Here is a 1153433-nt window from a genome sequence, read left to right as displayed (position 1 = left end):
CGTCCTGCCCGTTGACAGCTAGGATAGGCTCCAGTACTCCCGTGACCCTTGTGAGTATAAGCGGCTCAGAAAATGGATGGATGGATATTAGTTTTTTTTCATTTAATTTTAGTTATTTTATTCATAGTATAACTGCCTTTAGATATTTAATACATTTTAAAATGCACATTCATGGATCAAAAATATATCAACAATTGCATTGAAAGTTTAGAAGGAAACTGAGGGGCTGATCAAAATTTTTCACCTTCCAGGCCAATCGTCAAGGGGGAGTATTGGTTTACTGGCCCTTCAAAACTGATCATTACAGTAATACATTTTCAGCACTTTTATGTCAATGCAATGCTATGATTTAATTAATTAATTCAACCTTAATTTCTTTTTTTTAACACGTCTGTCACGTGCAAGCTGCATAGGGGTAGGACCTAAATGCAGGACTCAGAGGGGTTTTCGTGGGAGATTTAATACCAGGCGGAGCTCGGTACACATGTAGATGTCCAATAAAGCAAAAGCACAAAAAACGCGCGGCAAAAGTTAAGGTCCCGAAACGGCAAGGCAACAACATGGAAAAGAAGGCTATGAGGATGACACAGAAGATCGCTGGGACGTGCTCACAAGGCAACTCACTCACACACACGCGCAACTAACTGGCAACTAACGACACAAAGCACGAGGTTTAAATGCATGACATAACTAACATCAATGAGGCACATGTGGGGAGCTGCAGCCAGGAGCAGTTGGACAAATGACAGCGGCATGGCCACGTCCCTGAGACTCTCCTGTTCAGCTGCATGGACATGTAGAATTGGGGATTTGAATGCCGTTTGTTCTGGCACAGTTTCACAGTGTAACAAGGGAGTATGAAATGCACTTACTGCTTATTTTATTCATAAAAAAAGGTTACAACAGTCAAATCATGCTCTTATTTGTGGGGACATGTAACAACTAATCAGACCTGTCACAAATGGGAATTTACATCCAATAGAGCTGCAATTAGTAATTGTGTATTCTACCGTCAGTTCTATCAGAATATTGAGTATACTTATAAAATGTATTTTTGCTTGGTGAAAGAGCAATTATGAATACACAAGAAAGTGAGACATTTCACTAAATGAATTACCAATGTTTTGCCTTTTAGAAAACAGTATTTTTCTTTTATTCACATTGTACATAAAGAAGGAAACTGTATTTTCTCGTCTACTAACGTATATGTAGGCTTAGCACAATTAAGATTTTGGGGGCTGATCACCAATTGGCGAGTTTCAAAAAAAAAAAAAAAAAGATCACCGATCACCAAACGAATCACAAGATGGCACAATGAGTTTTATTTAAATGAGCTGCGCAAATTTGTCGTACACAGTCTATCTGAATCCAAAAGATAGTTTATTGTTATATAATAGGATTTATATCGGATTTCATGTTTCATATGATAGAGCTCGCAAGCAGGCAACAAAACATTATGTTGCCAAGCAAGCTAGTGCTAGCGCTCATGCTATCGGTGGTATGTAAACATGTTGCCATTCTGTTGAATCATCAGTTTTAGTGGGGATGAAGTAATTCCATTACAATAAAGTAATTTAATTACAGTAAGTTACTCCCCATTATCATGTTGTAATTTGACCTCACTGATGAGAATACATGATCTGACCAAAGCAGTGATTTTGGACGTTTATGGCGCTAAGAAATATATTTTTTCAATTAAAAATCTCGCAGCACACCAACAAAGGGAACGTCACAAAAAGTAAATACATCAATTACCGCATGTACTTACTCCCATCTAATAGAAGACCACTTATTTGTTCTACCCGTCACTATGCCGCCAAGATACATTATTTATTTTAAATATATTTTTGATCAGTTAAGTACACACAGCAAATGAATAGGTTATTTAAATAAACACATGCTTTGTTTTGTCATGGGTTCGCTGATCAGTGATCGGCCCCAAAAATCCAGATTGTGTGAAGCGTACTAATTTGTGGATTTAATATGGTTTCCCAAGCAAGAAATTGGACCTCTAAGTAACCAAATTGAGCACACATTTGCTAGAAACTGGAATGCACAATGTCATTAAGGTCTCTTCAAAAGCAAAGCAAGTAGTTTTCTCTTGTTAAATCACATTTCATCATTTGCTGGCTGGCTATATTAAATATTCTGTAAGTACCGTTTTGTTATTTATGGGTTTTTACTACAAACTTCATATAATGCCTCTGCATATGTGAGAGGAGAGCCACAGTCACATTCTGGTACATTTTTCAGCTTTTTATTCAGAGAAGGGAATACACTACACCACAAACACAATGAGCACACTCCTGCAGGCACTGCTGCCGGCCACAGCTCACTCTAAGACACTCACACAAAGACGTCACACACACCACTCGACTTAGGCCCCGCCACTTGAAGATACAGGTCTAAGACGCAGATACTACAATATATAGACTATTTTCTATCGATTTTATTTTTCCCAATTTCTTTGTTTTTTTTTAAATACCTTAAGCGTGTGTTTTGAAAATCTGTTTTGATAAATGAAATGTATTTGTACTTACTGCAGCCCATAAAAGAGAATCCATATTATCTGTTGGCACAGTACCACACCATACCATAAGTGGGAGACTCGAGTTACATGACTTGAATCAATTCAAACACCTGTTGCCTGTTTGGATGTTATACAATACCAGTTTTGTGGTTGCAAATTAGTATTTATTTGCCATATAAGCATTTTTTAGCACAATTTGTCAGTATCGTGGCCACAGTATTCTTTTCCCCATGTCATGTCAGGGACAACATGATACGTACACAATTAGGTGGAACAGCAAAAGAAAAAAGCAGCCTTTGGAAGATTTGTCCATTGCAAGCACGTCCGCATAATGGTGGGAAATACGTCCCGGTTATTCTCCCACAATTGTGTCTTCCAAATCCTCTTCAGAAATAACATTATCTTCAAACAAACATTTCACTTTTAATCATTGCAATTTTCTAACCCCTCTACAATTCAACCCAGGCCTGTTTGAAGCTGTTCTTTCTCCCTCTGTGCTTGTCTGCTGGGATTCACTCCCTTGTGGCCTCTCTGCTCACACCAAAGCTTCCCCCCCACTTTTCAAACTTAGCTTTTGAGTCAAGAGGGAGGGGAGAAGGGATGAGGTGGAAAAAAGAGGGGGGAAGCCTCGGAGGAAAATAGGTGGTGAACTGATGAACAGTTCGTCGGTGCATAGCTGACAGGAATAGCAGATTTTATCACCTTGACTGCTCTCAGGAACACAGCACCGTGATTTCTCACTGGACGGCCTTGTGTCAATCAAACACACACACTCACAGACACTCACAGACACACACAGACACACGCACACACACAGACTACGTTAATGTTGACGTGCGCAATGATGACCTGACGAGGAAGCTCCATAGGGACAAAGCCTTTCAAAAACTTTTTTCAGATGTGTTGATCTTGTTTTTGCAGCACAGTAAAAGGAAACATCTTGAAAATTGAGAGAAACTTTTTTTTTCCCTTCTTCAATAGCTTCAACAGTCAAATCCCACCTATTCATAGTTTGCTTCCCACCAATGCATTTATTCGATGATGGATAAATGAAAAATGTCACAAGATGGAATGGCGTCTATTTAATTGACCTGTTCATTTACTATATATACATACTTATGTACTTAATTGCTTAAAAATATATATTTACAAGAAACAATGTCACCTTCTTTATGTATTTATTCCAATGAGGCATAGTGACAGACAGAACAAATGAATGGCCTTCCATTGGATGACAAGAAGTAGAAGCAGTAATGCATGTATCCCCTTTTTGTGACATTTTAGTTTGCAGGTGTGTCATGAGAATTTTCAATTCTAAAATATGTTCAATGACTCAAAGGTTGGAAATCACTGCTTTAGTCAGATTGTGTCATTTAATCAGTCAGTTGAAGCAGTATGACATAGTGCAATTATGAAAGAGCAAATTTGTCCTGTAATCTGATCCGGACATTACGTGTTGTCTGTCCCACACAGTCGACATTTTTTTTTTTCAAGTCACTTTTTGGCCCGTCAGATGTTTGCAATAGTTAAAAGACACGCGAGGAGAACAAAAATAAACTAGCTTTTGGATTCAAATATACTGTGCACAATGGTGATCTAGAGTAAATGTCTTTTTCAAAGCCAGTCAATGACATCATTGATCAAATAGGCGAATTATGACAAAACTGATCAGCATCCATCCGTCCATTGTCTGAGCTCCTTATGCTCACAAGGGTTGCGGTAGTGCTGGAGCCTACCCCACTTAACTTCAGGCAAAAGGCATCCTATACCCTGAACTGATCACCAGTCAGTCCCAGGACCCATATAGATGCTGTCTGCACCAAAGTCAGGTGAATGTACCACTGCATCATCAGTGACCACCGCTGAACAGCATGAAATCCTATTCCAATCAGCCGATCATATTGGTGTAAAGTCTATAAAACAATGATGATGATAATCTCTCTCTGGGTGTGTGTGTGTAAGCGTGTGTGCATGTACAGGAGTTTTGCACTTGTACAAATAATCATTGGATTACCCCTTTTGTTTTCCCCTTTGCCCTGGTTGGAAAAAAGTAATCTTTTTCCTACAGCCCATTTTTTTCCTTCATTCTTCTATGTTGCAATCATCCTCCCTGTCATTAGTTCCACCCAATGTTTTGAAATCTAATGGGCATTTATAGTATTTGAGTTTTTGGAGGAATTGTTAATCTGTTTTCACATTGCCCATAGCCCCCTTTTCTCTTTTACTCACCTCTCTCCTTCTCAAGATAGGCGGCGGGGAGGACGACTTGTTGCTATTGCTGTGACAGACAGGGACTCTTAAACAGGTAGGGAAGAAGGTTGAGGGCAACACAACTATAACCGCCTTTGTAGTTTTGATTTATGGAAGGGCCTCTGCTATTCTTTGTTTCCGGCACTCTGTCCCGATAAGGCAACACAACAATGCCCGATTAGAGTGCGATTGGACACAAACGTGTGGCGCTTCAAATCTCCTCAGTTGCTGTAATTCCACTCTCATGCACTTATAACAGCGCCTTGATGTTATTGCTGCCGGTTCGTGACCAAGCGAGATAAGAGAAATAGGTTTCTTTAAGTCCCAGACAAGCTTAACCTATGACTCTACTCATACAGCAAGCCCCGCAGACCCGCACAACCCTGTTAGCGTTAGCTTTGTGCGTCACCTCAGTGTGCAACGTGAACAGATTTAATCCCTTAAATGGCCAATTCTGTTCGTGGAATGTTGAAAATATTTTGTATTTATGGAATATTACTTTAATAAGGAGTGAGAAACACCAGTACGTATATTTCCTGGGAATGAATAACGTTCACCGTGAGATCACAAATGTTCAATTGTTGACTTTTAGAATTAAAATATTCAGTCATTTTGCAGGAAAAGCTGCACAGAGTGGATGCACAAAATGCAGTAGACAAGGTTTTCTGCGTTACATAACAGTGGCTGTCACACATATACTTACTAGGAACCATCTCTGGATTACAAACGTCCAATTGTTTAGTTACACTGGAAGACACAAACACGTATTTGTAAGAAAGAAGTTGGTTTACTGACATCCAGAAGGATTGACACAAGGTAATCTGACAGGGAGCTGTTTAGAATCAGAATCATCTTTATTTCCCATTTATGTCAAAAATAAACAAGATATTTGTCTATTTGGAGGCATTGTAATACAACAGTCAATTGACAGAATTTTTTTAAGACATAATTACTTTAAAGAAATACAGCCACTGAGCAATAAAAGGATACCAGTAATGTAGTTATGGCGGTAAAATGTTATTTTTATTTTTTGGACAATGCACAAAAATATATTCTCTTGTAATAAGAGCACTTTAAAGGGCCACTAACAGGAAAAGCATGATTTTTAGTACAGTATGTTTTTAGTAAAAAAACAAAAAAAAGGCAGTATATACCCTTCTGAAAAAAAGGAGACGGAGAGAGTGGATGCTTGGAAGACAGACACAAGAGTCTCCATTTTCATAGACAGTGCATCTGTGGTGGGCGCAAATGTCGGCGTATCCTTATTTCTGTTCACGTGCAAGGTTTGCAGTACGTTTGCCAATTTGCCAGACCAGTCTGTGTCAAGCTCACGATTTTAGTGTAGCAGAAGTAGTGTCCTTGGACGTGCCTGCTGGAATGATAATTTGATGCAGAAAGTCCATTTAAATTTACACATAGACATCTCTCGGTTCAGGCTACACCGCACGTCTAATGTGATTTTGGTGAATTCGATCAGGTGCCTTTGCCACAGATACTGAGGTCTGCGGACATATTTAAGACGCTAGGACTATCACCAGCTCATTCCGTATTCCCGGTCACATTGTCTGTAGCCACAACCCCCAAGAGAAATAACAATACTCCACTCACGCACAGATCTCTTTCACAGTCCTCCTCCTGTTCCCTAGATATGTCTCTGTCAAGACATAATTATACTTATATATTATACTTATAATTATACATAATAAAGACATAACACAATTGCTCCACATTAAAGGGAATGACAGGAGGCACTTTGATTGGAGGCCAATGAGGTCAGCTGTAAACATTCTTCAATGTGGTGCAGCCCACCCACTCTCACTCTGGGGCTACTCCGGTCTACAAAATTCCCGACACCAGTCTAATGTGCCCTAACACCATTAACCATTCACGGAAATAGGGCTCAAAGTCTTCTGATGAACACGACAGCTGCTGTTCCACTAAAATGGAGCCACCTCAGAATCACCAAGATAACTGTTTGCAGTCACAAAGACTTTATCTGATCGACTATAACAGTCCATTCTGGTCCATTTACATTGCACATGATTGGAATGATTTCAATGTTAAAATAATACTACTTGCAAAATCCACAAATGTGAAGATTACAGTCTTGTCACTGTCTTACACTTCCTGATGTCACATTGTGCAATAATGACATGATGTCTTGCCGTGGTTCAAGATGACAGATTGTGTACAAAGATCAGAGAATCATCGCAACGGGCAAGCACACGCACACACAGAAACACACATGCACATGCACACAGACCGACAACGCAACAATAGGGAGGTTGTGGAAGTGTAGGTGTCGGGGTGAGGGAGTTAACACGGGGGTTGTAAAGTGTGCACCTCCCATCACAGATGTTTAATTGCCTTCAGCCCCCTTAACTCCTTCCGACCGTAAACACCGACGTCCCTCTGTAACAAAGTCGACTCAAGCAGCTGCCACAACTCTCAACTAAAACTCACTTATATGACAATAACACTTCCTTCAATCTGTTTTGCATCAATTAATGTCTGTGGAGTTGACTTTTTCAAGTTCTATTTTATGACAAGTAAAAACTTATTCCTCATGCTCCACTCACTCATAAAATTCAAAAGTTTGGTCATTTTGCATTGCCCGTTGTCCATTTGTATCATCGATACACGGTTCAAAATTGGTAACAATCAAAAGAAAATCTCTAGAATGAGTTAAACTTCAAAACGCTCCTTAGAAATGGCAAAAATTTGCCCAAGATAATTTCTTCCAGACAAAATGGCAGTCTTCCTGTGTTACTTTGGTGCATGGCTTTAAGACCTTATTATGGGGCTACTCATGCTAAACATATCTAGTGATTTTTTTTCATTTTTGGTTTGAGAAAATATCTAGGCATTCACCATTAAAGCGTCCATGAAAATAATCAAAAATGAGCCTAAAATGGGTATTTCAAAACAAAATGGATGACAATGTCTTTTTGGGAATGGCTTCTGAAGACTTTTCTGCGGTTCTACTCATCATAGACGGGCCAACCAATCTGTTGTTGAGTAAAAACGGGTTCCACGGCTGAATAAAAAAATACATAAAAAAAAAATCCGACGGGTTGTAAAAAAGTGTTCCTTGAAAAGACAAGTATGAAAATTAAAACACAAAAATACATTAGCAACACGGCAAAAGCACCTCATGTGTCTCCCCTTTGCTGAAAGAACTCAGTAAGTTGGAGAAAGAAAGGGTGGAAGTTGAGATGAATTTGTCTAAAAGTTGGCTGAGCAAATGATGATGGACCTGCATGAGCAAGCGAGTCACGGGGCTGAAGGTTAAATACGATCAGTGGAATTGAATGTGACAAATCAACATTAGGAGCCATCTCAGGATATTAAACATTTGAAATTAGACTAATCAGGCGCTGACAGTGGAGACGAGCATAAGATGGATGTTTGGAAAAAGAACATCTGATGAGACTAAATGGCAGCAGCCTTTGACACAAATGTGAACCAAACCGTGATTTTTGACGCTCGCACACGTCTAATGATTATCTATTACAAAATGTCATAGAACTATCAGAAAACTTAAATCTTAAAAAGTCAAGGGAAATAGATTCATAAAAAAGACAAAACAAGTAAATTGCATCATTAAAGTTCATACATCACAGAAAAGAGGAACAACAGAATTTCCTGAATAATGTGACAGTTATTGCCTGTGAATGGCTGGCGACAAGTTTGGGGTTCACCCCACCTCTTGCCTGAAGATAGATTGGCTAGGCTCCAGCATGCGCTGGACCCATACGAGGATAAGCGGTACAGAAAATGGATGGATGTAATAGTTAATACAATAAAGTCAAAAGGAAATCATTGTTTATTGAAAGCCACAATACTGTGGTAGATTATTTTTATTACAATAATAAAGTTGCTCAAATGAAGACTTTATTCTCCGATCTTTACAACATGCCTTTATACGATTATGTTGAAATTTTGTCATTAACCCACATTGAATTAAATCGATTACTAATGGACATTTTTGGTAGTTTTAGAGCCTGGGTGGCTGACCAAAGGGTCGTCGGTTTGACTCCTGGCTCCGACTGTCTGTCTCTGGCCAAGACCTGAACATTTATTATTTGCCTTTACTGTGCAATAGCAGTCAATTCTGAAACTAACAGACTTTGGCAATAGTGGTCCAAGTGACAAATGGAAACTATATTTGGACACATTGTTCACTCTCAATGGTACAGTTTATCCAATATACATAATATTGGGGTCTGTTTTATCGAGGTTCCACTCTTTGCTGGAAAAATCCTTTTGAGTTTCTCAGATAGCACTAACACACTTTTGCCCTGTGGACTGTAGGGTTTCAATAATCCCCATTTTGGGTTCCAGAGGGTGATGTGAATAAAAAAAAATAAAGGCACGGCTTGCATTTCACTTACTTAAACCCATATGTCATCCATACATCAGTCCCAATGATTTGAACTAACTTCACGCCAAATCTTTTTAAATGCTGTTTTCACTGTGGTGCTTAAAATAAATATTTAAAATTTAAATTAAAATGTTTAGAATTTTACAAGAATTTATGAATTTTACTATAAAGTAGCAGTTTGAACTCATTTTATACATACCCTCTCCTCCAAAATGACAGGAAACTTAAAAAAAGAAAAAGAAATACAGGTTTCTTGAGTTTCCAAACGGCGTTTTGTTCAAGTTGGTATTTTACCTTGTACCGCTGTCATACATCATTGCACTCTGCTCTCCATAGGGTCCTAGAGTGATGGACCAGCGATGAAACACTGTGTGCCCAACCTGACTAGAACGGCTGGTTCCTTTTTCTTTCCAGCCCTGTCGGCCAGTGACTCTCACGGCTGATGAAAACTGTGATCAATCATCACCAAAGTGGATGTGGACATCTCTACTTATACCCACTTCAACGTCTGAAAATATCATATCAGTCCAATATTATGGATTTTATGGACTTTAAGCATATTTATTTTTTGATTGTGACCATCTTTTCTATGAAATAAAATATATTTGGATGATTGTTCTGATATTTTCAGAGGTGTAGGTGGGCATAAATAGACATGTCCAGAATTATTTTAGTGATGACTGGTGATAGTTTTCTGACATTAAGTAACGTTGAGCCTTTGGCCAGGAGATCCTCGCCATGTGACAACAACCCATGCCCATTAAAAAAATCTGGCTGTGTCATGCAATGTCACTATGCAATCTACAGAATCCATAGGAACTTTTTCCAAATGTCTTTGAGGCACTTGTGTTGCAATCAATACAGAATTGATCAGACGAAACCCGTTTATATATGCGGAAATGAATCTGCAGGATTTACCTAGTGGGATGATGTTACTGTCTTCTTTCCTCAATGAGGCATTTCATTTTTCTTTTTTACTTTTAAAGTGCTCTCTATATATGTTTTAGCATCACTATTTTCACGTCCAGAAATTAAATATAATATATATTGCAGACTTTCAGTGGGGAAATTTCATTAACTCATTGCTTGCTGCAGCTTCCATTTCAGGCTGCGACAAGTCTGAAATGTGGGAGGGCCAAAGTCTGACTGAAAATCAAGTATTTCATCAGAAAACATGCCTAAAAACACTAGCGAGTCGATAGAAATAACAGAATAAGCGCCAATATTGACAGGATGAGATGGGACCTTTGAGTGTGTTTATTCATATCAACATTCCAGTCTAATCAATGGATGTGTAGAGTTTCACTAAGTTGACGGCACAAAGTTTGAGTGCCCCCCCCCATTATGTTTGTCAGTGTTTTCCTTCATGTTTGGGGAATCTCTGTATACAAGACAGCATTGACGATGACAATTTATCCCAGACAGCTCCACGCTTGACAGGTCATTATTAGTGGAATGATTCCTCAGGTTGCTGTGTTCCCTGTTGGCCAAGACAAACGGCGCACAATCTTAATTGCCGGTATGAATAAAAGTTATCCCCCCCCCAAAAAAAAAAAAAAAAGTGTGAGGGGGTGATGATCACAAACGTGGTATAAAAGATGACAGGGGAGATTAATATGTCAAGTAGTGTCCTCAAACAATGAGGCTAATAAACCTGTGATGGGCCAGAGGGCGCAATAGAGAAGATGAATGGTGTGTATCTGTGATTATGGCACATTCTCACTGCTGTCTCGTTTAAGGAGGTTATAAGCAAGACAGAGGGGGGCCGATTGAGTGATAAACAAACCCGAGAAACACTTTAGACAGAAGCACTTTGGTGACATTTTCTTTGGAATGGTCCCAGAGAGTTATTTGGAAACACTTGTGAAAGGGGATTGTCTGGCAAGAGGAGATATTAAGGTCTGGTCTCCGGGGGAATGGCTACTGTAAACTCAAGGGCCTAAGCCCCTAAAATGGGATTGGAATAACAGCTATTCAGAGAGATCCATGATATCCACTGGAGTGACACCTCCAGTGAGGTCTGAACAAGTCCAGACTAGATCTATTCTGAAAAGTAAAATGCAACAACCGTAGCTAGAATGACCCTCAGTAGACCCTGAATTTCCTTTAGAGGATTAAAATTGGTATATACATCTACTCATTTTCTGAAACACTTATCCTTCACCAGGGTCACAAATGAAATAGATACAATGAAAACAAGATTAACAAATATGCTTTTGTCGTTCACCATCGTACCATCATGATGGCAAATTAAATTGAACTACGTTCACGATAAATGGACGAAAGTCTCAACGCCTGCATGAAGCTCAATAACAACGTATGAAGCAGCACCCAGGCACAGGCAGAACATACAAGCTCCATACTGGTGGGGTCGGAATTCGAACCCCAGTCCTCAGAACTGATTGAGTTGTTTCACTGTGCCACTGGTATTTGCTTCATTGATGTAAAAAAAAAAAAAAAAAAAAAAAAAAAAAACCTGAGTAAAAGGGTTAAGGAATCACACACTTTTAGCATCATGGAGGGCAGGGAAAAGTTGTTATTCTTTGCAGATACTGTATAGGTAGCCACCCTACTTCTTGTTAAATTACCGTATACACATACTCCTGATGTCCATGCCATTTGTTAAGTAAACTGATTGCTTTCAAACTTATCCAAACACTTGGCATCTCCACAGGAATATTCCAACTGCTGTACTGTATATACAAATTAATTCCCCACTCTGAGAAACATGTTTTCAGACCGCAGGTGGTCCACAATAGTCGATAAAATAAAAGGCCCAGCCGGTGGGCTCAGCTGGCGATTGAGGGCCGTGAACAATGCAAAATGCACAAGCAATTGGAAGGATACCATCATATATAGAAGAATGTTTTTGCGCCACCTCGGTTCTTCTAAAGCTAAGCTATATACTGTATCTAATGTACCCATTTCCCACTATGGCATACCTGCTTTATCAATGTTAATGTATTATGTGTGTCTATGTGCGACCATCATGGTCATATGAGGCTTAATAAGTGCATGCATGGGTGTGTTGTTTGAGAAGTATAATGTCGCCCCCACCACCCCTGACCCAGGCCGTTTCTCCCCCCTTTTTTGGGAGTGCTCTCCTTAAATGAGTCCCAGCATCCTTAAATCCCAAAAGCTGGCATTGTCCCTTGGTGTTAGATTTCTGGCATGGGTCTTAAAGACTTTTTCAGCTTGTTACGATAGACATGTCCACTAATTGACTTGTCAACTAGTGAAGCTGGTGTTGGATTGAACCCATATTTCATGGTAAAAAACTGATCAACTTTTGATTTAAAAAAAAAAATAAATCCTAAAAAGTATATTTAGTCATTGTAAGCCGCTAAAAGACCTGGTACACACATACCCATGTAAAGATTTTCCCACTCTTACATGTTTTTTTAATCTGGTCCAGAACTCACACATAAAAGTAAAAAAAATGAATAAATCAGCGTTTCAAGAGATTTATGTATGTGGTGTGCTCTGAGAATCTCAGCACAGCACACCACACATAAATAAAAATTCTATTGGACCGCCGATCTTGAAGGCTCTCATAGGATAATCTTATTAGATTTAAGATTGTCTGATGTCTAAACGTACTTGGTCAGGAAGGTGTAAAATTAGCACAAAACGGCCCAATTATCTATATGTGTGTACTGGGCCAAATATTATATTTACTTTAATCACTGCATTAAAAAAAAGTCAAATAATAATTCCGTTTAATTGTATTGCATGAGTTGAATAAAAAATGCACCTGAATAAATAAAAGATTAATTGCAAACGTTTTGAACTTGAGGTTAATTGAAGTTTAATTGTACTTCATTATACTGTAGTATGATGTAATAGATTAAAAAGTTTACTTGGGAGTTTTGCAGAGTCATGTTTGGGACCCTTGGTATGTTATTTTGGGTAAATTGCACAGTAATCCTGTGCAACTCTGCATGTTTGATGTTCAAGGACAGACTGAACTTTTAGTTTTGGAGAGCTTCAACTTGCCAACTGTGACACGTCTTCTATTTACAATCAATTCAATTTTTTTTTTTTTTTGGGGGGGGGGGCACGCCATGTTCCCTTTCTGAACTGTGGCTTTTCCTCCAGTGCCAAGAGAAGTCATTTGTTTGGCTTCGTTTCCTTGACAGGCTTTCCCTTGCCAGCTAGTGGCGCTCATCTCCCGTCAACACAGGATCAAGGAGGAGAACCAAATTGAGTAGCCCGAGTTCAGAGCGGCTTTGGCAAGGTGTCATGTGAACTTTTGTGTGTATAACTTCAGAGTATTGGCCTGTCAATGAGGTGATGCCTTCAAAGGTTCTGATCCCATGACATTTACAGCTTGTGAACACTGGTACATTTTGTACTCACATAGGAGTACTGCTTCTTTAGAATAATACCAGTCAAGTAAAAGTAAAAAATGGGCCTTCAAATAATAACTTGAGTAAGAGTAAAAAAGTACTCAGTGAAAAAAAATACTCGAGCACTGTGGGGCAGCTGGTAAAGTGTTGGCCTCACAGTTCTGAGGACCCGGGTTTGAACCTGGCCCTACCTCTGTGGAGTTTGCATGTTCTCCCTGTGCCTGCGTGGGTTTTGTCCGGGCACACCGGTTTCCTCCCACATCCCAAAAACATGCAACATTCATTGGACGCTGTGAATTGCACCTAGGTGTGTTGGTGAGTGCGGCTGTTGGTCTCGATGTGCCCTGCGATTGGCTGGCAACCAGTTCAGGGTGAACCCTGCCTCCTGCACGTTGACAGCTGGGATCAGCTCCAGCACTCCTATGACCCTTGTGAGGATAAGCGGCAAAGAAAATGGATGGATGGAAAATATGAATGCAAATTTTGAAAGTATATCTTTTCTTTAATCAATGATGAATAAAATCTTTTTAAGATAAAAAAAAACCAAAAGGCTTTTATGGCGTAGAAGAATTTAGACCAAAATAGTCTTTTTCCACAATTGTGACAGAATTTACAAGTGAGTCTTTTTAGCAGAGGAGATGAAAATCAATTGATATAATCTTGTTCACGTCACCACTGCAAAAAAAAGTGTGCTATGGAGACACAAGTAATGCAGTGGAATTCCCCCTGTCCCCCCATGAGTCATTTTGTGTGGCCTATGAAGGCTTTGCGTGTGGTCACAGTTACTGGTTCATTGGTGAACTGGATTCAAATGATACGAGTACGGTGAGCAAATCGAAGGTAAAATAAATAAATAAATAATAAAATAGAACCCAGACGCAATAATTCATTTACAAAAGTAGCGCGTGCAATGTGATCACTGTGACGGAGTAAAAGCACCGTTTCTTTTTAAGCTTTCAATCTCCTATCCAGCTCTGTTTACATAAATGAAACAAAAAAAAACTGCAATACTAATGCCCTCCTCTCTCTCTCTCTCTCTCTCTCTCCTCTCTCTCCTCTCTCTCTCTCTCTCTCTCTCTCTCTCTCTCTCTCTCTCTCTCTCCTCTCTCTCTCTCTCTCTCTCTCTCTCCATGGAGGATTGCAGTAATGGGGTTCTGATGCAGAAATTGAAAATAAAAGTCTAAAAATGTGTGCATGCAATTAATTGTGGATGAATGAAAGTGGTAAGTGGCATGTAGATTTCTGTACCAGTAAAAGTAGCTTTACTTAACTATGATTCATTAAAACTACTTTTACGAATAAATTTTATCCAAAATGTTACCTCGATAAATATAAGGGAGTAAATGTAACATGTTCCAACGTACCTCTGCTCATCATTAACCTTTCTAGCCTTTTTGTCCTAGTCATCTAAAAATATATTCACACATTATGAAGCCGATGTCTTTACAACTCGTGGTGGGGTGGCACCCTGGCACCTATTGACAACCCCCCGCTGGTCATGTCATTGCATTTTCTATTCCCCCCTTTTTATCTTTTGGCAAATACAGAACAAAATGTAAACAATCATACCCACTGTGCTAGAAACGTAATCTTTCACTATTCATTCAAGATCATAATTGAATTATATCAATCAATCAATCTCCAAGATGTCAAGCATTAAAAAGGTTACTATATTCAATATTACATCAAGACAGAGTCACTATTTAACAGCATAACATTTCACTCTAGTTTGAACAGAGCTGATTATTGCCAGCGGCGCACACGCTGACCATCTGTACAGTGCGGAGAGTAAATGTATAATAATGTGATCTGTACATGATAATCGCCATGACACCAAGATCTCTGCCAGACCTTGAATTACGGCCATTGCACATCAACACTCAGCCCTCTGAGCAGAGCAGAAGGTCAGTGGTTGAATATATGAATCTCATTAGCATGCCCAACAGAACGGCTTTATTAACAGCTTATGGAATACAAATCTTTAGAAGTGTACAGCAACATATGGTGGCGGACAGGACACTGAACTATTTATAGCTCAGGTAAATGATTGGTGGGTGAATGTATGCTTAAGAGTCGTAGTTCAAGTCTGCTTGTGTCAGCTGACAGAGCTACTGTATACCAGCACAAGCACAATGCTATATTTCACTGGAACAAAATTGAACAATTAGCATACATACATTGGTGATGGAAAAAAAAAAAAAATATATATATATAATATATATATATATATACACACCACAATTAAAGGTATCCAAGAGTTTTTACAGAAAGTCAAATATGAACATAATATTAATCAAAGCTTCTAGAATCCCTCCTTTCGATGAGGGCTCATCTGGAGCAATTCTTTAGTAGGAGTTTGTCAAAGTACGACCATGGGTTTTTGCTCGAAATGCCCTCTTGAAACCAAAAATGATGACGTCTTCTTCAATTTCAGGCTCCCAATTTAGTGTTGATTCATGTAATTATCTTCTAAATGTCGATGATACGTGATTCTGATTGAGTCTCATTTCGGCATATAATCTGACAGAAGTCTATCAAAGTAAGAATCCTTGAACCGATACAGAATGGCAGTTTCAAACCAAAACAATTCCTGTACAATTCCTGGTTAGTGTCCATGTGACCTTCTTGTGCAGCCTGTTACAATGTACAGCTCCACTCAATTTTGTTGATCTGGGCAACTGATGTTTCAGCAGTAAAATGTGTCTCACACCCACAGTCGAGCGTGTAGAAGAAAACAAAGCAAATCATCTGTTGAGGATACCCGCTTTGGATTGAGATCAATTTGGGGAAATTCTCTGGTCGGAGTTTGTCCAACGTGGCCAACTTCCTGTTAAATTCAAGGAACTATTCCTTCAGACATTTTTATGTCTTCTGTTATAGACATGTCCTCACAATTTCTTGTCAACCTGTGAAACTGCTGTCAGTGGGTATTTTTTTTTCTCTAATTTTCTGGAGAGTCCAGCACTAGTTTAGAAGTATCAGATGGGTGTATCAAGTAATATCATCTCACAATATTGACATCCAACTCATGCTAATCCTCATGACGACCAGTTTGACATCCAGTTACGTCTCCTAGAACATAAGCACTGCCGCTATCTTAATTCCGGCTGTATCAATAGGTAGCAACGGGCTCTTCTATTTTTCACTTGGAAGTCCCACCGGTGCAGAACGAGCATGAGAAGGAACACACGCTCAGAACAACCGAGGAGCTGTAAGAGGAGCTGGGAGAGAATCTGGCGGCGGCGGCAGCGCAGTCCAAGCGCATTGACCTGTAAATAAACAAGTACACTTGTGGTTATGCTGACCTTTTTTTTCCCCTACACTACTGCCAGCTGAATGCATTTCTTTTATATGTCAGATTTCATTGCGGCGGATGTCGGTTTGGTTTTGTCTGTCTGTGGTGAGCTGAGGTCCTTGATACGGCGGGCGGAGGTTGACCTTGTACGGTTTGGAGAAGCAGGAAAAAAAAAAATCCAAGCCAAGCTTTCAGACCGCAGAGTCCTGCGGGCTCGCTCATAAAATATTCATGACAAACATGTCAAAACTTGTACGGGAGAGATTTCTCGGCGAGACAGACAAATGAGCAGATTTGCTGGATGTTGCATCATGGGTATGACACTTTTTTAATGTTATGAAATCACAAAAGAATGGGTGTGGAGGAGCAGGGGGGCAAGACACGACGTGGCCGCCATACCAAAGCGCTTCCTAGTTTGAGGTCTGTTCATGTTGAATATGAGCATAAAATAATATGTCGGAGCATACAACTTTTTTTTTCACTATGAAAGAATATGTTGAAGAATAGAAACACATTTTTGTAATAAATGCAGGATAAGACCAAGAATTGTCTTAGAAGAAACCTAAGAACTACATAGGATGGAGTACACAAGATCTGGTGGGCCACTTATCAAGCTGCTTTATGATCACAAACGTGCACATTTTTTTACAGTTACTTGGAAGAACATTTTCTAAAATATCCTTGAGCCACATGCTGCGTTACCATGTCGGGAGACAAAGATCCCCTATTTCTGAGGTATTTCACATGTCCCACAGTTCCTACTATTCAGAGGTGCGCCAATATCTCGTCACCTTATACATGACTAAGACCTAGTTAAATAACTGTCAATGGCAACATTTGGTGTTTCCCATAATTGATTAAAACAATATAGAAAATGTGCCCGTAAAACGTCTTCTTCATCTGGGACATTTCATTCTCTGGGCTATGAATCAATCACAACAGAACTGTTCTGGTTTTCTAAGACGATGATTCACCTGTCACATGAGCAGGCTTCCTCTGTTCATGCAACAAAGCTTGGTTATGACAGTAGAAGACTGAGTCGGTGTGGAAAAACTATTTATGCTCCAAGTTGGAGTAATATTACAAGTACATTTGCATATTTCCTACACTGCTTTTCTCACTCAGAGAAACAACCAGTGACTTGACCAGTTTTGTGCCTAAAGACTACGTTTAGTGCCCTCAGGTTTCTTAGTGGTCCATTCACACACACACACATACACACGCACAGGCGCACACACGCATACAAACACACTTATACAACACTCAAGAGAAATACTCATTGATGACAAATGACTCATTTAAAAGAGAAAGTTCAATTCAAAGCTAGTTGGTTCTCCATCTTGGAGTGGCCAGCCAACACAATGGAATGGTGATTAATCCGCAGTCTGCGTCAGCATCCTTTCACAATCTCTTTCTGACTGTTGGGCCGCAGACAGCTGCCAGAGAGAAAGAAAAACTGATATGTTCGGATTTTTGACTCTCAGCTAAGACCACAGTGCCGTGCAGATAATTTGTTCATTTATCAATCTGTCATATATCGACTCGTCGGAGAAACGTCACGCTTTAATGGCTCCTGAGAGTTTCTTGTATCTCAGCAAATTTCCCTGATGACTGTGTGACACCACTGCTTGCCCCCGTGAATACTGAATAGCGCTAATGCTGGCGTGGCTAATGGCCAAAACACGGGCATAGATGTGTTTACGGCCCGGGCTCTATTAATTCTGCAGGGAGGCGTGAAAACAAAGTCAAGCAGAAATGCTAATGGTGCTAAAAGCAAACAGGTTTGTGTCGTCGAAATCTTGATACAATAAACTAAAAATGCGTCTGTTATAAACCTGACGTTTGAACACTAATCAGAGCAGACAATATACATGGAACAGTGAAATCTCTCAGAATGAAGGTTTTCCATATGGGTTATATCCATCCATCCATCCATCCTGCCATTTTTTGCCGCTTATCCTCACAAGGGTCATGGTGAGTGCTTGGAGCCTATCCCAGCTGTCAACGGGCAGGAGGCAGGGTACACCCTGAAGTAGTTGCCAGCCAATCGGAGGGCACATGAAAACAAACAGCTGCAGTCACAATCAAACCTTGGGGCAATTTAGAGTTTCCAATTATTGTTGCATGTTTTTGGGATGTGGGAGGAAACTAGAATGCCCGAAGAAAACCCAGGCAGGCACGGGGAAGACGTGCAAACTCCACACAGGCGGGGCCGGGATCGAACCCGGATCCTCAGAACTGTGAGGCCAACATTTTACCAGCTGCTCCACTGTGCCGCCTATGGGATATAGTTACTTCCTAATTTAGCAGTGGGGTTGTTTGTACAACACAGGTAAAAAAATTAATTGTGGTCACTCATCTGCTGAGGATACCCGTGTCCAATTGGGGCTCTTTAGGGCAGATTACCTACTAAAAGTGCAAAAAAAATTTATAACGGCTACCCAGAATAGCTGCTTCAAACAAAATGGAATGTTCAATATCGAACATGGGTCATGGAGACCTTTGTGCATCCTGTTATGACAGCCATGCCCACTAAATCATATGTCCACAGGTGAAACCAGTCTCATGAGGCTGATTATTTTAAGAATAGATCCATGAAGCCCCTTTTTATAGCGACATCTTGAAATGATCGAACTTTGATGCTTTGCTCCACCCATATATGACAGCAGAAGTAAAAATAGATACCATATCTTTGGAATTCAGCCTCCCCATGCGTCTAAGATTTTCACCTCTGATTGGAGAACATTTGGGCGAGTTCCGTTGGAGTAGTGTCAAAAAATGAGTTTTAGCATTCACACAAAATAGGCTCCTTCAAATCAAAATGGATGAGTGGGTTTTGTGGTATTATCTTTGGGAACTTTATGGTACACTCAGTTAAATCTGTGAGCGTTGATTTAAAAATAAAAATTGTGGTGGGACTTTTTGGGGGCCTCAACATACTTAGAAGCTCACTCTTATTTTGGATTTTGGTAGAAATGTGTTACTTTTAGATGTCCTGGATGCTATGCACCTAAAAGACACTCAGTACCACTCCCTGAAAATATTAAAATAAATAAATAAAAAAAAATCGGCACTCGACACACGTTACACCAATCGGCATGAAATTGGATGTTTACCATAACAAGATACAGATCCCAAAGACCAAAGCAGAGAACTAAGCAGGAAGTCCCCTTGAATTTTCAGGTGACTTTTACAACTTGTAGTTTGATTAAACCCTTTGCGAAAATAACACAAGTTCTAATTGGAATCAGGTAAAATACACAAAAGGGTAAGAGAAAACCATTCAGCTAAACATGGGCGAACCATGGCATTAATGTTTAATGATCGTTTTCAGCATTCACCAAGTAGATGACTGTGTAAGGACCCATTCATCAAGGCTTGCAGCTTTAATTGCTATTATTTCACCCGGGAAAAACCTTTAACACGAGATGCCACTTTATTCATTTTGCAGCGACATGCTTCAAATAAAATCAGACAAGAATTGAACTCCAAGAGGAGCATTGTTCTTTCTTGAAGCGGCGGAAAGCTTTCTCCTCAATCTGAATTATGCAATCACTCAAAACAAAAATCTGACATGAAATATAAATAAATGTGAATAATTCACACATCTTCTGTTGTGTGTCCATTTTTATGACACACCATGGAGAGAGAACAATGTTGCCATGTCGCAATGCAACAAATCACATTTAAAGCTACTTTTAACTGTCTAATAAATAAAGAAATAAAACATTTCAGAGTCCTGGAATGGATGCAGTCAGGGTGTGTGTCACTGGATCATGTCAAGTCATGAGTTCCCCAAAAGAGACATCACGAGGGGCCCCTCCTCGAGACATCGTCTTCGGATGCGAGATGTATTCCAGCAGGCAATCGATGCTCTACTGAGCTCGTGTTTGTGCCTTTCCAGGGAATAGTCGTGATGAGAGTGGCAAACTTGGAGGCGGGGTATTCGCCCGCGTATCAAACAAGTTGTGAGGCATCTGAGAGCGAAGTGCAATTACGCAGACGGGGAAAAACACGCCTCAGAACTTTGCGGCAGGGGAGATCACAGGAGCACAAAAACTTCACTCCCGGCGCAGCATTTTTCTTTTGTTTTCCTTTCTCCCTGAAATAAAAGCGCTCTCTTGATTTGGTATTTGTTATGTGTGCTGTATTTACATGATATGTGGAGCGCCTGGTGTTTATTTATGCCGTGCTGGGAGGGCCAATGTTAGCATACGGAGCACGAGCCCTACCTGATTGTAAGCCAATCTATTTTTTTTTTAATGTCTGTATTATGGTAATCATGATGGGATAAACAACAACACTCAAGTAACTTGAGTAAGGGCAGCAAATATTTTCAACTATGAACAAGAGTTCAATAAATTAGCTTTCAGTATTTTGAACCTAGTGCCCAAGCCAATAACCAAAAGTGAATGGGGGACCCCAAGTGTGGGAAAGTCTTGGCTGGACACTCCAAAAGAGAAATTTAGAACTGAATTTAGAACTTTCTGGAGTAAAGGTAAAATGTTTTGAACTGTCCAACCAGCCTAAAATCAACCTTTCCAGATAACCATGACCTGAATGAATATACACAGACCTTAAAGGGCCACTCTCATGAAATTCATTCATTCATTTAGTATATTAATAAAAAAAAACAGCAGCCGACATGGACCCATGAGTTTTTTCACCACAAAACATGATTTTGACGTATACAGTTTTTTAACTCTCGCCATGAAAATCCTCTCAAGGGTTTTGTTTTCGAGAAGAAGCAGGAAGTGACATACATGGCAGGACCACCCTCAAGTGGACTCGTTTGTTTCTATTAGTTTTACCTCCGGGAAGGTAGCTCATTGTTCCTCCGTGTTAGCCAAAATGCCGGCTCGTTGCCATGCTGGACATTGCTTGAACACTCGGGAGGATTGATTTAACCTTCATAAGTTTGTGAGAAACCCGGTTGACCCATTGCTGACAGGGTTGTTCATACCTGGTGCCACCGTCGTCTGCGATTAACAACAAAGCCGATGGCGGCAGTGATAAACAATTGTTTAGGCACACTCAGCTGTGAGCGACGACAACACCGTAAAGTGGCCCAGCTCGGCGCCATGATAAGCCACCTTGGTGGCGAAAATGAACCACAGCTGGCCTTGCCGACAAGGCCAGGAAGGCCGAGCCAATCAACAAGGTTTACTGGCTCAGCCTTCCTGGGCCTAACTGAGTTTCTCAGCAGCTGCCTGGGCAACGATTGGCATCTCAAGCAAGATGGCTCATCTCCGCCGCGGAAGTGGATCGGACGGGAGGCGGTTTGGCCGTGATCGCATATCATCTGAATATGGCTAAAAAAAATAGGGTAATATTGCCCCAGTAACTTCAATCGGTTCTGTGATGTTCTCTTCTTCGAAAAGAGCTTCAGAGTCAGGAGATGCAGCTAATATGGCGACCACTTGGATGTCGTCGAATGACATTTCTGCAACTTTGCGCATGGATGATGCGCTCTCTGCTCATATTTATTTTTTTGAATAGACATTGAAGTGAAAAATGTCTTACGTATTTTTCATTACAATATCTATTTTAGAATGTTTCTAGGGATGACACTTGACCTTTAATGATAAGAATAAAAACATTTGTTTTATAATTTAAACCTTAAAATGCCCACATGGGACTGGGCCCAAATACAGGACTCCGAGGCAAGGGCATGAGGTTGCAAGTGGTTTTATTGCAAACTGAAGTCATACATGGCTAAGCAACCCGATAAGCCAGAGGCACAAAAAACATAAGGCTAAAGCCAAGGTCCAAAAACGTGAATCAAGGGCCGAGGACTATGAGGCAAAACGTGGAAACATGAACAAGACGTGACAAGACTCCAGGGGCACAGGAACGCTGTGATGAAAGGATGAACTACACAAGGCTTGCGTGCTCACTCAGGATAGTCGATTATCCAATACGCAGTAACACAACGAACTGGCCAATGCAGAAGACACACTCAAGGCTCAAATTCTGAGTCTGATTAGTGCCCATGCGGGGCAGGTGTGGGACTGCTGCCAGAGGCCGTTCCACCATGGGCAGTGGCTTGGCCATTCCCCTGACACCTACCACATGCAATGTTTTTTTCTATTATAAATGCATTCCAACACAAATATCTCAACCAAATTTTAAAAGGTCCAGATCAAGAAGATTTCTTGACGCTTCTGAAGAACATCTAATGTCTTTTTATTGTGATATATAATTAAGTAGCCTCTGCAGTTCGACTGCTGAAATGTACAATTGTGCTCAGAAGCAAACATACCCGAGCAGAATATGTGATTTCTTTTTTTAAATATCTAATGGCTGAATAAGGACCATCATTTTGTTTATTGTTACGTTTTGTTCAATGATTGTCCTTCTCTTAAAAACCTTCTAATTTAATTTGTATCCCATTACAAATAAAATGCATAACAGTTTGCCTGATTCTTCATATTTTCTTTAAAAAAATTTGGCCAACTTACAAATTCCCCTGTGAGTAATTATATGAGCACAGCTGTATAATGTTCTCTCATTTACAAAATAAAAGTAGGGCTGCATTTAAAATTAAGACCAAGTAAATAAAAAGACAAAGTAATACGTGTTCAAATAAAGTACTTGAGTAAAATACTAAAGTTGAAGTGTCCCCTTCTCTGTTTAGCATCTTCACACAACAATAAATGGACACATTGCAGCACAGTGGCCGATTGGTTAGAGCACTGGTGTCCAGCTCAGGGCATGAGGGCCAGATCCGGCCTGCCTGGTCCTTGCCTGTAACACTCTCCAGGCTACCCCTGCATCCCCCCCCCTCCTCCACACACACACACACACACACACACACTAAACAACTGCCCTCCGTCTCCTGAAGTTACTGGTTGGAGTCAGACGAGGCAGACACGTAAAGGAAAAAATATGCTTGAAGCACATCCCATCGGCTTTTCATTTTATTTTTTTTTCCTTTGCACTGCAGACATTTCTCTAGATGCATGTTCAAAGATTTTGTCTCGTCTTGCTCTCATTTGACTATTTATCTCCATTCAACTTCATGTTCCAAATACATTAGTGAATGAAATGTGACAAGTATCACTATAAACCAATCCCCTACATAAGCCGGAGGCCGTTTTGTACTTTGTAAGTGAAAACTGCAGAAATAATGCTTTTGAAATATGTTTCGCATGATACCAAATAAATAATTTGCAACAAATGCAGTGATAGCTGTTAGAAATTAAACGGGTCTCCGGAGTGCCTGCTCATCCATCAAGTATGAAATTACAAGTAACATTTTTGCGAGTGACTTATGTCACAAAATGTCCCTGTGAAGTAATTGTTACATTAAAATTGGCCTAACTGAGTTTCTCAGCAGCTGCCTGGGCAACGATTGGCATCTCAAGCAAAGTGGACGATTGAGAAGCACTGTAATGACAAAACTGGAAGCTACGCAGAGCTGCAGTGTTGTTGGACTTAAGAGACCAGCGTATATACCGTAGCATCACCGCTAGCAAAAAAAATGTATTAATGCTACCTATGTGTCAAGAGAAAAAAAGAAAAGAAAAAAGGATAGTGGCAGCCATGTTTCTTCCATGATTCACACTTTATTGTTGTCACAGTACCATGACACATTTAAACATTTTGAAGTTTGGTAAAACGGTTAAAAAAACATCTGCATACATACCGACTGATTATTAATAAGGTTGTACTTAGTTGAAATACAGCACAATGTTTTAGGATATGAGAACATATTTTCATTGTGGATTATGATGAACATTTGAGAAGGAAAGGAGTAGATTTATAGTTAACTGTGAACAGCAGTTTCATTTGAAAAAAAAAAACACATTTTACTTATGTCAAAACAAAAAGTCAATAGTGAAGACAAGAAATGAAACTGTGGTAGACATTCAATTGGGATTTGCTAGAGAAAAAAAAACAAAAACAAAAACAAAAACAGTGGGAAAAGTTAAATTTACGCGTGATTTTGTTTGGCTTTTGACGAAATGGTGAAAGGGAAGGAAGCAGGCTATGGTAATTAGCCAGTGACGGGGTGTTTCATCTTCATGCCGATTCCAGATTTTTTATTCAGCTTTTGATCCAGATTTTTGTATGCGTTTATGACATTTTTTGTCCGTTAAGGAACATTATACACAACATAATGGAAGATACAGTTTCAGGTTTGGGAACGTAAGTGGACTGTTATACTCCCTAAACAAAGAGTGCATCTCAGCCTGGCTCGTGAAAGTATTTTGGTAGTACAGTATGTCAACTATTGAAATGTCATTGAATCTGTCATTTTTTTGTCTTTGCATTTTGTTACCATACTGTAGTGTTCCCCAATCTTTATTGGAACAGGGCATATATTTTGCATGTAAACATCTGAAAGCACTCCACCATTACAAGGACGTCATAAAAACCATATCCAGTAAAAATTAGACCAGTATCTTGAAAAACGGATAAGTCTGGTCAGTCGTATTTCGAGGCATTTTCGTATTTCTGTTGTGCGAATGGCAACAAGTCAATTGAACCTTATGCCATCGAGTGGAAGAACATTCATTTTTCTGGCTGCTATTATAACTTACTGGAAGTGGCCACCCTTTTGCCCTCCTTGCACTCATCACCCAAAGTGATTTTTCATAAAAGTGCCATATTGGGTCCCCAAATCAACATTGCTATTTCTAATTGTGCTGGTGTTATCTTGCATCACTAATATAAAAGCCTCCACAATGATGCCATAATTATCAGTGCACTTGACAGGAAAAATCTAAAAGCATGATGATTCCCTTTGCCTCAACATCATAGGAAGCGCATATATGATCTTATCAGCGCCATCAGATTCACATTCTCTTCTCTAATGTCACCTAAACATGCAATCTTCTTAAATAGACCGTATTCTTGCTTTATAAACCCTCTAAGGTATTGTTTTAGTGACTGGGGTCAAAATCTGATTCCTAAATTATTCATCAAATTATGAATGATGGTGATTTCATGCAAATTAAAGCTGTGAGTAGCGACGACCAGGGCCATTCACCGCCAATTCTCAAAATGATCATGCCAGTGTAATGCCATGCTCACCCACGTTCGTATTTATTATTTTTTAGAGATTTTTTGTGGGTCTAGTTATGATAGACGTCAACTATATTTCATCCTGCTTTAGTTGCGGCGACTGTTGTCACCACCCCCCCATCCACCAATACAAGAAGAACAACAAGTGCAGGCAGTGACCCCCTCCACTGTGTTGATACTTGACCACGGTGAAGGCAATTTGTGATGAGAGGCTCGAACTGCCACTCTTTATGTCGATGAGGACACAAGCTTGTCACACGGGTTCCATTTTATGATGCTTTTTCAACTGTGCACAGCGGCTGCACCAGTCTGAGTGAAACAGTGGCCTTTCTCCACAAAAAGGGTGATTTTTCTTTTTTTTAAACATTCAACCCATTTGCATAATTACAAGCATCTCACGAGCATGGCCAACACGGATGATCGGCATTTATCTCCAAAAGGGCAGCGTAAAGATAAGGGGAATTACGTGCATGGCAATGTAGCGTTTTGAGGGCGAGGATACGACTTGCACGGTGAGTTCAGCAAGCCAATGGTGTAATTCCGGGCTCATTAACATAAGGAAGATACGCATAGGTCAGGATGCTATAAAGTGAACACGTTACAAGAAGACTTTCCCAGCACATTAGTTGCGGCAAACTATCCATCCATCCATTTTCCGAGCTGCTTATCCTCACAAGGGTTATTGGAGCGCTCTAGCCTATCCCAGCTATCTTCGGGCAGGAGTTGGGGGACAACTTCAGGGAACATCGAGATGGACAAAAGTGGCACTGACAATCACACCTACGGACAATTTAGAGTCTCCAATGAATGCATGTTTTTGGGGACGTGGGAGGAAACTGGAGTGCCTGGAGCAACCCCACGCAGGCACGGGGAGAACATGCAAACTCCACAGAGGCGGGGCTGGGATTTGAACCCCGGTCCTCAAAACTGTGAGGCAGACGCTCTAACAAGTCGTCTACCATGCTGCCGTAGACTAAACAATAAGCCCTAAAAACGTCAATTTGAAAAAATAGGTAAAATATTGATTGTAGATTGGTCAGCCTTGGACTGCCTTTGGATAACAACTAGCACAACCACCTTGGGGTTCAAAATCATTTAAAGACTTCTCTTTTAAAGCCAACAACAGCCTGCAAAATATTAGGTTTTGTTCAGTTTTTGTCATCACTGTGAGTAAACTTTGATTTAGAGATGAGAATTGTGCATGAATGTAGAAAATATATGTACAAAAAAAATACAGCTGAGAATCCACATTCTCGGACTGATTTCAGTTGGGTTACCCTAAATGATTAGACCCCACACTATTTCGTTTTTCATTTTGGAACAGTAATATTTGGCTTTTGATATCACTCAGGCACCTCCTAAAAGTTAAAGGGTTCTTGTTTAGACTGACTAATAGATTGTTAAGCACTTGTGACACGTAAGAAATATCCAAATCTTAAAATGACTGTTGAAACTGCAAGCATATTAGAGAAGACACCCATATTGAGTTCTTGTTTTGATGGAACGTTAACCCGGAAAGGGTTGAGTTCTAAAAGATTGGTCCATCGGTCGCTACTGACAAAACATTGACTGATGTCACTCATTTCCTTAGCCACAGGTGTATGCACTTATTGAAAAGGCTAAAATTTCTTGTTTGGACCAAACAATGATCCCTAATGGTTCAATTCTAAGACTTTTGCAACAGAAAAATAACATTTATCCTTTGATAACTACACCAGCTGCATTAGAAGCTACAGAGATATCATTCCAACAGAAAAATCATCCCTTTAAGATTTTTTTTTTTTTTTAAAGATTGGAAAGAAAGTTTACCACAACTGACAGGTAAAATTTGCCCTTTGATTTTAATCACCATGTCGTCTAGAATCTTTTACGGTTCTCCTTTAACCCAGACAATAAGGACTAAAAGTTTGATTCAATGAGACTGGCCACTCCAGTATTGCCTCTGAGTGTTTGTGAAGTGCTCGATGAAGTCCATAAAAAGATTATTTTATTTTATTTTGGTTGTGGGTCCAGCTGTTGGGTAGCTAACAATAGAGAAGAGGAGTTCATATTATTCACTCGCATCTCTGTGAACTTTGACTCATTTAGATGCTGGTAGAGTTGAATGAATAATGCACCAAAAAAGCACCACAAATATCATCTAGGTCAGAAAATCAGGGAAGCCAATCAAAGAAAAACAAAATTCACCCATCCATTTTCTAAGCTGATTGTCCTCACCTGGGTAGCAGGAGTGCTGGAGCCTATCCCAGTTGTCAACGGGCAGGAGGCGGGGTACAACTGGTCGCGAGCTAATCGCAGGGCACACGGAGACACTCAGCCACGCTCACAATCACACTTATGGGCAATTTAGAGTCTCCAATGAATGTAAGTTTTGAGGGTGTAGGAGGAAACCGGAGTGCCCAGAGAAAACCCAGGCAGGCAGGGGGAGAACATGCAAACTCCACACAGGTAGTGCCGGATTGAACCCGGGTCCTCAGAACTCTGAGTCCAACGATTTCCATCTGCGCCACTGTACCGCCAAAAACCAAATCATAAATTATTATTTTTTTTAAACTACTTTTGATGAAATGATCTACCGAGTGAGTGTTTATAACTATGTTAGACTCAAGATTAGATTAACATTTATTAAATTCTTGAAGCACTCTGTTCCGGTGTGTTGCTGTAATGCTTACAAAGAACAATCTTTCCGGCCGGTGGCATGACGTCGACATTTGGACTGGAGGCTGGCCTGACCGTAGTGTAAAGCACCGAGAGTAAATTTTGAGGGAAATCGCAACTCTGGAATTCTTCACATTTTTTAAGCATGACTGACCTAAGGTCAAGAAAGACAATGAACTCCTGTCCTTGACAATTTACTAGATTGATGGGAATTTTCAAATGAAAAGTTAGTGCTTGCAGCTTAATGTTACAGTATTGCCTTTCATGCATACACTGCATTTGCAGACAATGAGTTGCATATATATTCTGTTAGCCCTTGGTTAATTTGAAATTCTTGGGCACATTTTATTTTCTTCACTATAAACTGTTTATATATTGTTTCTTGTAATGTAGCGCAATAAAAATAACTGTTTCCTCTTTCATGAGGAATAATAGTCATTAATAACTGTATTGCTCCAAATAATCGTGATTATCATTTTGACCAGAATCGTGCAGCCCAACTTCAGGCACACACACAAAAAAGCGGAGCCAGTGGCTTCTGAAGTGAACTGTCTGAAGCTGGCTGTTTTAATAAATCCATCCCAATAAAAGAGTAAAAAGCCTTTGTTTCTGTGTCGAGTGTTTTTTTTGTCTGCTCGGCTCGGCAAACGTTCCCTCCGGTGAGCCTTCTGTGTTAAAAGAACCTTCCTCCAGATGAAAAGCACCTCGCTGGGCCTTCAGCGAACCAGGGACGCTTTGAAACAAGTCATGGAATTTGTTCCTTATTTTTGCTGCAAATATACAGGAAATTCAAATATGTTGTGGCTATGATTTCACATCTACTGATACAGCACTCCCACAAATAGAAAATGTTTTCTTTCCATAAAATTCCAACTATTTTCGAAAAACGGTTTTCTTTTAAGAATTAAAAACAAAGCATTTTCAAAAAGTCTTATTTGAAAACAGTAAAGTCACATTTTTTTTTAATGAAAAAATGTTCACTAGTATGGAGTGGGGGAAGTCAGAATCTAATCTAATTGGAGGGGGAAAATGTTGCATTCTTAGAGGAAAAAAAGTTAAAAATCCAGAGATCTTGTCACTATATTTGAGTAAAGTAATTATTTAAAAAAACGAGCCTTGTAAATTTTCAAGAAAAAAAAAGGCAATTTATACCAGCATTTAACTATCAAAATTTTGGAAGACAAATAAACCATATTTATCAGAATGAAATGCTATTTTTCAAAAATATTTTTTAAAGCTTTGCAAAAAAGTCATAATAATAATAATAATTTTGTTGCAACAATACAGTCATTTATTTTAAATCTAGTCATCTTATGAGAATACATTTGTACATTTTGAAGAAAAGGTGATAGTGTATATTGAATAAAAAACTTTCTTCTCAATATTTTCAGAATTTTTGTTAATACAATTTAATGGCAAAAAAGTCATAATCTTATGAGAAAAAGTTTTTTTTTTTTTTTTAGAAAATTCATTCTCAATCAAAAAGTAATCTTTCAAAATGAGAATTTTATTAAAAAAATGCAGATACTGTTCTGTATTTTTCAGTCATGATTCAATCATTAATTTTGAGAAAAAAAAATTAAGAGGGGTGGCATGGTGGAACAGCTGGAAAGCGTTGGCCTCAGAGTTCTGAGGTCCCAGTTTTGATCCTGTACCCACCTGTGTGGAGTGTGCATGGTCTCCCCCTGCCTGCCTGGGTTTTTTCTGGGCACTCCGGTTTCCTCCCACATCCCAAAAACATGCAAAATTAATTGAATACGCTAAATTTCCCCAAGGTGTGATTGTGAGTGTGGTTGTTTGTCTCTATGTGCCCAGCGATTGGCTGGCAACCAGCTCAGGGTGTACCCCACCTCTGCCTCTTGACAGCTGGGATAGGCTCCAGCACTCCCTGCGACCTTTGTGAGGATAAGCGGCAAAGAAAATGGATGGATGGAATACATTTAGGAGCGATCCACGTAGTAGTCTGTTAGTTCAATGAACAATATAGATGATATTGTTAGATAAATTCTATTTGAGCACATGCTTGGAAAAATAATTAAATACAACAACATTAAAATTATGACCAATACAGTAGGGGACAGACTTCTTATTTTCCTTTCGGCTTGTCCCGTTCGGGGTCGCCACAGCATGTCATCTTAGCTTATCTCGTGCATCTTCCTCTCTAACCCCAACTGCCCTCATGTCTTCCCTCACCACATCCATCAACGTTCTCTTTGGTCTTCCTCTCGCTCTTTTGCCTGGCAGCTCCATCCTCAGCACCCTTCCACCAACATACTCACTCTCTCACCTCTGAACATGTCCAAACCATCGAAGTCTGCTCTCTCGAACCTTGTCTCAAAAACATCCAACTTTGGCTGTCCCTCTAATGAGCTCATTTCTAATCCTATCCAACCTGGTCACTCCGAGCGAGAACCTCAACATCTTCATTTCTGCTACCTCCAGTTCTGCTTCCTGTTGTTTCTTCAGTGTGACCGTCTCTAATCCGTAGATCATGGCCGGTGTCACCACTGTTTTGCAAACTTTGCCCTTCATTCTAGCAGAGAGTCTTCTGTCATATAACACACCGGACACCTTCCGCCACCTGTTCCAACCTGCTTGGACCCGTTTCTTCACTTCCTTACCACACTCACCATTGCTCTGGATTGTTGACCCTAAATATTTGAAGTCCTCCACCCTCGCTATCTCTTCTCTCTGTAGCCTCACTCTTCCCCCTCCACCTTTCTCATTCACGCACATATATTCTATACATACATATATACATATACAAATACATATATTTTACTTTGGCTAATCTTCATTCCTCTCCTTTCCAGTGCATGTCTCCATCTTTCTAATTGTTCCTCTGCATGCTCCCTGCTTTCACTGCATATCATAATATCATCTGCAAACATCATGGTCCAAGGGGATTCCAGTTTAACCTCATCTGTCAGCCTATCCATTACCACTGCAAACAGGAAGGGGCTCAGACCTGATCCCTGATGCAGTCCCACCTCCACCTTAAATTCTTCTGTCACACCTAAGGCACACCTCACCATTGTTCTGCTGCCATCATACATGTCCTGTACTATTTTAACATACTTCTCTGCCACACCAGACTTACACATGCAGTACCACTGTTCCTCTCTTGGTACTCTGTCGTAGGCTTTCTCTAGATCCACAAAGACACAATGTAGCTCCTTCTGACCTTCTCTGTACTTTTCCACTGGCATCCTCAAGGCAAATAATGCATCTGTGGTATTCTTTCTAGGCATGAAACCATACTCTTGCTCGCAGATACTTATTTCCGGAGTCTAGCCTCCACTACTCTTTCCTATAACTTCATTGTGTGGCTCATCAACTTTATTCCTCTATAATTCCCACAGCTCTGAACATCGCCTTTGTTCTGAAAAATGGGAACTAGAACACTTTTCCTCCATTCTTCAGGCAGCTTTTTGCTCGCTAGTATTCTGTTGAATAAGTTGGTCAAAAACTCCACAGCCATCTCTCCAAATTGCTTCCATAGCTCCACTGGTGTGTCATCAGGTCCAACTGCCTTTCCATTTTTCATCCTTTGTAGTGCCTTTCTGACTTCCCCTTTACTAATCATTGCCACTTCCTGGTCCTTCACACTTGCCTCTTCAACTCTTCCTTCTCTCTCATTTTCTTCATTCATCAACTTCTCAAAGGATTCTTTCCATCTATTGAGCACACTACTGGCAGCAGTCAACACATTTCCATCTCTATCCTTAATCACCCTTACCTGCTGCACATCCTTCCCATCTCTATCCCTCTGTCTGGCCAACCTGTAGAGATCCTTTTCTCCTTCTTTCGTGTCCAACCTGGTGTACATGTCTTCATATGCTTCTTGTTTAGCCTTTGCCACCTCTACCTTTGCCCTACGTCGCATCTCGATGTACTCCTTTCACCTCTCCTCAGTCCTCTCAGTATCCCACTTCTTCTTCGCTAATCTCTTTCCTTGTATGACACCCTGTATTTTGGGGTTCCACCACCAAGTCTCCTTCTCCCCTTTCCTACCAGAAGACACACCAAGTACTCTCCTGCCTGTCTCTCTGATTACCTTGGCTGTCGTAGTCCAGTCTTCCAGGAGCTTCTGCTGTCCATCGAGAGCCTGTCTTACCTCTTTCCGAAAGGCCGCACAACATTCTTCCTTTCTCAGCTTCCACCACATGGTTCTCTGCTCTACCTTTGTCTTCTTAATCTTCCTACCCACCACCAGAGTCATCCTACGCACCACCATCCTATGCTGTTGAGCTACACTCTCCCCTACCACTACTTTACAGTCAGTAATCTCCTTCAGATTACATCGTCTGCACAAAATATAATCCACCTCCGTCCTTCTACCTCTGCTCTTGTAGGTCATTATATGTTCCTCCCTCTTTTGGAAATAAGTGTTCACTACAGCCATCTCCATCCTTTTTGCAAAGTCCACCACCATCTGCCCTTCAAAGTTCCTTTCCTGGATGCCGTACTTACCCATCACTTCTTCATCGCCCCTGTTTCCTTTACCAATATGTCCATTACAATCTGCACCAATCACAACTCTCTCGCTGTCTGGGATGCTCAGAACTACTTCATCTAGTTCCTTCCAGAATTTCTCTTTCAACTCTAGGTCACATCCTACCTGTGGTGCATAGCCGCTAACCACATTATACATAACACCCTCAATTTCAAATTTTAGTCTCATCACTCGATCTGATACTCTTTTCACCTCCAAGACATTCTTAGCCAGCTCTTCCTTTAAAATAACCCCTACTCCATTTCTCTTCCCATCTACTCCGTGGTAGAATAATTTAAACCCTGCTCCCAAACTTCTAGCCTTACTACCTTTCCACCTGCTCTCTTGGATGCACAGTACATCAACCTTTCTCCTAATCATCATGTCAACCAACTCCTGAGCTTTTGCTGTCATAGTTCCAACACTCAAGGTCCCTCCACTCAGTTGTAGGCTCTGTGCATTCCTCTTTTTCTTCCGACGACAGATCCGGTTTCATCCTCTTCTTTGTCTTCGACCCACAGTAGCTGAATTTCCAGCGACACCCTGCAGGTTAGCAGTGCCGGGGGCGGGCATTGTTAACCCGGGCCACGACAGATCCGGTATGCGATTCTTTGGATGAATGCTCATATTTGTTTGCCATAGTTTTTATGCCGGATGCCCTTCCTGACGCAACCCTCTCAATTTATCCAGGCTTGGGACCGGCCTCCAAATTGCACTGGTTTGTGCCCCGATAGGGCTGCATTAGTAGGGGACAGACTATAGCTACGTAATTGTGTTTACAAGAAAAAAAAAACCTTCCAAATTAATTACATTGTTTCGTGTTCCATAATTTTGGCCCCGGTCTCACGTTTGAGTACCTCAGATCACATCGTGAATCTTGGGCCAGATGACGGCCTTTTCACAACCCCACGACGGCCATTTGCATGGTAATTTTTCTCTCGCTCGAAACGTGCCAAGCTCAGTGGCATGTGACATTCAGAGAGGGGTGTCAAAAAGGACCGCCGTCTGCACATACGAGAATATATATATCAATATATAAATAAATAACACATTTCATTCTGTGAAGCTTTGCTATAATCCTCATGAATTCTAACCGAGCGAGCTTCTGGATTTTGACAAACAGCAAGCAAGCATCTTCGCAAATGCCACTGCGGCCTTCTCAGCTCATTTGCATATGTAATAGACAAATATCATTTGGCATTATTGCTAACGTAACTGACAAAACCACATGTTTTCCCTTTGTCTCAAAATATTATCATAGAACATAGACATTTTCTTCATACTATTTAATTCAACTTTTTTTCTGTATTACACAGTTTTTACCTTAAAAAATACAACAACAAAACATTTGGGGTCAAGCCTTTTTCTTTTTATCACAAAAGGAGAAACAATTTTTGCCATTTGACCTTAAAAAAAACATTTTTTTTAAATATTGAAAAAAATAAATGAAAATGAAATGAAAATATGCCAGCTATTTTCTTTCAAAAACCCCCCACTTTGGTTCCATTTGCAGTATGTTTTAGTTCATTATCCCTCTCCAATGTGAAGCACAGTCCAATGAGTTCTGAATTATTTTGGTGATTAATATTAGATAGCATTGCTTGAAACATATTGTAATTTATCTGTCATATCATCAAGAATTACAAGGGAACAAGTTCCATAGGCATCCAGAGCACTTACAAGGCAAGTTTTTGGACAAGATGCACAACAGGAAGCTGAAAGCCCTGGTGAGGGCACTCTTCTGAGATACGTAGATGGCATCAACCAAGGACAAGAGGCTCTTCACCCGGTGGTTCAAAGTTCCTCAGCTTGTTGACGGAATGTGAAAAGAGTAGCTCTTTGCTTATTTTCCCTGTGTGCTTCTCTTCTTCTAAGGTTGCTGATTATTGGAGTGGGAACCATACATGATGCATCAGTGATGTGTTTTGTTTTTCAGGCCTTTGACCACAATTGATGGGTCAAACTATTAAAGCCTTTTAAGGGATGCTCGGGTTAACAATCCCTCCATTTTCAACATACCTGACTATATACTATTTTACTGGAGTTAGTACAAGAAAGCGTATACACTCTAAATTAAAAATGAAACAACATCAGAGAATTACATTAGGTATTTTTGTTTCTCTTTTCATTGAAAAACAAAGAACAAAAAGACAAATTTCAGAAAAAACAAGTCCATTAAAAAGCTATCTCCTGTAATGTACGTCGTTGATCATCCAACAATTTGCTTCTGCTTATCTTGGGCCGGGTAGCGAGGGCACCATCCTAAACAAGGAAACCGGACTTCCCTCTCCTGAGCCAAAGTTTTCCAGGTATTTTGAGGGGTATTTGAAGGCATTCCCAGGTTTATGAATGGAATCAGTGACAAAGGGCTTTGGCGGAGTCCAACTCTCACTGAAAACCAACCTGACTTACTGCTGGCAATGTAGACCAATGATCACACCAGATTGAGGTGGCGAGAGTAAATCATCTACTCTAGTATGAGTACTGTTACTTTAGAATAATATGACTCAAGTAAAAATCGGTCCTCCAAATTGTAAGTGAGAGAGTACTCAGTTAAAAAAAAATCATTAAAGAGTAACTCAGTGAATTAGATGTTTTTTTTAATCGGAGGCTGAATGTCAAATTAAATAAAAATTGACAATGTATGGGAGTCCACACTTCAATTCTTAAAAGTGCCCAAAAAAAACAAAACACACATGCGCCCTTCAGAAACATTCCTTGCTTTATTCACTTGAATGACAGAATGAAAAAGCTGTTTGATGAACAGACTAATTGATAGTGCGTCTCTCTCTCACACACACACACACACACACACACACACACACGATGGGCTCGTTTGGCCTCCTAAATTGTTTTTAGAGTCTGTAAACGCTTGCAGGAGTTTTTGTTTGTTTTTTTTTTTTTTTCTCCAATGAGCCACTTTGATTGCTCCACGGAGGGATTGTGTGTGGTCATGAGATTCCTTGCGCCATCTGATTGGTGAAATTGAGTCAAATGAAAGCAGTGGTGACATTTGATTGGCGTAATGGCACCCTATGCCGAAGTGAAAGAACAAGTTGAAAAAATAGATTGCCCTCGCAAGAATGGAGAAATAAAAGTAGCAAGTAGAATGTCGATTATTGTAATGGAGTAATTATTTTTTTTTTTTTTTTTACATAAGTGCTCAACAAAAAGCAAAAAGTATGGTTACTATCCAAAATGGTACTCGAGTAAAGAGAGCTCCAACCTCCGAGTCATACAGTTGAACACATTTTACAAACCCTCAAAGTATAAGGGAAAAAAATATATATATTTTATCTGTCCTTAACATAGCTGCAAAATATAAAAAAAAACATCACTCAAACAAAGTGACAAACCAAAAAAGTCAGCAAGTGCATTGCAGGATAGTTACATGAAACGCTTTGCGGCGGGTTCCTTCCATATTAATGAGTTTAGCTATCGCGGCGAGACAGATTATCGCAGTGCTGCATTTATTACAAACACAAGCCACCAGACAATGGCAGTGTAATCATGAGCCGCAAATTGAAATATAGATACACATCACGGGCTGTGTTGAAATTGTCAACATTAACGTGAGGGGGACAGATAGTTTTGTCTTTTGTATGCCACAAATTTCTTGCACAGCTAATTTTAATCCAAAAGCACGTACTCCACACTGTCCCACATTAGCATAGCATTAAAATTCATGTGACGTTGGAAAAAACAGACAACATTTGTGAGTTTAAAGATTTTAGACCCTCTGAGGCGGTATTTTGTGAAATTAAGATAAATGACTCCAAAACTGCTATATAATAGCACAAGAACATTTTTAGATATGGACTCCAAGTTAAATTTATATTTTATTTTGGTTCATGCAAACTGAAGGCTAACTTTTAAGACTAACTAGTCCCACCGCCTAAAAATAAAAGTGATAATAATAGTTTAATAATAATAATAATAATGTGAAAATTATCCAGAAAATGACAAGAATTGTCATAAAATAGTCAAAATGAGTGAGATTGGTAAAAAAAATAAATAAATAAATAACAGTAAACATTTGTCCAATATTTAAAAAGTCAAACTGCATGGCCAAAGTTTAAAAAATGTGTCCATAAAAAAAATTGCTCAAAAAAAACAGAATCCATCCTTATCCTCACTAGGATCGCAAATGAGCTGGAGCCTATGCAAGGAAAAATGTCGGGCGAGAACTGAACTAATTTAGCTAGGGCAAACAACCATTTGCACACAAATTCACATTTCTGGGCAATTTAGTCTTCAATCAACCTACAACTCATGTTTTTGGGATGTGGGAAGAAACTGGAACACCCGGAGAAAACTTAAGTGGGGACAAAATTTCACAATCAAGAGTTTTTCAGTCAGATGGCTTTTTGTGTTGGTTTTGGTTGTTTTGCACGTCACAGAATCTCCGATACTAATTATTCAAATATAGTAATGTATGTGGAATCATTTTACATTTATTGAAATTGCATCTGAGAATTAACCATTTCGCCGATGCCTATTTAAAACATTCTCTATTATTTAAATACAGTCTTAATGTTGATAGGGACAGGGTTTTTCACATTTCCATTATTTTGTGTTAGTAAATTTTCTTCTAAATAAAAAAGTCCACCAGCATCACGGATGCCCCATTGGACTCTTCACTCTTTCCTATGTTAAAATCACTTTTGTCTGCTCAAACTATGTGGTTTAATCAAGTGTTTACAGTATTTTATTCATGTGTGCTAGCGAGAGTAGCTTTGAGTGGGAGCTGCCAAGACACATCTGCATAAAGATTTCCCCAGACCCAACCTTAAAATAATGCCTGTATGTTAAAATAATCTTAATGATGGGCAGAGTTCGATCCAATTTACAGTACTTCCAAAATCCATCAACCTACGTCCCATTACAGACTCTACCTGGCGCATAAAATGAGGCCCGATAATCACTCATTATGATGCAGTACAAGTTTCCCTGTTTTAATCAGTCCATTCTTCAGATGAAAAGAGGTGTGGAGAATGGAAGTGTGGTGGACTGGTTACAAAAAAGAAGCCTTTCATTTTCTTTTGTGAGAGGGAACTCAATTAAGAGGTCCCACAAGGGCCCTTTAAATCCTTATGAGGAACGCACCTGATGAAAGAGGCAGAGGTTATAAATATTTCAGGTAATTTTGTTATCTATTCATCCACCCTTTTCAGATCCAGAGTCAGCAGTCTAGCTCATTATCTCACCGCCGGATTGTTCTGCTCTGGTGCTTAGAGGACGTTCGTTTTCATGTAAATAAATGTCAGTTTTGTTCATTCGTGTCAGACTGATGGATATTTAGCAAACACAAAGGAATGCGTGGTATTGTGGACATGTCCCTGCGCAAATTAGACGATCACATGTTTGCACTCTTGCTTAAAAACAAATTAGCTTAATGTTTGTGTAATGTTGGATAAATGGTTCAAAATTCACTATTTTCTATGCAACTAAGTGAAGAAAATATCAAGAAACAACAAATTAACAACAACCTTATCTCATCACCTTGAAGCCGTAGCTTGTATTTTTCTTTAATTAATAAATTGTCTGGGCAAGGTGACAGTCATTGTGAACTCACGATAAAAGCGATCACATTGATTATAACATACGTTTCATACATTATAAGCGTACGGTGAACCGTTTTCCAAACGTGTGGATTATTTTGTGTTATACATACCAATTGTACGGGTTTCCTCCCACATCCCAAAAAGATGCAACATTAAATGGACACTCTGAATTGCCCCGACGTGTGATTGTGAGTGCAACTGTCTGTCTCAACGTGCCCTGTGATTGGGTGGCAACCAGTTCAGGGTGTACCCCGCCTCCTGCCCGTTGTCAGCTGGGGTAGGCTCCAGCACTCCTTCGACCCTTGTGAGGGTAAGCGACTAAGAAAATATATGGATGGACATACCAATTGTGTTTATTTCTGCTGTGGGGTTATCACATTGGAGTCATTATACCTCATTAAAATGTAGCACACATTGCCGGATAAAATATATATACTGTACATGGCAACATTAACATTCATAGAATGGACTTATTCCTGGTCACCTTGATTACTTCTATAGTCCAAGGTAGTGTTTATCATCATTAATCTTTTTTTTTTATTTTTCCTATTCACAGTGTTCATTTCCTCTGCCAAGGTAGCGGTTAGCATCATATCTGGTGAGAGGCGCAATTAATTATTTCACACATACATTGTGTACATTACCACCATACTGTTTTTCTTATTTATAGTTGTTCCATTTCTTCCTACTATAAAAGGTGGTGGATATGAGAAAAAAAGAACTTGTGAAAGGCGCAAACATTATTTACATGACATGCTGTTTATTTCTACTGTGCAAGGTGGCACTGATCACAGGGTAGGTGTAATTTGTCTCATTGACTTTTGGTGGGGCCGATAGAAATATCCATTGAAAGCAAATGATATAGTAATAATCAAACCAAAAAGACACAAGTGAAGGCAACAATATATATATATATAAATCCCTGCTCCCACCCATTGTTACATCTATGGCATGTCTACCATTTGCGCTATTTACGGAAGACTCAGACCATTTCTCTACAACAATTACCTCGGAAAACATAGATTAAATCAAAGCTTGGGGGAAATAATGGCTTGCACAGATCATGGGACAGACATTTTGGTTTTCACATGCACCAGGCACATTTATTTCCCAGCAATCTAAAGATGCCCTCCATCCACAACGGGGTGGCACTCAATACTGCTATTTAAGAGCCCCGCAGATCCTCTATGTGTCTCTGCATAACATGTGACACAGAACCGTGTTTACTGCTTAATAAAATTGCAATGTCTTCATAAAAGCGAAGCGCGTGGCGTGGAAAGTCATCTCCAAAAGGCCGTGGTGTGTAAAATTGGATTTTCCTTGGGAAGCCGCAGAGGGGAACGCTATTTGATGGAGGCCGATGCACATTGTCGTGTGAGTCGTTTTTTTTTTTTTTTTTTTTTTAAACACTGAGAAACTAAAGTACACTGATATCGTTTATGTGCCAGGTAGTTTGCATGTCAGTAAGCGGAACAGAAACAGTGAAAGAAACAGCAATTTTCAAATTGTGTTCTGGCAATGGAGGATGACAGTACACAATTTTTACGATTGTTTCAAGTCGTTTGGTTTAACTTTATTATGCAAGATGGCAGTTATCGTGAATAAAAGGTGATAGCGGCGATTGTGTTCATAATACGTCACATACTGTATGATGTGAGTGTGCCCTGGATAATTTTTGGAATCTCTGGATTGTTTTGAGTCATTCTGTTTATTTCTATTGTACAATGTGGCAGTTGTCATGAATAACTGGATCCATGGCCAATCACATTAATCATATCAAGCGAACTCTGCAGGGCATAGGGACAGAGCCCTGCTGCAAAAAGCAAAAATCAGCGAGTAATTGGTGTCTCCCATAAAAAGGTTTGTAAATTGCCTTTCGATAGCAGCAAAGCAATAACCTTTTCTAAAAAAAACCCTCTCACCTCCCTGCAACATAGCTGGACTAACTCAACAGCAACATACAGAGAAGTGCCAAAACATTATTATCATTATTATTATCGCTCTAGCCTGAGCACAAAATTGTGAGGTGATATATACAAATTTAAAAATCAGTGAACGAACAAGTTCAAGAATGCCAAACTATTAACGTGCAGAGGTTGACTGCTCATGGTGTGCTCTTTGTACTACTGGGGAGAGGAGCATTCGCAATTTCACAACAAGTACATTACATACATTATCATGTGGTGGTCGACTATATTCTAACCCTATTGATTAGTCATTATTTTTCCGTTTATTTGTACAATTGTATTTCATCAGTGTACAGTTGGAAATATCAAATTATAATAAATGGCGAGCGATTACCCCTTCCTGAGGTGTCACTTTGTTGAGGTGGAGGGGTTTGTGTGTCCCAATTATCCTAGGAACTACATTGGCTGGGGCTTTAGGTCCTGGGAAGGGTCACCCATGGCAAACAGCTCCAAGATAGGGGACCAGACAAAGCACAGCCATAACACCCTCCATGATGTTAAAGAATTCTGGAGGATGTTTTCCTTGCTCGGTCACCGGGACCCTCCTTTGGCGACTGAAATGAGCTCCCTCCCCAGGGTGTCAGAGCTCTCCCTTTGAGATAAAATGAGAAGCTCTGTCATCCAGGACAGGCTCAGAGTACACGCTCTGCTCCTCCTCAAGAGGAACTGGATGTGGTGGCTCTGGCATGTGTTTAGGGTGCCTCCTGCATGCCTCTCTGGTGATGTGTTCTGGGCACCTTCCACAGGGAGGAATCTGCGGGGACACCACAGGACACTCTGGAGTGACTACGTCTCTCGGCTTGCCTGGGAACGCCTTGGGATCACCTTGTAAGAGCTGGAGAATAGTGGCTGGGGACAGGGAGGTCTTGCTGGAACTGCTGCCCCCGCGTCCCAATAAGTGGAAGAAAATGAATGTGTGGATAGATAGTTGGATGCTGAGTGATTACACTCATCATAAAGGCACATAGTTTGAGTATCCCATACATTTCTCTTACTATGTGGCTTTGGAAGATAGCAGTTATCAACAATTGGTGAGAAGAGGAATTATAACTCACATCAAATGGATATTTCGTGGTGACTTTGTGGCATTAATTTATTCTATCATGAGTTGTACGCACAGTAATGATTTGTTTTGTGTGATATTCATTCATGTTTACTAGACAAAGTGCAAAGCAGGACGTTGAAGGATGTCTTTGTCATAACCGCTTCACAGTCAGTGATCTCGGGTTTGAATCTTAAATTGGGCCTTTTCTTTCTTGAGGCTGGTGTGTGCATACTAATGATGAATTGCAAAATAGGCTTTAATTGGAATCTTTTTCTCCACTCCGACGTTTTAAATTCTTCAGAATTAAAAGATAAACTATGAATCTAATGTACATGTTCTTTCTAAAAGTGAATTCCGCCATGGGTTGCCTGGATGCTCTGCGGAACATGAGGGAATGAAGGCCTGGTAAAAGGGAAAGGGCAGGTTCTGAGAGAGAGTGCTACATATTTTTTTCCACACAACGAGGCTAATACTGCTGCTCTGACTGACAGCCTCCTTTTATGACATCCCAAAGCTTTATTCCCTCAACTTGTGGCCTAATTAGCCTCTAATCTTCTTTGTGCCAGGCCAAAGAAGTGCACACATCTCTTCCTTTAACTCTTAACATGGATGGCAACATGTCAAATTCTGTAGACATTACAATTACATTCTTTGTTCCCAGCTACATTAAGCATCATAACACACACAAATGTATTCCAAAATCAGAAGGGTCCATGCTCTCATCAAAAAATAATTCCAAAAAGTTTCAAGATTGTACAAAAATATCACACAGGTACTTGAATTTAGACCCCAGTCACCACACCAATATTTTATTTGATATAATTTAAAATCAACAAGATTATTGCTTTCATATATAATACTAATAGTAAATTACTATGATTTTAAGATGTGTTCAATGCACTGATAATGATAACTGATTTGAAGCTCGTGCTAACTTTGTTATTTAGCATTATACAGCAATCAAAATCGGTATAGCATAATGGCAATAGAATAAATCAAATATTGTGGCTAGCGTAAACGTGTGTGTTAACTTGAAGATGATGGTCAGCTACCTCAGCCATTAGAGATTAGACACATTCTAAAATTTAAAATATGGTTCTCGCTCCTTTGATAAAGAACATCCATCCATCCATTTTGCGAGTCGCTTATCCTTACTTGAGTCACAGCTGTGTTGTACCCTATCACACATGGAGCTGGTCACTAGCGACTCAGAGGGCACATATAAACAAACAAGCATTCACACCTACGGACAGTTTAGAGTCTTCAATTAAACTAGCATGTTTTTGTGATGTGGGAGGAAACTGGTGTACCTGGAGAAAATCAATGCAGGCATGGGGAGAACATACAAATTCTACACAGCAAGGCCAGATTTGGAGATTGAGGCCTCCATGCTACAGCTCCAACAGTTATGAAGATCAGGGTTCAAATCCCAGCACCACTTGTGTGGAGTTTGCATGTTTTCCCCGTGCCTGCATGGGTTTTCTCTGGTCACTCTGGTTTCTTCCCACATCCCAAAAAACATGCAACATTAATTGGAAACTCTAAATTGCCCCTAGATGTGATTGTGAGTGTGACTGCTGTCTGTCTCCATGTTCCCTGCAATTGGCTGGCAACCATTTCAGGGTGTACCCCGCCTCCTTCCCACTGATAGCTGGGATAGGCTCCAGCACTCTGCCAACCCTTGTGAGAATAAGCAGCTTTGTAAATGAATGAATGAACAAATGTGAAGAAAATTCCCATGGAAACCATAAAGCAAAGCAAATGTATTTGTATAGCACCTTTCATACACAAGGTAACTCATTGTGCCTTACATGATTAAACATAAGCCACCATAGTACACAGTTATATGTGTAACGTTGTTGACTGCGTTTATAAGACTTTGGAGAAAAAAAAGAGGGGAAAAAAAAAATCACCTCCATCATTGCAACCCAATCTTGAAGCAGCGCCCGTGCAATGTCCTAAGAAGCTTATTTATCTTGGCGAGTCGTTGCCAACCCTGGGGCTGTAAACAAAGCGCTTAATAGCAAACAAGTGACATATTTTTCCCCCTCTCACGAGCCATTCCACATTCATCTAAAAACAGAGCTGACCAGCGGCCCATGGCTGTTGTTAGCGTCAGCGGTGACTTACGGCGCTATGTCACGGCGCCCAAGGAGGGGCCAAATGAGGGTGTCGCATAAATTAAAGCTTCCCGAAATAACCGACGCGATTAAGGGGGCAAAGCTTTGTCCGTGACACAAGTGGTATAGGTTTTATCTGCACCCCGCGAAATGCTGCACAATGGCAACAATTAGTAGGCTATTTATGTTATAATGAGCAATAAGTAGCTCATTCGAGTGTCGCGTGGTTGTACAGGCAAATGCTACATCGGAACACATTCACAAATATAAATCAGAACCCAGCTAAGCCTAATTGAAAAGTATTGACAACAGTGATTGGCACAGTTACTCCTCTGCAATCGAAATTACAATAAATTGTGCCATTTTTCACAATTTAAAATGGTTCCCCAGAGTCTTTCAAGCATTTTTGTGACATGTTTTCATCCAAATACCCTGAGGATCAAGAATAAAGACACCTTTTCAAACCCATATTTCTTGGCATATATATTACTTTGACAATCAGTGGCAGTGCTCGGGGGTTGCGGCTAGGTGAGTGGCTGCACCATGCAGAAACAGACCACAGAGTACTGGGAAAATAAAGTAAGCAACTGTAAATACATTTAATGCATTTTCGGACACAGAGGGAGTACTTCATACACTTCCCTCCTTGCACTTATTGATTAGTGTGTGGATCTGTGCACATTGCAGCAATATGACCTTTGTTCCCATACAATCCAATGTTAGGGGAGCAAAAAGCCCGACAAACCAGCAATTAATGCAAAAAAAAAAAAAAAACAGACCACAGCACCTTATTATATATATATATATATATATATATATATATATATATATATATATATATATATATATATATATATATCTTGAGTGATATTGGGCTTCAGGAGCATTTCGTGAAAACTCAATTTCAACTTGCATCTTATCATTTTTTGACACACCTGTGCATTTGAAATGATTTTCATAGGTTTGGGGGATATCAGTGGAGATCTAATTAGTTTAAAGTATTAATACAGGCCATTATTCATAAGTCACAAGCCGCGTGGGGATCCGGTGTCTAAACCCAGAGAATGGCGAGTTTACTAAATCAGCTTTTGAAGTTCCGTTTCAAAGAAGTGTGTAGTGACAGTGTTAAAATGAAGGAGATGGTGTTAAATGTAAAACAGCAACTGAGTGTAAAAAAGTGGACTGAAGCAGCTCCAGCATGATCAGCCTCTCCTCTCATCGTGTGCCAAAGACTTGTTTCGTCTTTTGCTTCTTTTTTTCCCCTCCTTAAAGGATATTCAGGATGATAGTTGGCAAAGACTCACCAAGGCGCCTTGTTCTTTTCTTCGGGAGCCTGTTCAGCGCATGCAGGATAAGAATGAGGTGACTCCACGTGGCGATTATGCAGAATTATGCATGCGTACCAGCTACCTGGCCAGATTGTACATGTTCAAAAGATCTAAGTGTTCCTTTGACCTCCACTGTCGACATGTAGCATTCTGTTTCATGTGATTGTCAGACATAATGCTGTGTGATTGGCTCTTATGGACCACACGGATCTGTGTGAGTCCTCCTTAGAAGTGCTTTTCCCCTGCTAGGAGAACACTTCAAAGATATAAAAAACAGCCGTTATTCATATGAAAGAAACGATGCGAAGCACGTGCTTTAGAATTGGATTAAGGGGTTAGGTTAGGGTGGGGGAGTTATGGTTAGGTTTTGTGGTTAAGGTTACGGTGGAACATGAGGTCTATTTTCATAGAAGGCACATCTGCAGTGAGGGGAAAATGCTGCTGGTTCCTGATTTTACAAGCGCAAGTCTTGTGACATGCGTCCGATGGAGTGACAGTTTGGTGGGAGAATGTCGGTATAAATTTATATTTGCTCAGATCACATCTAAATCTCGATGGAGGTGGTGTACGGCAATTTTGGTTAATTTGGTCAGTGCTGAGGCAGACAGATTTACAAGGTCAGCGGACATGTATGGTCAAATAACCAGATATACACCCACGCATACACAGTGGCTCAGAAAATGGATGGATGGATTTTTTTTACCCCAATTCCAATGAAGTTCAGACATTGTATTGAACAAAAACAGAATACAATGATTTGCAAATCATGTTCAAACTATATTTAACTGAACACACTACAAAGACAAAATATTTAATTTTCAAACTGATAATTTTTTTTTTCTTTACCAAATAGTTCTGTAGGTAGTATTATTTCCCATTGCTGCTTGAGTTACAGGTGTTCAACATTCCAGGGTCTACATTGCCATATTTTTCGCTTCATAATGAGCCACACTTTTTCAATGGGGTCTGTACTGCAGGCAGGCCAGTCTAATACCTGCACTCTTTTACTACAAAGCCACACTGTTTTAACACATGCAGATTGTGGTTTGGGATTGTTTTACTGAAAAAAGCAGGGGTGTCCCTGAAAAAAAAACATTGCCTGAATTGCAGAATATGTTTCTCCAAAACGTATATTAACGGTGCCTTCCATTGGTAGTAACACAGCCCCATACCATCACAGATGCTGGCTATTGAAATTTGCGTCCAGAGAAGTCTGGATGGTTCTTTTCCTCTTTGGGTCAGTAGACACGACGTTCACAATTGCCCAAAACAAATTGAAATATGAACTCGTTGAACCACAGAATACTTTTACACTTTGCGTCAATCAATCTTAGATGATCGTAGATCAACCCGAGTGTCTGAAGAAAACCCACAACGGAAGGGGAAAGCATACAAACTACACACAGGCAGGGGTGGGGTTTGAACCCTGGTCATCAGAACTGTGAGGCAGATGCTCCAACCAGTCCTCCATTGTGCCCTTGCTTTGAGAAAATATGTCACTTTTAATGATAATACATCACTTTTTGGGGTTTTCTCAACATGATATTTCTCAGCTCACCATGTTGGCCAAAGCCTTACATCCGACGTGTTGTGTAACGTAACATTGTGTAACGTGGTGGGATGTGGTGTGATACTGTGTGGCCAGGGAGACTCCCTCTCACAGCGACAGCACTGAAGCAACGTTTCATGTTGCGCCTTTCTTTCATCTTCACTTCAGGCCAAAATGTATTCCATTACATGATCACCATTCCCATTAGATACCCATTAGATCAGTGCGCTGTCTATTGAAGTATTTTTTTTAAATACAGCCTATAGGGTGTGAAGGGGCCTTTGAAGGTGTCATATGAAAGAAAAAGGAAACGGTCCAATACAATGCTGAAATTAGCTGCATAAAAAGACTGATGGAAGACCATATCAGTAACCATTAGCAACACCATAGATGGTATTATCCTACATAGATTATTGAAAAAAATAATAGCATTGTTTGCCTATAGTCACAATACTATGTTGGCTCTTACTCTCCAATCTCACACCTCGGAGATGCCCATTTGTGATACTGTACTGTAGATACATGTAAAAAGGCAGTAAGTGGCAAATCATACCTTATTTCTAGTTACTCGGTTTATTTCTTTGGTGCAAGCTGGCTTGTTACAATGAATAACTGGAAAAACGAGCGACTACATTAATCGTAACATGCGTACCCTTTACCAATGTTTGACAGAGTGTCTTGTGGATTTTTTTGACTGTGTATTATCCATCGATCAATCCATCCATTTTCTGTACCACTCATCCTTATAGTCACAGGTGTACTAGAGCAACTCCCAACCATTTTCAGCCAAGAGGCGGGGTATACACTGATGGTGTACGTTAAGATTTTGCACACATACACTTGCATGCACCCCCCCCTCCCACACACACACACACATCCATCTTTCTTTGATGTTTTGGCCTGTTCGCAGTGTGTCATTACGAGATGTGATCATTGTGTCAGCTCGGCACACACGTTTGCTAAAAAATCCTCGCAGAACTTCCATTGAATAAAATAATTAATTGACATCTTCAGACTGTATTGTCTTTTTCATGGCTGTGACTGTGGCTGTAAACCTACAATTAGCCACTTTCCCTGTCACATGCCTACAAAACTAATGATTCAGTTAAACACTTCTCACATTCATACTTTGCTGGAACTATGAAAGATGCATTGAAATAAGTCTCATGCTTCATCGGGACCTGCTATTCTTTGTGGTTCAACATTTGTTTTGTTTTGGGGTTTTTTTTTGTGCGTGAGGTGGTGCAGATGGCAGTGGCTTGGCAACTGTTCTACCTGGACGAACTCCACCATCCAATGTCGCCCCGACAATGGTGCTTCCCACTTCAGCCTCAGCACAAATGACTCTCCAGCAGCAATACCTCCAGCTGGATTGACTCCATCATACAGTGTCGCGCAAACAATGTTGGTTCCCACCTTGGCCTCAGCATCCACCGTGGTCTTCATAACTGGTGTCAATAACATTTCCTGTGGAAGCAATTCAAAGTAGGCCTACAGGGAAGTAATGTCACCCAACAAACAAATGATAAAAAGCTGAGGTTGTCCATTTCAGTGTCCCTTGTGTTAAATACAGCCAAAAGAAAAAAAAAAAAACGGGCTTCACGCTTATGTGGTTTGGATGATGTATGGTAAGTGACATGGGAAACTTGGCACCACAAAGCTTTGCTTAAAGACTTGGGCAGTCGTAACCCTGAACATGTGTCATGGTTGCTTGTCTTGCAGAAGTATTTGTTGTCTCAAGAACAGCACTTAGCTGTATCGACTCAATAAGGAGCTGGAATGCACACATCATTTTGGGTGTCAGGTGAATTGGGACAGGCGTGCTTGCCTCAAGTGATAATTCTTAAAATCTGCCTGCTAAGATCTTTCTCCACTCTGAGATACGTGTGTGCATTTTTTCAACATTTTGGTGAAAATCATGAGGACGGGAACATTCCACCAAGACTCTGGGCTGTTTATCATCACTGTGGCAGAAATCAATTTCTTCTTCATATCCTGGTGGACTTTTTGACCACATTGGTTTCCTTTACAGAGTCTTCATTGTTCATGATTAAATCCAGAGTTTTAAATAGTTTATTTGCTATTTTTTTATAATAATATGAAATAAGGATAATGAAATGGCCTGCCACCTTCACAACTTTGGCCATCTCCATGTATTTCTGTAGGCCTTTCAGGTCTTTCATGCTTTTTAAATTTGGTGACTTTGCTCACCTTTAAAATCAGCTCACTCAATTCCACAACTTGCCTTACACATAGTTTTTGGCCAATATTCCATCTCGATGGAACATGCATTTCACAATACCAAAAATGACTCTAAATGACTAGGGAAGTTTTCTATTTGTCACTAATGAAATGAAAGTTGTGTCTAATTCAATTATCAACGCGTCATTGATATTTTAGCAATGAAGCAATAGATATGCACAGCACAGTACAGCGTTCCCCAAACATTTTTGCAAAGACCAGATTCAGGTAAAGACATATATCCAAAGACTGGCATGAAACGAAAACTGCAAATGATTAAAAATACTCACCATTTTTCCTGAATGCACATTACTTGTTGTAATTAGTTGGTGGACTACATGTTTTTCTCTTGAATAAGGTCATCCCGTGTTCCAACATGCTTTGTGGATAACATGCCTAGAGTGAATGGGGTCGTGTTTACTGTTTAACTACCTGTGCTTTATTCTACCATCACCTTGTTGTCAGGTACAGGGGCGGACTTGGGGGCAGAAAAAACTGCATTGGAATCATGGTCAGATCGGCCCAGTTCATGTGCGTCACAGGGAACCAGCCAGCTGGCAATGATAATTTCATGTCACCCATTGGTGTAAAAAAAAAAAAAAAAAAAAAAAAAAGATGCTCTTTAGGACCATAATGGATTGAGTAGTTAATATCTACAACCTAAACAATGACAAAAGCAACAGAGGACCATAGATAATTTTACATTTCAGACTATGTAAGAATGAGTCTCAACCTTGGAACAATGAGTACCTCCAACTGACCGTATCATCACGGAATACAGAAACAGTAATCCTTGGCTACATCGCTGTTCTTACGCTTGCCATCCTGCTATGTTACATATTGCTGGGCAAAGGGTTACATTATTACAACGTGTACCACAAAGCTGAAAAAAATAGGTGGGATGGTTGTGTTTGAAAATGCATTTTGTCACTTTGAGGTTATAAACTGTGTTGTCTTTGTTATGACTTCATAAAAATTGACAAAAGCAGCTTGCTGGTGTGAGCGGGATGGTTGCGTTCAGCTGGCTTGAATCCAAAATGTCCTACATGGTTGCGGTGGCGTTAGGCTTTGGAACTAATTCCATTTATGCTGCTCAATTTTCTGTAACAGCAACTGCCGGCTCGCTGTCAGAAAACTTAGCTTGGTCTACGATAGTGCCCAAACTTCATAATGATTGACATGGCCAATTAGAATGAGCGTCCCCATTCTTCACAATCTGATAGGTTTAGAGACCACAATGAAACCTATTCTGTCTCTTTTGAAGTTGGGGATATGTTTTGGGGAGCTTTTTGTTTCATGTGCTTATTCATCAAAGCAGGACTGACCCACCTCCCCACTGGCCCATCAGCCAACCGGGGATATCGCTGGTTTCCCCTTACGCCAGTCAGCTCTTGGTCAGGTGCCCTGTTCAGCTGTGACGTTATGTCACTAACAATGAAATAAGTTGACGTGTGCTTATTTTATGATTGTAGTCCACAATAGCTATTAAATTTTGAAGTTCAGCCTCCAATTATGATTTTACATTGTAAAAGCTCTCACCTCCCAAGTATGTTTCATTCCTTTTTGCGTAACCATTCAACATGCCCACAGGAACTGAGAGATTGACTTTATTACAGAGAATTTTAAACCAGATTTCATATTATTCTTTTTTTTTTTTTTTATTCTTGGAAAACGGTTAAAAAAAAATTGTTTCTGTGGGTAAGATAAAGCGTGTCCAATTTTTCTCAGCAGCCCACAGCATGAATTAAAATAACTTTTGACTTGGCGTTCTACAGTATATAACCAGCATCAAAATCAAACCTAAGAACTATGAAACTAGAACTGGTAAATACAAAAGTAAAACGGTTGTAATGATTGGAACCAAATGCTGTGTATCCATCCATCCATTTTCTTAGCCGCTTATCCTCACAACGGTCATGGGAATGCTGAAGCCCATCCCAACTGTCAACAGGCAGGAGGTGCGGTACACCCTGAACTGGTTGCCAGCCAATTGACCCCTCCGTACAGGGCACTTAACCACCCCTCCTGAAGTGACGTCACGCCACGTGCGCTCACGTAAGACAAATAGTAAAAATGGCAAATACAATACAATACATTCTGAACTGAGAGAGACGCCATGCTTCTGATTTCATTCAATCATTCACACGTAGCAATGTTATGCTAGCGGAGAACGTCTCATTCATTTATACGAGACGTGTATTAAAAATCAAATTTAGGGCATATCTTCGTGCAAACACCGTCTGGTTAAGCTTCTGGCCGCGAGCCAGCAAGAAATCGATACGTTTGTGCAGTCCGATCATTGCTAAATATCGCTCAACAAAGAATAAGTGTGTCAATCGTTCACACGAAGCAGTGTTATGCTAGCGAAGAACTTCGAATTCATTTATACGAGACATGTATTGAAAATCAAACATAGGGCATACCTTCGTGCAAACATATGTGTTCCGGTTGATATTAAATGGATTTAGTTGATGATGCGGTCTTCCACAAAGTTTGACCCATCGAAGCCATTTTTCGTACTGGGTCTTCGGTTTTGGAAAGGGTACGAATCGAACTCCACCAGCTAGCCTTTCAGGATACCTGTCGTCACTATTACAAAGTCCGTGACTACACCTCTTAACCATATTTTTTGTTAAATAATCCAAATACGCGATAAAACGCTAACTAAACCTATACTGGACCATTCAATGTTCTCAGAGAAAATGGCGGGAGCAAAAACGGGCTTTGGTCTATGCAGATCTCTGGCCTCTGATTGGTCAGTGACGCGGATTGCGCAATATCCACAGAGGGGTCAATTGCAAAGCACATGGAGATGGACAACAGTCGCACTCACAATCACACTTAGGGGCAATTTAGAGTGTCCAATTAATGTCGCATGTTTTTGGGATGTCGGAGGAAACTGGAGAGCCCGGAGAAAATCCACACAGCCACAGGGAGAACATGCAAAGTCCACACAGGCGGGGCCGGGATTGAACCCTGATCCTCAGAACTGTGAGGCCAACACATTACAGCTGTTGCACATCACCCCCCCAATTGCTCTGTAAGCTGTTGATTTTTTTTTTTTTTTACCTACCCAGCAATGAGACATATTTTCAGTGATTGTGACACTTTGAGACAATGTTTTTGCTAATTTTCATGGAATTCATTGTTTTAGTTCAAGTTTAAGCTTGTAATGTGACTGTTTCTATTTTCTTTCCAAAATTATCCAGTTTTTTCTTGTTTGAAATATTCATGGATGTCACCAGCACTTTTGTTGGTTTGAAGACTAAAATAAACTAAACGCAATCAGCGCAAGAGTGCAACCCACCATTTAGTGTGTCCTTTCAATTTTGGCAAAGACATGTTTTTATTGCTTCACTCACTCAATTGACTTCACTGAAGTTCCACATGGTGCAGGCTGAGGCTCAGAGTGTGTGTGTGTGTGTGTGTGTTGGGGGTGGGGGCATGTCAGACTTCTAAACTTGGTGGAAACCTTTGCACAATATAATCTTAATCCATGTGCTGCACTGAGGGGACTGACCATTTATTTTAACATTGTTAAGACACTTTTGTTGGCAAGCATGTCTTTATGAGTGTTCTTCTTCATTGGAAGAAAACAGGAATCACATTGTATTCAATGTGTTTTTTTCTGCATAAGGACTCGGAAATATAAGTAAATAGGATACAGTACACACTGATGAATTAAGGCATTTTCTGAAGGTCTGGGAGAGTACATTAACTAATACGATTTGATTAATGAATTGGGGTTTCTTTGTCAGTACTTGCAAACTTAAAAGACTTCAAACTTTTTTTGTGACTTCTGTAGTTCAAACTGTGTCCTTGCTGATGTAAACTGCTTGTTGCACTGACAAAATGGCTGCAAACACAATGGAACAATCAGCATTGCCATAAAATTGATTTTGACTACTCTTGTAAATATTTTTTGAAGATGTGGCTAGCAAGTTTAATTCCCACTTAGAAGCTGACAACATGTGCAGTTTTCACATTGGTATGCGTATGACGAGAGGAGCCTGGTAGAATGAAATTAGTGAGTCAATGGTACTAAATATTACCACAGACGGTTTAAGATTGTTGCAAAAAGAAATAATTTGACATGTTGGAAACTTTTCACTTAGGAATTACATCGAGGTGGCGCACAAAGGCAAGTGCCTGGTGGCGAGGCCTTCACCCGTGGGGCTCTGCTGGGCATAGCCCCAAAAGTGTAACGTAGGTCCCCCTTCCCATGGGCTCAGCACCTGTGGGAGGAGCCATCAAGATCAAGTGCATTGTGAGCTGGGTAGCGACCAAAATCAGGGGCCTTGCCGATCCAATCCACAGATACAGAAGCTTGCTCGAGGGACGTCGAACGTCACCTCTCTGGCAGGGAATTACCCTGAGCTGGTCTGTGAGGTTGAGAAGTTCCAATTAAATATAGTCTAGATCACCTCCACTCCGCTCTGGTACCCATCCTCTTGAGGGGGTTTAGACTCTCTGCCACCCTGAAGTTGCCCAAGGTGACCTGGAGGAGTGTGAATCGTAATAACGGCAACCCCAATCAGAACCTGAGTGGTGTTCTGTTACTGGACCTCCGTGCTCATTACGGATTGTTCATAATGAACACCATATTCAAGCATAAGAGTTTCCATGCGTTCACTTAGCACTAGGACACCTTAGGTCACAGTTCGATGATTGAATTTGTGGTTGTGGCATCAGACCTGCAACCCCGTGTCTTGGACACGACTGAATAGAGGGGAGCAACTCTCAACTGAATACAACCTAGTGGTGAATTGGCTCCAATTGTGGCAGAAGATGTCAGTCCGATGTGTCAGGCTTAAATGTATTGTGATGGACTCCTCGGAACATGTGGCAGAATACCCTGTCAGAATTGGCAGACTGGGTGGTTATACCACTTTTTAAGGAGGAGGATCAGACGTTGTGTTCTAACAACAGGGGGATCACACTCTCCAGCCTCCCTGGTGAGGTTCTATTCAGGAATGCTGGAGACGAAGGTCCTTTGGGAAGTCCAATCTCAGATTCAGGAGGAACAAAGTGGTTTTCGTTCTGGCCGTGGAACTGCTCTACATCCTCGGCAGGGTCCTCAAGCGTGCATGGAATTTCACCCAACCAGAGTAAATGTACAGTATTTGTGGACTTGGAGAAGGCTTTCGCCTGTGTCCCTCTGGGAGTCCTGTGGGGGGTTGCTTCGGGAGTATGGAGTACCGAATTCCCCTGATACAGCCTATTCGGTCCCTGTACGACCGGTGTCAGAGATTGGTCTGCATTCCCGGCAGTAAATTGGATTCATTTCTGGTGAGAGTTGGACTGTGGCAAGTCTGGCCTTTGTCACTGTTGTGTTCATAAGTTTTATGAACAGAATTTCTTGGAGCAGTTGAGGCATAGAGGATGTCTGGTTTGGTGGCCTCTGTATTCCTTCTCTGGTTTTTTGCAGATGATGTGGTTCTATTGGCTTTATCAAGCGGTGATCTCCAAGTCTCACTGGAGCAGTTTGCAGCAGAGTGTAAAGCGACTGGGATGACAATCAGCACCACCAAATCTGAGCCCATGGTCCTCAGTCAAAAAGTGTGGCATGCCCTATTCAGGTTGGGTATGAGATCTTGCCTGGAGTGGAGAAGTTCAAGTTTCAGACCCTCTGACTACTTTTGCTTCAATTTCCATTGCTTTCGATGGGATAAAAATGTCCAACAATCTGAACAAGATTATGTACTTTGTCATCGGTTCCATTGCATTCACCTATCGTTCATAAAGACAAAAAGTCTGATTCGGTCTCTTGTACATGCACACATGCATGCAGACACAAACACCTAAATACAAACACATGCGCACACACCCGCACACACACACACACACACACTGACACAGAGTCATGTGTGATGGAGATTGATGGCGCCTCATGACTCTCTTTCCGTGTGTCGGCCTTGAGATAAGTGAGACGTCCGTCCCCTAGCCGAGCGTATAGAAAACAACTTGTTTAGTCTCTCTGCCACAAGGACACTGGCCTCTCTTACACAATCAATGCGACATTGAGGTAATATGCACGCTCATTCAATGAGAGTGCAATATTCATTTAATACTTTTCAATCATGTAATCGGATTGGGATTTACAGATAATTAGGTGGAAAAAAAGGAAGAAGAAATGGAGCAGTAATTACTTAGTTTTATATTAAACAAAGCAAATGATCTGGATATTTGTAGTACTCACATCCAAATACAGTCTCTGTCCTCTCTGAGCTTGCTTTACACTGTTTAATGACACCCAGGTCTAGTTTACTTTTAAATTAAACACGCAACAAAAATAATTAAACCCACTGTTTATTTAAATACAAGACATGATACTTTTAGAAATTGTCGGCTTAATACGCACAGTCAGTTGACAGGCTGGCTAGAATTAGCATTATATCAATGGTGGGATTTAGCTGCAAATAACACATATTTATCCACAAATTCCATAGGAAGACATACCAGCAGCCAATATCAGAATATCCATTTCCTAATCTGTGAGAAATTTGTTGAATTAAAGTTTAACTGACATGTTCCACCATTCTTTTTTGCTGCCAATGTGTAGCTCTGCAAGCATCGCACCATATTGCCAATAAGAGGCAGTCAAGATGTGCACAGCAGGAATAGCATAAATTTTTCCCCCTGACTGTCTGACAATAAATCAGAATATATATATATATACACACAGTATATATACAGTATATATACACTCACACACACACACATGCATGCACGCACAAACACGGACACACACGCACAGGCTCGGGTGCAAAAAAAATCTGATTGGGATAGCCCTGTTTTTCAGGTTTGGCTTCTCAGAGGCTTATTTCTGGGTCTTCTCCTGATAAAGATGCCCTTATCAAATTTCATGCTACGAAATGAAACAGGGTTCAAGGATGAATGCATGTGTCTTTGACCGTTCATTGTGACTCATCATTTTACCATCATACGCAGCTCACACTTGATGACGAAAACTAAAATCCTTAATTTAGTTTCACCCATTTGTGCACGATTGACTGGTTAAACTTTGTAGCAAATGTAGCAAACTACTACTACCCAGTAAATAGCTAACCAAAACGACAGACCTTGTATGTCTTTTCAGACATGAATTCTTGAGAGCTTTTTCTTGGTCTTCTTAAGACAGACATGCCTACCAAACTTCCTGTTATTATCTGGAAGGCGCTATGAAAATCGGTACTCTGTGGTGCGGTATTGAGTCACTGCCAAAACTCAAACTCACTACCAAACTTTAAATGTCTATTCTCAAATTATGACCCAATTTGAATTAAGTAATAACAGAGCTCAACCCAATGACATTTTCCTTTCAGTTGTGCATTAAATTATTGATTGATCTCTATGACGACCACTAATGGTGAACAGTGGCTTGCTATTTATAATTTACCAGTGCCAAGACCCCCCCCCCCAATGTAAAGCAGTTGTCTTTGCTCAGGTTTGCCCCAGTACTGAAGCAGTGGAGTTTTACTATACTATTAATCTTTTTTTTTTTTTTTTAAACATGAAAGGTACTTTTCGTTTGAAAGCACAATTGGAGTAAAACTGTCACTGACAATAGTCAAGCTTTTTGTTGTGTGTCTCCTTCCTGTTAATTGCCACCCAGCAAACCACTAAAATTCTCCTAATTAAATGTCAACTCACCTTTTTGAACAGTGACTAATTCCAAAGCATGAATAAGTGGATTTTCTGTGCGGTGCTAAAATCAGAGAGTTTAGTATTACCACTTCAGTTCAGCTGCAACATTGAAGGAACAACAGTCTGCAAAGCTGGCTAGCTTTGTAATTAGGGGCCAAACACAGCTGCACGCCTTATAAATTCAGCCGCTGAAGCAAGATGACATTTGGTCAACATGTAAATGATTAGTAGACTCACACAAGTTTAAAAAATCCATTCCTCAAAATATACACAAAGCCAATATGGTTTGAAATGGCCATTTTAACATAATGTTGGATCATTGCCAGGTGTTCTTCAAAGATATTTCCTGTAGCCTTAGTTAATCAACTTTCAAAATAAAAGAATTCTAGCAAAAAGGGTTAACCCACAGGAGTCACCAAGAGTCCAAATGCCTTTGATATCTTTGATTTCTTTGTAATTCCTTCCATCCATTTTCTTGTTCTGTAGCCTATCCCAACTATCTATGGGTGGGGTATATCCTGACCTGGTCAACAGCCAATCGCAGTTCTTTGTAAATGTTGTCCAAAATGTCCTCCATATGACTGAGAGTGTCATATCTGTCTATTCCTTCACTTTCTGGAAGCTAACGGAACCATTTGCCTGTGGGCTTTACGGTCGTTTCGTCACTTGTTTGGGTTTTTCCAGGCACATCGGTTTCCTCCCACATCCCCAAAACATGCATCAATGGAAGACTCCAAATTGCCCCAATGTGTGATTTTGAGTGCAACCGTTGTCTGTCACCCTGCGATTGGCTGGCAACCAGTTCAGGGTGTATACCTCCTCTCACCCAAAGATACCGGGGATAGGCTCCAGCACTCCTGTGACCCTCGTAAGGACAAGCGGCTCAGATAATGGATGGATGGAGAGTAAAGGGGGCTTTGGCAGTGAAATTTAAAAATACACAATTCATCTTTTTTTACCTGCTTGTACCTTGAGCCCGCTGAAAAGAAGCAATTACCTGGCAAACCAGTGTGCAGCAAAAGGCCTTGAAGGATTTGATCAATTAATCACAAAAAATAATCCCAGTAAAAGAATCATTCATCACACACTAATGCTTCTCTGGCTAAGAGTGGACTAGTGAATGTGACTGAAAAGAATAGTTACAAGAGTTTTCAACCCTCCATTATTGTCCTCACGTTAACGAGGCATTGAGAAGATGATGCTGCAGTGTTACACTTCAGCAGAGTCTAATTTCAGGCCACGTTTAAATAAATGTTTGGGCAACAATTAGGGACAAATCCCTTCAGGCTCAACTGAGGTGATAATGACTGAATTTTTTTTTTTTTTTTGAAAAGTCATATTTTTGCAAGAACATTTTGCAAAAAAATTAAATGCTATCAAAGAAAATGTAAGAATAAATAACACACATAAATAACACATCATTCAATAAAACTAAGTTGGTATAAGAAAAAAAGGAGTCCCAATTAGATACTGGCAGGTGGCATGGTGGAGCAGCTGTCGAGCGTTGGCCTCACAGTCCAGGGTTCAAATCCCGGCCTTGCCTCTGTGGAGTTTGTATGTTCTTCCTATGCCTGCATGGGTTTTCTCCAGACATTCCGGTTTCCTCCCACATCCCGAAATACATGCATTCATGGAGACTCTAAATTGCCCCTGGGTGTCATTGTGAGGTATGAGTGCAACTGTTGTTTGTCTCAATGTGCCCTGTGATTGGCTGGCAACCATTCCAGCGCAATGACATCTGGGATTGGCTCTTGCACTCCCGTGAACCTCGTGAGGATAAGGGGCTCAGAAGAAGAATGGATGGATGGATAGATACTGGAGCTTTCCACTGGGTCCTGTGGGTGCAGCAGTCAATTTCACATTTAATCACTTGATTGGGAAGAAGAGCCCAGCAGGAGTGGAGGGTGGGGGTGGGGGAATGAAAACCATCACCACCAATGTCCATTCCTGGTGACTTTCTATGTAATTCAGGGGAATGGCCCCTCGCAATCAAAACCCGAGCGGTGTTCTGTTATTGAACTTCTATGCTCACCACGGATTGTCCATAAAGAACACCATGTTCAAGCATAAGTGTGTCCACACATGTGCTTGGCAGTTTGATGATAATCTTTGTGGTTGTGTCTTTGAATTTGCTGTTGCATGTCTTCGACACTCTGGCAAGAGAGAGGTGGCACGGTCAACAAATCACCATATTATACTGGTCTGACCTGGCAGACCCAAAGGTATTTTGAGGGTATGTAAACATCTGGCAGAATCCATTGCCAGAAGGAGCTTCAATTCCAACCTACAGCACAACTTCACCCACACCCCAGGGGAGAGGGCTGGGGGTGGGGACATTGAGTCCTAATGGACCATATTCCATTGCAGATGAGGCTGACTGGAGCTGTACCCATAAGGTATCTGGTGCCTGTTGTGGCAGATACAGTATTCCAAAATCCGTTGGTGGACAAAAGTAGTGAGGGATGCTGTCAAGATGAAGAAGGAGTCCTACCAGGACTTTTGGGGAGACCATGGTCAGAAAATGTTGAAGTGCCTTCTCCTGAGTTGGGGATGAGAACTTGCCCCAAGTGGAGGAGTTCAAGGATCTTGGGGTCTTAATCATGAGTGAGGGAAGAATGGAACTAGAGATCAACAGGTGGATCGATGCAACGTCTGCAGTGATGCAAACTTTGTATCCATCCATTGTGTTGAAGAGGGAGCTAATTCGAAAGGCGAAGTCCTCAATTTACCAGTTGACCGACATTCCTACCCTCAGGAAAGGGAAGTGTGGGCCTCCTAGTTAAAGCTACTGCCCCCACGACTGGACCTCAGATAAGAGGAAAAAAATGGATAGATGGGTCTGTGGACCCCTAGTGGTCTTTAGTGTAGTTGCAAAGTGTCCATGAAAATAAAATACATCCATCCATTATCTGTATTTCTTATACTCCTAGTGTCGCAGGTGTGCGGACGCCTGTCCCAGGTGACTCAAGACGAAGGAGTTCTTTCTGCACTGGTTGCCAACCAATCATAGGGCACATATGAACAAATAAACATTCACACTCACATTGACACCTATGGGTAATTTAGATTATTCTGAGTCCTCAGAACTGTCGGACAGATGTTCAAGCCAGTTGTTCACCATGCTGTCCTGAAAATAGTCCATCCATCCATTTTCTTTGCTGTTTATCCTCACGAGGGTCGTGGGGAGTGCTGGAGCCTATCCCAGCTGTCAGCGGGCAAGAGGCAGGGTACACCCTGAAATGGTTGCCAGCAAAACACAGGGCACATAGAGACGAACGGCGGCACTCACAATCACACCTAGGGGCAATTTAGAGTGTCCAGTTAATGTTGCATGTTTTTGGGATGTGGAAGGATACTGGAGTGGCCGGAGAAAACCCAAACAGAGAGGGGGAGAACATTTGGGTGGATACATACGTATTTGAACTTTCTCTTGTACCTGCAGGACTGGAGCTATCCATGGCACCTGTTGCAGCTCGCAGCTATCCAGACTCGTACAACCAAAGCTGTTCATGGACCTCCAGAAACTGCACCTCGTTTAGTGGAGGTTGTCAAAAGCATTTTGTCGGCAAGTGTCGAATCGAATGCCAGCCCCCTAATTCCCCCCCCATACTCACAAACCCACACACACATGGTTGCCGTTTATATATATATATATATATATATATATATATATATATATATATATATATATATATATATATACAACACTCCCGCAACCCTTGTGAGAAGAAGTGAGATGGAAGATGAAAGAATATATACATAAGTTTTCTTTGCAGCTTATCCTACGAGGGTTGTGGGGAGTGCTGGAGCTTAACCCAGCTGTCAACGGGCAGGAGGTGGTTGCCAGCCATTCGCAGGGCACATCGAGACAAACAGCCACACTCTCAATCACACCTAGGGGCAATTTAGATTGTCCAATTAATGATGCATGTTTTTGGGATGTGGGAGGAAACTGGAGTGACCGGAGAAAACCCAAGCAGGCACGGGGAGAACATCCAAACTCCACACAGGCGGGGCCGGGTTCGAACCTGGGTCCTCAGAGCAGATCTTTAAAAAAAAAAAAAAATCCCATGTCAGATATAGAACAATAGGGTTATTTTACTCATATGTGTATGAGACCTTTATCTACCTAAAGTAGGTTTCGTTCTTTTGTTCGCACTTGTTTTTGTTTCATGGGGGTTTAACCTTATGTCCAAAAGACAGTTTATAATAATTCTATTTTGTTGTCTCTTTATGAAATCTCCAGTAGAATAGTTGTTCTTGTTACATTTTTCTGAAAGCTAACCTACTGCAAAAAATTGTGTTTTACATATTTTCTGGAAAAACTGCATAAACATCATGCTGCTGTTATTCCAATAAGCTACTGCATAAATACTGCATACTGTTTTATTTTGGACGTTACACCTTAAAGCTCATATTTGCCTCAAAGAGTAATTAAAGACGCTAAAGCGAATTAAAAGGTGGTTTCTGATGTTTCTACCAAATTGCTCCCCTAACCAGCTCCGCTGGGTGAGGGGGGTTCTCACTGTCAATCAAAAATATGAAGCGGGTCCAGGAACTTAAAAAAGTTGAGAATCACCGTTCTAGCAATTCAATGTTGCATTGTTCTTTGAAAAAAAAAAACCCTCAAGTTCATATTAAAATATGGTAATGAGTCGATTTTTTGTTTCTTGATTATTCTGATATTTCAGTGTATTTACAACTGTGACCAAAGCACACACGGTGGGACACATGTATTAGCATATTTTATTCTGAGAAAGAAAAAGAGAGCAGGACTGACAGGGAGTACCAAAAAAAGAAAAAAAAACATTGCGTGGGAAGTTTTGGGCTGGGTACTGGAAGGACTGGGATCAGTCTCTCTGGGTGTGGGAGGGAGTGGTAGTCAAAATCCACTCCTGCGACACCCTGTAGCCCAAATTCATTTTTGGAGTAACAATTACAACCACGGAAAAGAAGTGGAAGTCTCGTTAATATGAGGACGATTTGACATTTTCAGAGACAGCGGAGTTATATTACAAGAAAATGGTATAAATATAAAATAATAGGTTTCATAATAAATAACATGGGAATCAAAAAGTTGCCTATAATCAAGACTTTTGCTATAAAGCAACAGTAAATACTTCACGGTAGTTTCCAAGTTGTGTCTTGCTAAAATAGTTTTATTTTGTTTCAGGATGAAGTTGTAGTCATCAAGCTCAAAGTTTCAACAGAGGGAGTGGGGAGGGCGGGTCATATTTTAACATGTAAATTTTAAAAATTCAACTTTATTCATGTAACGTGATGCCTTTATTTTGGAAACAATAATCCCTTCATTACAAAAAAAAGGGTGAATAATAATATCCATCCATCCATTTTCTTAGCCACTTATCCTCACAAAGGTCACGGGGAGTGCTGGAGCCTATCCCAGTTGTCAACGGGCAAGAAGCACGGGGTACACCCTGAACTGGTTGCCAGCCAATCGCAGGGCACATCGAGACAAACTGCCACACTCACAATCACACCCAGGGGCAATTTAGAGTGTCCAATTAATGTTACATGTTTTTGGGATGTGGGAGGAAACCGGAGAGCCCGGAGAAAATCCACGCAGGAACGAAGAGAACATGCAAACTCCACACAGGCAGGTCCGGGATTGAACCCGGGACCTCAGAACTGTGAGGTCAACACTTTCCAGCTGCACCACCGTGCCGCCTGAACAATAATAATTGTTGAAAAATATGCCTTTTTCTCATGAAAAAAGAAAATATTTTTTGGTGATACAAGCCTTTTCTTCTTCTAAAAGGAACAAAAACTTGACTTTATTCATGCATTTAACAAAGAACAGTATGCAAGTTGCAGATGCTCAATGACAACATTTTGTTTTAGTCATACTTCTATCTTACTATCCACAATATCAGATGATGATATATGCAGGAGCTGGCATTAAACTGGGCACTGAATCTATGTGTCGGGCGTTGACGGACAGCAATGTTTTTTTTTTTCACACCTTGCGGCCCGGTTTTCCGTGTTTCATGTACCATCAGCCACTGTATGTGTTTTCTATGGATTTGGATTTCCCCCTCAGTGGTTTGTTGGTCTCTTTCCACCTCATCTCCGTGCCAAGCTGAAGTGTTAGACAGTTGGAGTACTGCATGGTGTTGTGTGACACCAAATTCTTACTTCTGCTTATCAGTAATAGAAAGTTCTTGTGCTTCTAGAGATGCAGCCAAAAATGGCACCTCTCTCTCTCTCCCTCTCTCTCTCTCTCTCTCTCCTCTCTCTCTCTCTCTCTCTCTCTCTCTCTCTTTTGCTTCATTGAGGTCTACTTTTGGTACCTGCGCTTACTATTATGCATCATAAGTGTATCAGAATGAAAAAAAAAGTTTAACTGGGAGAAAATGTTTAATAGTTGTGTCTAACTAGGTGAAAAGTTATACCAAAATGTGACCAGTTCATTAAGTGGTTTCAGGGAATTGAATTTTTTATTCAGACAATAGTTTTACCTATTGAAAATAATGTTATGATGTCAAGGTCCTCATATATATTGGTGATTTTTCATCTGACACAACATACAGAGAGATGATTTCACAGACACCCAAATGACAGCCTGCTGAGTCGCAGACTCCTGGGTTAGGGGGTATGGTTGGAAAGTGAGGGAGTGGGTTACCCCCCATGTGCGCAAAAAAACACAAAAACAGTATGAGATAAAATTGACAAAAAAATATTTGGGACAATATCCCCCCAAGTGAAGGATTGAATCTGCCCCGCAGAATGTACCCTTGGACAGCTAGAACTAGCTAGAAATGCCACTGGTCTGGGAGTCTGGGGTAGTTTAAGAAAGACTGCCTTAAGCAAAGGATTGACCACCATCCGAAGCATGTTGAAATACGCTATTATAATTTTAGCGTTTTACAAGCTCCACTTTATTTACAGTAAATTCTCTTGTAACAGTCTTCCAGGGTCAACTCTGGTTATGTTGACAGGATGTTGGAGATGCATGATTTTGTTGTGGAGTATATTTTACCGACTTTACTCTCTGTGTTTTGAGCCAGAGATTTGGCCTGAGCTAAAGCAGAGAGGAGAAAGGAAGACATAAGTACAACAAATTGTGAAAGTGGTTGAGGGTGAGTGCAAAGATGAGCAAATGTGTGGGAGAGGGGGGTGGGGGGCAGAAGCAGCGGCTGTAAATAGTGTCGTATCACGTTGATGGAAAACATGCGGTGGCTGAGAGGATTCATCCACGGTGGCAAGGACAAAAGAGTCCATTTGCATAATGTGACGTTTACAAAAAGCTTGCTTAAGCTTTTAAAGATTTTTTTTGTGGTGGACTTTCTCTTACCCAAGAGGCAACAACAATAACATTGTTACAGACTTCATAAACATACAGGTGATGTTTAAGTACAAAGGGAAGTAAACCACCAAATAATAATAATACAATTAAATAAAAAAAACAAAATAAAATATAGTAATTTCAGGAGAGTGAGCTCATTGTTTTGGGAGTACTTTTGTAGTATCATGAGGAAAGGCAGACTATGTCAGGGAACATTTTGTAATAATACAGAAATAAATAAAAATAAAAATTAATACATAATAATACAATCATTGTGCAAATTTATAACAATGTAGCATGAAGTAGTATATAGTAGGCCCACACTGAAAAGTGTAGTATTAGCACTGTATATAATATAGGCCTATACTTTTAAAGTTGTGACGATTTTGCAGTGGAACTGCTATTTAACGGACTAACTATCCTATTCTGCAGGCTTATATTATATAATAAACATGACCCGGCATGACAAAACCTGCAGCAAGTCGCCCTATGCCAACTTCTATAAATAAAAAAAAAAAATGTTTATACCCAGACACACCAGTGAAATATCCCATGAGCTGGAGATGAACAAAGGCTGAAAGAAACGCAAATCTTTTGGCAGAACCTCACATCCTCTCACCGTTTCTTTAACTTGATCTTTTTTGGAAAATGTATGAATGCTTACCTCCTTTTTTGCACGCCATCCTGATTGGAAATGACATCCCAAATAGGCACAGTATGGCATTTTTAATGCTTTTCGCTGATGAAAAATGCTGCTTGCAAGTGGCTAGCCGAGCTTTGGAGTGTGTAGCAACAGAATTTTACAATAGCCATTGAACGTCATCTTTCCCACAATTCTTTGCGCATGCTAAACATGGTGCCAACAGCTAATCAGATTATGGTGGAAACAAAATCATTATTTATAACTTTCGGCTGTGCTTTCAATAACTCTTTAATTACACTGAAACAGGCCATATTTTAGCATACTAGGGATGCATTGAAAGTTAAATAAATATCAGAGATATCGTTTAATGGGTGTTACAAACATGCTCGGCAGAGATGTGTATGTAGGTGACCTGATTGTGAACAGGTGGGACCTGCTGATTGGCTGTATTAACGTGTTTGCCACCAGGTGATGGCCAGTGGAGGGTCCGAGGGTATTTTTTTCTTTACCAGCAGAGGCTTGCAGTACAGGGGGTCCTGCTCTTCCATTTCCAACCTGGCCAGCCACTGATTTCATATCTGTGAGCTGTTTATTGGTTTCCATTGCCATTTCCTTTAAGATCCTTTTTTTCTCTTGTGTTGGGTTTGGAGTGAGGTAAGCATGTCTTTTATTTTCATCATTGTATTGGGAGTATACATGTAGGGTTCCTTCGCTCTGTTTTTTTTTTATGTTGAGGAGACATATTTCTCCCTCTGAAGCTGAAAATAAAACATAGAATCTTACAAACCATGTGCCTTGGTGTCTGGTTCCACTGAGGAAAGGGAGAATGGGGCCAATCTGATGAGGTTAGGTTTTGGGTTTTATCCCTAGGCTCAGAATGTAACATGATTTGGGGGCTCATCCAGGATTTTAACCGGGGACCTCTCACACCCAAACCTAGAATCACACCCCTAGATCAAGACTGATCTTGGAATTAACCTGTTGGATTATGTGAGGCATTCTTGAGAGCGACTGCATCATTTTCCGTAAATTGACCCGTTCCTCACTTCCAGCTCCCCCGCCAAAAATTAAAACGAGATTTGATAAAAAAATCTGAAGTATGGGTTTTCCAATCCGGTGACCAGATGCTGGTTTTATTACCAGCCACTGGTGCAGCTCTCTAGGCGAAGCTTTCCCAACACATACACACACATGCTTGCGCGCACACAGATATGCACCCACGCATATACACACACACGAGCGAGAAAGTTAACTGTTTCCAAAACATAACCACAGCAGCAGATGTTGTCAATGTTCAAGTAGCAGTTGACTCATTTTCAGCATCATTTGATTGAGAGGTGAAGGTCTCATATCACAGTTTTTACAGCTTGAGGGTGGGCCTTCTTTTACATTTAACTTTTATTGAACAAGGTGAAAGCTTATTGGGAGGTACAATGTCTTTTCCAAAAACCGAGAGACAGCAGAAATTATACAGTACATAATCCAGCGACATCCATCCATCCATTATCCGAGCCGCTTACCTTCACAAGGGTCGCATGAGTGCTGGAGCCTATCCCAGCTAACTTCAGGCAGGAGGTGGGGTTCACCCTGAAGTGGTTGCCAGCCACTCACACGGCACATAGAAACAAACCACCAATCGCACTCACAATTAGAGTCTCCATTTAATACATGTTTATGGGATATAGGAGGAAACTGGAGTGGCTGGAGAAAACATCCGAATATATATCATCAATACAAGTATAAGAGGAGACAAACCACTGAAGAATAAATGAGTTTTTGAAGACACCAAACACATGTGGAATGGGAAGGTTTGTGATGTTTGTACAGCGATACTGTCACAATTTGTGGTTTGGCATTTTGTGGATTTTAATATGAGATTCACCAATCCCTGGAGTCTCATAAATTTCCCTTAGGGCTTGCAAGACTGGGGTAAGTCTCACAATAATCATGCGAGTCTCACGAGCTTTGCTGGGATCTCATATTTGCTGATTACTAGGGCCTCATGAGATTTGCTTACACATCCTAAGACTTGTCAAACAAAGTCACAAATGAAGTCTCTGAGAAAAAAAAAAGGTGGAATTTCAAGTTGATGTACCAGAGCTGATTTTCTTTTCATATATCAACAATGTGCAATTGATGTGTGTGTGTGTGTGTGTGTTTCAGCTTGTCCATTTCAGGGTCACAACAGCGTATCATCTCAGATGAACGCATATATATGTTTGGCACAATTTTTATGCCCAATGCCCTTCCTGATGCAACCCTTCTCAGGGAGTGGAGGCCCCAGTGGAATATGAACCCAAAACCCCTGGTTTACCAAACCAGTGCTCTAACCACTGAGCTACGGGGCCTCTTGTGCAATTGATGTATTGTGTTCTTATTTTAATATTAGATTTTTTTTTCTTTCTGTTTTTTTTCAGTTTTTGTTTTATTGTTATTGTGTTGTTTTTGTAAAATTATATATGAAAAATCTAATAAATATATTGTTTGAAAAAAAGATTAGATATTTAAATTACTCTGTGATGCTGTTAGAGGCCATTACAGGTGGGCCAGTTCTCAAGTCCTGGGTTCCAACTCCAAAATCTTCCTGTGGCCATCAGTCAGTATAAAAAAAATGAGCTGTTACATGCATACTATGTACACTAAAGCATGTTGAGCATTTTTACTGTGAGTCCAACTGCATTGTGCAATCTGTGCCCTCCCTCTGTAATTTATTGGGTCGACCATGTTAAAAGAATCACATATTACACTGCCATGAATTTATAACACCTGCCTTCACTCACACTCATTACCAATCCATCAACTAAATCAGTGTCACGTGAGACGCGCATCTCATTCTAAAAACAATTTTTAAACATACAGTGCATTCTCCATTGACTGTTGACAAATGGCCCGTGTTATGCTTGGGTAGTGTCAGTGGTGGGTGAGAGAGGGAAGGTTTAAAATGTGAGGCGTTCGAGTGAGGTGCCTGATGAAATTATACTATGAACTGATTGATCCCCCAATGTGCAGCATTGCAATGGAGCTAAAACTGATGCATCTAGTTTAGTGTCGGCCAGCCGTCTGAAGGACAATGAAGGCGCTCGGCAGGAGATGTGACCTTCTCGCAAACACGCACACGCATAAGCACACGCTGATGGCAAGAAACCAAGAGCTTGGGGAAATGTCGTCATGCCAGTCAACAGGCAAAGAAAAGATAATATGAGACAGGGATGCAGTTGCAGATGTTTCAATTCGTATTCATTAGCAGGGCTTTCCATTACTGACTGGAAATGAAGCCAGTGCAACAGCGCAGCCATACACACACATAAACACACACACATGCACTGATATAAGTCACGACATATTCAGTGTACAATTTATTTTCATTCCCAGAATGGAGGCACGCCATCAACAGGGAGCAAAGTTTTCATGCGTAAACATCCTCCAAAGTTCCCAAATAGGAGACTAAATAAACATTAAATTTCATACATAAAAAAACTAAAAAGAAAACCTCACCGTAAGCACGACAATAAGACAAATCTCACACGATTCGTTCAACTCTTATAAATTTGGGTAATCGCTGAAGTCTTGTAAGTTTCCCTCAAGTCTCATGAGAATGATTTCTGTAGGTTTGTCCTCTGATTTGTCTATGCTGTTTTTATCTATATTTTAGTATTCATTCTACATGATTAACCTTAATGTCTACCTACTTTTGACCTCGTCCCTCCTTGGTATGCATTAAGGCAGTTTCAAGTACTCAAACAAATAATTTTCTTCTCTACATTTCTCTGCTTTCATCCCCTTTCCCTCCCAAATGTTCTCGACATACCGAAATGGTGTGTGCATGGCTTTCACACACAATCTAATTGGAACAAAATTATCAATTGATAGAATTGAAGGCTGATGGTGGTTTTATGAGAAACACAATATTAACCAAGATGTTAGATTTAAAGTAGCAAAACATTTTCATCAGTAGGCAAAAAGCAGCTGCAATCATCCACAACAAAACATTTCACTTCCATCAGTGACCCTGACAGTAGATTTATAATTAAAACCACAATCAATAAGTTAACCTTGTGCACATTTACAGCATGACCCCAATAATGATGACACTAACTTTTTCTCAATGTGTTTCACCTAGAAACTTGATAAACATAATAGGAGATTTCAATGTTCTTATTGCTCCCTTCATAGAAAGCTCCATCACATCTGGTAAAATCGGCACTCAAATAAATTAATAAAAGGATAAATGAAAGACCAAGAGTCCTGGACCTTGGGAATCATTGGCGAATAGGAAATCTCTAACGGAGACAATATATTCACACTTCCCACCTACATCAGTCTTCATCCAGGTATGATTTTAATCTTATAAACTACTGATAAAACACATTCAAGAAGTTAAGTTTATTTGTATAGCCCTGAATGAGGAAAAGTGTCTCAAAAGGCTTAACAGGCTCACCGTTTTCAATGATTGGCAACACAATTATCATGTATAAAGCATATATAACAATTATCTAGCTAAATGTCAACAGCAATCATGCTCCATTTTGCTAATCACTGAAAATCAAATTACACATGAAGAATTACATAAGTTGATGCTTCAATACCTTATTGTTAAATGTTCCATGTATCAAATTTCGAATTGCAAAAGAATGGTCGTCATTTTTGGACAACAACAAATTTGCAAAAATCTTTAAAAGTATTTTTGGTGGAATAATAATAAAGAAAATAATGGGAAAAAAAACATTAGAAACAAATGTAGACCACATCGTAACCGTTTGAAAAAAGAAATAGAGAATTAGAATTACCTGTATACAGGCGGCGCATCTGGTTAGATTGTTGGCCTCACAGTTCTGAGGACCGGGAGGAACTGAGGGGCAATTTAGAGGCTCCAATGAACGCATGTTTTGGGGATGTGGGAGGAAACTGGAGTGCCCGGAGAAAACCCACACAGCCACAAGGAGAACATGCAAACTCCACAAAGGTGGGGCCAGGTCTCAGAATTGTGAGGGCAAATGTCATGCCACCACACTTATGAACATGCAGATCTATTTAAAAAAAAAAAAAAAGTCTGACGTCTGAATTGAATGAATGAGTGAATTTCATTAAAATCTCATTTGTTGCTCATTTTACAAGATTTACTTGAGTTTGGCAAGATTTTCTTGAGTCTCACAAGATTTCCAAGTCTGATGAGATTCACTCAAGTCACGAGATTTGCTGGTAACTGAGGTCTCATTAGTGTTGCTGAAGTCAGCACATTCACATAAGTTTCATGGCATTGGCTGATCGCCGGATTCGAGCAAGATTCTCTGCAGTTTGATGAAACTTGTTGAAGTCTTGGGAGATTGACTGCGATCCCAACAGTTTTGCTAAAGTCCTACAAGATTTGATAAAGTTGCATTATTCGCTGATTTATTGAAGTCTCGTGAGATTCTCTGACATTTCACAATTGTTATTCCAAACTTGATGGGTGGAGAAGCCCAAAATACTCAACATTTTTTTTTTATTTTACTCTGCAAATCACTTTCAAATTCCTGTTCTAATACATTAGTCCACTTTCATGAGTGAGTTTTAACAACACTGTAGCTAATTATCTAAGGACTTCAAGTATTGTTGAACACAGTGTGATGAATGGTAATATACAACAATACCACTGCTAATGAGTCTGAGCGCATTTGCGGCGTTAAATCAACCGCCGTCGACATGTCTCCGAACTAATTGGCTGTCCGATTCATGTAAAAGCAGTGGGAGATTATCAGCGAGCCAAAGTGGCACAGGGGCTTCTCCACCCGGATTCCCACAAAGCGCCAAATCAGCAGATTGCTAATCGTTGTCGTCTCAGCGGCGCAAGTCAGAAAAATGTTAATGAACACTGGAAGCTGTCAGCGGGTTGGCCTCGGTGAGGATATTTGACGCAGGAGGAAAATAGATGATGATGAAAATGCATGAGGAACATGGGGAGAACCTCCATGAGGGAAGGAGCTCCCCTACTTCTTTGCTTTTAAATTAGCCTCCCTCTAGCACAACAGTCCATGAAGCCAGTAATGGAGACATACCAGAACAGGCTGCTCCATGTGATCCTACTGTTCCTATTGTCAACAAATACATTTTTATGGCCAAGAGGCAGTTCATGTTTATGTGAAAGCAACCACAGCTGCCCCGTTAGTCAGAAGAGCTTGTTAGTTACTGCCCTAACCCCCCCATGTATGTTCTGTATAACCTCTCCTCTTTCAGCAGGAACAAAAACACACACTTCCACACAAAAATGTGGTTGTTGACTTTTTTTTTTTATAATTCAGCCCCTCAGGGCCATTCACTGAACAACATGCAATTTGGTTGTTTGATGTGTATCATGGGTAGGCCCATGAAAACTTTAAAGACCGCCAAAATTGGCCAGGTAGCGAAATTTGGGGAAAATTGAGGTCCGATAGCTGATTTTGATGTTGATGTTTTTAGGAATGTGAAATTTGATAAGCATATCTTTCATGAGTAGAGTCACAAAAAAAGCCTCAATATAATATACATACTCAAGAAGACAGGAAATCTGCCATTGTAGTTTGAAGCCCCTTCAGATTGACTCAGTCGTGCATTTGTTATTTTCTTTACATTCGTTCTTTGAAGCAGTTAACATTTAAAAACATGTCCAGCGTGAAGAGACCACAATAAAGTCTTGAAATATAAAGCATGCCCTAAAACAATATTGTTTTTGAAGAGCCAAATTTTGGTCGATTTCAGACATTTCTGAGTGTTTTTCTAAGATGACCTTGACCTAGAAATGTGTTCAAAGTGGTACCACATTTCATCCACATATACTACAGAGCAGTGGCAAAGTTTCATGGTTGTGCATTTACCTTTTAATTTAGAAGAGGAATGTGGACATTGTTTAAATAACTCTAAATAGAAATGGACTAAATGAAACTAAATGTGTGTAGTCTGTAAGCGCAAACAAACTGTTTATGTTTGAGAGCTATTTTTGGTGTGTTGGTTGGTTTAGTTTCTACCTATTGAACTTGTTTCTCTTGGGGTATGTGGTGGAAAAACTGACATAATCTGCAGTATTTAAACATTTAAGTTTATTGAGTTTTCCCTCTTTAAATTGACTGCAGAAAGTTGAGATAAAAAAGGTGAAGTGAAAGCAGGAGAGGAGGCAAAATGAAACCGCATAATTGGAGAGGATTTCACTTTGAGGAGTTTGAGAGTCTTTCCACCAAGAAGCTCCCGCAGTCTTAAAACCACATTTAGTACGTTAATAATCCTGTAACTGGGGTGACAAAAAATAGCTATAATTGCGCAACAAGCGTAACAACAAGCTTTATTTACAGCAGCTCTCCCTCTGGAGGGGGGAGGCCACTTGATACCCATCCAAAAGTGATTCTAATTGGAAACCTGCAAGAAAGTTTGTCAGAAAAGAAGCATGCCAGCGAGGAAGTCCCCCCGCACTCAATGTGTCAATCGTTTTCTTCTCTCTTTTACTCCAGCACCAAGCCAAGCCACGCAAATTTGTCTTTGTTTTGAAAGCTTTTATTTGGACATGAATTAAACATGCGGGGCATGCAGGCGGGCTCTCTGACAGCGAAGAAGCGCTCGGTGACAAGTTGCACCTTAATTGCCTTGATGGCGTCCTCGCCGAGCTGTCGTTTTTGTGTGCATGTACAAATGCACAGACGCGCTGAAAATGTGTAGACTCAAAGACGCTAGGGATGTAACCGTACGCCAAAATCCTGGCTCGGTTGGTACATTGCTTTTAAGGTCGAGGTTAATTTACTTTGTCCCACTCTATGTACACTTAAAAAACAAAAAATGAAGAAATTATTTCCAATATACAGTACTTTTTATTGGAAGTCTGTTGACCAAAATCAGTAGGGTAATTGCTTTAACAGAAAAAAATAGTCATGCAACCAAAAATAGGACAGCGATATGCCTCAACTTTTTAAACATTCAAGATGCGACCATAATACGCGTAGCTCAGTTCATCGAGCATCAAAGAAAGTTGGAATTCTTTGCAGTTTAGTATTCCTCATCTATCTAGCGTATGTTGGTCTATTTTGGTAGCCGTTGGACAAAATTTCAATCACTTTATCTGTGAAGGAACCCTGGACATGGCCAACATGACAGTAAAAGGGTTGCCTCAAAACAAAATGTCTGACTTCCTATCTCTATTCTGGCATGGCTTTTTTGTGGATTCACGATCTAAGATCTACGATCTATGATCGACATGCCTATTTAATGTCAAGTTTATGTAGAAATGGTTTTGGGGGCGGAAGACTTTGAGGCAACGCAAAGTTGTTGAAGTTCTGTAGTTTATGATGAGTGAGCAAACGTTGTTAAGTTCGGCCGCAAACTGAAATATTTCCTAATTTAGGATCACCCACCTGCCTCATAGATGTGCATCCACCTTGGTAGCAGTTAAAAAAGTCTCAAAGACAAGTGTGTCTTTGAACGATGCCAGGACTCCTGTTTATAGCTAAAATGACCCTAAAACTTCCTCCTCAAACCAAAATGGCAAACCTCCCCCTATTCTAAGTGTGGGTTTGTTAGAGTTTTTATTTCCGTCTACTCACTTGTAAACATATCTTTCAAATTTCATGCTGTTAAGCGAAGCTGGCTTCACAGGCTAAATTTTCCAAAATCTCCAGAGGGTACTACTGATTGTTACTGCTTAAACTTCACCAGCAAGAACACAGCACAGACTTTTCCAGGTATTCTGCACATAAAAGCCGCTTGAAGGCGTGCTGGTGTGATAAGATCTCATCTTAATGAAAGTATCATTAGCATGAGCTCACCTGTTTAATGTGCACCGTCCGTGTGCAATTGTGTGCTTTGCGAAAAAGCCTGCGGGAGAAGCCAAACTTTAATGTGCTTGAACGAGCTGCTGTGTTTCGGATATTGTTTCAAGCTTTGCCAGATGACCTGCTCCTCTGCGGCAGGCGACGGGCTGCATCGACGCTGCAGCTGGTTCTTTCATCCGCTCGCCTCCGCTGAGACCGCTTTGAACGTAGCATTAACATGCACCACTCATCTGGTATTTAATCACTACATTCAAATCAATAGGGTTATCATATTTCCTGAAATGCTGCATTATTAGTTTTGTGTTTTTATGGCGAGTCATCAAAATTCCGTGACCTGCTCCGCTCACAGACTATAATCAAAACAAAATATTCCTTCCAATTTATCATTAGCCGTTTGTCTAGCATACATTCTTTTAAATCAAGAAGCAATCAGAAAAAAATCTTTATGATACATTTGCCCTCAAAAAGCCAAAATCACAATGGCAGCCTCTAACTAAATTGACCACCTTCCTATGTATATTTGAACATGGCTCATTCACACTGGGTTTACTCAATGGAAACATGCCTAACAAATTTCAGGTGGCTTAGTGAAACTGGCAAAAGGGCCTGAATTTTTAAGACAAAAAATAATTGTTTATTTTATTTTAAAAATTTGTGTTTTTTCAGGCAAGTCGTCAAACTTTACTGCTATGCTAAGCCCACACAACGAAACCAAAAATATTTTGCAATATACTCTCACCCAATCTGAGTAGAAGTTTTATCAATTTAGTGGAAACGACAAATTCTCTGAGACAAGCATGGGTCTGAATGACCTCTTGAAAAAATGAAAAGGACCCAAAAATACCCGCTTAAAACAAAAAGGGGAAACTTATTTTCTTACTTTTTAGATATGGGTTCTAGAGTTTTTCATGGATCTACTCATGACATAAATTTTCATGTTGCTCTGCATAAAAAGCTTAGTGTGCTAAATTTTCAAGATGTTGGATTAAGGGTTTGACTTTAGAGAGTAGTTATACTTTTGTGTTCTAAGGGATGTTTTTAAACTCTACTCCCATGGTTTGACAAAACTCAAAAATGAAAATAAATTTCACAATTTAGTACAAGGGATCATTCTTGTTTTGAATTTTGTGCTGATGTGAATAATCTCTTTTACAAGTACATCTTGAAAGGATCCCTCCAATTGGCCAAAATTACCACAGAAGTCTATTTTTTTTACATGAGGCTTCTGAAAATAAACATACCTACCAAATACTGTATTCCACGCAAAAATGACACGAAAGGCTGAATTTTTCAGACATCAGGACTAGCACTATCCTGTACAGTTTTGAGTCCGGCCAAAATGTCACAAAATTATTTTTGGCTATTGCTTTATGAGGCTGTCATGCGGGTTGTACTGATGATAGGCAGACCCACCAAAGTTCATGTTCCTCAGTGAAGTTTGTTCCAGGGGCTAAATTTGTTTTTTTCAGATGTACATTTTCATCAGGATGAACATGACACCACAATTTGGTAAGTTTCCCAATGGGTCATGCCTATGAAAAAAAAAAAAAATAATAATAAAAATTGAGCCACCAACATCAACTATGTCGGCCATGTTGGATTTGTACCCTTCAAAATCACTAGATCCTTGCCCCAATAACTTTTAAAAGACAAACACTGGTAACCTCATGCGGGATAAATAATCTCATTTAATTAAAAATCCCCTTCATGTGTTTGTTAGATGAACTAATCAACAAGTTTGGGTAGTAAAGGATCTGACATGGGGAGCATCATAATGTGTGCGTTACCAAGAATAATCATTGGTGATGATTGTTGTCGTGCTGCTGGACACACGTCCTTGAAAGTAACTCAATCGCCGGAGTCTGATTGGTTTAAATATTCCTCAATCAATTAGAGAATTGTTCAGAGCAATGTCATGAAGTCCACAAGAGAGAGAAAAGGACGACTGATAAGGAGTTGAGTTTGTCTAGCAAACTTAATTTTGGTCCTTGTCTGTCTAATTTGCATAAGGTCAGCTGTGCCCACGCCCACAAATGATTGCCATGTTGGACCATTTGTCTCCACATCGTAAAGCAAAGTACCGTACACATTCTTGAAAAATAAACAAAATGATCTTTCTTTCACTTGAGTAAAAGTGTGTTTTGCTTAGATTTTTGTTGCTGTGTATGAATTATTACATTCTCAACCAAATGGCGTCTGTTGCTGTATTTGTTAATAATGCATTTTTATGTTTTCCCAGTTGCAAAAGACGGACTGGTCACCAGTTCAATGTGTAGTGTTCCTTTTGCCTGAAGTCACCTGGGATAAAATCTAGCACCCCATGACCCTGAACATGATAAACACCACTGTGAATGGAGGGGTATAGCGTGAAATGTTTTTTCCATCTCTTTAGATCTTCAAGTGGAAGCGTGGTTGACAACAACAAAGCCCATCTGCCTCACAGTTCTGAGGACCCGGGTTTAAATACTGGCCCCACCCGTGTGGACTTTGCATGTTGTCCTGTGCCCATGTGAGTTCTCCCATGGTAATCCAGTTTCTTCCCACATCCCAAAACATGCATGTGAGGTTTGTTGAGGACTTTAAATTGTCCATAGGTCTGAATGTTTGTGCAAATGGTTCTTTGTTTATATGTGACCTGCGATTAGCTGGCAAGTAGTTCTGAGTGTACCCCTTTTCATCCCTGCAGTTAGCTGGGAAAGACTCTTGCATAGCCACAACTGTAGTGAGGATAAGCAGCGTAGAAAATGGATTGATGGATATCTTTAAATATATCATGTATTTGCAGGTTTTAATATTGCAATGTAAATTTATTTATATGTAGCTGTTAGCGAGGATGAATACTAACCGGCAGGAAAAATGATTGCAGTGTCAGTTGTACATGGAAGTCCAGGACCACATTTCCTGTCAGAATATCGTGTACATTATCTTGCAGGCCCGCATTCGTGTGTACGTTTATATCGACTCAGTACAATGTCACTGACTGAAAACTAGGTGCACACATTCATTTGGGTGTTTATACTATGTCCTTCAGATTTAGAATGGTGGATGGATTTATGCTCTGCAAGATTCTATCATGAGCAATGACACAATGTTACAGACAGGATGTTGTCTGAGACACTTGGCAACTGTAAAAAAAAAAAAAAAAAAAAGAGAAAGAAAGAAAACTAATGACCGACTACCCCTGACGATGATCGCAGCTCATCTGAAATGGAAATGTCATATCATATTTTGGATATGTTCTCTTAAATGTAGTATATATGAAAATTTGCCTCATGGTCCCTCCCTTTGGTTAATGCAAGCATACCTTATATCGATGACTCCCAACATTGTTCCCTTCCTGTAATACAACCTGTGACATCTCCTCATTCATTGCCTTGTGCCAGTCAATCAATCAACATAGAATCCAGATTCCCAAAGGTGCTTTGTGATGACAGAGAAGCAACATTTTATTTGCATTTTTAAGAACGGATTGACACTACAAAGAGGTGAAAAGATCCTTGTGACCTCAATGTAAATTCAAAAATTGTATTTCCGCCCTTCATTTTTTGACCCAACTTCAGCGGTCCTTGTCCTATGCCAATCTGAAAAGCAATGCACTAGCTTTGAACTTGAGAGACTCTTCAAATCTAATGTCTGCCCTTCGGGGATTAACAGGAAACAGAAAGAAAGTCAAACCTAGCCTACCCTATTGGTCAAATAATCTCTTTGATCATGAAGGTCTGTATATTTCATAACTATTTGGGACATCACCATGGATGTTTTTCAACTGTCAATCTTATTTTAGTGTGGGGCCCACATGCACCACTCAGAAAACCAATAAATAAACTTGTAAACCTTTGAATGCACATGTTCAATGTTTTAAAAGTTGTTGCTTAGCGTTGGTGTACTCTATCAAGAATTTAGCTGAGTAAATTTACAACAGGTGTATTGGTCAAATATGTTTCGTGGTGTAATTGAAAATGGCATCTAAGCATTTGATTTAGGAGATAAGACAACACCTATTAAATGATCAATGGTACAAGGCTGCCAATTGGAAGTGGCCACTGAGCAGGTTTCAATACATTTCATCATTCACTTCTGTTTTCACAGCAGATTATTCAAAAAGTACTGATACATGAAAAGGTGGACAGTTCAAATTAAGATCATCTGTAACTTTCGGGTTCCTCCTGACATTTCAGCCAAAAGCCGGATATCCCCTACCACTTGAGTCGTGTATGTTCAATTCGACTTAAAGTGCCACAGAGTTAACACTATTAAAACCAAAATCCCTTTATCATGTCATTGATTTTATTTATTTTATCAATTACTCCTCTTATTTTTGGTTGGTTAATACTTGGTTGTTTTGCTTGCTTGGATTTGGAAATAGAAGTTGGATGAGTTCAGAATGTGTCAGTGCTATTTGTTCTTCGTTATAAAAAGTGCACTTAAAGTTGCAGTTGAATTAGAAATGTTCCAAATACTCATCGCTCTATCTGCCTCAGGTTTGATAAATAACATTGTACATGAAAAATGTATCTATTTGGATAAATAGATCAGATCCAGATCATGTAAAATGAACTGGATGGCATATTTGCGCATTTGGCAGATGCAGTCCTGGGTGTGCCCGGTTAGTAAATCAGCTTCCACATCAGCACAACAGTTTATGCCCATTTTTTGCATGCACTAACCTTCATTAAATCAGGTCCTGCACTGCCTGTTGTTCAAAAGTCCTAACTACTGCTCTGCTCTGCTCTGCTCTGCTCTGCTCCACGTGGCCTTCAGAGCTTCCATTGAGGTTTTCACCTCTCCTGTGTGCTATGTTCGTTAAATAAACTTCCTGGTTCATGCTGACATTTTTCATTACTGTCATGATCCTGCCGCTCCAGCCCGGGCTGTGCGGGTGCCCGCGCGGTTGTGCTGATTGGGAGGCGCACACCTGCGTCTCATGCGGGCTGATTATCTTCGTGACAATTACTTAGTAGTAGTGCACTAGAAGGCCAGTGGTGTGCCCCCATGACCTTCATAGCCTTCTCTGCTAGCCTAAACTATGAAAAGTGCTACCCTATGATTTACACACACACACCATTGACATGTTTTTACCAATCAGATTATAGATTCACCTTTGTGTGCCTTCATGCTGGCTTCGTCACATTGGTATTTTTCCTGTCCTTTGATTCATTCAGCTTGTCCTCTGATTGGTTGGGGTGAATATTTGCACAAGAATTGATTTACTGAAAAGGATGATTTTGGACGTGAGCAAAATTTCATTTATAAGGCTGCTGTAAAAAAAAAAAAAAAAAAAAAAAAAATCACATCAGGGTGAATGACTGGTTAGCACATATGGGGTGGGTACGAATGGATGTTTATTTCTAAGAGCCCTGTGATTGGTTAGCAACCGATTCAGGGTGGACCACCGTCTCTTACTATCTCGATATCTGGGATTGGGTCCACCATGTCCTTAGTGAGGTTAAGTGGAATGGAAAATGGATGAATGGATAATTGAGGTTTGTGTTTGTTTGAACGCGATGTATTGGAAGTGTGTTTCTTGCTTTTTGTCATAATGGCATTCATCCTCAAATATGGGGAATGGCTCTTCCGGGATTATTTATGCAATGAGATGGTATTATTCAGTGGTGGATTAGGTCACTGAAGACTGAGGTCCCAAACATAGTCCTCATCACTGTACAATGCAATAGAAGAAAAATCTCAGTGCATCCCGATAAGTTCACATGCTGTATGTACTGTGCACGTTGGAAAATCAACTGAACAGCAAGGTATAATCAGCAGTCCAAAAGGTCCCTGGAAATGTGTGCAATGTCTTTACTCTTCTTGACTGTTATTTTTGATCACCAACACCATATGTAAAATAGAACAACTAGAAATAATCCAGAACCTCAAAATCCACTGCACAATCAGACACAGGTTATTGTACAATTACAAATTATGCAGTTGCTACTTTCAGCATTTATTCATGACAAAAATCATGCTGTAAAGTAGAAATTAATAGAATAACCCCTAATAATCCAGTCAAAAAGGCCCCGTAGCTCAGTGGTTAGAGGAATGGTTTGATAAACCAGGGATTGTGGGTCCGTATCCCACTGGGGCCTCCACTCCCTGAGAAGGGTTGCGTCAGCATCCGGCGTAAAAAAAAAAATGCGTCAAACATATATATGCGTTCATCTGAGATAATACGCTGTGGTGACCCTGAAAGGGACAAGCCGAAAGAAACACACACAAACCAGTCAAAAAGTTCACGGTATTTAATGTGATCAATCCTCCCACCAGTTTTTCAGCGTACACTCACAGCCATCTTGAACAATACCAATGAACAGAATGCAGTCATAAACAGTCTGTGGTAAAAAAAAAAAAAAAAAAACACAAAATATATTATATAATTAATTTCATGGCTCCTCTTTCCAGCCTTAAACAAGAGAATGAAAAAGTGATGGAAATAGTCCACAATAGATAAACAAACCTCCCCCTCAAAAAAAATAAAACTAAATGATGGAAAACATGAAGCGTCAGTTTAAATGACCAATAAATATCACACAAATGGGAATTGGAACCAAGATTTGGTTCATTGGCAAATGTTAATCCGAATATATTGTTCAACTGCACTTTGTACATTTCCTGTAGATTTCAACAATAGGAGCATTCACACTACTAAAGTATTTGCATTCATATTTACACCTGCCTCCACTTGGAACATTAAAGCATCGGAATATTGAATGTGGGGATAAAAAGATGCAGATAATCATCTGAGGAGGGTCCCCACCTGAACCCCCGCGGCCCCCCTTAGCCTGCCGAAAACAAAGCCTCCAGATTGCACTTGCCACAGCTCGACCGATCCAGGGATTGCACATATTCATACATGCGAGTTCAAATGATAGATGAGGCAATCTAGAAAAGTTGTGCTGGGAGATAAATCAGCAGGGAGACATAACAAGTAGCATACACACAAACACACGCGCACACACACACACACGAATCGGGTTCCCCCAGGATCGGATACTAGCATACATATTCACAAGGTGTGATCGGAGTGTTCCAATTCCTTGTTTTTCACCACAATAAATAGCAAACTGGTTTTCATTTATGTTAATCTATATAAACTTTCTTTGTATGCAGTAACTGGATTATATTACTCAGCACTCACATTACCATACATTTTTATACATTTATTTTTCTCACGGATTGACGACTCTCTGTTTTTCGCATTGGTTATCTTAATATTCACTTGCAAATAATTTGCTTGCAGTATTTGCATCCAACCCATCACTGAAAATCTTCATTTATTGAGCTTCTTTTTTTTTGCGTGTCCAATTAATGTTGCATGTTTTTTTTTCGGATGGGGAGGGACAGAGGAGCAGCTGGAAAGTGTTGGGCTCACAGTTCTGAGGACCCGGACTCAATCCCAGCCCTCCCAGTGTGAAGTTTGCAGAAAACCCACGCAGGAACAGGGAGCACATGCAAACTCCACACAAGTGGGGCCAGGATCAAACCCTAAACCTCAGAACTGTGAGGCCTACACTTTACAGCTGAGTCACCGTGCCGCCACTGACTTTCATATAGGTGAATTTAATAGCCTTATGTCTGATGCATGCAAATACAGCATTAAACCTGTGACCCAGCCCTGACATTAACAAAATGTATCTATTTTTCTTTCAATAGTTTTTTTTTTTTTTTATTCATTACACATCTTATTGGTTTTCACATGGACTAACTTTATATGTTATTGCAAATCTTTTGTTGCAGTAGTGGCATCAAGCATCAATTTATCTGTTATCAAAAAAAGTTGTTCGCTCACATATACACTCATATGTCACATTTAAGAGTTTAATGTCAGGAGTTACCAGTAAATCATCAACTTTGAGAGCAATTTAATTCCTCAATGCTGGTGATGAATGTGAATAATTTATAGCCCGGCAAGACTGACATTTAATGGAGCCATTGGTGATGGTGACCTAACAAATTCATCAATGTCTAATTTATTAAACACACTAGATGGTCGCACATCCGCTGCGGTCATTCGTCTTAACCGAGAGTGTCGTGCGACCGCTGGAAAGACAAAAAAGTAAGCTGTGAAACCTTGATTTGTCTTGTCAAGTAACAAAACAAACAGCTTGCTGTCAGCGCAGTGAGGATGTAATGGTGACGTATGCCATGAGTAAAACTATTAGAATGCATTGGCTTCAAATTGAATTCGTTTGACAGTAAGTTTTCAACCCTAGAAAGGCATATTGGATACATCTCAAATTAGTAAATGTAGTCTTTACTGGCAAAACCTAAATCTGATATTGAGCTGTCAGTAGTCAGGAGGGGCAGGGGGGGTCAATCAATTTTGTAAAGGCTGATGTAATTAGGATTTTAAAGACTGGTCTAAAATCTGGATAGCTTGAGTTCTGAGTAGAAACAAGTTGTGTACAATCAGTTTGACCCATGATTTTGGGTTGTTTGGCCCATATAAGTCCAGCATCCAGAAGAATAAATAAATTGTTGATGTAAATGAATGGATGAATAACAAAGACTCAAAGTCCGACTAGAACCAACAAATGCAATCTTTGATTTTGGTTACCTCAATAATTGTGTGTCAGAGAGGCTATCATCCGTCTATCCATTTTCTTAGCTGCTTATGCTCACGAGGGCCGCAGAAGTGCTGGAGCCCATCCCAGCTGTCAACGGGCAGGAGGCAGGGTACACCCTGAACTGGTTGCCAGCCAATCGCTGGGCACATCAACACAAACAGCCAATCACACTTACAATCACACCTAGGGGAAATTTAGAGTGTCCAATGAATATTCCATGTTTTGGGGAAGTGGGAGGAAACCGGAGTGCCCGGAAAAACCGACGCAGGCACGGAGAGAAAATGCAAACTCCACACAGACGGGTTCGGGATTGAACTCAGAACTGTGAGGACAATGCTTTCCAGCTGATCCACCGTGCTAACCATAGCCTATCACTAAAAACCAATAAATGATTGCTTCATGTTAAACTGTTTAAGATAGATAGATAGATAGATAGATAGATAGATAGATAGATAGATAGATAGATAGATAGATAGATAGATAGATAGATAGATAGATAGATAGATAGATAGATAGATAGATAGATAGATAGATAGATAGATAGATAGATAGATAGATAAAAGGCTTCTGAAGTTTGTTAATTGAACCATTAACATTGTCTACCTAACCATTATATATATGTCCTATGCTACAAAAACTAAATCTAACAAGATGTTTTATGTGAACCATGATACTGCATATATAGTATAAAAGAAGGAGGAGGTTACTTTCGGCTTGTCCTTTTCGGGGTCGCCACAGCGTGTCATCTCAGATGATCGCACATATATGTTTGTGACAATTTTTACACCGGATGGCCTTCCTGACGCAACCCTTCTCAGGGAGTGGAGGCCCCAGTGGGATACAAACCCACAATCCCTGGTTTACCAAACCAGTGCTCTAACCACTGAGCTCGAGGGCCTCTATATAGCATAAAAGAAGATTGGTTGAAAATAAGGACTGCTGAACTTCTGAGTAAAAAAAAAATATATAAAAAAATATATATAATAAAAAAAAAATTACACTGTACACAGGAAATATCTGTTGATGTTACCAAACTAAAGATACATCATAAAGAACAACAATAAAGTTCACAAATAGAATTATATAAGCGGGCCACGGTCCACGGGGATCTGCGGTCACGTTGGCATGCATCACGGCTATTTGTCGCGCCTTATTGCCTCCACTTTACTTCCACCGGGGAGGACGTCATTACGGCAAATTCGCCGCTCTCAAGCAGGAGACTCAGTGGGCCACGAAAAAACTGACTAATTACAGAAGACGCTGCGGCGGCTCGTCACGGCACTGAGTAATACTCAGGCCCAAAAGACCGCAAGCAGTCGGTGGATTGCCATTTATTGTAGACAACGCAGAAGAATGCAGAGCCTTGCAGAGTAAAATATGTGATGATATATCATTGGGCGGCACGATGGATCAGCTGGCAAAGCATTGGCCTCACAGTTTTGAGGACCCGTGTTCGATCCCGGCCCCACCTGTGTGGAGTTTGCATGTTCTCCCCGTGCCTGAGTTGGTTTTCTCTTCGCACTCCAGTTTCCTTCCACATCCCAAAAACATGAAACATTAATTGTACAATCTAAATTGCCACTAGGTGTGATTGAGAGTGCAGCTGTTTGTCTTGATGTGCCCTGCGAATGGCTGGCAACCAGTTCAGGGTGTGCCCCACCTCCTGCTCGTTGACAGCTGGGATAGGCTCCAGCACTCCCCACAACCCTCGTGAGGATAGGCTGCAAAGAAAATGTATGTATATATTCTTTCATCTTCCATCTCACTTCTTCTCACAAGGGTTGCGGGAGTGCTGTGTGTGTGTATATATATATATATATATATATATATATATATATATATATATATATGTATATATAAACGGCAACCATGTGTGTGTGGGTGTGTGAGTATGGGGGGGGGGATAAGGGGGCTGGCATTCGACAATTGGCGACAAAGTGCTTTTGACAAACCCCACCAGACGAGGCGCAGTTTCTAGAGTTCCACGAAAAGCTTTGGTCGTCCGAGAGGTGCCTGGATAGCTGCGAGTTGCAAAAGGTACCTTGGATAGCTCCAGTCCTGCATGGCACAAGAGACAGTTCAAATACATATATCCATCTACCCAAATGGGGCGCAGCCCTTCTCACCTGACAGAAGAAAGGCCCAGAAGGTGGGTCAAGGCAGGAGCCACCGACAGCCTACCATAAACTCCAAGTGGGGCCCCACACAGCCAAAAAGAGAGAGGAGAAAGACAATGGCAGACTGCAACGTTACTAATGATGTCACACAGTCACTGAAGTTAGTCTCTTCTTAATCTCCTGGTATCCTTTACAAAGATGAAAAAAATGTGAAAAGGGCGGCACAATTCTCCCAAGTGACATTATCTCGATATATACTTTTTGTTTGTTTTAATATTGCTCCTCTGTCATGTTCATTTTTAATTATTTCAGCTATAAAATGTAATTTCAGGCCTGGTTTCACAATTTCAAAACTAATCTATCAGTCATGAAAATTAAAGGAGATTTCAATGACAGTTTGAATTCAAGTACCGTAAAGTATAGACTTCTGCCAAAGTAAAAGCACAGACATAAGTATTGCTGACAGCAAGTACAGTACATTTCCAGCAAGGGCTGGACTCCGCCAAGGCTGTGGTTTGTCACCAATTCTGTTCATTACGTTCATGGACAGAATTTCTACAGGCAGCCTTAGAATGGATGGAGTCTGTTTTGCCGCCGTCAGTATTACGTTCCGGCTTTTTGAAAATGATGTGGTTCTGATGGTTGCATCAAACCGCAATCTTTGCTGCCAAGTGTGAAGTGGCTGGGAGGAAAATCAACACCTCCAAATCGGAAACCACAGTCAGAAAGAGTGGAGGAGGAGATCCTACCCCAAGTGGCGAAGTTCAAGTATAGAAGACAGATAAAAGTAGTCAATTTCCAACTTGAAAAATGGAGAAGAAAAGAACAATTTTCCTTGTTCTTTGTTTTAAGATATATATATAAAACTTATTCTCACAAGGGTCGCAGGGGTGCTAGAGCCAATTCCAGCTGTCTTCGGGCAGGAGGCAGGCTACACCATGAACTGGTTGCTGGTTGCCAGCCAATCGCAGGGTACATAGACACAGACAACAATAGTCCTCACAACCACACCTGGGGGCAATTTAGAGTATCCAATTAATGCTGCATGTTTTTGGGATGTGGGAGGAAACCGGAGTGCCCAGAGAAAACCCTCGCAGGCATGGGGAGAAGATGCAAACTCCACACAGGGAGGGCTGGGATTGAGCCTCGGTCCGCAGAACTGTGAGGCCAATGCTTTCCAGCTGTGCCACCATGGGCCACCAACTATTATACTCCCCCAAAATTAAAAAAAAAAAAAAAAAACCTTTTGTTTTTATTATTGAGTAAAAGTCAGCATTTTGGTAAATTAAGAATGACTTTAAAAATATGATAATATTCTAATTGTGGACATAAGTCATTTCAGTGTTAGTAAGAAATTGTCATGAGTTCTCTTTGGACTGTCAAAACAAAGTTACAGTATTTTTTTCGACTTTGAAGTCTTACCTTCCTCTTAATAATTTTATTATTAGCTTCAGTGATCTGCTGACTCCTCGGGATTTCAAATGGCAATACAATTGTTTCCTTGAGTTGTCACATTGTGAGTTCTCTTCCTGAGACTCCTATGTCACCACCGGTGTCATTTATGAACTTCCCACTACACCAGGTGGTGTCACTATTGGAATATATTAAATATAACTGCCTGACTCACAGGTGACTTGGGGGTTCAAACAACGGGTGAATGCAGGGCTGAAGTGTGAAACCTTTGCTTCTGAGAGGTTGGCCTTCGGCGTGGCATATCACAGCCGGGAATTCCCGCAGAGACGAGGCTCGCTTCCGGAGGGAACGCCAGCCAATCTCCCGCCTGCTCGTCTACCTGGGAACAGCTGCAGATGCCATCTGCCGAAGTTGTTGTGGTCGCCCACCACCTGCAGGGGCGCACCATCCCTCCACTGTGACATTGGAAAAATATCCATGTGCAACCTTTGTTTGAGGTTGAAATATGGTCCGGTTTCAAAATTAATCCATCTTGACAAATATTTGTAAATTAATAGTCATAATAACTTGCAGGGACTTGATATTTTCTTCTTTTTATTATATAGAGCCAGCAACGGAAGGTCCGAGGTGGACTTAGACCACCAATTAGTGGTCGTAACAAAAGGTGGAAAAAATGTATTCAACCACAGCGTGTATCGTAAAAAAGTTCAAGTCTAGTCACTAAAGAAGAGGTAGTGCTGTATACTTAAAAAAAAAAAAAACACTTACAAAAGGCATGAGCAATGAACCACGATACAGCTGTAAGACACACACATATTAAAACACAGCAGAATTCCACAATATGAAACCAATTTCTGCAAAACGTTCTCTGTTCCTGTTATGCGTACGGCACAACAAAATTCCTGAACTAGAATGAACTTTAAAAAAAGAGGACTTTTAACTTAATTGTTGTAGTTTTTTCTTTCAGCTTGTCCCAAAGCTGCATCCTCCTCTCTAATTTTGTCTCCCAAAAATCTAATCTTGTCTGTCCCTTGGACGAGTTCATTTCTAATTTTATCCAATCTGTTCACTCCTAGAGAGAACCTCAGCATCTTTGTTCCTGCCACCTTCCTGTTGTCTCTTCAGTGCCACCGTCTTTAATGCATACTTCGTGGCTGGCCTCACCACTGTTTTAGAAAATTTGCCCTTCATATGAGCCGAAACCTTCTGTCACATCATACATTTTACACCTTATTCCACCCGCTCAAACCTACTTGGACCCGTTGCTTCATTTCCTTACCACACTTCTCATTGCTTCGGCCGATGTTTATTCCTCTCCTTTCCAGTACATGGCTCTCGCTTTTGAATTGTTTTTCCACCTGCTCCTTACTTTCACTGCAAATCACAATGTCATCTGCAAACATCATGATCCATAGTGACTCAAGTGTCACCTCTTCTGTCACCCTACTTATCACCACTCCAAACAGGAAGGTGCTCACGAGTTTCCGATGCAGTTCCAGCTTCACGGTAAACTTCTCCGTCACACCTTCATCACACCCCACCACTGTTCAATGTCCTTTACTATTCTAACATGCTTCTCTACCACTCCAGACTTCCGCATGCAGTACCACGGTTCCTCTCTGGGTATCCCGTCATGGGCTTTCTCTAGATCCACAAAGACACAATGCAGTTCCTAATTAACTTTTCAAGCATTTCCATCAACATCCTCAAGGCAAATAATGCATCTGTGGTATTCTTTCTAGGCATGAAACCATACTATTGCTCCCAAATACTCACACTTGCTCTAGCCTCAACTAGTCTTTCCCATACCTTCATTGTGTGACTCATCAAATGTATTACCCTATACAGTTTTCAAAGCTCTGCACATTGTTCTTAAAAATGGGCACCAGCACATGTTTGCCCCATTCCTCAGGCATCTTCTCACATTCTAGAATTCTGTTGAACAACTGGTCAAAAACTTCACTGCCCCTTCCCGAGAAGCTTCAATACCTCCACAGGTATGTCATCAGGGGCAACTGCTTTTCCATTCTTCATCCTATTTAATGCTTTTCTAACTTCCCCCTTACTAATAATTGCCACTACCTGGTCCCCCACACTTGTCTTCTCTATTCTTCTGTCTGATTGTCTAAATTCATCAACTCCTCAAAGTATTATTTTCATCTAACAAGCACACTATTGTCACTAGTCAACACATTTCCATCTGTATCCTTGAGCACCCAAGACTTCTGCAGTCTCCCCATCTCTATCTCTCTGTCTGGCCAACATGAATTGGTCTTTTGTCCTTTTTGAGTGTCCAACCTGACATACATGTGAACAAACATAAGGGTCTTGTTTGGCCTTTTAACCTCTCCGTTCGCCTTATGTCGTATCTCCATCTATTCTTGTCGCTTCTCCTTTCAGTGTCCCACTTCTTATTATTTCCTGTAATTTGAGGTTTCACCACCAAGTTGCCCTCCCCACCTCACTATCAGAAGATGCAGCAAGTGCTCTCCTGCCTGTCCCTCAGATCACCTTGGCTGTAGTGACACTGAGAGCTTGTCTCATCTTGAAAGGCTCCACAATAATCTTCCTTTCTCAACATTTATCATGTGGTTCTCAGCGCTGTTTTTGTCTTCCTAATCTTCCTCTCCACCACCACCATCCTATGCTGTCTTGCCACTCTCTTAGCACTACCTTACAATCAGCAAATTCCTTCAGATTGCGTGGTCTGCAGAAGTGGTAATTCACCGGTGTGCTTCTATCTGCGATCTTGTAGGTCTGATAGATAGATAGATAGATAGATAGATAGATAGATAGATAGATAGATAGATAGATAGATAGATAGATAGATAGAGATAGATAGATAGATAGATAGATAGATAGATAGATAGATAGATAGATAGATAGATAGATAGATAGTGGTTAAGTTCTGTGTGCGTGTGTGTGTGCGTGTGTGCGTGTGTGTGTGTATGCATGAATATGGAAGAGAGTGGCAGCTTTGAGGAAACAGACAGGACTGCATTTAATATTGTTTTAAAAATGTGATTTCAGTACTCATTTTGTCTGCATGATAGAGTTGCGGTAGACTTTTTTGAATCCATCTCCCAACAGCTCACACAAGCACAAATGGTCACACACACGCTCCCAGCATTGTAATTTTCATTTAAAAAGTGAGAAAACATTTTTTGTTCCCAGTGACAGGTTTAACCAGCTGTTTAACTTGCAAGGTTGTGGGTGATTGATCAGAGGTCAAGTTCTTATTTTTGTGAACACTGGTAATGCAGTGCTTGAATCAGCTCACAACCACTCCAGACTCCTGATGGATTTGAGAGCTTACTCTTTTTATTGTATTATTCAAGCTAAGTATGGTAACTCCTGCATGAGTCAGTCCTTACCTCCATGTCTCCACCTTCACTGTGGATTGTTTGATTAAAAAAAAACAAAAAAAATAATTTTCCTCAAAACATTATTAAGGAAGTTGTTGCCCAGAAATTCTTTGCTATGTCAAAATGTTATTGAACAGATGGACTATCTGCTGCTTCTTCCGGTCGTTAAACACAAATGATTGCCTGTTAGAATTCATTATTAATTCAATAGTAACTATTATTGGTTTGATGAAGTACTGTAATGTCATTACTTCTCCAGATGCCGTAACATGTTACCTTGCAAAATCCATCCATCCATTTTCTTAGCCACACTCACAATCACACCTAAGGGAAATTTAGAGTCTCCAATGAACTTATGTTTTTGGGACTTGGGAGGAAATCAGGGTCCCCAGAGAAAACTGTCATGTCCCTGCCATCCAGTCCTGGCTGGGCGTGGCCAGCTGTTTAGGAGGCACACACCTGCACCTCATAAGGTCTGATGAACTCCGGTGTATATATAGGACCCTGGGGACGGCTGATCCTTCGCCAGATCGTTGCCACTCATGCCTCGTTCCCGCACTTCTGAACTCCTGACTCTGACCACCCGTTTACCGACCTGCGCCTGTCTACCGACTCTCCCCGTAAGCCTGCCGATTCTGACCATGCTACTTGTTTGGATGAACTCACTGATCTCTGATACTGGAACGAATAAAGGCATATTCCGTACTGCTTCTCCACAACCTGAGTTGTGCTTTTGGGTCCGCTCCCGAGCCTTGTTCATGACAGAACGATCTGCCCATAACATGGACCCAGCCAACTCTGAGGCCATTCGCCGCTCGTTGCAATTCCAGGGCAGACCCCTGGCTGAGCAGGAAGCTGCTCTCCAGTTGACGAATCAGAGGCTCTATGAGATTTGTGCCCGGCTGCCACACCGACGGCGGCCATTCCGGCTGCTGCTCCGGTTCAGCTCATTCCGCCTGTGCCACCCGTTGAGGAGGTTCTGCGCACCAGCATTACACCTCTCTCCCGACCAGAACGTTTCTCGGGCGACTCCGCGATGCCTTCTTCCAAGGGCTCTCTCTGCAGATTTGCGGCCTCCTCATTGCCGTGGATCCCCCCTCCCCCCCGTTGGACGCCCTCATCACGTTGGCACTCAAGGTCGACTAAAGGCTCGTCATCCAGGGACAGATGGATGCGCTGGCCGAAGAGGAGAAGGGGGCACACATTCCGACTGTTCCCCTGCCACCTAATCTCCTTTCCTCGACGGAACCCATGCAAGCGGAGGGCCTCAGCTGTCCGGCGGAGGAGCGCCTGCGTCGTCAACGAGAGGGCTGTTGTTTTTACTGTGGACGTTTGGGAAATTTAAACGCCCATTGCCCGGTCCGACCGAAGAGCACCGGCCTCAGGATCTCCACTCTGATGACTGTCCAGTATACCGCAGCGGAATCAACTCGTTCACTCCTTCAACTCACTCTAGGCACGGAGGGCCGTTCATGTACTGTATCGGCATTTATCGACTCGGGGTTGGATGCTAACTTAATCAACACCCGAGTGGTCCAGGCGCTGAGCATGGCGACCTTTTCGACTCAGCGGTTCCGCAACGCATACACTGCCACTGGCAAGTTTCTTAGCCGTGAGACGCTCCGTACCCAGATATTACGAATGACTTTTCCGGATGCCCACACGGAGCGTATCAGTTTCCACATTTTTAATTCCAGAAGTAGTGATATAATCTTGGGAAGCCCTTGGCTCAAGGATCTTAATCCACATATTGATTGGACCAGAGACAAGATTAAGGCATGGGGTGAGGACTGCCGTAAGTGGTGCCTCGCTGTCCGGGAGGACGGAGCAATACTAGTCGTGCTCGTACAAGTGGAGGAGCTAGGTACCACTCCGGAATTAGCCGCGGTGCCTGCTTGTTATCATGATTTGAAGGAGGTTTTTTTCAGAGAGTAAAGCAAAATCCCTGCCGCCGCATCGCTCATATAATTGCGCCATCGTACTTCTTCCCGGCACCTCAGCCCCGTGAGGGAGGTTGTTTTCCTTAACAGGACCAGAGCACCAGGCCATGAGGAGTTACGTCGAGGAGTCGCTGGCAGCCGGTGCAGGGTTCTTCTTTGTGAAGAAGAAAGACACTTCGTTACGACCCTGCATCGACTACCGGGGACTGAACGACATTACCATTAAGAACAGGTACCCCTTGCCTCTGATTGCGATGGCGTTCGAACTGCTGCAGGGGGCCCGGATCTTCACCAAGTTGGACCTGCGGAGTGCCTACCATCTGGTGAGGATCCGGGAAGGGGACGAGTGGAAAACAACATTCAACACCCCCACCGGACATTATGAATACCTGGTGACGCCGTTCGGACTTACGAATGCGCCGGCCGTCTTCCAGGCCTTCATCAACGATGCACTTCGGGACCAACTAAACAGAAATGTGTTTGTCTACCTTGATGACATCTTGATCTTTTCCTCAGACCTGACCTCCCACGTCCGGCAAGTAAGAGAGGTCCTTCAGCGACTACTCCAGCATCAGTTGTTCGTAAACAAAACAAGTGAGAATTACACCGAGCAGGGACAGGGGGTACAGTACTCGGTGGACTGGGAGGGATATGGTCCGGAGGAACGCTCCCGGATCCCCTCTCGCTTCATTGTGGACCCCTCCCTCATCAGGGACTTCCACACGGCCCATCCTGATGCTCCTGGGCCGGCCGTTGAGGGGGCGGGGGGTACTGTCCTGTCCCTGCCGTCCAGTCCTGGCTGGGCGTGGCCAGCTGATTAGGAAGTGCACACCTGCGCCTCATACGATCTGATGAACTCCGGTGTATATATAGGACCCTGGGGACGACTGGTCCTTCGCCAGATCGTTGCCACTGATACCTCGTTCCCGCACTTCTGAACTCCTGACTCCGACTTCCCGTTTACCAACCTACACCTGTTTACCGACTCTACCCGTAAGCCTGCCGATTCTGACCCTGCTACTTGTTTGGACTGACTCACTGATCTCTGATACTGTGACGAATAAATGGATATTCCGCACCGTTTCTCCACAACCTGAGTCGTGCTTTTGGGTCTGCTCCCGAGCCTCGTTCATGACAAAAACCCACGCAGGCACGGGGAGAACATGCAAACTCCACACAGTTGGGGCGGAGATTGAACCCCGGTCCTCAGCACTATGAGGCCAACACTCTGCTCCACTGTGCCGCCTGTATACCAATTAACTTATTTTTTATCGTTTGAATGTACATCGTATAATGGTTATGTTGACCTTGCTGTTCTTTTTTGCTTTATATGATTAAATATACATTTACATAGTACATATATTTATTTAACTAGTACGCAAGTGGTAGGTCAAAATCTTAACAACTTGACATAACTTTTTTTTTTTTCAAATTTGAGGTGGTTATTTTTATTATTTAATTATTATGATTACATTTTTTTACACATTTTTCAATCTTATTCTGTATTGTAAATAAGAGCTGGCTCAAAATAAGAAATGAAAATTTTTGGTGTAACAAAGAAACAGACAGGAAGTTTAATGGCCTCCGCAGGGCTTCTCTTGTTGTCTGATGATGTCCTTCCAGTTTGGATGCGCCAACAACCAAGCACTGTCAGCACGTTCTGAACTCTGAAATGATCTTAATTAGCATCGGCTCTTAATTGGAGTCCAGATTTTAGGGACATTTTCTCACTTAATGGAGCTTGACAATTCATGAGTCTGAGCTTTTTCTTGTGTTGGTCAACAGATGGAGAGAAAAACAAGTTTTCTTTGTCACTGGATGTGGTGACAGGGTATAGCGTTTTTACTGACGTAACATTGAGCTATATGCAGTTGAAACATTATGTAAAATCAGGACAATTCTTGAAAAATAATTCATTTGAGTTTAAGACATCAATTAAAAGATAACTGAATCAGCAAGAATAAAAACTGTTGTATTAATACTGACTGTACTAATCACAAGAAACATACACCGATGAGGTTTTAAATCCCAGCTACACAATAATGGATTGTACACAATCCAAAGTCTGCTAACCGCACTCTGAAGTGGTAAAAAGGTCTTATTATGAAAGCTAAGGACAGCTAACTCATAACTGCGGATCAAAGCCAAACAAAATGATGTCTCTTACTTCTTGTACTTTTACAGTATGGTTGTCAAAAAGATGCTTCAGATACCATAGATCTCAACAATTCAGCTCTGGCTTGTTATGTCTTTGCATGTTTTGAGCATTCATCTTCAAAAATCCGTTATCTGAGCGGCTTCTCCTCACAGGGATTGCAGGAGTGCTGGAGCCTATCCCAGCTTTCTGCAGGCAGGAGGCGGGGTACACCCTGAACTGGTGGCCAGCCAATCACAGATCTTTAACATTTTTAGAATGTATACACGGATGTCTGGTTAGAGTCTCCTTTAAAAACAAAAAAATAAATACCATAGTGTGGACACGGCTTTAATGATTGAAAAACGATTCCTGTCCAAGGTATGCTATGAAATTCCTGTTATTCAGTGACAGTGCATCAGTCATTCCCACAGGACAATTTAATCCGAACAAGGTGCTCTCAAACATCCCTCAAATGACATTTAGCTTTTGTTGTCCTTCTCCATCATGAATTTCCCCCAGTGAAGGCCCGGCTCATGTCTTTGATTAGATTGCCGCCGGGCTGATGCTGTAGCATTACTTACCTTAATGAGTTGCCGCTAATTGTAATGAATTACCCTGGGGTTTGACACATTAGCTCAGCCACATACAAACACTCTGTTGTATGCTGCGACTACCTTCCAGATTGATTAAAAAAACACAATTAGTAGTGAATAGTTTTTGATTACGCATGCGTGACTATTAGCATTAGTTACACCCTGAAAAAGTATTGGGCTGGACTCACAGCCTGATTTTTTTTTAATGAAAATATATTATATATATAAATAATTTATATAATATATATAATATTTCATTATTATTGTTGTGTTATTGTGCTATTTTGCACAAAGGTTTGATAGTTATGCTTCATCCAGTAAAAGAGCTCATTATTCTCATGGATAAAATAAATAAATGAAAGTCACCACCTTAACATCTGCAGGGATGCACTATAGGACAAACCTCAACCTTCTTTCAAGATCCCAGTGGCATGAAAAAAAAGTACATTGACAGAGACTCTATCCGTTTGGACTGATATTAATTTAACAATACCATGTTTTGCTATAGAGCAGACTGGACAGGTTAGTTTTAGGTTTCTTGAGGTGACCCAATTAGAACATGAATGTTGTATGTGTGAACAAGAAAAATCAATATGGTGATTTTTCTGAGAATAATCTGATTTGAGATTGTCGGGAGGATCTCCTTGGGAGTAAATCACTTAGTTGATTCTGCAAAGTGGTGTTTGCTCGTGTGCCACCCTAAAACTGAACCCCAATCAAACATGAACCCTGAAGTCGGCGTCTAAATTTAACATGAATGCTACGCTCTAACTCTGACCCCTAATTCAAGATCCGTAAACTGACGAAACTAACCCTAGTTCTAAAACTAACTAACTCTGAAGATAGCTATAACCCCCAACACTAATCTAGCCAAAAGCCCTAACAGCAAACCCCAAACCTCACCCTAACCCAAACAATCTAACTCCTAAACTGAAACACTTTCTCTCAACCTGATCCTACCCTGTCAACAATATTGCTCCATGTTTGTGTTTAATTGCACTGTTTTTCCACCACTCAACTGAAAAACCAAACGTATGTGGCCACTTTCTCAAACAAACAAGCCAACAAACGAGACATATTCTGACATCAATAAATGGGAAAAAGGCCCATATTTGTGGCACTGGAGTGGCCATAAATCTCTTGGCTTTGCTACTGTGTACATCGTGATGGGAGATAAATGAACGGTAAGAGCCGAAACACTCAACCATGTCTTTTTAAACATCCTCACTTCTCAATCTTATTTGTTGTTGGTTGGTTCCTCCGCAGAAAGCCGTGACAAGCGTTATTGTGACCTCTTGTTATCTCAGGGGGTGACAAGCTCAAGTACAGGCATGGAAGACCAGACTGGCCTGTCACTTGAGGAAGTGAATCTTCGTTGCAAGACATTGACTGGGAGCTGTCAGTCTAGGTGCAGCTGCTTCATGTTTGGTTCTGGTTCATTAGAAAAGCTCTCAGTCGCTACTGGGCCAATGTTGAGGGATTGAACACAAGCATTTACAATGTTTGAAAAAAAAACTTTAAAGCAGCCCCCCACCCTGATTTTATTTCATTTTTTTGCATTATATCATGACAAAACTCTTTATTGACAAACTAATTCCTAATCTGAAAAGCCATTTACCATCAAATTTATTTGTGTGTGTGTGTGTGTACGTGTGTCTGTGTCTGTGTGTGTGAGAGAGGGAGAGAGAGAGAGAGAGAGAGAGAGAGAGAGAGAGAGAGAGAGAATATTCATTGCCATTGACGGCCATAGAAGTCAAATATTTGGGAGGACTGCTAATGAAAAGGAAATACATTCATTCATTAATTTTCTGAGCCATTTGTCCTCACAAGGATCCCATCCTAGCTGTGGTACACCCTGTACTGGTTGCCAGCCAATCCCAGGGCACAGAATCACACCTCAGGGTAATTCTCCAGGTAACGTACCATGCAGGTTTTTGAAAAGTGGGAGGAAACCGGATTGCCAAGAGAAAACCCACGCAGGCACGGGGAGAACATGCAAGCTACACACAGGTGGGGCTGAGATTTGAACCCCATTCCTCAGCACTGTGGGGCCAACGCTGTACAGCTGTGCCACGGCTTCACTGTGCCACCAAAAGGAAAAACATGCTGACAAAATAGTTCCAGATTTGGAAATCCCTTTAAGACTTAATGAGTTGTGACTCAATGAATTTTTTTGTATTTTTTTTCTTGCAAATTTTCAAGCATCACTTTTTTTGAGTCATAACTGCATCCCATTACGGTATGTTAATAAACTAATTACACATCCGGAAATCGCTCATTAATATAAGTTTTGAGTCAATACAGTAGATTTGCTGTGAGTTGTTTTTATTTTTTCATTTTTTTGTGCAAAACAAGTTTTGATTTGATTTAAATCATTACACTATCAAAGGAAGATATATTAATACAATAGTCACAAATTGGATGAATTAATTAATTGATATAAGGCATTTAAAAGCCATTGATATGAGGTGTTATTTAATGTAGCAGGTAAAGAGCAGGGTACATTTATCCATTTATTTTTAGGATAGGGAGGCATGGGGACCTACTAGGTAGCAGGTCTGCCTCATAGTTCTGTGGATACAGCTTCAAATTGATCACTCCTGTGTGGACTTTTCATATTTCACCCCATGCCTGTATGTTTTTTTTTTTTTTTTAATCCAGGTTTTGGTAGTTTGATTGAAGTAGTTGTTTATATGTGCCCTCTGATTGGCTGTCAACCAGTTCAGGGTGTACCACGCCTCTAACCCAGAGTCTTTTGGGATAGGCTCCAGCACGCCCGAGACCCTAGTGAAGATAACAGGCACAGAATATGAATGAAGGAATGAATACATTTTCAGGACACAAGGCGTCCATTGGGAGCTGTCAGTCTGGATGCAGCCGCTTTGCGTTCAATTCCGATTCATCACAAAACCGCTCAGCCGTAGCTGGTCCATGGATGAGAGATTCGACGTGCATTACGTTGGGATTAAAAAGTGCCTGCTTCATCGCCTTGTTAATTATGCCCATGGTGTCCTAAGGTAAGAAAGTGTGTCAAATAGGGAACAAGTTCAGTGGGATTAATGGTGTGGATATTTTGGTTGCTTTGACCACTTTGGTAGTGTTCCTTCTTACTTGTTTGAATTTATAGCGCAGCCAGAATTGTTGTTTTGTCAGTGTTCCCTCAAAACAAGCTCAACCCTACAACAAAATATAAAAAAGAAAATGTGTTTGTTTTGTTATATTTTTCCATTTTAAACTGTTTATCTTATTTATGTTTTTTTCTATATTTAAAAAAACGTGTTTGGTCATTATTTCATCACAAATTACAATACTGACCATCTAATTCCAAATATGATAAGTCTTCTGATGATTTAAGGAAGTCTTAGAATTTTTTTTCTGTTTTTTTAATTTACAAGCAAAACTATGTTTCTTTCAGTCATTATAGCATAAAGGCATATTGATCAGGAATAAAAGAATCAGAGTTAATGAAAAGCCCTCATCAAGAACAATATTATGAGGTGTGACTCATAGTCTGTTGCAGGTATTTTAAAACAAAATGCGTTTTTCATCATTATGTTGCCATATAATGTTACATGATTCAAATTGTCATAGATGGATGAAAGGTAGTTCAATCTTTGTTTGTTGTAAATTGATTTTCTTGTCATTTCACACAGCGAGCTAGCTATTAGTAACACCTCCTGGTGTGGAGCGGAACCTACGAAGACAGCGGAGCCACCAATTCCAAACTACCGACACAAATATGGCCGCTGTTGTATGTCCTGTGTGGGAAAGATAGTGTGTTTACTACTTGCGCAGCAAGTCATACGAGGTGTCGTCTTGGAATTAATTAAAAGTCAGCAGCGTGAATCGTCAGAACGCTCATTAACGCCGACACCACCTGATGTGAATTTTGTTGACAAGCTATCAGCACGGCGGCATCACTCAGGCACGTCAACACGTACACACACACATACACACAGCGTCGTCAAGCGAGGCCAGATGAAGCCATCCCTCATGCAGTACCAGTGTTACACCTCCCCCCACCCCCCAGCACCATCATCATCATCACCCTCTTGCTGTGAAACATTAAATTTCTCCTTCAATCTTCTCACTGTAATTACCCCATATTAATATCATGTAATTGGGCGAGACAGAACAGTGGGATGCAGTGACACACTTATTGACATTAGCACGCCATGTTACATTTCCACGGTTTCTATTCAAAAAAAGGGAGAGCAGGAGGGAGACAGGCCAGGCCTAATCATGGTTTGATTAGTGATCACGCCCACTCTTTTTCCTACTTCTGTTTATTTCTATTGTACAAAGTAGAGGTTACTTTCTAACACATACTTTCTGCCCTTGGGTGACTGAGTGTGTTGTGTATACATTATGGATTGTGAATTATTTTGGGTTGTGTTTATTTCTATTTTGTCGGTCATGATGAATAACTGTTGAAAGGAGCAATGAGCATGACAAACAAATTGCTTACATCATTTGCAGATGTACCCATGGACTATTTTGACTCTAGTTTTTATTTCTTTTGTGCAAAGTGGTGGTTGTCACACATAACTGAAAAAAGGAGCATTCACATTAACTATATTGTGTGACATACTGTATTCATTGTGCCTCTACATGACCAAGGCCGCCGCAGACTTTTTTCATTTAAGATGATTTTTAGTTTCTGTGCTTATTTGTTTGGTACAACATTATAAAAGTATTAACCGGAAATAATAAAATCTCAAAAACAAGTAATAATACTGTACTTTTTTCAAATAATTTCTCAACTGGTGGGTCATGACCCAAAATGGGTCACAGATGTGTTTTCAATGGGTTGCTGGACTTTAACTGCGGGATAAAAAGAACATTGCCGTGTTTTAACTTTGAAGGCATCAAAATGGCTGCTATTCACATTCCTAAATGTAGGTGGAGATGATGCTGTCTAATGCTAAGTGATGCCTAAACAAAATTCTTGTTAGCCAAACACCTATGGTTCATTTTCAATTTCAACTTGCTTATCAGTATGGAAAATGGCAAAATACAGGTAGAACACAGATAATATAAAATATAGTTGTTGTTTTTTTTATATTGAGGACAAAAAAGGATGACCTCAGTGCTTTTTGTGAGGCGATGTATTGGCACAAGAAAGTGTGAAGCCATCAAAAGACATGAGCCATTTAATAACCAAAGCCAAAGGTAAGCCTCACACTGTTCTGGTGCAGCGCTGTGAAGACTGAATATCCTTCCCTTGCCACTCGAGCAGTCAAGACCCTCCTTCACTTCGGCGCTACATATATTTATGAGTGTGGCTTATTAGCTGTGGTTCAGTTTGAGACCAAAAAGGGTAAACGTTGTTCCTTCGTGTTAGCCAAAATGCCGGCTCATTGCATTGCTGGACATTGCTTGAACACTTGGGAGAATGGAATTACCCTTCATAAGTTTGAAAGAGACCCTGTTCGTTGTGAAAAATGGATTGCACGGGTACAGAGGATGAGAGCTTTGTGGGTTCCAAATAACAGGTAGGTGTGTATACACCTCCCAAAAAAAAAAAAAAAAATAGTTTGGGGCGGACCACGTAACCGGTCTCTCTCATAACGTAACAAAAGATCCGCGTATGAAATGTGTCGATGTGCACGTCGCCCAGCCAACAATGTCTCGATAGTGTTCATCCCATACTGCGGCAACTTTGAACATACCCCTAAAAGCAACATAGCTAGGCTCCATTTCCTCCTTATATGCCACCACGGGCGCCGAAACTCAGCCACACCGGCTGAGGTGCCGCGTCCGGCGGTCACAGCTTCTGCGAAGGCTGTGCGTCGGGCTTTGCGACGGGGGCGGCTCTGAAGAACCCAGTCGAGAATGCATTACGCATAAAGCGCCCCAGCTCGACTGTGACTAAAGCAGCATCGCTCGGCTCTGTCATAAGCCACACCGGCCGGCTACGATGAGCCGCGATGGCTCATCTCCGCCGCAGGAGTTGATCGGATGGGATATCATCTGAATATGGCTCGAAACAATAGTGTAATATTGCCCGCGAACACGACTAAAATGACGACCACTTGGATGTCGAGGGACACTCAATCACGCAACTTTGTGCATGTGATGCTCTCCGCTCACTTTTTTTTCGTATAGACATTGAAGTGAATATTGTTCTATGTATTTTTCATTACAATATCTATTTTAGAATGTTTATAGGGATGTCAGTCCCACTTTAAATACACAGAGATTGATGAGACAATGAGGAACACCTGGACATCACACAAGTGGCTGGAAAGAGCGGATTGGTCAATACATGGAAGAAGGGTAAACGTGAACAGGTGGACACACCCAGCATAATGAGCGCATGAGACACATAGACCATGACAAGTTGGGTGTATGTCATGATGTAATAGTTTGAGTTTTAACTGGACCCAGAAGCAAGCAGAGGCTGAAGAAGTTTGGGGTGAATGGTTTATTAGAAAGGAATTTGGAGTTCCGAGGCGTAATGGTGGTTCGACGAGACGTTGAACAAGCAGGCGGATGGGTTGGCGGTGTGGTTGAAGGACCCAACAAGGTGGCGAACTCGGACGGAGCACTGAAGATGAGGAAGACATGACCATCAGAACAAGGTGCAGTTTACAGCCAGTACCACGGGCAAATTTTAATAATCTAGCGTCAGATTCCCAGTTTTGGGAGACTTAAATGCAGGCAGTGATGATGAACAGGTGTGCAGACTGGGGATTTGACCCACAAAGCGCCACACAAGTTCCAAAAAAGGATCAGCAAGTGACAGACTATGACAGTGTCTTCAAGATTCACTTTCTTTTCTAATTCAAATTCAGCCACTTGAGTGTTTAAACGAATATTTTCCTCTTTATTGTAATGACTTTTTTTTTTTCACTGAAAATGTTTATTGAGACATTGTCATATGTTGCAATATATCTGCTTCTAACTGCAGCATGTTTTCATTAAAGATGTTAAAATCTGGGCTGTTCAATAAAGAGCGAACAGAATGCTGACCGTTTGAGAACCCCTGCTGTAGCCGACAGCAAACAAGCACAATTATGTTGGCTTAATTTGAAATAATTTGCTTAGATCAGTGATTCCCAAACAGTGTGCCGGGGTACATTAGTGTGCCATGGGCGCTCTTCAGGTGTGCTGGGGGAAGTTATCCAATCTTATGTAATTGCTAAAAAAAAAAAAAAAAAAAATTTATTCCAAGAAATAATGTATCTTTATTCATCTATTCATGCCAGAGAGGCACAATGACAGAACAAAAAAAATAATCTTCTATTAGATGGCAGGAAGTACACACAGTAATTAATCGATCTATTTTTGGTGACATTTATTTTGTTGGTGTGCTGTGGGATTTTTCAAATGTAAAATATGTGCCTTGGCTCTATAAAGGTTGGAAAACACTGGCTTAGATTATAGTGTAAATTTAAAATACTCAAGTGTTTTGAGCAAAAGCTTGCAGTATATTTAGGTCTCAAACTATTCATTTAGGCAAAAAGACATTGGTGGCCTGGAGTCCATTATTTGCACATCTTAGCTATTCATGTCAAGGGGTCCTAACTCCATGTGAATAGCGAGCGAGGGTCCACTGTATGATGTTTTATCTGTAGTTCCCATAACTTGAGGGTTGAAAAGGGTTGTGAAATTCTGAATTTGATTCGCAGCTGCCACATGGTGCTTCACTATATCGATCAGATGTCGTTGGCGATGGCAATCTCTCCATTTGAGAAAAAGCCCTGCTTGCCTGATTGTCTGTTTTTCTCGTGACCACATCTCACAAAGTGATAAGACCTCAATTACCCGACAATGGACGACTGATGTGTCAGAGACAGCGAGCCGGTTTCTTGCGGGAATGACTGTCGGAATGTCATCTCTCGCTCACATGATAACAACTGTGCTTCACTTCTTTACCAGCTAGAACACCAATGTTAAGCATTTTTTTTCAATACCTTTTTTTAAGACAAAATGTTTAAAAAAATATGGCATAATCCCTTTAGCGGTAAAGTGATTTTTACAATACCACTTTGCACAATGGAAATGAACAAAAGTATCCAGAAATAATCCAAATTGCTGCTACCTTTTTTTTTTTTTTTTTTTTTTTGCATCACAGTGAACCTTCACAAATTTTTACCATCAAAAATGTGTAAGTGGGGCCTAATGAACCTAATAAATGAAAAAAAAATATTGAAAATCTAATCAAAACAACTATCTTTACAACTTTAGGCTTCACCCATAAAAATAAAACTAGCCCAGGACACGAGTTGCACTGGTTGACATGAAATTTGGTGGAAACACCACAGCAAAATGCAGGAAAAAGTAATTCCGTCTACCAGGGCATTTCTCTAAATCAGTCACAATCAATGTAGGTATCATCAACAGACAGCTGAAGGTAAATTACAAAGCTTTTCAGCCTCATGCCGTGTCAAGTGTTTGGGGCACAGTGCTGAAATTCGATGATCATTTCAATTATTTGCCATCACAAAGGGGCATTTCTTGGACAAAAAAAAAAAAAAAAAAAACTTGCCCCCAGAACCAGTTTGAGCATCAAAAGAATATTTGGTGGTCAGCACGCAAGAAAAAGTCTCAAGGACCCATAAACTAAACTGGAATTTCTCCATTCTGGTTTTGAAAAAAAAAAAAAAAAAAAAAAATGGAAGCACATTTTCGAGCTCGTACTTTGAAGAGCTCTGATTAAGGAATTAATGACCCCAATCAGAAGTAGGTATCCAAGACGGGTGACACTAAATGGCAATGTTTTTTCTTCATAGCCTATTTAATGTGGGCAAAGCAGTATTTGATGATCATTTTGAGGATTTGTCACTCACAAGAGCCTGTTCTTTAAAAAAAGAAGAAAAAAACTTTAACCAATCAATGAGAAATTTGATGATGTCTATCATAACAGACTGAACAAAAAAAGATCACGTACCTGAAATTGAACTGGTAGGTGTCCTTTTTGCTTTCAAATGGGCAAATTCTAGGGCTCTAACAAAAGTACTTCCAAAAACCTGAACTCGGGAATTCACACAAATGATCCCCTGTAGGAAGTAACTATTCCAAGCAGGAATTGTGAAGCTTTTTTTTTTTTTTTTACGTATGTGTATAAGTTTGATGATCATTTGAGGAGTCTCCTTTAAAGAGGTGGTATGATGGCTTACTGGTCATTCCTTAATTTAATAAAAGCTTTACTCACATTAAACCTCTTTATATGATGAAACAACAAACAGACATAATGTAGAAACAAAAGGTTCTTAGACCCTTACACCTGTAGTCTACCCACTCCACTTGATGCTGCTTCACACACACAACACTTTTTTTCATCAGCGTGGACGATAGATTTAATAGCCGGAACAGCCAAATGTGCATGTTTGAACAACCTGCACAACAGTACAATGCCCACTGCCCAGGGGTTATTTTGCTGGTTCTCTGCAGCAACAACCCAAGGAAGGCGGTCCTGAACCTGCACCACGGGACTATTAGTCCGATGGACAAAGACCACTTTATGAATAGGCTCATTGAGTATCAGGCGGTTCAGTCCTTTGTTTCCAGACCTGCCCCTATTTGTCACATCGATCATTGTACGTGTGGCCAGTGAATTGCTGGTGAGGATCCAAGAGAACGCAAAAGGCACTTTGCAGCAATTGGAAAACACTTATTGACCCATCAGGGACATCTGAAAGATGTACACATTTGTATGATGCACTTGTGTGCTTTTAAAACAAGCCATTTAAAGCAGAACATCTGGAGATAGTTGTGGCAACAAGAGAAGACCAGCTAAACTGGCTAAAATAAGAGGTACAGCACACATTATCAATCTAATGATAATGACCACTTACCCAACAAATACCTAAGGCAAAAAAAAAAAAAAAATACAGAGGTTAGTCAGGTGGAGTTCAGTTTTGAGCCCTGGAAATGACTAGAATCCCTGGATTCCCTACCCAGACATTTTCAGCAAATTACAATACTTTTTTTTTGGGTGGTGAACTTGTACTTCTGTAAAAAAAAATGCCCCAATGAGGAGCAGGTAGAGCAAAAGTGACTCAATAGATGTATGGTATTAAAACAATGTGTAAAACGGAAATAACCCCTTACAGCAGTTTCATCAATTGACATGACATTTGGTGGAATTGTCCATCATAACAGGAAGCACAAAAAGACTCAAAGGCCCATAGGTGAAACTGATCAGGAAATCTGAGAATTTGATTTGAAGCAATCTTTTTTGGTTGAATTCTAAGGGTTTGAAGTCCTACTTAGGTCTTCCAAACTTTCTTGCTTATTGCATGTATTATGGGTAGTCTGCTGTTGAATGTAATCATTGTCAATATGACCCTCAAAAACCTTACTCGGTAGTACAGTACCTAGAAAATGTGAAAAAAATAGTCCCGGACACATGATTCATACAAAATTGGGTCTATTGTAACAAGAAGTTGGTGAACCATGCTTCAAAATGAACAGGAAGGCAGTCATTTTGGCTGAGAGCAGCCATAGTCCAGGGCATTGCTTTGACAAACTCCTACTTGGTAATTGGCCAAAATGACCCCCAGTTGGAGGAAGGTATTCTACATCGCTGGGGACCCTAAATTGGGAACGTGATTGTACAATGTTGGTGAAGGACAGTGTCAAAGTTTGGTGAACATTTTGAGGATGAACTCAAATGAGGCCTTAGACATTAGGTTAGGTTAAGCCAACTTGGACTTCATTTGCTCCCTAGTCAAGAAAAAATGAGTACATTATAATTGTGTGACACTGTATTTGCTGTTTCTTCTTGTCTGCTGTTGGTTGTTTTCAAGTCAAGTGTCGACTTTTGCAAAGCGTGGGGGTTGTTAAAGCAACTGCAACTGGAAATGATGATAATGATGAATAAGCTCACCGGTGATCTACCAGTGCAGCCTGCAGCAGCAATTAAACACCAATCCCTCCAAAAATATAGTAAATGTGAAATATTTACTTTCATTCTGGCCTGCGCCCCATGTGTGCGGGTGCGGGTGCGTGTGTGTGTGTGTGTGTCAGCCAGGGCCGGAACTTCACAGATGTGCTCGACGGGGCTCTGCATTGTTACCCCACAGTCAGCAAGTTTCACAAGCACCAAGCATATGTGAGAGCTCGGCTTGGAACTCATCCACAAGGTAGAACCAAGAAAGTATTGCTGACCCCCGACAAAAGAGTGTGTGTGCGTGTGCATATGCGTTTATAAACGAAGATGTGTGTCCGGGCGACCATTTTAAGAGAATTAAAAGAGCAATAAAAGTTTAACGAGTCCCCGCCTATTGACAAAATGGCCTTGGTGCCATCGTCCACTTGTCCACATAATACTTGCGCTCATTGTGAGTATTGTGCCAGGCTACATAATGTTCAGCCGTAATGCTTTACGACAAACTTAAAAATAAATGCGTTTGGCTTGAAAAGACAACATCATGTACAGAAGCGATAAAAGTGAACAAGTGACAGACGTAAAAACGGCACCAATTGTACAATGTTGGGAAAAAATTATATCCGGGCTTTAAACGAGGTGATGATTTACACTAAAAACAATAATGGCTCGTGCTCATGCTGCTCTGTAATTGCCCGTACAGTCAGCAACCAGGAAAGTAGTATTGTGGCACATTGATAAGAAAAAATGAAATTTGGGGGAAAAATGTTTTATTTTTTTCATCTGGAAGATGGCTTCCAGAATAATCTAAACAAAAGAGTGATTCATCTCATTATTTACATTTTTTTTTAGATTATGTCAGATAATACGGAGTTTCTTATTTCCAATAGCTTTGTACTTTACTGGATGTTTTAGGCTGCGAAAAAAAAACCAAAAACTATAAAACAATGTTGCATAGCACAGTATTATTGGTGCATATGGTCTTTTTGTCTTTATCATAACAGACAAGCTGCCCTATGGGAAGAACCCGTGCCCCTATTGGTCCGTTCAATCAAGTTTCCACTGTATTTATTTTATTTGAAGAAAAAAGAAGAAAATAGGGTTATTTTGCTAAAAAAAAAATTCAATTTTTCTCTCAAAAAATTTTATTTTTTTTTCAAGCAAAAAAACATGTTTTTCACCACAGTACGGGGTTATTTTCTTTATAATCTTTTTCTTGATACAAATGAATGCTTTTATCCAAGTAGAACTTTTAAGTAGCACCATCCATTTATCTAAGGTCATGGGTGTGCTGGAGCCTATCCAAGCTGACTTTGGACTTTGGTCAGATGGGGTACAAAGTGAACTAGTTGCCAGCCAATTCCAAGGCATAAAGTAGGTCTAGTTTTGGCAACAATTTTGAATTTTGAAAACATTTTTCGACATTTTTCCCTACAATTTTTAAATCCTTTTTTTTAATTTTTGAAACACTCCATGCATTTTGGCCATGCTACTCTTCCAGCTGTCTTGCAGCCATATTTACATAACCATGTCAATACACTCTTGGCCCAGCACTGGCAATAAAAAAAATCCTGATGACCTTTAAAGGCAAGCGAGCCCGTCATATCATTTAACCTCAAGACTGTAGCGCAAGTGCGAGTGGCGTTGCTCTCATTACTGGTCACTCTGACAGAGGAACTCTCCTTAAAGCAAAGCCAGCCTGTGGCGACATGACCAGTTCGAAGAGGTATTTATTCAACACCGCTTTTTTTGTTTTTTTTCTGTTGGCTAAATTGGACTCCACATTGCTCATGTTACACTTTCAGCAATAAGTTACAAAGACGAATCTAACACCGCTAACGTGTGTCAGCCTGAAAAGATGTTGTAAATAAACAGAGATGAGAGGGTGTTTGCTATTCAAAAAATACAGCAACAATTCATTGCTCATTTGTCTGAAATGAACAAGACAAAGGAAGAATATACTCCATGGAAAAAGATACAAAGTCAGTTATTGTAATTAAATTTGTTTCAGACTGACACTTAAAACAAGACTACTATAACTAAAGTACGGCATCCTCGGTGGTTGGGTGGGGTAGGACTAGTCGTACGGGGCGATGGTTAGGTGTCTATGCCCCTGCCTGAACTGCTCTGGGTTCTGGAGATTGAGTGGTGGCCAACTGTTTGGCTCTCTTGCCGGAAGGGCTCGCATGCTTGGTCCCCCTTCTATAATGTCCCAGGCCCTTCCTTCTTCAATGTGGTGGCTCACTAACTCCGTACAGTAATTGACTAACATGCATTTGATGGTCTTCATTCCCCAATATGTTTAAGGCTTTAATTGCTTGTGCGTGGAAAACTAGCAATAATAACACAGGTTATTATAGCAACTTAGAGGTTTCTTCCATGTGATTCGACACTAAAAAAGAATCCCACTGTACCACTGCCTTGCTCATTTCCCACATCCTGTCCTGTCCTGCCATTGTCTCATCTCTTGTTCTCTTGGTTAGTTATTGCTTGTCCTCACCAGGTGCCCCCCCATTTCTCCAATTGTTAAATACCTAGACTGTCGAAATTGTTCTGCTATGGTTCACATGTCTACATCCTTGTCCACTCTGACCCTCTGTCAGTCCCGTAAAATCATGCTCTGTCCAGAGTTTGTCAAATGCCAACGTTCCTGTTCAATTTAGGATGAGGACTATGATGTATATGTACACTTTATTTCTTTTCAGTTGGTAATGCTGTTGTCAGGGGCATTATTTTTTTCAATAATGGGACTTACGCTGATTTCTTAGGATCAGCATCAAGCTTTGAGGCTATACTCCATAAACTTTGGACAATGCAGGCAAAATATCGTGATTGCCCATCTGTCTTAGGATACCTGTCTCCACTTGTGGGTCATTAAGAGAAATTCCAAATTACCTTGGAGTCAATCCAAAATGGCTTTTCAAATCAAAATGCCCTACTTTCTGTTCAATATCGGGCATGGGTTCTCGTGCCCTCTGGTTATGATTGATATCCATCCATCCATCCATCCATTTTCTGAGCTGCATGTTGCATGTTTTTGTCATGCAGGAGGAAACCAGAGGTCCTGGAGAAACCGCACACAGGTATCAAGAGAACATTGAAACTGCAATCCTAACACAGACAGGGCACAAACTAACCCTAACACAGGCAGAGCCGGCATTTTGACCTCAGTCCTCAGAACAGTGAGGCCAACATCCTAACCAGCTGCTCCACCGTGCCACCTTTTATAGACGCCTCCTTACAATTATGTGCCCATCTGTAAAACGTGTCGAGGTCGTTTTGTTCCATTGTCCTCAAACTTTGCAGAATATAGCTGTTTGACAAAATACCTCCGAGTCGCCTGAGAGCCCTATCACAGCGACAAAAGACAAAGTTCCAGCCAAGGTCGGTGTAAAGAGGTCGTATTGGGTGTTTGCATTGGATTGGGCCCTGTCAGGTACTGATGAGCCCCACCGGGCTTTGTAAATCAAGCTCGGCAGCCCAACAAGAATGTGTCATCTATCAGTGCAACTTCCGCTTGTCCTCGCGTTGTGCAAATTGATCATCTCGTACAAATATTGTCATGGCTACTTCCTAACTATTTTTGTACACGGGCAGCCAATGCAAACATACAGCATAAATAAGATAGACCACACACATGCGCACAGGCGCACACACACACTCACGCACACCACATAAACACTTACCACAAAATGGATGTGTGGCCTTTGGGTGCACCAATTGCATTTTTTGACAGAACAATTAGCATCCTGCAGACAGGCTAACCTTTAACACAATACATCACCTTCATTATTCCCAACCTTCCATATGTTAGCGTGTGTGTGTTTCTGTGCTGACGTGTTAAGCACACTCCCCAACACCCCTCGAGCATCGTGGTGAGCATTTAATGTGGTGAAACAGGTGCAGCCAGACAGAAAGGCCAGCGCCATTTCACCGTTGCACTCTGACCCACATGCCGGCGGCATTGTGGGTGGAGACTCGCAAACTGCTCTTTTAAAACCCAAGAGAGAAGCAGAGCTGCAGTGTTGGCGAGACAAGATGATTAGTACAGTAGTATATCATTCCAAAGGGGAAATTGCTACCTCCTTGAAGTTGGGATTTTCAACTTGGGTTGTCAGTGAAGACCCAAAAAGCGGACGTCAAAGCATCACGGTTGGGTCTTGGCAAGGCCATAAAAAATTACACGGAATCTTTTTTTTTTTTTACATTTTGAGGTTAAAAATGGCAGTGGTAAATTCTCTTGATGTTCAGTGTCCACCAAGAGACGGCATCAGTATGAGTTTCTGTCCAGCGGCTGATTGATTATCAGTCGAGGGTGTTTCACCCAAGCTCAGCTGGAGTAAGATCCAACTCACTGCAACCATGAACAGGATAACCGGGATAGACGGGATCACACACAAATTATGGCCTAGTTCTCAGAAGAGCACCAAAGGTTGTTGTTTGCTGCTCTTTATTTTTTTGAAGACCCAGTGACTTATTTTACAATATGGAACCACACGATCAGCGGACTTGGTGCATAACTCTTTGGCAGAAGTCGCCAGTTTTTTCGCTACGGAGTGGTTTGTGTAAACATAATTTAGAGATGGGAGGTATGGTGGGGAAAAAATTGTATCCTTCTATTTTTTTCCCCGATCACTCTATCAACTAACATATATATATATATATACACAGTGAATAAAATAAGTATTTGAACACCCCGCTATATTGCAAATTATCATATTACATTTTACCGTACATGTACAGAGAAGAAAATAAGTATTTGAACACCCTGCTATATTCCAGGTTCTCCCACTTAAAAAATCATGGAGGGGTGTGAAATTTTCATCACAGGTGCATGTTCACTGTGAGAGAGATAATCTAAAAAGAAAAATCCAGAAATCACAATGTATGATTTTTTTTTAACGATTTATGTAATACAACTGTAAATAAGTATTTGAACTCCTGAGAAAACCGATGTTAGTATTTGGTACAGTAGCCTTTGTTTGCAATTACTGAGGTCAAACGTTTCCTGTAGTTATTCACCATGTTTGATTTTGGCCCACCACTCCACACAGATCTTCTCTAGATCAGACAAGTTTCTGGGCTGTCGCTAAAAAACACGGAGTTTCAGCTCCCTCCAAAGATTTTCTATTGGGTTTAGCTCTTGAGACTGGCTTGGCCACCCCAGAACCTTGATATGCTTCTTATGGAGCCACTCCTTGATTTTCCTGGCTGTGTGCTTGTCAACTGTGTCCTTCCTTCAGCTGTGTTGCCCATTGTTTCTTCCGAGGGAATACTCATTATCTTCTTTTTTCAGCACTCTTCCACTGTTGAGGCTCACAGCTGCAAACCATAGGTTTTAAACATTAGCGCCTGTTACATCCCGCTGCTAACGTGGTATGTGTGTCTACCCAACTTGGTGGCATGGCTGTTTTTATACCGTAAGAATAGTTCAGTGCGAAGAAACCCACAATATTATTGGCTATCTGTATTGTCTGTCAAAACAGAAGGCAATCTCTTGAAGTCGATTGACTGCATCCCCCAAATGTCTTTCGCTCCAGCAGCCAACACTATGGTGCACTACAGCATATTTTGTGTCAACTCCTTCGTGAGTCTCAACAAGTTTCTCATGTTGTCACTATGCATTTACATACCGACTGGAAATTACCACACCACCTTGCAGCAAAAATATGTGTAAGTATAGAGTCCATTCAGGTGTGGCTTACTCCACTCCCCATATACCAATGGGGAGTCCAGCTTTCGTTCCTATGACAATTTGGGGTCAAACCTGAGCTTAAGACGAGTCTGGCTTTTGGTTGCAGAAGCCAGAAAGTGGAGAAAAAAAACTGTGCACTTATACAGTGAATACAATCAAATCTTTCACACCCGTGGAGGCAGAACATCATACACTACACCAGACATCTTCAAATGGCGGACTACAAGTCAAGATCTGATGCAGACCCTCGCCAAATAGCTGTTAAATAAAGATAAAGTATGTGCGCCGTCACAGTGTTGGTTGTTTTTTTTTTTTTTTTTTTTTTTTTCCCACAGGCTGCTGTCACAGATTGTATAAGAGCTACAGTAGTTGCAACAGTATGACAGGTCCTGTTGTGATCATGTGACCAATTATACCATTTGTTTACTGGAATCAAGTAAATGAAATATGCCAAGTCAAGAAGACGGAACAGAGTTTCCGTGGGAACAAAGTGAGGTGGCCACAGTTAGACCAATTTGAATGCATTATTGAACAGAGAAAAGCCGGAGAAGTGTCGCCATTTGACTGAAGGCAATAACGATAGCACGAGACATGAAGATCAAACGCTTTCAAGCAGGTCCGTCTTGGTGCTTTCATTTTTTGAAAAGGCATCAGTGCTCCATTCGTGCAAGGACTACTTTGCTGCAGCAACTGCCAGCGGGTTACAAAGAAAAGATTGATTAAAATAAGTATTGTTAAATAGTATAATAATGTTCAATTAAACTTAGTTTTGCGTCCGTTACCTTTTTTTTGTTTAAGTCTTACAGCCTTCTAATACAGTGTGTCTTATATACGATATGTGTTAAATACAGAAATAGACCCTTGGCGATCTAGTTTCCTTTGCCTCTTATCCTCACGAGGGTTGCTGGAGCCTATCCCAGCTGTCAACGGGTAGGAACTGGGGTAAAACCCTGAGCTGGTTGCCTGCCAATTGCAGGGCACATAGAGACAAACAATCACACTCACAATCCCACCTAGGGGCAATTTAGAGTGTCTAATTAATGTTGCATGTTTTGGGGATGTGGGAGGAAACCGGAGTCCCCGGAGAAAACCCACGCAGGCACTGGGTAAACATGCAAACTCCATGTAGGCAGGGGCTGGGATTGAACCCGGATCCTCACAACTGTGAGGCCAACGCCTCACAGCTGATCCACCGTGCCGCCCCCATAAAACATTCAAATCCAATGTGTCATTGTACTAATAATATAAAGCTTTATTTTCTTCATCTTGTTTACTCCTTCGTCCAAGCATAGCTGAGTCCACCATAGTTGCCGAATCATGAATCGACTGCGTTAAGAAAAACAAAACAACAAAACCCTGTCTCCACAATCCTTTACAAACAGAGGACTAAATAATTTGTATTTTGTTGTGGTTAACGCAAAATTTAAGTATCATTAATTTGATACAAGTTGGACCGGTGAAAGTTACAGTGTAGTTGGTAAAGTTACCTTATCTTGCTCAAGGAAGTTTATTTGCACATGGGAGATCCCTACCAGCTCTGTGATGAGATTTACATGCAGTGAGCCAAGCAGTTTATCGCAAACAATTTATCAATATGAAATGTACTTTAAGTAGATTTGCAGGGCGTTTGGATCACAAGCTACTCACTTTATCGCAGCCAATGCAGAACTACTTAGTGCATATCCGCTGCCATGCTGCCTCAGCGCAGCAAAGCGGAACCACCCAGACATGAAATGTCATAAAGTCATTGATGATAGTTCTCTATTAAAGTGAACATGCAATAAAGTATAAATACAGGCGGGGGCCCCTGGATTTATCGGGGGCCCCGGCCAGTGAAGCTGTCCACATTTTTGTGTGTGTATTTAATTTCACACGTATTTGCACAAGGAAATTACATTTGACTTATCTTCTACAGGTAAATATCAAGCGCCAACATGACCGGGGAATATATTCTCCTTGCGCTATTCAAAGAATCTCTCCCCACTAAAATATAAAATAAAAGATCTTACAAGTGTGATACCAGTATGCTTTTCAGAGGGACACGGCATACGTTTTTGACCCTGGAATCCTCTCACCAAAATAAGTGATTTCCCTTCAGACAATTCATGCGTTGTCTTCATCGATAACAGACTCCTTGATGAGAATCTGATTTTATGACCTCTAAAATATGCAATTTTGCTCTGATTAAATATGCTTCATACAGTTCGGCCCAGCACATTACTTGACGATATGACCCGTGGCCTGAGTGTTTGCCTTTGCACAGAAGGTGGCTGCTTTGGTCAAGCTACATGACAACAAAAGGAGAAAAGCCACAATAAACCGAGGTCGGCAAGGCAGACTGAGTAGGTAAGTAAAATAAGTGAGCTAGAATATATAGGTGGATGGGGCTGAATAGGTAATGGGTAGGAGATAGGTAGGATAAGGTCGTGTGAGTAGGAAAGAGTAGATAAGAACAGAGGTACTTAAGGTCAGTACTATTGGATGCACGGGTATGTAGGTCGGTAGGTAGGTAGGTAGGTAACTATGTGTGTCGGTAGGTTAAAAGGTAAGTAGCCAGGTAGCTAAAGAGTAGGCATGTAAATTAGGGTAGAGGGAAAACATAAGGGAGGCAGGGACATAAGATTGATAAATTAGGATCAATAGATGAGTACAGTAGGTAGGTGGCCAGCGTGGGGACTGTAAATAGGTTGGTTGACACTGTCGGTTGGTTGGTGGGTCAGTTCCTCAGTAGGCTGCGTAGTTAGGTAGGAAATGTATGTCATATAAGCTATGTAGTAATTAGTTAGTGCATAAAGTTAGATAGGTAGACATAGTTAAGGGTATATAACCTACTTTGCATAATTAAGTTAGTTGATAAGTAGATGGGCCAATAATGTCATGACTGCACCAAAGTAAAAGCTGAAGGGATAGAAATAACCTCAGCAGTTGTCTTTCAGAGAAAGCGATCAGCAGCTTTAAAGAGCCACATAAAAAATGCAACAATGGCCTGGCAGAGGGATGTGCTTCCTTGCTACGCTACCGAGCGATCCCTGTTTGCAGGGAAAAGAGAGAACAGAGGCGGACAGTGACAAAAGCCACGGGAGGTCCTGTCCTGCCCCACTGAGAACGATATGAACTTCACCACAGAGGCGGAGACGCACATCCTGCGACTACTACAATATTTATCACAGTGGTTCTATCAGCTGTAGACACAAACACTGCAATATGGATGAAAAACCCTGGGTTTTCATGAGCTTCACCATGAGGGCAATGGCTGGTCACAAGACTTATCGTGTTGTCTCTGTTCTCCCAACCCGTTCTCTATACAAAGATGCTTCTAGTTTTTTTTTTTTTTTTTTTTTTTGTGTGTTTGTTTTGTTTTCAAGTTGCTTTTTTGTGTCTCTAATCATCCAATGGGCAGAGCACAGAACAAGTCCACAATAGTGCAAAAGCAAAAAAAGTCAGAAACAAATTTAAAATCCCAATTACACAACATTTACTCATTTCCATTCACCACATCAGAAATTATGTTGTTATTTTAAACGATGATTGTTACACTTTCAGCCCATTGGTATTGTTAATAGGTACACCACAAAAAGATCTGGCAGCTGAGATCCGAGTAGTTAGACTCCGGCGTCATTCCGCCCGAACAACCATCCGACAGGAATGATGTGAAGATTGACGAGCTCGGCTACGGCCTCCGCCGGATGCCGAAGCTGGGCTAACGGCCTCTGCTGGACGCTAAAGCTCGGCTTGCAGCCTCCGTCGTACGCTGAAGTTCAGGTCACATCCCGCCGCCGGAGCTCGTTTGACAGACTACGCGTCATTCCCGTCCGAAGAATCATCCGCAGCTGCCGGCCCGGAGCTCCGGGGCCTTTCTTTACGCACTTAGATCCCGCGCATAGTCCTGTGAGTAGTCAGACTCCGACGTCATTCCGCCCGAAGAACCATCCGAATATTCACCATTATTTACAGGCTCGGGTTCAAATCTGTATGGAAGTATTCCTCTATCTTTCCAATCAACCGATACTGCTATTTCTTCATCAGATGAGGATAAATCCCAGAAATCAGAGCTTGGCATAAATGGTGTCCCATGTAATCAAGCCTTTGGTGCGGCACCTTACACGTCACATCCGCGCACGTAAGTCATGTGACTCGCAAAAATGGCAGCGCCCCTCAAAATTCGTAATTGTCGATATAAATCTCAAAACTACTGAATGAGGGAGGATTCAACATCACATTGTCAAAATAGAGTACATACTACATGACCTATTGGATATTGTTCATGCAAACCACTGGATTTCCCCTTTAAGGTGGGACAGCAATCTCGGTAGGTCATTTATGGCTATAGTCCATTAGGTAAGATGGGTAGGTAGGTTGGTAATAAGGTGAGTAAGGTAGGGTGGGAAAGTAGGTAGGTAGTTAGGGTAGGATTTGTAAGTATATGAGGAATAAGGTAGGTAATTAAGGTGTGTAGGTATGTATGGTAGTTGGGTCGGTAGATACCTGGGTTCGTTAGTGTCATGGGCATGGTCTGGCTACTGCCGTGGACACTGCTTCCTGAGAGGGGTGTGGCCAGGCCACTGCTCTGGGCAGTGCCACCTCAGACAGGTTTCTCAACTGTGTCACATTTGACATATTTACCACTTGGTAAATATGTCATCGGCATTTGCTAGTTCGTTGCGCATGCTTCACTGCAGTCTGGGATACTCCGCTACTGTGCGTAGGTTTATGGAAAGCAATCCTTTGTCACAGCGAGTATGAGCCATTTTAGTTTGATCACATCTTGTTATGCTTCTTGGTTTGCCTTATAGTCATCGGACCTTGTTTCACATTTTTTGGATTTTGCCTAGCCTAGCGTTTTGGCGCCTCTGCCTTGTTTTACACTTCCTTTTGGTATTGACCTGTTTTTGGAATAAAACCACTCTGAACATTATGCCTTTGCCTGGTAATCCTGTGTATGGGTCCACCCTTGTGCCGCTGGTCTATGACAGTTGGCCAGTTTGTCATCTATGTTGGGAGAGTAGGTAGGTGAGATATCTCGGTTGGTTGTTAGGGTTAGGTAGGTAGGTTGGCCAGGAAGGTTTGGTCCATGAGCTGTGTAGATCAGTATTTAGATTTAGTTAGGGGTGTTGGGTGAGTAATTAAAGTTAAGGTAGATAAGATGGGGAGCTATGGTTGTTAGAGTAGGGTAGGTATTGGTATGCTGTACTGTTGTAATGCTATTGTGGTGGTAATACTTTATTTATCAAAATGACTGTCGTAGTTTTCTGTACAGCATTGTATTCAATATAAAGGATTCAGAATGGAGTACAACACAAGCAGCTAATGGATTATCACAAAGATAAAGTAATAGTCATTTTACATAATAATATCCATTATTGTGTGTGTACCAGTGAGCAGAATGGAGGGTTGGATGAGGAAAAACTAAAGACTCCGTTCAGTCTGCTGCCACTTAGCTTAATGGGGACTAACCAAGAGGACAATGGAAACCTCATCATCGGAGGCCATCAAACATTAACATTGTAAAGACGTATGTAACCTTCAAGGGCTTTATGTGTGTCCAAATGCTCCTTTTTATTGAAATAGCTTTCAACATGAAAATAGATGGATGGAGAGCAACATATTTTTTTCATGTTTAATTCAAGCTTCTACTTGAGGGTGAAGAGAAAGGCAGATGATGTATGTTATGGTAAGTGAGGGTAGGTAAGGAAGTATAGTAGGTGGGGTACAGTAGATATCTAGGTAAGGTAGAATAACTGAAGATCTGGGTAGATTTCAATAAATAGTTAGGTTGTTAAGTACGTACATAAAATCAGCTGGAAAGGTGGGTAAGTAAGATTAGGTACAAATGTAGGCAATGTAGTGAGGTACTGTATATTGATACAGTGGGTGGATTGGTAGGTGGGTGGGTAAGTGGGCTGTGTCGGGAAGGTAAATGCGTAGATTTTTAAGGTAGGTGATTATTAAGTAGGCATGAAAGGTGGGTAAGAAAGGGGTACGGTAGCAGTAGTATTTAGTAACGTATGAGGGCAAGAAAGATAAGTACGTAGGTATGTTAGGTAAGAATGGTAAGATAAGGCAGGTAAAGTAAGGTAAGATAGGATAGACTAAGCACCTGTCAATGGCACATATAGTGCATACTTACAAGGAAAAGAAATACAGAGTATAGGAACCCAAGTATTTGTAAGTCACTGCTTGAAAGAGAAAGAAATGAAGTTTGTGTTGTCACTGCTTCATTCGACAACAAAGCTAAACTGTATGAATGTCGATGTGTGGTACAATATTATAGCCCCCCTCCACACACACACATGCATTTATCCTGTTATGGTGGTAGTGAGGGGGGGCAGTGACAGATGCTTCAAAGCAGCTTTGTGGCCGCGGCCAAGATAGACCCCTCGTCACGTCTGATAAGGCAGGTGGCGAAGGGTGCGGGGCGCTACCATATTAACCTGTGTGCATGTGTCCACGATAGGCATGTTGCAGCAGCAAAGATGCGAAGGCCGAAGAATAAACAGGCTGACAAAACGTGCCGGTGTGTATACAGTACGTGGACAACGTTGGCGGCGTGCTACAAGCTGTCCACTGTCAAACGGTACCAGGCAACATAACCATCTGCTGCCTTTGTGTGAGACACTTAATTCAAGGTTATCTGTTGCCCTTCATACCATTTAGGTTTTTTTATGGATTATTTGGTGTTGATTTCCATTGTGCCAGACAGTGGTTGTCATAAACAACTGGTGAGAGGAGAAATTAAAATGATTACATTAAACATACATTGATAAGATGTAGCTACTTCTAAACAGGATATTTTTTCATTACTGGGTGGATTATTTTGGTATGTGTACAATTGCGACTGGTGGGCTGTGGGAAGTTATCATTCAACGAGTTATCGCAATTTGAGTAACGATTGAACCATTTTTTCTGTGTTTCACTGCATTCATATGTCACTACACTACGGATCATCAGACACATGTACACACAGACCTTTGAATAGAACTTTTGTCATAATACTAATTTAACAAAAAGGTCACACCAAAAATCTTGGGTTTCTGCTCCGCAACATGCCTGTGTTCAAATTCTTTTTTTTTTGCTAAGAATTGGGTCAGAAAATGGTTCATTATCATCACTTTTACAAATTCATAACTGCTATAGTATTATTTATCACAGGAAAATTATATAAAACATCTGTATGGTAATGCTGGTCTAATTCAAATCCATCTTTGACATTTTATATACATTCCTTGATTACTTCTATGCCTTTTGAATGACTGGCATCCAGTCCACGATGTTTCCCCCCAAGCTGTGTCAATTTTTTCAACCTTTATTTTGTCATAGTCAACAACCTATTTTGTTGACTAAAATGAAACGATAACTAAATGACGACAATGACTGAGCCGATGACAAAATATACTGACATTTTTGTTAATGAATATAAACAAGACACAAATGTCTGCAAGAGATGAGATCCAATCAGAACAAATTTTATTTGAAGAGAAGGGAGGACACGACAAGAGAACCAAACAGAACGACATAGTCAGGAAGTTTTAAACACTCTCTTCAGTGTTGAAAAGAAAACAATGTCAACGACTGAGAGGAAGAAATGAGCTGATGTATGGATAAATTGAAATTGTAAACAGAACCCCGCGAGGATTTCTCGAAAAAACAACGAAGTTAAAGAGCGAACTACAATCCAGCCTGAAATCCAAGCACATCTAAGCATGTTTAGTAATTAAAAATTAGTTTAATTGCTCATGAAGTGTACATAACTCTTGTAGTACAGTGACTAATTTCCCACTCCTGTGCGTTTTGCATTTGGTTTCATCACCTGTGACTCAGCAATAAGATTTTAGCTGATGACACTTTTGATCAGAGCTTAAAAGCTTTTGCATTAGACTGATTGCCTCTACCACATTCTTTTTAATCGTACAGGTGAGGCTGGCAAAACAGGGCAAGTGTCATGTTCACACTCAGCTTTCTTTAAAATGAATCAAGCCAAATAAAGATTGGCTACACTGACAAAACTTACATTATGGGCATTTTATGGTTTATCCCCCCATCCCCCCATGCCCCCCCCCATTACCAAGCCAGTAGGTCCAGACTAGACTACCGAATAACTTAATAAATCAATAAATCAATGAGTTTGGAAAGTTCTAACAAATGGTTGCAACTCCCACCCCTCACAGCATTTTTTTCTTCTTCTTGTTAACAATTTTAAAGTCCAATTTCTGAGAAACTGGATAATTTCAACCGACTAATGGTGAACAGAAAAAAAAAAATTTTTTTTTTTTTTTAAGACTCGAGTGATGCTGATTTGGAGAGAGCAGCCCTGATGCTGTTATAGTTTATTGCACTTGTTTTTTCAAATGTGTTTATTTTTGCACTAATGTCACTGCTGATTTTACACTTTACAAGAAATAAATGTTTGGTCCAAATATGATGGTTGTGCAAGGTGGGGGTTCCCATGAATTGCTGGCATTGAATGTTACTGTTATGAAAGTCAACTCACTTCTTTCAAGCGAGACAAAGGAAACGACATACATCGATCTTGAGTTGAGCACTCACTCTTGCAAAATGTACCAGACTTTAAGTATCCTCCCAAGCACATTTCAAATGGGATGATGCAAGTTTGGAAGATTTTTACCAGCAGAATATCAAGCAAACTTTTTTTTGTTTTCTTTTTGTCAGTTTTGGTTCTGTGTATAGCCACATCTCCCAGTTTGACCTTTACAGTCTATCTATGTGGCTCGATAAATTGTGTGCCATCCAAACCTTTACTTTTTAAAATGTTCCCCTTCTCAGCATGCTTGAGAATGAGCACATAGAGTGCCGGTACAAATGTTACAAAAGTTGCCAAATTCTCTTGCACTACCATTAAGTTTACATCAGGGAGTAATCAAGTAAGTTTCAAACACAGATGATGCTGTCAGACAATGATAATCTCGACACTATTGTCTAATTTTTCTAGGTCCATCCCCTACCCACTCACTAATAGTGAGGACCCATAGAGATATGATTGCATTATCACTTTCAGGACTGATTCCTCTCCTCCTCGAGTCCTACCCATTCTCTCCATATGTGTAGCGGTGTGCAGGATTGGAGATAGGCATGGTGCAGGAGAGACCCAACCGGAAACAATCATCATTCATGTTTGGCTATGGTCACAAGCCTGTCTTGAATGCCACCACGTCACCAAATTGGCTTAAACTAACATAGATTCCAGTGTATCCTGCTCATATTCATCCACACTTCCCTGAATCTGATCATGAACCTATATTTGAATTTCTCTCAGAATTCCAACACAAAACATTATCTCCTGTAATCGTGCTCCGTGAAGAAACCCACACCGATGGAACACTTCTCGAATCTCTGTGAAGATTCGATCCTCCTGGTAGAGTCTTCAACGGACTGAAGTAAGATTAATCATGTAAATCTGGCACTTGTCTTGTGTCTGCTCTTTGGTCATCCATTTCGTACCGAACCACAACAGACAGATGTGGCATTCTATCACCAAGCCGCCGCAACACATTTATTGTAGGTCACATGACACAGCCAAACATAAATACCCTGGAAGGAGAGGTCACCTTGTAGGGGCATCGCACAAAAATTTGTCCTCAGTTCCACACCCCCTCCTGATGATAAACCAGGAGTTAGCATGTAGGAGTGTTGCACTGCTTCCTGCCCACTCCTACATCGTGGGGGTTCTAATTATAGTAATTAGCCAAACTATTTTGTAAAAGAAGGGGAGAAGTGAAGAATGGCTCGCTCACAGAGAAGACTTATTTAATGATAGTTGTTTAATTTCACACTTGATGGGTTGGCAGGCACTCAAGACACAGCTTACTATTTGTATCCACAACAGTTTTTTTTCACATGATGTCACATTTACAGTGAAATTCTTTGTTCGATGTCATTCCAGTGAATTTTGTAAGGCCTTTCTTATTGAAAAGCTCTCGTCCTCAGGTCCAGTCAATTATGGGATATGCATTATCTCTTGAGCATTTGTGTCTTGTTTGACCTCCAAATCTGTAAATACCTCCAGACAGCACAAACAAGCACATATGTCTTTGTTTGAAGCAAAGCGCCGCACCATATTGATTATTTGCCTTTGCCAAACAGCAGCTTCAACACGCCTTATCCATATTTATCACCAAAGCAAGCGCCTCCATGTGTGTGTGTTTTTTTTTTTTTTAATTTATCTTATTTTTTCCCCTCGCGGCCACACGAACGTAGATTGTTATGCATAGAGTGACACGACCTGCAGGCTCTGTTTAGATGCATATCGGAGCGGCCCTCTCATCTGATGGCGACGCATTGCTCGGACAAAAGGCGAACCCTCCTAGACGCCCCTCATATCGGCTCTTTAACAATTCCATCAGTGGGGGATAAGCTGGCCAGCGGCCAGCAATAAAAGGCGGCATGGTAATACATGGAGGAATCTGCTTGCTGGGATGACAGATAGCACAGCAGACAGTTGAATCATCAAAATGTGCTTGGAAAAAAAAAGATATCGCTTGAAAGGGAAGATAATACAAGCCGGTAAATGTCAACGCAAAATCTGCAAAGACGGGAGTTCGTTGCTCGGGGAATCGTAACGTTTCATTTAGAGTGTCTGCATCGGTTGTTTCCTAAAACAAAGACAAACTATTGAAGTGACAGTCTCCTTGAAAGAAGACAAACTATCTGTGTTGCACTTCCCCGAAAGGAAGACAAGCTATTGATATTGCAAAAAGAACATAAATGTGACAATTTCTGAACTACTGATGTAATAGGATATCAGAATCAGATTCATCTTTATTTGTCTAAAACAGAAGGAATTTGTTTCTGTGTAGATGGAGCTGATTTAGTAGGACAACAGACAATTGAGACATATATGCATATGACCGAAACTACTGAAAGGTTAGCATAATTTGGTAATCTTGATACATGGAGGATTACCCTAATGATGCAAAGTCCTCTAACAATTTTGAGTGGTCTGAAATGACTAATAGCGCAATGATATGGTATGGTGACCATTGTGAAAATGTCTTCAAGAATTTTTTTAATGTATATACTAATATGTATTGTTTCACATGACATCATATCAGCTTTTACTATAATATAGCACACTGTATTGTGTCACATCACATCAAATGGTATAATTTTGCAGTGAAGTGTCCATAAGTCATGCACTTCTTTTAGCCAGCATGCTTGACATGAGCCACTCGTATCTTTTGTTTGTTTACTGTGATGTCACCCACTGTTTTTCCTTCAGTGAACAATGTGACTTTCCACACTGTCACATTTCTCTACATCCGACTCTCACTCGCCCCATTCTGATTGACAGGGTGCCCCCTACCCAGCTCCCACACCCCACTACTGTCGCCCAGCCACCGAGACTGATTGGCATTCAAGATCATCAGGCTGATAGGGACGGTGTCAAATTTCGTGAGCTGCTGCTGCTGCTTCCCTTTTTAAGGCCAGTCACAAAGTTCCGAAAGACCTGCAGCCCATTTGCAAGAGAGAGCCAGACAGAGCGAGGGACTACTTTGCATGCTGCAAAGTGACGATGTCATCCCTGAGGGGGAGGACACCGGTGAGGGGGGAAAGCTTTCTATGCAGGATGGGAGAAATTTCCTTCAGGTTGCACACATGCATGTGCACAGACAGACAGACATACACACAAATACACACACAACACTTCCATGACTAGCACCACAACCTTTCGAACCCCACGCACACCCACGTCGGCATAGATTGATGACCTGTCACCTCAGCATCTGTTCGGGCTGGGGGTGTCATCTGCATATCATTCTCTTGCATGCCGTGTTCTACTCTGTCTGGCAGGGAGAATTGTAAACAATGTGCATAATTGGATATGATGACATGCGATACAATACAATGCAAAATAATAAGAGCCGACAATGGAACACTAAAAAACAACGTGGTATGCATATGATCCAGGGTAATATGATACAATGTGATACCATACAATACGACGTGACATGGTACAATATTATTTGTTGGGATATGATACACTTTGATACCATACAACATGATATAATGCGATAATAATATGATACGGTTCAATAGGATGAGGCATGCGTGTGATACAATGCCAGGCAATATACGTGTAATACCATGCAATTATAAACTATGTAGCAGACGATCTATTTTTGATATGATGAGATGCAATATGATACAGTTTAATTGGATATGCTGCAATACTATCCGGTCTGGTCTGCAGCGTGATGTGAAGTGACGCAATATAGTACTGTGCAACACTATCTGATATAGTATGCGAGCCCATATTACACAATACGATATACTATAACACATAATAAATGATACAATAGGATGCGACTATATATGTAGGTACCTTACGCTGGAATATACAACAGTACGTAATGACGTGTCAATATGATGTGACATTGATACAAGAGATGCAATATGGTAAGCTAAAAGTGCGGTCCGATCTCTAATAAGACTGCAATACAACATGATATGGTAGCATCCAATCTGATCCATTATGGTATACAAATGAAGTGATATAATATCATACGATAAAATATGATCAAAATGAAACATTACGTTTAAATAATCCAGTATGGTGCAATACAATTGCACAGGTTTGGATAAAACAGTAAAAAACAGCATGATTACAGATGATGAGGCACAAATGCAGTAAATAAAATAAGTATTTGAACACTCTGCTATATTGCAAGTTCTCCCACTTAGAAATCATGGAGAGGTATGAAAATTTTATCGTAGGTGCATATCCAATGTGAGAGAGTTAATCTAAAACTAAAAATCCAGAAATCACAATGTATTTTTTTTTTTAATTTATTTGTATGATACAGCTGCAAATAAGTATTTCAACACCTATCAGATAGAATTCTGACCCTCAAAGGCCAGTCAGTCTGCCTTTAAATGTCCACCTACACTCCATGTATTATCCTGAATCAGATGCACCTGTGTGAGGTCGTTAGCTGCATGAATAGACCTGTCCACCCCATACAATCATTAAGACTCAAACTTGTAATATGGCCAAGAACAAAGTGCTGTCCAAAAACACTATAGACAAAATTGTACAACTCCACACGGCTGGAAAGGGCTACGGAGAAATTGCCAAGCAACTTGGTGAAAAAAGGTCCACTGGTGGAGCAATCATTAGAAAATGGAAGAAGCTAAACATGACGGTCAATCTCAATTGGAGTGGAGCCCCATGCAAGATATCACCTCGTGTGGTCTCATTGATCCTTAGAAAGGTAAGGAATCAACCCAGGACTACAAGACTTGGTCAATGACCCGAAAAGAGCTGGGATCACCATTTCCAAGGTGACTGTTGGTAATACGCTAAGACGTCATGGTTTGAAATCATGCATGGCACGGAAGGTTCCCCTGCTTAAATCAGCACATGTCAAAGCCCGTCGTAAGTTTGCCAATGACCATTTGGACGATATAGAAGAGTCATGGGAGAAAGTTTTGTGGTCAGATGAGACCAAAATTGAACTTTCTGGTCAAAATTCCACTAACTGTGCTTGGAGGAAGACAAATGATGATTTCCATCCCAAGAACACCATCCCTACTGTGAAGCATGGGGGTGGTAGCATCATGCTTTGGGGGTGTTTTTCTGCACATGGGACGGGACGACTGCACTGCATTAAGGAGAGGATGACCACGGCCATGTAGTGATTTTGGAGAACAACTTCTTTCCCTCAGTCAGAGCATTGAAGATGGGTCATGACCGGGTCTTTCAACATGACAATCACCCGAACGAAGCACAGAGCCAGGAAGACCAAGGAGTGGCTCCATAAGAAGCATATCAAGGTTCTGGTGCAGCCTTGCCAGTCTCCAGACCTAAGCCCGATAGAAAATCTTTGGAGGGAGCGGAAACTCTGTGTTTCTCAGCAACAGCCATGAAACCTGTCTGACCTAGAGATGATCTGTGTGGAGGAGTGGGCTAAAATCACTTCTGCAGTGTGTGCAAACCTGGTGAAGAACTACAGGAAATGTTTGACCTCTGTAATTGCAAACAAAGTCTACTGTACCAAATAACATTATTGTTTTCAGGTGTTCAAATACTTATTTGCAGCTGTATCACACAAAAAAATAGTTAAAAAAATCATACATTGTGATTTCTTGATTTTTCTTTTTAGATTATCTCTCTCACAGTGGAAATGTACCTGCGGGGAAAATTTCAGACCCTCCCTACTTGTTTTCTTCACTGTGCATGTATGGTAAAATGTAATATGATAACAGCATGGTATACGATACTATACAATATGAAGTGATGGATTATGATACTGTACAAGAGGATATGATGCAATACATTATGATGGAATGAAATAAATGCAGCGGGACTTCATTTTAACGGACCACAATTTAACAAATCTTAGAAGTAACGGGCTGGCTAATTCATACACGGCAGGTAAATTGCAAGTAAATGAATAATTTGCTCAGGCGCTGCTTTACTGCAATCTTGAAATCTTGAAAGGTTATTATCCTGGCTCGTGGACGTAAATTAGATTCCTCTTAAAACTTTTCAGATGTTTTCAGATTAAATTATGTACTATATTGTGCGGGGGGGAAAAAGTGCTTCAGTTGAAAGGACCATCAGTTGTCACGGACAAAACCACCTGTCACCTTTAGTCCATTAAATCGAGGTTCCACTGTGTGTCAATGTAAGCGACGATATGATAGAGTATGAAATTACATTATTCAATATGATATAATGTCATATAGTACAAGCGGGGAACGTATAAGGGAAAAAAAAAGACTTAGACATTGCTGCAACACAGTAATATTTGAGTTAGTCTTTGGATATCTGTAATAAATTGTGTACCTGCACCCCCGAGGTGTAATAACGACTGCACTATGAAGGAGCTCCATCTGAAATGAATTATGCCTCAAGCCATACACTTAGTGGGAATGTAATGCACTCCCAAGCTAAGATGTTTGTCAAAACCCAATCAGTTAGTGATGTCATCGCCCTCAGCTATTCGATGGGATAAGATGTGATACAGTACGACAAATCAGGTACAAATCTGGTATAAACCAATAACTATACAGTATAAGACTTCATAGATTGATATGATGAGAAAATCCAATCTAGTAGATGATCATTCAATGTAGTATACCATGATGCAATATAACATGGTGCAACGTGGTACATTAATATACGCTGGCAATATGATGCAGTTTGATACAATACACTATGATATAATACAGTAAAAAAAAAAAATCCTGCAATGTATTAAAATGCACCACAATGACAGAATGTAATTTACAATTCAGTTCAAAACACTACAATATGTGGTACAATATGATGATGCAATGCAAAAATAGTATAATTCGATACGATGTAAAACCATATTACGATATGGATTTTTTCTGATTAATTCCATACAAAAACAAAATATACTGCAAAACAAAATCATCTCATTTTATGCAATACTATACAAAACACCACCATATAAAAGTATGATGCAATGTGATATGAATTTATACGATGCTGTGCCATTCAATCGAGAACTAAACATTGCGACAAGATTTGATGTGATACGACACGATACCACACAATATGCTTTGTTGCAAAACAATATATTTTAGGATGATATTATACAGTACAAAATGAGTGTAAAACATTGCAAGATGACGTAGCCTTTTGTGATACGATACATTGATTCAATCCACTGGTACTACCCTGTACCATAGAGTACAAACATACCGTAAAACAATGTGATCTCGTGCAATGCTATGGATAATGATAGAATACAGAACCTCCTGATTGATCAAAATATGAGGAGATGAAAATGGCACCATAAAATGATAGTCAAAAGCATTATCCAATTTGTTGCAATATGAAACATTACAAAACAAACAGTTTTAATCCACTTTAATTTAATACGAAATGCTACAATGCGGTGCGATACAACAGGGGGAACCGTGTTGAAATAAGAGCAGTGACCAGAATGTTGTAAGCAGAGTATGGAGTTTCTTTGGAGGCCCCAGGACATTGGGAAAGAGGAGAGCGCTGATAATTCCCAGAGGCCACCTAAAGCATCAAGCAAACCGAAAAAGAGAGAGCGGGCAAAATAGGCTGAGATAGGGTGAGATAGCGAGGAAGGCTGACACAACAGAATTACGGGCGGTGGGGGGCTTTTTGAAGAAAACATGAGCTGTAGGGAAGAAGAAGATGTCAGCCAAAAGCAATTTCTCTCTCGGTTTTATGGCGGCTTATGAAACTCGGTGAAAGCGTCTCATCAAACGTGCTAGCCAAGCCTACGTTCACTCATTTAAAAGCATTATGTTGACTGATGTGGATCTGCCATCACAAGCCATTGACACCACTAGCCTGTGTTTCTGTTCTTGACCACAATGACGATGGTTTTGTGTCATAGGTCATGACATCAACAACAGACTTGTCTGAGTTCTATATTGACCTCTTACAAGGCAATATTCCATGTGATATGATGATGTGATGTGATGCCAAATGTTATGATACAATGAAATAAGATGTGGGCGCATGCCAGCCACCCTCCATTCACAATTGTTTTCTTGCAGTGGATGGAGAATATCAGATGGTGTCAGTTATGCACCATAAAGATAGACCAATTATCAATAAACATCACAGCAGGAGAAGAACAAAAACAACAACAAAAAACAAGGAAGCACGGTACATTCTCTGTAGTCAAATTTATATAGTCAGGTTTTTAGTGTGATATTGCAGGACCTCCATGTGTGAACGTGATATAGAATGAGATTAGTATAACTACTTTTGTTTTTTTAGTTTACTTATTTTAACAATTATTTCGACTGCTCAACTGCTGCTTATCCCTTGACTATTTGTATACATGTTACATTATAGTAGTAGTAGTAGTCAAATATGTGTGGAACCAAGGTGAAGATACAAAAATGGAAAAAAACAACAACAGTGCTTAGGTAACAGCTCAATTAAGTATGGGTCGATTGCTCATGCCAGGACTTTGGTCTAAAGTCATTGAGATTAAAACGGCATAAAATGTGCTACTATATGATGTATTACAAAACAATACCAATCGATATGATGGAATTATATTCAATCCAATGTGGTGTGATACGCTGCAACACAGCATTATTGCAATGCATTTCTTTATAGCAGGGGTCAGGAACCTTTCAGGCTGAGACAGCCATAAACGACAAATATTTTAAATTGGTATTCCAAAAGAGCCATACAGCATTTTTGAAAGTAAATACAAGTGTATTCATGCATTTTATGCAAGACCAACACTTTAAGAGTACAACGAGTCTCTAAATTCATTTAAATGACATGACGCTGTTACTATCCAATGATGACAAAAGTACTTTTTACCATTAATCCGACTTCTTTGCTGATGCCTTTGTTGTCTATTTCATACGTCAGTAAATTTAACTTCATGCAGCCTTTGAGACTTCCATCTGTTATTCATGAACGTAGGTTGGTTTTCATCTTTTTTTTTTTTTTAATGTGAGAAAGACTTTTCATATGCATAGGTTGAACCAAATATTGTCAGTACAGCAATATCCACATGCCGCAGTTTGTGGTATGTGCGGGGGGAACTCAATGACTGCATTCCAAGTTTTCACAATCAGCTGGTCTGCAGGTTTAATTTTTTTCATTTCCCCCCACTTATGTGCGCTCTCCAACAATGCTTGACAGAGGCATGTCTTTATGTAAATAAATTTGTGGTAGCGGGCAGCGCATAAGCACGCTGTCATTATAAACCACATTCATAGGCTGCATGAGGACTGTAACATTTATAATTATGAGCGTACTCCTTTAAGAGCGAAGATGGGTGGTGCAAGGTAAACTAGGGAGAAGAGTGTATGGCCGTGGAGCAGGTCATTCTTAGAGAAAGTTAAGTGTGCTGCCAATATGTTAAAAAAAATGTCAGGCTGACATCTTTTTTTTTGGGCACGCCATCACGCAATCAACCAAAGCTGCCTCGTGGGATGGACAAATTGAGTGAATGTGGAATGGACACATTGAGCACCCCTGCTGTATACAGCATGTCGTTATGAGAGTTCTGCGAACCATACGCAACCACCAAAAGAGCCATAGGTTCCCGACCCCTGCTTTATAATATTTCATATTGGAGGGTGTATTTTTCTTCTTCTCACATTTAATGTCAGGCATAGCTGTAAAAAGTCACTGGAAGGATGTAGAAGGACAAGCTACACTTGTCTTTTCACTCCACTTGAGAGAGAAGTAGCTCAAGAAGAAGAAAAAGGGAATTTGTCTTGGCAGGAGCACACAAGATGTCCAGCGGTGCATCAGAGATGGATTTTTTTCTTTTTTTTCTGTTGGACAGAACAATGCGGTGTGTTCCTGACAGTAAACGTAGTCATCCTTCAGGAGACTCTGTGGCACCAACCACTTGCACTGACTGATGGCACTGTCAAGTGGTCAAAAAAAAAAAAAAAAAACTCTCCTGCCCACATGACAGCACGAGGATCCTGGCTCTTTGGTGCACCAATGTACAGTGAAATTGCAGGAAAATAGACAAAAATGCTCAGGGAAATGTTATGTTGCCCATCAGAGACATAATCTTTTCAAAAATAAATATGGTAAGGCCTAAATCAAAATGGAAGTTTCGATAATTCCTTTTACATCCTTCATAGATCCTAAATTGGATGGCTGTTTTCTAAAAACAGATGGACTGATGTGAAAACTTGGTGGTTTGCCTTAAAGACAATTGTCTAAACCGGTCGTACATTCCTTAAAAAACTAAATTGTCTCCAATGTTTTGGAAAAGACTGACATTCAGTTTGCCATGAAGATTAATTTATCCTGTATTTGCACGATGTTCATTTGTATTTTTTGATGTTTTACATTCGTTAAAGGTTAAATAATATAGTTTTTGAAGAACATCTGTGACATTCTTCAAACACAAAGTACAGTTTCAAATTGAAAGCAGGTATGTGTGTACTTATTGTTTCTGAGGTGATGATCTCCCCATCTTACCATTTCTTGAATATTGAACATCTTTTTTTGCAAAAGCATACTTTATTCGAAGACAGAACTGCTTTTGATGTTAACGACAACACTTGCTACAAATATTCCATGCTTTGGAAAATATCTACCTCATGTTCGTTAAAGACAAACTTGTCTTAGATGATATGGAAAAACATATGTAATCTTCTAGGAAGAATATCAAGACGTTGTTTTCATAAACATCAAAGACTATATAGAGTCTTCGGAATTTAAGTATTTTCATGAACTTCAATCGGCAGTCTTGTAACTTAACATCTTTGATGTTTTTGAAAACAAAACACTACATCCCTCATCATCTTAATTTACACAGTAAGCGGTGAATGAATGCAGTACCCACTTATGTTTTATACAAGACTTTTAATCCGGGATGTCTTTTGACTCTCATTGTTGGAACCGCCTGCGACTCTCTTTCAGCTATTTTTACTCATGCTCCTCCTGTTGGCTGTGTGTCATTCTTTCATCCCATCTCACAAAAGCCTTTGTGACGGAAGAAGACGAGTCCTAGAGAGGAGAAACGTGTCAGGCTTGAACATATTTGGATATGTTGAGTGAGAAGATGAATGTGGCGTATCTATATTTGAGGCAAAATAAGCCAGTGAGCAAGGTTAAAAAAATAAAGAAAGAAAGAAACAGTGGAGGTGATGCAGCTGGGAGGATTTGTTCTGAGTGACCCTGTGAGTATGAAAGGAGGTGCGGATCCTGGCGGAGGTGACCTCATCGGGCTGGGTGACACTGAGGAACGATGGTCCAGGTGGAACCTTTGACTTCTCCAAGAACAACTGAGCTCACTGGCCACAATTAATCTTCATTAAAAACTTTGTTCTCTGCTCTTCATGGCCCCAAATACCAACTTTGTTCTTGGAGGTGGGCAAACTTTACCTCACTAGGACAATACCCAGAACAATATGGTTCACTGAATTCTGAGGGGGATGCATTCTCATGTCCCCCCCCCCCAAAAAAACGTCATTTTGCAGAGGAGTACAACAATACAAAGAAAACTGTGATGTCATTGTACACATGAGAAAAAAAGATAACAATGAAAAACAGGATACCATAGTCTATGAAGTCCATCTTATTTTGGTGCTTTTGGTTTGTCCCTTTAAGGATGCAGGAAGAGCATCATCTTTTTTGACCTATTCCGACCTGCATCCTCCTCTAAAGCACCAACTGTTCTCATGTGTTCTCTAAACGTCCCTCACTACATTTATTGACCTTCTCTTTGCTCTTCCACTAACTCCCTTGCCTGGCACCTCCATCCTTCTCCCAATATACTCACAATCCCTAAAACCCTGGTAGTCTGCTCTCTCTCTATTTGTCTCCAAAACATCTAACCTGGACTGTCCCTCTGATGAGCTCATTCATTTCTAATCCTATCCAGCCTGCTCACTCTCAGACAGAACATCAACAACTTAAAATCCTCTCGAGTCAAGGGTGACACTGATCAGTTTTGTCTTTACCATATAGTTTTGCTTCCCTTGTTAGGTGTCTTATTTTTTCAACCTCTCATGTCTGACTGCACAGTTATTTTGCTCGTGTTTGACATACAGTGGTAACAGAACCAAAAACACACTGAAAACATAAAAGACATGCTGAATGAGATGTTTTTATAACATAAAATTAAAATCTAATTCGTACATTTGAAAATGTATATAAAGATTCCACAAAAAAACAAAATGATATACAATATATATAGTAAAATGCAGGCAATTCTTCAGCCACTTACAAACAGAAATTATTCTTGCCAGTGTTCCTGTTCACCACAATGGACAGGACTGAACAGGATTGACAGTTTCATGTGTCCTTTGCCGTCTGTCCACTAATAGGCAGTGTTTGAATTTCAGTCTTGCCTAATAATGAAAATCGTCAGTCAGATGTCACTCTGGGTCTCTTTTAGCTCCTTCCAGTTTGGACCTGTAAAGTCTGTGCCAAATCCATTAGCTACCACATGATTTTAATAAAAAATAAATAAATAAATAAAACGACACCAAACAATATACACCATAAGGTAAAGGAACTACTGGTAATACTATTTGCTTCATTTTCACAATATTGATGAGCACCTCCCACCACAGTCCTCTTCATGAGGTGTTGTGCCTGGCTACGGTCAGGACGACTAATCACCCTGGCTGGTTCCACTTTTTTTCTTCCTTTAGTCCCGGTGCACTGTGCGAGGACAAAGCCAGCAAATAAAATGACCTCCGGTTGGTACTTTTGATTTCATTTTGGCTTTCTTTTGTTCTTCCCTTCTCAGTCCCGTCCTGTCAATTACCCACGCAGAAACTGACAATAATCGGGGGAAAATACAAGGTAATTTATTGATCATTCATTCTGGTTTACTGTTATGAAAATTAAAAAATGGAATGTAGTTAAAACACCGCACTTTCGACACCAGTTAAAATATAGATTGAGCAACGTTACGTCTTGCAGTGATGTCATCACAAAGGGGATATGTGATTTTGATGTGCAGGCGAGAATTAAGCAATTACGTGGTAAAATTGAACAAAAGTACTTTGTTTAAAATTGTCTTTCCAAGAAGTCATCACAAAACTAGACATTCATCCGTCATTTAAATGTCCACATATTCTCACCTGGGTCGGGAGTGTGCAGGAGCTGTCCCAGCTCACTTTGGACCAAAGGCAGGGAACACCCTGAACTGATCACCTGGCAATCACACGGCAAAATATAAACAATCATAAGCGCTTGTATTCTCACCTGCGTACAATTTAAAGCCTTCAATTACCCTACCATGCATTTTTTGTTGCAACATGGAAGCAAACTGGATTACCCGCGGAAAATCCCAGGCACAGGGAGAAGATGCAAGCGCAGATTTGAACCCACAACCTCAGAAATGTGTTTGTCACCCAAAACCAGCCATTGAAGCTGAAAATTTTCCCATAACTACAAATCTACACTGACACAGAGTAATAATACAAACAGGTGAGTGTACTAGAGGAGTTTCCATGTTCTTCCTTTGCCTGCGTGGGTTTTCTCTGGGCACTCCGGTTTCCTCCCACATCTCAAAAACATACAACATTACTTGGACACTCTAAATTTCCCCTCGGCGTGATTGTGAGTGCGACTGTTTGTCTCGATGTGCCCTTTGATTAGATGGCAACCAGTTTAGGGTGTACCCCGCCTCCTGCCCGTTGACAGCTGGGATAGGGTCCAGCACTCCTGTGACCCTTGTGAGGATAAGCTGCTAAAAAATGGATGGGTGGATGAATGGAGTGTACTAGAAATGATAAGTGTTATGTGTGTATTCTTGACTTTTGTAGCTGTATCAACAGTTGTAATTGACCCACACACACGTTCATTAACAGACGGTTCCCTTCCGTTTACATTATGTGTATGCCCAATCCAGATTTTGTGGAACATTGAAAAGGGGAAAAGAAACAATAAAGATCCCCCCAATCAAGACCCAGGAGGCTGCCGTTCACATCAAAGAGCCAGTCATCTTTTTAAAGTGAATAACAAAAGCCTTCATGACAGGATCGTTGCGAGCAAACACATCACTCACTACTGTACACAAATGACTTTTATGGCATCATCTCTCATTTGAGGATGTATGTGATGAATGATTAGTTTGTGATGATGTCAAGTATTTGTAGACTCGTGTTTGACTTCAATGATGATAAAAGTTACTGCTCTGGCTATGGCACGTTTTGTTCTCCGGGTTTAATGTGCTTGTAGACATGGTTCTAATTTTGTCTTAATGTCAATTTTTGGTTTTTCCATTTGAACACCGTTCATCCCTCACGCGACGTCCACCAAACGCATTGTGAACCAAGAGCCACGGTAAAATGCAAACATGAATTGTGGTAGATGAGCAATAAAAGTGGTGGCATGGTAAATGACTGGTTGGCACATCTGCCTCACAGTCTGAGGATCCACGATGCAAATCCAACTTTACCTGTGTGGAGTTTTCATGTTCTCCCTGTGCCTGTGTGATTTTTCTCCAGCTACTCGAGTTTGGTTTCCTCTCACATTCCCAAAACATGCAGAGTTGACTAATTGAAGACTATAAATTGCCCTTTGAATGTGAATGTGAGTGCCTATGTTTGGTATGTGCCCTGTGATTGGCAGGTGACCAGTTCAGGGTGTACCCTCCCTCTCGCCGCGAGTCAGCTGGTAGGCTCCAGCACACTCGTGACCCAAGTGAAGGTAAGTGGTGCAGAAAATGAGTGGATGTTTACCAATAAAAGCTTTTTTTTCTCAGTCCATCAGTGGATCAAATGACTGGATAGCTCATTAAAAAGACAAACGCATGCTTTCATTTGGCATCAAACCCTGACTGAAATTAAGCGATGCCACAATACTGTGGAATATAATGATTTATTCTCATCTGAATAGTGGGAAAATAAAAACAGCGTTCCACTGTATTCCAGACAGTGGTCTCTGGTGAGCACTGAAATAATCACCCCAGCCGCTTAAAATGCGATACAACGTTGCATTGATCCTGAGGGGACGGCTTCTTAGATTTTAATAACGTGTTTTTGTTCGACGTAAATGCGGAGCGTAATGTGCTCTTAATGGTTTTTGTGACAAACACGGTGCTGATACCACAACGCTTTGATTCTACAAAAAGCAGGAATTAATTTCTCCCTCTGTGACACGTCAGAGGATTTATGTCATCGAGACAACGGTGTTCGGTGACTTCCTTGGAGAAATAACTTTGCTCGCTACAATTTCCTTTAATTAGGCGGAAAAAACATCTAACGAAAGCAAAAGGGGTAGGGAGGGTTCATCATACTGCTAATAAAGAAAATTAATTTTGCATCCTAGTTCCCTTGGTTTCATGTTCTATCTATCTATCTATCTATCTATCTATCTATCTATCTATCTATCTATCTATCTATCTATCTATCTATCTATCTATCTATCTATCTATCTATCTATCTATCTATCTATCTATCTATCTATCTATCTATCTATCTAGCTATCTAGCTATGTACCTACCTACCTACTAATAAGTATAGTAAGAAAATAGCTACCTACTAATAAGTATAGTAAGAAAATCCATCCATCCATTTCAACACTAATTTTCCTGGTTGGGGTCACGGGGCGCTGGAGCCTATCCCAGCTGTCTAGCTGTCTATACCCTGGTCGCCAGTCAGCCAAAGGGCACATATAGACACCATCAGTGAATAGAAACCAAACCCAAGCCACCTGCACCAAATTCAGGGGAGTGTACCAGTACACCATCAGTGACTCAAGTTAGAAGATGATCTTTATTTACTGACTCATATTCCCGCAATATTTACAACTACCTACCTACCTACCCTACCATTCCCTACCACCTTACCTCACCTACCCTACCTACACATCTCCCTCGTCCACCTGCTTATCCTATTTACCTTCTCTAAAGTGTCTCAACTTTTTCTAGTTGCCTGTTAATATTCACATTCATCGTGCTCATTTAATACTTCGGACATAAATCGATTTGTGTGATTGTCTTTGAAGATGTTGGGCCTCTTAAACAAGCAGACTTCAACACTTCAGACAACAAGGCTCAGTAAGGACAACACTAGGGCACCACATGCCGTAGAGCAAAATACTGGAAGTGACTGCGGTAATTAAATTTATTTTCCACTCCATTGTGAGATTTTGGTTGATGTTGCAAACCATAAATAGAGTAACACTATTTTGTTAAATTGATGGTAATTACTCTATCAAAATCCTTTGCTGCAAAAATACAGGATTATGCAGCGTGGCAAAAAAAAAAAAAAAGTCCAGCCACCAATTGTCCAAGTTCGCACACTTAAGAAGATGAGAGAGGCCTGTAATTTTTATCATTGTTAAACCTCACCTGTGAGAGAGAAAACTTGATATGAAAAAAATCTTAAAATCACAGTTGGGTTTTTAAAGAATTTATTAGCATGAAAAATCAGAATTGGTCACTGACTGCCGGAGACAAATTCCTTGTGTGTTGTTACATACTTGTCCAATAAAGGTGATTCTGATTCTCATATCAAATGCTATTCTGAATACTTTGTTTTATAGTCTTTGTTGGCAATGACAGAGGTCAAACATTGTCTGTAAGTGTTCACAAGGTTTTCACAGACATTTGCTGCTATTTTGACCCATTGCTCCATGTAGATTTACTTGTGAGCAGTGATCTTTTGGCGTTGTCGATGGGCAACACAGATTTTCAACTCCCTTCAAAGACTTTCTTAATATGGTTGAGATCTGGAGACTGGCTAGGCTACTCAAGGACCTTGAAATCCTTCATATGAAGACCCACCTTCCACTCCTTCTTTTCATTTCAATGCCTTTGCTGATAGGATTTCACTCGAAATCTCACAAGACATGGCCCAGGTTATTCCTTCATTTCCACAGTCGTCCTGATCCTTTTGAAGAAAAACACCCCCTAAGCATGGTGTTCATACTCCCATGTTTCACAGTTGGTGTGGTGTTCTTTGGATGGAACTCAGCATTCTTTTTCCTTCAAACATGGCAAATTGAGTTTTTACCAAAAACTTCTGTTTTGGTTTAATCTGACCATAAAACATTCTCCCAATCCTCTTCCAAATCATCCAACTGCTCTCAAACAAACTTCAGATTGGCCTGGACGTATACTTGTTTAAGATTGGGGACATTTTCTGGCACTGCAGGATTTGAGTCCCTGGTGGCCTCGTGTGTTACCGATGAAAACCTTTGTTACTTTGGTCCCAGCTCTCTGCAGGTCATTCATTTGGTCCAACCATGCAGTTTTTGGATTTTTGCTCACCGTTCTTATGATCATTGTGACCCCATGGGGTGAGATCTTGCGTGGAGCCCCAGATCGAGGGAGATTGTCAGTGGTCTTTCATTTTCTAATAATTGCTCCCAGAGTTGTTTTCTTTACACCAAGCTGTGTTGTCTCATGTTCGTGCTCTCTTCTACAAAGTCACTCTGAGTAAAAGTGACTTTGAATCAAAATGATGATCACATCTTGTGATTGTCACTGTTCTGTTTTGTGTGCATCTGACACGGGGACTAAGGCGCTCTATAAAAGGCACAAAATAATGACTGTGATGATGTAGTTAAAATGAGATACAGTCCTGTTGCTCACAGGTGCATAAAATTTTATTGTCCTTACACTGAGGGGAGGCGTATTGGGGATGTTGGGGATGTCTCAAGCTTGACTTTCTGCACCTTTTCTGGACCACTGGCTAACAACCGTGATCCTCCTGCTTTAATGTCTGATGACTGACTTGAACCAGTGACTGCGCAAATGTTTCGGTGATGTTTAGCATGTGATTTAACAGTGGAATCTGCAGCTGCAACCTCTCATCAGTGCAATTACAGTAGGTCTGTTGGTACCTGTAACTGAATTGTAGCGCTACCTAAAAAGTTACAATAAAAGCTCACTCACCAATTTACACAGTTGCGGTCCCTTGGAGGAAAAAAGAAAACTGACTTTCTTTCGACAACAATGGGTGGACAAGTCTTTAAAACGAAACATTTTGACTTCCAGGCCTTCAACAGCCAATAAGTAGGAAATTTGTCCCAACAAGTCCCAGTCAGATGAGAGACAGATGTGAGTTCAAAGGAACTGAATAGCCTTTTTTAAAAACATTGTCCAGTGACACTTAAGGGTGCATAGACGTCAGAAAAGGCATCCGGCGTAAAAATTGTGCCAAACATATATGTGCGTTCATCTGAGATGACATGCTGTGGCGACCCCGGAAGGGACAAGCTGAAAGAAGAAACTTAAAGGTGCATAGAAATGAAAATAGAACATTTGTGTTATTTTTAGGGAATGCATGAAAGTCAGAATATTTAATAATAGTGGTTTAAAAACAACAAACACCTAACTCCTAAATGTTGAACAAGGATTGAATGAATACATCTTCAGAAAGATTAAAATAAATTTGAGTGCCCAGAGAAAACCCATGCAGGTATGGGAAAAACACGCAAACTCCACACAGGCAGGGCCCGGATTTGAACTCCCACACTCAGAACCGTGAGGTCGACCGACACTCCAACCAGTTGTCCACTGTTCCGCTAGGTGGTAACAGTAACTCAACCAAATTTTGTCAGCGTATAAAAAAAATGTTTATACTTACTCTCTCCCCTGGCAGCGACAAAGTTGGTGGGTCTTTTTTGTTTGATTGTTTTTCTTATTTTACTTTTCATTTCAGAAACATTCATCCATGCATCCATTTTCTACACCACTATTAATCACAACATAGAAAAACATTCAAAAGCTTTGGATCGTCACAATTTGCAATCAAGTCTGTCATTGTTATGATGTAGTCTAACGGTCTTTATCACGTCGCTCTTTTGTGATCAGCGTCCATTTCAACATTTTATTTTGTGACTCCTCAGTCCTTAATCTCTGTGTTAAGAGCGCGACATCATATATTGAGTCTGGGATAGGACACATTATCTTGAAAAATAGCCAAGGTACACGACTGTAAATGAAAAGCTTACATTGTAGCCCACAGTCTTTACAGTCATTTTACATACTGTATAGTCTTCCAAAAGGAGAGCACTTTCTGAAAGAGCAGGAACAAATATGAGTGATCAATATTAAAGGGGTACTGTCATGAAATGGATGATTTTTACTATGTTATTAATGAAAAAACGGCAGCCAATATGGGCCCATGCGTTTTTTCACCACAAAACATGATTTTGACGTATGCCGCTTTTTGGAACTTCCGCCATGAAAGTCCTCTTGGGGATTTGTTTTCGAGAAGAAGCGGGAAGTGACGTAAAGGACAGAGGCGCCCCCAAGTGGACTCGTTTGTTTCCATTAGTTTTACCTCCGGGAAGGTAGCTCGTTGTTCTTTCGTGTTAGCCAAAATGCCGGCTCGTTGCATTGCTGGACATTGCTTGAACACTCGGGAGGATGGATTTACCCTGCAAGAGTTTGCAAAAGACCCGGTTTGTCGTGAAAAATGGATTGCACGGGTGCAGAGGACGAGAGCTGTGTGGGTTCCAAATAACAGGTAGGTGTGTATAGAGCTACTAAAAAAATAATAGTTTGGTGCAGACCACATAATCGGTCTCTCATAACGTAACAAAAGATCCCCGTACGAAATATGTCAATAAGCGCGTCAGACGGCGTCGGGCTGCTTGCGTCGCTTCGCCAGCAAAGGCTGCCCTCCGGGTTCGCTAACGGCGGTGGCTCTGAAGATCCCTGCCAAAAATGCCTCACTCAGCCGCGTGCTCGCAGTAAAATACCCCGGCTAGACGGTGTTGTTCATCGCCTACTGGGGCGGGTATGAACAACCCTCTAAGGCAGCACGGCTTAGCTCCATTATGTGCCACCACGGCGCCGAAAATCAGTCACACGTCTTCTGCGAAGGCTGCACGTCGGGCTTTGCGTCCGGGGGCGGCTCTGAAGGTATGTCTCCCATAGTTAGGGTGCACCGCGTGTTTTCATTGGCGAATGTCCGGGTGACGTCACGGACGGAGGATGCACCCAATATGGCGACCACTTGGATATCGTAGAATGACACTTCTGCAACTTTGCGCATGGATGACGCGTTCTCCGCTCACATTTATTTTTTCATATATACATTGAAGTGACTAATGTTATATGTATTTTTCATTACAATATCTATTTTAGAATGTTTATAGGGATGACATTTGGGCTTTAAGCACACTGCACAGGATCCAAAATGACTGCTACTCTTATGATATTATTGTTTGATTTCAGGAGGATGTTGTTGGAGTGTTGTAATGAAACTATTAGAACTATTTACCCTTTGAAATATGGATCTTAGATTTCTTCCCCGTCTCTGCTTGATATACCTGTCAATGCTATTCCGTTTCACTTTTATTCTATGCATTCAAATCAAATCAGTGTGAAAATAATTATTTTTTTGTAGTTAATTTGTTGGACACCCTTTACAGTTTTAATAATTCCATGTCCTTCTAAATGTACCTTGAATTTTAGTTCTCTTTTGCGGATGGGATCTGTACCTTAAATAGAATTGATATCCAATGTTAAATTTACAGTCACAATATTTTTTTTTATTCATTTTCCTTTATATTTTATTTAGTTTTTTGCTCAGCTAATTTCATCCAAAACTTTCTTGAACAGAACCTTTTGTTTAAAAGCGGCAAACATTGTGAGCAGCTGGCAGCTCAAGACAAAATATGGCAGGGATAGAGTTAAAATGGAAAGTTGTGTGTGTGCATGTATGTGTGTGTGTGTGTGTGTGTGTGTGTGTGTACGTAGGCTGACATTTAACAAGGCAGATGGGCATTTTAGAGCATTATGTTTATCATTAAAGAAGGGCACCAATCTGTTTCAGCTTCTCGCCAACAGTACAGACATCCATCAACAGTATACATGTGCATCAATAGTAGAGTATAGATACAACACTTGGAAAACAACCCATTTGAATGTGTGTATGGGGGGGGGCAGGATTCCTGAAATGTAGCACAAAAACTAACTTGACAACTTCATTTTTTATCAAAAGTTTGATAGAGATGTAACATGTAGCCGTCGTTTTTACACTTGCATGACAGTTAATATTATCACGCATCATCATTAGTTGAATATTTTTGTCAGTAATTTTGTATAGTAACTTTCTTTAGTCACAGTAACTTGTCTTTTAAACTTATGTGGCAGTTAATGGCAGGCAAAACCAGAGGTTTTCCTTTCTGTCTTATACGGTATATCTTCATTGGACAGTGGTAAACTTATATTGACACTTGCATGACTGTTCATGTTGACATGCAACGTCAAACATTATTTTTGAAACATTATACAAGTATAATATAAAGTTAATACAAATATTTTATACTTGGGTGACAGTTAATCATGGCACGTGTCATTGAAAAAAAAAATATTCTGTGTTTCTTTAGTTGTGGTACAAGTTCAATTTGTTATATGGGGAGGCTGGTTCGCTGGCTCACAGTTCTGCCGGGGTTCAAATCACTTGGGTTTCCTCCCACATCCAAACACATGCATTAATTGTAAACTAAAAATGCCCTGAGGTGTTCTTGTGACTACAAATGGTTATTTGCTCGAATGTGTCCTGCGAGTGGCTGGCAACCAGTCAAAAGTGTACCACGCCTCATTGTGAGGATAAGTGGCTCAGAAAATGGATGAGTGGAAATCGAAAAACTGGTTTTAGAAAGTCTAAATTAACCAAAACTTTTCTCTCTCCCACACAAACACTCACATGGAAATTCGCTCGCAGGCACACACAAACACACACACAAACGCACGCACAAACATACACACACACACGTACACCCACACCTCTTTGCACACACCTACATGCACACAAGTGTTCATATGACACACATATTTTGCCACAAACACTTATCTTTGTGTTTATACTGTATTGATGCAATGCCGTCATTGTTACATATTTGCACCATGGTTTTAATTACTGGCCTGTGAATTGGCCTAAATTGTTTCTTTAGCGAGGCTTTGGCATCCTCAGGGCGACTAAAGCACATTATACTGAACAGTCAGTCATTCAGTTGGTAATGCTAATTAAGTCATCTCAACAGTCAAAGTGACTCAAAAGACTGCTGGATGTGATCACATAATTTGGTCTTGGTGAAGCAGCATGTGGTTTCTTGTCCAAGGTTATTCTTGTACATTGTTTTCCTAAGAACTGATTAGAGTAGGTGAGGCAGAATACAAACATGGGAAGTAGGTCAGGTAGGTAAGTAGGTAAGGCAGGATTAATAGCTTTGTAGGTTACACTGTTGAGACATTTTGTGGGGTTTTTCCTTGAACCTACTGGTAACACTGTTGCTTGTAAAATACTGTTATTCAAGTTTTCATTACCATTACTCTAATTACAGTTACTTACTAGCAACAAAACGTCCACATGAGAAACTGGAACGGCAGTCGATTGTCATACCAACATGGTAACTAAAGTGTTCTATAATAAACACTTAAAAAAAGCATTAACTTATCTTGTTTTACATTTGTAATGAGCTTTTGTAGCTATTACACATCTTGTTTTAATTACAAAATACACAGTTTAAACAAAACTAAAAGATGTCATTATAATAACATGTTAACATTCTATACGTTTTTAATCAACCTTGACAAAAATCATGTCCAAGATATGCAAAATATTTGTTTCACATTGTTATGCGTGGCAACCACCAACTGCGACTAGTCATTCTAGTTGGTACTCCCAATAGATTGATAAAATATATTGTCAATAGTATTCAGTCCCCTGCCTTAACTCATATGCTTATCATACGCTTATCCTCACAAGGGTTGTGGGAGCGCTGGACTCCATCCCAGCTATGTATAAAGACATGGGTGACAGAGTTTACAGGGATTAACTATACAAGCCTCTATATTCCTGACCTCAACCCTATAGAACAATTTTGGATGAATCCGAGCCGAGACTGAAAGTCATGCCTTGTTCAACATCAGAGTGTAACCTCACAATTGTGCTTCTAGAAAAATTGTCAAATATTCCCATAAACACCCTCGTAAACCTTTGGGAAAGCCTTCCTACAAGCGCTTTTCCTGTTATAATGAAGCCGGTGGACCAATGTCCTATTAAATCCTATGGATTACAAATGGGTTGTCATTTCAATTCATTTCTGACTCAGGGTAGGTGAGTGAATACTTTTGTTAATATTAGAGTAGCTTGTTAGGCAGCTAGAGTGACATACAGACAGACATACGGACAGACAGGTAGGTAAAGTAGTGTTGGTGGGAAGATCTCGTAAGATAGCTCTAGGTATGGCTGGATTGCTGTGTAAATACTGTAGGTTGGGTTGGATAAGTAGAGTTGAATTGGAAGGTTAAGGTAGGGTAAGACGTGGTAGTTAGGTGACCAGTTGCGCAATTCTACAACTTGTGGTCGCACAGAAACCTGAGGCACACTTTTTGTGATTGCAGAAGGTTTGTCAAGTTCAGATTCTGGCTGAGTTTCATAACATCAGGGGATTGTTTTTTAATCTTTTTCTCCAAAGTGAGAAAAAGAACAGCCGCTTTTAGTTTTAGTCGTTACTGCTTAAATCACATCCATCTGCTGGCCTACGAGCGTACATCTGCTCCTCAATCAGCTCCACTTCATCCTCATCAGCCCACACCGGAGTCTTCTTAAATGTCACACTCGCTTTCGCTGTGATTCCATTCGCTCTTGTTTCATTAGGTGCAGTCGGGGCGCCATTCACACACTTTGTAATTCACAAGGTCACTAACCGCTTGTGAAAACGCATCAGACACCAAGTGTGGAGAATTATGGGGAATAGTCCATGTGAAGCCTTGATTAACTGCATGGCCAATGTAACGGAGCATTTTGACATTTTTAACGCTCCTTTAAGTGTAATAATGAGTGCATTACTGTAACTGTAGAGTGGTACCTTGACTTAAGTGTGTTCCCCGATGTACTAATGACATGACTCCAAACATGGCATCACTTACTAGGCCACACACCTTAAAGGCACACATCAACATGTAAATCTACAAGTGTCTGTGTGTGTGTGTGTGTGTGTGTGTGTGTGTGTGTGTGTGTGTGTGTGCATGTGTGTGCACTAGTGTCTGTGATTGTGTGTATGCACATGACCGATAATCTATTTTGTGGGTGGCATGGCCGAGGCGGTGGAGCCGTCGTCTCTTAATCCAAAGGTTATGGGTTTGATCCTCGACACCTATGGGCATGTACAAGTATCCTTGTGTAAGATATGGACCACCCGGTTGGTCCCGATGCTGTATCATCTATAGATAAATGAGGAAACAGTGTTTAAAGCACTTTGAGTACCTTATGTAGAAAAGCTCTGTTCAAGTGAAAGCCCATTCACCATTTAAACCCAATCCCATGTGGAGAGATAAATGTTGACAACTTCGATCAAGAAAGATGAGCCAAAAATGCATGCACATTAAATTCTCATTCCAGTATGAACAATACACAGTTAACTGTAGGAAACAAAATAAAATATACATAGACGATATTTCACTTTTATAATGCAGCCCAAAGCCCAAATTGTATCATGCTTTTGGAATGCAAAACAAGTCATTAAGATGGCTTGCAGAGTTTAGGGTGTGGCTTCAACTTGTAGCATAAATACTCGTGTTTCGACATCAAAAACAGGCTAGTGATGTTATACTCATCTTTTTACAGATGGATAAAGCCTGCTCTGATGAAAGGGAAAATGTTGTCTCAGATCAACCAGGACAGCCCAGTCGCGATCGATTTAATACCCTGAGAGGGATCTGGGTGGGCACCAGAATGTCAGATGATGGTGGATTGTTAGGGCTCACCAATGCCAAAAACCTCATGAATTAAATTGTTTGGTTGAAATTTGATGCAAGAGCAATTCTTTAGGTTGGAATACGATTTTGATTTAAATGCTCTAATATCGATTCGGTAAGAAGTAGAAACACACAAACGGAGTACATTTTGACAATTATTAAATATTTATTTTTGATGCCATGTGTCACATCACATTCATAAGAAATCTGTCAATCCAAATTATGCTAGAAAACAACCAACGACTGCCCAGTCTGAACTGCACCATTTGTGTACAAGAGTAGACGTTATTGGACTATGACTTAGTGACACTTGCTGTCTGTTAGCTAATGTGTTGTGTTGGAATCGGTGGGCTATGCCTTTGCACCATAAACTGCCTGCATGTACAGTATCACACACAAGGACCGCAAGTCAGTATTCAGAGTATTCACAGCAGCAGATTGCGACTGAACATCTCTGGAGCGATCTGAAATTTTTTGTAAACCGAAGCTCTCCCTCCGAACTGATTGAAACCTGAGAGGTGCTGCAAGAGGAATGCGTGAAATTGCTTGAAGATAAGTGGCCCAAGCTTGCCACAAAATGTTCTAAACGACTTGAGGCTGTAATCGCTGCCAAAGTTGAGCAAAGCCTGTGTGATTTCAACTTTTTTCGTGTTGTCGTGTAATTTGGGGGGGGGGGGTGTATTCCATTTTGAAACTTGGTTGTAACGTAACAAAATGTGAAAGATATGAAGCAATGTCAATATTTTCTGAATGCGCTGTGCAAATGTAAAAAATGTAAATAAATAAATGGAACTATGGAATTACAGTACTTTTTCGTTTTGGGCCTGTTTTTGTTTGGTTTTGCACTGTTATTTGACTTTTGGAACACAAAGTTTTTTTTTTAATTTTGGTTGAAAATCAGATTTTCAAAATGTTTTATTTATTTATTATTTATTTATTACAGTTTTGTCTAAAAGGTCCCCTGTGGTCTCAGAAAATATACGTTTCCTAATTTCACCATAAAAGAACAATACAAGTAGGTTTGCTGTTCAGATGTGATCAAATTCATACAAATTTGTTATTAGTGTTTTGCATCATAAAGTTTGATACAAAATTCAGTGAAACCGGAAAAATTATGACATTAAACTATGGCTGGGGGACGTGACCTTAAAATTAAACCTCCAGTTTCTTAAACAAAAATCATATTTCTAATTTAATGTTTGTATAGGAAAAGCAAATGACAATGAAAAGATGAACAAGTTAAGCATTTTTTTCCTCCACTTTTGTTATTTCTCTCTTTTGATATCAAAAAGGCTTTGAAAAAGCATTAACTTGCATTTACCTCCACTTTTTTCTTTGCAGTGTAAAAAGTATAAAAATGTCAATTTTGTCAAAGCATGTACACAAATACAATCCTAATATTAATGTTTTAAATATGCAACACTTTTACAGTTCGGCTAAGTTGGTCCATTTGTCTGTTATTCTTAAAGTAACACCACACCCTCTGCTTTTTCTTTCTCATCGAACATTGTACAGATGAGGCCAAGCGACCTCAGCGATATATTTAGGGCTTGGAAGCACATACCCCAACCCCAAAAATTTCAGCATGGTTTTGCAACATATGAATAGGCCCCATGTCTTTAGCAATGTTCAGCGCGAATGACTCTGTGATTGCCTTCCACCAGGCACCTCTCTTGTCACACACAAAACAACGGCAAAATGGTTCCACTCGTGTTGTTTGTATCTTGGCAGGAATTGAAGTCGATAGATGATTTTCAGAGCTGTTGGAAAAGTCGTTAAATAAAGTGACTAAATCACTAAGATGGCATCACCAACTGTGCTTTTGTAAACTAGCTCCTTGTATGTTCCCATCCATCCATGTTTATGAAAGCAGTGGACATCACCATGGCTGTGCGTTGCATGAAAGAAATCCATACAAAAGAAAAAAAAACACCCTGAACATCCATTTATCCATCTTCTCCTCACTAAGGTTGTGAGGTTATCTCAGCTCAGTTTAGGCATGCAATGGGGCACATCCTGAACTGATTGCCGTTCACTCGCAGGGCTCATAAAGACAAACAAACATTCACACTAACATTAACACCTTCAGACAATTTAGTTTTCAATCAACCCAAGAAACATGTCTTTGGAATGTGGGAGGAAGTCAGATTACCCATAGGGCATGGGGAGAACATACAAACTCTATATACAGTAACACCCAAACTCAAAATTTTTATGTCACTATGCAGCTCATCCCAAATATTAAATTCAAATTGAAGCCAATTATTTGTGGGTGATAAAAGAACCGCCAAATAGCCAAAATCTGTGTGGTGTAATTGACACTCACCCAAAAAGGTTTTTTTTGTTTTCTATAGATGCCACAAAATGGTGGCAAAACACTTTTTAAAAAAAATTGACAATGCTGTGGCCTGTGAAAATGAAGTTCCTCCATTCACTTCAATAGAATTTATTGGACCTAAAATGAAATAAGACGGTGACAAATCAATGTTTTGACATTCAACATGGGTTGCCCTTAGCAATGAACACCGTACCTGTTCATTCACTGTATAACAGGCATATACATTGCAAATACGCAGGGGTTCACTGTAATTATATACGTATTATTCAGACCATATCGCGTGTGGATGAGAACTCTTAAACTTGGTCATGAGTAGTCTTGAAAAGTCTTTAATCGGCCTTCATAATCTACAGTCACCCTGGCAATTGTTTTCCCCTCGAAAACCACAAATACTGTAAGTTTCACCTCTGTTGGCCACTTATGCGTTGTAAGCATTTCACGCTTGCGCCTGACTCTGTGTTTACATGCCAGTTTTTCAGCCATATGACTCATATAATTAGTACTAAGACAAAAGGAAAATGTTTTCCCGTATGGGGAACATCCATTCACTAGGCGCACTCTTATGCATATTAACCACACCGCACCAACAGGGTGCCGTGTTTTTGTGCATTAATAATAAAGAAGAGAGATGACAGGGAAGCCTTGTTTTACACACAAGTGAGGTTTTAAACTCCCTCTCCTCTGTCGATGTGTCCTATCATCTCCTTGTAACGTTTTTTTTTTTCCCGGCTGTCACTTTTCACTCGCTCGCCACATGTGCGTTGCGTGCGGTCTGTGTGATGTTTTCCGCCCGCGCCATCAGAGGCGTTCCCCCCGGGGCCTCAAGTTTGGGTCTTGTTAGTGACGGCGGATGAAAGTAAAACCGCAGCCATCAAAACATCGGCTAATTGTGTAAAAGTGGAGACAAACAACGGTTCAGATTAGAGACAGGGGCCGTGGATGCGTAAAGGGACTCCTAGATTCATGATACATCCCTACCATCGAGCGATTGAATTTTGGAAACAGTTGATTCAAGGTTTACATGCCACTTTTAAGGATACTGAATTATGGAAAGTACCACTTTTAAAGGGGTGCCACAGTAGACTGGAGCATTGGTTCCCTAATCTTTTAGAGAAAGGCACACCTTACATACAAAACCCCTAGGTCGGGGGAGTGCTGGAGACTATCCCAGCTGTCAACGGGGAGGGGGCGGGGTACACCCTGAACAGGTCGCCAGCCAATTGCGTGGCACGTGGAAACAAACAACCATTCGCTGTCACAATCAAAACTGAGGGCAATTTAGAGTCTCCAATTAATGTTGCATTTTTTTGGGATGTGGGAGGAAAACGGAGTGCCCGGGGGAAGCACACCGAGGTAGGGGGAGAACATGCAAACTCCACACAGGCGGGGCCAGGATTTGAACCCTAGTCCTCAGAACCCGTGATACCCATGCTCGAAACATTTACTACACAGTGCTGCCTATTTAAACATTACCTTACAAATTATTGCCGTTTAAACAACTCCCTACACAAAGTGTGGGTGTTGAAAACCTATATCATGAAAACTGGGTGTGTTGAATCTTTTCACCATGAATACGATGGGTGTTGACACATTGCTCCATGAAATGTGTGCACTTTAAAACCTTCCACTGCAAAGTTTGGCTATTGTAAACATTTCACCACGAAAAGTGTGAGTGTGGAAACATTTTATAGAGAAAGTATGGGTATTGAAAAGGCCACCCTTCAAAAGTGTCACCTAGAAAGTTTAAGAAGATGAGCCCCACTTGAATTCGGGCCATACACGGCATCAGTTTGATGGGCATTACACGTTACCACAAAAAAAAAAAAAAAAAGAACGTGAGGGCTTATTCCTGGACTGAGTCTCTAGTTCAAAGTGTTCTACTGATAGTGTCGCTCCCTCATCATAAAATTCAAGAATTATGGACACTGATCGGAGGCTCCAGTATTCAAAGGAGGTGAGCCACTGCCAGATTGATGAGTTCACACATTTTTCCAGGAGTCGAATGTGGTGTTGCTGTTGCATTTGGAAACCACTTCAAAGCTGCAAAGGATCTTCTTTGGGAAAATTTTCAAATCCTATCCAATCTGCTCACTCACATCTTCATTTCTGCTACCTCCAGTTATGCTTTGTGTTGTTTCTTCAGTGCTACCGTCTCTAGTCCGTACATCATGGTCGGCCTCACCACTGTTTTGTAAACTTTGCCCTTCATCCTAGCAGAGACTCTTCTGTCACATAACACACCAGACCTGCTTGGACCTGTTGCTTCACTTCCTTACCACACTCACCATTGCTCTGGACTGTTGACCCTAAATATTTGAAGTCCTCCACCCTCGCTTTCTCTTCTCCCTGGAGCTTCACACTTCCCCCTCCACCCCTCTCATTCATGCACATATATTCTGTTTTACTTCGGCTAATCTTCATTCCTCTCCTTTCCAGTGCATGTCTCCATCTTTCTAATTGTTCCTCTACATGGTCTCTGCTTTCACTGCATATCACAATATCATCTGCGAACATCATGGTCCAAGGGGATTCCAGTCTAATCTCATCTGTCAGCCTATCCATTACCACTGCAAAGAGGAAGGGGCTCAGAGCTGATCCCTGATGCAGTTCCACCTCCACCTTAAATTCCTCTGTCACACCTAAGGCACACCTCACCATTGTTCTGCTGCCATCATACATGTCCTGTACTATTTTAACATACTTCTCTGCCACACCAGACTTACGCATGCAGTACCACAGTTCCTCTCTTGGTACTCTGTCATAGGCTTTCTCTAGATCCACAAAGACACAATGTAGCTCCTTCCGACCTTCTCTGTACTTTTCCACTAGCATCCTCAAGGCAAATAATGTGTCTGTGGTACTCTTTCTAGGCATGAAACCATACTGTTGCTTGCAGATACTTACTTATGTCCTGAGTCTAGCCTCCACTACTCTTTCCCATAACTTCATTGTGTGGCTCATCAACTTTATTCCGCTAAAATTCCCACAGCTCTGAACATCGCCTTTGTTCTTAAAAATGGGAACTATAACACTTTTCCTTCATTCTTCAAGCATCTTTTCGTCCGCTAATATTCTGTTGAGTAAGTTGGTCAAAAACTCCACAGCCATCTCTCTAAATTGCTTCCATACCTCCACCGGTATGTCATCAGGACCAACTGCCTTTCCAATTTTCATCATTTGTAGTGCCTTTCTGGCTTTCCCCTTACTAATTATTGCCACTTCCTGGTCCATCACACTTGCCTCTTCAACTCTTCCTTCTCTCTCATTTTCTTCATTCATCAACTTCTCAAAGGATTCTTTCCATCTATTGAGCACACTACTGGCAGCAGTCAACACATTTCCATCTCTATCCTTAATCACCCTTACCTGCTGCACATCCTTCCCATCTCTATCCCTCTGTCTGGCCAACCTGTAGAGATCCTTTTCTCCTTCTTTCGTGTCCAACCTGGTGTACATGTCTTCATATGCTTCTTGTTTAGCCTTTGCCACGTCTACCTTTGCCCTACGTCGCATCTCGATGTACTCCTTTCACCTCTCCTCAGTCCTCTCAGTATCCCACTTCTTCTTCGCTAATCTCTTTCCTTGTATGACTCCCTGTATTTTGGGGTTCCACCACCAAGTCTCCTTCTCCCCTTTCCTACCAGAAGACACAAAAAGTACTCTCCTGCCTGTCTCTCTGATTACCTTGGCTGTCGTAGTCCAGTCTTCTACTGTCCATCGAGAGCCTGTCTCACCTCTTTCCGAAAGGCCACACAATATTCTTCCTTTCTCAGCTTCCACCACATGGTTCTCTGCTCTTCCTTTGTCTTCTTAATCTTCCTACCCACCACCAGAGTCATCCTACACACCACCATCCTATGCTGTCGAGCTACAATCTCCCCTACTACTATGTTGCTGCCTCTTCTGGATATAAGTGTTCACTCCAGCCATCTCCATCCTTTTTGCAAAGTCCACCACCATCTGTCCCTCAAAGTTCCTTTCCTGGATGCCGTACTTACCCATCACTTCTTCATCACCCCTGTTTCCTTTACCAATATATCCATAACAATCTGCACAAATCACAACTCTCTCGCTTTCTGGGATGCTCAGAACTACTTCATCTAGTTCCTTCCAGAATTTCTCTTTCAACTCTAGGTCGCATCTTCATACTACATACAGTGATGCAAGTAAAATATGTTTTCCAATGACATAAACAATCTAACGGTTTACTTGCAGTTACTTTGATTGAGAAGCCAATAGTTAGTTTTGTACCCTCCCTCCTGCCTGATGATAGCTGAGACAGCCTCCAAGCACTCCCGCAACCTTTGTGAGGATAAGCGGCTCAGAAAATGGATGGATGTATGGATGGATCGAGCAGTTAAAACAGTTTGAATGACAAATAGAGCAATAGTTCATTGAATTGTCCACAGTGGAATGGCCATTGTGGAAATGGCACTGAGACTTCAAGAAATGTACATAGTTTAAAATGACTAGTAGTGCAATAATGTGGATCAACGATGATTGTGGAAATTTTCCAGATCCTCCTCAGTCAATTGTGCAAGTGGTGCAGATGCTACTCAGGCACATGAGTGACCAGTATTGATTAACAACAGATATGTAAATAGTGCGAGTGTAAGAGTGTAAGAGATACATACAATTGGCCTGACAGAAATTCTATTTTCAGAACTATCCAAAACTAAAATACACGTTGCAAGTCAATAAAATATCTAAAAAAGATGTTTTCAATACAAATTTAATTTCTAATTTAATGTTTACCCTATGCATTTAGGAACAAGTAAAAGATAAATGGAGCCATCTGGGGCAATGAGGTCACGCGATGTTTTGCATGTTTTCTCCGCATAGTCATATCCCATGTGCCCAAGCACCCAGTGGCACAAACATTGGAATACTTAAAGCCCAAGTGTCTTCCCTATAAACATTCTAAAATAGATATTGTAATGAAAAATACATATAACATTATTCACTTCAATGTCTATATGAAAAAATAAATGTGAGCGGGGAGCGCATCATCGATGCGCAAAGTTGCAGAAGTGTCATTCTACGACATCCAAGTGGTCGCCATATTGGCTGCATCCTCTGTCTGTGATGTCACCCGGACATACGCCAATGAAAACACCCGGTGCACCCTACCTATGGGAGACAAACGCGCCCCTTCTGACACGGAACCTCTTTTCGAAAAAGAGAACACCACACAACCGAGTGAAGTTACCGAGGCAATATTACACTATTGTTTCGAGCCCTCGGGGCAAGATTACACTATTGTTTAGAGCCATATTCAAAGGATATGCAATCACGGACAAACCGCATCCCCGTCCAATCCACTTCCGCGGCGGAGATGAGCCATCGTGTATGAACCAGCCGGTGTGGCTTATGATAGAGCCGAGCCGTCCTGCTTCACGGGGGTGTTCACAGACACCGCAGTACGGAGCAACACAGTCAAGCCGGGTGCTTTATGCGTGAACGCGGCCGAGTGAGACATTCTGAGCTGCGTTCTTCAGAGCTGCCCCTGTCCCCAAAGCCCGACGCACAGCCTTCGCAGAAGCAGTGACCGCCGAACGCGGCGCCTCAGTCGGTGTGGTTGATTTTCGGTGCTGTGGTGGCATATAATGGAGCCGAGCCGTGCTGCTTTTAGGGGGATGTTCAAAGCCGCCGCAGTACTTGTTGAACACCGGCGAGCCGCGGCGCATTACTGCCTACCTGTTATTTTAAACCCACAAAGCTCTCGTCCTCTGCACCGTGCAATTCATTTTTCACAATGAACCGGGTCTCTTGCAAACTTATGAAGGCTAAATCCATTCTCCCGAGTGTTCAAGCAATGTCAAACAATGCAATGAGCCGGCATTTTGGCTAACACGAAGGAACAATGAGCTACCTTCCCGGAGGTAAAACTAATGGAAACAAACGAGTCCACTTGGAAGCACCGCTGTCCTTTAGGTCACTTCCTGCTTCTTCTCGAAAACAATTCCCTTGAGAGGATTTTCATGGCGGGAGTTACAAAAAGCTGTATGCGTCAAAATCATGTTTTGTGGTGAAAAAACTCATGGGCCCATATTGGCTGACGTTTTTTCATTAATATCCCATTTCATGACAGGAGCCCTTTAAACTCAAATTACAGTCACTACTTCGACTTGCTCGAAAGATGATAGGGGTTGCAAAAAACATGTTCAATTTACTCAGGTACATTTACTCAAGTCACATTTTGATAAACTGTTCTTGTCAGAGTACTTTAAATGCATTGAACTTTTTCCTTTTTTTTTTTTTTTGAGTATTCATATGAAGAAGAATCAATACCTTTACTCTGGTACATTGACTGACCTGCCGTCCGGTGGCTCGATTCACCAATCCGATAACCCAAAGGCAGTCACATGATTGCACACTCATTTTGCAGAAAAAAAAAAAAAACAGCCCTGTGAGTGTTTACAAACTGCCCCCCGCCCTCACACGCACACACACACACACACACACACACACACACACACACACACACATAAACACACACAAAAAACCCACAACATTTGTGAAATGCAGTTATTCTGGCCTATTTTGCATTACTGCCCTAGCTCGGATATTTAAGCTCTCATCGAACTTGCGGCAACATCTTGCGGTAAATTACAGGCGTTTCCATTGTTGTTTGGGCAGTGGAAATGGCGACATTAGCGCTATCCCTGTGGTGTCACACACGCACACAGTCACTCAGTCGGGTCAGCAAACAGCTCCATCGTTTGAGTGAAGTGAGTGAAAAAGTGATGAAGCAAATAATGTTTCTGTAGGGCCCAAAGCTTGTGCTGTTAATTTTTGGGCTCTTTAAAAATTAAATTGGTGGCAGGTGTGTCAACTCCCACGTAGTACTTTTTTATTTGATTTTCATGCTCTAACTAAAACTGAAAAGAAAACAGAAGTTACTCACAAATTACTCTTTACTTAATTAGTTTTTCACTGACTACTTTCTCTTGCGTAAATGTTTCGATGACTACTTTTTGCTCTACAATACTCTTACTTGAGTACATGCTGTGCTACTCTTTAAAGAAGTGTACTGAGAAATAATGTGCTTGGTTGTATTTAGGTGGCTACTTGGCATGTCAAGTCGATATAAGTTGCTTATTTAATGTTCCTTCAGCTACAGTATACTCAAGTTTTTTTTTTTTTTTTTTAATTCACGCTGATGACATCGCTCTGTAACTTGTGTGGTGTATATTACCAAGTAATGATTACGGTACTTTTTTTGCTCTGTGGTTGATGATATTCCTGCCACTTGACAGCTGCTGGAAGTTATTTTTTTCAAACTCACTTAGTTTTTCAAGTAATCAGTAAAGTAAGTTGTTTTCATGATCAAGTAATCGCTAAAGTAACTAAGTTACTTTTTCGAGGTAACGGTGCCAACAGTGATTATAAAACCCAAGCATGTCCATGCCGTGGTTTATTTCTAGTCATTTGTTGAGTTCTGTTGTTCAAAGTGGCAGTTAGGGTTAGGGTTCATGACTAGGAAGAGCAGTGATCGCAATCATATTTTGACATGTATATTATGCCGTATGGCCAAAGTATGCTGTAGACTTTCATGACTCTGTGGATCATCTCTAGCTGTTTATTTCAATAGTGGCAAGAATGGGTTAGTGTGACAAACTGGAGAACAACAATCACATTTGTGATTTGAGACAAACTGAATGTGAATATCAGTGCATGACTAAGGATACTGTTGACTTTTGGACATTTCTCATGAGTAATCAGAATCATAATTACTTACCAAGTATGTCAAAAATACACAAGGAATTTGTTTACACAAGACAATTGCTGAGAAAAGCAATTTCATTATTATAGGTATAATTACTGGGTTTTTGCCTGTACCTGCTGTGGATTATTTTTAGTTTTTCTGTCTATTATTGTTGTTCTGTTTATTTTGAGGTACATGTTATCGTGAATAACAGGCAAAATGAGCAATCACACAATTAAAGGATGTTGTGTAATATTTAAAATCATTTTGTTAACTTCTAATGTGCAAGGCAGAGGTCATCATTAATAATAGGAAAGACACAGTCCCATTACAATAATTGCATGCCAAGTATCGGTTGCCAGAAAACAAACAAAAAAAACTACTAACATCCCTGTCTGTGTTCAATTTCATTCTGTCGTCTGCTAAGCACACACCCCAAAAGTGGCCTCTCACCAGAGCGGCTATCTTTACAGCCAATCTCCACTTCAATCCAATCCAACGAAAGGCCGCCAATCTCGCCCTATGCCTGGTTTTTAGCGCCAGGAAAGTTCGGGTGGATGGACGTGATTCATGGGATGCGCTGGGAAACGTTCACTTGTTATTAGGAAGGACACGGAGGAGGAGGAGGAGGAAGAGGTGGGAATGCCGGCCGAGCCAGATTGTGTGGTCTGAGTGGCTATTAAAAGTGACAGCACAGAGGCCTTGGAGTCGGCCAGGCGCCTGATTACACCTGGGCCCCCCTTCACCGCCCACCACCACCCCTCCTATTGACTGTGCTTAGGATGTAGCTTTCCATTTCCTGCCCAAATAAATTGAAAGTCAGAAGTAATTTGCCTGATGGGGCGGGGGTGCAGGTGTTTGTGCTGTCCCTCCACCCCCCCCCTTTTTTTTGATCTTCAAAGTTGCTGAATAAAAGAAAAAGAAAAAATCTCCTGGCCTTGGAAATCAATTGAACCCGTGGCTCTTTGATAAGGACAGGCCTTATTCTCAGTCTGCTGACACTTTTGTGGTGGAGGAAAGCACAAAAAAGGTTGTGATTTGATTAAAGGGGAGATAGGCGTAGATTGAGGTCTTGTTATTTGCCGCAGGACAGATCAAACCAACCGATCGCGGCTGCTACATTGGGGCCTCCGATGCCCACGACGAGCACACAAGTACACACAAGTGCATGCTTTGCACCCAGACTTGATGAGTACGGCAATAACTTTCTAACCACCTTTTTACCTCCAGTTTCATAAAGGATATCAAAATAATGTGTTCTGTCCGCATGGAGGGACGAGGAATCTCTCTCTGTATGGGTTCTATATACAAGTGGAAAAATAACTCAGCAAACGTTAATAATAACAACAAAACCAGCTGACAGACAAGCACATTTTTTTTTTTTTTTTTACAAAAAACGCTGGTCTAATTGGGCAGCATGGTGAAATAGTGGTTTTCTAGTCTGCCTCACAGTCAAGAGGTTCTAGATTTGTAGTTTGGACAGGATGTTTGTTTGTATGGGTTAAATCCGGGTAATTAATCTTTCACCCAAATTCCAAAAGCATCAATGTTTTCTTCATTGAAGACTCAATTGTGATGCTCAACCTGAATGTTGCTATGCGAGGAGCTCGAGTCCAGTGCAATGTGTACGTCTAGGTTTGAAGTGTATGGAATGTCTAATTTCTAACGCAAATTATCTTATCTAGATGAAAATATATGTTCAACTGTTCCACAAAATGCATATCCTGTTCTATGTTTTTTCCCAAAAATATGTGTTTATGACTTAAAAGTCCACAAACTTTGACCTGGTTTCTCTTACCTGAAAAACTACTCATTTCATGGGCGGACCTCTGATGCCACAAAATCTGGGATGGGCTGTTTTGGAATGACGATAAGCTGGGAGTCTTTTGTATTCATACCGAAGGAAAACCCATTCATTTCAAGAATTCCTCAGTGATTGTAAGCTAAAACCAATCAGTAAAAAATATTTATTATTTTTATTTTATTATTATTTTTAAAACTGTGCCAAACTAATATGAGCATTCATCTGAAATGACACGCTGTGGTGACCCCTAACAGGACAAGCTGAAAGAAGACAGCATTATATTATTACTCATTTGTGAAAATATACCAACTTAGACCACGTTATCGGCTTCTGTGTATTTTGGTGAACTAATAGGCATTTTACGCGCAAAGTTGTTGCGGCGGTTCTTGCGTACCAAATCACTAAATACACGCCGTTTGTATAATTTCAAAACAAGACCGAAAACTTCGTATATATATTCAGTATATCGAAGCCTTTCCTATTTATCAGTTTATGACTAACTAAACCAAACAAGAAGTTCACAAACGCTTACCAGTCGATATTTCCAACATGAGGCATATCCTCCACGATGGGTCTGACTGCTGTGTTGACATCTTCATCACCAGCTACTTCGTCTGAATTTGAACGTGTGTGCTGTCTAACTGGCTCAAATTGATAACCTTTACTGCCTTATCTTCTTTTTGTTCTGGCTTGTCCTGTTATGGGTCGCCACAGCATGTCATCTTTTTCCATCTAAGCCTACAGTATCTCATGGATCCTCCTCTCTAAAGCCTCCGTCACACCATGATGTTCAGGTCAACGTCCTCTGAACATTTCAATCGTTCTATTTTTCAGCATTCTCAAACGCGGATGACACATGTGGCGTGTGATTAATGTGTGTCTAACACATGACTTAAAGTGTGTCTAACGCACGAAAAGCATGTAACAGCGACCAAATAAGATACCCCTAAAAACCATTAGCGTATGCAAATGCATCATTGGGGCACGACGAGCAATTTGTCAACGGAAGACGAGTGTGTTGAGCGTGTGACCAATGGGTGAATCACGACAGAAAAGCATTTTGCTGGTGTATAATTTTTACAGTGGAACCGGCACTAAAACATTGGAAAGTTCATAGTCACTTCAGCTGTTGTCGTGAGTTAGAACAGTGAGCATCATGCCGCCGAGAAGAAAAAAAGTTAGGCCGCGGACTTCAACAACTAGCGCTGCTAGTAAGAAAGCTAAGCCTCTTTCATCACGAGCAATGTGTTTGGAGGAAAAACAACAGCAGGAGGAAGAGCACATCCGCGAAGTCACGCACCATGTGACACCCCCTGGGGACCCTAAATACCTTGCAAACCCCAGTGAGGATGGTCCGACAAAGAGACAAAAGAAGCAGAGAAAGGATTGCAGGATCCTGGACCGGGCTGTTGAGGATAGTCTGGTGGAGTTTTTCCATGAAAACGAACTGCTGCTTTCTGGATCTTCCATAGCAGGTGCTCTCTACTGTAGCTTAATATTAAATGGACCTTGCTTTTACAAAGCATCGGTTTATATACCCACATGCATGGAATTTCAGGAAACGCTCGACTGACGCTCAATGGACACCAAACGACGTTTGTTTCACTTTGGTTACACACTGTGTGTGCTAGTGGATTGTTCAGTGGGCGTTGACAGGTTGCCAGTGAGTCGCTCACTGCAAAGCAAACGATTAAGTAACAACCAAGTAAAGCTAGAGTTACGACTGACTAACGATAGCCAAACCCGTGCAACGCTCGGCGAACCTTAGTAAAACGTTCTACGGAGATTCTTGAACGTTCTGCAGCGTTTAAAATTAAACGTTGATGAACGCTGGTCTCGGTGAGAACTTTTGTGCATGTTCAAAACTTTTTTTCTAGACCGGCGTTCTCCGCCGATTCCCAGCGATCATTGACGTTCACTGGCGTGGAAACAACGCTACTCTGGGGCTATCCCGGCGACCATGGGCGACTACCAACGTTTCCTCAAACGCTATAGGACGCTGGCCAGAACGTCATGGTGTGACGGGGCCATAACACCCACTGTCCTCATGTCCTTCCTCACAACATCCATCAACCTTTTCTTTGGTCTTCCTCTCGCTCTTTTGCCTGGCAGCTCCATCCTCAGCACCCTTCTGCCAATATACTCACTCTCTCGCCTCTGGACATGTCCAAACCATCGAAGTCTGCTCTCTCGAACCTTGTCTCAAAAACATCCAACTTTGGCTGTCCCTCTAATAAGCTCATTTCTAATCCTATCCAACATGTTCACACCAAGCAAGAACCTCAGCATCATCATTTCTGCTACCTCAAGTTCTGCTTCCTGTTGTCTCTTCAGTGCCACTGTCTCTAATCCGTACATCATGGCCGCCCTCACCACTGTTTTATAAACTTTGCCCGACATCCTGGCAGAGACTCATCTGTCACATAGAACACCAAACACCTTCCGCCAACTGTTCCACCCCGCTTGAACCCGTTTCTTCACTTCCTTACCACTCTCTCCATTGCTCTGTATTCTTGACCCCAAGTAGTTGTCCATCTTCGATATCTCTTCTCCCTGGAGCTTCACTCTTTCTCCTCCACCCCTCACATTCATGGACATATATTCTGTTTTACTTCAGCTAATCTTCATTCCTCTCCTTTCCAACACGCACCTCCATCTTTCTAACTGTTCCTATGCCTGTTTCCTGCTTTCACTGCAAATCACAATATCATCTTCGAACATCATGGTTCAAGGGGAGTCCAGTCTAACCTCATCTGTCAGCCTATCCATTACCACTGCAAACAGGAAGGGGCTCAGAGCTGATCCCTGATGCAGTTCCACCTCCACCCACATTCTTCTGACATACCAACGGCACATCTCACCGCTGTTCTGCTGCCCTCATTCATGTCCTGGACTATTGTAACATATTTCTCCGCTACACCAGACTTTTGCATGCAATACCACAGTTCCTTTCTTGGTACTCTGTCATAGGCTTTCTCTCGGTCTACAAAGATACAATGTAGCTCCTTCTGACCGTCTCTGTACTTTTCCACAAACATCCTCAAGGAAAATAGTGCATCTGTGGTACTCTTTCTAGGCATGAAACCATGCTTTTGCTCGCAGATACTTACTTCTCTCCTGAGTCTAGCCTCCACTACTTTTCCCCATAACTTCATTGTGTGGCTAATCATCTTTATTCCTCTGTAGGTTCCACCTTCATAAAGTGCGTATTCTTCACTGTCTTCGTTGGACCCTTCAGAATGTTGTTCATCGCTCGAATTATCGGAAAATTCATCGGTGTTCTTAAAATATAATCCTACGGGATCCATGTTGTTGTCGTAATGTCCTTCGTCACACCCCTGATGAGCTGTTTCCACTTTGTTTACGTCTTTTTTTGGTGAATCCAGCAATGTGCGATCTTTATTGCAAATAATCGAAAAATAAAAATGTTTCCTTCATAACGGATTTATGATTCGTATTCAGCATAAAAACTGTATAATATTTGCAAAAAGGTGCATTGTGGTTCTTCCATTCCCTTTAAACTCAGATGGGACCGTAATGTGGACAAATGCTATAAAAAGTGGATTGATCAATTGTAACTTCCAAGTAATGCTCTCATTACATGTGTGACATGTCATTGTTCATTTCTTCTGGACAATTGCAGTCATCATGAGTTACTTAAAATGAACCGTCAAATTCTAGTAATTTTAGGGACGCCATTTTGTTTATTTTGTGAGGTCGTTGTAGCAGTTTTCATGAGTAACTTGAAGAACAGCTGGCTCATTGAGTGACATGTCATTCTGTTTTGTTCAATTGGGCAGGGTAATAGTTTTCATGAGTCACTCGTGAGGGGGACAGTTGATTTGCAGAAATTGTGTGGTGTCATTGTGTTTACTTATATGGGCAGGGTAGGTGATATAATAACCTACTGCCTTATTACAGTAATTGAATGGCACAATATTGTGTATATTTCTATTGCTCAACACAAATAGCAGTGGTTTTCATAAGTAATATTCTCATATGGATATCTTAACTTATGTAGTGCAGGTGCATGTTACTGGGTAAGGAACCTAAAAAGTATGAAATTTAAAGGAAAATATGTAGTTCACCACAACACCCAATTTGGATCCTAAGCCGCAAATAATCACTTTTAAATAATCTCTGAGAAAAGTCACACATAAGAGGAAGTAAGAGTAGTAAAGTAGGAGTGAAGGTGAGACTGAGGTCTGTCTGCTCCTCAGTAGGAGCTGTCAGCCATCAAAAAAGACTCCAAACAAAAACATGTTCCCTTGATTTACAAGCTCAATAGGACGTTCGACGGCAAGATGAGTGAAAGGCTCACGCTGCAGGGATCTTGAGGGGGAGGATAAGCGGGTTGGGACGTCAGTCGGACATCTTGACAAGGACGTGGCTAAGATTCATCAAATTTTTGGTGTGGTATTTGACTGGTCCAGTGCGTGCTGTACAGATAAGGACTAAACTAAACTAAACTTGATTAAATGCAAGCTATGTGGCTGGTCAAATGTGGGCTACGTGGCCAACTCAACTAATACGGTCAAATATATGCTGTTTAACTGGTCACATTATGTTATGTGGCCGAGTAACTGAATGTGGTTAAACGTTTATAGCGTGACCTTGTCTAAATAAAAATAAATAAATAAATAAAACTTGCCATATGGCTGGTCCAATTCCTGCTACTTGTCGAAATCAATGTGCTCCAGTGTGTGCCCAGTGGCTTCGTTACCTAACATTTGGTCAAAAATGTGCTTTGAGGATTGGTCCAATTTGAGGTGATATATCGAAGGTCTCACTTTTGTTTAGCTAGTAGCCGAATGTTGTTCTTGAAGAGCTGTAGTTGTATCGTGCTGGGTGTGTAACACTTGTTTGTCAATGTCTGTCCTGTTTGTACTTTGATCAGTGTAGACGGCATCACTCTGCGGAGGTAGTGCGTCCTATGATGAAAGTGTCACAAAATAGTTCTTCTATCTCCCCCGTGGAGCTTAAAATAATCATTCCGTTTCCACCCCCGCACATGTCACCACACACACACACACACACACACTCTCACGCACACACACACACACACACACACACACATTTTTATTTCCCCCGGTTGATTTTCTCCTGACAAGGAACAAAATGGCTTACAGTCATACAAAAAAAACCTCTTTTACAACCGCAGGTAATTTTCATGTCGACATCCTATGATCAGTGTTTGATCTGATGTGCACCACATTGATCAGTCACAAAGTGTATCTTACAAGCGGACTTTATGCAAGCGTAAACAAGTGTCGCTGCCAGTATGAGAAGGCCCACTGAAATGCACTTGTGTGGATTTTGTCACACTTCCTGTCTTTATCAACACTAATACTCTCTAAAAACCCAATGATCAATGAAACTCATATGGAATATATCATATAGCTATTCATATTCTCATTTTATGAAGCAATTGTTGCCCTGGTGACAATTTTTCCAATTATTGGCAACAACAATTGCTCTGAGCTCTGCAGCCAAGTAACTTGGTCAAATATGTATGTGGCTGGTGAAATGTGTGCTTTTGTAGTGTTTGCACTTAATTTGGTCCAATATGTTGTTATGTAGCCTAATCACTGAAGATATTGAAATGTGTGTGATTTGGCTGGGCCAATACATGTTATGTGTCCCAATCACTTGAATTTGTCCAATGCATGCTGTGTCATCGAGTTAGTTAATTGAGTCATCTGTGCGCTATAAAGCTGGTCCGATGTGTGCAATGCGATATAGGTCTCACTTTGGTCCGAGACATATTGTACATTGTTCTGAATGTTTTCTGTCTCTGTCATCCATTTTGCTCATCACATTTTCTGCCAGAATTTTGAAAATAAGAGAGACAAAAATAGTGAGTTGAGTAATGATTCCTTTTTCACATTGCCTGGCAGAAGACCTAGACGATTGTTTTGACTCTGTGGATTATTTCAAGTCCATCTGTTTTTTTTCTCTCCACCAGACGGTTATCATGAATAATGGGAGTGAACCCATTGATGTTTGAGCGTATTGTACATTATGCGTGCTACCAAACAAGCATCTCATGAATGTTTATGAAACCACGGATTATTTGTCGCTGTTTTTTTGTTCAATTTTAAAATTTCAAAATAATGTTTCAAAATCAAAACAGTCCAAGGCATGCTTGGTTATGCAATGTACCATCATAATTCATGTGATTGCTCCTCTTGCTTGTTATTTATTCATTTTTCACCTTGTTCAAAAGAAATAATCAACAGCTAAAATTTTTTTCCCATTAAAAAAAATCTCTGGCTCGCTCAGTCGACTGCGCAATGTATGTATACTTTTAAGTATTGTGATTGCTCTTCACAAGCTATTCATAATAGTGCCATTAACAGTACCAGAGGGAAGCTAGAACCCAAAATGGGAGATCCAAGGTGTGAAAGGGTTCCAAAAAGTCACTTTTTAAATGCACAGATTGGATTTCATCATTTCAGGGTAGGTACTCAACAGGCAACAGTATCAAAATCATGAGGCAAAAAAGTTAGGTCAAAAAACAATCAGGGGCCAAGCTTATGAGTGGCTGGAGGAAGAATCGTGAAACTGGACTTTGTGCCACAACGAACTGGCATCAAGACAGAATTAGACAAAATTAAATAAATACATGAGGTAGTTGGAGGTAACGAAGGACAGATAAAGGAAGGAACAATCAAGAACATGGAGAGGGAAAAGGATATGTAGACAGACGTACGATAAAATTAACCGAAAAGACAAAGTGCACAGTCATGCTGTGTACCATTGGAATTTGATATGATTGCTGCTTTTTACCAGTTATTCGCAAGTGTCACATTGTGCAATGAAAATAAACAACCACAACAACATTTTAATAATTCAAACAAAAATGTCCATGGCACAGTCGGCCATTATTAACGTGCCCACAACCCACCACTCGCTAATTATTTATTTTGTCATGTTGTATATTAACAATAGAATGACACTAAATGATTCACAGAGTAAAACAAACAAAAACAAACAAAGAAAGAAAACTGTCACACGCAGAATTGTGCGCACAATGTAGGGTTCATTTCTTGCACAACAAACATGCAGGCACAGCTTCTCCCTCCTCGTTTCCAATGTGAATATCGTGTGAATGGGGTTTAATTATCACTCTCGCAAATAAAAACAAGACTGGTGTGCTAATTAAAGTGTTTTTCTTTAGGTTAAGCCACATTTCTCATACTTCATGTTAGCATATGTTTAGCCACAGGCATGTTCTCTTTGCAATGACAATGAGGATGCTTTCTAAGGTTGGTTATATAATAACTTATGTCTGTCAGAGCATAGTAAAACATGGAGGATAGTAGACACCCCCAAATGTATGTTATGCAGCCCGTTACTGAATTTGGTCAAATACAGGCTGTGTGACTTGTCTGTACAGTACATATACCTATCTTCATCAACAGCAGGTCAATTTTTAAAAAACATTTTTAAGTCAGGCATCTTCTTCTTTTCCTTTCGGCTTGTCCCTTTCGGGGTCGCCACAGTGTCATCTCAGATGAACGAATAGTTGTTTGGCACAGTTTTATGCCGAATGCCCTTCCTGACGCAAACCCTCTGCATTTTAGCTTGGAAAAGAAGCTTACAGCACCTGGTGTTACCAGGCAGCCTCCCATCCAAGTACTAACTAGGGCCAAACCTGCTTAGCTTTAGAGATCTGACGAGATCGGGCATTCTCGGGGTGGCATGGCTGTAAGCTTTTAAGTCAGTTATACTCAAGTAATTATTTGGAGCATAGTGGTTCACTTTTACTTTTTTCATATTATTAAAAAATGAACAGTACTCTTGCATGAGTACAACATTTAGCTACTCTACCCACCACTGGTCACATGTGCCCTAGTCACTGAATTTGGTTTTTATTCTATTCTGTCTTTCCAGCGCATTATTTCTTCAAAAACATTTTGACAGGCAACGGTAACTGCCAGAATGACTGTGTACTCGGCAGGCAATGTGCCACCGAATTAGCAAATGAACTCAACTTTACTACTGCCATTGCTTTCACTGTCATACTCGCTTTACAGGCAAATTAGTTCCATTAAAAACACAACAGCAGCAGCATGCTGCTTCCATTTAGCAGTTGATGCACACACTAAATAAATTGAATTGATTCCAGTTGCAGGAGAAAATCAAGCCAAGTGAGTTTGGGGAGTTACTCCATGAAATGAGTCTTCTCACTGATGTGGTCGTTATTAAAAAAAAAAAAAAAAAAGATGATCTGATGAGTGGCTAATCTGGAGTTCTCTGCGTGTTCTGGGAGTAACACCTGCTAAAAGTGCCTCGCGCATCTTGATCTTATCACACATACACCAGGAGACGTTTTAATTCATTTTTAATACGCCGGGCCCCTCCCTACACAGCATAAAGCACCTGCAGATTAATGACAAAGTGCTATCAAAATATCTTGTCCAGAGATTTAAATAAATTATTTTAATATTGTCAACACATCGCTTTCACTGATGAGAATCAGCATCATTTACTAAACGTGAGTATGCACACATTAGCCCTTAAATCACACGTTACCGTTTTTTGTTCCACCCTTGTTTTCTGAGAAAAAAAAAAAAATTCCATCTGTTTTTCGGAGTGTTTTTTTCCCGACACAGTGACCCAGCGAACCGAAAGTGACTCTTTATGGAGTCTGTAATAAGCACCATGACTGGCTTATTTAGTTTGATCAAGTTTTATTTTGATATGGGTTGAAGACACAGAGAGGCTCCTGTCTTTGAGTCACATAGATGGTATTGTTATTAGTGGGTCATATTTACGCATGCACCTGCAGACTTTGTGTTTCTTCAGGAAGAAAGCCCATTCAGATCTGTTTGATACAGCAATGTTTATCCAGAATCAGTTGGACAGATATGGCATGCTCCATGGATAAAATATGCATTTTAAATGCATTCAGGCTGTACTGATGAAATACTGGATGGGCAGGTTGAAGGTGTGCGAGCAGAAATCCGCCATTAGTGAGTTCACAAAGAGTCACTTGTCAATTGCAGGTTCTTGCATGAGTTCGATCCATCATGATAAGTCAGAAAAACAATGTCAGAAAAACAGGGAAAAAAAAATCATCAAAACCCCCCTCCCCCCCTGCCACCAAAAAGAGGAAAACAGGGTGGGAATATTCAGAAAATCATTAAACATTTAAGTCATTTAAATCATTAAACCAGGACAAAAAATGAGAAAAATTTGTCGAAAAAATACTCAGAAAAACATTTTTTTTAAATTAAAAAAGAAAAACAGCACATATATATTTATTTTAAATTCAAGTGAATGCAATACACTTCTGTAAAAACCTCCTCTGACTGCACAAATAATGAAGGATCTGTTTTTGGGAAAAATGTGAAACATATTTTTACGGAAGACAGACAAGTTATTGTTTTAATAATGATTTTTATTAATAATAAATAACTTTTAGTCAGTTGACTAATGTCCTAACCGGGAAAATCTCACTTCCCATGTGCTGTATGTACACACTTACATTTGTCTCTACTTATGTATGTACTGAATGTGTGTGTATTCATGTAGTATGTATGTGTTTGGATGGATGTTTGTGTATATCCGCCTCTGTGTGTTGGCAGCTATCACGCATCTACTTGCACAAATTCTTGCTTTGATCGTGCACCTGGAAAATCCATCGAACCGCTTGCATTAATCTATGGCTTCAGGGTTTTCATATCGATCAAGTACATGATGCGTGCTACAAATCTTGTAAAAGCACTTGACAAACAACAAACCTTTTTATTCTTCTGTCGCGTCCAACACTAATTTCATGAATTGTATCAAATATAATTGTATGTATGCATCTAGCTCCTACCTTCTTCCTTGTTCATGACAAAATCAAGTTTATTCATCATCTCTGCTAATATTTCGGTGTTTCGCAATGCGAGATGCCTTTGTGAATTTTGATCTTGTTATGCACAAGAAAGTATGAATTAAGAACTGACAAGAAAATGGCAGCACCATGTCCTGGAGACGAAGTAAAAATATTTTGTTAAAAAAAAAAAAAAAAAAAAAAAAAAAACTACCAACCCTAGTTCTGAAATGTAGGAAATTGGAACCACAATTTTTTTTTTTTTTTTTTTTTTTTTTACTTTAATTCCGAAAACTTATTAGAAAATGGTGGCACCAAGTGCTGGAGACGAAGAAAAATATTTTGTAAAAAAGAAAAATACCGACCAACCCTAGTTCTAAATGTAGGAAATAAGAACCCATTTTTTTTTTTTTTTGTTAGGCCTAACATAAATATTAATGTAGTTGAAGTCTGACTTAGTGCAAAGTTGATATGCCATCACAGTATTGTAAATACCTAAATGTAAAGAGATACACGATTCTCACGACACTTCTCCAAAGACTCTTAACCAATTGATAGATACATACATATATATCAATTGTGGTCCATGAAGACAAGCGTGTGTGTGTGGGTGTGTGTTTGTAATGCTACGTCTCCACCAGAAAATCACTTCGCCATGTGTCCTTTGCTTTGAGCTCGCTCAAAAGACAAATTTGGACACAGTAAAAGTGCATGTGCTTCATCAGTGCTGTAAACTCGGTAAGAGGCGTGGCTTCCCCTCTGCAAAATGCTGGACAAGTTCAGGTCGTTCCACCTTTGAGCGTTTGGGGGAAGGAAGCAAATTTGCGTGTGCCCGCCTCATATCCACCGCATCGCCCGCATCATTTGCAAGGCCCCACATGGATTCGGACATATTCGTGCGTACTGTATTGACTTTCTATGAAATCATGCCGCATGAAATGTTGAAAACGTGTCCTGTGGGTACGAAGCATTAGGGTTAGGATGATGCACAGAGTGAAAAAAACTGGCAAGATTACTCCACTGTTTAATTTGCAAAGCTGTGGATGATTGACGTTAGAGAAGCACTTAGTAAAGTGGCATCAGCCGTGGAGCGTAACAAAACCAGCTCACAGTCCAGAATGCAGACAAAGTTGACATTTTTCATTGTAAATCTAATTTAAGGATTGCAAGTCCTTCAATGAGTCACTCCTTAACCTCCATGACCTATTTCTGACTGTACACTCGGTATGATTAACCCACAATGCATTGGAAACTTAACACGCCAGTATAACTGTATGTTTACTGTGTAAAAAAGAAAGTAACATCAATCAAATGCACTCTTTAGAAAGAAAAATAAAAATTGGGTTGCAATGATGAAATCATTCATTTTCTTTGCACTTTTATGGTATTGCCCCATCACTGTGCATTGTAGAAACAAATGTCACTCCCAATCATTTTCTTCTGCTTGTTGTGAAATCAGTGCTCTCTGTGTATGGTTAAATAAACTGATTAGATGTAATTTAGTTATGAAAATACCAGCCTCAAATCAGTACTTGTTGAGAGACATAAATGATTCAAAGCTAATTGTGATCTGATCACTCTTCTGGGAAAAAGTTATGCATTTTGAAACTTATTACTTAAATTGAGGAATTTTCGAGTATCGCTGTGTGTACCCTATATGTTGGTGTGTTGGCCCAATTGGTGGCGCACAATAAATTATGTAACAGGGAATTACAGTACACAAATGAGTCATTTTGCTGAGCATTTGGGTGGAGTGCGGTTGCGCCTCACAGTTCTGAGGACTGGGATTAAAATTCCGGAACCACCAGTGTGGAGTTTGCATGTTCGCCTTGTGCCTGCATGGGTTTTCTGCGGGCACTCCAGTTTCCTCCCAAAAGCATGCCTGGTAGGTTCATTGAAGAACCCAAATTGCCCATAGGTGTGAATGTGAGTGTGAATGGTTGTTTGTTTACATGTGCCCTGTGATTGGCTGGTAACCAGTTCAGGGTGTACCCCACTTCCAGCCCGAAGAAAGCTGGGATGCATTTTTGTAGAATTAAAGAATCATTCAATAATTGTTGTATAAATGAAGACAACAGTAAACACTTCTGCAAACAAACAACGGGTCCCTTTTCGAAGAGCCATTTCCTGCCAGCAGCCGTGTGGGTGGTCAAGTGGTCAAGATCAAGTGCTCCTCTCATCCTTACTGATCTGTTTTTATTGCTATCTTTGAGCATCATCTAATTTCTTTCAAGATGCTTGTGGAAGTTAACTTGCTATTGACCAAGTAATTTGGTTAATGAGAACTTTTATCCACTTTATTTTAACTTTGACAGTGGTAATGTAGCTGGCGCTTTACCACCTGTCAATGGAGGATTTCTATCTGCCAGCTGCCGCGATTTCCTCAATCCCCCTGCGGACATCCACTGCTGGTGACATACAGCTGAGGTCCAGAGACAAGACACAAAAAGAATCCTTGAGATGGATAAAGACAAAGAAGAGCAGGCTGACAGGCAAAAAATGCCTTTCAACATTCCGCAAACAATATGGCATATATCTGAATGTTCCTGTTCTCTTTAATCTAAACCCAAATATGAATTAATCTGTAATTTCGTAGACTGCAAGTTAGATTTAATGGAACACAATTTGGCCGGCTGGCTGGTCGATGTCTTGATTGTTTTGCCGGTCCAGCCCTCACCAGGAACAGTTGGATTCGTGGGAAAAGCGGGAAGAGAAAAAATAAGAGCAGGAAAAACTATTTGAAGGTAGGGGATCTGGAGCCAGGTTCTCGTTTTATGCAAGATGCCCGGAGTAGATGTGACCCGCCTGCTTCCATCCCAATCGAGCTTTCCTGTGAGCCTCCCAGGCATCCAAAAGGGTGGCTCGGGATAGTACTGACAGGATGCTCTGCAATGGGAAAAGGTTGAACGTGTCCTTGCCACCTTGCTTCCTGGTCGTCGGTCAAATGAGCGCACACAAGAAAGCCTTTATGCCCATCGGAAAAAGGGCTGTAATCAAGGCAGTGTCCCTCACTTGCCCCCACACACAAAAAAATAAAAGTTTTTGTTGGTGAAACTGTTCAGGCTGGCTGCATGTAGAAGTTATTTAACTTACCATCAGAGTGTGCGAAGCAAAGTCTCCTGTGCCACTCCTTTGATAAGGTGACCAAGCTTTCCTAAGATGTCTTGTGTACACATACTGGCTCAGCGGGGCTGTTGAAGCAGATATGCAGAACAGCATGAGATTAGGGACTGCTAGGTGTCATGTTTACATTATTTTGTCCGTGTCTATTAAAGTGTGTTGTAGCTTTTCTTTTTTAAACCATAAAATGATAGATTAATAGTTGAAAGAAGTAGATTGAATGCAACAAATGTATATATGCATACTAGTCACATACGTTTTGGGCAAAGGCTTTGCTTTTGTATCCACAAATACATTAAAAATATAGTATTGTTGTAAAACACAATGTTAATTTTATAATTTCCATTATTTGAGTGGTTTAGGGGGGGTGTGGAAATGTACAGTATGTGTGTGTCTACATTTACAGGTACCTTAGCAACGCAGTGTTTGGAGAACGTACGGTCTATAGACACTGGTTATTTAACTACTACAGTTTCTCTTGCCCATTTTATTTACCTCATGGGTTGCAACAGATGTATTATACACGATGTTGGTGTATATTCACCACGAGGGAGTGGGAGATGGGAACATTTGGACTCAGAACAGCCTTATGTCATATCGAAACGGTGGATTCCTTTCCTTTAATGCTGAAATCCACTCAGAAGCGGCACCAAATATTAATACTGATTATATCTTTAAGTACCTGATCACTTCGTGGTTGCTACGTGCCCACTCATCTCGGGAAAACTTGCTGTGCAAAACCTGAACTTTGCATCACCTGCCAAACTCAAAGGAGTTGAGGAATAAAGAAAAAAAATATTTGGGAAGAAATTCCTAAACATTTCGTAAAGAGATATGTGCTGTTTTCGGTCCCATTTTGAGGAGGATGGCTTCCTAAAATAATCTTGCACACACTGCTGGAAATGCATTTTTTGGTTTGGAGTGAGTGAGCCACGTGGCATGCAAATGAATAGAAAAACATATGTGATATTTAGATGATTTAGAAAGTTGAATGTTTCTCTGGTCACTGTCACCAATATGAAGATGAACAGATGAATGTTGCGAGCTGGTTACGTTACAGTGATTGAATAGAACTTGCTTTAAAAATATTCTCCTCTATTTTTTTCCTTCAGTCTATGATGTGACGTCGCCTCCTCTTTTGGATCGTGGCCGAACAAGCCAACGCTTTGTGAATTCTGCTTAATGATGAAGGTAAGACCCCACCTTCCCACCACATCGAATGAATCACTGTGAATCCTTGGCCTGGCCTTTGAGATAACGTTGCACACCAACACCCATTTAAAAGCAATGTTGTTTTCCATTTTTTCATTTTTACATTGAAAAGATGAGTGATGTAATCATAGCAAAGCTTATTTACATGCCACAAAAATAGTGATAGTACAGGATATGTATGATGGCAGCAGAACAATGGTGAGGTGTGCCTTTGGTGTGACAGAAGAATTTAAGGTGGAGGTGGGACTGCATCAGGGATCAACTCTGAGCCCCTTCCTGTTTGCAGTGGTAATGGAAAGGCTGACAAATGAGGTTGGACTGGAATCCCCTTGGACCATGATGTTCGCAGATGATATTGTGATATGCAGTGAAAGCAGGGAGCATGCAGAGGAACAATTAGAAAGATGGAGACATGCACTGGAAAGAAGAGGAATGAAGATTAGCCAAAGTAAAACAGAATATATGTGCGTGAATGAGAAAGATGGAGGGGGAAGAGTGAGACTACAGAGAGAAGAGATAGCGAGGGTGGAGGACTTCAAATATTTAGGGTCAACTATCCAGAGCAATGGTGAGTGTGGTAAGAAAGTGAAGAAATGGGTTCAAGCAGGATGGACCAGCTGGCGGAATGTGTCCGGTGTGTTATGTGACAGAAGAGTCTCTGCTAGGATGAAGGGCAAAGCTTACAAAACAGTGGTGAGGCCGGCCATGATGTACGGATTAGAGACGGTGGCACTGAAGAAACAACAGGAAGCAGAACTGGAGGTAGCAGAAATGAAGATGTTGAGGTTCTTGCTCGGAGTGACCAGGATGGATAGGATTAGAAATATGCTCATTAGAGGGACAGCCAAAGTTGGATGTTTTAGAGACAAGATTCGAGAGAGCAGACTTCAATGGTTTGGACATGTTCAGAGGCGAGAGAGTGAGTATATTGGTAGAAGCGTGCTGAGGATGGAGCTGCCAGGCAAAAGAGGGAGAGTAAGACCAAAGAGAAGATTTATGGATGTGGTGAGGGAAGACATGAGGTCAGTTGGGGTTGGAGAAGAAGATGCAGTAGATAGGCTAAGATGGAAAAAGATGACACGCTGTGGCAACCCCTAACGGGACAAGCCGAAAGGTAAAGAAGAAGATTTACATGCCACAAATGAATGAGAAATCCATATCTCTCAACAGCTATGTGTGAAAAGGCACCAGAAGCGCTTGAAAAAAGGAATTTCAGCCCAAATGGACAAAAATGGACACAATAAAAGGATATCAATAATTGTGAAAAATAAATAAATCTGATAGCGTTGGACCTTTTACATTAGCACGTGCGCTAGCTTTGCCTGTTAGCCTTTTTTGTTGTGCGAGTGAACTTAAAGCTCATTGGTAAGACATTCATTTGTAAAAGAGTTGAAAAATCAGTATGTGCATGTATTTCCCACCACAAAAAGATGGCACATGTGTACCTCCAACATATTAAGCCACCTAAAAATAAATAAATAAATGGAAAAGCACCCTGAAAGACTTCCGCAGTGTAATTTTGTTAGCAGCTCAACCTAATCAAGTCTGCCTCTGTCGTACGACGATCCCCATGGAAATATGGAGATTCATCATCTTTTATGCTCCACGCTCTACTGTCCCCGAGTACGAGGAAATAATTTCAATTTCTCCCCTTGATGAGCTTCGACTGCTGGGCAATTATGTGTGCACAATAGACGGCACCTGGGTGAACAATTTGGCGGCTGCCGACCGGCCGCAAAATGATGCAGATGGACTACGGCAAAGGAAAAAGAGCCTGTAAGTGGTTGGAGGTCCGCAGTGGGAGCTCCCAGGCATAGCAAAAATGTGACTGGACCATCATCACTTCACACAATGATGGTGCACTTCAGCAACACAATCACAAAAGAAATTAATCAAAAAGACAAAACTTCTTTCATTTACATATGTTGCCTTCATAGTTTCGTTTCAAAGACGTAATGAAGAAGAATTCACAATGCAACATGAAATGTGCTCGGTGTGTCAATTAAGAGTCCACCTGCAAAATATTCTGAAAACTCCTTGCCTGAAAATGCATGAAACATTGGGCATTTTGGTTGAAAGCAAAACTAGTTCTAAAAAGACACCACTCAAACTCATATTAGCGATGTATAATTCAAAGCCATTTTAGGGTCTTTTCTAATTATTCTTTGCAGGCAAATGTATGAAAATATAGTCCCTGAAGTCAAATCTACTGTAACAAGAATTTGGGTCGTAAAACAAAACTTGAATAAGTTGGCAACCCTTGGAATACGGCCCTCTAAGTCATTTCACATTGCATAGAGACAGACAAACAACAGTTACAGTCACAATCAGTCCTAGGGGCAGTATAGAGTATCCAATTAATGCATGTTTTTGGGATGTGGAAGGAAACCAGAGTGCCCGGAGAAAATCCACATAGGCATGGAAAGAAGATGAAAACTTCACACAGGCGGGGCCGGGATTTGAACACCAGTCCTCAAAACTCTGAGGCCAACCAGTTGTCTCACCGTGCCGCCCCCAAAATTTATATATGATACACATGCTTTTTAAAATAGGTTGAGTTTTTGGGGCCTCTTAGAGGCATTTAATTAGAAGAAATAAAAACAAAAAACAAAAAAAGGAAGATTAAGAAGACAAAGGTAAAGCAGAGAACCATGTGGTGGAAGCTGAGAAAAGAAAAATGTTGTGCGGCCTTTCGGAAAGAGGTAAGACAGGCTCTCGATGGACAGCAGAAGCTCCCTGAAGACTGGATAACGACAGCCAAGGTAATCAGAGAGACAGGCCGGAGAGTAGTTGGTGTGTCTTTTGGTAGGAAAGGGGAGAAGGAAACTTGGTGGTGGAACCCCAAAATAAAGGGAGTCATACAAGGAAAGAGATTAGCGAAGAAAAAGTGGGATACTGAGAGGACTGAGGAGAGGCGAAAGGAGTACATCGAGATGCGACGTAGGGCAAAGGTAGAGGTGGCAAAGGCTAAACAAGAGGCATATGAAGACATGTACACCAGGTTGGACACGAAAGAAGGAGAAAAGGTTCTCTACAGGTTGGCCAGACAGAGGGATAGAGATGGGAAGGATGTGCAGCAGGTAAGGGTGATTAAGGATAGAGATGGAAATGTGTTGACTGGTGCCAGTAGTGTGCTAAATAGATGGAAAGAATACTTTGAGAAGTCTACGAATGAAGAAAATGAGAGAGAAGGAAGAGTTGAAGAGGCAAGTGTAATGGACCAGGAAGTGGCAATAATTAGTAAGGGGAAAGCCAGAAAGGCACTACAAAGGATGAAAATTGGAAAGGCAGTTGGTCCTGATGACATACCGGTGGAGGTATGGAAGCAATTTGGAGAGATGGCTGTGGAGTTTTTGACCAACTTACTCAACAGAATATTAGCGGACGAAAAGATGCTTGAAGAATGAAGGAAAAGTGTTCTAGTTCCCATTTTTAAGAACTAAGGCGATGTTCAGAGCTGTGGGAATTTTAACGGAATAAAGTTGATGAGTCACGCAATGAAGTTATGGGAAAGAGTAGTGGAGGCTAGACTCAGGACATAAGTAAGTATCTGCGAGCAACAGTATGGTTTCATGCCTAGAAAGAGTACCACAGACGCATTATTTGCCTTGAGGATGCTAGTGGAAAAGTACAGAGAAGGTCGGAAGGAGCTACATTGTGTCTTTGTGGATCTAGAGAAAGCCTATGACAGAGTACCAAGAGAGGAACTGTGGTACTGCATGTGTAAGTCTGGTGTGGCAGAGAAGTATGTTAAAATAGTACAGGATATGTATGATGGCAGCAGAACAATGGTGAGGTGTGCCTTAGGTGTGACAGAGGAATTTAAGGTGGAGGTGGAACTGCATCAGGGATCAGCTCTGAGCCCCTTCCTGTTTGCAGTGGTAATGGATAGGCTGACAGATGAGGTTAGACTGGAATCCCCTTGGACCATGATGTTCGCAGATGATATTGTGATATACAGTGAAAGCAGGGACCATGTAGAGGAACAATTAGAAAGATGGAGACATGCACTGGAAAGGAGAGGAATGAAGATTAGCCGAAGTAAAACAGAATATATGTGCATGAATGAGAGGGGTGGAGGGGGAAGTGTGAAGCTCCAGGGAGAAGAGAAAGCGAAGGTTGAGGACTTCAAATATTTAGGGTCAACAATCCAGAGCAATGGTGAGTGTGGTAAGGAAGTGAAGAAACGGGTCCAAGCAGGTCTGGTGTGTTATGTGACAGAAGAATCTCTGCTAGGATGAAGGGCAAAGTTTACAAAACAGTGGTGACGCCGGCCATGATGTACGGATTAGAGACGGTGACACTGAAGAAACAACATGAAGCATAACTGGAGGTAGCAGAAATGAAGATGTTGAGGTTCTTGCTCGGAGTGAGCAGATTGTATAGGATTCGAAAATTTTCCCAAAGAAGATCCTTGCAGCTTTGAAGTGGTTTCCAAATTCAACAGCAACACCACATTCGACTCCTGGAAAAATGTGTGAACTCATCAATCTGCCAGTGGCTCACCTCCTTTGAACACTGCAGCCTCCGATCAGTGGTCCAAACAACAGGAAGGAGAACTGGAGGTGGCAGAAATGAAGATGTTGAGGTTCTCGCTCGGAGTGAGCAGGTTGGATAGGATTAGAAATGAGCTCATTAGAGCGACAGCCAAAGTTGGATGTTTTTGAGACAAGGTTCGAGAGAGCAGACTTTGATGGTTTGGACATGTTCAGAGGCGAGAGAGTGAGTATGTTGGTGGAAGGGTGCTGAGGATGGAGCTGCCAGGCAAAAGGGCGAGAGGAAGACCAAAGAGAAGGTTTATGGATGTGGTGAGGGAAGACATGAGGGCAGTTGGGGTTAGAGAGGAAGACGCAGGAGATAGGCTAAGATGGCAAAAGTTGACACGCTGTGGCGACCCCTAACGGGACAAGCTGAAAGGAAAAGAAGAAGAAGAAAAACCTGAAAAAAAATATGATAAATGATTACCTTCACCCCACTCTGTACTCCCCGTGTGACAGAGGTTATTTTTCATATTCAATCATTTTTTAAACCTGTAACTACTTTTACACAGAGGTTTTAGGTGTCCTCGAGATTTAGAGACTTGTCGCGTTTTGAGTTTGAAAGATGCTTTATATAAAAAAAAGTTTCATTGGTTTGTGATTGGGTTGGCCATTTACCATGCAGTTAATTTAGTGTGACATCTTCTCAATGGTCCTTGTGTTTTAATTTTCCATCTTTGTTTGATTGTACCCCTTACATCTGAGACTGTTGTGCTAATTTTTTCCCCACTTCACTCAAACAGCGCTACCGGTATATCTTATGCTACCTCGTCAATATATCTTGCAACACAATGTAAAAAAAAAAAAAAAACACACCAAACAATGGTGAGATGCTCAGAAAAACTTTAAACGGACTGTAAGTCTACCACTGTAGCTTTCCATCTCATTATGTGCAGAAAATATGTAATTACTGAAGAAAAACATATACGTTACATATACTGTATGTCACAAAATACAACATTTTGTAACAAACACACACTTTGACAGTTGGCAGCGTGAAGACATGATCGTGAAGCACAGTATTATTATTCTTTTTTTTTATTATTATTGAACGGTCCGTCCTGTCTATGGTTGGGTGTCAAAAGAGCATATGATTATTCTGTTGTGTGGCAAACCCGTTCGCCAAAAGGGGACAGTAATTACATCGTTGTCTGCTTTCCAGTCGACTCCCAACATGGGAATTATTGGTAATCATCCATGTAATGCTCTGCCACTCAGCTTTTGACAGCTGAGTGGAGCGCATGGAGGAGAACCCGCGAGCGACGACATGACTCCATCTGCTCATCGCGCCATTTCCTGTGTTACATGTCCCCCAGAGCAGCAGCAGGACACGAGGACGAGGATTTTTACCGCTCCAACAGCAAGGACAGCAAGTCGACAACAGGTGATAAATAAAAAGAAATTCATTACACCTCGAAAAAATACCAAAACATAAAACAAATCAGTGGTGTTTCATCAACAAAGATATACACTTGGAAGAAGTGGGCCACCAGTCCATCATGCTAAGTGCCACCTTGCCACCTCATATAATAGAAATACTGGAAACAGGATGAAGTAATAATAACAGTCAAAGATATTCAATATATTAGTTGTATTATAAGACACATGCAATGTATATGGCATATTAAAATGCAAACACTCCTCTGTCAAAATTTTCACAACTGCTATCTTTCTGCGCAGAAATAAACACAATCCCGAAAAATGCATGTTGTGCAAAAAAAAAGTCCCCAAATAAAACACAAACACAGGCATAAACGACATATATGGCATTAGACAAATCAGAAACATAATCAGCTTTATTGACTTTATTGAGTATGTAATAACACAAGGAATTTTTATCCAGTAGTTGGTGCCACCTTAGTACAACATACATGTTGAATATGAAGAATTTTGATTGACATTACATGCATTTTATAAATGACTTGAAATGATCCACTGCTTAAAAAAATGTGCACAATGGAAATGAAAACAACCTCAAAAAATAATCACACATCAAGGTAGATTGTTAAATGCGTAAGTAAGCATATTTGTAAGTAATGTAGCTAGATTGGTAGCTATATAGGTCATTAGGTAAACAACCGGGTGCGTGGATAGGTAAATAAATACGGAATGTAAGTTAGTAAGGTTGATGCATGAGTGTATATATTATTTATATTTATTGAAAGAGGTGTTAAGTAGGTATGTTAGTGGGAAGGTGAGTACTTGGTGAGGGTAGGTCAGTAATTGAGGGAAACAGAAAGTAAGTATATCGGTGTTGAGCTTAGCATTTGTACATGTAGCCTGTCTACATACAAAGCTACCTAAATTAGAATGTAACATCTCCACACATCTACCTACCTACAGTGAAGAAAACAAATATTTGAACACCCTGCTTTATTGCAAGTTCTCACACTTAGAAATCATGGAGAGATCTGAAATGTTCATCGTAGGTGCATGTCCACTGTGAGAGAGATAATCTAAAAAGAAAATTCCAGAAATCACAATGTATGATTTTTTTAACGATTTATTTGTGTGATACAGCTGCAAATAAGTATTTGAACACCTGTCTATCAGCTAGAATTCTGACCCTCAAAGACCTGTTACTCAGCCTTTAAAAGTCCAACTCCACTCCGTGTATTATCCTGAATCAGATGCACCTGTGTAAAGTCATTAGCTGCATAAAGACACCTGTCCACCCCATACAATCAGTAAGACTAAAACTTGAAACACGGCCAAGACCGAAGAGCTGTCCAAAGACACCAGAGACAAAATTGTACAACTCCACACGGCTGGAAAGGGCTATGGAGAAATTGACCCCTCCGTACAGGGCACTTAACCACGCCTCCTGAAGTGACGTCACGCCACGTGCGCCTACGTCAGACAAACAATTAGCAAAAAGGGCAGCGCAGCAAGAAAAGAATAGAGCGAAACTGTCTGATTTACCGGCTGATTTCTCACTCGCATTCTTAGCTAACAGTGAAATATCGTTGAAAAGCAGACAGCAGGGCTTCAAGTATTTCAGCGAGGGGTATTTCAATGGTATTTACATGCATATCGACAAAGAAACCATTGATATTAGCGCGAGATCTTTCCAGAGTCAGAGGAAGACCGAGAAGCCACATAATATAATATATTATAACCCAAAGACGAATTCGTCATTGACAGTTTCCTATTTTCGTGTTACATATCACACCTGTGTGCAGAATCTGTATATGTATCTGTATAGCCGTTTGTGAACCGGCGTATGAAGGAAAAGAAGGCGAGGCTTGATTTACGAGTTGTTTCTCTCGTTTTCTTTGTCTAACGTCACGCGCTCCCCTCAATAATTATTCTTGAATTAGTGCTGAATCTACGTAAGTCCCGACCGAGTACCACAATCACTACTTTAGTGTCCTCAAACATCCTTCCTTCAGTCTTGGTGTCTCGGTGCACGTCGAAGGCTTTTAGGACTGCTAGTCTGGTTTAGCTTAGCTCATTAGCCGCGAACAAAGGGACATGTTTGTGCAGTCAGATCATCACAAAATATCACTCAACACAGATCAAGTGTGTCAATCATTCGGACTTAGCTATGTTATGCAAGCGAAGAACTGCTAATTCATTTATATGAGACGTATTGAAAATCAAACATAGGGCTTATCTTCGTGCAAACATATCTGTTCCGGTTGATGGATTCAGTTGATGATGCGGTCTTCCACAAAGTTTGATCCATCGAAGACATTTTTCGTACTGGGTCTTCGGTTTTGGAAAGGGTACGAATTGAACTCCAGCAACTAGCCTTTCAGGATACCTGTAGTCACTATCATAAAGTCTGTGACTACACCTCTTAACCATATCTATTGTTAAAGAACCCAAATACACGATAAAACGCTAACAAAAGCTATACTGGACCATACAACGTTGTTTGAGGAAACTGCGGGTCCAAAAAGGGGCGTGGTTTATGCAGATCTCTGGCCTCTGATCGGTCAGAAATGCAGATGACGCCATTTCTACGGAGGGGTCAATTGCCAAGCAGCTTGGTGAAAAAAGGTCCACTGTTGGAGCAATCATTAGAAAATGGAAGAAGCTAAACATGACAGTCAATCTCAATCGGAGTGGAGCCCCTTGCAAGATATCACCTCCTAGGGTCTCACTGATCCTTAGAAATGTGAGGAATCAACCCAGGACTACACGACAAGATTTGGTCAATGACCTGAAAAGAGCTAGGACAGCCGTTTCCAAGGTGACTGTTGGTGATACACTAAGACGTCATGGTTTTGAAATCATGCATGGCACGGAAGGTTTCCCTGCTTAAACTAGGAGATGTCAAGTCCCGTCTTAAGTTTGCCAATGACCATTTGGATGGTACAGAGGAGTCATGGTAGAACGTTTTGTAGTCAGATGAGACCAAAATGGAAGTCATAATTCCACTAACCACGTTTGAAAGTAGACGAATGATGAGTTCCATCCCAAGAACACCATCCCTGCTGTGAAGCATGGAGGTGGCCGCATCATGCTTTGGGGGTGTTTTTCTGCATATGGGACAGGAAGACTGCACTGTATTAAGGAGAGGATGTGAGATTTTGGGGAACAATCTCTTTCCCTCAGTCAGAGCATTGAAGATGGGTCGTGCCTGGGTCTTTCAACATGACCCGAAGCACACAGCCAGGAAAACCAAGGAGTGGCTCCGTAAGAAGCTTATCAAGGTTGTGGCATGGTCTAGCCAGTCTCCAGACCTAAACCCAATAGAAAATCTTTAGAGGGAGCTGAAACTCCTTTTTCTAAACAACAGCCCAGAAACCTGTCTGATCTAGAGAAGATCTGTGTGGAGGAGTGGGCCAAAATTCCTCCTGCAGTGTGTTCAAACCTGGTGAACAACTGCAGGAAACATTTGATCTCTGTAATTGCAAGCAAAGGCTACAGTACCAAATATTAACATTGGTTTTCTCAGGTGTTCAAATACTTATTTGCAGCTGTATCACACCAGTACATTGTTAAAAATTCATACATTGTTATTTCTGGATTTTTCTTTTATTACCTACACCTACGATGAAAATTTCAGACCCCTCCATGATTTCTACGTCGCATCCGGCGTAAAAATTGTGCCAAACATATATGTGCGTTCATCTGAGATGACACACTGTGGCGACCCCGAAAGGGACAAGCCGAAAGAAACTTACCATGATTTCTAAGTAGGAGAACTTGCAATATAGCAAGGTGTTCTAATACTTATTTTCTTCACTGTACCTATCTACCTACCTTCCGACCTACCTACCCACCAACTAAACAAACTATCTTCCACCAATCTTACCCTCTTCATTTACCTACCAGTTACATTCATTTACTGGACGTACAGTGCTTACCATAATACATACCCTTTCCACCTATTTACCTGGAAAAGTTGCATGCTTTGCTTTCATCGGAACCACGAGTGGAAGCGAGTGATTAATAAGTCAGTGTTCAGAAAGCGGGATAGTGCGTGGGCGTGGATGTAAGCACAGCACAATACACTCTCCTAGACTGTCAAACACCACTGAGCTTCAGTGATTTGTTTTGAGTTTGAGTTGAATTTGGCACTGGACCGCAGGGGAGCTGACATCTAATTCTCTTTTTCTTAACACATTGAGGTGAGGGTGGAGAAAATGGGCCGTCAACAAGTGCTCAACTTGTCAAAAAAGTAAGTTTGGTGTGTTAAACAACCTGACAGGATTGTACAATTTATACTCTGATGTAGGGGGCTTCAATGAAATTTTGTATTTGTATCACCTACTTATGCCCTCTCTCCACCTACCTGCTTATGCTCGTTGTTTACATATCCCTTTTCACATACTTATCTACCCACATCACACACCTACCTACCCACCCACATTTCTAATTAACTGATATAATACTCAACACCCTTGTTACACAAAATCAATTCATAACAATACAATATCTTACCTTATCTATTTACATACTTAGCCTACTTACCCTTTGAACCCACCTTTCTGTGCTCCACACACAGACACACACACACACACAAACACACACACATATATATATATATATATATATATATATATATAAACAACCTCAATCCCAATTAACCTGAGCCATTGTGTTAAACAAATAAAAACAGAATACAATAATTTACAAATCTTGTTCAACCTATAGTGAATCGAATACACTACAAAGACAAGATATTTAATGTTCAAAATCATACACTTTGCTTTTAGCAATTAACTTGGAAATTTATGCCATGCCTGCAACACGTTCCAAAATACATGACAGTTGGACAGGGTCATGTTTACTACTGTTTTACATCACCTTTTCTTTTAACAACATTTAATAAATGTTTGGGAATTGAGGACACACATTGTTTTCTTGCTTGTTGTACAGCTTAAGCGTTTCAATAGTCAGAGCTTACACGTACGCTTCATAATGCGCCACACATTTTCTGGTGGAAATGTTAGGGAGACAATGAGACAGGTCTGGACTTTAGGCAGGCCACTCTAGTACCCGCACTCTTTAACTATGAAGTCACGCTGTTGTAACACGTATGTAATGTGGATTGGCATTTTCATTCTCTAATCAGGCGCCTCCATGAAAAAGTCAGCGATGACAGTTTCTCCAAAACTTGTATGTATCTTTCAGCACTAATGGTGCCTTCACAGATGTGTAAGTTACCCATTCCGTTGGCACTAACACGGCCGATACCATCACAGTTGCTGGATTTTGTACTTTGCGTCCACGAGAGTTAGTCAATGGTTCTTTTTCTTCATTTGCCCGGATAACGCGATGTCCCTATTTTTTCCCCAAACATTTGAAATGTGGCAGCTCGGTGGCACAGCTGTAGAGCGTTGGCCTCACACTGATGAGGACTGGAGTTTAAATCCCTGTGTGCTTGTGTGGAGTTTGCAAGTTCTTATTGTGCCTGCGTGGGTTTTCTCCGGGCACTCCAATTTCCTCACACATCCCAAACACATGCATTATTGGAGACTCTAAATTGCCCCTTAGTGTGATTGTGTGTGTGACTGTTGTCTGTCTCTATGTGCTCTACGATTGTCTGGCAACCATTTCAGGGTGTACCCCGCCTCCTGCCCGGTAACAGCTTGGATTGGCTCCAGCATTCCTGCGACCCTAGTGAGGATAAGAGACTCAGAAAATGGATGGATGGAATTTGAAATGTGGACTCATCGGAGCACAGATTATGGGTGTTGTTGATACATTTTGCTTTCCATTGTAGAGTTTTAAGTTACACTTAATTGATGTAGTGCCGAACTGTTATTTACTGATATTGGTTTTCTGAAGTGTTCCTGAGCCCATGTGGTGATGATATTCTTTAGGCATTGATCCAGGGTGAGAGCCGCCAATTGTTCATCATTTAAATATTAAATGACGTGTTGTTCTTGGTGTTGGATTTTATCAAATAAATGTCCCCCCAAAGTGCGATTTATACTCCAGTGTGACTTATATATGTTTTTTTATGCATTTTATGGCTGGTGCGACTTGTACTCCGGAGCGATGCACAGTCCGGAAAATACGGTAATTGAAATTGGTCTTGTATTTATACTGCTATAAAGCGGTAATGCTCAGTATAAATTGACTTTTACATTTTTGAAAATAGGGACAAATATTCAATAGACTTTGGTTAAGTCAACTCAAGTCGAGTTTTTTTTTATCTGTGTCAACGTGCAATGCAGATTTTTTTCCGCACTGAATCGAATCTAGAATCGGATTGCTTTAGCACTGACTCAAATCATTAACCTCATGCCAACAATTCCTAGCCTTCCTGTTTTCTGCCTTGATTTGAACATTTTAAATGTTGAGGTCTGGCTCAAACTTTCTCGAAGCCTTTTCTAGAGATTAGCAGCATGAAATTGAAACGCAGCCTCACCCTTTTCAGTCCTGATTCTTGGGGTGAGCAGGAGACCCTTGCCCAAAAATCTCAAAAGCCGAGAAGGTTCATATACATTTCAGTGATTTACCTTGGCACTAGACCATGAGTAGACTTACACACAAACAAATATGTTTTGAAGTCTATTCTCTAAGCAACAGAAAGCCAGGTAGGTAGGTAGGGAATATATCACAGCTGGACTGTTCTGGTTGTCTAAAAAAGACACTTTGCCTATTCTATTATTCAAGCAAGCTTGAGAGATATTTTGGAAAAGAAGCAGTCAGTGACCAGGTTCATGTCATAAGACAGACGGGCTAACTTTTGAAGCCAAGACTCAGCTGCCTACCTATAGTTCAAAGAAATACAGCACTTTTGAGGGCAAAAATTAGCATATTCTTGACATAAAAGACAAATAGTTTGAAATAAACCATCTATGTTTAGGTTGGATAACCATTTCAAAACAGGAGTGGTCTTACTAACCACCCATTCCGCCCATACAATGATATCCTTTCAGGCCTTCCAAAGGGATTCAATAAATTAGCCTCAAACAAGTAACAGACAAACACTTCCCTTTTTGGCCTTCAGGTGACCTCACAACCATAATTACAACTGAATGAAACTTTCACAAAGATAATTCCACTCAAATGACGGTGTAACGTAAGCATGGGCATCACATTTTTGACTCTGAAGATTACTTCTGTGAGATGACTGGTAATGGTTGAGAAGCAGGCTAAAGTGGTCAGTATTACATTGCATTTTCTGAAGCAATTAACTTCAGTGCTAAGTCAGTCTGAAACTTTAGTTCAATTGTGTAGGGCTGGTGTTTCAGCGTAACGAAATAGGAGCAAGATCACTTAGCTTTTACCCATCTGCAAATGACCGCGCTATTACGCAACAATACTTTTTTGTTCTGTCTTATTATCCCTCTGTGGCTTGGAACAAGGCAACTCTAAATACTGGAGAACCCAGGTTTCATAAGTTGAATTTGTTTTTTTTATTTCGATCATGAAAGGACACATTAGAGAACAAAGGTAATGTTTCCCAATGAAAATGGTTAGAAACACAAGGAATCCATTTCAGCCAAGAGCAAAGTGATGTTTACCCTGTTTTTACTGGTGTGTAGTTCAAAATACATCAAAATATAGCACTGAAACACACTTTGTTATGAAGAAAAAGCATCGTATGTTTGCTATCATATTTTGGGAAGTAATAATCATGGCACATGTAAATAACCCTGTGTAGTCGTGCAGTGAACATGACAAAAAACATAAAACCTTAACCCTGGCTTTGAACCATTAATTTTAAACCTAAACTCCAAATTCTTACTCCGATTTAAAACCCTTGGCCTGGCTTCTAACTTTCATTTCCAACCCTAACCCAAATTATAACCCCAAACCCTCATTCAAAACCCTGACCCTGGCTTCAACCCCATTTTTGAAACCCAAGACTTCAAAATTTAAACATTGATCGGAAACCTAATCCTGACTCAAAACCCAATTAAAAACAAACAACAGCAAAAAAAAAAAAAAAAAAAAAAAAAACCTACAGGATGTATAGCGTTTGCTTGTCTTTGAACTGGAACTGAAATGACAAGTGACGTTGCTCTGGTCAGCATGCTATGGAAGTAGATTAGTGCCACCAGGATTTGAATTTGAAATGTAGAGTGAAATAGGATTTGATTTTGAAATGTCACAGAAAACAGAATTTGAATTGTAAAGTGATCACATTTTCAATTGTTGTATTTCAGTGTAACTTTTCAATGTTAACAATTCAACTGGCTACAATTCGCTGTCTGAAATTCAACCGGCTACAATTCGCTGTCACCGTCTGTGCCACCAGGTAGGGTTACTTCAGGTCAGCCAATCCAGTTACGGTTTCTTAATAGGTGACGTCACGTGACAAAGTAAGTGTAACTGCGATTGGCTGGGTGTTGTGCCTGATGGCACAGATGGTGAATTTTCGTAAACGAATTGTAGGCAGTTGAATTTTAGCAACTATTGAAAATGTGATCCCTTTACATTTCAAATTCAAATCCTGTTTTCTGTGCATTTCAAATTCACATCCAAGTTCATTTTACTTTTCAAATTCAAATCCAATTTCACTTTGCATTTCAAATTCAAATCCTGGTGGCACTTATCTACTTCCATAGGCTGCTTACTTCCATCATCAGCAGGTGTTCCAGTTGAAAGAACATAAGGGTCATTTGATGTGTTTTCAGTAGCAACTCATTTAGTTCCCCTACATTATTATGGCTAACTGCTACTTATCCGACCAGCGCAAAGACCGACGTGACCCTGGCCTGATCAGATTTAGGCATCAGGAGGCACATACACTCATTAGGAGCCCCCTTGGAACCCCCCTTTAAAATGAGAGCCCTTAATGATTTATAGATGTTTGCTTTAAAAAGGCATCTGCATTAATCCCACGGTGATTAAGCATTTAATTAAAATTGAATTGTGGTTGTTAGAATTCCACAACATGGAGAGTGTTTCCTCCTGGAGGGAAGCTGTCGATTCAGCCTTGTTTTCTTCTGGAAGCAATGTAATTTGAAACCTCACACCTAGTTTGAGACACTGCTTTGAAACCCTACTCTGGTTTGTAACCCTAATTTTGAAACCCAAAGCCTATCCTGTTATTTAAAACTCAAATTTAAAACCCTAAAATGTGGTTTGAAACCACAATCTGGCTTGAAGCCCAAATTTGAAACATTAACCCTGGCCTGCATCCATTATTTGAAACCCCAATTTTAAACCCTAACCCTATCTTGAAAGTGAAACCACAAATCGATACCTTAAACCTTTATTTAAAAGGTTATATTTATTTATATATTTCTGGAGCTTTAGGACTCCAGAGGATCATAGAGAAAGATCCATCCCTCCATCCATCCATCCATCCATCCAGGAGGCAGGATAGAAGAATTCATTTAGCCTACTGTGGTTTTTGTCTTGCCACTCAGTCCAGTTTTGTGTTATGACTGGTCTTATCTCACATTCGCAAAAAAAAAATAAAAATGAAAAAAATAAGATATCGGAATGAGACTTCGGGGAGACTATTCTATTGATTGACCAGACAAAAGCTGAACTTTTTGTAAGGCATGTATCTCATTACATGTTGGTAAATGTAACATTTCTGAAAAAGAAGAGCATAGTGAGAGTCAAACATGACAATAGCGTGATGTCTGGGGCTGCTTTCTACTTCAGGACCTGGATGATTTGCTGTAATTGATGGACATAGATTCAAAACACAACAGGAACGCAACTTCTAAATGGATTAAAAAAAAAAAAAAATGAACGTTTTGGAATAACCCAAAGTCTCGACCTTGAATCCAATTGAAATCCTGAACATTGCCTTAAAAAGGCAGTTCAGGCTAAATTAAAACAATTCTGCAAGGAAGAGTTAGCTTAAAAATCTCCAGAGATGTAAAAGCCTCATTGTCAGTAAAAGAAAATGCTGAGGGTGGGCCAACCAGTTAAGGGGGCGATTTTTTGTTTACACAGGGCCAGTTAGCCTTGAATAGTTCACCCTACCCATATAAATACAAACATTCACTTTTTCTGATTATTCGGGTTAAATTAAATGAAAATATTTCAGAAAAGTCCATTTACTCAAGTACTCCTATACATTCAACTATTTAAAATATGTTCCTTTGGGAAAATTCGTGCACAATTCCTATATTTATTTTTTTTACTTCTTGATTGTTACATAATATTGTACTGTTTAGTTTGTTTAGATGATAAATTATGGGATTATAACTAACTTTTTGACAAACTAGTAGTAAACTAGGAAATGAAGCCTTCGACATGTTCCTAATTTATTGATCTTTACCTGTTTTTCTGTGTTGAATGATTCCAGGTTTTATTTGATCAAAATAAGTGAGCATGTCCTCACATAAAGGGGCAGGAAATCTAAATATTTTAGGGGCAAAATATGATTTGTGTGCCCCCAAAGTCAAATCATGGTACATTGCAAAACTAATAGGTTTAGAATCCCTTCATCCAAAGTATTTGTGCAGTGACCAGCACTTACTCAGTGAGAGCACTTGGAATGAAACTGCATGGTACGATGCAATTAAGAGGCACTTCATCATCAGGTGGCATGAGGATATGTGTACTCATCTTAATGGCATTCTAAAGGCTTCTGTTACCCAATAGGTGCTTTGCACTGTACAAAATCAACTTAGCAGGAGAGTGAAATAGCTTGACATAATTCAACTCCTTGTACTTTCCTCTGCTGGTTTGTACGCCATTTAAAAAAGCAATGCAGTAATGGGCTCCGCACACAAGCACACACGCACACGTGCACACACACAAACACACACAAGCATTTACTGTATGCACTTTAGATGACAAGGTGTGGTCTAAAAGAGCTGGGAATTGAAAGCGTGTCAATGGGATTAATTCATATTGAAAAAAAATAATCATACAGCAAATGAAAATGAAAAAAAAAAAGAGACTTCAATTTTTTTTTTCCTCTGTGACAGATCTGAGCCATAACGATGAAAAAAATCATAATAACCGTTTTGGTCATCTTGTTTGTAGCGTGCTCCGTTAGTATCAACAAAGAACAATACACACAAAGATTTTGTTCCTTCACTGATCTCCAAATCTAACGTGATGACACATAACCTTGTCACAGTTCGGGTTTGAGGATGCAAGGAAGGCTAGGCAAAAAATTGGAAGACTCAAGTGCAGGGAAGCAGGCAGGCAAGGCATGAGTCCAGGAATTTCATAAAATATCTAATGTCCATAAAAAGCAAACTAAACTAAGTCCACCTGATGCTGCTTGTACAAAGCAGTGGGTCATTTGTTGTTGTTGTTGTACTAGTGACTGAGTCAGCAAAAAACAAAAATCAAAACCTTCAGTATTGTTCTGCGTTTAAAGATTTAGCCCGGATCAGTATTGTACTTACATTTAAATTGAGGTAGATACTTGTCAACACTAAACAATTGAACACGTACGTACTTACTTGCTACCGAAGCCAGGTGAATGCTGTACCGGGTTTTTAAAGCAGTCCTCTGTGAAATGCTTCGAACATATTACCGTCCACTTTGATTTGTAAGTCCAATGCGCGTGCTTTGTCTTCACAAACCTGGTCCATAACCTGCCTATGCACTCATCTTTCGGCCATTCATGTAAGTTGACTCTGTCAGCATTTGACGCAGAACAGCCATAAACAACACACTTCCTCACCATCTTTGCTAGCTTTATCACTCTCTGGCTAAATGTTGTGGTGATGTGACATCACATTACGGGGAGTTATGAAACTTGCCGAATCTAAGTGACATTTCGAACATAATCTTGAGACTGACTTTGACGCTAATTCATTTCATTTCTGTTGTGTTGAGAATTTCTAAAATATTTTTTGATAAAATTTTGGCTACTTTTGTATGCTAGACAGCTGATGAATTTCCTCTAGATTAGACCTTTAAACTGTAAATAAGACAAGACGTGGCACAGAAGTGGCGACTTAAGAATCTAAACACTGCAGACCACACACATATAGATGGTATTGCACCACTGATCTCAAAGTCTTGTGTGGTCACACATGATCTCACAAAACTGTTTCAGATGCACGCCGATGTTTCCCGAAAGTTGTCGGAACTAACGACCATGTAAAATAGCGATGTTCACAAAAAATGACTTGCTTTGGAAAATTGCTCTTGCTTTCTTGAGGAATCCGTTTTTATTCGCAACATGAAATCGGATAGAGTTTTTTTCATTTACCATCCCTTCCATAGTCGTCACTCTTGGGTGCTTCTTTGGTCGGCAGACTTCTGCTCTACGTCACAGTTCACAGAGTCATGATTCAGGAGAAGTGGGTTTTTCCCACACAAGAGAAGAATTCTGGTCGTAAATATCGAATGGACCTCGAGGGGTGGATTGGTACAGAATGTGCAGTCATGTGGTCTGTATTTGATGTGGCAAAGACAGAGCTAAGACAAAAGGCGAAGCTCTTGATTTACCACTCAATCTACGTTCCTACCCTCACCTGGGGTTACAAACTGTGGGTGTGACCAAAGGAACCAAATCGCAGATACACAGCCAAAATGAATTTCCTCTGCAGGATGTCCGGGCTATCCCTTTGAGATATGCCAAGAAAGTTGATTATCCGGGAGGGGCTCAGAGCTGACCTCCTGCTCCTCCGTATCAAGAGGAGCCAAATGAGGTGGCTCCTGCATCTTGTTACGGACTCGTCCCTGGTGAGGTGTTCCGGGCACGTCTCACCGGGAGGAGGCCTCGGGGACATTGGAAAGACTGTCTCCTGGCTGGCCTGGGAAGGCTTTGGGATTTCTCCAGAAGAGCTGGAGAAAGTGGTGGGGGAGGGGGAAGTCTGCGCTCCCCCGTTTAAGCGACTCTCCCTGCGACACACCTCATATTGGTGGACGAAGAGGGATGTATTGATACTGAATGCGTTCATTACTTAAGATTGTTGCCCAAATGTTGTTTTGGATGCTGAAATTGGGACAAATCTGCTCTTAACACACCTTAGACCTAAGAATAATCTTAAAGGATAGTCTGGCACTTGATATGCTTAGCCCTGAATGGGCAAAATTGGTACAAAACTGTAATTTTAAACCCTAATTTGAAACTGCAACCCTTGAATCATTGACTCGGGCATGAAATGCTATAAATTTTAACCCTAACCAAATCCTGGGTTTGAGACATTAACTCGGGCTTGGTACCCTAATGAGACATCCTAGCCCAATTTTGAAACCTGAACATTAACGAAGACACTTTCCAGGACAAGGCATTTGGAAAGGATAAATTCATGTCTCCAGTAATACTGTTTTTATTATTATTATTATTATTTTATTATTTTGCTTTCCACCTACTGTATGTATGGAAGATGAGGTACAGGGATGTACTGTATTCATCTGATGACCACTTCCACGTACACATCCCCTTGTTTGTGTCAGTGGCTTTGAAAGGCAAGCTGCTCATGTCTTATCACCGCTTAACACTTGAGATAAGGTCTGTGAGGCCAGCGGCCTTGTTTACAGATTCACTCATTCAAATGCTGTAAAAGTCAAACGGTGAGTGGCACGCTGCAGGAACACAGTATATGTACAAGGCAAAATGACATTTTCAGCACAAGTTGGGGATTTGGCCTGTCTGTGTGGTGTTTGCATGGTGTCCCTGCACATCCTCCCACATTCTAAAAGTATTTCTAAATTGTCTTCATATATTAATGTTATTCTTCTAAATGTGCCTTGCGATTGGCTGGAGACCAGTCCACGGTGTACCATGCAGGGATTGACTATAAAGCACACCTGTGACTCTAGTGAGGATAGAAAGTACAGAAAATGAATGGAACTTTTCAGGCCTTTATTGTAATGTAACTAGTGGCACGATGGAGCAGCTGTAAAACATTGGCTTCACAGTTCTAAGGACCCGGGTTCGATCCTGGCCCCACCTGTGTGGAGTTTGCATGTTCTCCCCATGTCTGTGTGGGTTTCCTCTGGGGACTCCGGTTTCCTCCCACTTCCCAAAAATATGCACGAATTGGAGACTTTAAATTATCCATACGTGTGATTTATGAGTGTGACTGTTGTCTGTCTCATTGTGCCCTGTGATTGGCTGGCAACAAGTTCAGGGTGTATCCCGCCTCCTGTCCGTTGACAACTGGGGTAGGCTCCAGCATTCCTGCAACCCTTGTGACAATAAGTGGCTAAGAAAATTGATGGATGGATGTAATGTAACTTAACATGGCCGACTTTCTACTTGCTCTAGCTAATGCAACATTTGGCGATTTAGAATAATCTTATTTTAAACAGAGCAATATTTGGGGAATTTTTTTGACTAGTCTTAATTTACCTTGTGCAATCTTTGGTGGCTTTATAGTACTACCATTTCATTTGTGCAATTTGGAGGGGTTTATTAAGTTTTGGGGGGATTTGCCATAGTCTTGTTTTATTTTGTACAACATTATGTTCATGTAATCTTATTTTAACCTGCACAACCTTTGCAGCTTTAGAAGTCTTAGTTTAACCTGCAGAGGGTTTAGAGAATTTTAGAGTAGTCATATTTTAGCTTGTTCAATCTTTTGGGCATTTACGGTAATATTATTCCATTTTTTCATTTATTTTAAAGTAGTCACATACTATCTTGCGCAAGTATTGTTTATAATTTTAAACTGTATATTTTCCGAGGGACCTACAACACCCTTTTTAAATTAGTCTTACTTTAATCTGTGTTGCTTGTGAGACTTGCAGGTAAATATTTGCCTTTGTTGGTCAGGCGGGTAAACCTCATTAGCATTAAAGAGATGAACTCCATGGATGCAAACATGACCTCCAGAACAAACATCACCTTGACAGGGTTCAGGCTTTTTTTGCTAAGAGGCAAAAGTGGCACATGGCGCTACATCAATTTCCCAAGTAACCACTAGAGCCTCTGAGTGGTATTGGTGGTGCGTGACTAAGGTGGGAGGGGCTACTTTGAAAGTAGCAGCTGGCGAGATGATATGAGGCTTCCCACATTGTCCCGAGGGGGTTTAGATTCATTTAAATGATAGAGATTACTTTAAAGCACTACACACATTAATTGATGTCGAGAAGAGTCGCCAGAGATGGGGGCTGGAGGATATCTGCGAGCAGAGATGAGAACACCAATGGGTTTGTCTGCTCTTTGTTTTACTGTGACTAACAGTCGTAGATCGTGTCCACACACACACACACACACACACACCATGGGAAGAGATTTCTCTCAAGGACATTTTGCCGCACCTCTTAACATCCATCAAGATAAACACTGATCCTCAAATGTTCCACGAGGAGGTTTTCGGAACCCTTCATCTCTTGACTATCAAAGGAATTTTACTCATTGGGGTGCTTTGGGCAAAGTGTCCGTGTTAGCATTGTAGTCAACTAGGCTCACTCAGTCTGGCCCCTCATTAAAATTCTTCGTGGGCCCGAGAGGTGCTGCTACCTCCCTGAGGAGGCTGCTGGCTGGCGCTCAGAAGACCTTTGAGCTGCCAAATCAGCAGAGGCTGCCGGTGGCCCGACGGCACGTTCCCCTGCACGGGCGCTGGCCCATTGATTTAGTGCCGTGGGCTAGAAAGCCCTCAGAGGAGTGCTCGCCATTCTGGCTGGAATCTTATTTATTCCCGGGATACGTTTGGCCAGCTGGTCTATCTTGGCCCTCTTTGAAATGCATCATGGTGAGACAAAACAAAATGAAGGCTATCAAAAGCTTCAACGCAATCCTCGTTAAGGATGGCTGAACAAGATCGGCACACCAAAGCAAACCTATACCATGTTGTGTTGTATTTTATATTTGGGAGTATAGTCTGTTTTAAAATATTTTTTTTTTTATTTTACCTGACTACATTTTGTGGGGTTTGTCATTTGTTTTATCTTCTGCAATTTGGGGGAGATTTACAGAGCTCTCATTCTCTTCTCCACAACATTCTGGTATTTTATGATAGTTACATGCAAATCAATGCAACTTTTGTTGTTTTTTTTAGTCTTATTTTTACATCCACAATATTTTGGGTATTCCAAATACTCTTTAAAGATGCACAGCTTTTAATGGATTTCTGGTTGTCTCATTTTAACCATTACAAATATGGAAGATTTACGGTCATCATCTTTTAACCTACGTAGGTTGTTGGTATTCACAGTGGGCACACTTTATCCTGCACAAGGTTTGTGATTGTCTTATTTTAACTAACACAACTCTTGGAGGATTTACAGTAGTCTTATTTTAACCAGCTTAAAGTTTTCTCATTTCATCGACGTTTTGGGGGCCTACAGTAAGCTTATTTTGATATACACTGAGGTGATTTTTTTTAGACTCTTTCAATCTTCAAAACTTTGGTACATTTTTTTTTCCACATGTGCAACTTTGGGAGGATGTACAGCACTCTTAATTTCTATCTTCACTCTTAATTAATATCTTCCTTATAATGCCTCAAGGGGAAATTCAATTCACCGTCCATATTGGTCACTTGAAAACTGGGTGGCTTTAAACAAAAGGTCCTCTATCCAGAGTTGTTTAACACATCTACATGTAAACACCATGTAATACAAGTTGAAATTCTGAACTTTTGTATCATATTAATCTTTTCATCTGAAATCCAAATGTCTTCTGTACACAAAAAAAAAAAAAAAAAAAAAGGAATTGACCCTGACGCTCCAATTCTTTTGGAAGGGACTGTAGTAGAGAACTGTTAAGAGGTGGCTTAAAACTCTTTTTCACCTTCTAAATCCCGAGTGTCAACCTCATTTTTGTCGTGTGCCACATTGTAGTTACGGTGTCCCGCAGAGGGCCATTATGACTGAAACCAAAAGCCTTTAATCGCCTCATCATATTTATGTACAAAATGTATGAACTAGTTTTGGAACCAGAAATCAAGGGTAATGGGTTTTTCAACTATTGTTGATGTTTGGCTCGCCAAAAATGCTTGAAATATCTCAATGTTATAATTTATGATGTTGCAATTTGAAATTTTTGTATCATGGAATCATCAATCATGGAAATTGACACACATGATTCGGCTTCGCGGCCCACATAAAATGATGTGGTGGGCTGGATCTGGCCCCCCTGCCTTGAATTTGACACCTGTGTTGTAAATGTTGCTTATTTTGTGGGTGAGCCTAGGAACTACCCATATGACCTCACATGGCTCGGTGTAGTGTAAATAAACACAGTGCACCCTTTTTTTGTGCAGTGGCCATTTTGGTGGATTAATTGTCACTCAGTTCTACTAGTCCAGTGTGCAATTGGACATTAAACTATGTCCACACATAAAAAAAAAAAAAATCCTCCTTGAAGTGTAATGTAATTGTGTTATGTGCCGGCTAGGAGTAATAAGGAAAAAAAAAAATCATCTCCAGGGACCAGTGCAAGTCACACGCCTGTCACTTATAGTGCACCCTTCAGCAGTTGCAGAAACGTGTTGTCCCACTGAAGTTCAAAGGAGTAAAAATTGTCCTGGCGGAGCAGTTTATGGTTACAATGCCGACTGCTTCTGTGCAGCCTGAGCGAGCGTTTGGAATTTCTGTCATTGGAAAGGAACCATGAGAGAAGTATGTATGCGACATGTATGTGATTGACAGTTGAAAGATCTGGCGAGGCACGATTTCCAGAGCTCTCAGCAACACATTCAAAGCATCTGGAAGCTGAAAGAATGTCTCAATTCTTGTCCATTTTGAAGCCTGTTTTCTGTGATGTTGAATCTTCATCCATCCATTTTCTTAGCCACTTATCCTCACGAGGGTCGCAGGAGTGCTGGAGCCTATCACAGCTGTCAATGAGCAGGAGGGAGGGTACACCCTGAACTGGTTGCCAACCAATCGCAGGGCACATAGAGACAAACAACCGCACTCATGATCACACCTAGGGGCAATTTAGAGTGTCCAATTAATGTTGCATGTTTTTGGGATGTGGGAGGAAACCGGAGTGCCCGGAGAAAACCCATGCAGTCATAGGGAGAACATGCAAACTCCACACAGGCGGGTCCGGGATCGAACCCGGGACCTCAGAATTGTGAGGCTAACGCTTTCCAGCTAACCCAACGCTTTCCAGCTGATCCACGTGCCGCCATGTTCAGTTTTATAGGACATTTTTTTTTGTTGGTTTTGTTGCAGACTCACAGTAGTCTTCTTCTTCTTGATTCAAACTAGTTGTCACGAACGAGGCTCGAAGGCGGACCCAACTGCACGACTCCAGAGGTAAGCAGGTGGTGTACAGGAAGCCTTTATTCGGTCCGTGGTCAATGATCAGCGAGTCAGTCAGGAAAAGCAGCAGTATCAGAGGAGGCAGGCTTTCTAGGATGGTCAGGGAACAGGCGAGGGCCGGTACACGGTAGGTCAAGTATACGGAAGTGTGGGAACGAGGCATGGGAATCAACGATCTGGCGCAGGACCTCGTCCAACACCAGCTGGGCTGTCTGCTTGGCTGACGGGATCTTCGGAAGTGGCACGAAGTGAACCATCTTGGAGAATTGGTCCACTACAGACAGCACAACTGTGTTTCCCTGAGAGGGCGGTAGGCCGGTGACGAAGTCAAACGCGATGTGTGACCACGGGCGGAAAGGGATGGTCAGAGGCCGCAACTCACCCATCGGTCATAAACGGGACGTCTTATTGGCCGCACACACCGGGCAGGCATTGACGAATTCCTTCACGACTTTGCTGTGGTTGGGCCACCAGAATCTCTGTTGGACCACAGAACGAGTTTTTGCCATACCCGGGTAGCAGACCGTCTTGTTCGAATGGTCCCAATTGATGACATCTCCCCGAAGTGATGGAACGACGAACAGGTGATCAGACAGACAATCTGCGGGCGGCGGCGTCTCTCCCAGGGCCTCCTTCACCTGCGACTCGACCGCCCAGGTGAAGCCGGACACAAAGCACGCCTCCGGCAGGATAGGAGCTGCTACTGACTCTGTGCGCTCCCCCTCATGGATCCGTGAGAGGGCTTCCGGTTTGCCGTTCTTGGAACCTGGGCGGGAGGACAGAGTGAAGCGGAAGCGGGTGAAGAAGAGAGCCCACCTGGCCTGGCGGGCGGTCAACAGCTTCACAGTCCTCAGGTACTCAAGATTTTTGTGGTCGGTGAGGACCACGAACGGTACTTGTGAGCCCTCCAGCCAGTGCCGCCACTCCTCCATAGCCGCCTTGACCGCCAGCCTGCCTGGGAGGAGTTCGATAGCACAGTCATAAGGCCGATGCGGCGGAAGAGATTTTGCCTTGGACTCAGAAAAGACTTCCTTTAAATCATGGTCGCAAGAGGGAACCGTGGCTAATTCAGAGGCGGTACTCAGCTCAGCAACTTCAATCCCTCCGTCACCCCGAGCGGCGAGACACTGCTTGTGACAGTCCTCACTCCATGCCATTATCCGACCAATGTGGGGGTCCCCAGGATTCTATCACTGCTGCTAGTGTAAAAATCGTGGAAACTACGCTCCGTGTGCGTGTCCGGAAAGTCCATACATAAGGTTTGTGTGTGGTGTGTAACCCGGCAGAGGAACTTGCCGTTGGCGGAGTAAGCAATACGAAGACGCTGTGTGGGGAAGGTCGCCGCACGCAACGCCTCGACCACACGGGGATGTATTAAGTTAGCGTCAATGAACGCGGTCACTACGCATGAGTGAGAGTCCATTCCTACAGTGAGGTGCAAAAGAGACCGCCCTGACTCAGCGACAGTATACTGCACACTCACCAGCGTAGAGATCCTAAGGTCGGAGGGCTTCGGTCGAACCGGGCAGCGGGCGATTAAGTGTCCAAGACGACCACCAGTAGAAACAACGCCCTTCTTGTCGGCGGCATAAGCGCTCCTCCGCTGAGTTGCCGAGCCCCTCCACTTGCATGGGTTCCGACGTAGTAAGCAGCATGGGCGGCTGGGAAGCGACCGGGCTGAGCCTCTCCGTCTCCTCCTCGGTCATGCCGTCCCTCTGCCCCTGCATGGCCAAGCGCTGATCCATCTTGAGGGCCAGTGCGATGAGAGCGTCCAGCGAGGGCGGAAGATCCACGGCAATGAGGTGGCCACAGATCCGTGGGGAAAGTCCCTGGTAGAAGGAGTCATGGAGAGCCTCCTCGTTCCACCGGCTCTCGGCGGCCCGGATCCGGAATTCGATAGCGTTGTCTGACAGGCGGCAACGGCCTTGGCGAATTGTCATGAGTGAGACCGCTGCCTTGCGTTCCGGAGCCGCGTACTGGAATACTTGGGTGTGCGCGCAGACAAACGTCGTCCATGAACGGCAGATCTCTGGGTTGCGACTCCACTCTGCAATGGCCCACGCCTCTGCCCTCCCCGTCATGTGGGAAATGATGAAGGCTTTCTAGGATGGTCGGGGAACAGGCGAGGGTCGGTACACGGTAGGTCAGGTATACGGGAGTGCAGGAGCAAGGCATGGGAATCAGCGATCTGGCAGAGGACTAGTTGTCCCCCGTGTCCTATAAGTACTGGGTCTAATCAGCCGAAAAGGGGTGCAGGTGTGTGCCGACTAATTGGCTGACCACGCCCAGCCTGAGGAGGATGCCAGGGGCATGACACTAGTCTTATTTTAAATTTAGAATTCTTTGGAAATTACGGTTGTCATGTTATAACTAGGTCATCTTTGAGGGACTTAAGGTAGCCTTTTCACCCTGCAAAACCTTTTCCACATTTAATTTACAATGGTGTTATTTTATCTTACTAATTTTTTAGGGATTTACTCTAGAGTAATGCATCAGTGCAAATTTTCACATATTCACTGTATTTTTATTTTAAATACTGCAGCCTTTAGAAGACTTTCAGTCGTCGTATTTTAACCTTCACATAATTCAGGAATGACACTGTTATTTTAGTATTTTACAGGGATTTACAGTAGTACTGATGTAACTTGTGCAATTTTTACATTTACGGGAGTCTTACCTTGCACAATTCTGTGGGTTTGGGGTTACAGCAGGCATGTAACCCGTTAAACTTTTGGAGGATTTACCGTAGTCTTATTTTATTACCAAATATAAATCCCCAAATGCAAATGGAGGCAGCCAGCTTTATGCTCGACTGTTTTTCAGCCCAAGTGCCTCATGTCTTGGCCGGGGGGGGATGAGAACGTCGCAGTTCAGTGGCGGCATTTTGTTTTTGCATTTGTATCCAAACAGACGCGTAGCTGTCATTCAAGGTCCCGCTGAAGATTGCCATCAAATGTATTCGCTTCAGAGCTTATTCCCACTGACGCACGCTTACAAATATGACTGTTGCAGGTGTCTGTCAAAGAGATAGGTCACAGAGGGCTGAGTAGCAAAAAAAAAAAAAAAAAAAAGTTTCAAATATACAGTATGAATTTAAATATAGACAGGGCATAAAAATTAAGATTAAGATTCATGGCTGGTGCTCCTGAGGCAAAATAATCCCTTGGTGTAAGTGTATTTGTAGACACAGTGCCCTATTATTAAAGACTGTTTCTGTTACAACTGACTGGACGAAACAGGCGAAACAAAGCCATGATGGCTAAACTTCAGCTAAAGTCAACTTCATCACAAAGTGTGTCATGTTTACTTATATATTGATTAGCAATGAAAGTATAAATAGGCGATTTGTTTTCCATTCTTTTAAGCCTCATCAACCCTGACGAAAACAGGATAATCTAGCTTTAGGTTGACATACGGTTAGGGGCGCATTGGAAATTTATTTGGTAGTGTGGTCATATCTAATTGGACAGGGGGTGTACTGTTCTGTTTGTTTTGCTGCTGAATTTATGTTCTACGGCGACGGGGAATTTTTTTCCCCCTCACCTTTTCGTATAACTGACAGCATGATCTATGTGACTGACTGACAAATCCGGTGCCCAACAAATTCATAGATGGTTCCCTTGCTTCCTGGTTAAAGTTATATGTTACGACTTTTTACGCCAACACTTTTGTGCTAGGTGGCTACACGAATAACTAAGGTCAGATATTATCAATAAAATTTTAAAGTGAAAGTCAGGAGGTCAAAAACTTCCCATTATATTGTAAATGTCCAGAACCTCTTTATCTGATGCAGGTTTAAGTTCAGCCAAGCTCATTTTCGTGTTTTGTGTCTAAATACTTTAAATATGTATACAGTTCTGAAAATCTGCAAATACTGGGAACAATTACTGAGGTATGGTTTAAAATTCTCTCACCTACAAAATTTTTCTGATTTTTGTGGCCTGGGGTAAAATTTAGCCCTGTGACATCATGGAGTGGGGTGTATACCATCCATCCATTTTCTTCTGCTTATCTGAGGTCAGGTCATACAGACAGTAGCTTGAGCAGGGAAACCAAAACTTTGCTCTCCCCAGCCACTTCATCTAGATCTCCTGGGGAGATCATGAGGCAGTCTTGGGCCAGCCGGGAGACAGTCTCTCCAGTGTGTCGTGGGTCGTCCTTGGGGTATCATCCCAGAAGGGATGTGCTCGAAATACCTCATCAGGGAGGATTCGCTCAGGCATCCTAAACAGATGCCTGAGCAAGTTCACCTTGCACCTCTCAATGTGGAGGAGCAGTCTCTCTACTCTAAGTTCTCCCTGATAACCGACCTTTTCACCCTATCTCTAAAGGAGAGCTCGGACACCCTGCGGAGGAAACTCACTTTGGCCTCTTGTATCTGGGATCTTGTTCTTTCAATCATGACCTTCAGCTTGTGACTATAGGTGAGGGGAAGAATGTAGATCGAGAGATAACTTGAGAGCGCTGTCTTTTGGCTTTGCTCCTTTTTTACCACGGCAGACAGATACAAAGTCTGTGAAGACGTTGTAGCAATTTAACCTGGCAACCATTTCTGGATTTCGATGTGAAACCATGCAACTGTTTGTCATATCCTCCCTACACTCTGTAGGTCCTTGACTCCAGAAACACAATCCTGACATTTGAGTTGACTCATCTGTCCATCACTGTTTGGAGTCTGTTCTGTCATTCCCATTGTCTTCTCTCAGACATTCTTCCCTCCAGTAAACCTGTGCCACCAGCCTCACCTGTTAATTTCTCCAGGGTTCTGGAGGAATACCATGACCTCTTGCCTGTATTCAGTAAAGATCTTGCCATCTCACACACTCAACACCACTACTGTGACTGTGCCATTGACCTCCTGCCTGGTGATCCTCTCTCTTGAAGCCACCTATTTGACTTCATCCAGAAAGGGAATCTGTGGCGTATACCCCTGACTCTTTTGCCTCTGGACTTATCTGGCCCTCTACTGCTAGCTGAATTATTTCTTGTCAACATGAAAGGTACCACCCTCCATCCATGTATTGACTTCTATGGTTTCAGGAAAAATAAAGGCCCCCTGCCACCCATTGACCCATTCTTCAAACACTTCTGCGACACTTAAATATTCACAAAGTTAGATCTCCATAATGTGAATTTGAGACACAAAAAAATGGAAAACTGCTTCAACACTCTCCCCCAACATTTGGAACACCTGGTCCTGCCTTTAGGATAAACCAATGCCCCACACTCCAAACGTTCATCAATTACCTCCTCTGTGACATGCTCAACCATTTTGTCTTTCTGTCTTCATAACATCCTCTCTTGCTTCCCTGACAAGTATGTCAACATATCTGCTAAGCCCTTCATCACCTCCTTGAGAACTGCCTGTTAAACCAGGGAAAAGTGAATTCCAGCTCCCCTCTTTCACTAGGATAAAAAAAAAAATGCCCATGGTCAGTTATAACCTAACCCGACTAAGAACCAACCCGTTTTTGAAATTTTCCCTCCACCCGCAGGGTGCTTCATTCCTAGGCTTTGTCAATTTCTAGTGTCAGTTCATCCATGACTACAGCAAGCTTGCTGTCCCCCTCACCAGTCTCACCTTCATCAGTTCTGCATCATAAGCATTTGAAGGCCTAGAGAAATTATTCACCATTCCCCCGATCTCGAGGCATTCCAACCCTTCCCTATCCTTGTTGTAGACAATGATACCTATGACATGGGGCTTGACCCATCATCTCCTATCGAGACTCTCTGTCCCAAAAGTTACAACCCTGCCTTTCATCTTCCGAGTGAAATTATGATGTGGGTAATCGAGAACTACTAACAATTATCTGGGCCATGGAGAGTGAAGGCATTGGCCGGAGGAGACCACCACTCCTTTTCGATTTATTATACTGTCGGGACCTCACTTTTCTCCATTCCACCAAGCAGCTTAACCCAAGCTCGTTGGGCCTTAATTCTCAGCTATTTTAATGTCAACCTCTCCTTCTGCACTGGTTCCCTCAAAGGCAAGCCTGACACCCTCTCACCTATGTTTTTACCACCCTCCTGCCCAGTAGAACCCGAACCCATCCTTCCTTTCTCTTGCTTTGCTTGGGATGCCACAGCGAAGATCAAATAAATGGTTAAGAGAGCTCAGAGAACCCAACCCGATCCAAAAACTAGACACTCTGACCGTTCTTGATGCCACAAACGCTGCCCGTTCAAAGTACTTCAATGGGCCAATAACTCCAAACTAACCTCTCAGCCTAAATAATTAATTACATTCACCAACACTTCTGGAGGACCAGCCTGGTCAAACATGAGTTCATCCTACTCTGCTCGGTCTGCCCATAGCAAAGCCTCACATCAACTCTGCTGCCCTCATTTCCCATTCTGCTGTTCCATATTTTTCTTAACTTTGTCACCGGCCTTCCCCATCTGAAGGTTACACCGTCATCCTCAACATTATGGATCATCAAGTGTGTCCATTATGTTCCCCTTCCCAAGTTGCTCTCTGCTAATCTCTACATATTCAGACTTAATGGTTTTCCAACAGGCATTACCTCAGACCAAGGGCATCAGTTCTTCTTCCATGTCTGGAAGGAGTTCTGCACCCATATCCAAAAGCCAAGCAGAGAAGGTGAACCAGAGGCTGGATTCTGGTCTTTCGTGTGTTGCCACTCACAATCCTGCCTCCTAGAGTACCTTTCTTCCCTGTGTTCAATAGACCCATGACTTCCTCACTACCTCCGGCACAGGTATGTCTCTTCTGCTTGTTTCAAATCTGAGTTATTTAAGAAACAGGAGGATATGGTGGCGGTTTCCAAGGTGAGGGACCACCTACTACAGATACAATCCATATGGAAGGATGCCAGGGCTGCTCTTATTCCTTCAGCTGAGAGGAACAAGTGGCCAGCAATATCCATTGCTCTATCATGTCAGAATACAAGGGGGATCAGATGGTTGACCCTTCTCCCATGACCACCCTCTTGAACCTGAATCCCATAAACTCACACCATGTTTTCTGGGGTTACTGTCATAGTAGCAGTCCCCTTTTTGAAGCTTAGGTAGCACCACCATGGCTGCCCATATGTCCTCTATTGGCACTAATCACTGCCTGCATAAAAGCCTCCTACATCCAGGAAACCTTGACCAGACCATTAACTTGTTATTGTAGTAAACAGGTTGACTCGCTTTCCTCATATCATTCTTACCTCATCTTCTCCATCATCTCCAGTGCTCCTTCCGTTCCCCTGCTTTGCAGTCCTCTCTAGTAATGCTCCGAAGCTACTCCACCTGCTCCTGATTCCTGCTCGCTCCTTGTCCTGACGGTCCAGCATCTCACCTTGGATATCCTTACATTGAGCTAACTTTTTCTTCTTCTGTTTAGTCTGCTTTTGGGTCCAATATAAGATGATACAATTGTGACAACCTTTATACTGTAGAAGCAGCAAATACAAAATGCAGCTTACAACTGATGGGAAGTTTGGCACAATTGGGAATAAACTTTGTTTTTTCTATAACACGTTGAAGGACCAAATATGTATTTGGTTTGAGAATATTAATTATGTAAAAATTTATTTACTAATACAATTCCTTTATCATCTAATCTCTGGAATAATGCTTTAAAGTACTGTCTGTGAATATATTATGCTTGACTTTTTCCTTTGTTAGGAGGCTGTCACTACCCATCGGTATGAGGGGAGGACCCAAAAGCAGGACTCCGGTGACGCAAAGGCAGTTCGGGAAAAGTGTTTATTCGTTCCATGGTTGGGGGTCAGGCAGACAGTCAAGTGGAGCAGCGGTAGTCAGGACGTTGGGCGTAGAGACCAAGTCCGCGGGCAGGCAGGGGTTGGTACACGGGAGATCGATCAGAGAAGGCAGGAGTATCAAAAAGGTCAGTCGGAGGACAGGCGGAGGTCGGTACACCAGGCTTCACGAACAAGAATACGGGAGTCCAGGAACGGGGCATGAGTTGTGACGATCTGGCGAAGACCAGTCGTCCCCTGGGTCCTATAAATACAGGGGTTAATCAACAAGGATGAGGTACAGGTGTGAACCTCCTAATCAGTGCCGGTGTGCTGAGACCCCCCCAGCCAGGGCTGGACTGGCAGGACCATGACAGAGGCTTTTAAATCAATTAAATGTGACCCCAGCACATAGTATTTGCAATAGTTGGAATCAATCTGCCGATGGCTTAGTGTGGGTTTACAACAGCGCACCCTTCAGTCCTCTTAAGGGCAATGGCAGGCTTTCTACAATCACAGCTAAACATCACCTTGGGTTTCTGCTAAAAAAAAAAAAAATAGTTCTGGAGATATTGCCATTTAAAAACCATCACGTTGCAGCAGCAGATAAAGAAAATTGTGTTAAGGTCAAGGCCAGCATATAAAAAGCATGTCGACAAAAAGGGCAAGATGTGAAATGGCTGATTACTGGGTAACATTATGCCTGGGAGAACATATGTGTATAAAACAATGTAGAATAGACGGACGGGGATGTCACTTTCCAATGTTTCAAGTTCATGTTGTAATGTGAGTTCAGGCTGTGATGACCTGCTTTTGACTGTGTGGCACTCAAGTGTATTTGCCCATCATTAGCTGAAACACAGTGGAATGGTATAGCAGTATTTATTTTTCAGTTTTAAATTTTTGTGGAACACACAGTGGGCTGAAAATACTTTTGACCAAGAAGGTACTGTTACCAAAACAACCCCAAACAAATCATAAAAACTAAAGACATGTTTTTTGTTATATAAAGCAGTTATGTATAGATGAAAGAGGAGATCTGGAGTCCCCCCAACCTTTTTTTTTTTTCAGTAAATTAAATATTTAATTTATACAGAAAGAAAGCCTCCATTTCAAGTCCTATGTCGCACCACATCACTCTTCAACTCTGCTTGGCCGCTTTGCCAACACTCCTCGCTTAGCTCAGCTCTTTCCCTCCACTCTTCCGGTCATATGGCCCCATCGTAGGCAGTCCTCCAGCGCCGACCTTTCCGCGACCGTTGCAAGAGTGCTGCTTATCAAGGCACAAAAAACAAAACAAGCTGCAACACGAGAGCAGCACCAACATTCACCTATTTTTTTATTTTTGTTCTGTGGAGCATATCCTCAGTTAGTAGTCGAAAAACACAGTGCACTGTCAAGTCCTAGCAGCTATGATCTGTCCAACAGGCACAGTATGAGGTCTTATATTGAAGAAGAGATATATCACTCCAGAAGAGATACAAAGAAGAGGAAGTGGCACACCAGGAAATAGACTGACATTCTATAGGTTGCGAGAAGAAGTACCTGGAGAACATTGTGTGTTGTACAAATCATAAGTTATTTCTGTTGCACGTAAATACCAAATGATCTGTCAATGATATGGGGGAGGGGTTGAGGTCTATGGAATGGAACTGAATGATGATAGTATTGAATGAAATAATCAGATGAAGGGTGTAACAAAGTCAGTCGTAGTAGAAAAGGTCGATGGCAGCGGACCTTGAGTTGTGAAAGTGGGTCAGGTCCAAATGAAAAGAATGAGAGTTACACATTGAATATGGAAAAAGGAGTAAAAGTGGTGATAAATCTCAATGTAGGAAAAGTAGAGATACCCAAGAACTTAAAGGAAAAAACGGGTGAGATAAAGGCAAAAGTGCCTTAGAATAATATATTTGCTGTAACACTTTTCCTTGCAAATTAGTTAATGTAAAATTCAAAACAATTTGCTAAAGCTCTCAAATTGAAAACCCTGTGCAAAAAAATAGAAATGTGATAAAAATAAGCAGCTCTTAGACAAGTAACAAAAGTGATGTTTCCGTTTATGATATCCCAACAGATGTGAATATGGAACAGGTGAAAAAAGATACATGATTAATGGTGTAGACAAAATAAATGAGGTGATTGAAGTATGACGAAAAAGTAGACAATTTGTCAATCTTAACACTTCCAAGATCATTAAGTGGAGAATGCAGTACATGTGCTAATGTAATGGAAAATATACCACCTTCACTTACATTAGATATTATAATTGTGAGAAATATTGTCAAATTGCGGCACTGGCATAATATAATTATTATTATGGGGTCCTTTATCAGGGCTGATATCCGATGTTGTGCCAAAATGTGCAACCAAGGCTGACAGGAACGCACGGGCCACATCGTCAGAAGTTGAGGACAGGCCAACTGCTTCTGGCCTTCTGGTGGGTGAAAAACTATAGTGAGCAGAAGTGTAATACACTGCAAAGGAGGCAAGGGGCTGACCAAGTCCATGTGCATATGGTCAAACCTCCTGACCGGAATTGGAAAAGTTTCAAGGATAGCTTTGGTATCCCAGTGAACTTAGGCACACTGACATCTAACGTCAAGTAGCTGCCCACCCCCTGACATCCAGGGCAGAGAAATGTGGAGGCCACCAACTTTACCAACACACAAATTTGGATGTGAGAGGGAGTGGATAGTGTCAAAAACCCAGCAGCGCCACTTCATTAGAACCTCAGCATGGGGGCGGCCAGTACACACTTCGCAAAGAAAAATGTATGCGTCTTCTAGCATCATCACCTTGTCAAGGTTAAAAGCTGTACCTGCTCCCTTGAGGGTGCGGTTGTCAGGGTCATCAGGTTGGTCATCTGCCATCCCCCAAGTTGCACCGGACACGCAAGTGCACACAATAAACAGTCAGCTGCAGGGTTACATTTACCGGCCACATGCTGAATATCGGTTGGAAACTTGGAAATGGTTGCCAAATGTCCCTGCTGGGGGGCTGACCACCGGTCTGCAACCTCCGACATGGCAAAAGTAAGAGATGAAGCTTCCTCCCTACACCAGAAAGTGAAAGTGGCACATTGTAAAACATACCATGTTTTCGTGTCCCTGGGCAAGAAACTTTCCCACTCTGTGAATGTGGTTGAACCTTTGGTCGGGGTGGTGTGAGGGGCGGTAGGGATGAATTTTAATAATTACCTGATTCATGTAACACTCACAATAATATTTTAGAGTTTCAACTTGATTTCAACGATGCAAATAAAATAAACAATACAGAAGAAAAGGTGTCATCTGAGTTTATCATCTACATTCCCTAGTGTTGACTATTTTCGAAGGCAGGGAATGAGGCAAAACTCCAATTAACTCAACACTCACTGAATGGTGGTTTTGATCTTTTTCTGTAATGCCTTAATGTGGCACCAAAGTCCTGGCCAATAGAAAAGTAGTAATTAGTATCAAGGAAGGAAGATAAAGTAATGAATCTTGACAGTTCTGCTCTGTATATTGCTGAAGGGCTACATACAGTAAGTTTAGCCTGTGTAACCAATGTATGTATCGAGAGCCTTTGCTCTTTTCAGTCCCTTTTGTCAAGTGCATTGGGTTTCCGATGTAATTTTTGTGTTCAAAATGAAATGTGTATAATTTTCTTTCATTCCTGACTCTCTACAAAATCTTAATACTGTTAATTGTGGTCATTTTAGACATGATAATTGCAGTATGAAATTTTAATGTCCTTTCATATCGGACTCTCTATCACTGTGCTGTAAATTGCCCGGAAGCACAAAGCCTTCTTTTTGCTCTGACGTGTGTAAGCCATCAGAAATGCATTTGCCAGAGCCTTTCCATGCATTTGTAAAGAGCTGTGTCTCATGAGGGGCAAGAGTGATAAACAAGTCATTCTCAGCTGGCGGCGGCTCCTCCGTCTCTGGAAGACGGCGGGGCAGCTGGATCCCCAAGATGCGTGCCGCTCTCGGTCCAAAAAATGTCACATTGATGCCTCATAACCCATGTCATTGTCATAGTGATGTAGCCCCGGCTGGTCAAAGAGTACCCGGCAACCTTACTAGTCGGCTTGGCCTTTCCCACTGGGCCATCCCATGGGGGGGCGATATATTATATTAGCATTTTTTAAATGGAGTAGAAATAGACCTTAATCTATCTATCTATCTATCTATCTATCTATCTATCTATCTATCTATCTATCTATCTATCTATCTATCTATCTATCTATCTATCTATCTATCTATCTATCTATCTATCTATCTATCTATCTATCTATTGTCCTGTTAAGTTGTTAGGTCAAACAGAAAGGAGGATCAGTATCTCTTTTATGTCATAACAGTATACTATGCTACTGTGGAGTTTTTGAGATGCCCCATATAGTTCTTTGTATTCTGATGGATTTTTATTAAAGATTTCAGTCGGCCAGAACAAAGTTTTGAAGGGGAGTAAAAGAAATATCATAAAGGGAGTGACAGTAAAAAGATATAATAATATAGGAAGAGAAAACAACAAAAGACAGGATATTAGCTATAATGTAGATGAGGTATGCTAATAATTACTATTTGTCACACATTATATATGCAATACATATAATAGTGGAGACATTAGAAGTGAGTGTTGTATGGGACACACACTCTGAAGGAAGGACAGGATAAATTTACAGGTAGCAAGGGCTCCCTGCACATGCTTCCTTGGAAATAGCTAAGCACAGCCTCCCCTCATTCTTCGTCATCCACCTCATGCAGTAATGGTATGTACAGCATCATTTTTTTTTTCATTTCATGTATTTTAGTTTTTTATACGAAGTACCCACACCCAACCATTTTCTGAGACACTTATCCTCACAAGGGTCGCAGGAGTGCTGGAGCCAATCCCGACTGTCATCATAAATTTTGATTTTAACAGTGAAATCTGACTTACCCAAAAATTCGTGATATGTCGCCAGTGTAAGAACTTATCTCTGTTCTTGTTGATACACCATTTTAGCACTGCAAATTTTATCAAATGTTTTTAGAACATGTCCCTGAACAATTTCATCTGCACAGTGGGATTTTTATAGTTGATTAAAGGTAATTTAAAACAGACTGAGAGCAATCCTTAACCTTGTTGCCCCTTTAAAAACAACACAAAAAAAACATCAACAAAGACTAAGTCCCTGTCGAAAACTGTTAAACAAGATGAAAAGAAGATAGAGGGCGGTTCAGAGAAAATTAAGCAAAAAATTGATTTTTAAGAGCTTCCCTTTAACCCCAACTTACTCCCTCTGTGAGGATTTCGTAGTCCAGTTTAGAAGAAATATTGACAGATGAGATGCAACATTTTATTCAATCAGAACATTGTTCATAACACATCTGAGTGCCTGTCTTTACCAGGAGACACACTGTACAGTTTTGTGGTGGTTGATTCTGAGATGCTTAATAAAGTTTTCTCCACCGTCAAGCCCACCATGTCCTTCTGACCATCAACATTGAAAACATTTTATTGATGTTTTTTCTAAAGACAAGCTTTTAAACATTGTCAATATCTTGAAAAGTATCAGTCCGCTTTTAGTAGAATCACATTATTGTGCTGACTTGGGCCTCTTTTAAATGATTTTTAGCGTCACTGCTGACCATCGTTAATCAACTATGTTGGTTCTGCTGGATCTTAGCACTTCCTTTGATATGGTGGACATTATTTTAAACAGACATCAACAACTGGTTGATACAATATACAAATAGTTGTTTTTTTTAACTTATTAGAAAAACCTTTGTGGTCAAGTCTATGTGCTCCCTCCTTGTTTCCTTATTTAATCTATATTTTAGACACCAAATCTTGCATTGGCAACTTTCTTAAAATTCAAGGACAAAACTGAAGTTTTAGTCATCTGCCCTGAAGGCCCAAGAGAGAAACGTCTGACTAAACTACAAGCACTGTCTTTAAAACCTATTGCACTGTTAAAAAAATAAAGGTTATTTTAGACTTTGAGCTCACTTTTATTCCACACATCAAAAATATAACAAAACTGGTTTTATCATATAAAGAAGATAGCTCGAGTCTGCCCCATTCTCTCAAGGGCCAACATGAAGACACTAATGCATGCTTTTATTTTCAGTCGGATTGACTATTGTAATACCCTCCTTTCTGGTCTTCACAAAAAAAGCATTTCTGGCCTTTGGTTATTCTAAAAGTCAGGACACGGAGTCACAGAGGAGTCATTCCAGTGGTATGGGCCCCACATGTGGAACAGCCTGCTTTTAACTACATAAAGCACTTTGAGATGCATATCTCAAATAAAGTTTAATCTGATTAAGGCCATGGTTATCTGGAGCCCATCCCAGCCAATTTTGGATGAGAGGCAAGGTACACCTTGGACTCGTCACCAACCAGTCACAAGGAACATGTGCCCCGTGATATACCGGTGACCAGTCCAGGGTTTATCCCACCCTATTTGATCGGCACGAGCTCACCTGTGACCTTAGTAGACAATAAGGTACATAAAGTGTACTACTCCAAGTGTTTGTGAAATATGTATTGGAAAAAACAGTCTCCCTGTATTACTGTCAAAAATGGAATAAAAGGACCAATAGTAGAGTAGAAATTTATATTTTTACTGTTTGCAGAACAACACCATACCCATACCATCTAAATTCTGCATGTTTTTTTCCAAAATTTAATTTTTCTTCTTTTGCCTTTTTTTTGAAAGGGTAATATTGTAAAATGAGTTTGAAATTATACTACTCATAATGATAGTTTTGGCATCAAAGTTCGTTTTAGGGTTTGAAATATCAACACAGACTATTCTTTATTTATTTGTTTATCTAATAAGGTGAAGCGGTTTATTTTCCAAACAATCTATGATATTTGTGTTTAGGTTTAGTTCCTCAATTCTGCCAATAGCCAAGGTTCACCGGAACTGAAAATAGTGTAAAATGGTGTTTCATACTTTCTTATTTCATCATCATTCATCATCAGGAGTCATGCCATAATATTCAAAAAGAATCTAACTAAAATATGTGTAATAAATCAAACTTCAAATGTAACATAGTTTTGTGAGTGACTTAACACATATTTACATTTCCCTGAAGTTTAAATTCCATTGTTGTTATATGAGAGTCACCCCACTGCATGTTTTTGTAATTCATTTGGTAGCCAACAAATAACACATGTTGGAGCATGTTGGTGGGCGTGTAGATTGCATCCGAGTGTTCGGCCAAAATAGTCTCTTCTAATGTAACTGTCTTCAGCTCCTTGCTTGGCGAGGATCCCACAAATGGACTAGCTTTGGTATGCAATGGTATGGTAAGGCTAGCTGCGAGACTACCTCCAAGTTAAAGTGTTAACCTCAGAGATCTGAGATGAGACTCTGCAAGGCTGTTGCCAATTATCCCGCAGTCTTATTGACTTGCTCATTTGGATGCATTCCAATGCCATTCCCGGCTTGATCAGAACGTTCGTAAGGTCAGTTTTTGACTGCGTGATAAGGAAGTTCAGGCTTTGGTTCTTGTTAATGCCCACCCGCCCTTTACTATTCTCCCAAATTATCCTCTGAAAGCTCAAGATTTCAATACAATTACAGTAACTTCTTGTGTATAATGCACGCCCTCATCACCAAATTGTCAAAATCAGTAGTGCGGATTACACATATGTACAGTATAGGGGATAATGGGAAAAAAAATCCATACTTTATAAATCTATGCCACCATCTAGAGGTTATGAAAAAGCTGATCATTATCCTGCTGAAATGCCCACCATCATTTCATTTTTATCATCCTTGTCATTGACGGCAAATTTTTGTCAAGAATGTTTTGTGCATTTCCCCTTTCATCATGTTCCAAACTCCGAAATTCACTGTTGTAATGGGTTTTTGAAGGTGATATGACATGCCATTTCTCCTTCGACCGCAGTGTTCATTATGGCATCCAAACAGCTTCAATTTTGCTCTCATCTGATGGGACTCTATTCTTCCAGTATTTAACTGGCTTGCCCAAATGTTGTTCAGCAAACTTTAAACAAGCTTTGAGATGCTTTTTTTTTTTTTTTTTTTTTTTTTTTTACAGCAATGTAATCTTGCATAGGGGTTGTTTCTTGACTGGAACATTCAGAAGCTTAGATATGCACTTGTAAACAAGAGCACATTGCTCTCACCCATCATGAGCTGAGCTGGATTACGACTTGATCATGGATATATTTCAGGTGTTATCTTGGATTTCCATGCGTTTTTGCACCTCCTTTTCTTTCTTCCCAGAGTCGTTTCACATTCTTACACATCATTTAATTTTTTTATCTTATTTGTTCTCCTTTCTTTGTATCTATGGATTACTTTGATTGTGCGTTGGAAATAATGTAAATTTAGTGAGAAATGTTGATGTTAAATATGCATTTCAGCCACTGTTTGTAGGTACAGTAGGCAGGCAGGTACTGAAATTTGGCAACGTAGACAGGTTTCTATGCTGCTCAATGTAGGACGGTACAGTACATGGTGTGTAGAAATAGGTAAGGTAGTTTCTGTAGGGAGGCAATTACTGTAAGTTTGTATAGTATGTAGGTACTTTATGTGGATAGTTTGGTGGGTCCTGGTGGTGTAGCATGAAGATGATGTAGATGTGTAAATACAGTAAATGGGTATTTATGTAAGCATGATGTTAGATGGATGCATAGATATTGTATGGAGGAAGGTAGGTACTGGACGTTGGTTGGTAGGTACCTTTTTGGCCTTGACAGAAGTTGTATTCAAATGTACCGATAGTTTACAGTTTAAAAAACTGACTCTCATCCATAGATAAATAGATGATTAGAATAATAAATATAGCTTTGGCAGCATGGTGAATCAGCTGGGAAGCATTGGCCTCACAGTTCTGAGGTCCTGGGTTCAATCCCAGACCCGCCTCTGTGGAGTTTGCATGTTCTTCCGTGCCCACGTGGCTTTTCTCTGGGCACTTGGGTTTCCTCTCACATCCCAAAAAAAACGCAACATTAATTGGACACTCTAAATTGGTGTAATTGTGAGTGAGGCTGTTTGGCTCTATGTGCCCTGCGACTGGCTGGCAACCAGTTCTGGGTGTACCCCACCTACTGCCCGTTGACAGCTTGTGCGGATAAGCGGCTATGAAAATGGATGGATGCAATATAGCTTTGAAATGCGTCATTGTTTGTTACACAGTCAACCCCCACAGGTGATCAAGACCGAGCTCTTCTGTGCTTAATGAAAACTTGTGAGTAATTAATGCTTTCCCAAGAAAGGTTTACACTGTACTGTAATTGCCTATTGATCCCACAAAAGTGGAGGAGGGCTACTTTTATCACATTATTTTTTCTTTGTCTGCATGCCCTGCTGCCTCATCTGTTTCATCAGTCTCAGTGGGAACTGTTGGCAGATAACTGTTGCCTAAATGAACCTCCTCAATGCACTTCAACAGTTTCTTGTAACCACGATGCCACAAGTAGCCACACCGATGTTTTTATTGCTTTGGGCTGAGCACTAAAACAGCAACTACTTTGTAAGTTAGTCTTTACTGAATAACACAAGACTGGTTCCCTCCGGCGCCACGGTGGATCAGCTGTTAAAGTGTTGGCCTCACAGTTCTGAGGACCCGGGTTCAATCCTGGCCCGTCTCTGTGGAGTTTGCATATTCTCCCCATGCCTGTGTGTTTTTTTTCCGGGCACTCTGGTTTCCTCCCACACCCCAAAAACATGCAATATTAATTGGACACTCTAAATTGCCCCGAGGTGTGATTGTGAGTTTGGCTGTTTGTCTCTATGTGCCCTACAATTCGCTGGCAACCAGTTTAGGGTGTACCCTGCCTCCTGCCTGTTGACAGCTGTGATAGGCTCCAGCACTCCTGCGACCCTCGTGAGCATAAGTGGCTAAGAAAATGGATGGATGAAGATTCAACATCACAGAAAACAGCCTGGTTCACAATCTGGGCAATGAATGAATGGATAAAGAAAAAAAATGCAGAATATGTGAAATCAGGCTTCAAAATGGACAAGAATTGAAACATTCTTTCAGCTTCCAGATGCTTTGAATGTGTTCCCTCCCAAATAATCATAAAAAGAAAAGACAAATTGACAAATGCCGAACCCCAAATATGCAAGGTTTCACTGTTTCTCATACACAATACTTGTACTCTTCTTAATTTTGCCTTTGATCAGTGACAGTTATTAGTACCTTCATGGTTCTTCCTGCTATTGAAGCAATACAACTAAGTTTAACTATTTCTCGTAGCTTTGCCAGTATTGTCTAACAGTATTACTGTGCTTTTCCCAAGTCTCCTATGGAATTAAATGTATCTCCTTATTGTAGTGACACTTTCTAATTAGTAAATACAAGAGACGTCGAAGTTTTCGATGAGTTATCAGTACGTACCGCATGAACCTTAAAGAAGATGTGCAAATCGAGCTCGTCTGACAGAGTAATTGTGCAGCGGAAAGTATTGTAACCTAATTAACACCAGACTGTGGCCTTTTGCCGCATCGCCCTGTCCAGCTTTGATATGTTCCGTGATGCGTTCTGACACTGTCGTTAGGGGACTCGCTTTTGTGCGCATGGTGGTATGAGCAGCATAATTGCACTTTAGGGTTCAGACTTATTGCATTATGTAAATGACTTTTGGAGTCGTGCCGAGGATAACTAAATGATGTCCCTAACCAGTTGTACTTAGTGTGATAGAGGGGAGTTTGTAACGTTTAAGCGTTGGATAATATTGCCTTTGCACAAGGATTTGTAGCTGGTATGAGCAGTTGGTTGGGATTTTTTTTTTTGTCTTGTTTTTAATTAGAGACTTTTTGCTTTGAATACCATGACAACTACATAAAAAATTACAGGGGACACTTAACAAACCATTCGTAAAGTTTTCTGTGCGATCTAACAACTTGCTGGAAAACTCACTTCTTCCGATGTTCACAATGAAAACTATTCACTCAAAAACACGTTAACCCATATCTGTGTATTTTTTTGCTATTTTTGGAACTCCCCGAAAAGCTGTTTAAACACCCTGCTCCTTCTCTGACCTCTAGCTCTGGTTAGGAGACTACTTGTAGACCTGATAGCAACTCAAGTGTCCGCTTGTTGCAGCGTCTCCTATTCACATTCCTGGAGTCTCCTGGAGACTAGCTGGGTCACCAGAGTCATGGTGAAATCAAAAATTTGCAATTTCCTTGGCGACTCTTTGAAGACTCCTTTGTAGTGTCTCAGTAGAAGTAAGTCACACCAAAATGCATTAATCTCTACTCATGCCCACTTCATCCTCTGAAAATATTAGAATGACTACCCCAACGTTTTGGATTTATTGGTCATTAAACATATTCATCTATACCTGCTCACAGAGTATAAAAAAAATGAACGTTGCTTAGTGTAAGAAAAATGCTATTACATATCAATGTCACCCAAATGTATGCAAGCCTTCTGTACTTATGCCCACTTAAACCCCTGAAACAATTTGAATAATCACCCCAAATATTTGGGATTTTATGAACATTTTCTCATGAAAGAGGACTGTGCTGGTGTCCATGTTCTGCCAGCTGAGTGCAAAGCATGGATGTGACAAAACTTTGGGGCACGTCACTCCGCCATTAAAGAGTTCAACATCACTAACACCGTTAAAACTTCATTAATTGCTTAAAAGTGTGAATGGTTTTGTCGGAATTGTGAGCTGTTATTAAGCCTGTATATCTGCATTGATAAATTACACTTGGAAATCGATATTGGTCAGGACGCAATCCATCAACATCAACTTTCCAACTACTTAGACACACACGCACACCTACACATGCATGCACACACGCACACACGCACACACACAGAGTATAAGGTACATGCTTTTTATATTTGTTACATATTTGTGAATTGGCTGTCAGTTTGTTTGGAGATGTCGCCAAGACATCGTCATGCTGAGAGCACATCAGCATCAGCAATCTCGTTAGTGGTTTAAGGCATCATGTTAGAGATAGCTACTGTTGACTAGCAGCTAATAAGAGCCCAGTTTGACAGACAACAGCACAGTCATGTTAGATAGATTCCAGTAGAGGTATTACAGGCACACAAGACCCTTTAGATAAAGCAAAGTGGTAAGCTTTTCAAGATGATAAAGAGAGAGGTCCAGATGTCTACAGTTTTGAGGTAATGGGGGTATACAGTATTTATTCAGTTTATGCAGTGATTTTTGGGGTGGTATCCAATCCTTGCCAAAGTTGGCGATTCACGTCGGCGGTGGGCTTCAAGACAGGGTTACCAGTAGTAGCTCACACCTACATTGTTAGTCAGATTCAGGAAGACCCTTTGATACCGTTTCTAAACTTTGATTGTCAGACGTACCCATTTGTCTATCTTTGAAAGTCCATCCAGCCATCAATTTTCTGTGTCGCAGAAACAAAGAAAAAATATCCCAATTCAGTTTTATGTTAATTGAGAGGCATCTATTACAGGGAACATACTGTGGAAAATGTCATTTTTAATCACTTGTACACAAACAGCCAAGTCTCACAGCCATTAAGTATGAAATTGCACAACAAAGTAAGACTTTTTTTTGCTGTCTTTCTGAAATTGTCTGTGAGCGAGCCCACACCCCACGTTTCCCCACTGATGACTTGGCAGCTAGGCTAGATCTTTTCAGGCTACACCCAACTACACTGCAGTGTCGGCGTCATAGAGGATGTGTGCGGCATTGTGTCCCCAAAAATTACTACCCCTGTATCTATCTTTGGACGAGGGGCGATGTACACCCTGAAGTTGTTGCCAGCCAATCGCAGGGCACATTAAAAACAAACAACCATTCACACTCACATTCACACCTATGGACATTTTACAGCTTTTAATCAACGTAACATCATGTTTTTATGATGTGGGAGGAAACCAGAGTGCCTGGGAAAAACCCATGCAGGCATGGGGAGAACATGCAAACTCCACACTCTCGTTCTCAGAAGTGTGAGGCATATGTGGTAACCACCGTGCAGCCTTAATGAATTACTGCAAAAAAAATTCCAAAAAGGTGATTTCATTTAAAATATAGAAGTTCCTTTGATAAACTGGGAGGTATAAACGTGTGTTTCCTTCATCTAATCATCTGTTGGTATTGACAGAACAATTGATAAGGAAAATATGTTCAATTGTGTTTTTGTCTTGGCTCTGTCGAAAACAACCTGCACTATCTAGTGTAAATGATTGTTGTTGTACCAGAGGGGAAAATATAATATCACTTGTGGTTTGTTGGCAAGATTAACCAGAATACACATTTCTAAAATCTCTATTGGACGGGACAGACGTTTTCCTACTCTGCAGCTTGACAGAGGTCAGGGTTATGAACTTTGGCATTTGAGGCACACTTAAGAACAGAGCATATGCACCCCCCGTCCCGTCCTATAACCACGACTGCAAGCTTGACCCTCCGCCTACATTTACATCAAGCTCTGTCTGATGAGACCAGCTGCTCCCGGCACTGGTCAACGTGAAGTTTTGCGTGTCGGTCGGGGTCCTTATGCTGGCTGGCAGATGTTCATTAGCCAGTGAGCCTTTCATCTTGGTATGGAAAACAATTGTCTGACTCTCTTTTGTGCCCTTTCATAGGATAATAAGCCATCATATGTGACCTCAGACCAGGCAGTTCTCCAATCCACAGTGAACACCTGCTGAAATTTTATCATGTCCATCACCAAGACCTGAACAATAGACTATCACCAGAGACTGAATGATTTCTGGTAAGTAACCGTGACAATATTAGTTAAAACTGCAAGCAGTAATGAACAGGTCATTTCATGGCTTTTTTTTATTATGAATCATCATTATGGTTGGTTTTCAACCTTTGCAATGTACCTATCTGTCTAAGGTACCCGCTTCTGATTAGGGATTCTTATAGGAAATTCCGCAGTCGAAGCTCATCAATGTGTGAGCCCTGGAATTCCGCAAAATTCCCGCTTGGAACCACAATGCCATACTTTACGTTCTATATCAGTTATCTATTTTTCCAGATGTCTATGACATTTTGTGTGATTTTTTTTTCAAACTTTCGAGAGGGGTTACTGAGTGAGTTTTTGGTGAGTCAAATTTGGCACCCCTACAATACTTCATGTACATCGTAATACAAACTCTTGCCTAAATTGATGAGTTCCAGTGAAGTCTAACGGCTTCTAGTCAAAGCTTATTTGTCCAATTTTTGGTAGCCGAGGGGTCAAGTTGCGAATCCCTAAAATCTAGTATATATTGTACACGTTTACCAGGATACATGCGCTTGTCAAAACTGGTGAAATATTGAGGCCCCCAAAAGGCAATGACGTAATAATTAAAGCCTCACAGTGCATCCTTGAAAGGCTCTGCAAATATTGACATCAACATTAGATAAAGAAATATAATCGAGCTTGATGTAAATGTAGACGGAGGGTCAAATATGACTTTGGCGCTTGGCAAAATGAGTGAATTTTAAGGAAAACCAAGGCCCCCAGTGGATTAATATGCCACTTTAGATGACTGCTGCCGATGTTGTGGGAGTGCAACTCACTGATGTGTGTGTGTGTCTATAGGTGCACGCTGTAAGTAATAATGTGGCTCAGTGTGTGCATGTGTGACGTTTGAGACCACAGGATGGCTGCATGGAGTATGAAATATTTTGCTGTGCTCCGGGCATGCTTGCCTGAAGATGTGACCCTGCTCTCAACCCAGAGGCAATTACAGAGGTTGAAAATATTAACTGCTTTCCCACCACCATCATCCCCCCACCCGTAAAAAAAGAAAATGTCCTGCTCTAACGACATAATAAGGATGGAGTTTCAATTCCACCTCTTTATTGAAAACTTTCTACCCACCTGGCATGTCCTCTCCTGAATACCAGCAGAAAAATGCACTCATGATTCCCCTCAAGTCGGCCTGCCGAGGCCCTGCTGTCTAACAACAATATGCTGTGTATTTGCGGGATACTTTAGTCAAGATTACTTGCGTATTTCAGAGTACAGTACTTTCTTCAACAGGTTTGTGCTTGTATTTGTTACCTCATCATTGGCAAATAGAATTTCCAATCCATAACATAAAGGCTGAGAAGACAAGAAAATGCCACTGAGGAAACGTTGATTTTCCAATGCCTGACCATCAGATAATCAAAGTTAACGTGATGGCAGTATATCGCACCTGCCATCCTCTCTTGAGGTGCGGGCTATGGTGGGTGGGGGCTGGCGACATTTGTGGTTTACAAACTTACAATAATAGGACGGGAAGAATCGTAATTAAATCCACTCGAGCAGCATTGCCTTGTTTTCCAAATCTAAATGAGCCATGGATAGTCATTATGTTTGCAAGATGTGAACATGTTGGCAAAGTGTGTTACAATTTTGCGATGGGTGAGGAAAACAAAGCTCTGCACATGCAAAACAAAACTACAAAATCTGCATTTGCTTTTCGCTCATGATTAGAAAGTTAAAAATAACTTTTTAAGAATTAGCGTAAATACAATATGCAAGATTATGGCCTCTTTCAGGACGCTTTATTAGGTACACCAGGAGCTGTAGGTTATGGGTCTGCAAAATAATTTGCAATAAATTATTCTCATTGTATCTTTTAAAAAGTAAATATCATATTATGGGGGTAAGTCAATAAAGCAAACACAATTAACCAATTCTCTGTGCTTTAGCCAATTAATTGGGATTAAGAGTTTGTGACATCACATAAATCTCACATCACTGTATGATTAAAGTTAAATTTCTTTTAGAAAAAAAAAGGTGCATTTTGATCATATTTTTTAGAGCACAAAAGGCACATTATTTTTAAAATATTTTTCTACTTTTTGGAAATAGAGGCATCTTTGGAGAATAAAAAGATATTGTATATTACAAGAATGCAGATGTATTTTTGACATTTACCTGTTGAAATCTTCCCACATTAAAAATTAAACGTTACCCATGATTCCCACTTTATCTTTGATACATTTTACCCTAATAAAATATTTTTGTCCAATTTTAGTAGTGAGCGTATAAAGAGCAACCACAAGGACCACAGTACGCAATGTATTCTGATTAATGGCAACTGCTGTCACAAAACAGAAAAACAAAGGAAAAAAAAAAAACAGAAGCCAGGTTTTGACCCCAACGCATAATTGTAAACAGATAGTCAGAATGGAGAGCATAAAAATAACCTCGGACAATGAGACACATGCAGCTTCACCATCTGATTGGAAACCGCAGCCTATTCTGGTAAATTAGTCAGTTTTAGGAAGATCTTAGCGAGCAATATCGAGCAGTTTGCTGTCAAGAAGAAAATGAAAATGAAAACATTATTTCGTGAAAGTAAAATTGCTATATACTAAATGTTGTTTGTTCAGATCCTTCATCTTTTGGCAGATGTTTGTGGGCATGCTAACTTAGTCAAGGTATGCATACCCTAACCCAGCAAAAGTTTAAGTTGTCTTTGCTGCACACTGAACTGGCTTTGTTTCAATTTTTTTTGTTGTGTTACCTTGGAAGGGAGTGTGTAAAGTTTTGTAAAGGATACTCATTTGTGTCAAACCAACATACTGTAATTGTAGTATACAGTATGGATGTTCGTGAACATATTGTCGTGTTGGTGTGTTTGTCATTGTTAGGGTATGTAAAGGCAAGTAAGGAAAGGCAACAATGTGGAGGACCCAAGTGTAGGGAAGTAGGCAGGCAAGGCAGGAGTCCAGGAGCCTCCCCGCCAAAATAAAATCATTTCCAAAATGGGAAACTAAACAAAGTCCTACAACTAATAACCAAAGTTACAAAGAAACACTGTATTAAACCTAAAGTGGAAACAAAACTAAAATGTGGTACAGAGAACCAATGAAACTGACAGTGGCAGAAACAGGGACATGGACAAGGACACTGACACTGGCAATGGAATGACAAGAATTGAAATAGACCAGGGAAATAAATACAACCAGGTTGATGAGACAACAAACAACACCTGGACAAAACACAAGTGGCTGTTGGGAGATGATCGGTCAACACAAGGTAGAAGGTTAACGACGACATTTGGACACAACTAAAAGGCATGGGAAGCATGGAGCACAGGAAAACATGAAAGAAAACAAGCAACCCAAACCAAAGCATAGACCATGACAGTGTGTATCTTCAACAAAATGAGAATGGCTTCTTTAATATGTAAAATCTGTGTTGTAGTACACTAAAGAAATGGATTGTTTAAATATTTTGGTGTGTGGTGAAAGGGTGTGTGTAGCTTCAACAGTTTGGGAAAAGTTGGTATAAAATAGCAATGCAAAAAACAGGGTTTGTCTCTGTGTTTTTGGGTGATGCCCCCCCTCTGACAGGATGCAGAAGAGGGTGTGTATCTTAAACCGTTTGGGTTAGAAATAAGGGTAAAGGCTGAAATCAACAATAGGTGTTTTAATATTATTTTGCCTGATTGTTGGTGGGTGGAGATTGGGGGGTGCACCAACTCCGTGGGGTGTGGAAGAGAGTGTGGCTTAAAAGGTTTCCGCCAGGGAGCATAGTGAGAGGGTGAAAAAAAAAAAAAAAAAAGCAATAAACATCCATGTTCCAAGGCTGCTAAAAATGCAAATGTTCAAAAGCGTACCAGTGTGATTAACACGAAAGCAGTGATGATTCTCTATAATTATTCAATTATTCTAACATTTGTCATAAATCCGCTGTGCAGTTCTCTCTAGTGAGAGTGCCACTGCTAACATTGGTAATCATAATGACAGGAGCTTTGTGTTGTGGGTTTTTATGTTTTTTTTAAACTAGTAGAGAGGCTTTGAAGGCAAGGTGGGCACGATGCCAGCATGATAAGGGGGAAAGAAATCTAAAAAAACAAGACGAAAGATGTCCGATCTCAAACAAGAGTGGCGAGCGGGGAGGATGAGCGAGTCCCACGGACACAAACAAGGGAGAAAAAAGGACGCTCGACACCCCGCAGGTGTACCATTACGTTGTTCCTCATTAAACCCGGACGTTGTTTGAAGTGTTTAGCCGGCGAGAGCGTACTGCAAACAAGTTCCACTGCCAAGCAGGAGCTGGTAATGAGGCTGTGAGAAAATGTAAAGCAGGCAAGGATGAAACAGACTTTGTGATCCATCAGCTGTTCAGCCACGTGCTGTCGTAACACACCTCACACCCGTCGGGACCAGTCTTGGGACCACTGTCAAAGAAGTTGGCGTTACTCCATTTAAGTCTGATCAACAGTTGTTTTTTTTTTTTTGTCATTGTTGTTGTTTAACTCGGGGGGGGGGGGCATGGGAGGGAGAGGGGTTATAAAACTACGTTCAATGGACTCACAAGTGTTTCCAAGCCGTAGCTCTAGGGTGACGGGTAAGGGTGATGGGTTTGTGTTCCGTTTCCTGATTCACTAAGGGAAACCCCACATCATGTTCTGCGTCCCGATTGGCTAAAAGACTGTAGACCATTGTTTACTGCCTCTAGTACTGTGCCGCCCCTGCAGTGTTTCAGGACAATGCGTCACTAACACTTGATCGCTTGACCACTGTGGCCAATGGACTCGTCTCACAGGCTAACAATACAAAATTCAACAAATTATTGAAGAAAACAAACATATTCAGCATGGTGGGCATCTTGGTAGCACATCTGTCTGACAGTTGTGAGGACCTGGGTTCAAGTCCTTGCTCCGTTTGAGTCAAGTTTGGAATTCTTCATGTGCCTGCGTGGGTTTTCTCCAAGTACTCCGGTTTCCTCCCACATTCCAACAATAAGCATTGGTAGCTTAATTGAGGACTCTAAATTGTGTGAATGTGAGTGTGAATGGTTGTTTATATGCACCTTATGCTTGGCCGGTGACCACTTTAGCGTGTACCGCATATCTCGCCCGAAGATAGCTGAGCTACGTTTCAGCATGCCCGTGAGAATAGTGAGAATAAATGGTACTGAAAGGGGATGAATGATATTTCAGAAAGAACCTTAAATCCAGTGTAACCTTTAAAGTGAACAATTTTCCCTTCTCTAAACTTCAATGCATGAATGTCCATCTCGTCATGTTTCACTACTTTTTCACAATTTGTTGTTTTCTAACAAGGAGCTGAAAATCCTCCAGTAATTCACAAAAGGGGTTTTTATGTCTTGAACGGCATGAAGAGGAATGTTTAATTGAAACATATTGGTCAATTCATGGCTCAAATTTATGAATTTTGCAGTTCTTCTCCTTGTGAAAAGGTTCGGGTCCTGAATGCATGGATGAAATGGTTATGGAATAAAAAACGCAGTAGGGCTCTGAGATCAACAGACTCAGGTCAAATAATGGCACGCAGAGTCCCACGCAAACATGGTAAAGCAGCATTTAGCTATTATGCTGCACACAAATGGAATAAGTTGCCAATAGAAGTGACATTAATATGAATGTTTTTAAATACAAGTTAAAAACTCCCCTTTTTTTCTCATACTTTTCGAGTATTTGCAACTTTAAAGGACATTTCTTGCATTTTATATATTTTTAAATACTTTATTTCTTTGTTTTTAAATGCTTTTAATCATGTAAAGCAGATTGCCTTACCCTATGGATGAAATGCCTACAATACATTTGTTTTGCTTGCTTTGCTTTGTTCTTGAAGAGCAAGTTCCATTTCATCCTAATCCATTTTCTAAGCCGCTTATCCTAGCTGGAACCTATCCTAGCTAACTTCGGACGAAAGGCGGGCTATACCCTGAGTCGTGAGTAAGTCACAAGTCGACAACATTAAACAGTGGAACTTGCGCATTCAAAATTGTAGAGATGGTTTAAATGTTAGAATGTCCCCAAAATCTGACTATCACTTGAAGACTGATGGCCAGTAAAGTAAACATCATAAACTAATTACTCATCCTTACCTTAGTTTTGGGCAAAAGCTATGACATGATTGTGTTTTGTCACATTAATCTGGAGACATTCTTACATAAATAAAGTTTTATTTATTTTTTTAGAACAAAAGATACATGTAAATTATGACATCATTAAATCAATCTATTTTCTAAAGAATAAAAAGCAGGTTTTTTTTCCTATTTTTTCAGACAGTAAAAGTGGCTTTCAGAATGGTGTATTATAATATTACTTGATGAAATATTATTTCCTCAAACTCAAAAAATGGGTAACTTTTTTTTTTAAATTCCTATGGCATTTAGGGTTAGTCTGTAATTACTTTTAATTGGCATCAGGATTATAATTGGAGGCCTTGGAAAAAAGTAAGTAAGGCGTCCCTGGACCCAAAACGTTTGAAAACTCCTTATCTAACATATATGCCAACACCATCATGTTGAGGATTACGACAGGCTCGCCGGGAGATTTGCTCTATTTATCGTGCAAGTTCTTGATGATAACTGGAGAGCCCTCCCCAGCTCCAAGCCAGACTCTTAGAATGGATTTCTGATGAGCCGAGATTCACTGGAAGGCAGAGCCAAACAGCTCTGCTAGTCACACTCCATACAAACAACCATTAGTCCTCCTGATAGCTGTTTTTTTTTTTTTTTTGTCTTCTGCACAGCTTCGCTTTAAAATGCGAGCAGCGGGAAGGTGAAGGTGTGAAAGCAGAGAAATTACAAGGAAAATTAAAGCTGCAAGGAGCGATGAATGGCTTTGGCATGCCTGTCTTCAGTGCGAATGATGATCAAATGCCATACTCTACCCTCATAAGATGACGTTGGCAAAAAAAAAAAAAAAAAAAAAAAAGCTTTCCGAAAAATTGGGTAAGACATTTCGGGTACGTATTTATTGTGTCAAAATAGGGCTGTGTTGGACTAATTACTTTGTCGGAGTTTGCCAAAGTACGAGGCTCGGAATTTGCCCAAAATTGTAGACTTTTCTTTGTCCATGAGTCATTTTATTGAGTCCTGTCATGATACACATGGCTACTCAGTTTCATGACAGTCACTTTAACTAAACGAATAAAAGATGTGAGTAGTTGTGATTACCGTGGCAAATCTTTAAAATCATCAAATTTTAAAACACCGTCAGCACGAGTCAGCCACTGTGCTGCTGACAGGCCTCTGTGGCTTGGAACACTGGAGCGAATCAAAACGTGCAACAAGATGTTTCACCTTCCAGGGCGTTGGACTTACTACAGCCTGTGGAGTGTGGATGAGGAAATGTGCTCAAGTCTTTGTCTGAATCTGCCCTCGGCCAGATATGAGAAGGAATATTCACACTTAAGTGTTACTCCTCGTAGAGCACAGAAATGGCCAGAGGGTGCACAAATGATAGAATTAAATGGACGACAGAATGGGCACTGTCAGAAAAGAATGGAGTTCTACGGATTTTCTGATTTAAGCATACAGGAGATCTCTAAACAGATACACCTTTTTGCAGCTCAAATACGTTGTATGTGGTTGCGAGTAGGGATAAGATGACGAAGACAAAGTATCACTCATTTTTCCAGGTATGAGCACTGGTATTTCAGTGGCCAGTAGTAATCAACATCAACAGATGCAAATAGCAAATCGGGATGAAACAGTGAGTGCACAAATAATGGCAGTGTCCCAAGAGACATGTGCAAAATTGGTAGCATGTGGCAATGAAATTGTAAGTTACAGTTTAAGAGGTTTATGGCAAGAGGTAAGAGGCTGTTGGTTTTAGTTTGCTTGGTAGTGCCTACTTGAGAAAAAGAGCTAGAAAGGGGAGTGACAAGAATCTGGAGTGTCCCAAGAGGATTTTGCATACCCTTGATATAGTGCTGGTATCGTGCAAGTACTCAACAGTGTGTTAAAGGGGGAACGATTATTTTTTTGGGGCAGCCTTGACGGGTCTTTGCAGTGTGATTTTGTCATTTTCTGTGGTAGCACCAAACCACACTTTGATCAATAAACACAGGACTGAGTCAATGATGGCTCTGTAGAACTGGTACAACAGCTCCTGTGGCAGGCCTTGTTTCATCAGAAGTCGCAGGAATTACATCCTCTGCTGGGCTCTTTTGAGAATGAAATTGATGTTGGTCACCCACTACAGCCCTCGAGAGACTTCCCTCTGTTAACACATGGCTATTGGACAACGTGAGAGGCAGCTGTGGCAAAGAATGCTTCCTGAAGTCTACCACCAAGTATACCATCTTGAGCCTGTTCAACTCCAGGTTTTGTTGGCAGCATCAAAGATTAAGGCACTCCACTTCCTGTCGATACGGATACTCGTCACTGTCTTCGATGAGGCCGATGACTGTAGTGTCATCTGCAAACTTCTGGAGCTTGACAGCCGGGTGCATGGAGTTCAAGTGGTTCTTATATAGAGAGTAGCGCAACAGAGAGAGGTCACATCTTTGGGGCTTCCCGGTGTTGTTGGTGTATGTGGATGAGGTTTTGTCCCCCACCCTTACCAGGTGTGTCCTGTCCATCAGGAAGCTGTAAATCCACCAGCAGATGTAAGGCAAGATGCTCAGCTGGAAAAGCTTGGAGGAGAGAGGTTTATGGATGGTGTTGAACACAAAGCATTTGGCTGGGTTATTTAATTTAGAAGACAATTATTTTTACTTCAAAGTACATTTTAAAAGGCCATAGATGGGGAAGATCTTGCTCCTCCAACTCTGTAGATTACAATTACTTTTCACCTCTGGTCACAGGATCTCATGATGAATAAGTCGCCCTTCCACCGGTTCGGCCCTGTGTGTTTCTGACACAGTCATTCCATGTCATGCGGCATGACAAACGAGCTGGGCCGTGACAAGCCAGCCCGCCATGAGACCGCACTTCATAAAAGGGGAACAGTGCACTCGAGGGGGGATTCCACTGGAGGGTTATGGATTTTCCAGCACATCTCTGACAGATTGCACTAATATAACCTCAATAGAAGAGTTTGAAAACAACTTTATGGATGTTTCCCATCTTTTGTCACCTCGTAGCGCCCCCTCCCCCCACCTCACTTTTCATCTCCTTGCGTCTATTTTCCGTGGCACTCTGCCTGACTGTCACTCATACCATCGCAACGCATTAGTCTCGGGATGCCAGCTGTAGAGGTTTTTATCCAGTTTCACAACAAGAACCTGGAGCAGCTCTTTTTTTTTTTTTTTCACTTGAACCTGCAGTGAATAGACATACATTCCTAAAAGGACCAGCACTTGAATTCCTTAGGTTTTTCGTCTTGGATCCAGTATCAGCTGGAAATACTTCTCATAACAATGTGCATAATGAAATAATGCAGATTGTTTTTGTTATGACATTGAAAAATGTAGGAAAGTACACAAAAAAGGGAAGGCAGTTAATTCACTTGACAGAAAAACACTGAAATATTCAATTACACCTAATTTGTGGGAATTGGTATCGTTAAAGGAAGTAAGCGGTGGTACATCTGACAATGGTAAGATGGTCCTGAATGGAATGGAAGAAATAGAACAAGGCATTTATCTGGCAGTGCTTTTCAGACAGAATACCCATCTTGTGGGATAATTACAACAACCTTTTTCAGTGAAATTATCTTGCAGTTGCCAACAGCTATAAGGGATAGGCTAATTTGATCACACACACAGACAAACACAAAGACAAAAAAGAACAACAAATAGCTAGAGCACAAGCAAACCTGTGTTCTAAACGGAGGCTGTAGGGATTGTGCAGCACAAATTTTTGGCACAGAAGATTTTGATGTACTGTAGCTGGTCTGGGTTGTGGCACTCGGGAGGGACCCAACTCACAAATTTGGACCAGTTGTATTAAAGGCTTTTTTTTCAGCAAACAAGGCAACATGTTTATATGTTTGAATGTTTGTAACATGAATGTTCAGTAGTGGTAGTGTCAAATTTGGAATCTCAAGCTGGGCGGAGTCTCTTTGGTGGTCTTTGATTTAAATCTTGATTTTCAGAAAATATCTACAGATGGTCTCAGAATAATAGGCCTGTCAGCAATTGGACTATTTGTCCCTCCTCCCACCTCGAGATCCAAGTTATTAAGAAGTGCGTTACAAGACCCCCCTCCATGGTCCTCACCTCTTTCTCTGCATCATCGTCCCTTGCTGCCCCCTTTCAATCACCTTCGACCCATTCTCTCTTTAATGGTGTCTGGACCTTTCAAAGCACACCTGCGCTCTGTAAAAAGGTTCTTCTCTCGTAAACTGGTCCTGAAATGTGAGTGTGTTTGTGTGTGTGTTGGGAAATATGTGTGTTTAAGCATGCCTCGCAGCTTCCCCCTCATCACATTTCCTCTCCTTCGAGACTCAAACGGTTTTTGGGTTTGTTTACAAGCTTGTTTTGGGAGCGTCCGGAGGAACAAGAGGCATGTGCCAAGAAAAGCATATGGCACTGCTGGGATGCACACACCTGCCTTTGGAGCTCATTGGAGAGCACTGTCTCCGAATCATAAGGAATAAAAGCACTTTAATCACTTCAGACAATGCAAATTCATTTGCTTGGCAGTTCCTGTTTTCGATGCCCGAGTGGGTGACTTATCTCTACTGTAATGAATCCTGTCTTGGCTTGAACAACCCCAACGACATCCCTTCAATTGTATGAAACACTACAATATTCACAAAGCTCCCAATACTCTCTAACTACTCTCAACCCTCACGACATTTGTATACTGCCACAATCTATGATGCAGCATGGGGAGTAATAAATGCTGTCAACAAATACTGTGGTTAGTATCAAACACTGACGTAATGACTGCTTCTGACTGCAAAGAGTCCATGCCTGATGGTGATGGTGAGCAACAGAAGCCAACTTTGAGAGGCAAATGGTTTCAGCTGCTAGCAACAATTAAAATGCCTCACATTCAACATTGCATATAAATTCAATTAATAGTAATGTATGTAACAAATACAGCAGAAAACAACTTGTTGACAGCAGAGAAACAGTTATCCTTTGTTATTTTGTTGGGAAAGCAACTGAGCACTGTATCAAATAGTATATCACGAGTAATTGATGCCCAACATAAAAATGTTCAGAACTGCTAATATCAATAGTTTGAACCAGTGATTCTCAACTCGTGGATCAGGTCCAGCAGTTTGTCGTGGGGCAATAATTTGTGGGTTGTGGACAGGTAGTAAAAAAATATCCATCCATCTATTTTTGTAGCTCTTTGTCTCACTAAGTTCATGGGCATTCTGGAGGGTATCCCGGCTATCTTTGGGGTTGTGGTGGGGTACTCCCTGTACTGGTTGCCAGCCAATCGCTGGGCACATATGAACAAACAACCATTCACGCTCACATTCTCACCTATGGCCAATTTAGAGTCTTTAATAAAACTATTATGTAAAGTTTTTTGAACGTGGGAGCGTCCTGGAGTATCTGGAGAAAAAAAAAAAACAGCAGTGCCAGACAAAACCACACACAGAGATTTAGATTCTGTAATATCACAGGAGTTAGTTTTCATTAGTAGAAATTCAGGCGAAGTGACAGTGCCAAACATTTTGTGGCTGCACAGCAGAGACTGATTGTTGTGAAACAGAAAGGGTAGTCGGTAAGGGATTAAATATTCATGAAGGCTCAGGAGGAGCAATTTACGATTAGGTCCTAATTAAATAAAGGTCAGACACTCAAGTTTTGTTTATTGAAAACAGGTTGTTTCCTGAAGCGAAGTATAGCGAATCAGCTCACAAATACGCTGCAAACACCCCCCCCAGGCAAAAAAAATCAACATGTCCAACGAGTTTAGTGAAAGTGTCCTGATTTCCAAGTAACTAGGGGCAATGAAACACATAAGAAAAAAACAGTAATGACAGTCTTCAAAAGTTGAATCAAAAGAGTCATTATTGATAAATACTCATCCATCCATTCATTTTCTACACAGGTTAGGCTGGACCTGAACCTGAATCCTCAGAATTGTAAGGCAGATGCGCCAACCAGTCGTTCATTGTGCCGCCTGACAAATACCCTTTTATGGGTAATGTAACGAAAGGAAGATTTAAAATGGTACTAATGCTGGGAAGCATTCACAAGTAAATGCTGAAAACTGTGACTGGTGGTCTTGAAATGAAATAAAGGAATCCCTTATCCAATCGCGCATTGTTTATTTTCTTTCAGTCTTACAGTTGATACAAGACTCCTGATGTACACTGTCTTGCTTTTTACCTTTAGCCAAGTTTGTCTGAAAAAGATGACAAGCATACATCCATAGGACATTTCACTGATGGATGAAATTTTTATGTGTTGAACGGCTGATGAGGAACAGTGTCTTATTTGTATAAGTGAGCACTTCTTTGCATCATGAAGAAAGGGAGATGATGGAGCGTTGCAGCTTCTTTTGAGTGCTCCCCTTCTCTTTTGAAGTACATGGAACTGATTCTTGATTAACAATTGTAATCAATGCCTCAAGTCCACTCTCGCTGGGAGCCAATCGAGATGCCCCTGAATACCCGCCCGCCACCACAAGCACTTGGCACCAATCACATGAAGGGTCATGAAGACTGAATAGTGAAAATCAGCAAAGTAAAGAAGGACTTTCTTGAGATCTTGGGGCTCTTATGCTTCTGATTTTACGTTTTAAATTCCCCAGTGTGTTAGAATTTAGATAAGATTCTTTCACGTGCTTGTTCCACCAAGTCACTTTCACACTTTTCTGTAGGATGGTTGTTTTAGGAAGTTAAAGGGATACTGCACTTTTTTCATGGTGTTTTTTTGTTTTTTTTTTTCCAGCAGCTGCAGCAGCCGTGAAAATGTCATATATTTGTTGTAATGAATTAGGTAAGGTGAATAATTTTCTTTTCCATTTATAGTCTTAAAAAACAACTTTAAAATAAGTACTGGGCACTGTTATATTTACATATGACATATGACCAGATAACCAGGGTAGTGATGTCCCCTATGCTCTATCTGTGTACTAGACAGGACATTGTGTGTTGCTTTTAGCATTGATGCTGAAAGGATTTGACTGTGATCATTTTGAAGCATCATAACTAGGCCTAGCCCTACAGGGAATTAGCCACCCTTTGGATGAGTAAGATAAAATGTTGCATATCGTGTTTTCAGGCATGAAATAAGTGGAAGTGAAGCCAGCTGCTCCAGTGATTGTTCATGCTATGAATTACGCTAACACAACACCAATATCATGTGACAGTCAACTTCAAGATAAAAGCCCAACAAACGATACATTTGTTAGGCCTTCGTTTTGAAGTGGGCCCTCGCAGTGTGCACTTTTCTCTTGGAACTTGCATTCGCAATTAGTGGGAATACAATAGCTGCTACAATGCCTTGTGTGCACAGTGCCTGTTTGCACTTCTTGCCCAGAGGTCTGTGTAAACGGCAGAAAATGCCTTTGTGCATGATAAGGAATATTGTTGTCCAAAACTGCACAGGATTTTGTTACAGGATGGAATTCTGTTTTGTGACTCCTTTTTGTTGCTCAAATGTGTGTTGCCAGTAAGCAAAATTGTGCCAGTTGACACATTTACAAACTCACTCCTATGACTACGGCCAGTATGGACACGCCCATTCGATTGAAAGTGTTTGTCGTAAAAGTGCATCAAATCAATGTAGATTTTTCAGATATCAATACTTGAGTGTTGATTTTTCTGTTGGCTTTTTACCTTTACTCCTTACATTTAAAAACAAATATTTGATCCTTGGTTTGTGAAAATAGGTCTATGTTTTTTTATCCATCTGTACAACCCTAGACAATTTTTCACATTCTACGAGTTATTAAAATTTTACACCCTTATTAAACTTGTTTGGACTATTCTCCTTATGCCTATTGCATAGTTTATCGTTTTTTTTTTTACTTTCCATTCCATTTTCCAAGCGGCTTATCCTCACAAGGGCTGCGGGAGTGCTGGAGCCCATCCCAGCTAACTTTGAGCAAAAGGTGGACAACACCCTGAACTGGTCTGTCACATGGCCTCTTTTTACTTTCATTTATTTAAATGAGTTGAATCCGTACTTATGACACGTGTTCACTGTTCTGCTTTCTGCTTGTCAGGCATCTTTGAATCATTCTTGTCGAAGAGTACAGAGTTTAATGTTGAGGTTGTCTGGAAAGGGCAGCGAAATTCCCCTGCCAGTGGGCCAGGTAAACTCCTTTGGGACAAGTTAGCAGCATCTTGCTAGAAATCACTTATGTAAATCTTATGGTTTTGGATCTTTTGTTTGTTTCATCCCTCAACTGATGTGGCAGGTGGTACTTTTGAGCTCGCAGTAAATCAACAGGCAAACAGGACGGTGAGCTAATTATTCCGGGGGTTTTAGGGATTCATTGCTCGGTGCTGCAGACCTGTGTACCATCTTTTGTGTGCACAAATATTTGTACAGCGGCCATGTTTTGTTTGACTTTATAGCAGCTTATTTGCGGTGCAAACAAATTGCATTTGTCAGCCCGAAAATAGCCCATTGTTAAAGGAGGGGGCCGAGGAATATGGGATGACAGGAAATAGCATCTTCGTTGATACCTGGACTTTCTTCAAGCTCTACTCAAGTACACACAGGAGACCGCAAATCGTAGCTTAATTATGTCGTACCTCCTGACGGAAGCAGCAGAGTTCTACAGTACGTGGCATCAGGTCTGCCATGGAGCAATTAGTCTCATGAGATTTAATTTAACGTAAAATCTATTTCTGAATATTTTCCATCCAAAAACCTTATTAGCTGATATTTCAGCGCCGGAGCTGAAACGTCAAGATGTCGCCTTGGGGTGAGTTAATAACGCACCACCTGCCCAAGTCCCGAGTGATGATGGCATTGTAGCGCACTCATTTTGCTGAGCGCAAATATCACTCTTTGTGCAGTCTACAAAAAAAAGTTTCAACAGACCCTTTTATCCTTGCTACCTCAGGCATCTGGGAGCATTAATTTGTAAGAAAGATTGTTGAACTACCCCCAGAAGTAGAAATTAATTGAAATTGATTGCATTCTTTATTTTGAACATTTGAGGGAGTGACAGAAAAACAACAAAACAGACATGTTGTAAACAATAAAAATAAAGTAGCAAATAAGTCAAACTTTTTTAAGTCCTATCCCTATCTCTACTTTATAAAACATCAATATGATAATAAATGTTAATTTATATGCATCCTTATTCTTATATACAATTAATGCACTAATACTAATGATTATATCAGTAAAAGCAATATCTTGGATTTGAATAATAAGGAAAGGAAAGGATCAACTCCACAGAAGCAAAAAAATGCAACACCTTTACCAATGTAATATACATATGAATCCAATTCATATACTACACACTGGATTTATATAATGTAACGTGCTACAATTTTAATTCATTTTTTTTTCTTTATATTGTCACCGTCAGATGATATGTTCAAATGGAGATGGTATGTCATTTTGTTCTGTCTCATACAAGAACGAGACACTGCTCAGTCCCAGTGCCATGTACTTGCCACAGGTTGAATGGTTACGTGATCTTAAACAGCCTAGAGTGTGGAGTGGAAAAATAGCACATCTTTTGTGTTTTCACTGTTGACGGAAGCACTTGGTCAACAGGGCGCCATATCAGACTCAATTAGTGTTGCAGATTTGTGCATGTGGTGCATGCAGATGGAACATCACAAGTATTCCATGTCCCCTCGTATAAAATCTTACCTTTTGTGTCCCTTTTCACATGTTTATTTGTGCAACATATTACATTTTGCTCACCTTTTTTTACTTTGACATGATAGCACTTAGTAATTCTGATTGTCAATTGAAAATAATGGATATTTTTCTTCATTGGGGGCGGCACGGTGGATTGGCTGGAAAGCCCTGGCCTCACAGTTCTGAGATCCCGGGTTCAATCCTGGAGCCGCCTGTGTGGAGTTTGCATGTTCTCCCCGTACCTGTGTGGGTTTTCTCCATGCACTCCGGTTTCCTCCCACATTCCAAAAACTTGCAACATGAATTGGACACTCTAAATTGCCCCAAGGTGTGATTGTGAATTTGGCTGTTTGTCTCTATGTGCCCTGAGATTGGCTGGCAACCAGTTCAGCCTGTTGACAACTCGGATAGGCTCCAGCACTCCCCGCGACCCTCGTGAGGATAAGCGGCAAAGAAAATGTATGTATGTATATATTCATTGGTTGTTTAATTGCACACTTAATGGGTGGACAGGCACACGGGGGACCCAATTATTTGCATCCATTCTCTGTAGCACTTATCCTAATAAGGGTCACAGGTGTGCTGGAGCTTATTCCTGTTGACTTTAGTCGAGAGGCAGGGTATGCACCCTGACCTGGTCGCCAGCCACTTGTGGAGCAAGCAGGTTTCTGAAGTGCTGTTTTGGGGGCCAAGAAAGATGCTTGTTAAAAACAATTTTAATTAGCTTAGTTAGACACTTTTTGGAGTACGTGCAGGAGAACACAGCGGAATTCATTTTGCCGAGTCAAAATCATCATTAAGTAGATTTAGGAGGCAAACAATGGACAAATGGAGAGGAGAATGTTGCTCAGGAGCACTTTGACAGTGTTTGCATGATTGTATGTAATATGACAATAATAATAGTTTTATTTTAATTAACTAAATTAATCATTTTAATAAGTTTTACAAACCTCAAAAATTTGAAGGTCATTCTACTAATGAGTAGGTATTAATTTTCTTTTCTTAAACCTAAACTAGAGCTGAACAATATTTCATTTGAGCATTGACATCATGATTAACGTACCATCACAGTGTGCTGCAATGTTGGTATACTGTAGTACACAATGAATTAACAGTAATTTTAAAGTGACCAGCAAAGGAGACATGCTCAAACGGGACATGCTCAAACGAAGATAGTACACCTGCTACATTTCTGATTTTGCCCTTTTGAATGAAACTATGTAGGAATGCAGCAGTGAAGGTATGTTCCGAAAACTGTGTAAATGGGTCTGTATGTGTACTTATCTAATATTATAATTTTAAAGATTTTTTTGGATCAGAAAATTTAACACTTTGATCACACTGATAATATATAATTTATATTGTTTTGAAATATAGAACAACAGAATTATTTTATTAATATAGTCAACCAGAGCTGCGAGGAATGCAAAGTTATCAGTCTTTTCAGCAAGATTTGTGTTGTACTGTTGCATTTTTGTTTGTTTGTTTGTTTTTATTAGTCATTTTAAAAATCACTATTCGAGAAAAATGTTTTTCCTCATATTTTTGAGATTGTAGGGTGAAAGCTGCAGCTGGCCACTAGTGTTGACTGAATGAATGGCAAAAATTGGGAAAAGAAATGTCCGTATTTTAAGGATAATAGCCCATTAGCAACATCTTGGGGGAAAAAAAAAATATGAACTTGTTCATTTTTGGTATGATGAACTTAACTCTAAACTAGTTGTCCTAGAAAATGAACTTTCCATATACTGATCCTGGGTTATTTCATATCACAATATTCAGAATATTGGAGGTTGAAAAAAATCAGTCATTTTTTTCGAATAAGCAGCCCTGACCTAAACTATGGGGTTGCTTAGCCATCTTTACCACCGAATGTAAAAGAAAGTGTGTTTGTGCACAAATATGTACAATCTGAGTCCACAACATCAGCCCATTGTGCATACAAATGAAGCTGCCCCTGGTGCATCCTTCCTCCTCCCCTCACCCTCAGCAACCTTTTGTTGTCTTTGCCTTCTAAACATTTCACTTACGTTTTGTGTGCAAGAGAGTTCGAAAATCCCATTAATCGAGTCGGCGCGGCAGAAACAAAAGACAAGTGAGTCTATTTATTCATTTATTTTCTGTCTCATTACAAATGAGTCTCAAGGATTGCCTAAGATTTGCCTTCAGAGGCGGCGTGTGCCCTTGGCAGCAACTAAGGTTCAGCCCGCTTTATCTTATGTACCTTCAATTACAATGTGTCAAAAGAGTACGTGAATATTTTGTTTCTAAATCTGGAGTATGTTGTATTCATCCTTGTTTGTAACCATGGTTAAGAAGGTGACACTACACATCAGTACCAAGCTAAATATGACATCAAAGCCTTTAGCATGGAAATCAGAATTCCTCCTCTGCTATAATGTAACGTGGAATTAAGTGGACATTAATTGTTTTCACAGTCACACCAACCATCCATCCAGCAATCATCCATTTTATGTCCCGCATTTTATCACTAAGGTCACAGGCGTAGTGGAGCCTGTCCCAGGTATCTTCGTGTGAGAGGCGGGGTACAAGAACAGCCAATCAGCGGGATTAAAAGCAGAAGGTGTGACAGAATAGTCTGTCAATCATTTGGTCAAACACACTAGCGTGCTCGAGAGCAGTGATTCCCAACCTTTATTGAGCCGAGGCACATATTTGGCAGGGAACACATTTGAGAAATGTCACAGCACACCAACTAACAAAAATGTCACAAAAGAGGACATACAAGTCAATTATACACTTTCTGGCATCAAAGCTCTAGAGCCTCGCATAAAAGGAGAATATACTGTAGTTCCTTGCTCAGAATATGTAACTCCAATTAACAACAAAAGTTATAAAAGAAGGAGTTGTCCAGCTCTCTTCTTCAAATCAACCATCAACAAAACAATGACGTGCTATGTGTGGACGGTTACATATTGCTGGGCATGGAAAATAACCGCTGCTGACGTATAAAGAAACTGTGACGTCAGTGTTCTCAACGGGTCATCAGGTAAGTTAATGATTTAAATTATAACAGCTCATTTTTGGCTTCTGTTAAATTTAAAATACCACATTTTTATTGAATAATCATGTCAATCACAGCTGCCAGCAGATTGATATATATATATATTTTTTTAACAGGGACAACTAGTACTGTACTTTATTTCTGTAAAGTATGACTTTTAACATCAGAACTATTTACAGTAAGCATGTAAGATCAGCAAGCGAATTAGATCCTTTCACACATACTACTGTCTCGTCCTAATCAATTCATGGGTCTATTGAAAAAAAAACAAAAAAAAAACCCTTTCTTTCGGCTTGTCCCATTTGGGGTCGCCAAAGCGTGTCATCGCAGATGAACGCTCATATTTGTTTGGCATATTTTTACACCGGATGCCCTTCCTGACGTAACCCCTCTTGGTTGAGTGGAGACCCCAGTGAGAAACGAACTCACGACCCTTGGACCAAACCTTTACCAAACCAATTTCCCATCCGTTTTATTTCACATCCAGTATTATTATTATTAAGAATTACTGTACATCACAACATCAACATCATTCTTTTCTCTTCACATTCCCAGCAATGTAAACAGAATGCTTTACAGACAAGCGAATGATGAGCAAATAAGGGTGGGCACCAGAACCAATTGGGGTGAAACCAGTGTTTGTTGATAATTTTAATAAATATCTTGGCAATTTAGTTGTTAACAAAGGCGAGGCAAATAGCCAAATGCTGCATAAAAGTGTGACGCTCGTTCACAAGGGGAAATTAAAATGACAGAAAGCTAAATCAAAGGCCTACTCATGAAGCCAACCGTTAATAATGAATAACATAAATTAGTTCTGTTTGCTTTCGATACTACTATTGCTAATGTTGTTGCGGTCTTTTACTATATTTTAAATATATAACGTGGCAAAGTGTTTTGGAATCATAGTTTGGGGCATATTTAACGTTTACAGTACTCTGTTTATATAGATAATTTAAAAAAATATGATAGAGGAAGGTTGGCATCATTTACTCAAAAATATTTATTTCCATTGGGATTGGTCACCAATGCCCTAATAGTAAGGATTTACAGAATTAAAAAAATATCTTCCTAAAAAGTAGTACTGAATGTCTGAAATTCCATCCCGGTTTTCTTTTTTACTGTGTTATCCCTAATATGAATTACTGTATGGGGACTTTGACTTGCCAGCCCACAAGAACCATGTCACCCTCGTAGCTGAAAACTTTTCTTCAAACAAAGTTCAGCGGCAGACAGATCTTGTGGGTGGAATCATGGCATCGGCGTTCCTGTGGGATCCAAATGTTTGGCTTGTGGCAGAACGACGAGGAGTTGCATGCCGTTTCTCAACTTGGACTGTTCCACTCGCCCGCATATTTTGTGTGACGTGTTGGCAGGCGTGTCCCTGGAGTAAGGGGGGGACATTATCTCACTCCACTTGTCTGCAGATGTGATATGTGAGGAGGAAGTCAAGGATTTAGCTCATGTCCCTCGGGTTTCTCTTCATTTTGAAAATGGTGTCCTTCAAGACTCGTAAATGATGAAAGCCACATCGGCGTGGAGGCAGACAGCTGCGGTGCTGACGTTACAGGTGTTTCGGTGAATCATGGGGGCCACATATGTCCAGAGGTTCCTTCTGGCATTTTGAGCTCAGGTGGTGCAGACCAGTGCAATTCAACCAAGACAATTACCTCAAAAACCTGTCCCAGGCTCTGTGTTGCTTGAGCAACAGCTTCTCTTTCTCAAAAAACACGAGTTCAATGGCCTGTAAGTTAATTAATTAATGAACAGAGAAAGCGTCTGGATCCCATGCCCTTGGTTGTCGTTCAAATTTGCAGTGTTAAACACGACGTCCCTCAACTAGGACTTGGCTCAGGTTTCATGCCTTGTGCCTGGCTGGGGAAAAAGGCGTGATTGGCACAGTTTAATTTTCACCGAGGTCTGCACGAGGCTGAGTGGCATTCTCGTAATTATGTTCGCAAATATGTCGGTCGCTGAGTCAAGCGTTTTGACAAGCCCAGGAAGTTTACACTTGGCTTGAGATGACAAAAGATTCCCGAGACGTCACTGCAAGATGTTTTTAATATTTTGGTGGCTTGTTTGTTAGTTTCAGGTCCCTAGGGTTAAGGTAGTGAAGACAAAGACACGGCATATTAAAGACAAACGAAGGGGCTGCAAACCTTTTCCTCCAGAGAAATGAAAAATCGTGTCAGGGAGAAAAAAAAAAAACATTGACTAAAATGTTCAGATTGTTTTTGAGAAAGTATGAGCATTCTCTTACTGTAATTGTCAACAACTGATGATGGGATGTACAGTACAGAAGATAACTGGAATTGATTTGAGTTGAATGATTCTGGACATCTGGGTGTTAAACTATGAGTCCAGCAAGAGAAAAATCCAAACTCTTTTCGAGTGGTTCATATGTTGATACTGATGTGTGGGGATGAAATGTCCTATTAAAAATCACTTTTTATAATGATGAACCAGTTAACCAGTAAACGCTGACATTTCAGATGATTAAATTACTGTTTTACATTGTGATTATCATTATTACGTTATTTTGCTGGTTCTTTTTGTAATCTGTGTGACACAGTTTAACAGATAGGTCTTTACTTTAGCATGTTAGTATCTTCTTTACACCACATAGTTCACATGTTCAAGTCATCTTCTCAAAGTGATCACAGCTATTTGCTGATGTGTCATAGACAGCGTTGCCAAAGTTCATTTTCAACCCAAACAAGTTCAACTTTCAGTTGACTGTTCGAAAAATGAACTCGCTTAGTTCATAGTTCATCATTAAATATTTGGAAAAAAGTTCACTCAGTACATTTTTCTCAATACTGTGTGTTGCTGAGAGGCTACTACTCTCAAAATATTTTCCCCATTGTTGCAAACAATTCAGTCCAGACTAGAAGCCAGTTGTAGCTTTCAGCCTTCAATTTTAAATAGCTGAGTAAAAAAAACGGACACCATGAATTGGCTGGCAGATATGGCATTTATCGCCCAACAAATGAAGATTCATATATATTGTGTGGAAACCGGTTTTGTCCTGGAAGTCTCGAACAAAATCTAGCACTCTTGAATGAAAAATAATTTTAATTCAAAAACCGTTCACAGACAGCAGAATGGGTGCTTTCTCATTAACGGTCATCAGGCAGAAATGAACTATGAAATGAAATGAAGTGAAGTTCAGTTCAAGTTCGCCCAAAATATGAACAACTGTACATGAACTTGCATACAGCACTGGTTAAAGCCCATTAGATCATCTATCCATACATTTTCTTAGGCGCTTATCCTTACAAGGGTCGCGGGGAGTGCTGGAGCCTATCCCAGCTGTCAACAGGCAGGAGGCAGGGTACACCCTGAACTGGTTTCCAGCCAATCACAGGGCACATAGAGACAAACAACCACACTCACGATCACACCTAGCGGAAATTTAGAGTCCAATTAATGTTGCATGATTTTGGGATGTGGGGGAAACAGGAGTCACCGCAAAAAAACCCACGCAGGCACGGGGAGAACATGCAAACTCCACACAGGCGAGGCCGGATTGGAACCCGGGTCCTCAGAAATGTGAGGCCAACACTTTACAGCTACGCCACAGTGCCCCCCCACCCCAGATCAGTGATTCTTAAAGTGTGCTACCAATACCACCAGTTGTCCATGGGTTCCCTCAAGTGGTATGCTAAAGAATTACTGAAACTTTAATTTTATTTTTATAAATTCCGTACAATACATATGTTTAGGATTTGTAACTCCAATACATTGTCAAGACAGCAGGTAACACCTGGAGAAGACACGAGGGGATGGAGGGAGCTAATTGATCAACACATGCAAGGAGTAAAAGCAAACACACACAGCCAACAAATTGAGCACATGAGACATGAAGACATGAAACCGACTCAACCTTACCAAAACATAGACCATGACGTTGCTGATTTTGCACAGAAAATGATTCTTGACAATATGTGTAAGTTTGTTTTGCAATATCATGAAAATATTGATGATGAAAATAATTTAGGGCATGATATAAAATGTCCATACTCTTTCTCTCCAGACCAAAATCAGCTTAGCTGAAACACTCACTGTGAGAAACAGTATACCAAGTGGTTGAGTGGTGTTTCAAGTACATATCTTTGAAGGCAAATGTGTTTTATTTTGGAATGTCAGATGATTATTAAACATAACACATCTGTCTACCTTCATTCGCAAGTGGCTTAAGCTTAACCTGAAGACTGTGTCATTGGATTGATGCTTCATATTTTACTTTCCGGGGTTATTTTCAGTTGTTTTTTTTTTTTTTCACATGTCACTCTTCACAGGCAATCAATGGACCCTCGGGTGCACAAAGCAGCAAATGCAAGCAAGAAATACTGACTAAAATAGGCAAAGCAATTTGTCTCGCCACCTTGATTGCATGTCTACTCCTGTAAGGGGTACATACAGTTATGTTTAGCTTTGCATGTATTTATCCAGATGAACAAAATTGCATGTATTACTTTCAATAGTTGCAATCAATGGGTCTTTGGGGGAAACCATAATGTTCAGTCAATTATTTGAGCTCAGTGTTCAGGGTTTCCTGAACGTGACCATAATTAGCCCCAAAAACAATGTAAGAGCTTTTTTTTTTGTAACTTCTGAGTTGTTCTCTTAACTTTAGCCCATCTATCAGAGCTAAAGAATGAATCAATGCATTCTTAATGACCTTGGAGCCCCGAGGCATCTCTGGCGGCAGTGCAACCAAATAGGATGCAAAGCTGTGATCCTCAAAGAATTTCCATTACAGAAATAATGCAGTCCCCAAAGGCGCTGCCGCAAACGCTCCGCCCTCAGCAGCAGGCCCAGATAATTTAAACACATAAGCAGGTTCTTAGCACACCTTTAATCAATTCTAACGGTGCCTTTTGGTTGGGAAGGACAGGCGAGGCAAGGAAGTGATAACGGTGGTGTAACCCGGGGACTCGCTGCAGAGAAAACATGGGGCAGCATAGCCCTGTGGGTAATAAGAAACAAAACTCCTGACAAAGACTTCCCCTGGTGGAGTTTGCTGCAGCAAAGTTACCTAATGAACAAGATGTTTCGATTGATGCATTTGCAATAAAAAAAAAAATTGCAAGGAGCAAAATGGAGGCTGACAACAACATGAACATTAAAGTAATGCTTGCACCCCAAATGTCACTTTTTCTGTCTTGATTATGCTTTGGACTCCATTATAATGTAATCTATACCCGTCTTTATTAATCTATACTCTAGACAATAGCATTCTTTAGACTATGTATGTTGTTACCTACAGTATCTTAAGCATTAGAAGCTCTTTAAACAATGTCAGCCTTTAAAGTTTAAAAGGAGGTTGTTTTTTTTTTTTTTAAGGCATCAATCTGGACCGATTGTGAGGCAAAAACATTTTCCTAACAATTGTATATGAGTTTATATTTGTGTAGCAACTGTGCTAGTTCTTAAATCTATCTTTAGGTTACATTAGTCTTTAAAGTGTATCTTTATCATTGGTTTTTAAATGATAAAAGTCTCCGCCTGGCTTTATGCTGTCGGTGTCGTTGAAACGTTAGATTACATTATTTATATCTCTTAATCTGTCTTTAGACTATCAGTTACAGAGCAATATAAAGGATGAGATTGTTTGAAATATAAAAGGCTTTAGACTATAATGAAAGTCAAACTACAACTCTTTTTTTTTGGGCCCTTTATCAGGCATTATTGGTTTTTTTTGACAGCATCAGTCTTTAAACCATATCAGTTTGTCTGTCTCGAGACAGACTTACTCTTTGGATTATTGTTTTATAATTACAGCCCAGAAGTGTTTTCATACAAATGTTTACTCTAATTATGACACAGACTACTTTGTGTTCTAACCTACGCACATATTTGGATAACCTTTCCACCATAGAAACTGTCTGTGATAAACGGAGAACCCTCTGTAGGCGAGTCAAACTTATTTACTGTATATAGTGCATTGAAAACACATTGTAACAAAATGTGCTTGAATAAATGAATTAAAAAACAAAGTTCAAAAACACTTGAAATCATCCATCCATCCATCTTCTACTGCTCGCCCGTGTCCGGTCAGGGGGCCAGTGGGTTTAGCAGGGATCCCCAGACTTCCCGTTCCCCTGCCACTTCATCCAGCTCCTCCGGAGGGATCCCGAGGAATTCTCACGACAGCAGAGAGACATAGTCTCTCCAGTGGGTCCTGGGTCATCCCTGCGGTCTCTTTCCAGTGGGACATGCTCAAAACACCTCACCAGGGAGACACCCTGGAGCCATCCGGATCAGTTGCCCCAGCCACCTCATTTGGCTCCTTTCAATGCGGCGGAGCAGTGGCTCAACACTGAGCCCCTCCCGGATGACTGAGCTTCTCACCCTATCTCTAAGGGAGAGCCCAGACACCCTGCGGAGGAAAATCATTTTACCCGCTTGTATACGAGATATTGTTCTTTCGGCCACAACTCACAGCTCATGACTATAGGTGAGGGTAGGAACATAGATCGACTGGTAATTTGAGAGCTTCACCTTTCGACTTAGCTCCCTCTTTTCCACAACAGACTGATACAAAGTCCACATCACTGCAGACGCTGCACCGATCACCCTGTCGATCTCCCGCTCCATTCTTCTACTATTCGTGAACAAGACCCCAAGATACTTGAACTCCTCAACTTGGGGCAGGATCTCATCCCCGACCTGGAGGGCACATCACCCTTTTCTGACTGACATTCGTCGTCTCAGATTTGGACGTGCTGAGTCCCATCCCAGCCACTTCACACTCAGCTGCAAACTGTTTCAGTAAGCGTTGGAGATCATGGCTTGATGAAGCCAACAGATTCACATCATCTGCAAAGAGCAGAGATGGAATGCTCAGGGCACTAAACCGGACATCCTCTCTTCCTCGGCTACACCTAGAAATTCTGTTCATAAAAGTTATGAAGAAAATTTGTGACAAAGGGCAGACTTTCCAACAGACCAAATCTCACTGCAAACCAGTGAGACATTTTCGCAATGTGGACCAAACTCAGACACCGGTCATACAGGGACCGAACAACCCGTATCGGGGTTCGATAACCCGTACTCCCAAATAACCCCCACAGGACTCCCCGAGGGACACGGTAATGCCTTCACTTGTAATCAAACTTTAAAATTTTAAGAGATGTCCGAGAGGAATCTTTGCAGCAACCATTTTCCGGACTGCTTATCCTCCCTTAAGTCACGGGGGTGCTGGAACTGATCGCCAGTCAATCACAGGGCACAAACAGACAAAACATCAGTTTACTGACATAGGCGATTTAGAATCATCAATTAACGATGGATGTTTTGGGAATGTGGGAGGAAACCAGAACACCCAGTGAAAACTCACACAGCCACAGGAACAATGTGAACAACACCGAGCCGAGGCTAGATTTGAACCCGAGTTCACAGAAGTGTGAAATAAATGTACTAACCAGTCATCCAATGTGTCATTACAAGAAATATCAATTAAGAAGAAGGAAAAGCTCTAAAATAATCAATAATAAGCATGAGAAAAAAATTATTTTTTTTGCCTGGACTTAAAAACATGGACAGTTGATGCACACTTGACTTCTTACTCCATTTGTGTGCAGTATAAAAACTAAATGCTGCTTCACCATGTTTGCTTTGGACTCCGTGCTCCACTAGCTGACCTGAGTCTGGAGAGCTTTGAGCCCTACTGGGTATATATTCCCTTAATCTTTCTTTCATGTATTAAGGACAAAAAAAAAAAAAACACTTAGTGATTTATAGACAATTCCAACAGCCACAATCACACCTAGGGGTAATTTAGAGTGTCCAATTAATGTTGCATGTCTTTGGGATGTGGAAGGAAACTGGGATGCCCGGAGAAAACAAGCGCAGGCACAGGGAGAACATGCAAACCCGACAAAGGTGGAGCCGCCATTTGAAACCGGTACTCAAAACTGTGAGGCCAACACTCTAACCAGTTGCTCAACTGTGCTCCCCCAAGTATTGTGTGTGTGGCTGTATAAATGTAATTAATTAATCCGAAGTTATTCACAAGTACTTTCTTATTCTTACTCAAGAAAATATTACGATGACTACTTTTTGCCTTTATCCATTTTATTCTAATGTAACAGTACTCTTACTTGAGTACAATATTTGTCTACTCTACCCACCTCTTATCCTGAGCAATAACTTTGAGTCATTATGATCAATAAACTCCATCACCCAGCCCTTAACCAATTACCATTTTGAAGAAAAAACATCAGTAAGCAGCTCAAACTTCAAACTCAACATTCCCACACAAAAGAAAGTGAAAGTTCTTACATGGTTTCCAGGCCACTTGTCCCCTTTTCCCCATCTCCCATGAAACTGATAGATGAAACCATTTCCTTCGAACCAAACATGCCTGGAAACATTATGAGTGTCATTTCCTCTTCCCGTATGAGGCTGGGAAGTCGTGAAGGCAGCTCGTAGAGGACCTTTCCAGGTGATAAAGTGCCTTCCCTCGGTGGCTTTCTCTCACATATCATGGAGGAAATGTGTGAGTCATTTTATCAGTGTTGCCCCGCTCTGGAGCTTGCGCTCTATTTTGTCCAGGAGCAGGTGTACCGCCGCTGTGTTGGAGATTTAAATTAAATCCTTGATAACATTGTCAGAAAACCAAAAATGAAAGATGGATAACTTCAGCAATGCAGATGTGACTATATAAATAGTAGACGAGATGCACTGCATCATCAGCACAATACTATTGATCTTTTTAGTGAGAAAACAACCAAATTTAATGACGTCTTTGCATAGTTTGTGCATGAGTTCCACATGCCATCGCGAACCATCATGGATCATGCAATAATGCCCCTGTGATCTCTGAGCTTAAACTCTGTGTTCTTTTTCTACTGTCGAGAGACAAGTGCCAGGCACAGCATGACCCAAACTAGACTAGTGGGGACTCATACTAAGAAGACACCTTCAGGGCTTTGTCATTGGCCTATTGGGCTTTTCATTTCACAAGCCATAGAATGAAAGTCTATCATTTAAATCAGATGTTTGGTTCTGCATAAAGCAGGTTTAGTTTTGTATAAAGGGAATATTATCATTATTAGTGTGTGTTTCTTTTGGCTTGTCCCTTTCGGGGTCGCCACAGCGTGTCATCTCAGATGAACCCATATATATATATTTGGCACGATTTTTACGCTAGATGCTCTTCCTGACGCAACCCTTCTCAGGGAGTGGAGTGCTCTAACCACTGAGCTACGGAGCCTCTTATCATTATTATTAGTGTAATGTATGGTATGTAAAGTCGCCCAGTATTGGTGCATTTTTTAAAAAGGGGTTAGCTTCAACCACACCCTGAACTCTTACAATCCAGTGAATACAGTGACTAGTCTGTGCAAACAAAGTCTTGTTGCATGAACTGATTAATTCTGCTCGGATGACATCCAAAATGTCTTTCTGTATAAAACGAGAACAGTCCAGGTGCGGTTCAATGCTCTGAGAATTAAGGTCAGATTTTAAAAAAATTATGAGCAAAAATGGACTGGCGGAACAGCAGGCGACTGGTTAGTGTCTGCCTCTCAGTTCTAAAGACCGGAGTTCAAATCCCGGCTCCGCCTGTGTGGGATATGCATGATCTCCCTGTGCCCGTGTGTGTTTTCTCCAGGCACTCTGGTTTCCTCCCACATCCCAAAAACATGCATTCATTGGAGACTCTAAATCAGGGGTCACCAACGCGTTGCCCACGGCCAAATAGTAGCCCACGAGGACCATATAAGGCGCCCGTGAGGTATGTTCTAAAAATACCATAGGCTGCAAATTGTTACCATTATTTGTGATTTGAATTCTGAATCTGACTTGCTTATGTGAATTAACATTTTAAAATACCTGTAATGTCGTTTACTACAATAAATTAAAACAGGTCACGTAGCCCTTCATACAATCGAAGCTCATAAAGTAGCCCTCCTCCTCAAAAAGGTTGCTGAGCCCTGCTCTACATTGTCTGTTGGTGTGATTGTGGGTGCAAATGGGTGTTTGTTTCTATGTGCCTTGTGATTGGCTGGGAACCAGTTCAGTGTGTACCCCACCTCGTCCCTGAAGCTAGCTGACTCCAATGCTCCCGCGACCCTTGTGAGGATAAGTGGCTCAGGTAATGGAAGGATGGATTTAAAAAAAAAGTGTTTTCTTAAAAAAGTGTCCCTTTTGCCAAAAGATGTATGTAAATGTGATTCTGAATAAATTAACATTTGAAATGTTCAACAACATATCAGCAATCAAACTGTTTGTTATGGTGTTGTCCCATTGGGTCAAGCCAAACCAGACAAGAACAAGAAAACCTCATGAACAAAGACATCAGATGTACCTGTAATACAATAAAACACATTGAAGACAAAAGGTCGATATTGAAAAAAATACCAAATACAAAAACTAAACTAAGGAAATGGATGGGGTCACAGCAGAAGGACAACACAAGGAACTGAAATTACAAATGGACGTGAACCAGCACAAGATCAGACACACAAAGTAACAGAGAACACAATTGTATTTATGTTTGAAACCAGACTATCACACTATTAGTGCACCTTAAACCAACTAATGACAAAGAAAGACCGGTCACCAGACCATAGTTTTAAGGGGGAGCTCTACCACACATTCCAAGAGCTTCTTCCCTCTTGCAAGTAACTTCTTAAACAGCTAACTTACAATTATACTTTTATTATTATTTTATGTAGTCATTTATTTATCCATCCATCGAGGGCACATAGAGACAGACAACAGTTGCATTCATAAACACACCTAGAGCCAATTTAGAGACCCCAATGAATGCATGTTTTTGGGATGTGGGAGGAAACTCAAGTGCCCAGAGATAACCCAGGCAGGCACAGGGAGAACATGAAAATCCCACACAGGCGGGGCTGGGAATTTAACAACAGTCCTCAGAACTGTGAGGCCAACGATCTAACCAGATGCGCTACCGTGCCGCTTCATTTATTTATTTATTTTATTATGAAAGTTATAATCTTTGTCAAATTGTCAAAAATATGCACCATCATTGCTAGATTAGTAATAACCTCAATTTGCTCATTGACTCTTCTCGCAATGTCTTTGTGTCTGAAATGTATTCTATGTCAATTGCCTATTGTTGTAACATAGTGGCTCAAATACCGGATACAAATTCCTTGTGCTTTTGACATACTTAGTCAAAATAAGAATGATTTTGATTCGCAGATATACATGAGTTAAATGGGTAAATATGGTGCCGAATGTGCCTTCTACTTTTGCACCCGGCCCCTTCTGGTGTTAGGCTCTGTCCGGCGCTGTGGCCTAACAAAACTCAAACAGCCTGTTCATTCGGCGTTTTGTGCTATTGTTCCTCGTTGTTGTTCCCGTCCTTGTTTGATTTAGGAATGCCATGAAGGTTTAATGTGTGGCATTTGGTTGTACAAATGGTTCAGGCGGTGGCGAGAGGTTTTTTTTTTTTCAAGTGGAAAAAAGAACATGTGACCACTTAATAGGGAATGCCAATCAACAGGGAAGAAACATGGTCCGTTCTGGGTGCCTAGCAAACATTCCAAATTCTGTGCTCATCACATCAAACTGCCATGTTTTGAGAAAGGTTTACCAAAAAGCATTGGATACAGAGGTAGAAGCTGAAATCAGCTGCTTTGCCAACTATTTTTCCTACAGCCATCATGACCTTAACTGCCAGCAAGAGGACTAAATCTCGCAGCCGAAATGGCCTAGACAAGAGGTGAGGATTTCCTTGTTCAGTATATACCTATGACTATTTAGGGTTACTCTGGACTAAGGACTAGGGGGAAAAAAACACTCCAGTGCTGTTTTCTTTACTTTTGGTAATGATGACAAGCCAACAGAGACTGTAAACACTTTCTGTGCAGCGTATTATTTTAACGCTATGCGAGCGAGGGGCACACAATATATAGGAATACAGCATACTATGGATGTAAAAGGTTGTGCCATATCACTGAAAAATATATGAATATATAATGCTTATAGTCATGCTAAAAAATATTGGCACCCATGTGGTGGCATTATTCAAGCCGTGACTGTGACTGTGACTGTATAAAAAGCTTTCCACAAGCTGCCACATCGAGCCAGTGGCCTTTTTCTTTTGTACAGCTGCTACTTGGGTGCATGTCGTCGTGATTGCCAGGTTCTGACCTCCTGATCAGCTCAAACATGTACGCTTTAATGATGCCAAATTCAGTTGGGTGCTCCTGTGCGTTTAAATCCTTTTTCCTCTTCATATTCCAACACATTGCTTGCTGTTGCAATGGATAGGTTTCCAATGACGTCACCACAGTCCTTAGACCAATCGGATAAGTTAACGATTGAAAAAAACTTTACGCTTCACCTATTACCTGAGTTCCCTGACCTCTTTGACACACAAGATGGCAGGATTGGAAACCTACCCATTGAGTGTAGTGTACTGTAATGGCAATTGCAACGTCACTTCTGGTAGTGCTTACAGTGGATATAGTAACCACATCCAGGTGTCTTGAGCTTCAGATATGTTCGAGGAAGGCTAAGTATGTGTCATAAAAACCTAATTTGTAGCTAAAGTATTGGTGAAATTTTAGTGGATGTTATGTACATGTATTAAATAGCATAATGAAAATATGAATTTTAACTGAGTCTATAACAGCTTTGTCATATGATTTCTAAACAGAAACTTCGAGTTAAGATCAATTACTTCTATATAAATCAGTTGCAATCCTGTGCATTTTTTTTTTCTTAAAGAACTCTGCCCAAGAAAGAACTTTGCAATTAACCGGCATTTACTTTTTCTCAGTTGAACACAGCGTTCATGTTATGCTGTGTACTCTGCATCGCCACACAAAACTCCCGTTAGCAAAACAATTTTATGCAGGATGCACAAAATTTGCACCGATACCAGCGCTCGCCCATGATGTGTGAGATTAGAAATATGTACGGATAACATTGTTATTTGGATACATAATGGAGTTTCATGAAAAGTGATACCATTCAATCTGGAAATATCAACAATTTATTTTATATTCAGCAGTATCTCAGTGATGATGTGATTGCAGAGAAATGGATGTCAGATTTGCATCAGGTGGATGAAGACCAGTATAAAATCGTGATTCGGGATGGGATCGGATTGATGCAAATTAGGGCAAAATATATTTGACCATCCAGTCAGAGGGAATTTCACTCCCTGCCACTCTGCTCTTTACAATCTTGTCTCGCAGAAACGTTTGATTTGGTTGGCTAAATCATATGTCAGATGAAAGTTTCATGACAGATTGTTCAGATTCCTGGAGTGATTTGGCAGACAACCTTGAATTGATCCCTCCGTGGATGTTGCGCAATCCGCGTCACTGACCAATCAGAGGCCAGAGATCTGCATAATCTCGGTCTCAAATTTCAGACAACGCTGGCTGGATGGTCCAGTATAGATTCTGTTGGTATTTTATCACGTATTTGGGTTCTTTACCAATAGATATGGTTAAGCGGTGTAGTCACGGACTTTATAATAGTGACGACAGGTATCCTGAAAGGCTAGTTGGTGGAGTTCAATTTGTACCCTTTCCAAAACCGAAGACCCAGTACGAAAAATGTCTTTGATGGATCAAACTTTGTGCAAGACCGCATCATCAACTGAATCCATCTAAAATCAACCGGAACAGAAGACCGAGTACGAAAAATGTCTTTGATGGATAAAACTTTGAGGAAGACCGCATGATCAACTGAATCCATCAACCGGAACAGATATGTTTGCACGAAGGTAAGCCGTATATTTGATTTTCAATACATGTCTCATATAAATTAATTAGCAGTTCTTCGCTTGCATAATATAGCTACGTGTGAATGATTGACACACTTGATCTGTGTTGAGCGATATTTTGCGATGATCTGACTGCACAAACGTCTCCCATTGTTCGTAGCTAATTAGCGAAGCTAAACCGGACTAGCGAGTCCTAAAAGCCTTCGACATGCACCGAGACACCAAGACTGAAGGAAGGATGTTTGAGGACACTAAAGTAGTGATTGTGGTACTCGGTCGGGACTTACGTAGGTTCGGCATTAATAATAAGAATAATTATTGAGGGGAGCGCGTGATGTTACACAAAGAAAACAAGAGAAACAACTCGTAAATCAAGCCTCGCCTTCTTTTCCTTCATACGGTGGTTCACAAACGGATAAACAAATTCTGCACACAAGTGTGATATGTAACACGAAAATAGGAAACTGTCAATGACGAATTCGTCTTTGGGTTATAATATGTTATATTATGTGGCTTCTCGGTCTTCCTCTGACTCTGGAAAGATCTCGCGGTAATATCAATGGTTTCTCCGTCGATATCCATGTAAATACCAATGAAATACCGCTCGCTGAAATACTTGAAGCCCTGCTGTATGTTTTTGAAGAATATTTCACTGTTAGCTAAGAATGCGAGTGAGAAATCAGCCGGTAAATCGGACAGTTTTGCTCTATACCTTTCTTGCTGCGCCAATACTTTTTGCTAATTGTTTGTCTTACGTCAGCGCACGTGGCGTGACGTCACTTCAGGAGGCGTGGTTAAGTGCCCTGTACGGAGGGGTCAATTGGGAGATTGTGGAATAAATCTGATTGGATACAAAAAATAAAAAGCACAAGAAGAAGTTACGTAGTAATACACAAGTTTAAATCTAATTGGAATAAAACACTAAAAGCATAAGAAGGAGTGAGCAATTAAATAAGTTTAATATATACAGTACCAGTCAGAGATTTGGGGACAGTTTCTCAAGCCTTTCAATGACAAGATTTATGCAAACTTCAAGCATGCAGGCTACTACTGTATATTATTGCTTCAAAAAAACAAAAGTATGGCATGAAAACAAAAATTTTGGGGGGTTTGAAAAACATTACACAGTTCTATTTCTATCCTACTTACCATCACCAGAGTCATGGGTGACCAAGAGCCGATCCCAACTGACTTTAAGTGAGAGGCGGGGTCCACCTTGGATTGGTTCCCAGGCAATTGTATTAAGTTTATATATTACTACAACATAGTTTTCTAAGCTGTATTCTTCCATTGAAACACAACATTTTGCCATAAAACACACGATTTAGCGAGGAAAATGACTCATTCATTCATGTACATTGGGGAAATCACAATATTTTAAAATGAAAAGTATGATATTACTGCAAAAACATTTTACTGTAAAACACTTCATTTAGTGGGAGGTATGATGTATTTTTACACAGAAATGCACAATTTTGCAGAAGAAGAGATTTTGTGACAAAATAACTGTATTCTTCCAAAAAAGAATAGTTTACAATATTGTATGAACAAAAAAAGTACATAAATGTAATTGTGATTGTCACAAGGTGCCACCAAAATCAGTACCGGAAATTTTAAGTTCATTTACAAGTGTAATTTAAGATCCAACCTAGGGCAGATGTATCTTATCATATTTTGTGGTATGCCAATATCGCAACGGATACCTCAATAGCCTCAGTAAAATAAACCCAATTTCAAGTCCTTAGAGATTATGTTAAATTGCCTTTTTACACTATATTCCCCCATACACTTTCAATTTGAAAAAAAAAAAACACCCCAGGTAAATGGCAGAAAAATCATCTACTGAAACAAACCAAAAATATAAATCACTGTCTTTCTTTTCTTTCTTTGCTACAGTTAATACAAAGAAGTTAAAAAGACAGCTTGCCAGTAACTCATTAATTTGTAAAATGTTTCTTGGTTTTTGGCCCTCTTATCTACCAAATCTTTGATCATTTCAACCCGTGTGGTGCCTCAGTTCCTCCGGTACCGGCCTTTTAGTAAAACCCACAGTCAGTTCGAAGACTCACGGTAAGGTGTCATTCCATGCCTACGGCCATTTGGTGGCTGAACCAACCGGAAGAGATCAGAGCTGCATAGAGCATTGATACTTTTAAAAGGAGGTTCAAAACCCTCCGCTGTAGTTTAGCGTTTCACTAGTGATGACTTTTTTCCCCCTTTTCTTTTCTTTTATCCCCATTTAACCCAGATAGCATTTTACTCTATTTTTTGTCAGTTACTTGAGTTTAACTGGATATTTTTTATCCCTCAGTATTTTTCCATTTATTTTACACTTCTGACATCATATTCTATTAATACGTACTGTACTTTAGCACTTCTACATCTGATGGAGTACCTGTAGTTTAAAAAAAAAAAAAAAAGTTCCCATGTTTCCTCACCAGGGGTCCCATCAACTAAGGAAGTTGTGATGGGCTCCGGCTGCCAAGAGGGGTGCCTTGGACAGAGCCCAGACCCAAACGTAATATATTTAATTAGATTTTCAAGCTGTAACTAATCCTCCACACAGGTGTTGGTTGTCATATTTTTAAGAGACTATGTTCAGGATGTTTTTGCATCTTTAGGGGAGGAAATAACTTTGTGTTGCTTTTTGAGTGTGAAAGGTGCTAAAGCACATAAATAAAGGTTTGCTAAATTGATTGATTTTTCGCGAATGGCATCACACGTGATGTCTGGGTTAAATCCAGTTGCGAACTGGACTGGAATGTTGTTCTCTGGCAGGAGGAGGTGGAAGTGCACACAGAAGCAATGGCCAAAAGGTTGCGCAGCGTTGACCAGATCAATATGTCACCTCCTCTGGGACTAATATGGCCAAACTGTGAAAATGGAGTAATATCAGCAGCCAGTCCATAAAGGAGGCCAGCATCGACTGCATGGTCACTATGAAAGAGCAAATATCAGCTAGTTGCACTTAAGTGCAACTCAGTGACGCATGCATGGAAAGAATACTCCCTACTGGTCAAAAAGTCTTTAAAGTGTTTAAAGTGTTTAAAGCTTGAAAAAAAAAAAAAATAAAAATCCAAGCTACAACAATGTGGATTATTTGTCCTAAGAGCCTCGCACAACTCAATCCACCTCTGAAAATGACCACTATCCCTTTGCATTTATAGAAACCATCCATCCATCCATTTTATGTTGCCGCTTATCCTCACGAGGGTCGCGGGGAGTTGTGGAGCCTATTCCAGCTGTCAATGGGAAGGAGGCAGGGCACACCCTGAACTGGTTGCCAGCCAATCGCAGGGCACATGGAGTCGCATTCACAATCACCCTTAGGGGGAATTTAGACTCTCCAATTAATGTTGCATGGTTTTGGGATGTGGGAGGAAACTGGAGTGCCCAGAGAAAACCCATGCAGGCATGGGGAGAACATGCAAACTCCCAAATGAGACCAACTGGGCAATTATTAATCATGTGCACTTTGATATCTATGTTGTTTTACGTTTATTTGAGGGTATGTTTTTTTTCCCATCCTACAGGTGAGATTTGCAATTTTGAATGTAGCCTCACTTTACTGCCCGAACCCGCCTCCTCTCCCCCTCCAAACCCACACCCTTGCATCTCTGATGAAAGCTATGTCCCTCACCGTTCCTCGTGAATGTGCATGCTACATATTTTTACCCTTGTTTTGTCGCAGGATCAGTGCAATTGCTTGTTTTTAACTTTTCTAGCTTCTTGGGGTGGATCTGACTAAATTAAGCCATCATCAAATTTTAATTTTATTTTTCTTGGGGAGGAAAGGGAAGAGAACACCTGGCCCTCATTTTTTTCCGCTGCAGTCAATAATGAAGAATGGAAGGTATCTCATTGTTCCTTCGTGTTAGCCAAAATGCCAGCTCGTTGAATTGCTAGATATTGCTCGAACACTCAGGAGGATGGATTCATTCCTCATACTTTTCAAAAAGAGCTGGTTCGTCATGAAAAATGGATTGCACGGGTGCAAAAGACGAGATCTTCGTAGGTTCCAAATGACAGGTAGGTGTGTACACAGCTTTAAAAAAAAAAAAAAAATGTTGGAGAGGGGGAGACATAGTCCTCTCAGAATGTAATAAAAGATCCGCCCACCTAAGTAAGGGGTGCTAAATGTGTCAATGTAAGCATCGGCGCCAAGCATGGTTTCGGACGAGCTCCCGCCGGAGTCGTGCCTCGTCCGCTGCAATCACGGCTTCGGCTAGGTTGGGTCATTCCGGCGCCAAGTTGGGGTGGCTCGTCGTGGCGCTGAGCCGGGCCGGGGTGGCTCGTTGCAGCGTTGTTGTCGCGCGCGGGCAGGGTTGTTTTTATCACCGCCGCACGGAGGTGATCGATGGGGAGGCGGTTTGGACGCAGCGTCGTCGTCACTCGTGGGTGGGGTTGTTTTTATCTCCTCCGCGTGGAGGTGGATTAGATGGGGAGGCAGTTTGGCGGCGGCGGAGTCGTCGCTCGAGTGCGGGATTGTTTTTATCACAGTCGCTGGAGTGGGATCGGATGGGGAGGCTGTTGGGTGTCGTCGCTCGCGGGCGGCGTTTTTATCACCGCCGCGCAGAGGTAGATTGGGTGGGGAGGTGGTCTGCCTGCATGTGGTTTGGCTGTGATGCACATATCATCTAAATATGGCTCAAAATGATAGGCTAATATTCCCCCAGTCACTTCATTCGGTTGTAAGATACATTATTTTTTTAAAAGAGCTTCTGTGTTGGAAGTGGCGTGTACATCTCCCATAGCAGGTGGCACAGTGTGTATTCAATGGTGAATGTCCCAGTGTGACGTCACGGACAGAAGATGCAGCCAATATGGTCACCACTTGGATGTCGATGTGATGTGATAGCCATCTGTGAACAATACTGTCAAAGAAGGAAGGAATGATTTTGTTTCCAGAAGACAAAAGTGAAGTAACTATTTGAAGGAGGTGTTTGTCATACTAGTGTTGGAAACCACAAGTCTAGTTATCAACATGTGAGGATTCTCGTGGTCTCTACTTAAGCTTGTTCCGGAGTGAGAGGCCCTCTTTTTTTTTTTTTTACAAACTATATGCACACGCTGTTGGATGCTTGACTTCCTCCTCCTCCATCAGTCGAATGTCTGCCACGGGAGTTTTTAAAGCCCCCACATTCTCTTCTAACTGACAGATTCCAGCAGCAAGAGCGACTATGTTTAGAAGAACGTAGGTTGGCCACGTCAGGAGAGGGCTTTAAATTCATGCCACGTTGCAAAGGAAAACAGCACTAAACTTTTTTTTTTCTTTCCATTCACCTGTTGGCTTGAATTGTTCCCTTGTTGACAGGGGGTTTCACCTCATTAGGGAAACACTGAGAGATATGAAACCTCAGTTGTCACTTATACCAGTGCGGGAGGAATCGCTTTGACGACAATTATGTTAAAATCATTACAGTTCTTACTCATATGTATAGTGAAATGTCTAATCTGCCCTTTTTTGGCCTTTTTGTTGCATATTTTTTGTATGTGGGGGGAAACCCGAATGCCTGGAGAAAACCCACTCAGGCTCGGGAAGAACAGGCCAACTCCATACAGGTGGGGCCAGGATTGAACCCTGGACCTCAAAACTGTGAGGCCAAACATGAACTTTGCAATTAGATACTGACAATGGTCAACGGAACTATTTCTATTTCCATGATTGCCAATGGGGGTAAAAAACACTAAATCCAAACAGCCATCTGTCCATCCAACTATTGACCTCACGAGGGAGGCTGAGGAGTGTCACCCCCCTGTAGTTGTAACACAGCCTTCGGTCCCCTTTCTTAAAAAGGGTCACCACCACCCCAGTCCAGAGACACTGTCCCAGATGTCCGTGCGACCCAAACCCGAACAAATCACAGGTTCATGGAGTGGATTGTTTTCAACCTTTTAGGTTCCATTGTATAATGGATGGTTTGATCTCTCATATCTGTTGTCAGAAGTCATTCAAAATCAACAAGCCTCTTCTTCTGAAATCCCCCAAAAGTTCAAAAGACGGGTTTAGAGGAGCTGTGAGAGAGACCCATCGTCATATTGTTGTAATCCTTTGTTGACAGAATAATCTTGTCCCTTTGTAGTCTTTTGCAGACATTTCATGAAGGTGTTTCACTGTAAAGGAAACCAGTTGCAATGAAAGACTCATTCTTACTCCATGATAGTGTTTTCTTTAATCTTTCCTTCTTTCGTCTGTTGTGTAGAGTCAATCATCCGTCGAGGCACTGCGGTTTCTTGTTGGAGATGAGCTTTTAGTCTGATCTTTCAGGAGATTTTGCACTCATCTTTTGATTTGGGACATTTTTGGGCTTTTTCATAGTGTCTGGTTGTTTGCTTGTCCTCAAGATTTCATTGCATCATTCCCAAATTTGACATTTATGGAACTGTACAATGATCCCCGTTATTTGCAGGGGTTATGTTCCTGCAAATCTGAAAATCATGAATTCCTTGTTGATACACTGTCAGCATGTATGCCAGCTTATGTTTTAGCTTGTGTGTAAGCTATCATAAGAGGGCGCTCACGAGGCAATGAGGAACAACTGCATTCCAAGTTTTTAAGCTTTACCGCAAAGTAAGCATGCTGAGAAGGTAAATAGCATTTAAAGTGCATGTTTTGTGTCAATTATTTCTTGAGTCATTCTTTTATGTTTTATTATTTGCTAAGTATGCTATTCCGTTTGCTGTAGTGTGATAATTTTAGTATCGATGTGACACTGTTAGTGTGTACAACATCGTCAGTATTGAGTTGCCCGCACAGGCAGTGTGTGGGGCAATGTAAACTTCTGCTTAAAGCTCTGTCTTGTGAGTGCCATCATATGGTAGCTTACGTACATGCTAAAACATGTGCTGGCATGGAATCTAACAGTGTAACCAATATGTTTAAGTGTACCTTGGTGCACAAGTTACACACATTAGTGAAAGTTGGAACTACTGGAGCAATCTGTGTGGAGTTTGCATGTTCTCCCCATGGCTGAGTGAGTTTTCTCCGGGAACTCTGGTTTCCTCCCACATCCCAAAAACATGCAACATTAATTGGAGACTCTAAATTGCCCCCTGGTGTGATTGTGAGCATGACTGTTTTCTGTCTCCATGTGCTCTGCAATTGGCTGGCAACCAGTTCAGGGTGTACCCTGCCTCCTGCCGTTGATAGCTGGAAGAGGCTCCAGCACTCCCGTGACCCTCGTGAGGATAAGCGGTTCAGAAAATGGATGGATTGATGTAATTGTAGATCAGTGCTTTTGCCCTCACTTGACACCTGTATTTTATATGAAATAGGGTTTGCTTCTGAGACGTAGCATCTTCTAGCCTTCACAAGTTAATCAGTATGAGGTGTCAAATCATTTGTAGCAGTCGGTTTTATGTAATTTGGGTGGTAAGTGGTTGTTAGTGTGCTCTCTATTGGACAATTGTCCAACAATGTCTATTACAAATAGCCTCACAAAAACCTATTGAAAGGTAGGGCCTGGAAATACATAAGAAGTGTGCAATTTAGGCTTGTGCAAGCTGTTATTTATTTATTTATTTATTATGATTTTGGCCACTTTCAGGATGTTCTTCAAAGAGTAACTTTTGGTAAACATTCCATGAAGTTTGGAAAACAAAAAAATCAATCATGCACAGTAGCTCTATTGACAACACTAAATGATGTAACATTTGAGTTTTCATTATTGCTTGTGGGCGTAGTGTGATGGCAAAATTTGATGACTCACCAAAAAATGCAAAACTCTAATAACTCAATTCCACAAGATACGACGTAACAGGAATAAAGAGGGTTACTTACCGCAAAATCTTGTCAGACGTACACTTTTAATTTAGGACAGTGGTGGAGTTGTTGAATAAATTGAGCTGTAAAACGTAAACACCCTTCCAAGCAAAGCGGCTGGATGCAAATGTTTGATTATGCGCAGAGTAATGCGGTTTTCAGGGAAGAAGAGGCATTTAAATATTAGTAAATTGGCAGGATGGCCTCATGCATGGCAGCCCCAATGAGAAGGCAAACACAGAAAATTGAATTACACAATGTAGGTTTTTGTCTTTAGTTCCATAACGTGGCCCTTTAATGGAATTACTCCGCTAAGCACTGCATTTCCATTCATCATTTGAAATTCAGATAGGCGCATTACGACAAACCTGCTGACAAAATTGAAACACACTAAAGTGAAACGAGGACCTGCTTTGCTTGCATTTAATTACACAAAGAGAGCCAGCACCAAGATGGATATTAACATTCCGCCGCATCGTTAAAGAAAAGTATGATTATTTAGACAAAATACCGCACTCTGTTATGTTGCCATTATTAATGTCAGGATGAAGTCAGCCTGCTGGACAAAGTGGCAACTGTTCAGAGCTTTAACTTAGAGTTAATGTGGTGTATTCTTTGCTGTATTTTTATTCATTTTCAGATTTTTATTGTTTATTGTTTTGCAGGCTTTGCATGCAGATGTCTTATTTCTAGCATTTTGTTCAAAATGAGCAGATTTATTTTTATTTTTTTTAAGTCATCATAGAGTTTTATGATTTGCAGGACAATGGCCTGTTCAATCAATAAAGGATGATATCCTGTATCTTTTGGGGGATGGCTTCCTGAGAGGTTTTTGTGTGTGTGTGTGTGTGTGTGTGTGTGTGTGTACTCTTGATAGACATGTAAACCAAATTTCATAATGCTGAGTTCATCTGGCTTCCGGGGCAGGATTTTCAGAGGATTTTGTAAGGGGTGGCCCAAATTAACAAGCATTTGAGTCTTATGGCACGTCATCATATTTTATGACAATGCTCTGCTCTCAGCCTGCAGCTTTTGTATATTTTAGTATTCTAATATCCTACCAAGAATGTTAGTGAATTATCAAGTATTTGGATAAATTATAATTTTAAAGTGTGGTGACAAATACAGGAGAAAAATATAATACGCCATTTCCTTTCATAATATACAATAAATAGTTATTTATTTTATTTACTCCTCAGTCCTCTCTGACAAACATGCAGTACTAAAACACTTAAACACATTACTCACTATATATATATATATATTGCTTTTTACAAACTGTAGCCACTTGGACTGAATTAGTGGCCAAAGCTGAGCAAAACTGATCCTTATCTAATAGACAGTAACAACCACCCTGAATGAAGCCACTTTTTAATTACGCACGCTTTAGCTGTCACCATCGTGATAAACTTTCCACAAATTTGAGAGGAGTCATGATTAACCCGCAGAACTCCACGGAGCTAACATGATGTTAGTACAGTAAGCTACTCAACCCAACTCAATTTTATTTATAAAGCACTTTAAATATAAACACAACCTGCTGCACAAAGACAAGAATAAAATTTTGAGAATGAAAAACAATTTAAGCTAATGAAAATAAGCAAAAGCACAATAACATTAATTTGACCTTGTCTTGAGGTTCCAAGCAAGACTGATGTGTTTGAGAAACATGCTGCATCCCCTGAGCAGATAAAATTCCTCGATCAATTTTTGTTATCAAAAGACTCGAAAAACTAAAGCACTTGCCGCAGCCACACTCTGCTCTAGGATGGAAACTTAAATCCGCTGTAATTTAGGGTTGTACAGCTGTCTGTTATGTGTGCCTCAAATTTGGAAGCAACTGGAAAAATTCTGTAAAGATAGGTGATCATGAAAAAGCCAAAATGATGCTAAATATTTATTTTCAGGCATGGCTTACTGAGACTTTTTTGTTTGTTCATTCATAATGTATTCATAATACATGTACCAAATTTCATGCTGCTCAGTGAAACTGGCTTTGGTAACGATATTTTTAAAGAGTTTCCAAGTAGGATTCAATTGTTTAGACTTTCATCTTTTATAGCAACTCCTTAAATTTGCATCCATATTCCACAAACAGTCCTTTCTAATTTAGCCCTATACATTTTTCTCATCTACATGTTGAAAATTTGATGATACAATCTGTAAAACAGGTTTTTAGGGACCCCTGGAAACAGACAAATTGACCCTAAAAATGGCCTCTTCAGACAACTAAGGCATTTTGGGCATTTTTTTAGACTTTTTTGTGGTCTTGTCTCAACAGACATTAGATTTTCTGTTGCTGAATGAAACTGGGTTCAGGGACGGAATTTTCTGAATTTTGCAGTACCTATCAGTGAACCAATGTTTGATGATCACACCTGCGACCCCCCCTTGACTATAAATCCCCCAGATGAACAAACCAGCTAAAAAAAGCCATACATTTGTCATTTACTTGTAAAGCAATGCAGCAAACTCAAGAGGCCCTTGTTGGGAGAAATGTGGGTTGTGGGAGGAAGAGGTAACATTTTAGAAGTTGTTGATCAGGGAGGAGTGTTGCTGTCACCCAGGGAGATCATTAAGTGTGAGGAGGCTGAGGATTGGACATCATCTACAACCTCTCTGCTCATGTGAACATGTAACCTCATCGCCATTTCCTGCAAATCATCAGTTTTACATCATGTTTGCTTGTACAACAATGGTGGCTTGGAGAACTGGGACTGGTCGCTTTGAGGCAAATTCACCCTCATCAAAAGCTCCCGTGTATTTCCTCATTAAGCATCCAAAGCATGATGAAAGACACGCAGAAGAGGAATTGTACATCTGCTGTATTAGCCAACCTCATATGTGCCATCTTCCTGTTTAACAGAATGAAAGATTTATCCGCCGGTTTGGTCCCAGCACACCCGCTGTGCAGCAGCGTAGCAGCTTCCCGCCATTTGCCAGCTCACCAGGGGGGCCTTTAGATCCCGCTCCCGGTGGCCATCTTGTAAAGTATCATCTCTGGAATGGCAGCGTCTTAAAGATATGTTTCAATAATAGATTGTGACGTTTGACGTGAGCCATCAAACTGAATGAGAGAGCTCTCCTTAGAGTGGTTATACGCTGCTTCTTCAGAGGAAGTTTGTGCCAGTGGAATAAAAGACCTATTCTTCACACTGACTCACAATGTTCAGAGTCGAGGTCAACAGCAACCTATTCGCACTCTTCACAATGTTGATGGTGCACTGAATCCCTTTCCATATACATGACTGGACCAGGATTTCCTTGAAGGCATCTAGAAGTCATTGTCCACGGTCGGTTGAACTCACCCTTGTCCAAGTTTTTGCCTCAGTCAACACCAGAATTACATTCTGTTTGGCCTGCCGATGCCAGTAAAAAGGGTGGATAAAACTCCTCCTTCAGTTTGACGCCATAGCTTAAGCATGGTTGTCCACCTTACAGTCACAGCTCCAATCAGATGCCTCAACCAATGGAGACATGGGACATAGCCCACTTGTACACACCGTTCCCCGCCTCCCTTGAGATGTCATTTAAGTTCTGTCAGAGTTGGGAGTTAAAACTCCACCCGACAGGAGACTCTGCCAGGCAATCCTTCTCGTCCACCAGAGTGAACTCAAAACTACTGACCCATGGGGCAACAAGCCTCTCTTGTGCATAGAGGCAAGCCAAACTATAATTAGTTGGAACCTATCTTTCGCACTAGTTCTCGTTCTTTTCCTGCCAGAGACATGACATTTCATGTCCCTACATTTAGGATCTGAACCCAGGGTTCAGACTGACTAAATGCCGCCCAGTTCACAATACACGGGACCCGCATTATCCCTCCCTACATGTCATGAGCCAGTGGAAAACAGGACCCACATTATCTCTTTGGGCTGTGCCCAGCCAGGCGCCAAGGGTGCCCTACCTCTCGGCCTTGCTCTAGAAGGGGACCTGTTGATATATGTGTGAGGGAAAGTGAGCTCGAAATAATTAACTCTTCTTTGAGAGTTCAGAGTCCTGCTTTGTGTGGTCCCTCACTGAGGAGCTATTTGCCCTGGATGCCCCAACCACAGTGCTTAATTGTTAGTTTTAATAGGACATGGGTTCAAGTCCCACTACAGACAAATTAAACAAATATATAATGCCGTTGAGGCGGCACGGTGAATCAGCTGGTGAAGCATTGGCCTCACAGTTCTGAGGACCCAGGTACGATCCCGGCCCCACCTGTCTGGAATTTGCATGTTCTCCCCGTGCCTGCGTGGGTTTTCTCCGGGCACTCCGGTATCCTCCCACATCCCAAAAACATGCAAAATTAATTGGGCACTCTAAATTGCCCCTAGGTGTGATTGTGATCGTGGCTGTTTCAGGGTGTACACTGCCTCCTGGACATTGACAGCTGGTATAGGCTCTGGCACTCCCCGCGACCCTCATGAGGATAAGGGGCAAAAGAAAATGGATGGATGGATGGAATAATGGTGTTGAAGGGATGCTAGTCTGCTTGCAGGCTAGTCGAGATGCCCTTGAGCAAGGCATTGCTGCCAACCACCCGCTCGAGTGGATCAGCACTCTCTGCATCCCTCTTTGACTGATTTCTCCTTGCTTGCCTGCATATGTGTTATCTCATTGTGTACACAGCAGACAGGAACATCAGCGAGCGATTAAAATTTTCCCTACAGGTAACATGAATAAGTAAAATAAATTCAAAATTTAAATAAATTTCAACAAAAAGGCATAACTAACAATATTAAGCTAGAATCAGCACTGTAAAAAAGCCAATATTAGCTAGCCATTTTGCCACATTGGTTGGATGACTTACTTGTAATAGAGCGTATAACTGTCATATTGGTCCAGAGTTCAGTTTTTGGGGATGTGCTGTCACTTAAAATTAAAAAAGAGGTGATAAATTTACCTGTCGAGGAAAAATGTTGCTAATTCGTTCTCTCTCTCTCTCTCTCTCTCTCTCTCTCTCTCGCTCTCTCTCTCTCTCTCTCACTCTCTTGCTCTCTTATGCTTCCAGCACCTCCGAAACAATACATACTACATAACTCTTTTACCCTTGTTTTCTTTGTGGATCTGTTCAATTCTTTCTATTTGGATTTCGTAGCTCCTTTGCCCTGCAATCATTTTCTAATAATCTAACTGTTGGTGAACCGAGCGTGGGCATTTCTGTTCATTTTCTACAGACATTTTATTTCAACTGAAATATTTTCTTTTTAATTTGACAATTAACAATCCAGAGGACAATAGGAAGGAAACATATCAATGTATTAGCAGTTTAATGAAAGTGTTGATTAATGATTGTGTCATATAGAATTGATATATAGTAAAACAAAGAACAATTTTATTTATTGCCTTTCTTTTATTTTTGCCCCAAACTTATATTTTATGGTCTTTTTAAGGTTAGGTGTTTTTTTTAATTATTATTATTATTAATAAAAAATATGAGCATTTCTGTTCAAAGTAAAAGTTTTTTTTTTTCCCCATTACATTTTCTGGTCTTTTTATTGTTAAATAAATGAGAGTATTAATGTTAACCGTCTGAGGTCTTTTTGTGGCTGAAGTAATTAGCTTCAATGATTAAATCCGGCCTAAAAGAAAAACGTTAATTAGTAACACCCTTGTCACCGCAGCGTCACTAAGTAATGAAACATGATTCATCTCGCATTAATTCTCTCTTAAGTAATTAGCTTGAATGATTAAATATGACAGTTGGAGTAGTATTCATTTACATTTGGTCATGTTTTTCTTTCTCTATTTGAATTGTCAGTAAGTGTTGGTTCGGTCCGAAAGGAAACGTACGGTTGCTACCATTAAACGTTAGCATTTAAAACGTCATCAAACTGCACTTTGTCCACTCAGAATGCGAAAAAACTCGACAGGAACATCAAAGCTCCTCTTCGTCCTAATTATGATTATGTATTGAGCGTATGTGCCTCATTGGGTAAATGGGTCTTGATCAAAGTGGCAGACCCACCAACTTTGCTGAGATAACAATAGCAAATACTGTAGTGTGACACATGGAAAAAGGAAAAACAGTGCATACAAATATTTTTTTCTTAGTGACCTAACTCCTGGCACACTAATCGCAACTTGGACAGTGAGGTACTAGTTACACGTGCCTTATTCCAACCCCATTCACACTGCCCCTCTATACCACCTTTTACCAGGGTTGCTGTCTCTTGCGTAAAATACTGATGCCAGATTTGGGCTTGAAGATGACCTGCAGTCTTGAATCCTTCGATTATTTTAGGCCTCGGAGACACATAAAGACAATCATTCCATTTTTGTGATCTTGACTCTTTTCGACAGAGGAAGTCAAACGCCAGACATTCTTACATTTTACTGTATAAGATCATACTATAAGGTTCTCCTTGGGTCTGACGTGTGTTAAGATTGATCCGTCTTAATTTTAGTGTCCAAAACAGGTAATAGATGATAATCTTAAATCAAGAACCTCTTCAACATTTCTGACCAAAACTCTTCATGTGTCCGGTGAAGGCCTTCTTCTTCTGAGTCTGAGGTTGTGATTTGGAATGAGTTGTTGACCTTGCTGGCTTTCAACATTTTATGAAGCAGATTGTGTGTTATATAAATCAGATATGTATCAGTATCCCCGTGCTGGAGTACACTAATTTTCTCCTCCCATATCCCAAAAACATGCATGGTTGTGTGACTGAAAACTCTAAATTGCCCTGAGGTACGAATGGTTGTTTTCCTTGTGCCCTTGGATTTGCTGGTGACCAATTCAGGGTGTACCCCCTCCTCTCGCCTGAAGATAGTTGGCCCAGCCTCCAGCATGCCCCCCCAACCCGTGTGAGGATAAGCACTAGAGAATATCAATGGATGGGAAAAAAACACATTAAGTCATAAATCAAATAAGAATAAATTTTGATTTAAAAAGTTGATGTAAGTAATATTTAAATGTATTTAACAATGAATAAATTAAACCATAACTTAATCCAAGAAAAAAATTCCAAATTGAAAACTGTTGTAAATGTCTTTATTTTCCAAATATTTTGGATTGTATCATTAACAAGAACTGTGATTGACTTGTGACCACCTCTCACTCAAAGTCATATGCGATAGGCTCCAGCTCATTTAAGACTCTAATGAGAATTACCAATATAGAAAATGGATTGATGCATATTTACAAGAAATAATTGTTACACTTTAAAAATATATAGTAAATAAGAAATAAAAATGAATGATTACATTTCCTCAAACAGCTTATTAGTGTAACAGATATGATCATAATAATGTAGGTGTTTGGTGCGGGCTGTATGTGTCCTGTGGAGCATACTTGTTCCAGTCCTGAACAAAACTAAAAGTTGCAGTTCTGTCATGTCATCATCGTGTTTGGTGTTGTCTATTCTTGAAGGTGTCGAGTGCAGCAAGAAAGGTTTCACTGCTGTTGTGCAAGTGCGTCGTCTGCCATGCGAGCTTTAAACAAACATCTCTAAATAGTTTGATGTCAGTCACAGCCCCAATGTCTCATGTTGGCCTCCAGCAAAGAGGCTGTTTTTATATTTTAAATGCATCTCTCTTTTTTTTTTTTTTTGAGGGGGGGGGGTCTCTCTCTGGCTCCAAATGATGCTAAAGTGGGACAAACTCCGTGCCGAAAACAACACTGATTGGACTACTGTGTTATTTGTGGTATTTCAGGGGTCCTGCGTGTCACATTAACAAATCAATGCAGGAAATATGTTCATTGATAAATAAATAAGTAAGATTTGGTTCAAAATACACAATTAGTTGGTCGTTTAGGATAAAAGTAACCCCTTTATTATGGGGTTGCAGTCACTCACATTTGAAAAATGTGCAGGTGTGGTCAGTCATGCTTGGCGATAAAGTTGTGGGTGTGATTAGGGATGGAATCTCAAGAATATCTTACTGGATTAATATAACATAACTGTAAATTAAAAACTAAATAAACAAATACATAACTAAGATAGAAAACAAAAATTTCAAACTCAGAAATGATCATTTCCAATTTCAACTAATAATAGAACATGATATAAAATGGTATTTAAAATTTTTCATAAATAAAAATTCTTGAACTGACAAACTTTAGACCTTAAAATAACTTACTGGATTAATATAACATAACTGTAAATCAAAAAATAAAATAAACAAATATATAACTAAAATAGAAAACGAAAATTTCAAACTCAGAAATAATCATTTCCAATTTCAACTAATATTAGTAAAACATGATATAAAATGGTATTTAAAATTTTTCATCAAGAAAAATTCTTGAGCTGACAAACTTTATCTGAAGAAAAGTTAAATGCACTGGCCCGTCAAGGAATAAACATGAACGGTCTATTCCCGTAATGTTTTGAAAATGCTGAGTTTAGTTCAACATAATCGGTGTTTGTGGCAATAAGCTAGCGATACATTGTAACAAACGTTCCTGTCGGCAATCATGATGTATTGTTGGGGGGCGGGGGTCGGCTTGGGGCGGGTACAGGCATCGCTGCGACTGCCGGAAATAGGACGCCGGCTTGTTAAAAGGCGCCTTTATGTGTGTGCGTTCGATGTATTGGCCACACCTGAATTAAGCGACGAAATGGATGATAGTCTAACAACTTTTTTTTTTTTTTGAGCACCCCTGGTGTAACTGAATTTCCTTTGACATTGCTCATGATGTTGACGACTTCCGACGTAAATGCGCTCGCAGTACGTGAAGCAGCTCGGAACGTGTGCTTTTGGCATCACTTCCATACATGCTCAGAACGGTTAACTTGCATTTCCTGTTTCCGGGTGAATACTGATTGTTTAGGAGCGGGCTTGTTTTGTCAACAACGTTTATGAACTAAACACGTACATTAATGTCAAAACTACACAAAATAAGCGACATCTTTCAATATCTATTTTTTCTACTTCTAACAAATTTTATGAGCGTGATTTGCGAGCACGAAAGCGCGAGTGCACTGTCGCGCTCGTCAAATGTGAGTGACTGGGGTTGTACTGAAACAACCAAGGGCACCTAATCACCCAAACACTAGTGTTTTGATTTTATTCTTCCGATGAAGTAACTATTCTGTTTGGTAACGTCGACATGCACATAAACCCAGTCACTTTTTGTGAAGTTGAATGTTTTTTTGGGGGTCTCGAATACAACCATGAAAACCTCACTAAATAGCAGCCCCTGGAAATATAAAGGTGTCCCAACACTTGTTTTCCAGTGTGACAAAACTTTTTGCACATCTATCATCAAATTGAACAGGAAGTCGACCATTTTGGTTTGAAGTGTCTATTTATGTACATTTAGAAATCCGTTTGAAGAAGGTATCCTGGACAGCTGACCAAGATTTTTTTGCTGACTCCATCGAATGTGGACGGTTTACGAGGGCAAAGTTTGATGATCCTCGACACGACCGACAAAAGTGACTCAGCAGCTCTCCCAGGAAATTTAGAAAATCATACTAATGATTGTGGTTAGTCGCACTGATCAATATGAAACCCTGTGGAAATATTGATCATACCAGGACAGGAAGTTGGCCATTTTGTTTTGAAGCAGTAGATTCTGGCTTGTACTTTGATGAACTCCTTTAAGCGAAGGTTCAAATATACCCCAATCAGAAGTTTCCATTGTGGCTGTCAAAGTTTGCTGATCACCCACCCCCAACCCCCCAGAATAATAAAGGGGTTGCGAGAGCCCAATCTTCGGGACTTGTAGCTTTCATTTTTCTTGTTGTTGTTTGCTAAGACAAATGTCCTACTATTCTCAACATTCGATATTTGTCCTACAGGGTTTGCGTGCAGTAAAACAAGTTCATTAGCCTCCGCCAGGTAATAAATTAAAAAACTTGTGTACTGTTTTACGTCAACAGAACCCCTTTCTTACCTTTTCCTCACAATAATAACATCCCAGCAGAATTCCCAAATAAACCCCTTGACTGTTCTTTATCCCTCATTACGATTGAACTTATTCAAGCGAGCTAACCTTCACGTTGGAATTCATCAGTGTTTGCGTGTCTAATTTGGTCCACTTTGATCTTTGCAGGAGAAACAGAAATATCACAGTAAACAATAGGATCAGGTACGAGGTGTGCAAAGAAGAAAGTTTGCTCCCATGGAGTGGACGGAGTTTTTCTGCTCTCACTTCCAAAGGATCAGTCATTATCACACTCGGTCACAGGAGCGAGGTGCCTGATGATATTCATATTATTATTGCGGTCTCTCGTCTCACCATTTATTATTGTTGACTGCCAACTTACAATATACAGGTAGAAATACATTGAACTACTAGAAATAAGATGAAGAGTAAAAAAAAGGCCTTGCAGAAGTCATCTGATTAAAGAGATTGCTCCTGTTTGCTGTTATTCACAATAACCACCACCTTGCAATACAAAAATAAACACGACAAATCTAAATAAAAATAGAAAAGCAGTACATGGAACGTTGGGTCACGCAGGGGGACTTTTACTTGCACAATTATGTGTCACTCTTTTTGCCATATGCAAATCATGATCATCACTTTGCATATAGAGGTAAACGGAATGACTACAAAAATAGTAAACAAATAAATACAATTGAAAACAAGTCCCACATGAAATGTATTGTACGTTTCATGACTAATTTGATAGCTTCCATCACCACAATGATAACTGCGACCTTGCACAATAGAAATATTCAGTACATATATATGTATGATACACGGAGTTAAAAGAAATGTTGATGGTGCACGCGGCGCTTCTGTACGTGTGTGCAATACTTCTGTAAGGTGATTCATGTGATGGGAACCCTCGCCAGTTCCTCATCAGTACCGCCCCCATGCACAACTGAAACAACCAGAAGGACTCAGATGGAAAGACCAAACTGAGTGACAGTATTGAGGAAAATGGGACTGAAAGGGTCACATTATTGTGTTTTAATCCTTATCACAGGCAAGAAAAGCTTTGTATAATTAATCAGAATGGTAATATTGTGTTACAGTACAACTCATCATCCTTTCTATTTACTCTTTTATGAGGAGAGGAGATTAGATATGATGAAATTTCCCTCGCCTTACTTTTTTTTCCTTTTTTTTTTTTTTAATTTGATTTCTGTTTCGAACGTGGTTGTAGTCTTGCCTCCCCGCTAATCTTGTCAGGAGATTAGACTTTGTTGGCCTTTATCTGATTCTCAGCATTCTCATAAATAACAAAAGCTTCTGATGTTATCCATTACTGAGTGTGGCACATAGAAAAGATGCATGTGCGCGTATAGTGGACTCACACACACAGACACACACACACATACCACACACACACAGGCACATGTTTCTTTTTCAATGTGCCACCACAGCACTTATTTGTAGTCCATCTCAATCACTCGAGATTTTTTCCCCTATTTAAAATGTATGAAAACTACAAATGATCAGTTGCAGGATTGAATTGTGGCCACCGTAAACATGCATTTCCCACAAACCAGCGGATAGCACTACTAAAGCGTCTCAAACAATTAATTTCTAGTCATTTGGTTTATTTCTATTGTGCCGTGTGGGGGCTGTGTTATTAATAACCGGTGAGAGGAGCGATCACAGTAATCACATTCCAAATAGACATTGCGTTCATGTGCTTCTATCTCCAGCACTGAGTGTGTTGTGGGGTTTTCTTTCTTTCTTTCTTTCTTGTTACTCTGTCTTGTCATTGGGGTTATTTCTTTTGGGCATGATGACAGTCATCATGAATAACTGATCACACAGAGGAGTGAACACATGAATTGTATGATAATTCATCAGATGCACATGTATCCATGCTGCTGACTTTTTTTTGTCTTTTAGTATTATATATAATAATATTATATTTTATATAATAATTATATCTAGCTGATCCCTTTATTTCTGTCGTATATGCAGGCAACTATCATTTATAACTGGTTAGAGGATCCATCGCAATAATTACACAACAGAGATGCTCATGGAAGCTTTGGTAAAATATTTAAATTCATTGTATTTAAAATAATAATTAAAAAAAAATCGGTAGCTCGGCCGGAAAACCTCACAGTTCTGAGGTCCCGGGTTCAATCAGGACCCACCTGTGTGGAGTTTGTATGTTTTCCCTGTGCCTGCGTGTGTTTTCTCCAGGCACTCCAGTTTCCTCCCACATCCCAAAAACATGCAACATTAATTGGACTCTCTAAATGGTCCCGAGGTGTGATTGTGAATGTGGCTGTCTGTCGCTATGTGCCCTGACATTGGATGGCAACCAGTTCAGGGTGTACCCTGGCTCCTGCCTGTTGACAGCTGGGATAGGCTCCAGTGCTCCCTGCGACCCTCGTGAGGATAAGGGGTTAAGAAAATGGATGGATGGATGGATGGATGGATGGATGGATGGATGGATGGATGGATGGAATGGATGAATGTATTTATTTTGTTCATGACATTCACTGGACCCTCTCTTATGGAGTTGAAGAAATTTGAATGATCGTGCCAGCTTGACTCCTAGAATGGATTTGTATTTTTATTTCCATTATTTTCAATGAGGAAAAAATTGCTTTGGAGTCTCAAGCTATGGGATTGGGCAACTTTGAAGGTTTATGTTGTGTTCAAATGCAAGGGCCCACCAGCCTTTGCGTTGCCCTCCATTTTATGCAGCACAGCACTAAAGCTTCTGACTTTTTTATTAAGTCAACATAATGTCAACCTGATAAAAAAAAAAAAAAATCTTCATAGGCTACAACTTGGAGGCATGAAACAGTCGTTCAGGATCTTACATTTCCCCGGGTTGTTCTGAAGGAGGAAGTGATAAGCTTTTTTTTTCATGTATTTTTTTGAAATCCTGTTTTTTTGTGCAATGCTGTAATAATAGTATTTTTGAGTGAAGTAGGGGGAAAGGTCATTTTGGTCTGTATGGCAAAAGGACAGCAAAATCGTTATAATTTTTCTCTAAAGTTTGTGGGTATACTGAATGTCTGTTGTGCAAGTTATCGTGAATAACACATGGTGAACAAGAGCATGTTCCGTGGACTTTGACTTCACTCTGTGGGTTGTTTCTAATTACTGTGTTTTTTTATATTGTGCACAGTGGCATTCATATTAATCAATTACTGGCGGTACGTGTGATAGCATTAATCATGACAATGTACATTTGCATGTACACGTCCCATGGAAGGCAGCACGGTGGACGACTGGATAGTAGTTCGGCCTTACAGTTCTGAGGACCCAAGCTCTATTCCGGCCTTGCCTGAGTGGCGTTTGCATGTTTTTCCGGGTAATCCGGTTTCCATTACCATCCAAAAAACATACATGCTAAGTGAATGGCAACAGAAATTGCTCGTGGGTGTGAATTTTGGTGTGAATGATTGTTTGTTTATATATGCCCTGCCACTGCCTCCCAACCAGTTCAGTGTGTACCCTGCCTCTTACCCAGATTCAACTGGGATAGTCTACAGCAGACCCCAGTGAGGATGGGCGATATGGAAAATGGATGGAAGATAATAATAATGCATTAACAATACAATATATATCACATTTCCTGGTGCTCAAAGACGCATTAGAAGTGCACACATTCGCTCACACCACACACAAACACGCACACACTCACACCTGCCCTGTGTCAGTCTGATGGAAGCTGCCACTCTGCGCCTACGCCTCCTCTGACCACAAACTGACATCCAACCACATTCATTCACTGGCGATTTGGATTGTGTTTTCCTAAGGGACACAACGGTGACATGTGCTCAGGCGGGGGATACGAGCCGCCGAACCCTCCCTCTAGGGGGTATTCTTACCCTCTGTGCTATGCCACCAGTTTGTATTGTGTAAGGTTATGATTATCATCAGGAACTGGTGAGAGGAGCCATCACATTAATCGAGACATTTTTAATAAGCGCAAGCGCCTGTTTTTTTTTTTTTTTTAAGTAAATCAATCTGTGGATTACTTGTAATCAGTGTTTATTCTTTTTTTGTGCAAGGTTGCACTTCCTCTCAATAACTGATGTGATACCATGGTTCATAACATTGACCTTTAGAAGGCATGCGCGGTGAACCTGTTTTCTTTTTTCTTCATGGAATAGTTCTATTGATGTATTTCTATTGTGCAAAGTGGTACTTTTCAGGATCGATTAGGAAGTGAACAATCAAAACAATTGCGTGATTGTACATTGTGCAAATGGCTGTGTCCATGTGTGACATGGACTTTTTTTTCTCTATCAAATATTTCTCATCATTCTATTCATTTCCACTGTGTAAGGTAATATTTATCATGAATAAATCATGGATTTAATTATCAGAAAAGTCACAACACGTACACTGCATGTGCGCACATGGCATGGACTTTATTACCTTATGCACTACTGGTATTTCAAGTGGGTTTATTTCTGTTGTTGCGAGGTTGCAGTAACATGATCATGACATTGACCTTGAGAGGGCTTGTGCGGTGAATATGTTTTCTTTTTTACTTCATGGAGTACTTCTATTTGTCAATTTCTACTCTGCAAGGTGGTAGTTTTCATGATCAATTGGGAAGTGTACAATCAACAATTGCATGATTGTGGATTGTGCAAATGTCTGTGTCTTTGCATAATGTGGACTTTTTTTTCTCTGTTGAATATTTCTCATCGTTCTATTTATTTCTGTTATGCAAGGTGGTAGTTATCATGAATAACTGATGGATGGAATGATTGGAATAATCAAAACATGTACACTGCATGTGCGCACGTGCCAAGGACTTTGTTTTAACTTATGGATTACCATTATTTCGAGTTTATTCTAGTTGTTGTAAGGGGTTAGTAATCATGACTAACTTCAGAAGCGTGATCAAATCAATTACAATATATGATTGTGGATATGTGCCCATGCATGATTTGGATTATTAATATTTTATCAAATCTATGGATAATTTCTGACCGTTCAGTGTATTTCTCTTGTGCAGGGAGGTGGGTTCATACTTCGGTGAGAACGCATGTGTCCGTTCATAACAGAGGATGCGCGGAGGTTTTTTTTTTTCTTTTTACAGTAAGGATTATTTCTAGTCGGTCCGTTTGTTTCTATTTCTAACATAAGGATAGCACAGCGAGTCAAGTGTGTTAAAAGCCATTTTTGTGTGTGTAGCACAGAGAGAGGGAGCAAACTGACATTTCTAGTAGGGAGAGAGGCATAAAAAAAGAAAGTTGGTGAGTAAGTGAAGAGAAGCGTAGGAAATGGAAAGCTACAGGGCCGCTTATCCTGCTGTTAGATGATACATAAACCTGCCACCAGCTTTCTTACAACAGATTCAACATAACCGGTCCATCCGCCCTGTTGTTTCTTTGCAGTCCCTGCTTTGAAATTATAAGTGTGCACATGTTACAAGGCTTTCTTGGGACTTCATTTTCTGATGAAATGTTCCAATTTACTTGTTTTTTCTTCTTGTCATTTCAATCACTTCTTCATTACAATTTTGAAGATTAGAGGAAACAAGAGCATCACACAGGACTGGATTTGCTTTGGAACTGCAGGCTACAATGCTTGAGTTTTTTAAAGGGTCGGAACGATTCTAGATCTTTGTTGATCGACGTTTACTAAAATGATATACCCTTGCTTTACCTTGATCTATTAATAGATCAAATCCATTACTTGTTGACTTGTTGAACCCTTCTAGTTTTTGGCTTCTGACTTTGACAAGAGTAACTCAAACCCTAACCAAAACAAGTAATGTCCTTTATTGTAGGGTAATATGGCTAATATTTAAAATATGGCCAAAGTAAAAAGAAGAACTTCAGCCCCATTCTTATCATTCCAAACTGAATGAAACCCTAGCAGAATGCTCAAATTAACGAGCCCTTAATTGCCGACTAATATGGCATCTTTAAAGCCCAGGTGTCATCCCTATAAACATTCTAAAATAGATATTGTAATGAAAAATACATATAACATTATTCACTTCAATGTCTGTACAAAAAAATAAATGTGAGCGGAGAGCGCGTCATCCATCCGCAAAGTTGCAGAAGTGTCATTCTACGATATCCAAGTATTCGACATATTGGCTGCGTCCTCCGTCTGTGACGTCACCCGGACATTCGCCAATGAAAACACGCGGTGCACCCTAACTCTGGGAGACAAACGCGCCCCGTCCGACACTGAAGCTCTTTTCGAAAAGGAGAACACCACACAACCGAATGAATTTACCGGGGCAATTTTACACTATTGTTTCAAGCCCTCTGAGCAATATTACACTATTGTTTCGAGCCATATTCAGATGATATGTGATCACGGCCAAACCTCATCCCCGTCCGATCCACTTCCGCGGCGGAGATGAGCCATCACGACTCATCGCAGCCAGCCGGTGTGGCTTATGACGGAGCCGAGCTGGCCTGCTTTAGGGGGGTGTTCACAGACGCCGCAGTAGTGAGCAACACAGTCAAGCCGGGGCGCTTTATGCGAGCACGCAGCTGAGTGATGCATTCTCGGCTGGGTTCTTCAGAGCCGCCCCCGTCAACAAAGCCTGACGCGCAGCCTTCAGAGAAGCAATGACCGCCGAACACGGAGCCTCAGCCGGTGTGGCTGATTTTCTGGCCGTGGTGGCATATAATGGAGCTGAGCCGTGCTGCTTTTATGGGTATGTTCATAGCCGCAGCAGTATTTGTTGAACACCGTCGAGCAGGGGTGCTTTACTGCCTACCTGTTATTTGAAATCCACGAAGCTCTCGTCCTCTGCACCCGTGCAATGCATTTTTCACAACGAACCGAGTCTCTTGCAAACTTATGAAGGCTAAATCCATTCTCCCTAGTGTTCAAGCAATGACCAGCAATGCAATGAGCCGGCATTTTGGTTAACACAAAGGAACAACGAGCTACCTTCCCGGAGGTAAAACAAATGGAAACAAACAAGTCTACTAGGGGCGCCTCTGTCCTGTACGTCACTTCCTGCTTCTTCTCAAAAACAAATCCCTGAGAGGATTTTCATGGCGGGAGTTACAAAAAGCTGGAGACGTCAAAATCATGTTTTGTGGTGAAAAAACACATGGGACCATATTGGCAGTGGGTTTTTCATTAATAATATACCAAAAATCATGCATTTCATGACAGTCGCACTTTAAGATCAATGAGGGTAAACCAAATCCTACCTGTCTAAGGTGAACTCTTAAATCGCCTCCAAATTTTAAAGTCAACTAAAATCATAAACCCAAACAGCTAACCATCCCAGCAATTAACCTAATTTTACTCCCTTTCCTCATCCCTGAACCCTATCCCTACCAATTAACCTAACCTTAACCTTTAACACATACCTCGTAACTCTCAACTTTAACCCCACTGTTGTTGTTGTTGTTGTAGCCAGGCCATCGCATTGTTCAGTCGAATTCTATTTCCACGAATGAAACCAATTCCTTCGGGCGTTTCCATAGGTCCATTACGGTCGGCGAAGTGGGAGCCACTGCGCAGTTGAAGATGTGCTGCGAGTCGCGAGGGCACTGTTCGCAGAGTTTAATCCTACTCCCAAACTCAATCATCTAAAGTGACCCATTAACCCTCACACTAATTCTTCCATCTAACTCTAAACTGTAAAACCCCAAACATTACCAACAACTTTAAACGTAATACTAACCCTGTCATCTGACACTAACCTTAAAGCAATCCAATTTTACCTTACTTCAAAAACTATCCCTATCTCTAAACTCAACCATCCCTTTAAATCTAAACCAAGCCCTAATGCCAAACTGTAAACCTTATCGACCCTTATCGTCTCTTAAATTATCCCGAAAGGTGAGGTTATTAGTGGCTATTGCACTTCTTTGCATCCCATGTTCCTATAAAAGAAAATATTTAAGCACTTATGTTTTGTTCCCTTTATGTGCTTAATGTAGTCAATGAGTTCTGAATGATGGCGCCATCTTGACTCACACTGCTTGTTGTCGACTCAATTGTCTTTGGTTAACCCCTTTTGACAACTCTTTAAGTAGAAGAGAGGACTCATTCCCAGTTATTTATAAAAATATATTTGACAAAGTAGGAAACAATACAGGGTAATCTTGGGAGATTACAGTACAGGGGAGTAAATAATTAAACATACACACTGATAAGCATTGAAAGCATGGTAGAAAAGGTGAGCGAAACGTAGAATACGCTCATTGATAGTTACCATGAAGTCTACTTTCTTATTATGTTTCTGAAATTCGGAATTCTCTACCAGCCTTGTCTGAAGCTAATGATGTTAGCAGTAATATTATGTACAGCACAAGCCTTTTTTTTTGTTTTATCATACAGTGTACGGACAATATGCACACGGGCTGGTTTGGTGTCTTTTTTGGGGGGGATTCAAATTGGATGCTGAGTTAGGGGCCTATTTCACTGGCGGAGATGTTGCTGACACTGCTAAAGTGCTCTTTACTCTTGCATGTGGCAACCACACTGACTGTCTGTGGCTCTCCTGCGCATACTTTATCTTTATACTCAAGCCCAACCCACGGACGCAGTTTTGAAAATGCCTTACAGTTTTTCTCCAGGTCAGAGGTGTCGTTACGGATGGTAATGGTTGTGACAACACAGCGTGGAGTTTCCTCAGCACATTTTGGTAATTTCTGGTAGCCATTTTTACTTTCCTTTCGATGACAAGGAACAAAGCAACAACAATAGCAACCAATGAAAATTGTCTGCTTGGACAAATAGACCTAAATGACCAGCTGATATGTTTAATTATGCTCTAAAATCGATTAAGAAGTTGGTGGTATGGGTGATTTGTGGAGCTGGGAAGAAGTCATCACAGCATGTGACTAAATGGTCCAATCATGAGAGATAAGCTCTGTGGCCTCCCCCACGCAGAAACTTTTTTTGACCTGTGAGCGCCAGGCTATGCACAATGTATGCAGAGGTGCTGCGCGGGGCAATGCGTATTTCACATGATGCAAACCAGGCATTGTCGGCCGCGTTACAGCAAGTGTGTGAAGTGGCCTTTAGTCTGATCAGTCACGGCAACCCGGGAGACCAAAATATTGCTTGCGCTCTCACCAAGAAAATGACTGGGAGATGTCTCAAGACACCATCACAACCCAGAGGTTGCTAATTTAGGTCTGTATACGTTATATCCATCCATCCATCTATCCATCCATCCATTTTCTTCGCTGGTTATCCTCACGAGGGTCACGGTAGTGCTGGAGCCTGTCCCAGCTGTCCACGGGCAGGAGGCAGGGTACACCCTGAACTGGTTTCCAGCCAGTTGCAGGTATATGTTATATACATTCTTTAAATAAAAATATGTATATTGTTTCTCTGCGTTAGTGCATGCCTTGCTTGCTCTGTACTCAGCCGGAAGAGCACGGACATTGCTCATCCTCCATTGTGTGGCAGCTCCATGGCAATGTTGATATACCTTGAGTAAGGTTCTTGATTAAATATTTGATGGTCACCATATTAATGAGGAGGGGAGTAGCCAAGAAAATTACATGGAGGATGGCTTTGAGGTCTCAGAAACTGATAATGACACGGCATATTATCAAGACCAAGAAATAACTGATGAGGAGGAATCGAGAGATGAAGAAGACAGCCATGCTGAGGTTGCTGTCACATGCAAGTCAAAGAAAGGGGACTTATCTTGGTCTTCTACTGACTCAAAATGTCATCATGATGACCCCAGGACCAACAAAATGTCCTGTATGATGGACTGATGGGACCAAATCCTGCTTTGAACTGTTCCTGACAGCATTCCAAGCACCGTGGTAAATATTACCAATTTGGAGGGGACAATAGGGGGAAGTTTCTTACCCAGACAGATGTGAGTGCATACATGGGTCTTGATTTTGACAGATATGTTCACATTCAGAGCCAAATCTACAAGCTATATATGGTATATGCAGAGTCTTGTCAGTCAACTTTTTTCAGGTAACCAAGTCTCGACGAAAATTTCATATTGTCAAGTGTGATTCGCTTTGCCAACCCGGGTACAAGAGCAGACCATTGTCAATAAGACAAACTGGCAGCCATCAGAGAGGTTTGTGACAACTGGGTGGAGCGTTTTCCACACATCTCGATACCAGGTCAAAAACATCACAGGATTAGTGTGATGTCACCTTTAGGGGATGTTGCACTGTCGGGCAATATGTAGCAAGGGATACAGTTTATGGCATTACAATATGGCCAACATATGATGCCATGACATGTGATGCATGGAAAATGGAGGTTGATAGTGCGACAGACGGTAATCTCGAAAAGAACCACTGGACTGTTCTGGAGATGACTGCAGGGCTCAGGGGACAAACCATAATCGGATTTCTGTTTTTTTTTTTTAGGGTGTGGGGACATCTATCACCCATAAAAGTTTCAAATAATCCAATCAATTTTAATATCTCTCAGAGACAACCCAAGGAAATACAAAATGCAGTTTTTTAATGACAAATTTATTAAGGCACAAAAAAATCTAAACCTCGTAAATCTGTTAAATCTAGACCCTCTGTGAAAAAGTAATATTGTTAAAACATAAAGGCAGTGTGATTAACTAGACATTTGGGAAAGGTGAGTTCAATTTAACAAGCCACACCCAATTGTACTTACCACCATACTTGTTAAATCAAGAAATCACTAAAACAGAATTTGTCTGAGAATGTGAAGTAGACTACAAGAGCTCAAGAACCAATGCATTATGCCACGATCCAAAGAAATTCATGAAGAAATGAGGAAAAAAAGTGATGGAAATCAATCAGTCTGGATAAGGTTGCAAACCCGCTTCCAGGGTTTTAGGGCTCCAGCGAACCACTGTCAGAGCCATTATCCAAATATGCCGAATATTGGGAACAGTACCAAACCGTCCCAGGAGTGGACAACCAAATAAACTTACTCCAAGTGTGACGACAACTCATCCAGGATGTCACAAAAGAACGTCGAACAACATCTCAAAACCTGCAGGCCTCGCTGGTCTCACTTAAGGTCAGTGTTCATGACTGTGCCATAAGACACTGGCCAAAAATTGTATCCATGGGAGAGTTCCCATGCAAAAAACCCTGCTGTCTACAAAGAATGCAAAGGCTCGTATCACATTTGCCAAATAACATCTTTATGATCCTCAAGACTTTTGGAGACACATTCTCTGGATTGACGGCTCAAAAATTGACATTTTTTGAAGGTGCGTGTCTCATTACATCTGGCGTAAAAATGGCACACCATTTGCTAAGAAGAAAATTATGGCAACAGTGAAGTATGGTGGCAGTGTGATGGTCTGAGGCTACTTTGCAAGATCAGGATCAGGACAACTTGCTGTGAATGACGGAACAGTGAATTCTGCCGTTTACCAGAAAATCTTGAAGGAGAACGTCCGGCCATCAGTTCATGTCCTAAAACTCAACCGCTTTTGGATCATGCAGCAGAACAACAATCCAAAACACACCAAAAAGTCCACCTCTGAATGGCTCAGAAAAAACAAAATTAAGATTTTGGATTGGCCAAGTCAAAGTCAGCATTTAAATCCAACTGAGATGCTATGGTGTGAACTTAAACAGCCAGTTCATGTTAGAACACCCTCCAATATGGCAGAGTTGAAACAATCCTCCAAAGAAGAGTGGTACAAAATTCCTCCAGAGCAATGTGAAAGACTCATCACCAATTATAGGAAATGCTTGATTTCAATTATTGCTGCCAAGGGTCGCACAACCCGTTTTGAGATTCAGGAGGCAGTTACCTTTTCACACAGGGTCAGAAAGGTTTGGATTTTGTTTTTGTGCCTTAACAAATTCAATTGTCATTTGAAAGCTGCATTTTGAATTTTCATGGGTTGTCTCTGAGTGATATTAAAATTGGCTTGATGAGTTGAAACCTGTGTGTGTGATAGCTTAGAAAAAATCACCCTGAAATCAGGAAGGGGGTGAATAATTTTTCACGCCACTCTATTCATTGTCACTTTTCACCAGGAAAGGAGCAGGTGTAACTTTTTTGTGACTGTATAAAAAAATGTACATTGCTTTAAAGCAAAGGTCCTTGATAACTTTAACGCAAAGTACTCTATTTTAAACAGTGCTGTGTTATAAACAGTATACTACACCATTGGAATATTTCAACCACCCATCCATTTTCTGACCTGCTTACACTCACAAGGCCTGCGGGAGTGCTGGAGCCTATTACAGGTATCTTCTGGCAAGAGGAGGGGTACACCCTAAACTGTTTATGAGCCAGTTGCAGGGCATATATAAACAAACAATCATTTGCCCTTTTTTTAAGAGAGAAATTTAGAGTCTCCAATTAACCTACCCTTTGTGTTTTGGGGATGTGGGAGGAAACCCAGGTGCATGGAGAAACCCCACGCAGGCACAGGGAGAACATACAAACGCCACACAGGCAGGGCCAGAGATCTGAGCCCCGAGGCAGTTGCTCTCACCAGTCACCTCACCGTGCCGCCTGAATATTTCCTCTTGTCAAAATATTGCCGTAATTGTGTTTTTACAATCTTTTTTTCAAGTGTATAATATCAGAACAATAAGGCACACTAGCCACTAAGAACATATAAAAGTGTAAAACTTAACTTTTAATATTCACCAGGAGCCAAGTTGATTAAGACATATAACTCAGCAAGTAGTTATAATGTGTATAAATGTTTTTTTTTTTTTTTTAAATCGGGATTCTTGGTAGAATGGTATTTTTTTGCCAGTTAGATTTTATGGTCTTAAAGGCTATGAAATCCATAATATTGGGGTGATGTCCATATAAATTTTGGTGACGATTGGTTGTTGTTTTGTGAGATTAAGCCGTGTTAAGATTTTTTACACAAGAGAACAATTTAATGAACATAAAGTATTGAGGCGATAGTTGTGATATTTTCAGAGGTTGATGTCGCCATAACTAGATGATTGCAAGTTTCAGATATTAAGCCACATTAAGATTTTTCTCTGGAGTGTGGACAAAGAGGAGTTGCCAAAAGATTTACAATGAAATTTCACCACAGCTTCTTGGCAGCACGGCTACTCTCCAAGGGACTACCGGGGGACGTCACGGAGACGTCTCCACAACCAGTGGAAACTCAAGTTGCCATTAGGTCGCCAACTAATCTCCAGGCCAGTGAGATAGGGGTTTAAGGGGATTGCAGGAGGATGCTAACGCCACAGATAGTCTACATCTTGGGCTAAAGCCCACTTGTGGAGTTGTTATCATGGAAAGGAAAACATCTACAAAAACCCTTGAAAAGTAATGAAGAATAAACAAAAAAACAGGTTACAATTTAACGTGCTTCTGTAAAAAGAAGGCCTCAGAGTTTCTACATTTTTGTTGTTGTCCTCTCGATTTCTTTCATAGGCTAACATGATGGTGACAGGACCACCTGTAGCATGTAAATACAAAGAGTTGTATAAAGCACAGTTTATAAATGTGGCCACCAGAGAGAGAACATATCAAATGATAACAAAGTCACTTTTTCTCAAGGTCAACACCATTTTTTGTCTTTTTTTTTCCTCAAATCCTCATTTACATTCATTGGTGTAAGGTAGACCATGTATTGCTTTAAAGTCCGTTCAGGATTCTTTGACTGGACAGGGCCTACTAGCTCTCTGCTACCGGAAGTCACAGCCAATGACAAACACCCAAAACACTGCTAGACACTCCACAACGGAATCTAACGTTTTTACACTCCACAAGAATCTCCTAGTTAAAAGACGGTTGGTTTCAGCTCAACGATTACGATGTGGATGACTGCTATACCTTGACTCTAGGAAGAATACAAAAATGTGGCCTTTTTTTGTCTGTTTTTTTTGTTTCTAAAAGCGGATAGAGCTCTAGCGCTTAATACACACGTGGACAGAAGAAAAAAGAAAATTCAGAAAGTCTTGTTTTATTTTTTATGGTCAGGTCTCCCGGTCACTTTCGCCCACTGAGTAGAGTTCCCCAAGTCTCCTGAAGCGAGGGCCCCACTCCCTGAGGTAGTCATAGTTCTGGTCCGAGTCGGATGATGTTGTCTCCAGAGAACTGAGTGAGCCGGCAACCGATCCCCGGCCCTCGTAGCCGTAGATCTGGATGGAGTCGTAAGGCGGTGCTGTTGGGTCGTTGTCAGCCTCATGCAGTCGCACGTTGATGAACTCATCCACGTCTACGCCGTTGGGACCCGAGTGATGGCCAGCGCGTGGCATGAACTGCAGGTCAGGCTTTATGTCCTTGCGTGGCAGGTAGCCATTGATGCCATCCGGGTTCTGCAGTGTGGCGATGTCAAATGCCTCCGTGTCCTCCTCACCTCCGCCCTCATCATCGTAGCGGATGATGTTCTCGCGCACATCCTCGTCGTCCTTGATGATGAGCGGCTCATTCTTGTGTCGCCGCAATGTCACAAAAAGCACCACTATTACTGTCAGAGAAAGACACGAGGCACAGGGGGGAAGAGACAGACAGGGAGAAACAAGGTCAAGCTATTTCATGTTACAAGTTTAGTCAAAAACAGTATCTTTGTAGTCTCATGTACAACACTATTTAGAATGCGTGGCAACCATGCTACAAATCCATATCGTCTGTAGCCACCTTGTTCAGAGAAACTGTTTTAAAGCCAAATGTTTTTTTTTATATATTTGGGTTGGCTTTCCAGAGTGTGCTACAAATGTAACAGTTGGATTATGCATTGGTTGTTGGTCATAGCTGGTGACAGGGGAGCAAGAATCACATGCCAAAGAGCTGCCTGCTAATTTACGCCGTTCACATATGAGCCAAGTTCAATCACAGACTTGGTGAAGTGTCTGTAGACACTATGAGAGAAGTAGGTTTTTTTGTCACAAGTGTGACTTCAATTACCCAAAACCTTGGAGGGTACATGACCTTGTAGCACCCAGGGACAAAATCCAGCTCTTACGATAGCTCCTTGGTCAATGAAACTGGCTGGATGTTAAACTCCCTTTTTTTTTTTTTTTTTTTTTTGGGGGGGGGCATGGTGTACTTGGGATCACACAGAGAAAATCCATCAATGAATGTCAAATGAAAGCAAAGTCAATGAAATTTCTTTTTTTCGGTTAACCTATGTCAAATATCTATGAAAGGTAACCAAGTCATGCCCTTGTAGCAAATCCAGACCCTATGTAAAGTGAACTGCATTGAAATTTGTCAGGGTGGTAGTGGAAACCTGGTCACCTGTCCAAGCATACAGTGAAGAAATTAAGAATTTGAACATTCTAGCCGATAAAAAGGTGTTCAAATACTTATTTGCAGCTGTGTAACACAAATAAATCGTTAAAAAAATCATACATTGTGATTTCTGGATTTTTTTCTTTTGAGATTATCTCTCTCACGGTGGACATGCACATACGATGAAAACTTCAGACCCCTCCATGATTTTTAAGTGGGAGAACTTGCAATATAGCAGGGTGTTCAAATACTTATTTTCTTCACTGTACATTTTGACAAAAAGCATCCACCACACTGAAAGGCGCCGCAAAGTTAGTGATGTATGGAACTTCAAACCTCACCTAAAAGAAGGATGATACAGGCCAAGATGGCAATGAGCGCACCCATGCTGAGGCCAATTGGTAAGACGTACGCCTCTACATTGCAGGACTGCACGATACCGTCCTTGCTGCATCCGCACACCCGAATGGTCAGGGTGTTGGTACTGCTCATGGGTGGGTTGCCGTTGTCCGTCACCACGATAGGAAGGAAGTACATCTCCTGCTTCTGCCGCCGGAATGTGTCGTGCTTGGCCAGGATACTAATGGAGTTGTCTGTGAAGGAAGAGGGAGCTGTGTAAGAAAATGAGGAGAGACCACTAATTTTACATCAGTCACCACCTTGCTTGTCTCTAGTTGATGGTTTTCAGCCATTTTGCTCAAAATCGCAATTTCGGAAAGGCGTAGGGAGGCGAAGCAGTGGCGTGTTAAGATGGAGAAGGTGCTGGGGGCTCTTTTGATGTAACTCAACAAAATCTGCCTGCTTGTTAGCTGCTTCTCGTTATAAAACACTTGGCCATGTCTCATAAAAACTTGTGAAATTCTAACCTTTGCCTATTCCACTGGTGGGCGGGAACAACACAGCTGAGCGGCAGATCCAAACTTGATCAAAAAGATGCTCAGCGGCAGAATGATTTGAGTAATTGATGGCAACATATGCTCACATTTATCATCTCACAAGAGGCAGAGCAGAGCAGAGACCCCTCGGCTTCCTGAGTGCCGGAATGTCCCATCTCATTTGGATTATTTGACACTTCATGTTGACAGAAATAGAGATGTATTGTTTCGTAGTAAAACGACGCATGTGATTTTCTATGCAACCTTTGAATGTAAAAATAGAAGTAAACACGTGGCCTACAATGAATAAGCTTTAGATAGAGATAGACCCATCTATTTTATGGAGCTTTTTCCATTAACACTGATTGGGAAACGGTAGTCTATCCCAATTGAGTGGCTGACTACAGCCTGTAGTGGTTGCCAGTCATTCACAGGGTAGATAGAAAACATCAGGCATTCACATGCAGACACATACGCACATCCATTCATACCATTCATTTTCCATACCACTTATCCTGGCTAAGGTTGTGGGTGTGCAATGCCTATTCTTGAGTGACATCTTGATGTTGTTGGTTCTTTATGTTGGATGAAATCTGTGACATTATCTCAAAATCATTGTCTTGCGCAAGAAAAATTATCACTCCAAATCAATGAAAAGTTCCTGCTGAATGTAGTAGGTATGGCGTTAAAAATTTAAAACCACCTCCTGTATATCAAAACAGAGGCTATACATGGATAGATTTGAAATATGAATTAAAGGAACCTTAGTTTGAAGTAATCGGATAAGGATTAGGATTTTATGTCACTTTTTAGGTCGCAAATCGGCCCAAATTGACTTGTCCAGAAATCCAATTAACTCAATAATAAATTCGTGACCAAAACTTTGACTCTTTGGTCGAGGAATTCCCCCATGGTTGTTATTAGTTGAGATGAAAATGTGATGTTTAAGCGGCACATTGTGATGATTTAAACCACATTTAGAACAAACGCAATAGAGTCGAGGCAAAAATGTGATGTTTAAGCATTACAATGAGATGATTTAAACATCACATTTTGAACCAACACAATCAAGATGTCACTCAAATATGTGTGAAAATGTGACGTTAAAACAACATGTTAACAATGAAGTTTGATGTAAATCTAACAATTAGTTTGCTCTTGGCATGGTCAGGAATGAGGTAGCTCAAGTAGACAGTGCCATTGGAAAATCAGAATCATGTCCTGTTTGAAAATCCCTTTTTTGGAACATACAGCCATTTTCTACCAAAATTGTAACTTAGTTCATGGGCTCGGTTATTTTATATCATTATAGTCCTGACCTACAATGGCTCCCATATATGGCCCTGGTGACTTACTATTTTAGAAGCTGTGAAATTTGTGGATCAACATTGGGGAGGTATGGGAGAAACTGTGAATGAAGCCACTGTGCGGGCTCGGGTATGCATTGCGTGCTCCATGAGGGCTTGACTCGCAAACAATGTTCTCTCTAAGGTGGGCACCTGGGCAATGGCGCACTTGTAACCGATCCAGTGCAGTGAACCACAGCCTGACTTTTTTTTTTTTTTTAACATGGCAGCATGCGGTCTCCAACAAGCTCCTGCTCGGCCACACCATGCCACACACTCTACTTCCTTGTTTACCTGACACGGCCTACCTCCGGCTCTTAAAAGGGGTACACTCATAATTACAAACACAGCTCACCACCGGTGCTTTAGTTAGATGTACAGCAAAGACGAGTTAGACATGCTGCTTATGTTTACTCTCGATAATAATGGCAAAAGTAAAAAATAAAAAAGAAATGTTGCTTTAGTGAATGTCAGAGTATGTGAATAATAATAATAATAATAATGAAAAAGTGGTGAAACTGGATGCGATTTTCTTTTTTTTTTTTTTTTTGAGTAAAAAAGGTCTGGTCTGAAGCCAAAGTAGAAAGTACAGGATGAGATGGTATCTGTTAAAATGCCACCTTGGCGCAGCCTGATGGAGGATGAAAGCACAGACAATAAAGTGCACAAAAAGCTAATTCTGTATTTTAAAAATAGGAGACATCATAACATTTACCTTAAAACTATTTGGTAGCATCATTCAGCTTTCAATATGCATTGCTAAAAATATTGTACAAGCAATAATTCAGTTTTACACCAAGAAAAACAGACAGGAATATCATTGTGGGTTAAAAATAAATGTATGAAACCAAGTTGGAAGCGACATTTCAAATTTACAGTTCATAGTTGGCTTGGTTTGGTTAGCAATATATTTTTTTGTATGTTGACATTTTCATTCCAAGTTTGCGAAAACACAAATAAAATTGTTCTGAAAATTTTCTGATGGTAATGTAAATGCTGTAATCTGAAACTTATAATGAGGCGTGTAACTTCAATTGATAACACCGATCTGACCACAGTGCATATGCCTGATGTTGCCCTCAGTGATCAAAGGGAGCGCTCACGGACTGAGAGTGTTTGCTTAGACACGTCAAAAATTAAAGGGAACGTTGCTCGTAAGTCTATAATAATGTCTATAATACTATGTTGGAAACAGAGAAATTTGTTGGTTGTCCTAATTGCAAAGTTGAGGGTGAGATCTTTATGAGGGCTTGGGTGATCTCTGTAGTGGGTTGGTTTGTATTTGTTCCCACATAAAGCAAACATTGGAGTCCCCTTACAATACGACATCAGAAGCCAGGAAATCCATTGGAGAACTTTAATACAAACTTGTAAATTTAGAGGAGGAGAGATTTACAATACTCGGTGGGGGCTTGAGTCACATCTAAATCGGGTCCTGATTGCGCCACTGACACAACCTCAGAAGATGTAAAATTCACAGTTCCATTTTTTTGATTGAAAACTCTACTGGACCGGATTGTGTTCTTGGTCCAAAGGTTTGTTGTTACAATCAATCTCAAGCCTGCGAAATGAGCAGAGCTTTTTATTGACAGATTAAACCAGTCGCTTGTACAGAACACTTAAAGTTCAATCCATTGAAAAGCGTTTTTCCCTAGTGTGTGGGCAGTTCCCGTGATTGCACTCATCATCCCAAACAAAAGTGCCACACCGGGGCCCGCCTGATACTCGTCAGTCAAGTGTCTGCCGCCACCTCCGCCAGACAGAAATAGATGCTGGAGTGGCGATGGCGGACCTCCTTTCAGGCGCTATAGACAAGTGGCTGGTGTGACGTGTACTATATAGAGCGAGAATGGAAGTGCATATTTGCTTTGATTCCTGCAAGGGTTACTTTGTGTGTGAGAACAAATGTGCCCCTGACTCGACGGTGAAGCAAGAGACACAAAGAAAGAAAGAACAATGGGGAGTGTTTTGATCCAACGTGTCGCCTTGAGAGATGAGAGAGAGGATTGTAAAAGAGCAGAACCTTCATGACTCACATTTGCTCCACTGTTTCATAGGTTACAATTTCACCAAACCTTTTTTTTTTTTTTTTTACGTGATACACTGGAACCATGAGGTGGTCTGAGCCAATCAGAAGACTGAAAAGAAAAGGCATAATAAAAAGGGCAGGGAAAGCTGTTTCCCTGCAGAGTGGCATACAGCCACAGTGACTTGCCGCGGTGGCCCTTTAAAGCCAACCTTTGCCCAACGACCTGCTGAAGAAGACTGAGGTGGGAAAAGTATATAAATGGGGGGAATATAAAGCGAATGGCAATTAATGTGTACAAATAACACCACAATTCAGTTCTTGTGAGGGAAACGAGCCTTAATGTTGCATCAATGAATGGCGACCCCAATTCTTCCAGCTTGACGATTCCATGATATGGATCAGTTTTCCATATTTAAATTGAGGAAGATGAGTGATTCAATCAAAGGAAAGCCCCTTTATATGTTGCATAATAATGTGAAATGTGATAATGAAATTTGATTGGCTCAAATGCCAAATGGAAGACCACCTGGAATACAGTGGTACCTCGATTTTTGAATGTCTCGTACACATCAGTTTTGGAACTAAAATTTCCAGATCGGTGACCCACGACAACTTGTTATTGTGATTTCGAACGCACCCCTGAAAAAAACAGAAATGACGTAACGCACGCTACCGCGCACGATGCAACCAGTTGACCCACACACTCCTTTGCACGGGGACTGTCCCGGTAGTGACTTTTTTTTCTTCCAAATGAGCAATATTAACCCCCGATCATGGCTCCAAAGAAGGCAAATGGAACTGCTGGTGCTGAAAACAGGAAAGTGGTGCGTAAAACTGTCAACTTCAAGAAGGATTTGATAGGCGAATACAAATCTGGTGTACATGTTTCTAAGCTATCGAAGAAGTATGGCATGGCAAAATCAAGGATCAGCACCATTCTGAAACACACAGATGCCCTCAAATCAAGTGATGTTGCAAAAGGAGCAACCGTGTTGACCAAGCTGAGGCCACAGATTTTGGAGGAAGTCAAAAAGTTGCTTCTTATTTTCGTAAACAAGCACCAGTTAGCTGGGGATAGTGTTGGCGAGAAAGAGAGATGTAATTTGATGAGGCTGAAGGCAGGAAGGATGTCTCAAGTGCCAATATAAAAGCTATCTGCGCTAAATGGAATGACATCCATAATTTTGTAGAACTCCATCACCCAAACAAAGCAGAAGTTTGCAGAGCACTGCAAAATTTCAATGATGTTGTCATGGGCCACTTCAGAAGGTGCTCAAAAGATAGAAGAAACAGTCTACATTAGGTCCTTTCTTTGTTAAAATGGGGCGAGTTACTCCCACCGAAGGCATTTGAAACAGTTGTTTTGCATTGCTTTTTTCTTTTGTTCCATTAACCCTACCTCTAGTTGCAAGTTAAATAATTTTGTACATTACGTACTTTCTGTATAAATAAAAAAACAATTTGGCTGCTTCTTTTCACCCTCATTATTGCTTGTTTTAAGTTATTCTGCACTTTTGTCATTAGGAAAATGTTTACAAGGCTGGGGGCCGAGTCGCTACCAATACAGCAATGCACAGCCAGCCTAGCATACTCTACTGCTAAAGCATACATTTTAAGCAAAAAATAAATATATTTCTTGAATGATTAAATTATATAAAGTATTTAAACCCTTACATATACTTATACTATGCAATTTATTATCAGGAAAAGCTAAAAAAATAGAAAAACGCTTACAAATTTCTTAGGCTTGGAACGCATTATTTCATTTTCCATTCATTGTAATGGAAAAACGCGCTTCAATTTTGGTTTTTCAACCAGCCTTCTGGAACGGGTTACGTTTGAGAAATGAGGCCACTGTAGCTTGAAAAAATACATGTTGGTCATTTTTGACCTTAATTACCATGCAAACCCAATAAAATGATTTTAAATATGATCAAAATTAAATGGGAAAAAAGAGTTGAAATGGGAATTTTAATAAATTCATGTTCAGATTCTCTGTTATATACAGAGAGTAATGAAAGTAAAAAAATCAAATGTGAGAAAAAGAGTTATATACAGTAATTATTATAATAAAACAAATCATTGCATAACATAATGAAGAAACTCTGATATGTAGCATAGCTGCCAAAATAAATAGAAGTTTAACCAAATATTATAAAATAATGTGAGACAATAATGAAATGAAATGCCCACAAAAATAAATAGTGTATATGATATTAATTGTCATATAGTGGAATCTCACAATTCAAACGTCTCTGTAGTTTTTGACCGAAAACAAAAAAACGCCTCAGTTTTCAGACCAATTCTTGGTTTCTGAACATCCATTCAAAGTGAAATCCATATTGAGTGGATAGGTGGCTCGAGCAGAGCGATGACGAATGCACACGGGCGGTGTGGAGACGAGCCGCTGCTCACTTGGAGTAGTGCAGTTACTTATTGCATGCCGATGTGTGCTCATAGTGTGAGTACGAACCTTCGCTCGTGCTTCTCAAGTTGTTTTTTGGTATTTTTCCAGTATTTTCTTTGCCATGGACATGAGTTGAAGATTTTGTGTATTTTATTGCTTAAATGCAGGGTGTACATGTTTTTACATAAATGGGAATTAAAATGGAAATTTTTACGACTCGTATTAGGAGGTTGTGGCGGCACGGTGGAAAGCGTTGACTTCACAGTTCTGAGGTTCAGTGTTCAATCCCGGCCCCGCCTGTGTGGAGTTAGCATGTACTTCCTGGGTTTGCTCAGAGGACGCCACTTTCCTCCCATATCCCAAAACATGCAACATTAATTGGACACTCTAAATTGCCCTTGGGTGTGATTGTGAGTGCTACTATTCTTTTTCTCCATGTGCTCTGCGATTGGCTGGCAACCAGTTCAGGATGTACCCTACCTCCTGCCTGTTGACAGCTGGGATAGGCTCAAGCCTCCCGTGACCCTTGTGAGGATAAGTAGCTAAGAAAATGGATGGATGGATTTGGAGATTGATGATATTTAAAGGGTGGGAACAGATTAAACTCATTTACATTATTTCCAATGGGAAGTTGAACAACCCGCTCTTTGAACACTTCAGGGGAACGAATTATGTTCAAATTCTGAGCTTCCACTATATTAGGGTAATTACTAAAATCAAACTACTCGGCTCATTAGGATTGTAGTGCATATTGTATACTGGTTGCCAGAGACAAAATGGTGAGCTGCAAATCTCACAAGCATTATGCCTTCCTTTTTCTAAACCACATTTGTCATTATTTTTCTTCTGTATGTCCACTAAATAATGCACCAATTTATACAAAGTTTTTGAGTGAGGGGATTTTTTTTTCCAACTATGACCTGGTTTTGACGGCCTCTCTGAGCCATCAGCGGCAGGGTGGAGTATGTTAGCTTGCAGCTCGTGTATCCAAACAGAAAGCTGCAACCATATGAATAGATTTTTGCCCTGAGCTGAAAACATTACACGTAATCGTGAACAGAGCTTGTTCACCGCCACTTTGAACCAGCTGAAAGGATTTTTAAAAAAATGGGCAAACCATACAAATTTAAGAAGAAAATCAAGTCATGAGCATATTATATCGACAAATGTGGCGCCATCTGCCACAAGGTAGTGAGGAAGTCACCCTACATTGACCGGTCAAGCTAGCAGGCAGAACCCATTTGGATTTCATTGGTTTATCTTCACTCCTGATGCCCTGCTGGCCAACATCTGTTAAGTGGGAGCTGCACTTCAACACACCTAATGGTGTTAAATTATAATTTCAACCAATGTTTTTTGGGAGGTAAATCAGCTTTTAAAGTTGTACAACATTTCAGATGAGAGTGAGTTATCAAAATTATTAAACCTGGGTTTGTGTTTTGCTCTTTCTTTTGCAGCAGCTCCTCACCTGCGTCTGATTGCGCTAATTATGCCATGTATTTAAAGGGCTACTGTCATGAAATGAATGATCTTTAGTATGTTATTAATGAAAAAACATCAGCCATTATGGGCCCATTCGTTTTTTTCACCACACAACATGATTTTGATGTATATGGCTTTTTGTAACTCCCGCCATGAAAATCCTCTCGAGGGATTTGTTTTCGAGAAGAAGCAGGAAGTGACGTGAAGGACAGTGGTGCCCCAAGAGGACTTGTTTTTTTCCATTAGTTTTACCTCCAGGAAGGGAGGTAGTTGTTCTTGTGTTAGCCAAAATGCCGGCTCGTTGCATTGCTGGACATTGCTTGAACACCCGGGAGAATGGATTTATCCTTCATAAGTTTGTAGGCGACCCGGTTCGTTGTGAAAAATGAATTGCACGGGTGCAGAGGACGAGAGCTTCGTGGGTTCCAAATAACAGGTAGGTGTGTATACAGCTACTAAAAAAAAAAAAAAATAATAGTTTGGGGCGGACCACGTAATCGGTCTCATAATGTAACAAAAGATCCGCGTACGAAATATGTCGATGTGCACGTCGGACGGCATTGGGCTGCTGCGGGGACAGCGACGAATCTGAAGAACCCAGCCAAGAATGCCTCACTCAGCCACGTGTGCGCAGTAAAGCGGCCCGGGTCGACGGTGTTCATGGCGTACTACGGTGTCTATGAACAACCCCCTAAAGCAGCACCGCTTCCCTCCGTCATAAGCCACACCGGCCGGCTGCGATGAGCCGCGATGGCTCATCTCCGCCCCGGAAGTGGATCAGATGGGGATGCGGTTTGGCCGTGATCCCATATCATCTGAATATGGCTCTAAGAATAGTGTAATATTGCCCCGGTAACTTCACTCGGTTGTGTAGTGTTCTCCTTTTCGAAAAGAGCTTCCGTGTCAGAAGGGGTCCGTTTGTCTCCCATAGTCAGGGTGTTTTCACTTGTTTTCATCGCGTGTTTTCATTGGCGAATGTCCGGGTGACGTCTCGGACGGAGGATGCAGCCAATATAGCGACCACTTGGATATTGTAGAATGACACTTCTGCAACTTTGCGCATGGATGACACGCTCTCCACTCACATTTATTTTTTTGTACAGACATTGAAATGAATATAGTTATATGTATTTTTCATTATAATATCTATTTTAGAATGTTTATAAGGATGACACTTGGGCTTTAAACCTCATGTGTGGTGTCACTAGTTGCCAGTTTGTTGTATGAGATTGCATGAGTCTGCATGAGCATATGAGCTTCTTGTTGTGTATTTGCCTCATTCCCACGGCGCAGCATTCCTTGCTACGACTCCCAAGTCTAGTGAAGTCTTGTTTTTTGTCTAGTAGTTTTCTGACCAATTTTTTTCATTTTTTTAACTTTGGCTTTCGCTGCATGATTTTGTGCCTTTGCCTTTGGTGGACTGGATACCTGTGTATTACCTCTGCCTGGATTAAAGTTCCCTCGAAAACCATGTCACTGCCTCGGAGTCCTGCAGTTGGGTCCTACCACAAGTCCCATGTTCGTGACAGAGGCAATTGACGGAGTGAAAATAGATACATAATGTGCGATGTTATTATAACCTTTTTTCACCAACAACAAAATTAGAGTGTCATGAGATTCAGGCGTATGGTGGCCCACCACCTACCTATGAAAAAAGATTATTTTATGTAGTACCTATCTCAAATATTTGTTAAAAAACTGAGCTACTGTATTTGTAACTGCCAATGCATGTGTGCTTTATTTAACCTAAGATTTAACGAGATTGTTTAGAAATAGGGAATTAACAATTACTATGGAACCTTTTTTATTTGTAATTCAAAAGATCCCCATCTGCCATCAGGTTTTCATGGCTGGTTTTCATTTGGTCACCTTGATTGTTCTTAATGGTGAAGTTTGGATTATTGAGCATCTCTGGCACCAGGCGGTACTCAAAGTAGTGGCCTTGGATCGGGTCGTCTCTGTCCACAGCGCTGACCGTTTGGATCACCTGTGTTTGGATTAAGAAAAAAAGGGGATTGATACTCATCACACAAAATGGAATATTTGCTTTTCACAGCTCGGAGATTGTGATTCTTATCGTTGCGGTTCTATCTGGTCCAGCTCCAACATCTCTGCACAATCTACTAATCTGCCATCAGCTTTCTTATCGGACTGTCAGATTGATTGGGAATTAGAATTTTGGAGCCCAAGGGACAGTTTGGCTCTTTTTTTCCCCTTGTCCAATAAAAGTGCATCCGGCACATGTAGCTACCCTAAATGAGGTCGATTGATGAAAAGGTAGATGTGGGAATGCTAAGCACCAGTCTGAGACTTTTTGGGCAGGGTGCTGCATTGTACCATCTGGAGGAGGCCACATGAAAGACATTCTTGAATGACGATGCCGTGATTAATCCTGACCGCTTCGTACGCCCCACTCCACCCCCTTGCCAAATCCTCTACCTCCAAGTTTTCACGGGGAAATAATTAAGCCAATAATTCACCACAGACAATCATTAGGAGGGAGGGAAGTGGGAGAAAGAAGAGTGACAGATGGCTGTTTTGATGAACGAGCATCTTATTCTTTTCTTTTCCCTTACCTGTCCGGGTTTTCCATTTTCACACAAAAAGGCTTCATATTCGTTGGCGAACTCTGGGGCGTTGTCGTTTATGTCCATGACCCGGATTGCCACCACCACCCGGGAGATCTGACTGTGGTTACCTAGGAGACGGATGGATAGATGGAAGACAGAAGATTCAGTGAGCAAAAGACAAAAAAAGGCGGCAGGTGGATGAAAATCCCAGGTACATTACATGACCTAGTTTTAATTTCCTTTGTTTTTCTGTCTTTAGTTCTCTCTTCATTTCCGGAACTGATGGCAGGGACGCATGATAAGCCACATCAATCTACCTTTCAGCGATGCAAAAATTCAAAAGACATAATTCAAAGTGCTTTTGAAACCCACTCCATGTTTAAAACATGAGGGTTAAAGGGAAGAAAAAAGCATATTAACGAGTTGTTGGTAACTGAGGTCTGAAATGATAATAAAAGGAAATTTTAATTAGTCACTGCTATCGTGAGTGCTGCAAATGGAGAAGTTGAAAGCTGTTGTGGATTCATTTTCCCAATAAGAGGCCTCTGACACTTTGGACAATGAGGATGATGGAAAATAAAAATACTCTTTAAAAAAAAAAAAAAAAATGTGAAATGGAGAATTGACTATATCCCGAATCTAATCAAACCCTAAATCAAACTCTTTAAGATAATCCTCAAAATAGGGATTCCTAAACTGTAGTACCCCTAAACCTAACTCTACCACAAGGATTCCCAAAGAGTGATGCACTTTAACCTGCAAAGTGTTCCCTGACAAAGGAGCAGGGATCCCCAATTTGTGGTACAACTAATCCTAAATAGAGCAGTTAAAAAAAAAAGGTAAAAAAAAAAACAAACCTGGTTGTCCAATAATTTTTCCCAGTGCTGTACATCAGGTTAACATTGAACATTGCACCAAGAACAATTAGTATTTACATGTATACCGTACAGGCATTAATATACACTCATTTGCAAAATTTTGATTGAATTAAAACATCTTAGGAGTCAATTTGCGCAAGAACATTAAAACGTATCAAGTAAACACTTTTTTTTTTTTTTTTAACAGACACGCCTTACAGATTAAAGAACATCTGCAAAGCACAAAAAACTCACTGACGAGGTGGAAAATCTTTGCCGGCAGAGCTACAAACAGCTTTAGCCCATACGCAAGGCTTTTATTTGCATACAGATTGTTTCAGGGGGGCTGTACGTCGCGATAAAGCTTAATGTAGCCCTTAAAGCTACTGGAACAGAAATTTACACCGCTTGTAACTTGTCTGTCTCCACCTCCTCTCTCTTAATCAAAGGAGTTGCATGTTAATTGCCAGGCTGAACGAAAGCTGTCGCAATGTTTTTTTAAAGGGGGTTCGTCCCGCCGGCGTGAGGAATTGAACGTCTTGTTTTGATAAGGCACCACCACCGTTGCCGTTGTCTTGTCTGGCGGACGTACATCTCGAGCCTGCCTGCTGGCTAAGTGACTGCAGGTTGCAGATAGTGGTAGCTTGCAACAACACCTCATTGATAGTTTGCAGGGATTAATGCTAGTGTGGTGGTGGCGGTGGTGTTGGGAGAGCAAACGGTGCTGGGGGAATGCGGTAACTCTTTATATGAGGGGCTAGTAGTAATATTGGTATTACATTCCAAGTTATCTCTTAACGGGAATGCCATTAGTGCCTTTCAAACCAAATTCCCACTAAATTAGCGGATCTGAGGCATAACGGTAGAGCTGGCATTTATTCACCTGTGTCTTTCAGTCAGATCAGAGCTGCCGGTTGATATCTGACTAATCACATTCTATATTCCCTGAGTGCTGCTGTGGGGGGAAGAATCACAAGTAAGGGTAGGGGTGGGGAGAGGGGTATTCATCCCTGCCCTTAATCCATCCATCACTGTCATGTTGCCAATTGAGCCTCTTCTTTACAGCTTACCGTTCTCCTCCTGACATTACAATTCCACACAGGTCTCGTTGTTGATTCAGAATGGTGCATGTTGTAGAGGGTATATTACCTCCACCAGGCACAAAGTGAGATGTATGTAGATGTTCAAAAAAGATGATAATCACTGTATAATATTAGAAACCAACTGAAACGAATAGTACGAAAAGAAAAACAGCTCTAAGGATACTTTCTAGTGGCTTAGGTGGCCAAAGATAGCAAAATGGCTCAAAAAAAAAAAAAAAACTAACATTTTTGATGTGAAGACTTCAAGCTTGTAAACCTACCTGCTTACACACTGGCCACCTTATTTTTTCTCTGCCTTTTTACCGACATGCAGTCATGTGTGTAAAGTTGATTCTTTATTTATTGACCTCTGCCTTTTACACAGATGATAACAAAGCCAAAAGTCAGTCAGACTCTGATCACAATCAACCTCAGTGAATTCCATTGAGTCCATTTATGTGCCAGTTTGGCAGGAAGGCAGCGTAAAAGGATCTAATGGCATGACCCCCCCCCCCAAAAAAAAAAAAATAGTAAGAAAATAAATAAACTTGAAAAGAAATGTAATATAACTACTATATACTATCTAACCAACTTCCCATGTTTCGCCTTTTATCACACAGAAGTGCCCCATGGGTATTGCAACAAGTTGGAACTTGCTGTGGAGGGCAAACCCAGAAAGAAGAAACGTGAAAATACTACTCGTACTACTACTACTCAATCACTTTTCAACTTTAGCCCCTTTCACACAAAGCTCCTGCATTGGTGAATTAAGACCGCAGCTCACATGTATTCTCATGTACCTTTCACACAAAAAGTGTCATAGATCTCTGTTCCCAGGTTTCTTAACTGTTTCACACAGCCACCGTCCCACTTCTGATATTGCTTGCGAAGGGTGTTGACTTTGATGCTTCCATTTTGTGTTATGCAGAACAGCAACACAAAGGAACAGGAACAGCGGATTTTGACTGTCAGTTTCTATTGTCCCATGATACATTAATTAAACATAGCATCTGCCGGAGATGATTCCAGAGAACAGAACTTACGGACTTCAGTGGCAGTAACGGTGATGTTGTGCCACATGTCCGTCTCCCGGTCCAACGGTTTGGCCAGTGTGATCTTGCCATCATCAACGTTGATGTTAAACTGCCTCTCCAGGTCTGTGTGCCGGTCGATGAAGTACCTTGGGAAAAATAAATACATTTGAGCCAAAACACAGCAACATGGGAATTCCACACAAATATGCATTGAAATTGTGAAAAATCAATAATTACCGCTTAAGGAATAATTATACAAGCAGCACGGGGCATTATAAATTACTCAGGTCCGACAGAAAACCTCAAACCAGACTGTGCCCGATCAAGGCAAGATCCTAGCCTTGTTTAAAAGACCATCAATCCTTGAAGAGATGTGGTGTTCTTAATCCTATTTGGGATCAGTCAACAATCAGTGACTCCATAAGGAGAGAGGACAGTACACACACACACACGCAAAAAAACAGCTGGCACAGTCTATATCCATCAATGTGAAATTTGGCATAACTGTCTGTCATGACAGGATGCAAAAAAAAAAAAAGTCCCAACAACCCATGCCCCTCTCCCCCAGAAACAAACAGAAGCAGAAGGTCTGCCATTTTGCTTGAATGTTTCAGATTCCAAGGATTTTTCAAAGGAATTGAACCATATATATTGCTCCAGACATTTACTGGGTACCTCAACATGACTGAAAATCAACTTTGCAAGCACGGATATCCTGCTGAAATTTTATGTATTTAAGTGGCGGAACACAACTGACACATAATTGGATGGCTGTATTGATCATAACAGGACACACAAAAAAGTAGGACCCATGCCGAAAATTATCACCAAGTATTTTTAAAGGTCAAGTGTCATCCCTATAAACATTCTAAAGTAGATATTGTAATAAAAAATACATATAACATTATTCACTTCAATGTCTATACGAAACAATAAATGTGCGGAGAGCGCGTCATCCATGTGCAAAGTTGTGGAAGTGTCATTCGACGACATACAAGTGATATATTATTATATTAATTATTTATTAATTTTTATGCCTTAATTATTATATTGGCTGCATCTCCTGTCCGTGACGTCACCCCAGACATTCACCATTCAAAACACGCAGTGGACCCTACTATGGGAGACGAACACGCCCCTTCTGACACGGAAGCTCTTTTCGAAGAAGAGAACATCACACAACCGATACAATAAAAAACCCTTTTTGTCGGCTCAGCCGGCTCGGCCTTGTCGGGCAGGGTGGCTCATTTTCGGCGCCAAGGTGCCTTATCAATGGTGCCGCTTTACAGCGTTGTTCATAGCCACGGGCAAGTTAGAGTCTCCACTTAAACAGGCCATATATGTTTTTGGAATGTGGGAGGAAACCGGAGCACCCAGAGAAAACTCACGCAGGCACAGGGAGAAAATGCAAAGTCCACACATTTGGGAGTGGGATTCTAACACCGGTCCTAAGAACTGTGAGGCCAATGGTCGATAGCTATTCCACCGTGCCGCCTTATCTTTTATCCATAAATTGAAATTCTGACCCTGTTTTGAAACACACCCCTTACTCAAACCCTTATTTCAAACCCCAACCCTCTAAAGCTTTACTTTAGAACTCCAACTCTGGCTCAGACTTTATTTGAAATGACAACCCTGGTTTAAAATCCTAATGTGAAATCCTTAGCATTGATTGAAACCCTATACCTGGTTTGAAACCGTGACTCTGACTGAAAAACTCTACCCTATACTTTAAACACTAATTTGAAAACCTAATCATTTATTAAAACCTAACTTTCAAACACTAACCCTACTTTTAATCCCTAAACCTGAGGTAAAAACTCATTTAAAGTCTATAACATTGACTGGAAACCCAACCTTAAACCCCTACTTCTTGATTAAAGCCCTACTTTAAAACCCCAACCCTGCCTTGAAACCCTATTCCTATCTCAAACCCTGATCTGAAACCCTCACCCTGGCAGGCTTCTTCAAAGAAATTTGGATAGAGAATAAAATGAATAAAAGCAGTGGCCCAGATTCCAATTGTTGGATAGCTGTAGCGAGCCGTGACATTTCCATTTTTTTTTTCTTTTTTTAACATGAAATGCTGTAAACTGTAGACGCCAGGCAGGGGGAGATGTCCACTAGGACCTCTTAAGAAACTGCAACCCTCCCAACCTCGTCCTCTCTCCCCTTCCCTTGGCCCCCTGCAAGAGCACTTTTAAGACAGGCCGACAGCAGCAAACCACTTGGGAGCGCAGCAGCAGCACCAGCAGAATCTCTTCTTCAGTTTCTTGACAGCCTCACGTCCGAGCACACAGCTTGAAATGTTCTGCCACTTGTCACTCAAATTGACAGCTTGCCGTGCGAAAGAATTAAAAGCAAATCATAATAAATAAATAAATATAAATCTTATCCCATCTTGCGTTTTTCCCCCAGTGTGTTGATGTGAAAGGCGAGGGTTTAACACTGTGCGTGACCTCACTCTTAATGGTTCTTCATCACATAGAGAAACGTTCTGACCCATATTTCACGTGTTGTTTCGTTTCGCTCCTTGTTGTCGTAAAAGTCTCACTGATGAAAAATCCTTGCAGATTAGCTGTCAATCAAAGTGCACAAGGCATTTTTGTGTACATTGTTACCTGCACCAAGGAGCTTTTGTTTTGAAATTGATGTTTGTTTCATTTTAGCAGATACAGGTTCTGCAACAACAGAAGCATTTTCATCAAATTCATACTTTGTCCATTGCAAAAATAGAAACAAGTCACAATTGTTCTAATTTTAGTTTAAATAATTAAATAAAAATGAATACAACCACCTTTAAAAAATCCATTTTGCTTTAGTCTTTCATTTAGTTTTTGAAAATCTTGAATATTTTTTTTCAATTCAGTTTAATTTTTTTAAGGGAAAATAAATTGAATTGAATTAAAATGAACAACATCTTTATTTAAAAAAAAAAAAAAAAACTCGATTGATTGGGTGGGGTCCCTTCCACCGTTTAGAAAACCTGTTCTGTTTGACTGATTAACTCTCAATACACAACTACAATATTCAAAGAAAATCATAGAGGAAGACTAGAAACTCTAATGTGACACAGTAAAAGGAATACGGATCCTCCATTCTGTTTGACCTGGCAGCTGAACAGGACAAAAGAAAAAAAGAAAAACAGGTATATAATCACCCAAATCATATCAAAACTACATTCATTCCACCTTGTCCTGTAATGTCTAGCTACCACAGTAGTGATACACTGACTTGACATTGGCTGTTCTGTTTTTTACTCTGCCTATCGACAGTGAGTGCCAAGTATTTAATATAGAATAGACTACTCGATAGTTTTTCATTGAAGTCCGGTCAAAGCCTGTATGTCTAATTTGTTAAGAAACCATCGCGTTTTTAGAAGAACATAGCATCAGCTGTCACCTTTCTACCAAGCATGCTGATTATGCTAAGAGCCAATCAACGCAGGAACTGATGGCTACAGCTCAGCAGTTAAAATCAGGCTTGAAGGCTCAGCAAAACACCATTATCTGACAAACTGCCATCCAAGATTCAGTCACACAAGACCCTGAAACAGTGCCGGGGGAGCTGCAGATGGAACTGATTGATCTCCAATGTGATAAAGAGAAAGTAAAAGAGAAGCTCAACTCTAAAACTGGATGAGTTTTATGCTTCATTAAGCTCAGACAAATTTCTAAAAATCCAGAGGATGGCATTTAAGATGGTGGTGGTGTTTGACTCTACGTTTGTGTATGAACAGGCTTTTTAGTGTGATGAACAACAACAAAACATCCTAAAGATCCCAGCGATGATCCCAATGATGAAGACCACAGATGTGCCCTGAAAAATTGTCACAGCAAAACTAACAACAGACTTGCTTACTTGATGCACTGACAAAAAAAAAGGTAATCAACAAAATAACATTGTTCCCATTAAAAGTAAATCTAAGTATTAACACTGCAATGCTGTTTTTTGTTTTTTCATATGTATGCATATAAATTCAAATTTTAAGTCATTGTGGTCCCTGAGCCAAAATGTTTTCCCCACCCCTGGTCTAGATTATGGATGGACCAGTGGGCCGTCCCTTTAAATTGTGGGCTAGTCTTCAAGAAAATATGAGGGCGGGGGAGGGGGGCGGGTGCAAAATACAGCATGACAAATCACCACTGCTGGACTAATACCTCAAAATTATTCGATTTTGCCAATGCTGTGCAAGCTCTCTGCGCACGATGGCTTGTGGTCTCAGATGTGACTACAAAAATGTCCGGAAAAGTCTTCTAGACCATTGGAAGTTAGGGTTTGTCAGAGGCATTTGGAAGTGGAAAGTGTTTGCTGACTCCCATTTAACATGAGTTTAAATGTGATTGCTTAATTCTGAACACAGCCACATGTTCAATTATAAAAGGGTGTTTACACTTGTGCAACCACATTATCTTGATTTTTTTTTTTTTAATTTGTACTCTTGCGCTTTAAAAAAATCATTTTTTTCATTTGAGTTGTATAGGTCACATCTATGGTACAAACTTTTTTAAACGATCTATCTTTGTCCATGTTTTTTATGTCAAAGAACTAGCAAGTAAAAGAAGTGTATAGACGTATATCCAATACAACGGGGGGAAAATGTTCAAAAAATTGGAACTACATCCATCTATTCTCAGTCCCACTTATTCTGTTCTAGGTGACAAGTTGCTGGAGCCTATCCCAGCTAACTTCAGGGAAAAAGCAAAATACACCCAGAGCTGGTCGCCAATCAGTCACAGGTAAACCACTTGCACAAACATTGTCACTGTGGGGGAATTGAACCCATGCCAAAGTCAGTCCAATGCACTACTACACCATCATCGACTGTCGGGAAAACAGTACATGCTTTTTCTGCAATATATCTGTTGTCAGAAGAGGCCAACAGATGTACGACTGGTTCTCAAAAATGTTTGTTTGGCTTTGACGAAGGTTCTTACTGTACTGAATACTATCCATCACTATCCAGTCAAAAGCACACATCTATTTCCCTCAATGAAATATATGTGATAGATGCTAAACAAGTGACCAGACAGTGAATTATTAATAATTGTTCCTTCATCTTGTTTCTGCTGACGTCAACAATAGCGAGTCTGTCACTGTCGCTGTTTGTTATTTAGTCACTTCTTATGTACAACTCATATTTTAAATACCACACAAAGATATTTATTGCCCATGTAATAACTTTTCAGCTCAGTGGGGGTCCCAAAGGCAGCATGTCTGCTCACGCTCTCAAATAAATATTCTCGCTTGTCAAAAGTCAAATAAAATCTTCTCAAAGCTTGTCACAGCCACCATATTTGCCAATCGAGTGCAGTCATGGCTCCCTTCCCAAAATCGTGTCAGGCAGCTGGCGAAATGTCACGTTGCGTCTTATTTGTGATCACTCACGTAGAAATAACGGCGCCTCAGTGGCGAGCGATGCATGGCAGAGGAGGAGGAGGGGGTAGAATTTCATGGAGTGCACCTGAAACGTTGTTTGGATGAATTAAGCCGGGCTGAGGGCGTGTGTGCACACACAAGTCCACTGAGTGGCTTTTTGCCCGGGTGCTGCAGCACTGAAAGCCTCTGAGGGGTTTGAGAGGGTCCGTGCAGAAATGGCAGAGGGAAAATAGCACGCAGGTTGATCGTGTACGCAGTAATCATGAAGAATAGTCAAAGAGCTGCAAAGAGTAACCTGACCTAACATTATGGGAAGGATTGAAAACATCTTCAATGTTAAAAAAAAAATCCTTCACTGAAGACAAAAGGTGGGGCATCTGGTTAGGTCATTGGCCTTGCAGTTCTAAGGACTGGGATTCATATCCTGGCCCTGCCTGTGTGGTGTTTGCATGTTCTCCCCGTGCCTGGGTAGGTTTTCTCCAGGTACTCCTGTTTCAACCCACGTACCAAAAACACAACATTAATTGGACACTCTAAATTGCCCCTATGTGTGATTGTGAGTGCAACTCTTGTCTGTCTCTGTGTCTTGCGATTGGCAACCAGTTCAGGGTGTACCTCCTGCCCGATGATAGCTGGGATAGACTCCAGCACTCCTGTGACCCTTGTGAGGATAAGCAGCTCAGAAAAGAGATGTATGTACATACTGTATGTTTGTTTCATAGAAGACTAAAATGTATTTGAAGTTTCTAGGAAAAATTTGTGTATCATTCATTCTGTCATTTTTCAACTGGCAAACAAAAAACAAACTGAAAAAGTGACTGATGTTTTTTTTATTTTTCATTTTTAAACATACACACTTAAAATCATATGAACAAATCATTTTTAATGAACTGATTTGAATGATCCAGTACACCCAAAAGAACTGCAGTCCCCATCACTATGTGGGGAACGCCGACTTCTTCGGATTTATGACGCCCTGAATTCTGACATGAAAAGAATGTCACCAATGAAAGAATAATACAGACGAATCCAGAAGCGACTGTAAATGAAAACAAAAATATCTTGGTTGTTTTTTGAGACTATCGCCATTTTACAAGGCTCTCAACTCCAGCATTCATTGGGAACCAGACATCCAAAAGTATTTCTTCTTCAGTTTTGTGAGAATACGTGTGATCATGGAATACTTTGAGATTGGCAGTGCAACAGAATATTTTTGTGTATGATATTATTGCCAACTATATAATATAATAACAATAAACCTAGGTATACTCTGCGAGTCAAGCAGAAGTAAACAGTAAAACCTTTGTAAAGAAAGACTTCTTGACAAGTTCTTGCAGTGGATCTGATTAGATTCTGCATGTGTATCCATTTTTAATATTCTAAAATGTCATTTTGCTAAATAACACACAATTATTCAAGGTTCAAGGGAATAAAGTATGTGTATTAATGAATGTAAGAAGCCAGGAGACAAAAACAACAAAATAATGCACCATATTTTTCTGGCACCTGATTTTCCATTAGTGTCAGCCTTGATTATCAGCCGTAATAGAATTCATTCCTTTGTGGGTTCTCTCTGCATTAATTGGAACACAGAGTACTTGTGATTGTAAGAGACATAATACCACAGAGGCATCAGTCTTTTGTCAGCTTGTGTGAAAGCATGAAGATCTTGGGAAGCTACACAATGATAACATAAGATAGCATACTTGGATTCAAAATGATTCCATCAAGCTTAAATGGATGCTGTACATTACATAAAACAGTGTTTCCCAAACAGTGTGCGCTGGCACATCAGCGTGCCATTAGCAATCTTCAGGTGTGCCATTGGAAATTCTCAAATATTATTTAACTGCTCAAAAAAAATACATTATTTTACAGGAAACAATGTATCTTTGGTCCCCTATTTATGCCAGGGAGGCACAGTGACAGACAGAACAAATAAATGCTCTTTTATAGAGTAATGACTGCATATTTACTTCTTTTGGCATTTTAGCTTGTGCCGTTAGGGATCCCCACAGCGCGCCATCTTTTTCCATGTGCACCTATCTCCTGCGCCTTTCTCTCTCACACCAACTACCCTCATGTCTTCCCTCACAACATCCATCAACCTTCTTCTTTGGTCTTCCTCTCACCCTCTTGCCTGGCAGCTCCTTCTTCATCACACTTCTATCAATATATTCACTCTCTATCCTCAAGATTTGTCCAAACCATCAAAGTCTGCTCACTCCAAAAAACATTGATCCTTGGCTGTCGCTTGGATGAACTCATTTCTAATCTTATCCAACCTGGTTTATCCTAGAAACCTCAATATCTTCATTTCTGCCACCTCCAGCTCTGCATCCTGTTGTTTCTTCAGTGCCACTGTCTCTACGTCGGACACCTTCCACCAGCTGTTCTAACCTTCTTGAATCTGAACCTTCTTCACTTCCTGACCACACTCACCATTGCTCTGGATTGTTGACCCCAAGTATTTGAAGTCGTCCACCCTCACTCTCTCTTCTCCCTGGAGCCTGACTCTCCCCCCTCCACCCTTCTTATTCACGCACATATATTCAGTCTTACTTCAGCTCATCTTCATTCCGCTCCTTTCTAGTGTATGCCTCAACCCTTCTAACTGTTCCTCCGTTTGCTTCTTGCTTGAACTGCAGATCACTGTCATTTGTGGACATCATGGTCCAAGGGGAATCCAGTCTTACCTCATCTGTCAACCTAGCTATTACCACTGCAAACAGGAAGTGGCTCAGAGCAGATCCCTGATGCAATCCCACCTCCACCTTAAATTCTTCTGTTACACCTATGGCACACCTCATCTTCTCCCTATAAATGTTGGAAATCACAACTACTGTGTTTAAGGGGTGGTGAATCGTGATAAAACCTGAAGGTTTCATGTGAACCTTCACAGTCTGTAAGGCAACTGTCATAACATTATCATCATCATCATCATAGACAATCAACTGTCACTTTTTGACCTCAAAGACAAGAGAAGCTGTTTACCTCTCTCCAAAGAAAAGTGCAACTTTATAGGCACAATATGTTTTATTTATAGCCATGATGAAGCATAAGAAAAACTGGTATTTTATACACTAAGTAGCCATGTCAGCACCATGAGGGTGGGTGGGATGTTGGTCCAGGCAGAGACCCCATCAATTAATTAAATGCACCCTCCCTCCATGCAGTCTAGCATTTCAGTGGCAAACTTTAATTTTTATTTGTTTGTTTTTTTAATTAAAGTCATTAACAGCAAGATAAAGACAAAAATGAATTCAAACAAAACATGCCTGTGTGTACGTGTGTGTATGAGAGAGAGAGAGAGAGAGAGAGAGAGAGAGAGAGAGAGAGTGACCTCTGCCATGATTCCATGACCACCCCCAAACTTGTGCTGTAGTACAAATGAAAATGTTTTTACAATTTAAACTTTCTAGGATATATGGTTCAAATTAGATGTGGACAAAATCTCTACAGGTTTGCCGCAGGAGTTCAAAATTTCATATTGCAACCTGAAACTGTCTTTTGGGACCGAATTGACCAAATGTTCAGAGAAATACTCATCTGGGGGCAATTTTGAGTGTCACACTCACAAAACCTACCAAACATTAAAAAAAAAAAAAAAGAACAAAAAAACCCTCAACTTTTATACAAGCATCACCCATCTCATTAGTACAGGCAGTTATATTTTTTCTTAAAGTTTGACAAACTCTGGGTTTTGTTTATTTGAAAATTAGGAAATTGGCTGAGCCTATGGTTTTACAGACATGCCTTCCACATTTTATGCTTCTAATGTAAGTACCCTCAAGACAGAATTTTCCCAAAAATGTGGGATGCTATTGAGTCAATTTTTGGTTGTTGTACTCAAACCCCTTATCAAACTTTTTTCATTTTCACCAGGATGAACTCTTGTATCGGATTTGGTGAGTGTTTCAAAGTGTGGAATCTCATGAATGGCAATTCATTTCACATAAGAATGGCATCACGAAACAATTTCAGGAAGGCCTTTTGCACCACATGTTCACACCCTAATTAAAGCACTGAACGTCATGGGAACAAACTAATGCCAAGATATGAGCATGGATTGGAAAATTGGAAAACTCACTAAACTGGATAACTGTTTTCACCAGGCATGCTTTGAAGCTAGACCATCAATAAAATAGGATGAACAAACCCAAAGGATAGCATTTTATTTATTTTTTCTTTACCAAAGGAGAAACATCGTACAATCTCCATCCCAGCTATCCCATCATCACATCATCATCATGGTGGATGCCACTATGCATGCAGAACAGGAAAAAGTCCAATGCCGTTTTCTTTGCTCCCAATCTATGAAAAGCTGCCCACCTGCCATACAATTACAGTACACACAACCTGATGAGTGTCGTGTCATGGGAAAACATTGCCAGGGGAATTAATGAAATGCCACGACCGATGGAAGAGGGAGAGAAATTGCCTGTATAACCTATTGTCAAGGTGCCTTTATCATGGGTGAGAAGTTGCGGCAGCTTCGACTCATAATCTACTTTTTCGCTGCCGTTTCCTACGTTTGTGGAAATGAGAGAGATCCTTAAGTGGTACCAGCTAAAAGGTCACACGGATGAAGACATTTAATTGCCTCTGTGTCAAAATTATATATATATATATATATATATATATATATATATATATATATATAATTTTATTAAAACAACTTAGAGACTGAAAATAGATGTCTGCCTTGTCTTGGAAGTTACTCCAAGGACACACCGTGAGGAAATTGGGTCCGTCATTTGGTCGCTCAATGGAAAATAGGTCAAGTCAATTGATGCAGAATTTCCCCAAAAGGCATTTGTACCTTCAGTAACAGGTGACTTGACTTTTTAAATTATTTATTTATTGATTTATTTATTTTGAGTCGTGAGCTGTTCTTTGGTCAATTCTTTTCTTTGTGTTGGAAGCCAGAATTTTTTATTATGAGTAAGCTTCAAATACTCTGTCACTGGAGTGAAATGAAGAAAAAATGTGACCAACACTTGCCAATGCGTTTTCAGGTGTTTATTTAATGGGATTAACTCTTAAACGTCCCATACCATAATTCTTTGGGGTGTCATCTTTGATCGCTCCACAGTGGACTACTGGTTAGGATATCTGGCCTCAGCATGCTCGTGACCCTAGTGAGGAGGTGTGGTATGGAAGATGAATGAATTACCTATCTTTGACGTCCTTTTATTGGGTTTGCAAGATAATTTGTGTTGAAAATGCCCAGGAGACCCTTTTTCAAGCTATCCTATCTTGACTTTTAGGCTTGGCATTTGAGAGGACTACATTTTTCATTAATATTCGATATGTGAATAAGCTTTGCCCTGAATCCATTGCTGCTGTCCCAACTTTAAATATAGAAAACCGCATTGCTCTGATTGGTCTTTGGTGACATCTCGCACCTCTGTTTTTTTCGGCAAGCCCGCCATCAATGGGGCGCTGTGAGCGTCAGCAGGCGAGATGCCCTGATCACCCTGGTTGGTTGAATTATTACTTTCTCTTCCAAGTCCTCCACTTCCATCGGGGGCCCGCAACTCTCGCAGGCATCGACAATGGACTGTGAACGCCCAGAGGAAGTGAGACCCTCAGGCCCCCCAAAATGCCAATATTCCAAATGAAACTGACTTCAAAAGCTGGAGTTTATTTTTGAAGAAAATTGTCAAAATGCCTTAAAAAAATTGCTGCTTTAAACCAAAATGTCAAACTTTCTCTATCGTTTCAGCCATGACTTTTTTCGAAGGGCTATGTATAAGAGGCTTGTTTGCTCATTTCTTTGTGAGGGATTCTGGTTGTGAGAGATACATTTTTCAAAAGAAGCCTACCAGGGTCCCGTTGAACCCCAACAGTTAAACTTCAATGCTCTGCTTAGCCTTCACAGGCTGGCTTACCTGACTTGACTCCCGCTGGAGTCTGGATCCCTGGCACCGACTGTGCCGATGACGGTGTTGACGGGTGCGTTCTCATTGACCTCTAGTGTGTAGATGGACTTGGAGAACACGGGGGGCTCGTCAGCGTCCTCCACAACGATCTTGACCGTGGCAGTGTCCTTGAAAGGCCCACCAACACTGCCACCGGGGTCTGACTGCACATTGGTGGCCTCCACTTTCAGTGTGTACGACCTCCTGCTTTCAAAGTCTAACGCCTGCAAGCAAACAAAGGAGTAACAGTCAAATAATGGGATGCATTCATTGCAACATATTTTGAAAACTTTGCCATGGTGGTTTGCTTTTAACTTTCTCAATTGTGACAATATCGGAACTATGAAAATAGACAGAGAAGATCATCTAGAAATGACAATTGCTAAGATTAGTTTAGCATACTGCTGTGATTTAGATCCAGCAACATTATACTACAGTCTTGGCTGCAGTGGTCCATTTTCTCTGACCTTAGTCTCTTGTCCAAAACTGTATCAGAGATGTAAATTCAGTTGATATAGTAGATCAAGAAGTTTATTAGCGGCACTTGTTCCACGCAATATGTTATATGTGGCACGATTGTTGCTGTTTTTTAAGCCTAACAGACCTTTATAAAGCTAATTAGTTTCCTATCATTAAATAAACCTTTCATAAGGCATGCACTTACCAAAATTTTGTGGCCATATGTTCTTTTTGGGGTAGTCGTCACATAAAATCAGTCAACGATTATTGCTCTGTCAGAGCACGTACTGTAATTGATTTAAATTTGCATCAGTCAGGCTTTGTCATGTTACTTATCAAAAAATGACCCATTTTCAGGCAGAGCAATTACTCTGTGAATCTGTATTCACGCTCTCGCTGACATCTCATGATTAGCACGCTGGCACTCTCGCCGGCTAACACAAAATCAATAACGTCAAGTGCTCTACGGAGCCTATCGAAAAAACTCTCCAAAAAGAAGTCAACAGTTTTTGTCCAGGGTGTGTCATATGAGAAAATTTGAGAAGATTAATATGTTAACACAGGTTTATCTATCCATCCATCCATCCATCCATCCATGTTCTTAGCCGCTTATCCTCACAAGGGTCGTGGGGAGTGCTGGAGCCTATCCCAGCTGTCAACGGGCAGGAGGCGGGGTACACCCAGAACTGGTTGCCAGGGCAAAGAGAGACAGACAATAGCCACACTCACAATCACACCTAGGGACAATTTAGACTGTCCTATTAATGTTGCATGTTTTTGGGATGTGGGAGGAAACCGGAGTGCCCGGAGAAAATCCACCCAGGCACGGGGTGAACATGCAAACTCAAATGGGATTGAATCTGGCATCTCAGAACTGTGAGACCAACACTTTCCAGCTGAGCCACCATGCCACCAAGACTATTGAATTATTTTTAAAAGGAAAAAGCATAAAAACTTTTGACTCCTGTTGGCACAATGGCTGACTGGTCAGAACATATGCATTACAGTTCTGAGTTCAAATGTGGTGTGGTGTGTGTGTGCGCGTGTGTGTGTATATATGGCGGCACGGTGGCGCAGCTGGTAAAGCATTGACCTCACAGTTCTGAGGACCTGCGATCAATCCCGGCCCCACCTGTGTGGAGTTTGCATGTTTTCCCCGTGCCTGCGTGGGTTTTCTCCGGACACACCGGTTTCCTCCCACATCATAAAAACCTGCAATATTATTGGACACTCTAATTTGTCCCTAGGTGTGATTGTGAGTGCGGATGGATATATATATATATATATATAATATATATATATATATATATATATATATATATACACTACTGGTAAACCCTAACTAGTCTCAACTAGTCTCTCTGTGAGGAAGTTAATGGAAGCCCCAAAAGCCTCTCAGAGCTTCATTCCTCCACGGTCTGAGGAGCTATTTGGAACACTTTCATCCTCATCATCATTCTCTCCCTCTGATCCCTCCATATGTGGTTAAAGAGAGAGAGAGAGCAAGAGAGAAACCCTCAGCCAGTGGATAACACTTTAATTCAAAGGTTAGCGTCTGCGTGGATGGTCAAACAGATTATATGGAAATGAACAGAGGTTATCTGAAGATTTTCATTCACCAAACTAAATATTGCTTCCACACTTCAAGACGGCCTGGTAAAATATGAATAAAAGCCACAGAAAAAAACTTTCCGATACACCATGATGCGATAATTGTATCATGGAGTTCAGGACTCTAGAATAATCTCAGAGGAAATAAAGTCACAGTTGACAGTATTAGGTCCAGTTTCAACATGAGTTTTGCTTTCTATTCTCTTTTCATTCATTTCCAAGGTCTGTAGCCAGTTTCCAACATATGATGCTGTTCTTTAGTTTGTCTCTAGCAAGCAGGTTATGTGAAAACTCAGAGGAAGTCGACCCTGAGATAAAGGGAAACCCTGATCATTTGATTCCAAAGAACTAGGAAAGAGTAATTCTGGCTAAGTTACCTTGGTAACTGACTCTGTGAATCTAGTATTTTAGGTACATTCACTTTCACATATTTTGTTGGTGGATCAGCCCACCTGAAACAAAAATCTCGTGTCTGTTTCTCCGGGAGGAATACATCTAAAATGAAGTGATGGTATTCATTTGCTAATTTCTGTCAGAACGATTGCATTTCATACAGAGTCAACACAACGTATTTGTGATGACATTGGTGCATTTTTTTTTTTTTTTGCAACGATATGTCGCCATCACCATCACAGTGAAATGGCTCTAATGATGTAAAAAAACGAAATAGTTCCACACGATTGCAAGTAATTGATGTAGAAATCTATCCATCTATTTTCCAAGCCACTTATCCACACAAGGGTCATGGGAGTGCTGGAGCCTATCCCAGCTAACTTCAGGCAAAAAGAGGACTACACTGTGAACGCCGTCACTCTGAGTGCCATCACTGGAGCCACGCTGCTTGCACCAAAGTCAGGCAAGTGTACCAGGACACCATCATTGACTGTTGATGGAGAAATCCTTTATCTGAACATATTTTGTTGATCGAATCATAACCCATCCATTTTCTGACCCGCTTATCCTCACAAGGGTCGTGAGAGGCCTGGAGCCTATCCCAGCTATCATTGGGAAGGAGGGGGGGGGGACGCACTGAAGTCGTTGCCAGCCAATCACAGTGCACATAGAGATAAACCGCCATTCGCACCCACAATCACACCACGGGGAAATTTAGACTGTCCAATTAATGCAAGTTTTTGGGATATGGGAGGAAACCAAAGTGCCCGGAGAAAACCCACTCAGGCAAGGGGAGAAGATGCAAACTCCACACAGTTGGGGCCTGGATTTGAACCCTGGTCCTCAGAACTGTGAGGCCAGTGCTCTAACTAGTTGGTCCACCGCACCGGTCCCAAGCATTTATCAAGAGGCACAAATATTTTTTTGCAATATGTCAATTTCATCCATCCATTTTCTGTACCTCTTATTGTCAAAAAAGTTGCAGGTGTGCTGGAACCTATCCTAGCTATCAATTGCAAAACACACATGAACATGTAATTTCTAATCAATACTTTTAAATTGGTAAAATGTTTGAATATTGATATACATAAATACATCACAAAACATATTTAAAATGGGAATTAATTTTTGTGGTTACAATTTTTCACATTTATTCATGTTTTATTTCATTTTGATTAATTAATCTAATGAATAATTGGTTGATTGATAGCAAAAAAAATTAAAATGTGCTTAAAGAACCTAATATTCTATAATTACAATAAATTCTTTTGAGCTATTTCTTTTTACCTCATCCCCAAATGACTTGGCCCATGTGTCCGTTTTCAAAGTCCAATGTAACCAATAAATTTGATCAGATTGAATTGTAACTTGTCTTTGTAGTGTCAATTAAATATATGTTGAACGTGATTTAAAAATCACTGTATTCTTTTTGTTTAACACAACATCCCGACTTCATTGGAATTGGGGTTGCATAATGCAATAAAACCAGTGTGACAGCCTCCGTTGTAGCTAGCGATTGCACAAAATGGGTTTTTAAAGCAGACCACTCTCAAGGACAGCATTAGCGTGTTTTCTTGTGGGTTTTGACCTTCACCACTATCGAGAGTTGAGGCATTAAAGTGCTCACCAGTAAATTTCAATATCATTCAAATGGCGTCTCTCACACACACACACACACACACACACAGATATGCACAGTCGCTGTAGAGTGGTTACACTGACTTACCCTCAACAAAATGCTTCAGTGTCAGCTAACAGACAAGTGAGAGTATTGTATTCCTTCAGTTGTGTATTACAATAAAAGCACCAAAATGATGCAAAGTTTGTTAAACAATACTAAAAAAGGGTTGCAGCATGGCACCGGTTTAAACTTCCGCAAGATGGGGAACCTAATATCTCCAACTTAAGTCACAGAATGAATAATATTAATTCAAGCAAGAACTCAGATGTTTTTCCTTTTCTTTGACTTTTACGGTGTTGATTCAACTCCCATTCCAAAATGTTATAGTACTACACTTTTCCTCATCAGAGTTGATGGTGAGCTTGAGCCTATTCTAAGTGATTTTGGGGAAGAGGCGGGGTACACTTTGGACTTATTCTTAGCCAATCTCGGAGCACACGTAGACAAATAACTATTCATTCACACCTATGGAAAATTTGAATCTTCAGTGAAACTAGCATGCATGTTTTAGGGATCTGGGAGGGAGCCGGAGTACCTATGCAAGCAGGAAAAGCAGGCAAATGGTTCAGACTGACCCGGGATCTGAACTCTGAACCTTAAAACTGGGACGCTGCATACTAACCATTGGCCACACTGGTGTGTTTATTTCAAATGTGAGGTAATGTGTTTCAAAATCCTGGAAGACACCTTATTTATTCTTTTCAGACTCAATCATTGGTCATGCTTGTTTGTTTGTGTTTCTTTTGGTGCACAGATTGTTGCACAGGTGCACAGGTTGGCTCGTGCCCAGTCCAAAGTGTACTCCGCCTTTGGCATGAAGTCAGCAGGGATAGGCTCCATCTCACCCACAACCCGAAAGAACAAGTGCATAGCACAGATGAGAGCAGCAAATATATATACTTCAGTAAAATTACAGTTATTTTTAGAGCAAAATATAAAAGGGTTAATGTTACAATGTGCCTAGTGTTCTTCATAAAATCCCTCGGGGAATCGCGGAGTCATTAGTCATCATGAAACTCTAGCAGCATAATAAAACTGAGTCTTTTAAAATGTCTTTCCTTCATTTTATACCACCCCTCCACCCCCATTTGATTTGTACAATTTTGGCATGTCCCACACAGTGTTCTGCTAAGTAGTGAGTGTTATTAGTGGTTCAATAGTATTTTTTTTCCTCAATAAAACTAGTCATTTAAATCATAAATATTTTATTTTTATTGTCATATTGTACATTGTCCATGTGTCCTTGACACTGCTGTCCACCGTCAATATGGCATCACTGCACCTTTAAGAATCGCTCAAATGTTTTAGGTTTAAGTTTAAACCAAGCATTTCTTGTGTTTCTTGAAACACAAAAACAGTTGATGGTTGCTAGACCTATATGCATTTCTACTATCATAACATAAATTAATCTGAAGTTCAAAGTAAAATCTCAACATTTTTGCATTTTTTCTTGGACAAGTCTCATAATCGGTTGACCGGGCAGAGATTATTCTTTATACATCGTGTGATGACATCGAATTTCAACTGGTGGCTTCACCTGTAATTTATCACCAAAGTGGACATCTGTTTCATTACTGTAAAATAATTTGTCCAGCTTTAATCTTTTTCTTCAGTGCTGTGGTGTGAACGGATAGCAGATTTCTTTTCTCCCTGCTCCTTTGGGATGTGCACAACTGCAGTTCCCATCCACCGCTTTTCATTGACCTGATGGTATTCCACATTGCATACTTTGGAAACAGACAGGTTCCAAGTGGTGGTCTTACGGGCTGAAATGTCATCAATTTTAGCGACATACATATAGTAGCAGCTCTATTTCGTAGTCCATCTATCCATTTTATATCCTGCTTAGCCCCAGTGGGGTTGCAGGTGAGCTGGATCCTATCTTTCAAGGTAAATATAGATTCCTGCAACCGAGTAACATGATACCTCTTTCTGACCAACAAAGAGCAAACAAAAATCCATACCTGTAGGTAATAAGACAAGTAGCGAGCAGAATAAAAAGACAGGATTCTTTAAAATACAAAAATTCTGGCGTAAATAAGTAAAATGTGCCATTAACACTACTCTGACAAGAACACTTGCTCCAAAAGGTTGCTCAAATAATTAGAGCGGAGCAAATGTAGCTTGTTACTACCCACTTTGGGAAAGGTGCTATATACAATAGATGGCTGGATTACTGGCTAAAGAATACGTAAGACAATTTTGCTATAGCATTTTACTCTTTAAAGGTGAAGACTCACGAAAAGACAGGAAGTAACAGTTTGTTTGGTGTCCATTGTACCATTAGTCTTGTAATCGGCAAAGATATGGAAGTAAATATGTGCCACCAGGATTTCAATTAAAAATGGCAGGGAAATTTTTATGTTGTAAAATTCACAGGTATTTCAAAGTGATCACATTTCCAATAGCTGTATTTCAATTTAACTTTTCAATGTTAACAAATTTGCTGTATAAAAAAATTCAACCTTTAAAATTCAAATGCAATATTTTAAGTCTCCCAAGATTCAACTGACTACAATTCGCTGTCTGAAATTTACCGTCTAACAACCAGCCAATCCTGTTACACTTTCTGAGTCACATGACATCACATACTAAGAAAGCGTCACTGGATTGGCTGAGTGTTGGGTTCTGACATGAAGTAACTCTACCTTCTTAACACAACCAACCTAGTGACGCTTTCTTTGGATGACTAAAAAAGTGTAACTTGATTGGTTGGCTGTTAGACGGTGAATTTCAGACAGCGAATTGTAGCCAGTTGAATTTCAGGAGACTGAAAATATTGTATTTGAATTTTAAAAGTTGAATTGTTTTATATGGCGAATTTGTTAACATTAAAATGTTAAACTGAAATACAGCTATTGGAAATGTGATCACTTTGAGGTACCTGTCAATATTACAACATAACATTTTCAGTGCCATTTTTAATTCAAATCCTGGTGGCACATATTTACTTCCATACAATGATCACTTTTGATCCAGTGGAGTCAACATGTGTGCACAATGGGACAACAGCAGATGAATTTTGACTTTTTATGTGTTCTCACAACCCACTCCCCCCACCCTAAAGTGTCATCTCCATTGACAGCATCACATCCAGATGGACTGGCAGAGCACAGAGAGACTTCAAAGTTCATTGTAAGCTGCTGGGGTGAAAGCTCAGCATCCCGCTAACATCTCTCCATGGGCTGAGAAAAAGCTTTTTAAAAGAAAAAAGCGTCAAAAAGAAAATAACCACTCTAAATCACCACTTTACTTGCAAGCAACTGGTTGAAGACCTCCTTCAACCAAAATGTTTGGTCAGTGAATGTTAACCATGCTGCAAACTTTTTTTTTTTTTTTTGAGTGCCAGAAGGCACTTTAAAGACTGATGATGTGATGTGTCGAAGGGGGAAGTCTTTTTGGCCCGTCACCATGTTCCTTCCCCGGACCAGAAGAACTGCACTTGCGGAGGAGCCAACTTCTAATCACATCAGTGTCATCCCCTTCTTCCCCCGAGGGCATTCACACCAGCCCGACAACTGTGGTCAAACTGCAGAGGAGTGTGATTAATGTGGACTGAGATCATGAACATGTTGGTATAAAAGTAGTTAATCTTGCCGCTCAGATCATTGTAGTTTGTAATACAGTTTGTAATCATTATTCAGGGAAAGATGTTTGGTCATATTCTGACCTTGTGAGAGGTTGGTAGTGTTTCCCATTTGATGGGGTTTTGCAACCAAACCCAATTTGGGGCTTCACACCTGATAACTACTACAGAAAGTGACTGAGCGGTCTCAAATTAAACATTTTACCAGCGCCGATCTTTTGAGTACATCCATTCATTTTATGAGTCTCTTATCGTCACAAGGCTCACGGGAGTGCTGGAGCCAATCCTAAATGTCATTGGGCAGGAGGGTACGCCCTAAACTGGTTCCCAGCCAATTGCAGCGCACATAAAAACAAACCACCATTTACACTCAGAACTACATCTCAGGACAATTTAGAGTCCACAATTAATGCATGTTTTTGGGATGTGGGAGGAAAACGAGAGTTCCCAGAGCAAACTCACAGAGACCCTGGGAGAACATGCAAATTCCACACAGGCAGGCCTGGGATTTGAACCCTGATCCCCAGATCTTTGGGGCAGAAGCTCTCGCCAGTTGTGCCGCGCTGTTGAATACATGTGGTATACAATTTAGAAGTAATTGGACACTATCTCTGGGACAGGTTTTCATTGAAGAGCCCCTGGAACGGCCACAATGACACAAAATGGTCACTTGATAACTAAATGTCAGACTTCCTGTGTCTTTTTATGAATACTGTGGGTTCTTAACGCTTTTTCCCAGGTCTTCTTAAGGTAGACACGCCAACCAAACCACCTCCCACACACAAGGGGGCTGTATTTTTGCATTTTCAAATCATTGCACACACACAAGCTCTTCCAACTATCGGGAGCTCCTCTCAGATTATACAGTCCATACAAACAAAATTGTTTATACTTAGAGACCAAAAACATACATTTGGACAATAAACCAGATTATGCTTCACCAGCAGGCCTAAAGATGTAGAGTTATAGTGTTGGTTCCAGTCTGAAGCTTGAAGTTGAAGTTTCCTGTTTGGGTTTATAAATGAACTGGCAAACAAGACAATTTTGTCTTCTGAAACTCCCCCTCAAACAGGAAGTGCAAGTTGCCTAAAAAGACAAACATACGTGACGTGCTTTCTCAACATTTGGCACTGACTGATGTTCTTCATCGTCTTCCCGGCGGATTGCCGAGCTCTTGCACACTGCACACCTCCTACACGTTGTGCTCATCATCGTTCACACTCTTGTGTTCATCACACGTCCCTGAGATAATGTGGATTTACGTCACAACAAATAAAAGGAATCAAGCTGCAAGCAGCAATGAACAGTTTATGTCATGGCAAATCCTTGGAATGATTGGGAAACCTTTGATGCCATGTTGCGCCCACTTCAGATGGCCTCGAACAGGGGTGCCCAGAATTTTTTTACCCCAAGATCTACTTTTCAAGCTGCCAGCCTCTCGCGGGCTACCGATGACGATGGCTGCACGAAATTACTATCACATTACTGTTCACTTTTTTGCATGGGCCTTTTTATGATAGACACGTCAATCCAATCTAATGTCAACTGATAAAACAGCTGTTGGGAGCTGTTTTTTGATTATATTTTTTAAATTTTACAAGGGGCATTACTGAGCCCTGGAATTTACCAAAAATGGCCAGCCTCTTGTTCAAATTTGGACATGGATACTTGAGCCTTGTCAGTGTATCGTATTATATTAGGTGAATAGTGTCAGGGGAAATTTTTTTCTGGAACCTTCCAGGATGCAATATAGCATTAATGTTTTGCAGGCAAAACAACAACAACAACAAAATACAATTTAGCATCATCAACATCTCCCAAGGATACCCGAATTAAAAAAAAAAAAACAAAAACGGTTTTGCCTTAATGGCTGCTTTATACCTACTTGGCTAAATTCCTATTAAATTTTGTGCTTTCAGTTCTTTGACTTTTTACGATTTTGATGATTTTTTTTTTCTATTGGTTGAAGTGGTATTGGGGGTAATTGTTTTTTTTGAGGTGCCAGTGTTGATTACCACCACTTTCAACCCACATTAGGGTACATTCAGACTGCAAGTCATGTGCGCAATTCAGGTTTTTTTTGTTAATTTTGATGTTTTTATGTTGTTCTTCGCATTACAAAAAAATGTGACTTTTACTGTAGGGTGTAGAGTCCATGACATCACGCACAAAACAGGACAACACATTGCCCATGCGAACAAACACAAGGCACTGTGTTTACTGACATAAATATGGCCCCTCACATAACTCTCATAATGAAACATTTCTGGAAATTTCAAGGTTTTTTTGCAACGGGAGACAATACTTTCTTGTATTTATCAGTTGTATAGGCTCTTCTTTTGGCCACTGACTGCTTTCTGCTTCTTTGTCTGGTGTTGCCGATGTGTAATTGCAATTGCGCCAGATAGCCACTGATAGAATGAAGTCCAGCAGTGCTAAAATAGTGGCGGGAAACAACTCATGACTCACCTGGGCTTTGTTTTAGCCATGCCCTAAATATCTGGGTGGAAACAGTTAAGCATATCCCCACACTTACATTGTTCTCAGTCGTTGTAAATCTAAATTACCTTCAAACATCCATATTCCATACCGCTTATCCTCACTTGGTTCTCAGGCAAGCTAGAGCCTATCCCAGCTGACTCTGGGCGAGAGGCAGAGTACACCCTCACTGTCACCAGCCAATTACAGGGCACATATAAACAAACAACCTCTCACACTCACATTACGACCTACGGACAATTTTGAGTTTTCAATTAACCTACCATTCATGGTTTTTTTAAAGGAAATACTTTGACAGCTTTTTTATACATGTATTTTTAATTCATATTGTTGCTCGTTTATGCTGAAAACAAACTTTTGATGCCGCTTTCGTATTGAAGAGGATAATGCCACCCAAAGTACTCGACATTGTAAATGTAACTCCAATTCTATCAGTAGAGTTCATTGTACTTTAGGTGACTGACTAGTTACCACAAGTTCCTGACACTCCAGAGGTTTGGGGTTTGTGTACCACCTGTGGCTTATTATACAAGTAGGTTGAATGTATCCATGTTCTTTTTCATTTCTGCGAAAAAGTGTACAATTATTTTTTTTCAAGCTAGTGTCGTATCAAGAATAGAGGATTTCTTCCGGATGGATGAACTCAACTTCAACTGGACTTCTTTATAATAGTTAATACTGTAAAAAAAAATCACATTGTTTTGCAATTTTTACTGATGCTTGTTTTAGGCAGCAAGCACATTTGGCCGAAGTTTACCTTTTTGAGTCGCAGAATCCCTTCTTGCGTCTGCGGGTCTGTGATGATCTCAAACACGCTTTGCTCGTCCCCCTCGATGATGTTGTACGTGGATTTGGCATTGTCGCCAACGTCCCGGTCATTGGCCTTCACCTTGCCTCCCATCTGCCCAACGGGCAGGTTTTCGGGGATCACAAACTCATACAAATCTTTCAAAGTGCAAAAGCAAACAGAAAGTATTAAATACAAATTAGTAGCTGGGATTTCTTTTATAGGAGGGCTCACTTTTTGAAAATTTGGGTGGGTTGTCGTTGATGTCGGTGAGCACGATGGTTACGGTGGTGGTCCCAGACAAGCCGCCCATGTGACCGCCCATGTCCTTGGCTTGAATGACCACCAGGTACTCCTCCCGCATCTCTCGATCCATCCCGTGGAGGGCGATTTTGATTGTGGCTGGAAATCATGACCGGTGGAAATAAATATCATGTAAAAATCTATTCTGTACATCCATACACACTCTAATTGCTATTAACTATATCCCTCTGTTTCTTCATTCATATACTCACATATTACAAGCATACTTTGTTTTTCTACCCGCACAAATCCACCGGAAGTATCACTTGCAATGTAAATTTCTGTTTATTCACATTTACAAGTTGTGAATTTACATTGACCTGAAATGCATCTATTTACATCCACATCTATCGTAAAAATATTTATGTCCATTTTCATACATACATACATACTTTAAATACTGTATACATTCACTCGCAGTGATACCAGCAACATGTTCCTCACTCTAACTCAAAAACTTTAATACAACCATTTTTTTTTTGTAATGAGTAAACTAATGTCTAACTATTTCCAAACCAATAATTAGATTAAGGTCATTTCTTCAAGTTGGAAAGCATCAAAAAATATTGTAGTGTGTAGGAATCACTCAAGAACACTCAAGGCATTTCAGTTTGAAAAAGCCCATTTTAACTCACTCAGTCACTCAGTCGTTCTACTAGCACAGTGAAAAGGACCCTGACGTCACTACATGAAACACATACTACAGGCAGACTAAAAGAAAATAAAAAAAAACTTGCCACACAGACACAACCAAACATCTTGAATGATGGATGACATGTTAGAGTGAATGGGAAATAGAGTAGTTGGAGAGTGATGAGATATGGGCATAACGCAGTTATTGAGTGTGTGTCCATGAGAATTAAATTCCTGTCGCCATTTCATGTGTGTACAATTGTACATTTGGAAAAGTTAGGACACTGTCTTAACTTTATGTGCAAAATTAGGATTCTACGCTAAGCTTGGTGCTATGTTATCTTAACAAGTGCCACAGTTTATGTCCATAAGTAGGGTTCAAATTGTGTTATTGTTTGCACTTTTAAAGCGGAAATCCAGTGGTTTGCATGAACAATGTATCCAATACGTCATGTAATATATACCCTACCTTGACAATGTGATGTTAAATCCTCTCTCATTTAATAGTGTTTTGAGAAGATTTGTATAGACAATTACGAATTTTCAGGGGCGCTGCCATTTTCACGAGTCACATGACCTACGTGGGCGTATGCGACATGTTACGTGCCATTCCAAACATACCATTATGCCCAGCGCTGATTTATCCTCATCTGATGAAGAAATAGCAGTAAAACAGATTACATATTACATGACCTATTGGATACATTGTTCATGCAAACCACTGCATTTCCCCTTTAGGTTATGTCTCATAACATGTAATCTACATATGTATCCTGGTTAGCTTTCCTTATTCAGGTATTAAATGTAACTGCTAAAGTGACTTATAATCGAATTCATTTCAAAATCAAATAATCAGTAAAGTAAGTTTATTTTTAAAGGAGGAATTAGATACATTTTTCAAGCGGACTGTGGCATTGTGTGCCCATCTATTCACGTACTGAGATAATGTGAAGTATGTCTGTACAACACACAATGATGGCTGGGGGAGAGGAAAAACTGTTCTTGACCAATTACAATCATTTCTGTTATAATGCTACATAGAGTATGTGTGAATGCACAGACAATCCTATAACCTTCACGCCTACCTTACTTTACAATTTGTTGACGTGCATTATTTCAGTATCTTGGCTTTTGTAAAGCATGGAGGTGAAGAATTCCCTGCAGGTATATGTACAGTATCGTTTTTTTCTTTGCTTAACATTAAAAAAATGTCCGTTTTTTTCTGCACTCTGCCATCATTTGTATTCGGATTGAGTGCAAATGATGCTGTCTTTCGTGTATAATCTGGGATACTGTATGCGGAATGGCGTTTATTGACTGCACCATAAGCATGGAATATAAAAAGGTGCTCAACTGCGGCATCTCAGGATAATCCACTCAGGAAACAGAGACCCGCAGGATCATCAAATGAATATAATATCGAGGCTGTTTCGGTATGACACTCCCTAAACCCCCCACTCTAGCCCCCAGAAAATGAGAATGAGACAGAAAACAGCAACACGTTGAGGCTTGTATTTTCTATTCTGGAGGCTGGCAGTCCGCAGAGATGCATCACTCCTGCGAGGTCAGATTCCCTTTTGGGAGGTCACAGGCACAGGTGGGAGTAAATCACATGTGTGCAAGTCATAAAGTCTTAACCTTCAAGTATTAAATAAGTTTCTTCGGTAAAAAAAAAAAAAAAATCAGCAAAGTGAAGTCCTCGGTAAATTTCAAGAAAGTCATAGGCAAGTCGTAGAATCTTGCGATGCATATTTGCCACAGAGCACTCATATCTATACTCACGCACTTGTATCCTCCTTCTGGAGGCGGTTAAGAGGACATCGGTGGGTTTAGCAGAGAGACCCTGGGTGCCTGGGAATGGGTGGTGTCTTGTCGATTGAGTCTTCTCAGGATGGGCACGTGGACGTGCTTACTTGTGATGTTACTTTTTCACAGGTTGTGGCACTGCCTTTCCTCCACAGATAAGGAACCTGATTCCTCTGTTATACAGTAGTAGTCATACACTGGACTATTCTGCTGTTGTTTTGTATTTTTTGTTGCAGTTCTGTTCTTTCTTTTATCTGTCTTTCCTCTCACAAAACTCGTTCTGTCCCACTTACTGCATTTTCAACAAATATCACAATCCAAACAACCGCAGAGGGACTATTCTTCTGTTGCACATAAAACTGTTCCACCAAAAAAATCCCACACTTTGTTGAAAATGCTGATTTTTTTTAAATGGAAATAGCCAAGACTTGTTGAATCATGTAGTTCCAGTCAAAACTATTTGAGTCTTTTTAAATACCAAGTTAATGTCAAGACGAGTCTCTTATAGTTTTTGGATTTGCAAGTTCTGTCCCGAAACTGGTAATATGATTCTGACCGGAGTCCCCTGCCTCTGGTTACAAGCGGTAATGATGTGTAAAATGTACACCGGCAACGGTTTGGTTTAGGCGGCATCATCAGCTACTAAAACCTCAACCACCTAAGAATCTTGGCCCACAAATGATATAATAGACAATATCTTGTTATGTGCCAAGCTGTGAGTCATTCTGCCTCCTTGCTGTAATAACAGCAATAAATGTTGCACTTATGAGCAAGCAAGCAACTTTCTTGCCAGTTGTCGACCAGGGCAGCCAGCGAGAGACAAATTGTTCTGTCCCATCACAGTTTCAGGTTATTGTCCCATTAAATAGCACTCGTCATTTCAAGAAGAACCATATGTTGTAAATGCATTCAGATGTCCACATAATGTACAACTTGTCTGTCAAGACACGATGATAACCTTTATTAATATTATTGTTATGATTGACACGTTATACAAGCGGACATGTTTTTTTCTTCTTTTCCTTTCGGCTTGTCCCGATTAGGGGTCACCACAGCGTCATCTTTTTCCATCTAAGCCTATCCCGTGCATCTTCCCCTCCAACCCCCTAGAGTCTTCATGTACTCCCTCATAGCATCCATCAACTTTTTCTTTGGTCTTCCTCCCGCTCTTTTGTCTGGCAGCTGCATCCTCAACACCCTTCTACCAACATACTCACTCCCTCGCCTCTGAACATGTCCAAACCATCGAAGTCTGCTCTCTCTAACCTTGCCTCCAAAACATCCAACTTTGGCTGTCCCTCCGATAAGCTCATTGCTAATCCTATCCAACCTGCTCACTACGAGCAAGAACCTCAATGTATTCATTTCTGCTACCTCTAGTCCTGCTTCCTTTTGTTTTTTCAGTGCCATCGTCTCTAATCCATACACCATGGCCGGTCTCACTACTGTTTTATAGACTTTGCCCTTCATTCTAGTGGAGACTCTTCTGTCACAAAGAACACCAGACATCTTCCACCAACTGTTCTACCCCACTTCCCGTTTCTTCACTTCCTTACCACACTCTCCATTGTTGAAGTGTTTTTAGTATTATATGTTATATATTATATATTTATTATATTTATTATCAAGTATTTTTGTCATTATAACCATCTATGAAAAAAAACATTGTACACTGTACTGCCTGTACAAACAATCAGACGTTTCAGTTCAATAAATTTAAATAAACATGTAGACAGATTTCATATGTGTATGTATATATATATCACATTTTCAAAGATTTTTTTTTTTTTTTTAACATTTATGAAAAATCTAAATAAATACCAGTACTGAAAATAAGGCTTGTTTATCGAGAAAACAGCATTGACTTGCTACAAGAATGCTACAGGCAGAAATAAAACAACACACTCCTAGTGTCATCAACACGGTTTTAGTCAGCCTGGAGGAGCCTCTTGTTTCATAATATTATTCTGTGTATTTGTGTTCTGATTTTATTTCCCTTGGCCTTAACCATAATACCAACAGTTCAAATAAAGACCTGGCGCATATCTTATGGAAAGACATTTCTGTAAAATTTATTCTATTATTATTAGTAGTAGGAGTTTTAGTAGTAGTAGTAGTAGTGGTAATAGCAGTAGTAAGTTTTTTGGTAAAAGTATTAGTAGTAGTACATACAATAATAGTAAAGATCAAGAAATACTGTCTACATCACAAGCTTCATACTCATACATGCCTAATTCCAACTATGTCCTTTGACATCATTACAAAATCTAAACATCTGTCCATTAACATATAATGTAAGCATACAATAGTTTTGTTCATGTGCATATCGTCAACATCTCTCTGTCCAGTCATATATACAGAGGGGCCTGATTTTCTAAGGATTTGCTCACACAAAAACAGGCACAAATTTGATTGCACACACAAGCATATCTGGAAGCTGATCTACTAACTGGATGTGACCACCAATCTGTCTACCTAATGTATGAAATTGCAGTGTACTTTTTTTTTGTTTTGTTGTGGGAGGAGTACAGTATGAGTGAATAGGTGAAATTAGCACGCACAATGTAATTTTTTAATAGCTGAGACTATTTTCGCTGGCTAATTTTGCCTTTTTAATTAGGACATCCAAATGGCAGGTGCAAAACGGTGCCACCAAAGGAGAGACAAAATAAGAGGGAGCGAGGAGAAGTTTTCCGCTCGTGTCAACATTTTTAAAATGCCAAGAACAAAAATTGTTGTGACGTGTCGTCTATTCAGCAATGGAATTTTCGGAGCTTCTGGATGATCTAAGGGCTGCCTTGGAGCCAGTCACAAGGAGTTATGCCGTATTAGCCATGATGAAACTCCTTTCAAATCTGCATTTTAATTTTAGCACAATATGTAAACTGGTGCAGGCCTCTCCCAGAGCAGCTTTTCCGGGTGTTGTGTCCAAAGTTTTAAATGCAATTTAACGCAGAATGAGCGTGCCTGTGTACATCCAATTACCATCCACCTTTACCATACGATTCAAATCAAATAAAACATAGATTTAATGCGGTTGCTGACTTCCTCAGAATTATTGTAGCAATTGCTTGCTTTTACTCCCTTTTCCACTTCCAATTCAGTCTCTTCAAACTTCATTGCACTTGCGGTGCTCTCTCAACCAAACCATCAGAGATACCTAAAGCTCAAAACCCTATTATATCCAAGCGGTCTCCATCAATTGCTCACCAGTTCAGAGTGTACCCTGCCTCTCGACCTAAGTCAGCATGCATAGGCTCCAGAACTGCCATAACCCACGTAAGGTTAAGGGGTCTGTAAAATGGATGGATGGAAGGATTGCTCTCTCTGCCCAATTTATATAAACAGTGCTAACGCCGGGTTGTCAGTCAATCACATCCAATATAAACATCTGCATCTCAATCACATCAACAGACCTTGAAACATCTGACTGTCCAGTCAATGGTGTCCGTCTGCCACTTTACATGTCAAGTTAACATCTGTCTGCCCATTAATGTTAACATCTGTTACTTCAGACACACACAATGTAAATAGCTACAGTATATGTTACACGTTAACATCCGTCTATCCGTACTAGATGTGCATACGCACATTTGAAACAATGCATATATAAGATATGAAGTACACTGTCGACTGTACATGTGATGCACCACGGCAGGTCTGAAGGACAAAATGCGTATAGAGGGAGAACTTGAAAATTCCATTAATATTACATCAAAAGCCATTATGTTACACTTATATCAGCTCACATATCTCAGAGAACCTTTAACTCCTTGTTCTGCCAGAGGAAACTTTTGTGATCCCACTGTTTGTGTGTGTGTGTGCTTGTGAGATGAAATGTGTGTGTTAAGCATCTGATCTGAAGGTAGGCCAGCTCAGGCAACAAACAAATCCAAAAATAAGACAAACACACTTCAGTCATTGGCGCGCTCCTCATCATGGAGTTGATCATAGTTAATTATTCAAATTAATTCCTAATCACTCAAAAATGGGAGGATAGACAAACACTCATTTCCATAGCTGATCCCCACCACCCACACCCCCACCCCACCCACCTAGCTGAGTGATAAAGTGGGCCGCAATGTTTATTTATTGATTTATTCATCCCCAGCTTTTCATTTTTAAGTGTCAAACACTCCATAATCATCGTTTATCGTTTTTATTTTCCATTAACATTCATTAAAACATCTGCCGTACGTGAGGGATCCATCTGCATATGCGCCACTAGCACAGAATGCTAATCCTGCACAATGTTAGGTGGGATCTTTTTCCAACTGCAGGTACTGCGAGACCGTGGTCGTGGTGAGCACAAGGCTGACCCGGCTCCGGCTCCAGTTTGGTCTGAGCATTCTCTCTAATTATGTATTTAAATATTCCTGTCCTCCTGCTTTCTTCTTCTTTTTTTCCCATCTTGTTTGCAATGCTGCCGATTTTAGTCTCATCTGTTATTAATGTTATTCATGTAATCCCACCGTTTTTTTTTTTTCTCTTTTACAGAAACATACAGTATTAGAAAGTCATCCACAAAAGCAAAGACTTTGCGGGTAACAATAACACGTTTTGAAGTTTTAAGTTCTGGAAAAAAATATTTGAACCCTACTGTTATTTAGTGGGTCTCATCAAGTTAGAAACAAAAGAGACAAAAGAGAAAGGATAAGACATTTGTGTGTTACCGAAAAAACATAACAGGAGGGTCAAATATGCCAGGAGCTGGAAATGTGTTTGGAGATAATTGGATGAAATTCCAGTCATTCTGCTTCATTAAGGGGCGGGGTATGTCATTATTAATACAGTTATCATCAATATGAATTCATAACCTTGTGACCGCGTTGCATTCGGGACAGCCAGTCGACAGACAGGCTCTTGCTTACGTATCCCGCAATTACGTGGATTTGATAAGGGCTTTGATGCCGCTCATTGTCCGAGCGCAAAATATATCACAGATGATCGCTTGACCTGGCTAAATCCCGCGCAAACAACGACGGAGAAAAGTGCCGATGTGTCCCGCTGATATTGGGGCCGCTCGCCTTTTGTCCTCATCTATTGAATGCGGTGGCCATTATACAGCTCGCAATCACATGTGCGGCGTGCTGATAATACTTTCCATTTGTACTGTCATTAACTTTTGAAGCCCGGCAAAAGATCCTTGGCGGAGATCGCCGATGTCGCTTCATTAAAAATCATCTGAGGCCACTGACACAGCCGCCTGTTATTTCGCTGACTTTTTTTGGGGGGTTTTGTTTTTGGTTCCTTATTCAATCTAATCCTTTTCAGGTTTTGGTAAAAACTTTGCTGTCAGAATGAAGCCGCAATGAAGCCAATTGTCAGCAAAGTCATACAAATAAGAAAAGAATTGGAAAAGAAAATCAGAAAGTATTGTATTAAGAGGATCTGGCTGTGAAAAATGTAAAGTCTATGATAAAGGTCCATGATACCTGCTAATGATTTCAACTGATTTAAACATTCCTGAAAATGAGCTTGTCCAGGTAGGAGCTGTGGAATTCACTCAAAATGGTAGCTTGAAAGCAAAATGTCAAATTTCCCCTTAAATTCCTGGCAGGGGTACTTGAGACGTTTTTCTCTGTCCTGCCATGACAGACATTATTGAGCGCAGGCAAAAAGGTTTGGCAAATGACTTTGGCTAAACACGTCCACTATACATGCATTCTATTGGGACTTATTTTAATAAATTCCCGAATAGGTGTTAGTCAAAGCACCAGCCTTGGAATTGTGTGCCAGCTTCAAAACATAAATAGACTCTATTTTATGTTTAATTCAAACAAGGGTCCTTGAGACGTTTTTCTGCATCTTGTCATGTTAGAGGTCCAAAACATTTTCTTGTGGATTAGTGAAACAGCTGTCGGGGGCCAAAATCTTTTTAATTTCCAGTTTCACGAGGATACACAGGCTATGACAGAGTACCAAGAGAGGAACTGTGGTACTGCATGTGTAAGTCTGGTGTGGCAGAGAAGTATGTTAAAATAGTACAGGATATGTATGATGGCAGCAGAACAATGGTGAGGTGTGCCTTAGGTGTGACAGAGGAATTTAAGGTGGAGGTGGAACTGCATCAGGGATCAGCTCTGAGCCCCTTCCTGTTTGCAGTGGTAATGGATAGGCTGACAGATGAGGTTAGACTGGAATCCCCTTGGACCATGATGTTCGCAGATGATATTGTCATATGCAGTGAAAGCAGGGAGCATGCAGAGGAACAATTGGAAAGATGGAGACATGCACTGGAAAGGAGAGGAATGAAGATTAGCCGACGTAAAACAGAATATATGTGCGTGAATGAGAAAAGTGGAGGGGGAAGAGTGAGGCTACAGGGAGAAGAGATAGCGAGGGTCGACGACTTCAAATACTTGGGGTCAACAATACAGAGCAATGGAGAGTGTGGTCAGGAAGTGAAGAAACGGGTCCAAGCAGGTTGGAACAGGTGGCGAAAGGTGTCTGGTGTGTTATGTGACAGAAGAGTGTCTGCTAGGATGAAGGGCAAAGTTTACAAAACAGTGGTGAGGCCGGCCATGATGTACGGATTAGAGACAGTGGCACTGAAGAACAACAGGAATCTGAACTGGAGGTGGCAGAAATGAAGATGTTGAGGTTCTCGCTCGGAGTGACCAGGTTGGATAGGATTAGAAATGAGCTCATTAGAGGGACAGCCAAAGCTGGATGTTTTGGAGACAAGATTCGAGAGAGCAGACTTCGATGGTTTGGACATGTTCAGAGGCGAGAGAGTGAGTATATTGGTAGAAGGATGCTGAGGATGGAGCTCCCAGGCAAAAGAGCGAGAGGAAGACCAAAGAGAAGGTTTATGGATGTGGTGAGGGAAGACATGAGGGCAGTTGGGGTTAGAGAGGAAGATGCAGGAGATAGGCTAAGATGGCAAAAGATGACACGCTGTGGCGACCCCTAACGGGACAAGCCGAAAGGAAAAGAAGACACAGGCTTGCCAAAATTGATGACTTTTAAGGTATGTTAAGGCCCCCTCTAAAGGGGATTGATCATTGGAAGAATAATGATGAACAGCGATTACAAGAGGACCTTCAAACAAACTTAGTGCTCTTGCCTTAAATGTAAAATAATACATTTCCACACCTGACCTCAGTCGACATTGTGAGTCCGTTTATCTGAACATCAGCGGCGAATGAAAAGCGACAATGTTTAAATACTAAAAGAGTTCTTGGCCCATTGAAATAATCCAACAAGATATTATCTTCGCCTCTTGGTGAAGCCCATCTCGCTCTCATTGTTGCTCGTTATGGGCGTGGTGGCGTTCATTCACACACCGTTTTGTCCAACACCGTGTCGACTCAGAGGCAGTGAAAAGGTTTGGAGCCCCGTATTAACAGCCGCCATTAAATTTAATGAGCCATCGTGCAGAGATCAGATCACTGACCAAACAATGGCAAAGTGCACAAAAAGGGGCTTTTGTCAGCCCAAGCGCAAGTTAGCATGTAGCAGGGGGAGCACATTTTTCTTTTTGGCATATAACGAAAAACATACTTGCTTCTGTACTTGTACCTGTACCTGCTGTACATTTGAGTATTTATTATTTTGAGAACGTTTTGCTTTTATGGCTTACATTTGGAAACAGCTAACATTGCATTCTCCCCCATACTTTGCTTAGATAGTTGTTACTTTTTTCAACCTATGTGCACAAGACTAGAAAAGATGCAGACAAAGGCAAACTCAACTGTGATTTTTTTTTTTTTTTTTTGTCAGCTTTTTATTTTGTCAACTTTTGGAATGATTTGCGACAATTACCAGCTTCTGGTCTTCAAAAATGTATGTTAATTCGAAAAAAAATGCTAACAACTGAGATGCATTTTTTTCGATTGTTATCATTTGTAAATCTATTTTTTTTTGTTACCCAGTTCACAACATAAAGCAGTGGTAACATGTTTGATATAAAAGTTGAGCCAATACTAGCAGGCTCTTAAAAAAACAAAATGCAAAAAGTCATGGGATTTTCTTCTTCTTTTTAGTATGACCGCTATGTAAGTTAATAAATAATGTTTTGCATGCTTTTGGACGAAGTTAACTTTCAGTACATTTCAGAGTGAGTGATTTTTAACTTTTTACAATGACTACTCCTGCCACCTCTGCTTTCCAGTTAAACAAGATGAATAGAAATTAAAATTTCAGATGAAATGTTCACTTTTTTTGGCGCCAAGATATAAGTGAGAAATGTTAATCAGCTCATGTCCTGTCAATCAGACCAAGCCATTTTATTCTAACGAAATATTGTGAATTACAGCCAGCTCACCATGTTGATGTCTCAGACTAATTGATCAGTAGTAAAGTTTAACCACCGAGAAAAAGGGGGCGCTCTGATCTTGTGATTTAAAGCAGAGCCTTGTAATTTCAGTGAACTTTTGAAAATGAACTCAAAATTTCACCTGAGTTGGGATCCACAGAGAAGTAGGGCTGCCCCTCAAGGATGCTGTAGACCAGCTTAGCACTGTTGCCGTACACCGGGTCATCGGCATCAGTTGCGGTCACTCGGGTCACCGGGGTACCTGCCGGGGTAGAACGTACCATAAATAAGCATTGTAGAAACAATGACGTGAGTTGGTAGGATAAAACACTTTGTTGTTAGTGCACTTAGAGAATATTCATTTAGCAACTCTAATCACATGACTTGACACGAGTTCGATCCCTCCCAATTTTAGGATTTGTGAACTTTTGAAAGTTGCAGTCACTGATAGCACGCTGACAAAGGCTCCGCACTTTAATAAAATCAGGTATACCTGGTTCGCGTCACAGTTTAGCTCACCGATAACTGATCACACAAAAACTAGCCCTCATGTCAGTTTTGTGTTTAATTGAGGATAAATAATGTATACATAGATGCTGCTTTGAATGGGTTGACACGATGTTGCGATATGCTGGTGTGTTCGCCATACTGTATTTGATGTGGCAAAACTAATGCAAGTTAGCAGACAGAACTTCATAAAGTGACACAAGTTGCTAAGATTCAAGACTTGTGATTTGTGCATATGAGACTTATTTGCTAATGTGATCTCCAGTTATTGCCGTTTTTCAAACTCAATAGTCAGTCATATCAAGCAAAGTCAATCAAGTTAAGTCATATTCTGTCAGCTTTACCTGAATCTCTATCTTGATGGGATGGATTGATCCATCAAGAACCAGAAACCCCTAAAACGAAGCATTTGATTTCAGCAACTTCGGTGTTTGACCCTTTTCATGAGAAATCTGGAATTTCACACTGAATTTTCACCTTTTATTGGGGGCCAAATATGAGTCACAATTGTTAATCACATTAGTGGCCGATAAAGATGTTTAACTTCCTGAGTTATTATTTTGGGGGCCAAATATGGGCCGCGGGCCAGAGTTTGACACCTATAATATAATGTTTTGTGAAGTTGGCGGATCCCCAGCCCAATCACATCCCACTGGAGAAATTTTCCCCCCATACCAATATTTCAGAGCTTGTCATGGATTTGTTGGACATGTTTATCACAACAGGTTGCAAGGCTATCCGCAAGGACCCATGCCCAGAATGAAATAGGAAGCCAGCCATTTCAATTTGAAGCAGCCGCTTTTGGGCTAATCGCATTGCTCGTACTTTGAAGAATTCCTGGTAGGGAATTCATCCAAATGAGCCCAATCGCAAACAGGTATCCCAGACAGATGGGCGACACTAAACTGCATCTTGTTATCATTATACTTACACCTGTGCGTGAGTGTGTGTGTGTTTCCTGGCATTTAAGTGTCATTTAAAAAATCCAGTCATGTGACACGGCCCCACTTGAGACTCCTTACGATGGGTGTTAAGCTTTACTGAGCATTTTGCCTTGCTTAGCCGTCTCCCACTACCTTCCAGCTAGCCTGATGGATCTGTAGCATATTTATAGATGTGCTGCAGAAGAGTTAATTGTCAACTGGGAGCTAAATTACACTTTTTTTTTTTTAATCTCGGATTTTTAGAAACTATCGACTTTGAACTCTTATATTGACTCACCTGAAAAAAATAATAAGTGTGTGAAAAAATTATTCAGAGAGCTTTTATATGCAGCCTTCACACCAAAAATGTAGCGGGCGCCTCTGGGGAAAATCTAATAATGCAGATCAGCCACCATTCAATCGCCCTATTGAAAAACGCAGTGAAAATAGACTACTAAGGAGTTATTAATGCAATTAGACTCATTCAGCCTTAGGCGTGGTGAGCAAGGACGTCGTTGGTCTCTTTGAGGGAGTAAGAGGGGAAAAAAAAACAGACAAGCTGGCTGGAAGCTAAAGACATGGAAATGGAAATGTTTCCTGTGAAAGATGTTTAAAAGGTGGCCTGGTTACAAACGCCAAGCAGTCCCTCGTCGCTGGACAAAGCACCAGATATTTTGGCCTGCAACGCAGCAATTCAGATGTTCCTTAATCATGGGAAAAAAAAAAAATCCTGCTCCAGATGTGATGGGAAAATACGTAAAGCCTGCAAAGGTCACTACATGCTGGCCAAGAACCTGATGTCTGTGCTGTGCCAGTCTAGGTTCTGGTCTGCCTTTGACTCTGGTTTCCCGAGTACAGCATTCTCACACTGGGCATAACAAAGGGTTCACAGAAGAAACACAAGTCACAGTGCGTCGGAAGAATACATGCAGATGGAATGGTAGAATGTTGCAGCAATGTTATTACAGTTGCACTCCTTAGAAATTGTCAGTGGAATCACGGTTGTGTTTTTTCCCACCCATGTTGTCAGTGATTGATTAATAGCAACTATCATGTGTGTGGTCTAGCTATAACGCAAAAGTGGAAAAAAAAACCCAACAACGTAAAAAGCCACCTTTTTGTAGCTGCTGAGAGCTTTTTTTCATTGTCGTGAGCCAATTATTTCACAACGAGAGGGTGGTCATCTGAGACACGACTGCACCACTAAATCACAGTCTCAAAGATTTATATTTGCCACTGCCTGTTACACCTCCCGTGGTGATTACACCACAGACAAACGAGCTGTTGTTTGGATCATAAGCGCACAAAAAACAGCCCTAAACACAGCAGTTTGTGTATGTTCTCACTAAAATTGGCCGCTGTGAGCCTTTAATAGCAGCTGTCATTATAGAACTAGATAAACGAAAACACAATGGTAAGGAATTTGTAATCTTGGGTTTTCTGTTTGTGGGTGTCAATGTGATTACATCCCATGTAAATCTTTCAGTATCATTTATTTTTCCACAACAAAACTTCAATGTCAAATGTCAAGGTCACAACTAAGTCAAAAATTCCTAATGCAATAAAATAACTCAAACTCAACACAGTTGTAATTCATGGGTCTCCAAACTTGTTAGGTGCTCAGATAATGAAGTTATGGTGACCACTGATCTTGATTTAAGAACTCATTCAAGGTCAAATCCAACCAACAACAAGCTAAAAAATATTAACAAAATTCAACAAATCACATGGATTCAGATTCTCAGTTAAAGACCCCACAGTGTGCTATCTGTAAATGTAAATATTCTGTCACTATGTATGCCCTTACGTGCTCGTGGGGTCACCAAAAAATAGGTCTTAATTATGCATAAGGTCAATAATTTATCTTTAAAAAATTGTCACATTTCAAATGAAAGGCCTGGGTGAAGGCCTTCCAGTTATTTAACAATCTTGTCACAGTTATTCTGAATAATCAGACTGTGACCAAAAACATGTTCATTTTGTCATGATCCTGCCGGTCCAGCCCTGGCTGCGCGGGTGCCTGCGCGGTCGTGCTGATTGGGAGGCACACACCTGCGCCTCATGCTGGCTGATTGGCACCAATGTATGTAGGACCATGGGGACGACTGGTCCGGCGCCAGATCGTTGCGGTTCATGCCTTGTTCCAGCACTCCCGTATCTCTGATCGTATTCCCATGTACCGACTCCTGCCTGCCCGCTGACCTATTCTCTACGCCCGATGTACTCACTATTGCTGCTGCACCTGACTGCCTGCTCGATCCCCGACCATGGAACAATAAACGTTTTTCCCGAATTACCTCTGCGTATCTCGTGTACTCCTGCATTTGGGTCCTACCTCTGTTCCGATGGGTCGTGACACATTTGGCTTTGTCGCCACCATTCATTTTTCCATCAAGTCAAAATCCTATTATCAATAAACCACAACGAGAAATATCTCACGTTAAAGCCTTTGGTCAAGGCTTTCCAGATACGTAATTACTTCAAAAATTTTCCTATATGATGACACAGGAAACAGCATCAATGTTCTTAAGGGATTTTTTTTTTCTTTTGGCTTGAAAATGATAGTAATGATTCCTCCACAATGTGCAAACGTTCTGAATTCTACATTCAATTCTCAATCAAGCACATTAAGGCACATCTCATAATAAAGACCTCGAAGGAGGATTTTTCAGCTCTATAACCAAAATGTGTTTTTATAACTTGAAAATGATATTGGTTGTGCTTTAACATTGTCAAAATTTGATTTTCAACAATCACCTCAAATTCAAGGCCTTTAAGAGGGTTACAGTATATGCAACTATTTGGTCACTAGCCTCCTATATGACTCAGTAACAAAGAAATATGAGGGGTTTTTTTTGGGCGGTGGGGAAAGAATATTAACAAACGATATTCATACTGCACAACTGTGTGTATAAAAAAAAAAAAAAAAGCCCAATGTGACCTTGAGATCAGGCCAAAAACATTCTGCGAAACTTGTCAGTTGAGTAACTGAGATATCAAACTAGTTATTTTTTGACAGAAGGCATTAGAAGTTTAGCAGACGGCACGGCACGTATAATCATTAAAATCAGTTCACTCGTGCGGCCGTATGGTAGAGCAAATTAGATCCTGTGTGCCGCCGATGTTTGCCAATTGTCAAATGAAAAACAGGAAAGACAGCTAAGGAAATTGCACCTTCTCCCGGAGATGCCATGTCTTATCTTTGCTCAAGTTAAATTACTGCCACTCGAGCGAGAGAAGGCAGCCAGCCACACAAACACACACACACTCGCCTAATTATGAAAAGTACCTTCGTCCTTCTAAAAGGTGTCTGACTGCTGCAAACAGGCTTTATAAATCCCGAAGAGGGGGACGTCGAGGGTGTGGAGGTTCATAAAAAAAGAAATAACTCCATCTTTCTTTCTTTCTGCACCACACTACTCTTGGATTTAAAAAAAAAAGTGAGGGATTAGAATGCCATTGTTTTGTTTTTGTTTTTTTGCTCCATTTCAAATCAGCAGATTAGCTTCCCCAAAACATGCTGGCATGCAGATGTTGGACCCTGGCAAATGTTTTCAGCTGGAGGAGAGACACTTCCTCCGCCTTGACATTATGGAGATTACAATGCCCGTTTCAAACTTCCCCCAACGTGGAGAAGGCTTTAAAAAAAGCATTGGGGATTATCCGTGTTAAAAACCAACAATGGAAAATGTAATATGCCGGAATAAGTAAGCAAAATGACTCACGGGCGTGTACATGAACACAAATATGTATGATCCAGTGTATTGCAGATGCTGTGTGTTTTGTTTCCACGTTGACTGTTTTATGACCACTGCCGTGAAAGACAAAACATGCATGCCTTTCTACTGGAGTAAATGGATTGGAATGGAAAGTGGTTAAAAAAATAGGAAAATTGACAGTTTAATGATGTGGGCAAAAAAGAACAAAGTGAAGAATCGCAATCGTCTTTGATATTTGTTGCAAAACATCAAAGAAAAGATGCTCGATTCACTGAACCGAATTTGTTTTCCATATTTACAAAAGTGTGCATGCTTCAGTTTTATTGGAGAGTACATTGTTAGGTTCATTTATTTCCAAGATTAAATTACGTTTAATGTTGATGACAAAGATCAAAGACATGTTAGAAAGTCACTGATGGTGGAGTGGTACACACGCCTGCCTTTGGTGCGGGCAGCGTGGGATTGTTTCCCGGTCAGTGATGGTGTCGATATCTGCCCTGCGACTGACTAGCGACCAGTTCAGGGTGTAGTCTGACTTTCACCTGAAGCTAGCTGGGATAGGCTCCAACTTTCGCACAACCCTATTTATATGCATCCATTTTCTTTGCTGCTTATCCTCACGAGGGTCACGGGGAATACTGGAGCCTATCCCAGCTGTCAACAGGCAGGAGGCATGGTACACGCTGAACTGTTTGCCAGCCAATCGCAGGGCACATGCAGACTGACAACAGTTGCACTCACAATCACACCTAGGGGCAATTTGCTCTGTCCAATTAATGTTGCATGTTTTTGGAATTTGGGAGGAAACCGGGGTTCCCAGAGAAAACCCATCCAGGCACAGGGAGAATATGCAAACCCCTGACAAGCAGGGCCGGGACCGAACCCGGGTTGTCAGAAATGAGAGGAGCCAGATGAGGTGGTTGGGGCATCTGATTCTGGCCTATCCCAACTATCGCCGGGCAAGAGGCAGGGTACATCCTGAACTGGCCGCCACACGATCACAGGGCACATATGAACAAACAATCATATCTTAGTCTTCCATCAACCTAATAGTCATTTTCAATTCTATTTGTTGATTCCATTCATTTTTTTCACCTTCAGTGTTGCCGTGGTGATTTAAAGGCAGGATACATTTTCACCAGTTTACTTTTTATCCTGAATGTGAGCAGTATTGAACAAATATCTGATTAATAATATGAAGAGTGCACATCAGCAAGATAACAGATGATGTTCTCACTAGAACTTTGGTGCTTACATAAACATGGACGCTATATTCATTAAAAACTAAATTGTCCTCAATGTCTACAGAAAACATATGAAAGGTTTAGCGAAACCTGATTGTCGCTGATGTTCACGGGTGTGTGCTCAAGACCAGACAATCTGAGACCAAGATTTGCCCCAGATTAAAACTCAACAAGAGAAGCATAAAACCAAGACTTTTTGGAGTCAATACCAAGACAATAACAAGCTGAGAATGTGACAAGACCAAGATGTACAAATTTAAAACGCAGAATGGTTGAACAGTTAGGAGCGCTCTATTTTTGATTTTTGTTTGTGGTTTATTATTATTTATTTATTATTATTATTATGTGGTGGTGGTTTATTTTTTAATATATATTTTTTCACTCTGCTTGCTAAATAAAGTATGGTCAGACAAAATATGGCTGGCATGATTGAGGAGGGGATGGAAAGTAAGAACAGAGGGCAAATGTGGCTCAGGGGGTTGAGGCCAGTATTTGTTAACTTGACAGGTAATTAGACAAGCATTTGAGGTGTGGCTTTGTTCCACAACTTAAATCAAGCTGAATTAGTCAACATATTGATTGTGTGTTTAGTTCCTATTTTGAGGTGGAAAAAAGTCACCTTTAAAGTGCAGGGGAACACCCACAGGCCACAACTTTGATGATCGGGGTGTCAAAGCAAAAAAGAAAATGTTTCACTTCATCTTGGACGGACTTTATGAAATTTAGTCTTCAGTTAAAGTGTGTGTGTGTTTGTATTTGGGGGGAAACATAACAGCTTGTTGTTGTAGTTTTTGTGAATGAGCAAAATAACTGTCTTAGATGAACCTCATGTAAGTGTTATGGTAAAGTCTGACAGCAATTAGTTTTCAACGACACAAGCAAACATGTTTTCATAACCCATCCATCCGTTTTCTGAGCCGCATATCCTCACAAGGGTCGTGGGAGCGCTGGATAGTTGGTATTGGCTCCAGTATATATGTATATATATATATATATATATATATATATATATATATATATATATATATATATATATATATATAATATATATATATATACGTTGGTCGCAAGGAGTGCTGGAGCCTATCCCAGCTGTCAACGGGCAGGCGGTGGGGTAGACCCTGAACTGGTTGCCAGCCAATCGCAGGGTATATCGAGACAAACAGCCGGACTCACAATCACACCTAGTGGCAATTTTAGACTGTCCAATTAACGTTGCATATTTTTGGGATGTGGGAGGAAACCGGAGTGCCCGGAGGAAACCCACGGAGGCTCGGGGAGAACATGCAAACTCCTCATAGTTCTGGAGCAGCAGCGGCTTGACACTGAGCCCCTCCTGAATGACCGAGCTTCTCACCTTATCGCTAAGGGAGCGCGCGGACACCCTGCGGAGGAAATTCATTTCGGCCGCTTGTATCCGGGATCTTGTTCTTTCGGTCAAGACCCACGGCTCACAGCTCATGCCCATAGGTGAGGGTAGGAATGTAGATCGACTGGTAAATTGAGAGCTTCGCCTTTCGACTTAGTTCCCTCTTCACCACAACGGAGCGATACAAAGTCCCCATCGCTGCAGACGCTGCACCGATCCATCTGTCGATCTCCCGCTCCATTCCTGCCTCACTTGTGAGCAAGACCCCAAGATACTTGAACTCCTCCACTTGGGGTAGGATCTCATCCCCGACCTGAGGAGGGCATACCATACTTTTCCGACAGAGGACCATCGTCTCAGATTTCGAGGTGCTGATTCTCATCCCAGCAACTTCACATTGCTGCGAACCGCTCCAGTGAGAGCTGGAGATCACAGCTTGATGAAGCCAACAGAACCACATCATCTGCATTTAATATTTAAAAATTATGTACAATTCATGGAGTTGACAGCTTTTTCAATAAATCAACACTGCGGCATCGTAAACACAATGCTTTGGCTTGGAATAAAATATGGAAACATGAAAAGCAGGTCCCCCTTTGTACAAGAAATCAACTAAGGCCATTTAAGATTCTTCATGTGTTACACGGAAACACAGCTCCGTAAAATGGGTTTCAGAAAGAGTAAAGAGGAAAATTTTTAAATGCAGTCTTGGTGAAGGAACTCTTATCTTATTTGTTGTGGGATTGCCAGAAAACAACATTTTGCTTTGGGCATAACAAAGCAAAAAATATGTTCTTTTCGTTTTAAAGAAAGCTATCTTTGTCTGTTCCATGATGAATAAACTCTAAAAGAGTGTCGAGTCATTCATTCATCTTCCATTCTGGTTTGGAAAATGGGTGGATGGACTTTTTTGTGGGGTGCATTGTGTGGTTGGTTTATTTTGGGTCAGTACGTAGGATCTGTATTTTTTTTTTTTTCTGTAAACAAGAAGAGTTGTGTTTTGAAGGAAATGCATAAATATTGTTTTTGTAAATACCAAAAACAATGAAGGTTTCGATGAGCCAACGGTTTAACTTTTTGTAAATATCAAAGAGAATTAAGTTTTTCATGAACTCACGTTGTTTTATGTAAGATTAGAGACAATTAGATTTTCGATTTTGTGATTTCCATAAACGTCAATGGCAATTTAGTTTTACGTATATGAACCCAGAAAATTTGTTTTTAAATGTAAGAAAGATTAAAGATAATTGAATCTTAGATGAACACATTTTCTTTTTACAAATGTTGAGGACTATTTTGTGTTAGGCTGCTTTAAACAAACATCGAAAATCTTACAAAGCAACACCTTGCAACCTGTAGATGTTTTTGCCCAAGCGTTTTTCACCACAGGGGAGGGATTCCGGTTAAAACATTTTTTTCAAAGCTGGTAACTGTATGACAAAAGTATGCAAATTAGATACCTGCTAAGAGAGGAAGTCTGTAATATTTCTCTTTGTGTACAACTGAGCTTCAGCAGGCCACCGTCGTGTAGCACAACTGCAATGCTTCCATGCTTGATTTTTGCCCATCTTTATTCATCCCAGTCTCCATGCCACCCCTATCTGTGCCCCCCTGGGGCGTGCAGCCAGTCAGACATAACCACTATTGTTTTAGTGGGGCTCGCGCTCTCAGCAGGACACCCTTAGCCCCCCTGACACACTCCTTTCCCCTTGTTCTCCTTGCCTCGCCTCAGCGAAATCCCTCTCCATGGCTCACTGCCTGCATGCATATGAATGTGGCGGGGCTGCCCTTCACGCTTTCATACCACGTCACACGACTGCCCATGTTGTCTTTTTTTTTTTTTTTTCCCACCGTAAACTGTGGTGGTAGAGGTTGCGAAAACCATGCTAGCCAGCGGCGTCACAAATGAGTTGCAACGTGTCTTGAAGTATCTACGGATTTTCTTTATCCATATGTATGATGAAGCTGTTATATTTATGGGCGACTGATGAGCACATCTGGCTCACAGTTCTGAGGTTCAAATCAAGCCTCACCTGCGTAGAGTTTGCATGTTTTCTGCGTACTCCATTATATTAATGATGCTTTAGAGGTTTAGTTCTTAATTAATCTCGAAAGTCACCTTTTGATAGTACAACAATATCCATCCATCTATCCATTTTCTTTGCCGCTTATTATCACGTCACGTGGAGTGCTGGAGCCTATCCCGGCAGTCAACGGGCAGTACACCCTGAACTGATTGCCATCCAATTGTAGGACACATCGAGAAAAACAGCTGCACTCACAATCACACCTAGGGGCAATTTAGAGTGTCCAATTAATGTTGGATATTTTTAGGATGTGGGAGGAAACCGGAGTACCCGGCAGAAACCCACGCAGGCACGGGGAGAACATGCAAACTCCACAAAGGCGGGTCCGGGATTGAACCCGGGACCTCAGAACTGTGAGGCCAACACTTTACCAGCTGCACCACCGTGCCGCCAGTACAATATTTGCTATAAAATGCAACTTGTTCTCAATTTAACAATAATTTGGTGGACAACTATTAAAAAATTGACACAGGAATTTTGTTCACTTTTGAAAAATTTAGTTAATTGCATTTCATCATAAAACAAAAAAACCCTGGCCAAACTTAAACATTATATATTCATCCACCCATCCATTTTCTTTGCCGCTTATCCTCACAAGACTCACGGGGAGTGCCAGCCAATCGCAGGGCACATCGAGACAAACAGCCACACTCACAATCACACCTCGGGGCAATTTTAGAGTGTCCAATTAATGTTGCGTGTTTTTGGAATATGGGAGGAAACTGGGGTGCCCGGTGAAAATACACGCAGGCATGGGAAGAACATGCAAACTCCACACAGGCAGGTCTGTTTGAACCTGGGACCTCAGAACTGTGATGCCAACGCTTTACCAGCTGCGCCACCATACTGGCCTTCATTTTATATATATATTATTTATTACATTACATTATGCAGTTATATATATAAAGTAGATATAGATAGATACAGTACCCCTAAATTTAATATCATTAAATTATATTGCAGCCATTATATTGCAACCATTTGCTGAAGTCATTTAAGTTTTTCACATTAATGTACACAAAGTACCCAAAAAGGAAAGCAAATAAATTGATTTGTTGATATTTTTGCAAGGAATATAAAAAGAATAACTCAAATATAACAGCACCATAAGTATTCAGACCAATCTTTAGTAGAAACACCATTTTGAGCCAATACAGCAAATGAGTCTTTTTGGGAATTATGCAACAACTTTTTCACACTTGCATTTTGGGATCATCTGCAATTGCTCCTTGCAGATAATCTCCAGTACTGTCGCGTTTAATAGTCAACTTTGGTGGGCACCATTTTTAGGTGTCTTCCAGAGATGCTAATTTGGAGTTAAGTGAGGGTTCTGGCCAGGCAGTCCAAGAGGAGCCACAGAGTTGTTCTGAAGCCACTCCGTTATTTTAGCTGTCTGCTTACTGTCATTTTCTAGTTTGAAGGTGAACCTTCGGCCCAGCCTGAGGTCCTGAGCACTTTGCAGAAGGTTTTCATCCAGGAGATCCCTGTACCTGGCCGCATTCATCTTTCCTTCGATTGCAACCAGTCATCCTATCCTTGTAGCTGAGAAAAAAAAAAAAAAAAACACCCACAGCATCTTTGCCACCGACTTCCTTCATTGTTGAGACTCTATTGGACAGTCGATGAGCAATCTCTGGTTTTCTCTACAGATACCGCTTAGAATTTTTTTCTAGCAAACTCAATGTGGGCTTATGTGTGTCTTGGAGAAATGGCTTCCGCCAGGCCACTCTTCCATAAAACCCTGATTGCGTCTCGAGAGCTAAGCCAGAGTGATCTTTGGGTTCTTTTTTGCCTCTGTCACCAAGGCTCTTCTCCCCCAATTGCTCAGTTTGGCTGGAGGGCCAGCTCTAGGAAGGATTCTGGTCATCCCAAACATGTTCCATTTAAGGATTATGGAGGCCACTGTGGTCTTAGGAACCTTCAGTGCAGCAATATTTTTTGTAACCTTTGCCAGATTTGCACCTTGCTAAAATTCTGTCATTGAGCTCTTCAGGCAGTTCCTTTGACCTCATTTGCTCTGACACGCACTGTGAGCTGTAAGGTCTAATATAGACAGGGGTATGGCTTTCCGAGTCAAATCCAATCAGTATAATCAAATGCATCTGAATTCCAAGTGCGGTGTAGAACCCTCTCAAGGATGATCCCAAGAAATGGACACCACCCGAGTTAAATATATGAGTGTCCAAAGGGTCTGAATACTTATGGCTGTGTGATATTTCATTTGATCTTTTTTATTATCCATCCATCCATCAATCCATCAATCCATGTTATGAGCCGGTTATCCTCACAAGGTTCACAGGAGTGCCGGAGCGCATCTCAACGATCATCGGGAGGCAGGGTATAACCTGAACCTGTTGCCAGCCAAACGCAGGGCATATAGAGAAGGACAACAGTTACACTCACACTCACAATCACACCCAAGGGCAATTTAAAGTCTCCAATTAATGGATGTTTTTGGGGTGTGGGAGGAAACCAGAGTGCCCAGAGAAAACCCATACAGGCTCGGGGAGAACACGCAAACTCCGCATAGGGAGGCTGGATTCAAATCTGGGTCCTCACAGCCCTGAGGCGGATGTGCTAATCGGGCAATCACTGAGCTGCCCCAAAATGTGACAGTATGTAAAGTCAATATTTTCCTGCCAAATAATACATTTCTTTAGGAGAAATTAATTTGGTTGATTATTGTCTAAAAAGTGGCTATTTATGATTCCTTGATCAAATTAGCAGACAACCAAATGAACTGAAGAACATTCACTTGTGTATCATTGAAGTAAACCAAGTCAGTATATTTTGTTGTATTTCCCACTCCTTTCATCGTATACAGTAAAAATATTTGACGAGTATCAGAAGAAGCAAGGCCATGAGGATTTTTTTTCCCCCCCCCACTGTTGTCTGCAAAAGAGCCTCACCTAAAACCCCCAAAAAGGGGAAACATGGGACCTTAGGTGGCGTCGGTCATCCTTGAAGGAAATAAGCAGACATTACCGATGAAGCTGTCACTAATGTGCTTGGTCTAAATGAGCTGTGATGTGCTTCTGCCACCTTTGGGCGTCACATCAGGGGCCGCTTCCACCAATTTATACCCCTTCCCGCTTTCAGGATGATTCCTATTGATTTCCTATCTGACAGAGTAAATAGGAAGTGCGAGGCCCATTATTTCTCAGCAAGACTGACCAGCATGGCTTTATTCCACAAAAATTCCACAGCCGATACATGTGATCCCAGGGTCGCAGAGTTATTGGTGTAGTATATAATATTGCTGTGACTAGTGCGATTATACTCGCCATGAGGGTTTAAGCATAAGTAATGGCAGTGGGTGTCACCCAGAATGCTAAACAGATATTCTATAGAAGTGGGCTAAAATATATAGACAGAACATTATGATCTTTTTATGTCTGTGCCATTTATCCTCACAAGGGTCAGAGGCATGGTGGAGCCTATCCCAGCTATCTTCGGACAGGAGGTGGTGTACACCTTGAACTGGTTTCCAGCTAATCACAGGGAACATTGAAACAAACTGTAGTGGTCTACATAATTCACCCACGGGACCTCGAGTTAGGTTACGAGGTTCCCCACGGACGTTATTGTTCGTTACATTTCCGGTGTTAGTGTGTTAGAGAGTTCCTGCCGTAATGGGTTCACTCTGTCGATGTCTGAAATAAAACGAGGTTTGCTCCTGTGTTCAACACTCCGCCTCCGACTCCTTTTCTTCGGCGCTACAAAACAACCATTCGCCTTCACAATTACTCCTACAGCCAATGAAAAGTTGAAAATATTTGGTACAATATATTCATGACACTTCACTGTCTTTAATGCAAACAGAAAACAGCTAAACATGATTCAGTAAAAACTGTGATGATCAAGAAAGATGTACAGTACATGTGTTTAATACCACAATCAAATGTGTCCCTGGTAATTGGTTCGCGACTGTATTGCATGATTAAGAGTCATTTGAGGTGCTGTTTTTTTATCTTTACTGCATGGTTTGTCTTTGCAATGTTTCATCAGCTGGTTTCTACCGTGATTATCGTGGGCTCTATCCGCACCTCGACATGCATCATCTTTGGCCTGGCGAAGTTGCTTCAGTTTTCAGTGAAGTACAGTTTGTTGTTATTGAATTTGCAAAATGACTTGGTTGGTGCACACGATTCTTCACAGAAACTGATATTGGATGTGACAGTGTCCAAATATATATATTTATTCAGGCTGCCAGCTGAATTTTCAAAGACACTCCTATCTGCCCAGTCTAGACAGCTTGGAAATTCTTTTCTTCGGTCCACTTTTTCACAGTTTTCTTCTATATCGCATATTGTCTTTGCTGTTCAAGGAAAATCCACATAAGTTCATTTAAATGGATTTGTGTTTAATGTTTAACAAATGTAGAACATTTAAAAAATGAAAATGTCAATGTTTCATAAAAATCAGGATAAATTGTTTTTGATCTTAAAAATGTGTATGCTTGGTTCATCTAGAGGTGGCACGGTGGGGCAGCTGTAGAGCTTTGGCCTCAGAGTTCTAAGGACCGGGGTTCAAATCCCAGATCCGCCTGTGCGGAGTTTGCATGTTCTCTTCATGCCTACGTGAGATTCCTCCGGGCACACCGGCTTTCCCCCACATCCCAAAAACATGCATTAATTGAAGACTGTAAAGTTCCCCTAAATGTGATTGTAAGTGTAACTGTTGTCTGTCTCCATGTGCCCTGCGATTGGCTGGCAACCAGTTGAAGGTGTACCCCACCTTCTGCCTGATGACAGCCGGAATTGGCTCCAGCACTCCCGTACCCCTCGTGAGGATAAGCAGCTCAGAAAATGGATGGATGGATGTTCCATCCAGATCAAATTGACTTGAATGTTCACAAAACACATGCTCCATAGGTTCCTCTAAAACTAAATGGTATTTTTTTTAATTACAAAACACAATGCAAAGTTAATCAGAAACATAAGTGTTCTTGATGTTTCTAAAAATGCCTGCTCATTTTATCTTCCACCATTCCAGGAATAATATTTCTTGCTCATAAAGATGGTGAACAGATTTTTTATTTTATTTTTTTAAAGTTTGCAGGCCAATGCTTGTATGGCAGTGATGAGTCAGTGATTGTGCATTGAGCACATAGACATCAGTGTTGCTCTCTCCCAGCTGTCAGTGGAGGATGATGATGATGATGATGATGATTATAATAGTGATCAGACAGAGAGTGACAACATTCATCTTTTTTGTGAGTATTTTTAGAGTAGGACACCTATTTTGGTTAAAAATATACATGATGGGGATTGATATACTGAATCACGTGGCCTAAACTCAACATCCATTCGCATTACTGCATTTGTATTTTGCCAAATCTCCCCCCACCCTCTTTCTTCTGAAGAATAATTTCCATTAAACACGCTGGCCCCGGTGGCAACGCTCTCAAATTAAAAAACATTTGACGCTTTTATCCGTGATGAAGTCGGCCATTTTACAATACGACTCAGCCGTTAGGCTTTGTCGTTACCTCACCTCTGGAGCAATTAAACAGCCAAAAAGGGTAGCCCACCCCTGCTCCTGAGTTTAAACTCTATACATAGGCATGTAATTGAAGCAAATCACTGAAACGTGGAAGTAGCCAAGTCACTCAAACACTGAATTTATGGAAAAGTACATATATTTGTGTAAAAAAAAAAAAGAATGGTAAAAGTAGAACAAAGCATTAATCTCCTGTAATCAGAGTAGTAGTAGTAGTACAAATATATTCAAGCATAAAAATAAAAAAAACATGTATAAGAACAAAAGTTTTAAAAAATGTTCTGTCAGTTATACACAATACCTATTTTACAAACTTTGCACAATGAGAAAAAGCAAAATTACACTATTTAACTCACGAAGTATACGGCGCTTGTATAGAGAAGAAGAAAAGAAAAAACAAGTGTCTTGTTTGATATGTGGATAGTGGTGGATCACCTTTTTTTTCCTTTCAGGTTCCCACGGCTATGCTAATGTTGCGAAATTGGAAATGGTAAAATGTATAATTTAATCATGATTAAAACTGTGAAAGTGTTTGTTCAAACTTTCTTTTTATTAAATGATTCTTAATTTAGTTTGTTTTCAGTTGGGGAAAAACGGCGGACATGAAAACAAAAAAAATGTAATACCAGATTCTAGAATAAATCTTGTTTTTGGTCAATTTTTACAGCAAATTTGATCTTTTATTTTAGCCTTCCAATTGAAATAAATCAAGACAATCTTCTGATATTAAACCTAACTGTGATTTAATACCCTTGATTTAATCAATTTTGTAACTGTGACTTTTATTTCTATTTAAATTGTTCAATAACTTCTCACCCTTCATACTCCTTTCCATCAATTTGGCTCTAAATTTTGGTATTTAAAACTTCTGCACCTTTCAAATTAAAGTGGTCCACTCCTTCTTCAAACACTATTTGAATATCTATTGGTATGATATTTTATTAGCCTTGCACATTTTTGGTAATTTTTCAAAATCAGCTAAATTGTGTAATTTCCATGTTTTTATTTTAGAAATAATGGGTTAGAAGTATTTTTATGACTTATTAATGATTTGCAAAGCGTATTCTTCTTTTCAGCTTCCCCCATTAGGGGTGGCTACAATGACTCATCCTTTCCCATCTCTATCGATCTTCTCTAATGCCAACTGCCCTCACGTCTTCCCTCTCTTTGGTCTTTTGTTCTTTTAGGTCTTCCAACATCGTCATCATCTTTCTATCAATATACTCACTCTCTCGCCTCTGAACGTGTCCAAACCATCGAAGTCTGCTCTATCGAACCTTGTCTCTAAAACATCCACCTTTGGCTGTCCCTCTAATGAGCTCCTTTCTAATCCGATCCAACCTGCTCACTCCCAGCGAGGACCTCAACATCTTTATTTCCTCCACCTCCAACTCTGCTCCCTGTTGTCTCTTCAGTGCCATTGTCCCTCATCTTTACAGCATGGGAGGCCTCACCACTGTTTTATAAACATTACTCTTTATCCGAGCAGAGACTCTTCGATAACATAAACAAATATTCCAATGTGATTGGATCGGTTTCTTCAACTCCTTACACACTCACCATTTCTCTGGACTGTTGTCACAGTATTTAAAGTTCTCCTCACTATTTCATTTCTCTGTAGCGTTACACTCCCCCCTCCCCTCCTCTCATTCATGCACATATATTCTGTCTTTTCAGCTAATCTTCATTCCTCTCCTTTCCAGTGCATGCCTCTGCAACTATTTAAGGAATGACACCGGTCTGCAGTTTGTAAAATGGTTCTTTTATATACTGTATATCCATATACACAGTATATATGTACGTGCGTGTGTGTACTACTTGCAACATTTTTATTACATAGATTGCATAGTGAGTGGGTCTATGATTACATTTTTTGGTTTGTTTTTTTTTAAGAATATTTATTTCTTTTTTATCTTACTTTTGTCAAGAAAATTGCTGTTGAGACATTAAACTAGTGGTTTCAAGGCTAGTACACGACATCACCGCTCACCATTCGTGTAGCTGACGACTTCAAACAATTCCTTAAAATAAAAAAAGCCACGAATGGAGAATATCTTGCTTCTCCGAATCGGTTGTTATCATCGTTAATGCTCCTTGGTTCAGGTTCCTCCTTGTCGAAGCCGTCGCTTTTAAAAGCAGCAGTCTGTGTCATAGCAACAAAGAACTCTTAATTATATTGTTCCTGCTTCCGTTGACTCCTCCACAAGAGCATGTCAGAAACAGACAGGGACATGAAAAAGTAGAAACATCTTCACACTCCCCCCACTTCTTCGTCCTCCTCCTCTTCCTCTGTCTGTCTTATAAAAGACTCGTAATTGTACTACAACAATAACAGTGTCACTGTTAAGTGTGACGGTCCCCTTCCTCTTCACAAGCATGGCGTCCCTTATCCATCATTGGCTCTGGGGAGCAATTTCTGGAACGCTGACAAGCATATCTCATCTTAGGAGATTATTTTTCTTTTTCTGATGGTCCACAATCCTCTGGCCCATGTCTCTTGTGTCAAATAACGACCTTGTATATATAAAATAAGACATTGTTCCAGTCTTTCAACCTCGTTCATTGGCCGTGTTTGATATCAGTGTTGTAATGAAGACTGATGAGCAAATGGAGATAGTGTTTGGTATTTATGTTGCCGCTGTGTGAAACTGCATGTATATGCCGATGTTGAAGTTCTGGCTGATAAGGTGTGAAAGAGGGTGAAAGGTTTTAAACTGAGGAATTAAATATATCTCACTCATGACAGTTGTTAATATGTCGCTTATTCCTAAATTCAGCATTATTGTAAACACCCATCTCTATCCATTCACAGATGGACGGATGCAAACCCCAATTCCAATGAAGTTGGGTAGTTGTGTAAAGTGTAAATAAAACCAGAATATAATGACTTGAAAATAATTTTTAAACTATATTTAACAGAATGCAAGGCAAAGATAAACTAGTTAAAGTTCAACGCAATGAAATGCATTGGATTTTGTTGGGTTTTTGGGAGGGGGCTGGGGGGAGTAATTTTTTTCTCATTTTTATTTTAATGACTGCAACCAATTCCAATAAAAGATGGTTTAGGGACAACTTTACCACTGTCTACTGTCATCTTTCCTTTTATCAATACACAGTTAGCTTTTGGGAAAACTAAATGTTGAAACTTAGCTGGTGGAATTCAGTCAGGTTATTGCTTGATGTACAGCTTTAGTTGCTCAGCAGTCTGGGGTCTCCCTTGCTATACTTTGCGCTTCATTATGCACAACACATTTTCGGTGGGGGACTAGTCTGAATTGTTAACGGGCAAGTCTAGTACTCACACTCTTTTACTATGCAGCCACGCTGCTGTAACACATGCAAAATGTGGCTGTGCAATATCCTGGTGAAATAAACTGGGAGGTCCCTAAAAAAGACATTGGATGGCAGCATATGTTGCTCCAAACCTTTATGTACCTTTCAGCATTAATGTTGCCTTTTCCTCTTTCCTCATTGTAGTACCGATGGGTGGTATTGATTAGTTGGTTACCACATCTGCCTCACAGTTTGGAGGATCCAAGTTCAAATCTGGCCTCACCTGTGTGGAGTTTGAATGTACCACCATGCCTATGTGGAGTTTCTCCAGGTACTTCGGTTTCCTCCCAGTTCCCCAAAACATGCATGGCAGGTTAATTGAAAACTCTTCATTGGCCGTAGGTGATACCGGATTGATTTTGATACCGAATGGTATTTGTTTCTATGTGTCCTGCAATTTACTGGCAACCAGTTCAGGGTGTAGCCTGCCTCTCTCTCAAAGATAGCTAGATTAGGTTACCAGGAAGATAAATGAATGAATGTGCAACCGGCCATGGTTTTATGAAGTGTTCCTGAACTCTCAAGGCAAGATCCTTAACACAATAATGCCAGTTTTTAACCTGAGGGATTGGAAATCACAGTCATTCAATGTGGGTTTTCAGCCTTGCAATTCATGTCCAGATATTTCTCCTAATCGTTTGAATGTTTTGATTATGATATCCCTGAACTCCTTACAGTTGTACGCTGAAAAACCTTGTTCTTAAACTGTTGGACTGCTTGCTCACGGAGTTGTTTGCAAACTTTGCTCTATCCTTGCTTGTGAATGACTGAGCCCTTCGAAGATGCTGCTTTTACATCCAATCATGACTCTCATTTGTTTCCAATTATGCTGTAGAATATTCAAATTCAATCATATTCATTGCTTTTGGAGTTTTGCTCAACTTTCCCAGTGTTTTATTACCATTGTTCTAGCTTTGTTTTGTAATGTGTTATAGGCATCAAATTCAAAGTGAGAGTATACAGTATTTGAAAACAAATAACACAAAATAGAAATAAAATAGAAATGGAAGAGAAATAAATAACATTTAATTTGAACATTTAGTATCTTTTCTGTCATGTGTTCAACTGAATATGGTTACAAAGGGTTTTCAAATCATTTTATTCTATTTACATTTTACACAATTTTCCATTTTCATTGACATTGGGGTTTGTAAAACAATATACTCTATAGGGAAACATGGTTTTGTTTGGTTAGGTTGGTGGGTGGATTAATGGATGGATGGATGTTGCTCAATGCAGTCATATTTGAACAGATGATTAATGTTGAAGTATGGTTCTTTGTTTAAAAAGTATTGATAATAGATGTGGTTGAACAAATTGTAGGATGCAGCTATGCCACATTTTTGGGGGGTGGATAAATGGATGGAAGTGGCATTAAGGATTTATGTGGAGGGATGGTTGGATGAATTGATGGTCCTCAATGGACAAATGTGGATGGATTTATGTGTGACAGAATGTTGCTTAATGAACTAATGTTGATGTATGGATGGCTGCATAGTTGGATGGATGGATGTTCCTCATGTTTGAACAGATGTTTTTTTTTTTTTTTTCGGGGAAAAGGGGACATCGCAGTTTGCAATCTTGAGTGGAGCATGATACATTGGATTTTAAGAGCAAAAAAATAAATAAATTGTGGAACCACGTCTGCTGCCCATGCTACCGCGCATATCGTTGGGGCCTCCAACACAAATAAATGACTAAGCAGTGTTGAGTCTAGCGTAAGAAATGTGATTTTGAGGGGAAATAAATAAACTCATGGGCCTTACTTGTCTTTGTAGACCACAATATTTTAAGGCCATGCAAGCATGCAAATAGTTGGGGCCTCCCAACAAACTTTGAAATGGGGGACTTCCCATGAGCAGTCTCTGAGGAGTCTTGGGGCAAAAACCAAACCCAATCACATTGTGGTCTGAGCTCACTTGTCTTTGTGGAATCTCGAAATGTAAAGGCCATGCAAATAGTCCGACAAACTTATTTTAAAAGAGGCACGCTAATGAGGAGTTTTGAGTGCCGCAACAGGGATTGTGAAGGCAGAAAATAATGAACTCAAGGCCATTAGTTAGCTCTGTAGAGCTCAAAGTCTTTAATACATGCAACCATGCAAATAGTTAGGGCATGCCCGTATTTATGGGGGAGCCATATCACTGCATAAAAGAACCTATAGAATTTATCCAATAAATGTAGTGTAACAATTTACAGCCAATTTAGTTGGGTAACTTTACATCACATATTTTGGGTGAAGAGTACCTTAAATCAATTGCTTGGAAATGAATTAATTTGGGTGGAGACTACCTAACATTTATGACAAACAAAGATAGCGAAGTTGCTTTTTTGTGGTCAGTTGCTCCTTTTGATTTTGATTTTTCATTTCTGTGTTGTTCTATTAGGTACTCTCCACCAAAGAATACAGTGGCATTGTTCAGTAGCACACAGGAAGTGTAGCCTCTTTTAGCTTGCTGAAGGTTTAATGGTGAACTAACAGGAAGATCGCTTTTGCATCTTCTGCATATAGTTCGTTGCTTGGTTTAGGTTGGAGCCCCGCCGGCCACACAAAATACTTGCACCCCCAACTTGAGGCACAGATCTCTCAAAACAAACATTTCCTTGTGAGCTCCTCACATGCAGCTGCCCCTCCCTCATTCACCAACTCTCAATATTTAAGCTCCAAGTTGACTTCCACCCAATCGCTATGTCTTGTTATCTTCTCACGAACGTCTGGGGAAATGGGGCCTTCCACTGATCACTTTTATAAAGTGCAGCAGAATTAATGTAGTTTTGAGGACCAAAAAAAAGACAGATTCAAGTTGTTTTTTTGGTTTTATACATCTGAAGCTGTGATTGGCTGGCATCCAGTTCACGGTGTACCCCACCTCTTGCCCGGAGATACCTGAGTTAGGGTCCAGATCTCGCGCCACCCTTATGAGGATAAGCAGCTCAGAATATGGATGGATCGATGATCATGTAAAAAGCAATTTAACTGTCATGGTCTGTGTTTTAAATGTTTCATGGTTTCCCGTGTCCCATGTTGATAATATTTAGTCTTGCTAAGTTTTTTTTTCTTCACCTGTTCTCGTCACCCCCTCTACTCTGTGTCTACCAATCAGCTCCATCCAGCTACTCGTGTCAAGTCCCAGTGTTCCTGGTCGGCTTTTCAGTTTGCTTGTATTTAGTTCAATGGTTTCTTTCAGTCCTGGTCAGATCATTATCTTTTGCAGTCAGTTCCTGAAAGTCATGTCTGTTGTTATGTTTGGCTTTATGCCAGGGTAAATTCAATTCTGGTGTTGCTTTGTTACTTTGAACCTTGTATTTGAGACTTTTGTTAATTTTAGTTGTGGTGGGAAAGTGAAGCCTCATAATGCACTGTGGGTTTCATGAAAATTGTGCCGAAAATGATTAAAACCTTCACGCCTTCAGTTATGGTGATATCAGGTGAACAACCAAAGCCATAGCCACTGTTCACTTGCATCGTTTCCCATGACAGCAATAAAAGTTCAGAAAAGTCTGTATGATTATTCACGTTTAGTTCATTCATACCAAATAAGGATTAAATTATCATCACTGTCATGATCCTGCCGCTTCAGCATGAGCTGTGCGGGTGCCCGCGCGGCTGCGCTGATTGGGAGGCGCACACCTGCTCCTCATGCGGGCTGATCATCCCCTGTATAGATAGGACCCGGTGACGACTGGTCCTCGGCCAGTTCGTTGAGCTTTATGTCCCGTTCCAGCACTCTCGCATTCCTGACTGAACCTGTGTGTACCGACCTCCGTCCGTTCTCTGACCAACCTTGTAAGCCTGACTCCTTGACACTTCTGCCTGCGTTGTTTCCCCGTGTACCGACTACTGCCTGCCCACTCAACTGTTCTCGTCGCTCGACGTCCCAACTACCGCTGCTGGACCGGACTGCCTGCTCGATCCCCGACCCCTGCATACAATAAACGTGTCTCTTCTTGAACTACCTTGCGTCTTCCGAGTTCCTGCATTTGGGTCCTACCCCCGTTTCTGATGGGACGTGACAGAACGAACTGGCCATCACAGGACCCAGCAGTAAAGACCCGGCGTCGCCGGGACCGACGCAAGGTAGACCGTCTGCCGGAGGACCAAGCCTGTCCAATCCGGGTAGGCTCCCTGACGTCCTCCACTTCCGTGTGTTACGCTCCGCCAGTGAGGTATGAATACGTCCCGAACACGACCCGTCCGGCTCCTCATATTCTTCTGGACTCTGACTTTTCGGAATATGAGGAGGACCGTGATTTGTTTGACCGGCTGCCTGAGTACGACTCCGACAACTTTGATTTTGAGTCTCTTTGCCCGGCTTTTGATCCCAGTCAGTTTGCCCCGCCTTCCCGCGTTTCCAGCACCCGAGCGACTTCGCCCGGTAGATCCAAGTGCACCTATCAGTACGAGGGAACCCGCTTGGGCATCTACCTGGGACCTCCGCGTGGCGGCCAGAGTAGACGCCCCGGCCGGGTGCTCCCTGTTGTCTCTCGCTGCGCGGCAACGAAGACGCCGTCCTCCCACTCCTCGCCGGTAACGGTGAGACCGGCAGACCCGCAGCCGGTGGCGAAGCTTCCAGCCCAGAGGGAGGAGGTGCCGCCAAATCACGAGGCGTTCCGCCGCGAACTGCGGACGGAGATTGAGTGGCAGAGCGTGGAATTGGCGGCTCTCACGGCCCAGGTCCGGCAAAGATTGGCAAACCAGCCGAGCTACGCTGACGTCCCAACGGCGACGGACTCGCTGCTGACTCAGGTTCACGTTGCCGTGGAAACCGCCCCGCCCCCTTGCCAAGTGCACGCCACAGTGGGAACAGACTCGCCACCTCGCCAAGTGCACGTAGCTGTGGAGACTGACCCGCCTCCTCACCAGTCCCACGTCGAGGTTTTGGCGGTTCCGAGCAGAGCTCACGTGGCAGTTGGAACTGACCCGCTCCCAAGACACGCCCACGTGTCAGTTTCGACTGACTCTCTGCCTACTCAGGTTCACGTTGCCCTGGAAACGGATTCGCCACCGCGCCACGCCCACGTTGCTGTTTCAACGGATGCAGTGCAAGCTCACGTGGCAGTGGGGACCGACCCGATGCCGCCTCACGTTGCTGTCCAGGAGGTGGCGACGTCTCCACAGCCGCTTCTCGTCCGTGCTCTGGAGTGGCAGTGGCGACCGGCCCGCGGACGTTCCCCGTTCCTGCTCTGTCGGTGACCGGCCCGCAGCCGCTCCCCGTTCCTGCTCTGTCGGCGACGGGCACGCCCGTACGTTCCTGTCCAGGAGGTGGAGACAGTTCCCCAGCCGCCTCACGCTCCCGTCCAGGAGGAGGTGGAGTTGGTGATGCTGCTGCCGCCTTCTCACGTTCCTGTCCAGGAGGCGGCGGCGACGGGGTCGCTGCCTTCTCACGTTCCTGTCCAGGAGGAGGCGGCGACGGGGTCGCTGTCTTCTCAAGTTGCTGTCCAGGAGGGGGCGGTACTGGCACCACCTTCTCAAGTTTCTGTCCAGGAGGGGGCGGTACTGGCGCCGCCTTCTCAAGTTGCTGTCCAGGAGGGGGCGGTACTGGTGCCGCCTTCTCAAGTTGCTGTCCAGGAGGGGGCGGTACTGGCGCCGCCTTCTCAAGTCGCTGTCCAGGAGGGGGCGGTTCTGGCGCCGCCGCCTTCTCACGTCGCTGTCCAGGAGAGGGCGGTACTGGCGCCGCCGCCTTCTCACGTCCCTGTCCAGGAGGGGGCGGTACTGGCGCCGCCGCCTTCTCACGTTCCTGTCCAGGAGGAGCTGGGGAGTTCGGTGGAGCCACCCTGGAGCTGGAGAGACTACGAGATGGTGGTGGTCATTGCTCTGGTCCTTCTCTCCATCATCCTATTCGCTCCAGATGGCTCCCAGTCGCTTCATGACCTGGCCTCGTTGGCGACCAATCCCTGGTCATCTTGCAACGACAGCGTGGGAGGTTCCCGTCCGGAGCAGTGGCCTGCCTCGTTCTGGTTCCTGCTTCGCAGTTTGGTTCCTCACAGAGGTCGTCCGCCCGAGTCGCCCCGTGGGGACCCTGGTGCTTGGCGTCCGGGTCGTCCTCCTGACCTGTCCGCCCGGACGCCTCGTGTTTGGTGGCCTGGATGGCCACCAGTCTGGGGTTCAGGGGGGGGCGTGCCCTCCTCCGGACCCCCTTCCGCCCATCCCTGCCTGTGTTATTGTCTGTTTTTTCGTTTAGGGTTGTCTGGGAGCCGTGCCTTTGAGGGGGGGGGGGGTACTGTCATGATCCTGCCGCTTCAGCATGAGCTGTGCGGGTGCCCGCGCGGCTGCGCTGATTGGGAGACGCACACCTGCTCCTCATGCGGGCTGATCATCCCCTGTATAGATAGGACCCGGTGACGACTGGTCCTCTGCCAGTTCGTTGAGCTTTATGTCCCGTTCCAGCACTCTCGTATTCCTGACTGAACCTGTGTGTACCGACCTTCGTCCATTCTCTGACCAACCTTGTAAGCCTGACTCCTTGACACTTCTGCCTGCGTTGTTTCCCTGTGTACCGACTACTGCCTGCCCACTCATCTGTTCTCGTCGCTCGACGTCCCAACTACCGCTGCTGCACCGGACTGCCTGCTCGATCCCCGACCCCTGCATACAATAAACGTGTCTCTTCTTGAACTACCTTGCGTCTTCCGAGTTCCTGCATTTGGGTCCTACCCCCGTTTCTGATGGGACGTGACAATCACCATAAATTATGGGGATGCTCTCCCTGATACTGTAAAACACATTCCAGATTAAATGCAAATTACATTAAATATGGTTAAGGGTTTATTTAAACCTTTGAGCTTTATTTACAAAAATGTACTAAAAGTCCCAAACAGGATGAGAGGGCCTTTGAATTTATGAAAATGAGACCTTTTGGAGATTCATCTTGCTATGCATCTTTGCGGTCCAACGTGACACAAACCCTGATAACAACGATAACAAATATTTGAGACCATTACCAGCATTTTGTAAAAATTGGCCACCTGATGAATATTTTTTACCAGTCTCTATGCAAAAAACAAACATGTTACGTTGAGGTTTAAACTTATTTATATCTGTAGACCACAATGGCTAAGACCAGGTGACCACGCAACTTGAACCAAAAACATTTTGGTAAGATGGCTCCCAAGGATCACTCTGGGGATCTTTAAGTGCAGAAATATGATTTAAAGGGCAAAATAACTTATTTACTTACCTACTTACTTGACTTTGTAGATGCTGTCGGAGCCATAATGTCTAAAAGCCATGCAGATTGTTGGGGCCTCCAACAAAACTTAAGTTAAAAATCATTCTGAACCTCGACAGGCAACAAAACTTAAGTTAAAAATCATTCTGAACCTCGACAGGAATATCATTTCCTAACACAAAAGACAAACTGTAGCTACAATTGTGTCATAAACATGAATTCCATAGGTGTCGCTTTTTGGGGGGAGTTTGTTTCATGTTCTGCAGGGAGCTACGGTGAAGCGCATGTTGCAATAGAACAAACATACAAGAGGACAGCGTTGGAGGGAAAAGATCTGCCTGAGCCTCAACACCCCAAGGTTGCAGCGTGGTCCAAGATGTTCCGAGTCGATTTTTCTATTTTTAAATCATCGCCACGGCCAAACAAAAATAAAGCAAAACAAACCCAAGGCCCTCCGGCTGACACTGCTACCGCTTGGTCCGTCAATAGGGCCGTCCTCAGAATGCGACAGCGGTCCTTTCGCCTCCCACACGCCTGAATCCAGCAGGTTTGGCAGCTCCTAAGCAGCGTCGGCTTGTTGCCTGACATCCGTGTCGGAGCGAGTGGGTTAAAAGCATTTTTCCCCCAGAAGGACGTCAAGAGGCGTACGTGATCGGCGACTCGATGTGTCCATCAGTTGCTGCGAGCTTGACCGGGCTGCTGTCTGACAAACTAATCCATCACGGAGAAAACACACACGCACAAGGAAAAGCTGGCCCAGTGTCTTGGAATTTAGTAAGGAATTGTACGAAAACTTATATTTTCAATTCCATTTTCTGTTTGTTATCTTTCTGTAACTGACATTCCATAATTTTACGATACACCTAAGTGACCCATTCCACACAATTTCCTACGCACACTTCTTAAACTTGTGGAAAGCCTTTTCAGAATTATGCTATGATAGTGGTAAGGTGTGGACGGAGATCATATTAAACCGTACTGATTAAGAAAGAGATGTCAAAGCAGGGGAGCAAATACTTTTTACGATATAGTGTTTTGTCACACTTTAATTTTTGAATTAAACCCCGTATGGATATACAGAAGTGGCATCCATCTGGTGGGAAGAGTGCCCAAGTCCTCAAAGAAGTTACTTTAAAAGAGCACATGTTTTTAAATTCTCTCCATAGACTCTATTGAATAAACACTGTACTACATATGTACTTTAGCCCGTGTTTGGAAGGTCATCAATAAAGCAAGGGACCTGCTGTTGATTAGCGTTGCCAAGCAACCGTATCGACACCACACTCCCCGTTATGTCACTTAAACGGAGTTTATGACTGACGATGAGATCAAATCCGAACAAAATCATTCCAATGCTAACAGACAATCACGCCACGAGGATGACTGCAGTTTTGCAGCGCTTTCAGATAGACTCCCCAGCTGCCATGCAGCATGTTTGAAGCGAAAATGTCGCTCGCAGCTCTTACATGAAAATTAATTAATTAACATGACATAACACGTTGATGTTCCGCCGTGAATCGTCGTAATTTGGCTTAAACTCATTACAACAGTTGAACAGTGATGACATGTCAACTATGTGTCCGCCCGCATGCTGAGCCTGCCACCGGGCTGCCAGTGGCCTTACGCTCGGAGCACAGGAGCAAGCTAAAATGTGCATTTTGGTGTTTCACCTTCCTGGGGCACAAGACTTACTACAGCCCCTTGAGTGTGCAGGATCCTCACAAGGAAACCCCTGCAATTTAAGGTTACTCCACTTAAAGTGCACACAAGGCCATGAAACACAAAGGAATGAATGAATTGGATGACAGAAATGGGCGGGGCTGGGCACCTTTTGTGATTTCAGCATACGGGGGAACATCGCCTCAGTTGAATAGTTACAGCTCGCCACCAAAAATTGAGGTACCAAAGCAGCAGAACAAAAGTAATTTTTAGCGATTTTATTAATCTTCCCTTTGCAGATGACAATCGATGAAGGCCTTGCAATCATGCATATGATTGGGGCCTCCTCCATAAAGAGTAGTCCCAGGTCCACCATAAGAAATACTGTATTATTCTGAGAGTGAAACAAATTCAAGACACTTACTTGTATTTGTTTACAAAAATGTCTAAAGGTCATGTAACCATGCAAAACTTTGGGACCTCCAAGAAATTTGGGGAAAAGATTTGATTAATGAGTTGTCGTGAGGCAAAAAACTAACTCGGTCAGGTTGTGGTTTTGACCATTTTTTTTACTTTAAATCACTATTTTTAACAGCCATGCGACAATGAAGTTTGGGCATCCAACAAAAATTCATGAAAAGTGGACACCGAGTGAACAACTGTTTTAGCATTCAGGAATTAGGGACCTCCCATTGAGTCAATTACAAAATTGATCAATTCCTGTTCATGTACAGGTACATCTCTTGTGCAAAATCCTGCAAAAAAAGCAAACTTTGTGAATAAAAGTTTTTTGGACATGGCCCTCCTGTGACTAGTGGGGTGTCTTAGTTGTGGTATTTGACAAATCCAATTAAAGATGAAAAATTACCACAGTAGCTTCTCACACTAGCTGGCATATGCTTCTTGTCGGATAAAAGATTGTTTATGTGTTTCTGCTTATATTTGTATGATGGCTAATAATGCTCAAAAGTAGGGCTGTGTGTATTTTACACTGCCGCTCACCCTGAGGTGTGTTTACACTCCCACCAGTGAGATTTTTTTTTTCCAAAAGGCCATCTTTTCAGCGTGCCGGTGACCAGGTTTGCCCAATTACATGGTGGCCCCCGGTGTGACACTGCTAACCTGTAGTGGGATTGACTATATGTGTCCATGTGACACTGTGTATATTTCTGTGTGTGTGTTTATGTGATAGAGAGAGAGAGGGAGAGAGAGTGTCATAAAAGCACAGATTGCCTACATACGTACTGCAGTGTTGGAAGTGATGCAGCTGCCGAATTCAGGGCACAGAGACAGTGAAGCACACCTCTGAGTAGCACACGTAAAAATCGATCTGAACAAAAATTCCAAGCAACGAGTGAGAACTTGTTGCTAGGAAGAGTTCATGCAGCCACATTGTAGCGCCGGAGAAAAGATGTCGGAGGCAGAGTGTCGGACACAGGAGCAGAACTTGCTTTATTGTTCGACATCAAAACACTACTCGCATAACGGCGGGAACTCTGTTAACCTTTACTCCGGAAGCGCAACAACAAAAACAGTCTGTGCGGAACCCCGCACCCCAACTCGAGGTCCCGCGGGTGAATTATGTAAACACTACAACATGACCAGGTTTGATACTGAACTTGTTTTTTTGTTTTTTTTTGGTCTGTGGTTTCGAGGGAATCATTTTTTTTTTCTACTGTGCAAGATGGCAGTTGTAGTTTTCTTTATCTTTGCCGATATCATGCACAGACACATGACCCTGAGACAATCATGGACCTTTTTTTGCCTATTTAGATATTTTCTCATCTCAATCTATTTATTTCTGTTGTACAAAGTGCTGTTATTGTGTATCACTGGCAAAAGGAGCGGTCACTCTAATCACAAGCATAAGCACACATCACTGACGTCGTCATTGTCTTTTTGTGGTGGGGAAGTAGTTGTGTTTTGTGATGCCCAACTTACACTAATATCTATGAAGTGCTGCCTCCATATGTGAAATTGCTTTCATTGTCATTACAGGCACTTATTTTTTTTCCACCGAGGACTCACTTTTGGCACAGTGATGTAGTGGGTGTGATGTAAAATTACTCATTTGCATCTGATAGACCACCTAAAAATGGGCCAATTTCAACAAGACAATAAATAAAATGTTTCTGAAAACAGTTTTAATCCTTGGAAAAAGTTTCCTTTTAGTGTGTCCTAGCTGGTATTTTGTGGGGGCATAAATGCAAAGAAATTCGTTTGCTGCCTTGTAGTGAAAAAAATATTTTTGTTTTATTTTTTTATGATGTTATTTTCCAAGGACCTGGATGCATTAATGCACAAAGCCCACCCCCACTCCCTGGCACCCCCCTTCACCACAAACTTAGGTACAGGCAAACACATACAGACACAAACACCTCAGCACTCCTCCACACACGTGCAACCGAGTGAAACAACAAAAAATACACACCCACTCACGCGTCCACACATTCAGCCCCCACACACAACCAAAAGCACACATTCTCCAACACACCACTAACCCCCACCACACACAAAGTTACAATATTTACCCAACATTTTTACCTTCTTTCCACAGCACTGAAACTGAATGTACACAATTTTCTTGCAGAAGAACAAAGTTTGAATAGTGTCAGCAGTGCTTTTCGTTTGGAGCAGCAGTCAGCAGCGTGAGGTTGCCCGAAGGCCTGAGAGCAAACCACTCTTCCTCTGTGGCATGCAGACAATTAATAATGCAGACGTGCGAGAATGAGAGGGGAAGGGGATCCTGCGCAAATTATGGAAAACCACCCCAAGTGTGAGGGGCGAGTGCTCAGAGGTGTGAACGAGCTCTGTGTTTTTTTTTTCTTTTTTTTTTTTTTGGAGGGGGGGTGACTCAAACCTGCAATAATGGGACAAGGAAACAAAGTGAAAACATCTCATATTTAATGTTAACTTCATTATTATCATTACTATTATTATTATCACTGTAATTATTTGGGGAGTAGATTTGGGTGTATCACGCCTCGAGCCAAATTTCACTTTAGACACGCTTCAGCTCATCTGCGACCCCAAAATGGACAAAAAAATTGATTTAAGAATAGATACAAATGAATACATAAATAAAAATTAAACATAGCATTGTGAACTTTGATATTTGGGAGTTTTATCATGTCAAATATTTATTTGTGCAAGTGCTATCCTGACTTTGTGTTTTAAGCTTGTAGTGTTTTACTTTGAAGCGTCCTAAAATAACTTCACATGACACTGGAGTTGTTGTTTTTTAACAAATGGAACCAAATGCTATAAAAGGTTGATTCCTTCCATTACCCATCGATGAGCCACAAGGTTAGTCTTTGTGATACTGTGAGACAACGTTTATGTGAATTTCCTCCCAATTCATTGTGATGTTATGCCACTGCGTTAAAATTTATCTCAATGTTAAACTTATTTCTGTCATCTTTCTTTGGTTTGAAGGTTAAAACAAACACTAAAAGTCATCAGTACAAAAGTGCAACCAACCGTTTAAACTTGTTAGCTGCTTCAATGTTGGCATTAGGTTTGAGCATCAAGAAACAAGAACCGGTTGCAACCGGGAGTAGCAATCCAGTTCTCCCAGAATTGTTCAAATCAAAAAAATTTGGTTCCCAGTTTCAATGCCTATTTTTCGCTGACCCTGAAGAAAAATGTGCTTTTGCCCAACGCCGTTGGCGTTAAGCTTAAATTAACTCTTGTCTCCGTGCAACACTTGAAAGAAGATTATATTGTGCAAAGGAGGCTTTCATGACGTGTAGAAGTCTGACATTCTCTCGGCCGCTTCGAACCTCAGCCTACACTATGCAGAGCGTCAGTGAAGTCAACTCTCAGTGAAACAATAAAATACAATACCAACATTGAGACAGCTAACAAAGTAAACGGTTGGTTGCACTGAGACTTTTTAGTGTTTATTTTAGTCTTCAAACCAACGTAAAATGAAAAAAAAATGAACACTGAGCTAAAACCTCACCAAAGTCAAATTAGCAGCTTTATATCACAACGAATGGGAAGAATTCACATAAACGTCTCACTGTATCACAAACCCTAACCTTGTTTCTCATCGGTAGTTATGGAAAGGAATCAACATTTTATAGTATTTGCTTCCATTACTTTGGTTTTTAAAATTCATCGGTCTCATGTGAAGTAATTTCTCGTGTCAAAATTCTGAGTTGCAGTGTGTACCCTTCAAAAGGCGACAAGTTTCAAATAGTCAAGTCAACTTTTGCACATATATATCATTTCACACGATAAAGTCCCAAAATAACTATTTTAACAATGCTATATTTTTAACTTTTAGTTGAAAGATTTCATGAATGTTATAATTGGGTTAGTTTCACACTAAAACTATTAAAGAGGATGAAAAATGGAAAAGAATTTGGTCTTGATGACATTCCTCCGGAAGTATTGAAGCATCTTGGAGAAATGACAGTGGAGTTTTTGATCTGCTTGTTCTATTGAATTCTAGTGGGTGAGAAAATGCATGAGGAATGGAGGAAAAGTTTGCTGGTGCCCATTTTTAAGAACAAGAGTGGTCTGCAGAGGTGTTAGAACTATAGAGGAATAACATTGATGAGCCACACAATGTAGTTAAAAGAGAGAATAGCAGAGGCTAGACTCAGGACAGACGTATTTGTGAGGAAAAGTGTGGTTTCATGCCCAAGAAAGAATACCACAGATGCATTATTTGCATTGAGGATGTTGATGTAAATGTATAGAGAAGGAGCTATATTGTGTCTTTGTGGATCTATAGAAAGCCTATAAAAGAGTTACCAAGACAGGAACTGTGGTACAGCATATGGAAAGTCTGGAGTGGCAGAGAAGTATGTTAGAATAATTATGGACATGTATGAGGGCAGCAGAACAGTGGTGAGATGTCCTGTAGGTGTGACAGAGAAGTTTATGGTAGAGATGGGAATGCATCATGGATCATCCCTGAGCCCCTTCCTGTTTGCAGCGATGATGCATGGGCTGATTGATGTGGTTAGACTTAAATCCCTGTGGGCTATAATGCACATGGCAGTGTGTTCTGCAGTGAAAGCAGGGAGCAGGTGGAGGAACAGTTAGAAAGGTGGAGGCATGCGCTGGAAAGGAGAGGAACGATGATTCGGTGAAGTAAGACAGAATATATGCATGAATGAGAGAGGTGGAGGGGGAAGAGTGAGTATGGCCTCATCCCTCATGAACCAATCTAATGAAAAGCACAAACAGTTCACGACAATACTACTTCGCAAAGCAGGCCTCAAAGCCAACATGTTCTTTATTGAGCAACCAGTGTGCATTCAATTGCACTTAGATGGCTCTCTTTCCGCTTTCATAACATCCATGATGGAGTCTGTCCTGAGCTCCAGCATCAAAGGTAAACACGTTCAGGTGCTTCCATCATTAACACCGGGATCATAAATAAAAATGTAATCTTTTCCCAACAGCAGCAGCAGTGGCAGCAGGCGGCTCGTTGAATCTTTGACGGCGGCGGCAGCGGGGATGTTTTCGTGTGGAGTTGGAAGATATCACTTTAAAGTTGCTCCACATAGCGAATGGCACCACTCGACAGCAGACAGGGTTTTAATGAATGTTACATTGTGAGAATTAGGTTCGTCCCAGTGTACCCATGATCGAGAATGAGGTAAAAATGACTATGAAAAAGTTTCTATGGAATAAAAAAAATCCTGAGCTGCCTTGGATATGTAACCATAATAAACAGACAAATGCCAACTGTTGTCTTTCCAGTTCTTTTCCTGGGAAGAAAGAGGAGAAATTGCATAGGGACGATGCACAGAAGCACAAAGCAGTTGCTCACACTTGAACTCAAGTTGCATGTTTGTGATAATGAGGTGGCTCCACCTCATTTTTACAAACATACAATTTTGAAAAACAAACCACATGCTCCTTCTAATTTTTCGCAGGATGCCTTTAAATAGGGGTCCACCATCTCTGTCTGGATGGTAAGCTTGAGCACATTGAATGACATTTAAATTGAAGCAGAAACTTGAAATGTTTTCTTCTTAAATAAGTTCAACACCATTATTTTATCTTCCTTCTAGGAAAAAAAAGATGCCGAGAAGTACAACATTAAACGTTTTTTGATTAGAATTCTGATGCTATAAAATACAAAGGGTGTTTCTGTACATGGCAGATCTGCATGGCTATCCTCATTTATGAAAGTAATTTTTTTTCCTCTCATTTACCTTCTACAAGCACGGCATCTTTAAGGTCTTGAAGAAGTAAAGCTTGGCGAGAACAGAAGAAATCCAATTTCAGATGCCCGGTTGGGATCTTATGGAAATCATCTTGAAGAACTTCATTACTTCTTGCTCTCCCTCTAGAGAAGGTGCCAGGGTTAATGTTGGCAGATAGACATTCTTCATGTACTAACCAGCACAAAAAGGAGCATCCTCTAGGATGTTCGTGAAACAGTCGAGACATTTCCATGTAGACTGTTTGGTAGGACACAAAAAGTAGAACTGCCTTTTGCATTTGTACAGTACAGATGAGCCATTGGGCCGTGAACATCATAACTAGCAATCCGTTTGATTGATTGACTGCTTGCTTGATTAATTGCCTTTTGATATGTATAAACACATCCATCAACCCATCAATCACGGCAACGTTGGAGCCTATCCAAACTATCTTCGGGTAGAAGGGGGCGTAGATCCTGAATAGGTTGCCAGCCAATCGCAGGACACACAGGGACAAACAACCATTCACACTCACAACAGGCAATTTGGAGTCCTTAATCAACCTACAATACGTGTTTTTGGGATGTGGGAGGAAACCGGAGTTCCCGGAGAAAACCCTCACAGGTACGGGGAGAACATGCAAACTCCTCACAGCCAGGGCCAGGATTTGAATGCCGGTCCTCAGTGAGGCCAAAGCTCTATAGCTGAGTCACTGCATTAACCCTATTAATTTTGGCTAATTTTACAATCCTGACCAAAAATGGAAGCGTCCAAGTCATTATCTTCTTCTTTTCCTTTCGGCTTGTCCCGTTAGGGGTCGCCACAGCGTGTCATCTTTTGCCATCTTAGCCTATCTCCTGCATCTTCCTCTCTAACCCCAACTGCCCTCATGTCTTCCCTCACCACATCCAAAAACCTTCTCTTTGGTCTTCCTCTCGCTCTTTTGCCTGGGAGCTCCATCCTCAGCATCCTTCTACCAATATACTCACTCTCTCGCCTCTGAACATGTCCAAACCATCGAAGTCTGCTCTCTCGAATCTTGTCTCCAAAACATCCAGCTTTGGCTGTCCCTCGAATGAGCTCATTTCTAATCCTATCCAACCTGGTCACTCCGAGCGAGAACCTCAACATCTTCATTTCTGCCACCTCCAGTTCAGCTTCCTGTTGTTTCTTCAGTGCCACCGTCTCTAATCCGTACATCATGGCCGGCCTCACCACTGTTTTGTAAACTTTGCCCTTCATCCTAGCAGACACTCTTCTGTCACATAACACACCAGACACCTTTCGCCAGCTGTTCCAACCTGCTTGGACCCGTTTCTTCACTTCCTGACCACACTCTCCATTGCTCTGTATTGTTGACCCCAAGTATTTGAAGTCGTCGACCCTCGCTATCTCTTCTCCCTGTAGCCTCAATCTTCCCCCTCTACTTTTCTCATTCACGCACATATATTCTGTTTTACTTCGGCTAATCTTCATTCCTCTCCTTTCCAGTGCATGTCTCCATCTTTCCAATTGTTCCTCTGCATGCTCCCTGCTTTCACTGCATATGACAATATCATCTGCGAACTTCATGGTTCAAGGGGATTCCAGTCTAACCTCATCTGTCAGCCTATCCATTACCACTGCAAACAGGAAGGGGCTCAGAGCTGATCCCTGATGCAGTCCCACCACCACCTTAAATTCCTCTGTCACACCTAAGGCACACCTCACCATTGTTCTGCTGCCATCATACATGTCCTGTACTATTTTAACATACTTCTCTGCCATACCAGACTTACGCATGCAGTACCACAGTTCCTCTCTTGGTACTCTGTCATAGGCTTTCTCTAGATCCACAAAGACACAATGTAGCTCCTTCTGACCTTCTCTTAGTATTTGCATTTCAAAACTATTGGTTTCGAATGAAATCCAAATAGTTGCACTTTTTTTTATCTTATTCTACATTCTCACATTCACATAGTGTGCACATGACTTACATTAAGCCACATAGTTTTTATAAACAAGAGATCTGGCAGTGATAGTTTTTGTTTTGTTTGTTTGTACCTGCTTTCTCCTGAAAAAGTATAAATAAAATATAGCCTCTGCAAAGGTGCCAAGTCAGACCGTTGACACATCATCTGCAGTAGCTACAGGCAAGTGCAGAGAAGACAAATGGCCAAGCAGAAAAGAAAAAATAAAAAGAAAGCATTTGGGATTGTGGCAGGTGACACGTACGGCGGATCACACAATTGAATATGGCAATGGCGGACTCACAAACATGAACTTGCACAACGACGCATGGAAGGTGAGATGGCTATGAGTAGATACAGTATATAAGAAGGTATGAAAATGTCATATCCCGATTTTTGCGAGCTAGTGATCTTTTAGCATCATATTATTGCCGATGTACTTCAAAGAACTGGGAGTGCTACATCTCAAAATATCAGCGATAATGTTCAAAATACTCCCCAAAAATATTGAAACATTTTAAAATATTTGACAAAACAACTACTAGATTGAAAACTAGAAACAACTAGAAGTAGAAAATGCTAAAACAAAAGTACAAAGAAAAAAAATTATCACAAAATTTATACAAGGGAAAAAAATACAAGAATCTAACCCATTTCCCCCCAAAAAATATCAGATACAAGATACAAAACTAATAAAAGAAAAAATAATCATAAATAAACAATGGGAATTTTAGAAAAATATTACTATAAAATTGAAGAAAAAATACAGAGACAGAAAAAAAATTATTTAGTTCAAAATATAAGTAAAATTTAAGAAATGTGGTAAAGAAATGATGATTAAAACATGCAAAGCTGAAAAATCAAGTAAAACTTCAAAATAAAAGCTAGATAAATAAATACATGGAATAATAAAATTAGTTAAATCACAAACTGTCATAAAGCAAGATGGTAAAAAACACAAAACATTCTTGATCCATGTAAAAGCGTCAGTAAGCAATAATTTCAGGCCAGATGTGAAAGTAACGACAACTTGAGCCGATCTTAGGTGTTGTTAGGGGCATGGCCAGGCCACCGCTCTGTGCGGCAGCTCCTCACCTGCGGCTCATTGTCGTAATTGTGGCATGTATTTAAGCTTTGCTAGTTGCCAGGTCGTTGCATGAGACTGCATTAGTCTGCGTGAGTACACAAGCCCCTTGGTGTCATGGTCATCGTTCCTGTGCCACCGTAGCTAAGTCAAGTCCTGTTTTTTGCTTCGTAGTAATCCAACTTCGTTTTCACGATTTTTGACCTTGCCTTTTGCCACATGTTTTTGTGCCTTTGGAGTTTTTGTACTGCTTACCTGTGTATGACCTCTGGTTTGAATTAAACTACCCTCAACATCATGTCACTGCCTCGGAGTCCTGCATTTGGGTCCTCGCCCCTGTCAGATGCCTGTGACAAGCGTTCAGGATGCATGTACAGTAAGTATTTTAAAAGCTATTGGTTGATTTGCATGAAGCCAGTACACTGAAAAAACAGTCCTTTGAATGCACTTCATTTGAACATGTACATAATTATGTCAATTTTAGGACCATTATGATAAGGTCCAGTTTCCTGGTACCAGTAAAACCTTGACCAGGAACTGGATCACTCGCCTTGTATATGATGCACAAACTTTTTTTCATTGTTCGCTGAGATATATTGCTTTGGTGCCGGCTGGTGGTGATGGCCTCACAGTTCTGAGGACTGTGGTTCAAATCCTAGCCCCACTAGTGAGGAGTTTGCATGTTGTCCCTGTGCCTGCATGGGTTTTCTTCGGGTACTCTGGTTTCCTCCCACATCATGATATCCTCTGTGGTAGGTTGATTGAAGACTGAATTGCCCTGAGCTGTGAATGGTTGTTTATATGTTCCCTGTGATTTGCTGGTGGGCAGTTCAGGGTGTACTTGCCTCTCACCTAAAGATAGCCTCCAGCACACCCACGACCCTTGTGAGGATAAGTGGAAAAGATGAATGAATGCTTTGGCACCAATTTTGGCATCTCTTTACCATCGACGTATGTTGAGTGAGGGAAGAAGCGTCATATAGGCATTGCATTGTTCTGTATCCTTAGTTGCAATCTTTTGGCATATACTGTATGTGTGATTAAAAACCTTTTTCTTTCTTTTTGGGAGGCAACAATCACGTTGTTATTGGTGGGATTCTATTCCATGAGAAATGGGGGGAACAGTGTAGTCCAATCGACTGAAAATGAATGTGTAAACCAGCTTCCCTGTGTCTTTTCTGGACAAAGTTTTGATTCCAGGTGGTAAAAAACATCTTTCAAGCCATTTCCTCCTTGGGTACAAGTACGGGTATGACAAATTATTTTTTCTTTTTCTTTTTCACCCTAACCTAAAGTTGAAGGCCTCTGAGGCCTGGCCGAGCTGGATTCATAGAGTAGCACACAAAGGCCACTAAGTCTAAGCTTTTGGCCCGGTTCTATCCCTCTAAACCCACCAATGCCAGCCATCACTCAACCCCCCCTGGCTGGTCAGATGTGCCTCTGCCCAGCTGCCCACTGTGTTAAAGGGCCAGGGGCCTTGTGCCACCGACTTCATTTGCCAAGCTGCCGCACTAAAGTCCGGGACCAGAAGCCACACTTGCTTTTTATAACTTCTTATTTGCGTGACCTGGAAACACTGCAAGATTCTCATTATAAGGTAAAGTGCATTTAATAATCCCTAACTTCCCGAGATATGATCATCACTTCCTGCATGGAAAGATAATATTTTTCAAAAGAACATCTGGGCCAAGTAGAGCGTGAAATGCCCTTTAAAATGGCTTTCCTCTCTTTCCATGGATCCAAAAGATAGTCCCTTGCAAAAGTATTAGAACAGCAAGGTCTAGTCCTTTGTTTTTGTCGCAAACTGAAAACATTTGGGTTGCAGATCAAAAGATAAATATTAGATGAAAAAAAATCAGTATTTCATGGTATTTACATTTCCCCCTCTCCCCTGATGACATTATTTGTTTTGGGTCATTGTCTTGTTGCGTGATGAAGCTTCTGCCAATTAGTCTAGATGCATTTTTCTGTAAACTGCCATACAAAATGGTTTTGTAGACTTCATAATTCATTCTCCTGCTATCATAATGAGTTACATCATCGATATAGACTAGTGAGCCCCTTCCAGAAGCAGCCAGGTATGCCCAAGCTAAGACATTACGTCCACCAGGCTTCACAGATGAACTTGTGTGTTTTGGATCGCAAGCAGATCCTTCCTTTCTGCATACTTTGGCCTTTCCATCACTTTGATAGAGGTTAATATTGGTCCCATCAATCCATAAAACTTTGTTCCAAAACTTGTGTGGCTCATCGTAGTTTTTTGCCAAACACAACTACAATTATTTTTGCAGACGAGTGGTTTACATCTTGTTGATATGGCCTGTATACTTCTCTCAAAGTCTTCTTTGAACAGTGGATTTTGAATACCTCCATCTGCTGGTCTGTGGAGGTTGGCTGTTGTCTTTGAGTGTTTCTTCACAGCTTCTCAAAATGTTTCTGTCATCATACCTTTGGCCAACCTGTTCAATTTCTGTTTCTCAGTACACAAGTAGCTTCTTTGTTTTTCAGGACATCGCAAATTGTTGTATTGGCTTTGCCCAATGTTTCTGTAATAGCTCTGATCGATTTTTCCCTCTTCTCTCAGCTTCAGAATGTTTTGTTTTCCTCCCATAGATGCCTCTCTGGACTTCATGTTGCAGTTTTCACAGGTGAAAGTCAATGTAGTCTAATGTTTAAGAACTCAATCTAAAAGGCAAGACCTGAACCAATATAAACCTATTCCACTACTTTTATTCACTTGAAAAGTGGGTGGCCTCAAAGAGAAGGTGCTACACCCTATGTTGTTTCACACATCTAGATTTAAGCACCATGAATTCAAAGATGTAATTGTGAACCTTTGTCGCATGTTATCCATTTGATCTGCATCCCAAAAACAAATGAATTAATCTTGTCGTTCCAAAATATTTTTTAAAAAGGTCAATAAATTGCGTTTTTTACGCTTTTTTTCTTGATTAAAACTTACTTCAAACAAATTTTCAGACACGTTCAAACTGGAAAAATAAATTTAATAATAATAAATGTGGTCATGATTGTGGTCATGGCCCCGAAAGATTCATATAGTAATGCCCCAGGAATTTACTGAAAATTTAGCACTGGACATATAAAAGTCTCAAAAAGACATTTAAAATGAAAATTGAATAATTAGGGTTTTAAGAGGCCATTTTATTGTAATTTCATCAATTTCCAGCTGTCCTTTTTTTAATATCCTACTTAGTTTGTAAGATTGCAAACAAATTAGAAAGACAGTTCCCAAGTCAATCGTTTTGAGATATCATCAACTATGTTAATTTACAGACAATATATCTTACCATAGCTTTCAGAAGGCTTTTATAGATTCATTTGTGACCCTTAACAGTTTTGTGATATTTTAACAGTTCTTAATTATCAGAATTCTGTGAGACTTTTGTTTTATGCATGTTTCAACTCAAGCAATGGTTCTTGACAATAATAATAATTAAAAAAAAATCAAAACGGGTATGTTTCTTATAGAGCAAAGCAGCTTTAATGGACTTCTATGATCTCATCAAATTTAGTGGACTCTCTTTGAGAGGCATTAGCATGGGGTTCTCATTCGTTTTTCTCCATCGTATCTCCAATAAAATCATAATTTGTGTGGTATTATAAGTAGGCTGCATTTCACTTTGTTGTGACATTGATGAAGATCAGATCTCCTTTTATGACTAATTCATCCAGAAATCCAAGTAATATTCCAAAGCCTCTCCACACCTTTTCATGCATCTGGTGGTGGAAGCAACGAGCTCATTTCTTTGCATTTCGCCCTTGATGAAATTTGCTGGTTTGCGCAGTGACAAGCCTGTGCATATTCAAAAATATAATTACGCCACAGAACGCTTGCCTTGCCATGCCTCCCTTAACGAGTCCGAAAATGCAAATCAGCTCTAGGTAATCTATTACTCCGTTCCAACGGACACATTTTTGGCACTGCTCCCTGCTTACAGGTGATCAAGTGGCAAGTAGTTTTTCCCCATCTGGCTGCACCAGGCCGTTTATTAACCGCCGCGATAATGACACACCTGAGGTCCATCCTTCACATCAACTGCATGCTGGAACTTTGTGCATTTCTACGGCAATTTAGCGAAAGGGAAAGAAGGGTCGGGCCACCTCCTGATTAAACCTCGCTCAGGTTGACTTTGTCGTTTTCCATGGCGTTCCGCCCTGCTGTTAGCTGCTGGGGAACTTTGGAGCCCACCGACATCGGCATATGGCTGGGACACTCTCATGCCGGGAGAAATTCGTCAGCTTGTAAATTGCCTTAAAGACGACGACCCCATTACAAGGAAATAACAGAACGGGCTAATCCTTTGAGATCTGTGCAATCCACACAAATCAATTAATAATCTAATTGTGTTTAAGCCTTCACAAATAGAGCAAAATGAGTGCTTTTAATTAAAAGCTGTGCCATGATCAACACACTTGTAGATTAGGGACGGTATTACAGAGCTTTGTCAAGGTGTGAAAAATACTTCACAATAAGAGAAATCATATGAATAAAAGTTGAAAATTAAAATAATTTGAAAATATTGAAAAATTGTGGTCTTTGTTTTAGTGGATAAAAAGAATCCATCATATAAAAGATTTAATGTTAATGCCCTATATAATGTATTTGTACTACCGTACTTACTATTCAAACTGAGTCCTTAATACGTTTTCACCTTTACTGCACATGCACAACAATGCAGCAGTTCCCATGACCACCATTATACTAATGGGAGTGGAACCAGTCAAAGCTTTATGGACATTTGAACTATCTAAAAAGAACCAAAGTAATAATGCTCAAAATATTACTCCAAAAATAACATTTAAAAAATGTTGAATAAAAATGAAAATTGGAAATGGTATTGTATGTGCCTAGTATTGGGAAGAAAATTATCCATCCATCCATTTTTTTAGCTGCTTATCCTCACAAGAGTTGTGGGAGTGCTGTGCTGTGAGGCCAACGCTGTAACCAGTTGTTCCACCGTGCAATCTTAGAATTCTCTGTGGAAAATTTCCTATATCCCAGCAGTGCTTACAAACCCGACACAGCTCGTGAGGACAGGTGTGTAACCAACACTAGTTCCCATCTGCAGTTTGTAGCTTCCACATCATTTTGAGGAGGAACAAAAGAGCGAGCAAAGAGTCTCTCTGTGTTAACACAAAACATTGGTGAACTGATACTCTGTATCCCTCGCTGAGGGTTCTTTTTTGGAGACAAAGTCGTACTTGACAGAACTCTGCGACTCGCCGTCTGGGACTAATGCATAAGAAATGGAAATCAGCATCTCTTTGTTGACTGTTGTTCCCTTTTGTCACAGCTGATTAATTAAACATTCAGGAAGGCTCAGTTGTTTGCTTGAAAGACTTGTCGCTCTCCAGCTCGCTCTCCGACCGACGACTTTCCTGCCACTAAGTTTTCCTCAAACACTCCAGGTATAAAAAAAAAAAAAAAAAACAATAGCGTATCTCAAAAGGACAGAACATAAAATACTTGGCTATCAACCACTTGGCTATGCGACATACCAGAACAACGAAAAATGTTCCTCGCTTTGTAGATCAACAGAAATGCGCTAATTTTATTTCCTGGTCATATGCTATTTGTCACTCTTTTCTGGAAAGAATTGGTAAGGTAAAAATCATTAAAAGTTTGGCAAACGTCCATTTATTATTGCTTTTCCTGGTTAGCGTTGCGGTAGCCTATCGCAGCTGACTTTGGTCAAAGGGCGTGATACACCCGGAACTGGTTGCCAGTCAGTTGCAGGGCACATATAGACACAAAACCATTTGCACTCACATTTAGACCAACCACTGAGTGAGAACTGAACTCCTGCTGCCTTCACCAAAGTCAGCCAAGTGTACCACTAAACTATCAGTAACTACTTTGGCAAACAACATTGGGGAACTTCAGGCAATGCAACAGGAAAGGAAGAGGTGTTTATGATCAAATACTCAACCGAGCTGCCGGCACCTTGTTGCTGCCCCCAGATATAGAAAAAAATCTGGATAGATATAAACAGAAATCTTTTAAAAGCATCAAAGGTTTGGGGAAAAACATTCCATCACCAAAACCATTTTTAGTTGGTAACATGAAATTTAGTTGGCATTTCTTTTTGAGTAGACACAAAAATAAGTCTGAGGAGCCCATGGACAAAACGGAAGTCTGCTATTTTGGTTTGAAGCAGCCATTTTAGGGTTGTCACTTTGAAGGGGCTAAGGTTAATTTCCCGTACAGCAGAGAGGAGTTGACAGCTAGAAAATAAAAGAAAAGGAAACGACACACAGATCGGGACTCATATCAATTGTGCTTTTGGATAACCAAAGAGCGGGAGGGGGGAATGTCTATCAATGCAAAATTGATTGAATTAGATTACAATTTACATTTTGAAGGGGTCATGGGCATGAACCCAAATATTGACTCAATAGCGGCTCCTGGAACTATTGGATAATGAAGCAACATGACATTTGGTCAGCATGCCTGCCATGAGAGGACACACAAAAACGTGTGAAGGAATCATGAATGTATGACACAAACTGCTTTTTTTTTCCCTGCCGGATCTGTTTGGCCACTTCCCTGCTAGCCCCTAATACAAAAAGCCACTAAGTGCCTATAAAGTCCACAGGAAGAATGGAGAGCAAGTGAAGTGGCTGCTGATGAACTCGAGCTCATCTGTGCAGCGTCTCCGTGCCGAGCAGCATTTCAATGTAATTACAGTGCGGCACTAACGAGATGCCGCCGCCATTCCAGACAATGCAGAGCTCACTGCAACGCTACCCGCTGTGCGCGAAGCCACCTGTGTCGAACAATCAGACATCTAATCTGGACCGTAAAAAAGGCTGCCTCTCTCTTCCCTGACGACGCCACATTGGCTGTCAGTTCCACTCCAGACCTCATCAGCGTGGTCGCGGCCAGGCATCAAGCGTATTCACTCGCTATCAGCCAGCGTGCCGAGAAACGGACTACAACGCTTGGCTTTTATCTGTCGAGCACTGCAGCTATATAGCAAATCCCCCCTCAATGAATGTCACCAGAAACCCCCACCCCCCAACCATGCAGGAAGCGCTCATCCCCGGCACTGGATGAGATATGTGACACGGGGCCAGCGAGGTGGCCATGTTTCCTGTACGCTGAGGAGCATGGGGGTTAATGGGAAATGAAGGAGAAAGACCTTTTGTTCTTCTTTCTAAAAGGCGCACTCAGATAAGACGTGTGACTTTTCTCTGACTTTCATTTTCCCCGCTATGCCGGCCATTTTAATTGCCACACCACAATAGACTGAAGTCGAGGGCGAAGGTAAAGAACGCCTTTGAGGTTGGAAGTCGTTTGTTCGGGTAGGTAGGTTGGTTAATTAAGAGGGGTTAATATGCATTAAAATGTGGATTAATTTGGCCATTTGAAGGGCTTCCCCATACTCACTGGAATTGTTTTTTTTTTTTTTTTAAGCTCTGGTTGCCATTTTCAATAAGCAACATGACATTTGGTGAACGGGTCTATCTTGAGTGGATGTAGAAAAAAAAAAAAAGTCTCACGACATGCTTGAGAAGAGACGTAATTTGTCATTTTAGGGTCATTTTGGCCTCGCTCAAAAAATTGCCTGTTGTACTCCTAATATGTTCACACACAAAAAAAAAAAAAACTGCTCCCCAGAAGCCATTTTCACTTGGCAACGTTAAATATGGTAGATATGTCCGTCATGAATGGACCCAAAGTTTCAAGAACTCATGTAACAAAAGACATAGTAAGTCCGCCATTCTTTTGGAAGTGAGAGAGTGTAATCGGCACTTTCTCCTTAGCGGATTTCAGAAAGTTCCGCTGTTGTGGTTTTGTAGAAGGCCACCTAACACAAGGGGGTTCAAACAAGGAAAAGCGACACTTGGCGACGGTGTCCTCACTCGACTCGTCCAGTGTCAAAGCTGTATAACGATGCTCTGATCTCCTTCTAAAGGAGACCCCCCGCCGCTCGGGGGTCCGCGTGGCAACAGACTGAGACACTAGCGGGGGCCTTTTGCCAGTCTCATATATGCATTAGAATTGTGTGATCACACCATTGCACTCCTTTGAATGCATGACTGCGAATGAGAATATGAATCTATGAATATATTAGCATTGAGTGAGATGAGGATTGCGTGCCCGGCTTGCGGCCCAATGAGAATGTTAGCTTGTGGCAAATAGCATCCATCGGTGACCCAGTTTGGGAGGGGGGTTGAGAGCCGCAACTCAGACCAAACATTCTAGGAGATGCCGAAAATCACATATTTTATAAACATATATATTTGTGGCATATAGCATTTTTATGCCAAAGTAACTGGGAGAAATGTGAAGAAATTCATTTGTAGGAAAGTTATATGAATAATGATTGGGGTAAGTAATTTACCCTATAAATCCAAAGATAATGTATATATAATGCAAGAACTTTGGAGCCCTTTATATCATGACTGTAATGTCTTTTTTTCCTTGAAAAACCTGATGTATTAGTACAGATCCTTGTAATGCACGGAAATCCATTGGACAGCAGTAATTCCCTAAGCAAACGGCTTTCAACAGACCTTCCGAGAATGCCACATTTGAAAAATGAGACGCATCTTATTTTGAAGATAGTGTTTGTCAAATTTAAAGAAGTTGCGCTAAGAACAAGTTCAAACATTTTACTGAAACAATGCAAAGAGTTGCTGGGTTATTTGCAAAGTGAAATTACTCAATATTTTACAACCAGTGTTTTAGTAGAACTGTGTAAAAAATGTTTTTAAAAAAACTATAAAATCTGAGACAGCGGGTCTAAAAGCACAAGAAACTCCAAGTAAACCAGTTGTTATTTTATGTTTTTCTTACATTAAACACATAATGAAGTGTTTTGATTTTTCAATCAAGCTAATAAAATGTTTAAATTACATTAATTGGTACATGACAGGGCAAGGAGGAATGACTAGTTACACCGTTGGCCTCACAATTTTGAGGACCCGGCAATCCCAGCCCCGCCTGTGTGGAGTTTGCATGTTCTCCCCCTGCCTGCATGGGTTTTCACCTGGCATCCTCCCACATCTCAAAAACATGAATTTATTGGACACTCTAAATTCCCTGTAGGTGTGACTGTGAATCCGACTGTTGTGTGTTTCTCTGTCCCCTGTGATTGGCTGACCCCTAACCCAGTTCAGGGTGTACCGTTCTTCCTCCTCAAAGATAGCTTGGATAGGCTCTGGCACTCCTGTGACCCTCATTAGGATAAGCAACTCAAAAAAATGGATGGGTGGACGGATGGAGAATTACCAATTTTGTGTTTGGATGGAAAACAAAAATACTGCATTGACAATGTTTTGAAAATGGTTATGATGAGCAACTCTGGAAAGAAGAAGAAGAAGATGATGATGATGATGATGAAGAGGACGAATGAACCCTCACTGCAAAGAGCGGCAAAAGCTCAGAGACTCATGATGATAAGGAGGCCTCAAAGTGCTAGAAGAGGACACAACAGAACCAAAAGATGCAACCAGCAAGGGGCAAAGTGAAAAGGAATGCATTTCATTGAAAAAAAAAAAACAGTTTGAACCTCGACTCTGATGATAATCTTGACTGGACAGAGAATGTGTATCTCAAACACTTTTGGGGAAATTGCAACAGGAACTTGCACGGGAAACAAACTTCGATAGGATGCCAAAAATGGAAAGTCAGTGAACACTGAGTAAAATTGACCAAAGTCTGGAAAATATTTTGCAACTGTAATAATATTTTCATAATGACACACTTCACTGCCATATTCTTCTTATTCTTATTCATATTCTTCTTATTATTGCTAAGACATTTTATTTGACCATTCTTCAACGTGGACAAAGGACCAAAAAAGCATAGAAACGCATGATATTGTTTGGCCTACGTACTGTCTTGAATTCTTTGGGCCCGCCTCCTCATGCGAGGACCGAATCTCAGTGTTCCCACTCAGGAAACCCACACCCCTTCATCATCCATAAAACATTACATCCTGTTTTTTTTCTTTCTCATCCTTCCATAAATATCTCATTAGTTTGTGCTCCAGTGTATATATCACATGACTCACTGAACACGTGACAATGCAATAACAAAAGGTCGCATTTTGGCACTTTTTTTTGCCAGCCTGCTAGCTGCGTATGTTAATGTATTAAAGATTCCTGGTGATTTTTTTTTTTTTTTTTAAATTATGAGTAACTTTTTTTACAATGTATGACAGAGCAGGACTGCCTACTTTAGCATGACTCAGGTAAGCCAAAGAAAAAAAAACAGTATTCAATAGTGTCACTTGAATAGCATCCTCAAGCACCAATTCTCAGTCATTATTGATAATTTTGTTGAGCTTCAAACAAGCCAACGTACATTTCTGGATTCTGAAAGGTTGAGTACAGAATAAACCAGGCGCAAGCGCAAGCCACACATGCCAACTCCACAAAAGATGGAGGCTGCAGTCAAGATTTGATCCCCAAACCTTAGTCAACCATGCTCCTGTGAAGCGGAAGACAGTGGTGGCATGAATTGGAATTTAATTTACTATGTTACCACGCTTGTAACTCAAAACACTCGTATATCAAACCATCTTTGGTCATAGAGAAATTATTGAAAATGGCAAATATCTGTTCCAGCTGCCAGGAAAAGCCCAAATAAATTTATTGTAATGTGTTTTGTAATGTGAATGATCAGATTATATCGTATAAAACTCTATGTGAACAATATAGTTATCCAGCACCATAAATCAATAGAAGATACAGATTTCAAAAGTTGCTTCATTTTGATAAATTAATTGCACCTCCTTCTGGTGTGTACATCTTGCCCACCATAGGGCACAATAATACACTCATGCACCAAAAAGAAGAGGTCCACCCAACTACTCTTAGTGACTCTCTAAACTGCAGTGATATTACTCATTTTTTGCAGAGGAGAAATAATATATGCTTGTCTTCTTGTAGAATCATAGAGCGTAATGGAACTGGCACAGAAACTACCTTTTTTTTTGTTTTTTAAAGAGTAAGAGGATATGTTCCCGAGAAACAAAAAACTAATTGGTGAATCCTCAAATAGTCAACCACTAAGAGGAGAGGATTACTGTAAAGTAAAAGGCAATTAAAGTCACCAAAATCACGTTGCATTAATTTGATTTACTTTGTCCTCATTTAATAATCGTCCGCCCCAGTTCTCTTACAAATAGTAACGTCCCGGTGCTCTTGTGCTCATTATTTTGATGCTGGGGCCACACATTAGAGTGCGATTGTGACTCACCGACCGCCGACATCTCGGCAACGGCTGCCCGATAAGGACCCTCGATGAACTGTGGTGGATTGTCGTTGATATCTTGCACTTTGATGATGAACTCGGACGGTGGCTCCAGCGGCTCGTCAGTGTCGGCGTTAATGACCTGAGCCGTGAGGGTGTACTCGGCCTTCTCCTCGCGGTCCAGCCTCTTCATGGCGTGGATATCGCCGGTAAGCTCATTGATGGCGAAGATGGTGCCGGCCCCCTCGCCAGCCAGCACATACTTAATGCGCTTGCCACCTACGTCCAAGTCCGTGTGGAGCTGTAAGAGAGAGGAAAACCGATGATGTCCCGAGCCAGCTCATTAGGTACATTAAAGACTAAAATGTCTCAGATGGTCAAGAAAAACACAAGATTGGTTCTTTGTCGAGTGGATTGTCTTATCCTTCCAAAATCTAAAATTTAAAAAAAAAAAAAAAAAAGAAAAATTTCTTAGAAGACCAAGACTACTTCTTCCATCAAGTAGGACCTAAAAACAATAAGTGGCTCCCCAAGTACCACCTCGATCTAAAAAAATATATTTAACATTCTAAACCACTGTAACAATGCTGAGTTTGAACATCAGTGCAGCTCTCAAACTAGAAAAAAATGAGAACCTTTACTGACATAATGATTCAATTGAAATATATTCCACACAATATTAAAAGTATGAAAGTACATTTTTTAAACCTTTATCCAGCCAGGAAGAAAAAACCTCAGTGAGGTCAAAATTCTCTTTTACAAGAGTGTCCTGGTCAGGACAACCAACATACAAGAAAAAACGATTTGACAGGACAAGCTAAAAACTATCAGATAAAGAATCATAACAACAATCAACAGTTTGCCTGTGTGTCAAACAGACTCTTTAAAACTAATTCAAGTGAACCATTTCTGTTTGTTTGGAAGCAAACATTTATAAAAGACTACTTAAACACAAATATATTTCAATGGGACTCAACAAACGTACTATGCTGGACTAAAAGTTAAAGCTTTAAACCACTTTAACATGATGCGCAATTTGAACGTTTGATTCAACGATTCTTCCGCTTACCACACTGAGAATCATCTCTAAAGCATCATCAAACACTAACATAAGCTTAGTTGAGGCCCCTTAATTATCTGTGTTGTATATCCAAACCCCAACATTGGGTCCATTGATCACTGAATAAGTCTTTGATGTTGAAAAAAAATGGTAACATTAGGGTTAATTGTAGACTAAACTGTGTTTGGTGTTTGCAAATATGTGAATACTAGCTCCGCTGTGGGCTGAATATCAATTGTTGGCTAAATATTATCAAAAGCCCAACTTCAGGTCTACTGTACGTCAGACTTTAAATGTCTTTGATGTCTTCAAATGTTAAATATTTTGCACGGACAGAGAGAGAAGTACAATAGATAGATAGATAGATAGATAGATAGATAGATAGATAGATAGATAGATAGATAGATAGATAGATAGATAGATAGATAGATAGATAGATAGATAGATAGATAGATAGATAGATAGATAGATAGATCTACATTAGTAGCAAAACACTTTGACAATTGACTTTCAACAGTCATAGGAAATCAATCACAAAAACTGCCTTTTACGATCTGTAGAACATATCTTAACTGAAGGCTTGTATGTGTCAAGCAGACCAGGAAAAGCTCAGCCAGGCTTTTATCACAACAAGACTTGATTATTGTAATGGTCTTGTGACTGGACTCCCCAAAAAGAGAATTAAACAGCTGCAGCTCATTCAGAATGCTGCAGCTCAAGTTCTGATCAGAATAATGAGGTCGGAGCATATAACTCCCCTTCCTTACAGTGGCTTCCAGTCAGCTTTAAAATACAATTGAAAGTTCTGCTACTGATCTATGAATCACTAAACGGCTTAGGTCCTGAATACATGAAATTGTGTATGGTGCTGACAAAACACCAATCTTGAGCACGTTGATGACTAAGCTGTCTTTTATATTTACGTAAACCTATACTTCAGGTTAATTGAAGACCATAACTGCGCTATTATTTAAAACATGAACTTTGGTTACACAAAACAGTCATAAATTAGCTTTTAATGTTTACAAAAATCCTTAAAGTAAGTTCACCAGGGACCTGTTGTTTACAAAATTCTAATATTAAGATAATTTAAAATTATATCAAATCAAATGTATTTAAATACGATTAAAATTCTATTAAACTATAAAACTAAGTTGACGCTATATATAAACAGATTCTCTCAGATCTTGGAAATCTGAAATGCCTTTGTAGATTACAAAAACACCTACATTACACTGTATTTTTTGTCTTTGATGTTTGCAAAATGTAAAATAAAAGTATGTTGTGGGTGCCAGGTTATATGATATTAATATCAAGAATGATATTCATATAGAAGACACAGCACACGCTCATAATACCTATGAAAAATTATTTGACAAAAACATCATCATCATGCATCATCTATAAATCTTTGAACAAAACCTTTTAAACTTTTCAAATGATCACTTCTGCAACATTCCTAGGAAATCCCAACATTCCATCGCTATATCTATTTTTAGAACACGCATTACATGGGCACCATGTTGGAGAGCACTCCTATGGAATGTCTTCAAGTGCTTACAAAGGAATTGAGTGAACAGGAAGTTGATTTGACTGTTACTCTTCATATTACTTCACTCCTCTTAACCCCAAAAGGTGAGGAACTTTTTTTTTTATACCTCCAATCTGACAATGTTACATGTTGTTTGTTCAGGCAAGAGTCTCATTGGCCACAACAGCACGATGGAGGAATGTTTCGAGCTTCTGCCTTTGCGATTTGCGATTAGTTTTATCCACCCAGAGAACAGACGAGACTCTAAACTGCCTTCAAAGGCTAACATTCACTTCTGCAATGTTTATAAAATCTCAAACGCTAGGTGAACTGTAGCCCCTCACTTTGCCTTTGATGTTAACAAAAATGCCAATGTTATGTTCAGAAAGATTAAATTGACTTTGATTCTTACAAAATGCCCATGTTAGGTTTACTAAAGACTAAACTGTCCTCAGTGCTTACAAGTATGATCGAACATTGGATTATTTGATTATCTTTGTTGTGAACAAAAATGCATATATGAGGTTCTTTGGGAACTAAATCATCATTGATGTTGACAAAAAAGCAAAAATTGGGTTAGTTGAAGACTAAATTGGTTTTGTATGTTAACAGGTTCACTAAACTTTAGTGTTTTAAAAAATTAAAGCTTCTGATTCCTTGAAAACTATAATGCCTTTGATATTTGTAAAGACACTAACATCTTTGATGTTTCCAAAAGTACAAATACTTTAATACGTTCATTGAAGATAAAATTGTGAATAAATATTTAGAAAAACTCATTAAAATGATTGGTGTAGTACTGAATTATTATCTTGGATGTTTAAAGAAGTGTATGTTTGGTTCCAAGAAAACCAAATTTGAAAAAAAAAATTAAAATCAAAAAATTAAATCACCAATGTAAGGTTAATTGAAGACAAATAAGTATTTCATGTTAAAAAAAAGTTTGTTTGGTTATGTGAAAAATATATCTTTGGGTGTTGCTGAAGTTAATCATCGTTAATGTTCACAGAGAAGTTTACATTAGTCTTGAAGACTGAATTATATACGCTCACATGTATGACAGGTTTGTTCAGGACACTCAATTGTCCTCAACATTTGCAATAACTAATAACTTTGACCAAGCGAAATACGATTTGGTCGAACCGTACTAATTTATTCATAAGGTGTTTGGGCTTATATAGGCTCTATTTTCATAGCAACTGAGGCAGGGCATAAATAACGGTGTGTCATTGTTTTCGCGCTTACTATGTGGTTTTGCTAGACTAGTTTATGTCATGCGAGACATTCTGGTGGAGTGAAGGAGTTGACAGCCCTGTGGGGTAAACTTGCGACTGCTGAGACCACGTCTTTGTCTTGCTCATCCAGCCATCCGTCCATCCATTTTCTAAACCGCTTATCCTGACTAGGGTCATCGGTGTGCCTATCCAAGCTATCTTTGGGCTAAAGGTGGAGTCCACCTTGAACTGGTCAGCAGTCAATTGCAGGTCACATAAAAACAAAATATAACCAATCGCACTCACATTCACACATATGGGCAATGTAGAATATTCAATCAACCTGTTTTGGGGATGTGGGAGGAAACCAGAGTGCCCGAAGGAAACCTAGACAGGGATGGGGAGATCATGCAAACTCCACACAGATGGACCCAGGATTTGAACCCAGGTCATCAGAACTGAGAGGCAAATGTGCTAACCCTTGGGCCGCCATAAATCAACTTCCTGTCAGGGTTTTAATTCCTGGTCTACTGTTTAGAGACTGTCCACTATACTAATGAGCAACCGTGGCCTTGCGCCATTTAGGTTAATTTGATCAGTTCACAGGGAGGCAGCTACTGAGTTCCGAAAATGTGTGGTGGATGTCAGACAGATTTCATTTATTGTAACTATTACAGTTTTTAAATCAACCCACATTATAGTTTTTCAAATGATCCCACTGTCTGGCATAGCTATGTGGGTGTGTGGGGGACACACAAATAATCACGTATGTACATAAGGTCCGCGACTGCCAGTAGTTATCCTCAGCTCACTCTCTACAATGGACCGGGGGATCCCCCACCTCATCCACCACACACAAGCATAGTTATTGTTTGGCACCCTCTTTGATTCACCAATGTATTTTTTATTTGACGTAAACTAACTCTAATAACAAAAACGCAGATTCACGCCGCCTGCCATGCTGGATTTTACTCTGGTTATGAAACTAGACTTGCTTTTCTCTAAATCAAATGGGACTGACTCCAGTGATGTCATGTGTATTTTACAGCCAAAAAAAAAAAAAAAAAAGAAAATTAAGCTCAAAGGTGCACTTTGAAAAACATCAACGTTCAGCAGCTTTAATTGAGTTTCCTGTCACAGCATTGTCAACGTCAGCCCTACTGCAAGAGCCGATCATGCAGCAGAAAGGCGAAAACCTAAAAAAATAAATAAGCAAAACGATGACCCCCGACACCGGTCCACAGAAATCCACTTTGGCCCTGAGGCGACATTTTTTTTCAGACACTGACAAAGCAACATTCACTTAAATTGTCTCACCTTGCACTTTTTGTTTGCCTAATTACGGCATCATTCCACATGAACGATGTGGCTCATTAGAGGAAAAACGCCTCGCTACATCCTGCATGCTGAGAAACTCTTTAAACGGACGCAAATTAATGACAGCTTGTCATTGTCTTTTTTTCTACAGATACACAAAGTATATTTATTCTTTGCCGATGGCCAAACAGTTTGCAAGTCCCCAGTGCAAGGTACATAGGATTATTTTAGTGCACATATTTTTTTAAAGCCTTCTGCACTCATACAGTACACACTGTATACAGCATACACTATATTTTGGGTTTGTTGAAGATTCATTCATTCATTCATTCTCCATACTGCTTACCCTCACTAGGGTCATGGGTGTGCTGGAGGCTACCTCAGCTGATTCTGGATGAGAGGCGGGGTACTCTCTGAACTGATAACCAGCCAATCGCAGGGCACATATAAACAAACAACCGTTCACACTCACATTCAAACCTACGGGCAGTTTAGAGTATCCATATTACCTACCATGCATGTCTTTGGGATGTGGGAGGAAACTGGAGGCCTGGGATGAAACCCACGAAGGCATGGGGAAAACATGTAAGCAGGTGAGGCCAGATATGAACCCGGGTCCTCAGAACTGTGATATTTTCATTGGTTTAAACGATGACTAAGTTGTCACTTTGCAGAATAAAAAAAAAAAACAGATATGTACGACTGCTGTTTTTGTCTATGTCCCCTGCGATGAGCTGGCAACCAGTTGAGGGTGTACCCCGCCTCCTTGCCGATGATAGCTGAGATAGGCTCCAGCACTCCCACGACCCTTGCGAGGATAAGCAACTCAAAAAAATGGATCAGTGGAAGTATGTTGTTTAAAGACATTAATGAAAGTCATTAATTGCAATTACCTAGCAAGAGCTATATTGTGTATTCGTACTAACAGGTTTTGTTGTTAGCAACAGGCATACATAACATTTAAAGGAGAGTTTAGCACTCTACGTAGTCCTGATGGTTTTCAGGATGAAAATTTGTGTGAAGGCCAAAGGTGGAAAATGAAGTTTGAACTGATGGAATTGGAGAAGTTAGTAAATGAGGGAAAAAAAGCACACTACTGAGTTACAGAAAATACGTAAATCTATCGCGCTGATAATTTTGTGGAAGCCAGCAACTGCATAAAGTCAGACTGCCTTGTGAAAAGCCAACTACGTTGAAATGAAAGAGACATAAAAGGAAATGCGGCGTTGAAAGTTCTGTCATCGGTGATATGGCATCACTCCTTGTTGTAACGTGCTCCAAGTCTGTACTCACTATAGATTATTCATAACCCCCAAAATTGGCATTGGTGTATAGACCATGTGTTGCGATTAATTTTTGTTGGCATTTCAAAGTTATCTAAGTTGTGAATGATGCTTGTAAATGCCTGTTCATTAGTTTGCTTCCTCGCACTTTAAATCATCTTTATTGTCTACGAATATACATCTTTTTTCATTTGATTTTTACAAAAACATTGGTGCTAGGTTCATTAAAGGGCTACCAAAGTCCATGAAACCGGCCACCTGGAGGAGGCCGTTTTCTGAAGCGCATCGGTGTGAGACGTGTCCCGTCAACCAGGCCGTTCTTAGGTGGACCCATGGGCCCAACGCCACCACTTACTTGGCTAAGTCAAGGTATTCAGCCCCCATGGTGCAGGCCCAGCAATTGTAGAACAGTTCTGACAGTCATTGTGCTTGCAAAACAATGTCAATGCACTTGCTTGTGTCCGCAGGCACACACCCCTGGGAGTTTTCCGCTGGGTATGGTGCCACTCACTCATTGCGACAAATACAGCAACTTATGACTGTACAAATTTCTTGGGCGCCCCCTCACTCACACTCTAGTCCTATAGACATTTATAATATACATAGCCACTCCCACCACAATTAAGTTGTACGGCCAGGTTCACAACCCTAAAGACTTGTCCTCTTTCCCTCACAGGGGGCAGCACTATTGCCCCATACAATACTCATATCTAATGTCATTGTTCTAAGTACATAATAATTTGCTTTCCTCATCTTTACAGCTTCTGCTTTGTTTTTTGTAGCATTTTTTCGTGCACTATTTTGTTAATTTTCCACCCTCCTTTTTTGTCACTCCCATCTAAAAACCTTGTTCTGTTCGACTGATCAACTTTGATTTTCAATAAATACCCATCAAAATACAAAGAAATGACACCGGCATCTTAAAAAGTCAACAGGCATAACAAGAATATAGACCCTCCTTTCTGCTTGACCTAACAACTGGGAAAAAAAGATATTTGTTTTTGTAATGTAACTACAAAAAAGATGAGATCCAACAACAAATCATGACCTGCAGTGTGAATCTACTCGAGATTGTCTCTACAGTGTGTTGACATAAACATCATGTACACTACGTTCATTGAATGTTACATTGTCTATATTTCCAAAACCAGGTACACTTTGTTTATAAATACACATAAACTTGGTTATACTAACCTGTCTCATGTTTACAAAAACCGGGACACTTTATAATTGAAGATGTCAAACCATCTTTGATGTTCACCAATGCTACATTGGGTTCATTAAGAAAAAAAAAAAAACAGTTCCACAGAATTTTTTAGAACAAGTTGTCAAAAGCACTGGATTCATTGAAGACCAAATAAACAATTTCCATCACTTTTCCTCCCACCCACACATGCGTGCACTCTCTCAACCACCCTGCATGGTACTGTTTATCCTGTCAACATAGAAGGAGAGAAGAAAATGTGTCAGTCCTTGTAGATGATGAGCTTTTATTGTAATCACTTGAACAATCATGATGTCCTAATGATGAAGAGTCTGCAGATTTTTATTTTATTTTTTTTTTATTTTTCAGCTGATATTATGAACACCTCTCTCCCATCAACCACCAAGACCCACCCACCAATGGCCCTGTTTCCCCATGCTTAAGTGTAAGCTCTCAGAGGGAACTAATGATTGCACTCTATGTCAGGGCAAATGCAAGCTAGGACGTGTGCTCCTCCCATGAATGTAGCGAGAGGGTTGAGCAGGCATGAAACCAGGAATGCTAGGGTGGAGACGCTGTCACATGTCACAGTGGGATGTCAGGAGGCGTCTGCATGAAGCACTTTGGAGCAGCGCATCCAACATCCTACATCTCCCAGGCGAGGGGGTAATCAGAATCATCTTTATTTGCCAAGTATGTCAAAAGCACACAAGGAATTTGTCTCCGGTAGTTGGAGCTGCTCTAGGACGATAACAGTCAATTGACAGAGAATTCTTAGGAGACATAAAGACATAAAAAAACGCAGTCGCAGAGCAAAGAAAGGTTACTAGTAATGTGGTAATGCTGGTACAATTTTTCTTTTTTGACAATCTGCAAAAAGATGCAGAGTTCTCTAGAGCAGTTTGAAATGACTAATAAACGCCATGCAAATGCCAACTGCAATAGAAAATCACAACTGCTGAAAAACCAGTGTAATAACCATTGTGCAAAGGGTGTGTAGACTTCAGGAAAGGTTTGCAGTGACTAGTAGTGCGATAGTCTGGGACAATGTCGATTGTGCAAATGTAGATCCTACTCGGGCACATGAGTGGCCGCCGTTGGTCAACAACAGATACCAAATAATAGTGCAGCAAGACTACGAGAGTTGGTGTCGCTAGTTAGCCCAACTGAGACGGGACAACAAACGCAAGACAAAAAATTAGCCACGTGTTACAATGGAACTATAGGTTAACTGAGGTTAATGGCAAGAAAGAAGTTGTTGCAATGTCTGCTTGTTCTAGTTTGCATTGATTATTAGTCCCTACCTGTGGGAAGGAGTTGGACAAGCTGGTGACCAGCATGTGGAGGGTTCAAGGTGATTTTGCATGCTCTTGTCTTAGTTCTGGCAGCTTCCAAGTCTTCAAGGGTTTATCGAAAATCTTTTAAGCAGTTGTGATTGTCTACTGCATTTGGAGTTTGCATGTTTTTGTAGCAGCACCAAACCAGACTGTGATGAAATAAGACAGGGCTGATTTCCTGACGTCAGTGTAGAACTGTCTCAACAGCTCCTGTGGCAGGCTGTGCTTCTTCAGAAGCTGCAGGAAGTCCATCCTGTACAGGGCATTTTTGAGGGTTGAGTTAATGTCGATTTCCCACTTCAGGTTCAGAGAGGCTGTAATTCCCCAAAACTTGTTTCAAGAGTTTACATAGGGCAGTTGGACAGCCTGAGGGGCAGCTGTAGTGAAGGATACTTCCTGAAGTCCATGATCATCTCTACAGTCTTAAGGGTTTTCAGCTCCAGTTTGTGTTGACCCCAGCACAGCTCCAGCTGATACACAGACTCGTCACCATCTTTGATTAGGCTGATGACTCTGGTGTCTGGTGTGCTTTGAGGTGCAGTCATTCGTGTAAGCATAGGAGCAGCGGAAAGACAACCTTGATACAACTTTGAGGCGCCCTGCTGTTGGTGATGCGTCTAGATGAGGTGGTGTCCCCCAGCCTTACATGCTGTTTCACGCTCCTCAGGAAGCTATAAATCCACTGTGAGATGGTTATTGAGATGTTGGAGTGGGGGGAGCTTGGAGGAGAAGAATTCAGGGAATGTTGATGTTGGTGTTGGTGTTGAACGGAGAGCTGAAGTCCACAAACAGAATCTTTCCATAGGTCCCCATGCTGTTGTAATGTGCTTGGTGGTAAAGTCTGCCTTTTTTTTTTTTTTTTTTAGTCTTATGTTGCTAAGAGTGAAAAGTTAAATGTGCTAAACACTATAATCCCCAATGGTAGCTGGCTAATATGGGACATTCACTGCTTAGCATCCAAGCTTTTACCTGGACATAAATTTTGAAGGTGGCTGCCACCTCCTGATTTTGGACCATCTATGGGTCCAAAGCCTCTGACAGTAGTATTCAGTAGAAATGTCCCTAATGATTAATTGTCTCAACAACTTTTCGTAACAGAAAATGTCCTCTTACCTGAAGGTCTATTCAAGGAACTGTCCAAAACAGAAAAAACTCCACTTACAAGGAATTGATTTCAATAGAAATTGTCTTCACAAGCGAAGATCTTAATGAGGAAATGCTATCAAGAGTGATTGTCTTCACAAGCGAAGATCTTAATGAGGAAATTCTACCAAGAGTGATTGTCTTCATAAGGAAATGGTCCAAAGTGAACATATTCTCACTTCTAATAAGCAAGCAAACGACCACCAAGCAAATGTCCACAAAACTCTGAACAATTGAAAGCCCCTTCTAGAAATCATATAATAGATGACCCAAATAAAATTCGTCACAAACAATCATTAATTCCTTTGTCAGTAAAGCTTTTCAACGTTAAATTTCGTTTTCCCCCTTCCAATTAAGGATGTAACAGCAAAGCAGAACGGGATGCTAATCATTCACGAACACTCCTGCACATTAGCGCCCTGGTGACGACAACGACTACTGTGTGATGTCTTGCTGTGATGCCGCTAAATGTCACGATTGTGCTGTGACTCCAATGTGACAAACGGAATGTGCTTGTTAAAACGAGGCCACGACCAGAAGGGCTGTTGGGGTGGGGGTGAATGTCATGTTAAGCATTAACTATGCAGGAGTTTGCATGTTGTTATGTAAAATGTATGGAAACCCCAAGGCCCTTCATTTGTACAGTCGTTTACATAATGCCACAGCGAATGCCAGATGTTGACCTCTTTTGGTTCCATTTGCCATTTTAAACATTATTTTACATAGAAATGCAGCTTTTAACAAGTGATAGTGGCAGAGCCCTTCTGTGAACTGCAAAAAAAGTTAATGATCGCGTCCAAAAAATGTTTATAATTGCCTACAATAATATGATAAACTCTAAATGTACTGCAAACTATGATTCTGTTAAATAAAGTATCACTTCAAACTCTTTACCCTTAATTATCAAAATTACCTATAACTTGAGATGGCTTTATTATTTGATTTTAAAAAAATGCACTGGAAGTGCCCGTGTATATTCCAGTGAAAACCCTTCATAACTTTTATTACCAGCACAGGCTTAACTTTGCTCCTCCCCAGCATACAGAGCTTGTCTCTCAGTCCAAATGAATCACTTTGACATACTTACGTGACACCAAACGATACCATTTTCCTCTTCATTAACTGTATTTTATTTACAGTAGTTCCTTAAGTTATGACAGACCAAATTTATGCGCTGTTTGGTGACAGGTGACTTAACTCATTTCCCAACAAGCAGCAGCTTGGGAGATATGATAAGTAAATGGTCTCCTAAAAAGATGCTCCAGACGGTTTCTTCCCACTCTTAGCTGAAGGTTAATAGCAAATAACCACATAGCCTTTGATACCTTCATGCTAACATACAGTCCAATGCTATATTCTTTTGGCACACGGGCAAACAATTAGTATCTATGTGACAATGTTTTTACCCTTTAAGTAACAGATTTCAGAACACAAACGGCAACACATATAGATAATTAAAAAATATTCACAGGCATATATTATTTATCCTCCGTGACGAATGATTAGAAATATTGATGTAATGAGAAGCAGTCGATTGAGTACAGTACTATATCTCCATGTGTGTCTCATTCTGACTCCACTTGGCCAAGGTCTGCATACCAGAATGAAAAATGAAAAATGTGTGTTGAAAGAGAAGGTGTGGCAAAAAGCTGTTTAATTCCTTTAAATAATCTCATTACTGTATGTTGTTATTATGCAGATGATTATCGGAATCAGCTTTATTGGCCAAGTGTGTAAAAACACACAAGGAATTTTTCTCCGGCAGTCGGTGCTGCCCTGGTACGACATTCAGAACAAAGAACAACAAAGCAACAAGAACAAAGAACAAGAGACATTTCTGTTTATAGGAACTATTCCTTATAAGTCATGCAAGATGTAAAATATTCATTTAGAACAGGTAAGGCATAAGTGTGTTAATGTCCCACACTGTGTTAAGCTTGTACAGAGTGCCTTTACCCGGTCGCGGTTCATATATATATATATATATATATATATATATATATATTATATATATATATATATATATATACACACACATTACTAATACTGATTGGACTAGCAGGATGTGAGTGTGAGTAATTGACAGAGGGGAAAAAAACTGTTCGAATGCCTGCTACTTTTGACATTTATTGATCTGTAGCGCTTTACCGACGGAAGAAGCTGGAAGAGCTGGTGGCCATGATGTGGACCTACTTCGTATTGCGTGCAAGTCCTCAATAGTTGGTAGCGTGGTGTCGACGATCCCTTCATAGTTCTACTTTATCATTAAAACAGGCTGTAATGGACCAATGCCCTTTGCATTCATTTCAATGGGGAAAAGGTGATTTGTTTGCTTTTTCGAGGAATGAATACAACTCATATCTCAAGGTACCATTGTATTTAAACAGGTCTTAGGTGGCATCTTGTGGCATTTTAGAGCATTTCAGAGAAAGCACATGAAGGCAAACAGGTGAGATTATCAGCGTATAGGGCATCAATCGTAATATTTGAGTTCCTGAATAGCAAACTGTATATTTAAATAAAAGGAGTGTTTCAATATAGCTCAGAAGAGGCTCCTTGTGAGGTGGCCAAATAGAAGGAGGCTGCTAAACTTCTCAAGATGAGGCAAAGAAAGTTCCCGGTTGCGATTTGCTGAGGTGAATATCACCACATGAATGAATGAATCAGCTGCTAACGACTAGCTGCTCAACATAAAATACACTGACGGCCGCACTCAAGATAAAGAATCATTTGCAGTATTATAACCTGCATTTAATGTTCACTTCTGTTGTGGAAAAATTCAGTGTTTTGCATTGGGGTTTTTTTTTCTTCTTTACAACTTACCCTCAGCTATTCGCTGTAACGGCCTAAAATGCCACAGCATGCCCCCAAAGGCAGGGCTAATACGGAAGTAGTAATTAATGTCAAGAAAGTACGTGTTCTGAGGTATTTGTATGTCAGGGAGGTGCTACGTTTACCCGAGTTATTACGGAGATCCTTCCCAGCACACGTTTTTGCTTTTCTGAGTGGTTATGAAACAATTTGCTTGTCAATTGCTATTTTTACAATAATGTACGGCCATCATGGATGGGTACTACTTCTGCTATTTCTCAAAATGGAATCATTTGTAAGTCTTTTTTTTTTAAAGGTAATGCTTGAAGATGAGTTTGACATCATTGAAGTGTCTTGAGATCATTGTTTGGGGTACATATATTGTTTGAACAATTTACCTGGGCAATTTTCTGGACAGGGTCCATTATTCTCAAAATGTTTTTATATTAGCATGGGGGTTAGTTCCTAACCCCTGCAAATAGCAAGGGTTCAATTTAAAACCAAGAGACGGAAGTACAGGCGAGCAGCGGCAGTTAATTCATCACCCGAAAAAAGCAGTAAAATTGGTGCCACCATTTCTTTCCATCTGCAACCCCTCAGGCCACCTTAGCCTAAATAGTTTCTTCATCTGAAACATCCCTGGAAATTAATCGCAGCTTCCCCGATCCCGTTTGTTGAATTTGGACTCTGTTAATTACACCTCCATGAATAATCTGTAACTCTAAATATTGCAAAAACACTTGGAATCTGCAAAGCAGATGGCGCAATGCATGATATATGATAGGCTGTGCTATTTTTGGCAATATCGAACCCCCACCCCAAGTCTTATCTCATGGCACGTAGCTTTTTAATTGATTTTTTTTATCAAATTGGATGGAAAAGATCACCGGTATTAACTGCAGCAGTATTTATTATTTGACAAATATGTATTCTTGGGGAAATTGGTCGGGTTTTGTTTTTTGTTTTTTTTTTTTTTAACTATAGGTTCAATAAATGTAAGACTTAAAGCCATTTTGTTCAAATTTGAGACCTTATTCATTATATACAACCATTCGGAGTGGGGGGAGATGTGCTTATCAGTAGAGAAAAATATTGGAATTTTTATGAAATTTTAGTATGTTTTTCAAATAGACTCACCAGCAAAAGTGTATGATTATCAGTGATTGCTCTCATTCATCTGATAATGCTAACATTAAATTACAAAGCTTTCCAAAGAAAATACCTACACGAATATTGTATTGTTTATAGAGACTTCTGCCATTTTTTGGGCGATTTTAAAGGCTTATTTAGAGAAAGTGTGACTTTTAAATGTCATTTTTATGAGACCTGCCACTTATTATATCGGATTATTCGAAGTTGGCAATTTTGAAATGTTTACAATATATTTAATGTAATGTTTGGCAAAACAAAATGACTGTTGGTGGTTGAGCTCATTTCGAGCTTCACTAAACTAAAATGATAATTACAAAGCTTTCTTAAAAAAATATACCATTGAATGACAGATTTGAGAAATATGTGTCACATCTGCTGTCCTGATTGGCCTTACGCTTCTGATGACCGGCATATAAACACAATCCACGATTAAGTTTAGCGGCAGCAGTCAAGAGCCTAACCCCCCCCACCCCCCCACCCCACCCCCCACCACCACCAACAGCACCACATCCGGAGAAACTAATATTAACTTTTGCAAATGCGCCATAGAAAGAAACGTGACTGCCATTGTGACAATAAAAAAAAAAAAAAAAACACGAAGGGGAGCTCATTTCCAAAGATGCCGAGGTATCACTTTAAAAGCCTCAATTACTTTTGCAAATGGCCCATTTGCACAAGTCAGCTCTCCTTTCACACAAAGGGGGAGCAAAGTCTATTGGGATTTCGGAGCTTCTTTGACGCAACAATAATCAATACGACTGCCCAAGGAGGTCAAACGCAGTATTGGTAGAGGCCGGCGAGTGCTTCTTGCGAGGCTCGCTATTCATTTGCTACTAGCGCGCACAATCTTTCATTACCGAGACAATGGGAAGGAGATGGTGTCAAGGCCCCCATGCATGCAGGGGGTAGAGGGTGGATGGGAGGGGGCAGGGATTTATAAATGAAGCCTGCCTCTTGTAGTGAAGTTAGTCATTACAATCAGTGTGGAGAAGGAGGCTGCCCCCCGCCACCCTTTAGCTTTCACAGACTACTGGAAAGTTTTAATTATCATTCTTGCCGCTAACTCGTGTTCCAGTTTAGCATAAACAAAAACATGCCGGAAAAGTTAATATTTGTTGTTGAAGTCACAATATCGCTGGAAAATAAAGAAATCTATATTTTTCAGCGAGAAGACGTTTGTGTGTAACTTTTTGACTTTTTTTGAAAAACTTTTACAAAATCTTGGGACTAACCTTATTTTTGTACTTGTATTTTTTTTTACATTGACCATTCAACATGCTCACTTTATTTTCAGAACTTTTAATTAGTTAATGGGTTTTTCAGATAGGTGTTTCCCCCTCATATCTTTAAAAGCTTATTCTTCAAAAGTTAATAATAGTAATTTGTTTTATTTTCAGACAAGTATTTTTAACATTATAGTGATCTTACAAGTGTGTTTTTCTTATGAAAGCTTTAAGTTTAGTCTCAAAACTATTTTTCGTCTTATTTTTGGAACCTAGAAAATAAATTATTGTAACTTTTGGCTTGATTGTAGTACAGTTACCCTTTCTGTATTTTAACTTTACACACGTGTGCACATACCTTTACAACTTTATTGTTATTACAAATTTTTCTCACAACATTGTAATTTTATTGTCAGAACTGTACAACTTTACTCTTGGAATATGACAATTATATCCCCATATTGTTGTAACTTTTTTTTTCTTGCAACATTAGGACTTCTATTGTAACTTTGCAAATATATTAATCCAGTGTTCCATGGGAGATGCTTTAATGGGCAAAGGAAGAGTGTGAGAATATTTAATATATGTATGTAAAAGTATTTATTATACAATATTTTTTGTTGCTCAGCATATGGGAGTTGCTTGAAATCATTTTTTTGATTTATTGATTGTCAATGAGTTTTTCTTCAATGACACACGCTGCAATTCAAACAAAATGGGCCTTAACCCCCCGAACCCCCCACCCCAGCTGCCTTCAATCCCGGCATTCCGTGGAAAGGAAGCGGGATAGAGGGATTTCTACAATGCAGCAATGCAGTGAAAACACTTTCCGTCAAATTGGGAAAATCATAGCTTTTTTTTTTCCGAAGGGGTGCAGATGGGTCGCGAGTCGGAGTGAGATTTCTCGGCCCAGATGGAGCCGCTCGGCTTTTGCGATTCATCTTTAAGCCTTTCACGCTCGCTCCCGCCTTCTTCATTTTGCTCTCAAAGTTTTTGCAAAAACCCCGAACGGACATCATTGACGCATCTGCAATACAGTGTGACACATAAATTCTACATGCAACGAAAAATTCTAACTTCATGTGCAAATTGTCAAGGGAACTTCAGATGTCCATTTCTGCAATTATTGCGTTTTGTATCAGTATGAACATCATGCATTTGCAAATTGCGCACTGTATCATTTTGCAAATGATAAAATGTATTTAAATTTGATCAAGGTTTTGTTTTTATCCAGATTACAAAAGAAACCTTTTTCTTCTTGTTTGGAATAAAGTAAAAATCCCAAAATATGTATATTTTTTTATTTTTCACAGAGAACAAATAAACTGCGAAACCAACAAAATTATGATTTTGTTTTGTGAAACTAGTCTATCTATCTATCTATCTATCTATCTATCTATCTATCTATCTATCTATCTATCTATCTATCTATCTATCTATCTATCTATCTATCTATCTATCTATCTATCTATCTATCTATCTATCTATCTATCTATCTATCTATCTATCATGTACAATAGCGTCACTGACAGGTTATGGCTTATTTACTGGTTAATTCTTTCCAGGCAGAATTCATAGAGCTCAAACATAACTGTCCAAGAACCTGACCCGGAACTTCTCCATAAACCAATTAAAATGTTGTATGCCAGCAGCACCTACTTGGCTTTTTTAATAACAAATACATGTACATTTATTTTATTTATATTTATGTCTAGTGGCACGGTGGGGCAACTGGTTAGAACGTTGGCCTCACAGTTCTGAGGACCAGGGTACAAATTCCAGCTCCGCCTGTGTGGAGTTTGTATGTTCTCCCCGTGCCTGCGGGGGTTTCCTCCTCCCACATACCAAAAACATGCAACATCAATTGGACACTAAATTGCCCCTGTGATTGCCTGGCAACCAGTTCAGGGTATACCCCGCCTCCTGAACCGATGACAACTGGGATTGGTGTTAGCATTCCCGTGAGAAAACCTGCAACCCTTGTGAGGCTTGGAAAATTAATGAATTCATATTTACATCTCTGCATTGTAGATAGGAAAGTATTTTTTTTTAATAGAGCGCATTTCATTTACAAGGTAAGTCAATGTACTTTACATGATTAAAAGAATTTAAGAACAAAGTAATACAACATTTAAAGCAGGAAAAAAATAAAAGTACTATTAAAACAGCATACAGTGTAAGAAATGTGGAAATACTCCAAAAATCATGAGAAAAAAAGTTTTCAACCTGGATTTCAAAACATTGACAATTGAGGCTGATGTCCCTTCTGTTGGCAACTTATTCCATTTGTGCGCAGCATAACTGCTGAATGCTGCTTCACCATGTTTGCCTTGGACTTTTCGAGCCACTATTTGTCCTGAGTCTGTCAATCTCAGAGCCCGACTGGGTTTAAATTCCATTAGTATTTCTTTCATGTAGTCAGGACCTGAACCATTTAGTGATTTATAAACCAGCAGCAGAACTTTGAAATCTATTCTAAAGGTGAATGGAAGCCGGTGTAAGGATTTTAGAATTGGAGTTATTTGCTCTGACTGCTTTTGTTCTAGTCAGAACTTGAGTTGCAGCATTATGAATGAGCTGCAACTGTTTAATACTCTTTTTGGAGGTCCAGTCAGAAGACAATTACAATTGTAACTTGAGCACTGATTGGTTTTCTCTTGGTCTGCTTCACACATGCAAGCATTTAGTCTGGATATGTTCATCAGATGGTTAAAGGCAGTTTTATTCATTGATTTGATATAACTGCTGAAGGTCAGGTCAGAATTTATTGGAACACCAAGGTTTCAACTAGTAAATGCTGGCATTTACCGGTGATCTATAAAGATAGATGTAACACTTTAATGACTAAAGTAACCCATTGTGTTTTAAATATGCTCATCAAGTTACACTTAAGTAACATTCTCTACGTCCTTTGTACCTTGGAAACATTTAAACAAGTCAGTGAAAACCCCCATTTAAAACGAAGAAATGATTTCAGTTTGTCCTTCGTCTGTGATCTTTTATCCTGGTGCAGCACGTCAATGTAAAATAAATTACTTCTTTCAGTGAAATGTTAAACAACACTTGAGTGTGGAAAAAAAAAAGCTTTCAAGTGGCTGCTGCAATTCAGTTGAAGCAAGGCTAATTTGATGACCTTAATGATTGGAATACTAGTAACATTCCTCCTGCAATACATATCTAATATTTTTTTTAACACTGGAAAAATAAAGTGTAGAAAGTGAGTGGAAGTTGGTGACTACCATTTAATTGAGGTGAATATAAAGCACTGTGTCAATGTGCCACATATGGACATTACTTTTCTCTTCTATGGATCTCCAATCAGGTTGTTCAAATACTGTATATACATGCAGATATCTCCGTAATTGGACAGCAGCACATCTCTGGGGGCTTACATGCAGATGTTCTCCACAGAAGCCTGTTGGGCCTGTCAGAGCCTTTTGTTATCAACCTGAGGAGCAAATTAGTGAGCTTCGGCGCCCGCATGCCAAGTCTTCTGGGTTCCTTTTAATCTGTGAGTGCTTGGGGACACTGCTAGCTCCATGGCGACTTGGATAAAAAAATAAACGGCAGACCTCAAATCAGTGCCAAAATCACTCGGCTTGATGTTAGACATCTGTATTTGCCTTTACTTTGACATCCAATACCGCAGTGTCACAAGTTGACAAGCAAATGTGGCATCTGTAAAGCTGAAAAGAATCATTTTCCCATTTGGGGCAGAAAAAAATGGTAAAATATGTCCTATTATCATAATGGATTGCAAAAAATAAAACATCCTCATTAATGTCTTACCAGCAAAAGACACCTGCTACTCTAGATGGAATGTAGGAAGAAACTCTACAGTGGAGTGGCCAATGTTTAGACCGAGATCCATATTCCATACAGTATAGTTTACAAGTGTAATATGAATTTATATAGTTTTCTCTACATTGTTTTTAAAATACCATTCTGATAGTGAATTTATTTCGGTTGGCAGCTTTCGTTCTGCTTATCCTCACTCAGGTTGCACACGTGCTGGAGCCTATCCCAGCTAACTGCAGGTGAGCTGCGGGGTCGAACCCGAACTGGTCGCCAGCCAATTGGAGTTATCGCCATAGATTCGATGTTACTAATGATTGGCATAGTTTTAAAATTATTATTTTGTATGTTTGATTTATTTTTTATATCTTTATTACAATAAAGCGCTTTGTGTTGGATTATATATTTTTTTTGAAAAGTGGTTAAATATTCTGTGTGATTTCTATTTCCTTTCAGTGTTTCAGCATTCGATGTTCTGCCTCCGGAAGAATTTTTGTTCGGCGCATCACTAAAATCGAGACAATGGTTGAGACATTTTGCCCAATGAACTAACTAACCAAATTTGTTTTTTTCCCCTTTTTCCAAACCGTTACTATGGTATCCTTCCCACATGAATTATGAGTATTACTGGTAATACTTATAATACAACCGATTGTGTCCATCATTATTCAGCTGGAGCTTCTCCACCTTCAAAGCCGGAGAAGCTCTCACTGGACTTGAAAAAAAGGAGGATTTCAGGCAGTATTTGCTCAGGGCTGAGAACAAAAGGGCGATGGTACACGCAGGCTCCATCGACCGTTAATAATCATCTGTGCGTCGTCCTTTGAGAGAGCCCGCGATATGGAGTATCATTAGACATGCAAATAACAGCTCCTCGTCCCTGGGATTAGGGGAGGGAGGGAAATTGAACGAGAAGCACAATGCTGGCAGAAACAATTAGGCTCGAGCGGGTTGCCAAGAGCTCGGGACTGGCAGGGTGGCAGCGCCAACGTCAACGCCCTCATCTGAGCGAATGTGACATGGCGACAAGCGTCGCTTAAGAACATGTCAGACCGGCTCGCGCTGGACAGACGCAACGAGTGCTGATTGTCAGCGGGAGCCTCGCGATCCTTGACACATCAAGTGGTTTTCGTAATAGTAAAAAGGAGAGAGGAATGAAAGAAAGTGTTCGAAAGACCCAAGACACAGTGAGAAAACAACAAAGAAAGTTGAAACTTGTGCTATGTCTGCGGCATTTCATGATTACGCCCCACGAATGCTGCGGATACCATAACACTAAAACCTCAGAAAAAAAAGAAACCAACTGGTGTCCCTTCATGGCTGTAATATACTGTACATTTCCTGTGGTAATTATTACTGTTGTGAATACAGGGAGAGTTTTCTTTATAGTGTATGTATGTAGAGCGCAAATGCATAGAACGCAGTGTTAAAAGTCTTCTTACAAACACGACAGCTGCTAATCTTCTTACACAAAACAGTGAGCCCCGTATAATTTGCATTTAATATAAGGTTTGCATATCCAGCAAATAAAAAGCAAAGGAAAACAATGTTAAAGCAGAAATAAAGTTTAACTATATATATTTTGCCAAACTAAAAGCCGCTTCCTCCCTTGAGCGCGTGATGAATTGCAGGGTTGAAATTGCTTCTCATAATCCTCGATTCCCTTGTTACCAGAGCCTTTATTCCCTATTTGTTCTAATCATGGGCAGAGATGAGAAAACAATCAAAATATGAAAATCAATCTCATGTATTTGTGTTAAAAGGTTACCTGGAGCTAAGTAGGAAAGCAGGTTAGGCCCTCAGGGGTATGATCAGTGAAATAAAGGTGCTTATTTTAAGAACAGGCAACAACGGATAGTCTCAGTGTGCCGCCTCTTAAAAAGAGAGAAAATCTCTAACAAGCCAAATGAGAAAGCGACAGAAGGAATGAGGCCTACTGAGTCCACTCTGACATCTCCCAAGATAACCATAAATAATGATTCTTTCTCATCATTAACTTTATTTTCATTGTCAAGGTTATAGATAACTGGCGAGTGAAGCCGATATTCTACTTGCTCATATGCCTCATTTTGATTATCAATTCTTTTCTTGTCATCATTCTATTTGTTTCTTTTGTGCAAGGTGGCAGTCACACCTAACAAGCATTAAATATATGACAAGTACTTTCCATGTGCACAAGTGCCCGTGAGTGAACTAGCGTGATATCATTCCAGTCCAGTTTAATGGCTTTTCATGAGGTTTTTGTTTTGACGAATGATGAAAATTTGTATTAATATGACACATTCACATGTTTCTGAGCATGATTTGGAGTTTTTCGACTGTTTGGATTATTTTTCATTGTGGAAACTGGCAGTTATCATAGATAGCCACAGAGAGGGGAAATCAATACTTTTCAGACACTTATACATTTTCTCTCTAGTTGTTAAAAAGTCAAGACTCAATTGTTTGTTTTTTTGTCAAGAGATTTTAATATTAGTCATGGTTAACTCAAGACTTTAAAAGCATTACACGCTTCAGGGCCAGCTCGGGATTGAACACCCCGCTGTCTCTGTCGCACTATGAGGTATCAAACTTGCAACCTTGCGGCCCAGAGTTGACCCGCCTCACGCCCCCGCGCGCTGAACCCCCTGAGCTAAGTGAAACCTGTCAGCACCGAGCTAAAGGGTCGGGAAGCGTTATTTCGGACATGCCATTTGTCTCCCGTAATAAGACATGAGGGCTCGCAGACATTTGAAGGGAACAAGTCCTTCCTGGAAAGGCGCACCCTGCCAGGAATACTCACTTTGTGTGTGCGCGTGTGTGCTCATGTCTGCGTGTGTGTCCTCCCTATTACGGCTGACTGCGAGATGGATGCTGGCTGTCACACCTGCCTGACTTTGTTCCCGCCAGATGCGGCGGCGGGGTCACCGGGAAAGCGCCCAAACACTCATCAATCTCAAGCGTTGTCCGACGTTTCTTCCAGGTCGGCGGCGGCGGCTGCTTCACTTCCAACATCCATTTAGAGGATGGGAAAACAACAAAAACAGGCTTACACACACGCTGACACACGCGCATAAATACAATCTCTTTTATGCTCACACACACAAATAACACCTACACACAAACAGTATATGTGGACTCACACACAGACAAAAAAATACCTGCACACTTGCATATGCACACCCAGGCCCTCACACTTACACACATAGACACACTCACAGTCACATACACACACACTCATTGATATACATACTCCTTCACACGCTGTCGCACAATTACACTCACATGCAATCATATACACTCCCACACACTCACAAAGTCTGTCACACTCACGTCCTCTTACACACTCTCGCTTTATTACACATGTGCTATCACTCACTCACGCACACTCATGCACACATGCGCTCACACATAATCCTACAGACTCGTACGCACATTTTTGCTCACACGCAGACACTCATGCCCTCTCACACTTAAAATCAAAGCACAGCACGCTTGCCGTAAAAGTGATTTTGGGCGAGGTCGTTGCCGTCATTCAAGGTAATTGAATTTGGGTCCTCCACACAAAGGTGCCAGCAGCCCAGTCTGCTCGCCTGCCGCCCTTTTTAATAACAACGGCGCCACAAAGTCGAAAGGACACAAATGGAGGGAGTCGACATGATACTCGGGTTCTGACTCGCAAAATCTGCATTTAGTGCAGATTTTAGGGGCCTACTCACACTACTCCTATTCCCGCTTCATTGTTCCAGAGATGGGAGTAAGTTACATATGTGCAAGTCTCAAGTCGTAACCTTTAAGTTTCAAGGAAGTCGCAAGTTACAGTTACTATTACGATCCTCGTTGCTTGATAATACATCCATCCATCCATTATCCAAGCCACTTATCCTCACAAGGGTCATGTGAAAGCTGGAGCCTACCTCAGCTATCTCCGGGCAAAAGCCGTACTCCACCTTAAACTGGTCGCCCGTCAGTCGTAGGGGATTTAGCGACACCATCACTGATTGGGAATCGATCCCACACTGCCCGCACCTAAGGCAGGTGTGTGTACCACGCCACCATCAGTGCCTTCTTAATAATACATTTTTTTTTTTTAGAATATGGTTTGAGTAATGTCCCTCACTTTATTGTCTTCTCACTTAAAAGCATAACTGAAATGAAGTTTAGTTAATCTTGATCAGGTATTAGCAAGCTAATGTGAAGCAAACCTAGCTAGCGCACCTGCATCTGATGAAGGTACACCTTGCTGAAGTTGTCTTTTTTTTCCCTGCTTCGCAAACATTGAATGTTCCTGTTGTTTTTTTCCCATTTTAATCCAAAATGTAATCTGCATATCCATATGGAATAGATCTTGGAGTGATTCTTGCTCACTGAGGCAGCCTCAAACCTCGTCGGTGGCTGCGGGTTCGCCTAAACATAATGGCCAGGGTATCAGATTGTCAGCACACAAGAAAGAAACAAATTAATAATAATGTTTCTTTTAAACAGAAAGGGTACATTAACTGACAGTATGGCTTGTCAAGTTTTAGCATGCTAAATCAAATTGAGTCTTTTTCATATTTTCTAGCCAAGCAAGTCATAGAATCAGCAATTCACCCACCTCTGTACTGTACAAGTTGATGTCATATATACTGTAACTTCTGAGAGGAGCAATAGCATTATTCCATGATACGCACACATATGACTGAGCATGCCATTGACTTTGCGGTTGCATGTTCTCACTGGCAGCGACATAAAGGCTGGCTGCACTCAGTTGTGCTTGAGTGACGCTCCAAGAGGAGGATGGCACTCTGTCCATGTACAAATACACTTCCTGAGTGCCTGCGTGTGTGTGTGTGTCTATGTCTGCGTGGACATGCTTCGTGCACACCTGAGTGTCATAGAAGAAGCGTGACGAACTTCACCAGTGGCACACAACTTCTTCACACTGGACTGTGTCATACCTTTGGATATACACTGACACACATTGATGAATATACACGCACACACACACTTTTGTGCCTCCTGTTTCTTCCTTTTCGTTAATTCAGACTCAGAGGGAAAGTGCACAAAGAGTCATTATCTTCCTGCTATAAAGCCTCTTGTGTTTTTTTTATGTTGTTTTTCACAGTTTTAGTAAGTTCCTGGATAAGAACCCCATTCCATTTTAATTATTATGTGAGCTGAGTCAAGAATAGAAGTGGATGTTGATGATCCATTTGGTAAGTATTGTGCTTAACCGATCCTTTAAATTGTTAAGGCTTTAGACTGAGGCATTAAAAGAGCAAGAATCATATGGATTTCTCAGAAAATAGCAACCAAAATGGTCAAGGTACCCAGGTATTATCAAAGCTAATAATCATAATAATAATAATAATGGATGCTATTTTAATGCTTAAACATTGAAGTAAGAACCCTTTTGATTTTGGAAAACATTTGAAAATGGCTGAGGTATGTAGCTTTCCAGATAATAGTTGTATGTTAGAACAAGAACTCATTATGTTTTGGCTCAAGTCTTTGTCCAGTGTTCTAAACAAAAAAATATATAGCTACATAGACATTCTTTTAACTTTTTAGAGTACCAACCCTCTAGAATAAATAGAGGTGAATCAGATGTGTAGATCAGATGAAAGGTGCGGGGCAAGAACCCTGCATGTTTACAAAGATATGGAAGGGCCGAGGTACAACAAGATAAGTATAGCTAGATGGTCCTTGTCCAGTGTTATATTTTGAAATAATATGGAGTTAGGTGTTAAGGTACCGTATACCAACAGTGCAAAAGTTGAAGGACAACCTTCCAACTGATTTGGGAGTAAAATGATCCCAGGTACCTGTGGTAATAATAAAATTAATAATAATTTCAGATTGTAAGTACAGGATCCTTGTCCAGATCTCCTCATTTCTCAATCAATTGGTGTTTTTTTTTAAATTATTGTTACTGTTTTAAGTTAGAGCAAGAACCTAAAGTAATTTTTTCATCAGCAATACACGTATCTACACATATGTAGACAAGGTAAACGCAGTAGGGCTTTTGTGATATCATGGCTAATATCCTACTTAGATCAGTTTATCCTGCAGTTCAGTAAGTTGTCCAATATTCTATCCTTTTCTTCATCACAAGATGGTCTTTTTACTGTTTAAAACAAGAACACTACACACTTTTAAGGAACATGCTTGAGGAATAGCATGTAGATAAGGTTGCATATATGGAACCAGTGCAAAAAAGACTTAAATAAAATAGCTGAGGTTCGAATAAAGGAACAGTTCATATCAGTGAGTGTACGGTCCCTGTCGACTGCTCTACCCATTTATAAATGTTGAGATAAATGTTTTAAGTTGAGAAAGAACCTCACAGACTTTGGAAAAAGTCACATAATCCAAGATAGCTGAGCTAATATTGATACCTTCCAGCATTGACTGCTAGCATGCTAATGAGGATTCGGCGTTCCAAGACGTAAACAATGAGCGTCTCGCTGCAGCATTGCGCTGTGACGTGAAGAGGGGAAAAAACGTCAAATGTGTCATGAAAGGAAAGCGACCAACAGCGCCAACCCCCACCCACCCACCCCAAGCAAGCAAGCAACAACAAACAGAATATTCAAGAGCGGGAAGCAAAGGATGGCGCGGGATGAAAACGTCTCACCCGCAGAGGATCCCACATTTGCCCGTTTGAAAAGCAGCACGCTTTACAAATCACATTCCAAACCAATTTGCGCTCCTTGGGATTTCCGGCAGAGCTTGTTTGTGTGCGTGTGTGTGCGCGTGTGTGTCGCCTGAAAATAAGCCGGTGTATGACCCGATGTGACAGAAGACACACACACACATCTCCCTCCTGTGCACATCGTCCGTCGTTCAGGCCTGCGGTACACACTTTCAAATGTGGGAGCTACAGAAAATATCCTCTGGTGTTACATCTCTTCTACTTTATTACAAGTCTTCAGGGATGAGAAAGGGGGGCTCCCGCCCGCTCTGCAGCCGGGGCTATCTGTTTACATTTTCTGTACAGGACTATATTGGAATTATAATTGTGTTCTACGCTACCTTCTTTCTGTGCTCAGCTCTGTTTAAAGGTCCTGTGGACCTGCCGAGATGAAGAAAAATTGAGGCCTTTGGAGGGATTTGATTACCGTGGAAGAAAATGCAGGTGCACACCGCTGCCTGTTTTCCGTTCTCTTTTTCCCCGCAGGGGCCAATCTCTCAGGTCGCTCGGACGCTAACGTGCCGGCATCATGGGAAATTTGTTTGAGTTTTGTCAATTTAGGTGAACAAAAACAAAGGTCAATTAAGGATGTAATGATTTTTACGGCGAGCCCTTGAACTTGTCAACAAATGTTGACTCCCTGCTCATCCCACATTACATAAGAGATGCAAAACATTTTGCAATTTAGCCACACGCATCTGATTTCCAATTGGACGAAATCTCTTGGACAAGAGCTCCTCTGAAGAACCCCTGGAACTGGCCAAACTAACTCCAAAATGGCTGCATCAAACCAAAGTGGCAGACCTACTGTGCCCTTTCAGACACGGCTTGACTTTGGCTCTTATAATGATTGACATGTGTGCCCAAGTTCATCTTTCTAATGGGAGCTGAGTGGCACGGGGATTGGCTGGTTACCACATCCGCCTCAGATTTCTAATGACGTAGGTTCAAATCCAGCTTTACCTGTGTGGAGTTTGTGCGTGCATGGGTTTCATCCCACATCCTAAAAACAAGCATGCCAGGTTAATTGAAGACGTGAAATTTCCCTTAGGTTTGAGTGCGAGTTGCTGTTTGTTTATATATTCCCTCCGATTGGCTGGTGACCAGTTCAGGGTGTACCCTGCCTGTCGCTCAGTCAGCTGAGCTCCAATACAGCTGCAACTGAGGATAAGCAGTATGTAAAATGGATGGATGTTCCTCATTTAGAGAACTGAATTTAAATGAGTTGGTGAGGGAGACAAGTTCATCCAGATTTCAAGGCAATTGATCAAACTTTCTCTCTATGATCAACGCTACAGTCGTGAAAACTCAAATTTCCTGTAATTTTGTCATTCTCTTGTCAAGTTTACATCGTTGCAATTTGGCAGCAATGGGTCAAAATCTCTTGGACATTATTGCCGATGAAGGACCCCTGGACCAAAGTCACTAGAAAACATCTGCTTGAAACCACAATGGCACACTTCGTGTGTCCTCTCAGGCATGGGTCCTTGAGACTTTTTTTTGTTGGCCGTCTCACAATAAACTTGCCTAACAAATTTCATGCTGCTGAGTGAAACAGGCTCGTTCCACTCCACTGTAGGGGAGGGGCGTGGGGGCAGTAATATGCGTTATAAGATGCTGGCTAGCTGCCAAAAGAAGACAGGCATAAAATACGCTACCTCCTTCGCAGATTTGAATCTAAAAGTGTGGTGTATCCTTGTGTACTTTACTTTTTGACTGAAGGTTGCTGTAGGTCACCGAACTAAAGCGTTGCCCAGCCGCTTGTGCTTTGATGTGGATTGCATGGTGCTGACTTTTAAGTGTGTGTGTTTTAAGGAGTGCATTCATTTTCTCCTGGTTTGAATACAGCCTTTGATTTCTAATTCGGCACAGGGGATTTCGACTGTGGAACACACCAAACAGGGGTGAACCTCAAACAAACATGGGGCCATTAGTGTAAATAAAACAACTGATTTTTGCTGCCAAATTTTACTGCCCACAAGTAATGATGAAAACAGATGTCTCAAAACTTCTTGTGATTCATGTGTAGTTTATATGTTTCCTATTTTGTAGCAACTGGACACAATCTCTATGACTAGAAAGGCTTAAAATGACTATAAAATGGATGTTCTACGCCAAAATAGTGTAATTTCTGTGTTCAGGGATGACTTTATAAGACCTTTTGTGTGGTCTATTCGTGGTAAACATGTTTGTTAAATTGCTAATTAAAACTGGCTTTACGGGAAGATTTTGTAGCACTGAATAATTACAGTTTCATGTTTGATTGTGAGTCTTCAAATGTTGTTTCCATGAGACACCCACATGCAATTAGAAAATATTGCAAATATAATAATATAATATAATAATAATAATTGCAAATATTTCACAACATAGCGTCAACTCATCCATGCACTGTGCATGATTCAAATTTGGTAGCAATCAAATAAAAGGTTCACTTGACAAAGGTCAAACATATTCCGCATACTGTCTGATTCGGACCCAATTTTTCTTCTGCGTCTTTACAGGCATGGGTTCTTCAGAGGATTTTTTTGTGTGTGTGATTTTACTCATATTCATGTTCATGTACCCATGTTCGTGTCTCTTAGTGAGGCTGTCAGTGGGCCTCTTGGTCACATTCCACAAACAGCATAAATATTGCAACTCAATATGGATAACTGGCAGGGTACCTCGACCTCATTTGCCCGCCTCTTGGTGTGAGTCCGAGTATGCGCTTGTAATTCGTATCCTTGACAATGTTTTTCTGAATTAATTAAAGAGACGGCAGGAGAGAGCAAGCACAGGTGGCACAAACGAGAGACGCTCACTCACATCCATTTCGCTGATGACTTCTAATTGTATCCTTGTTGTTATTTGGAGCAACATTTCATTGAGATGCCTGTGCCTCCTCTTTTCTTTTTTTTTCCATGATACAATTTCCACTCTAATATGACTGTCAATAAGTAATTACTCGCTCGGTAAAAAGCAGTCCACAATGTTCATCGGAGGGAAGAAGATTCATATCGCTGGTTCATTTGCATAATGCAAATGATTTTGTGAAGGGGGGACAATAACAACGATTAAAGTTGGGAGCACCAACAAATGGGCATCCCCGTACCCTTTCCCTTAGCATATCCTATGATTAAACTTTGACACCATTCCCTGCCCTCATGACTACGCATATGCAAAGAAGTTTAGCATGGTTGTTGAGGACATTTTCTTCCAACTGGGGCTGATTCAGGAATTTCCCAGGTACTCGCTTAAAATCAAATTGTCCAAGTTCTGTTCCATTTTCTAGAATGGGTCCTTGAGACTTCTTGGTGTGATATACTGTACATGACCACCCAATTTCATGTCATTGAGTGAAACAGTTGTCTGGTACATTTTGACAAACTTTCTCGAGTGTGTTTTGGTTAGTAATGTCTGAGACACCTAAAATACTATGTTTTTCTACCAGGATACACAACATTGCAAAAATGACTAAGGTTTGGAGGATGTTGAAACTCTTACAAAAGGCTACTTTTATCAGAAGAATAATAATTAAAGCTGTCAAAGGCGACTTAGAACCCCTCGCAGCCCTTTTTCATGCAGAATCTTTATTATTAGAAAATCTTGACCTCACACTCGTTGGGAATATTTTGTATTGGCCAAAGTACAAAGCCTAGAATTTGCCCAAAATGGGTACTTTGAGTCATAATGAGTTCCTGTTCTATTCAGAGATTGAGTCTTTAAGACTTTTTCATGTTTCTAGTAATTAAAATCGACATTTTCACAAATGAAACAGTTGTCAGGGGCTAATTTTCTTATATAACATATACAGTACCTTGTATTTGACTTCAAAAGCCGTCGTCCATTTGCCCAGAAATTAGCTGGACTAGCTCGCCCGCTGGTCCATTAGCGTCTCTGTGATCGAGGAACACTGGCGGCAATTTGGCCGCGCTTGTTGAGTTTCCCGTGCGAGGACTCCGTGCCGCCTATTTGTGACTAATCAACTGATAAGACCAAAGGCCTTTTTTGCACGCCCCCTGGAGAATGAAAACCAAACTCCTAATGGTCATTAGGACCAATTCCGTTCAGTAACTAGCACAGTCTCTCTTCTAGCGGCATGCTAGCTGCACGCAGACCCTGGATGCACCACTGGAGCATCTCGGGACACTCACCGAATTCAAGCACAAAGCTATTATTTGATGGTGGACAAGCTTTGTTTCCTGTCTGTCTGCTACAATTGCTGTGTGAGGAGGGCGTGCTGTACATGTCATATCCAGTTTTGTTGGATCCATCTGTGTGGGTTTTTCTCCGTGTCCAGTCCCTTTGAGTGTGTGGAAGAGTCTCCTATACTGTACTTGTCTCCACTTTCATCAGTATTTACATGAAAGAGGCTCAAGCGGACCATGCTTGATGCCACTGCCGTGCCCTGCTACTCTCTCTCTTATCTGATTTTTATGAATTAATAAAGTCTGTAAGCTTGCTTAGTCCTGTGTTTGCTTTGAGCTCTCACACGGTTGGGCTATTTGGCAATTTTTTATTTATTTTTTTTAGCTTGTCCAATGTCTGATATTGTTTTTCAACTTTTATAAATAGCCCATTTAAGCATCTGTACTGAAAACTAACACTGGAGAGAAGTTCAAAATTTTATGATCACCCTTTGTTAACAACACTTTCATCTTCCATTTCAAATATCTTCACTCGGGCGTAGGGCGTCCTGGCCAGCTATCTTCGAGTGAAAGGTGGGGTACACCCTGAACTGGTCGCTAACCAATCACAGGACACATAGAAACAAACAACCACTCAGACTCACATTCACACGAATTTAGAGTCTTCAGCTTCAGCAGGAAAAAGATGACGATCTTCAAAGTATTACCCCTAAAATTTGATTTTAAACAAAGCTGCTTAAAACCAACGTGGCTGCACGGTGCATGAACTGGTAAAGCATTGGCCTAACAGTTCTAAGGTCCCGGGTTCAATCCTGTTTGGAGTTTGCATGTTCTCCCCATGCCTGCGTGAGTTTCCTCCGGGCACTCTGGTTTCCTCCAAAACTCGAAAAACATGCAACATTAATTGGAGACTCTAAAATTGTCTCTAGGTTTGATTGTGAGTGCGGCTGTTTGTCTTGATGCGCCCTGCAATTGGCTGGCCACCAGTTTAGGGTGTACCCTGCCCCCTGCCCATTGACAGCCAGGGATAGACTCCAGCACTCCCTGCGACCCTCGTGAGGATAAGCGGTGAAGAAAATAGATAGATGGATAGATGGATGGATGGATGGATAGATGGATATAACTAAAGTGACTTATATAATTATGGACTTGGGTCCTTTTAAGAGGTTTCCATGCACTGTATTTTTTGTTCATCGGTCAAACTATTGTCAGGGGCAGATTCTGAGATTTTAGCTGTCGTTTGGCATCAAAAACATAAATACCATGCTACTTTCATATTTGATGACAGAAATCCAAAATCCTTCAGAATTTACAAGTGCCAAACTGTCTAGTGTACCTGCTTCTCAGTGGGGCTAATTTTGGTGAATTGCCGGTGTGGAGTTGTTCCTATTACAAGCCCCAAAATTGCTGCTTGAAACCAAAATGGTCAACCTCCTTTAAAAATGAGCTCTTTTCAAATTTTGCAAGACTCCTTAAAATGGTCAGTTTGGGGGTAACTTCAGCAAAACTGCTGGAGGGAGTTGATGAAAGCCGTTGGAATTAATCAATAAATGCCTGCTTCAAACCAAAATGGTCGACTTTCTTTGAACCAGTCCTTTATGATTGACATTCCCTTCCAATTTAGTATTAACAACTGTAACTGGTGTTCGGGGCTACTTTCTAGGATGATTGAGGAGAGACGATGACTTTTGAGGATCTTCCCAAAAGTGAAGAAAGTGTATTTTGGGCATCCAGGCAGGGTGAACGTCTTGCCAAATGTCTGGCATCCCAAAGTGGGCTGCCGTGCTTTTAGCTGACCACCGGCCTTACTGCGTAGAGGCAGCAATATTTTAATGGCTCCTCCATCGTGAAGTGGAGGTGGGTTGAGGGTGGGGGGTGCATCCTTAGACCGCCGAGGAATCCAGATAAGAAAAGAGGACATGATCTCTTTTGTTGTGGCCGCCCGTCAGCACTCGTATTGTGTACCCAGACAAAAGTGTTCATTTCATATCAGCCCTTGATGTGCATTACAGGATTTTCACTGTGACGTTGGAGAGAAAAAAAAGCTCTCTCTTTTTTTTTTTTAAGAGATTGAAAGAAAAAGATTTCTTTTTGAGAACCCTTTTACAATTGCTGTTCATTTTTCTTCCAAACTCATAGCCTTGTCTTAAAACCTTGTTTTGGATTCCAAACCTTACTTTGAAATCCTAACCCAGTCTTGAAATTGTACTTTAGAAACCCTGTCTCAAAACCGTAATGTGAAAACCCAACCATTGTTTAAAACACTTCTTCCTGTATTAAAACTTAAAAAATATCTTAGGTAATAAAGACTGTCTAGAAACTCCAAGTCCATATTAACGGAATACTTCAAGCTTGAAATCATATCATAAAACCCTAACTTTTGTTTTGAAACTTCAACGGTACCTCTACTTACGAATGCGTCAAGTAACGAAAACTTCAGTTTACAAAACGCCTCCTCGGAAAAATACTGTCTGAAGTTATGAAGGAAAATTCAGGATAGGAAAGGGAAATTCCACTTTACATAAATATCCTGCATTTTGGTTTGTGTGGCGCAAAAGAGCTGCTTGCCAATTGGCTATCATTGTCACATTTTCCTGACATCCCATTGGCTAGAAGCGACATCAATCTTTACCCATGATGCATTACGTTTTCCTTGTACACTTGACTGTTACCGAATCACACTCACGCTGTCCTATGCTGTCACATGCTAGCACACATTGGTAAAGTACAAGTTTTTCATGGCTTTGTTGTTTTTTTTGGGGGGCAAATTTATTCCTCTATCTTCATGGAATTCAGTGGAGTGCGTGCGTACATTCGTACATGGGTTTTCTCTCAGCTGTCAAAGTTTGCCTCCTTCTCCGTGCCCCACAATGCCTCACTCAACCTTCTCTTCGCATAGTCGCCCAACACTAAAGGTAAAGGAACATCATTTTTATTATTCTTTACATCATGCATTTTGTATGCTTATTTTTGGCGGGGGGGATTGAAATGTAAAATGCACTTCTGCTGGCGAAAAATTCACGCTACAAAAAAACTCTCGGAACCAATTCATTTTTGTAAGGAGAGGTACCACTGTATAACCCTAGCTCGAAACCGAATCCCTGAACCATATACCAAAGTTGATACCGTATTTTGAAACCCTAACCTTTGTTTCTAACCCAGATCTTTGACTGATTCAGCCAACTTTGCGGCTGACCACTTAGCCTTATGCAGCAAGCTAAAACCAGAGGCTGTTTGATCTTGCCTTACTCACACTCACAAGTCTCCTGAATGGAGCTGCAAACAAGCTGAGTCAGCTAATTAGAAGTAGATGCACGCTGGGATGGATTTACACCACCAAGGCATGCATGCTGTGTCCTCAAGATGCCTTTGACCACCTCACACGCAAGTCTGTTGACATGTAGGCATGTTTTGCAGTCCACGTAAACGCTTTCTTTTGTTTGTGCCGCTTCCTCACTTTCATGGAAGTATCTATCGCTATTGTTTTCTTATATTGCTCTTTTCATCCACTGTGTCTGAAAAAAAAAACATAAACCTTTGCACATTTTGAATTGAGTTAGGGTGAATTTGCCTTTTTGCAGATTTTGTCCCCTATTTAGTCTTTTTGTGTGACAGACCCAAGCCATATTGATTGAAACGACATGACTTTAGTGCTATTTTGTGGTATGTTGAGACCAATGGACTGTTCAAATTAGGAGAGGAGCTTCATTGAGCCTGGCCAGAGCGTTGTCTAATACAAAAAGCGTTTTGCCCCCATCTTGTGGCATCCATAGGCAATTACAAAGCTTTTGGGTGAGCGTCAATTACTCACAGAGATTACAGTACTTTCGGCCGGGCGCAGTCCTGAACACTGACTTTGCAGACGCCATTGCAATTGTTGTTTTGCTCTTGCTAGAAGTTTGTTCTCTGTTGTTCTTTTTGTTTGTTATTTTTTTCTCTTTATCTTTCCACTCGAAAAATACATCGTATTAGCAGCGTTATTCCTGTTCTATGCCATTGCTTTTTTTTTTGTTCTCTCTTCTGTCTGTGCCCTCTCAAACCAATTGACAGTTGCTTATCTCGTCTTTTGCTTTATGTTGCTCATATTTCCTCTCAGCCAGTATCCCTCGTTTTCAATTGCCACTTTACACCCTCTTCGCACAATCAAAATATGAATTTGTTATTTTCTGATGCGGTTTTGTTTCTCTATGTCATAGTTGCTATCGTTCGATATTTTACATTTTTTTCTCTCTTTCCCTTCTTTAACATTCCATCCCTGTAAAAGTCCCTTAATGGGCTTTTGTGAGATCATCGTCCATGCCAAGACCCCTCCTCCCTTATCACAGCGGTCCACTCAGTCCCCTTCCATGGTGTTACTTAAATTGTTTTTTCTATTATTCATAAGAGCGGGAAGTTTTTCTTGGAGCTCAATATTTCATTAAAAGCCAATAAGAGAGTGAGCAGGAAAGAGGAGGGGCCATCATCAGCAAAGATTTGTGAATATTTCAGCACAGAAATGCTTGGCATGCATCCAGCAGTTGCACAACAACAACAACAACAACAACAAGTGTTTGTGGCCAAGATGAAGGCAATTAGCACCGCTTAAATAACAGTTAAAAGCTTCTCACATGTTGCTGGCGTCAACCACTCGTTGTCCCTCAGCACCTCGTTACCAGTGAGGGGAGGGAACAGAGGCAGGGTGGGGACGGGGGGTGCAAAACACGCCACGGCCCGTGTATTGAACGCGGCCCTGGCAGACAATGCTAGCACCCAGTGCCAGGATACTTGCGGAACAATTTCAACATGCACACACGCTGGCTCGCTCGCTCGGCCGCCGTCCCCATTAAGCATTCATGATTCATCTGGATTTTGTATTATAAGCGCTTGAATTTTTTATGCATTTCTTCCTTTCCTCATTCAACACACACACACAGATTTAATCAAACACTAGTGCAGGAGAAGAGAAAGTGTCACTTTCACACCGGAGGACGTTTCAATCATCAGTACGTACTCGCTCACACAAAACACCAGGCACCAGCTTTGTCCGAGGAATGCTGGTCCAAACACATTTCTATGTGCAAGTGTCTTGAAAGGGACAGAACATCATAATATCATTTTAATGAATCACCTTTTAGGGGCCTCATGTCCCTGACAACTCACCGCTTCCACTAAAATAAATAAACCCCAGACCCCACTTTCACTGATTGACAGGACACTGGGCGGACACGTTTGTCGTAACCAGACACACTAAAAAGGGCCAAGGGCCAGTACCTGGAATTGTACAGCAAGTCAGCCATTTTTGTGTGAAGCGGGTTTTTGGGGTGTATTTCAAGGCTGGTACTTTGACTTTCAATTAGTGGATTGAACAAATTCCGAGTTGCCTCAACATCCTTGAAAATTTACTAATTGTATTGCAAGTGCAAGTATATGTGATAAATTGCTATTGGAAAATTTTAAAATAAGAGTTTGTGTTGTGTTGAACCCTATTGAAGATTATTATTTTTTTTTTTATGTCTACATTATCTAATGTGGTTAGAATATCATGTCAGGATATCAGCATTTTGAGTACTTCACGTGACCGTCATCATTATAAAGAACTTTCATTATTTTTGCAATCTGTTATTTTTTAAAGTACAGTCTACAAAAATAAAAGCACATTACTTCTTGGTTGAGGGCGGTGATGCAGCTGGAAAGTGTTGGCCTCACAGTTCTGAGGACGGGGGATCAAATCCCGCCCCCACCTGTGTGGAGTTTGCATCTTCTCCCCGTGCCTGTGTGGGTTTCCTCTGGCCAGTACGGTTTCCTCCTATATCACTAAAACATGCAACATTGATTGGACACTCTAAATAGCCCCTAGGTGTGTGTGATTGTGATTGCGGCTGTTTGTCTCTATGTACACTGGGATTGGCTGGCAACCAATTTAAGGTGTACCCTGCCTTCTGCCCGTTGACAACTGGGATAGGCTCCAGCATACCCGCGACCCTTGTGAGGATAAGTGCCTAAGAAAATAGATGGATGGATACTTCTTGGTTTAAATGTCAAATTGTAGATAGTTATTTGCATTCTTGAAGAAAAGTTAGTTGAAAGAGTCCCCGTTGATGCATTTCATGATGCTGGGAGGTCTGTTAATTGCAGGGAGTCTCATACATGTATCAAGAACTGTATATTTGCGACACACCTGCATGGCGGTGGCCCTCTCACCATTACTTCGGGCGTCCTTCTCTTCTCGTCATTAAACTGAAATAATTCATCTGCGCAAAAAAGGTCAGCGGCACGCTAAGACAGCAGAGAGCGAGGAGAGGCTTGATGACGAAGAAGGGGGAAAAAAAGAAGAGGAGGAGGTGGGAGTGAACATCAGTGATTGAGGTGAGCGACCCTCAGCAGTGATGATCATCATCTTTAATCGCAGGCCAGCATGCTGATCTTCAATGAAATGTCACACATGCCACTGCACTTTTCTCGCCATTGTAAATAACACACTCCCCCCGCCCACACACACCACTATATTTTTTCCCACATAGGCTCCGAGATAAACAAACACCACCACCATCCATTATTGGGGGGACGGGTCCATAAATGAGACTGGAACGACTAGACATGGAGCATCATAAGAACGGGCAGGACTGTAGCTAATTAGCATGTTTCAGATAATGATCATCTCCATTTAAATTATCACATTGAACCATTAGGGCCTCTTGGAATGACTTCATCTGTTCATCTTTCTTTTTTTTTTTTTTTTTTTAACTCAGCCCCTGGAGACGCCTACTTGGTCACAAGAAATTTTGTAGAAAAGACTCATGAGTAGACACCAAAAAAAAAGGCTTAGAAACCTATGCCTGAAAATAAAAGGAAGTGTACCAGATTGGTTTCAAAATAACACTGGTCAACAACAAATATTTTTGTCAAAGATTTTTTCAAGTTATTTAGGACACTTTTGATATGCTGAATCCAAATATGACATTGTTTTTTTGTATGGGTTTCGAAATATGGCCATGTAATGTACTTGATAGTGCATGTTTTGAAAATACTGTATCTCGAGCCAGTTTACCTTTCCGACATGAAATTTGGTTGACGTCTCTATTTTTAGTAAACACACAACAAGGCATCAAGGATCCATCTTTTGTGTGCTAAGTGAAGATTTTAATGTCATTTTGGACATTTGCGTGGGGTTTTACAAACAAAGTACAATTTCAGATTTTGTTCAATTGCTACCTTATTATACGAACATACACACTCGACCGGTTAGATTTCACTATTTTGTGTGGGCGTGGCATGGACGTTTGATGACTTGCAACAAAACAGAATTTTAATTTGCCAGAGCCACACTGTCAAAGCTTGCCATGTTTCTTTTTTTAGCTCTCACTGTAGCTGTTGCTAATGTTGCTACTTGGCCAGCGTTTGAGATAACTGATTCCAGACTCTTAAGCATGCAGAATTCTACACAAAGCTTATTTTTAATGCTCTCAGTCACATCACGCCTAAAATATAATTACAGCCAGTTGTTCATTTTCAGTGAGCGCTTGAAGAGGGTTTAAGTCCTGCTAAATGCATCTATGGACGCTTTTGAGAGCATATCACGTACCCAAAGCCGCAGCCCTGATTACCTCTGCCAAGGAAGTGCATCGCTTAGCTGGCTTGTTTGTTTGTTAGCCACAGCGGGATAATGCGAAAAATTGCTCAACTGATCTTCACCAAACTTTTGCCAGGACCAAATTACGATTTGGTTCCAGTTGTACTAATGTTGAGAGTACAGTGGTTCGCATAGCTGCGTGACGGAACATCAAGTGTGCACCAAGCTTTTTTTTTTTTTTTTTTTGTGGTTGTGAGATCTTTGCAAAGCTCGTTGAGACTGTCAGTGGAGTCTTTGTGTGCCAAGTGAACTATCTGCTGCTGCAAATGACCCCTCGCTGTCATTATTACCCAGCCCGCCATACTTTAATGTTATTGCCCCGACATTTTCTGTCCTGCGGCAGCCATTCTTTAATGCCGTAGGGCTTGCGCTTGCGTCGGTCTACCTGCATGACTAATAACTCAATGTGTTGTTGTCTTTATGCTCACACGAACCACACGCATACCAATTTTGATAACTTGGCACAATGAAAAAAAAAGAATACTTTCACTTTTGTTAACTTGGATGGAGCTTACGTCAAAGAAAAAAACAAGGTGACAGCTTTGCTGCAAGCTAAATTCTAACAGGATAATCGCGACTGATCGGATGACATGTCAGGCATTAGAAAAACAAAACATTATTAAAAACGTTGAATTAGCTCATGATAAGACACCAAAAAATACACTCTTCCTGTTTTTTTTTTCTTTAATGGCAGAAGATTTGAACAAATCTGTAATGTCATCCTGGTTAATGCTCACTGTTTCAAGTTCCTTCACAACGCTGTTGTCTCTTTTTCATAAGTTTGTAATTTTTTAAGAGATCTCAATCAGTCAATCAATCACTTAATTATTTGAAATATCAACTGTGGTACCTCTCTCCATTTATGACTTTTTGCTGTTTTCAAGTTTTGGAAGTAAAAGTAAAAAGTTGTCAAACTGCTGACAACTGCAATATTTACTTAACTACCAGATCAGAGTTAATTTTTTTGCCTGATACTTTGTGCTTTTAAATTTTCTTTCTGGGTTTCGTACTGGCTGTAGTTTGGTAATAAAGCAATCTGCAGGAATCAAACATATGACATGGAAAGGCAGCATTACGTACAACTGCTAGAGCCTTCTTGAGTATAAAAATAAAGAATTTGTACTACCGTACTTTCTACCTCTGTAGTCGGATCACTGCACCGAATTACAGGCCGTTTTTTTTTCTTTCCCCCGCCGGGGAGCGGAAATCGTGTTTCTGCGGTGGCGTATCGCAAGGCCCTGTCATGGCCGCCAGCCCTCTTGTGTGTGCCTCTGCCGCAATAATAATTTAACAGGAAAGTGCAGCCATTCACACGGCTCCACAGTCCCCGAGCAAAAATAATAAGCTTGCCTCTATTACTCACATCTGTGGCCCAGCGTGATTAAATCCAGGATCCAGGTTGTCACACGGGGTTGGTTGGGGATGTGGGGGAAACACTTCTCGCGTCTTTGCTAATTCATAAGGCGCGGCCCTGCACGGCCTCATTTGGTCGCATCCTCACGATTAGCTCTCTTTGCCGTGTTTGTCGTTTGACAACTCCTCATCCTCACCAACTTACCGCCCACAATCCGAACTGCTGTGCTGTGCGGGGGTGGATCACTTAGCCGGCTAAATCATCTGGCACTCTGCCTTGAACTTTGCTCTGACTAATTTATAGGAATTAAAGTAGCTCACCTCACACGCTTGCCTGGCGCATCGCTTTGCCTAAATGAGGCTGCTTTCATCGTGTATTATATGGAGTGCCACTCACTGCAGCGCCGACCAATGCCAAGGCCAAAACAATCCGATGGATGGCAACGTCTTCATACGTATCTGCACAGGTGCGCTGAGAAGTTGGGACCTTGTGGAGCACAATTATTTGACTATAAGATTTTATGGTGAGAAACAAAACTTGCGATGCTCCACCTACAAGTAGTATCTCACATTTTGCAGTGTACGTCACCGCTCGGTCTCGTCTGTGGTTCAAATCGGGTGGCAGTTTACCAGAATCTTAAGGACCAGTTCCAGAAGGATGCAAAAAATAGCCAATGACCTTAAAATGCCCCCTTCAAACAACAACAGACAATTTTCTGAGTATTTCTGGGTGCTGGTTTTTGAGACTTTTCGATGGGTTGAGACGTGATAGAGATGCGAATCAAATTTCATGTTACTACGAAGTTCAGAAAACTTCCAATCAGCATTACCAAGCATATTTGTTTCATTTTTCCCACAACCCGTATACAACGTAGCTTTTCTTTCCCAGGAAGACACATGAGCAAAAGGCAGAAGTGAGTTTTTGATTATTGGAAATCGCAATGAATTTTAACAGTAAGGACCATGTGAAACAATTTTAAGATCAGACGTCGGATCAGTCATCAGGCCTAATAACTAAATTGACCCTAAAATAGTCCTGCATACCAAAATGGCTGACTGCAATGGTTTGGGAGGCTTTTGTTGTGGGTCTTCTTTTCTCATGATGGGCTTGTCTCCTAAATGTCACGTTGGTTAGTGAAATAGAAGCCGAATTTTCAAAGCAAGCACATTTTTGATATTACTCTTGAAATTAGGCAAAAAAATCACAAATCTACAAGCAAATGTTCAAGTCTGACTGCCTCAGAACAAAGTGGCAGCCTGGCTGTGTGGTTTCAGGAGTTGTTTCTTCTGACCTATCGGTGAGTTGACTTTTGATAGACTTAGACATCAAATTCCACGTTGCTATGTAAATCTGTCTGCAAGGGATGAATGTTTCTTTTTGTATACATCTGTCTCCAATGTGCTAAATGAATGTGGAGGTGAAGGAAATACACCAAACCTGGCATGTATTTTTTGTCTATACCTGGTGATACAGTGTGTGGCTAGTTTCAAGGTTGTCCTTCCAAATGTTCTTAATATAACCTGTTAACATTAATATGTTTGTGATCTCAATGTAGTACCTGTTTTAGCCTCCGTGTCACCGAAGCTGCTGTATTTGCCAAAGAAGACCTTGTACTGTGTGTTGACACTAATCTAGTCCCAACAGCTCAATCCTAGCCTGGTGGTCCAGCATTTTATGACACTTTGGTGATATAATGGCCCTCGGCGGCTTGGGCAACGGGCCACACAGCCTCGGGGAAGAAGAAGGCAGAGGATCGGGGACCTTATTTCCCTTTAAATCACACCAGAGGTGGGAATGAAGCTCTAAAGGCAGCCGCTACAGAGATTACACAGCTGGGTGCAAAATAAAGATGTTGTGGATGTAAGAAAGCCAAATGGTGGGGGGGGGACCCACCAGAACAAAAAAATAAATAGCAGTCTGACAAACACTGATGGGATTCTTCTCCCTGCATTCAAAAGGCGATTAAAAGGGAGTTGAGCTTCTGGGAAACCTGCGTCTATAATCCAGAGTACATTACATCCCGGGCCAAGGCTACGCTAATTTGTGTCATAATAACTATCAATCACTGGTGATAATTCTAATAGTCTCCTTAACTCCCACTCATACATCCATCAATCACAGGCAGAGACAAAAATGGGCCCAAATCAACTTTGGTGGATATATTGGAGATGAGGCAGAGGTTAAGCGGCGAGGCCGTGGCTTCACTTTTGGAAAAGACTGTTAAATTCTATCTGAGCGCCGAATAGCTGCACGGCCACGGACGAGAAAAGAAGATATGAAACGGAGCCGCCTTGTGATGACAAACATATAATTGTTGCCAGTTAGTGGGAACACAGCGTACCTTTACAATCACATCAGGCACTGAGCCACATGCTGCTTTACCAAAAGTCTACAGACACGGTATTTATAGACTTGGCGTCCTACATCTTGTTTTCCGGGTGTGTGAAGTGCGCTCGCGGCGCAGATAAGCAACAAAGAGCCTCCGAATGTTGACTTTTATCTCAGCGAGTCATTAAGATCTCTTCGAAAAGGGAACATCTGTTAAATATGAATAAATAGCGCAGAAAGGAAAGCGATAAATCCGAGCTGTGATCTCTTATCACCCGATCAGCGAGGCCGGATTGGAACGAGAGATGAGGAAATGGCTTTAGCGTAGCGGGATGACAAAAGTGGGGATACAAAACCAGACACTGGTTTTTAGAAAGGTCCTATTTTGCTGAAGAAATGGATTGTTTGCGGCTTCTTATATTGTTGTTTTCGTTCATTTTCAAACAAGGAATTCTAGGAAATTGTTTTTCATTTTCTGACACTATTGTTTACGTATTTGAATTTGAAGAAATCATTTGTTCTCTTTTTCTGGCGATATTACCCTTCGTTTGAATGAGGAATTGAGTTGATTCGCAACAAGAAATATGTTTACGTGCTTTTACACATCAACTTTTGTTTAGAGGATAAATTAAGGTTTTACTTATGGAAGAAACGATCCTTGTGTTCTTTTTCTTATGCAATACTTTGTGCAAACAAGGAATGTAGAGGAAACAGAATGTTTTTTCTATCACAACTTTTTGCTTTGAGATTGAGAGTTTGCTTGTGAGGAGTTTATTTTTCGTTCATTAATTTTTAATTTTTCTTTTGATAAGGACTTTTGAGTGTTATCATTACAAGAAATTATCTTTGTTTTTCATTTCCCAACATCACAGTTTAGACAAGTCTAGTGTCCTACGTGTTTTTGCAAGAAGTCAGCTGGTGGTCAGGTTGAGCTCGTCCATGATCTTAAGAGGATAAATGCGACAGAAAATAAAGAGAGGGATGATTGTGTTGGACTCATCAGTCGACGATATCGAGTCTACTGAATGTTATTGCTGAGGACGTTAGTGTAGTCGTGTGTGGCACATTCTGCTTTCAAAAAAAAATGTTTTTTTTTACTCCACTGATTTCTTTGCTTTAAACAAAGAATTTAATTTACATGTTTTTAGTTGAACTGCTTTGGTCTCTTGTTCTTTCCTTTCACATGGGAAACCCTGTAAACTAGCATGCTTGTTTTCCAAACGAACACTACATCACACCAGCACACATCTCTGCAGGATCAATAATCAAGTCGTATTGCCGTCAAGGCTGAATTGATGAATGCTAATGGTTGATTATCAGCTGTGGATGAAAGGCCCGAACAATGTGCGCCGCACAAGTTGGTGGACTGAGACACAATCATTATCAATCCGCCCTTGCTAACCGATGGTGCTCTCAATCCGCACTGAAGGAGACTTGGTGGGGGGAGTTGTGTGAAATATTCGCACGCCAGCCGCCATTAATTGGCTACAAAGAGAACACAAATCGGATTTGTCTTTGCTGCAAACGCAGCGATTTCCTCGCTTTTTGTCTTTTTTTTCCAATGCACGCGTTGAATTTTAATGGCCAAATGACACGCCTCTACATGCGTACTTTGGAATAACGGAAGCAGTTTTGATGGAATGCAGCGAAAGGTTTGGGTAAGAGATGTTTAAACACTTTACAAGTCTCCTTTTATTCGAAAAATTAAGCCAGATGGCTCTACAGGAACAAATCAAGAGATGTCTTTTCAGCTCTAAAAGATTCCCTCCTAGGCAATCCTGGCCAATCCGAAGCTCGCAGAAAGTCATTTCAGGAAAAAGCGCAAGTTCGGCACAACAACCCTATCCATAAGTCCATTACGGCCTAGTCGGAGGTTTAAAGAATGTCATGCTGGAAAAGGCACAACAGCTTACACATGCACACACACGGACACACACACACACACACACTATTGTCTGTCTATTTGTCTGGCTTCCCTAGAAAGAAGTACCACTTCACGTCAGCCTCACACAACGCATCACAATGTCAGGACGACTGCAAGCTGCAGAAGAACATCAGAAAGATTGCGGGGGTGTGGGGGGAGGGGGTCATGCCTCACTCGTCTAAACGTCTACACAGACCACCACACAAACCCTCTTGCATTTATGGTAATGATCTGTGCTGGGTGGGAAAGCCGTGAATGACACGTTGCAAGAAATCGATGGCGTCCATCCAATCTCCCGCACAGCAGCCATGATGATGTCGCGAGAGCAGAGTGGGGGGGGGTACGCTTGGGTAATTAAAGTTCAGACCAGTGCAGTACATTTTATTAGCTCCTCAAAGCAGAGAAAAAGTGCCCGTGTGCGTGCTGGGAAGATTACATTGAAGTCCAAATATGGATTTAAAAAAAAATAAAATAAAGGAAATGACGATTGAGTTGTACTCCCTGTACAACAGTCATTTGTTGCCCCACCAGGTTGCAAATGGTAGAATCCGAATGTCATCCTACATCAAGCGAGAAGTTGACATATTGTATATGCATCCAGAAAGTATTCACGGTGCTTGATTTTTTTTTTCTGAGATTGAATCAATTTATTTATTTCCTCAAATTTCTACACACACCACCCCATGAAGATTAGACATTTTTCTTAGTTTTATTTGTTTTTAATAGATTTGTAGAAAAAAATTCCACATCATTATAAGGTTTGGAAAGTGAAGGACTTCTAAAATCAAAAGATGGTAGAAGTTAAACCCTGTGAAATCTTCCCCCTGCCCGAAAACAAATGGTATGGTAGAGAGGGAATGGACAATCTTACCCTAACTTTGACTTCATTTGACACGAACCAATTATGAGCACGCTAAGAAAAACTAAGAAAAAAAAAGTGGAAGCTCTCGTTACAAACTTCTCTGTCGACAAGCAATTTGGATTATGTACAATATTTTTGACGAAATGTTACCTGTAGTTCCGTATTATGTTGCCATTCTATATCTTGGTATTGACGAAGAAAAGGATCCATGCTGTGCTTCTGCAACCTGCTTCGCAATCATTAACTATTCATAACACTTGGACATAATTGAAAACTAGTTTACTAGCGACATAAATTGGAAATTCTAGGTGGAAGTTTTCCTCAATCATCCGATCACTGATCACATCCAATCAATAACGTTTGTGACTGTCATTATGCATACAATATTGTATGTCCGGCTGTGCCACCTTCCATTTACTAAACAAAACGACTTATGTTAGTCAGTTTGTTATAGTATATTGCATTTTGTTGTGTTGGTGTGTGGCTACACCATATAGATGGCATTTTGCTCTCTCTTTCCTCGTTCTTCTCATAGCACATACTGCCATTTGCAGAAACAAGGGGATTCTGTGCTTCGTCCCCCCACCCCCCACACTGAATTAAAGTTGGTGTAAGTCTGCCCTCCACTGAGTGCAATTCCATTTGTGTCTTAATTGAGCGTGAGCATCACTGAAGGAGAAAGCGTGAGATAAAATAGTGCCGGCCGGCTCAGCTTTGAATACTGAACTTAGTCGTGATGAGCACTTCACCTTGCTCTTAATCATCATCATTATCACCTTGCAAAAAAAAAAAATATATATATATATATTATATATATATATATATATATATATATATAAAGTTTTTTTCGGTCCACTTACATGCCCCAGTTCTTGTCGGGTCCTGCTGAATGTTTAATGCCAAAGCCTGGAGATGTTAAAACAGCCGCCATGACTACTACCAATTTAACTGCACTTTTTTTTTTACACCCCCTCTTCAAAGTCTGCAGAGAATTTCACGCCGCAGCCAACAAACATTAGTTGAGCATACTTATCAAGCTCTTCACTGTGTCCACCTACATAGAGTACCCTGCAAAATCTTAGTCCAGTCACCGTGTAGGTGGAGTGTACTCAGCATGTAGGTGACATTTAGTCAGCCAGTTGCTAGTGTGTTGTCATTATCTAGAACGCGGAGTCTAGTCGGCCACTTGGGTTAGTGTAGGTGTCGTGTTGTCAGTATGTACACTAGCCACTGTATAGTCAGTGTGTAGATGGCATATAATCAGTTAGTCAGTGACATGCAGCCGGTGTCTAGGTCAGATATCGTCAGAAGATCGTGTCGTAAAATGTGGAAATCCACGCTGGCTAAGGAGAGTAGCCGGTAGATAGCTGCTTGCGACTACCTGCCGTGATGTGATGAAGAATCTTACACAACTTTCTCTCATTCATTCTGCTGCAGACGCAGTCATGATCATCCGTGCGGCTCTTCGGGCTCAGGCATCGGACGTCTCGTTCTTCGGAGATCATCGTCTCCGGGGGGAGAGGACCACCGTTTGTTCATCTGTTCATCTTAGATGGTGTGTAGCAGACAGGAAGGTACTGTGGAATCAGCGTGTTGACGTCTTATCATTTCACAATGCCTTGGACCTCCTAAAATCCATTTATATAGCATCTTCTGCCTGGTTGTTGATGTTGATCATTGCAATGGTAAACTGACACATTCAACCTGGCACACACATTCTTGGTTTTCATTTGTTTGTTTGCTCGTTCCATCCTCGTGAGGAGCAATGATTGTCAAAGACGTCAGAGGCTTCCTAATTGACTGGCCCTAAAAAATGAATTCGCCACTTAACAGCGTTTTTGTGTTTGCACTGTATTTAAAGGGAAACACGGAGGTGCGAGTCCCGCATGGTGGCCAATGTTTAATTGATGCCACCATATGACAACGCTGCAGAACAGCAACACAAACGTAAGCGAGGCCGAAGGGCGAAAATGCAGGTTGAAACGCAATAAAATGAGGGGGGAGAAAATGGAGGCCACCATTTATGATGAACGGCACGGGCCAAGTGGAACACTAGGTGCCAGCCGGGCCGACTCCCCCCGCAGGTGAGGCCCAGAAACGAGCTGCGAACAAGCTGCTTTGGCCAGCCTGACACCTCCAGGCGGGCCAGAGAACAGGTGGTCTGATCTGCAGGATTAGCCTGTGGTTCTGCGTGCTCCGTGGTGGAAACAATGATCACCCTAGAATGGGGGGACAGTTTACCCAATATGATGTGACAGATCAAAAGATCTCATCAAATTAGACTCATTTACAACAATGCACTGCAAATCACTGTTGGGGGGACAAAAAAATCTCCATTTTATTTTTACTCACTTAATCTGAACATAAACCAACTTTAACTATTCTCGCTTTTAGTAACATAAATCAACATGTTGTTCAAGTGTTGAACATAAACCAAACTTAGCTGCAACATAACCCACTGTAAGTGTTTTTTTTTTTTTTTTTCTGTCATTTAAGGAGAACAAAGCATAATTGCATTTATTTTGGGGAACAATAATAAAACTTTACTTAACCAACCTTATTTCCAGTAAAACAATCGTTGGAATGCTTTCCTTGCTAAGTTTAATTGAACTTGTTTTTTGGGAACATAAACAACATTAGCTGTGTTTTATGTACATCCTGTTAACATAAACCTCAGTTGAGTTGCTCCTCAGGGAATGTCTGCCTACCTTGGATATGCTCCACTTACTTTCCAGGAATCTGAACCAACCTCAGTTAGATTTTACTCACTTTTTGGGAACATAAACCAAGGTTTTACGTAACTTTAGCAAGGATTTATTTGCTTTCCGGGAACATAAATAAACCTCACTTCAGCATTTAAAAAATGAATATTTTACTCTCTTGTTGGTAAATCATGGGCGAGGGAATGTAGATGATCTTTAGCTATATTTTAGTCACTTTCTGTGAATATAAACGGACGTGAGGAACGTAAAAGGACCGGGAGTGTATGGCTGCTTAACTCAGTTTTACTCACTTGCTGGAAACATAAACAATCCTAAGCAATGCATTTTGGTAGCCTTGTGTGAAGGACATGGGGAGAGTTTAATCATCACCGAGAAACATTTAAGCGCTTCCCATATCTTTGCTTCCCCATGACAACCAGAAATTCTCCCTGCGTCCAGTGGGACACGATGGGAGGGAGAGCATTCAAACGTCCGAATTAATGTTCTTGCACGATAAGCGAGCTTAATATAAACGACGACAAAGGCCGCCACTCACCCTGCCAACCAGGATTGGGTCGGGTCCAGAGAATTCCTCCAGCACAAACATTTGGTTCCAAACCCATCCTCTTTTGGCTCGGCTCAGCAGTCGCCGTCCTTCATCGGGACCGGCTGCGGTATCAGCGGCTCCGACGGGGATCGTTGACACGCAGGGAAGCAAAGTAATCCACAGCAGCAGCAAGGACATGCGCACACCCTTCGCCATCTCCCCGAACCTCCTCCACATCCTCGACGCTGTTGTTCTTTGTTTGTTTGACAACGGAAAAGCTCGTCAAGCTGACGGATGGCTCCTCAGACAGTCGGCAAAAGGTTCTTGGTGCGATAGGTCACTCAGCAGGGCCTTCCATCGTGGCGAGGCTTCCAGCGTGGCGTTACTCCGAGGGGGAGACCTAAAACCAGATAAGGGACAATCGTGTGCAGTAGGTTAATCACCCCAAAAGTGAACACGTTTTTCTTTTTCTTTCTTTCTTTGTCTTTTTCTTTCTATTTTATTTTTAACACGATTAAGAAAATTGTGTGCGATGTTATGACCAGTGAGATTAGTGTGGAAAATGTTATCTTGTGAGTAATACTTTCTCATTGGAAAAAAAAATAATGGTAATAAAGCAAATGACATTTAATTAGAATAGCTATTTAAAATTTTTCATAATACATAAAATAATGTGATCAAATACTGAAAAATAGTTCACAACGCTGCAAGTAAAAAAAATAAATAAATACTTGTACTATTTAACAAAAAATGAATGAAGAATATTTCTTTAGGAAAAGCTCAATAAAAACATCAAAGTAAAAACAATTTAATGAATTAATACACAAGAAAAATGCAAACAAAATAAAAGATAAAATAAAATTAAAGTAAAATTAAATAAAAAATAAAAAGAGAGAAATACAAAAGAATAAATTCAGAATAATGATTATAACAATGAAATATAAACGCAATATAAATATAATTACAGATGGAAAAAACTGGAATAAAACAAATAAATATAAATCAATATCTACAATAATTAACACCAATGGCAGTTAGTCATCTTTAAGGCCTCAAACTGTAAAACCAGTGGCTAACAGTTCAAAGTTCCACGGTCGACAACAATAATTAGTAATAAAGAGATTACTGGCTACTGTCGAGGTTCCCATGAGCAAGGCACCAAAACATATCCCTCTCCGATATCAATCTGCCATCTTTCCCTACACGGATGTGTGTGCATACGTGCGTGGGCTGCATCGCTGTGTGGTGTGCAACAAAATATACACAGTATACGCAAGAGTAAAGTGATTTTCCTTTTGAGGGCTCATAAAGAATATAATTTATTTTTTTGAAACATTTGTTATAAAAGGGAGTTCCTCATACATTATATTTTCTACACTTTGCTGTAATATTCCCTTTGGCCATAGTTATAAATGCTGAAATGAATGCCTATAATTTGAAGAATAACTACGATAAATATACCAAAAATAACGAGCTATCGATTTAACTGTTGTAGGTCTTGTACAAATGCTTGTTAGCTTTTGTAAAGTGTTAATAACTCATTTATAAACCCACAATGATTCTGCCAAGACACATTAATGCACTTTATGAGTTTTCATGTGTAGTGCACTTATAGTTATATACTACAACTCAAAATCATTGACTTGAATGATGAAGGAACATTTATGAATAACTTCAGCGTTTTTGTGTGATGTGACTCACTACTTTTCAACTCGACTACTTTTCACTTTTCTTGAATAATGGCAAAAAGAAAGCCCGAGTGGAACTGTAAAACATTAATTTTCTCTGAACTGCACTTTTACGTATACAAGAATACAAGTTGATGATTTGTCAAGCACTTTTGCTGTCATTCAAGATGAATGAAGAACATTTGTGTCGGGTTCACTATTTGGCAAGTTGGCTACTGACGCACTTAAACATTCCTTCTGTACATGGAAGCCTAAAATGGTTATAAACTATTAAAACGTGTTCAAAAGCTACACCACTGTATGTATATCCATCAAAGTGTTACAGCAAATGATAAGCACACTATTTGGCAAAAACTTTTGCAATTGTCCTTCTCTGTATAACGGTTGTCCAAGAGAGGCAGTGTTTTTTTTTTTTTAATCATATTGTTTATAACCCCTAAGGGGTAATTCAATCCACATGATTCCCTATTTATATTTGTGTTGCACACCACACACATGCAGTCGAACCAGATCACACACATGCAGGTATACAAGGAGAGTTGTGAAACCAGCACACAAACATTGCTGCACCTCTTGAGCTGGGGGAATGGGGATGGTGCCTTGCTCAAGTGCACCTCAACAGTAGCCATGGAACAAACTAGCATCTCGTGAACAACTAATTGCCATTTTTACATAGCGTCCGCAGCAGCGCTTGAACCATGCCCGACAGTTCCAAAACCCAAGTCCTTACAAATGAGCTACTGCCACCCGATGATGATTGACGAATGACTTTTGAAAAAAAATTTTTTTTAGTGTGGGCTCACTATTAGGCAAGTTGGCTACCACCACTTCTTCTCTTAAATACTGTGAAATGAGCCGTAGTGGAAACCAAAAACAACTAGTCTATTTAATTATTTATTCATGAGTTGCACCGTGATGTAGACGAGGCAAAGCATTGTAGTTTGAGGCAAGCTCATTATTTGGCAAACACCGGGCCCCTTTTCCTGTTCTCAGCAAATTAATTTCACCCTGTGTGCTTAAGCATTTGTGGAATAGAAGTTGATTTTTGTAATTATAGTGCATTTATGAATGAGTTTTCAAACAATTTGAGAGTGTTCTCACTATTTGGCTAATATCTTATGTAACCCTTTTCTTGTTAAGTAAGCCTAAGTGAGAGTCTAAAACAACTATAACATGATTTATTCATGAGCTACACCGCTATGGGTACCAGGCCCAAAAAAAAAAAAAAAAAAAAAGGCTGTGCAGCTGAAAGCAAGCTCACTATTAGGTGGCAAGAGCGTTCTTATCAAATAAGCTCTCCCAGGTTTATTAGGGTTTTTTTTTTTTTTTTTTTTTTTTTTACATGGCGTTAAACTAATTAACGACCAATTTACAAAGCCTTCACGAGGGGCTGCTCTTATTGTAAAGAGGCAGCCATAATACACTGGCGACCGGAATACGCTTTTTATACCCAGCCTCTTAAAATGTTGCATCTTTTTTTACGCCGGGAGCACTCTGATCGCTTAATAACACAGCGGATTTAATCAGTAGCATCTCTCAAATGTCATTTTCATTATTCAGCTCCTCTAACTTGACGCTCGGAAAAGACGAAGCACGGGGCCCAGTATTAGATCTGCTAACTCTCATACCGCGACTACACACTCACACACACACGCATAGTGCATGTCACTGCGTTGGAGAGTAAGACACCTCACTGCGGTGAGGCACTTCCAAAGACAATAAGTGGCAGCCTACTGCACCTCCAGCCAACTGCAATATCGTAAAGTGTGGAGTGAGACGTACTGCTACAGCCTGGAGACGGATAGGGTGCGAGATGGGGGGTTAGGGAAGAGACACTGGTGCTGCGTGCAGGAAAATCAAGAGTGGGATACTGGGAGAAGATGTGGATGCAGTTTAAGAAAACATATTGGCACTGGAGGCAGAATACGGAATGCAGGATTGTGGGAAAATATCATGGCCCTGGATGCAAATATGGGAGTGCGGGATACAGGGAGATAATACTGATACTGGATGCTGAATACAGGGATTCAACAGATGAGGAAATGATACTGGTGCTGGACGTAAAATGCAATATGCAGAGTATTAAGAAACTATATACGAACTTGATGCAGACAAAGGAGTGCTGGATATCGGGTAAATACTTGTACTGTTGACAGAAATTATAGCACTGAAAGAGGAATACAGAGTACAGAACACTGAATGATAGGGAAATTATACTGGTGCTGGATTCAGATAAAGGTATGCAGGACACAGAGTAAATGGTTGGATTCAGGATTTGGGGTGACATATTGATGCTGGATGTGAGAAATAAGTTGCAGGGTACAGGGAAAAGAAAATATACACAGCCTAGTCAAGGGTGATTGTGTGCTTGATGCAAGAATTGCAGGGCGCAGTATACTGGGAAAATATGGAGGCAGAAAACTGTGTGGTTTGTCGGTACTAGAAATGTCTAAGGTTTTCTCGGATGCATGATTTATTGTTGAGGCAGCACACCGGGATGGATGCGAATATAAGGAATAGCACAAGATGCAGTGGGGTAGTGCAGTATGCAGGGAAGGTGAAAATAATGGTGATAGATGAATGCGGGCAGATTGGGGTGAACAAGGATTTTGGGAATGTTGCAGGATCCTGCGGACAGAAAGACACTGGCAATTGTTTAGGGAAAGGGTGGGATTTTTGGAATGGTCTCAAGTTGATGGAAAAGAGTGAAATGCCAAATGCTGGATCAGTGAGACTAGAGATGTTGTGGTATGACTCTTGGAGGATTACGGGATCGAGTAGAAATTGTTTGAGAAGGGCGAAATAAATATTGAGGATGGGTGAAAATAGGACCAAAGTGTTGCTAAGATGGGATCGAGGAATGAATTCAGGACATTGAAATACTTCAAGGATAGGGAAAGATTTGGAGTCTGGGATAATTTCATGTGGAAGGCTGCAGCGACGTGGAGACTGTGGATAGTGAATACTGGGAGTGCAAGTGGAAAACTCTAAGTATTGCAGGTTAAGCATCAGAAAGGATTTTGTGAACAGTAATAAATCACATGGAATAGTCTGAAATGTAGGGTTTCCTGGATTTTGAGGTTGGTAAAATATATATATCTAGGGACACACTGGGAGTGAAGGTGACGCACTGAGAGTAGTGTATGTTTTGAGAAGAATTTGTTATATTTGCATAAGTCACTTGGAATCATGTAAAATATAAGAAAGGGATGGATAGCAACAAAAAAAGGGAAAGTGATAAGGGAGATCTACTGCAAACAGTTTGGGGACTGGGACATATTTGGAAATGGGTATAATTCCCCTATTTAAAAAAAACTTCCTTATTTATTATGATGAAATGAGTAAAAGCTACTAATGACTCATACGGGATACAATAGACAGAAGATGCGGAGTAGATGTGGGACACCAGTGATGGCTAATAGATGCAAGGATAGGCAATGGGTAGAAAAAAAAACTGAAATATACAGTCTGTTGCATACCGCATACGAGGGAATGAATGAAAAGTACTCGGAGTGATGGGATCTACTGTGGATGGAAGACACTACGGACTCTAGGAACAGGTGGGAATGGGCACAGGTGGCTGGAAATGGGGTGTCGGGGGTGAAATGATGGTAGATGCAGAACACCAGGAACGGTAAGTGGTATCACATCAAACGCAGGAAGACTTCAGTCACGGAGAGTCGATGCGGGACGCTGGGAATGGCTGAAATATCTACGGGAAGGATACTTGAATGCGGGAAGGCGATAATTAATCTGGAATACTCAAGAAGTATCAAATACAAATAGACTAAAGCGAAATTGTGCATTTCCTCGTTTTTTGTTTTTTTTTTGGGGGGGGGGGTTCAGTGAGTGAGCCGATCACTTTCAGCACCACGAAGACCGGACAGCTCCCCCGCCGAGCCGGGCAGCTGTCCAAGGTGCCCGACGAACAAAAGCTCGCTTGACTTTTGAGTGCTTTTAGCTTTCGGCGAGGAGAAGCTTGGCAGCACATCGCTCCAGTCTAAAGTTGGGGTGCGGGGTTCACGCGAAAAAATAAAAGGCACCGAGGCGTTCATCGCACAAATGGACTGCCTGACGTGAAGTTTTAGCTCGGTTGCGGGGTGAGCAGCAGGTGCACTCGGCGCGCGCACAACAAGGATGGAGATCGCCCAAGTTGCGGCTGTCGAAATCACAATGACGGTTTTACTTACGAGTGACTCTTGCATTTCTCTTCTCTACTGCTTCATTTTCAAACCCCTTCTTTAAAAAAGATGAAAAATTGAATAAAAAGCAACTCCAGTGTTTATGAGATGGTGGGGAAATGAACAATTTGCCGCCCAGACTTTACATTAAAAAAAAGGAAGAAATCCTTTGCGCGACTCGTCAAGCTCTGAGTTGAGCGCCCCGACAGCTCACTGGCCGGATGGAGGAGTGAAAAAGAGGAGTGAGGAAGAGTAGATTGAAGAGAGAGAGAGAGAAAGATCCGAGAGAGCGAGGGAGAGGGAGTGAGCGAGAAAGACACCCCTTCGCCTCCCCTTCCCTTCTCTCCCCTGCACTGCTCACTGAGTCAACAGGCGCGCAAATGAACGTGCAAAGGTGGTGGTGATCAAGAGTGAGCGCAAAACACAGCATTGCACTTTAATGCTGGTCCTTATTTCTAGTGGACGTGCTCGGTTTCAGGCCAGGAGGATTGTTAATTAGTGGCGCGCAAGCACGAGCTGGCCGTCATGTGAGAGCGGAAGAGGAGGCACGACTGCGCCCACACCTATGGGATACCTGTTATAAATGACATGAAATTCATAATATTGTAGTATATAGATAGTCTTGATTATTATTATATTATTGGTGGTAGTCATAGTACTCGTGGCGGTAGTGGTGGTACTAGTACAATGATGAGTACTTGTGCAATTATTACTTTTACAATGATGATAACCGCATGTGTGGAGTTTGCATGTTCTCCCTGTGCATGCATGAGTTTTCTTGGGGCACTCTGGTGTCCTCCCACATCCCAAAATCATTCAACATTAATTAGACACTCCAAATTGCCCCTAGGTGTGATTGTGAGTGTGGCTGTTTGTCTCCATGTGCCCTGCGATTAGCTGGCGACCAGTTCAGGGTGTACACCGCCTCCTGCCTGTTGACAGCTGGTATAGGCTCCAGCACTCCCCGTGACCCTCGTGGGGATAAGCAGCAAAAGAAAATGGATGGATGGATGGATGGATGGATGGATGGATGGATGGATGGATGGATGGATGGATGGATGGATGGATGGATGGACAATGATGATTAATATATTCTTCAGTGAAATAATGTGCTTTTACTGAAGGAACATTTTGAAAAGCCTACATATGTTTATTATTAATTATTATTATTATTATTATAGTGGTAGACTGAAAAAAGTACTATAGGCTACCCTATGTTTAATGCATTTTAATTATGTGCAACCAATGTACATGGTCAAATTAAGTACATTCAAAATAATTTTCAGTTTAGTAATAGTAATATCATTTTGCCATGTATTTTTAAAATTAGTACATTATTTTGCAACTCACCTTTGAGAATCCCACAAAAACATTGGAAAAAATAAAGATTGAAATTTCCAAACTACATTATGTATTTAACTTGTCTTGTGCTGCAAATATGCTTCATTTGTAACATTAAGTGAATGCTCTCAATTATTGTCATTATTATTGTCATATAGTTCTCATTACTTTGAAATAATTAATAAACAAAATAAATGAAAAATAAATAGCAAAATAATAATTACAAACATTATCTTTGCTCAATATCAAGCAAAGAATCTTAAGGCGTTCTGAATTTTCGAGTGGTTTTAGTAATCACCCCCCCCCCCCAAACACACACACACGTGGTAAATGAGCCTTTGTGTGTCCGCGCGCGCATTAGTGAACGAGAGGGACAGAGACCGTTTGAGATGGCTGTTGTGGGCGCCCTCTAGCGTCCACAGGCGACCAGGCAGCAGTGTGAGAGCGTGGCAGTTGTTTGGAGCTGGTGAAGAAAGGGGACTTGGCAGTCATTGTAGGTGCAGTATTCTCCCCGTGGCTTACCTCAGCTCACAGAACATGAAAATAAAAATGAGGTATCTCAGCTCCCCCTGCCTGCTGTTATAATTCAATATCAATTTTAGCCTTTATGTTATTTGGGTAGCTGCAGTCCAACATGGGAATTATTGTACAGTGACAGGAATATTATGGAATGTAGAGGGATGCCAACAAATCAAATTTCGTATGTACAAGCCAAGGCCCAGGACAAATGTGTTTTTTTAAACACAATTAATTGGCATAAAATGAAGTTAAGTACTGACAATATTCATGCATAAACAGTAAAAGTGTTTAATGAAAAAGGCATGATTTGTCAGACTTATTTTTTGTTTTTACAATTTTCAAATATGCATAAAATCATTTAAACACGACTTTGACATTGAAATATAAAGTCTTAAAATTGATTATTGACAACTACTGTATGTAACACGAAAGAGATTATTAATGGTCATATTTTGCAGAGCAACACATCCCGGCGGATCTGAGAGTGGGCGGCCTGTGCCACTGTTTACAACAGACTTCATTCACTACCAATCAAAGCGACCCCTCTCATTACCTTTAAATATGGTGCAATGACAGTCTTGACAGAAACACGTCTGTGGAAGAGGAAGAAGACGATGTGTAATGGCATAATGCCGCGTGTGAATGGACCATTATTACTGCTCTTGGCTCCTGTGGCAACAGATAATGTGGGCGGGAATATAGGATGAGCTGGTGATAACAGGTGGCGACTTAAATGTGACCACGGATCTCCGAATCTGTCTGCCTGTGCCCCAAACAAATTGACCCAAATTGCAATAGCCCAGCGATCTAGCCTGCACAAGAAGTTAGGTGTTGTCTGAGCAGGCGTAACTTTAAACCAAATTTCTGCCACCAAATTGTAACTGCACCTCCCGGTGCCGGATTGCCCCATGGTGGCGCAGATAGGTCTCCCTAATTCATCATCATGCAGCAAGCAAGCCTTGCATCCATCCATCCAATGTCTGAGCCGCTTATCCTCACAAGGGTCACGGGAGTGCTAGAGCCTATCCCACCTGCCAAGGAGCAGGCTGCAAGGTACACCCTGAACTGGTTGCCAGCCAATCTCCGGGCACATGGAGACAGACAACACTCACATTCACAATCACACCTAGGGGCAATTTAGAGTCTCCAAAGAATGCATGTTTTTTGGGATGTGGGAGGAAACCAGAGTGCCTGGAGAAAACTCACACAGGTACGGGGAGAACATGCAAACTCCACACAGGCAGGGCCAGAATTTGAACCCCGATCCTCAGAACTTTGAGGCAGACGTTCTTCACATTCTCAACCGTTCCACTATGAGCCTTTCACTTGCACAAACATCTGATTTTTTTTTTTTTTAATCAAATGTAAGAGTTGTTATTGTATGTCAAAAGGGTTTTGGGGTATATGCCAAAGTTTTTTTTTAGGATTGAGGGATTTGTTTCTTGTTTGTGTGGTCGGCGATTTTGTGTATGTGTGTGTGGTGTGTGTGTGTGTGTGTGTGTGTGTGTGTGTGTGAATTTTTGGGGTGTGTTATATGAGGGCCTTTTGTCGTGTATGAGCGGTAAATGTTATTTTTTGCCTATATGGCACCTCATTGTGAATTACCTTTTCTATTGTTTCTGTGCAGAATCACAAATGATTTTTATAATTGTCCTCGTCAATGTGAAAGAGTCCAAGTTCTCATTTTTTCCATACGTTTTTTTTTCTTCTTAGTTTTAAAATCACACGTCGTTGCTTCAGTGCACTCAAATGTCACTTTCCCCATGCATCATTCTCACGAGGTGACATTTTTAATGCTTTTTTAAACATCGTATTATTTTGGAAGATGGTTAAAAAGACCTTCGGTGACGTTATCGGAGACCAACTCATCATTCCAAATCACCTTTCTCGGAAAGCAGATGTGGTGCAAATGAGAAGGTCAGCGCATTAAACGAGAGACTAATTTAGCCAGCGTGATCTCCCCTACCATAGACACACCTTTGCCACTCTGATAATCAGACAGCATTCAAGTTAGTGGCAACGAGCAAAGAAATCATCAGTCGATCATCGGTGATGCCACCTTGTCAATGATATAAATCACATCTCTGTAGCCTCATTTGAGAAGATTTTGTTTGAGACTCACAATGTTATTTTTTTCTGTGCACTAATTCACGACTGAAGAACAAGCTCGTAAAAATATTTCCATTTCCCCAAAAAAGCCTCAGCCGTGATAACAGACGTGACTCATAAAATGAGCTAAAGTACAAACGATCAAAATTGTGACAAGGGCCTTGCATTTCAGTAGTGAGTGACACTTTCAGAAAACTGTAAAAGAAGATTTTATCTGGATACCTGGAATGGGAATAAATGTAAATATTCAAATCAAAATGTTAAAAGAATTGTAATATTCTATTATGTAGTCACTATTTTTGCTCAAAGCTCGATTTTGAGAACACCAGCTGCCCACCATTCATGCAGCAAATGTACAATTCTGTTAAATCAGCATTGTAAAGAAGTCTCTATTCTCAAATGCATTACCTTGATTTAAAAAAAAAAAAAAGAAAATAAACCAAAAAAATGCATACATCGTACATCAAATCCTGCTGTATGCTTTGAACAGGTGGCTCTCCTGGACAAATCTTTAATTGAATGTTAACATGAATCATGCTTGATAGATTTTTTTTTTTTTTTTTTTAGAATTAATGTGGTCTTAAAAACTACATTTTCAGTGGGCTATTTTTGTCTTTTGTGTAGGAGTGTCAGTGGAAATTCTTTTTAAAAAAAAACTAAACATTATTTAATATCAAATCCCTGTTGAGCTTTCAAAATGCTGTATTTAATGTTCACTGTGGTACACGAGTGTGAAATGTTGCTGCATTCTTTGAAGGGGTGAAAACTAGCACCATCAAGTGAGCAAAATTTAAAAAAAAATTATTCAATAGCACATTAATTGGAAACTCTAAATTGCCAGTAGGTGTGATTGTGAGTGCGCCTGTTTGTCTCAATGTGCCCTGCGATTGGCTGGCAACCAGTTCAGGGTGCCGCCCGTTGACAGCTGGGATAGGCTCCAGCACTACCCGCGACCCTCGTGAGGATAAGAGGTGAAGAAAATGGATGGATTGATGGATATTTAATAGCAAATGTTTGTCCTTTACTAGAAATGTATTATTGGTCCAAGTGGTCTTGATATTGCCTAATTATCATATTGGCGTGTGAATTGTAGTTTACAACTTTTAATTTCGTTACATGCTTAAAAGATGTGAAATATTGCTCTAATCTTTGGATGGGGAAATGTTGCACCATGTGTTGGGCAAATAAAAAAATAAATGTAAAACTAGTAGTCCAAAGGGAAATGTTAACAAATAATTTCATGGGCTTATGTCAAGATAGATGTGGGATCAAAAAATGCATTATTAGAATCAGGGCAAGAGGCATTTTATTTCATACAAAATTAAAGAACAACAAAACATGGAGGTTTACATGCTTGTATCAATCCAGCTGGGACCGAGGATAACGAGTTTACGCTTGAATTCCATGTTTGGATGTAATTGTTATTTTGTAAAAAGCTCACAGGAACAAGTGTCGTTACATGTCGCTGTTGCAATTTTTCCAAATTTAGTTCCTCTGATGAGACTCCCACAGGATAGCTGGTCGCCTCCAAAGATTCAGGGGGGAGGGGGTGGGGTGGGGGTAAGCGGGGTTGTGCGACTTCAAATAGCGCGTGCACACACACACACACACACACACACGCATGCTAGTTAGTAATTAGAAAGTGGGAATCCCAGTGAGGTTTGGTCTTGGTGTGAGAAAAGAAAGAATGCGGCAGTCCCGCGGCTGCCAGAGCTGTGAGCCATTTCAAGTCCGTCTTCAAATGCGCCCTCCCGTTGCCAAGTATCCACATGAGATGTTGGGATGGATCCATCCAAAACATCTTCACTTCACGCATGTTTACAGTGACACACTTTCGCCAAACTGCACTTTAGAGAACTATATGGAGGAGTTGTGGCTCGAAACACCATTGTTGATGTCAGGTTGAGGCAGACCGGCTTCGAATGGGGGGGGGGGGGGTCGATGCCATCAGAATCATCTGCTGTGGTTGTTATAGTGTCGATGGACCTGCCAGAACACGTCTCTGCCAAGTAGTAGGGAACAATTGTACACTATTAGACATTCCTGGAAATGTGATTTATTTAGCGCATACAATACAGTAAAAGACTTGAAAGTGATTATATACAGTAGTCATTAACAGCAGTTTTCACCGCCACATCGCATTTTGGTTGACCGTCACATAGAGTTAGTGTATTTCAAAGCAAAAGCTGTGTGAAATGAAATGTTGAACTGTTGCCGTAAAAAAAAAAAAATGTTAACCCTTAATGTTGATAAATGAGAAGGATTAAAGTAATATAAAAGTATATTTGCATTTTCTGTCGTTTGTTGAATGTGTATCTTATTTAATGCTCACGTTACATTTATGTTGCACTTTGTTTTCATGAAATTGAAACTCTGCTCTGAACATGTCCGAACCATCGAAGTCTGCTCTCTCGAACCTTGTCTCCAAAACCTCCAACTTTGGCTGTCCCTCTAAATAGGTCATTTCTAATCTTATCCAACCTGCTCATTCCTAAAGAGAACCTCAACATCTTCATTTCTGCCACCTCCTGTTCTGCTTCCTGTTGCCTCAGGAGTCCCACCGTCTGTAATCTGTACATCATGCCTGGCCTTACCACTTTTTTGTTTTTTTTACTTTGCCCTTCATCCTGGCTGAGACTCTTCTGTCACATAACACACCTGACACATTCCTACACCCGTTCCTGCATGAATTTGTTTCTTCACTTCCTTGGCACACTCACCATTGCTCTGTATTATTGACCCCAAATATTTGAAGTCGTCCACCCTCGCTATCTCGTCTCACTGCAGCCTTGCCCTTCCGTCTCTCTCATTCATGGACATATTTTCGGTCTTCATTCATCTCCTTTCTGAGGCCCTGTAGCTCAGTGGTTAGAGCACTGGTTTGGTAAACCAGGGGTTGTGGGTTCGTATCCCACTGGGCCTCCACTCCCTGAGAAGGGTTGCGTCAGGAAGGGCATCCGGCGTAAAACTTGTGCCAGACAAATATGTGCATTCATCTGAGATGACATGCTGTGGCGACCCCGAAAGGGACAAGCCGAAAGAAACACACACATTCATCTCCTTTCCAGTACATGCGTCCACCTTTCTAATTGTTCCTCCGCCTGCTCCCTGCTTTCACCACAGATCACAATATCATCGGCGAACATCTTAGTCCAAGGGTATTCCAGTCTAACCTTTTCTGTTAGCATATCTGCTACCACTGCAAACAGGAAGGGGCTCAGGGCTGATCCCTGCTGAAGTCTCACCTTCACCTTAAATTCCTCTGTTACACCTAGAGGAATTTCCACCACTGTTGTGCTACATTCATACATGTCTTGTACTACCCTAACATATTTCTCCGCCAGCCCAGACTTCTGCATGCAGTATCACATTTCCTCTCTGGGTACTCTGTTACTGGCTTTTGCTAGAACTACAACAACGCAAAATAGCACCTTCTCAACTTCTCTGTATTTTTCCATCAATATCACCAACCAAATAATGCATCAGTGATACTCTTTCTAAGCCTAAAACCATTCCATACCTCTTAAATACTTCTGTCCTGAGTTTAGCCTCCACTACTCTCTGACACTCTCTTTGTGTGGCTGATCAACATTATCCCTCTGTAGTTTCCACAGTTCCACACATCACCCTTATTGTTAAAAAGAACTCTTTTCCTGCATTTCTCAGGTTTTTTCTCACCGGCTAGAATTTAATTGAACAAACTGCTTAAAAAAAAAAATCTGCCACTTCTAGATGCTTCCATAGTGCCACAGGTATGTCATCAAATTCAACAGGCTTTGCAATTTCATCTTCCTTTGTGTTTTTCGAACATTCATTCCACCTAACCAGCACACTACTGACACCAGTCAACACATTTCTATCTCTATTAATCACCCTCACCTACTGCACATCATTCCCATCGCTATCCCTCTGCCTGGTCAACCTCGAGAGATCCTTTTCTCCTTCTTTAGTGTCCAACCCAGCATATATGTCGTCATATGCCTCTTGTTTGAACTTTGTCACCTCTACCTTCGCGCTACGTTCCATCTCTCGATCTCTATATTTTCCTCTCTCCTCTCCTCAATCCTCACAGTGTCCTACTTCTTCTAAACTCACCTCTTTTCTTGTATGACTCCTTATACTTTGCTGTTCTACCAGCAGCTCTCCCTCACTCCTTTCCTACCAGAAGATACACCAAGTACTCACCTGGCTGTCTCTCTGTTCACCTTAGCTGTAATGGTCTAGATCTTCCAAGAGCTGTCTCACCTCTTCTAAAAAAAGCCACACAACACTCTTCCTTGCTCAGCCTCCACCACATGCTCTACTTTTGTCTTCTCAATCTTCGTCCCCACCACCAAACTCATCTTACACACCACCGTACTTTGTTTTCTAGCCAAACTCTCCCATAGCACTGCCTTGCAGTCAGTAACCTCCTTCAGATTACATCATTTGGACAAGATGTAATAGAGCCTAGTTCCTGACCTCTCTTGATAGGAAGTGTTCATTACAGCCATTTCCATCCTTTTTCTAAATTCTACCAGCATCTAGCTCTCCAATTTCTTTTCCTGGATGTCGAACTTACCCATCACTTCTTCAAACCCTTGTTTCCTTCACCTCCATGTCCATTACAGTCTTCCCCATCACAACTCACTTTCCGTTTGGGATACTCAGAAATGGTTCAACTAGCTCTTTTCAGAATTTCTGTTTCAGCTCTGGGTCACATCCTACAAGTGGAGCATAGCTACTAATCACTTACCTCAATGACACATGTCACCCACAATTTCAAGTGTCAGCCTCATCACTCGATCTGATACCCTTTTCACCTGCAATTCATTCTAAGCTAACTCTTATTTTAAACTCCTTCTTTATTTCACTGCCTGTCGACACCATGGTAAAATAATTTGAAGCCGCCTCTAAGCTTCTAGCCTTACTGCCCTTGCACCTGCTCTCCTTGACACACAATATATCACCCTTTCTCCTAAGCATCGTATCACCCAAACTCTCGGGTTTTTCCTGTCATAGTTCTAACATTCCTAGTCCCCACATTGAGTTCTAGAGTTTGTCCTTTCCTTTTATCTTTCTGTCCAAGAACCCGCTTTCCACCTCTCCTTTGTCACTGACCCACACACAGTAGCTAAATTCGCATTTGCGCCCTGTAGGTTAACGGCGCCAGCGGGGGACATTGTTAACGGGGTCCAAGCCTGATCTGGTATGGAATTCTCTGGCCGAACACTCATATTTGCCTGGCAATGTTTTAAGCTGGATGTACTGCCTGACATAAGTCTCTGCATATATCTGGGCTTGGGACCAGCCACCATTTGCGCTGGCTTGTGCCCCATAGAGCTACATTAGTATTTTACTGCATGGTACAGGGCAAATAACTATAGAATTTACAGCAATGTCTAAGTGTACTGTAATATACGTTCACAACATGCATTATCTTATTCATGGCGCTGCGGTCCTTAAGCATTATGTTGTAAATTACACGATGCACATGTAAGAAGAGACACATGCAACGAAATACGATAATATAAGGGGATGATCATAAAAATCTATTGTGCAGAAACACTGAACACTAACAATGTCACGCCACTAGAGAAAAGCATTATGGTATACGATTCTATTAAATACTTGTGGTTTTAGTAGTACCAGTATGCTTCCATTGGAGGAAGCTCATTGTAGAGGTCAAGAGACAGAAGCTAATTATGGCTTTCGCTTGAGTGTCACTTGAGTTGTCCATCCATCCATTTTCTGTACCACTTATCCTCAATAGGGTTACTGTCGTGCTGGAGCTATCCCAACTATGTTCTGGAAGGAGAAAGGTACAACCTGAACTCGATGCCAGCCAACCGCAGGCATATATTAACAGACAACCATTTGCAGCTACAGGAAATTTTTTATTTTAATTTAACCTACCATCCATGTTTTGGGGAGTACCGCGGGGGGTGGGGGGGGTCATGCAGGCACGGAAAGAACATGCAAACTGCACACAGGCAGGGCCAGGATTTGAACCCCAGTCCTCAGAATTGTGTGATAGATGTGCTCACACATCATGCACCTGATTCAGGTAAGTTAATTAATTAGTACTGATTATTATATTATAACTAGTAGTGATTTACAGCTGGTTTATTGGTACGGTGTAGCAATTAGACCAATTCACGTGACTAATTTCACATGTTTATTTATTTTTTTATAGAAACCTATTGGCAACTGTAAGTTACTGTGAATTCAAGTTTAAAAAAACACTTATGATGTGTAATAGTGTATGCATTAGTCCAGAGCTAGCCCAAGCCCTGTGCTTGCTGTTTATATAATATTTTAAGAAAAATTATTATTATTCTATTATTGTTAAAAATCTTTAACATCAATTTGAAAAATAGCAACACTCAATAAAGTAAGAAGTAAAATAACATTTGAGGTAATTGAATTACTATAAAATGCGAAAATGAAATCCCAATATGTAGATAGATATCTGTTTTGCATGGATTGTTGTTTTTCTTTATTTTCCTGATTTGCATGTTAATAGTGTGGATTTAGCAAATGGAGAAATCTGCAGTTGGTTGAATTGGCACAAATCATCTACAATATTTAAGACACTTACATGTAGTGAAGTTACAGAAATATAAAACATTAACACCAATAATATCTCATTGAATGATAATAGAGTATGAAAATAATTTTAGATAAGCCTTATATGGGAGTCAATATATTTAATTATCCCATTTAAAAGTTAAATCCAGTATACTGGTTTTGGTGGCTATCTGTTCCCCCAAATATATTAACGTGTGTGTATGGCGTTCCAAGATACTTGTACACTTTGCCCAATGGCCCTTTATGAAGTAAAGTCCATTACCTTACTGCCCTATCCAATTAAATCTAGCCCACGTGCTGACATCCGACATTAACAAGGTAATCCTACTCAAGGTGGTCTTTGTATATACATACCAACACATTCACATTCCTAGTTTTTGAATGGCAAAGTTTCCCCTTTCAGTCTCCAAATTGCGTATCATTTTAGTGTCTTATCAAATGTGTGCATAACCAAACGTCAAGCGAAATCAATGACTGACCAACTATAAGTGATGTAATTGTGAAGTTAGCATAGCTGATTTGCATTCATAATGAAGTCAGATGTTGTAGTGCCGTAACCTTTTCCCCAATTTTATATAAAAAAAAACATAATCTCTGAATCCAAATGTAAGGTCCAAGATTGTTTTAGCATCTCCCAGCTCCACGACTCTTACTTCATGTGTTGCCCTCTGCACGCCAAGTCGTAGCATAGTTGCATGTTGCCAGGTTTCCGTTGCCAACCATTAAAACAAGAATAGTTTTCTTTTAAAAAAAAACACACTCTGTAAAATTATTTATATGCTGTATTTGTTGTAATAGTAACTGAGCATTGCTTACATCTGAATCTATGTCAGCATTGCTTTAAGAAGAGGTAACAGCAATAACAAGTTGTAATTATTTTCAGAATTTTAAAGGTGTATTTTTTCCCAAGTTTTTTGGTAGCCCCTGAAGCCACAGCGCCCTTGGCATTCGCTTATCCACCCTGGTGTCGGCAGACCAGTCATGACTCCGCTGTTCCGAGTAACTGCAAACAAAATGCATGTTTGTGATCAGATAATTGATTTTACTTTAGACATCGTAATTAAGCAACGTGGCTCATTCCATGAGGTGGTTTTGAATGCCCCACTCCAAGTCACTCAACAGTTGAATGTTCAGAATCAGGCAGTTCTGAGTATATTTTCGTTGGAGTTGTTCCAAATATGATTATTCCAAACTATTGGTAAGTAACTGTTCATTGGTGAGCCAATGTTGGGTCACTGTATACACAATTGTATGTTTATGTTCAGATTATAGTGCATTTGTCTTTAGACATGGTAAAGCAGATTGTGGCTCATTATTCTGAGGTTGTTATTGCGTACTTGTTTCAAGTAACTAAATAATTACACGTTGGTGTTTAGATAACACCGTTGTCTGTGGGACCTTTAAACAGAAATGTTTGTTGGGTCTACTTATTTGTTTTCTTTGATTCTAAGACTGAGTTCCATCATAAGCACTCAGGGAAAAGATGGTCTTATAAACCTTTCTGATGTGCCTCGGCACATTCTTTCAACGCAGTCAGCTCATTTGTGCCTCATCCCCTCACATCTTATTACATGCGTCACTTTAATGAAGCCAGGATGGAATTACAGTTACTTGGGTTGGTTAGAGGGGGAAGATTGGGAGAGTGGGGTGGGTGGCACTGTCCTGCATAATTGCCTCGCTAGTGGACGGGCTGTGTGAATTTGAATACATAAGCCCAATGTAATTAATGGGCACCAACGATCCAACCGGGCGATAATTAAATCGGCTGTTGTTTTGCAATTTGCATGATTAAGGCGCTAGTTAACGTTTGTGTTGTTGCGCGTGCCCAAATGTCAACATATCACTGTTCTCACTACTGCTCTTAATTATATTTGTAATGCGCTAAATCAGTTAGCCTTAATCTGCAAAACAATTTGAGCCTTGGAATGGATATTTAGCAGAACATGTGATCACATCAGGATGGCTTTAGACTTGGTGAAGCAACATGTGGTGCCCAAGGTTGTTCTCAAGATACGTGTTCATGTGCCAAGTAACAAAAGCATTTTCGTTTTGTGTCAGTAGCTGTGAACAATCCAGTTTTTTTACCAACAACCATAAACAATTATATTTTTCTGGTCTAGTAGTTTGTGATTAAAACAACCTGCATATTTGTGATCAAAAACTGTACATAAAATATTTGTGATCAAGTGTGAACAATTGTAGGTTTGAGATGATAAAACAACAATCGAATTTTTTTGTGTGTGACACCAACTGCCTCCTTCGTCAGAAGCCCGACTGCATTATGTTAGTTAGCGCTGAAAACTTCTTTCTTCGACATGCTCCATTGCTCAAAGATATTTTGATACATTTTTTCCAAGTGAACAATGGTATGTTTGTGATCATGAGTTAGCTTAATATTGATGATCTGTCTTTGTATCCCTTTATGTATCGTCCCTTGATGTATTTTGTCCCGTTTACCGCAAGGAATACACTAGGGTGCTTCTGTGTTAGCAAGTTATAGACCCATCTCAAATCTCCCTTTCATAGCCGACATTGTGAAGAAACTTAATTTTAATTAACTCGGGAATTTCTTGATTGTAAATTGACTTTTTGACAAATTTCAATCAGGTTTCCAAACTGATCACAGTACACAATCTGCTCTTATCAAAGTGCTACATGATATAAGGTTGAATACTGACACAGGAACATTGTCAATTCTGGCCTTGCTGGATCTCAGTGCAGCTTTTGATACAGTAAATCATAATATACTGCTCAACAGGTTGGAAAAGACTAATTGGAACGGTCCTTAAATGGTTCAGGTCCTACCTGGAGGAAAGGAGCTACTTCGTAACAATTGGAAGTGCTCAATCTCAACAAACGGCAATGACCTTTGGACTCCCTCAAGGGTCAGTTCCTTGACAACTCCTGTTCTGCCTGTATATGCTGTATATTCTTTCAGACCTTCTACATCCTGGCCACCTGCTCTTCCAGGTCCTTCCGTCAGGTAGGCGCTACAGATCAATGCAAGTCAAATCTATCAGGCATTCAACATTTATTTCCCTCTGGCAATACAATGAATAAATTCTTGATCAGTGAACCTACTATTTTCTGCCTTGCGCTGTTGTTGGGGCACACCCTCACGTCCTGCTGGTCCAATCAGTATTAGTATTAACTGACAAATGTTTGCACAGTTGTCTTTGCACTGGTCTATAACAGTGAACCTCGACTGGGTAAGGGCAGTTTGTAAAGGGTTAACATAATGTGAGGGGGTTGACGCACTCTGACTGCCCTAAATCCTTAAAGACTCTGCATCTTTGCACAACTGTGACTCTTATAAGAAATAGTTCCCTATTAATTGAATGTCGATTCTTCTACGTTCTTATTAGTTACTTTGTTCTTCTTCTCAGTACTCAACATGAATTTCATACCAGGGCGGCACCGACTGCCACATTCCTTGTGTGTTGTTACATACTTGGCCATTAAATCTGATTCTGATGCTACCTTTGGGTCAAATTTTCCAGAACTTTTAATTTTGACAGTCATAGCTATGCAGATGACGCAGTTAAATTTAGTAGTGTATCCAGATGACTGCTGTTCAATAACAATGATGACTTTTTTCATGTGGTAAAGACTTTAAAAAATAAGAACATATAAAAGACTCTCAAATGTTTGAACGGTAGTGTATATGAGTGGGTTTTAATGACAAATATTAATGTAATAATAATTTATGTGACCCAAAACCTAGAGTATTTATCCAAGTTAAATATCCATCCATCCATTTTCTTAGCCGCTTATTCTCACGAGAGAGTGTATATATATATATATATATATATATATATATATATATAAAATGGCTAATGTGAAATTAGTAATTGTTATTTGTTAAGGTTATGAAGCTGTGAAATACAAAAAGGGCCCTCATGTTCCATTTCATTTTTATGAAATCGCATCATTTGTTTCTAAGGGTATTCCAAAATGTATTAAAGACAGTTTGAAAGATGTTTAAGCGCATGGGTGTGTCATTTGTTATTCTCAAAATTTTCGATTCAAAGCAGATCTAGTTCCCAAACTCCCACGAATGACAAGGGTCACTGTACTACACAGAATTTTACATCGTTATTAGCAAAGCCAAAGATTTTAGGCCTGAGCTTGCGTCTTCCTGCCACATGACCCATCTCCCTCACCCTTCTCACCCTTTGTTCCAATGTATTTTTTTATGCTGCGTTTTTTGACCTGAGAGGTCATGAGCGATTTGCATATTTTGAAATTTTAAACAATTCGCGGCTGGCGCCACTGCTTGCTGATGACTTTTTAAAAAAGCGGAGACTCTTTTAAAGGAGCAAAGCGACGAATACAAAGAGCAGCAGTGCTCGACAATGAGATACAATGAGCATGTCGACTGTAGTCATTGGAAAAGATGACGAAGATAGCTTGGTAACAAAACGTTGTCACTGCCCTACTCAACAACCTTAACTTCATTACAACGGAATGATGTCATCTCCGTGACCACGCGCCGACCCTTGCCAAACATCAGCCATGACACATCCAAGGCCGTGGGGGAAACTACAGTAGCTGCGCTGCCACCTGGGAAATCTTCACTGAGTATTGCTGCTTATTGTTCCGCTGCCTTTTAAATGGCCAGCCGACGCTTTAGTGCACAGTTCGGTCCATATTGTAGCTATCACAGTAGGTGATAACTTAACTTGATATTGCAAGTCTCTCAGAAAGTGCCCTCGAAAGTGCAAGAAATGAATGCTGCATACAGGAACGATATATTTTTCACAACTACGATGTCACAAGGCAATGCAAAAGCAGTCCTAGAATCGATAAAGAAAGAAAACAAATGAAATAGTTTGAACCTGACACCCCAAAGCACACTCAATAATTTCCACTGGAAAGTTTAGATAAATACCTCCCATCAGTTTCACCCAACGACGCAAAACTGTTTGGGAATGTCAATCATAGCAGGACCCACAAAAAAAATGTCTCAAGAATTCATGTGTGAAATTGACCAGGAAGTCAGCCATTTCAGACAAAATCCAAGCTCTTTTCTGGGGAATTCACCAAAATATGCCTTATCAAGAAGCGCGTATAAAAGAAAGATGGGTGACTGAAGTGCTTGGGGGCAAAGGTTTGATGATCCCTAAAACAAACCCCACAATTCACTCAGTCGCACCTCCTGGACAATCAAAAAAAGAAGCCCCTGACACCAATTTCACCCATGAACAAGACATTGGGTGGATGTGTCTATAAAAACAGGATGTACAAAAAAAAAAAAGTCTCGAGTACTCAAGATGATTTTAGGCAAATTCCAAGATTCGTACTTTACCGAACTGTGAAGAGGGAATTGACCCATATTCAAACCAGATGTCCTTGATGCTAAATTGTTATTTTAGTTCAAATGAAGTAAGCCTTCTTTTGAAACACGTTGATTGCAGTTGTAATTCATCTGGCGTTTGTTGCAAAGTTTTGGGGGCTATTTCTCAGACTTGAAACAGGACAGAGCTAAAGCTGCAAAGACTTTTTTAATTGATGGAGAGACACTTTTCACAAAATGTCCCCTCTATTTAAAGAAATAATAAGGAATATTTTTCAAAATGATCAAACATTTGCACCACGCTCTGCCCACATTAGATGGCATAAACCAGTGCTTCTCAGTGTTATACAAGTAACACTAGAAGTATGAAGGCTCATTCTGGGGGTTCATGAAAGAATCACTTAAATCAATATACAAATTGTGCAAAATGTTATTGAGTTAAAGATTTTTTCAAATCCAGTTTATTACACATTATTGTTCAATCGTATTTAACTTGTAAGTAGAATGAATTTGCATTCAAGCTTTTATGGGTATTTCAAACATTTATGAAGGCACTTTTTTTAAACGTAATTCATTATTATTCAAGTGTATCGTTTCTCAATGTTCAAATTGTGCTTACCCTGGCATCGATGTATCAGCAGTATATTTATGGCTAAACATGTTGACATTGCTTGCGGGCCCTTGCTGGACTCTGCCCTTCCATATTCTGTCCCAGCAGTTGCTTTGCAAACTTGTTTTTTTGGGCAAAACTTTCAAGTACACATATTGATCTCGCTGCACGATGAGGTGCCGTCTGTTTTCTTTTTGGTTAATGGGTTCTTCTTTGCCCTGATGATGTAACAGATGACTTCATATGGTGAAATATCATCGCGCTCAGTAACAGCTTGTTCCAGCGCTGCTTTCAAGCTCGCAGATGGCTGGCAAGTCATCGACACATGTTGATATTGTTTGCATCAACTTTCGAGGTTGTCGCGTATTCTTTTTTTCCAAGCCTCAAATGTCTCTCTTCTTTTTTCAGTTTTATATATTCCTGTTTGCATGGTATCAAAGCTAGAGCGGCTACATTGTTGTCTCCAGTGAATCTACTTCAATCTTAATTAGAGAAGGAGGCATTAAACGATTGGGGTGTTTCCTAACAAACCCTCCTGACTTTTTTGTATTGTTTCTTGTCGTGATTGTGGCAAATGTCCAAGGTTGGCATTTAAGAATAACCAACAAGAGGAGCAACTGCATTCGGGCTATTATGTAATATGTGTATTTGTACATGTGGGCGCTATGGCCTTGTTTAATTGTGGATTATTTCAAGTCATTTGGCATATTTCTAATATGCAAGTCAGCAGTTATGATAAAAAACTGATGGGAGGAATGTCATTTTAAGACACGTCTGCATTGCTTGTCCACATGCGCATGCCATGCACTCTTAGCCTGTGGGTTACTTGTACGAAGTCATCTTATTGATTTCTATTGTGAAAGGTAGCATTTGTCAACAATAACTATTGAGAAGCACAATACCTTCATGTATCATTCATTATTGTTGTGTTGCCTTAGAAATGTGGCGGGACATTTTTAATTATTTCTCGCCATGTTTATTTCTATTGTGCAAGGTGGCCATCACCTCGGATAGCTATGCAAGAGAAGCCGTCGCATTGATTGTGCGTCACGCGAGCCAATGTAAACAAATGTGCCATGAGCAGTTTTAACTCTGGATTAGCGTTGTTCATTTTTATTGTGTTTGGGTTAGGTATTCATGATTAATCGGCAAGAGAAGTGATAGTATCGATTGCTGTTCCTGAGTTTGACACATCCCATTTTTTGTACTCCCACTCCAGACTTTGTTGTGTATTTCTACTAGCTGCCATGATTTCTATTGTGCATGATGGCAGTTAAGAATAAATGGCCAGAAGAGTGATAACATGTTTTTATTAATATTAATTATGCTGTATAATTTGTTGTGCTCATGTTCCAGACTTTGTGGAGTACTTCTAGTAGTATTATTTATATCTGTTCTTCAACATGATGGTTCTCATAAATGGCAAAAGAAAAGCACTTGCTTTATTTCTTCAGTAAAACAAGATTTATTTAAACATATGACTTGCATTAAAATTCAACATCTCAGTAAAGGTGATGAATATTTAACCTAGTATAAATCAGGCTAATGTACAAGTTTAAAGGGGAATACAATTACACGTGAGGACATTTAAGGGTGGGGGAAGAAAGAGATCATGAAAGTAGTGGGAAGAGGAAAAGAGACTTGGAGGTGGAATAGAAAAGCATCAGGGCAAACACACATGGAGGCTATTGATTTATTGGACGGTATAGTCTTAGAGACGGGGTGCAAGATTGATCAAATGGAAGGTTATCCTTACTCACAGAGGCAAGCTGTTTGCCAATATCCATCACGGCAAAGTCCAAACGGCTTAAAGGATACCTGACATTTTCCTCCTCTCCAACCAACAATGGAGGTGCCCAGTGTCAGGCGATTCTCTGCAGGGGATGTTATGAGACGCTGCAAGACGCAACAATATCCTTAATGGACCGCGCACAGGCGCCAACGGTTTCTTTTTAGCCTCACACTGGATGCTAATATCAAGATGCTTACACCAATAACCGGGCACATTCATCCTTAGAGTCTGCTGGCACGAGAGTGCCTTCATCTTATTAACTATGCAAACGTAAAGTGTGGGAAATCTGCAACACCAAGCATATACTGTGCGTGGAACACCTAATGCAACTTAGCATCCATCACTGCATATCTAGTATTTGTTTTATCGCTGAGACGTAAGGCGCTTAACAATGCTATTTCCAATTTTAATGGGGACACTTTGTATTTGAGAGAGCTCTATGAAGTTCAGCATGATGAACACGAAAGAATATTTTCAAAAGAGCCGTTGACAAGTCATAAATGGTTCACATTTATTTTGCTGAAGAATTGCAAATAAATATATATCACGTGTGGAAGTCAAGAAATAACGCGCTGTACTATTTTTTCATGATTTTTGGTAAAATGGTGAATTCATTCAGGGTGGAAAGAGTCAAAAGACCCAATTTAAAGTCATTAAGGTGCCATTAATCCCTTCCAGTCCCACTAAAAGCATCGCAATTACCTATTTTTTAATGAGGGAAACAGCAATGTTTTGTAATCTCACTTGTCCTTCTCGTCTTCCCTAGTGTTTTTTGAGGCGAGCGTCAGGTGCTTCGCCACTAGAGTGACCCGTCACTGCCAATGTGGCAATGACGCAGAGGCTGCCCTTTCACGGGCAGAAGTGAGGGCCCGTCTCACCCCAGCGGGCAGTGGTGTCACATGCTCGTCTCTTCTGACAGCTGTTCAAAATTGATCAGCTGCCCCTAGCATCGCCATCATTACCAGGGCCGCCATATTGCTCCCCACCCTTTTTTTTTCAGCATCCGCGCTCAAAAGTAAACTGTAACCGATGTTATTATCTAAAGCCGTGATTCAATAATCTGGTTAATCCTGCGGGATTTTTTAGGACGTCGTCTTGTCGGACCCGAAACGCTCGCTGTGCTCTGGGAAGGCTAAGGCGCCTTAGAGTCAAGTGTTGAAAGTTGTGGCGCACCAGGATAAAAACTATTTCTGGGATTTAGCAGTGGTTAATCAGTACTGGGGAAAGAAATTAATGAACTTTGTTCCAAAGAAACTTTCCGAACCCTCCTTTTTTAAATGTATGTACAGATATAAATGGCATATTTACATGGGCAATGTTTGAGTAGGTCAAATTTAACCATGAACACTTTTAGTGTACTATACAAAAAAAAACTTAACTTGCACTAACAATGTTGAGAAATTAGTCATTGCATGTTGGATGTAGATGATGATGACACTTTTTAACCTTCCTGTTATGTGGTAGGTCAAATTGCCCTGGTTTTATATAGTTTTTATGTTGTTTTCTTTTTATTGTACATTGCATTTATTCAAAATTGACAAAGTGAGTGTTTGACTCAAGCAGTGCCCGAGGGGCTAGAGGAACATAATAATGTCAGTTCATTTTTGTTTAAATGTTTGACGAAACGAAAATTGGACAGCAGTCTCTTTTTTCCATCATGGACCAGTTTCACATAAATATACCAGGTCTGGGAATATGGGTTAAAAAAAAAAAAGAAAGGTCCGATTCACCATAATTGCTTTCACATCTGTTGATGTCTACATATATATAGTTTGAAACAAATCCCTTTTTGTCCCTGAAATGTTTTCCTCATTACGCCTAAACATTTTTTAACTATCTTCTACCAAAAGTTCAACGTGACATGGAACATGAGACCACGCAAAAGCATTCACATTTTCCAATTCCAATTTACAGCGTGTCTTTTGCAATTCAATGTTTTTGTCGTTTTCGGGGCCACGGGGGAAATTTGCCCTTGCTCCAGTTTGGGATTGTTAAAAAAAAAAAAGTATTACACTCACAGGTGGCACTGCTTCAGGTGGTAAAAATTATTATTATTATTTTTTTTTTTTTGTCTTTGTGTGAACATAATTTGCAGGGCACGTGCAATTTGCAATACCAAATTAAATACTGCAGTGCTGAACTTTTTGGGCCTTTCTTGTCAACAATGTCATTCATTGAGCCTTTGGCTATGTCTCCCGTAGCTTTGTTTTGTTTTGTATGTTTTTTTCCTGGAGAGAATTTTTTTTTTCTTCATTCAATCACACTCCTGCTGAGGTACATGGCTGCAGCAAGACAAAGATTAGCGGTCGTGGCCAATGTCTGCCCATGTGCTGCGTTTGTCAAGCCAACTTATTCACACCACATGATTGGCTCAGCATGGAGCAACTCACATTGTTATTGGCTATTCATATAATATAGTCATATAATTTGGACGGCTCCCTCGAAGTCGATCGACAGCACCTCATACATCTATTGAGGAAAAGTTATTTTGAGATACAGGTGATAAAAGATGTTTACATACATTATATAAAAAGAGGTTTGTTTAATTTATATTTTCCAAATGAAAGAATATTGATTTTTTTTTTTTTTTTACATTTGGGGATTTTTCATTACTTTCTCCAAAGCCAGGAGTTTATATATTTTAATATAACTATGCATTTAAACAATTTGAGGAAAACCCAAATGTGATTTTTATTTTTTGAAAGCTTCTGATAGGATTATGGACAATATTTGAGTTCATTAGAGACGCCCGTAGATGTCTTTGAACACAGTCACTTTGTGGATAGCAAAGTACCGTTTACGATAAAGAATAAAGTCACCTAAAATATCATCAATAGAGAGAAGTGTGGACTTGCAAAAGTCTGCTTCATCCTTGACCTTCATCCACACGAAAACTGTGAGAGCAGAATAACGGGTAACTATCTGAAACATCCTGTATTATGCATCCTATCTATACATTCATTACATTTTTCAAATGTTTTTTGTTGCATTTCAACTTTCAAAAGGGATAAATGCAACCACAACGGTTAATAGAAGTGCGAACACAAAAAAACCCTGTGCACTGTTCTGCTCTTATTCGGCGTGGCGCTATGATTAGAGTAACACTTGGGTCATAAGAAGCTTTCAGGCGGAAACACACACACACACGCACACATGCCTCCTACCCTCCATCCTTTTTTTCCCGTCACACATTTCCTGCAAACCCTGCCGTTTTTCCGAGATTTAAAAATAGTATTAAGCCTGTTCTGCCCCGCTTCGTTTGAGTGGCGCTTGTCACAGACAATTTCTATCAAAAGAAAAAAGAAAACATCTTCACCACCAAAGGAAGAGAATTCCCTTTGAGAAATGGCTAAATATTATTGTTCCCAATATGGCACCGGAAGGTTCATGCAAATAAGTCCAAAAGAACACAGACAACAGAGGAATGTGATTCCAGTCACAATAAACTGTAATGACTGACCATCATGACTTTACTTGAAAGATCCTGTGTCATGCATTCATCTGAGTTCTTTTCAAGAACAGTTTTTTTTTAACCCTGTATGTTGTTTTTTTCTTTTCTTTTTTTGCATTTAAATGATTACATGCGATCATTCAAGCTTGAATTTCCAAATATTTTAATATGCTCCCAAAAGCCATAACATAATAGTTTATTTTTTTGCTAACATTCCAACTACTTTCTGTGTTTTCAGCACAAGTTTTTGTTTGGATGACAAGCAGCAGACAACAACCAGATAAAGTCGGCCTCCATGTTGCCAAAGGTGGACATACATCCCCTTTGAGAGCCCTACCTTGAACCGGTTCTGTTTGAACCTCCCTGTTAAAAATTAGACTTCCTCACCCATCCCACACTGATGAAGATGAATATTCAGCTGCTTTGCAGGCTTCTGAAATTGGATGGTAGTCAATGAGGAATGCATTGATGCACACAAATACACACACGCACACACAGGTACATGTGATAACGTCTGCACACCATAGACGTCTGATACAGCACATTTTGGAGATTGAGGGTGTAGAATTGAAAAGATTTACAGCAAGGTCCCATTTTTTTTTTGCATTGCCAAAGAGTTACTTTGGAGTCCGAATGCTCAGTGGGCACATTTGTTGAGGCGGTAACATAATGGATATGGATGATGGTGTTCTTTGATGTGTTTTAAGTCCTCAAATAAGACGTGGTGAACATAATGAGTGAAAGGTTCATCTGCACTTCTTGGGCAAGCAGTAGATGATGGAGGCTAAAAAGCTTCACAATGTGATTTGTAAGATATTGTAACATTATGCGGATTTTGAACATTAACACTGGGCTTAAATATAAGTTAAAAAAATTGAATCTAGACAAGTTATTTTTGCACATAAAAGCTAAACTAAGCAGTTATTTTTGTGTGTTTAGAGGTACCCATGCTACACTTTGAGAATCATCCATCAGGGGTTCTAGCTATTTCTAATTGGGGCTCATTCAGATGATTTCCTGAACAAATATTGTTCAAGGCCTGAAAAGCTCACAAACTGACTGCTCGAAGCCAAAATGGGTGACCTATCAAATTTGTACGATAGCCTTTGAGACTTTTCAGTGTGTCCAGCTATGATGACATCTCTACCCATTTCATGTAAAACGTTGAAACTTTTCTTAGGGGATAATAATTCCTGACTTTCCAAGAAGGCCCTGGTTAGTATCTATATCGTGATGTTTGGGACCGGGAATATTCAAACCAGGGTTAGGGTTAGAGTTTCAAATGTGGGTTCAAATGCCAGGATTAGGGTTTCGAAAGAAGGGTTTGGATTTTGAGCCAGGGTTCGGCTTTCAAAGTTGGCTGTCATGCCAAAGTAATTGGTTCGAAACAAATGTTAAGGTTGCAAAGTAAGGTTTGAAGCAGGACAACGGTATCTTACGTAGGTTAAAGTTTTTGTATTGGGGTGCCTGGATTAGGGTTTAAAATCAGGGAAAAGATTTCAGGCCAACGTTGTTATGCATCATAAGCATGAAGGTTTCAAATTAGGTCTTCAAGATGTAGGGTTTTTTTTCTTTTTTTCCCCATTTCTGCTCAATAATAAGTAACACAAGTTTGAAGAAAATCATTTTCCCAGCACTTGTCATTGAACCAGTGTTTTGGGCTTAGCGGTCACGTTGGACATCACAGTTGCTCGCTGTCATGCTCAGCGACACAGATTCATTTATTTCCCTCCGTCAGGCGGTTTGTACCCTCCGCCGTCACAAAGCTGTGGTGGAACCGATCGAGGTTGACCAAATAATCTGCCAATTCCCCTCAAAGAAACGCATAGACGACAAAAACGCGATGGTGGAATGAACGTATAAGTCTCTCAAGCCCTCATCCCCAAGAGCTGGATCAGCAGTTGTGTCAGAGACTCCCCACTAAGAGCTCTAGATTTGAACTTTAAGAGGAGGACGACTCGCAATTTCATGGCTTCACTTTTAATTCACGTTTAATCGCCAGATCTCGCGCGGGATCACAGAGCAGACTGCTGACAGCCAGTAACAGTGGCTCTTAACGAATGCCATACCCAAAATGTCACCGGTGTTGCGCTTGGTATGCAGACTTGAATTACCTTTTTTCTTTTTTGCAATCCTGTTGAGAGAATTTACTTTAGACGAAGCTATCTATTCTCATTACAGCACACCTTTCACCGTCTGTTTTTCAGCTCTGTTGAACTCAGTCGGACCAAAAACACAAAGAGGCATAACACCAAGTAAACGACTTTCACCTCAGGTAATGAGTAAGGTGGATCATGTTCGGAATGCACTCGTTCTTGTCACATTTTACATATCGGAATAGATGGGATCTGTTGCCTCGGTCAAGGAACCTGCACTTTGGGTTCAAGCAACTCGCTCGGCGTGCACTTCACTAAAAAGCTGTGCTTGCGTGAAATGGCCCATCAGCGGGTCTCCATTTTGTCTCTGGCTTTTAACTGTGGTAGGTGGGAATGGTCAACCTACATCTAGATATAGGTATCGGTCAATCTACTGCATCTAATGTTGGGAGGTAAATTCAGGGATAGGGATCGATTCAACATCGACCTATTTGAAATAAAGTATGATCTATTGAGAAAAAAAATCGGTCAGATTTCACTTTTACTAGCCTTCAGGAATGCTCTGAAATTATTGGTAAACACTCCTAGAACACTTGATTTATAAACTGTAGGTAACTAAATAACTTAAGCCAGGTGTTGGCTTCATCATAACATCAAATCTTCAATCATAAATTTTCCCACACAGCTGATTTACAAACTAAATCACCAAGAATAAGCAGTATGGGCACTCTGAACGCCGAACCTTTACTCTCACGATTTTTCTAATCTACTAAAAGAGATTGTATTGTATCTACACATCCATCCTATCTAATATACTATATCTGCCTATCAGATATTGCCTTCAGGTATGATCTGAAATTGTATTTTTCTCACACAGATGGGATATTTGACATTCTATTACATTGTATTAACTGTTGTTTGAAGTTGTGTGTGCGTATGTGTGTGAGTGTGTGTCCTTGTGTGCATGCATGTCTGTGTGTCCGTTGTTTATTGTTGAATGACTTTACAGTTTTGCTGCATACTTTGAATAAGAAAAAATAGTGCCACGGATTTTATCAGTTTAAGATAAATGTGGGGTCAAATTATGTTTTCGTGTAACCCAGTCAAAATGTTGAAAATGAAGAGGATTATCCCTCTTTTTTTGCAAGCTGATGATCACTTGATGTTTGATACACAAGACCATGTATAGCTTTCTTTTTTGTGACACTTATATTTTCGGTAATGCACCAAAGTTACAAATAATGATCAGAGATATGAGATATCGCTGCATGGTTTGAGTCTGATAAAAGAAGTCGCATCTGATGGACATATATAAACATGAGTTCATGCTTGGATAAATGTGGGATCAAAAATTGTACTTTTAATGATCCCCATTGGGCATTTCTTTGTCAAGAGGAACAAATTTCCTTTCTTGTTTAAGTAGATATTTTAGACTAATGTAAGGTAGAGATGGCACTTGAACATTTTTTCTCATCATTTCATTGCGAAAATTCCACCTCCAATGGAGCCTAAAAAGCTTGGAATTATGAATATTTTATTTATTTACTTTAGCTTTTATTTTATTTTATTTAGCTTAATGGCACAAAATGTCCCTCCTGTTGGTTTGGAATTCTGAAATTGCAGCGAGTAGAGCTATGATTAATTTAAGATTATTTCTATTTTATACAATCCCCGCGGGGAAAAAAATGAATTGTAAAGTAAATTGTGTCCCAGAACAAATTATGTTTCAATTTATTTTAGCACCTATCCCACAGGGCCCTCTCATTTGTCCGTGACAAGCTTTGGGGCTTAACATCGATTTCCTGTGGCGGTAATTAAAGCGTTTGCAATGCGTCTCGTGTCAACTGTGCATGTTGATTTCTTCAGTCCTTTTTGACCGCCATCTGTCTTGTTAGTCCGTGATTTCCCTTCAGGTGTGTTTGAAGGCACACACTAGCTCACGCCCTTGAGCCATGGAGTAATTTGTTAAAATTTCGTAAGCAGTTCGTAAACAAGCTGCTAGTTTTGTCGACTTTAACCTAAATATTCATACACTTGAGGGCCTGTAAAAAAAAACTTGAACAGGAGGCGAGATAATGACTCTTGGATCACATCCATTTAGAAGCACAATCAGTATTAAGAGCCTAGAACACCTATTGATCCATACTGTACGTCATGCTGTGTGTCTGTTTATTTGTTTGCCAGTGTGGGTGTGTGTGTGTGTGTGTGTGTGTGTGTGTGTGTGTGTGTGTGTGTGTGTGTGTGTGCGTGCGCTATCTCGTAAGTTCAGCAGGTGATTTATAGTCCCGGGCGTCTTTTGTGTGCTCGCTGAAAGCTTCCTTTGGCTTTAATGCAACAGGATCGTGATGTATTCATCCACCTCTGCCGTTACCCCTTTAAGATGAAGATGAATGCAATATTGTGTGTGTGTGTGTGTGTGTGTGTGTGTGTGTGTTGTGTGTGTGTGTGTGTGTGTGGTGTGTGTGTGTGTGTGTGTGTGCTCTGACAAATGATGCTGGTGCAATTCAACAGCAGTGTGTCCTCCCACAGACAATGGCCTAGTTACTCACAATGAGGAAAACTGTGCAGCGCTTTTTATTTCATTTACCTCCCCAATCGAAGCTTAATGTGGGGTGGAAATGAGTGCTCGGATGTAATGAGCAAAGTCTGTACATGAATGTTTTCCTTAAAAAGACATATAATTGGACGATTTTGGTCAAGTTTACGTCCGGAAAAATCAACGAATGGGTGCAAGGATGCACAAAGCGAGGTCTATAAATGAGAGCTAGGATGAGTCACTAAGATATTGATCATCATAATAAGATGTTGGTGCACAACTGTTTGCCTCCAACCTTGTGGGAACAGTTTTGGGAAAGGTCCATCTCAGTTCCAAAATAAGTGTGTGCATGAAGCAAGCAAGAGTCTTGAGTGCTTGGATGTCATTCTGTAGCTTTTAGTCATTCAGGAAATTTGTAGACAACGACATGATTTTACTTCGCGGAAAGGCTCTTGAGAAAGAGCCATGGGTGTCCTTATGCTTCAAATGGGAATAGTTCTGGCTTCTGGAAAAGGCCCGTTTTAGTACAGAAATGTGTGTGTATGCACCAAGCAAAGTCTATTAATGAGTGCAAGGACTGACAGCCTTAAATTGGGTCAACGTAAACCAACCGTCTCTCCGAGCAGCAGACGAGGAGGAAGGTGATCGGACAAGCGGCAGTAAAACAGGCCCGTGTACTTTAACTAAATGCTAACGAGTAGAAATAAGGCTTAAATCGGATTTTCTTTCATTTATATCGAGGTAGCAGCTCTGATATCAGCGGGTAGGGCATTCCAAAGTATTGGAGGCCGAACTGAAGATTCCCGTGAGCCTGCACACTTCTTTTTGGCTTTTGAAGTCATCAAAAGATCAGCGTTTTGTAAGCGTAAGTTTCGGCACGGAACATACAGAATAGCTAAGTCACCAAGAGGGTGCTAACCTGTGTGTTTTTTTTAACAGTAGCAGTACCTTAAAGTCACATCTCAAGTAGATCACGACCCAATGCAAGTTGATCAGAATGGGGATAATATGGTCAAACTTTCTTATACTTGTCAAAAGTCCTCCTGCGTTTTGTACTAACTGTAAACTTTTAATTCCAAATATGGGAAGACCAGAAAGCAGCTCAATACAATCGCTGAGGTCAGTCTTGACAAATGCCTAGACTATGATCACTGTGCCACTAGCAGAAAGGATGAGCTGTATTTCAGCAATATTGTGAAGATGGAAAAATTCCTTTTTGGTGATATTCTTAATGTGCTTTTGGAAGGGGAGAGCTGAGTCAAATACAAATGCTAAGGTTTTACCTGACTCTCTTGGGTAATGATTCCTTCTTACACACATGGCTATGTTTAGCAGGGACAATAATCAACAGCTCAGTTTTCTCAGGGTGGAAGATATAAACCTCAAATATGTTTAAAAAAAAAAAAAGTAATTCTCACTCAACCCAATACAAGAGTAGATGACAAAATGCTAATTATCAAATTCAGGCAAATCTTGCAATATTGTTCAATATATATTTTTTTTATATTTTAAGATTATCTTATACATGACCATGCTGAATAACTTGGTGGTGCTCTCAATTGACAAAGCAGAAATGACGTATTTTACCTACAAATGAGCAGGACTTTAATTGATTGATTAAATGAGCCATGGAGAAAGGACAAATCATGTGGGGTTGGAAAGACGAGGAATACTTCTGACTAGTGCAGTATTTAGCCTCGGTCATATCGAAGGGAAGAAAGCTTTGCTGTAATGCTGAATTGCAGTGTTAGGGGGTGCCAGAAATTAGCAACAAAGGCTCCAGATTGGAGTAATAACATGCTGTAATTATTTTTTATAGAATTTAATGAGCAAAAGAGTGAAAGCACTTGTTTGCTTCTGAAATCACCAAGCGGCAGCATATAAATACTGAACAAAAGAGGGATCAGTAAAGATCCCTGCGGGACTACGTACATTACATTGTAATACTCGGAAGTTACATTACCGTGAATTATATGGTGCATCCTACCTGAGACATTGGATCTAAACCAAGAAAGTGCTGGACCTGGAATACCGATACAGGTTTTGCGCTGATCTAGTAGTATATTGTGGTCATAGGTATCAAAGGCAGTGCTGAGTTTGAGGAAGAAAAGTATTGATGAGATCTTGCAAAGGCTCTCAAGGTCAAGTTTCTGTCTTTTGAGTAAAGTCCAATAATGACTGTCTTGAAAGCTGCTGCTACAGCACCGGAAGAGTGCTGCATTTATATTTAAGATTGAATGCCCTTCGACTAAAAACAGTTTAACAGGTTTCCCAGGAAGAGGGTCAAGCTTACACTTTGTCTGGTTTGCCATACCAATGAATTTTGTGAGTCTTTCATGGGATACTTCCTCAATACTCCCTGTCCACAAATCTGTGAATTGGTACATGGATGCATCAAACAAGGTCCAAAAATGAGTGCTTGTATTAAATAACCTTGATCTTAATTGTTGGTTTTTGCATAAAAACATTGGTGAATAATATTGCACAGTTGTATACTGTAGTTCCATCTTTGTGGGAACAATTTTGGGCAAAGTCCACCGTTGTTTTTAAATCCATAAATACGTGCTTGGATTGACTTAGGAAGACAATTAAGTGCTTGATGCATTCATTGAGTGCTTGGATGAGTCTTACTGGAAGAGTTTCTGAATTTTCAAATCTTACACTTTTGTCCATGGAGTGTATGAACAGAGGCTGCAAGATGTTTTAGAGGAGGCAAAGCGTGAGTGGGTTGTGTGACATGATGTCACCCTGACGCTTACAATTACACTTTGCAAGTGCAGCAGGAGGAAAAACTGCTGGGGAAACAATGTGGCTGTAACACTTTTACATACACTAACCATGTGGTCCAATCTATGAAATATAAACTGCCCCCAATAGTGGTTTGGTTTAATTTATCTATATATATATTTGATTAACAATGACAATCTTAATTGAAAATTTTATGTTAAATTAATTGTAAACACAGTAATATATAAATCACACACAGTTCCAGAATAATTATTTTTAAAACAATAACAATATCAAATTGTTCTTGAAAATAACAGTTATTTAATGATAATACATTTAAAATAAATATTTAAACAATCATTTGATCCAACTGTAATATTCTTATGGATTTTTTTTCAAGTATGTAATTACATCTAACCACTATTTTGTTTTCATAATACAGTAGTTTATTTTAACCGTAATAATTTTCATAAAAATATTGGACTGACACCTTCTACAGACATCATGATTTTACTCGTTTTTTTTTTTTTTATTAAAAAGTGCAAAATCAAGATGTCTGATGAATAATGAAAGATTCACTGTGGCAAACATGTTTAATAGACATAAATTGTATTCACAAGTGTAGCTGAATTTCCACCTTCCAAATCTAAATTCTTTGTGATCCTGGCAGCATATTTTGCTCTCATTTTGCTGCTGCCCAGTGGGCGCGATCGGCAGCGTGAATGCTAATGGGATGTTGTAATAAACCTTTTGAAGTAGGCCAAACCACGCTGTTGCTGAATGGTAATGTGCAAGGTCTCCTTTTGACTGCTGAGTTTCGGGGCCTGGCTTGACACGCTTTCTCTTCTCGCTTTTCTCACTCTACCCACCACCTCGCTCTGATGGGTCTCCGATGATGATCGGGTTGTGCGAATGCCGACGTGTGAGATGTAGCGATCCGTGGGAAAAAGGGAAGGAAGAGCACTCGACAGGGAGCGGGCTGTATTATTGGTTTAGAAGGGAGTTTTGGAAGCAGGATGTTGCTAGTTATGTACTTTTTCAATCAGATACTGATGAGCAGCTCGTGTTTCGGTGACAGGCGAACGTCATTTCTAAACAATGATAACCTGACGGGGTTTGAACGCGCATAAACATGAAGACACAATTCTGCTTGTTGCTTTGCGTGGTTTTGTGGCATTTGTTTTAGACAACCTTGACTTTGTTGAGATGTGGAGAAAAAATTTATTTCCCTCCGAACATGACAAACTGGTGTTAAAATTCAAGACTAAATTCCTCCACTGCTTGAGATTGGTTCAGCTCACTATGAAGTAATACTATAAGATTTGGTTTTGATCCCAAATAAATAAGGAGTCACTATCGCCAATACTGATACTTTTCATTAATTAAGATGGATTCTAGCGGTGTGCTGAGCATGTACACACACAATACTTTTTTTTTTTCATTTTAAACCAGAAAAGGCAACCAAAACAATGCTGACTTGGAGGCTACTTAGGGTTCAACGTTTTGCCCAAGGACACATTAAAAGCAGATAGATTGAAACACTGATGCCATTCCTCAATGGCTTTATCAACCGAGCCAGAGACAAATAACAAGGCATAAAGTGTCAAACATTTGAAGTCACTCATTATTGATGGAAAAGCCATGACTCTCTTGACTTTGGACAGGAAAACCACTTCATCATTCCAAAGACAAGAACTACAATGGGATTTTCCAATATTAACTAGCTGTCATGATGATTATGTTTGGGCCGGTCCAATTTGAAACACCACTCAGTCTCAGATACAAACCTGTGAAACATTGTGATTTGTGGGATTGTTGGCATTTAAAGCCAAAAACAGCGGCTTTTACAAAGAGGCAGCCATGGCCAAGTGGTTATTCTCACCACCAGAAGAATGTGAGTGAAAAACCATCATTTTGACAGCGCTTGCGGTCATACAGCAATGGACCTCCAACCCGTAACATCCCCGTACTAGCAGCTGTAGTGTCCTTAAGCAAGATGCCAAAATCTTGGGTGCTTAAGCAGCCCCCTACTCCAGAGTTTGCCAATACTAAAACTGTGTTTGCTACATTCACAACTGTGGATAATTTCATATGCTTGTGGTCATGACACTAAAAGATGTTTTTTTTTTTTTCTTTTTTACACTGTGAAGAAACAATAACATAGAATACTTGACATACGGTGACATACTGGAATAAATAATACAGTACTATACTATGAAAATACATTGCAAAATATTACAAAATACAGTAAAATAACTATACAATTTTGGCATCCTCCCTGCTAGTTATTTAACTTTTTTTTCTTTAGACGACAAGCTCAATATTACAGAAGGTTCCAATGCCAGCCCTTTGATTGGATTGAGTGGGGAAGTCAATGAAATCATACCAAAATACACGCTAAATCCAAACCTTGAAATTCATAGACTTGTTTATCCAGACAAATGACTTAAATGCTCTTAAGTGACTTTTTCTTTTATAATGAGGCTAATTAAAAAATGACGGCGTACATGTTAGTAGCATATGCTTGTGCATCACTTTGAGACAGAGAGAGAGGAGAGAGAGAGCATGTTTGCATGACAGTGACATTGCTAAAGTGCAACTGCTTGTGAGTGCAACTCTATGAGCATGTATTTGTGCCTGCTGTGTGTGTACGCGTGATTGTGCGTGTACTGCCGTAGTGTTCTTGGTCAGGTGCTTGTAATTACAAACCCACAACCCCCTTTTTATTCCGCCCTTAAATCGCACCTATTACGGCTCATTTCCAAGCCCTGCGTTTGCACTCTGGAAACTCCACTATAGGACTCACGCTTCAAAAATGGATTTTATGATCATATTTCTCTCACGGTGCTTTTATTTAGCACTCTCCTAGCGTGTTCTCTGTGTTTTCAAAAGAGCATTGCGTTGCTCCAGTGAAGGACGGATCTTCCCCACGTACCCTCCAGGGCTCTTGCGCTACTATTCTTGTGCCATACTTTGCCTCTAAATCTGCCTTTATGGGTACAAAAAGGCAATAACTGACACTAAATAAAGGAATAAAACATTGGATTCCATCTTAGGGGTTGGTCTTGTGCACTAACGAAAGCCATTTGTGCTGTGAACCACACTTTTGGGCATGTTTTAACCCTCCAGCCTCAAATTGTCAAATTGAACCACATTGATACAGCTGAAAAAAGATTCTAAAAATGGAAAATAATTATTTACAGACCTAAGACCTAAATTGTTTGGCTGTTATTTCATATATTTCATTTAAGCTGTGAGAAATGCTAACCAGGCCCCCACATCCTCTCTTTGATGGTGAGTCCTGAAAATAATCTTTCAACTCAAACATCCAAACTTGATCTGAATGAAAATGGGGAACTCAAATAACAAATGAGACAATTGAAATTATTTGTAGTTTTAATGAAGAAAGTGCGACATAAAATTGTTAATAAACCTATTTAATAAAATAAACCTATTCCCTCATAAAAGAGGAAAAACAAGACAAAGAATCAACCTAATAATAAAAAAAAAAAAAAAAAGGGAATTAGCTAGAGGCCAGGCACAGAAAATGAGGCTTTGTAAATCCGAGTCACCGGACAAGATGGACTACCACAGGACAGAGGAAAGCACACATTCCTGGATATCGCTGCCTTTTCCAGCAACAAGAAAAGACTTATAATATTTTACTTGAAATAAATTAAATTGGCGGCAGAGTTGTCCATCCTGAATGTGTTGGCCTCACAGTTCTGAGGACCTGGATTCAATCCCAGCCCTCCATGTGTGTACTATGCGTGTTCTCTCCGTGTCAGCATTGGTTTTCCCCGGGCACTCCCGTTTCCTCCTTCATCCCAAAAACATGCAACATTAATTGGACACTCTAAATTGCCCCTAGGTGTGATTGTGAATGCGACTGTTTGTCTCCATGTGCCCTGCAATTGGCTGGCAACCAGTTTATGGTGTAGCCTGCCTCCTGCCCATTGACAGCTGGGATAGTCTCTAGCACTGCTGCGTCCCTTGTGAGGATAAAGGGGGAAGAAAGTGGCTTGATGGATAAATGAAATGCTTTTTGTTTTTAAATCATAGGTTGGTGGCGTCCCCTCGAAAATTAAAACTAAAATTAAAATAATAGCTGTATAAAATGATTTCTTCTGGTGTAACTCTCTTGTTTTTACAGACCCAGAGATCCCTTTGAGATGATGTTCTAAAGGCAAATTTGTTTCCAAGACGTATTTACAATTTAAATTAAATAAATAGAAACGGACTTTCATTACTGGTTTTATTTCTCTGAAAATAAAAATCTATATAAATGGAAAACTGTGGTTTGTCATGATTTATTTGCAGTCTTGGTTTTGGATTAGATTGAGTTTCTTTCATGTTTTTTCAAATCATGTCTTGTCTGCTTGTTTGGTTTTCATTTGCACGATCCCATCAGTCCTCAACCTTGTGTCAACCAATTGGCTCCCCCCAGTCATTTTTGTCTTGTCCAGGTGTGCATATTTTGTCATCCATCCATCCATCCATCTATCCATTTTCTGAGCCACATATCCTCACAAGGGTCACGAGAGTGTTGGTGCCAAACCCAACTAAATTCGGACATGAGACATACCCTGAACTGCTTGCCAGCCAATCGCAGGGCACATAGAGTCAAAAAACAGTCGCACTCACAATGACACCTAGGGGCAATTTAGAGTGTCCAATTAATGCATAATTTTGGGATTTGGGAGAAATCTGGAGTGCCCTGAGAAAACGCATGCAGGCATGGGGAGAACATGCAAACTCCAAAGGCAGGTGATGTACTACTACAGAAGTAGTCTGATGCTGGCCTTGTTTTTAAAAAAATATTCTTCCTGTAGTCATATTGTTAAAAAATAAGCAGCCTTTGGTAGGATCGATTTAAGATATTTTATAAGTTTTATTGGATTTAGAATACCTTGTCACTTCCCTTCATTCCTGTTTTATTTAGTTTTATGTCGGATCTGAATTGGTATTAGCTATTACTTAAGAAATCAATAGGGTTCTCGTTCATGATAAAATGATCCTTGACCGCATCTCAATAAACTCTACAAAGGTGTCATATGTAGAGCACAGCTAATGAGAGAAATGGAAAAAGATAGGTGCACTTTAAATTTTAGTGGTGCTTAAAGTGGGTGCTCATCACTCCTCCCCCCACCCTTTATTCCCCACTGTTGCTGCTGTCAGTCACATGGACGTGCTGATGGCACCGTTGACTTATGAAGAGCTTTTATGATGCGCCAGTACCATTGAACCCTGACCCTGCGATAAAGCCTTGAAGAGCTAACGACCAACACAAATTGCTTTAGGGTGGGTGGCCGTAATATTGATGTCAGTCCTCAGTTCAGTGAGTGTACGCATTTGGTTGAATGCAGAAGCGTTCCAAAAATAAATAAATAAATAAATAGATATCATGGAAAAGTGAGTATATTTCCAAAATTCCATTCATAAAGTTCAAGTTTCATTTGTAGTTGTGACTCCTACCTCATTCCACTCTTTCACGATCTCTACTAGATTGTTAAATCTTCTCTTTTTGATAATCCATTGGAACATCATGTCATGATCCTGCCGCTCCAGCACGAGCTGTGTGGGTGCCCGCGTGGGTCCCAACTACCACTGCTGCACCGGACTGCCTGCTCGATCCCCGACCTCGGCATATAATAAACGTTTCTCCTTGAACTACCTGGCATCATCTGAGTCCTGCATTTGGGTCCTACTCTCGTTCCGTTGGGACTTGACAGAACGAACTGGCCCCAACAGGACCCAGCAGGAAAGACCCGGCGTCGCCGGGACCGACGCAAGGTAGACCGTCTGCCGGAGGACCAAGCCAGTCCAATCCGGGTAGGCTCCCTGACGTCCTCTGCTTCCGTGTCTTACGCTCCGCCAGCGAGGTATGAATACGTCCCCAACACGACCCATTCGGCTCCTCATATTCTTCTGGACTCTGACTTTTCGGAATATGAGGAGGACCATGATTTGTATGACCGGCTGCTGGAGTACAACTCCGATTATTCTGATTATGAATCTGCTCGTACGATCTTTCATCCCAGTCAGTTTGTTTCACCTCCCCGCATTTCCAGCACCCGAGCGTCTTCGCCCGGTAGGTTCAAGTACACCAATCCGTATGAGGGAACCCGCTTGGCCATCTACCCGGGACCCCCGCGTGGCGGCCAGAGGAGACGCCCCGGCCGGGCGCTCCCTTGTGCCTCCCGCTGCGCGGCAACTAAGACACCGTCCTCCCACTCCTCGCCAGCAATGGCGAAACCTGCAGACCCGCAGCTGGTGGCGAAGCTTCCAGCCCAGAGGGAGGAGGAGCCGCCAAATCACGAGGCGTTTCGCCGCGAAATGCGGGCGGAGATAGAGCGGCAGAGCGCCGAATTGGCGGCTCTCACGGCCCAGGTCCGGCAAGGATTGGCGAACCAGCCGAGCTACGCTGACGTCGCAACGGCGACGGACTCGCTGCTGATGCAGGTTCACGTGGCAGTTGGAACTGACCCGCTCCCAAGACACGCCCACGTGTCAGTTTCTACTGACTCTCTGCCTACTCTCATTCACGTCGCCGTTGAAACAGACCCGCCCCCTCGCCAAGCGCACGCTGCAGTGGGAACGGACTCGCCACCTTGCCAAGTGCACGTCGCAGTGGGAACAGACTCGCCACCTCGCCAAGCGCACGTTGCTGTGGAAACTGACCCACCTCCTCGCCATTCCCACGTCGAGGTTTTGGCTGTTCCGAGGAGAGCTCACGCGGGAGTTGGAACTGACCCACTCCCGAGACACGCCCACATGTCAGTTTCGACTGACTCTCTGCCGACGCTCGTTCACGTTGCCCTGGAAATGGATTCGCCCCCGCGCCACACCCACGTTGCTGTTTCAACGAATGCACTGCAAGCTCACGTGGCAGTGGGGACCGACCCGATGCCGCCTCATGTTGCTGTCCAGGAGGTGGCGACGTCTCCACAGCAGCTTCTCGTCCGTGCCCTGGAGTATCAGTGGCGACCGGTCCTTCTCAAGTTCCTGTCCAGGAGGAGGGGGCGGCGATTGTGTCGCCGCCTTCTCATGTTGCTGTCCAGGAGGTGGCAATGGTGTTGCCGCCTTCTCACGTTGCTGTCCAGGAGATGGCGATGGCGATGGTGTCGCCGCCTTCTCATGTTGCTGTCCAGGAGGTGGCGATGGTCTCGCCACCTTCTCACGTTGCTGTCCACGAGGTGGCGATGGCGTCGCCGCCTTCTCACTTTGCTGTCCACGAGGTGGCGATAGCGTCGCCGCCTTCTCACGTTGCTGTCCACGAGGTGACGATGGCGTCGCCGCCTTCTCACGTTGCTGTCCACGAGGTGGCGATGGTGTCGCCGCCTTCTCACGTTGCTATCCAGGAGGTGGCGATGGCGATGGTGTCTCCGCCTTCTCACGTTGCTGTCCAGGAGGTGGCGATGGCGATGGTGTCGCCGCCTTCTCACGTTGCTGTCCACGAGGTGGCGATGGCGTCACCGCCTTCTCACGTTGCTGTCCACGAGGTGACGATGGTGCCGCCGCCTTCTCACGTTACTGTCCACGAGGTGGCGATGGTGTCGCCGCCTTCTCACGTTGCTGTCCACGAGGTGGCGATGGCGTCGCCGCCTTCTCACGTTGCTGTCCACGAGGTGGCGATGGGGTCGCCGCCTTCTCACGTTGCTGTCCACGAGGTGGCGATGGGGTCGCCGCCTTCTCACGTTGCTGTCCAGGAGGTGGCGATAGTGTCGCCGCCTTCTCACGTTGCTGTGCAGGAGGAGGCGATGGTGATGGGGTCGCCGCCTTCTCACGTTGCTGTCCAGGAGGAGCTGGGGAGTTCTGATGAGCCACCCCGGAGCTGGAGAGACTTCGGGATGGCTGTGATGGTAATGGTGGCGGTCATGGCTCGGGTCCTTCTCTCCATCATCCTATTCGCTCCGGATGGCTCCCAGCCGCTTCATGACCTGGCCTCGTTGGTGACCAATCCACGGCTGCCTACTGACCAAGCCTCGGTGGCGACCAATCCCTGGTCGTATTGCAACCACAGCGTGGGAGGTTCTCGTCCGGAGCAGTGGCCTGCCTCGTTCTGGTTCCTGCTTCACCGTTTGGTTACTCACAGAGGTCGTCCGCCCGAATCGCCCCGTGGAGACCCTGGTGCTTGGCGTCCGGGTCGTCCTCCTGACCTGTCCACCAGTCTGGTGGCCTTCCAGGGCACCAAACGCGAGGCGTCCAGGGGCTTAAAAACTAGAAAGTTTAACTTTTCAAGTGACAATATCCTCCATAAAGGAGGTCTTGTCACCCAATCGGGATGCTTGCACCGCTCCATGTAAAACACTAGGACATGAAGGAGACCAAGTTTTTTTATGATGTACAAAATAAGTCCAATGTACGTAATTGAATCAGAGTACTGTGTGTAAGACTGCATGTTTGGAGGTCCATATATAAAAAAGACCGTTTGTCTGTCATTACAACGCTTTTCAAAAATACTTCCGCCACCGACTGGACAACTGATTTTATCACAAAGCGTGTTGGTAAAATGAATACCAAACTCACTATTCCATTACTATGGCTGCAGCTGTTCTAATAGTGAAATCCTTTTGCTTTCCAAAAACTCCAAAGGCCCTTCTTTTAATGCTATTAGACGCGGAGCGTGTTTGAAGCTGAATTGCTCCATGCAGAAGTAGATGAAAAAAGGTCCACTGGCTCCAATATTCTTTGCCAATTAATATCATAAGTAAATGCAGCAATACCCAGCTGATAGTGCCTCTTTGATCAACTCACTAAAATATTTTTTGCTCAGTCTTCTTGCATACGCTTTATAACTTTTTGGAACTCCACATAGTTTTTTTTTTTTTTGTGGGAGCGCTGGACGAAATTTCAGGTGGAATATGGTGTTTCACATTCTCAGGCACTGGAATGATTACTGCCTCTGGAGCGCACAAATGGAAATGTTTTATGATCAAAACACAACAACATTTTTGCAACATTGTATGGTTTTTCAACACAGGGTGTGCATCTGGCACAAACATACATACATGACAGACTTGAGGTTATGGGGGACTCCAAGAAACCAGAAAAGCATGGACCTGCACTGCTTTTTTGGGACATTTTGACCCAACTTTTGAATGAGGTGGCCTCGGTTCTTATTCAATCACATATTGACTGTCAGGGTTGCCAGGTCTATGGTGTGTACAACATTAAAACAAAATGAATTTCTTGTTCAAATACAGATTATCTATCCATTTCCTGAGCCGCTTATCCTCACAAGAGTCGCATGAGTACTGGAGCATATCTCAGCTATCTTCGGGGTGGAGGCGGGGTACTCCCTGAACTGGTTGCCAGCCAATCACAGGGCACAAAGAAATTAACAACCATTCATTTGCACCCATGGGTCATTTAGGTTCTTCAATTAATCTGCATGCTTTTGGGGTGTGGGAGGAAACCGGAGTGCCCACAGAAAACCCACGCAGGCCCGAGGAGAACATGCCAACTCCGCACAGTCGGCAACAGGATTTGAACCTCAGTCCTCAGAACCATGAGGCATACGCTCTAACTAGTCACCCACCAATGGCACACTAAAAACTTAACCCCCTCCCCAGAAAACACATTTTCAAATATAAACACTCAAAACATGATAATGTCTATGACCATTATTTACGGCGACTCTTTTAGATTTTGGCCTTTTTTATTGAGTAAATAATTTTGTCAACATCCAATTGATGAGAACTTCAGTAATTTACTTAGCTACTTGCTTAACTTACTTAGCTACACTAAAGAAAGCGCTCATCTTGACAACAAAATACTTCACAATTAACAGTTATACAAGAAGTTACCAGCTATATATGTGAACTGCTGTAATGTTCTTTGTCATGTGTTTGTAATTACAAACACATAACCCTTATTTTAAATTCTGCCCTTAAATCGCATCTATTACGGCTTATTTCCAAGCCCTGCGTATGCAGTGTGGAAACTCCAATGTGGGATTCACGCTTCAAAAATGGATTTTATTCTTCTACTGTATTTCTCTTACAGTGCTGATTCGCACCCAGCACCCTAGTTTGGTCTCCGAGCTTTCAAAAGCACCTTGCATTGCTCCAATGATGGACGGATCTTCCCTCACGCCCTCCAGGAAGTAAGAGACTTTTGACTTGATTTGGGTTTATAAAAACAGTTTATTTATTTCTATTTCCGTGACATATTATTGGGAGAAAAGTGACTTTGACGTTCACTATGTCACTGAAGACATTGAACTTGATGGGCATGGAACTCATCAGCCAACGTGTAATCTTGCAATCCCTGCATCCCATGATGCCTTGGAGGAAGCCGCTCTGACAGCTCATTGGACTAAAAGGCTAAAGCTGCAAACCGCCGTGGTGCTTTCTACTGGTATTTTCTTAAATGCCAGCGTCAGTCAGCAATAGGTCAGGACAGCAAGCACTTAAATACAGCTTTGTCGCTGATTAATGAGAGGTGGTGCTGGTGGTCGGGGGATGTTTAGTAAATAGCCATGGGTGAGTCACTCACACTGGTGCCTCTGGAGATGGCTGGAAAACACGTGTTTGGACTGACGGCAAATCCAATCACATCCTAGTGAGCCTACAGTGGCCCAATTTGCCACTGGTGCAGCATTAAGAGGGACTGATGGACTAATGGTAGCAGATTAGAGTCACTTAGCAGATTGGTGTTCACCCGCCGCTTTATTCGATGAGGGACCAAGTGTTGATTGCGCAACTGTGAAGCGGTAACTACGTCCAGTCCTGGATATTAATAAGCAGTGGGAAAACGCTAATAACGATTAGTATATATTATATTTACAGAACTAGAAGTAGTTCTCATCTGCAGGGTTGACTTCCAAATGTGCTTCATTTATGGACTTTAAGGCTCGTGTATGAAACTGGTTTATTATTGTTGTTGTATTGGAAATGAATAGGAAAAATATGACTATGGAATAGTAAAGATCGAATCATAAATAAACTTCAGGGCTTGACTGCCGTCCCGGATGATGACAACACTTGAGAGGTTTAAGAGGAATCCCACCAGTGGATACAAGAAGGAGATCATAGAATGCCTTCAGATGTTGTAAACGGAAGAAGGAGTTGACCACTGCATGTACTACAACCAGTATACAGGAGAAGCAGCACCTTGCATTTGTGTAGTTTCTAAAGTTCACAAGGACCAATCACCAGGCTTGCGGAGTAACTTAACACATGTACCGGCATTACATATTAATCCATCCATTTTCCATACCACGTCTCTTCATCAGGGTCACAGGTGTGCTGGCACCTATCTCAGAGTCTCTGGGAAAGAGGTGGAGTACATCCTGAATTGGTCGCCAGCCAGTTGCGGGCAACAAATAAAAAAACAATCATTCATACTCACGACAATGGACAAATTACGGTATTCAATTAACCTACATCGTAAGTTTTTAGAATATGGGAGGAAACTGGGGTACCCTGGAAAAAATACACAGCACAAGGAAAACATAGAAGCGCCACACAGGCGAGGTCGGATTTAACTTAGTGCGAAGCAGATGTGCTACCCCTTTAAACCACCGTACCGTCCGTTCTGTTTTCAGTAGACAAAAAAAGGAAAAAGATTGCATGTACATTTATTAAAAAATAGGATTATTTTTAAGGCCCTGACGTCATTGTTTCAAAATTATGTGAGTTTATGTGCACGCGTGTGTTTAAAGCTACCTAGTTATGTTGACATGTTTTAGAATTTAGAATCATGAAGCTTGTAAATCTAATTTACCTTACACAATGAATAAAGTATTCATTCTTCCAATCTGAATGGATGGGTATTTTATTGTGACCATGCATTTACCACATTTGCCTCTCAGATCTGATATTTTGGATTCGAAGTACTGGTACTAAAACAAAAAAAAAGACCATAAAGATGAGATACTGTGCATAAATATTGCATTGACATTTCATTTATTTTTCTTTTTTTTTTAACATAGCTGGTCAGCAAATCCCACACTATTTTCAGAACTCCATGGACTTCACCAGCAAAGTCTGTAAACTGAGACTTGGCACATGTAAAACCATGGTATCTTTTAAAGTCACTTCACTCTCTGACACACACACCACCTGCCACCCTACCTCAACTTGATATGGTCCGTGAACAACTACAACAAAACTTTAGCCTACAGGACAGACCCAATGTCACACACAGCCAGGTATGCGATCCACTTCAACTTTGCTTTAATACCAAATACTTCCAATACAACAAATGTACTCCTTGAGAGGAACAAAGCCCAGCCAGTAGTTCAGGTATTCCAACAACACATGACTTGAGAACTAACCTTGCAAAGTAGATTTATTGATTGAACACTTCAATTCTGTTGAAACAAGCGTTCATTTCACTCTGAAATGTATCTAAGCGTACACTTTGAAATTTTTGGAATGTGAGGTTTCAGCAGGACAGGACGGAAACCTCAATATCGAGGTATACAAAAAACCTTCCCACGCTGATCAGTACCCTTTATTTGACTCCCATCACCCAGTGGAACACAAACTAGGAGAAATCAGAATCCTTGAGGTCAGAGCACAGGAAATCCTCACCACCAACATTTGAAGACAGAAGGAGGAGACTCACATCCGGGACGCTCTTATTGTGGGTATCCAAAATGGGTCCTGGCCAAATCTACCAAGTAAAGAAGAACCACTACACCTCTAAACCCTACCTCTGAAGACAGAAACAGGAAACTGTGGTGGTCCCCTAAATGGCTTGTTTGTTAGAGAAACTCGGAAGGAGTTTGTAATTATATAAGGTGTACACTATTTCTATGTTGCTGCTAACAGAACACTGTGACACACTCACTAGCTTGAACAGACACACATGTACTACAGACATATTGATAACATTAAGGCTGAGAACAGGCAAAAAGCCGTTTGATGTGGTGATGAGGGGACTAACTGTTCTCTGAAAAGGGGAAGCACTCAACTTCCAGATCCCACAAGAGAAGGGAAAGAATCCAGTCAACTGTTTCTTCCGCTCGACTATAGCCTTGTCAACGTGTATTTCCCATTTAATTTTATTAACTCGTCAAAATACAATTTCACTGAATCGCGATTCTTATTTGGAAACAAGATCACCAACCTAATGTTAGAAGAACAGGGAAGAAAGAATTCCATCTGGACTTTTTCATTACAAGGCTTACTAGGCAAACTCCAGGCCTCATTTTGGAATTTTTGAAAATAAAAATAGAAAACAAAAAAAAACCAAACAGCCTTATAAATTCTAAATCCAAACCTCAGAACACCGATGGAGATATGTTAGACACTGATACACTGTGCTTCCTTCCATTAGCTTCAGGACTGAAAAGTGCTTTTAACCTGAACGCTTCCACTATAGAGTCTTTCTTCTAATATCCCTTGTGTACAGTTTGGCTTTGAGCCAAATTAGTCTTGAAGTGCCTTGGCATAGGTCCGGCCTTCCAGTTTACAATACTTCAAGTTATCCAAACAGCAGCTTTACTCTGTGCTGCAGGAGAAGTAATTACCCCTGTGGAAATTATTTAGCCCTGAGTGCTTGTCACATCAATTTCTCCTCAGAGGTTTTTGTACCCAAAAAAGTCAAGTTGGAGCTGCCACAACATCAGGTCCCACATGAGCGCTTTTGGAATGAGTGTTGGCTGATTTACAAATGACAAGGAACTGTGTAAAAAGTCACGGCAGGTGGACCGAAGTCAGGTGGGTCCATTACAATTTCTATTCGACGACTGTGGACATCTCTATTCCCTCTCTCCCTCCTCCCCTCAAACAGAGAAAGCTGCCCCTAGTTTCCAGTTCCGGTTGCTACTGTTGCCATAATGAACACATGACAAAAAAAATCTCACTGGACTTCAGTTTATCTCATGTGACTTCAGACCAGGGATTATCTTTAAAAGTCTGTCAGAAGTGATACCAGTGAAACTGCATTCTGCATGCCTGCTTTATGCAAATTTTCCTCTTGAGGCAGCTTAATGTTTAGTATAAGTGGGACTGCAGCTAGCATATTATTCATAATCACCCTTCTATACACCATTCCATAGGACCACTCCATGGAATTTCTACTTCTCCCAAACTAGAAGATTGACAGCAGATGCATGCAGTACTGCATTCTGTGTGTCTTCTCGATGCAATTTCCACACATAGCGGCAAAGTGTTTACTGCAATCATGACCACAGCGGCCATGTCACCAAGAAGACCTTGTACACTATACTGCCCTCTGCACAAATGATCTATGCAGGTTCTCCTCTTCCTAAACTAGAAGAGGCAATTTCTCTCTAGGAGACGACTTGATGTTGTTGTGTGTGAAGTGTGACAGCAGCTAGCATATTTGTCAGAAGACCTTGTAGAGTACAATCCACTCGGTATGTCTTCTCTATGCACTTACTCTTCATGAGCCAGGTGAATGTTTAATACAAGTTTGACAGCAGCTAGAGATTCCACCCCCGCAGGGCGCATACACTTTTAAGTGGAATTTTTGAAATAATGCAAAATCTCCACCAGCACCCCACCGGCCTGACCCCCAGCAAGGAGATGCATTCGACGGCCATAGCATTGAGTGCTATTCTGTCCAGGACCGCGCCAGATCCAGTTTCTTTCTGCTCACGCAGCAGCTTGCTGGCTGGCATGTAGCAGCCTTGTTACCCAGTCGACCTTTTCCACCGGATTCCATGTGCCTGCTCCGATATGCCATTTCTCTTCTCCTCCCCCCAAAAAAGACACCTCTTGGTGTTTCCTGTAGGTTTATGACAGTCGAAAACATTGCTGCATTACTTGGGTACAGGGCAGGATTCTTGGTTTGACGGAGATGGGGTCGGGGGGAGTATCAGATGACAGCGTGGATGAGGAAATTTTTCAGTTTTCTACATTTTCCATGTTACAGCCCTGTTCCAAAATCAATTCAGTTCAGTTCCCCCTCAATATTCTACATACATCACATATTAACAGTATAAAAATGTTTTTTTTAAATGTAAAAAAGTTTCAAATTTCTTAAAAATGGGGAAAAAGCTCAATAGTTTGATGCAACTTTTGCAGCAGTTATACAGCTTCAAGATGAAATTCAAAGCAAAGGAAAGCAACTTTATTTAAAGAGTCCATGTTGTACATAAAATAACTAAATGTGCTTTACATGATTAAAAGCTTAAAGCTTTTAAAAACAAAGAAATCAACATTTAAAACAAAAAAAAAAATATAAGGACAATTAAAACAGCATACAGTGCAAGAAATATAATTTAAAAATTCAAATTAGAAAAAGGAATTATTTAACCTGCATTTAAAAACATTCACTCTTGGGGCCGACATCAATGCCTCAAGCTTCGAATTTGCATCTTTGGGCAGTTTTTCCTCATCCTTCTTTGTCGCATCTCTCATTCGGTTTCGAGTGTAGAGATTAAAAAAAAAAAACCTCGGTGAACTCTAGAAACAACTCAAAGGATGCACCTGAGCTCAATTTTGAGCTTCATGGACAAGGCTGATTGTTATTTTTCCTGTGATATCAAGTACTGCCATGTTGGAGGTTACCACATTGTTTTGTGCTTACTGAGTGTTTTAAATGCAGAATCATCCAATCTCAACTGTCAACATGGGGATAAATACTAATCACCTGATGCAAAAATATCTGTACCTACATCCATGTGAATTCTTAGTTTTCTTTTCCCTTTCTTAAGTTAAGTGTCAAAAATGACACATGGAATTTTTTTTTTTGACATTCTCATTGTTGGGTGTAGAATATTGAATGGGGGGAAAAATTATTCATCCATTTTGGAATAAGGCTGTAACACACCAAAATGTGGAAAATGTCCAGTGCTGAATACTTTCGGGATGCACTGTATATTGGAGTTATGTGGACTTATAGTTTGTTTCCATTCTGGTTGGCACGCAATTCAGTACTTTCATACGAATTTTGTGATGGATTGCAAATAGACAGCACACACATGCATGCATGCATGCACACACACACGATTGTAATAAATTACTTCACAGGCACAGTCTATTTGCAGAATAAGAATGCTTCATCCGCTTCATTTGACAACTGGATGCCCGTGGTGTGGAGTGTAATTGCTCATATTAGGCCTCTCTAAATAATTTCCTCTCATCCAGGCCCCGACGGGAAGATCCTTCGTCTCTTTCTTCTTCTTCTTGTGCGGTTTTAAATAAAGCAGACTGCGTCGAGGCCTGAGCGTTTGTTGTGTCGCTGTGATGAAGATGATGATTTAGAGCTCTGCTGCGTCGGGCCTGGGCAATAATTCTTCTCGTGTCTTCTCTCGCATTATTCTTGGTGGCTTCCCAGGGACAGGCGGGACAAAGCAATTGCTATTAGTGTGTCTATATGTATTATATATATGTATATATATTAAACACCTCACCAATTTTGTCACTAAAATCCCTAGCATCACCTAAAAGTGATACTGACATGAAAATCTCACCAGATTTTGTGAACAACTTAAGTAGTTCATAAATTAAATTATGTAACTTAATGTGAAATGACACAGGGGGGAAAGTTTTTTGTACTAAAGCCTTTGTATGCAATGTCAAGTTCAAGACGCTTCCTGTATGGAGGAACTAGTCACATTCATTGCTCTGGACCAATTTTAGCCCGTTAAGCCACACAAGCAGTCTTTAAATCTTAAAGGTTCTGTAAGATTATTTTATGGACCTTATGGAGTGTCAGTTCTTCCCATAGATTTTTTTTTATTTTTTATTGGATTCAAGTCAGGTGATTTGCTGGACCATTCTTGCAGCTTTTTTTTTCTAAAACAAATGGAGAGTTTCCATGGAAGTATGTTTTTGGTCATTATCCTGATGAAATATCCACCTTTGTTACATTTTCATCATCCTTGTAGATGGTAGCAGTTTTTTAGTCAAGAATGTCTCTATAAATATGATGAGTTCAGATGCAAAAGCAGATATATCCATTTTTGTTTTTTCTGTAGATTCTTTGATTCATATAATATATAAACCTTAACTCTTCATATTAACCTACTCATCCTTCCTTCAAAAATGTGAAATTTACCAGTACCATTTGCTGAAAAGCAGCCCTACACCATCATGTTCCCACCGCCAAACTTCACTGTTGGTATGGTGTTTCTAGGCTGATGTGTCATGTGGCTTGGCATCCAAAGTGTTCAATTTTGTTCTCATGAGACAAGACTGTATTCTTCCAGTATTTAACTGGCTTCTCCAAATTTTGGTCAGCAAACTTTAAACGAGTTTTGACATGTTTTTGTTCCGCAATGGCTTCTTGTGTGGTGAGCACGCATCCAGGCCATGGCGCCAGAGTGTGTTACTTACTGTTTTTCTTGTGAAAACAGTACCCGCTAATTTCACGTCTTTCTGAAGCTCTCCGTATGTGGTCCTTGTCTCATGGACTGATCTACTAATTATTCTTTGCACTCCTCTGTCAGACATCTTGCAAGGAACACCTGATCAAGGCACATTTATGTTGGTATGTTTGGGTTTTCACTTGCGTATTATCGCCCTGACCGTGCTCCCTGGAACATTCAGACAATTCGATATGCGCCTGTCACGAATACCTTTGTTATGTTTGCAACAATTATTTTGCTATGGTCTTTTATTAGATGTATTAGTATTATTAGGTTTTTGTGATAACCATCTGAATAGACAAGGGACTGGATTTCTGTTGAATGATTGATCGAGTATAGGTGTTGTCTTGGCTTGCCGATACTTTTTGCACATCCCTTTCTTCAAGTCCTCTGTACCCTGTATCAGTTCACATTGTTACACAGAACTTAATTTCTGATCTTATTTGTTAAAGTTTCTTTGCATGTATGGATTACTTGGGTTGTTCTAACATCTGTTGAAATTTTTGGTCAGTCGCCCCTTTGGAAGTAAACTTCGAGAGAAAAAATGGTGACATGTTAAATACTTGTCTCGTCTGCTGTGTGCACAGTAACTATAGTACCAGTATCACAGATATTGGTACTGATAAGTTTTCATAAGGTAGATGCTGGTGGTGTTTGATACTGCAATATTCCATATTGTTCTGATATTATTAAAGGTCTAATCAAGAGGAAATGTATTTTATTTGTCTATCATGCATGAATTTTGTAGAAATTTTTTTTTTAAAACTTCTCAACACAACAGAAATTAAATAAATTATCACCAAAATACACATTTTCTTTGTAAATGAAATGCCTCCGATCCCAAACTAAGGCTCCGTTGAAGCTGCTTCCGTGTGACGTCACTCCAAGACAACCCCAGTACAGAAATGGCTTCCTATGCAGACAATCATACACGCGAGTGGGATCTAGAGAAGACAGACAGCAGTGATGAAGTTTTTATCAATATGTAAATGCTACTGGCTTCCAGTGTGTGCATAAGAGATCACACAGGTTTCCGAAACAATGAGTGTTTATTGAACTCCGAGGACATGGAACACAGTGAGCGACTACACATTGACTGCCACAACTGCATACACATGAAATATCAAGATGTATAAATATCTGTGATACTGGTCCTGTATTTACTTGGTTCCAAATAGATACCAATTCTGCCAGTATCTTATCCCATTAGCATCAATTTTAATTCTTTAAAGGTATGGGTGTGGGCGACATTGTCCGTCTATACATTGTTTTGGATCGTTAGATTGCCCATTATGATACTGTAAGATTATTCCATCACCGGATGAATAAAGTACATCTAATGTATCTAGTGTATATGTAAAAGTCACTTATGGGCCACTCTTACCTCCCCACAATGCTGTTGTTCCCTTTTTTGCTCCCAGTCCGTCTTTCTTTTTCCCGGTGTAGTCACTTCACCAGCCTCTCAGCCACAGAGATGAGCCCTATACTGTATGCGTTTCCTTGAGCAAAAGGCCATCACTCTCCCTAATTAGCCGTTCTCAAATCACCTCTGTGGCTCTTTCCATGCTCCCAGTTGCCCCTAATTTTAACGACACCGCTCGGAACATTAGCTGTTTTTTTTTTTTTTTGTTTTTTTTTTTTGTCCTGCTTGTTACGGAGGCAAACAAATTAGTCTGAACCAGGATGTTTGTCCCTCTTCTCTTGTCTTCTTTTTTGAGGCTGGTAGACATACATCACCTTCATACTGCTGGGTCGTGATTGGATATCTGAAAATTCAGCCAGTCCAAAATAGATGGGAAACATACTGTATACACTCAATCGCAAAAAAAATGTTATTGATAGCCACTGTTACTAGTCAACAGGATTGAAGATAGTTTTTTAAGCCAGGATTAAGCTTTCCTAGTAGGCTGTAAGGCTAGGTTTTGGGTTTCAAAGTAGGGTTTCAATCAAGAGTAAGGTATTCATTGAAAGGGTTCAAGTCAGGGGTATCATTGTAAATTGTGGTTTCAAGTCAGGGAAAGTGTTACAAAGTAGGGGTTGAAGCCAGGGTTAAGGTTTCCATTCAGGGTTTCAAGCCAAATTGGATTTGGGTTGCGATTTTAGTTTGGGTTGAAATGTAGGGTTTCAAGGGTTATTTAATTAAGGTTTCAAATTAACGTAAAAGTCAAATTTATGGTTTCAAACTAGGATTAGGATCCCAAGTAAGGGTTTAAAGCTTTTGTTCAAGTTTCAAAGTCAATTTGTTTTTCATTTTTAATATAAGGCTTCTTGACATGGTTGGGATTTCAAATTTGGGTTTCAAATTAGCTGCCAATTTGGACTTTCATGCCAGGATTAGGATTTCCAAGTAACGTTTGAAGTCATCAGATAAAGTCACTTTTAAAAAAAAAATTAAAATAGTATGCACTAACTACTAATATACACTGTTCCTCCATTATTCACAGGGATTACATTCCTTACACCAACATGAATAATGATAATCCACAAATGGATGTAGTATTAATACAAATTAAAGAATGGCGTCGTCATGTCGCAAAATATGGTGGGAGGAGGTATTCCATTCGGGCTCCAGTACACTGGAATACCCTATTGGCAGATATTAGAGCTGCTACCTCATTAGAAATGTTTGAAACCAAACGTGAGACATATTTCTACACTTTGGTATTTAGTTCAAGTACAAGAACGCCTCCTTCACGGACATTTGTCCTCACCCCTCGCCCCTCAACTCTTGCTCAGAGAGAAGGTTGGTGATGTTGACCGAATCTCAGGCTCTTGGTGTTTGGGCTCTGCACCAATCAACTGGGATAAGATCTGAGGTGGACCGCTTCCCCCAGATTTGTTGCCCTGGAGGATTCAGGGCCAGGTCCTTAGGCAGACCCACCAAAGTCATCTACCCTGCAGCGCCTTGACTCTTTTTAAATAGACTCTTATGCCATCTTAATGAACATTATACACCATTTTGTCAGTCTAATGAACATTGTACAGCACTACACTATTTGATAAATGTAGCCCACTCAACATCCACTGGAGTCTGGTCATCCTGAAAGGGGATCCCTCCATCTGCTTAAGATTTTTTTTTTCCCCAAATGGGAAATTACATTTTTCTTGCCTGATTGGGGGTTAGCGGCACAGTAGAAGACTGGTTGGCACATTTGCCACAGAGTTCTGAGGACTTGCGTTCAAATCCCAGCCATGCCTGTGTGGAGTTTGCATATTCTCCCAGTGCCTGTGTCGGTTTTCTCCCACTACTCAGGTTTCCTCAAATGTCCTCACAAGAACCACAGTGGATTGGTTAAAAAATCTAAATTGGCTGTAGATGTGAATTTGAGAGTGCATTGTTTTTTGTTTGTATGTGCCCTGCAAGTGGATGGTGACCAATTCAGGGTTGCACCCCACCTCTCACCGGAAGATAGCTAGGATAAGCTCCAACATGCCGATGAACCTGGTGACTTAAAGCAATACAGAAAATGAATCGGTGGATGGCTTGTGGGGTTTGGATGAGGACATCTCAGCATTCATTGCCAACTGTGGGCCTGTGAAACCCTTTGAGACTCTTACGTGATTAAGGGCCATACAAATACACTTCACTTGACTTTCAAGTAGGGTATCAAGCTAGGGAAAGTGTTTTGAATTAGGAATCTCATTTCTGGGTTATGGTTTCTAATGATCATTTTCAGGAAGGGTGAGAGCTTCAAGGTAGGGTTTCCAGCTACGTTTAAGGTCTTTAAAAAGCGGTTCTCAAGATTATTTTTTCCTGCTTTTAAAAATAATAAATAAGGGAAAAGGAAAAGAATCGAGCATTTTTCCAACTGGACTGTTGTGGGAATGATTTGCAGAAAGAAATCCCCTGCGGAGCTGCAGTCTATTCAAATACCAGGCAGTCCCACCTGCGAGCCTCTGGCAGGGAAAAGCTATCACGACTTTTCCAGAAAAGCTCATCTTCTGCTCGCCAGGTGCGCCGGTGTAAAAACCCAAGATGCTTTCAGCGCAAAATCAGCTGAACATTTCTGTCCTCCAGCACCTTTTTTTTCCTCTCCTCACATGCTGCCATGTAGTTTTTTCTCCTTTTAGATGTGAAAATGTGGTTCATAAAATCAAATTATCAGTCATTGAAGCAGGAAGCAGATGAAACGGGCACGATTGTAGTTATCATGAGGGGAAAGGATTGTGAGAAGAAGCGTATGGTTTGTTTGAACAGGGAAATGCCAGAGTTAATGTGTCAAGTTAGGGTTTAAAACTTGGGTCTGAAAGTAGGGTTTCAAGCCAGGGTGAGAATTTAAAGTTAGGGCTTCAAAGGAAGTTTTCAAGACATCTCTAGTCAAATGATTAATATTAGGCTCTTGGAAAATTAGTTAAACAAGTAAATTCAATCAAGATTAAGCGCGTGCCATGTTTTGGCAAAATTGACATCAGGTGCAGACCAGGAATGAAGACAAAGCGCCAGCAGAGGGTTACTCGATTGAACTGTCAGCTTTGTCCCTTGCAATTGAAAGTCTCGATGTTTTTTTTTTTTCTTTTTCTGGTTGTTTTATAGCAGCATAACGACATTTGGTTAGGTGGTTGCTGTCCAGCTTCAGAAGGAACTGCAACATTGTCAAGCTGTCAGCGTCAAAGGTAAGTATACAGATTTCTTTTCGTCTACTCAAGTACTCATTGTTGTATTTGTTGAAAAGGAGTCTGCCAGCTACCGAGTACTAGCCACTGGCCACTAACGGGGTCGAGCTACCTCAGTGTGATACAATTTACTCAATGACAGTATAAATTCTTTGATTTTTTTTTTTTTTTTTTGCATTTTAAATTAGCAATTTAACATGATTTCTGGATGGCGTTGTGTTGATGCTGGGGGGGGAATACATGGTGGTGTGGTGTTTACATAATTCACCCGCGGGATCTCGAGTTGGGGTGCGGGGTTCCGCACGGACTGTTATTGTTGTTGCGCTTCCGGAGTGGAAGGTTATCAGAGTTCCCGCCATTATGCGAGTAGTGTGTCGATGTGGAGCAATAAAACAAGTTTTGTTCCTCTGTCCGACACTCCGCCCCCGACTCCTTTTCTCCGGCGCTACAGTGGCAATATAAGGTTGAATGACCTAATGCGAGAACAGTTAGCATCTGTTGCGAGTCAGCCAAGTTACTCCCCAACTGCAAATATCTTTAGCTTTTGCTGAATATTTATGATGTCTTATGTTGGTGGTTTTTTTTTTTTTTTTTTTTTCATAATAAACCTGCTTAATAAGGGGGAATTGGTGACAACACCTCACATTCCCCCTAACCCGCCATGTCGTCAGACTGAAAAGATCTAATGATGGCAGCTTCCGTAAGGAACTAGATGTTTTGCTCTCAATATTTTTTTAAAATAAGCATTTTGTAGATTTAAGTAAACAGCAGCACATAAAGAAGATATACTATTACCATTTTCTGTACCATTTATCCTCATTACTGTCGCGGGCAGGCAGGCAGGCCTATGTCTTAGACAGGGTACACCCTTGACTGGTCGCCACCCAATTACAGGGCACAAAAAAACAACCACTCGCACTCACATTCACATTCACACTAACGGGGAATTTAGAGTCTTAAGTCAACCTACCACACAGTTTTTTGGGGATGTAGGAGGAAACTGGAGTGCCCAGAGGGGAGAACATGTACACTCCACACAGGCGGGGCTAGGATTTGACCAGTCTTCCACCGTGCTGCCTAAAAAAGGTATGCACAGTTAAAATATAACAAAAAGATTTGACATCATGGATTTCATTTCCCTTCAAATGTAAGGTATCAAGCCAGCGTGACCTTTTAAAATTTGGGTTTCAAGACAGATCTTGTGTTTCAAATTAGGATTCTTAACTGTGGTTTGATAGACCTGATACAAGCTTGGGTTTGCCTTTTTTTAAGTTATTGTATGAAGTAGGTGACTCTTTTACAGGATATTTTTCAATCTGGTTTTTAAATTAGGGTTTGAAGACTGTGTTTTAAAGTTGGGTTTAAAAAGATAAACTTAGCATATACATTTGGGTTTCAGGGTAAGTGTTGAAGTTATTAATTCAAGTAGCGATTACAATCAGGGTCTCAACATACAGTTCTCAGCAAAACCTTTCATTTTAAGTCAGAGTATCAAGTTCCATTTAGGTTTTCAAAGTAGAGTTTCCAGTGAGATGAAGAGTTACAAATTAGTGCCTAAATTTAAGGTTTCAAAGTGGGATTTCAAGTATTGGTGTGGGTGTGAGTTATGATTTCAAATCAGGATTTTAAGTAAGGCTTCCAAAGTTGTTATAAACCAGGGTTAGGGTTTTTAATGTTTCAAAGGAGTCTGTTTCAACCCATGAATATCGATGTCACTCTTCACAAATTTAATTAATTAAATGTTTGCATTCCGTTCCATTTTTTTTATTTCCATGTATCATAAGTCCAGTACCCAACAAACTCGCACTTTTATTTGCCACAATAAAAGGGAAAAGAAATGAGCATACCTTTGATAAGCAACCTCATTAACATTTGTTCTTTGTTGTTGTATTTTTGCTTTGTTTTTTTACATGCGGTGATTTTTTTTTTCTTCAAATTCTACGTGCTGTTCTTTGCACAATCCCACAGTGAGAAAAACAACATGGATCAGCAGGCGTTCTGGGAACGATGTGGGTCAATCAGCTTGTAGATGAATTTCCCGCATCCTACTTATGTCGCAATTACAATGCAACACCACTTGTAGACAGAAGTACGGTAAACAACTACAGTTGAAGGAGGCTTCTTGGCTGTGCTCCTCATTCAGTAGAACATTGTTTCTCCTCTCACGTCTCCCTGGGCCGAGCTTTACCTTGAGCTGCTCATCTGTTTCTATGGTGATCCCACTTTGCGGCGGCATCTTGGAAAATAACTTTGGTTGAGATGGAAGCCTGCGAGGAGTGCTGTGCATTTTTCTTTTAAAATGGTGGTAATACATGAAAATATTAACTTCAACCTGCACTCGTTAACCTCTTCTGAGAGATGTGGTGCGAGGAATGAAAAGTTAGGTGGGGTTTTTTATGTTTTGCTTTGTGTTTCTTTGTTTGTTTGTTTGTTGGTTTGTTTTAGATTGCATGAGTGCAGGATGTAATAAATCTTTTCTGACAAGATTTTCATGCGGAGTAAGAGTTTGTTTGAAATCATCATCCTTGAACCAGATGTTGGCATGTTATGACAAGTGAAGTGAAGAGAGTGGCCTTTTTCATTTGAAATCTCTACAGCAAATCAAAGGTGAATGGTTGGAGGATCTTGTTACTTTACGACAGAGGTTAACAACACGGTTTCCGTGGGATCTGGTAGCATATTAACATTTATCTGTTTCATGCCTTGTTAAATTATTGTGTCTATTCAACCATCCATTTTCTGAGACGGTTAACCTCACTAGTGTTGCTATCTGTCAGCTATCTTCGGGCAGGAGGCAAGGTACACATTGCCAGCCAATCACAAGGCACATAGAAACAAACAACCATTCACACTCTCAATCACACCTACGCGCAATTCTGAGTCTTCAATTAACCTACCATACATGTTTTGGAGATGTGGAAGGAAACCGGAGTGCCCAGAGAAAGCCCATGCAGGCACAGGGAGAACATGCAAATCCCCCACAGGCAGGGCTGGGATTTGAACCTCGGGTCCTCATTCCTGCAAAACCAGAGGTGCCCAGACTTTTTTTTTTTACTCCAAGATCTACTTTTCAAGCAGCCAGCCTCTCGTGATCAACTTTTTTTTTTTTTAGAATGACCAATAATGAATGGTGGCTCAGCTGGCAAAGCATTGGCCTCAATCCCGGACCCTCCTGTGTGGACTTTGCATGTTCTCCCTGTGCCTGCGTGGTTTTTCTCTGGGTACTCCAGTTTCCTCCCACATCCCAAAAACATGCATAAATTGGATATTCTAAATTGCCCCAAACTGTCATTGTGAGTGCGGCTGTTTGTCTCAATGTGCCCTGCAATTGGCTGGCAACCAGTTCAGGGTGTACCCCGCTTCCTGCCCATTGACAGCTGGGATAGGCTCCAGCATTCCCGGCGACCCCTGTGAGGATAAGCGACAAAGAAAATTGATGGATGTATGGACCAATAATGAAATAGAATGACCAAGCCACAAAGATCTACCCACTACAAAAGTGCAAAACATATTTATCTGAAAGCATATTGAATGTAAGTTTGTGTGCCTTGCATAAACGCATGAGCCAATATTGCACAACACAACATAATTAACTATAGACATTTTTTGTAACTATCTGAGTTCACGTTGATGATCACTAAACACCACACAAATGAAAAGGCACATTTGGGCTGTGTCACTCACGTCAGTAGAGTCGTCCAACTGCAGTGAGAAACACCTAAAGCTCCGATGTCCTTCCACACATCAGCCATGGCTTCACAGTGCCATGCAACTGTACTCCTTGACAGCGGTAGAGCTTTTTTTGAAGATAATATTTCTGCCTTATTTTTAAAAGATCGGGAACATGAGTCAGCTAAGCTTTTTTTACCATCTCTCCATCTTGGAAGGACTTCTTGTTATTAACAATGATGTGACGAACCCGGAACGATGCTCCAGTGATGGCTTTCACTGTTGAACTCTGATGTGTGAAAAATGACTGCTGTGTGACCAGTTGGGATTTTAGTTTGTTCACTTTTGTCATTCTCAACTTGGTTTTCGGTGGAATGTCGGTGTCGTATTTGCCATGAACACTTTGAAAATGGCATCGTGAAAAAAATGTCTGCCTCTCATTCCGTATGAAAGTGGTACGTTTTTGACTTCTTCTTTGCTCTAGCATCCATACTCATGTTTAATGAGATTTCTTTACTTTAAGAAAAAAGCAAGGGCTTAAAATAGTCGGGAAACTCAGTGTCGTTGTTTGCACGTGCAGTGAGCTAAAGGTCAGAAAAATACGACTTGTCCGTTGCGATCGACCAAGACTGCCTCGCGATCGACGCATTGACCACCCCTGTGCTAAACAGTCCCCCAGTGTACCCCATAAATGGTATGACAAGCATAAAAAAATTAGACACCAAACTAATGTTCTAAAACACACTGGTGATCAACTACTTTGGTTCAAGTTACCGTTTTGTGAGGATTTCAAAAAATTTTAAGAGGTGAGATGATGCATAATTTCTTCCAAGAGAGCAATTTGGACTTTTCACTTATTCATTTTTTTTTTCTCCATGCCGCAGGCAGCCCACGAGCGACGTTTCTTAGATTAAGACATGTTAATAGTCGAGGAAAGGAAGGAGAAGGAGAAGGATCTAATCTAAGTAGTTCTGTCTGTGGTGTCATCTTTTTTATGTCATGTTGGGCTTGCTTTGGAGGATGAATGAAGTCTCACACAAGGAAGATATCATACTGACTGGCGACCCATCAAGACAAATGACCCTGACCAGAATGAGTAGTAGCTCTGGATAAATGGAGAAAAGTTCATCAGAGAGCGGGTCTTTGATTGACTGGTAACCAATCCAGGGTATAATTTAGCTTTAACCATAAATCAGATGAGATTGACTCCAGTTTACTCACAATGTTGCCAGTTTGAAATGAATGGTTGAAAAATTCTTAATCAGTGAGTTGATATGTGATTGACTGGTCTATTCTAGTTCACCTTTCACCGTAAATCAGCAAAACGTCAAACCCCGGTAGTTTTCCTGCTACCATATTTTCCAAACGGAACATTGTGTTCCCTTCACCCCATCTGAACTATTCCGCATCAGTCCCTTTGCCAGCCATTACCACGACGACCTCCCGGTTCACCGCAGCAGGGTTGCGTATTACAAGTTATTCCGAGAACTGACGGGACGCACTGTCCTGCCAATAAAACTTCTACTCGGGCGAGCTTCGGGCAGGCGAGAGAGTAAGGGGGAGAGTGAGAGAGGTGCCCTTGTCAAGCTTTTCGAGCTTATCAACTGCAAAGCGAGCGGGGCCCCCGCTGTTCAGGAAAGTCACTGGGAACAATTTAGCCACCATTGTTAAGTACACTGTGAATAAGCCAGCGCAGCAAGCCGACTCCACAGAGACACCTCCAACCAATCAATAGCCCATGACTTCGAGAAGACAAAAGAGACGAGACCTTGCCAAGCGAAGAGATGCAGGCCGCCGGGTCGAGAGCTCGCAAACGTTTTTATGTTTGGCAGCTGGCCAGTGACATGGGAGCAAATATTGAATGGAAATGCCAGAATTCAATGTTCAGTCACTGTAGATTATGTATTCATGCACCACCATGTGAACAAATCTAATATTGGTATGACACAGTACAGCATATATCAATAGCAACATATTGATACAAGATCAGTATCGCGACGTATTGAACATTTTTCGACAATACTGTATCGATATGGCAGCATATGAACAACAGCCTGATCCATACTTTTTGCACCTTTGTTACAACATTGTATTCATTATGAGAGCTTTCAGTTGAATCGTGGATCCAAACAAAGACTTGATTGATGAACAAAAAGAGACTCAAATGAAGTAAGAGAGAACATACTGCAACAGGCAAAAGCTATTTTATTTGTGTATTACAATTTAGAGGTTTTTTGTGTCTTTAGAAATAGTACTGTAAATATCTGAAAACCATTAGTTATAAAAAAAAAACATCACGGCGATGGGAGAGTAATGCGCAGATCAGAAAACAAGACAGATTTGCTCTTTGACAATTGCACTTTCAGACTACTGCAAAAAAAATCCTGTATTTTTCTATCACTGCATCCATTTTTTTTATAATCATTGGACTTTATCTTGTCAACTCAAATGTGAATCAACTCGTTACTGTGGGGATGACAACATGAGTGGATTGCGCCAAATGTATCAGAAGAAGAAAATAGGGGGGACATGTGTTGGGGTCACCGGTGCTCAGGACAGGAAAGGACATTCACATGTGGCTTGCTTGAGGTACGTTCACATACTTTTAATGCGATACGGCTCGCAAGCCATCAAAACCTTACGTAGCCCAGCAAGCTAATGCTACCATTTGTGGTTATTTGTAAACAGGCTGCCTTTGTGTTGAACACTTTTTGACCAGAGCAGCGAATTCCAACCTTTTTAGAGCCAAGGCACATACTTGAAAAATGTCACGGCACACCAACAAACAAAAATGTCACAAAACAAAGATACATTAATTGTTGTATGGACTTTCTGCCATCATTAATTTGTTGTCTGTCTCTTTGCTTCACTTGCATAAACAGATGAATATCGATACATTATTTATTGTAAATATATTTTTCTTGAACAATTAAGTACACAAGTATATACAGTAAAAGTAATTTATATCGACCCGTTGTTCCATCTTGTGATCATCTCCATGGTCAGTTTTCATTATTTTAAACTCATTGATCAATGATCAGCCCCCAAAATTATGATTATGTAAAGCCTGCAATTTACTGTTATTAGTAACCTTCTTTTTTTCCACAAGAAACTAAATTGGGCCCAACATCCTGGATCATACTAGCGGCATCAAAATTCCCATAAGTAGCTTAGCCTCACTAGTAACATATAGTTTTCCTACGAGTATCTCAAGTTATCTTCCTAGTGTGCAGAAATGTCATCCAGAAATGTAAAGCAGTAATGGAAAAAAAAGTGAGAGACCGTTAAGTTGCTTTACTAGTGTGTCCTGGTCATTCCACGACTATCAAGGATATAGAATAAATGGTCAAACGATGTTCCAAATAGTGTCACTACTTGTTTCTTTGCTGGTAGTTCAAAGGCAAGCCATGTCGTAATGCAAACTAAGCAGATTCAAAACAAGCACACACCCACACTCAAAAGTGCATTGCTAAAAAGTGAGTGCTAAAACACGGCGATAAGCTTCCTCATGATCCCTGGAGAAAACAACTCCAAACGTATCGAAACCAGCGCCAATAGATTGTTGTGTTTTTGTGCGGATGACAAACAGTGGCGCCGTGTGATGTCACACACCAGCGCGGGTGGGAAGCAGCTTGCGTGGGAGGCTCACGAGGTCGATGGGAGCCACAAATCCGGGGGTGCTCTGATGAGTTTGTTTGGAGCCCAGCTGCGTGTTGCCTGAAATCCATTAGAAATCCACTGTGTGTGTGTGTGTGTGTGTGTGTGTGTGGTGTGTGTGTGTGTTGTGTGTGTGTGTGTGTGTGTGTGTGTGTTGTGTGTGTGTGGGTGGGTGTTTGGGGAGAGGCTGTGGCTGCACTTTGACTCTGATCTTGGCAGCCCAGCTCTCATGTGTGTGTGCAGGGGTGGGGGGGAAGGCAATCAAGACCCCTAGAATCAAAACAGGCCATCAGAAATGTCCCCCGAGAGTCCAACAGTGAGGTCGTCTGTGGGGAAAAAACAAGACATTTGGGGGAAGGTGATTACAAGTTGTGTGGAATACAAACTTTGAAGGTTGAGCTCTGTTGTATTTCTCAGCTATACATACATTTAGCAAGGTTCTCTGTGACCATGTATCACTAAAAGGATTAAAAGAAATGAGATTTCCACCACTGTATTGATATCAGTACTGTAGCGTATAGCACGATCCGTATGTTTACTGCACTAAAACGCCAGCGATGATCCATACCACAATGTAACGTGATTGGTGTCTTGCACCAGCATATTGACAAATTATTGACATCAACGTATCAATGTTTGATTCGATTTAAGTAAACCACATTGATAATACAATGTATCATTCCTTACGATATACTGCTATGAAAAAGTACTGCCCCCCTTCTCAAATTATGTTTTTTGCATAGTTTCCAGAATTTAATGTTGAAGGTCATCAAAAAAATGTAAACATCAGACAAATATAACCCAGTGAACTTCAAATGCTGCATTTATATAGAGATTTATTTGTTATGAGAGCAAAACTGTTCAAAGTTACCTGGTGGTACCTGGTACCTGTGTGAAAAAGTAAACCATACCTGGGCCATCCCCAGCCATAGCTGAAAACAAGTGTTTTCAATCGGCAATGAGTTTCACATCTCTGTGGAGATATTTTGGACCACTCTTCCTTGCAGAATTGTTTGAATTCAGAAAAAAAAATGGAGGGTTGACATTGATGTCACAAACTGATGGCTGAATATTTTCCTTCATAATTTTCTACTAAAGAGCAGAATTCATGGTTCAACCACTCACAGCAAGTAGTCCTGGTCCCGGAGAAGCAAACCAGCCCAAGACCATCACACTGCCATCACCATGTCTCACTATTGGTATGACGTTCTTTGTGCTGTATTTACACACGATGTAACGGGATGCAGGCCTTCCAAAAAGCTCACCTTTTATCTCGTCAGTACTCTCCCAAAAGTCTTGGGCATCATTCGGATGTTTTTTTTTTTTTTTTAAAGTAAGACAAGACTTTATGTTCTTTTTGATCATCAGTAGTTTTTGCCTTGGAACTACACAATGTATATCATTTTTGCACAGTCTCTTCCTTATTGATCATGAACACTGACGTTATCTAAAGCAAGGGAATCCTGCAGTTCTTTAGAAGTTGTCCTGAGTGGCCTTCTGGATTAGTAATTGCAGTTCTCTTGGGGTAATCTTTGAAGCCCGGCCACTATCGGGAAGCTTCACCACTATTCTTTTTTTTTTTTCCATGCTAGGATAATGGTTCTCCCTATAGCAGTGGTTTTCAAACGTGGGGTCGTGCTACGTTACGACAGAGGGGGCATCGGGCAACCATCAACTATCATGAAAACCTTCCATTATTAAGTTACACCCAGCTTGTTTTTGTTGGTTCCAAAAGAATAATTTGCAAGTTCCTCCTCACCCATCCATCCATCCATTTTCTTCACTGTTTATCCTCACGAGGATCACGGGGAGTGCTGGCGCCTATCCCAGCTGTCAACAGGCAGGAGGCAGGGTACACCCTGAACTGGTTCCTAGGCAGAGACAAACAGCCGCACTCACAATCGCACCTAGGGGCAATTTAGAGTGTCCAATTAATGTTGTATGTTATTGGAATGTGGGAGGAAACTGGAGTGCCCGGAGAAAACCAACGCAGGCATGGGGAGAACATGCAAACTTCCCACAGGCGGGGCCAGGATTGAACCCGAGACCTCAGTACCGTGCCACCGTGTCTTTTTATTTTGATATGAATTAATGTAGCTGAGTTTTTGTAGGCGACACGGTGGATGACTGGTTAGCACATCTGTCTCACAGTTCTGAGGACTGGAGTTCAAATCTTGGCTTTTCCTGTGTGGATTATGAATGTTCTCACCGTGCTCGCTCGGTTTTCTGCGGTACTCTGGTTTTCTCCCACATCCCAAAAACATGCACGGAATGGTTGATTTAAGAGTTGGTGTGAATGTGAGTGCAAGTGGTTGTTTGTATCCGTGTGCCCTGAGATTGGCTGGCAACATGATCAACTAGCTGGGCTAGGCTCCAGTAAACCCATGACACTAGTGAGGATAAGGAGTAGAGAAAATGGATGGATGGAGTTGTTGGATCTTTTCCTCTGCTTGTAATCAATACCTCATTTAAATCCAAAAACCTTTGGCATTCATCATTGTCAAGTAACAGAACTAAAACGTTTATGGCTCATAAATTTACATACTATTCAGAATCCAAAATTTGTGTCATATACACAATATTTATCCTCTCCTACATTTCTCCTAATTTTTTTCTTGCCTGAGAGCAGTCAGTGATTGTGGTGATTACCACCTAAAATGTAAAATTCATTGGCTGAAGAGGGTGGCTGAAATCACATGTGATTGGTCGGTACAATTTTTCTCGACTGGAGAACCTGTAATGGTGTGCGGCTTAAAATAGAAGCACCCTCAGAGTCTTGAATCAAAACCATTCTTTTTTGGCTATGGTGTAGGTCCATATGGACCTGCTTCTGTTTCCAGACCTGGACCGTGATCTGCCAGTTGGTGACCTCAAGTTTAAACCAATACATTCGGTTCCATGAGAGTAAAGGTGAATATTTCACAGGTCTGTCTTGTGCACAATGGGTGTGCACATTGGGGATTAAATTGCCATTCAAAGTGCGCTCGTGGGCAGTTAATCTGTATGTGCGGCGCATCATGTGGATCACCCTGGCAGGCAGCTAGCATTAAAAGGAAGCTGTCAAGCTAAGTGCTCTCCTCAACCTGCATGCCGCCACTGTGACGTGTTTCCTGACCCGTGAATTGAAGTCTTGTCAAGATCTGCTCAATGTTTTGCATCTCAGGTCGTGAGGGGAGGGCTTGTACAGTAACTCCATCCCTCCCCAAAATGCTTTCTGCCCTGAATGTCTTTTATTTGTCCTGAACAGAGCTGGTGTTAGCCACTAGCTTACCGGAGGCAGAACCTTAGATGCTGTGAGTCTATAAAAGCTTTCATCTAAAGATATTGTCTTGTTGGCCTTTTAGAGCCAAGGAGCTATGTTGAATTGATGGGAGGAGCTTTTTTTAGTCAGACCAAAGCCTTGTCTAAAAGGAAAAACAAGGAATTTCCAGTCACCTGGTGGGATTTGTAGATACAGACACCCAGCATAAGGAATCATGAAGTACTCTGAAACATTCTGGAAGACTGTTGCGATGACATGGGATTCAAGAAAGCAGAGTTTACTAACACCTGGACATTGCACCCCAAATCATGACTGACTGTGGATATTTCACACTGGACCACAAGCACCCTGGGCTCTTTTGTTCACCTATCTTAATCCAAACCATTGGCCCCTGCTTGTCGAATGAAAGGAACACTTTGGACTACAGGCCAAGAGTCCAGTCCTTCTTCTCCTTGGCCCAGTTGAGGTTCTGCCTATATTACCTCAGCTCAGAAATCACTTGACTCAAGGAACCCAATGGTTGTAGTCCATCTCCTGGATGTGTCTGTCATTAGAAAATGGAAGAAGCGAAACATTACGGTCAATCTCCCCATGCAAGATATCACCTGGTGGGGCCTCAATGATCCTTGGAGAGGTGAGGAATCACCCCAGGACTACACAAAAGGACTTGATCAACGACCTGAAAAGAGCTGGGACCACCATTTTCAAGGTGACTGTTGGTACACTAAGACGTCATGGTATGAAATCATGCATGGCACGGAAGCTTCCCCTGCTTAAACCAGCACATGTCAAGGCCCGTCTTAAGTTTGCCAATTACCATTTGGATGATACAGAGGAGTCACGGGAGAAGGTTTTGTGGTCAGATGAGACCAAAAGGGAACCCTCATAGTTCCACTAACCGTGTTTGGAGGAAGACAAATGATGAGTTCCATTCCACATCCCTACTGTGAAGCATGGGGGTGGTAGCATCATGCTTTGAAGGTGTTTTTCTGCACATGGGACAGGACGACTGCACTGTATTCAGGAGAGGATGACCGCGGCCATGTATTGCGAGATTTTGGGGAACAACCTCTTTCCCTTAGTCAGAGCATTGAAGATGGGCCGTGGCTGGGTCTTTCAACATGACCTGGAGCCAGGAAAACCAAGTGGCTGGGAAGAAGTATATCAAGTTTCTGGCATGGCCTAGCCATTCCTAAATCCAATAGAAAATCTTTGTATGGAGCTGAAAGTCCATGTTTCTCAGCGACAGCCCAGAAATTTGTCTGATCTAGAGAAGATCTGTGTGGAGGAGTGGGCCAAAATCCCTCCTGGAGTGTGTGCAAACCTGGTGAACAACTACAGTTTTACCTCTATAATTGCAAACAAAGGTTACTGTACCAAATCTTAACATTGGTTTTCTTAGGTGTTCAAATACTTATTTGTAGCTGTATCACACAAATAAATCATTTTAAAAAATCATACATTGTGATTTGTATATTTTTCTTTTTACATTGTCTCTCTCACAGTGGATATCCAGCTATGATGAAAATTTCAGACTCCTCCATGATTTCTAAGTGGGAGAACTTGCAATATAGCAGTTTGTTCAAATACTTATTTTGATCACTCTATGTCCTCAACGCCATCGAAAACTACATTAATGTAGACCAACTTGTAACAATGGATGAAAATACAAGCACTAAAGTTGAACGCTGCATTCAGCTTGCCTGGCAGACTACTTTCTTCGATCAATTTTACCAGTCTTCACTCACTGTAGTGAAATTTGGACTATGAATGCCAAAGTTATACAAAGACTACATGGAACACAAAGGTACATGGAACGCCAGATAGTAAGTTTCAACTTGTCCCGTTAGGGGTCGCCACAGCGTGTCATCACAGATGAATGCTCATATTTGTTTGCCACAGTTTTTATGCCAGATGCCCTTCCTGACACAACCCCTCTTGGGGAGTAAACATGGAACGCCAGATCATGTTGAAAATAAGCATTTACAAGAAAAGACGCAGGTGGATAAGGCAACGGACACGAGTTACCGATGTCATTCAAACAATAAAAAGCCTTAAATGGTAATGGGCTGGCTACATTGCCCAAAGAGTTGACAAGAGTAGGACCCCAGAAGCTAGGAATTGGATACCATTGCACATAAAGCAACTACGGCTAAGACCTAAAACTAAGTGGATAGATGAAATCATTAAATACACTGGAATACACTGGCAACACTATATGTAGTTGGAAATGTGAAAACCAGGCCTTCATGATAGATAGATAGATAGATAGATAGATAATAGATAGATAGATAGATAGATAGATAGATAGATAGATAGATAGATAGATAGATAGATAGATAGATAGATAGATAGATAGATAGATAGATAGATAGATAGATAGATAGATAGATAGATAGATTAGATAGATAGATAGATAGATAGATAGATAGATAGATAGATAGATAGATAGATAGATAGATAGATAGATAGATAGACATGGCGGCATGGTGAGTCAGCTGGAAAGTGTTGACCTCATAGTTCTGAGGTCCTGGGTTCGATCATGGACCCGCCTGTTTGGAGTGTTCTCCCGTGTCTGCTTGGGTTTCCTCCAGGCACTCTGGTTCCCTCTCACATCCCAAAAACATGCAACCTTATTTGAACACTCTAAATTGGCCCGAGGTGTGATTGTGGGTGCAGCTGTTTGTCTCGATGTGCACTCCGATTGGCTGGCAACAAGTCCAGGCTGTACCCCACCTCCTGCCCGTTGACAGCTGGGATAGGCTCCAGTACACCCTGTGACCCTTGTGAGGATAAGCGGCAAAAGGAAATGGATGAATGGATAGATAGACATACTGAGTATATCCACACACAAAATAAACCTACACAGAAAAAAAATCCCTCTATCTGCCACCTGTCAAGTTCACTGTAAAAAACGATTTAGGTGAGTAGTAAATATACAACTGTCAAAAATGAAGGTAATTGTAGTGGCATTACCAGATTACTAACCGTTTGTTGCTCAGTGACTGTTTTTCTCTGTCTTTATGTCTCAAAAGTATTCTGTCAGTATACTGTCTCCTGTCATACTAGAGCAGGTCCAACCACTGGAGATAAATTGTATGTTTTGCCAAGTATGTTTTTGACATATTTTGTGATAATCCTTCAAAATCATCTGAATTGTACATTATTTTAGGTAGGTAAGGTACCCTAAAATATAGGCTAAATTTTACCTTCACTGAAATATTCAGGAAAGTACTCCAATATGCATCATGTGACATGTGCATGCTGCACTGATTGGCTGATTGGCTCATCAGCGCATGTAGTAATGGTGAGTTCGTCTCCTGAGTCCCATTGTGGGATCGCTTATATTAATTGTTTATGGCACCCCTCACCCAAAGTCAGATGGGATCGGCTCCAGATCGCCCGCGACCCTATAGTGAGGATGAATAAATCGATAGTTGGGAACAGTAAAGTCAGCAGTAAATTAATGAGCCGTTGTCAATGAGCATTTTTCACGCATGGCTCACTTATTCCATCCGTTGTGTTTTGGCCGGATTCAATGTGCAAAATGGTGACGCACGTCAGTGATAGTTCATCACTCTGATTGGTTGTTTGGTAGCGAACCACCCCAAAAGGAACCAAATGACAAAGAAAAAAGGAACTATTTGTCAAACAAGCTGAGCTAAACGTTGATCATTACATACATTTGTTCCTGCTTGTATAATGAGTGTGTCGGGTGAGGTTTCATGGTTATAAGTCTGTGTGGATTGTAGGGAAAACAATTATTTCTTGCCTTCCCCTCAACAATGTATGAAATGTAGAAGGAAAATGTTGTTTTTGTCATAGGCATCTACTGGTTAGAAAGTTGCGTCTTACTGTAAGTTTTCATCAGTGAAATCAATATACTATAAGAGCACACAGACGTTCGTGAACACCAAGTATGCAAGCTGTAATATGGGGGTCGCGTACTCTTCCTCGTGATACTTATCTCACAACTCAGCGGCTGTGGTTGGAATGTGATCACAAATATGTGGTACATATTAACTAACTTTTACATTTTTTTTTTATTTTTATTAAATAAATTCTACGAAAGTAGCTGCAAATTGTTACCCTAAACTGAATAGATACATTTTATACGTTATTTTTTAGTGTTGTATTGTTTGATTTGGTACCTTAACATATAAACAAAAGATTGATATTACCATATTTGGTATTAAATGTTGTATCAACAGGAGCATGCATACACCAGTGATATTGGACTATAGCATCAATTTGGTACAACACTGTATCAATACCACCATATGGATCAAACTTTGCTTCATATTGTATTTTGGGATAAAATACTGTATCAAAGCGGCACGGTGGTGCAGCTGGAAAGCGTTGGCGTCACAGTTCTAAGGACCCAGGTTCAATCCCAGCCCTCCCTGCGTGGAGTTTGCATGTTCTCCCCGTGCCTGTGTGGGTTTTCTCCGGGCACTCGGGTTTCCTCACACATCCCAAAAACATGCAACATTACTTGGACACTCTAAATTCCCCCAAGTTTTGATTGTGAGTGCTGCTGTTTGTCTCGATGTGCCCTGCGATTGGCTGGTAACCAGTTCGGGATATCCCCTGCCTCCTGCCTGTTGACAGCTGGGATACGCTTTAGCACTCCCAGAACCCTTGTAAGGATAAGTGGTTAAGAAAATGGATGGCTGGATGGATGGATGGATGGATGGATGGATGGATGGATGGATGGATGGATGGATGGATGGATGGATGGATGGATGGATGGATGGATGAATGGATACTGTATCAATACAGCAGCACAGAGACAGATTGATATTTGATATGTTTCAAATTGTTTTGGAAAAAAAGCTTTATAATACACCAATACTATATTTGTCCTCGAGCATACTGACAAAAAATAAATCCCACTGGGTAGATATAATACTGGATTTTTATACTATCACAAGGACAAATTATCAATATAGTTGGCAATTGTTGTTTGGTATGCTATAGCTGTAGTCAGGATACAGTTGCATTAAGGCCAAATATTGTTTTGTATGATCATGACAAATTGAGCATTAATGACATTAAACTGTATATTGATTTAAGGGAAAATCTGAAGAAATAAAAACCTGATTAAGATTAAGAAGGCAATTGACAGGTGAAAAATGGCATTAAGACACTATGCTATTATTAATCTCTGCTTGTCCTGCAAATGATTCCACAGTCACTGGGGCCACTTTCAGAGGTGACTCCATCAGAGGAGACAGAAAGACACTCCAAAAGAACAACAAATGATGAGCTCTCAATGAATCCCCCTGAGTCCAGCCGTTAATGCTCAACAATAGTTGGCACGAAGCAAAGCTTTTACTCACACATCTGTTGTGTACGAGCCGTTGTCGTATTTTGTTTTGCTGATCTATCGCCAAAATAACAGATGCTGAGCAGTAGAGATGCACCACAGTCAGGACTGTGAAGCCTGGAGGCGGACGGGGCATGGGGGTGCTGACTAGGAGGGAGGTAACCAAGATTGGAGGCGTTTTTTAAGAGGTCAGCGTTGATAACGTGGAATAATGTTGGAAAAACATTGAGCGCAGGCTCCCAGAGACCAAAAGCAAGGCCAGTTAAAGTCAGGGTCCTGTCCCATCTTTTGCATCCAAAACATTTTAAAGGCCTGTGAGCTATAGTGGAAATAAAAAATGTCCCAAAAATGTTCAAAAAATGTGTAAAAAATTATAAGGTCAAAAGGAAGAAGAATCTGGTCTCTGGCAGAACAAAGTCCATCCATCTATCCATCCATCCATCTTTTCTGAGCCACTTATCCTCATGAGGGTCACGGGAGTGCTGGAGCCAGTCACAGCTGTCATCGGGTAGGAGGCAGGGTACACTCTGAACTGGTTCCAGCCAATCACAGGGCACATCGACACAAACAGCCAATCACAGTCACAATCACACCTAGGGGCAATTTGGAGTATCCAATTAATGCAAGTTTTTGGGATGTGGGAGGAAACCGGAGTTCCCGGAGAAAATCCACGCAGGCTCAGGGAGAACATTCAAACTCCACTCAGGCGAACCCCGGTCCTCACAACTGTGAGGCCAACACCCTAACCAGTTGCTTCAACGTGTGCTGTAGAACTAAGTATCAGAATTCATTCCCAAACATGAACATGAATGTCTCCTCGGAGAGAATGAAATTCAGTGAGCCTACATGAGTTTATATGCACAATATAATGGACAGTTCTTGTTTGGTATTTTGGCTATAGCATAAATTCGCCAAGTTGGATATGAAACATTTTGTGTGTCTAATGGTGTCAAATTTTGCCATCTTTAACCACTGAATGGAACGTAGTCATGGCCTCTGCACAACCTCTTCATTTACCATGCCTTTGTTGATAACAGCAACCCACGTTTAATGTGTTGCCTCTTATCTTGTTTGCCAACTGATTATGCACTTTATTTCTGCTGGGCATCCTCCTTGAGAGGGGTGAGACAAATCTTAGTTTGGGACAAACCATAAGGTTGTACGGCACTTTCTGGGCAATCAACAATTCTTGGGACATCTCTTTTTAAATAAGCACAATAGATTACATTTCATGCTTAGCACCTGCAGAGGTAGAGTTATGATATATTTCATGCATTGAAAAGACAAACTAATTTTTAAAAAGATAATCAAAAGATACAACAAGAGTTCCAAATGACAAAGATCAATATCACGTTGCTTTGTATTATTTTGCTATGATACTGTATAAATACATATGGGCATTATCCTGACATATGGATGATATTGTTTTACAGAACAATATTACCATGTGGTTGTACTGTCATTTATTCCAACAGATTAGTCAAAACATTCATGATTTGATGGACAGTTTGTACAAGAAAATATTACCAATAAAACTTAACTATTGATACAGCAGCATGTGGCACCAACAGTCCTTTTCTGCCATGTTGTGCCATCTATAGCATATAACAAACCAATTTAGGTGAACGCTAGTGTTCTCAGACTTTTGCGATAGAGTGTAGGGGTCAGGCACAATCCCCAGGAATGGCAGGGGGAAAATTGTTTACACAAAAGTTCCATATAACTCAATATTGCCATGGGTCATCGTTGTTTGGTATGAAAGTGTGTCGATACGCCAACATATAGATAAAGGACTGATATTATTTGGTGTGATATTGTGTGGGTAAATTAACATGCTGTACTGTTAAACAGCTGCTGAGAAGTAAAGATGACACAAGTAAAGTGGTGTCATCGAGGAGGGAGAAACAAAATTGGTGGCGTTTTTTTAAAGAGGCGAGGTCATCGGTGAGAGCCTGAAGCTCTTAGCCCGGTGAGAAGCAAAGAGATCCTGGCAGCTCTCATGACAGATAACAAGTCACCTGAAATGGCTTCCTGTGTGGCAGCCATTAGACAGACTATTTGCAATCATCCCTGGCCCAATTTCTACCCCTCGCGCCTCCCACCACCACCACCACCACCACCACCTCTCTGTCTCAGTCGTCTCTCATATCACGGGGTGCCTCGCTCCGGTGCCTCGTAGACCTTGGCACTTTGAGTGACAGCAATTTAACTAGTTTGGTCAGCAAGAGACGGACGGACAGACAGACAGACAGACAGAAAGACAGACAGACATCAATTTTACTAAAAGGATGTGCTGGGCCAGATCTAGCTGGTGTTGAGTTTGACACCTGTTCCTGTGACAAAAGACTGATATCGCTATGTATTCTATCATTGTTGTTTGTGGACAGATAACGAGAGATCTTTTGGTTGGTTTGTCATACTAACGTACCTATGATGACCTGAAATGAATTGGTGTACTATATGGAAATGTTGCATATATACAGTATGTTCAAAAGTACAGCTTGTGGACACTGAGCAGCTGAGTCAAGATGTAGGGTTTGTTTGCCGAGGTGACGGACAGGTTGATGATGACATCTCCGTGGACTGTGACGCTCCCAAATGACATTGTGATCCATATTGAGGGAAAATAGGTAGGTGTAGCCCAATGAAAACCCGAACGTGTGAAAAATCTCTGGGTTAAAGTGCAGAGAGGAGATGGAGGTGGAATGGAGTGGGAGGTAGGTGCTGTGATGAGAGCCGAGCATCGGAGGTGTGGAAGGTGCTGACGCTGACAAGTAAAGACAGGAGGCGGAGTGGGAGGTCGGAAATGGTAAGAGTGATGGACGACTGGGTGAGGTGGAAGGTGTGAAAAACAATTAAGATGGTCTGAGGAGGCTGAAGATGGAGCTGCCTATTGAGAGCGGGGCAGGCCAAAGAGGAGCCGTGTGCTTGTCCATCAGCCAGCGTTTGGTTCCACACTGCATCAAATAATTAGCATTAATTCAAAAGGTCGATTTCACCACTGTATGCTGTAGTGTATGGTTTCACCAGGGCAGAGACAAAAGATCAATTTCGGGTTATATCGATTCGTACGATGCTGTACCAATAGAGCATAACGTATGCTTGGAGAGAATAGATTGATACAGCTATGCATCAGTTTGTTGGGGATCAGTCCACCGGAATTTACACAAAAGATTTCCCGTTTTACCAGTATATATTATGGTAGTTGATACAATACTATAGACACATACCAGAATATGCACTAAACCTGACCAAAACAAAGCAGTCAGAGCATATTACTCAAATCCTAATGTCCTTGCACTGGCTTCCAGTCAGCTTTAGAATTGATTTTCAAGTTCTGCTACTGGTTTATAAATCACTAAATGATTTAGGTCCTGAATACATGAAAGAAACGTTTACGGAATACAAACCCAGTAGAGCTCTGAGATCGACTGACTCAGGTCAAATAGTGGAGCGCAGTGTCCAAAGCAAACATGGTGAAGCAGCATTTAGCTCTTATGCTGCACAGAAATGGAATAAGCTGCCAACAAAGGCGAGGTCGGCCCCAACTGTGAATATTTTTAAATTCAGGTTGAAAACTCTTCTTTTTTTCTCTTGCTTTTTCAAATATATTCACTTTTTGATCATATTACTTGCACTGTATGTGGGTTTTAATTGTCTTTTTTTAATATTGTGTTTGTCATTTTTATTGATTTTATCCCATTTTAAATGTAATGTTTATCTCTTTATTTTCTGCCTTTAATCATGTAAAGCACGTTAACTTGTGTATGAAATGCGCTATACAAATAAATTTGCTTTGCTTTGCTTTGCTTTGCTAAAGATTGGCATCACTATGTATCATATTGTTGTTTGGTGTCATGCTGTTCCAGTACATTACAATTGAGATCAATAACTCAAGATTATCATCTTGTTGTTGTGTACAGTATTTCCATGAATTGTATTCTTGTTCTGTGCGATACTCTCCCACGTCATCTGCATGTAAACAAAGGATCGATACTGTGATGCACCGTTTACTACAAAACTGTATCAATACACTAACATTTTGCTTTGTATTGCCATTTCGTACAATGTTGTATCGATACATCAGCTACAGCATAGATAGCTCTTGCAATAAAATGTATAATTGTTTGATACAATACTACAGCAATAGAACACAATACAATACAACATTTGCATAAATGGTTTGGTGAGGTGCAGTATCGATATACTGACATAGAGATAAAAGATTGGTGTTGCTATGTATCATATTCTTTGGTACAATACTGTACCAGTACACCATTTTAGAGACAAAAGTTTGATTTCAGGTTGTTTGGTGAGATATTTAATTACACACTACTGCACACGAGCAGCAAAAGCGAGAAAACAAATTCCGAAAGTCAACGAATAATTGATCCCCCCCACCGAAAGGTTTATAGATATATAGATGCCACAAGATGCCGCCAAACCAACTTTTACTGCTTTAATCTCAGCCCCAAAACTGCAAACATAGAGTGCAACAAAACAAAATAAATCAGCTACAATGGGAATCTGTGAATATCAAACCCCAAATTTGTCAGATTTGATGGCAAGACAGATGATATATATATATATATATATATATATTTTTTTTTTTTTTTTTTTTTTTTCTTGTGGGGTGGAGGGTCAGGTTGTAGTTCTCATGCCTGATGCGGTCTTACCGCTAAAGCTGGCAAATCTGTCAGCTCCTGCTGCCCACCACATGGCACCATGCGGTCCCACCACAACTCATTTCATTCTTCACACATCAGCTGAGAACCTCTCACCTAGTTGTTAATATGTCGTCCAACGTCTGAAGATGTCATTAACGTCTACCACAGACAGACTCTGACTAATAACTGGATTTTTCCTTGCTGATGATGTGCTTGTCACTGAATTACGCCCTGCACTGAGACTGCTCGTCCTTTGCTTGTAATTAAGCCTGTAAAACCATTAAAAACATGTCATTGGCTTGATTGCTGCTTTTAACGAGCAAATGAATCAATCACATCCGATCTTTATATAAGTACTATAGCGTGAGAGGTTTTTTATTCTTTTACAAAATTGGTACTTCACAGTCATGTTCCATTTCCTCAGCATCACTTACTCGTGCTGTACAGAAAGGACGAGAAGTGTGCCAAGTCAAGTGTCGTGATCTAGATGGCAATTAAGATTGCATTATTTACATTATGGGACATTTCTAGAATCAGGTTTACCAGATACAGCATCTTCGGGGAGTCCTCGTGTTAAAATGGTCTAGACCTAAAACATTTCGTCCTTACGACGCTCATGTCTTGTCCACCACTTTGGCCCCAGCACAAAAGTATTTCTGCTTAACTTGTGCATATTGCTTATCTGTGTTTGTGCACCGGGAGAACATTTGCCTTTTTCGCCCACCTTTTTATACACTATAGCCTTTTTTTAAGCAATGCAAAAGCAATTACGATGGAAACAAAGCTTAACATTCCAACAGACAATCCCAGTGGTCATCGTAAATTTTGACTTTTACGATGAAATCCGATTTACGCCAAAATTCCAGTTATGTCGCTAGTGTAGGAATGGATCTCGGTCATAGACCGAGGACTCCCTGTATTCCCCTTTCTTAATTCATTGAACTGAAACAAGGATACTGTGGACGTGTTGGTTTTGTGGTTCTCCACAACCAATACCAACTCTAAGTGACATGCATGGTAGGAAAAGTGTCATGATCCCTGTCCTGCAGTTCCTCCTTTGGAGCTTGGGTTTGGCCTTGCAGCTTGGCTTGCCCTCCCCCCTTCATTTGTCTGTTCCGTCTTCAAGCATCACTCATTACTCCCTGCATTTAATGCCTGTCAAGTCCTGCAACCTCATCTGAGAACGAACACTCATCTGAGACTCCTGACTGATGCCTGTAGTTCCGGTTTTGTGATATACTACATGTCACAATCAAATGGCCTGCATCTTGTCTCATCCAATCTTGTTCTCCTCCATTCCCAGCATTCCTTCCTTTTCCTTCCAGCCTCACCATCAACTTTCATCACCTACTCCTGCCCTTTATTCCTGCTCACTCCTGGTTCTGATGGTCCATCACCTCACTTCGGATATCCTTCCCAGAGCCAACCTGTAATATACGATTTTGAATCTACTCCATTCACCTCAGGCTGCTCTTGGGTCCAATCCAATTCACATGCACTTCTGAAACGTGAGAAAAAGTTTTAAAATGACGATCTTGGTCAAAATTATTTTACACCGCAAAAATCTGGTGTTTATATCCACTGCAACATTGCTCCTGATTTTGTAATCTACCTGACGAGCCTACAGTATTGTGCTGTTTTAACAAGCACAAAGAGTATAGTACAAGACAATTTCTTGGAGCAGAATTCTTTCTCATTGCTTTATGTAACAAAGTTTTTATTTACTTGTATAAAGATTGTATTAATTTTTTTAGATTAAGTGGTTTTCCAGGAATATCTGAATTTACATGCATATATTATTAAGCCATCCTTATTTTATTTGAAGTTTTAAATCACAAATTACTCACTAGTTACTGAGTACTTGGGTACTTTCTTACGCTTACTCCAATAATTAATTGAAAGACTACTTCTTACTTCCTCTTGACACCTACAGTTCTCCAGTAACAGTAGTCTTACGTGAGTATAATATTTGGCTTCTGGAAACATAACTGTTGAGAGGACAGCCAGGAGGTTCCCATATTTATGAGTTATTTATCACAATAAGTGAGGGGCACCACACCAAACAAATACGTTTAAAAGGTGAGAAGACACACGAGTGAATTGACAGCATCTCATTTGCGCAATAACCTTCACAAGTTACCTGTACTTGCTGGATCTTCTGCATGGGGACTGAGGACACCAACACCATCCACCCAAGTGGTGGGGTCAGTGCCCATCCCCTCCAAAAATGAGGTTTACAGTCATGTTAAAATCCATAAAAACAGTAGATTACAAAAATGCTATATGGCTGATAACTCTGCAAGCTAGCCTGTAAAAAGACCAAAACAAAAATTGCTTTAAGTAATTGCAATATAGCGGCAGCATGAACGATGAAAGGTGATTTCACAGCAGAAAACTGGCAGCACAAACAAATGTACACAAAGGCTTTGTGCTTGCAAAACCGTGCCCAATAATGGACTCCCTGCACACAGTCAAAATGGTGCATCTTCAGCGGCCAGTACGCTCCCGAGACCGGCCACCTGATGGCCTCTCGCGGCACATTAGTCATAATATCTAACTGCCGACAACACTCGGCTAAGCACGTTACCCGAGCTGGCTCGCTCTCGCTCGATATGCCGCCCAGAGGCATGAAGACGTTCACGCGACAAGACGAAGGGGAAAATGGGGAGGACGGGAGCCTGGCGGCCTGATCTCAAGCGGCAAATTAGGGCCCGGGTAAAAATCGATAAGAGAGGAGCATGCACAGATTTGATTAGCGCGCCGGCGGCATGCAAAACACACATCGATATTTGGTCATCGATTAGACCAAAAATGTACACAATAAGTGACAATGCACTTTGTTTTGGGCTTTGTTTGTTCTCCTGGTGTGCCAGCGCTCCATCTTAAGCAGCACTTTGACACTGACCTTTCTTCCCAGAATAGCAAACTTTTCATTCCCGGCCAGTCTTCTCTAGAAGGCGATGGAATGTCACAGATCGGTTGCTCTTCCCCTGCCTTCTTGGCCCGGCGGAATATTTCTCCCTGCAGATTTGAAAATCAATAAACAAAAGTGACATTCAAAGCAGAGGAGGCGCCTCCTAACGCATCCAATAAAAGCTCGCAGAGAAATGAAAGAAGCCCACTTGACTGTTGTGCGCTTTGTCATCATCACGTCGGAGGATGCACTTTTACTTGATATCTGACAAAAATTAAATGGGATTTTTCACAGAAAAAATTTTCACTTCAATGAGGAAAAAAAGGTTACATATTATTATATATTATATATTTATTAACATTAAATTTCTAAGAGTAATACTGTACATCTGTTCTCATACTATATATTATATATATATATATATGAATACCCCATTATTATGACAATAAAATAAGGTCTGCAGTCATAGCCAACTTTTGGTGTTTGTAAAAGTGTCCATTGGCCTCCTCCTGCGCCAGGAATGGACTTAACACTTGGCTAAAAGTTATGGAAGACTCAAACTGACTTAGACTTGGACGATACGACTTGACAAATCACCCTGTTAACATTTACCGTACCTAAAACTCTTACTTTTCAAGATGATCTGTTTTTTATTTTTAAAAGAAAATTTTGAGGGTTTTATTTTTTTTTGTGTGTGTGTCGTGAGCACTGCTAACTTGGCAGCCAAGTGTCTATGCCACGAATAATTACATTTGGAATGAAGGATTACTGTCTCTATTTGATGGAATAAGAGAAAAGACAATGGCAAAGTGCAGGGTTAGCAACTCAAATTCTGCATGATGTGTTAGAATGAATGTAGAGTATACATAGATTGACTCCATGCTGCGCTAAATCAGGCCAATCTGTTGTAAATGCACAACAGCAGGCGATGCTGTCGTGTTCATATTTCATCCGATCAATGGGATCCTGTGATAGTCTTAAATGATTCACGCAGAGCGTGAGATGTACTTGCAATTCCACATTCATGACAACGCCGCGTCACATTCTATCTCCTGGAGAATTCATAATTTTTCCGTATGCATATTCATGATGTAATAATACCTGCGATGTGTCATGTGTGTGACCTTATGGACGTGTCCATACTCGTATAGCGCCAACAAAATCAAACTGCAGAATTTTTTACACACATTGAGTGACAAAGTCCACTTTTTTTGTCTCCAGTGAACCGGCCTTGCATTTTTTTCGAGTAGAAAGGCCTCGTTTGGTTTTTCCAGTGCTACATTTTTAGACTCTTAGGAAAATGAAGTCATATGTTTAAAACAAACAATCAGCAATCTTAGGAGAAGAAAATAGTTTTGAGAAATCTAGTGGGGAAAACTCAATGTTACAAAAATCGTTTTTTAAGAAAAAAGGTAAAATATTTCAGAATGTAAAAAAGTTCAATGGAAAAAAGAATGCAAAATTTGTCTAATTGAGAGACAATTTTGTTTTTTGAAGAAGTCTTGATCAAATGGGAATAATTTGTATTTTTTCGAAATGCCCCTAAACGGACACTTTGAGCAAATCTTACACAAAAAAAAAGTAGTATTTAAAAAAAGACGTTGTGGAAATAAGAGTAACTACTAACCCTCACCTCAGAGAATAATTGGATGGCAGATTTGAATGTCCCTGCTTTTGAAGGAGACAAAAAGAAGCTGTGGTACTTTAAGAAAAAGAAGAAAACGGGATGAGGGAGTAGTGAGCAAAATGGAGAGGATGAATACCTCAAAGCATTTTGCCTCCGAGTTGGAAGCGGCAGCATTCTCCAGCACATCAATCCCGTTCTTCCCGCAGAGTATGGGTCAATTAGACCATTATTACAGGCAAATGCACACACATATGGACTGCACGCGCACTAAGACGAATGATACAAAAATCCGTTCTTTTCGGCGCTGCTTATGCAAGGGATCATAAACAAAGGCGGGGTCACTAATTTGATCGTGAGCTGCTCTCAAATCCGCCGATATTCCTGAAAGGTATTAGTGGAGATTCAAGTTGACACTTTGAAGCATCAGCACCTTTTTTCTTGAGGAAAGTGAAGGTATTGTTTTTGGCAGCCGTCTGCGCAGGATTGATGCCAGAGCTCCAAACTGAAGGTTCCTGTGTGCCATTTCTTTTTTTTTTTTTTGTGTGTATGTTTTCCCTTCCCCAAGTAATATTTCATCGTCAAGGGTTGCGACATTCCTGCAGTTTGGAGAAATCCAGGGAAAAGTGTTGGGATTTAACTCAGCTCCTAGAAAAAGGAATGTTGGCAAAAGGTCAAGCCCCTTGCTTCATTATTTATATATCCCTTTTAGTCAGTCTTTTTTTTTAACGACATTGCTTGTCTGTCGCGGATGGATTCTAATTATTCTTGAAGGAATCATAGGAGCCCATAAAAATGCTTCTGTTGACAGAAAGCCGGGACTCTGTGATGATAATTATATACGATGGACATTTTTTTTAAAATGAAGGTATCCACTCATGTCTCATCATTCATTCAATATCAAAAACTCTGGTGTCTTTCGACTTGAGGAAGTGGTTTGTGGCTCTTTACCCAAGGTCATTTTGTGCATTCTGTTCCCAGTAAAGCTGGCTTTCCACTGCAGGTCCAAGTACCCAATTCCGATTTTAAAGCCCTGCATTGGATTTTATTCACTGCATTTCCATGTATATTATAACTACATGGAAAGGGTGCATATCTAATATGACAGTGTTTACATTGACAGCATGAAACAAAGCTCATGCGCAAAATTGCATTCTGTGCTATTAACAGTGTGCATGTGCATGTGTGTGTGTGTGTGTGAGAGAGAGAGAGAGAGAGAGAGAGAGAGAGAGAGAGAGAGAGAGACCTAGCTTCCTTCTAGAGCAGGGCTCAACAACCTTTTTGAAGCTGAGGGCTACTTTGTGAGCACCGATCGTATGAAGGGTTACGTGACTTGTTTCTGGCAAACTTCAAACTCAGTTCATTACACGTACATAAAATATTTTTGTTTTAATTTATTGTAGTAAATGACATTACATGGATTTTACATTTTTAATTCACATAAGCAAGTCAGATTCAGAATTCAAAGCACAAATAATAGCAACAAGTTGTGGCCTATGGTATTTTTAGAACATACCTCACGGGCGGCTTATATGGTCCTCGCATGCTACTTTCTTTTGCGCCTGAGAGTCAAAAGTGTAAGCCTTGTTGGAGATCTGTATCACTAGCGTGTTTGTGCGTAGCGCCCATTTGTTGTCGTTATTTGCAGCCGAGCTGTCGACCCCCAACTTTTGGAGCAGCCTCCTGGTCCTTGTTTACTGTCTCGCCTGGCACAAATGTTCCAGAAGCGCCAGCCTTCCTGTGGTGACTCACCCACAAGGAGGAGAGGCGGAAGATAGTGGGGAGCAAACCTCCACCCCCACCACTGCAACCCACAATCCCTCCTGTGCAAGGTAATCTTGTCCACAGCAGCACCTTGCATGTCACACTAATGAATCCCCCACAGACTAACATTTAATAAATGTTAAAGAGTATATTAACCTTGAAGACTTTGCTAGAATGTCTTATATTTTTTTCCATATATTTTTACACATCTATGTCTCGTATCCAAGGACGAATGCTTGTTTAGTCAGTGATAGGAAATGTGACCTCGGTGGTTACACATTTCTGCCTGCCATCTATGTATGTATGTACTTTATGGTCGCTGCCCCTCTTATTATTGCTTGAAGTATAGTAGCAGCAGTACCATCCGGGGTAGGTAGAGCAGTCGATCAGTAGGGTATTCTACGGTTAATGTTGTGGTTGGTCAATAGTAGTATTTTGGAAGTTAGGCGGGCTGAGTCAGTAGGATGTAACAAGGAAAGGTAGGTCGGTTGCTCGGAACTGTTCTGTGGATAGTAGTTAGATATTGTAGGTAGATCTAAATAAGGTTGTATGTAAGAGAGGGTACTAAAAGTAAGTTGCGTAAAATAAAAAAGGAAGTATATTTCGCATCTGCGATTGGCTGGCAACCAGTTCAGGGTGTACCCTTTCTTCTGCCCGTTGACATTTGGCATAGGCTCCAGCACCCTTGTGACCACAAAAACATGCATGTAAGGTTTATTGATGACTTTAAACTGGTGTGAATTGTTTGTTTGTACGTGCCCTGCAATTTGCTAACAGTTGAGGATGTACCCCACCTCTCGCCCAAAGATAGCTGTGATCAGCTCCGGCACGCCTGTGACCCTTGTGATGATATGTCGTACAGGAGATGGGAGGATTTATGGGGAATACTTTTGATTTCACTCAGTAAGTACAGTTTTTTCAATTATTATATTTAAGCACAATGTTAATGTTACGATTATGCATAATATTAAATACCTTAAATTCCTTGTTTGTTTTTACACACTTGGCCAATAAAGCTGATTCTGATTCTGAATAAAACCTCTTTTATCTTTCATGAACACTTGGGCTGACATCGCTACTGTATCTTAATATTGGTTATTATAGTCGTACTTAGAACTTAGCTTCTTACTTTTGAGGTGGTAATGAGGTAAAATGTTTGAAAAGCACCAGCCTAGAGGCTTTTAAATATAATGAAGTCATAGTCGGTTACAGTACTTCACAGAACATTGGCACTGCAGACTGCCTTTCGCAAGCTAAAGGCAAGCTAAACTTAATTTGTGATTAAAACGTCTAAGTGACTAAGTGATTGGGCCAGCCGAGTGTCATTTACAGAACTATAATCCAGTGCTGCTGTAATTGGCGGGAACGCCACCGTGACGATGATGTCGACAATGACGTCATTGTTAAACATCGTCTGCTTCTGCTGCATTTTATTGTGTTGCACCATGACTCAGAGGTAATGGGGGCAAATCATCTGAAGTGATGAAAATCATGGGTAAGGTAGAAGTTGAAAAGGTCAGCATGTACTGTATCTTGCCATTTCACCAAAGTCAGCTGTGATAGGTTCCAGCACACCTGCAACTGTAGTGAAGACAAGCAACGCAAAGGATGTTTAAATGGATGGATGGCGAGGATTGGGTGGGGTCTATGGTCAAGCAGTTGGTCAGTACAACGCTCTTGGAAAGGCAAAAAAGATAAGTTTAGGGTGCATAGATACAGTGTCCCTATTATTTTTGCTCCAAGCTCAGCAGATCCTCTTGCCAGTTTTACCCCCCGGCCGCTGATCAATCCCCTAATGATGGCAATCAATCAAGAAAATGAAAGACTTACTCCCCGATATGAATTTTGCCAGGCATTGATCGTGGCGTGCGGAGTATTACGCCCATTCGCACCTCTCCGGCAGCCGCATCGAGTCGTTCAAAAAAACAAGCCATTTATCTTCTCATTTCAACACTTTTACTGCCGCTTTAAAGATAATTAGAAACAGATACCAATCACCACAGGTTCGTTTAGTCAACTCTACGAAAATGATATTTGTGAGTCTTAATTGCATTTGAATCACTCAAATCTTAAGCAGTAAACCATAATTCAGATCCCCAATGTTTGGATAAACAGTGCACAAAAAATCGACCTTCAAGTGCTGTCTAATCACTAAGCGATGACCGACCTTTGATAACTGGCTGTCGGGTGGCAACACGAGAAGCTCTGACTCAGGGTGGCGAATCGGCAGCCAGCTGATGATGACACTGGTCCTACGGTGTCAGCCATATTTTTGCATTTTGTTGAATGATGATGAGGAAAACCCAAAGTGCTGCCTTTTGTGGTTGCTGCTAAGATATCACCAGATCTCACGTTGATTGATGGACTTGAGTTTGTAAAAGTACGTAGTTTTGGAGATAGGGCAGAGTAGGTAAGGTGCAGTTAGTAGGTAAGATTTGTGGTAAAACTAGACTGCACTGTATAAGTGAGGATATCAATTAGTTTGGAAGGTGCGTAATTTTCGCTGGGTTGGGCACAGAGGTCAAGTACCGTCGGCTAATTGGGTACGTAGGGCAAGTAGGAATTCGCTATGGAGGTTCAGTAGTTAGAATGTAAAACCTGGAAATCTTATCCAGTCTGATGCAGGTGCTAGAAAGCAACTAGAAAAGAACTCTGGGAATGATCAGACATCGTTATCTGTCTGCAGTACCGAGGAAGGGAGGGAGGAAGGGAGGGTGAGAGGAATAAGGGGGAAGGCTATAATGAGGCGCGCTCACCCATAGTTGAGAGCTTAATAATTCAATGCAGGGGAATCCTATCACATTACAATGGGAAAAAAGGATCCAAAGCTAGTAGTGCTAAAGACAGCACACACACACTCTCACACACATAATCTCTCTCCCTCTCCCTCACACACACTTACACACTCACTACTCGGCCAGTCCTGCGATAGCCAGACTGCGCCGTTACGCATTATCGCACAAAAATTGGTCACTCAGGCAAGAAAAGGGCCACTGCTAGAAGCGGGCGACTGTGACAAAATTGCATTTTTTCCCCCTTTAAAAATTCAGTTTTTGATGAAAAACACCCAATTTGACAATCAAAGCATGAAGTCTATTGTTTTTGAGTGATGTTGCCACGAGGAATCTTGGGCAAAGCCACTTTCCTGTCATAGTTTTACATGAATATGACTTAGATGGATGACTGCTCCATTTCAGGGCAAAAACCTACCTACCCATCTACCTTGCAATATTGCCTACCAATGGTACCAACATACTTAATCCAAGTATTTAAATACAGTACCTACCTACATCTCGAACCTACCTTTACTTATGTTCAAGACGGCAGACAAATAAACACAGTTGATCATTCCTGGGCTTCTTCTCACATTACTTTTTAGAACCGGGAACAGACTCGATAGGATTCTTAGTTTTATTTTATTTATTTTTTTGTATTCTACTTATTTTGTTTTGTTAGAAAGAAAAGGTTTACACTCTTCTCCTCGGCTCCTTTTCTCCCTCCCTCCAAGAAAGCAGTTACAGGCTGTTTGGCTGCTAAGTTTTCAAAGTGAACAAAGGCACGAGAAGGATAGAGGAGACCCAGGGATTATTTAAATACGAGTTGCATTAGGAGCCCTGGTGTGCCTTCCATCCCTTAAGTCATCAACAAAACCTGCTCCACTTTCCAGTATTACGCGTGTGTGTGTAGGTGTGAATCTTGAGAAAGAAAGAAAGGGTACAGTCCAAAGCCTCTTTATCCTTGCCGAGATAGAAAAGAAATTAGCAATAAGCAATGTTGCAGATCAGACGTCTGACAGTCTCACTCCACAAAACCTTCCAATAGTCTAATGTACTCAAGCAAATTAGGTTTAATGGGAGCAAAGTGTTGAGAATTGAGTGGCTCAAAAGTAGAAGTGTTTAATCCGTTGTTTGATACTGGTTACAAACTGTGATGGCAGACTTTATCGGTGACAAATTACTATCTGTTTAGCTACCTACCTCCTCAACTACGCTGTAGCTCAAATGTGTACCTGCTGTACTTTCATATACTGTACCAACCTTCATTTTACTCACCTACATTTTACCTGCCATACCTATAGAAAACATTTTACCTATCCACTGGATCTTTACCTACCTTCCTACCGAGCAACCTTTTAGCTACCTACTATAGCCACCAATTTTTGCCCTCATCGACACGCGCTGTTTTCAAACAATCCAGCATGCATCTTTTTGGAATGAGTGTGGATGTCGTGTTTTGTCTAAGTTGTGCTTTGTTTCTTGCTCTCAAGTGCATCATACCTGTGTTTTCCCTATTTCCTTTAGGGGGCCCAGTGAGCTGGGTGAGGACCCAGGTGGGCACACACCTGGGAGCGATGCGTAATCAGCTCCCAGTCTTATACCTTGCAGGCATACCAAGAAGGTGCCAGATTGGTATTTAAAGGTCAAGAGTCGTCAAACGGATGATTTTTGGTATATTATTAATGAAAAACCCACAGCTAATATGGTCCCATGTGTTTTTTCACCACAAAATGTGATTTTGACGTATACAGCTTTTTGTAACTCCCGCCATGAAAATCCTCTCAGGGATTTGTTTTCGAGAAGAAGCAGGAAGTGATGTAAAGGACAGCGGCGCCCCCTTGTGGACTCGTTTGTTTCCATTAGTTTTACTTCCGGGAAGGTAGCTCGTTGTTCCTTCGTGTTAGCCAAAATGCCGGCTCATTGCATTGTTGGACATTGCTTGAACACTCGGGAGAATGGAATTACCCTTCATAAGTTTGAAAGAGACCCTGTTCGTTGTGAAAAATGGATTGCACGGGTGCAGAGGACGTGAGCTTCGTGGGTTCCAAATAACAGTAATCATGTGTATACAGCTGCTAAAAAAAAAATAATAGTTTGGGGCGGACCACGTAATGGGTATCTCTCATAACGTAACAAAAGGTCCGCGTATGAAATGTGTCGATGTGCGCGTCGCCCAGCCAACAATGTCTCGATAGTGTTCATCGCGTACTGTGGCGACTTTGACCATACCCCTAAAAGCAACATAGCTCAGCTCCACCTCCTCCTTATATGCCACCGCAGGCAGCCACACCGGCTGAGGCGCCGCGTTCGGCGGTCACAGCTTCTGCGAAGGCTACGCGTTGGGCTTTGCAACGGGGGCGGCTCTGAAGAACCCAGCCGAGAATGCCTTACTCAGTGGCGTGCGCCCGGGCTCGACTGCAAGCACCCCCCTAAGGCGGCACCGCTCGGCTCTGTCATAAGCCACACCGGCCGGATGCGATGAGCCGCAATGGCTCATCTCCGCCGCGGGAGTGGATCGGACGGGATGCAATTTGGCCATGATCAGATATCATCTGAATATGGCTCAAAACAATACTGTAATATTGCCCTGAGGGCTCGAAACAATAGTGTAATATTGCCCCGGTAACTTCACTCGGTTTTGTGGTGTTGTCCTTTTTGAAAAGAGCTTCGGTGTCAGAAGGGGTGTCGGAAAATTCCGACTATCTCTGTTGCTCAGCTTCTATAGTAGCAGGCACTGCGTGTTTTCAACAGCGGAAGTGACGATGACGTCAAGGACAGAGGACGCAACTAATATGGCGACAACTTGGATGTCGAGGGACACTCAATTGCGCAACTTTGTGCATGGATGATGCGCTCTCCGCTCACTTTTTTTTCGTATAGACATTGAAGTGAATACTGTTATATGTATTTTTCATTACAATTTCTATTTTACAATGTTTATTGGGATGTCAGTCTCACTTTAAAGTCCCACTGACACGAAAAGCATGTTTTTTTTATTTAAAAAAAAAAAAAAAAAGGCTGCCGGAATGGACCCATCCATTTTTTCAACACACAACATGATTTTGACATATGGCTTTTTGTCACTCCCGCCATGAAAATCCTCTCGAGGGACTTGTTTTGGAGAAGAAGCAGGAAGTGACATTATTAGCAGACGCCCACTCAGGTGGGTTCGTGTGTTTATACCATTTTTACCTGTGGCAATGTAGTTCTTTGTTCCTTCGTGTTAGCCAAAATGCCGGCTTGTTGTATTGCTGGATATTGCTCGAACACTTGGGAGGATGGATTCGCTCTTCATATTTTTCCAAAAGACCCGGTTTGTCGTGAAAAATTGATTGCACAAGACCTTTGTGGGTTCCAAATGACAGGAAGGTGGGTGTAGAGCTATTTAAAAAATAATAGTTGGGTTTTGGGGGGGACCGCGGCGGTGATGAACAACACCAGCAGCAGCAGCACTGTTCATCGCCTCATCGCAGTTGGGCCGCGATAGCTCGTCGGCCTGGCTTATCGTCGCTCGTGGCTGAGTACATTACATAGTGTCACACTGTCGGGGAGTCTGTTGTTAGTTAGAAGTGATCCGCATATCATCGAAATACGGCTCGAAACAATAGGGTCGTATTGCCCCGGTCACTTCACTCGATTGTGAGATGTTCTCTTCTTCGAAAAGAGCTTCCGTGTCAGAAGGGGCGTCGGAAAAATCTGAAAATCTCTGTTGTTCCTCTCCCGTAGCAGGTGCCACTGCATCTTCTCAATGGCGACTGTACCAGTGTGACGTCTGCTGATGACGTTGCAGGCAATATGGCTACCATTGACGAGTGAGACTTCCTCAACGCTCTCTGCTCACATTTATTGTTTCATATAGACATTGAAACGAATAATGTTATTTGTATTTTTCATTGCAATATCTATTTTCGAACGTTTAAATGCATGTCAGTGGGACTTTAAATTCCTTTTCGTTTGCTGTGTCCATTCTGTCTTGCTACAGAAATATTTTGCATAACAATGCGGGACTTCTCTTTGTTTTTGTGCCTGTTACACTAGTTTTGACATCTTCCTGGTGACTCTCCTTGCTCCATCTACCCTTCTCTGTGAACCACATTTTTCTAGTTTTACCTTTTGGAGTGGTGGTTTTCTGTGCTTTTGACTTGCACCTTAGTTACTGTAGTTTTTTTCTCCCTTACTGATTTGGTTCCACTTTTTCTTTCTCAGATTTTCCCCTTTTGGGGGGAGGAATATATATATATATGCATATATATATAACCCACTTTTCATACACCATAACAGTGGAAGAAAACCCCTTACCTGGAACCACACTGAGCTACTCTACCTACCAAATATGGTGGCTGAAATAAGTATTTAACACGTCATATTTTTCTCATTATATATATTTCCAAAGGCGCTATTGACATGAAAATGTTACCAGAAGTTGGGAGCAACCCAAGTAATCCAAACATACAAAGAAGGTTGAACAAATTAGATCTGAAATTCTGTGAAATGATACAACAGGTAAAAAAAAGTAGTGAACTCACAAACTGGTATTTATTTAATACTTTGTACGATTTAGTACTTATTTATGTATTTATTTATTTGTTTTTTGTTTGTTTGTTTGTTTGTTTATTTGTTTGATTATTATTTACTTGGTTTATACAAGATTTGACTTGGGTTTTCTTTCTCAGCAATGGGGTCTTGCATGGTGACCATGCATACAGGCCATGGTGACAGAGTACAGAACATTATTCACTGGTTTCACTGTTGATTTTTTTAAGCTTTCCAAAGGTGGCCCTTGACTCTTCAACAGTTCTTCTGATTCTGTCAGAAATCTTGCAAATTTATGGTGGTATTGCTGGCTTTCAGTGATGTATTATGGCCCCAACCAGGCTAATTGGAACAAAGATAAGGTTCGATAGACACCCGTCACCAATGCCTTCATCAGGTTTTATAACAATTATTTTGCAATGGTCTTGAGACAGCTCTTTGATCTGACCCATCATGAGATGTCTTGACTCACACTTTGCCATTGACACCTTTTTGAAGGCCATCCTGAACCAGCTGATATTCATTTGCACTGACAAGGGGCTGGATTGCTGTTTGATTAACTATAGATTTTTGGTTTCTTACCTTTCCATGCCTTTTTGCACCTCCCTTTCTTTGTTTTTGTCCCTATCTTCATATTTTACACACAATGTAATTTCTGAGTTTTCCCAACATCTGGTGAAATTTATACGTCAATAGCATCTTTGGAAGTATATTATGAGATAAATTGTGACATGTTAAATGTTTATTTCAACCGCTGTAAACTCCAAAAAGATGAAAAAAATCTACTCCAAATACGTAGTGTTACACTCCTTGTGCCAACTATTCTCTATTTTTGGTCGAAAGGACGTGTTGGTTTTGTTGTGTTTGTGCTCACTTCCAGTTCTGTCTTTATCATAAGTGGCTCAACCTACAGCAGTATATACATTTTTGTTGTTGTTGTTTTTGTTTTTTGCTCTCCAGCCCGAGACAGCAGCAGAAGCTTGTTTGGGGCCTCAAGGGCAAAGGAGTTTAGTGTCCACTGCGACGCAGCCTCCCGCTGGCAGGGGTGTCACATTTACTCTTGTAAAGAGGAATAAATGCACCATTTCTCCACTCCGACACCCTTGTTTCATGCAGACCTTTTGCTCTGCTCCTCCAACAGCCTACTATATACTATATATATATATATATATAATATATATATATATACACACACACACATTCCCTTCCTTCAACTCATTTTCTGGTCGAAAATTTTCCAACACAGGACAAAGATGAGGTCGCCCGTGTGTGAGACCTCTGCCATGACTGTCTGCAGATAAGTTGGGTGCAGGCACAATTTCTTTTTTTCTGTCACAGGACGATCTGAGAACAGGTCAGAAGGACCTTGTAGGGTGGTGGGGGAGGTGGATCCCTAATGGATAACCTGGCATGGGTCCATGATTTCTCCACAGACACGAACACCTCCCGGGTTGATAGTCACCTCTAACCCAAGAGAGGAGAGACGTCCTGGCATTCACATTAACTGTCGCAGGGTGGTAGGACCATGGCAGTCATGCAGGGGGTTCTGCTTTGAACAGTCACTGGTGGGAAATATAAAAACGTGGCCGGAATGCCAAAAACCCTTAGGAGGGACAAACAGTGGCATTAAATTATTGTGAGATTTTTGGGAGTGTGGTCATATTTGAAGAAACAATTTGAGTAGTGTAGATGTTTGTGTAGGTGGTGGACAAAAGTCATGGTGGCTGGTGAATTTAATTTAATGTAAGATGTGTAATATTTGCAATTAGGTACAAGGTTAGGTATGTAGGTTGGTCAATGCGTAGCACAGGCGGGGAGAACCTTAAGCATGTAGGTAACAATGGTAGGTGTAAATAAGAGGTTGATGGCTACAGTTAGAAGGTAGATAGATACAGTACACTCAGGCAACAGGGTTGGTTAGCAGGTAGATATGAAGAGTTTGTTTTCAAAACGAGACATAGGCATTTTTTTTCAGATTTATGAAACTCGCCCCAAAATTATCCAGCTCCGAATGGATAATTTTGGTGCGAGTTTCGTAAATCTGAAAAAAATGCCTATGTCTCGTTTTGAAAACAAACTCTTCCTATGAAAGGTACTTGGGCTAGATAGTGAAAGGCATGCTTATTTGCGACACGCGTCACATTAAGACAAGGATGAGGCACTGTTCACTCTGTTTACCGGATTTTTAAAAAGGAATTGTGATGAAGCAAAAGGGAACATAAATACAATCTCAAAGGGCATTTGCTCGGTTTCTCCGCCTAGTTCATGGAACTTGTGTCACGGGGTCGGATAAGCATTTGTAAATCTCCATCCACTCTCAGCACCACTTATCCTGGTAAGGGTCACGGGGAAATTCTCTTTGTCTTTTGATGCCCATATACATTGTTACTATCATAGATATGAGCAGAGGTGTTTTCTGATATGGGCATACTGGCAGCCACCCAAGGCCTCATTCTCTGTGAAAGGCAGCTCCATTGACATGCATGGATCAATAAAGATATGTGTAATTAATTTCTTGTCTTTCACAACCTTCTATTGTGGCACCCATAAGTCAGTGTACCAGAGGGTTGGTCTGTAGGTAGGTAAGTAAGTAAAGTGTAAGTAGGATAAAAAGCAGGCCAGAGTCATATCCTGACACTTGTTGATGACACAGGTTAAGAAGTTTTAATCCCAATATGAGTACTACTTAGCAGTATCTCAACATCCCCAATGGAACAGGCCAAACTTTATTGGATCAATAGCGTCAATAAGCACTTGCTTGGCACATGCATTGACATGCTGACAAGCCACAGAATGGCTTGTTTGTCAAAAGGCTTTGCATCAAATCGATGCGCTTGTCAGACTTCAATGACCTTATGTACAGCTGGCCGTCGTCGCTGCACGTGATGATGCGCCTCGGCGTGTTTGACGGTCGGGTTGCCGAGAGACGCTCCCATCCTGTCAGCACTCCGCAACTATGACACAAGGGCCAATACAATCAAGTAATATGGAGGACAATTGGATGGAAACACACCCAGTCACCACTCAGAAATTACCAAAAATATAGTGCAACGTTTATGTATTTAACACCATATTGGCGAAAGACAGTTATTCAATGTTTTTTTAAGTTGTCTTATTTTTCTGACTGTTACACCATCGTCATTTGGCAATGAAAACTTTTTTTTTTTACCTCGTATTGTTTGCCCCATTTTTGTGAAAAGAAATTTGTACATTTGGTAGGCAAAATAAGTAGGTACTGTCTTCTTTTCCTTTCGGCTTGTCCCGTTAGGGGTCGCCACAGCGTGACATCTTTTTCCATTTAAGCGTACAGCAAGAGCTGGGATAGGCTCCAACATACCTATGACCCTATTGAGGATAAGGTTAAGCAGTTCAGAAAATAAATGGATGGCAACGCAAAGCATTCCCTTCTCCTGTGATTATTTATTTATTAAAAAAAAAATTCTAAATCATAGTACTGCTGCAATTGGGGTAGGTGGATAGGCATTGGATGCCTGCGGCCTCCTCCAGGAAGCCAGTTTGGGGTACCTCAGTGGGGCTATTGGACCTCGCTGAGTCCTTTACTGTGGATGGTGTCCCATTCACCGGGCCGCTCTCGAGTGGACTCGTGGCCCTGACCCTCCCTCTGGTGTGTGGGGTGGGGTCCTTAGCTCCGACGATCCAGCCACAGAAATGACAGGACACTTCTGAAGATTATTGTGGATTCTATCAATCCACTTGCATCTGTCCACAGATACTCACTTATTCTCTTGGTGTGGGGCCACTCAATCATTGAATAATTAACTCAGAACTATCCAAACTTCATGGGTAACCACTCAGTTGCACTGCCGATGTTTATAGTTTGCATTGTCACTCCAATCACACTTCTGTTGTTACACCTGGGTCCACTACCCCTGTCCTGCATGCTTCCCAGTCTATCCTTGTGATGTCTATGCCTATCTTGTCTTCACAAGCTTTAGCAATCTAATGTCCCATTGTACTTGGCTCATATCGACGTATTTTTCACATTTTCCTTAAACTAAGTGCACTGCCTTTTGTTGCCTTCGCTTCCGACATGCATCATGACACAAGTGATAAACTTTCATTGCTCAATAAGTCTCCATGCTTGTTTTTGATGTCTTAAATATATATTTTGTCACAGTGCCTATTTGTTGTTACGCTAGTGTGGCTCCAACTACTGCAGACATTTTCCTTGTGTCTGTTGTAATATTCTTTTCCAAAGAAGCTGCTTCTGGTTCTATTTTTGTGCTCATGGGAGTTGAAAATATTGTCGCCATCTTGTGGCATCCATAGGCAATGACAAACGTTTTCACCGATATTATTTTTTTCGATATTTTCTGTACACATAGAACTTTGCATTAAAAATGTATGCCAATGTATGTGTTCAACTAACCAAGCCCAGATTTGACAGTAACTCAGCTACAGACTGTATTGTGATAGACTTCAATGTAGTCCTATTGTTATCCTAGGCTCTTGTCTATGTATGCTGTAAAATTAAATCATATCATACAAGCACAGACACAGTCTTTTTCATGAGTCCTCCTTAAATCACATGTACAGGACCACCGCTCGTCGCAGGAGGTGATTTAAAGCCCGTGTGCCGTTTTATCAGCATGCTATCGGGCGTCCCCGTCACCAAGCTTCCAAATGCTCGTTCCCACAAGGTCAAGACATGACAAGGTGAAGCCCCCCTGAGTTACATCTCCACACTAACCTCTGTCTGAACCAGCGGTGCATTTAGAAGCACTTTATTTACTGCAGCCTGCTTTTTATTTACCTGTAATTTCTTTTAAGTGCGGCATAAATTTCTTGTACGCGCAGGGTACCCCCCCACACACATACATATAACGGTAGTCTTGACTTTGGCCCACTGCCTGGGTCACAAAATTCCTCGGGCATTTTAATCATGTCCAGTTATTTCAACCTCATTATTCTTGTCATGTCTGCTAAATTCTTGCTTAACATGGAAAGGGTCAGTGGTGCTGGCTATAATGATTGTAATGAATAGAAGTACATTGGCCACAAAGACACCGTGAACTGTGAGTGTGACGCCAGTTGACGACAGTTTAAGAGAATGGGGGGGGGGGGGTCTTAAATAGATAACCGAGTCACCAGGTAATGGAGTAATGCATGCTGACTGGAGTAATGAGAAATCACTAAGTGGAAATATCAAAAAGGTGATGTCTGGTCACTGGGCTCATTAGCATTTTATGGTTGTCAATCAATGAGTGGAAAACGTCTTTCGTGCATCCTTACACGGGCAACAAACTGCTCCTCTAATATAATTTCTTCACTTCTCCTCTATTGTCATAATATTACTACTTTACTTGGGAAAAAGAAATGACTGGATTCTTGCATGGCTTTAATATTGAAAATGAAAGTAATATATCTGACAAATAAAACCACTCAAATGTGCAACTTTACTGCTGTAATATTCGTTATTAGTTGTGAAGACATTTTTTTGGTAAAAAATCTTAATTTTTTTCAGTATTTTAAATAATGTAACGTAACACAAGGATTAACTATTTTAAAAATCAGAACTTAATTTTGTCAAAAAATATTAAATTAAAAATATTCAGTTATATCATGACATTTTAATCTTGGAAATAGATGACTTTTTTTCTAAAAACAAAACTTTATTCTAATGATTTTTGGGGGGAAAATCGACTTTATTCTTAAAAGAATGCATTTATTCTCATATGTGGATCTTAAAATATATGACTTCTAGAAAATAAGAAACTTTATTATCAAAATAGAACTAATTGTGGAAATATATTTTAAAAAAATTCTCCCCACTATTGATCACATTAATATTAAATTGTTATTCTTTGAAATCCACAGAAAAAGTTCGACAAATATTACTTTGTTCTAAGAAAAAAATAACAAAGTGACTTCATTCAGAAACATTTCTGACATTTATCAAAAATGTACAGTTTTATTTAATCTTGATTCTTTATTGAATCTTGACTTTAATCTTGAAAAGATGAAACTTTTTTTAAAATGTACAACTTCATTCATGTATTTTATTTTTTATTTTTAAAAAATGTAAAATATATCACTTGGGCGGCATGCGGGAGGTTAGAGCGTTGAGGACCGGGGTTTCAAATCCTTGCCCCAACTCTGTGAAGTTTGCATGTTCTCCCCATTCCTGCGTGGGTTGTCTCCAGGCATTACGGTTTCCGCCCGCATCCTCAAAACTTGCATTAATTGGAGACTCTAAATTGCCCGTGGGTGTGATTGTGAGTGCGGGTATTTGTATTGACGTGCCCTGCAATTGGCTGGCAACCAGTTCAGGGTGTACCCTGCCTCCTCCCCGTTGATGGCTGCAATAGACTCCAGCACTCCCGCGACCCCTGTGAGGATAAGTGGCTCAGAAAATGGATGGATGGAGCCCCAATCAGAAGCAAACATCCTGAGAGAGAAGGGTAATAGTAAATTGTCAAACTTTTTTTTGCCAACGCTCTCCAGTGTGAGAGAGCGGCATCCAAATCCGGTCATTTAGAGGACTTACTGTGAAAAAGGAGTTACTTTTTCACAGTTACTGCTTGCAGCTTTAATTCAATTTGTAACCAAGTGACATCACTCACTCAAACCAATACACATACACACTGGCTCCATTTATGATCTGTATCAGATGAGGCACACAAACACACACACACACACATATATCCATTTTGTGTACCGCTTATCCTCAATTGGGTTCGTGGATGTGCTGGAGCCTTTCCCAGCTGTCTTTGGGCAAAAGGCCGGGTACACCCATAAGTGGTTGCTAGCCAATCGCGGGGCACACACACACACACATTATTATAATTCTAGTATTACGATTCCTTGTCCTTCCTTTGTTCCCCAGATTTGTCAGACTTAATTATATAGGACAGCCGGCTTCTACTCCTGGAGGAGGCCAAAAGTTCTTTCAAAGACACTGAAATGGAAACTGTCAAATGACAACGGATGAGAGGAATGACGGCAGGAGATAAGGAAGAGGTGAGAAAGAAAGTAGTACAACTAAAACAAAAAAAGAATGTTGGAGAAGCAGGACAGCGACACTATAAAAATGTAAAAAATAACATTGAAAAAAAAACAAGACAAAGCGAAAAGAAAGCTGTCAGCCTCCATTTTTGTGAAAACATGAGGTCACATATCGTGCTATCATGTTGGCAAATAGTGTTAAATAAATAAATAAATACACTAGTACTTTTCCAAAAATGAGCGTTCAGTGACGAGGAAAGTGAAATTGTTTTATTGGTTTATTTTTGTACATGCAGTTGTCAAGTTTATCTTCAGTTTCTTTATAAGGTGCTTTTTTTTACAGGTACTATCAACATGTACGTATAGATAGATATATTTTTTTGGAACATACATCCAACTAAACATGTCTGACACCTGGAACTATGCAGTTTGTTCCAGTAAGACTTCGAACCACTATATAAGAAGAACTACAGTATTTTTGACTGTACTAGAATGAGTTGACCTTATTAATAATCAGGGAAAAAAATAAGGTTGGAATGATCTCATTTAGCACTTTTAGCCTTGATCGATTTGTCTCCGCACCAGAACGCAAATGGTACAGTCCGATGCGCGGGTAGCATTCGTAGGTCATTCCCTCCCTGATAATTGATGACGTGTTTCAAGGGGTTTAGCCATCCAATTTCTGGCATGTTTCCACTGTCATGTCCCATGTTTGGTGCTGTCATCACTCTTCATCAACGCAACACGCTCCGTCCCACACTCCCACTGTCTCCGGAGTTTCCATTTATCCCACCGATAATCGATGACGACAGCTGACTTGCAACCGAGAGGCAGCCGGAACGTGATTAATCACATTGTTTCATTAATTAGGGAGCATTATGAATTGGAAGTGCCCATTCTGCCTATATTTACCATGTTATGGGCAAAGGATTAGCTTTTTCTTTGTTTTTTTCTGCCTTTCTCGTAACAGCCTCAAAAAAGACAGTAAGGGAATTTCAGAAAAGAATATGCACCCCTCTGTTGCACTCTAATTATATGACACCCCTAACTATAGAAACCTTTAACAATGTTTAAAACTGGAAGGAAAGAATTGTCCCAGTTGTCCCACTCTGGAAAAGGAAAACTCTACTATCCCAATAACATGATATGATCCATGTCCCCCTCCCTGTAAAAAAGCTTTGGCTCCTCTCATTTGCAATTGTACCCTGACACCGTATAATGACTTTACGCCTTTTTGCTCTTGTACAACTGTTAAAATTAAACATGTAAAAATGTGACTTAAAAGGATGCATAAGCATGTATCCGAAAACCTTCCATCCATTTTCTGAGCCGCTTACCCTCACGAAGGTCGGGGAAGTGCTGGAGCCAGTCCCAGCTATCATCGGGCAGGAGGCAGGGAACATCCTGAACTGGTTTCCAGTTAATTGCAGGGCGCATCAACATAAACAGCTAATCACACTGACAATCACACCTAGGGACAATTCAGAGTCTTTAATTAATGCATGTTTTTGGGATGTTGGAGGAAACCGGAGTGCCTTGAGAAAACCCACACAGGCACGGGAGAACATGCAAACTCCACACAGCTGGGGCTGAGATTTGAACCCCAGTCCTCAGAACTGTGGGGCCAATGCTCTACAGCTGCTCCACCATGCTTCTCATTTAATCTATGTGTTGTTTAATTAATTAAAAATGGAATTAGCGGCTCAAAAGAGCATTGCCCTGGCGGCACAAAAGGGCTTTCGTTGTTATGTTTGTAGCAAAATAATCACTGTTGTATGGGAAAATGAAACGCACTGTTCACATCTATTTTAACTTGTCATTTCTGATTATTATGAACATTAACTCTGAGAGTAAATTATAACAAAGAACCCACACCGGCCTGCTTGAAATGAATACCAATCCCTCTGAAACATGCCTGTGAAATCAAACCAGGTAGCTGTTAAAATCCACTGTAATGTAATTACAGTAAATCTGAAAAAAAAAACATTTAAAGGTTAAGACCGTTGACTGTGCTTTGTTCTCATTTCAAATTATTTGAAGCCAAATAGAGGTTTGGTCCTGAGTGATGAGGAGCGAGCCAAGTCGGGCCTCGGTGGGTCTGTCAATGGAGCTTGTCTCGCAACAATCCATTGCTGTAAAACACATTCTCGTTGAACATGGCAACAAGTCGATAAAGGCAAATCAGACAGTTGCTGTCAATTTGGAGGGAATTGCTACACTAGTTTGTGTGTCTGGGCCACACCCACACTGGGATGATATCACAAAGAGGTATTATTTATTTTTCTCAAAACTTCTGTATTTGGGAGCAAGCTAGTCTCCTGCTAGCACCAGATGCTAACGTAACAGTCTACTGCATCTCCATTCAGTGCCCCTTCTTTTATTTTCTTTCAATTTGTTTAATTGTGAAATACCAATTAATATTGTTCAATATCCATCTCAAAATGAATGTACACAAATAAATGCCTCCCCCACCTAATTGACAGAGGTCTCATCCATCTGCTTTTGAGTGCCTATGACGAAACCAGAATAAGCAGACATACACTAATTTTCTGAGAAGCATGCAGCAGCTAATGCAGTAGTCTACATCTTCATTCTATTCACCTTTCAAAATCCACATTTTAGTGAGAGTATGAAATCGAGGAGGGCGCCCTCTCTCCACACCAGTTGACACTGCAGACTGCTGATCTGACCGTGTCAAGTCCGATTTGTCGGCACGTCTCACCGTGAGCAGATACTTTGTAGCGTGCTGCTGATAGATGGATTTGTAATGGCATACTGACACTCCTCGACACTGGGGAAAACCGCTGAGTCAGCTCGATTGATCATGTCTTTTTTTTTTTTTTTGGTGGGGAGAGGGAGGCCAGAGAGTGGAGAGAACTTAGTTTGTGACAGTTTTCCTTTGTAAGGTCACAGCCACGCTGGGGGCTGGCTGGATCGTAAGAACAAGTTGAGGTTAAAAGGATTGGGTCGGATTGACTCGCTGTCCTGCATATGTCATCATATTGACTCAGCAGGGCACTAACACTGGACTTTTTTGGAGTGTAGATTATTTCTAGTCATTCGCTATTGTGTGAGGTGGTGGTTGTTATAAAATGGATAACCGGCGAGAGGAGCCATCGCCTTAATAGTATGAACCATGCCGGCCACCATTTTGCTTGCCGGCATCAGCTACGAGGGCAAGTGAGGTCTGCGTGACGCCAGGCTGAATGTGTTTGCGAAGGTGGAGCTCAAGCTGTTTCAATATGCTGCCTTCTTTATGGAAGCGGCAGTTTAGTAGCACCTCTCAGCAGGCAGGTGTTAGGTTCTAGCATCCTGTCCCGGGTGGGCAAACTTACAGTATGTCCTCAATGGCCATGCGTTTTTCAAGCTCAAAGCTAAAACGTATATCCGAAATATGTGTGTAAAATCTGTGTGTATTTTATTCATTCAAACAAGCTCATTTTTGTTATTATTTTGAATTTATTCAACCATCACAAATTAACCAAGTATTCAATTAAATAAATACTTAAATACTTGTTGCATGTAAAATTAAAACAAAATGGCTCCTGCTACAGCAATGCCTCCAATGTTTGTCGCATGCTTTGGATGCAGGTGCGTCCTTTCCTTCTCCCTGCGTTTAAATACTTAACTTGGCTTCAGTTTAACTGTTTGGTTGTTTTGCACATTCTGAGTCCAGAATTCTACACAAGCTTTTTTGAGGGTTCTATTTTTATAGAGATTGCAGAGTGCAAAAACCTATCAAGCATGTGCAAGCACAAGCCTTGCTGTTATGCACTCGTACGTGTTTGCCACTCCGCCACTCCGGTGGATTGGTTAGCCACGAGCTGAGCATACTAGCCCAATGGGAGTCTGTCTTTTGACGTGCACCTGGCCTCGTGACAATTTGGTGGCAGAAAGTCGCTTTAACTTTACGGCTGCTGGGACCACATCTAAGTCCGGTACCGTTGATAGATTGTCTGATATTACATAAATACAGCAGATCGTGTGGAAAAACAAACAGGTTTGACATAGAGTGGTATACTTTGTGCTTGGTTTCACTCTCAATGATTGGTAATTTGGGGTCACGGGAATTTGATGTGGATGATAAGCAGTTCTTTTCAGTCCAGATACTTTTCAGTGTTGATGTTGGTTTCATCCAGCAAACAACCTCATTGATTGTGTTTAGAATGCAATTTTTTTTCGAATCCATTGCAGTCGTCCAACCTTTTCTCTTTTGGATATCTGAAGAACTGGGCTAAAAAGCATTATTTTTAGAAACACTCCGATGGGAGAGAAGCTCCAAAAGAGCCATCAGAACAGTAGCCGTGTTGCAGGTCCTCAAAAGCATCATCGAGGAGAGGAAATATGACACCCCTATGTGTGACAGACACACACTCACTGCGGGGAATGTTCACACCGGGTAATTATGCACTGTGTTTGGCTGCCTCCAGGGTGGTGGTGGAGGAGGTAGACGATGGTGTTTGGTGTTGATGGGGCGGACGGGGTCCCTTGGATGCCAGGGTGAAAATTACACAGCCTCCTCGGTGGGTTTGAACAGCCAACAGACCTCATCAAGCAGCAGGTGAGCACTTTTTTGCATCTCCTCCTGCTCGGCCAGTATAAATAGCACAGTGTCACATCTCATTTGCTGTGTCGTGTTTCAGAACAACTCCTTGGAGATGCCGAGGTTCGACCTGGATAATGGACAGACGATGGTTCAAACCCCTGAGAGAGAACATTCATCAGGCCCATCAGTAACACAATCAGCGATATTCAGGGCTCTGTTGCATTGTAACTCATACTTGGGTCCAACGTGGTGGGAATAATGTCAACAAATGTGAAAGATATTTGGCTGTCCAGTTGTATGAAAAGTATGGTGTACGCCATACTGCAAAAAGTAGTTGCTCACTAGCCTCACTAGATACAATTTTAATTGATATCCCATTCTAAATCCAGATGGTTTAATATGATGATGGTCTACCCTTTTCAGGTGTAACAGCTCTTGTGGGAAAGCTTTCAACAAGGTTAAGCACTCGGTTTATGGGAATTTGTGTCTATTTCTCTTAGCACGGCAGAACGGTGGTGCAGCTGTAGAGCCTCACAGTTCTACGGACCGTGGTTTGAATCTCAACCCTGCCTGTGTGGAGTTTGCATGTATTCCCCATGCCTGCATGCCAGTTTCCTCCCACGTCTCCAAAATTTGCATTAATTGGAGACTCTAAATTGCACCCTGGTGTGATTGTGTGCCACTGTTGTCTCTCTCCATGTGCCCTACAATTGGCTGGCAACCAGTTCAGGGTGTACCCTGCCTCCTGCCCGTTGACAGCTGGGATAGGCTCCGGCACTCTCGCGACCCTTGTTAGGATAAGCAGCTCAGAAAATGGACGGATGGGTTTTGAGTTCACACACTGATGCTGGCCGAGAAGGCCCGGCTCAATGTCCACTCATAATTCCTATTGAGGAAATCCACCTGTCTATTGAGGAAAAGGTATGGCAGGCAGTGGCGTGGAACGGAGGAAGGGAGAGGAGAAGACAGGCGGATGGCTTGGTAAGAATGATGTGATCCGGAACACAGGGAGTACAGGACAGTGGGAACAAGGCAGGCGACCAAATACTTTTGCCATTCTAGTGTATGTGTATCACAATAACTTTTCTATGATTAATACTTCCTAATTTATTGAACGTATATGAGTTACAAGTGTAACTAAACCCACATGGGAACGAGAATGCTCGCTGTCAAAAGTAAGCATGAAGTCAAAGATCATTTTCAAGTCAACTTCCACTTGAAAAAAATGCCACACCTCACTTAGTCATATAGTCATTGCAATTACTTGTCATGAGAAAGCGACATGGGGTAGGACCCAAATGCAGGACTCCAAGGCAGTAAGCTGGTTTTTGAGGGTGGTTTAATTCCAGGCAGAGGTCAGTAAAATTTTGGATACACTTTTTAAGGTCATCGTTTGAGCTTGAAAAACATGTGGCCATTGAGGACATACCGTAAGTTTGCCCACCCAGGTACAAGATGCTGGAATCTAACACCTGTCTGCTGAGAGGCGCTACTAAACTGGCGCTTGCATAAAGAAAACGCCATACTGAAACAGCTTGAGCTCCGCCTTCGCAAACACATTCAACCTGGCGTCACGCAGACCTCACTTGCTCTTGTAGCTGATGGCGGCTAACAAAATGGTGGCCGGCAGGATGTCGGAGGAGGCAGAGGTTGTGTTTAAAAGCCAGACCACGGCGGCAGTATTTAATCGATAGTCCTAATCAATGAGGCATAGAAAAAGCAAAGTAGATGAAAACTACTCACTTGCTCTCTTTCGTCCACAAGGTGTAATGTGGTTGGAACTCACCTTGAATGGCTTGTTTTGGGATTTTTAAATATATATGTACAGATACACACACACTGTATAGGGCGGCACGGTGGAGCAGGTGGTAGAACATTGGCCTCACAGTTCTGAGGCCCCGGGTTCAATCCCGGACCCACTTGTGTGGAGTTTGCATGTTCTCCCCGTGCCTGAATGGATTTTCTCCAGGCACAGCGGTTTCCTCTCACATCCCAATAAAAGCAACATTAATTGAAGACTAAATTGCCCCAGGGTGTGATTGTGGGTGCGGCTGCTTGTCTTGATGTGCCCTGCAATTGGCTGGCAACCAGTTTCGGGTGTACCCTGCCTCCTGCCCGTTGACAGCTGGGATAGCCTCTACCACTCCCTGCGACCGTCGTGAGGATAAGCGGCAAAAAAATGGATGGATAAATTGATGGATATATACAGTGTTTATGATTTCATATTTTATATATCAATGTTCCCTAACCATTGCTGTTCAAGAAAAGTGTCTCTAAAGTGACTATAACACGTATCTAAAGTGTCTGTAAAGTGTAATTGAATGTCTTCTAAATTTGACACATCACAGAGAAGAATGTTTTCACCACTCTCCCATATTTATATGATTTAAAGAAAAAATATAAAGTACATAAAATGATGCTTCAAAATCTTAAACAAAATCAAGCCATTCCCTTTGGTCTCAAACGCTGTGGATCTCTCTATTCCCAGCCCAGCTGTCAACTCTCAATCATAAACAACTGCTACATCCTGGAAGCGTGGATGCTTCTTCGTCTGACATCTTTTTTATGCCTGCACATAACTACATTTGAGGTGTAATATGGCTGCTTAAAACCAGTGCCTGAGATATATTTGGGTGTTTGTCAAGGAGCTTTTCCAAGCCGTGACAACGAGGCACTCTAAAGCGGAAATGTTAGCAAGAAGGTCCTGTGCACGTTGACTGTGTCGTAGGACTTGAACATAAATGGTAAAAAAAAAAATATATATATATATATATATATATATATATATAAATTTAATACTATAGCTCCACGGCTGAGTGCGATATGCTTCTCAATATTTGCACATTTTTCGCATTTAGCTTGAAACGTATGGAGAAATGTATTTCGAAACATATCTCTGAATTTACATGGTATTTAATTGGTCTAAAAATGTATTGCAAATAATGAATCTTTATTCATTTATCTATAGAACCAACCTGTAGTCGATGCTCTTCCAATAGATGGCAAAAGCTATAGTTAACATGTGTCTACGTGTTGCCATTCATAAAACAGAATAACTTTTTGTTCAACTTGGGCCCACATTTCACACTGATACATTTTACTACTTCTAGCCTGGTACTTTCTGCATTTTGGTAAATAAACTAACCACTGACTAATCATCCAATCAGATTGCTCTAATGTCAGCCCTATGCTACAAAACCATAACAATATCTCATGTGTTTATATGGATCTTTTTTTTATTTGGTTTGGTCTTTTAATCCGATTCTAATCCAAATACAATATCAATGTCTCCCAGTATGGGTGTTTACATGGATCCTTCTATTACTAAATAACGATTTTAGAAGCCTGAACCGAATGCACCACATAAAAACTTCATTTGGAATATACAGTCCAAATGGCCAAACTTCATTTGGTTTGACAGGGGAGGAATATTCCTTCGGCCAATCCAATCAGAAGTGAATTTTTGTAACGTAAACCGTGAACGGTAATGGTGATGGACTGTGCTCTGTCTGTGGATGCTCTGTCATTACGTGAGTTCATTGTTTCTACACATAAATATGACGACTAAATCGCCAACAAGAGATGTTTTTAACTACATTTAACTTGTGTTTAATCAAGCAGTTGTTTGAATAAAAGTGAGAAAAAAACAATCCCAAATAATGTGCTAAATGACCAAACTCCTTGATAAATTTGGTGTCAACGTTGATGTATCCATCTCACGCGACTATTCTGATTAAATGTAGTACACGTTTATGTCCAAATTGGAATGCAGCATGTCACATATAAGCAGTCGACCAGAGATTTTCTGTTGGAATGACCATAAAGTGTCCATGTAAACCCAGCTAATGTTTTTCAAAAGCTGCTCTTTTCCAAACCTGCCTGTGAATAGTTTCATTTATCTGGGTCATTTCATTCTCGGGGCTTTGAATCGATCGCAACTGGCATGTTCTGTTTGTCTTAGAAGGCATTTCGCCTCTCATCAGTGCAGGCTTCATCATTTCATGCAACAAGTCTTAATTAGGACGCACAAGCTCAAACCGGGTCGAACAACTGAGTATTTGTTTGCATCTACCGTCTCAGATAGGAGAAGCCTTTCGCTTTTACATGTATGGCCATGAGCCAGCAGAGGGTTAAAAAGACGTCTCCCTCGCCTCCTGCAGTCAAACAACCAACGACTCGGCAGCAAAACACGGATTAGGCGGAGATTATTAAATGTCAGCTCTTCAGACGAATACTTTTTACAGCCTCAAAGTGAATCAATACTACTTATCTTTGATAAAAGAGCCCCAGGCAGGCAGGCAGATGTGCCAGCGTGGCATGGGGAGACGCATTTCGCCATCTCCCACCAAACAATACCGCTACTAATCTCATTGGGAGAGCCCGGAAGAATGTACTGGAAATGGATTATTATGATGTGCTCGTTTCTTTGTGATTGTGGTCAAAAGTCTGTGTACCATTCCCAGGGAAATAGGCAGATGGCAGATTTATCAAGATGGAGTCATTTTTAATCGGATAAGGTGTGGGTTATCTATCAGAGGAAAACAGGACAACCGCAGTAATCAAAGCAAAAAAAAAAAATTATAATAATACATTTCTTTAGCAGACATTGCAGTTCCCCTTTAGAAGGACCTGGTGAATTCAGTCAGCCTCAATGGACACAAAGTGGATGTTGCATAAGAATGATGCCACATACACAATGACTAACTTTAACTTAATTTCTAGGTCATGAAAATGTTGTGTGATCGAATCTTGCTTTGTTTAATTAATAATATTTGGGAACAAATACAAAATCAAGTTATTTTTTTGTGTAATTTTTATTCATGTTTTGTAAAAATAATGATACATTTTAGTTAGTATTTGTGCTGAGTGTTAAATTTGTGTTTTTATGCAAATGATGATGTTCCTTTGGCTTCAACAAGTCGCTATCTTGAACTTTTGCTGGTGGGGTTCGCATCTGAGTGTGAAGTGGTTTCAATAAGAATCAGCATCTCCAAATCTGAGACCATCGTCCTCAGTCAAAAAAGGGTCAAGTGCCATCTTCAGGTCACAGAAGAGATTCTGCCCCAAGTGGAGGAGTTCAAGTATCTCAGGGTCTAGTTCATGAGTGAGGGAAGAATGGAGTAGAATATTGATAGACAGATCGGTAAAGCATCTGCATTGATGGGACCTCTGTTTCGGTCCATCGTTGTGAAGAAGGAGCTGAGCCTGAAGGCAAAGCTCTCGATTTACCGATCAATTTTAGTTCCTACCCTCACCTACGGTCATAAGCTATGGGTTCTGACCGAAAGAACAAGAGCACAGATACCAATGGGTCTCCGAGCTCTCCCTTAGAAAAAAATGAGTTGCGAAGCTCAGTTATCCAGGAGGGGCAGTTGCTCCTATGCATCAAGAGGAACTAGATGAGGTGGCTCGGTAATCTGGTTTGGATGCCTCCTGGATCCCCCCTTGGTGAGGTATTCCAGGCACGTCCCGCCAGCAGGAAGCCCTACGGATGACCTGGGACATACTGGAGAGACTACAGTTTGTCCCACGCCTGGCCTGGTAACGCCTCGAAATCACCCCCAAGAAGCTAGAGAAAGTGACTTGGGAGAGGTGGGGAGTCTGGGCTTCCTTGCGAAAGCTGCTGAAGAGGAAAATGATCGGATGTATGGATAGATGGATTTGTGCCTTCTGCCCTTTGTGGTGAACCTGCTCACAGTCTGTGCGAGTCTTTCTCATTGAAAAATGTGGGGCTTTTTGGGGGGGCGGCTACTTAATAGTATTTTGGTGGATATTTTATTGCCGTGTTGTCTTCACTCTACTTGGTCCACGATCTCCTCTTAAAATGGCAAAATGCATTCTAACAAACTGTAAATAGTGCTCATCATCTGCTGGTACTGTACTATTGTCCATACTTTTACTATGGAACTTTGCTTTCTGATATCAGCTGTACTTCCTTTTCAGAAATGTTTGATATGAAAGCAATTTTTGTGCATAATTATACCCTCGGATAATGAGAGCCGTACCTCAGTTAACTTACTCCTACTTTGAAAGAGGCAATGAGGAATGACATGGAAAGGTTGTGGAGCCTGTCAATTGTTGACACAGTTGATGTTGTTGTTGTTGTCAAGAATAAGTGACAGGATACTTGCAGGTGGCTGATTTGGCTTTCGCTGACCTGAATCGATACAAAGACACAAATCTTGCTGCCAAGTTTTGTTTTTTTTTTAATTTAGCTGAAATTGTGGGTGAGGAAGATGAATTGGATGGATGTCATAATCATACAGCCCATATCCCAATACTGCCTGGGGGCAGAATCGCCACTCCTAATTGAACATACCAGGAATCAAACCTCCATCATATGGGATTGTGGAAGGCATTTCCTCACAGTTCTGTGTAAAATGTCTACTTGGTTTGTCTTTGACTGATTTAGCAATACTTTCTAGCCATTTAACCATTTTTTTCAATGGCTCTGTCTCAGTCAAATGGCACACAAGGCTTCGCTTACTAGTGGTGTCACTGGGCATCGTTGCAGTTTCTGGCACCCAGAAGAACATGTTACATCATTGTCAAATGTTGAGGAATAAAAAACGGTTAAATTGGGTACCTTGAGTCAAAATGGCCAACCTGTAAGGCAATCGGGACCATGTGACCAGTGCTGTGAAATCAGTGCAATGTTGTAGTAACAGTACACTTGGACAATAATGCACTTTTGAGCTTCTCATGCAAGAAAATAGTGGAACTGGGAGTTTAAAAAGTTCACCACCATTTCTAAACACTTCAATGAAGGTGTCAATCCAAACAGAACATTAATGGTTTCTATAAATGCTTAGTGTGTTGTGTGTGTGTGTGTGTGTGTGGTGTGTGTGTGTGTGTGGTGTGTGTGTGTGTGTGTGTGTGTGTGTGTGTGTGTGACGTCTAAATATGTTTTACTGCAAAAAAAAAAAAAAAGGTTTTTTTTCTGTCTTTGGGCAACACACTGACAGTTCCCATCAACTTCTCCCCAAGTCCAAATTGGACTCGGCGACCTGCAAGTGCATATTTAATACGTCGCATGAAGCTAGAAAGGCCTCTGCAAATCATAGCGTTCTGTTCTTATTACGCGGCGTTCTGCAGTCTTTCTCACAAATAGCTGCCTGGCACGGCGAAAAAAACAATTTTCCCAAAGGTGACCGGATTGACATGTGAAAATATTGATGTAAACAAACCAACCATAAGGCCTCGTATTGATGGCGGCAAGAGGTCCGCCACGCCTCATCCCAGTTTTTTGAATTACTGCTGCAACAAGCTCTCTGAAGTTTGGAGAGCCCACACCAACTGCCGGAGTGTGCTTCATTACCTTTCATTGTCACTGTGTTTGTGGTGTGTGTGTGTGCGTATGTGCATGTGTGTGTGTGTGTGTGTGTGTGTTCATGAATTTGTAGTGCACCCTCGCCGCCTTCATCCAAATCATAATTACAATGTAATATCACGCCTAAGGCAGCGCCCCTGCTGTTGTTTCTCTTCCTCCTCTCTTCTATGAATATCAAATGTTGTCACACTGGGCTCTCAAAGCTGCGCCGCTACTTGCCAGGCACACCGCCTGTGTGTGTGTGTGTGTGTGTGTGTGTGTGTGTGTGTGTGTGGTGTGTGTGTGTGTGTGTGTGTGTGGGTGGGTGGGTGCGTGTGTGTGTGTCGTGGGTGCGCTAGCTCGTGTGTAGGTAGCCGAGACACAGAATGTTCCGGTTTGGCTATATTTTGTTCCGTGCAGTTGCCATGTGTTCTGACATGATACAGGCATTCAATATGTTCCGGTGTCTTGACACTACGAGACGACGTGCACAATGCCACAATTATTACGATATCGACTTATGCTTGGACAGATGAAAGGGGCGCAATAGTTTATCCGGCGTGATGGTCTGTGCGCTACTCGGTGTCGAAAAGTCTCCTTGTTATGAATGTGGATGTGTTACTAACGGGAACTCTGGGAACACAACAGACACTTACTGGGAAATCCCCCGGTCTTATAGTTCCCCTTCTTCTATATAGGGTTAGGGAGCTAACATATGTTATATCCTAACCCAAACCTAACCTTAAAACAAAAGTTGATTAAAAATATACATATATACACACATATATGTACGTTCGCTGTTTGTCATTCTGAGACGTTCACAGCGAACATGAACACTCGGCGACAAGATGTCGAATGGTACATGATGAAGCATGGATGGGGATGTTTCAGACTGGCCGGAAGTTTACAAAATATTCGCACATGCGCGTTAATCACAAGGAGACTTTTCAGCACCAGGTGCACTCAGACCGCCACACCGGATTTAATACTCAACGATGAAATGAGTTAAGTTTTTGTGTCATAAGCCGTTAGTGGGCTCGTGGAACGGTGGCAAACCAGGGTTGGCTCCGTCCGATACTCCACAGCTTTGCTCGCAATGTTGTGTAGCACACAAAAGAGACATTTAGGGAGAGTTAACTGTTTATTATTTTAGCTAGCCCGCGAGCTAATGAGGTAAGGAGCTAAACGGCTCGTTCTATTGCGGCGACATCGTTTAAAACATCGGCACCTCGCTCCGACCTGTGGTGTGTTTTGGTCCACAATTGACACACACACGTGGGACAGTTAACTGTGCAAACAAATCTTCAGTTGTTCAACCTCTTTTATGCAGACAGGTACTTGTGCACGTCATGGACTATTTTTTGTTTTTATAGGTCGTTCCTTGTTGTGCAAGGTGGTGGTGCTGATGAAGCGGTAAAAGGCCTGCTCTCCTTCCTTATGATAATACACTGCATGTGGAAGATTAATCATGTGATTGACAAGTGGCGGTTATCATTCCTAAATGAAACCTTGATGGTCTACAGTGCATTGCCAAGTGTAATGGGGATTACTTAATGACATATGTTCTCCCTTGTTGTTCGTGTAGTCAATGCAGCGTGGTTTTAATCATTTCCGGAGGTCATGTTTTAATGTGAGTAAAATGAGAGCAAAAATACAGATTTGGAGTTTCACTTCAAAATAATGCTGACTAACACGGCAACCTGTGAGCCTGATTTTTTAGCTTGATAGAAAACCCAGGGTGTTCATAATCACATAAGGTACGTGTAAAGGGGGAAAAAAATCATTTGTGCACATTAGTAAGGTGCTCCCACTGCCTGTACTCCCCCGGGAGTAAAGCAAATTAATTTGCGCCTCTCAGAAATTGATTTTGCAATCACAGCATGAGATAAATAACCAAACGCCATCACCTCAGACGATAAATACAGTTATTATCTCTTAGAGGTGTAATTACTGGGAAAGAGTGCGCTTGATTCCCCACAACCCCGACAAGTTAGGCAACCAATAACAGTGACATTGGCGGCTCACCCCTCTAAAACGAGCCTCAAAGACGATAGCAGCATTCCCACAAGTAGGTGAGGAGGTCTTTACCCGTTGGTGCAATGTGATTCTGAGTGGTTTTAAATGTTACTTAAAGCACCACAAGCACTGCACTGATGGTTACTTGTCAGCTCATTCATGCACTTTTACAGTATTTATGCCTCCCTCTGTATTGTGAGGGAGGCATGTTTTATTCATGGTTAATGAAAGTGTAGGGACAAATACTGTAATATTTTATGCTTCAATTAATTTTAACTCTATTTTTTTTTTTTTTAACACTAGCTGAAGTGGAGTCTGGAGAGCACCAAAAGGCCATTTTGGAAAGTTTTAGTGGAGAGGGATGTTTCTTGGGGTGGTCTACGTGGAAATCAAATTACAGTGTGGACAAACACGCTTAACAACTACTAATTAGCATTAAACATGGTATTACTTCATTACAGGGCTCCACTGAAGGACCATCGCTTAATTATACGTTGCTGTGTAACTACAACCTTCCTGACTTCAGTGCAGCCAAAGTGAGTTCAGTGATGGTGTGAGAGTTACAGAATGTGAGAGTTCATGGTGGTCTGATTCTGATTGTCGACCAGTCCACCGTGTCGTCTGCATTTGGCCCGACGTCAGCTCCAGATCCCAGAAGCCGTGAACATGATTAGCGATTTACAGAATGGAGGGATTAGATGGTAGTTACACTATCATGAATGAATGATGAGAGGAGGGATCATATGACATGCTCAGGAACGTGACATCTCAATGTTCTTTTTTTTTCTCTCATCACTCTTTGTTATTGCCCACGTCGTCATCATAAATGAGAACCGACCAACCTGATTAAATAAAGGTTAAATGAAAATGAAAAATTTCAATTGTGCCAGGTGACCATTCATAACCGTCTGCCAGAACCGCAACATCCATTATGATTGCATAAACCATTTTGTTATTAATCCATCCATTTTCCGACCTGCTTATCCTCACAAGGGCCGTAGGAGTGCTTGAGCCAATCCCAGCTGACTTCGAAAGGCGAAAGGCGGACTACACTCTGAACTGGCCACCAATCAGTCGCAGGGCACATATCAATATGTATGGATATAAAGGTAAGTAAGTTTCTTTCGGCTTGTCCCTTTCGGGGTCGCCACAGCGTGTCATCTCAGATGAACGCACATATGTTTGGCACAATTTTTACGCCGGATGCCCTTCCTGACGCAACCCTTCTCAGGGAGTGGAGGCCCCAGTGGGATACGAACCCACAACCCCTGGTTTATCAAACCAGTGCTCTAACCACTGGCCTCCTCAATATGTATGGATATATTTCTTTCAAATATAGTATACATATATTCTGTATATCTATTCAATTGTATCACGTGAGTATTTGCACATTAACCTGGAACAGTGTTGTGTGACTGTCCCTTTAACAATATTTTACTGAGCATCCAGAAGAGAAGTGCACCATTTCTGATTCAACAATGTAAGCCCAAATTTTTCATTTACCACTCGTGTTACAACACGAAAAGCCAAAGAAAAAGCAGCACACATGTGAGGAGCTATTCCTTTTAGCTGCTAAATGAGTCCAATTCTCACCAGATCGAAAAGTTTTGTACCAAATTTGAGGGACATTTTCTAAGCGTTTAACCTTTAGCTTTGACTTTTAATTTAAGCTAGTGTGTTATCGTTTTTGTTTGTTTATAAAAGGAACATATATGAACTTTGTAGCTTCAAGTGGCTGACTCCCTAATTCCCAGCAGTATTGAACCCCTAACACTTCTTTTTTCTTTTATGATTTCATTTTATGCCTCTCCATCTTTGGATGGGCTTCAAACTATCGTGTGTTGCCCTGTGCAGCCTGCATTTAAAATTAATAGAATGTAAAAGTTCAGCTTCACCACTTTTCACCACGCTGAGAATTTTTGATTGAAGTATTTTTTCAATCCACCTTGCTACATAAGATTTAAAGAAATTTTCACCATGCGGCCAAATTAGCAAGTGACAATTGTTTTTACCATCATCTCAAGTGGGGAACCAAGTGTAGGCCGTGATGGGCTCCAAGTGGAACGAAGCACCCCGCGATACACGGATCACTCTAAATGTAAATGAGACGTTTTTAGGAGTGCTCTGGTCACGAGGCAACAGACACATTGATGGCACATGACAATGTCATAGACAAGACTTTTTAATGGAGATGAGAGCCATTAGCTGAGGCTGAAAAGGGTGCCGACAACACTTACAAACATGCTAACCTCGCATGCATCCACACGACAGGGTGGCCAAAAGTAGACACAGTGAACTTCGTCATATTATCTGTTTGGCAATGGCGAATACTGTAGAGTGCCAGTGTTTGATGATCATTTTCAGAACTTGCCCTGCACTATTTCCCAAAAGGACCCCCAATTTGGTTTTTGTTTTTTTTGTCTTGTCTATTTTGTAAAAGTATCGCTTTGCCACCATCTCGTGTGCCAAGGGAGTTGAAGATAGTTGAGGAGCTTCATTTATACCAAGGCAGTGCTTTGCCTCCATCTTGTGGCATCTTGGTGCCAGGGATGGATGTTGATATAAATAGAGGAACTTCATTTAGACAAAAGTAGTGCTTCAGTCTAATGGTGTGGTGTTGTGCGCTATAGTATGAACAGGACGTGGAAGCGCACTTCTATTTTGAAAGGCAGCACTTTCATGTATTCTTTTTCGTTCTTTTCAACATCATGGATGGTATAAAGAATTGTGTGTTTAAAAATGTTCATTGTAGGGGGGGAAATGCCGTTGAATCGACCCCTCCGTACAGGGCACTTAACCACGCCTCCTGAAGTGACGTCACGCCACCTGCGCTCACGTAAGACAAACAGTAAAAATGGCAAATACAATACAATACATTCTGAACTGAGACAGACTCCATGCTTCTGATTTCATTCAAATCAACGATATATTATAGATTCTAAATACAATACATTCTTAACTGAGAGAGACGCCATGCTTCTGATTTCATTCAATCATTCACACGTAGCAATGTTATGCCAGCGGAGAATGTCTCATTCATTTATACGAGACGTGTATTAAAAATCAAATTTAGGGCATATCTTCGTGCAAACACAGTCTGGTTAAGCTTCGGCCGCGAGCCAGCAAGAAATCAATACGTTTGCGCAGTCCGATCATCGCTAAATATCGCTCAACAAAGAATAAGTGTGTCAATCGTTCACACGCAGCAGTGTTATGCTAGCGAAGAACTTCGAATTCATTTATACGAGACATGTATTGAAAATCAAATATAGGGCATACCTTCGTGCAAACATATGTGTTCCGGTTGATATTAGATGGATTTAGTTGATGATGCGGTCTTCCACAAAGTTTTGAAGCATCGAAGGCATTTTTCGTACTGGGTCTTCGGTTTTGGAAAGGATACGAATCGAACTCCACCAACTAGCCTTTCAGGATACCTGTCGTCACTATTACAAAGTCCGTGACTACACCTCTTAACCTTATTTTTTGTTAAATAACCCAAATACGCGATAAAACGCTAACTAAACCTATACTGGACCATTCAATGTTGTCAGAGAAAATGGCGGGAGCAAAAGCGGGCTTTGGTCTGCAGATCTCTGGCCTCTGATTGGTCAGTGACGCGGATTGCGCAATATCCACGGAGGGGTCAATTGTTGGTGGAAGATCTGAGAAACAGAGGAAGTAGGTTGCATGCTTTATTTTGAAGTCACACTTATCAGGTGGCGGTAAGAAATATTTCCTCTTGTTCATGAAATCTGAGTGTAAGGTACGCAATTGGTTCTCCTCCACATATTTTCATTTTTTTGTTGTAGAATGTGAATATATGTTAGTTTAAAACGTTTGCATAGCGAGTGTAGTCACAGCGGTGCAGTGTTGAATGCGTGTCATTAATTTCAAACATACTGTAAACACGCTAGCTGAGGAAGCGGTGACGTCGAGGTCCGCGTGCGTCGTTACACGACCATGTCGTTTGTGCGGTGCAAATGAGTGTTAGCCAAGGCTGCGTGGTGACCGTGGTCTAGATGTTGCAGAGATTTGAAATTAATTGTGAATAGAAATCTGTGAACATTCGTGAATGTGTCTCCCTTATAATACAGAGAGGATTAAACCAGGTTGAGACCAGCCAACGTGTGTCTTCTCAGTCATCATCCAACAAAATACACAACGCTGAGTTAGACCCACTATATTGGCACCAGCCCCGACTTGACCACTTTGCAAGATTATCAAATGCTAAAGATGACGTGGGCTCTAGGGACAGAGAACAATGGATATAGATGTACCGATAACTGCAATATAGAGTACACTAATTCTATTTACACAATTTCAAGAAAAAAAATAACTTTAAGGAAAGAAAGAGATACTTTGCAGTTAATACATTCATCCATATTCTATGCCGCTTATCCTCACAAGGGTCGCGGGGAGTGCTAGAGCCTACCCCAGCTGTCAACGGGCAGGAGGCGGGATACACCTTGAAATGGTTACCAGCCAATCGCAGGGCACATGGAGACAAACAGCCACACTCACAATCACACCTAGGGGTAATTTAGAGTGTCCAATTAATGTTGCATGTTTTTAGGATGAGGGAGGAAACGAGTACCCGGAGGAAACTCACGCAGGCACAGGGAGAACATGCAAACTCCACACAGGTGGGACGCCGAGATCGAACCCGTGTCCTCAGAACTGTGAGGCCAACACTTTACCAGCTGCTTTACCGTGTCACCCCTTGCAATTAAAATCTGCAATCAATTAAATAACACAAGAGGATCTAAGTGAAATGGGTTGAACTCAACGACACATCCTGCTACTGATGACACATCGGACGTAAACAAACGGCACTAGCAAATACATAATGGGGCATTGACGCTTTGTAGAGGTTGCAAGGCTGCTGGATCAGAACATATTGTGGAGGACTAAATAATCTACACGATCCTGAACAGTCGGGCCGTTTTAAGACCAGAGACAAAGATGGGACTAAAATATTGCCACTTTTGAAGAATTAATTTTTATGAATCCATACATCCATTTTCTGAACCACCTTTCCTCATTGTAAAGTATTGAATAAAAATGTAATGATAAAAAATAATACTTTATATTAAGGGCAATGAGAAGATGAATGTTAAAACAACATTGATGGCTTTATTTACCTTCATCTTGGAGGGATGTAAAAAAGTAAATAGGTTGGTGCTAAATGTAGTAATAACAAACATGCATTCCATTTGTTATTACCTACAGTTATTTACAAATGTGTATTTTCCCAAAAGTTAAATCCTATATCTAAGGGCACTTCAAGTACCTTGGGAAAAGATAAAATGACAAAGGGATGCAACTTGTAAATAAAATGTTGAACTAAACTACTGAATGGGAAAATGAAAGAAATAAAATGATTTGGGCATGTGGGAGGAAATCAGAGGAACTGGCGATCGGCTGCCGACCAGTTCAGGGTGTACCCCAACTCTCACTCAAAGATAGCTGGAATAGACCCTATTGAGGATAAGCAGTCCAGAAGATAAATGAATGAATGAATATTTTAAGTGAAGAATCAGCAATATTAATACAATACATATTTCAGTATTCTTGGGAATGTAAATGCTCAGGGGGGCTGATCAAAGAATAGAGTGGGTCCTTGGGTAGAAGCTCCGCTGTTTTTATCCTGATGTTACAATCAGCGTGACGTGTTTTTCAAGAAACATCAGAACAACATCAAAGCCCTAACGCCGCAGAGGAGGCGGGCATGCAGGGCCGTCCCCTCAACTGCAGCTTAGGGTTCTGGAGGTCCTGCTGGGCAGAGGATGGTAGGTACGGGTTGATGAGGATATCCCTCCAAGGTGTGATGTATATTTTTCTTCCCCCCAGTGTGCAGTCCAGAGGGGAGCCGGTTTGGTCCTCTCTGCAATCCGGTAGAAGGGGGTTGAATGGCAGCAACGCACCCACACGCCGAGGGCAGCGTCCCGCAAACTGTCAGTCAGCCTCAGCTTTAAGTGTGTGGAACTGGCAACACAAACAGCCTGGAGCTGCTCTTTGAAGACTCAAAAACATCAGAGACACAACACAGGTAACAAATGTAAATTAATATTTTCTGATGGGCAACCAGTTCAGGGTGTAATCTCCCTTTCGCCAGAAGTTAGCTGGGATAGGCTCCAGTGCTCCCGCGACCCTTGTGAGCATAAGCAGCATGGAAAATGGACGGGTGGATGAACAATTTGGGAAAAGAGATTATGATGTAATTTCTTTGAAAGCTTCCAATAGGTTTTATTGAGAACATCTGAATTAATTAGACACTTATGGGTGTATTTGAGCCAGGCACACCGTAAAATCCAGTTACGCTTTCTTAGTATGTGACGTCACGTGACTAAGAAAGCATAAGTTGATTGGCTGGGTGTTAGACAGCGAATTGTAGCCAGTTGAATCTTAGGAGACTGAAAATATTACGTTTGAATTTGAAAGGTTGAATTTTTTAATGTGGCGAATTTGTTAACATTGAAAAGTTAAACTGAAATTCAGCTATTGCAAATGTGATCACGTTAAAATAACAATGTGAATTTTACAACATGAAATTTTCAGTGGCATTTTTAATTCAAATCGTGGTTGCACATATTTATTTGCATAGACTGGTACGCTTAAAAAAAATAGATGGCATCATGAGGAAAGATCATTAAAGCTGGTCCCATACTTTGGCTATTTAGACCTCCTTAGTGTGACTCTCTAACTTAGACCTAGTAAAAATGTGTCAAATTCACTTTTGGTTTTGTCATACAAGTATGCACAAAAGGCCCCTCTGACAGCGACTTCTGTTTGAGACAGTTTTTCTATCTGCTTTGTCAATACTTGGCTAAGACCTCCCTCTGATTGGTTGCTTCTGTGTAGAAGACCCACTGGCTGGTTTCCTCCCACATTCCAAAAATATGCATGTTAGGTTAATTGAATACTGTAAATTGCCTTTATTATAGGTGTGAATGTATATGAGAATGGTCGCTTGTCTATATGCGCCCCGCAACTGTCTGGCGACCAGTTCAGGGTGTACCCAGCCTCTCGCCCAGTTAGCTGGGATAGGCACCAGTGCGCTCGTGACTCTATTGAGGATAAACGGGATAGAAAATGGATGGATGGGTATTCGGTCACTTTACCAATTGTTGCGTGGTGGGACTCAGGGTGCAGCATCCCAACTGCCCCACGAGCCAATGAAAAAAATGGTGGCATCTGTGGTCCTGCCACCCATCCATTTTCCAAGCGGCTTCTCCAAACAGGATTACCCCCAAAAATGCAACAAATTTTTTTTCAATTATTCCTTTTTACATTTTCATTTAGAAATCAAATTCCAATGTATAATACTGTAATAAAAATTATATAATAATTAATCCACATTCATCGACAATGGAAAACAAAAGTGTGGCGTCCTCAGGCTACCATGTTCCTTTGATGGTGACAATGTTTAATCCAAATGTATGCAGCTCAGGTGGCTCTCTGGAGGGTCAAGGACGCTGCGGGATTTGCAGCCCAGGGAGGGCACAGAGCTGTAAACATAGACAACGCACTTACCTGCCAATCACATGGTCGTCACTGCCCACGTCTGAAATATCCACAGTCAGCAGGGCAGTGTGTGTGTGGGTGTGGGTGTTGGAGTTTGTGTGTGTTTACGTCTGTCTATGTCCTTGTGTCCGCGTGTATCTGTGTCTTTGCGTCTTTGTCAGTGTATGAGCGTGAGTTTGTCATTTTGTCTTTCTTTGTGCATCTGCATGTTTGTGTGTCTCTGTCTTTGCATGCATTTGTGTATTCCCTTTTGTGTGTTTATATGTCTTCATCTGCATTTGTCTGTGCATCTTTGTCAGTGTGTCTTTTTATCCTTTTCTCTTTGTACGTATATATCTGTTTCTGTCTTTGTGTGTGTGTCCCGTCTGTGTGCATCTCGGCAGTGTCTTACCTGGACGGGTTCAACGAATGAAAGTTCATGAAGTAAGTTCATATTTTGTGAAGGTGAACTGAACTTAGTTCATTTTTGCCTGATGAATCTAACTGAGAACTTTAAGTCTGGCATCAAAGAACGGTTTTCGCACAAAGGTTCATTTTGATCCAAGAGTACCATGTTTTATTAGGGACTCCATTCATCCATTTTCTTAGCCGCTTATCCCCACAGGGGTCGCGGGAGTGCTGGAGTCCCAGCAGTCAACGGGCAGGAGGCGGGGTACATTCTGAACTGGTTGCAAGCCAATCGTAGGGCACATAGAGACAAACAGCAGCATTCACAATCACACCTAGAGGCAATTTAGAGTCTCCGATTCGTGCATGTTTTGGGGTTGTGGGAGGAAGCCAGAGTGCTCGGAGGAAACCCATGCAAGCACGGGGAGAACATGCAAACTCCACACAGGGAGGGCTGGGGTTGAACCTGGGATCTCAGAACTGTGAGCCCAACGCTTTCCAGATGCTCCACCGTGCCGCCTTTATTAGGGACTACCAGAAGAAATCCATCTAAACACACAATATACGAGTCTTCGTATGTCAGCGGATAAATGCCGTACGAAGGAAACCGATTCAGTGCGGCCACGGCCACCATTCATGGCAGGCTCACAACTGCTTGAGAATGCAAGGTGCATTCAGGGAAATCGCATAAATGGGATGCAATCTGTTCTTCAATGGTTGTTCTCCAGTACATTATTTCAAAATTATTGATTACTAGGAAATGTATTATTTGTACCACATTTTTTTTTTAATTTTGTACAATCAAACCCTGATAATGTGGAATTTATTTTGCTTTGTTATAGAAGAAGAAAATAAAATATGTTAATACTGTATAGTCAGCCAGTGTCACGAACGGGGCTCAAGGGCGGACCCAAATGCACGACTCCTGAGGCAAGCAGGTACAGTACAGAAAGCCTTTATTCAGTCCGTGGTCTATGATCGGCAAGTCAGTCAGGAAAAGCAGCAGGATCAGAAGAGGCAGGCTTTCTAGGATGGTCAGGGAACAGGCGAGGGTCGGTACACGGTAGGTCAGGTATACGGGAGTGCGGGAAAGAGGCATGGGAATCAACGATCTGGCGGAGGACTAGTTGTCCCCCGTGTCCTATAAGTACTGGGTGTAATCAGCCGAAAAAGAGTGCAGGTGTGTGCCGACTAATTGGCTGACCACACCCAGCCTGGGGAGGATGCCAGGGGCATGACAGCCAGGGCTCCAAGGAACACAAAGTTATCAAGATCCTTTCATCATCGTTCTTTTCATACTATGTTTGTGTTTTTGTTTGCACATGGGGGAGAAAAGTCCCTCTAATTTACTTTTACTTTAATTTTCTAATCTAATAAAACTGTCTCATTTAAAAAAAAAAATAACCATTCAAACAACAGTTTTCCTCATGTTATGCAGTGACAGCTGCCACTGGCTACTCATGTGGACTGAATTGGTGGCAACAATAGGAAAGCTCAAATGCCAGAACAATATTTGAAGGGCAATAGCCTGTTAGCAACTATAAACTAGTTTTGCAGTGGTGAACTGATCTTTCAACTAGTCCACATAGAAAGTGAACTTACCAAAAAGCATCTTGGAGTGTTTCTCTGTTTTGTGATCGTGTTTGTCCTCAATCCGTATGTGTGCGTGTGTGTGTGTGTGTGAGGGAGTTTTGCATCCAGAGTGTTTTTGACCTCCAGGGTGAGTGAATCTGCAGATCCCGGGCTGGCTCTTGAGTGGTGTCGGCCTCTTCGTCCTCCTCTATCACGGTCAGCCCATTAGCGCTAATGAGAAGCGACGTATTGTCCTTCCGTCGCTTCATTCAGCCGCCATGTTGGCGACTAAATTGCTTTCTGAGCCGCTGGGGGATGAAGGACAAAATAAGATGTCAAAAGAGCGAGAGAGGGGCTCCTTGTATTCTAAATGTACCACAGAACAATAGCCAGGAAGCCTCCGTTTATGTCTGTGTTCAGTATGAATGGAAGACATCTCAACATGTCCAAAATGAGAGCTACATTACGTTAAAATACACACCGGCTTTTTCTTTTGTTAGCTGCTTGTGTAAGCTGATAATTTCATTCCGCCAATGTAGGTAGGGTCTTTGTAGACTCACACACGCTACGCCAAAACCCAACAAAGACAGACTAATTAAAGCTACGATACTTTATACACGGGTATCCTGTAGCTTATTTGCAACTTATCTCCACGCTACATCGCTGATGTAATCAAATGTACTCGTGCGTTTTATACTGTCTGTTGAATGTGGTGACAGGCATTGAAAGTCATTGTCATTGAGGCACTAACATTACAGTCACATTTACATTTAAGACCCAATCAGAGTGCTGTGTTTGCAATTAAAGCTGCAAAAGGAAAAAAAAATAAGGACATAGGGCCACTGTGCTGCTGGTCAGCTGACTTAGTTAAAAGGGAAATCCACTGGTTTGCATTAACAATGTGTTCAATAGGTCATGTAATATGTACTCTATTTTGTCAATGTGATTTTAAATCCTCTCTAATTTAATAGTGTTTCGAAAAGATTTTTATCGACAATTAGGAATTTTCAGGGGCGCTGCCATTTTCGCGAGTCACATGACCTTCGTGAGTGGATGTGACGTGTAGCGTGCCGCAATAAAGGCTTGATTACATGAGACACCATTTGTGCCCAGCGCCGATTTCTTGGATTTATCCTCGTCTGATGAAGTATCGGTTGATCGGGACAACCATCCTTTTTTGGTCAGAATGAATGGAACGGAATGAATCTGTACTCAACAATAAATAAGCATAAACTGCAGTGTGAAAAAAGTCGTGGCTTGTAGGAGTGTGTGGAGTTTTGTGTGTATTTTGTGCGTATTTTTATCACACACATTCACACAGCACATGACAAATAGTTTGAGCTGGATGCCTGGAGTGCTAACTTTAAGACAAATATATCAAAATGTGAATACATTCTTTGGCCATTCCACTGCGTGTGCATGTTGTCTGAGTGTGTGTATGTGTGTGTGTGTGTGTGTGTGTGTGTGTATTAGTTGGGAAATAGTGATGGAATTTAATATAGCCATTAATGAAAAAAAAGAAAGCTTGTGGTAATGAAGCCAGAGCAGCAAAGTTTCGAAGTCCTTCATAAAAGTAAAACAATACGCAGCGGCTGTTTGGGTGATTTAGTGTCGCTACCAATCAGAGTGAGAGCGCAGATCCATATAATAGATCTCCTCGTTATTACCACTGGGAGATACAGTCAGCGGCGAAAGCAGTGGCGGTGCTTCCAGCTGCGGCACCAAAAAAGCACCGCCGTTGCTCAATTGCATGTTTATCATCCATGACATTGGCGGAATGTTTCTTCCTGGGATTGGCTCTCGTAAAAAAAAAGGCCCATTTGCTAAAAGTTGAGCTGGGATTTTAGTCCATTAGCCAAATTACCAGAGATGAGGAGTCCCTCCTCCCCCACTGAACGTCAATGTCTTCAATCTGCCGCACAGCGTGAGCGCTGAGAGGCAGAAGACGGACAGCAAATGAGACGATCTTTATCTTTTTCTTTGATTTCTATTATGCAAGATGGTGGTTATCATGAATAAATCACGAGAGGAGCGATCGCAGTAGTCATAGGTGGTAGGTTTCCGAGGCAAATGTGCCCCAGACCTTTTGACGCTGTGCATGAGTTCTATTTAAGCCTTTTAGAGGGGTTGCATCAGGAAGGGCATCTGGCGTAAAAACTGTGCCAAACAAATATGAGCGTTCATCTGAGATGTCACGCTGTGGTGACCCCTAGCAGGACAAGCCGAAAGAAACTATTCATTATTTGGTTTATTCAAGCACACCAGAGGACAGTAAGCAACCCTGTTCCGGAAAGTGGGTGTCAAAACAGCTCCTGTTTTGCCTGGTGTGAGTACGCGCTTTTAAGATGAAGACGCTCATGAATTTGAGCGACAGAACGACCGTCACAACCTTTAAGAAATTAAAAAAAAAAGGTTTAAATAATGTCACCGTGCTTCATAAAAGTCAAAGCAAGCGCTGTCTGGCACTAAGTTGTCGCAGCACAACTGAGGGTGAGGAGAAAGCAAATGTCATGATGATGAGGGTGGTGGTGGTCACCATATTACAAGAGGGCCACTCGGTAACCGTGGTAACCCAAAGGCTTTATAACCTGCAGGCAAGCTTTTAATTCACAAATTCTGAGTCATACATGTGGAAAAATAAGTTGAGAACTTGGACATTGTTGCTTGCGTTCATGCCGATCGATGGCCTTTTTGGATTTGGGCAGCCGACACTAAATAATGTTAACATGTGCTCTGACCTAATTCTGAAAGTGGATTTCTTTTTTTCTGATCATCTGTTCATTTCTACTGTGCAAGTTGGGTTATCATGAATAATTGGCAAAATCATCAATTGCAAGTTTATATAATATGTCCATGTGGACTTTTCTCTTTATTCCTACTGTGTATGGTGGTGGTTTTCATGAATTGACAAGAGGAGAAATCCCATCATTCAAATTTTACATAGTACACACTACATTGCGCACACACCTCGCAAAGGTTGCTATGATCTTTTTTTGTTTTTGTTCCATGGATTATTTTTTATTGTGAAAGGGTTACTGTTATCATGAATCTGAAAATCTCAAAACATGCACGTAAATACCTTCTTTACTAAATAAACATTTTTAATGTTCAATAATTTAACGTTAAAAATTGAACTGTGCGGTCGGTCCGAAGAGTAACACCTCAGCCCTCTCACTCTTTTCCTCATGTGCAGAGCGACATGTGAGGGAAAGTGACCTCAGCAAAATCATTACACCTTCAAAACACGTCACTCGGGGTCAAAAGTTTCCAACGGCTTCCATGAATTGGTACCATGGGCCACTTTGGATTCCCATTTTTGCTCAGGAATTTTTCTTTCCTGTCCTATCCGAGCAAAATGGGCCAGACATACTTGGAGACTAGGTTGTTGGAATTCTCCAAAATGCAAATGGAAGGTTGCCTTGATGGCACCTTTAAGCCACTTTTAGCGTATAATATTGCTGAACAAGGACACACATTGTATTACCCCAAATCCTTTATGGCAGCAATTATAAACCAACAGGGCACTGATGATTACAGACTACAGGAAGATGCTCGAGAGTCTCATGCGAGAGACTTGATTTGAATAAAAAAAAACATCTATTCAGAGTAAAGAGAAATGCATATAGGAACAATTTATGAATTATGAAAAAGAGTTGTATAGTCATAAACCAATATTTTCCAAAAATAGGACAGTACAAATATCATATAATAATGTCAAACTAAATGAGCATAAACATCAAATACAATATTGTAATCTTTGGTTCCGCTGTCCTGGTGATTTATTTTTTTTTTTTATGTTATCAATCAAATATTTCACAATCAGGTGACTTCACGTCAATGAAATGCACAATAACGTCAGTTAGGAAACATGGAGCTGAATTCTATTGAAACGGTGCAGTCCTTTCCTGTGTTCAAAGGGAATCACTTTTTAAAGAACCAGGCATGAAGGTTAGGAGATTGGACTTTCCCAAGAGCCCCCCAAATCTTTGGCAAGGTTCCACACAATTAACTTTGTGATTGCCTTTTACTGTGCACCTTTCGTGCCGTACAGAAAACATGCCCCACTCTATTCTAGGCGTGGCGCAAATGCTGTTGTATCCTGATTTAAGGGTAACCAAAGGCTTCCTGCACATGTTTTCTGTGTTTATTATAAATATAGATAAAATTAATTTACCAGTACTTGTACTGGTATGTTTCAGTACTTGTATTGTGCGGTGGGGGAAGTATCAAAAATTTCTAGCTGTGACCCTGATCAACTGAAAAGAGAATGAATGGATGGACTATATATAAATGATACGCTGTGCCAGATTACAACTCATTAATTTAGCAGCACAGAGGCTTTTCAATGTTTTTAGTACTCAAGGATGGTGTCTCTGACCCCCCCACCCCCACCCTGCCATTTAAATAAGTTAATGCACTGGCCTATTTGCAGGGACATATGGCGGCTGTTTGAAAAGAGGGGTTCTGTATCTTCGCCATACAGTCGTCTCCAGGGAGAATTTGATTCCCTTTCATGTGTCATTCTCCAGGTGTCACTCTCCACCGCGCGTTATCATCGCCGCCGCCACCGTGACAGCTTCAAGCCGCTTCATCCACGAAAAAAAAGAAATTCCAAAGCTCAGCTGAAAGCGTTTCCCGGGGAGACGTGAGTGACGTCCGCTTTATGTGCAGCCACCGATTGACGCCCCATTGTACCATTTGATAAAAGGCCAAGTGTTAATTTGTTGTTATCCACAGCTAATTCTTGGATTAGTTTTCTGAGGTAGTGTTAATGCTGATTGTAAATACCTGTCAGCGCACTGTGACGCTGCATAAGTCCCGTATAAACACAGCCACGCGTGCGTTTTCGGAGCTTGTTGGCGGGCTGCGAGTCGATGACCCAAAAGGGCAGCCGAAACAGCTCCACAACAATTGTGTCAACGTGATATAGTAACGTGGCATCGTGGCTGACTGATTAGCCCTTTCCAGTTCTAGTACCCAGGGTTCAAATATGGGCTCGCCTTTGTGGATTTTGCATGTTCTCCCCATGCCTGCGCGGGTTTTCTCCCCCCTTCCAAAAAGATGCATGCTAGGCTACTTGGTTGATTTGCAATCGTCTGACTTACATTACAGTCTGTACCTTATGTATATGTTTTATTACATTTGTCAAAATCACAAAGAGATAAAGTAGATCAATACCTACAGTTAAGGAAGAAGCAGGTTACACAAAAGACTGGACGTGTGCAGGAATAAAAGCGAGAGTGGGGATGTGTTACGGGAGGATTGATCACTTCCATTCATTGGAAGGTGCCAAGCGCGGGACATACCACTTACGTACATTTTGCCCACAAGCTTTGCTTTTTCATCCACAGGCACATTAAAAATGAAAAATACGAATAAGTATTGTTAAAATTAAATATTTGAGACTTTATATACTCTGTTTGTGTGGCTTGGGGGTGGCGCAGCAGCCGTTCTGTCTCTCACTTGCTAAAACACAGAAATGTACTTTTGGCTTGAGTGGAAGCTTATGCACATTTTGATTGATTTGTTGCTGCATCATGCAACTGCAATTAAAATTTTGAGCCACAGAAAAACTGACTGATTGGCCAATCATAAAAAAAAGATGCCAAATCAGGGGCACTCCGCAAGAGTTAAGTCCGCTTCAGCCATATCGCCCTGTTCACAGCAACCTTAAAGGGCTACTGACACCTAAAGCATGATGTTTAGTATGTTTTTTTAATGAAAAAAAAGGTAGCCGGAATGGACTCATCCATTTTTTTCACCACATGTCATGATGTTGTCGTATATGGATTTTGGATATAGATTCCCAGCATGAAAATCCTATTGAGGCATTCGTTTTGGAGAAGAAGCAGGAAGTGACGTTTTTTCAAGAAGCCCACACTGGCGGTTTCGTGTGTTTATACCTGTTTTACCAGCACGTAAGTAGCTGTTTTTTTCTGCGTGTTAGCCAAAATGCCGTCTCGTTGTATTGCTGGATATTGCTCGAACACTTGGGAGGATGGATTCACTCTTCACACTTTTCCAAAAGGCCCGGTTCATCATTAAATATGGATTGCACAGGTGCAAAGGACGAAAGCTTCATGAGTTCCAAATGACAGGTAGGTGTGTATAGAGCTATTTAAAAAAAAAATAGTTGGGGGGGACGATGTAATCCTACTTTCAGCCATCGACGACAACACTTGCGCCGGGGTGGCTTGTCACGGCGCCGCTGGGGTGGTGCTGGCTCGTCGTAGCCGGCCACGGCGTTGTCGTCACAACCGGCTGAATACGCTACATACTGTCAGAGAGTCTGTTGTTAGTTAGAAGTGATCCGCATATCATCTAAATAAGGCTTGAAAAGATAGGGTAATATTGCCCCGGTCACTTCACTCGATTGTGAGATGTTCTCTTCTTCCAAAAGAGCTTCTGTGTCAGAAGGGGCGTCGGAAAAATCCGTAAATCTCTGTTGTTCGTCTCCCATAGCAGGGGGCACAGCATCTTCTCAATGGCGACTGTCCCAGTGTGACATCTGCAAATGACGTTGCAGGCATTATGGTCGCAACTGGGATGTCAAGTGAGACGCATCAATGACACGCTCTCTGCTCATATTTTTTCCGTATAGACATTAAAGTGAATAATATATGTAATTTTCATAACAATTTATTTTACAATGTCTATAGGGATGTCAGTGGCACGTTAAGGCTAAAGGCCTTTTCACACTACACTTGGCACGACCTCTGACCCCTTTGACTTTCCCATTTATTGAGTGTGTGCAATTTGCAGTCGACCTCCTGCAAGGCTGTGACGTCACCACTTCCAAATAAGGGCTAGCAGCACTCCCGTTGCCGTTATTTCACTTTGACAAAGGGTCTTTTCAAGTGCAGAGTGAAAAGGACATAAATTGAGTTCTTAATTTAACCTAAAAATTTGGTGGGGATTATGTAAACTCCAAAATTTTAAATTGGTTTTACAGTGTTACCGTGTTTAACATGCCCCAGTTTGGGGAAGGTTGTAGTACTCTAACTACCACATCAATATAAAGCTAGTTGACTGTTATTTGTCAAAATGAAAACGCTACATGGATTTAAATGTGAAGTCATGCCCAATTAATATTATAACAAATGGTAATAGCATACAAATTAGATACAAAACTGAAATGCAACATCAGTTGGACTGCGTCAGCCATTTACCACACTTTCTTGTTAGGTTGATGACTTGCTTCTGATCATTTGGCCTCGACATGCTATACTAGTCAGTAAATAATCAGTTTTATATTTCTGTAGCTGGAGGCATGGAGGGCTCTTAATTATTATGGATCATTCGGAGAGATTAAACGGCGCTCAGACGCTGTCTACATTAGCTAAATCCAAGATTGTGTCATTTGTTGTACCGTATCTACATCTAGCTTACTAATGTTTTCCTTGAATTTAATAGTCAATCCAAATTCTTCCCCCTCATTACCCCTTTTAATGTAAAATTTCTAACATGTCAACACTCAATTACATAGAAGGCCCAAAACGCTGTAGAACCATCAAAATACATTTATCTTCTTGACTAGGCCAAATGCACTTGAGAAATTCGATCATTTAATTTTAGTATTTAATACTGGCCAAAATAGGAAAGACACACTGACAAAATATGTATAGTTGAACTAAAATAATCAACAAATGACAAAAACAGAAGATTAACTATTTAGTTTTATGTCTTGGGGCGTTTAGAATCCAGCCAGTCTGTGCCCATTTTCATATGTCACTGTCGAGGATATGTGAAAGACTTCTGCAAAGGATGCATCAGTGGTGCTCAATCCTCACACGTCGATGGAAATTTAAGACAATTGAGACACTCCTTAATAAAGTGAAATGAGAAGAGTTTATTTACCGGTCGATCAGTATTCCACGTTGTGCTCCAAGCAATGAGGAGCAAGCCACAAGGACGGTGGAATTAAGATAAATGAAATCCACAAAGAATTCAAGACCTGTGTGTTTTTAGTATTAAAAAAAAAAACTGCAGGACAGAAGTTGAATAACCACACTTTTCATCAAGTTCAACAAGACAAGACGTCACACCAACGCACACCAGGTAGCTTTGTTCAATGGAATCCTCACATTGTCGAATCTTTTAGCTGCACTCCGCGGAGCAACTACGCAACAAAGCACCCCTTAAACTTAGATTAGCGCGTGTTCATCCAAAAGGAAGCGCTATCTGCCCAAACTTGTGAGCGACGCTGACTTCAAAGAAGTCGCATGTAAACAGAAGAAGGCAACGGAATAAAGCGGGCCTGCTTGAAGTCATTATGACAGAGCACAATGCTGTTTGGGTTTAGCGCTTCCCCGGCTCGCTCGTATGTAACGAGGACTTCAGGTGATACGTGAAAGAATGGGCGGGGAGGATTTCCATAAATTTTACTGGGATTTTGTTTGTCGAGATCGAATGAAGAATGTAAAGAAAGAGATTACTACAATCTCCGGGAGTCAAGGGGGATTTCTCCAGTTGCTTCTATTTCTCTTCTCCCGCGGAAGGAATGAAAGTGAGGCAGGAATGGGGAGAGGCGGGAGGTATACGACCACAAATAATTTTCCGCAAAAGTGTGAGAGACATTCAAAACGTCACAAATGAAATGAATCATTGGTCACGTGGAGTGATTTGTGTGCTCACGGCAAGTCATAATCTTCTTAAAAGCATCACAGTGGGCTGTTGGTTAACACTTCTGCTTCACAGTTCTGAAGTTTAGTCGGGATTTTTCTGTTCCTTCCCATGCGGCGTTACTATGCTTCCCTCGTACTTTTCTCCAAGTACTCCGGCTTCCTCTCAAATTCCCAAAACATAGGTTTGCAAAAGACTTGTGTGATTGTGAGCGTGAATGTTTTTGTCCATTTCAACCAATGAATATTTCGCATCTCGGCTCAAAGTCCAGTAACGTGGAATTAAATACACACAGATGCTGTAGTACATTTGTTTGTTGATGTGTGGCTCTTTGATAGGGTGGACCTCTTGGGTGAAGACAGGAGCCTGGAGACGCTCCAATTGGCAGTTCAGCATGAACGTCTCATCCTTGTAAGTATTTTCATTTTCTATGAGCAGCTGTTGCTCTCCTTGTTTTTAACTTCATTCAAGTGGCAGCATTTCTGAAGTTAGCACATACCTCAAAGCAATAAAATCAACCAAGCGACGGCTCGTACATCGTACCTCCGCAGTCGGAGTGCCACTGAATTTGTATACACAAGGCCAAGAACTGCATTTTGATTGTCACATTATACATTAGCGGTTCCAATTGAGGCTCTTGCTAAATGATCACGTTTAAATGAATTACGAGAACAAAAATAGTGTAAACATACACACACACACATACAGCTATGTTGGGAGGTGTGTGTCTTCAGACGTCTGGTGCCGGCTAATGTATTTTTTTTTCACCTGAAGGTAATGTGACACAAGTTTAAATCCCGCCAGCGCTATCGCATGTCCCTCTGCCATCTTGGGCTACTCCATCACACCATCCCCCGCAATGTTCAGACTCCCCAGAGGGAGGGGCAGGATTGTACCTGCCCTGAGGTGTCCATGGGTGAGTTTTTAGGTAAAGCTGGATGCATCATTGCAGCAGAGTGTGTGTCTGTGTTTTTCAGGGCTTCCTGCTAACTGGCACATGCTTTGTCTTATCGCCTCAAACATCAAATATGAGCCCGAGACAGAAGACAAATCAAAATATGGAATTGTTGCAAGGTTTTTCCAGGCGGCACCCCAACCAGAGATGCTCCTTGCACTTTTCTTCTGCTTTCTCTGCCTGTGTGCACCGTGTCAACTTTAATCAGCGTCACTGACATCAGGGAGCTTTTTCATTCTCAGCTCAGGCTTCTTGATATACTCATCGGATTGCCTTGACACTTGTACACTGTTCCTCTTCATCATAAGGCAATCACTGCGACTCGTATACAACCTATTTTCTTAGTAGTCATCCATTTGAGACAATTAATAATATTCCATCAGGAAGAAAAAAAAACGGAGTGTAACTGTAATTGTCACAGTTAATTGATGCTCTTCAGAATACCGTTTAAAAGTCCACTGCACACTCAGTCACTCAAATAATCATCTTCATAATGTTCATGCCATAATTAATGCAATCACGTCCCTCATCTGCAATTGATGATGATCACCACTTGCGAAATACAAATAAACACAATGACTACGAATATGAGAGACAAGATAGCCTTCCGGATGTGTGTGAGAGAGAGAGAGCAAGATAATTAAATATTTTGAAAAGATTGTCAACCAATTGTATCGATGCGAGAAAATGACTCGCAGGATTTACGCGAGGCTGGCTTTATATGGAGGTGTATATGGGTTCCAAGAAAATCTTAGTAAGTCCTTTAACTTTACTTGATTTTTAGCACACGGCGGTTAGCACAGCCAGGGCTACTATCTTTTCCATCTGTTTTCTTCTTTATTACCTTCCCTATGCCCCACATATAGTCATTCCTTGCCGCAGTGCCCCTAGTGGTTGCGCGAGACACCACAGTGTGTATGGATGCTTGTGTGTGTGGGGGGGAAGGGGGGTAAAGCCTTTTTTTTTTCTTTTTTTAAAGTTTAAAACATCTGTCTGTCTGATAAAGTACAGATGAGAAGAAGACTGGTGAAAAATTACTATTAATAATGCATGAGTGTGACTTGCAGCAAATCGCCTTGCACTTTGAAGCTTTTCAAATTGGTTCGCTTAGCATAGCTTGCTAGGCGTGAAAAAAAACAACTATAAAGTACCCTCAAAGGGAAACTCAGGCAAACAAGAAGAGAATCAGAGACAGTGTCAACTACTGGGCGCTGCTTCAGGCTCAAATTTGTGATACAAAGGTTTATTCATTTATTGAGCTCTCTATGTAGTTTTAACAGTATTCCCAAACCTTTTCCTTTATTAAAAAAAAAATAATAATCTCACAGCGCTTCATTTGTAGCCATTACTATTTGACTATTTATCACAGGGATTCTCAAACTTTGGGTCCAGCAGGGAAACATTGCAGTGGAGACAGTTCTCCAAAGACCCTGTCATAATTCTAACAAAAATTAAACGTGTAATTTCTCTGGAAATAAAATGGTACAGCAATAAAATCATAGCTGATATAAATAATAATAAGTTGCAATTTCTTCCTTTGTTTAATGGCAAAGCAATACAATCAATCAACTTTTATTATGAAGACTCATATTCCAGTAGAAAATGTACACTGCACAGTATAATACAATACGCAATAAGATACATAAAAGTACATTGGGAAACTCTTTATATTTAATGACCATAATAACGTTTTACCTGTTTCCCTTGTAAGAAACGACGAGAATCTGAGAAATTTCACCTGCACTGTCCAGTACTCTCACACTGGATGAATTTTTGGCGTAAAAGATTTCCAGCCACTGAATTGGCTAATATCATCCTTGAATTGAATCAGCAGCCATGAACTGTGTTTCGAATTTAATCGTTGCTAAAACAAATCATTACATTCCTAATATTTAGTAATGAATGCAAAGTCTCCTTATTAACCCTAACTACTACTTTGCACAATAGAAACAAACAGAATGCCTTGCCCTAAACTTGATGTTTTGATGGGTATGAGGGGAGTGTTGGTGGGCAGTCACTAAGATGATTACCCCCGAGTGTCAATACCAAAACAGGAAGATGTGAGGAAGGGTCCCCGCTGAGGTGGAAAATGAACATCTTTGACCTCATCAAGTCTGCGGAAGCGTCTCGACTCACTAATTAAGATTGAACAGAGGAAGCGAAGGCGGCCACCTTCGCTGAAACTAATCAAGTGCACCTCAGTTCACGCCGCTGCTTTTGTATTTATCCATGAAGTCATTTAAGGAAGGAAAAGGACGACACAATACAGTGAACTGTGAATATTCACACCACGAATAACAAAAATCTATGAATAATAGACATCCCTTAATGTTTTTTTTTTGCATACCAATATTCATCTATCCATTTTCTTTGCCGCTTATCCTCACAAGGGTCGAGGTGAGTGCTGGAGCCTATCCCAGCTGTCAATGGGCAGGAGGCGGGGTACACCATGAACTGGTTGCCAGCCAATCGCAGGGCACAACGGCCACAATCAGAATTACACCTAGGGGCAATTTAGAGTGTCAAATAAATGTTGCATGTTTTTGGGACGTGGGAGGAAACCCACACAGGCACAGGGAGAACATGCAAACTCCACACAGGTGGGTCCGAGATTGAACGCAGGCCCTCAGAACTGTGAGGCCAACGCTTTACAAGCTGAGGCACCGTGCTGCCCATACCAATATTAATGGGCCTAAATAAAGAACTTCAAATTTAATGGACAGAAAATACGGTACTGTCCAGTTGGATCTCAACGTGCCTCTTCTCTTTTGAATCTGGGTGCCAGACAGCGACTGGTACCCTAGAAAAGATTTCAACATCATGAAAGAACCCTAATTTACTGTATATATTTAACTTGGCTTTGGTGGCATCCTATGAGAGCTTGGGGTCTTTTCAAAAAATTGCAGGAGGAAAACTGAAAATTCTCAAGAAGGTGAGTTTGCAAATGGTTAATCAGCAACAGTTCCTTAATAATCACTAATGTCACACCTGCTTGCACCTTTGATCTTTTATACAACACACTCATTATTCCCAATTAAATGAAATTTACCGGCATCCATCATAAGCGTATGGCCATTATTGTTTCCCATTAATACTGCATATACGCAGCCCATGTGAGAACAGTTTAATCCGGCAGTGTCGATGTTTAAATATTCCACAGCCAATTTGCAGCGCCCATTTTGATTTACAGCTCAGAGAAATGCAGATGAACCCACTCGCACAGCCACTTTGGGTTGTGCAATTAGCTCGACAAATAGCCTGTCATCTTGGCCCAGCACTTGCCGCGCAACACCGCTGTCACCAAAGCGCAGGACGGAGCCATATGGCCTTAAAATACGATTTACGATTTTAATTAATATTTTTACGCTTTCATCTTTAGAAAAGGAAAATTACTGACATTATTCAAATCGAGCTTACACATATATCCATCCATCCATTTTCTGAGCCGCTTATCCTCACAAGGGTCGTGGGAGTGCTGGAGTCTATCCCACCTGCCAAGGAGCAGGCTGCAGGGTACACCCTGAACTGGTTGCCAGCCAATCACAGAGCACATAGAGACAGACAACAGTCGCACTCACAATCGCACCTATGGGCAATTTAGAGTCTCCAATTAATGTTGCTTTTATTGGGATGTGGGAGGAAACCGGAGTGCCCGGAGAAAACCCAGGCAGGCACGGGGAGAACATGCAAACTCCACACAGATGAGGCGGGTTTGAACCAGAGTCCTAAGAACTGTGAGGCAGATGTGCTCACCAGTTGGCCACCGCTCCGCCATGCCAACATTTTTTAATCGTATATACAATAAATAATCTACCATTATCGATTCCCGATAAAATTCTTAAATTAGTGGACTTGTAAGTGAATTTACCACTGTAAAAAATTTTGTGACATTTTTGTTTTGTGGTCTATCATGAGATTTTTCTAATCTAAAATATTTTTCGTAGGTAAAAACAAACTTTGGGAAAGAGTAGTGTGCAAGACTTTGCACCAGATGCGACAAAATGTGGGGATAGCCTTATAGGAGGAGAAACATGGCCTATGCGAGGAACCTTGAGGAAGTTGTCATCCCTTCATTCAACGTTAGAATGAGAAATGGGGAATATCAGAAAAATTACAGCTGCGGTGTCAAAGCGGCAGTCGGATGACAGCCAGTAACTGCAAAGTGCCCAAGGCAGTCGCCTCTCTTGTTCCCTTACCTTTCCCTCCATGAAGGTCAGTCCAGCGACTGGCCTGCGAGCGTGGCTGCAGCCGTGTTTACCTCTCTTTTTCGAAACCCAATTACGTGGCGGCGCAGCGGTGCCAGTCAAAGATGTCAATGGTAGTAGCCCGTGTCCCTCTCGCTCTGCCACCAGAGGTTATCATGCGCCTTCTTTTTAATGGCCAATTTGGTCCATTAATCTTTGAGATTTCTGGACATATATGACAACTTACGGACATTTAACAACAACAACTTGGAGTGACAAATGTTCTGTCATAACACAGGTTTTATAGTGACTGCTGCATCCCTGTAAGAATGTTCTGGCTTTTTGTCACAGTTTTTCAAATAATAATAGTAATAATAATATTTGACTGAAAATTGAATTGTCTTTTGTGGCTAATGGAAAAAAAATTAAACTCATATAAATGAATTTAAAAACATACTTTTCAGAAGGGAAATTCTTGCCCAATTTCTTGATGAATATCATTTCAGTTGTTTTTTCTAAACTGAAAGCATCCAAAATGATATAGCACGGCACCATTTTTATCACTGCATATATTTCGAAAGGGGCTATTGACTGGGAGCAGCTCATGTAACCCACTGATACAAAGAAAGTAAAACAAATAAAATCGGAAATTAAGTTGTGTCTGTTCTCTTCGCCCGACGTCCCAACTACCGCTGCTGCACCGGACTGCCTGCTCGATCCGCTACCTCTCCATATAATAAACGTGTCTCTTCTTGAACTACCTTGCGTCTTCCGAGTTCCTGCATTTGTGTCCTACTCTCGTTCCGATGGGACGTGACAGAACGAACTGGCCATCACAGGACCCAGCAGGAAAGACCCGGCGTCGCCGGGACCGACGCAAGGTAGACCGTCTGCCAGAGGACCAAGCCTGTCCGATCAACGTAGGCTCCCTGATGTCCTCCGCTTCCGTGTCTTACGCTCCGCCAGCGAGGTATGAATATGTCCCGAACACGATCCGTCCGGCTCCTCATATTCTTCTGGACTCTGACTTTTCGGAATATGAGGAGGACCGTGATTTGTATGACCGGCTGCCGGAGTACAACTCCGATTATTCTGATTATGAATCTGCTCGTCCGATCTTTCATCCCAGTCAGTTTGTTTCACCTCCCCGCGTTTCCAGCACCCGAGCGTCTTCGCCCGGTAGGTATAAGTACACCAATCCGTATGAGGGAACTCGCTTGGCCATCTACCCGGGACCTCCGCGTGGCGGCCAGAGGAGACGCCCCGTCCAGGCGCTCCCCGGTGCCTCGCGCTGCGCGGCAACTAAGACATCGTCCTCCCACTCCTCGCCAGCAACGGCGAAACCGGCGGACCCGCAGCTGGTGGCGAAGCTTCCAGCCCAGAGGGAGGAGGAGTCGCCAAATCACGAGGCGTTCCGCCACGAAATGCGGGCGGAGATAGAGCGACAGAGCGCGGAATTGGCGGCTCTCACGGCGCATGTTCTCCGACCAACCTTGTAAGCCTGACTCCTTTGATACTTCTGCCTGCGTTGATTGTTCCCGTGTACCGACTCCTGCCTGTCCGCTCATCTGTTCTCTTCGCCCGACGTCCCAACTACCGCTGCTGCACCGGACTGCCTGCTCGATCCCCTACCTCTGCATATAATAAACGTGTCTCTTCTTGAATACCTTGCGTCTTCCGAGTTCCTGCATTTGGGTCCTACTCTCGTTCCAACGTGACAAAAACTGCTTGCAATGACAGCTTAAAGCACATGCATTGCTCTGGTGTGATTTTGGGCTTTTGGGATTTTTCTCCACACAAACAGTCTTTAAAGTCTTGGTCTTTTAAAGTGGGCTTCTATTATTGACTTTGCCTTTTGGTTCTTTTCATAGATTTTTGTTTGGGTTCAAGCTAGGTAATTGGCAGGGCCATTCATACAGCTTTATTTATTTATTTATTTATTTTGAAACCGATTGAGAGCATGTTTTGGTTCACCATCCTGCTGAAATGTGTTTCATTTTCATCGTCTTCGTACGTGGCAGCAGATTTTTGTATTTATCATCCCTTCAATTATGTTCCATTTTCCAGTCCCATTTCCTGAAAAGCAACCCCACACCATCATTTTCCCACCACCAAACTTCAATGTTGTGATGCTGTTTTTAGGATGATGTCTAGTGCCATTTCTCCACCGAACATGTCACCTCTGGTCCCATCAGACCAGACTGTATTCTTTCAGTGTTTAACTGACTGTTCCAAATTTTGTTCCGCAAACTTTAAATGAGTTTTGACATGCTTTTGTCAGCAGTGGGGTCTGGTCTGTTGCAGGTGCATACAGCCCATGGCGGCAGAGTGTATTACACAGTTTTCCTGACAGCACCTGGTAATTCCAGGCCATGTTGAAGCTCTCCACAGGTGGTCCTTGGCTCGGCTCTTGGACAACTCTTCCTATTATTTTTTTGCAATTCTCTGTCAAAAAACCTGCGAGGAGCACTTTATTGAGGCAAATTCCTGGCGGTCTGATGGGCTTTCAACTTACATATTATGGCTCCAACTGTGCTCACTGAAACATTCAGAAGCTTTGATGTGTGCCTGTTACCAATGCCTCCGTTATGATTTGCACCAATTAGTTTGCAATGGTCTTGAGACAGCTCTCTTTGTCATGAGATTGGTGTTGACTTGGACCTTGCCCATGAGCCCTTTTTGTAGGCCATTAATTGGGACTGAACCACCTGACAAGCTGATGTATTGCTAAGTATTGATAGTTGAGGTGTTGTCTTGGCTTTCCATGGATTTTTGTTCACAGGAACATGTACGTTACAATCATTGAAGGCTTAATCATCACCAAAGTTTCCGACATTGTAGAAACCAGTTTAATCGAAGATTAAAAGACCTCAAAGTTTACGAATTTAGTTACTCTCGGCATCTACTACCCCATAATTTATGACAGTATGGCCCTATATTCCAACTTGAGTGCATTAGTGAGCACATGCTAAACATGAGTTTGTTGACTATTGCACTGAATGTGAGGAGATTATAAACCTGTCTTCACTTGTGTGAAAAATGGTGAGCAGCCAGCCCTAATGTTGGCTGATTTTTATTCTGGAAGCCCTCGGGGAGCAGTGAGTGATTTACGCCAGCTCATCAACGGCGCGTGTGATCATACAAATGTTTTGCTGTTGATGATGACGAATGAGCACTCGCTGTCCTCGCTGCTTACTTTGGCTTTTAGGTGACACCTAATGGCCTCAACGTGACAGCCCTAAAAGACGATCATGGAAGAAGAATGTCCAGTCGCCTGAGGTGTCACCTAAAGGCCGAGAGTCGGATATATACAAGACAAATGTCCCCCTTGGCTGTCCTTGTTGTGCTCATCCATCCGCTGAGGGCCAGACCAACGGTGAACACCAGCCTATGCTTGTTCATGTTGTTATCGAAGAGATCTTTTCCAAAACACAATTAAAAAAAAGTAAACGTGCTGAAAACTACAGTTCGATTCCTTTCCATGATGTGCGGCATGCTAGCTTTTTTTTTGTCAGAATGGGCCAGGTCCGTCTTAACAAAATCGCCGTTTGAGGAGCACTGCGTCCGCTCTTTCATTTTCCCCAAATACTGCATGTTGTCTGTTTTTGACATTTTGATTGTCATGAAAGAGTCTCACTTCTTTCCCGCTCCCTCTCTTGCAGTGATTTAGAGAAGATTCAGAGTTTTTCAATTTTCCAAGAGCGATAAATAGTGTTGGGGATATGACTTACAAAATGTAGTAAGCTAACCTACAGTACAAGCTAGTCTACATCAAATCCATCTTAACTACAGATAACAATAATAATGACAAAAGTGTCATAACTACGTAAGAAAGACGAGAAATTTGTCTGCAGTCGTTGGAGCCGCTCTCGTTGGAACATCAGACAGCCATTTTTACAAAACACATATTTAGGACATAAGACATAATATAATTCAGACTTACTAAGCAATGAAGGCTTGCCACTGATGTAGTAATGCTGATACAATGACAAAAGTACAAATGATGCTGAGTCCTCAAGCAATTTAGAGCAGTTTGAAATGACACTGCAATAGTCGGGTACAGTGACAATTGTGCAAATGATGAAGAGACCTCAAGCAATTTAGAGAGGTTTGAGATGACTAATAATATGATAACTGGTGTAGTGACAATTGGCAAAATGTTGCACATTTAATCCTAAATTGGCTATGATATTTGCTAAAAGTATGGTGGACAATTCTAAGTGCCTGGGTTAAAATCTGCCCATCATGTGTGCAGTTTGCATGTTCCCCCTACGTCTGGGTTGATTTTCTTTGGGTACTGCGGTTTTCTCCCACATCCCAAAGACATGCATTAATTGGAGACTCCAAATTGCCCTTACAGTGAAGAAAATGAGTGTTTGAACACCCTGCTATACTGCAAGTTCTTCTACTTAGAAATCATGGGGGGGAGTCTGAAATTTTCATCCTTGGTGCATGTCCACTGTGAGAGAGATAATCTAAAAAGAAAAAACCAGAAATCACAATGTATGATTTTTTTAACAATTTATCTGTGTGATACAGCTGCAAATAAGTATTTGAACACCTGAGAAAACCAATGTTACTATTTGGTATAGTAGCCTTTGTTTGCGATTACAGAGGTCAAATGTTTCCTGTCGTTGTTCACCAGGTTTGCACACACTGCAGGAGGGATTTTGGCCCACTCCTCCACACAGATCTTCTCTAGATCAGGCAGGTTCCTGGGCTGTTGCTGAGAAACACAGAGTTTCAGATTCCTCCAAAGATTTTCTATTGGGTTTAGGCCTGGAGACCGGCTAGGCCACACCAGAACCTTGATATGCTTCTTACGGAGCCACTCCCTTGGTTTTCCTGGCTGTGTGCTTTGGGTCATTGTCATGTTGGAAGACCCAGCCACAACCCATCTTCAATGCTCTGACTGAGGGAAAGAGGTTGTTCCCCAAAATCTCACAATACATGGCCGCGGTCATCTTCTCCTTAACACAGTGCAGTCGTCCTGTCCCATGTGCAGAAAAACACCCCCAAAGCATGATGCTACAACCCCAATGCTTCACAGTGGGGATGGTATTCTTGGGATGCAACACATCATTCGTCTTCCTCGAAACATCGAATTATGACCAAAAAGTTCAATTTTGGTCACATCTGACTGCAAAACTTTGTTTCATGACTCCTCTGTATCATCCGAATGGTCATTGGCAAACTGAAGACGGGCCTTGACATGTGCTGGTTTAAGCAGGGGAACCTTCCGTGCGATGCATGATTTCAAACTATGACGTCTTAGTGTATTACAAACAGTCACCTTGGAAACGGTGGTCCCAGCTCTGTTCAGGTCATTGACCAAGTCCTATTGTATAGTCCGGGGCCGATTCCTCACCTTTCTAAGGATCATTGAGACCCCACATGGTGATATCTTGCATGGGGCTCCACTCCGATGGAGATTGACCGTCATGTTTAGGTTCTTCCATTTTCTAATGATTGCTTCAACAGTGGGCCTTTTTTCACCAAGCTGCTTGGCAATTTCTCCGTAGCCCTTTCCAGCCAAGTGGAATTGGTCAATTTTATCTCTGGTGTCTTTGGACAGCTCTTTGGTCTTGGCCATGTTACAAGTCTGAGTTTTACTGATTGTCTGGGGTGGACAGGTGTCTTTATGCAGCTAACGACCTCACACAGGTGCATCTGACTACGGATAATAAATGGAGTGGAGGTGGAGTTTTAAAGGCGGACAAACAGGTCTTTGAAGATTAGAAATCTAGCTGATAGACAGGTGTTCAAATACTTATTTGCAGCTGTATCACACAAATAAATCATTAAAAAAAACATACATCGTGACTTCTGGAATTTTCTTTTTAGATTATCTCTCTCACAGTGGACATGATGAAAATTTCAGACCCCTCCATGATTTCTAAGTGGGAGAACTTGCAATATAGCAGGGTGTTCAAATACTTATTTTCTTCACTGTCAGTGTGATTGTGGGTGCCGACACTTGTTTGTTTCTATGTGCCCTGCGATTGGCTGGCAACCCCACAGGGTTGGCAACCAGTTCAGGGTATACCCCGCCTCCTGCCCAATGATAGCTGGGATTGGCTTCAGCACACCCGCGACCCTTGTGAGGATAAGCGGCTGAGAAAATGAACAGAGGGTCAAACAGTCATTAAACTTGTCAATGTTTGCAAATTGGTGAAATAAAATCAGTTTTATTTGTAGAGACTGCAGTTCATTCACTACACTGTGCATATGCAGCAGATGTACACGTCACCAGACACCATCGGTTGAAAGTGGCTTCAGATCCTCACCTAGCCTAGCTGACTAATTTACCGTGAGACTGGTATTTATGAAAATTAGTCCCAATAATATGTGGAGTAGAGCTGCAGAACTCCTTGCTCTGAACCGAGTTTTGAAAAATAGGCAGCTTCAAAAAGATTTACTTGGTTATTTAAGCTCACAATTGATGAGAGAGGCACGTCATTGATCCGACCATTTGTATATAAATTAAACATTGAAACTCATTTTGACACGTTATGTAACTGGCCCCGCTGTGTGAATCATCACTTCATTAGGGCAAACTCAATAAGAGGTTAAGTTTAGCTGCTTACAAAGAAAAACCTACAAATGAAAATTAACAATTTCTAGTTTTTCAAAAAAAAAAAAAGTTGTGTGGGATGTTTAGCATCAAATTGTGTCACAGTAACACCATAAAATTGCTATTTGTAAAATGTGGAGTTCTGGGAAAACATCATTTTTATCTGAATAATCAAACTGGATGAGAGCTTTTAATATTCAGGTATTCTGCACAAGAATATGTGGCTCATTGAAGTGTGTACAAGTCGGCATAGCGAGTGAGCGTCCACACTCGAAGCCACGTGCAGAGAGACATTGCCGTTTATTTCACTCAAATCAGTGGAACGAGTACTTTCAGTTTGCTTTGTGTGTTTCAAACCGCCAGTAACTTTGGAGGTGTGACATTTGTTTGGGCAGCGACCAACCGGAGGCACGCGAAATGTCATTCTATTAAGTGGCAGCGCTTTTGGGGACAAGTTGAATTCTCCAAGTAATCATGAGAGAGCCATTAACAATGCTCGGAAAACTGCAGGGCTTTCTAACGTACTTTTCTTCAACTCCATTTCTCCTTCCAATGCACCGTCGACATTTCTTTCATAACAGGACACACAAAAAAAGTCTCAAGGGCCCTTGCTTGGAAGTAAATAGGAAGTCAATGATTTTGGTTTGAAGTACTCATACTTTGGCAATGTTCCAACAAATGAATTTGTGCTCTATCTGTGCTCAAAACGAGGTGGAGCAGAGTCGCAGGTTTCCAGCTGGCGTGCGGACAACCGTGTAAAAAAAAAAAAAAAAAAAACTATAGTGGACTGTGGGCGGCAAGAGGGAAAAGCAGGACATCGTGAAATGCTCCACTTGGATTTGTCGGCCCTGTGCTTTGGCACCCGCTCCAAGGTGGCTAACGAGGCAGGAGGCTCAGCGGGGACGGACGGCGTCCCTTCTTCACACCAGCACGCTTTATCCTCCTGCAGGTGCTCTTTAAGGTCTTAAAATAAACCGCAGTGAGGCAGTCTGGTAAATAATTAGAGCTCCCGCGAAGCACTCAGGCTTGTTCACTACTTGAATATGAGTACCCTCTCGCCACCTTCCCCCGAGGGGCCGCAGGATGTCTTAACCATGCTCGTAAAGCATTACGGAAGAGGAAGTGGTGGCGAGCCATCTGCTTTTCCCACTTGCACCTCAGCTTGTGCGCCCGCGGCACCTCCTCAGGTGGCGAGCCCGACCGACATCATCATTTTCCCACGTTGAGCCACAGCAGCGGTTGCGCTTTTAAGTATTCATCCAAGAATCGGCAAGGTTGATGCGCCAGCCGCAACGCAGGCCCACAGATGGACGCTGGTGCAAGCGACAAGTTTCCATGGAGAGTTACGACACTTCATTTGGTAAACATGCACTCGCATCTGATGAGATAAAATTATTTGAATTGCAGTAACTTGAGACAAAATACATACAGACATACAGACATACAGAAATGCCTGTCGACTTGTTACATTTTGAGAATGGATCCTTTTTTGTGTGTCCTATTATAAAAGAGATGTCCACCATATTACTTCTCAAGTTGCGTAACTAGTAATGATTTTTTTGTTTAACTTTCAGTGGATGTTTAGGGGCACCATTTGGACATCGCATTAGATTGTGGAGCCAAAAAGAACTTTTCAATTCATCTGTCTCGGATCCCTGCTTCCATTTGGATCTTATGTGGGTGAATTTCAAATTCATCCATGAGCACTTGAAATTCTTTTGTGTGCTTCTTGTTATGACAGACAAGTCCACACAATTTAATGTAGATGGATGAAACTGCTGTCGTGGGGCTTTTTCTTTTGTTCCAACTTTCCAGGGCACGCTACTCAGTGAATTTTACGGTAGTATTCAGGATCATCAAACTTTGATGCCGTACTCCACCCACACTAGATGGAGTATGGCAAAAAAAAAAAAAAGCTTTTTCAATGTAGCATCGCTCATCCGTCGTGGACTGCTTCCGATTGGGGGTGATTTGAGATCTGAATTGCCACTTTTGACAAAATGTCTTCCTCCCTGCTCGATATTGGCATGGATCCTTGAGACTTTTTTGTGTATCCTATGATTTTTGACAACTCTTCCCCATTTCTTTCTGGCTTATTTGAGAGAATTCCCTGATAGCTGTTTCTCAAAGTGCAGTCAGTGAAATCGGAAAATAAATACCGCTTTTCATACCTCGCCTCCTGCTCAAAAATAGCTGGGATATTCTCCACCTCTCCCGTGACCCTTGTGGGGATAAGCCACTTAGATAATGGAGGGATACTTTTTGGGTGTAATGTCATAAAATGACAATGGGATTGTAGTTTTAGGTGTTTTCATGGTTTAAATGAATTTTACAAAAGCTAATTGTAATCATTTGGGGATTACTGTTCAGAGCAGGTCTCGGACACTGACCCCCAACAAATGATGTACCACTGGAGCAGATTTGATGCCAATTGGACACCGGACATTTTTTTTTTAATATTTTTTTTTAGCAAGAGCAAGCAAGCGTTGGCTCAGCCATTTCTGCTATGCTTGCTGCCATCGCATTGCTGACTTATCAAGTGTCCAACATTAAATGCAATATTAGCTAATGATAACCTGCATTTGTATTTTCAAATTCAACATAAACTTTTAAATCAGATGTGTTTTCGTTTATTTTTGCTCCAAAGTAACCAAGAAAGTACAAGTACAAATACCTGAGAAGTGTACTTTCAGTAGGTACAGTAACAAAAACTCTACCTAAGTACAGTAGCACAGTATTTGTACTTTACTTGCCAACAAGAGACGGATAAAGAAAGGCTTTTACAGAAGCACTGGTGTGTTTTCATTTTACATAGCAGATAGGCCACCATGTCCTTGACACCGTGGAGATGGATGCCGCGCCGGTCAAAGGAAAGTCATTTATTTCCTTTGACCCGCTCGGTCAAGTGGATTGAAGCTGAGCCTTTTGATTTGCCTCCTACCCCTCTCGCAGAGTCCACGGCGCCGCCGCAATTACTGCAAACAGAGAGGGTGATGGCACCAAGATTTTGTCCCGATAAAGGAGTCAGGACTTTCTCTTTCCTGTCGACACCATTAAGCTATCAGTGAGAGTGGCGCGGCAGGAGGAGGGGACCGGGGTGGGGGCGGGGGGCTCCGCAGCACTCAGGGGCTGTCAGTCAACGCTTACCGCTGCGTTCTTGTTTAAAAGCCGGGCAATTCCCAGGGGGCTCTTTGGGTCGGATCTCGCGTTGGCGCCACGGTCGCCGGGTGCCAGATTCGCTTATGGTCTTATCGGTAAAGCCAAGCACGCTCGGGGAAAAAGAAGGTGGAAAAGCGCTTAAGGGTTATTTGTCACTTACTGCCAAAGCCGGAAAAAAAAAAAAAAAAAAAAAATCAGAACGCCAAGACTGACGACAACACACATTCATTTTATCAACCGACACGAAGGTGCGCTCAATGTACTCACCGGTCGGGCTCTAATCCGGCATCGGCGTCAGAAGGCGCACCTAAATCTCTCCGCGGCACGACTTATCAAACAATAACAGATGCTTTGCAGATCTATTTGTGGAGCAGAGAGATTAATATTGTGTTGTGACTCCTGGACAGTGTTAGCTGGGGGTATTGATATCAAACATCCACCCACACGCCACAATGGAAACTCAATTAAGCGTCGCTCATCAGTCGAGTATACCCAAGTTTTATTTGGTGACATTCTGAAAGATACAATAATAGGATTTTCTTCACACAAAAAAAAACACACATATATATCCATCCAACAATTTTCTTCACTGCTTATCCTCACGCGGGTCACGGGGAGTGCTGCAACCTATCCCAGCTGTCAACAGGCAGGAGGGCGGGTACACCCTGAACTGGTTGCCAGCCAATCGCAGGGCACATCGAGACAAACAGGCGCACTTACAATCACACTTGGGGGCAATTTAGAGTGTCCAATTAATGTTGCATGTTTTTTTGATGTGGAAGGAAACCGGAATGCCCGGAGGAAACCCACCCAGGCACCGGGAGAACATGCAAACTTCACACAGGCGGGTCCAGGATTGAACCCGGGACCTCAGAACTGTGAGGCCAACCTGCTGATCCACCGTGCCGACATATATATATATATATATGTATATATATTTGTGTGAATCATGAATAAATCAGGAGGAATGGTGGACAAATGATTCGCACCTCTGGCTTACAGTTGAGAGGAATGGGGTTCAAACCCTGGCGGAGTTTGTATGTTCTTCTCGTGCCTGCATAGGTTTTATTCAGCCACTCCGGTTTCCTCCCACATCCCCAAAACATGCAAGATAAGTTTATGGAACACTTTAAATTGCCCATAGGTGTGAATGTAAGTGTGAATGATTGTTTGTACAAACGTGCCCTGTGATTGGATGGCCTCTCATTCAAAGATAGCTGGGATACGCTCCGGCACGGCCATGACCCTGGTGAGGATAAGCGGTAGAGAAAATGGATGGATGGGTGAGTAAGCAATTTAAACTTAAGCATAAATTTGTCATGACGTGTGACCTGCAGTTCCTCCTTTTGAGCATGGGTGACACTTTGAGCTTTGTACACCAAAGCCTACCCACACACACACACACACACACACACACACACACACACACACACTCTCCCCCAGCAATCACCATCACCTTGGCTGCGTACCTGCCTTCAATCAGCACTCATCACTGCCTGCATATAAGCCTGTCAGTTCCAGGAAGCCAAAGGACTGACACTTGTCCGTGACTCACTGGCCAACGCTTGTGCTTCCAGGTTTCTGTGTTATACAAGTAAGTATCTGACGACCCGGATCTGTATTCACCTGATTTTGTTTTGTCCCAATCTCCAGTGTGTCTTGTGTGCCTTTCCCGTCTCCTCAAGCCACCCTGTCGAGCTCAACCACCTGCTCACATTCCCGCTTGCTCCTTGTCCCCGACGACCCACCACCTCGCCTTGGATATCTTTACCCAGCGTCAACCTGCAATAAACCATTCTAAAATATATTTCCTCCGTCTCAGTATTCTGTTGTTTCTAATCCTACTCACATCCAATTTCAAACCATGACGAAATAGTTTTACCATTAAACTAAACAATTTTGTGTTTTTTCCTAGAACTGGTGAGTTAAAATTCTTTTCAACCATTTGTAAACTTTGATCCATTTTTATTTCACTAGTGTTACATGATTTGTTGTACTTGTGAAATATTAGTAGTAATTTTACAAATACAATTAACTTTTAGTTATGTAATTATGATTACATTAATTTTTAAAAATGAAAAATACAGGGATCATTTTATTCATAACATAGTTTACATATGTTTTAACTTTTTTACCATAATTTCTCATGTATAATTTGCATTTTTCCTCCGAAAATTGCCAAAAGCCTTGCCATGAGGATTATCCATAGGTACAAAGAAAATGGGGGAAAAAAAAAGTTTTTTTTACATTCTTGACAATTTAATTTGAATACCATTAACATACAATGAAATGTGTTTTGCCTGGGCCTTCATGTTTTCCTACAAGAATTGTACACATCTTGCAAGTTCTGCCTGGGTAATCAAAGATATGAGCACAACTGTGTTTGTCATGTACTAAGTAAAAGTATGGCTGTGAATTTCAAAGTAAGAGCAACTAAATAAAGTATTACATTTTTAAATAAGTGTTTAACTCCAGAATAGTCATTTGAAAAACACAATACAGATAATACTGTACTTAATTTTTTTTATCATATGAGTAGAATGCATTGTCAAATGCATTATACATAGGAAGAATGGTTTTCCAGAATTTTTAGGTCAACTTTGGGGGTGGGGTGGTGTATTATACATGGGTGTATGATTACGGTACCCCACTTACAAATGAGCAGGCCAATCTGTACATTTAAAAAAAAGTTTGGGGAAATTGCCAAAATCCTAAAACAACAAAAATCTCCAAACCTAATCCCAACAAAGTTGAAATGTTGTATAAAACCTAAACAAAAATAGAATGGAATGATTTGCAAATTAGTTTTCCACTATATTCGCTAGAATGCACTACAAAGACAAAATATTTAATGTTCAAGATGGTACTTTATTGTTTTAATGAAAGTATTCTCTCCTTTAAAATTTGAAGTTTTAAGCAAATTCCCGCAAAAAGCTGGGAAAGGAACAGAAAAATCTGAGGAATACTAAAAAAAAAATAAAACGATAGAAAATAGGTATAGAGTCCTTAATTCACTAAGGAGACCCAAAAATGTCTCAAAGCAATATGAGCCATTGAATTAAATGCATGAGGAGGTGTCGCCGATGATTAAATTTCCACATTTGTTTCAATGGCAAAATACTGGTCTCATTCCACCCGATATGACAGTTCAGGCAGGAGAGCCAGCGGTAAAACAAGGCGCGACGGGACAGCTGTCGCACAATCTGACGCCCACCTTTGGCTTTCAGCTGCAGAATGCAACTTGTCAGCATCACCCAAAGACTGAATACATTCAAATGAGTCCCGCCACCATTTTGACTCAGACAACAATATGTGGGCGCTTATGAAAATAGATTGCCAAAATGGTTAAATCCACTTTTATTGGGTTTTTGTTACGGTCAAAGACAATACCATCACGAAGCCCTGTCTTGAAACGCTTCTCAAAAAGTAACATTGTAAATAAATGCTTGGCACTTGGAGCACAACAAAAGAAAAAGCCTCAAACCGAATAATCAATCAGTCAATTTTACTGTTTTTGTTACAGTCAGACACAAAGTCACAAAGTCCTGTTTTGAAACTTTTCTAAAACACCGACATTGTCATCAAACAGTTATCTCCTGGAGAGGAAGATGAGAAATGGCCAAAAGCTCAACAGAATTGCCAGCATGTGGTCTTCTTGTGTCTTTGGTTGCAGTCAAATACATGAGCATCACCAACGTCACCTTGAAATGCTTACAAATGTGGTGCTGTCTGACTGCACCCTTGGCTGTCGTTTCGCTTCAGCTGAACTTAAAGAAACCATTTCCCACACCCTTCGTTAGTTAGTATTCACAAACACACAAACGACGCTAAACACATGTGACGCCTGCCATCGCTTTGTGGCAGGAGACCTTTTGGCGGCCGAGATGAGCAGAATCAAGCCCCCGCCGTCAGCGCTTTAATCAACGTCGGCGCTAAATCGATGCTGTCTGATGAAGAAGACAAGGGGGCGGTGCAAAGGGGGTATCGGGAAGGTTGGGGGGGGGTGATTGCTGGGGCAAACTGGCAATCACACACACATACAGAAGACGCAACGAAACTAGCCGAGTTGAATTTGATTTTGTGCGTATGAACTGAGACTAATTAACGCTCCAACGTTCTCCCATTGACGATGGCAGCGTTGAGCACGGAAGGGGAAGAAAAAGAAGCAATTTCCACCTCATTCCTCATTTTATCCTCAATCCAATTTTCTTTCAAAGAACCACTTAACCACAACAAATTTGTGCTCCCCTGGAAAATAAATAAATCACTCAAAATAAACAATGAGCAGGCAGTAGTGTGACGGAGAAATCTAAAAAGCTCACTTCTTTAAGTGTGTTGGGGCGCACGTGCGTATGTGTACGCCGTGCTGCGGTTTAATATAGATTGTACATCATGGCAATCCAATTAATGCTCTCTGATTTAAGATTAAGACGTAATTAGCACTGATTACTCGGCAGAGATAATTTAGCAGCATTAAACTCATTGTGCCAACATTTTCATTCTCGCCAATTGCCGGAAATCACTTACTTCCCGCGTGATGATGGGGAGAAGTAATGCCTCTTTATAAATGAAAAAAAAAATTTTCAAATAGGTGTTTTCATCAAATTCACTCAGCGGTAATGCATTTGATTTGCTTCAAAGGCGACGACTTGATGAAGGACAACTTGAATGTCACAAATGTGCGACTGACGCTGGGCCAAAGCCGACGATTCAAGTCACATCTTGAGGAATATAGCACAATGAAAGCAAGCGGCTTGAGAAAATGCTTGAATATTTGTCAGTTTTTCACTAACAATTTGAAGTTGGCCAAAAACCCTGGCCCTGAGTTTAACAACTTTTCTTTATGTGATCAAAATCAGGAAAGGACCAAATGTGATTGGTTGATGTTTTGTAGTGTGGAGCATGATAAGACTTTTTCTTTTCTTTTTTTGCACGCTCCCAGTCTGGTCAGAAAACAGCAGGGCGGACAACCATAAATGTTAAAGACCCCGTAAAGTGATTCCTGAGTTATTTTTGGGGTGTGGCTAAAACGGGGCCGAGTTATTCGGAGGTGTGATGTGTTATATTCACACCACCAATTGATTTTCACTAGAGAATGTAGAATGGCAAATCCTCATGTGGCGTTATGATTGTGACGTGAAACAAGAAGCAAGGTTCGGTCATACAGACAATTGGGCCACACGTGAGCGTTTTTATTTTCTTCTGATTAAAGTTGGCACAAACCAGATTGTCAGATGTTTCTGAAAGATTATCTGCTCTGGAAACGTACCACGCCTGCAATCTTAAATGTTAAACTTATTTACTTATGTGTGCAGTTAATACAGATTTAGGCAGAGCCTGGTGTTTCTCCAGCTTGATAACGCTTTCTGTTCACATTATTACTGTTGCACTTGTCTGGGCTCTCTTTCCTTAAAAGCATTTTGCTACTCGCAACATCACCATTTTTTTTACCTTATCGTTATTTGCTGGTTTGCTCTTTTTGAAATGTTCCAAGCAGTGGGGATAATAATGAATGTTATCCAGTTCACGCCACCCCCCCCTCCCTCCCCAAGTTCACCTATTCAGAGAACCTATCCTCTGTTATTTAGTGAAAAAAAACTGTGAATTTGCTATTTTTCAGGTTCTTTCTCAGATGCCACAAGATGGGGCCAAAGCCCCTTCTACTAGAAAAGTAGTCCTACTTTGGGCATTTCATCGAACCCAAGTCACAGAAATGTAAAAATGAGCATTATATATTTCCTTCAAGTTCAGTTCTTTCCAGAGCGTGTAGAATATCTTCCAAAACCAGTTAAGGCCAAGTATTTTCAGTAAACGATTTGCCGGAGAGACCTGGAGTCGGCAGCCTTCAAGCAGTCGTCCCACCTCAGCCGCCGACTCTTAATTAGACGAGGTTAACGAACGGAGCGCGACTCTTGCCACCGCCTTGTCACAGCAGCTGGAAGGATGTTTTCCTAACAGCTGCCTCCTCCTGTGATTAATGCTCACATGTCAAGGGCCGTTTCGTCTTTCTTTTTTCTTTTCCTCTTTTTCTGTGGCAGGTCTGACGTGTCTGTAAAGTTCAGGTGGCTTCCTGTGCGAAGCGGCACTTCCCATTCAAATGAGTGCATTACACTTGCAAATGCGGCCGAGTGGTTTAGAAGTTCAGGTCGGGTGTCTTATTAAGAGGAGTTTAAAAATATCCAAGCGAGATATGGACGGAGCGGAAAGGTGGACGCGGTGAAATAAAGCAAACTCTAAATAGACAGGACGTCAGCTCCAATTGTGTCCCATGAAAACCCTAAGAGCTTTTTACCCAAAATGGACTCTGTCGTGTGATCACAATTCATGGCAGAAACAGATATAGACAAAGAGGGGGGAAATGGACTATTTTACTGTTAATCACGCTAGTGTTTTTCACCCCAACCCTCTTTCTCTCTCTCTCTCTCTCTCTCTCTCTCTCTCTCTCTCTCTCTCGATTTTCCTCGACGTGCCAAATATTTCTCGCTGTTGAGGATTTTCATTTGCATGCTAATGAAGGTGAAGGGCGGAAGCCACTAATTATACTCCAGTAAAGGCCTGCCTAATGGTCCACTAAAGACGTAGCATGGTTGAGCCCATAATTCCATTATGCAAATGTACAGTCAGAAGTACGAGTAAAAAAAATAAATAAAAACTTCCACAGTTGATGCTGATGTCGTCACACTTGTTAGACTTAGACAATATTTCAATTAGTCATCGACATTTTATACTACAGCGGTTTATTTTGCTGTAGTAAGGAGTTGCACATGGATGCTACAACTCCTGCTTTTTGCGCTGGATGCACGAAAACCGTCTTAAAGTAGCCATTGTTAATACCTGCTAACCAAAATGAACAAATATTTAAAAAAAATAATTCTCAAATTGAACGTCAAAATGTCACTGGCATTTCTGGCCCCACATTGAAACACCAAGTGGTTGAATACTGAACTGATTATTGAACTAAATTCAAAATAGTTTGCATTGACGGTGTTTAGCATTGTGATTCTTTGAAATAATTCATCAAAAATCCAATGGGTCAAATTTGGCCCAAATCCTAAATTAGGGAATAATGGGTTAATATTGAAAAAGTGGATATTTTGGTATTCAGTGAACAGTCATTTAATGCATAATTCATGGTTTTTCAAAGGAGAAAAGGATTATTGGGTTCTCCAGGGTTAAAAAAAAATGTGGGTACATTTGCTTAAACCACACCTTCTTTTAAGAACAGCGTTTTTGGAACACAAAAAGGCAGATTTTGATAGCTCTATCTCACGTCCCTTCTACGATCGTCTGGGAGAAACAGTATAGAAAATAAAGAATGGATATTGTTTTGTGTATTGATGTGTGATACTGCAGGAATGCTGTGATCGATCGGCCTCCAATCGTGATCGGACGATTTCGGTGGAAAATGCGTCTCTGAATGCCTTTCGTTGCCGATCAAAAAAAACGACCACCTGCAGCCCGTACGTTACAGCCTACAGAGGATGTGTGCAGCGTAGCGCAAGGCCGCCACAAAGAATCCAAATTCAAACATCCTTCAAGATGGTTATTGACCCACCAGTTGGACTTTACTGTAAAACTAAACGCACAACAAAAATAATCACCCTCATTTTATGTTCAATTACAAGCCAATAATCCACTTCATACTAACAGTCTCCCTCTTGACGGGTTAGCAATTCACTTTCAAATATTGAATATTCACAAACAAACGGCGTTGTAGCACATTCAGGCACCCACAGGCTCATTTGTCCTAATTTGTGAAAAACAAGTTTATTTAAGTCCGAAAGTGACTTTTTTTCTTTGTACGGTGAACAATTAGCTCCATGCATGAACGGCAGGGACAGTTAATTTGACTGTATAAAAAAAACTAACTTTTTCCTTCATTTCTGTTTTACGTCAATTAAAAATACAAAACATTTTTTTTTTGTTAAATATCAGGATAATGACTTTTTTTAAGCCACCTTTGACAGACAATAGTGTCATGGCAGATTTTTAGCCATGAATTGTTTTTATTTCTATTTTATTATTGTACTTTTCAATTTTCATAAATTATTTTAATCCTTAATTTGTTTTCCCTTATTTTGCCTGTTCAAGCGATGTTTAAAGGTAGTAAAATGACTACAAGGTTTCAAAATAAATAAATAATAATATTTATTAATTGTGATTTCTAATCGTGATTATTGGGTTTTTTTTCCCCCCACAAATGTCCAGTCCAGCCCTTGTGTGTGTGAATACAGGGTTAGTTTTACTGGTTTTGATACCAATGGTGTTTTGTTTAGATTTTTTTTTTTTAAGAATTGTGGGTGCATCATTATATGGCTAATTCAAAATGAGCTATCTGAAAGATGTGGTATCAGTCTGATACCAAGTTTGTAAAGGGCCAGAAACCAATCCCTTTTAATAATTAATGTGATTGCCTCATCAAATTGCAAAATCTGAGAGCATCTACTGCTATTAGGATCAAGTCTACCCACCACGAGTTCACTCTCGTCCATTCCTCAATGCACGCAGCACTGAACAATGAAGATGACATTCATAATGGATTCGTTCATAATAATAAATCCATTGCAGTGACTGTAAAAAGACGAGTAAGTTCCACGTGGACCCGCTTTGGTGGGTTAGATGTCTTCTAGAGATGCAATGATTTTTGATTTAATGCCCCCGCCTTTGTGCTCGACTTCACAGCGTTTTATGTGGCTCGATTCGTCATCAATCGAGGACCTCGGGAAGGAGGGCTACATCATCGCTCTCCTACTGGTTCAGCCTGTAAAAATGTCATCAAGAGAAAAAAACAGCAAATAATGTTTGGGTTTTTGTGTTGTTTGGTTTGCTTTTTCCCTCCACTGTTAGGCCAGCGTGTACCTGATGTACGGGGACACTTGAATGGCGACAATGAAGTGACCGCTTAACGTGAACCCTTTCGAGTGTGTCGCCGTACATCAGGAGGCCTCCTCCAAGGCTGAGGAGGGGAGACTTTATGACTGGGTTGTTTCTTTTTGTTGTTTTGTTGATTTTTATTGTGCAAGGGCACAGTTATGATGAATAACTGGCCAGAGGAGCGGCCACATTAATTGCAACACGTACATATTCTGTATACAGTACGTACAGTAGAGAGTGGAATAATCACATCAATTACAGTATATACTGTACCCTATATAGAAAAAAATATTATGTTCACTATAGTCCCCCAAGGGTAGATTTAACTGGCAGTCTGATGTATACTTTGTGTTGCACACCAAATCACACACATGCAGGCATGCAAGAAGAGATTCAGAGTGAAAGAGGTGCCACTTGGGCTCGGGTGCCCGGGCACAATGCTTTGCTTTCCTGCAGGCATGTGATGGAGCATGCACTGGACTTTTTACTGCCATATTTCTATTTGCTCTTCATTTCTACTGTGCACAATAGCGGTTATCGTAAATAACTGGCAACAGGATTGCATTATTATGGCAAATACACTACACGTGCATATGGATGAACTTGTTCTCTGAGTTTCGATTCTGTAAGGTGGCAGTTATCAGGGCTAACAGAGAGCAGAGCAATTACAATTACTGTGTTACAGAACAAGTCATGGCGACAGTTGACTTTGTGACTGGGTAATTTCAAGTCATTGTTCATTTCTATTGTGCCTGGTTAGTGGCTGTCAATCATGAACTGATGGGCTGAGGCGCCATCATATTAATCGTGACGTCCACATTGCCTGGTTGCGTACGACCATGATATTTGTGGATTTGGGGATTATTCCTGGTTCTGTTCATTTTTATTGTGCATTTAGCATGAATAAATGGTTCGCAGGGTAATCACATTAATTACAGGATAAGTCAAGTACACATAAACCGACCAAGCAGACGGTGGATTTTCTGACTCAATTATTTTTCGTTGTACTGTTATTTTCTGTTGTGTACTGTGGCATGTATCATTAAGGGTCTAATCCAGAGGAAATGTATTTTATTTGTCTCTCATACAAAAGTAGCTAATTTTTCATTAAAAAATATTTTTAAAATTCTCAACAGAACAGAAATAAAATAAATTAGCGCCAAGGTGCACATTTTCTTTGTAATCTGAATGCCTCCGATGTCTGTTTCAAACCGAGGCTCTGTTGAAGCTGCTTCCATGTGATGTCACGCCAAGACAACCCCAGTAAAAACAATGGCTTTCTACAAAGAAAATCATACACGCTGCGAGTGGGATCTCGAAGAGATAGATAGCAATGATGATGACGTTTTTATGGAATGCTCTGTGGAAGAGATAGGAACTGAAGAGGAGGAATTTTCTTATTTTTCCAGTGTTCAAAAAACATCCCATACAAGTGTTATTCAACCTTATATGTTAGAACCTGAGTTAACGGATGGAACACAAGGACAGGATTCGGCGAGACCTGATGAAGTTGACGTGGAACTTTGTACCCAAAACACAGACTTGTAGGTGCCTCAAGAAATCTATGTACACTTTGCTGACGAAATAATCTTATTCAAACACATTTAAATGTCTGATACTGCTTGCACACAACAGTGAGTGGTTTGTTGTTGTTGTACTAGCGACTGAGTCGGCATAAAACAATAATCGAAACCTTCGGTATACTTCTGCATTTAAAGATCACATGTTTATAGTTACATGCATTAGCCCATATTTTAAACAATGCACTGAACACTTAAGAGCACACACCGCCGTAGTCGAATTTCAGAAAGACCTCGGCGTCAACAGTACACTAACTTTATACAGTGTCCAAATTTGGTCACCTCCTAAATATCACATGGACACAGATATTAGCTGACAAATATATCTGTATCCGTATTGTACTAAACATTTAAAATGAGGTAGATACTTGTCAATATTAAACAATTGAACACGTACTTACTTACTTGCTACCAAAGCCAAGTGAACGCTGTACCGGGTTTTCAAAGCAGTCCGCCATGAAATGCATGGAACATAATACTGTCCACTTTGATTTGTAAATCCAAGGCGCCCGCTTTGTCTTCACAAACCTGGTCCATAACCTGCCGATCTGTTCATCTTTCGGCCATTCATGTAAGCCGACTCCGTCGGCATTTAATGCAGAACAGCCGTATACAACACACTTCCTCGATCACCATCTTTGCTAGCTTTTTCACTCTCTGGCTAAATGTTGCCTTGGCGTGACGTCACATTCTGGGGAGTTCTGGAACTTGCCGAATCTAAGTGACATTTCAAACTAAATCTTGAGACTGACTTTGACAGTTTCTGTTGTGTTGAGAATTTTTTATGAAATTTTAGCTACATTTGTATGATAGACAAATAAAATACATATTTCCCCTGGATTAGACCTTTAATAAGAGTCCTCACCATAGTCAAGCGCTCCTTACGAGAGAGCAGGACTGTTGGAGACTATCCCGGCAAACTTGGGGTGAAAGGCGGACTACACCCTGAACTGGTCACCAGTCAGTCACAAGGCACATATTGACATCATCACCGAGCGAGAATCAAATCCACGCGGCCTGCACCAAAGTTTGGTGTGTATGACACCATCACTGACTGCAATTGAAGCAATGGTTCTCAAACCTTTTGCACCAAATACCGCCTGAAAAAAAACACCAGGCTCTCCCAATACTCCCGTCATGATGATTGTTAAAATCTAGTCAAACGTTGAAGCCACTGCAACATCATGCACAGTTTTAACATTTAATTCAGTGATTCTTTAATGTACCATGAGAGGAAGCCCACACAACTATCAGTCCTACGCATACAATACTTATGAAATAGGAACCCACGCCACGGTGCTCTCGGTTTAACAACCTCAGCAATGACTCGTATAACCAAGAAGAAAAAAGGACACGTGTCACAATTACAGCAGAAATGGGCAGGGGAGAGCAAGTCAAAAGTCTGGGGCCCAGCACATCTGCTTTGAAAGACGAAACAATAAAAAATTCTTTGCAGTCCATCTGGCCAATTAAATGACAACTCCGTAGTGGCTTCAACCTTCATTACTTCTCATGAATGGAATCATCTAACCGTTAAGAGAGCTCAGAATGATAATAAAAGGCAAAAGAGCACATGAAGTTGCAGCATTGAAGACTTTGCCACTCAAACCTTCCACGTTGCCGTGGGAATGTATTATGAATAGGTAGGTAAACACCGTTTCAAACGCCGTCCCTCTGGGACGCCTGACAAAGCAGCCTCTTGATGGAAATAAATCCTCCCGTTCTCACCCGATTGAAATGTGCAGGGAAAGAAGAGGCCTGCAGCAACAAAGTCATTTCGTTATCCTGCTCATGCAACAAGAGCCCCTTGGGACAGCACGCGCTATCTCGCCCACGTCACAACGTCCTTTCCAGTCTTGGCTAGGGTTATTATTGAAATAATAACCAATCTATTACAAGTTACTGTCTTTTTAGAAGACCCCGTGTCAATGCATTGTTATGGAATGAATGACTCACGACTGATCACACAATTTGGGAACTTGTAATTAACACATCAAATCATTAATGTAATGCAAAGGAATTGTGCTTTTTTTTTCAGATTTTACGGAACATTTAACCCTCCTGTTATGTTAAGTTGGTTGATCACGAACAGCAATGATATTTTTAGGTCAGTTTGGCTTATTTATTTATCTAGAAAATAATCAAAAATCAGAAGAAACATCCAAAATAATGAATAGGAAAATTGAAAGAAAACCTCCCAACGCGCTCATATACATGAATATGCAGCTTGACTGTAACTTCCACACGTTTGCAGAATTTAGCTCCTCCCCAATTGAGTTTTTCTCTCATTCTGGATGTATTAATTCAAGATACTACCTTGACACCATTACTATGGTGGTTTCCCATTGAGGCAAGAATTTCAGATATAGCACAAAAACAATTAATAGGTGAGTTTTTCCGTTAATAATTTAGGATAGGAACAAACAGAGGAATATGTCAATGGTGAACGACAACTGTGCTGATTACTGTACACTTATTACTTTTTGACATTTTTGGTATGTCATGAGATTTTTCTTATGTAAAATATGTGCCGAAACACTGCTGTGAACAATTAGCACAACCGGCCCTTGGACGAGGACGCCTCCCTGCGGCACGCTGTCTTTACACAACTTCTCCCCGCTGTTTTAGGAATGTGCAATTACACCATGTTAATGTGTCATTTGCATAATTACAAGGAATGAGGACAGCCTTCACCATGGGAATACAGGTGTTACCCTGATGTGGTGGTGATTATTTTTAGGTGTTGTTTCTGTGATCGTGAAACAAGCTCAAGTTTCCACCTTATCTCATATTTCCAGTTGAAAGGAAACTTGCAGAGGATGTGTACTTTAACCCACCACCACCAGGTTCTCCTCCAAGATAAATGAAATGGCCAGAAACAGATGACAGGTCTTTAGCTCAACTAGAAGATGCAATTAAGCAGCAAATGAGGCCGGGCGAGGTGGCCATGACCGTTTGGCATTAGCAGCATCAAGATGGGGAATAAGAAGGGGGAGGGAGAATTCAAAAGCAATCTGCAAAGAACCAATAGCATGTTCCATAGATGGCTACCTCTTACAATAAATGGAAAGGCACAAAGCATCCAAATTCGGGAAAGAACTGGACCTACTTTCAAATATAACGGAGGCGCTGCTATGATCCGGGGCTGCTTTGCTACATGAAGTACAGGGTGTCTTAAATATATCTGGGGTACAATGACATCTAAGGCCTCCCAAAGAATTCTGCAGCCAAATTTGCTACCCACTGTCAGAAGGTTTTGGTCTAAGTTATGTCCTGGGGCTGTTTTGCTGTATTCGGAACAGGGTGTCTTCAATGTCTTCAGTGTCTGCAAGGTGCAGTGAAGTATTACAAATTTACAAGGCTTTCTGGAGCAAAATATGCTAAGAATATCAAACTCAAAACTGGTGTATGCTTTTTTTTATAGCATAGCAGCTTTATCTAATCTTGTCACATTGATTTCCTTGGAGGTAGGGTGGGAGGTTTTTTTTCTTTTTTTACACTGAGTCCAGTAAAAACCTGCACACTTCAAAAAAACATATTGGCTGGCTGTTTTATTCGCCTAAGTCTCGCATGTAATTGATAATCAATAATTTCATCTTTGTAAGAGGAACATGATGAAACAAATTTTGCTTGAAATCCAGTTGACTTAACATTTAATAGAATCTTGCACGTTGAAATAACACAAGGCAATCACCTTTCGACGCTGAGAGGTCTTCATAAATGTGGACGAGTAACGGTGCTGGAAAGCTTGACAAATGCGCCATGTGCAGTGGCAATGTTATTTGGCCTTGTCTATGCTTTGAACCTGAGCTACGCCTCCAGAACTAAAATACACCTTTGAAGCTCTCCAGGAGATAGTCATGGAATTAGATGGAAACAGGGGCAGAGTGGTATTCTCGTCAGACTTTACAAACTAAAATACATATCTCTCCCAAAAATTTCGGACCTTTCTTATTAAGCGTGTCATTCCTTGGGCCGTGTTTATCGTCAATACTCACTTTTTCATTCAGCTTCTGCTGCTGGGGCTCAAGGCTACAAGAATTAGTGCCTGTTGCATCTTGCTGCTAATGTGCTGAGTGCCTCAACCTAACTTGACAGCTTCTTTTTACACCACATGAATAAGTCAATGCGGAGCGACTCACAGTTTTATTGGCTATTCGTATTCTCTGTCAAGACACGGACGAATGCAATCGCTCCAACTCTGTCCAAACACGTCTCAAATCTCTTTTGAGGAAAAGGTGTTTTGAAATATGTATTGTTATTGTTTAATCGCCCAGGCCTCATGAAAACATACTGTATTTTGACGGACCGTCATAGCCGCTGCACAGCGTGACGCCTCCTCCGACCTAAGCCACCCTCGCCTCCAGGCGAGTTGCACCGTTTACGAGCTTCTAGTGCAGTTCACACTGGCGGCTGAGGTTAATTGAACCGAGAAAGGAACTAATCCGATTCCATTCACTTTGACACAAGAAGATTTATTTGTTTGAACATGCTGTTCACAAACAAGACAACACGACTCGAGCCCACTCTACCACGCCCGCTCCCCAAGAACAGAAAATGAGAAATACTTGGTACACAAATGCGCACTGGCACAAAAAAATTGCTGTACTTTTAAAATTTTCAGCGGGTGTGTGCACCACTTATGTGCACCCTTGTTTGTGCTTTAATGAGAAGTGGGTAGTGAGTTGTGACACGCAAGTAACTGTTCCCTGTTAACAAGAGACATTACTTGCTATGTATGTGTTATTAGAGTGAAAGTACAGTTAAAGATGTCATGTAGCAAACAATACATGAGAACCGTAAGAAATAATGATAATAAATAATGAGAAATATGATAAAATATGATTATGATGCCCTCTTAACATTTCTCACTGTGCCTTCAAGTATGCATGCTTAGAACCGGTCCTGTTTCCCCATCCCTTCCATCTCTTCTAAAACCAATAAAAGCGGGAGAGTCAGAATGAGTGAGTGAGTCTTATCTTCCAAGACCACCACAGAGGAAGAAAATAAGAAGTAACTGAGTGTTCAACAGTGTTTATTATAAATGCTTTTTGGAGTTGTTTTTTAATATTTAGCACATTGCGTGACAGTTTTCTTTTGTTATTGTAGCTTATTGTTTTAACTTTAATGTTGTTGTGTACTTGTGACTTGTGATTTGATTCATTACTGTTTCTTTAATCCTTGTTTATAGCTTTAGTTCGCATTTTTTTTTTCAGGTAATACAGGAATTATGGTCAAATGTCAAATGCAGGTTGTTGTTTTTTTTCGTCGGGTTGAATTAAAAGTGCATATGTGGGGCAATTTATCAATGACTGGGCTACTTTTCCCATTCATTTTCTGATCTGCTTATCCTCACGAGGGTCATGGAAATGCTGGAGGCAATCCCAGTTTGCATCGGGCAGGAGACAGGGTACATCATGAACTGGTTGCCAGCCAATCGCAGGGCACATGGAGACAGAGAGCAGTCGGACTCACAATTACACCTGGGGCCAATTTATAATCACCAATTAATGCGGGTTTTTGGGGATGTGGGAGGAAACCGGAGTGCCCGGAGAAAACCCACACAGGCACAGGGAGACCATGCAAAATCCACACAGGCAGGGCTGGGATTTGAACCTCGGTCCTCAGAACTGTGAGGCCAACGCTTCTACAGCTGCCCCACCAAGCCGCCGTCATCAAACCATACCCTTTATTATACCATTTTATTTTAAACAGCTTGATTGTTTTCTGGTGTTCGTGCTAGTGAGAAACAGAAGTCTGCAGGCAGGAGCATATCTTGGGTACCTTTGAAGATTACCCTTGAATCTAATGACGACGGGTTTTTTCTCTCCTGCTGTGTGTTTAGTTAGGATCTGGCCAATGATCTGCAATATCAGTGGAAAGCTTTCCCACATGCCGTCAGGGAAAAGGTATAGCAGTGTACAGATCCGATTCTTGTTCTCTGCCGTAATCCATCTTTATTAGAATAATCCCTTGCTCACGCGCCATTACTCTCCGTTGCATCAGAGAAAACTTTAGCAGTCCACATTTGCACCTCAGCCGGACAAAATGAACAGCTGCTTTGCTAGGAAACCCCTGTCGGGCTCGGTACACATTCAAAAGCAAGTCTGGAGATTTATGGCATTGGTCTTGAGGGGAATTTTTGCATCCCTCCATTTGTTTTGCACATTACCAACACTCGCCTTAATGCGCCGCCAACGTCCCCTGGAGATGCGGCGTATGGAGCTGTTCTACGGTTCACACTTCATTTAGTTCCCTTACCACGCTCCAGTCGTCCTTCTCTGGAGATCCAACCTGACACAAAGACCTCAGCGCCTCTCTTGAGGAGCTATTTATACACAGAGATAGGGACTCAAGTCCAACATCCACCTGCACAACCAATATGTTTGTTTTCAGGCAAGTCAAGGCAATGGGATCATCTTATGCACCCATGCTAAAAAAAAAAAAAACAGTTGTTGTTTTTTGATTTATTTGTGAGGTAACATGCTGGGGAGGACTGAGGTCTACTTGAAGATGTGATCCAGCGTGACAAAAGAAGAAAGAAGGAAAAAGAAGAATTTCCCCAAATAAAGTCCAGGAGTAGTAAATTGTATGTAATGTTATATCTTCTGTTGTTGGTCCATGTGCAGAATGTTAAAGAAACTAGAGATTTATTTGATCATCACTATTTGAGGATACTGTAATTGCTGAAAACAAGTAAAGACGGAACTATCTAGTATTTATTTTTTTAGGTATAGTGCTATAATTTCTTAAACTGTACAACTGCAACTGCCATATTTTGACTTTTGTGCAAGCCCAAGGCTCATTGCACCAAGATGGCGTTAACGGCACAGTGAGGGTGTGTCCTTTGATGTGCTGGCCGGCACATGAACAATTTGGTGGCAGAATGTCAGTCTAATCTTATCCTTTCTGAGACTACATCTAACTTTTGGCAATGGTAGTCTTACTATAAAAAAAACAAAACGTGTGTGTGTGTGTGTGTGTGTCCATGTGTGTGTGTGTTTGAGTGTGTGGTGGGGGCTGACTGACTGACTGACCAATCGAAAGCAAGGGAAGAGTGTTGGGGGGGGTTTAATGGTGACTCGTAAATGTCAAGCACACATACAGGACCGCACACGGCTTATTAAAAAGCTGTCACCGCTCTAACAGGCTGCACCTGACGTGATGAGGATTTATTACCCACTGACAACGCTGCTAAATGACATACGTGCGCGCACGCCAACGAATGCACACTTTTTGTCATCGTTATTTGTTTTTGTGAGGGAGTGTTTTAGTGTGTGTTAGTGTGTATGTGCATCCGTGTGTAGCTGTGTACTTGGGTGTGTTTCTGTGGTATTGAGGGAGCATGCATTATTGCGGATGTGTGGTTTAGGTTTTGTGTTTTTGTGTGTGGTTTGGTGTCATCCACAAACACACAAAGAAATAATGTATTTGCCATCCATCCATTTTCTGAGCAGCTTATCCTCATGAGGGTCGTGGGAGGGCTGGAGCCTATCCCAGTTGTCATTGAGCAGGAGGCTGGGTACACTTGTTGCCAGCCTATCACACGGCACATTTAGAGCCCAGTAGATTCCAATTAATGCATCTTTTGGGGATGGGGGAGGAAACCGGATTTTCCGGAGAAATCCCACACGGCCACGTAGTGAAATTGCAAAATCCACACAGGCAAGGATATGAACCCCAGCCCTTAGAACTTTGAGGCCAACGCTTCAAGTTATTGCACCACCGTGCCGCCTTAACAGAACACAGTGACTTGCAAACACTTTTCCACGTACTGTGTACTCAATTGAATAGAATACAAAGACAAGATATGTATTATTCAAACTGATGAATGTTGTTGTTCTTTGGGAAATATTATCTCATTTTTATAGTGGTAACTGCAACATATTCCAAAAAATAGTTGTCTGGAATATTCCACAGATGAACGGGTCAATTGAAAATAGGTGAGTGTCATAACTGGGTATAAAAGGAGCTTAACAGTTGTCTACAAGAGGGGATAGGTGAGGTTCACCACTGCAAATAACCACAAATAATAATGCAAATAATCAAAAATAATGTGGGGGGTTATAACCTCTGCTCCACTTGTTCTACATTCTGTTTATAATTTAATTGAACGCTATGTTCAGTTAGCATTTTGTGTGGTGACCACCCAGTTCGTTTATCACTTTCAAAAAGCTCCCCATGACTTTAATACGTGTGCTTCCTACATATACACCACATTAACTAACTACTAATGAATGACTAATGAATTTTGGCCGCCACTAATAGATTTTGGTGCTACCTATCAATATCCAACCAGTGTATTGACTTTCTTTTTCTGCATGGAGATTGTGCTTCTGGGCTCCTGCTGTGTGTTTGCTAATCGATACTGAAGTATCAAAAGTATCGATAGTTACATTTGTGGAATCTATTTCTATGTATAGACATAAATAAATGGACCACTAGTGGTTGCCTGGAGCCCTTTTTTTTTTAATTAATCAATGAAAAACACAAAGAAGGCTCTTAGTCATCAAGTCCCCAAAGGTTTCTGATTTTTATCTTGTTTGCCAACCTTGAATCATTGGAACGAAGCCACGCTCGGCAGTGAACTGTGGCAGCGGACTCGGTGACTGGTCTGCCGCCACAGGCTCAGCAGCCCGAACCGTCAACCTCGGCACCAAGATTGACCGCTGGCCGACTCCATCCCGGTAAGAAGCGGAGGTCCGAGCCCAAGCGACCGTGTGCGTCTTCCTCAGCAGGCCGTGCCAGAGGAGACGAATACCGAAAGGGATGCCAAACTGACAAAATATGATCTATATTCTTTTATTATATTATCTCATAGTTTCTCTGTGATATTCATTAGTTCAATAGTACTTTGTTCTTGTTTTTCCAAATGTATCTTGTAGCTCTACAACCTCCGTTTTCTTTCAAGGTCAAGTTAGGATAGGATAGGATAGGATAGGATAGGGTAGGATAACGTTCTTTCTTCTTTCCTCATCTCCCTCCCATTTTAGTTTAACTGTGCATTTGTTCTTCTTTGTTCTTCAGAGATGGGGAAACGCACGATTCCGCTCTTGACTGTCTGCTTTCTTTCTTGTAATAAAAACCCACAAAGACACAATTGTTTCCTTACTTATTATGTGAGAAAAAGATTTGCCAAACAGTGCTCTGATGGTCTAATCCAGTCAGTTGAAAGGATTTTTTTTTCTTTTTAAACTTTCACAGGCAGGAGATCCTCCAGACTGAAAAAACATCATGATTGCCATTGTGAAGACAGAAAAATGAAGCCCGGCTTTTTGTCTTTTTTTACATTCACAAATAAATGTGTGCAATATACCGTCTGTTGTTTTATGCCAACACGGATACCAAATACTTCACACTGCTGTATATTAAAAACTGACTAAGAGCTCTCCATGAGGTCATGTATTTTTTATTGATTTATTGAACCTCATCCAGGTGAGGTATTTGCAATGCCAAATTGGTTGCAGACAGCAGAATAAAACAAAGCAAAATAGATGTAAATACATATCCATATACAAACTGTACAATGTCATATAGTAACAAGTCAAATATTACCTCACATCATACCACATGGTGAATGAATAAAGGGTCCATAAAAGGCATCTGAGTGTATCTTCTCTCAGGCTGGACAATAAAGAAAAATGTAATCACCCAAATTCCAAGACAAAACTTGTCTTTTTGAATAAAGGGTCAGGATTTAAATATATCAAAGTTTATGGAATAGTTACATTACGATGTGAAATATGACAGTAACTTCAAAGTTGGGAATACCAGCATTTTTTAGATGCAGTAGGTGTACGTAATTAGCCTCATTCATGAACGAATACTGTAAGTGAGTTGGTCACACAAACCACATGGGCGACAGGAAACTGAAAGTTCATACATTAGACTAGGCCGTTATATTAGCATCACATTTAGCCAAAACGCTACAATATGTTGTACTAATGAAATCCGTGATTTGAACGCCTTCTTTTTACTGACATAAAATAGTCATTTCATCATGTTAATGAAGAGAAAAGGAGACAACGTACAAGATCGCTGGAGCACAAAGACAGAGGCAGAGAATTTGAAGACACTTTGGGGCTTTAAACAAGTTCACCAGTTTTATTTGATTTAAAATCTTAATTATGTTGATGCGAAAGGCAGAAGAAAAATATGTGACCACAAACACATCTTGCAGTTAAATGTCAATGTTTTATCATTGCGGAATTCTGGCTAAAAGTCACCTGTACTCAAAGAGATGCAAGTATTTATACTGAAACATTTTCACGTAGTTGTCTAAATGTTGCTGCTCTATATTATAGTCAATTAAATAGCAGCATACAAAAATCACTTAATAAATGGGAAAAGATTTCTATTTGAGTGTGGGAACAGTGGAGCAACCAGTTAGAGTATTGGCATCACAGTTCTGAGGACCGGGATTCAAATCCTGGCCCCGCCTGTGTGGCGTTTACTTGTTCTCCCCATGCCTGTGTGGGTTTTCTCCAGGCACTCCAATTTCTTCCCACATCCCAAAAACCTGCATGAATTGAAGACCCTAAATTGCCCTAAGTGTGATTGTGAGCGCGAATGGTTGTTTGTTTCTATGTGCCCTGCAACTGACTGGCAACCACTTTAGAGTGTACCCCGCCCCCTGACCAAAGATAGCTGGGGTAGGCTTCAGCACAACTGCGACCCTTGTGTGGATCGGCGGCTCCAAAAATGGATGGATGCACTATTTGAGTTTATTGACATAATGGGCCCATTGTTTCATCCATAGGGGTGAATGTGAGTGCGGATGGTTGTTTGTTTCTATGTACCCTGTGATTGGTGATCAGTTCAGGGTGTACCCCAACCCTTGCCCATAATCAACTGGGATAGGCTTCAGCACACCCACGACTTTAGTGAGCATAAGTGGTGTGGATATTGAATAAAAAGGAGTGAATGAAAATTTTCACTCTTACATATGTATACTGTATATATATGTTATTAAACATTTTATTATACTGAATGTGAAAAAAATTATAAAATTTTATCATTTTTCTTCACAATATCTCCGGAAAAAGACAATTTTTTATTTATACAACTTCTTGAAATCATTTTTGAAAAATAATTCAATTGCATCCATCCATTTTCTAAGACGCTTATCCTTGCAAGGGTCACAGGAGAGCTGGAAACTAGGAAACTGAGAGTCTTCAATTAAGCTACCATGCAGGTTTTTGGTATGTGGGAGAAAACCAGAGTGCCCAGAGAAAACCCAAGTAGGCACGGGGAGAACATGCAAACTCCACAAAGGCGGAGCTGGTATTTGAACCCCAGTCCTCAGAATGGACCTTTCCGACCTGTCAATCACTCGTACAATAATGGCCATTCAGACAGGCGCATTATCTTAACCCCTGGCTTGATACGCCCCTCTCGCTGTATTGTCCCACAAGCAAGACTGGTTGCTAGCAGTGTGCGCTTGGAAAAGTTAATATTACGAAGATGCGCTTGGGGAACGTACAATTCTGATGAAAGATATCCTGCTAGGTTACAAGTGGCCCGGTTGATTCGTTTTCCAAAGTTGACGAAATGTCTACGATGGATTAAGGCTCGCAGAAGACCGCACGTACAACTAAATGTGGACAATATCAACATACACAAGGCTGTATGTTCGAAAGTAAGTGAGGGAGAAGTATCTTCTCTGAGTTTGATTGAATTATTATCAGTGCTTTATACAATGCAGGAGAACAACTTTCACATTGTTACCGTATCACTGACCTGCTGAATGAAGTGTGTAATGTTTTATGCCGAACAGTCGGGTTAGGGATATGTAAATGCGCCATGTCATGCAAGAGAAATGTCTATTTGCCTGTTTGTATCACATCAGGCTTTTAAGACAGAGCACTGGGTTCCACTACGAGCCAAGTCAAATGAATACACCCACTCACTTCTAAAGACTACAACGATATTTCTCGTGACCTTTCCAAGTAAAAAGTACTCACCCGGCTTTAAATGCACAGTACGATTCCACTATTTTATCCTGCTGGATTTCACTGTGAAGTTTGGAGGCGTCAAACATTTTGTATCGATCGCCAACATTTCGCTGTAACTCTGACATTGCGTCCTGCTCCATCCAAAATCTGAATACCATGTACATATCCTTGCGTGAAATAGTTGAGACCTCTCTGTAGAACTCTCTTGGACAAGTCTGACACAATTGGCCATAAACATAGCCCAATATTATCTGGAATACGCGATACAGAATCGACTTCAAACATGTTCTGTTCAATCACCATTTTGGAAGCTTCTGGGACATGGCTAAGGGGGCGCAGCTTAAGATCGCCATCGGAGAGGTCAATTGTGAAGGAGACACTCTAACCAGTCATCCACCGTGTCACTGCATGAATGACAATTGTATATAATTTATATTTTTTTATTTTTCATGTACTTTACATAAATTGTATGTAAATATGAAATGTTTCTGTTTTGCACGTTGTGCATAAAAATGACAAATGAAATATGTATAGTTTTTTTTCAAGTGGGTCTCATAATATTAGCACAAAAGTACAAGAGCAATGGTTACGCCAATCTTTTTAACACATTGTGCGAGGCTGAACAAGTTATTCATTCATTCATTTTCCAAGCCCCTTATCCTCACAAAGGTCAGGGGCGGGCTGGAGCCTATCCCAGCTATCTTCAGGCAAAAGGAAGACTACACCCTAAGCTGATAGCCAGTCAGTCGCTGGGGAGATATCAAAGTCAGGACTGAGTACTGTGCCAGCAACTGTGACTCCTAAAGTTACTCCAAAAAGTATAATCCCATGAATTTTTTGATTTACAGATGGAAGAAAAAATTAATTTAGCACATTGAGGATATTTGACCAGAAGCATCCATGTTAGCCCATTTCAAGCATGCGTCAATGGAATCCGACAAACTGGTCTTCACTTGAAGAAGGAATGATAAGTGAGAGTAAATGAATAAATAGATAGATAAATAAATAAATAACAAAAAACTGGGACATTGTCTGCTCTTTCCCAACTGGACAAGGTCAATTAGAGAAGGACGCAGTTAGCAGTCTAAGCTGACATCAAAAGATTGACTGTGGTGATTATAAGCAAGCAGATGCTTTAAAGGTTATTAATAATGATTTATGGGGTTAATTAAGGCACGAAAATGGAATTCACAGCCTTTAAACGCAATCATTCCCGGCAAAATGTGCTCCACCAGCATCACCATGAACATGATTGGAGGGAGTGAAGAAGAATAAAGACAAAATGCAAATGCCACATGAAATGATGGGAACCGTAATTGTCGCCGAGTAATGCACAGACCAGTCCCAAAAGAGAGGGGCAAGGGCATCAGACCCCTCCACCGGTGAGACCCCCCGGACAACATAGGGACGCCAGACACCAACAGAGTCCAGCACAGGAACCAACAACATCTCATAAAAACGGTCATCGTGAAGCGCCCGTCATGAGTAGGGCTGGGCATCAAGAATCCACCACAACCGGGACCGGGACCAACACCCGTTCACCATGAAACAAATCAAACACAAAAGCTCCAGCCCCCAGCCCCGACGACCCCAGCCCATGCACCCTGAAGAAGGAGAAGCGGCGAGAACCAATGAAGAACCCGCACCAACCATCGAAGAAGAGTGTGTAAGATGTGCCCACACCAAACGGCGGCACCAACAACCAAAACCTCGCCCCGACCCTAACAAAATGAATGGCCACTCACCCCAGCACAACACCCAGGACAAAACCATGCAAAGGAGTCCACCACAACGTGCAGCAACTAATGCAGCCCAAGCCTCCACTCCCACTGCACGTCGTCCCAGCAAAGCCAACTTCCAGCCAACCACAGAACACGTCCATGTCAACACCGAGACAACCTACAGGGCAAACGACCGGGCACACCCCAAATGTGCAATTTCCCTCCCTCCCCTAAAAAAAAAAAAAAAAAAAGTCTCAGTAAGGCCCTCTACAAAGTTTTAAAAAATAAACAGCCCCGGGTGTAAATTTTACCTAGGTCTACCCTAACCAATTTTAATTTACTTTTGAATTCTGACATAGTCCTGCCCTTTTATAGCCGTCATATTTTCATAAAGTCCTCTCAGACATTTTATCCCACGGACTTCAAATTTTAGGGGTCTCATCTAAATATACTGAATATGAACAGTTATTAAAAGCTTTTCCTATTATTTGACACTGTCGCCTTGATGACATGCTGTTCGTCGGGGTGTTGTGTTGTGCTCCACGTAAATGTGAAATGGAATGCAAATAATATACGGTATTTTTCTCTTATTACTCAGATGTTTGGTACACCAACATGGCAACACCCCAATGTTCCAGTATCCATACATACCATATTATTGCTTCCCAGGGTGAACCCACCTTCACTTGACAATGTGAACACGTGCACCCGTTGGCCTTGAGGATTCTCCACCAGACTTTAACCCCGTAATTTTCTCCAGGCGGCAGAAAAACAGCTGATCCTTGGCGCGGCGAGCAGTAATTGTGGTCCGGCTGCTCTTTTCTACACGGCTTGTTTCTGCAGACCGCCAAAAGTGCATTTGAGAAGACTGCATGAAATCACAACTCATCACTACAAAAGAGAAATATGTCAAAGTTAAAAGGTACAAGGTGAATTTTTGAAATGGAAATAAGAATCCTTGAGGTTTAAAGTCATGCAGGAAATAAAGTTTCATCTTTCTTTGAACATTTGGCAAGTTCATTTTCAGCCTCCCTGTAGGGTACATTAAAATGACATACTCTTGTTATGACAAAAGAGTAAGCAGCCTGCTTAATAATTAAAGATGACATGCTTCTAATGAGATTTATATTATTTACTTGATTATTTACTTGCATCATCTTCATTCATTATTCTATTCACTGCATTATCAGTGCCACGCATAGCTTTGCGAGCAATTGTTTTGTCGACGGCAGCACGGTGGACGACTGTTTAAAACATGTGCCTCACAGTTTTTAGGGTACACTCGGGTTCAAATCCGGCCGCACTTGTGTGGACTTAGCATGTTCTCCCTGTGCCTCTGTGAGTTGTCTCCAGGTACTCCGGTTTCTTCCCACATTTCAAAAACATGCATGGTAGGTTAATTGAAGACTCTAAATTGAGTATAGTTGTGAATGTGAGTGTGAATAGTTGTTTATAGGTATCACTTCAGGGTGTAACCCACCTCTCGCCCATGGTACACCTGTGACCCTCGTGAGGATAAGCGTTTCAGAAAATTAATAAATGAATGAATGTTTTGTCTGCATGAGTAATTGTTTTGCCCAAAATAGCTTGAGTATTGCGCACATCATTTTACTATGACTTGCATAACATTCAAGCCAAATATGGACACAGTGGATATAAAACTGGGTCAAACAGAAGGAGCCCAAATCAGACTTTTTTTTTTTTGAATGAAATTGACACGTTCATATAAAATCAGAGATAGAGGTTGAGTCTTGAGGTTTAAATAGTCCAAATACGGGACATTTGCTACATGTAACGTTAATATGCCACATATCCTTGACATCCATCCATCCATTTTCCTAGCCGCTTATTCTCACAAGGGTCGAGGGGAGTGCTGGAGCCTTATCCCAGCTGTCAAAGGGCAGGAGGCGAGGTACACCCTGAACTGGTTGTCAGCCAATCACAGGGCACATAGAGACAGACAACAGTCACACTCGCAATTATTCGTAAGGGCAATTTAGGGTGCCCAATTAATGTTGCATGTTTTTGGGGATGTGGGAGGAAACCGGAGTGCCCGGAGAAAACCCACACAGTCACTGGGAGAACATGCAGACTCCACACAGGCGGGTCTGGGATTGAACCCGGCTAACGTTTTCCAGGTGAGCCACTGTGCTGTCTCGCCTTGACATGCCACATTTATTATAATAGTGACATTATAAATTATTCTTCCATTGCAGAAATTCAACAATAATGTATAGAATTGGTATTAACTTTCGAGTTCCACGACGCTGTAAATTTTCAACAGTAAAACAGCATTTTTGTGTTAAAACCCATATGGGCATCATCCTCTAAATCCCACATGTTCCATTTAAATGCTGGCTGGCAAGTCACCCGTGACTTTGGCAAGTGCACTCATGAGCATTGTTGTCTTCTCACTACGCGCTCTCTTCTGACAAAACTGCATTTGCAGTTGTCTTCATCGTCATGGCAACAGCAACGTGAAGGCTAACAGCATGGATTTAGAAGCCATTCAAAACATCTAGTGAAATAAGTACATTGTAAGTTTACTTGAAACTAGAATCCTTACTTTAAGTAGATTCACTAAGGGTCCTTCTTTAGTATAATGTTGAGGTACATTACATTGGGACTTTACACTGATCTGATCAGCTTGATCGGTATCGGCCAATAATTGGCAACAGACCATCGCTTGATGGATTTTATTCTCATAATTTGTCGATCCAATCAATTACATCTTTGATTCATATTCCATGGTGCCATCATATTTGTTTGAATTTTAAAGCAGATTTATTTTTACCCTTGTTACATTAACGTAGATATTTACTGTACTATGTGACCCAACGTACAGTAAATATTTGCCAGTGAATCAAGTTTTTTTAAAGCATGACGGCAATCATTTTTTTACTGTTTCTAGACAAACATCAAAGCCATTTGCAATTTGTGCAAACCTGAAGTCATTGAAATGGTTCAATAGAGAATTTGATCAGACAGCTGAAGAATGTATGAGTATGCCGCATTCACGCAACACAGCATGGAAAAGAAAAAGCTAACAACCAAATGGACTATCTCGCGAACGTGGCAACACCCACCCAAATGGCAGGGACAGTCAAAAAAAGTTGGCACATGGAAGATGATGGAGTTCATTTTGCCCTTTTAATGTTGTGGAGAACCCCACAATTCAAAAGTTGCTTTTACATTTTGTGCCCCTCCAGGGGCACACATACGATGGTGAGACCGGTCTAAAATACCGACACCGAGACAGCCCACTAGTACCTAGTAAGCATCCTGAAAGTTGGCAGTCCTTCACTTTGCTTCAACACAGACATTTGGTCATCAGACATTAGAACCATGTCACTTTCTTAATTAAAAGGAATGGGTTTTTTAAAAGGGTTTTTTTGTTGTTGTTTTTTTGCCTTGGGGCCATTGTATTTTTATCATTTAATTTATTACTTGGATATGTACTGGAACACTTGGCTGCTATTTATTTTTTGTAATTGTTAGAAATAACACCTGTTGCCTAGACACCCTATTTTCTATTGACCTGGGGTTATTGTTTATTTTAGAGCTTGTTATTATTCTGGTGCAGCATTACTGCCCTTTATTTGGAGCAGTCTGACTGTTAATTTCATGGCATTGTGTATGCATATTCTGACGCAACGTTACAAATATTAACTTCTTTTCCACATTAATGATTATTTGAGGGGCAATATTATCGCCTTCTATTTGCACTAGCCCATGTGCTGAGATCCTTTACAGCAGGGGTCGGGAAACTATGGCTCGCGAGCCATATGTGGCTCTTTTGATGGTTCATATGGCTCGCAGAGCCCTCATAACAACATACTGTGCATGTCATTTCTGTCCCGTAGGCAACGCAAATGCGGCAGTGATAGTTTGTCCTAATATGGTAGCCGAAGTTTGCTGTCCAATATGGCAGTTGATGTGGGCAGGTGCAGATGGGTCAAACGCAGATCGTGTCGGAACAACTAATTGTGGGAACACTTTTTGACAAAGATCACTCAAAGAAAAGTACCACAGTTTTCAGCAAGAATGGAATGAGGAATTCGCCTTGGTGGAGAGAGAAGGTTCAGCTGTGTGTTTTAATTGTAAGGACAAAATTGCAAAGATGAAATACTCAAACATAAAGCACCACTTTAACACGCGCCATACCACGTTTGCATCAAAATATCCTGCGGAGGCAGCAGGAAGAAAGCATGTCAAGAGCTACTTTCCAGAGTCCAAGTTAGTCAGCAGCAAATACGTGTTTGGCCCCAACAAGGGGAATGGAATGGAATGCGCTTTGGAAATTGTGAGAAATGGAAAGTCATTCACAGATGGGGAGTATGCCAAAGCATTTGTATTTGAGTGAAGTAAAAATTTCGACAACTTCGCATAAAGACATGTATTTGTTGGCAAGAACTGTTCACCATCGTACCATCATGATGGGAAATTGAATTACATTCACGATTAACGGATGCAAGTATCAACGCCTGCATGAAGCTTTATCTAACGACATATGAAACACCACCAGACGTATTCATGGTAAGAAGTACTTTTGTCATCATTGGTTAGCATTAGTTATTCATCACAATGTTGTTTAAAAGAATTCAGAGACTTATTGTACTCTAAAAGTGTTGGTCTTACATAAAACCGCAAATACACCTGTATTTTGTTTTTAAAATATTTTTATGGCTCTTTTGAAATTACATTTTAAAATATTTGGTTGTCTTATATCGACGTTGGACCTCAAGTATTGCTGATGCAATTTTCTTTTTCGCTGTCTCTTCTGACTCTTGTGTTTTCATTAGTACAATAGTTTACAGGAAAGTTTTTTATATCAATATCGTAAATCTTGCATCTGCACTATGCAATTTCTTGTCTTCTTGTATCCTGCAGTTAGTTGAGGACCTACTCCGTGCAATATCTTCTTCCTGGCACGCAACAAACTCCGAATGACAACTTTTGGTATTTCCTAAGTGTTTATTACAGTATAATCATGTTGCTTCATATCAATGATGTAATAGACAACAAAAAGGGGGTTCAGAGATTCAGCGAGAGAACTGAACCTAAATACATTTACTGTTTCACCTCTTACTGGATTTGTGTTGAAGCGGGACAGGTACGGATCAAAGTAAGTAGTGGAGGTGAGCAAGTGGCACATCTTACATGCTTCAGGAGACTAATTATACAAGAGGGCGACCACTGGAGAGAGTGTACGGGGACAGCGGGCGACACGGATCCGGCCGTCCAAGAGGAGCGCAGACAGCTTCTCATGCATGCCTTATTACCCTGAAGAGCTGGGTCGCTAACAGATAAGTCACCTACTCCTTCCACACATCTTGTAATGATACATTTCACTTCTGGCTATTTCCCACTTTGACAAGAAAAAAAAAAATCCGGCGCAATGTGGGACACCATCTCTGACCCCCATCAAAGAGTTCTCTATTCTGTGGCAGCCACTCATTTTCTCCACGTCCGTCTCTAATGGGATTTAGGTTTTATATTAAGTCCGCCTCCTCCCTTGTCCCGGCACCGCGGGGGGGGGGGGGGGGTCTGATTTGAATTTACAAAGTGGCTAAATCCACAGAGAAGCCTTCAAATGGGATTGCGAGCACCTTTTGGCTGTTAAGCAGGTAAGCCCGTCCTGTCGAATGACAGAGAAGGTGAGGGGTGCGCCCATGTAGGGCATCGCTTACATACCCGCCGCCTACTCACTTAGGCTGATTTCGTCTTTGAGCACCTCAATGTCATTTTTTTCTTTGCACCTCATTTTCATTATCTGCAATAACGAAGGAGGTGCATATGTGTGTGTGTGTGTGTGTGGATGCTTTCGTACAAGCGTGCATGTGATAGAGATTCCGTAAATGATTCAAGGTCGCATACTGTGCGCAGCGTCAATTTCACGACGCATTAAACCGCTCGCGGCTTTACGGCCTGTCACACAAACCGACGCTGCTCTCTCCTCTGCATGATATCACCAAATGAGACTCTGCAAAATCACGTCACAAAATCCCGAAAAAACCCTCACTCATTGCTAGTAACTTGTGACTTTCATCCAGTATGAGTTAGGAATCGAACGTGAACCATTATCACTTGCAAAACAGATTGATCATTGATCACATGGGGATTTAAACCCAAGCGACATCGTGTATTTTGCCAAACCAACATTTTCTAGTATTTCAGGTGTAATGTTGTCTTTCTGGTGCCGCAGTCAACATGAAATATGAAGGTCTTTTTGAAATGAAATTGACACTTTTATACCAAGTCCAAGATAGAGAGTCATTATGGAAATCTAAATAGCCAAAATAAAGGACTTTTAAAGAAAGAATAAAATACATGTGCCACCACTAGTAAAACATGGTACTGTGATTAATATTGCATATGTACAGTTAAATTTGAGAATCGCAATTTCCTACCTTAAAGGGGAAATCCAGTGCTTGCATTAATAGTGTATCCAATAGGTCATGTAATACGTACCCTATTTGGACAATGTGATGGTAAATCCTCTCTCATTTAATAGTGTTTTGATAAGATTTTTCTCGACAATTACGAATTTTTTGCGAGTCACATGATCTACGTGGGCATATGTGATGGGTAACGTGCCACTCCAAACAAAGGATTACATGGGACACCATTATGCCCAGTGCTGATTTCTCTGATTTATCCTCATCTGATGAAGAAATAACAGTATCGGTTGATCATGAAGACTGAGGAATACTTCCATACAGATTTGAACCTGTGGCTGTAATTAATGTTGAATATTCGGATGGTTCTTCGGGGGGGAATGACGCTGAGTCTGACTACTCCGAGGCCTACGCGCGACATAAGTGCGCAAACAAAGGCCCCCGGGAGCTCGGGGCCGGTAGCCATGGATGCTTCTTCAGACGGGAATGACACAGAGTCTGACGAACGAGCTCCGGCGGCGGCCGCGAGCCAAGGTTCCAGAAGGCGGAGGCCGTTAGCCCCGGACGCCGAAGCTCGGCTAAAGGCCTCCACCGCCTGAAAGCTCAGCTCGCAGCCCGCCACCATAGCTTGCTCTTCAGACTCCACGTCATTCTCGTCCGAGGAACCATCCATGGCCCCCGGCCCTTAACTCCCAGGGCCCTTTGTTTACGCACTTATGTCACACGTAGGCCTCCGAGTAGTCAGACTCCACGTCATTCTGCCTGAAGAACCATCAGAATATTCAACATTAATTACAACCCTGATCAACCGATACTGCTATTTCTTCATCAGATGAGGATCAATCTGAGAAATCAGCACTGAGCATAACTGTTTCCCATGTAATGGAGCGTTTGGAATGGCACAGTACACGTTACATACGCCCACGTACATCATATGACTTGTGAAAATGGCAGCACCCCTGAAAATTCGTAATTTTCGAGAAAAATCTTCTCAAAACACTATCAAATGAGAAAGGATTTAGCATCACATTGTCAAAATAGAGTCCATATTACATGACCTATTGGATACACTGTTCATGCAAAGCACTGGATTTCTCCTTTAAGGGCGGCACCATGTTGAGCAAAACCATTTTCAGTTGCAGACCAGAAGGGATATCAAAGCGGCTTTCTCTAATATGGTAGTAGTCTTTTAAATTGTGTTGTGCTGAGAGATTGTTAAGAGCGATGAATTTAGTCATTCATGTGTGTGCCACGGTTGAGATGGAAGTCATGGAGTGGCCATCAGAGGAATTAAAAGTAAAAGCATTTGACAACTTCTTGATGTGTAACACCTGCACAAAGAAATTCAAATCAGCTAACAACTTAGTAAGTACATGCAGATGATAATGTTTTTGAATGTGGTTTATTATGTAGCATTTGTACATGGAATGAAATGTGTTGTCATGGAGTGCTCTGCAGTATGCTTGTGCTAGCTCTCCCCCATCCCCTCTCTCTTCTAGCACCTGTTCTCAATCAGTCATCATCAGAAACATCACTATTTATGCCTGTCAGTTTCACAAGTTTGATGCCAAAGTATTGCAGATCCTCACAGCGGTATCAAGGCCATTTCTCGTAAGATTCGCAACTCCTTATCCCCGTGGCAGCCCTTGTGTCTCCTTCGCTCTTAGTTTTAGCCTATGTTTCGGATCCACGTCATTCCGGTCAGCTGATTCAGTCCGCTGCCTGCCAACACATCCAGGATTACCTCCATTACCTTTCCCTTAATAAACTATTCCTCCGCCTGCTCTTGGGTCCAGCTCTTCTCTGTTTATGGCATACGAAGCTTGTCATTACTGAATATTTACCAACCATGTGGTTTTCGGGCAAGAATCAGCTGATACACGTCACATTCTCACACATTCATACACTCATGAGCAAGCAAAAACCTTAAAATGGCAGCCCCTATTGAGCTAGGCCAGTAAATGTGATGATTTATTGTTAATGCATTTTAGTTTTTAGAATAAACACTTCATATATTTAAATGAACAGGAGCTGATACAGAAGATATTGTCATGAGCAGGACAAGGGATAGGAGCCAAATGCACGCCTCCCAAGCAAGGCATAGTTACAAAGTGAAGTTTAATTTAGGCTCAGGTCGGCCCAAAAAAAAAATAAGTGAGGTCAGATTGCAATGAGTCAAAAACGTGGAACAAGAAATACACGAACGTGACTGTGAGGCACAAGAACCACTGGAACGTGGCGACGAGGCACAACAAGACACAACAGCCTGGCCCACAACAACATGAGACGAGATACCAGTATATATGAATGGCATAATCAACACAGACAAGGCACACGTGGGGAGGCTGCTCCCAGGAGCAGGTGCGTGTGAGCTTGTGGAATGGTCACGCCCATGAGAGATATGCACGTTTGAAATTAACCTGTTACTAATAACTTTAGCAATTTTGAAAAGTAAAAGTCCAATATTAATAAACGCGCACTTATACAATGCTTTGTCTACACAATAAAAGTGCCCAAAGCAGTTTACAAGACCTCCCATTCATACAACAGTGGGGAACTGCTGCCCTGCCATGCCCAGGGGGAGCAAATTAGGGTTCAGTGTCTTGCCCAAGGACACCTCCACGTGCATACAGTTAAAACTGGGATTTTAACTAACTACCATTCGGTTTGGTTTGGTTAATCACACATCGTAATTAAATTGTACAACTTTTGACAAAATTAAACTTGGAATTCATCATGCACTAACTGCTGTTGTCACAAGGTTTCCTGGAATCAAACCTGAGTTGCTAGATGCCCACGATTGACATGATTTGCACTGTCATCACAGTGGTTTAGTTTTTGTGACGTTGGTTTCAGAGCAGATGAGTCTCATGTCCACGTCACATTTACAGGATCTTTATTGCTCTCCGTGTCAATGTGCTTGAAAAAGTAAATGTTGTTTTGGTGACTGATTTCTATATAACGACAAATAAAACTGAATTCATATAATAAATTAACCCGAGATAATGTTAATCATCTGATCATTAAATAGTACAACCCTGGGACACTGGCAACATCCTTGTTATTTCTCCCTTGGTTAAAGAATGACATCACATGTTCCACTTCCACTCATCAGACGCCAACAATTCCTTGTAAATAACATGCTATGACACAAAAGGTGTCAACTCTAGTGTTCATTTTTGTATTACTATAAAAGAGACTGGAAAGCATTGGCCTCACAGTTCTCAGGCCCCGGGCTCAATCCCGGACCCGCGGCTGTGTGGAGTTTTCTCCGGCCACTCCGGTTTTCTCCGACATCCCAAAAACATGCAACATTAATTGTGGACACTCTAAATTGCCCCGAGGTGTGATTGTGAGTGCGGCTGTTGTCTGTCTCAATGTGGCCTGCAATTGGCTGGCAACTAGTTCAGGGTGTACCCCGCCTCCTGCCCGTTGACAGCTGGGATAGGGTCCAGCACTCCCTGCGACCCTTGTGAGGATAAGCGGCTAAGAAAATTGATGGACGAACGGATAAAAGAGACAGCATATACTCCACATCAAAATCAGAATCATCTTCATTTACAAGGAAGTTGTCTCCAGTCGAAAAAAATATCTTGAAAATAATCTTACAAATGTTTATGTTTTAGGCGGCACGCCGGCTCAGCTAGTAAAAGCGTTGGGCTCACAGTTCTGAGGACCCAGGTACGATCCCGACCCCACCTATGTGGAGTTTGCATGTTCTCCCCGTGCCTGTGCGAGTTTTCTCCGAGCACTTCGGTTTCCTCCCACATCCCAAAAACATGCAACATTAATTGGACACTCTAAATTGCCCCTAGGTGTGATCATGAGTGTGGCTGTTTGTCTCGATGTGGCCTGTGATTGGCTGGCAACCAGTTCGGGGTGTACCCCGCCTCCTGGCCGTTGACTGCTGGGATAGGCTCCAACACTCCCCGTGACCCTCGTGAGGATAAGCAGCAAAAGACAATGGATGGATCTTTATGTTTTATATTCCATTTGCATTTCTTTTGTGTATTCAGGACTTAAACTATTTACAGTATAGTGATTTATAGGTTAGCAGCAGAAATAAAAACAATATTAAATCTAAAAAGATATTGGAAAATCAATTCTCAAGATATTTGGCAGCCAGTGTAGAGACTTCAGAGTTGAGGTATGCTCTGACCCTTTGGTTCTAGTCAGAACCTGAGATGCAGCATTCTGAATGAGCTGCTGTTGTTTAATGCTCTTTTTGGGGAGTCCAGTCAGAAGACCATTACAATAATCAAGTCAACTTGAGATAAAAGCATGGATGAGCTTCTCACGGTCTGCTTGGCACATGCAAGCCTTCAATCTGGCTATGTTCTTCAGATGATAGGAGGTAGATGTAGTCATTAATTTGATATGACTGTTGAAAGTCAAGTCAGAATCAGGACAGTACACTAAGGTTTCACCATTGTTCTTTGTTTTTTAAAGAGAGTGAAACCAGGTACAGTATTTCTTCTTCTTTTTCTTTCGGCTTGTCCCGTTAGGGGTCGCCACAGCATGTCATCTTTTTCCATCTAAGTCTCATGGATCCTCCTCTCCAACACCCACTGTCCTCATGTCCTCCCTCACAACATCCATCAACCTTTTCTTTGGTCTTTGTCTCGCTCTTTTGCCTGGAAGCTCCATCCTCAGCACCCTTCGACCAATATACTCACTCTCTCGCACAGGTACACTATTTACTGACAGCAATTCTGTTATCTTTATTGCCAAAAACAATTGTCTGTTTTGTTGTGGTTTCTTTAAAGAAATTTTTGAGTCATCCAGTTGTTTATCTTTTTTAGACAGTGACACCTCAAATGAACTGCAGTCATCTGGAGACGTTGCTTTATATACAGTATTTGTGTCATCTGCATAGCTATAACAGTCACCAATAAAGTTCTGAAAATTTTGATCCAAGGGTAGCCTATCGAGGGTTAACAGGATGGGTCTAAGAACTGAGACTTGAGGGACCCCATAGGACATTGCCATTTAATGAGATCAAACACTTCCAAGGGTTGTAAAAGAACTCCTTTCATCCAGATAGGAACTGAACATTTAAGGACTGTTCCGTTTATTCCTACCCACATTTGCAAGCTCTTCAGCAGTATATTATGACCTACCATATCAAAAGCTGCACTAAGATCCAAGACCAGAATTGACACCTTTCCCTAGTCAGTATTCAACCTTACACGATTTAGTACTTCAATAAGAGTGTACTCTTTTCTGTATTCTGTGATGAGTTTGGAAGCCTCAGTAACATTTGTCAAAAAGTCCACTTAAATTGCTCAGGTGGTTAAAAATAATAATAATCAATGATCAATAATCTTGGCTATGAAAGGGAGATTTAAGAGGTCTCTTTACCTGGCTAACATGGAAGCATCCAGCATTCTATTTTTTAGAAGAGGCTTAATGTTAGCTACTTTCGGAGCTTTAGGGAACTCGCCTCTCTGAAGTAAGTAAATTGATTATTTGCTACAAATCAGCAAGGACAGACATCGCAATAGCTTTGAAAATGTTAGATTGTATTGAGTCCAGACAGCTCATTGATTGTTTCACCTGCTGCACTGTTTTCTCTGCAGTGTTTTGGTGAACTGTATCAAATTCTAACATGGTAATTTAGTTTTTCTTAGGTGGCTTCAGATGTAATATCCTTTTGTCATTTTGCTGAATTGTGTTGATATTTAACCTGATGCATTGTATTTTTTCACTAAAATAATGAGCAGCTTGGTTGCATTTATCAGCTGTTAGGCGTTCTGGAGATATCTGATTGACAGGGGTTGTGAGCTTGTCAACCACAGCAAACAGAGTGGAATGATTTTTGAAGTGCTTATTGATGATTTCAGAAAATTGTTGCTCTCTAGCCCTGACTGACTCTTGGTTAAAATTACTAGTGGTCACAGTCAAATTGGAGCTGTTTTTCTCTGCTTATATTCTGGTTTCCTACACTTTGATTTGGCTGGTTTTACCATCATAGTGCTCTTCCACGGTCTTCGAACGGTCTTCGAAATGGTCTCAAGATTGAGGGACATTATTGAATGACACTTTATATTTTCTGCCTGAAAAGTTCATCAACTGTCTCAGGATTCACAGTTTGTAGCACTGCTACTGTATAGCCTCCATAGAGACTTTCATTTATGTACCTTTTCTCAATAGACATAGAGGTTGTTTTAACTTTTGGAATAATCTTTAATTCAAAGAATACACAAAAATGGTCAGAAAAAAATATATATGTATATACAGTATGTCATGTCAAATGATGGACTTTCAATATCCTCAGCGATGACCAGTCAGTTATAGTACAAGCATAGTAAAAATAACAAAATAGAAGATCTAAAAAAAATCATCCACAAAATTTCTTTTGTAATCTGGTCGATAAATTATAAAAACAATATGTTTTTAGTTTAAGTTTAGTTTTTAGTTTTAGTTGCAAAAAGTCAAAATCATGGGCCATAAGGACTCAATCAATCAACATTAATTTATTATCCAGTGACTTGTTATTGAAAAGAGCTTGTCTTGCAGAGGTAATTGGAAACAATGGCGAGGCAGATTCACATTTTATCCTAACTAAGTTTGTAGTTTTCCTTTTTTTGTGCTAGATTTCTTTGACCAACTTTCTGTCCCTTGTAACTACAAGGATAAAAAAATGGCTGGGCGACACAGTGGATTCAGCTGGAAAACGTTGGCCTCACAGTTCTGAGGACACAGGTTCAATCCCGGACCCGCCTGTGTGGAGTTTGCATGTTCTCCACATGCCTGAGTGGGTTTTCTCCAGGCACTCTGGTTTCCTGCGACATCCCAAAAAGATGCAACATTAATTGGACACTCTAAATTGCCCCTAGGTGTGATTGAGAGTGCGGCTGTTTGTCTCGATGTGCCCTGCGATTGGCTGGCAACCAGTTCAGGGTGTACCCCGCCTCCTGCCTGTTGACAGCTGGGATAGGCTGCAGCACTCCTCGCGACCCTCGTGAGGATAAGCGGCTAAGAAAATGGATGGATGGATGGATGGATGGATGGATGGATGGATGGATGGATGGATGGATGGATGGATGGATGGATGGTGGATGGATGGATGGATGGGAAAATGGTTGATCGACATAGGGGTATGACTTATTCTGAGAAAGACTCCACACATATCAGTCAAATTTGGGGCTAAGATTCTACTCTAGAACAGTTGATTCATGCTCCACCCAAGGATGTAAATGAATTTACTCATATCCATGTGCTCCTTTAAAATCTTCAATGATGTTGATGCTTTTATAAGAGAAAAAATAGATACAATATCTTGAAGAACAATTATAAAGACATTAGTAAAATAATAAAAGAGAAACTGATCTCATAATTTGACCCAAAAGTCACATACACATAAACACACAGTGTAATGTAGTACCTAAAAGTGTAGTGTGCCTTTAAGGGGCATGACCTCATGAGTCAGTGCTACAATTACACACTGCTTCAGTGTTAGCGTCTGCTCCATGCTCCTTGTGAGTGTTGTAATTTTGTTTGATCACATGTCCCATTCAATAAACATCTAAAACTGCACCTGAAATTTCTTCAGCACTTCCCTTGAGCTTGTGCATAGAGTATCTGAAGCTCACTCATAAGTTTGATTTTTGCTCACAACACAAATCATATTGTACCAAGTGACAACAAGCACATACGTTGGGTCACTCATTGGTCAGTATACCATCATACGAACACGAAAAAAGTCACTTTGGCAAAATATTCATTGAGGATGTATACACAATTGTACAAAGTACAGCAGGTCATCAGCTATAGTGCAGTGATAAAGTATTCAAGAAATTGAAATATAATGATATAGAGTGACAGCATTGCAACAATAAATGCTGTTATAATGGAATTATAGAGTAATTTTTATATTTAAAAACGTGTCAGTATAAAGAGTCAAGTCTACTGTTTTCAGTTAAGTTAGTTCCAAGGGTTGAAAAATGGTGACGAATGGATGGTTGTACTACCAATCGATGGATGATGGGTTTGGACAAAGAAGTCGATGCATGGATAAACTAATGAGAAATGAATGTGCTGGATGGCTACATGAATAAATTAATTCTTACAATCAAAAATATTTTACTTTCTTCATTACTGCATATAATTTTTTTATCCCTCCTAAAAAAGAGAAATTACCTCATTAAATTCCCCAAATTACATTTCCTTCCATCGTTAAACCCTTGTGGGTGTCTTTCCAGCATAGATGATAGAATTTATTTTTTCATTTTATATAAATATTTATATATTCTGAAGAATGTTTCACATGTGACATATTTATGTAGAGACGTTTTTATCTTGAAGAATTAGTGGACTATTCTAAATTAAATCCACATTTTACTTTTTCCTTTTGACTTTATGTGCGACCATAATCATTTTTATGAACACCTTGCATACTGAAGCAGCCCAGCAGGTTATGATTTATAATACACATGAGCTAATACTTGTAATTTTTCATAGAAACTCCCAACACTGTGGTTGGGTGCCAAAAGGGTTAACTGCTGCTGGCTTGTTCTTGCACTCCAAAATGAAAGCTCAGCATTGAGAAACACCAGGAATGTTCCACTGCATTCCGGATCAGGATTAACTTCTCGGCTCAGAATGTCAGAACCTCTTAAACTTTCGATTTGAGGGAGCAGAGACGAACTTTTCTAAAACTTAAACACCTAGTAATTACACCACGGTGAGCATGCTAATCACAAAAGTTGCCAAGTTTCGCCCGCATGCAATGATATAAATTCAAATCCTTCGCAATTTGAGGTCATCCAGGTTTCCAGCGCCGTGATTTTCTACTCAACTGGTAGGTCAGGATGCAAAATTGGGCCACGGACCCATGACAGTTGGGTTACAGAAATATGGCAGGGGGGCTTGGTTACAAACGGTGCACAGTTAACGAGTTTACACCGCTGTGTTATGTTACATTGCCCTGTGGCACAAGAGGGCAAGCTAAATTATTAGTGAATTTACATCCATCCATCTATTTTCTTAGCCACTAATCCTCGCAAGGATCACGGGAGTGCTAGAGCATCAACGGGCAGGATGCGGGGTACCCCCTGAACTGGTTGCCAGCCAATCACAGGGCACATGGAGACAGACAACAGCTGCACTCACAATCACACCTAAGGGAAATTTAGAGTGTCCAATTAAGGTTGCATGTAATTGGGATGTGGGAGGAAACCGGAGTACCCGGAGGAAACCCACGCAGGCGTGGAGAGAACATGCAAACTCCACACAAGGAGGGCTGGGATTGAACCCGGGTCCTCAGAACTTGTGAGGCCGACGCTTTCCAGCTGAATCCACCGTGCCGCCCTGAATTTACATTTTTTTCACATGATTGTTTTATATTTGTGACCTAGGAGTGTTTTTCATACCAATATTTATTACAATTACTAAAATTACAATTTAACGTAGGTTAGTGATAGACTAAATCCCATTTCAGTTTACAGTATAACAGTAGCAAAGCAAAGCCAATTTATTGATGTAGCACATTTCATACAAAAGGTAAAGCACTGATCGAGATCGAACTGTGTGTCAGTATGTATTATCATTGTTGTCAGTGTTGAACTGAGGACAGGCTTGTACGGCGAAATATTTTAAAATTCCTGTGGGATTCCCTTTTAACATGACATCATTTGTCATGTTTAAAATCATTGGCAGCAATATACACTTTCTCTTGCGATTTTTGATATTGTTCTTACGTATATGAAAGTGGGAAATTCATACATAGATTTGACAACCACTTATCCAGTATACGGGGTTCAATTTTGATAGCACTGGGACAAAATCTGTCAGACAAGTTAATCCTCAAAGGATTTCTCAAAATGCCCAGAATACATTTGGAATGGCTGCTTCAAAACATAATGGAACTCTTTGTTCTCTGACCTGGTGGAGATGATATTTGAGTAAGTCATAAAACTTCGCCACCATGCATTGACAAAAACTCAAGTCCTTCACATCTTGGCTTCCTCCATGATGTTTAAATTTGGCTGGAACCAAATCTCCAGGAAGACAGCTTTTGTTTGTGGGGTTTTTTTTAGGTTACACTGCAAATGTCCGAAATGACAAAAATTGTCAGGCATCCTGTGTCTTTTCAGGCATTGCTACTATGCGAAAATGTATTTATTTATTATTGGCCATGGAATGTTGAGACTTTTTTGTGTCTACTAATGATGTACATGCCTACCAAAGATCATCCTCCGAAGTGAAACTGGCTTCCGGGTCTGAATTTTCCAAAATGAAGCATTTTCAAGAAGCCCATCGCACCACCATGGCTGGGCCTTAAATATAATGTCACCATTGCTATGGACAGGGTACGTTTCATGAAAAGACATGAAGTTGGGTGGACATTTCTACCATTAAAAAAAAAGTACATGACTTTAAGACCCATTCCTGAGAGGCACAACAATGCTAGGCTAGGTGGGATCCAAAAGACATGCAACAAGGTCTGATGACTAAGAGGCAAACTTGAAAACATGAACAAAGACAGGACTAAACTATGGTGGCACAGACTCACTGTGACGAGGATGGCTCACACTACACTTTCTCTCGGTGGTGGTGATTCCTGCTGGTAGTGAACGCAACTCACTTATTCAAGGCAATGAACTGGCAAATGCCAGTGATAAAACTCCAACTTAAATACTTTGACTAATCACAGTGCCTCATGCGAAACAGCTGTGACCATTGACAGATGTCAGAGATGAGACTGCCCAAGATGGTGGCCAGTCCACACTCCTCTTGGCCGTGGTCCATTATTGCTCAAGACAACTAACACGAAGGAACAACGACCTACCTTCCAGCATGTGAAACTAGTTTAAACAGATGAGACCACTTGAGTGGCCGTCTGCTACTAACATCACTTCCTGCTTCTTCTCAAAAACAAATCCCTCGAGAGGATTTTCATGGCGGCAGTGACAAAAAGCCATATATGTCAAATTCATGTTGTGTGGTGAAAAAAACAGATGGGTCCATTCCGGCTGCCTTTATTTCATTAATAACATACTAAAAATCATGCATTTCATGACAGTGGCACTTTAAACTGCTGAAGTGTTTTTACCAATGCCATCTAATGTGTGTGAATTACGGCATCAGGTTTTGATGATCATTTTGAGGATTTTCCCTGAAAAAGGTGATTTATTTACCAATGTCGAGCCACCGGGTTGTCTTGTGATGACAGCAGACGTTGATAGACTGTCTGGGAGACAAGACAAGTTGCCTTCGAGGGCATTTGGAGTGCAGCTAATTAATTGTAATAATCTTTGGCTGCTGCATAAACTGGCAAGGAGGAGCAAGGCACGGGCGTTCCCCACCTCCCAGCACCAAACCCGCGTCGACAGCGTACGATCCAGAGGGCTGACGTGTTCTGGCACCGGACGCCGCGCACATCTGCTCTGATTAATCACCTGCTTTGCCTCGTGCATACATTTCATTATCAGCTTTAAGTGGGCGAAAACAACGAGGCTTTGAGGAGGACGAGTTGTGACGAGGAGAAGGATTAAAGGCGGCAGAAACGAGAGTCATTTATCAGGTGTGTGTAAAAGAAAATAGATTGCCGATGTCCCCCCTCATTTTCCTGAGCAACGTTTGACCTCTGTTGACAAAAACATGCAACGCTTCACAATTTATCGCAACTCTGTCACGATGTATCTTTGATGCAATACCAATGATTCGATTAATATATTTAATCTTTATGCTGTCTTTACACTTTGTTGTCAGAGTTCTCGGCAGCCTGGTTTTAGCCCAATGTGGACAAATCGGGACGGACACGAGAAAACACGGGGGGAGGGGACAACCAAACGCGCAGGCCGTGATTGTCATGGATGTGTGACCACATTTTTAAACTGTCAAAAACATTTGCCACAGCAATCACTGTGCAGGTGGGAAACCTAGTTGACCGTGGTAAAACAGTGTGATTATACAAAAGTAGTTGGCAATAGGTCTGTATAAATAGGTCATATGAAAACTTGGAGTGGGTCTATAGCAGGACGGTGTAACAGAACTTGGAGGTGGTCCGTAGTGGCACGGGAAGCCATAAGAATTAACTTGCCATCTCGTGATTCCGTCAAGTTCTGTTACATTTTTCTGCATTTGGTGCATGATTCTTTTATTGCAAAATTTTGTCATGGTTCTCAGCTAGGGGGTATGGTAGCCATTCTGTCACATTCACTCATGGCAAGTCCCGGAGTGTTACAGTTTACAGGACCAGCGTGACACGGCACTTTCCTTTCTATTACGACCTGACACAGCACAAGCGATCGGTGGGGGTTTGTTGCATACAGAAAAGTTACCACATTCAGCACCTGCAACTCTTCCAAAGTTTAACCACGTCTTCAATTTACCTTACTCATCCCAGTGTGGCATACCTGTTAATGTTTAGTGTCGAATGTGTTGGTCTAAGAAGAGAAAAATATTTAATCACCTCATCATGTTTACACACAAAATTTATAAACTAGTTTTGGAAGGGTAATGGGTTTTTCAACTATACATGTTTGGTAAAAAAAAAAAATGAAAATACTTGTAATATCTAAACATTATAATTCATGATACATGACAATTTGAAACTTTGGTACATTTGCACAAGAATCATTGAAGTTGACACACTAGATTTACCTTTGCGGACCACATAAAAATCATGTGGCCGGCTCGATCCAGCCCCCGAGCTTAGAGTTTGACACCCGCATTTAGAGTATTCAATCATACCACCATGTATGTTTTGAGGATGTGAGAGGAAACCGGGGTATCCAGAGAAAATCCCCGTGGGCATGAAGAGAGCATGCAAACCACACAAAGGCAAGGCCAGATTTGAACCCAGGTCCTCAGAACTGTGAAGCAGATGTGCTAACCAGTCGTCCACTGTGCCGCCTCATTGATAACCGATCCACAAATTTCATTCTTCTAAGTAAGCTTTGGGGTCTGAATTTTCTACATGTTTGGTTGAGCACTGACCATGTTGAGTCAGTTTCATTATACCGTGATTCATCAAACTTCTCTGCAGTGATGAAAAAATCTTGTGCTGACAGCCCATCGGCCGAGTGAACAGGGTTCAAATTTAGTAGGTATCCATCTCACCCTTGAGATTGACACTAAAATGGCTGCATTAAACCAAAATGTCAGATTTCCTATCAATTTTTGGTCATGGCTTCTTCTGACTTTTTTGGAGGTCTACTCATGAGAAATGTGTCTAACAAATTTCATGTTGTTGAGTAAAACCGCTTTTAGGGGCTGAATTTAAAAAAGAAATTATTCCAGGAGGGGGCATGGTGGAAATACTGGTTAGAGCATTGGGCTCAGAGTCCTCAGGAACAGGGTTCAAATCTACACCCCGTCTGTGTGTAGCTTGCATGTTCCCCCATGTGCTTGTGTGGGTTTTCTCCGGGAACTCCAATTTACTCCCACACCCCCAAAACATGCATTCATTGGGGACTCTAAATTACCCTTAGGTGCAATTGTGAGTTCACATTCTTGTTTGTTTCTATGTGCCCTGCGATTGGCTGCCAACCAGTTCAGGGAATACCCAGCCTCCAGCCCGAAAAGAGCTGGGATAGGTTCCAGCACTCTCGCAATCTTTGTGAGGATAAGCGGCTCAGACAATGGATGGATGGATATTCCAGCGGCGCTGCTGAAAAGATGTTTGGGTGTCGTTCGTGGCTGGCGGTATTAATTTTTGCGAGGGATGGCGCTGTCTTTTAGACAAGCGGATTAATTAATATTCAACCCTATTAGGGTTGAATATCAAGTAAAAGTAGAGTTCAAAAGAAGAAACAAAAGGACTTTTTATGTAAATGTTGATATTTCATAGCAGTCTTGAATGCGCCTATGGAATGTGCGGCAGAGGGTGTCTTGGGGGAAGTAGGGGGCTGTATTGTGGCTGTATTGTGGACCCCAGCCAAACAAAATTCAGCAGTATTCACCTTTGTATGTTTTACGACTGCGTACGTCCTTGCTTGTCAAGAACAAAGCTCACTTTGATTTGGAAAATATTAAAGAGACTCCTCAAAGGCGCTACAAGCGTCACACGATAGGACTGTACGTGTGTCTTCACCGTGGAGCTACAGCGCCTTCAGCTGGTAGGATTAGACTGCCACACGGCTCCATCACTGAGCTCTTGTCATGCGTCTCAGATATTATGATAAAATTCATTAATAACATGCATAGGACCTTTCAAAAATAAAAAAAAGTTACAAGATGTTCACAAATGAAAAGATTCAATACAGAGTAAATTTAAAAAAAAAAAAAGCCCAAGTCTCTTAATAGTATGCTTTTGTCAAAATCCCCCAAGAATCATGAATTACAATAAATAACGAAATAAATACATTAAATAATGAAAAATAATAATATTGATATGATATCAGAGGCGTTGCAATATGGGTGACACTCGTATTTCTGCATGAAAATTCTTTTGATGGTGTAATCGCTTTAATGCGGCACTGGAGCTTTGCCCAGCTTCGCTCCCAAGTCATGTTTTTACCAAAACAGCCTTTTGAAGTACTTGGGATGTAAAATAGGCTCTATGGTGCCTCTGTAAAGGGGGCGGGTGGTCTGAGCCAAATATGTGCAAACCAGATACAAAGATGGCTCAAACAGAAGTAGCTGTCAATGGGGCCTTCTTTGGACACTCATATGATAAAGCCAAGGAGGTTTCGGGTTTTTTTTTAATGAAATGAAATGACGTTTTTATCCAAAGTCCATCCATGGAGGTCTAAATTGCCAAAATATGGGATGTTCAACACCAAGTGTAATGTAACACTAGGGCAGAATGACTAACTCATGGACATATTTTCAGAAATACAATTGAATACGCATTGGGCGGCACGGTGCATCAGCTGGTAAAGCGTTGGCCTCACAGTTCTGAGGTCCCGGGTTCCATCCCGGCGCCGCCTGTGTGGAGTTTGCATGTTCTCCCCGTGCCTGCGTGGGTTTTCTCCGAGCACTCCGGTTTCCTCCCACAATCCAGATACATGCAACATTAATTGGACACTCTAAATTGCTCTAGGTGTCATCGTGAGTGCGGCTGTTTGTCTCAATGTGCCCTGCGATTGGCTGGCAACCAGTTCAGGGTGTACCCCGCGCTTCTTGCCCGTTGACAACTGGGATAGGCTCCAGGACTCCCCGTGACCCTCGCGAGGATAAGCGGCAAAGAAAATGGATGGATGGACAATTGAATAGAAAATAACAAAAAGGTAATTTAATTTCACTTTTTCTTCTTTTAATGTCACAATTAAAAAGTACATTTTCCATAATATGTCTATATTAATTGTATTGTTTAGGGTTTTTTTATTTGTTAATTGTGTTGTTAGATTTTTCTTCATTTTCTGAGCTAGTTTTGATCACTTTTAATTCGTTAGTAACGGTAATTTCCGGCCAATAAACCGTGACTTTTTTCACATGCTTTCGACCCTGCAGTTTATGCACAATTGCAGCTAATTTGTCGCAAGGGAGCACTCGGGCGGAAAAAGTAAGAGTGAAACCGAATATACAATATGTGCTGAGGAAGTGACTTTTACCAGTCCGGCCCTGTTAGCGCTACGCTAGCATGTTACTGTCATGTCTCAGTGATTTTTACCGGTATGTTTTTTTAACCAGCCCTGTTAGCGCGGCGCTAGTGTTAAACTCTCTGTGTTAGGTCTTTGTAAATATCTCATGTTTCAATGTCGGTTTACATGTGGGCACTTGCGGTGTATGTACAGTCCTTTACAAATATACTGGGTGAGGCTTATAACCAGGTGCACTGTGTAGGCCGGCAATTACTGTAATTAGTTTTCTTCATTTGTATTTCATTCACTTTGATTTGCAAATTTTCATTCATTTTGTTGGTAAAATAATCTATTTTTATTTGTTTGATTGTTTCATTCAATTTGGTAGTTTGTTGGTTTCCTTCCTTTCCTTCGTAAATGTTGGTGTTACTTTCTCACATGTGATTAACTGGTTTGGTTAGGTTTTTAGTACTCGATGTTAGTTTCCTTTGTATCTTAATTTGATCATTTCTTTTGTGTTTTTAGTTTTGTTGCATCAAAACTGCAAAGTTAATACCTCCAAAACTTGGAAAAAGCCATGTCATCTTGCCAGAGGGACAGGGGCAAAATAAAGTATTTTCACTTTTCTTTTTTATAATACACTGGAATTGTGGACAAGCGGGCCACTGACTCTGACCTTAGACTCACTGTGGTGGGTCAGACATCTGCCTCAAACTCACTAGCTGGTTTTGAGTGGGGTGTTACAATTCTGAATTTGCCTCCTCTCTGAAATGTGTTTTTTTTTTGTGTGTGTATATATATATATATAAAGCGTAGCATAGCGACAAAAACAAAGCTGACCTACCTGCAAGCTAACTGCAGGCTTCAGTTCCACCATCATGCCAAGGGAGTGCTCCAGCAGACTGGACTGGATCAGTGCACATTGTCAATGTTGGACATGGAGGACTGCACCCATCGCCTCCAGGGGAAGGACAGGAAGTGACTCTGTCATGACGAGGACACATGTACATCTACATCTATGTACATCTACAGGCAATTACTGTATATAGTTTTTCATGGTGGGTGTCCTTTACATGCAGACTTCTATTATTCGCGAACAACCAGGAGAACGCTGTAGATAGTTGTACACTACTTGATGGTTTTGTTTTAGTTCTATTAGTATTCGTAGTTCCATGAGTTTTGTTTGTTCATTAATCAGTTGGTTTCATTACTTGGTTCCTTTAGTTCTGATTTTGTTTCTTAGTTCCTCTAAGTTCATTTGTTTATTTAATTTTGTTATCCAATTATATTAATTTTGTATGTCACTTTCATTAGTGCTCTGATGTCCTTATTTAGATTTCTTAGTTATACTAGTTTTGTCAGTCCTGTGAGTTATACTGTTAAATTGGTTTGTTCTGTTGTGTAAATTGCTTTCTTAGTGAATTCCATTACTTTTGTTAATGTGTGCCGTGGACTTGAGTCGGATGACTGAGACTCAAGTCAGACTTAATTACTTATTTGATTACTTCAGACTCAACTTAACAAAATGTTCCAAGAGTTGAAACCTGACTTGTATTCAAACACCATTGACTCCTGACTTCACTAGGACTTGAGCTCATTGACTTAAAAAGACTTGCTACTTTTTTCCAAATCACTGAGAAACAAATACAGCCACATCACTCTCAACAGAATTCCATGCCACTTACTGTTTTACTACAGGATATTTATGACATAAGAATAAAATTACTATTTGCAGTGGATATGACTCAGATGGAACCCCCCCATGAGATTAATAATAAACCTTTCACAGAGCACTTTTTTTTCCCTAAAGTTAACATCTTGATAGGCCCGATCATGGAGAGAAATTGGCCACAAGGTCACTCTTTTCCACACCATCTAAAGTAATGGTTTGAACACTCATACACACACGCACGCACACACTCACTGCAACATACAGTGCATTGTTAAAGTATTCAGCCGCCTTGAACTTTTCAACCTTTCGTCACATTTCAGGTTTCAAACATAAAGATATAAAATTGGAATTTTTTTCAAGAATCAACAACAAGTGGGACACAATCGTGAAGTGGAATGAAATGAATTGGATATTTTATACTTTTTTAACAAATAAAGACTTGCGTGCAATATTATTCAGCCCCCTTGCATTAATACATTGTAACGCCACCTTTTGCTGCAATTCCAGCTGCAAGTCGCTTGGGGTATGTCTCTATCAGTTTTCCCTATCGAGAGAGTGAAATTCTTGCCCATTCTTCCTTCCAAAACAGCTCGAGCTCATTGAACTTGGCTAGTGAGCGTTTGTGAACACAAGTCTTCAGCTCTGCCCACAGATTCTCGATCGGATTCAGGTCTGGACTTTGACTTGTCCATTCTAACACCTGGATATGTTTATTTGTGAACCATTCCATTGTAGATTTGGCTTTATGTTTTGGATCATTGTCCTGTTGGAAGTTAAATCTCCGTCCCAGTCTCAGGTCTTTTGCAGACTCCAACAGGTTTTCCTCCAGAATGGTCCTATATTTGGCGCCATTCATCTTCCCATCAATTTGAACCATCACCATCTTCCCTGTCCCTGCTGGAGAAAAGCAGGCCCAAACCGTGAGGTTGCCACCATGTTTGACAGTGGGGATGGTGTGTTCAGGGTGATGAGTTGTGTTGCTTTTACGCCAAACATATCGTTTTGCGATGTGGCCAAAAAGTTTGATTTTGGTTTCATCTGACCGGAGGACCTTCTTCCACATGTTTGGTGTGTCTCCCAGGTGGCTTGTGGCACACTTTAAACAAGACTTTTTATGGATATCTTTGAGAAATGGCTTTCAATAAAGGCCAGATTTGTGCAGTGTTTGACTGATTGTCGTCCTATGGACAGACTCTCTCACCTGAGCTGGAGATCTCTGCAGTTCATCCAGAGTGACCTCTTGGCTGCATCTCTGATCAGTCTTCTCCTTGTTCGATGTGAAAGTTTAGAGGGACGGCTGGGTCTTGGTAGGTTTGCAGTGGTCCATTTCAATATGATTTCTTTCACAGTGCTCCTTGAGATGTTTAAAGCTTGGGAAACCTTTTTGTATCCAAATCCGGCTTTAAACTTCTCCACAACAGTATCTCGGACCTGCCTGGTGTGTTCCTTGGTCTTCATGATGCTCTTTGCACTTTAAACAGAACCCTTAGACGATAACAGAGCAGGTGCATTTATACGGAGACTTGTTTACACACAGGTGAATTGTATTTATGATCGTCAGTCATCATTGGATCATTCAGAGATCCTCACTGAACTTCTGGAGTAAGTTTACTGCACTGAAAGTAAAGGGGCCAAATAATATTACACGCCCCAGTTTTCAGTTTTTTATTTGTTAAAAAAAAGTATAATATGTCCAATAAATTTTGTTCCACACCACGAGTGTGTCCCACTTGTTGTTGATTCTTGACAAAAAATGAAAAATTTATATCTTTATGTTTGAACCCTGAAATGTGGCAAAAGTTTGAAAAGTTCAAGGGGCCCGAATACGTTCACAAGGCACTGTAAATAAATGTGACAGTTAAACAAGGTACATATTCTATGAAGTACTGGAAAAATACACAGAAAGGAGAAAATTTTCCATAACAATAACTTGCAACAACAAGAATAAGAATAATGTTCTATGCAAACTAGTTCAAAGTTCAGAAAGTCAAAAAAATGTAATTAAAAATTAATGTATTCAAAATTTTGAATTACCGTAATTTCTCGAGTATAATGCATCCTGAAGTATAATGCGCACCCCGAAAGTTGACCTAAAAAATCAGGAAAACACCTCTACCAATGGTCAATGCGCACCACCAATTTGCTGCTACCCATATGCTCAAAATATTGGGAATTATCTGTATTTATATTTTGTTAGGGTTGTACTTGTATTGTTTTTCATAAAACTATCTGTGCAACAATCATTAAAAATAATAATTGTGCACGTGCTGATGTAGCCGTAATATAATCTCGGGACAGGGCACAGGAATAATTGTCAGAACAGAATCCCTCAACCAACTAAAATAAATGCTCAATGATGGCATAACATGTTATTAATACTGTTGATAACACATATTACAGTCTTACATAAATATTTAACACTGTTTGACTTGAACATTGTTTGGATTAAATATGTGTGCATAAAACGTTTGTGCGTGGTGCAGTTTATCCTCTATACATTACACATCTTTGGCCAAGACATTAAAAGCAACATCTGGCTCATCTCCAATCTGAAAAATATCCATTGTAGCTACCTTTGGTGAGTTGGTCCAGTTCTGGTTCCTCCTGAATTCATAAACAGTGATCCTGTTTTGCTCTCACAGCGTGTCATCCTCTCTGCGATCCATGGCGTTTGTGAGGAAACGTTTTTTTTTAATCCCAAGAGTTTGGGTTCCACAGCGCAGCCTCTTTCCTATGGCGTCAGGTGGGTATCAAAACAACGTGAGCTCAAACTACGTAGAAACAAGGGTAATGGGCACATTTTTTTTTTTTTTAAAAAGCGACCATTTCAATTCTGTGCACTCTCCCATTTATTTAATGTCCCCATGGCGCTCGTATTACGTAGTTTGAGCTCACGTTGTTTTGATACCCACCTGAAGCCATTGAGGCAAGCTATCATTGTTTCGGACCGCGGCGCTACATCCGGGTTGGGGATGTCATCGGCACGAGTTGTGACACATTTCTTTTAAACGCAGCTGCACAACTACCTGTTCTAGTCGACATTTTTTGTCTTGGTTTAAGTTAAAACAAACTCACGGGCCGTCGTTTCTGATCTTTGTTGCAGCTGCAACAAACATGCTATGCTAAGGATGGTAAAATGCAAGCTACCCGAGGAGGTCATAGAGGTCAGGTTGAGGGCCACATTACCGTAACATATGTAAATGTGTAACAGAAGACCTCGAATATCATATCGAAATGTATATGTATACCTTTTTTTACCACTCTATGTACCTGTATACAATTATATAATGTGATTGTATTTTTTATTTTCATCCATACCAATAATGCGCTCTTTTAATTTTTTGAAAATATTTTGGGAAAAATTTGCACATTATTTTCGAGAAATTACGGTATGTTCAGTGTTCCTTTGTTATTTCACAGTTATTATGATTAATTCTTCTTATTATTTGAATGTAGTATTACCATGAAAATACTGGCATTTTATTATCCTCTTCTTGCCATGTAATCAGTCCATAAAAGAAACCAGCTGCAGCTTTCGCAATCTCAAAACCATAAAGACTTGGTCCCTGAATTGTCTTTTTTTTTAATGATTAAAAGGAAAAACACAGGACTTTTGTCCTTAATTGCGAAAACAAAAACATGGAACATAGTATGACAGCCACGATCGTGAACTGACATTGATAACTTTGCATTCCCAGCAGCTGTAACCAACTAAATTAATAAAATAATTTAACTTCTCTAGTCCTATATTCCAAAACAAAATCAATTCCATCTGACAATACAATCACACAGGGTTTTAACAAAGGCATTCTGATACACATAATTTTCCAAACAAAAACTCATCCTCCCCCATCAACAGAGTGTCCCGTAATGTTTAATGGCGGTGCACTGTATCAGTTGGAGGATCCAGCATTTATTCGCCGACATATGAAGGCTCATATATTGTGTGTTGAGCCGGGTTTAAATGGAAATGAATTTTCGTTCGAAAACTGTTCTCTCGCGCCCGAATGAGCACATTTGCATTAACGATCATCAGACAGAAATGAAGTACAGTACAGGTAAGTTCAGCTCGCCAAAATATGTGCTCATTCATTATCTTTGGTAGATAGAATACTGGCAATGAAATTATTGCGGAAAAAAAAAACAACAAAAACAAATCCAGATTGCATCACAATTGACTGCTTGGGTTTACTGTTATATACATATATACTCCCCCCCCCCCAAAAAAAAAGTCCCGTCCCCACCTGTGTGGAGTTTGCATGTTCTTCCTGTGTCTGTTTGGATCTTCTCAGAACACCCCGGTTTCTTCCCACATCTCAAAACCATACACTAATTGAAGACCCTAAATTGCCCTATGTGTGATCGTCAGCGCGAATGGTTGTGATTTTGCCCTGCGATTGGCTGACAAACAGTTCAGGGTGTTCCCTGCCTCCTGCCCGATGACAGCTGGGATAGCCTCCAGCGCTCTCGCGGCCCCTGTGAGGATAAGCGGCTCGGAAAATGCTTGGATAGATGTTTAATGACTAAAATCATGCAGATCTCTTGAACTTGCACAACTTTTCAAAACACAAAGGACAATGGACAAAGTCAATTAAGACTATTTTGTGTGATTATTGGGTTTGTTTATTTAGCTGAACTTTAAAGTAGTATTGATATGTTTCACCTTATTTGAATCTTTTGAAGAACACAGTTCTTGTGCTCAGTCGGTTGTTTACGCTAATTTGATGCAACAGCACCATTTTTATTTGTTTTTCGACAAGTTGCTGCTGTTTTGCAGAAAATTGGGATTTAGAGTTTTTTTTGTTACAAGTCAAAGACAGGATTTTATAGATTTTGCAAAGAAAATATTTACATTACATTTGTTGGAAAATTGATTGCACTATTAAAGATTGATTTCTGAAAATCTCATATTTTATTCCATGACACATCAGCCTCCATGAGTACTGAAACAGGTTACATGAACCCCTTTGTACACTTTTCCAGAAAAAAAAATTACCACAAAAGAACTTGATGGGTTTAGCTGGTGTTGCATCGGAACCCTTCATATACATGTGTGCGTGTTTTTGTTTTTTTGTTAATTCACTTTATTTACTGATCACCACACAGCTACCATCTATTTGACATCCATTCTACATCTCATCTCGAGGTTTGTGGCGCTGGTGTGTTAGTGTATGATGCAATGTTGTGTTTTGTCCAAAGCAGGAATGTCAGGGCTGGCCTCGGGTCTTTCGTCACTTTAGTATGCAAATGAGGCTCTTGGCCTGCTAGAATTTACAATTGGCTTCTTTAAATATTCATTTAGCCCCCCACACATGATCAAGGCTCTTGTGCTGACATGATGCATATAGTACATGCTCACACACCTCGTCGCTGTTTGGCTAGTGCATTTCTTCTATGTAATGGTGCGCTCACTGTTAATAACTAATAACGGTCGATTGAGAGGGTGTGTATGCGTAAACAGTATATTTCTGTGTCATAAGTAAAGGTTTGTATGGAATATGTTTTCCCCTGATCAGAAAAAACAGCCCTTTTTGCTTACTTTGGGTCTCTTTGTCAGATATCTACGTTTACAAACTCAATTGTAATGAAGTTGGGATGTTGTGTTGAACAAAAACAGAAAACAATGATTTGCAAATCACGTTCAACCTATATCTAATTGAATGCACTATCAAGACAAAATATTTAATGTTCAAATTGTTAAAACAATTTTTTCGCAAATAATCATGAACTTTGATTTTTATGGCAACAAGCTGTTCCAAAAAACCTGGGAGAGGTGGCAAAAAAATACTGAAAAAGTTGTGGAAAGCTCATCAAGCCTGTTTGGAACATCCTACGTGTGAACAGACTAATTGGGAACAGGGGGACGCCCTGATTGGGTACAAAACGAGTTTCCCTGAATTGCTCAGTCATTCATGTCATGGGACAAGGTTGACCTCTTTGTGAACAAATGCATGAGAAAATAGCGCGTTTAAGGACGATGTTCAATGACGTACAATTTCAAGGAATTTAGGGATTTCATCATCTACGGTCCATAATATCATCAAAAGGTTTTGAGAATCTGGAGAGATCACTGCATGTAAGCGGCAAGGCTGAAAAACCAACATTGAATACCCGTGGCCTTTGATCCCTCAGGCAGCTCTGCATCAAAAACCAATATCATGGGTAAAGGATTTAATGTAACCACATAGGCTCAAGAACACTTCAGATAACTACTGTCAGTAATTACAATTCGGCACGACATCCGTAAGTGCAACTTAAAACTCAACTATACAAGATAAAAGCCATTTATCAACAACACTCAGAAATCCCGCCTGCTTCTATGGCCCCAAGCGCATTTAAGATGGGCTGATGCAAAGAGGAAATCTGTTCTGTGGTCTGACGAGTCCGCATTTCAAATTGTTTTGGGAAATTGTGGACGTTGTGTCCACCAGGCCAAAGAGGAAAAGAACCATCCGGCGTGTTACGGACACAATGTTCAACAACCAGCCTCTGTGATGGCATGGGTAACTTAAACCTTTATGAAGGCACCATTAATGCTAATGCAAAGGTACATACAGGTTTTGGACAAACATGTACTGCCATCCATCAACATTTGTTTCACGGAGACCCCTGCTTATTTCACCAAGACAACGCCAAACCACATTCTGCTCCTGTTACAACAGCGTGGCTTCATAGTAAAAGAATGCGGGTACCACACTGGCCTGCCGTCAGTTCACACCTGTCTCCTATTGAAAATGTGTGGCACGTGATGAAGCGTAAAATATGACAACAGAGACCCAGGAAAGTTGAACAGCTTAAGCTATACATCGAGCAAGAATGAGGAATAATTCCATGTACGAAGCTTCAATGATTAGTGTCCATTTGCTCCAAACAGTGTCTCATCTTTCTTGATAGAGTAAAACACACACCAGTGCAGTCGTCACTGTCCTCTTGTGGTTAAAAATACACCCTATCTTGAGGAGTCACCTCTGTATACAGTGCGACCTTCTAAATGAGTGCTGACTGGACAAATAGATGAGGTGCCAACAAGCTGCTGCCTGGTATCCAGCTTTGCTCCTCTCAGCACAAACATCAACTGCCGTTGACACCATTAAAGATGACGTGGCAGGCAGGTCGACTGGCCCAACACCAGGTGAGAATGAGAGAAATGGAGGGAGCTGGCAATGAGGATGAAAAGTTTTTGGACACTAATTGCTTCTGCCGTGCTCGTAATTAAGGCCGCAGTTAGCATATAATAAAAGTTCAGCCTCAACAATGTGTTGCTTTAATGGGGTGAAGTAATTAACAAAAGATAACTACATCTAAACACTGAATAGCTAACTGCTATCATGGTCTCAAGAACCCTTTGGTGCCTCAACATCCATTCATTTTCTATTCCGCTTATCCTCATTTGGGTCAAGGGTGAGCTAAAGCCTAACTGAGCTTTTGAACGCAATGAAGGGGACCGGACTAGTCGCCAATCGTTGGGCACAAATACTCAAATTCCCACTTGAGGAAAAGTTTGTGTTTTCAATTAACCTAACATGCATGTTTTTGTAAGAGAAACGCACACAATCACTGGGGCCATTGCCTGAACCAGGTGCGATAGTTAAATTATCAATACCGGTACACTTCAACATTTACTGCAGCTCACTGCTTTTTGCAATGATGCATAGAACACTTAGGACTTAAAGTACTTTGCAGCAACCATCTTATGCTGCAATTATTTAAGATTAACCATTCTGCTGCCTAAACAAGCTCCAGTAATAAAATACTAGAGTACCCAAACAGTGACTCACAATATGCCATATACGTTCTTACGGTCAAATGTTGTAATTTATTAGGCTTGGAACGCATTATTTCTTTTTCCATTCGTTGTAATGGGAAATATTGATTCAGTTTTCCAACAAATCGCTTCTCGGACCGCCTTCTGGAACGGATTGTGGTCGAGAACCGAGGCTGTACTGTGCAAAGTTGGCATGACGATTTAAGTGTTGGTAGCAACCACCAGTGATTGCTTAAGACATGAACACTTTGATGCCTAAACAGGCCACTGTTGGGATACAGTAAAAAATATATCTGAGATACTGGAAACAGATTTGTTTTATTTTATTCAAGTTTGCTTGTGGAAAATTAGCAAGGACTTGGCTTAGGTTGCTCCAGGATATGACTTTGGCTCACAAAACATCCGTCTGTTTTTAGTACTTGGCAGCAACCACCAGAAGACGCCATTACTTCAAGCCTGGCTGTTTTTAATTGGTGCAACCTGTTTAAGTTGCAGTTTTCAATTATCAAAGTACCATGATATTGACTGTACAGTTTTCCATTGTCTTGGGCCACCGATGTGAGTTTTTAAAATTATGAGCATGTTTGATATTATTTATCTTGCCTTGTGTTGGGAAGTTGACATACACTTGTCGTGTGCATGTGTGATTTGATTCACTCCCTATTGGTTGACAATTGTGGGAAATTTGTGACTGTCACGAATTGCCAGTGCGCGCATAACCCAAAGCATGACAGTGTGGAATAATCATTCATTCATGCGTCTTCCTTTTAGCTTATCCTCACAATGGTTGCAGGTCGTCATATAGTTGGAGCCGATCCGAGCAATCTTCAGGCAGGAGACGAATAACTTAGAAACTATATACAACTTCAGTTGATGAAGAGCGCGTTGGCATCGGAGATGAACACATAGTGGAAACACTTGTTGTGCAATGTGAAGGTTTTATGAACTGCAAGATCAAATAATGTATAAAAAAATATTTCCAATTGTTTAATTTATGAGCCCTAAATCTATAATCTATTAAAGTTTAACTTGTCAAATAGAATTATGGAAATAAACATTATGATATTCTATTTTTGGGGGAAAAGGTGTATATGTAATTGAATCCTCGTTTGAAAGCCCAGCAACTACAACGGTGCCACACATGCTGGTGTGTCATATAAATTTATTTCATGATTTAGGGAAACTATGAACAAAATGATCCAGATCCAACATACCATCCACGCTATTAAGAGGACTTGGAGCAGCACTTTCAGATATACTGTACACTCAAGTCAGCAGCAGGTTTGAAAGTAAAATGCCTCTCGCAGGTTGTGCGTGAAAATTAATAGATATTTCTACATTCCGCCATCGATCGGCGCAAGGTGGTCATGTCACATTACAGCCGTTGGGCAGTTGGTGAGCGTATATGGGTCAGGTGTCCGTCAGCAAGCTTTCTGCCGCCAGCAGCTGTCGGAGGCTGGGCGCAAGCGAGGGAATCAAAACGTGCAATTTGTCGTTTCACCTTCCCAGCCGCCAAGACTTACTGCAGACTTTGGAGTGCGCATGAGGTAACACACCTAACTCTTTGGGAGAATGTGTGCAAGGCTGGATATGAAAGGTGACGCTTTTGCTTTAGGGTTACTCCACCCAAAATGCATCCATGACCAAGAGGATGTGCAAATGATAGAAGTGGACGGCAGAAAGGGCACAGTGAAAAAAAAACGTGTAGCTCCACGCCTGACTTAAGCATATGGAAAACTATTGTCCTTAAAAACTTGTGTGAGCCTCAACCTTCTGTGAGTCCAGAATTACATCCATTGAGGAGCTCAGGCTGGCTTGTAGCTCATGTAGGACTTGGGTTCCGCTGCTCCAGATGACAACTTTGGCTTTCACAGCATCCTTCTCACCCTCCAGCAGCTTCTCCAGGGCGTATCCCTTCCTAGGCAAGACTACATCGCGCCCTCTCAGACAACAGGCCGGGCAGAGATCATTGGCGCCATCGCCCACATAGAAAATGCGGCTATACTCGTCTTGCTTGGCCAGGTATCCTTCCAGAACTTTCCGCTTGCACATATTAATGGGACATCTGCAGCAGTCGTGCGTGTGGTGGCGACGCACTTCCACGCGGCCCAATGAGTTGACCGTGGCCGGGTTGGTGAACACGCGATCCACGGCTGAACGCAACCCGGCGCCACAGAGGATCCAATCGATGAAGAGTGCATTGGCATCAGAGATGACCACACAGTCCACTTTGCTCTTGTTGCGTGATATGAAGTTCAGTAGGTCGCTCATTCCCGCCGTCAAGGGGATGCGCTCCATCTCAGCACGAACACTCTCAACACTCACTTCCTGCTCGCCTGCCGGAAGAAAGCACAGTAGTGCCTTAACGTCATCTGCTCCGAGAGCAAGCCCACAACACAATTCACTCATAGTACAGTCCAGAATTGTAATTGAATTGAGAAAGCCACAATTGCCAATGAACTTTCAGCCAGAGGACAAACTAGGAGAACAGCTGAATAAATAAAATAGAATAAAAAAATTGAAAGGACTAACCTCATGAGTTGAGCCCACCCCACTTCAGTTACTGACCTCCTTCACTTGGTACACATAAACGACTACAATTGTCATGACTTTTGGCTTGACTCAATGTACATTATATTATAAAACCAGTTTATTTCAATCCATTTTAAGTTGTGTTCATACAATACCATTATATAGCATGATATTACATTTTATAAGGCGTGAACAGATTACAGTAATACATTTCAAATGATTTTCACTGGAACATCTGTCATGAGCTTGTTCACAGAAGAAATTAAACTTGTAAGTTAAGGTAGCATTGTACATGAAGGCAATTTCCAAATTTTAATTTCTGTAATTTGAAAGAAGAAAAAAAAAAATCAGGAAGGAGTCGACTTTTTCACATCACTGTACCTACTACATAACAATTACTCATATGTTCATGTTAGCACTTGGAAAATAAAGCATATTTCTGCTTACAAAAATGCAAAATGAGCAAAAATGACCCATAGTTTATACTTCATGAGTTTTTCCCCCAGAAATTGGTTTCCTGTTATGAAATTTAAAGTGTGTGTTCTTCATAAAATGTCACCCTGTGACATACCCCAACACAATGTTTTTGAGAAAATGAGTCTTGGATAAGGTTAACCCATTCTCTAACTGAATAGGCAGACTTTTACCAATACATTTTGTTCTTCAAACATCCAACAATCAGCAGGTGTGATAGAATGCTATGTGTGATGAGTAAATTTTCCCCAATAAACTGGCCACTGTCTGGCACTTTTAATTTTTTGTCCACAATCCACGCGATTATCCATACATACATTTTCCGTACATCGTATCCTCACTAAATTTGTGGGCATGCTGGAGCATATCCCATTTGAAACTGGCGAGAGGTGGGCTACACCCAGAACTGGGCACCAGCCAATCGCAGGGCACATACAAACATACACCTATGGGCCATTTAGAGTCTTTAATCCACTTACTGTGCATGTTTTTGGAAATGTGTGTGTGGGGGGGCGACAAGAGTACCCAAAGAAAACCCGCACAGAAACTGGGAGAACATGCAAACTCCACACAAACAGGGTCCAGTCAAAACACTGTGCGACCCTGCACTCAATACAAAAATCAAAGTTTTTTTTTTTCTTTTTAGAAAAATATAGTCTGAATATATACTACATTGCCCAAGTATTCGCTCACCAGCCTTGACTCACATATGATCTGAAGTGAGATCGCCTTCTTAATGAACTCATTTTGGCTGCTTGTGTCCGCAATAGTGTTCTTTCAGTCACGACTCACAGCGTGTGACCATAGGTTGGAGGAGGAGCACAGATCGATCAGTAAATCAAGAGCTTTGCCCTCCTGCTCAGCTCCTTTTTCACCAACACAGACTGATATAGAGTCCCCATCACTCCGGGGGCTGCGCCAATCCACTTGTCAATTCCCGCTCCATTCTTCCCTCACTCATGAACAAGACCCTGAGATTCTCCACACACAGCTTGGGTTCCGGTACCAGTCCTCTAAAGAGTGGTTGGATTTATCTGTTCCGACATGACTTTACCAAAGCAGTCCATAAAGCCATAAATGAGAGAGTGTGGTGTAAATGAACTTGACTGACAAGCACAGTTCTAACAACCTGATGAAACATCTTTTGAATAAATTAAGGGTCCAGACTGAGAGCCAGACCTACTCGTCCAACATGAGTGTGGAGTCACAAATGCACTTCTGGAAGCACATTTGCATTCTAATTCCCTCCCCACACTCCGAAACCTTGTGGAAGCATTTACAGAGGCTGATATAAGAGGATGTCACTGCAGATCATATGCAAATCAAGGTGGGTGAGCAAATACTTTTGGCAATTTTGTGTCGATTAAATGACCAAGGGAATTTAAGACTATTGAAATTGCATTAGCTATTTTGCAAAAAGATTCATTTCAAAATTAAAGCAATTTAATTCATTGTCAACTCAGCGACAAGCCCAGCTATGTGGAAGTTAAGCTATAAATATTATGTAATAAAATTCAAGTTTTAGGAGATGTTTCATCATGACATTGAGTGACAAGAGTTTCAGCGGAATTATGTGACTTTCATTATAAAAGTTCTAAAAATGTCTTGTCAATGAAATTCGCTCTCCTGGCAATAGTTAAGTAATGTAGAGAGTCCAAATAGCACAAAAAAATCATGATGATGTTATGGAATTTAAAAAAGATGTGAAGTGGCTACTAAAAATATAGAAACCCTCTTACAATATTGGTGTGCATACCTATATAATCCATCACCCTGCCCATGAACTCAGTCCAGTGACCTTTTCTGTACGAATTTTTCACTGTGTCCGGCAACGTCTGACCTGGAAGACACCTAAAACACAAAATGTACCTTTCACACGATGACGCATGCTTTCAATAATGAATTCATCGAAATCGTGGCTATTTACCTGATCACCCACGTGTCACTGTTGTCATCGACCACCGTGTGGTCGAAATCAAACACCATCAATGTCTTCATTACGTCTGAATGTTCGGAATTTGCCAAACTCCAAGTGACATTAAAGTGGAAGACCCCTAAACAAAACGCCGAATGTAAAAAGAGGCCGTAGTTAGTATTTAAAACCTTACTCTGAATATTATTAATGAAACGGAAAGCATATACTCACTTATTTTTTTGAAAAAAATATTTTTTTTAGATGGCCTTTGGTGTCAATGGCGAAGCTCTTCGGTCAAATCCCCACATCTCCCGGTCATGTTTAGGATATTTTTGTGTTATCGCAGACATTCATGGGCGACTAAATAGGGCTTCCAAGTGCCTTCAATCGTTTAAAAGGGAATAAAATCTGAGATTCGAGGACCAGAAAAGAAACTTGACCCATATTTTCTTGACGTCGTCTCAAGACTCACTGTGACTCACTACCGCCGCCTGTCGTAAACTATAAAATGTTTCGTCACTCAGCCAAATCGTTCGTTACTCCGCCACTTTACTCAACTTTAGTTACTCGACCTTTCAGTGATTTGTAGACAATCCAAATGATTAATGTTTCTACAAAATTACAAGTAAAAGTTTTCGTTGGTCCACGATCGCAAAACTCTCCGCGGATGTCGCCGTGCCATTTCGTTCCCGTTAGATGGCAGTATAGTTCAGCAACCGACCAATTAAAAACAGCGAAGAAAAATCCGGTCAGCGTCTTACTTCCTAGTAGCATTAGCTCCCACTAAAACTCAGTTCTAACTAACATTTGCTTCCCCAGAGTTGTTGTTTCGATTGACAATGTTGAGAGGTTTAGGCTCTTGGCTGGGTTTGGAGAATCCGGCGGACGCCAACACGTTGGTTGACACGGAGGAGGAGCAGAAGCAGGAAGAAAAAGTGGTGGAAGCTCAAAACGAGGTAAACAAACAGCAAGCAGCAGCTGATGGCCACCATGAAGAAGGAGATAAAGGTGACGTGGAGAGCAAAGAGGAGGGCGATAAAGGGCTTGGTGGTGAGTTGGAGCTTTCATTCGATTGGGCATTTTAACTCCGATCAAGAAAAGCTTTGATTAAACGATCAGTGGGCACTTGTTTAGCCAGTAACTTGAGTCGTGTGTTTAGTTTTTGAAAGACGTCATCGCGGTTGACAACACTGGATTCATATAAAATGAGTACAGTAACTTCATTTAAAATATGTTTACGAAGTATTATGACAGACAAACATAGCCTAGGTGTGTTACCGATGATGCATTCCAGGAAAGTTGAACCAGTTCGACCTCAAAGCATTCAAGGCGAAATTAAACAACAAAGATGACTGATTTTGATCTGTATGTGTAAGTTGTATAGGGTTATAAACAAACATCGTGAGGCGTATTCATGTAATGAAAGTAAAATACACTTTTCGTCCATTTTACTGAATAACAATGCAGGGAGAGAGCCTTTGATAAGGTTGGATTTTTCGACGTAGATTTATTATTTTATTATTTCAAGATTTATTTTGCACTGAAAACTGTCACATATTGTTTGTTGAAAAGTAGTGCAAGCGCAATAAACTTTTTCCAAAGTGAATAATACAGTAATCGTAATTTGATCGATATTGATCAAAATAATCCCAATTGTTTTGTAGCCTGTCGTAGTGCAGCTCTAATTAGATGTCTCCTTTTTTTTTTTTGCATGATTGTGTATATTCCACTTTAACAAGATTTATGTCATCTTATAGTGACAACATAGTTATTACCCCAAAAATAGATGTTTTCCCACCAACTTTTATCTATTTGCAGAAATAAGACAAATAGATTTACTGCAAATATCACGTTCAATTGCACCTAATGAAGTGGCCCACGTGTTTATAAACCTCCTCCTTTCTCCGGGTCCAGACTTCATCTTCAGTTTTGCATCCAGTGCAACCAAGAAGATCTCAGAGTCTGTGGTAATCACGGCACAAAGCATCAAGAAGAGCGTCGAGGAGGGAAAGATTGATGGGATCATTGACAAGGTGCAATTACATGCTAATATTCATATTTTATGATTGATTTTACTATTCATCTTTCTTCATTTGTGTCTAGACCTTCCTAGGAGACTTCCAGAAGGAGCAAGAGAAGTTTGTCCAAGAAAAGAAGTCCAAAAGATCGGGTGGGAAATCATGTACAAGATTTTAAAAATGAAATACTGTATACTAATACAAGTCTTCATCACAGTGCCATGAAAAAGTATTGCCTCCCATCTCAATTTATATATTTTAGCATCATTTCAAACATGTAAATAGAAAAATCGAACCGAAATGAATTTAAAATGGTGTTTTTAAATGGTGGAAAACGTGGAACAGTGGTGAACCTTGCCCTGAGTGGCCAGCTTATAAAAATTACCCCGAGAGAATAGGAATGATCCGTTTAGGAGGTCACAAAGGAACGCAGGATAACTTCGAACGAATTGCAGGCCTCCCTTGCCTCAGTTAAGGTCATGGCTCAAGCAATAAGGAAGTGACTGGGCAAAAATGGTAAACTTCCAAGGCGAAAACCACTAAAGACCAAAAAATAAATAAATAAAAGCTCATCCTACTTTTACCAAAAAAAAAACGCGAATGACCTCAAGCTGGAGTACACTTGGGTTCTGTGGCAGAATAATGATGAAAAACACCCCAGCGAGTGAACTTCTGAATGGCTTGAAAAACAAAATGAAGATTTTGGATTGGCCTTAGACTTGAAGCCAATTGAGATACAATTCTATGGCCTGAAAATACCTTCACGCTTGAAAACCCACTGTTTTTGCTAAATTTAAACAATCTGGACCAAATTTTGCCATGCTTAAATTCAGTTGTAGCTGCTGAGGATGCTGCATTACTTTTTCACACAGGGTCAGGTAACTGAATATTTTTTTTGCCTTGATAAATGAAGTCACCGTTTTAAACCAGCATTTTAAGTTGACTTGGGTTATATTTGTCTGCTCATTTTGTTTGATGATCTTGAACATTAAAATGAGGAAGCTCCAAAAATATAAGAATTTGAGAAAGGGACAAAGCAATAGTTTTTCACAGCACTGTATATGTCGTTTACTGGCTTTACTGGTTTGTGTATACAGAAGCAGCAGTGCCTCCCTGGGTGGGCTACAATGAGGAGGAGACTATCCAGCAGCAAATTCTCGCCCTCTCGGCTGTGGGTAACTTTCAATTTATATTAAAGAAAAAAAAAAAGTGGTAGTACGTATGTGTCATATGCAATGGCTCCTGTCACCATTTATTTTTGACAGCCACGACCTTGCGAAATAAAAATAAATGCAACAAATGAAACTAATTCACCAAAAAGGCATTGTTTCCCATATTCAGGACAGGCGTAATTTCCTGCGTGACCCTCCAGCCGGCGTGCAGTTCCACTTCGACATGGAGCAAATGTTTCCTCTGGCTGCTGTCATGCTGGAGGAGGACCAGCTTCTCAACCGCATGCGCTTTGACCTGGTGCCCAAACAGTCAGTACCCATCTACTGTGTGCTTATGTGTGTGTGTTTACGTTTTATGTGGATTCCTGTTTTTACTTTCAAAGGAAAAAGTGAAGTTTACAAAACTTAAGGTGGGTTCAGGTTCATATCAGTATCGGATCGGAATAGAAAATGTCAGGTCAGTCTTTGCTGACGTGTGTAAACATTCACAGGACAGGGCAGAAGCACTAATATTTGGATTTAATAATTTGAATGTTTCATCTTTTTCTGTTAAAATATGAAAACAATTGTTTTGCGTGGTTATGGTTTAAACAGTTTATTCTTGCGATCCGGGCGAAAAGTAGACCACATTTTAGGCTCAACCCATGGAGAAATGTAAGAAAGGGTGCACATATTTTTGCCTCCCAGTGAATGTATTTCTATGTTTTGTGTTTTATTTCTAATGACAGCGTGAAGGAGGAAGTGTTCTGGAGGAACTACTTCTACCGTGTGTCGCTCATCAAGCAGTCAGCACAGCTGACGGCCCTGGCAGCCCAGCAGCAACAGCAGCAGAAAAAGGCCGACGACAGCCACGATGATGTCTCGCCCAATGATGTCGTCTTATCAGGTTAGGTATTTTATTTAAATGAATGATGTTAGGCTCGTTTGCACTCACAGTCTCCTCCAAAAGTATTGGAACTGCAAGGTCAGTTTATTTTTTTGGTCTGTTTTATTGAAGACCTTGGAGTTTCAGATCAAAAGGTGAATATGAGACAAAGGTCAGAATTTGAGCTTTTATTTTATGGTATTTACATCTATATGTGTTAAACAATTCAAGATAGAGAGCACCTTTTGTAAAAAACCACCCACCTTTCAAGTGAGCAAATGTATAAGACATGACTGATGGGAGTTTGGAGTATCTTGGGTGTTGCCTTTTAGATTGATTGCTGAAAGACCAAGTGGAGCTTATTTTTGGTTTTGGGTTACACCTTTGGAAAGTGCATTTGCTGGTAGCAAGCATGAAGACCAGAGAGCGGTCTCTGGGAGAAAATGAAAGAAGAAGCAAAATCAATCAGAGGTATTGCACAAACATTGGGCATAGCCAATACAAGATTTTGGAATGACTTGAAAAAGAACGAACTGGCCAGTGTACCGTGTAACAGACATCGAACAGGTAGGCTACAAGTTTAAACAGCAGTTGAAGGCAGAAACATTGTGATGGGTGTGAATAAATACACAAAGACAACGGTCAGTGAAATTACTGCCAAACTTCACAGGGCAGGGGTGAAGGTATCACAATCCACTGTTCGCCTAAGACTTTGGGAGAAGGAATATATAGGCCATTCCACAAGATGCAAAAGACTCATCAGCATCAAGAATCAGAAGGCCAGATTGGATTTTGCAAAGAAGTGGAGATGAGCCACAAACGTTTTGGAACAAAGTTTTATGGACTGATGGGACGAAGATTAGCCTTGACCAAAATGCAGGAAGGCCAAAGTATGGCGAAAGAAAGTATCTGCTTCTGATCACAACACACGAGTTCATCTCCGAATAATGGTGGAGGTCATGTCATGGCTTGGCCTTGCATGGTTGCTTCTGGCACTGGTTCATGAGACTCAATTGATGATGGAACTCATGATGCTAGCAAAAGAATTAATTCTGAGTTTAAAAAAAAAAAAAAATTACTGAAAAATGCATCCAAACTAATCGGAAGAAGCTTTACCGTGCAACAAGACAATGACCCAAAACACACAAGGGGAGTAAAAGTGGAAGGTCTTAAACTGGCCAAGTCCATCACCAGACCCTAATTTTATAAAGCATGCATTTTACCTCCTGAAGTGGAACGTGAAGGGAGAAACCACCAGAAACAATCGAGAACTGATAGAGCCTGCGGTTGAAGCCTGGAAAAGTATTTCAAATGAAGAATGCATTACTCTGAGGTCAATGGGTTGCAGGCTTGATGCAGTTAGTTTAATGTCTGCTCCAATACGTTAGCTTACTTGAAAAGGGTATAGCTTCAAACAAAAGGTGCTCTTTCATTAGTTATTCAACACATCAAGATGTAAATACTGTACCATCACAGAAAAGCAGGACACTTGAACTTTCAGTCTGATGTTCATCTTTTGATCTGAAACGCAGATGTCTCCAGTATACAACAAAAACAAAGGAATTGACTTTGCTGTTCCAATACGTTTGGAAGGGACTGTATGCTAATCCTCATTGCTGCTTTATTTATTGTCCTCACAGACAATGTCAGGCCCAAAACGCCACCTGTTTCCATCAGCGACAAGCAGAAGGTAGGATGCAAGACAAACTTAAAGGCCTCTTCATAGTAGTATCTAGATGGTTACTATTTTTTTTATTTCAAAACTACATAATGGTTCTGTATCCATTGCTCTCACTTGCTCAATACAGTAAATGCCTTTTTGGGGTTTTTTTTTTTTTTGGTCAATTTTTTAGGGTGATGTATTTTTCCATACACTATCATGGCAAACGATAGTATTGTTGGGTTTTTATGCCACTGATAAACATTAAAATCTAAGGGTTCTTGCTCTTGACGTGTTTGTTTATTTTGATCCCAAACTCTCAGCCTCCTCTGGAGGAAGACTTTTCCATCTCCACCAGTCCCGGCGTCGCAGAATTTGTGAGCGACGCCTTCGACTCGGCGGCCATCGACCGCGAGGATCTGCAAAAGGGAATGGAGCAGCTGGTGCTGGACAAGAAGGACAGTGCCCCCTCTGTTGACGGTTAGCCTTTTAAGTATTTCAATACAAACTGTTGTTGCGCCAGATGTGACGGAGAAAAGCCTACATGGTCACAACTTCATCTCAAGGCACATACTATAGCCTTTCACCCTGAATGACAAGTTAAAGATTTCAATGAAGCGAGCTAGCTGTTTTTGGAATGTGTGAGGAACCTGCACAAAGAGAATATGCAAACCCCACACAGAGCCTGGATTTGACCCCTCTACCTCAGAACTGTGAGACGGATGTGCTTACCACTGCACCATGCTGCCAGTTAAAATAAATGAACGCCTCCCAAAATAGACTCCTTCCTTGCCCCGTCACCATAAAAATTGGTAATAGTGAAGTGATGGCATAATAAACCAAGAGAGGCGAATATGGGTTCCAAGAATCATAGTGCTTGACTGGCTGGCCAACTCAGCGGATTCAAACCCCATTGAGAATGTATGAGGTATTTTCCAGGGGAAATGAGGGCCACCAGACCCAAAAACAAAGAAGCAATATGGCCTTCCGGAACTTTCGGGCAATGTGACAGGCTGATTGCAGACGATGTAATCTGAAGGAGGTTACTGACTAAAGTAGTGGTAGGGGAGAGTGTAGCTCGACAGCATAGGATGGTAGTATGTAGGATGATTCTGGTGGTGGGTAGGAAGATTAAGAAGACAAAGGTAGAGCAGAGAACCATGTGGTGGAAGCTGAGAAAGGAAGAATGTTGTGCGGCCTTCCGGAAAGAGGTGAGACAGGCTCTCGATGGACAACCGAAGCTCCCGGAAGACTGGACGACGACAGCCAAGGTGATCAGAGAGACAGGCAGGAGAGTACTTGGTGTGTCATCTGGTAGGAAAGGGGAGAAGGAGACTTGGTGGTGGAACCCCAAAATACAGGGAGTCATACAAGGAAAGAGATTAGCGAAGAAGAAGTGGGATACTGAGAGGACTGAGGAGAGGCGAAAGGAGTACATCGAGATGCGACGTAGGGCAAAGGTAGAGGTGGCAAAGGCTAAACAAGAGGCATATGAAGACATGTACACCAGGTTGGACACGAAAGAAGGAGAAAAGGATCTCTACAGGTTGGCCAGACAGAGGGATAGAGATGGGAAGGATGTGCAGAAGGTTAGGCTGATTAAGGATAGAGATGGAAATGTGTTGACTGGTGCCGGTAGTGTCCTAAATAGATGGAAAGAATACTTTGAGAAGTTGATGAATGAAGAAAATGACAGAGAAGGAAGAGTTGAAGAGGCAAGAGTGAAGGACCAGGAAGTGGAAATGATTACTAAGGGGGAAGTCAGAAAGGCATTACAAAGGATGAAAAATGGGAAGGCAGTTGGTCCTGATGACATACCGGTAGAGGTATGGAAGCAATTTGGAGAGATGGCTGTGGAGTTTTTGACCAACTTATTCAACAGAATACTAGCGGGCGAAAAGATGCCTGAAGAATGGAGGAAAAGTGTTCTAGTTCCCATTTTTAAGAACAAAGGGGATGTTCAGAGCTGTGGGAACTATAGAGGAATAAAGTTGATGAGCCACACAATGAAGTTATGGGAAAGAGTAGTGGAGGCTAGACTCAGGACAGAAGTAAGTATCTGCGAGCAACAGTATGGTTTCATGCCTAGAAAGAGTACCACAGATGCATTATTTGCCTTGAGGATGCTCGTGGAAAAGTACAGAGAAGGTCAGAAGGAGCTACATTGTGTCTTTGTGGATCTAGAGAAAGCCTATGACAGAGTACCAAGAGAGGAACTGTGGTACTGCATGCGTAAGTCTGGTGTGGCAGAGAAGTATGTTAAAATAGTACAGGGCATGTATGATGGCAGCAGAACAATGGTGAGGTGTGCCTTAGGTGTGACAGAGGAATTTAAGGTGGAGGTGGGACTGCATCAGGGATCAGCTCTGAGCCCCTTCCTGTTTGCAGTGGTAATGGATAGGCTGACAGATGAGGTTAGACTGGAATCCCCTTGGACCATGATGTTCGCAGATGATATTGTCATGTGCAGTGAAAGCAGGGAGCATGCAGAGGAACAATTGGAAAGATGGAGACATGCACTGGAAAGGAGAGGATTGAAGATTAGCCGAAGTAAAACAGAATATATGTGCGTGAATGAGAAAAGTAGAGGGGGAAGAGTGAGGCTACAGGGAGAAGAGATAGCGAGGGTGGACGACTTCAAATACTTGGGGTCAACAATACAGAGCAATGGAGAGTGTGGTCAGGAAGTGAAGAAACGGGTCCAAGCAGGTTGGAACAGCTGGCGAAAGGTGTCTGGTGTGTTATGTGACAGAAGAGTCTCTGCTAGGATGAAGGGCAAAGTTTACAAAACAGTGGTGAGGCCGGCCATGATGTACGGATTAGAGACGGTGGCACTGAAGAAACAACAGGAAGCTGAACTGGAGGTGGCAGAAATGAAGATGTTGAGGTTCTCGCTCGGAGTGACCAGGTTGGATAGGATTAGAAAAATGAACTCATTCGAGGGACAGCCAACGCTGGATGTTTTGGAGACAAGATTCGAGAGAGCAGACTTCGATGGTTTGGACATGTTCAGAGGCGAGAGAGTGAGTATATTGGTAGAAGGATGCTGAGGATGGAGCTCCCAGGCAAAAGAGCGAGAGGAAGACCAAAGAGAAGGTTTATGGATGTGGTGAGGGAAGACATGAGGGCAGTGGGGTTAGAGAGGAAGATGCAGGAGATAGGCTAAGATGGCAAAAGATGACACGCTGTGGCGACCCCTAACGGGACAAGCCGAAAGGAAAAGAAGAAGAAGAGTGACAGGCTGATTGCTTCAATTCCATGGCACATCGAGGTGGAGATTAAAGATAAGGGATTCCCAGCAATGTTTTGAAGATTAACCTAATTTTGAAAGTTCAATATTTTGATTGATTTGTGACCCTATTTTTTTTTCTCCCAGAAAAGCTGACATCATAAATGGTGATTTTCTTCACAATATTCTATAGTTGCAATCGTTTAAATTGTGGGCCCTGTATCTATAATCTATGAAAGTTTAACTTTTTGAACGGCATTGTGCAAATAAATAAGCTTTCCCAAGATTAATTTTGGGGGGAAAGCATCAGCATACAATTTTTACAGTGCTAGCAACATTTGAATCCTGCCTCTTTTCATGACATATCTTGTAACATCCTGGTAATATTGTTTCTAATGTGCTATTAACCAAATTGTGACAGAGGAGCAGTCAGACTGGGAGAAGGAGCTCCAGCAGGAGCTCCAGGAATACGAAGTGGTGGCCGAGTCAGACAACCGAGACGAGCAGTGGGACCAGGAGATCGAAAAGATGCTGCAGGCGCACGACACCTAAAGCATGCCATGGTACAGCTAATGCTCTTTTTCAAACGGACGCTTAACTGTAAACATTTCCTGGATGAAGGACGGGCTGAGATTTAATACCAAGAGCACCTGTTGTCAAGTCTGCTGGGAAATGAATTGTAATGACAGAGAAATGGCCCTAAGGGGCGCTGTAGTCTAAATAATCTCAACTGGATGACATCACAAATGAAACTTTTCTTTTCCTTTTCACATACCTTGTACAGTCAGAACACTTTATTAGTCATCTAATAGACATGTAAAATATTAAATTGAAATATGTAAATAAAAATGTAAAATTCTCTTGTGGGATCATTCTTTCAATATGCATGGTCTTTTTTTTCTGTAACTTAAGGGAATTTCCTCAACAGTTCGCATTGCTTTTTTGTGTTTACAATATATCCATCCATCCATTTTATTTGCCGCTTATCCTCACGAGGGTTGCGGGGATTGGTGGAACTTATCCCGGCTGTCAACGGGCAGGAGGCGGGGTACACCCTGAACTGGTTGCCAGCCAATCACATAGAGACAACAGCCATACTCACAATCACAGGGGCAATTTAGAGTGTCCAATTAATGTTGCATGTTTTTGGTATGTGGGAGGAAACCAGAGTGCCCGGAGAAAATCCACGCAGACACGGGGGGAACATGCAAACTCCACACAGGCGGGGCCAGGATTGAACCCAGGTCCTGAATGCTTTACCAGCTTATCTGCCATTTACAATAAATACTTTGAATAATATTTTAAAATACAATATATTTGATCTTATGTTTTATATTTTATAAAACTTTGTTAAATATGTTAATGTTTTTCAAAGACTTTTCTCTCTTACTGAAATTAAAAGCTTTAATTTTTTTATGGCGAAATTCTTAGAGCATGGAATTCATCCCAACTGGGTTGTTCCGGTTGTTTTAGATGACTTTTTGCCTCTCATTCAAGCAAGTTTCATCCATCTATGCATCCATTCATGTAGTAAGGCGGTGGTTCACATACACGCATACGCACAAAAAAAAAGTTTGGGAACCACTGCAATAAGGCTTTGTTAGGATAGACTAGCCTGCTTAGTTGGTGGGAAGAAACTCAACTAATTATGTTCCAAGTTGATAGTATGCCCCAAAACTACAGATGGTGGTATTCTTGTGGGATGGAAAAAAGGACAGTCATAAGGATACCTAGCAGAGAGGTCTATACGCACCTTCAAGAGAAACAGTACTCTTAGCACTCTTTTGAGGGCAACAATGTGGATATTCTACACAGGGAAGACATGATTTGAAAGAAGAGTGAGAGAGGCCATCCTACATGATGGTGAAAAAACCATCTCTTAATAGAAGTGGTGTCTCACCCACTTACATTGCCGTTCTTTTGTCCATTCCAAAGAAACTAAATAATTCTACCTCCAACAAATACGACCTCTGTGGATGTTAGGAAGCTCTACTATCACTTTACAACTGAATGGAATATTAAAGGCATCTCTTGTGGATGGACAGTAGCCTCACCCTCCCAGGCACCCTAACGGCTGTCCCCTTTTTTACATTCCAAAAGAATGATACCACCCACGGTTTTGGGATAAGGCTCCAATGTGGAGCATACACTTGGGAAACAGGTATGTAGTCAGCCACCAACTGCAAGTTCTCCCACATAAAAAGATTAGAGGCCTGTAATTTTCATCATTGGTATACCTCACCTATGAGAGATTAAATGAGAAAAAAATCCAGAAAATTCCATTGATTTTTCAAGAATGTATCAGTAAATTATGGAGGAAAATGAAGTTTTGGTGACCTACAAATGAAATTTTTGGCTCTCACAGACTTGAAACATCTTCTTTCAGAGGCTCCTCTGTTGCTCACTCATTACTGACCTATTTGAACTCACACCTTTCCACAACCTCTGTCACTCTCCAAACTCCACTACGGCCAAGACCAAAGAACTCTCACAGGACACCAGAAACAAAACTATAGACCTGCACCAGGTTGGGAAGACTGAAGAAATCAACTGTGGGAGCAATTATTACAAAATGGAAGACATATACCACTGATGATCTAATCTGGAGGTCTATGCAAGATCTGGGGGGTCAAAATGATTACAAGAATGCTGAGCAAAAATCCCAGAACCACACTATCGGACCTAGTGAATGACCTGCAGAGAGCTGGGACCAAAGTAACAAAGACTATGATCAGTAACACATGAGGCCGCCAGGGATTCAAGTACTGCAGTCCCAGATGTCTGTCTGCTTAAGCCAGTACATGTCCAGGCCCGTCTGAAGTTTGTTAGAGAGCATTTGGGCGATCCAGAAGAAGTTTGAAGAATGGCATAAGGTCAGATAAAACCAAAATGGAAGTTTTTGGTAAAAACTCAAACTTGTTGTGTTTGGAGGAGAAAAAAGTGCTGAGTTGCATCCAAAGAACACCACACTTACTGTGAAGCGTAGGGGTGGAAATATTCTTTGGGGCTGTTTTTCTGCAAAGGGACCAGTACGACTGATCTGTATAAAGCTGCGGTGTCAAACTAGTTTCATTATGGGCTTCCCTCAGAGGGCTGTTATGACTGTGAAACCATTAAATACTCACCTCATCATATTTACACATGACATTTATGAACTATGCATTCATCCCTTTTCATAGGTGCTTATCCTCACAATGGCCACGGGAGTGCTGGAGTCTATCCCAGCTGTTGACGGGCAGGAGTCAGGGTACGAACTGGTTGCCAGCCAATCACAGAGCACATAGAGACAAACAGCCGCACTCACAATCACACCTAGGGACAATTTAGAGTGTCCAATTAATGTTGCGTGTTTTGGGGATGTGGGAGGAAACCGGAGTGCCCGAAAGAAACCTGAGCAGGCACGGGGAGGACATGCAAACTCCACACAGGGAGGGCTAGGATTGACCTCAGAACTGTGAGGGCAACGCTTTCCGGGCGCGCCACCGTGCCGCCATTTATGAACTAGTTTTTGAATTAAAAAAAAAATCTGGTTCATGGGTTTTTCAACTATTGTTGGTGTTTGGCAACACAAAAATGCTTGCAATATCTCAACTTTATACATTATGATGTGACAATTTGAAATTTTGGTTCAGATATGAACAAGAATCATGGAAGTTGACACACAATGATTTACCTTCGCGGGCCACATAAAAATTATGTGCCGGGCCGGATCTGGCCCCCAGGCCTTGAGTTTGGCATGTGGGGTAAAGGAAAGAATGATTGGGGCCATGCATCATGAGATTTTGAGTGAAACCCTCTCTCCATTTACAAGGGTATTGAAGACAATGATCCCAAACACTCCAGGAGTGGCCTCCTAAGTAACATTTCAAGGTCCTGGAGTGTCCTCACCAGTCTCCACATTTCAACACCATAGAAAATATTTGGAGGGAGCTGAAAGTCAGTGTTGCCCAGCGACAGCCCCAAAAGATCACTGGTCTAGAGCAGATCTGCATGGTGGAATGGGCCCAAAAAAAAAAAGACTGTGCGAAAACCCAGTGAAGTCAGCTTTGTCTCACAATTAGCTCCAGAAATATGTCCACTATTTACACGTTGTTGTTCTTTCTACGATTATCGCGACTTACCATTTGTGAATATTCAACTGTGCTTGTGAATTGTTGAAGATGAATTTGTGGATCAGCTGGCACGTACATTTAGTTTTGAGACAAATATGAAGTATTGTCATGCAAGTCCAAGAGAAGAAAGTGAGTCAAGTCTACATGGTGACTAAGTGTGTTTGGAATGACAGGGAGGGGGGGGAAGGGAAGGAACTGAAGGAACTGGCACGCTGGCTGTTTTGTTTTGTCGAATGTCTGTAATCACGTTGAGTGAGACATCACTATGATCCTAGACGCACCAGACGTGTCGCTACCTGTCTTTAACCTACAGATGTTCCCAAACGACAACACTTAAAATGAAAATTGAAAAAAAATCCGCGAGGAGCCGAGGACTCTCACACTACCGCCACCTTGTTCAAAATCAATAGGGTCCCTAATGTGACATCGACCATAGAAATCAGTGTTCCAGGAGCATAAAAATTTGTTTTAAAGTTCATAGACAGCAATGCTCAGGGACGATAGACATCAGTGCAACAACACCATAGAAATCAAAGCGCTAGTAAAAAATGCTTGAAGATAAAATAAATGAATACTTTCAGACATTAAAAAGTAATACTTGATGATGTTGACAATGAAAATTACAGCTCACTGAATGTTTGAGGGGCGACACTGTGGCTCAGCCGTAAAGTGTTGGCCTCACAGTTCTGAGGACCCTAGTTCAATCCCGGCCCTCCTTGTGTGTAGTTTGTATGTTCTCCCCGTGGCTGCATGGATTTTCTCTGGGCACTCTGGTTTCTTCCCACATCACAAAAACATGCAACATTAATTGGACACTCGTAATTGCCCCTAGATGTGATTGTGAGTGCGGCTGTTGTTCTCTGTCTCCACGTGCCATGCGATTGGCTGGCAACCAGTTCAAGATGTACCCCGCTTCCTGACCGTTGACAGCTGGGATAGGCTCCAGCACTCCCATGACCCCCGTGAAGATAAGCAGCGAAAAAATGGATGGATGGGTGGGTGGATGGATAGATGTTTGAGGATGATAATGCTTGATGATAGAAGTTGTTGCACGGAGACAACAAAAATTCACATTTAAAGATGTAAATAAAAGCTCCAAGACAAAAGAAATCAATGCTTGAATGTTCAAAATCCATGCTCAGAGACCATGAAAATAACGTTTCAGGACGATATGAAGCTATGGTCAAAGTCGATTAAAAAAATAATTTTCAAGTCAACAAGTACCTCAGTGTAATAAAAACTGCTCAGAACAATAGGAATCAATACATGAATACCATAAAAATGGTAGCTCGCTGAATGTTTGATGATAGGAATCAACTCTCCAAGACAATAGGAACCAATTAATCCATCAGAATGTTAAGGGGAGGGGAGGGATCTTCTTGGTTGATAGCATTGGCAGCTGGAACTAATGCATTAATTGTGTTTCTTGTCTTTTATCACTTCATCACAACCCTTTAAACCCCCCAGCTGCTCTGCTTTTGGCTACACATCCGTTACCGTGACAACAAAGCCTTCCACCCCATGGGCGGTCGTGTGTGTGTGTGTGAGAGAGAGATTTATTGCTTGTGTGTCTGCTTAAGAATCTTTTAATAATGCAGTAGGACCTTTGTGTGTGACGCAGACAAAGGGTTGAGCTCTGTAGGACAATATAAGAGTAAAGGGGAGAGGGTATTCAAGATGGACCAAAAGCAGGTAGACACGATGAGGAAATAAAGAAATTGGAGGGCGGATGTGAGGGAAGGAAGGAGGGAAGTATATGAGGATGATGGTGTGTCAGGAAGGTTGAAGAAAGGGAGGCAGGATGGAAGGAACCTGATGGTATAAAAGGAAGGACAGAAGGAAAGAAATAATGTATCAAAGGAATTACAGTAAGTAGGAATGGATTATATGAAAGGAAGGAAATAAGGAAAGCCCCCTAGGGAGGAGGAAGTCCTTTTACCCGTGTTGCTAAATGTGGCAGTAGGTTGCTCGTATACTGGGTTGCCTTCAGAAGTTGCCCAATGAGTAAATAAAGTCCACCGCTGTGTAATTTATTCCCACATATGAACACACCTGTGGTGTGAAATGGCCCCAGTAGCTTGTGAGGGAACATTAGAAGACCGAGGAACTTAACAGATAGTTTAGGGATCAAGTTGTGGAGAGGTTTAAGGTAAGGGTTGGTTCTTAAGGAGGAGGTGTGTGTGTGTGTGTGTGGGGGGGGGGGGTCGGCCCCAGTTTTTGAACATCTCAAGGATTTTAATGCATCATCCCAAAATGGAAAAATGATGCCACAGCCGCAGACATATCAAGACAACCAAACTTTAATAGTGAGCGAGAAGAGCTTTGGTATGCAAAGCTGCCAAGACGTCCATGAACATCCTGTGGAGTAGCTGCAGAGATCCACAACTCGGGTGGGTAAGTCTGTCCCACTGGACAACTAGAGGTCCTGCACTCCACAGATTAGGCTTGTATCAAAGAGTTCCAAGAAGAAAACCAGTGTTGAAAGAAAGACAAGTCCATATAGGGGGAGAACTTGTAGAATATTCATCCTGTGTTATGCCCCAGTCAAAGTCCAGACCTAAATGACATGGATAATCCGTGGCAAGACTTGAAAATTGTGGTCCACAGAAGCTCCCCCTCCAGTCTGGATGAGTGAGTGTTCGCTACTGTGTTTCGCAAAGAATTCACACAGTAATGTAATTATCTTTTCTTTTAAATAAGTTTATTATTATTTATGTTTAAAAACAATAAAACTACAAATGTATTGCACATGTAATCATGGAAGTAGAAATAATCTGAGTCAAATTGTGGTCGTCATATACCTTGTTAGCTTTCCATATAATGTGGTTACGTTACGTCTTAAGTCGCATTGTAACTTTCTTCACTGTTATACAAGTTACATTTGCCCCCTTTTAATTTTCATATATTCAATATGAGTGTTGCAAGAAAAGCTCAATAAAAACTCCAGTTTTCCTCAATCTGTAATGCATGGGAATGGCCCGTGAGAACTGCTGCCGCCTCGGCACGTTTTGCATAAAATGATGAAAGCTGCTTTGTGGTTTTCACATTTCCCCTTTTTTAGACTTGAAAGGCAACAAAAAGAGCTACCGTGTTGTTTCGATTAGGAAGTCACACACACAGATACAGATTAATAAGAATTCCATTCTGAAAAATATTTCCAGCTATGCCAAGCTTTCTGTGATACTTAAATAGTAATAGTGTTGTAATGATAAAAAGAACATGAATTTAAATAACATCCATTACTAGCCAAACATGTTTCTCTAACGGTACCCAGTATTCTTCTTAGAATTTCATTACATTTTTTGTACTTTTATGAAAATTAAACTAGATTTTTGCAATTATTTATATTGTCATATTTTCAGAACTATTTTAGTATGTCACGATGCGGGGCTCAAGGGTGGACCCAAATGCACGACTCCAGAGACAGCAGACAGTACAGAGGAAACCTTTATTCGGTCCGAGGTCTGGGATCAGGTAGACAGTCCAAACAATTCGTAGTACCAGTACGAATGGGCTTACGAGGGTGGTCAATGAACAGGCGTGGGTCGGTGCACGGAGGTCAGAAGTCGAGAAAGCAGGAGTGCGGGAACGAGGCATGAAGAGCAACGATCTAGCAGAGTAATAGTCGTCCCCCGGGTCCTATATGTACTGGGTCTAATCAAAGGTCATGAGGCGCAGATGTGCACCTTCAGATTAGCTGGCCACGCCCAGCCCTGGCTGGAATCCAGGAGCATGACAGAACCCCCCCCCCCCCCCCAACGGCCGGCTCTGGACGGCCCAGGAGCATCAGGGTGAGCCGCGTGAAAGTCCCTGAGGGAGCTGTCCACGACGAAGCGGGAGAGGATCCAAGAGCACTCCTCCGGGCCATATCCCTCCCAGTCCACCAGGTACTGGACCCCCCTTCCTCTGCGACGGGAAGACAGCAACCGGCGCACAGTATACACCAACCCACCGTCGACCATGCGGGGGCGCGGGGGGAATTTGAGCGGAGGAGCCAGCGACGACGTGCGATTCGGGCGAAGTCTGCTGACGTGGAACGTAGGGTGCACCCTCATCGACCTGGGCAGTTTCAACGAGACGGCGACCGGGTTAATAACTTTGGAAACCGGGAACGGGCCAACGAACCTGGTTAATCCTCTCAGTCTGGCCGTTAGACTCTGGGTGATGACCCGATGTCTGACTTGCTGAAGCGCCGATGAGGTTGCAGAACTCCTTCCAGAAACGGGCGCTGAATTGCGGACCCCTGTCCGAAACGATGTCCTGGGGTAGGCCGTGGTAACGGACGACCTCGTCTAATACCAACTGGGCTGTCTGCTTGGCCGACGGGATCTTCGGAAGCGGCACGAAGTGGACCATCTTGGAAAAACGGTCCACTACGGACAGCACCACTGTGTTCCCTTGAGAAGGCGGCAGGCCGGTGACGAAGTCCAGCGCGATGTGTGACCACGGACGAAAGGGGATGGACAGGGGTTGCAACTCACCAACAACGTTGACGAACCCCCTTACGTCCTTGCTGAGGTTAGGCCACCAGAACCTTTGTTCGACCACTGAACGCGTCTTCACCATACCCGGGTGGCAGACCGTCTTGTTGGTATGGGCCCAGTTGATGACGTCTCCCCGCAGAGATGGGATGACGAACAGGTGGCCCGACGGACAATCCGCGGGTGACGGTGTCTCTCCCAGGGCCTCCTTCACCCTGCGACTCGATCGCCCAGGTGAAACCGGCCACGAAGCACCCCGCTGGCAGGATAGTAGCGGCGTCTGAATCCGTGCGCCCTCCCTCGTGGATCCGCGAGAGTGCATCCGGCTTGCCGTTTTTGGAGCCTGGGCGGAAAAACATCTTAAAGTGGAAGCGGGTGAAAAATAGGGCCCACCTGGCCTGACGGGCGTTCAACCTCTTCGCAGACTTCAGGTATTCAAGGTTCTTATGGTCCGTGAAGACAACGAACGGCACTTGCGAGCCCTCCAGCCAGTGCCACCACTCCTCCAACGCGCTCTTGACCGCCAGCAGTTCCCTATCTCCCACGTCGTAGTTCCTCTCTGCCGGGGTCAACTTTCTAGACAGGAACGCGCACGGGTGGATCCTTCCATCCCTGGGACTCCTCTGCGACAAGACTGCTCCGATTCCTGAATTCGATGCATCCACCTCCACCACAAACTGGTTATCTGGGTCCGGAATAATGAGAACGGGCGCAGTAGTGAAACTTGCCTTGAGCCTGCTGAAGGCCTCCTGGCAGGTCCCGGACCAGTCGAAGAGGGTATGTGGCGAGGTGAGCGAATGCAGAGGAGCGGCCACGGAACTGAAGTTCCTTATGAATTTCCTATAGAAATTGGCAAATCCCAGAAACCTCTGCACGTCCCTCCTGTTGGTGGGGGTAGGCCACCGCAGCACCGCGTCGACCTTCCCGGGATCCATCCGTATCTCTCCCTCAGCCAGGACGAAGCCCAGGAAGGACACGGATGCCCGATGGAACTCACACTTATCCATATTCACGTATAATTGGTGCTGCTGCAGACGCCGGAGCACCTCTCTGACTTGTTGAATGTGAGAGGTTAGGTCTGCTGAAAAGATGAGAATGTCATCCAGATAAACAAAGACAGATCTGTTCAGGAACTCCCGAAGCACGTCGTTAATGAAGTTCTGAAAGACGGCCGGAGCGTTTGTCAGTCCGAAGGGCATCACAAGATACTCATAGTGCCCTGTGGGGGTGTTGAACGCCGTCTTCCACTCATCCCCTTCCCGAATCCGCACCAGATGGTAAGCGCTGCGCAAGTCGAGCTTCGTGAAGATCCGGGCTCCCTGGAGGAGTTCGAATGCTGTAGAGATAAGCGGCAAAGGGTACCTGTTCTTGACTGTGATGTCGTTCAGGCCTCGGTAGTCGATGCAGGGTCGCAGCGTGGAGTCCTTCTTCTTGACAAAAAAAAAAACCGCACCGGCTGGTGAGGATGAGGGGCGAATGAGTCCGGCTGCCAGCGAGTCCTCGATGTAGTCCCTCATGGCTTGATGCTCTGGTCCTGTTAAAGAGAACAGCTTCCCTCTGGGAGGAGAGGTGCCTGGCAGGAGTTCAATCGCGCAGTCGTATGACCGATGTGGCGGCAGAGACTTTGCTTTAGATTCAGAGAAGACCTCCCGTAGGTCATGGTAGCAGGAGGGCACTGCGGTCAGGTCCAGGGCGGTACTAGGTTCTGTTAGCCGAACCGGCGCAACTTGAATACCCCTGTCTCTCCGGACAGCGACACAGCGACTGAGACAGTCCTCTCCCCAAGTCTTGATCTGACCCGTGGTCCAATCTATGTGTGGATTATGTTCTTTGAGCCACGGGCTGCCCAAGATGATGTCGCTATTACGTGCGTCGAAGACATGAAAGCTAATACGCTCCGAGTGAGCGTCCGGAAAGCTCATACGTAGCGTCTGAGTGCGATGTGTAACCCGACAAAGGAACTTGCCGTTGGCGGCATAGGCGTGACGAAACCGTTGCGTGGGAAAGGTTGCTGCCCCCAGCTCCTCGACCACGCGGGGATTTATCAGGTTAGCTTCCGACCCAGAATCTATGAAAGCCGTCACAGTGCATGAACGGGAGTCCGTTCCCAAGGTGAGGTGAAGAAGGGACGTCCCTGACCCCGCCGCAGTGTACCGCACACTCACCGGAGCAGAGATCCTGATGTCAGAGTGCCGTGGTCGAGTCGGGCAGCGGGCGATCAAGTGTCCCAAACGCCCGCAGTAAAAACAACGTCCCTCTCGTCGCCGACGTAAGCGCTCCTCTGCTGAGCCGCCAAGGCCCTCCACTTGCATGGACTCCGATGAAGCTGACAACAGGGGTGGCCGGGAAGCGGAAGCAACCGGACTGCGACTCTCCCTCTCCTCCTCCCTCAGGCCCTCCATCTGTCTCTGCACGGTGAGGCGCTGGTCCACCTTGAGGGCCAATGCGATAAGGGAGTTAAGCGAAGGCGGAAGATCCATGGCCACAAGGTGACCACGAATCTGTGGGGACAGTCCCTCGTAAAACGCGTCATGGAGGGCTTCCTCATTCCAGCGGCTCTCGGCAGCCCGAATCCGGAACTCAATGGCGTAGTCGGACACGCGGCGACGTCCCTGGCGAATTGTCATGAGCGAGGACGCCGCCTGGCGTTCCGGAGCCACGTACTGGAACACCTGGGTGAGCGCGCAGACGAAGCTCGCCCATGAGCGGCAGGTCTCCGAGTTACGGCTCCACTCGGCGGTGGCCCATGCCTCCGCCCTCCCTGTCATGTGGGAAATGACGAAGGCGATCCGGGAGCGGTCCGTGGGAAAAGCGGACGCTTGCAGCTCAAAGTGGAGATCGCACTGCGCCAGGAAGGGCTTGACGTTACCGGAGTCGCCGGAGAACCGCTCTGGTCGAGAGAGCGGAGTGATGGTGGCACGGAGAGGCACAGGAGCGGCCGCGCTAGCTTGGGAGGCTAGCCATGGTTCCAGCTGGGTGCAGAGCTCCTGGATCTGGTGAGTCATAACCTGGAGAGCAGCCTCTTGCTCACCCAGGCGTTTGCCCTGCACTTGCAGCGCACGGCGAATGGCTTCAGAGTCGGCTGGGTCCATGTTCTGGCTAGATCGTTCTGTCACGATGCGGGGCTCAAGGGTGGACCCAAATGCACGACTCCAGAGACAGCAGACAGTACAGAGGAAACCTTTATTCGGTCCGAGGTCTGGGATCAGGTAGACAGTCCAAACAATTCGTAGTACCAGTACGAATGGGCTTACGAGGGTGGTCAATGAACAGGCGTGGGTCGGTGCACGGAGGTCAGAAGTCGAGAAAGCAGGAGTGCGGGAACGAGGCATGAAGAGCAACGATCTAGCAGAGTAATAGTCGTCCCCCGGGTCCTATATGTACTGGGTCTAATCAAAGGTCATGAGGCGCAGGTGTGGCCACGCCCAGCCCTGGCTGGAATCCAGGAGCATGACATAGCATTCTTTTTTTAACATATACTATCCAATTTAGTGAACAAAAATGACTATAATTTTTATATTATTTCTTGTAGTTGAAAAACGTTTTATGTACACCCACTACAAAACTTGTAAAACAAATCATGGATGAATCATTTTAGATTTTTTTATGCAACCCAATCAATTTCCTTTGTTTTGTACATACTTTTAAAAAATAAATGTTTCACTATTTTAATTATTTTTATCCTTAACATTATTTATTGTGTTATTTTTTCCTTAATGTGTTTTCTTATTTTATTTACATTTATTTTATGGCCCCTTCGTATGTACACAATCCAAGATGTAAAAAAAAAAAAGAAAATTTCTCTATTTTTAAAAAAAGAATATGGTACCTTCATCACATTTTGGGGGGCTAAAAAAGGGGTGAGTGCATTTAGACATTTTGTATTCAACTTGTATTATTTGTATTTTATTTCACTATTCTAATCTAATTGATTTTGTTATTGACGTTTGTTTTACCCGAATGCTTAAAATATAAGGAAAATTATCTACATTTAAAAAAAAATCAAGCAAAAAATCACTCGGGATGGTCTGGACCCTCTATTTATTTATTTATTTATTTATTTATTTATTCATTCATTCATTCATTCATCTATATATTTATTTATTTATTTAGTCGTTTATTTGTTTGTTTGTTTACTTAGTTACTTACAGCATTTGTTTATTTTGATGGACTGATTTAAAGCCCTGTAAAAGACTTGTTTTTCCATGGAATGTGGCCCTTTTGGTTTTATCACTGTACAGTTTGGCACGTATTGGGGGACGCTAACAAAGTTTTGAACCCACCAAATGTCCTTTTCCAACATTGCAGATGTCTCGAATATTTATCTACGTAGGATACTGAGTCCTGTGCTACTTGTCAAAGGCTCATTAAAAAAATCTTGCAGTATGTCACAGCCCACTCGCTTTATTCAAAACCATTGGTATCGGTGATACTGGCCCTGTATTTACTGGGTATAGGATCTTGCAATATTGGATACTATCGTCCAAGTTGATTGTGATAAATGATCATATCAGCAAGATTGCCCATTACGCACAAACACACACGCACAAGCATGTTTCTCAACATTCAAGATTTTCAACATTGCCATTCAATTGTCAAGTGTCCTCCTTTGTGTGCGTGTGTATCTTTGCACAGTAAACAATGAGCGCACATGACCACACATCATAATTTTTGTCCTCAATAATCACCTGTGGTTTTGAAGTTTTCACATCTTCTTAGTCTTGTGGGCTCTGGTATCAAATGTGTGTTGTGCAACAAAAGAGGCAAGTAGAATTTAAAAAAAAGCATTGATTTTGACTTCCGGTAAGTCCAATCACCATAGCAACAACATGATCGCCTGCATCGGCTTTTGTTTGCGAAACAGATGCGGTCATGAATGCACACCACTAGACCTTTGTTATCATGAAACAGTCAACGGCTGTTAACACGCCTATGTTTACTCACTTACTTTACAGTTCATGCTAAATACTACAAGGATAGAAATCAACAGATCGAAACCAAATAGTAAATGGGAACTTGGAAATGGCTTAGAATGCACTATTCACATCTGCAAACTTGGCTTTTTTTTTTTACATCTGCCGTACCTTTTTATTGCTTTCAGTTTCATGCTGATCATTTTTTATGTTTTGGATGAAAAATAAGGGCTGACTTTGGGCTGCGGGACGGCGTGAAGGCGTTGGAGGCAACCTCTTCACGTGTCAATCAAATGCGTTTTACAAACTGTTCACTTTTCCTCCTCTGTTGTGTGGGGAGGACACACACTGAACAAGGTGCAAACATATTTCAGGCACGCTATAGATTATTCATTCACTAGCTAGTTAGCTCACAGGCTAACAAACATAACAAAGAGTGAACTTGGATGAGGAGGGTCAAACAATTATAAACTCCAAAGGTTCGCTTAATTTTTACTCCCTATCCAGTGAATATTTGAATTTTTGTTTTCTATAAAAATATGCAAATACTTTTTTTGTGTTCTATTAATTTCAACACACAGTTTATTGTTTTGCTTTAGAAGAAGATCAGATCTACATTTTACAACCAATAGATGGTTTTCCAATTACCGATAGTGACACACAAGATGGCGAACAAGGGAATCCTGGGACTGTGGTGACGTCATCTGAAATCTATATATGGATGCAGGAATTTAAGAAATTCCAAATGGTTCAGATACATTTTACGGAACCAGAACGGAACAAAGCTTCCGAAGCGTTTTACCTCTCACCGTACATACATTTAAAAGGTGATGGCGGATTAGAGGCCAACACTGAAGGTCCACCCCCGCCCACGTTGCCACAGACACTTCCAACTCACCCGTGACCTTCACGAGGACAAGCGCTACAAAAGATGGATGATTGAAATATGATCCGAGTGGGTTTTGCAAAACCTGGAAGATCAAAAAGACGAAACCCGAGGAGAAGTTTTTAGTCTGTGTTGTGATTTAGTTGGAGCTCAGTGAGGCATTCACAGATGAGGGTATGCACATCAGTCGTACACGGGCGCGGAGTTTCGACTATGTCACAGCTCAGTGCAAAGAATGTCCACCTCGCCTTGCTGATGGCTGAGCTATTAAAGTCCAGCGCCTCATTCACCTGGATGAGGAGATTCGCGGGCCACAAAGCCACACGTCTTTTGCTGACTCTTGTGTCGCCCTTCTGCTTTCTCCTACGCTTCCCTCTTTCTCATGCTTTCATTTGCATGTTCACAGCCAAAAGCGCAGTTGTTATTCCGTCTGTGTACCCGCCGCTATCCGCCAGACGGCAGTTGGGGGCGGTTATTGGCTGAGTCCACGGAGCCCAAATCCTACTATAGATGAGCCCACACCCACTAAAGCACACACCAGGTGTTCCTTCAGTATTTCCTCTTTTTCCATTTTTGGGCCCTCTATGAAATTTCCCCAATGAGTGTTAACTTGATCCTGCTGCAGCCCATGCAACACACTTTGCACACTCAACATCACACATCGTTTGAATTGTTAGAGCAAACGAGTAAACAAAATGCTCGTTCGCTGCTGTGGTGTCAGTTGGGACTTAGTCACTAAGTGCCGCAGGGCCATAAAGTCAACTGTGATGTTTGCCTGGAACTGTCTTGGTTCAGACTCATTCAGTAGACAACGTGGGAGCATAGACAACCTGGTTTTTTTTTTGTTTGTTTTTTTTTTTCTGGGGCAATAAACATCTAAATGTGTCTGTTTGTTGTCTGGCAAGGAACACAATCAAAAATCCATTTTGAACAAAACTCATTCAGTCATAACTCAAATGAAAAGTTGCTGTTATCTATTTTCAAGCGTAGTTCGCTGCATATTAATGCCGTCAAATTTCTGGCAATAAAGTCACCCCTGCGGATGAGAGACCAAGCTGTGCCGTAAACAGCAGGGAAAAAACCACAATTGATGTCCACAAAACATGTTTTCTATTGCCTATATTAGGACTGTACTTCATTTTAAATCCATCCCTCCTTTTTCTTTGCTGCTTATCCTCGCAAGGGTCACGGGGAGTGCTGGAGCCTATTCCAGCTGTCAACAGGCAGGAGGCGGGGTACACCCTGAACTGGTTGCCAATCGCAGGGCACATTGAGACATACAACAATCACACTCACAATCACATTTAGGGGCAATTTAGAGTGTCCAATTAATGTTGCATGACTTTGGAATGTGGGAAGAAACCGGAGTGCCAGGAGAAAACCCACGCAGGCACGGGGAGAACATGCAAACTCCACACAGGCGGCTCCAGGATTGAACCCAGGACCTTTGAACTGTGAGGCCAATCTTTACCAGCTGAGGCACCGTGCCGCCTCATTTTAAATCATGCCTTTGAAAAAAGAAATGTTTTGCAGATGATGAAAAAAGGCACCAGAATTGGACATGTACAATGCAGTGGTGGTGAACTTCCACTAACAACCCAGGCAAAATTTGGCTCCACCATGACATACAATGTTTGTCTCTCAGCAGAGATTTTTCACTTCAGCATACATCCTTGACACCCATTATTACTTTCCTGTTTACAGAGATAGGTATTTGTTAGCATTGTAGGTAATTTAAGGAAAAATTAAAAAAAAAAAGAAGGGTGCTTGACTTCTCAAGACGGAAAAAAAACATTTCCTCATGGCTGGAAGTTAACAACTGATCTGCTGTCCTCAACTTAAGTTACTGTATGGGCATAGCTAAAGTAATCATTCGTGATATATTTATTTTAAAAGTTAGGGAATATGTATTACCTAGTCAAGAATCTAATAGAATGTCCAGTAGAAATTAATTTATTGGGGTATTTAAGGATGGCAAAGAGGCGACATCCAATCTCGGTCTTCCGGTGCATTTTTTTACAAACCATATATATCATCATTAACAAGGCAAAAAAATAAAAAGTCAAATAAATAAGAGCGACAATGTTTGATTTGACTACACGATTCTATGACATCATCAAAATACATGTTTTTACAATGACATCCCTCTGTCTCAAACAAAAGAAAATAAAACAAAAACATTAGATAGTCATCAAAGCCAAAGTTTTTAAAGCCATTCGAGGATGTAGGTGCTGATCACAAAACTTGTGTTTTGATTTGCTGTTGCCACTCCTTTCACCCGTTTATACATTGACAGTAAATCACAGCCGCGTACAGAAGTACAACAAAATCGCTGGTGGGCGTTCCCTTCAAAATAATCTAACCATTACACTTCAGTGATAATTCAAGTCAATGCCATCTGCCCTTTTTGTGCTCCAAGAAAGTAAAACCTAATTCTTTTAATGACAGATGTTCAACGTGTTCGTGAGAAACCATCACAGTCTTGTCTACGGTGTATATTTTATATTTATTGTGAAACTTTTACCCGGAATCCTTTTTGTGTGGGAAAAAAAAACACTTGACAAAATCGCCTCCACCTTTGCACCTTGCGCCTGCTGAGTTGACAACAGCCTGACAAGCTGGCGAGCGGTCGCTCCAACCTGCTCATTCGTGCTTTTCGTTACACTTTGCAAAAAAAAAAAAAACACACACCATTAACTATAACTGTAAACGATATATCTATATATAGATATAGATATATTTTGACTACAAGCGAAACAGCGCAACAGGTGGACACGCGTGGAGTCTCCTCTTTCCGAATTTCTCCCAGCTCCGCTTTATTGACTGGACTGAATCCTCACTGGAGGGGTAAGAGCGCCACAATCCAAGCCGGGTGGACGTCTCTCATTTTCGGGTTACTGTTGCCCCTCCCGGCGGAGCCCATTTGTCAACATTCCGGAGCTTTTAGCCCCCTTTTCGGGAATTTTACGCGTCAGACGTCATTGGAGTCTACTGGGGGTTGACTGCCTGTTAAAGTGCCGCAGGTAAGAAGACCTTTGAAAATATTTTGTGGAAGACACTTCTCGCTAACTATCATAATGGAAACGAGCTCGGCCGTGTGATTTTTTTTTTTTTTTCATTATTAACGTCACTTGCATTTTCTGAGACATTACGGAAAATTTCAATAGATATTCTAATATTTTCCCGTGGTGAACTGTGAGGTTTTTTTTTCTTTTAGTTTTCAGAACCTCTGGGGATTGAGTTGTTGTAGTTTTTAAATCGTGGAAAAAAGATAATGTTGAGTTTACCAAACGAAGGGCGGGGGGGCCAAAATTGAATAGTAGACAGCCAGTATAACCTCCATCAATAGTTTAAGCCTCTATTATACCCAAAAATATGTTCTAAAACCACTTTATTATTTCAAATTCTATTACAGCACATTCACTTGAAGATTAATTGCACAGAGATTGATTTTGAACCTCAAATGAGCTGATACATTTCTCTGCATCATTTGAGAAGTTTATCTCACTGTTTTCTCCAAAGCGCCTCATCAATTGGAATCTTCCATCAGACTGTTCACATGCCAACTACCGTTATAACTTATTCATTACAGAGATTGCAAAAACATGACATCAGTGCAAATGGTGCAAGGGTTTTGGTCTTGTTCTTGCTGAGTGAGTGCCAATTGTGAACAGGCCAGTTTACAGAGAGTTTACTGTATTTATAGTTTATGATGCTTTATATATAAGGTCAAACTTCTCACCCAAATTTTTTGGGGTAAACCCAGAGTTACCATCACAGTCTTGTGACAAATGCCATGTCTTTTTCTTCAATTCATGTGGGCAAACATGAAACGGAAGGCGTTTGACTTACATGTATCTGAACTCATGGTGTGGTTTCCTTACACTGGTGAGGCACAATCAGAGGTTTTCACTCGTCGCTCATGCTTTGAGGGTGTAAAATGTCCGCCTATTGAAAGCTCTAAACTCAAATTTTCACCTGCTCCTTTTTGCAACACTGAGAATAACCCCAACAAATGGTGCTAAAAAGAATAAGGGAAGAGGAATAGACACGGGAAGTTATGTCACATCTTTGGAGGGACCAAATGGGGCACAGGTTTGACACCCCCGTGCCACATCGGCAGATAGCAACTGCGAATGAATGTGTGTAAAACGGGTGTGCCCACACTGTTTTGCCCCAAGATCTGCTTTTCAAATACCCAACCTCTCATGATCTATCAACGGGGGAGTTTGGGGGGCATCCCGGTGACTGCCGTAGAGAAAGCAAGAGACAGACGGTAAATAGGAAGCCAGCTTGCTAGAACACGCCTTTATGTGCAAATGTGCAGTGAGATGTCAGAAGAGGCCACGATTGGTCAAACCGCATGTCAATCAATCTACCCGCGCCATTGACGTATTTTCCACACCTGAATCAAGCGACGAGATGAATGAATGGCTTTTTTTGGGGGGGTGCACATAGTCGCAATCAACCATAATTGCCTTGGAGATGGACTGGTAGATCGCGATCGACTCATTGGGCACCTCCGGTGTAAAACGTAAAATTTCATTTTTGCACATTTTGCACAAAATGCAAAAAGTGGTGCTTTAGAATGATGATAAAAGTGTCAAATAGTCAAAAGCTCCTGCAAATACACCTTAATAATACATTTAGAAAAATCTAGAGGTGGCCTTTTGTTCTTTAACAGGCTGTGAAATGCAAATGATGCAACGGACGTGTGAATCGCAACCATTGGGATTGCTTTAATTTTGTATAATGAGGAATAGAAAGTCCCTGGTGGCATTTTAAACTGCCTAACCCCCCAAGGTCATACGAGAGCATGCGTGCATGTGTGTTAATAAAGGCTTCATAATATGCTGGCCTTTGTCCATTCATATGTTGTGCTATTGATTTATTCTCAGGCTCTACGAACCCATCCGTAGCGTTCCACCTGCTTCTCCAATTTCCTCAGCTAAACACATGGGGCATCTCCATGGTGATAGCATGAATTCAACGTACGCACGTGTAGCCTTAGGAGCATTCCAGCCATCTTTTCTTTTTTTATGCAGGGACTTCACCTTGAGCCTCTTTTTCTGCTCATTCCTGCGTTTCCTCACAACAAAAATACTTTCAAGTATTGCAAGTCCCCACAGGAGCTGAGCTCAGGATATGAGTTGAGCTGCCGTTTCCAGGCCGCAAATCTACACAGTAAAGCCCACAGTGCGCCATTTTGCCTTTCAGATTGTGTGCGAGCAAAACAAAGCCTGCATGTTATCTTACAGTCGCACAACATTGCTGCACGGTGCACATTTCTCACAGTGCAAGTGACTTAAAAAAAAATGTTCCAGACCAACTTTGCTCTTGCTACTCGCCCCTATGTGAACAGGCAAGTGCACAGGCATTTCTTGGAATAAAGCATGAAACGAATCTCACAGACTGTAACAATGGAGCAAGGAGGGATTGTGTTTGCAAGGGACGTTTGTAAGATCAATGGGTGAGCAGATACAGTATAGACGGTGTATTGACGTGATATTTCGCTGGATCCTTCCTGAAGGAATTATGTATCTGAGAAGACAATAAATATGATCTTATGTTTTGGATCGATGGATTATAATGCGGTTTCACTTAAAAATATTCATCAATTCTTTTGCAAACTGAGAGGATTCTGTAAATTTTGATTAGGATTGCTTTCAGAGTCAAAACCACATACAAATACTCCATATACTGAGACATTTTCGGAGCTTTCAGCTACTGAGGCATGTTGTAACCCTCTGAAAATTCTGCCTCCCTGGACCTTTCACCTGTCAATCAAACACACAGAGGCTACTTCCTTTTCTGGCTGACTGCTCATAAGCGGAATTTCCAGCGACAAAGATAGCAGACGTTTTCACAAGATGCAAGGAAGCAGCCTCTGAGCCAGGCATGATGACCATAAGCCACGCCACCGGGGTCATTTTCCCTCCATTGAAATTCACCGGGACAAAGTGCTTCTGCAGCCACCTAAGGGTGCGCCATATGCAGCCACAGGATGCGACCTGCATCGGTCCCCGTGGATGAATTATTTTCCCCTCCTGCTCCCCCCGCGCTCCCGCGGCGTGTGGTTGGGCACTTGTGAGGCTGACGGTCGTAACACTGTTTTACTGGACCTCCGGCAGGTTCCCTAAACCGCATTTGGGTTGACAATGGGTCGTGGGGCTGCATATCTCAATAAATCGCCCAGTTGCTGCCTCGCAACCCAACTTGTGATGGCAGACGGCAAGACACATGGCCCAAATACTATAACACAGAACACATTACACTTCAGGGAAGATGCTTTTTTGTTTGTTGTAGCCAATATTTGATGGCCAATTGGATGCTATATTAATAGTAATCAGTCAGGTTGTCATGAATGAGGAAGTGCCCATTCGACTGGCAATGGGTTCTGTTCGTGGATGCATCATAGCACAATGAGCATGGTTGCAAAAGGCAAAATACCCGAATAACACGACACACATTACACTTGAGAGAAGATGTATTTTTTTTGCAGTGAAAAAGTAGTGGCCCCCGAAACCCAATAACTAGTAGGGACATCCTCAGCAGGAACAACTGTAAGCAAACATTTTCTTTGACTGAGAAAGAGTCTTGCACATCTCTGTCAAGATATTTTGGCCCACTCTCCCTCGGCAAATGGTTTGAATTCAGCAAAAATGGAGGGTGTATGAATGGCCTTTTAAGGTCAAGCCACTGTATTTCAATCGGATTCAAGTCTGGACTTTGACTAGGTGACTCCAAAACATTCAGTTGATTTTTTTGAAGCCATTCAGATGTTGACTTGGTGATATGTTAAGAATCCTGCTGCAGAACCCAAGTTCACTTCAACTTCAAGTCATATACTGATGGCTGAACATTCTTCGTCATGATTTTCTATTAAAGAACAGAATTCACGCTTCCATCAGACACAACAAGTTGTACAGCATCTGCAGAAACTTATACAATACAAAATGCCGTAGACTGTTAACAGCTACGGGCTAGCATCAATGTTGCAGCAGTTGAAATTTGATTAATTAACAGACAACAAACACAAACCATGCAGCAGCACACGTACACAGACAATATGACAATACTCACAGGTTTCATGTACATATTTTTTTATCCTCTGAAAAAAACAACCCATACTGTTGCAGCTTCCTGAGTAACTAAGTTATGAAAGTGTATTATGTATTTCTGTATTATACTGCTCCTGTTTTCCAAGATGAGCAGCAGCGGCAAATTGTCAATGGTTGTTGAACCATTAAATCATGATGTACATCCATCCATCCATCCATCCATCCATTTTCTTCACCGCTTATCCTCACTAGTGTCGCGGTGGTGCTGGAGCTTATCCCAGGTTACTGGGCAAGAGGTACAGAACTCCCTAAACTGGTCGCACTGCATGTTTTTAGAAAGTACAATATTGTTCAGTTTTTGTTTTTCAACTGAAAAACATGTTTAAAATATTTTTTTGGGTTCTGTTATAGCTCTGGAATGGATTAATGGCATTTCCTTTAATTTCATAATTGATGATTTGACATTTGAGTGTTTTGGGCATAGTCGCAGAATGAATTAGGCTTGTAAATCTAGGCAGTACTGTATAATGCAAGCACATCATTGTTTTTTTTTGCCTAGTCCTAAGATACATAGCTAGCCTACTGTTGAACAATGAAGGAGGAGCTCAGTGTGTGTGTGTGGGTGGGTGTCCTTTCACTCTGCTCTCTAACAATCCGAAGCGGCCAGTGACCTTTGAACCTCATTCACGCGAGCTGTCAGCACAGCTCAGCGGTGGTGAGACAACAAAGACAAGCTATTGTGCACCCTTTCATTTTAATGTGCACGTGTTCACTCACGCTGAAAGCATGGGCCGACACGGACGAGTTGATGATGGGAACGTCTCGCAGCCAGCATTCTATTCTCAGCTCAACTTCACGTACGCGTACTGTGCCAGCCAGGAAACGGAGGCCAAGTAATGTGACGAGGAAATTGTCAGCCTATGACAACAGAAATTGTGTCCTGTTTATCGCCTCAGTGCGTTTTTAGTAAATGCCGCCTTTGGAAGGAGTCACATGTATAGTATCCCATACTCTTCCTCATTTTATGGGTGTCCTGACACATGAGGTTTCGTGATTGCAAACAGTGTGAAATGAACTAGTTTATTGGGCAGCATAAGAATACGTGAATACCTGCAGGCACGGATACCTGATTTTTTTTCGACGTTTTATTATATTTAGGGCAGCATGATAGCCATATTTTACATTTTATATCAGTAGCATAAAAAATGTATAAAATATCACATAGACAAAAATCTTACTTTATTTCTTAAAATTAGTTAATTGACAAAAGAATTACAAATAGTAACATTTTTAAATGAAGGATTTTTTTTTTCCTTGTAATTATCTATTTACGAATTACCTGTCTGTTTTAAAAATCAAATATGGTTCTTTAGCACAAATGATTTAACCCCCCGTGGTATGGCAGATCTATAATGAGATCAGATATGTCAAATTAAAGCTAGGAATCTATGCTCTATTCTTAAGTGTTAGATACTTTTTTGCCATCGGGTTACAAATTCAAGTGGTTTGTCGCCCTATATTGTGCCTCCTTTCTTTTCTTCCTCTGTTGTTTCCCGTGAAACACATGCTATGTTGCTTTGTGCCTTGTCACGAAGATGATGAAGCTCGACTCGGTGTGCCATGGCATGACTCACAGCTGAATACGACGGAGCGCCGCAATGGGGCAATTTTTACTGGAAAAATCCTTATGACGTTTGGAGACGTCAGACGCGCACATATTTTTCACACTTGAATGCTACGGTGGTCACGTTTCTGAATGAATGTAATGCATTGTTTGTATTTCGCTGAACACGAGCTGGGATGTGAAAGCAGAGAAGGGAATTCTTTGGCTGGGCGTGCATGCGTGGTCTGTAGTGATCTTACACATCATGCTGCCTCAGCAAGTTGTTGTGAGAGAAGGGCAGCAAAGAGCATATAATGACATTCTTGATGGAAAAACATGAGTTTGATTTGTATGGACACAAACACACACTAGGCTTTACACAGTCAGGATGTTTGAGGCGATCACCAATCAGTTACTTTCAATAACTAACCACAATAGTATTATCGACATGAGCCATATAGTCATTGAGCATGCGGCTTCGTCCGGAGCGGAGTTGCGATAGTTTGGATCTTGTGGCCCGCGGAAGATGGATTTCGGTTTTGTCCACCTCAGGGGTAAGGTAGCCACCCAGGATGACTACCGGTTTGTAGCTGGCCACTGCGTCTTCAACCGCTGTCCGATTGAGCCTACGTAGCCCGTCTAGGTAGGCTTGTTCGTCGAACACCGTGTCGGTGGGGATGTCTTTGTCGATGTCTTGACGATATTTACGGACGTCATCCCCTTGGTAGCGGGTGTATCCTGTCACACTTGTCTTGACAAGATAAATACCAGTGATTGTAAAAAAATGGGATGCGGTGGTATCGGAATACAAGATTTTATGGCACTAGTCTGACAAAGTGCAACCTTGAAAGAGGAAAATTTGTCTTGTAGTCTGATCTAGGCATTATGTGTTGTCTGTCCCGTTTCACAGGACAGGGTTTTTTTTCCTAAAGAACTTTATTGGCCACCAGATATTTACAGTACAACGTCAAAAGAAAAAAAAACATAAATCCCACTATATAAAAATAAACTAGCTTTTGGATTCAGATTTACTGTACAGGATTGTGACGATCAATGGTTGGCGAATTATGACATTAAAACAGATCAGCATAAAATGGCAATTATGGTCTGATTCCGATCGCGCCGATAAAATTGGTGTCAACTCTAACACACACACACACACACACACACACACACGCTTCTTCCTGTGTCATCTGCATCTTTTCAATGTGGGAGGGTGTAGATAGTAGTACACAGTAAAGCTTTGTTTCGTCAGGACATCACTGGCTGTGTTTTCGGCGGAGTGACACGAATGTGCTACTTTCCTCAGTTTGCCGTCTTCATCAATGCACTATCTCTGCTCGACTAGCCTCATTCTAATTGAGGCTAATGGTTAGAGTGGTGGAAAAGGCTGGTGAGAGTCCCCAAATGGAGGCTGAAAGAGATGACAAGCAAAGTAGTTGGGCCTCTTGCTTTTTTTTTTCTAGTGGGTAGTTACACAGGAAGGAAAGATTGGCTTACTTGTCTGTATTTCATTTGAGTGCTTCCTCATCACTTTAAATTGGCACCGAAATAGGGTTTGACCACCAGGCAGAACCAAGAGCCCTCTTGCAATCCATCAATCCATCTTCTATACCATTTATCCATGTTTAATCTTCCACAAGCACAACTACAAGGATTAAACGTTTGATCTACCTTTAACTGATTGGAAATTAACATGGGCTTTTAGATAAACTCTGTCACTGCATCAAACAGATCCTTGTGTGGAGGAAAAGCAGTTTTTGCCATCTGAATTTAGTCAAAGCGGGAATCATTTTGGCCCACAATTACAAAGAGAAAATCAAAAGCGTATGACTTAGAGAGACTGACCTATGTGTTGTAACAGCTTGTTCACTTGGCTCGCCAAATGATCTAGCTATAAAACAGCTGCAGAACATGCAGATTGCTGCTATTCGAGTCCAGACTAGAACCAGGAAATATGACCATATTAGCCCAGTGATCTGTTTGCTGAACTGACCAACAGTCTCTCAGAGAATAGACTTTAAAACATCTCTGCTTGTGTTCACGTCTCTTCAGAGTGGACCACAAAAGGACATCTATGACAGAGGTTAGGAGCCATATGAACCTTCTGAGGATCTCAGAAACTCCAGATGTGGTCTAGTGCTGATTCACTGAGTCAGGACTGTGCTGGCCGTGTTTCAGTTTTCTGCTGCTAAAATTTGAAACAGGGTTCCAGAAAGTGTGTAACAGGCCTCAACACAATGGACTGGTTAACAGCCAATAGCTGTGTAGATAAACACAAACAACCGCAGGTGACTTAGAGCCAATCCCAGGTTACTTTGGGTACACACTACACGACACCAGCCAACCGCAGGTGGCTAATTTGAGTTTTTAGTTTTTGGCTCCTTGTATTTACTGAAAAAAGTCACTGATGGTGTAGTGGTACACATGCCTGCCTTTGGTGGGGGCAGCGTGGGATCGATTTCCGCTCAGTGATCGTGTCGATATCTGCCCTGCGAATGAGTGGCAACCGGTTCTGGGTGTAGTCTGCCTTCTGCCCAAAGCTGGCTGGGATAGGCTCCAGCTTTCCCATGACCCTTGTTAGGATAAGTGGCTTGGATAAGGGATGGATGGATGGATTTACTGAAGCTCGTTCTCTCTTTAGTCATTCAGACAAAATGGATAAAAACAATATAATGTTAGCTATTGGAAGGTAAACTCCATCCATGCAGCAACATCATTATGATCAATATTTATCAAAGTCTTTTCCTTTCAGCTTGTCCCATTAGGGGTTGCCACAGCATGTTTTCCATGGAAGCCTATCTCCTGCATCTTCCTCTCTAACCCCAACTGCCCTCATGTCTTCCCTCACAACATCCATCAACCTTTTCTTTGGTCTTCCTCTTGCTGTTTTGCCTGGCAGCTCCATCCTTAGCAGCCTTCTACCAATATACTCACTCTTTCTCCTCTGGACGTGTCCAAACCATTGAAGTCTGCTCTTTCAAACCTCGTCTCCAAAACATCTAACTCTGGCTGTCCCTCTAACGAGCTCATTTCTAATCCAATTCCACTTGCTCACTCCTCGAGAGAACCGCAACATCTTCAGCTCACTCCTATAGTGAACCTCAGTATATTTATCAAAAGTATTTACACCAAAAAATATGAACAAATAAGTACAAACTAATAACTTTAACTTGTTTTGATACCTCCGATGCCATGCTTAAGCAATGGTACACTCCTCTGGCTCAAACATGGCTGGCTAAAAGAGGACTGCTATCTTTAATTCTATCCATCAACTTACATGAAGTAAAATAACCAGAGGGTTTCAAAATCAGAAAAATTGTTTTGTTGAATTATTAAGGTGTGCTTTGGGCGCACTTTAGACAGAATTCGTGTGGCAATGTAAATACAATCCGTGTAGATAATTAATATGCATTGTCTGGTATCTGTTTATCACCCTCTGGCATTGGACTGGACTTATCCACATATCAGGTTTTTGTTTCAGGATACATCTCCAATAAACAATGAAACTGACTGCGGTTCCACCACTTCTGCTCTTGCGATGTCAAGGAAAACAGTAATGGTTCAAAAACACCACATATATTTTCAACAGCATACCAGCTGAACCACAGACCTTTAGTGGGTCTTAAAAGGTGACTGTCTGGACCACGAGGCAGTTTGCGAATGAGTAACCTGGCGGAAGTGTTTTATGTGCATGTACATGTGGTTGATTGGTTAAGATCACATGATTTTTTTTTTTTTTTTTGAGTGGGAAGTGAAAAATCTTCTTGTAAGTACTGTCTGATGTGTTGTAGTGTTTTGTGACTTTTGAGTCGGACTGCACAATATATCAGTTTTCATTTGAGACATTGAGACGTCACACTGCAGGTCCTGCAATGTCTGAGGCAAATTAATTCAAGGTGTTGTCATCTAAATTCAAGGGTACCTGATAGGGTTGCGCAGTGAAAGGTACTAATACTGCACTACCTCGCCTTCAAAAACTGTTCATCTTCTTAATACTTTTTTCTTGAGTGAGTGTGGACAGTTTAACAGATAGCGAAAAAGTCTCCATATAAGTCCCCTGCTCGTATTGATGTTATTCTAGGTATTCCATCATCTTCCTTCATTCCAAAAACGTGAATGTCAATTCGTACGGTTGTCTAAAACGTGCCCTGCAGTTGGGTCTCAACCAGTCCAGGGTGATCAAAAGATCGGGATCGCCTCGAGATCACCTCATGAGGAAACACGTGATAGAAAGTAGAAATGTTTTGCACTGTAATTCAATACAATTTTTTCATGGGCCAAGGAAAGCCATTACGGCCAACTAAAGAGCCAAAGTGGAACTGGATCAACACCAAACAAGGACTGCTACTATTCACATTTTTTAAGCCTTTTGACAGTTACATGATACATTTCTCTTTGAGGAGGTCTCTCCATTTGCTCCTTTCTAGTTCTTCCTGAAATGTACCTCGTCAGTCTCTTCACTCTTTTTGTTGACAACCATGAATCTGCCACAGTTAAAAATAAAAAGGAAATCGTTGGAGTATGTGTGTGTTCAAGTGGAAGAGTGTTTAAAGTGATAAGAGCGCTGTGTGTGTGTTTTGAGTGTGAGCTCTTGTATTCCTTGATAGCGACGTCAAGATAAAAACGCAGGCCGTGGGATAAGCATTGTATCGTTAAAAAAAACGTTATTCTGCCAAACCTGTGCACCCTCTAGATAAGGACACGCAATTTTATACAGACCGTAGAAGGACTTCAGATAATTTGTCGGTTGCAAGGTGTATTACAAGCTAAACTAGATGTTTTTACCTTTGTGCATTGCAGTTGACACAGATGGAAGGCACATTTACCAAGGGTCTGGGAGGATTGTCAATCTTCATCTTCATCCTCACTAAAGGTAAGACAAACTCACTTCATCCATCCATCCATCCATCCATCCATTTTCTTAGCCGCGTATCCTCACAAGGGTTGCGGGGAGTGCTGGAGCCTATCCCAGCTGTAAAGGGGCAGGAGGTACAGCCTGAACTGGTTGCCAGTCAATCGCAGGGCACATCGAGACAAACAGCTGCACTCACAATCAGACCTAGGGGCAATTTAGAGTGTCCAATTAATGTTGCTTGTTTTTGTGATGTGGGAGGAAACCGGAGTGCTCGGAGAAAACACACGCAGGCAGGGGGAGAACATGCAAACTCCACACAGGCGAGTCCGGGGTTGAACCCGGGACATCAGAACTGTGAGGCCAGCGCTTTCCAGCTGCGCCACTGTGCTGCCCAAACTCAATTCAGTGATAGAAATAATGGAGTACAAATTATTTAATCACTGTAGTTAGAAAGTAGATTTTCCAAGTATTTGTAATGTACTTCAGTATTTATTTTTCTGCATACTTTCTTTTGAATACCTACCTGCATTTTAAAAAAAACAGGTATCTATATCTTCCGTTACTTTTCAAAAAGAGGTTTCAATACTTAATGAACAATGGCAGTTGGCAGCATCACATATAAATGCTGTAAATAAAGGTAAAGCTCACAAGTTAAACGGTGGGTTGCACTCTTGCTTTTGATGATAAACAAAAAATATATATATTATTATTTTACCAGACTGGAAAGAAAGTAGAAAGGTTCATTACAAGCTTAACATTTATCTAAAACCTCAGCAGAGGTCAAACTACCAATTTTACATGGCAATGAATTGGGACAGAAGGTAAGTTAGTAAGGTGGTAAGGAAAGGAATCGTTTCATAGCATTTTGTTCCATTTAATACTTTTTTCTTGGTGTCTAGTTTTCATTTTCATAAGTGCCGTGTTAAATTACTTTTGTTCCAAAATACTGAGTTCCTAGAATAATAATAGCTTAAAACAGTAAGTTGAGTTAAAACTTGCCAATATTAACCATTTCTTATAAAATAGTTGCACATAAATTTTATAAATTCATAAATTTTCTATATTTAACTTTTGCCTGAAATGCTAATTAAAGTATTTTAAGTCAATTGGCTTAATTATGCACACATTGGATTTTAGTTTAAGGTTCATATTGATTCTGGTTATGAAGAACCATGAGTCAAATGTTCATTTTAATTTAGGCTGCAGGCTACTAAGAAAATTGATGTTCATAATTTGGACACAATTTATTCAAACCATGCAAACTTTTTTTTTTTTTTTTTTTTTTTGGACCCGCCTCTTAAAAGAATCAGAATTGAGAGTCATATGGAACCCAAAACAGAGGGAAACACAAATTAGGAACCGAAAGCGGTACCGGATAATCTCAAATTCAAACGATCCCCAACCCCAATTTGCTATCATTAGGCAATGTAACGTTTCATGTTACTCAGTTCAGAAAAGCCTTATTTTTCTAAAAGCCTGATCCAATGCCAGCTAGTTCTTGGTTAAAAAAAAAAAAAAAAAAAAAATATGACATGAAATGGGATTGTTTTTTTTCCATCTTCTTGTCACTACAACTGCTAGAGTATGTAATTTCATAAAATAGGAAGTTTGATTTTTTTTCATTGTGTCAAATTATTAAAACGTGTAATTGTAAAAATTAATTTAGACTTTTGTAAGTTCTGTTCAGAGGCCGTACTTTTTTTTAACCCGAGTATTGAAGTTGAATCAGTACAGCTACCTTTTTTACTTACCGTAAGTATAGCACTTGAGTACTTGTGGCACCGCTGTGAACCATTTTTTTGGGAGGGGTTTGGAATGGGGGGTTGTCTGTGAACTTTCCAGATTCAATGCAATTTCTCCATTTAGTATCATGTGACCGAGACCTGCACTTTTGCGGCAACTGGCGGCACGGCAAACATCCACTGAGCCTGAGCTTCGACATCTTGCCGGGGTGCGGTCAGATTGCAATAGCGGCCGACGAGAGCTCCTTGGCCGTCCGTGGGCAGATCACAGCGCAATGCCGGCGTACCGGCGTGTACCAGCTTGATCACCAGGCGCTTGGATCTGAGGGGGAGACTCGCTTCTGCTTGCACTGGGAGCCGCTGCAGGACCAGCTGAAATTACAGGTGACCGAAGGCGCTGGACATTACCTGATGTTCACAATCACAGTTGTTGATGCAAAGTGGATCATCTTGATGAGGGGTTTGCAAAGCACAGACTGCCTCATTATTTAGTCTGGCTCACTGAATGTATGGAACGTATTATGTCAGGGTTCGCACGCGGCCCTAAAAGTCCCTAAAATCCCCTAAATTTTCAAAGGTGCATTTAGGGGCTCCTGAAAGTCCTTAAAAATCCGCGAAAACCGGTCAAGCCCCTAAAAAGGCCTTAAATTAAAAAAAAAAAATCAAAGGGAGGACCTCTACCGCCAAAATTCTGCCTAAAAAATAAATTAAACTTTTATTTTTAAAAAAAATAACGATCCGTCTGGCGTCCAAATCAGCCGGAAATTGTCAACGGAGGTCACTGTGTTGACAACTAGTCCCCATCTTGTCGATATTCCATTGTTTGTTTCCGTGAGTAGGCATTTCACTTCGTCTTCGTTACGACGTAGCGTAGTTCTTTCATCGATCCAACTTGTGTCATGGGGAAGTGCATTTTTCAATATGCTTTGGTTGAAAATAAGGAGTTCGGGAGCTGGGTTCGTCGAGATCCAAAAGATCGGCACATGTTTTACTGCCATTTGTGCAAGCAGAGTTACCAGCTTGAAAAGATGGGCGTCAAAGCGCTGGAGTCGCACCGGAAAAACAGGAGACACGCTGATTTGGCGAAGACTTTCTCATCTTCCGTTGGTATGAATCTTTCTAAAATATCAAGATAGTGAAGCATCAACTTCAGGCAGTGGTACTGGCAGTGCATGCGCACCTACAGTTGTCCAGTCATCGACTTCAACCAGCCGGAAGTCAGGCTTTATGAACGTAGTTCAATACATGAAGACGGACTCGTTAAAGGCAGAGATCGTGTGGACTTTAAAAGTGATATGCAACTATTACAATTACAAATCTTGTGAAAATAATTCGAAAGTGTTTGCAGTCATGTTCCCAGACAGTGACATTGCTAAAAACTACCACTGTGGGGAAAGGAAGACTTCGTACCTGGCTACATTTGGCATCGCTGCCCACTTTTCATCTCTACTGCCTCAAAGCCAAAAAAGCCAGAATAGAGACTGACATATCTACGCTTATTGAGAAGGCTGACAGGCTGTGTGAGGAGGCAGAAGAAAAGAGGAATCTGAGGTTTATCACCAAGGCCAATGCACTCAGAGGCAGAGCAAAGGACAAGAGAGCCACTTTGGCACATCTGCAGCAACAAATAGAGGAGGCACTGGGTAGGCTCAAGGAGCCAGAGTAGGGGTGCTGAGACAGACATCAGTAGAAGACATTTGTGTATATAGTTGCAATTGTAGTTAGAATCAGTTTTTCTGTAGACTGTTATGTGAAGACATTGACAATGGTCATATCAATGAGAACTACCACAAGGGGCGAAAGGGTGATCACTGTCACAGGTACTGAGGTACTGGAACATTTGATGAACCAAGAACGGTTGATGGCACCATTGGGTGTGTCTTTTTTCCTTACTCTTGATTTCCCACGATGGCCCTAAATTTTTCGTGTCGGCCCTAAATTTTTCGTGTCAACCCCTAAGAACGCCCCTAAAAAGCCCTTAAATTTTTTGGGTCGGACTGAGTATGAACCCTGTATCTCCTCCTCTATGTATGGAGATTTACGGGACACCCTGGATATCGGCAGCACGGTGGAACGACTGCTTAGAGAGTTAGCCTCACAGTTCTGGGGACCAGGGTTCAAATCCTGGCACCGCCTGTGTGGCGTTTGCATGTACAATGCAGAATTTGCAATGCACCACACATTTTCAATGGGAGACAGGTCTGAACTGCAGGCCAGCCAGTCTAGTACCCGCGCTTTTTGACTACGAACCCACGCTGTTGTAACATGCAGAATTTGGTTTGACGTTGTCTTGGTGAAAAAAAGCAGGCACATGCATGAAAAAAACGTTTCCTGAATGGAAGCACATGTTTCTCCAAAACCTGTATGAACCTTTCATAGGTTCCCCATGACATTGGCACTAACACAGCCCCATATCATCACAGACGCTGGCTTTTGAACTTTGCGTCCATAACAGTCCAGATAGTGCTTTTCCTCTTGGGCCTGAAGGACACGATGTCCCCACTTTCAAAAACCAATGTGAAATGTGGACTCAACAGAGCACAGGACACTTCCACTTTTCATCAGTCCATCTTAGATGATCTCGGGGCCCAGAGAGGCCGACTGTGTTACTGAGTGTTTTGCAAATTAGCTTAGTAGAGTTTTAAGTTGAATTTACAGATGTAGCGCCAAACTGTATTTACTGACTTTGTTTTTCTGAAGGATTCCTAAGCCCATTTGGTGATATTCTTTACACATTGATGGCGGTTTTTGATGCAGTGCCGCCTGATGGTTCAAAGGTCACAGACAATTAATGTTGGTTTTTGGCCTTGCTGTTGTTGCAATGTAATGTTCTTGATGAATTTGGAACATGTGAAAATTCAGACAAATCTGTTCTGGAAGTGAAATTATATAGATTGTCAACTCTGCCTAGGCCTCTGTCTGTTCCAAATGTGACCTTTCATCACAAAATATTTATTATACATACAGTGTTTGTGTCTTCTACATTACAGGGTCAAAAATATCTACTTGAAGTCAATGCAGTGGTTTTTTTTTTTTATGAAAAAGAAGCTTGCTGATGCTTCCATTCTTCAATATAGTGAAAGTCATTATGCAGTTATGTGCACATATTCTAAAACTCTGCTTAAAAAAACAAGGCTTGCCTGTTTTTTTCTGTTTTATGTCGTTCCATGGAAGAGAAATTTGTACACGTAAAGCGGTGACTTATTTAATGTTTTTTTAATGATTAACTTTGTGACGTTAGTCACAATATCCAAAGACCTGCTGAACAGAAGTACAGAGCCCTCACTGAAAGATGTAAAACACATTAGCAAGAACAGAAAGCCTAAAAAATAGATGCGTACTCACTTGAGTTGTTGTCCAGGTGGGAGTGAGGAACTTCACCCTATGCTGGCCAAGTGGTATGCCCGACTCCTGTTGCACGTACCTGTCATACGGCTCCAACGCACCCGAGGACCCTTACGGCATTTCAGATGGGATGATCGAGGATGACATCATCACCCGTAAAACCCTGACGGCCTACACGTTCGACGGGAGTAGTGTCAAATGCAGTGAGACATGACCGATTTCTTGTCAGTAATTACCTCAACCTTTACAGTTTCTTTTTTTAAGTCGTATTTTTGTGTCTTTGTAGCCACCTTCTGTCCTGAGCGGAGTTATGAAGACGCCCAAGTTAGCATGTAATTTCCTCCCTCCAATTCCTTTGTGTGTTTGCATTTTCACTCACATGGCAGTTGTTTCATGAGAAAACGCTTCCCTGTATAATTTGTTTTAATAGCTGTGGATTTAAAGTTTGTGTGACAAAAAAAACCCTTGCCAGTAGTGATAAAATATTAGGAAAATCATAGTTTGCAGCTAAAATGACAGTGTTGTGTCCGTGTATGTTTTTGTGTCTAGGAGTGACCACGCTTCTGTGGCCCATCTTTGCGCCCTCAGCTTGGAGGTGGAGCTCAAGGACGACTTCACTGGTGTTGATATCATCTCGCCTGTGAGTCAAATAAACGAAGTACTTGTTGCATCAGTGTGAAAATGCAAAAAGCCAAAGAACATGATCACTCATCTGCAGTTTGATCATCTCCGCACTTTAGTGCCACCTTTAGATGTTGCATCACCTCTCCATTTGTTGTATTGTGCCACCTGATGTATAAACTGAAAATAGACTACAAATAAGCCTCATGACAGCTCTACAGGTAAGGGGGAAAGTTGACACGAACCTTCGTCAGCATAAGTGGCAAATGGAAAATCATCCATCCATCCTTTTTTCGATACCGCTTCTCCTCACTCAAGTCCTTTGACCTACTGGAGCCTATCCCAGTTGACCCTAGGCGAGAGAAGGGACACCCTAAGATAGTCACTAGCCAATTGTAGGGCACACATAGACAAACAGCTATTCACACTCACATTCTTTCCATACTTCTATTTTCCAAACCACTTAGCCTCACAAAGATCGCAGGAGTGCTGGAGACTATCTCAGCTGACGTCGTACCGACGGGCATTTACAATCTTGAATTAACCTACCAATGCTTCTTCTTGGAATGTGGGAGGAAACCAGAGTACCTATAGAAATCTTACGCAGGCACAGGGAGAAAATGCATGCCTCACATAAGTGAGGCCGGATTTCAACCCGGGTCCTATGAGCCTCGAAACTGTGAAGCAGATGTGCTAACCAGTCTTCCACTGCCGCCACCACCTGCCTGTGTAAAATCAAATAATAGAATTGCAATATATTATAAGCATTATTAATGTATTGCTTTTTTTCTTGTGATGTTAAAACAAAACTGTATGTTCATTTTAATTTAATATTTTTTCACAATTGATTTATTTACAGAATAGTTATCATAATAAAAAAAATCCATGTGTATTTTTTAGGTTTTTCCATTTTTAACTTTAACTGTAACTTTTTTATTTTTAATCTGTCATATTTTTTTTTTACTTAAAATGAAAAATCTTTTTTTCTCATTTATTTTTTTCTTATTGTCAAACATAATCTTAAATCTTATTAACATAATGTTTTCCAGAATGTGGATGGCGTCCCCCCACAGTCTGCTACCACCATATACCTTCCTCGAGCTTTGAAGCAAGCTGTAAAGAACAACAACAAAGTGGTCTACACTTTCTTCAAAAATAACTCCATGTTCCAGGTGAAGGTGATCCACAATGAACGTGTCAGTGCAGTACATGACATCAGGGATGATGTGGAATATGTGTCTTTCAGGAGGGTCTCAGGGAGGAAAGGGTTCTCGACGATGTGGTCGAAATTTCCATTGAGAATGAGGTCATCAAGGACCTGCCTGAGCCAATCAAGATTGGCTTCCATCATGACATCATCCCTGTAAGTTTGCTACACAATAAAAAGATCTGTCAACGCTAATCTTCTTTTCATGTGGTACATACAGTGGAACCTCTGAGTTTGAACATAATTTGTTCTTGTGAAGTGTTCAGAGTCTGAGTTGTTCGACTTCCGAAACATTTTCCAATAGGAAAACCTCCAAACAGTAAATAAAAATAAAATTTTTTTTAATCCCTATTGATGTAAAAACATGCACACCCAGCATTTAAACAACAAAAATTTATAAACTTTAATTACCTTAAGTGTGTATTGTTTCCTTTTTGGTGGCAGTGTGATGGCATCAGACGTACTCCAGGGGGAAGCAGGAAGTGTCGAAGTCACCCCTCTGTCATTTGACTGTGTAATTCTCGTTAGTTTACTTAGATCCACTGTGGTCTGCTCGGTTTTCCTTTTCCTTCGCTGCTGGTAGCACCGCTGTGTTTCTTTGGGCCCATGGCAATGAAAATACTGGAAAAACAACAAAAACTCTGTGCATGTTCACACTGTGACGACGGAGCATGACCGACTGCTTTACTCAGTGGGTAGCGACTCATTTCGCCACCGCCCTGTGTGCGTTGTCCATTGCTCGGCTCAAGTCGGCTACGCAGTCAACATAGGTTAAGTTTTGCTCAGTGTTCGGACACCCAGAATTGGGTCGAAAACCAATGCATTTTTTTTTACACAGATTTTTTTAGGGGCCGAGAATTGATTTGTACAACCACTGAGACGTTCGAATTCCGAAGTTCCACTGTAGTATTTCTTTTCTCCTCCCAAAAACAATTGCTGCTGATATGTTATGTCGAGCTTCCATACTCAAGTTGTTGTTTCTTTCGGCTTGTCCCTTTCAGGGTCGCCAGAGCGTGTCATCTCAGATGAACGCACATATATGTTTTGGCACAATTTGTCATTATTAAAAATGCTAAAAGCTTTTTTTCCCACCTCCATTCCAGAAAACACATTCAAGGACATGTGTCTCATGGGACATCGGAAAAGGTTGGTGAAACCGGCTCACCTCGTGCCGTATTTCCTCTAATAGCGGCCTCCATTTAATGCTGGTTCATTTGAGAAATGCCTCTCCTCAAATCACTTCAGAAATTACATTTACCATGATGTTATCATTACCATTATGTTTTGCAATAGATACATGTACCAAATTGACCAAATTAACATACAGTTGTTGTCTTAAACATTGATTGCTTTCAACCTGCTACAATAACTAAACAATTAACATTTTATATTTGTTACATTATTTAGATAGATTTATAGTAGTAATGCTTTTTTTTAAAAAAAATCACAAAAGGATTAAGGTTTTGGGGGAAAAATAACTTAAGCCCAAAAATACAAAGAAACAAACCTTATAAAAGCATACATTTTTTTCTTTTTTCCAGTTAAAACAAAACTAACTCATACATTTTGTAGCTGTCTACTTTTTCTGTTGTTTTCCAGTTTAAAATATGAGACAAGAACTTGTGGATACATGTTTTTTTGGGGGGGGTTAAAGAACAACTTATGTATATAGGCATTGAGTAGTTTGATATAATAAGGTAATAAAATATATAAGATGTGCAAAAACTGTAGTATTGTATTTGTAATCAATCAGTATTACTATTTAGTAGGAAAATAAAGGTCCACACCTCCTCTCCTCTGTATGTCACTCATTGCGTTCCCTCGAATGATGCACTTGTACTAATCCGTGTGTGTGTGTGTGTGTGTGTGTGGTGTGTGTGTGTGTGTGTGTGTGTGTGTGTAAAGAGCCGATGAAGGTGAAGTGGTCGGTTGAGGGCTGCAGGACGCAGCAGAGAGGAAGCAGGCACACTGAATGCCTCTGCAACCACTTGACTTACTTCACAGTGCTGGTGGTGAGACATCCACATCCATTTCACCATGTACATGGGCTTACGTGTAAATGATGCAGTTCTATGAGACCCTTCTGCATTCTAATACAGCAAATGGAGCCTCGCCCGGTGCGCCACCTGCTGGCTCTAACTGCCATTACGTCTCTGGGCTGCGCGGTGTCTTTTATCAGCGGAGTCGCCCTCGTCGTCTTCCTTTGCAGGAGAAGGTCATTTTACTCTACAGGTTGCTGAAAGTGGTGTGTGTGTGTGTGTGTGTAAGAATGACAAAAGCAGATCTCTCCTCCTTTTCCACACAAAAGGCGAGCTAAGGATCCATCGGCGCTGATCCACCTGGGCCTGGCTGTGTCTGTCACCTTTCTTAACCTGCTCTTCTTCTTCACCGGAGTCCTGGCCAATACAGGAGCGCAGGACTTGTGCATCCTGATGGGGGCGGGCCTTCATTACGCCCTGCTCAGCGCCTTCTTCTGGATGGGCATCGAAGTGCTCCACTCCTTCTGGCTGGTCTACATGGTCTTCAGACCCTCCCCGAACATCTGGGTGTGGAACCTGCTTGGCTTCGGTGAGTGTATCCATGTGAGCTCAACTCAAATGATTGTTGGGAAATCTGGGTTGAGTGATTTATTTTTTTGAAACCCTCCACAATCACATTTCAGTCCTTCCTGCCGTTCCCATCATTATCCTGGCTGGTGTTGGTGACATCTATGGCCTGAGGGAGGTGGTGTCAACCAAGGACAAGGACAACCCCTTCAAGATGTAAGACATTTCATAAATGCCTTAAAAGTATGAAATACAGTACACATGTATACAATGTTGCCTTGAGATGCGAGTGACATGACTTACTAGTGTTTGAGATGCGAGCCATCATTTGGCATATTTTTGCAATGACTTGTGTGTGCAAACTTGAGATGTGCGTGCTACATGGTTGCAGCAAACTGAACTGCTACCACAATCTGGCAAATATTGAACAAGTCTTCAAAAAAGAGGCTTCAAGCTGTTTACTGCCACTCTCAGTTGAAGTTTACTGTCAAAATATACATTGAGCACTGGCAACAAATCCAGAGACCTTTTTTGGGACGTTATGTGAGACTCCCTTCAGAACAGAATGTTCATGGCAGCCATTTTTGTCTTCTACAAAGACCACTCCAAGCCGGCATTGAGTCGGAGCAAGATAAATGGTATTTAAAAAAATGGATGGGGAGATAAGAGTAGAATGTACATTTTTGGGGGGGGGCTTCAGTTATGAGTTCCTCTCTTTGTGTTTTCAGGTGCTGGATGAAGTCTAACTCCAAGGCCTTGTTGGCTCACTACCTCACCAACACCGTGGTCCTGGCCTTCCTGGTATCAGGGGGCTTGCTGATGCTTTTTCTAGTCTACCGGGAGATTCGCACCAGGGACGATTGGCGGAAGAACCACGTGGCCTTCCTCAGCATCTGGGGGCTCAGCTGTCTCTTCGGCACCACCTGGGGTCTGGCTTTCCTCGATTTTGGACCTTTTTCGGACTTTGTCGTCTTCCTCTCCTGCATCCTCAATTCCTTCCAAGGTATTGCATCTAAGGGGGGGTTTTAGTGATACACTATAGTCCAAGAGATTTTGTCCAGTTTTACCGTCACATCCTTCATTTTTCCTAAGAAATGCTACTTTATGTCCTGTAATGGCGCAAACTTGGCGTGTTGTCTGCAGGCTTCCTGCTGATGCTGAGGTTTTTCATGTTGGAATGGATGCGCAAGCACGCAATGAGGAGCAAAGAATCACCCGCCAATGTTTGTCACCTGCCCGCCTCGCCGTCCACCATTAGTCAGGAACCTCTGGAGCCGCTTTGTCCGAGTTCTTGATGCCTCCCCCGCTCTGCTGTAGACGATCGTCACTCAGGTAAAAAAAGCCTCCACGCCGGCCCGGAGCCTAGATCACTTCTATTCGAAAACACCTAGACTGGCTCTAGATGTAGATTTTTTGTTTTGTTTTGTTTATTTTAAAACAGCATTTTTTTTTTTTACTGTAAGCTGGAAAATAATGAAGCTTTATTTACGAAGAAAGATAAGGTCACTGCACTTATATCTGCTTTTCACTGTTTGGTGAACAAAAAATGTTTTTGCTTTGGACCTTTGCTAAGCTTTGATTTTTAATTTTTCTTTTTTTATAGTGTATTTTCGACAAGTAGCACTTTAGATGTTCTATGTTTTTGTATGACATCCTTGTGTGGGCAATGCTGTTTTGTTCAGTTGTCTGTCAACTTTCCCTGCATGATTATTGTTACCCGCCAACAAAGAGTATATCTCTTTTATTTTAATGCCTCACAAAGACATTTTTGTTTTGTATCATTTTTTTAAATAACAATTCCAGAATACTGTACATGCTTACCTGTTGAACAGAAATACTCCATTCCCTCACATAGTAGCTGGAGACTACTACACTGCAGAGAGTGCTTGGCATTTATTGAGTGGAGACCTTTAGATTCATATCGGAGAGCATGCAGTACAAAGGGACCCTTTGGAATTGTTTCGTGAATACTATTATCGGGGCCCGCATAAATTGCAGCTATATTTTTTTTTGGGGGGGGGGGACCATCGATCATATTTTCAATATTTTGTCCCCAACATTTGTTAAGCATGTCTATGAAAAATAGATCCACACTAAAAGTCTCAAGAAACCACACCTGTCAAAAGAGTGCAGCTAAATTTGGTGCAAGTGACCAAATGAATTATTTTCCAGACAATCTTGTCCAAGAGAATTCGTCTGAAGGATACCAAATTTGAACCAGGTACATTGAATACGCAGACAACGCTGAATTGCAAAACAGTTTATGATTTGACTTTACGTCTTGGTAGATGTGAGGATGGCAAAAGGTTTGCTGACGAGTCATGAAGCATGGCCAGCAACAACAAACATCTTTTTCCCCCCCAGAATCACCATAATTCTTTTCAGATTATTTTGCAACTGTTTATGCGTAAAGCAAGACTTCAAAGTCAAGCCAACTTGAGCTTTATGGATGCCACATCTTCTCTGCAGTTAGGAACATTGGTCACAGATGTTACTGTGAAGGGATGGTCTGGGTTAATGGCATCACTGGATGTGTCTATTTCAGGTGCGGGGGCCTCTATTTCAGGGAATGGGGGCGGGCGGGAGTTGGCACAAAAGTTGACTTTTCCATTAAAAGGAACGAAAATAATGTGAATTGTTTTAGAATTCGCCCCCTCATCTTTTATCACTTATTGTTATGATAGCACAAAATTGTTTCAAAAGAATGATGATCATCCCCCAAAGTGGAGCAAAGATTTTGAGAGTACATATTGTTCGAATAACAAAACAAAGTGTTTCACATGACACATTACATTACATTACAGGAGGAGCTCATTTCAGTCATCTGCTTGGATTTAAGCCTCTTGATATTTGTTTATCTGACAAACGCAAAATTTTCATTGGTCGGTTTCGTCTGCTACATGTATGTTTTTTAAAAAACATGGAAAAAGCAGAAAAGGACAAAAACATTTTTATTTTGTACATTTTTAAGTGTCTTTTTTTTTTGTTTTTTTTACTTTAAAGGGGGTCCATTTCAACCACCAAAATAAAAGGGGGAATATGTTGAAAAGTAATGTTCAGACTTGTATAAAGGGCACACGTACTTTAACGTATGCCATTTTAGTCAAATACTGATTTTACGTTGAAATCAATGTGACACATCACAAATCAAGTGAAGTCTTAGCTACTGTGACATTTGCACTTTTTTCTGTATTCTCAACTGTATTCAGGTTGTTTGTTGCGTATATTAGTTTTTGTTGTTGTTGTTCCATGTGCATTAAATGTGGAGTTAAAAAAATGGTTTTATTAAAAAAAAAAAAAAAAAAACATGAAATTGTGGCATTGACACATTGTGTTTATTACAAAGGACAAAAGTTGATCTTGCTTCCTGGAATTGTCACTGACTTTGCTGACTTAACAACCTCCGAGTGAACTTTAGTGTACTGTATGTTATTTTTACCTTCCACTTTTATCTACACTGTCAATTACAACGGACACACTGCGATAAAACTTAACCTCTATGTTCAGGAGCACACACATGATGGCCAGCAAGGCATCCAAGTGGTCTGAATGTGACCTGAAGGGTGAGTTTTGAGTGTAAAATCGAGTAAGTGGCTGCCAACAAAATCTTTTGCACCACCTGTGAAACTTTGCACCACAGTTATAATGACAATGAATGCCAACGCATGGCAATCTTGACCATTGCAGACCCACTCTAATTACTTCCTTTTTCTTCACATAGTATTAAATATTTTTACAATGTGTTTACTCAACTTGAAGTCACTGATGGAGTAGCGGTACACTCACCTGACTTTGGTGCAGACACTGTGGGTTCAGTTCCCACTCAGTGATGGTGTGTATGTGTCCTGTGACTGTCTGGTGACCAGTTTTTTGGGTGTAGGCCACCTTTTGCCTGAAGTCAGCCGGGATGGGCTCGAGTGCCCAGCAGCCCTAACCAGGATAAGCAGTCTTGAAAGTGGATGGATTTACATAATCCACTTTTCAATTGTATTTCATTTCTTAATATACTTTTCAACTTTGATCTAAACGAGAGCGGCACTGTTGCGCAGCTGTAGATCGTTGGCCTCACAGTTCTTAGGACTGGGGTTCCAATCCCAGCCCCGCCTGTGTGGAGTTTGCATATTCTCCCCGTGTCTGCGTGGGTTTTCTCTGCACACTCCGGTTTGGTGCGACTATAGAGCTCGTGCATGTGACGTCACCATTTTCATATATATACACCATATTCCCAGTCAGACAGAGCTACTCGACATTGTGGGAGATATTGAACCGCAGGAGAATATTTACAATACCCGAGACCTCTTGTGCTGTTGGTTGTCACAACAGACGAGACAGATCTTCAAAGAGATCATTCTATTGCATACCATTTGAAAAAAAACAGAAAAGATTGATGGATTTTGGCAATTAAACGTGATGGCCAACCAAATATACATACCGGTGTGGCGATCACTTCATTTCAGGTAAGAATTATTCTGAATCTCAAATTACGAAGTCTTTATAATGCCAAGTTGACTCATTTGAGAACAATGCGTATTTAAAAAAAAAAAAAAATGTCTGTAGCAGAGACGTTTAGAGGTGTGTGTGTGTGTACGTGTGGCTGCAATACGCTTCTCTGTACGGAGGAGCCGACTTCCTGTCCTCTCTTTTTTTTTTTTTTTTTCCAATCATAGTTAATGAATGCGGTTTGTGTAAAACCACGGGTCATTTATTTAGATATTGGTATTTGGATTGAATACCACCTGAAAAGACCAAAAAAGATCGATAGATTTCGGCAATTAAATGTGATGAATGATGCCCAAGCAACTACGCACACCAATCATTTCATTTCAGGTAGGAATTATTCTTCACCAATTGTTTATAATAATATGTTGTATTGTTTATAATACCAAGTTGACTCATTTGAGAACAATGCATATTTATCCATCCATCCATTTTCTTTTGCTGCTTATCCTCACGAGGGTCGCGGGGAGTACTGGAGCCTATCCCACCTGTCAACAGGGCAGGAGGCGGGGTACACCCTGACCTGGTTGCCAGCCAACCGCAGGGCACATGGAGACAAACAGCCGCACTCACAATCACACCTAGGGGCAATTTAGAGTGTCCAATTAACGTCGCATGTTTTTGGGATGTGGGAGGAAACCGGAGTGCCCGGAGGAAACCCACGCAGGCACGGGGAGAACATGCAACCTCCACACAGACAGGTCCATGATTAAACCCGGGACCTCAGAACTGTGAGGCCAACGCTTTACTAGTTGAGGCACCGTGCCGCCCAATGCGTATTTTAAAAAAGAAAATTAACCATCTGTCACAGAGAGGTTTATGGAGATTAACGCGTGGCAGCAATCGCTTCCGTGTACATTCCGTGGAGACAACTCCGTCCTCTTTTTTTTTTTTTTTTTTCAATCATAGTTAATGAATGGGAGTTTGTGTAAAACCAGGGGTCATTTATTTAAATATTGGTATTTGTATTGAAAAAATCTGAGTGGCTCCATCACTGTGTGGGATTTATTCTTGATTGAGAACAGATCCAGCAACGAAGTATTTGTATATGTCCAAATTTTCCAGTGTAAATTTCGACGACTTACTCACCAGATATTTGTACATCCAGTCGTCCAAGACAAGCGAAAGTGAATTAACAGTCCAATTTCTTATCGGCGAAAACATCGACTTTGGCATTAAATATGGGTCCTCTGTGCCAAGTGCCTCTCATTTTTCCACGTACCTTCATCTATTCTCACCTTCTAAATGTTTAACGGTATCGGAAAAAACTCTAGGCATCATGCTATAAGGCATATTTTCGTTTCAGCTCAACGGACTTAGCATTGAACAATGCTTTGCTTGACTGGCAATATGGCCAGTCACGTGATTTCAGTGACGTAGGTGCACGAGGTCTATAGTCTGTCTCCATGTGCCCTGCGATAGATACTTTTCATTGACGTCACGCCAACCACGCATTTTTGTTTACAACGCCATTTTGGACGGCAAGATTGTGTCTACACTACACATCATGGCTAGGAAGCGATTAATGTATACTGTAATGTTTTAGCTACGGTTATCGTTTGATCTTTTATCTTGAAAGTCCTTTGACAAACGAACGCTGTATCTAGAGGCGATTGAGGCACTTGGGTTGGAGTGAGGAATAAAGAAAGAATCCAAGTATCGTCTTGTTATTAATAGATTGAGCTACAATACTTCTCGGATATAGTAATTGTGGTGTGATTGTGATTGTGTCGACGTCAGCAGGGCACGACAAGACAGGACGATAAGGAAGTGAGCTAGAGAGGGGAGGGAGGGGGATTGGAAGTGAACTAAATATTACCCACATTAAAGAGTACAGTTGGAGTCACGTCAACGTTATTCAATAACACGACAGCAAGATCATAACATGGTGTCAGAGTGATGGTAGTATAACTACGGACTCTTGGGAAAAAAAATGAACTCATGAAAAAAAAAAAGACAACGAGGAGGCGTTCAGTGTTCCAACTCATCCAATTTACCAGATGCGTGGCAGAGATTCAAGCAACACACCGAACTCATGTTCATGGGAGCGCTTAAAGTGCAGTTTCCTCCTGCTGTGGATCGGCGATAACGGACGGGATGTCAGCAATACGTGGACACTGATTGGAGATGAAGATAAGTTGGTAAAAACTTATTACAAAAAAAATCTCTGATTACCTCACTCTGACAGCAAACCCCGTATTGGTGAATACAAGTTTCACGAGAACACTTTGTGACAGAAATCAAGCTGTTGGTTAAAGACTGTAACTACACAAACAACGATGAGATGGTCAGAGACTGCATAGTTTTCGCAACCAACTCATCGAGTGTGTGCGAAAAGTAACTCAGCCAGGGGCTGGCGCACACTCGAAAAAAGCGATCAAGCATAGCCCGCTCTGACAAGTTAGTAAAAGTGCAGCTGAAGGCTATGGCTACCGACAGCCACGAGGTTCACGTTATCCACCGCAAACCTGGAAAGCAAAGTTTCACTGCGGGTGCTAGTAGGCATATTGACAGCTCAAAGACCTCCGTAAAGAGATGTAACAAGTGTGGAGAATACCACAGTAAATCAGCCAAATACCCAGCAAAAGGTAAACAATGCCTGTTGTGTCAGACCCCTTTTTCTGTCCATTCTTACAACCAAAGTCACACAATGAAATACCATGATGAAAAGGCTGTAAGGTCCTTATAAGCAAGCCAAAAAGATCACTAAAAAAACATGAGTTGTATTGTAGTTTTGCCGTCCAGTAGGCATCGTAAACAAAAGTCATGCGACTCATGGCGTAACGAGAAAAGTATGTATTGGCTGACAACCAGTTCAGGGTGCACACTGCCTCCTGCCCAATGACAGCCGGGATTGGCTCCAGCATTCCCACGACCTTTGTGAGGATAAGCGGCTAATTAAATGGATGGCTAATTATTTAATATAATTAGATATATATAAAAAAGGTATTTTTACATTGTATTTTATCCATACAGCATTTTTTTACATTTAAAATTGATTGGTGTCATGCCATCAAGCAGGCGCAGTGCAGGGAGGATTGTCACTTGTTGCTGGGCAGAGTTCAATATAGATCTCAATTGTGATTAGTCCATCGACCATTTAAAACATATCTTTGCCCTGCCCTTAGTTGTCCTTAATGCTGTCGCATGTTTTCGTTAGAAAAAAAAATGGCACGTACTCACTAACAATATTAAAAGTAATGAAGCTGTTCAGAGAACGGATGGATGACATCGTCACGCGGTGACGTCACAGAGTGGAGGCAGCCAGCCCATTTGTCTCCAGGTGCCGCGGTTGGTGCACGCTTCTCTCCGGACGCCGGCTGTCACGCGCGATTCAGCTGGAGGAGGTCCGCTCAGGTACCGGCGGCCCTTTTACAAACACCTACAGTGGTCTCACTTTGAGTTAATTTCGTCGGCTGTCTTTGTGCGGGGACAAAAGCGGGAAGTCAGCCTCGGTGACATTGGAGGTCCGCGCGGATCTAAAAAGTCGAGTTAAAGTAAAACATTGTATTCGCCATCTTGGGTTGTTGAGCTCGGAGTCATCCTTTGCAGTGCTGCTTGGCTTTGTTTTGAAAGTGAGGGGCGGAGGTGTAGCTATGATTAACGGCATTTTTCCTCTTCCTGTTTTTTTTTTTTTTTTTAATTTAAGCAGACGCCGGCTTTATTTCCCCTTTTCTAGTCTTTTCGTGGGGTTCATCCCGATAAGAACGCATATAAAAATCTGAAATGAAGCGTGAAATAAAAAGCCATGAATGTCACCGAAAATCAGTTCGAAGCAAAAGGGGCTGTATCCTCAGAAAAGCACCCTAGCACCATGTTTACAACTTCAAAGTGATTTCTAGGAAGAAAAACGTGTGTGCCCCATTCGTTGCTTTTACCGACGTCGGCCATTGTTAGATTCTAATTAGGGACGACGTTTACTGATTGAGCATTTGCTCCTCCTACGCGGGGTCAGTGTTTGAAATATTTTTGGAACGCAGTGATTAATTATACTGATTGACTCACGAGATAACTGGATTTAAACTACATTTTTTAGTTATCTACAACGAAAGAACCCCAAGACTTAGCTTGGCGACTCTGGAATACAATGACACATTTCTCTTGGTCAAAAGCGCATTATTTTTTTTTTTGTGTTAAAGACGTCAACAATTTGACATCCACAGCTGTGGATATTCGTGCCTCGCCCCAGTTGTTTAAATAAAGCAAAGGATTAATTAGTTGAATAAATAATTGAATGATTACTCAATCAAAAGTATTGTATACTTTTAAAATCTTAACTTTTTGATGAGACTATATCACTCAATAAAAAATATATATTTTAGGTTATCAGGAGTTAGGACAAGCTGTATTTTTTTTATGGTTTATTTCAAGAGACGTTATTTTCCTCAATCAAACAGACATTCATGAGGTTGTGGCCTGGCCTGAAGTACATCCATCCATTTTCTGAGCCGCTATCCTCACCAGGGTCATGGGGGTGCTTAAGCCTATCCCAGCTATCATCAGGCAGAAGGCGGGGTACACGCTGAACTGGTCACTAGCTATTTGCAGGGCACATGGAGACAGACATCAGTTACACTCACAATCACACCTAGGGGCAATTTAGAGTTTCCAATTAGTGCATGTTTTTGGGATGTGGGAGGAAACCGGAGTGCTCTGAGAAAACCCGCACAGGGAGAACATGCAAGCTCCACACAGGTAGGGCCGGGATTCAAAGTCACTAATTCCTCCACCGTGTCAGCCTGGGGTCTATTGCTGTTCAAATAAAAATACCAAAGCAATTGAAAGCTTTTAAAAACTAAGAAAAAACAGTAACAATATAAATGATTAATTACAAATTTTTAAATATATTAAAATCAGTTTTTTTTAATACATAATTGTGTAAGTATTTGTTATTGTTGGAAAAAAGATTCATGGAATAACCCATTTGTTTCTTAAAGAGAAAGCACACCTCACACAGCGTTGCACATTACACTCAACTTACTTCTCGTTACGCGCTGTGTGAGAAGTGTGTCCAGTGATGAGGTGGCACTTCATAGAGGTGTGCTCCTTTGGTGCCACAATCTCTGGTTGTCTTAAAATGGGAAAACGTCTTAATCTATTCACCATGTGATACAAGAAGTGAAATGGCCCACCGTCACACACAAAAACCTAATGGCACTTGTGAAGTTGAACTTCGGTACTGTGTTGTTCTACATAATGATAAACGTGCTTCGAAAAACAGTACATCCAATAAGAAAGAGACGTGTGGAGTTGATCATCTGTACCGCGATTTTGTGATGCTTTTGCTACCTCCCAGTAAGGTAGTGGAGATATACACGTACAAAAATCCAAAGGGAAAGCAAAACACACCTAACTATAGCAATACCGTGTCAAAAAAGAGGAAAAAAAATCACATTTAAAAAAAAGTGAGTTGCAGTAGCTGTGCCATAAATATTTTTCCTTACTCTGTATTTGTGTGCCATCTTGATTTGTATTCACTTTTTTTATAGACATGCCCAAAAATTTCCCAACATCCAAAGCTGGTCCCTTAGTTGAGATGGATGAACTTTCTCAGACCAATTAGTGTACTTTTTCTGTTATTCAAATAGGGCTTTGTTTCCCTCTTGGGGTGTTTCAGAAAGAGAACAAAATCTACTTAATTTGGCGAGTCTTTTAGGGAATACTGGGGATTTGTTTCACCAGAAAGAAAGGGGAGGGGGGGGACACAGAAATATTTTTATGGCATTATTTTTAGTAGGTTTTCACTTTTTTTTTCTTAGTTTTGTGAAACAAATTTAACATTAGAAGTCAGCTTCAGATACACTGGTGCGCAAGTAAAGTGAATAATTCAGCTATTGATTAGATGTACAGTGGGGCAAAAAAGTAATCAGTGACCAATTGCACAAGTTCTACTTAAAAAAGTGCTGTAATTTTCATCACAGTAATTTATCAACAAAGTATGGTGCAAAATAAGTGGTCATAAACAAGCAAGATTCCTTGCTGTCATAGACGTGTAACTTCTTCTTTAAGAGCCTCCACTCGTTACCTGTATTAATGGCACCTGTTTGAACTCATGAGTATAAAAGACCACAACGTCAAACAGTCCCACTCCCAAGACCAAAGAGCTGTCAAAGGACACCAGAAACAAAACCTTAGACTTGCACCAGGCTGGGAAGGCTGAATCAGCAATAGGTAAGCTTTTTGGTGTGAAGAAATCAACTGCGGGAACAAATATTAGAAAATGGAAGATATAGAATGCCACTGACAAGCTCCCTTGATATGGGGCTCCACATAAGATCTCACCCCGTGGGATCAAAACGATTACAAGAACAGTGAGCAAAAATCCCACAATCAGACGGGGGAACCTAGTGGATGACCTGCAGAGGTGGGGCCAAAGTAACAAAGACTACCATCAGCAACACACGAGGCCGCCAGGGATTCGCATCCTTCCGTTGGCAGATATGTCTGCCTGCTTAAGCCAGTACATGTCCAGGCTTGTCTGAAGTTTGTCCGAGAGCATTTGGATTATCCAGAAGCAGATTTGGAGACTGTCATATGGGCAGATGAAACCAACATCAGAGTCAGAATTATCTTTATTTGTATGTCAGAAGCATACAAGGAATTTGCCTCTGGTATTTGGAAATGCTCTAATACGATGTACATGACGACAACAAACGGTCAATTGAGACATAAAGACATTGTGGGAACAATTAAGTGAAATTGGACTATTACCCATTGGTTGGAAATGGCTGCCCTATCGACAGGTGTTAGACTCTTACGTGCCCACTCAGTGGCTCAATGTCACAATAAGTTCCACTTCATGTTGTATTGTTATAGTCGGGGGAAAAAAAAATGATACTTTTGGAGTTGATCCTAAGTAGCGCTTTGTTGCTATGCCACAATGAGTTGCATTTCCTGTTCTATGCCTTTACCCACCATGTGTCCGACAGCTTCCTGCGGAGGTCGCCACCGCTGACCCTGGCCGGCGCCAACATGCCAGAGCAGGACTCCTCCAAGATTACGTCGGGTAGCGGTGTCACGGCTGCAGCTGTGGTCCCCAAAGAGAGCATGCAGCTGAAGAAGGAGATCTCCCTGCTGAACGGAGTCAGCCTCATCGTGGGCAACATGATCGGCTCAGGCATCTTCGTGTCACCCAAGGGGGTGCTCATCTACAGCGCCTCCTACGGGCTGTCGTTAGTTATCTGGGCGGCGGGCGGGCTCTTTTCGGTGGTGGGCGCGCTGTGCTACGCAGAGCTGGGCACCACTGTCACCAAGTCAGGGGCGTCGTACGCGTACATCCTGGAATCGTTCGGTGGCTTCTTGGCCTTCATCCGCCTATGGACCAGCCTGCTGATCATCGAGCCCACCAGCCAAGCCGTCATCGCCATCACCTTCGCCAACTACCTGGTGCAGCCGCTCTTCCCCACGTGCGAGCCGCCCTACACCTCCTCGCGCCTCATCGCCGCCGCCTGCATATGTGCGTACACCGGTCACTCATTTGGTACCCAGGCCTTCATCACTACCTGCTTTATGCCCTCGATGATCCTGACCATTCCGCGCTGCTAAGAATAGTGAAGACATCACCCACGCAATCTCCCATCCATGTTTGTTTGGTTGTTTCCACTTTTCAGGCTTGCTGACCTTCATCAACTCTGCTTACGTGAAGTGGGGCACCCGCGTTCAGGACGTGTTCACCTACGCCAAGGTGGCCGCCCTCATCGTCATCATCGTCACAGGCATCATCAAGTTGTCCCAGGGTGAGACAGCAAAACAGTTAGACATTGCAACAATTCTGGAAGCTATGATTAAAAACACATATTAAAAGGACTAAAGTACTGGAAAAAGGGGACAAAAATGTTAGATGGAAAAATGAAAAAAAATGATGGATTAAAAAAATACAGTATTAGTGAGAACATAACCGGAGATCAGGGTTCAAATTCCGGACTTGCCTGTGTGGAGTTTGTCTGTTCTTCTGTTTGTCCGGGCACTCCGATTTCCTCCCACATCCCAAAAACATGCAACATTAATTGGGCACTCTAAATTGCCCCTTGATATGATTGTGAGTACAACTGGTTGTCAGTCTCTATGTGCCCTGCGATTGGCTGGCAACCACTTCAGGGTGTACCCCACCTCCTGCCTGTTGATAGCTGGGATAGGCTTCAGCACTCCCCGTGACCCTCGTGAGGATAAGCGGTGAAGAAAATGGATAGTGTTATTTGAAAACAAATATTACAATGAAAAATGATCACCACCACAGGCAAAAATGTAAAAGTGTGTCTGGGTTAGGTTACACCAACAACTTTGAGTCGGCCTTCCAGGGCTCCTCCACAGACCCCGGCAACATCGCGCTGGCGCTCTATTCGGCGCTCTTCTCTTACTCAGGCTGGGACACGCTCAACTTTGTCACTGAGGAGATGAAAGACCCCGAAAGGTTTGCCTTTTCTCTCTTTCAACCGACTTTTTAGTCAGAGTCACAGGACTGTCAGCCTCTGTGTTCCAGGAACCTTCCTCTGGCCATCGCCATCTCCATGCCAATCGTCACCATCATCTACATCCTCACCAATGTGGCTTACTACGCCGTGCTGGACATGAGCGCCATATTGGCGAGTGATGCTGTGGCTGTGGTAAGGGGAAAGACTAAATCACTACTTGTTTCCAGCCAGTGCTTGAGCCGTGTGTTCATGAGATTAAGGTGTTTTGGTCTGAAATGTGCAAATCAACCCCAGAACACAAGCTAAAGTACTTGTGAAGATGTTGTATGAAGCTGGTAAGAAAGTGTCATTATCCATAGTGATACAAGTTCTCCACTGACATGGGCTGAAAGGGTACTCACCAAGAATGAAGCCATTCCGCCTAAAGAAATCCAAAAAGGACAGATTATAGTTTTTCAAAAACACACCAAGACAAAGAAATTAACTTCTGGAGATATGTCCTGTGGTCTGATGAAACTACAGTAGAGCTGTTTGGCCATAATGACTGTTACATTTGGAGAAAAAAAGAGGGAAACTTGTAGACCTGAGCACACCATACCAACTGTGAAGCATGGACATGGCAGCATCATGATGTGGGCCTGTTTTACTGCCAAAATGGTTAAAAAGTGGCTTGAGGATAACAAAAGTCGATATCTTGATGTGGCACTGATCTGAATCCCATCAAAACTTTGTGGGCAGATATGAAAAGGCATTTGCGACTAAGATAACCAACAAAAAATGGTCACATTTAGTTGGTGCTCTCGCCTCCCTGACTGATCTGATTGAAGCAATAAGGTGCTGTTGTTCTATGACATTCAGACATTTGCAGATCACACGTTAGGCGTGATGAGTTGGAGCATCCCCATCGCTGTGGCGCTGTCCTGCTACGGCGGCCTCAACGCCTCAATCATCGCCGCATCCAGGTAGATCAAAAAACAGACTTTTGCACAATTTTCTGTGTCCTGATGTCGCACGCGCCACGTTTGTGCATGCAGGTTGTTCTTCGTGGGGTCCCGCGAGGGTCACCTTCCCGATGCTCTGTCCATGATCCACACGCAGAGATTCACGCCCATCCCCGCTCTCATCTTCAACGTAGGCAAACATACACTACTATTTTCTCGTCTACTTGAAATTTGTAGTTGGCGTGCTACTTGTCACCATTTTGAATCAATCTGCTGAAAATAGTAAGGGATTCTTTTTTTTTTTTTTTTTTTTTTTGTCAAGGCAAGAACCCCGGAGCGATATTGGAAACGCGATACTCAACGTAACTGAAAAATATCGGTTAATGTTTCTAATCGGCGCTCTAGCATTGTCATTTTGAAACTACTTCAGACAGAAAAGATTCTTGGTCTCACAAGGATATATATCATAACTGTGGTGCTTGAGGTAAGGTAGCTGAGGTCAAATCACAAAACTGGAAGCCTTTCTAGTTGGCACTCAGGGATCACAATTTTCAACTGAGGGGCATCAAACATTGAATGATTATTGTTCTGTCAAAGAAGTTACTTGAACGACATTGTTAAAAAAAAAAAAAAATGTTCAAACCAGAGTAAATTATCTCAGAACAATTCCATACGTTTCTGGTCAGCGTTCAAGCATCATAATTTTGATTTGATTTGCTTGAAAAAATAATCGATTCTTTCGTTGCCATATCAAGACTCCAATTGATGGAAATGTATTTGAATCCAGTGATTGTCATGAGATGATTGTTGTAAACACTCCAGCAGTCACAAATTTGAACTGGTCTGAGTCAAACATTACCGCCAAGAACCCATCACAAGCCAAGATTCTCACTGTCAGTTCAATCCATGTTTCCCGTCAGTGTCTCGCTGTCGCAGTTCTCAACTAAACATGAAGGGAATTGGAGGGGAAAGCAGTGACAAAATGATATGATAGGAAGTATGTTGTGTGCAGTGCGTGATGTCTCTGATCTACTTGACGGTGGAGGACGTGTTCCAGCTCATCAATTACTACAGCTTCAGCTACTGGTTCTTCATGGGCTTGTCCGTCGCAGGACAGATCTACCTGAGGTGGAAGGAACCGCAACGGCACAGACCGCTCAAAGTAAACACCGCTACTCTCGCCAACCTTGAGCACAAACTGTTTCGAGTTGAAGTTTTAGCTATCGCAACTCTCAAGCCAGTTGACTTTTAAATGGTCTTAAAGCTACTGTAAATTCAAAATGTAGAATTCTTGCGCTGCCTTTGGTTTAGAAGGAAAGCGCATTCAAGATACCGTAGATGAGGTGCAAAGGTTAAATCAGAACGTTTATAGTCGGGACTGGAGCGTCCCTGTTTGCAGTCAGTCCAACTGTTTGTGCTTCCAACATAAAATAGAAAATGAATGTTCAGTCAAAGTAACAACCCTGTTCTGAATGAATAAAGGATAGCATGCTCAAGGTAGATGAGGTGCAATTGTTTGTCCGGCACATTTCTAGTCAAGAGTTCTCGCCGCCACTATTGTCAAACATTAAAGAACTCGTGTCAAGGCAAAAACTTTTAACAATGCAACCCAAACCAACAACTATTAACTAACAATTAAATTTGACTGATGTAGAACCCGTAGATTCTCAAGGGTATCTGAGGCCAAATACAGTATGAAGTCTCGACGTGTTTCTGGTTTGAGTTCTCGCCGTCACCAATCTCCACAAAAGTACTGCAAACATTAAAAATAAATAATGTTGCTTTTGAGTTATATTAATAGATTTTGGAGGATATTAATTTGTTATGAATTATGTACAAGCCAGGATGCTCAAGGTAGTTTCAGTAAGAGCAAAAATCAAGTGCTGAAGATTCTGAAAAAATTTGCTTCAAACAGCAGCAATGGGATGCTTGGGTTTTTTTTTTTTGTTTTTTGGAATGGAGTGGTGGTTATACTTTGTTGCGCACATGCCCGTGTTACGTAGCTACTTACATGAACAATGATGGAAAAAAACACACGCACACAGTGATTTGCGACTTACTCGTAACTTACTCCAATCTCTGTCAAACAGTAAGTTTTCTTGTTCTGTCAATGTAGGGACTCAAAAGGTTTTGAAGTATAATGAATGGCTGATTCCTATAGTTGCTGAAGTCAAAGGACAAATGGTTTGTAGTCTCTGCTGATCTCTGCTATTTTCACCTGCTGTTGAATGATGTAGTGTAGTGTGTTGTAATATTTGTAGCGTTTACTTTGTGTGCCTGTGTTGCAGCTAAGCCTGTTTTACCCGGTGGTGTTCTGCATGTGCGCCGTGTTCCTGGTCGCCGTGCCTCTCTACAGTGACACGCTCAACTCCCTTATCGGCATCGCCATCGCCCTGTCGGGAGTGCCAGTCTACTTCCTGGGGGTCTACCTGCCCGAGTCCAAGCGGCCCCCTGTCATCACCAAGCTTCTGCGTCAGTTGCCCCGCCCGACCTTGACTGATTCAGCCGGGATTTTGTTTCACTCTTCATTTTGCTTTTTCTTCCACAGCCCATTTAGGCAGCAAAATCGCGAGTGCCTCAATGATTGAAACGCCACCGTTTGTTTTTGGGTATAAAAAAAAAAATGCAATGCAAAAAGACTGAGAATAGCTTAAAGGAGTTAAAAGTGTCACATCTTAACCCCTTTACCTTTTAAGTAATTGTTTTTAATGTATGTAAAATACCAAAAAAATTTCATTTTTAATTCTATTTTTATATTAAAATTTATTATAATTAAATTGAATTTTGGAATTGTACTATACGCCACTATAATTTTCATCTTAAATCAGATTTTATTGATGGTTTAAGGGGTAATAGGTACTTTTACTTTTAGTTTGTTGCTTAGTTATAGTTCAGTCATGGAAATTTTGCTTGCATGATAAACTAAATTACAGAAAATTTTAAAATTCAATGTTAGTGTTGTTTTTCTGCAGCAATGGATTAAATGTGAATTATTTCAAAATTCATATCCTATTGAATAGACAAATGATATTTTTGGATTTTAAATGAATTCAGTTTTTGGACTTTTTAACCAAATCATATTTTTTTTTTGGCACAAAAAAAATAGTCTGCGATTTTCCACTACGTATTAGTTAAATAGCTGCCAAATACACAAAAGGAATCAGAAAAGATTTCAGAAATAGTGAAGGGCAGTTTTGAATATTTCATTAGGTTTAAAAATGTTCAAAGATTGTTTGAATTAATCCCATCCATGCATCCATTTTTAGCTCATCCTTTTCCAGGTTGCGGTGTTGAATGAATGTATTCCACTAAATAACATTTTTAGAATGGAAGTAAAAACATAGAACTGGTGACTCACATGTTGAATGCGGTTTGTGTGTGCAGGTTCTCTGACCCACTGCACTCAGTACACTTGCTTCTGCGTCCTCACCGAGACGGACAAGCATGAGTAAAGAGATACCAGCAGCGCTACAATGGATGACTGAAGAAAAATAAATATAGACCTGGCTTTAGTCACTTGTATGTACACACAACTACTTCGATTGAGTCAAGCGGGAAAATGGTGCACTTATGTTTCTTCGTCTTTTATGAATTGGCCGATGTCACCGGCTTGCCTTGCAATTTCGTCTAGTGGTTTTCTTTCCAGTGTTTGCTGATCATATGTTAACGTTCTTGCTACGTTGTTGCCTTTGTGGCCCGGGTCATGAATTTGAGGACTCAATTAAGCGTGCCTGTCAGAAATCATGCAGCGTTTCAGCTCAGCCCTTGGCAGAAAGGGCCCACCACAGTGTTTAACGTACAGGTGTGTTGAAAATACTGTAATAGCAGTCTGTGACTAACCAGATTAAGCCATGTTTTCAGTATATTTTTTTTTATTGCTACAAGTCAAACAAGTTACCAGAAGATGCAGTAGATTCTTAGAAAAACAAGACCCAGCATTCATGAGATACTCCTTTAAAAAAAAAAAAAAAAAAGGCATGTTCAGAAGAGGCTACAATTTGCCAAAGAACACCTCAACTGGCTTAAAGAGAGCAGAGGAAAATGTTGTGGACTGATGACGGTAAAACTGTTCTTTTTGGGTCCAGGAGCTGCACATAATTTTTTAAGATAACCCCCAAACTCTGAATTCAAGCCACATACAACAATGAAGTGAAGCATCGTGATGTGGGCATGTTTCTCCGATTATGGTGTTGCGGCTATTTATCAGGGATCTTGTATCGGTGTACATATGTCTAAAATACTTGAAGAGGTCATGCCCTTGAAATGGGTGATTCAACGGGACAAAGACCACAAACACTAGTAAACATGCAAAGTCTTGGTTCCAAAAAAAAATTGTCATGGAGTGGCCAGCCCAATCCCCGGACCTCAATCCAATGGAGAACTTGTGGGGTGAAATAAAAAAATGGTGTTTCTGAGGCAAAAATAAAAATTTAAATGGATTATTGGATGTTGTTATGGAATGGAATCTTGTCATACAGTAACAGCTGAAAGGTGCCACAAGTTGGTTGACAAGACAAGAAGCAGTTATTAAAAAAAAAAACTGGTCATACAACATAATATTAGTGATTCAAAGGATTGCTCAAGCATAGAAATGAAAATGTTTGTACAAAATAGTTTTGAGTTGTAAAGTCGACAGCAGACTATTTTATTAACACAGCCCTTTCAACAAATTGCCCGATTGCACAGCCTTAACAATGTGTATATCATGAATGCTGCATCTTGTTGACTATCTGAGAATCTACTGCACCTGCTGGTAAATTTGACATGTAGCAATACAAATATATACTGAAAACAGGGATTAATCTAGTCATATTGGACTGCTATTTTAAACTACTGTACAGTGTTGTGAAAAAGTATTGGCCCCCTTCCTGATTTTTTTTTTCCATATCTATCACACACACACACACACACATTTCAAATAATCAAACCAACTTTAATATCACTTGGAGACAACCCAAGGAAATACAAAATTCAGTTTTCAAATGACCAAATTATTAAGGCACAAGAGAAAATGCAATCCTTTGACCCCCTGTCAGAAAGTAAGTACCCCCTGAACCTAATAATGGGTTGTACCACCCTTGGCAGCAATAACTGAAATCAAGCGTTTGCCATAATTGGTGAGGAGTCTTTCACATCACTCCCTCTTCTTTTCCTTTTGGCTTGTCCCGTCAGCGTGTCATCTTTTTCCATCTGAGCCCATCACGTGCATCCGCTCTTAACACCCACTGTCCTCATGTCTTCCCTCACAACATCCATCAACCTTTTCTTTGGTCTTCCTCTCGCTCTTTTGCCTGGCAGCCCCATCCTCAGCACCCTTCTACCAACATACTCACACTCTCGCCTCTGGACATGTCCAAACCATCGAAGTCTGCTCCCTCGAACCTTGTCTCCAAAACAATCAACTTTGGCTGTCCCTCGAATGAGCTCATTTCTAATTCTATCCAACCTGCTCACTCCGAGCGAGAACTTCCTGCTTCCTGTTGTCTTTTCAGTGTTCCCGTCTCTAATCCGTATATCATGGCCAGCCTCACCACCGTTTCAATTCCACCATATTGCAGGGTTTTCTTGCATGAATTGCCCGTTTAAGGTGCCACCACAACATCTCAATTGGATTTAAGTATGTACTTAGACTTGGCCACTCCAATACTTTTTTTTATTCAGAGATGGACTTGCTGTGTTTTGGATCTTTGTCCGGCTTCAGAATTCAAGAGTGCTTGAGTTTGAGAAGATGAAGTGATACCCGGGCGTTCTCCTTCAGAATTTTCTTGTACACACCAAAATTCATTGTTCCATCAAACACAGCAAGTTGTCCTGTTCCTGAGGTAGCAAAGCAGCCCCACACCGTCACACAGCCACCACAGTGTTTCACTGTTGGTACAATATTCTCTTTTTTTAATCAAATTCTGTGACATTTTTACGTCAGATGTAACAGGCCGCACACCTTGCAAAAAAGGTACATTTTTGATTTGTCAGTCCAAAGAATGTTTCTCCAAAAGTCTTCATGCTCATCAAGATGTTTTTGGGCAAAAGTGAGATGACCCTTTGTATTCTTTGCTAACAGCAGGGGTGTTTTCTGGGAACTCTGCCATGGAGGCCATTTTTGGCTATTGTCTTTCTTATGGTAAAGTCAGGAACACTGACCTTAACTAAGGCCAGCGAGGTCTTCAGGTCTTTTGATGTGTTTCGAGGTTCTTTTGTGACGACCTGGATGTGTCGTCGTTTCACTCATGGAGTAATTTTAATTGGTCATCCACTCCTGGGAAGGTTTGCTATTGTTCCCAGTTTTCTCTGTTTGTGGATAATGGCTCTGACAGTGGTTCAAGGCCTTGGAAATGGCTCTGTAACCTTTTTCAGACTGATGAACTTCAGTCACTTTTTTTTTTCTCATTTCTACTTGAATTTCTTTGCATTGTGCCATGATGCATTGGTTCTTGAGATCTTGTCTACTTCACATTCTCTAACAGATTCTATGTAAGTGATTTCTTGAGTCAACAAGATAATCATATTTGGGTGTGGCTTGTGAAATTGAACTCACATTTCCCAAATTTGTGGTTTGCCACAGTGACTGTGATTTAACAAGGGGGTAATTACTTTTACACAGGGTCTGAAAGGTTGAATTTTTTTGTGCTTTAAGTTGAATTTTCATTTGACAACTGCATTGTGTATTTCCTTACGTTGTTTCTGACTGATATTAAAATTGGTTTGATGATTTTAAACCTTTGTGTGTGATATGAAAAAGATGTGAAAAAAAATTACAGGAAGGGGGCAAATATTTCTTCACGGCACTGTAACTTGTACAAGAACAATAGAAACTATTATAGGGTAAAAAAAAATATCAAATGGTATACATCTTACTGTTGCTGTCCACCTAAAAATATGTATGTCCCTTTTTGATGTTTCTGCTATTTGGCTTTTTTTTTTTTGTCTATCCACAAAAATCATCCAAAATATGGCCCTCACATGCATTTTTTATTTTTTTTACATTTGTTTGAAACAAAAAGTATATTGGATATAAAATATTTAAGATGAAAAAACTTCTTTCAGACAAAGTAATTGTTAGCATCTTGAAATTTTTGAATTGGTCAAACAAAAAAAAAAAGCTTTCATTTTCATTTGGAGATGTTTTGTGTGGCTGAAGATTTTTGACAATCCAAACAATATTTGGGGTTTTAATTTGAATTAAGACTTTGTAGATTCAAATTGAATTCTTGAGAAAAAAAAAGCAACATTTTTTTCAGTATGAGCATTTACGGCTTGTATTTTTTTATGCAAGTATAGAGTACCTCTGAAGTATATGAACCAACTTATCTTTGCAATTGTATGGCAGGCTTGCTTCATAATTTTCAATGTGTTGTTCACGCATTTGTATTCTGTGGGCCAACAAACAATAGGATAGGGTTTGGAGTCTGAAATTGACAAATCATAAGCACCTCTTACATACTTTATGTATATTACAATTGCCCATGCATTTTTGAATCTGAGATCAGAAGTCATGGAATAAGCATAAATCTGACCAACTTATGTGAAGGGTTTTAGTGCAGACAAAAGAAGTCTTATCGGTAAAATCAGAAATGTTCTGGGAAGAAAAAGAATTTCCTTCAGTGGCCAATGAAAGGTGTGGTGGGGGATCTGGTTTGTGGGATTGAGTTTTACATTTGACATTTAAGGAACAAATGGTCAAGAAGCATCACAAATGAGTGCTTTAAACATTTATTTTTAAATCTGTTATACACATATTTACAAAAATATCCACCTAGGATTCTTTCCATCGTAACACAACTTAAAAGGGGTGCCAAAATTCCCAACCACCCCAAACTGTCAGTCTTGCAACACAACTGCATACTTCACAGGGGTGCCAAAATTCCCAACCACCCCAAACTGTCAGTCTTGCAACACAACTGCATACTTCACAGTATACAAAACACTCTAGAATACATATGCAACTGAACACACTGCACACACCAACAGCACAAAGCATACCAAAACATACACACGTGTACTTTTAAAAAATTAGAAGAAAGGTCAACTGGGTAAAGATGGCAGTTGGGGAGTCAGTCTGAGTCGTATTTGTCCGTGTCGTCGTCATCGAGGCCCTGCTGATAGTCTTGACGGTGACCGAGCTGTTGCAGCTGATCTCTCTGGTAGCGATGCCAGCTCCTGCGGCAGTAAGAGGCGTCTTCGTTCTCGTCCTCGTCCCAGGCGTCTATAACACAACAGACGAGTCGGTGGAAAAATGGACACCCACGTTAAGGTGTCACTTGAGGCCTTTATACATAATTCTAAATTGTACTGTTGAAATTAAACTTTTGTATTTGACACCAGTTGACATCCAAATGATTTTGTTCCAATTCCCATTTTTATGTATATTATTCCCCTTTCCCTGTTTTTTTAAAAGTTCCATATATTTTTACTTTTTGTCTAATATATTTTGTCTTGAATGAGTTTACGTGAAAGAAAGTTTGTTGTGGCAATTTTCTCAGAAAATTCTCTCTGTAGGAAGCAGTAAAAGGGGGAAAGGAAAAAAAAATGACTGTACACTTCATTACAGTTTTCAATGGATATGACTTCCAATGGGACAAACTCGTTGGAACATGGGAGTTTACGTGAAGTGACAAACAGAAGACGCACGTGTGTAGCGTTCCTCTCTGTCGCAGTCTTCACTGTCGCCACTCTCTTCTTCGGGATAGTCATTCCTCCAGTTGTCTTCCTCATTCTCATCATCCTCGTCGTCGTACACCTCCTCGTTAGCCTCCACCTCAGGAACCTGATGATGTCAAATTCCTCACTGTGGACTTTAGAATGCATTCAGAGGTCTCTCTGCCACTCACACAAACACACTACCAGTTGTGGGTGATCTGCGTAGGCGCTAACGGACAGGATGTCATGGATCCATCCAGCCGTGGCAGTTTCCTGGTAGTAAAGGTCGTACACATAGTCTTCGTCATTGTCATGTGGCCAGCGTTGCTGCTGCTGGTCATTGATGCAGAGGCGCTCTCGCAACATCTTGGTGTTGTTGCACAAAATCACATCAGTGTCTGACGACTGCATCTAAAAACATGGCAATTTACAATGGCTTCTTTAATGCACTTGGAAATTGAATATCCTCTGTTGTGTGATACAGTAGTACATAAACACAATTGTTTTCCTGACTGCAATGATGTACAATTTTTAGATCATGTCTACCCTTTACACTCTTCATTGGAGATGAAAGCATGCAAAATGACTTCCTCTAACCTTGCCGAGAGATTTGTCCTGCTCTGGTAGATCTTCATGCAGAAGATCAACCACCTGGACTTCCCCAAGACCCAAACACTTGTCCTGTTTCCGCGAGTCTTCCTCCTCCTCTTCCACAGTTGCCGCATCGTCTTCATCACCCCCCTGGCACCTCTGCGTGCGGGCTGGGGGCGCAACACCAGCGGCGCCACGGTGACTGGAGAGGATTCGGTAGCGCTCCTCACGCCGGACGCCCAACTTGGCGCTGCGCAGGTCGCCGAATATGCGCTGGAAGCTGTTGGAGGAGGGCCGCAGAGCGTGGGCCACGCGGGGCCGTGCCAGCGCCTGGCGGACCTCCGTCTGCACCGGAGAGTCCTGAATATAGACACAGATGACATGCGAGTCATGGCGTCTGTAAAGAGGACATTTGCCATTCATGTACTATTAGCATTTTCCCTCTTAATAGTTTCTTGGTTTTGGTTTAATACGATCTGTATCTTTCATCTAATATTCTTACCTTTTTTCACAACCATAGACCCGAAGTGAGTATTTTCTTGTATATACATACAACTGTATTATGTTTACAACTCACTGGGCAGTAGGGGAAAAAAAGACCCACACAGTACTGTACTTCTCAGTACTGTCGTCTGTACTTTTGCCTGTATGACAAGCCAACAGAGACACGAGTGTACGCTGCAAGTAACAACGCAACTCGAGCGAGGGGCACAAAATGTATCGGAATACTGGACACTATGTAAAAGCTTGTGCCATGTCACAAAAAGATTTGTCATTGATGTCATAATTCCCCGATTCAATCAGTGACCAACAAGACATTTACTCTCCATCACCGTCAGTACATCTGAAACCAAAAGCTAGTTTTATATGGTAGTACTTATATAGGTTTTTCTGTCACTTTTGACTTAGAACTGTAAATATTGGAAGACCAATAAAGTTTAAAAAAAAAAAAGTTGCCAGCGTGTGAGCGAAAAGACGACTGAGTGAGACGACATGTAATGAGCGGATCAGACTACAAGATAAAAATTTGCTCTTTCAAATGGAAGAATCTCACGGCACACCAAGTAAAATGTCAAAATGTACATACATTAATTGTTTTATAGACTTACTGCCATCCAACAGAAGACCATTAATTTGTCATTAAGACTCACTGGCATAAATAGATGACCACAGAGATTTGTTGTAAAGAAATTTTTTTGAACAATCAAGTACACAAGTATATACAGTAAATAAAAGTGTAATTTAAATAGACTCATTGTCCCATCTTGTGATCAGATCAGAGAAAAGCAAAAACCTAATTTTTCAATGAACTACGGTTGAGAACTTGCTGTAATGTACATGTATGTGTTACATGATATATAAACAAAATGTATTTCGGCTGAAACCATAACATCTTTGTCATCTGACCTTTAAGAGCATTCTTAAAGATGAGTAAAAAAAAAAAAAATGAATAGCTGGGATAGGCTCCACCATTCCTGCAAGCTTTGTGAGGATAAGTGGCTTGAAAAATGGATTGATGAATCAATTTAACACACTGTATTTGAATAATCTACATTTAATGGCTTACAATTTCAACTGTTGTTACAAGATTTTTCCCATTCATTCAATACATTTAGGAAAGGCCTACAGGAATGAAGTGATTTCTTGGCTATATCCAATGTTGTTGGCCTTAGCATAGAATAATTTATTAATTGCCTGTATTAAAACTTCCCTCATAAATTGTATGCTAAATTTACAACTGCAAGATTTGTTGAAAAGAAAAAAAACTCGCAATTAATGAATGAATGAATAACTAGGCAGCTTTAATGAGGCCCACATTCTTGAAGCTCACGGGCTTCTTGGTGACGAGGTTCCGTTTAGTGTGGCTAACAACATATGAGTGTTGTTATGACATTTTAATGCTGTTGAGCCACATTGGCGAACACCTTTCATGACCCACTGACCATTATGTCAACGCGTCACACGAAAGACGTCATTTTAAAGTGGCGCATGACTTCTTGGCTCAAGGCAACAAAACAAGCTAAGCTAATAACTGTTCAGTGTCGCGGTGCATCAGTTACTTTAGACCGCTACCGCACATTTGGGAGCTCAATTTGAGTCTTGGAGACGTTACGTAGACAAGAGTCGCATTAGCGGATCTTAAACGCGTCTGAGCGTTTCTCGCGCACGTCGTGTTGATGCGAGCCGTGCACGAGCCGGCTAGCCTAAACACACCGCGGCCATCTTACCTGTGTCGCTACCGTGGCCACGAGCTTGAACACAGACTTCTCCACGTCCACCTCCCCGGGCTCCGCTGTCGTCTCGCCCGGTGGCTGGCTCGTCTCCGGTCGGATGCGCTTACAGGCAAGGAGCAGGGCGTCCGCGGGGTCGGTGCCCCGCTTTCTTTTGACGCGCAGAATGGTAGCGTTGGGCTCCATGTTTGCCTGCCTCGGTCTGCGTTGTGCGTCTAGTCAGAGTACGCGACGTCACGTGGTTATCAAATAACACAGACGCTCCTCCCAGTCGCGGGAGCTCGCGCGCGACCTTACGCCGTCCAGGAAAAGGGTTCGGCTTTAAAGTTGCAATGCACCTTAAATTAATTTAATTCATTCAAGAGGGAAGCGAGGGAGATTAGGATTTAAAGAAGCAAACAAAGAGGTATGCGAGGGAGGAAGAGGAAAGGAAGGAAATAGAAATACTGTATGATGTATGAAGGGAAGGATGGAAGAAAAGAAACAAGGACGGTAAGAAAAGAATAAAGGATGACAAGGTTATTCTGACAAAGGGTTGGATGAGGTAGTATAGTGTGAAAGGATGAAGGAAAGAAAGAAGGACCCACGGTTGAAGGGACAAAGGATAAAGGCAAACAATGTATGGAAAGGCGGGGAGGGTTGTCACTTTTAATCTGATTATAAATGTTCACTTTTTATATGTTTTGGTGTAGCGGTAAGAAGGAAATCAAGGCAGATGACATGATGAGATGATTATATTTTATTGTATCAAAAAGATATGAAAATGGCATAAAAATGACAAATGTGACAGTTACAAGCACAAGAATAAGAATAATAATAAAAAAAAAAAAAAAAAACAAGTGTCCATTTTTTAGGAGGGAACCCAAACGTTGCCGTGTGTGTCTGGAGCTTGACTATACGGAATATTCCAGATCCAAGGTTGATCTGTGGGTAAGAGGAAAAAGGAGCATTATTTTATTTAAAAAACAAGTTTTATAGTCCGGAATGCACGCACAAATCTTAATGGAATATGTCAGTATAATCTGCCCTGCGAATGACTGCCGACCAGTTCAGGGTGTAGTCTGCCTTTTGCCCGAAGCTAGCTGGGATAGGCTCCAGCTTTCCTGCAACCCTTGTGAGGATAAGCGTCTTGGATGGTGACATGACTCATGATGAAGTAGCAGTGATATGTCAGTATGTATATAAATGATTCCGGCACAATGCTGTTAGTTAGTATGTCTGCTTCACATTTTTGAGGAGTTCCAATGTGGGTTCCAGTCTTCCTGTGCGAAGTTTCAATTATTGAATAATTATTACCGTTGCTTGCATGGCACATTCCAAAACCTGCATTTTAAGATTCTAAACTGCCTGTATGTGCGAATGTGAGTGTCTTTATGTCCCCCCGTGATTGGGTGGCAACTGGTTCCAAAGTCAGCTAGCATCGATACTAGCACATCCATGACCCTGAACACAATGAGTAGTTGACAATAACTGGAAGGCAAAAATGTACGTTTAACGGACTCTGCTGACAAATCCAGTCTATATAGTCTGCCATTCACTCCCAAGAACATCAGGATAGATTCCAGCTCACCTGTGACTCTAAATCTAGATCTAGCAGTTAGCCTGTAACTGACTGATGGCTGATCCAGAGAGTAGGCCCCTACACTGTAATGTGTCAATAGACTATTTGAAAATAACTGGAAGCATGGTTTTGTGTGTGTGAGAAAGAGAGAAAATGTATATACTGTACAGTGGAACCTCCATCAAACAGACCCCAATATGACAAATAGATCAAATGGACCATAGGAGCTGGACAACGTGTTCCAAAAATTTTTTTGTGACGTAAATGTTTCCATTCCAGAAATGGCCGAAGTTGTTTACTGGAGCTTTAATTTTCTAGAACTGGTTGTTTTCTAGAACACCACTGTTAGCCTGCTGCTTCTTTGCAGAATTCTTTGAATTCAGCAACAAATGGAAAATTTCAAGCGTGAGCAGCCTTTTTCATGTCATCCCACTCCCTTTCTATCAGATTCAAATCTGGACTTTGACAAGGCCACTTCAAAACCTTTTTTTTTTTTTTTTTTTTTTTTTTTAGCTATTCAGGAGTTGACTTGCTGGCGTTGGATTGTTATGCTGCTGCAGAACCCAAGTGCGCCTAAGCTTGAGGTCACAAACAGATGGCTGAAGACTTCCCTTCAGGATTTTCTGTTAAACAGCAGAATTCATGGTTCTATCAATTACAGCAAGTTGTCCAGGTCCTGAAAGAGAAAAGCAGCCCAAGACCATCAAACCACCACCGCCATATTTGACTGCTGGTGTGATTGATCTTTTTTTATGAAATTCTGTGCTACATTTAGTCCAGATGTAACTAGACACACCTTCCAAAAAGCTCAACTTTGATCTCAGTAGTCAATATAATATTTTTCCTAAAGTCTTGGAATCATTTAGAAAACAGCATCCTAAATTTACTTGGATTATATATTTTTCTTTATTTATTTTATGACTTTAAACATTAATAAGGGGGAAAAAATATAAGAATTAGAGAAGGCGGTCAATACTTTTCACTACACTGTACATTGCCCTGGTATTGGCTCCCGACCTGTCCAGGGCGAGTTCATATGAAATGGGCTCAAACTCACTTGCCACAATATTAATGATGAGCACTATAGAAAAGGGATGATGAATGGATAAATAATACACATTCTGTATGAACCTTTAGTTGTGTAGCATGTTGGGGGTAGGTCAAATGGCACGAGGAAACCGGAGGATGATGACGAGACGGGAAATGGATTTTTCCTCACTTGGAATGTCTTCATGTTCTGCCAAGAGACAACAGTCACCCTCTAACATGAATAAGCGTTAGCATTAACACAAAAGCACATGTGGATGTGTGTGTTTTCTCACAAAGGCTGGGGGCACGTAGAGGACGCCAAGCTCATAGGATCGAATCATCACTTGTGTGTTGTTCTTCTCCAGAGCTCCCCACGCTGCTTTGGACAGGTTGGCACTGTAATAATGCGTAGTAATTATTATAAATGTGTAAAAAAGATGATTGGGCTGTAGGTGGAGGGCAAAGTATGTGGAATAAAGCTTTTTTCCCCCCTCACAAAAACTACTGTGCTGGATATTTAGCAAGACGCACTACAGCAACTGATAGTTGGGTGCACTGTCCAAATGTAAATGCCTCACCTTAAAAAAAGAAAATGTATCTATTTTTTTGCTCTGCACTGAAGCACACAAGCCTTCATTTTATACACTGCTCAAATAAATGCTTTATTTTTTTCCTTAAATTATCTGTGCTCACAGTGCCTCAATTCATCAGGTGCACCATCCATGTAAAACAAATATACAGATTACTTTAAATTAACACCTATTTTTTTTCCCCTCAAATATCTGCATCTAATTGCATCCGTCTACCAACCTAGTGACAAGGAACCAGGCTAGCTGCGTAAAATCGGGTGATGCCCTCATATAAGTCTTGATGTGGGGCATGGCGTGAGTCCGCCCAGTTGTGTCTGCTTGCCATCGGCTTCACACAAACACACAACACGCACACATTCTCAATATTATTACAATATCGCGTACAATGGTGCAATAAATGGGAGTGGGAGAACATACTGGAAGTAGGAATGCAGCCAGAGTTGCTTCTGCGCTGTCTGAATGCTGTAGGGAAGAGAGCCACCAGCTGGGGGAATAGAGGAGATGTAATAATAAAGACCTTAAAAATAAAAAAAATCTCGAAATAAATGGAAAAATTAAACAAAAAAAGTGCTATAAAAAAAACCTCACCAGGATAACCTTCTAAACTCATCCTGACATCTTCCACTGATGGATATAACTGTAAAAAAAAAAAAAAAATACTAAAAGGCAGCAGGTATTAGGCATCAATTATTAGTCAAAGGAAGCCTTCATTTGTCTACAATCATACATGCAACTCAGAAAAAGCTAGCATTATTGAGTTGTCGGATGAAATTCCAGTATGAACGTAAAATGCCCTCCAACCTTTAAAAGTAAACTTAATTTAACCTGTATAAACATTTTAGTGCTCTCCAACTGTTCAACCCTCAGTACTTTTTGCACAACTTTGATCCATCAACGAACCAACAGTCCTCTTCTTCATGCTTTTCACAAAATGACATCACAAGACTGAAGACATGAAACTTCAAAATTGACAAACAGTCATGTCGCAATGCGAGGCTTCAAGCAGGATTTGTTTTCAGAGAACTGGCGATTAACTTTAGAGATCGGCAACTTGTCAAATGGATACGGAAAGACTGGAAGGGTTACAGAAATGCATACAAGTGGACGGATTAATCAACTGTTGACAATTTGGCCGTTGAGCTCCTTGGTGGAAAACAAAGGTTGTGCAGAGAGTACGTAAAGTTTGACCACTTGGACATTCAAAAGTTGCTTCAAATTCATTACACCTATATAAAAAGGTACATACACCTACCACCTACAATACACGATAATGTAGGTTCATCCTGAAACTTTACCAGAAAAAAGATGTGACTTTTTCTAAGTTGTGAACAAATAATATTAGTAAATTCATGGAGCGTACCAAGTGAACGGGGGGGTTGGGACGATGGGATGCCTTTCCCAGCGTGGTAAGGGTGCGCTGGAATTCTCCAGCCAGCCACTTTGTTTTATCCACGCCCATGGAGCCGATGCTGGAGAACTGGCCCACCACTGGCCACTGGTCCTCATCGGGGACGCAGTTGGTGTGCTCGTACAGCAGCTGGAAACCACGGAGATACGTTGATGACAATAATCAAAAAAAGTCATCAAATGAACACAAGACTGATTTTTTTTTTCTTCTTTACCTTCCTGAGCCTCAGGTGCCCCCAGCGCTCCATGTCTGGTCCTACATATCGGCCAGGAGTGGAGCCCACCAGATACACCCTGAACACACACAGACCATAGACTGGATAAAAGACGTGTGTGAGGGTGCCTGTTAAATACTGTAAATGCTTGGCCTTGAAACAGAGTTATTTCAATTTTTATTGCGTGAAATAAATGAAATAAAAGTATTTTAATCAGAATACTGCGCTCATAGCATATTTGGAGGACCAGGAAGAGAAAATGGGCTGTGTCTATCATTCTTTAAAATGTTGAGACTCTAAACCTTCCTCGCGCCACAGACCTCAGGCAAGTCACATTTTAAACAATAAATAAAATTTAATGTGTTGATTGCATCAACCTTTTTATGGCGGAAGCAGTTGCAGCCTGAATCAAAGTATAAGAAAATACCGAACACCTAATTTTGCTGCAAATAGTGGCTTCAGCACTAATAAGTGAAACTGCCAAATGAAATGTTCGGTGTGGCCTCTGCTCTCGTGTGTGTGTGTGTGTGTGTGTGTGTGTGCGCGCGTTTATGGAAAATAACGTGCCTGGTCTCCGAGAGGTCGTGCTCTTTGATCCGCTGAATCCACTCTTCCAGCTCGGCCGCCCGATAGGATGCCAGATATTCGAGCAGGTCTCTCTTGAAAAAGGTGGGCGACTCGCCACAGGTGTCGCTGCTGCCCTTAGGTAACCGTGGAAACAGAGGACTCATCCACATCCTGGTTGGGTGGGGGTTGTGGTGGTAAGGGGGTGGTTTTTAATGATTCAGTAGTTTTAATGAGCATTATGAGTGACTGACCCCTGTGTCTTCTGGTACCAGTCGGCTCGGATGAGATTGGAGGTTAGGATGATGACTCGGAAGCCCTCCTCATACCACAGCAGCATCATCTTCCTATTAGAAATTCACAAATTCAGAGTACCACTGTAATGAGATGCTAGACTGCATTTATCCACATTGGTGTCCAAATAGTTAGTCGCGCTTACGTGTGGTGCGTTCCAAATGCGATGTCCAGTTTGGCCTGTCAGGAAAAAAAAAATATTCACCATTATTCATATTTAAAAGAACAATCAACGAGTTTTGAATGGCAACAAACACGGCACCTCAAATCAATGACTCGCCACGTCCATTGACGACATGAAAAACAATAAATGGCTCACTTCAAATAAATGGCTAACTTTAAACGGATGCTACATGATTTGTGCAGCACCATGATTTATCACTAGATGTGTCATCAATATGTACAAATAAACAGTCCACTTCAAATAAGTGTCAAAGTTTTCCTCAAATAGTACTCTTGTCTAACAGAACGCCTCAGTAATTTGTCGTTAGCTTCGTCGACTTGAACAAATAGACACTTATTTGTCGTCGAGTAAATGCAGGGCTTTATTTGAATGTTCATTGTTGACGTGAACAAATAAATGCAAAATAAACAAGTTGCCTCAAACCAGTTTTTGCCTAAAGGTCATTCCTGTTTACATTGTGAAGGAACAGTGCAGAGTACCTGGCAGAAGCGAATGTGAGAAAAGGGCTGAGCCTGCTGCACCAGCCGAGCCTTGGCCTCCCGCTTGTCCCCGTGGACAATCAGGATGGGACGATCCCTGAGAGGGGAGACAAAGGCAAAATGACAGACGGGGCCGTTATTGAGCTCATATTGCGATGGGAACTCACCTGAACTCTGGAGGATATTGTTGAAGCATCCAGGCGATGTCAAAGCAGTAGTTAAACTGTGCCGAAAAAGAGATGACATTTTTTCATTTATCCATCCATCCATCCATTTTCCCAGCCCCCTATCCTCACATTTTTTAATCATATTTGATCATTTGAAAGATGAATGGCCAAATTGGATGAATACTTGCCTGAACAGATTCTTTTAAAGTGCCGAATAATGGCGAGAGGATGTCTGCAGAAAAAAAAGGTCAATTGATCATTGAAAAAAAATGATGCTGTGTAAGAAAGGAGCATTATCAGTACAGATGCAAAAAAATAACCAACAACTATTTTGAATAAACCACTCATTGTTGAGACATTATTAAAAAGAATATAATTTATAATCTAAATCTTCACAATTTCAACCTCTCCACAGAAATATTTGCTTTCATGGAGGAGGACTCTTTGTTTTATCAAAATAAGACATTTTCAAACATTTTATTCTACTTTAGAAAACTATTTTAAAAAAATTCATTTGTGATATATTACAGCTCAAACCATTAACTGATTCATAATATATTTATGTGTGTACTGTATGTCAATTTGAAATAATGTTCAGTTTCTGAGTAAAAAAAAAATATTCTAATGATTCATCAACAAACATAATCGATTTGATAGAGTCATATTTTGATAAAATAATCACATGCATGGATTATTAAAATAATTGTCAGTTTGAGCCAAACATGGGATGGAAATTCTGCTCTCCTCTGACATGCAGCGCTCCACTGTTGTACGTTCTGTCCAGGCCCGAACAAACATAATCGATTTGATAGAGTCATATTTTGATAAAATAATCACATGCATGGATTATTAAAATAATTGTCAGTTTGAGCCAAACATGGGATGGAAATTCTGCTCGCCTCTGACATGCAGCGCTCCACTGTTGTACTTCCTGTCCAGGCCCGTCACCTTGTTGAGGTAAAACCTGAATGTGTCATCTAGACGGGGAACGCTGGACTCAAAAAAGTCATCGGGCTCGTCAATGTAGTACACACGTCCGTGGGGGCTGGGAGGGCGAGCATCCCCCACCTTCTTGCGTTTAGGACTGGGAGCCTTCCTCCCTGGCGGTGGGTTACTCTTTGCATCTTCATCGCCGTCGCTGTCGGAGAGCGCCCAACCAGAACCATCTGGCGGGTCCGCCTTCCTCTTCCCAGCTAAAGATGGGGAGGATTCATATTTGATAGGGTTTGTCTGGTTCTTTGCAGCCTGTTGTCTGGCCTCAGAACCGACCACAAGAGTAGAAACTTGAGACCGTTCTGGTTTCTTCTCCACGGAGCTGCTGTCTATGTCCAGGATGGAGGAAGACAGCGAGCTGTGATTGGACACGGTCAACTGTGGGGGCTTCGACGACTTCCCCGACAGACGAAGCTCGTCGTCGTCGTCCTCGCTGCTGGAGACGCTCCATTTGCCGTGTTGACTGCCTTGAGACATGCCTACACATGCAAAACTTACAGTTAGTTAAAACCTCCTGCAATATATCTGTACATTCAATTCAAATAAAAATCAATGAAAATATTTTATTCATTACTTTAATGAGAGAAATAATGGTTTTTCTACAGGTACTACAGTTTCCCTCCATCCCCAAAACATGCATGGTAGGTTGAATGAACACTCTTAACTGATCATTAGTCCGATGATTGTTTGTGTACCCGTGTCGTGCGATTCACTGGAGACCAGTTCAGGTTGTACCCCACCCCTTACCCAAAAGATAGCTGCAATAGGCTCCTCCACCCCACTCAGGTATATGAAAAATACACCTAAATGTTACAAAAAGGTGGGGTGTCCCGACAAAATTAAAAAAAAAAAAAATTAACAAGGAGATGAACTGTAACATGCACATTTTTTTTGCCAAACATATTTCTTTCCCTCCCAAAAAAATACAAGATTTCTCAAAAGCTAAACATGCAAATACAAAATTACGTCTAACCAGGCACTATAAACGTAAAAATTGAGTACACTGGTAGTGAGGTATTGTTTGTCTTAAACATGCATCTATTTCCACCGTACTCATGCAGGTGCCCAAAGCAAACTGCAAAAAAAAAAAAAAAAAAAAAAAAGACCAGCAAACCCCAGTTATGGGAACTATCGGATGTTACATTATCAATTAAAACGACAACGTTTTTGTATGTATTTTACCTCAAGCCACGCTGCTGACGTCCAGTTAACAATGTAAGGGCTGCAGAGATTTGAATCGGATAAATACACTTCCATGAGACGAACAGAGGAAAGAATAAAGTCTGCATGAGATATGAATCCGAGTAGAAACTTGGAAAATAAAGGAATTGCTTGTACACCACAGATATAAGTCCGGGTAGAAACTCGTAACAAAACGAAACACAGCCACTGACTTAAAAAAAAAAAAAAAAAAGTATGGAGAGCCCATACACATCGAGCGGTGTGTCGATTGGTTGAAGCCAGTTGGCCACCATCTTGGTACTCCCAAAACGTGTGGCGGACACGGTATACAGATTGGATTATGGCGGGGCTTTTCTCAAAAATTGGCATTTACAATTAAAACTGGTCGTGTGAGCTTCACATTTTTTTTCCAGTTCTGGTAACATGAAGGATTTTTAATTCGACCTGGTAAGACAAAAAAGGCTAAGTGCAAAGGAAATACATTTAACACCGTAACTAACAAGAAACCTTGCATATTACCTAGATTTCCATGACAAAATATGCTGTGAAGCACTACCACGATAACGTAGAAAAAAATGAGATTTTTTTGGGTCATAAAAACATTACATTTTAAGTCAATCAGTTAGATATATTTTTGGAAATAAGGACTCACAGTGGGAAAATACACGCTAAACACATTGTTCATTTGTTGTCTATGCGGTGTCCTATTTCAGATAGAAAATTTAAACTTGTTTCCTCGCATTTTAAAAATCAAATTCAATTTACAGTTTTGTATTAGGAAATTCATCAAAAAATTCACAGAAAATGTTGTTGGAAATTTATTTCTAAATCATCATAAACTTAAGTTAGTAATCTGACTCTAATTTGTGACTTTAACCAACTGCCACTCATCCAACAATACGCGCGCTCGTTCTGCAAGAGAAAGGTATCAGGAAGCCGGCATTTTCAGACACGAGTGGATTTATTCCTTCAACAAACACCTGGGTCTCGGGTCCCTCTCATTTACAACCCTGTACGTCTCTGTTGCCACCAGTAGACGTACTCTTCATCCGAGTTTCCCAGAACAATTTTAAAGTACAATCTACCGATTCACTATTGGTTCTGTGTCTCCTGCAGGTATCCTTGGCGCTCTCCCTCATTGAGCTCCTTGGGTCCGCCGGATGTTGGCCCGACTCCTCCCCTGCAGAGTCGCGTGCTGGCTCCTCCTGGTGGTGGTTTCCTGACAAGTAGTTTTTCCACCAACTGCCTCTGAGTCCTCTCGTCTCCGCACTCTCCTTGCAGTTTGCACCGTCTGTTGTAAAACATTCCTTTCTTGCACATTCTTGCACCACATACCCTGTTTCGTTCCACCAGTCACACACTCACCACTTTACAGTCTCACACTTTCATACACAGGATGCAGCAACATCTAATGAACTACTTTAAGATCAAACTCTTATATTCCTTTAATGTGTTTCCTTGCTTATCCACGGATGAAATTTGGGAAAATAGTCACATCGCAAAAAACCGTCGGCCTATAAAGTTGAAGCAGAGAGTGAACACTGAACAACAACAACCGCACACAAAATTTTGTTCAAGTGAATTAACCTCAGAAAAAAAAAAACCTTTACAAACAAAGTTTGACAGCGTCAAAGTAAATCTTTCGAACTTACTTGTGAAATGTTTTCTCACAGCCACGAAACTGGCAATTATTATATTAAGATTAGGGGCAGAATGCTGGACGAGGTTTTCTTACATCTTCCTACATTGTCCTAAGAAGTGAATGAATTATTTTATTTTGAACAGCACGGTAGCGCAGCTGTAGATCATTGGCCTCACACTTCCGAGGTCCACATGTGCGGGCTTTGCATGCTCTCCACGTGCCAGCGTGGATTTTCTCAGGGCACTCCGGTTTGCTCCCACATTGGACATTGCGATTGTGAGAGTCTGTCTCCATGTGCCCAGCGATTGGCTGTCAACCAGTTCAGGGTGTACCCCGCCTCCTGCCTGATGACACCTGACATTGACTCCAGCAGTCCCGCGACCCTTGTGAGGATAAGCAGCTCAGAAAATGGATGGATGTTCAAAAGATACTGGGAATGGAGGAACATTGTTTGCATGTGTCATCCCTGATTTGACTATATTCATTGGTAACGCGGGCATCAGATCACTTAGCAGTACTGTAACAGTAACAGTAAAATTATAATGGCACAATAGTTGATTGGACAAAATAGGTTGAAGTGGTTTATAGTTTGTTCAGATTCTTTATTAATGTTATTGTCCTGAAAGAACATGGTATCACAAAGTGCAACAGATGAGGTATTTGAAATTTCTGAGATATAGTACTGTATAGATGAAGTAAATTAGAGATGAGTGTCAGGCTAATGTAAGTTCCAACACGTAATTGATTAAAGGGGAATGATCAGGTAGCCACTTATTTTGCAAAAAAAGCACATAAAGATCTGTTTGGAATGGAACTCACACGGGACAGTATTTCTATAAAAATACAGGAGACAAAGATGAGATGAAAAATGGGGTTCAAGTATTTCATTTGAGAAATGTACTGAAGATTGAAGAAATGAAGCTCAAAGCCCTGATTCAGTTTTTAAATGATCAAGGCAATCTTGTTTCAAGACAGTTTGTTTTTTCTGCGTGTGTTTTGCTCCCTAGTACTGTACATATGTACGGACGTACTCTGATCATTCACACTTCAACCCAGTAGTTAATGCAGTTGTGAATCTTGAACGTTGGAAAAGAAGAAAATGTTGCGCCGCCGAGCAGCAGTAGTGAGCCCCGTAGTTGGGTCGACGTCGCCAGACTAAACCACGAAGAAGCTCGCCCTCCTCTGGCTCCTCTTGCGGTTGAATGTGGCGTGCTTGTCGGGCTTGGCTTGACTGCTTGCACCACCAGGAGCTGTAGGCGCTTTTAAGTACACGGAGAGAAGACCCAACCATCACACACCATGCCGTTAAAGCTCATCATCAACACTAGCAACCCGCCTTTAGGTGAGTCACAACTTCGGCCGAGTTTTCGAAAGAATTATGCCAACGAGTAACAACCGGCTAGCTAGCTACTGGCACGTTTACGTGTCCACCAGTCGCAGAAAGGTACACAAGTGGCCATTGAGCCTCATAATTTGCACTCTGATATCTGCTTATATATTTTTTATTTGGAGAAAAAAAACTTTTAAATTACATCAGACGTCTGGACTGACACCATACCACGAAAGTACATTAAAAACAATGGTAAAATAACGATTTATAATCGGAAATAGTGCGTGCTAGCGAGACCAAAGCAACAAAAGGAAAGAGCAAAAACTCTTATTTTAAGACTTAAGCCATTTTTAGTTCTGCGGGGCGTGTATGTCAAGTCAGTCACGTCCTGTCGTCGTGGCACTCAAAACAAGCAACAAACCTGCCGAATAATTGCAGGTGCTTCATACCAAAAACGCTTAAATATTCTGATTGTACTGTGGTTAGGTCGACACTGTGATTAGGTCGACACGTGTTATACCTCTCTTCGTAATAAGGATTGTTATTTAACTGACGTTAAAATAACTCAGAAGTGACGTGATGTTTGACGTGTTGTTGCATCAGCGCACACGCTATGCCGAATGAGCCATAACGATTGAGGGCTCTGACGAAAATCCCCCGTGCATGTTGTCTGTTTGCACATTTTTAAAAATATTAAATACGGTTGTGGTCTGTGAAGGCGTGTACCGTATAGTGGCTAACCGTAGGTTTAACAGCGTTGTGTAAGCGGCTCAACAGCGACCCGGAGTTGAGTCGGTACTGCATGCTGATGCAAGAGAATGACTTGCCGAATGACAGATGTGATGTAGGTAACGTTTTAATGACGACATAATCATCTCAACAAACGAAAGAAACGGTTTGAATGCACAGAGGACAGTTAGGGCTGACACAGTCAAAGAACTGGTACACACATGAAGGCAGTTCGGTTGTTTTAAATCTCAACGAAAGTCTGACAGTAACGGTCTGAAATGGGTTGAGGCCGACAATCTTAAATATTGAGGTGATTCAATATTTATGACCAGAACTCTTCATACATGGGGATGCCGACATTACTCGAAGTCATGACACTGTATTGTGATGTGAAACAAAATTTAGCATGCAACCTGATTCAGGAAAAATAAAGCAGCTGTGAATGATAACAAAAGTCTTTCGCTAAATATTGAATTCCGACACCGCATTCCATTTTTCGTGATCACCAGGCTTTATCTGGTCAACTCAAATCCAACTGGATACATTCGTTGCTGTGGGGAAAAGAACAAAAGTAGATTGCGCCGGCTGTACTATTATAAAACGAAAATGGGGGGTATAAAACGTGCTTTGGTGGTCACTAGTGCTCCGCACAGGGACGGATGTTTGTGAAAGGCTTGTTTGAGGTATGTTCATGTACTTTTAATATGATACAACTCACAAGCCATCAACAAAACATTACATATCCTAGCAAGCAAGTGCTACAGCTCGTAGTCATGTGTAAACATGCTGCCATTCTGTTCAACACAAGGTGACAAGAGCAGCAAATTGGACCCTTTTATGAGTCAAGGCACATACTTCATTGAAAAATCTCACAATACACCCAGACACGAGAAATGTCACAAGTTAATTACTTTATGTACTTCCTGCTATCCAGTAGAACACCATTAATTTGGTCAGTCTGTCACTATGCCTCACTGATATAGGTCACTTGCACAACTTCAGAGCAAGTGCATTGTGGGTAATAATTTTTTGTGTGTCGGCCATGTTGGGAGGTTGTAAACAGTTCTTAAAGTTTGTCTACATACCAGCATCGCGTTCATTGAATCTGCACTTTCTATGGCGTTTTCCAAGTATTTCGAGGATCTGTCGGCTAATCTGAAACCCTACTACAGGCAGAAAATCAGTTCATCAGTTGATCTGGATCCGTATAGTCTATCGAAGGCTGATTTTGCGACTGAAAAGTGTTGGCCGAGAGTGGAATACCCCGACATTGTGAACTACTTGGTGCTTACAACCAACAGCCTTACTAACCAACAGATGAAGGCCTACAAGTCCTTGGAGGCTTACAATTACTTCGTAAGCGGGTGGATTCAGAGTGTCCTCTGCAAAACGTTGTCTGAAGAAAAGGTTTTAATTGTTGCCCGAGTAAGTAACTTGTAATCACCCGGGACAGAGTGCGTAACTCACTGTGGTTGTTGTTTCTGCTTAGCCTTTATGGCCTTTTCAGGTCCGAAAAATCGGATCAATTATGGAAAAAGATCTATGACAAATAAATATTACACCATCTTTTAAATTTATTTCAAGGAGCATTAAGTAATGTGACAATAATTAAAATGTACAAGGTGTAAATTACTAAGTACTAACAAATTATAGCGTGAATGTCTGAATGTAGCCCTAATAGTAATACTAGCCCTAATGCAACAGTAGTGGCTTTCTATTTGTTCACATTTGCCTTACTCATATGTCAGCATATAGAAAGCCGCTACTGTTGTATTAGGGCTAGCGTGAATGATCCCCTGGTAGGTGGTAGGTGCTACATGCATACTCGTGTTGTTTTTAATATATATACGGTATATTTCCTTCTTAAAAATAATTTGACGTTTACAGACAGTAAACAGACAGCAAACGCACAACACACATTCATACGTTTGTACTATAGATGAAAAGCCTGTCACTGGCGACCGATTTCGATGTACATGTACATGTAGACCTATCAAACACCGTTAGTCTTGTAATATAAAACACAGCAAACAACACATACATGTATAAATAGCGGTAGGAGGATATGGTCAAAGTGCAATACTAGGCTTAAACTTACCACTTATGAAGTGATCGCTGCACATACGACTTGAAACTGTGGGACGAGTGAGATCTGCACGCGAGATATTACTGAGCCACTTCGCTTGCCGTTTGCTCTACATTTCTTCTGTTTGGGGTCTTTGGTGCTTAATTATTTTCGGAAATCGGAAAAACCGTCTGTTCCATTCTTTGCTGAACTTGTTATAGCAGCCAATAACACAACACGTATGCACCATCGTCTCAGAAGTCAAAAAGCGTCTTATGTAATCTAATGTAACCAGCGAAATGAGACCTCCCAATGTGGCGGCCAGAAAAAATTCAAAACGGATGTGACGTCATCTGCAAGTCACCTATAAATAGATGGGCAAAGACACATTATTTATTGTAAATGTATAATTTTTGAACAATTAGTACACGTTTATACAGTAAATGAATGTCATTTAAATAGTCATTGCTCCAGGTTATGATCGGGTCGATGATTGGTTATCGTTTTTTTTAAACTCGCTGTTCAGTGATCGTCCCCAGAAATCCTGATCATGTAAAACCTAATTTGAAGATGTTACACCGTCAGACATTAATACATATAAGGTTGGAAATTGAATTTTGTTTCCTACTGTATTGGTAATCAGGGATCTCATTTGATGTGTGGCCTGGAAAAACTTTTCAAATGAAGATTGGAACAGTCTGGTGAAGTCAGTGGGGGTGCAGGTTTAATGTAGTTATTGTAAGTAAGGGATAGCCCACCAAGTATTAAATGTTATTCACGTCGGCTTCATTTAATAATGGCTCATCCAAACTTTTGCTCAATTCAAAAGTGGGTGGCCTCAAACAAAAGGTGATCTGTCCCGAATTGTTGGAAACAGGTACCACAAAATAAAAGCTTGAATTTTGAAGCTTGTCTCATATTCGTCTTTTGATCTGAAGCCCAAATGTCTGCAGTTTACAACTAAAACAATGGAATTGACCTTACTCTTGAGGTCTTTTGAAGGTCAAGCCAAAGTTCTCCCGATTTTAGGACAATGCAGGATTGTGTATTTGGGAACTGCGATTTTCAATTTCGATACAAAATGGCTACAGTCAGAGTGTTGTTTAGCAGCCATAAGTCTCTAAAGCTTGATGTTGTTTGGCTGGTTTTGTGTGGCAAAATAGTGAAGTGGAGGCTCAGTTATTTGAAAACGCTGAAGGAGAATGATTGTTGTTCATTCTGAGATTGTCACATTCACATCTTGCCGTCTCTCCAGGAGCCCTCCTGACTGCTGAGCATGTGAAAGGAAGTGTGCAACTATCGCTGGAGGAAGGCAAGGACACCCGCCTTCAAGTCTCAGAGTAAGCAGGATGCCCTGGGAGTGGGGGGGCTGAGATACAAGTGACCCGATTTTACAAGTTTTAGGAGATAAAAGCCATTGTTGCGCTGCCATCAGTTTGTCTGTCATACCGCCTGAAGGTGGCCAAGCCTGGCAACAGGACATAGTGAATTCAAGTCATGCAAAGTGTGACAAAAATGATAATTTTTTTCAAGAAATTCTATCCCGTTATGTCATCAATGTCTTTTAAAAAGTGCAATTTTTTATGTTTACAAACTAATTTACTCAATTACAGTTTTTTTTCCCCCTTTTTGGGGGGTTAGGGCAGGCTGGTTTGAATTAATGGCATTTCCATTCATTTCAATAAAGAAAGATGATTTGACATATAAGTGATACAAATTACAAGCATGGTCACTGAACTGATTAAATTTCTATCTCCAATTTTTTTTCCATCATACTCCCGTCAGTTGCGGGAGGGCAGTGTAGGGCTGGCGATGACACTCAGCCATGTGTTGCATCACTCCTGCCTGCTCTCTGCCCCTACTTTTCTGTGGCTGCATTTTCAATAAACAGAATAAGTAAAAATCCAGCAGAGGGTTTATTTCAAACTTTCAAAACCTTTGCAGGACAAAGGGCAGATAGATCAGATTGGCTATGCAGCTGAACACAATAGGGTACAAAAAAAAATATGTCAGGCACTGCTGTAATTGCAAACGGCTCTCCCTGCCCAAGAGGTTAAAACCTGTTTGTTGTCTTCCCTCCAGTGCCATCCAGTTCAGTGATGCAACCTCCATCATTCGCTATCTGGCGCGGGTGGCGCCATCTCTCGGCCTATATGGAGCCAACCTGATGGAGCAGACTGAGGTGTGTATACGGGTGAAAAATTCTGTGAGTTTTCAAAGTTGGAAACTTTTCATTGGAATAAACAGAAATAAACCAGACTGAAACTGAAGGTTGGCTTTTGGTCCAGAAAGTTAAATATAGTTGGATAAAATATATTTTAGCATAATCCCGCAAGATTTCATACACTTACATCAGGACCTTGGGTCTAGTTATCACATCGGTCTCACAGTTCTGAAGACCTGGGTTCAAATTGGGCCTCAGCTGTGTAGAGGTATGTTCTCCCCTGTACCTGCGCGGGTTTTCTCTAGGTACTCCTATTTCCGCCCCAAAAACATGCATGGTTGGTTAATTGGAAGCTCTCAATTACCCGGAGGTGTGAATGTGAGTGTGAATGTTTTTGTCCGTATATGCCCTGCAATTGGCTGGCGACCTGTTCAAGGTGTACCCTGCCTCTCGGCCAGAGTTAGCTGAGATAGGCGCCAGCTCACCTTCCACTCTAGAAAGGATAAGCGGTTTATATGGATAGATGGATCTTTATTGTAATCCAACTCGAAAATGAGCATGCTTCATATATGCCGTTACTAAAGTGATGTGGAGAAAAAACAATTGAGCCATTAAGGTACTTTATTATCCTCGCATGTGGGCAAAGAGAGGTACTGTATATATTTTGCTTGGGTATTCGCTTATGACAAAACAAAATGTCTTATAGCTTCCATCCGTCCATCCATTTTCTTTGCCGCTTATGCTCACGAGGGTCACTGGGTGTGCTGGAGCCTATCCCAGGCGTCAACAGACAGGAGGCTGGGTACTCCCTGAACTGGTTGGCAGCCAATCAGGGTGTTTTGTAGTTTAAATTATAAATTTATGCTTGAGTATGAATATGCCACTGACTTATTCTCTTTTCTGGTTAATTAACATAAAATCCCATGAAAAGATTTGAATTTTGAATATTTTTAAAATGCTTCAAAATAAAGCGGACTTTAAAGCAGAAATCGACTGGAAAATTTCCACCAGGTTGAAACCTGAGGTGCTTGAACTTATTAATGTAATACATCGTATGCCCTAATATGGTGCAACACAATCTGCATTTGCACACTTATCAAGTTCCAATTTGTGTGTTATAATTCAGACTGAAATGCATTTTTGGCTTTTTCTTTGGCTTCGTGTGTGTGCGTGTGTGTGCGTGTGTGTGTGTGTGTGTGTGCGCGCGTGTGTGTGTGTTGCATCTGCAGGTGGACCACTGGCTAGAATTCAGCAGCCGTCGTCTTTGCGGCCAGCCTGATTTGAGCGTGTCTCTGGCTGAGCTGAACAAGGCCTTGTCGCTGAGAACCTTTCTGGTGGGCCACGCCCTTACCCTGGCCGACCTGTCAGTGTGGGCCGCTCTCAAAGGTGAGCACCTTTTAAAAACACAGTGTTGATGAATTTGTGCTTTAAAACGTACCTTAGCATATTCATATTTTAGATTTACTTTTTGGGGGGGCGGAGGGATTTTTATGAATAAAGGAGGAAACCAACCCACTTTTTAAAATGGAAAAATGCTTTTTAGCTGCATATCTCTGCATATTCAAGAGTTTTCAGAGGATTAAATGCACTTATAATGGATGTCAATTATTCCCCAAATGTTCGCCATTCATGTTCGGGCCCGCTCCACTTTAGTTTTAATTTTGGTTGTTTGTCTTCTCAAGGTCACAGCGACTGGGCCAACAAGGACAAAGAGTTCAGCCATGTCAGTCGCTGGTTCTCCTTCCTGAGTTCTCAGGTTCCCTTTACCGGCTTGGACAACAAATACACCAGCAAGAAAGCTCTACCAAGCAGGCCTAATGTAAGCCACGTACACTTGTAAATGACAGACTGCTTCGTGTTTTTCTCTGTAACTTATTCTGTAATTCAGGATTCTACTCCCATTAAACATGAAATGTGATAAGTTATAAAAAATATGTAATATTTATTGACTAAAATACATAATAATAAGATTAATATTTAAATAAGATAATTAGAGATTTTGTATTTTGTTTTTTTGAAACATTTCTGTAATTTTTAAATGTTTTTTTAAAAACTCAATTTTAAAAACTGGTATTTTGATTGTTGTTGAAAAGTACTTTAAAGGAAACTAAATTAAATTCATTACAGTGGAACCTTGGGTTATGAATTTAATTAATTCATGACCTCATTTGTAAATGGAAACGTTCTTAAACTGAGGTCATTATTCATATTGAAATGAATGGAAATGCAATTTATCTAGCACCCAGATTAATTTATAGTTAATATTTTTGTAATCTTTGTTGTTAGCAATAAATACATTTCAACAGAGAAGTTAAAACACTAATATAAATAATTCAAACTAAATAAACCGTCACTTTATTCCTCATTAATTTGAACTAAGGAGGCGATGGGGGATGACCATAGCACCTCATTGATGACCCTTCTTCTTTTAGAACAGGAAATTCAGATTCAGTTGTTTTTTTTCTTCGGTCTGTTTCTTTTCTAATTCATTAGTTGGTCTTGGCTCGACAACCGATTCAGTCCGATTGTGAAGGATCCATGAATTTTCCTCGTTGAGAAATGATTTTTGTAAATGGTGTAAATTTGCAATAAAATTTGTGGTAATGTCATACAACATTGACGGTGTGTAATCGTGGCGTTTATGCGTTCCTTATTGAAGACTATATTCGTGCAAATCTTCTGCCATTTTTATTTTATCAGTGTGATTTTACAACTCCTTTAAATTCATCATATGCTATCAAGTTTTAAAGTAAGTTTGGCATATGTCTGTCATGGAGGGGCATTGTACAGATGGAGGATGCTGAGACCAACTATGTAAATAAGATGGAATGGGTTAAAATGCTTTCGTCTTGGTGTAGAGATTTGTTTTTTATATTTAGCAAAGTAAACTGTAATGTATTATATATAGTGGGAACAATAGTGGCATTTAAAAAGTTAGTTTTTCATTCATTGTCAGACGTTTTTCGACATTGCTAAAAATTCTGCGGAAAAAGTGATGCTGACGGGTAAAGTTGTTTTATAATTAAAATATTTCATTATATTTGATGTTTTTATTTTTGTATTTAAACCATTTTCTATGTTTTTTTGATTCGTTCTTTTGCTTCAATCATATGCTTGTCAGTTGGAGTCCAAGGAGAAGAAGGCTGACCTCGGCAAGTTTGTGGACTTACCAGGAGCCGAGATGGGCAAGGTGGTGGTTCGATTTCCACCTGAAGCCAGCGGGTGAGACTTGCTTGTGAAGCAAAATAGTACATTTTGTCAGACAGTTTTCATCTTTTTGTCTTCGCTTTTAGATATCTCCATATAGGCCACGCCAAAGCCGCCTTGCTCAACCAGCACTACCAGGTCACCTTTAAAGGGCAGCTCATCATGCGCTTTGATGACACCAACCCGGAGAAGGAGAAGGAGGACTTTGAAAAGGTGAGAAACTGAATGAATTTTTAGAGTGTCATTACAAGGTTGTGCAACCCCTCAGGTGATCCTGGAGGACGTGGCAATGCTGCAAATTAAACCGGACCAGTTCACCTATACCAGTGACCACTTCAGCAACATCATGCAGCTTGCCGAGCAGCTAATGTCAGAGGGAAAGGCCTACATCGACGACACGCCCCCCGAGCAAATGAAGCAGGAGCGGGAGCAGCGCACCGAGTCCAAGTGCAGGAATAACAGTATGTCTGGAACACGCATGTCCCTTTTACTTGCACTCCAATTGAGTTCTGTAATTCAGCAATAAATTATATTCCAAACTTTATTTTACATTGATATTGGACATGCAACACATACATTCGCACATTACTTGTGGAGCTGGTTGGCCTCTATTGGGGTGACGGTTGCTGGCTATCATTGCCCTGTGACCGTTTCGCTTCACTCCCACAGTTTTCCCTAATTTTGCTGCATAACACCTCACCGCACACAACCACAGTACAGAGACAATGGTTGCCAGTTGGTCGGCTGGTTACCATAGTAATAGGGTGGTTGCTAATTCATATTTCTCTTGGCTTTACTCCTGGAGCCTCCTGACCCCGAGTTGCCTTATTCGTTCTGTCCTTGTCTCTCCCCCAAAATACTTTTCTGTGCCTGCATTTTCAATTTTCAAACATCAGAATAAGTAAAAATCAAGCAGAAAAAAAAAAATTATGTCAAGGCACTGCTGTAATTGCAAACGGCTCTCCCCGCCTAAGAGGTTAAAACCCGTTTGTTGTCTTCTCTGCAGTGCCATCCAGTTCAATGATGCAACCTCCATCATTCGCTATCTTTGGTCTTCCTCTCACTCTTTTACTTCCCTTCTACCAATATACTCACTCTCTCGCCACTGGACATGTCCAAACCATCGAAGTTTGCTCTCTCGAACCTTGTCTCTAAAACATCCAACTTTGGCTGCAACCTCTAATGAGCTAATTTCTAATCCTATCCAACCTGCTCACTCTGAGCGAGAACCTCAACATCTTCATTTCTGCTACCTCCAGTTCTGCTTCCTGTTGTTTCTTCAGTGCCACCGTCTCTAATCCGTACATCATGGCCGGCCTCACCATTGTTTTATAAACTTTGCCGTTGATCCTAGCAGAGACTCTTCTGTCACATAACACAGCAGACACCTTCCGCCAGGTGTTCCAACCTGCTTGGACCAGTTTCTTCACTTTCTTACCACACTTCTTAAAACATTTAAATTTTATTTTTATTAGATTTCTCAGAGTATTTGATAAAGTGTCACTATTACAGTAGTATTTCCTGTCAACACGGGTGCATGGCCTCACAGTCCTGAGGTTCCAGATTCAAATGCAGCCCCTATGTGTGGAGAAAATATGTTCTACCTAAGCCTGTGTAAGTTTTCAATCATCAACTTCTGTTGTTGTTTTCTAGAAAACATGCATGGTATTTCAATTGAAGATGCTAAATTGCTCATAGGTGTGAATGTGAATATGGATGTGGTTTTTTTTTGGGATCTGTGATTGGCTGGCGACCAGTTCAGGGCGTCACTTGGTTCTTCCCAGCACATCCATGACCCAAGTGAGGATAAGCGATTATTATAATTATAAAAAAAAAAAAAAAAAAAAAAAGCACTAAACTATACTCCAACTTGTATTAAACACTGGATTAAAATGAATATTTGACTTTAAAATACATTTAGAAGTTTTTTCATTTAATTACAAATGTATCTATAAAATGTATTTCCTGTAAATATTTTTGTAATTTTTTTCCTTTCTTCTTAATTTGTATTGTGGGGGAAAAAAATAAACAGCCGCTTTTACTGATATTTCATTTTTTGCTCCCCCCACTATGAATCCTGAAAATCACAAACGAAATCTACTATTGTTTGTTTGTAAATACCTTGTTTAGACAAAATGCACTACTCACATTAAACGGTTTAAATTTGAAATTAATTAATGAAAACAATTTCAAATAAGTTTACCATTTTAAAATGTACAGGTGCATCTCAATAAATTAGACAACTGTTGTATAAATTATAAAAGTCAAATTTAGAAATTTGACAAATATTTTTCAGATGGCCAAGTCCAGCCTCATGTCCAGATTTCAAATCATTTTGAGTGTTTGTAAAATTCTAATTTCTTGGAGATTGTAAAATCTAGATTTTCCTTAGCTGTGAGGTCAAATCAAAATAATAAAATCATTTGCTGTGTAGTGACTGAGTTTTTGACTTGGTTGTCAAATAGTTTTCTTAACTAATTTAGGCTGCTTGAATTCCTGATCTATTTCTTTTGGTCTGGGGGCACAGCCTGTCACCACAGGTGAGGGTAAGAACATAGATCTTAGACTGGTAAATCAAGAGCTTCATCTTTCAACTGAGCACTTCTTCACCTTGACAGACCGATAGAGCGTTTATATCATTGCAAGTGCTGCCTCAATCTGCCACAATTCTTATGTTTATACTACTTTTTATTTTTTTTTAATTTTTTTTTTTTTAAATCTTAGCTTTGGAGCAGAACATGAAGCTATGGGCAGAGATGAAAGCCGGCACCGAGCGTGGTCAGATGTGTTGCATGAGGGCCAAGATTGACATGAACTCCAACAACGGATGCATGCGGGACCCCACAGTGTACCGCTGCAAGAACATCCCCCACCCACGCACGGGAAGGACATACAAGTACTTAAATGAATTAAAATATTTTTGCTGGTTCATGAGAAGGAATATTTTCAACCTAACCACCACGTCTTCTGTCTTTCCTAGCGTCTACCCAACTTACGACTTCGCCTGCCCCATCGTGGACAGTCAGGAAAACGTGACTCATGCACTAAGAACCACCGAGTACCACGACCGTGACGAGCAGTACTACTGGTTCATCGATGCACTGCGCCTCAGAAAGCCATACATCTGGGAGTACTCCCGCCTCAACCTTAACAACACGGTGCTATCCAAGCGCAAGCTGACGTGGTTTGTGGAGGAGGGATATGTCGATGGATGGTGAGGTTGCGCTTATTTACCAACTTTGCTTTGTACAATGCACAAATTGATGTCACTGACACTCTCTCAGGGACGACCCCCGCTTCCCTACAGTTAGAGGTGTCCTGAGGAGAGGCATGACAGTGGAGGGCTTGAAACAGTTCATCGCAGCACAGGTATATTCATCACTTAGAGTGCTAATTCTACCATAAAAGCTTATTTGTGAGGAATAGGGACTAAGCCTTACCGCGAATAGCAAATAAATGACTTTTTCAGCGAATAGCTTGGGATAGGTTGCACAGGAAAAGATGCAAATAAGTTAGTTCATAAATAATGAACCACAAATTTCTGGGGCATTACTGTAATCTGTCTTACTTAAAGTAAGAAAGGGACATTAAAAGCATTGCTCACGCGCACACACACACACACACACATACACACACACATTACAATGACAACCAGGCCGATAGTTAAGGGCAGGAGTGTCAAACTCATTTTTGTTATGGGCCACATTGTTGTTACAGTTTCCCTCAGAGGCCCATTATGACTGACCGTAAAAACCTTGGAATGCTTCATCATATTTACACATGAAATTTATTAACTAGTTTTGGGATCAAAAATCAACGGAAATGTTTGGTTAAGCCAAAAATGCTTGCAATATTTCAATGTTATCATTTATTATATGCACTCATTAATTTCCATCCATTTTCTGAGGCGCTTATCTTCATGAGGGTCGCTGGAGTGCTGGAGCCAATGTCATCTGTCATTTGTCAGGAGACAGGGTAGACCCTGAACTAGTTGCCAGCCATTTATAATATGACAATTTAAAATTTTTGCACAGATTTTAACAGAATTATGGAAGTTGACACACATGATTCGTCTTCGCGGGCCACATAAACTCATGTGGCGGGCTGGACCTGGGCCCCGGGCCTTGAGTTTGACACGTGTGTTTAAGGGCTTGCAATGAGGTGAGCTGAAACTACCAGCCAAGAGGGGGAAGAGAAAAAAATGAGCATCCAGACAAAACTTATTCTATATTTTCCCTGTTGGGGGGAGCCATTCATCAAAGCCTACCAATTCCATATTTTTAATTAGTGTATTAAATCTATGCATATGTGGTGTGTTCTGCAGACGCGTCTCCAAAAACAAATTCACCATCGGTTGTTGAATTTAACATTTTGTTGTATAGGCACTTGAGAGACTATTTGTAAACAAGCAAATGAAAAGTGTCTCCTTGAAGTAGTCCCTAATATTCTGCATGACATCAGATATTACAATGACAAGCCTCTGCTGAGACAATTCCAAACAAATCAGTTTGACTCGTTTGACAATGATAATGCTGCTCTTGTCCTCTAAGTGGTGCCTAAATTAATACACCTTATTTAAAAACAACCAAGAAAAACATAATGCTCTTGGGAATGCATAACTGCCATCAATAAATCTGTACTTCTTTATCATTGTACGTACCGTTTCGTTTATTCCAACTTTATGACAGAGGGATGCTTGCCTGGAGCCAAATCATTAGTAACAAATACAGGATGGTTAATACATACCCATTTAGATGTCTGAGATAAATAACAACCGCCGTTTATTTATTTAAAGGATGGAAAAATGAATTTACCTGTAATATTTCCAGCTGGATGCTAAACAGATTTTTCTCTTTGCAGGGTGGCTCTAGGTCAGTAGTCAACATGGAGTGGGACAAAATCTGGGCCTTTAATAAGAAGGTATGGCTTCTTTTCACACATCATTACACAAAGAATGGGAGAAAACTGGAAATTTTACAAGGTGCTTTAAGGTCAGGTTGCCAATCTGGAATAAATGGATGCTCAGATGTTGAAGCCTGTTTAGTGATGAATTCAGTGAAACAACTGGCATGGCTTTATCACTTCATGTCCTCTTCCCCTCATAATTCAATAACAATAGATCCTTATCCCATACCATTCAACAAGTCGTGACCTCTCGTGTCCAACATTTACTTTTTTTTTTTTTCTTCTTCCCCCATATGTGTGTTACATGTTTTTCTGGCTGGCTGATTTACCTGTAAATCCACTATGAAGTAATAGCCTAATATACAGTGTGTATCTTATCCTAACTTGTGGTGTATATCTGTTTGGAATGTTTTTGAGCTTGTGTCATGTTAGGGCTGATAGGAGCAGTTAAGACAAAATTAATATATCAAAATAAATGGTGACAAAATTATGAGACAGGTATATTAACAAGTTCCTCAACGAACTTAACGAGTTTCATCAGTGGCAATCAGTTTAGAAGTATTAAACTTGTTTGAGGTTACCATTTTATTTTGACTTGGTATGTGCACTTCACAGCATCAAGTTGTTTTTAAAGAGAAAAAAAGGGTTTGGTGCTTTAAAACAAACTTTGGACTCCATCCAGGCTGTGATACTTGCTCAAATTGCCAGAGTTGGTGTCTTTAGCAGATCAACCAGATTCCATAGTATTCAACTCAACTTTACCATTAGACAACTTGAAAAAAAATCTTTGGCACAACAATACTAAAACAAAAATAGCAAATGAGGCAATACTATAACAAAGAAGAAAAAGAGCAGTGATTCAGAGAGACTGCCAAATGCTGCTGAATTGCGGAAAAAAACATAGATTGATATTGACTGGATGTCATAAACTGTCTCCAATTTGGGTGTCAATATAATGTAGAATCGGTACCGAAAATACTTAGACCCTCTCAAATTATTCGCTTATTTTGCATCAATTTGCTGAGATAATTTAATTTTTTTTCTCAATGTACACACAGCACCCCATATTGACATAAAAAAAATGATTTTTTTCACAATTAATGTGCTGAGTCCTGTACTTAGGGTACGTGTTATGTTAGGTCTCCATGTATTTATTTCAGGCTCCAAAAAATATGGCCTAGGGAGCACATGTGGCCCTTTGCTTTCTTTAATTGCGCAAACTGAAACAAGGTAAAAATTCCTACAATAGTATTGCACTAATTGATCTTTTTTTCCATTAGAATTTGTTCAATGGAGTTTATGGTATCCCTCCATTATCTGAACCGGTCGCAGGAGTGCTGGAGCCTATCCCAGCTATCTTCAGCCAAGAGGCGGGGTTCACCCTGAACTTCTTTGTTGTAGATTGCAAATTTGACACTTAGCATTTATGTAATTATTTTCACACCTTAATTAGTAATATACATTAATAAATCAGTATGGTATTTTAGGGGTTGATTTTGGAGATTGCGCTACCTTTTTCCAGCTGTTCCTGTGTGCGTGTATGTGACGGAATCTCCTCACTCTTGTGTGTTTTCAAGCTGCCAATTAGCTGCGTGAAGGTACTCCTTTCTTCCACGTCCTGACCATCCTTTTTCAACACCTTCCTTCTGTCATTCTGCTTTCAGCTTTCTGGGGGAGGAGAAAGGGAGGGGCTTCATGCGTTTTAAAGAGCTTGGATAGAATGAAGTTGCTAAAAACGAATTTTGGACTGAACAAGCACCTGCTTTTTTTGTTTGTTTGTTTGTTTTTTGATTAACCTGCATGAATCCACGATACACTCATTAAGTCTGTCTTCCCCCTCTCAAGTCTCTCTTGGAAGATGTTGGATTTGGCATTTTTTGTTTAACTTTTTTAATCATTTTGTGTTTCTGCTAGGTAATTGATCCAGTAGCGCCCAGATACACAGCTCTATCCAGCTCCTACGTGGTTCCAGTATCTGTGCCAGAGGCAACAGAGGACATGAAAGAAGTAGCCAAACATCCAAAGGTTTGTAGTAGCTTCTCACATAGACATGTATGCACACACACACACACACACACAGAGTGTTTGAGTTTCTCTTTCCCACCTAGAATTCCGAGGTAGGCATGAAGCAGGTTTGGTACGGACCCCGAGTTTTGGTGGAAGGAGCTGATGCCGAGACGTTCTCTGAGGGCGAGGTGGTCACCTTCATTAACTGGGGCAACCTCATCATCACCAAGATCAACAAGTATGCACACTAATTAATCATCTCAATATTGGAACTTCTGTAGAATTTAATTTAATTGCTTTTTTATTTATTAGGGCACTATTTAAGTGCTACAACTATTGGTACTCTATTTGGGCTAAATTGGGAAAGTCCTCTGTTTGTACTTTTCTAGGGGGAAAAAATACTGTGGATACAATATCATGATTAAGATCCACTCTCAAATTTACAAATGCCTAAGTCTGCTAGCACAAGTCACAGTTTAAGTGGGAAATGTGCTCATGGCTTTTTTTCCCCCGTGTGTTTAGAGGAGCCGAGGGTAAGGTCCTGTCCTTGGAGGCGCGTCTAGACCTGGACAACAAGGACTATAAGAAGACCACCAAGATTACCTGGCTGGCGGAGACTGCAAGTGCCCCCGTGCTCCCTACCATCTGTGTGAACTACCAGCCCCTCATCACTAAAGCGGTCATCACCAAGGATGACAACTTCAAGGAGTACATCAACAAAAACAGCAAGGTGTGTGTCGGGTTGAGTCACCTAAGTCCATGTGTATGTGTCCATGTTATTGACACGACTGTGGTGTCTCAGATTGAGGAGAAGATGCTGGGAGACCCCTGTCTCAAGACACTGAAGAAAGGCAACATCATTCAGCTGCAGAGGCGGGGATTCTACATCTGTGACCAGCCCTACGAGCCAATCAGGTAGGGAGGAAGACGGGGCTGATTTAACATTTTGCTGCAGTAAGCCCTCACTGTTCACATGGTGTTGGACTAAGTCCCAACTCAAATGTTGGAAAAAAATTTGAATAGACAGTAGACATTACGCCAGCAGTGTCCAAACTCTTTGGCCCCAAGATCTACTGTTCGAGCAGCTAATCTATCTATCTATCTATCTATCTATCTATCTATCTATCTATCTATCTATCTATCTATCGATCTATCTATCTATCTATCTATCTATCTATCTATCTATCTATCTATCTATCTATCTATCTATCTATCTATCTATCTATCTATCTATCTATCTATCTATCTATCTATCTTTACTTAGTCATTCATTCATTCAAAAATAGAGTCTAACAATTAGTTTGGTGAAGGTTCAATCCTGGTTTCTCCTACACGTCGCTCAAAGAGCATCCATACGAAAGTGGGTAAGCTTTCGTTCTCTTTTTTGGTGGTGAAAGCTCCCTTCTGTCGTGATATCATGTAGTCTCGGACCAATCATAATTTTGCCCTGGGTACGTTCAGAAACAAAGTCCGAAGCTCTCACCTCCCCCCAACTTTGCTGTACTATTAGAAAGTGTAAATGCAATATTTTGAGTGAAGACCATAAACATGTGAGAATTGAGTGTAACTGTGATTTTTCCAGTAACTTTTTGCTTAATTTTCAGAGAAAAATCTGAGTTGGGGAGGGTTTATGATACTGCAATTTCAGGAAGATAATAACTTAATTTTGCAGTCCTAACAGCTGCAAGGAGAGTCCCTGTGTCTTAATCTACATTCCCGACGGTCACATAAAAGAGATGCCCACTGCCGGGTCCAAAGATAAAGACAAGGACAAGAGGCAGCCACCGGCCAACGCAGTGAGCATCCATTTTGTTTTATTTGTTCCATTCAAGTCAGGGAGGCTTTCAAGGTCAGGGGCCAAATTTGTTAAATAAGAATGCAATTCAAAAATAGGATTTCGCCAATAACGCCCAAACCTTTGAAAAGTAATAGTGTGCAAGTACTGTAACTTTATTTGGGCACTTAATGTAGCTTATGTTAGTCATAGTTGCACCTATAAACAACCATTCACATTTAGAAATACGGGCAACTTTGAGAATTTAATTAACCTGCCACGCATGTTTTTGTGATGTGGGAGGACACCAGAGTACATTGGAACCTCGGAATTTGAACATAATTCGTTCTTGTGAAATCTTCAAAATCAGAGTTGTTCAAGTCTAATTCGTTACCAACCTGCAAATTGTACATAATAATTCATATTCATGTTAAAACATGTACACATATTCAAACAATGAAAACTACATAAACTTAAAGCAACTTAAATGTATCATTTACTGTTGTGGGACTGCGATGGCATCGGGAGGGGGGGGGTCGAGGGTGAGGGAGAAAGTGTTGTTGTCACCCCTCCATGATTTTACTCCGGAATTCTCCAGTCACTTCTTCATTTCTTCTATTATCTGTTGCCTTTGCTTTGTAATGCTAGTCACTCCTTTGGCAACACTAGCTGCCTTTTGTTCATTAGGATACTCGACTAAGCCATACCAAGCTTGCTAGCAAGAGCCTTACCAAACATGCACCGCATTTCCGTACTTAGCGTACTTGGATCCGGTGTGGTTCGCTCATCTTTTCTTTTTCTCCGCTACTGGTAACACCTCAGTCTTTCTTTGTGCCCATGGCAAAGAAGATACTAGAAAAATAACAAAAAAACAATCTTGAGAAGCACGAGTGATAGTGTGTGGTCACACTATGAGCACCGACCGGCGTGTTGTGAGTTTTGGTTTGATTCCAAATGAGCAGCGGTTCATCTCAGGACCGGCCTTTGTGCATACGTCATTGCTCTGTTTGAGTGGGCCACACGGTCAATATGGGTTTCGGGTGTTTAAACACCGAGAATTGGGTTGTAAACCAAGGCATTTTTTTTGGGGGGGTGGGGGGTCGAAAACCAAGGCATTTTTTTTTTTGGGGTCGAAAACCGACTTATACAGCTACCGAGACGTTTGAATTCTGAGGTTCCACTGTACCTTGAGAAAACACTCGCAGGCACGGGTAATACATTTAAACGCCACACAGACGAGGGATTTGAACTCTGGTCCTCAGAACTGTGAGGCAGATGCGCCAACCAGTTATTTACCATGTCGATTAACACTTATTGACAGTGTGATTGGGCGGCATGGTGATAAAGTGCTGCTTTTAAAGCTTTTTTTCTTAAGATACATGGAAATTACATTTTAAATTGCAGAAATGCAAAAGTCTCCTTTTGCCTGTAATCATTCTAGAATAAAGAAAAGCCTTTAAGGGTGCTTTTAAAAATGTCTCAAAATGTTTTAAACCAGCTGACCTTTAGCAGCTGGGGAATCCTCTATGCATGTGTACTTATTTTTGTCTCCTCACTTCTCCTCAGCCAGCCCCTGCGAAAGCAACCCCAGCCGGTACCGTTGTGCCCACCTCCTCTGCCACAGTTAGTGAGGTCTTTTCAAAGATCGTCACCCAAGGAGAAGCTGTCCGCCAGCTGAAAACAGCCAAAGCACCGAAGGAGGAAGTGGACAAGGCAGTGAAGCATCTTCTTTCTCTAAAGGTAAAATTTCCATACACAGTGAGTCATCGCTATTTGTGGGGGTTTGGGACCAAGCCGGACGAGCAGTTTTATGTTTGTTTATTTATTTATTTAAGGCTCAGTTTAAGGAACAGACTGGTTTGGACTACAAGCCGGGTATGTCTTCTCCCGCCTCTGCCCCGGCTTCGGCTTCCCCGTCAGGAGACTGCGTTCCCTGCCCGTACACACGTGTCTCTCAGCAGGGTGAGCTTGTCAGGAAGCTGAAAGCAGAGCAAGCGCCAAAGGTAACTCACCACAATATTTCTACAATGGAACCCTCCATTTAAACAACAAAATGTGTTCTGTTATAATTGGTTGCTATAGCAGTAAAGTTTAGTTTTTCTTTTGGGCAAGGCTAAAATGGCACCTCGTGATGCATGCTATTTCTCCATCAAAAAAAAAAAGCGTCATCTCTTCGGGCGTAATCGCTTTAGAGTGCCTCGTTGTCGGATTTGAGTGTATGCTCATCATGAAGAGAAGGGAGTGGAAAATGGGAAAATAAAGTGGACAAAAACTTCAACATGATGGCCACCATGTGAACAGATTCTTTCATGTTGGTTTATCCCGTTTAGAGTGCCTCGTTGTAGCAGCATGGAAAAGCCATGTGACGAGCTGGTGGGACATATTCCATTCACCGGAGGTTTAAGGGGGTGTATTTTTACGACTCAAACATAGTTAATGTAGGCTTAAAAAATGCGAAAGGATGTTAGCATTCATTTTTCCACCTCATTGTAGTGGTATTTGTACTTGATTTATTCATTTATCCCTAATTTGGTAACACTCTATTGTGTATGAAATTTAGAAAACCTGTTCACTTTATCGGGGCTCTTGCTTATTTTTTTTTGTAATAAAGCTGATTCTGAAATGATAAAATATTAATAATTACCATTAATTATAATAAATTGTGATTTAATTTAACCTAAATATATTAGAGTGAACGAATAAATGTAAAAAACCTCGAAAATGTTTCAAAATGTAACCAAACGTACCACTGGTGTGGTTTATGTAGACATTGTTGATGAGGGTTCACGCTTCCTGGATCCAACTCAGTTTTCATAGATTAACGCAAAAAAAACCTATACCAAATATAGGATGTTCCAGACTCCAGAGACTTGTTCTGAGTCCAGTCTCTCTGTAGCGCAGAACACTATGTTATATATGCTACAATAATAGATGAACCTCTTGCCATCACAGTAGCCATGTGGAAATGTTGTCACATTTAACTTGTCGCCACATGCACATTTGTTAGTTCAGTCTAGTCATATTGTCTGGCTATGACCTGGAAACTTTTAAAATGCAAATATGTTGAACTAAACAAGCCTTTACTTGAAACTAAAGAAGTACATTTGTGACTAAATCCTCTGATTACGCCATTTGGCCAGATGACGAGCTCTAGGAAGGGTTGTGGTTGTCTCAAATGTCTCCCATTTATGGATAATGTGCTCTTAGAATCTTAAGTGCACCAGTTATTTAGTTATATCTTCTTCTTTGAAAATCTCCAATGTTGTATCTTTTAAGACGGGGTTCTTGCTCTCCGTTAGCTAGTTTGTCGCAACATACATTATTATGCTGAGTGCACTCAAAACATGTGTTTTAAGGAAGACTCCTGATATTGTCTGTTAAAATAAGCTTTATTTTTCTTTAAGTTCATAGGCTCTGCTTGTGGCTTCTGTGGTGGCCCGTGTTATTTGGAATTTTTTTTTTTGTTTTGTTTTCAAAACTCATTTTTGGTAGTTTAGTGGACTTATTTTTTGTAACGTTTCACTTGACCCACATGTGCAATCTGGTTGTTTTGTTCAAAGAACAAATCTTTTCAGTGACCGTAATAAACAGAATCAGTTTATGAAATAATTCGTTGTTTGAGCTTGGCCGCCCCTGTGAGTGGCAGTGGAAGCGATCCATGCAGTCTTGACGTGTCAATGAGACGTTCAGCTGTTACGGCAGAGAAGATCCAGTCACTTTTCAAAATAAAACACATTTGACACGTGAAATCCAATACAATGATAATTATGTATATCGGTTATTCTTTTTTTGCTGCCTGAAAAAAAGAGTACACTTGAAAATCATTTGTAGTAAGACCTGATCTAAACTAAAAGGGTTAAACAGGCGCTATGGTCCTGCATGAAAGATAGTCTTGCAGATTAACTAAATAGAGTATAATCAGCCTTGTTACTACAGGCTCGTGACGTTGGATTGTGAAATGAATCCACGATCTTATTCTTACAGGTTAGCAGTCATTGAATACATTGATAGAATTATTTCATGATTAAGAATAAAGTGACTTTGTTTGACTGAATAACCATAACATTGCACATCAGGGGCAGTGCGACCCTTTAAATGCCAGTGTTTGGTTCTGTCTGACATGTTGGAGTTATTGAAATTAACAGAACTACATAAGTTATAGCACTTGAACTTTTTCTACTTGGGACATTCGCCTGTATTTGCATGAGATGTCCAAGTTTAATGCATCCTTCCATCCCTACAGGGGTGCTAGTCAGTGTTATACTGTAGTTGTGTGCCTGGCATCTTATTCCTCAGCTAACCGTCAATGTTCATCCTCAAAACAGTCACTTGTCTCATCTTCGGCCACTCATTTTTCTCACTGGGTCCTGTCGTTCTTCTAACCACCGTCCCTCCCATCATCACTTGCATGGATTTCAGATTCAATTTGTCCCACCGCTACTAGTTAATGTGTTGATGGTACCAGGACCAGATCGACACGGCGGTCAAGCAGCTTCTGGTGCTCAAGGCAGAGTTTAAAAAGTTGACTGGTCACGATTACAAACCTGGGATGGCCCTGACTACAGCTTCCCCTGCTCCTTCGTTTGCGACTCCTCCTTCGACTTCCTCCTCCCACTCCTTCTCTTCTTCTTCTGCCTCATCCGACTTGTACGAACGTGTTGCACAACAAGGAGAGCTTGTGAGGAAACTTAAGTCACAAAAAGCCCCCAAGGTATAAACACACTTGAAAATAAGGGTTTTTAAAACTGAACAAAAATGTATTTCAACATGCACTGATGGGTTACAAACATATTTGGATTTTAAACAATAAGTGAGAACTTTAAGCAGGTCTTAGAGTTTCAAGGAAGAGATAGGGCTTCCAGTTGGGGTTTTGAACTTGGGTTAGGTTTAAAACAAGGGTGGGAATTTAAAATATTGGGGTTAGGGTTTGAAGTTTGGTTTTCAAGCAAAGATTAGGGTTTTATACCAAGGTTGGCATTTCAAATTTTAGATTTAAAATCAAAACTAAATACTATCTACTTTCAAATTTGACTTTCAAGTCTGTGTTAGGGTTGAACCCTCTATCAGAGTTTCAAATTATAGTTTTAAGATGGATTCAGGATTTCAAATTTTGGTTTTCAGACAGGGTCAAGGGTTTCAGACAAGGATTAAGATTTCTACTTCAATTTTCTACTGAGGTTTTCAATTCTGGGTTATAGTTTCAAGCAAAAATACAATTTTAAAATTGGGCTTTTAAGACTTCCTTAGTTTCAAACAAGGGTTAGGTTTTCAAGTCTAGATTTGGGTTTTACATTAGGTTTCCAAGCAAAAATTAGGGTCGGAAAACAGGGTTAGGGTTTCAAGACAGAATTAGGGCTTTAAATTATATTTTCAAACCAAGTTTAGGGTTTGAAACAAGGTTTAGGATTTGGAAGTTGGATTTCAAGGCAGGGTTAGGATTTCAAGGGAGGGTTTTCAACCATCTTCTACTCAACAGTCACTTTATTAGGTAAAATCTTCATCCATTAGGACCAAGTGGAAGCTGAAATCAAGCAGCTGCTTGCTCTTAAGGCCGAGTACAAGCGGGTCACTGGTGAGGAGTACAAACCGGGAGCAATGCCCGCCCAGAAAGCCTCTACTCCCATCCAGAAACCCTCAGCCCTGGTTCAGACCAATGCTGGCTCGGTCACTGGCCTCTTTGAGAAGGTGGCTCAGCAAGGAGATGTGGTGAGGAAGCTGAAGGCCGAAAAGGCACCCAAGGTGAGATCCGCTAACCAAATATACACATATTTGCGGGTCATTTTTGGGGAATTCGCCTACTTGTGTGTGTGTGTCTTTTTTTTTTTTTTTTAACTATCTCTTATCCATTGGAAAAACTCTATTTTGCAATTATTGGCAATAGTTGTACTGCCCTAAGATGACACAGGATGGGTGCCAAAGCCCACCCAAATCAATGCAATAATTGGTGTCAGAAAAATACATTCAAGTGACACATTCAAACTAATCTGCAAGCATTTATTCTTAAGGATAGTGCCAAATTAGTCAAAATAACAACATTTTGAGATCAAATTTTGTATTTTATTTACAAATTAAACTTAATATCCATCCATTCATTTCCACTCCAGCTAATCTTCATTAACGTGTGTGCCGGACCCAATCCCAGCTCACTTTGGGCGGCACACGTGGTTCACGCAAACATATGGAAAACAACCATTCACCTAAAGACCAATTTAGAGTTTTCAATTCATCTAACGAGCATGTTTTTTTGTTTTTTTTTAAATATGAGAGGAAGCCAAGAGTATCCGGAGAAAATCCATGCAGACATGTGAAGAACATGCAAATTCCATGCTTGAAAGATGGAACCTGGATTTCAACTGTGAAGCAGATGTGCTAAACACTGTGCCATCAACTATTATCATTGGCAATTATAAACATTTTTGGGACGAGCGTCAATAACTTATTCACAGCAGGGCTCAGACTCCACCATCTTTCAATGGGCACCGCTTTGTGAAGTAGGCCACCCAACACAGATGTCATCTATTTCAGGATCAGGTGGATGAAGCTGTGAAGATGCTGCTGGACCTGAAGAACAAATACAAGACGCTCACTGGCCAGGATTACAAACCGGTGGCGGCAGCTGGTGGTGAGGACAAGAACCGCAAGGAGAGGGAGAACAAATCCGAAAAGCAAGGAGGAGGAGGTGCTGCAGGAGGAGCCAAGAAAGGGAAAGGAGATAAAGCAAGTCATGTCAAGGATCCCTCTGGAGGAGCAGGAGGCGCAGGAGATGGTCAAGGACCCAAGAAGCAAACACGGTGAGAGACGCTAGCGTGGGGTGGGCAAAATATTGCCCACTCAATTCTTCAATATGGCCCACCGAGCATTTACATTTGAGTAGTCCTGTAATATTGGTTGGTTAAAATGTTTTAATTTTGGTATTTGACTGTGGGCGGGCACTTCCAAAAGCCATTTTCAACTCAATGGAGGGAGGCGGAGTAAGAAATAGTTGAGTACCTCTTTAGATTTAAATCTTCCTTCATCTTTTTCAGTTTGGGTTTAGAAGCTAAGAAAGAGGAGAACCTGGCAGAGTGGTACTCTCAGGTACGTTCAAATACACTCAATGACCACAATGTTGGGTACGCCTGCACTTTCTTATGGTGTACAACGCCCTTTTCTAATTACTGGGTGACCACTTAAACTTACGTGTTTTTCCTTTGCAGGTGATCACCAAGGCGGAGATGATTGAGTACTATGACGTGAGCGGTTGCTATGTGCTGCGGCCGTGGTCCTTCGCCATCTGGGAAGCCATCAAGGACTTCTTTGACCGTGAGATCAAGAAGCTGGGTGTGGAGAACTGCTACTTCCCTATGTTTGTCTCTCAGGCTGCCCTTGAAAAAGAGAAGTCGCACATTGCAGACTTTGCTCCAGAGGTAATCTGGAACTAAACTATACACACAGGTTTACACAAAACTAAAAACGTATTATTATTATTACTATAAATTGATTGCCTTGTTTTCCAGGTTGCCTGGGTAACACGCTCAGGAAAAACCGAGCTGGCAGAGCCCATTGCTGTACGACCCACCAGTGAGACAGGTCAGATCTCTGAATTCTTTAAATTTTAATTATGCAAATTTTTATGTACTCTCATCAACATGAAAACACAATTTCAGCTCATTTTTTGGGCCAGAGTGAAGTATTGCCAAAGCTTTGTATTATGTTGTAGCCCAGGGGTGCTCTGGTCGATCGCATGACAGGATGACTTAAAAAAAGACAAGAGCTTATTATACATGCTTCCGCTTGATTCAGGTGTATGTCGAGCGCGATCTACTGGTCAATCGCAAAGGTAGTGTAGGTATATTGCATGGCATTACAATGTAGACATCGGGCTATCAGCCTTATGAAATTTGTTACTTGACTGACAGTTGGTTTGACCAATATGGCTTTTTCTGAACTGTCTCTCTATGGATCTGAATGCTCGCGAGTTGGCCTCCAATTCAGGAAACTAACCTTAACAAAGGGTATAAAAATGTGTGGGTGAGCTGCACCAAGTAAGAAGACGAAAATGAAGGAGGAATATTTTTTTCACAATTTTTTTTAAATGCATATGCCTCATTTACCAGTCTGCCATCACATTCCAAAGAAGGGAAAGTAAAGAAGTAAACTCAGGTAATGACAAAAATTTACATTAATTGAAGATTAGCTCATACACTGATGCAAGGTCCATCAACTTACATTGGTGCTGACCTGTGTCAGCGATCAACAATTTTAGCTCACTGGTAGTTCTCAACGCTCTCAAAATGTACATACACACACACAATGTAGATTGTAGTATTGGCTGCTTGAAAAGTAGATCTTGGGGCAAAAAAAAGTTTGCGCAGCCCTGGTGTAGACTTGCGTTTACGGTAGACATCTTTACCACAGCACACTGCCTGAAGAAGACTGTTGGCATCTGTAAAGCTTATGACTACCAAAAGCAGAAGCGATTTGAATATTGTGCCAAAAATAATTTTAGATTGGGTGATAGTGGGGCAAACAACACTATCTTCTCAAATTGCTGATGATGTTGTGCTTTTTCCCCTTTCATGACTTTTTCAGATGTCTGATTGCCTAAAATCACATTATATTATATTTTTGTACTGTAGTGTTCTACCTGACTATCAAGGTGTATTTTTAAAAAAATACGTTGGAAATAACCCAAGAACTAATTGGTTTTGTATTTCAGTGATGTACCCAGCCTATGCCAAATGGGTCCAGTCCCACAGAGATCTCCCAATCAAGCTCAACCAGTGGTGTAACGTTGTGGTCAGTGTCTGCGAATTCCTCAGTCTGCACTATGGGCTGTTGAGGTTGGACAGCATGAAATCTTACCACTTTTCTGCTCTTTCATTCTCCAGAGATGGGAGTTCAAACACCCACAACCCTTCCTGAGGACTCGGGAGTTCTTATGGCAGGAAGGACACACGGCTTTTGCTACCAAAGATGAGGCTGCCGAGGAGGTAAACAAATAGCTGGCAAATAGATTTACCATGGGAAGTTCTTTGTGTTTTTGTTTGCATTGATTTGTCAGGGAGTTGACTTAGGGGTATTTTGGTTATATATGGTCATTGGTGCATTAATTGAAGAACAAATCTAATGGTGCCCAAACGCCTAAATGCTAGTTGTACATTACAGTCATAACTTTAACACAGAAGTACCATTTTTTCCATAAGCCAAAGTACTGGCAAACCAAAACTAACTACTTGTCTGCCAAAATCAAGATTAGGGGTAATTTCCACAAACTAAAAAGTTATCCAAAGCATTAGAGATGTTTTACAACATCATGACACTTGATATTTATATTTCCATAGAACTCTTAACGAGTAGGTTCCGACAGGATTGTTTGAGCGTCTTAAGAGTTTGAGCATCACCTTTTTATGGAACCAAACAGGGACCTGCCTTGATGCATCTGATTTCTACTTTACTTTGTAGGTTCTTCAAATCCTGGACCTGTACGCCAGAGTATATGAGGACCTGATGGCAATTCCAGTGGTGAAAGGCAGGAAGACTGAGAAGGAGAAGTTTGCAGGAGGCGATTATACAACCACCGTGGAGGCCTTCATCTCCGCTAGTGGCCGAGCCATTCAGGTACATGCTCCTCCAACGGCGCTTGTAGGGTAGCAGTCTTAACTTGCTAATTTTGTGTTTGTTCCCACCTGCAGGGTGCGACGTCCCACCATCTTGGTCAGAACTTCTCCAAAATGTTCGATATCACATTCGAGGACCCAAAAAAGCCTGGCGAGAAGCAATTTGCCTTCCAGAACTCCTGGGGCATTACCACCAGGACCATCGGCGTCCTCACCATGGTGCACGGTGACAACATGGGGCTGGTCCTGCCGCCCAGAGTTGCCTGCCTTCAGGTAGACACTCTACACTGTACTTCATCATTTTCAATTACAGTCACTTAAATTACATCAATCACTTTGACTGAGTAAATAAACATTGCCTCAATGTACCTGTCGCCATGGGCAGGCCATAGAGGGCTGTGCTCTCCTACCAAGATGCTCGTGCCCCCCCACCTCAAATACCTGAAAAAATAAACATTTTTTCAGGTATTTTATCCTCGTAGCTATGATTATGTTAAGAAATACTAATGTTGAATTCTTTTATCACCAAGATGTTCAACATGTAAAAAAGCAAAGGTGTGATTATTTTTGCTTGAAGGGAACTTAATCTGCAGCAGCAATCACAGCCTGACTGTGGAATAAAAAGTCCGGCCAGTGCATACTGCTCGGCTATGTCATGCCACCGCACAACAGTCCTGCACAATTTTTTTTTTTTTTGTTAATTTATTATGGATACATGGAAGTGTTTGAAAACTCAGAACAGTAACCTCTGCAAAACCGGATACGAAACTGACACTGGGGAGATAGATGTGTGTTTTGGAGAGCGGAGTATAACGCTTATCGGCACAATAGATCCGTTAAGTTTAGTTTAGTTATATTAGCTGAGACTAATGTGGTTGAAGTGGTATAGATTGGAGTTCCTATTGAGGAAAACAGTTGATGCCAAAGATCCTCTTGAAGATGGCGAATGGAGAACAGCTAACATAACTAGCACATTGAAATGTGGACTCCAACACACCCCACCCCATGCTTAACATCATACAATATTGACACACTGCTTAAAGTACTTTGAAAGTGCATGTTTGTGAGCATGTTGACAATGCAGGTCCTTCTGTTGAACCCTTAAACTACACCCACAGTGGTGGTTTTTCAAATTTAAAGATGCTTCTGGTGTCTCACAAGTTAAAAAGCGTTGCGGTTTGTCTGTTGATGCTGTTGCTTTATCGCTGATTTTGGAACTGGTCATACTTTTTGCCATGAGTTGGGTTTAACATGATGATAACATCCATCAGTACTTCATGAATAGAGAAGGTAAAATGTGTTATTACTAATGTAAACTTCTGACATTGGAAAAACAAAATGAAAGGTTGTCTCAAAAAAACATTATTACTCTGGCATTTAACAGAAAAATAACTTGGAATCAGAATTGAGCTAAAACAGGAAAAGTCTAATTTCATGTCAGACAGGGGTTATGTTGTGTATGTAGACATCTGGTTTCAACTGTAAATGAAAAGACAAAAAACAAACAGGGGAAAAATAAATAAAAACATGATTTTTGTGAAAAAAAAAAAAAAAAATTAAGAATTTGTGATCCCATTCCTGCTTACATGAATGTGGTCTCTCTTTGCACAGGTTGTTATCATTCCATGCGGAATCACGGCCTCGCTGGGAGACCAGGACAAGGAAGCACTCATGAGCCAATGCGCCAAATATGTCAACAGGCTGCAAGCTGCTGACATCAGAGTGAAGAGCGACACCCGGGACAACTATTCACCAGGGTGGAAGTTCAACCACTGGGAGCTCAAGGTCTAAACTCACCACTTTTACAGAATCTATTCATTATTAGTTAGGAAAAAATAATGCCCCTTTTTGTTTTGTTCTTTTTAACCAGGGGGTTCCCATCCGTCTGGAGGTTGGTCCGAAGGACATGCAGCAGCGCCAGTGCGTAGCTGTGAGGAGAGACACAGGCGATAAAGTGACCATTCCAGAGGCTGAGGTGGAGAAAAAGCTAGCCGCCATGTTGGAAGACATTCAGAGCTCCCTGTTCAATAGGTAGGATGTACTAGTACATGGAGAGAACACTGATACTCACTTCTACTACTACAATGTAGGGCTGCACAATATACCATTCCAGCATCATCATTGCAATAGAGCCATGCAATAGTTATATCTACGTGTCCTGCCCAATGATGGTTTGTTGTGATATGCAGTCAATCTACTGGAATAATAATAAGTGATCGGGAGATGGAGCTGGTTAGACATGCTAATACGTTTAGCACTGGTGTAATGGTAAATTATACCCATTCAAACCAGACCTGGAGAAGCCCAGGGTGTTGTATACTAGTGGTCCCCAACCTTTTTTATCACCACAGACCGGTTTAGAGTAAGCATTCTTTTTCACGGACTGGCTGCCAAGGCGTGCATGTATTCCATGTGTGTGTGTTACATGCATGAAAAATTCAACTCACCATAACGCATAACCGTTGTGTTATCCTCTCAAGTAACTGCCTCAATGTGCCCTGCCATTTCATTTATTCTTATTGTGATTGCTGAAAATGGGATGTTTTCAACCTTTTTTACTGCAGGTAGTCTGGACCCATCTGTTGTTTCATCGTTGTCTTGTTTACCCTTTCCAAAGAAACTCTCCCGTAAACTGTTTTTGGTTCTTTTCATGAGGGCTAGCTGAGATTGCTGATGCAAGAAAAAGACACGCCAAAGAGTCAAGCGCGGAAATGAGGCGAGGGCGGAAGTGGTTGTCTTTCAAAATAAGACATTGGGAAGAAAAGCATGATTTAAACATTTATTCTTCATTCTTTGAGCCCTGATACAAAATGATCCACGGACTGGGACCAGTCCGGGGCCCAGTGGTTGGAGGCCCCTGTTATATACTACTTTTTTTGTATGATAACGATTAATGAGGTCATGGGAAACAATTACACACCTGCATTTACTGTATCTCTCTTCAGAATGTGAAATCAATATGTATTGCAACAGGTTCCACATGAACGGGGCCAGTGCATTATAGAAGGGACAAGCTTAAAGGTCAAGTGTCATGAAATGGATGATTTTTAGTATGTTATTAACGAAAAAACGTCAGCCAATATGGGCCCATGCGTTTTTCTCCACAAAACATGATTTTGACGTATACAACTTTTTGTAACTCCCACCATGAAAATGCTCTCGAGGGATTTGTTTTCGAGAAGAAGCAGGAAGTGACGGTATGGACAGCGGCGCCCCCAAGTGGACTAGTTTGTTTCCATTCGTTTTACCTCCGGAAAGGTAGCTCGTTGTTCCTTCGTGTTAGCCAAACTCCCGGCTCATTGCATTGCTGGACATTGCTTGAACACTCAGGAGAATGGAATTAGCCTTCATAAGTTTGAAAGAGACCCAGTTCGTTGTGAAAAATGGATTGCACGGGTGCAGAGGACAAGAGCTTTGTGGGTTCAAAATCACAGGTAGCTGTGTATTCACCTACTAAAAAAATAATAGTTTGGCGCGGACCACGTAATCGGTCTCTCATAACGTCACAAAAGATCCGCGTATGAAATATGTCTGTGCGCGTCGGGCTGATCTGAAGAACCCAGCTGAGAATTGTCACTCAGCCTTATGCGCGCAGTAATGCGCACCGGCTCGATAGTGTTCATCGCATGCTGCGGTGGCTGTGAACAACCCTCTAAAAGCAGAACGCCTCGGCTTCATTATATGCCACCACGGTGCCGAAAATCAGCCATACCGGCTGAGGCGCCGCGTTCGACGGTCACAGCTTCTCCGAAGGCTGCGCGTCGGGCTTTGCGAACAGGGGTGGCTCTGAAGAACCCAGCCGAGAATGTGTCACTCAGCCGCATGCGCGCAGTAAAGCACCCCAGCTGACTGTGTTGTTTATCATACTGTGGCGTCTATGAACACCCCCCTAAAGCAGTACGCCTCGGCTCTGTCATAGCCCACACCGGCTGGCTGCGATGAGCCGCGATTGCTCATCTCCGCCGCAGAAGTGGATGGGACGGGGATGCGGTTTGGCCGTGATCGCATATCATCTGAATATGGCTCGAAACAATAGTGTAATATTGCCCCAGTAACTTCACTCGGTTGTGTGGTGTTGTCGTTTTCGAAAAGAGCTTCTGTGTCAGAAGGGACATGTTCGTCTCCCATAGTTAGTTTGTGCACCGCGTATTTTCATAGGCGAATGCCAGGATGACGTCACTTACACAGGATGCAGCCAATATAGCGACCACTTGATTATCGTCGAATGACACTTCTGCAACTTTGCGCATGGATGACGCACTCTCCGCTCACATTTATTTTTCCCTATGGACATTGAGGTGAATAATGTTATGTGTTTTTCATTACAATATCTATTTTAAAATGTTTATAGGGATGACACTTGGGCTTTAAGGTCTACAGAACAAATAAGAACATTTAGGACAAGAATACAGTTACCACATCACAACAACCTATAGCTATAGTGACTATGAGTAGCATCCGTTTGTCCTCAACATTATTGGCGCCCGTGAAGTTTCAATCCGACTGCAATTTCTCATATATAATGCTCATTTTTCCCCCCAAAAAATTGTCAATAGCGCACATTATACGTAGGTATAGTGGCAAATGGGGAAAAGAAACTCATTTTTCACCATCCAGTCGTTCTGAAAAAGCTATACACAGTAATTCCAAAATACCATCACCACCTAGTGCAGGGGTGCTCATTGCGTCGATCGCGATCGATCAGTCGATCACCGAGGCATCTTTGGTCGAACGTGTGACAGGATGCCCAGGAAAAAAAAAAAGGATGTGTGCCTATCCATCTTATTGCTTGATTCAAGTGTGGCCAGCTTTATGGACAGATGAAACAAAAATAGAGCTTTGTGGTATTGCATACAAACATTGTTTACAGATGCCACAATGCACACAGACTTTAACAATTGCAAATGGACATAAATGCAATTTTTTTTTTTTTTTTCCCAGAGCGTCAAATGACCTAAAGACTCACATGGTGGCTGCAGACACGATGGAACAGTTCCAGAAGGACTTGGACTCTGGGAAGGTGAGGCGCGAGCTCCACACAGAAGACGGCTTCTTCTCAGTCACACTGTTAACTAAAGCTTAAACATGTTCCAATTTTTAATGTGTGAAATGTTCTTTAAGTTGTGTGTGTGGTGTACACAAAATCAACATGAACTTCCTCCTCTAAATCCTCTGATCTTCAAGAGGCAACATGGTGCCACAGGGAATCAGACTAACGTGTATTTTTTGTTCTATTTTTATTTTACGAAAAATTCTTGGGAAATAAAATAATAAATTGTGCTAATTAAAAAATAATTTAATGCAAATTAACACATTATAGAACTTTTGCACATAATTAGTTGACCTGTTTGAAGAATGAAGCAAGCAGGCCATACTTTTCTCACCCGTGAAGAACTTGAAGATGCTCGTCAAACTATTATCTTATATGGTAACCAGATTGTGCTGGGAAACTCTACTCCTTGTCATTTTTATTGTGAGGAGGGACTTACGAGTCTTTAAAACACAATACACATCATAACCAGTTGCTCCTCCATTTTGTCTGACAACACTATCAGCTTCACTGAGTTTTCTGAATTGGCTTTCATTGTGGTTCACATCACAATTATGGATTTGGGGGGTCTGATCACTTACATAGGGATTTGACATCATAAATCTCAAATGGATTGCGATTGTTGGCTCTGACGGTTTTCAGAGCACTTAAGGAAAATTTACTTATGACACCCCACATGATTTCTCCAGATACTCATTTAAAGAGATTTGACATTTTGGACTTGAAACATGAGGGAGGGGAATTGCTCAGAAGCGGCCCAATTGTCAGTATGTTTGCCTCAATGCATGTTGTCCTCCTTGACAGATTGTGCAGATCCCATTTTGCGGTGGCATGGAGTGTGAGGACTGGATCAAGAAAACCACTGCCAAGTATGTTCCCAAAGGTCTTTTTTCTCCTCCTTTTGCTTTTCTGTCATACTAATAGTTTCGATTTGTGTGTCAGGGACCAGGACCTGGAGCCAGGAGCGCCATCCATGGGTGCTAAGAGCCTGTGCATCCCTTTCTCGCCACTGAAGACGCTGCAGCCCGGTCAGATGTGCGTCTGTGGCAAGGCGCTGGCTCAGTACTACACCATGTTTGGACGTAGCTACTGAAGATGGAATTATTGTTGCAGTAAAGGGCTTTTTTTTTTTTAATTCCCTTTCTCTCATCTACTCTGTTTTGTATTGTATTTCCCACAGGTGGCTTTTCAGTAGCACTTGTATTCTTCTGTCATTTTTTTTGTTTTGTTTTGTATTTTTAACAGAAAAAATGATCATTGGATAGGGGGATCTAAACCTCAGTTACAAGTGAGAGAAATGAGCAGTTTTCATTTAATGGCATCCATAAGATATGATAATGAATAAAGAGTGCAGTTTCATTATGGGCAATTAAACGATCATTGTCATAAAGTCCCTCAGAATGACTGGCTGCCTCTCTCAGGTGCACTTAACTTCATTTTTGGGTCTTTTTCTTTATCAAGCTAGCTATAGCATTGACTCGTAATCAAGAAAAAAATCTTGTCGCTCTCCAGCAGCTCAATCATGATGTACAACTGGGTTTGTGACTTTAAAAGCAAACTATAGCCTCTGGCGTCACTATTTAAACAACTTGTCTAAACAATAAACTTATTTCTGTGGTAAAATAACGGCTTTTGTCATGTTTGTACAGTACTCAATAGTGTTTACAATTTTGCCTTCACTTTTGACACAATTGTCTTTTTAAAGTGGCTCAAATAATACCACCTGCCTTTTTTTAACTACACAAACAAAAGCAACTCAAGTTTCACTTATCAACTTGACTTTTTTTGACACTTGTCAAAATCATGGCGATTGCGCCATCATGCCAATGGCAATTCAAGTCACTTCCTAGTTTTTTTTTTTTAAACAACAGTCATTTTAAAGCACACAGTAATTTTTTTTTTTTTTTTTTTTGCTGTGTAATATTAGTAAATATTTTAAATTTGTGAAAATACTTCTTTGCATTGCAATGCACTTCACAAAACTGACTGGCTTTCATTGGATTGGATGTCTTCATAGGATGAGGCGAGGGGGCTTGACAGGGAAACAGTCAATCAGGGCGAGCGTTCCTCCCCCACCCACCATAAAAATACAAACCCGCCGAAGGCTACCGAGTCCGAGCCGAGTGTCGACGAACACTACCGAACTCTATAATATGTCAGCCAGGTACTGAACTCAACTCCACGCGACAAAATGAGCGACAAAGGTCTATCGGACGAGTTGGCGGCGGCGGCATGTAAGGATGGAGACCCCATTACCAAGGTAAGGACGGTCATTGTCACAACTTTGACGAGGAAGTGAACTTTTACGGCCGGATCAGCCAGCCACTATTGCCCGGTGATTCTGTGGGTTGCGTGCGTTATCGGACATGGTTAAGTTAACACGGCAATAGATAAATATAAAATAGCAAATGTTAACAAAAGTATTAGGGCAAAGTTGAGACTACAGTGTTTGTCATCAGTGACATTCTGTATATAGGCGCGGCCAACATGCAGGCAAATGGGAGCACTGTCTACGAAGCTAGCTAGCTAGCTAGCTTAGCCCTCTTAAAATAGACTAGAATTTAAAAACGTACGCATTTTTTTTTTTACCAATTCAAACGACTGTAGTTGTAGAATACTCACAAAACTCCGGAGAGCCTGGATACCATTTAAAAACCCCACAACATTCTCACAATTCCACAATTTCCATGAACACATTTCCCACTGAAATGAATGACCGCATTTTTCAAAATGTAACTGGATAGTTAGAATCTGTTTTAAAATGTGTTTTGGGAGTCCCTCAATTTCGACCACGTCCCCCAAAACAATTGTGGTTTTACATATTCACCTTAAATTTTTCCCAATGATTCAAACCATTCCATATCCACTCTGTTTAGCTCATTGAGTAATGAACGAATGCTGACATACAGTACATTTATATTCAGTACAGTGTCTATCTTTGGCTTGTATTGGTCATTTCTTTCAGAATCTTTTGGATTTTACTCGGCCCCACTTGGTCTGACAAGTGGTGAGAAAGGCTGTGTGAATATTTGCCTGTCTGCTGCCATTCATTAAGACTGACAGGAATGTGTTCAGCATTCTAGTGTGACCTCTGGGTGCTTCAACTTTGAGCCTGCACACACTCTCTCGAAAAGCTTCTTGATGAAGTTACTCACATTTGCACCCGAGCTCTCAAAACATTAGAATAAAATTTAAATGCAGTCTTTTACACCCCGACGTTTCACAATTTGGAATTTGATGGGCATGTTTAAGAATGATCACTGATCATCATCGGCTGAAATTAACTTTTTTATTAATGGCCAATTTGACCAGTTGATGGATCCACCGGCCAAGCAATTTATTGTTATTTTTTTTTGGGCCAAATTATATAATTTACATAGGGCTGCATAATACATTCAAAAACATTGTCATTGCAATGTGTATATGTGTATGCAACCCAAATTTTACACATTTTTATCATAGGGTTATGTTGGATCAAAACTGAATGTACAACATATTTCTTGCCATCTTCATCTCAGCTTTGCTTTATTGTTATTCGCCGTTTTGAAAGAGTCTTGTCCGATTTCAAGGCTCATTATGGCAGTTATGTCATTCCAAACACACACACACACACACACACACACGTACGTACGTGGTGACAGTTATTAGTTCCATGTGTAAGCTCACACAGAGGTGGCGTTTAGCATTTTGGCTTTTCGCAGGCACGCGTTAGGATATGCAACTTTGTTCATCCCCATTTTTGTACCGCTTCTTGAGAAAGATTAATATGTTTCACTATTTGTATTTTGGCGGCATGGTGGGGTAGCTGGTAAAGCATTGGCGTCACAGTTCTGAGGTCCCAGATTCAATCCCGGATCCCCTGTGTGGAGTTTGCATGTTCTCCCCATGATTGCGTGGGTTTCCTCCGGGCACTCCGGTTTCCTCCCACATCCTAAAAACTTGCAACATTAATTGGACACTCTAAATTTCCCCAAGGTGTGGTTGTGACTGTGGCTGTTCATCTCCACCTGCCCTGCAGTCAGCTGGCATCCAGTTCAGGGTGTACTGCCCGTTGACAACCGGGAAGGGCTCTGGCATTCCTCGCAACCCTTGTGAGGATAAGCAGCTAAGAAAATGAATCTATTTGTATTTTATGAGTATAAAGATGCCATTGTTGTGTGTTGCGTAGGATTTCATGATGCAGCAGACGATGCTGCGAGTAAAAGATCCAGTTAAATCCCTGGATTTCTACACCAGGATCCTTGGCATGACGTGAGTGTCAGACAATTATTTATAATTGTTTTAGATTGTTCTGTATGTATCTGTTCTGTTTTAAGTTAGCTTTAATTAGTTTTAGTATGGTGGTATGGTGGTTCAGCTTGTAAAGCGTTGGCCTTACAGTTCTGAGGTCCCAGGTTCAATCCCAGCCCCGCCTGTGTGGAGTTTGAATGTTCTCCCCGTGCCTGCGTGGGTTTTCTCCAGGCACTCCGGTTTCCTCCCATATCCCAAAAACATGCAGCAATAATTGGACACTCTAAATTGCCCCTAGGTGTGTGATTGTGAGTGCAGCTGTTTGTCTCCATGTGTCCTGCGATTCGCTGGCAACCAGTTCAGGGTGTAGCCCGCCTCCTGCTTGTTGACAGCTGGGATAGGCTCCAACACACTCCGCAACCCTCATGAGGATAAGCGGCAAAAGAAAATGGATGGATAGTTTTAGTATTAGTTTCAATTATTATTTTTTTTCAAATACAGGCTATTTATTGGGTGTGAGATGTGAGAGAAAAAAATAGTCATACTAATTATACATGTATTTTTATTCTGATTTTTATATTTCTTTTATGTATGCACTCAGTATTGTGACAATAAATGGCATTCATTCATTCATTCACACGCTCATTGAATTAAGTGCTTTGCGTGTTCATTTACAATCTCCTTCCAGTCTGCTGCAAAGGTTTGACTTCCCCTCCATGCGCTTCTCTCTCTTCTTCTTGGGCTATGAGGACAAGAATGAGATCCCCGCCGACGTCAAGGAGAGAACGTCATGGACTTTCTCCCGCAGGGCCACCATCGAGTTGACACAGTAAGGGTCTTGGAAGGTCCCTAAAATGTTGGCGTTTATCCAGAGACCACCACTTTTCGTGTTTGACTTGTGATACATTCAAGTAAACCTTTTGTTAAAAAAAAAAAAAAAAAGTCTCAACAAAATTCTCACAGCCCTGCTAAAGTAACTTTGTTTTGCCACGTTTTTCTTGTTGCACCTCTCCTCCAGTAATTGGGGTTCTGAGTCTGATGAAAGCCAGTCGTACCACAATGGAAACTCTGATCCACGTGGCTTTGGTAAGTTTGCCCATTACATCATACAGATGCATTCATATTGCTAGCACAATCCATTGTTGCGATTTCCCCGCCCACACATCATAAGTAATGGAAGTAGAAATACCTACTGGTTGTTTCAAGTTGCGTTCTAATATTCTCAGTTGTCATACAGGTGGAAAAAGAAGTGAATGTTAAAAAAAAGTCACTACGATAAAGTAAATAAGCTTCCCCTTTGATGAGGATTATTCATTACACCCATATAACTGGAACTGTGGGGTTCAAATACCCCCCCCCCAAAAAAAAAAAAACTGTTTTCATTTGATTGTGTCCCACCCCCCCATCCCCTTCCATGTTTACTCTTAGGGTAGAGCAGGGAAGCGACACCGACAAAATTGTCAACGATTTTTGGTCATTGGTTTTGTTTCTCCTGATACCAAAAAGGAGTTGAAAGTGCTTTTGCCATACATTGCCTTCCACAGGAATCATAGAAATGTATATATTTTTCTTCCATGCGCAAGTCCGGTGTGGCAGAGAAATATGTTAGAATAGTACAGGACATGTATGAGAACAGCGGTGAGATGTGCCGTAGGTATGTCAGAAGAATTTAAGGTGGAGCTGGGACTGCATCAGGGATCCGCCCTGAACCCCTTCCTGTTTACGGTAGTAACGGAGAGGCTGACAGATGAGGTTAGACTGGATTCCACCTGGACCATGATGTTCGCAGATGATATTGTGATCTGCAGTGAAAGCAGGGAGCAGGCGGAGGAACAATTAGAACGATGGAGACATGCACTGGAAAGGAGAGGTATGAAGATTAGCCGAAGTAAAACAGAGTATATGTGCGTGAATGAGAGGGGCGGTGGGGGAAGAAATAACAAGGGTGGACGATTTCAAATACTTGGGGTCAACAATACAGAGCAATGGAGAGTGTGGTAAGGAAGTGAAGAAACGTGTCCAAGTGGGGTGGAACAGTTGACGCAAGGTGTCTGGTGTTCTATGTGACAGAAGAGTCTCCGCTAGGATGAAGGGCAAAGTTCATAAAACAGTGGTGAGGCCGGACACGATGTACGCATTAGAGACGGTGACTCTGAAGAAACAACAGGAAGCAGAACTGGTGGTAGCAGAAATGAAGATTCTGAGGTTCTCGCTCGGAGTGGGCAGGTTGCATCAGATGAGAAATGAGCTCATTAGAGGGACAGCAAAAGTTGGATGTTTTGGGGACAAGGTTAAAGAGAGCAGACTTTGATGCTTTGGACATGTCCAGAGGCGAGAGAGTGAGTATATTGGCAGAAGGGTGCTGAGGATGGAGCTGCCAGCCAAAAGAGCGAGAGGAAGACCAAAGAAAAGGTTCATGGATGTTGTGAGGAAGGACATGAGGACAGTGAGTGTTCGAGAAGAAGATGCTAAATGGCAAAAGATGACACGCTGTGGTGACCCCTAATCGGGACAAGCCGAAAGGAAAAGAAAAAGGTGAGGTAAGGTAATAATTTGGTGTTGGAATCGCATACCTTGAATAAAAACTTTCCATAAGGTGAATGCAGGATGGTTTTTTATTGACCAATCGTGATCATCTTTGCATTTGCAAAATTGTAAAAAGTAGCAGTCTTGATTATATTTGAATTTAATATAATCTTACTTAATATATAAAGCATAAAGTGGGCATTTGTGGTGGTCTTACTAATTTGGCCACACAGAGGGTTCATTTGTGACACATCATCTTGAGGCGATGTCTCACTTTCACGAAATCATCGAGGAATGTGTATTGTCCTCATGGGCCACACCTCTGTGAAAACGCTTGGTCCTCGATGGAATTTCTGGTAGGGGAAGCTAGGACCGAGGAAGTCACAGCAGAAATGAACAGGTGGACCCCAAAAAGCAAAATCCAGTGATTTGCGTTCACTTTTTTCTCATCAGGCCACATTGGCATTGCGGTGCCGGACGTCAACAAGGCTTGCAAGCTGTTTGAAGAGCAAGGTGTTACCTTCGTCAAGAAACCCGATGACGGTGAGATGTTTTACATTAGGCCTCATTCACTAATGATTGCATGGAAATGTTGTTACTCTGCTCACAATTGCAGTGTGTACGCAAAATTCATGTCAGATTTATGACGTGCCTATTGGTTAATTTTCTTCGCACCATCCTGGGTATGTTTGTGAATCAGTATGCGTTCTGAATAATGAGCTGCATAGATTCAGCCAATGCGCGGAGCTTCGAAATCATAAGACATGGCTGTAATTACGTTAATAATTTAATATTTAACCTCTATCCTTTGTAAGGTCAGAGAATGAACAGTTTGCCATGAGGCATTTTTTTTGTTCATGTATCTCATTAGATTAGCATTCAAAGCGTCCAAAAATGTATGGTCTGATATATCCATCCATCCATTTTCTTCGCTTATCCTCATGAGGGTCACGGGGAGTGCTGGAGCCTATCCCAGCTGTCAACAGGCAGGAGGCGGGGTACACTCTGAACTGGTTGCCAGCCAATCACAGGCCACATGGAGACAAACAGCCGCACTCACAATCACACCTAAGGGCAATTTAGAGTGACCAATTAATATTGCATGTTTTTGGAATGTGGGAGGAAACCGGAGTGCGCGGAGGAAACCCAGAACATGCAAACTCCGCACAGGCAGGTCCGGGATTGAACCAGGGACTTCACAACTGTGAGGCCAACGCTTTACCAGCTGTTCCACCGTGTCACTGATCTGATATGCTGATCAGAGTTATGTCACAAATAACCACGCAAGCAGCAGGGTGTGTGCAAATCAATCAACTTGCATCCCAATTGCACACAGAAAAACATAAATAACTATAGGGATTAGGAAGAAAATATTTCTCCCTGTAAAATATTATGAACATTTCTGTTTTTTTTTTTTAATTTAATCCATTTTGCAGGTAAAATGAAAGGACTGGCCTTCATCCAGGACCCTGATGGCTACTGGATTGAGATCCTGAGTCCCAACAATATGATTTCCATCACCTCATAAAAAAGGAGCATCGCCCTTTTTGGGAGGAGCTTGGTTCTGGAGCACAATGTGGGGAAAATGATCAAAGCGTTAAGTTAGCGGCATTTACGCTGCTCCAACATGGGACATTTAGAGTAAACCAGTATGCTTTTTTTGTTCTGAAATAACTTTATTTTGTGTGAAAGCGCAGTTGTTGGGAGATGCTGCTGTATCTAATAAACGTGAGAGCTGGCGTTCACATGCAAGTGAGAGCGTTTTCCTCTTGTGCCTTTCAAAATAAAATCATTTACTGCGACGCTGTGATTTTACTAGCCATTCGGATGGAATTCAAATCAACGTTGAAAGTCGCGGACCGGATCTAGAGGGTCCTTCCTCCGCGCCCGGTCCACGTCGTCGCCTCCTCACGGCCAACGCTAAAGACAAGAAAAGATGTCTAACGTAAGGTTTGAGTGCCCCACGCGTGTTACCAAGATCTGGATCGCTCTCAGAAGACTCGACAAAAATGGTTGGTTGGTGTTCACGTGACGTTTTCGTGCTCGAGAAATTTCCTCGCGTTTGAGATGTGAGAGTGACGCCGTCGCCCAGGCAACCGATTGCTCTGAGTCGATTACTTGTGAATTATAAACAGTAAATTATTGAGACAAACTGAATGCTCATTGGGGGCCGGGGCGTTAAGGTTGTTATCAAGTAAATGGTAAGCTCTTTCCCATGTTAAACGTTGGAGCAGTTGCAATTGACACAAGTCATCGACCCCCCGCTTTATTACGGTTGTTCCGTTCATACGGCGGCAATCCGAATTGAGATAAAAAATCTATAGAACATTTTTAAAGAATTTCTAAAGAACTATAGAACCCAATAGAAATTCTGTTGTTCTGTAGAAAATTACAACCGAAGTTCTATAGAACAAGTTGTTCTGTACAAATTCTATAGATTTCTATCGAAAATTTTTAGCAGGGGTAGTCTAACAGTGCAATCTTGAAAGAGCAATTTTATTTTCTACTCTGATCCGCACATTACATGTCTTGTTTCACACCAATGCCGCACTTATGCATCGTTTTTTTTTTTTTTTTTTTTTTAAATTTGGGGCTGTTAAGTATTTACAATACTGTGTCAAACTATATAAATACTGTACTACTATCTAAAAATAAAGTCGCTTTTGGATTCAGACAAACTGCGAACAACGGCGACGTGAGTAGATTTCTTTCTCGGAGCCGATCAATGGCATCGTTGATCGAATCAGGGAATTAGTACATCAAAACCGATCGGCCGGTCAGCAAAAAAATGGTGATTATCGGCTGATCCGATGAGGCCGATCAAATTGGTGTTCATTTTAACAAGCATGCTGTCATAGTGTTTTATAATATGCAACATTATACTGTTTGTTTTAACAATACAACCTTGTACTCATAATATCACAACTTTAAAAACTGCATAGAAAATACTGTAGTGTGCAGTCTCTGTGATGTGGGTCCGGTGGAGTGTGACGTCTGTGGTCAATAGCAGCTTCTGCGTGACTTCTTCTTCTTCTTCTTCTTTTCCTTTCGGCTTGTCCCGTTAGGGGTCGCCACAGCGTGTCATTTTTTGCCATCTTAGCCTATCTCCTGCATCTTCCTCTCGAACCCCAACTGCCCTCATGTCTTCCCTCACCACATCCATAAACCTTCTCTTTGGTCTTCCTCTCGCCCTTTTGCCTGGGAGCTCCATCCTCAGCATCCTTCTACCAATATACTCACTCTCTCGCCTCTGAACATGTCCAAACCATCGAAGTCTGCTCTCTCGAATCTTGTCTCCAAAACATCCAGCTTTGGCTGTCCCTCTAATGAGCTCATTTCTAATCCTATCCAACCTGGTCACTCCGAGCGAGAACCTCAACATCTTCATTTCTGCCACCTCCAGTTCAGCTTCCTGTTGTTTCTTCAGTGCCACCGTCTCTAATCCGTACATCATGGCCGGCCTCACCACTGTTTTGTAAACTTTGCCCTTCATCCTAGCAGACACTCTTCTGTCACATAACACACCAGACACCTTTCGCCAGCTGTTCCAACCTGCTTGGACCCGTTTCTTCACTTCCTGACCACACTCTCCATTGCTCTGTATTGTTGACCCCAAGTATTTGAAGTCGTCTACCCTCGCTATCTCTTCTCCCTGTAGCCTCACTCTTCCCCCTCTACTTTTCTCATTCACGCACATATATTCTGTTTTACTTCGGCTAATCTTCATTCCTCTCCTTTCCAGTGCATGTCTCCATCTTTCCAATTGTTCCTCTGCATGCTCCCTGCTTTCACTGCATATGACAATATCATCTGCGAACATCATGGTCCAAGGGGATTCCAGTCTAACCTCATCTGTCAGCCTATCCATTACCACTGCAAACAGGAAGGGGCTCAGAGCTGATCCCTGATGCAGTCCCACCTCCACCTTAAATTCCTCTGTCACACCTAAGGCACACCTCACCATTGTTCTGCTGCCATCATACATGTCCTGTACTATTTTAACATACTTCTCTGCCACACCAGACTTACGCATGCAGTACCACAGTTCCTCTCTTGGTACTCTGTCATAGGCTTTCTCTAGATCCACAAAGACACAATGTAGCTCCTTCTGACCTTCTCTGTACTTTTCCACGAGCATCCTCAAGGCAAATAATGCATCTGTGGTACTCTTTCTAGGCATGAAACCATACTGTTGCTCGCAGATACTTACTTCTGTCCTGAGTCTAGCCTCCACTACTCTTTCCCATAACTTCATTGTGTGGCTCATCAACTTTATTCCTCTATAGTTCCCACAGCTCTGAACATCCCCTTTGTTCTTAAAAATGGGAACTAGAACACTTTTCCTCCATTCTTCAGGCATCTTTTCGCCCGCTAGTATTCTGTTGAATAAGTTGGTCAAAAACTCCACAGCCATCTCTCCAAATTGCTTCCATACCTCTACCGGTATGTCATCAGGACCAACTGCCTTTCCATTTTTCATCCTTTGTAGTGCCTTTCTGACTTCCCCCTTAGTAATCATTTCCACTTCCTGGTCCATCACTCTTGCCTCTTCAACTCTTCCTTCTCTCTCATTTTCTTCATTCATCAACTTCTCAAAGTATTCTTTCCATCTATTTAGCACACTACCGGCACCAGTCAACACATTTCCATCTCTATCCTTAATCACCCTTACCTTCTGCACATCCTTCCCATCTCTATCCCTCTGTCTGGCCAACCTGTAGAGATCCTTTTCTCCTTCTTTCGTGTCCAACCTGGTGTACATGTCTTCATATGCCTCTTGTTTAGCCTTTGCCACCTCTACCTTTGCCCTACGTCGCATCTCGATGTAAGCCATCACCCAAAAATTCTGTCAAGTCCAACCATTTCATCCCGTTTTTTTTTTTTTCTCTCTCTTTGGCGTTTCTGTTTGGCACATATAAGTTCTACACAGTATATGTTATAATTATACAGAGGATGTTATAATGAGTACCTTTTTAGAGTAACTGATGTATGTTGCAGATGACAGAGTGGTGGCTCTCCGGGAGGTCTCCATTCCTCATGGAGCTGACATGTCATCCATCGTACAGGTGCTCCTGCCACTTGTTTATGTTGTTGTCACAGCAGCACACACCATGGTGACATACAGTCAATATGACTGATGGATGGATGGATGGATAGATAGATAGAAATTTACCTGTGTAGATTTCTAACTTTTTAATAATATTGCCCTTTTTAGATCATTGCTACCTCCCTTGACCTGAACTCTTCAGATGTTGTATTCAAGGTAAGCAGAATGCCGTGCGATCATATTTTGACATTTTACTACGCAATCACTGACTTTGCCTGTTCAGATAAGAAACCAGCAAGGATATCTGATCCCTCTGAATGGTTCCATCGCAGGAAACAGCAAGCACATGTATGTATCTGTTTCCTGTTTATGAATTGATTTATAGAGATATTTTAATGGGAAACATTAGCTCCATAGTTCAGATTCATTTTGAACATCGTTTTTTTTTTTTTTTTTTACCAAAACATATATGGCAAGTTAATTGAAGACTAAATTCCATATAGGTATGAATGTGAGTGGAAGTGGTTGGTTGTTTATAAGTGCCCTGCAATTGGCTGGGTACTAATTGGGGTGTACCCCGCCTCTCACCCGCATTCAGCTGGAATCCGTTCTAGCACCCCCGTGACCCTGGTGAGGATAAGCGGCACAGCAGTTAAATGAATGAATGTACGGTATTTTCTCCACTATAAGGCGCACTGCATTATAAGTCGCACCTTCAATGAATGGCCTATTGTAAAACTGTTTTCATATATAAGGCGCACCGCATTATAAGGCACATGGAATAGACGCTACAGTAGAGGCTGGGGTTACGTTATGCATCATTTAGATGGAGCTCCACTAAAGGCTCAATATTGATCCATATATAAGGCGCACCGTCGGCTTTTGAGAAAATGAAAGGCTTTTAGGTGCGCCATATATTGCGGAAAATACTGTATTTCAACATTAAACTTTAGTTCTATCCAGCCATCCATATTTTTGTACTGCTTAACCTCATTAAGGTTTCGGTTTTCCCATCTGAAATTGCAGTGTAGTGCTAGTAATTGTTTATTATTTTTTTTAAAAGTCTTTATCTGTAATGCTGAATCTTTCATTACAGTTTTAATTTTAGATATAATTTCACAGTCAAGCGAATTTAATTTAATTTTGGGTGAGTAAATAGAATTATGAATACATTTGATTTTTGTGTCTGTACCATGGTAGATGCGATTGTCTTCCTTATTTATTTTATATTTTACATTGTTGGATTGCATGAAAAGTGTTGGCCACCCGCTGGTGTACATTGTGACCACGGATGTTGTTTCTCTAACCCCAGGCCCTACTTACTTGAGGTTGCCAAGATCTTTCAACATGGTAACATCACACTACACTTCATCATCTTTTGCGCACATCTATTAATTGAAGTCAAATTTAGTTAATATCACCATGAAGATAATTTGAAATGTCTCCATATTACCTAAAAGAAATATTTATATTCATTGTATTAAGTGGATGTCATGCTGGTAGAAATGATTATTTAGTCAAGCTTCCACTTTTTTTCCGTTTGTGTGTGTGTGTGTGGGGGGGGGGGGTAATGGCAAGCAGGCACTATACATGCAACTACAGTACAGTATATTATTAGTACACGCATGGGTGGTCAATGACAGGGTGGACATGCTTGGCTCCACCCATCCTTTTTCTTGGTTAGGGTACCCTCATTTAAGATGAGGCAAACGTGTTTAAGATACTTATTATTATGTGCAAAAGTTTGGGCACTCATAATAAGACTTCAGCGTTGCAATATTCTGCTACATACTGTTCTGCAGAAAATGAACTAATCGGCTACATTTTCACAACGACTGATTAGAACAGATTAGAACACCCAAGGCATTTTATAGTGACGTTAACTCAGAGATGCATCCAACTTATTATTTTTACAGTATTTATGTTTTTTAATGTAATCTTTTTATTTTCTAGTGCAGCCCAACCCTAAAAGCACCCCCATGGCTGTGATCAACAAGAGTATGAAGACCAGATTGCAAACTGTCGACAAGAGGGTATGAAGCGACTGAAAATTGAGATGTCGAATTTCATGTGAAATGTATTTTATTCATCCATGCATCCATCCGTATTCTTAGCTGCTTATCCTCACGTGGAATCAGGGTCCAAATTTTCTCTGCAAGAAACAGCGCTTGAACTATATCAATTACTATTATTTCCTGAATGATTGTAAAATATTCAATTGTCACAGATTCAGAGACTCGAGGAGCTTTTGCCTCAGATAAAACTCAAGCGCAGCGAAAAACTGAGCCAGGTAAGTAAACGTAGCCCATGCAAGTGATACAACTTATTAAAAGCACCGAAGATCAACGTAACAACATCCTTTATAGATTCACCTTTTTTAACATAGCTGAAGATTTTCCATATTTCCCTGTGCTCTCAGGAGATTGAATGTCTGAACCAGAAGTTGATGTTTCTCCACAAGAGAATGCAGGTGAGTGAAGACGGGTTTCACGGCTCTTTCAGCTCAGTGGCAAATTTTCTCATTTTGAAAATATTTGCTCACAATGAACAGAGGATGCTCGCCTCCATAAAAACGTTTATTTAATGACAGTGGGAATATGTCAGGGTAACGAGTTAGGTTATATTAACCCAGTGGTCTCAAACTGGCAGCCTGTGGGCCATTTGTGACCCCCAAGATGATATTTTGTGGCCCCCACTGTACTATAAAAGTTTAATGTTAGTGCTGCCCTCAAGTTTTATACAAATGGCACTTTTACAGTGTTGTGTGCGGAGCTGCAAAAACCTACTAATCACAATGGGTGGGGTGTATGGCTCTCGGGGGTGTGACATCAACAAACTACTAGTTACTGTAGTTTTGCACACAACTTGTTTACACAAGTTTCCTTGCTCTTTTTATTGAGCTTGAGAGCCCTGCCGTAATCCAATGTAATGGATTTAACTATGCCTAAAAACGAAAGGTCAAGGTTGGCTCAAGAGACCCCAGACTCAGGTTCCTCATGGGAAGACATGCCGGTGGAATAGCTGGAGCAGGTTGGCGGTAAGTAACTGTATACCCACACTGGCTCGGCGCCTCTCACCGTGGGCAACGCCAGAGTGGAAGTGAGTACAACCCCTTTCAAGAGAAGTGGTACTAAAGTCAAAGACGAGCCTGATTATATCTCGTCGGAACTTCTCAACTTCACACCAGGGGTGAGAAGCCCCACACAACTAGAACCCCTCCACCATGAACACGTGACAGCTCCAGGAGGGGGTTCTTGCTAAAATCTTGACTAACGCTTCAAATCGTCATATATAATGAATAAAAGCTGCAAGCATTTTAACAAAATAACCACCCGCAACCTCCGTTGCAGGCGGCGGATTCGCTCACGTGGAAGGGGATGCTGGCTCGAGCCCCTCTGTGGTGAAGCATCAAGTTTTCACGTCGGACTCAAACCACGTTCAAGAGCTGTGGATTGGCGAATATAGTGCAGGAGAATGCAGATACATTTTAAGACGCTTGCTGTATGTTGTATTTTCTTTTAAAACATAAAATAAAGATTTTATAGATTCATGGAGTTTTGTTTCACCTAAAAAAATAAACACGTAACTAAAATGTAAAACAGTCGTTATTCTTCACGATCTTATTTTATACTATTTATAATTATAATGATATATAATCAAATTATTGCATTGAACATTGTGTGTATAAGTTTTAACAAATTTTTAAATAAAATATTTAAAATAAAAATTTAATTTTAATGTTTTTATCTAAATGTATGGCTGTCTTTGCCTAAAAAAATACATCCAGCCATGCATTACACGAGCCGCTTATCCTCACAAGGTTTGCAGGAGTGCTGGAGCCTATCCCAGCTATCTTCGGGCAGGAGGCGGGGCACACACTGAACTGGTTCCCAGCCAGTCGCAGGCCACACAGTGACAAAACAACCAGGAGAAAGAAAAAATGAAAAAAGAAAGATAAAAGTGTACTTAAAACACTGTCCAGTGCACAATTAGTATTCAGACTCATCTGAAATATTACAATGTTTATTTCATGAGTTGAATTACTTTGTAGGTATAAAAATCTCAACGTTAAAATAGTACCTTTTATGTATATAAAAGCTGCTCGGCTTTTTTTGTGTGCCCCAGTGACATACATCATACGGAACACATATTTGGCCATAAGCGAACACCTGTGTTTGAAACTCCAACTCCCGTCATCCCACATCATACGGAACACATATTTGGCCATAAGCGAACACCTGTGTTTGAAACTCCAACTCCCGTCATCCCTTGCGGCACAGTATCAACATGGCGCCCGTCTCGCGAACAAAAGACGAATCTGTCTGACGATGGACCGAAGCCCAAATACAATTACGAGGAGACATTTTAAGGGGGAAACTTTATGCAATACGTGTGTCACGGCTCTACTGAGACAACATAAGCCCGCATGTTACAAGTAACGTCTGTGGAAGATTGTCTAGTGGGACAAGAAAGGTAAGTTACATGTTGCCGCTGTGTTTTAAACGCTCTCATTAGCGCGCTCGATTCGCTTGGCGACGTCAGACGCCTGCGGCCGAATCTCCCTTCAAAAGAAATCCTTGTCTTCCCCAAATGTTGACATACAATGTTACAAACTGATACCACGAGTCTCCTGAGTTTAAGCGAGGGTTCTTCTCTCATTCGGCACGTTTGCAGCGCACATAGACGTTGTAATTTAAGCGCAATGCTTATTCGTCAGCCACGAAACTGATGCAGATACTCGATAGTGGCTTGTCAGATGAACAGGAAAACATCAGCTGTTGTTTTTGACAATGGAGTTTAGTGTGGGGCGGAAAAGTTCAAAACCTGAACTGTTCCTCAACGCAGTGAAACTAGTATCGTCAGTGTTGGTGTTGTTTACATTTTAATCAAATTAGTTTTTGGCAAGTCCACTACCAGATGTATTTGTCAAAATACTGTAGATTAACCATGTTTCAAAACACACTAGTTAGCTGTCTCTTTTGCGCTGAACTTTGCATTCTGAACATATTACACTTAACATGTATCTTTGTAACTGGGGCCCTCCATCGCCACAAGAATAAAATGTTCCCCCATTTAGTAATAAGAAATGGGGGTCTCCTCCTTTGCAGTTTTTGATACTGTGTGTTTTTCTACTGAGTGCCCCGATGGGGCTGGAGTCAAGTTGGAATTTTGCAGTGGAGAAGCATGGTCATCTCCTCGCAGCTGACCATCTTCACTCATTTCTTTATAGTTTTCACTTTTTTTTTTCTTCTAGTAAAATACAATTCCAATTTTTCTCATCAGTATCATTCGTTTTTTTTCAAAACTACTTTATTTGTCCACCATTTTGACCTTTTTTTTTTTACTTCATTTTTTTGGGTGCAACTAAAGCACATACTGTTAATGTTTTTAATAACCATTTTAGCCTTTAAAAAAATATATATATTTTTTGACAATTTCTGAGACCATTATTTTTACCCTGGTGACAATATTCATAATAACAAAATACAACGCTTAGAGGACCGACTGGCACTTATACTTACTGTATAGGATGAGTCAGCCTCTGATGCTCAGGAAGGAAAATTACTGCGCTCCACTCACTGATGTTAATGTATTTTTTTTTCTTTTCCTCCATCTCCACCACCACTAATACTTTCCATCCCTATTCTTATTTTCCTGTTTTTCCACTGGTTGTATCTGTAAGTACTGTTCACGTCAAATTTGAGCCTCAAGATTGAAAGGTAAAATGGACAATTTGAGTGCCTATGTGAAACCATTGAATAAACTCAACAATTTGGTTGTTTATAACAAAAAGAGATTTTCAGAAAAAATAAAACCAAAGACCATATACATCACTGCAATGCCTTTATTCTGTGGGGGACACAGATATTGCTTTCACAGTTTGGAACTTGGACACTATACTATGATTATGTTTTGAAAAATTAAATTTTTGTCTCGACTAATAAGTAACACCTGCGCATTTTGGTTTCATAGGTTTCCTAATGATTTACATTGATTTGTGTACAAGAAAATCCCGTCAAATCTGACAGTGGCAGAAAAGCTTTATTTCTTATTCAATCCATACACACTAGGGCTCATTGTATCTAACACTCTCGCTCCTGATAGTCTATTTCAATATTCATGTATTTTGAGCTTTTTAGTTACATACCTACATATCTATGCAGCATTAATCTAAAGCGGTATGAAATAATTAACTCCCAAAATATTAGAACTAATCTTTGGGCGCTGAGCACAAGAGTTTGATGACTGAAATTCTAACACAGTTTTCATGCATCTATCGTTGGGTATGTATGTCAAGCATTGGTGGGGAAGTGGTAGGATTTCCGCCTGCCATGTGCTCGGCCCCGGTATGATTCCCGGTCAATGCAGGTTTCCTGCATTCCATCCCATGGTGTGAATATTGGCTTGCAAACAATTATAAAATAAAAGTGAGGTGTTGGCTTTCCAAGGAAAGAACTGCAACATTTTAGCCTCAATGGTGCAGTTCAAGATAAATGAAGCAAGGCTTTTGGGTTTCTTTTATATAAAAATGGGGCAATTCATTCGCCTTACACTTGCTGGAGTGGTGTCACTGTGCTTGTGGTTGTTTCTCTCCTTCCAGACGTGAAGAGTGGAAAAACACTTTAAATGCAAATAAACTTGATTATGGGTACCTTTCTCCAGGATGAATATATTTAGTGACTAGTGTATCCAGATGATAAGATAATTAAATGCAGTATGCACTTATGTGTGGGACATTCTCAAGTGGTTTCTGTAATTGATATAACAGGCACTAGATTCATAAACTCTGCAACAACATCACAACTGAGTGGTCAGATTGGCAGTAGCATGTTTCTGATTGGTTGGAGGGCTATGCTGAATGTATATATATCAGCACATCTAAAATCATTGATTTATAAATTTAAGTGGAGAGAAGAGATATTAGTTAGCAAAAATAAAACTGTAAAAGTCTAAATAAAAAAAAAAAAATGTCTCCTGCAAAAAGTCTTATACGTGGACGAGAAAGCCACAGGTGGTGCTCCATAGACTATTTTCGTTCATGGTTGTCCATGTTCAATCATTTGATCTTGTTATTACTTTCTCAACTATTATTTTACCCATTTGTAACAACTTGCAAATAATCTTTGAAAATTTTTGACCTTTTCGCAGATTTTTTTTAAACCATTTTTGTAAACTTTTTCACCCCTAATTTCACTTTTTAAAAATAATTTTCACAAAATTATCCACTTTTTAATGTTCAATGCTTTATTGCCTTTAATGACTAATCTTTGACCATTTTCACTTGTCATTGACCAGTTTTGACACATTCCTATTTTTTAACCATTAAAAAAAAAAAAAAAACGAAAAACAGAAAGTATAATACAAAAGAGACTACTGAATAACATAAAATGGTAAAACCCCTGCAAAAATCCATTTTGAGGTGCGTGAGTGTTAATGAGGATGAAAATGTATTTGTTGTTACCAGGATGTTCCAGCAGTGCGAGGAGCCTCGCTTCACCATCGAGCAGATCGACCTCCTCCAGAGGCTCAGGAGGACGGGCATCGGCCAAGCCGAACTCCTCCACGCCCTCGACACCTTGGACCACCTGGATCATCTGGAGCGTCCCCGCAGATTAACCTCAAACCACCAAGCGTCTTTCTACGCCCCACCTTCGTCTTCCACTGCTGCCACTCAGACCGTCTTCTCCGACAGCCGCCTATCGCCGAGTAGCTTTGATGTAACCTTGCCCGTTGACATAGCAACCGTAGCTCAGACCAACGGGAAGATGTCTCCGCTGCCCAGGTTTCCTCTAGTGGGGGGCAGCGTGTTGGGCTACGGCTTTGAGACGGGCGATGAAGACGTGGATGTCGATGAGAAAGTGGAGGACTTGATGAGGTAGGAGCCCTGGGAAAACGGTTTTACAATGAGCCCTAGTAATTGGAGGGAGTTTGGGACCAAGACCTGACACCAATGGTAAGATTCATGGACACCCCCACCTAAAATGTTTGGATTTGCCTATAAAATGGCTGAAACACATAACATGTCACCATTTTTCCTCATGAAATACATTCCCAGAGGTGATATTGACGTGAACATTTCACCCGATGTTGGGTTCAACCCAGGCAATCCGGACATACAAAGTTGAACGAATAAGTTCGGAATGTAATACTTTGAAATGACAGGGGGGAAAAGAAAGGGAGTGCCAAAAAGGGAAGGATAACTGCAACACCTAAAATCTATCAATCTAACAGCAATCCAGCCTCTTGTCAGTTTTTCCTGTCGGACAATTTGGAGGGTAAATGAAAGGGGATCCTTGAATAGGTGGGGGTTTACTGTGAGTATTGTGAAACGTCTACAGGGGAAAAAATATGTGCGCATTTGCTTGTAGGAGGGACAGCGGAGTCGTCAAAGAGGAGATCAAGTGCTTCCTGGCCAACAGGCGCATCTCCCAGGCTGTGGTCGCACAAGTAACGGGTGTGTGTTGCCACATGTCCTCTTCCTCCTCTTCCTTTAACAAGCAGCTCACCTTTCTTGGATCTCTTGCAGGTATTAGCCAGAGTCGCATCTCCCACTGGTTGCTGCAGCAAGGGTCTGACCTCAGTGAGCAGAAGAAACGGGCCTTCTTTAGATGGTACCAGCTGGAGAAGAGCAGCCCTGGTAAGAACACAGCTGTCTGTCTGTCTGTCTGGTCATCTTTGTCCATCAATCTGTTTTCTTTTTCTGGATCAATGGTTCCCACCCACTGTGCCACGACAGATTAGTGTGCCATGAGAGATCGGGAGAACAACTGAAGGTCTACCGTAAACATTATTAGCTTATTTAATACTTTCACCACTAGTTTGAATGAATTACAATCGCCCAACAGGTGGTAAAGGATAGACACCTCTGCTTTATCTAACAGTGATTAACAAAATGAACATGTAATAAGCATATTCATTAGGCTTTGCACGATCAAGATTTTGGGGGTCGATCAGCGAGTTAAAAAAAAAAAAAAAAATCACTATCACCATTTCCATACATGTCTGTAAATGTTCCCGGCCTATTAGGTGCCACACTGGCCTTGCGTAATGCGCCGCTGGCTCTGGAGGACGTAGTGATGGACTGGCAACAGGCCCCGTCCACATTCGCTCCCACTCCAGTGGGGTTCCGCCTGCGGCGTGGCAACAGATTCACCTGGAGGAAGGAATGTCTGGCCGTCATGGAGAGGTAACATTTACAATGGTCGCTATATTACCATGTAACAGGACCTCTTTATTCAATGTGTGTGTGTTTGGCTCTGTGTCCATATGCAGTTGAAGCCAGAATTTCAAATAGAGGTCACTGTGGAAAAACACACTTCATTTTTCGTTCAATTGTCTGAAGTCAAATCAGACTAATCCTCTCCTGTTTCAGGTCAGTCAGGATCACCAAAATGATTTACTGTTGTTCAATGCCGCAATAATGCGAAAGAGAATTTATGAGACAATTTTATATTCTTTGCTTCAAGGTCAAAAAGGTCTTTAAAGCTCAACTGACATCTGTATATACATTTTAAAATAGATATTGTCAAGAAAAATACGTATAATATTATTCGCTTCAATGTGTCAAGCATGTCATTCATGCTCAAAGTTGCGGAAGTCTCACTCGACATCCCAGTGGCGGCCATATTGCCTACAATGTCATTTGCAGATGCCACACTGGTCCAGTCGCCATTGACAAGACGCTCTGCCACCTGCTATGTGAGACGGACAACAGAGATTTTCGGATTTTTCTGACACCCATTCCGATACGGAAGTTCTTTTCAAAGGAGAGATCATCTCACAATCGAGTGAAGTGACCAGGGCAATATTACCCTATCGTTTCGAGCCATATTTAGGTGATATGCTGTCTGCTGTTAGTTAGAAGTGATCCGCATGTTTGACCGTATGTAGCGTAGTCAGGAGGACCCATGCCGGGTGAAGTAACTACTTCATGGGTGCCCAGACACCGGTCGCCAGTGAGGGGGAGAGCTCCTTTCTCCTCCAGCACACGCCCAAACCACCTCGCTGCCCGATCCACCTCCACAGCAGCGACCAACGCCGGCCCCAGTGCCGGCGATGACCTACGCTAGCCCGTATACATCGACATATTTAGCACCCCTGACTTACGTACTTTATTAAGTTATTATGACCCGGATATTTTCATACGTTCTCAGAGAAGGATTATGGGGTCCCCCCCACCTATTATTTTTTTTGTGCAATCCATTTTTCACAACGAACCTGGTCTTTTGGAAAAGTGGTGAAAGAGAATCCATCTTCCCGAGTGTTTGGGCAAAATCCAGCAATACAACAAGCTGGCATTATGCCTAACATGATGGAAAAAAACAAGTAATTTTTCGCCAGTACAATAGGTATAAACCAATATCAACACTCAACCCCGCTACTGCAAAAAACGTCACTTCCTGGGTCTTCTCCAATATCCTTGAGAGGATTTTCATGGTGGGAGATGCAAAAATCCATATACGACAACATCCTGACGTGTGGTGAAAAAGCAGGCCATTCCGGCTGCCTTTTTTTTAATATTAAAAATATACTAAAAATCATGCAGTAGACCTTTTAAAGAACACGGAGAAGCCCAGATGATGAGGTCATGGCTTTGAAGGTCCCGATAGGTTAACTGACAACATGTGAGTGAATTCCCGGCACACCTTGGGATTTATGTAAGGCCACACCTCAAACACTCTGCTTCTTTGTTCCTTACTTGAAATGATGGGAAAATCAAATGAAATCTGGCAGGAAATCAGAGAAAGTGCATGTTCTCCCCGTGCCTGGGTGGGTTTTCCCCGGGCACTCCGGTTTCAATTGGACACTCTGAATTGGCCCTAAGTGTGATTGTGAGTGCGACTGTTGTTTGTCTCCATGTGCCCTGCGATTGGCTGGCAACCAGTCCAGGGTTTACCCCGCCTCCTGCCCGTTGACAGCTGGGATGGGCTCCAGCGCTCTCCGTGACCCTCGTGAGGATAAGCGGCAAAGAAAATGGATGGATGGCTCTTGTACCATTTAACAAAAATAATTTTGGTGATCCTGACTGACTTAATACACGAGAGCTTTAGTCTGATTTGACTTCAGACAGTGAGACAAAAAAAATGAAATGTGTTTTTGCACAGTGTATGTAAACTTCTGGCTTCAACTGGATTTGTGTGTGTATCTGTCTGTCTTGTGGTGGTCTTTGTGTGTATCTTTACTGGTGTTCGTTTATGTGTGTGTTGTGGGAGTGTGTTGATCTGTTTGTGCGTGTGTGTTCGCGTCTTTGTGTGAGTATGTAGATCTGTTTGTGTGAAGTGAGTGTGTGTGTGTCTGCTACTCTGTGCGGTTGTTTCTCTTGCGGTTATTTTTGTGTGCGGGTCAAGGGGTGTTTTTGTGTTTGCATTTCTTTGTCTGTTTGTATGGTTGTGTGGTTAACTTTGTGGTTCTCTAGTCTTTTTTTTGCTTTTTGTTATATATATATATATATATATTTTTTTTTTTACTTGTCTTTGTGCGCGTCTGTCATTGTAGTTGTATTTTTGTGACTGTCTTTTTGTATGTGTGCGTGCAACAGCTACTTCAGTGATAATCAATACCCTGATGAGGCGAGGAGGGAGGAGATCTCCATGGCCTGCAATGCTGTTATTCAAAAACCAGGTGTGTTCAAAACTAGAGCCCAATCTCCTCCTGCTCCTTGGCATCCAGAAAGAGTGCTTGCTGTTTTTCAGGAAGACAGCTTCTTGACTTTGAGAAGGTGACATCTCTGAAGGTGTACAACTGGTTCGCCAACCGCCGCAAGGACATCAAGCGGCGCGCCAATATTGGTAATGTCTTCCTCTGTCATCTGCCATATTGTATTTTTTTCATTTAATTTTTTTTTATTGATCATAAACTGTGTGGAGTGTGTGTGTGTGTTCCTGAAGAAGCAGCCATCTTGGAAAGCCACAGCATAGATGTCGAGAGTCCGGGAGGTCAGTCCAACAGCGATGAGGTGGACGCTACTGACTTCACTGAGCAGGTAAACCAGAACTTTTTTTTTTTCTTTTCTTGACAAGCACATTTTTAGAAATGGATTATCAAAATGTTTTTTTAATAGTAATTTCTATAAAAAAAATACATTCTTGTTGTGGAGGTATGGTGAAGTCAATCAAGTTGCATGTGTTTGCTATTAGTTGTGATGTGAGTGCGACCATTTGTTTTTCTTTCTATGTGCCCTGCGATTGGCTGGCAACCAGTGCAGAGTGTACCCTTCCTCCTGCCCGATTTTAGCTGGTATGGGCTCCAGCACTCCTGTGACCCTTGTGAGGATAAGCAGCTCTGAAAATGGATGGATGGATGTGTCTGTATTGCTATGTGAAATAATAATTGGGAAAGTTCATTTTCTATGCAAACTTCCTCAAATTAAGTATTTCATTTCATAATTTGAATTCTTGAACTAAATTAATTGGTAGGCCAGCAGTTTATTTAACATCCAGTTCCTTTGTGTCCTCCTGGATGAGTCATTTCTGTTCTCTTGAATAATCTTTGTAGGCAGGCCACTTGTGGGTGTGTTCACCACTGTTCTGTGTTTTCTGTATCTGAGGAAAATGGCTCCTCCTATGGTTTTCTGTAATCCTAAAGCTTTAAAAATAGCTTTTGAAACCCTTTCCAGACTGATAGATGTCAATGACTTTATTCTTCAACTGTTCTGGAATTTCCTTAGATGGTGTAGTTTTGTTGCATCTTTTTTGGCTGACTTGATTTTAAATGATTTCTTGATTGAACATCTTTGAACATCAGGTTTGAATGCGCCCAGTGAAAATTAACCCAAAATTGTGTTTACACAATTTAACAAGGGTGTAATTACTTTTTTCACACAGGGCCTGGTTACTTTGAGTAGTCCCCCCCTTTAATAAATGAAATCACTTGGGTTATATTTGTGTGATGAGCTTAATTAAAAACTAATTCTGGGGCAAATGGAATTTGGTCTTGATATTGGAAAAAGCATTCCCCGTTAGTTTCCCAGTACCAGAATTGCCTTGACATAATTTCCAAAGGGAAGGTGCTTTCCTTATGCAAAGTTGAAGATTGTTCCATATGTAGGCTGCAGTGTGAAGGTTGGGATGAAACTTGAAGGAGAAGGATGTTTCTTAGCCACTGTAAATGTGAAATAATGACATGAGCCTGTGGCTCACGTGAAAGTGAATGACATGGATGATTCTTTGGACTTGATTGGCTTGAACGGCTGAATCCATCACATGGTTGTTGTTTGTGGCAGAGTTGCAAGGCGGCTAGGCGTTTTGGCTTCGCTCGAGCAGACACGTCACGTCTGACCCAAGCCCTCTCACGGACCCGCACGGTCAGATGAAGCGCTGAAGTTATTCTGCTCTCCATCTGACCGTCTTTTCTGGCTGCAGGTTTCATCACTGCCGCCCAACTGGATGGCTGCCCTGGGCCGAGGGGGCGCGTCTGGGGCGAGGGGCTGCTCCTTGACCGGCCGCGCGCCGCCGCCGGGACGTCGGGCGTCCTGGTCGCCGCCTTCGCCCGAGGCAAATATGGAGAAGATGGCTGAGCACCAAGCGGACGGGGCGGGTTTAACTTTAGCCGGCGACATTAAGACAGAAGTGATCGAAGACGACTGAAAGGAGGTGACATTACCGCGTTCATATGCAAATATTTGACCTCCGACCACCAACCTGCAAGTTACACTCCACTTAAAGGCCTCTTCATACTCCTGCATGCCCGCATTGCATCGAGCACCCGCGCAGCAACTCAACATAGCTGGCCATGCACACATCAAAAGAAGTTTCTGCGTGGAGAAAGCCGCAGAGCTCATCTCTCTTGATTGACAGACTCAGTTTCTCCAAGCTCCACATACCTCAGATGCAGCTGCCTTCTCGATTGATTTTGCAACATAATTCAATGTATCATTTGGTCGTTTAGGTCCATTTATTTAAGAAAACACTCCTTCATGGTTGCCATTGTTGTTGTTTTTGTTCTTTGTTAGGGAAAAGAGAATCAAAAACAGCTACTAGAAATGACCAAAAAGCATTCTAGCCAATTCCAGCCATAGCAGCACCTCTGACTTGGAGAAGAACTGCAGCACGTTTTCAAAATTGCATGCGAGTCGCACTGGAGTAAAAAGGCAAACTACACGCCGGAGAACCCCAGTGACGTCAATGCACGCGCGGGTATTAAGAGGACTTAACCAAATGTTTCTATGAGCGTCCATGACGACTGAGATGCTCATCACACTGTGATCGCAAAGGTGCAGTCTCAACCTAATAGTTTTAGTTTATTATCCCATAATGTGGTTGTAAAGAAAAAAAAAAAAAAGAGGTAGCATCATGTGACCTGACAAATTGATCAAAGTAAGCTGAGTGACAGACGCAAAGAAATGCTCATTTTTGCTTCTTTTTACACCGATAGTGTCATTAGGGTCGACAAATTACCAAAGTAACTTGAAAATATTGACATTTTTCTTTTTTTCCATATGACAATAGTCATGATTTCAGTAAAAACATATGCAATATGACCAGAATACTTTAAAATTGAAATATTAAAATGGCTTTTTGGAGCATAGTTATATTTATTATTATTTCCATTGGAAATTTAGAATAAGGAAGTTGTGATTTTTATTAATTAATAACTCCCACAGAATTGTTTTTCTTATAAATAAGGCCAAGCAATAATGTCACAGGAAATGAAACTACAGTACAGTACACCCTTGTTTTTCACGGGGGTTACGTTCCTTCACCTGCTCCCCACAAATCCTGAAAATCCACAATTTATTGATGCAGTTTAAAATATTATATATGCTTTCCAAACACATTCTAAATGCAGTCATACTCAATAATACTGTAATGTTGGAGTAATAATGTGGGTCAAATGCAAGCATTTTTCTGTTCCAAAATGGCCCAAGAAAGTCATGAAATCGCTGGTGCTACCACAAATTCAAAATTCCTATCTTAGCTTAAAACATAATGTGGCGCTCATGAGGCAGTAAGGAACAATTGCACTTTTGACTTTTGTAAGCAGAAAGTAAAAGTGCAATTACGTTCCTCCACATAATGACTGCTGTAGCCTAGTTATTAGTCAACAATCACGGTGTCATATTGAAACTATATCAGACCGCAGCAAACAGAATGGCATTCAGTGCTGTGAAAAAGTATTTGCCCCCTTTCTGATTTTTTTGCATGTCACACAAAGGTTTCAAATCATCAAACCAATTTGAATATCACTCAGTGACAACACAAGGAAATACAAAGTAGTTTTCAAATAAATTCACAAAAAGGCACAAACAAAAAAAAAAATCCAAACCTTTCTGACCCTGTGTGGAAAAGGTAATTGTACCACCCTTGGCAGAAAGAACTGAAATCAAGCATTTCTGATAATTGGGGAGGAGTCTTTCATATGGCTCTGGAGGAATTTTGTCCCACTCTTCTCTGCAGGATTGTTTCAATTCTGCCATGTTGGAGGGTTTTCTAGCATGAACTGCCAGTTTAAGGTCACTCCACAGCATCTCAATTGGGTTGAAATCTGGACTTGGACTTGGCCACCCCAAAACATTTTTTTTTTTTTTTGAGTAATTCAGAGGTCGACTTGCTGGTGTGTTTTGGATCATTGTCCCGCTTCATAATTCAAGAGCACTTGAGTTTTATTCTTTGCTGACAGCAGGGGTTTTCACCTGGGAACTCCCTCATGGATGCCATTTTTGGGCTGCTTTTTTTTTTTTTTTTTTTTTTTTTTTTTTTTTTTTTTTTTTTTTTAAATGGTAGTCATGCACTCTGTGAGGCCTGCAGGTTTTCAGATGTTCAAGGCTCTTTTGTGTCCTCCTGGATGAGTTGCCGTGTCACTCTTGGAGTAATTTTAGTTGATCGTCCACTCCTGGGAAGGTTTGGCACTGTTTTCTCCATTTGTGGATAATGGCTCTGGCAGTGGTTTGCTGGAGTCCCCCCCCCCCCCCCCCCCAATCATTTCTGGCATGCTGCATTGGTTCTTGAGATCCTGTCTACTTCACATTCACTGACAGACTCTATGTAAGTGATTTCTTGAGTCAACAAGATAATCAGGTTTGGGTGTGGCTTGTGAATTTGAACGTTTCCCAAATTTGTGGTTAGTCACGGTGACTTGTGATTCAACAAGGGGGTAGGGGGCATTTACTTTCTCACAGAGACAGATAGATAAATTATCATTTAGAAACTGCATTTTGTATTTCCTGGGGGTTTCTCTTTAGTGATATTAAAATTGGATTGATTTGTTTGAAAGCTTTGTATGCAAAACTGAAATTAGGAGGGGGCAAATATCTTTTCACAGCACTATCAAAAAAATGACTCAAGAAATCATTGACAAAACTTACTTTCAACTCTCCACATCCCGAGTGCTGCAAAGCATGCTGGGAACACCACTACAATACTGGGTGGGAGGCTGGATGCGTTCTTCTGCTTACAAAAATAAAAGTGCTATTGTTCCTTGGTGCCTCTTCAGCGCCATCATACGCTAACTTGCATGCACGCTAAAACATACGCTAGCATGCATGCTAACAATGCAACCGGTGTGTTTAGTTGTACTTCAGTAGAGTAGTCACACAACAACATTTGGGATTTTGGAACTCGGTGTGCACACAAGACGCGCCACATTATAAGGTGTCTGCCCATTATGGAGAAAATTTAGGACTTTTAAGTGTGCCTTGAAAAATGTGAAAATATGGTACATGAAAAAAAAAAGATGCAGGACCTCAAACGGTGAACCGCACGAATGGGCAAGGGTATATACTGTATCACTCCCCCCACCCCTTCTTGTTCAGAAAATCATTTAATAGTAGTAATTATTTTTTTCGCTATATAAAAATCTAAAAATAAGTCAATTTTTACAAATTAAAAATTCCCAAACCTTTTTTTCCCCCCCTTTTGAAATATTTGCCTGCATACTGTACCAAAGGCTCTCTCTTTTGTTCTCAAACTACTACAACTTTTACTCTTAGTTTTGTTTGGCAAAAATATTTAATTCACAAAACAATTGTAAAATACATTAAAATATATATTTTTTATTTTATTTTTTAAAAGTGAACTTGGGATGAAAAAAAATCCTAAAAATGGCAGACCTGTTGTGTCCATAACTGTAAACAACACATGCGCTTTTATAGCAAATATGTACGATATGCATCTATATACTGCACAGGAATACATATAAATACAATATATACCACTTTCTATAAACTGTGAGGGCACGATGTATTATTTTTTTTTTTAATATTCTACTTATACGTGTTTCCATTTTCCACAACAAAAAATTAGCTTCTGATAACAGAAGCCAAAGTATTACCTTTTAAAAGTTTTTCTATTATCAGACGCATGAAATGTGTGAAGTCAGTCAACTTTTTTTTCCCCTCCCGATATTATTTTCTAATGTGTTTGAAAGTGTCATTTCTTTCTTTGCAATGGTGCTTCTTTGACTCCATGTCACTCACACGTAGCAGCTAAGCTAAGATAAGCTAGGACATATGACGACTGTAGCTGGAAATCTGTTGCCAGATGTTTGTCAAACAAATGAAATGGAGGCCATTGTCGAGGTTGAAGGGAGCGAGCGCACTTATGCTATTTCGCTCTTTTATGTCAGTATTTTTGCATTCGGGTGCCTTACGTTGTACATGTCGTTGCAGTAAAGCAGACTTTTATGATGGCTTGGAAATGTGCAAATTCCTGTAACCCTATCGCAACTACCTCGGTTACAGAAAAATCTGTGGCCAAGAAAAAAACTGCCACCGAGAGGCTCTCTGGGGGGTTGTCGGCCAACATCGGACCCATTTAGTTTGAGAGTTCCAGTACAGAAAAGAATAGAGCCTGTGCACCTACGTCACCGAAATCACGTGACTGGCCATATTGACGGTCAAACAGAGCATTGTCCAATGCTAAGTCCGTTGAGACGACGGGAAAATATGTCTTATAGCACGACGCCCAGAGTTTTGTCCGATGCCGTTAAACATTTAGAAGGTAAACGATAAACGAAGGTACGTGGAAAAATGACACTTGGCACAGAGGACCGATATTTAATGCCAAAGTCGATGTTTTCGCTGATAAGAATTTGGACTATTAACCCGCTTTCGCTTGTCTTGGACAACTGGATCCACACATGGATCTGGTGAGTAAGTCGTCAAGATTTACACAGAAAAGTTTGAAAGCGTAGAAAGGTCTGGACGCATACAAATACTTCGTTGCTGGATCAGTTCTCAATCAAGAATTGGGTTAGGTTAGGGTTTACCACACAGTGATGGAGCCACTCAGATATTTTTTTCAATAAAATTCCCAATGTTTAAACAAATGACCCCTGGTTTTCCACAAACTCCCATTCATTAACTAGAACTGGAAAAAGTCGTCTCCTCCGTGGCTGGAAGCGTATTGCTGCCACAGGCTTACCTGCGTTGTAAACCTCTCTATGACAGTCTTTTTTTTTTTTTTTAAATCGGCATTGTTCTCAAATGAGTCAACTTGGCATTATAAATACTTCGTAACTTGAGACCAAGAATAATTCTTACCTGAAATGAAGTGATCACTCCGCAGGCGTGTGTGTATTTTGGTTGGGCACCAGCCATCACGTTTAATTGGCGAAATGCATCGATCTTTTCTGGTCTTTACAGCTGGTATTCTATTGCATGACCTCTTTGAAGATCTGTCTCGTCTGTTGTAACAACCAACAGCACAACAAGTCTCGGGTATTGTGAATATTCTGCTCCGGTTCAATGTCGAGCAGCTCTGTTTGACCGGCAATATGGCGTCGTGAAAACGGTGACGTCACCTGCACGAGCTAAATACAGTACTCACAAGCTGTTTGAAGTACTATGTGTGGAAGTTGAAATCAGTCTCAGTCTTTAAATTTCCACGTTTAGTCATTCATCAATGCAGAGGAGCAGGCTTATAACAGCTGGAACAATTTAGCCCCGAGTTCACAAATACAGACAAAATCTAGTTGACATTTTTAATGTCGGCATTAAAGAAAATTCTTTATTGCGGGCAAACTTTCAAATGCGACCCATGGCTGACATTTGCCGACATTGTCCCCTGGTTGTAACTACCTTTTTTTTTTTTTTTTTTTTTTAATTAAAGCGTGCGTAACTTTAGTTCATTGCATGTTAGAAAAACATAAAACAAAAATTGAAATAGACAACCAAATCGTTAGTTTGCCCCACTCGAATGGGACCAACCTTGCTGTGAAACAGAAACAAAAACTAGCATTTAGAAAATAAAGGGGGGGAAAAACACATTTAAAAATACTCCTCAGAAAATTCATTCAATCTTTCTATAATTAAACTTTTTTTTTTTTTCAACAATTTAGTCAATTAGGAGCCAGAAAAAAACATTTCTGAAAGTGGCATAGCTGAAACAAACTATCATTATACATCACTTCCCTTCTTTTTACTCTTATGACACCAAAACATTTGAAGAGTTAGGGTTAATTGGAAAAAATAAATAAATAAAAATATGTTGACAGTTGTTTTCCGCTGTCCTCTGAAATGCCATTTGAGGAGCCTTCCCGTCAAACTTAATTTAAGACGCCAATCCTGGACAGTTTTTGTATCTCTGGATATTATTTGTCAAAGATGGGTTTGGAAATGTGCGACACCACAAATTCTTTTCCGCTCGGTCCCTGAAGGCAACACATTCATGTGCCTTGTTTGGATTCCTGACTGTTGTCAAAAATAAAAGAAATAAACCCACACAACTAATCTTTTTTGCCATCTATCTGAATTTTTTTCTGACTTTTTATGGATGGTTTTTATTCTGTTTACAAGGGAATTGAAGCCGATCACAGCCAAGCACTTGCTTGTTTGTTTACTCCTCACAAATGTATTTTATTTTTCCTCTAAAAGGCAACTACACAAGTCTTAATACTTTATCTTTTAAATTTAGCAGGTAATTTTTTTTTTACTTAAACGAGGGGTAAGCAACACAATTACCCCCAGAAGCCGTGACTAGCCTGCACGGGCCATTGTAATTTCCTAGGCATGGTGTTGACGTAATCATTTAAAAATGTAAACACTTGCAGGGGTATTAAGCACACTCGTTTTCCATTATTGTGAGAAATCATGAACCAAATAATTTATGGCATTCAATCAATATTGTTTTAAATGATACAAAACCACATTAACTTAACTTTTTTTTTTTTTTTAATCCACAGAATGAGGAATAGTTTCTTATTTACAATCGTGATCTGGTCATTGATGCTAAATCAATCCCCAACAATATAGAGTGCATAAATGTTACGAGAACACAAAACAAAGAACAAGTTTGTAAAATGCATAGAATAAACCAAATAGTTGCTTAGTTTAACTCTAAATTTGAAAATCTATAATTAAAACATTTCAAATGATTCATATATAAATATTAAAATTTTCTATTTGAGTATTTAACACCAAACAAAATACACTGTCTATTTTTCTTTATTTTCTTAGATTACTGTTCTAATGATACAAATGAAAAAACATGCTTAATACACCTTATCTCTTTGGATTGCAGCATAGTGACAGAAAACAAAATTGCCACCAAAAAAAATCTGTTGAATATTTTTCCTTCTGTATCGACACACACATCTGCGCATGCTTGCAAGCACACAGCAATAAACATGATTGCTAATGTTTTGTCCCGATATAAAATGTTTTGAGTTGCTGCAGTATTCATGTCAAATATTAAAAAAAAAAAAAAAAAACAACAACAAAAAAGACTATTGCTCATTTGTGCTTATGTTGACAACATCAACAATAAAAAGTCATATGAAAATGTATCAACTTTAGGGGTCCCCCAAAGTGACCTCAAAGAAGCAAGTTAGACTGGAAATTTAGACCGCACCTAATCCAGGGACAGCGCAAATAGTTCAAGCAATGGCCACCCCAAAAAAAAAAAAAAATAAAAAAGGAGGGGGGTGCGAGGGCCCATTTCATCGCATTCTTGTTTCATTTTTGCCGTTTGTGGAAGGGTTGAGAAGCACCTCATTTAGTTCCTGATCGTGGCCTTTCCTTTGTGCCATGTGACGATGACGCGTAAAAAAAAAAAAACATTTCAAGTGCAGCAAACTGACAGGACATCTTAAGTCTTGAAAGTTTAAAAACAAAATGGATTTGTACAAGACATTTTCCTTTCAGGGAACATTCTTGTCCAGAGTATACAAATTATAGTACAATTTTTTTTAAACCTTTTCTCGTAAAGTCACACCTCAGTGTACACCCCCCCCCACCTCCCATATTGACTATCCTCGAAATGAACAGATTTGTTTACTCTCAGAATTTATATTATTCTCCTAAAATGACTTTTCCCCTAATATTGAAACACCAAGTAGGCTTTTGAAAAAATGATACAGATCTGGACTTTTTTCCCAGTAATATTACAACTTTAATTTGCGACTTCCTATGTTAGAACATTTTGACAACTCTTTTCAGTGACAATTGGACTGTGAAATTCTGACTTATTTCTTGCAGAATTGCAAGTGTCAATTTTACGACTTTCCATAAAATTATAACTCCTTAAAATGTCTCGTAATGTGACAATTTACACTTTTCTTTCAACTTGCAAATTATAGAATTAGTGACCCTCAATTTGCAACAATTTGTCTTGTGAATTTTAAAATGGGGCTATGATTTATTTCTCATGACTTGACCGTTTTATTTTCATAAAAGTAATTGTCGCCCAATGGAATGTTGCTAAAATGAGATATTGCGTTGACACTTCAAAGGACGGCGTAAATGATATTGTTTAATAAAATGTCGCCCCAGCTACTTGTGCGCTACGGCTGGCTAGCTACGAACATCTGCTTCGCTTCTGGCGTCCGCTCAGCATAAGCTACGACTCTGGCCTCCGTGGCAGCCGACAAGCTACGAAAAAAAAAGGGAATGGGGAAAAGCACCTCGTCATCACGAAGGAAAGACGAGAAATAATAACGCGCCATGCTAATTGCTAAGCTATCGTGACTTAAAGTCACAAACCACAGAAATGTTGTCACATTTCTGACTTTACAATTATTCAAACTTGAATTGTTGTTTTCGTGATTTTGCCACGATTAAGCGCGATCATCCGCGATTTCTTTTTACATTTCAAAGATGTGGGGAGAGGAGGAGGCTGCAGGATATGAAAAGTGCTTCATTCGCAGCAAGTCTCTGCAATGTAGTCAGCCAGCCACCAAGGGGCGAGCGCCAATTAAGGCTTCATGAAGGGCTACCACCCTCCCTGGCCTAAAATCTAGTCATATATCTTATTTTGCAGCTGGCCCTCTCAGCACATCGGTGTGTGACCATAAGGCACTATTAACAAGTCGTCGTAGCAGCTACCTTGACTTCAACTTTTCACCTCGGCTGGCTGCAGTAAAAAAGTAAAAAATAAAAAAAATACTAGAACAGCGAGGGAAATCACGACTGTGGCATTTGCAATTTATTGTAAAAATAATACAGAAACAGGACGCCGTCTGAATCTGAAAATGGAGTACGCAATGTCACCCGAGAACAGGGGGTAAAATTACTGTACTGTATGTAATGAATATTTAGATCATCTTTATTACTCCCACAATTGGGAAATCTGCATCGTTTCAGGAGAAGTAGTGAATACAGAAATTACAAAAATTGCATTCAAGTACATTGCACAAACCAAAAAAAAAAAAAAAACTTTGTGCATAATTGATTCAATTCAGTAATCTTGGTTGGTTTGCAAATTACAGGACTGAGTTTGAATTTTGACTCATCCGTTTTGAGAACTTTTTGACGACAAGGTTGATGCAATAAATACATTAAAAAAAACATTGAAACCATAATTCACTGACACGATGAGAAAATATGTTGTGCAAATGAAAATTATGCAGAATGAAATAATGTAGTACTACAATAACCTCTGCTGTAACGTTTTTGAAAATTTAAATATGCAGAGCAGCCAGAAATGCAGTTTTACTAATAATTGTTTGGGATTTTGGGAATTTTCCTTTTTCGGTATGACACTGATTTTTTTTTTTTAATTTACAACCTGTTTTTCTAAAACAATTGATTTTGTTGTTGTTGTAATATTACAAATTTAATGATGAGCGTGCCCCCCCCACCCGAGTAATATAAATATGTTTTATGAATTACAATTCACTGTCATGAATTTGAATTTTTCTCTAAAATTGACATTTTTGTCTTATCTTGTTGCTGGCAGTTTTCTTCTATTATTCTAAAAGCATGAAACTGTTTTTGGGGCTTCCTTCGAGGTTTTCGTTTTTTCTTAAATGGTCCACAAGCCATATGTTTCCCACCGCTGGTAAAAAAAAAGCTGAGTCGGTTTAAAACTGTGACGATGACGACGACTTCTCATTTCAATTTTTCCTGCTTATGTCTCCCTACCTTTTTTTTTTTTTTAACCAAAATACTTTCCAAAGAACCAACATACACCTCCACATGCGTCATTATTTCCATCAATTCCAAATGTGATCCAACCTCGTTTGACACGTGCGCCAACAACCAACTTGTCACCTTAAATGAACTCTTATTCGCATCAAGACATTTTTTATATTTTTGCTGACTGCACCAAGTTAAAGTGTCAAGATACCAATTTTACTCCACTCAAAAAAAGCATTTGGAGTGTCATAAAAATGTTTTCCTTTTTGTAATATTCCACCTTTAATCTTCAAATAATGCTGCTTTACTCATATTTCATACTTGTACATATTCAGTTTTCTTGTGGGATGACTAATCAGTTATTTTTTATGGTAAAATTCTGACTTACGCCGATTCACGTGTAAAATGTTATTTTACAGTTGTGCTGTTTTACGTTTCCTCGTTCAATGGCTTTATTTATAATTTTTTTGCTGAAGCACTTTTTTTCTTTGAAAATGTGCAAATTGAATTTGCAACTTTTTTTTATTGTCACAATTACATTTATTGTAAGAAATAATTGCTCATGACTGCTACTTTTTTCTTTGTCACTTTCTTCTTCAATACAAGATTTTGATTTTTATGCAGTAACATTGCAACATTTGTCATAAAAAAAAAACTCTTGCAGAATTGCTACATTAATTTACACAACTTTGGTGTAAAGTTCAATGTCTCAATTTTCCAGTAGTTCGACAGTTTCCTTTTTTGGGTGGGTGGGGTGGGCGATCTAAAATAAAATAGCAAGAAGTAGCTCAATGGTTGGACTCGGGTGGCTTGCGGGGCTCACTGATATTCAAGCATCAACATTCCACTTTCCTCTTTGCACTACGCCTCATTCGTCCTCCGTTTTCTAGTGGGGGGGGGGTGCTAATAGCAGCGATGATTCAAGAAAATCATTTGTGCAATTACATTTTGAAAGAAGTAAAAGAAAAAGTAAAAGGCGGCTTCATTAAAAGTGAGGCATGTCTGTACGCTTCAACATAAATAAAAAAATGGGATGATATGTCTCATAACGCACAAAAATCAGGACGACGCTCACACCACCGAGGAGCGTCGTTATTGTCGCTGTTATCGTCATTATGAGGGCCACACTAAGAAGAAAAGAGTTAGAAATGACTGACTCGTCGGAAAATAATCCAAAATCACACCCAACATGAAAAAAATGTCTTTATAGTACAAGTCATGTTCGATTTGGACTAAAATGACCCTTTAACGTCCTGAGGAAAGTCTATATTTACACCTTCTTTAAAAATGTTATGACCATTCTTGTAAACCTAAATATTTATTTGTAATTGTATGCCTTTCCTCTTACTTTTTGGTAAATTTGTAACAATATTTCAATTAATTTATCCTCCTGAATATAGAATAGAATTTTAATAGATGAAGAGCACTATCCCCCCCCCAATTTTATTTCATTCTCAGAATAGTGACTTTTTCCTCTTAAATTGGAAGCTTGTGAAATTATGACCGTTGCAAATAATCATAAAAAATAAGGAATTTAGGAAAGCTTTTTCTGACTTGCTTCAATTCTCTAGACAGTTAACTAATGATTAAATTCTATTCTGATATTTTCCTCAGTGTGGCCCTGATGACTTTTTTTTTTTTTTTTGCACTCTCAGAGGCTTCTTCCTGTGACCAACTGATAGTAATCCGTTATACTCTGTGCGTGTTGACGTCACCCCAACAATTTCGTGAGCTCTCGCAGGTTTTCGGCGGGTTTCCAACATGAAAACCCCCAAACGGCTCGCTGAGCTCGTGTTGCGGCACATCTCCCGCGGTGCAACTTGATCGCTACTGTCAGTCTCTGGAATGTTCATTAAGAAATGCGTGAGCCATCCCCCCCACCACCTCCCACAACAATACTAGGACAGGAAGCTGGTCCTGGCGAAATAAGTCTTTTCAAAATAAAAGATGCACTTACTCAACAGGCTCCATGCGTCATCCTTGACGTCAACACGTAGCTGAAAAGCTGACTTATTGCACACAAACGGGGTAATATGCGCTCGCTCCCGGCCCCGCGGTCCCCGAGACGGCGAAACTGCGAGAGGAATCCTGGCGAGAGATGCAAGAAGGGCCGAAAAGCTGCTTCTTTTCCTGCTTGCGGGAGATTTGGTCCCCAGAATTTTCAGCGTTCCCGGTCTCAGCTGCTCCAGGACTTGCGGTTCTCCCCTCTGATGACGGGAGCGCGGGCGGAGAGTTCGGGGGGTCCTCGCCGACCGTGGCGGGACGTCAGGCGGTCCGGCCGCACCAGGACGCCGTGCCCGGGCCGGCATTGGAAGTAGCGATGGCTGCCCACGCGACCGTCGTGTTTGCCTTGAAGAGAACGAGAGGACGACGTCTGCGCACGTTCGGCTTCACACGCTCGATCGCAGACTGGCAACATTTTTCTTATACTTGAAAGACTTCATTGTCTTTTTTTTGTCAATAGCAAGTGATTAGAAATAGACTATTGTTTTCTTGACAAATTCTCCAAAATTGGGAAAAGGGGAAATCTAGATAATCAGCATCTTAAATTGAGGTTTTTCTTGTGCTTTTACAACTTCAGAGTTGTAAATTAAAACCTTTTTTAGTCTTGGAACCGAATGACAACTAGCGTAGTCTGCTTTTTGCCCTAAATTAGCTGGGGGAAGCTCAAGCACTCCCGCGACCCTTGTGAGGATAAGCGGCTGGGGAAATTGATAACGGAGTCATTTTGTGATTTTTCTTCTTTTTTGATAATCTCAAATTGATCTCAAAGTTCCACTTTTTTTTCCCTTCTCTTAAAATGAATTCTCCTCTTAAATGAATATTTGGCAAAATGGATGTTTTTTTTCTCTGAATATTTTGACTCAGTTGTGAATTGCCAACTGCCCTTTATATTTTTCAAGTTTTGGGTTAATTCTGACTTTTTTGGAACTTTTTGAGACTTAAATTTTATATTTGGCAATACTTATGTCGTAAATTTCAACAAATTTAATGACACTTTGTTAAAGAACTTACCGGAATAAATTTGAAAGAACTAAATTTGTTAAAGAACTCAGGTCAATTCTTAAATGTAAAACTCCTACATTTATGATTAATATCTTAGATGTACATCTTTTGTTCCCATCTTTTACTTCAGACTTTTTTTCCCCATTTTCTTTTACTTTTATAGAAATTGTATGATTAAAATTTTTAAAATTAATTTTAAGTCAAAAAGTTTTTCTTCCCTGAATTTTCAATTTGTCCAAATTTTGATTTTATTCAGCCACTGACTATCTTCAGATTTTTACCTCCTGATTTGAGGCCTAATAATGAATTTTTGAACAAACGGTCAAATTTTTCACTTAATTCCTGTAGATTTTTAGTTCTTTTTCTTAGATTTTTAAAACGCAATTATCCTATACATTACTCGCTGCATACGCATATATGTACAGTTGAAGCCAGACGTTTACATACACTGTGCAAAAACACATTTCAGTTTTTTGTCTCACTGTCTGAAGGCAAATCAGACTAAACCTCACGTGTTTCAGGTCAGTCAGAATCATCACAATTATTGTTGTTAAAATGGTACAATAATGGACGTCGCAATTGTTCAGCTGGTAAAGCATTGGCCTCACAGTTCTGAAGTCCCGGGTTCAATCCCGGACCTGCCTGTGTGGAGTTTGCCTGTTCTCCCCGTACCTGCGTGGGTTTTCTCCAGGTACTCCGATTTCCTCCCACATCCCAAAAACATGCAACATTAATTGGGCACTCTAAATTGCCCCTAGATATGATTGTGAGTGCAACTGGTTGTTAGTCTCTATGTGCCCTGCAATTGGCTGGCAACCAGTTCAGGGTTTAGCCCGCTTCCTGCCGGTTGACTGCTGGGAGGGGTCCAGCACTCCCCACGACCCTTGTGAGGATAAGCGGCAAAAAAAAATGGATGGATGGGTACAAGAATGATGCCGAATTTCTTAGAGGAATTTTACATTATTTTCTTTGAAGTTCAAAGTTTACATACATTTCCTTCCTATCTTTTCCTTTGAAGTGCATGACTTGACTCAAAACGTTTTCCGCCGGAATCCTGGCTCATTCCTCCTGACAGAACTGGTGTAACTGAGTCAGCCCATTTGGTTGCTTTGCTCCCACACGTCTTTTCAGATCTGACCACAAAGTTTCGATGAGATTTAGATCAGGACGAAGCGATGGCCACTCCAACACAATGACTTTCTCTGTACGATTGGGGTCGTCTATTTGGTAGACCCATTTGCACCCAATTTTTAGCATGCTGGCTGATGTCTTGGGATGTTGCCTTAATCTCTCCATGTAATCTCTTTTGATGATGCCGCCTATTTTATGAAGAGCTCCAGTTCCTGCTCCAGCAAAACAGCCCCACAACATAATGCCGCCACTTCCATGCTTCACAGTTGCGGAGTGCCACAATACTTTTTTTCTCTTGGTTTTCTGCCCGATTTCCCCATCATTTCAAACGAGGAACAAAGAAGCAGAGTGTTTGAGGTGTGACCTTAAATGAATCCCCAGGTGTGCTGGGAATTCACTCACACGTCAGTTAACCCATCGGGACCTTCAAAGCCATGAGACCACCATCTGGGCTTCCCCGTGTTCTTGAAAGGTCTACTGACAGGGAAGACAATACGTCTATACAGAGCTGAACCTGTGGCTGAAAATAATGTTCAATATTCGGATGGTTCTTTGGATGGAATGACGCGGAGTCTGACGAGCGAGCGTATTCCTCCGTCTTTCCCATCAACCGATAAGGCTAATTCTTCATCAGATGAGGATAAATCCGAGAAATCAGTGCTGGCCATAATTGTGTCCCATCGTAATCGAGCCTTTGTTTGCACGCCTATTACGTCACATGCGTGCAATTAGGTCATGTGACTCGCCAAAATGCCGGCGCCCATGAAAATTCGTAATTGCCGATAAAAAATCTTCTCAAAAAAACATTAAATGAGAGAGGATTAACATCACATTTTCAAGATACAGTACATATGACATGACCTATTGAATACATTGTTAATCCAAACCACCGGAATTTCCCTTTGAAGACAGTACTTTTTGACCTCAAAGAAAGAATATAGAATTCTCTCAAATTCTCTTTCGCATTATAATTGCTTATTTTGGTAATCCTGACTGACCTGAAACAGGAGAAGTTTAGTCTGCTCTTTTCTATACCTGTGTACAAGAATTGCACTGTAATGAGTGTCTTGGGCCACAAAACAAACCTTAAATAAACATTTTATACAGTATAGTAGTAGGGGGTGCATATGGCCTAGTAAAGAAAACAAAACATCGGCTGTATTGGAGAACCCCCTGCCCATATTAGTCAGTTCTATCGAGGTTCTTTTTCTAGAATTTTAATATTTCAACTACTTTTGTGCTATAATTTCATGACTTCATTCTAATAAAAGTTCAACTTTATAATTTTACACCTGGAGTCTCGACTTTCTTTGATTGAATGTTCCGGTGGCGCCGCTCCGGGCTTACCTGTGGGGGAGTCCAGCTCCACGCCCACCCACACGCCTTCGGCAAAGTGCGTGGATCCCACATAGCGCACGGTGCCCGCCTTCCCGCTCCCGACGGCCACGGGGGCACCGTCCGTCAGCCAGGCGGGCACAGTGGGGTCGTCGGGCGGCTTCTGTTCAGAGAGGAAGTGGCGTGCGGTCACGCCGTCGTGATTTGGAGCTAGCGCGGCGTCCGCGGCGAGGAGGAGGGAGGAGGATGAGGAAGAGGGGTGCAGGACGTCGGACAGGTTCGCCGTAGAGACGCTGGCCGAGAAGTAGCCACTGGACGACTGGCTGAGCGGGCTGAGGAGAGCGCTATCATGCGGGTCATGCACGGGAAGAGGGGGGGCTTCGGTCGGGTCAGGCCGCCGCTCTCTGGCAGGCGCTGGTGGGAGGCGCGCGACCTGCTGGCGGCCGAAAACACAAAACCGGCGTCAACAAACGCACACGCACACACACAGGGTGTCCCCAAAAAATTTATACACACTTTAAATAATATTTGTAAATTCTTTTACACGTTAAAAATTATTCAAATCATAATACACACCAAGTTTACAATTATTTAAAGTGTGTATACATTTTTTGGGACACCCTGTACACACACGCACACACTCAAATCTACTTTTCACCATTACCTTTTTTACTTGTAAATGTAAAACTTTTCTATAATTTAAAAATAATTTACATATTTTTTCCCAAATTTTAATCCTTTCTATAAAAGTAAAAACTAATAATTAATTAAAAATGTAATTTATTGAATTCTAAATTAACTTTTCCTTTAAATTGTATGTTCACGTATTTTTTTAGCAAATACTTTTTTTGTGAAAATGTATAAATTGTCAAATTAAAGTATTTCCAATTCAGAAAATAAAAGCTATTTCACTTATTTTTCTGGTAATTTCATGAAATTCTTTCCAATACATAACATTTTATCTTATCAACAATCCTTGTAAATTTAGAAATCAGCATGCACTTTTTTTCCTCCTTTACAAATATTTTCTTAGGTCCAACTCTTTTCCAAGCAAATACGTCTTGATTCTTGAACATAAAAAAAAAAAAAAAAAAAATATGAATAATTTTATGACTGAACTCAAAGTAAGTTTCTTGTACTTTTATGACTATTCTCAAACCTTTGTTTTTCTTCCAATATTATATGATCCTAGAAGCTAAGTTGTCTGGTCTGGGGCTTCATGTCCCTGGTAGGGTCATGCAAAGATAATCAAAGACCCCTTATGACGACAATAGAGAAAGACTTCCTCCGGCTTCGGGAAAATTCTGGTCTACCATCCGCTGTCTCGAGAGGCCGAAGCACAGTACCATCAACACTGTGGATAGTGCAAATGTGGGACTGCTGAATAGTTTGAAGACCTCATTTCCACTGAGACACATTCCCATGAGGAAGCAGAGTCTGGGTTTTCTGAGGTGGGCTCTCCTATCCTTGCAGTTGAGGTCACCGAAAGCTCTGGGAGTGGATGAGATTTGCCCGGAGTTCCTAAGGGCTCTGGATTTTGTGGGTCTGTACGGATTGAAACGGGTCTCCAAAATTGCATGGACATTGGGGACGGGTTGATTGGCAGACCAGGGTGGTGGTCTCCAAGTGGCTGGGAATAAAACCAGCACCTCCAAATCTGAGGACTATAACTATTACAGCAAATTTTCTTAGATTTTTTTTTTTTTAATTTAAAATGATATGCTTCAAATGTACAAGGATTTGGACAATTCTCAAAGTTTTTCTTTTTCATAACGGTGCCACTGTTCTCATTGAACTAAACTTTGTAATTGTAAATGTAATTGTAAAAGTCAACTTTTTTCTTTAAAAAAAAAAATATTTACCAATGCAGGTAAAAAAGTTTCACACAAAATGTCAACTTCAACTGAAAAAGAGTGTGGCGATATCAGAAAAATGTGAAGTGAGAAGAAGCACACGCTCACCGTGTCCACCTTGACTTTGTACTCTTCGCCCCCTGGTGGCGACATGATGCGGGGCATGTGCTGTGAAAAGAACACAGACAAATCTCAGATTGGCAGGCTAGCAGAAGCGTTCTGAAACTTTTTAAGTACAGGGACTCCTTACAGACAATACATTTGTGTTTTTAAAAAATCTCGCTGGAAAAACTCAACCTAGTAGCTGTGTTATTGCTCAGGCCAAAGAATTAATATAACTTTGCCGCCATATTAGCACTGAGGAACTAAATTGAAAAAAAATCTCGCGGAGGAGGAGAAAGCACGGCTGCCTTCTTTGCTCACCTGTTGGCTCTGCGGCGATGGCCTCAGCTCCTTCTTGTCGTCGCGTGCCGGAAACAAAGACTTGAGCAGTTTGGGCATCTGCGGAACTAGCGCCTTCACTGAAAGATAAGACGCAGCAAGTCCTGAACGACCTGAGGGGGGACGGGGAGAAGGAGGAAGAGGAAGGAGGCAAGGAATCGAGGAGGCAGAGGAGGTTTGAAAGATTAGGTTGAGAAGTTGAAGAATGTGGCAAAAAGTCGAGATGAAAAAGCAAGTGGGAACAATGAAATTGCAGATTTGGGGTTTAATGTGACTGGGGGACAGAATCTTCAGTCAACAACACTTGGAAAAATTTAATCCAACACCAGTGAAGGGGAACAACTCTGAATTGGAACCGGCATCATGTGAGATTTTGTCATTTATATGGTGACGCTTATTCCAGAACAGTCACATGGCTCAATAGGGACAAGGAGGAGAGGAAAAGAAAAAAAGATGGACAAAAAAAAGAGAAAAACAGATAAGCAGTGCAAGGAAGAACAGAGAGGAGAGAAGAGAAGAAGGTGAGAAGATGGTGACACGGACGAGGACGGTGAACAGGACAAAGTGGAAGGTCAGGGTAAGAAGTGGAGAAAGGAAGGTAAGTTGGTGATGGAGAAGAAAATGAGAAAAGACGAAAGAGAATGTTGGTGAAGGGCAACAAAAGGCAGAAAAGAATAAGTTGATGAGAAAAAATGTAACTTCCAAAAAGAGGACGGTGACATTTGAAGTCAGGATTACATGTCATTTGGAAAGGTTATTACAGCCTTCACTGAGAAGCCCCCCTCAGCAACAGAAGAAGATGATGAAGACAGAACAATGATGGCGTGGAGGTGCCTAAAGCCATGCAGGTTTACCTTGCTCTGGCTCCTGGTGGTGTGGCGGCGAGGTGACAGCGCCCGAGGAGGGCGGCGACGACGAGGGGCAGTAGGTGGAGGGGGATGAGGCTGGCCGGGGGAGCGTGCGATGATACGCAGAGGGCATGAAGATGTCCTGCTGACTCTCCCAACGACCCTGAATGTCACGCATGCAAGAAGGTTATACTTCTAAGAGCATGAGACTTCAGCTCAGTGACCATTTATCTCTGAGAGGGGCTATTTTTGTTGTTGTTAAGCGCCTACATTGGATTTTTATGACAGACAGATGGTAAAGGTAGATTGTGGATGAGCTTGAAAAAAATGCAGCCCACACGATGCTGCTCTCTTTGCGCAGAAATCTGCTCATCAATCGCTAGAACTCCTATCATGAGGGCCATGTCAATAAAATGCATGGAAATGTCGCAAACGTACCTCAATGATGGAATGGGCACCAAAAAGGCCTTGGGCTACTCTTTGGAAGGATCTGATATTGTGATGCGGAAAAACATCTGGACCATTCTCTGCCCGTATTGCGCCAGTAAACAACAGCGGCCAATTCTGATACTAACAGACCTTGTCAAAGCCAGTTTAAGTGGCAAATGGAAGCTATTTTTGGACACATGCACTGTCTAGAGAGGGTCTGTTTTATGGGAGCTCTGTTAAATCCGGGTGCATTTTACAGGTCAGTCACCAAATCGCTTGGGCACTTTTTACAGATGTTCCTCAGTATTTTTAACTTTTAATAAATTTACAAAAATCTAAAAGGCAACAACGAGACAGCGTCTGCAAAGCATCTTCTTAATACAAGTGAATTTATTTTACCTTAGATGCATGTAGCTTTAATACATAGTTCAGCTCCGCATAACTTGAGATGCTTATACAGTTAATGAAGGTTTTATATTGGAAATAGTTTGACTCTGAAAGAGAAATTAATTTTTCCCCTATGGAAATGATTTTTGAGCAGTTATTTAGTGGCAAAAGAGTCAAAATATTTGAAACAGCTTCAAATCATTATAAACTACATCACTACACTACAAGCATTGTTAAATGAATAAGAAAGTCACTGTAGTCAATCTGATTAGATTGTGCAGGTGTGTGCGCATGTTACCTTGTCTTCAAGCAAGCAGGTGGTGGACAAGTCCTGTCTGCTTCCAGACAGCTGAGGATGGACAAAACCATCAAGTTAATCATATCAACATTTATATGAAAATAAAGTGGCTAAGTCGAATATTCATGTTGTTATTCTTCCTGGTAGTTAGTTAGTGTTGTCAGCGACAAATGCCTTACTGGGACTTCAGAGAGTGAAACTACTGCTGAAGTTGCAGACTGTGTAGATTCTGCGTTGCTGTCTCAAGCAGTTTCCAACTATTCTTGTAATTTTGCAAATGTTATACCTGTCATTGTATGATTTCATTCTCATCAAGCCAAATACTTTTTCTCCTGATATAACTTTCACTGTAAATCGAGAACTTTTTTTGCTAACGTTTTGTGACTTTTGACCTTTTTTTTTTTCCCCTCTGAGGAATACATCATTTAAATGTTCTTTTGAATTTAACATTTTTCTTCTTCATAATTGTTATAATCCAGCAACTTCTCTTTTTTTAGTTTTGATTTTAAAATTCTCAACTTTATTTGTTTACAATTATGAGAAATGGTGAAATCCTGGAAAACTTTCAACTTGACATTTACCCTGTTAACAGATGGAGAACTGAGACTCCGCCGGTTGCTTCTTCCTCTTGCAGCGAGTTGCTCCTTCACTGTCACCTCCTTGAACACAGACATGTGTCAGACGACCAGCTGAGGTGTCGTGAGGCGATAAGGTCCAGTCTTTACCTGTCTGAGTCGGTCCAGGGTGAGGATGTTCTCTAGACTGAGGACACTGCGCAGGTACTTCTCGATGGCGGCTTCGTCGTCGGCCGACTCCCTGCTGTGAGCACTGGCGGCGAGGCGGGCCAGCATCTCTCGGTCTTCTGATCCGGGAGCATCCTGACGAGGGGTGGAAAAACACATTCAATTATCTCCCTAGAAAATGCACAGTGTCTCCTCGACTGTAGAACTTCTCAAAATGAGATTCACGAACTGTGGCTTGGGGGTCCGCTAAACAAGTTGCATTACAGTAAATAATTTTCTTATCTTTCAGGTAAGCGCAAATGAGACCGGCATGCCAATAAAACAAACCAATCCGTTAAGTACAGTGCCGGGAAAATGTACTGGCCTCCTTCCCAAATTCGTACATTTTACGGTTTGCACACTTTAATTTAATCAAATAAAAGTATATAACAGAACTGTAACCCAAACGAATTCAACAAGGTGTTTTTAATATGATAATTGCATCTGTTAAGGGGGTAAAAAAAAACACCTTTTCCAAGTTACCTGGCTCTGCGGTGATATTTTGACCCTCTCTTCCTTGCAATTACTTTTTCACAAAGGTCAAGATGACTTCAAACATTTTTTCCCTCAATAAATGAAATCACCATGTAAAAACTGCTTTTTGAGTTCAAACTCACACCTGCGGGAAATGTAGACACTTCAATAGACCTACCACGTATGTCTTTGGGATGTGGGAGCAAAACAGTGCCTGAAAAAAACCCACACAGGCACATGGAGAAGACGCAAACTTCTCACAGGCGACGCCAGGATTTGAACCCTCAGAACTGAGACACATGTGGTCACCAATCGTTCACCGTGCTGTTTTTTTTCACATTTTTTCCAAAATTTAAGGTGTAATGAGAATAAAGTAGTTTTGAAATTCGTACATTAAACTGTGGATTTCTTCCCTGGTTAAATATTGTGTAGTATTACAACAGTATGGCAACTTTTTTCCCCCCTAGTCATTACATTTTTTTTTCTCTTTTCAACATTTCAATTCCAATGAAATTTTGGGGCAGTCATGGTAATTGGCGGTAACCAGTACATGGTGATTATGTTTAAATGATTCCAGACTTATGAGGTTGTTCTTGGAAAAATGTCACCAATATACCCAAAAGGTTTAAGAAGGTGGTGTGTGTCTTACTCCTGGGATGTTGGAGACCACCTCAAAGGTGACACCACATCCAGGGATGGTGCTGCGCGTGGACATCCTCCTGAGGAAGTTGTGGGCGAAGCCCTGGCGCCCGGGGTTGACATTGACGCAAATTCTTTTCCTCAGCACCAGCTGCATGTCTGCCGGGTGGCTGAGCTGCACGACCACGCGCACCGTGAGGTAGACCCGGTTGTCGGGCCAAGCTCCCCCGCGGCTCAGCTGCGGACACTCGTGGACTGTGGAGTCCCACGACGCCTCCGCTTTTACCTGAGAGCCAGCAGAAGCGATATTAAGAGTGGACTCTGATGGAAACAAGACAGATACGGTCATTCCAGGTCTTCTTTACTTCGCCGTCGTAGTGCTTGACAATCTGCAGGTCGAAGAAGTCATCCTCGTCTTCACCGCTCAGTGTGGCGTCCCAGCCTCCCGCGTCGGGAACCTCAAACTGGTCCTGAGAGCTCAGGTCGTCAGCTGGACGTACAAAAAAAGTAAATATAAATGACACCAAGTGACAAGTCTTCGGTTGGTAATAATACATTAGTCAATTGCCTTTGAAGTCATTAAAAAAAACTCATTCCATAACTACTCATTCTGCCAGCAGTATTGTACCTCTACAAGCCCATTTTGGCCCACAGGCCGTATGTTTGACGCCACTATCCATCGGAAAAATGACTGCTCTAGAAACTCAGTTAGGATCATGTGGTAACACTACACGCTGCAATTCATCAGAGATTGTTGATGTCCTTTAGTCCTGCCATTTTGGTTAGCAACAGAGTTCCAATGGGCTGATCAGTTAATCCTTTAAAGTTCGAATATATCTGCAAGGTAAGATAATTACGATCGTATACATAATTAAGGAGGGGGGTGTATATATTAAGTGGATGACTGCAAGATATTGGGGGACTGTATAGGGATTCAATAATTATTTGATATCCCAGCAAAACTATGACATACGTTTAAGGTTGAGGAAGAGGACCGGAATGTGAGTCTCCATGCCCGGAAGTGGAACCCTAAAGACAAACACACAAGTTCATTAACAACAACAGCAGCATTCATCAAATCAATACCTTTCGTCAAAATTATTTTTTTCCACATTTGACACCATGTTCAAAGGTTTAGTAAAATTCCCAGAGCCAACTTATAAGACCATGAAATGGCTAAAAATGTTTGACCTGTTGTTTATAGTGCTATTCCATCTTTTCGAATTCTTCAATTTCTGCATAGTTTCTCCACTTTAGGTTGAAACAAATAGAGACAACTATAACCTAAGTGATTCTCTGTGGAGATATTTAAGCCCACTCTTTGCAGAATTATTTGAATTAAGCAAAAATTTAGCGTTTTGGAGCATAAACGGCCTTTATAAGGTCATGGCACAACATTCCAATAGGATTCAAGTGTCAATTTTTAAATGAGGCCAATCCAAAACCTTCCTTTTCTTTTGTTAAGCCATTTAGAAGTTGACTTGCTGGTGTGTTTTGGACTGTTTACCCTGCTGTTGAACCAAAGAAGGGCCAAAGTTCAAGGTCACAGACTGATGATGTAATTTTTATCCAGTTTCTCTCTCTCATTGTTCTGTCAAATGCACTGACCTTAACTGAGGCAAGGGAGGCATGCAGTTCTTTAGAAATTGTCCTGAATTACTTTGTGGGTTCCTGGATAAATCATTACTGTTCTCTTGGGGTAATCATTATAGGCCAGCCAGTCCTGGGAAGGTTCACCACTGTTCCGTAATTTCTCCATTTGAGGACAATTACTCTCCCCATGGATCCTTGGACTCCTAAAGCTTTAGAAATAGCTTTTGAAAATCTTTCCAGACTGAAAGACAAGTATTTCTATATATTCTAATATATGTATTATATTTTTATATCATTATATTATATTATCTTAGACCAAAGAGAAGGTTTATGGATGTGGTGAGGGAAGACATGAGGGCAGTTGGGGTTAGAGAGGAAGATGCAGGAGATAGGCTAAGATGGCAAAAGATGACACGCTGTGGCGACCCCTAACGGGACAAGCCGAAAGGAAAAGAAGAAGATTATATTATATTATCTTGTTGCAGCTTGTTTAATCATTTGTTAGGAAAATCTGTTTCAGTGATTTCTTGATGGATTCACAGGGGAGGAATTACTTTTTCACACTTTGAATATTTGTTTTTTTTTTCCCCTGAATAAACACATTTATTTAAAAACAGCCTTTTAAATTCACTTGGGTTCTACTTGTCAGATATATACATTTGTTTTCTGATCTTAAAGTGAAAAATACTTTTTCATGGCGCTGTAAATCCTGACATTTCATGAGTCCTGTTATGACAGTTATGGATACCAAATTTCGTGTTGATGGGTAAAACTGGTGTCATGGGAAAAAAAACTTTCAAGGCAGTGACATTTGGAGTGGTCATGTTGAAGATCCCTAAAATACATATAGGAGATGCGGCAGGTGAAATAAAAAGTCAACACCTCAGCACTTTTCTCACTAAATATATTTTGTATAACTGAAATGAAAATTTCACCAGATGTTTGGAATCAGAAATAATCCATACAGTAGTAGAATAAAATCAGAAATTACGTTGTGTAAAATAACATATATACAAATACAGTTGGGCTATTTGCATTTCTTAAAGTCTACTTTTTGGGCATGTTGACATTACACTTGTTGCTCAGGCCCTTGAAAAACCCCCCCCCCAAAAAAAAAACAAAAAAAACCTTACCATTCCGCAGGTGCTCCTGGAATGCCACTGCCTGCAGACGGCACCATGACGGCGTTTCGCTCTTCTGTCAGCGTCAAGCGCCATTCCAGCAGCTGAGCCTCCCTCTCCATGTCGTCCTCTGTTTTTTCTGCACGCGTGTGCACACACACACACACACACACACACACACACACACACACACACACACACACACACACACACACACACACACATTAACACATGAAAGACACAAATGTAAGAGTCCAGCCTCTTGTGCAGTTGTGGCCTACCTGCTTTGCTAACCAGACTTTGTAGGTGCTGGTCCAAGTACTCCTGTCTCTTGGTGAGGGCTGCCAACCACTGATGCCGCAAACGTTCCAGGTCTCTCTCCTGTTCGACAAAATTAAAATGTATGCAAAACTCAACTTCCTCACAAAACATGCAGAGAGAGTAAAGAAATCTGAACGTTCACAATTAATTTGCAAATTCACCTAAAAAAAGTAAGTTTCTTTCGGCTTGTCCCTTTCGGGGTCGCCACAGCGTGTCATCTCAGAGGAACGCACATATTTGTCTGGCACAAGTTTTACGCCGGATGCAATTTGCAAATTCACCTATTTACTGAAAAATGTATGTATTTGTAGCATTCAGTGATATTTTTGTACTCATTCCATAGTGCTGTAAAATGTCACAAAAAGGCACCAAAGCATTGTCTAATCAAAAAGCAGCAATTGGTGCCATGGAAGGACTGCATCTTGACTGTTAAAGATCTTTTCATGTGGGAGAGGAGTTTAGCCTGGGTTGTTAGTGGAAGCACCAAAGATGGTTCATTGCGTGCATATGTTTTTGTTCTCCTAAATCAGATGTGTGACATTTATTTTTAATGCTGTGAGATGATTTTGAAATAATATATAAGTGTTTTGGGAGCATAGTTTGTGGTCTATTTACAATTTAAAAAAATACAAATAAAAGGAATTCTAAACCTGTTATGTGGAGCCAATTATCAGAGGACAAGCTCAGTCAGTCCCTATTGCTGTTTTCACCTGATAACTGTCCATTTCGTCTCCCTCAGGGCTGTTGATGGTGGGTGTGATCTCCACGCAGCCCACCGACACAGCCAGCACAATCTCTGATATGAGGGGCATGGTGCCCGAGTCCTGAACGGAGCGCACGTCCACCTGGATTCTCCTCGCTTGACCCTGCAACAAGAAGCCAGGGTAGGATGTGTTCACTCTGGGACTCTCTCTGCTGGGTCACAACAGCGAGGGGGCTCTTTATCTGTACTTGTCGAAGTTGAAATATTCCACCAGTGTTGACATCTCGAGCCGGAATGACTTCAACCGGTACAAAGTCTCCGTTCTCGTTAATCTCCAAGATTTGGATCCAGAGTTCCAGCCGGCGCGTTACCTCGCTCCACCTGTGTGACAAAAAAGAAGTGTTTGAACTTCTTCTTTAAAACACTGCCGAAATGTGAAATAATTACATACATTATTCACAAAAAAAGTTAGAGATACACTATTGGGATTCTGGGTGACATTTCAGGATATATACATAAAAAGCACCAAAACCTTGACAAGCACATGTAATTTGACCTCAAACTTTTGAATGCAATATTTACATTTTCAATATTTCACAACTTTTTGCAGAACTTGTTCTAACAAGGAGTTGAACAGCTGAAATCTCAAGTTCGACCCATCATTATCTGCAAGGGCGACCCCTTCCAACTCTGAGACCTTTGGAAAAGCTTTGAATTTGACAAAAAGTAATTACAAATTTCCAAAGCATGATAACACTTGAAAAACCATTTTTTGAGTGCGTATGTAAACTTGTAGTGAAAGACATGTAATATTTGCAAAAAAAAAAAAAAAGAAATTTGACATTCCTGACCCTCAATTAGCCAATGTGTTGTCAGTTGATACACATTTTTTTCCCTCCAACTTAAATGGGTCAAATTGACAACCAACATAACAGGCGGATTAAAAAAAAAAAAATTAACCCCCACCCCACACACACACACACGCACAAAAAAAAGATGGAAGCAATAATTGTCATTCTACACAAAAGTTTTTTTCCCAACAGGAATTATTGGTGTACTGTTTGAATTTATTCATACAATAGTTAGAGCCTTGAGGTGAGTTTATAAAACGTGAAAGAGCCCCTCAAAGGAAAAATCTTCACCTGTCTCTCAGCGTTCGTGTTTTGGCCTGGATGATGCTGAGGTCCCATAGGGCCGGGTTCCTGCCCGCATCAGCTTGCCTGTGTCCAAAGACCTCGATGGCCACAGCACCTTCAGTCAAGTATTCGATGAAATCCTCTGACACAGACACGGCCAGTTCCTTGCAGCTGTCGAACACCACCATGCAGTGAGGGTCTTTGGTGCTAGGTGATGATGACAAGGGGTCCACCTCAGGGGCCACGATGATGGGCTCTGGCTGGTCCCAGAAGGAGTATTGGCAGAAGACGAAGTTGGACAGGTACTGGGGGAGACCAGTGGCCTGAAGGATTTTAATCTGGAGAAAATGATCAACAATGTACATTTGGGAACATTCCTGACACTCAAGCCCCTGGCATTTGGACTTTCTTACCATACAGACAAGTTTGCGGTCCTGAATTTCCAAATCAGGGTTGTTGTCAGGATCGTCCCCTCCGGCGATGTTGTCCTCGAGAGCACCCCCAACCCTCACCACCTCCACGTGGAGACGCCCAGCCACCTGTCACAACAACAAGGCTTCCTTAAAAACGTCACTCTGGGAATGAGATATTGTATTCTTCCGATCATTTAAAACAATTCTCAGTTGTCTTAACAAAAGGTGTTTTATGTTTTAGTCAATATGTCTACGGAATCAACAATTTAATTACATCTGAAGTGTATATTTTTTTTTGCATCTCTAAAATCAGCCTGTTTTTGTGGGTTTCCTCTCATGCAAATAAGACCCTGCCTACCATGACAACTCAATGGTGAGGCCTACGATGCGTTTTTATTTGGTAATGGCTTTAGAAGAGGGGCTACTACAAGCCCTGAATATATGATGTCAATTAGCCAAGTCACATCACAATCTGGCAAAATTGAGACAGGGTCACATATGGACATCTTGACAAATAGGAATCTCACAGAACATTTACTTGGTTATGTTACAGGGTTCATACTCAGTCTGACCCAAAAAAATTTAAGGGCTTTTTAGGGACATTCTTAGGGGCTGACACGAAAAATTTAGGGCCGACACGAAAAATTTAGGGCCATCGTGGGAAATCAAGAGTAAGGAAAAAAGACTCACCCAATGGTGCCATCAACCGTTCTTGGTTCATCAAATGTTCCAGTACCTCAGTACCTGTGACAGTGATCACCTGTCGCCCCTTGTGGTAGTTCTCATTGATATGACCATTGTCAATGTCTTCACATAACAGTCTACAGAAAAACTGATTCTAACTACAATTGCAACTATATACACAAATGTCTTCTACTGATGTCTTTCTCAGCACCCCTATTCTGGCTCCTTGAGCCTTCCCAGTGCCTCCTCTATTTGTTGCAGCAGAGGTGCCAAAGTGTCTGGCTCTCTTGTCCTTTGCTCTGCCTCTGAGTGCATTGGCCTCGATGATAAACCTCAGCTTCCTCTTTTCTTCTGCCTCCTCACACAGCCCGTCAGCCTTCTCAATAAATGTAGATGTGTCAGTCTCTTTTCGGGCTTTTTTGGCTTTGAGGCAGTAGAGATGAAAAGTGGGCAGCGATGCCAAATGTAGCCAGGTACGAAGTCTTCCTTTCCCCACAGTGGTAGTTTTTAGCAATGTCACTGTCTGGGAACATGACTGCAAACACTTTCGAATTATTTTCACAAGATTTGTAACTGTAATGGTTGCAGATCACTTTTAAAGTCCACACGATCTCTGCCTTTAATGAGTCCGTCTTCGTGTATTGAACTACGTTCATAAAGCTTGACTTCCGGCTGGTTGAAGTCGATGACTGGACAACTGCAGGTGTGCATGCACTGCCAGTACCACTGCCTGAAGTTGATGCTGCACTATCTTGATATTTTAGAAACAGATTCATACCAACGGAAGATGAGAGAGTCTTCGCCAAATCAGCGTGTCTCCTGTTTTTCTGGTGCGACTCCAGCGCTTTGACGCCCATCTTTTCAAGCTGGTAACTCTGCTTGCACAGATGGCAGTAAAACATGTGCCGATCTTTTGGATCTCGATGAACCCAGCTCCCGAACTCCTTACTTTCAACCCAAGCATATTGAAAAATGCACTTCCCCATGATACAAGTTGGATCGATGAAAGAACTACGCTACGTCGTAACGAAGACGAAGTGAAATGCCTACTCACGGAAACAAACAATGGAATATCGACAAGATGGGGACTAGTTGTCAACACGGTGACTTCTGTTGACAATTTCCGGCTGATTTGGACGCCAGACGGATCGTTTTTTTTTTTTAAATAAAAATTTATTTGATTTTTTAGGCAGAATTTTGGCGGTAGAGGTCCTCCCTTTGATTTTTTTTAAATTTAAGGCCTTTTTAGGGGCTGGACCGGTTTTCGCGGATTTTTAAGGACTTTCAGGAGCCCCTAAATGCACCTTTGAAAATTTAGGGGTTTTTAGGGACTTTTAGGGCCCCGTGCGAACCCTGTATGTAACTTCACCCTGAAGGCTGGCAGGCCATTGAGCAAACCCTGAATCTTAGTTCAAGTTATTAAAAAAAAAAAACTTTTACAAAATATGTCAGTTTAAAAACTGGACACAGTGGTTGCAATTTAACTGAATGAATCCTGACCTCTCCTTTCTGGTTGATGATGGGCACAGCGTACTGCAACTTGACGTCGTAGAAAAGGCAGGATAGGAAGACGTTGGCTACGCCGATCAGGCTGTGGTTCTCTTGCTCATCAAAGAAGGGGTCGGCCCGGCGAAAGTATGAGCGCATCCCCTGAAGGAGATCGTGGGAACACAGTTAACCTTCCCGGGTTCTGCTCGTCAAGTTTGTGCCGCTAACTTACCGGGTTGTCGTTGTCATGCAGGTGATAATCCTGCCACTCCTGGTAGAGCTCCCTCATGTCCACCAAGCGGTTCTCAGTCTTCTCTAAACTCCAGATTTGCTTGCCACGGCAGCGACGTCGCACCTGAATGGCGGGTTCGCTGAGCACCGCATCTCTCTGTACACACACACACACACACACACACACACACACACACACACACACACACACACAGACACAGACACACACACACACACACACACACACACACACACACACACACACACACACACACACACACACACACGCAGTTAGGAGGGGATGCAGTCTAAAGGATAGGAATAGACTGGTTGTTGATATATTTAGTTTTGAGGCTTTTGTAGTTAAAAGCGCACTTCCTCACACATGGCATAGTTGCAAAAGGGATGAGCGAGTTCCAAAAGCAGTTGTCAACTTATCAAATTGTCCATGTGCATTTTCCAAAGTTATATCAATTTAACAATTTTTCTGATCGCTCTCGCAACTATTTTTCCAACAAGTGACTCGCAAATTTAATTCCCAGTTGGAAAAAAAGGGGGAAAAGTAGGATGGTTTTTATAGTTTTCCAATTCACAACAAAATGGAAGGTAATCACAGTCAGTCAACAGACCACTACTAAAGGCATGATTGCCAAAAAGCAGTGATTAATTCTTGTTGGAAACTATTCACCCAAGGTATGTTTTTAAGATGTAAACACTGCATAGAGGTCCCCTTGGTTTACCTGTACAACTACATGAGGAAGGAATATGAGTGCTCTGGATGGGCGCTCGTCGGCAAGGTACGTTAACCATCCGAGTGTAATAGTTCATTTTATGATGTTCAATTGATGAACCTTTACAATGTTTATTATGGATTGCGGTTACACACATTTTGACATAAGGGAACTTTTTCCAAGCAGCAGTACTTATTTTCTCATTATATGTAAAAATACGCATTTTTAAGCTAGTTTGGTATCAGGTCCAAAAAAAATCCCAGAAAGGAAAAGTTGATTCCAACAATTTAGCTTGCTTTATCTACATGCGAAGATCGAAAAAAAAATTAAAATCAGAACTGTAAGTCCGATTATGTTTGAAGTTCTATACCTTGCGGTTGGCATTGAGGTTGTCTGAGGGAATCTGTAAGGTGACTCTGTATTCTGTGTGGCGTTCCAGCTCGTCGGCGATGAAGCAGGCCTCTTGCACTAGGAGGTTGGCTCTCACTATTTGCTCCCGCAGCCGCCTCAAGCTCCTCACCAACACAGCCTCCCTGCAAGAGAACAGTAGGAGCACAGGTGAAAGAAGAGATGAGTTGTGAAGCAAAATGCAGTACTTAAAGTTCAGTTTAGGGTGGCCACTTTATTTTTCATTTACTAATACCATCTGGTTACAAAAGCAGAATTTTCGCTTTGCAACATTGGAGTACCTAAGGCTAAGGCCGGTAATTGAATAATTTAATCTAAATTTCCTTCAGTAGCTTTTCAGTCATCTTACATGAACCAGGAAGTTGGTTTGAATCAGCCATGCTAGGGGGACCTCCCTGATCGTACTGTGACCAGCTCATCCAAATGAGCCACAATCAGAAGTATCCTAGATGGGCGATGCTAAATTACAAAGCGCTTTTGCTTATGTCATCAAATGATGGCGCAGCATGGTGTCATATGGCCCTTTCAAGGATTTGCAACGAAAACGACAGCAGTGCAAAAGCATGTTTATGTTGTACTTTGTCGACTGTGTTGTCTTCCTTGTTGAGTTAGTTAGCAGTAATCGGGGTCATACATTACGGCAACACTTATGCATCTGATGCAACTATTGCACTCTTAAACACAGCGGTACCTTGACGTCCAAGTTGTACTCAGTTACCAAGCTTGGAAATCACTTCACTCATATTTTTAAACAATATTCCAAATTGAAATGAATTTAAATACCATTTGTTATAGCCCCTAAAAAGCACCACAATTATATTTTTAATAAGTAAAAATAAAAGTATAATAGTATTGCAGGATGAAAAACCACAATAAAAGTGTTTCCATTCATCCATTTTCTGAACTGGTTTACTGTGCTAATGGACAAGTAGAGTCACAAGAACAAATGCCATAGTATGTGGCTGCAAGGAGCACACTTGTCCTTGTGAGTGACATCAGGAATGTTGCCGGTTAGTTTTCATGTAAGCTTCTGGACATGAGTTATGTTTTACTGGAGTAACTTGCTAGTGTTCGCATTTTCTATGCACGTTTTATGGTTTGTGCCATTTGATAAATAACTGAAAATGCATTGACGACTGTGGCCGTCTTTTTTTTATTTTCCCCTCGACATCACTTAAGTACCCACGTATCTGAATATTGCTCATGACTCACATTTTGGCTCATCTAACAAAGTACAAAATCAATTGACTCAGCAGAAAAAAAAAGGTCAGTCTTTCTGGTGCTGAAACTTCACACACCTGTCCTCACTCCACTGTCTCAGTCTGCTCTGAGCACTGGTGGAGTGGCTCATGCCTCCCATGCTGAGCCTCTCCATGCTGCGGTAGTGAGACTGCTGGCCAGTGCCGCCTTGGCCAAATGCCAGCGGTCCCGGCTGCCCCGTTGAAAGGCGGTCTGGATTCAGCTTGCGACGGAGCTGCTGGAGCTCCTGCTCGTACATCTGCCTCTGGCGCTCTAGAGCCGAGCGTTTCTCCTCTTCATGCTGTCGCTCCAGCGACTGCAGGACGCTCTGCATTGGATCTGTCGGCACAGCATTGTGAAAATAGGTTGCCCCAATCTTACTTTTACATAGGAGACAACAGTGTTTGGCTGTGCATTTGTTACTTTGGCCTTCAGTGGAGAATTACCAGCCTTAGTCCACCTCTCAACACCATCAATGTCTACCACATTGCAATTATAGAAGTTACATTAATCAATACTATACAAAAACACAATATAAGATGTTAACTCTGTCACATACATTACCTGGAGCAGTTCTGAAAAAAATAGAGCTAAAAATGACAAAAACATCCATCCATCCATTTTCCGAGCCACTTATCCTCACAAGGGTCGCAGGAGTGCTGGAGCCAATCCCAGCTACCATCAGTCACTAGGCAGGGTACACCCTGAACTGGTTGCTAGCCAATCACAGAGCACATAGAGGCCCACAACAGGCCCACTCACAATCACACCTAGGGGCAATTTAGAGTCTTCAATTAATGCATGTTTATGAGATGTGGGAGGAAACTGGAGTGCCTGCACAAAGTCCTTGCGAGGATGGGGAGAACATGCAAGGGGGGGATGAGTTTTGTACCCCGGTTCGCAGAACTGTGAAGCCAATGCTCTACAGCTGCGCCACTGTGCCGCCACAAAAACATACATTTCAAATTAAATGCATAATATTCGCAGGAGCTGCTGAGTATAAATAGATCACGATAAAATGAATTATTAGATATTAGTCAAAAATGGTCATGTGTCACAATAGAGACAGGTTTTGCTAGTTGAACTTTGCTCACACTGGCAAATCAATCAAGGCATAAAAAATTGCTGAGATTATTTTAGGCTAGCTAATCAGTCCCAGTGAGGAAAATAGAAATATGAAGAAACAGTCCCATTCTTAATATAGTTCAACAGAAATAAATTAATACAATTCCATGGAACAAATAATAGAATTTAGGTTATGAATATGGGTCAGTGGTTCTTATTGTGTTTACATCAGCAGAGAAGGCATTGCTGGCCTTGAGCCACCATCAAAGGAAAAAACAAACGAAAAAAAACACCTGTTTACCATTGTTTCCCAGAGCTTTCATCATGACTTCGGTCTGAGCGAACTCGTAGGAGAAACTGACTTCACTGGAAACTTCACTGGCAGAGTCACCATCTGCATCCAGCTGCTCGCTGCTGCCACTCTTCTTCATCACACTACCATCACCCTCCTCATCCTCGGCGGTTCGAGCGCGCCGTTTGGGGAGGTTTATCCTGTGGGGAAAAGGATGTATATTGCTTATATTTAGTACGTCCCTCCCACAAACTGGTAGGGACTCAAGTTACCTGAAGAAATGGTTGTTTCCCCAGAGGATTCGGTCGCCGTGGTGAAGCACCAGCGGACAGGTGGCCGGAGAGCCATTAACACACGTCCTGTAAGATTAGATTCAACTTCAACACATTGCAGCTCCTCTGTAAAACCAGGAAGGCTAGATTTGCATTTCATGGTTCAAGTGACATAATTGGGACATGTCATGGCAGTGAGAAGGGGTAAAAATGCATGAAATTACATATCTTTAGATAAGAATCAGGCTTTTTCCAAAGGCAGGTAAAAATTAAGATATGTATGTGATGTCTGCCAATTCAGGAGCAGCGTAAGCAAACAGTTTGGAGATACTGTAAAGTGTCAATGCCAGCTTTACAGGACTAAAATACACCTATTGGTGATGTATACGAAGCCATATGGTGAAACAACACAAACACTAAAAAACACCTGCTGTAAAACTAAACTACACTATAATCAAAATAATATAACAGTGAAAAATTACAGTTGTAGCCAGCATTAAAAAAATAAATTGCCAATGGCAACAAGTGGAGGAATGTGTTAATTTCCCTCATTTAAATCAATGCAGGGAGGAGTAACCACAGGACAATTAAACATTTTAGTATTTGTATATTTCATGTATTATTTACCTCCATGTTGATGATAATGGAGTAATTTACACGCCAGTTGTTTCAAGTGTTCACTCAGTATAAAGTTTAAACTGCATGTTTAATAAAGAATCATAAATAGACATTAAAAAAATTAGACAGGAATTCAATCAGAATCACGAACTTGGACGAAGTGTGTAAATACAGCCTGAGAACATTTACAGTGCAGTGAAAGTTGCATTTGTTGTCCTTACCGAGCGTTGGGGTATGGGGTGAGGATGACGGCACCGTCGGCGTTGATGTCAATAACGCAGTGCTCGGGCTGGATGCCCATGCCACACAACTGGATGTCCTGCGAGTCTGCCGAGCCCACTTGGGTGTGGTCCTCCTAAAGACGCAAGTGTCAAGATTAGCAGAATATGGCAATATTTCCAGGAACAGTATCCAGTGGGCCCCGGCTATACGCAGGGGTAGGGGCTGGGCCAGAATGTAAAGAGTGAAAATCTGCAGGTAATTCACACTCATAATAATTTCATTTTAAACCAAAACATTTTTGAATATGTAGGGCTAAACCGCCAGTAAGTCTTTTTGGAAGGATTTCTCCCCCAAAAAAGAAAATCAAGGGTAAATGAAGAAAAGAAAATGAAAATAAAAGTGCAAGCAAGTGAATCCACAGGTGCTGAACTGCAAGTATGTGGAGGTCCACTGTAGTACATATTCATGTCAAGTGAAAGAGAAGTTTAAAGCAGGATGAAAAGGACTATTATCAAGAAGTGCAGGTAAGGGCTAAGGATCAAAGACAAACTAATAAACTGGAACGTATACAACATTGTGGAAGAATCATAGAGACTAAGAGACAACTAAGAGATAATCAATCATTAAATATCTAATGCCCATCCTTAATTTAATAATAATTCATTCATTAAATCATGTGAACCTTCAAATAGTACACCAGTAGTTCATTGAGCGCCGGGTCTGCATTCAGGTTGACCAGAAAGCTCTTATCGTCGCCAACTTTAATGCCCGACGACTGGAGGGAAATGCCCAGACTCTCCAGCTGCTTCTGACGCTCCTACAAAGACAACATATTGTGGTTTAAAATAAATTTTTTGTAAACAAGTTTTAAGGATGAAGTTCCTCCCATCCAGCAAAGATCGGATGTTGATATGTAATGTATAGGAGTGTAATGGTATGCCAAAGCTCACAGTTGTGTTGCATACCTTGAATTTCAGGTCACAGTTGGGTTAACATTAACTACAGTAAGGAACGAAATGCAAAACATACGTGTGCTTTGTTTTGTCCATCAATTCATTCATTTGCAAAATTGATTGTCCATACTGCAGTAGGTGAGCTAGAGCCTACATCCCAGCTGACTTTGGGCCCAAAGCGGGGTTTACACTGGCCTGGTTGGCAGCCAATCGCAGGTCACAAACCGCCAATCAATCACACAAGACTTAATTATGACGACTGAGAAAATAGTCTCCCCAGTGACCCTATCATCCATGCCTTAGGAATGTGTGAGGAAGCCCAGTTAACCGGGGAAAACCCATTAAAGCACAGGAAGAAATTGCAAGCCAAGATGGGAACCTCAAACCTCATAACTGTGAGGTAGACAAGCTAATCACAATTCCACCTTGTGCCCAATTTTCCCAACGTATTCTCTAATTCAAGGATTTAGCAAGTGATGTCACCTGTGCAACCTCCTCTGTTTTGCGAAGCTTATCCTCCCACGTGATGGTCATCTCATGAATCAACTTCTCAGACTCTTCCAGGCGTTCCTTGAGTTCGGGAGCTTTCAACGACTGCACAGAACAAAGAAAGATGAGGAGAATGTAGCAAAATCTTGGGAATTATGTCAATCTCATCTAACCTCGGCTTGAGTGAGCTGCACTCGCAGCTTTTCCACCTCCTCTCGCAGCTCCCGGATGATGCGAGCGTTGGGATCCTCGTTGACGACTGCGTGGTTAACGATGCTCTTCGCCCGGTCAGCGTAGCGCAGCGTGGACAGCGTCTCCTCGTAGTTGTCAGCCGCCGGGCTCACCGTAGCCACCATCGCTGTGCGGCTGTTCCCGCCGAGGCAGTCCTGGAAGAGCAAAAATGACATGAACGTAAAAAGAAACAGAGCGAGAGGAAGCTTGCAAGTGCGTGTTTGTACCTTCAGAAGCCATGTCAGAACAGAGTCTCTGTAAGGAACAAACTTGGTCTTGTTCTTGGCCGTTCCTTGCTCTGCCAGAGCGGAGATCACCAGGCCAAGTGTAGTCAGCGACCTGACAGACACACAAACAGGTCAACTATTCATTAGTTTGACAAAAGACAAAATAAACTCATTTCTTTGTGGTTACAACAATAACATCTTAACGTTAGGGTTGTAAAGTCGAGGAAATTTTCTTTTCCTTTCCTATAGCAAAAATGGGAATATTTGTATGATGCAAAATGGCAACTGGTTGTCAGAGGGATGCAAGTCTGCTTCCTGGCTACTTTTTAGGTGGCCTTGAGCAAGGCTTTGTCCCCACCTTCTCACTCAAGAGATAGGGCACCGTTTGTGTGCCCTTTTCACTAAGCCCGCTCTCCATGCACGCCTGCATGTATGTGATTTGGTTGGTTGGTAGTTCCCAAGGAAAGTGCCTCTGTTTGCTTTGTGAGAGAAGGCCATCTGCCCCACTTTGGGCTTTTGTCTGGTTTATGCGATGAGCACAACTAAATATGTAACCTGATTGCTGTTAACCTCACTATGGATAGCATGTGTACTGAAAGTGTCTGAAAACAAATTGAAGATGTGATGCAAGAGAAACCGGCACTTCTCTATTGTAGTTGGGTAATTATACCAACAGAGGGTACTCTGGCTCTGTGCTACACCTGAGTTGAGTGGTGTTTGTAGAATCTAAACTGAGGCAAGGCAGCTTGCCACTTAATTTCATGTCTCGGCCATGTTTTGAACAGGAAATAGACAAATTCAGCAACTCTGACTATAAAATGATTGTTGCATTCCAAAATAAAACCAGAAACCACAGACCAAAGAACACAATTTTACTGCTGATGCATACTTATTGATGTTGCTTCCCTCTTTGAGACGCTCTCCCGCCGCTCCGGTTTTTGCTGCTCGCTCACTTCCAGCCAAGTCCACCAGACTTAGCCGACTGACTTTCTCTCCACTCGTCTGCGAGAGAGGGAAAGAGTGAGGAAAGAGCGGGAGTGAGAGATTAAAGAAAGAGGCAGAGTATCACATGATTGGTGGCTCATTTGCTGCATTAAAAAAAAGCTTCAAAACCATGAGCATTCTGGCTCGACAATACAGTATAAAAGGCTGTTTTTTTATTTTTTTTTTGTATTTTCAATTTACACTTGCATGACTACTGTGTGGTGCCCGAGAGGAAAAAAATGAATTATGTCACTTGAGCCATGCAGTGTGAATCTACTTGTGTTCGCTTGATGGCTAAAAGATAACACAGACAAGGACTGAGGCGGCCTAGGAAACAACTGGCAGCTGTCACTTATTAACTTGATGTGCTGGTGGCTGCTTTGTGACCACCAATGAGACAGAGAAAATTACTGAGGCTTGAGGCTCTGTGCTTAATGTCACTTTCAAACACAGAAGCCTAAAGCTACAACATTAACTATTGTCTTGTAGAGGAAAACTCTTGCTCCCAGAGCAAAGGGGAGCCAAACAGAACCAATACAGTAAATCCTGATATGTCGTGGTTCAGTAATTAACACCATACTTATCACAGAGTTGTCTGTGAAACACATAAAAGATTGTTATAATACAAAGTGTTAATACTGACATATGATGTAACAGCATCCTCATATTCGTCCAGCCTGTTAGCTGAATTTTCAAAGACACTCAAGTCTGTTCAGTCAAAACATCTTTGAAGTTCTATTTTTGCCTCGTTGGTCTACTTTTTCACTGATTTTACCAAAGGCTTTGGACAATCTGTTCTTGCCTGTATGTAGGTATGAAATAATAAGCGGTGATCATAGGAGCTTAGGGCAGCACGGGGAAGGGCACGGTATGAGTTATTTATTGTGGTATCACCGTGGTCTAAAGTGCTAGTATCCATGGTTGGAGAGTTGATGTGCTGCTTGTATTTAGGGAGTTCGTGGTTAATTTTAGCTTTGTTAAATTTTTGTAGAATATTGGTAGGTTACTTGGTGTTTTCTTCACGTTTACTTGTTCGGCGAACATTATCACTCCTGCGTTCATGCTAGCTTGGGGCAGAATGTAGACACAGACGAGTAAAAATAAGGCATAGTCAAGTGTTGAGCAAAATGGTTTACAGTTCAACAACAGCAACTCTAAAAGCGGGCTGCAGTGTCTGAGTTATGTGACGTCTGTCCACCATTTTTCATTGATACAGACGCATACCCCATTGCCTTTTGTTTTCCCTGACAGCCCCACGATAGGATATCATTGTAAAAATGCATGACAAGTAGAAGGATTTTCCAGACTTTTGATTTAAACTTTGGGGGTGCATTTTATACATGGGTGGACATTATACGATAGAAATTACAGATGTCTATACAGGAATCCTTTAAAGTGAGCCTGTCATGAAATGGATGATTTTTGGTATATTATGAATGAAAAACCCACAGCCAATATGGTCCCATGTGTTTTTTCACCACAAAACATGATTTTGACATATACCGCTTTTTGTAACTCCCGCCTTGAAAATCCTCTCTCAGGGATTTGTGTTTGAGAAGAAGCAGGAAGTGACGTAAAGGACAGCGGCGCCCCCTCATGGACTCGTTTGTTTCCATTAGTTTTACCTCCGGGAAGGTAGCTCGTTGTTCCTTCGTGTTAGCCAAAATGCCGGCTCATTGCATCGGTGGACATTGTTCAAGCAATGATGCAACAATGTCTCACTCAGCCTCCTCTCGATAGTGTTGATCGCCTACCGCAGTGGCTTTGAACATACCCCTAAAAGCAGCATGGCTCGGCTCCACCTCCTCCTTACATACCACGGCGCCAATAATCAGCCACACCGGCTGAGGCGCCGCATTCGGCGGTCACAGGTTCTGCGAAGGCTGTGCGTCAGACTTTGCTACGGGGGCGGCTCTGAAGAACCCAGCCGAGAATGCGTTACTCAGTCGCGTGCGCGCATAAAGCGCCCCGGCTCGACTGTGTTCATTGAGTACTGTGGCGTATGTGAGCACGCCCCTGAAGCAGCGCCGCTCGGCTCTGTCATAAGCCACACCGGCTGGCTGTGATGAGCCGTGATGGGTCATCTCTGCTGCGGAAGTGGATCGGACGGGGATGCGGTTTGGCTGTAATCGCATATCATCTGAATATGGCTCGAAACAATAGTGTAATATTGCCCTGTGGGCTCAAAACAGTGTAATATTGCCCGGGTAACTTTACTCTGTTGTGTGGTGTTGTCCTTTTCGAAAAGAGTTTCGGTGTCAGAAGGGGCGTCGGAAAAATCCGAATATCTCTGTTGTCCGGCTTCCATAGTAGCAGGCATTGCGCGTTTTCAACAGCAGAAGTGACAATGACGTCAAGGACAGAGGACGTGACTAATATGGCGACCACTTGGATGTCGAGGGACACTCAATTGCGCAACTTTGTGCATGGATGACACGCTCTCCGCTCACTTTTTTTTTTGTATAGACATTGAAGTGAATACTGTTAAATGTATTTTTCATTACAATATCTATTTTAGAATGTTTATAGGGATGACAGTCCCACTTTAAGGAATTACTTCTATTTTATAAGATCGATTGGAGGTATTTCTAAATGCAAATGTGTCTTCACATACACGAGTCTGGTAGTTTGGAAAACGTGGGTTTTATCAAGAGTCTGGTGTAAATCTACATTCTACATTTTAGTCCTTCAAATTAACTTAGAACCTGTTCTACATACTCTTTGATAGATGAGGCCTCTGGATCATAACACCTGGGATGAACATGAGATAAATATACACATTTTTCTTCATGTTATTCAGTATAAAACATTTGCAATATACTAGATAAGCCGTAAACATAGGTCTGCCTCTGGTGTGCAGACAAGCCATATCCTTCTGACAGGTAATGTGTTTCTGCAATATTTCCAATTATATATTTTCTAATCCAAAATGAAACTACAAGCAACAATATTCATTTATAGTTATTTCCAATTCAACACATGCAAATTTAAATAATCATTTGGGTCAAGTCAACAGTTAAGTGATAACATGGTCCAGAAATATCAGAATCAGAATGCCATTCAAGGAGTTGTTTAACACGTTTCAAAAGGTCATGTATCTTTCTTTGTGCGTATGTATTTGGGGCTGGGTACTATGTGCATCATTGCAAGAGTACAACTCTTACCCCAGACTGGACGTCCGTCAGGGTGTGCGTGAGAATTATGCTGAAGACGGCGTGCGATCGACTGCTCTCCTCGTTCATGTTTGTGGCAGCAACGGTGCGAGACTTATTGCCCTCTGACATTAGCACCTCGATGTCCTGTCAATGATTGAATCGTTTAATCCTGAGGAAAACTTTGGCGTTTTCTATCGTACACTACATTACATATCGTAATATATAAAAAAGGATCTGTTAAAAGACACTCATTGATGATGTTTCGATTAATCAGCCATAATGAAAAGTATATTAAAGCTGTGAACAGCAATGAATGAATCTTTGTACCCCTATTTTAATGTTGAATACTCAAAATACTCAATTGTAACACTCTCTCCCCACATTAGACAGTCTACGAGAAATTTTTGTCAATTACAGTAAGTATCATCAGTTTAGGATATGTGCTTCTAATTGGAATTCATTTGGGTGAATTCCATAGCCAAAGTATAGGTTTTGGAACTCACGCAAAAGTCCAGGTTCAAAGCAAAATGTCCAACCTCTGGGTCCCCATCATTAATGGGTCCTAGAAAGGTTTCAGGTGTCTTGTTATGATAAACATGCCCACCAAATTTAGTGATGATCGGTCAAATGGTAAGTGGGAGCAAATGTTTTCTCATTTTCCAGAGTGTGATTCTAAATGACTTGCAAGTTGGGGTTTTCACAAGAATACACTTGGAATAATTTAAGTTTCCAGGTGACTTATTTGTTGAAAGAATAATAATTAAAGCCGAAGGCCGTAATGAATAGGCCCTCATACCACACTTTTCCTGACAAATCCTCAAACTCAAACTGAATTTACACAAAAAATGTTTCAAAGAAACATATAGTAAGTTCTACCTTGTAACTAGCCACAGCTAGCCGAGAAAGGCCGTCCACGTATGGACCCAACACTTTATGTTCTCTCACTCTCAATGTTTGTCTCCCCCTGAAAAAAATGGTGAACAAAGAAAACTTTGTCTATGATCAAGATTCTCGTGGTTCCAACCATACAACGGCAGCTTGGATTGTGCACTCTAACCCTGATTCAGACTGAGAACTTAATCACCAGCAAAGCACATACGGTTGTCAGATGGTCTGCTCTTCCTCGGCCCGAACAGGCAAAGAGTTTAAAGGCCCAGCAAAGTTAAAGGTTGGGTCATTAGCAATAGTGTTACTGATTTAGTGCTGCAAATGACCTTAGGTCCACCACATACAACCTCTTAAACCAGTGACCATATGCAGCAGCTGGCTTTACCAGAACAGAATGAGAAATGCAACTTGCTGCGACTCAAGGAAAGAATCTGGCTGCTTAGCAAATAATTAATTTTACCAAGGAGATGCTAAATTATCATTAATTGTTTGCTAAGGGGCTTAAATAATAATTTTACACTTGCATCACCAATAAGAATGTTAAAATATTACTGAATATAGTGTAGGTAGATGTAATGGAGATTGGGCAACAGTTTTAACTAACAAATAATATTTCAAGTTAAATTAAATTTATTAAAGTAGTCAAAAACAAAATAAGATTTCATTAAATGGTATTGAGTTTAATGGTATTTTTTCATTTTTTTAAAAAGTACATTTATTTGTAATGTAATTGAATTATGATTATTCGCCAACTTTTAAGCTCCAGGAAGAACCCTCTCCTGTTATCAAGACTAAGCAAAAGTTGAAGACGTACCCCTTAGGGTCCAGCAGATCGCGGACCTTTTCGTTGTAGATCTCCATGTAGGAGACCTCCACAGTGAACTTCTCCTGCTCACGCTGCTCCTTCTGCGTACGGTCAAACAAAGCGCTACAGAGTCGAGGGATGAGGCCCGGCTGGTCCCCTGAGCCCATCATAGTGTAGGACTTTCCAGAACCTATACATAGGTAAACAGGAGAAGAAAGGTTCCTTTTAAGTAAAAGGCTAAAGGAACACTTTCCAAAAAATACATCTCATACAGTTAAGTATGACACACAGAGAACATGGCCATGATCTAACCGTGTGCTTTGGTCAGATGTTAGCGACCTGCCATTAAAAAGAAAAAAAAAAATTGATGATGCCGTTTATTTAGTCAACCATTCATTTTCCATAATGCTTATACTAAATAGGGCCATATCCCTTAAATCTATCACGGCCATTATCTTTATGTGTTCATGCCACAATATTGTCTGTCCATAATTATTTAGCTCCACCCAGTCTGCTTCCACCCCCACCCCCACCCCATTCTACTACAGTCACACACACTAGTTTAATTTGACTTATCTTGCAAGAGATATTTCAACAACGCATCATTAGTTGACAGCCTCACCTCAACTGCAGTTCAGTGACTTACCAGTTTGTCCATAGGCAAAGATACAGGCATTGTAGCCAAGGAAGGCATTATGAAGAAGACTCTCCCCAAGGCACTGAAACACCACCTCCTGACCTGGAGAGACATGTATGTTATACTTGCTTTCAGTCTTTGAAATATCAAGATTTATAACAATATGTGGCAAGGATGTTTTGGGAAAACAAACCAGCGAATTTTTCTTTGTCCGATTCGTCCATGGACCAGAAGCAATAGTCGTAGGCAAAAACCTGGAGGGCGCGTAGGGAGAGATGAAAAATTATGGTGTGAATGTACAACATAAAGCTAAATAATGTGTTCCGGAATGACAGTCACTCCAAAACAGCACTTTTTTTATTATTATTTTTTTTTTTAGGCCAGCAGTGACTCAAAGAGCAAGAGAGACATGGTGGAAAAGTTACCATTACCTTGGACTGATTCCTGGTGATGTCGCACAGCAGGTCAAAGTGCATGTGGAAAGAGATGAAATTTTAGGCTACGGGTAAGGTACTTACAGCAGCAGAGAAACACAATGGTGTCTTTGAAGATGAAAACATGGAAACAAAAATAGCTTAAAGCACTAACCACACATTTAATTGACCATTGTGTGTGTCTGTGTGTGTGTGTGTGCGTGCGTCTGTGTGCTCGCGTGTTTACTTCCTGACTGCTTGTCATGTGTCACAACCAACTTTTGTGTGTTTATCTTCAGGGCAATGTGGTAGCATAGCAGCGGGGGCTGGGGGATGGTACAAGTGTTGCCATAGCTGGAAGTAGTTGGTAGTTTTGAGCGAGCTGGTGGGAATAAGGGGTCAGTGGGTCGAGGTTATGATAAGAACTGAAAGTGACATTTAAATGAGCAAAGACATTTCTGAATATCTATAATTAATTTCGGCTATATACTATGTATAGTAAAGCAGACAAAAGAACTTGGCCAGCATGAACATTATTCACCAAATGTAGTGTTAATAGAATATACCTGAACCACTTTATAGGGGCAGAATTACAATGTACTACTTGAGTGGGAGTGTTTGATGCTAACACTATGTAGCATGGTTGTGTGCAAAACCCTACAGTCACATGGAATTTTCTGGCGCCTCTTCAGGGGGTGTCTCGCATGCTGTGGGGCTTGCTGTGGAGTCTTTATCTTTACCTGGTTTGTGGGGGGTTCTTACAGGCACGACCTGCAGGATGCCTCTTAACCACTCACCTAGCAAACATTTCTCTCACTACTCACTTCTGACCACACAAAGTTCAAGCCAGAAGTTTACATACGCTCTGCAAAAACACATTTCCTGTTTTATCTACATACTAAACATCTCCTGTTTTAAGGCAGTCAGGATCACCAAAATCATTTCAGTTTGTTAAATGCCACAATAATGAGATAATTTATAAGGGAAATCTACATTTTCTTCCGAGGTCAAAAGTTCACACTTTTCCTCCATATCGAGTAGCATTTCCTTTGAATTGCATGAATTGAGTCAAACATTTCAGGTAACCTTTCACAAGCTTCCGGCAGTACTCTGCTGGAATCCTGGCCCATTCCTCCTGAGAGAACTGGTGTTACAGTCAGGTTTGTTGATTGCCTTGGTCGCACACACCTTTTCATATCTGCCTGTTCCCCTGGATTTTAATAAATCACTTTTAATGCACGACATACATCCATCTCTGTGAGGACAATACGTCTAGGGTGAAGAGGACTTAGCTGCTAGGCAGCAGTGTCTGGCAGCCCTGCCCTCCCTCTCCAGGTTTTAATGCACCACACTACTCGGAGGGTTTTTTTTTTTTTTGGGGGGGGGGGGGGGGAGCGCTGATACACAGGGTCAGGCCAATTACTGCTAGTTGGAGACCTGGCAATAATATTAACAGGTGGGGTGGTGGGGTCTCACAAAGCTAGTGTATCAGTGTATCCAATAGGTCATGTAATATTTACCCTATTTTCACAATGTGATGTTAAATCATCTCTCATTTAATAGTGCTTTGAGAAGATTTTTATCGACAATTACGAATTTTCACTTTTCACCTATGTCGCGCGTGCAAGACTCTGAGTAGTCAGACACTGCGTCATTCCGCCCAAAGTACCATCCGAATATTCAACATTAATTACAGCCACAGGTTCAAATCTGTATGGAAGTATTCCTGCATCTTCCCGATCAACCGATACTGCTATTTCTTCATCAGATAAGGATAAATCTGAGAAATCAGCACTAGGCATAAATGGTGTCCCATGTAATTGAGCCTTTGTTGCGGCACAGTACACATCACATATGCCCACGTACATCATGTGAGCCGCGAAAATGGGTAATTGTCGACAAAAATCTTCTCAAAACACTATTAAATGAGAGAGGATTTAGCATCACATTGTGAAAATAGGGTACATATTACATGACCTATTGGATACACTGTTCATGCAAAGCACTGGATTTCTCTTTTAAAAATGCTGACTCAGTAAAACTGTTCTGACATGAAAGGTATACAAACAGCCCAAAAAATATATATATTATTGTATAAAAGAAGAGCAGTGTGGTTACATGGCGACTGACAATTGACCCCTCCGTAGAAATTGCGTCATCCGAGTCGCTGACCAATCAGAGGCCAGAGATCTGCATAAACCATGCCCCTTTTTTGGACCCACAGTTTCCTCAGACAACGTTGTATGGTCCAGTATATCTTTTGTTAGCGTTTTATCGCGTATTTGGGTTCTTTAACAATAGATATGGTTAAGAGGTGTAGTCACGGACTTTATAATTTATCGTGACGACAGGTATCCTGAAAGGCTAGTTGGTGGAGTTCAATTCGTACCCTTTCCAAAACCGAAGACCCAGTATGAAAAATGTCTTTGATGGATCAAACTTTGTGGAAGACCGCCTCATCAACTGAATCCATCTAAAATCAACCGGAACAGAAGACAGAGTACGAAAAATGTCTTTGATGGATCAAACTTTGTGGAAGACCGCATGATCAACTGAATCCATCAACCGGAACAGATATGTTTGCACGAAGGTAAGCCCTATATTTGATTTTCAATACATGTCTCATATAAATGAATTAGCAGTTCTTCGCTTGCATAACATAGCTAAGTGTGAATGATTGACACACTTGATCTGTGTTGAGCGATATTTTGCGATGATCTGACTGCACAAACGTGTCCCTTTGTTCGCAGATAATGAGCTAAGCTAAACCGGACTAGCAGTCCTGAATGCCTTCGACGTGCACCGAGACACCAAGACTGAAGGAAGGATGTTTGAGGACATTAAAGTAGTGATTGTCGTACTCGGTCGGGACTTACGTAGGTTCAGCACTAATTCAAGAATAATTATTGAGGGGAGCGCGTGACGTTACACAAAGAAAACGAGAGAAACAACTCGTAAATCAAGCCTCGCCTTCTTCTTTTCCTTCATACGGCGGTTCACAAACGGCTATACAGACACATATACAGATTCTGCACACAAGTGTGATATGTAACAAGAAAATAGGAAACTGTCAATGACGAATTCGTCTTTGGGTTATAATATATTATGTGGCTTCTCGGTCTTCCTCTGACTCTGGAAAGATCTCGCGCTAATAATGGTTTCTCCGTCGATATGCATGTAAATACCATTGAAATACCCCTCGCTGAAATACTTGAAGCCCTGCTGTCTGCTTTTCAACGATATTTCACTGTTAGCTAAAAATGCGAGTGAGAAATCAGCCGGTAAATCGGACAGTTTCGCTCTTTTCTTTTCTTGCTGCACCGCCCTTTTTGCTAATTGTTTGTCTGACGTAGGTGCACGTGGTGTGACGTCACTTCAGGAGGCGTGGTTAAGTGCCCTGTACGGAAGGGTCAATTGATTTATAAGACTAAAAACTAAGATACACAGGACATACCTCAATCAGGCTACGCCAGTGACCTGAATTGGAAGTAACTTTGTTTTGCTATGCCACAAATTTATCACAATGTAGATTTTCACAATAATTTCACATTTTTAAACGTATAACATTTAAAGTTAGTCATCACGTTAAAACTGACCTTTTTCTGGTGTGATCGCAATGTTTTCATACTAGACAGATGAGCAATGCTAATGCGGGCAAACTATGACATAAGTGTTTGAAAAAAGCTTGTGGTTCCGATTTCCAGACGACCCAAAAAATTCCCGCCGACCCCAACATGTTTACGCCACGTAATATGTCAGGGGTGTGGGTCTCCATGGCCCCGTGTACATTCTGCAGAAGTGGAGTTAAGTTGGGTGTTTGACAACAGCCACGGAGGGCGGCGGCGTGGCTATGCGCCACTTCCTTGTGTGCACTGCTGCACCTCGTTGCATCCTGATTACGTTGCGTATTTAAGCCTTGTTTTTCCATACCACTTGTTGCCAGAACGTTGCTTATATACGCATGTGTGTTCATGAAGGTCAGCTCACCTAACTGCCTTGTCCCATGTCATAGCATTACTGACCCATATCAGGTCACGTTACGTTTTCATGTTTTGTCATGTCCGATTTTTGACATTGTTTCATGTTTTTTGGACGGGGGGAGGGGGGAGAGAAAGAGAGCGAGAGAGCGAGAGCGAGAGAGAGCGAGAGAGCGAGAGAGAGCGAGAGAGCGAGAGAGAGCGAGAGAGAGAGAGAGAGAGACAGAGAGAGAGAGAGAAAGAAAAGCATGTATTTAGATCGCGTTATGGACGAGCGAGTGTGAATTTATGAGAACTGACAAGAAAATGCCGGCACCATGTGCTGGAGAAGGAGTAAAAATATATTGTAAAAAAAAAAAAAAAAAAAAAAAACACCTACCGACCCTTGTTCTGAAACGTAGGAAATCGGAACCACATTTTTGGAGGGGGCCTAATCATTTTGGTGTGACCATGAAAAGCAATTGCAGGGAGATTTGATGTATATTTTACCTGGCAGATTTAGTTCTTCCCATGATTTAAGTATCTCCCACAAAGAACCCAACCCATATAAGTAAAAAATTATGTTGACAAAAATTCTAGAAGGAAATTCCTCAGTAACCACAAATTATTTTTTTGGATGTCAAGATTTCGACTTAAAACTATGTGAAAATCATCTCTCCATGCTTTAACCACATTTCACAAAGCCCCCTGACGTAAAATGGAGAACAAAGTCTGCCTGCTGCCTGAAGACCACATTTCACAAAACCAACTGACGTAAAATGGAGAACAAAGACTGCCTTGCTGCCTGAAGTTTCAAGCCAAGGACTTTTGAAGTTACCATATAAGTCAATTTACCATCCTTGTCAAAATTAAATCCTAAAAAACATCCCTTTATATCCTTTTATCTTCAAGACTCATCAGCACCACCAATTTATTTTTTAACACAATTGTATAGTAACAAACTTAGTTCTTCCAACTTCGAGAATACAGGAATCCAGTCCCAATGTTAAAATGTTAATTAGGAGCAATATTTTTATATATATATATATATATATATATATATATATATATATATATATATATATATAAAAATCTAAGGTCATTGACATCTTTCTTTTTGAGAGCCTTTGAGAACATGGCAGGTTTTTGACATTTGTTGTGATGACAGCTGTCGCAATGGCTATGAAGACAGCGTGTGAGGAAACTTCACCCTTGCCGCTATGCAGATGACAGTTATATGACCACTGTCTTCAGATGACTACAGTTGAATTAAGGTGTTGGTCACTGACTAAAACCAATAAATAACTGGATGAACCGAAATGTTCTTTAATTAGACCACAACTACAGTGAGATAAATATTTCTGGCAATAAAGAAAATGGCTGTTAGTAAATACCTGGAGAATCTCTCTTTAATAACTAAAGACCAATTCCGAAACCGTAGTGTACTTTCTCAAAGATTCCTACCTGACTTTCAGCATCATATGAATTACTAAAACTGCATTCTACCCGATGAAGAACATATCCAGAGTGAAGGCGTGCATGTGCAAAGGAGACGAGCTCATCTATGCTTTTATCTCAAGTAGACTTGACAATTGTAAAGGGTCTTCTGACTGGAATCCCCCAAAAGAGCACGAAACAGCGACAGCGCATTCAGAATGCTGCAGCTCGAGTTCTGACCAGAACAAAAAAGATCAGAACATATTACACCAATTCGATGGTCTCTATACTGACCCATAGTTAGCGTTAGAAAATATTTTAAAGATCTGCCACTAGTCTATAAATTATTAAATGGTTTAAGTCCAGAAATACATGTACGAAATGCTAATGGAATATAAACGCAGTACGGCTCGGAGATCTACAGACTCAGGTCAAGGTCAGGTGTAGCACACAGTCCAAAGCAAACATGGTGAAGCACCATTCAGCTATTGGTACACACAAATTGAATAAGTTGCCCAACAGAGGTCATGTCAGCCACAAGTGTGAATGTTTCTAAATCCAGGTTAAAAATTCAACACCAATTCTTTTAAGTTACATTTCTTACATTGTATTCTTTTAATTGTACCTTTCTTTATCAGCAGTTTGTTTTTCATTTTAAATGGTTTTAATCATGTAAAGCACACTAAGGTTTCATGTGTATGAAATGCACTATACAAATGAATTTGCTTTGCTTTGTGCATTCATTAATGAGGTAAGGCATCACTCGCCTGAACGCCCTACGCCAAATGAGTAGCGAGAATTAGGTGGTGGCAGAGCTGGGGGCCTGCTCCTCCACTCTCATCACCGTCATTTAAAAAATATCTTAATGCATGGATGCTTCCACCCTCCCTTTTGCCACTGTTCTTACATTGTTCTTTCATCAACCCCACCCCCTCTTTTGCTGGGACTGCACCATCCACGGCTGCCGCGTTGGGAGGAATGACGAGCGGAGGCCGGGGAGGCCTGAGACTGGAACATAAACTGAAGCAGAGTTGCTATGGATGTGCCACGACGGCAGCAGAATGCATAAAATAAGACGCCATATTTCAATCAATCCCACAATGTCTTGCCTTTAAAGGCAGTTTGTAAATCATGTAAGGTGGCACACAGCAATACCATGAAAAGAATTAAACCTTTAACACCCGACACTAGGCGTGGATATATATAAAAAAAAGAATCATAATGTAATATTCTAATGAAAATTTTACATTTATAAAATTTGAAAAAAAAAAAATAAAGTACTGAATACCTTCACATAATTATTTTTGTAAAGCAGAGGAAATTTACACGAAGTAATTAAATGTGCTTTACATGATTAAAGGCATTTGAAAACAGAGATAAAACATTTAAAATGGGATAAAAAAAAAACAAAGATGACAAAAAAATATAAAAAAAAAAAGACAAAACCGCATACAACAAGTATGCAAGTAATATGATCAAAAAGTGGATATATTCTAAAAAGCATGAGAAGAAGAGTTTTCAACCTGGATTTAAAAACATTCACACTTGGGGCTGACCTCACCTTTGTTGGCAACTTGTTCCATTTCTGTGCAGCATAAGAGCTAAGTGCTGCTTCACCATGTTTGCGTTGGACTCCGCTCTCCACTATTTGACCTGAGTCAGTCGATCTCAGAGCTCTACTGGGTCTGTATTCTGTAAGCATTTCTTTCATGTATTCAGGACCTAAACCATTTAGTGATTTATAGAAACAGTTGCAGAACTTTAAAATCTATTCTAAAGCTAACTGGAAGCCAGGAGTTTAGGATTGGCGTTATATGCTCTGACCGCTTTGTTTTGGTCAGAAGTCAAGCTGCAGCTGTTTAATACTCTTTTTTTTAGGGAGTTAGTCAGAAGACCATTACCATAGTCAAGTCTACTTGAGATAAAACCAAGAATGAGCTTTTCCTGGTCTGCTTGACACATACAAGAGTTCATTCTAGATAGTTTTTTTAAATAAATATAAAAAATAAAAATATTTGGATAAGCGGCTCGGATATCCATGAATTATTTAAATGAACATTTTTTTTATTATTTGATGTTCTATTTATATCAATGGCATATTCTGCCAGGAAGAACAAGTAAATTCTCTTCCACTGGATGGAAAAAGGTGCAATAAAGCTGTGACTGCACCTGTTCCCATTCATACAACAGAATAGTTGATGGCTTCCTGCAAATATATCAGGTTTATATTCATAAAGAACTATAATGATTTGCATGATATTTTTTTTTTGGTGGCTTACAGTGAGGATTTTCTTATGTAAAATAGCTCCTTTGCTTAGCAAAGGTTGGAAAACACTTGTCTTAATCTTTAAAATAAAGTTAGATAAAAAAAATCTTTTTAAGTAAGTATTATATGGGTTGTTTTCTCATGACGTCATCCGTTTTGCTGCCTCAGGCAAAAAACTGATGGCGACCATATTGTTTCCCGGCGCGCGTTGTCGGTACATTGAGAAGAACAACTTTTATTAAGATGCCTATTTCCGGTGCTGTGGGTTGCTCAAACAGACGTGCGGTAAACAAAGTTATTACAAAACACCTAAAATTCTCAGTAATCAAGGTGATGAACCGCAAATTCTCAGTGAACAGAGACAACGGTTATGGAAAAAGTGGCTCAGTCGTCTAAACGCTGTAGGAATTATAACAGTCCTAACACTTTTATGCCTACTACTTGGGATTGGATAGCTGCATGCTAGCTTTGCATATTCACAGGTTGTTAGAGTAGGCCTCACATATCTATTACAAAGCCAAATTAGGACTTTAGGGTTTCACATTGACAACAGATTGGAAACGAGACTAACATCTGGTTCTTCTTGAATTATTCAAATTAAAAAAATTGCATTCCCAGCTTCGATGCCAACAGTCCACTGACCCCAAAGAACAGCATGGCGAAAACCAATAACGAAAAACCCGCACAACGATCTGCTTGTGCCCATTGGCAGCAGCCAACAAAAATGTGTCTATATTTGAAAATTTATGACCAGTCGCCTCAGTGTAACACTTAAGATTCTATTGTGCAAAGGAGGTTTTGCGTGTAGAAGTCTGATGTCCTCCCTCCCACTCAAACTCTCAGCCTACACTGTGTGGAACTTCAGTCAAGTCAAATTGGGTGAGTGAAACAAAATGTTTTTGCCAACATTGAGGCAGTGAACAAGTTAAACGGTGCATTGCACTTTTGCACTGATGGTTTTTAGCATTTATTTCAGTTTTCAGATGAATGCAAGAGCTGATGACAGACATGAAAACAAAATGTAAATTACTTCATCGTATTAGAAAAAGTCAAAACAGTCATATTACTATGTATGTGTGTGTGCAAGGAAGAATGGGCAAGAATTTCAGTCTGTCAATATACAAAACTGATAAGAGACATACCCCAAGCGACTTGCAGCTGTAATTGCAGCAAAGGTTGGTGCTAAAAAGTATTAATGCAAGGGAGCCGAATAATATCGCATGCCCCACTTTTAAGGTTTTTATTTGTTAAAAAAAAGTTCAAGAAAAACTATAAATTTCATTCCACTTCACGATTGTGTCCCACTTATTGTTGATTCTTGACAAAAATTGTAAATATTATATGTTTTTGTGGCGGCACTGTGGATTAGCTGGTAAACCGTTGGCCTCACAGTTCTGAGGACCCAGGTTCAATCCCAGCCCACCCTGTGTGGACTTTGCATGTTCTCCCCATGCCTGCGTGGGTTTCCTCTGGGGACTCCAGTTTCCTCCCACATCCCAAAAACGTGCAACAATAATTGGACACTTTAAATTGCCCATAGGTGTGATTGTGAATGCGGCTGTTTGTCTCCATGTGCCATGCGAATGGCTGGCAACCAGTTCAAGGTATACCTCGCCTCCTGCCTATTGACAGCTGGGATAGGCTCCACCACTCCCCACAACCTTCGTGAGAATAAGTGGCAAGGAAAATGGATGGATGGATATCTTTATGTTTGAAGCCTGAAATGGTGAAAGGTTGAAAAATTTAATGGGGCCAAATACTTTCACAAGGCACTGTATATGTATGATATGATATAAGATAGAGTAATCGCATGACGAAAAAAATATTCCTTGTCAACTGTCATATTCAACATGTATGCCATACTAGGGTGGCTCCAACTGCTGGAGACAAATTTCTTGTGAGTTGTTAACATACAGTACTTGCACAAAAAAGCTAATTGTGATACTACAAGTCTTATACAGGAAGTCAAGTTCAATCTAGCACATAAAACCATTTGACATAATAAAACAGTTGCAAATAAGTGTTTTAACAATGCTAGATTCAACTTTGGGTGAAACAATTCTTGAACATAAGTCAATTGGTTCAGTTTCACATACATTGTCTTTTAGTTCATAGGTTTGATATTGATACTGGTTTTAGAGAACCCCGAGGCAAATGTTCATTTTAGTCAAATCTGAGCCAAATAATTGCTAAAACCAAATGTCCATGGGACTAATTTAAAGGTGTTGGGAAATGTAGTTTTATTTGTACAATGACAAACCATTGACAACACCAAAACGAGGATCGTTACTACATTACCCAGAATTGGAAATGGGCTAAGGCAGGCTACGGGTGCGTTCAGAAATATCCTTTAAAAAAAAAAAAAAAAAAAAAAAAAAAAAAAAAAGTCTACTAAACTTCATACCATCCGTAAATTGTGAAGGCTGTTGGAATATTCTCTCAGAGGAGCGGTGGGGCATCCGATTGGCTTTCCAAACGCACGTTATATGCATCGCAAGTCGTAAAGTAAAAGTAGCTGCAAGTGAAGAAGCTCTTCCAGTGGATTTTAAACGTGTGGAGCAGGGAGAGTGACAGAATCTACTATCAACAAGGGATTAAAGGCTGGACTGTTATGTGAGAAAAACTTCAGCGGTAACTCGACATGAAAATGAAAGTGACTGAAAAACTCAAATGATAGCTACAGTATTCTCAGGCAGGTCAACCCAGATACTTTAGTGGTTTAGGTGAACAGGAGGAGGATGGATAAAGACCATGACTTTTCTGTTATATTTGAGCTGTTTTACTGTTGTGGTACAGTCACTGTTTGGAAACAAGTTATGTAAATATTTACAGTCTAATTTTTTCAACATACCAGTGCATACAGTATACAGTATATTTGCGGCAGATGGTCCAGTATGGCTCACGTATGGAAAGAAAAATATGAAAAACGCTCCACAGAGTGGATGCGGCCTATTAACCAGTGCGCACTGTTGTCCGGAAATTAAGGTATATAGCAGTTTTTAACAACACAAAGAAGCTTTACATACAACACAAATAAAAACAGTAAGAGTGAGCACGTAGGAGTCTGTTCAAGCCGCAATCAAAGCACAGAGACGAGAAAACGTCCAGCCTGGTGAAATTGTGGACAGGTTTCCGGTCTTGTCAGATGCAATAAGGACAAGGAAAGAATATGTCCAATCGCTGAGCCTAAGGAGCCAAACAGATGCACAGGACAGCACCACAACCAAAACCAGCCTTTGGAAAAGTGCCAACACTGGAGATGCAAGTCAGCCATAACAGATGAATGGGAGAACTCAACAGGAACAACTATTGCAGATACTAGCCAAAGGCATGGCTGAGGCATCAGTTTGGATACCGAGGAGACTTAGCTGGCAAGTTGAGGGAGCTGCCTTGCTGGAACAAAAAAGGCAAGAGCTAACCGCATCAAGACAAGCAAAACACCAGCCAGGTTCCCTCTTTGGCCACGATACAACTATTAACTTCATTAAAGCTCAACCATTAATAAACAAAAAACAAACATTTTGGATTGGGAAGCGGCAACCAAAATGTACCAGAGTATTCGCCTTCCGGTTCATTTAGTGATTTCATGGGTTTTCTAATGACATTTCTAAGTATCCAAGCATTTCTAAAAGTAGTTAGGAGAGTGAGACTGACTAAGTGTCTACTGTACGATGACATTTAGTGTGGGTAAAACTGTTTAACAATTACAAAGGAAGTTGGTTGTCTGCAGGGTGAAGAACGGAAGCTGGAAACACAACTAGTAAGAATGAGTTCACACAGCCTGGACAGTTGTTGTACAACTGACAAATGGCGATCATCAAAATAACTGGAAGGAGACAGTTTGTCTCTCAGTTGCATGAATAATTATCTGTCACTGATCCCAGGGGGATACAGAAGCACAGAGAATCCAATCAATTTGATGGCAAAAACGTACATCTCATTTTTAAACTCTTGTCTGTTGACAGGATTACACAAACTGGCTTTACACGACCCATTTTCTCCATTTATGATAGATTTTAAGTTAAAAAAGAAAAAAATTTGTTCTAATGCACTCCACTCGTCTACTATCAGAACCAACTTAACAAGCGGGAACCAGCACTTGGCTGCTACTTTGGCCCTTTTAAACAACACTGGGGCAAATTCCATTAGATGCAATCTAGTCTTATCAAAAGTTTGTTTCTTAACAGGGATATTTCCACTCAAATGTAGACTGTAATTGCAACTGCTGGCATTGTGTCTCCTTTGCGCTGTCAGAAGCCAGCAAATCCCCAGATCAACTAAAATTTTCTGACAAAATGCAATTTGGCGGTCCACCTGCAACATCGTAACTCAATCCTTCACTTTCTGTCGAAGAGTAAATGCAAAGTAAAGCGTTTTTTTTTCCTCTCTTTATGCAAATTTCATAGAGGCACAAAAAAAAGAGGCATCTGTGCAGCGATGACGAGAGCGTTCGCTGCTTCCTTGGCCTTTGTCAGCCCCACAGGCGGCCGATGAAACTAAAGCTACGCTCTTGTTCACGCCTCCATATAAAAGTCACTGGGGGAATTTTTATGGTCAACAGATGCTCCAGTAAAAGAGTTTGTGGACTTCCTTCGCTGAAGGGAAGGGTCTTCACACTGGAGGCGACCTTGAGTTAACCAAACTGGCCCTCCTCACCAGTGTTTTGTTGCCTCGGAAACGTCAGACCTGAGAAAAAGGAGGAAGGCAAGGCGGTGGAACGGACTTGTTTCTTTTTTAGCATTTGTCTGCCCTCAGTCTTTCTTCCAGGCCGAGGCCTCAAACTCTGTCTCAAATATTTATTTGTTTTTTTGCTCCACCAGTCACAAGATCCTTTTTTCCGACACAGATGATTTGTAGTCTGGCTGTTGATTTAGCCATCTCATTAGGGATGGAGGGGTGATTAAACCTTGTACCCTGAAGAGCTTTTGTGGTTCAGACTGACGTTTAAAAAAAATATCACTGCACTGGGAGAGCGCTGTAACGTGCGTCCCAGAGTAAGAGGTGGGCGATCAGAGGAATACAGATGGCACAATGAGGGGAAAATGTGACTCATACATACACAGTTGAAACCTTTTCCTTGTAAAGGAAAATATGATGGCTTTTAGAAATAAATTTATTTTTTATGATCAATCTATGAGGTTGGACACAAATTATTAATAGCAACTCAGGCGTATTTTACTGTTCCACTGGCCGTTTGGCGCGGCTCTGCTGTAGCATCCTTTTTGCAGGTGTCATATTGTGAGTGAAAAACATAGCTTTGGTTCATTGTTGGCACTTATTTTTTCTGGGTTAGAGTATTATTATAAAAACAGCTGACATCTTCGAGTATGTTTCAGAACTGAAGCCGTGACGATTGGTGCAGGTGCGCCAAAACGCTGTGGGGTCCACCAGCCACTGCCAGTACTTAGGGTGGCCTGTGCTCCTGTGGCGGTGCGCCACGTCCACAGCAGCCTCCGAACCCCACTGAGCGCTACAGTGCGGCACACTTCGCTGAAGTTCATTGCCCATGGTTGTTAAGCACTCAAGTGTTAATGCATCCTTCTCTCTCTCAACATTTGTGTCAGCTGCTTCCTCTTCACCACAAAAAAGCCACACTGCTTACATCTAACCATTATGTAAATTAGGCTGAACGCACTCATATAGTACTGTATAGGACACGAAATGTTTGGCCCAATGGCAGGTGAAATTGCCTAATTCCCTGTGCCACACGAGCTCTCATGGCACACTAATGTGTCACAGCATAGTGGTTGGGACACGCTGTAGTAAACTAATAGGGAAGAACAGCAATGAAACTAATACACTGTGACGTCATACAAAAGAGTTATTTGCTGAAAAACGTTTAACCATGCACTAGATTTAAGCCCCTTCCAGGCAGCATTAAACTGCCAACTATACCATGAAAACAGGAAATCAGAATGTTCAAGCACCGAGTTTATCATCTATTTTGCAAGGTGTAATTTGCAATTGTCTCAAATATTTCCTCACAGCTAACATTCCACACACAGGAGGGAAGTGAGCCACCCGGCCGGCTGAAGTTGGAGAAAACTAAGGAGATTGTTGTGGACTTCAGGAGAGTGCACTTCTAGCATGCTTCCCTGAACATCAACAGTAGTGCGGTGGCGTGGGTGCATAGCACCAAGTTTCTGGGAGTGCATGTCACTGGACCAGCAACTGCTCATCACTGGCCAAGAAAGCTCACCAGCAACTTTACTTTCAGCATAAAGCTGAGAAGAGCCAGAGGCCCGAACCTCATCGTGTACTCATTCGAGAGAGGGACAACAGAGATCATCCATACCAGCTGCATCACTGTGTTGTATGGAGCCTGCACCACATCTTGGCACAAGACTCTCCATCACATACTGAGAGGAGCTGAGGTCATCATTGGAATCACTTTTCCCTCCCTGCAGGACATTTACAGCATCCACAAAGCCCTCCGCATAGTAGGGGATGCAACACATTCATCTCACAGCCTCTTCAGTCTGCTGGCATCAGAGAGGAGACTGTGGAGTCTGTGAACCAAGACCAGCTGACTTAATGACAGTTTTATTCATCAGGCTTTTAGGAAGCTGAACACTCTGCCTATGCTCCCACTACTTCTCTTGTCTTCTGCCCACCTGAACTCTGAACCCACACATACAAGCGTAAACATACACGCGCACGCACGCACACACCCTTCACATTTGTAAATATCTTGATGTGCCTTGGTACTCTATGTTGAACATGTCTCCCTATCTTTGATATATGCCCATTTACTATATATTTATAAATCTGAACAAGACACATTAACAGTTACAAATAACATAGAATAACAGACAGCTGAGCATAACCACCATGGAACAAAGTAAACATACCTGGAGTCGCCCTTCCCTAAGTTGCCCAATGCAGGATGGAGGACGGTCTGATTCTTCACCATCTCCACCACGCACTTTGCATTTAATTCCTTTTCTGTGGATAGGAGAGGACATGGTGTTAAGATTAGCACACTGGATGCAGATGCAGATAGCGTTGGAAGATGACCATAAATGTAACTATATAACCCTAATCTATTTTCAGCCGTGCACATAATATCACAATGATGAATGCAGTGTCAAGCCCAGCTACTTGTGTCTAAGAGGCGCTACACACAAAATTTACCACTTAAAATGTTTTTACCAGCTACAGACCCAAGACAAAGTAATATTATATATATATATATATATATATATATATATATATATATATATATATATATATATATAGCAGTGAAAAAAAAATCTGGTGTTCATGACAATAAATGTAACTTCTTCTAAAAGGGCTACAGTCATGAAATTGCTGATTTTTAGCATGTTATTAACGAAAAAAACGGCAGCCAATATGGGCCCATGCGTTTTTTCACCACAAAACATGATTTTGACGTATACAGCTTTTTGTAACGCCGCCTTGAAATTCCTACTCTTGTACTTGTTCGGCGAAGATTAACACTTCTGCGTTCATGCTAGCTTGGGGCAGACAAGTAAAAATAAAGCATAGTCAAGTGTTGAGCAAAATGGTTTACAGTTCAACAACAGCAACTCTAAAAGCGGGCTGCAGTGTCTGAGTTCTGTGACGTCTGTGCACAATTTTTCATTGATACAGACGCATATCCCATTGCCTTTTGTTTTCCCTGACAGCCCCACGATAGGATATCATTGTAAAAATGCATGACAAGTAGAAGGATTTTCCAAACTTTTGATTTAAACTTTGGGGGTGCATTTTATACATGGGTGCACATTATACGATAGAAATTACGGGTATCTATCCAGGAATCCTTTAAAGTGGGCCTGTCATGAAATGGATGATTTTTGGTATATTATTAATGAAAAACCCACAGCCAATATGGCCCCATGTGTTTTTTTCCCCACCACAAAACATGATTTTGACATATACCGCTTTTTGTAACTCCCGCCTTGAAAATCCTCTCTCAGGGATTTGTGTTTGAGAAGAAGCAGGAAGTGACGTAAAGGACAGAGGCGCCCCCAAGTGGACCCGTTTGTTTCCATTAGTTTTACCTCCGGGAAGGTAGCTCCTTGTTCCTTCACATTAGCCGAAATGCCGGCTCGTTGCATTGCTGGACATTACTTGAACACTCGGGAGAATGGATTTACCCTTCATAAGTTTGCAAGAGACCCGGTTCGTCGTGAAAAATGGATTTGCACAGGTGCAAACAACGAGAGCTTTGTGGGTTCCAAATAACAGGGAGGTGTGTATACAGCTACTAAAAAAAATAATAGCTTGGGGTGGACCACGTAATCGGTCTCTCATAATGTAACAAAAGATCCGCGTACGAAATATGTCGATGTGCGCGTCAGACGGCGTCAGGCTGCTGCGTCGCTTCGCGGACGGCGGGGGCTCTGAAGAACCCAGCCAAGAATGCCTCACTCAGCTGCGTGCGCGCAGTGAAGCACCCCGTTGTTCATCGCATACTGCGGTGGCTATGAACAACCCCTAAACCAACACGGCTCGGCTCCATTATCAGCTACCACGGTGCCGAAAATGAGCCACACCAGCTGAGGCGCTGCGTTTGGCAGTCACGGCTTCTGCGAAGGGTGCGCGTCGGGCTTTGACGAACCCATCTGAGAATGCCTCACTCAAACACGTGCGCACAGTAAAGCGCCCCAGCTCGACGGTGTTGTTCATCCCGTACTGCGGCAGCTATGAACAACCCCTTAAAGCAGCACGGCTCGGCTCCGTCATAAGCCACACCGGCCAGCTGCGATGGCTCATTTCCGCCACGGAAGTGGATCGGACTGGGATGCGGTTTGGCCGTGATCGCATATCATCTGAATATGGCTTGAAATAGTAGTGTAATATTGCCCCGGACATTGAAGTGAATAATGTTATATGTATTTCTCATTACAATATCTATTTTAGAATGCTTACTGTGATGACACTTGGGCTTTAATATAGTTGATTATATATGGTCTTCTTAATATAGTTGATTGCAGGGTTTCCAGATACCGATAGAGACCGGGGAACTATTTTAAATTGCAGAAACAATGCATAATGTTTATTTTAATATAATGTCTCATAGGTCTCCATAAATAGATACATATATGGTTCTAACATCTTTCCCTTTCAGATTGTCCCATTAGGGGTCGCCACAGCTTGTCATCTTTTTCCATGTCCACCTATCTCCTCCATCTTCCTCTCTAACACTAACTTTCCACAGGTCTTCCCTCACAACTGCCATCAACCTTCTCTTTAGTCTTCCTCTCGCTCTTTTGCCTGACCTCAGCACCCTTCTGCCAATATACTCACACCTGACACACATTTTCCAGGTTGTCGTAGTAGGATAATTTCCTGATTGCATTACTCAGGCTCAGGTTTACGCAACCAGAAGTATTGAAAAGGTTTAACATGTACGACTGTTGGTCTTGACTGTTTTATGAGCAGTCAGGGGAGGGGGTTAGGGTGGGTTGTCTTGTACCACACCTGATACAACAAAATCTATTAGAGACTTGATTATCAGTCCTTGGCTGACTTTCATCACAGGGTGTAAAAAGGGCTTAAACTCAACCCAATTGCTGGTATTCGAAAGGGGTCAAACAAGGCCTGTGGGTCAGATCCAGCACACCAGTTAATTTTTTAGTGATCCATGAAAGCAAACCATGTGTCAACGTCCATGATTCTTACTAAAATCTGTGCCAAAATTCTGAATTGTACTGTGAGGAATACAGATATTGCAAGCATTTATTGTTTACAAAATTCCTTTTAACAGTAATTTCAACAGTAGTCTAATGAAGTCTCCCTAATCTGATTCCAAAACAAGTTCATCAATTTGTTATGTACATGTAATATGCAACATTTTTTATGGGTGCACATTCAAAACCATAACCACGTAAACAGAGATTGATACCCCTGACTCCAGTTTAATGAACCCAACACCAATTGAAAATCCTCTTGGGAAAAAAAAAACAAAGGAAAAATGAACTTTCACCTCACAAGTAAGTTGTTAGTTTTTAACCAGGTTAATCAATACAGCAGGACACGAAGTGGACATGACCCTGAACTGTCTGCCTACCCATCAAATGTTACATTACACAAGGTAAATTATGAGTATATCTATTTAGAAAGACACTTGACATACAGACATTCAAAGTCCAAGCATAATACTGTACTCAAAATAATTGCTATGAAGGCTAGTTGAGAAGAAAGAGGTGGGGTCTGTTTCCTCCCCTGAGCATACCTTCCTCTTGAATTCATTGATATGGTTTAAATACTCCTTCTATCCTACTCACCAGTTATACGGCATACAAGACATGCATGAACAAGCTCAGATGGTAATGACTTTTTTCAGTAACTAGTACAGTATTTGAGTGATCAGCCCCAATTGCTTTACGGAGGGGTGGGGATTCCTTGGTTTTAATACAGTCCCCACAAAGACAACATTACAAACAGTGGGCAATAAACTAAGACAACTCTTTGCTGAGGAGAAATTTGAGCTGGTATGGAAGGGTTAAAAAAAGGTAAGAAATAGTATGTCTGCTTTTAGAGGCAAAAAACATGACTTATTTGTGATCATTTCAGGGTATAGTGATAAAATATGAAGGGCCTGATGTCAAATGCAGCACAAGTGAAGGAGGGTCTACGGTGCTGCCTGTGAGTTCTCACGCTGTGCACGTGCATGAGAATAAGATACATAATTTTGACATAGTTACATTTTACAGCAGGGAGATGCTCAGTGCTTTGTTGTTTATTTTGACCAAGGTGAAAGGTATAGTTTCACAAGTGTGTCATCCAAGAATCCTTTAGAGTTTATTGAAATTACACTATCCATCTTCTGGGCAAAATATTATCACCGAAAGGGGATCCTCTGTTTATCAATGGAGTTAATTCCCGTGACGTAACCTGAATTTGTATGAGTGGTAGTAGTAGTGGTATCTCCTTCACCTACACTGATCCACCTTGGTCTGTAACCATACTGGGCAGACCAACCTTTTATGTAAGTATCAGACCCACCTTAGTTTGACACTGAACCAGACCTGCATTGATTGGAATTGTACCATACTGGAATCACCTTGGGTTGGAACTGTAATGTAAGGCAGCCAATTTGGTTTGGAACCATAACTGAACCCAGCTTGCTTTAGGGTACTTGAGTTCAATTGGAAGTATGAAAGCATTGTCAATGGAGTCCGGCTTCCACTTCTCACTGACCATTTCTCTCCTGCATTGGTTTGACAAGTAGGGAGCTAGGGTGGGAAAGCCAATTGGCAGTCACGCTGTTCTTCAAAGTGCACAACCATGAGAATGCCGAGGCTCTTACGCAACATTAGCAAATATTCTCTCCGACACACTCCCTTCCTGCCTTTGTCCCACTTTGCCAGCCACACAACCGCTGTTCCTCAACGTAGATTAAATCATTCTGTGCAATAACTACTCTGTACAGCATGCAAGCTTTTTCAAAACCACCTAATCACAGTGGAACTTCCAAAAGTTAAATGTCCCACAAGTTGAACTTCAAACAAAACATCTAGAAAAAAAAAAACTGTCTTGGAGTCTAAACCGTCATCATCAGAATCTTCAGATAATCTCAGAAGAAATCAGATCAGTAAACATCTTAATAGGCATAAAATTGGGACACACGGTAACTATTGGGACTAGGGATCGCAAAAAACGGCTTACTTTCATAATCTGTTTTAACCGAACACCTTTAGCAAAAAAACAATTAACCGGTTTTAAAATCGGAACCATTGTGGTGTTTACATAATTCACCCGCGGGACCTTAAGTTGGGGTGCGGGGTTCCGCACGGACTGTTTTTGTTGTTGCTCTTCCAAAGTGACGAGTTCACAGAGTTCCCGCCGTTATGCGAGTAGTGTTTTGATGTCTGCCAATAAAACAAGTTTTGTTCCTGTGTCCGGCACTCCGCCTCCGACTCCTTTTCTCCGGCGCTACACCATCGATCGTTAATTTACTCTGCGGTAATGGGGTAGTTTGTATACAATATTGACAAACAAGTTTGTTGAATGTGGCTTCCAACAACGCACTCGTGTAAGTTAAATTTTTGTTATTTTTTTTGTAAAAATGTTTTAATGTTAACATTCTTGAAAAAAGTGGAAATGATATTGAAAAAAATAGCGCAATGTGGAATACCGGAACCGGAAGAAATTATTGGAAATTTTAACCGATTTCAAAAGTCTGATTACTGTTTCGGTATTAAACAATCGAAAACCGGTTATAACCGATTAATTGTAACAGTTTGCGATCCCTAATTGGGACTGATAATTATTAACTAATAATGGGAGATAATGACTTATCAGTCAGATATCGAAAAATAAAATGGACCGATATGTCGCGGATATGATGGAACCTATTCCAGGTATCTTCAGGCGAGAAGGGGGGTATACCCTTCACTGTTCGCTAACCAATCGGAGCACATCTATAAACAATCATTTTCACTCACAGTCACACCAACGGGCAATTTAAGAGTTTACAATGAGTGAATATTTTTGGGATGTGGGAGGAAACCGGAGTACCCAAACAGGCACAGGGAAAACATGCGAACTCCAGACAGGTGGAGCTGGGATTTGAACCTCTGTCCTCAGAGCTGTGAGGGAGATATGCTAACCATTCGCCCACGATGTCACCTGGAACAGTTTTGCATTTTATTTTTCATTATTATGGTGTTAATTGAAAATGTAGCTAACACACACACACACACACACAACACACACACACACAACACACACACACACCAAAAAAAAACGAAAAAAAAAAAAAAAACACACAGTTTAGGGGACAGATAGAGTGGACCAGGGTACTTGGGGTGAGAACCACACCAGAACAGTGAGACATTCTAGATATGTGAACACAAGTAACTTTCCAAAATTATAAGTCATCTGCAGATGGGGGCACTTGGTGAAGACATGCAATAACTAAGAATGAGTTAGGAGGACAGAAAAGGGCAGACAGTGAGGGAAAAGGAGTAAGGCAGTGACATATGTTTTTTAGTGCCTAAACACATGTAAGAACCTCTGAGATGTTAGTATAACCTGTATAGTCGCTATGATAGTGTGTATATCAAACTTAGTGAATAAATAACATACCTTACCACATTAAGATGAAGCAAATGAAGTCACACAAAGGTAGTTTGCAGTTTAAAACGAAAAAAAAAAAAAAAAAAAAAGAAAATTCAGCAACACTTAGTATCATACGTTAAAACTGTATGAACTGACAGTTGAGCTTTATGATTTTTCAAAAACCATCCCTCTCTGGCCTCCACTTACGACGCTAATTTAAGTGCAATTATTTAAAACTTGTCACACTGTGACAGAGAACAGTTCATTAGAGCTTGTCGAGACAAGAGTCTTGACTGAACGTGTTAATCATTTTCTCATGCACACAAGCAGCGACATGCTGCAGTCTCACTGTCAGTATATGCAGCAGCTTTATTTTTTTATTTGTTTTTACCTTGAGGTTAGCAACAAAAGTTTTGAAATGGGCATTGGATAGGTCTTGAGGCAAAAGAAGGATAGATGTACAATTCCAGTCTCGTATGTGTTCATCTATATATGAAGGATGTGGCTTTGCCAGATGCAAACGCAGAGCAAGACTACATTCAAATCTTGCTAGCACTGTTCACACAGAATGGACTGTCTTCACCTTGGAAGGTTCCACTGCAACCTTCTTTGTGGCTTTTTCCTCTTTCACCATTTCAAGAACGTGCTGATGTTTCGACATTAACACAGAAGGTCCGTTCAAGTCAGAAGCGTTCCGGGGTGGAAACGTGGAAACTGGTGCTGCTTCAAAAGTCCTCCCTCCTGCCTTCAGCTGCACTGTCAGTCAACAACACGCTTCATCAGCCACTTAGTCTCGTGCTCGACGCAACTTTTTGTGAACAGTGAAGTCAGATTCACAGCAACCGTTAATTTGTGATTCTCTTTAAAAAAGTCGGCATGCTTTCAGGATAAAATATTCAGAATAAAGTGAACATGTGCGAGCCTGTGAGTAACAAGAGCGCATAAACATTTTTCATTGGAAAACTCAATGGTTGAACAATTTGGACTTTGGTTAAAAAAAACAAACATCTAATTAATGACAACATTACAGCTATTGAAGTGGTGAGCATACTAAACTTTCACTTTTCAAACGAGTCATTGGCTATTACCAAGAACTGAATAGCTTGTTTAAAAATAGATCAAAATGTGAAATTAAAGTAAATCTTTTGTGAGCTACTTATTTCATAAAATGAGTGTGTGAGTGAGCGAGTCTGATTTTTGCTGCTTTGTAACAAATCAGGTGGGTTAATTTACACTATCCTCCACCCATACAATAGGCCGGCTTGGTAATGAAGTGTTGCCCTCCCCAGTAAAAATACAATGCATGCTTTTTCCTTCACAGTTGCCTTGTCCTACCCCTGGTCACATGCAAATGAGCCACTGCCCATCCAGCCACTTCCTCCGGTCTCCTGGTAAAACAAGACGGTACAAAATTGACTACCAATCCTTCCACAATCCTTTAGATTTGTTTTAACAATTACAGTATTTGGGGGCGAAATGTATCCAGTTCACCCCAGTTATTTTCGGGAGATAAGCCCCCAAAACCTTTGAAAAAGCAGGGATGAGCCACCAAGAGGGAATTTATTCCTCCCAGAAAAGACAAAAACAAAGAAAAATGGGGGATAAAAAAAATGAATTGAGAGAAGGGGGGGGTTATAAAATTTAAAAAAAGCCTATCGGTTAATCTGTGGGTGCCATACCACGAATACACAGCGCTCCACTATAGTAGATGATTTATGTTGCCGTCAATTTCTGTGGTTGCAACATAATCCAAATTTTTACACAAGTCGGCACATGACACCTTCCATTAATAACCTCCACATACGCTGTTGTAAAGTTAGAAATACAGAATGCATTTAAAAAGAAAAAAAAAACTCTTCCAGGCCATAACATTAAAGCAAATTTTAAAAAGTATGGTTGTTATTGGTGGCACGGTGGTACAGCTGGTAAAGCGTTGGCCTCACAGTTCTGAGGACCAAGGTTCAACCCTGGCCCCACCTGTGTTGAGTTTGCATGTTCTCCCCGTGCCTGCGTGGGTTTTCTCCAGTTCCCTCCCACATCCCAAAAAACATGCAACATTAATTGGACACTCTAAATTGCCCCTAGATGTGATTGTGAGTGCGGCTGTTTGTCTCAATGTGCCCTGTGATTGGCTGGCAACCAGTTCAGGGGGTACCCCCACCTCCTGCCCGTTGACAGTTGGGATAGGCTCCAGCACTCCCTGCGACCCTTGTGAGGATATGCGGCAAAGAAAATGGATGGATGGTTGTAAATGAGCATGCCTTCTTGTGATGCGTGACGATGTATTCATATGCAAAGCAGTTTGTTGTGCATATGTAATCTCAAAATGGCGGATGTCTGGACCACTCTAAACCAAAAACCCCTTGTACAGGGGGGTTATGTTAGAAATTTTGGAGAAAATTGTCAGTGTGCTTAACAGAGTCATTTTTACTTCTGGTGTCTGACAAATATTCAAAGTTGCTTGATCATTGGAAAATTAAGTGTGACAAACATCCCAATTTAAAAAAATAAAAAAAAATAAAAATCAGATGGGAGCAAGCGGTTTTTCCAAATCACTGTGTCTTACACATATAAGATTCCATGTCATATTCAACTTTCAACACCAGAAAAATATATTAAAAGGCTAAAAATCACAGAGAACATAAAAGATCAATTTTAATGTTTTAACTATACTCAAATGATCTTCAGAATAAGTTCAGCACAGCAAAGTGTGGAAAAAGTGAAGGGGTGTGAATACTTTCTGGTGGCACAGTATGTACATGAATGAGAGGTGGACAGAGTAAAGTAGGGCTTGGGAGGGTGAAGGACTTTAAATACTTGGGGTCAACAGTCCAGACTGGTGAGTACGGTAGGAAGTGATGAAACGGGCCCAAGCAGGTTGGAACAGCTGACGGGAGGTGTCTGGTGCGTTATGTTGCAGAAGAGTCTCTCTGCTAGGCTGAACGGCAAAGTTTATGAAGCAGTGGTGAGGCCAGGATGTACAGATTCGAGACAGTGGCACTGAAGAGACAACAGCAAGCAGAGCTGGAAGTGGCAGAAAAGAAGATGTTGAGGTTCTCCCGAGGAATGAGCGGGTTGGATAGGATTAGAAATGGAAGAGCGCCAGGAAAGCTTAGATGCTTGGAGACTGAGTGCAGACTTCAAAATGTTTGGACACATCCAAATGAGACATCGTGACTGTAATGTACTAGTAGAAGGATAATGAGGGTGGAACTACCAGGCAAGAGAGCTGGCAGAAGGCCAAGGAGAATGTTGATAGACATAGTGAGGGGAGACATTCGAGCAGTTGGTGTTCAAGAAGAGGACACGGGAAATAGATTTACATGGAAAAAGATGACACGCTGTGGTGACCCCTAACAGGACAAATTGAGACGAGGAGGACTCCTCTCCAATCTCATTTGCTGACTGTTACATCACTCACCAGGCCAGGCCCTGCCTTTTAAAGCCACACATTCAAAGTCAGACACACTTCAGTGTAGCACGTTAAGATGTGGGGAAAAGATACCTGCAACACGCATGCATATTTCATATGGGTATTGCTACTTAAAAATGTAACATCAATCCCGATCCAATTACTCGAACAATCGATTCTAAAAATATTTCATACCACCCAACCCTAATAGTAATTGTTCCCTTCTTATGACACAGCGCAACGCGATGGCGTATACAAGCCAGAACACACAAGTCTCGATGACTCAATGCCAATACAGTAATGGCCACACAGTAAATCTGTCAAAAAAAAAGAAAAAAAAATACCAGAAGGTTATAAAAATAAAGCAACCAAATGAAAAAATAAGTACATCTGTAACTGAGCATGGATTATCATGGTAAGCACTCTTATGATGCCCACCAAACTACCAGTAAGTTAGTTGTGCGCATTTCATTGAAACCTCGTAGGTTCGAGATCCCACCTTTGACATTTTTCTAGCATTTCCTCTCTACTTGGTAAGGAGTAGGACCAGCAAGTGTGGGCAACATAAGGTTGGACCGAGATTTCACCAGGTTCCCCACGTGACCGACTCCTTCCTGGCAATTTGATTTAAGACCAGAGACTACGAGATGCACTGCTGGAATGTCTCGACACATTGACTCAGTCACTTGTTCAGCCCTGGCTGACAGTGATGCCGCCTCCTCGACTTCACGTAACTCCCGTTTTGGCAGCTAGCCAGTCACAACGACCTAAATCGGCCGATGTGATTTCATGAAGACAAAAGGGGGGCGTGGCAGTCATAAAAGTGTCATCTCCGCTACTCCCCGGAGCAGCTGTTCCTGCCGATTTACTAGCAATCGTGTGTCAGCTGTGTTTGGCCTTCTTTTGAATTAGACACCGTTCACAAAAATGGACACTCAAGCCACATCCCCACACATTTGCAGGCTGTCAAGTGCCTACCAAAGCAACAGGTGGCTCTGTAAACTTGGGCTAGCAATTCCAGAGTATAAACCGTATGATGTATTCTCAATATTTTTCCACTGCTAATATCTTGCTATTGTATGACAATATAGAAACTGAAGAGGGAAGGACATCAATGATAAGAGATGTAATAATGGATGGCAGGATTAATCGATTATATGGCCTGATTTTAATTAACGTGAAGAATTAGTTTTCTTTTGTCCATAGGATCCGCTTGCTGACATGCACATCTCTAACTTTTATTTTTTTTTAACAAGTGTCTAATTCTCACTAAGAAACATGAGCGGAACCATTTTTTTACATTGTTTTGCGTATGATAAGAAAGGAACTTGGTGGAAAACAATAACTAATAATGGCCAAAGACATTAAGACACGTTGCTAAAGCATAGATTTACCTATGTTGGAAACATTCAACACCAAGTTATGTGCTTCCAAGCCCCAAATATTTTGCCGAGCTTGCCTTACTTCACCTTAATATCGCTACATGATTTAAAAAAAAAAAAAAAAAGAGCGCAAGAGAAGTGGGACTCAAGTACACAAGAGAGGAATTGCTAACCATCAGAGAGCCTTCTTCTGACTTTTTTTCGACAACTCTCGCCAATTCACTGAATTTTTTTCCAGTTACTAGTCGGCGCGCTCTCAAAGCCTCGAAATCCGGTACACAAGTCCGGGTGCGTTGGCGGGCACATCGTCTAACACTTCCAATGAAAGACTTTGGACGTTCTGCAGTTCACTTGAAAGATTTGAGAATCTTGTAAAATACTGGATTCGTTTATTCTTTTGTCATCAAATTTTAAACAATTAATAATAAATATATTTCGCTTTGCTTCTGATGAACTAATGTACACGTTTTACTTTTTGAAAAAAAAAAATGTAATAAATGGAGTTTGCCTCAATATAAAAAAAAAAAAAAAAAAAAAAAAAGATTCCACCGCCTTTCGTTTTCTGTGTTAGCATACAGGTAAGTGCTCCTCCTTCGTTATTTCTGTCACATAGAGTAAAAGATCAAGGGCACAATACTGTGTCTGAGTCCCATGGTGTGTATATGCCAGGTAGCCTAATAGTCCGTCTGGGCTTGAGGTCCTGTCGGTAGCGTCTTCAATAAATGCAGTTAGAAACATAATGTCGTCCACCTTGCCCATGTATGAGTAAAGGAGCTCAGGGATCGAAAATGGCCGCCGTTCGAGGCAGCACAATGGGTGATGTCACGTGAAAATAAACCCACATTTACTGAGATTTTGGGGTACAATAGGTAAAGGACAGAAGGTGTAACTGCCTAGCATGCTCGCTCCCGACTCCATTAAGAGTTCTGCTCAGCCTCTTACAACTGTTTTTATAATTCCTTTGAAATTCAAGTCATTGGGTTCTTCTTCCTGTGCGGTGCACTTATATACATTTTGTTCTGAAGCCCGACCTTGAAACCACGGTACGTAGCCGACTCTGAATTTTGACTTACCGTTACACTCCCAATAAAGAGGCACAAGATTCCATTAAAATGAACACTACTTGACTTGGAAAAGCACGGGTGACATATTGTGGCATTTTGGCCACGGGTCACGGGACCAGCTGAGTTGGCACTCTTGAGTCATAACAGTCGGGATAATGTGAGCACTGTCACTGTAGCATTACTCAAGAAGAGGGAGAGTAATTTCAAAATAATTTTCCCCCCACTTTGATTCCTGACAACATTTTCCATTATGTACATTTATTGGCAAACTGGTCAGGTTGATGTTAAAACGTCATAAAACATTGCCAGGATAGGTCAAAGGATTTGTAAAGGTCACAGGTTGCCACTGGAACAGATGATTTCTACTTTCACTTTTTAAGATGGGTGGGGACTCGGGGGAATCATTTCAAAAAGGGCTTATACATTATTAGTCAGCCATCTTTGTCACCACTTGATAATCTGACACCACACCGGTTGGGAATCACGCGTGTGTGTGTGTCGAGTGGATGCCCTTTTAGACTTGTGTGGCTGTTAAGAATGCTAAAATGTTACAAGAAAGGTTCGACGATGTCCAATACTGTAGTTCCACTCGCTCTGGAAAGTACTCTTTCTATAATGCAGTATTTGCACCTAATAGATAGGTTTAGAATTAGGCCATCTTGTGTGTCACAAGAGGTCAGAGAACACAGGTGATAGGTGCAGCGTTAGGTTTTTCTCTATTGTTAATTTATCAGATTGGTCTAAAGACTGCGGTGACGTCATTGGAAGCCTATCCATACTCCATCATGTCAAAGGACATACTCTATCGTTTATTCCCGGTACTGTGTTTCCATCAAATAATGAGTCAAAGCTATCTATGCCAGCGACGTTTCCGGACAGGCAGAGCAATGAAATGCTCTCTTCCACTAGATGGCAGAAGGTACTCAATTATTCCGTGTTTTCACATCCCCCCCCCCCCCCCCCCCTCTTGTAAAATGTGTGCCTTTGGTGGGTAAAGATCGGAATCACAGGCCGAGCGAGATCTCGCTACATGTAACCAGCCTATATTGATGCATAAACTTCAAAAAATGAATAGAAACACGACAGCCGATGACGACCAAACTTTGAAGGAGGTAATCACTCTGACACAAAGTGGCGCAACTGTCAGATGGTGCTTAAGGAATGGGCCGTGTCACTCACCTCTCCGGTTCATGGGCCGAACGCGGACCGCCACCTTGACGTTGGAGTCGTCCAGGCTGGGCTCCCCCATGCTGCCTGCGTTTAGTCGAGCGGATCAGCTCGTCCTCGGCGTCACGATCATCCAAGTATCGAAAGCCCCGCTGGCTGTTCCGCTAATAGCTAGTTTCGCCCGACTCTACAGCTGCACACACCGGTCATGACTACGGGTGTGTGCATGGAAATGGGGGGGGGGGGGGGCTCACAGGAAGCCTTCTACTGCAACTTCATCCCTTCCTCTATACATTTCCAATCCACACAGCCTGGAAAAGAGCACTTTAACAGTTAAAAAAAAGGTGAGGAAAGGCGTGGAGGTAGGTGTTCAAGCGCATTTAGCACACCAGTAGCTACGTTGACAGGCAAAAAAACATGCTAGCCAAAACGAGCTCAGGAGACGCCGAAATCGCCGAGCAGACCCGGGAACGGGAGACCGTCATTGTTGTTCATTTCCTCGGTAACATCCCCACACGAAAGTTGTTTTGCTGCAAACACGACACAAAGGAATCGCACCGTTAAACAATACCGAGGAGCGACAGGGAAGCCAGCGGAAAAAAAAAGCACCGCCCGCCCGGCGACGACGGCATTCCCAAACACGCGTGCCCACCCTTTTCTTCCTCCTCCGCCTACTGTGTCAAATTGCACTGCCGCCTCAGCATTCCGACTTCCGGGTCTGCTCTCATAGACTTCGCAATAAAAGTATAAGTAAGCGGAATAAGGGAAACTATGCTTTAAACGTTATATTTATTTTTACTGAACGAGATGTCTTGGGGTTTTACAGTCCCCAGGTGCCTCAATCATTTAAGTGACATTAAACAGCAAATTAAGTTCATTTTGTACATTTTAGTTTAAATTTAAGAGTTTTTGTGCTCCTGAGGTGACAATTTAATTCAGTTTCGTACGTTTTCATTCTGACCGCTGGTTGTAATATTTTGACCTATTTAAATTCCTTTGAATTTCATTTGATACAACGTAATTAGAATTAATTTAATTTTGAAACCTGTTTGTAATATTTTGCTAAACAATTTCGATTCAGTTTAATTCACTTAAATAAAATGCACTTTAACTGGATGTAATCTTTAATAGCTTTTTCAATATTATTTAGGTGACCTATTTTAAGGTAATTAAACTTTTTTACCATTTTATTTGTTATTGTTCCTACTATTACTTTAACTAAAGTTGATTTAATTTTTCGAGCTATCTCTAGTACTTTGTTCACGTATTTTAACTGGATGTTTTTTCTTTTTTTAGCAGAAGTTCCTTTTTTTTTTTTTTTTTTTTTTTTTTTTTTACTCCCTAGAAATTTATCTTGGGCCTTGGCACTCGTGTGTGGAAATCACACGCGTTTTCCTGGCGGGACACGCACCGCTGCACTATGATTGGTTGCTGTATCTGGTAGGACACGCCCAACTACTGTCATACGAAAAAAAAAAAAGGTCTGTTATTGTGATTGAAGTGAGCGGTGTTAATATGAACCCCACTGACCCCAACTCACCAATTGGAAACCTAAACTCCTAATCCATAAAAAAAAAAAAATCGTACGAATGTGATACATATTTGGCATGGCCGTATCTTCACCCTTGCGTGGCCGTCCCACGAGCCAATCACGTCGCAGCTGGGCGTGTCTTGCCACGAACTCGCGAGGCATTCCTAATATCGCCTCCATCACCCCACTGGTGACGTCATCCTTACGCGAGTGCGGACCGGAACGGTCCAAGATAAGTTTTTAGGAAGTCAAACATGTCAACACTGCTGAAGGAAAATATCCATGACGATTTTGAAGCTATTTTTTTATTTGATAAGTATATATCAGACAGTTATGTTTGGTATAATATAAAAGCAGATGTTGGCTGGACCGAAATCCATCAAATCAGCAGACGCCACAAGCATCAAGTGAAGAAACATGACACTTCCGGCGTCAGATTTCAAAATAAGGGGAACACAATGTGACGTGCAACGGCCTAACATTTAACTGATTATCGTTTAACATTTCACATTCAATTATCAGTGGGGCATTTGTAGTGGCTACATAATTGACACGAGACAGGGCAGCAGAACAGCGGTGAGATGTGCAATAGGTTTATCAGAAGATTTTAAGGTGGGGGTAGGACTGCATCAGGGATCCGCGCTGAGCCCCTTCCTGAGCGGAGGAGGAGGAGTGAAGCTCCAGAGAGAAGAGATGGCGAGGGTGGACGATTTTGAAATATTTGGGATCAACAATACAGAGCAATGGAGAGAGTGGTAAGGAAGTGAAGAAACGGGTCCAAGCGGGGTGGAACAGTTGGCGGAAGGTGTCTGGTGTTCTATGTGACAGAAGAGTCTCCGCTGGGATGAAGGGCAAAGTTTATAAAACAGTGGTGAGGCCGGACATGATGTACGCATTAGAGACGGTGGCAATGAAGAAACAACAGGAAGCAGAACTGGAGGGAGCAGAAATGAAGATGGTGAGGTTCTCGCTTGGAGTGACCAGGTTGGATAGGATTAGAAATGAGCTCATTAGAGGGACAGCCAAAGTTGGATGTTTTGGAGACAAGGTTAGAGAGAGCAGACTTCGATGGTTTGGAAACGGGAGAGTGAGTATATTGCCAGAAGGGTGCTGAGGATGGAGCTGCCAGCCAAAAGAGCGAGAGGAAGACCAAAGAAAAGGTTGATGGATGTTGTGAGGGATGACATGAGGACAGTGGGTGTTAAGAGAGGAGGATGCACGTGATGGACTCAGATGGAAAAAATGACACGCTGTGACGACCCCTGACGGGACAAGCCGAAAGGAAAAGAAGAAGACATAAATGACAAGAGCGAAAATGTGAAAACACAAGGGAGAAAATTTGAGAATTTTTGAAATTGTGTCTTTGCTCACATCTGTTGGTCACTTCTAGTTTTGTATGCAAATCAAGCAAAAGAAAAGTCAATAAAGATGCTTAAATAAAGTAAAATAAAAGGACTTGCTTCCGGTATCCATCCATCCATTTTCATACACGCACACCAACCAAGCCAGACAGTTTCTTCTGCCAAATACCCTTTCACCTTCTTGTCATAAACCAACTCCCCAACACTCCTGGCCCTTAATATGGTGCTCATCGTTATAGGTCCCAGCATTTTTCCCTCATTTTCCGGGTCTGTCATGACAAACCCCATCAGGAGGGATTTTCATTTGTTTTTTCTGCCTTCTCTTTGGTCTTCCTCTCATTCTTTTACTTGGTAGCTCCATCTTCAGCACCGTTCCACCAATACAACTCACTCTCTCACCTCTGGACTTGTCCAAACCATCCAATTTTGTTGACCCCAAGTGTTTGAAGTCGTCCACCCTCGTTAGCTCTCCTCCCTGTCGACTCACCGTTCCGCCTCCACCCCTCTCATTCTTGCACCGGCCTCCACCTTTCTAATTGTTGACCTTCTCTGTACTTCCCCATCAACACCATGGAGGCAAATGATGCATTTTCTAGGCATAAAACCATGCTCCTTCTCACAATTACATCTGTCCTGAGTCTAGCCTCCGCTCCTGTTTCCCATAACTTAATGGTGTGGTTCATCAACTCTTTTTTTCTTTTTACTCTTTTTATTCTTGTTATTAAAAATGGGCACCACCCCGGTTTGCCTCCATTCCTCAGGCATCTTCCCCCTTGCGGGAATTCTTTTGAACAATCTGTGAAAAAAAATCCACAGGCACCTCTCCGAGATGCTTCCATAACCTCCACAGGTACAGATACCTCCATCATCCATGCCTTTCTAACGTCCCCCTAACTAATCATTGCCACTTCCTGGTCCTTCCTCTTCTACTCTTCCTTCTCTCTCATTATCTTCATTCATCAACTCCTCAAAGTATCCTTTCCATCCATCAGGCACCAGTTAACACATTTCACCATCTATCCTTAATCACGCTAACCTGCTGCACATTCTTACCATCTCCATCCCTCTGTTTGTTCTTTTAACCTTAGAAAGTTACCAGCCACCTTGGCAGATGGTCAAAAACGCCAATTCAGAACCCTGTTTTGATCCAATGATGGTCGATTTTGATATACAGGTGTTTTGACATTGTTGTAACATAAAATAGTGAGTATCACCTTATAGAAATTATGAAACTTCCTTGATGAGACTGGCGCTCCTTATTTCCAATAGCAACATACTGTGCAACACCAACATAAAGACCTAAAGAAACCTAAAGAAATTCACTTCCAGAACAATTTTTCAAAATCAGTTTGAATATCCATATTTTCAAGATTTTGTCAAGAACATGACTGAGGTACAGTTATTACAGTACATGTTTGTAAAACGATGAAAAATGTCTGCATACTGTTCAATTGCACAAAAATCATTACTTTACGTAACGTAATCGTGAATAAATTATGCCTTCATTATATTATTTTATTGCATCAAAATTAGATTGGTGGACACAGTTGTGGCCTGGATCAAAGTGTATTACATTTTGCCGAGCCATCGGCTGTGGATTAATTCACTTTTTTTTTTTTTTTTTTACCACTTCTGTTTCCAACCTTCATAAAAAAAATTAATAAAAAAATCATCTTAATCAGATCTCAAAATAATGCCGCCAGCTTTATGTCAAAGGAGAACTGGAGTTAAGTTCGTTAACAAAAAAAAAAACACAAATATGCAATTTTGTGTGTTTAAGAAAAACAAAAGAGCCACAGGCCAGGAAGTAAGATATAAAGTAAAACTTTATCATGACATACAAGTTTAAAGCCCTGAGAACCACGTCTTTATATTACTAATCATATGAACAAAAGTGAATGTGTGAAAACCACTTTGCCAAAAAGTGCTCCTCTTAAATACAATCAGCACAAAAAAAACAAACGTTTCAACAAGCATTCACCGCCTTTTTGTCCACGTTCTTCTTTTTTTCCTTGTTGTTTGAATCAAAAGAGAGAAAAAAAACAACACTATTATATATATTTATATAGAAGTCATATTATCATGTCCGTATAATAATAACAGTACAAAAATATGCACAAACCCCACAGTTGAATGAATATACGGAGCATTGTACAAGCCAAAGACGACATCAAAGAAAACCCATAAATGAGGTATCTGCTAACCACTTTGCATAACGCGCCTGCATTTTTTTCTCCCTTTAATATTTTTTTCAGGTATGTGATAATCACTTTGCATAACGCGCCTGCTTTTTCCCCATTTGATTTTTTTTCTTTTGCATTTAAACAAAGATCATGTTAGTTCTTAATCTTAAAGCTCATTTAAATCCCCCATTTTTTTTGATGTGCACAGAATCTGACAGCTTTCTGAGTAACAACTAGCTCAGCTGCAGTTACTGACAACAAGACCAAAAACAACAACAACAACAAAATAATAATTAAAAAAAAAAACCCTCCCAAAATGAAACAGCAAAAAAAAAAAAAAAAAGTCAGTCTTAAGTAGCATCGAGGCGAGCGGCAGCTCCGCCCATCTCTTTGATGCTTCCCTTTAGCGTTCACGCAAGCTACGTTGAGGTATTGTGGCGGGAAGAAGCGGGTTACATTTTACATGATGTCAGAAATGTTACGATACCAGGATTCATTGACGACAGATACACTGGCTGTGTCCGATATCACGCACTAAACCACTATTGAGCGCACTTTGTATCACACCATTACACCATTTTGTAGTGGTGTCCGCACGCTTCGTGAGCAAATTCAACGGCCGATGTCGCGCACTCCAAATTCCCCACAATGCATAGCAAAAAGTCAAGACCGACTGATGGTCTCTCAAGGGGCCGTGATGTACCATAACGCATTGCGTCTTCAGAGAAGAAGCGCAAGAACGATGGGACTGAATCTGTCGCAGATGGCAGGAGTGAAATATTTTTTGGGATAGAAATGTAACTGTACAACAAATCTTGGATTGTTGGTATTTTTATAGCAATGTACAGTAACAATGTTTTTATAATGTGCAACATTTTTCTTTCAACCCACCGCAACAGCCTACTTCATTATTGTGTGATGTCATTAAAGGAACGCCGTGCAGCGTCCAAATGCTGTTTTTATATGAAATCTGATTTATGAGCTCACTATATAGTGCAACCCCACATGGGGAGTAGGGAGTGGTGAGCGAATGAACGATTTCGGACACAGCCATTGAGCTAGCTCTCGAAGTCTAATGCTAGCTACACTCTTGGCGGCGGTATCTTCTAAAATCGGAAGCGACAGCACCGCAGAGTCTGATGTCGCGTCCAAAGCGTAAAGTGGCATCACTCGCACGCACGTTTATGCATTAGCTAGTCAGCTAATGCTAAGCGTTGCTAGATCAAATTCCAGATGGCAGGAAAGACACGCTGCCGCCATTTTGTTGGATTGTGTGCAAGCTGGGTGTTTATCAGTAGCCAAACTGGAAACTAACGATCTCAATGTGGAAAACGTTCACATTTCAGTTCGAAGAAAGAGTTGCTGGAATTCTTTGGGAAGATTGTCAGCAAAGTGGGCATGTACCACTGCCAATGATGCCAAAAGGTACTGTACACTCACAACAGCTGCGTGCAGCAGGTCAGCTAGTGGGAAGGTTGCTAGTCTGAATCCCACACAGCAGAAAAGAGACAACCAGCAGCAAATTGGGCATTTAGAAGTAGATAGACCTGACCTCCATGAGTGCTAATGATGCTAAGGTCGATAGCGTAACAATCAATTACACATTAGCATGCAGCTATGAAGGTAAGTTATTTATTCGAACCCTAAATAATGGAAAAGAGCGTGGCATTTTAAAAGATTGTGATCAAACTCAGTTTATTGGTCATTACTTATTCTAACCCATGTGGTGTGTGTTTTTCCACACACTCACATACATTCTAAATAGCATTAGCACTCAGCTAGTTAGCTAGTGCAAAGAGGTCTCAGTTTGAATCCAAGATAGCTGAAAGGAGTTAGTCGCTAATTTTTGGTAGACTGCCAGCAAAATGGGGGTCTTCTAGAGCTAAATTAGACCCATACGAACACTAAAGATGCTAAAGAATGTTGCAGAACGAAATATCACTTAAAAATTAGCATGCCCCAAGTCGGCAACTGGGAAGAATTGCTAGTTAAAATCCCCAAAAGATGAAAGATGGGTAAAGACTTTTGGCGGGGTGTCAGCAAACTGGAAGTACACCCACGCTAAAGATACTAAGTTCTGTAGCAGAACCTGACGATGCAGACATACAGTAACACTGCCGCCTAGCTCGTCAGCTGGCAGGAAGAGTTGGTAGTTGAAATGCCACAATGTGGAAAATACTGTAGGTGTTTTAGTAGGATTGTCAGTAAACAGGACACGTACCAACACGAACTACGTTACATCATGTATACACTTGCATGCAGCAACTAAACAAGCAGGAAGAGTTGCTCGTTGAAATCCCAGATAGCGGATGTTGGCTAGTCACCAAATTGGTGCCTCCCAGTATCCAAAATGAAGCGAATGAAAGTTAATGATGTTAACGTCATTTAAACATGAACACAAAGCAAGTCAGCTACCGGAAAGTTTGTCGCTAAAATTGCAGAAAGTGGGAAAGAAGATGATTCTTGGAGGATTGTCAGCAAACCAAAACTGGACCCGCATAAAATCTAAAAATGCTAAAGTACATTCCATAACGTGTGTTTTGAAACTTGCTTACAAACACACGCACATCATTCATCTCTACGTCAAAAAGCTTTTCCGTTAGCGCCGCCCTTATGGAACCACATGGTTACTACAATGAGTTCCATTCAGCAGAGAAAAGAACCAAGTCCAAAGGGTAAAAAACAGCTCACTAATGAGACATCTACTAGATGCTAGCCTTGGAAAAATTATTCATTTGGTAGAAGCTGCGCGGCACAATATGTTGGTCACATGATGCAATGCAGGCCCTGTCGACTGTGCAACTACAAAAAGGGGCCTCAAGGCAGCATCAAACAATGGTCGCTAGTAGCAGAATACACTTACAGTGTGTCTTTGGGATCATGGTACCTCGTGCAGGGTACACTGGCAGATTCTAAAGGTGGACACGAGAAAATTCTGAATTCCGGATGCCAAACTGTTGGTCAGATGAGTGAACAATGACTGATAGCCTTGAGATCTGCTTTAAGGTCGATGTATTAGCATGTTGTTTGTCCTCAGTAGTAAGGGAATGAATGCTAAAATGTCTTAGCCAGGTGTGTCAAACTTTTTACTCACGATGGCAATACTGGCCCCCTCAAGGGGTCCAATCTGGCTCGCAGGCACTGTTCTTCCCGTTGCTCAAGTTTTAGTTTGTTTATATGCATAGACTGTTATTTTGAAACTCATGCTTTTATTTTGACAATGCACTAAAAGTGGTAGTTCTGTGAGTCGCAGGATGTGACATGACCAAAGCTGAGAGAGAAAAAAGAACGTAGTAGCGGGGCACGCCTCGAATCAAAATGCTGTGAGAGAGTGAGACTTTTTGTGAAGCATAGCCAATCTATGTATCATAATATGTATTGTTTGTTCAATAATTTCATACGGACGTGTTCAGTTAGGAAGGAGTTCCTGAAGTTGATTTGGACATGGGTTCATTCAAGCCACATCAGAGAAATAAATCGTGTGGTGCTGTGGTGGTGACACTGACAAGGAAAATTAGCTACAAAATACAGTCGTGTTCAAAATAATACCAGTTCAATGTGACTAACCTGATTAATCCACATTTTCAGGATATTTTTTTTATTGCTAGGTCAAACAAGTTATCAATAAGTGCAGTAGATTCTCAGAAAACCAACATTCAGGATATACTGTATACACTCTTAAAGCTGTGCAATTGGCTAATTTGTTGAAAGGGGTATGTTCAAAAAATAGTCTGCCGTTGGGTTTACAAACTCACAACTATTTTGTACAAACTTTCTTGTTTCTCGCATTTAGCAGTGTTTTGAAACACAAAACTAAATGTAGTTTTTTTTAAGAACTACTTCACATCTGTGTGGCATGGAGTCAACCAACTTGTGGCACCTTTCACCTTTTTGTTATTCCACTCCAAGACTCCTTCACGGCAATCCACAATTCATTTATATTGCTTGGTTTTGCTTCAGAAACAAAATTTTTTATGTCACCCGAAAAGTTCTCAATTGGATTAAACTCGTGGATTGGGCCGGCATTAAAAAAAAAAAAAAAAAAATCTATATATGTTGTCATTTTTTGGTTGTCTTCCGTTTTCTGCCACATGTCTCTGGTTTTGCTCTCTAATCTGAACGGACTATAATTTTTGGCACCTCTTTATAAGGTTTCCCCCCTCAAATCAAATTTTTAATCAAAGTATGCTGTTCTTCTGAACAATATCTTGAACGACCCACTTTCCTCAGGATTTCAAGAAGAAATGCATGTTCAACAGGTGCTGGCTTCATCTTTAAACAGGGCCCACCTGATGAACGCCTTCTTCTTCTTTTTTGATGACCTCATTTATTGAATGACACAGTTTATTTTTTTTAACACATCTCTTTCAACAAATTGCCCAATTGCACAGCCTTAATTGTGTGTGTATCCTGAATGTTGTCTTTCTGAGAATCTACTGCACCTACTGGTAACTTCTTTGACATGTAGCAATAAAAAAATATACTGAAAAATGTGAATTAATCACATTGAACTGCTGTTATTTTGAACATGACCGTAATTTGATCCATTTCTAATACTTGTAGAGGGTTCTGCTACTTGTGTTGTTTTATAAAGGTTGCATAGTTTGTAGATATAATGTGATCTCGAAGTTGCAACTGTCAATGAAAACACAGATTCACAATACTGTTGAGATTCCACAAATTTCTGTTCAGACATTTGCGATTGCTCATGATTTGAAACAAGACTGGCAAAAAGATCCATCCATCCATCCATCCATCCATCCATCCACTATTTTCTTAACTGCTTATCTTCACGAGGGTCACAGGAGTGCTGGAGCCTATCCCAGCTGTCAAAGGGCAGGAGGCACGGTACACCCCGAACTGGTTGGCAGCCAATCGCAGGGCACATGGAGACAAACAACAGCCACACTCACAATCACACCTAGAGGCAATTTAGAGTGTCCAATTAATGTTGCATGTTTTTGGGATGTGGGAGGAAACTGGAGTGCCCGGAGGAACCCCACACAGCCATGGGGAGGACATGCAAACTCCACAAAGCCGTGGCCGGTATTGAACCCGGGTCCTCAGAACTATGAGGCCAATGCTTTCCACCGTGTTGCCTGGCAACAAGATAATCAATAAATTCAAATATTTCTCAAATGTAGTTGTAATTATGTGCATCCAAAAAGTCTTATTGTCATTATTTATAGTTTATACAGCCGTGGGTATTCTGGTCTAGCCCAGTTGAGATCAAATTGGGTTGGATGTGGCACGCAAACTCAAAAGTTTGACATTCCTGGCTTTGGCTCTTTAAGCATTTCTTTGACATCCTACCAATGTGGTAAATTCTGAACAAGAACTAGTGCGCTAAAAACAAAAACCAAAACGGCTCTCCATACACCTACTGCCCTTTTACAATAAAACTAAAATGTTATTTTTTTTTTTTCCTGCTACGTCACTGTTCTGTATAGCGGTTGGACAAAGTCTCCTTTTTAACTAGATTTCCACATTCAGAGGTAGTATAACAGCCGCAACAGAGGCAATGGTGGGAAAGCGGTGTAAATGTCGCCACCTGACATCTCACAATCTCACCGGTGATGATTTTTTTTCTTTAAATTACTCTTTCCCACATGTGTCACGGTTCTATAAATGACACCACCACAGTATGTTAGCACAAAGCATCTGTCTGCCTTCGGAAGCAGCGTTCGAGCCATAGCAGTGGCATTTTTGTTCAAGCATATTTCAAGATGAGAAGTCCAACATGTTCCACTAAATCTCTTTCATGCCAGCCTGTGATGTTCTGTAATCCAACTGGACAACTTTTTTGCCCTCTGGGATACTAACGACACCTACGTGTAAACAGGGATGCAGAAAGGGTTGGGCACGTATCCGATGCTGATATTTTCACATCCCTGTGTGAAAGTCTTGTACGTTATATTAGGAACTTTTTTTTTTTGGTATCTAGCTGTGCAATAACATACCGACTCTAAAAATCAGTTTATGTGATTGTACGCATGCATCGAGTGTTCACACCTTTTATCTCAGCTGAGAAACCTGCCTTAACAACATTCCTAGCCGAGTTCTCGTCGTGGAAAAGACGCCCCCCCCCCCAAAAAAAGTGTTACAAATGATGTGGGGGGGGGGGGTGAAAGTAGAGGTGTTTGTGTTGTAAAAACCAGCAGCTGTGGCGGCCATTTTGTCAGTTCACACTTCTTGGGGGTGGTGGCAGCGGCTGGGGGCTTCTTCCATCATGACCGCCCGATGAGGTATATGCAGTGTTGCTCTCCTGGGAGAGTCTCATGAGGTATTTCTTTCAAGTTCTTCCATGTAGTTTTTTATTTTGGGGGGGGGGGGCAGGGGGTGGGTCGTGTTTATTTCCTCCACTTCCTGAGAGAGGGATGCCATTTAATTTTTTTTTTTGGATGGTCCAATGTGGGATAGGGGTTTGGGGGTGTCTCATCTGTCCTGGGGGTGGGGGGCATCTCATCTGTCCAACATTTCTGACATGCCCCCACTTCGAGGATTGTGAGTTTTTTTTTTTTTTTTTTTTTAAATCACCCGTGCAGATATACGGCGTCCGTCAACTTCTTGGGGAAAGAATAGCCGACTCAAAAAGAGAAGAAAAGCAAAGAAAAATAATAATCGAGGTTAAATATGGTCAAACTCCTGAGGTAAAAATACACCACTGCAGGTTGGGCGATTTGAGGTATGTTTAAAAAAAAAATGGTAATTCTAAAAACACAAAATTAAATGTAAAGATGACAACATGGCAAAAAAAAAAAAAAAAAAAAAAAAAAAAACAAGGAAAAGAAGATTTTTCAAGTTAAGTTGTGATGAAACCTGTCAGTGGGTTTTTGGCTGCGCTGATTGTGTCTAGCATGTGTGTGTGTGTGTGTGTGTGTGTGTGCGTGTGTGCATAGTTGTGTTGTCATGTTCTATTTTTGGGCTTTTGTGTTCATGATTGGACAGCCAAGAGGTGGACAGGCTTGATGAGGTATTTGTTGTGCAACAGTCTGTAATCTTTCTGACAGTACAGAATATTCATGCTGGGCTGGGGCCTTGGGGAGGAGGGTGTGTTTAGGGGCAGCGGGAGGGAGCGGTTAGGGCGATCCGTTGGAAGCCGGCTCGGCCGAACAGGGGCCCTTGGAGGAGGAGGAGGAGGACGACGTGGGGCTGAGGTTCTGTCTCAGGGGTGCAGAGAAGCCGAAGCCGGCGCTGGTGGAGGCCGAGGTGGCGGCAGACACTGCCGACATTGCGGGCCCCAGCGGGCCTCCCGCTTTCTGAGCAAAGAGTGTTCCTGTAACACATGGAGGAGGGCTTACAAAAACAGTGTGCATCTCTGATGGCTAGTTTGAGCAAGTCATGTCAGCATAGGTTGGAGAACAGTGACGAGGCCAGGCCTCAAAATCTGTTGGTGCTGACAAAAAAAGGAAATGTTGTGAAAATCGGTTGAGAAATGAGCAAGTTATGACTTAATTTCAATGTTCTTTTGAAGGGAACATTGACCTTCCCAACATGTCCGCCATGCAGGCGATTGATTAGCCAGGCTCCCACAGCCCCCTCACATACAGTCTTTACAGCGTCTCTATTTTTATATTGATCTTATTTTTTTCAGTTTGTTTTTGGTGCGTGGGTGTTTATTTTCACTTTAAAAAAAGATGGCAGTATCAAATGGTTTTCCTTGTCAGGATATCGGCTAAATCGAGTTAGTCTTCTTCATATAGTAAGCAACAGGGAACCCGATGAAACACTGTTTGCAAATGTCTGCTTTTCAATAAATGGAAAAACTATGTTTTAAAAATAATTCAGCCTTCCCCCCCCAAAAAATACTTTTTCTAACCCTATTTAAATGTTCTGACAAAGATTCATTCAATGAGTTGGAAAAATACACAATTATTTTGATGTTGTGTGAAAATACGCCATGTCATGTCACATTTTTTCAGCAGTAAAACATCTGAAAAGAATACGTAAATTGGGGCTGATCAGAGTGTAAAAGAAAAAAAAAATCAATCTGATCACCAAATGGGGCTGGATACCAGATGAGGCACCCACCTGAGTACATTGTGCCGTTGACCTCCACAGAGACAGCGATGCTGGCATTGCCATTGGTGGAGATGCTCAGAGACATTTCCTGCTGCTTCTCATCTGTAAAAACACAGCAAAAACCTTTTTTCTGCCACTTCAAAAGTCGACAGGGAACAGCGGTGGGGATGGGGGGGTGCAGACCTCTGGGGGTGATGACGGGGGCCCCGAGGCGGAGGTTCATGGGCATCTGCGAGGCCATGGCCAGCAGGTTGTGCTGAAAGGCTTGCTGCATGAGGCGCTGCTGCTCCTCGGCCAGACGCGCCATCTTCCTCTCGGGCCCCTCACCCGCACCACCCCCGGTGGTCTCCAGCTTCTCTCGGAGCTGCTCCAGCGTGGCAGCGCGCGCCAGTCCCGCCACCTGCTGCTGCCCCAGCGCCAGGGCCATGGAGGGCCTGGCCGCCATGATGGAAGGAGGCAGGTCATCTGGAAGAGGAGGGACATGACGTGTTAGACCGCTTTCACCATTGTTAGTCTCCACAAAAGCTAAAGCTGTCAGAAGGTTCCCATCCCCGTCATGACAGTGCTCGACAAAAACCTTGTGATGTCAACTGAGGTCTTCAAAGTTAATGTACCGTGGGAACCGTGTTACTAATCAGTTGTTAGGCTCAAGGTTCTCAGTCCCCAGGCGGGCTAGCTATGAACGCTACAGAAAGGCAAAAGAGTAACACCAAAACCCCTTAAAGATCTACAAAACACAAATCTTTCTTTTTTCAACCAATATGATTAAAAGTGTTGAAAACCTTTGTAGACTGAGAACAATATACTACTGAATTATTGAGATATGGCTAAAAACTCTTGCTTTCTAAATCCTCCTGATTTTGTGGGGGGGGGCTAGGTATCCTTGTGACGTCACAGGGATCAGAGAAGGATTCTGTAAGCGCTCTGATTCCTTGCAGTAGCAGGTTTGGCAGTATTGCAACTTCCTTGTTCATAAAGCCACGTCTCCCAGTTCCGCAGCCAATTGCCCATGAAAGTATGCCCACAATTTGAAAAAGTACATCTTCGCTGAAGTGGAAAGTGTTTTCTGTTATCTGGGCATCATTTATTGTGTCTGGCACGTTTTGTTGCGAGGCAGCAGCGCAGAATGTCAATGCATGTCTTGGATTGACGGCGAGGCGGGAATTTAAGACCATCTCAGCAACAAGCCCTCAGCATCTGGAAGCTGAAAGAATGTCTCAATTCTCGAGCGTTTTGAAGGTTAATTTCACATATTTGCAATTTTTTTTTAAATCCACTCATTCATTCTCTGTCTTATTACCAAGACTCTTTGATGTTATGTATTAAATTTACAAGACATTCTTTTGTCCGTTTCTTTAAGTTTGTCAATTATGTGAGTTGGACAACCATATACAGCTGGAATACCAACTGTGATAAAGCCCAATTACAACCCCACTTACAAATTATGAATATCTGAGGACTTAAATAAAAGTAAAATGGTCAGATTTCTACTACTCTACATAATGAAAAAACCCTTCAACCCCCAACTGAAAGCCATTTTCAATTCAATTCTGTTAAATGTGACTTACAAAAAACTTTCCTTAGCCTTTGTCTCTGATTTGTTGGAGACTGAGTAAAATTTACATTTGTGTTTATTGTATCAACTACTGACGAAGTAACTACTATATCCTAAATCCAAATTACAACATTTAAAAGATTTTTTTGAAGAAAATGAAAAATGGTCAAACCACCAAAACGTCTACTATTTTTCTTTTAATTATTTTTTCCCCCAGAGCACAATCACCGATAATGTGCAGTTAACCACTTCAAGGTTGTTGATCTTTTATCTGGAGCCTGGAATGTCTCTGACGTCTCAGCAGCAGCACCATTGAACACAAACAACATCAGTAAGTAATGCCAGGGCTGGCTGCAGTTAACGCAAATGGCCAAAAGGGGGAGCCATTTCTCTACACAAATATTCAGAGCATATCCTGTCACTGGAACACCTTTGAACCCAAATACTGTATGTATAGCATAACAGGCAAGTGTATTCATATACCCCTTTTATTTCATCCATCCATTATCTGAGCCGCTTATCCTCACAAGGGTCGTGGGAAAGCTGGAGCCAATCCCAGCTATCTAATGTTCATGAATTAGAAAGAAGCAGCTCTCTGCGTGACCACAATACAAAATGTTGTAGTAATACCAAACATGAGCATGTTATTGTCATGTAATGGCAGATTTTGTACATACGTACTGTAGCTTAGTTGGTGGAGTTGTATCCAGGAAGTGTACAGTTCCATTACCTTTCTTCAGGACGGAGCCAAGTGAGCCCTGCAGGCCGTTAAGGGCCGCAGAAGTGCCGGGCCCAATGGCGGAGAGGTGCATCTTGGGAGGTGAGAGGATGTGCGGATGGGCGGTGCCAGGCGAGGGCGAGAAGCGGAAGAGGCTGTTGCTGTAGCTGGGGCGGCGACCCTCGCGCCGGTTGCTGTCGATGGCGGCCTGAAGCTCGCCCGGGGAGCTCAGGCCCTTCCGCTCGCACTCGTACGGGTACAAATACTTCATGTACCTGGGAAACCAGACATAAAGAGCACTTTACTTCAAACAGAATAAAGTAGACAGGATTATAGCGTGTGTTTTAGCACTGCAGTATTAGACTACACAGCCTTCTCCTGGCTGCAGCGCTGCCCTCAGTCTCCTGTCCGGTGAAATAAAACTCACAAGAGCCACAGGAGTAAATATTCAAAAAACATTCTCAGCCATTGGGGAGAAATAATACTCCTAAATGTTCATGGGGCTTGAGTCTCGTCTCCAAAAAAATGTCTTCCCTTACAACGACCACAGTAGCAAACAGAGGACAGCCTCATCCTCCTCCAGAGCGCTATCGGGGAGGAGACTGAGGGCAAAACATAAACACATGCTGCATGTTGTGTTTACGTCATCTGGTATCTTTAGGCACAGTCAGAGCTCCGGTGTTTTCTGTGCCGTTCAAAATGAACACGCAGTATTATTATGATGTATGCTGACTGTATCACGGCAGATCAATAAGGCGGTAAGAGCCCTGGTGTCCATTAGATAGAGCCTGCGGAGCACATGAAAAATACATGATGCTTCATTAGGGCATCCTTATTAGTGGACGCCATGGTGCGGCGGTCCATTCCAACTTTTCCATACATGCGGCGGTGGCACACTTCTAAATGTTCTCGAGCTACAAGCCGTCACTCAAAGCAGCCGCCTTCGTCTCAGTGAACTCTGAACCCACCTGATGGCATCAATAAATCAATACTGATCGATCAACGTGATGTAATGGACGCAGGGGATTGGATGCTTGAAGGGAAAGTGCCTCATGCGGGGGAGAAGACAAATGGCATGTGTATAAACACAGAGGCGAGGATTCACACAAACATGCTAGTGGCTAAATTGGGCAACATGAGGGGTGGGGGGCCCGTGAGAGCATTTGATGCCCCCAGGGCAGCAATGGAACACTTAAAAAGAAAGCCCAGACCTTGCGTTATGAATACAATTAAAACTATAAAAATTAATAAACAGACACGCCCACCTACTTACATGGTGAATTGTAGAAATGATTGACTTTGGTTACAATGTGTCAGCAAAAAAAAGAAAAAAATCTTCACAATTTAGCATTGCCCATTTGTCTCAAATATATGTTTCCAATTTGAATATTGGAAACTCCATAGCAAGAATTCATCAAAATAAAAGTCCTGGAAATTTGCCCAAAATGGCTAACTGCTCATTTTTGTACATTTTTGGTTTCTTTGAAACTTTTTTCGTATTTCCTGTCATGCATGAGAGACACACACCCCTCCTCAATTTAAAGTCAATTGGTAAAACTAGTGTTGGCTCCAATATTTTTTTTCAACTCGGCGAAATTCTTTGAAACGTCATACTCCGCCCACATGGCATTATCTGGGCAAAAAAGTTTGCCAAATGCACATCAATCTCTGTGAAGGAAGTGATTTGGGGAAAATCCATAGTACAGTGATGTCAGATCTATGGCCCAACAGCCAAAACCAGCCTGCTCGGGGGTACAATGTGCATGCAGGATGAATGTGAAAGCAAAAAAAAAAAAATGTTGTGGGCGTGGTTGACGAACATTGAGAATTATTATTATAATTTAGAAAATGGAGGGGTAATAATTCTTAGGTCTTCATAAGTTGATAGACATAAACATGTAAAACGGCTAAACCTGACCCCTGCCCCAGCTTTTTTTGGAACGCGTTACAGCCATAAAATTCCAAGTTAAAGTAAAATAAATAAATTTTATCCGTTTGAACAAACATGTTGTCTTTGTAGGGCATTTAATTAAATATGGGTTGAACATAAAGCCAAAACATTGTACTCTGTTTTAATTTGTGTTTAACACAACATCCCAACTTGATTGGCATTGGGGTCGTAAATCACTTCAAGACTGAATGTAGAATGCGTTGGAGGCCATTTTGTGTCTTACTGTGTGCGCAATGTGAACGCGGCACTGGTGATGGAGGTGGGCAGGTTGAGTCCCTTGGTGATCTCCCTCCAGATCTTCTTGTTGATGACCTCCACCAGGCCTCCCTTCTCCGTCACCAGCTTGTAGAGCATATACAGATCCAGCACTTGCTTGGCCATGATGGGAATACGGTTCACTGGGGTGCCTGGCAGAGAAGGGGGAGGGGGGATGATTTGATGCTCTCCTGCTCTGATATGTGAAAAAGGCATTACATGGTCATAATGCCAATTATTTTCAACAGTAACCAGACAAACTCTCCATTGTTGAGGCTTGTTAGCAATTAAAATGAGAAGAAAAAAAGTAATGAAAACAATTGAGCTGCATCTGTGATACAAGGCTGCCGGGTTTGTGACACTGTGTGTTATTGCAGGTCACACTTGGCTCCTTTGTTCGAGCCAGACACAAAAAGGAAGATTCAAACTCTGAGCAATTTGGCCTCGGCCATCTGTCTAATACATTTGGTTTGAATGTGAACATAATCCATGGGAGTTTGGCTTTGAATGAAGCCTAAAATGGTTTGAAATTACTCTAAAATAGTTGCGTCAAACTAAAATAACAGATTTCCTGTGGCTTTTCAGGAAATAGCTTCTTGAGAGTTTTTGGCAGGTCTACTCATAAAAGACAATGCTACCAAATTTCAGGTTGCTATGTTAAACTGGCCTCAAGGGCTGCATTTAAAATGTATTTATTTTATCATCTTGGGACGAGGGTGGAAAGCACGCCTGTTTAATTTGTCTTGAAAACACATCAGCTATGTTAAAAGCAATCTGGCTTGACCTGGAAAAAGAGATTCGCAAATAACAAAGCTGAGCTGCTCGAGACTTTTGATACCGATGCATTAATCTTGTCAACAGCTTATCTGCACTGAAGCTTGTAGGGAGCGTGTGGGTTTGCGGAGGGAGGTGAAAGGGGCCATCATCAAGCCATGCATCATCTATTATTTTCAATTGGGAGACAAAAAAGAAACGTAATCAATCATTTTATTATTCAATCATAATTGAGTTGAATTGGGTTTACGTGTCCTAGAAATTTGGGAACGGGGATAATAAAACACACATTCACGTGTTGTCCGCAAATGTCACTCGAGATGGACTTGCAGTTACTCGCATATCAATACGCAACAGTTGAGAGAAAAATGAAAACCACATTTGAAAAGTTTTTGGAAGTAATTTCCCTCAATTCTTCTCGTCCAAAAGAACTGTTTTGTTTGGATGCAAAAGAGTTGACAACCATGTAATCGGACCAATGTGGTGAAAGCAATCGTCATGTCTTCCTCATTAAGAGTCACACATTTCTTCAAAATTTTTTTTTTAATTTAAAATGAAAAGGACACTAAATGGTGTCCCATAAAGCGCAAATTCAACTTCTGCGCTGTAAATCACAGATGGAACCATATCACACACATCCAGCCACGCAAGGAGCGTTCAGAGGGAAAAAGCTGTGCAAAAAGTGCTGTACCACTTAAGATGACATCTTGCTCAAGGGCACCTCAGCAGTAGCCCCCAAGCAAACTATCATCCTGCCATCTTCACAGTTTTTTTCCCCCCTTAGTGGGAGTCGAACCCATGTCCTCTCATTTCAAAGTCAAAACTTTTACAGATTGAACGACTGCAGGCTGTTTTGGACATTACGGTCTGTTTTTTTCCAGAGTTTTGAAGTGGGCCACAAAGTGGTGGGCCGGATCCAGTCCCCAAGCTTCGAGTTTGACACTTGTGCTCTACAAAATACATATTTGTCCATGTTATAATAACGCTAACGGATTGTAGTCATGGTCTACATTGACTGTTCTGCCTCTTTTTTTTATCGTCTGTTACTGATCGTCCAGGTCACGTAAAGCGGACCAATTAAATATTAAAAGCAAGTTCAGTCTTCTGGCATGTCTTTCCATTTTGTTTCTGATCTGAACCAAAAATAGAAATGTGAAAAATGTGGCATTTAATTTTGTATTGCATTAAAAAAAAAAAAAGAGTAAAATAATGATAATTTTATAGTTTTATTTTTGATTGCCGATTGGAAAGGGAAGTTAAAATTCCTATCGCACTACGCAACAGAATCAAAAAGTACAACTCGATTAAGTGGGGAGGGGAGGGGTGGGTTGCGGCCGACCCGCTAATCCACAGACAGCAGTGGATGGGGCCTCCAGGATAGTCCGGTATAATGAAGCTCATTTAGAGGATTGTGACAGCAAATCCAGACACCCGAGGAACACACACAGGGCCACTCGAATGCAGATTTGCCCTGCCCGGTTAATTCCCGTCAATCCTTCAGCCCCTTAACCTGGAATAGGACTCATTAATGACTTTGGCATATAGTGGCAATCAGACCACCCAGATTAGCACAGATTCTTTTTAGCAACATGTTTTAAAAGACATTTACACTGTGGGCTATGTGGGCAAATGGACCTGTCTCAGACCTATAAACTACTTCTAGACTCACAGGGGTCTGGTTTGCGCTGCATGTTTTTAAAATGACATAGTATAAAACCTTCAAAAAGGTTGTCAAAATGGAGAGATTGTGTCAAACTGGCTGTGCTAAGAATCGTTTCCTAGCCGCCATACTGGTCAGTGCCCGATACTGTGAGTTCAGCACTTGTAGTTCTCTACAATAGCCAATCAGCGAGTCTCCAGACAGGAGGCATGACCGAGTAGTCTGTCAATCATTTTCTCAGGTGCAACTTGCACTCATGAGCCTCGCAGGGGACAGAGGAACCTCACGCAAAGGGAGACTTTGATGTACGGTAGTTTGGTGGCCACATTACTTCACTTTGGTCAGCAAAAAAAGTTAAAAAGGACTTGGACAGGTCTCTACTTCAATTCAACGGTATACATACAGTATATAATGTCCCATATCTGTACAGTAGCGTATTGCTGGGCTTCGAAAACCACTGGTGCTGACGTACGAACGGAGGGTGGAATCACTGTTCTCACTGGGTCGTCAGGGCTGAGGAAAAGTCCGAGGCAGCTAGCCAATCTTAATAATAATACATACTGATTATTGCTTTTCAAGGCACTCAAAGAAGCTTTATAATTGCACACACTACTCCTGTTAGAAAGCTCCCTGTGCGGCCACAGCTGCCCTGGTGCTGTCTGATGGAAGCACGGCTGCCATTCTGCGCCTACGGCCGCTCCGACCACTGATCAACATCCAGTCACATAAATTCATAGGCAAGTCTTGCTAGCGTTTTTAAAACTTGCACACTCCGCCTTTAAAGGGGAAACCCAGTGCTTTGCATGAACAATGTATCCAATAGGTCATGTAATATGTACTCTATTTTGACAATGTGATGTTAAATCCTCTCTCATTTAATAGTGTTTTGAGAAGATTTTTTAATCGACAACTACAAAGTTTCAGGGGCGCTGCCATTTTCGCAAGTCACATGACTTACGTGCGCGGATGTGATGTATAAGGTGGCGCACGAAAGGCTCAATTACGTTGTGCCCAGCGCTGATTTCTCGCATTTATCCTCATCTGATGAAGACATAGCAGTATCAGTTGGGCGGAATGACGCCGGAGTCTGACTACTCAGAGGCCTACGCGCGGTACGTATGTGCCTAAACAAAGGTCCCCGGAGCTCCGGGCCGGCAGCCGCAGATGGTTCTTCTGACGGGAATGAAGGAGAGTCTGACAAGCAAGCTCTGGCGGTGGAGGCCGTTAGCCGAAGCTCGGCAACAAAGGCCCCCGGAGCTCTGGGCCGGCAGTCACCGATGGTTCTTCAGACAGGAATGACACGGAGTCTGACGAGCGAGCTACGGCGGTGCAGGCCATTAGCCGTAGCTCGACAACAAAGGTCCCCGTAGCTCCGGGCTGGCAGCCATGGATGGTTCTTCGGACGGGAACAACACAGAGTCTGACGAGCGAGCCAAGCTTCGGCGTCCGGCGGACGCAGCGAGCCAAAGGTCGGCTAACAAACGCCACCGGACGCCAAAGGTCAGCTAACCGCCTCCGCCGGACGAGCGAGCCAAGCTTCGGCGACCGGCGGAGGCCGCGAACCAAAGCTCGGCTAACAGCCTCTGCCGCAAAAGCTCGGTTCGCGGCCGGCCGCCAAAGCTCGCTCATCAGACTATGCGTCATTCCCCTCCGAAGAACCATCCGTGGCTGCCGGCCCGGAGCTACGGGGGCCTTTGTTTACGCACTTACGTCCCGACTCCGGCGTCATTCCAGCAGAATAACCATCCGAATATTCAACATTTGTTACAGCCACAGGTTCAAATCTGTATGGAAGTATTCCTCCGTCTTCCCGATCAACCGATACTGCTATTTCTTCATCAGATGATGATAAATCCGAGAAATTAGCGCTGGGCACAATGTCCTTTGGTGCGGCACCTTACACATCACATCCGCGCACGTAAGTCATGTGACTCGCGAAAATGGCAGCGCCCCTGAAAATTCGTAATTGTCTATAAAAATCTTCCCAAAACACTATTAAATTAGAAAGGATTTAACATCACATTGTCAAAATAGACTACATATTACATGACCTATTGGATACATTAACACAAAGCACTGGATTTCCCTTTAAGATTGTTACTTAAAATAGCACCTCTACAGTTAGCCAACTGTGACAGTGTGATACGGAATTTCTCAATTCTTTTTTTATGGGGACAAGTTGCTTTAAAAGTCCAGACAAATGGAAAAATGGTCGACTACATCAAAACAGATTTTTTTACTACTAGTGTTGAGCATCAGGTGGGACAGAAGCCCACTGTAGAGCAGTTGATACTGCTTGACTTACCAAAGCTGCAGATAAATGTTGCGGCAGGGAAACACTGGTCTAATCTGGAAAGCCACTTAATGTGATGCGTAACAACGGTGACACAGACACTAATATGTATTCAAAAATAGTCCCCAGTGGTCCCTATGGAGTAGAGGTAGCTAATTGGTTTTAGAGATCAATGAAGTTTCATTGCCAGGAAAATCTTTTTGTGAATTTTGTACTTCGAAGCACATTCCAACTGACGTGCACTTCTTTCACTAACAATATGGCTGCAAACACAGAGGGACTTGGTTATAAAAGCAGCTAGTGTTGCCATCTTAGGGATTTCGTAGCGACTAGCGAGTTCACAGGTTCATTGCAATAAATTAGAATTTTTCCATTTGTTTAAGAATTCACTTCTAGAGATCATTTTAAGAGGGCAAATGCAGACCTAATTCTACATTAAAAATCATTATTTCCTGATTCTAGAGAAATTAGAATTTTGGGTTGCTGTAAAATTATACAGATTAAAAACTCATGAAACATTTCACTTTTTGAGATGAACTATCGAATAAAATGGAGCTTTTGACACAATACTAATTTACTGAGATGTACCTGTAATTCCAGGTTAAAAAAAAAAAATAGACGACATGAGCAGAATCATTTTAATTTTTTTCCCTGTTGATAAAGAAAGATCCCGGTGGAAAGTAATTATAGAGTCAATCATGCTAGAATGTAATATTGCCAAAGATACTGTGCCTAGTAGGGCTGCAAAATATTGGAAAAAATGACTGCACATTTTTTTTAAACAATATGATTTCTAAATAATACAGGATCAATGATGGGAAAGGTTATTTTCTACGTGAAGCAGTTCATACTTCAGTTTATCATTCCAAAAAATTAATGTTTTCAGTTAATAGTTCGTAATTCAACGACACTAGCTGCTCCCAAAACTTTTTTTTTTGCCCCCAATCTGTTGTTTATGTGCTATTACCCTCAAACGCAGTATTAAAACACCTATGTAAGATATGTACCGTACTTTCATGACCATAAGATGCACTTAAAAGTCAACCATTTTCTCCAAAATGGATAACACACCTTGCATGTGCACTGAGTTCCAAATTCTGTAAATACTTTTTTGTGTGACTACTTCATTAATGTACAACCAAACATGGTGGTTACATAAATAGCATGCATGTCAACTTGCATATGTGTTAGCATGCATGTAAGCTACCACAGGGTGGGGCTCACCAAGCAATGAGGTAGAATTGCAATTCTACATTTGTAAGCAGAAGACGCTTACATTCCCTCACACTGATAGTGGAGGCAAGTCATTAGTCAACATTTTGTTCACACTCACAGTGTCATAAAAACTTAAATGATCATACTACAGCAGACATAATAGCATAAGTAGAAAATAAAAAAACAATGACTGAAGACACAAAACATGCAATTGAAATGGTATTTACATTCTTATTAGTGCTGCAAGCATGCTGGGAGTGTTCCCTGAAACATGAAAAACATGATATTGTCTGGGAGACCTTACGTTTTGACACAAGGGAGCTTTTTCTTAGAGGAAGCACTTATTTTCATGTAAGCTGTACATAAAAAAATACTACATACTGTTGCTTGGGTAAAAGTTTTGCAAATTGTCATTTGTGTTAACTGTGAGCGAAGGTTAAACAAAATTGAAGCTGGATATGTGCCCCTCCAAAAAGAAAAAAATGTAGATTTTATGTGAAGGCCATATCGCCCATTCATTATATAGTATAAAAATAATAACACAAGTACCGAAGGAGATGCATATTTTTAGATATATTACATTGTATGTTATATTATTATATTGTGTTTTTGCCAAGTTTCAAGAATACAGATCAAAAGCATTGGCCATGCTTCCTTGTCACTTATTTGATGCAGTATCAACCTCGCATCAAACAATTAGGACAACCTGTGGGGTCAGAGATCAGCCCAGCGTTACTGATGTGTGAATTAAAGTGCAGGTCAGCACGAAGCCATGTTTTCACACTGTAACAATGAACCCACAACAAATGTTACAAGAGTGCTTTGCCCCAACCCTCCCCCCCACCCCACTCAGTTACGGGGTGGCCTGGCCAGCTGCTAGTTAAGCTACAGACAGCTAGCTGGTGACACACTTCACATGCACCAATACAGATGTGTTTTTAAAACAGGATGCCAGTCACTGGTCTAGCGCAATTGCCCCAAGAAAAGCACGTGTGTCACTGATTTATAAGGATGCCATTAGGCAAATGCAGTACCAAGGTCATATATTTTAAATGTACAGCGAACCACCACCCAGTCACAGTTCGTGAGTCATTTATTCAACGAATGCTTTTTTGGTGGGGTTATAGGAGGGTGGGCGGTGTAACATCTCTTCAGCTATTCACTGAAAATGTCAACTTTTTGCTTTTTTGTGCTTCTGTTACGCTCTGTGATGCCCCAAGGTGGTGGCAACGCCCTGACCAATAGGAAATAAGTAATTAGTATTATTAAGTATGCCAAAGTGGTATGTTTCAACTGTGAGACAAACATCTTTTTGTATGTAACTGAATATATGTATGTAATTGAAATCCATTACATTGCTGCGGGAAAATGTGTGATTAAATTATTATCACTTTGGAAATTTCCATGATTACAATTTTTGTTCACGTACTCCCCCACCTCAAATATTAGGTCCTCTTCTCAACTGACGCTTGTGATTAGCTCTCTCTGGTGATGTGCCATTCTGCCGTCGTCTCAAACATGACAGTTTTCCAAATATAACTTGGAAGTGCTACCTTGTCGTGAAATCTTTATTAATATATCTGAGATTTTGAAACCAGGTTTCGGCTCACAAAAGAATCCCAACTTTTGAACAGTTTCATCTTCCTAATTATCTATGGAAGATTTTGATGTGCCAAGTCAAATAGGAACGGCAGGGGCAGGACTCTGTGAATATTCGAGGTGTTGTGGAGCTGTGTTTGAAACCTAAGACAGCATTAATAAGTCAACACAAGGTTTTGCCTTTCAGTGTGTTGCGATCCCAATATGGAGGGGCACCTTTAATAATTTCGTAAAAAAGAAACAAAAATCACATTAGCAACAGCTGCGTCCAGAGAGTCAACAAGCCGCTTTTGACTTCAGTGTGCAACATCTGCGCCATTTAGCTCTAACCAGCCTAATTGGACCGGTCCCAAACACCTCTTTTGATCACAGCAGAGCCAAGTGCGCTTTCATCACATGCGGCCACTTCTGCCATTGTAATTGTTTCGACTTCTCCATCTGCTGGTTTTACTAGCAGAGCGCCAGTGGAGTGTCGGTGATGACGCGCAATTGAGAAGGACAGGAGCCTCGCAGGGTTCACATGGGGAGCCAGTGCTCATTTCATCTCTCTATAAAGCACTGATCTGTCCACTCAGCTGCTCCCAGCGCATCTGTAATTGGCTGCAGGCTTCACCTTCCATCATCCTTTGCCCTGGACTGATTTCCCCCCAGGGACAAGGCCATCAGGAGCCTAGTGATTAATGGCACCATGGGTCAGGGGTCGGTTTGGTGGGAAGTGCGCTGGTCGAGCAACCCCCTGCCCCCACCCTGGACCGCTCCCTGAGTCCTTCCTTTGCCACATGGCTGTAGCCTTCCAGTGGCTAGACTGGTAATAATAAGGGGTGGGTGGGGATTGGGGGGCTGCAGATAGTCACACAGATAGGCAGCGTTGATGGAAGTGAAAAAGAAGGTTCACAAAACTCAAGACAACAAATCCAAACCTAGATCTAGAGACATTGACTCGTTGATTTTTTTTAATAGGACGACTGCAGGTTAGTTGACTCCAAACTGGGCCTTGAAACAGAACTTCTAAATGAGATACTGATGCCAGTGTTAGTTGAAATACTGCAAAATTGTGAAAAACACAAGAATCCAAAGAGACAAACTGAGAGACAACAAAGAAGGGCTACATGATGATTGATGATGTATTGTTTGAGAATTGTCATTGTCACATTGCAAGGTCCTGTATCGTAAGGTAACAGAATTCATTCTTCTTGCTGAAGTAACAATCAAGCGTCTGGAATCTGACCGAATGCTGCATCCTCAACAGTTTGGGACAGTGCTACTCTACAGGGGGGGAGCAGAATTTAAAATGTCATCTGCAACTCTGGAGTGGTTCAAATCCTACCTGGTAGGAAGGGAATACAGTACTTGAAATAAGTGATTGGTGATCAAGTACAATTGTCACAAACTGTAGGTCAGGTTGGAACCCTGTTATACCAGAGAATAACAAAGTTTTGTAACAACAAAAGAAGGCATTTAATAGTTAATTAATATTAAATATAAAATAATTCACATCACAGGAGACATCATGGGAGACACACACAAATACAAATTATAAATAATACAATAATGAAAGGAGGAACATTTTGACAATGTTTGCACAATTTTTTTCCCTTAAATTTCTATAGGTTGGTCACTCTATTGTCTCCACAGTATGTGCTCCACAATTGACTGACGACATCGCATTTCGCCCTGAGTCGGCTGGGATAGGATCCAGTAAACACACAACCCTTGTGAGGATAAGCGGTGCAGGAAACGGCTGGATAAATCAAATGATACATATTATGTGATTGTTTCAGCAGGAGTGACAAAGCCTTTTAGTGCATTCATGGATTGAAAGTGCGCTGATAGTATATGTCTCTCAGCTTTGCGCATGTACTGTATAACACATCACAAGTCAGAACAATTCCGGTTCTTCGTTTCTTGTGGCAAAACAAAACCATGAATTTCAATATAAGAGGCTGTAAGCATCAATGAACTCAAAGCTGCCTGACAGGCATAAAAATCCCTGCGGGCCGAATTGGACTCCCTGACACCAGTTCTGGCCCCCAAGCCAGATACTTAACATCTCGGTTTAACAGATACTGCAGTAAAGTATTCTTCAAATAGGAGGCGAAACATTCTTGCTTCAAATAGTTTGTCAATCCCAGCTATAGTTTACTGTAAAACTGTCACATACGTCAACACATGACCCGGGACACACTGGAGGGACAATGTCTCCCAGCTGGCCTCGGAAAAGCCTCGGGATCCCCCCAGAAGTGCTGGATGAAGTGACTGGGGAGAGGGAAGTCTGGGGTCCCTGCTAAAACTACTTCCCCCCCACCCCCCACCACGACCGTGACCTGACCTTGGATAAGCAGAAGAAAATTGATTAATGGTCTCTGACAGAATGCGGACATGGACAGAGAAAGCAGTTCTTGGGTCGCTAAACTTGACTTTGGCCCATTAAGCCTCAAATTATTTTTTTTTTTTTAAATTGCAATAACCACACATTTTTGTTTTTACAGAGAGAATGGCAGATTTAAAGATTACAAGCAGAATTAAGGAATTACATTCTGGACACTCTAATACCCTAAAATACACAACTACACATAGGACGTCTAGAAAAACACATTTCTACAACTATAACAAGAAGAGTGTGTTGTTTAGTAGAGATCAAATCAAACATTGATTGTGCCTAGTAGCATTTTAATAATCGCAATCAATTCTGGACATGGGCTCATTTAGATAACCAAAAGCGCAATCAAACATTTACATTCCACTGCTCACACGACAGCCCAAGACGATCTCAATTAGTGTACAAAAAAGGAACAAGGTCGTTTACCTTGACCCATGACCTATTTTTTGCAGGAAACTGCAGTCCACATCAAAGCGTTTCCATAATAAATCAATTCAGTAACTCCTGATGCCAGTAGTAGTGGTCAATTAAATATGTCTGACTTAACACGACACTCATTTTTTTTTTTTAATTTCAAATCATTGAAGGACAGCCTCACGATAGACAAGGCTGGCCATGAATGAACAGGGTGAGGTTTTACAGGCCCCCACCCCACAAAAAAAGTCCAAAAAGGGGAAAAACATTAACTGGGCACCCATTGTTTTTCAGTTTTGTCTTCACACCAGTGAACATCAGGAAGTTATTCCCATTCTAGACATGTATGGAATGAAAAGACTGGGGCCGGAGGTGAAGGGAGGACTTTTCGGCTTCTAGCAAAGAAGAAAACAAGGAAGGACGGGGTCGTAGAAAGAGTGGATTACTGGTACCAGGAAGGTGGCCGCCAACACAAATAGACCCCCGGCCCGTTGAGAGCAACAATGTCTTCTTCTTCCTTCCACATTATGACGTCACAGTACGTAATCATTTCATCCGGAATAGCTCAATCGTACAAATAAGTGTATGAGTGGAATGACTTTTTTTTTTTTTTAATGGAAAAAACAATTTCTTCACTTTCAAAACAAGCCCATTAATGCAACAATGTCAAGTATCAAATATATCCCCCTTTTTTTATTTTTTCCTTATCTTTATTTATTTATTTATTTATTTATTTTTAACAAAATTTCAATTTTAGTCTTTTTAAATGTATGATGGGCATATTCATGTCCTGTCTGGCATAATCTAGTTTGCATCAACAAATGTGGGAACATTACTTGAAGTGTAGGATGTCAAAGCAGAAATTTTCATCTTTGGTGAAGAACGTGCTTATGCATTTGTATATTAATAAAACAATGTGACTATTGGAAGTATTGTATTACAAGTATTACAAAGTCACAGCAAAAATGCCCGTCTTGTCTGATATGTGTATCAATGATAAATATTCAATAAGGATAATTTTAAAAAATGGAAGGAAAAAAATAAATACAGAAGTGATCTAAGTTCCGTCGTTGTGACGTGTAGCACCCGCAATCCAGAATATCCCTCCACCTTTTGGCAATTTGCAGCTATGTCAAAGGGACACATCGGTCCCGAGAGAGGTTTTCAATGTCAAGACAGGCAGAGTTTGCCTGGGCTGTTTATGGAAGGTAACTATGACATCATATTCAGGTGTTTTGGGATCATGCTTTGTGTTATACTTGCAGTTATTATACTATAAATATAAAGAAGGTAATCATAAACATATTTGTGAGAGGCATCATAAACTTGCAATTTTGCACCATTAGAGGCAGGGATTAGCTCCTCTCCCAGTCTTTAAACTTCAAGGTAGTTTCAGACATCCTCCACTGATGTGTTGCAGACATTGACAGGACAAACGTGGGTCTGGACTCCACATGCAGAAGGTTTACTTTAAGTTGGGCAGAACCTGGCTGCTCTGTTTATACAAGTTGGGGCGAGGGGCAGCATATTGTCAGGACACTGCCGTACACGTTGGCGGGATGTTTGTTTTATTTTTAATGTATGGTGAGGGACATAAAAGGGAACAAAAGTTTGGCAGGGAATTTTCTATCTTTAGTTCAGGCACCAATTCAAATCAAGTGTTCAGATGTAGACCTTCCACATAAGGTAGGCTCAATGTAATGCTACACTATAGATGTGTAGCTATTCTAAGCGTGTCCCAAGCCACAGCTGAAAAGGGTTTGGGGAGGGGGGTACTGAGGGACGCTCAACTAACTCAGTCCATACGATGTTGGTCAATATAGTCAGTTCCCGTTTCATAGCAAGAGATGCATTTATCACCCACCCGTGGTAGGTCAACGTCTACGGTCAAGATACCATATGCACAACATTTGTTTTTTTTTTTTTTTTTTTTTAAATTGTTCAGTTCCACCACTTCCACACTCTTAAAATATATTTGAAATTGTTAAACACAATTTTAAACACTTTATTAAAGCATTTGAACACCCATTAATTAACAGGGACAAAATGTATAGAAATACTTGACATATTGTAGTATAGACGGTTTTCGACCACGTGACCTAATCCAGCCTGGCGGCCATTTTGGATGGGTTCACTCTAATGATGCGCCGTTCACTCTATCGCTTTTGCATACAGATTGGAGTTAGACAAATGTTCGTACGACTGTTAAAAGTGACACATGATGGCTAAAAAGACTTTCGAAAGTTATCAGGTATCATTAGATGTTGTTTCAAGAAACTGTTACGACAAGAAGTGTGCTTTGAGGCCTACAACCAATTCATCAATGGCTGGGTTCGTGATGCGGCGGTATCCATTGTAAGCATCTTGTGTCTCCACACTGCTAAGGTTGGTGTAGCGCACAATGCAATTTAAATATGTAGGCTGAGGCTACTTAATTTCTGAATGAATCCTGTCAAAAGTCTTCATTCCCATGATTACAGTCAGCGTTGTGTTAAATTATGTTGATTATACCAATGAAAGAGGTGTAGATTATTATTTCCATTTTTGTTACTGAGAGGGAGAGAGAGAGAGAGGTTCGACCAGGACGAGTCCCAAGTGAAGCCAGCACCTCTTTCTCCACTTCCACAGCTCCATTTTTAACTCAACTCACGAAACAGCTAACGGTGCGGTAATTCGTTTTTGCAAACTTATTGTCATAAAACAGAAAATACAGATTTTGGAGACATGCATTGGATTCGCACACAAGTATTATGTAGAACCTTGGCACAAAAGAATACTTCTCCTTCACAGAACTTAGTTATTGCTAAGTAGGTGTGAAATTCTAAAAGGTACCAAATACTTACCAAGAACAAAATGCGCTGAGCAAACTCAGACATAAGGGAATGACTTGGCTGCTAGATCGGCTCTGCTGATACGAGACACCCACAGTTGTCGCCGTTTGGTTGATAACTGCTCAGTTTTCTTGGACTTGTTTCTCGATCACAGCTGGCAGTTGAAAGAAAGACGCTTTACAACACCCACTTTTGTCTGAGCAACCAATAACATAGCAGTGTGTCCCCATTCATGCGCCTTTCTGAAATGACTCCTGCTTAGTTATGGTTTGTTTACTCGAATTCACCCATCCGAAAAGGTGGCTACTTCCTAAACCAGGCGGTCTGTGACGTCAGTCGAAAACAGTCTATTGATTGTTGTCTATGTTCCTCTCAGGCAAGGGGCCGGGGGGGGGGGGGGGGTCAACAAGTGTGGCTCTGGGCTTTAAAGGCCCTCAAAAGAAGTTCCTGTTCCTTTTGTTTGTGTTTTTTCCTTTTTCTTACTGTGTCCAATAAACAACTGAAAGCTTGAGGACCCTGCCAAGGGGGTAGAGCTGGTCCACTGTTGCACAGACAGGACGAAAACCACTGTTCCTAATAAATCTGGCATTTTACTTCACAACTGACCCTCATTGTCCAGCGAGGGAGGCCTGCCGATGCATTAAAGGAGCTGTCTTGTGCTCTCTGTCAGCTCCATAGTGGAAAATACTGGCGAGGCGCCAAACCACAGTCAGGAGCTGTAAATTTCACTGGGAGTTGTTCATAAAGCCTAATAATGACACGAGCAGCAGCTCAAGCGCGAGATGACAATTGCAATATGGGAATAAATCTGGATATAATCTCATACTAGTACAGTTCAACCCATTTAAGGTCATTTGTCAAAGAGAATAACCCATAAAAAAAAAAAACCCTACTTTCCACAGAACATTACCATGATCATTGCCATGCCACCAAGCTCGACAGTATAATAAAACTGTCTTCGCGAAGTGTGAGAGTGGTCTTGTACGCCGAGAGGCGCAGATCTGCTTGACAAGTGTTGTTACTGTCCGCCTTCTATTTAATAGCATTGGCGTGTCAAAATATTGCAACCAGACATGGGACGGCAGTACACAGTGAGCAGCGGAATGTGACACACCTGACAGCCTGTCAGGAAATTTTAGGACATTGTGAAAAAATATCCGGTGATTGCCGGTTCACTGTCAAGAGCAACGGCTCGGACCCTAATTAAAAATCTATGATGTTGACACCATAAAAAAAAAAACTTTGCAATTATTGGAGCTAAGTTTTTTTTCCCTCTAAAATAGTTTAACACAAATGTACTTACTACATTATATACATTTTTTTCAAATAATTGGTTAGTTAATTTTTTGTAAATAAAATAACGTTAATAAATTTAGAACTAGAGCTGTTTCAATGGTTAATTAATTCTAATTCAATTATTACCTAAATGGTAGAAAAAAATAACCTCAAAATGTCATGTGTTGGTCCATGTTGTATGTTGGAACTTTTGTGCCACATTCAAATTTATTGAGATGTGAGGATAAGCGGCTTGGAAAATGGATGGATGGATGGATGATAACGGTGTCGGTCACTTGTCCGACAGGTTGTATTGGCCCGTTGTAAGAGAATTAGTTGCTTGAGTCAACACCCCCCCGGATGTAGCCATCAGCTGACGAGCCTCTTTGCAGTGATCAATATGAGAGCTGTAAAAACGATACAGCGTTTTCAAAGAGGAGGAAGGTAAAAGGAGCGCAAGGAGGGGGGAGGGCGACGTTCATCCAAATTTTAACTGCCATCAATGGTAATTGTTTTTGCAGGGCGTGACACCCGGTCGTTATTTGCCCTTGCGGGCTGGAGCCGATTGTGATTTGGGAAGTGGCTTCACATTTGTTCCACACGTCTGAATTAATTCTAAGTGTTAAACTGAAAATTATGAAAATCATTGTCTCTTTCACTTCATTTTTAAAAAAAATCCAAATCCAGACGCATCCTGCAGGAAAATATTAAAGTGTAATAAAAATATTATAATATAATAAAAAGTGTAAAAAAAAAGTGGAAGGTGTAATTTCTAACGCAAATGATCTTATCTAGATGAAAATATATGTTCAACCGTTTCATAAAATGCATATCCTGTTCAATGTTTTTACCAAAAAATATAAGTGTTTATGAATTAAAATCTGCGAACTTTGACCTAGCTTCTCTTACCTGCAAAACGACTCATTTTGTGGGCACACCTCTGACGTCACAAATTCTGGGATGGGCTGTTTTGGAACGACAATAAGTTGGGAGTCTTTTGTATTCACGCCAAAGAAGAATACAAGATTCATATTCAACATAAAAACTGTATAATATTAGCAAAAAAGTGCCTTGCAGTCTTTCCATTCCCTTTAAGTACAACATTTTTCTGTTTTATTGGCCATTTCGGAATTTGTAGTTAGTTCATAATGTTGTGACACAATCCCCAATATCGGTCTGTTCTTAACACATTCAACATTAACACCCGTAAACTAAATAGATAATTGTAGCTGTGTTTCCTAATTAATACAAAATGTATGTATGTGTTGTCTGATTGGTGAACTACACTTAAACTTAACTAGCGCTTATATTGGATTGGCGCAAACAGCACCCAATGCGGAAGTCATAGTCTTGTGCATAAAAGAGTTGATAAATAAGCAATAATCGATCAATAAAAGTAGCGAATGACATTGAGAGCCCTGTAACGGAGTTAATGTACTGTTACCGCAAGCTGCCAGCATTGAGTACGAAACTCCCTGAAAGCTCAGATTTTATTTCTTGTGAATCCACCCAAATGACTCCAAACTGGAAGGAAGCAAGATAGTGAAGGCTAACACCAATTTCAATGATTGGCATTAAATTTGATTCATGTATATCACACACACAAGGACCGACGAAAGAGCCAAATGACTGAAAGGGAACAAAAAGTCGACTATTTTGGTTTTAATCCTTATTTTGAGGATTGTTGGTAAATGACAAAAAAATACCACATACACCACTTTCACCAGTTGACCAATTGGATGAGCATGCCAATCCTGCCTCTAATTACAATTCTTCAGGACCATGACCCGAACAGGACGCCGGCTGTTTTGTCCGAATTACAGGGCTCATACTATGCTGAAATCCTCAGCCAAAATGAGCCCCAGTTAGTTTTTTACTTTTGTGGCAATGCCACCGAATGCATGTAGAGCAGGGCGTCAAAGGCTGATCATCATTTCTAGGATATGTCAAGACCTTTTCATTATTATTTAATGTATAAATGAATCATTTAATGAATAACATGTTAACTTGCCAAACATAACCTGCTAATTGGTCCCATCAAAGACCGCACATACAAAACAGCGCGCAAAATGGCGTTCTCAAACCTCAAGTCCATCCCTTGAAATCAAGAGTCTTGCTTTCCATTAAGCTTTTTCGCAGCCGGGGCTGTGTTGCTTTGTTCTGCTGCTGTGTGTGCACGTAACGCTGGTGGAAGTGAGATCAGGGCTATTGTACTGGCATAGGGCTCCTCTGGGGGCCGTAATGTGTTCTGTGCCATCCATCACAGGGGTGTGGAGGCCAGGAAGCATTGCTTAAGAGCAGACACAGGACACAGATGGAGGAGCGAGTGTGGCGGGGGCGGGCTGCTCTGTGGAGATAGCATAAATATGAATCACAGTAGCTAGGCCGACGTGTAGCTGCAGGTTAACGCTCTCGTCGCACAACACGCGCACAAGATGTTCTTGTTCAGAATGGCTTTTTTTCCCCTCCCTTCTTGTTATATGCAACTTTATTGTTTGCTACCCACAAATCAGTGTTTAAAACCTCCAAGACAAAATCTGACTGTTCTCGGCTCACTGACTTGAAGTTAAAACAACCTAAACACTTGATAAAAGGGTTTGGAGTCTCTGGCACAAGGCCGATTAGGTACACGCAATCCGAGTCAAAAATAATAATGGAACGGTTTCATACCATTCGGATCAGTACGAGAACGATACGACTTGCTGCGGTACTGAAACAATGCAAGAGTTGACATTTGTCAGGCACGTGCGGACATTTTCGGGGGCTTCTGCTCCAGCCAAAAAAAGGGGAACCCATTTACATTATACATACTTTTCAGGAAAAAAAACCCAGTTTATACAATTTTTTTTTCCAAATGGACCCAGTCAATAAAACTATTAAAAGGAGGTGAAGGGAAGCTACAGTGATGATAAAAGGTGTACATATCTATTAGTATTCACATGTTTTTGTGATATACAAAGATGAGACCAAGATAAACCATTCAAACAGTTTTCTTCTATTAGTTGTCATAAATGGATGAAGTGCCAACCGATTATATTCTATCGCTCAAAGGGAAAACTAAAACTCAGAAGTAGCCTACATAGAAACAATAAAATTAAACATTTACTTCATCAAACACTACCTTGTATTTAATGACAAACCTTTGCACTTTTTAAAACATTCTTTATGGTCAATAAAGTGTAGAAAAAAACTTTTTTTTAACTACATTTCCAGGCTCATAGCACTTAAACGTGAAATGATCTACTGTACAGTATTTACTACTTTATTCTGGGTTAACGTCAACCACTGATGATGTGGTGTCACATTGGCCTGACTTTGGTGCAGCCAGCGTTGACGGCATTCTGACTGACTGCTGACCAGTTCAGGGTCTAGTCTGCCTTTAGCCCAAAGTAAACTGGGATGGGCTCCAGCACCCTGCAACCCTGATTATGATAAGTGGTGGACAGAATAGATGGATGGATGGGTTAACAAGATAGTGGCATGCAACAGGACCCCTCCTACTCGTCCTCCTTTGCTTCATTTAATTAATTTTTTTTCCACTATGCTTTGACATGTCACTCGTCTTGTTTTGACTCATTTCCCACTAATTGGACTGCGGCATACCACTGCTCCATTTGCTTGGAGTATACAATAAAGCTTCACAAATGGATCTTGTGTTTTTCACTTTTTATGATTCTTAATGGTCAAGTGTTATACACCCCCCCCCCCCCCCCACACTGTGCTTTGACACATAACCCTCAATTTGTGTGGACTCATTTCCACACACTGCAGCGCAGCACTGCTCACTCCATTTGTTCGGAGTGAACAGTATTATTGTCAGTCTATTCCAAAGACCACTATCTTAGAGCCATCCAAGCATTTTCTCCACCACTTATCCTCACAAAGTTGGCAAGAGAACCAGAGGCTTTCCCAGCTAACTTTGGGCAAGAGGCGGGTTACACCCTAAAATGGTCTCCAGCCAATTCCAGAGCAAAAGTTATAAACTATAGCTTTAAAAAGATGGCGGCAATCATCATTCGTATGACTTAAAATTAAGCTCAACTGCGTTTCGACGCAATCATCTTGTCGTGGTGGAGGGGTTTGTGTGTCCCGATGATCTTAGGAGCTAAGTTGTCTGGGACTTCATGCCCCTGGTAAGGTCACCCATGGCAAACAGGTTCTAGGTGAGGGACCAGACAAAGTACGACTCCAAAACCCCTATGATCTTGGTTTCCCTTGCCCGGACGCGGGTCACCGGGGCCCCCCTCTGGAGCCAGGCCTGGAGGTGGGGCTTGAAGGTGAGCGCCTGGTGGCCGGGCCTGCACCCATGGAGCTCGGCCGGGCACAGCCCGAAAGGGTAACATGGGTCCCCCTTCCCATGGGCTCACCACCTGTGAGAGGGGCCATAGGGGTCGGGTGCAATGTGACCTGGGCGGTTGCTAAAGGAGGGGTCCCTGGCGATCGGATCCCTGGCTACAGAAACTAGCTCTAGGGACACTGACCTGGACGCCTCACTGGTGAGGTGTTCTGGGCATGTCCCACTGGAAAGAGACCCCAAGGAAGACCCAGGACAGGCTGGAGAGACTATGTCTCTCGGCTGGCTTGGGAATGCCTCAGGATCCCTCTGGAAGAGCTGGAAGAAGTGGCTGGGGAAAGGGAAATCTGGGTATCCCTGCTGAAGCTACTTCCCCTGCGACCCGACCCGGAAAAGCGGTAGATAATGGATGGATGGATGGATGCATGTGTTTCAACGTCTAACCCTCGTCTTGTCTGGACTAATTTCCCTCCAATTTTAATGCGGCGACACACCACTGCTCAATTTGTTTGGAATATAGAGTGTAGTGTATCCCAGTGAAGACAAAACAAGGCGAGATGAAACAGGCGGCCAGTGTTATTTTTACTCTGACATATGCTGACAGAGTGAATCGGTCAGAGGCCCTTCCTTCTTCTGTGCTATGTTACTTATGGGCCGGCTGATTTAGAATCTCTTGGCTGGACAGCTTAGAGAGTTAAATCCCTTTACAGTATGGTCGTAATTAAAGATGGGCAATGCAGAGCAGTGGAACAAACAGCAAACGAGGAAAAAACAGGGGGAGGGGATGGAGAGGTTGGGAAGGAGAGGAAGAGGCACAAAGAGTAGTAGCCTTGGTTGGCAAGATTTACATCTCGCATGGCTAAGAATATCAAAACAAACATCTCGAAACGCGCCACTTCTGTTGGTTTTGAACAAAGACCACACAGCATCACCTTCCCCCCCTTAGTTGCATTCCCTTCCTGACGGCTGGCTTGTAATTTGTCCACCTAAAAGGGTGGAGTTTACCAAAAAGACAAAACTATTCCCTGAAATATATCAACACGCCAGAAGCCACAAAACTACAATTTCTTTGATCCGAAGAGGGCAGCACTTTGGGCGTCTCTCTTGGTGGAATAATTAAAAAGTAGTGGGGCATCCACCCTATTCCTGCGATGGCCGTGTGATTATCTCTGTCTTCTCGGTCAGCTGACTGACTGACAGGCTGAGTGCGCCTCCGTTGACCTCCCCTTTTGTCACTTTGGCAGCCCATCTAGATAGCGCCCTTGTCCGCCGTCACCTTTTATCCTTCACGCTCTCTTTTCACAGCGCCCGACGTACGACGCTCGGGCCCTTGTCTGCTGTCCGTCAAGCGGCTGGCCAATCAGAAAAAGGTCAGCTCCCACTTGTTTGGAGATCATTAATCATGTTGTGGAGGACAGGGGGAGGCCCTTTAATCCAACCCCCACCACTCATAGTCCAACACACACACACCTCCCCCCCAGGCCTCACCAAAAAGTCCAATTCGCTCCTGCCCGCTCCTAACCCCCACAGCGTTATCAGGTTTCAGTGGTTGTAACTGTAGCACAATAAACAGAGGAGGGAGGGAGAGGGTGAAGACGGAAGGAAAGACAAGGGAAGGAAATGTCATTTGCTTATTGCGTTAAACTGGCACGTGCTGTGTAAAAAGTGTTTCACATGCTGCCAAAATCCTATTGCGATAATAGCATCTGCAATCACTGAAAAAAAACTAACTAAAAGTCTGCTCAAGATGAATTTAGGCTCAAACGGCCAAATGTGCTGGATACTCAACTAGGTGCCTCAAATGCTCCCTTCCACATGGCGTCTTGGACGACTAACTTGATGTCGGATTTTTTTTTCGCCTGAAGTATCACTTCCTGGTATTGGCAGCATTTGCGAGAACCCCATACCGTGAAACAAGGCTTGCATCGGTCCTCGCTCAGCCTGAGTTAGAGGCACGCACACATACATCTTATATTTATATATATTTTATATTTATATCTTATTATCAGGTCTTTATAGGGAGGAAATGCTAGTGTTTAAACAAAATAAAAGAAAATAAAAAAAATAAAGCATTGCGAATGAAAGTTAAAATGAAAGAAAAGCTTATAAAACAGCAGAGGATATAATGAGGTTGAACAGTTAAAATAAAAATGAAAAAATTGAAGTAAAACGATGGACTACAAAAACAACTTTTCAAGTTTAAGTTCAGTTAAAAGCTGGGGTAAAAAGAGTTATCTTATGTTTACTTTTTTGAAAATGCCCATAATGTCGGATAGGCTGATCCACAAACAGGGGAGGGCGATGATTAAAAGCTGCCTTGTCATGAGTTTTTTTTTCTAATTTTAGGAATTGGTAGAAGGCCTCTATCTGAGCATTCTAGAGGATTAGTTATAGTTTAAAAGCAGATGAGATCAAGAGGTGGGGCTAAGACCATTAACAGGATAGGGATCTTAAAATCGACCCTGGAGCACACAGGTTGTGGAGACACTTTAAAATATGCGCAATATGAGCTCTCTCTGGTCTTTGTAAGCAGACATGCAGCTGAATTCTGCAACCGCTGTAGGCAATACTCATTTTTGGAAAACCAGAAAGAAGAGTGTTGAACTCGTCAATTGAGAAAGTAATAAATGTATGAGTTAGTCGATCAATACTTTTTTTATTTTTTTGTTTGACAGCCAAATGGCCACATTTAGCTATGTTTTCAAGCTGATCCAATCCAGGGTTTATTTGCATGAACTGCTTTACAAAACTTGGAGTTGGAGTTGACAAACACCGACATTCTGACGGTTTAAGAGCCATTGCTTTTGGTTTCAAATGTACAGGCCTTAAGACTGGAAAAAAAAAGCTCCCAACTGTGATGTTTTTTTTTTGGCTAGTGCAATTAAAAACACACTTGCACCAGTTTTTCCACAGTTGTTTACTCCTGGCCTGAGAGAGAGAGAGAGAGAGAGAGAGAGAGAGAGAGAGTGAGGGAGAGAAAGAGCGAGAGAGAGAGAGAGAGAGAGGAGAGAGAGAGAGGGAGAGGGAGAGAGAGAGAGAGAGAGAGGAGAGAGAGAGAGAGAGAGAGAGAGAGAAAAAGATACATGTCACAGATGTCTTTAACTCACATGGACTACTGGTGAGGAAGCTTGCTAACCCTCACCAACTGTCCATTGTATATTTTAGTAAGCCGGTAAACTCCGCCCATTGCCTACAGCTAATGTTTTCACACACAACCTTATCAATGCTGCTCCATTTGTCATGGGATTGAAACCGAATGTGAAATGCTTAAATTGGTTTGTTTTGTTCGTAAATCATGGGCAAACTAGTGTGCATAATCATAAACGTAACTATATATCATATATGGGATGGCACGCAACTGGTTAAAGTCTTGGCCTACAGTTCTCAGGACCGGGGTTCAAATCCCAGCCAGGCCTGTGTGGAATTTGCGTGACTGTTAAAAGTAAGACTGATAGTAAAAAGATGCACCGACTACTCCTGGAAGGAAAGATTTCTGAAAGTGAATAGTGAGGAAAGAATCATCGCTATGCCCCTTCCTCTCTGATGTGAATGAAAAGTGGTAGTTATTTGCTGAGGCTTCGAGGCGTGCCGCTGGTCCATCAATGATAAGCCGAGTTTCGATTAAAAGTATGCACCCAATGTTGTTCTCTAAAATCAACCAATTAATTATAGTTTGTAATAGGCCTGTCACGGTAATTGCTATATTGACATGTAGTTCGATCAATAAAATGGACACAATAGTTCTTTCCAGATTCGCTTAAAAAAGGCTTGGAAATGGACTGACGGATGGATGCATAAATTCTTGTTATTGTGATGATGCAAGCCGACAGCGAGCTGGACAGCTCCGCTGCAGAGTGACGAAGTTATTACTCGTTGGTGGGTTCGTGCATCAGCAGTGTAATGGGGTTGGCTCCATCCAGTAATCCACCGCATTTCTCCATGTGCCGCGCATAGATCCACACAACAGAGACACTTAAGGAGTAAACTCTTCATTACGTTTGCGAGTCCATGAGCTAACGAGCTTGCAAGCTAAGGAGCTAAAGAGCATGCTTGCCCATGGTAAAGTATACTGTATAAGATGGCAGCAAGTGCCCTCTTAGTTGTTGTTTGTGTGTATTTATTAGTACCCGTATAACACACATACAAGAAAGTAAACTGTTTATTAGTGGCACATGATTCAGCCTGTATTTGATTACTGCGAACGTATTTCATTGACAGATGAAGGGCTCGTCTCTAGCGCCTTTTTTGTTTTGTTTTTTACTCATTCAAATTCGGCCCGCTGTTTGAAAGGACTTTTCTGTGGTGTGAGACTGAGTGTGTTTTGTTGGTAAGTATGTATTTGAGACATTTGATATGAATCGATTTGTTTAGCAATACCAATATTCTATATTCTTTAGAATTAAAAGTTCTTCCTAAAAAAGGAAGTGCTTTAATTATCATCTTATAATAGCATTATATCGGTGGCATAAAACAACAATGCGATCATTTATCACGATAGTTTTTGGAAAATATATCATCCTAAAAAATTTGCTATCGTGACAGGCCTAGTTTGTAAGAGACCTGATATTAAAAAGTGCCATGTTCAGGGTGCTGTCATTTTCTCGCTGAGTAGTTCAGTTCTTTATGAAAATCGATTTGCATTTATGAATATTGATGCGAGTGCTTTCTGCTCATGTTTCTGGAGCTAGGAATGACAACATTTAGCATGGAAGAAGAAACAATGTATACTGACTGCAGGGGAACCGGTTGGGGAGTTAATTTAATCCATGACTGTGACGTCGAGATGACGGTGTTTGAATTGTAGTGATCGAGGGTGCAGCACCAGTGGTTACTTGTAGTAAATATGTGTAAGATACAGCTAATACTAGACGTTTGCATACACTATGTAAAGACACTTTATTCCTCACATTCTGACATGAAGTCAGACTAAACTGTTCCTGTCCTAGGTCAGATAGTATTACAAAAATTATTTCTATTTGCTAAATCCTAGAATGGTGGAGGAGGACTTTTTCCAACATTTTATAAAATTACTTTCTTCAAATCAGAAGCTTACATGCTGTACATTTAATTAGTATTTGTTATCATTGACTTTAAACAGTATGGCTTGTGTCGAACATTTTTGATATCCTTTCGCAAGCTTTTCAAAACAGAAGGGATTTTGGCCAATTCTTCCAGACAGTTCAAACTGGTCTGAGCCAGGTTTCTTGGTCGCACGTCTTCCCAGGTCTGCTCATAAATATTCAATAATAAACATTCAATATTCTTAAAGCTACACCGACAGCAAAAATCACATTTTAAAATTGGTATTAGTATCAAATCTACAAATATTATTAATCACTTTGATGATAATACAAGTCAGAAAAAGTCAGCTGGGAACACTTTATAAAAGCGCAAATTTGCGTAAGTCTCACTCGACACAATGCACATCCCAGCGGCGGCTATATCTGTCTGTGACGTCATGTCCAGACATTACACTGGATCCCTGGCATTGCAAACACGCTGTGCCGAATGCAATGGCGATGAACAAGAGCGATTTTTGGATTTTTCTGATGCCACTTTTGCGACTGAAGCTCTTTTTGAGGAAGAAAACATCTCAGAAGCGAGTGAACCGACCGGGATCATTTTACTATGTCATTTCGAGCCATATTTAGACAATATGTGGATCACTTCTCCACTGACAACAGACTCCCCTACAGACACAGACAAGTGAGGAACTCTTCTCCTTTGCACCTGTGCAATCCATTTTTCACGACGAATCGAGTCTTATGGAAACGTGTGAAGAGTCAATCCATCCTCCCGACTATTCAAGCAAAAGCCAACACACAACGAGCCGGCAAACATGCAGAAAAAACAGTGGGAAAAAAATTGATATACGGCAGCATTCTGACGTGCTGTAAACAAACGGATGATTCCATTCTGGCTGATTTTTTTTTTTTTTTTTTGGTTAACAATATACTAAATTTCATATTTCAGGTGTCAGTGGAACTTTAAGTCATTTTGTAACCAGAGGAGCTTCACAGATGTAAACGTAGCAGATGAATTGGACAAAGTTTTGCAAGGTGCATTCAACACGTGGCAGATGAGTAATAGTAGCAAGCACGCTCCTGCCAAGACAACTCGATGGATTAGCAGAAGGCAAAGAGAAATAATTTTGGAAGTCCTGTTTAACCTAAAATAGCAAAAGATTTGATTTCATGTCAGTGTGGAGAAAAGAGGTTGTCTTTTTATGTAGCGCATGTAAACATCTCTGTTCAACTGTATTTGCATTGAGTGCTTGGGTGAATTCTATCTCTGTTGAGAAATGATGGCTGCTTCCAGAACAGATTCAAACAAAAATACATTGAAAGTTGAGCAAGCTGACTGTAACCAGGTTTTGACGGAGCTGCCTTTCCGCTCGGCGGAAAGTAGGGATCAGATAAAACAGATTTGTCTCAGTCTTTAAATGGCTAGAAAGACTGACAAATCACATTTGACAACCTTTCACAATATTCTGTGTTGTTCCTTCTGACATGGACACCAATTCTTGGCATGTGCTATGTATTTACAGAACTTCCGTCAAGTTGATCGGTGATATCGTATCGGCTGATCATGAGCACTTTATGCTGATCGGTTGCTCGTGTAAAGTCTAATTCATGAGTTATTTCTGATGATATCCTGAATTTTCAAATCGGAGAAAGAGTGGATGATTGGGATTCTAGATGTAATGTTCCTGATGAGGTAATCATCAACCAGCAGGGTTGGAGAAGGCGATGGATGTGAGTCGGGCCGGTTCGGAAAGGCCACTGAAGGAGTGGATGCATGTGCAGGTGGGGCTACCTGCCAAACCTTTGATGATAATGGTGAGGTTTGGTGATCCTGAGTGGGTCAACATCATTCTCGTTCAGTTTGAAGAAGATGTTTGTCACGTGGAGATTCTGGGTTGATTGTGGGCTAAATAGAAACCATGGTTGCTGGCTGTGATCAATCACTCACTTCAACTTGTTGTTGACATGATCGGCTTTCTGGGCTTTTCTGGAGTTTGGCCGAGCAGTCTGTAACCTCGGGAAGTGCACTGCCTACAAAGTTGAGTCCAGCACCCCATTACAAACAGTGTGACAGTGACCCTTGATAACAGGTATGACCATAATTCACTCTATGCCCTGGATGTAGTGTAGCAAGGAGATTATTGCTGGTAATTTGCTGCTGTTTTGGCGTGAGAGGCAAAACTGTTGCAGCTGAATTAAAAGGCAACCGCAGGCATGATGATTGATTTGGGAGACATGGCGATGACAAGATGGCAGAATTAGGCACTACGTTAGCTGGCCGAGGTCAGCAACACACCGAGTGCTTGCACACACAATAATCCTCACCAAATTGATTTTCGCCTGTCGGCTATAATGTCAATAAAGTAGGACTTTATCGAACGGAAGAGGAAATAATTATTTGATCACTCAGGGATTTTGTAAGAAGTTCACATGAGGAGTCAATGTATTGTTTTAATGCTAGGTTTATGTTATTAGTGAGGGACAGAATATCTAAAGGAAAATGCAGAAAAGCATTTTTAAACAAAAAAGACAAAAATGTATTTGAATTTCATTTTGTGAAACAAGTATTTGAACCCTACGAAACAATTTACTTTGAGTTTTATCCCCACTAGTCTGTGTGAATTTAGTTTCCCAGAGAGTACTCCTCTCACTATGAAGAAAGTAGTCCTAATCTAAACTTGTTTGCTGTATGAATGACATCGATCTCAATTTGTTATTTGTAAAAAGACAACTCAATGAATAAAATCAAATCAGACACAACCTCTCCATCAGGGCAAGATGAAAAACATTCTAAGGATATCAGGGACAACTTGGTAGACTTGCACAAGACCATTAGCAAGACCCAGGGTGAGACAGACCACTACTTTTGCAATAATTAGAACAATTAATAAATGTACATAAATTAAACATAAAAGCTTACTCTGTCTGGTGTTCCTGACATGATTTTACCTTGTACGGTATCAATGATCATGAGAAATGTTTGGCATCAGGCCAGAACTACAAGGGGAGAGATTGTTAATGATCTCAAGGCAGTTGGGACCACAGTCATCAAGGAAAACATTGGTAAAACACGACACCGGAATGGATTAAAATCCTTCAGTGCCTGTAACCTCCCCCTGCTCAATAAAGCACATGTACAGATCTGTCTCAAGTTTGAAATGAATACATGAATGATTGGGAGATGGTAATGTTGTGAGATGAGACAAAAATGTAACTATTTGGAAGCACTTCGACTTGCCAAGTTTGGAGGAAGAGCCATTTAGACTATGACACCACCTCCAGTATCAAGCATGGAAGTGAAACCTTTATGTTTATGGGTGTTTCTCTGTAAATGGGACAGGTCAACTTCATTGCATTGAGGGAAATATGGATGGAGCCTTGTATAATTAAATCCCGGGTGAGAGTCTTCTCTCGCCCCGAAAACTTAAAATGTGTTGTAGCGCTTCCAACAAAATGATGACCGAAACCACACAGCCAAGGAAACGAAAGCGTGACTAAAGAAGCAGGACATTAAGCTCATGGCCTGGCCTAGCCAGTCTCCGGACCTAAATAGCATAGAGGATCTGTGGAAGGGGGTGGAGTGAAACTCCAAGTTGGCCAGGTGGTAGCCAACCATCAGGATTTGAAGAAGATCTACAAAGATGAGTAGCCCAAAATTCCTTCCGAGATGTGGGCACACCTGGTGATTCACTCCTAGAAACTTTTGACCTCTGAACTGGCCATCAGGGGATTCTTCAGAAAATACCAAGGAATGTTTTGATAGAGGACAAATGCTGAATTCCCTCAGTGATTTGCAAAATAATTTGAGTCTTTTGGGATTTTCCAGATTTTCTTGTTTATATTATGTCCCTCCCTGCTAAAATACATTTGACATTATAAATACGTTTTCATTTCTTTGTCAGTGGGCAAATATATAACCAGTGAGGTACCAAATAATTACTTCCTTCAGTTTTTTAAGATGTCAAGTATTGATGTTACAATCACAACAGCCGTTTTACACAACTCAATTTCCGCTAGCCATTCGACAAAGCCATGAAGCCGAATCTGTGTAAGGTTCTTCTAAAAAGTCTTGACTTGGTTTTAAAGTGTAAACCCAGACACTTCTTTTCCTTGTTTTGTTGAAAGCAACTGCACTGCCTCTCAAAGTTTGCTTTTTCCCTGTGTCATTTCCTGTCATTCTGTGTAAAAAGTGTGGAATCGGCCACAGTTGACTGGGCAACTTTCTGTCTTTGGGGGTAGGCAGGAGGATCCAAAATATCCTGAAAAAGGGTGTGACCTAACACTCATGTACCACACTCTCCTAGATTGAAATCATTTGTTGCTCGCACTGTTCTCAGACAGACACTGAATGGTGGTACGACAAAGACCTGGAATTTTTGTGGCTTGTGAGGTCATTAATTCTGGCTCTTTGTTACACCTATGATGCTGAAATTTTTGTGGGATCTCGGCCTGAAAGTGGCTACTTCGACAAAAGTGGCATGCAAAAATAATCAGAGATTTTTCCCATTGTCAGGATTTGCGCAGAGGGTCTTGCCTGTTTCCAAGCTGAGGGAACATGGGGGGAGTAGTAATATAATGCATACACTGATCCCCCAGAGCCCATTCATGGCGTAATTAGTGTAGACAGAGCTCACGGTCTCAGGATTATCGTCAGGGAACTTCCTCTAATGTCCTGCTGGGAGGCCTCCCTTTCCCACAATAGAAAGAACAACATGGATATGGGAACGTCTTCAGTTCTGTCTTTTAATGTGGAAAAGAGGAACTAAACATGTCAGTACGTTCAAAGCAAACGCAAACAGGCCTCAGCCGGAAGGAATCAAAGCTTTGTTTCCCAAGAGTCAAATTCAACCAACATTTTCTCAAAAATATGCCTCAAAATCATCATTTGAAATTCCTGCTACAACTTGGTGAAACCAATGTATTTATTTATTTTGGGATGGTTTGAGGATAAACAACCTTTGTTCCGATGACAAAGGCCAGTGTGATCCACTTTGTGAGCTAAAACACAGCAACTCTCCACTTAAACCCCCATCATGACCCCATCCTCCTTCCTCCACTCCTTGGCACCTTATAAGATGACTTCATGACACAGGATAAAAGTATCTCCTCCCAGAATAACTCTGAAGAGCAGATAACGCACCATGTGGTCCCTGCTAAGCTGAGAATACACTTCCGATTAGAGAGGATCTACAGTAGGTGGCCTTCATTACCCACCGTTATTCTGCCGAACAAGAGTAGCCCTAGCTCTGTGTCGGTAAATCGGTTGGGAGCCAATCATCTCAAGTGCGCAGCGCTGACAGGCAGTGGGCCGCATCACTTTCTTCCTGGTGATATGACACCTCCAACCCCCCTCTTATACCCACGATTGCGCCTTGTTCATCCAAAACAAATACGGAACATGCTTTGGAAAAAACAAAAGTCTAATGAAGATGATGAAGTTATGTCATATACTGTACCGAAATGCGTCAATCCAGGAGCCAGGAAACATGTTTAATAGCCATTACTTGGACATTAGCCAATGAGGCTTGGCTCAGGCTAATAGAAATGCTTGGGATGCTCTAACATCACACATTTAAAGAATGTCCATATCGTAATTTCAAAAACATTGAAGGGAAAACATGTTGCGTGGAATGTTAGCATATCACCTGTCAGTGTATTTGATGAAGATTGCAGGGTGATTTGTCAATTTTACTGATTCAAATTACTCAATCAGTTATTTTTTTTCTAAACAGGTTTATTTTAGTGGCTTCCGTAGTTCAAGAGCGTCCATCTCGAGATGCACTCCTTAGACTAACAAATTGGCTGCAAACAGGGATATTGTTTTCCAACCCGCAGTCAGTGCTGCCATAAGAGTGATTTTGACCGACTGCTCTGTGTCTATTTCTCAAAAAACCTAGAGTTGAATTCCCACTAAAAAACAATATGAGCAGAATAAAATTTACATTTTGCTATACAGAAAACAAAACAACACAACATTTCTAGATGCAACATAGTGCTTGCCCATTTATGTCTTGCAAAAGCAGTGATTTATTCATATTGACAACTTTTGCCCCACAGCACGTGCAACAGGTCTAAAAAGAAAATGTGATGTTTGCAAAAAGTATCTCTAATGTTGTAGCCAATAGATACTTTTTGCAAAACCCCAAAGCGGCAATATACAGCACACAAAAAAGGCAAACCTGATGATGTACAAGTTACAACCACAAGATGTCCTCACCTGGACTACTCTGGTTTCAACACAAAATTGAGTGGACAGGTTGAAAAATAACAGGATGCAAATAAATTGAAGGACCTGTGCATGGAATTGAACAGGAAGGTAGCTACTTTGACTTGCAGCAGCCATTTGGGGGTGAATTCTACTTGGAATTTGTTGGTGATTGGTTTAGGATGGTGCAAACAGATTTATTTCAAGAGTAAATCAAAATGAACACTTAAGGCCTCTTTAAACTTCCGTGTGGGGCTACATCGCTGTGCATAGTTTGCCTTTATACTCCAGCGCAACCTTCACGCACAGTTTTGAAAATGTGCTGCAGATTTCTCCAAGGCAGCGGTATTGCTGCATTTGGTATTGGGAAGGAAGGAATAGGGTGGAGTTTTCTCACCACTTTTTGGTCATTTCTGGTAGCCATTTTTACTTTCCTTTCTGTAACAAGGAACAAAACAGCAACAATGGTGACTGTGGAAGAGTGTCTGCTTCATCAAAAGTGGGAAAGGACTGAAGCGTGATCAAGAAGAAGGTGATGTGTTCGTTTTTTGTCGCACATTCCTTCTTGCTGTATTTAATCTTTTGACAATATAGATTCAAATGACCTTCTCAGTCAACCAGAGAACAAAACCTGCTTTAAGCCCGCCCCGCACTGCACGACGCGGTCGGACCAAGCTGGACTGTACCCTCCACATGCCCAATTCACAGGTGGTGCCAATCAATTGACGGTTACGTCAAAGCTAGCCTTGTTTTGGTTTGCTTCGGTAATAGTCTTTTCGCTGGGTAATCCTGAAAACTGTACGTAGTATTTTCCCAACAAGCAGTCGCATTTCCAAGGAAAAATACACACAAATACACACAAAAACAGTACAGAGTGTGCTGTGATGAAGTGCCAATACTCAGCTGGATTAGCATCACTGGTGTGGGGAAAGATTGAAAATGTCTGAAATGTCGATGCTGCTGATACCAGAAAATCGATTAAAAAAAACCGTCATATCATTTGAGGGATAGTATTTTCAGTATCGGCACCTTAAAAAAATTGCGATGCTGTTTTGTAACTGTGCAAAGTGAGCAACAGGCTAAGAAATGAAGAGCTGCTAATGTAACAGAAGTCAGGAATTTAACGTCTTCCTTTAAAAATACTGAGGCCAACAATGGGCCCCTTTACGCAAAGACAGGATTTGAGGCAGCTGCTAAAATTCCTTAACATGCACACAGCGAGCCTGTTTTTAAGTGCAGGGGCAGGAAATGGGAATCCCTCGTAAGTTTTCCTTCCGCTGCTGGTTTCCTCTCGCAGCCTGAATGGCCCCGCGACGAATGAGGTGGGAAAAAGCCCTCGGCCATTTGCCTCTGGCCATCGGTGGAACCCCGTGTTTGGCTAAAATATGCAGCGAGTTCAGTCAAAGCATTTCGACTGCAGGGGTTCTCCAACTTTTTAGCTACAGGGACCCCCATATATCAGGAGGACTGTTTTCCAAAAACCCCCTCATAATCCTAATGCAAATCACATATAACAACCATGTCTACAACTAAATGCCACAGGAATTTTAGCCACATCTGTTCCAACATATTTGTAATATTGTATCAAATAGCAAGTTAAATGAGGGGAAAGAAGTGATTTCCGTGAATTTCAAATGTTTACTCCATCATATATATATATTTCAAATCATTTATATTTCGTATTATTACCCCTTTTGTTCTGAAAAAGAGTAATTCTATTAAAAAAACAGGAATACATTCTAAGAAAAAGCCTCTTAGAAATATATTCCTGTAATAATACACCTGTTTTCTAACCCCTATATAATTCTACTAGGGCTGGGATGTCTGATTTACTTTATCTGTCACAATCATATCAGCGTTTATTTGCCCAAAGGTAAAGAAGGGAGGAGCAATTGGTCTACAATATTTGTGTGCTAATCCCCCTATCGACTTTTTGAAACAAAACAATAGTTTATTACTTGCTGGACTCCTATATCATAGCTTGAGGAAACCCTTGTTGCCAAAATAACAATAATGAACTACAGCAGGACTCGTGCTCTTACATTCATTAAAAAAAAAAAAAAAAAAGTGTAATAATCCTGTCGCCGTACCTTTGAAGTCGACACCAAATGAGGGGTAATGTGGTGTAATGAGAGAGTAGTCGCGCTTCTGCTTTATCCTGACAAGTGTAAAAAAAACAAAAAACAAAAGGAGACTCCCCATTCCCCACATCCCAAACCCGCAGCCACCACACAATTTGTTTCCCCGTTATTAAGACTCCGCAGCAGAGGTCTGCCTAGTGCCTTTCGTCTTGAAATGACAGAGTACGCCTGCATTAAATTCACTTAGTCAAAGATATTTGCTCTCATCCTGACCCGGCTGTTTAATGTTGGCCTTGCCCTGCTAATCATTACGAGCATTATCATGGTCAATACATTCAGAGAGGGAGAAAAAGGCTCGTATATTTTTCCCTTTTTCCATTATAGATGAGCACTCAGTAGGTCAGTGATGATGTCTGACAGCGACTCATTCCTCTTCTCCACTGCCAGGGAACATGAGCCACGCTAGCTACTGTAATTTACTGTTGTTTCCCTGATACGGCAATGTAAAACTGATTCTGATAACCACATTTACATCAGAAACTCAAAGATTCGGCAAACACACATTATGAGGTTAGGAAAATGGCACAAGAATGTTGGCTGAGTTATTGTTTACAGTGGTATCTCTATTGTCTCTAGTAACGAAAAGTTCAGGTTATGAAACGGCTCCTCTGAAAAACATTGTCTGTTTTGAAGGAAAATTTCGGACACGAAAGGAAAAAATAGGCACTGGATTCGCAGCCCCCAAATTCCACCGAATGTAAACATTCTTTATCTCGGTTTGTGTGGCCCAATGGAGCTGGTTCCCCATTGGCTATCGCCGTAGCATCTTCCTGGCATCACATTGGCCAGGAGAGATTTCAATCTTTACCCATGATGCACATGCTGTTTCTTGGTCATGTGACAAGATAGAGCTGCTATCCCATTGGCTACTGTCGTAGCATCTTCCTGGCATCCCATTGGCTCGGAGGAACATCAATCTTTTGCTTTTCGTTTCCCTTGGATACTCAATTATCACCGAATAACGTTAGCGCTTTTGGTAAAGTACAAGTTTTTGATAAGTTTTTGGTTTGTGTTTTTTGCAAGTTCATTCATCTTTACTCACCATGGGCCCCAAGACACCTTAGTGGAATTAAGTGGTGTGCATGCGTACATTCGTACATATGTTTTCTCTCACCTGTCAAACGTTCGCCTCCTCCACTGCCCCCCCACGAGGCCTTTTGCTTGTCACTCACCCTTCTCTTTGCATAGTCGCCCAACGCCAAAGGTAAATGAACATAATTTTTATTATTCTTTATATTATGTACTTTGAATGCTTATTTTCCGCAGGGGGGTTGGAATGGATTAGGCTATTTACATATACTTGAATTCACATTACAAAATGACTTCCGGAACGGATTAATTTCGTAAGTAGAGATAGCCCTGTATTTCGAAGCCGCTTTTTTTCGTCATGGGCCAAAGGGCAGGTAATTGAGCATCACCTAAGTGGTAACGTGTGCAGGTGCCTCCCACAAGGCACAATCTTTGCATTTTCTTCACTAGGTATGTCTTTTGCTAGAGTCTTGCATTTTGGGATTTATCAATTCTCATTCAAAACACGTTGTACCTGACCAGAGTGCAGAATGTAAAATCCTTATTTATATACCTTTGGATTTTTCTGTGACACAAAAATGTAAGTCTAGGAACTGTTAGCGTTTTAGCTAACAAGCAAATTATTTTATTATTATATTGATGTGAATAACAAGAGCTGGCACAGCGTGTCCAGTCAGTTATCTGCTGTCAGGCTGCGTTTGAGTCATGGTGATAGATCAGAGTGTGTAAAGGGGTCAGCAAAAAACTGCCACTGCCGTCTGCAGCTGGACGGAGAGGCTAACAGGGCCCTGACAGATTCCATCACTCCTTCTCAGTTTAATTCCTCAAACCCCCAAATGAGGACTTAAAAAGGCCTGACCAGACCAGGGAGCTCGCTAACATATAAGTGCAAACACCCATTAAGTTACGTTTGAAAATTGGATGTGATGCATTCATTTGTCAGCAGCTGACTAAATAAACTAACACAAGCTCTCTGATTCAAACAACATGATTTCAGCATGGAATCAAACCTTGTGAGCTATAGACTTATCAAACACCCAAAACTGAAGCCTTGTAAACAGTCTCAGCTGAATGAATATGATGCGGTTGTTGTAAATGAGATTCCTGCACAAAAGATAAACTTATGTTACAGCAGTCACTCACATTTGTAAAATGTACGGGTATGGTCAGTCCTGGTCGCAGATAAAGTTGCGGGTATGATTAGGAATGGAATCTCAAGACCTTAAAATAATTTACTGGATTAATATAACATAACTGTAAATTAAAAATAAAATAAACAAATACATAAATAAAATAGAACACAAAAATTTCAAACTCAGAAATGACAATTTCCAATTTCAACTGATATTAGTAACATGATATAAAATTGTATTCAAAATTTTTCATCAATAAAAATTCTTGATCTGACAACCTTTATCTGAAGAAAAGTTAAATGCACTGGCCCGTCAAGGAATGAACAGGAACGGTCTATACCTGCAATGTAATGAAGATGCTGAAAGTTTATTTACACATAATCGGCATTAGGGGCAACAAGATGGCGATACATTGCAACAAACATTCCTGTCGGCAATCGTCATGTATTGTTATAATCTAGTGTAATTTACAGCGGTATCGATATTGTCAATCCATTAATGAAAGCTAGTAGTAGTTGATCTATATCTTCCTAAAGTATGTAGAGGGGAAAAGTTTTCAACTTCAAGATAACGCGGTACCGCGTGGAAAATGACCGTTCGCATTTGGAGAGATGGACAGACTAGTCTAACGTTAGAACTTAGATCAAGTCAAAGCAATTGTTTTCAATGTAACTTAGGGGTGCCAAGATTTTTTTCCCCCCAAGATCTACTTTTCAAGCAGCCAGCCTCTCGCGATCGACCAGCGGGGCGGTGTGGGGTGCACGCGACTGCCGTAAATTGAAGGCCAGCTTGCTGGAACGCGCCTTTATGTGTGTGTGCTCGACGTACTGGCCACACCTGAATCAAGTGACGAGGTGGATGATAGTCTAAGGTCTTTTTTTGGGGGCACGCCGTCACACGATCAACCAAAACTGCCTCACGATCAACGGATTGAGTACCCCTGGTGTAACTGAATTTCCTTTGACATGGCTCATGATGCTGATGACTTTTGACGTAAATGCGCTTGCAGTACGTGAAGCAGCTCAGAACATGCACTTTCGGCATCACTTCCATACATGCTCAGTACGGTTAACTTGCATTTCCTTTTTCTGGGTGAATACTGATTGTTTAGGAGCAGGCTTGTCTTGTTAACAACGTTTATGAAATAAACATGTAAATTAATGTCAAGACTACACAAAATAACCAACGTCTTTCAATATCTTTTTTTCTACTCGTAAGAAATTTTACGCACGTGATTTTTCGTGCTCGACTGTGCAGATTTGCGAGTGCGATGGTGCACGGGTGCGAACCCACTCGTCAAATATGAGTGGTTACAGAATGTTGAGACGTATTTAACAGAAATTGATGACCATGACAACAAGTCTTCTTTCCAATGTTGTGTGCACTTATATATGGAAACAGTTTCTTGGATGAAATTCATTGTGGGGACTCACTCAAAGTACATTCCCTGTACAACATTATCAACTGTGGAGATAACATTCCAATTGAATACAACTGGAGGGGTTTATCACATAATTTAAAAACTAGTTCTCATTTTCTGCAGAGATCAATTTATGTTACGTGCCAATTAGCATCCAGGGAGACTGACAGGCACAACAATGTTGTGCTTTACCTAGTGGGTGGACAGTGTAGAGTGTTCTTTTTCATGTACAGTACAAAGTCTTGTTTTCCTTTTGGCTTGTTCCACTAGGCAATGTGCCGTCATTTCCCATGTAAGTTTCATTCACCATTTCCTTCAAATCAAGTTTCAGTGCAATATTCATTACGAACAGTAAGATTTACACATCACACACAACTTGACACACATTGCTGCTATAACAGCTTTAACTCTTGTGGAAAGGCTGTCCACCAAGTTTAGGTGTATGTTTCTGGAATTTTTTTACCATTCATCCAAAAGCGTTTTGTCAGGTCCAGAGGTGGGTAGAGTAACCAAATATTGTTCTGAAGTAAGAGTATTATTACATTATAATAATATGCCTTAAGTAAAAGTAAAGAGTCATCTTCCAAATATTTACTCGAGTAAGAAAGTACTCAATGAAAAAACAAGAGTAACTTGTCATATAAACAAATATAAATAATAATAATAATAATGATAAATCACAAGTTACAAGCCACTCTTTACTTGTAACTTGTAATTTATCATTATTATTAGTATTAAATCTTAGCATGAACATCACAGAAAAAAAATACAAACCTGCCACCATTTCAATTTCGAACTGACCAAAAACGAACAACACTTACATTGAACAACACTGCCGATCATTTTAACAGAGTAAAAGGGTTGATCCCTCTTAATCTGCTAGCAGTGCAATTTCAAGAAGACTATTGATCCAATTTAAATATTATTCTTATAATGCAAATAAGTGTACCTCTTTTCTGCATGAAGGTAAAGAGATCATCCAAGAACTCCTTCCTTTTGGGGTCATTGTCCAGTTCGTACAACTGAAGAACAAAAAGGTATTATCAGTCGTGGTTCAGCCAAAACAATACATTTTATGGACTACTTTGTATTACTCACTTTTCTGAGAAAGAAAAAAATTATCAATATTAGATTTACCTTATGAAAGTGTGTGCTTCTGTTTGTTTTTTGTTTTTTTTTAACAATCATCTTGATCCCACAGGAGACGCTAACTTACTTCCTTTGAAACCATTTCAAAGTTGAAACGACCCGTTGGGCACCTTTAATTGGGGCAAATGTTTTTCTTTTTAGCAAAAGGGTCACACCTTGGCAAAGTCTCGAGAGGCTTCTCCTCTTCCTCTGCTACTGTCCGCATCATCTCCCCAGCTTGCACTTCCGTTCTGTTAAAAAACAAACAAAAAAAAGGAGAGAATACAGATAAGCAATTTGTATACTATTGTATGTGTTTTGATACCTGTAATGTGACTCAATTCTTACATGCACATGCATTGGAACCTACAAAATAGAAAGCTAATAATTTGAGCAAGAAAAAAAAAGCTCTATAGTGAGTGAGTGAGTGAGTTGGGTGAGCCGGAGCCGATAACAGCTTACTTTGAGTGATGTGCTAGATACACCCTTGACTAGTTGCCAACCAATCGCAGAGCACATGTAGACAGGTTTTCGCAATCTCATTGACACTCGTGGACAAGTTGAGTCTTTATCAACAATTTTGAGTCTGTAATGTTGCTAATAAGTGTATTTTGGGAATCTGAAAGAAAACCCACATTTTTTTTCCAACAAACTGAATTTTTGAGTTTGTGAGGCAGCCATACTAATCAGTTGGTCACTTTGCTGCGCCTAGAATAACAATGGGTTAACTTATTTTCACAACAGTTAATTAGTGTCCAGGTTGACTGCGTTCAGCCAAATCACTACTAGAGGCGGTCCCACTTAACTACTAAGACAAGGTGCAACAAGTCCCCAGCTAAACATGAAGAACAGTCTTTTGGGACAAAATGGCGGCAGAAGTAAACAAAGGAAGTTCCCACATGGCCGCTTTTCTCAGGATGAAATACGTGTAAACTTGGCATTGATGACTTCGAGTATATTTAGGGCGTAAACTATACAGGCAATTTCAAACAATAAGTGACGGAATTTTTGCAAAACATTTGTGGTGGTTCTTGGCCATTAACCCACATGAATATTGATGGTCCACCTTATGTATTTGTCATATTTTCCCTTCAATAAGCAAAAATAGGTAAACTCGAGCTTGGAAACCTAATACGTTCTGTAATTGTGGGAATGGACTTTTCCGGCGGGTGGGAGCGAGTAACCTCTAGAGTTATTCTGCCCCTGAGCTCCTGTGTCCCCCTCCCCACCCGCCTCTTTCTTCATCCTCAAACATCTCCATTTGACCTAAACCATCTGTATCTGGTCCCTGCCCTCCACCCTACCCGCCCTTGTCTTCCGACCCAGCTGGATACGCAAGCCCATCATCTCCACCCCCCGCATCCTACAAGCAGCTGTGACGGGTGGCCCAAGTTCATTGAGTGTAGCTGGGCTGTCAGGAGAGGGCGGGCTGGTCAACAGCCTTTACAAACACACACACACGCACACACACACACACACACACACACACGTGTGTAGTGCCCATGGTTGTGTTTGTGAGTGGGGGGTTGCAAAGGCCTCACAAGACGAGAAGGAAGGAAAAAAGAGGCAGAGAGGGCTGCACGGTATGTGCCAAACAGGAATGTCTCAAAGAAAAAAACCTATAAAACTATCAGGGATCAAAACAAGATCCTTTAGGAGTAAGATAGGAGCAGGATGTGGTGGTGGTGGTGTGGAGGGAGACCTCATTGGAAAGTGGTAAATACAGGACCTGAACAGAAGAGCTTGTCGTCCAATGAACTGTATTACATAAACTGATTTTCACACAAAATGCTTGTAAAATGAGCGCCACATAAACAAATACGGTGGAAATATGCCTCAAAAGTAAAAACATGGAGTTAAACCTTCAAAAAGACAGATCTTGCGATAGTCGTTATTAAAGAGGCAGAAATGGAGGTTTGTAATACAAGTGATGAATTATCAGTTAAGTAGACAAATTCTTCCCATTTAGTTTTGGTTTTCCAAGAACACGGGAACTTAAAATCCCAGCAAAATACAAATAAGTGTTATGTAAATTTGACACACCACAGAAGAAAACGCAAAAAAGTCCCCCAAATTTGAATGATTAAAATAAATAAATAAATAAAACCCCAAATTTAAAACGAGTCTTCAAAATTGTGAAAAATTAAATGTCTCTCTCAGCTCTCACTTTGAACCCTGTGCTGAAAGCACCCCCGCTCTGCTGTCAATCAAATACCATACGTCTTAGTCCTGCACAACCCTACATGTTAGGACTGCGAATATACATTTGAAAGCAGATGTTTACATACAGTATAAAGACACACTTTTCTCCATTATAATCTGACATGGAATCAGACAAAGAAAAATTTTCTTGCTTTACGTCACTTATGATTAGCAAAATTATTTGTATTTTCTAAATGTCAGAATAATGATGATGGGATTTTTTTGAGCAATTGTTCCATTATGTACTTCAAAGTCAGATGTTGAAGATACCTATGCCTTGAAAGAATTTGTTAAAACTAAGATGCAATTTATTTGGAAGCTTCTGGCAGACTTATTGACACATTTATGTTAAATAGAAACATGCTTGTGGTTGTATTTGACCTCGGCACACCTGAAACACGCTGCTTCTTTATGTAACATTGTGAAAAAGTCCAAAGTAATCAGCCAAGAGATCAGAAAGGGAATTGTAGACTTGCACAAGTCTGATTCATCTTTGAGTGCAATTTCCAGATGCCTCAATGTGCCGTATTCAACTGTTCAAACAAGCGGCTGCAAATATAAACATCATGGAAATTTACTGTACAGTATATATTTGTGTACTGTATGCTGAGTATCTTCAGGTCATGTTGTCTAATCAGTCAGGTCAAAACAACATTACAACATGAGAGAAATAATGGGTGTTAACGTACTGCCATTATTTTTATTCCAATTAAATTACTTGACACACACTGAAACTTTAGAGCATGATTCGACAGAATGCTGGCAAGCTTAAGTACAAGCGTGAGTGTTACCACGAGCTTGTCAGGCTACATAACATTTTGTTGGCTGTTTGCAGAGCGTACTGTATTAAAATACGTGAGTGTACATCAAGCACTTGACAAGTGACTTGAAGTAAAGTCCCCTCCCAAGCGCCGGTGACCACCAGCACACGTTTTCCCCCATTTCGTTGTTATATTACACGCGACACAATCCATTGTCGTTGTCATGACCAAGGTAATGAGTGTATCCGGTCGCAATTGATATGAAGAGATAAAGCTCAGTGGTCGTAGTATCGACCGAATCTGAGGCTGTTGTAGCTCGGGTTCTGCACCGCCCAACTGGGACAATATCTGAGGTTGACAACTTCCCTTGGAGCCATTGCGATGGAGGTTTCAGTTCCAAACCATGGAAGGAATGTACCCTGCGGTGCCTTTTTGTCTTTGTATGTACTCTTATGCCACCTTCATGAACATCGTACATCACCAGACTGTGATAAACGTTGCTCACCAGACATCCATCGCAGCCTTGACATCCTGGAATCGGGACTCCTCCCATGTGCAGTGGCTTCTCAAGGCTTCCTTTTTCCCTAAATGGCGTTTTGTTTTCCCTTGCCCAAATAGTGGGGGGGACTCGGGGGGGGGGGTGTTTGGGGGTCTCGATTAGGGGATGTCGTCAATCATTGCAAACTGTGGGCCTGTGAATCCATTTGAGACTCTTGTGATTATAAATGAACTTGACTGTTTTACTTTAAATTTAGTTCCACTTTATGTTAGATTATTTTAGAACAGCTGCCAACGTCATGAACACACTGTGAAATAGCGCCTGTAGCACTAATGAAGGTTTTGAGGTGGCAACAGTTTGACCCTGGAACAAATTAAATAATTTATGTTGGAGATTGGAACAATGTTAAGCAATTCCAAGCACAATTACAGCTGAAAGCAGAAAAAAGGCCCAATTTGACCTTTTTAAGCGCGAATCCTAGACTTGTTCATCAAACTTTAGAATTTATATCCGGGATGCTGAAAATGTAATCATCACCACATTACTAGCACTTTGAAGACTCAAACCCCAAAGGCTATTTACTTATAATTGTCATGAATACAAGATGAGCCTTTAATTAAGGACGTCAAAAAAAATAAAACGGCCCTAATAGGAAAATGGCTTCACCGATCCATGCTGAGTTTTACTTCTCTATAGCATTCCACTAAAACATGTCAGAGGATCATCATGTGAAAGTAAATACACTACAGTCCATTTGGAGAACATACAGACCTTTGCACAGCATTTTTTCTACACTTCTGTTAACCTTTGGCCATTATAAACAACTCTAACAGGCAGTAAATCAGATCGCTGGCTGCCTGTGTATAATCTTGCATAATTGGGGGTAGGGCAGGGATGTATGGGGTGCTGGAGCGGAGGGGGATTCACAATATATTTTATAACCACCTGAGGTTTAACAAGCTTGCTGATAAAAGCAAACATGAGGGTAAATTTCTTAACTTCCAATACCAACACTGATACACGTTGCCATTTGCAGCACTCGGTATCCTCTTTTTTGTCATTGTTACACAACCACCTTTCTATACACTGAACATCTTGCGTTTATTAACAATTATTACATGTCCTCGCTCTTTTTGACTCTCACTCCACTAACAAGTAGCCCTTCAAGTGGACCATAGATATGTTTAGGATCTAAGGTAGTTGAACTGCACCACATACAATTTTAGAACCACCAAGATTTTAACAACTGTCATATAGCAATCTCAAGGTTTGTCATGGCAGCTCAAATAAGCCCTGCCAATCAAATTGTAAGTAGAAATGCATGGTCGGAGAAGACTACACATAAGAACTTACTATTATTATTATAATAGATGAGGCTAGACTGGAATCCCCTTGGACCATGATGTTCGCAGATTATATTGTGATCTGCAGTGAAAGCAGGGAGCAGGTGGAGAAAGAATTAGAAAGATGGAGACATGCACTGGAAAGGAGAAGAATGAGCCAAAGTAAAACAGAACATATGTGTGTGAAGGAGAAGGGTGGAGGGGGAAGAGTGAAGCTCCAGGGAGAAGAGATAGCGAAGGTGGACAACTTCAAATACTTGGGGTCAACAATACAGAGCAATGGAGAGAGTGGTAAGGAAGTTGGCGGAAGGTGTCTGGTGTTCTACGTGACAGATGAGTCTCTGCCAGGATGAAGGGCAACATTTATAAAACAGTGGTGAGGCCAGCCATGATACGGATTAGAGACAGTGGCACTGAAGAGACAACAGGAAACAGAACTTGAGGTAGCAGAAATGAAGATGTTGAGGTTCTCGCTCAGACTGAGCAGGTTGGATAGGCTTAGAAATGAGCTCATTAGAGGGACAGCCAAAGTGGGATGTTTTTGAGACAAGGTTAGAGAGCAGACTTCGATGGTTTGGACATGTTCAGAGGCAAGAGAGTGAGTATGTTGGTAGAAGGGTGCTGAGGATGGAGCTGCCTGGGAAAAGAGCGAGAAGAAGACCAAAGAAAAGGTTGATGGATGTGGTGAGGGAGGACATGAAGAGTGTGGGTGTTAGTGAGGAGAATGCACTAGATAGGCTTAGATAGAAAAAGATGACACGCTGTGGCGAGCCCTAACAGGAAAAGCCGAAAGGAAAACAAGAAGAAGATTATTTTAATAGCGACTGACTCGTATTTTGTAGTTCCTCTTCCCGTGTCTTTTTGAGAGAGTGAAGAACATAGTTACCGGTAGTTGTTGCTTTTTTTTCCCTTCTTGGCGAGAATATTCTTACCAACAGACATGCCTTCTCCGATTACATTTGAGAAGTGTAATGAACGAATGCAATGGTTAACATCTTCCTGTGCCTTTTGGTTGCAACTGCAGGTGCCTTTGTGAGTGCAGAGCGTTTCGTCGATTGTTAGGGAGAAAACTTGTGAACACAGAGCATCTAATAACTATGCAAATTTGGCAAGCTGACCATATTCTGGATTGTACAGTACAGGACACTTGGCAGGGAGGGGATTGATTGACAATCGTTTACAGTCTTTTCCCTAATCGAACAAAAATGTGGGTTTTCCCAGAGCGAATCAAGACGCAGAAGACAATACGCTGCAGAACCCCCCCCCCCAAAAAAAAACAAGCTATCCATACACAAAAAATTATACACAAAAAAATCTGTGTAACAGCGAGGCCATCTAAAGTGACTAGGGTTGTCGTGTGGAAATACTCTACATCGCTCTGTAAGTCTTCCCTGCCTATAGTTGAGAATATACATTTAATATAGTGTGATTTCAAAAGAAACTACATCAAATTTGTTCCTCAATATACAACTTCCAAAGGTAACAGGTATGGTAAGTTAATGTAAAAGTTAAGCGAACCAATACCTTGTCAAACATGAACTAAGCTTCAAGAGGGTTTTGATTTTGATTGAGAGGACAAAAAAATAAACAATACAACGAAATGTTTGAATCATCAAAAAGCTGTCATTGTGAATGTGTTTGCACTGTGAACTAACACAAGTTCAGATGTGAAGCGAAACTGTATATTTTGGTTACCTCAAGTTATGACTTTCCTCAAGTTGCTTGAAATTCCATGGAGAATCAATTTGCTCCTTTTTGCCACAGCAACTTGGGATTTGCTTGGAGGTTAAGACTTCAGATTTACATGTCTTGTCACGTCAAGTTTATTTGTATAACCCTTGATCACAAAAGAGTCTCAAAGGGCTTGACAGGACTTGACGATGTCCCCCTAATCTCAAAGCCCCATTTGGGCGGGGGCCTTAAGAAGGGACTACATATGTGGGGGATCCTACTTCCAGGATGATGAGTGGGAAACATGTGTGACTTACTGACACATCTGTTTGTAGGTAATGAGCATGATCAAAATTGAAATACAAATATGGTTTGGTGATTTAAAAAAAAATAATCTGAACATATAGTCTAGTAGGTTGGCCTTTAGACAGTCCACTCCAATGGGAACAGGAACCCTAATGACTGCAAAGACATGTTGACTCTTGAAGAGACGCTGTGGTCAAAAACAGGAATGTTAACGCTTCACATCACCTTTTTAGTCAGGTTAAGGTGGCTACTGACATTTTCACTCGTCGCGATCAGTGACCTTAACACCAAGTGCTCAAATTACGTTTTAAAACCATAATCTTAACAGAGGTTTCTGTCTTAAAATTTTTGGATGCAAAAGGTTTACGGGAACTCTAAAGTTGAATAGCTTCAAGTTTAGGAAACTTTCTTTGACATCATAAACATTCATAAAAATGCATCTTAAACACCAAGGTTTGTTCTCCATTGTTCTGAAAGATGGACATCAGTATAATGGCAATATTTTGTTGCATTAGCACTATGATTAGGATCTTTCTGTGACTGTGTGAGTTGTAAAGGTCACAGGGAGCGGATTTACAGGGCTAGCTTTAGTCTGCCTTATCACATTATGGACATATGTGATTGACTGACGCAGCACCGAATCAGGAATCTGGAAAATATACATTAGAAGTGCCGTTTATTGAGGGAGGCGGGTATAGGGAGGAAATTACGGGTTCAAAGTTCCCTTGTGCCTTTTACCAACAGCAGACAATTTGTAGTGATTGGTAGGGCTTGTAAAGCCACTTTAACTGTCTATTGCGACTCAAACATTGGTGTTTATTTTGCATTAATGAAGCCAAATTCGCATTCTCCTCATAGCCGACCAGTTATAGTTTGTGAAACCTGAACAATTTAGAGGGTCGATGTGTTGTTGGATAGCAATTTAACGCAGCCATTACACAAAAGACTACTGGCAGCATTTCAGTGAAGGGGCAGGCATGCTGGAACAGGAAGGGTTAAAGGCTGCTATTGCTGCTGCTGGGGAGTTGGGGGATGGATGCCATTGATTGCTCAGGATGTTGACAGCACTTCTCCAATTTGATAGCGGAGCTCTTATTAGATGCAGAGGAAAATCCTCTATGAAAGCATCATGTGATTTTACCCTTTTGCATCCTTGCAGGATATCAGGCTCTCAATTTGAAGCTATGTCGCTAAGCCTCGCTGGCATAAAGAGATGAACACAGACATTATTTATTGTAAAAATATTTTTGGTGGAATTAAGTACACAAGTACACCATATACAGTAAATGAACAGATCATTCAAATAGACTCATTGCTCCATCTTGTGATTGGATCGGTGATGGGTAATTTAAACCCGCTGATTTGTGATTGGCCCCAAAAACCCTGATCATGGAAATCCTAGAGACAAGGGCACTAGTGCGATTGTGCACCAGACCCAATAAAAACGCAGTTACCCAAAGGACAATCTCTGAAGATCTGGTCATCTCACTCTGAGCTTCCATCACACAGCCACACACAGTAGACCAAGTCCCCTGGGCCATAGCCATTGAATGAGGGAGGGGGGAGTATGAGATCAATAACTTTAGATGTGCAAACACGTGGGGTGCCCAGGACCACCTCCCCCTCCGGAGGCAATTTTACAGCGTACATCAATACTCATCATCCTCAGTCATACGCTGGTATAGGGAACCTAACATGAGGGCAAGACTCTAGTCGTGCGTTAACCTATCTGACCGGTGATATATCCGCCATTTTGTGTCACAAGCAAAGTAATGAGTTACTTTTCCCGGGAAACTAATTAGACTAGGCTTTTGTGCCATTGCTATCTCTCACCAAACGGAGTCAATTGTAGGTTGTGAATCAAACAAAGAGCGATCCAAATGTGAAGAAGCATTTAACTGAGACTGCCCTTTTTTCCAACGACTAGAAGAAAGACGTTGAGAAGTGTTGATTACACAATGCACAAAGACGGTGCAGTACCATAAAAGTGCAAAGAAATCACCACACTATTCTTTCTTATTTTACATATTGAAAAAGTACATTTGATTGCTACATTTTTATTGACACATTAAGAATACAGTTTTACTGGTGGTAAACTGCCTCCCAATTAATAGTAATAATATTATTTAATGTGGCTTCAACTACACTAGTATTTAAGTTATTGGTTCATGTGGATGACATCATTCTGTAATTTATGTAGCGCACGTGACAAAAGTAACGGGTGCGTTTCGGCTAATTCTTTTTTGGGACTGTGGATATATTACTGCCACTTGGCAGCTGTTGAAAGTAAGTTGCTTTTGAAATTAAGTAATCAGTAAACTAAGTTAATTTTAAGATCAAGTAATCAGTAAAATAACTCTCTTAGTTTTTCAAGGTGACTGCGGCAACACTGATCATGACACCTGTTTTGTTCAGACCGCTTTAGCAAATTGGGGCCTCAGCCATCTCATTTGCACAGATTTAACAGTGTCAGCTCAATGTGTGATTTTACATAGACATTCCAACACAGACGTGTTATGGCAGCACCATTTACTGAGCATCTCCCTAATTTTTCAGAAAATTTGTTCCCACACATTTTGACAATCCCGCACTGCCCAGCCACTCTTGGGCTCAAACCTGCACTGCCACCATGTCACTATTTGGAAGTCGAGTGGCACTGACTGCTGAGCCCGGGCCGCTAAATTCAGTGGCAGCACCCTCATTTGAAGTCCTCAAGTGGTGAAGTTATACTACATTTACACAGCGTTACCTGGTATTCGTTACACATGAAAGCCTTGAGAAATTACCCGGGCTGGATTTACACGGCATGCTTCGAGTGACAATACTGAATTTCTGCTCGTAAATGCACAAAAACGATACACCCTGTCAATGGCAGCTTATTATCGAAAACACACGTCTGTCCAATCACTTTGTTTATTCGGAGCTGCCCAAAAAAGTGCTTGATTAGTTGGCCATGCTAAAGGGAATAGACATTCCTCGGCGTGACTTTGAATAGAAAAAAAGTTCTATTTTAAGAGCGGCGTTGCAGTGATGTGAGAATATTTCTCCGATGGGAGAGAGGCTGGCGGATGGATTTCCGTGCATTTTTTTTTTTTTGGTGGAATTGTACTGAGTAAATTGAGGAAGCTCTGATAATGCAGTATTTTTGTGTCGTGAACTTTGGTATAAGATAGAAAGTACAGTGACAGACATATAAAGGCAGAGCTTTCTTTTGCAAAAACAACAACGAAAAAGATATGTATATCTTGCTGAAGTTGCCAAGGTACGGTCTACTTCTCCAGTGGGACTTCCTGCTATGCTGCTACATCAGCAGTACTGTCCAAATGTGGACACGCTGGACCAGGGCGCCATGGTTCTTGGCGTTGTGTCGTGCACTCCTTTCACACTGCACAAGTGCGGTCTGAATAGGCCTCTATTATTGTTTTTGTTTACACAGTAATTATTCTATGATTATTTTCTGCAACATAAATGCTAAATATGTTTAATCATCTTTTTTTTTTTAAGTCAAGGGACCACGATTCGCCCAGCGCTAGGTAAAATATGTAATCTCCATTCTGTCATTTCTGCTACATCATTTTGGGTAGGGCAGTGTAGGAAATTAATCAGGCATTCACTAAATATAAAAAAATAATCCATCCATCCAGATATTTCCTGAACCGCACAAATACTTACTTTCCGAGTTACTGAGGAGAGCCCTTGTCATCATCAAAGCTACATTTAAAAAAAATAATAACATTTTATAAAGTGACAATTCAATTCTAAGTCCATTAAGGTCTCCACAGTAACTGTAGCTAGTAAAGGTATCTAAATGTTCACCCAAAAAAAAAAAAAAGAAAAAAAAAAATCGGGGGGCCTTTCACTCATTCCACAGCAAACTCCCAACATCATCTTCCCCCTTTCTTTTTTAGCTTAACAGAGAGAGGGGAATTGTTTGAGCAATAACAATAACTGCAACAGTCTTTTAAGAAGATTCAAGGAGAGGGGACAGAAAATGTGAGGCATGGTGAGCTGATATTAAAAAAAGCTAAGTACATGCCTTTGTTTGGTTTAATCAAAATGCATTCATGACGAGAATGATTGCGTTACTCTTTTTGGACATGTGCTAAACATAAGCCTTTTCTTGTAATGCAATGCCAAGTCCCATGTTGCATGTTTGGCACAGTGCCTGGTCACACAAGTCAGCAATCCGTCAAGGTGAAGCAACATGCAACGATGAGCTGTGCTGGAATTACAGGAATCCGCTGACGCAGAGTATTTTTTGCCACCTTTATTGGTGAACAACAATTTGAGAAAAGAAGAGTGTTGTGGCGCCTTTCAGAAAGAGGTGAGTCAGGCTCTCAGTGGAGAGAGAGTGAGAGAGAGAAAGAGCGAGACAGACAGACAGACAAACCGAACATGATGCATATTTTACAGTTACTTGCAACCATAAAATAATGATAATATTGTCATATGCATAGACAAAATGGAAAAAACATCAACTTCCCGCAAGGTGTTTGCTCAAACTAGAAGTTGGCAGAAATAGCCAAATTTGGGCAGTGACAAAACTACGTTGCATGTTAAAATTCCTAGTCTATAACATAAACACGAGCCCAATAGAGGACTTTGTGTGTGGACATTTGACCTTCTTGTGTCTTGATTGGGGAACTTGAGTCAGATTTCGCTGTGGTAATCATGGTGGATTGGCGCAACAGCAGCTGCTGTGGGGGGTGAAAACATAAGTTTAAAAAGAGCACGCTCAATTACTGGTAAATGAAAGTAGCAAATGGCATGTTGATTGTTGCAACTGTAAAAGTACTGTTGATTCTTAACATAAATGTTCTAGTCAAATTAAAAAGCATGCTTCATTAAAACTACTTACACAAGTACAACGTAAGTACAGTAAACGTGATGGGGTAAACGTTCCTACCCACCTCTATTAACAAGTGATGAGAAAGTCAATATTAGTTTCCCTCTACTTGAGGAAAATCTAACTTGTTAATGCTGCCCCAACACCCCTGATATCATCCCATTTAGCCCATTTCGTAATCTGCTGGGCGTATAAAATGCGTCCGTGTGGGAAACAAAAAAAAATGAGGCAGCTGCACGAAAGCCAAACGTGCCTCCTCTCAGCATGACCGCACAAATGAGCATTGTGGGGGAAAGAACTCTAATCTAAATAGAATCATTGGGGCCCTGATCCCTCTCAGGCAGCCGAGGAGACTGGTGCATCGGTTGAGGAAGGAGGCGAAAGGGGTTGAGTGGATGGCCTCCTAAACACTGTAAAGGATCTCATAATGATCAGAAAACAAAAGGCTTAAGTTATTCGTGCCTCCATCTACGACGTGAGGGAAGTAAAAATCCCACTGCCGCTCCGGAACATATGGCTCTGTCCTTACTGCTCATTCTCTCATTAAGAATTATGGAGCACAAAAAGAAGTGACCAGAAAACAACACCCTGTGGGAATGTCTTACCCTCTCACTGCAATCCTGTATGTGGTTTGGGAAAAAAAAAAACAGATTTCTGGCTTTATGGAGGGACCAGACAAAGTGGCGGGGACAAGGGGTCTAAAGGTCCAGGGTCCAGGCGTGTTTCTACCTGTCGGGCCTCACTTAGTGCGGCACTACTGAAACAGACCACTGAAAAACAGGCCTCGGGGTAAGACCACCGCTCCCCTCCATTAATCACTCCAGTTACAAAGCCCCCACGAAGAGAGAAATGGGGGGGGGGGGGCAAAGGGAAAGACAAGAATAACAAAAGGACAAAAACCATATTTTTACTACACACACACTCATACAACAATCTAAAAATATAACTTTTTAAAAATTTCATTTGATGTAATACAGAACCACCTGCAAAAAGATCTGTAAAGATGACTGCAAATGGCATTATTGGCATGCCACGCCATTGGTTGGCTCAAGACTGGAATTTGAATTAAATCATTACACTGACTCTAAAAATTGTGTCCCGATCCATTTTTTTTTTTTTTTTTACCTCCGATCCAATACAGACATGGCAGGCCATAATATTGGCCAATACTGATATCGGAACAATATTAGCAGATTATATTTTATTGTAGTAGTCTTATTTAGTACAAATTATTTAGTATTTAGTGAAAGACCAATTTTCTTTTCAAATCTGATCTTTTTTTTTTTTAAATAACTGTTGCTTCTCAGATATTAACAGTACTATGTCAAAAGAAACAAAAAAAAACTATATAAATACTACTTACTATATAAAAATGAAATATCTTTTGGATTCAGGTATCCTACAATGTGCATGACGGCAATGTGGAGTAAATGTCTTTCTTGGAGTCAATCGATGACGTCATTGATCAGATCAGCCAATTATGACTTCAAAACTAATCAGCAAAAAAATGCCAATTATTGTCCAGATCAGATTGGCATCTTTTAAAATGTCTTTTTTGGAGCCGATCAACAACGTCATTTATCGGATCAGCAACAAAACCGGTGAGTCAATTGTGATCACGTGGGCTTTCCATGCCATCTGAGTGCTGCTGGCTTAACGCGCTGGAGTGATCGTCCTGCCCGTATAAAAGGAGTAAACTTTTATAGATAGACTTTTGATCCAGTTCGATTGGATCCTCGATTTTTTTAGGCATCTGACCGATTTATGATCTCCAAGGTCAGATCACAACACCCCGAGGAAAAATCCTTCATTTTTGCACCTTTTCCCAGTGTAACTGTTCTGTATAAATAGAGCAGCGTCAGGGAATGATCGCACTGAGGAAGTCCACCATGGGTTTTCCCCCTAGTATGAGTGCGTAGTGCGTAGAAGAGGTGGCACCCCTAACTGAGGGAATTGTGTGAAAATTTTCTCCGCCACATTGTGTTGAAAACAAATGTCAATGGAAAAGCTTGCTTAGTTGGCCAATGCGTGCGGAACTAGTAATATCTTGCTTTTGAGTACATCATACAATAATTTTGCTGGATGGACAGTGGGCTTTTGTTTTGACTGTGATGTACTCAGATATCCTGACAGAAATATTCTGAATATTTATGGAATATTTTGATTTTCTCTCTGAATCATTTTGAGTGGCAAATTGTTATTATTTTTATAAACTATAAAAACTACAATAATTTTTAATTAAAGTTTTTATTCAACTCAATGTCTTGCCATTGAAATTGCTAAAGATACAACAATGTAAGGAGTTTATTTAGAGAATGACAAAAGAAAAAAATCATACCTTTGGCAAAGCTACATTTATATTTAAAAACACTACTAAATAAGCTGTAAAGTAATTTTGGGAAAATTGATTTTGCAGATCTCAAAAGTGAAAATCAAAAGTCAGCACTGTTGGAAGGCATAGGCTATACAGTCTACGTTTTCATGTATTTGGTGGTTATGAGTTGATAGATTTAAGGTGGGGTTTCATGTACTGTACATATGTTTACACAGGTCTTCTCTTAATCAACACACATCCTCCTTTCATGATAAATATACTTGTCAGAATCGTCGAAGCTCATTTGCCGACATGGGGACGATGATTAGTGACTTTTAAAGAAGAACTACCTTCCTAACAGTGATTATTTCACATCACAGGTTTAAAAATAAATGAAAATTGCAACGTTATTTTTTATATTTCAGATTGTGCAGCCCTATGACAGTTAATCATGTTACAAATTCCCTACCAATTTTGGGTTAAGAACCTCATCGTAAACCTAGGACCCGGTGTATTGTTATTTCTCTGTTTTCATCTGAAAATGGTTGCGTAAAATGATCTCGATTGGACAAGAAAGGACTTGTTTTTAGGCCCACATTGGAAGTGAAGTCTGTATGTCTAGTCTATACATAAACGCAGCTGAAAAGCCGGTTTTCATTAACCCCGGTGGGGTTGCGAGGGTTGACAATATTGCTAGATCATGCGAATAAATCACTGTTTTTTGTGAAGGCTTCACAAGTGGGAATTGTACGTGTGATCTGATTGAGACTTTTATATACACCGGATTTAACAGGAAGAGATGCATTCGTAGCTTCTGTTTCTGAGTAAACAAGCCTGTAAGAGACTCACAAGTCTGCTTTGCCAAATAAACTGAGTGCATTTGTTCAAGTCGCAGCCCTTTCACCAAGACACCACATTCCACAGGCAGTGAAGGCCCCCCCCCGGCCTATTACACCAGCGGGCCCCTTTTGCTGCCTCACACAAATGCAACATTTATAGGCAACCATGGCCAGAAGTTCACACTTATTGGTTCAAAGCGTCTTTCACGAGCAGAGCAAACATTTTTAGTGAATCCCACCTGTTCCACAACATAGAGTTAACCCATTTTCCCACAGCGCTACGTGAAAGAAAAATAAGGTCTCCGAGGCCCAATTTTCCAGCGTGTTGTACCCCCCAACATTTCATTTGAAGGAAATTTGTTTTGTGCTGTTACAGCTATTACGACTTTGAAAGGCGCGTCAGAGAAGATACGTTCACAAATGTGTTCTCAAACAAAACAATTTGTTATATCAATAAAAACCACAGCCAGGCTCTCGCATTCAGGTTGAAACAGCTATTAGCAGCATCTCGTGAGCTAAAAGCTGCAGCTAAAAATACAGAGCATATCTCACATCTTTTAAAAGAGAGCGTCCACTTCACTCCTATGTGAATGGTCAGCCGGAGACGTCGCACAGACCTGATAGTGTACATTCATCACGCTGACAGCTACAATCCATTCACGTGCAACAAAAACTTATAATTAAAGCTGCAAGCAGACAAGAATGGCCCTCATACTCTTTTTACATATTGAATCTTTGCAAATTGCCCCCAGAGTTAAAGTGTTCTAAATTTGAAAAGAATATAAAACTTTGACACCACGCTCCCTGTACATTCAACGACTTTGGCAAAATGTCTTGAATACTTGGGGCTCATTTAGATGAATTCCCTTGTTGGAGTTCATCAAGTACGAGCTTTGTAATTTGTCGACAAAATGTCTGATTCACGACTGGCTAACTATGTGTTCAAATTTGAAGACGGGTCCTTGAGACTTCTTCGTGTGACCTCTTATAAGAACCATGTCCTTGAAATTTGAATTTCTTAACAAACACTGTAAGGGGGTGATGTTTTTTTCTTTTTAATCTTTTTTAAATGTTCCATGGGTTCTTGCATTATGTTTTAATGGAAAATCCTTGAAAATGTCAAACTGTGACAGAATATTTTTCCTTCTACAAGAGAGATAGCATGAGCAAAAAAATAAAATAAAATTTACTGTTGGCCTTCTGTACAGGATACTGTAATTTCCCGCCAAGAAGCCGTGACTTTTTTCACATGCTTTCAACCGTGCGGTTTATAGAGTGATGCGGCTAATTTGTGCATATTTTTTTTTGCGGCCGCAAAAGGTAGATACACTTTCACATATACATACCCTTATGAAAACTGGTTAGTTTTCAGGTATACCGACCCCCCAAAAGACATTCATTCATCCCTAAAAAATACTACAATCAAAAGGCAGGTCAAAATGAGGAGTGTCAGTGTTGTGACTTAACTCAGCTATCAAATGTTGGAAATCCTAAGTGGAATTCACAGCTTCCACTTGGCGGCCTAATCGATAAATGGCAGCGATTTCTCCGGGAGGTATCTGTTTCCCCTCAGCCAGTGTTAAGTGTGCGGGGGCATTCCAGCACTGACAGGTCAGTGTTCCCTGGGGAACCCCCGATCAGCGACGGTGCAGGCCCGTCACGCATCTGGAGATCATCTCAAGGGGCTGACAAACGTCTAAACTGGACGCTCTGGCGGTCAAAAAACAGCGGGGACCTTGAAAGAGGAACTAAACAACACAAAGCACATGCTTGGGAGGAATGGGATACGGGAGTATAGTGCTACTGCCACCCTGAAGAGTCTGATTTACTCACCGAAATATCACAAATACTGCCAGATGATTCGGACATGCATTCTGGAACAATATTGAACACGATTAACAGTATATGAAAATATATATCAAGTAAAAGTGGATTTTTAAAGCATCTGAGAAATGCAGAAAAATGGGGTTCAGGATAGACAACAAATGGAATGTTGTTTCCACAAATGTATGCTCATCTTTAATACTGCACAGTAGTGATGCACCAAAATCAAAATTCTTGACCGAAACTGGTAACTGAAAATGAGGAGCCACAGGCTTAAAACCAAAACACTGGAAGGGTTGCTATGCCAAGTATTGCATTTATGAGTACAACCGCTGAGCTCCCAACCTAAAGAAATTGTCTTCCAGAACAATGACTCTGACTTTCCATATTACTTTAAATGATGTCAAGATTATTGCAGTGCCCAGTGGAGTACAAACTTATCCAAATTTACCACTCCCACCGTGCTTGGTGGTGACAAGCAGTTGTTGTCATAGTGGTCTAAATCTAAAACGAGAACCTGTTTTTTCATGCAGGAAAGTACAGGAGCTTCCCAGTAAATTACAATAGCCTAGAAAACTTTTTATACAAGCACTTCAATTCAAGACGTTACATTACCACACACAGTGATTTTATTAATTTTATCTTCCATCATTGATAATAAAAACCTACAGTACATTTCACCATCAAGAAAAACAATACCCCTAATTCTAAATAAACAAATTTGGTGGGAATTGGCCATTTCAAATGTATGTTGCTGGATGCGTTCAATTATTCTTTATGAGTTTAAGTTTTTGAATTGAACTAAATTGAAAAAAACTTTTCTTCCATATTCTAATTCGAGATAAACCTGTTGTATTAGAGCCTCGAAACTAGCACACAAAAACAAAACGCCACCATGTATCACACTTGCAAGGGTTCCTATCATGCCGTCTATCCTCACTTCCACGCATCGCTTTTAAAAGAAGACACCTGGCTGGCGAGCCTGTTGACATAGTCAAAGTGGAGATTTACATAGACAATCTCAAGATACCCAAGAGCAATAAAATATTTGAATTGGGAGTGGCATCACAATAACTGCTCTGAATTATTTTTTTTAAGTATTTCTGTTTTTGCCAAATGTTTTCTAGTATTTGTGATGCAACATTGGGTCTATGGTGAATTGGTCTCTTGAACAGAAAATCCTGAAGGAGAATGAATGTTCCGCCATCAGTTTGCGACCTCAAACTGACGCACACTTTGGTTCTGTAGGACGAGAACGATCCAAAACACACCAGCAAGTAAACTTTTGAAGAGATTTAAAAATAAATAAGGTTTTGGAGTAACCTAGTCAAAGTCCTAATTTGAATCTGATTGAAAACCAGTGCCATGACCTTAAAAATATGGTGCATGGTTGAAAACCTTCCATTTTTGCTGAATTCAAACATTTCTGCAAAGAGTGCGCCAAAATATTGCGATGTAAAACACTCATTGCCAGTTAGAGAATGTTTGATTTCGTTTGTTTCTGCTGAGGATGACCCAACCAGGTAATAGATAAAGGGGGCCATTCATTTTTCACACAGGCCAAGGTAACTTTGAATTTTTGTTCCCCTTGGTGAACGAAATCATTGGAAAATAGCAATTTAACTTCACTAGGATTATATTTGTCTATTTACATTCATTTTAAAAAGTGGGTAAACTATGGAAAAATCCAAGAATTTCAGGAGGGGGTAATACTTTTCCCACAACTCAGTTGGAGTACGCCATGGCGACAGGTGGCTCTGTACTTTGATTATTTTATCTGTTTGAAACATTTAAATTGTCAGAAAATGAATGTAAAAGATCTAGAAGAAAGTAGTCATTTAAAAACTTTGATTGGATTATCTCTGATATTTACATTTCTCAGATCTTTAACACCTGCAAATAAGGAAGCTCCAGAAAAAAATACTTTTTCACAGCACTTTATGTACACGTTTCTCAATAAACTAAAAAGCTTAGTTAACGTTTTGTGCATGGAAGGGGGGATGGGGGTATTGGGACTCAGCCATTACTGGTAAAAATCAATTATCTAAACGACGCAGTCACAAGTGGAAACAGTCCTCTCAGGTTTTGTAATCATATTTATTCGGGGCAGCAGAACCTGAGGTCTTTGTCTGTACCAGATGGCTCCATCTAATCAAGCCCTGGCTTGCCGGGGGCTGGGTCAACCCAGATCTGACATGTTGGCCAGGTAACGAGATTCGGGACCTTAAATATGTAAATCGTGTACAAACACTCAGCACCTGCTACCATATTGGAGGGACTAGGGCAAAAGAAACGCTACCCTTAATGCTACAGCACTGTTGCAATAATGCACATTTGATGTAGTCCTCAATGTTAATAATTTAATTTTCAGCCGCACTCGTTAATCATTTACCAATGGGGCTTTTGAAAATTATTGACCGCAGTCTTCATGGCCACAATGCTATTCACAACATGATTGTCAATTAACCAGGTTTTAAATTGTTTTGTCCCATTACCTTCCTTAGATTTTTATTTAATTGTAAGTGACGCACTGCTAAGTTATTTAAGGTAAGGTTTTTTTTTTTCATGCATGTAAAATTTGGAGATGGCTCATGCCTCAGCACAAAAAATCTCTGACAGCATGACTGTCGTTATCTGACCAGTGCCATTTTTAAATGGTATTGTGGTAATCGGAACAGCGTCGCGTCAGAAACAACTATAAGTTTCTCTTAAAAACGTTGAAGAAGAACGGCGCCGCAACTAAGGGGAAGACAGGAGGGTGGCTTTTCTTTCTGAAAATTTAGTGTATTTTTTTTTTTTTTTTAAATCAGAATCAGCTTTAATGGGCAAGTGTGTAAAAACACACAAGAAATTTTTCTCTGGCAGTCGGTGCTGCCCTGGTACAGTGCCTTGTGAAAGTATTCGACCCCCTTGAACTGAAGTGGAACGAAATTTATTGGATATTTTATACTTTTTTGACAAATTAAAAAACTGAAAAATGGGGCATGCAATATTATTCGACTCCTTTACTTTCAGTGCAGCAAACTCACTCCAGAAGTTCAGTGAAGATCTCTAAATGATCCAATGTTGACTGATGATGATAAATGGAATCCACTTGTGTGTAATCAAGTCTCCGTATAAATGCACCTACTCTATGATAGTCTAAGGGTTCTATTTAGGGTGCAGAGAGTCTCATGAAGACCAAGGAACACACGAGACGAGTCCGAGATACTGTTGTGGAGTAGTTTAAAGCCAACTTTGGATCCAAAAACATTTCCCAACCTTTAAACATCTCAAGGAGCACTGTGGTAGCAATCATATTGAAGGAGTATCAGACCACTGCAAATCTACCAAGACCCGGCCATCCCTCTAAACTTTCACCTCGAACAAGGAGAAGACTGATCAGAGATGCAGCCAAGAGACCCATGATCACTCTGGATGAACTGCAGAGAACTACATTCTGAGGTGGGAGAGTCCGTCCATGAGACAACAATCTGTTGTACACTGCACAAGACTGGCCTTTATGGAAGAGTGGCAAGAAGAAAGCCATTTCTCAAAGATAACCATAAACAGTCTCGTTTAAAGTTTGCCACGAGCCACCTGGGAGTCACACCAAACATGTGGAATAAGGTGCTCTGGTCGGATGAAACCAAAATCGAACTTTTTGGCCACAATGCAAAATGATATGTTTGCCGTGAAAGCAAGACAGCTCATCCCCCTGAACACACCATCCCCACAAACATGGTGGTGGCAGCCTCATGGTTTGGGCCTGCTTTTCTTCAGCAGGGACAGGGAAGATGGTTCAAATTGATGGGAAGATGAATGGTGCCAAATACAGGACCATTCTGGAAGAAAACCTGTTGGAGTCTGCAAAAGACCTGAGAATGGGATGGAGATTTATCTTCCAACAGGACAATGATGCAAAACATAAAGCCAAATCTACAATGGAATGGTTCACAAATAAACATATCCAGGTGTTAGAGTGGCCAAGTCAAAGTCCAGACCTGAATCTAATCGAAAATCTGTTGGCAGAGCTGAAGACAGCTGTTCACAAACACTCTCCATCCATCCTCACTGAGCTCAAGCTGTTTTGCAAGGAAGAATGGGCAAGAATTTCAGTCTCTCGATATGCAAAACTGATAGAGACATACCCCAAGCGACTTGCAGCTGCAATTGCAGCAAAAGTTGGCACTCCAAGTATTAATGCAAGGGAGATGAATAATATTGCACACCCAAATTTCAGGTTTTCATTTGTTAAAAAAAGTTTAAAATATCCAATAAATTTAATTCCACTTCACGATTGTGTCCCACCTGTTGTTGATTCTTGACAATTTTTTTTTAATCTTATATCTTTATGTTTGAAGCCTGAAATGTGGGGAAAGGTTGAAAAGTTCAAGGGGGCCGAATACTTTCACAAGGCACTGTAAACAGCTAAATGTCCAAACAACCCACATGATTTCCAATAAAAGCTCACTATCTTAAAGCAACAATGACATAATCATAATCCTTTTTCTCCCACTTCACCAGGGTTAGGTCACAGGGAGAGCAGATTTAGCGGGGAAGACCAGACTTCCCTCTTCCTAGAGCTTTCATCTAGTGCTACTGGTGAATCGTGAGCAGTTTCCAGGGAAGTCAGGAGAAAGTCTCTCCTGTATATCCTGGGTCCTACCCCAAACAACTCATTAGGAAGTGTGTCCTTTGTGCATATTTTGACATTTTTCATGCAACATTTATTATGGCTTTCTACATTTGGACTTATCTTTGCTTTGTAAAATTAATGTCTGTGGAATATTGCACCTTTTTACTAGCAAATTTCCCACTTTATTCTGGTAGTATCATTAATAGGAATATTAATCATTAATTAATCATTATAGTACTTGTAACTATGATCTCACGCATCACTATTTTTCCCAAATATTTAGGATGAATTGTACCACCTCAGGGATGTTCCACCTGTATTTTTAAAAGCTGCTACTGCCTAATCAGCAGTACAAATTATGTAAAAGGGAAGTTTAAACAGAGCAGTTTACTAAAATTAAGGAAGTTGCCTTAAAAGCCAATTGGCCAGAGGGTTTGACTGCTGATTGTTCTTGTTGTTTCTTGAGATAATTGTGATCCTGGGGAGTATGCTGCTTGAGAAAGCACCTTGGAGTGTTGGATGCTGATCTTCAGCTATACTGCTTTTAGCATAATGTGACATTTCCTGGGCCAAAGCCAACAGTTTTGGAAGCCGCCTTCTGACAAGTGCACAATTACGCTGGCGTTGGAAGACTTGGCAAGTGAGCTTGGCCACATGCTACTACAAACACAGGATTTTGGCAGGCTGCTGTAATGAGTGCGCAGTGAAAGGAAAAAGCCTCCGTACCCATGGCTGCGGGCCAGAGCCAAGTCAGCTGCTGCTGCGTTTACTCCAGAGCCTTGACACGGTGCCCACTTAGCACCTGACAGGCTCCTGACACAGACCTGGACCACAGCCTTTGGGTGTGACAAGAAATAAAAATAACAACACTAACAAAACGATCTGTAGCCACCTGAAGGTAAATTACTTGTAGTGTTTGTGTATTGTTAGTTTGGAGTGATGGGAGAAATTGTAATTATTCAATTGATATCCAACCCTTCTCATACTGTAGGTCTGATATCATAGTAAAAAACACCATTTTGTAAGAACACTACCTCACACATTGCAATGTCCTGCTGTCCTTCGTTTTTCTTACATTTTATATATATATATATGTATATATATATATATATACACACACACACACACGCACACACACACACACACACACACACATATACATTTTCTGAGCTGCTTATCCTCACATGGGTTGCGGGAGTACTGGAGCCAATACCAGCTGTCATCGGGCAAGGGCCGGGATACAACCTGAACTGGTTACCAGCCAATCGCAGGACACAGAGAGAGAGACAATGGTCACTCACAGTCGCACTCATAATCACACTAACGAGCAATTTAGAGTCTCCAATCAATGATCAAAAATTGTGGGTTGAAACCGGAGTGCCTTGAGAAAGCCCACGCAGGCTCGGGGAGAACATGCAAACTCCACACAGCCAGGGTCGGGATTTGAACCCCGGTTCTCAAAACTATAAGGCCAACACTCAAACCACTTGCACCATCATGTCTTGTGGAATTACAATAATAGTTATTTGGGGGAACATATTCATACGGCTATGCACTTAAAAAAAAAGATGTAAAATTCTTAGTTGAAATGTGAATGCAGCCCAATGAGGGGTACAACCCAGTGCAAATTATTGCTTGGTCCCAAGCCCAGATAAATGCAGAGGGTTGTGTTGAGAAGGGCATCCAGCTAAAAACCTTGCCATACAAATTTGAGCTTTCATCGAAAGAATTACATACCAGATTGGTTGTGGCCCTGGTTAACATCGGCTCTAGTAGTGATCAGGTTGGATAGAATTACAAATGAGCTCATCAGAGCCAAGTTTAAATGTTTTGGAGACAAAGTTTGAAAGAGCAGACTGCGATGGTTTGGACATATCTACAAGAAAGATTGTTAGGAGAAGGGTGCTGGGGATGGAGCTGCCAGCCGAAAGATCAAGAGGAGGACCAAAGAGAAGGTCGATGGATGTAGTGAGGGAAGACATAAGGACAGTTTGATTTAGAGAGAAGGTTGCAGAGATATACTTACACGGAAAAGGATGACACACTGTGGCGACTCTAACGGGACAAGTTGAAAGGAAAAGAAGATGTGAAGGGAGAAAAGTCATCTGAAGTGGTAGTGTACCCTAAAAAAATTACGTTCAGAACGTCACCCCTATATCTGTGAGAACAGTAGCAAATTCTGGAACACCATTTTCTGTCCATTAAAACCAAAGTCCATTTAATTGACGTTTCACTGCCATTACAAGAATAAAGTTGGAATATCACTGAAAAAAAGACATACTGTACTGAGATTAAAGTCATATGACAAAAAAAATAAATAAAAAGAGTAATTTTAAAGACTGAATGTTGAGATTCCCAAGAAATGTACACTTTGATGGTATTGCACAGTTTTTGAAACTACCCCCAAAGTAATAAAAGGTTCTAGTATTACGAACAAAAATCATGTTTTGAGAATACTAAAACGATGGGAATGGCCTGCCCTGCCCTGCGATCGGTTGGTAACCAGTTCAGGGTGTACTCTGCCTCCTGCCTGTTGACTGTTGCAATAGGCTCCAGCACTCCCGCGACCCTTGTGAGGATAAATGGCTAAAAAAATAGATGGATTGTAGGAATGAGAATAAAGAGTGAGTTTTAAAGAGTGAGTGTTAAAAATTTATACAAACGCTGTAGAATTTACAGTTTTTGAAATTGGAACTTGTCAAGTGTGGTCCAGATCTCAATCTCGATCTACAGTAATCCCTCACCATTGCAACTCATCTCAATTTGTGGCATTATGGTTTTATTCTTTTAATTTTAGGAAGAAAAAAAAAGACCTTTCCTCATAACATAACAATATAAACCATGTAAACGTTACAACTTTATACTCAAACAAGTCAAACTTTGTCGACCATAACATGCTAAATATTATTGCATGACCTATTGTAAAAAGAGTTAAAGCTTTGCTATAAATGTATAGATAAAACAGACGCTCACAGATACTGTATTGTGTCAGGTGTCACCCTGGCTGCAGGGCTTGTCTATAATGCACGTGTACATTATATAGTGTACTGTATTGCTACACAAAGCCAGCCAGACTTTGCTCATCAACCGCTGATATGACCTTGGGTCTCCATTGGCCTACAACTGCCAAGGGGCCATTATTTTGTTTCATTGCGCTTTACCCTTAGTTCTCTCTGTTTGCCTTCTTTAAAGAGTAGGTATGGAGACACGTCGAGTGGTAGGGGTCAGAAGGGACCAATAGGATACCACCATGCTACAGGCGAGGCAGCAGTAGAGTGTGGGTTGTGGTGCTGGGGGGTTGCTTATGGTTTTCGCTGGCAGACATATGATCAAATTACAGCAGGCATTAGAAGCTCAGTTTCTAGTAGGAAGCAAGGAAGTTAATCCTGGGTGGGGGGGGGGCAATTTAGACGAGGGCAGGAAAAACAGAAAAAAATGTGACAAAAGAAACGGGCACACAGCATGTTTTGGATCTGAACCCAACAGCTTTTTGGGTCTTTCATCTTCATGAAATATACCAGTGATTCCCCAACCAGTGTGTTACAGCACATTACGCGTCGTGAGAGTTTATGAGGCATGCTGCGTGAAATTATCCAATTTCATTTAATTGGTCCAACGACGGTGCGATTGGTTAAAGCGTCAGCCTCGCAGTTCTGAGGACCGAGATTCCCTGTGGCTGCCTGGCTTTTTTTTCGGGCACTTTCCTCCCACATCCCAAAATCATGCATTCATTCGAGACTCTAATCTGCCCTTAAGTGAGATTGTGAGTGCGTGAGTGTAGTTGTTTGTCTCCATGTGGCCTGCAATTGGCTGGCAACGAGTCTGGGGTGTACTCCGCCTCCTGCCCGAAGATAGCTGGGATAGGTTCGAGCACTACCGCAACCCTTGTGAAACTAAGCGGCTCAGAAAATGGATGGATGGTCCAAAAAACAGGCATGAAAAGCAGTGGTGAAAAGCTTTCCATGTGATCAATATAAGGGTGGGTGGGGAAATTGGGGGGTCAGTTCAAACAGAAATAATTGAAATTGCCACAAATGAATGAGGGCTAAGACCTAGATGAGGGAGGAAATTCACTTCAGTAAACCCGCAGTATTGTTTTTGCGTTGTGTTTTGTGCTCATGCGCAACATGACATTGGGTTTAGTGCGCATGGATGCCATTTCACAGACACATTTGGTTTATATAAACAGTTGCATTTGTTTTTGTAACGAGAAAGACTACATCAAAGATTGATATCTAAAAAATAAACCTGAATTGAGCATCATCCCATTGAGTGCGAATTTAGCTGTATTTTCATATTAACAATGTGGTATATTTTTCAAATAGTTTTGAATGACAATCACAAGTCTAAGGAAAACTGCTCTACAGCTAGCCTCAGAGTTCAATGAGTCACACCTCTTTGTTGGTTGTGCACAAATTCAAAGGTTATGGACAGTTGGTGTGTGGGGGAATGTGCATAGGTGAAAGGTGCACAAGTCAGGCGCGTAACAGGAGAATTTGCCATGACATGTGGTAGCCCACCAAAACCAGACTTTTGTCCTAACATGACAAGAGCTCTGTCAAAACAAACAACAAAAAGCACATCTCACAAGAATGTTGTCTCTGAAGAAGTCATTCACCAGTTTCTTTATGTTAGCTTCCCTGGCTGTTTTTGGAAGAGGCTTATGAAATCATAACAATTTGAAAAATCTCCCTGATCATATCTTTCACATGGTGCACAAATACAACGAAATTGATTCAAATGTAAACATCGATGGTGTCGTCGTCATGGAGGTTGAATTTAGCTGGGCATGAAGTCACATCTGCAACTACTTCTGCTATTATATCATCACTATTCTGCTGCTGATGGTGTCATTTGAAAGAGGAATTTGGGATAACATATTTTTGGAGAGTTGGACAAAAACAAAACAAAAAATTGCATCTGCTTGCACCAGCAGGCCCTCTCATCAACTCCTCCCATCCAGGCCCTTTGGCTTCCTTCTTTTACAGCCCCCAGGACGCTGATGGAGGGGGGTGAAATGAATTGAAAGCTCACCAATCAGAGGCCAACTATAACACGAGCGAGCAAACACCCACCGTCGAGCCCACTTGCCCCCTTCGCTAGTCTCTTGTTGGGAGCCCCCGGTGGGAATGTTCACTGTTTGAAGAGTTAACTCTTTAATTCCGTCTGGAATGTTTCTTCTGGGTGGGGCAGTGTGGTGTGTTGAGCCAGCCCGCGAACCCTTCCCCTCCCCCCGCTCATCTCCCTACTAAATTCAATACCTCTATTTCTGGGTGGGGGTCTGGGGTGGGGAGGTTCTTGCACACCCAGGTGTTAAGAGCAGGTCAACACAAAATTAGGTTTGAGTATGTACCACGTGATTCCTCCAAGCACACATCTAGAGAAATCTCAAGTCTTTTAACCAACCGCCATGACATTTTCATGGTTCTACCGGAAAATTCCTCCTGCAAAACTTAACCACAGTGTGATGGAGTTCAGTAGAGCGCCATTAAAACTCCAAAACAATACATCCTGGCAACCTGGCGCATCTCCATTTGTTCCATGTGTTTCCCTAATCGGAAAAATAGGGAAATAGAAAATCAGTCATACGTTCTGCCCCAAAGTTACGACCTCTAGGGGTTCAATTTAGGGTCACAAAGGATTACACTCCATTAATGGTACAAAGCAACAAATGGACAGTGTTTTTAACTTTTTAAAATTTGTGTGACTTCAGCTTTTTACTTTTTGTGCAATATTAAATTCTCATTCCTACACCATCAATCTGTCCAAGTCATTTTGAAGGAACGTTTAAAATTGTCTATATGTCATACTGTCGCGCCGAAGAAAAGGAGTCGGAGGCGGAGTGTTGAACACAGGAGCAAACCTCGTTTTATTGCAGACATCAACAGAGTGAACCCATTACGGCGGGAACTCTCTAACACTCTCACACTGGTATCCAACAAGAACGTCCGTGCGGAACCTCGTAACCTAACTCTGTATTTTGTGAATTATGTAGACCACCACAATACGATGTAAAACTACCGTAATTTCCGGCCTACAAGCCACAACCTTTTTCACACGCTTTCAACCCTGCGGTTTATGCAGTGATGCAGCTAATTTGTGGATTTTTTGTAACGGCCGCAAGGGGGCACTTGAGCGGAAAAGTAAGAGTGTGACTGGTAGAATATAAGTCATTTAGTACCGGTCTGGCCCTGTTAGTGCTGCGCTAGCGTGAGCATTAGTGTGGCGTTGGTGTTAGCATTAGTTTTAGCGTGGCGGCGCTAGCATTAAACTCTCTGTGTACTGTTTTTCTTTGTAAATATCTCATGTTTCAATGTGGGTTTCAATGTGGGCACTTGCAGCTTTTACACAGCTGCGGGGTATGTACGTTCCAAATAGTATTTCCTTTACAAATGTACTGGGTGAGGATAATAACCAAGTGTAGGGTGGGAATTACGGTAGTTTGGTTGAGGTTCAACACTGTTAATTTCTCTTTAAAGATACAAATAATTTTACAAGTGTAAATTTAATGAGGAAGGCAGAATCCCAAAGGGGTTTGCAAATTCTTCCAAGCAAGAAGAGGCCAAGAGGTACGTGGAAATTCAAACAAGAATTTTGCATCGTAACTTTGATGTTTTGAAGTCTAACAAAAATTCTGCGAAAATCAACACGTGCACAGACTTAAAAATTTGAAGAATTAATTTCAGACTTTTTCTTTTCTCTAATATTTGGTGTAAATTCTAATTGCATATAAAATTGTGCCTTGCAACAAATGTCCGGGAAATACACAATGACTAAAATTTGACGTTTGCACAATTTAAGCATGATATTTTTGTCTCAAACTGCAGTCAATTCTGCATCAAATGAGTTGTACCACATGACAGACATTCAACTTGGTTTCATAAATTCACTTGACAAATTTTGCCAAGCAATATGTTTCCAAAGAATACATGACAACTTCATCTAAGTTTTTCACAACTCGAACACCACATTTTTTACCCAAAATTTCATTCAACATCCAAATCGCATGTGCTTGATTTAGACCATATGGGATTATACTCTTCAAATTCTGCCTCGACAATAATGAGTTTCCAGGGAGTATGTGACTGACCTAAGTTTTGTGCTACTTGAGCATCATACTTTCTCCCCAAACTTTAATAGATTCAATATTGTACAACCACACAGGCCTTTCTACTTCATCAAATCTGCCTTGTAATTAATGCCCGGAGTACGTGATTAAACTCAAAGGTTTGTATGAATAGAATCATAATTTCCCCCCAAATTCTGTATAATACATCTTTTTCACACAAACTTTATATTTGGAGCAAAGATAGCAGCAGGATGCCGGGGGAAGGAAGGCCAACATCACTTAGCAATTATCTTACTCAACTCAAAGCAGATGTATAGCATATCGTGAGACGGAATCATTTTTTACGACTTATGCCTTTATTAAACGCAATGATCATATTTAATTGAGTTTAATGCGCAAATATAGCCCATCTCTACTGGTAACTGGAAAAACAAAATAGAATTAGATGTTGTTAATTGGCGCATGTCAGCATTTCCGTCCTGACAGAAATTCAACATGCAGCTATTACAGTCTGCCCGCATTAGGCACAAAGCCACATTCATCAGGAGGAAAAAATGCCAATAAAAAAAAAAAGGGAATTTGGAGCTCCGATGGATGGAGAGCAAGTGGGGAGGGAGTCATTCAGCTGTTAATATAAACCAAGAAAAATAACCAAGTAAAGTATTAGGATGTACAGTATAGCGCTCGGTCCATCTTGATAGAAGCACTTTACAGATGAATTTGAAGACTACAGTGAACTTTCCACCCTGTCACTCTCCTGTGCAAAAGGAGAGGGTGGGTTGGGCTATAAAGTCCAGCGGGGAGAAACGATGCTGGCTGGCTGGCAGACGAGCACAAACTGCAGCATTAAACTCCTGAGCTGCTCCCGGGGGCTGATGAGAATAAATCAGCGTGACACCAAACTCACATTAAGAGAGTCAATGAGTCTAGCAACATTTTATCATTCTAACACGTGAGTTACCTCATTGCATGTTTTTTTTTTTAAATACAAAAAGAGGAAGGCAAATTTTTACTACCACAATGCTGTATATCCTGGTGAAACCAGGGTGATTGTGTAGCCCACGCGATTCAGAAATGCCAAACAAAATGTTTAACCAAGCTGAGCATTTTGGCCGTATGAAGAAAACATAAATACACGGAAAGTCCAGCCTCACCATAACTGCCATCACTTTTTTTAATCAAAATAATAACTGTTGTTTTTAAGATGAGTACAATTGTACGTTCATTCCCAATCAAGACCGCTATCGTATTGATTTTATATTCGACCATTCACAGTGGTTAGGTTCCTTTTTAGACTTCGAGAATGATTAACTTGTTTGGTAACTTGAATGACAGTTAAGAATGGTGAAATATGTTAAAAATTATTGTATTGTGAGTATAGTAAACCCTGCCAATGAGCAAATTGGGATTCACAAACTCACTTACATATTTGGATATTTTATGTCATAAATACTCCATGTAAAATAGTTACGGAAAATAGTCACATATGTCTGTACTCAGAATGTTTACACTGCACCACAAATGAAATTATAAGTGGGCTGAAATATAAACGTTTGAGCAGATCTTGCCAGACAAACACTCCAATATATTGAAGTTGTTTTCTGGCTTATCTAGGGTTTATACTGAAGCCCAATAAAAAAAAAAAAAAACCTTGTGTGTGGTCATGTGATTTGACTGTATATTTAACCCTCACTTGAATTTAAACTGGATTGGCGCAAACAGCACCCAATTTGGAAGTTGGAGTCTTGTGCGAAAATTGTTAATATATAAACAATATTTGCTAAATAAAAATAGCGAGGGACATTTAGATAATTGCAACAAAGTAAATGTACCGTTACTTCTTAACAGCTCAAGCGGAGAAAGTGTTTCTTCTGGTGTTGTCAACTCCTATTACTACAAAGCACATAAGCACACAGGCGGCACCTGAGGCCGATGCGTTCCAATATTAGTCCGCTGTGGAGTAATATTGAGAAATTACATGTTTGTGGACTGTGGATATGTGGAATGGATATATAGCAGCTGCCAGTGTTCAAGGAGTACGAAACTGCCTACGAGGACAACAGCAATGGGGACCCCCCCACCGCCAGGAATAACTCATGGGATCTGTACGATTCATGTAAATGGCCTATTTGGAGGTCAAAATGGCAAATTTTGCCAAAACGCAATTGATTTGCATGTATGCCTCAGGCCTCTGGCAACTGAGAAAATAAAGGAGTATGTATATTACCTGATTGTTTTCTTCAAGTCCTTTTACAGAGTACAGCATTTGGATTTTTTGTTGCCCTGACAGCTAGTTTTTCACCTCTGTGAAGATAACAGCGGACCCATTTCAAAATGTTCTCAGTGGTCACTCCCGATCTCAGTATGATATTTCAAAATTCGCCAGGGAGTATGACAGTAACAGTAGTTATGTATTTGTCACACATTAGCAGCCAGGATAGACATGCTGGGAGGGTTCCATGCCACATTCAGCTGTCATAATAAAACCTCGGCTCCATCTGTTCAACAGAGGGCAATTAAAGCAGCACAGAAGATTGTTGGCTGCCCTCTCCCCTCTGTGGCAGACAATTGGTCCGCTTGGTGCCTCAGCAGAGCTCAGAACATTATTAAGGACACTACAGACTCCGATTATTAAGTGCTTGAGCTCCTGCATCTTGAAGGCGGTACAGATGCGCAAAAGCAAGAACCACGTAGACTGAGGAACTTCCCCGCCCACCCCCGAGAGCCATCAGTCCCCTGAACTCTCATTTTCCCTCTAGCCACGCTATTAATGCAAAACCACGATGACAAAATCCTGATATTTTTTATGCATTCTATTTTCCACATTTTTATTTATTATTTTCACCTCGCTTTTGTGTATGCACTGACACAGGGGAGGCTCTCCAATTTCAGGGTAGAGTTTTGTGTGATGCCAATAAATCGCATTCATTCATTCAAGGACGTCGGCGTTAATCACAAATGAAGCTCGATCAGTGGGGGCACGGAGGACGAAGCCTCTTCGCTCTCAATAGCTCAAAAGCACAATCTTAATTGATCTTTTCTCCTAAGATGCAGCTGTAGCGACTGCCCCCCACTTCCTGGCTGATGTGTTGCTAGAGCGACAGCTAAATTATGCAACAGTCCAGGGTGGTGGGGGCCTCGTGGGGACTGTGGGGAGCAAACGTTAGCGGCGGGGCCTGTGCAGATCCAAGCCACCTGAATCAATTTCATGGGTCTGTGGAAAAAGCTCATATTTCAACCTAAATTTCAAAGTGGAAACAAATTATTTCTGCATCCAGCATCTTTTTTGAAAAAAATATCTTTTGGTTTTGAATTAGAGCATTAGGAATGCTTATAACAATCCATTAATCCATCATATTCCAGGGTTACATACATACGCCTTTTAAGAGCCTCATCTATATGGACTTTTTTTTAGCCCAATTCTGATATTTTCCAGAAAAATAAAATAATCAGATAACCTATTAATTGCTTGATTAATTTAAGATACACAGACAGAATAAAATTACTTTTTTGGGGAGCCCTATACAGTACAGCATAACTTCACGACCTGTTTTACACCCACCAGTTTTTGTGAGAAAATTATCTACGGTTTATTGAAATTCTATTTTCAATTTGGAAGCGGAAGGATCTGCTGGGCTTCTTCTCGTGCTGCTTAACCATCATTGACTCCGAGCAAAACACATTGCGGTTGCAGAAAGGTGTTGCGCTATAGGTAAAAGTTAAACTGTAACTGTTTATTGAAAAAGCAGCCAGACAGAAAAGGGCTTCACGTGATAGTGGGATAGAGTGGGCAAGGAAACCAGGCGTGACAACTACAGCAGAACAATAGTGAGACAATCTAGATATTTGAAAACCAGTAACATTACGATATGTTAGTATAACCTGTGCTGCTGTTAGTGATCTGTGCACTAATATAGTGGGGCAAAAAAATATTTAGTCAGCCACCAATTGTCTAAGTTTCCCCACTGAAAGAGATGAAAGAGGCCTGTAAAATTTATCATAGGTACACCTCACGTATCGGAAAAAAAAAAAACTAAAAAAAAAAAATCACATTTTCTGATTTTTAAAGAATTTCTTCCGGTGGATGATAAGTATTTGGTCAATGACAAAAGTTGATCTCAATACTTTTGTAAATACTCTGGGGTGGCAATGACAGAGGTGAAACATTTTCTGTAAGTCTTCACAATATTTTCCATGCAGACCTACGCAAATTATGTTTTGGGGCTGCTACTGAGCAACACAGACTTTTTAACTCCCTCCAAATATTTTCTATGGGGGTTGAGATCTAAAGAATGGCTAGGCCACTCCAGGACCTAGGAATGCTTCTTCTTAAGCCACTCCTTCATAGCCCCGGTTGTATGTTTGGGATCATTGTCATGCTGAAAAATTGAGCCTGGTTTAATCTTTAATGCCCTTGTCGATGGAAGGAGGTTTTTGCTCAAAATCTCACAATAGAGTGAAGAAAATAAGTATTTGAACACCCTGCTATATTGCAAGTTCTCCCATTTTGAAATCACGGAGGGGTCTGAAATTTTCATCATAGGTGCATGTCCACTCTGAGAGAGAGAATCTAAAAAGAAAAATCCAGAAATCACATTGTATGAGTTTTTAACGATTTATTTGTGTGATACAGCTGCAAATAAGCATTTGAACACCTGTGAAAACCGATTTTATTATTTGGTACAGTAGCCTTTGTTTGCAATTACAGAGGTCAAACGTTTTCTGTAGTTTTTCACCAGGATTGCACACGCTGCAGGAAGGATTTTGGCCCACTCCTCCACACCTATCTTCTCTAGATCAGACAGGTTTCTGGGCTGTCGCGGAGAAGCACAGAATTTCAGCTCCATCCAAAGATTTTCTATTGGGTTTAGGTCTGGAGACTGGCTAGACCACGCCGGAACCTTGATATGCTTCTTACAGAGCCACTCCTTGGTTTTCCTGGCTGTGTGCTTCAGGTCATTGTCATGTTGAAAGACCCACCCACGACCCATCTTCAATGCTCTGACAGAGGGAAAGAGGCTGTTCCCCAAAATCTCACAATACATGGCCGCGGTCATCCTCTCCTTAATACAGTGCAGTCATCCTGTCCCATGTACAGCAAAATACCCCCAAAGCATGATGCTACCACCCCCATGCTTCACACGAAGTATGGTGTCTTTAGGATGGAAGTTATTATTAATCTTCCTTCAAACACGGTTGGTGGAGTTATGGCCAAAAAGTTCCATTTTGGTCTCATCTGACCACAAAACTTTCTCGCATGACTCCTCTGTATCATCCAAATGGTCATTGGCAAAGTTAAGATGGGCCTTGACATGTGCTGGTTTAAGCAGGGGAACCTTCTGTGCCATGCATGATTTCAAACCATGACGTTTCAGTGGATTACCAACAGTCACCTTGGAAACGGTGGTCCCAGCTCTTTTCAGGTCATTGACCAAGTCATCTCGTGTAGTCCTGGGCTGATTCCTCACCTTTCTAAGGATCATTGAGACCCCACATGGTGATATCTTGCAGGGGGCTCCACTCCAACTGAGATTGACTGTCATGTTTAGCTTCTTCCATTTTCTAATGATTGCTCCAACAGTGGACCTTTTTTCACCAAGCTGCTTGGCAATTTCTTTGTAGCCCTTTCCAGCCATGTGGAGTTGTACAATTTTGTCTCTGTTGTCTTTGGACAGCTCTTTGGCCTTGGCCATGTTACAAGTTTGAGTCTTACTGATTGTATGGGGTGGACAGGTGTCTTTATCCGGCTAACGACCTCACACAGGTGCATCTGATTCAGGATAATACATTGAGTGGAGGTGGACATTAAAGGCAGACTAAGTTTTTGAGGGTCAGAATTATAGCTGATATACAGGTGTTCAAATACATATTTGCAGCTGTGTCACACAAATAAATTGTTGAAAAAAAATAATAGAGTGTGATTTCTGGATTTTTCTTTTTGGATTATCTCTCTCACAGTGGACATGCACCTACGATGAAAATTTCAGACCCCTCCATGATTTCTAAGTGGGAGAAGTTGCAATATAGCAGGGTGTTCAAATACTTATTTTCTTCATTGTGCATGGCCCCATTCATGCTTTCCTTTACATGAATCAGTACGACTGATCTCTTTGCAGAAAAAAAACCACCCCCAAAGCATGTTTCCATCCCCAAGCTCAATAAATAAATAAATGGATATGGTGTTCTTTGAGTGCAACTCACCATTCTTTCTCCTTCAAATACAACAAGATTTTACCAAAGTTTTCTACATATTTTGTTTTCATCTGACAAAATTACATTCTCCCAATCTTCTTCACGATCATCTAAATCCTCTCGAGCAAACTTCAGACGGGCGTGGACATGTACTGGCTTAAGCAGGCAGACATATCTAGCACTGCAGGATTTGAGTGCCTGGCGGCCTCGTGTGTTGCTGATGGTAGCCTCTGTTACTTTGGTCCAAGCTCTCTGTGGGTCATTCACAAGGTCCCCGTGTGTAGTTCTGGGATTTTTGATCATTGTTCTTGTGATCATATTGACCCCATGTGATTTTGTCACACAAAGCTGCCAACCTATTGCAGATTCAGCCCTGCCAGCCTGATGCAGGTCTCAGCTTTTGTTTCTGATTTGACAGCTCTTTGGTCTTGGCCGTACTGGAGTTTGGAGTATGACTGTTTGAGGTTGTTGTTTTACACTAATAATGAGTTCATCAGATGCCTTTAATAAAGGTAATGAGTGGAGGACAGAGGAGCCTCTTAAAGAAGTTAAAGGTCTATGAGAGATAGAAAGCTTGCTTGTTTGTAGGTGACAAAATACGTCATGTTCCAGCATATTCATAAATGCTTTAAAAATCAGACTATATTTTCAGGGATTTTTTTTCCCCATTTTGTCTCTCGTAGGTGAGGTTTACCTATGAACCTATAATGAAAATAACAACATCTCTGTCATCTTTTTCAATGGGAGAACTTCGACATTCAGTTGCTGTCTTGTCATTGGTGTGTTTAAGTCACATGCTGCGATGACGTCCTCACTGCTCCTATTGGCTCCACATACCATCTACACCGCCACTTTCTTGATTGATTTTGCAGCATAATTAAACCTGGTCATCTAGGTCCATTTGTTCTAGCAGTCACTGTTCTATGCTCAAGAATGTTGTTGCTTTGTTCCTTGTTACAGAAATGACACCAAGTCTACCGGAAATGACCAAACAATGCAGAGGAAATGCCATCCTGTGGTGTCCTCGCCAATACCAGCCCTATTGACGCCTCTGACATGGAGAAGAACTGCAGCATATTTTCAAAAGTATGCGCGAGTTGCACTCGAGTATAAAGACAAACTATGCGCAGGATACTCGCAGTGGCGCCAACTCGGTTGCCGTCAACATGAGTGTAAAGAAGCCTTGAGATATGTCCATATTAATTCGCAACAGTAGTAAGTAATAAGATAAATGAGTATGGTCTTTCCCTGGTTTTAGTACGTTTTATTGCGGCTGTATTCAAACGACTTCTAAATATGCCATTATCTCTACCACCATGCTGAAAAATAGTGTTCTTGTATTCATGTTGTAATGTTGATATAACCCCAGGAAACCCATCATCGCCTAAAGCTCTACCTGTTGGCATATCATTTAAGGACTCATGTAACTCTGTGAGGGTTAATGGGCATCTAAAAACTCTTTCTTTACTTTCAAAGTTAATTAAGGGATGTTTAGGTTATTGGAAAAAAGTCATTTTTATTTGGCTTATTAGGAGATGAATCTAAGATACTGTAGTAGTTGTAAAATATATAATTAATATCCTGTAGTGATTGAGTAAATTTGCCACTTGAATTTTGCACTGGTGTAATTTGTGTTTATTCTTTGTTGGTTTGAGAGAAATTTTACTGATTTGTAATTGTTCTCAAAATTGGTACATCTTAGTTGATGTAGTCGGACATCAGATATTTTTGAAAACATGCAATCTATTTGTTTAGGTTTCTAAATCGGTCTATCGGAGTAATTGTATATTCCTCTGAGTTCTTTGATTTTTATTTCCCATTTGTTTTCTCAGTCTTCCTTCTTGTTTTTTTCCTTTTAGGAAGTGTATGAAATTATTCAAAGTCAAATTACAGCTTCACCTGTTTCACAAAGTAAGGATGGGGACAACAACAACAAAAATCCATTTTATCCATATCGATATTTTAGGGATATCGTTTGATGTGCGTCCCGCATCTGTAACATGCAAAAAAGAGCAGGGACGCATGAAGTATATTCATTCTGTATCTGTAGATGCGTAGTTTAAGACCCCCCCTACATACTGCGTGTGTGTGTTGGTGAAGCGCTTACACACACCAGATCAAAAGTACAAATCCTGTCTTGGTGCTCGCCAATCAGAGCCAGAGTAGGACGCGCTACTGTTCCATACAATGGACACAGGAGATTTTTCCGGACTCGATAAATATTCATGGTTGTGGTGAACCCGGTGTGCTAACCACAATACCACACTGTAGATGCACACAAGTAGAACTTGGGGAAAGTTAACTGTTACATTCTCAAGGCTGCAAGCTAAAGGTTGGAGCTAAAATGCTTACCCGACCGTGGCAAAATTGTTAAAATGTCAGCAGTCTTAGTTGTGTTTGTGTTCCCCAGATCACATACGCACTGGAACGTTAACCGTTTATAGACCATAACCATAGTGGCACGTTATCAATATTCAGGCAGTAGTTGACGTCAGCAGCATTTGATTGGCAGGTAATTGTCTCAAAGCACACAGCGGGACAGATTTTATTCTTTATCCAACAAAGTAAATGCTCATTGAGATAAAAATGTTTTTCAACAGCCAAGAGGCAGCAGAAATTAAACCGTAAATAAAACGATAACATTCATACAATAAAGAAAAATGACTGCTATAAAATGTATGGCATCTGATATAAAACAGTGAAAAAGCCCAAATGAGTTCCAATACATACATTGTTTTTTTTTCCATTCAAATTTGGCAGGCTCTATGATATTTCTTGGACTTTCTAATGGGTTAATGATTATAACTGTGTGCCAAATGTTTCATATTTCGTTCAGTGCAGTTTTTGTGAACAGAGCCTGATTTATTTATATTTTTTTTAGTTCATCCAAGATATTTATTGTTCTACATTACATTGGGACTGTTCAGTGGCTGTTTTTTTCTTTTTTAACTTAAGTCAAGGCAATCACTACATACAATACAGTGAAAAGAAAATATTCAGACCTCTTAAATGTTTCCACACTTTGTTAAATTGAAGCCGTTTGCTAACATCATTAAGTTGTTTTTCCCCCCCTCAATGTACACATAGCACCCCATATTGACAAGGAATAAATGTAATTGTTGATTTTTTTTATTTTTTTTTTTGCAGCTCTATTTAAAAAAAGAAAAACTAAAGTATCACACAGCCATAAGTATTCAGACCCTTTGCTGTGACACTCATATATTTAACTCGGGTGCTGTCCATTTCGTCTGATCATCCTTAGGATGTTTCTACACATTCAATGTGTTTGATTATACTGATTGGACTTGGTTAGAAAAGTCATACAGCTGTCATTATAAGACCTTACAGTTCCTATTGCATGTCAGACCAAATAAGACTCATGAGGTCAAAGGAACTGCCTGAAGAGCTCAGAGAAAATTGTGACAAGTTACAGATCAGCCTAAAGTTATACCCAAAAAAATCTGCTACAATTAATTCCTGAACAAAAACGGTCTATCCTCAAACAAAATAAATGATACAACAAAAAAAAGGAAGGCAAATATTATGCCACCAATATATGTAAATGAATATTTTTTTTAAATCTGTAAAATTTGTGCAAATGTCTGTCACTGAATAAATATGGTATGACAAAAATATAAGAAAATGTGGAAAATAAACAGTCAAATAAAGAAATTAAATTAATAAAAAAACAACCCTTAATTTACTCAATCAAGGGATGACGAATGCTTGTCCATCCTTATCCCAAACAAATGAAAATATTTGATGATTAGTTGCCCTTTTATTGCTAATACGGCTTTTGGCAACTTCAACCCAGCATTAGTGGTGCCAGCAAGGCATTCTCCTCTTAGTGGAAGCATGCTGAAGAGAGGGCTGATTAATAACGCATTAATCACACGGGGATTATTGTCAGTTCAGTGTGTTTGTGTGTGTGTGTGTATAGGACTGGGTGGTTTAGAAGGTGCGGGGGTTATTCCAGGGGTCACACAGCCCATGTCCCAGCACAGCAGAGGCCAAAGTGCTGAGGCTGGCCTGATCCCTGCCCCCCTATGCTCCCCTCAATGCAACGCCATTGTGTGCTCCCTTGTTTGGTAATTATTTACTCTGCTGTTTAGGAAACAAAACAAAAACAACACAACAACAAAAAACAGTGGTGACCCCTTTCTGTTCTGACCCCCATCTGGCCAGTAAAACAGTCCTCGCCAGTGAGATTGTATACATGGCCGTCAGCATGTGTGCCACAGCTGTATGTGTATTCATAAAGTGATTATTTTCATTTTCTTTCCTCTAAGTAAAAATAACAGCAAGAAAAGTCATCAGCAATGTGGATTGTGTGGACCAAAATAGATAAATAAAATAAAAAGATAAAAAACATATACCTACAAATGTTCTGTTAACTGTAGAATACTTTATAATACTGTGACAGACCACATAACTACACAACAAAATATTAAAGGATACCACTCCCACTCTGATGGAGAGAGATACTGTATATAAACACCTAAAAACACCACTTTTTGAGATGTACATATTTTTGAAAACTCGAACATTGCTGGCTATTCTTTTTGCGTAACACCTATATAATAGCCTAAAGACAAAGATACATGCTTTGCGATACAATTTTAATTAGTTCAGTAACCATGCTCGTAACCCAATACATACAAATGGTCTTTCTACATTGACATGAAAGGAAATGTCATCAACCCGTTCCAGCCTTCCACCCAAAACCCACATTGTGATTTTTCAAAAATGAAAAATAGCAATCTCTTTTTATTAAACACAAACATGTGACAGAAGACATAATTAGGGCTGTCAAAATTCATGCGTTAACTAAGCAGTCGTAAAAACTAAAAAATTTTCAAAATTTTGGTGGCACATCTCTATGCTACTTTACAAAATTAAATCTGGCCTTGTGATTCTTTTTGATAATAGTTTGTATCTTGTGGTTTGGTCTGTATATTTCTTCTCTTGAAGTCTGCAAACAGTGGATTGTAATACCTTCACCCCTGCCCTGTGGAGGTCGGGAATATTGTCACTGATTGTTGTCTTTTGGTGTTTATTCACAGTTATCACAATGTTTCTAGCATCAACTGCTGTTTATACACGGAGCTGACCTGTTCGATGCCTGTTGCTCAGTACATCAGTAGTTTTTACATTTAAAGGCATTGCAAATTGTTGTATTGGTTATGGCCAATATTTGTGCAATAGTTCTGATGTATTCTCTCTCTTTTGTCAGCTTCAAAATGGTTTGCTTTTCTCCATTAAACGTCTCTTGGATCTTCATGTTTGCTTAACAGCAAATGCAGTTTTCATAGGTGACACCCAAAGCCAAAAACAAGCACTAGCTAATGTTTAAACATTCAACCTAAAAGGCAACACCTGTGCAGTGACAAACACAACACATCCAAATGTATTTTTGAGGTTTCACCAAGTTATACCGTATTTACATAATTTTCTACTACTTTGTTTTTAAACCTTTGTAAACACAGGTGATTCACACCTGTTCAGTTCAGTTTGACAATTGCTCCATAGGTTAACAGCTGTAACTGAGACTTCAAACTTGTTCTTGTCTTTGCTTTTTTGTCGACACTTATAGTCCTCAAGGTTTAACTCTCTCTGATTTCAAACACTTCTGGGTACTGAGGCAAGAAGCTGTTCAAAATTAGAGGAATATGTTCTAACGCTTCACTTTATAAAAAGAGTAATAAATTTAAATGCCATGTAAATAACTTTGTGAATTATGATTTAATGTTGAACTTCAATTGATTGAGCTGCATTTCTGGTGTCCTCGTCTTGGCCACCAAGGGGCAGCATAAAGGTCATGAGATAAAAGGAAAATGAAGAAAGGGAAAAAAAAGGAAAAAGTAGATACAGTAATTGGTTCCTCAGCAAAAAACTAACAAGATAAACCAGAAAGGCAAGGTTTTTTTTTAAAAGCACAAAGTTGAAAAAACAGCATCATGTTTTTAATACACAGAGAATATTGCACATAAGTGGCATTTAAAGAAATTGTGCCTGTCAGCATTGTTATATTATCTGTCTACAGTTGCTCCACCACTTGTGTTCAAATATCTGTTGCTTAAAGTGTTTTGTTAGTATGCCCGTCAAAGATTCACAGATAATGCCTTGCGGTTATACTAACAGTTCGCCCCTCCTACTCGACAATTTGCGTTCTGGTACAATAGATAGATATTCTTCGACGATCCGGTCCATGGCATAAATTAAATAATTTGAAAAAGTGAAAGAATGAATAAATAATTTGAACTGTATGTAAAATGCGGCTTTAAAAGGGTCAAGAATTGGGACATTCTTTCAGTTTCCAGATGCTGCGGGCATGTTGCTGAATCCTCTGAAAACCCTGCCTCCCCGGAACTTTCAGCTATCAATCAAATATGTCCCCTGGGAGAATTTCTGGGGATGCACATTGCACAATGCACACATTCTCACGGCCCGCCTTCAGGCAATTCAGCGGTGGGTAGGCAGCCTCTGTTCCCTGACATAAAATTTAGATGCCGCATTGAGACAATTTTCCCCTCACTTGTTGAAATTTGGTGTGCTGTTAATCGTGCTACAGAAGCCGCCAAAGGGTCCACTGTATGCGGCCACAACAGTGCGATGCACAGTAGTCACCTTGGCTGGATACACTAATTTACAAATTGCTCCTTACTGCAGAATGAGTTGAACTGACGCCACTGCTACAATACAGTGCTCAGTCAAGGTGATTTGATGGGCACGATTGTGCCCGGGCGCCATCGCACTTGCTAATCTGCACAGTCGAGCATAAAAAAATCACGGGTGTAAAATTTGTTATTAGTAGAAATACATAGATATTGAAAGATGTTGCTTATTCTGTGTAGTCTTTACATTCATTTATGTGTTTATCTCATAAATGTTGGTAACAAAACATGCCTGATCCTAAACAATCAGTATTCACCCGGAAACAGGAAATGCATGTTAACCGTACTGAGCATGTTCAGAAGTTATGTCAAAAGCACATGTTCCTAACTTCTTCACGTACTGCGACCGCATTTACGTCAAAAGTCATCAACATCATGAGCCATGCCAAAGGAAATTCAGTTACACTGAAAATATTTCTGGGATATAACACAATGTTTCAGTATGTAACTATGATAAGTATGAGATCGTGATGTATCTTCACTTCATCTAAGTTTTAACTTTAGACTAGTCTGTCCATATATCAAAATGTGAACGGTCATTTGCCCCATGGTACGCGTTATCTTGAAGTTGAAAACTCTTCCCTTCTGCATGCTTTAGGAAGATACAGATCATCTACTGCCAGCTTTCATCAATGGATTGAAAATAGATACCGCCTTAAATGACGCTAGATTATAACAATACATCATGACTGCCGACAGGAATGTTTGTTACAATGTATCGCTAGTTTGTTGCCACTAGCGCAGCTTATGTTGAACTAAATTTTCAGCATTTTCAAAACATTGTGGGTATAGACCGTACGTGTTTATTCCTTGACAGGCCAGTGCATTTAACTTTTTTTATTGCTGAAAATACCATTTCTATCACGTTCTACTAATATCAGTTGAAATTGGAAATGATCATTTCTGTGTTTAAAATTTGTTTTCTATTTTTGTTATGTATTTGTTTATTTTATTTTTAATTTACAGTTACGTTATATTAATCTGTTAACAAGAATTTTTAAAATTATGTTTTGTTTTCCTAATTTAGTAATATACTGGTATTCCATACCTAATCATGCCCACAACTTTATATTTGCGTGCGTTACTGACCACACCTGTACATTTTTCAAATGTGAGTCACTGCAGTGCTCATATCTTAATGTAACACTCATAAGTCAAGACAAAAAAAAATTGGCCAGATAAAAGTTAATTCAGTCATATCTCGAGGCATTACTGAATTAAAAAAGGACTACATGCATCAGTCAGTCATTTACATGTATAAAAACATTTCTTGACCAATACTTTTTTGCCACATACAACGCTGCTGACTATTCTTGTGGATGATTTCTGTATAAATAGGATCCACAATTGTTGTGAAAAATTGTTACCCAAGTTTGGCAAACCCTGGCTTAATTTTATTCAATTGTTTCGGGGCTGTGTAGTTTTCATATGTACTTTCTTAACCATTAAATCACTTTACCATTTCAATAAAGCCGGCATGGAGAGTGTGGCGGCGAAATGTTAAGTGTACGTGGTAACTTTACAAACATGACATGTTCATTGTGTATTTGAGCTTGTATCTTGGCGTCCTCTCTCGTCACTGCTTTTACAATGTAATAAATGAGCTCTTGCCATCATTAAAGGGAGTGTGTGAGTGGGGGGGTATTTGTGGCATCTGCCTGCCCGTCTCGCTTTCATCAAAAAATAAGCAACACTCTCCTCCTCCCCCTACTGTGGTGCAACCTGAAACTGCCTGAAGAGATGAGCTGCCATTTAATACTGCAGAGCTGACATAATGACAGGAAAGATAAAAGAGAGGAAACAAACAAAAAAAAAAAGCCGAACCAATTCTAGTCCATCCCCCTGTAACCCCCGCAGGCTTGCATGGCCTCCCCTAATAAAAAACATCAGGCCTCTAATAGGGCCAATGGCTATAACTTTACTTTGCTCTGATCTTTGACAAAAGCCAGGTCAGCTTACCAAATAATGGAACTCATGACGACAATAACTAGTCTTTACGGCGTGCTTTCATTTCACAGTTGCCATTAATAGAACTATTCTACACATTTTGCGTGGGAGACTAAAAGGACACCCAGGGGAGAGCAAATACAAGGGAAGTTAAGTCAAAGTTTATGCATTTCTTCAGAAAAATCTAAATACACTTCTCCAAATGTTAACATAAGCCACATAATGTCAACACTATAAAAATGAAGGGAAATGCCCCCATGTTAACAAAAAAGGAAAAACGTCATCGGAACCACACCAAAATGATAATGAAGACAGAAAATGTTTCAATATTCTGCTTGTACTGTTAAAGTGAGATCCGTCACATTATGCAGACTCACTCCGAAATGTTAGGGAGCGTACATTCGATCAAAACCAAGTGAATTGTCTACATTTCAAAATGGTAACAAAAAAGAGACTTGTCACATTATCCATATTTATGCCACTGTAAGATACATCGTGAGAAAAATGCCTGAATGCTAATATAAATGAAATTCAAGGCAAATTGACATGACAAAAATGAAAGAAAATGCTCAAAATACTTAACATGAGACAAACTCTCAATGTCAACAAAATTTGTTTAGCTGTATTGGGACCAAAACTAAGGATATGTTGAAGCTACAAAAATTAAGAAAAAAAAAAAATTCTAGGATCACGGGTGTGTTTGCAGCCCATCCCAGCTATCATCGAGCAAGAGGCTGGGTAGATCCTGAATTGGTCACCAGCCAATCACATCCTTAATAATCGCGTTGAAACCTAAAGCATGTAAACATGACAGAAAAAAAAAGGAAAACGTCAACATCAGTCGTGCCCACACCTTTTTGCCCCAAAATCTACTTTTCAAGCATCTTGCCTCTTGTGATTTACAGACAGGGGACTGGGGGTTCGCATCCCCACGACTGCCATGGAGAAAGCAAGAGAAAAACCGTAAATAAGTGGCCAGCTTGCTAACCTTTATGGTTTACATGCGCAGTGACACGTCAGAAGAGGCTAGGATTGGTCAAACCAACTGTCGGTCAATCCACACGAGCAATTGACGTATTGGCCAGACCTCAATCAAGCAACGAGATGGATTATGGGCTGAAGTCTTATTTGGGGAGTGTGTGTGTGTGTGGTGTGTGTGTGTGTGTGTGTCTGTCTGTGTGTGTGGAGAGTGGGGGAGGGTGGAGGGGTTGGGGGACACTCAAGCGATTGACCAAAACTGCCTCGCCAATTGACTGCTCAATTGTGATTGACACATTGGGCACCCCTGGTCTAAATAGACATCTTGAAATGTTGACAAAAGATTGGCAATCCGTATACATGTGGATCACTGGTCAACAACAGGAAGGGCTACTATACATTGTAAATCCATTTGTCAACAGGGGCAAGGGACACAGTTTTCAATAGAGGAAAGCCACCGCAACAACCCCCCACCACCGGGAACGCTGTCCTGGGTGACTGCCCCAATTGGCCATATCAAAGTCCACCCGTGGACAGGAGGCACAGTTATTGGCCGTGAATGTGTTACAAGTTGGGGTTGTGGAGGGCGGGGGGTGGAACAGGCAAAGTTTTGAGGAGAGGATTTAAAAGAGTCGAGGAGTTTGCCCTAGTGTACTCCCTAATTCTCACCCATGCGGTGGGTAAGTAACATTTATGAATGTGTTGATACCCCTAAAGGAGAGAGAGGAGTAATCAATGCAAGAAAAAAGACAAGAAAAGTTTTTATGAAGACTTTTCATAGTATGAAAGTTCATTTCCAGCAAATGCCTACCAAAGCTATGTAGCAAAGGTTCTGGGCAACGCTGGCAACCGGGTTTTCTATGATTCTTATCTAATAGTGGACAAAGCAAACCAAAACAAAGCAAATTTATTTGTGTAGGACATTTCATACACAAGGTAACTCAATGCGCTTTACATAATTAAACGCTTTCAAATGCATAAAAACATTTGAAAAATTACAATTAAAACAGCTTTTAGTGCAAGAAATATTGAAAAGTGGAAGAACTCAAACACATGAGAGAGAGAGAAAAAAAAGTTTTTCATCTGGATTTGAAAACACTTGGGGTTGACATCACCTCTGTTGGCAACATTCAATTTTTTCGCAGAATAATGGCTAAATGCTGCTTTGGACTCTTTGCTCCGTTATTAGACCTGAGTCAGTCAATCTCAGACCCCTTCTGAGTTTATATTCCATTTGTATTTCTTTCATGTATTCAGGACCTAAACCATTTAGTGATTTATAGACCAGTAGGAGAACTTTAAAATATATTGTAAAACTGACTGGAAGCCAGTGTAAAGACTTTGGAATTGGGACCACGTTGTTCTGGTCACAAACTGAGCTGCATGCAGCATTCTGAATGAGCTGCAACTGCTGAATGCTCTTTTTGGGGAGCTCAATAATAATACACTGTATTATTATACTTAGATGTAACCTCATTAAGACTGCTTTTGTTATTGCCATTTCAAGGTGTAGCACTAACCAATTCAAGTCTCCCTCCTCTTTGACAATGATATTAATCGTCGGAGACAGAGGAAGAGACAAACTTTGACAGCCGAAAGAAAACATACATACGAATGTACGCACACACACAACTTAATTCCACTAAAGTTTCTTGGGACCCAGGGTGAAGAAAGATGAATAAACTTCTCCAATGTGTGTTATCTTGTGACAGTGCTAGCATGATTCGGTGATAGTCGAAGGTCCAAGGGAATCAGAAAGCATCATGGGTAAAAATTGACATCCTCCTACCCAATGTGATGCCAGGAAGATGCTACAGCAATAGCCAATGGAAGAGCAGCTCTATCACTGCACATAAACCAAGATACAGGATGTTTACGTTTGGCGGAATTTGGGGAATCAAGTACTTATTTTTTGCTTTTGTATCCTGAATTTCCTTCGTAACTATAGACATTATTACTAGAGATGTTCGTAAGTAGAGGTACCACTGTAATGTGTTTAAAATGTGTTTCTATTGTTTTATGTGTTTTAAAATGCCTTAAAAAATGAGGTGCCATAAATGCAACAAAACCATACTTAGGGTGTATTTATTTCTATTTCACGGATTTCACTTATTGCAGAGCTGGACCGGAATTTAGCCCCCTCAATAGCATGTTGCTTCTGTTTTACTGGCGTGTCTCAGTGATATTTACCGGTAAGTTTTATCTTAACCGGGCCTGTTAGCATTAGCCGTGCTGGCTTTAAACTCTTTGTGTACCGTCTTTCTTTGTATATATCTTGTGTTTCAATGCGGGTTTCAATGTGGGTACTTGCGGCTTTTACACAGCTGCAGCGTATGTATGTACCAAATGGTATTTCCTTTGCAAATGTACTCGGTGAGGCTTGTAACCAGGTGCGCTCTGTAGGCCGGGAATTACGGGATCTGTGGTAAGCAATGCTGTGCATCTGTGAACGCAGACTCACAATGCTTTATGAGTCCCTGCTCATTCTTGTAAGTCTCATGCAGGACAAACATCATACGAGATCTCAGTGAGTCTAACCCAATCGTCTTTTTTGGGTTTATACGTGAATTGTACATACCATTTACGTACGTTATCTACATGCGTGCCCCACACTGCCTCCCTTGGAGGCAAAGGAACACACAAAAGTAGCTGCACATATACCTCCTGGACAAATGGAAGTGTGTATTTGAACCGAACACAACTTTATTTATTAAATAAAAAATGCAACCATCACGAACAACGCTATACAAGTTTCATCTATTATGATTATTTCTCAAAAAAAAAAAAAAAAAAAAAAAACAACCACAGATGTAACAAAGTGCTGTATATAAGCCTTGCGTAAACGCGCAGCGTAGTTTTTTTTCCTTTGTATATAACAAACAGCATTGAAAATATAACCGTCTTGGCAGGGGTACTACGACAATTACTACAGCTGTTACTCCTGCGTTCCACTGGCTGCGTCATCGCCGCCAAATGCTAAATTTGGAAAAGAGCTGAGGGGGAAGCGCCGCTCGGGAGACATTTGCCGTTAAATATAGAGCGTAATAAAAGACAGACACGCGATACAATCTCAGATATGTCGGTCTTAACTTGCCATGTCCTACTACTGTGCTGGGCCGCGTGGAGCTCGGCCTCCGTCCAACTGAGCATTCCGATGTTCTGTAATGTTGTGCTTAGGCAATATTTATCTTGAAGGGAAAGTGCACTTGGCACAAAGCCGAAACGTTATGAGGAGGCGGAGGAGGCTTGGGGGGAAGGTACGAGGTTGTAGGAGTGCTCCAAGTGCTGCTACTGTGTGTACAACTTCCAACATTCCCACCCAAAATCCTCACGTTGACCCGGAAAACCACCCACAGCCTTGCCGCCTGCTGACTTGACGACCAGGACCAGAGCCAAGCCAGAGGCTCACATTCGCATACACACAAGCACACACCAAGGCAGAGTGCTCACGTTGCGCACAAGCCTGGCTCGATGCCAGCACTCACTTAAGCGGATTTTTCGCCACAAAAGCCAATTGTGGGTCAAAGCTACACACATGTTGGAAGAGTCTACAAGCGTGAGGGAAGGTGATGTCACCAAAATAGTGGCCAGCGCTTTTTTTCATGTTCTAAAGTAGGACCAAGACATAAGTGGAATAAGAACAAAAAATGCCACATTTGCAACCACAGGCTAATTCAAGGCCACGTGACCAAAAGATAAGAAAATAAATATTCTAAATATGAATCATTATTATTATTACACATTACTACATATTAATTACGATAATATTTATATACAAATAGCCAGCTAAAAATTATACCAAACAAAAAAAATTTTAAATCCAGAGCCACGACCATGCCACCCATTAGGTCAGTGGTTTCCAAGCGTGTATGTGTGTGTGTGTGTGGGGTGGGAGGGGGGTTTACACCCAGTTACACCCAGCTGTTGTTCATGTTTCTGTCAATTCCCAAGAAATAATATTTGCAAGCAGGGTGGGGGGATGAAAATTTCTTCTCCAAAAAATGGGGTGCTCCAAGAAAAACTTCGGGACCACAACAAAGAAAAAGGTCTACGGAGCCATGTAAAAAAAAAAAATCCACCCAGTCATCTGAGGCATGTTAACACCAAATGAAGGAAAATGTCAGCTGAAAACTTTAAAAAAAAAAACTCACCATCCACAACCATGGCAAAAAGTGAAACGTCTAAATATCAATCTTAAAATGTTGAGAAAAGTAGGAGGAGACCAGAACAGCAACTGTGACAGCATTTAAGGCATATCAGTCAAAGGGAAATGTCTTGATTGCCATCTCAAAATGTTGACAGTACTTGGACTCAGAGATTTTAGGTATGTTAACGCCAAAAAGACAACATTTAAGGCACACTTAAAACCAAAAGAAGGTAAAATATCAACAACAAACAATTCTGAATTCTTGACAAAAAGCTCCTCATTGAAATTTAACCCAAATCACTGCCTCAACAATGAAGTGTAATGTCTGAACATGAACACAGGTGAGGCCATATTGGTCACACCACCCTTCATTTCTGACTCGAAAACACAACTCGCAGAACAGGTATGGCCGTTTAAAACCGTTGTTTGGTCTGTGACATTCCTTTGGGTGGAAGATCTTTTGACGTCTTGATTTTGTACTTTAGCGCGTCCCCCTGGGTGCTCCCTTGGAAAGGGATACGCAAAGCTAGGGAGATTAGCCTGTGGCCAACAGTAGGGGGCTGAACTGTGAAATCCAACCAAACACCCGGTTCGAAAAGTGAGACGGCCCAGAGGAGTCTTAATTGGCACTTACCTCTAAGAACATTAATAAGAAAAATTCAAAAGGCAGGAGCAAACGAATGCCGGTACTTTTAAAAACATTATTACAGTCCAATGAATATCTAAGAAAAACACTTGGTAATTGCAAGATTTTTCTTTGACTATGTAATTTTCTATTTTTCCCGTCAAATAAAAAATGTCTCCAAATAGTAATCCCCAAAACAACAAAAAGATGCCTTTTATACATTTTGGATCAGAAAAAAGAAGTTGGAAATACATTCATTTTATTCAACTGTGTAATTTTCTGTTGTTACTGTCCAGGTATCTACAAAGTTAAGTTATTACATTTTACCCAGAAAACTAAGTAAATACAATTGTAACTTTTTCCCCCAGATAAACAAAGAATTGAGGAAGCGCGGACAGAAAGGAAGTGAAAGGAAGGCAGTGACATCAGGAAACAAGCACATTGAGCCCTGGTGTCAAACTAGAGGCCTGCTGGCCAAACAAGACAACTTCAGACGGCGGCACCTTACCACTACTTTATTTTGACTTCAACATTATCTCCATCAAAATGATGGCGGATTATTAAGAATCCTTACAGAGAACACACTGGGTGAGGAACAAGAAGTGTAACTGCCTTACGTACGAGCCACACAACTAGTCAGTAGACAAACACAATGCACCTCAGTTTCTGGACAGCACCAAATGTATACAGAACACAAGAGCATCAACATGGATTGGCTGACGGCTTGTGTCACGTGATGCGATCCCCAGCCACAGAATCTTTTCTCTGTGTGCCAGGGAACATTTGCATAAGTGGGCCCATCACAGTAGCAGGCTCTGCTTAGATGGAATTTATGGTGTTTGTAAATCATGACAGCCATCCTTGTACGCACTGGAACAATTCCCTACTGTTGTTCCATTTTAATGATGTGAGCCCATTTTCTTTTACAAAATCCTGCTCATGTCTGTCTCCCCACCCACCCCACCCCACCCTCCTTCACTGGTTCCCTATTGCTTACTAAAACTTCACAATCCAAAATAGAAAAAAAAGAAAACCTGTCAATTACAGTGACGTACTAATTTGATTCAGTGCACTTATCTGTCGCTGCAAGCAGCTCTCCCTCCTACCCAAGCCAAAACACGTGATTAACGACGACTCAATGTGATGATCTAAATGTCATTGTGAAGTAGTAAAGTCAACTAATCGACTAGTCTCTCCAATCCCTAAGCCTGGTGTACCTGAAAATACCTTCACAGAATCAAAAGGAGAAAAATCGAACCCCACACAGGAAGGCCTGAGCTCAGATTCAAACCCTAATCCTCAGAACTCTGAAGCCGATGTTTCCAATGTGAGCATTTGTTCACTGTGCTGCCCAGCAGTTTCATTTCAAATGTAATGACATGTTTTCAATTGAACCATAACCACAATACCAAAATTCATACATACCGAACTGTGATTTTTGTTCTGCTATTAGTTATTCTAACAGTTAACTGCAAATTTGATGCTGCCCATGTTGAAAACTACTTGCACAGGTCTATCGTAAGGGGGAGGAAACTGACCTGTCTGAAGTGGTCTTCGAAGTTCCAGTCGCCCTGGCCATTAGGGGAGGCGGCCGGGTGAGCGCCAGCAGGTGACAGGCCTTCGTCGGGCTCCTGCTTAACCCTGATGGGCGGGGATGGCGCCCTCTGCGGGGCCGACGCCACAAAATTGCCATAAGGTCGGGCGGGGGGCATGCGAGCGGCGCGCTGCTGCAGCGCCAGGGTCTGCTTGCGAAGGAACTCAAGGCCACCAGCCCCGCTTCCGCCCTCTTCATCTTCGTCGCTGCGCTCGTCGCCATCCATCATCCCGTTGTCGTCATCCTCATCTCCTGAGTCGTGGCCCCGGTCCTCGTCATCCTCCTTCTCAGAGTCTACACTGCTCTGGTTGGAGACGCGGGGAGGCTGTGGAGGTGGCACCACTCCGGCCAGGCCCTTGCCCATAAAGTTGGCCCCTGATGTCCGCGCAGCTGCTAGGATGGCCTGCTGGGCGGCAACCTGCTGGGCATACATAATGTGGGCCTCGCGCAGCCTCCTCTCCTTGCGCTCCATCTCTAGCCGGGCTTGCTGCTGGCGCTGAAGTTGCTCCATCACCGCCTCCAGCTTCATCCCCCCAGTCGAGGTGCTCTGAGGAAAGGCTACACCGGACTCCTGAGACATGCTGGGCTGTGGGCCGAAGACCATAATATCAAATAAATTTTTATTGAGGCAAAGCAAATAGATCTGTACAGGCACCACTGATGCAAAAAGCAAATCCAGAGTGGTCTGCAGAGACAAATAACCATTGGAAACAAGATTAAATGAAATTGGAAAAATCAAGATCAAATTCAAACAAAACAAATAATGCGAAACAAAAAGGAAAGAAAACAAGAAATAACGTTTTCATTGTAAAAATTTATTTTTTACCTTGCTTTATCTATATACTGACGCAGGAGAGGCTCTCCAATTTAATTGACAATAAATGGTGTTTATTGAAAAAAGGGACAATTATTTTAATCATGAGCCTTCAAACACAGTTGTATAGGTTTCAGAAACAGGACATGTGTCTGCGAGACGAAGATTGATATTTTTACAACAAAAAACCGGGATCGTTAACTAATAGAGTACACACAATGAGCAACTGATTTTTCACATGTACACACAAAAACAGAGCATGTATAGTGGCTAGACAAGATGGATATCAAGAAAAATAGACAGATACACAGGAAGATGGACTGATAAGAAGATGATGGATAAGCAGACGGACAGACAGATACACAACCGTCAGAAGGTAATTGGGTAGATATAGATGCAGTAGATACATAAAACTAATCGCCTCAACTTGTAAAACTCGACTTCTTACTTGAAAAGTTATGTTAAACACCGAACTCACATTCGGAAAGTTGCAGCACAAGTCTGCTTAACGTCAATTTTATTCCCGGAGACACTCGCCGAAAATTCCGTGACGACTCTTCATATTTCCACGATTAGGGCAAACTAAGTCGTTTGGTTTAAAAAAAAAAATGGCAAAGGCGCAAACACAATCAAATGAATGGAGCGAAGAGTGCTTCAAGAAAAGAGCCACGTAAAATGACCCCCGCCTAAAAATGAACGCGCAAACTGTCAAAAAATATATAAACGTTTCACCGTTCTACTCTTGAACAACGGTGTGAGAATATGTTTTAAAATGATATTTTTTACATACGTTGGGGTTGGTGGACAAAATATCCAAAATGTCAAGTAACATTTGAATTAGTTTTGTGTTTTTTCGATTTTTTTCACTGATTATCACATCGGAATTGCGCGCGGTAATTCTGCAGTTTGTTAATATGACACCAAACGGCGATTTTATTTTATTTATTTTTTTAAATTACGCTTTCCTTGGTTGTTTTTGAAGGCGAACGCGCGTGCGGGGAGTCAAACAGACGAGCACTACTCACCATTTGCGCCTTACTACTGCCAGAGTTGTCCACCATGCCTCCTGCTCGCCTCGCTGCTGGCACTCGTTCAAACACACTTGTAAACACACGCGCACGCAAGCAGACGAGTACGCGCACGTCCAGGGCGGAAGCTGCGAGGAGGGAGGTGAGCAATGTGCGGCGCGACGCACACCAGCATAAAGGTGCTAAAAGCTCTTGTTGCCACCCCCTTCACCTCCGTTTCTTTCACCTCTTTCCACTCACTGGGAATTGGACACAGCTTTCCTTCGCTCCTAGTCTTTTTTTTTTTTAATTCTCACGGGCTTTTTCCTTGTTTCCAGAGAAGAAAATGCACGTATGGCGTACCAAGCTCGAGCTAACTCACTCGCCCCCCACCCCTACCACCCTACGTCCAATGGACACCCCCTCCCTATACACAAGGCCCGCCCAGGGCGATGCAACAAGTCTCGCCGGTCGGAGGGTGCCCCTTGCCGCTCCCATGCGGAAAATTTGGAAGAATGGGCGAGGGTAGAAAACTGGATGTGCAGTACCCCGTTGCGTTCCAGGCGACGCGGAATTTCAAAGAGGCCCATTTTTATGTTTTATGTTCTTAATGAAACTACGAGTAACTTTAATAATCACACTGCTGTGTGTCATCTTCAAGTTCACTGACTCACATTTAACTGAAAGCATCATTGGCTAGACAAATAAAGTTAGGCACTAAAAAGCACTGTGGCGCTATCGCGCCACCTGGAGGGGCCGAAAGCAATTACGTGAGTCAATGGAACTTTTATTTTGTCATGTAAAATGAATATGAATTTGTATGTAAAAAAAAAAAAACAAAACAACAAAACATGGGCATTGTGATATGTCAACGATTGTCCAGCAGTTGCATAGCACAGGTTGACTTTTGCAACCAACCACCAATATTTAACAAGGGTGGACCAAAAGCAGGCTTTACGCTTAAAATAACTGAGAGAAGGAAAGTGTGATGGTATGGAAGACAAGAAAGGAGTCCGTCCTTTTTAGGCTCTCCACCCACACTTGAAACCCCATCCTTGGCCTTGAAACCCTAATTTGCAGCCTTAACCCTCCACTAAAACCATGATTTGAAACACCAACCAACACTACGCTAGGCTAGAAAACTGAATTTGAAGCACAAACCCTGGCTGGAAACCCAATTTTGACACTCTTACCAATGGTTTTAAACCTTAATTTGAAAGCCTAACTCAAATTCAAAATCGTACTTTGGCAGCCTATTTGTTTTTACTTGGCTGTTTCTGTAAGTGTGTGTGTAAATGTTGTGATGATGTAATTTGCCTCACTGGATGAAATATCTATTAGTCACATGATCCAAGTTGAATAGTTTGCTCCTATCTGTCGATCCATCCATCTAGTCATGTCTTGAAACCTTATTTCTAAACCTTAAACCTTCCCTGAAATTCACACACTTGCCTGGAAACCCAATTTTGGATCCCTATCCAGTGAAGCTGTCCATCCATTTTCGATATCTTGGGTGAGCTGGAGCTTAACACAGCTGACTTTGGGCAAGAGGCTGGTAAATCCTGGACTGGATGGCAACCCATTGTAAGGTACTGTAAATTTGAGACTTTCATTGTAATAGATGCAGAACTGAATTTGTGAGGTGCTGTGGGTTCTCAAATTCAGGAAAGGTTTGAAGATTGATTTGCAAGGCTGAAAAATGACATTTACAAGACAAAAATAAATGCCATCGTGACAAAGTTCACGTGAAAAAAATGAAAGGAGTAATACCTACTTTTACCCCCCCCTTCATGATAATCCAACCATACATTTTTGACACTGCTTATCCTCATTACAGTATTAAGGATTTGTTCATTGTTTGTGTCAAAGTCATTATAAGGTGGTTTGCAATGCCATTTGCTGCATTCTATAGTATGAGTGCTTTGCCTCCTTCAGAAGAACCAATGCTGCAACATGATGTAACGTGCGGGCTAAAACCACTTATCAGCAAGAGGAAAAAAAAGCGGTTTCAATTACACAAATGTACAATATATAAAATGTAAAGTACGTCCCCTCTCTCTCATTCACACTGAGAGAAAATAATCATTTCCAACAGTTACAATCAGAATTTGTAACACAAAGTGAGAAATCAAAATGTGATAAAACAATTACCCTTTCCGTCTGGAGACATACTGCTGTTCCTATCTCTTAAAATTATCAATAAATAATAAATAATTTCTGCTATAGCGCCAATGCACTCTTGAGATAAAATTGCTTCTCATTACACCAAAACCCCTTTAGCGTACCACTCTACATGAATGTTAATTTCCAAGTAGATTTGTACTGCATTGTATTATCCTTCTATTAACGTTTTCCTTTTACATGCCAGTGTCCATCCCACTCGGTTTGGTCGTGCACTCATTCGCATACAAAATTTGTAGATAGTAACTTTTGGACAGAACACGATTACGAAGGTGTCTTAGGGCCACACTGAAAAGTAAAAATAGGAACAACGAAAAAAGTCCTAATGTTAGACGTACATTTTTTGTAAAGCCACCAAAAAAAAAAAAAAAAAACGCTGTAATGTTGTGTGAATGTTACATTAAGAGAATGAGGTTGCAATATTACAATAAGGAACGTTAGGTGAATATGTGTTAATGTTACAATAAAGATGGAGCGTTTCGGAAAAAAGCTGCAAGAAAAACGTCATTCTTACTAGACTGAAGTCATGATACGAGAATATTGGAACGTCAAATGCACATATTCATAAAATGACGAGAACTGTTTCAATTTGATTAAAGTTGTAATTTCACAATAAGTGCTGATGTTCACGATTAAAGTAAATGCTACGCAAATAAGTCTGTTTTATGGATTTAGTTTTAATATGACGAGTCATAATACTGCAGGAATAAAATATCATCACAAGAATAAAGTCAGTGTTGAGACTGTGATGTCCCATTGTAACAAGACTAATGTTATAAGGTTATGGAAATGAAGTCTTAATGTTACATGAATGAGGTCATAATGTTATAAGAATAAAGCTAACATTACAAGAACATAATGCTCCAAGAAAGAAGCAGTTATGTTACAAGTATAAAGATGGAACGTTACACTAATAAAGCTGGGGTTACAAGAATAAAGTCCTAATGGTACAAGAAAAAAAATCCTGTTATGATTAAGATAAAGTTGTAATATTACAAGAATTAGGTTGCAATGTGAGTATAAAATAATTCCAACATTGCAAGAATAACACACTAACGTGACAAGAACAATGCAACATGAGAATAAAGACGTAACATTATGAGAATAAAGTTCCAATGTTGTAAAAAAAAGTAATATGGACTAAACATGTATAGTTATGACAAAGTCATAATGATATGACAGTAAATATTGGATGTTGCAAGGCTATTTATGTTCCATGAAACAAGTCCCAATGTGGTGGAAAAGTACTTGTTAAGCGACATGAATAAAACCATATCTTGGAAGCATAACGCTTATATGTTAGCCCAGAATTTTTTTTTTCCCCTCACAATATGAGTCATAAAAATAGGACGTTTCTTATAGTATTACAACTTTTCATGTAATATTAAAGTGCTTATTTTTCCTCCGAAAAAGAGACTTTATTCTTGTAGTATAGTTGCCCCTCCCCTCTTTTCCAATGTGGCCCTATTACCTCTTAGCAGGGGAGTGAGTCTCAGTATCATAACAATGCCCATTAATGATCATACAAATCATTACATCCATTAAAAAAAAACCATCACTCAACCCCATACAGACACTTTGTGTATTTGATATCCTAAGATATAGAAAACCATTAAGCAGATAAATATGAGAATATGTGGCATAATGTAACAGCAGTCAGATAATGTTAGAATTGCAGATGAAACATTAAGACGCCACAAGTCCAGACAAGTGACGATTTGTACTGCTTGCATATAAAAAAAAAAAAAAATGGAAAAATAGGTCAAGCTTCAAAGTCACAGTGGATAAGGCTTTTTTTTTTTTTTTCCCTGCTGTCCACCTGTGCTGTCGTGCAACTCAGAAGAAGCCCGGCCGGTTCCAGAGAAGGAAACAGCTGCAGTGCTGGGACAGCAAGAATGCAGCAAGTGCCAGCGTCCGACACCCACTACAAACCTGCTTTGGTGGGACGCAATAGAGTGGCAGCCTTTCACTGCGTACAGCAGGACGGAACCTCCACGCAGCAGCACACGGACGAACCCATGGCTTTGGGCGGAATCAGGTCCAGGTCCTCATCGTCGGGAATCTCATCCAGTCGGTAGCCATCTTGAAGCAGCTGCCTATTCAGGTCCGGATGGATCTGGAAGTTACAGACCGAGGCACTTTTATGTTACAATTCTAACCCTTTAAAGGAGTATCACAGCCATACAGCATGATCTATGCTTGACGCGTGTACATTGCGTGCAGAATCACGTCAATGTCGCTTTTGCAGCATTTGTACTCTATGAAACTTGCCCTTGCTATGAGGTAAAATTCTCCCACACTGTAGGAAGCGGTGTGGAGCGTTAATGGCATGTAAACCATTATAGAAGTAAAAAAGCACTAGTTTCCGCCCATGGTCAGAGCTCTTACTTGTCTGCCATGTTTTTCCATGTACGACCGTCTGCAGGGTTCAGAATTTTTGGAGGTGCACAGCGCGGAAAACTTGGGACTTGCAGACGTCGCACAAAGGGCCGAGGTTGCTCCAATTACGTAATTTTACTTCACGGACGTATCAAGCTTAAACCAAGCTTAACAGAGGCCGGACGACACCAATCTGTCATCTTGCAATATGATAAAACTTGTGTTGTGATCCTATGCAAATCAAGTCACGTATGATAATAACATAATACACAAATTTAATATTACAAAACAAGTTGTAATGTTGTAATGGAATAAAGGTGTAATATGAGACTAGAGTTGAAAAATATATTTTAAAAAAAGTAAAAAAAGTGGTAAAAGTACAACAAAATAGGTGATAACATTGTGATAATTATTCATAATGTGTAAAAACAATTGAAATATTAAAGGTCAAGTGTCACCCCTATAAACATTCTAAAATAGATATTGTAATGAAAAATACGTATAACATTATTCACTTCAATGTCTATAGAAAAAAAATTGTGAGCGGAGAGCGCGTCATCCATACGCAAAGTTGCAGAAGTGTCATTCTACGACATCAAAGTGGTCGCCATATTGGCTGCATCCTCTGTCCGTGACGTCACCCGGACATTCGCCAATGAAAACACGTGGTGCACCCCAACCATGGGAGACGAACACGCCCCTTCTGACATGGAAGCTCTTTTCGAAAAGGAGAACACCACGCAACCGAGTGAAGTTACCGGGGCAATATTACAGTGTTTCAAGGTATATTCAGATGATATGAGATCACGGCCAAACCGCCTCCCGTCCGATCCACTTCCACGGCGGGGATAAGGCATCGCGGCCGGCCGGTGTGGCTCGTTTTCGGTGCCGAGGTGGCTTATCACGGAGCCGAGCCGTGACGCTTTAGGGAGTTGTTCATAGGCGCCACAGTACTCGCTGAACAACACCGTTGAGCCAGGGAGCTTTACTGGGTTGTCGCCAAACGCAGCTGAGTGAGGCATTGTCAGCTGTGTTCTTCAGAGCTGCCGCCGTCCGCAAGCCCGACGCGCAGTCTTCGCCGGAGCCGACCCGGGGAACGCGGCGCCTCAGCCGGTGTGGCTCATTTTCGGCGCCGTGGTGGCTTATAATGGAGCAGAGCCGGGCTGCTTTAGGGGGTTGTTCATAGCCGGCACAGTAAGCGATTAACACCGTCGAGCCGGGGCGCTTAACTCCATTGTCGTCGCACGGAGCTGAGTACTGCATTGTGGCAGTGTTCTTCAGAGCTGGCGAAGCGACGTAGCAGCCCGACGCCGTCCGCCGCACACATCAACACATTTCGTACGCAGATCTTTTGTTACGTTATGAAAGACTGATTACGTGATCCGCCCCAACCTATTAATTTTTTTTAGTAGCTTTATACACACCGACCTGTCATTTGGAACCCACGAAGCTCTCGTCGTCTGCACCCGTGCAAACCATTCTTCACTTCGAACCGGGTCTCTTGCAAACTTATGAAGGGTAAATACATACTCCCGAGTGTTCAAGCAATGTCCAGCAATGTCCAGCAATGCAACGAGACGGCATTTTGGCTAACACGAAGGAACAACGAGCTTCCTTCCCGGAGGTAAAACTAATGGAAACAAACGAGTCCACTTGAGGGCGGGTCTGTCCTTTACGTCACTTCCTGCTTCTTCTCAAAAACAAATCCCTGAGAGAGGATTTTCAAGGCGGGAGTTACAAAAAGCTGTATACATCAAAAACATGTTTTGTGGTGAAAAAACCGCATGGGTCCATGTCGGCTGTCGTTTTTTCATTAATAACATACTAAAAATCATGCATTTCATGACAGTGGCACTTTAAATAATAATCAATTTAAAAAGAATAGTAGAAAACTGTCTCCAAGGGGGACACCAAGCCCGAATGGACCATGTTCCATTCTATTAATTCCGGAGGTGGCCAACCAGAGCTGTGGCCGTAAGGTAGTCGATGCCTGTTTTGGCAGCAATCCCCGAATACATTGATGGACGCCAGCAGTGAGGGATGCCATCAAAGCTGAAGAAGGAGTCCTATCGAGCCTTTTTCACCAGTGGCACTCCGAGGCAGCTCATGGATACCGGCTGGCCAAGCGGAATGCAGCTTTGGTGATCGCTGAAACCAAAACTCGAGCATGGGAGGTGTTCAGTGAGGCCATGGAGAATGACTTTCGATGGCTTCCAGAAAGTTCCGGTCCACCACCTGGTGTCTCAGGAGGACGGAGCAGTGCACCACCAATACTGTGTATAGTGGGGATGGTACACTGCTGACTTCAACTCTGGATGGGGAGAATACTTCAAAGACCTCCTGATTTTACTGATCTGATCTGCTTTCCTAGGAAGGAGCAGAGTCTGGGGTCTCTGAGGCAGGTTCTTCTATCTCTGGGCTTGAGGTCAGCGAGTTAAGATGAAATTCGCACAGAGTTCTTAAAGGGTCTAGGTTTTGTAGGGATGTTATAATGGACACACCTCTCCAACATTCCGTGGACATAAGGAACAGTACTTCTGGATTGGCAGCCTGGGGTGGCAGTCCCTCTTTTTAAGAAAGGGGGATCGGAGGGTGTGTTCCAACAACAGGGGGAATAAAACTCCTCAGCCTCCCTGGTAAGGTCCATTCAGGGGTGCTGGAGAGGAAGTCGGATCTAAGGAGGAGCAATGTGGTTTTTGTCCTATCCGTGGAACCGAGGACCAGCACTTCACCATCCGCAGGGTCCTCAAGGGTGCAAGGGAATTCGCCCAACGAGTCTACTTGTGTTTTGTGGACATGGAGAAGGCATTTGACCATGTCCCTCGGGGACTCCTGTGTGGAGTTTGCACTCCCCACGGCCAAAGGCAGGATTTGAACCCAGGTAGGCAGAACTGTGAGGATGCGGTAACCAGTCTCCATTGTCCTGCCTCGGAAAAATTATTAGCGGTTCATATGATAAGCAAATTAATCGTGACAACTATTTATATTATTATTTCAATACAGTTGTAATAGTACAAGACAAGTCAATGTTATGCAAATGTGTAAAAAATAGCAAAACAAAGTTGCAATGTTACAAGAATGAACTTCTAATGTTGTATGAATGAAGGTGGAATATTAAGACTTAAATTTTAAAGAATGAAAAAAAAGTTGTAACTTTACGAGGCTATAGTTATCATATTTGGTGATAACGATATGAAAGGGTGAAATTACAAATGTGTGCGTGACTCACCTCAGCCGAGGAATAGCCCGAGGAGCACTGCTCAAAATCAATCTCGTTATCACTACAATGACAGGTGCAGCCAGTTATGTCAGCTTCATCATTTTGACATTGTCTGTGCGCGAGCACGTGTACAGAACAGGTTCTTACGCAAATGTAGCGTTTGTCTCCTCTTTACCTGTCTGAATCCAGTGCAATCAAAGTTTCCTCAGCATGTTGACTCAAAGCAGCGTAGCCCTTGTTATACTTGACTTTTCTACAAAATATTAAAAGATGAGAAGCTGGCGTTCTCTGCTACCGTCACATTTGAAGGCAGAACCTCAAATTTTATTGTTACCTCTTGGCTCCTTGTCTGGGCTGATGCATGACAGGAGGTCCTGGTGAGAAACCCTTCTTCTTCAGAGCTTTCCTAGCTAGCTCCCTGTGTTTTTCTGTCATGAGCATGCGTTAGTATACAACATACTACAAGATGTCTGCCGCCACCATTTTATGCCCTGATTAAGTGAGTCAGACACTGTAATTGTACTCCTAAATTCAGTCAACATAAATGATTTGGTTAAAATTAAACATTGTATGTTGCTGTTACCCCTCCGGCACTTGAACTGCAACTTTTCTTCTAAACTCATCTCATTACAAGAATAAAGTACTAAAAGGTCTCAAATTGAAGTTGTAATCTTGTGCAATAAAGTTTAGAAAAAAGTTGAAATGTTGTGAAAACAAACAGGGAAGTCAGAATAAAGTATTTGAAAATCTACAAGAATAAAGTCATAGTATCAAAAGAATGAATCAAAATATTGTGAAAATTCTCCAATATTGCAAGGTCTTCTTTGTGACATATCTTGTGAGCAAGGGATGCGCAGGGTGGGGCGATGTGTGCCAAGGCCCTCAAACCTTGATACACAAAGTGCAGAAAAAAAACTGTCTAAAATATCACAAATTTGTGGGTGGAGGAGTTTGGGTGTGTGGGTGTGTGTGTGTGTGTGGAGAGGGCGGGGGGGCCTCCCTTTGGGACTGATTGGGGCCCTTAAGTTTGGTTGAGGAATCCAGGGCGGTAGGGGAGTAGGAGGGGTCCTCCTTTAGTGGGTCCTCCACGGAATGGGCTCTCTGGTTTAGCCTCCCCTTGCAGGTGGAGGGGGGCCAGGAACACCTTTTCACAGTGTGCCAGCTCAGCAATTCTCTACACCGGTTCGTTGCATGCAATACGGTGTTTATTTACCAATAAGTTCCATAGACGCGCTAACAACTTGAATTGCTTGAGTTGGGACAACAAACTGTCCTGGGACCCCATCTATTTGGGAAAGAGTGCGGGGGGGGGGGGGGCGCTCCCGGACTGTCTGGCAGTCATACACACACAGACAAAATTGTTAGGACTGCTCTGTTAATGAAAGAAAAACCTACAGTGGACACATAATTAACTTGAATATAACAAAAGTGATTATAAAACTGTGGCCTGAACTAAAAAGTTTGGTAGATCTCAAGAAAATTGAAAATAAGTTGACCATAGGGACATCTTGAAATCAGCGTCATATAATATAAAACTTTTGTGAACCACATTTCAAAAGTAATATCTGATTGGTTCAATTTATTACCTCTCTCTCTCTCTCTCTCTCATTTTTTAATGTGACTTTGATCAGATTCAAGTTATTTATGTGATCACTGTGGGGTACCTACATTTTTGTTTACAACACTGCCCCCTAGTGGATGCTGGGACAAGCTTTCTCACACGTGCATATTCTCAATTTGTATGTGTGAGAATATTTAAATTGTGTTATGTTTGTCTAAAAAAAATGTGCCTGTTAATCCACAAATGCTTCTTCACCATTTCACAAGAGGAATGGTTTCAAATAAGTGATGATAAATGTATACATATTAAAAAACTAAAAATCACACATCTTTGTGGATTTCAAAACCGTGATAACCCTGGACATTTGCAGCTTTGAGAAATGTGTAAATCACGGATATATTTGTGTATCTGAAAAAATGTGTAAATGGCAGGTATACACATTTCTCTAAATAATTGTGAAACAAAACTCTCCGCATAGTAAAATACGACAAAAAGTAGGAGCGTACTTTTACAACCTCCCCCACCCGCATTTCATTGTGTGAATGAAGATAATTTTATCAAGAAATGTACTTCAAAGATAGCCTACAATTCTGAATGAGACCACTTATTTCTTCAGTATTTAATTTTTTTTTTAGACTAGAGAGACTCTGTGTGTAACTTGTGGACTTTAACTTCTACTCACGTAGTTTGAGGTGGATGGCCGGCGCTCTGGACATGATGTAAGGTCCTCTCTTCTCTGTCGGCCTGATGCTTCCATCACCATTTTTGGGCCTTGTGCCACAACCGGGTGCCTTGAGTGGCAAAATGGAGGGACATCATTCACATACACTTCTTTATGTAGTCATTTTTCATGCCTTTTCCATATTTTGTCCATCCTCATTGGGGTTGCAGGTGAGCTGAGGCCTATCCCAGATGACTTTGGCTAAGAGACACTGGTACATTGAAGACTGGTTGCCAGTCAATCACAACGCACATATACACATTCAAGCATTCACGTTCACATATTTATGTAAATGTACACATTACTGCAGGGTTGGGCCATGTATGGCCTGCACCATACTTTAATCCAGCACACACACAAAATAAAGGCTTCACTCGAGTTTTTTTGCAACCATCTGACCATTTCCCAGGAGTTGAACCCCGGTTTATTCTATGTGCTGTACACAAAAGGCTTGTTGTTCAACAATCTGTCTTTGTTTTAGTGTCCACGATGCCCTTTGTCAAGATAATTAATCCACTTCACAGTCACTGGTGTAGCATATCAAGATACTGATCAGACATGATTATTCCACAGGTTTGGCTGAGGCTGGCAACAATAAAAGGGCACGTTAAAACAGATAGGGTGACCTACAAGAGTCGGAGTAGAACTATGGAAGTGGATTTGCAGAAGATATAATCTAAAAGAGGGTACTGAGGCAATCCATAAAAATATTTTGGTTTCCAGTAACAAGAGTGGAAAAAAAATTAGTAGGTCGGTAGGATTTTTTTCTTTTTTTTTTTGCAAAGGTCTAGTCAATGATATTGTGCAAATATTTCAGCCCATATATGACAAATAAACATTCAGTGTGTTAATGTAGTTTAAGTTTTAACTATAAATTAAATATTTATTTCTTCACATTTTCAACTTCACAATAATGATTTAAAATCACTGATGTGCACATCTGGATAACATACATAGGACACTGAACTTGGGAATGAGTCACTGGCTCGGTCGACCTCTTCCAGGACTTTGTTAAAAAGGCGGTGGTTTCCCTGATCACCATTTTGTTTTAACGGGAAGAAAAGATCTTGACTTTTCCTTGGCAGAGGCCATCATAGTGACAAATGCATCCATTTTGGGCGTTTCCGAAGTGGCATTTTTCCTCAAATGAAAAATCACTACCCTAAGATCCGGATTGAACTTTAATGTCTCAAAATCATGAGAACATTCGCATTGGATGCCACCGTGCGTTTGCCCCAGTTGCAGTGGTTTTATATACAAATTATTTCGGGCCAATTTGTTTAAATGCATCCTGGAGTGTCAAAGAAGGGCTCACCTTTCTCAATGTATTACTCACGATGTATTCATCGTTTAAAATAAGTGAGAAAGACGGCACGCCGTCCGCCATGATAGCGTGAGACAGATGGGGAGAAAATCACTTCCTGATTGGTTAATATTTGATCTGATATTTCCCTTGTTCAGATGCATGTCCCCTTCGTGTAAAAAAAAAAAAAAAAAAAAAAAAAAAAAAGCCAACAATTTTATTTGCTTTTCAATATTTACAATTGGTCGGGTTCCAGGAAACCTAAATATTTTTATAGATGGCCTGATTTTAAGGCAGTGGTAGGAAGAGTGTGGCAAACAGAATAGGATGGTGTTTAAAATGATTCTGGTGGTGGGGAGAAAGATTAAAACAGTATAGCAGAGAGCCATGTGGTGAAAGCTGGGGAAGGAAGAGTGTTGCGAAGCTTTTAGAGAATAGGTGAGGCAACCTCTTAGTGGACAGGAGGAGCTTCCAATTGACCAGACCACTGAAGACAAGGTGATCAGAGAGTCAGGATGGAGAGTACTTTGCATACCTTCTGGTAGGAAAAGGGAAAACGAGACTTGGTGGTGAAACATTAAAGTACAACAAAGGATACACGAGGTTAGCGGAGAAGAACTGGGACACAGAGCAGACTGAGGAGAGGAAAAAGGTATGCATGCTGATGTGATGTAAGACAAAGGTAGAGGTGGCAAAACCCAAATAAAAAGACATATGACATGTGGGGCACTAGGAGGTCCTGAGGAGGCTCAGTGGTTAGAGCACTGGTTTGGTAAACCAGGGGTTGTGGGTTCGTATCCCACTGGGACCTCCACTCCCTAAGAAGGGTTGCGTCAGGAAGGGCATCTGGCGTAAAAATTCTGCCAAACATATATATGCGTTCAGCTGAGATGATACGCTGAGGCGACCCCGAAAGGGACAAGCCGAAAGGAAAACAACATGACATGTTGGGCACTAAAGAGGTAGAAACAATCCATACAGGTTGGGAAGGATGTACAGTAGGTTAGGGGGGGTTAAGGATAGGGATGGAAATGCGTGGACTGGTGCCAGTAGTTGGCTGATAGATGGAAAGAATAATTTGAGGGGTTGCTGAATGAGGAAAATGACAGAAGCAAGACTAGAAGAAGCAAGTGTGGTGAACCAGGAAGTTGCAGAGATTTGTAAGCGGAAGTTAAAAAGAAGGAGAGGTGGCCATGGAGTCTTTGATAGGTTGTTCAACAGAATTTTAGCAGGTGAGAAGATCCCTGAGGAATGAAGGAAGAGTGTACCGTGTCCATTTTTCAAAACACAGGTGATGTGCAGAGCTTTGGGAAATAGAGTAATAAAGTCGATGAGCCACAGAATGAGGTTACGTAAAGAAGTAGTGGAGGATAGAATCAAGACAGGAATGACTTTGAAGGTCTAATCCAGAGGACCTAAATGTTTTTTTATATAATCACACAAACGTAGCTAATTTTTCATTAAAAAAATATTCAAAAAATTCCCAACAGAACAGAAATGAAATAAATTTGTGCCAACGTGCACATTTTCTTTGTAATCCGAATGCCTCCAATGTTTGTTTCAAACTGAGGCTCTTTAGAAGCTGCTTTCGTGTGACGTCACATCTAGACCAGTGATTTCCAACCTTTATAGAGCCAAGGCACATATTTTACAATTGAAAAATCCCACGGCACACCAACAAAAGTAAATGTCACCAAAACTGGATCAATTAATTACTGTATGTACTTCCTGCCATCTAATATATGAGGATTTTTTTTGTTCTGTCTGTCATTGTGCCTCACTGGCATAAATAGATGAATAAAGATACATTATTTCTTGGAATAATTTTTTTTTTTTTAGCAATTACATAAAATTGGATAACTTCCCACAGCACACCTGAAGAGCGCTCACGGCACAATGTTAGGGAATCGCTGATCTAGACAACCCCAGTAAAGACTATGGCTTCCTACACATACAATCATACACATGGGATCTAGAGAAGATAAGACAGGCAGTGATGATGAAGGTTTTATGGAATGCTCTGTGGAAGAGATAGGAACTGAGGAGGAGGAATTTTCTTATTCTTCCCGTGTTCGAAAAACATCACATGCAGCTGTAATTCAACCATATATGTTCGAACCAGAGTTGACAAATGTAACACAAGGACAGGATTTGGCGAAACCTGACGAAGTTGACGTGGAACCTCGCACCCAAAACACAGACTTGTAGGTGCCTCAAGAAATCTATGTACACTTTGCTGACGAAATAATCTTATTCAAACACATTTAAATGTCTGATACTGCTTGCACACAACAGTGAGTGGTTTGTTGTTGTTGTACTAGCGACTGAGTCAGCGTAAAACAAAAATTGAAACCTTCGGTATCATTCTGCGTTTAAAGATTTAGCCTGTATTTTAAATAATACACCTAACACTTGAGAGCACACACTGCTATAGTTGAATTTCAGGAAGACCTCAACGTCAACAATACAGTAACTTCATACAGTGTCCAAATTTCGTCACCTCCTCAACGTCACATGGATATGGATATTAGCTGACACACACATATATATATATATATATATATATATACATATATATATATATATATATATCAGTATTGTACTTACCATTAAAAACGAGGTAGATACTTGTCAATACTAAACAATTGAACACGTACGTACGTACTTGCTCCCAAAGACAAGTGAACACTGTACCGGGTTTTCAAAGCAGTCCTCTGCAAAATGCTTGGAACATATTACTATCCACTTTGATTGTAACTCAGATACATCCACTTTGTCTTCACAAACCAGGTCCATAACCTGCCTATTTTGTTCATCTTTTGGCCATTCATGTAAGATGACTCTGTCAGTTTTTGACGCAGAACAGCCGTATACAACACTCTTCCTCACCATCTTTGCTATCTTTTTCACTCTCTGGCTAAATGTTGTCATGACATGATGTCACATTCCACCGAGTTACGGAACTTGTCAAATCTAAGTGACATTTCGAACAAAATCTTGAGACTTGACTTAGACGCTAATTTAATTTCTGTTGATAATTTTTTCATGAAATTTTAGCTACATTTGTATGACTGCCAAATAAAATAAATTTTCTCTGGATTAGACTTTTAAACAAGAGTATGGTTTAATCCCAAGAAAGAATACCACAGATGGATTATTTGCTAATAAAGTGTTGATGGAGAAGGAGCTACATTGTGTCGTTGTAGCTCTAAAGACTACTGAATGAAGAGAAATACTTAGTGTCAACAACCAGAGCAATGGAGAGAGTGGGAAGGAAGTAAAGAAATTGATCAAAGCAGGTTGGAACAGTTGACGTAAGGTGTCTGGTGCATTATGTGACTTAAGGAGTCTCTGCTGAAATGAAAATCAGAGTTTAAAAGACAGTGGTGAGGCCAGCCATGATGTACGGTGGAACTCTACACAGAGGAACTGAAGAGACATCTGGAAGCAGAGAAGATGAAGGAATGGATGGAGGAAATGAAGACATTGAGGTTCTCTCTAGGAATGACCAGGTTGGCTAAATTTAGAAATGAGTTCATCAGAGGGACAGCCAAGGTTAGATGTTCTGGAGACAACGTTTGCGAGAGCAGACTTCTACGATAGTTTGGTCACATCCAGAGGGGAGTTGGTGTGAGAGTGAGTGAGAGAGGATGGATGAAATCGGCTTCAATGGAAAAGGCCGGAAAAGATAACTTCGTTGTAGGGCGAATAAACTTGTCATTTGTAAAGAAGGTAAATTGCAAATTATGTTATATATCAGCGAGCTCCATAATGTACAGTATGTATAGATTGAAAACATTAAGAAAAGTCACCCTGACGACAGACCCCCGTTCTACATTCCCTAATTTCCATTAAAATAAAATATTTTAACGTAATAATTCTATTCCCAAAAAAATGTTTAATTTGAGACAAAACGAAACTCCGCTTTAGCCTATCTTTTTAGCCGTCTCTGTCCGACATAGCTTTAAACCCAACTAGCTTTGGTTAGCCGCGGGAGTTTTACCGTCAAACTTCGTGGCGCTTCGAGCAAGTTGTCCTTTTCCGGCTCTTCAGAGATGTCGGTCATCATCGCGGCGTGGGTTGTCATAACGTACAACACTGCAGCACGGCCATGACAGGGAGAGTTTGTTGGCAACACCGACCGGTGAGAGACGTACACTAGTGCTAGGCTACTGAGGTACTAATACTAGTTTGGTTTCCACCTCCGGTTGACATTTCAAAATAAGATTATTGTTGGCATGATTTTCATTTTTATTTTTTAAGCACTGTTTCTATATCTACGCAAAAAAAAAAAATACTTAGGTAAGCATTTAACTTCAAACATGGGCCAAAAGAGAAAATTAACGTCTTTGAATGTTGTGCAATGTCTGTGAAAACATTTACAGGTTTTCGACGCCCACAGGCCTTAAATACATAAATAACAAAGATACTTTTTATGCAATATGCTGAAATCTTTAGTCTAATAAGGTTCAACTTTAACGTAGGCCAGGGGAAAAAAATACTATTCTATAACACTGTGCAAAATTGGTAAAAGGATTTCCGGTTTCCAGCGTCTTCAGAGACTACGTTTTGTTTTGTTTTTTAGAATCAATCAAAAGATACGCTTCACGATTTAATTTTTATAGTATTTCTCTTTCAGTCCATCCATTCTTTGAGCTACTTATCCTCACGTGGGTTGCGGGAGTGCTGGAGCCAATCCCAGCTGTCATCGGGTAGGAGACAGTGTACACCCTGAACTGGTTGCTGGCCAATCACAGGGCAAATGGAGACAGACACTAATTACACTCACAATCACACGTATGGGAAATTTAAAGTCTCCAATCAATACATGTTTTGGGATGTGGGTGGAAACAGGAGTGCCCAGAGAAGACCCATGCAGGCACGGGGGAGAATATGCAAACTCCACACAGGCTGGCCCGGGATTTGAACCCCAGTCCTCAGAACTGTGAGGCCAGTGCTCTACATTCTGCCAGTCTGTCTACAGTTATTAGCTAAATCAATTTCTGTGTAGTTTATTTATTAAATTTTATTTATGTAACATGTGATTTTATTGGAACAGTGGTGAACTCATCTGCCTCTAAATTCTGAGGACTTGGCCTGCCGGTGTGGAGTTTGCATGTGTTCCCCGTGCCTGAGTGGGTTTTCTCTGGGCACTCCAGTTTCTTCCCACATCCCAAAAACATGCATGGTAGGTCAATTGAAGACTCTAAATTGCCCATAGGTGTGAATGGTTGTTTGTTTATAGGTTTTTCGCAATTGGCTGGTGACCAGTTGAGGATGTAGACCAGTGAGCATTCAAGGAGTATGGTGTACTGGACTCCCAAATATGCGCTGTTTGGTCCCAGTATGAGAGGTGTCAGAGTTTGGTCTGTATTGAGTAGAATATGTTTCCAGTGATCATTGAACTCTGCTCTCCCTTTGAGATATTGTGAGAAGATTGGTCATCCGTAAGGATCTTAGAGCCAAAGAGCTGCTCCACTGCATTGAGACAAGGAAGACGAGGTGGGTTTGGCATCTGGTTAGGAAGTCTCCTCAGGGAGGTGTTCCTGGTATATCCCAAAAGGAGAAGGCTCTATGGGTGACCCAGGATTCGCTGGAGATTGTACCTCTCAGATGCCCTGGGAATGTTTTGGGTTCCGCTCCGGAGGCGCGAGATTAAGTGATCTGGCGAGAAGGAATTCTGGGCTTTCCAACTTAATCTGCTGTCTCCGCAAACCAACCTCAGATGACCAAAAGAAATTGGACTGATTGGTATCGACCTACCTATTTTACCAACATCACCAAAAGCATGATTTTTAGTACGTTTTTAATAATAAAAGTTTTTAAAAAGGCAGCCGGAATGGGCCCCTCCATTTTTTCACCACACAACATGATTTTGACGTATACGGCTTTTTGTAACTCACGCCATGAAAATCCTCTCGAGGGATTTGTTTTGGAGAAGAAGCAGGAAGTGACGTTATTAGCAGAGGCCTACTCAGGCAGGTTCGTGTGTTTGGACCAGTTTTACCTGTGGGAAGGTAGTTCTTTGTTCCTTCGTGTTAGCCAAAATGCCGACTTGTTGTATTGCTGGATATTGATTGAACACTCGAGAGGATGGATTTACCATTCGTAAGTTTGCAAGAGACCCGGTTCGTCTTGAAATATGGATTGCACGGGGATAAAGGACGAGAGCTTTTGTGGGTTCCAATTGATATTTAGGTGTGTATAGAGCTATTAAAAAAAATAATAGTTGGAGGGGGGGTGTAATCTTCTCAGAAGTAACAAAAGACCCGTGTCATAATAACTTAATAAAGTACGTAACTCAGGGGTGTTAAATATGTCGATGTGCGCGGCCGTGGCGTTCGTTGTCGTCTCTCACTGGCAGCGTTGTTCATCACCACTGTGGAGGTGGATCGGGTGGGGAGGTGGTTTGGCACGTGCGGAAGAAGAAAGGAACTCACCCACCACCACTGGCCACCGGTGTTTCGCCCGGCATGGGTCCTCCAGAGTACGCTACATACTGTCGGGGAGTCTGTTAGTTCGAAGTGATCCTCATATCATGTAAATATGGCTCAAAATGATAGGGTAAAATTGCCCTGGTCAGTTCACTCGATTGTGAGATGTTCTCTTCGAAAAGAGCTTCCGTGTCAGAAGGGGCGTCGGAAAAATCCAAAAATCTCTGTTGTTCATCTGACACGCTCTCCGCCCATATTTAGTTTTTCGTATAGACATTGAAGTGAATAATATTGTGTGTAATTTTCACATCTATTTTACAATGTATGTCAGTGGGACTTTAAACTGGGCATTATTTCTTCTGATCCATATCTTCACTGCTGATATCCGACAGTGCAGTCCCGCAGTTTATTAGACCTGAAGTGGGACGATCACATTATGTTTCTTTCTTAAATAGTGACACAAAATATAACCATAGAGCAGATCATTATTGCTACATTGGATTTGTAATAAAGACATTCACATTATGCCAACAGAGAGGTCAGCCCCAAATGTTTTTTTTAAAACCAGGTTGAACTTTTTTTTTCATGCTTTTTCAAGTATTTCAACTTTTTAATATTTGTTGCACTGTATGGTGTTTTTAATTGTACTTTTTATTTCTTTTTTTCCTTTTTTGTTTTAGACCCCTCCCCCCCGCATTTTAAATGTTTTTTTGTATTCAAATGCTTTTAATCATGTAACGCACATTGAGTTACCTTGTGTATGAAATGCAGTATGGAGCGAACCATTTGTAGTGGAGCAACGTACTGTGTATAATTGTTTCCAGTAAGACTGAAGACAAACACAGTTCTGACAGCATTTGTTTATTCGCTCCACCAATTTGTACATAATAGGACAGTATGAGATCAATCAACATTTTTGACAGAAGAAAAATGATGGGAGTTTATCTTTCCACATACCTGAGGCAAAAAAAAAAGAATAAAATATGTATTGACTAATGCTCCATTTGTACATTATGTAATTGGATGTATTCAGTCACCTATTCCTGTTATAGCTTGTCAATGCCGAGCTCCTCCGGCGTGGAGATACCAAGTTCCTCTAGTGTAGGCTTCAGTTCCTGGATCAAGTATGGATAGATTTCTCTGTGAGGGCCTGCTTTGTCCTGACAAAAAATATGAAACATCATACCAAAGTTTAGTTCAGAGGATTTTATTTGGAAATGCATCTTAAAGTTCATTAGTAAATGTTAAGACTATCACAATATTTATAGACACGAGAAACTAGAAAATAGTTTGCATGAAAGATGAGGTTCATATAAACAACTTTAATTTATAAAACTTGTGATAATCACTGTATGTTCACCATTTATATATTTTAATAATTGCAATAATATTTGGAAGGCTACTGAAATTTTCCACATTTTCCAGGAATTATCCCAAATTTTCAGAAAAGTTGAAGAAATTCACTGGAACACCCGTTTACCTCCAGAAGCTCCAGTGAAAGCCACATTTTTGTATTGGGGTACCTAAATATTCTGCCGCTGTACATATTTTGATGTACAATGTTCCCCCGTAATTCGCGGGGGTTACGTTCCTTAGACTCAGAAAATGGATGGATGGATATAATATAGTCATGGTATGAATATGCGTGGGAATGGTCGTTCGTTCATAATATATGTGCCCTGCAATTGGCTGGCAAGCATCACAGGGTGGACCCCATCCCTTGCCCGAAGACAGCAGGAATAGGTTCAAGCATGCCCGCGACCCAGTGAGGATGGGAGGTACAGTAAATGGAGGGGTGGCTAACATTCTGCCTTAACTTCCACTTTTTGCCTGGCCTGACTGCAATGGGTGAAGAAAAAAAAAAAAAAAAAACGGCAAGAGTAAATGGAGAAGGGAATCACAACTATCAAACTCTTTGTAGTTGGTAATCGTGCACAACTGACTGTCAAGCAGTACAACGGAGATGTACCAACCTTGACAAATCACTGAATTGAAGATGAGGATTCTCAAGGTCTAATGAAGCCTAATTTTATTGCTTGATGTGGAGTTTGCATGTTCTCCCCTTGCCTGTGTGGGTTTCCTCCGGGCACTCTGGTTTCCTCCCACATGCAACATTAATTGGAGACCAGTTCAGGGTGTACCCCACCTCTTGCCCGTTGACAGCTGGGATAGGCTCCAGCACTCCCCGCGACCCCTCATGAGGATAAGCGGTGAAGAAAATGGATGGATGGATGGATGAAATTAAATTTAAATTTTTTTTTTAATTAAATCAAAAATGTTTTGAATTTTTTTCCTAAATTATCAATTTATTATTTAAAGATTATTTTTTTTTAACTGAAAACTAACATCTTTGTCAAAAAATAGTGTAATTAAAAAAAAAATCCCTAAAATGAGGAATAATCATAATTAATAACAGTGACTACAATACTGATAAATACTTGTGAATCACAACGTTTCAGACATTACAGTCATCTGCGGCTGCCCCTGTGGCAGGCGAGAATTCTACCGCTCAAGCACTGACGCTAACCAGCCAACTATTGCTGCAAACCTCCCAGGAAAGCTGAAAACGGTCTATATAAAACTCACTTTGACGGCCTCCAGGATACGGATGGCGCTCGCCAAGTCGTTGAGTCTCCGGCACGCCCTAAGAGCCGAATCCAGGATCTTGGCCTCGGGTACCAGGTCGTAACCAATCAAGGTGTTCATTCCTTCAAAAAAATAAAAGATGAAAATTAAAAGCGCTCATAACTTCTCATTAAAAGTAGACATTCATTCACATCAACAATGGTGAGCTTCCTTTTATATTTGTGTGACGGGTGTGTCTGTAATTATCTGTGAGGATTTTTGTATTCATCTTGCTGCTTTAATTGTCTTTTTTCATCTTTGTGAAGCACTCCGGCGGCATTCCTTGTGTATACAAAGTGCTATAGAAAAAAAATTTGATGATGCTAAATCATTCAAATGTGACAACTTTGCCTGTAAACTAAAAGGTTTTACGACGATGACGGTTCTTTGGAACTTTCCGACTGGGAATTTAGGCTACAAAATGGCTGCCTATAGGACATTTGGTCAGTCTCGCCTCGCATATTTACGGTTCAGCATCTGAAAATTTACTCATTTGCCGATTTTCTTTTCTTTCAATTTTAGTTTCTGTTTTTCGGGTGAACCAACCCCAAAAATGATAAATTGCAGTATATTATTTTTTCCAATAATGGTCATCAATTATTTGTAGACTTTCACAAATGTCAATAGGGCCCCGTCTTTATCGCCTGTGAAAATCAGTGATCCACAGTACTCGGCTATTCAATACTTTCAGCTACCCCTCAAGTTCCTACTTCAACAGTGTTAACTCAAAATCAGTGAGTTAGTGGTTATAAATTGAATAATAATGATAATAATAATAACCTTTCTTCAGCTCCCAGGCATCGATGTCAGGCTTGTTGAAGTAGGTCACCCAGCGGGCATCAAACTCCTCATCCGACTCCACTTTGGCATGGGAATAACATCTGGAAGCTACCGGCACAGTTTTGGTTTACAGCATGAAGTTGCATCAACTTTCACACAAATAATAGAAATCATGTAAATGTTTTTGTTTTGTTTTTTTTTTCTTTATGGACAATATTAGATCCACTTGGGATAAAACAGTCTCAAGATGCAAATAAGCACAATCCGTAATAAATGAAGAATTCAAATGCTCATCAACCATAAACTCAGATGTCACTTTGCACAAGCTCAGCTGGTGCATGTTTGTTGCCAGCGCTATCTCTCTGTCTGTGTTGTCAAACGGAAAATAATGTGAAAATGATCCTGTGGACATTTCCTAGGGGGAATTACAGTTGCTTTCCTAGAAAATTGTTACTACAGGAGTTGGAAAAGTCACTTAATGTCAATACCAAATCGCAACATTATGCTTTTTTAAACTAGCTCATGTGAGTGAAAGCAGTACACATCAGCTGGGAAGCTATGAACTATGGAAGTTCCCATAGAATTTTTAAATTAAACCTGACAAATCAATATAATTGATCTTACAACAGATATACATAAATGGGAGGTAAAAAAAAATGTATTGAGGTGGCACGAACAACTGGTTAGCACATCAGGTTCACCTTTTGGAAGACCTGGGTTTAAATCTGGCCTCGCCTGTATGGAGTTTGCATGTTCTCCTCATGCCAGCTTGGGTATTCTCTGGGTACTCTGGTTTCCTCTCACATCTCAAAAACAAGCATGGTAGGTTGATTGAAAACACTAAATTCTCCAGATGTGTGCCCTGCAGGTGACCAGTTCAGGGTTTACCCTGAGTTTCATCCAAGCTGGCAAAGATAGGCAAAAACTACCCTCAACCCAAGTGAAGATAAACAGTCTGGAAAATGAATAGATGCATGCATGAAAACCTTTATCAACAATTGCAGCCTGCTAATCAGTTTTCAAACGGTGCCGCAACTTGGAAAAAAAAAAAAAAAAAATCAGCATAGTGCAGTTAACGTGGCACAAACAACGAATGCAATGTATAATTAAAAAAGTATAACATTTTATATATATATATATATATATATATATATATATACACACACACACACACACACTTTTTTTCCCAACCCATTTGTTTTCCACCCTGCGTTTATCTGCGGCTAATGACGCTCTTGAACTAACCTAGTCGGGTCAACGCAAGGTCGTGGTATTTAAATTAAACTGAGTTGCGCGCTTATTTTTATTTAAAATATTAAAAAAATGTGAGGCGCAATAATTATTATCAGCGTAATCACTCATGAATTAATGACAAAATATATCTCAATGTGACCCTTCGCTCACGTTGACATAGAGATGCTAAGCTAATCACCTAGCTGCCCATACAGTGAGTATTTCCTGTCTCCTTGTATTCCTTTCTACAGTAAAACTCATTTGTGTGGCAGTGTATGTGTGACGCGAGCCCTCCTACCTGTGGGGCCGGGTCGGAACCGGGTTGCCAAGGTCCGGGCGCCTGTGGCCGAGAGCCGGAACACGGTGTGCAACATAGCGCAGAGGCGGATGCTAAGTGCTAAATGTGAGCGTGTGGAGCGAAAGGAGCGAGGACCCCGGGAAAACACGACGGAGCGTCACGTGATAAACGGGAAAGGCCGAAGTGCTCGAAGTCGCTCCGTCACTGGCTCATTGAGCATTAAATTCTGCCACTATGGGGGCGCTCTAAAATATGATTTCACAAGAGTGCAAATACGGTACTGTCTGCGATTGGCTGGCGCTGGCAACTAGTTAAGGCTTGATCACACCAGGCTGATATAGGGGTCAGCACACCCGCTGAAGTGAAGCTAAGTGGTTCGGAAAATGGTCGGATGGATGCAAATACTGTACTGTACTGATTCACTAATTCACCGAGCAAGAAGGTGGTTATACTAGTTACTTTTTAAATGACCTTTTGCAAGCAGGGACGGAAGGCAGACAAAGGAAGAAAGAAAGGAAGGAATTTTACGGTGTCTTTAAAGGCCCCGAAACCCTCATTTGAAACTATAAAACTCAAACTACAAACCCTAAACCAGGTTTGAAACCAGAACGTGAGCACAAAAATCCTGTGGCAGAGACCCTATTTAGAGTCCTCACGTTGAAACCCTAACCCTGGCTTCAAACCTTACTTTGAATTCAAACTTGCACCAAAATGCTTCATCAAAATAAATCAATAAAAGATCTCTACACTTATTTTTCACGGCAACTGGCACATTCCATTTCATGAATTTCACCCATGCTGAACATTTAAATCAATTTCAGCGTGATTTAGCCTTGTTGTATTTACAGTATAAGTCTGTGTGTGTATTCTGTAGTGGGAGTGACAAAAATGGCTGTCGAGCGGATTAGCCGGTTTTATCCCAATCCTCTACACTCAGTACACAACACTAGGTGCCCATTAGTCTAATTCCCTGCTGCACATCCCTCCCTTTTATTTGATCATTATTTTACGTCATTTTAAGCATGCCAAGTATAAGTTAAAAAAAAAAGTTTAAATTGAGTAATTAAGATAAGCTACTTGACTTCCAAACAATCCTTTGGAAAGTAAGACATAACTTTGTGAAGAAAGTGAAAAGAAATGTAGGATAAATGTCATCTAAAGATTATTTAATCCAATTGTGAATTCATTTCATGGGTTAATTGGGTTCATGTGACCATGGAGGGTGCTATTAGGAAGCCTGTTCAAAGATTATCATTCACCCTCTAACATTTATTTAATGAAGTCATTAAACATTTTACTTTAATGATAAATTACACATATTTTCTAATTCAATTACACATTAACTTAATAATAATTATATATTAATAACTTTTATTCTAAATTATCGATTGATGCATTGCAATTAATATTAACATTTAAATAAATTCTCTATCAATGCAGAATTTTTAACCACTCCATCATAGTTGAAGAGATAAAATGGACTATGATTGTTAATTAATTAGGGTCATGGCAGTGCTAACTGTATTACCTAAACGTGTAATCGTTTTGCCTAAACCATAGAAAAATAAAATAACATCTCAAATGAAATTAATCATCATAAATTAAAAAAGAAACCAATGACAATTAAAAGTTTTTGCTCCAATATCATAGAAATAATAATCATCTTGAATTAAAAAACAAAGATGGGAGGTGAGTTTGTTTCTACAGTTCTGAAGGTTTTATTGACTTTGATTTCAGAGGGTACAACTCTTTTGCAGTGATTGCTCACAGTCTGGAAAGGATGAAACAGATCAAGCCAAGGGAATTGTTAGAGATATGCGCCGCTCTTCTGAACACATATAGCACGTGAGGATATTTTTGTCCCGAAGAATGAATTATTCATGGCCGAGGAGAGGAGGAGCTGAACGTGCGTGAAGCTAAATGGCAAAAAAAAAAAAAAAAAAAAAGCTCTCTTATAATCGATAAAAACCTCTGATTGCACGATTGGAATTTGGTTTGATTTCGCTCCCTGAGGACTAAAGAGTGTATATACATATCAGTGGCGTCAGCTTTTATGTGACCGGAAAGCCATCATTTCATCATCTTATATTTACGGATATAGTCACTAAATCCAGATAACAGTCAAGATGAGAATCTTTGAATATTATATGTTATATAAAAAAGGAAGAGTGAGGGGTGGGGACCCAACACAGAACAATAACAATAAGTGCTGATATGTGCAAACGTCTACATGTATCACAGAAGCGTCATTTTGCAGAGGCGATACAGGGGTGGGGTACAGTAAGTGTGTATCTCTGTACTTGTGTGAACATGTGTGTGTATGTCTGTGTTTATGTGTGCAGGGTGCTGCTTTTTAGCCACTGCCCAACATCTTTGTCGCACGCTGGTTGGCCTCGTCGATTCGGGTCTTGTTGGAGTCGGCCTGCAAGGGCGAAGCAACACGAAAAGGTATCAAACATACACATGAAGAAAAAAAAACCCCAACATTTAAATTCAACCGGCGACAGTGAAACCTGTAAACTTGAAGAAAAAAAAACACTACTCCATCTCCAATTTACTCATATTCCACATAGGAAATATGGCAATGGATATAAAAGGACATACCGTAATTCCCGGCCTACAGAGCGCACCTGGTGACAAGCCTCACCGAGTACATTTGTAAAGGAAATACCATTTGGTACATACATACGCCGCAGCTGTGTAGAAGCCGCAAGTGCCCACATTGAAACACGCATTGAAACACGAGATATTTACAAAGAAAGATGGTACACAGAAGGAGTTTAACGCTAGCGTGGCGCTAACAGTGCCAGTTAAAATAAAACTTACCGGTAAATATCGCTGAGTCACGCCAGTAAAACAGCAGCAACACGCTACCGCAACGATAACAGGGCTGGTAAAAGTCACTTCTTCGGCACATATATTCCACCGGTCTCATTCTTACTTTCGAGTGCACCCTTGCGGCCGTGACAAAAAATGCACAAATTAGCCGCATCATCGCATAAACCACAGGGTTGAAAGCGTGTGAAAAAAGTTGCGGCTAGTAGGCCGGAAATTACGGTATGTAAAACTGACTTTTTAATCGCTTCTATACAAATAATTAGATTTTTGGAGTGGGTTAGCTGCTGTTGGTTGCTAAGTAACCCAACAGGGAGTAGCCTGCTGCCTTTTCCTGTTGGGGGAGGAGATGAGCAGCAGCTAAAAAAGAAAGGGGATCATAAGTTCAACCAATCCTATTGGCATGGCAGGACCTGGAGGAGTTTAGGCTCATCTGTGAGCAACAGTACCACTAAGGCGAGGCGTTTGTGTTGGCTTTTCCACGTGCAAAAAAACAAAAACCCTCTTCTCCTGTTGCTGTTTTCACTCCATTCTAATCTCATTTTTGTTGGTGTCACTCTGGCACCATCTCTCCAATTGAATGTCATCAGCGCGTGCTGCGTACCAATGAAACATTTGGCGATTCGGGCACACCTGCTGCACTTAGACAATGAACAACTTGGTCAACGGTGCTAAGCACTGCGTTACGTGTATTTTGACAGACCTTTAAATTTGTCAAAACGGTCTTTTGTTCAACAGCTACAGTGGAACCCCTAAGAGTGAATAAAACAGGAATACAGCCCCAATTTGCTCATCATGGAAATAACAAAAATTGAAATAATCCATTCAGGGTCAGGTCGTGGCCATCATAAAATCTATTTGTATTAATGGTAAAGCCAGTCTTTTTAGTGACATTCTCACAAGTGAGATATTGTGTAAAAATGACATTTTCAATACCTTTCTACAAATACAGTGCATTGACGTATGAGTGACCCAAAATTATTATTAAACATGAGCCATCGAGTGGCCAATATTTTGCCTCGTGAACCGTGTATTGAATAATGGTTGGAAGGGATAGATTTTTATCTATATATTGGGCTTAGAGATTCATACAAGTGTATGAAAGGCGCTCTATAGATTAAATCTTTCTTCATATGACTGTTAAGAATGTTCATACGTGACTTTAAACATTCCCAGTTGGGTTCAGAAGGCCATTCTTATTTCAATATTGCACTGTGGTGGTGAAAAGACTGCTTAAGGTCAAAAGCTCGTCACCTTCTCCATGATGCGGTCGATCTGGCGGTTCTGGGTGTCGATCTCCTGGCCCATGTCTAGGGCCATGTGACGCAGGTTGCCGATGATGCCGCCCACTTGCTCCAAGTTCTCGTCCATCTCGGTCTCCCGGGCGTCATCTGTTACCCTAAAAAGACACACATGTGCGCACACAAAATGCCACTTCAGAAAATTTGATAAGCAAAAGTACAAAATTCAAAGGCACAATGCCCCATACACAGTACATAGCATGCGTTAAGTACATTTTATACTTGGAAAAAAAATTACAAATGCAAGGAAAAGCGCACATGATTGTATTTTGCCACTTTAATTAAGTCGCACTTAACTTTATCAATTGATTTACTAATTGTAATAATAATTATAAATACATAATAAATATATCAATAATTTATTAATAATACTAATTGATTAACTTAATTAAAATTTTTGAACGCAATTTTGCATTGGGCTATAAGTTTGAGTTTTTTCAATATTACAAAAATGCTAAAAATGACATAAAGGAATCATGATAACAAAGGGTAAAGCTTATGTGGGCGCTTTAAATGGCCACTCAAGCCCATTAAGAGTCTGATGCCATGGATACCCTGCCACTGAGCTCTCCCCGTTTGCACATCACTGTCATGCCTCTTCATTCCTCTTCTAATTTATCTACTGTTTCTCTAAATTACAAATCCATTGTGTACTACCACTGCCAGAATTTACATGCCACGCAGCAAGTTAATAACAATTCACACACACAGTTAGTTACCTGCGAATGAAGCCCCCGCTGATGGCCATCTGCTCGCGCTCGTCAACCACCCGAGCGCCAGGCTGGCTGTTGACCACACCGTCCTGGTTGCCTCCCCAGGCCTGGCCGCCGCCCTTAATCCTACACCGCACACACATGCACATGTCACTCGTCGTACCAACAATGTGCGTGTACGTATGTGTGTGTTAAACATGCATGCTCTACAACATGCATAAAAACAACAACAGTTGGCCGACTAGTAGCAACACACATGCATTAACAGTAGTAGAATCTGCGCAATAATTGATCTGGGATCAATTGGCATCTGGGCTGCACACACAGAAATAACAACCACAATAATAGTAATAATAATCATGACAAATCACATGGAGAAGAGGACTAACATACAGAAACACAAATGATGAACACAGAATATAAAAGGAGGGGGGAAAAGAGTAAAAAAGGATAGCTGTGTCTATAAAAAGAAAGCCACATGGTTATTAGGTTCAGTGTGGGAAATAATATAAATAATCATAAAAACGGTGTAGGTGATGACTGACAGCAGGCCCTTCATTTCATCTGGATGCACACACGCACACAAATACTGTGGAGCACCTGGTGAGGCCATCAAAACATAGAAGACATCTATGTTGCACTTTTTGAAAACGACTAAAAATGTCATGTTTAGCTTACATTTAAAGTAGCGCAATATTAATGTTGTTTCCATTCAGAGTGTTTATTATCTTATTACTACTTGGTTATTTTCCCACCACAAAGCAGTACTTTCCCCCATTCAAACCATGCAGCAACGTGTCACATGCTGTATTGCTTACCTGCGTTGTAATAGAGCATCGCAATCAATGTGGAATAATTCTTAAGAGTAATCAGAAATTCACTGAAAGGTATTTTATCCCCCCCAACCCAAATTTTATGTACATTATTTTTTTTTTTTTTTAAAACCTTTGTATATACCCATATCATAAAGATGCATATTTAGTTTATAAATACAACTTAGACTAAATTAATTTTAAAAAAAATGTGATAGGCTTTGGTAAACATACTTGCCTTTGCCATATTCTTTTTTTATGTTAATTGTTGTTTTTTCCTATGATGTGAATAGATATAAAATAAAACTTGGGTAGTTATGTAAATGAGCTGGCCTTTAAAAGGTTAAAATCCTCCAAAGTACAACTATTTTCTACTTGATGCGTAAAATCCAATCACCTGTATGTACTAATAATAAAAAACAACACACACAAAAAAGTCATAGAATTAATGTTGCAGTGAACTACCAACTCATCCTATCAATATTAAGATATGTGTTTAAATGTGTTTTTTTCCATTTATTTAATTTAATTTGTAATTTTTTTTTATTTTCAAAAGTAAAAGTGAAGAAAACTTTATTTAGAAAATATACAGAATATTGGATACTGTATGGTATATTTTTAGGATTATAATACTAAAATATATTATAACTAATAATTTTAAAAGAAGTGGAAATAAGCCTAAATATATCCTATTTTTACAGCAGTAGTTGATAACGTGATGAGGGTTAACCATATGAAGGTTTCAAAGAGTGGTTGACGGGACTGCTCACGAGATGCTCCGCACAGAACGTTGTTGTTGTGATGCAAGGGTTTGACCCAAGTCTGCTCCATTTATTTAAAAAAAAAAAAAAAAAAAAAAGCACATGCCCTAAGTGTAGCATTACATAAGAGACCACGTTTGTTTCACCAGAGCTACAGTATACAACATACTGGAATTCTTCTTGTCAATACAGGTATGGGCTGCATTATGTTTAAATTGATTCAAAATAATACTGTATGAAAAACTACAAAAATTGTAAAAAGTAAATGAAATTATACTCGACAGTATTTGTTTTAATATGCCGTGCACTGAAAAGGAGATATTTACAGTCGATGAGTTTTCTTTATCTATTTTTTTTTGTGATTACAATACTGTAGTGATTAGAATACTGTAATAAAATAAGTTGAAGGAACTATAGTATACTGCAAGATTTGAAAAAGATTTTCCCTAAAAATGTAATATTTTCTTGCAATTATTAAAAAAATTAATAAAGTAAATAAAATATTTCAAAAATATTTTAATATCCAGGAATATGTATATTCAAAACATGTTTAAGCTGTAAAAAATATCATTTTCAAAATTTTGTGTTTTGAAAACCATTCAAGCACATGATCTTCAATAACATATAAAATTATTAACTAATTTTTTTTTTCAATATTACAGAAATACTAAAAAATAAAATAAAATCATCTACATTACATATATTAAGTGATATACTATATTTAGCAATAGCATACTCTCCGATAAAAATCCAACTTTTGTGAGCATTATTTTAAAAAAGAATAAAATTGTGGCATTTAGGGAGGAGGATGACTTTGACGCCAAACATAGAAGATGGCAAGGTCCCTCACAGTTGGCGTTGGGGCCCAGACATGGCACTGTGGCGGCCATAGTTTGGCTGTTGGAGGTTCTGCAGACTAAATGAAATCATGCAAGCATTTGGCCACATATGGCCAAAGTCCTACATGATGAAATCATGATACGCGAGGTTTAGGGAGATGGAGCTGGTATATAAGGAGTATGGGGTGGGCCGGGGTGGGGTCCGTGGTCTCTGCTGATGCTGCTACCTGCAGGAAAAGAACTTTTCATCCAATGACCAATGAAGGGCTTGTGTAAGAGGAAGCAGCCATCAAAGGCTGGAGAGAAAAATGAAAATAAATTAAAGAAAAAAAAAATCAAACCCGTTGTGGCATTTTTGTCTTACTTATGCATGCATGCAAACTTTCACATGAAGTAAGTGTGAGGTAAAATTTTACCATCTTTTCAGCCTGACCTTCATTTCAACATGTTTTCGGGCCATTCATTTTTAATAGGAGCAATACTTTTCTTGTGGAAGTGATCAAGAATACAACTCAACTTTTGTAAACCCATCACACAGAGCCGAGCCTTAAACCCCTATAAGTGCACCCAAAAAGCAAAATTCGGGTCCCCAGTCCTCCGCCAGAGTCCTCACGTCAGTGCTCTAGGAATAACTAATTTTTTTTAAGACAAATTTGAATCAAAATTATTAAAGTTCTACTAAAAGACAATTTTGGGGTATTTTTAAAGGGAAAATTCTGATTAAAAATTATTGTATTTAATTTTAAATAAATAAAAATAAATCATTTTTTAAACATTGTTTTCCATAAATCCAAAAATGACTCAAAATTGGATATATTTTTTGTATTTGATATATAATTGATAAAATGAATGGAAAGATTTGTCTATGAGTTATATTGATTTTGTTTTAAATCAAGAAATAAAATGAAAGTAATATTAGTAATAAATCTTGTTTTCAAAAGGTCACTCTGACTTAAAGTAATTGTGATTTTATTTTTGTACGTGGATGGCCGTTTCAGTCAAGACTCTGCATGGTATTTCCCAACATCAAATGTTATTTTTTTCCCCAATCGCTTAGTCCTTCCAACAATTTTGTAGTTGTAGTTTCTTGCTCAATAGGTTTGGAATATATTTGTGTGAGCAAGTGGCACAGGCTGAAAAGTGGCAGAATCTTCCTCAGCACAAGCGACACATACATGCATGTGGTGCATTATTATTTATTTATCATCATCATCATCATCATGCTGTACAGACCCAAAGCAGGCCTCAGAAGTACACCACCTACTTGTTACACGGACATGAACACAGACCACAGAACTGTCCTAGATTGTTCAAATTCTTTTCTGCATCCTTCATGTCCTTATTGATCTGGTCCATCCCCTCCTCGATGCGCTCCAGTTGCTCTGATTACCAACACATTGACATTTTCCCAGCAAAAGAGAAGAAGAAGAAGAAGAAAAAGGAGGAGGAGGAAGGTCAGAGGTTGGGGGGATGACAAAGGAGAAGAGACAAAAAGAGAAGAAGACTGTGACAAGAGAGACATCAGACATCACTATCACGACCATCACTATCAACATCACCAGCACTGGACAGGCAAGAGCGCGCAGCTCCTGGCCGGTACCTACTTTTTAATACACGGGCATATGAGCCCACAGCACTGGCCTATATCTTTTAAATCTTTCTCGGCCTCCTTCAGGTCTGCGTTGACCTTGTTCATGCCCTCCTCCACGCGATCGAGTTGCTCTGGTGAGGACAAAGGCATGAGAGCATTGTCATTGACGTGGCTCCTCGCCGGTTGGCCGGACGCCCTGGAGCCTCAGATGGTGGGTGGGTGGGGGGGAGGCGAAGCGGGAGACAAGCCCAACGCCGCTCGCGCTAAGTGTGCAACTCTATTTTTTGGGCCTCCTCATGCCCCGTAACTCAGCAATCTACGCAAGCGTGTGTAGGCTGGTAAAAATGCACGCATTTTAGTGGTCACCAACACAACCGTTACCCCAAATATATTTACACATACAAAGCAAAAATCATATTGTATTTTAAAGAAATAGAAATACATTTTTTCAATATTTTTTAAAAGGTAAATTTCAATGAACTTGTTTTAATTGAAAAATATTTTAAAAAATGAATACAAGTAAAGCTTTTTTTAAGTTGACTTGGACTCAAAATTATTACAATTTTATTTGATAAATATAAATAAAATTAAAGCTTCCGTATTTTTGCCAGACAGCGTTTTTTAGCATTTGAAATGCAATACTGACTCTATGGAGCCTCAGTCAATGAATTAAAATACCCATGCATTCCTGAGTTCAAGGCCAAAGCTAATGCAAAAGAGCCAGAGGGGGTTAAATTGCACCTGAACCCTTGCAAAGCACCCACCAAATTTCCCTGAATCCCTACGGCGTGCATGTGCACACCACATTTGGAGGAGAAATGGCACTCCACATCACCCTAAAAGCACAGTACTAACAGTGAAGTTTGGAGGTGGGAACATGATGGTGTGGGGCTGAAATTCAACAAATGGTACTGGTAAACTTCACAATTATCAAGCTTCAAGCTTCTGTCATCACTAGTTAAGACACAGCAGAAAATACACGTGCTCTCACAAGTGGGTCTTGGAGGTGACCAATCTGCCGGTCTGAGTCGAGACAAATCTCATGATGGAAAAAAAGTTTTCTCAAGACCATCTCCAATGAGTTGCTGCAAAACATAATGATGCCATTGGTTACAGGCGCATATCTAAACTTTTGAAAGTTCTAGTGTGTACAGTTGGGGCCATAATAAAATTTGCCTCAATCATATGCTCCTCCCAAGATTTCTGACATAGGAGTTCACAGAATAACCAGAAGAGCTGTCCAAGGGCCAAGGACCACCCATGAAGAGCTTCAAAAAGACCTGGAATTAGCAGGTGAAGTTGTCACAAGGAAAACAGAGATAATGTACTCCGCCGCTATGGGCTGTCGTCACATCATCACAAAAGACCCCATCACTGCGGGGGGGAAAAAAACATGTCAAAGCTTCTGTAAAAAATGGTGAAAAATATGTGGACAAGCCAATAAAATACTGGGAGATCCAGGACACGCTGGAGAGACTACGTCTCTCGGCTGGCCAGAGAACGCCTTGGGATTCCCCTGAATGAGCTGGATAAAGTGGCTGGGGAAAGGGAAGTTTGGGCATCCCTGCTAAAGCTACTGACCCCGTGAACCGACCTCAGATAAGCAGTAGAAGATGGATGGATGAATGGAGAGTAGCCTGGTCGGAAGAGAGCAAAATTGAACTGTTTGATGCCATAACGCACACCGCGTTTGGAGGATCAATGGCAAGGCACATTACCCTAAAATCATCATAAAACCAATGAACTTCGGAGGTGGAAACATGATTGTGTTGGGCTTCTTTTCAGCAAATGATAGTGGTAAACTTCACATTAGGATGGATGAATGAGAAAATGTAGCAAGACATTCTTGACAGTGGACATTTTAGCAGGGTATTGATCCCAAAATATACTGCCAAGGAAATTCTCAATTGGTTTCAAAGAAGAAAAAAAACCCAAGGCTACTTGAATGGCCCAGACAATTACCTGACTAGAATTCAATCGAAAATCTATGGAAAGAACTGAACCTCAAGGTCCACAAAAGAAGGCCACAGAGCCTTTAAGATTTGAAGACTGCTTGGATGGAGGAATGGGCCAAAATCACATCAGAGCAATCCATGCGAGTAGTTTCAAAGGCTTTTGAAAAAATATTAAATAAATACAAGTTGCCGTGTTCAATACTTTTTCACATTATTATACAAAAACTCATTTCTGATCTTATTTGTTCTACTTTCTTTGTATATATAGATTACTTGGGTTGTTCCCAACAACTGGTGAAATTTTAATGGTAAATATATCCGAGAAAAGTGGTAAGATGTTAAAACTTATTTCAGCCACACCAAATCAAAATGGCAGACTTCCTGAATTTTTCGGGGCTTGAGGTTTTTTTTGGGTCTACTCATAATGGGCATGAATACCAAATTTACAAAGTGAAACTGGTTTCGGTGTATGAATTTTTTAGCACGATACTCCCAACACTGGTCACCAAAGTCAGAAGGTGATGGGAGAGCAGACATACCATCTTATAATGGCCATCTACAAATCACTGGCATCAATAAGGTCCATTTAGATGGAGCTGCCACTCATACGGTCAAAAGGGCGCATGGCTATTAAAACTAATTCAAGGTCAGATCTTCACGCTAGTTCTTTAATGGCCGTGGCTGTCATGTCCATTAGTGGAAAGAGGCACTTTGTCCTCTGTGAGAAGAAACTCTTAAAGGGACAGGGATGCGTTCCATTTGCAGTTCATTCACACTGTACTCAAGATTTCAACGAGGGGTAGAAATAGTACCCTTGTATTGTATTTCCATTGTTTGAAGTTGCCAACCACAGCAATGCAGTACCAAAAGAGCCGAGGTAGTTTGTTTCTCTGTTGATCTCCTTTGTTTATTTTCTCTTTTTAAAATTCTATTTAATTCAATACATGGGAGCACTTTGAACCTTTTTTGGGATCCAGCAGGAGGAATCAACCACTTTGTGCTGCAAATGGCACGGCCCTGTGGTACCAATTGGGATGTTCTCCGGACACTTTTCTCCTTGTTGTTCACTGCATTGTGATTTGCCCCCTCGCCCTCGAGGAGAAAGCTTTTTGACCAGCAAAGGCTGGTTCAAAATTTTGTAAAATACTATACAGCTTCAGAAATGTGCCTCCCCATGGTGCTGCTTGTCTTTAAGTGGCATAAGAGTTTCCTAGATGACGGGCGCAACTTTTTAACATGGATGAAAAATGTCTTTTTTGGAAGAGGACTCCTACGTATACCTCTTCAAGGACGGTGTTTACGGTCATTATGTGGCAATGCTGCAGGTGAGTGAACTTAAAGCCTCTACGAGCCTCTCCTTGTTGGGTGTGTGTGTGTGTGAGAGAGAGAGAGAGAGAGAGAGAGAGAGAGAGAGAGAGAGAGAGAGAGAGAGAGAGAGAACCCCACAGGCGTGTGGAAACGCAGCGCGAGCAGTTGCTAGTGTGCACAGTTTACAAGTTTACCGAGGGAGACCAGGGAGGAGTCGTGTACAAGAGATGACACGTTGACGCTGTGTGCTTAAAGGATTTAATAAAGCCTTCCGAGCAGCAAACCGGTGCTTCGTACCATTATTGTTCCCACTACCAAGGCGTCTCCCCTGCGTTTCCCGACCACAGTCAGGCGACTGTTGCAGGAAAGATTTTATAGGAAAGGTTTTAGAATTAAATATTTAAGTAAATATGTGTGCTGCTGTAATCTTAGTCTCAAATATATAAAGTATAAAGACTGTTTACATATTTTAAACATTCTGGTACACATACATGAAAATTCCTGGGGTGTGTGTGTGGTGGGTGGATGGTGGTTGGGGAAGGGGGTCTTACTTCCCAGTTTTTCCACATTTTGTAGGGGGTTCTGGTCCCCATTAACTCCGAAAAACGAGGGATTACTGTACTATATAGCTTTTGGAGCCCCAAAAACTCAAATTCTGCATTACAAGAAAAGAACAGATCAGTCATTTCAATTTGATGTAGGCAATGCATGTTATGCCACTTACATGTGTTTCCACAACATGTTTACTATGTTCTGAAGGAAATGCAAAATTTCCATTCCATGAATAGGGCAGGAAATAATAGGACATTCAGTAAATATAAAAAATAAGATAGTGACAAACAGTAATATGTTAAAGGCGCTGAATAGCTTAACCAGCATTGTGTCATCTCCTCTAGTAGTGGCTTGGGTGAAAGTTACTTTTTTTAACAATAAGTTGTGGATTATAGCTTAAAGATCAACATGTTCAACCAAACAATATACAGTTTTGCCATGATTTACAAATTAGAAGTCGAAGTGCAGTAGATTTGTTTTTTTTTAATTTGTGTCTTGAGCAGAGGTTTGTCATAATAGTGAGCAACAGGCACTCCGTGACTAGATGGAGGCGGCAAACGTCAGAACAAAGTATGAAAGTACAGTCAAAGTGCCTTTTCAGGGGATGAAAAACGTCTTGCAAATTTGACAAAACACAAAAATTTTTTTAAAAAGCCTGCCAAATTTGAATGAATTGGAACAAAAAAAATATTTAAAATGAGGCTCTGAAATTATGTAAAATAATGTCTGTCCTCACTCACCAAAGGCGTTGACGAGAAGCCCTTCACCTATCAATCAAATATATTTGTTCGTACGCTCACCGCTCAAGTGTGTGTAGTTTGTTAGAAAAACATGCGCCGTTGTGTTTAGTAAAGTTAACTTTCACACACAAGGCGATGCCATAAACGACGCCTGCTGCGGTTGAGAGAGCTCGTTAGCTCATTAGCGTGCAGGCTAGGGAACATAATATAGAGTTACTGTAATTGTCCCTTCAGTGTCTGTGTTGAGTGGATCTACGCGGGCCACAGGGAGCCAGGCTGCAGAGTATTGAACGGACCCGAATCCACTGGCCCAGTTTAGGCTAATAACTATTAGTTGCCTGTAGCAGGCCACGTTGCAATGAAGCTGTTGAACTCGCTGTCGGCTCCCTTTGTGAGCCACACACAGGTCACCACAACAGAGATATTGAAGCCTATAGAACACAATACTTTAAAGAAGATGCATTTTTGGAGTTGTAATCATCGCTAGGCGGCTAACTCCATGTCGTAGTGACAGAAATGGGCCAAGCTATTATGACTAAGTACCGGTAACTCACAATTACGGAAGATTGCCACAAATGGCGGTCTGTAATTATATACTGGGGGAGGGCCGACTGTGACGCTGTGCATTAATGGCATATCCTTTTTGTGTCGTTGCAAAATGACAAGAGATTTGAGTTAGGAGCATGTTTACGAAACAATTCAAACTCCCAAGTCAAGATGCTAAAATATCAAACTCAATATAATAGTGAGTTAAATTTTATACATTTTTTGAAATGGCCAAATTTGACTCAAAATAGTTTTGAACAATTAATACAATTAAAATAATGTTTTTTTCTAATGACCACATTTTTATAAAAAGATTTATTTGCAAACACTGAAGTACAACTAAAAGTACTGTAAATACCTATTTCCAAAAGGACAAATTTGACACAGAATTACTTTAGTTCATAAAAAATTAAAAAAGATCAAACAAATTGTATTGAAGTATACGACAGTTTTCAGTCAATTTAACAGGTGCATGTCAAGCCGTCTGTCAAAATTGGGCAAACGAGGAAATGGCGAGACAAGCTTGACAGTCTCCAGGCCAGGTCAGGAGTGAAGAGTTCAAAATAAAAGAATGGAGGTATAGTTATTGAACACATACAGTATATCAATGTATATGTGAGCTAAATAATAATAATAGCCAGGTTCTAATAATAATCATAATAACACTAAAAATCTGACATTATCACTTGCGGCTCCTTGAAGACTCAGCACATCTCGTAACATCACGACTCCCCTAGTTTCACCCTTTTTTCTTGCTCATATTATTCACAAGTGTTCACTAGGGGGTGAGGGGGTGTGCGGGTGTGGTTGGGAATGTTTTTTTTTTTGTTATTTTATTTTGAAATCCTTATGATTGTGTTTCCTGTGTTGCCTCTGTCTTTGTCTTGCTCTTAGTGTTTACTAGTGATTTTCAGTTCATTTCGTTGCCATTTTTTCTTTTTATGTTTTTCCCTGGATTTTTCCAAGTGGCTTTTGTTTAGACTGATTGCTTTTTTGTTCTTTTTCAGCCTCGATGTGTAGGGGAAGCTGAGTTGCTCCTATGGGTGGTCCTCTCTTGTTTTGGTACTTTTTTTTTTTGTTTAATCCATGTTTAATTTACAACTTGGGAGTTAGTGTCAGCTTTGCCTTAAACACCACAAACATTGTTGTCACATTACTTTTATGGAGTATTAAAGCAACCTCAAACATGTTGTCTGATGATTAATGTAATTAATAATGAATAAATGCCAAGAAAAGCAGAGGGTAGCACGTCAGCCGCATCAGCTTAGCAAAACGTTCTCTGCAGCGTTTGTAGTAAATTGTTAAAAAGCAGTTACATTCTTCACATTACACAGTACAAAGCGGATAAATCCTCAAGTACGTAGTGTTAATATTGACCAAAAAGGTTTCCAATTAATCAAATAATGCCATATAAATGCCCTATTTTGATATAAAATCCTCTTGAATTTTCACGAGAACAAGCTGTTTAGAGAAAAATCACCATAATTCACTGGTTCCCAAACTTTTTCGCAGTGCCCCCATCTTTCGAAATTACATTTTCAGAGTCCCTATGATTCCTTGTGTATCAACAAAAACGTGCAACAGCTGGGTGGAATTTACTAATGAAAACTGGTCACGGTCGGTACTGGTAGCCCCGCACCAACATTGTCATAACACCGCACCCCCGAGTTCAAAGCCCACTGCCATAGCTGCTCTCGATTGCAAAAAGGGTTCTAACTCTGCATTAATTATACAAGCAAAGAGCCGTTCAAATCGAGTTTGCCACAGCAGCAGGAGAAAGGTTAAGCAGACGTGAATAAAAATGGCCACGAAGAGATGGTTGGCACATCTCTACTCACCTCCCTGCTCGTCCAACATCACCAGAGTCCTGATGCCAGCATCTTTACTCTATTCCAGAAGGAGGAGGAGGAGGAGGAAGAAGAAGAAGAAAAAGAAGAAGAAGAGGAAGAAGAAGTAGAAGAAGAATCATAAGAATCAGACAAGGTTAGGGGAAAAAAACCATGCTGAGATTGAAAAGTCTTGAAACTGAATTAACTGGACTGATTCTTCCTCACTTTTGGACTAAACCTTCTAAAAAGAACAGTACCGACCTGACCGCCTTCACTAAACCCTCAACATTAGCAGTTATAGACTGGATGTTCTGGACTAAACCTTCTATCATGTATCTGATGGAATAGAAATGTTTGTCTGAACATTACAGAACAGACTGAACCTCGTGGGTTAACCAACCTGGGATGAGCATTCCACACTGAATTGAACCATCCATGCATCCGTTTTCCAAACCGCTCATCCTCACAAGGATGGCAGATTTATAGGTTTCAGCGCTATCACCCACCCCTGATTTTACAATTTACTAGTCAATCTCCAAAAAGGGAGGTCCCAAAAAGTTTGAAACCCACTGGACTAAATTTACTCGACTGAACGACCTGGACTAAACTCTCGATACTAATCCTTCTGAACTGGATCTTTTGGATTAAAATTTCTAGAGTGAAGCTTCTTGAGTGGATGTTTCAGGTTAAACCTTCTGGACTAAACTTAGACTGAACCAAACAATGTAAATGAAACTTTCTGGAGTGAACCTTCTGGACTATACTGTGGTACATGGAATTAAACCTTTTGGATGACAGATTTTGGAGCAGACCTAATGGACTGAATCTCCTGGAAGAAACCCTCGAGACGCCAACCTGTAGAGTGAACCTTTTGGACTGAGCCGTTTTAATTAAACCTTCTGGGGTAAACCTGGACTAAACAAATTAATTTTAACCACAATAATGAATATTTCTAGATTTTATCTTATTGAATGAATTTTCTAACATGAACCAGCTAGACTAAAACCAGACCGAATGTTATGGAATAAACATGTCTGATTTCATCTGGAACGAACTTTCTGGACTATAGATTTTATATGAAACATTTTAGATTTTAACACTTGGACTAAATCTAATTTTGTTCCAAGCCTTTGGGATTCCACATTTTGGATTAAAATTTTTGGAATGAACCGGGTGGAGTAAATCTTGACAGAATGTTGTCGACTAAACCTTTCTGGGCAGAATTCTCTGGAATTAACTTCCTGCATTAAACCATCTATATATTTTTTTTTTTTAACTGTCATGATCCTGCTGCTCCAGCCCGGGCTGTGCGGGTGACCGCGTGGTCGCGCTAATTGGGAGGCACACACCTGCGCCTCATGCGGGCTAATTGGCCCCGGTGTATATAGGTCCAGGGGGACGACTGGTCCGGCGCCAGATCGTTGAGGTTCATGCCCCGTTCCAGCACCCCCGTATCTCTGATCATATTCCTGTGTGTACCGACCTACGCCTGTTCTCCGAGCGACCCCGTAAGCCTGACTCCTTTGACACTTCTCCCTTCCTTGATGGATCTCACGTGTACCGACTCCTGCCAGCCCGCTGACCTGCTCTCTACGCCCGACGTCCTGATTACCGCTGCTATACCTGACTGACTTAATAAACATTTTTCCCGAAATACCTCTGCGTCTCCCGTGTACTTCTGCATTTGGGTCCTACCCCCGTTCCGATGGGTCGTGACATTAACTAAACATTCTAGAATGAACCTTCTGCAATGGGGCTTTTGGATTTCATTTTAGGAATTTGACTGCTGGAATAAATCTTCAAAACTCAATGTTCTGGACAAAACCTTTGAGACTAAACATTGATCTGGGCTCCAATGATTTGCAATGATCCAGGTGTATTAAACCTTCATGACTGGATATTCTGGACTAAAGATATTAAGAATTAACTGTCAGGACTAAAAGTTCAAGACAAACCATTCCATTTTGGATCTTTTGGATTAACATTCTCAAACGAAGCTTCTAAGACATGGGTCACGAACTTGGTGCCCATGGCCACCAAGTTGCTCACACAGACCACATGAATAGTCTCCGGAGTTTTTCTAAAAACTGCTCACAAGTGATGGGACACGTTCCTATAAATGTTGTAGAAACAATGATTTTAAAATGTAAACGCTGGCAAAGATTTATAGAAATAAAGTATCGCATATCTACTTTGTAATTTTGGTGAGAAATCACAAACTTGCTCTGTGTCTTCTCATAAAAGCATTGATACATGATCATCCAGACTAAACCTTCAAGAATAAACGTTCTGGCCTGAACCGTCTCGGAAAAACAAGATGAAGCCTGCTCGGATAACGGAAAACACATCCAAGACAACGAAAAAGTCCAGTTGTGATCATTCAGTGCCCTGAGAATATAACAACCTGGATGAATGAAAATATTCACAGTCATAGAGTGAACAAGCTGATGCTACCAGAAAGAACTTCAAGAAGGAGTCTCAGAGTCTCAAACTTTTCCAAAGAAGCCTTTTGTGTAAATTTTCTCTTGTGTGTTTTGTTTACTGGACCAGTGGTAGAAATTTGATGACAAAGCAGCAGTCATATCTCATTTGTCTTGTTGGTCCCAAACAACAAACACAAACACAAGCAACAACACACTTGATTAAACAGACACTATGCTCAAGCAAACAACAGCTTCCCTCTCTACATGTGGTCATCCCACGGATATTCCGGCTTCACGCGTCACTTCTTCTGGAGTCCAGTATAATGTGACCTTCTTGGAGAGACCACTGGGTACACACACGCCTGTTGGCCGGTGTTACCAATACTCGGCTCCTTCACACACTTGCACTGACTCCCAAATATTTCAGGAAGGGTTGATCATGAAGAATCAGCGCTTGCTTAGCAGCTCGGAATCGTGGGAGGCTTCCTGTACTGTGCCACCGAGCCAATGGCATCAAGACATGCTGGCATAATTTCTTGAGGCACAACTTCATAGAATCTTGGGATTTGTTATGTTTAAGCAAAACATTTGGCTTTGTATTCATATCTACTTCACTTAAAACACCTCTGCTTGTCTATTGTGGGATCTTAATGGTGCATTATTTATTTATTTAACATTTACACGTGTGCATTTGTGATTCTTTTCACACAAATTCCAAAATCCTTGGCAACTGTTATTAAAAATGGAATTGTGATCATATAATAGCATAATTATTACGCATTTATGACAAAATATATTTGAAGAAACAAATAATCAATAGGTTTAATATAAAATTAAATGAGTGTAATTATAAAGATAATAAAATCAATATATTAACTTTCTTTTATTGTTTTATTCTTCAATTAATTCACTTATTGACAATATTGTACTATTTTTAATAATAACCAGAAATAGAACATTTCAACAGGAAAAATTACAGTATTTCTGACACTTCACAATCCTAATTTAGATTGACTCTTGTCAATAAACTAATACATTATTTAATGAACTAATTACATGTAAAATGAATTATTTGGGGATTTGTTTCAATCCATTATGAGTCGTACATTCTGATAAATTGTTAGTTAACATTATTGATAGAAATATTCATAAATTATTGTAAAAAATGTATGCAATGTCTACAAAAAAAAACCAAATACATTTTCTGTACTCTTGGATACCCAAATGGCTAGTGACAGTTATCACTAATAACAATAATAATAATTATTATTTCATTCCTTCATGTTCCTTTTTGCTTATCCTCACTAGGGTCAAGTATGTGCCGGAGCCTATCCCAGCTATCTCAGGGTGGTACACCCTGAACTGGTCGCCACCCAACCGCAGGGCACACATAAACAACCAGTCTTCAATTAGCCAACCCTTCATGTTTTTGGGATGTGGGGAGAAACGGAAACGACGTACCTAGAGAAAACCCATGCAGGCATGGGTGGAACGTGCAGACTCCACATAGGTAAGAATGGGATTTGAAGCTTGGTCTTCAGAAGCACAGGTGGATGTGCTAACCAGTCATCCACTGTTCCACAATAACAATAATAATAACAATAAAACTAACAATTATAATCATAAATAATTATTATTATTACTATAGAATTAAATGTATTTACAAATGATTGAATATATATCATATGTAATTTTTTATTGCCCTATTTGCAACTTGATAGCTGCAATTGTTCCTCTGCATCTTGAGCGAGTTCGTAACCCAGCAGGACTTTATGAGGTCACCCTGCACCAGAAAGGCTCTTAGGGAGCCGCCATCTTGTACACTAAAGGTCATGTGCGAGGAACATTAAAGGGGGGGGCCACATTAGCATAAGACAAGGACGCTGACCTCGCCGTGCCAGCCTTGCTCGGCCCGCCAACAGTTATAAAAACAGCGCGGGCAATCATAATCATGTCGTGAATTCAATCTCCAACTACTTAAGAGCAGTAGCAGAGCAGTGAGTGATGGTGATGATCTTCATGCATTGTAAATGTACGTGCTGCTGTTTATCATGAAGCGCGCTTCCCGCTGGGTCCGCCTGTGGTGCGCTTATTCAATTAGCCTAATCTTTACCGTCCGCCTAAGTCAAAGTGGCTTGCACGGGCACGTGTGACCACAGGACCAGGAAAAGAAACAGGAAGGCACCATCGCACGCTTTGCCTTGTTTGTTCTGTCTGGAACTTTGCAGGCATGGAACAGAAAGTTCCACACATGGAGCTGTCAAAGGATAAGCTGCCCTAAATATAATACTGTGTGCTTGTTGAAGTCATCATGCAGAACAAAACAACAAGAGATGGTGTCGGGTGTCATTTGCGCAATGGCGTCCATCCCATTGCTCAAAGACACAAGTGAAATTCAGTAGCGAGCCGTGTGCTCGTTCGGGGGTTCAATCTCTTTAGCGGGTCTCCAATAGGAGCCCTTTCGGTCCTACAGCCGATCCCCCGCAGCCACAGAGCTGCTGCCAGTCTGATTTATGCAGATGTGGCCCAATGAGCCTACGTAAGGTCAGCTGCTGTTGTCTAATTAAAGGCGGACGTTTATGCACGGTGGCCTATTTTTAAACATCAGACTAAAGATTGTGAACTTTGCTCTAAAATTGGAAGCATTCTGGGTCCGTTTGATTCGAAACACAGCCCATTCTAGGAGGCAATATTTTTTTGTGTTGAGGAGGGTGATGAGGGTGCACGGTGGACCACTGGTTAAAGCGCTTGCCTCAAAGTTCTGAGGACTGGGATTCAAATCCCAGCGCCACCTGTGTGGACTTTGCATGTTCTCTCCGTGCCTGCGTGGGGTTTCTTTGGGCACTCCGGTCTCCTCCCACATCCCACAATTATGCATTCATTGGAGACATTAACTTGACCCTAGGTGTGATTGTGAGTGCAAAATGATTGTTTCTATGTGCCCTGCGACTGGCTGGCAACCTGTTCAGAGTGCCTAGTGATAGCTGGGATTGGCTCCAGCACTCCCGTGACCCTCGTGAGGATAACCGGCTCAGAAAATGGATGGATGCAGGGTAATGGTGGGAAGTACGAGGGAGGGGCAGTGAACTCACCTCCTCCACCAGAGCCAGCATGCGGCGAGTGCTCTCCAGAGACTGGAACAAAACAACATCAAGACAACATGAGTATGGAATCCACAAATCCACAGATCACGTCATTTTTAAGATTGCCGCAATTATTGCTATTTTTCCACATTTCTTCTTTAACTCACCAAAGACGTCTTCACCCTTTAATATTACTTTTGTCTCCTCTCATTGATTTTCCATTCATTTATTCATCCATCCATTTCCTATTCAACCATCTTCCCATTTCTCCCTCCATGGCACGCATGCATTCATCATATCTTTTCACCCATCCATCCATCTATGGTATATTCTCCCATTTTCTCATCCATCTGTTTCATAATTCATCCATCCATCCATCCATCCATCCATTCTTTTATACCTCCATCCACCCAGTAGCCCTCCCTCAGTCTTCCTCACTTGCTATGATGTGCTTATGAATATTTAATGAGTCTATTTGAGCTGCTTGAGCTGGTTATTCTGAGCTCCTTGCTCCGCTTAGCTTGTTAAGAGGACAAAGTCTTTAATGTCAGCAATTTTTGTTATCATTTTACCTCGTCGGCGATCTGGTCGGCGCGGGTCTGCAGGTCAGCCAGCTCATTGCGCATATCCGCTTCGTCCGCCATGGTGGGTGATGAACCTTGAACTCACCGACAATGTATCTGGAAGGAAAACACACGCACACAAATAATAATATGAAAAAAAAATACACATCCACAAATGCAATTATTTTAGGTTTTATTCTAATTATAGTTTACAAGTCTTGGCCTTGGGTATCAAATTTTGTGGTAGAGGATGTGTAAATGTGTGTTGCTTTGAAAATTAAAGTTCTGGAATACTTGAACAAGAAAAGTCAGGACAGTACTCCCTCGTTTATTCCAAGGATTCGGTTCCGGACTATCCCTGAACTAGGTGAAATCTGAAAAGGAGTGACCACATATTTTGGGGGATTATATATAAATAGTGTACTTTATTTTAAAGATACATTAACCTCTCCAGACTGATTAATGTTCATGACACCCCTTTACCATTCTGCCATATTGTTATAAACACTTTTTATACTCTTAAACACCTTTTAAACTTCTAAACATACAGTAATGTACAGTAGTATTGTACAGTATTTACATTTTATTCCTTGTAATGTGTGTTGTAATTTTTTTCCTTCTCTCTTTTTTTAGTTTTCACGTTTTAACTGGGAGATGTTGATTTTACCACAAAAAAATACACTACACTCAAAATTCTGGCATATAGTGAATTATGTGCAGTATGAAGATGGGGAAAAAATTGAATACATGAACTGCAAGATAAAGAGGGAACCCTGTATTCCCAGTTATTGCTCAGCACACCACTTGCAGTTCCGCCTTAGCACATTTGTAGGCATGTCCCCATGACCTTTGGGATTCTGCTCCAACAAAACAACCGAGTGTGAGGTTCCACAACCTGCTACTAGCGAATTACAGAGCATCATGTGACTTTCCCACAACACAAACGACACATCTTCAAAGTTTCACCAACTCGACTTTGAGATTAGGAGCTCCAAATCTGTATCAATCATAGTTGACATTAACGCCAAAGTGTCATCCCTATAAACATTCTAAAATAGATATTGTAATGAAAAATACATATAACATTATTCACTTCAATGTCGATACAAAAAAATAAATAAGAGCAGAGATCCGAAAGTGTCATTCGACATCCAAGTGGTGGCCATATTGGCCGTTACTACTGTCCGTGACATCACCCCGGACATTCGCCATTGAAAACATGCTTTGCCACCTACTATGGGAAACGAACACGCCTCTTCTGATATGGAAGGTCTTTTCGAAGAAGAGAACATCTCATAACCGAGTGAAGTGACCGGGGAAATATTACCCTATCGTTTCGAGGCATATTTAGATGATGTGCTGATCACGGCCAAACCACCTCCCCACCTGATCCACCTCCGCGTGGCGGTGATAAAAACAATGCCGCCCGCAAGCGACAATGACGCCGTGGCTAAACCGCCTCCCCGTCTAATCCACTTCTGTAGCGGAGATGAGCCACCGCAGCCTGGCACCGTGACGAGCTACCTCAGCTGAAGCCATGTTGACAAGGCCAGCGGCCGGCTCAGCCTTGTTGACAAGACCGGTGGCGATCCACAAGGCCTGCGGAGGCCGTTCTTCAGCGGCTGCTTCACGAAAGGCTTCCGATGCGCACATCGACACATTTAGCACCCCTGACTTACGGATTACGCCCCCCCCTCCCCAACTATTGTTTTTTTTTTTAGTAGCTGTATACACACCTACCTGTCATTTGGAACCCACGAAGCTCTCATCCTTTTCACCTGTGCAATCCATCTTTTGGAAAAGTTTGATGAGCGAATCCATCCTCCCAAGTCTTCCAGCAATATCCAGCTGGCATTTTGGCTAACATGAAAGAACAAAGAGCTACCTTCCAGCAGGTAAAACTAATATAAACAGATGAGACCGTTTGAGTGCGCTACTGCCCTGTATGTCACTTCCTGCTTCTTCTCGAAAACAAATCCCTCAAGAGGATTTTCATGGCGGGAGTTACAAAAAGTTGTATACGTCGAAATCATGTTTTGTGGTGAAAAAAAAAACGGCTGGGTCCATAGCGGCTAACGTTTTTTCATTAATAACATACTAAAAATCATGCATTTCATGACAGTGGACCTTTAAGGTCATTTCCACTTATTCCGGAGGTTCGGTATCCTGCACTTGGATCCTACGCCACCCTCGCCTCGTGCCAGATGTGGCATCTGTAGAGCTGACCTTAAGATGGTGGCTACAGAAAATGCAACTTAGTATTTCAATAACAACTATGGGGGGAAAAAAAAAAATCAAGATAATTTCTAATGAAGGCTCCTCCCTGCGACGATAACTGCGGGGTACTCTGTAGTTGAGTAATTGGAGTGACTGACTGCAACAAAAAGTATTCCATTATTTACACTTTACAGCGGCATGCATGACTGGCCGGGTGTGCTGATGTTCGCCATGTTTCACTCTCACTACCACAGGACCCAAGAAGAGGAGGAGCTTGCTCCATCCATCCACAATCACAATACAAAACATGAACTACTTTAGTGCACAAAATATATTTTATGTTCACTTGAACAGTTTCCGGATTGGCTACATTAAATATACTGCTCAGCGACTGTGTTGTAGGCTACTGAGTACGACTGAGACAAGATTTGGACTCGTGATCAATATTTACATTAATATTTAAATGTTTTTTTTTTTTGCGCTTAGCTTTCATTTTACTTTCAATGTTTTATCTCATATCTCATCTTTTATCTTTATTTATTTTTTTTTTTTTTACAGTCTGGTGTTCATTGTAGTTTTCGCTGAAGAGCAGGTTTCAACATCAATAATCTTATTTTGAGGAAAGGGCATATCTTCTTTCAAAGAAAAGTGCAGTATTGTTTGTCTTCATTTTAGGAAAGCGTAACATCAATAATGTTATTTTTTTGGGAATGCATGAGATTCATAAGTATAGCAGTTCAGGTTGTGACCCACCTCTTGCCCGGAGGTAGCTGGGATAGGCTGCGTCACGCCCGCGGCCCTCGTGAGAATAAGCAATACAAAAAATGGATAAATAATGAAATTTATTTTATTTTTGAGGATGTGCGACCTGTATTTCTATTGTAGCCCTAACAAGGTAAGGTATTTTAATTTCATCTATGACAACTGGAAAAAAAACTTATTGGCGGAAGGGCTCCTTGTCAAAAAGAATATTTACCATTGATGTAATTATTAACACTATCAACAATTTAAAGGTAGAGGTTGCAGTTTTCAAAGTGCCACCAGGATTTGAACACAACTTCATCCCGAACAAAGCCACGTTCCTTTCTAATGTGAAAGTGCACGAGATGTGTCTTGTGTGTCGACTGTTTTGGTCACGGTGAGACAAGTTTTAAAATTGTACTTAAAATTAAATTAGAGGCATAACATGTTGCCAGATAGAGATATACTTTTCAAAAGATCATTTTGATACTATTCTGCTGTCTGGTCATACAATTTCACCATACCCCAATCCGTCCATTTTTTGTACCGCTCATCCTCACTAGTATTGTGGGTGTGCTCGCGCCTATATCAGCTGACTCTGGGTGAGGGTCAAGGTGATGCACCTATTTTGCAGGATCTCTGAGCGAAAAAGGCTTCATCCAAGCACATCTTTTTGCTTCTAATCCAGCTTTTTTCTATTCATTTGAATCAAACCACTGTTTGAGTCTGAAGGAGGCCACACTGAGCAGTCTGTGATGATGAGATGATGTATGTCCATCCTGCGCCCGTCCCTGCCTCCAAGATGCTTAATAATTCAACACCCGCTTTTTTGCACTCTAAAATATTTATGTCCACATTTTACATTTCCGCCCTAACAATAACACAAGAAGGGCAAAATATGAACACAAACGTATCCTTCCGACATTTTAAAAATGGAAATCTGCGGTGTCGTCCCTCAAAATGGACAACTCGTATGCAGTTGCATTTCTGTGCTTCCATTCATAATGAATACAGACCAGAAAAGAATTTCTATGATATTCTTCTGCTTGCCTTTGCTTCATTGGCCTTTGGGACTCCTAGTTTGGAGCACTGTCAACGCTGCTTCACCCCCCCCCCCCCAAAAAAAAAAAAAAAAAAATTGAAAGAAAGAAAGAACGAAAGAAAGCGCAAAATTCACAGGAAAATTTTGAATTATCACATGAGTGATGGATCTAGATGATTTGATTGAACAATATATTACTTCCTATGGCTCAATGTAATTTGATTTAATTTAGTTTATGAAAATACAACTAAAACCACGTAGACTTATCAGCCTAGATGACATATTAGTCCAAATTAAATGATTTAATAAAAATATGGTTATGTAGCCAATGAAATTACATATTTAAAAAATGGTACTCTTCAAAAAGTAAGCCTGGTAATTTAGGAATTTACCATTAAGGCCAGTTGAATTGAGTTGCCTTTTAGAAGGAATAGACTACAGGCAAAATAGTTTCATTACATATCACTGCAGTTTAGATGTAGAATTTACCACTAATAACAGATACTCAAAATAAAATTTTTAAAAACAGCAACAACAAAAAGATGTTTTTTTTGTACAGTACATCTTTATGCACTCTAATGACGATAAAACAATGCTAAAATGTTCCTGTACATGTTGAAATTTAACTAAATAAGTAGTATTTCTTATGTGCCTGTTCTCACTCCCTTCCTCAAACAGTTCAGTCTAACCCTTTCACTCCCAGTTGAAGTTTACTGTTAAACTGATATCAAACAAAAGAGAATTCATCATTGCATTTTCAAACATCAAACCGTTCAACCAAACCACACAATTGTGTCTAAAGAAAGTCTGCTAGCTTAATACTAACATATAATGCTCAACACCACAGACAAGCTAAAGGAAATTAACATTGATGTTAAGGTAATTGTTAAATCTTCAAACAACTGTCACTTTCATATCCACAGTGCAGACTCTCATACAAACGAAACATCTAACCTGCTCTGCGGCAGCAACAACTTTTACTGGAACTCAAAGTAGTTGAGACCTTCTCTGCATCTTGGCGCTCTTAATTACAGTATGACGCACGTCTTCCAGTAGACCTCACAGCTGCCCAACATGTTGTGGCGCAAAGTGATATTACATCACATACTAAAAAAAAAAAAAAAAAAAAAAAAAAAAACGACACCTAGTTTAGCACAAGGTAATAAGCAAGTAGGCTTGACATGCATGACTTTGATGGCAAAGGTCAGCCACCTGGTCTCCATCATCTTCACAGACATCGATTCAAGGCCCCGAGAGCCCCCACCCCTGCCCTCCCCATGTCCAATCAGCTGGCTTGAGGGACAGTGGCTGCCATGTTCAGGAGGATTAAAGTCAGAGCGAGGAAAAGAGGATTTACTCTCGCACTACACTCTCTCCTCCAAAGCTCTTTCCACACTTTGTCTTCCATACACACACAACGTAAGCAGCACTCGCACTCGGCCATTATTGGTGGGCCCAGGCCCATTTCACACCTAAATTCTGATACATTGGCTTGAGCAGCCGTTCTCACCCTTTTTAAACCCTACACCACACACTATGGCCCCTGTTCCAGCTGAAGAAAAACTGCTGCCATCACGTCGACTAAACCACTACGCTAGCGCTATTAGCACCCACCTGAATGCTCACTGACGAATAGCCTGAATCGTCAGCCAATAAATTCACCAAACATCCTCTTATAAGAGTGAATTGTCATGGGTCTGTTTTTCAATAGTTTGTCATTGTGTTGCAGTGTCAGGGTGAGCGATGGCGGCCGTGGACATCGGCGATGCACCTGTCACGAATCGTAGTCATCGGCTGCCTATTTAGGGGCATCGGTGGTGAGTTCCTTTTGGTTTAGTGTGTCTCGCCATCGCTTGATCCTTACGTTGAATTTAAATGTATTTTTTGCACCTTGGTTCTCAAGTCTCTTTTGGGGATCTGCTCTTACGGGATTGCCGTCCTTGACGAAAATATACTGTAGTCTCTGCTTGTACAACAAAATAGACAAGTTGTGGGGAATTATTAACCTCTTTTTTTGTGTTAATAACAGTTAAGGTGACCGACAAGTCTTCACTGTCATGATCCTGCCGCTCCAGCACAAGCTGTGCGGGTGCGCTAATTGGGAGGCACACACCTGTGCCTCATGCGGGCTGATCATCCCCCGTATATTTAGGACCCAGTGACAACTGGTCAGCCGCCAGTTCGTTGACCTTCATGTCCCGTTCCAGCACTCTTGTTTCCCCGATCGAACCTGTGTGTACCGACCTTCGTCCGTTCTCCGACCAACCCTGTAAGCCTGACTCCTTGACACTCCTGCCTGCGTTGATTGGTTCCCCGTGTACCGACTCCTGCCTGTCCGCTCATCTGTTGTCTTCGCCCGACGTCACAACTCCCGCTGCTGCACCGGACTGCCTGCTCGATCCCCGACCTCTGCCTACAATAAACGTGTCTCTTCTTGAACTACCTTGCGTCTTCCGAGTTCCTGCATTTGGGTCCTACCTCTCGTTCCGATGGGACGTGACATTCACCTCAGAGAGAAAGAGCAAGTTCTTCATCCTCCTCCACTTGAACGCTCGGACAACGTCACGATCTTACAGAAAGTCGGAGCCGATAAAACTCTTGCAACAATCCACTTCGCACATCTGCCCGTCTACTACACACATTATTGCAAAGTATACACTACTACATTAAACTGTAGCGAGTAGCGACACAGCAGTTGTGTTCTGCGGTTCGAGTTTTACTAAGTTCCAACTGCAAGGGCTCCCCTCCCAGTTTAATCCCGTTGGTATTTACAGTCAGTGGCAAGAATAAGTTGATTCTGAAGCTCAACAGAGCAGACGCAGATGCACATATTTCATTCAAGGAGTGGGACGATGGAGACGACAGGCGGTAATTCACTACTATAGTTTGTAAACCGCCATTAAGCACAGCAAAGAATAAGATGGAGGTGACATCGGTTAAGACAAATGTGGGAGGCGGCGGCGGGGGGGTGGGGGGGGGGTGGGGGGTGGAGAAGAATGCTGAAAGTGTGGGAGCCTTTTAGACTGAGCAGAAAAGTGAAACCAGTGATGCACAACACAGACCTTACAACGCGCTAACCAGTGGGCCCACCGTGCCACCTCGGCCAAAATGCAGTTCCAAGCTAAAACCCACACATCCAGTCATTTTCATTAACGCTTATCCTCACTAGGGTCACGGGCGTGCTGGAGCCTATCCCAGTTACCTTTGGCCGAGAGACAGTTTAGACCCTGAATTGTTCGTCAGCTAATTGCAAGGTACAAACAACCATTTGCACTCACTGACAATTTAGAGTCTTCAATGAACCATGTGTGCATGTTTTGGAATGTGAGGAGAAGCCTGAGCACCCGAAGGAAGAAAATAGAAACTCCACACAGGCGAGGCCAGATTTGAACCCCAGAACTCTGAGGCGGATATGCTAACTTGTCACCCGACCAAGCTAAAACCACAATAACGCAAATATGATTAATAAAACCCATTCGTATATTCTGGGGTGGGGAACCTATGGCTCGCGAGCCATAACTAACTCTTTTGGTGGTTGCATATAGCTGGTGGAGCCCTCATAACAACATACTGCACATGTGATTTCTGTCATGCAGAGAAGGTTTGCCATAGTTTGTTGTGGGAGGCAATGCAAATGATGCAGAGACAGTTTGTCCGAGTGGGGTTGTCGTAGTTTACCATGGGAGTCCATGTGCGCAGGTGCAGATGGGTCGAATGCTGATTGTGTCAGAACAACTAACGATGGAAACGCTTTTGACAAAGTTTGCTCAAAGAAAAAAAATACGAGAAGTACAACAAGAATGGACAGCCTCTGTGGAGAGGGAGGGTTCTGCTCTGTGTTTAAATCCACATTTGAGGAGTATGCCAAAGCATTCGTGTCATGGACCATATGCAGGACTCCCAGGCAAAGGCATAATGTTCAGAGTGATTTTATTCCCAACTAAGGTCATACACAGATTAAACAGTCCAAGAAGCCAGAGGCACAAAAACGCTAGGCTAGGCACGATACAAAAAACACGGAACAAGGTCCGATGACTATGAGTCGAACTAAAAGGGCACAGATTTGCCGTGACAAAGGATTGCTCCACACTGACTTACGCACAGTAGCAGAGTATCCCAGAATGCGCAACGAACTGGCAAATGGCGATGACACATTTACCACTTAAGTACTTGGTCCATTAGTGTCCAAAATGCAACACAGCTGTGACAGCTGTCAGAGGTGGGACCGCCCAGGGCAGTGGCCTGGCCACGCCCCTCACACGAAGTGCACCCCACGACCATGCCCATGACAATTTGTACTCGATGTTGCCAATAAGCATTTTACCAACTTTGCATGAAGACAAAATAATCAAACGAATAAAAGACGTCTTTGTCTGTTCACCATCGTAGCAGCATGATGGGAAATCAAATTGAATTACGTTCACGATGAACGGATGGAAGTCTCAACACCTGCGTGAAGCCTAATCTGACGATGTACGAACTCCACAGCCAGCACGATGCACGAGCAGTCGCATTAATGGTAAGAAGTACTTTTGTCATCATTGGTGAACAACTGCGTAACAATCTTATTTAAAATAATTCAGAGTGTCTACAAGTGTTGGTCTTACATAGAAAGTTTCTTTCAGCTTGTCCCTTTCGGGGTCGCCACAGCATGTCATCTCAGATGAACGCACATATATGTTTGGCACAATTTTTACGCCGGATGCCCTTCCTTTCTCAGGGAGTGGAGGCCCCAGTGGGATATGCGCAAATACACCTGTACTTCATTTTTAAAATACTGTATGGCTCTTTTGAAATTGCATTTTGAAATATTTGGCCTTTATGGCTCTCTCAGTCGTAAAAGCTCCCAACCCCTGCTATATTAAACGATGAGGGCTGGGTGACTACCGATATCTTAGTTCAAGCTACTGGGTACTTGTGAAGATTGCCAATACCCGCCAGCCAGATAATTAAGGCAAAAACCTTTGTGACCAAATTAGTCCTCCTCACTGGTACTTGACACTACACTGAGACTCTTTAACTCATCGGCAAATCATCATGTACGTCAGAAAAATAAAGAAAGTCTAATACAGTATTTTAGCACAGATAGAGAGATCGAATGAAATTAACTCAGGTTATGCCTGGAGCACATGTAATACAATATGTTTCATAATTTACATCTCCGTTTAGTATGATGCATTTTATTTGAATTGGTCATCTTTTTTTTTGTGATTAAAAAAAATATTCATTCTGAACTGCTCCAGAAGATAAATGTGGCAGTTGTGTGCTGTTACAGTATGTTTTCCTGTTGTATTGATGCTTTAAATATCGCAATGTGGATTGAGTCGGGGGGCGTGCATCACCTTCCGCTGAAAATGAAATAGCACCACCCGCTCTTTGAAGACTCCTCGTTAACTCTTTTTCACACTTGTGTGGCTGTTCTATGTCCGTCACCCATTTTGTCAATCGCACGCCACCGTGTTGTCCATTATGTAATCGCTCCTCTCGTCAATTATTCATGATAGCCGTCGCCTCGCACGATCGAAATAAATACAACCACTAGAAATGATCCATAGAGGCAAAAAAAAAATAATAATAATAATAATAATAAAGTAAATGCCATGCTTAGTCACGCCTGGGCAATTAGCCTCACACAATGTAAATGTCAGATGATTATTTGATCACTCCTATAATTGGACATTCATGTCAACCACCATCTTGCACAATAGAAATTAAAAAAAAAAATCAATGAGAAATATTGATCCATCTATTATCTGAGACGCTTATCCTCAAAAACATCCGTGGCATGCACCGACAAATGTGGCTCCATCTGTGTCTTATGACTAATACGATGGATCCGCTTGTCAGTTTTTCTTGATAACCACCACCTTGAGCAAAAGAAATAAACACGATGATCAGAGATAATCCAGACGACAAACAATATCCAATTAAAATAAATAAATAAAATCATGCATGCATGCACGGTTGAGCATGTCATGATTATGCAGCTAATCATGATTGAGTTCTGACTGTAAACAGGACAAGCACACTTAAATATGCAGCTCAACATCATCATCATCGTCATCGTCAGCATCATCGTCATCATCTTCATCATAGCTTACTAGTTAAAATGAAGCCTTGCGTAGGGTACACCTAAATTATTGAAAGCGACTAATGGCCGAGTAGAAGAGGACAAACCAGATGACGTATGCTGCGAGAGTTGTTTATTTTAAAGTTGGTGGTTTTGTTTTGATATCATGAATGTTGTTGTTTTTGTAAATTGTATTTCAATCTTTTCCCAACATTTGATTTTTATGTTATTTCAAGGTTTTTATGATAAACTTGTTTCCTATTTGAATTTGCTTTTTTAATTATTTAGTTTTTTAAATCAATTTTGTTTGTGTTTTTATTTTTGCTTTAATTTTACATCACTTCATTGTAACATTTATTTTTTATTTGGTTTTATTTGTGTTATTTTTTTTTAATCCTTTTACGGTTGTGTGTATTTTCATTTTAATATATCTTCCTGTTCTTCATTTAAAAAAACACATGTTTGAAAAGCATTGTATGGCTCATTTTCTTTGCTGGGATAAGAACATGTACAGAGAAAAAGTACTCTGTGACATAAATAAAGGATAAACGGCAAATGGCACGCAAACACACACACACACACACACAACACACACACACGGGCAGAATAGACTGCGCGTGTGTTTGTGTGTGTGTGTAATCGCTGCATGCTGACCTATAAACAGGAAGCACACACGTGGGCCAGGATTTAAGCAGGCCAGAGAGCATCATGGCAGCCTGGAGCCTAAGAAAAAAAACTATTCACATGCTGACTCCTTCTACCTAATTGGCCACTTTTCGCCTCACTGCTAATATACGGACACACACACACGTATGTACAGTATGTACTCAAGGTATGTACTGTATAATCAAGGCACTCTAATATGAAGAGACGTGACACAGTACGCCCAAACGGTCCTCTAAATTTGGATCTACTGTAAAGTCAAACGGAGGCACGAGGCAAGACATCAGTTCAGCAAACTTCAAAGGATTGTTACTTTTTTCTTTTCTCCAAGTATAGAAACCATCACCACATTCTTACTCGTTTTTGAAATCTGCATTTCAACGCCAGTGGACATTTGCTTTGTTCAATAAAAAAACAATAACAGCAAAAAACAAATGAGAAATAATGAACATGGAAATCTGTTTTAAGATTATTTTTTATACATCTCCCATAGTTAATAATGTGAACACAAATAGTCTCTTTTGGTTATAGTTGAGATACATTTTGTTCATATAACAATCGGAAATGGTGGAAGTAGAAATAATCTGTTCCAGGGTCAAACTGTCACCAAGGGGAAAAAACAAAACATCAACATGTTAACTTATTATTTACAAAATATTGTACAGCGGATGTCACATCTGAACAATCTCAACTGCCATATGAATGTAAAGTCATTTACTTTAATTTTACTTACAAAGAATTTTTTGTATATATTTTTCAATGTGGTTAACTGAATATTTGATTATGTCAGCCAAAAATGTGACTCAAACCATCACCTGTAAACAGCCGCAGTTTGACCCCGGAATAGAGTTCCTACACCTACGTCATAAAATCACGTGACTTTTGTTTACGTAGCCATATTGTCGGTCAAACAAAGCATTATGCAATGCAAAGTCAGTTGGAGACGACACGAAAATATGTCTTAGAGCACGACGCCCAGAGTTTTGTCCGATACCGTTAAACATTTGGACAACTGGATCTAAACAAGAATCTGGTGAGTAAGTAATTGAGATTTGCACGGAAAAGTTTGAAAGCGTAGAAAAGTCTGGACGCATACAAATACTTTGTTGGAATCAATCCGACATAGTGACGGGTTGACTGCTCGTTAAAAGCGGAAGCGTATTCAGCTTGTTGCGGATTTTGTGTAGGTGGGTGTGCGTGTTGTGTGGGTGAGACAGACTGCGCGTGCGTTTTTTGTCAGAAGCGAGTGTGGGAGGAAAAAGACAGTTGATTCACGGCGACCGGAACTGTTGCATGCAAAAAGAAAATAAAGCAAGTATAACAGCAAGTCGATGCGCCGTGATTTTACTACTTCCGCCATTGAGCTTCGGAGTCGCGACGTGAGAAGGGAGTGAACCCTGAGGAGGGCAAGCTTGGCCCAGAGCCCAGAGAAGACGTCACCCCTGCGTCTCCCGACCACGGTCAGGCCACCGGAGCAGGAACGGTTAACACTGGCGACCACGAAGGGACTTTCTCACGTTGTCTAAGGAGTGGTGAGCGTTGTCTCCTTTCACCAGAATCAGTAAAGTACTTGCTTTATTCACCGGAGTTAAGCTAACAAGTGATGGCCTCTGCAACAGGCTACGTGTTAACCTTTGCCAGAATTCGTCGATCTTTTCAGCTAGTATTCAATACAAATACCAATATTTAAATAAATGACCCCTGGTTTTACACAAACCGCATTCATTAACTATGATTGGGAAAAAAAAAGAGGATGGGGAGTCGTCTCCTCTGTACACGGAAGTGTATTACGGCCACATGCGCACACACACACACACACACACACACACCACACACACACACACCTCTAAACCTCTCTGCAACAGATTTTTTTTTTTTAAATACGCATTGTTCAAAAATGAGTCAATATGGCATTATAAATACGTTGTAATTTGAGATATAGAATAATTCCTACCTGAAATGAAGCGATCGCTACACAGGCGTGTGTGTGTTTTGGTTGGGCACCAGCCATCATGTTTAATTGCCGAAATCCATCGATCTTTTCTGGTCTTTTCATCTGGTATTCCCTATTATGATCTCTTTGAAGATGTGTCTCGTCTGTTGTGACAACCAACCGCACAACAGGTCTCGCGTATTGTAAATATTCTGCCAAATGTCTCCCAAAATGTCGAGCAGGACCGGCAATATGGCGCTGTGAAAACGGTGACGTCACGTGCACGAGCTCTACAGATTATTCCTCCTTCCCTGATTTCCTTCCTGATTTTGTACACTTACATCATGTACAGTATATCTTGCTATAATTTGATGCAATTGTTCCGTTGTATTGTCATTCAAATCAGTCCTTTCCGATGGTAGTTCTCTGCTGACTTGGGACGAGAGGAGGATTACAGCCCGGTCGCTCGTCAATCGCAAGACACAAACGTACAGACAAGGACGAATCCGACAATGGACAACGTAACGAAGCTGACGTGCAAGTTTTCGAAAAACCTAAGGAACCTGGACTAGCTGGGAAAACCACATGGGAAGCCTTGGACTCAAACCCAGAACCTCAGAAGCGAGAGGCAGAGACACGACATTCCTAAAAGGGATGGAACGTCAAGGTGGCTGCCACGCATGAAAGTGAGCCTGCGGAGAGGCGAGAAGGAGAAACCCGCAGAGAGAAATCTGCTGTCACTGTGGCGTGCCTAAAAATATGACTTTGGGGGCTATTTGTGTCAACAACCGTCACCGCAACATACGTACGAAGGAAAGACGATGGCGGGTGATGATTTCTCCGGCATTTTTCCGACGTTACGTCATGGCAACGGCGAGCCGGAAGGAGGAAAAGTGGTTGCTGACTTCGGGGCTGTCGAAACTTTGGAGCTCAAGGCCCACGTTGCCCTCTTAGCACGGACACATGAGCACATGAGCAGCTGGGAACATTTCTTTGGATGGAAATGGAAGACCCGTAAAGTCGTATATTTCAATTTAAAAAATGATTTCTATTTACAAATACTTTAACCAATGGGCAATCGTTAATGAATCCATACTCGTGGTCCAGTTGCATTGATTGCAATTCATTAAACTACAAATGGCTGACCAACAGTTTAAATTAAAACTCATTTGTTTCCCCACATATAATTCTTTGTAGGTTTTTTTAATCCAAAAAATATGCTGACAAAATATTACATGAAAATTGCTGTGTGGGCCGGATTAAAGCGACATCATTCCAGCCCGTGGCCTGCGGGCCACACTATGTAGCACAAACTGACGGAAACGTTCCAACGTGTTCCGTATGAAATGTGGGAATGTTTGGGAAGGAACATGTGGGATGGGGAAAGACGGCAGCGCATTGGAAGCAATCATCAGGGAGGCCTGCCTTCGGGGGGGAATAATCGCTGCAAAGCCCCACTGTCCCATTCACTGAGGATAAAACCCACTGGATTAATATGCGGGCACGCACGCGTACGCGCACACACATTTACATAAGACACAAACCACTCTCTCTTCTTCCTTTTTCTTTCACTTTGGCTTCTACATGTCGGATACTCGACGGGATGGTGGACGACGAGTTTGCGCATTTGCCTCACAGCTCTGAGGAACGGGGTTGAAATCCCGGCCCCGCCTGTGTGGAGTTGCCTGCGTGGCTTTTCTCCGGGGACTCCGCTTTCCTCCCACATCCCAAAAATGTGCATGTTAAGTTATCTGAAGGTCCTAAATCCCATGTGTCAAACTCAAGGCCCGCCACATGATTTTATGTAGCCCGTGGTGGCAAATCAACTTCCATGACTTTTGTGACAATCATATATCATAAATGATCACATTTAGATGTTATTGGCATTTTTGTGTAACCAAACATGAACAATGATTGAAAAACACATTAGCATTGTGTTCTGATTCCAAAATTGTTTCATACATTTTTTTGTGTAAGTTTTAGACGATTGAAGATGTTTATGGTTTCACATGCATAACAGTCCTCCGAGGGAAACTGCAACTACAATCTAACCCGTGACAAAAATGAGTTTGACACCTCTGCTCTAAATTGTCCATAGGTGTGGATGTGAAAGCAAATGGTTGTTTCAATGTGCCCTGCAATTGGGTGGCAACCAGCTCAGGGTGTACCTCGCCTCTCATCCGAAGATACCTGGGATAGGCTCCAGCACTCGCGTGACCCTTGTGAGGATAAGTCCCTCAGGTAATGGATGTCAGATACTCACTGACATTATTTTTTCCCCCCAGTTGATATCGCGGCATTCATGATCGTTTCCCTATATTTTCAGACTTTTTCTACATTTTGGGTGCTTTCTATGTCATTTTATGATTTTAATTATCTTGTTCATGCTATTTAATTTGGCAGTGAATAATATAAGAATCACAATGACAAAAGTTAATCGTTTTAAGATGCCTAATTTGCTCTCATCCAAATCAGAACTCCTAAGTGCCTTTCTGGATGTCTCATCCTCATTATTGTCACTATTGTTATTATTATTATTATTAATAATAATAATTCATCTTCCATACAGCTTATCCTCTCGTGACCGCAGGCGCACTGGCTCTTATCCCAGCCGACTCTGGACGACAGCCAGGGCACTGAACTGATCACCAGAAAATTGACCAATCCTGGATGTTTTTGGGATGTGAGAGGAAACCGGTGTGCCCGGAGAAAACCCACACAGGCACGGGCAGAACATGCAAACTCCACACAGGCAGGCCTGAGATTTGAACCCTGGACCCTAGAACTCTGAGGCAGATGTGCTAACCAGTCCTCCATTTATGTATTCACTCATTACTATTCACATGTACTTTTCTGAGAACACCACTTTTATTTTTTTTTTACTAGGAGGAAAGCTCATGTGTTCCACCACCTTAAATGAGGGACTTGGGCCCATTTCAAAATGCCCACTCACTGTAAGCGACTAAATATGGCTCCTTTGGACAAAAACACACACAGACACACACACACAAATGGACACCAGAATCCGTGCCACCGCTTCCATGTCGTTGACTGATTTATCCACAAAGAGTACATATTGTATACTGTGCATACATATATAACATTCGGCGCTCATAGGAACCCGGCTGGAAGGTGAATAGCAAAAATACGCAGACAACTGGGGGCCATTATAATTGCACTGAAACAGCAATCTCTGTTTGGTATAAATTTTTCTGAGAAAACATAGCCTTAGTTATGTATTACAGTATTCCCGATTTCCAAACAGTCTTGGTATGGACGGACGGGAAGGAGGATCTATGTTGTGCTTCTCCTTGTACGGCAAGATGATCATTGACTCTCGGATGTAAACTGAAAAGTTGTTGTCATCTCCACAGCGTAGGCCCGAAATCTCTTCCGGGCAGAACTTCCGCCTCCACATCCTTGCTCGTACAATCACACATGTAATAATGTGTGCGGTTGACGTCATTGAAAAAGTCCCCAAATCAATCAATCAATCAATCAATCAATCTTCAGCCCAAATTCAACTCATCAATCACTGGAATCATCAGCATTAATTTTCATCCCCAAAAATAATAATAATATTTACAGTGTGTGCATGTGTCATTTATTGATTTGTAACTTCTTCTTGATTTAAACAAAAAACTGCGGAAGTTCTGCTTTTATGCACGTTTATCCTTCCTTAATCCTCCTTCTTTCCCTTCCTTAGTTAAAGGAAATGAGCAGTAAGCTCTTCTCATATTTATTTTATTCCTTTAAAATAGTATGTTTTGCTATAGAAACAAAAAATCGTATTTTTAAGCATTTTACAACACCAGTTGGCAAGATGCTTCATTTCCGTGTCGTTATTTCCTTCTATGTCATTTTGGGGCCAGGGCAGGAATGTATAAGCGAGACATCAAAGGGGAAAAAAAAACAAAAACTAAGTACTAAAAATCAAGCAAATTATTAGCGAAGCTGACATCTTCAACTGCTTTGTGTCCTTTCCCTGAAAAACCGTCTCCCAGGTCCTCCGACGCTCTCTCAATTTGCTTCTCTTCGGATGTCACTTTTAACATCTGCCTCATTATTATTTGTATTTATTTATGGTGTAGAAATTGCTCTTTTTTTATTTTTGGGTCACAATTTTTCCCTCTTCATTTTGAACTCGATAAAAAGCCATGGAGAGGAAAACCCAACAACAGCCGACTGCTGCACGCTTGTGTGGTTTTGTGTTTATGTTAACTAACATTAAGGTAGATGTCTTACCCGCAAAAAAAAAAACGGGCCCGTCTAGACCATGTGGAACTCCAACAGCACGAGAACAAGTGAACTTCAATTAGGGTAAATAAGCAGCACTTTAAATGGATGCATGTGTGTATCGACTCCCACTGAACATGAGTTGGAACGTGATTAGTTATGAACACACTAACATCCCAGTTATTTTTTTATTTTCAGTTGAGTTGTGGTTATAGGTCACATTAATGGTGGAATCAGTGGAAATATTAGTCTCTATTCGTATCACAAAATAATGGCATTTGAATAGTGGTTTTATATCCATGTCGAGCAGAAAGCCAGTTTTCTTCATGGGTAATATTCAACTATTACTATTAAGTTGGTTTGGGATCATAGTTTGTGCTACATTTCGGGTTCGAATATGAATGCAACAAAGTTTACATCTTTTTGGGAGTGGAGGATGTTTGCTACTGGCGATTTTGGAGCTATTTGCGGTTCGTGGGTCTTCGAGGTCCCTAATCCTACAAGAATAACACGCTTGAGTCTCGAACCCGGAGCTCTCCTCGGTGCTGAATCTCTCCCCCCGGCGCCACAGTAACTCGGCAGTAGATTACAAAGCAAAGCAAAACAAAACATAAAGATGTAATATTATCACCGTTATTACATCCTAGGGGAAAAAAAGACAACATTCGTTCGGAAGCGACGTCAAAGTTGTCTTTTTTATAGGCGCAGAAAAATAACACGACCTTGTTGAAGAAGGAAATGAAACCGGAGAAGAGGAAAATATCAAGAGAAATAAGCATTGACCAACCTGAGCAGGTTTGGCGGTGGTTGTGGTGGTCTCCTTCGTCTTTCTTCCAACGTGGCGTGCACGGTGCCGCTCACAGTGGCAACTGCGACCTGCGACCTGCGCCGCCCCCGCCCCCGCCCCCGCTTGGGGACTCTACAAAATAAGACGGCGAGGCTGACTTCAAGTCTAACGCTGTTTTTTTTTTTTTTTCTATCCGATGTTACACAGGGGGAGAAAAAATTAATTTATTGTAAGGACTGTAAGGGGAAAATGTGCTTCTCAAGCAAATATGACAATAGAAACTTCACATATACCCGCATTTGCTGCCGTTTCTTTGCAAAACGGGTTTTCTGTTCAACACAACAGCCAATAATACAGCATTTGAGCTACGCTTGTAGCACATATTTTGCCTGCCCATGTTCTTTTTCATCTGTACTGCTGGGAGTGGATTGTTTTATTACACTTGGCTCTTATTTTGACGATTCAGTCACTCAGCTTCTGGCCCGACAAAGCAAACTCGCTGATAAAATGGCCGCGCCCTCTGACGTCACAGATCAAGGATGAAAATAAATGAATAAATAACGCAAGATTTAGGATTATTACTCCTGGTAGGAATATAAATAATTTTATTTTCTAATTAAGAAAAATACAGGGTGACAGAAAATAAAATTAATAAAAACAAGTGATGTGACAATCGCAAGACTACAAAAACAAATTACAACTTCATTTGTTTGTATCCAATATAGAAGCATTTTTGTACATTTTGATCACTTTAATGTTAAATTTCATTCATCCTATATTTTTCATAGAATGGAAGTAAAGCATTGGCCTCACAGTTCTGAGGACCCGGGTTCATTCCCTGATCAGCCCGTGTGGAGTTTGCATGTTCTCCCCGAGCCTGCGTGCGTCTTATCCGGGCACTCCGGTTTCCTCCCACAAACCAAAAAAAAAATGCAACATTCATTGGACACTCTAAATTTCCCCAAGGTGTGATTGTGAGTGCAACTGTTTGTCTCTATGTGCCCTGTGATTGGCTGGCAACCGATTTAGGGTGGACCCTGTCTTCTGCCCTTTGACAGCTGGGATAGGCTCCAGCACTCCCCGCGACCCTCGTGAGGATAAGTGGCTAAGGAAATGGATGGATGGATGAAAGCTTTCTGGTGTGATGACTTTGGGAGAGAGGTGAGCTCCACCTGAATTGGTCCCCGCTCAATCGCAGATAAACAAGCAATCATTCACACCTGACAACAACTGAGAGGCTTCCATTTACCTACCATGCATGTTTTGGGGAAGTGGGAGGAAATTGGAATAAAGAAAACAACACACAACCACAAAGTCCACATAGGAGGCGGCAGGGATTTGAACCCCGGTCATCAGAACTGTGAGTCCAACACTCTCCAGCTATTCCATTGTGCTGCTGAATTACAGTGAAGAAAATAAGTATTTGAACACCCTGCTATATTGCAAATTCTCCCATTTTGAAATCATGGAGGGGTCTGAAATTTTCATCGTAGGTGCATGTCCACTGTGAGAGAGACAATCTAAAAAGAAAAAATCCAGTATTCCTATCAGTTTGGTGAAAAAAGGTCAACTGTTGGAGCAATCATCAGAAAATGGAAGAAGCTAAACATGACAGTCAATCTCAGTTGGAGTGGAGCCCCCTGCAAGATATCACCATGTGGGGTCTCAATGATCCTTAGAAAGGTGAGGAATCAGCCCAGGACTACACGACATGACTTGGTCAATGACCTGAAAAGAGCTGGGACCACCGTTTCCAAGGTGACTGTTGGTAATCCACTGAAACGTCATGGTTTGAAATCATGCATGGCACAGAAGGTTCCCCTGCTTAAACCAGCACATGTCAAGGCCCATCTTAACTTTGCCAATGACCATTTGGATGATACGGAGGAATCATGGGAGAAAGTTTTGTGGTCAGATGAGACCAAAATGGAACTTTTTGGTTATAATTCCACTAACCGTGTTTGGAGGAAGACGAATGATGAGTTTCATCCCAAGAACACCATCCCTACTGTGAAGCATGGGGGTAGTAGCATCATGCTAATGGTGGAAATGGTGTTTGTCTGAACATGGGATGGGACGACTGCAGTGTATTAAGGAGAGGATGTCCGCAGCCATGTATTGTGAGATTTTGGGGAATAACCTCTTTCCCTCAGTCAGAGCATTAAAGATGGGTCGTGGCTGCATCTTTCAACATGACAGTGACCCGAAGCACATAGTCGGGAAAACCAAGGAGTGGCTCCGTAAGAAGCATATCAAGGTTCTGGTGTGGCCTCGCCAGTCTCTAGACCTAAACCCAAGAGAAAATCTTTAGAGGGAACTGAAACTCCCTGTTTCTCAGCGACAGCAGAGAAACCTGTCTGATCTAGAAGAGATCTGTGTGGAGGAGTGGGCCAAAATCCCCCCTGCAGTGTGTGCAAACCTGGTGAACAACTACAGGAAATGTTTGACCTCTGTAATTGCAAACAAAGGCTACTGTACCAAATGTTAACATTGGTTTTTCTCAGGTCTTCAAATACTTATTTGCTGCTGTATCACACAGATAAATTGTTAAAAAAATCATACATTGTGATTTCTGGATTTTTCTTTTTAGATTATCTCTCCCACAGTGGACATGCACCAAGGATGAAAATTTCAGACCCCTCCCCATGATTTCTAAGTAGAAGCACTTGCAGTACAGCAGGGTGTTCAAACACGCATTTTCTTCACTGTACATAAAAATACACAAAATGCTCAAAATATAGAGTAGGGCATCAAGTAGGTGTGAGAAGGTGTTCATACCCTCCTAAATTTCTCACTGTTATACTGCCGCCAGTTGCTAAAATCATTTAAGTTGATTTTTCCCTGATGAAAGTACTATACACACACAGTGCACCACATATTGACAAGGTCTTGTTCAAATTTTTGCACATTTCTTGAAAAGGAAAAACATTTACATGCATTTCTATGTATCAGTATTTAGTAGAAGCAGCCATTTGACCTAATACAGCCATGAGTCTTTTGGGTAATAATGCAACAAGTTTTTTTTCCATACCTGGATTTGGGTTTCTTCTGCCATTCCTCCTTGCAGATCCTCTCCAGTTCTGATGGGTTGGATGGGGAAATCTTGGGAGACAGCTATTTTTACATCTGCTGGATTGGGTTTAAGTCGGGGATCTGCCTGGGCTATTCAAGAACAGATACAGAGTGTGCGAAGGGTCATTGTCCTGTTGGAAGGTGAAGCTTCAGTCTGAGGCCCTGCGCAATCTGGAGAAGGTTTTGGTCCAGGATATTCCGGTACTTTATCACATTCATCTTTCCTTTGACTGCAACTGGTCATCCTGTCCCTGCAGCTGGGGTCATGAGCAGTGCCTAGTTTTCTCCACACATACCACTTGGAATGAACACCAAAAAGGTTCGAACTTGATCTTATCAGACCAAAGAATCTTATATATTTCATCAATTAGAAGCCATTGACGATTGTTTTTAGCAAATTTCTTGCACTGAAGACAGGGTTCAGTCGGGCCACTCTTTGGTCACAAAGACCCGAGTGACAGAAGGCTGCAGTGATGGTTGACTTCTAGAACATTCTTCCATCACCTGACAGCCACAGCGATTTTTGGGTTCTTCTTTAGCACCCTCTCTCTCGCTCTCTCTCACCAAGGCTCTTCTCTTACTCAGTTTGGTCGTACGGCGACCTCTGGGCAAGGTTTTGGTCGTCCCAAATGGGCGAGAAGGAAAGTGGGAAAGGTTGCAGAGGGAGTCACAAAGGCGGTTCAAAAGAAAAGACGGAAGGTAGAAAAGTACAAACCCCAATTCCAATTCCTTGGGGCCTTGCGTAAACCACAAATTAAAAAAAAAATACCATCATTTGCACACTACAAAAACAGACATGTTCAAACTGAGACCGTTTTGTTCGTTTGTTTGTTTTTGTTTTTTTTTTTTTCCAAAAGATTCACACATTTTGAATTTGATGCCGACAACACATTCCAATAAAGTTTGCAGAAGGCCAAGTTTACCACTGCGCTCCTTCTTCACTGCTCTTTTCAACAACACTTGGTAAACATTTGGAAACTGTTGAAGCTTTGTAGGTGGAATTCTTTTCCCAATCTTACTTGATGTGAAACTTCACTTTCAGAATTGGGCTTTTGCTTGGATTGAAAGCATAAAAAATGTTCCTCCAAAACCGGTATGTACCTTTCAGTCGTAGCGGTACCGTCAGGGATGTGTAAGTTACCCGTGCACACGCCTTCATGCCATCCCAGATGCTGACTTTTAAACTGGATGACGTGACATCCACGATTTCTAAAAACAACTCAAAATGCGGACTCGCCAGACCACAGAACATTTTTCTACTTCCCATCAGTCCACGTCAGACGAGGTCGGGACAGAGAAGCCGGCAGCATTTTTGGGGGCGTTGTTGACATCTGGCTTTCACTTTACAAAATGTTAAACTTCCATTTGTGTCTGTAGGAGAAGTGTCCCGTTTTCAGCTTCGCCGCTCGCTTATGCGTGAAGAGTTCTTCAGTTTCTCGGAACGTTTTGATGACATGATGGACGAGAGTTGGTGAAATCACTGAATTGATTGCTATTGCACCTTGAGGAACTGTTATGATATTGCTTGTATTAGCCACAGCATGCAAGCGCCAGCAGGACCGAGTGACGTGGCGCGCGGTTGCCATGTTGGAGCGGGGGCAGGAGGACGGATGAGGCGTCAATCACGTTCCCGCCGCCGCCTGTCACTTTGCGGCCTCGCTCACATTTGCATCACACATCTGACTGCTCATCTCCTCCTCCTCGTCATCGCCTGCCTGCTTGCTTCTTTTCGGGGACAAACGCAACACTTTTTTGTTCCAGAGAACGCAAGTCCGCATCCCAGAAATAGCATCCGCAGTGAAAAGCGAAACTTGTACATAAACACAACACTTCCAAATGTTCATTTTGGTGTCATGACATGACATTTCACGGCATGTTATTTCCAGCAGGCTGAGCAGCATCGCCCCCACCCAGCCAGTCAGCCAGCATGACCCACAGGCAGGGAATTATTTGGCTGTAGTAACGCACACGCACACACGCACACGCACACACACACACGCACACACACACACGCACCACACACACACACACACAGTCTCCTGTCAAAGGCATTGAGTCATGATGAAGAAAAAAAAAAAAAAAAAAACACCACAGGCAAATCTCCATTTAAAAGTTACATTTATGCACATATTCAAAATGGGCAACATTCATTCAGATTTAGTAGTTTATCCACATTGGGAACTTCAGACTCCCGAGGTCTGTTCTTTGGTTCATAACCTTATCACAGGTGAGACGCGAGGTTCTGTTCTGGTCTGGTGGGCTCGTTATTGGGCCTTTGTGACAAAATGTAGTTTACGCTGGGCAATGATCCAGCACCTTTAACTGTTGCGGACAAACCTCATGCGCTTCTGCACTTTTGTCCTACGACCCTGCAGAAAAACGATAACTTCTGCTCTGTTGGTTGTCACAGCAGACGAGACAGATGTTCAAAGAGATCATTCTATGGAATACCAGCTGAAAAGATCGATGCATTTCGGCAATGAAATAGGATGGATAGTGCCCAACCAAAATACACACACGCCTGTATAGTGATCACTTCATTTCAGGTAGGAATTATTGTTCTTAATCTCAAATTCTCACAAAGTATTTAGAATGCCAAATTGACTCATTTGAGAACAATGCGTATTTAAAGAAAAGAAAGTCGAGAGGTTAACATGTGGCCGCAATCGCTTCCGTGTAGATGAGTCCGTCCTCTTTTTTTTTTCTTCTTCCTCAATCGTAGTTAATGAGTTTGTGTAAAACCAGGGGTCATTTATTTAAATATTGATATTGTGTTTGTATTCCGGCAAAGGTTAACGTGTGGCCGAACACACTTCCGCTTTCACGAGCCGTCAAAACCGTCACTATGTGGGATTTATTCCTGACTGAGAACAGATCCAGCAACAAAGTATTCATATGCGTCCAGACTTTTCTACTCTTTCAAACTTTTCCGTGTAAATCTCGCCAATTTACTCACCAGATGCATGTGTAGATCCAGTTGTCCAAGACAACGGAAGCAAATTAACGGTCCCATTTCTTATCGGCAAAAACATCGACTTCAGCATTAAATACGGGTCCTCTGTGCCGAGTTTATGTAATTTTTCCACGTACCTTCGTTTGTTTTCACCTTCTAAATGTCTAACCGTAACAGACAAGGCTCTGGGCGTTGTGCTATAAAGACATATTTTCGTGTTGTCTCCAACAGACTTAGCATTAAGCAATGCTTTGTTTGACCGTCAATATGGTCAGTCACGTGACTCTGGTGATGCAGGTGCACGAGCTCTATTAGAGGTTGTATTGTTCATGAGCATTCAGACAGCTTGTCAGCAGCACTTTGGCTTTAATATTAATACGTCCATGCACATGGCACAACAGAAAACACCAGTTAAGTGTTATTTTATATAAACTATGGAGCTTCAATAAAAGTGCAGCAGAAATGCGGAATAGTACAAATAGGGAAATTATGTTGGTATTGAATTGCAGAAGTGAAGAAGAAATGTTATACATGACACCATATCACTGGAAGGCAGCATTTGGCTGTGTGTTTAGCTGGGGAGATGTGAGAGGGATTGGCAGGAATTACAATTTTGTTGTATAGTGATTACATTTCAAAAAGGTACTGTAAAAAAGCTTCACATTTAAGACTTTACATTCACCTCCCAAAATGGATAAGGACAAATTGCTCTTCGACAACATACATATGGTCCAGGGATATGAAGATAAATGGGAAAAAAAGAATGTACAGAAATAAAATGGCTTTAAAAGTACACAGTAATTACTGAAGTCAAAAAGGCACAACTGCCGTGCTGTATGTGGGGCATGGCCTCGTGACTGACGTCGGGAACTTGGTTAGGTAGTCGTCCTGTGAGCTTATGATATGCGTTAAATGTTACTCTCATTTTGTATTTCATAGTTTATCCCATTTGATCGATGGTGTAAAGGTCATTAGTGACTGCGGCTCTCCTTGCGAGGCCATCACAAGTGCCTCAATTGCACTGTTATTTGGCTTCACCAGAGCACTCGTACAGTAACTCAAATTTTGGATCATCACACGCTCACTCGCTTCCCTACCTCCCTCTCTCTGCCTCACACACACACACAAAACACACACACACACACACACACACACACACACACACACACTAAGCTACAAAACTAAAAACTTAGCTGGGGTCTGGTACATCAAAGTACCAATGTATATTTAAAAGAAATCCATTACTATTTCTGTGAAAGTTGGTACAAGTTTATGATGCAGGATTTTTTTTTTTTTTTTAATAGTCTCAAAGCTTGTTTTGTACCAGAAAAAATAAGGCAAATACAATAAGGGGGGGGGGGGGTTTGAATATTGGCATTGATTTTTGTATAAATAAGGGAAATAAATCAAATTGGAAACTCTGATTTCCAATTTGATTTATCATCGCTCAGGTGTTATGATGTAAAAAAAAAAAAAAAAAAAAAAACGACTAACATTTGTACAGACATCTTGCAGGAAGTGGAGATGACTACTAACAAGGATGTGTGGAAAACAGCGAAGAAAGCTATGTAGAGCCATTTGAGCCATGTCACAGTATTACAAAGCAATCATACTCACCTTAAAGTCCATGTACCGGTACTAGCATGCTCTTCGTTTTCAGTAATAGGGCAAATTTGGATCACAGATGTCTAATTAGGTCAGTGGCCTTCACTAGTAACATGTACTTGTCCTGCCTATTTGCCAAAGCTGTGTAGAAACGTCAGAGAGTAGTGGAAGGCAGTCGTGGCGGTTGGGGGGGGACGACGACATTCCCATAAAAAGACAGTCGTTCTCCCAGTGTGCTGAACTGTATTACTAGTACATCTCTATCCTAAAATGGATTTCAAGGATCTCTAATAAATGGACCTCGATGGAAAACAGATTCCCATGGACAGCAGACTTGGTGAAACATTAAAACATTAAAAGTTCATCCAATATTTACTGGCAAAAGGTCCAGAGGTTTGAAAGTATACATCACAGATGCGGCAACAAATGCAAGATGATGTGTGTTCCGTAAAAATATTTGTGAAGGCCCCAAAACATTTTTTTTAAAGTGCTTGTTTACTTCACGTCTTTTAGTTAAATGCGAACCACACAGTCCCACGTCCATCGTCAGAGTTATAAAACAGTCATGACTACTTTCAACATGGCGGCTCCAAAGTGTGAGGCAACAACGTCAGCCCTGGAGGTCAAACGTCCGAAGGCAGCGGCTGGAGCAGCAGTACGCCACAAAACTGACTGTGGTCCTAATCAGGGGGACACAAGGAAGAAAAAGACCACAAGGGTACATAAAAGACTCAAGAGAGAGAACCAACTGAGTTTCTCCTTGATCAACAACTAATAAAACATAAGACTATATAATGATGTCAAATCCAAATTGGAAGGTGAAATCCAGATTTGAGCTGGTTTAAAACTGTTTGACGTGACAGCTGCTTCGGACCCCACATACATAAAGAGATTTAATTTGAGCAAAAGATAAAATATAGGTATCAAACCTGCGGTGCACTCCTGCCAGGGCGGTGTGTCGCAGTGGGAAGAGTTTGGGGTAGATGACGGTGAACATGGCTTGAGTGCAACGGTGACAGTGGCCTAGCGGGAATTGCAGCAGATCCAGGAGAGTCTTTGGGAGCGGGACGGGAGGTGGCGAGTTTGCATCTAAAAATGAACTCTTTTGATTAGTTTTCACATTTTCACCTGCACTCATTGCTCCACTGTGATTGCGCAATGTGTGACTAAATGATGAACACATTCATTCTTTTAATGTGGCACCACGGTGGACAACTACTTAGCACGTCCACCTCACAGTTTTAAGGACCCAGATTCAAATCTGGCCTCGCCTGTGTGGAGTTTTCAACGGGTGCTTTCGTCCCACATCCCAAAAACATGCATGGTAGGTTAATCGAAGACTCTAAATTGCCCCAAGGTGTGAATGTGAGTACGAAGGGTTCATTGTTTCTATGTGCCCTGCAAGTGGCTGGCGACCATCTCAGGTTGTACTTGGCCTGCCGCTTGGTCAGCACCCCCGTGACCCTAGTGTGGATAAGCATTTCGGGAAATGGATGGATGGATCATTTTAATGGCGATCATTTCTTTCATGTTGCAAAAATGCATATAAACTCTATGAAGAATGTAAAGCGTATCATACACCTTACATATCAGGTGTCTGGTAGGCGATACCGGCCGGGCCCATCACCTGTGGGGTGGTGGTAGAGTCGGTGCAGCATTCTCATGGCAAGCTCCTCCAGCGGGACCACGGTGTCTGCCTCAGAAGCCACCGCTTTGACTTCGGCTGGCAGCCCTGACAGAGCCTCACTGAGCGCCTCATCTTGGCCTTCCTGGCCCGCCGTGCTGCCCACTGGAGAGATGCCACACCTGTGGACAGATCACAGATCACAGATCACAGATCACTCACTCACACACACACACACACTCACTCACTCACTCACACACACACACACACACACACACACACACACACACTCACACACACACACACACACACACACACACACACACACACACACACACACACACACCACACACACACACCACACACACACACACACACACACACACACACACAGTGAGAATGAAATGAGGTCTCAGAAAATTACCAGGACTCATGTCACAAAAGTTGCATTTCAATTCCAAACTACCAGTTTTCCTTTTTCACTTTGGGGGTGTTGTATATGCGACACCTTCGATAATAACTATAAAAGAGGTCAGAAAATGTCACCTACTAGATTTCCTATTTTCCTAGGGAATGCAAAGTTAGTGTCCTTTCACCATCGCTCCTGTCAAACTTTTTGGTATGTTTTTGGTTACATATTGAGGACTCCGGTCCTGTTTTTCTTTTACTTCTTTGTTTAAAAACTTAAAAACAGACCATTCAAGTACACATTTTTACTCATGGTTTTGAGATTGTAAGGTGAAAACTGCAGCTGGCGACTAGCATGGACTGAATGAGTTGCAACAATGATTAAAAGAAGTGCCAGTATTTTGAGCATAACAGCCCATCAGCAGCATACAATATTGGGAAAAAATAGGAACTATAAATTAGTCCACTTTAGGGCCAGTGATCAAAGTTTGAAATTCTGAAATTTTGAACTGACCTACTTCATTTTTCGAATGGCAACTTTAACTTTCAACTAGTTTATTTAGAAAATGAAGTTTCCCAATGCTGAGCATGCATTATTTCACATTGTAATATATATTCCAGGTAAGAAAATTATACTTTCATTTTTTCCAATATTGTGCAGCCCTATTTTGTGACACCAATCCAGGGTCTCTTACATCACACATATGACAAGTGAAATGTAAGCCTGACAGACATTTTGTTTCACTTCACCTCAGTTCAGCAAACACCAAAGGATTATTTTATCTATTTCAAACTGCACATTTTATAAAGGCACGTAGTCTTACAATAAATTACTTCATTTGATTTTTTTTTTAAAAAGGCTTCTTACATTCTTTTTTTAACCCTGACTCCATTTTGTTTCAATTCTACTTTGCACCAGACCCCAGATTCAGCAAGCATCAATGATATTATTTCAGTACGGAAAGACCAAGCAAACTCGACAAACCTCAACATGATCCTAGATTCAAACCTGTACGTCAAAAATGTGAGGCAGATCTGCCCACTACCCCGACACCATGCTGCAATGTAAAGTTAAGAATTTTCAGAAATATATTTGAAATTAGTTTTCAGTTTGAATATTAACAGCAGTTACCACACTTTTTTACAAAGTTTGAAAGTGCGATATTTTGGTTATTTAGACCTCCAAAGAGAGACTCTCTAACAAGGAATTAGTATACAAGAGCCAACTTCATTTTAATCAACAGCTTGGTTTTTGTCAGTATCCAGAAAAGGTAGAAACAGCTACTTCTGTTTGACTCAGTCTTGTAGCCGCTTTGTCCATATTTGGCAAAGACTGGCTGTCCGCTTTCATCTGACTGGTGGCCTCCGTGTAGAAGACCCACTTGTGTGAGAGCACACGACACCTGTTGACAGTGCTTGCTCGGGGGCACATGGGTAGGCAGAAATCTTTGCTAGAGACGATGATAAGCTAGAGCAGGGGTGGCCAGACTTTTTTACCCCGAGATCTACTTTCAAGCACCAGGGGGTGATGGTGCCTCCCTTGTCATCCCTGATGATGTTGCCTCTTATATTTAAAATACAAAATTAGCTTTTTGTGCACTGTATTGTCTCTGCTTTCATCCTGGATCAGGCTGTGCCAAGGTGGGATTTTTAAATTACGCACCATCTCATCCTGCACTTTCAACTTTGGCTTCAGACCAGACCTTTCCCACTCGAAGAGAGAAAATCTCATCCAGTTTAACCACTTTTTCTTCGATTATTCACATACTCCAACAGTCATTGCATCTTAAAACAACAGCATTTCTTTTTTAACTTTCTAACATAAGCAGCCTGTCTAGCTCATCTTTGCTCGACATTGCCTAGACAGTGTTGCTGACTAAAGCGGTGCTGGTAGACGCTGTCATAATAAAACACATTAATGGGCTGCGTAAGTACTGTAACATTTGTAATTATGAGTGTACGTCTTTAAGAGCGGGGATGGGGGTGCGGGTCTAAGATAAACTAGGAAAAAGAAAGTGTGCTGGAGTAGCGGTCTTGTTAGAGAAAGTTCCATGTGCTGCCTAAAAGAAACCAGTGGCTTCTTCTTCATTTTTTACAGTACGTATGTGAATTGTGTCATTGGATGTAACAGCCAGTCATCCCTCACTCATTGAATCACATTGCAAAATGCCACAAACTGAATAGCTGAATGTTATACTTTCCGTTTTCATTGGATATTTTTTTTAAGAGACTGCATCAGCGGTGCACCATCGCGCACGCGTCGAGTTCCAAAGGAACATTTGCTGAATGTTTTTTTTTTTTTTTGGCACGCCGTCCCGCGATCGACCGGTCGATCGTGATCGACGCATTGAGCACCCCTGAGCTAAAGAAATACAAGTGACCTTATTTCAGGCCTCTCGACAGAAAAATCCTCATGAACCAGTAATGTGTGGATGGTTTTAATCATCCATTATCTGAGTCGCTTATACTCACAAGTGCTGGACCCTATCCCAGCTTTCTTCGCGCTATTTTTCCTTTTCCATTAAAAATGCAACAAAAGGTGTCGGGGATTTTATTAGAAGCTGGAACATATTTTTCCCATTTTAATACATTTAAGTAGTTAATATTGTGTTGAAATATGACTAAATTGAGGTAGGAATTTGGTCATAATGAATTTAACACTTAAGTACAACAAACAAAAAACACTGCATAAATGAAGAAAATGTTACCCATTACACCCGATGACCTTGTTGTACAAGTAGGAGGGAAGGCCTTTCAGGTCCAAATTGTTGTCCACAAACACAAACTGCAGCTCGCGCGATCCTCCCAGATCTAAAGGAACAAACACAATGATTTGCTGAAAAGTAGCTGTAAAAACAAACAACGGAGACGCCGGTCGTGATGACGCTGACCCAGCGGCAGGAAGGTGAGGCGGTTGGCGGCCATGGAGAGCTGGGTGAGGCGGGCCAGCCGGCAGAGGTGGCGCGGAACGTGGCTCAGCAGGTTATGGTCGGCGCTCAGGTACTGCAGGGACGAGCAGCGGTGCAGCCTGTTGGGGAGCGACACCAGCTGGTTCATAGACACATCCAGAGTCTCCAGGAACTGAAGGTCGCCAATCTCTTCATGGGATAGAGGGACAATTGACCTTTAGTTGGATAGCCACGTACAAAAATACAATTCTTGAAGCTGAAACAAGTAGAACAAAAAATATTACAAATTTGACACACCACAGGGAAGTGTTTTTTTTTTAAAAGTCAAATTTAATGACATTTTTAAAATCCCCAAGAATATGAAATAAGGATCTGAAATCATGACAAATAAACCCACCCTCAATCCAGAGGACTGTGTCGGCACGTTATTTCCCCTAAATCATTTATTATTTGAATGAACGTCTTTTACATGAAAACTGTAGTTAATATTTATCTTACATTTTTATTCATTTATCTAATTAAATTGGTCAACTGATTCATTCTAAATAAAATAAAAATAATGTCAAATTAAGAATTTTACATATCCAAATAAATTATTTCATTAAATAGTTCAACATAATTTCCCTTTATTTAAACGTTGTATATTCTAAAGTTAAAAATGAATATATAACAATTAAAAATGAACATTTTTGGTTTATTACAAAATAAACTCCTTAACACACATTTAATTAACACTTTCACACCTGTCAATTGTCTAAAAATGTAACTAAACTCGACTTTCATTAAAAATAATACACAAAAGACGATCCATTAAAATGCACGGTTTATTATTTAGGGTATTTATGGTACCAAAATGTATATTTTTCCACCCAGGTTCGAAGAGTTGCTGGCTTGCTAGTTGTACATTCAAACACTGCTGCCCTCTAGTGGCTTAACATGCTACTGCAGTGAAAAGTGACACCTGCACCCCCAGCAAAAAGGAAATGCACACATTTTGTGAGTAATAATTGTACCATTAAAACATTAATGCCCATCTGCAAATCAAAGAGAATGTAGCAGAAAAACGGAGAATATATATTTTTTAATCAGTGCAATTTAAAAAGACGGAATTCCTCCTAAAACAGAAAAATCCCACGTCCGGATAGAAGTATGTGTGACAAGTGGAAGAAAATGCAGCAAAAACAGAGTGTGACAGCAGTGTGCGACACAAAACCTGAAAAAACATTCAAACTGTGACAACGGTGCTACAAAAAAAACGTAGCAAGGAAGCAGCAGTGCCATAAAAAAAGGGTCTGGAAAAGAAAAGAGTCTTACCTGGCGGCAGACTTTTGAGCTGGTTGTTAGACAGTCTGAGGTGTCTCAGAGACCTCAGTCTTCCCACCTCCGGGCAAAGCAGCAACAGGGCGTTGCTGCTCAGGTCCAGCGACTGCAGCCGGCCCAAGTTTCCGATTGCTGAATACAACAAGTCTCAAATCAGCACCATTTGACTTGAGTCCATGTCAATGTTGAAAATAACTTCCTTTATGCCCCCCCCCCCCCCCCAACTCACCTTCAGGAATAATCACAATGTTGTTGGAGTGCAAATACCTATGAGAACCGAAAAATAAAAAGTTACTTTTGTGGTCAAAATACCATATTGTTGCTGTACAATGAAAATAGCTCATTTTTGTCACTGTTCATTCTTACATGAAAGAATCACAACTTTTTAGCCTTGAGATAAAATATATACAAATCGACTTTGGAGCACGATTACGTGTATTATCTGGTCATTTAGGTCCATTTGTTCAAGACACATGCTTTTATTGAGAGTCCCATGTATGATGCGCACTTTTAGCATTGTTCTTCCACTATTGAATAGTGGAAGAACAATGCTAATCAGTGTATTATAGATAAGACAATGAGAATACTCACAGCTCTATGAGATTCGGCAGCTTCTGCGCAAGATTTTCAGGCTGAAGAGGTTTAAAAAAAAAAAAAAAAAAAAGAATTATGGCGTGAACGTCATTTGACTGTGTACGGACCTTGTATATGTATGTATACCAGTGTAGTGAGCGAGTTCCTCTTCATGTAGAGCCTCTCCAGGAATTGAAGGCCCTCGTCTTTGAGCAGATCCACAGGAAAATGGTTGAGATTCCTGTAATTGAGGAAGAGATTCTTGTGGCGCTCCTGCTTGGCCATTAAGATGGTCTCATGGAGCTCACTGGCCATCTTGGAAGAGGACTCTCCTCTTCTTCACTGCTGCATACACTCTCCTCCGGCCCCTTCTTCTTTTATGCGATCACTGTCTTTCTGTAAGAAAAAAAGAACAATATTGAGGGGAAATGTGAAGTTTTCACTGTGTACAAAGTGAAGAGTCCAGCTGTAGCTGTAAGACCGCTCAAGAAAACATATTCATACTCTCAGCAGCATGGCAGTAGTTGACTTAATTGTAACTGCACTGCAGTACTACCCGGAAACTGTTGGAAGTCACTCCTTAGACAGTCAAAAAAGGAAATGATGGATTGTGTAAAATGTGTAACAAATACATGGCATCAAGCCATGATTGCCAACTCTCACTGGAGCGGTTCGCAGCAGAGTGTTTAGTGGTTGGGATGAGAATCAGGACCTCCAAATCTGAGACCATGGTCCACATCCAGGAGGGGCTCAGTGTCAAGTCGCTGCTCGTCCACATTGAGAGGAGCCAGATGAGGTGGCTGGGGTATCTGATCCAAATGCTTTCCAGACACATCCTAGGTGAGGTGTTCTGGGCACGTCCCACTGGAAAGAGACCCCAGGGACGGTCCAGGACACGCTGGAGAGACTATGCCTCTCGGCTGGCCTGGGAATGCCACAGGATCCCCCTGGAAGAGCTGGATGAAGTGGCTGGAAAAAAGGGAAGTCTGGGCGACCCGACCCGGATATGGGGTTGAAGATGGATGGATAGCTTTAAACAATGTCACTCTGTAGGTATGACTAATGTTATCTTTGTATTTTCGTGCAAATATTTGCGTATTCCTATTGTCGTTGAACTCTTCTACTCTTTTCGTAATTTACTTTCCCCTACCAGAGGTACTGCAGATTGAAATTTCATTTGGTACGCAACAGCTCTACTCCCCCGTTTAATAGACAGTCCATGACAAATCCGAAAACTAAACCGAGTTATTGCTGCGATAGCTGCAAAACACCACCTTTGCGTCCGTTAGAGCCAGCAAAAACACGGGAGTGTGTGGCAGAAAAATAACTAACGAGTTAAAGAACGAGTGTACGTTGATACCGACCGTAAGATAACTGACTATTATACAGTATAACACTGTACAGCCCAACTAAGTGCTGTACACAAACTGCATTCTGTCTAACGCTAGCATGGTCAAGCTAAAACAAGATGTTAGCCTGTCCGTCACTTTTAAGGCGAACAAGAGAAAAGACAACAAAACAAATCACTTACCTGAAGTGCGATGAAGTAACATGTTTGTGAGATAAGGATAGCAGGGTCGTGAAAATACAAATCCCAACGTGCATGAAAAACAACGTAAAGCTAAGTGGAGTTAGCTGACACTGTGTCGGGGGCGTGACGTCAGCCGAGGCTGACATTCAAATCGATATTGGTTCTAAATTATTAATTTGTTTGATCTTATTGACAGCTTCGGAAAATTGTGACAATACATTTAAAATATTTTTATTTAAATCCATATAAAGACGTCATGTCCGCTCTCGAATGCTGTGGGCTGACCACATATTCCCATATTTTACCCCTTTATAAACAATTCGTGACACATAAGTATATGCATTTTTTAAACTTGTGTTTTTTAACTATGCACACGTGACATCCCACGGAAAGCAAATTGGCAGGCTAACATCAACAGCCATCCATTTTCTTAGCCACTTATCCTCACGAGGGTCGCGTGAGTGCTGGAGCCTTTCCCAGCAATCAATGGGCAGGAGGCGGGGTACACCCTGAACTGGTTGCCGGCCAATCACAAGGCACATGGAGATAGACAACAGTCACACTCACAATCACACTTACGGGCAACTTAGACTCTCCAATTAATGTTGCATGTTTTTGGGATGCGAGAGGAAAACGGCGTACCCGGAGAAAGTCCACGCAGGCACGGGGAGAACATGCAAACTTCCGCGGGGCTGGGAGTTGGACCCAAATCCTCAGAAGTGTGAGGTCAATGCACTAACCAGTTAGTCCACCGTGTTACACTATCAATAATATCACATTTATTTCGTTCTATTCTTAGAAGACATTTGATAGAGAAAACCAAGAAATGCAATCCGTTCACCGTTGTTCATGTCATACTGTGTTGTGTTTTTCTTTGCACATTAAGGACAAGTCCTTTTTTTTTTTTTTAAATTCATGATTTTAACTCATTCACTGCCATCGGCACCGATCAATTTTTAACTGGGCGGAATGTTAATATAAAAAAAAAAATACACCATTCAAGCAACACGTTTTTCCTTTTTTTTTTTTTTTTGTATCTTGAGGGAAGTAGCCAGTCAACTCCAATACAATGTCGGGAAAATTGAAAAACTACGTTCAAATCCACAACAGTTAACTAAACTTTGAACTGGTTCATGTATAAAATTAACTTTCCCAAAACTGCTGCTCATATTGCCATGTATTCGTGTACATAAGAGGCCACTTCCCATCCATCCATCTTCTCTGATGCTTATCCTCCCAACGGTTATGGCCCTTTTAACAAGCATTTTGTTCTCTATAAAAGTCTTACATAGTACTGTATAGAGGCTCAAATAAGACGATGATTTGTTTACATTTTTATTTATCTTAACTCTCATGTAGAAAAAAAAAGAACCAGAGAAACACTCTTTTTCCTTCAGCCAATAATTTCCAACCCTCTGGAATAAATTCAAAAACATCACATTTTCAACCATCTGGAATATATGTGAAAACATGTACAAAAATAAAAAATAAAATGGGGGAAAAAACCCAAAAATGAAACCTCAGTCTAACCTTTTGATGGAAAGCTATTGGAAAACTGTACAAAACTATATAGGCCATGGATGCAAGAAAAAGTTTAAAAAAAAAAAAAAGAGGCCACCCACTCGTAAAAAACAAGCAAACAAAAAAAACCCCATCCTGATCCCGTGTAGCTAATAGTTTCTACTCCATTCAAACCAAAGAAGCAGCTGTACCTGGTGACCACCATAACACCAAGTTCAAAACAGCCATAAAGCCAGTATTGTATTCTGTTGTTTTTAATCTTTGTACAAGTGACCAAACCAAACCCGATATGGTCCACTTTGTCACAAAGGCCTCTGTTAACGTTAATGTCTCCTCGGGGCCAACTCAATACCGTAAGTGCCCCGCATACACACAAGTCTCAACATTGTGTCGGAAAGACATTAAAACGTGCTTCAAACGTGTACAGTTGAATACGAATGTGCCTCCACATACTCATCAATGTGCAAAGATTTGAGACTTATCGTGTTCAGTTTTTTTTTTTCTTTTTGCCATCAGCAACAGAAACACGGGCAGAAGAAAACTGTTGAGATGTATTGCATTATTATACATTTTCACAATAAATATCCTCTTTTCTCCCTTTTGCTGATATGATGTGTGTAAAGAGAACGTATTTAGGCCACATTGTAAAATGGAGGAAAAAAAAACTTGTAATTTAAACTGGAAAAAAAGTCTTAAATTAGGAAAGTCATATCCAATGTTTGAATAAAGTCAAAATATTGTAAGACAAAAATTCAGAATTTCAATTGAACAAAGTTTTAGGTTGCAGATTACAGGACAAGTTGTAACTGTACCAGAGTATGTCAAATTATTACAACAAAGTAGTAGCACTGTGGAAATAAAATATTAGGTGGAAAAAAAAAAAACGCAATATGACAAGAACAAAGTAGTCATGTTACAAGAAAGTTACAATAATAAAAGGAAAAATACATTTGTATTATTCAGGGCTGTACATTGCTGTGATGCTACAAAAAAAGTCATCATCGTACAAGAATTTCTTTCAATAATGCTACAACTTAAGTTGTCAGTCAAAATATTATGACCGCCCCCACCCTCCCAAAAAAAAAAAAAAAAGAATTTTGAAGAATAACAAAATATTAAGAGATAAGTCATAATATCATGAAAATGTTAAAAACATCTCTAGAATATTACAAAAGTGTTGCAGTCGGAATTTGAGGAAAGTTTAGTGATTTTATGAAAACGTAGATATAATATTACTATCTAGAAATGTATATACTTTGAACTTTGGATTTTTTTATTTCTGCTAATATTCCGACTACTTTTACAATACTACGTACTTATAACTCAACTTTGTTATATTAGCTTTTATAGCAAATATTTCAATGTTATTTTCACAATATAGCGACTTTCCTCATAATATTTTGGCTTTTTTTTTCTTGTAACATAATGCTTTTTTTTTATATAATGTTACATCATATCCTCCCCTTCGATACGCCGTTTTCATTTTCTCATGACTTTTTATTTCTTTTCGCTGTGGTGCGAATTCTCTTTTTATTGAACGATCAAAAATATTGACCAATTTCATCGAGCTCCTTCTTTAGTAGACCAGTTAGTACAACAGCGCCTTCTACAGTTTAGAATCAGTCTTGCACCCAAGTTTCACTTCATGTATTGTCATTGGTCCATTTTCCACGCTGTCCTCAAAAGGTACGTCTATGTTTCTGTGCTGCTGTTCGGTTTGTGGTTTGGAATGGTGAAATTAAAGCTCCTCCACATCATAATAGTTAGAATAAAACAACAACAGTGAGGTAGATGGATGAACGAAAATAAAGACCTTCTCCCTTCCCCCAAAGTAGCAAAAAACGCTCAAAAATGTATCAAAACAAATAGAAAAGTCTCCAGCTATTTCTGTACAGTGATTTACACACACACACACACACACACACACACACACACACACACACCACACACACACACACACACACCACACACACACACACAACACACACACACACACACACACACACACACACAAAACAACTGGGCTGGTCATTATTCCTCCAACAAATGTTACAAATAAATTAATTCAGGCTTTACTTTTACTAGAAACATTAGCCGTGTCCACCAGCTGCGAGCCATGTCCCTATAAATAGCATTGATTAACATCTGTGTAACAGTACTCTGGCGCCATTTTGTAGTCAGCTTTATTTGAAATTGATAGCGGGCATAACAACTGACTGTCTTCATTCGCTTTAGCTAGCCAGCCAGCTAAGATGAACGTGATCAGCGGTACCAAAAAAAAAAAAAAAAGCATAGTGTGCTTCAAAAATATTCCATTTTGGGATGATTAGCATCCCTACACTGTAGGCTGCAATTTTGTATTACTATTCTTGTTGTGTACCCTCTCTCATTTATTAGCTTTAGCGAGCTAACCAGCTAAATTTTAAATCATTTGATACAATTTACGAAAGGCATAAGCTTGGATGCAAGCTGAAAATGTGTTATGTGCTTATTTTTTGTATGTTTTGTTTCAAAAGGCATTTTATGGCGCGTGACATTTGTGAGCATTAGCTAGCTCACCCGCTATGTACAGTATAGTGTTTGGGACAACAATAAGGCTGAAATATTTTTTACAACACTCTGCTCCTTCCCTGCAAAAAATAAAAAACAAAACAAAATACAAATTTCATGAAGTTTTATATCAGACTTTGAGGGAGGCTAGTTCTGTGACTACCTGAAAGGAATAACATGCTCTAAACTAGTGATGGAAAAAAAAGAGGCTGGCTCAAATATGTAAGTCAGGAATACACGACAGCTAGCTTGGCAGCTAACTCATTAGCTAGCGCTGCAGCGGCTAAGACAGTTTAAGTTACTTCAACTGATGGTTGGTAAAAGTAGTGTCAACGAAGTTTTTTTTTTTTCCTGTCAGAAAAACAAAACTAGCACTGGAGATAGCGCAAAAGCTAGCAACAACTGGCATCTGACAATAAAGACAAAAGAAAAATAAATGAACATCCAATTTATGTTACTATTATGATTTGGGAATGTCAATAACGTGCAACTATTAGCTCAAAAGTGGTAGACAAAGTGATGAACTCTTATCCATTTCATGGTATTATTAAAATTTGGAAAGCATAGATGATAGCATGACAGTCACCTGAAAACCAGAAGACTACAAAAAAACAAAACAAAACAAAACAAAATTCCAACAATTGGACCACAACACCCAACTACTAGCGTGGCAATAAGTGCAGAAGGTACCGAAAAATGAGAAAGGACATATACTGTGATTTTGTGGCAAAAATTGAGTGCAGTGCAGCTAGCAATAGTAATTAAAGCCCAAGATGGCAGCAAAACCCTGAGATTTAACATGGGACTCTTCTCTAAACACAATATCACAATTCTTTGAAACCAGCTCAGGGACTCTGGGGGAGAACAAAAACAAAAAATCTGACTCACATGAATTCAACCTAAAGGACTCCTACACTGTACTCAAGATTCACACGCGCGCACACACACACAATCATTTATATTACCACCACAAGAGAGGAAAAAAAATAGCAGCCAGTCTTTTTTTTTTCCTCTAGACAAGATGAACATGAGGACCAAATAAAAAGGTTGAAAAAAAAAAAAAAAAAAAAAAAAATCACACCCAAACATAAATGCTGTTGAAAACCATTGTGTGTGTGTGGGGGGGACCTCAACAACACCACCACGACAAATTGTGGCTCAGATTTCCAAGTCGAGACAAAATGGTGTGACAAAATGGGAGACCTTTGTATCAAAATGTTTTCGTAGGCTTTTTCACAGTTCTGGGCTATTTTTAAGTTTAGTTTTTTTTTTTTGCGCCATTTTCATGAACCTCTGTTATCGTACCAACAAGCAAAAAACAAAACTGGTGAGAATCCTCCTGGGGGTTGGAGGGGGGGGGGGAAATCACGGTTGTGACTAACTTTAGGAGTGTTTTGACTTCAAATCACAGCACGATGCGCCACTTCCCCGCAAATTATGGCTCAAATTTCAATGCAGAGACTAAAAGGAGTATCAAAATGTTTTTAGTTTTACTGCAATTTGTGTTTGTTTATGCAGCAATACATCATTATTGTACCACAAAACACAATTTTGGCAAGACAATGAACGTCGCTCGGTGGAGTAACAAAATGTACGTTTTTGTGCCTTTTTTTTTTTCATTATCGTACCAAAAACCTTAACGGTGGCACCATTTAGGAGGTCCCTCAGCGACACGTTAAACTGTCTTTTCACTTCATTTTTTTTTTTGCTATTAGTTGCAGGCGTTCACACCATTTTTTATTGTCGACGTACCAAAGAGCACAATGCTGGACCTCCCCTCTTTGCATAAATGCTCCGGAAAGGTTGTGCTCATTTTATTGAGTGACTCTTTTGACGTCGATTTGCAGCACTTTGTGATATATCGTCAAATTTTGATCGCAAAACTAAATGTATCAAAATTGGGACCACAGTATCAAAATGTCGTTTTGGCACGTAGTTTTTCACCTTTTGTCACACCGGTATTGTACCAACCAGTACAATGCCCAGCAAAATAGAGGACATCCTTCTTGAACAACTTCGCTCGGAAGTATCCATAATGCCTGCCCAAAAATGGATCCTCATTGAATGCGCTTTAAAACCAGCAAGTGTCATGATGCGCGACGTAAATTTTCAGCAACAATTTAAGGCTCAGATTTTGATGCCAAGACAAAATGAAGAATCATAATCAAGACCAGATTATCAAAAACTAGGTTTCTCCTTTGTCGTGGATCCGCACGCGCAATTTCGCTGTTATCATACCAATGAATGAGCACAATGGCAGCAACATGGAGGACCTCCCCTGGCGCAGCATAGAAAGTACCCCACCATTTTTACAAATGTTATCAAGCCTTTTTATCATACCAACAAGCGCAATGTGGGAGAAATATCTAAAGGTTGTTTTTTTTCCCGCTTCAATTTTTTTCCTTTTTTTTTTGGACATACTACTATTATACTATTGTTAATTTTTTTGTACAGTTTTTGATTATTTTTCCTGACATTTTAAACTTCATAAATTCTCAAAAAAAATGACAGTCATGGTCGCAGTGTGAACTTTTTTTTTCCCGAAGTGTCTTGACATTGATTTGCAGCACTTTGGAACGATTAGTGTGGCTCAGATTTTGATGCTGAGAAAAAAATAGAGGATCAAAATGGAAACCAAAGTATCAAAATGGAGAGTTTTCTTTATGTTTTTTTGCACCTATTACGTCCTTACTGTACCATCCAGTAGATATGTACATAGAGGACCTCCTTCTCTGTAAGTGCTTCTTCTCCTGTTAGGTAGGCTTCCATAATGATCGACCCCATTTGGACCAAAATCCTCTTCGAATGACTCATTGTGTGAGAAAAAAAAAAAAATTATAAAACAAGCGACTCCCTTGGTGGTGTTTTTTCGCAATCAAGGGGGCAGTTTTGCGTCTGGTAGAACAACAACAAGGAAAAAAAAGGGGGGGGGGCGCAGTACAGCAGAATAGGTTTGACTTCGGATGAGTTTTTACTCCATCCAATCAGCAGGCAGATGACTGAGGGAGAGGCATGGCACGCTGGTTTTTGCGTCCCCCGTTCATGTGGGCGTAGGGCGGAAGCTCATCCAGGGATGCCTGCAAGGCGGCTGCCGAGCTGATCCCGTTGGGCGGCGGCCCTGTCCCCACATTCACCGATGATGATGATGTCGACGAGGTCAACCCATTAGCCGCTCGGTGCCCAACGAGCTCCTTGTCTGTGCAGGGCTGTGTTGGCGTGCCAGGGGCTAGCGATGGCCCGGGCGGAAGGTGGGACCCATGCGAGGGCGGCGTCTGTAGCGGCGTGTCTAACGAGACGTCGTCCATGTTGTCGGGCCGCGGTTGGGGCGGGGGTGGCGGCAGAGCCGGACTGTCTGGCGGCTTATTATCAGCGCTGTAGAAAAAACTGACCTCGCAGAAGGACGGCTCCAGCTCGTCCTTCATGCTGCCGATGATTTCCACAAAGGATGGACGCATCTTGGGGTTGTATTGCCAGCACATGCGCATCAACTCAAACCTGCACGCATACACAAACACATACACACACACACATAATGACAAATAGTAAGCCAATACACACGTACACATGTAAATATACAAGATGCATACATACAAACACACAAGATGGAACGATGTACTCAACTTATTTGAAACAGAGCTACTTCTTTGTTACTAATTAATGTGAAGGGGTATCAGTTTGATATAGTCTTCTGAGGCAACTTCAGGTTCTACTATTTCAATTAAAGGTTATTCAGACATTGGGTGCAAATTATTTTCGTAATAGATTAAACTGTTCAGTTAGTCGTTTGGTCCAATAGATGTAAAAAAATAGTGAAAAATGTTGAGCGTTGCTGTCCAAAGTAAAAGCAGAGGTTTGAAAATGTCTTATTTTGATAAAACAAAGATAACAATGGAGAACTATTTGAAAAATATGTTCTACGGAGATAGATTTGGCACACTAATTGCAAAATTAGTTATTTTGTTTTCCTAACATGTTTTTTTCCTCCAATTTTACCGATCAGTTGTTGCATCTTCATGTTTTATTTACATAAGTGTAATTTCCTTTGTTCCACTGTGTTCTCACTTTGTTCAAAAATATGACAAGACACTCAAAAATGAGTTAAAAACAACTGCCAAACCTAACAAACCAACCAAAAAAAATGTCTGCTTTCATTGAGATCAGAGAATAGTTACATTTGAAAGGCTAAAATCAGAGGATTTGGACAATTTTAAGGGAAACAATGAAAATATACATCAAAAAATAAACTAAAATATCAAAATAGTTGATTAATTGATTGTGACACCGCTCCTGTCCCCTGTAATGACTGCGGCACAACATTTAATACATGACACGTGTATATAGAAGAAAACAGCTTTTGAATAGCTGTCCACTGTAGTGACTAAAAAACACCGACTACAATTCCCAAGAATCAGCTTTTGAAGGTTTGAGTAACATTGATATCGTGTGTGGATGGAAATAGCTTTTGGGGTACTTACTATCCACGTAATGCCTGACATCAAGATCAATACATAGATGTAAACAGAATGCACTTACAGCATGTCGGGACAGTTATGTGGTTTCTCCAGCAATCCTCCTTCCATGACGAAGCGCAGCACCTGCTCATTGGATAGTCCCTGGTAGGGCTGCTCTGCCAGTGTGGCTATCTCCCACAAAACCACCCCAAATGACCTTAACAGAGACACACACATGGTTTTTCGGACTATAAAATGGCACTCAAGTCATGCGTCTCTGACATCTGAGTATCATGCATAGAGAAGAGAATAGTTTTTGAAAAGCTGTTCATGTTAGTGACAAACTCACGTTATAATTAGGCTTATGCTGTATATTGATGAAAACGTTTGAATAGTTGTTTACTGTTGGTAACTGAAGGACAATTAAGATGTCAACACTTGTCCATAGTCCTCAAAACAATTTTTGAAAAGTTATTCGACGTAGTAACTAATGGATTGCAACCATGGCACATAGATAAAAGCAGCTTTTGATTGTGTCCACTGTGGTGACTGGCCAACTTTGATACAGAGACTTGCGAATTTTCACGAAAAAGCTTTTGAATACCTATCATCCGTTGTGACAGATATGCAACTTCAACAAAACTTCATGCATATAGAATGATAGCTGTCCACTGTAGTGACAGATTGACAGAGACCAGGGGCGGACTTGGGGGAGGAGCTCGTGAGCCGTTGACAGACCGGGCCACTTATTCCAAATTTAATCTGATGAAAACTCCCAAGTATTTGAGGTTTTTTGGACCACAATTCATCAAGTAATTAATAACCTGAAAATCCTCAAACAAAAACTATAAACAAGGACCAAAACAGACATGCAAACTCCAAAGACATGAAAAATGTGAGTCAAAAAGGTCTGAGGTCTGGGAGTGAACCCCCGGCCCCCTGCAGAGAATGTTTTTGATTTGAAAATACAAAAGACCAGTGCAACAAATACGACAGGGCTGATCTGATGAGCAAAAACGTGTTTAAACATAAGAGTAGCAATAGAGGAAGACTCACCAGACATCAGAATTGGTGGTGAAGACTCCATCCTTCAGAGACTCAGGTGACATCCATCGGACGGGAAGCAAGCCCTTTCCGCCTTTGCGGTAGTAGTCCGTTTCGTAGATGTCTCGGGTCATGCCGAAGTCTGCACATACAGGCATCAACATTTTACGTTGATCATCAACAATTTCAGGAGTTTGGGAAATAAATCATCAAGCCAAAAACAAAAAACTGTGGGACTTATGCGTGGTAAGGTAGTGGCAACTTTTGACCATCAACTACTTATACACTCTGACCTTAAACGCAATAAAGATCTTCACACAGATTCCTGAGAAAGTGCATCCCATTGACCTCACCTCCTATCTTGACAGTAAAGTCCTCGGCCACCATGCAGTTACGCGCGGCAAGGTCTCGGTGCACAAACTTGCTGGCGTTGAGGTATGCCATGCCATCTGCAATCTGACCAGCCATCTGTAACATTTTCTTCAGAGGTGGCAGGGACAAACTGGTCCACTGTTGCTGCAGGAAATGCAGACAGAAAACCATCAGTACGGTGAATACAAGATTCATTCAAGAGTAACACGAAAGTGGAGACAGTTGAGTACGATACTGGAGGATCGAAGATGAGGCATAGCAACATCTGCATGTGAGATTATTTTTTTCATTTGTAGGAGTGTATCCTTAAATGTTACAATGACATGGGAATTCTATTCAAGAGAAGACTAAGGGCTGCGGTGCAGCAAAGTAAAGACTGTGGAGTATTATACTGCACTATCGAGAAAAGTTTCAGCACCGGCTAATCATGTTAGCATATGTGTTGAGTTTTGTGATTCCTAGCCGTATATCATTGAACGTTACAATGACAAAAGAGTAACTTCGAGACTGCATCAAAATGGAGACCTCAGAAGATAATACTGCAGCATCCGTCGCTTAAGAACAGCAACCGCTAGGTTTATTTTAGTATTTATACATCTATAATGTTTAGATAATTATATATATGTATGTTGAAAAGTTATAAACACGCTATAATTTCTCCAGAAAGGTGATGATGATGATAAAAAAGCATTTATCGTGTTATTATAAAAAACATAAACAAGAATAAAAAATATTCCCCCCTTTTAACAAACATGTAATACAGTATAAAGAAAGGTGAACAATATGAACTTAATTCACTAAGGTAGTAGGCCATTGCCCCTCATACTTGAAATGAAAGGAAAGGGATGGCACCACTGGGCACCGATCCTGAGACCATCCCACCACCTCCCCCGGTCTCACCTTCAGTTGCCGCTCCAACACGTCATCCCTACGCCTCACTCTCCTAGCATGATTTCATAATTTATTCTCAATCCAACCCTTACTCTAATATAAAAAATTGGATTAATCTTGGGTCGAATGATCATTTCTGGAGAATGATGCGCAAAGTTGACACCATCGAAAGGTGACTGTTATTGTGTTACCATCTTCAGGCATTAGGATTTCGGCAAGTATGGTAACCGATCTTTCGGTTCCGTTGATTTTTGTCCTGGGAAACGGTGGGAAACGATTTTTCGGTTCCCATTGATAATGCTCATGGGAACCGGTTTTTACATGTACTTCAGAATAAAGCCTTAGCAGGCAAGAGCATTTTGTCTTTTACGCTTAGCAACCGACATGTTTGACTAGCGTTTGAGTGACCCGGATATGAATAACTCGACCTTGCGCATGCGTAGCGCAGAAGCGGAAACCGGTGCTGTTTGTAAACCTCACTGACAAAGCTGGGCATTTTAATCATTAAAAATAAAGGGGTTCATGTAGGTTCGTTTTATACAGATTGTTGTATTTCGTTGAGAACTTGTTTTACATTCTACACATGGGCGAATTTTATTAAAAGTAACCCCTGAAATCTGGGAAACGGACTTTTGGTTCCGTGTTTTCTCAGGCTGGGTAACGACACGGTAACGGAACGATCGTTTCCATGAAATGCTCATGCCTGCATCTTAGATGCTGCATTTGTGTAGCAACAGAGCTGTATACTGTACCCTAAACATTAAAATAACATTATATTATATTGATATATATTGTGACGAGTGTTTAGCACATCTGTCTCACGGTTCTTAGGACTGGGGTTCAAATCCCGGCCCCGACTGTGTGAAGTTTGCATGTTCTCCCCATGCTTGTGTGGGTTTTCTCCGGTACTCTGTTTTATTCCCACACCCTAAAAGCATGCAGGGTAGGTTAATTGAAGATTCTCAAATGCCCGTAGGTGCAAATGTGAGTGTAAAAGGTTGGCTGTTTTTATGTGGCCTCTAATTAGCTGACGACCAGTTCAGGGTGTTCCGCGCCTCTCTCCTAAAGGTAGGTAGGGTAGGATCCAGCAGGCCTGTGAGCCCAGTGAGGGTAAGCGGTACCGAGGATGGATGGATGGATATCATCCAGTAGCACCATGTTGGAAAAGTTCAGACCCAAAATACACTTCTTGCATGTGATGTCATCACTCATTCATGATTTTAAGCAAAATCGATGAGCAAGTCATCAGGAAGGTAAGCAAACAACAGATTCCTCTGAATCAACTTACTGTGAACCTATTGTCAAAAAGGACCGGTTTTTGATTCCCATCTCTACGTATTGTATTGTTTTGGTTCTCATTACCTCTTTAGGTCGGAGGGAGCGCAAGTAGCTCTTGAGGTCTCCTTGTGTCATCAGCTCCATAATGACCAGGGTAGGCTGTCCTTGAGACACCACCCCAAGGAGACGTACCTATCACAAAATGAAGCATGAAGACAAATTGTGTGTGTGTGTGTGTGTGTGTAAGCAGGCACACGTACCACATGGTGACAGTTGAACTCCTTCATGACGGAGGCTTCGTTGAGGAACTCAATGCGCTCCCTCATGCTGGCCGACTCATTCACCGTCTTGATAGCCACTCGTGTCTCCAGTTCATCCTTCACCACGCCCTTGGCGATCCCCTCATACACCATGCCAAATGAACCCTGTCCCAGCTCGCGGCTCAGCGAGATCTTCTCTCGCGCCACCTCCCACTCGTCTGGCACGTACACTGTATGGGGAGGATAACAGAGTAACCTTAAAATAAACATTCAACATGGGTCTTTGACTGTTAACACATTGTGTTATGAAACTCTGTAAGAGGACAACTGTTTCTCAGTGTGTAGTGCTATCTAAATGTTCACCGAAGTTCTTCAAAAGCAAACAAATGTTATTTAACTGCTTAATCCATCTCAACTCTTAAAAGGGAACGTTCCAGTCCAACTAATCAGGTAACAGAAGAAAATGCAGGGGAATCAAAAGTTGTCAAAGTGGTCATTCATGTTGGTTCTCCAAATTTGAACTGAAATCTCGATGAAGCCATCCTTAATTTTGCATATCACTTCTTAACTGTAAGGAGCACGAGTTATAATTCCTCTTTGTTTGACTATCTGTGACCACTGTACTCACTTTCAGCAGCACTGAAGTATTCGGGGTTGACAGATGCATACAGTACGCCATTTCCAAGCCGATCGCTGTTCCTAACGGGAAACAAACAATAAGTGTCATTACCGTAGAATCCCTAAACAATACTTGAAGAAAATATAAAATAAAGGTATAATGTCCATTTAATCATCAAAAGATATTTAACCTCACATACACGCACAGTACACAGTTAAATTACATCTTAAACAGGATACATTTGTAGACAGAATTGGACTGGAGTGCCTGCTTCATCATCAAATTTAAGATTACCCAACCAAGTATATCTTAACTATCTGCCCATTTCTGTACATTTTCCTGTGACAGAGGAAGCAGCTGAGTGACTACACTATTTTTGTGTCAATGCGTGAGATGTGTGCCACATGGATGGATGAGGTAAACTCATTTCCAAGTGTAACTCTGCAGGTTGCATCCAGTAATGAAAATTACAATCCGTGGTTTCTGTCTCTCTTTGTACTCGAGTGTGCAACACAGTTCACATTTCCTAAAATGTAAATAAATGTTAAAGCATTGTTTATAGTTAAATAATAAAGTACTAGATTTCAGTTTATGCAAGCAGTCAAATGAAGACGTTTATAATGGCAGTGTCGTCACGGCAACACACCTTTTCCTGTTCAGGGCGAAGAGCGCGCCAACCAGGAAGCAGATGATCATGATGATAAAGATGGGCGCAAATACGATGGCATAAAGGAAATTTTCATACCCTGTTGGGTCAAGAGTTGTTAGTATTGCAGCCAATAACACATGGTATTGATTATAAAGCGTGTTTACACGTTTGTCTTACGTTCAGCCACATATAGATCTATGGGTCGTGTCCAGGATCCATTCCCTGCCAGTGACGTTGCTCTGACCCTCACTGAGTAGTTGCCCGGACTCAAGTTGGACAAACGGACACCGCGCTGTGTTCGATACATCTGACCTGACACACACTCATGCTTTTCAGTCTTACAGAAACACACACGCACACACGCGCACACACACACACACAAAGTTAAAAACACATGCATAGGTGCCCACGTTTCGGTACATGGAAAAATAAATGCAGACATTTTTCCAAGATTGAACACAATCTGTTCGGAGAGTACAAAATATTTTGCCCCATTGGAAATACAGCAAAGTGAACAAAGGCTGCTTTTATTTACTTAAAATTTCATTTGGAGATGACTGAGAGCAGAACAAGGAAAGACAGGGTAGGCGCAAGTTATTTATTTCTTGGCAACGCCATGCAGAGACTAATTTTTATCATAAAAAAAGACTAAGGGCCGCTGCAGCAAAGTGGCATATACAGTGATATAATATTTTGTCATACCTCTGCACCAAGTTTGAACTTCATCTCGTACATGAGGATGAGGCCGTTGGGGTGAGTCGGCTCAGGCCAGTGCAGGAACACAGAGTCTTCGTGGCCCTCCCATGTCACCGGAGCAGGAATATCATCTGCCTTTTCTGGAAGGGAGGTGAATGAACCCTTATGACCATGCCAAATTTATCAGGTTAGACCAGGATTGGAAAAGCATGGCCCAAAGGCCCTGGCCCGATCTGTTTTTTTTTTTTTTTTTTTTTTTGCTTTTAATCATGTAAAGCACATTAAGTTACCTCGTGTATGAAATGCGCTACACAAATACATTTGCTTTGCTTCTATGAATAATATGATCTCTGTGTTTGCTTTAAAAAAAAAAAAAATAAATATGGCACTTGAACTGCGTAAGTTTGGCCTAGGTTAAAGAAATGTCTAATTGTGTTCGACTAACCTGCTGGTTTGGTTCTGGAGAAGACAAACTCAGCGGCACTGCAGCGCTGCACCTGCCGATTGCAGGCATGTACATCGATGCGGTACACGGTGAACGGCTGCAAACCGTAGATCTGCAGCTCACGTTCACTAACTGCCTGCTCCATGAATTCGAACTCGCGCTCTGCCAGCTCGAGGTCAACACTGCTGCTGTTGACAGAAGCTTGCAGGGGAGGGGTGGTGCTGGTGTTAGAGGGAGTCTGGTGCTGGCGTCGCGAGTAGGTGGCATTGGCAATGGCAAATAGATCGCGACGTCGACGATCTGGTGGCCTGGAAAAGAGACATTAAAAAAAAAAAAAAAGATTTAGCCTTTGTAGCCATTTTCAGTTAGCCACGTAAAATACCGGTGGTCCACCAGCAAGATGATTCCCTAGTAACAAGGACGAATTATATAGTCAGAGGGAGTCTCGCAGTCACTTCATGTCGCTGTGTTTTGTTCGGTGTCAACATAATATTCACTTACCAAAATTTGATACACGAGAGATAAAATATTTCTATATGAATCTCTATCTGTAAGATAACCTTAAATATACACAAAATAAGTATTTAAACACCCTGCTACATTGGAAGTTCTCCCACTTAGAAATCATGGAGGCGTCTGAAATTTGCATCGTAGGAGAATAGCTACTGTGAGAGAAAATCTAAATAGAAAAATCCAGAAATCACAATGTATGATTTTTTTTAACGATTTATTTGTGTGATACAGCTCCAAATAAGTATTTGAACACCTGAGAAAACCAAAGTTACTATTTGGTACAGTAGCCTTTGTTTGCAATTACAGAGGTCAAACATTTCCTGTAGTTGTTCACCAGGTTTGTACACACTGCAGGAGGGATTTTGGCCCACTCCTCCACATTGATTCTTCTCAATATCAGAAAGGTTTCTGGGCTGTCGCTGAGAAACATGGAGTTTCAGCTCCCTCCAAAGATTTTCTATTGGGTTTAGGTCTGGAGACCGGCTGGGCCACGCCAGACTTTTCACGGAGCCACTCCTTGGTTTTCCTGGCTGTGTGCTTCGGGTCATTGTCATGTTGAAAGTCCCAGCACGACCCATCTTCAATGCTCTGACTGAGGGAAAGAGGTTGTTTCCAAAAATCTCACAATACATGGCCACAGGCATCCTCTCCTTAATACTGTGCAGTCATCCTGTAACATATGCAGAAAAACAGCCCCAAAGCATGATGCTACCACCTCCATGCTTCACAGTCGGGATGGAACTCATCATTCGTCTTCCTCCAAAACACGGTTAGTGGAATTATGACCAAAAAGTTCCATTTTGGTCTCATCTGACCAGAAAACCCTCTCCCGTGACTCCTCTGTATCGTCCAAATGGTCATTGGCAAACTTAAGACGGCCTTGACATGTGCTGGTTTAAGCAGGGGAACCTTACATCCCATGCATGATTTTCATTGACCAAGTCCTGTCGTGTAGTCCTGGGCTGATTCCTCACCTTTCTAAGAATCATTGAGACCCAACGTGGTGATATCTAGCATGGGGCTCCACTCCAACTGAGAGTGACAGTCATGTTTAGCTTCTTCCATTTTCTAATGATTGCTCCAACAGTGGACCTTTTTTTCACCAAGCTGCTTGGCAATTTCTCCATAGCCCTTTCTAGCCGTGAGGAGTTATACAATTTTGTCTCTGGTGTCTTTGGACAACTTTTTGGTGTTGGCCATGTTACAAGTTTGAGTCTTAATGATTGTATGGGGTGGACAGGTGTCTTTTTGGAGCTAACGACCTCACACAGGTGCATCTGATTCAGGATAATACATGGAGTAGAGATGGAATTTTAAAGGCAGACTGACAGGTCTTTGATGGTCAGAATTGATAGACAGCTGTATCATACAAATAGTTAAGAAAAAAATAAAATCATACATTGTGATTTCTGGATTTTTCGTTTTAGATAATCTCTCTTACAGTGGACATGCACCGATGAAAATTTCAGAACCCTCCATGATTTCTAAGTGGGAGAACTTGCAATATAGCAAGGTGTTCAAATACTTATTTTCTTCACTGTGGCTATTACCTCAATAAATAAGAATATCGAGTCACGTGTAGGTGTTTTTGTGAGTGTGAGCAGAAAGGTGAGGATAAGCAGAGAGGTTTGTATGTGACCCCATGCCATTTTCAGGATACCTTCATAGATCAACTTGCCCTACAGATTTTGTCTAAAGGCTACAAAATGTTAACCATGTATAGTAACATATGGGCGAAGTAGAGCTGTAATAGCTCAGTTGCTGATTCACATGAATTCCAATTTATTTACATAAGGGGAACCATTCAAATTTCTCAACGCGGTGCCAAGTAATCCCTGCTCCCAGTTCAGTTTTTTCTTAATTTTGATAACGATTCATTTTTTAATTTTTGGGATGTTTGGTTGTAGTGTGGCACAGCTGTAGAGGGTTGGCCTCACAGTTCTGAGGACCAGGGTTCTAATCCCAGTCCCGACTGTGAGGAGTTTGCATATTCTCCCTGTGCCTGCGTGAGTTTTGTTCAGGCACTCTCGTTTCCTCCCAAATCCCAAAAACATGCATTAATTGGAGACTCTAAATTGCCCTTAGGTGTGATTTTGATTGTGATTGTTGTTCGTCTTCATGTGGCCTGCGACTGGCTGGCAACCAATTCACGCTGTGCCCCGACTTATGCCCGAATGACTGCTGGGATAGGCTCCAGCACTCCGCATCCTCATGAGGATGAGCAGCTAAGAAAATGAATGAATGGATGCTTGTAGTGTGCATATGATTGTGAGAGGATGCACCATTTTTATTGGTATGTTGAAGGGGGTGAGTAGGTTAAAATGTTTTGGAAAGGTTGAGGTAGATGGGAATAGGGAAGTTGGTTGTTTTTCAGATGCATCGTGGTTTAGCTTAGCAGATCTCACAACTCCATGTTTGTGAGTCAAAGCCACTCGACGGCCCATACTGGACTCCAAATGAATGAAAACGTCCCCTCAAAATTTTTGGTTTATGGTCCTTTTTTTCATTTCTGTGTTTTGTACGTTTGAACTGACACAGGCAGGTGAGGGCTGAGTGTAGGGCAATAGAGAAACCATCATCAGTCGAGCGGTTAGACTGGGCAATAGTCATTGTAGCAGGAGGGAGATGACTTATTTTGGACTGGAATGATGGTGGTAGCTTTGAGGCAGCTCAGGACTGCGGCTTGGCTCAGTGAGGTGTTGAAAATGTCTGTAAGAACATCTGTGAGCTCATCTCCACAGTCCTTCAGGACATGGCTCGGAATGTAATCCGGTCCAGAGGCTTTCTTTGTCTTGCGTTGGTCCTTCGGAGTGATTTACGCATGCTGTCCAGAAACAGCAGCAGAACCTGGTCACTGGGAGGTGGAGGGATCTTTTGTGCTAAAGTGCTATTGTCTGCCTCAAAGCAAGCAAAGAGCTCATTGAGCTTTTCCAGAAGAGAAGAGGAGTTGTCACAGGTCAGTGGGGGTGTGGAGGATTGTAGTCAGTCTAGATACCATGCCACAGGCTCCTGGTGTCTCTGAATCAGTTGGCAATCCTTTTAGAGTACTGTCACGTGCCAGGTTTGCCCGAGCTGTCCTGAGGCAGCATTCAGGGCCTTTAGGAGCCTGTGGATTTACCCTGTCAGCCATGGCTTCTGATTGGCTGTACTATGGTTAATTTGTGCATCTGTGACTACCCATCTGAACTCCCTTATCAAAAAGTTAATTTTGTCTCATCTGTCCTGTTATTCCGCCAAATGCTTTGTGACTTGTCAACACACAGTTTAGAAAATTCAAGTCTGGCTTTTTAATGATTTCATTTCAAAACTGGTGTCCTCCTTGGTCGTCTCCCTTTAAGTTGTTCAAACAACATTGGCTGGTATAATCTAACACCTTAACATTCGAGTTCACCTTAAATTTCTTTGTAGATTTTAGATAGATTGATTGTAGACAGTTATTTTGTTACGATTTGAGTTTTCTGACTCTTGAATCTAAATTTTCTGATCCTTTGAGCGTCTTTCACTGTTTTCATGCAGGTGGCTACTTGACAATGGCATTTGCGCACCAATGCAGTGTGTTGCCTGGTTGGCATGAAACACCCCCTAAAACATTTCTCTCTTCATTCAGAATTCTATATCATTGTGTTCATTAAAATGTAGTATAATAATAGTATTGGTAATCTGTATCGTTACGTACTCAAACATGAGTACTTGTTCTATTATCGGTCTGAAAAATGTGGCAAAAATGGGTTTCAACAACATCGCTGAGCTGTCAGATGACATATCCAATAAGAGAAGGGTTGGTGTAATGGTTTCAGAGTGCAAACAGCAATACATAGACAGGAATAGAGAATGGCGAGATATGCTAGCGCACTGCAACAGCCCTGCTAAATGATCTGCCTAAGTAGCAGCCACAATCAATGGGAGCGACATTCCCATCAAAGGCAATGCATGTATAGTAAAACTAAATCATAACTTAATTTGTTAACCGTTTTTCATTAGATTTAATTTTCCTGTCAATGTCAAATCATTTGCTATAAATGCACAAAATCAGAAAAAAGGAGATGATGAAAATTGCTCACACTGATAAACCCTTTCTAAGGAAGAACAAACAATCAACACACAACAAAAGAACAGACTCTTGTGAAAAGTGTCACTTGCTAGGGGGAAAGGCATTAGCAAAATTCACAATGTACAATAATTGGTCATTGTATTATTTTTTTCAGTGAAATACATGTTTTGTTGGTTTTGCGTGGTTTAGCTGTCGCAAATAAACAAACGAGAACAGTTGAATTGCCTTTTTTTGTTGAACAAAAAAGAAAATAAAACATAATTATTTGAGTTTGATAGGAATAATTGTTCTAATTTTAAAAAGTGCAGCGAATCCGTGTTTGTAACTTGCAGGGTTCAGTACCTCCAACAAGGTTAAGAGTCACTGCTTTATTATAGCTGTTACAGTATGTTATACCCCACGTATGTTCGATTATTGTTCGACATATGCATGAAATCTTAATTTATTTGTTTAACTAAGGCATTTCAATGACAAAAAAAAAACTTACCTGGGTGTAAAGATGGAGTTGTGGAGAAAGTTCTCAAACACTTTCCGGTAGGAGGCGTCTGCGGCCTCAGCTTCCAGGTCCTCCACCGATTTAGGACACGGGCAGCAGGGGCCTTTGTCGGGGCCATCGGGGTCTGACTTTGTGGGCTTGGTATCGTCCTCCTGGTCTCCTACCCCGATCGCTGCCATCCTTACAGGGATCTTCAACTCTGTAAATGAGGGTTGTTGCCAGTACATAAGTATCAAAAAGTTCTTCCATCCAGCCTTTTTTCAGTGTTCTAAGTAAAAAGTAAGTTTCTTTCGGCTTGTCCCGTCAAAAGATGAAAAATAAATGACAAAAAAGTCATGGTGGTGTGGTGGGGCAGTATGAAAAGTGTGGATGAAAAAAAAAAAAAAGTGGGAATTGTGACACACATGGGTGTGTGATGCATCTGACAATTACGACTACTACCACTAATACTGATAATTGGTTACAAAAACAAGTACTGCTTCTAGAGGTTTGAGTTTGGTGATTAATCCATTGTAAATAGTCTGATGAAAACCAAGTTGTTCAAAATCAAAACTTCCCCCAAGCACCCAAGCGGAAGAGTAAGATGGGAAATAAGAGGATTGTTCGAAATGGGAGCTGCGTTTGCTTTGAGGAAAGCGGATTGCGGAAAAACAGCCTGATGATGAGGAAGAGGAAGATAATGACCGATGAAAAATTAAAACTTTTGGATATGATCAAAAATGGCCGAAGTTTTGTCTTCGTGCCACCATTATGGTGTGACTAAATCAGCGGTGCGCTACATAAAGAAGGATGTGCTAAACATCCGTAAAACCGCTTTGATAACTTTTAATAAGGAAGCGAAATGTGTGATGCAAGCAATGGTTGGTTTGAAAATTTTCAAAAATGTTACACCCTCAAGCGTGCGACAATATGGCACAGGACAGCAACAACACAGCTCCTCCAGCAGAAATCTCCGAGTGATGAATGGTAACTATACAGTAATATAATAGTGTTTTATAATTGCATTTTATATTATAAATATATAATACTGTATATATTATATTTATAAGGTTTTATAATTAAAAGATTTAACTAAATGCCTCTTTTTGTCTCAAATATGCAAAGTACAAATACAGGGAGTTCTCGGGTTAAGACTTTCTCGACCTAAAACGTTTCGACTTAACGACGCCTGAGTCTTGTCCGCCATTATGCCCCTAGCACCATACTGTTTCTGCTTAGGTCATGCATATTGCACATTACACATTATGGCCCAAAAGAAGAAAGCATTTTTTTTTAGCAATTTAATTTAATTTTAATTTAAAAAAATGGGTGAAAGGATCACCAACAGAACACCAACGGACATGACGGACATAAAGACTTGGGCTTCAGTTGGACGAGTGTGGCAATTATTATTAAGGACAAAGCCCGTATTTTAGCGCACGTGAAGGATTTTGCCCCTATGAGGGATACAGTGGTCACGAAGCAATTTTTTTTGTGAAGGATAAAAAAAAATGAAGCAACTTTCTTTGATCGTTGCCGATATGGAAAGATCATGTTATGGATCAAGGACCAGAATCTACATAGGCTTAATATCAGCCTGATGTTCATTAAAGGAAAAGGCACGGCGTATTTTCCTAACTTTGAAAGAGCATAAAGGCAAGGCCGCTGATGAGGAATTTACCGCTAGCAACAGCTACCTCCACTTGCTTCCTTAGCAATTGCTGAGCGCCTTCATTCTTCGACATCCCAGCCTGCCTTCCCAAATGGGAAGTGAAGCATCTTATATTTTTTATTTTAATGTATTTTAGTTTTTTTTTAATATGAAGTACCAACACCCGTCCATCTTCTGAGCCGCTTATCCTCAAGAAGGTCACGGAAATGCTGAAGCCAATCCCAGCGGTCATTGTAAATTTTGACTTTAATGGTGAAATCCAACTTAAAGAGGAAATCTTGAAAAAATTTGCATTAACAATGTTTGCAATAGGTCATGTAATATGTACCCAATTTTGACAATGTGATGTTAAGTCCAGTTCTCAACCCTGTCGCCGCATACATTTATAAAATGTTTAAAGTTTTTTTTACATTTGCTCCTATACCTATGTATAATGGCTCAGAAAACTTTTGACCTGACCATTTTCTAGGGGGGAATGCACATTCTACACTAGAAATTACAGTAATTATTGTAAAACAACATTAAAATTGACAATTTAGTTTAAGAAATCTGTTTTTCTAAGAAAATGGTGAAAATCCCATCATACAAAAATTAGGGCATATGAAAATTGTGGTTCCACTGAAAAATTACTTGAGGGACTAGGGCTAAGCATGTTAAATAAATTCAAGTTAAAAAGTTCAAGCATGTGTGTATACCTTTTGAGCAGTAGTTGTGCTGGTACAGTTCTCGGTCTTCAGCCTGCTGCTGCCAGCGCACCAGGTAGTAAGTTTGATTGCCGTTTGGGGACACTGGGGGTAGCCAGCGCACCACCAGTTGGGTGGAGGAGTTGGAGTATGCACGCACATCCTGTGGCATGGATGGTGCTGCAGAAAACAAATAAGTAATGTTGGTTCTTTCAGCTACTCAAATAAATATACACAGCCATTTTATACTGATTTTCATCTCAGAATTTCAGTCCCCTATAAAATTCTTGGAATGGCAAATTATTCCTTCGTTTTTGTTGCAAACAAAATATTTGGGTTTCAGATCAAAAGATCAATTTTAGACAAACTTTCTGAACCAACCTTTTGATTGAGCAAAATTACCGGAACAGACTATTAAATTAACTTAAAGTGAAGAACAATTAATATTTGTTGGAATTACCCTCATTTGCAAAAACTACATCATGCCTGCAACCCAATTAATTTAGTCAATTGCATTTTTTTATTTTAAATGCTTTTCCAGGCCTTTACCATAGCCTCTTTCAGTTTGTTTCTGGGGATTTCTTCCTTCGTTTTCCTCTTCAGAAGGAGAAATGCATGCTCTAATTGTAAAAGTGATTGACTAAGATTTTGTCAAACTACTTTTGTTTTTATTTACACTTTAGACAACTGCGTGTCTGTGTGCGTGTGTGTGTGTGGGCAGGGGGTCTAAACTCCTAAATCCAAAGATTGCCTGCTTAATGTCTCTTTTTTTCCATTCATTATAATAAAAACAGTCATGTGCAAATGTTTTAATAACTTTACGAAGGTAGTAAAGCCAAGACAGCTTATTGTTGCTCTCTATCCAAATCTTGTTTTTAACATATGTAGTGGACATGCTCCCTGTAACATGAGGTGTCACAGGGACTCCCCCACAGGTTGATGCATCCTTCCCAGCGGCCCTGCTGTTTGAGACAGCCACTAGACGGCCCATAATGAACTCCAAATTAATGTAAATGTTCCCTCAAAATTTTGGTTTATAGTCCTTTTCTTCATTTCTGTGTTTCGTATGTTTGAACTGACAGCAGTGAAAACGTCACCCACTGGTTTTTGAGAGTACTGCAAGCCGTAAACTTCTATTCAGTTGCTTGTTAACCAAGGATAAATGTCTGTTTTGATATTTCACATACTTGGTAGAAATATTCCAAATGTATGCCTTGTCTGTGTCAGTGTGTCAACTTTACTGGTGCAGCTGTGAGATTTTGAGAACTGTTTGTCTTGAGGTGACTCCAAGCAGCATGAAATGTGATTCAAACCACAAGCAGTTGGTGTGCCAAGATTAAAGTATAAGAAGTCGCTCTATATGTTGGACCTGCGGGTAGAGGGTACAAAGTAAGGAATATTTTAGATTACTATGATTTTAAACCCATTTTATGGGTCAAAATTGTAGACTCGATTCAAGATGATGGAGATGGTCTTGTCTGGTCCTCTGTCCTCTTTGAACACGCTCTGTTGGTATTTTACCCCAAATTCCTGAGTCAACTTCCTCTTAATTCTTTGCACTTGTCTCACATACTTGCTATCAGCTCCCCAGCTACGGGCAGTCTTTGATTCTCCCCCTGTCTTTGTTAGCACACATATTTCCGTAACCGCGGGCCTTAGGGATGGAAATTTGGCTCCCTAGGCACTGTGGATCCAGTACAGTTGCTGCTGAGCTACCAGATATGCTGCTAGAAGAATGTCAGTACTCTGAACTTGGTTGTGGATCTTAGAACCAGACAGGGACAAGATGATCATATTCTACCAATGAGCGGCGACAAACACGTTTTTTTTCTGCTTCCACCTCGATTGGTTTTGGTTCATTTTTCTGCTTCCTTTTCTTCATTCAACCAGACCTGTTTCCGTGCTTCCTGACATGACAAAGAGTCAATCCTGACTACCAGCTGATCTATGTTTGTGAGCAGACAATGCAATTGTCGCCAGGAGGGACAAGATTAGTGCGCTATTTTGGGGAAAAATTAGGGGACAATTAGCAGTTACGCACAAAATCTCAACTTCACTCTCTCTTGCCCTTGCTCATAGCATTCAAGACAATTTTTTTTAGCCGAGCAACGCACGCTCTCTTTCCCTTTTCAGACGCACATTTTCTCTTTTTTATCATTATTCATGTTTTCTTGTTGTAGTCAGGCCCCACTTTGTGTTTGCCTATAAATTCCTCAGAATTACATTATATTCTATAAATTTTCACCCTTGGTCGTTCACTCTGTATTTTTCTGAGTTTAAGTAAGCCTCTGTCATGTAAAACTCGCGCTCCATAAAACGTAGCAACATTCAGACATTGAAATTAATAAAAGGATTGTTGTCGCTTTCTCCTCAATATTTTACACATAAAAAGTTAAGTGGTGCCCATTTATGAAACAAAATCAGTTTGATTTGAAGGTTAAAGTGTAAATTGGACTGACCTGAAAGTAAAAGGATGCGTTTAACTCCGTATCTTTTTCCAAATTACATTTGTATTTCAATCACTAGACGCCAAACGTACAAATACGAACATATGCACAAAGTTGAAAAGTACAGATAAGGAATTTGTACTTTTAAGGAGGATTTGTTTCGGAGAATAATCTACCATTAAAATAAAAGGCAATAATAGCAGTAGCAATGAATAATCCATGTTCTGTTTTGGACTATTAATATAAATAGATAAATTGGTTTGTTTTGCTAATTATTTGCAAAATACTGTGAATTAAACAGCTTTAAAAATCATATGGTGGTGGTAATGCAAAAAATGAAAGGTTTTTTTTTCCCCCCAGGAGAAGAGGGTTACAAGACTTCACTATAAGAACTCCCCCTCTGAGTCAAACAAATAAATGCAAAAGCTTTGTTTTAATTTAATAGACCTGTTTTGCCTGCCAGTGATTGTTGCGAACAAACTTCTTCACAGTAAAATGTTTCAAAATCATATATTGAGTCACTGTCAATCTTTACTTTATATGGAACTATTATTGTATGTACCTCGTCAAAATAGGGTGCGACAAAATCATGTCCAGTGCTACTTTTTCAAAAGTTAATGTAGAGCTCTGTTGAACTAAGGGGAAATGCTTTATTTGAAGTCACCGAGTGATCAAAGAACAAAACAGCACTTTGCCGACATCTTGTGGCATTAAAATGCAGTTAAGACATTTGGGGGCAGTTGTCTATCACTCACGGATTTTGGTGGGGAGTTATTAATAAATTTTCAAGGGCTCAAAAGTAGTCGGATAGTCGTTGTATGCTGGGTATGCCCATCAGGTTAATTTAAAATATTAGTGAATGAGGCCCAACATCTGAATTTTCAGGGCCTCAAAATATTGATCTATGCATTAATTGCATCAATTTTCCGTGCAGAAAATTATGTAAAGAGAAATGTTTTCTGGATCCCTCCATTTTTAGAGGTTATAACTATATGAATAACATTTATATGGCAGTTGCTCAAAAGCAGTGATTTCCAACCTTTATGGAGTGAAGGCACATATTTTCCATCTATTATCTTAACTGCTTATCCTAGCTAGGGTCGCGGGAGTGCTGGCGCCTATGCCAGCTATCAATGGGTAGGAGGCAGGATACATCCTGAACTGGTTGCCAGCTCATCCCAGGGCACACAGAAACATACAAAAATTGGCACTCGCAATCACACCAAAGGGCGATTTAGACTCTCCAATTAATGCATGTTTTCAAGATGTTGGAGGAAACTGGAATGCCTGCAGAAAATCCACACAGGCATGGGAAGAACATGGAAACTCCACACAGACAAGGTCGGGATTTGAACCCTGGTCCTGAGAACTGTGAGGCAGATACTCTCACCAGCTGACCACCATGCCTCGCAGGCACATATTTTACATGTGGAAAATCTCACGGTATACTAAAAAGCAAAAATGTCACAAAAGTAGATATTAATTGCTGTATGTACTTCCTGCCATCTAATAGAAGAGCAAATATTTATCTATCACAATGCCTCATTGGCATAAATAGAGGAACTAAAATAAATTATTCCTTGTAAATGACTAATTTTTGGGAGCAATTATGTAAAATTTGATCATTTCTGACAGCACACCTGAAGATTACTCATGGAACACTAATCTGTTACTACACACCGGTTGGGAATCACTGCTCCAAAGTACTTTCGCAGCCATTTTATAAAGTTACAATTTTTGGGTGCTCAAAAGTATTTAGTCCAGGCATTCAATTCCAGGTACCTCCATTTTCTGATGCAAAGTACCAATACAATATTTTCAGAGTAAATTATGTTTGCCATTACTGTTTTGAGGGCGTTTACCTGAGGGGCTAGTGCGGATGTACACAACCTTGCTTTTAGCGCTGGGAACCTGCTTGTCATCTACCATGAGCGTGATGGCCTTCACAAAGACAGCGTACTGAGTCCATGGTTTCAGGCCTGACAGCAGAACGCCAGGATCTGTGTCCTTGTCCTGGTGCAGCTCCACGTCCACCATGTTCCAGCTGTTGGAGCCACAACCATCCTGGCCCTCGAACTCGGTGATGTTTTGGTATGGCCTACAGTAAGGTAAATAAATTCTTCAATAATGTGTGCACTGCGCGTATTGATATGCATGAAGAATGGCTGAGATCAGAAGGGAGGAGATGACAAATAGAAAAACATACGCCTCTTTGTAGTAGACAATAAAGCTGATGAGGTCTCTGTAGTCTCGGGGACGGAAGCGCTGCCAAGTCAGCTTGATCCTGGTGCTGCTGGTGGTGTTGGACTTGAATTGCAGGATGGTGCTTTCACCTGCGGGGGTAAAGGATGGTTCCTGCCTCAAAATGGGTTCTTGTTTTTACCTTAAAGGTTATGACGTTCTCAAGGGTTCTTGATGGGGGTTTTGCACCATGTTTCATTGCATTGTAACATACAGTTTAAGCCAAAAGTATACATACACTGTGCAAAAATGTAGGTTTAGTTTTTTGTCTCACTGTCTGAAGTCAAATAAGAATATACCTCTCCTGTTTCAGGTCAGTCAGGATGACCAAAATTATTTAACTTTGTTAAATGCCATAATAATGAGAGAGAACATCTTAGAGAATTTCGTATTTTCTTTTAGATCAAAAGTCTACATATATTTTTTTGTGTCAATTACCATTTCCTTTAAACAGCATGACGGGTCAAATGTTTTCGGTAACCTTCAACAACCTTCTGACAGTTCTCTGCTGGAATCCTGGCCAATTCCTCCAGAAAATATTGGTGGAACTGAGTCAAGCTTGCAGGTTGCTTTGCTGTACACACCTTTTCAGATCTGCGCACCAAATTTGATGGGTTCAGATCTGGGCTTTGTGATGGCCACTCCAAGACATTGACTTTTTTATCCTCAAGCGACTTTTTAACCATTTTGGCAGTATGCTTGGGGTCATTGTCCATCTGGAAGACCCATTTACACCCATGTTTTACCTTTGTGCCTTATGTCTTGAAATGATGCCTTAATATCTCCATGTAATGTTCTTTCTTCATGATGCCATCTATTTTATGAAGACCTCGAGCTCTTGCTGCACTTAAAAAAAAAAAAAACAACATGCTGCTGTCACCTCAATGCTTCACAGTTGGTATGGTGTTCTCTCAGGTCAACAAGCTTCCGCCTTTTTCCTTCAGATCTAATGCAGGTCATTATGGCCAAACGGCTCCACACAAGTTTCATTAGAGTAGAGAACATGTCTACAGAAGTTAACATCTTTGTCTTGATGTCCTTTTACAAATTGTAATCTGTCTTTTTTTTTTTTTTAATCTTTCTTTAGGGGTAATGCTTACTTCTCGGTGAGTGGCCTTTCGGCCCATGTCAGCACAGGACTCGTTTCAGTGTGGATAATGGCACTTTCTCATCAGCTTCATCTAGCATCTTCACAAGGTCTTTAGCTTTTGTTCTGGGGTTGATTCACACATTTTGGACAATCTCGGGAACACAGAGCCCCTCTCCTTCCTGAGCTGTGTAATTGCTGGATATTCCCATGTTTATACTTGCGTATAATTGTTTCAACAGATGAACGTGGCACCTTTAAACATCTGGAAATTGCACCCAAGGAGGAGCCATACTTGTGAAGCTCCACAATTCTTTCTCTGACTTCTTAGTTGATTTCTTTTGATTTTCCCATGATTTCAAACAAGGAACCAGAGTTTTTGAGGTGTGGCCTTAAATACTGTACATGCCCAGGTGTGCCGTCAATTAACTCACGTTGTCAGTTAACCTATCAGCAGCTATCGAACCCATGACCTCAATGAAAATCTAAAAGTCTTAAAAAATATATTTTATTATTGTGGTATTTTAACAGAATTAAATGATTTTGGTGATCCTGACTGACCTGAAACAGAAGTTTAGTCTGATTTGAGTTCAGACAGTGAGAAAAAAAATGAATAGTGTAAGTAAACTTCTTTTTTCAACTGTATCTGTTTTCTGCCACAAATTTTCGCAAATACTAAAGAAGGAAGGATACCTAAAATTTGAAATGGTAAAACTATCAGAATTCTAATCGTTGGTTATTACTAACTGTGCAAGGACTATAAATTGTGGTACAAACAGTTTGTGACAGTGCGAAAAAAATGAAAACTGACTTAGTGTGACATCCTAAGCTCCAAGAAACCTAATAAAGGGAGAAAATTTTACAAACGCTTTGGACCGTACAGCTGGCTCGGTCGCCGTTGTTGCGAAAGTCACTTTCATCAAAGATCTCTGGAATTCCTGTCTGCTCCCACATCTTCTTGATCTCCGACAAGCAGAGCTTGGGGTTAGCCCGAAAGGAAAGCTTTCCGCTCTTGATGGTAAGGTTGTGTTGCTTCCAGTCCCAGAGGTACTGCAGCTGCTGGTTGTCAAACGCCGAGAAGGCGTACATGCTAGAGGGGGAAACGAGGAAGGAGTCATCATCATTCAAATGCATTTTATCTCCATTTTCAAGTATTTAGGGAAGTCATTTATGCTGGGTATGTCCATTTCAAAATTAATTAGACAACCATTTCATGCTGGGTAGCTAAATTTTCAGGTGCTCAACAGTATTTGGGTAGTCATTTCAGTACGACTTTCACAATTTCTTGTGTATAATACCCATTCTAAAAAAAATTGTCACGAGGCATTAATTCGATATGATCGATGTGGGGGGGGATAAAAAAAATTATAAATGCATGCTGCCGCCTAGAGGTTATGAAAAAGGTGTAAACTTTCACTTGTATGCCACTGCCATCTAGAAGTTATGAAACAGGTGTCGCATCGGCTTTCCTTCAAATTCCACTTGTGCTCGTAAATTTACATACCCATGAAGAATTGTTTTCTTTAATACAACGAATGGCTGAACAACAGCCATCACTAATTTATTTTTGATTATGTTTTGTTGAATGATTATGCTTTTCTGAGATGCATGTTTTATTTGAAACCCATTGAAATAAAGTTACATGTTTTGCCTGGTCCATGTTTTCTTTAAAGAATTTCACCCATTTTAAAATTCTGCCTGGGTAATCAACTGTGTGTTTTCTAATTTACCAAATAAAAATATGGCTGTGAAATTCAAAATAAGAGCACGTAAATTCAAAAACAGCATTATGTGTTCAAATAAAGTGGTTAACATCAGAAAAACTCTAAGGAAAAAAAAAAAAGATATTTCATGTTTTGATCATATGGGTTCCAGCAAAATCGTACGTTAGAAAAATGCATTATACATTGGTAGGATTTTCCAGATATTTGACATAAACTCTGGCGCTGCATATAATCCATGGGTGCGCATTATACTCAATTAATTACGGAGCACCATGTTAAGGGGTGAAATAGTATTTAGACAGCTGTTTATGCAGGGTATCCCAATTTTTAGGAGGTCAAAAGTATTTGTGAAGCCATTTTATGCCGCCATTTTTCATGTGCTTCAAAAATATGTATGTAAATTAAATTTAAAATAAACATAAAAATTAGGGCTGCAACAATGAATTGATAAAATTGATAATTATTGTAAAAGTGTTGGCAAATAATTTGATGATTGATCCGTTCTATTATGTCAGTCACCCACTGCATCACCCACATACAATGTCAGTCACTCATTCCATTAGTTAATTGCACACAGCAGTCAGCCCAGAGATTGCCCTCATAAGCGTGACCACTGTATATGCATCTCGAAACAAATAAAGGTGCTGAATTTGGATGAAGTCAACAATGCTGGTTAATGACTGGATCCTGACTAAACAATCACAATCAAGTCCTAATGCTTTCAATGCGCTGCTGAGCCGCCGAGATACTGGAAACAACATGGCTGCATGAAAGTAAGTTTTCTTTCGGCTTGGTACACAATTTCAATCAAAAATACATTTTGTGCTCATGCTAGCCAAATGACCTAGCTCTCAGGTTAATTAAATTGTTACAAGGTTAAATATTAGTGATTATTTTATACCAATTAATGTGTTATTTTGAAACTATAAAGTATAACTTTATATATTTATTTTTTTAATACAGTGAAGTTGTTTGTCAGTATACAAATAAAATGTGTACATTTTGGGTATAATCAAATTATGATGCCACTGTTTATTTCTTCAAGATAACTTTGATCTTGTAGTATATAAATATGGAAGTTATGTAAATGGAGTTAGAGGAAGTTTGAATGGAAGTTTTTTTTTTCTTCTTTGCAAGTAATTTTCATCAATTTAATGTCTGATATGTAAGAACTAAATGGAATGCATTAGAGGGTTTTGGTGTGTCAGGTGAGATTGAGAAGGGAGAGCGTAGTTATAGAGGATGACAAAAACAGATAATGTGCAGCATATTTGTGTCTGTTGATCCATGGCCGAATTGAAAACTATTTAACAACATTTTGCCCCCCCGCCAAAAATCATAATTTATTACCTTAAGAATCCTGGAATGCTCATGAAGAGACCTTGTACACTTTTGACATTGACAATTCAAAATAATGCCCATTATTTAAATAAAGGGATGGGATTTTTTTTTTTTTTTAAATCAGATTCATTGATTGATAAAAAAAAAAGACTGACGAATTAATTGATTATTAAAATCATGGTGAGTTGCAGTCCCGAGATCTAATCAAATGAGAAATAAATGATTTACAGTGCTGTGAAAAAGTATTGACCACAATTTTTTTTAATTCAAACCTGATTACCACAATACATGTTAAATCAAGAAATCTCATACAGATTTCATGAAGTAGGCTACAAGATCTCAAAACCAATGCATCATCCCACGAGCCAAAGAAATTCAAGAAGAAATAAGTAATAAATAATTGAAATCCATCACTCTGGGTAAGGTTATAAAGCCATTTCCAAAGGTTTGGGGTTCCATCGAACCACTGTCAGAGCCATTATCCACAAATAGAGAAAACTGGGAACAGTGGCAAAGCTTGCCAGGAGGGGACGAAAAACTAAAATTATTCCAAGAGTGCGATGGGGGCTCACCCAGGAGGTTACAAAAGAACCTGGAACAACATCTAAAGAAATGGAGGTCTTTCTGGAATCAGTTAAGGTCAGTGTGCATCACAGTAACATAAAAAAGACACAGGCCAAAAATGGCATCCATGGGACAATACCCAGGTGACAACCCTTGCTGTCAGCAAAGAATGCAAATGTTCGTGTCACGTTTGCTGAAAAACATATCGATGATGCTCAAGACTTTTGGAGAAACATTGTGTGGACTGAGAGCCGGACTGAGAGTGTACAGCCGTTACTTATGCCGTAAACTGTCACAGCATTTGATAAAAAATGGTTGTGTGGCAGTGCTATGGTCTGGGGCTGCTATCCTACCTCAGGACCAGGACAACTTGCTGTGATTGATGGAACAATGAATTCTGCTGTGCTTAGGTTCAGAGGGCAATTATTTTTTTTCCCCACAGAATTTCTAAAAGGCTTGGATTTTTTGTTGTCTTAATAATGTAATTTGAAAATTGCATTTTGTGTATCTTTGGGTTGTCTCTGAGTGACATTAAAATTGGTTTGAGAATTTGAAACCTTGGTGTATGATAGATAAGCACAACAAACAACAACAAAAAAAAGAAATCAAGAAGGGGGCGAATACTTTTTCACAGTATTGTGGAAGTGAATGCACGTATAGAGCTCGTACACATGATGTCACCATTTTCACGGTGCCATATTGCCGATCAAACACAGCTGCTCGACATTGTGGGAGACATTGAACCGGAGGAGGAGTTTAAGTGTGGCCGAACGCTTCTGCGTTCACGAGCCGTCAATCTGTCTTCCTTTTTTCAATCATAGTTAAAGAATGCAAGTTTGTGTAAAACCAGGGGTCATTTATTTAAATATTGGTATTTCCATTGAATACTAGCTGAAAATATCGATGGATTCCGACAAAGATTAATATGTGGCTGAACACGCTACCGCATTTACGAGCAGTCAACCCGTCACTTTGTGGGATTTATTCCTAATGAGAACATATCCAGCAACGAAATATTAGTATGCGTCCAGACTTTTATACGCTTTATAACTTTTCCATGTAAATCTTGACGACTTTCTCACCAGATACATGTGGCGATTCAGTTGTCCAAGACAAGCGGAAGCGAATTAACAGCCCAATTTCTTATCGGTGAAAACATCAAATTTGGCATTAAATTCGGGTCATTTATGCCGAGTTTATCTAATTTTTTCAAGTATCTTCGTTTATTTTCACCTTCTAAATGTCTAACAGTATCAGACAAGACTCTGGGCGTCGTGCTTTAACACATTTTCGTGTCGTTTCCAACCGACTTGCTACACCGACAATATGGCGACGTACACAAAAGTCACGTGATTTTATGACGTTGGCGCATGTTGAATCTGAACAAGTTCAATGAACAAAAGTTCATGAATTAGTTCTTATTCTGGGAAAACGTAAGATGACCTAGTTCATTTCTGCCTGATGAATATTAGTGTTTGCATCTTTGAACAGTTTTAGAGCAAAAGTTTATTTTCACTCAAGAGTTCCGGGTTTTGTTTACGGGCTTTCGGGACAAAATTGATTTGACCAGACTATACATGAGCCTTCATACAGAGGTAAAGGCCATATTTGGAAACCAATGCAGTGCAGCTCCATTCATATTTACGTGCATAAAGTAGCACTAGGGATACTCCGTAAATGGGAGAGAATATGCTGTTTGTTAAAAAATACATTATTTGTAGAATTCACAATTCTGTAGGTAAAACACTTTACTATCACACTGTCAAAATATGGAATTCACTTTGTTTTGTAGTATAAGAATAGATGAGATTAAATAATTTTTTAATACAGTCAGCTGGAGCTACTAGGAATGTAGTTAGTGTCCTTCACCATCGTTCCTGTCATACTATATTGCATGCTTGTGTTTGCATGATAAAGACAAAAGTCTTTTTTTTGTACTAATTCCTCATTTTAACATGACCATTCAAGCAGAGAAAGCAGTAGCTGGCTACTAGCTATAATGGACTCATTGATTGGCAACAATATTTGACAACATACCAGTATAGAAAAATTAAAGAACTTTGAACTAGTTGATTTTTGCAACAGTGAACTGAACTTTGAACTCGTTTTCATAGAAAATGAACTTTCCCATCACTGTTGGTATTTGGTCGGTCCTGGTCAGTAATATAGTCTAATTATGCTCGAGTAATATTTGTAGAATTCGTGCAAAGTGGGAAGTATAATTTTATTGACATTGATATAATATCCATCCATTCACTTTCTGTACTGCTTATGCTCACTAGAGAGTTGCAGGTATGCTTGGAGCCAATCTCACCAAAATGTGGGCATTGATAGAATAAAACATGAGCAATTGTATCAAACTCAATTTTTAGTGTATGACACATGCAATATTTCAATTTAACATTTAAACTTTTCTGAGTATGTTTCTTTTTAAAGGCCTAAAAAGGATTTCCAAAGCAACCAAGCGGGGTATCTCACTTTTCAGATCCACAAAAGTATTTGGACCACACAAATAAATAAATAAGTAAATAAATAAATAAATATCGCCAGGATTGTGTTAATGAGCATATGTAATGAGCATCACATGATAGATCAGTTCCTTCAAATCTGTCTCTTTATTAGTATACAACTAAATGCACATGGACATAATATGGATTTTCGCACATGTCCAAGGGAAGAAAGTGTTGTGGTGTTTCTACAAAGACGCCTTCCACACTTTGCCTGCAGCAACACCTTCTGAGACTGTGTTTTTGCTGCGAAGTCATGTGGCAGCTTTATAGCATTCTTGTTCATTACCAGACACATTCCAATCTTTTTTGTCACTATTAATCATGGGAAGCCAAAGGGAAAATAAGATCTGGAGAGAAGGGCAGGGGGGTGGAGCTATGTGGCTTTTTATGATACAGTGGGTATCACTCAGACATACAGGAATGACTGCAATGTGGAGCCATGGGACAACAAGATTCTTGTGAATTCAAGGAGAAACAAGAGAAGGGGTCTAGGAGGATGTTTTTCTGGACCGTTATCGATTAAATTTCACCACTATGGTTATTTCATTGCAGCCAACCTGTTTGAAACTAAAAGCTACTTCTTTGGCACTGATTAATGCGAAGGGCTACCAGCTAGATACACACACCAGAAAAAATATTTGCGCAAATTATTAGAGTAAATCATCTCCCAATCATCGTTTTCTCTGCTAATCTTTCTCCATAATTGTTATCGTTTGTTCATCTACTGAAATACTGTCCTTTGAACCATGGAAGTTTTTTTTAAAAAATAGCAACAACAACAAGGCGGCTCGGTGCCCCAGGTGTAGAGCGTTGGCCTCACAGATCTGAGTACCGGGAATCAAAACCCGGCACCACTTGTATGGAATTTGCATGTTCTCCCCGTGCCTGCTTGGGTTTTCTCCGGGCACTCCGATTACCTCCCACATCCCCAAAACCTGTGTTAATTGGAGACTCTTAATTGCCACTAAGTGTGACTCTGAATGCAACGGTTGTCTGTCTCTATGTGACCTGTGATTGGCTGGCAACAAGTTCAAGGTTTACCCTGCCTTCTGCTGAAAGATTGGCTCCAGCACTCCCGCGACCCTCATGAGGATAAGCGACTCAGAAAATAGATGGCTGGAACAACAACAATAAAACACACCACCATGGTGAGCTATGAAATCAGGCTTGTGGCTAAACGTAGTCCATGAGCACCGTGTTGGTAGCACTTACTTGATGGACAAAATCTTCAACTGTTTGGGTCTAATTAAGGATAGAAATCCAGCATAAAACACAGTGAAATTATTTGTTCTAAGCATTCCCTTCCCATACGAAAATGGAAATAATGTGTTAGTTCATCACGCCTACAGTAAGAATTGTAAGAGTAACATTTCCAACAAGTTATTGACGTGTAACACTATTAACTGAAAATAAAAAATAAAAATGCTGAACATTCTTTAAATTTTTCATTTTTTTTTTAACATTCAAAACTGTCTTACAAGTTTAAGTACCGGCAATATAATTTTAAAATTTTTGTCTTACAAGTGTAATATTTTAACATTCTTAACTGTCATACAAGCATACACATATGATCTAATGAGAATAGAAACATAACTTTTGGTGTTATCTTACTTGTACATATTAAAATATGTACGTTTATATATGTATCAATATATTTGTGTGTTCTTACTCCTCCTCGAGTTCCTCGCCATCGATGTATCGCAGGCTACGCAGGAAGGCTAGCGAGCTGAGTGTGTGAGAGTGTCGTATGCGCACGTAGCCAGTCACCCTCTGGATCAAACCCGTGAAGCTCTCCAGCTCAGCCACCATGTTGTCTGTTGAGACACAATATGCCCCCCACCCAAAAAAGTCACTGTTAATTGTTTATCACTGGACTTTCTTCTTCTCTGCATTTTTGGTTTAGGTCCAGGAAATGACAAGGTCCTCAGAGATTCTGAGGTAATTTTCTAGACTCCATGTGACATCACTGTGTATTGTAAAAAGTGTTTTGCTCTCACTTGTTGAGACTACCCCAGAAACACCAGCCTGGAACTCAGCTCCCCTCCAAAAGTATAGTAACGATGAGGCCAGTATACTTTTAATGCATTACATTGATGCAGCGGTTGGCAAAGCGGTCTCAAAGTTCAGACAAAGGTTTGAATTTCAGTTCAGGCCTCCCTGTACTCGTCTGGGTATACACCGGCTTCCTAGTTCTTTCATCCTCAAAGGTTTCATACAGAAAAACTAATATTTTTATTGAAGCAACTGAATCAGTTTATGAATTATTCTTTTAGCTTGGTCGCTCCAATGAGGCAAGTGAGTTTGCTGAGAGTGGAAACGGAACAGCGAAAGCATTCAGTCACTCTCATCTGAAACTTCAGTAAAATGACCATAGAGGAACCAGGGTCTTGCAGCGCCTTGCAGGTGAGGGAGGGACTCCATTGAACGGAGTGATTCGTTCAGCGAAATCGTGTACTGAGGAACTGAAGAGTGATTCATTCATCGAACTTATTGTTCATGATCCGTTAGACATGAGCGATTGGTTTGTAGAAGAACAAGCACATATTTTAAAAATAAATGTACCGTATTTTCCGCACTATAAGGCGCACCTAAAAGCCTTTAATTTTCTCAAAAGCCGACGGTGCTCCTTATATATGGATCAATATTGAGCCTTTAGTGCGGCTCCATCTAATGGATGCATAAAGTAATCACAGCCTCTACTGTAGCGTCCATTCTATGCACCTTAGAATGTGATGCTCCTTATATATGAAAAAAAAATGTTTAAAAATAGGCCATTCATTGAAGGTGCGCCTGACAATGCAGTGCACCTTATAGTGCGGGAAATACGGTAAATTAAGTCATGTTCTTATGTACACACATTCCCTCAGAGCTCAAAGCTTTTCATTTAATAACAAAAATAACCATGTAGTGCTTCAACACTTTTCAATAATTATATGACTGAAAAGGAAGCCCAGCTGGCGGGGGCTGGTGTCAGCGATGTCCAACGCGGTGTAAGTCTTTAAACTTAAAAAAAATAAAAATAAAAAAAATAAAAAAATCTGTCAATTCTAATTTACAACACATGACAACAACAGTGCATAGTCCTTCGGTGAATCTGTTGCGGGAATATGAACCTTAAGGATGGATCATTGAATGAAGGCGGATTTTCTGAAAAACGGAACGAGTCTGTGAATAAAGCTTTTTAATTAAGTGATTCTAATGATTCAGTATACTCAAAAGAACTGACAATCTCTGACCATCACTACTTTCTTGCACGTTGCACAAAACATGCATGTAAAGGGTAAATAAAAACTCCAAATTCTCCATAGGCGTAAATATGTGTGTCAATATGTACCCTGCGACTCATGGGTGACCAACCCAGGGTGTACTCCAACTCTTGCCTCAAAGTTAGCTAGGATGGGCTTCAGCTCTGTCTTACATTAATGTTAGCATAGTTTAGTGACAGACAACAACATAAATACAGAAACGGGGAAAAAAAAGGAAAATTAAAAATTGGCTGAAGCAAAAATATAAAATTAAACTGAATATTACATGAACATTATCCATCCATCCATTTTCTGAGCTGATTATCATCATATGATATGATATCATCATTATAGTGCTGGGGCCCATCCCAACTATCTTTAGGCAGGAGGGAGGGTACACCCTCAATTTGTTGCCTCCCAATCACAGCACATTAACTTTAAACCAAAGAATTCAATATTTGATGAAAACTACACCAATATCGAAAAAAAAGATATACATGTAGGAAAAATAGAAGAAACGTTTTGCAAAGGATGCAGTGTTCTAGCATTTAGAGCAGTTATAATTCCCATTAGAGGGATAGTCCAGTGCAATGACAATTGCGCAAAGGGTGTCAAGACTTTAAGGAATGTATGCAGTTTAAAGTGACTAGTTGTGCGAGAGTCTAACATGTATAATAAGAATACTAATCGGCCCATCAGATTTTGACAACAACAAACTCGAGGCAGAAAATTGGCAGGATGTTACAGTGGAATAATAAGTTAGCCGTTCAAAAATGTAATTCTAAGGGGGAAGAAGCTGTCGAAATGGCTGCTAGTTTGGTTCGCATTGATCTGTAGCACCCACCCGTTGGAAGGAGCGGGAACAACTAGTGCCAGGGATGTGGAGGGTCAATAGGATTTTGCCCACTCATCCTCGTTTGTGCAAGGCCTAAAGGGTGGGTCGACTGGCGCCGACAACCTGTTCAGCAGTTTTGATTGTCTGTTGCAGTCGGAGTTTCTCCTTTTTAGTAGCAGCCCGAAACCAGACTGTGATGGAGGTACACAGTACTGATTGGATGACAACTGTGTAGAACTGTCTCAACAACTCTTGTGGCAAGCCATGCTTCCTCAGAAGTCGCAAGACGGACATCCTATGCTGGGCTTTTTTAAGGATGGAGTTATTGTTTGTTTCCTACTCCTGGTCCTTTGAGACTAATTCCTAGGAACTTGACGCTCTTGACTGTTGACACAAGACAATTGGACAGCGCAAGGGCCAGCTGTGGTGAAGGATCACTTCTTGAGTCTTCAGTGCATTCAGCTTAAGGCCACACAAAACCTCCAGCTTCTCCACTTCCTGTCGATACACACACTCCTCGCTGTCTTGGTGAGCCCAATCTCCGCAGCGGTTCCCACTCTGTCGAGGTGTTCAAAGAAGAAGTGCTGAGCCATGCTGACTGCATCACGCCCACACCTGTAGGTAGGCAAACTGTAGTGGGTCGAATTGGGAACCTGCGATGCTCTTGAGGTCGTCCAGCACGAGACATTAGATGGACTTCATGACCACAGATGTCAAGGCAACAAGCCTGTAGTCATTTAGATCCAAGATTATAGGTTTCTCAGGCACCTGGATTATGGTGGATCGTTTGAAGCAGTTTGCTACTTCGCACATTTCTAGAGACAAGATGAAGATCCCTGTGAAAACTGGAGCAAGTTGGTCTACACCGACTTTATGGCAGGATGGGGACAGCCATGGTCAAAAGTGCCAGTTTTCCTGGTTGTAGAGTCGATGTGCTGGTTGTATTTGGAGAGTTGTGGTTGAATTTAGCTTTGTTAAAATCTCCTATGATAATGAGGAGCGAGTCAGGGTCTTGTTTACTTATTCGGCAAGTGTTAGCAGTGCTGCGTTCATGTTAGCTTGGGGCGGAATGTAGAGACAGCCAAGCATAAATGAGGCAAACTCAGGGGCGTTGAGTAAAATGGCTTACAGTTCAAGAATACCAACTCCTAAAGCAGGCTGCAGTGTGTGCAGTGTGTGTGATGTCCGTGCATCATTTCTCATTGATATAGAAGCATATCCCACTGACTTTTGATTTCCCCGCCAGCTCCGCAATATGGTCCACCCGATGAATATGTGGCCAGGGTAGCTCTATAACACCATTGGGAATCCGTTTGGACAGGCCAGCGGAATGTCCGAAGTCTTTGCTGGTCCAGATCAGGAAATGAAGCTAGTCTATTTTGATTGTGAGGCGGATTGAAGGGAGAATCAATCTGTTCTTTCCTGAGAAGTTTCATTTGAATTCCACCTTGCGTCCACCTGCGGCATCTTTGCCTCCGTGCTCATTAGACTGCAGACGGTGTTGCCGTCGCTGCTATGGTGAGTAACTCGGGGAAAAAAAAACTGAGTAAATTTGCAAGACTCTCTGATGATTAGCAAGTAATCTCTTGTGTACTGGAGTCCAGATACGACCGAAAAAACAATACTATGGAGCACTGTACCGTGGCATCCACGTGAGTATTAACCATCTTTGATAAGAATATACTGATTTTTTAGCAAATCAGGGTGTGTTTTCACTACTAAAAGATGCAAATAAATTACAGGTTGAAATCTAACTTTTTTAATAATGGGAATAAATTGTAAAAATGACTTAATTTTCATAAGATTACAATATTTCATTCTAACATAACTATTTGTTCCTGTAAACCCTTTTCCTGAAAAAAAGTCATAACATGAGCCCAACACACAAAAAAAAAAAAGTAATTTTTTTTCCCTTCAAAAATGTGCAATTTTAAAATTCCTTCAGCATATTGACCTAGACACGGTAGCTACCTGTATGGTGAGTTGACGTTAGGGTAGTGTGGGGCTTCTTGGGGAAAAAAAAAATAATTTTTTAGGGGTTTCTCAAATGTATTTTGCCCCAGGACCCCTTATATACAATCTTAAACATGTTTTATCAAATAATGCTATCATCTGCCTAATTATCATCTGTGTCCTGTCTCACAGTGTAAAGTTATCTCTTCATCTATCATGTTGCCGTCACCGTGCCACAGTTGCCCTTTTGCGAGTGACACCCTTCCACATGGTCTAGCCACCCTTCTATGCTGTCTATTGTGTCTGTCCATTCTACGTGCTTAAACTGTGTCATTTAGTGGTGAGATGCAGACATCCACACGGTATACTCACGGCCCCTGCGGATGTTGATTTGCAAATTGCCTTTGATAACAGTACAGCCTTTCAGGGACTGTGCAGCATCCATGGAGTCAATGACCTTCTCCTCACACACTTTATCGCAGAGGCCATCACAAGCGGTGCAGGACATGCTGGAGACAAGACATGGATTCACACAATGTAAATTTTCACGATAAAAATAAGTGATTTGTTTGACTCACTAGCAGTTAAGTCTCAACGGAGAGGGTTCTCGAGCATGTAAGGGAAAATGCAAAGGAAAATTCCAATTACCGGTAAATTATGTAAAACAGAAACAGAACTTAATTTGCAATTTTTTTCATTTACCTATTTTCAGTTATGCTTAAACTGATGAATGCTGGGTATTTTTTTTTCAAATATTCTAAAAATTTAAATTAGATGTCTCTAATGTTCCCCCAAAAATGGGACAGAGGTAACATTAGGCTGGGAAAGTTGAGGAATGCTTGAAAAACACCCATTTGGAACATTCCACAAGTCAAGCGGTTAATTGGAAAGATTGCCATGACAACTTTGTAAGCAACTGCGTGCACAAATACTCCAACAGTTTAATGTTCCTTTATGAGCAAATGCAAGGAATCTAGGCATTTCATTATTTACTGTCCATAATATCAAAAGATTCAGAGAATCTGGAGAAATCTCTGGAGGTAATTGGGAAGGCCAAAAACTAACAAATCCATCTCTCAAGCAGCACTGCAATAAAAATGAACATCACCGTGTAAAGGATATTACCAAGTGGGTTGAGGAACACTTAAAAAAACAACAAAGTTACTTTGAAAATGCAAGTTTATAAAAACTACCATGCAAAGCCAAATTCATCCATAACCAGCTCTATATCAACAACACCCAGAAACCCCTCTGGGTTTTCTGATTCTAAGGTCATCTTGATGGACTGAGAAGAAAAAAAGGAAACATGAAAAAAAGCCAGATTACAGTTTTCAAAAAGACAACGCGACAAAGATCTTAACTTCTGGAGACATATCTTGTGGTCTGATGAAAATAAAGTGCAGCTGTTTGGCTGTAATGAACAGCGTTATAGCTGGAGGAAAAAGGGGGAAGCTTATAGATCTGAGAGCACCAGACAAACTGTGAAGCATGGAGGTGGCAACATCATGTTGTATGGCTGTTTTTGCTGGAGCAGGAACGGCAGCTCTTCATAAAATAGACGGCATTACGAAGAAAGAACCTTACATGGAGATATTACACCAACATCTCAAGATATCAGCCAGGAAGGTAAAACTTGGCCACCAATGGGCCTTACAAATGGACAATCACCCTAAGCATACTGCCAAAATGGTTAAAAAGTACCAAAGTAACAAGTTAATGTCTTGAAGTGGCCATCAGAAACTCCTGATCTGAATCCCATCGAAATTTGGTGGGCAGATCTGAAAAGGCGTGTGCAAGCACGGCAACCGGCAAACCTGACTCAGTTACACCAGTTCCGTCAGGAGGAATGGGCCAGGATTCTAGGGGCGTACTGTCAGAAGTTTGTGGAAGGTTATCCAAAACGTTTGACCCAAGTCATGCAGTTCAAAGGAAATGCTACTCGATACTAACGAAATGTAAACTTTTGACCTTGAAGAAAATAATGTAAAACTCACTAGGAAATTCTTTCGGTATTGTGGCATTTAATAAATAACATAATTTGGGTGATCTTGACTGACCTGAAAAAGGAGAGGTTTAGTCTGATTTGACGTCAGAAAAATAGAGACTAAAAATTAAATGTGTTTTTGCAGTGTATGGAGCTTGTGCACGTGACGTCAACATTTTCACGGCATCATAGTGCCGATCAAACAGAGCTGCTCGACATTGTGGGAGACATTGAACCGGAGGAGAATATTTACAATACCTGAGACCTGTTGTGCTGTTGGTTGTCACAACAGACAAGACATATTCATCAACATTCTATGGAATACCAGATGAAAAGACCAGAAAATATCAATGGATTTCGGCAATTAAACATGATGGATGGTGCCAAACCAAAATACACACACACACACACACACACACACACACACACACACACACACACACACACCACACACACACACACACACACACACACAACACACACACACACACCTGTGTAGCTATCACTTCATTTCAGGTAGCAACTGTTCTTCTCAATCTTAAATTTCCAATAAGTATTTATAATACCAAATTGTCTCATTTGAGAACAATGCGTATTAAAAAAATAAGTCTGTAAAATTAGGCTGCAATCGCTTTTGTGTAAGTTCCATGGAGACGACTACGTCCTCTTTTTTATTTTTTTTCCCAATCATAGTTAATGAATGTGAGTTTGTGTAAAACCAGTGGTCATTTATTTAAATATTTGTATTGAATACTAGCTGAAAAGATCGATGGATTCCAGCAAAGGTTAACGTGTGACCGAACGCTTCCACATTCACGAGCAGTCAACCAGTCGTCTTTTTTTTTCTCCAATCATAGTTAATCAATGCGGGTAATGTAAAGCCAAGGGTCATTTATTTAAATATTGGTATTTGTATTGAATACTAGCTGAAAAGATCGATGGATTCCGGCAAAGGTTAATATGTGGCCGAAAGCTTCCGTGTTCACGAGCCGTCAACCCGTCAGTATGGTTTTTTTTTTTTTCCCGATTGAGAACAGAGCCAGCAACTAACTATTTGTATGCGTCCAGACTTTTATACGCTTTCAAACTTTTCCGTGTATATCTCGACAACTTACTCACCAGATACATGTGCACAGGTATATCCAGTTGTCCAAAAAAAGCAAAAGCGAATTAACAGTTCCATATCTTATCGGCTAAAACATCGACATCAGAATTAAATATGGGTCCGTTTTCCAGTTTATCTAATTTTTCCATGTACCTTTGTTTATTTTCACCTTCTGAATGTCCAATGGTATCGGACAAGACTCTGGGTCTTGCGCTATAAGACATATTTTCATGTCGTCTCCAACCGACTTAGCATTGGACAATGCTTTGTTCAACCGCCAATATGGCCAGTCACGTGACTTAGGTGACGTAGGTGCACGAGCACTCTATAAACTTCTGGCTTCAATTTTAGCTTAACCTGGAACCTCAGACCATCAGTGGTGGCCTTTCATTGAAAGTAGAGCTTTTTAATCAGCAAAATGTTAACTCTTTCATGATTTATGTCAGCCAAAATATACATTTGTTAAAATGCCAACTACCAGCCATTTATGGGTGGGCAAAATTTTGTGTAGATCACAAACAATTAATCTTTAATTTGAACTGGTGGTCAAGGTCATGATGAGGTAAAATAAGATAACCTTTATACTACAATATAAAAATATTTATGCTTATTTTTCAAAAGTATAATTTCTAACAATTATTAAAATACTTGCCTCTCCTAAATGTTAGTGCTTGGTGGGCTGGGCTGAGCTAAATGCAGTGTGGCAGGCTCACCTGTTTGGGGCGGTGCGTGTGTACCCGGAGGGACACTCAGACATACACTCGCCCTTGTGGATGACGAAGCTGTCATAGTCTGGCAGGTGGACTCTGGAGCAGAACTCAATGCTGACACAGCGCCAACCCTCGAATTTATAGGTGCCGGGTGGACAGTCGGCCACGCAGCGGCCCTGGTGGTAGTAGTGCATGCAGGCGGCGCAGGAAGTGTCACTGCCTGGCATGCTACAGCTGCCCAGGCACTGTGCGTGGCAGCAGTCACCGCTTAGCGTGCACGCTCGTCGCCCACACTTTTCTGGGCACTCTGTTGGTGAAAAAAAAAAAAAAAAAAAAACAATTAAATAGGACATATGAAAGTATGACTTTGTAAATTGATTATAACCTAATAGTTGGGTTTATAGAGTACCTCTGAATTTACACAAGCAAGTAATATGTCATCAGGATATTTTTACTTTGAGGTCTAAAGTAATGTAACATTTGGCATCGATGATAGCCCCCAAATGTTTCTTCTCCATTCATAACCTTTTAGCACTGCTCAGGCGGTATTTTCTCTCACTTCAAACTCTTGAATTTTTTTGGGTGCTTTTCTCCAATGGCAGACTTGAGCTGCCCCCCAAATATTTTCAATTGGATGGAGATCAGGACTCATTGCAGGGCCATTTTGACGGTATTTTTCCCTTTTAACAATTCAGTTGTGTTTTTGAATGCTTGCTTTTGGGCTTAGTCTTGCTAGCTTGGACAGTCTGTTACGCAGCGGCCCTGCTGCATCTAACATCACCTCGAACTAAGTTTTCTTATATACTGGGTAAGACATTTTTGCAAAAAAAATTGATAATTTTCTGATTTCATGATACCTGTGATAAAGTCAAGGCCAGATGTTACATAGTAGGATTCTCCACCATGCTTGAGAGGTAGATGGGGCTTGAATAGTGTTGTCATTCTCAAACAACTTGTTGAAATGCAACTAAGTCGTTTGTTTTTCAATGACATTTGAACTTATTTCCAAGCAGGTACCCAGTAAAAGGGCAGCAATAGGGGCTGAGCACTGAGTCGCCTTTGTGGACTTGATCTTGCTGCAGAGCAGCTACAGCGGTCCATCGAAATATGGCTTCATGTGAAACTGGTCTGCACTGGGGTGGAATGGTGGCAAATCTGCCCTTGGCTGTGTTGAGTCTGCATGTTCTCTGTGTGCCTGCATAGGTTTGCTCTGGCTACTCTGGTTTCCTCCCACATCCCCAAAAAACAGACATGATAGGCTAATGGGTGACAAACTTGCCCATAGGTGTGAATGTGAGTGTGAATAGATTATGTGCCCAGCAAAGAGCAGCTCAGGCTTAACTTCGCCTCTTTGCCAAAGTTAGGCTCCAGCACACCTGTCACGATTGAGGATAAAAGTGGTCCAGAAAATAGATGGATCATGGAAATTGAGGACCATTGACCAACAGTACTGGGCCAAAAAAGCTAAACCCACGGTCCCATACTGCGAGCCAAGGTGTGCAATAGGTTCCTCAGGGTCAGTGAGGGTTTAGGTGATCAAGTGGGCGACCTATTACCTCCACGATATACCCTCAGTTGTCACAGTGAGGAATACGTGCATTGGCACACAGTGCAGTTGGGTGGGGCAGTGGTTCATTGACCGTGTGACCAGACAATGTCTTGTCAATGTCTTCAAAACCGGATAATTTCAGCAAAGTTCTGTAAATCCTGTGCAACTCTTGATCCTTGAGGTATTTTTAACAAATGCATGTAAAAGATAATATTAAGACACCTGGAATTGTGAAAATTGTGACACTGATGGAAAAAAAAGCTAAATATGTCTTATGCATGTTAAATAATATGAAAGGACGTACAGTAAATGGCTCTGAAAAAATATCCATTTTGGAGCATTTGGTGCTAAAAATTGACTTATGCAAGTCTATTATATTATCTATCTAAGTCTAAGTTTATTATGCAAGTGTTTCTGATATACAACACATTTGCTAAGTGAATGACTTCTGACAACAAGCAACTACAAGCCTTCCCACTGAGTGTTCAAATTGCTAAATCTGCTGTAGTGGAGGTCCCCTCACTTTCCAATGTGAGGACAAATAATGAACAAAAGGCTTGATTTACAACCTCTAAGAGGATTTGAAATGTGTAGTACATCCAACCCAATCTGGAACCATAATTTGACTGGGTCAAAAAGACTTGCGATGAAATATTTGGAGTGAAAATGATGTTACCTACTTGCATTAGCCATGGGGTGTCTCCTTGCATTAGTCATGTGTGTGTATGTGTGTGTGTGTGTGTGGGGGGGGTGTCAGTGTTTTAAAAACGCCTGATATAATATATAACTGATATGACATAGATCATGCTTTCAACACTGGCTTGTGCTTGAAGTGTTTTTCATTGTTCAAAGAATTTCAAAAGTAAAATAAGTTAATAAATAAATACCCCTTCACACAATTATCACTTATCTACACGAAACAGAATGGACATGTCTATATAAAAACTCATTCACAGCCATTGATGGCTATAAAAGTCAAATAACATTTTTGACTGGGATGGTTGACAATGACATGAAATATTCTGCAGCCATGAAATGGAACTTTAGGTCTGCCATTTTGGTTTGAAGCAGCCATTTTGGGGTGAATTTCAGGCTTTTATTTGGGAATTAAAATGAGTCCCAATCAGAAGCAGGTGCAGCTAGAAACCTGGGTGACGCTAAATTGCCATGTTGTGCCACCATGCCATCAAAGTTCCTTAAAGATTTTGAGGGTTCTCAAAAATGCTGAAAATTTTTTGCCCTAACTAACACAAGTTTAACAAATCACCAGAATAATGGGACGGTTGTCATAAAAGTTTGAAATTGAACAAGTCAGTCATTTCTGTTTGACACACAAATCTAGGACTTGTACTTTGACAAACTTCAAAGAAGTTTGTTGAAATCAGGCCTAACTGGGAAATGAGAGCTTGAGACAGATGTGAAGCTTTTTTGGCAACACCAACTAATGTGAGCAGGCCATAGCATTAATAGAGAACAACAAAATTTTAGTCTGATATTAACAGGACAACAAAGTAATTTCTCAAAGCAAAAAAAAAAAAAAAAAAAAAAAAAGACAACCACAATTACTTTCTGATCAGCAGAACCCACAAAGTCAGCAATGGAACTGCAACCTGTCCCCTTTGATAAAACAAATCAGTCAGTGACCATAAGGTGACCTTCACTGGTCCATCAATCAGAACCTTCCAAACTGTGTGTTTTCACCAGCCATTCGGCAAGCTGTTTTTGTGGTTGCAAGTCCTTTTCTGGCACACAATGTTCTTCCTCTACCCCCACCCACCCTGCCTTACACCTCCTGCTTGAGCAAGACTCTCTGACCTTACGGTAAGCTTAAACAAAATGGTGACAAACAGCTGGGGTGGGGGAAAGGGCGGGAACCTGATGCAATACACAAGTCTGCGACATAATGGATACCAGGCTTTTGTGCTAACGTGTTGCAGGGCTGCTACACCACAGGAGGAAATAAGGGGTGGGAGAGCGTGTAGATTAGGGCGTGGAGAAGGAAAGTTGTTTCAAGTGGTGGGCTTGCCTCCAAAAATGCCAGCAGGGGGAGTTAGCGAGATATTCTCATCTATAAACTATTTTCCCCCCAATAGGAAATAACGGAAGTAAGGTCAAATTGTCGCCATTATAAAACTTTTAGTAGTCCTGCAGACAATGTTTAAGCAATTTTACCATCCTGAGGCCCAGTACACGCAAAGACAAGCTGCCTACCTGTTTTTGAGCCTATTTTACGCCTTCCAGACCAAGCACCTCAAACACTGGGCAATTTTATGTATTGTAAGATTATCCTAAAAGATTGTCTGTAGGTCTTGTGTGCTTAGGAATGGATTAATGGACTATTTAAAGGGTATTTTTATGACAAGATGAATTGTTCCAAGAATTTCAAATAAGCTGAATGTTCCTTTATGCAATAAATTAAAAACAGCAATAAAAAAAGACAACAGTTCGGAGGACCCTTCAGCCACCAAAGTTTGTGAAGCAAATTGTGAAGCTTTCCCTTGATTAGTAAAGTGCTGAATATTGATATCTGTTTTCCACCTTGTTGTCATTGTTGATAATTTTTGTGAGAAATCATTAACATGATCAGTGTCTCCACATAGAGAGTATCATTAATTGTTATTAATAATGTTTACGTGAAGGAAAACTGAGTGCATTTGTTATTTCAAGAAGCCTATCAAATTGTTAGCCCTTCGTATGACTCCCTAGCCATGAAGTAACTCTCAGTTTCAAAAAAGTTGGTGACTCTTGCTATAGAACCAGCTCAAATCTTCCATTCATAGCAAAGATTGTTGAGAAAGTTATTTTTAATCAACCTAGCAGTTTCTTGAACTTAAATTGACTTTTTGATCAATTTCAATCAGGTTTCTGAACTCAACACAGCTCAGAATCTGCTCATATCAAAGTGTTAAATGATGGTTGAATAGTGACTCGTGAATTTTGGTCTTGGACCTCAGTGCGGCTTTTGATACAGTAGATCATAATATACTGCTGAGCAGGTTGGAAATGGTAGGACTAAATGGAACAGTCCTTAAATGGTTCAGGTCTTACCTGGAGGAATGTAATTATTTTGTAACCGTTGGAAGTTTTCAATCTCATCGAATGGCAATGAGCTATGGGGTCCCTCAAAGGTCAGTTCGTGGAACCCACCTGTCCAGCTTCTATATGTTACCGTGGGCTCAAATTCTTCAGTACTTTAATTTTGATTATCTTAGCTATGCTGATGAGACACCATTATATCTAGCTGTGTCTACAGATGATATGTCACTGTCTAAAACAGATAACTGGATAAGCCAAAATTTTCTTCAATTAAATCACAGCAAAACTAAAATAATTCGTTTAGGTAATAAAGAAATATTGTAGAAAGAAATATTTTTTGTACTACACACTGTTTAAAATTGGACTTTTGTTGTTTCCTCTTTAAATGTTTATAAGCTGTTTCTTAGCTTTGTTTTTAAATATTTTTGCGGGGCTTTATAGCAAAGTTGCCTGATTGAAGCTTCACCTCTGGGCAAGTCACATGAAAGCCCCCATGGAGTTTGCAAAAAAAAAAAAAAAAAAAAAAAAAAAAAAAAAAAAAAACACCTGTAGGACTCCAAGATTTTTTCCATTTTATTGCTAAAATAAAAGAGTAAAATGTTTGTTGCTGTCTTGGGGAAAAAAAAGAGTGGTTAGATGCGTATTTTTATATTGCATATTTTTGTTCCAAATGTACATTATTGTACAAATTATTCAAAAATTGAGTATGGTTATTGAGAACTATTTCTGGACTCTCGAGTACTTGAACATAATTTGCCCCTCCCCTTGCCAACACACACACAAACACAAAATTAGTAATCAAGGAGGGAGAGGATAAATTTTTACGACGCTGTAGCAAATTAGAAAGACATTTTGGTTAATCTCTGAATAAAAGCAAAGATCAGGTAAAACAAGCTCTCCACTTCTGATGGAGACTAAAGTCACTGAACCTGACACCTTGAGCCTGTGACTTGGCTCACTCCCTAATTAATTGTGATGGTTGTCAAGACAATTTGGGAGAACTTTCCTGCCTTTTAGCTCTCTAGAGATTGGTCTTGTTCAAAATAAATGGTCCCACTGGGCTGCTTGATTGGTCCTATTAGTAACACTTTTCATCAATATACTTCATTGTTTTGGAAAGATTTGTCCAGTGTAAATATTTTATTAAAGCCTTCACATCACTGTCTATAAAGGTTGTCCACCATGCTTTTGTTTGTATTTAGGGATCTTGATGCTTGATGGCTTCTGGCGAGACAAGCACAAACATGCATTCCACATGACAAAGTGATGCATCATTGCAGTCATGTTTATTACTCAGAGGACTCGTGGATGTTATCACCTTACCGAATGTGCAGATGTCTTGTCATTAAATGGCTGGGTCCAAAAATGTCTTGAGCTGCAAATTCACTTCAAACGGGGTTCCAAGTTCTAATGACACTAGTTGGATCCGACAGTTAGCGGACAGACCGCTGGCGGTTCGAATCACTGAGCTGCCTTCAACATTGACAAACTGTCTGATCCAAACAGAGCATGCTTTGTGCAGGACTGGAAACAGTAATATGTGGGTATATTGTGTTTTTTGTCCATCACCAAGCTGTTGGTGTGTTTATGGAGACTGCACCGGTGGTGTTTATTTTCCCAAATTTGCTTGATTACTGGAACGCCCAGAGAATAAAGGGCGATGTGTGGCGATGTCCTTGACTGACCTCAATGTTTTGCGCTCGGTTCAGTTTTAATTTACCCTAGACCGTTTTTGTCCTCATTGCTGGTTGATGTGAACTACTTTGCGAGTCAAACTATTCATCTGGAGGTTTTTGGATTACCAGTCGATGTTGGCACTGGGTCATGAAACCTATTAGACAATGTGGCTTAAAGAGCATAAAAATTTCATTCGCACAAGTGTAATTAGCCACAACACAACATTATGTTTGCTTATGGGGATAAACCTTGAGCTCCACTTTGTCAGTCCTCATTACTGGGAAGTAGGATGATAAGCTTTGATGATGTGGGCCCTATTTTAACTTCCTAGTCACCAATCAGAAGTAGGGTTAGGCTGAACAATCGGGGAAAATACGCAATTGTAACTTTTTTCGAGTGTTTCATTGAAACAAACATTGTGATTTAGCACGTTTTTTTCCGGGAGAAAGTTTATTCGTATTATTCACTTAACAAATTATCATAAATAATGACCACCACAACATTAAAACTAACCAAAAAATAACTCTTTCCTGTAGGCCAAGCAAAATGTTATGATGAATTGATATAAAAGACAAAGCTTTATTTTACTATCGAATTGTTAAATCACTGTAGAGTATTTACATAGTTTTACCTTCGTGCCTTGTAAGAATGTAATACCTTATAATGATGCTCTTGTCAGTCAGTGCTGTCAGGGTCAGCATACTGTAGGGATGGCGTAACACAAGTGACACTTTTCATTACCAAGATGTATATAAGTGGTTAAAATGGGAAAATATAAACCGTTAATGTTTTCATCAATTAAAGTAAAAGTACTGAAATGATTCCCTTGTTTTTGATAATCATCCAGAAGGATGTTAAGGACTGTATATTGAATTTTCTCAAATTCAATAATTTTAGATAAAAATAAATATATTAAATCTTTTTGGGGAAGAGGGTAGCAATGTAGTTCTGTCCTGGTTCGAGCCAGCGCTTCCGCTGGTCGACATGACTCGGAAAGTGTGATTAGCAGCTCGCGCATAAATGGAAATGGAAGTTAACTAGCTGACAGAGCTAATGTGAATTGCAAGACACACTGACCATCGACACTTCAATTATACATCACGATACTAAATATACATGCTTCAATTGGGCGCCAAGGAGGATCAGGTCTTCTCTTCCCCGATGTGCTGCTCCCCCACAGCTGGGAAAGACAGTGAGCCTGACTGCTTATCCAGCAGTGACTGGACAGTGAATTGAAGCTATTGACGAAGCTGGGGAACAAAACCACTAACACCATTCACACACGGCACCACGTTCATTTTAACAATTATCAGCAAGGGCTTTTAATAAAGGCAATTTTGATTCACCAGCGTGGCTAACGTGGGCAATGTTCACTTTGCCACATCCTGTTTCAATTAGCCACTGGCGAGATGGCAAACGAGCAGTGTGAACCCTGCCCCTGAAAGATAATACAACTGCTAGTATTAATAATAATAATGAACAAAACTGTAAGTATTGATGAATGGACCATCACACCTTTTTTTATGTTGAATCCTTGACATGATTGAATCTGAAGCCATGCTACAGTCATAGGGGGAAAAGCACGTCATGCAGCGAGGCCCATCTGCTTACCAGGAGCCTGCAACCCATGGCTCCAAAGCCGCAAGTGACTCTCTCTTTCATTCTTCTGCTGGGGCTCTCTGTGACTTTGGAAAATAAATGAGGATTTAATTCAAATGAGTTAATTTTTAATATATTATTCTAAAACTGAAGAGGATGTAAAATTCAAATAATTTTTTTTCCCTCCTTAATTCCCCGCCCTCCATGCCCCAATAAAAAAATAAGAGTCACAAAACCTGATGTGTGACACTTATCACTAAGATTTATTGAGCTATTCCACCCCCTGGTAGCTAAACCATGGATAAAGCATTTAATATTATGAGCTACAGGAACTATTAAAAAAAAAATACTAAATTAAAAAAAACACCATTCAAAAGGTCAGACATGACATCTTACAATCGTGTTTGACAAAGGGGATGTCTTATTGCTCTGATGTGCCTATGCTATAAACTGAGGTTCAGGATCAAAAATGACACCGAGGTCAAATACATAAACCTTTAAATAAAAAAAAATAACACGCTAAAATAAAAAATTAGCATAACGGAACACAGAAGCAGATAGCATTTTTGGTTGGTTGCAGGTGCATAATCTAGATTTGTCTTTAATCTCATGAAAAAGAGGAGGCCTTAAATAAACTATTTTATTTGAGCGTAAGCTTCATCAAAACGTCTTTTTTCCGAGTTTACTGTTTTTGCTACATGCAGAAATAAAATTTCTTGTTCTCTGCAGCTCTTTATTGATTCCATAAATGCAAGTTGTTTATAAGGTTAATTCAAAAAAACAAAAAAAAACAAATACAAACAAACAAAAAATATTATCAGCGTAATCCTCACTTTGAATGTCTTGTTGCGCCTGGTGTCTCCCCGCCGTCCCCCTATGGGAAACTAACCAAATGGCTCTGAGTATTTAGGGTTATGGACCTCTGGTTTAGGATAATAGTTTCCGATTGGGCTCATTTTGGCAAATTCCATAGTAGGAAGTCCACCAAAACGAGAGTTGGGGACTCAGAATTTACCCAAAATGGCTGCAACAATAAGTGCATTTTTCACAACTACTTGTTAGTAAAAAAATCACAAGTAGATTAATTTGCAAATTATAAATCATGAAACTGTAGGTGTTCACTGTACCACCTACCATCTAAAATGTCATTTAAGTTTTCAGATATACGGTATACATGTCGGAACAGACGCTTCACATTATGTTGTTGGTGACACAATCAAAAAGCGATGCCCAATGGACTCCCTTCCCTACCCCCTCCTCATTCGGGTCGCTCACAGCTTGGAGCCCTCCCACAGGAGACCTGTTGTCTGAGGCTTCCTCTGGATAATTACAGTCAAAGGGAAACAGATGTGCAGTACTCTCTGACTTGGAATTCCACTTTGCGATGGCCATTTGAGTCGGACCTGCAGATTGCAGGGAGACTTTGAATGAAAGGACTTTAGCGACAAGGGTGGTCTGACAGCCCAGAGATTAACTGATATGTTCTTCAAATGTTTATATGAGGCTCAAGCGTGGATGTACTGTAAATACAATTCAATTTATATAGACACAGTATGACTCAAGTGAACTTAAAAGGGTATTTTCAAAACACTTATTTCCTTTATGAAAGAAGAGAAATGCACCTGTCACTGTGTGGAAAAAGTAATGGCACTCTAAACTTAAAGACTGTTTGGGCCATCCTCAGCAGCAACAATTGAAATCAAGTGTTTTCCAAAACTGACAATGAGTGTCTCACATCTCTGTGGAGATATTTTGGCCCAGTCTTCCTTGCAGAATTGTTTGAACTGAGCAAAAATTTGGGGTTTTTGAGGATCAACAGCATTTTTAAGGTAATGCTAATGCATTTCAGGACTTAGACTGGGCTTCTCCAAAACCTTCCTTTTGTGTTTTTTATATGCGATTCAGAAGTTGACTTCCAATGTGTTTTGGATCATCACCTTGCTACAGAACCAAAGTGCCCTTCATCTTGAGGTCACAAACATGAACATTCTCCTTCAGGATTTGATGTTAAGGAGCAGAATTCATGATTCTATCAATCACAGCTAGATGTCCAAGTCATGAAGGAGTAAATGAACCAAAGACCATACCAAAACCATAAGGGGGGGGGTGTCAAGTAAACTAGGAAGTAGAAGTAGGCTGAGCAGCAGCTCATTGTTAAGAGACAGTGTGCTTCCGTGTTTAAAAATAAATAAATAAATAAAGCCGTCAGGCTGTGGTTGACTGCGAGGGCTCGGTTTTCATGTGCGGTGAGAGTGTGCAACAAGTGCGCAATTGCGCAGTGGCGCAGCTCAGATGGAACATTGGTCAAGACTACAGAAAACTAGCGACCTCTTAATATATATGTGTTTCTACTCGTAACAAATTTCAAGCACATGATTTTTGGTGCTCGACTGTGCAGATTTGCGAGTGCGATGGCGGGCGGGCGCACGTGCGCCTGTCAAATCACAGTGACTGATACTACCACAACCATGTTTGACAGTTGGTATGACACTGTTTTGCTTAATGCTGTGCTACGTTTACACAAGATCTGACACATACACACACACCTTTGAAAAAGCAAACCTTTTTTCCCCACCAAAAGTGAGACATGTCTATGTACTTTTTGGTCAGGAACTCAGCAATGGATGCCATTTTTGCAATATCTTTCTTATGATCATGAACACTGACGAACTGAGACAAGGGAGGCCTACAGTTCTTTATAAGGTGTCTGTTTGTGGCCTCCTGGATGAGTCATTGCTGTTCTCTTGGGGTAATCTTGTTGGCTGGCCACTCCTGGCCACTGTTCCTTGTTTTCTCCATGGGAGGATAATGGCTCTCCCTGTGCTTTGGCTGATTTCTTGACTAAACAGGTCTGGAAGTTATCAGCCTTTGGTGTGATCAGTGAAAATTAACAAAATATTATAATTATCCATAATTTATTCATGATTTAACAAGGGGGGAGGTAACTATTTTTCACATAGGGACATGTAACTCTGAATCCATTTCCCCCCCTTAGCAAATAAAATCATTTAAAACCTGAATTTTAAGTTCACTTTGGCTATATTTGTTTGATAGTTACGTTTGTTAAATAATTGGAAACAATAAAAACAACAACTAAACTATTCTAAAATTTAAGAATTTGAGAAGGGGACAATATTTCACAACATATTTCAGAACTCCAACGTCGCAGCAGACCCTGTGATGTGACTATTGCACGTATGCGTATTGCAATGACGATGCTTAGATAAAATATTGTCCAGCCCGAGTTGACTCAGAATCAAAATTGTGCCATGCTGCCAGTTTTGCATATTTGTGTCAGGACACTTCTGGGATTAGGCATTTTTTCAATAAGAACAATTTTACATTAACAGTACAATGACTGTAGAAAAATGTACTTGTATTTTTAGAGGTAGACAAGATAGTAAATAAATAAACTTTCCCATTTGGGATAAAGAAGACATCTTGGATTGATAATTATCATTCTCTCGTTACAATTGCTACATGTCCTGCGAGCATTATTTCCATTTTAAAATGTGTATGGTCTTTAATAATACAGATTACCTACTTTTGCTATTTTAGAAACCACCTGAATAATGATGAAACTACTGAAAACTTATTTTGATGTCGTCTGCAAAGGTCTCCCAGACATCTTTCTGGTGAGACCACAAGCAATATTTTGGTCTCCTGGGTTCCAGAGTCGCAACTACTGATCAGTTTCGGCAGTCTTGGCAACATCTCTGCTATTGCAGTAAGATAGGGCCATCAGGTAGGCCACTGTGTCTTTGTTGTTATTGTTTTGCTTTGATTGAGAGCTAAAAGAAATGAAAAGTAAAGATGACCAAAATAAATTTACAATGAATTGTCCAACAGAGCAATTAATCTCTTAAGTGACAATGTGATGCCCCACTTTTTTATTTTTTTCTGAAGAGAAAGAGACTTGGATCAGTTTGTTGTGCCAAAATCAATGGATTAGAAAACAGATAACAAAAAGAACCTGAATCAGAATTTCCCTGTCATCATTGAAGAAGACTATTCCTCAGTGAGAAGCTGTAGTCTCACTCTTTCCCCTGGGTGAATGAAAAGTTAATGAGCAATACATAGTGATGTTAATTTACTGCATTATTTCTTTATATTATCTGTATTATGTGTATTAATTTATTTCTATAATGCACTATATTTTGAACCACATAGGAAAAAAAGGTATTGGAAAGTATAATGTTTTTTTGGGGGGATGAAATGTATTGATTGCATTTCCATTAATTTCATTGAGGAACATGACTGCTCTTTGCGTATGATTCCGGTTGCAAACAGGGTTGAATTAAGTTTGTAACCCAAGGTTCCATTGTATATACAACAAATAAATGCGTGATGTGCTCGGTCATCGGCCTATTTAAACTCTCTAATTGTTGATTGGCCCCAAAAATCCTGATAGAGTAATGCTCTCATATTATTGAAAAAAAAAATGTTTACATTTGTTTGTTTGTTACATATTTAATTCACTTGTCAGCATCCTAAATAGAACAAACACTTTTAAATTTTGTCATTACTGTTTAATATTTATTAACTAAGTATTGAAGACATTTTGTTTAGTTAGGCTGAGAACTTGACCATATTTTATTTACAGAAGAATTGACTTGTAGCTGTGTTTCAAACTGCATATGGACTTCCCTTTAAAGCTGTCGTTTTGTTCCCTTACTGTACCAAATTTGAATCAAACTGACCTTAAAACCAAAGTACATAACTGATTTTTGGCATACCATTAGCCCACTAATGGACATTTATAGATTCCCATTTAGGGAGGCAAAACCTGAAATTTTTTTTTTTTTTTTAATTTGGCAATCAAAAAAGGCAAGACACTGAATCCATGGATTTCTCCGTTATTTTCTTGAAGTTCTTTGTCGGACTGCAACTAATAATTGTTTGAATATTTTCTTAATCTGCTAATTTTTTTTTAAATATTTGATGAACTTTCATTAGCATTCTTTAAAAAAATGAGATGGTTCCATTTGAAAATCCAACACCCCACCCCCCAAAAATTAACACTTTAAACTGATAATGGGTGAATCCTTAAACAGCCCGTATGTGTGAATGTGAGTGCAAATGGTTGTTTGTTCAGGGTGTACCACGCCTCCTGCCTGTAGATAGCTGGGATAGGCTCCAGCACTCCCGTGACCCTTGTGAGGATAAGCGGCTTGGAAAATGGATGGATGGGTGCATAAATTGATGATGATTCAGTTAGTGGTTTGGTCTGTAAAATGGGCAAAAATGTAGATCATTGTTTTGTGAACGTAAATAGAGACGTTTGCCAATGTCTTACATGAACAAACATGTTTGCTTTCATGGACGAATACAGAAGTCTGAGAATAGTTACTGACTTTATTATATTTATTAACCACTCGATGCATGCCACTCGTTGACTATATCCTTCCTTGTAATTGCTTATGGCCAAAGCATTGGAGGTAACAAAGGGAAAGTATTTTGCTCAACGTCGTCTAAACAGAGCCTGAAGTTCACCTTGTGGAACATGTTTGGAAAACAAATTTGTCAGATCAGCTCACAGCATTGGATAACTAGAAGACAAAAGACATTCCTGGCACCTACCAACTAACTGCCCTGGAAAAGACATGACAAATAAAAAGTGTTGTTGCTCCCTCCTGGAGCCAATGGAGAGGACAATGAAAAAGAGGGTGGGTGGGGTTTTCAAGGAGCAATCATACCATCCATGTAGTCCTTTATGTTTTAAGATGGAGACTGATACTGTGATATTCAGGTATAACAGGATAAAGATGATACTGCTCAAGGCCTGCCTGTATCATTTTCACCTGCACTAAATAGGCTGTCCACAAATGTTCACCTATGGTTTATTCATGTATAGTTGCCATATACAATACTGCCGACAATTCTTTCATCTTTTGTTTCACACCTAGGATGTAAAGTATTCTGTCAGTGTATTACTATGGATGTACAGTTGTTTCACTACTGAAGTTTATTTTGTTGTTTTATCGGGCAACATACATTGATCGGTTAGTGCTCTCTGTTTGACCATAATTCTACAGAACACCAACATGTTTAAACACACAAGTGTTAGCTTTAGCTAACAATTTATATTGCCTGGTTGAGAGCCTTATTGAAAGACTGTGAACCTTAGCCCAAGCACTCCTTGGAGACGTGGGGACCACACCACATTTCTCGAATGCTCCGTGTCTTGTTTGAAGTGTCATAATTGACTGTAAAGTGTAACATTAGAGTTAATCTAATTAGCATGTCTACATTTCTTATCAGTGTAAGATAGCGCTTAGGTTAGCAGACATTCATTGTCTGTTTTCTGCCTAGATCAGACCACAGGATTTTAGGATTTAGCTATTACAGCCCATTTCTTAGATGACCAAACTTCTTAAGAGTGTGACATTTGACCCCTAAGACAGTGCACGTCGACGCCAACCAATAGGATTGAGTATTATGGCCTGCACCTCACCTCCCATAATTATTGTTGTCTTGCACAGAGTTGCAACATTTCTTTACGTGCATGAACCAATGTTTACCAATGCTTTAGATTCGACAGAAGGCCGGAATGTTTACGTACAACTGTTAGTGTTAGTACTAGCTTCCTAGACTACATACATACATGAACATACCACCACACGTTTTTGCCCAGTTTGTTCTTTTTTTCCCCTTAGACAAAACAGTACATTGGCCCGGTGCATTGTTGCTGTTGTCGCCATTGAACGGTAACACGTTTTCTGGTAACGCCTCTCCGGCAAGGTTTAGTCCCTTTTATACCGCCATACTTGCACAGCCGAAATTGCCTGAATTGCATCACATGACCGACGGATTGGTCAATTGATGCGCACACAGCAAAAACTGTAGCTGTCCGTAGAGTTCCCCAGAGATCAACTCTCATGATTGGTCCATTGTAGTCATAAGCTATGGTGACCTACTCAGCGTTCCTCCCGGTTCCACATACCACTGATGCCGCCACCTTCGTGATCGATTTTGCGCTATAAGGCATTAAAAAAAGAAAAAATTAAAAAAAGCTTGTGGTTCCAATTTCCCGACCAACCCTAAAAATTCCCCACAGACCTACACTTTTTTTTTTTTTTTTAAACACCACATAATAAATATAGCAGGGTCGTGTTACTCCATGGCCCCCATGCGCATTCAGTGGAGAGGCTGGAGCTTGGGTGTGCCCAACAGAACCTGGAGCTGAACACGCAAAGGACTGTTGGAAAGATTGTGGACTTCAGGAGGCATCCTTCACCAGAGCTGCCCTTCACACTGTCCAACTGTCTTGTGTCAACTGTCGAGACCTTCAAGCTCTTGGGAAGTAGTCTCACAGGACCTGAACTGTGGGACAAACAACTCCATTCTGAAAAAAAAAAAAAAAACCGGCAAAGGATGTATTTCTTGCGGCTTCTGAGGAAGCACGGCTTGGCACAAGAGCTTCTGTTCTACACAGTGCTCAACCAATCAGTACTGTGTACTTCCATCACAGTCTTGTTTGGGGCTGCCACAAAAAAGGCACAACCTCTGACTGCAATGGACACAATTGGCACCACCCTACCCACCCTAGGACAAGAGCAGGCAGTATCCAATCGGACCCGCCATATTTTGGCCACCAGCTCTTATAGCTCTTTCCATCGGGTAGGTGCTACTGATCAATGCAAACCAAAATTAGCAGGCATTCCAACAGCTTCTTCCCTTTTGCAATTAAGTTATCAAACTCTTAAACAGAGAATTTAAAATTCCACTGCAACATGCTGACAGCTTTCTGCCTCAAGTTGTTGTTGTTACACTCTGCTGGGACAATCAGTATTAATTAGTATTATGATATAATATAGATAATCGCACGACTAGTCACTTTAACCTGCAGACATGCCTTGAAATCTTGACACAATTTGCATAATGGCCATTGCACTAGAACTATTCCTATAATGGAATTTAACTGCTATGAATGCGAAAACACTGCATCCTTTGCACAACTTCCCACAACTGAGTTTTCTAATTAAAAAAAAGTTCCCTGTCAAATGACTCAATTGTTTTTCATACTCAATATGTATGTCGTACTACAGTGGCTCCAACTACGGGAGACAAAGTCCTTGTGTTTTGTCACATACTTGGCAAACACAACTGATTCTGATAGACATGATCAACATCGATAGAAAACCTGTTTGATAAAATGTTCAATAAAAGAAAAAAAAAAGACTGGTGATTCCCCAAGGTGTTCTGCAGGAGGCTACAACAGAGGCTTTAGAGCTCATCTCGTTTCTCTTTTTGCTGGGTTTAAATTCTTGACAAGAGCGGTAAGGTCAATTACATCACAAGATTGTCAGTATAGATATTTTAAGTCAGACAACGTTAGAGGACAATGCTGTGTGAAATTGATATAAACTTTTAATATATATAGTTTATTTTATCATCATGGTTGCTGAATCTCAAGCCAACAGTCTTCATATGCATTCCAATAACGCCTCCAAAACACTGCCAGCCGATCACCTTAAAAATAAAAGTCTTTTAATTATATGAAATAATTTCTCAGTTATCGTGGAGTCAGCTCACTTCTGGAAGAAAGTAGACTGAAAGGAGTCTCTACATCCAATTCAACAGAAAAATCTGTGATTCTATTCTCCCTTGCTGAGTTGCACATTTGTATTTTTTTTTTGTGTTGACATGTTAAAGCCAACTGAACCATCCCTGGAATTTAATGGGAAAGACAGGGGACCAGGCGTATCAGATTCCCGTAAGGCAGCAACGGACCACTCTGGCAACTTTACAATTCATGCTCATGTGTGACTTTTTGCAACTAGACTTCAAGGCCTGCCTGGAGCCTATCCAGTCCATCTCGGTGGGTCTAATAAACAGTCTCAATACTATCCGGCCAACTTATGCATAACATCAAAACATGAGGATAAAGCGATATTTAAAACAAGTAGAAACAAGAAACCATAGAGACTGAAGACCACCATAAAATCAGTACCTAAAGTGAAATGTCAATAAGACACTCATCTCATTTTTAGGGTCTTACGTGTGAGAATTGAAAATAGACATTTTGTTAGCTAAAAAAATGTTTTAGGGGGACCCATGACATAATTTGAGTCAAAGTTGCCCAATGTGTATTTCCATTTTCACAAGGGAGACATACCTCTAAAAGTATTGTAATGGCAAGTTTAATTGCTTTGTTTTTCTTGTAGTGAATAAAGAAATCTGGGTAACAGATCAAAAGATGAACATAATACAAAAGTTCAGAATTCCACCTTTTATTTCATAGTCTTTACATTTAGATGTGCTAAATAACTCGGGATTGTGGACTTTTTGTATGAGCCACCCACTTCAACGGCTGTTGATACCCTTGGCCTACCTGTTCAATGTTTTTTACCCAGTACACCAGTAGTTTTTCTTTTTCAGGACATTCCAAATTGTTGTAATGGTTATGCCTAATGTTTGTGCCATAGCTCTGATTAATTTTCCCTCTGCTCTCAGCTTCAAAATTGTTTGCTTTTCTCCCAGGGACACCTATCTGATCTTAATGTTTGTGTAACAGCAAATGCAGTTTTCACAGGTGAAACCCAAAGCCAGCAAAAAACAAAAAAACAGCCACTATTTAATGCTTAAACAATCTAAAAGGCAACACCTGAGCAACCAGAAACACCTTTAATCAATTGTTTCAATACCCTTGAAAAGTGAGTGGGTTGAAAGGTGCTCTGTCCTGAGTTGTTTAGCACATCTAGATGTAAAAATCGTTAAATATGATTTAAAAAAGCAGGAGTTATGAACTTTTGTCTCATGTTCATCTTTTTAGTTGATACCCAAATGTCTTCAGTATATAACAAAATTTGGAATTGACCTTGAAGGGGACTGTAAACCTGTTTTTTTTCGACATTCATCATTTTATGCTACATGAAGGTTTCGTGTTATATGAGGTTTGGACCTGTAATTGCCAAACTTGACGACAATTAATCCATCCATCTATTTTCCATACTGCTTATTCTCACTTGAGTTGTGGGCGTGCCTGAAACTATTGCAGCTATCTTCAGGAAAGAGGTGGGGAAGACCTTTAACTGGTCGCAAGTCAATCGCAGGGCATATAGAAACAATCATTCACACACTTGCTGACATTTTAGATTTCAATGAATTTACCAAACATGTTTGTTATTTTTCTGGGGGCGGGGGGGGGGGTGCGTGGGTGGGATGGGGGCAGAGTACTTGGGAGAAAGCCATGCAAGCAAAGCGAGAATATGCAAGCTCCACACTGGCGAGGCCGTATTTGAACCTAGGTCTTCAAAACCGTGAGGCAGATGTGATAACCAGTCCGTTAGGTGCCTGTGACACTCTACTTAATGATAATCTTATTTAATCTTTGCTGATTCTTCAAATGATTGGTCTTGATAAAAAAGAAGAAACTACTAACAATTAACTTTCCTGAGGAACAATATTTAAGGTAGCTATCCCTCTATTGCCTGTACCGCTTGTCCTCACTGGGGTCGCAGGTGTGCTGGAGGCTATCCCAGCTATCTTTGGACGAGAAATGGGGTCCACCCTGAACTGGTCGGCAGCCAGTCACAAGGCACATATAAACCATTTGTTATGTTATGTGTTAAATGTGCAAAAGAACAAACAAAACGGACAAAAATCGAAAAAAAAAATAGAAAAATGACAGACAAGCAAACAAATGAACGTGGCAATAGACTAATGCGCCAACTAACAACAGACTAATAAATGAACAAACTAACAAAAGACCTGACGGACAAATAACAATTGACCGAACAAAGACAATGAGTGAAATGTGTCAGCGGAACAACAAACTTCCAAAAAAATAACACAGGGAAAATGACGCAAAACAATATGACTAAATGGTATGATTCATGCCACACACAAAAAAAAAATGAATATGCTGTCAGTACAAGCTACAAAGCAAAACCACATTGACTCGCCACTGCATATTTTTTTTTCCATTTGATGTTTTATGCAACCACAGAAGAGTAGGGGAAAGGGACCCTTGTATAGAAAAAACAACTTCAACCGTAAACCTCTGACAAGACACTCTACCCGTAATAGCTCATCACAATCAGACGGTGTGTCCAAGATCCCAATCAAAGGCCGCGTAATTATAGTGGCCTCCATTGCCACAACCAAACCAGTAATGTTCTCTTTCAGGCATTCCACAGATGGGTGTGACTGTTCAATTAAAGTAGCCATGAATGTCCCTGCTTTACACAGTCGACCCTGTCATTACCAGCCCAATCAGGCTCTGTGAACAGGTCATGGGGATGTGGACTTAAACTGCTGTCACAATACTGAAGATTTTTTTTTTTTTTTTTTTTAGACGTCACAACTTTGTGGACAAAAACAAAAATATAACAATGAATATACGGGCTACACTGATGAGAATTGGTGGGTTGAAACAATAACTGTTACAAACAAACACCAATGACTATGAGATCATCATCTCTTACCGGAATCCCTTTGACACTGCCTGGAAAAGCTAGAATTTGTCCATCTATTTTCTAGCTCACTGATCTGTTGAAACATCGCTAACACTAAGTCACCCAGGCAACATTTGGTCCTCGGGGATAGTATCAGAACAGAAATAGATCAGAAACAGGACAAGATCTGAGCGTAATACGAGGGGTGTTATGGTACATAAAATTAAATTAAACACTGGTACATGTATTCACGGTCAGCTTTTTCAGTATGGTACAATCGGAGGATTACCAAGTTCACAAACACAACAGAGTATTATTGGGTAAGAGACGGGAAGTCCAATTGCCCACCAACTCAAGCCACACATTTACACCATAAACAGCTACAACGCAGCTCAGCGTATTTCAAGCAGACATCCCAGCTAACAATATGCTTTTGAGAAACCACCACACTTGTTCTAACTTGTTTGAAGTGACAATGTGGACATGAATATCAGTGCGATGCCCCATTAAAAAAAAAAAAAATGCCCGTTACACAAATTTTTGGATATCACAAATTTATACTTTTGGTCAGTCGCCTTATGGGTCTGTTATTTTTACAAATTATTGACCAATCTAAAGTGATGAAAATGGATTGCTCTTTTTGACTATATAATGTTAATAGATTACACAAATGCTGTTCTGGTTTCCTGTAAAGAGATTGTTTCAGAGATGAAGATTCTGCCGGCAATACATCCACCTTATCTTTTACCGGCTTTCCTGAGGTCAGGTCGCAGGAGCAGTAGCTTTAGCAGCAACGCCCAGACTTTCCTTTACCCAGCCATTTAATCAAGCTCTTCCAGGGGAATTCCGAGGAGTTCCAAGGCCAGTTGAGAGATGTGGTTCCTCCAGCATGTCCAGGGTTGCTCCTGGGTTTTCTTTCCAGTGAGATTTGCCCTGGAGATCTCAGCACAGAGGTGTCCAGGAAGCAGCCGAATCAGATGCCTCACCTCATCTGGCTTCTTTCAATGTGTAGCAGCAGCGGCTCAAGTTTTAAGCCTCTCCCGGATGACCGGGCTTCTCACCCGAGCCCGGACACCCTGCAAAGAAAACTCATTTAGGCCACCTGTATCCGATCTTGTTCTTTTGGTCATGACCCTAGAGCTGGTGACCATTGGTTGAGGGAAGAAGGTAGAGCGACTGGTAAATTGACAGCTTCGGCTTTCGACTTAGCTCCTTCTTTATCACAACGAAACGATAGAAATTCCGTATCACTGCAGACGCCGCACTGAGCCAGCAGTCAATCTTGCAATTCATTCTTCCTCAATCTTGAAAAAGACCCCAAGATCCTTGAACTGCTCCACTTGGGGCGGGGTCTCATCCCCAAGCTGGAGAAAGCACACCACCCTTTTCCGACTGAGAACCATGGTCTTAGATTTGAAGGTGCGGATTCTTATCTCAGCCGCTTCACACTTGCCTGCGAAATATTGGACAGTGGACCAGACTTTCCTCAAAGCTGTCAGAAAGTGTTTCACCATGGCCTCACAGAATTCCTCCGATGGCAGTTTTTTGCTGCAGCGACCACTGTGAGATGCATTCTGCTTAGCCAGCCACTACCCATCACCTGCCTCAGGAGTCCCACAGACCAAAAATACCCAACAGGATTTCTTGTTCAACTTGACAGAATCCTTCACCATCGGTGTCCATCAATGGCTTCGGGTATCACTGCCATGACAGTCACTGACCACTTTACGGCCACAGCTCCAGTCTGCCGCCTCAGGAATTGAGGTGCGGAATAAGGTCCATCCACTCGGACTCAGTGTCCACCACATCCCCCGGAACATGAGCAAAGTTTTTCCGGAGGTGGGAGTTGAATCTCTTTCTGACAGGGGATTCTGTCAAGACGTTCCCAGCAAACCCTCACAATAATAACCCCAACATGAGTGCTCGCCAGCACTCTCTTTATGGTCTTCAAAAAGGGTGTGTACTCTGAACTTCTGTTGATTGCTACCCTCTCGTCCACTGTGGTGAACTCCAACGTACAGGCGCCAAACGAGGGGGAAATAAGTATATCCACACCTGCTCACCACCTCTCACCGTGGGCAATTCCAGAGTAGAAAAGAGTTCAACCCCTCTCAAGAGGGCTCGTGTCAGAGCCCAAGCAGTGTGTGGAGGCGAGCTCCACTACATCTAGTCAGACGTCTTGACCTCACACACCAGCTCGGGCTCCTTCGCTACCAGAGCAGTGACATTCCACGTCCCTAGAGCCAACTTCTGTAGCTGGTGATTGTATCGCCAAGCTCCCTGCCTTTGACCACCTCCCACCTCAATGCAGCCGACCCCTTTGGCACCCTCCCACTAGTGGTGAACCCATGGGAAGGGGGACCCACGTTACCCTTTCAAACTACGCACAGCCGAGCCCCATGGGTGCCCGCTCAGCCAGCAGGCACTCGTCTTCAAGCCTCACCTCCAAGGCAGGTTCTAGATGGGGTGACCCGCATCCGAGCAAGGGAATACTAGATCCAATTTTTGCACTCGTCATAGAGGTTTTGGAGTCGTACTCTGTCTGGTCCCTCACCTAGGACCTTTTTGCTGAAGGTGATGCTACCAGGGGCGTGAAACCCCAGACAACTCTCCTAGCTCCTAGGATCATTGATCATTACTTGTTTTTTTTCATTGTGTCACAGTCACTCACATTTGAGGGGCGCAATCACACTCATGTGGCATGGCACTCGCAAATCTGCAAAATCGAGTACGAAAAATCATGCGCGTAAACAAAATAAAAAAATAAATATGAAAATAGATATGAAAAGACGTCGCTTATTTTGTGCAGTCTTGACATTAATTTACATGTTTATTTCATAAATGTTGTTAACAAAACAAGCCTGCTCCTAAACAATCAGAATTCACCCGGAAAAAGGAAATGCAAGTTAACCGTACTGAGCACGTACGAAAGTGATGCCAAAAGTGCATCTTCCGAGCTGCTTTACGTACTGCGAGCGCATTTGCGTCGAAAGTCATCAACATATATGAGCCATGTCAAAACGAATTCAGTTACAACAGGGGTGCTCAATGCGTCAACCGCGAGGCAGTTTTGGTTGATACTGTAACAGCATGCCCCCCCCCCCCCCCAAAAAAAAAAGATTATCATCCACCTCGTCGCTTGATTCAAGTGTCGCCAATATGTCAAGTGCACGCACATAAAGGCGCGTTCTAGCAAGCTGGGCTCCTATTTACAGCAGTCGCGTCGATGTGCGCGTGCACTGGCATACCCAACGCCGGTCGACCCCGCCCCGCCGGTCGACGCGCGAGAGGCTGGCTGCCTGAAAAGTAGATCTTGGGGGGGAAAAAAATCTGAGCACCCGAGTTACATTGAAAACATTACTGGGATATAACACAGGTAATGTTTTAGTGTCTAACTATAATAAGTATGACATTGAGATTTATTTTGACTTGAGCAAAGTTCTAATGTTAGACTAGTCTGTCCATATATCTAAATACGAACGGTCATTTTCCTCCGTGTTATCTTGAAGTTGAAAACTTTTCCCCTCTACACGCTTTAGGAAGATATAGATCATCTACTAGTAGCTTTCATCAATGGCTTGACAATAGATAGCACTGTAAATTAAGCAAGATTATAACAATACATCATGATGAAATAAAATGATTTGATTATATTCATATTTAGTTTTGAAATTGAATGTCTATTGACCTCTTTAAAAATGTCTGTCTCAGTCTGTTAAGTGCCAATAAATTATGATTATGGTATTAGGTAACAACTACATACTCGGGTATAACAACTCGGTAAGTTATTTTAAGGTCTTGAGATTCCATCCCTAATCACACCGGCAACTTTATATCTGCGGGCATGACTGGTTGACCAAACCCACAACTTTACGTCTGCGGGCATGACTAACCACACCCGTACATTTTTCAAATGTGAGTGACTGGTGTTAGCCAAAATGCCATCTCATTATATTGCTGGATATTCCTCGAACACTTGGGAGGATGTGTTCACTCTTCACACGTTTCCAAAAGACCCGGTTCATTGGGAAAAATGGATTCCACAGGTGCAAAGGACGAGATCTTTGTGGGTTCCAAATGACAGGTAGGTGTATATACAGCTAATCAAAAAAATAATAATAGTTGGGGGGATGACAACGTAATCCTTTCAGAACGTAACAAAAGATTTGTGTCATAATAAAGTACGTAAGTCAGGGGTGCTAAATGTGACGATATGCACGGGCCGGTGTTGTTCATCGCCGCCGCCGCGGGGGCCAGCGTTGTTTATGGACGCCGCAGAGGTGCATCGGGTGAGGAGGTGGTTTGGCCATGTGTGGATGGAAAAAGAGCCGATGCAATTTTCATCGCTTTCTGAGGTCTGCCAGTGGATCTTAAAAGCGTGGAGCAATGTGAAAGAATCAACCATCACCAATGGATTTCAAAAGGCTGGACTGCTACATGAGGAGAACACCACAACTTCAGCAGTACTTGAGATGAAAATGACAAACACTGACAAAGAAACATTGATTGACGGAGACCTTCTGAGGCTCTTCAACTCCAATACTGAAGACAACGACTCTAGTGGTTTCAGTGAACATAAGGAGGGTGAATAAAAACTGACTTTTCTTTTATGTTTAACCATTTTATTGCCCTGTTACAGTCAGTTACTGTTTGGAAACAAGGTTTGTAAATAAACATTTACAAAGTCTGTGTGAATATTTAGTTTCACAACGTACCCATATGTATCGTATATATTTGCGGTGTATGGTATGTGTATGTATGGCTCGGCTTGTGTATGGGGTTAAAAACCTGTCACAGAGTGGGCACGGCTTATTAACCGGTGTGTTCTTTCATCCAGAAAATACTCAATAAAATACCCAATATTCAATTCAATAAAATACTAAAACATGCATATGTAATGTATATACAAGGAAAACTTTTTTTTAACTTCCACTAAGAACCCAGAATAACAGTACTTGACTAAGTACTCAACTAAGACTTAAAACGATCTTTGCCTATCATTGGAGCTGCATCACATCAATACTACTTCCTTTGACATATTACCACTGTCCTATCATCAAGCATTTTGTATTATCTTGTGTCATTTGATGGCATTGCAGAAAGTGCAGAAAGTATGTCCATAGGTGAGTTTTTCGGCAAACAGCTCAGTATCGATTTGACAGAAAAATAAAAGTATGTGAATTCATGAATAGCGAAACACAAAGATGCAGTGGTTACCTGAACTGTTAATCGGGATGCCCTAATACCAACAAAAGGTTTGATGCGCCAAAATTTTCCGTCTAAATTTTTACTTGGATTCGTGAAGAAAAAAGAAGCTCCAATACCACTACATCGGGCGGCACGGTGACGACTGGTTAGGGTGTGTGCATCACAGTTCTGAGGACCGGGATTCAAATCCCGGCCCCGCCTGTGTGGAGTTTGCATGTTCTCCCCATGCCTGCATGAGTTTTCTCCAGGCACTCTGGTTTCCTCCCACATCCCAAAAACACGCATTAATTGGAAACTCTAAATTGCCCTTAGGTGTGGTTGTGACTGGGATGGGTTGTTTGTTTCTCTATGCCCTGCAATTGGCTGGCAACCAGTTCAGGGGATAGTGTGCGTTGCATTACTGTGGCTACTTGTGGCGCACCCTTCAGCGGCCAAAGTGCACTGTCCCACTGAATATCAAAGGAGGGAAAACTTTCCCAGCGGCACGACTGATGTTCATTATGCCAGCTCAGAAGATACATCTCTCCAGGTCGTGAGAGCACATTCAATGTCCATCACTGGAAATTCGCTCTGTTTCAAAGCCGTGAAAGAAGGCATGTATTTGATTTACAGCTGAAAGTTCCTGGGAGGCAGGGCTTTTAAATGACTCAAAGACATGCCCCCAATATATGCATGCTGAAAAGAAATACTGATTTGGAGCCAGTTTTGTAGTTTCTTCATTCAGTCATTTGAATAAACAAAAAACATTTGCAATTAGTAATGGCATTCTCAAGTGTCTGTACCTGGTACATCTGTGCATGTGTCCAACTATTTTTTTAAATTTTTTTGCTTATTACTTGGAGAATTGTTCATTCATTGGGCAATTTACTGTGATCAGTCTGCCAGTTTTTCCATTTAAAATTTCATTGAACATGTTTACAGTAAAGAAAAGAAACATTTATACCAAGCAAAGTTTTCTCACGATATCCAACATGGACTGAACCGTGACCTTAAAAGCAAGGTATGTACTTCACCTTGATTTTTAAGCATAACATTACAACCCTACTTGTATTAAAAATGACAAGAACAGTGCCAAACAATAAGCCCAAAAGCCCAACACTAACATACATGCAAATGGCAGTAAATGAAGCTAATCGCAGGCTGAGCAACAAGCCGATTCGTCCGGTTTTGTGTGTATTCCCTGTGGGCGGAGGTTAAAAATACAAAAAAAAAAAAAAAAAAGGAAAAAAGAAAAAAAATCCCTTTCCCGTAACTCACAGAAGACTTCCTTTGTACTTTAATGATGTGCTTTCATCTCCTCTTGAGATACAAAGCACCAGGAAAAAAAACACCTCCCATGCTTTTTGGGAGGAGTTTACCCCCGCATGCACAGACATGGAGCCCACGTTGTGTGATGGGAACCTGCCGAAATGTCTGTAATGTGAGGAAAGACACCAAGGCAAATAGGGGACGTAAACACAGAAGAATGTCGCTATTACCACAAAATAGAAAAGAAGAGAAACTTTCCCAGACGACCAAACGTACTTTGAGGCCTTGTTTCTTTTTTGTACTTGGCATACTGTTATGCATGAGTGCACGTAAAGGAAAACAACAATTGTGCTTTCATGGCACTGATGAATGGACTACCTGCTCTGGAAATATAAATGACTAAAGGTCTCTCTTTATAAGCCTGCGCTCAAGCTCTCGCATTGCATCACGTGACTGACACATTAGGCTACGTAACCCCCATGCGTCACTAGATGCGCACATGGCAAATGTTGCTGCACGTAGAATGCCACAGAAATCATCTCTTGTGATTCGTCGGTTTTAGTCACATGCTGTACTCAAATTTCCCCTTTGTTCAACACACAACATACGCAACCGCCTTCTTGACAGCATAGTGAAACGTATCATGCGGTTATTTAAGTCCATTTGTTTGAGAACTATTCCATGGTCCATTGTTTCTTTAGGTTTCTTGTTCTGGAAAGTAACGTAAAAATGGCTACCAGAAATGGCCCAAAAAATGTAGAGGAAACAACTCTGTGGTGTCCTTGCCAATAGCAGCAGTACTGAGACCTGCGATTTGGAGGAGAACTGCAGTACATTTGCAAACCAGCATGCATGGGTGGAGCTCAAGTTTCAAGGCAAACTGGACGCGGGATATTTGCAGTGACTTCAGCGCAGTGTAAAGAAGCCTTGAGGCGCGTTTTGACAACAACGCTCAGATATGAAGATGAGAGCAAACTAACCAAACTGCTCACAAACAAACAAATAGGGATACCTGTATTGGTTTTAGTGCAAGTAGTGTATGTCTCAACAAAAATTGATACAGGCAAAATGCATCCACACTCCTCACCGATACAACAAGAGCGTCCTTAAATATAGAGACTGTACTTTGTCAGCTGTGTGGTGATATTGTGAAGTCTTGACATTAAGTGAACTGGCTAATGGGTTTTCCGAGCTCTCATTTGTCCGATTGACTTACGAGTGCATACTTGAAATACGAGCGCTTGTATGGTGGCAGTGAAGTATTAACAAAACTACCTACAATTTTATTCACTCTGATGTCGATACGAAAAAAAAAAACAAGCAGAGAGTGTGTCATTAATGCGTATAGTTTTAGAAATCTCACTCTACATCCCATTGGTGGCCATATTGCCTGCAACGTCATTTACAGATGTCACGCTGGGACAGTTGCCAAAGAAAACATGCTGTACCACCTGCTATGGCAGATGAACAAGAGAGATTTTCAGATTTTTCTGACATCCCTTCTGAGACTGAAGCTCTTTTTGAAGAAGAGAACATCTCAGAAGTGAGTGAAGCGACCGGGGCCATTTTACCATATCGTTTTGAGCCAGATGCGTATCACTTCTAACTAACAACAGAGTCCCCAACAGACAGACAAGGAACCCGATGAAATATTCAAAATGACAGGCCAATAATTGTTTGATTATTGTTTGTGGATGTGGCGTACTCAGGAGGACCCATGCAAGTTTTTCACAAACTTGTCCAACAGGTTTTATCAGATTGACTTCAAATTTGGGGCAGGGAATCAAGTTTTGGCATATCCAATTTCCTTCACCATAAAACAGAAAATACTGTACATGGTCCAAAAAAAAAAAAAAATCCCCAACTTCGTTTCATTACATTACATTTCATTACAGTCACATCCTGAACACATTTGTATGGCAATATTTTATTATTCATAAAGCAACCCCTTAGTGGCAACAAAAAGATCTTCCATTATATTTTAATGGACAGCGTTAAGTACGCTGATCAGCTCCACAAATTCATGTTGATGTACAAATTTAATATTAAAATTAAATTGGCCTAATTTCTTTACTTTTTTTTGGCCTTCAACTTGAGCCAGGCAAATCACCTGAATCCGATGCCTGTTTCAAGCTGTACCACATGAATGGCACCCTCCCTAATATCGTTCCGTTGTTTAATACATTAAACATTAAAATCTCTAAACTAATTATATGATTAGCTGCACTTCCTAATTAATTAATACAAGATTTACTAGCGGATGAACTCATGTTGCTGATATTGTGTGTGCAACCGGGTGCCACGACACACAGCACCTCAATGAGAAAAAAGAAAAAAGCAGTACAACAAAAATGTCCGCTCGAGATGTGGCTAAATTAGCCAAATATTGTAGTCAAGTAATGTGATGAAGAAAGCAAAATGTAGTTCTCCAAAAAATTACTTCAATAAGAGTAAAAAGTACATAGTGAAATAATTAATATGAGTTTCTGCTGAGGAGATAGAGGGATAACTTGAGATTTTTTTCAAACACAGCATGAACATTAGTAAAGATACTAAAATGTGAATGTGCCAATTCTGATATTGCTGTGTCTACGAGTGCGTGTGGTGCACAGCTAAAACTAACAGTTTGGCAATGTACTCCATGTTGTTCTGTCAAGTTATAAGTAGGCTGGAAATAGCCACGTTTGGAAAGCCAGAAACACACCACAACACATGAAAGATTTGTTGTTCGTCAAAATATAACGCACCACTGCCTTGAGGGGAATGATGATCTTCCCAACATGGCCGCAAGGTAGGCATGATGATAAGCGGGGCTGCCTTATCTAGTATTAATACCTATGACCGGGAAGTCCAATAGAAGACGTTGTGTGAGGTTCTGTGACTTTCTTGTGTCATTTGATTGATTAACTCGACTTAAATGTCACTAGAGTGTCCAATGCGGAAGACGAAGTCAGTCTTGTGCACGAAATAGTTAAGGAATAACTGAAAAATAAAAAGCAACAAGTTACATTTAGATCATTGTAATGAACTAAAATAGTTGCGTAATATTAAGTGTGAGTGGATGGTGGATGTATGGAATGGCTGTAGCTGCCAGCGTTCATGGAGTACAAAACAGCCAATAACGTCAGCGACGCCGTTCCCCAAGCCCCTTCCTCCACATACTTCACAGAAAGGCAACTGCTTTCCATGTATATCACAAAACAAAATAAATTCAATATCACAGTGTGGTCCACAGTCTTCATTTTGTGCAGCCGTACACAGTACAGTAACAAATCCTCAAACAGTCATCAAAGCTAAATGACGTCAATGGGCTAACAACAGGATAGCAAACAAATTAAAAATGAACAGACTAACAAACTATCGAACAAATACAATAATGGCCCAACCAAAATCACCATCACGTGGCACTTAATTGCTTGCAGGCTGTCTTTGAAGTTTGTCCGTCATAAGAAGGGGGAAAAAAAAAAAAGACATCCAGATACAAATGGGGGCTTTCATAGTGTCCAATTAGACACGGCACACATACAGGTAGCCACCAGACAAGTTCAGACTTTGGCAGCCTCCTATTAAGCACCTAATTATTTTTTTTCAATTTGTCTTCTTCATTAGCACTGCTCGTGCTAACAGACTCCCTCTGGAGCCCAAGCAGACGGCGTCTTCACAGGGTCCTATTCCATTTCTTCTATGTTTGGCCCACTTTGCAGTCGACTGACTCACAAACAAAATCACTGTCGTGGCTCCAAGTAGCTCATCTGTACACTTAACAGTCTGGATTTGAGGAATGGGCATGGAGACGCCAGCTGTCTGGACATATCACACGACAGGCTAGAAGAGACACTAAGGCAACAGGTAAGGCCAGAGTGACTGCTGAAAGTGTTCACTAGGCTTGAGAGTAGGGCTGCACAATACTGGCTAAAATAGTAATCAAAATTATTTTGATCAATATTGTAATCATGATTATTAATCATGACCATTCCTCATGTTAAAGAAAATTCAGATTTTTATTGCATTACTTTTTAACAAACATAACAGTTTTCAACTGAATTTTAATCTTTAAATAAGAATAAATGATAATTTTGGAAATATACCCTGCAAAAAAATTCTACTTTAGCAAGGACTAACTGAATGAATGTAATCTTACAAAGTGCAAACACATACTGAAACTTAATGGAAGCAAATACGGTTAACGCATGGAAGATATAACCTTAATAACAATAACATCACGGTCTTTTCATTTGAAAATTCCTGCCGTTAATTGACTACAACGATATTGTCGGCCTGATCAGAATCAGGCCATGGTAGCCATTTTATAGTGATCGGCTCATCGGGTTTAATGTCATAATTCCTCGATACAATCAATGACGTCATCGATCGGCTCCGCTAAAAGTTATTGTTTTTCTAAACATGGTGATTGGTCCCAAAAATCATGATTGTGTAAAGCCTAGTTGTTAATATAGTGAATTTTCAAGTAAATCGGTTGCGGGTACTGCTGCAAAAATTGCATTTTTTAATATGCAGCAGTGCCCTCCTTTTAAATGTAAAAAATAAATAAATAAGTCAATTTAATTTTAAAAATCAATCAGACTGATTAGATCATGGCTGCCTAAATTGTGATCATGATTAAAATTCAATTAACAGTGCAGCCCTAGTTGAGAGCTACTATTCCACTGTTCAGCCCCTCAAAGAGTGGATTTTTTTCCTGTATCCAATTAGCTGGCAAGTAAATAAAGAAACTGACAAAACTAACTTATGAACCAATGTGCAGATGGACAAAGTAAGACGTGAACTGACAACCAATCGGACTAAAGCGCTAACTGAAATAAACAATTGTGCAAGAGAACTTAAGTAACAAACCAATTAACTTAGATTGACACATGAACAGACCAACAAATTACTGAATAAACGTGCAAACAAATGACTGAATGTGTGAACAGCCAAACAAATGATTGCAATAATGAAAAAAAAAGTTGCAAACAAACAAATTAATGAAAAGACCAACAAACCAAGGAACAAAAACTTTCAGTAACAAATGCCTAAAAATGAAAATAGGCTAACTACCAATCTAACAAACAGACTGACAAACTAACAGATGAACCGATTGAGGGAATTGAATAATAAATGAACAAGTCAACTAACAAAGAAAACTGTAAACAGAGTGACAACAAAACCAACCAATGTGCAAATCGAATAACAAAGTAACTGACGTGCTAATGGGCTACCAAACAGACAAAAGCACAAATAAAACTGGTGGACAGATGGGAAAAATGGCCAAAGAAACACAAAGTGCTTTGCGAAATGACGAAGTGACGAAGATCCTAACAAAATAAAACTAACAGATGAATAAATGAATAAACTAATAAATGTGCAAACAGGACTCACAAAAAGACCAACATGCAAAAGTACTAACAAATTCACTAATAATATAACATACATACAAGCCATCAAATGAACAAATAAACAGATTAGCACATGGTCTAACGTTTGAATAGCCCTAGACACAAATAACTGTGTGGGGGGCCGGGGAGATAAATAAATCTGTGATTCGACTAAAAAATGAACAGACATACCAAAACACGAACTAATAAACTGACGAAGTGAAATGCGAATAAATTGACAAACAAACTGCAGAGTTCGTTAAAAAATTGGGAAACAACTTGATGTCCGAATTCCCCAGAGAATCAACAATAAGACTAACAAAACAAATTAATAAACTAACTGTAACAAAACAACAAATTATAAAATGGAGTGACTTGCGAATGAAACAAAGAAACTGACAAGCTCATGAAAAAATTGGGGACAGAACTGAAATGAGAATGGGCTGAGAAATGTATTGAAAAAAAATGTGCCAAAAAAATATGACCAAAAAATGATCCTCAAATGAACTAACGAATATACTAACACACTAACAACCAACTATGTAAACAGACTTGCATGCAGAGCAATATTGTTGTTATATAAACCAAGCTAGCTAATTTAATGCACTAGCATCTTTGGACTAACACACCCCCACCCAACCCACCCACCCCAAAAAAACCCTTATTTTGATTTTTTTAGTATTATTTTCTGGTTTATTTGCATTCTTTCCTATCATCTATAATCACAGAAAAGGTGCTAATAAAAAAAGTTGCACGTTATTGTGACTCACAGAGTCAAATATTCAATCATAATCCCCCCAAAAATGTCCTTTGACTTGTGACTCTTTGGCCTCCTTCCTCACCTGCACCTCTCTGACAAACATCACGTCTCACAGACTCAACATGGGAGAGTTTACAGGCAAAAAGAACACATTTATCAGACGCCTTCCTGTTACGCTTGACCTCCTTGTGTCTAGATGTTTATCAGGGTAGAACATATTGACAAAATACCACTATAATCCAAATATATAAACTCAGCCTATTCCAAAAACTACTGTCCCGGAAATAAATTGGGACAATAGCCTCGCATTCCAAATACACAACAGTCCTCCAAAAAGTTCCTAGGTCCCAGTTCGTCCTTTTAGCAGCAGACCTTCTTGTGTGTGAAACATTAGCATCCGATGCAAACTTGACCCTGCTCTGCGACTCTTTGTCATCACATGAACAAAAACATCAACATGCTGAGTCTGCAAGTGGGGTAACTTGTCACCAGGGAAACACGACAGACAGACACACACATACACACTCACAGACATGTTGATAGCCAAAGGCAAAGCAAGTTATTGCAAACACCGTAGTCATAAAAATGAAAGGGCATGTTTTTGTGAACTCATTAATCAACAGACTACAAATAAACAAATGGGGCAACAGACCAACAAACTACACAAACTGACAAAATGACAAACCACTGAATGAACACATATGCCAATGAACTAACCAGATAATAATCGAATGAACAAACTACCAAACATGCTAATGGGCTAACAATTAAACTACATAAATTTTAAATGCTTGAGCCAGGCATACAAAAACAGCCACACTCACAGCACATGTCTGCAGATATAGCGATTCATGGAAAAGACTGCAGTCATAAAGGATCTCAAAGGGCCTGTTCACATGGAGGCACTTCATTGAAAGCATTTCACTACAGCTTTTCTTTGCCGTGTCGAGGGCAGCCGAGAGTAAAAGTGCAAAACAATATAAAAAAAAAAAAAGCGGTGACTTATGGCCACAGCTTTAGTTTGGTCACTCTTACCTTTCTGGCAGTAGTTTGAGTTCCAGCAGCGGAAGCTGTAGTTGTTGTTGAACATTGTCTTGCGACATTGTGGGTTGTTCTCCATGATCCCCGGGCACACGTCACTGCACTCTTTGGACTGCTTGTTTCCGGCAATGAAGTTGTTGAACTCCGCGTCCATTATGAGTGACCAGTCAACAGAATCCAGGTAGCACAGTTCCGGGTTCTTCTCAATGCGGATAGCGCCACGGGTGATGTTACGCAGGTTGTACAGACCAATGTCCTTCAGGCTGGTCATTTCGAAGATGACTAGGGCATAGTTGTAGAAAAGGTTGCGGCCACGGATCACTGCCAGATTGGGGAACAGCGTGCTCAGGCTGTCCAGGCCGGAGACCCGGAAAAGCAACAGATAGTCTGTGATCACAGTCAACTTTGGGAAGCTGAGCGAGCGGAAGACCTCCTGATTGTTGTTCTTGTCACCAATGAGGAGGATCTGCAAGTAGCCCTCTACCACTGTGCAGTTCTCCAGACGCCGGAATTCACTGATGTCATTTCCGATGTCAATGCTTGGGCCGCAAACTGTGGGTGGAGAAGTGAAAAAAAAAAAATTAGGACCATAAATTCCCAGTGCAGCAGGATTTACATGGATTTTTTGGGAGAATTTAGACACCGATCCTGGCAGCAAAAAGTTGTGAAATCTGCAGATTGGAATCAAGCCATTTTTTAGATAGAAATCAAATTTAAAAAGACAAAAATAAAGTCAGTGCAACTAAGGAATGAATGAAAAGGTCATTACTTCCCCAACATTGTAATATGATTATAGACTACAAACTGAATACCATGCGAGTTGTCTAACTCACATGCTTAACAAAATAAAAAAACAAATGATGAAATGTAGAAATGGACTAACAAAGGTACAATGTAACTAATAATATTACTAAGAAGCACACAAATGAACTACTGAATGTGTAAACGGTCAGTGGAACTAGCAAATTGATAAACAAGCAGACAAATGTAAACACACTAACAAAACGAGTTCACATGTGCTCTGCGACTGGTTGGAAACCAGTCCGGGGTATATCATGCTTCTCCCCATCGGTTAACTGGGATACGCTCCAGCATACCCAGAACTTTTGTGAGGATAAGTGGTGTAGAAAATGGATGGATGGGCAAACAAATGTACTTAAAATCATGTGAATGAGTTAACCCCATATACTAACGAACATGAATAGCAACAACCTAACCAAATATATATGTGAACAGCGTAAAAAAAACTAATATGAATTGAATAAGGTACAAATAAAAAAATGAAAAAATACAGCACACTATAAGGGGCATTTGAAAATAAAAAAGAATAGCGTGAATGGTTTATCATTTTTATGCGCCCTGCGATTGGTTGACACCCTGTTGTGAGTGTACCCTGCCTCCTGCCCAAAGATAGCTGGGATAGGCTCCAGCACTCTCGTGACCCTTGTGAGGATAAGTGTGTCAGAAAATGGATAGATGAACAAAAAGACAAATCATTACCCTTCAAAACTTTTGATATGATATTATATGCTGTCTTATCCTATTTATTTACATTCTTCACAACAGAGATTACTTAACGTATAACAAACAAAACAATGAAGTTCATTCCTGAACTGGAGCACTATTTACAATACCAGGCTTATCCAATACATTTTTCAAATGTTGACAGTACACTTGGCCCATGCACTTGTTGACAGAACATGTTTGCCAGGCGTGACAAAATAAATACGACGGTCATGTACACTTGGGAGTGCCGGCTGGAAAAGGGCAGCCCTGCCTTGATCTTATTGTTTCCCATTAGCATCCACCTAGTCCAATCATGCTGCTCTCTTGATTTACTGCACGAGCTCACTCGGATGTCGACAAGTCACCACATTAAGCATCATCCCAGATCAAACCACCTATTAAACAAACAAACTCACATACACATAGGACACACACACACACACACACACACACACACATTCATTGCACATTTTACAATGTTGTTATTCACGTAAATTTAATTTCAATGTGTATCAGGATGGGAGAACCTCTTTGAACATAGTCATCTGTTTCTATGCCAATGTTGCACTGTGCAGAAAAGGATGCAGAAGCCAATCATGTTCCAAAATCTTATGAATAACTGTCCACTTGCAAAGATGCCTTGTTGAATGGGAGTTCACCAAACCAGTCTACATGTGTTTTGTGGACTTGGAAAAGGCGTTTGACCGTGCCCCTCAAGGAGTTCTGTAGGGGGTTCTTTGGGCATATGGGGTACCGAACCCCCTGATATGGACTTTTTGTTTCCTGTGCGACCGGTGTCAGAGTTTGGGCAGCATTGCCGGCAACAAGTCGGACTGCGCCAAGTCTGCCCTTTGCCATCGATTTTGTTCATAACATTATGGCCAGAATTTCGAGGCATAGCCGAGGGGTAGAGGGTGTCTGGTTTGGTGGCCTCAGCATGGAATATTTGCTCTTTGCAAATGATGTGGTTCTGTTGGATTAATCAAGCCGTCATCTCCGACTCTCACTGGAGCGGTTCACAGCAGAGTGTGAAGCAGTTGGGATGAGACTCAACACTTCCAAATCTGAGACCATGGTCCTCAGTTGGAAAAGGGTAGCATGCCTGCTCTGGCTCAGGTTTGAGGCCCTGCCCCAAGTGGAGTAGTTCAAGTATCTTTGGGTCTTGTTCAACGAGTGAGGGAAGAATGGAGTGGAAGAAAGACAGCCAGATCGGTGCAGCGTCTGCAGTAATGAGGACTTTGTATCAATCTGTTGTGGTAAAGAGGGAGCTAAGTCAAAAGGCAAAGCTCTCAATTTACCAATCAATCTATGTTCCTACCCTCACCTATAGTCACAAGCTGTAGGTCGTGACCGAAAGAACAAGATCCCGGATACAAGTGGTCGAAATGAGTTTCCTCCGCAGGGTGTCCTGGTTCTCCTTTAGAGATAGGGTGAGAAGCTTGGTCATCCAGGATGGGTTCAGTGGAGGGCTGCTGCTCCTCCGCATTGTTTGCCAGCCAATTGAAGGGCACATAGAGACACACAACAGTCGCACTCACAATCACACTTAGGGGCAATGTCAAGTCTCCATTTAATGCATGTTTTTGGGATGTGGGAGGAAACCAGAGAAAACCCACCCAGGCATGGGGAGAACATGCAAACTCCACACAGGCAGGGCCGGGATTTAATCCTCGGTTCTCAGAACTGTGACGCCAACGCTTTACAGCTGCGCCACTGTGCCGCCATATCTTACTCTTCTATTGTATTTAGGAAAAGGCACATTTTTTCCAAACTTTGAAAAAGCAGAAAGGGAAGGATGCTGAGGAGGAGGAACTTACCGCTAGCAAGGGCTACATGCACAAACTTCCTTAGCGATAGCTCTCACAGCCTCCCCTCCTTCTTCAACATTTACCACTCAGCAGTAATGGTAATTAAGTATTTAAGTATTATATACAGTGAGGAAAATGAGTATTTGAACACCCTGCTATAATGCAAGTTCTCCCAATTAGAAATCATGGAGGGGTCTCAAATTTTCATCGAAGGTGCATGTCCACTGTGAGAGAGATAATCTCAAAAGAAAAATCCATAAATCACAATGTATGATTTTTTTAACAATTTATTTGTGTGATACAGCAGCAAATAAGTATTTGAAGACCTGAGAAAAACCAATGTTAACATTTGGTACAGTAGCCTTTGTTTGCAATTACAGAGGTCAAACATTTCCTGTAGTTGTTCACCAGGTTTGCACACACTGCAGGGGGGATTTTGGCCCACTCCTCCACACAGATCTCTTCTAGATCAGACAGGTTTCTCTGCTGTCGCTGAGAAACAGGGAGTTTCAGTTCCCTTTAAAGATTTTCTCTTGGGTTTAGGTCTAGAGACTGGCGAGGCCACACCAGAACCTTGATATGCTTCTTACGGAGCCACTCCTTGGTTTTCCCGACTATGTGCTTCGGGTCACTGTCATGTTGAAAGATGCAGCCACGACCCATCTTTAATGCTCTGACTGAGGGAAAGAGGTTATTCCCCAAAATCTCACAATACATGGCTGCGGACATCCTCTCCTTAATACACTGCAGTCGTCCCATCCCATGTGCAGACAAACACAATTTCCACCGTTAGCATGATGCTACTACCCCCATGCTTCACAGTAGGGATGGTGTTCTTGGGATGAAACTCATCATTCGTCTTCCTCCAAACACGGTTAGTGGAATTATAACCAAAAAGTTCCATTTTGGTCTCATCTGACCACAAAACTTTCTCCCATGATTCCTCCGTATCATCCAATTGGTCATTGGCAAACTTAAGACGGGCCTTGACATGTGCTGGTTTAAGCAGGGGATCCTTCCGTGCCATGCATGATTTCAAACCATGACGTCTTAGTGTATTTCCAACATTGACCTTGGAAACGGTCGTCCCAGCTCTTTTCAGGTTATTGACCAAGTCCTGTAGTGTAGTCCTGGGCTGATTTCTCACCTTTGTAAGGATCAGTGAGACCCCACGAGGTGATATCTTGCATGGGGCTCCACTATGATTGAGATTGACCGTCATGTTAAGATTCTTCCATTTTCTAATGATTGCTCCAACAGTGGACCTTTTTTCACCAAGCTCCTTGGCAATTTCTCCGTAGCACTTTCCAGCCGCGTGGAGTAGTACAATTTTGTCTCTGGTGTCTTTGGACAGCTCTTTGGTCTTGGCCATGTTACAAGTTTGAGTCTTACTGATTGCATGAGGTGTACATGTGTCTTTATGCAGCTAACGACCTCACACAGGTGCATCTGATTCAGGATAATACATGGAGTGGAGGTGGACTTTTAAAGGCGGACTAACAGGTCTTTGAGGGTCAGAATTCTAGCTGATAGATAGGTGTACAAATACTTATTTGCAGCTGTTTCACAAAAAAAATTGTAAAAAAAAAAAAAAAAAAAGAAAAAAAATCATACATTGTGATTTCTGGATTTTTCTTTTTAGATTATCTCTCTCACAGTGGACATGCACCTACGATGAAACGGCATTTTGGCTAACACAAAGGAACAATGAGCTATCTTCACGGAGGTAAAACTAATGGAAACAAACGAGTCCACGAGGGGGCCCCACTGTTCTTTACGTCACTTTCTGCTTCTTCTAGAAAACAAATCCCAGACAGGATTTTCATGGCGGGAGTTACAAAAAGCTGTATACATCAAAATCATGTTTTGTGGTGAAAAAACACATGGGACCATATTGGCTGTGGGATTTCCATTAATAATACACCAAAAATCATCTGTTTGACGACACTTGACCTTTAAGTCAACACAAAGCTGTGTATGTGATGGTGGTGGTGATGACAGATGGAGCATTTCTTATACTCCCACCTGAATGAACATGGGCAAAAGGCAACAGAAACAGGACAATTATGAGGTGGCTTTTTAGTTCTAAACTTGAGTTCAGTGAGTCACCGAGAACAACTTTTTGGGGGTTTTGGCTACGTTATCCTCAATGTGATAATAAACCCATGCCCACATAATCTTACCACCCAAAAAAAAAAAAAAAAGAAAAGAAAAGAGCACCCATTGACTGGTAAATATATGAGAAATGCTGAACCACTGCGAAGAAAATCAAATATGTTCTCCTAGCGTGCTGATTTTTTGACAGAAAAGAGAAATGTTCCCTCTCTACTGGAGGCGGGAGCCGGGAACAGTTTTTTTATTTCTTGGTCTGAAAAGAACACGCCGAACCTTTCCACTGGCAGCCCAACCTATTCCTGAGCTCCTCGACATGCTTTTGCAAATTATAATACTGGAAAAGACCCACACAGTGCTTTGATAATCATTTACAGCCCCACCAAATATTTGCTATTGTTGCAAACAATAAGTGACCTCATAGATGGATGCTGTGTTTTTCCATCCTTTAAGACAAGCACTTTAACCTACAACCAATTCATAGAAGGAAATAATTTTCTTTCCTGACACTGACAAGGATGAAAATATTAATTTTTCACGTTATTTATCTTTAATATTTTTATGTTATACGTAGGAAAGACGGTGAATGACTGGTTAGCACATGTGCCTCACAGTTCTGAAGAGACGATCTTAAAATCCAGCCTTTCCTGTGTTGAATTCGCATGTTCTCCACGTGCCTGTGTGGGTTTTCTCTGGATACTCGAATTTCCTCCCACATCCTAAAAATATGAATGCTAGGTTAACTGAAGCCTCTACGATCTCTGTAGGTGTGAATGTAAGTATGAATGTCTGTTTATTCTAGGGGTGGGCAATTAATTTTTACAAGAGGCCACATGAGAAACCAGAATTGTGTTAAAGAGAGGGCCACAACATTGATAACCTGAACTTAATTCTCAACTCTGTCCCAATGTAAAATGCATTAAATACTATATTTGAATACTTGGTATTGGAAATCTGGGGAAAAAAGTACAGTAAAACACTGTGAAATTGTGTTATGTCAAATGAGAAAATACTCTTGCAGATGCAGTAAAAACAATCACATCAGTGCAATTCATTTTGAATTTGTTAATCTTCATAAACTGAATGAAACTGGCTGAATGTCTGAAGAGGTTCTGCGAAGGACAGCTGAGAGGTGGTCATCGGTGATAGATAATTTGGATTTGGATTTATTGAACTTTATCACTGAGAATGTCTGTTCATATATGTAAATTGATCCAAAGAGGACTACAATTTTCTGAGCATGCTTTCTCAGGTGTGGAAAGTTCTCCTCTTTGAGGGAAGAGTAAAAATCCAGCAGTGAGACTGACCTGAAGTGCTCTGCCAGAAGTGCATCAGACTGCAATTCAATGAGTTCCATTTGAACATCACTTCGTGCAATATCCACACTGGAGTTGAAGGATGAAGAAAAAAGAAAAAAAAAAAGAAAAGAGCACCCATTTCACTCTCTACCGTTTTGAAATCTTGATATTGCTTGAAAACTCCCCATGCACTGCTTCTTACATGGATGAATACTTGTGGAGGTGATTAAAAGATGCAACAAGATCAGCTAATGTTGGCAAATGGGTGAGAATGTTGTTCTCCACTTGGCTTGAGAGAAACTGCAACTCTCATGAAGCCTTCACGGCACTCTACATTTGATTACATTCATTCATTACACCCTTGCATTGCAGTTTGACATTTAGTTCACTTAACAGTGCACTCACATCAACAAGGAATCAAAGGTCTGTCATTCATTCTTCATCTGAAAGTTGTGGGATGACACATCGTTTCTTCTCACAGAATTCTTGAATTTGATCTCTCAAGACCCAGACACTTTTCAGTACTTTGCCTAGGCTGAGCGACCTGATGGTACAGTGATAGCTTATATTTTCTGCTTCATTTTCTTCCACAAGTGCAATAAACTGTGATTTAATGCTCTGGCTTTGATCAAATTAATTATTTTAATTCCAGCATCAACAACATGGTTAACATAGCTTTACCACTGATTTACACAATATCTCCCGATGTACAATACCAATGTAAAAATTTCATTTTCTACACAGGGTTAATTTATGTCACCTGATCAAATCTTATTCAAAAGTCCAACATTTTTCCCAGTCAGATTTTGAGAACCATCCATTGTCACACCTGCCAGGTTGTCCCATTTCAGTCCTAACTTGTCAAAACATGTAGTTAGCTCTGTGAGCAAGTCACTCCCAGTTGTGGTCCCTTTCACAGATTTCCTGGCTGCTAGCTCCCCCATGATTTGAAAGTCTGCAGTTATCCCACGTAAGAAGATGAGCAGCTGGGCAGTGTCACACACATCGCAGCTCTCATACAACGCCAGAGAAAAATACAGTCATCAATGTCCATCACTCTCGTCTTCAGCTGAAGCTCCAAGTTTCTAACGATGCCTTCAACCTGCCTCGTTACAGTGCATCGGGAGAATGGCATGTTCTCCAATGCTCCCTTTTTCTCTGGGCATACCAGCGAAACAGAGTCCTATAAGCACCCCTTAATAAACTCTCCGTCAGAAAACGGCCTACTTTTTTTTACAACTATGTGAGAAATGACATAATTTGCCCTGAGGGCTGCATCTCTGGGTGTGCATCATTTTGTAAAAAATCCTCCTTGGCTTCACCGTTTTGTGAGCAACTCCCTTCCGTGCTCTTCATCAGAAACATTGCTGTATTTACCGTAATCTTTGGTCATGTCGTGGCGATTCAAATTGTAGTCTTTTAACACAGCAACCTGTGTACCACAAATTAAGCACACAGATTTACCTTTTGTAAAGAAGTACTTGGCAGTCCATGTATTTTTGAAAACACAGGATTCGTTATCAATAATTCTTTTCTTGTCGTGGGCCCACATCTTGAGGGTAACCTTGCTAGGATCACTTGTTGCTGTTTCCCAACACTTGCAGCCCACCGCTTGCCAGTGCGTCTATATGGACGAAAAATGAAGCGTAACACTTTTTAAAATAAAAGCAACACAGCTGTATTCCATCCACGGCATACTTTTTTTTTTCCTTTCCTCATTTCTCATTGCCTTCATGCGAGCCGGACAAGGTCAGCCATTGGGCCGTAGTATACCCAGGTCTGGTCTATACACTACATTCCCTGTGATTGGTTGGCGACCAGTTCAGGGTGTACCCCGCCTCTTGCCCGAAGATAGCCGGGACAGGCTTCAGCACGCCCACAACTCTGATGAGGATAAGCGGTTTGGAAAATGGATAGTTGAATATTTTAGATGTATTACACAATTAATTCCCACACATAATTTCTTCCACATTCCTAAAAACATGTACAGTGCTGTGCAGAAGTATTGCCCCCTTCCTCAAATTCCCATGTTTTTGCAGTTACACCATTTTAATGTTTAAGATCAAAAAAATGTAAACATATACAAATGCAACCTAAGTGACCTTAAAACACTATTCAAATGGTGATTTGATTTATTTCAGAAACACTAAACTGTGCGAAAAAGTAATGGCCCCTTAAACCTAATAACTAATTGGGGGAGTTTCACCAGCAACAACTGAAATCAACCATTTTCTGTAAAAGGAAATGAGTTGAGTGAATGACAATATTTTGACAGATTCAAGTCTGGACTTTGACTAAGCCACTACCACTTCAAAACCATTTACCCTGCTGCAGAACCCACTTTTGTTTCAGCTTGAGCTCAAAAATTGATGGCTGAACATTCTCCTTTATGACTTTTGGTTAAAGACATGTTACATAAATCACAGCAAATCGTCCAGGTCTTGAAGGAGCAAAGCAGTCCAAGACCATGTCCACCATCACGTTTGACTGTTGGTATGATGTTCTTTTTCTGAAATGCTGTCCTACCTTTATGCCAGATGTAATGAGACACACACCTTCTGAAAAGCTTAGGTTTCTCTCATATCATCCCTATAGCTAAATAAATCCACGTGGTGCAAACAAAGCCAGACTGAGCTATAGTAAAACAAACAAGAACACAAAAAAGCAAAGTAAATGGGACATTTTTTGTGTAAAGGTCATTTTTCACTGGTTCTAAAAGTTTCAAACTAATATAACCAAGGACTCTCAGCATCCAATTTTTCACTGGGAAGTCTTACTCCAAGTGATTCTACCACTCTCCTGTAGTCAAAGCACAAAAGCACGTTTTGTCGCGCTAAATAAATGACGCAGACAAGCTGACCTCTTTCAACCCCTGAGCAGGCGAATGACTTCAATGTGAAAAAAGCTAACCGACGCCAGGCCTGTGACTCACAGCAGGACCGGTGCCATCCCCAAAATGTTGTTAATGTGTATGTGCTTTGTTTGCATTTACTCTTTAATTGGGACCAAGTGGCTTCGCACAAATGACCAGGGAAAAGTGCGGGAAGCTTACACCCCCCCCACCCCCATTTTGTTCTGCTTCAAATAGAAGCCGCTGAGAGTTTAGATTTTCTCCTAAGTGTGCCATTATAAAACTAAAGATGGTAGGCCTGTCAGTGTGCTGGTATGGGAGCAATGTCCTTTCTCTATAATCTGCTTCTCAGAAAAGATTGTCAACAGCCCGCATACCTGTTCAAACAACAATGACAGGCTGACGTGTGAAAATGTACTACATTACGTCGTTGGAGTCAGTCTTTCATGGAAACTACCCCAGTCAAGCTTGATGGTAGTGAAAACCCTTGAGTTTTTCCAATCAGGTAGGACTACTACAGGGGGAAGTTGAAGTCATCCCAGGAATTTTCCAACATTGCATCAGAAGCAAAACTGGTGGGACAGCGGGAAGTTGTGACCATAGTGGGGAGGGCAGCAGGAAGACAACCATAAGAGGAGCTCAAAGGAAGTTATGACCACAAAAGTGGAGAGCAGGAATCACCACCAGTGAAGAGGACAGCGGCTTAATTTTACAGTGAAAGCAACTCGGCCTGTAACTAATGATTACTTTGATCATTCTTTAGCCTGTGGATAATTTTTTTGTCGTCAATTAGTAAGACTTAAAAACAAAATTGTCATTTCTTTATTCAAAAAGATTTTATAGAAAAAAATATTTGAATAAAAATTGACAGTGACTAAAAATGTACACACAAAATCATTATGATTCAATTACTGGTTTGGTGTGTAACAACGGAAAACGGGCAGAAATGTTAACTGTTTTGTAAAGTAAATGATCTTTGCAAATGTCATATTTTTTTAAACAGCTAGTCTTTCTAATTGTTATGATAAATATAAATTATTAATATCCATCTATTTTCTGAGCAACTTATCCTCACAAGGGTCACAGGAGTGCAGGAGCTCATCCCAGCTCTCATCGGGTATGGGGGCGGGGTACAACGTGAACGAGTTTCCAGCCAATCGCAGGACACATGGAGACAGATAAAAGTCACAGCACTCACAATCGCACCTAGGGGCAATGTAGAGTCTCCAATAAATGCAAGTCTCTGGGATGTGGTAGGAAACTGGAGTGCCCGGAGAAAACCCCTGCAGGCACGGGGAGAACATGCAAACTCCACACAGGCAGGTCCGGAACCTGAACCCTCTTACCAGTAGTGCCACTGTGCCACCTAATTATTATTTAATGCTATCATAATATGATCAAATTATTCACAGTGTTGAGAGGTTGAAATAATAATTTCAAGTTAAACAAGGTCCCTAAGGATGAATGAATTATCAAAAATTCTGAACAATGAAGTTTATAAGTCATTAGTTGTCAATTAATCAATTAACCATAGCAGATCTAGTGGGTTATAGTGGGCAATATCAGCCTATCCCTGTGTTATGGTTGTAATGTCCCGGTTTCCTTTCACTATTTTATCACAAGTGCCTAATATGTCCCTGTAAATAACATGCAGTTAATGTCACACATCTTTAAATGACATGTACTCTTTCAAGATACTGTCACATACAATTGGGCTGAGGGGTCACTGTAATAAAAGTGAAAAAAAAAGTTCTCTCAGAGACGGAAAGAAGAAGAAGAAGACCTTCAAGGACACAATGGACACATTTGCACAACAGAATCTCAAGACAAACCAAATTCTGCTCAAACTCTAGAAAAAGGAAAGAACCTAAAGTCCTTCATCTTGGATTTGTTCCCTTGGCATGAGGAATGACATACTGTCAATGTGGTTATCAAAAGACAGTTGTCTGCTTCATTGCATTTTGTCCTGATCTTGGTACTGATTTTGTGTTAATTTGTAGTTCAATTTCCCAGTATTAAATTATGGCACATGGGGTCTCATGATATTCATCTGGAAATAGAGTGAAGCACCTGTCTGAAAACATCTAACATATTCATTGAGCTGAAGGACAGTTAAACCCTCTGTGATGGTAACAACTTCCTGTCATAGGCTGTATTATGGCTGTCACTTCCTTCTATGCCCAGTCATGGTTGTGACTTCCAACTGTTTCCCATTATGGTCATGACTTCTTGCTGTCCCTGTTCTTAAGGCCATGATTTTCCATTTTCCCACTGTTCCAAATATTGTTGCAACTTTCCACTATTCCCTTTTCGTTGAGCAGTGTGATACTTCATTATGCTACTGTAGTCCTTCTTTCATGGCAACCATTTCCAATTGTACTGGACTGGAGTGAAAACACTCAAGGGTTTACGGCACTAGGCAGGTGTCGAGGGTTGATCGCTGCTCTTCAGTTCAATCCAGCTGAGTACACAAGCTTATCCGGTCAGCTTTCATCACATATTTACTCTTGATAACCTTCCCTTCAGCCAGATTGTCCGTGGCCAATCGAGAGGAAATCTACTCGGAAAAGCCGTGTAAAGATGTGCCCAAACAACTAATCGGTCAACCTACTGTGATAAGAACCACCCAACAGCCTTCCTTCCCACCACCAGATACCTTGAACATCTTAAACTTTGTGAAAATTTGAAACAGTTCTTAGGTGTCTTACAAACAACAGCTGTCAAGGTCCCCCAAAAGTGAAAATTCCATACACTTAGCACCATTTCTGGGACTTGTGCAGAAATTAGCTTTGTTTGAGGCGGTGGCTCTGCGCTATGCCACTATATGACTTCTCACGCTAATCACTCTACTGTTGGGCCAATGCCAGGAAAACCTTTTGTTCCCATGACAACCAAGACCAGTGCTACTTGTTGAGTAATATAAAAAGTAAGTGCATAGTATAAAAAAAGCCAGTCTGAATTGCAAAGCCCCAAAAATTCTTCATCACTAAACCACCAAATTACTTTGTCAATTAGTGTGGTGGATCCATGTATCTAGCACATGCAGCTCACTGGTATACATCAATCAAATACAAATGACCAGAACATTTGAGTATGTGGCGATTATCAGAAGCTAAAAGTAATCTGAGCTACAAACAAAACTGAAACTCTGTTTAGCTTTTGGAGCAATCATAAATGTTTCCATTTAGTCCAGTTGTCATCAAGTCATGCAGAGGTTTTATTTCATGAGTTATTCCAGCTGGGATTGTCAAAATTTGGTACAGTTTAGAAGCACCCTCAAACAGATATTTTGTGAAATAGGTAGTTTACAACTTTATTTGATTGTTAATTACACCTGGATGGATAGGCAGGCACTCCAGTCACCTGTTTATTTGTATGCAAGAACTGACATAACACTTTTAAATAATATGCTTTTCAAAGTAGCGCAGGAGAGTTGTGGTCGTATTGTGTGTAGTGTTGTCCGACAACAAAAGACACAAAGACTCCGTTCCACAGCTGATCGTGAAATATCACATGATCACGTTATCTCACAAAAGCAAAAAAGAACAAACACTTCTGGGTATGCGATGATGTTTCTTAAATGTTCCTGAATGTTGCCCGGAACCAGGAGTCTTGTAAAATGGCCTTGTCCTCAAAATACTACTTGCTTTGGAAAATACCTTGCCATCTGGGGATCCCACTTTCATACAATAAAAATGAGATTGGTCAGACATACTTGTTTTTGTCATTTCCTTTTGCTGAGTAAGAGCACTTCTTGCTATATTCTATTAACATCACAATTCGCTACGTCAGGACCCAGATGAAGTCAGACTTTTGCTTTAAACACAGATGTTCATTAGCTAAGATTGCAGTATATTTATTTTTAACCGAATATTGTGAAAAAATATAGGTATAAGTTAATTTTGGGGATGCAACCAATTCATTCAATTTAAATTTATTACAATGGGAAACATTACCTTGGTTTTAAAACATTTCAGGTTACAGACAGAGTCACAGAATCAATTAAGTTCGTCACACGAGGTTCCACTGTATGACTTCTGTCATGACCCTGGTATAAACAAGCCTTAAGAACGGCTAACTAGACCTGTTTTCAACCAGCATCAAAGGATGAAGTTATGTTACAGTGAAGTAAGTGAACTTATTTAAACAAGAAAGGTTCTCAAGGTGTCTAAGGACTTGAGTCCAGTGTCTAGCAACCATTTCAGTGTTATGACTGTCAGAGATGATTGCCAGTAGTCAAGTGTCACTTCTGTTCATGGTTTTATATTGGTAGGTTTCCAATCCCCGTTTGTTTTTACAGTGGTAGGTTTCCAATCCCCGTTTGTTTTTATATTGGTAAGTTTCCAATCCCCGTTTGTTCCCATCACCTCTGGATTGACAGGGCTCTCAGGTCACTTTTGTAGTTGCCATTCCAATAAATTTTCAACTGCAATGTTTAAACGAGTTTTATTGTTCCGTATTATTATTAGACTCGTTCTCCACTGCCTAAACTTGTCTGCCAGTTAATATTAAAACTTTCCTGTAGAATTTACAAACCTTACATGATGTCAACGCTGTGGAATTAATGATTCTAGATATAAATGAACTGTATGTATCACTGTACAGCATATAGTCACACAATGAAGCTTAAGTCAGACATTTAGACTCAACAGCGAGAAAATATAATGTATGATAGCGACACCAGGGAGAGAAGCGTCAAGTTTGTCAAGTGACGGTAGGGGATAGCGGCAAAAGGTTGTAACGCACCGTTTCACAGGCTCCTCACTATTTCCGATCAACAGAACTCAGTCTGTTTTGCGTGTGAATGTACTTTGGCTTGTTCTATTTTAAACGCCCCAGACCCTGGTTCAACCCCACCAGCCCTCCCCAATGTGCCACTGAGAGCGGGATGAGGCCCCAGTTCACAGTATGGATGGTAACATGCAACACATGCAGAATTCCCCTTGCTATTGAAAAAAGCCCTTGTAATTGATTAGCTCTAAATTCTCTACATCTATCATCCCTTACTAGTATGCATCTAAGGCACCAAGGCACCACTTGGGTTTAGAAGTGAACATGCCATTTCAGAGGCGTACTGAGGGTGTAATGAGAATTTAGAACCCTAGCACAAAGGATAGACTGTGGTGATCACAACAATTGTGATAGCAGCGTGTCATAATCATAACAGGGGTAAAGCAGGAAGGATGGTGAAAAAAAGGCAAGAGCTGGGATATCAGGAACTGGCGGCCATAATGTGGGGAAAAAGTGCCAACCATAACGGGGAAGTGGCAATCATGACATGGGAGAAAGCGGGAAGTGGCGACCATACAGAGGGACAGCAGAAAGTCAAGACTAGAGTGTGAAGTCTAACACAGACTCGCTACCCATGCAACTTTTTGTTGAAAGCAATTGTTGCTTTAACTTCACAAGTACGCTATTTTGCACACCATAAGGCGCACAAAATCAGTAAAGCAGTCATAGCCTTACTTTTATTTAAAAAAATGAAAAAACAGAGCTGTGCTCTAATGTTTGATTACCCAGGCAGAGTTTGTAAGATGGGTACAATTCTTAACAATTGTATTTTAATGCGATTCAAGTTTAACTGTCAACCATTTCAGAAAAGCACCATTGTTAAAAGAAGTATAAGGAAATGAATGACAGTTGTTCAGTCATCCGTGACGTTTAAAAAAAAAAAAAAGTATAGTTCACAAATTCTGCCAAGGTATGGAAACTTATGACCGCAAGTGTACAGCACATATATGCAGTCATACGTACCCCTGTTATATTAGAATTAAAGTGTAGTCTACACCTGTTTCTTAAGATCTATGTATATTTGTATAAGAATGTAAGTCTACACATTTTTCAAAACCTCTAGGTTGCGGTGGCATATTGGAATAAAAGTGTACAGCTTTTTCATAACCTCTATCTAGATCAAACTCAATTTATCTTGGGGCCACTGGAGGCAGAGCCTGGCTGAGGGCCGCAGCCTCGGAGTGCATGGACGCACGTGCAATTTAAATTAGAAATGATATCAAAATCCCATGTTCTCAAACATCTTTTGTTATTTTTGAACACAAAATAAGATGAAAGACGACGCTGGTGTAAAACACGTGTGCAAAACTACAAAAAAAAAAAAAAAAAAAAAAACCACTTCAGGGGCAAACCTGCTATAACTTTCACTCACTGAAAAATGTTTCTCTGTTTGCATTAGGCCAGGTCGATGTCACACCCCTGAGAGACATCATGAATGGTAGGTTCGTCAGCTCCGCACACATCACTGTAAAAGTGCCAGTCACGTAAAACTCAAGGCTCGCACTAACATTAAACATTCATATTTAGGTGGGGGCCACAAAATATCGTCTCCCGGGCTGCAAATGGCCCGCAAGCTGCCAGTTTGACACTCCTGCTCCAGATTGGGGCATATTTTCAAAGGAAGGAAGTTTTTTCCAATTTCTCCTATACCTGTGGGTAATAGGCACTATTGACTTTTGATAAGTTTGGTGTGTGTGTGTGTGTGTGTGTGTGTGTGTGTGTGTTTGGGGGCAACATTATACACAAGAAATTAGGGTACACCAAGCAAAATTTGATTAAAAGAAAAATTCAGGTAGCATTTAAGAATACATTTCATTTCAAAACTGCCATCATAACAATTCAGACTCAGAAAACTATATTTAACGATACTTAGTATACTACCAATGATGGACCAATCAGGTATTGAGTCATTTTTTGAAAACTGTATATCAAAGGCCGCAGTCTGATGTTTGCTGTTTTAAGGAACAATGACAATATATTGCATCATGAACCTGAACACATCATCCACTACTTTCGATTAGGGCTCATTAGGGAGACTTCCCTAGTAGGGGTCCATCAAAGCAGCCCTTGAAACTTGACACCAAAATTGTATACTTAAAGTCCAATTTCGACCATGGTTCCTTGAGTCATCCTGCATGACCATCAATTTTAAGTCATTTATTGAAACTGGTGACAAGAACTCAATTTCTTAAACAATCCCAAGGGTACAACCAAATGAGTTTTTACAAAGTCATGTTAGGGCAGTCTGATTTCACTCAATATGTATACTTCAAAACAAAATAGACAACTTTCGGGTTAATTTCTGCCACAGACTCAAGAGTTTTTTTCTGCGTACTGTTATAATAGACATGGACATTTATATCTAATTTCCATTAAAAAATGCTCATGGGGGCTCGTATTTTTTTTTCTTTCGGACTTCATTCTATTCAGTGAGTATCTGGGCTGAAAAAGTAGAGGGCTATTGTTTTTCATTGGATAGTGACAATATGTAGCGCCAGTGTCGGTTTTGGTTTGAATGTTTTGTACAGCATGCAGTTCCCACTTGCAGCTGACCCGAATCTATGGCAAGGCTTTTCAATCCACTATCTTTTAATTTTCACTTTTTTTTTTTTTTTTTTAAGTCTCGATCTGCTTTGGCGCAGAGCTTACTGATACCTTCCACATATTTGCGGATGCCACCTCATTACACGGTGAGTCAGAATCAACACAGTGGTTTTCATCTGCAGTCTGACTGACTTTCTCCATTGAGTCACTGGCCAGTTGGCTATCTAGCATTAGTTCCTGTTCCGGGAGATTCCCAAAACTTTACATTCCCTCCAAAAAACAGTTGTGGGACAATTCTTAACAGTCGTTGAAACAACAATCATGCTGTTAAATTACTTCAGGTATGTCTATTTCCCATTAGTTCCAGTTCTTGAGATACCCTCAATGGATTGCAGAACATTTTCGAGTCAAAGGTTAACTAACTGGAGTACACAGTTAAGTCCGTTTAGTTGCTAAACTATGATATTCAAGCAATGACGTCAGAGTGCCTTTGATCTCAATATTGCCTTTGATTTTGGGAAATACTTGTATGATTAACAAAATATGCGGTAGAGAGACAAATAAGGCATTAAATAATCTATGTATGAAAACAATTAAATCAAGTTTAAGTCCACAAACAGACAAAATAACAGCATGAACGTCAAGAATACCATGAGTCGGGAAAACGTGGGGTAAAGGCGCAGCAACCGGCATAGCATTGTCTCACAATTTAACGTAGTCCACAAAATTTCGTTTTTAATCGATCTAGCGCTGCGTTTATTGTTTAGTTCGTTATGTGAGGTTGTGTTGCATGACTTACTCTCTGCTGCAGCTGGCCGGAAGCAGGACACCACGGCCAGCATCAGACCCCAAAACAAGGTCAAGCGGCTCCTTTCCATTCGAGCCTTCATTCCCGGAGACGTCAATCCTCGGCCGTAAACCTGTAAATAACTATGCGCGTCGACGGGGTGGAAGGGGTTGCGGAAGGGGGCGTCCGTCAGTCCGCGTAACGAGCTCTCGGGGTTATTTCTGGGTGACGTGTGAGTGGGGGAAGAAGCCTTTTAAATGTTCAGCCTGCGCCTTTTAGCCCCGAGCCGGCTAATGGAGCTAATGGGCTAGCAGCCACGAGCTAGCAGTCACGAAAGCCAGTTCGGGGAAAAAAAAAAAAAAAAAAAATCAGGGTTTACGCACTCGCCCCGGTGTAAATCTCTTCACATTGGTCCTATACACCGGCGAAAGGCACACGGCGCAGGTGAGGGCGGCGGGACCGGTACGACTCAGGGGAGCGGCGGGGATTCCTGTGTAATCCGCATCTTCAGGCTCCATGTCGTGGTGGTGGCGTGGGGGGTGGCGGGCGCATAACGTCCCGCTGGTGCTGGAGCTTGTATCATCCGGAGTCAAACCTTCCCTTTGAAAACTTGAATTACATGTCAAAATAAAATAAAATAAAAAACAGTCCTGTTGCGTGAAGGAGCAGATATGGTTAGGAGGGAAAAAATCCGCCTAGAAGCGCGTGCGTTTGTCGGAGACCGCAGTCTACCTCTCCTCCTCCTTCCTCCTCCTCCTCCTCTCCCTCCTTCAGCCGCTCGTCAAGTACGGACTCACCGCGTTTTTGTTGTGGCTGCAATTCATCCTCTTGTACACCACTAGGCTGCGACCGATATATACTTTTAAACGTCCTTTACCACCGGTACGGGTACACATCGATAATGGCCCTCAGTCGGTAGACGAGCTTTGCCCGGCGCGGTGTCTCCTTGCCTCGCTTCGGTCTGCAGTCTGCCTGTAAACACTAGCGCCGCTCGCAAAGATCGTCACCGTTTAAAGCAATGGATCACTTCGCGCCGAACCAGCACTAAAACGTAGCCTATGAAAGGGGGGGGGGGTTATCAAACCTCTTGGGCCCAGAGTACTCCAGAGACATTTTCTACTGACACCCCCCCCCATTGGCGTATTAAATTTTACCTTTTACGGGAAATCAAGTTGCAACGTACTAAATCACAAATTCTTTTTTTTTTTTTTTTAAGAAAAAAAGGATGTTCTGAGAACAATCTAATATTTTTTAAGAATAAAGTACTAGTTGTTACAAGGACAACAAAGTGTGATGAAGTCATAATCTTACGATGGTAAGGGTGTATTTTTCCGAGGAAAAAGTAATAATATCATCATTAAACAATATTATTAAAGTCAAAACCCAAGTTGTGGTCATATTGTGACACAGATGAGTGGCTTAGAAAATGAAAATGGGATTTTAAAGACGTAAATGATAAATCTTTTTTTTTCTGAAAAAGATGCCTTTATTTTGTGTCCTTATTGTAACATAGAGATGACAAAACTGAAGAAAATGTATGAACTATTCTGTACCGTTGCATGTGTAGCATCCTGTAAAATGTGCTTATACGGCCGAGCAAGAGTGGCACATCTTTACTGTCAACTCGTCTTTGCTCTTCGCTCAGTCTACAGATCGGTGGGATGGAAATTCGGGGGGTTGATCCAGTTGGAGCAGGCTTGTTTTGCATCTCTCTTGTCAACAACATGCCGCCAGTCAAATTACAGCCATTACAAGTCGTAGAGCGCGTTACGTAAACCGCAACATCCATCCGTCCATTATCCAATCCGCTTATCCTCACAAGATCACAGGAGAGCTGGTGCCTATTCCAGCGAACTTCGGGCGAAAGGCGGACTACACCCTGAACTGGTCGTCAGTCAGTCGCACGGCAGACTATACCGCAACAATAAATATGATTTTCAGCGTAGCAATGACAGAATCTCGGCAATACTGCCACATTCGGGTGCGGTTCTGTTTTGTCTTGCATGTAAGGAAAGAAAATATGTGATCACATACGTGCTGTTGAAAAAGAGCACTATTTAGGATAATATACAGAGTGGGCCAAAAGCAGACCGCATACACAGCAGCACGCCGTGGTAGCCGTACTGGTTAGAGGTTTGAATCTCACCCCTGGCCTTCCTGTGTAGATTTTTTCAAGACGACTCCACTAAAAGTTAAAGAAAAACAAATGTCACTGCTGACATCTTGTGTTAGCTCCTCATGAAGGCGGCGTCCCTAGGAGATGCCACATATTGAAAAAAACACAACTACAAATATCTGTGCATGGGTGAGATGTGAGATGTGGCAGCAACCAGCCAGCCTCACCTAAAATTGTGCAATCACTCACAAAGTACAAACAGCACAGGACAACGGCATCTTTTGGTAAAATTACTTCATAGGACATCTATAATAGATGACAAGTGCATGTTCTATGTCTACACGTCTTCTACTTTTCAACTCTCCAAAGTGTTTTCAGACACTTGTAATATGCATTTCGGTTTTTCGGTCAGGTTCTTTTTGATACTTTTATTTACTCATTTAGTTTTGCTAATCGCATGAAACCGCAAATAAAGCACAAGCTAACGACGACAGTGTTGCGGCGAATGTGGCAGGCATCTTCATGTCACATTTAAGCACAAGAACCGTAAAGGTTCTTTTTCAACGCAAACACTTACTGGAGGTAGCTTGCAAAGACTCAAAGCCATCCATCCATTCTCAATACCTCTTCTCCTGTTGTGGGTCGCATGGTGCTGGACCCTATCGCAGCTGACCAGGTAAAAAGCAGACTACACCCCAAACTAGTCGCTAGTCACTCGCAGTCCACATATATTCGGGGAGAGCCATTCACACCGTTGTGGGTGGGAACTCAACCCATGCTGTCTGCACCCTAGTAAGGGTGACTTAGTGACTAGACTCAAAAGCCATAGATATCAATTGGACTTAATATAAAAATCAGACCACAAAACAAAAATTCTCATTAAAAGCTACATTTAGAATTTTTCTGTTTTCCTTTTTCTGAACCGTCTGCATTTAAAAGTGAATGGAACACCGTTGAACTGCTTATCTTCACAAGGGTCAGGGGAGTGCCAGAGCCTATCCCAGCTATCTTCAGGAAGGAGGCAGCGTACACCCTGAACTGGTTGCCACCCAATCGCACGGCACATGGAAACAAACAACCAATCACTCACATTCACACCGACGGGGAATTCAGAGTCTTCAATTAACCTACTATGCAGGTTTTCGGCATGTTAAGGAGAGCAGAGTACCCGGAAAAAACCCACGCAGACACAGGGAGAACTTGCAAACTCCACATAGGCAAGGCCAGGATTTGAACCACGGTTCTCAGAATTGTGAGGCAGACGCTCAAACCAGTTGTCCAAAGTGTCGCCCACACAGTTGACACACAGCACCCCATATTGACAGGAAAAAAACAAGAAAGAATAGTTTAAATATTTGCAGATTTATTCAAAGGAAAAACTGAAATATCAATTGGCCATAAGTATTTTATTTTTTTTAGTCAAAGCAAACCGTTCATCTCATACAGCCATGAGTCTTTTAGGTAATAATGCAACAGGTTTTTTCACACCTGGATCTGGGTATCTTCTGCCATTCCTCCTTGCAGATCCTCTCCAGTTCTGATGGGTTGGATGGTCATTTTCGTTGTCAGGAAGGTGAAGCTTCAGACTGAGGTCCTTAGCAATCTGGAGAAGGTTTTCGTTCAGGATATCCCTGGACTTTGCCACATTCATCATTCATCATCCTGTCCCTGCATCTGGGAGGGCAAACAAACAAACAAACAAAAAAAAAAAGCATGATTCTGCCAGCACCATGCTTACTCACTTTTGGGACTGTATTGGGTAGGTCATGAGCAATTCTTGGTTTTCTCCACATGTAGCGCTTAGAAATAAGGCCAAAAGGTTCTAACTTGATCTCATCAGACCAGAGAATCTTATTCGTCACCATTTTTGAGTCCTTCAGGTGTATTTTAGCAAATTCCATTTGTGTTTCCATGTGTCTTGTCATGTGCCATAAAGCCCCGACTGATGGAGGGCTACACTGGTGGTTGAATTTGTAAAACTTTCCCTCTTCTCCCGACTGAATCTCTGAAACGCAGCCACAGTGACTTTAGGGTTCTTCTTTAAGTTTCTAACCAAGGCCCTTCTCCCCCGATTGCTCAGTTTGTCTAGACAGCAAGCTCTCGGGATGATTCTGGACGTCCAGATGTCTTCCATTTAACCATTATGGAGGCCACTGTGCTCTTAAGTGCAGCAAAAAAAAAAAATAATAATGTGACCATGGCCAGATCTTTGCTCTGCCGAAATTCTTCAGGTACTTTCTTTGACCTCACAAATTTAATTTGCTCTGACATGGAATGTGTGCTCCAAGGTCTTATATAGACGGATGTGTGGCTTTCCTAATCAAATCCAACCTCTCATCAAACCAACCAGTCTCATCAAACACTCCTGAAACCAATGTTAATGTTAAATATGAGTGTCACAGCAAACGTATTCAAACATACTTATGGCTGTGTGATATCTAAGTTTATATTTTTTAATAAATCTGCAAAAATCCCTTTTCTCCTGTCATTATGGGGTGCTGAGTGTTAATGAGGAAAAAATAATGACCTCAAATTATTTGAGTAAATGGCTGCAATCTATCTATCTATCTATCTATCTATCTATCTATCTATCTATCTATATCTATCTATCTATCTATCTATCTATCTATCTATCTATCTATCTATCTATCTATCTATCTATCTATCTATCTATCTATCTATCTATCTATCTATCTATCTATCTATCTATCTATCTATCTATCTATCTATCTATCTATCTATCTAATATACAGAGTGTCCCAAAAAAATATACATATTTTAAATAATAGTAAACCTGATGCTTATTATCAATTTTCTTAGCCGCTTATCGTCACAAGAGTGCTGGAGCCAATCCCAGCTGTCAACAGGCAGGAGGCGGGGTACACTCAGAACTAGTTGCCAGCCAATCGCAGGGCACATCTTGACAAATAGCCGCATTCACAATCGTACCTATGGGCAATTTAGAGTGTCCAATTAATGTTGCATGTTTTTGGGATGTGGAAGGAAACTGGAGTGCCTGGAGAAAATGCAAACTCCACACAGGGAGGGCTGTGATTTGAATCCGGGTCCTCAGAACTGTGAGGCCAACGCTTTCCAGCTGCTCCACCTGCTTATTATATTTTAAACTAAATTTCACATGTAAAAAAACTACAAATATTTAAAACATACATTTTTAGGGACACCCTGTATGTATAGGCCAAAATTAGAATTTTTTTGTTTTTCTTTGCACAACACTAAGCCATATTATGAGTGTCCTTTGCAATAGTTAATACACTCTTTCCAAACTGCTGGAAGTAATGTCACATATCATTCATTCATTCATCATTCATTCATTCATTCTGCATATCCTCACTAGGGTTCGGGGCATCCTCAAGACAACCCCAACTATCTTCGGGTGGAAGGTGGGGTACACCCTGAACTGGTCGCATGCCAATATTGTAATTGTAACATCTGCTAATTTAATGAAAGATAGCCCACTCTGTTTAACTCATCAGTGAATAGATCCAAATCTTACAGTAGTGCCTCGCCAGCCATGAATCTCATACATGTCACAATGTCCCCCTTGTTACAAAAATTGATGTCTTGCTTGTAATAAGGGCTTATCATGACATCTATGAAGTGTCTCAAAAAACCCATGGGTTGCGAAAACCTTGGGGGGAAAAAAAGCAAAGCTCTTGCATGACACCAGCTATAAATTGTTGCAAAAAGAAAGAAAACGTTCCAAATAACTCCAGCACAGCATCATCCAGCAAATCTTCTTTTCCTTTCAGCTTGTCCCGATTTGGGTCGCCACAGCGTGTCATCTTTTTCCATCGAAGCCTATCTCGTGCATCCTGTTCTCTAACACCCACTGTCCTCATGTCCTCCCTCACAACATCCATCAACCTTAACTTGGGTTTTCCTGTCGCTCTTTTGCCTGGCAGCTCCATCCTCAGCACCCTTCGACCAATACACTCACTCTCTTGCCTCTGGACATGTCCAAACCATCCAAGTCTGCTCTCTCTAACCTTGTCTCCAAAACATCTAACTTTGGCTGTCCCTCTCATGACCCCATTTCTAATCCTATCCAACCTGCTCACTTCTAGCGAGAACCTCAACATGTTCATTTCTGCCACCTCCAGTTCTGGTTCCTGTTGTCTCTTCAATGTCACCGTCTCTAATCCGTACATCATGTCCGGCCTCACCACTGTTTTATGAACTTTGCCCTTCATCCTAGCGGAGACTCTTCTGTCACATAGAACACCAGACACCTTCCGCCAACTGTTCAACCCCGCTAGGACCTGTTTCTTCACTTCCTTACCACACTCTCCATTGCTCTGTATTGTTGACCCCAAGTATTTGAAGTCATCCACCCTCGCAATCCCTTCTCCCTGGAGCTTCACTCTTTCTCTTCCGCCCCTCTCATTCATGCACATATATTCTATTTTACTTCCATTCATCTTCATTCCTCTCCTTTCCAGTACATGCCTTCATCTTTCTAATTGTTCCTCCGGCTGCTCCCTGCTTTCACTGCAGATCACATTATCATCTGCAAGCGTCATGCTCCAAGGGGATTCCAGTCTAACCTCATTTGTCAGCCTATCCATTACTCCTGCAAACAGGAAGGGGTTCAGTGCGATCTCTGATACAGTCCCACCTCCACCTTAAATTCCAGGAAGTGCTGTAAATAAAAAGCAATATTGTTCTGATTTAACATACGGGTTAAGGCCTTACCTTTTAGGGGGGAAATGGCCCAAAATGCCAAAGAAAGTTTTTATTTGTTTCTAACATTAGGACCTTTCTGGTGTTTTAACAGTTTGTCTTTGAATTTTTGCACTGAAAGGGTGCCACCCAGAGGGAAAATGGAGCATCTCATGCCTCAGACTTGTTCTGCAGACAGGCCTGTACAGTTACAGTAATCTATGGATGTTTGAGGCCCAGCCAGGCAATAGGGGGGAGTTGGGAATTAGGGCGCAACAGGGGAGCATGCGATCCTTTGAGCACACAGTAAACACAATCATGCAGAGCGAAGCCCCCAAACCCCGCATCAGCCAAGCCCGTTGCGATTGTCACTGTAATCACTGTCGGCTTTCTTCACTTTACAGAAGGATCATTTGAACGGCGTACATTACTTCAACGCTGGCAGCAATGCAACAATTAACACTGAGAGGAGAGAAGAGCTACAAAAATGCAGGGTGGCCCACCCAAAAGTCCAAATACAGTGAGTCACTCTCAAACAAGTGCTCACTGTACCAACATGACCCGGTTTCGTCGGAGAATGAAGAGGGTTGTCGACTTGCATTTGTTAAATCCTCGGATGAAAATCCCTGCGAAGGCCGCCAGCGGGCCCACCTACCTCGTACCGTCCGGCCTGGAATCCATTCTTGTGTTGCACTCATGTGGAAATAAGCCTGTTTACCACCAACGGCTCGCACATGCTAATGAGCATCTGTTTGTTTTCTGTCGTGCTCATGTGGGAGGAAGGGAATTTTTCTGGTGGCGAGGAGGATAATAGATTATATGCAGACAACAAACCAGGTTTCTGACAGAGGCCTTTTTGGATTGCACAAGGATCCACAATGTCTCGTATCCTGGTTCTTAACAAGAGGTGAGCTTGTGTGCAGTATGGGGGTGCCGGTAGACTCTACCTTCCACCAGTGACCCCGAAACCACCAGACCATGGACTGGTCAGTTGGTAATATTATGGTATTCTAGAGAGACTAAACCAAAAACTGATTGATCATCAGTCTGAAAGATGTTTTATTTTGGAAATCAGGTGCACCCACCTGTGCCTCTGTACACATCCAATTACCCGTCTTGGTCATGTCATAGAGTAGCAAAAAATAAGTCCGCAAGTTAGCAAAAATGAGTAAAAAAGTAACATCTTTTGATAGCTTTTTTGGGGAAAGGGGTAAAGGGCAAAAGATAAGAAAGAAGACAAACTTGGAAAAAAAGATGCAGTTAAGAGACAATATCAGCAGTCTTACGTAAAATATGGGTTTTGAGTACGACAGGTAAATCCCATGCACCTTAATATTATCCATATCCATAATATTTGACAAAATGTTAGGAAATGAGGCAATGAAGTTTCCAAGACTGCTTGGCACATAGAGACCAAACACCGACATTGACAGAGAAGTCTGGAATAGAATCCAGGTAGAATATCCTGGAATTTCACCCCCTGTCCCACTTTTTTGGAATTATTTGCTTAAATTCCCACTGAGTAAACCAAACGCTTTTGCAATGACAGCGAGAGAAAAAAATAAATACTGGTAAAATAAAAATGAGGCTGGACTTAAGTAAAATAGTTGGGATGTCACTGTCTCAGTTTAAGCCCAAAAACTCAAATATATGGCAGTATTTGACACTTGCTCAGCCTCACAAGTTTGACCACAAACTATCGTCCTGTCTCAAGTGGGGTTCAGGTACAGTGAAGAAAGTAAGTATTTGAACACTCTGGTATTTTGCAAGTTCTCCCACTTAGAAATCATGGAGGGGTTTGAAATTTTCATAGTAGGTGCATGTCCACTGTGAGAGAGATAATCTAAAAAGAAAAATCCAGAAATCACAATGTATGATTTTTTTAACAATTTATTTGTGTGATACAGCTGCAAATAAGTATTTAAACACCAGTCTATCAGCTAGAATTCTGACCCTCAAAGGCCTCTTAGTCCGCCTTTAAAAGTCCACCTCCACTCAATGTATTATCCTGAATCAGATGCACCTGTGTGAGGTCGTTAGCTGCATAAAGACACCTGTCCACCCCATACAATTAGTAAGACTCAAACTTGTAACATGGCCAAGACCAAAGAGCTGTCCAAAGACACCAGAGGCAAAACTCCACACGGCTAGAAAGGGCTACGGAGAAATTGCCAAGCAACTTGGTGAAAAAAGGTCCACTGTTGGAGCATCCATCCATTTTCTTCATCGCTTATCCTCACGAGGGTCGCGGGGAGTGCTGGAGCTTATCCCAGTTGTCAACGGGCAGGAGGCGGGGTAGACCCTGAACTGGTTGCCAGCCAACCACAGGGCACATCGAGACAAACAGCCGCACTCACAATAACAACTTGGGGCAATTTAGAGTGTCCAATTAATGTTGCATGTTTTTGGAATGTGGGAGGAAACCGGAGTGCCTGGAGGAAACTGTTGGAGAAATCATTGGAAAATGGAAGATGCTAAACATGACGGTCAATTTCAGTCAGAGTGGAGCCCCATGCACATGCAAGATATAACCTTGTGGGGTCTCAATGAACCTTTGGAAGGTGAGGAGTCAAACCAGGACTACACGACAGGACTTAGTCAATGACCTGAAAAGAGCTGGGACCACCGTTTACAAGGTGACCGTTGGTAATACACTAAGACGTCATGGTTTGAAATCATGCATGGCATGAAAGGTTCCCCTGTTTTGTGATCAGATGAGACCAAAATGGAATTTTTTGGTCATAATTCCGCTAACCATGTTTGGAGGAAGATGAATGATGAGTTCCACCCCAAGAACACCATCCCTACTGTGAAGCATGGGGGAGGTAGCATCATGCTTTGTGGTGTTTTTCTGCACATGGTACAGGACAACTGCACTGTATTAAGTAGAGGATGACCGCGGCCATGTATTGTGAGATTTTGGGGAACAACCTCTTTCCCTCTGTCAGAGCATTGAAGATGGGTCGTGGTTGGGTCTTTCAACATGACGATGACCTGAACCACACAGCCATGAAAACCAAGGAGTGGCTTCGTGAGAAGCATATCAAGGTTCTGGCGTGGCCTAAGCAGTCTCCAGACCTAAACCCAATAGAAAATCTTAGGAGGGAGGTGAAAATCCATGTTTCTCAGCGACAGCCCAGAAACCTGTCTAGAAAAGATCTGTGTGGAGGAGTGGGCCAAAATCCATCCTGCAGTGTGTGCAAACCTGGTGAACAACTACAGGAAATGTTTGACCTCTGTATTGTAAACAAAGGCTACTGTACCAAATATTAACATTGTTTTTCTCAGGTGCTCAAATACTCATTTGCAGCTGTAGCACACAAATAAGTTGTTAAAAAAATCATACATTGTGATTTCGGGATTTTTCTATTTAGATTATCTCTCTCACAGTGGACATGCACCTCCGATTAAAATTTCAGCCCCCTCCATGATTTCTAAGTGGGAGAACTTGCAATCTAGCAGGGTGTTCAAATACTTATTTTCGTCACCGTATCTCCGCTCTTGTTCATGAGGGCTAAAAGGATGGATCCCGAAACGACAGAAAAATGTCTGCAAGTGTCTATAGTACCGGGTGCTTATTACTGCAAGGAAAGGTACAGAGGAAGAGGTAAATGTGGCCTTGCAGTTATCTGGGTTCACCCTAGGAAATCTGGTTGATTCATAGTTTACCTGAAAATGTGTGTCCTTTTGGAGGAACTGTGTGACGCCGAAAGAGGTCTTGTTCAGCAGGGAGGGGAGGATGGATTGTAAGAGTCACAGAACAATGTCCGTAGGTAGGTTCTGGACATAAAAGTACGAGTCCGCTGGCGTAAGTGGCTTCTTGTGTGTTTGGTGTCACTTAATACAGTATGCACGTTTTAATATTATTGTCTTGCAGTATTTGTTAATTTTCCTGCCTTGCATCCATCCTCTCTCCCTCACTTCATTCCATCCTGCCTTACTACTTTTTGACATTCCTTACATTCCATTCCACTACCATTTATTTTTGATCCCTTCTGTACTCTGCCTAAATGTTACCTTCCTTTTTTCTTCTTTCCTTTCCTGTGACATTTGTTTCTTCCCGTCTTGATTCCGTCCTAGCTTCCATTCTTCCTTCATTTCTACCTTCCTTCCTTTCTTCCTTAGATGAGTTTATTTTAAAAGGGTGTAGCTCAATTCCGCCCACACTTTACGATATATAGTTTAAGACTACTATTTGTAGGAATAGTCAGTGAAGCATTGACACGCTAATAATGAGCGTCCTCTATTGGTGAACTGGCAAAGCACAAAAACAAACCCGGAAATTTGTTTTCCACGTCTTTGTTTCTTGTCGACTCTTAAAAGCGGGTACCTAGGTACTGGAAATATGAGAGGAAAAAAATTAAACATGTCTAATGAAAATAAAAATATTATTCGAACAACTGCGTAAATTATTGTCTCTTTGTATTCTCAATTAATGAACAGTTTTTCTCCCCCCGTGTATCTCGACAAAGCACGGGTACACGACGGAACAGAACATGACGCGTTTTTGGTTCTAGCAGACTTTTAAAACCGAGGACCTTAATCTCGGAAGTGATCATTTAAAAACTTCCTTGTTTAGTTTCAGTAATCTCTGTCGTTTACATTTCTGTTTAGAACGGTATTGCAGTTTACATACTACTGAATATGATTAAAGCTATATTAATATTTAATAACCATGGAAAGCCGCGGCTCATCAGATTTTATCAATATTTTGTGAGTATTACTTAGATGCGACATTGGTTTTATTTATTTATTTCTTACTAATCCCACGAAATCTGACAGTCGTGTCTTCGTTGTTTCTTCTAAGCATGTGCTGCTGTTTAATTTCATCCACTAAGGTCGGAAACACGTTTTGGTGTTAATGATGTGCTACCAAAACATGCAATATTCGTGGTTATGTCGTTTTTGTGTTTGCCTTTTCGAGTGTTCACGTTTTTTTTTTAAGCAAGATTCGGATTCAGGAGGCGCAGTGAGGATTTCATCCTTACCGTGGAACAGTGGACTCGCTTTACATCTTCAGCATGGTACTGGAGGGATCATGGTACTTCTCCCAATCGTTCTGCGTGTGTTTTTTTTTTTTTTTTTTGTGGACCTTTCTTTAAGGCTGATCAGTGGTGTCAGAGTTTGTTTCACATTGCTGATAGTAAGTCGGATTGATTTAGGTAAGTTTAGGCTCCGTAACGGCTGTTCTTTGCCACCGACTTTGTAACCTTAATGGACAGATTTTATTGGTACAACTTGGCCCTGGGGCGTTTAGGTGGTCCAGTTTGGTTGCCTTGACATTGTGTCTCAGCTTTTTGCAGATGATGCTATTTTGTTGGTTTCATTGAATTGTGATCTCTAGCTCTGACTGGATTGCTGGTCGGTATAAGACTGTGCACATCCAAATGTGTATAAATATATATTTTTTTCTTTTCAACAGAATTTTGACATCCACCTAGGTTATTGCCAAAGGTTTTCGTTCACCTGCCTTGACTCACTCCTGAACTTACTAAAAATAACATCAAAATGGTTCAGTATGACATTGTTCACCCTGTGCAGCTGTAACAGCTTCAGCTTTTCTGGGAAGGCTCTCCACAAGGTTTAGGAGGCTGTTTATGAGAATTTTTGAGAAGCGCATTTGTGAGGTCACACAGTGATGTTGGATGCGACTCCGTTTGGGCTGGTGTCACAAGATCAACAACTATCAGGATCAACTCGACAACAACATCGTCAATAAATGCCCATTGTGTGACGTTGCCCCCCACAATAGGCATCATCTCTTCAACTGTGCTCAAAAAACGACCACGCTGACAGTGGAACACCTGTGGGGTGCCCCGGCCGATGAGGCTCACTTTCTGGACCTTGATACGGAATAATGACCGCTGTACTTGGCTACAACAACAACCTTAGTTTGTGCAGTGGTGCTGAGAGGTTGGAAGAAGAAGGTGCCAAGTAGGGTTAGGGTTAACGGTTTCCACAACGTTGGGAAGATGGAATTATCCAAATCTGTTGGTCTGCTGGAGCATTCCAAGTTCCTTTCACTGGAAATTAGGGGGTCTAAAACCATCTTCTAAAAAAAACCCCAACACCACACCATCATCTCCATTCCCAAAACAATCTATACACCTTTTACAACACAGCCAGACAAGTACTGTTCTCCCGGCAAGCACCAAACCCAGACTCATCCATCACATAGCCAGATGTAGGAGTGGAATTCGTGATTCTAGAGAATGCGTCTCCATTGCTTTAGAGGCCAGGGGTGGCCTGCTTTGGACTTCTGCATCCGGATCTACATCTGAATTGTATTTGGTGATGGATGGCTTGGAACCACTTGCTCTTGCATGGAAACCCATTTCACGAAGCCCTTTGCTCACTGTTAAGTCTTGAGCTAATCTGAAGGCCACATGAAGTTTGGAGGTCTGTAGCAACTGACTCAGCAGAAAGTTGGCCACCTCTTTGCAGTGTGCGCCTCAACATCCGCTGACCTCAGGCTGACAGTTTACGTTCCTACCTCTCGTGGGTGAGTTTCTGTCATTATTATTTGTATTTAGGAGCGATGAAATGACACAACTAGATTTGTTGAAAAGGTGGCATCCTGTCAGGGTTGCACGCTAGAATTCACTGAGCTCCTAAGAAAGACCAGTTCTTTCACAAGTGTTTTTTTAAAAATAGTTTGCGTGCCTCGTTCCCTTATTTTACCATTTCACCTGTGGCCATGGAAGTGAATGGAACACCTGACGACGGTTATTTTGACAATGTAGTATATCTTGGAAAATATTCAATTTATTTCTTTATCTAACATAACTTTTTAACATTTTATGTTTTTCTCTTAATTGATTTTAGTCAATATTTTTTTCATCTCAATTCGATACAGAGTTACAATTTTAATTATTCTATACATTTGTTGTATTTTTTCACCAATTTCTCATAATTTTGGAAGTGTTTTCATTCATTAAGACCACAAAGTCCACATTTTTATTCTAAATAACATGACAATAATAATAAAGTAACCTTTTGTTTTACATTCCAACTTTATTTTTCTTGATTTTAAAACTTGTTTTTATGAAATGAAAAAAATAACTTTACACTCATCTCAATACTTTACATTTTTTGTGACATTGTATTAACAATACAAATATTACAAAAGTTCACTTTTTTCCAAATTTTTTTCAGATTTTTTTTTTTTAAACCGTAATGGATGGATACTGCCATAACTTGACAATGTTTTCATCTCAGTAATGCAATTTTATTTGTCTCATTTTTTTATAATTTTTTTCTTTCATGATTAGACATAAAACAGTGTATTGCGTTTTGTTGCAGACTGAAGACATGCAGCAGCAGATCATTCGGGAGACGTTTCATTTGGTGTCAAAGCGAGACGACAACGTCTGTAATTTCTTGGAGGGTGGAAGGCAAGTTGTCACCGCAGTCGCACCGTTAAACCGGCAGATGGAGCCAGATTAACAAAAAGTTGTGTGAAGTGAAATAAATCTTTGCTAATTGCAGAGGACTGAACAATGGTGAGACTTCCCAGCCCCCATTACAAAAAAAATTTAATAATTGGCATAGTGAATTGGTTAGAACGTTACAGTTCTGAGGACCGGGGTTCAAATCCTGACCCCGCCTGTGTGGAGTTTGCATGTTCTCCCCGTGCCTCCATTGGTTTTCTGTGGGTACTCCGGTTTCTTTTATCCCAAAAACTAAACTAAAATTAATTGGTGACTCTAAATTGCCCCTGGGTATGATTGTCAATGTACTGTGACACTGTTTTAATTTTTAATTCAACGTTAAATAGCAAGCAAATGCAAATAATGAATTTTTACCTGTTCTTATTGTCCTTTAATATTGAAATAAATGTTACAAATATATTTGTTGTGTGTTGCTACAGATATAATATGCATATAAGCATATGTAAATAAAAATATACGGATGCTCTCCCTCATACTGTAAAACAAATTCCAGATTAACCCAAAGAATAAATGCAAATTATTTTAAGGATTATCTGTTGGTTGGTTATCATTGTTTTAGAATGCGTTGAACCCTGATGGGTTAATGTCACACACTGAGAAACTATGAGCCAATTAAAAAAAGCTTCAAAACATTTTGAAGGAACGAAGCAAAACAGCGATGATGTTGGAAGCTTCGACGCCATCGACCGCATTACCCTGGTATTTTAATTCAAGCTCTGACACAGCGTTTCAAGTCACTGCGCTTCAGGAAGAATGACACAAAGCTCGGTGTCATTTGACCGTCACTAGCAAGAAGTTTTCTATTGTGCTTCACACTGTTAATTCCGAGGGGCTTTCAATGCATGGCTCTGCACAAAATGGGAAATGGGATCATGACAAATTGCCTCAGTGTGAACTGATTTCCAAGTACTATACGTAGTTCACCTTGTTCCACTTCTATTTGATTATCTAAATTGAATTCTCATTTAATTTGAATATACGTTTTTAAAGGGAAATACCCCCCAAATTTAAATCAATCAATTAATCAATCAGCCAAGCAATCAGTTGGTCCCAGTGGCCCCCACAGGATGTCCAGTTTCCGGGACACATGCCGGTGGACTGCCCCGGGTTCCTCTGTGGTACATGTCCCATCCACCGGGTTGCTCTCGGGTGGAACCATGGCCCCAATCCTGCCCTTTGATTTATTAGGTGGGGTCCTCAAAATGCTGTCAATTCATTGCATTTGTCCACAGGCTCACACCCCTTGGACTCTTTCACTGGGTGTGGGGCCACTCACTTATTTCAACAAATAACTTGTGAATACGCAAATTGCTTGTGTATCCCCTGACTTATAGACTTCTATAATTCACTTAGTCAATCTCACCACACTACTGTTTTACAGTCAGGTTCACAACCCTTGTCCCAGGTGCTTCTTCTTGTGTCCTTCCCTCAATGGGTGTAGCACTACAGCCTCATGCAACTGCCATATTAAATGCTTCATTGTTGTAGATATGTAATGATTTTCCTTTCTCATCCTGTTTACAATTAGGGCTTTGTCTTTGTTTCTCTCCTCCATCTACAAACATTGTTCTGTTTGACTGATTGACACTTAATCCCAATTGACTTCAATTGTAATACTAAGAAACCACAGAGAAATCTTAAAAACTCCCCTGTGACACAGTAAAACTGTTCCAGCAAAAAATGGATACAGTTTCTCCATTTGGCTTGACCGAAAACCTCCGCAGGCCAAAAAAAAAAAAAAAGAAAGAGGTCACACAGTTGACATTAATTACTACTTTCTTTTAGCCAAGGCTTTTGCGTCTTTTGCCAGTTCAGGGCATTACAGAAAGAGCACAAAAATATGCTAAGAGCTTGCAAAGAGGGGAATATTTTAGTGAACAGACAACGATTAGTTTTATAGGAGGAAAAAAATGCCAAAAGATGAATTTGTGAAAAGAAAACCATGATTAGAGGGGTGTTCCCTGTATTGCATAGTAAGTTTGAGGTTTCTGGTGGTCTTCCAGTCTCATCGGGGGCTCAGACTACAAGCTGATCTACCGCCACTACGCCACACTCTACTTTGTCTTCTGTGTGGACTCGTCTGAGAGTGAGCTTGGAATTCTGGACCTTATCCAGGTTACCTGACTTTCTTTTTCTTTTCTGATTCATCCGTTCGTTGTCCAGCTTTTCATTTCTAACTGAGATCTCCTTGTCTGTGAATAACTATAATTATTTTTTAAACTAGTGTCAGTCGAAACATTTGTATTCGACTGATTGTCCTAGTATGACACTTGTGTGCAGGTGTTTGTGGAAACGCTGGATAAATGCTTTGAGAATGTCTGCGAACTGGACCTCATATTCCACATGGACAAGGTAAGAGCACACAAGGAACTGGTAAACTCTCTCAAAAAGAAAACGGCAAACTAATTAGATTAGGTCTTATAAGTTTAATATTGATTATGGACGACCATGAACCTCCAGTATTTGATGCACTGCCATATTCTTTTTTTTTTTTTTTTCTTAATTACCGGTGGTATGTTCATGACTCCCCCAACTTGGAAGGTTTTGGAGTTATGAGGTGTCAATTGATTGTTTTAAACATTTCCTCATTTTTCTTTTTGTTTCAAGTCTAAATTTTAATGGTATAAACAGTAAAACACACACAAAAATAAATACAGCTACGGGAAATCATACTCCTGAGCATCTCTGGTGAGGTTGATTTAGGGGTCTAGAAATCAAATTTCAGGAGGAGCAGTGTGGTTTTTGTCTTGGCCGTGGAGCCAAGTGGTCATCTGGGCTGCCGTAGCTCTTGTTCATATCTATGAGGACAACTATTTTTAGTTGATTACACTGACATTAACCATTCATTGTCTTAAATAGATGCAAAAATTCAATAAATAACATATATACAGTAGCTAGTGCTTTTTGATGAAAATAAAATGATTTCTGGACTTCTTTTACCACGTCAGGCACAAATGCTATTAGATTTGTGACTGGATGATCGAAGTTGTGGAGGTGGAACTTCCACTTAGAAGGAATTTCCGCCTTCCACCGCGGACTTGGCAACTAGTTTTCAGCATTATCCACGGAGTAAAAAAAAAGCCCAACATTGATCTTTCCGTTAGTCCTTACCAAGACCATTTGCAAAACGAAAATAATACAAAACTAGAGAATGAACTTACTGGCTGGACCCTTACATAACACTGCACAAACGTTTTGTTTGATATATCCAATTACAGATACACACCCAACTCTTCTCACAAACATGGAATTTGCATTACACTTAGTTGTGTAGATACAGTATCCGCACAACATAACAACAAAGCCTACATTGCGAAGTTCACTCCGTGTGCACTCTCTGTGACTTGGAACGTTCATAACCTCATGGTGTTCTTTGAGTTTGCCGTTTGGTACGAGCAGAACTGATAGATTCAGTATGGCAGATATACTGATGTATCCCTGCCAATGGCCAACACATTCATTAGTAAATTTATAGAAAATGAAGGGGGCTCTCTCTCTCTGAGTAGTGCAATCTTGGGGCGCATGGTGACAGAGTCGGACTGAATTGAGACACCTTTGCCTTCCTGTCACACTTCAACTGGAATATTCTAGCACTCTACTCTATTCTGTCAAGCTACTCTTTCACCTCTGCCAAGATGGGACCTTTAAAAGAGCAGGGCGGTTGGGCGACATCTTGAGGCATTGCAGAAAGCGCACATTTGTTAGCTATTCACCTACTCATGAATGATGAATCGTGAATACCTGGGGGTTCACTGCAGTGTACTTGGTTGTTTAATTTCCCACTGGATAGGTGAATCGTGAATACCTGGGGTTTCACTGCAGTGTACTTGGTTGTTTAATTTCCCACTGGATATGTGAGAAGTCACTTCAGGGACCCAGGTATTTGGCTAGTTCAGGCCATATCAAGGATCGCTCGTGATTGAATTTTCTTAGTAGGAAGCGGTCGTGATGTTGTGAGGTTTGGCGTATTCTAAAATATTTCCCTGGTACAATGAAAACCAGGGAAAGTGAAATAAGAACGAGATTTCCCACGTGTCACATAACGCCATACATTTTTATGGATGTAGAAAATATGTTGTACTTCTTTGCACTCAAATGGGATGGTACTGTATACAGTACTGACAAAATGTTCGGAGAACAGCGAATCCTCATTTTTCACAGGAGTGTGGGACTCAGCCCTTCTACAAATAGCGAAAAACCACAACTGATGTCCCCTTTGAAAAGGTTTATATTGTACTGTAATAGCAGAAACTAGCAAAGGACTACTTTTGTCCAAATGAAGCTCCTCAACCCCCCTTCAGCAATCTCTTGGCCCCAAGATGCTACTAGATGTTGCCAAAGCAATAAATACTGTTCCTGCTTTGGCTTGAGCACAAAAACACAGAATAGATGAGTTTTTCAACATAGGGTCCCCTCCAAAATGTCCAAATAGGGGAATTTAATGATCCCAAACTGCCAGTGTGCAGGGGTTGAGTCTATAGATTTTTAGTGAATAGAAAGCTGTCTAAAAAGTATTAAACAGTTGATCATATGCCAATGTTCATCCAAAATTTCACTTGAAAGCTAACCATCCGAATATCCCGAACTTTTTGTGACTACTGCATCTGGTGAAGAAACGTTACCAGACATGTGATTCCAATTAAAGTGACTAAACTGTGTTTGCTGTGTCAAATATTGGCAGCAGTTGTTGGCTTCTTCCTGTTTCCTCACCACAAACCAATGTGTTGTCACGCTTGGTTCTCCTCCCACCCTCTGCCGCAGGTCCACTACATCCTGCAAGAAGTGGTAATGGGTGGCATGGTCCTGGAGACCAACATGAACGAGATCGTGGCTCAAGTGGAGCTTCAGAACCGTATGGAAAAGTCAGAGGTCAGATTACTCGCTCACACACAAAGTAATATATTGATGAAAAAGTCTTGAAATGTTGATAAACCTCGACAAAGTGTTTGATCTGCATTTTGAATTCAGTGCTAGCGTGATAAAATAGAAGCTATTAGATGGTACCAGATATAAAATATACATACAGTAATGTGCAAGAAAAGCACAGGTTTCTTTCATTCATTCATTTCCCTCTGCTATCAAATGTGCTGACTTAACATAGTTCCGAAAAAGCATGGAATAGCATATTGACTAATGTAGTTAAACATTTAGAGGGATACAGCCAGATAGATGATTGATGGCTGATTTAATGGCTAGATGAAGGTTAGACAGACATACAGTATAGGCAAACGGATTGAAAATCAGATTAATAGCGCGATCGACTGATTCATTAACAGATGGATAAACTGGTAGATGGATGTTGTTGTTAGGCATACAGACAGGCAGATAAATAGACAGATTGAGATAGAAAGAGATGAATTTATGAGAGAATAGAGAGACACTTAACCCGATGTACAGATATAGCTAGATGGATGGGTGGATGGATGGCTGGATGGATGGATGAATGGATGCATAGACAGATCTATAGACTTACACTTCGACCAGCTTCATTGCACATGAGGCTGGAGCAATTCTACAAAATGTTTTGGTTAAAGTCTTGTGATTGTAAAGTATTACTACAAAAAGGACACTGAAATTATCTTTAAGAAAGGCATATTCATATTAAGAGAATATTCTGTCCAGGGCGGTCTCTCCGCGGCACCCGCTCGTGCCGTCTCCGCCGTGAAGAACATGAACCTGCCCGAGATCCCGCGCAACATCAATATTGGAGACATCAACATCAAAGTACCCAGCCTCTCCCCTTTCTGAGTACGGCTCTGCAGGGAACGGGTGGGATCCAGTGCCCCCTCCTTGCTCATACACAGAAAACTTGAACTCTCCCAACCACAACGGCATTCGTGACTTAGCATTCTGGCTGCTCGAGTATGCGGGACAGAAGCTGGGAATCGTTTTTGTGTTGTTGTTTTATTTCCGACCTACTGTTCTTGTTCAACTTGCACAATATTGTCAATGTGTGTTCCATGAAGTGGTAGTTGGCAACCTATGGCAAGGGGACCATATTTCTTGCAACACGCATTATAAAAACAGCTGGGTTATTTGAATTTCGTGTGTTATGGCGAGTTACCAAATGTTGCTTCCATGTATGCCCCAACACTGAACATCACAATTCTAATTCCTTCGAATTTAGTGCCATTTTCGTCTGAATCTTCCCAAATTTCCTGGGATGCTGGCAAAAACTCCCACTCATTATCGTGAGGATAATTTTCATGGCTCAAATGTTTGAGCAATCATACAAAATCTCAAGAACAAGTTTGATGGCCATAAATGTCCCCAAAACGACTAAACTTAAATCAGTAGATTTCCTCAGAGTTTTTTTGTGGGCCTACTCAGGACATGATTGGATAAAACCTCAGAAGAACTGTGATTAAAAAAGTCTGAAGCCACATTGGCTGCCTGTCGAATGTGGCTGGTTCTGTTTGGCGTTTATGTGGGCACATTTTGTAGTGTCTAGTTCGTCAAAGTATGCGCCCCTCACAATGACTATTTCAAACCAAAATTGACATCTGCATTGAATTTTGGGATGTTGGAGCTGTCTTTATTTCTGATTTTCTAGAGGGTGCTAAAGAATAAGTTTCTTGAGTGCACTTTTCCATAAATTTCATATGGCCCTTTGCAAGGAAAATAGTTGACACAAAGCATCAGATTGATGTGTATATTTCTGTGGGTTAAATATTTTATGACTTGGCTGACAAGCATATTTTCCTTCCTCAGCTCGATGCTCATCACTGGTCTCGATTTCGAGATTCCCCAAACTGTACGTTTCCAACCTGGAGCGTAACACGATCCCTTTGGCTCCCGTACAGCCTAGAATGATTTTTCTTCCATTCGAATACCCAAATGGCTGCCTCTCCTCGACGGACTGTCGTCACGATCCATTGCTTCTGCTATTTTGCGTGAATATTAATCTCGTTGACATATGCGTGGGTTCAAGAGTCACATGATTGCCCCCTCAGCCCCTTCTCAGTACAGTGGGGAACACAACGGGAGAGGCCTCCAAAGTGTACAATAACAACAATAATCACCTTTTTGATTAGCCAAGTTTGTTTTTTTCCAATAGTCTATTTCAGTGGTTGTTAAGTTTTCCGAGGGCCACATCAGGCCTAGGTACACAGATGCACGGATAGTTTTAATAACAAATATCGTTCAACTTCCCAAAAGTACATTTATTGGCATTACACCATTTCCGCTCAATTCTGCACCTCAAACGTTTGGCAGAATTCACTCCCCCAAAGTCAGATCCACTTTCAACATGACATTAAGGAGGCATGTTCATCATAAGTGGACTCACGAAAAAAGACTTGAGTCATGGCTGAAATGACGAGAAGTTAGCCATTTCATTTTTAAGTCCCCACAAAACTACCACAAAGTAATTAGAGAAAAATTCCCCTCACAAAGCCAGTTTCACTTTGAGCCTATTTCACTAGCGTGAACACTCGCTGGCAACATGACAGCTACTCAAATCTCCGGTGGGTGCAGCGGCATGTCCGTGACATCTGCAGGAGTCTTTTGGAGACTAGATGTGTCACCAAGAAGTTTCAGGGAAATTGAACAACCTTTGGGCACCTCCACTATTTTCTCACTACTGAGAAAAACCTCAATGTAACAAAACTGCAATCAATCGTCACCAAATTCCATGTGGATATCTATACTTATGGCCACTTAAACCTCTGAAAATATCAGAATGATCGCCTCAGTATTTTGGATTTCAGCATTGACTGGCTTCTCGATCAGTGACCTAAGTTTTTGACATATATAATGAGTAGACCCTTGAAAATGTCTCAATAGTTTGTGACCAAAAAGACATGAGAATTCTGCCATTCTGGTTTGAAGCCTCCCAAAATTTGGGGTACATTAAGCCCATAAAGCCAGTGTGACTTTGGATGAAAACATTTGAAAGAATTCAGTAGCCCCAAAATAAGTCTTCATAATCATTCCTCCAAATACATAGGAAGTCTCCATTTTGGTTTTTAAGCCGCTATTTTAATTTCATTTTGGCCTTTGAGAGAGCTTAAAAGCTTGTGTTTTTCTATAGATATTGTCAGATTGCTAGCTAAAATAAAAAAAAAAGCAGCCAGGGCTAGTTCCACCATATGACAAGAAATTTTGTGGCCACATCAACAAAGTAGACCCACAAAAAAGGCTTAAGAACCCTTTCCTGGAAACGGTCACATGAAGTCTGCTATTTTATTTAATAGTGGCCTTTTTAGGTCCGATGCTAAGTGGATGCATTTCCTGGTGAGATTATTCAAAATCAGTAAAATTCCACCTATTTTTTACCACAAATACTAAAGTGATATTTAATGATATGGTGCAAAACATTTTTACAAGATGACTGAATTTAACTCCACATTGGCTGCTTCTATCCAAAATGCTGGACCTTCAGTGTCTTTTGGGGCTTGGATTGTTAAGGCTATTTTACAGGTTGGTAAGATCAACTTGGGGTGCTTCAAATTGAAATGGCAAACTTCCTGTGTCTTGTTGTAGGCATGAGTTATTATTTTTTGTGACGTCTACTCTTGACGCACAAGTCTACCAAATTTCACATTCGTAATTGACCGACTTAAGGGTCTGATTTTAGAAATAGTTTGGTTCACTGTCCAATGTCATTTTTTTGTGAGGGCTCTCATCAAAATGGTAGACTTACTGTGTTTTTAAGGCATTCTTGAGACTCATGACAAGTCTTCCAAATTTTATCCTGCTCATTTACCGTAATTTCCGGCCTACAGAGCCCACCGGATTATAAGACTCCCCCAGTACATTTGTAAAGGAAATACAATTTGGTACATTCATAAGCCGCACCTGTGTAGAAGCCTCAAGTGCCCACATTGAAGCATGAGATGTTTACAAAGAAAGATGGTACACAGAAAGAGTTTTCAAAATTTTAATACCTTACTTTGCATAACATAGCAACAATACGGTAGCATGAACAGGGCTGGTTTAAAAAAAAAAAAAAAAAACAGCCGAGGCAGCTACAAAGTAGCAATACTTAGCACAGGACTAACAGAGCCAGTTAAAAAAAAAACATACCTAAATCACTGAGACGCGGCAGTAACACAGCAGCAACACGATAGTGCAGTGCTAACAGGGACGGTTAAAAAAAAAAAAAAACATGCCAGTAAAAGTCACTTCCTCGACACATATATTCCACTGGTCTCACTCTTCCCTTTTTCTGCTCAAGTGGCCCCCTGCGACCGTTAGAAAAAATGCACAAATCAACCGCATCAAATTATAAGCTGCAGGGTTGAAAGCGTGTGAAAAAAGTCGTGGCTTTTAGGTCGGAAATTACAGTAAACAGCCTTTAGGGGAATGTATTTTCTGAATGGCATCAAATACCTAAATGATCCCCTGGTCCTAGGTTGCCCACTCTAAATTTTTGTACGTCTTGTAAAGAGTGAGCTCGTGTATTATTTACTGTATTTAGTGGTTGAAATGTTGCCCCAAGGAAGCATTACTATATATGAATAAAAGCTGCTGTCAGCTACAAACCACCTGCAGTCATTCTTGAGAAGCGCTGCAAGTATACAATCACTGTATACTTCGAGGAATTTTGCCATCTTTACGCCACTGCAACTGAGGTTTGTTGTTCCAGCTGTATTCTCTTGATTGCCTCCGTCTATCCCCTTTAAATTTTTTTCACCCCCCAACTCAAATATAGGGGGGAGTCTTTCTAGGAAAACCCGCTGTAGCTCTGGTCGGCTCCACCCTTGCAGACTGTTTCCTATGAGCCTGCACTCATTCCAGATTCTGCAGGGACGCAGTGGACATATAGTTGCCGGTATGTACAACCTTCTTCCTCAAAATGTGGGAAACTGCTTTTAGTAGGAATTTTTTGTTTTGGAGGGTGGGGTGCTTTATTGCCTGTAATGCTGCTTTTTCCAAAAGGAACCCCCCCCAAAAAAAGTTTTGGAGGAAAAAAACAGCTCTTGATTTTGAAAGCTTCAGTCCCACAATGTTTTGTAGTTCCGAACTATTGGAATTTTGTTTTGTTTCTCGGCCGCATCGACCCGTATTTGACAGCTTAATCCAGTGATACAAATCAAGTTCTTGCATTAAAAGTGGTACTATTTTGAATTCAGTCCAAAGGAGAACAAGAGGTTGCCAGGAATCGTACAAAGGAAAATGTCATGAAACTTAACATGGAATTTACTTGGGACATGGAAAGCTCTGGCTGATCAATACAGTATGGGTAATTAATATTAATACTTACATCTATGCACAGAATGTTTTTTTCTTTTTTTCTTTTTTTTTTACTGCTGGTGCACATAAAAAAACCTACCTATTTATCGCATATGCTTCGAATTTTCTGAAGTTCAGTTTTCTAATCTGGGTTTAGGCCTTCCTGTGTATTGGTAGTATGTTCTCCGATGCTTTTCTTCAGGTTTTCTCTCTTTTTCACCAAATATTCATGTTAGGTTTGTTGAAGCCTTGAAATTGTTCATAAATGTGAATGCTTATTTGTGTAGTTCAGGCTGTCCCCTGCCTGTTGCCTTAAATCAGATGGGGTGGGGCATCAGCTCATGAGTGTCATGACCGTTGTGAAGAGAGGAAATCTAAAACATGGATGAAAACATGCTGTAGTTTACATACAGGAAAACTGTTATTTAAAACATAGCCTGCAAAGTTAATAAAGTGCTTATGATAGCAAATTTTTGCTCCAGCATAATGTTAACGCAAATAACTCAATATGTTTTGAGATTTCACAATCTGATTGGGCTTTCAGTGAGAAATTCCCAAGGTGCAGATGATTTATGTTCATTTGGGCCTTTTCCTGAGCTCCTTCAAAAAAGAAAGTCGTAAAACATTTTTTTTAGACCTCAAACCCATTTTCCCAGAGCAATGGTAAGCTTAGTAGTCTATCCTGAGAGCACCAAGAAAAGAACATATTCCCAGAAAAACATGGTAACGTTGCGATTTTTATGTTGTGGATTTACAGGGCGCCTTAAAAAATAACCCATCAATTCTAATGAAAATTCAGCGCCTAAATCTAGTTTCACTTGGCAAGATGAAATTGCTTGGCATGTCTAGTATGAGTAGGAAACCACGGTCCTCAGAACTGTGAGGTCAATGATCTAACCAGATGCTCCACCGTGCCGTAAATACATTATATTTAATGTGGAAACTGATAAATATTATTGATTTTAGCAAATAAACATTAATTTAGAATTTTATGGGTTCAACACGTTCTAAAAAATCTGCCAAAGGGTCATGTTTACCACTGTGTTCCATCACTTTTTCTTTTAACAACATTCAATAAACATTTGAGAACTGAGGACACTAATTGTTGAAGCTTTGTAGTTGGAATTCTTTCCCATTCCTGCTCAATGAACAGCTTCAGCCGCGCGACAGTCCAGGGTCTGTTGTTGTATTTTACGCTTCATCGTGCATTACATATTTTTAATGTCAGACAGGTCTGGACTTCAGGCAGGCCAGTCTTCCACCCATGCTCTTTTACTTCAAAGCCACACTTTTGAGACATCTGCAGAATGTGGTTCTGCATTATCTTGCTGAAATAACTAGGTGCGTCCATGAAAAGGACATTGCTTGGATGACTGCATGTGTTTTTCCAAAACCTGGATGTAGCTTTCAGCATTCATGGTGCCTTAGCATTGCTACTGGCACGATCACAGCCCCATACCATCACAGATGCTAACTTTTGAACTTTGTGTCCATAACAGTCTGGATGGAATTTTTCCTCTTTGGCACGGAGGACACGACATCCAAAATTTCCCAAAACAATTTGGAATATGGACTCGTCGGACCACAGAACACTTCTCCACTTTGCATCATTCCATATTAGATGAGCTTGGCCCCACAAAAGCTGGCGGCGTTGCTGGATGCTGTTGATAAATTTCTTTTGCTTCACATAGTAGAGTTTTAAGTTGCATTTATTGACATGGGTTTTCTGAAATGTTCCTGAGCCCATGTGATGGTATCCTTTCCTCATTGATGGTTTTTGCTACAGTGCTGCCCGAGGTATAGGTCATGGGCATTCAATGTTGCTTTTAGGCCTTGCTGCTTACATGTAGTTATTTCTCCAGATTCTCTTGACCTTGTGATGATATTATGGACCGCAGATGATGAAATCCCTAAAGTCTTTGCAATTATACCTTTAGGTTATTGTCCTGAAACTGTTTGACTATTTTCTCATGCACTTGTTCACAAAGAGAGAAACCTCATTCCATCTTTGTTTGTGGGTGAGTGCGCAATTCAGGGAAGGTCCTTTTCTGCCCAATCATGACACCTTCCCTGTTCCCAATTGGCCTGTTCAGCTGTGGGATGATCCAAAAATGTTTTGGATGTGCATTCCTCAACATTGTCAGGCTTTTTTGCCACCTGTCCCAGCTTCTTTGGAATGTGTTGCAACCATAAAATTCAAAGTTAATCAATATTTGTTAGGAACTGTAAAGTTTATCTGTTTGAACATTAAATATCTTGTTTTTATAGTGTATTACATTAAATATAGGTTGAACATAATTTGCAAATCATTGTATTCTGTTTTTATTTAATACAAGGTCCCAACTTCATTACAATTGAGTTTGTGGTATATAACAATAAAAATCATGTTAGTGCCACATAGGATGCTGAAACAACACAAATGGAAAGAAATTGCTTCTTATTCCAACATACGGTTTGCATAAACCCAAGTTTTAGGGAGCCTTTGTTTGGGCCGGAAGCATGGATTCCAGATGTTGCAAGTACCTTTGGGATGTTGTCCATATTTCACCACAGAGCGCTCGTAAGACTTTGATGTCCTCTGCAGGAAGGTGCTTGTAAAGAGAGGTGTGTCAAAATAAATTTAAAAATGAATTAAGACACAAGGTGGCTGCACGGTGGAGCAGCTGTAGAGAATTGACTATCTAAACCCACAGGCGAAAAAATGTTTGTGTCATGTTTCCCCTCCTACAGAAACCATATCAAAACCAAAAATATTGTTATTCATTTTTTAAAAAGCTTCGGCGGCATGATGGCGGAGCTGTAGAGCGTTGGGCTCACAGTTCTGAAGGCGGGGTTCAAATCGCAGTCCCGCCTGGATGGAGTTTTCATGTTCTCCCTGTGCCTGCGTGGGTTTTCTCCGGGCATGCCGGTTTCCTCCCACATCCCAAAAATATGCAACATTAAAACGATTGGCATTTTGTCATTGTTTGAAAGAAAAAAAAAAAAGATTGACATTATCAGATTGTATCACAGTTCACAGCAAAGCCCGGCAATGGAAGCTTTTTTTTTTTTTTTTTTTTTTTTTTTTTTTTTTTTTTAAACGTTCCAGCTTTTATTGCTTGACCTCGTAGCATTTTCCTGCCAGGTCTGCGGTGGTAGATGTTGCCGAACCTGACTTGTGGACTTTTGAACCTGCGTCAGCAAAATCCATTTTTTTTTCTTTGGCGACTGAAGTCAATAAGTTTTTGTGTGCTAGCGAATCATACAAATATGCTATGAACAAAAAGTGTCAGCATATATTATTATCTGGAGATTTTGTGAGTGGGTATCCAGTCGGCCCTTGGAAACTGCTTGTTATGTCATTACTGACTGCTTACTGGTGCACATTGTGAACATGACTGATCCAATAAAAGTTTGAGTTTGTGAAGAAAAATTTAACACATAAGAGAAGCATTTCTCAGGAAAAAAAAGTGCTGATAGCACAATGATGAATTCATTAAGTTATTCACTGGAAAGAAAACTCTTCACTCGTTATAGTTTATAAAGAAATGTTAGTTTCTGAAGAAGAAATGCAACACGGATGTGAAGCGTTTCTTACAGTGTGACATAAATGACACAAATGTGTGAGGTTGGTTTGAGGAAAATGCAGCAGACATTTTAAGATGATCTGAGAAATTGTGGGAATATAGCTGCGTACTTTTTCAGTGATTTAACGGGAAGCGTCTTTCAGTTTGTACAATAAATATTTGTGACGAAAAATGCAACAGATGTAAAGCAGTTGTCGGAAACTGTGCTTATGGACATGTACAGTGAGTCAATTAATCAATCAGTCTTTCCATCATCTCAGGAAGTATGAACAAGCCCTGAACTCAAGAGCGACGTGAACTTCCAAAGTGAAACGAAGACTCATCACATCTCCTTCCTGATCATGGGGAAGGTCTACTACATCAGTAAGAATGTGGGACTTGGACTACTTGTGTTAGCTTTTACCGCTCTAGTGACCATCATAGCTCTGTCGATCGCCTACGACAAGGAAAGAGCCAAAAATCTAAACAGTCCTGGAGACCAAGCCGCGGTCAGCAGTGACACCCCAAATCCGACCCCTGTAGTTGCAAAATATCCTTGGCAACAGTACAGACTCCCATCTGCTTTGGTCCCGACCTCCTACAATGTGACACTGTGGCCTCGCCTGGAGCCCAACACAGATGGCCTCTTCTTCTTCACTGGACACTCAGAGGTGGTCTTCACCTGTCTCCAGGCCACAGACCTGGTCCTCATCCATGCCAGCAAGCTCAACTTCACCACCTTCAATGGGCACCATGTCCTACTGAGCGACCTGTCTGGAGCCTGGACACCGCCCATCCGAAAGTCTTGGCTGGAGGCAGAGACAGAGTACCTGGTCCTGGAGCTGAGTGGCAGCCTCACAGAGGGGGCGTCCTATGTCTTGCACACTGAGTTCCAGGGAGAACTGGCAGACAACCTGGAAGGATTCTACAGAAGCGAATACTTTCAAGATAGTGTGAAGAAGTAGGTTTTCATGACGTGGGCTTTTGCAGGTTTGGGTAGTTTCTCCTCTAAGATCTTTACTGGATTCATGTACTTTTTCAGAGTGGTTGCCATTTCTCAGATGCAAGCCACCTCCGCAAGGAAAGCCTTCCCCTGCTTCGACGAACCTGCCATGAAAGCAGTCTTCAATGTCACCATTATCCATGATCGTGACAAAGTGGCTCTGTCCAATGCTCGAGAAATAGGTTTGAAAATGGCTGTGCTAAAATAGCAAACCAGAGGTGCATTAAAAGATCCTGTAACTTAAGGCCAGTAGGACATTGACAACTGCATTTCTATCTAAAGTTACGACAACTCCTAGTTGTTAGTGCTTGTTGTCCCTGGAACCAAAAGGTTCCTTTGGTCAGCTATTTACTGTTTATACGGTGGTCCAAGGTCCCTAGAATACTGCTATGCCACTAAATGTTCCAGGAACTTCAAATTACTTCCTTTTAGTTCCTACTACTGAAGCCCATGTTTCACAGAACATGATAGAGTTCGACCTAAAGTTTCAGGAATTTAGTTCTTAGTGTTTGTAGTTCCATGAAATTAAAAGGATTATGGTGGTTGAGCATCCCTGAAACATTTGTGACCCTCCAGAACAAAACTGATCGGAGGTCACACAGCCGTGTTTTGAGCTTGAGTCCATAATGCGATGACTACGTGAAATGTTTGAAACATAATGGAAAGGCAAGAATAAATTCAAAAATGATTTTATTGAGAGAGTACAGTGAAATCTCCAAACTTATCCTGACTAGGGTTGCAGGTTTGCTGGTGCTCATTTCATCTGACTTCGGGCAGGAGGCAGGGTACACCATGAATTGGTCGCCAGCAAACAACCATTCACACTCACATTCACACCTACGGACAATTTAGAGTCTTCAAGGAACCTGATATAGAGAAGCAATAAAAGTCTCTGGCTTTCCTTAAAGGCGTGAGAGATACGGTCATGGATGGTGTGGCAGTTCTCGTCTCGACGTTCGAGCCTACGGCGAGGATGTCCACCTATCTGCTGGCCTTTCTTGTCTGCGACTTTACCTATGTTGAGTCCAACCAGAAAAATAATGTGCAGGTAAGGATGATTTGAAGAAAGAGGACATTTTTCTCCCGTGAATTATATAATGCATGCAGAAAATGTTCGCTGTGCACATTTTTACACGACAGCCAAGATTGAAAAGATTACTTGGAAATGTAGTTGGTTCCAATTGCAAGTGACCCTGTTGAAAATGTAATACTAGTACAAGTATTTCAAGTACTGTCTTAAAGTAAAATACTGTAACTGAATTGGATTTCTAAATGAATTAAAACCATACATCATCCATCCACGTTTGCACCTTTTCAGAACTTCAAACATCCATACATCCATTTTACAGTATATACTCCGTATCCTCACAACGTTCAAGAGTGAGCTGGAGCCTTCCTAAGATGACTAGGTGAGAGGCAGGGTAGATTCTGAACTGGTTGCCACCCAATTACAGGGCACAGAAACAAGCAACCATCCACACTCACATTCACATCTCTGCATGTTTTTGGAATGTGGAGCACCTGGGAAGTACCTGCAAACTCCACACAGGCGAGGCCAGATTTGAACTGTTAGGCATGTGCTAACCGGTCGGCCACCAAGCAAACAAATCATTGAAATACATCTAAAGGGTTTTTAAAAAAAGAAAGAGGCATGTACATAACACAAAACTTAGTTTTGTTGATGGTTTGCCGTCTTTTGCTGCAGTTACAGACAAACAAACAATCCTGTCTCAGAAGTCTATAATTTCTTTGAGTTCATTCTGTCTGTGGTCTGAATTTTTTTAAATTTTAATACAAGACCCTTTCAAAAAAAAAATAGAATAGAATATCATTAACACACTAAGACGTCATGGTTTGAAATCACCATCATCAATGGTGAACAACTACAGGAAATGTTTGACCTCTGTAAATGCAAACAAAGGCTACTGTACCAAATAGTAACATTGGTTTTCTCAGGTGTTCAAATACTTATTTGCAGCTGTACATTTCTCAGTGTAATTATAAGTACAGTAATCTGAAGAATTGTGAGGAAGGAAAACACATTTCAATCCATTTTGGCTTTTCACAATTACTGTATCGAGTTATCCTTTGATAAATTAAATGAACATGATAGTTCTCCTGGACTTTATAACTTGTCATTGTCAGTCATTGTGGCGAGCCCACATGCAGATCACAGTTGAACAGCTATGTCATTAGCCACTCGGGAGGGAATGCCACTGTGTTGGTGTTGGCTCCATCCAATACAGTACTCCACAGCCTCGCTTCATGTGCTGGGGGTAGATTCACACAACAGACACTTAAGGGAAAGTTATCTTTTGTTTTGTTTTTGCAAGTCTGGCTATGAGCTAACGAGATAGCCTGTGCGCTAACAAGCTCCACTGTGGCGAAGTCATTTTAAACATCAGTGCCTCTCTGTTATTTTTTATTTTTTTTGGCTTGGGGGTGCGGGGTGGGGGATCCGCAATTAACACAAACATGGGAACGTTAACTGTTTATTAAGCATGACCTCAGTTGCACACGTTATTCAATGAGTCGTTGACAAACGTCAAATATATATTTGCTCGACAGGGGAAGGTCTCATCTTCAGTGGACCTACCACACAGTATGTGTATTTATTTGAAAATTTTCTCATTCTGATTGAAGATCTGGTCAACTGTTTATGTGACTTGGTCTAGTCCAACCTTTAATGTTGATCTTTAATCGTAATAGCTGTATTACAAGCGCATTTTGTTGTGAACGTCATGTCATTTATGAAATGCTAAATGGACTCCATATATAGTGCTTTATCTTAACTATCACAGTGCCCATATTCACCCATTCACACACATTTGCTGCATACACTAATGAGTGGTTGCTCCCATTCAAGGTGCTGACGGGCCCACTGGGAGCAAATTCTAGGGTTCAGTGTCTTGCCCGAGGACACTTCAACATGTGGACAGTCAGAGGCGGTATTTGAACCACCTACCCTTCTGTCATGTAGCCGCAGCTGCCCATCTCAAGATGGAGGTCCGTCGTCTATTCAGCACAGTAGTTGGGATTATTTTCATTAAAAAAAACAGAAAGCTTGATTAAAACAATGACAACAGTTCCTAAAAACAAGATCTCTGTCACATTTGAGCTTGGTCGGGAGCCACCTTATTTACGATGTGCCCAAACAATGACGTCACATCGAGGTGAAGCATGGGCAGCTGGAGGTTTTCCTGGCTCGAAAATTTATTTCTGATCGGTATTGCAATAGAATATTCTTCCCACCTGAAACCCAATGAAATTCCATTCAGATTTGGCCTGTTTATTCTGGTTGAGGTTTTTTTTATTGAGCACTTACATTTGGTTTGGGCTTCTAAACTTACTATAATTGGAATAGAAGGTTCCATGTAAACCAGGCTTGTCTTTAAGCTCTTTATTCTTTATTTCAGAGCCTGAGTGATCAATGTAATAGAGGAACAAGAAAGGAAACTATAATTACACCACCAACAACAAATAGCAATAATAATGATTTAAAAGCAAAAACTGAATTGTAATAAAAAAATAATAAGGGTGAACCATGTTTTTCATGATTTCAGAGGCATCAAAAAACATCACATTGTTTATTGGGAGAATTTTGGGGAAGATGTATTGTTGAAAATTCTTTATAATGTAGGCCTAGCTTTAAGAAATTGTGGAAAAAGTGAAGTGCAGCGACTACTTTTTGGATGCAGTGTATTGTGATTTGTCAGGTACGGGTCTGGGCCCGGAGAAAAGCCATCGCAGATGGACATGGCAACTACGCTCTCAACGTCACTGGGCAAATTCTTGAGTTTTATGAGGGATACTACAACGTGCCGTACCCACTCCCCAAGTCAGGTAGGTGACAAAAAGCAAACAAGTATGAGATATAATTCTTCGGTTTGATGTGAAACTAGACACGTTCACACGGAGCTCTTGCTAATTTTTTAGTTTGTGAAGAAAAATGCAACATGAATGTGAAGACGTTTTCAAAATAGTGATGATGGAACGTAATAATGGTTGAGTGAATGACCAGAAAGCAACATCTTTTAGCATTTCTCATATGATACAGATATAGTAAATGTTTTTGCAAAGAAAAATGCAAAGCAGATACGAATCATTTCTTAGTAACGGCGCTGATACAACTAAATGTTAATTGAGTGATTTGCAAGAACGCAACATCTTCGCATATTCTTTAGTTGATTCAGTAAATATTTGAGTGTACCAAAAACAGGGCCTGCCCTCGCCAATATTTTATACACACATGGCGCACCCCTCTATCAACGATTTACATATGCTAACAAAAAGTCAAATATTGATTGTTTTGAACATTGCCTTTAATTTATTTCATAACATTCCACACAATATAAAATATGAAATATTACACCAAGCAATTAAAGTTTTCAAACCTTATTGGCCTTCTTTAAAAAAAATAAAAGACTTGTCAGGTTCAAACGTATATAGAAGGTGCGCCTGAGCCTGCAGCTGCCTTCGGATAACTCGTCTAGATTTCACAAGTTTTTTTTTTTAATGTTTTGTGTCTTTCTGCCAATTCAGAATTAGTCATAAAAATGTAACTTCCCTCTGCATGCTAAACTTCCAGTTAGCTCCACCAGTTGTAACGTAAAAATATGACTCAATTCCGCTTTTTCAGTTCCCTTAATAACTGTTAGTTCCCTTAACTTCAGGTTCATGGAAGAACACTAGCCTTTCCCCTTGAAACATATAAAATCATCAAAAATCCATCCATCTATTATCTTAGATGCTTATCCTCACAAGGGTCCCGTGAGTACTGGAGCCTATCTCGGCTATCTTCGGGCAGTAGGCGGGGTACATCTTCAACTGGTCACCAGCCAATCGCAGGGGACATGGAGACAGACAACAGTCCCACTCACAATCACACCTAGGGGCAATTTTCTTCCAATCAATGCATGATTTTGGGATGTGGGAGCAAACCGGAGTGCCGGGAGAAAACCCACACAGGCACAGGGGGAACATCCAAACTCCAAACAGGCGAGGCTAGGATTTGAACCCCGGTCCTCGGAACTGTGAAGCAGACGCTGTAACCAGTCAAGCCGCTGTCCCGCCTAATCAAAAATGTCTAGAGAAACCAAGACATCCAAATACTCTTTTAAAATTTTATGGACTAACTAAATTAATCAATAAGCATCAAAAGAACACAAAAACATCACATTTGGTAAAATGTACTAATTTATTTCCGTTTTTGGAAGAGGGCTCCCTCTGAAACATGGATAGGGGAATCCCTACCAGCAGTGACTGTCTGGTGGACACATGTGAGACACTGGGCTTTAAAGATAAAAAGAGTAACTGTGGTGCGTTGTGTTTATAGAGTTGGCCCTTAATTACACTGGGTCATATGTGACCCCATGGGTTCTCTTGGGTTAATATTCTTCCTCTTTTTCCTTTCGGCTTGTCCCGTTAGGGATCGCCACAACGTGTCATCTTTTTCCATCTAAGCCTATCTCCTGCATCCACCTCTCGAACACCCACTGTACTCATGTCCTCCCTCACAACATCCATCAACCTTTTCTTTGGTCTTCCTCTCGCTCTTTTGCCTGACAGCTCCATCCTCAGCACCCTTCTACCAATATAGTCACTCTCTCATCTCTGAACATGTCCAAACCATCTAAGTCTGCTCTAGGATTAATATTGTAAATCCATTATCTAAATCCTTCCTCTTTCTCACTTATTATATGCATGATTTGCTGCACGATGAAGGTCCTACACAGAGTTCTATATCAAAGTGTAGGAAAGCGGAACGCAAGTGGAGAAAAACTAAAGTCCAAATTGACTATGATCTCTATAGTTTAATTTCAACCAAAAGTTAGGGGGAGACAATAACACCTTTCTGAAGTCAGCAGTAAGAACCTCAGCAATACTTGCATTCTGTTTTCTGTGGTTGACAAGCTGACAACAACCCCAAATCAGATAGCTCTAGAACTCAAATGCAATGCAATGAGTTTGCCCATTATTTTTTTGAAAAAATAAAATCCATCAAGACAAATGTCAGAACAAATCAGCAAATCATAAAATGATTCCATAACATGACTCCCCAAAAAGCGCATTAAACAGCTCTCGCTCGTTCAGAATTGAAAATTCTTTACACTGGCTTCTATTCAGCTGTAGAATAGTTTTTAAAGTTTTGCTACTAGTCTATAAATCACTAAATATTTTAGGTCCTGATTACATGACAGAAATGTTTACGGAATACAAACCCAGTAGGGTTCTGAGATCGACAGACTCAGGTCAAATAGTGGAGCACAGAATCCAAAGCAAACATGGCGAAGCAGCATCTTTGGTATTATGTTGCACACAAGAGGAAGAAGTTGCCAACAGAGGTGACATCAGCCCCAAATGTGAATGTTTTTAAATCCACTTCAAAAAAACACAAAGCTCTTCTTTTTTTTATGCTTTTTTGAGTATTTCCACTTTTAATAGGAAGAGGTGTAGTGCTCCGAGAATATCAGCAGTTTGAAATTTTGTCCACCTGCCAAAAAAGAAGACAATTCAAATGTTTGAGTTGGTCAAGAAAAAAAATTAACAGAATATTTTAGGTAACTCAAGACTTAAAAAAAACCCAAAACATATATTGTTCTTATTTCACTGCCTGGATGTTTTTGTCCTCTTCAGATCAGGTGGCTCTGCCTGACTTCAACGCTGGTGCAATGGAGAACTGGGGCCTGATAACCTACAGGGAGACGGCTCTGCTCTATGACCCGGACAGATCTTCGGCGGGAAACAAAGAACGAGTGGTCACCGTCATCGCACACGAGCTGGCGCACATGGTTGGCCATCTCGGGGGCAGAACGTCCGTCTTCTAGTGGTGGTTCCCAAACTGGGCTCCCGGGACATAAGGGCAAGCTGTAATTCAGGGGTCAACTAAATAATTTTTCCGAAATGAAATGTATCATTTAAAAGAAATGCATACCTACATAGCGGGACCCGTGTGCCGCTAAAGGAACTTACTCCTCCATACCTTACACTAGCTTTAGGCCAATTTAATCTCAGATATGATTGTGGTGATTCATTCCATAAATCTGATATGCTTGGATGAATACATGCAGTGCATTTTTAAGTACATCGTTCTAGGAATAAGCCCATCTTTGAAGAATAAATGTAGTATTTCAAGAATGATGAAAGATTAAAGTGAACCGCACTATTCACTAGGTACCAAGCCTTGCCATAAAAAGCAGAAATTGGCATGTTATTCATGCCCACCCCCTCCAAAAAAAGTTTTATAAATCCCTATAGACTCCAAAGTAGCACTTTTGTTTAAAAGAAGCTCCTCAACTCACCTGAACATAGTTCCCTGGCACCAGGATGCGATTAGATTGGGGGAAAGTAATATTTTCATTGCTTTGGCAAAATTGATGTTTTTTAATGATAAAAGGAGGCAAGGTTCCCCTCTAAAATTAGCAAAGATGTGAAAATGTGACTGTCAAGCTGCAGAGATGCAATGATTCACTTTAAAAGTTTCTTTTCCACAATAGGAGTAATATTATGAGAATATATTTTTTAGAATTTACTTCTCTAGATAGGTCATTCTTCTTTTTTTCATCAAAAACTACAACTTTATTCTCATACCATAGAAGCCACCCCCACCCCCCA

The 1153433-nt window shown here is 41.0% G+C and overlaps 21 protein-coding genes, 5 long non-coding RNA genes and 1 pseudogene across 56 annotated transcripts in view; 12 read left to right on the top strand and 15 right to left on the bottom strand.

Moving 5' to 3' along the window:
* Positions 1–130897: 130897 nt before the first annotated feature.
* On the bottom strand, positions 130898–132819 carry LOC133498136 (uncharacterized). Its single transcript, XR_009794210.1, has 3 exons — positions 132714–132819; positions 131392–131464; positions 130898–130966 (listed from the first exon to the last, which is right to left on the bottom strand). It is a non-coding gene; the product is annotated as an uncharacterized LOC133498136 (long non-coding RNA).
* Positions 132820–162429: 29610 nt separating this feature from the next.
* Positions 162430–162548, bottom strand: LOC133498737 (5S ribosomal RNA; annotated as a pseudogene).
* Positions 162549–277976: 115428 nt separating this feature from the next.
* Positions 277977–427761, bottom strand: cdh8 (cadherin 8). 2 transcript variants are annotated; one of them, XM_061814818.1, is made up of 12 exons: positions 427579–427761; positions 421710–422100; positions 374526–374820; positions 326720–326839; positions 315810–315977; positions 315546–315733; positions 304530–304783; positions 293266–293402; positions 290290–290411; positions 289583–289700; positions 279916–280167; positions 277977–278810 (listed from the first exon to the last, which is right to left on the bottom strand). In XM_061814818.1, exons 2-12 carry the CDS (start codon positions 421935–421937, stop codon positions 278317–278319), a joined length of 2376 nt encoding a protein of 791 aa, XP_061670802.1. In that variant the 5' UTR covers positions 421938–422100; positions 427579–427761; the 3' UTR covers positions 277977–278316. The 2 variants fall into 2 exon arrangements, with proteins under 2 accessions (XP_061670802.1, XP_061670803.1); XM_061814819.1 differs by lacking the exons at positions 289583–289700; positions 290290–290411; positions 293266–293402; ... (5 more) ...; positions 421710–422100; positions 427579–427761 and adding an exon at positions 287658–287678.
* Positions 427762–537290: 109529 nt separating this feature from the next.
* LOC133498483 (uncharacterized) lies at positions 537291–558422 on the top strand. 9 transcript variants are annotated; one of them, XM_061815393.1, is made up of 8 exons: positions 537291–537322; positions 539410–539608; positions 547572–547687; positions 548845–548960; positions 549071–549140; positions 552003–552075; positions 557624–557773; positions 557933–558422. In XM_061815393.1, exons 5-8 carry the CDS (start codon positions 549134–549136, stop codon positions 558300–558302), a joined length of 600 nt encoding a protein of 199 aa, XP_061671377.1. In that variant the 5' UTR covers positions 537291–537322; positions 539410–539608; positions 547572–547687; positions 548845–548960; positions 549071–549133; the 3' UTR covers positions 558303–558422. The 9 variants fall into 9 exon arrangements, 8 of the variants coding, with proteins under 8 accessions (XP_061671377.1, XP_061671369.1, XP_061671374.1 ...); XM_061815388.1 differs by adding an exon at positions 538133–538202 and having other exon boundaries at positions 537306–537322; positions 557624–558422; XM_061815386.1 differs by adding an exon at positions 539241–539348 and having other exon boundaries at positions 537307–537322; positions 557624–558422.
* Positions 542458–617355, bottom strand: LOC133498484 (uncharacterized). 4 transcript variants are annotated; one of them, XR_009794328.1, is made up of 4 exons: positions 617121–617355; positions 616782–616939; positions 613381–613520; positions 542458–543350 (listed from the first exon to the last, which is right to left on the bottom strand). It is a non-coding gene; the product is annotated as an uncharacterized LOC133498484 (long non-coding RNA). The 4 variants fall into 4 exon arrangements; XR_009794327.1 differs by having other exon boundaries at positions 616782–617355; XR_009794330.1 differs by lacking the exon at positions 542458–543350 and adding an exon at positions 591352–591502 and having other exon boundaries at positions 616782–617355.
* A 4945-nt stretch (positions 617356–622300) lies between these two features.
* phospho2 (phosphatase, orphan 2) lies at positions 622301–627534 on the bottom strand. Its single transcript, XM_061814814.1, has 4 exons — positions 627126–627534; positions 626907–627033; positions 626736–626830; positions 622301–624309 (listed from the first exon to the last, which is right to left on the bottom strand). Exons 2-4 carry the CDS (start codon positions 626975–626977, stop codon positions 623720–623722), a joined length of 756 nt encoding a protein of 251 aa, XP_061670798.1. The 5' UTR covers positions 626978–627033; positions 627126–627534; the 3' UTR covers positions 622301–623719.
* A 53-nt stretch (positions 627535–627587) lies between these two features.
* On the top strand, positions 627588–636697 carry syap1 (synapse associated protein 1). The gene is made up of 9 exons (XM_061814813.1): positions 627588–627944; positions 628809–628927; positions 628998–629064; positions 630010–630083; positions 630254–630393; positions 630813–630970; positions 632590–632639; positions 632933–633089; positions 636260–636697. The coding sequence occupies exons 1-9, from the start codon at positions 627734–627736 to the stop codon at positions 636388–636390; spliced, it is 1107 nt and encodes a 368-aa protein (XP_061670797.1). The 5' UTR covers positions 627588–627733; the 3' UTR covers positions 636391–636697.
* Positions 636698–652805: 16108 nt separating this feature from the next.
* On the top strand, positions 652806–674638 carry adgrg1 (adhesion G protein-coupled receptor G1). Its single transcript, XM_061815079.1, has 15 exons — positions 652806–653253; positions 663698–663770; positions 665619–665878; positions 668856–669042; positions 669126–669171; positions 669389–669479; positions 670510–670632; positions 670707–670823; positions 671771–671813; positions 672573–672679; positions 672767–672882; positions 672976–673235; positions 673330–673429; positions 673942–674216; positions 674357–674638. Exons 2-15 carry the CDS (start codon positions 663707–663709, stop codon positions 674506–674508), a joined length of 1941 nt encoding a protein of 646 aa, XP_061671063.1. The 5' UTR covers positions 652806–653253; positions 663698–663706; the 3' UTR covers positions 674509–674638.
* Positions 669544–677350, bottom strand: LOC133498358 (uncharacterized). 2 transcript variants are annotated; one of them, XR_009794274.1, is made up of 5 exons: positions 677000–677350; positions 671079–671288; positions 669893–670185; positions 669706–669812; positions 669544–669640 (listed from the first exon to the last, which is right to left on the bottom strand). It is a non-coding gene; the product is annotated as an uncharacterized LOC133498358 (long non-coding RNA). The 2 variants fall into 2 exon arrangements; XR_009794273.1 differs by having other exon boundaries at positions 669706–670185.
* Positions 677351–680877: 3527 nt separating this feature from the next.
* On the top strand, positions 680878–690683 carry slc7a6 (solute carrier family 7 member 6). Of its 3 annotated transcripts, none has more exons than XM_061814808.1 (10): positions 680882–681067; positions 684640–685166; positions 685321–685446; positions 685976–686120; positions 686190–686313; positions 686980–687083; positions 687156–687252; positions 688075–688224; positions 689351–689534; positions 690447–690683. In XM_061814808.1, exons 2-10 carry the CDS (start codon positions 684683–684685, stop codon positions 690512–690514), a joined length of 1482 nt encoding a protein of 493 aa, XP_061670792.1. In that variant the 5' UTR covers positions 680882–681067; positions 684640–684682; the 3' UTR covers positions 690515–690683. The 3 variants fall into 3 exon arrangements, with proteins under 3 accessions (XP_061670794.1, XP_061670792.1, XP_061670793.1); XM_061814809.1 differs by lacking the exon at positions 680882–681067 and adding an exon at positions 683736–683881; XM_061814810.1 differs by lacking the exons at positions 689351–689534; positions 690447–690683 and adding an exon at positions 689179–689211 and having other exon boundaries at positions 680878–681067.
* Positions 690684–694756: 4073 nt separating this feature from the next.
* Positions 694757–698847, bottom strand: slc7a6os (solute carrier family 7 member 6 opposite strand). 2 transcript variants are annotated; one of them, XM_061814811.1, is made up of 5 exons: positions 698519–698847; positions 696297–696650; positions 695904–696110; positions 695691–695826; positions 694757–695265 (listed from the first exon to the last, which is right to left on the bottom strand). In XM_061814811.1, exons 1-5 carry the CDS (start codon positions 698705–698707, stop codon positions 695114–695116), a joined length of 1038 nt encoding a protein of 345 aa, XP_061670795.1. In that variant the 5' UTR covers positions 698708–698847; the 3' UTR covers positions 694757–695113. The 2 variants fall into 2 exon arrangements, with proteins under 2 accessions (XP_061670795.1, XP_061670796.1); XM_061814812.1 differs by having other exon boundaries at positions 694757–695238.
* A 392-nt stretch (positions 698848–699239) lies between these two features.
* tdp1 (tyrosyl-DNA phosphodiesterase 1) lies at positions 699240–707363 on the bottom strand. The gene is made up of 16 exons (XM_061814807.1): positions 707187–707363; positions 705911–706483; positions 705200–705243; positions 705012–705067; positions 704845–704941; positions 704327–704361; positions 704142–704234; positions 703891–704061; positions 703324–703402; positions 703062–703238; positions 702290–702338; positions 702119–702185; positions 701922–702029; positions 701405–701507; positions 701214–701319; positions 699240–699445 (listed from the first exon to the last, which is right to left on the bottom strand). The coding sequence occupies exons 2-16, from the start codon at positions 706479–706481 to the stop codon at positions 699372–699374; spliced, it is 1830 nt and encodes a 609-aa protein (XP_061670791.1). The 5' UTR covers positions 706482–706483; positions 707187–707363; the 3' UTR covers positions 699240–699371.
* Positions 707364–709835: 2472 nt separating this feature from the next.
* Positions 709836–743278, top strand: eprs1 (glutamyl-prolyl-tRNA synthetase 1). 2 transcript variants are annotated; one of them, XM_061814806.1, is made up of 34 exons: positions 709836–710170; positions 714208–714292; positions 715035–715134; positions 716346–716502; positions 716799–716935; positions 718238–718338; positions 718410–718536; positions 718592–718784; positions 721048–721219; positions 721304–721537; positions 721608–721692; positions 723184–723243; positions 725143–725253; positions 725337–725473; positions 725758–725965; positions 726038–726150; positions 726908–727031; positions 728576–728749; positions 728845–729012; positions 731475–731720; positions 732518–732748; positions 733535–733800; positions 734035–734086; positions 734206–734415; positions 734506–734578; positions 735708–735787; positions 735880–735981; positions 736454–736609; positions 736684–736881; positions 738220–738393; positions 738479–738639; positions 741550–741628; positions 742463–742527; positions 742601–743278. In XM_061814806.1, the coding sequence occupies exons 1-34, from the start codon at positions 710128–710130 to the stop codon at positions 742749–742751; spliced, it is 4773 nt and encodes a 1590-aa protein (XP_061670790.1). In that variant the 5' UTR covers positions 709836–710127; the 3' UTR covers positions 742752–743278. The 2 variants fall into 2 exon arrangements, with proteins under 2 accessions (XP_061670790.1, XP_061670789.1); XM_061814805.1 differs by lacking the exon at positions 731475–731720 and having other exon boundaries at positions 709852–710170.
* Positions 743279–743702: 424 nt separating this feature from the next.
* glo1 (glyoxalase 1) lies at positions 743703–750166 on the top strand. The gene is made up of 6 exons (XM_061814994.1): positions 743703–743918; positions 745827–745909; positions 746577–746717; positions 746907–746974; positions 748868–748957; positions 749851–750166. The coding sequence occupies exons 1-6, from the start codon at positions 743850–743852 to the stop codon at positions 749940–749942; spliced, it is 543 nt and encodes a 180-aa protein (XP_061670978.1). The 5' UTR covers positions 743703–743849; the 3' UTR covers positions 749943–750166.
* A 71-nt stretch (positions 750167–750237) lies between these two features.
* Positions 750238–757025, top strand: si:zfos-1056e6.1 (uncharacterized protein LOC107988029 homolog). The gene is made up of 9 exons (XM_061814995.1): positions 750238–750426; positions 753413–753480; positions 753630–753677; positions 753745–753809; positions 754774–754811; positions 755415–755494; positions 755689–755751; positions 755881–755931; positions 756812–757025. The coding sequence occupies exons 1-9, from the start codon at positions 750351–750353 to the stop codon at positions 756863–756865; spliced, it is 543 nt and encodes a 180-aa protein (XP_061670979.1). The 5' UTR covers positions 750238–750350; the 3' UTR covers positions 756866–757025.
* A 698-nt stretch (positions 757026–757723) lies between these two features.
* Positions 757724–767382, top strand: LOC133498227 (homeobox-containing protein 1-like). Of its 5 annotated transcripts, XM_061814800.1 has the most exons (10): positions 757724–757934; positions 760927–761337; positions 761831–761916; positions 761989–762099; positions 762489–762648; positions 765001–765083; positions 765155–765250; positions 765350–765444; positions 766823–767053; positions 767126–767382. In XM_061814800.1, the coding sequence occupies exons 1-9, from the start codon at positions 757888–757890 to the stop codon at positions 767045–767047; spliced, it is 1314 nt and encodes a 437-aa protein (XP_061670784.1). In that variant the 5' UTR covers positions 757724–757887; the 3' UTR covers positions 767048–767053; positions 767126–767382. The 5 variants fall into 5 exon arrangements, with proteins under 5 accessions (XP_061670784.1, XP_061670785.1, XP_061670783.1 ...); XM_061814801.1 differs by having other exon boundaries at positions 765353–765444; positions 766823–767382; XM_061814799.1 differs by having other exon boundaries at positions 766823–767382.
* Positions 767383–778068: 10686 nt separating this feature from the next.
* On the bottom strand, positions 778069–838157 carry kif13ba (kinesin family member 13Ba). Of its 4 annotated transcripts, XM_061814796.1 has the most exons (38): positions 838065–838157; positions 837425–837942; positions 824204–824297; positions 809712–809724; positions 809474–809534; positions 809290–809382; positions 808653–808833; positions 807827–807914; positions 806960–807094; positions 803701–803813; positions 802812–802923; positions 802527–802739; positions 802348–802458; positions 801594–801728; positions 800911–801044; positions 800072–800158; positions 799809–799999; positions 798502–798781; positions 797166–797328; positions 796066–796221; positions 795846–795995; positions 793662–793787; positions 793255–793586; positions 792361–792493; positions 792120–792275; positions 791370–791469; positions 791101–791227; positions 789348–789403; positions 788740–788864; positions 788385–788660; positions 787205–787357; positions 787061–787138; positions 786480–786530; positions 785372–785528; positions 784500–784630; positions 784185–784244; positions 782236–782659; positions 778069–779100 (listed from the first exon to the last, which is right to left on the bottom strand). In XM_061814796.1, the coding sequence occupies exons 2-38, from the start codon at positions 837492–837494 to the stop codon at positions 778928–778930; spliced, it is 5238 nt and encodes a 1745-aa protein (XP_061670780.1). In that variant the 5' UTR covers positions 837495–837942; positions 838065–838157; the 3' UTR covers positions 778069–778927. The 4 variants fall into 4 exon arrangements, with proteins under 4 accessions (XP_061670780.1, XP_061670779.1, XP_061670781.1 ...); XM_061814795.1 differs by lacking the exon at positions 838065–838157 and having other exon boundaries at positions 837425–838058; XM_061814797.1 differs by lacking the exon at positions 838065–838157 and having other exon boundaries at positions 782236–782656; positions 837425–838058.
* LOC133498228 (uncharacterized) lies at positions 809255–814656 on the top strand. The gene is made up of 4 exons (XR_009794245.1): positions 809255–809394; positions 809660–809785; positions 812045–812283; positions 812444–814656. It is a non-coding gene; the product is annotated as an uncharacterized LOC133498228 (long non-coding RNA).
* Positions 838158–842160: 4003 nt separating the features above from the next.
* LOC133498223 (AT-rich interactive domain-containing protein 3B-like) lies at positions 842161–944202 on the bottom strand. Its single transcript, XM_061814791.1, has 9 exons — positions 944092–944202; positions 942197–942838; positions 891980–892054; positions 891625–891697; positions 854957–855140; positions 852795–853057; positions 850693–850974; positions 850519–850611; positions 842161–849763 (listed from the first exon to the last, which is right to left on the bottom strand). The coding sequence occupies exons 1-9, from the start codon at positions 944125–944127 to the stop codon at positions 849567–849569; spliced, it is 1845 nt and encodes a 614-aa protein (XP_061670775.1). The 5' UTR covers positions 944128–944202; the 3' UTR covers positions 842161–849566.
* A 2709-nt stretch (positions 944203–946911) lies between these two features.
* fam219b (family with sequence similarity 219 member B) lies at positions 946912–960082 on the bottom strand. Its single transcript, XM_061814792.1, has 6 exons — positions 959442–960082; positions 954097–954205; positions 952188–952281; positions 952029–952106; positions 951863–951914; positions 946912–948370 (listed from the first exon to the last, which is right to left on the bottom strand). Exons 1-6 carry the CDS (start codon positions 959523–959525, stop codon positions 948221–948223), a joined length of 567 nt encoding a protein of 188 aa, XP_061670776.1. The 5' UTR covers positions 959526–960082; the 3' UTR covers positions 946912–948220.
* Positions 960083–962717: 2635 nt separating this feature from the next.
* Positions 962718–967100, bottom strand: LOC133498216 (cytochrome c oxidase subunit 5A, mitochondrial-like). Its single transcript, XM_061814785.1, has 5 exons — positions 966809–967100; positions 965278–965385; positions 964459–964580; positions 962910–963032; positions 962718–962829 (listed from the first exon to the last, which is right to left on the bottom strand). The coding sequence occupies exons 1-4, from the start codon at positions 966882–966884 to the stop codon at positions 962919–962921; spliced, it is 420 nt and encodes a 139-aa protein (XP_061670769.1). The 5' UTR covers positions 966885–967100; the 3' UTR covers positions 962718–962829; positions 962910–962918.
* On the top strand, positions 966489–981893 carry LOC133498217 (uncharacterized). The gene is made up of 3 exons (XR_009794241.1): positions 966489–966724; positions 969151–969256; positions 981769–981893. It is a non-coding gene; the product is annotated as an uncharacterized LOC133498217 (long non-coding RNA).
* Positions 969093–1010582, bottom strand: LOC133498215 (synaptosomal-associated protein 25-A-like). Of its 2 annotated transcripts, XM_061814782.1 has the most exons (10): positions 1010522–1010582; positions 1009380–1009510; positions 1006349–1006480; positions 988669–988776; positions 988106–988147; positions 982600–982648; positions 975334–975451; positions 971664–971783; positions 970898–971042; positions 969093–969230 (listed from the first exon to the last, which is right to left on the bottom strand). In XM_061814782.1, exons 4-10 carry the CDS (start codon positions 988738–988740, stop codon positions 969162–969164), a joined length of 615 nt encoding a protein of 204 aa, XP_061670766.1. In that variant the 5' UTR covers positions 988741–988776; positions 1006349–1006480; positions 1009380–1009510; positions 1010522–1010582; the 3' UTR covers positions 969093–969161. The 2 variants fall into 2 exon arrangements, with proteins under 2 accessions (XP_061670766.1, XP_061670767.1); XM_061814783.1 differs by lacking the exons at positions 975334–975451; positions 1010522–1010582 and adding an exon at positions 975674–975791 and having other exon boundaries at positions 1009380–1009912.
* Positions 1010583–1014505: 3923 nt separating this feature from the next.
* On the bottom strand, positions 1014506–1022827 carry lrrc28 (leucine rich repeat containing 28). Of its 4 annotated transcripts, XM_061814781.1 has the most exons (11): positions 1022344–1022827; positions 1021121–1021208; positions 1020960–1021053; positions 1020831–1020871; positions 1020469–1020506; positions 1020234–1020371; positions 1018902–1019108; positions 1018719–1018821; positions 1015606–1015784; positions 1014908–1015067; positions 1014506–1014658 (listed from the first exon to the last, which is right to left on the bottom strand). In XM_061814781.1, exons 3-11 carry the CDS (start codon positions 1020984–1020986, stop codon positions 1014589–1014591), a joined length of 963 nt encoding a protein of 320 aa, XP_061670765.1. In that variant the 5' UTR covers positions 1020987–1021053; positions 1021121–1021208; positions 1022344–1022827; the 3' UTR covers positions 1014506–1014588. The 4 variants fall into 4 exon arrangements, with proteins under 4 accessions (XP_061670765.1, XP_061670762.1, XP_061670764.1 ...); XM_061814778.1 differs by having other exon boundaries at positions 1020960–1021208; XM_061814780.1 differs by lacking the exon at positions 1022344–1022827 and adding an exon at positions 1022087–1022272 and having other exon boundaries at positions 1020960–1021208.
* A 3023-nt stretch (positions 1022828–1025850) lies between these two features.
* Positions 1025851–1117814, bottom strand: igf1rb (insulin-like growth factor 1b receptor). 3 transcript variants are annotated; one of them, XM_061814775.1, is made up of 21 exons: positions 1116861–1117814; positions 1099146–1099703; positions 1066263–1066566; positions 1062833–1062969; positions 1058097–1058241; positions 1051170–1051378; positions 1049167–1049293; positions 1048823–1049058; positions 1044526–1044693; positions 1042171–1042378; positions 1037120–1037427; positions 1036681–1036814; positions 1036156–1036315; positions 1035976–1036075; positions 1035339–1035409; positions 1034711–1034940; positions 1034535–1034642; positions 1032263–1032425; positions 1031922–1032051; positions 1030948–1031082; positions 1025851–1029909 (listed from the first exon to the last, which is right to left on the bottom strand). In XM_061814775.1, the coding sequence occupies exons 1-21, from the start codon at positions 1116949–1116951 to the stop codon at positions 1029399–1029401; spliced, it is 4233 nt and encodes a 1410-aa protein (XP_061670759.1). In that variant the 5' UTR covers positions 1116952–1117814; the 3' UTR covers positions 1025851–1029398. The 3 variants fall into 3 exon arrangements, with proteins under 3 accessions (XP_061670759.1, XP_061670760.1, XP_061670761.1); XM_061814776.1 differs by lacking the exons at positions 1066263–1066566; positions 1099146–1099703; positions 1116861–1117814 and adding an exon at positions 1065703–1065826; XM_061814777.1 differs by lacking the exons at positions 1066263–1066566; positions 1099146–1099703; positions 1116861–1117814 and adding an exon at positions 1063039–1063169.
* Positions 1117815–1128171: 10357 nt separating this feature from the next.
* Positions 1128172–1140096, top strand: ap3s2 (adaptor related protein complex 3 subunit sigma 2). Its single transcript, XM_061814773.1, has 6 exons — positions 1128172–1128357; positions 1130947–1131038; positions 1133099–1133210; positions 1133376–1133447; positions 1135857–1135964; positions 1136718–1140096. Exons 1-6 carry the CDS (start codon positions 1128289–1128291, stop codon positions 1136841–1136843), a joined length of 579 nt encoding a protein of 192 aa, XP_061670757.1. The 5' UTR covers positions 1128172–1128288; the 3' UTR covers positions 1136844–1140096.
* Positions 1140097–1140236: 140 nt separating this feature from the next.
* Positions 1140237–1153433, top strand: part of LOC133498211 (aminopeptidase N-like) — a 23316-nt gene continuing 10119 nt past the window's right edge. Inside the window, exons 1-7 of the mRNA XM_061814772.1 lie at positions 1140237–1140670; positions 1140751–1140870; positions 1145098–1145777; positions 1145859–1146001; positions 1146728–1146867; positions 1149536–1149662; positions 1152456–1152610. Of these exons, the coding sequence (XP_061670756.1) occupies positions 1145179–1145777; positions 1145859–1146001; positions 1146728–1146867; positions 1149536–1149662; positions 1152456–1152610 (1164 nt within the window). The 5' untranslated portion in view covers positions 1140237–1140670; positions 1140751–1140870; positions 1145098–1145178. The remainder of the gene's footprint in view (positions 1140671–1140750; positions 1140871–1145097; positions 1145778–1145858; positions 1146002–1146727; positions 1146868–1149535; positions 1149663–1152455; positions 1152611–1153433) is intronic.

The sequence above is a fragment of the Syngnathoides biaculeatus genome, chromosome 3 (assembly GCF_019802595.1).
Source record: "Syngnathoides biaculeatus isolate LvHL_M chromosome 3, ASM1980259v1, whole genome shotgun sequence".
In the NCBI taxonomy this organism is placed as follows: Eukaryota; Metazoa; Chordata; class Actinopteri; order Syngnathiformes; family Syngnathidae; genus Syngnathoides; species Syngnathoides biaculeatus.
The sequence above is the reverse complement of the archived record's forward strand: the minus strand, read 5'-3'. Positions and strand labels throughout refer to the sequence as shown.

What these genes read in the sequence shown, in the direction of transcription:
- tdp1 (XM_061814807.1), bottom strand. Translation starts at nt 706,481, where the DNA reads ATGTCTCAAGGCAGTCAACACGGCAAATGGAGCGTCTCCAGCAGCGAG. An exon ending in GCATTTGGAACGCACCACAC is followed by an intron (nt 704,235 to 704,326) that starts GTAAGCGCGACT and finishes AATTTCTAATAG; the next exon opens with GAAGATGATGCTGCTGTGGT. An exon ending in CCAACCCCCCCGTTCACTTG is followed by an intron (nt 702,339 to 703,061) that starts GTACGCTCCATG and finishes TTTTTTTTACAG; the next exon opens with TTATATCCATCAGTGGAAGA.
- eprs1 (XM_061814806.1), top strand. Translation starts at nt 710,128, where the DNA reads ATGCCGTTAAAGCTCATCATCAACACTAGCAACCCGCCTTTAG. An exon ending in ACCCGCCTTCAAGTCTCAGA is followed by an intron (nt 714,293 to 715,034) that starts GTAAGCAGGATG and finishes TCTTCCCTCCAG; the next exon opens with TGCCATCCAGTTCAGTGATG. An exon ending in ATCATCACCAAGATCAACAA is followed by an intron (nt 725,474 to 725,757) that starts GTATGCACACTA and finishes CCGTGTGTTTAG; the next exon opens with AGGAGCCGAGGGTAAGGTCC.
- igf1rb (XM_061814775.1), bottom strand. Translation starts at nt 1,116,951, where the DNA reads ATGAAGGCTCGAATGGAAAGGAGCCGCTTGACCTTGTTTTGGGGTCTG. An exon ending in CTCCAGAACCAAACCAGCAG is followed by an intron (nt 1,036,815 to 1,037,119) that starts GTTAGTCGAACA and finishes CCTCCCTTCCAG; the next exon opens with AAAAGGCAGATGATATTCCT. An exon ending in ACCACCAATTCTGATGTCTG is followed by an intron (nt 1,031,083 to 1,031,921) that starts GTGAGTCTTCCT and finishes GTCTCTGTTAAG; the next exon opens with GTCATTTGGGGTGGTTTTGT.
- slc7a6 (XM_061814808.1), top strand. Translation starts at nt 684,683, where the DNA reads ATGCCAGAGCAGGACTCCTCCAAGATTACGTCGGGTAGCGGTGTCACG. An exon ending in AACGGCACAGACCGCTCAAA is followed by an intron (nt 688,225 to 689,350) that starts GTAAACACCGCT and finishes CCTGTGTTGCAG; the next exon opens with CTAAGCCTGTTTTACCCGGT. An exon ending in TGTCATCACCAAGCTTCTGC is followed by an intron (nt 689,535 to 690,446) that starts GTCAGTTGCCCC and finishes TTGTGTGTGCAG; the next exon opens with GTTCTCTGACCCACTGCACT.
- LOC133498227 (XM_061814800.1), top strand. Translation starts at nt 757,888, where the DNA reads ATGTTACAAGTAACGTCTGTGGAAGATTGTCTAGTGGGACAAGAAAG. An exon ending in TGTCTAGTGGGACAAGAAAG is followed by an intron (nt 757,935 to 760,926) that starts GTAAGTTACATG and finishes TGTTGTTACCAG; the next exon opens with GATGTTCCAGCAGTGCGAGG. An exon ending in TGCTGTTATTCAAAAACCAG is followed by an intron (nt 765,084 to 765,154) that starts GTGTGTTCAAAA and finishes GCTGTTTTTCAG; the next exon opens with GAAGACAGCTTCTTGACTTT.
- fam219b (XM_061814792.1), bottom strand. Translation starts at nt 959,525, where the DNA reads ATGACAACCCACGCCGCGATGATGACCGACATCTCTGAAGAGCCGGAA. An exon ending in GGCCATCCACCTCAAACTAC is followed by an intron (nt 952,282 to 954,096) that starts GTGAGTAGAAGT and finishes TGCTCATGACAG; the next exon opens with AAAAACACAGGGAGCTAGCT. An exon ending in ATTGCACTGGATTCAGACAG is followed by an intron (nt 951,915 to 952,028) that starts GTAAAGAGGAGA and finishes CTGTCATTGTAG; the next exon opens with TGATAACGAGATTGATTTTG.
- LOC133498216 (XM_061814785.1), bottom strand. Translation starts at nt 966,884, where the DNA reads ATGTTGCACACCGTGTTCCGGCTCTCGGCCACAGGCGCCCGGACCTTG. An exon ending in TGCCTGGGAGCTGAAGAAAG is followed by an intron (nt 964,581 to 965,277) that starts GTTATTATTATT and finishes ATTTTTTTGAAG; the next exon opens with GAATGAACACCTTGATTGGT. An exon ending in GTATCCTGGAGGCCGTCAAA is followed by an intron (nt 963,033 to 964,458) that starts GTGAGTTTTATA and finishes ATTTTTTGTCAG; the next exon opens with GACAAAGCAGGCCCTCACAG.
- lrrc28 (XM_061814778.1), bottom strand. Translation starts at nt 1,021,127, where the DNA reads ATGGCCAGTGAGCTCCATGAGACCATCTTAATGGCCAAGCAGGAGCGC. An exon ending in CCTCACCTTCCTGCCGCTGG is followed by an intron (nt 1,018,822 to 1,018,901) that starts GTCAGCGTCATC and finishes TTGTTCCTTTAG; the next exon opens with ATCTGGGAGGATCGCGCGAG. An exon ending in ACTCTACCACCACCCCACAG is followed by an intron (nt 1,015,068 to 1,015,605) that starts GTGATGGGCCCG and finishes GTTCATTTTTAG; the next exon opens with ATGCAAACTCGCCACCTCCC.
- LOC133498215 (XM_061814782.1), bottom strand. Translation starts at nt 988,740, where the DNA reads ATGGCGGACGAAGCGGATATGCGCAATGAGCTGGCTGACCTGCAGACC. An exon ending in AGCGGGGGCTTCATTCGCAG is followed by an intron (nt 971,043 to 971,663) that starts GTAACTAACTGT and finishes GTGTCTTTTTAG; the next exon opens with GGTAACAGATGACGCCCGGG. An exon ending in TCGACCGCATCATGGAGAAG is followed by an intron (nt 969,231 to 970,897) that starts GTGACGAGCTTT and finishes TCGCCCTTGCAG; the next exon opens with GCCGACTCCAACAAGACCCG.
- ap3s2 (XM_061814773.1), top strand. Translation starts at nt 1,128,289, where the DNA reads ATGATTAAAGCTATATTAATATTTAATAACCATGGAAAGCCGCGGCTC. An exon ending in AATTTCTTGGAGGGTGGAAG is followed by an intron (nt 1,131,039 to 1,133,098) that starts GCAAGTTGTCAC and finishes GTGGTCTTCCAG; the next exon opens with TCTCATCGGGGGCTCAGACT. An exon ending in GAATTCTGGACCTTATCCAG is followed by an intron (nt 1,133,211 to 1,133,375) that starts GTTACCTGACTT and finishes ACTTGTGTGCAG; the next exon opens with GTGTTTGTGGAAACGCTGGA.
- syap1 (XM_061814813.1), top strand. Translation starts at nt 627,734, where the DNA reads ATGTTGAGAGGTTTAGGCTCTTGGCTGGGTTTGGAGAATCCGGCGGAC. An exon ending in GGGCGATAAAGGGCTTGGTG is followed by an intron (nt 627,945 to 628,808) that starts GTGAGTTGGAGC and finishes CTCCGGGTCCAG; the next exon opens with ACTTCATCTTCAGTTTTGCA. An exon ending in AAAGAAGTCCAAAAGATCGG is followed by an intron (nt 629,065 to 630,009) that starts GTGGGAAATCAT and finishes TTGTGTATACAG; the next exon opens with AAGCAGCAGTGCCTCCCTGG.
- adgrg1 (XM_061815079.1), top strand. Translation starts at nt 663,707, where the DNA reads ATGGAAGGCACATTTACCAAGGGTCTGGGAGGATTGTCAATCTTCATC. An exon ending in GAAGACGCCCAAGTTAGCAT is followed by an intron (nt 669,172 to 669,388) that starts GTAATTTCCTCC and finishes TTTTGTGTCTAG; the next exon opens with GAGTGACCACGCTTCTGTGG. An exon ending in GTCTTCCTTTGCAGGAGAAG is followed by an intron (nt 672,883 to 672,975) that starts GTCATTTTACTC and finishes TCCACACAAAAG; the next exon opens with GCGAGCTAAGGATCCATCGG.
- LOC133498483 (XM_061815390.1), top strand. An exon ending in AGCATGAACGTCTCATCCTT is followed by an intron (nt 552,076 to 557,623) that starts GTAAGTATTTTC and finishes GGGACGTGACAG; the next exon opens with AACGAACTGGCCATCACAGG.
- glo1 (XM_061814994.1), top strand. Translation starts at nt 743,850, where the DNA reads ATGAGCGACAAAGGTCTATCGGACGAGTTGGCGGCGGCGGCATGTAAG. An exon ending in CTCTGATCCACGTGGCTTTG is followed by an intron (nt 746,975 to 748,867) that starts GTAAGTTTGCCC and finishes TTTTCTCATCAG; the next exon opens with GCCACATTGGCATTGCGGTG. An exon ending in CGTCAAGAAACCCGATGACG is followed by an intron (nt 748,958 to 749,850) that starts GTGAGATGTTTT and finishes TCCATTTTGCAG; the next exon opens with GTAAAATGAAAGGACTGGCC.
- LOC133498223 (XM_061814791.1), bottom strand. Translation starts at nt 944,127, where the DNA reads ATGGTGGACAACTCTGGCAGTAGTAAGGCGCAAATG. An exon ending in CCTCTCGAGACTTTGCCAAG is followed by an intron (nt 891,698 to 891,979) that starts GTGTGACCCTTT and finishes TTTGTTCTTCAG; the next exon opens with TTGTACGAACTGGACAATGA. An exon ending in GCGTTCACATTGCGCACACA is followed by an intron (nt 853,058 to 854,956) that starts GTAAGACACAAA and finishes CTGGTTTCCCAG; the next exon opens with GTACATGAAGTATTTGTACC.
- phospho2 (XM_061814814.1), bottom strand. Translation starts at nt 626,977, where the DNA reads ATGAAGACATTGATGGTGTTTGATTTCGACCACACGGTGGTCGATGAC. An exon ending in AGTGACACGTGGGTGATCAG is followed by an intron (nt 626,831 to 626,906) that starts GTAAATAGCCAC and finishes TTTGTGTTTTAG; the next exon opens with GTGTCTTCCAGGTCAGACGT. An exon ending in CAGGGTGATGGATTATATAG is followed by an intron (nt 624,310 to 626,735) that starts GTATGCACACCA and finishes TTCTTCCGGCAG; the next exon opens with GCGAGCAGGAAGTGAGTGTT.
- cdh8 (XM_061814818.1), bottom strand. Translation starts at nt 421,937, where the DNA reads ATGTGGAGGAGGTTCGGGGAGATGGCGAAGGGTGTGCGCATGTCCTTG. An exon ending in CTCTGTGGATCCCAACTCAG is followed by an intron (nt 315,978 to 326,719) that starts GTGAAATTTTGA and finishes CATGATTTCCAG; the next exon opens with CCACAATCAAAATCGCCCTC. An exon ending in AAAATGGAAAACCCGGACAG is followed by an intron (nt 289,701 to 290,289) that starts GTAAGGGAAAAG and finishes ATCCAAACACAG; the next exon opens with GTGATCCAAACGGTCAGCGC.
- kif13ba (XM_061814796.1), bottom strand. Translation starts at nt 837,494, where the DNA reads ATGGGGGAGCCCAGCCTGGACGACTCCAACGTCAAGGTGGCGGTCCGC. An exon ending in TCGGCCCATGAACCGGAGAG is followed by an intron (nt 824,298 to 837,424) that starts GTGAGTGACACG and finishes TCCTATCCACAG; the next exon opens with AAAAGGAATTAAATGCAAAG. An exon ending in ACCGCAAACTTGTCTGTATG is followed by an intron (nt 793,587 to 793,661) that starts GTAAGAAAGTCC and finishes CATTTTCTCCAG; the next exon opens with ATTAAAATCCTTCAGGCCAC.
- si:zfos-1056e6.1 (XM_061814995.1), top strand. Translation starts at nt 750,351, where the DNA reads ATGTCTAACGTAAGGTTTGAGTGCCCCACGCGTGTTACCAAGATCTGG. An exon ending in ACATGTCATCCATCGTACAG is followed by an intron (nt 753,481 to 753,629) that starts GTGCTCCTGCCA and finishes TGCCCTTTTTAG; the next exon opens with ATCATTGCTACCTCCCTTGA. An exon ending in CTTCAGATGTTGTATTCAAG is followed by an intron (nt 753,678 to 753,744) that starts GTAAGCAGAATG and finishes TTGCCTGTTCAG; the next exon opens with ATAAGAAACCAGCAAGGATA.
- slc7a6os (XM_061814811.1), bottom strand. Translation starts at nt 698,707, where the DNA reads ATGGAGCCCAACGCTACCATTCTGCGCGTCAAAAGAAAGCGGGGCACC. An exon ending in TGGCCACGGTAGCGACACAG is followed by an intron (nt 696,651 to 698,518) that starts GTAAGATGGCCG and finishes GTCTATATTCAG; the next exon opens with GACTCTCCGGTGCAGACGGA. An exon ending in AGGACAAATCTCTCGGCAAG is followed by an intron (nt 696,111 to 696,296) that starts GTTAGAGGAAGT and finishes CCATGTTTTTAG; the next exon opens with ATGCAGTCGTCAGACACTGA.